General features: G+C 41.0%; 6 protein-coding genes and 3 long non-coding RNA genes across 51 annotated transcripts in view; 4 read left to right on the forward strand and 5 right to left on the reverse strand.

The window, feature by feature from the left end:
* The first annotated feature begins 23,183 nt into the window (after positions 1–23,183).
* UNC5C (unc-5 netrin receptor C) lies at positions 23,184–277,011 on the forward strand. 2 transcript variants are annotated; one of them, XM_042049631.1, is made up of 17 exons: positions 23,184–23,538; positions 181,663–181,884; positions 200,419–200,562; positions 213,877–213,980; positions 225,621–225,801; positions 227,860–228,027; positions 229,236–229,400; positions 242,841–242,897; positions 244,355–244,546; positions 245,790–246,134; positions 249,073–249,160; positions 258,691–258,859; positions 260,752–260,985; positions 266,039–266,188; positions 266,423–266,587; positions 270,234–270,412; positions 270,646–277,011. In XM_042049631.1, exons 1-17 carry the CDS (start codon positions 23,415–23,417, stop codon positions 270,809–270,811), a joined length of 2,853 nt encoding a protein of 950 aa, XP_041905565.1. In that variant the 5' UTR covers positions 23,184–23,414; the 3' UTR covers positions 270,812–277,011. The 2 variants fall into 2 exon arrangements, with proteins under 2 accessions (XP_041905565.1, XP_041905566.1); XM_042049632.1 differs by lacking the exon at positions 242,841–242,897 and having other exon boundaries at positions 23,185–23,538.
* A 962-nt stretch (positions 277,012–277,973) lies between these two features.
* BMPR1B (bone morphogenetic protein receptor type 1B) lies at positions 277,974–512,402 on the reverse strand. 5 transcript variants are annotated; one of them, XM_042049633.1, is made up of 13 exons: positions 512,336–512,402; positions 464,992–465,062; positions 422,124–422,184; positions 307,736–307,892; positions 299,959–300,061; positions 298,897–298,999; positions 292,769–292,865; positions 291,815–291,953; positions 287,123–287,315; positions 286,378–286,675; positions 283,871–284,046; positions 282,476–282,606; positions 277,974–281,733 (listed from the first exon to the last, which is right to left on the reverse strand). In XM_042049633.1, exons 4-13 carry the CDS (start codon positions 307,873–307,875, stop codon positions 281,608–281,610), a joined length of 1,506 nt encoding a protein of 501 aa, XP_041905567.1. In that variant the 5' UTR covers positions 307,876–307,892; positions 422,124–422,184; positions 464,992–465,062; positions 512,336–512,402; the 3' UTR covers positions 277,974–281,607. The 5 variants fall into 5 exon arrangements, with proteins under 5 accessions (XP_041905567.1, XP_041905569.1, XP_041905568.1 ...); XM_042049635.1 differs by lacking the exon at positions 422,124–422,184; XM_042049634.1 differs by lacking the exons at positions 422,124–422,184; positions 464,992–465,062; positions 512,336–512,402 and adding an exon at positions 360,649–360,750.
* A 36,698-nt stretch (positions 512,403–549,100) lies between these two features.
* Positions 549,101–685,517, reverse strand: PDLIM5 (PDZ and LIM domain 5). 12 transcript variants are annotated; one of them, XM_042049955.1, is made up of 21 exons: positions 685,437–685,517; positions 671,750–671,881; positions 632,908–633,059; positions 605,732–605,774; positions 604,063–604,448; positions 599,402–599,419; positions 598,944–599,116; positions 597,524–597,560; positions 595,201–595,230; positions 593,390–593,524; positions 592,493–592,609; positions 588,974–589,162; positions 588,026–588,112; positions 587,103–587,258; positions 586,138–586,269; positions 577,813–577,976; positions 565,817–565,991; positions 558,624–558,804; positions 557,475–557,595; positions 553,177–553,292; positions 549,101–552,548 (listed from the first exon to the last, which is right to left on the reverse strand). In XM_042049955.1, the coding sequence occupies exons 2-21, from the start codon at positions 671,843–671,845 to the stop codon at positions 552,459–552,461; spliced, it is 2,598 nt and encodes an 865-aa protein (XP_041905889.1). In that variant the 5' UTR covers positions 671,846–671,881; positions 685,437–685,517; the 3' UTR covers positions 549,101–552,458. The 12 variants fall into 12 exon arrangements, with proteins under 12 accessions (XP_041905889.1, XP_041905894.1, XP_041905893.1 ...); XM_042049960.1 differs by lacking the exons at positions 604,063–604,448; positions 685,437–685,517 and adding exons at positions 601,433–601,449; positions 674,676–674,771; XM_042049959.1 differs by lacking the exon at positions 685,437–685,517 and adding an exon at positions 674,676–674,771 and having other exon boundaries at positions 604,063–604,160.
* LOC121675018 lies at positions 674,785–700,670 on the forward strand. 13 transcript variants are annotated; one of them, XR_006019933.1, is made up of 7 exons: positions 674,801–674,886; positions 678,564–678,671; positions 680,223–680,344; positions 688,018–688,120; positions 688,205–688,318; positions 697,102–697,143; positions 697,633–700,625. It is a non-coding gene; the product is annotated as an uncharacterized LOC121675018 (long non-coding RNA). The 13 variants fall into 13 exon arrangements; XR_006019928.1 differs by having other exon boundaries at positions 674,785–674,886; positions 688,205–697,143; XR_006019927.1 differs by having other exon boundaries at positions 674,786–674,886; positions 688,205–697,758; positions 697,837–700,625.
* A 1,514-nt stretch (positions 700,671–702,184) lies between these two features.
* LOC121675017 (melanopsin-like) lies at positions 702,185–746,331 on the reverse strand. Of its 6 annotated transcripts, XM_042049966.1 has the most exons (12): positions 746,246–746,331; positions 743,241–745,702; positions 739,820–739,933; positions 724,120–724,262; positions 722,274–722,407; positions 720,571–720,774; positions 719,968–720,139; positions 717,946–718,101; positions 716,763–716,870; positions 711,402–711,576; positions 709,031–709,180; positions 702,185–705,717 (listed from the first exon to the last, which is right to left on the reverse strand). In XM_042049966.1, exons 2-12 carry the CDS (start codon positions 743,310–743,312, stop codon positions 705,331–705,333), a joined length of 1,815 nt encoding a protein of 604 aa, XP_041905900.1. In that variant the 5' UTR covers positions 743,313–745,702; positions 746,246–746,331; the 3' UTR covers positions 702,185–705,330. The 6 variants fall into 6 exon arrangements, with proteins under 6 accessions (XP_041905900.1, XP_041905902.1, XP_041905903.1 ...); XM_042049968.1 differs by lacking the exon at positions 743,241–745,702 and having other exon boundaries at positions 746,246–746,330; XM_042049971.1 differs by having other exon boundaries at positions 705,625–705,940; positions 743,241–746,304.
* A 1,308-nt stretch (positions 746,332–747,639) lies between these two features.
* LOC121674815 lies at positions 747,640–749,646 on the forward strand. The gene is made up of 2 exons (XR_006019855.1): positions 747,640–747,679; positions 748,490–749,646. It is a non-coding gene; the product is annotated as an uncharacterized LOC121674815 (long non-coding RNA).
* A 9,270-nt stretch (positions 749,647–758,916) lies between these two features.
* LOC121674814 lies at positions 758,917–777,452 on the reverse strand. 5 transcript variants are annotated; one of them, XR_006019853.1, is made up of 7 exons: positions 776,911–777,452; positions 775,367–775,472; positions 772,497–772,613; positions 771,605–771,711; positions 764,213–764,387; positions 759,443–759,560; positions 758,917–759,343 (listed from the first exon to the last, which is right to left on the reverse strand). It is a non-coding gene; the product is annotated as an uncharacterized LOC121674814 (long non-coding RNA). The 5 variants fall into 5 exon arrangements; XR_006019851.1 differs by lacking the exon at positions 775,367–775,472 and having other exon boundaries at positions 776,911–777,449; XR_006019850.1 differs by lacking the exons at positions 775,367–775,472; positions 776,911–777,452 and adding an exon at positions 773,460–773,782.
* HPGDS (hematopoietic prostaglandin D synthase) lies at positions 766,092–796,658 on the forward strand. 4 transcript variants are annotated; one of them, XM_042049484.1, is made up of 6 exons: positions 766,092–766,229; positions 778,622–778,762; positions 788,962–789,054; positions 791,056–791,165; positions 795,540–795,638; positions 796,304–796,658. In XM_042049484.1, the coding sequence occupies exons 2-6, from the start codon at positions 778,630–778,632 to the stop codon at positions 796,466–796,468; spliced, it is 600 nt and encodes a 199-aa protein (XP_041905418.1). In that variant the 5' UTR covers positions 766,092–766,229; positions 778,622–778,629; the 3' UTR covers positions 796,469–796,658. The 4 variants fall into 4 exon arrangements, with proteins under 4 accessions (XP_041905418.1, XP_041905417.1, XP_041905415.1 ...); XM_042049483.1 differs by having other exon boundaries at positions 766,119–766,229; positions 778,619–778,762; XM_042049481.1 differs by having other exon boundaries at positions 766,140–766,233; positions 778,619–778,762.
* Positions 796,659–798,288: 1,630 nt separating this feature from the next.
* Positions 798,289–829,574, reverse strand: part of SMARCAD1 (SWI/SNF-related, matrix-associated actin-dependent regulator of chromatin, subfamily a, containing DEAD/H box 1) — a 47,117-nt gene continuing 15,831 nt past the window's right edge. Inside the window, exons 4-24 of one of the 3 annotated variants that reach the window (XM_042049479.1) lie at positions 829,170–829,347; positions 826,407–826,470; positions 822,638–822,726; positions 820,603–820,692; positions 819,889–819,973; positions 818,081–818,472; positions 811,148–811,350; positions 809,824–809,914; positions 808,526–808,625; positions 806,961–807,020; positions 806,687–806,762; positions 806,111–806,246; positions 804,947–805,084; positions 804,542–804,634; positions 803,995–804,112; positions 803,633–803,754; positions 802,311–802,499; positions 801,354–801,472; positions 800,266–800,448; positions 799,480–799,589; positions 798,289–799,169 (exon numbers count right to left, since the gene is read on the reverse strand). In XM_042049479.1, the coding sequence (XP_041905413.1) occupies positions 799,108–799,169; positions 799,480–799,589; positions 800,266–800,448; positions 801,354–801,472; positions 802,311–802,499; positions 803,633–803,754; positions 803,995–804,112; positions 804,542–804,634; positions 804,947–805,084; positions 806,111–806,246; positions 806,687–806,762; positions 806,961–807,020; positions 808,526–808,625; positions 809,824–809,914; positions 811,148–811,350; positions 818,081–818,472; positions 819,889–819,973; positions 820,603–820,692; positions 822,638–822,726; positions 826,407–826,470; positions 829,170–829,347 (2,698 nt within the window). In that variant the 3' untranslated portion in view covers positions 798,289–799,107. Of the gene's footprint in view, positions 799,170–799,479; positions 799,590–800,265; positions 800,449–801,353; positions 801,473–802,310; positions 802,500–803,632; positions 803,755–803,994; positions 804,113–804,541; positions 804,638–804,946; positions 805,085–806,110; positions 806,247–806,686; positions 806,763–806,960; positions 807,021–808,525; positions 808,626–809,823; positions 809,915–811,147; positions 811,351–817,433; positions 817,818–818,080; positions 818,473–819,888; positions 819,974–820,602; positions 820,693–822,637; positions 822,727–826,406; positions 826,471–829,169; positions 829,348–829,574 lie in introns of those variants that run through there. The other 2 variants (XM_042049478.1, XM_042049480.1) reach the window with 2 other exon arrangements.

The following is an 829,574-nucleotide window of genomic DNA, read 5'->3' on the forward strand; positions in this document are numbered from 1 at the left end:
TAGTCTGGGGGGAGGAGGCAAGGAAACACTGCCCCACCTGGTTTCAACGGCTCCTGAGGATGGTAATAGAATACACTGCAACCCAGGACAAGCATTCCTGTGAGAAGTTCAAGAACAGCAGCAGCAGAATCTCTGCCTTCATGTTGTATCTTTTGCCCTGAATCTCTTCCATTAATTATCCTTTTTCTTGCATAGCAAGAATTTGTCAGCAAAGGAGCGGAGGCAGAAGCTCTGTGTTGGTATGAAAATTTAATATTTATCATAGCTTTTTCTACAGCACACTTATCTACTGCTTGCTCAGTGATTAAAACATTGTACAAAGGAAACCAAACTAGTTAGGACTTGCACTTCCTATTGATACTGCCAGTGAAGGCTGCCCTATTAATTAGCAGGTACGTGTGGAAGTTCTCCTCTTTTTAGAGTAGAAAAAAAGCCACTCCAGTTTGCTGGTTTGTGTCTACCCACAGCACAATTTCCATCTTTTCCCTCTGCTAGTATCACCGATGTCTGCATGTTGCACTCCTTTTCCCTCTCATCAGGCTATACTCTGCCATTGAAGCAAAAATACATGGAAGTGCTTCTTTGTAACCACTGAATGCTTCAGTCACTTTTCCTTCCACCTCTCTCAGTCCCTTGCACTGCTAATGCTCCTCCAGTCCTTTGATGGATCAGGCACCTCGGTGTACACAGCAGAGCACAGTGAGGCTCTATCTCCTTTACAGTGTGCATTGTACACTTCCAGGAAGCAGGGGCAGAGTTCTGCCTCTTTCAGTCTGTTCTGTATTTGCTTAGGATAGGTATAAATGGCCACACTGAGCTCAAAGTGGAGGTGGACCCTGTGTATATAATCACTAATACCTATTGTTACTTTTGAATCAAAGGTGTAGAAAACTTATGCAAAGATCTGGGGGAAAAAAGCCTTTTAGGCTTGCCTCTGCCTGCTTCTCCATACAATTGGCAGGATATTGCTCTGTTTGAACAGAATCTGCTTCAATTCATATAAAATATTGAGTAAATTATTTTACCATGCATACTTCACAGTTTCTTGTAGCTGAGCATATGTCATCATAGTGCATCACCTGCTTATGAACGAGCCGTTTATCTCAGTTTGGTGACTGAAAGAGGTGGAAGGATGTGCTCCCCAGATTCTTCCTGGGGGAAGGGAAACCAAATAAATTCTCTTCATTTCTACATCTGTGGGAGCAGACAAGAGAAGCAATAATCAAATGTGGTTAAAGGGTAAAGAATGAAGAACAACTAAAAATACAGAAGTGGGAATAGATTAAAATAAATACATTAAGATGCCAGACCATATAGACCATGCAAGGAGATATATATACTCTATAAAGTGTAACAAGACAAGCTTCACAGTGTGATTCTGGCTGTTGAGGTAATGCAGTACCCCTGAAATTGAGACAAATAGGAATCTTGTTACAAGTTCACTCCCAAAACATCATCACAGTTCTGCTTAACGTTAGATTCAAACGTCTAGCAGTTGCCTTCCAACCCAGCAGCTCACAGCAGGCAAGGTTTCATTTGCAAATGTCATCATCACTGCTGGCAGACTTAGTGACCGCAGAGAGGCCAAGGACTTGTTGATGTAGTGTTAATTTAAATGGAATAAATTGGCCTAAAGAGTCAAAGAATTAGCATGACCCTGTCACTGTGTGCTTAAACAAGGCTCAGGGTTTTGAGCACAGGCTTCATCTGTGTCTCATGGCAAAAAGCACCAATAAAATCTTTTAACTTTCATCAAAAAATCCAGACAACCCTTGCATGCTGTCAGCTACAGGTAGGGATCAATATGGTACCAAAATAAGGTAATCTGTTGCACTGCTTGAATAGGAAGATCATGCTCTGGAGCAAAGGAAGCAAGGTAAAGGACAAAAATGGAAAATAAAACCTTCTTGCACCTGTAAGAGCAGACAGAAAATGTCATAGGTCTGTACCCCTATCTCTGTAATCCTCCATTTTTCCTGACCCATCTCCAACTGTGCCATTCTTGGCTGCTATGGGAGAAAAAGAAGCTTCTCCAGATCTGCAAGAGTTAAAGCCTTTAAAGCTCAAGGAGCGTTTTCCTGCTATTCTGACTTTGTGGGGACAGGACCTATTTTAAATGTAAAGTTAATTCCACATACATAAATAAGTTAGAGAAGTTTACTTGAACTTAGAAAGCGGAAATCTAACCTGACTCTATCTCCACATGCAATCGGCGACCATTCCCATGCAAAGGCAGCAGGAGCTCTCCCAAGTGTATTAGTAAGTGTTTCCCTGCGAGGCATTGTTCTGGAAGTGGGGAGAGGAAGGCTGTTCTCCAAGTAGGAATGGTAGAAATGCAGCAATGCAAACAAACAGTGGTAAGCAAACAACATACCTACTTGAGCTCTGCAGTGGATTCAAACGATAAAATTGGAAAGACAGCAGTCTGCACGCTCTCTGGGCTTTCACCCACCACCTGGCAGATTTTGGGAATGAGCAGTGAAGCATCTCCTGGAGCTCTGGGACCATGCCAGACTTCAGAATGCTGGAGCTAGATCTCTATATTTTCTGTCCTTGTGTTGTTTCAGAGATGGCACGAGGTCAGAAGAGCAGAGCCAGGGTTCAGTTACTCAGCAGAGCATTGAGAGGAGCCCAAGTGCCTCAGACACGATGGTGGCACTTGCTGAATGCGTGCGCTCCCTGAATCCAACTTGCATCAGAATCGGAGCAGGCAAACAGGATGGGAATGGGCACTGTACAGCTGAGATGGAAAAATGAGACCTAATTGTTTGAAGACCTTTATGATCCAGATGCACTGTTCATTACAGAGAAACGTTCTGCCTGTGTAGCTTTTCCTTGATAGATAGTACTTGATACCATTTTATTATTATTATTATTCATTCTCTGCTGCTGTGTAATACTAGACTGAGCTGTCAGGTGCTACTTTATTGCCCCTGAGTTGTTACTTTTCAGTAGTGGATGAGCTGACTCCCATGTTAGAAAACACCTTTCATCTTCCCAAACTGTTTACTGTAAACAAGACTTTTCTTGCACATATGTGATGTTGTTTAATTGAGGTAAATTGCTCTCTAATTGTGCAGATCATGCACAAGAAATAAAAGTAGCAATATTGATGGAATTTTTAAGGGTTGTGTTTTGTGGGGTTTTTTTTCTTTTGCTGTGAACAAAACATATTTATACACTGATGAGTTTTTAATTAGACACAGTTCCCATTAGCTCAGATTAGGAGCTGGATTACATCTCCTGCATTTTTGAAATGCTATATGATGATGAAAAGGATAAGTGAAAAGGAAGAATTAACACAAAAAAGTTTCACTGCATTTAGAGATATGCTAAACAACATCTGAATGTGGATAACTGCCTTCCCTCCACCCCTGCTGATGCGTCTGGGTTTATCAGCAGGAAATGAGTGTGTTTATGTATTGGGAGGTATTTGTTTTAAATATTTATAGACTGCAAAGTCCTTACGCATTTATAGGAGGCTTTGAAAATTCATCACAAAGTTCTTTTTCCACAGACCTATTTTGGTGATATTTTTTTGGCATATTGCAGAAGGATTCTGTGCTCAGCTTCTGAATTAACCTAATGGCACTGCCTGGATTAAGTTGAGTACGAGAGGCAATGACACATTTAGGAAGAAATAGTCAGTACCTGGAACTCAGGAAAATCTGAATGTGAAGCAACGAGGGTGGAATTACAGCACTGATATTCCTGACATTTCATGCTTCGTTTTACCTCACCCACGCTTGCACAAACAAGTATAGACAAACAGGATTGCTCTGACCCTGAGTGTAGCAAAGTAGCTAGTGACTATAAGACTGATGATAAGGCACTGAGAAGAATCAATCTCCTGCAAATAATCATAAAAATGTAGGTATTTTTTTTGCCTTGCTTGTCTCCATCTTCTGCCCCAGATATGTTTGCCTTATTTATCCTAATAAAGCTGCACAGCGCGGGGAGTTATAGATGCTTAAAGATAAGCGTACATCAGCACTTTGGGATACAAGGTAGGTATTCTGGATCACGTCCTTTATATTAAGGGCAGCCTGTTTCTTCATCCTTTGGTTAGTTTTTTGGAAGGGGAGTCCATGTGGTTTCCTTCCCCTCAATCTAAGCCAGTGTATGTGATGGAACACAAGCCATTAATTTTCTTTTCCTTTGTGTCTCTAAGGAGAAACCAGAGGGAAAGATAGTGTGTATTCTTCATTGCCATATGTCTTAGTGAGGTGTGTGCTCCCAGAGCCTCTGCTAGCTTATCACCTCTAAAGCAACAGAAGAGACAGAAAATTGTTTCTCTCTTTGTGGAACACAGCTCTGCAGAAGTATGTGCTGAGGAGTACTTTAATGAGGCACTAATACTCCCTACCATTTGGCATTTCACCATCCCTGATATTTGGGATTCAGAGCTCTAAAATGCTCACAGATCTCCTTGTACAGCACCTTTGCCATAGGCATTCTAGCCTAGGTGCAAAATCTCTCTGGACAGGCTATGCTCTGTGCCCACAGTCGATGAACAGACTGGGTGTTTCAGCTGCCAGGTCTCCAGTCCCATCTGTTCAAAGCTGCTTATGTGGGTTAGATGCTGGTCAGACCCTTGCCCCTACTCCAGAAACGCCGTGTATGAAATGCTTGACAGATCAGCTTGATACCAGACTTGCGTTAAACAACAAGATGTGTACGAGTTGGGATGACTTATAACCAACACAGATTGTAAGACTTCATTAATTAGAAGCTCTATTAATTAGAGAACTTTTTCTAAAGTCACAGGGCTCTGTATGCATGTTATTTTTAACTTCAATTTTTAGTGGGATAAAAATTTAAGCAAAAAGATTATAATTTGTCATGTTTCTGTACAGCATGCCTTCATACACTCTGTCACACCTGTTGACTTTTAAGTTCCAAAAACCTTTTTTTAAACAAGACAATAGCCAAATAACAGATGATGGGAGGGCATGCAGATCGTAAGGCTTGTAGATGCCAAAAAGACAGATTGTATGCAGCAGGCATCCTGGAAAAAAAAGTTTGGCAAGCCACTTGATCTCTCTAAGTTTGTCACAGTGAAGAACTGCTTGCAGGCAGCCCCACTGCATTCACTGACACCTGCAAATAAACTATAAAAGGAGTTAATCAGATGAGACGTAATTTGGAGCCTGCCAGTCAAAAAGTAATAATCCTAACTGAGGCCAACCTCAGAGTGCCTAATGCCCTTGTAAAAAGACAAAGGACAATACAGAATATGACTTCCCTGCTAAGTTTATTGCAATATCACCTACAGATCCCACCTGAGACCATAGAAACGAGGTTGGTGGTGTGCAGCCACAGAAGACTGACCTGATTTGGGTATGTCATATGCAACCTCTTTCTCTAGCAAAGGGCAGGGAGTAAAACACTCTATCAAGCACAGGGCTAGCTGTTTGGACCATTGCATCCAGCCTCCTCTCTGTTTGCATGGCAGCTTGTCTTTGTGCTGTATCTACTCCTAAGTAAAAATTGGGGGTGACCATGCAAATGTCAGTGGTGGCTGCAGATCATCTGTCACACAAGCAGAAGACAGCAGACAGCATATGTTAGGCAAGGGAGAGAGATACTTTAATGGCTCTGAAAGGAGCTCAGTAATTGTTTATTCTGCGATCTGACTCATTGTGTTTACCTTTATCTATTGCAGTACCATGAGGAAGAGGGATTTATAATAATTACGTGTCAACCCTCAGGAGAGAGACCTGGAGGTAATCCTGAACTTCAGTGTTATCTGCTGGGTTCACAGAAGGTTTGGGATTAAATAGGAGAGATCAGGTTTGCCCCTCTTGCCACCAGGCTTTGTTTTTAAAAATGTCAATTTCAGCAAAGTTTCCTCATACAAAGATTGCTGAGAGTCACTATGAACCTCTCTAATGATGGTAGGGTTACAGGTGCCTTTTGATTGAGAAAGTAACTGTGTTCCTTTCTGCAACCAGATAATAAAAACAATTTGGGGAAATAATAACTCTCATCTGTGAGAAACCCTGGGACTTCTGCTGAGAAATTGTTCCAAAACAAACCTCAAAGCAGTATTGAAGAAGAAAAAAGGGAGAATGTTTGAAGGCTTAAGTCACTACTTATTGTTTTTATTTTCTCTCCCCTTCTTCCAGTCTTTTTCTTCTGTAACCAAATATCCTCCACTGCACAATATATCTTGTTTTAGTCATGGATGTTAACAGTTTTCCCCTTGAAAAGAAACCTCTTGAGTAAAAACAGCACAGAGCATGGCAGGAAATGCAGCAACTGGTAGTCTCAGTACCATGGGGGAAAAAAAGTAGGTTTTGTAATTTCTGACTTACTGAGCAATTATAAAATTACTTCCAGACATCAGCTGAGATCATCCTCTTCAGCCCACTGAAACTTTGATTCACTTAGGTTGTAAAATAAATAAATAAATACAAATAAGCAAACAGTAACAGAGTGCACAACCCTTAATCTGTTGCTTCATTAATGCAAGATGTAAATGCTTCTCTTAATCTTTCTGAGCCCTAGGAGTACAGGGTGGTGTATCATGATGACAAGGCAGGGTTACTGAAGGGACACTCTATACACCCTTTTTAACTCAAATGCATTCAGTGCCATTGAACAAAAAGCTTTAATTTATCTCATATGCAAAGCTCTGAATGTATTGCTTGCTTAATCATGTTGATGCAGACAATGTGATTACTCAGAGCTGAAAATTTTTTCACCTATGGCTCAGCTTCAGGTCACGTTAGAAGCAAAGTCAGAGGCTGGTTCCAAAATGTTGCATGGCACGAGACTTCTGTTGGCAGCTGGGCTGGGCACAGAACTGGGAGACTCAAAGGGTTTTGAATTCCCGCTGATTCTGTTGGGAATATGAGCAGCAAGGAAGTCCTGGCTGTCCCCAAGGCCACCAGCCTGAGGTCTTCGTTGATGCCACTTGAGAGTGTAGAGAGCAGGCACTCAGCTGCTTCTGCAGTGCAGATCTGCTGACAACATAGGTGCTTCCCAGGTAGGTGCTGGCAGAGAGGAGTCAGCTCGGCATCTTTGAACATCTGGCATTTTAGCTGGATAGCTGGGAAGGTCATCACATGTGTGGTTAACAGGTGAAACTGCACTGAATGTTTTGACTCCAGATGCACATGTAAATTGTCCTGGACTTAATGCAGCTCCATATGCACACAGCCAAGCAGGATATTCATAATGCCTGTCGCTGTGATAAATAAGCACTTATCTAACTTACTTTAAGTGCTGAGCAAGCCAGCAGGGCCTCCAGGGAAGCAAGATTAGCAGGCAGCTTGTTGCTGCACCCTCATACCGTGAATCCTTTCTACCAAAGGGATGGGATAGTTAATTTCTGTGCACAAGTCATATCCAGATCTGGTAGCAGGATATGTATCCTGGGCAGGCTACATTCAGCTAAAATTGTAAATATTTTGGAACTTGGTTGTATTTTTATTCAGCTCATGGCAGTCTTGTACTTCAGCTATTGCACTGCCCTGATGATACAAAAGAAAAAATGTAATTATGCAATGCTTAATGCACGTTGTGATTACATGACCTGTTGCATTCCATATAAAATAATTGCATTAGAATAGTGTTTTGTCCTGCCTCTTTCCCCTAGGCAAATTCAGTATATTTCCCAACTGAGTAAGACAATCATTACAACAATAATTTCTATATCATCTGAGACACTGTTACGTCCATGCCATAGGAAAAAGGAAAATCTCAGACAATATTTTCACAATTGCTACAGAGCTTTTCCCCAGTTTTCTGCATTCTAGGCCCATGAAGAAGTATGAGACAGATCCTGAAGCTGAGTTCAGCCCCACTAATCTTATTGTTGCCCTGCATGGATATAGGACCTAATCACAGATTTCCACAGATGTCCATATGTCCTTAAAAACTCTGTCTTCACACGCAGCACAACTACAGTGCAAATCTCTGTAGCTCTTTACATGACACCACTGCCATAAGAGGTCTGAGTTGCAAGGCAGTATAGCAAGGAATCCATTTCTGCTTAAAGAAATTCAAGTCCAGTTCCTGTGCCAAAGAATTTCAAACAATTTTACTCTCCTTTTGTTAACCTAGAAAGATCTTAGCATCACTGAAAGTTTTTACAGTCGGTGCTGTTCTGAAGTTGCTCCAATGTCTGAGACCAAAACTTTAATTTACATTTTAAGTTAGACATCTCTATGGACAGCTTTCATAACACACATCTCTCATTAACTACATGAGTGAGAGATAAAGTCCTTTCCTTTGAACTATTTAATTTTACATTTTAATTTTATATATGTCACTGTCTTAAAATTAAATTAAGGAATAAGAGCTCAGATGATTATTACTGGCAAAATGTTAATCTTTGAGGCAGGGATGTGAGGCAAGACACTGCAGTCAGTATCTTGGAACTCACTTTCAGATGTTCTGAAAAGAAAGGTAACTTCTCCATGTACTTCCCAAGTATGCAGCTTGCCTGCACCCTGATTAAACTGGGCTAACTCAGCAGAGGTGCTGCAGTGACATAAAAGTTTGAATTAATAAGAATTATCCAATAATGGTGAGTCATTTCTAGGCCTCACGCGTTGAAAAGCTGCATTTACAGGAATGATTTAAAAAAACAATATTGCCAACAAGTTGAAAGGTAGCTCAAATTCTAGTTCATATCTACCATGTCTGCAATTCAGCATGCATCACACTAGTGTATGCAGACCTCATTCTACAGCTTTGGCCCAGTCGTGGCTGAGTTGAATTAAGTTGTAATAAGCTCAGAAATAGGGATTGTGGTGTTTCGGAAGAGAAAGCATATCTTTTTAATGTTATAAGTTCAGTGTATGCGAATTTACTCTTACAATTTTGGAGAAGCAGAATTTAAGCTGGTGCCAAGATAAAGGTCTCTGCTGAAGCTCTAGACTCAGCCTTTCAGCTGTAGTTAAAACTGTTCAAGGTGGGATGGAGGAGAGGCCATGAATATTAATAAGGGCTCTACAATTCGACATATGCAAAAAAGAGGACAATTTTTTCCCTTTCTTGCCAGGTGTTTTACTGCTGTGTGGAATTACAAGCAAGAAGATATCCAAACATCTTTGGGATAAATTGCCTCCTTTTCTTTTTCCTTCATAATACACTAAGTTGCTGTCAGAAAGTCATGAAGTACATATTTGTGTGAAAGCCCAGGTCTCTATTACAAGACTTGCATGTAAATAGTAATCAAGTAGAGTTTTAAATGGCTATTTAAAAATGTGTACAGAATTGGATTAATGAAACTCACTGGATTTGTATTTAGTCCAGTGTTCAGATTTCTGGTTTTGAAGATGAAAAGTTTTGTTTTATGCTTAACTGTTGAAAGGTAGTACTTCACATGCTTTACAGTAGTTAAAAGATCTACTTTCCTTATGGAGCAGTGGATTATATGCCTTTATTTCTAGACTAGGTTTATCGTTACTATTTCCATGGAATTGTTTCCAGGAAAGGCATCACATAGGTTTTTCCTCTTTTTTCCATTCCTTCTTCATCTCTTTTTTTAAAATTTCCTTTGGTTCTAGACTTTGACTTCAGATTCTTTTTACAGAGCAAGTAAAGCTGAGAAGGTCTGGCATTCTATTTTGAGTACCATTAAAATGTGTATAAATGTAGTACTCTGCAAACTGTGACAGTAACGGCAGTCCAAATTCACAAGTGTTGCTGTTTTGCACTGCAGTCCCAGCTTCCTTGCAATTAAAATGCACAATATGTAATGTTGGGTGACATACTCTAAATATTTCCATGTGTTTCTGTTTCTTAGAATTCTAACATGGTTCCCCTCTGTTATAACAGCTAGGTTAGGGATTATTACAGTTATTAGTGTAGTTTCTGGAAGCATTATGCGAAAATATATCACAAATTCAATTCTGTTTAATGTAGGCCATAATCTCTAAAGATATTTAGATGCTGAACTTTCAGGATCTCGGCCCTAGGCACATTGCAGGATGTACATACATGAATAGTAATAGCATTAATCACATTTCTGAAGTGCCTGGTTGGATAGATACAGGATCAGGAGCTGTTGCTGATCAAATTAATGAAAGCATTTATTAGGACTATGGTTGTAAACTAAGAAGACTGAATGAAGAGCCCTCTAATTGCCTTATTTGGGATATGGTTTGCAGATCTCCTAAAGTTTTCAATAAGAACGGTTAAACAAAAGACAATTTGCATTTAATGCTTAAAGTTCCTGGATCCTCACTTGTTTTGGCTCTCCAGATGACCTGACCTGCAGTAACAAGTCTGAGCTGACAGAGGCTTTCAGCCTCTCTGTAATTTTTATTGGACGATTATTAAAGATAGAAAACTGACAGCCTGGGGTTTTACCTAATTTAACTCCTCAGAGCAGGTAAACAAAAACAGACCTGCAAACTTTCCAACTTCTCAGCCCTAATTAACCAGAAATCAGACCAGATGCTAAGTCCTAAAGAGGCTGCCCTGGCCTCAGCATCAGCCTTAATGTCTGGTCTGACAATAATTCATTTGGCAGAAGAAATCTTAAGTGGGTTTTTTATGTATTTACAGTCTAGTCTATTTGCTGCAGCAACAGTGATTAACTTGCACATTATCTACTACTTGTCTACTTCTGCAGCTAAAAATCTGCACAACAAATTTCCTTGTTGTTTATTTGGAGTATCATCCAGTGCTGCTAATTAGATTTTGATTGTCATTCCTAACATGTTCTTGAGACACAGTCTAACTTATCCCTCCTTCAGGCAGTGAGATCAACTTCCAACCTTTCTGTGTTTTCAAGGGATAAATGAGTTCAATTTAAATGGCTAGCTAAGACACATCCAGACTAAGCATGACCTGAAGAACCCAGAAGGACAAAACCTCGTGGCTTTAGACCACAAATGTTAATCCTCAGGTTCCCAAATTTTGGCATTGTTAATCCTCTTTGTGTCATGCTTACTGGCACTTTGCAGCAGACAACAGGTACTTCTGCCCTTGGCTTTCTCTGGAGGCAACTCACAAAATTTTGGTTGAAACTGTAGCAAGCATTTCTGTGTGAGCTCCTCTCTGGACCTGCCCCAGAGATACTTCCTATGGGCTCATCAGATCTCACTCTGTAATCTATGAGAAAATGAATTGCCACAATTTTTGCTGTGTGCTGGGATTTGCACAACTGGGTAGTTTCCTTTGCCATCAACTGGCACTGGTTTCTGCAGTGGGGTGGATTAGGCTACCAGCAGTCCCCTAAGTCAGTGTTTCTCAGTCTGTGCCAGCTGCCACCTACAAATGGTTTAGGTACTCACAAATGATTAGGTACTCACTCAGTGTAAACTGGGTTACAAACATTTAAGCAAGGTTTCTAAAAATTCCACCATCCAGGCTGAACCACACTTTACAAATATTTTTGCATTAAGTTTTGGATGGCTTTTTTGCTTTTGTTTTTTCGTAATGTCTGTATTAGGGTAATGGCTCATTTTTCAGTTCCCTGGAGAATTCCCCTTGAATATGTGCTCTGTTTGCAGAATCCATTAGCCAAACCAGCCCGTGCTCCAGGAGAAGCCTCAGAGTGCACAACTAACAGAATTACCATCAATAAAATGAATCTGGAATTCCTTAAGCCTGTGAACACTTGCTTTCCTACCAGAGGTACACGGTAGTAAGAGTACTAGCAGGAGATTCTGGATATAAAGAACATTTGTGTCAGTAGCAGATGTAATTAAAGGAATCATTCTCTGGTTTAATGTTCACCTTTAGCACTGATTCTATCAGGGTTAAACGTGGAAGGACATAAATACTGTACGTGGGGAAAACAGCATCTCTATTTGCAGACCAGCTGAATTAAAAACCACAGGGACTTAGGTGGTCCAGATGAAAAGTGTTATAGTGAGAGGTGAAAACCATACTGAGTATTGTGGCCCTGGGTTTGAAGAAACACACCCACCCACAGTGATTTGCAGCAACGGCTGTGTAGTTGCACGGCCAATCTGCTAATGAACACACAAACTTTAGTAGCTATAAAAGGTACTGTAACACTTCAGTAGCTGTGAAGGAGTTAGCTCACCGAGTGGTATTTGCTGAAGTTCTCAGGAAAGCAGTAGCAGACAAAGCTAAGAGGAGGCTTCTCATGCTTTTTGTGGATGTTAGGCAACTCTAGACAAATATTAGTTCTATTCTTTGTTATTTCCCCTTCCAGTTGCTTTCAGTTTGTTTCTTAATACCAATCCACTTCACCTGATATTAATACTTCATAGGAGACAGGAAATAAAGGACAGCTCAGCTTCTAGTTCTGCCACCAGCTGTGTCTATTTATCAGTGCTTCCAGTGAATCCACTAGATGCAGTGATCTAAAAATGTCTCTTTCTTTCTATCATAATCCCCAGGCTGACACAGGTTTCTTAAATATGCCACTCATCAGCAGAGAGTAATTGTGACACCAATCCAATACCCAAGCAAACTCCATTACCTTTGGCCTTGCAGCTTTCTACAGCACTGCAAATATTAGGGATCTTCACAGCTTGTAATTATTTTTCTATAATTTTGGCCAAAACGGCAAGATAAATCATCTCCTGTTCTCAAAAATTTGTATTTGGTTACATTTGGATGTCTCTAAAAAATTTATTCTCCAAAATTCCTGACTGAGAGCAAGGCACAGCTGAATGGAAAACTGACCATATTCCTTTATCTGGGAGCAGAGAGCTCATGTGCAAAACTGTATTGTTAAATCTGGACTAGGTCTGAGCCTGATCCTGATCCAAGGCACTACACATAGTTTAGTACTTTTCCACAGCACAGAGTTTTACTGGTGGTTTGGAGAAGAACAAATGATTAATGCTGAAGCTGTGGTAAGGAATAAACAGATCTTACTCATACATTATGGAATCATTGATGTGTGTACTAATTCTGGGAAAACCAGCGAGGAGTATAAACACAGTATTGAATGCAGACTTGCCTCTTGATCCTAAGACCACTATCACTGGTAATCTTAATTCTCTTGTAAACATTAAGGACACATGGCACTCCTAGGGCAGAAGAATGTCCTTAAAAGGGTAACAAAAGGTCTGGACACATGCCAAAATGGAGTAAGACTACACAGTGTCTCCTTTGCATGCTCTGAACTCCTTTTTTTGGAGTTCCACCATGCACAAAAATCTGGCTAGCTACAAAATGTCACAGAATTTTCCACCACATATTCAAAGGTAACCCAGCTTACAGCACATACTGCTGTGCAAAACAGTGCTGTTCTGGCATCACTGTGAGAATTATTTTCCTTGCAGAGAAAGATCGAAGGCATGTGTGGAATAAAGGTAAACTTAAAAGAAAAATAAATTCCTTTTGGGGAAGGAAAAAAAACAAACCAAAACCAAAAACAAACAAACAAAGAAAAACCCCCCCAAAGAAAACAAAAAAACCCAACTTTAAAAAAAAAAGCAAACAAACAAAAACAAACAAATAAAAAAAACACCAACAAAAAAGGAGGAAAAATGCCTAAAGATATGTGAGCTACTTTGTTCTGTGCTCCTGGAGGGATTTGGGGACTTTGACAATCTCTGAAATGTTAGAGGTGTGGGGAGGAACAAGAATCACAAAATATTTTCTTGACTTGTAACTGTGAATCCTGTCCTAGTTATGATCACATCATTTATCTGAGCCTTCTAAGAAACAGGATCTTGCTGCTTATAGATTATGTCCTGTTACTTTTACAGTGTTCCATCCCCTGCAGTCCTCCCACATGCTCATCCTTGTAAATTGTGGTTGGTTCTCCATTTTTCTTCTAACCAAATCTTCCTTATCTGTTAAAAATTAAAAGGATAACAAGTCAGCCAGCAGCCTCCATAATGCTACTCTTTCTTAGTTGCAGTTTAGGCCTTCCTCTCCCAGGACACATTTGAGAACATGTAGAGCAGGCAGAGAGCATCAGAGGGCTCCAGTCATTAATGAACTTACTGCCACCCCTGTGAATGTTGGGACTATCTGGTAATGTGCTGTCTTGTCCCCCTCCTGTGTGTTCTCTCTTCCAGCCTATGCCTTCTATCTTGGTCACTTTATCGTTAAAAGTTGCTTTTCAAAGGGATCATTAGGTGAGTTGATATTGTTACTAGGAACAATTTAACTCCAGAGAAATCAATGAGTCCCCAGGCACATCTGTTTGGTGTAACCCTGTAAAAATCCAGTTCTTCTCTTTTTTACCTCCTGTGGTCTGGAGAAGGAGGAGCTTTTAGGGATGTTAATCTTGCAGATAACACGATTGCTGGTACTGATTTGTTGGGACCAAGAAAACAGAGTCTACCATATCCTCTTTTTCAGTGGTAAATTCTTGTTCCACATTTTAAAACTGGTTTTAATAATCTCAAGACTAAATAATGGCTAATATGTTAGTTATGAAGGTGAAGTATCACATCTCAGAGTTTATTTTACTTAGAGAGAAAGCAAAATCTTGGCCATTATCAAGCCAGTATTGTAATCTGTATCTTATCATACGCTTGAAGGGAGTCTGTGTATAGTTCCAGAAAAAAAAAAAAAAAAAAAGAAAAGAGTAAAAACTCTGCAACATTCTATAGAGAATAATGCAGAATATTAAGTTTTTATTAATAGATTACCATCAACTAATTTGTGAGTGCATGTGGAATGAAATGAACTATGAAACTCTGTTCAAGATACTTTAATCATCCTTGAACACAGAACAACTGAGACATCTAATAAAAGAAAGCATTGTGTGGGGCCACAGCCACAGGTCCTTTTATTTGATATTACTTTTCTAAATGTTACTCATAAGAGAAACAATGAATAAAAATGTAGGTCTCGAATTGAAGTGGTAATGAACCAGACAGCTGCAGATAACCTGCAATGCTCTCTGACCAAAATAAAGTTCTTACTATCTTTATGGTAGTAGAGTCCGATTGGTGAAAGAGCACAAAGTTTTTCGCATAGAAGACTTATTCCCAAAGGGCCTGAGCTGGTTTCTGTAAATCTCTGCAGACCTTCATTTGACATAAGAGCAGACACAGAATAGCTGCATCTACTTAGGACAAAACTTAAACTATTTTTCTCACGGTGTTACAGGAAACACACATTATCCTGGTTAGACTTTGGAAGCAAGCGGAGTCTTCTCTTTTTTTTTCATGTTTTGCTTGATGTTATCTTTGTTGTACATGAGGAAATGCACAGCTGAATTCCTAGTAATGTCTTCAGACAAAGAAATCTTAAGGCTGTCAATTTAAATTACTGTAGTAATGCAAATCTAAGTTACTTTCTAACAGTGAATTGCATGTGCTTTAAGGAGCTAAAGGCCATACTTACAACAGGATCACATGTTGTCATTGTGGGTGATTTTATTTTCATAAACTTTTCATCTTCAGCTGTGAGACAGAACATTTTTGCTATTCCATCATTTTTCAACCTCTGTACAGAGAGATGAAATGGAGTATTTCTATGAAAACAAACTAATTATTGCTAAACAGTCAAGAATGTTGTTAATTATGTGACTTAAACAAATCATGCCGTTGTGAAACATTAAGGTCTTTCATAAGATGATAATGATAACTACAAGTATTATAACTGCCTTTGGAAAAGAACATTAGAATAAACATTCTGGAAATGATACAGTTTCTCTTCTACAGCTTGACATAGAACTTTTTCAGTCCTTCATCTCTGAATTCATAAGCATTAAATGCACACAGAGCTTAGAGCACTTCACAAAACAGAATAAATACATCTCCTCATTTGAATTAATAAAGCTACTTCAGTTAACAAAGACTTCATTCTTGTTGGAGCAATCAAAATCTATATAATGTTTGCTTTGATTACTGGACTGGGATAAATTTTCCCTGTACATTTGATCTCTAATTGCACTGCCACTAAGAGGCCAGGTGAAAAAAGACTGAAAACACACAACTGGGCTTCCATTACAGGCAACTGCAACAGATTTCCTCCTACTGTCACACACTGCTCAGAAATTTGAGGGCTTCCCTATAAAGGCTTCTTTCTGTTGGCTAAAAAAAAGATTATTGGGTTACACGTTGGCAGCAGTAAACGCATTCATGCATTCTGGGAAGGTACAGTGGAGCAGCTAGTAGGGAAAGTTGCATTTCAAACCCACTGTACAACAGAGTAGTTTGTCAGGATTCAAAACATAAGAGAAAAAAAAAACAATCAACAAACAAACAAACACACAAAGCGAGGCTCTTTGTTTTTGCTCTAGCTGGTTTTCCTCACAAATTAGACATTAATGGGAAGGCTGGGGACATTGCCATGTATTCAAACTCCCATAGTTTGCTGAATGTGATCAGTTTTCACAAAATAGTTCATGCATGAAACTGCAAATATATTGAACTATAAAGCAAATCTGTAACAATTAACATTGTGAAATTTTTTAATCTAGAAGAGAAATGAATGCTACACAGGTGTGTATGTAAGTCGATGCTATTGTAGAGCACCAAAATACTACGTTAACAGTTAATTTTCTTGGAAAATGAATTTCTTCATAGAACTGCATCTTCTTAAACTTATTTTGCCTGAGTTTCTTTCTGCAAGCTATCATTTTCCTCCCCTAAGAAGTGATTTAATAAATACTGTAATTATAATTCTTTCTAATGTTGCTTTCTGCAAAGTGCATCAGGGAAGAAAATCCATAAAATAACACATGTTGTAAGAGCAACCGAGAATATACACCTACAGAGAGAATTTGAAACAAAGATCCTAAAAGCAATTATGTTATTTTCTCATGGTAACTAAGGCAGGGAAAAACCACAGAGGGAGAGGTGGGCAGTGAGGTAGTATTGAGACATCAGAGGGAGGGTTCTTGTGACACTTGTAAAGAAATTTGGAGGCACTGTACCCTGAACGGGACAATCAGAAATTAGTACTACGTAAAGAAAAGAGAAACTCATGTCAGTTGGAATCAGATGATCCTGGGGCAGAGACTGACACCCCTCAGTCACATTAATGCTCAACTCAGAGGTAGATATGTAGTCACAATGCTACAATAGTAAATACCGAGTGGACAGAGAGAGAAGAATATAACACTGTTGTGCAACAGACCGAAATATTTCAAGTTACTCCTGTCCTTCACCTCAGCCGAAGGGAGAAACGGCGGAAACCTGGTGTAGAATGATGCACTATCAGAGACGGGCCTAACAGAGGTTTGTTCTCAGATAAAATGCTTAGATAATGAGAAGCCATGGGACTCTGACACGTTCCTAAAACATTCATGACTCATCGATCTGTTGCGGAGACGGAATGAGAGCCGAGAGCCGGGGCCGGAGTCGGTGTCTCATATCTCCCTCTGCTGGGAGGCACCGCAATCGCTCAGCCGCACGGCGCCGCCGGAGCTGCCTGGAAGAAACAGCCAGGGCAGCGCTCGCTTCAGGTCCCAACAAATACGAACTGACAGTAGGTCTCACCCTTGGTATTTTTGCAGTGATTTTTCAGGCAGATAGAGACTGAAATGATTAAGCTTTTTTTTCTTTTCTTTCTTTTTTTTTCCTTGGTTACAGAATATTTGTAGGTGGGAAGTGTTTTGATATTGTATCACGCAATTGGAATAAGGAAAGTAGTAGTTTGAATACTGAGCTTCAAATGCTCATGATTAATTGTTCGTGAATGAGCTACAGCTCAGGAACTGCTCAGAGAAAATATTCACCAAAAAAGTGAAAATAGAATAAGTAAATAAGAAAATTGTGATCTGTTTATAGACGACTCGAAAGAAAAACCTCTTTGGCTGCATTTTTTGGCAGTAGCTGGAGGACACAGAATTCAAAAATGGGCAAGGAGCCTAAGTCCCACTACCATTCAAAAATATGATGTCCCTGAAAGTGAGACTTAAACACCCTTGACTTTTTTGCCTTTATTCCCTAGGCATACAAGTCCCCAGCTCCAGCAGTATCCTCTTGCACGAATGGCAACAGGATGTTATGTGCAGTAGGATACAACAGGATGATATGCACAGTATCCAGCGCATGTCTAGAGACAGAATATGGCCCTACCTTTAGTACAGTTACTTTAGTTCAAGAAGGTCCTCTTCAGATATTATGAAAAGCCAAGCTGTTCAAAAGAATGATGAGGACAACAAAGTTGTTAATTGCCATAAATTTACTAAACAAATGGGAGCTGCGCACCTCAAAAGGTATCAGGAGCAGGATATCATATGGTCTCCCAGGTGATCCAGCAGAGTTCTGTAGTGATTGTTGTTATGAGGTAAAACACTTTTTAAACTGTTTAAGTGGGCACTATTAACATATATGCTGATCCGTGGACTTGCTAATATAATGCCAAGACTGAAAATTTAGCACACTACTATAGTGCATAAGTAAGGATGTACTTTGGAAAATCTGGTTCCATAAATAAGCAGACAAAGTAGTGATTTTGGAAGATGAATCACAATAAGTTGTTTTATTAAATTTCAGTAGGTATGAAAGAAATTTTCCTCGGACCACAATTCCACCGCAAATAGTCATTCCCAGCGTGAAAAAAACCACTCAGAAGTTTTTACTGGAAATGAAGCTGTGTTGCTCTTGAAATGTAAGATATCAGAAGGGTAGTTTCATTTGCTGATCCACAGTATCACACACAGCAACCACGGAGGAGGTAATTGCCTATCTAAACTGTGAGAGCGAACTGCAGTACTTGATAGCTTGGGGCAGGCATGTCAGTGAAGTGAGAGCTTTGTCACACACCTGCTTTTTGGATTGCGTTGTGCTGGGTTCTGTCATAAAATAAGAGCAGCATGGCAGAGCCTGGGGGAATGGCACAGCCAAAAGCAGGTGTGTGTGCCACATGCTCCCCAGAACTGCCAACAGCTCGTGCAGGAACATGCAAAATACAGCCCCCTCTCAGATACGCTGTGCTGCGTTAGGGGTGTCGCAGTAGCCGAGAGCATCTTGACTATCATGATTACCTGGTGGGTAGCCTGAATCTTCATCCCTTATTGACATTTGTGTGGAAAATCAGTCCTCGGGGCAGCTGGCCAGAGGTGACAGCACCTGCCAAGGAACACAATGCTGGTTGGGTTAACGAATCTTAATCGTAATTATAAATGCAGAAGAGATTCTCCTTCTTCAAACCAGCATTACTGAAGTCCCGCGTAACTCAGGGGACCTGAGTATCTCAGCTCCAAAGTCATCAATCTAATTTTGAAAATCTTTGCAATGAGGATTGGGGCTCTTGAACCATTGGGAACCGGTTTGAAACAGCTTGGAACTGATTTGATCCAACTGAATCAGGTTTGAAACCATTGGAATAGTTGAATCTGATTTGAACTGATTAGCATCAGTTTGAAGTAGTTGCAACTGGTTTGATCCAGTTGAACCACCTGGATCCAGTTTGAACTGGTTTGTACCGCTTGGAACCAGTTCTAACTAGTTTTGTCCAGTGGATCTGGTTTGGTACAATATACTGTAGAGGAATAGATTAAGAAACTGTTTTATCCCTCTGAGCCTTAGTTACTCCTATAAACTCTCTATAATCAACTACCATTTTGTAGTGGCAGTTTTGGAATGAAATAAATTCTGGGATAACAATGCAGGTTGTGACTCTTGGGAACCATGACATTAGAACACCCAGGCCTCCAAATTCTCTAGTTCATCTCTCTGCAAGGCATAGAATGCTAACACCTAATTCACTCAGACATGGCAAATGCCTGTGTAGTTCTGGGGTTTTTTTCTTTACTTTCAGATAAATAATGGGATGATTCAAAAAGTTTGATGCAGATCTTACCTGGTTCCAAGCATTCCAAAATATATTTTACTCTCAGAAATTGTTTTTAGTATCAATCCTTTATTGTTTTTAATATCAATCCTTTATTGAAGAATACTATTTCATTCGTAGGGGTTGGCCTCTTCTCCCACGCAACTAGCAAAAAGACAAGAGGAAATTACCTCAAGCTGCACCAGTTGAACTTCAGATTGAACATTAGTAGGAATTTCTTAATGGAAAGGGTTGTTAAACATTGGAATGTACTGCCCAGGGAGGTGGTGGAATCATCATCCTTAGAGGCGCTCCAGAAACGACTGAACGTGGCACTTAGTGCCATGGTCTAGTTGACAAGTTGGTGATCAGTCAAGGTTTAGATTTGATGGTCTGAGAGGTCTTTTACAACCTAATTGATTTTGATTCTTTTAGTGCAACTCCAGATGCTTGGGCAATAAAATACACCAAAGACAAATTCACACGTTACACAGAAACTTTTTAAATGTTACCCTAGGTCTTATAACCATCTATTGGGGGAATTTAATTTGGAGTTGAGATTTCTTGAACTTACCTGAAAAAGACAACACCTGTTAGGCTGTTAAAGCCACTTTCCAATGGAGACTCTTTGACACTCGATATTTCTGTCCAAGTATGAAAATTGGAGACTGGTATTTGCTTCAGATGAGTTTATGAAGGGTATGGAGTGATTTTTAAGGACATTAAGGGAACAAAATGTTAGACTCACATTACATGTACTTTTAAGTTACAAACTTTTCAGACAGATGGAAAATACCTTCCCAGCCAGGTTCTATCAGGGAAACAAAACAACCACTTTTGGAATAAACCCAGGCAATTGGCACTTTCTAACCCCAAATCCCTGAATTATCTCAATCCTTTATCTCCATGTCAAATCTGAAGTTTTTTAAGCTGGGATAATAATTCTGTTTATCTCATAGGGAGAAAAATGAAGAGCCTTGGGACAGACTTGCTCCTGAACAGGGAAATCCAGTGTGCTGGCATTAGGGATGGCCCAAGCATAAGTGTCATTTGTCAGAGTATATTGGATTTCTGAAATAGCTCAGTGATGCAGACACATGGAGCATCCTTGGATGCCTTTTCTTACGCATAACAGAGCATACAAAGATTTGAAAGCATGTTTTCCAGATAAGACCCCTATCTAGTTATTGCCTGCTCTTGCTTGACCCATCTTCTCCAGGCCAAGGTATATCCACTTCCAGTAAAAAAGTGATTACTGAACACCTCAGGCTGCAGTACCTTTGTTCCTCCACTGTCCACCACACCTTGGGTACTGGAAAAAGACGTACTTTCTTCCCAAGCTGAGAGCTTGTGGTCTCTTTGCCATCACTTCTGTCACAGCTGTAAAGCAGCACTGCTCCTCCTTGCACCTACTCCAGGGCAGAGAGGCTGACAGGTTGGCAGCCACAAGGGATCCCTGGGCAGGGCTGCAGGGACATCATCTTGAAATTGGGATGGACCTATTTAATGAGGTCACTGAGCTACTAACTAGAAACCAAGCCTGGAACTATAGGTATTACTCCTGGGAGGCCCCAAAACATCAAAAATAAATTAACTCCGATTATTGGAGAAGCAAGCCCTCCCTCTCCCTTCCCTTGTGGCGAGAGATGTGCTCGTCAGCTAGTACTGCAACAAATATGTCTTCTATGTGTGACATCTTTCAGGGGTCTCTCTTCCTGCCTCTGAAAAGTTTTCCCTAGAAAGGGGAAACATTAAGTACCCAAAAAAATAGAGATCCTCCCAATTCACAGAGTTAGGGCAAAACTAGCAAATAGATAGCATACATGGGGAACTGTTCTGTTGAGTATCTGAGTTAGGGAGCATGAAGTCACGGATTGCTGTGGGGAGCATCTGCAATCAAAAAAGTTTTTGTTCAGGACTCACATTTTTCTTCGAATGTGGTTACAAGTTGAGAGTTTCCTTTTCACCTAAGGAAAAGCCTCACAGCCTCAGGAACTTAAATCACAGATTTTGTTGGAGCCTTAGTATTTCCTAGCCTGTGCTGTACTGTTTGAAGCAGATGGGACTCGCCCCCTTAAAAGATGTAGAACAGAGAGACGGAAAGGTGGAGTGCTCCAGTTGGAGAGTATCACTGAGGGTTATTGGGTAAAAACCAGCCTGTTGGACTTGAAACACAGCCTACTTGGGGCACCTTCCAGGCATGCCCAGAACAAAAACTGCCCCATTTCTTTGCTCTTTGCCTGTACAAAGAAAAAAAAAAAAAAAAAAAAAAAAAAAAAGGACTTTGCTCTTTGCTTTCCTGTCACACTGTAGCTTTATGTCAGCTGCTGTTGAGGAGAAAAAAATGAAAAATGCTGTCCCGCTAGACCATGAGATGGGAACAGTCCGTGTAATTCCCTAGGAAGGACATTAAAGTCAGGGGGCAGGTGGGACAGAGTCTCCCTGGAGGCAGGCAGCTCCACTGGCCCCCGGGAAGCCCTCCTGCAGCATTAGCAAGGCTGGTAACAGTTTTCCTGTGTAGGAGGGGCAGGGAAGGGAACGCAAAACCAGAGTGACTGGGAAGATCCCAGCCACGCCTCCCAGGAAAACAGTGCTCCTTGCCTCGCACGCAGCCCTCCTTGAGGGAACTTCTGGGCTGGAGAAAGCAACTCTTTCCGGAGTACCATGGCGTAGGGACAGTTCCGAGGCTATAGTCCCTGGCATCGGCACACCTGGTGTGTGTGAGGTCTGTCATGGTTGCAGACAGCCCACCTTGGCTCTGCAAAGGGAAGGGCAACTTAAAAAAGAAAACCCCAAACCAAACATAAACCCCCCCAAACCCAAAAACCAAACAGACAAACCAACCAAAGGGGGGGGAAAAAAAAAAAAAAGTCATAGAAAGCAACAGTAACACCTGACCAAGCCCTGGCTGAGCAATGAACCTGAGGTGTGGGCACCGCTATCCTTCTGAGTGAGATTTGATGGGCACGTGGTGAACTCAGAGGCCAGGGGACAGCTTTTTGCGGGTGCAAGGAGAGTGGAAGGGTAAGGGCTGGAAGGGAGTGACCCCAGCCTTAAGAGAGAGGCCCTGGAGAGCAAACGGGGAGATGCTCCCCAGAGATAGTGGATTCTCCAGCAGCTCTCCTGGTGCGACCTCCCCCCTGCCCTGCTGCTTGGGGGAGCAGACTGGTATCCCCCGTCCGGCGTGGGGCTCCCCGATCCTGCATTTGATGGCTCCCTAAAGATGCTCCTGGTCGCCCAGAGCCCTGGAGGGCTGGGGCCGGGGTGCGAGCGTGTGTTGGTGCGTGTGCGGGCGCGCACGTGTGCGCACCAACATCTGCGTGCGCCTGTGCCCGCGGGTGTGCGCGCAGGGGGCGCGGGCGGAGGAGGCGAAAGGGGGCCGGTTCTGCGGCGGGTGGCTCCCAGCCTCCCCCGCCCCCTTCCCTCTGGGTCTGCTGCTCGCTCCGGCTCGCATTTTATCGCAGGCGGCCGGCGCAGCCCCCTCTCCCCAGCCCCGGCCCCGGCCCCGGCCCCGGCCCCCGCCCACCCCCGGGGTGGAGGCAGCCGCGCCGAGCCGCCCGCGGGAAGAAAGCAGCGCTCCGCCGGCTCCGCGCCCCTCCGCGGGGCCATGCAGCGCCTCTGCCCGCCCGGTCCGAGCGCAGCCCCTCGCCCCGCCGCCCTCCGCGCAGCCTGAACGCCTGGCGGGGGCTCCACGCCGCTCCGCGCCCGGAGGTGGGACGGGGTCGGCAGAGGCGGCACAGGAAGGCTCCGCGGCTGTGCGCGACTCCCCCGCTGCCCCGGCCATGGGGAAGGGGCTGGAGGGGACAGCGGCCCGCTGCGGGCTGGGACTGGGATACCTGCTGCAGACGGTGGTGCTCCCTGCCCTGGCCGTCCTGGGGGCCAGCCGCCCCGGCTCCGCGGCGCAAGGTAAGGCGATGGATGGATGGATGGATGGATGGATGGATGGAGAGGGGTTGGGACGTCCGCCAGGTGCGGGCTAGAAATGCGAATTTATGCCGTGATGATCTTTTTTCCTGTATTTGTATGTGCAATTCCCCGCATGCACGACCCCCGCCGGGGTCCAGGGCGTCCGGTCGCACCGGCCAGGTCGGGTCTGTAGGTGCTGAGCCTGGCCGGGACAGGCGTTTGCCTGCACTCCGTCCTCAAATGGAGCATGGGGAGCGGAGGGGAAGTTCGGGCTGAAGGAGCCCCGCCGGCGCCCTCCGGGGCGGGAGAGCGGCGCCGGTGCGCCCCGGAGGGCTGGCAAGGTGCGTGGGAAAGGCAGGTGCGGGGCGGGGGTCCCTCCGCAGCGGCACAGTCGTACCCTGGAGCTCTGCAATCGACGGTCAGTCTTGAACCCCCCAAAGCCCCCCACGCCCTCCTTCTTCCTGCCTAAAACATGATACACCCGAAGGGAGTTACCGTCTTTCTGTGTTTATGTTTAGAGATTTTGTTTCCCCTCCCGTGTCGGGGATTATGGAGTACATCTCGATCTGCCTTCCCTGTAGCCCTTGTATAAATTCCCCTTTCCAAGTGGCAATATCTTGCTTCTCAGTGCGTGTTTAGGGGTGTTTGAGAGCATCACAAAGAGCCCTGGCTCCGTGTGGCACCCACCCGGCTGACAGCCGCAGTAGGAGGCTTTTTCTCCTGCGAGCTGATGCTGGACAAACTTTCTCGGTGCTTCTCTTCTTTCTTTCCGGGAGTTAGACCTAATGTGGAAATGTGTTGCTTTTGTGGAACACAGGAGAGAGAAAGAGAGAGGTTGCTGCTGCATGTGGGCAGAGCTGCATACAGCAAGGATGTGCGGGTTCGTTAAAGCACTTGGAACTCCCAGTTATATGACTAACAAGAGAAAAGGAATTTTAGAAGCTTCTTTGTTTATTTTCCCCGTATATGTAACCAAGAAGTAATAACATGCACCAAACTTTTGATTTGGAATTGCTAGCGTAATACAAGTGTAAGAATGCTTGGTTTTCCCCACATCATGTCTGTGGAGAGGCACTTGTGAAAACTGCACAGATCTGACCCTGTGCTCTCACCCAGCCATTACAAAGTGCATTCCTCTGTGGCCTTTTTGACAGGAGAGCAGTGCTGGTTGCTCTGACTCCCCATGCCCCTGGCAGGCTTTCTGTGGGTTCTCCCAGGCACGGAGCTGTAGGTTTGCAGCTGGTGGGCTGGGTGCACTGAACACCGTGTCTGTACATGTAATAGTGCTAATCCATTTCCTGATGATACTTACTCCATCCCCTCAGAGTCATGTTCCTTTGCTAATTTATATCACAGGAAGATCAGATATCTGGCCATGAAAAGGGAGTAGCAGAGAACGAGAGTACAAAAATCCCTTATGCACCGTGGCACATTTAATCTGTGTCTTCCATTCCGTTTCCTTTCACTGGTCAGTTTCATGTTCAAGATAGGACAGGTTTGGTATTTTGTATTTAGGGGTTTTTATAGTACCATATGCATGTAGACCTACATGTCAGTGGGTATATATCAGTTTGTGTAGATATAGATATATCGTGTCAGGGGGTGTTGGAGAAGAAAGCTCCTCTCAGGTAGCTGGACCTGGAGTGGAAAGGAGCCTGCTCTGCTGGCAGGACATGGGAGTTTTGCATGACAGATGGCCTGAGCAGGGAAGAGAGGACCCGCCCCCCCATGTTTGGCTCTTCCAGAGTGGTCATCTCTGTGCCACAGGGCTCATACCTCGCACTCTCAGATGGTTTCTCCTTTCCACACTTACACTCTGTGACACAATGCTGTGTGACAGAAATGCCACGAGGGCAGAGGATCCAGGCCCCCTGTTCCTACGCTGCAAAGGGCAACACACTTGTGGGATCTGCCACAGGACACAGGTGTGCTCACCTATCCAGAAAGGAGTGGAGAGCTCTTCAGCAACATTTCCCAATGTGTGTGTGATGTGTGATAAACTTCCACAGCAGAGTGAAAAATCCGGGGAATCTGGTTGGGATATAGCTATTTGTCTTGGACTTGTTTTTCTATGTATACTTTTATTTTTATTGCTAGGACCAGGCAGAGAATTTGGGTGCAGACCTGGTTTTGGCATTTTTCCCAGGGCTGAGGGATTTTCTGATTGGTGTGTGCAGTGGGGATCTTCATGTATGTGTGTATGTGTACGTGATGCTTCAGTGAGGCAATGAATCAAAAGTTTAACTATGCCCTCTTCAGGAAGTTTCCTCATCATATAGCACCAGGCAAAGTTTTCTCTCTATTCTATTTATACATTTCAAAAACATATATGTTTCATCTCAATTCCCCAACTATCTTTAGCTTTTGAAGCAGGCTAAGAAAGCCGTGAGCATTCCTGGGACTCGTGCTTTCATACCTTCCTTTTCCATTGCCTTGTAGAAAATGAATTTGTTAACTGAGGGGTTGGTGGACCAACCCCCCTCACTCCCTGGCAGATTGATTATCACTGCATCTCGGCATCCTCCTGTGAGCTTCTCAGCAGACCTAAATACACTTTTTGTTTTATTAGTATTTCTTATCTTCTTATCCGAAGCTAAGTATTTTTCCGCTGTTATCAGGAGAGAACAGGAAATGGCTGCAATGGTAGAGACAGCCCTTAATTCTCAAAGTGGTGTGAATGGGGCCAGAGTGATTATCAAGCCAGAATCAACTCTGATCTGGCATTCACTGCATTTATTATACCTCTATGATAAGCTTCATCAGAATGAGAATTCAAATGTCACAAACTGTGCCCCTGCTGGGCATTTCAGTGCCACCTCTGTAAGAGCAACTTTTCCTTTGGCTCTTCAGTCAGCAGAGACTGGGCTTCAGCTGCTGTGCTTCCCTGCAGCCCCCACACTTCCCACCTCCCAAACTGTTATCCACTTACCCTGTGGCTCCCACCTTTCTGTTGTGGAGGTGGGATGAAAGGGAGGGTCAGGCTATCTATCTGTAGTGACAAGCATGGTTCAGACAGCTTTTGGGGTTAATAACGAAGTTTTAAGAGATGGTAGAAAAGCTAAATGGACTACATATTAATGAGGCTGTGTTTCATTTTTTCCTTTACAATAAAAGAGTGCATTTTTCATGCTTAACCCCTCAAACCTGATTTAATCAAAGTGATAATTTAAAAAGAAAGCTGTAAAAGAGCCATATGTGCAGATACTTGTCTTGCCCCAGCATAGTCTGTATTAGCAACAGCAGCAGTTTGAAAATGCTTAGTGCGGAAAAAGTGAAATATAACATGTGAATGTACTAACCTTTTGGGGATGCATTTCCTAATTAAATACCTAAACACATCTTGTTGAAAAAAGGCAGGGAAAGGACTTAATTATCTTGATGCGGCAGTGGACCTCTTGTACTTGATCATGTGGGTGTAGTATTTGTATTAATAAAGCAAGAGCCAAGTAGTATTTTGTTGTGAATGGATAAGGCCCTTTGGAACATTAATCTGTTTTAAAGGGATGCACTGTAGTAGATTTCAATGATGCTAACAAGCTTGAGCTGGATGTGGTAGCCTGTACTGGTTCTGAGTAGCATTTTAGTACTGCAGTACTCTTTGCTGAAAGCAAAGCAGCCACTGTGTTTCCTTTGCTGACAGAGGTGCAATTTAAGCAGGATTAAAATTAAGTGGATGAATCTGTGCATAGAGGAGAGATTCCTCCCTGGGAACATGGGAGTCAGAATCTGAGCTCTTCTTCCTCTGGCTCCAGGCTTTAGCAGCTGGTTGCAATAGTTACGGAAAAAATATATAGATCACATACAGGCTCCTCCTGATGGCTCTTCAGCATTACTGTCAGTGTCACTTACTTCTCTGTACAGTAAGAATGCCAGAGTGCATCTAAACATTTCCACAGTTGTTGTGCATGTTTGCACTTAATCATTTTACATGGATCGTTCACCACACAACTTTATTTTTCTTTGGTAATGGTCTTAAACCCCAGTAATTCACTATATTTTGGGACTCGCTTTGTGTGTGACATCCAAATTCAGAAACAGGAAGCAGCCTTAACCAAATTAAAAAGATTTTCCTAATTTAATTTTCCAAATACAGTACATCTGAAAACAGGAATATAACTCTGTGCCAATGCCAGGCAAATCAGTTCCATAGCTGGTCTGTGCAGTAGGAAAGGAGAAAATGTGTGTTATATTTATTAGACATTTCCAGGTAAATATCTTGATTTTTATGCAAGTAGAAGAGAGGTGTTTTGAGGCACAGTCTACCCAGCTCAGTTCAATAGGATGCAAAGCAAATCAGTTCCTATGGAAAGTAAGAGAAGCCCAGGCTGAATAGGACAAGAACTGTGTATTTCTGTACAGTATATGTCTAGAATTTTGTGCATAAGTAGGATACAAAGGATAGTTATACTTCAAAAAGCAAAGCCACATTTATGTCATGCTACCAGCAAAACAATCTTGTTTTTAGTAACTTGTTTTATAGTGTATGGCTGTATTTCTCGATTTCTGGTTCTTTCTGGATTTTACGTCATTGGACTTTTGAGGAATCGGTTCTGGATACGTTTTCTACAAAAAGGCAAAAAAATTACTTTTGCATCTCATAAGAAAAATATGTTTGAATTGCTGGTGCAAAGGGGAGTTCCTGGGTAAGTTTGCATTGCTCTGAGTAGTGAACAGTTTGCTGTGATTTAGTCAGAGGATTGGGCTCAGTGTGAGTCTCGGACTTGGTTTGTCATTGAAAACATGTTACTGGAGGCTATCTTTGAAATAAAAGTGTAACCATGGATGCTCTGCCTATGTAATATATTTCATATAACCGTCTATACGTCCCTTTAGGAAAAAATGGCACTGTCTTTCCTTTCCTCCCTTTAGGGTGGGGAAGAGGGCTGTGCTGGTTTGTGAAGTGCACGTCTTGTTAGCCACCCAGTGGAGGTATTCAAGTCTAGCAGGCAGCGATCTTGGCACCAGTGCCAGTGAAGCAGTAACTACAGTGTCTGTCATTTGCATTAGCCAGCTCTGCTGTGCATTCAGCTTGGAGGTACAAACCAGCTTCTCAAGTACAAGTCAAGAATCAAAGGAAAGGAGTCAGAGACGAGCTGTGGTTTTCCAGTTGGCCATAACCTCCATCAGCACAGCGTCAGGATAATGTTGTGCAGAGGCACAGCTCAGTGCCGGCTGCTTCCAAGGGCTGAAGGAATGGTGGCGTTTTAAGTGATTTATTGTGTGTGCTCAGTAGAGTCCAGTCTCAGGAGCAGGCGCCCCTGGATCTTTCTGTCATAACATTATCCAAGAGGCAATCTGAAGGAAATGTTATTAAGTCTTCTGGGAGGCAAACTGTATTCAAAGAAACACTTAATTTGCATCATTTGCAAGCAAGCATTTGAAATTATGCTAAAAAGGGAAATGGTTATAAAGAACTTTACACAGAACAAACAGGAACAACAAAATTCCCCTTGATTTTGAGCATATTTTATTCCCCTGTGCTTAATTTAATGGGGTCATTTGTAGGTACTCCAGCCCCGAACTCCACTGCTGTGGTGGGGAGGTGATTTATTGAGTATTGTTGTTGGGTTCATGATAAGTTTGGTTAAACATTTTGCAGAACATCCATTGTGGTTATTGTGTTTAGATTTCTCTCTCTAGGGTGAGGATGTAGCATAACACTGTGTGCACACTAGCTGGAGCAGCTAAAGGGAAGCCCCAAACTGTAGCTGTGTTCCAGTTGTTTTCCTCGAGGTTGGCTCTGCTTGTACAAACAACAGGCGCAAGTAAGGTGCAGTGAGTGGGAGCAGTGGGCAGGAGCTGCCAGAGGTTTTCCCAGCTTTCAGTAACCTCAGAGATGCTTGTATATAGCTTTCTCCCTAGGTAGTCATCACTAGAACAACTTCCTGTTTGCTTTTATGACTCCATCCCAAATCACATGGACATTAAGCAGGAAATATGGGATTTCCTCTCAAGTGATCAAACGCCAGGATTTGGGGAGCCCCTTTATAGCCTGTCACATTATCTAAAAGTTTGGGCTGGGGAGAAAGAGCTTAATGAAAAATAGTCTCACTTAAAAATACCCTTTTTATCAACATGGAAAATTTAGGAAACAAAAAGAGAGAAAAATATTCCTTTTTGTTTATTTGCTATGGGGAGGTTGGGAAAAAAGCAAGAAACCCTAATCAAAACCAGGAAAAGATTCAGTTATTTTAGAGAAAAGGTGAGTAAAGCCCTGAATATTTACCCTGCTGCCCAAACTATTCATATTTATGCTCTTTGAAAATCTGTTAGGTGTTCAGTGAAAATGAAGAAGTTAAAAAGTTGTGAAGTCTTCTGACAACAACAGTTTTCATTTCCACTTGCATTTTTCCACGTATTCCAACCAGCCTAGTGAAAAACCTCACCGTTAGATTTCATTTACGTTCCTGGTCAGCTCTGGTTAAGGTATGTATTTACAACACTTTCTAGAGCTTGCTCTTTTGGTTTGGTTGGTTTTTTTGTAAATCACACTGATTTTACAGTGGTGCAGATTGAGGTGGAGACCCAGATTCTCAGTGGTGCCAGACGTGCCCTTATTTCCACGAGGGACTGTCAGGCAATGCTGAATTTAGGTGAGTAACTTTGCTGTTCCCCGAATACAAGCAGTGCTGCTCTAGCTTGCATGGCAGTCCAACAGTCCCATCAAGGCAGGGACATCTCCCATGTCAGTATGTGATGCTGTAGTGCCTCAGCACCTCCTCAGATTCTGGCTTTCCTTTGAGTCCTACACAGGCAGGATGGGAGAGGCACGCAATACCTCCTGTGGGGAATATCTGCAGCTGTGTCTTTAGCAAAGCTCTGCTACGTGCTTGCGTTGCTGGAGGCTATGGGAAGTTCTTACTTGTAACATTGCCTTAGTTATTCAATGTCTGTTTTGCTGGATTTGAAGGTTTGCTGTATTTATCACTGTTTGGTGGAGAGGTCTAGGGGGAATTGCCTACATGTGCAGAGCATATGTGTAAGGGAAACCAAAACATGAGCTCAAGTCTTCTGACTAGCCAAGACTCTGGTGCTCCAGTCCATTCTTCTTGTCTTATTACTATCCTAAAGAGGGGATGCTACAGAGGGAATGCTACATTTCTCAGGTACCTTCTCGATGTGAAATTTGTCGAGTCTCACTGATGGTTTCTTCATATCTGCTGTTATCTAGAAATATGTATAGAAGATGCCATGGGTTAGGAATGGTACTCCCCAATTTAGTCTCTCCCACGGGGACCTTCCAAACCACACGCTGCTTGCTCTCTCCCTCCTCCCTTTTCCCGTTCCCCTGAGGTGGGATGGTGAATTGGAGGCTCAAAAGGTAAAGATCATGAGTTGAGCTGAGAACAATTTACTGGGAACAGCAATTAGATAAGAAAATGTACGGTGACAGTAACAATACTGATGACAGAAGGTGCAAGAAAGAGCAAATGATTCACACGGAAACTCCCTGACCACAGCAATGCTTCAATGCCTGACCGCTCCCTCTGCCACACCACCCAGACTTGGAGGAGAGCCCTTCACCGCATCTCTGGCAAATGAAGTGAGCTGGTATAGAATAACCTCTGGGTCCTAGCCATGCCCCCTCCTGTCTACTGCAGAAATTAACTCTGTCCTGGCCTGAACCAGAACAAAGGAAAATGCAAAGTATATGCTGTTGCTCAGGAACAGGGATGCTTCCTAGAAGCTCTGACTTTCTGGTGGCAGGCAGTTTGGAAGATTTGCTTTGCCCAATGAAATCCACGGTGTTACCTCAAACTTGGAAGGAGGAAAAGCAGATCCAGCGCATGAGTGCAGCACTGTTGTAAATGGAATAAGGATCACTGTCCTGGGCTGTTTTGTTTCATTTGCGTTTAATCTGCAATTCAGGACTATGTTATTCAACTGTACTTCATTCATCTGAATGAACGACTTGTGCTCCAGAGGACCCTGTTGCCTTATGAGTCATAAAAGCAAGGAGGTTGCCTAGGCAATTAAATCAGTATCTTTTTGCTCTTGTTGCGGTAACATTTTCAACAATAATGCTAAGGAGCTCAGATAGATTTCACTGGCCTGGCAACAGCTGAGCATTTGCTTGTTAGGTAGCTCCTGCCAATCCCTTTTTAGTTATTTTAAAGAAGTAAAGTAGCTTTATTTCTCAGTCTTATGTTGAGTGAGAGGTTGAAATGTTAATCTCAGTGGATTAGCAGTGTATCCTTTGAGAAAAAGGAAAGCTTGCGTTTTTCTTGGTCCCTGGAGTGCTGGATGCAATTGTTTGAGAAATCTTGAATTTCATCAGCTAGATACAAGGAAATGTGCAAGTAAGCCATGAATGATCTGTCAAAAGAGGCTGACTTTATTGCAGCCGTTTTGGAAACTTGTTTGAACTGATAGTTGTTCCCCAGGTGTTTCTTTGCTTGATTTTATTGCATTTCACATGAGACAGTGAAAAGGGATCACCACAGAATTATTAGTAATTCAGAGCTTCTTGGAGAGCTGTATTCCAGCCATAATTTTCTAAAATAATGCCTGGTATATGAACTGCTCCACTTTTATGATATGGTGTATCTATTGTTTAAATACATTGCTTGTCTTGTCCACTCCCAACATGTGTGTTTATACTGGAAAGTTTACATATTGAGTGAAAATAATAATACAGTCTCACTGAATGAGGTTAATTGCAGTTCAGTCATACTGAAATCAAGGAGTAAGTGGGACAGAATAGCGAGCGAGACTCATTTCTGTTCTCATGGGCTCTGGATTTACCGACACTGACTGAAGTGCAGGCACTTACCAGGAGTAATTTCACAAAGATGTGCACACTGCCATAGTCTGAATGAATTTTCTCTTTCATTAGTATATCTCTTAAGTTTTGCCAGTTGCTCAGGGAGTCAGCACAGATGTGTCCGTCTCACCTTTCCATTTTCCCACAATTTTGTGTGTCTGTCTGGTTGCTCTGCAGCTCTACACATACAAAAGATGAGTGGCCGTGACTAATAGTGAATAGCTGGAGCTAACAGGCAAAGAGTGAGGTGTCCAGACTGAAATTTCAGGTTGTCTGCACTCAGATGAGACTACAGAGAAATCTCTGCTGCTTGAACCTCTGTTAACAGGATAAAATTCTCTGTTGCTTTCAACTAGGAAGAGATAAAGTTTCCTCTGTTAAATTTGGCCACTTGATCTGAAAATCAGGGTTCATTGTGGAAACTAGAACTCTGTCTGGTTAAGGAATGGATCTGTGATTAAGTGGGGAAGACTATGCCCTTCTACAAGTGCTGTTCACATGAAATCTTGCTGAATTGTCTCATGAAATACTTGTATTTCTTGCTCAAAGGCTTTTGGCCCCAAAGCTGCACTATTTTTCAACAAATCATCATCCCCATTATAAATTCTTTTCATGAAGACATTTCAAACCTAGCTTGAGGGACTTCCTTTCTGCTACCTCACCAGTTTTTGAAGGTAATTTTTTTGGTCTCTTGCTCAAACAAAATGCAGCAATCTTCTTATGCAGCAGATCTTTGCTGGCAAGAATATGAGTGCAGGTTTTCCTTCTCTTCGTCATGGAAAATAGCTGTACTAGGGCAAATAGGAAGTTCCTAATTTCTTAGTTCCTAAGTAACTAGAAAGTTTGTAGCTAGAAAGTTCAGTACTGGGACCTGTCAGCTTCACTATCAGTTTCCTTTAGTTTTGTTGTTTTTTAAATGCCTAGTGTTTATACCAAGGATAGACTTATGTGGAACAAGGCCAGGTTATGACCACCACAAATGTAGCTTCATTAATTTCAGAGCCAGCACGTGTCAGAAGCTGGTCTGCTTCTGTGTTAAAAATATGTTGGCACAGTAGAGTCAGACTATAGGATGAACAGACCTTGATCCATCTTACTTGGTGGCAAGTCTTTTCATGGGGTTGTTTCTTTTTTGATTAGGTTTGTTTTTTTTTTTTTGAAGCTAAATAATTTTATTAACTTTGGGGCTTTCCATTTTCCTTCCACATAGCGATGTGTCTCTTTCCTGTAGAGCGATTAACGCGATGCCTTGCTTGAAAACAAGTTGTCAAGGTTCTTTCAGGTAGAAGTTTTTTCTCTTGGATTTTGTTACAGTATTTCAGATAAGAACACTGACAGCCAAATGTCACCAACTGTAGGCAGATATTCACGTAAATATCTGTTACACACAAATGTGTGGCAATTTCCTGCCTTAGCAATCACTTTTGAACTAAAGACCTCTGCTACTTAAAGCATGGGCTTGAACTTTTGAGTCAGAAGTGCAGCCTGGTAGCTGGTAACAAAAGCAGTTGTTATCCTGGTGTAGGCAGTAGAATGAGAAGTGCCATATGCCTTTCACAAGCACTGCAAAAGGCAAAACTGTTCAGCTGCTAACTTTTGTCCTTTGCTTGTCCTGAAATATTTTGATATTAATCTTTTTCTTCCCTCCACCCCCCAAAGTTATATATTAATTCTTTGTAGTAAGCATGGCTATTAGATAAAACCTTCCAAATCTTAAAAAAAAAAAAAAAAAATGTCTAATTTAATTACTTACTTTATAAACATTTCTATCATTTTGTGGTCTCAAGAGTAAAGTTTTGAATCTGCATTTATGAGAAACATTTGCAAAGAAAATTAATTTAAGTGACAAAGTGACTATGTGTGGACTATTAATCTGCTTTGTTTTACTGATCAGCTTATTTTACCAGTACTTGGTTTCATTGCCTTTTTATTGTTTAGGGAAATTAATAGATAAAGTGTTGTGATCAAATTTACTTTCTGTCTGATTATTTTCACTGGATTGCTTGGGATTTACTCACTGGAGCAAGGCAAGGAAGATTTGGTCTTTTGTCTTTGAAGTTTCGTATTCACTAGTACCAACGCAGAACACATTTCATTTGCAGAGGCCAGGCTGAGGTTAAGTTGGTTTTAAAGATAACAGTAGATTCCGGCGTCCTTGCATTTGTTTTGTATTTGGTGACAGTCACTAAATCAGGGGAAGGAATGTTCAAACAACACACTTGAGGAAAAGTGATTTTTATAGAAAGGGCCCATTCCTGCTAATAGCCAGTAACTGCACACAACCCCACTGACATTAAAAGTCCATTAGCTAAGCCAAGTTTAAACACCAGCTGATGCTATGTCAGCTAAATGTATATTGGAATTTTTCATGTAACACAGCAATAGCACTTCTGTACTTTTCCTAAAACTATGTACATTAAGAAAAGCAAATGTCATCTGATAATAGTAAGATGAAGAGTTCACATTAAAGTAGGCAGAATTGTAATCACACTGAAGTCACCATCTGGTTGCATTAATGAGGAACAAAAATGGATACAAGAAAAGCAGGGAGTGTCAGGTTTCTGAATTAAAGCTAGATTAACAAATCCAGTGTACAGACTTCTGTAATACAGGATAAGCACAGAGCTGCTTATCTGCTTGGTTTTTTATCATTAAATATAATATGGCCTTGTTTGAGAAAAGTTTATGTTGAAGTCTGTAGGATGCTTTCTCATGTGGAGCACTGAGTTGCCATGGAAGAAGGTTGTTTCCTGCCTGTTTAGGAAATATGTCTCATTACAGCAGTGTGAAAACTTTTAAATGTGTCAAGATAGTGTTTGTATGCCTATGGTCTGAAATTCTAGTTAACCAGTGGCACAGCAAATAGCATTCACCTATCTCTGTGCATCAAAAAGAGGGTTGAAAAGGATGGTGAAAAAATGGTGTGTGCTTGGTATAGAGAAATGTTACAGGTGATGAACTTCTCATCTTCAGAAGAAGCAGCAGGCTGAGGTCCCAGTACTGTGGTCTTGGCACCCGCAGAAGCACAGTTTAGCACCTGCTTTGGCAGTGGGTCTAATTCAGAGAAGTCACTTTGAAGTCTGCTTTGAAAATAGACCTTGTGCTATAAAGCCATTGTGGAGACAGGCAAGGGATGGCTTAGAAAGTTAACGTGAGAGCTGGAACAGAGGGATGATTAGTCGCTCACTGACCCTCTCCCAAGTCTGGTGAAGTACTGCTGTAACTTCCTCTGCCTCTGCTGTGTCATTATCTGTCCATTAGCAAAGCCTTGTGCAAGTACTGACAGGAGCACAGCTGACATGCCTGATGTGGGCACACTAACCCACTGCAAACACCCTGTGAATATATTTGCAGGGCTCCCTTACACTCCTGCCACACTGTGTTAGTAGTGCAAAACTCTCAAATGTGTCATGAGGCTGAGCTTGATTTTTTTGTCTTCCTTGCTGAAGGAGCTGACATCAGTAGCGTGCCCAGAGCAGATTGTGTGTTTGTGAACCACAGGGTTTAAGGAGAGTAATTTAATTGCGTTTTTCTCCCTTCTGGAACATAACATGTAAACATATTACTGAACTAAAGCCTGGTTTTAATTACAAGCAGTAACTTTTTCATGTTGACAGATTTTCACATGGAAAGCTTTATTGAAAATGAGAGGAGACCTTTTTGCCATCGTTAGTTCTTGCTGCTTAGTGCTTTTATCAAGTACAATAAAATATGGTTTATAATTAATTCAAAGCTTATATGGACATGTTTAATATAATTACCAAACAAAATCCTGTTTACTGACATACTGCTTGTGAAACCAGCCTGAATAATCTGGTCTCTGGCACACATAAATCAGGCAGTAATAATAACAGCTGTAAATATTTCATAATATACTTAGAGTGCTTTGATTTTAATACTGAATCCACTTTTGGGTTTTAAGGATAAAACATAGGTCAAAAATGACTTTTACCATATGTTCCTTCCTAATCTCTTGCACTACTTTGCCTGAAAATTATTTTAAAAAATCATTATTGTATTTTATTATAAAAAAGTAAATATAGACATGTTCATGAGCTGGGAAAATTATGTAATTAAGTTATGCTGGAGCTAACAAAATGATGCCGTTCACACTGGCACGGCACAATTGCCTCAATACAACCATGAATATTTTTCACTGGAAAAGTCATTGCAGAGCCAATACTCTTTGTCTTAAAGTTTTGCTATTTTTATCTGTCTGGATGTCTGTATATTGTATACTAAGCCTGAAAGACATGCATAAGACGCTAAGAAGCGGCTGGTTACACAGCTAATTCAAGTGGCCAAAGGGCTAGAAAACCAAAGGTGACCATGAGCTGGGCTTGTAGTGGATTGCTGGGGGACCTATGATACTGTGTTGTGTGCTGGGCCCCTTCTTTCTGGGAAGGCTTTGAACCTGTGTTTAAATAGAAGGAAGAAAAAGTAAGCAACTGTCTGTCTATGGCAGAATATTTGGGGTTGCATGAGGCTACTAAATCATCTTTGGGCATTTGAACGGTGTGTATGGTTTGTCCAGTTCTGAAAAGTGCCTCAAAGGTTCAGGAAGAGGTTTATGATCATCCCTCTAGTCATTTTCCCCTGCACCAAGCAAAGACCTTAAAAAGCAGTTGTGCGAAAGACAACATTTTTCAGTTTTTGTTTACTTGGAAGTGTTCTTTAACCTCTAAAATAAAATAAGAAATAAAGTAACTAAAGTACTATTTAGAAAGGCAAATTGGAAAAAAATATTCACTTTGGGAATTTTTTCTTCTTGTTCTGCAGTTGGATTCCCCTGCTAAAGTTGACATCAATTTTCAAATTTTTTGGCTGTTGCACTCTCTGGAAAAATCATCAGTCTCCAAAACTATGCCAGGCTCCTTCATGAATGCTGCCCCCTTCAAGCTATGGACCTCTCAAGATCCCACCCCCCAAAATAAAAACCGCAACTAATACTTTTTATGAGATAGGCAATAACATTAGGATATTTTGCAGGAGTTCTTATTTTTACTCCCTACCTCCTTGAGGGGATAAACAAAGCCTGTTTGTGTAAAGGGAGCTCCTTGGCCTTGCTTTTAGATGGTCCATATTTTAAGATACATCAACATATTTTGATTTGTGTAAAACTACATGGTGATACTTGCGATCAGTGTTGTGTCCCAGTCAGCATCCTACAGGCACCTAGGGATCCGTGGCTATGATTTGCAAGGCTGTTGCTACGAAGTATTTAGCAAGTCACTCTCTCCAGAGAGATCACAGGGGTTCCTGAATGCAATACTTTAATTTTGGAAGGCTGAAGTCCCAATTCTTAGCTTTCTGTAGTATGAGAACTTGCACTGAAGTGTGAGTCATTGCTTGAGAGCATTGTAGTGCATGAACAGTATTACATTGCTTTGTTGTGTGCATGTGCAGGCTGCATCCAGACACTGTCATTGGGAAGTTATTAGTATATATAATTAACTAACCACAAGGAATTTCTGGACTGAAATAGCTTATGTAAGCTTACATGTTTCCTTCCCACAAACCCAGCTTTAAGGTTCATGCAAGTCTCTTGCTAAGGAAGTGTCTTACTGCCTATGAAATATTATTTGGGAAGATGCACTTACCTACGAGAGTATAGAGCTTTACCTGGCAATAGCCCGACCGTAGGTCTTCTGACCTGTGCTCTGTGCTGTTTATCAAATGCTGTGTTGTTTCATATTAGATGATGTGACCTTTAGATTTCAGCTGCTGCCATAATTTAATTGACAGCTCCTGTAGGAGCCTGTTGTGCCTTAACCCAGCAGGTAGCTAACACCAGACAGCCGCTGGCTCTCTCTGCCCCCGCACCGTGGGATGGGGGAGAGAACTGGGGAGAAGAAAAAAAAGTAAAATTCATGGATCAAGATAAAAATGGTTTAATAGGACAAAAAAGGAAGAGAAAATACTAGTAATATTAATAACAACAAAATAATTAGAATATACAAAACAAGTGATGCACAGTGCAATTGTTCACCCACAAAGTTCCTGCACAGCAGCCCCTGTCCAGTTTTCCCCCTCACTTGTATACTGATCATAACAGGATATGGTATGGAATATCCCTTTTGGGGTCAGCTGTCCTGGCTGTGTCCCCTCCCAACTTTTTATGCACCCCCAACCTCCTTGGCAGGGTGGGATGAGAAGCTGAAAAGTCCTTGACTCAGTATAAACACTGCTTATCAACACCTGAAACAGCTGTGTGCTGCCATCATTAGTCTCATCTTAAATCCAAAATAAAGCACCATACCTGCTACTAGAAAATTAACTCTATCCCACCCGAAACCAGGACAGAGCCAAAATTATTAACGAGAATTTGTGCAACACTGGGTTTTCATGACCCAGGCAAACAGATATGACTTGTGTGTATGAAGGCCAAGTAGTTGTGGCAGCATAGGTCTGGAGTTCAGGAAGGCCAAGGGTGTTTTCATTAGCGAGGAAATGGAGACCAGCTGCTTCATTTCTGCTTATAAATATATATTACTGTATTAGGTGCACAGGTAAATTGTGTGTGCTGCTTAGCCCCATCTGTTCCCAATAAATTTCAGCCTACAGGCTCTAGGTTTTGAAACTTTTGATTACACTCAGAATGGTGAACTGAGTAGACGAGCTGGCCTTCACAAGGTATGTTTGCTGAGACCTCTCATTTTGTGTAAACTAGCGCAGCTTCCCTGAGTTCAGTGTCTCAGTTCTGCTCCAGCTGAGGGCTGTTAACAGTCAGGGTTTCTGTAAGACTCTTTCCTGGAGGAGAGATTTCTATCTGGTCTGTTTGGACAGGAAAAATTTCCATGACTCTAAGAACGCTTTGAAAAGAACTGGGCAGAAAAAGGAGCAGATGCTGCAAAGTACATCAGAGAACAGTCCCAATGTTAACAAAGAGAGAGATTATTTACCACTAAAATGAGGAGGAAAGGTTTGTATCTTTACAAGATCTTGTCCCACTTAGGAGAGGCTAAAGAAAAGATAGGCATCTAGGAGGGCAATTATTGGTTAAAATGCTGGTTTATGACTACAAATTGTTTGAGGCTTTTTATTTAAATAAAAATCTTCTTTGGAAGTTTTTGCAATCACCCGCAATCCCACTGATGCAAAGCCTCTTCAAAGACTTAGTAATTAAAATGAAAAGGCTGTATGTTCCCATTGCCCCAACTCTGCAGTTTTTTGTTCTCAGAACATCACCCTACTTCTGAACAAAAACAGAGATTAATTTTTCTGTGTACCATCAAGACCATCTTCCTTGCTATGACAATGACTGGTCACCTTTGATCATCTCAGAGGGTATTTACAGAAACAGAAATAAAACTTAGTTGTCCTCATTGTCTTCTATCAAAGTAGGCAATGGAAAATTAAAAGACAAAAAAATGAACCTGCTAGGATTAATGATTTCAAATATTGGTAACAGCGGAAAACATACATTTCTTTGTAGAATTAAGAGTTTTGAGTACAATGCAGGCTTTATTTTTATTTTCCTGTGTGGTAAGACAAATACTGCACTGTATAAAGAAGTTCAAGCACCCTCTTCCCCTGAAAATAAAGTTCATAAATACAAGGTGTAGACTAAACATTCTTTTCTCTTGGGATGGGAACAAACCTGTGGGATTTGAGGCTGGAGAAAGGCGGAAGCCGAGTAGTATATATTTACCAGCCACTTCAAAACCACGAGACAGACACAAATGCATGCAGGCAGTAAAGGTCAGGTATGTTGTGCATGGATACTTGAGTCAAGAAGGAGAAGGTAGTGATAAAGGAGCTGCTGCTCTGTTTTGTTAGGACACCAGCACACACAAAGAGGACTGGTCTGGCCTAATGACTGTGAGTGGCCCCACAGTCATCCCACACATGTCACTAGATGTTTGCAATTGAGTGGACCCAATGTGGCCCTGACATAGGAGGCTCTAGGCTTCCCTGCTTCAGGAATGACCTCAGCATCCTCAGTTCAGTCTGGAAGACTATTCAGGATGAGCTAAGGCATGAAGGGAGGAAAAACTTGTTGAAAACCAAAAGAAAAGTCACATGAACTTAAAAGTTGGTACTTTTTAAAATAAATGTGCCATCATCTATATGAACTATCTGTTATATTGTGGCTATGAGGCACATTAAGCAACAGACATACTTCAGAAAGAAGAAAAAGATTTACTATTGCCACCAGGTTATCTTTTGATATTTTTGTTTGGTTTGGATTGTTCATTTGTTTCTTTGCTTGTTTTTAATGTGAAACTGTTCCTTATCCATCTGAGAAAACTTGCAGAAGTGGGAGGGAGGACTTTGAACAATTTTCTGAATTGTCCATCTGGCCATTAAAAAGATATCAGTGGGTTATTATTGCATTTGAATGCGAGACGAAACTGTAAAACCCAAAGACAATGTAAAGTGGGATCCCACAAGTCATCTGAGTGAGGAATTTGGAGCAAAATAGATGGAAAGTATCAGTGAAAAGGCTGTGGATCAGACCCTTGTTTTTGAGTGCTAACACTGGTGCCAGGACAGAACTATTTGTTATCAACTCTCCTGCTGGGATGCTTTAGGAAAATGTCATTTTGGTGTGGTTGCTGGGTATGCTAGACTGTAAATTACATAAAAGGAACTGAAAAAGTCAGTTTAAGCATTGTGGACTTTCATGTGCAAGGAAAAATGTCAAAGGAAATTTTGTAGCAAGAATGGGATTAAAGGGACAGTTCTGTAGAAATCCTTTCCCTTGTGAGCAGTCCTATTAACCTTTGAATTGTGGTGACACTTATACAAGGATCTGTTCTTCAGAGTGTGAGTAATCCCACACTTCTAATATGCAGCCTCACAAGGTTGTGTGTAGCCTAAAATGAGTAGTCCCAACAAAGTTTCCCAATAGGATCAAAACCAGATCCTTAGGAAGGAGTTCAGACCAGAAACATGACTTCTCTGAAGAACTTTTAATCTAAACTCCCTGTTGCAGGAGCTCTTATCAGAGAAATTTTGACAATGTCCATTGATTAATTTTCTCTTTTTTTATACCTTAAAGAGTAAATCGAAAGGTCATTTTTTATATTGACGTGCGAGGAGTTCTATTGATTCTCTTTTATGAGGCATTAATGAAATCTATAGAAGCCTAACAAGATTGTGTAGTTAACCTTGGCAAGATTGCCTGTTCTTTTTACATGTGCAGAAAAGGGAAAGTAGAATGTTCCAATTTGGCGGTTTAAATTATGTGGGAGTGAGTGAATTTTGCGGAATTAAATACCTCTTAGCACAGAAAAGAGAGCGTGATGTATCTATACTAACCCATTCACTCTGAAATGTGCTTAGCAGGGATTTTTTGGGGGAACACTTTGTTTTCCTGCTTAATAAAACCATATTTATCACTATGAAAACATGCAGAGAAGTCAATCACTCACTATGTGTGCCAGAAATGCCTTCCACAGTCACAACGGTGGTACATCAAGAGTCTGTCTCACTTTAAAAGAACAGGCAGGATTTATTCTGGAAATGTACCAAAATGGACCAATCTGTCTCAAAAATACGAAGCTGGGATCAATTTCGCAAAGTTAAAATATACAGTAGTCACACTTGAGCCAGTGTATTATTCTAGCAGAGGAAGAAATGTAAAGAGCTGGGGATATCTGTGGATTTTGCTTGGTAGAACATTAAATATGGTACATTGGATTTAAAAAATTATTCACTAACCTAAAAACTATGCATAATAAAATTTGGGATGAATTTCAGTGTATTGTTCTATTACTTTCTTAAACATACTTTCTTTTTATGTCACTTAAATTAATGAAGGCCATCTTGGCCATGAAATACAAAGCTCATGCCCCTGAGAAAGGATGCCTTTGCACAGTGAAAGCTCAGAAGCCTTTGAGTGAATGTTGTGCATTTTTATTTCCAGTAGGAAAAACATATTGAAGAGAGGCAAGTATAATTATCTCCATTTTAGATGGAAACCAGAGGAGCAGGAGGCAGGGCTGAGGAGCGAGCAGACACAGGAATTCCCCTCTGGTGGGCTCACAGAAAACATGGAAGTAATTTGTGGTATGAAAATGGCTGCTGGTGGTGTTTGTTTCCATGGAAAGACTATGGAGAATGTAGGAACTGGGTGCTGGATTTTTGCACTACGGTCTGATTTGTGTCCAGCCCAAATGCTGCTGGCCCAGCTCATCTTTGCCACTCATGCACACCGGTGGTCAGATACAGACACAGATGAAATTAAGAGTGGGGCTCCAAATGCCCGTTTGGAGAAGCCCTGTTGTGCTGAGCCATTGGTCCAGCTCTGCCAGTGCCTCTGAGAACCCGTCCTGCCCAATTTGCTCTATGGCATGTGGTTTACTCCAGCCTCCTTGCCCATGTGTGAGGTTCTGTGACTCTAGTGGGGCCCCTACATAGTTTTTCTGTTACTCACTCCCCTCGTAAAAACCTCCTTTTCTCCTCACCAGATGGACAATTCTTCCTAGAGGATTTCCAGCACTGTTTTAGCTGTGAAGGTGAGGGGACTCATCTGTGTCACTGTCCCTGTGCCCCACAGGGGCTGTGCTCAGGGGAAAGCTGTGCTGGGTTTCACGCGAAGCAGCCATGCTGCAATACTGCATCGTTCCAATCTGCACAGCTGCAAGTCCCTCATGGTCTTGGTGCAATTTCTCAAGAGAAGTGTCCTCTCTTCGTCCCTCTGCCAGGCACCACTTGTATTTGAAGAGGGCAGACTTGGCTGGAGATGGTGGGTGGTCTGGGGCTGGTGGAGGGGCATTAGATAGCACTAATCAAGACTTTGCCTGTGTCCAGAGGGTGAATGGCTTTCCTTCCCAGTCTGGAGCTCCTGTCTGCTTCAGGACACTGCAAAATAAGTCCGTAAAGAGACACATCCCAAAACACAGAACTGGTCTGTGGCTCAGCTCTCGCACTTTTATTAGCTGTCATGAAACTGCGGGCTGGATGTTGCTGCCTTTCTCAGTGCAGGAAACAGGTACAAGGCAGTTCTCCCTTACGTATTTTTTAAGTCATAGTATGTGTTCTGTTTTCTGGTTTATGTTTTGAGTAGTGACCATTCAGGCTCTGGTGGTTATGAAATTGTGTCTGTACTGGATGACAGTGGAGACCTGCAGTACATTAGAGTCTCTTTATTTCCTCCTTTGGAAGGAATACCTAGAAAATCCATTGATTGAGTCTCCCCATGGGAGCACCCCCAGGAAAGAGCTGGAGTAACCTTCTGAGATATTGTACAAAAACTGCAGGGTTACCTGAAATGTCTAAAATGCATTGCAGGATGTAAGTGAATCCAAGAGAGTACAGGCAAACATGTTACCTTTTTTGTTTTCATGTGTAAATAGCACAAAGCATAGGGGGTTGGTTATTTTCCTTTTAATGGAACATTTTGGTTAAACTTCTTTGCATTCGCACATGTCAATACATGAATAGATCTATATATTTGAAAGTTGAAAACAAGTTGATGGCTACTAGTATTTGTTTTCTGTCCACTTCATATAAGCTGCAGAATTTTTTTATTTATTGATCAAAAGAAGATTTAGGGATAAAGGATGCCGAGAAGTATTTGGATCCCGGCACTCCAGAAATAATAAAAGGTGGAAGCACAATTGTATACACTATCTTCAACTTCATTTCCAGGCAGTACATGTTCAGGAAAACAGACACTCCCTGTTTTGTAACACAAAACAGTGAAAAAAAGACTTGAGAGAGAACTTCAGTGACAGAGAGACAAAAATATGAATGGATGGATACAAACATGAAGAGAGATAGTTGGGATTAATCAATACTTTGCAAACATAGTACGTGCTCCAGAAATGTCTACTTTTTCTTCCTGGGGTGTGCGATGGCTTTGGTGGCCAGGCTGGGGAGTAGGAGAGGCAGTGCTGAGGTGTCTATAAATGCTTCTACACAATCCAGCTGACAAAAAGAATGAGTGCAAACAAAGCTGTCAGTGCCTCACAGCACCAGTCAAAAGTAGGAGCACGCAACAGTCCGATGGGGAGTCATTTGGCTCCCTGGGCACGGCCAGGATTGCTGTCCTGGTGACTGACTCAGCTTCCTTTGTTCCTGGGCTGCACACAGCAAGCTCTGTGTGCCTGCAGGTGAACACACTTGCCAAACATCTGTGCCAGGTGCTGCTGATGTGTCTGTCAGGAAGAGAAGAGCTGTTATGAGGCCTTTGCCATGTGTTGCTGTCTAGCCCTCTGGCTCCCACGGTTTGCCCAGCTGAGCGATTTATGATGTGGAAAAAGGATAACATATATCAAAGGGGAAAAATAACTACTGACCCATGGGTGCTCCTCTTAAAGGAGTTTGTGTGGCTTCTCTAACAGGCATTGTGCTTCGATCCCACGGTAGAGCTGGGCAAAACCATGAACTGTTTCTGAAAGTCTTGGCCCTGCCCTCTGGATGGGTTACACCTATCCCCCAACTCCACTGGCTCCTGCCACTCAGCAGCACTTCCATCGGTCTGTAAATCCATTAACGTTCATAAACTCTTATCTGCAGTTTGGCATTTATTGCTTTATGGAAGTTAAGAGGTGATGAGCTTTGTTACAAGCCTGGCTGTTTCTATGGTTCCTTTGATGCTGAGGGCTTCTCTGGACAGGGTAGAACTGGTGACTTCTCCAGGCTAAGTGAGATTTCTGCCTGCTCTTGAATTTGAGGATATCTTTGTTACTACCTTATAATATACCTTTGGGTCCACATGGGTTTTTGAAGCCCAGACATGACGATTTCCTGCACAGAAGCACCACTGGTGTGCAGCAGTACTGGCACCAAATATGCTTTAAGAGGCAAGTCACATTCCTCCCAAGTTCAGAAGCTGGGGTTACAGCCTGGATAAGACATGTCCTAAGCACTCACACTCGTTTGACTAGTCTGGGAAGGAAAATGAACTCCCTACAACTACAGCCCAGAATGCAACATATTTTGGACAACTGGACAAAAAACACCCTTGCTTTTAGGAAGCGTGGAACAAAAGTTCAAGCTTTGTTCAAATCACTATTAGCTACAAAATGTGACTTGTTGCAGTGGCTTTTAAAGTATCCTTGGCTTTCTAGCTGTGTTTCATGCTCTGGGCATTTCACTCAAAAGCATCCCTTGCCCATGCATGAATCATTCCCCCTTTTTCCTTTCCTCTACGTGGCAATTCGCAGGCTTCGTGTAACAATGTGAGTTATGCACAGTCGTCAAGACACCCTGATGATCAAATCCTGCAGGAACTGCCTCAGGTACTCGTATCTGTCACAATTGTAGCAGGCCTTTTCTGTAATAAGCTGCATGACGCTTCTGGGGGAGGCCAGCTGAGCCCTGCACCTTCTGCAGAAGGTCACACAAACCAAAAATCTCTGCTTTGCAGAACAAGTCTCTCTTGACGTGGTTCACTACTTTGCTGTTCAGACGTGGAGGGGTGGTTCTCAGTGTCACAGTAAAGTGAATTATGTTGTAATTTGCACTGCAGGGATAACCTGTGCTAGACACTTCTGCAACTGCTGGCTGGAGAAATGGGGCTTGCTTTGGGCCGAGATGTGGTTGGAGTTTTGGTACATGGTGTATTTCTGCTGCTTGTGTGCAAACAACTGGGCAGGCGTTTCCAACTGGAGTTCATCCTCTGGTATTCACTGAACACTGAATTCAAAAATTAGTGATGTAATGTATTCAAAATAACTTTTGTGCCTTTTCTTTGTGGTTATTTTTTCTGGTATTGGCTTTGCCTGGCACAGGATGAGTTCCTTCTTATTTTTTCTCCATTTCTTCCAAATCAGAAAGCTATATAACCTATGGATTATATATGGATATATATATATATAATAATCCAATATATAGATATTAGATTATTTCTTCCAAAAGCTGTAACAAGTACAGAACAAAATGAAAGGAGAAGACTGATAGAGTTGCATTCACCTTGTCCACCCTTTGATTGCCCTTCAAGTAGCCTGACTAGGACTTCTACACAGAGACATAGTCTTACTCTGTACCTGTACAAAACATTCGTAGGGTTAAAATGTTCGGGACTGCCTTTTATTTGTCTGTTGCATTCAAGGTCAGATTATCGAAGAATTTAAACTGCTGATGAAAGCAGCAGAAAATGGAGTTGCATTATATTATGTTGTCCTGAGGACATTCCATTCTCTTTGGTGTAATACTGTAATTTTTAATGGATGGAGAGTGACTTACACACCACTTATGACTTTTTTAAGACATTCTAGTTGGACTTCAGTGTCAATGAGATTTGGTATGGGTCCTTTGCCTACGTTTGAATTAAATTCAGGAATGCCATTCATTTGCACAGGGTAGGCAAAATCATTGAAGGTTTTGTTCTTTTCTTAAATGTATTTTATTATATAGTTTACCACTCTAAATCTTGCTTTGATATTGGGATTATTGAAAATACTTCTTAAAAGGCTGTTTTCAAATCCAGTGCATAATAAATCTGCTTCAGCCATTTAATATATAGTGCAGTACATTATACTGCAAATAAAGCTGCTTCACTTAATTTATACATGGTAGGGCAAATGCATGAGCTGGGAAACTGGAATCATGTATCTAATACAACTGCCCACTTCTGGTCACGTGGAGACACTGAGCTTTCCATATCCAGACTTTGTCTTTCTGTGGAATATTCTGAGGTGTTGTATTAGTCAGTCAATTATGTATTGACAACATCTTAAAACTCAAGCACAGGAAGGATATGGACCTGTTCAAATGAATCCAGAGGAGGGGCACTGAGTTGACCATAGGAATGGAGCACCCCTCCTATGAGGACAGGCTGAGAGGATTGGGTTTGTTCAGCCTGGAAAAGATAAAGCTCAGGGCTGACCTAATTGTGGCCTTTCAGTACCTGAAGAACGCCTACAAGGATGATGGAAAAGGTATTTTCACAAGGACTTGTGAAAGGATAGGACAAGGAATAATGGCTTTAAACTGTTTTATATTAGGAAGAAATTCTTTACTGTGAGGGTGGTGAGCCGCTGGAACAGGCTGCCCAGAGAAGCTGTGGATGCCCCATGCCTGGAAGTGTTCAAGACCAGGATGGATGGGGCTTTGAGCAACCTTGTTTAGTAAAAGGTGTCCCTGCCCATGGCAGGAGGGTTGGAACCAGATGATCTTTAAGGTCCCTTCCAACCCAAGTCATTCTGTTATTCTACGAAAAATGTTAAAAAAATGTCCCTAACAAATGCAACTTTGTTTCAAGGAAAAGCATGAAAAAGATGCAGCAGAACAGGCAGGGTATCTGTTGTGGTGAGCAATGAGCCATACTTGGTAATAACTTTGCAATCTGGAATATTAAATGAAGTCTTCAGACAACCTGGGTCTCCAAAACATACTCCAGAACAGACAGAGAGGGTATACCAGGATATGCCAGCACTTTTGTCTGTCTTAACCTCTTGCAGCCGTTTCGGTAGTTTTGTTTGCATACGTACTTTAATTAATCTAATATTTGCCTGTTTTATTGGCATCATCCCTGATGCAAGAAAAAAACCTGCTACTTTTTAAAGTTCAGGAAAGTCTTCATTTGTGCATGCTGATACTCAAGGCTTCGTTGGCAAGTAAAGAGTGGTGTGGAAACCAGATCTGGGAGGCAAAGCTCTCCAAGTAATTTTAAGTCTCCCAGCAAAAATAATTCTGCTGTTGGCTTGCTCTCTGGCTACAAAAATATGTGCAGGCAACTTTGGGATGTTGTATAAATTATTTTGTATGTGGATTTGACCAATGCAAGCATGTAATTGAGAACTGGCATGTTTCCTTCCTTTTTTAGAAGATGTGCTGCTAGGGTTTGCTCTCTGCTTTGTGTTTAGACAATAAAATGTCCCTTGTAGTTGTCTGTTCTCACTACTTCCCAAGCATAAAACAAATGAAAGCAGAAATACATTAAAGCATGTGAAATTTGCTCCAGCATAACCTCAGCATTTCCTTCCAATTTTTTCTTCTTCCTATGACTGTGAAATAATTTTCAAGAGTTTTTTCTCTGCCTTGCTCCCTATCTCCTTCTGCCCCTCACTTCTTCCCAGTATTCTGGGTTTAAATGTGATTTTTTTTTTTTTGGAGTTTCTCAAACCTTCAGTTAATTTGCATGCTTTTCACTGCCATATTTTGTTTCTGCACATCATTTTGAAGGGTGGTCACAGCAACAGGTTTACCTCTGGCAGTGGCCCTGCACATGAGGAGACCAGCCTATCTTAAAAAGAACCCATCCCCAGAAACCCATTTTAAAGAGCTTCTGGCTGAATTCTGCAGACTATTTTCAGAGGCTGTCCCAGCAGCCATCCAAATATTTCCTTGCTTCTCTGGATGCTGTTGATAAGGTTGGTGCTGTCATTAGTTGTAATGGTTTTTATCTCCCAGAGCAAACAGAGGCGTTAATGCGGATTAGCGTATTTGTCAGTGTCTCACTTAGCTTTAGTTTCTGTGATTCCTTTGGTCATCCTCACCACTATTTTTCAGCATCTGCATAAGGTAGCACTGAAATTATTTGTGATTCCATAAAGTCTGTTGGGTTGTGGCATGACTGATCATTTGTCTGAAGATTTGTATTTAAGATGTATTGCATATCTAGGGGTGTCAGCAGCATACTTATGATTTACTGTTTTCTAGCGCTAGGAAGCGGGAATGGCTCTTAATATTTTGTTTGCCTTGCCAGGTGAAATGGTATATTGCCAACACAAAGACTTTGGGAGGAAAGTGTACATAAAAATTTTCCATGAAAATAACTCCATGAATACTGGCAAAAACAGCAAACATAGATGGATAATACTCAGATTGGATTGTAAATAAAACTAAGAAAGAAATAAGACCATTTATAAGTTGTAAAGAAGAACATGATAATTCATGTTTTGTCACTACTTTGTCTTCTGGCTGCTGTTTTTCAGCACTAATCAGGATTGTTGTGGTTATTTTGAAATGCACCTTTGAGTTATTGGGTTTCAGGAAACATAAATCTCAACAGCTTTGTTATCACCTTTGACTTACACTGCACATAAAAGTCAGATTTGTCTTGAGAAACAAGTTAAAAGGAACATCAGTAGTAGCCTGGGGCAGTAAAGTTGAGAAGTTTTGTGAAGGAGGCTCATACCTGCAGCAGGGGGGATAGTGTGAAGTGGAGGAAGGACATGGTGGGGGTCAAACCCTGTCTCCACAGCAGGCTGTGGAAAGACCTCCATTAGCATTGTCAGGGATGGGAGTTCACCTTGACACTACCTTTTCAGAGAACACCAACGGGAAGCTACAAGTGAACCAGCCTGTGCAGGACTTTTTCGCAACACTCTCCTATTATTAATACCCACAACCAAAGCATCTGTTTCAATGGCAGAGTACTGTTTGCCTTTCAGAACAGGATGGAAAGGGCCGATTTTCAGCTTGTTTGAATCTGTACTGCAGAGAGCCCAGGAGAATATCAGAGGAGAGACAAAAGCAACTGAAACGTGCTAGTGCAGTCTCCCAGTCTAGCTGTAACACTTTCTGCCACTTCATTCTGCCTCTATCATCTGATTAGGCATTTTACCTGAGCATAGAGTATTCTTTTATAATTGCAAATATTTGTTTAGACAAAAATACCTGAACATTTAAAATCTCTCTTAGGGAGAAAAAACAGTAAAATCTGTGAGACTTCAAACAAAGCTTTTCTTTCTGCAAGTGGGGGTGTGTGTGTGTGTGTGTGCATGTGTGAAGAAAGAGAGTAAGTTAGAAGGAGAGAGTGGTTCCTTCCTGCTCAGAGTATCTAAAGGGGTGATAAGTGGTGGAGGCTGTGGAGTGCTTCAGCTCTTGGGGTTGAGCACACGCAGTGTTTCTGGAGTGACTGTCAGTGGTGATGGCCAGACCCATCAGAGAGGAGCTTAGGTTGGCTGTCTCCCCCTTGGAGAGCAAGCACAGCCAGAGCCTCCCTCTGGTATTTTATCAGTGCCTGTATGAGGAATGCCGGCTCACGCTGAGTAACAACTCATCCGCTATCTCGCTTGAGGTTTTCTTTCCCCTTTAAGTCAAGGAGAATCAGCTCTCAGAGAGTAGATAGCATGTGATTTCAGCCAATGCAGTCACTAACATCTTCAGATGTTTTATAGTCCCTTGCATCAGTTTCACAATGAAATTCCTCTCTTTGTTGCTCATAATTTCTCTTATTTTCAGTTAAATCTATGCTCTAATGGATACCTCCCTTGTAAGGTGGTGAACTACTCAATGTTAGCAGTCTGGGACAAACATTTACCGTCTGACAGCTCTGTGTGAAGTTTGTGGGATTTCATAAACTGGCTTCAGTAAAAACAAAATTGACTGTGTAAGAAACATTTACCTACAGAAGCTTAATGTCAAACAAGGAGTCAGGGAAATAGGTATTTTTTATGTGCGACATCACAAACCAGGATATACTTGTACATTAGAAATAAGGATAGAAGTCTTACAATCCTGCCTGCCTGCTGAAGTTTGGGAATGAAAAGGAGTTGGGGATTCAGCTGTGAGTGTATGGTAAATGCTGGAATCAGTAATTTTCAAGCCTTCACTAGGCATTAAGTCTCAAAGCTTGGAAGCAGATCTGCATGACTCAGTTGAATAAATGTGTTTGACACAGAAGACAAATATTGTACTCAGTAGAGCAATTTTGAAGTCTAATGCTCTCCTCTCCCAACTAATTCTAAGGCTTAATTACTGAATACCAATATCATATAATTCACAAATAATTCCCTGGCTGCCTTTTGTTCACTTGTGCCTTTAGTACTGTATTATCAAATACCAGAAGATTATCAGATAGCATGATGGGTTTGCAGATGCTCTGCAGTGCCAAAAAATATCCGAATGCAATGACTTGCCAATTCACAAAGTGGTGTTTTACTGGCTCCACAGGAATATTATTCCACTCTTTGGTTTTCCAAGTCTGATTTACATGTGGAAATAAAACCTTCCCTTCGTAATACTATTAATCTCCCAAATCTGAGAGGCAGACAGACTGAGTTTCCTTTGTCTTCATTCAAGAAAATACATGTTTTGCCTGTATATCTTACAGCTTAGTTATCTGCCAGCAGGTTATTATAGTGCTGGGAAATAGGAGGAAAGAAAGCCTTTCTGCACGGACAGGCTTCTGCCCACATATCAACAACTGCAGCTCTACTGACTTTATATTGCATGTTTTTCCAGGAGGGCCCTATTTGGTCCCCTGTAACAGCTTGAGAAGACTTTTTTTTTTTTTTTACATTAGTTTCTTGAAAAGCTGAGATTTCATATGAGACCTTTTGAGTGTCAGTTTTCACTTAGTTGAAATACTGTACACAAAAGGACATAAAAGCAATATATCTGGCACTGGAAATTGCTAGAATTGATTTTTGTACCATGAATTGATATTATTTTTAGCAATAATCATATTACATTATTGCATCTAGAGATTTGATAGATGTGTGCAGTTTTTTCTCCCTTTAATGAAAAGGTGTCAGTCAGAAACTTTTAGCATTCCTGTGCTCAATGTCAAAAATAACACTGTGAGAAGGACTGGGATTTTCATTGTGAATATACACCTCATCATTAGATAGAGCAACTCAAATATTTCATCTGACAAAGCTAAAGGCATGAAAACTGAACTGCTACAAAGCCCTTGGGAAGCAGCAAAATGGTTCAGATTTTGCTGGGCACTTACAGTCTCACCTGATAATTGCCCACTCTCAGGGAGAGAAGCTTTCCACCTTTACAATCTTTTGATCTTGGAGAGGTGCATGAAGGCTTCATGGAAGGTCTTAGGTCCTGTTAGGTTTTTAACATATAAATGAAAAATTTGAGTGGAAGCTCAGTTTAGTTTTGGCTCTCAGGTTTCTTGGGCCAAGCAGGTGAGTTCAGAATAGTCTTCGTTGTTTTCCAAGTTCCTGGCCTAGATCTGTTCCTGAAGTGGAGTGACTTGAATCCCCCTGAAATACCACATATGTCAGCCGCAAGAGGAGTAATATAATGGTAAGTGTTGCCAGCCTGCCCAACAAAGGTGGAACTTTCTTTGCATAGACTTTTCTCCACTGTTTGGCTTTTGGTACTGAAGGAGGTGGCAGCAGCTCCAAGTGTCACCTCAAGCATCAGCAATCAGTGAGAGCAGCAGCTTGAGGCTTTCGGCATGTGAGGTGCCACCGAAGTCAGCGCTAGCAGGGCTGCAAGTTCTCTGTCACCAAATGTGAAGCCACATGCCCTTTGGAGCTGATTCAAGGCTGTTGGGTGCTAGGCATGGCTGTGACTGCAGCACAGTGCCTTGCATGAGGGCACCGGGGTGATGAGGTTAGAGAGTGGTAGGACTACAGACAAAGCTGTTTGAGGGAGTTAAGAAAATAAATTACACTGTTTGTACTGTGACGTTGGGTTGGCAGCCATGGCTTTGCACAAGGTTTCAGTCTCATTTCCCCTAGGATGGGTCTGCACAGGACACAGGCTGTCACATAAGGAGGAGGAGTCTTCCTGCGCCTTCTGCCGTGGGTCCAGGCAGATGGCCACGTCCTTCCACAGCTTTCTGGGAAACTTTATCAGAAGAACAGAGCTTATTGCAGCATGAAGAGCAGTGGAATAGGGCTTCAGAAACACCAGACACAGTCCTGCCCATTTAGAGCAAGGTGAGACAGCACAGGCTCAGGAATTGCACACAGGCACTGGGGCTGGGCTGGGCTAAGCCCAGAACTCAAGCACCAAGAGCAAGTGTTGAGTTAACCCTCTGAAAAGATACACTTTTAATGGTGCTGCCACAGTGTAAAGTGCAGCAGCAGGGTGTCTCAGAGAAGCCTTGTATTGCTCCTGACCACGTGTGATCTGTCTGTGGATGAACAAAGGGTGTTGGTTTCTAGGGCTATCTATCCATTACTTCAGACAAACACATGTGGGGCTTGGAGGAGAAGGATGTTAGAGCAGCAATTACGTGAGGTATTAAGGAGCCACAGCTGGCCACTTAGCCTGTCATTAACGACCATTGCTATGCTCGAGTCAGGAAACACTAGAAATCTGCCGAGGAGGCCTGAATTAGCAAAATGTGAGGACAGTTTTGAGATCAGATGTTCGACGGATTAATTAACTTTTGGAAAAAAACCCTCCTGATAGATCCGTGCTGAGTCTTTGAGACTTCAGGATCAGGACTGCCAAAGAGCGGGATGTGATCCTGGGGCTGTGGTGTGGCAGGAGCCATAGCCATGTAACCTCCCCTCTGCTCCAACAGAGCCTGCTGCAGATGCCCGGCTGCAAAGCCAGTGTTGGAAATGCTTGAGGAAAACATAGGGTCTGAGCTGGAGTTTGCAGAGATAATGCATAAGTTTTGAATGCTGAGGAGTGTGCATCCATAGCAAAGCTGGCACAGTATGTTGAATCCTGCTTTTATTTGTGGTTTTGTACCCTCTAATGGCTTCATGCCCCCGCTTTAACATGAAGATCCTTTTTACCTTGCTACCTCCAGAAGCTGCCATGGAGCTGAGTTCTTTGAGCCTTGAAGTTTTCAGCCTCAGTAGAGGCTGAAGAACCACCTGCATATAAAGTACAGTTGAAGGAGCACAGTAGTGTTCTACTAAAGCAGCACGTCATGCACCTTAATAGTCCTGTAGCACCAGTCCCTAGAAAGAAAGAAATAGCCAGAGTTAGTGATTTCTTTTTCCTTTTTTTTTGTTTCCTGGGGTCGAGGAGGGGGAGTAGGACAGGGATTTTGCCCCTTATTTTAGAGAAAGAGAAGCATTTAAGAATGGGTACTTAGAGAGTACTTTGTAAGCAGAAGACTTCTTCAGCCACTTTCCCTCTGATTCAGTGTTATTGCAATGTGTGGGACTCCCGTGGCTGTCACTGCCACATAATGCAATGAGTGACAAACACTACTTAGCATACTGAATGGGGCACTGTCCCTAGCTTACTCCACCTAATGCCCCCACTGAAACGTATAAATAGATTAAGAGGGAAAATTCAATAATTCCTCCATTCTCCCACCAGAGCAATACACATTACATGTTCCTTGCCATCTAATTGCATTACATGGCAGGGATGCAATAAACGTTTAATGGCAGTCACAGTCATCTGTCACTTCCCTTTAGGTTGGTAATGTTCAATATGATTTACATGCTTAATGCTGAACATTTTCAGGGGGAGGGAGGAAGGTATGAATAACCCATACCAAAGAAATTGTGGTTTTAGCTAAAGTATTTTCTTTAATTACTTAAGGAAAAAGAAGAGATTGAGTGCCCAGTACTCCTGAGATACCTTAATTAATGCCTCATGAAATCAGAATGGGACATTAAAAGTCTTGGTCCTGATTTACCCCCGGTGGTACTGTAATTTTGCACAGGTATAATGCCACAGAAATGAAACAGGAGCCACACCAATGGATTAAATGCAAATAATTGGACATGTTTAGGGAAAAATGCTTGACTCCCACTCTAGCTTGTTACTTAGACATCTTCATACATCAGTGCATTTCAGAGGGAGGTGCAGTGGGTATATATGGGTCTGATGTATGTATATATTTCAGGATATAGTGAATTGGTCTATATGGTCAATTTTCTATTAGTTTCAAGAGAAACAGGGTGGTTCCATCATAATAGTCTGTAAAAACATGGATGCCATGAAATACATTGTTCACGTTGAACACTGTAATGAAAAAGCTACAAATCCCTGTGGACACGTTAATATTAAATTATGTTACTCCCTCCCCAGACAAGTTTGGGGGAAGATGTGCAGCTACACTTCCCATAAAACTGCTCTGCTTTGCCTGTGCAGAGTTTTACCATGTGATGAGTAACACGTTCCACATCCAGTGGCAAACCTGTTTCTAAACAGGAGGAACAAAAGTTTTCACATAGTTTTTCTTGTAGCAGCATTGAGACCTGTGCTGTTGAATATGTTGGTCATTGGCTGTTTGAACAAAGTTAAACCACTGCTTCAAAAAGTGTCCTCTTCACACCAATGGTTTCTGAATTTTACTAGAGAGGCATGAAATGTAAAAAAAAAAAAAAAAATAAAATCCCAGTGTAGGTTAGAAGAAAGCATAAATCAGACACAATAGCAAAATTAATGTGTATTAGGGAAAAGTTAAGAGAGTAGGAAGGCACGGGCTTACTCTAGACAGACCACCAGCAAGTCATCATCTGGTGAAAACTTTCAGCCAGTGTGAATTTGAGCCGAACAGTAGCCTGCAGGTGACACTCTCTGTAGCCCATTAAAAGTCTCTTGAGGCTTGTAATCCTGCAGCTGAGCCCTTTTCTTACTCTTTCTGAGAGCTTGCCTCACATTTAGATTTGCTTTGCTTTGCTGTGCTTGTGGCTTGCAAGAAAACTGGGGAGCAACTGTGCTCTGCTACCGCACTGTGGTTCCCCAGCAGTCAGGCAGTTTCTCTTTTCCTGTGGATCCCTAGAAGGATTGCTCTAATGTTTTGTCTCTTAATTTTGGTTTTGTGCTATGTAGGGGAAAGGAAGGGGAGTGGGTTTTAGTTTTCTTGTCTGTTAGAAAATAAGAGTTGGGGTTCTTGGGATCTTTCACAAAAGGATGGGATTAGCTGAAGAGAAATCCAGCTCTGAACTACCCTGTATTACAAAGAGCTCCTAGAAATTGTGCTCAGTCCGGATGAGACACAATGTGTGTGTGCGTGTGCAGAGATTCACGTATTGATAACCTCACGTCTGTAGTTTGCCAGCGAGTTACCTGCTGGACAGTGCTCCGGGCTTTTGCTAATTTGACAAGGTCACTTCATGTGGCACTATCTGCAATGCAAACAATTACCAAAGGTGGCAAGGCAGCTTTTCTTCTATGAATCACTAAATCATTAACTTCTGTGTCACTGAAAAGGTATCCTAGCTACTGTTTGTGTCCTTCTCAATCAATATCCCCAGACAGAGTATCCATGTCCTTTATCCCCCACAGGAATGACTAAACCTCTCCAGCAGCTCCGAATCACTCAGCTAATGGGCAGGGGAGCACAGACCTTAATTGTCCCTGACACCAACACAGCCGCTTCTCTGCTTTGCATATCAATCCTGTACATCTCTGTCAGCGCAGAGGCCAACTGAGTTATGGGAGCGCTCGGGCTGCTCTCCGAGCTCACTGGTGACTGACTCCCAGTCAGCTTCGCGGCGCACTGACTCCACAATGCTGACGCACCTAGGGTGCTCACACCCTGATGAAAGCAGGCCCTCGTTGTTCAGGCTGAATGCATCCCGCTGCTGCGCAGCTGCGCGGTGCCAGCCCGGCGATGTGCCCCTGGTGTCCAGCTGGGGGGTGCGGGTCGGTGCCGGGAGCTTTGCCAGGCGGGGAAGGGAGAGGAGGAAGCGGCGCGCCCCGGGCGGCGGCACCCGCGGGAATGGTGCCCGCGCCCTCTGGCGGCCGCCCTGGGCAGCGCGGGCCCGCCGGGGCCGGGACGGGCGGCGTCAGGAGCGGCGGGTTTCCTTGGAAGCTCCGTCCTTTGTGCTGTGCCAACCTCCTAATGCAGCTTTGGTGCTGAGAAACGCTCTAAACCTCTAAAGTATTTTAATGCTTACACTAGATCCCCGCGAAACTACCTCCGCGACAGTCAAAAATGAAGATTACAGCTATGGCGGTCAGTCCCTTGCATTCAGTGCACCAGAGCTTTTAAAAACCTGGAAAAAACAGTAGTGGCTGAAGTTTTGATTGTGTTATTTTTGCATGTACACTTTGGACTCATCCATGTGGATGTTTTAGTTGAAATTTCTAGTCATCTTTCACAATGAAAAAAACCCCAACTCTTAGTTATTAATTTTGTATTTCACATTCTGGGGTATGTCTTGTAAATTTTTAAAAGAAGTTAAGGTACTCACATGGTCCCAACAACTGCAAAACTCCAGGTCTTTTCTTTATAGTAAGAGGAATGCAGTAATTTCTGGTGCTAAGAGCACCTACGAGTGTGGATGTGACTGCTTGACTGATGTACTGAATTCAGGGATGGCAGAGCAGGAATGAATTCTACACAATCCCTTGCTGTCCACTTAAACATAAGTACATGCTTTTATTTAATTTTCTGCTAATGAGATGAAATTTTACTTAACTGAAAAGATTGCAAGAATTACTGCCTGTCTGTGCAATTGGGATTTTGTGGCCTGAGATGTTGGAAGGTTTGTTTTTACAAGTAGCAGGTCTTTGAGAAATATTCCCATACAACTAATATCAGAAAAATATTTTGAGGGTGTATCTGTATAGACAGTGTAAAAATTTGTCTTTTTCATCCTGTCTGATATTCAGCAGAGAGCAATGTATGATTTAACCCAAGGCAGCTGTCCCAGTGCCAACCCCTCCTACCCTCACTGCAGTCAGTGCTGGACCACAAGAAAACTTCTGCCATGGGGGCATATGGTGCTCCCAAAATATACAGTAGTTTGGTCCCTGCAAATCTGCCCTTTCTCCCCACCCCTCTGGCTTTGCTTTCTCGGGAAGTGTCTGTGTTCATGGGTGAGTGTGGGGAGATCTCTGCTCTTACATGCTGGTTTGAATATTCAGGCTGGTTTGTTATTGTGCTTCAGGCCTCGTTAGAAGTTTTGAGAGAAGCGTGTGCACATAGATATAGTCATGAACACATTTATTATTTGCAAATTTACACTTAACTTCGGATATTAAATATACAAATGGGAACAGCCTGTACCAGTACTACTGAACTGCCTGAAATATTCATTTCAGTTAGGTCTTGCAGTGATGTAAATTGCTGTAACTGCATTCAAGTCAACGTTACCGTGCAATTTAGAGCAATTTGAAAATCTGTCCGCAGTAGATATTATTTGTTAATAATTTGGAGAGCGAGTTTTATTTATTCCTTTGAGGAAGAACTCTGAGAAGCATAGATTTAAAAGCAAAGTGAAACTATATATCACTAATTTTATGTATAATGCATAGTTTGGGAGCATATACCACAAACCAATCTACAAACTCTAGGCCCTGGAAATATTCTTTGAAAAAAAAATAACAAACCCAAGCACATTTCCATAGCATATAAAGGGTGACTTCATCAAAAATAATAAAGTTTTATAAGCTGTTTTCATAGGCATAGAGGACTGTGTTTGGAAAAGTATTGAGGAGCGTTGGGTGGATTTCACTCAGCATTTCCTGTTGACTTGTTAGCCCAGACGGGGAGACTCAGAAGTGGAAAAGGATTCTTAGCATGGCTCCTGATGGAACTGTTGTAGGAGTGATGTGTCAGTCCCCCGTCAGAGAAAGACACTCATTTCTTCTGCTCATTCCAGATGCTCCTGGAGATAGTGTATATATATGTACACACACATATATATATATATATATATACACACACAGGTTTATATTTATAGACCGCTATACAATAATGAGGCATGCACAAATTTAGGAAGTAATTTCCATCCTACTGCAGTGAAAATAGAATTTCCTTATTGGCACCATGCTGATACTATGCTTTGGATGCAATACTGGCAAGTGCTCAAGGCTTTGCACCCTTAAAGAAAGAAGTTGGTTCTTCCCTTTCCACCACAAGGCAGAGGAAATGTCACTGTCCCTCTTTTATGGCAGGAGGCCCCAGCTTGGATTCATGTGAAATGTCACATGGAGCACTCACAGCAGAGCAAGACTCACTGTTCAGGAGCTTTAGGGACATGTGCAGGGAGGAAACTACAGGCCCAGGGCTTGGCAAGGCAGGGGTGAAGTGCTTCAGCCAACAAGGAAGCTGGTGCTCAAAATCTGAAAGTTCCCTGGGAGTTTTGTGGCTGTGCCATGCAGGCAGGATGCTGGGTTTGAAGGTCTTACTGTAATGATTTGGGGATGGGAGACTTGGCTTTTCAGACCCTCTCAGCCTTGAGCGAGTGTGCTTTTGCTATGCTGCTCTATCATTGCCTGCTCAGCAGTAGCCATGGGAGTCAGCTGCTTGGTCCTCTGAGTGTTCTGCTTTCTTGTAATGTATTCCTAAATTGCTTCAAAGTTTATTTGTAGCTGTAATAGCCTGGGTTATCCTAATTTCTGTCTGCATGTTTGTAAAATCATATGTCAGCAGCCATCAACATTTGAAATCATTGTATCAATTACATCCCTTTGATGCTGGTAAAGGCTGTTTAAGAATAAAATAACAACCCTGCTCTTACTGCAATAAAAGTTTCCCCAAAACTGGTTTATACCATCATCACTCATTCAGTATGCTTGAAAACATTTTGTATAATGCTATTAGAGTGACTTTCCAGTGAACAATACAAGTTAATATTGATTTTAATACACACAAATGATTCCTTTAATCCCCAAATGCTTAATGAAAATTTTAGTGTAGTCTTACGAAAGCATTCATGGATGTGAGCTGGATAGCAGGCAAAGAACAGTAGAATCTTCCATTCCAGAATACAACCTGATGCATGGCATACTTCTTTATCTTACCTATCCCTCCCGGTAAACAGATTCACGGCTCCATAAATATTTGATATGGTCTCCTTTTTCCCCCCTTATTTTCTTTCTTTTTTTTGTTTTTTTTCCTCCCAAAGATTACTGAAGTGTGTTTTTAAGGCTGTCTCTGCACTGGGAAAAGTCATAAACAAATTCCCAAGTCTAGCAGTGATAGAAGTCTCAGGACTGACAATGCTTTGTACTCAGACCTATTTTTAGCACCACTTCTGAGTAATGAAATCCAGCAGCCTTGAGTAGCAATGGGGATTTGTCCATCTGACCTCATCCCCTAGTCTTGTTTCAACTGTTTTAATTTCTGCTTCTATATGAACTGTGTTCCCAGCAAGCTGAGGGGTGAGACATGGAGAAAGGAGAGCTGTAGCTCATGATGAGAAGTGCTAACAGAATTGGTTGATTTGTTGGATCTTTTTAAAATCAGAGATCTGAAATCATGCTTCCACTGTAAAAGTGGAAAGCCAAAGAAGAGGTTTGGGTAAATTAAAGAAATAAAGAAAGAGGGCTCAGAGGGAGATTGGAAGAAGAGGTATGTGAGGGTCATGCTGGGAGGATGGAGATTCCACCTTCCAGCCCGTATTCGCACAGATCAGCTTGGCCAACTGGGAAAAGAGACCCTCCACTGACCCTTGCCCTCCTGTCTGCAGCTGGAGATTTTGTAACATCTGTATAAGCTATAGACTCCTACATGCAAAGAACTCATATGAGGTTGAAAAACTGTTTTACTTGAAAGCCACCTAGCAGCAGCAGACACTAAGACATCTGAGTCACTAGGAAAGTAGGTTACCTTTGAATTAGTGACCTATAGTGCAAAATTCTGTATGCAACTGCTGCTCCCCGGAGGAATGCATTGCCCTTCTTTCTGGGTGGTCATTAAGCAAAAGTTATGTGTTTATCTCTCCAGATTATGCATTAAGCACTAAGAAAAGGAAGATTCAGAAGGTATATAAGAGAAATATGTTACTCTAACACTGCACAAACTTGTTAATATTTGTGCAGCTTTATATTTGCTCAATTTTTGTCTAATTTATTTTTTTGAAGTTGGAGTTTGCTATGCAAGAAAAACTTGGCACTCAGGTTGCAGTGGGAAATTGTGACCAAAGAGTAGTTCTTGTTGCTATTTTCCTTTTTCAGTCTCAGAGATAGACAAGCATCAAGGGCACACTGATGTTTTAACTACTGGTGTCCAGCAAGCACTGCATCTTAGCTTTGGGAAGCAAAGGAAGCATGAGTGAAGGAACCACTGGTCTCTCTCTGGTCTTCTTTCACCCTCCTTTCCTTTCTGAAACCTCCATTACTTGGTCAATCACCTCTTCCTTTTTGCACCGATTCGTGCAGGAAGGGTTGTTTCTCTGCCTAGAGAAAGGGGGATCGTGGCCCCAGTGGCTTCATCCCATTGAATACATTAGAGTAGATGGTTTTGCACCCCCTGCCATGTTTAATTCATCCATTGCCACTGTTTCCTCTCCCCGTGCTGCAAAGGAGGATGTCAGCTGAGTCTGTGCATGGCACACTTCCTCTCTGCCCATGACTGGCAGAGGCACAGCCAGGGACACTCCAGTGTCACTGCTGCTTGTGCCTTAAAGCACAAACTATTCCATTCTGAAAATTGCTTGGAGATTCTAAATTGCTTTTTTCATCCTTTGGGATGAAAAGTTCTATATCAGTGTATTATTATTAATGACAATAAATTATTCTTGAGGCAGTGAGGCTGCTTCGCTTCCTATGGAGTGAAATGAGCAAGCGCTTTCTCAGGAGTACACCCGAAATATGAAATACTAGCAGATGCAGCTTGCAGCTGGATAGTCTGATGTTTCACTGCCATGCATGTGGTCTGCTTCCTGAAGTAGCCACAGAAGAAGATGCCCTGAAGAGGAGTTATGCCATGCCACTGGGGGCACACTAGTGCCAGCCCTGTGGCTCACTGATCGCCCTTGCTGGGAGCTGGCTGTACCAACTCCCTCTTTGAGAGGCTTGGTGAAGTCCCAGCTCGGTGGTTGAAATGTTTCCACCATTTGTTTTTCTGGGATGCTTTCCAGTTGCACTGAATTGGCCTCTTGTTTGCCCACCCCCTCGCCTGCACATGGTCCTGCAGTGCTCCCCGGGCCTCTGCTGATCACTCGCACCGCTTGGCCGCGGGTGGCTTGGGGCCAGCAAATGATTATGAGTCAAATTTCGGTAACTTCATCACTGACTTTTGGCAACACCTTTGTGTCATGTTACTTCTAAAACACCCAAGTTCATTACTGCAAGTTCAAGCAAAGAAGAAATAAACCCCGGTGCTCGTCACTGGCTGTGGAGAAGCTTGTTTTTCTTACCCTGCCGCTGATTTTTAAATATCCAGGATTTATTGTTTTGAAAGACACCCTGTGCAAAGACATATTTCAAAAGGCAAAGGGGCTGAGAGTGCTTAACATGTGCTCTGGCATTTTGGGAGCACTGCTAACACAGTGAGCTTTGCAAAGATGCATTTCAGCTAGGAGCAATAGAAATTTGGCCAGGCATGAACGGGAACAGTTTTGCGCAGGCTTGAGAATGAGAGAAGTGGAGGAATGACAAGTTGTGTGATGGCAGATTTGTGCAGCAGTTCTTTTCCTTCTGTTTTTACAGTAAGTGAGAGGCTATGGCAAACCATTTAGTGCCAGGGAGCCTATTTTCTGAAAGTAATCTAGGCACTGTGGTGAAAAAGAGAAAAAAACAGTTCTGAACTACCCTCCAGCCACTTCATTCCAAGTTTTCAAGGCTGAACTAAAGCCAAATCATTAAAAAGATTTTCATTAATTACTGTAATTTCATGCAAAATGTGTTTATTTGCTAATCTGAGAACAAACAAGGTGAGAAAGCTAAAAAGAATCCCCAACCTCCAAAACCAAAAAAAAACCTCACCACCACTTTCCTTTATTTCTACAAAACCTCAAGGCAATGAGGTGCCCAATGCTTTGTAAAGAGAGAGATGGAAAGGGGCTGAGGGGTAGCAGTGGGTTTATCCAGGGTGGTATCCAGCCCAGGAAGTTCTACTTCATGGCTAGCCCTCCTAGGCAGTCTTTCAATACAGCTGCTGACAATAACTATCCCAAGAAGTGGATGCCCAGCAGTGGTGAGGCTGTGACCCTGTGGCACAAGGTCTCTGGCAGCAGCACTGTGCCCGGGGGCACTCCCAGCCCCCTGCTTCTGTCTGGAGCTGTGTGCATCACCTCTGCAGCTCTGCCATGTGGGTTCCAAACAGCCTGGGAAGCTGGTGTTGATGCCAAGGCCACTGTTCTCTGCTTGGCTGGGTAGAACCCATCGTTGCTTACTCATGCTTTTGTGGGTAGTGAAGTACTTCTTGGCCTTGTATATTTCCCATTTTCACACCTGTGTGCACGCCTTTTCCAGGAGTGTGGAGAGAGCTAGGTTTTTTTTAATGGTAAGCTGTCCTTCTGGGTATACTGTTCTACCACCCTGAAGGGAAATAAATGCACTCAGTCCTCTCAGGAAAATGTTATTTTTCTCCTTCTTTAAAAAAAAATAAGTAGAAAGAAAAAAATGAAGGAGGAATACAGCAACTGTGAGCTTTGATTGTTGGGGTCTGCTGGGGAAGGCTTGGTAGGAAATTCTCTTGGACAGTTTGGTGGAGAGCATCACAGCTGAAAAATGTAATTTGTCTGAAGAAGGGTAAAAGAATAATAAAAGGAAAATCCCTTTTACCCTAGCCATTGGGAGGCAGAACTGACGAGAAGAACAGAAAATACAGGTCTTAGGTGTTTTTTTTTTCTTTTGTATAAATGTTCCTATGAATTTTCAAATATATAAATGCAGGGTTTTGATCCAGAAAATGCTGATCTAGGTACTACTCACTCTGGACTTACGTGTTGGCAAGGAACAGGAGGGAAATAATGAGAAGATAGAGAAGCATTTTCTTTTCCTTAAATCTGTGAGCCCTTGTCTGAAGAGAGCTCTGTGAGTTCAGCATCTGATGAGCTTTCCCATCCTCTAGGAGTAGGAGTATAGGTAAGACAACCACGGGAGCAATTACCGGCTCTCTACTGGATCTGTTCTGAATTGCACAGATGGCAGACTGTGATCCTGGGCTCACATGTAGCACTGGGTGTGCATGTGGCACTGAGAGATGATAATTTGGAAAGGTAGCAGGGTTAGTTTTCAGAGATGTTCTTGTGGACGTTCTTGTAAATTATGGGGTTAAAGGGTTCGCTGTAGCTGCGGTTGTTTGGGTCTACCACTGTAATCAAGTACAAACTGAATTGGTGAGATTTTGGTCTTACAGGCCAAATTCTTCATAGAGTTGTTCTGTTTTAACCGCGGCTTTCATGGAAAAGAGGTAAATGCAAAAGAAATGCAGCTTTCTGCAAGATGCAGTATCATCATGAAAAAGGTGGATACAAAAAAAAGATTAAACCACACTAACTAGACCACTTCTTGGCTGTGGTGTTCTTCATGAAGAATGAGCCAGAATTTAATGTTCATTGCAGCAAAACAGCCTTTAAAATGTTAGGCTAGCATACAGGTATTTACCGGCTTCATCATTAAAATGGAATAATATAGGTCCAAAAAACTGGTGTTATTGTTGAAGGCTCTTAAACTAGACCTCAGGGACAAAAAAAGGTTCATATTTACATGGATGATTTGTTTGAAGTTTTTTTTTTTTGAGAATGGATTGCAGTTTTCCTCCACTCAAAGACATAGATGGCCAGAGACCTATTCTCTTTTTTTCTCTGCTTTTCTTAATTTAATTTTTCTTTTAATGAGACAAAAATAAAGGAATAATTTATCTATTTTTTCTATTTTTTCCAGAACAACTTAATAGGATCTAACAAGAACATTAACGGAACAGAGGCTGAAAATAATAGCAATAAAGTAGACCACTAGTAATCTATTCCCATGGTGTTTTGTGTGTGTGTTGCATTGGTTTTTGGCTTAAGTTTCGGGGGTTTTTTGAAAGAGTGAGCTATGCAGTCAATCTGATTATTAGGAAATTAAGACTGAAAGGAAATTCAGGCAGAACTGTTACTCAGAGGGAAGCAAACATGTGGAATAAGTTGTGGAGCAAAGCTATTTAAAGCAATATGTGAGTTGCAGAGAGACAAAGAGGGTAACTTGCTTATTGTGAATGGGGAGGGGGTTCTGAAAACAGAAATAGATGCAGGTAAGGGGAGGGTGAAATAAGTTCAAAGGAGAGAGAGACTGGATTCTGTAGTAGCCTTTTCATGTGTGATGGGTTCATACACATCTATAAGGCAATGGAGAAGTCTGTTTTTACATTTAAGTTCCAAGTTAACTGGGTGCTTTTAAAAAACAAAGGAGCAGGGAAATGGAATTCCTAATTTTTCTTGCAGCTACTGTTTCAAGGAGTTTCAGTTCTCATCCACTGGACCATTGTTGGACTCTGGTGACACTGGTGTCAGTGTCAGCTGTATTTTATAACAGCATGCAGGTCTTGTGCAGGTCTGTCTTTCCCTCTGAAGTCAATGACTGTCATATTGGCAAAGAGAAAGATTGCTGGTGCTGTGGTTCTGGTGTTTTGGAGAGATACAGAGCAGAAGCAGAAACCATTGATGAGGGTGTCATTTTCAGAGCTCTCTGCATGTGGAAGGCTCAGCCCTGCCGCAAGAGACCGGTTCTGCTGCCTCGGTGAGACTGCCCAGGTGAGGGGTAGACAGCCTGCACCTGAAATTAAGCATCCTTGTGGCATGGGGAATTCACTGGGAATGGACCCTGCCTTTCCAAAAGCTGGTCAGGATGCTTGTATTTTCCTCACAGTTTTGGGAAAAATGTGAGGTTTCTTTAAATGGGAACTGCAATGATCTGAGCACTGCCAGGGAGTCCAGCTTCCAGTCCTTCCTCTCTCTGCAAACCAGACCTCTTCCAGGAGACAGCTCTGATCGCAAAGATAAGGCTGCTTTCTAAGAAACCATCCCCTGCCCCCTGGGGTCTCCTTTGTGAAGTGTGCTGAAATGAAGAGCAGAAGGACGGATCCTTTGGTCCAAAGAGAGAGTGAGAAAGGAAGCATGACCTGAGTTCCCCTAATTATGGCTCTAAGCACAGAGATCCAAGGCCCGGGGCCTGGTCTTTGCCCCCACGCCTTTTCTTTTCCTTGATGTGAAACAATCCCCTAAGTGTGGTAGCTGGTCTGTGGGTATCCTAACAATGATGTGTGCAGCCTGGAAAGATTGTCTGCTGCTCTGCATCAGAACTCTCCTTATTTTGTGATTGAATTTCACACATAATCTTTCCATCCTCTCCTAGGTCTCAGAAATTTCAGACTTCTTGACCAAAAAGTCAAGCTAATATTTAAGGTCTCTGATTGTTTACTAATGTAATTAAAAAGTGAATAGTGGATAACACAGTGTAGGAAACTGTTACCTTTTAAGATCATCTTCTTTAAGGACTGATAGCAAATACCACATTTGAAAAGTTGCAGCAGGCCTTAAGGCTTGCTGGGAAAAACTAGCCCTGGTTGTGAGCTGTACCCAGACATGATAGAATTTAGCTTCTCATCTCCTTTAAAAGAATTTGCCTGTTTCCTAGTGAAGAAAGATCATCAATTGTCTGTTTATTCCTGCATCTGCTCTAGCTGTTAACTGAGGAGATGTGCAAGCGATGATTAATTATTTGCATTTGTTTCAGTTCTAAGGTTTCTGCAAGTGACAGTGAGAAAGAGGGACTTTGTGAGCTGGTCTTCTGCCATGGGTTGTCATTCATGTGGTTGACAACTCCATTTCTCTAGAAGGCCATATAATAATGTATTTCCAAATAAAAAGTCAGTTAAGGGGACATGCATCACTTTGAGAGCTTGTTCAAAGTCAGTGTCAGGCGTGTAATTCAAAAGCACTTCAAAGTAGGGCTCCTGAGGGAAGAATTAACAGGAGTGAAGCACAGCGAGTACTCCCTGTGTCCTTTCCAACCTAACTCTTCCTAGTGGGAGGGACATGGCTTTTGGCTCCATCTCAGAGACTCCAGGGTCAGTGTTACTGGCCGTGCCAGAGCACTGCTGCCTGTTGGCATTGATGTGGGTTCAGCCAGCTGATGATGCCCTTCCTTCTGCACCACCATTTGTTGGACAGAAAGGGACAGCACTGATACCACTCATGGTATTTTCACATTTGAAGTGACTCTGTTAGCATGACATAAGTGTAAGGAAAGCACTGGGTCCAGAGTGTGCCTGCCAACTGGTATTCCACAGCCCCGTGGTAAGAAAAGGCAGCAGATGTGGTGATGTGGCCCTGTGGTGTGTAGTGTCAATTCGACAGCAGCACATGTTGCATCCCTGAATGACTTGTACACCTCTGCTTTAGGGCCTGATCTCATTCTTCATGGTTGCCTCACTCTCTCAATACCACCCCTACAGCTGCCATTCAAAGATGAAGTTTTAGGATCCTGGTACAAACTGGTGTTTTCCTATGGCCATGGGACCCCACTCACTAGCCCAGCATCTAGCCACAGACATCTGAGTGGAGGGGTTCTCAAGTCCTTTGGCAAGCTGAGGACTTTTACCTTTTCAGAATAATAAAACTGGGTGAAACTAGTACAGGTTAGTTAATTGCTCCTAAGGCTGATTGAGGATGGGTTTATCAGTTCTTGTCTCAGTCTTTAAATTAGTCTTGCCCTTTTTCCCATGGCATTGCTTTGGACCATTGTAAAGACATTTTTCTTATCTTTCTGTTTCTGTGCAACATGCCTGCTGTCCTGGGTTTCAATCTTGGTGGATCCTTCCCACTATTCTGTGACCAATGTGTATTTTGGTTTTGCCATGATCTTAACTAACATGTCCATCAATGCATAGGAGCCAGTGGGAGGTTTAACTCCAAATTCTCTTGATCATATTACGAACAGGAGTATCTTAGACCCATTTGTGCCTTAAGTGGAATGCTGTTTTCTGAAATTCTTGTCTCTTTAGGTCCAGGCTCATACTGCGTGTCAGTGTTTCTGGGCAGAAGACTTCACAGTTGCTGTATGCTATCCCCAACCAAAAAATGTCTGACAACTGCAGACAAGAGGATCAAAGTGCTGTCAGTGAAACTACAGGTTATTTGCACCTTTAGATAGCTGGTAAATGAAAATTGCTTTCCAATATCTCAGAGAGAAGTGTTAGAAACTATTAGCTAAAAGCCTTCTGCCTGGTAGCATTAATTTCCTATTCATTTCATTAAAGGAAGATTTTTGGAGAAACTTGTAAATTACAACATGCTCCTAGCAGAATAATAGCTTCAGGAAAAACATGTAATAGCTCTCCTTAATCAAAGTAAGGGCAAGTTGTTGCTTATCCAGCTGAAGAGCTGGGGATCACTAAAGCTTGATTTCACATTTCTCATTAAACAATCGTACATTTTTTTTAACTGTTTTAAGAGAAACGTGGGTGTATTTCAGTAAAATATGTGCCTAGTTGGTTATTTGTTTTTTCTGAACATGTTTATCCTACTGTTTCCCTTTTTATTCCTATACCAATCTCCCTGTGTCCATGTTCTTCCTTGACTGTGACGTGTCAGCCTAAAAGAAGCAACCCCAAACTGTTGGATGAAGCAGAATTCTGTCCCTGTGGGATAATGTAGCGGATATTATCATTAGATAAAAGCTGATGATTAGCTTTCCTGCTGAAGCTGAATGATCCTTGTCTCAGTCACATAATAGATCAGGTGGGAGTTTCTGCAGGTGCTTGTGCTGTGATGCTCAAGATCAGCTCACACTGACTCTACACATGTAAATAATTAACACAAGATGGAAGGAGATCCACAACTAAACCACTGATTCTAGTGGGGCTTTTCAGAGAGAGGTGGATGCAATCCGGCTGGAGGTAGCTAGGACTGCAATCTTCAAAGAAGCTTAGATACCAAGTCTAGATCCTCATGAGTGTGTAGAAAACAGAGTTCCTTTAAATTAATATGCCAAAATTTGCTGAGGTTTTTTTCCTGGGGTACCATTTTCCTGCTTAGTTTGCCCTATCTCTGCCTTTAATTGGGTGTTAGACAGTTTGTTCTGTGGAGTTGTGAATCCTCTTGCATTATCCTCTCTAACAGTTTTATTCTATGTTCCTTCAGCCTGTAGGTTTAATTAAGCCTCAGAACCTGTGTTCCACAAAAGGTTATGTTTTCGTTAAAGATAACGAAAGCAAAGAGAATATAAATAAAATAGAATAAATTTTTGAAATAGCACAACAATTTAGTAGCTCTAATGCCTTGCTTATTGCTTGTGTACTTGTGAGGAGTGGCAGCATACTATGGCATGTCTTAGTACTTCCCAAAATCTAGGTCCTTGTCCTCTTTTCTAAAAGACCAAGACAGTAAAGCTGGGGACTATTAGATTTTGGATTTCTCAGAAGTGTAGGTGATTTGCATTGGTAAATCCGTGGTGTGATAGTTAGGTGGAGGCAGCAAGAGCTCTAGGGACATGGGGCAGGACCCAGTGGTGTGCCTTGTGGATGGTCCTGACTGCTGCCTTTTCCCTTAAAGAATCCATCAGCATTTCCAGCCTGTCTGTGTAGACTCCCCAGCAAAAGGACAGACTACCAGCCTCCTCTGTTTGGACCAAATGAAAGCTGAAAAGCCTATTCAGACTGATGTGTACCTTTGAGTTGGCTTCCTTGCTCTGTGCAAGAAACGTATTTACAGATCGCAGTGTGGCTGGAGTTAGAGCAGGGAGCTGAGGCTTCTCCATGCTGTGGAGAAGGCAGGAAATGTGTGATTAGTGCCGCAACAAAATCACACTTTTCAGTGCAAACGGCTGACTTTGCTAATAGTGGTGATGCACATGGGGAGGAGCAGAACGAAGAAATAATTGAGGAAACCATGAGGAGCAATAATGTTCCCCAGAAATAGCTTGCTTTTTTATTTTTTTCTTAGATATATGAAATGTTGCATGCAGTGCTCTTGCCTATATTGCATTCTCCATCTGGCTGGTTACTGAAAGCTCAGATTCTCCTGGGTTTTTCTGAGTTATTTACTTTAATATTCTGCCTTTTATAGAAAAGATTATCTTACAAACTGGATTTTCCATACTGGACAGATTTTTATGGTTTAATCCTGTTTTTGATATCTAATTCTATTTTTTCCCTTGAATTTAATATCATTTCCCCTGACACACACACATAAACACACACAGAATTTCATGTCATATTTTTTCTGTAGTAGTGTCTCATGCAGAGATTCTTTTCTACCACACTTGATTGAGAAATAGCTCTTATGGGATTCAGAGTATTGTTCTATACCTCCAGTTTAGGAACCGAGAAATCCTTGTGTGCCTTGTTCCCTTTAAATGGAGACTACAGCCAAAGCCCAATTAATTCAGAGGGAATCCTTCCACTGACTTCAGTTATCTCTTGGTCAGGCTGTCTGTCTTTTATGCTTCATTATCCTTATCACTGAGCATATCATAATACACATATTTATCCTACTCCATGCCTGCAAGAGATAGTCGTTCCACTTTATTGATGGGGATTTGAAGTACAGCAAGATGAAGTTCTTGATCTGGTAAGAGACTGAATTCAGCTATTGAAGCCACGGTTTAGATAAATTTCAGTGTATTGTCACCAAAAGGCCCTTTCAAGGGGCTGTAGGTGCTGGTGGAATGCACATATGCTTTATGCAGATGATGTGGTTCATGTGAAATACTGTGGAGGGAGTTCAGGGAGCACAGCTTGGGATCCATGGCTATCCATCCTTCTGCCATGATGGCCTTAATTGAGAACAGCAAATCTGCTTTCTGTCTGTCCTGGGTACACACTCACATTGTGCTCTGTAGCATCTGTGCAGTGAGAATAAAATCTCCCCTGCACAGAATATTGTTTGGTGGCTGTAGAGCTCTACTGACAGAGTGTGGACCAGAGTTACCTGGAACTGAGCCTGGACAGTGACTTGTCAGATTTATATTGCCCTACTTTGTTCCTGTGAGATTTATTGCAAGTCATTGGCTCTTCACAAGAGGGTTCAGGTTTGGAAAGCTCTAATCTGGCTATTGTGTGGTAGGGTTGGTTTTTTTCCTTTTAGCTGGAAGGTAATTAACTGGTTTTCATAAAGGCTGGTGACAGTATGCCTTGGGTGTTGCACTGGAGGATGTGCTTAGGTTGGGAAGAAGAACATCTTTGTAACCAAAGCCAAAGCAAAACAGCTGGAGTTTTGTTGGCCCTGGGACCATGCCAGAGGCTCTCCCTGTTATTCCTCTATCCAACCCATTATGCTTACTTGAGCAGCACTGCATTATTCACTGAAATATGGGTCTCTTCTGGTTTACCTATTTAATTTTATGCAAGAATTCTTTTGTTTTGTTTTTTACTTTATAATAGACAACCGTGTAAAGGTCCCGTAGTGCCTTAAGCGAATCGCTGTGAGATTTAAAGCAGAAAGCTTGGGACTGTGTTTAGACTTCCCATTAGACTGAAAGAGGCTTAGATTTCCACTGATTGACCACTGAACTCTCCCTTCCCCCTCCCCCTGCACCAACTCCACTTCTCTGGCCCAGATCAATGTCAGTAGTTAAATGGATCGGTTATTTGAAAGCTGTCTGTTGACCTTTCCTTCATGATTGATTGCATGAAAAGTGCACAGGAGTGTGGCTTCCAGCTAGGCAAGTAGTCACTGCTGACGGCTCTCTTTCACCACTCCCCATCGCCCACTAGGATTTCCCACAGAGGAATAAGCTGTCTGTGAAGATGCCAGACCAGAGAGTGCTCTCAAGTAACCATAATGAAGCTGAAAGCCAGCTCTAGTCTTCCTCAATGGCTGTGAGGAATTATTTATGAAGAGGAGACCAGGGCTGAGTGGTTTACTGGTCTCCAAAACACTTCCTGACCGGAGGTCTGGAATTGGAGAACCACAAGAGCCCTGGGTGACTCTTACCTATGGGTGTTGGCAGGTGTCCTACCAAAACTGAGGGAAGAGGACAAAAGCAGGGCCATCTGACTCTCTCTGGTGCACACACCAGCACGTGCTTGCCATCTCACTTGCTCCTCATCTTGCACATGTGCTGTCCTAGCCCAGAGAAATAATTAACTTTTCTATCTTTCAATATGTATTTGAAACACAAAAAACAGCCTGCAGGAGCAGATGCATTGAATTAGTCTTTGTGCAACTCTTCTTTCTTATGCTTTCCCATTCTAAAACTAATGTTGTCAGAGCTTTAATTTGGTTTAAATCTCCTGTAACCAATTCCATGCTAACAGGTTTTGATTTCTGGCATATGGAACATTTTAGTTACTCCTGATTGTTAGCATTATGAATAATGAACCCACCTTTTAACTCTTAAAATAAAGTTTGACAGTGGAGTAAGTGACATTCTGTTTGCACAGAAGCAGAGAATACAAATTACCCTAAATCAGGTAATGGGAAGCTGATGTATGATGATTATGTTGTTTCATCACCCAGTTTTCAGTAGGTTGTGCAGGATTGGTAATTCACTGCATGATCTCCCTTTTAAATCACTTCCTTAATAAACATGTAACAACACTAGCCTGATGTAGGGCACAGCGTGACTCTATGCTTAATCTATATTTTACCAACCAGCAATACACCATGAGTAATGAAAAGGTTTGTAATGTCAGCGCTTGATTCCGACTATCAGGGAATTGCTGTCTGTAGAGTGTAGGGTGACATCGACAGCTGGGGAGGAGGATAGAGCAGGTTGAGAATTGGGGTTTCTGCTGATAAATATCATGTACTGTTGCCCAGGCTGTGTGAAGGCTATTGTAATGGTGGATGCCAGGCAATTTGGCAATTGGAACAACGGGTGGGGGCTTTGGATGGCAGCAGTTTGCCATCAGCTACCTTCTCTCTTCCCTGTCAGTGCTCTTTAGGTCTGGCACTGCAGGGTGGTCCTGCTAAAGGGTCAGCCTTAACCCTTCACAAACAGTGAGAAAAGGGTTTGTGGAGGAGCTCTGAAAGGCATGAACTGGGAGGGAGGACTTAGTCCACTGGAGGCTGAACAGGGCTTGGGAGCCTTTGAGATTTCTTTTTTTGGTGCAAGATAATTTAAAATTGTTCCTTGCACTGGAGGGTAGAGGGCCAGAATGAGAAAATAGACAGAAGAAAAACAAAATAATTAAAAAAAAAAAAAAAAAGGAAAAAAAATAGATTGACAGTCACCTTGCTTGCAAACCCAGTTTGAACCTAGTGCATGCTCAGTCTGCAGAGCTGCATGTTTCCTTGCCCTGCTGACTCACCTGGGGTAACTCCATGCAGAACACTTATTTTACTTAGGGTGGCTTGGGTGGGATGATAGGGGTGTTAGACAAAGCAAATCCATGATATTTAAGAAATACTTCTGTGGTTAAAATTAGCAGGGGAGTTGGTGTGTGTTAGAAAGGAGAATGGCATTTACAGGACTCACTTATTCTGGTAAAGATGGAGTGATCCAGCAGAAAGTTGTAGTCAGGCCTTGAAGAAGTGGGCAACACACTGGATGCTATGAACACTGAGAGGCTGGACTCAGGTAACACGTGTTGCAGAAATGGCTCTGGGAGTGAACCTCCCTCTTTACAACAAATCTTCAGGTTTTGATCTCTTTCTTATATTGTTTTTAAAGGACTTTTCTGGAATTAAAAATGAAAATAGTAGGTACAGTCTTCTGTTGTGAAGATGGGATGAGAACCTTTAATAGGGCTAGAAACTACAGACCTATTAAAGATGACATTTACAATTACAAAGCTGTTCATGGGAGAATTAATTGCTCAGGAGTAGCCAGCACCCATTGATTTGGGTGCTTGGGCATAATAGAGTCGAGTCTCCAGTCTGTCAGATTCGTGCTTACTCTTCTCTTCCTCCCCTCTCTGAGGATCTTTTCACTGCCAAAACTGAGAACAATGACAAAGCTGAGAACAACAATGAGTCTTTGCAACAAGTGCTGGGGCAAATCCTTACCCCAAGCCCGGTGTCCTTGCATGGTCCTTCAGACCCAGTGCTAAAAGGAGTCCTTGTGTCTCCCACTGATCTCCCTAGGGACAACTTCTGAGCACACATTTCCAGCTCGGGGAAGCAATTACCTGGGGTCACTGCAGTGCTTCGTTGGTCGGGAATTACTCCTGAGCAGAGGATTCAATTCCTGGGTCTCGCCATGTGTCTGATAACAGCACTTTACCTTTCAATTAAAGTAGGGTTGATGAAGATTTGTTTTGATAGCTGAGCAGAAATGAGGGGGATGCGAAGTTTCCCCTGCTCGTTCCTTCTTTCCATGCAGCACAGCTTTTTTTAGCTTTCCTTCACCCTGGCCCTGGGTGTCTGACTGTTCCCAGTGTCATGATGCTCTGCACCCACATTTCCACAAGGGAGTCCATCCATCCTTTTGCTGGCATCCTGACACAGCTACCCGACTTCTGATAGACTGGGAAGTGAAATGCTTTCCCTGACAGTACACGGATGACAGCAGATTTTGCAACAACCCTTTCATTGCTCATGGAAATCTGGGCTTCAGATTTCAGCACTTTTATTTCCCAAAAGGGCCTTTCCCTCTAGATAGGCAGAGAGCAGTAAATTGATGGAAGACACACAAGAGATATTTAACTCCCTGCTAGCTTACTATAATGCACCGATGTGCTACCTTGAGAAAAAAAAAGGGGGGGGAAAAATATCAGGCAATCCGGTTTGTTTTCATTTAGAGGGATAAATGGAGACATTTTGAGAGATTAAGTGGTATGCCTAAGGCTGGGCAGGGGGTCTGACCGGAGCTCAGACCTGAATTTACTGTTGCCAGGTCATGTAACTCGAGCTCAAGACTTTTTCTAACCTTTGAATAAAGCATCTTTAAAGCCAAACAGTAACAGTTTTTTCTGGCATGGCTTCTTTCGCATCATTCTACTAAACCGAAGGATATTAGAAAGTGTAAGAATAAACCTGGGTCACAATATCCTGCCTTTTCCTGAAGTCTCATGGTGATTTTTGGGAACATAATTTCTATTTTATCATGGTTAAAAAGCAGCACCTGCAGAGGGTTTATTTCTTTGCAAATGTCAAATCTAATGTTTCAAAGAAAGCTCAAGATGAAACGAAAAGGAGACCAGAAGGGTAGGTAGCTGTCATTAGCCTTAAGATTGTTTATGAAAACCCGAGATGACCTACAGCTTTAAATGACATTGATTGGCATACTTTAACTTGGTACTAATGGACTAATGACTTGCAAAGCTCTGAACATTCAAAGAGAAAGAAAAAAAAGCCCTAGCATCTGTGAAAGATGTTGATTACAATCTGTGGTATTCAGCTGACTTTTCCAATAAGTGTTAAATATGCAGGACACTGCAAAGAATTGTAGTTGTTGCTGTTTAAAAGAAAAAAAAATAATTCCTCAAATAACAAAGTCTTTTGTTTTTAGTGCCAGGAATGCCACACTGAAGGTGAATAGTTTCAACTGTAGCCTCTCGACTAGAGGCAAACCTTGCTGCAATTCAGCAGCACACAGTGTCTGAGCAATCCCTCAAAATCTTGAGTCTTAAGGGAAGAGTACTGAGGGAATAAAGCAAAAATAAAAAATTATAATTTAAAAAAAAAAAGTAGAAACCCCTTCCTCCTCCTGCTGCAGAATGCAAGTCAGGTACCTTTGATTCTTGTTTTCCTCCCTTAACTCAACTGGATGCTTGAGATAAAAGGGAGGATAGGATTTGCCTTAAATTTCCAGTGTAGTGGTTACTATTTCTTCTTCTGCTCCTTTTATTATCCTGAGTAAAATGTGCCACCACAACAATCCTTTTGAGACATGAAATACTGCTGAAAGGTCACTGTTTAGAGCACAGCCAGTATAACATGAGACGCTGCTAATCTATCAGCTCTGTGATGAATATGTTGACAAGGAGCTGAATTTTAATAATTAATCATGATAAAACTAAAGCAAGTTAATAATTTAGAGTCTGATAATGGAGAGTGGTGTGACTCCTTGAGTAGGCAGTTTCTGTTAAGTTTCCACCTCTGTTAATTTTAACCAAAAGGAGCACTGTCACTTTTAATTATGAACAAGAAGCTCTTGGAGCTGTACAGATGTCACAGAGGAGGTCAGCTCCAGAACATATTAAGAGCTCCGAGAGAATTTGGGGAGCACATACAAACCACTCTACCTGTTTAGTTCCTCAAGCTGTATGTTTGCTTTCCTGTTACATTATGCTAATGGGGAACAAGTAAGCAAAATGGTAAAAAGTGAATAGATAGAAAGTAGGTAGTTGTAATCCCAAATATGTCAATCATGAATGATCAGTGTGAGGCCCTGAGCTTACTGCCAGTGGTGGCAAAATTATCATCTCTGATGGAACCATTTATATGCATCTTTTCACCAAAATGTTCTCATGACTTATCCATCATTGCAATGTCCTCCTCTGAAAACATTCTGGGCTCCTAAAGACGTGAGATGTAGATACTTAGCTTTTGTTTGCCTCTCCAAAAACTATGTACTTTATTTAAATAGCCCATGTCAACAGAAAGAGGGTAACAAACAGCATGAGGTATTTCTCCAAGCTCTGCAAAAACCAGTAGCAGGCTTTGAGAGGACATAATGATATTCTGGTGGAGGGAAGGGTGCATGTGGGAAGGGAAGGGTTTATGCACCCTGACCCTGCAGCCCTACCCCATGCTGCCCCAGCAGCCACAGTGGGAAGACTGTGGTGCTGCTAGTTGTGGAAGCCCGCTAGAACCAGGGAAGGAGGGAGATCTAGGGTACATAAGGCAGGAATTCAAAGGAATTCAGGCCTTCAGCAAGCTTCAGTAATTCTGCTGTTGAGGGAATATCCCAACTGGTAAGTACATCTTGCTTTCTTAAGGCTGGATGTGCTGGTTTGGGACATTACAGCGTGTGCGCCATGTGAGATTGCCAGCGTGGCATTAGATGCTGCAGTGCCTGAGCATTTACTTGTGTTTCCTGCTGCTTATGGTAGGAAATTCTTGGAATGCTGGGACTACTGAGGTACCTATTCAGTTATCAGAAGCATTTGGCAGGTTTCTAAGGGCAGCCACTGTAGCTGAAATGTTATTTTAATAATTTTACAAAGCTCTTTGATAAACAGACGTTGACATTTCTAAGGAACCCTGTTCTCTTCACCCTTATGGCAGTCAGAGTTGGCTAGTGGGGAGGAAACACCTCACATAGCATGGCTCAGGTTGCACAAATCAGATGATTTAACAGACTTTTGAATGTTCACTGTTTAAATAGCTGCTTTTGTTCGAGGCTTGGCCGAGTTTCCAGAGGGCTGCCTTTCTCCTCTTAACTGTCTTGTTTGCAAAGGTTGGCTGTTCAGTTTAAAGACACCTTGGCGTGGTTTTAAAAAGAAGAAATAATAAAGCAGGGCACTAAGTAGTTAAAATATATGGTATGTAATATTCAGAGTTACTTTACTTGGCCTCAGCATTGTATCAATGGCAAAAAAATTAACACCCAAAAAATGCATGCAAAGAACGTTTGCTTCTGAGAAGAGCTCCGAGCAGTACCCGCTTGCCACTCTCACATCTCTGAGTGTGTGATCTTGTCTCTGTTAGTTGTTTGTTTTGGCCTGACTCCAAGGGATTTGTACTACAGCCTGTTTTGTCACTACAGTTGACATAACTCACAGTTTTTCTCTTTGGTTTTTCACTAGAGAGAATCGTATTTGTTGTACTGCACGGAATAACTCCATCTCACCATAGTTTCATGGCATGTTGTGTTGATGTGTGATGAAGGCACGTCCTGTCATGATTTTATGTCATTATATGACAAGACACCTTCCCCATAAATTAACACATTTTGGATAAGTTGCAGCATTAGGTCAAGTTGGTCCATTGCAAAGTTTCAGGAGTCCGGGAGACACAAACTAGTTCAGAATAGTAACAAAGCTTTAGACTAACTTTGTGGGATGTGATATACTCCTCATAAAATCAGGATTGTCCCATGAACTTCTTTGAAGACTATCTTTGCATCATATATCAGCCTAAGACTGTAATTTAAAATGTTCCTGAAGCATGGGTGATGAAGTACTTGTGACTTAGGCCTCCATTCCTCAAAAAGCAAAATTCACATCTATCTGCACACATATCTGTCTCATTTCTGGTTTACTTGAAAGAAAGGGGTCCCCAAATGTGTGTATTTCTTACTCCCTAAATCCATTACATGGCAGTGTGGTGTACTGTAGCAAATGTATAGATATTTGAAAGAATGGCATCATCCAGTGCACCATGGGAATCCCTGATCCATAAATTGTTACATTTGTGTGTAGCAGCCCTGCTGAATAAAGCATGGCACTTAAGGTGTGGACAGAGAATATTACCTGGCAGGAAGAACAGAGCCATGCCTGTTTTATAGTAAATCAGAATTGATCGCCCATGTCTTCAATAAAATGTGCCAACACCTCTGAAGTTGTAGGTGAACTGTTTCCAGTTATAGACAAATGTCCACATGAAAGGGCCAGATCTGCTTCAGATGCCCTGAGAAACCCAGTTACTTAACACCAGACATGAGAGCTATGTCTATATCTCAGGGGTCACCAAATTTGTCCCTTTATGTTAATGATATCACCTACTGCCTTGAGGTAATTGCATATGTCATTACTTGATTACTGTAGAATTTTTATTATAATTCACTCATCTCTAAATTCCAGCTCAAATTAGACTGCATATCAGATACCTTTGTATTTGTTATATCTATAGAAAGAAATAGTGGTGTCATATTTTTATGTGTGATGATTTGTGTCAGCAGACATCAGTTTTCCTGCTGTAGGCTGGAGAAAGGATAATATTGTTTTCTCTCTTAAAAATTTTCCTTCTTGCCAGTCATTTATCACTCAACAGCATATAAAACTCTGGGGCTTTTTTTTTTTTTTTTTTTAATTTAATCTGGCTTTGTTCTTTCTGCATAACATCAATAGCTACTTACATCTTTAATGTAATCCATGGACAAGAATACACATCCAGTCTGTCTTGTTCATGATTATTGTAGAAGGATTAGATATTGGGTATTGTTTTCAGGCCAGCAGAAAGTCCTTTCACCTTAACTCTTCATATCTAGTAAATAACTTTTCTCAAGTCATTCAGCTAGTAGATGTTAATATTGCTGGTTGCATTTTGGCTTCCATTATGTTTTAAACAATGGACATCACATCTATTCCTTCTCTAAACAAATGGTGCAATGAAGTAACCTGTTCTACATGACTTAAACAAAAGTAATGACAAGGGACTTTAGCATTTAGGAGCTGACAAGCTTGCCTCAGGATTGAGATGAATCACAGCCACTGGGTTTATATGATAACATTACTTCTTCTCTGCCTGCTGCACTGATCTGCAGCTCAGAGGTGATGCTTGGAGAGACCTCATCCCTTGGGTTCCCTGTGACTCATTCACATCTTCTTCTATCCAAGGTGGAAGCCTTCCATTATCCGCCTGTGAAATGAACGTTGAGAGAAAACCGGAAAGGGCCCGATCTCGCAAAGTGCTAAGCAGATCCCAAAGCCTTACATTCCCTCAGCTCCCCAGTGATTAAGATGCTCAAGTTTGTTCATCCTGAATTAGGCATGACAGCAGTGGAGAATGTCAAATGCTCATTTCTGGTTTACTTTTTTCTGTCCGCTAGTTGATCCCTCATTTTTGTTTGGTTGCAGCTGCAAGGCTGATGCACTGTATCAGTAAAAAGTAAAACCCGTTATATGAATCACCTAAAGAAAATATCAGTAAATTTCTTATGGGATTTTATCTGTTTTAAATTACTTTCCTATGACTGAAGTTGTGTGCTGAGCTAAGAAGAAAAGAAAGCAATTGACAGTACCTCTGGTCATTTTAAGATATCTTGTGGGGAGTTTAATGCTTCTTTTGCAATCTTTGGGAGACTTCTGCTTGGGCTGATCATAAGAGAACAGTGAAGTAAAGACCCTGTAACCAACAGTGCAAAGAAGTCAGGGTTTCCTTCCTGTGGGCTCAGAACTATTGTGGTGTAAGTGCCTTTATCTCACATGTGGTCACAGGTTACTCCTGAAACAAACTACACTTCATGTAGGTTAAAGATGTGCTCCCAACATTTTCATTTTAGGAGAGGTAAATATTCTTGGGGTTTTGTTTGCCTATATTTTACACAGGTTTTTTAGTTTTAATTTTTAAAGAAAGTGGCAGGGCAAGAAGTGTTTCCATATGCTGCAACATGGAAGTGAAAAGTAAAACTTGCTACTGGTGAATTACTATCATTTGCTGTTTATACTAGGATATTCAACATGCTGTGGGATCTACCCAGAGATGCCAGGATGGCATGATCCCTTCACTGCAGAACTCCTCAAATCAGTATAGGCACAAAGAAGAAGACAGGCTGGAGCAAATAGTGTGAGAAGGAAAGCCAACTCTGCTTGCTGTAATATGGCACAATTGTTTCTTAAGGGTATTTCATGGGTAATGAAGCTAAACAGCTTAGTTTCATTATCCAAGCTGAGATAAATGCATGGGGAATACATTTCAATACATCATCTAAGCCTCCATGTGATTTAAGTCTCCAGTCAAGTCACGGTCTGTTCAACACAGCACTACGTTTGTAGGAGTTGGACTTTTAGACACAATTAAAACTTCAGTTCCCAAAGGTATGTGAAATCTAAATTTTTGTAAAGGATTTAGGGATTGCACAAATAAAGATGTTTCCCTGACTAATTAGTTTGGGATCGCTGTATGTCCCATCCCACGTACTGTACAGGGTTTGGGCAGTCTCACTGTGCTCAGAGCTCCAACAGGAGAGGAAGAAGCAAACTGGAGGGTTGCTGCAGCTGCTGGGCTGCCAGCACTGGGTGGTTGGCTTCTGGATCTTCATCTTGGTAAAAGGGTAAAACCAAGAATATTTTCTCTCTTGTTGCTTGGAGAAGGCCCTATTCCTCTAAGGGTGTCCTGAATATGTGTCTTAGGGAATTTTGACTTAACAGCATATCTTATGCAGTGTAAACCAGATTGCTTTAAAATTTCTTTTAGCTATGGTCATCCTAGAACAATTAAAAAAAAAAACAGGTAAGAAGTCTAGGATGACATGAAGATGGTAGAGCCCTTGGCTGGTCTCTGCCTGCCTCTTTCCAGCAGAGTTCTTGTCAAGTGTTTAGCCTGTGGTGTTTGTCTTGGTAATGTCCCTTTACATGTCTTATTCTCTTCAACCCCAATTACTCATTCCAAAGTATCATTTCTGTTTCCTCCTGTGCAGTGCGTGCACTGAGGGAACAGGAAAGGTTCAGTAAATCAAACTAGCAGACAGTGACGAAACACTCACAGATATCCACGAAAGCAAGATTCAGCTTCACTTGCTTGATAAATTATGTGATCCAGAAAGTAAAACTTTTTGGGTTGAGCTCTTTGGTAACCCCATACTAATTGCTGCTCCTTGCTAAGCCCTGTGCTGTTCTTCAAGCTGTGGGTGGAAAGCAGACGTGTGTAAGAGGTACAGGAGCCACCAGAAGGCTGGCTCATCTGCCTGGCTCATTTGCTCATGTGCCCTCCTATGATCTCAAAAATCTGCTGCGACTCTGCACTCTGAGGAAAAGCCCTAATATGCAAAACAAACATGATGCTGGCAATGCAACATTAAGCGACTGATGATGTTCAGAAATGTACTAATACTCATGTTTGAGGCCGTCTGGTCTGGTTAAACCCTCCTGAGCCTCTTTAATAGATGAATACTGTGTATTACACAATTAAGTGCTTTAGGATAAAAGTCTTCCTCTTATTGTTGCTACATTCACTGAAATTAATATTTCCTGATTTATATTCCCCCTGCCTCTCTTGTCTTCATATGTATGCATTTATGTGCTCCATGTATATAGATTGGAAAAATAATTTTTTATCTCTTCTCTCTTGGGAAAATTATTTTCCCTGAAGATATCTGGCTTTCCCTAATGTGGGCTGGTGGCAGTGACTTAATGAATTTTAGCTTCTTTCCATAAGAACTTTCACCAGAAATACTTCAGTAATAGGATAGTACTGAATATAAGTGGAATATAAATGTTGCACAGTTGAAGGGGCAGAATTACAAATGTCAGATATTCCAAACTGTTTTGGGATGACTGGATTAATTTGAAACAGAATTTCATTGCAGAGAAACAGCCTGGGGGTGGATTGATCTTGTTTACCTACTGCTAAGTTTCTCCCATAGTTGTTTGTGCAGAAATTTGCCCATGCAGTACTGTATGCAGTGGGAAGGTTGGTTTGTTTTAGACCATTTGACTGATTTTCTTTAGAGTATGTGGTTTTTCAAAAAGGAAAAAGGAAAAAAAAAAAGAAAAAAAGGAAGTGTTGCAGTGTTCCTTAAACTTTAAAAAGGAAACTCAGTGTTCTTCTAAGCCTGAAAATGTTTCGATGCCTCTGTCTTCCTGTAGTGTTCCAGTGCAAATGTTGCATCACCCGAAAGAAATACTTGGTATTTTTCATTCCTAAATTGTAGAGGTATCCAAAGGACCCAGTGTAAGAGGTAACATCCATACTGGCATGCTGTGGTGCTGTTTCTCTGTCAGGTTTGTTATTTCCCACATTCTGCTGCAAGAATGTCAAAATGGTGCTGCCACACAGGTTCCAGCATCAAAGAGTACTTCCCTCACCCACACACCCTGCTGGGGGCCTTGGGGTGAAAGGGAAGAGAATATGAGTTTCCTTGTGACAGCATTATTCATAATGATTTATTCTTTCCATTACTGTGGTTCTTAGAGGCCACATGTAAAGATCGGGGCTTAATTGCACTTGCAGTCATGAGGTGGAAAAAAGCAAGCATCACCCTGAAGACACTTGTTAATAAAAAACCCTTGCTGGTTGCAAGTCAGACAGGTGTGTGAGGTGGAAACAGGGGAGAGAAGGTACAAGAAAGAACAGAGAAGCAAGTTTGCTGCATAGTAAAATGTGTACAGAAACTAAAGGAAAGTGTGCTTTGCTTGAGTGTCAGGCATTGAAATAAATCTCACCAGCCTCTGAAGAAGTGTCAAGACTGAGGCAGATGCTTGCTGAGAGAATTAACAAGCCTGGCAATAAACCCCTGGGTAATAATGACTCTGAAGAGTTACATTTGCTTTGGAATTTACTTTTATAAAAGCATGAAATTTTATGTGTAAACAAGATCTATAACTACCTATATGGAAGTAAAGATTTTTAATACCTCTGAGAATGAAGGACTGTGTTCTGTATGCTCCAGCAGGACAGAACTTGTATTAGAGCTGTAGGATGAGAGCTCAGTGAGTAATTCAATATTGGTTATTTCATAAGCTTTGTCTTTGGTGAACATAAAATATGATTTTCTTAAATCAATTTATTATATGACCTTTTTTCCTTTTCTTTTTTCTTGCCAATATGCTTCTGCCACACTTACTCTTAGCATTTCCTGGGTCACCCAGGTGCCAAACCAGAGAATGTAGCTGGGATGGGGGAGCATTCCCAGCCTGGGTCAGGGAGGGACCAGCCCTCTGCATTGTCTCAGGAGAGCTTGCCCTCACCATCTTGCTCTGCCCTCTGCTTGTGTGAGGACCCACAGAACCGAGTCCCTCCTCAGCAGCTGACAACATTGCAGCTGCTTGCAGAGTCCCTGCAGCCAGCCACTGGGCTCCAGTTGCAGCAGGAGCTGGGAGGTACAGGGACAAAAAAGGAAGGGTAAATTAGGGAAGGGCAAAAGATCTTTTTTCTGAAGTCTTTCTTCTGTTTCTTTCTTCTGGGAACACTGGGATCTGAGTTATGTTCAAGAGTAGCACAGATATAGCTGTTGCCTTCAGCAAGAACATGCTGAAAAGCAAACTTGCTGGAATTACACTTTTGGTTATTGCTCCCATGAAGCAACAGCCTTGTGAACCTGGTGATAAATCAGGGCCCAAAGCCCACAGCGATTATGAGGTGAAGTACAGAAAAAAAACTGCAAAGGAAAAAGCCAAGACAATGAAGGAGGCATTGATTTGATTTTGATAGCTGCTAAACAAAATGGGCTGACAAAAAACATTAATGCCCCTTTCAGACGCCTCTGTGGGAGGTCAGCTGCCAAACAAGAGAGGAAATGGTGGGGGTGAGTTATGTGTTTGCTATAAGACTGATGACTTCTTATGCTTGATGGAGCCAGACTTGCTTGATAGGGGATGATCTAGCATCTCAGAGAGAGAGCTGGACTCTTGCTCTCTGATGAGGAATCCTGAAGGAGAGACAATAGAGGAGTGTTGTTTGCAGTGGGCTGGCAGCAGTTGGCTGCGGGAAGTGCCCGAGCTGTGCAGCTGCCCTGGGAGGCTTGCTGGGATGGGCTGTCCTTGTGCTGGGCACGGCAGTGGAGCACAGCCAGCACCAATGTCCAGTAGGGTGTGTGGAAGGTAGTTTTGCTACAAGTGCTTTGCATAACAATGTCATCTTGCTGGATTTTTGTGGTGGTATTTAGTGTTTGTGGTTTGGTTGCAAAATCAGCCTCTGTTCTCCTACACAGTGAAATTCAGAGATAATCGAGGTACTGCTGCTTGTGTTACATAGCCCTAAGAATTGTGGGGTTGTGAGAGGCAAAGGAGCAGGATGTGGTAGGGCAGTGTGGAGGAATCCTTCACAGGGAGTAGTGCTTTTGACAGGTTTACTTGTTAATCTTCCTCATTTTGGTTTTCCTTCACTCCTCCAGGATCAAAGTATTCCTTCTTGGGTCTGTATGCATTTACAGACTTGTTTAAGACCATAAACGATCTCATTCCTTCTCAAAATTGTTTCCACCTTGTCCATGATTCGAGATGCCATTTGTGTCACAGTTAATCTGTACAAATTTTTGCCAAATAAGTAGGATACTGTTTGGAGATAATGGGACCTTTCTGCACAAGCTCAAGTTGTTTCAGTAAGGGAGAAAGAAAGAGTAGCTGAAAATGGAACATTTTATTATTGATAACGGCTAGCAAAGATGGCTAAAGCAAGATGCTGGCTACAGAACTGGTTCTTTCTTCTGTTTTAACATCTCTGTGGCAGACAACTCGAAAAACCCAACTAAGTTCTGCTGTAATCAACAGACACAAAGTTTAATTACAATGCAATAAAGATAGCTTAGCTAGTTTTCAAGTGGTACTTAGCTGATTGGATAAAGGAAGCCTGAAAGAATATTTTTCCCATTCATTTTCATCACATTCTTTCACTGTATATTTTCACATTATGCACCATAGAAAATTGTTTGCAGTCTGTCTTGTGTGAGTGACAGAGTATCTTAAAACACTGTGGATTTTGATAGCAACTCAGTGTTGCCTTGTGGGCTAGAGACCCAAATTTTCACAGATCCAGTACCTCTAATGGGAACTTTGTCACTACAACTCTCCTCTACCTTTAAATGCCCAATTTGCTCAATTTCATGTGAGAAAAGATAACCTACAAAGGTTACTTGAAAAAAAAAATTCTTTGACTGCAGATAACTGATGTAGAAGTCTGAAAATTACTAACAGAGTCAACTTAAATGAGATTGCTGAGTGTTTTCCTGGATATGCTACCAAATAACCTAACTAATGACTTCTGTCTGACCAATGGGCCCTTCCTTGGCAGCAAAGTTGACTTATAGGATTTCTCTGTGATCCCCATCCTCCCTTTGCTCCCTATTATCCATTTCACCAGATTTTTCCATCTTGCCTGTGCCCACATTAGTGTTTCGAGGTGGTGCAGTAACCTTCCTGACGTGATTTGAGGTACAAAGCTTTAGAAGACATTAAGAGTTGATTTTTTTTTTTTTACCCATATCACTTCCCAAATGCAGTTTGTAGTAAAACATCAGAAATTGTCAGGGTATCCAGGCAAACAGTGATCTGTTTTCCACACGCCCAGGTAATGGAGACAACACTCTCTTAAGCTCTGAGTGCCACTGGTGCCTGCTCTAATCTCCCTCCTTTTGACAGTTATCTTTATCCTTAACCCTGCTACCCCTTGCTGGGTTATTCTCTTCTCAGTTTTCATTGCCTTCCTTAAGCATCTGATAAGCAAGCAGCTTCTACAAGTGTACACAATTGCTGGCTTCCAGGACTTTTATTTCTATAACTTGCATCAGGACGATGCTAATGAGGTATGAAATCATGCTGACCAGGAGATGTTTTCTAAGCAAATTCTGCTCCAAAATAAGCAGGCATCTGTGCCTGATGGAGCAGTGGAAGTTGCATGGCACAAGGAGGGCCTTGGAGAGCCATATGTTTGAAGGCTGGTAGTGACATTTCTGCTTTTCTTCCTTATATGGTTCATTACTACAGTTTGTTTGCTTTCTTAATTGCTCTCTCTGTTGCTGAGTTTCCGTGGACTGTAATATATGTAAAACAGTGTGTATGATTCAAGGAAAATCAAGGGTTTGACTGTCTTGCTGCATATACCAATATGTGGAATACTGTGAACTACAAATTAAAGGAATCTACTGTATGTTGAACTAAATCCTAAGCCAGTAGTAACTCAAATCCTTTGTTCTTACTGTAATTTAATATTTCATAGCAGCAGATTTGTTCTATAGCAGTGTAGTGCCTAAGGCACTTGCACAAGAGTACACGCACCATAGCAGTTCCAGCAGAAAGGAACTTGCTTTGTCTGAGCAGGCAAAAAGTCTGGGGAAAAGGGAGTATTTTAATTCTTATTCCACAGAAGAGGCAGACTGAAAAATTAACAGACCTGCCCGTAATCTCCCAGGGTCTTCCCAAATGGGGCGGTGATTTAGTCTCCTGATTGTGATTTTCATCACAAATTCTAAGCTAATCAATAACATGTTTATTTGCTATCCCATAATTGCAGCAGTATTTTGTTGTTAAATACCCTGCAGTGCCATTAAAAACTAGATTATTTAAGAATTGTAACTAACATGGGCACTTGAGGCATTTCGAAAGGAAGTAGTGTGTGAGCTGTTCGATATAAGTAACAATAAAGCAAAGTACTTGATTATCCAGTGATTCAAACCTGAAATCCTGCCTGAAGCATGTTGGAGAAAGCCTGACAGTGTCATACCACCATGGCACATCCTCTTCACTACTCTGCAGGGCACTGTAACGTGGATGGAGAATGAAACAAAAGATGAAAAAGGAAAAATAGACCTGGGCTACCTTAATCTGAGGCCAAGAGCGAGAACATGCCCCCATGTCCTCTGACGCCCTGAAATGGAGGCACAGCACAGAAGGGGAAATTCACAATGGCAAATTGCAGCTTTGAAACTCCAAATTCAGCATTAAAGAAAATTGAAATGTGGCTGAGTAGGCTGGTGGCCCACTGGAGTAATCACCTGCAGCCGTGTTTTCAAACAAAAGCTCAGATGAAAGCCAAAGGGTGACCAACAAAGGGACAGAAAGCTAATTTTCCACCTACCTTTTGTTATAAATAGTGATAAACTGTGACTCCTGGTCCTAGAGGCAGAACACTGTAAGGAACTGAATTCTGTGGCTAGATATGATGTAATACACTTTGGGCAAAACAAAAAACGTTGTTGTGCCCCCCCAGCTCCTCCTCCCCCCAGTCAGATTAAAACACTGGTACTGCGTCAAGATCCAAAGAACTGGAGCTAACCAACCAGGCAAAGATTTAGCCAACACAGGAAATGTCTATAGATAGTTTTCCGAATCCCAGCTGTTAAAAAAAATTACGAACTGAGCTGACATATGGATATCGCAAGATTGTTTCTGCTTTCTGCATAGGAATGGGGCTTTTAATTGGGTTTTCAGTACATGTGCTTACTGTTAGAATTGTGTTTGGATAAACCTGCTGGGAAGTTTGTTTTTAATGTATTGCTTTAGCAATGTTCTTGTTTTCTAACATTCTGGTAAGATCGATATTTAATGGCTTTGAAAGCCCTCAAGTAATTTTATTTACAACTGTGAATGAACATTTTGGGGAACTGTTCTTTTTTAGTTGCCCTTTTTCCCATTTGGTTATCAATATGATGGAGATTAGAAGACAAATCCTGTTCATCTCCTATTGATTTTGGACTAAGTGAGCAATCAGCCCCTGTAACTCTACTCCTCCACATGCTCAAATAACATCTGTAAAAGCAGAGATGTAGTAACAGATGTGAAGGCCAGATACACCACTTTTGCAAGGGAAGCATTTAATAGAAAAAGGGGAAATGAAGTGAGTATAGTGAGTAGTTTGGGAAGGTTAACTGAACTATTTGCACTCTTGAAAATGATAGTAAATGAAAACATAATTTTTCTCTAAACCATTGTGGGAATTCCTCTCTGTCAAAAACTTGACTGGAGTGTATGAAGCAATTAGTGCAAATATACTACAACATTAGGGAGCACAGGCATTTTTTTTTTTTTTAAATTTTACAACAATAGAAGAAGCCAAATACCCTTATATATTACATTAATGAGATAGATTGCTACTTTTAATGGAGCCTCTGTGCTCTGCACTGCACTGTATGCAGATTTGCTAGTTAATAAGCCCGAACAGTGTTTCTGTTCATGGAAAATGAATCCGAAACGTTTGTCAGATTATCTGTTTGGCATGCCTGACTGGTGTCTGGAGTGGCACTTTGCTAATGTGCTATTACTCAGTGTCATTAACCCACAGGCGTGATTGAAAGGTGAATTTATATTTGCATCATGCTGCTCAGAACAGGCGGTGCTCTGGATTAATCTGGTGCCCTGTGAAATGGTTCTGCACAGGATAGAACGAACTGAGCATCTCACAAAGTGCATATCCCTAACTCTTGGTAGCTTTTATCACTAGAGGAGTGTCCTGTTGTGATTATGGTAAAATGCAGGCACAAAGCTGCCTGTGGGAACGTTTGTTTGTTATCTGTCTGTTCAACATCATCAGAAATCCAAAGTTTTTGTAATTCCTGTGAAAAGCTTCTGATTGCTTTACCCATCAGCATTAACGTCACATAAAATATTTTGGCAGCTGCATTATATGTAAATAGCTTTGAAATATTGCATTAAAAAGGGGGGATTGGTCTGGGAAATGCAGAGCTGATTTTTTTTCTTTTCTTATTGATTAGGAAAGTGTATCTGTTTGCATGCAAGTAGATTACTTTCATCCTACAACATACTTCCTTCTCCACTGAAAATGAATAGGTCTTATTTTCTTTCTGTAAGTGAAACCTTCATTGTTAGTTTGTTTAGGGTCAGATAGCTGCTTTTTTTTTTTTTTTGCTTGTTTTTTTGGCATGCCATGATATTTTTATAAACAATATTAATTGCAAACAGTTTTTAATGAAGTATACAAGTAAAGCCCCAGACTTTTCATTTGTGTGGATTTTGAAGCTGAAATGATGTTTTCTATGACCTGCTGAGGAGTGTAAGGAGATCCAAACCTGTAAAACAGAATGAGTTCTTGCTTTTCCACTGAAAATGTGGAAAGATGAGGGAAGAGAAGACAACTGTGATTGTTCCGTATCTCTCTTGATTTGACTTCTTTCTTTTTGGTTTTGCATCAAAGCTTGAGGCTTGAAATAATTTGTTTTCTGGTTTTTTGGGTTTTTTTTCCTTTAAATTTTATTTTTTATGTATTAATATTTACGTATAAATAATATTTATATTTTATTTATATTTTTCTATGTAAAAAGGCACAAAAATTCTTAGCATTTTTGCACCTTGCTTCACAAAAGACAGAGTGTGACACACCGTGCTAATCAGCTTTTGACGCACCACAGTTGGAAATGTTTTCAAAACCCCACTGAATGGGGGTTTTACTTCCTATTTTGACAGCTCAGGTCTCCCACTCAATCTGCAGACAAAATGCCCATCGCTCCAGCAGGTTTTACCCGCGTAACTGCGCGCCGAGAGCCTGCACCCAAACAGAACTGGGAAAGAAAACAGAGAAAGGTGTAAGTGAAGACTGTGACATTAACGAGTCATTGTGACAATGAGCGCGGAGCTGATCCTACACGAGAGGTGTCAGGGTAATAAATGACTTCTGAAAGCCGCGGTGACAGGCGCGTGTCCCGCATCGGGGAGTGGAGGCGCACGGCAGTGCTGTGCTGTGCCGTGAGTGTGCTGGGGCACCGCTTCTCCCGCATCTCTTCAGGAAGATGCACATTCTTACTCATTTCTCTTGGAGTAAGGATTAGTGCTGTTTCCATTTGTGAAGTCTAGCCCTTTTCCAGGGACTTGAAAAAGAATGGACTCGCTGTTCTTCTCAATTAGTTCTTTATTTTCTTTAATCAGATAGAGATCGGTTTTCTGTCGTCATTCCTTAATAATAAAAATGCTCCAATGAGCCTAATTGTTATAGTAATTTGACCTCAAATCCAGGAGAAGTCACCCCTGAATTTTATTGTTCAAAAAAGGAAAAATGCAATGCAACCTTGAATGTCTTTCCAGTCGTTGATTAGCTGTGTAGCCTAAGTACCGGGATTCTTCTGTGTGTTATTTTTTGCTGTTATTGGAGGGTAAAACAAAGAAAAGAAATCCCGAGGAGTTCATCTACATTGACACGTTAGATTACAAGAGCTTCTCCAGGGCATTTGTTCATCATGTATAGATAAATTCAATCTCTCTCTCCTTTTCCTGTAATGGAAAGATTGCTGCAATGTGGGAGTTAATTAGCAGAGCTGTTTATGAAAAGGAAAGGGGGGGCAGGGGGCTAGGCATGGATAGATGGATGGATGGGTTGATGGATGAATAGATAGATGCTGGAATGATTTTAATTTGTTAAAAAACCCAAGTGTAGAGGGGATTGCAAATTTTGGAGTTTGTCCATGTTTATAAAAACAAAATACTGCTGTCAGCCATGGAAAAGCATTGTACAGTGGATATTTTTAATTTTTCTGTGTGTACATGTGTTTTTGTTAGCTGAAAACACTGTCTGGACATTTTATAATTCTTCTCACTAACTAGCAATTCCCTTCATGTTGCCAAGAGGACAGGCAGCACAGAAAAATGAAGGAAAAATAACTATGAAGTTTAAGTAATGGTTAAGTAGAACCTCAACTGGTGGTGTAGTCTGTAGTTGAATTGTTATTTCAATGAAGAAAATATGTGTTGTAATAGGTTTCATAAAGAGAAGGCAATGCTACTAATTTTGCTTCTTTTTTTAAGACAAAACTGGGTCATATTTCAGCACTATTTATTATTTTGTATATTCCTCAATTTGGAAAAAGTTATAAACTTCAACAAACACATTCAGTTTATTGCATTTCACTCAAATGGGTATAAGGCAGGGACCTTCTCCTGTTTCTATTTTATTGACTAATTCTGATATAAATCTGAACAGATTCAGGCTTTTCTGTTTCTGATGGGTCACCATTCCTGGTTTGCATCCACAAAGGAAACATCCTTGTGGACCAGCACAGTATTTTGCTACTTGGATTTCCATTCCTCTGCTCTGATGTTTATTTCTTTTTACCTGCTTTTTAAATAAAGCCATTGTTACAAAAATAAATCTAAAAATACTCAGTAGCTCCTGAAGTTAAGGAGTGAGCTCATGAAATAATTTAGTCCCATTTTAACTTCATTTATGTAAATATATATTTTTAAGAGTTGGTTGACGCCTTTTCATTAGACTACATTCATATATATATAGGTTTAGCTTAATCTTTGATTCAGAATTGCTTTTTGTTACAAATATAAATGTTTAAAAAATATGCAGAATCCTTATAGGTAACATTCCTTTGGGCTTTAAGAGGGAAAGTGCAAGGTTCAAAGTCAAAATGCAGAAAAAATTCATTGCCAATAAGCCTGTGTGCAGTGATATATGTAAATATGTCAGACAAAACACATTTTGAGATTGCACAGAAATACTTTGTAACTTTGTAACTTTGTGAGATGAAATAAGTTGCCTTATTTTGTGTTGATCCGGAAGAGACTGCCCTACTGAACATGAGACCAGCATGTCCCCCAGCCTCACAATTACTTTGTTCTGTGATGTAATGAAGAAAATAGTATGGCTGTGCTCTCGTGAAAGCTGAAGTCCTGCTTAGGGAGGGTGTTCAAGAGGAAAGAGGACATTTTGCTAGAATATGAACCCACTTGTGCTGTTTGCTCCTCCATTGCCCCTAACTGAGGTCTTGGAATTTTGTAGTTCTTCATGCCCTAGGCTGAGCCACACCTCACTTGGAAGCACCATCTCCCCCCAAGCATGTCTTCTTTGGAAACAAACATCTCCTCGTGGCTTGTCAACGCTTCCCGTGTTCATGCTGCTCACAGCAAAATCTTCGTTTAGGGAGGCTGGGAGATGTCCAGCTGCCCATGGCCTTCTCACAAAAATGTGTCTCCCATTTATCCCATGAAGTTTTCAGTTTCCTAAAGCTGCCTGCAAGGTCATCCTTTGGTCACACAGCGTATCTATACACTGACCATCATCAATGAATTGTGCCAAGTCCTCCATCTGTTTTCAATATACAAATAGTAGTAGAGAAAGTGAGAGTCTTTCTACTGGGGTCTTGCCTCCAGTCGACTTTAGTCAGGTTCACAGTGAGCACTTGTATGTGGGCCATGTTTTCCAGCACTATCTGTTGATGTCCTTCTCACTAACAAAGAGAAGATCCTGAAATCATTTTCAAGGCAATAAGCTGGTGAAACCCACTTAGGGCAAACATCTTGCTATTGCTTGGAAAACTAAAACCGAGGTGGGGACTCGTTTCTTTGTCCACATGAGGAACCACCCATTGCTCCTTCTTGAGTGCTTGGGGGGGCTCTGTGATTGTTAGATTTTAAATTTTTAATTGTTTTGTTAGCTTAACCTGCAGTTGACCCATACAGATTTCATTCAGAGTGGTGCCACTTAGTAGTAATGCATTTTCTGACACCCTGTAGAAATTATGCTGCCGGCATCACAGTCTGGCCCATCAGCCCAGGCGGAGCTTCTGGCGGGCTCATCCCCTGCCGGGGGGAGCCTTGTACAAGGCTGCTCTTTTATTATTTAGCACCTTGTTTATGGCATCGCACTTGAACCCTGGAACTTTTCGAGTCCACTTCCCAGGGGTTCAAGGGCAATTATTAACCCCTGCAATGCCAATAGTCCCTAAGAAGCCAAAACTCTCTAGTTGCGCTTGTGCACCTGGCTGATGTGTACGAGGCATGTGCTTACTGCTTGACAACTTTAAATGAATTTAGCCCCCACTTTCTGTAACTCCCTCAGACCCATCTATGGGAGTCACACTGCGGGCCAGACCCATCTCTTTGAATGCTCTTAGGTATGGGCATAGCCCCCAAAAGGCAAAGCTTCCTTTAGCCTTGGCTCTGTCAGGATTTCACTCTTGATGTCCTAATGCCAATTTAGAATCGTTGCCTGTAGAAAGAGGTATTTAGTCCCGTTATTTCCAGCACTTGCCAACATTTGGTACCAGTTTCTTCAAGTGGAGCTTGTAACAATGTCTAAGTAAAGTATATCTGTTATGATTTAAGGAAGGTGAACCAGTCACATTACCACACTGATGGCTGATGACATTCACTGCTCCATGTCTTCCTGCAAATGTGATCCTTTAGGAAGTCAATTTTAATCAAAAAGCCCCAAAACACAACGAGTTACAGTCAAGGCCTTAGCCTTTGGAACAACAAAAGGAAGGCAGAATTAAGGTTTTATTTTAGAATGTGTGAGAAATTAGAATATTTTATGTCATGAAGTAGAAAAACCAGACAGATTCATTAACGTTTTATTTTGAACTTGAAGTTGCAGCTCAGGAAAGCATCAGACAAGAAGATAATAATGCCAAGAGAAGCTCGTTATGAACAAGCAGAGTTCTTGTGGTGCCACATCCTTCCCTGCAGCTGTCTGCAGGGGTGTGGGGAAGGACAAGCCAGTGCATGAGCACGTGTCAATTGTGTTTCAGAAGGGTGTCACCTTCATGAAGGCCCTGCTCAGGCCCCCAAGGGCTCTCTTTGTAGGTGACTCCTGAAAGAAAAAGGTTCAGATACTTTAAAATGAAACTGAGTGACTCAAAACCAAACATGGGTGAAAATGCTTGAATAAAAAGCCAGTCTTGCACCTGTTTCCCTTATATCTTTTGGCCCCATTTGTGCAATGGAGAAGGGTTTCTTTGTACTCAAATGAGCTGGATGCAGATGGCAGCTACCTATAGTCCTGATGCAGCTGTACTTTGAGATCTTTGCATTTTGCTCGTTTTTCGCACAACGGCTTAAAATCCCTCCTAGGGCAGAGGTGCTTAAACTCTCTCCTAGGTGCTACCTGCCAGGTGGCTGCAGCAAAACACTCTTCCAAGCACATGGGGCTGATCCAGACTTCATCTCTGCAGCTGCTCAGTCTGCCCTTCCCAGCACAATGGGAAGCTAAAAATGTAAATGGTATGGCACTGGCATGAATTTTGTCCTAAACAGAGCTGTATCTCTCTTAGCTTTGAAACTGTGGACTGTGCGTCAAAATAAAATGTGGCAAGTGGTTATGCAAATGAGGGAGGGAAAATGTGTTATTTCTTAAGTGCGAGATCTTGCAAATGGATTTCTGCAGGCTGACAGAGCCCTGCCCTCACGCTGAGCTCTGAAAAGCTCTGCAAAACAGGACAGGGCATCTCTATTTACCGGCTTGCAAGATTAAGACTGGTATAATAAGGAGAGGAAAAAAAAAGTGGAGCCATAATTTGCCTCACAGAAAGTAAGTTTGGAAAAGTTCTTCTGTAGATAGATTATCATTGCTTCAGAACTAAGTACTGACAGGAAGACACAAAATGATTGCAGTTCCATTTTTAAAGGGACATTAGATGTGAATTTAATCTAACCTATCTCTTTGCATTAGACAGATCATGAATTATCACTGATGATTACTGGAATTCTGCATAAGCATTTGAAGTACAGACAGGCTGTTATGACAGTAAAATTGAGTAGGAAATGACCACAGACAAGTGGGAAGCTGCCTATCCTGCCTTTATCAAGAAGGAAAACAAACCCCAACTAATTTTAAGTCTTGAAAAACAAGTTAGATGGTCAGAAAACCTTTCTGGTGTTGATAATCTTCACACACTTCTACTGTTTATATGAACTCTTATATCCAGGATTTTTAACCTCATGACTGTATTCCTCATTCATTTGATAGCAAGTGTATTTCTCAACCATGTAGTATATATCATAAAATTCATTAAGTAATTGATGGGGAATCAGCTGGGAAAATAAAAATTAATGAATTCCCCATGAGGCAGCTGTTCCCCCCAACCTGACAGAGCAACAAACGGGGAGAGAGAATCAGAAGCTACCCTCCTCTGAGTAATTATGTGGTGGTGGTTTATAAGGTAGCATTTTCACTTTGGTGGCTTAAATCTTTTCTGATCAGATTTGCTGTGGCATTTCCCAGGGTCAGCTGGCAGAAAAGCTTTGCACTTGTGGTTTATGACATACGTGACTTGCACTGCAGTTTTGTTAATGCTGGAGACCCAGGTTAGGTCAAGTTTCAAAGAAAGAGAGTCTTGAGGGAGAGAAACACTTTTGAGACTGATCATCAGATCCTTATGTTGCCTTTTTTGTTTGTGTGTTTTACACACAAAAGGGTTATTTTCCACTTTTCAAAATGGGAAAATAATGCTGGAGTGTCTGTTTCAGTGCCCTAACACTGGATGGAGAGACACATGTCTTCAGTTCTATCTTGCTCATGGTTTGCCATGAAAAGCAAACCTCTCCTAATCAACTAGAATTTGATAGTGTTTATTCTTTACATAAAATACTTAAATTTAACATTTTTAGCTCACAGGACTATTTTGGGAATATAATTATTAATATTTATTCATTTAATTTTCTTTCATTAAAACTAACAGCTAACATTTTAATTTTTAATACTACTTCTGTTGTACCTAGTACTAGAGGGAACATAAGGGTGCTCCTGGGAATCCTGTTAAATTTATAGCTGACCTATCCACTATGACTCATCAGTCTTCAGAGAAATTAGAGGTCCATTTTGGCACTCCTTTGTCTAGGTTTTTTATCTACAAGAGGGAGGAAAAAAGGGAGGGAGGTATTTAAACACTTAACTCAGTAACTTCTACAGATCATGAGTGAAAAGCTCATTGCTAAGTGATGGTCAGGCAGTGGTGGATTTGGTCCCATATGCTGAAGGAGAGAAAGGGATAGAGGATAGTCAGGTCTGTTGAGTTGCTGGTAAGTGACTGGAGAAAAATAGTGGATGAAAAGTGACTGGAGAAAAATGCATGGATGAAAAGCAACAGCGGGCATTTTTTGCTTCAGACCACCTTTCTGAGGATGAGCCCACTAAAAAAAACAACAACAAACTAAAACAACAAAACCATCAAAACAACTGAATTTATGTTGAAAACCGAAGTCCTTTTTTGGGCATCCAAGTTCATTAAGCACTTATTTGTCTGAACTGCTTTTGCTGAGATTTCTTGTGACTTGCTGACACCTCCAGAAGTTCCCCAGAGTTCCTAATGATCAGAGAAGTTTGTGCCATTGGGAATAATGTGGGAAGCAGAGACCAGATGCAGCCATGACTCCATCTTCCTGTAGTTGGGCTCTGTGGCTTGAGGCATCTCAATGGCCGAGCTTCAAGGACGGGTGTTTAGAAGGGGCCATGCCTTTGGAGCAGAGCTTTCCTGTGAAACCGAGTCTTGCATGTAAGGGAAGGCAGTATGGCATTTTTCCGTGGAGCATTTCCTGGCTGGAGGCAAAGAGGCACTTCAATGCATACAGTCGGTGAGAGGAGCTCTTTGGCTAGTGAATCCTTACTTAGGCATGTCTGTATGTGCTGGTTTGGATGGGGTGGAGTTAATTTTCTTCACAGTACCTAGTAACGGATGGGAAGTGGTGAATTAATTCCTTGTTCTGCTTTGCTTGCACGTGTGGCTTTCACTTTACCTCTTAATCTGTCTTTATCTCAGCTCAGGAGTTTTCTCACTTTTACCCTTCCAGTTCTGTCTCCCATCCCACCAGGAAAGAGCTGAGTGAGCGTCTGTGTGAGGCTTTGTTGCCAGCTGGGGTTAAACCACAACACTGTGAAAATCATGTTGCTGGGGTTGGTTTTCTGTATTGATTGTGTCTTCACAGTGTGTCAAAGGTGTCAGGAACCTGAGAGGCTCCTTTTAGATTTTTTTTTTTTTTTGCTTAACTTTCAGTTTTTAAAAGAAAAATTAGGTGTTGGCTTTTCTTTGGTTTTTTGTTGGTTTTTTTTCCCCACCTAAATAAACAACACTAACATTAACAAAAAGGGATCAAGTTTCACAGGTGAATGACTTTTATGTGAAAAAACTCTAGAGAAATCTGAGGGTTCAAAACTTCTCTCTCTTAAGGAAATGGAAAGTGAATCTACAGTATGGGTATGCGTGTATATATATATATATATATATGGTGATCAGTTTCTATATACTTAAGCATGTACGTTCCAGTCATATGAATGGACACGTGTGGATACTGATGCCATGAAGATTTTTTGCCTTTTCTTTCATACCCCTGTTATACCTTTTTACAACTTCTGTATTCTCAGTGCTTTTTGCCTACATTCTTGGACTCGTTTGTTCAGCTAGGAGACAAAACATTTTAGAAGCGTCGTAGTTAGGGATCAGTGTGCCCCAGACCCCAAGGTCCTCTCCAGAACACATTCTGTAAACTAAGATAGAACCATCCAGGGGAAGGCTCCTTGGGGAGGGGGGCTCATTCAAGCCTCTCCTTGGGGAATTTTTGATAGATATGCTAATTAGTAAGACCTATAATGTTAGACCAGATCTTTTAGGGGTGTGCATTGTGGTGTGCATTTCGCCTAGATGTGTGCACCTAAGGATCCTTAAAATAAATACCAAAGTAAAATCCCTTTTCCTCTTCTAACCGTGTTTGACTCTTGATTTTAAAATCAGGAGAAGGCATCAATAAACTCGCATGTTTGTTGACAGATTTCTGCAGTGTGTCTGCTGGCATTCAGCAAAGGTGAACAAAAACAGACACTGAAATGTTTTCTCACCTTGGAGTTTCTTGTGTGAGTAAGGGCTCTGGTCCTCCACTGATCAGGGACAGCTTGCAGGGTAAGGTGCAGGGTACAGTGACTTGAATGGTGACATGTGATGTGTTATCTGAAGGACGGTTGGCCTTTATTCAGGTTTCAGGATCAAGCCCATATTCCAGCTGTTCCTACAATGTTCTCCATGGAGTGTTTGCATGATTCCAAATGGTCCCATAGATGGTCTGCAGATGCTCTTGTATGACTCAGGGTCACACAGGTAGAGGAGAGGTGTTCTAGCTTCTGCTCTTCATGTTGTTCCTATATTACACCGTCCCTGCGCCTCAGGAAACGTCCAGAACCTCTCATCTCCAGTGTTTCTTAGGATCAATACCACAGCGGAGATGTGGCCCTGCTGGTCTCAGGTCTACAGCAGGACTGCAGAGGAAGTGGAGGTTCCTCTTAGGCGGTGGGTGTACACACTGGGTACAGAGCAGTTTGTGTGCTCACTCCCTGTGCTGCCATGGATTTTGCTGGAGAAGAGAGAACATGGTGGTGCTGGTGGACCCTTTGTATTCCATGTTACCTTAAACCTTAGACAGATGGCAAGGTCACGTTCTGTACAAAGCTGTATTTAAATTACAGGGTGTGGAAATGTGAATTCTGACCTTTTTGTAAACTTTTTTACTACTTGCTCTTATTGGTTTTTTTTTTTTCATTCACCAGTGATCAAAAGAAAAAAAAAATCCATCAGAAGGTCTGAGACTGACATTTCCGAGTGAAACAGAGAGTGCAAAATTTCAGTTTGACCCTGGCACTGCAGCTGCTGAAATATTAATGGCATTAAATGCAGGTGAATCGGAAATGTGTGCGCAGGCCAAAGATTCCTCCAGGCGGTTTTCCCGGAGCTCTCCCGCTGCCCGCGTCGCTGCCGCCGGCGGGGCGTCTCCTCTGCCCCCGAATGAGGGGTGGCAGCCGTGATGTGGATGGCACTTATGGCAGCAGCCTTTCCTTGATAGGGAAAGCTGTCCGGCTGATCAGATTTAACAGGCAGCACGGGCTGCTCAGCCACCGCTGGAAAACACATAAGCCAGCTGGGGAAGCAACATACATTCTTGCACAGCGCCAGCTGCCACTGCCCAGCCCTGACCACGTCGGCCTGGGGACACAGGTGACTTTGTTGAGGCGAATCAGGACCTCAGGCTGGGCTGCATTATCTCCCCGGTACCAAGCTTCACCTGCAATGTTCCTACATTTACTTTGTACTGTTGTAGTGTGGGCCACCCCAGCACATGCTGCAGCAGCCCAGTAGGGGATCTACCCACTCTTCCTGGGAATTGCTTGTTCTGTTAAACGATTGCAGACTGAAGTCTAGAAAATGAAACAGTTGATGAATATTAAAAAAAACCCACTCTGAGCTGTCTGTCCCAAACAGCTTACAGGGTGGTGGTGCTACATGGCTGTCAGGTACTAAGCTCCTGCAAGATTTTGGTGATGTTAGGAGGTGAATATTTGGAAGCGGGCACTCTCGTGGCTGCCAAAACCATTTGAATTGTTTATTTCCATCAATGTCACTCCAGCTTTTTCACAGAACTGGTTAATGAGGTAAAGCAGCCATTTCAATACTGTCACATTTAGGTCACTGGAAAATCTGCTGTGACATAAATGGACTTTTAAAAAAGCCAAAATAAAATGAAATGTCTAATGACTCCCCACTCTGTTTTTTATTTACAAAATAAAATGCTAAGAAGGGGATTTAAATGTTTACATATGTGCCCAAAGCACATGTTTCACTCCTTTCCCCTTTTAGGACCAGAATAAACCCCACGAGTTTGTTTTCAAAGTTAGTTCTCCGTCAAGTTTGTTGCCTGATTTTTCTTTAACTTTCTTTCTACTCTTTTACCCCATCATTCTTTCCTCCCCCAACTGCCACCACACACCATCCTTGCTCACTTTCTTGCAAAGCTGCCAAGAAACTGTGCGCAAATTTAATGTATGAATAACTGCTCGGTCTCTCAGTGACCTTGAAAAAATTGCTTTGCGTCATTAAAAATTCATAGAAATGAAATTTTTGTGAGGAGACTGGCACATGCAAAATTAGTACTTGTTGAAATGCAGCTGGAGTAATCCAACCTCGTGAACTCTCAAAATTGTAATTCTTATGAGAGCTAATTGTGGCCAGCTTACAGCTTGGATCAAGTGTTGCTGTTTGACTTCCTAAAATAATATCATGCTATGCATAATATACCTGCTAGCACGTGCAATACAAGTACAGGTAAAGGCGATGCATAGCTTAGCAGAGACAAAAATGTTTAAAGATTGTTAAGTGCAAATATGCTGGTAAGTGCGTAAAAGGATGCAATGCCTAAGTGGATTAGTTTGGAAGCAAGTAAATTATAATTCTTTGCTGCTGTTAGTGGGCTGTGTAGAGCTCTGGGCATTGTGACATTAGTGAGCTGTGGTGCCATGACATTCAAGTCCATGTAAAATGCGACTTCTTGAACTCTCAGAATTTAGCAGTCCGTATTGTTTCCCCTTGTGCTGGTCATCTAAACTGTAAAGCTTGGTTTTGCATCTGAGGGAGTGGGGAGCCAAATAACATGCTGGTGTGCTAGCTGTGTTCCAGGTGTCCTTGTTTTTCTGTTATATGTGAACAATGCTTTGCCAGGGTAAAAACATAATTAAATAGTAACTACTGAAGTACAGCATGTAGTAGCAAAGTGCACTTTGCCTTCTTCAGCTGTGTGGCAGGATGGAGGCTTTAACATATGCCACAGTTCAGGAAAATAAAATGCAGTGCTCATGGCACCTGAGCAGGAGGGATGCTGTCCCCACGACCCAAGCAGACTGGGTTGTTCAGCCCTGATCGAGGTAACCACTCAGAGTTTCCCAGTATTGACCAATATCCCTGTGGTCTGGCTCACAGTTTTTGCAGTTTATTCCTTGAAGGCTGCTTGTTAAAACAGGAGAGCCCTGCAGTGTTTTGGGTGTGATCCCAATTTTGTTAATACCAACTGGACGCTTTCCATCTGCTTGCTGGATTTGAGATTTGGGTTCGTTCCATCCATGGGAAAGAAAGTGATACCTTTTATGCTTATGATCCATGGAGGCTCTTTTACACTGCCATTATTTAAAAATCACAAACTTTGTGGGTGATTTCCTGTGCAATTCAGTGTGTGTCACCAGAAGTGTGATGTCCCAGGCTCTGAAGCAGAGCTGGGAGCATACAAAGGCGGCAGCTGGCAGCAGCAGTATTTTGTTGTGAGTGGCTTTTGTTTGTCTGGCTCTGAAACATGCCTGAGAGCTCAGTGGACGTGCTGAATACCAGTTGCAGCTCTGTCATCAGCCATGCCACGGTCCATATTGCTGTCACAACGTAATTAAAAAATCATTGCTCTCAGTACTGTTTGGCACTGTGGCTGAACCACAGCAGTGAGCAGCTCAGATAGGATGTGTCTGAATGAAAAGAAGTTTGACTGCCCAGTGTATTTGCAGCCAAAATCTGTGAGGATAGCAATACGTGCGTAACTTTGGGGAACAAGCTCACTCCTTTTTGATTTTCCTTTGTTCCTGGGCATTTGTTTTCCTGCCTTTGTTATAGGGCACCTTGTTTTTCTGAACACATCCTGTTGTCTTCCCTAGCGCCTTGCTGCTGGATGCCATTAGCATATATCTGGGCCACCCCTTGTGCAGACTTGTCCCCAGGTGAAAGCCCTTGTGGTCTGGGATGGAAAGAGGCTGCAATTTACTGAGTCCATTATCACCTCTGGACGTGTAGAATGATAATGGAAGTGACAGAGGTGCAGCTGAAAATTGGTTCTTAATATTTTATGTGTTAAAGCTGAGGATTGGAAATCTCACACTGCTCTTCAGGGAAAATGAAGTGTGTGTGTCTCCCCCTCCCGTCTCCCCCTGCCCTCCCATCACATTCAGCCATTGGGCAGATCAGCTCTCTTTTTACACCTCCTCATGATGGAAACACTGTGCTTCTGCAGCAGGGTTTTAAAAGACAATGGCATAAAATAGTCTGGAGAAAAATGAGCTGTCCTGGGTGGTTATATGGCCCCATCAGGACCACTGCTGCAATGAAACTTTGTAGGATGTACATACAAGGCTACTTGTTCCTTTCTCTCTTCAAGTTAGGGGTGAAACAAAATGATTGCCATGAAGCAACATCTTCAAATTGCTTTCGTTCATATCTTGTAGTCTGTAACCTGGGCAGCTTCATTCCCCTGCTCTAATGCTTGCAAATTATGCTCTTTTATCAAGGCAGCTTCCTTCCCCCGCCTCTGCACAGCCACACCAAACTATTATTCAAGATTACTGTTCATCTATTCACGTGTAATGTGTCATGGATACATAATTTTAAATAGTTTCTTCTTCTAAATGACTTATGCAAATGACAAATTAACCTCCTGGCCTTTCACCAAACTCTGTCTGCCGACTTTCTGCGTCTTCTTGGTACTGATTACAAGCAATATTAGATAAAATTGGTTCTTGCAGCTTAGCTTTATTAATTTCTCGTGTTCTTACATCAGTTATAACACTTAGGACTGGGTGCTGCTGTGATTCCCATTGACCCAGAAATTTCTTGAGTGCTTTGGAGGACTCCTTTCCTTTTGCTTAGCCTCTTCTGTGCAAGTGCTAAGACTGGGAGTAAGAGTGCACTGTTGAAAGGTATTTCCACATGTACAAAAAGGATTCTGGCTTTCCTTATGTGCTCTGCATGTTTGAATGAGGTATTCAGCAAAGTGTCGCATCGCTTCCCTCACAGGCGACTCTTGCAGCGAGCAGACTCATGGACCCTGCATTTTAAGGCACTGGTGCAGTTTTAATGCCTCCAGTTGGCCTGAATTGTAGCAGCCCCTAAGTGCAGTCACAGTCAACTTCATATCATGGGTGCCTTACTCTGTACTGTGAGCATTGTTCTGCTGTCCTACTCACAACCAGAAACGCTGAAATATTAATGCAAGCCACCATTTTGTAGCTGTCCTTATTTTAATGCGCTGTGAGTTGTGTGGGTAATAGATTAACCTTGGATTTAGGTGCTAGCCGTGGATCTGCAGATGACTTCTGTTGGCGCAGATCCACGATTTATCCATGACTTGGTTCTTCATTTCTTAATGAAAAGTAAACACACTTTCTCAGTAGAGTAGTTGTGACATAACTGTTACTAATTTGGAGACTGCTCAACTATGATGCCATTATGAAAATGGAAATGCTTAGGAAAATTCAGTATTACTCACCACTTTACAAATTGGTAAAATAAAGCCTTGAAATAACTTGGTTGTAAACAAGGCTGAGGCATCGTAGCTAATCATGTCTATAGTGTGCTGAACTAATTTAACACAATGGAAAAGTGCCACCCACCCCCACACTAGTCCTGTTCCTCTTCTCCACAGAGACATGCTGGGATGCAGGGAACACCACTAACAGTAGCTGCTTGAAACTGGGATGCAGGAGATAGATGTGCCACTTTGAGGGAAATTTCCAGGGTAATAAACAGCTTTCCTTCAGCAGTTCCCATTTGACTATTGTCAGAGTTATGGAGGTTTTTTCTAATTCAGAATTGGTATTATTGGAATCAGCAACCCTGCATGCCATATGGGCACACATAAAATATAAAGTCCAACCTTTCCCCACTATTTGTATTCCATCTTTGTGCTTGCTCGGTTTTAAATAAGGAACCAGGGAATCACCCAATTAAGATTTAATTGACTTAATACACAGAAAAAATCCTCACTAAGAACAAGGAGCAAATGTTTCTTCTGATCCCAACAAAATTTTGTCTGAAAGCGAAGAAAACTGCACGTATTCAGATTTTGTTTTTTAAGCACCACGTTTGCTCCCAGTTTCTGTCTCATGCCAAACCTCCTGCAAATAGGCCATCGGGAAGGAGGTAACTTTTTTTAAGTTTACATATGTTTTTCAACCCTAATATTTTAGGGTTTTAAAATGTACAGAGCAATTTCGTGACTACCATGGCAAATATTTTTCAGTTTGGGGTAAAAAAAAAATCTAATTCTAAAATATGCTCATGAACATTTGTAAAAAGTTAAGTTTGGATGCGATCTAGTGCACATGGATTCAATTAGCTGAAGGTACGAATGCTTGAAATAGTGAGGAGCAATATTCAACCATTTCAGCCGCCTGATTTTTTGGGAACTAGTTTGCTCATATGTGAGGAGCTTGGCTTACAGGCACATTCAGTTCTGGCATGCCATGAAATACTGGGTTCTGTCTGGAAGCTGTTGTATGAACAGGCAGGCTGTTATGGTGGGACCGTGTCTCTCTCTTGCTTCAGAAAGGTGGAAATGGGTTAGACTGAGCTCTTTGTATTTCAAGATATTCTGCTGGCTGATGTGGTTCTTGATGAACATATGCCTGTACCATGGCTTCCTTGTCACCCACATGCAGTGACCAAGGCAGGGAGAACAGAAGCAGTCAGTTTAATGGCAACCAGGACACTGCAGCAGGAGAAAAGAGACTCCAGATCTTTGATTTAATAAAACTCTGCCTCCTCTCGCAGACCATAGGGCCGCTGAGACATCTTATTTCAATTCCATATACTTACTACTCACACCAAGTATAAATAGGGCTATTCATGCTTCACTGTCTGATTGGTATTTCCCCCTTTTTTTCCAGTTGCTTTCAGAGCAACAAATGAAAAACCTTATTTTGGTTAGGTCTTTATTACAGCTGCACAAAGTGTTGAAGGACCGACCTGAACAACTACATGTTAGAAGGTTCTGATTGATCTTGAAGTAATTTAGTTTATTTATTTCCTTTTTAATTTTGCTATTTGATGTTAGGTTAATTACCTAACATTTGAGAGAGAGAGAGAGAGAAGTAAAACAAAAGCACTGATCAAGGTGGTGGGTGGCTCTGTGCACTCCAAGACCCAGTATCCAAATCCCAAAGTTACTAATGTTGGAATGACCTCAGGGGACTCATGGCTTCCCAAGTACCTGCAGCTTATGAATTTTAGCACTAATGGTTTGTTGTTTCCTATCTGCTACATATTATTCCCTAATTTCTATTGTTTATTTCTCATAAAACTACCTCAGTCAGTGAATTAGCAAAGAAAAAACCTATCCTATATGATTTAAATAATTAATTCTTCCAAGTTATTTTGCAAATAATTCTAAGTAACATATATCCCCAAAATTCAACGTCAAGATACAGACTATTTTCATTTGAAGGGAAGAAAGCAGTGTTACATGTGAAATCCATTTGCATAACAAATTATTTTGACAATATTTTGATGTGGTTTTGCACAAACTAGTCATATATTTTTAAAAGTTAATGCTCCTTAATAAATATTAGTCTGTTTTTATAATTTGAAGGAAGAGATATCGTTGCCTGGTGGGAATCAACTTGCATTCCTGTTGTCCTCACAGTCCACTGAGGAAAGAGATCCTCACAATTTACAAGTGAAGAAGGAGCTGAAAAAGTAAAATGCTTAATATAAATACTTTGTGTAAAGAGACCTATTGATTTAAGGAGAAAATGAGAGAGAGACATAATTCCATTGTAGCAGTTGGTTTTTCATACCCTTCTAGAGCAGATGGTCTAATGGTCTAAGCATCTGGTTTGAAATATCTGCCTTCCCTAGGGCCATCAGCTCAAATTTAGACAAGCTGCATTTATAACTTTATTTTCAAGACAGATCAATTGGGCTGACTCTTTGGTTGGTTACAGGAGGGTTTTTCTCAGGTAATACCACTGATACTGGCTCAAAGGGTTTCATGCCATTCATAGGGTTGATTTTTCAGCCTTGATCTTAAAAACAGAAGTTCAGTTGGCTATGTGTCGTTCTTTAAGAGGATCCTTGTGCCACAGAAGGATTTGTCCTGGTGTCATTGCTCAGAATTTCCCTTGTGTCCATACTGCTGTGCAATGTTTCTGGGATGGATGATGCATAACTCTTCTGTCTTGTCTGTGCTTTGAGTATTTAGGTGAAAATCTTGGAATTCATATCTGAATTGGGCCAGGAAACTTTTGGGTAAGAGCAGGTAACTGCATTGAGAGTGAATAAAAAATTCACTCTTATACAGCAAGTAACACAAGAGTGTTGCATCCTCGGTGCTCGTTGCATGGGATTTTACAGGATAAGGCTTCTTATGTGCTTGGAGTCGCACTTACGTCTTGCTTTGCTGTCTGCTATCTGTCACACAGAGCATTCCCTCAGACACTGTCTAATCAAACCAGGAGGCGTATTTTCTTGTAATAAGGGGGCAAATCTGAAACAACAGTAGAAGAATAGGAGGACAATGGAAGGGCAGGTTCATTTTGTGATCATTGTGTGAAATTGTTTATGCTATCATGTATTCCTCATTGCTGAAATTGTCTAACAGAATGTCTGCAGATTCTGTATTATGCTGCACTACAGCTGGTGACCTATATGCTGTCATCTGCATGGGTTTTGTATGCTAAGAATTTGAGTATGAATTAGTTTTTTTCTCTATTATTTATTGATAGCATGTTTTTAGAAAAGCAAGGGGGGAAAAAAACCCAGAAGAACAGGGAGATTTATAAGTCAAATGATGAGAACAGAGTTTAGCCTGCTGTATAGTAATTGAGTGGCAAAACCAATTCCCCCTGTTGAAAAGAGATTAATCAAAAGATTAACCAAAGCCACTTGCTAACGGCAGTTCTTAGGACAGTCCGGAATATGTAGTAGGAAAAATTAATCCCTCCAAATTGCTAAGAAACTCAGGGACTTTGAGATTTAAGCCAGAGTGCTGCAGTTAGTAAACCCTTTCCAATCAGCGTGTCAGGTTTGTAATTCTTTTTTGTTTTGGTTTGGGTTTTTTGCTTTGGAAATATAAAATCTCAGCCAGGTTCATGCTGGGGGTCAAACCTGGACTGTGGCATCTTGTGTCCCTCAGTTCCTGTGCTGATCATACAGGGCCAGGGCTCTAGAGACTGTTCCACGTTGTATCAGCTCTCTGTTCAAAGGGAAATTAGGTGGCCACTGTTGATTTGAGGAGAAATCCTTTAGTTTCTGTCCCATTGGCATCTTTGCTCATCTCTAGAAGGGATCCCAGAGCAGCTGATGTAGGCACAAGGCTGATGGCTTTTAGCAACTTCAGGGTCTGGCTACATAAGCAAAGGGATCCTTCATTAGTCAGCTGTATTGATTTTATGTTGGCTTTGTACAGTCACAGCCCTACTGCAAAAAAAAGGTCTTCCTCCACAGTATTGGCTGTCACAGGGCTTTGATGGTGCATTCTGTATCTCTAGGGATGATCCAGGCCTATAATGAAGAGCATGCCTTATTAAGGGGTGTCTGTGTGGGTTAACTTAATAGGTGACCTGAGCCATTCTATAGAAATATTTAGTACAAATAATCTGTGCTATGATTAAAATTTAAAATAATCTCCTTCTCAGATCTGGTTCCTAATGGGTTTGTTGTGATCAAGGAAAAATTAAGAAAGAAATGAAAATTAAATAATATTGAAAAGATAAACGGGAATCCTGCACAATTCATTTAGTAAATGCTTTTTTTTCCTTAAATGCCTTCCACAAGGCAAGGGATAAAGCTGCAGCAGGAGGACAAAAGACTTCTGCAAATTTCACTGCAATATTCTGTTTTCTACAGGCTCTTTCTTCTGCCAAAGCACAAAAAAATCCCAGCAAACTGGAATTGAGACAGCAGCTTTGTCTTTTTTTGTTTGGATTTTTTCTCTTTGTCTTCATGACTGACATACTTGGTGCTTCACTTTCCAAACTGTCACCTTCCTTCCACAAACTGCTATCAAATCCCATGGAGCTCCTGCAAGGGAGCAACCTGTCAGAAGTGCCTATCAGCTTCTGACACATCGATGTACTTAGGGACCTGGAAGAGGAGTTAATCCCTTCTGCTCTTGCCCCACTTTTCTTTTTCTCAAATTTTCTCAGTCTGAATTTTTTTGGAAATTGTGGTTTTTTAAGTAGGCAGACACCTTCATGGAGAGAGCGCTCTGCTCAGCATTGGCAGGAGACCACAGCAGTCAGAGGGGCCAAAGAGAATCTTGGAAACTTGTCATGACCCAGAGCAGGCAATAAGGGATATTGTAACAAATGGGGCTACAGATAAGATTTCCTCTGCTGTGAGAACCAGTACATTTCTTACGCATCAGGTGCTGTGGTCCAGGAAGGTGTGATTCTCCCTAGAGCTGTGAAAAGCAATAGAACTATTTCCTTGCCTTTAGGAAGTTCTCTAGAGGGTTAGGTAAGCTGGCAAGTGTCCTGAGTTTATCGTTCCCTTCCCTCTTGCTGGATTTTTTTGTTCTACACTATCAAATTTCTCTGAGCACATAGAAAATTAGTGTAAAAGACTGAGGCAATTAAAACCAGGTAGCAGAAAAGTAGGATCCTGTTGATTTTCTGAAGAGTTTGATGATAAGTCAGTATTTGCTGTTGCTCACTTTTTTTGCCATTTTAGAGACCTTTAAAGTGTACTTCTTTCCTGCAAAAATGGATTCTCTCTCGTTGATTAGCTACTTTGCTTTCTAGGTGATAGCCAAATGCAAAATACTTAAGCAAAGCTCTGGTGGGTCACCACAACTACCATTGCTGATTCTTCATCAGATATTCTACAGCTCGTTAACAGACATTCTGTGTGGGGTTAAATGAGTTCCTATGTTACGTATTTTTGCTAAAGAAAATAATCAACCCTTTTTTCAGCACTGCTCCCTTCAGTATTTTGAGGGAGGCAAAAAATGGAAAACCAAACCAGTATTTCTTCAGTAGTTAAAGGCTTAACTGCAGCAGACATGGTCCCATTGCTCTGCCTGGCAGGACACTGGAATGCTGTTGGAGTTTCGGGGTTGGTACTGTTGTAATTCCTGTGTGGTTTTCTTTTGACATACTACAGTTTTGAGCTCCTGAGGTCCCCTGAGGCTTTAATGTGGATTGAGAGAGCCTTAGTTAAGCTTGATTTGATGCAGCACTCTTGGATCCAAGACAAAGCAAAGCTTTTGTATTTCCTAAAGAGCACATTATCCTCAGAGCTCTTAATTTGTACCCTCTACTTCTGCTAGTAAAAGAGGCATTGCTGCTCTGCCCTCCATGGGGTTTATTCCCTTCTGTCTTGCATGTGCATCTGTTTTAACCAAAGTTATTTACCTGCAGATCATGACAAGGAATCTTGTATAAATAAGGTGATAAAAAAGAGACAGGAAGATATTTTGCTCTTAGCCTGGAGCCTCTGGAGGCCTTTTTTGTCTCTTTTGTCCCTGTTCAAAAGGGTATCTCAGAAAGCAGGGGAAGAAAATGCGTGTGAGTGAATCTATAACAACGCTTCACAAATAAGAGAAGTGGGAGAAGAGCAAGAAAGCCATTACCCACCAATACTAGGATACAGATAGAAAGTCTTGCAGCTCAGCTGGCCATATACAGAAAACCTAATCCCCTGGATATTCTCCCAGGCCTAATCTGATGACTTCTTTTCACTGCTGAGTGTTGGGGCACTTATCCTCACCCTTGGCCACAACTCATGCAGCAGATCCAAGTATGGGATGGCATAATACTTCCTGCATTCTCCCTTGCTACATCTCTGTGCAATACCCAGAGCAAGGGGAGCTCCGTTTTGACTGTCCTATCTAGGCTCTAAGTAATGCAAGATACCAGTACTAAATATTGAAAGCCATTCTGGGGTCTTTTTATGTAATCTGTGTAAGTGTATCTAGGTAATGTGTGTTTGCTATGCTTGTTATACTCTCATAGTTTCTGTGCTGCATTTCTGTAACTTTGCATATCCAAGATACTCCTTTTTTTGAAAGCTAGAGGGAAAAGTTGCACTGAATAGCAAGGTAAATCTGACTTAGCTGCAGTGCTGACAAAAATGTAGAAGAGACTTTTCTTTCTCTGGAAAGAAGAGGGCATATATATTAAATGCATTTTCCATAAAGCAGAGCTCCTTTATTGTTTTCTTCTTCTTTTTTTTTTTTTTTTTTGTGTGTGTGTAATTTGGTTTGTTTTGGTTTAAGGGAGTGAAAAAGATCCTCACACATTATTAATAGTCAGAAGCAAGAGTGAGCTGGATTTTACCCACAGCCTTGCTGTTACCGCTAATGCACAAATAAGCTACAGCTAAATTGAAGAATTAATCACATTAAATTTTTTGTCCCTGATAAGGAACATGCCAGTCTGTTTTTTTTTATTTTGAGCCTGCTAAACAATTTATCTGAGTTCCTCTGGATGCGCAGTTTGCTTCTGTTTCGGCATCCTACAGCATTACATTAGATCTTACCACTGCTGCTGCATTAGTGTGTCTAAGCAGCATTCCGGTGATTATATCCACCTTCTTCAACCCCACTGATAAATGAACTGGGACAGAAAAGCTAATTATACCTCTGCTGTGGAGGAAGGCTTCCTATTACCCAGTCTTTATCCATGGGAAAAGAAGTGCCCTCCAAGAGCTACAAGCCTTGGCAGGTTTGTTTTTCCCTGTAGAGTTTGGGGGATCCATGAAAAAAGGTAGGTTTTGGCAGGGTTTGGCATTCAGACATCTCTGGAATCTGGACCTGTGGACAGAGACAACAGCAGCTGTTTTCCAAAATATGCTGATTCCTTTTATTATATAACATGCCAAAAACTGGGAAGGGCCTAGGCTCCAGATCTGCTTTCTAATACGTGCTGACTGCCTTACACAGGCCTACGAGGATTGTTAAACCACTGGCCAACAATACCTGCGCTTCAGGAAAGACTGGAGGTGGTGGGGTCAGAGGAAACTTACTGCTTTTAGTGGAAGGAGGTGAAGGAAACTGTGCTGGATCTGGGACAAGAAAATTTTGGAGGCAGGAAGGAATGCAGCCTAACAAATCATGCAGGTTAGGGGTAGGCTCCAAAGTTGAAGCCACATCCTTTATGGGGCATTGGTAGGTTTGCTGTATGTGCAGCCCCACTTGGCACTATAAATGTTATAAAACAGTCATAAAAAATAACAAGTATGTCTGAGAAATCCATGACATGATTATAAAAAGGCATTCTAGTTTCACTGAATGAACTATTTCCTGAAAGTGATTAACTCAGATGGAGTAATAAATGAAGTAATAAATCTCTGGATTTGATCCTCTGGGTTTAATCCATGAGACAAGATTTATGACTGGAACCATTAACTCTTGTATTGGGAAAATGCTCTTCATATCTCATCTGCATGATATTAATTTGGAAGTTTGTATTCAGACAGGTACATCTTAACTTTCAGTTGAAGTACAGAAAACTTTGAGAATATTTCACAGTAAAATTATGCAAGATAAAGTCCCAAAGCAATGCTCTTCTGATGTATGCAGCATTTTGCTGGTTATTCTGAAGTCAGGCTGTGGTCTGACTGAAACCTAAAGAGCTGAGGAAATCAATTTAAAGCTGCAGTCAGATCTGAATTTGTGCTGCTGTTGCCAAATAGAATCATAGAATAATAGAGTATCCTGAGTTGGAAAGGACCCACAAGGGTCATTGAGTCCAACTCCTTGCCCTGAATAGGACAACCTCAAGAATCCCACCACGTGAGAGTGTTGTCCAAGTGCTTTTTGAACTCTGACAGTCTTGGTGCTGTGATCACTTCCCTGGGGAGCCTGTTCAGTGCCCAGCCACTCTCTGGGTACAGCTTCATGCCATTTCCTTGAGTTTATTACAGGTCACCAGAGAAGAGATCAGCATCTGCCCCTCCACTTCCCTTCATAAGGAAGATGCAGATTGTGATAAGGTCTCCTCTCAGTCTCATCTTCTCCAGGCTGAACAAGTCAAGTGACCTCAGCAGCTCCTCATAAGGCTTCCACTCAAGGCCCTTCACCATCTTCATAGATGTTCTTTGGATGCTGTCTGTGTATCATACAATCCAGTGGTCAAAGACAAGGACAGGGTTCTGTGTGTGTATGTATACACACACACACACACATATATATATGTGTAGTAAAAAAAAAAGAAAACTCCACTGCTACAAGTGAATATATTCAGTGCCTATATTCAGATTGCTACTTCTGACACTAATGGGGAAATAAGTTCTTTTACAATGTGCTTTCAGGCACTAATATAATAAGCATGTTACTATCCAAGGTCCCCTAACGTCAGTGAGAGCTTAATTATAAAATATGACCCCTTAACAAGGACATGGAATGTTTCGTTAGTGTAAACATTAAGGCTGCTCCGATTACAGGTTTCCCTGTAGCTATTTTGGAAAGCACATACTTCTCTGCCTCCTTTCAGAAAGGAGGGAAAGGAGTAATCCAAGTTATGGGCTGATCCTGCACATGCTCTGCTCTGCTGGCTGAATAGTCCATTGACATTAAAGAAAGTCTTTGGAAGATAAGATCTTGGCATCTTGTGGCCAGCTAGGATTTCACCTAGGCTGCATAAATTAAAGCAGGTATGTAATTTTTTTTCAGCTTTTGGCTGGGCAGGGCCCTTTTAAAATCATTAAGACAGCAAAATTGAGCTGTGCCACTAAACATCTGAAGAAGGAACTTTTTTTTTTCTTCCTTTTCTTCTTTTTTTTTGAAGGTGGTGAGGTGGCAAACTGTGAAGAATTGTTTTGGGATGATTATCCATAAGGTGATTTAAATTAGTAAATCTGCACAGAAATTTCCACACTTCTTCCTTGATCGTTTCTGTTGTTCAGTTTTAAGTTGAAATGCTCAAAGGGTGTGTGCAGCCAGGCACTCTCCAGGTTAGCACCCACATTCTCATGGCTGATGTGCAGTAATGCTGCTTGCAACCTGGGAGCACCTGAATTGCCGCCATCCACAACCTGGTGGTGGAAGTAGCTGGGAGCTATGACCTCCTGTTCTCAGGAATGCCTTTGGAAATGAAACTTCTGCTGTGGCGCTTGGAATAGACTTGTTCCAAGGTTTCTGATGTGCTTTTAATGCTGCTCTATGTTTTGTAATGCTGTCCTCTGCTGCTGTGCAGCATTGTGGGGGGGTGAGCTGCCCTTGCACTTTGCATGTAGAGCCCTCTCTGACACTGAGGATGTGTCCCCTAGGGTGGCGTGAGCTGGAGGGACCACAGTTCCTCTTATGTGCCCAGATGGTCTCATGGGTACCTTGGCATGCTCTGCCTTTGCTCTGGATCAGCTGGTTATGTTATACAATAGTAAAACCACCGAAACACTCCATATTTTGTAGATCTGGAAGCAGTAAATTATACCAGTACCACCAAATCCAAAGTCAAAAATAGATTCCTCTCCTCTTTGGAGGTATTTCTGGAGAGCCAGATGTCTGTCATGTGCTACAGTATTCAAATGCCTGCCCTCAAAACTGGAGTACTGGACAAACACGGTGTGGGTGGTGGCTGTGCCGAGAGCTGGACACGGGCCAAGTGAGATGTCTGGGCTCTGCCAACAGTCATAGCAGCAGAAATGCAGAATACCCCGTTCTGCATCACTGCCGTTTGCTAGCGGTGTAACTTTGCAGAACTTAACCCCTGGCCCTGCTTGTGGGAGCTCCTCTGATCATCCTGCTCCCCTCCCTGTTCAGGAGCAGAGCAATGTGATCAACCATGCTCATGGACTGGGAAAGACATACAGGACTCCCCAGCTTAGGGTCCCTTGGCTGTGCACTTGAGCAACCCCTTTCTTCCCCTTTGGTTTGTTCTCCCAAGCCCCTGCACAAGAGAATATTCTGTTTCCACTTTATCCTTCTAGCTCAAGTCAATATGACTGTTCACATCAGCTGTGTTTACAAGATCAGGCTCCCTGGTTTGTAAAACTATACGTAGCTTGTGTCTGTTGAGAAACTTCTTTTCTTACTTGTCTGACCAAGAGAAAATGGTCAGAAAATGTATTATGGGCTGGGAGACTCACTAACCTACCATTTAATGATGGTTGAAAGGATTTCTTTATTGTCATGTAGAGCACAGATCGATAAATCTTTAATAAAGATCCATTTTTTTTAGATAATGCATCTTTTGAGCTATGGGATTGCTGAATTACCTACAAAGATGAGTTTCAGTACAGAAAAATAAAAAGAAAAGCTCACATGTAAAATTTTAGCCCCAGGAATTTTATGTTTTAATCAGTTTGCTTAGTAAAATACAATAAGATTGTTGCAGTTATGAGCGAGATACTTTTCAGAAATATGATGCTTGCATCTGTCTCATTTATTAATGTGAATCACAAAAATAAATGGCAAATACAAAGCATTCAGCCGCAGTTGTGTTAACTCCCAAGATGGCTTTCTTGTTCTGATGCCTCACTAGCTTAAGTTTATAATGACAGCACTGCAGATCTGATGTCTTTGTACTGAATTTTTAAATAATCCTTAGAAGAAAGAAAAATCATGTGTCTAACCAATTAAGACTAGGGATTTGGATTCAGAGTTGCAGACACTTCAAAGAAAGCTAAGTTTGCCCAAAAAGACATTTTCCCATGTCACTTCTGGTTCAGATGTGTACTGTGAGACATATTTGGGGGGAAAAAAAGGCTGTTTGTTTCATATTTAAGAGGCATCTAAACAAGCCTGTGGCTGTAACAATGACCATCATGTTTAAAAAGTAGTTGTATATATTATAACATAATAAGATAATAAATAATACATGTCTGTCTGTATCTATCTATCCACCCATCCATCCATCTAGCCATCCATCCATGTAAATCCATTCCTCTTAACTGTGAAATTATGGATAGAAAAAATGCTCGTTCTCCCTGATACGCTCTCTTTTTTCCTGGGAAAGATCCTGAACCTGAGCTTCAGATATAAGAAACTCTTATTTCAATCAGGCTTGCTTACAAATGTAAATTTTTTATGTGACGCAGTGCATCCAAAATGTTCCCTTGCTTTCAGCAATGACATTTTGTCATGGCCTTTCTTTTCAGGGGGAGAGGTCTGGTGATAAACCATTACTGGCATTTACAATTTGTTATACTTTGCTTTCCTGCACACTGCATCCTGTGATGCAGGAGCACGTCAGGCTTCACTAGTGGTCAGCCAGTATTTGGGGTTATCTAGAAGGGGGCCAGGACTCTCCTCTTGAGTGGAAACCTTATATGGAGACACAGCCCCTGCTCAAGTGGTTGGTCTCTGTGGATCCAAGGACTGGGATCTCTTGAATCCAAATCCCCCCAGTGTCTCCATGGGCTACAGTCAGCTAAATGGTGTTTTCTGTTATCTGTTAGTGGCAGATAAAGTCCCTGCTGCCCTTGGAGGAGGTTCAGCGAGCTGTTTGGGGTTTGAGGGCAGGCCAGGGAGCGCGCCTCCCTCACAGGGAGCAGTGCTGCTTTTCATTGAGGTGGCTGCTACCTGCCACGGGCTCCAGGTCTGCCAGGTTTGATAGCTGAAGACTTTGCACCCCTACACAGTTCAGAGCTTTATACCCTTCCTTGTATGAAAACTTCCCAGTTAATTTTGCTGCTGGTAAAATGCCTGTCTGTTGGCAGGTGCTGAGGACAGCCTGGTGCTGACAGCTCCCAGGCCCTGGGAACAGGCACCCCAACAAAGCCCCAGTGCCAGGATTTTATGCTGCAGGCTTTTCTCGTCCATGCAGAATGCAGATGAGTGAATAATCTTTCAAAGCTTCGTTGTCACAGTGGGGACACCCCTGAGGGAGAGCTGTGAGGATGGAGGGGCCACTCTCAGCATGTCTGCATTCTCCCACATGAGGCTGGAAACTGAGGTATCTGGCATATGGCAGGAGTGGTTCCCGTAGAGGAGGAGATGCACAAGGCAGGGGCAGGGTTGTGATGTTGTGGAGACAGTGAGGAATACTCAGCGTGGTGGGATGCCAGTGAGACCAGCACTGTAGAGCAGTGGTGTTCACACAAGGAACCATAACTCTTTTTGCCTGCCTTTGCATCCTCATTATGAATTATTTTAATTTCTTCTGTGGATTTACTAAGCGCCTCTTGTCCTGGTGGTTTAGCACTTATTTACCAAGTTAAACCAAGCAGTAAATTACCTATGCCTGCCTGGCTGCAATGGACAAAATGACAGAACTGCAGTTGCTTTGTTACGAAATTAAACTCAGGCCAGAAATAAAGAAAATAGGAAGGGTTTTAGTGTATTTCCTCCCTTTGCCTTCTGCTAGATTTCCCTGGAGAGAGGAATCCTTGTGGGAAGTCCTCCTGGAGAAGACCTCTACTGTCCCTAGGGCTCTAACAGGGCCTCCTAGATGATGGATAAGCACTGGTTTTCTTCCTGATGGAGCCTATGTACACAGTTGTTTTTTACCACCGCTCCCATTATTTCCATCAAAATACACCTTCTCTCCAGCAAAGGCTGATCCAGCCTGAGGACTTGCTTCATCCATTTATTCGGGCACCAGTTTTTCTTCTGCAGCACAGTTGCATTTTCCCAGTGATTTGCAGATAGGTCAGGTATTAACTGGACATGCTGGAGTTTGGTGTCTGGTTCCACAGTTGGCCCTTCTCCATCAACCCCATTAAAGTTTTTATGCTACAATTTAGGCTAAAAAATTCTGTTTTATCAATTTGATAGTCCTCAAGGTATCACAGTGAATGGCAGATTGGATTATACAAAATGAAGACAGTTTTACTGAGAGCCTGTTAAAGGCTCTATGCTAATTTTATAACTTAGTTTATAAAGTGCTTATACTAACATCAAATTGATTGTGAGCAGAGGCAGAGGCTGTTTGGTCTTTTGAGGCATTACTTCTCGGTAGAACCAACACAGTTGTGGTGTTCAGTTGAGAAGAATAGCAGGTAACTGTAGTGTGTTCCCAGCATTTGGTCATTTACAATCCCCTTATATTTTCTGTGTAAACATTTTCCCTTTTCTGATGCTTGTTTTTGCTGACCCTTCTTAGTCAGGAGGCAGGTTCCCTTATTAATCTGTAAATCTGAGACATTTAGTTGGCTTCTGCAGTTTCAGTATGGGTTTGGTCATGTTCCAGTGGAAAAAATGTTGCTTTGACCAACCACTGTGATGTCTGTTTTTCCACGCAGGAGACAGAAGAGAGAGTAGAGATAAGATACAGTCAAACAGGGAATGCCTTTTCTAATTACAAATGGCCCATTCTGTTCTGCTGCAGGCAAAAGGCCAAATGTAATATATTACATACTAAAACAACATAACTGTATATACGTGTGCTTAATATTGTGGGGAAAAAACCATGTGAACTGAGAGTTTTCAGCAGAAGGAATGTGCATGTTTCTTTGGGATAAACCAGCAGTTTGTAAAAGGGAGAATTTTCTTTTATCTTTCTGACTAGCTGTGGACTTGGGGTGCAGTTACAATGCTGTTGATATTCACAGTCATACTCAGATCAATTCATAATGAAGGCAGACTCGTTTAATGACTGGAAAGAGTCCAGAGTATGTTAGGAATTTCTGAGACTCTTTTTAGGGTGCACTGCAGCTAATTAAATCCAAGGGAAAAAAAAAAGAATAAAAAATAGTAGAGGAAGTGCAAGTACAGATTGCAAAACTAACCTCAAGGGTCTTTGCCATTTTTAAGCTGTCTTCATTTGAATCTAATTTTGGGGGGAATAACTGCATTTATTTACATTCCTTAAGTATATCTCACAATCCCAGTAGGATGGACTCTGCTTTCTTCCATTCTCTCCCAGCTTTGTGCACCACATTTTTACCTGAAAATGTTTCTTTTTGCTTTCACTTGTAGGCATCTCTCTGTGTGTATTGTTTGCTCCCCTTCATTTGAAGATGTCTGGGAGTTTGATAACAAAAGACAACTGGCGATGTGCTTATAGGCTAGGCTTAAGACATGGAAAGACTTAATCTCTTCCTGAGGTTGGCAGCCTGCACTGGAAATCATCAAGCTCTTGGCAGACTCAAATAAAATGCAAAGAACAGCTCGGGGGAAGTCGAGCATCGGTGTGGAGGAATGCAGGGCAAGATAAGGCTGGGCTACTCCATGGGGAGAGCGCTGTCCCTGGGGCACCTTGGAAGCAAGGCTGGGGGAGCAGACAGGGTGCAGCACTCCATGAATCAGGGAAGCCAGGCAGTTGCTGTCAGTCTCCGTCACCTGGAAGGAGCTTGCTCATCCCCCCAGCTACAGCCACTTCACTTGTGCTGCTTTAAGTAAGCAGAGCAAGGGGGATCAGAGCTTTTAGTTGTGTTTTCAGAAGCTGTTACAAGGAACTGACAGGGAGGCTGGTGAAAAGGAGAGCTGGTTTGGAGCTAAAGATCTACATGCAGCCTGACTCCTGGCTGCCTAAGAGATGGCATCGTGGGAGAGGAATACTGGAGCAGACTTGTCACAGGGGGAAGAATTGCTGGGCTCTCCCACTTGACCTCTGGTGGGAGTCTTTGAGCTTCGGGGGCTCCACAAAGAGCTTTGCAGAGAATCTGTCTGCTCTCCTGGTGCTCACAGGTCTGTGCTGGGGCTCAGAGGCCAGTGGCTGCTGTCTCCTCTGGGCCCCTCTGTTTATTTGCCTTCAGAGAGTCTTTGAAATCCTGCTAAATGAAGTCTTGTGTAAATGTATTTTTTTAAACCCCTACAGTTTAATGTGAAGAGAAAGAAAGTTCTGTGTTCCTGCATTTGCTGAGCTTGTTTCCCACTGAGGAATATGAAGTTGTTTCAAGTAACTAGTAAAGTGGCTTTAGGAATACGGATGTAGACCTTGAATTTGTAAATCTTTAGATGTGATCCTGTGGACTGGCTACAGGAATCTGTTGTGGAGTATTTGGGTTAACATAAAGGCTGCAGGCCTAGGCTCTCTTGTGCTTAATAATGCCAGAGATTTCCTATATGAACAGGTAAATGCAGGTAACAAATACTGTGGCAGTAACAAAACTCCAGGAACCCCAGTGCAAAGCTGCAGATTCCCATGTGTGCTGGTGAGAGGCTTTGTTTCGAGATCAGGCTTTGGTTCTGCGTTTGCCACTCTGTGGAGCTGAAAACCTAAGAGCAGTAAGAGCCTTTGGACGAGTGACATGACAGAATGGTGACTTCATTCAGTGTTCTCAGTTCAAGAATGGTCCTTTTTTCAAGCTACTAATTTTTTTTTCTTTTCTGCAAGTCAGTTACTATTAAGTTTCCAAATATTTTCTGCCCTTACACGTGCCTTTATGTCTGTATGTTTATGTAGACAAACAATTAAGTAGACTTATTTAATGATTTTTCTCTTTGAAGAGAATTTGGGTTTATTTAGAAGGAAGCCATTTTGGGTTTATTTCTTGGTGAAAACATAGATGCTGGGAAGATGCCAGGTTGTCATGTCCCACTAGTAACTGGAGCAGCTGCCCTCTAAAATTTCACTTTCACACTGAAGAATAAGTTCCTGATTTTCCTTTGATGGAGAAAATGTTGAAAAACTCACAGATGTAGGGCATATCTGAATGATAATGATAACAATTATGTGCTTTTAATCCCCCTGTTTCCTAACTGTCTTGTAAATGGAGAGACTTTCCATGCTGCTACCACTGGGACAAAAGCATCCCTGAGCTACCTGAGGCAGTCAGCCCTTTCCTGCAATTCATTTGCTCTCACATAGACATGGGATGTGAGGGTAGTTCCTATGGGAAGGGAATGGGATTTGTGGGGTAAAAGAGAGCCTGGAACATGGCTGGCTTTTCCAGGGAGCTCACAGATTTTGCAGCATTTTGGGATCCTCTTAGACCCACAGCTACTGGGGTGCAGCTGGTATTTGTGACTTCTAACCTGCAGTGCTCTAGTGCTTTAGGCAGCCTAAAACTGTGACTTAGGCAAGTCAGGACCATCTCATAAAAACTGCAGAGGAGCTAGAACAGAAATAGTTTTTTAATTTCCTGTTTCTTTTTCCATCTTTCACTGTCTTAAGTGACCAAAGTTAGAAGGTTCAGTTGGTTTGCTTCTCTTGGCATTGCTGTGTCTGGTACAGGTAGAAGGAAAAGGTAGTTAAGTGGTAAGTCAGAAGGAGGAGTGCACTCTACATCCCCCAGGGCTGTCCTGCTCCCTTGGGATGCTTGCCAGGAAGGAGGTGGGATGACACTTTGAAGCAAAAGCACTCCAGAGCATCCTTCAGGGAGGCCAAGCTTTTTGCAGCTTCTTTTTGACATTTTCCTGTCCCATCCTGCTCCCACACATGTGCTTGTTGGCTTCATGAGCCTCTCACTCAGCAAGAGTGATGTGCCAGTACCTTTAGCTCTTGAATCCTGCTAGTACATGAGAGATTTTCCCTGAGTGCCTTAACCGGATGGTGTCAAGCAAACCGTATTTCTTCCAGTGCTCCCTGTCTTTTAATGAAAACAAGGCCATTCCTCCAACATTATGTGATGCTTTGTTTTATACAGATTACACTGAAATTCTCAGTTACGAGGTTATTACAGTTTATAATCCCCTGAAACTCCATTATGAATCCTCTTGTAGTAACAAGTACCTGGCTGTCACTTATGCAAATGCCTTATCTCAGGAGAGCAGCTGGGCACAGAGGGTGCCCTTTGCTGAACACTTCAAGGTATGTGCTGAGACTGCTTGTTTCTTTTTTGTGTGAGTTTATCCCAAAAGGAACCTGCCCTCCAAGAAATCAATAATGCTTCTATATTTAGATATAGATATAGTGTTTCTTACTGGTTTTCTTGGCTGTGCCAACACAAATTCCAACCAGAGAAGTTACTGAAGCAGGAAGATAAATTTCGGCCAACTGCTACCAGAAATACCCAGTTACTCAAAATCTGTAGGGTGTCATGCTGTACGTGTGATCTGCCTCATCTGTGATGCTCAGCAGCAGCTGCTTTTAGCATCTTAAAAATGAAAAACTGCAATTCTTTGTAGTTTCCTGCAGTACTTCTAGGTCCTTGGAAATGTGCAGTGAGCAGATAGGGCTTTACTTTGGTGCCTCCCAGCCAAGGGGATCAGCTCCTTTTGCCGGCAGTAACTTAAAGAGCTGAATTTCTTAAAAACTGTCCACCCTAATCATGGGACTTTGGTCACCTGTATCATCTTTCTGCCTACACTTCTCCTAATGACAGGAGTTGTTCCTCTTTCTGCAGCACTGGGGAAGAACTGCAAATGCTGAAAACTGCCACTCATCCTTGCTATGAAAGTAATTAGGGAACTTGCTGCATTAACATGCAGAAAGTGAAGGCAGATTGCATTCTCTGCTGAGACCCTGGGGGACAGAGAGATACTAGGGCTTTATCACAGGAACACGCGGCCTTCATGTGGGCTAATTGAAATGTCATAAGCTGTGCATCAGCTAACACGGTCAGATACATCTCCATTGTGAAATCCACCACTGGTGGATGAGATGGCTTTCTTCAGACAAAATCCTGGCCTTGCTGCAAGGCCTTTCACTTCAGAAGTGAGGGTGAGTGGGAGAGAACGTTAAAAAAGGGAGAAAGAAAGGGGAGAAAAAGAAGGTGAGGGTCTAACTGAAGTTAGAAGGGATTTTATTTTAGAGAATGTTTTCTTAACAGAGTGCTTCAACCCTCCCCTTCAGCATTTTGGATAGAATTACTCTTGGTAGCGATAAGCTCCATTAAGGCTGTCATTTCCAAAGGAGGCTTTTTCCTGTCTGTTACTCTCTGTTCCTCCCCCAAACCTCAGGAACAGTGATACAAACATTGAAAGGGGCCAGAGCAGGCCATGAGGATGAATTTTTTATTACTCTGCTAGTGCAGGCATTGTAGAAATTAGTATTTCATGTGTGCCTCTCTTCACAAGGCATGTTTCGATTACGGGCTCCTGGTGCCTCAGCTTGGCGCCTGGCTTTGAGCTCTGTTGTCTTAAGCAAGGTCATGAACTTATTTTTGTTTCTTGCTGGCTGTTATCTGGGAATGAGTCAGGGGCCTTGGCTGTGTTGTGTTGGGCAGGCTGCCCCAGAGGCTGTCTTGGCGCTGCCATGAGAGGAGCTGAGCATGTGGGTATGCACAGCACTGAGTGCCGCTCCCCACACCCATAAAGCTGTGTTGCACATTCTTACCAGGAAGTAAGCTTGGGAAGCAACAACTACAGAAGTGAAATAGTTTTCTCTGCACATCCCTAGCAGGTAGGTAGGCAGTGCTACAGACAGATGTACAGCCAAGATGTGAGAAGGACAAGCTGCTGTTCGGTGTGATAACCCCACTGTTTGCACAGCACTGACTGATGCAGGCAGGGACACGGTGCTGGGATGCTCCTGAGAGTGGTTGTAGCAGAGCACGACTGCTTGGCACAGGTGAAGATGCAGGTTTCCTCAGATTCCCCCAAGGGCACTGGCAATCTTTGGACCTACCTTTGAGAGACACAGCATGTGGTTCTGCAGCACCTGCCAATGGACAAAACTGCATCTGCAGTGCAGTGTGCTGTGGTCCCTTAGGCTGAGGCTGGCCTACTGCCATGCATGCTGCCCAAAAAGCCTCACAAGCTGGGGAATACCAGTTCATGGCTGGGTCTTGCCCCTCTTCTCTCTGCCTCAGCCACTTTGCCAGGAGCAGCTGCAGTTTCACCTTCACTCAGCCTCACAGCGTGCCTGCAAGGTGGGCAAGTGTTGCTGTACCATTCGTTCAGCAGGCAGGCAGTTCGCATGTGGATCAGCCAAAGTGACGTAGGACTCCGTAGTGAAGTTTAGGATGGGTCTCAGGAGCAAGTGGTCACTTGTTCTTTTTCTTAGTGTGATTTTAATGACTGCTTATCACAATACGTATGCAAAACCAAAAGCATGAGTCAATATACCACAACCTGAGACCATGCAGGCAGCCTTCTGCTTCAGATGCACTCACCCAGGAGTAAAAGCCTCTTAATGTCTTCACAGTATTAATATGCTTAAAGTGGATTTAAAGAAAAGGTAAGAGAGTTGTGAATTAAATATTGATCCTGGTATTTCATTGTTGAATTGCAGGCATTCGATTGCCTCTGGATTATTCTGCCATTGAATCATAGCAGCTAGAGATGGAAAAGCTGTACAGTTATCCCATTCTTCTCCTTGGCAATGGAAGAGTGTTCCCCGCAGTACATTTCTGTAGTGGCTGAAGTTGATTACTTAATTCCAGTTACTGATGGTCTACTAATTGCTTAGGCTGTATTCCAATTTTTGTCAGCCCTCCCATCATGTTAACTCCTTACATAGAGGTCTGCCCTGCCTTCTGGATGGGGATCATATGAGTGGCTTTCAATAGGAACTTGTAAAAGAATTTTTTTTCTTTTCGGTTTCATTTCTGACTACATGTGTTCTTGATCCACCTGCACTTTATAAAATAAACAAACTAAAACGCCTCAAATGAGTAATTTAGGGAAAACAGACATGACAGAATTCCCCCGCCATGATTACTTTCCTTTCAATGTGTCTGCATCACTAACCTCCAGTGAATGGCTTTCTGATTTTTTTATACTTCTAAAAAAATTAAGGCAAAATATCTCTGCCAAAGTCTCTAGCATTCACATCATTTCTATCCCTGCCATTAGAGAATTATTCTTCTGCAATCCTTGGTTATAGAAATTAGTCCTGATGAAAAGGAAATATTTACTTTCTCTGTTACTGGTAAACTCACACCTTGTCCCTTCAGCATCTTCTCTATTCTTAAAACTGCCCTGTTTTACCCCAGGCCATTTTACTGGAAGGAACAGTTAAGTGCATGCTGGCAAACATCAGAGGGCAGGGGACAGTTTTCTGACTGCCCAAATTTCTTTAAATCATTTATTTATTCACTCACTCCTTCATCTTTTGCCCAGTGAATGTATATGAGCAAGGGTTTCTTGATGGGACTGGACAGCCAGAAAGGTGCCAGATGGAAAAGCTGGCAGAGACAGGGGTCATGGGGGAGTGAGGATGAGTCTGTGAAGTTTATTTTAAAAGAAAGTGCTGGTGAGTGAGCTGAGGGGTAAAGGCTGCTGTGGGTCTGGGGAGAAGATGAAATGCTTGAAGGTAGATAAAAGGACTTCTCTTCTGTGTGTATGTGCACTGCAGAAGCAAGTAACAGCAGACTGGAATACGCTCAGCATCCCTGAGTGCTGCTGGGCTGTGTCCAGCATCGTTATGGGAGAGCAGGTACCGAGGGGCTGGTGGGCTGCCTGTGCCCACAGATCTCAGCTGTCCCTGGAGGCGATGGGAGTGAAAGGAGAGCCTCGTGGCTCAGAACAGCATCAGAAAGTTTCTGAAGGGACCATCGTAAAGAGGCTTCGTTTTGACAGGTGAAGGTACAGAAAGAACTCCCAGGTGAAGTGACATCAGATAAATGACTGTCATTTTCAACCACATCTCCGGCACAGTTTTGTGAGGGAAGATTTCCAGGCACAAAGAGAGGAATTTGACTGTTGATGGGGATTGCAGCCAGAAAGAAGTCAGTAAAAGAAAGTCCAGTTTTAAAAGAATTTTGCAGAAGACAGACAACCATGTGATGTCAAGTCTATTAGACCTCCAGGCACATGAAATTAGAGAATTCTGCTCAGTCACAAGATGACACAGAGATATGTCAAGCTTTTGGCCTGAGAACTTATAAAATAGCTTAGAGTCCTGGCTTTGCTTTTACTTTGAACATCCCAACTGAGAGCTGAGTGAAAGAATAGCTGGAGAACAAGCAGGCTATAAATGAGCCTGTGCAGCAGAGCTGCTTCTTCGAAGGTGCATGGCCTTTCACTGCCACACAGCTTCAGAATCTGAGGCTCATCAAGTTTTTAACCTGACAAAATGAACTAGGGAAAGGGAAATGCACGAAGGGAAATTGTTACATCTGTCTGCAGTTCAAGCTGAGTCTCGAGTTCAGGTTACAGAGTAAAGTAAGGTTCACAGGAGGTATTTTAATATTTCAGGAGCTGCTGTCAAGACCATAGTTGTGCTTATGACTGGCTGTGTAGAATAACCTACAGGAAACATTATTTGCACTGGAGAACACAGTCTGAGACAGGGATGCTGTATGTAAGCTCAGAGTGTAATATTAAAAGGAGCTACTATCTCCCATGGTAGTTGTTTATGAAACAAATATATTGCCAGTTATTGTAGCTGTGCTATTGGAGCTGTGCTCCAAAAAAAAATGCCACCATCACCTCCAAACAACAGTTTGTGGATTTTTAATCTTCTATTTGATGGTTCACTTGGCCATTCTCTCAAAATGTGAGTTGTGTCTGTATTACAGATGGCTGTCTAAAGCGAGGAATCACCCTGCTTTTTTCTGCTTACCTTATGTTGGTGTATAGCTTATGGCACTTGCACTTGACTGCTCTTAAACCTCAGCATGTCCTGTATATTTCTGTCCCTTGCAATGTGAGTCTGAAATGAAAAGATGATAAGATGATGGGGGTGGTGTGGTCCCATGGGTCTCATACCTTAAGCAGTTATCTTTGGACATAACATTTTTGCTCAAATAGCATATAATTTTATACTTACAACTATGGCATTTTATCATGAGGAACTGCTTTTATTTAGCAGATTTTTAAAATTCAACCACTTTCATTAATTTTCAAGCCAATGCTGATGTAAGATACTTGTGTTTGAACAGATGAAAAAAATTAATACAAAAAGGGATCAAACATCTTTCTGTGTTCTCACAGGACAAGGCTGAGTGGGCTGAGATTAAAGGAGAGGAGATTCAGGTAGATCTCCAGAAAATCTTTCAAATGTGATAAATAATTAAGCACAGGGTAAGTTGCCTAGAGAAGTAGTCAGGTCTGCACTAAGGAGCTTTAAAAACTCACTGGGTACATGGTATAAGCATGATTCAAGTTGAGTGGAACTTGCCTGCAGACTGAAGGACTATGACTGACTGTTTTCAGTGATTCCTAAGATTCAGGGAAGAAAGAATGCAGGTCTTGCACCAGTTCTAGTGTTCTGCCTGGATTTACCTCTCTTTGTGCAGGCTGGGTTGTAGCATTAAAGGTCTGTAAGCACCCAAAACATTGCTGCATTTGTGGCAATACAGTAGTTCAGAAATGTGACATAATTGCAAAGAAAGGTCAATAACCTTATTGGGAGTTAAGTGGGAGTTAAGTGGTCTAAAAGGGAGTAAGTTTTTGGCAAACAAAAGTAGTCAAATTTAGCAAAGCCAAAGAGAATAAATCAGTGGGCAAATGCCCTCCTGATATTGTTTAAACTGTGATGCTCTTCTCTTCAAGGTTGCTCTACAGTTGAACCTTAAGCAGTTGCAAACAGAAACTTTAGGACCCCCTTCCCAAATAAATAACAGCTCTGGAAATCAGGTGCAGATTTACAGGGTGGTGATGAGTGACTGCAGAGACGTTGGCACTCCATTTGCACTGTTGGGGGGGGGTATAGAGTGTGCTCCAAGATCAAGCCGTGTGGCTCACAACTCTTCCATCCACTCGGCACGAAGTTTCTTTAGAAAGCAATCAACTTCTATCATGGATGGCATGTTTCAATGATGGGTGGAGGGAATTACAGAACTCTGGCAGCTCTTCTCCCAGTAGATGTTGCCATCAAGGCAGCTCTGGAAAGAGAAGGAGAGAAGGAGGTAATTTCTAGTTCTTTTGACTTGCTCTGATTATCTATTTCACTTTGAAATATTGAAGATGTGGTTCTGGTGCTTTTGCTAAGAGTGCTTTGGGACAAATGCTGATAATCACCAATGGCCCATCTGGCTGGTAGGAAGAATTTCCTGCAGCCCAAATGCAGCAGTGCCATCCTGTGAGCCTGCACACTGAACTGCTCTGAGTGATTACCTGCTTTCAGTTGGGCTACAGAACTGGCCACTGATCCACGCTGCATAGGAAATGAATATGGGTGGATAAGAATGCACAACCAAGCAAGCAAAAATATGTTTTCAAACGTTTTATGGTTTTTCCATCCATCTTTTCATCCAAAGGAAAGCTTCCTGGAGAGTCAGTGTTGGATTGTCAATTGAGGAAACTGAGGGAGTGTGCCCATGTGTGTGCTTATTTTAAAAACAGCCATCCTCTTTCCCAGGTGAAAGAAGAGATGCATTCCCTTCCCTGCTGCACACAGCTCTGACTGATTGATGATGCATGGTCAGGAAGAAAATAAATGCTTGTCCAAAAATTATTTCCCGTATCTTTGAGAGGAACAAGCTGTATTATTTTTTTCTCTTGATTCCTAGAGTTGAAAGCTCTGCTTTTACCCTTAATGGCAAGAGATGGCTGTGTTTGATGAAGGTTTTTGAACCGCCTAAATGGTCAGGTGTCAGAGATCTATAGGCAGCTGGTGTTTGTTTAGTAAATGATGTCCCTGTTATTGTAGTAAAAGACAGGCCTCAGTGGGCTGTAAGTACACTCTGTTCCCTTGCATGATGCCTTTGTCCAAATGTACATTTCAGACCTTTAGCTGTTTGCTCTCAAAAATTTCTTTCTTCTTCATTACATTTCCCCCTGCTTCTCTCCCACCAGGTTATTACACTGAAATAAGACCAATCCAAGTAATTCAGGTCAATAATCCTTTAAGAAAGAAGCAGAATTTTCTCTGTACAACGCTTGTCATTGTAATCTTATCTGTTGTTGTTTGCCAACGATTGATGTTCCCCTGTAACTTGAATAATGTGACAGACAACAATTAATATGTATTTAGTGTATACCATTACCCCAAAATTCTCCTATCTACCTACCTGCATGAGAAATTGTGAATTGCAATAAATCATCTATTTTCCGAAGTTGACTGCATGTCCGCACCGTGGAGGGTTAGAAAGGAAACTCTCTTGGTTAGAGAGTACATGGGATTTTGTTATCAGATGAGTGGCCAGATGAGAACTTTAACAGCTCACTCTTTCCAGTCTGTCTCTTCTCATTTTACTCCCATGATGTCGTTCTTAAAGATGTAGAGGAATTTTAGGTAATTTACAGGATCAGTAGACTGTCACCAGGATCCCAAAGCTCACCAGACATTCATTTGAATAGGAAAAATTGGCTTTGGGGAACAAATTTTTGTCAGCCTGTATCTCCCATGTAAGAGTTCACCTTGTTCTGTGTTTCACATATGCAGATGTAATTATAAAAATAGCTTGTCCCGTGGTGTCTTGACCATTTGGTTTCTGGTTCTGTTTCAGACTGTAGTGGTTAGAGGTGGGGATTTAGTGCAAGGCCTGGAAAATACACCAGTGGGACTTCTGTAGGACCTAACCTTTCCTTGTCTGGGATATTGCATGGTCATTATTATCTCATGTCAAGTGCTTTGTTTCCTCTCTTTTGCTTCCCCCGTAACCCAAAGCTGCCAGTCTGCTCGTCTGGAAGTGCTAGTGTGGTGTAACTGAGAATAGAGAGTACTCTGTACATACCTGCCATACAGGTGGCACTGGGTTGTACCTTGGAGTCAGGTCCATCCTGAATCTGAAAACATCGGAATCCAGGAGGAGAATGTATTTGAAAGAGGAAAGGAAATTGTGAATTATTTGAACCTTGGAGAGATCGATCGGTTCATCAAACTCTGAGTCCAAACTTCCCAAATAAGAGCACTCTGCCCTTAACTCTTTATGCAGTAAATCTGAACATCTGATACTTCACTTCTGATGAACCACTAGCAGAAAGCCCAGGAAGGCAGAGCCTCAAACTGCCCTACAATTAACATTTCAAAGTCTCTAGATCTGTGAGTGGGAATTAAGTGTCCCATAGGTTCTGGGCACTCCCTGTAGCCAGGTTTGCAGCTGACTGTGATTTAACAAATGCACTTAAGATTTAAAAATTCCCATAAGATTAGGAGTTGGATGCAGTTGCTGGAGTAATCCTTCCCTTGTAGACAGAGTTAAATATATGTTCCTCACCAAAAGATCACAAGGACAAAGAAGGGTGACATTGCAGGTTTCCTCATATTCTTCTGAAAGAACACAGTCATTTGTTCAGTGTGGAGGAGAAGCACAACCTCCTTTCAATATTATTTTTTCTCTTCAAGCATATCTGGCAGAATTAGAACTGCAATAAATCTGTCCTGATAATGATGCAAATGTATGAAATTACAGATCTCCTTCAACAACCTTTTGCTCTTAGTCTGTTTCTTTTCGGTTGTCAAGCTGCTGAGTTCAAGTAACCCCTTCCCCTGGAACAACACTTTATTGGAGAAAAAGCCCCAATACTTTCTCTTTTTTTCCTGGCTTTACTTTTTTTTCTCCTCATTGATACTCCAAAGATGAATCTCTGAGGGAGCCAAATAATTGGAATCTTCAGGGTACGAATTGTTCATTTTCCACTAAATATGAAACCCATCATGCTGAACTGTGAATACAGCAGGATACACTTAGCAGGTGTATGAAAACGAAAATAGAAAGACACTGATTGAAAGCAGAGGGAAAAAAAGAATCATGAAAGTGACATTTCTTCAACTCATACAAAATATACAAAACTATTTTAACTGCTTTCATAACAGATACCATGCAAAGAGACCCAATTAATTTTATCTTCATGCTGCTATACAATCTGTGTAATTCTTTTGGTCACCCAAATGTCTGAGGTACATTACATTTTTCATACAGACTTTACTCCTTGGTGAAAGAAATCACATTTAATCTCTTTTCTCTTTATCTATGGATTGATCTGTCTGTGAACAGTTCCAAATCTTAGCAGGTAAAAAGTGTAAGTAATATCAACCTGAGAAGTTCTGGAAGAAACCTTAAAGAGAACACATATTTGCATCAAACAGAGATATGTGTCTAAATAGAGGAGCACATACTGTGTGAATGTAATTTGTGATTGTGTTTAAAGGCATAATCTCTTCTAACTTGGTATATTGAAGCCAAGAAGTGCAAGAGATCAGTGTCCTTACAGTTTTCAAATGGAAGGAGTGCTAACTCTATCAAATGAAACCCTAATTCCATGCATAGTTACAGGGAACCAAATCCGTTTCTACAATTCCTTAAGACAGACTCACTTTTAGTTTCTGCAACTGGAAAACAGCAACAGGGGATTTGCCCAAGACCCTCAAAGGAAATGCTGGTTCATTTGAGCAGTGGGCAATCACAGAAGTTTTCTGAAACTTCTCTGCAGAAATACAGGATGGGAAAGTCAAGTTGCCCTCCAGTTTTAGGAATAGGTACCTTGGTTCCTTTGCAGAACTAGAGCCAGTAAGTCCTCGCATTTTCATCAGTCTTCAGTTTATCCTGTAGTAAATGTTACAGGCTGCTCAGTAAGCCTGAGCTGAATGTTTTGACCTACAAGGGTGCTGGAGAGGGAAAAATCACCATTGACTGGAATTTGCTTATGGCAACAGAATGTAATTGACAAGTAGGCAAGTGGGTGCGCTGAGATTTGTTCTCCAGAAACTGTGAAGAGGGAGGATGAAACTATGAAGAGGGTAGATTGATTTCATAATTAAATGTGAAACCGCCTCATTTTCTGGTTTCATTGTCTGCTCAGAAGACAGCCCTTGTTTGAAGAATAGTTTTCTCTGATTTACAAGTCTTCCAGAAAGCTTTGGTGCAGTTTGGGGTAATCTTGTGCCAAATTCAGCTCTATACAAGAGGCTGGTTAAATCTGGATTAGTGTATAATTTCATGCATATGGTACAGAGAAATCAGCAACTTGTTTACAGTTCTTTTTCTGCCTATGGGATGATGCAGAGAGGAGCCACAGCCATATACAGCCAAATTTTCAGGGCACTCCAAATGCTGACGTTGGTATATGGGCCTACATTGTATTTCAATACCCAGAGAACCCAGCGTTGTTGTTTCATCTGAATATAAATCACAGTGTAAAACTTGTTTATCTCCTGTAAAGTAAAAGCACGAAAATTAGTCTTGTAATATTCACTGAATTGAGTTTGCTGAATCCAGGGACCAAGCTGAAATCAGGTCACCTTTGGGAGAAAGTCCATAGTGTGACCATTTGACATTCAGTAGGTGGGAGAACCACCTGCATTTGAATGTGGAAAAAGTAAATGGCCTTAGAAAAGGAGAAAGTGCTGCAACTTTGACTGACTGGGTATTTTAATGGCTCCTTCATATTCAGATGAGAACCAAGAGGGAGTTGAGACCTGATCTGGAGCACTGTTTATTCTCCAGTTTGCTGCCCACACAGCCCCACTTCCCCTTGTCCCTTTCTCCCAGCAGATCACTGAAGTACAGGCAAGTCTGCCTCAAGGGCTTGTTTTTGAAGATTGCAGCATCTTCTGCAGTCTGGCCTGATAACCATACAGTAAGTGTGTATTTGTCACAACATGGGTGGGAAGCCTCTTGGAATATAGGACAGAGAGCCTGCCCTGTATTACAGGTAGGTTTTTTCATTTAACAAATGCTCATTTATCAAGCTGTTGGGAGGAGAGAAACCCAGCTATTTCTGCCTGTGTGCCTGCAAGGATATAAAAACCACCTCTAAAGGTATAGACAGACTTGAAACCCCATAGGATTTAAAGGCAGACATGAGGTATATGCAAGCTTTTAGAAAGATAAGTAGTTCGCTTCATCCTTATTGTGTTTTTACTGATTCTATAAAACATCTTAAAGTAGGGATTTAAAAATGCTTCCTTCTATAAAATTATTCCTCTCCCTGCATTCATCTTTGCATGGTCTGCACATTTCAGGAGTGTTTATTATGGAATACTGGATTTGAATAGTGCTTTTCCTTTTCATTATTTTAAGTCATTTCCTTGGCAGTGATGATACTTAACATTAATGCCCAAACTAATAGGCAGAGTGAATGTCATTGACCCTTACTCCTTTCTCTTTACCAGTCCAAGAGTAACTGTGAAGTTAAAGTGGTTTTGTTGATCTGAAGTTGGCATCAAAAGCTTACTCCTGTTGAAAATGATCCTTTGTTTCTTTTAATACAGACAGTGATTTTAGGCTTTTGCTTACAATACACATACACACAACTACTTGAAGCATCATACCTACTTTTTGTGTCTTCCACTGACTTTATTTATGATAAAACTATATAAAAAAAAAACCTAGGCTGGTTCCTCTTTAAGGCTATGACTTTGATCATAGGATATTGCATTGAACTTTACTTTACTTTAGAGGCTCTAACAAGAACAAAAGTGAAGAAAATTTAGAACAGCAGGGTGGGCCTTTCTATTCAGAGGCAGATAATCTTTAATCCCCTTCCCTTCCTTTTGCCTGATGTGATATGTACATACAGGCATCTGTGTGTACACAACTACTTGTACAGTTTAAGTTTCTCTTTCCCTACTTCAGAGCGAGAAGAATAAATCTTGTTTCTCTAATAAAGGCATTTAAAGCACAAAGTTATGGAAATATTCTCTATGTTTCTGCGTGGGGTTTGTCACTGGCAGTAGGAAGCATTTATCTTCTCTGTCACTTAGTTTCCTTGCTGAAGTCTCTAGGGACAGCAACATTTGGTTTTCTTGAAATTTTCAATAAAGGACAGGCAAATAATGTCTTTCGCTACTAGGCTTTCCCCAGCTTAGCTCTGCCGAGGGTGTCTTGCAGGGACAATTACCCTGCACCACTGCTGGAGTTTCAGTGGTCATTGTTATTGCAGCATTTGTCCCTTTCCTGACAAATCACATTATTCCCATGGCTGAGGACCATTAGCGGACCCAGGGGAGCCAGGAGGGGATGGCAGCTGGCAACTTGCCCCTGGGCAGAGACAGTCCGAGAGGGGGTGAGCAGAGGAAGGTCAGAAGAGCCCATTTGGATACTCTGTTGTACCTCGGAGCTGCCAGCTACGTTGTGCTCGCTGTGCTTGATACCCCTGCCCTGCCTGGGGCTTGCTCCTGTCTTAGCTTTGCAGTGCTGCACCCACTGCCCTCCCTATATTTTCTCTCATGAGGGAGGGGGTCTTTTCCATGAGCTTCTCTCTCTGCTGAAGCAACTGGCAATGTGCAGTCACCTAAACATCAGCAATACCTGGAAATCACACCATTTTGATAAAATACCCTCTTACTGGTTTTTTTTTTTTTTTTCAGCTTGCTATTTGGTTTAGTTCCAGGCTTTGGCTTCCCTGGCAACACAGCCGATAAGGACAGCAGATGTCATGGTGTAGCTGGAGTTTTGAGGTCTGCAGAGTGAAAAACAGCCAGAGCTTTTCGGCCTCGTGTCAGGCATTGCGCAAGCAGCAGTCAGGCGCTGTCAGTGTGGGACATCCCTGAGGCTGAGAGAGCAAATCCATCCTTGCTGCTGCTCGTTACATTTAATGGCTCTGTGTTAGGTGGTAGTTCTCTCTTTGAGAAACTAACAGGATGGGCACAGGAAGGTATTAAGACACAAATAACTAAAGCCTTATCTTGACTTGAAATTCTTCCCCTGTTCTGTTTGTGATACCAAACAGCCAGCTGCAAAATCCCAAAGAGGCTGGTTTGTAATTCTCACCTGCCTTTATGCAGCCAGCTGTGTTTACGCATCCCAGGGGTAATGTGGGTCTCCAGGTGTCCTGCTTAAACCTTGTTAATGTATGCATTTCTTTTCTAATATGGATGTTCCCAATTCACTTTTTGACATATGATGCATCTTCATTTCTCTCTGTTTTTTTCCTAATATGTAGATATTTCTGTTAACCTTAAATAACCTGCTTGGGAGAAATGTGGGGTGATGGCAGTGCTTTGAGAGGTAAACACATGAGTCTCTGGTCTTCGCTCAGATTACAAACACTGGAGAAAGCTGGTGTTTTATCACTTGTAAAGTCCTTCCTGTTTGCTTTCTTTCCTTAGAAATCTTCACCCCAGAAACAGCAAGTACATGGTACTCCCTTCGTGTGTGTCACCTTCATATGGCACTGCATTTTAGTGACAGGCTGATTTAACTTGCTCCCTACTTCAGCTTAGCATCTAGACCTCTGAGCACAGCTGTATTGGTAATTGTTACCATTGGAAAACAGATGCTTTGCTCTCCCCGTGAGGCAGGCAATTTGCTCGATGCTTTTGCTCTCTAGGAATTTTTAGATTTTGTTGGTATTTGTTTTTAGTATTTCCATTTGCTGTGGACAAAATGGATATGCTAGCACACCAATCTTGTGCAAATTTCTGCTGTTAGAATTTATGTAGAGTCTAGGTGGAAGCAAATGAATCAAAGTGGTTAAAGAGTTTACGTGTAGCAAGATTAGTTCTTTGAGTTCTCTTTCTACCTCTGCTGCAGACAATGTGCTGCTTTATACAGATGCTTTCCTGGGAATCTCAGTACCTTGCAGTAATGATCACTGCAGATAATCAGCCTCTGTCTACACCAGAAGAATTACTGCAGCTGGATACCATAGTTTATCTCCGCTGGGAGCCCAGATGAGGCGCGCTAGCAGAACTGCACAGCCGACACAGCGGCGTTAAGCACCGTCCTGAACTGTGGGATCAGGGATGCTGCTGTGCTTGGTAGGGCAGTGGTTGGCAGCCATCTGCAGAGTCCCCACTGCTGTTAACAGTGCAGGCACTGAATTCCCAAAATATTCCTTTCAGGGACCACAGCCATGGCTAGCGCTGCTGCATTCTGGCTGGCTTTACTTGCGGAGATCTCCTGTTCACAGGAGGAGTGCTGGCTTTGGTGGCAGTGCTCAGACCTCATGTACTGTTTTACTGAACAGAGCAAAACAGGGACCTTTGTTTTAGCATGCCTAAAAATAAATGCTGTCTTATTAACACTGGGGTTTAGAGATAATTTGTTGGCGAAGTGCACCATTTAAAGTTACTGCTCTTCTAAAGAAGCCACATTGCACTCTAAATTATGTGAGCTTTGAATTTGCTTTGCTGGTTTCTGGGTAGGTTTAATTGGATGCAGCTAAGCCTTAGAAGTATGGGTCAGTTCTGAGATTTGGGAGGCTCCTTGACGGCATCCCCAACCTTCCTTCGTATAAAACCTGAGTTCATGGGGGCACAGCAAGAGCTGTAAGCCAGCAGCAAACACTAGGTCCTCGTGGAAGCTCCTGTGCAGGCAGAGATGAAGCAACCCTGAGCTGCCAGTTCACAGGAGCCCCATGATAGCAGAAGATAAAAGGGACTTTTTGAGCAAACACTAAGACTTACACTTCTGAGAGCTGGTTTAGCAATGCTTTAACCTTACACGGATGTTTGTACGGCCCCTGTGAGTTAAGATCTTGATCCTAATAGAAAGTATAAGTAGAAGATAGTGTTTCTTACTGCTTAGTGGTTCAGGGGAATAAAACAAAATGATAGAAACAGCAGCTATGACGGAGAGCGACCTCTTAATTTTTTTTTTTCATATAATGTTGGTTAATTTGTGCATCCAGTTGGTCTCATGAACCTCAATGGGACTGTTGGTGGGAATAAATAGGCTAGTTTTTAATCCCTCAGGTTTTCCTAATAGCATCATTATGTCATTTAAAGCATGAGCAGCATTTATCTTGATGACCTCTTGTTATTTGAGATCAAAGTCAGATAAGAGTTGAAAATTAATTCAACCCAGCAATCTCATTAAAAAACTGTCTACAATATGACTTTCACAGCAGAGTCATTCTGAAGGTTTAATTTTGGTCTTTTGCTGCAGCCTTTCCTTCCATAAATCCACTTCTTGGCTTGGGGCACTAATTACAACTTTTATCAAGACTCCTGTCCTCAAAATGCCCGTGCACATGTCTGTGTCTTGTGGCATCACCAGTCACGGAATGGGAAATGAATCAAATTGCAAAGACCTAAAGATCTAGAGAATTCTAGCCTTGAGTAAGATAAAATACCTGCCTACATCAAGGTGAGTTGTGAGGGTTTGATAGACACATGAAAAATCCCTATTAGTGCTAAAATATTACTGGAATTAGGTCATGCTCCAGTGTCATTTTCCTAAAGATAGGGGTGTGATATTTATATCAGAATGACAAGTGAATTTGTGTGAGATGAAAGTGTACTAATTTCAAAGTTGCTTTTAAAAATACTTTTCTTACCTGCCTTTTTGAAGGGTCTCACAAGTATGTCTAGAGCCGGTACCTCAGTGAAGGTCTAGTTTCATTGTCTAGTTCAGATTTACTATAACATACAGCAGTGATGGTGGTGAGAATCACATTTTATGGAATAAATCCCAGAGACAGAAAAAAAATCAGCTTTTTTTTGAACTTAAAGGTTCTTCCAGTGAGGACCATTTATCCCATGCATTGGTAACAGAGGAAACAAAACCAACAAAAAACTAAGATGCTACTTTGGTCTGTTGAATACATCCACAACATTTCCTTTATAACCATCTCTCTCTTAATGGGTAAATCTTACTGCTTAAAAAAAGGCATTCAAAATATGATGTAGAACAAACTCAAAGTATTTTCTCCCTAATTTATTAACTGTTGCCAACCCAGTGCAGGCATGAGTTGTAAGAGAGTGCATCTCAAATTGCATTAGATATCTACATTTAGGCAACTGATTTAAGCCCTTTGTATGGTGATGGCAGCATAATTAATTCATACTATGTAATAAAATATGCATAAGTAATTCATACTGTAATGAAAGTGACTTTCTTGTGGTGTAGTGTTAGTAGAAAGACATGATATTGAAAAAGACTGCAAGATTTCCTACTATGTGTTCACACATTGCAGGATATCTAAAAATATTTTAAACTTCTTGTTGCATTGGGCATATCATCTAAAGCAAAAGAAGCAAATTTGCACTACATATGTAGTTGACATCAGACTTGAAAGCTGTGTTAAAGACGGAATTCATCTTAAGATCAATTTGTAAGCTTATGGTACGCTCATCAGCACCCATTTAATGAGAATTGGGAAGATCTGTGTAGCCAAAGGGAAATAACAAGCTGAACTGCATCAGAAACATGGAGCCACAGAAATCTGCAGGTCCCTCAAGATATTAGGCACTAATCAGAGAAGATAAGAATGTTGCATATGCTTTTCAATATTTTCTTTTCTTTGGTCTTTGCTACTGAGAATGATGGATAACTTTGGAATGGGGGAATTCCAGAAAGTAAAGGTGCAGTGCTCCCTTTGACAGATATTTCCAAAAAAATTGCCTCTCTATATATCCATATATATGTATTCATGTGTGTGAAATGGAAAAACTCAGGAAATTAAATGTCAATAAATCTTTGGGACCAGATGGTATTCATCTGAGATTTCAAAAAAAAATGCAGAGCAGAATTACTATAAAAATATGTATAGATTGTCACTGAAAACAACCTCATCTATCAAATGAAAATAGTTGCCAATTGAAAAGATTTTTTTAAAGACAAGAATAGCAGCAAGAATTATATTGTGACCAGTGAATTTAATCTTCCATGGTAGGAAAAGAAATGTGCTCTGTTTTAATAAATTAACATACTATTTCTTTTGATACCCTACCCATCTTTGACTGGTTTGACAAAAATATTTAAAACAATGCATAAAAAAAACCATGTGTTGTTAGAACATAGATATAACTAATTTTTTTTTTTTTTCAAATGTCTTGGTATTGTTCTTTCTTTGCAGCCTGTTAATGAAATTTGTTAACAAGAGGGTGAGCGTAAAGTTAGATCTGTTCAGAGATTAGGAGAAGAAATTTGATTACCTACATTACAGATAGGAAAAAAAGAATACGAGGACTGATATCTATGCCTCAGCACAGGGGGAGTTGTTACGACGATGTAGCCACAGGGTTCAGACCTAGAGTGAGTGTCGTTAAACACATTGAGATTGTGAGGAAGGGGGTGACTGCTAGCACAACAGGAACTTGTTTGTGCAGCTCTGCAGTACATTCAAAGTTCCTAAGAAAGCTAGAAACCTGGGCAGTGTACTTCAGGAAGGGCAGGTGCAATGGAATGCATGAAAATATCAACTTGATAAGCACTCCTTTTGGACTAAATCAAGCCACCCCTAGAGGAGATAGAGATGGGAGTTAACCTGTCCCTTCTACAGAAGGGCCCACCAAAGGTCTTCTAGAATAAATTCAGTCCTGTGGCTGGAACGGAGGTGAACATCAGGTGTCCCGTGGGTGTCTGGGGTGCATGGCATTCACAGCAGGCAGTCAAGCACTGCCTGACTTTTCACTGCCTGTACAGTAATGGTAGCTGTGACTGTGCCTCCTGGAGTGTTTATGGAACACATCACTTACCTTAGTTCAGACATCCAGGCAGCTGCCCTTTCCCATCCCAGAAAAAATGTGTAATGAGCAAAATTAAGCTCACAGAGCCAAGCATCACTTAAGATAGGGATGGCTAAAGCTGTCAGTGTGGCAGAGAAAGATGATGAGTGGATTACCAAAATGTTGCACTTTGTTAGGGAGGAGATAATGTTGTCTATTATACCTTCTCACCTTCTTTAACTGATTTACTTTTGCTCATTTTATTGTGACAAAAAAAGGGAAAAGATAGCAAAGAAAAGAGATGGGAAGGCTCACCAAAGTGGATGGTAGTTTAGAAGTGTGGAAAGAGCTTCAGCAATGAAGACTTGAAGCAATGCTAGGAAATCAATTTGTCTCCCTTTCTATGCACAGGCTGTAACTAATGGTTTGGAAAATGTTTCTGAAGGAGGTGCTTGCTATAAACCTCAAACTAATTGATCCATTTCACTTCAAAGTATGCGATAAGGGAAAAGTCTACTTTATCTTCTCTGCTCAGGGTAGCAATAAAGTCCTACTCGTACTCCTTTCAGTTCCAGCACGGGGTCCGCTTTACTGACATTCTCAAGCCCTGCTTTGCAAAGAAAACATCTAGAGACTGTTTCTTAAAAGCAGGCTGAGATCTGGTTTTCTCAGCGGGAATCAAAAGGAAAGGCTGGACTTTTCACAAAAGATTTATGGGTATCTCTTCCAAATTCTCAGCATTTAGCATTCCTGAATAGGAAGTCTGCCTGTTGTAAGAGTTGGATTGATAATTCAGCGCAGTGGGGATAAGTACGAGCTTCTAGTGTTTGCCAAGAATTTTGTATCAAGCCATCCTAGAGGAGCAGGAAGGAGGGCTTCGTGCCTGACATGGCAGAGCTCATCTCTAAATACAAATACCTCACAGTCTGGAGTTTCAAAAGAGGATGTGTTTTAATACACAGTGTTTGGAGAATTTGAGAGGTCAGCAGAACAGGACTTTCTTCCGCTGTGATTTTTCTTCTAATTAGACAAAAGCCAACTTTTTGTCAGAAGGAAAGCCTCCTTCCCCAGCTCCCTCATTTCCTCATGGAATGTGCTGTTGGCAGAACAAGGACTTACTTCTGAAATCATTGCTACCAATTATACAGATAATTCCATTGAGAAAGTGTAGAAGAAACATTTTCTCATTAAGACAAGTTCAGATGCTCCATTTTTGTGTGTTTTTAAACTGGTGCAGTGAAGTCTTTGAGACACATGTAACTGGCAAGAGAAAGCAGAGGACAAAAGGGTAATGGTTTCACTCTTTTTTTTAAATTAACAACTAGTGGTGTGTTGTCTCATTTCCCAATAGATATCTGAACAAGGACATGGATTATATGGAATGCCAAAATGAGCTTGTGGGCTTAAGTTGCAGGAACAAAAGGAAAGGATTCTCTGATAGGAGATGCTATGAAGACAGCAGTGTAGCAAAGAAGTCAAGATGCCAGAAATAAAAGAAATAATGTCAAATAGTCACCTTCATTATTTTCAGAGGGGAGATAAATGTTGTTTTAGGCCTTTGGAAGGAGAGCATTTCTGTCCATGGGAAGGGGAGGGAAAAACCCTCCCCCAGTTAGACAGGCTGTCTGAAAGCCTTTGTGGGAAAAGTTGATGGTGGACCTGGACGACTTTGTCTGAATATACAGATACTCTGCAATACAAATTCCTCTCCTGCCTCCTGGGAGCTTGATCACAGGTAATAGAGAGCAGCATTTTACACAGGAAGAGGAAAAAATCCTGCATTTAGACAATCCTCGTTGGAAAATTATAGCCCAAGGCTGTAATAAAGATGCCAGTTTCATGAAACTGAAACAGGCTTGGACATGCTGAATTATGGACTAAGGGGAGCACGGACAATTAATAGTAAAATTGCTCTTAAATATAAATGAGTTTAGGATAATGTTTTTGATAATAATCTTTTTGTAATAGCACAATAAAGGGATCCTCACTCGCTGCCTTGTACAGATGAACTCATTTAAATATGTGCTCTATTCCCTCAAGACCAGGCTTGGATATTTGACGCACACCGTAATGTCAGACGTTATTTCCCCAGCACATTGACAAAGTTTGTCTCTGTTTTTCCTAAGTGCTGGATTTCACTGGAGGCTCTGCAAGCTCTGTGTTGCTCTGGAATGACTGAAACTGTAATGCACAAGGATGTCTGAGATGGAAATGGTGTGGCCGCTGTGGTCCTGCTTCCCCAGGCAGGACAGGGCAGAGGAGCGCGGTGTGTTGCACGGGTGGGACACACACCAGGCCTTGGCACACCCGCTGCGGGGCAGGCAGTGCTCTTGGCAGGAACAGGAGGAAAAAGCTCGTTGTGAGGGGTCTGTTCATAAGGAGAACACTGGCAGGTTTCTTTCAGCCTTGTGTTTTGAGTAATTCAGTAAGGTTTGCAAATGCGTCTCTTGGAAGTTGTACACTGGAAGGATTGCACGGAGCCACAGTGCTGGAGATGGCGCAGAATTGCTCCCTTATCTGTTGATGTTGGCTTCACGAAAGAGTACGGCAGAAACTACGGCCCCAATGTGTCTCCCGGCAGGGGGCCACTAGCAACCCAATCTCATGTCTGCGCTGCTTTATAGGGCATTGATTTTCTCTTAGGAGCAGATAAAGCTCTCACTAAAACCAAGGACAAAATCCCTATTGATACCAGGGGAAGTAGATTCCAGCTTTTGTGGTTTAAGTCGGGTATATAAGGAGGGATCTCTGTCCCGAAGAAGAAAGCCTCTAACTTTTTTAAGCTTGGTTGGATTCATCTTACAGGCGATCTGAAACAGGTATTGTAAGCATCCCAGTTCCCTTAAGTGCTTTCTGGGGGAAGCGCCAAGTGCACCAAAGCTTTGTGTTATTTCTCTTGCCTCCTGACTAGAAGGGCTGACTGATATTTGCAGAGATAGCAGAGCAGCATCTCCCTTTCATGCCTGGGGGGAGCCTGGTAGTTGCCCAAACTGCTGCGATTCCTTTCCACCTGGGGCAGTGCCCTCCTCAGGCTGGGAATCCAGGCACAGCCCAGCGCTGTTGCCCCTGATCTGGCTGTGTCATCACTGGCAGTGAAGGAAAAGTGATGAATCTTCGTTATGCCATCTATGCTATCTTCTAGGGATAGGGTTAATTGGCTTTTTAGGATGGTGGGAGGGAAAAGAGGGAAAGTGTGACAGCTGTTTCATTAGATGGGATGTTGAATAAAAGAGTTAAGGGACTGCACCCCCCCAGAGTTAACCTTTCCCGCCTGCATTTCAAAGCTCAGTCATGAGGTTAGGTTTGAAAAGGCTGATGGGGTGGAGAAGGGGAGGTTAATGTATTTTATTAACTAAGGAAACTAAGGGGGAAAAAAAGCTTTTCTTTCATGATGACCTGAATCGTTCGTTCTCTCCTACTGTAAATGAAATGACAGCTCACCTGGGAGAAGAGAGAGGGGATTTAAAGCCAAATAATGGTTCCTAAAAATCCATTGCTGCAAGATAAGTTGTAAAGAACATGTAGTGCTAGACAAGCTTTGCTGTATGCGAAACCCTTATAGCTGAAAGCCATTTAGTCAATTAATACCATACAACACATCAGAGCTACTTTGTGCCAACAGAAGGTCAGCTCAAGAGAGCAATGCCCTGATTCAGCTGATGTGCTCTCCTAAGACATCACAGCACAGGGCACTGTCCTGGCAGCACAGGGCAAGATGTGGATGTTGGCTGGACAGCTCAGGTTTTTGTGTTTTGCAGCTGGCTACTGCATAGACTTCTTTATCTGACTCCTGTCTCCAGGGCATTTACTTTCTGCATGTTTTTCTGGCTTCTTGGCCGGCATGAATGTCTCTTGGGCAAAAATTTCCACAAGGAAAGTATCCTTAGTACTGGTCTGGGGAGCAACGCTGCTCAGTGTTTTATGTTCCTACATAACACTAGGTTCTGCTCTGTTCTGTTTTGCACTGGTGTAAATCTGGAGGAAATCTGTGGCCTATCAGTTTACACCGAGGAGAGAAAGAGAGACCCACTGGGGCGAGTGCATTGTACAAAATGAAGTAATAAGTCAGTCTGGGTCTCCACTTGGCCTTGTCAGAGGGCAGGCAGAAAGACATGCTGCAGGGAGGTGGGGTGAGGTGAGAGGGTGGCAGGCTCAGTTTGAATGTTTGCCCTTTGAATTAATTCTGGTTGACCTACTTCAGCAATGATTGAAGAATTTTTTATTCAGTTTGCCCTGATCTATCCCCTGGTGAGCATGTGCTTGTTATTTTTTAATGAAACCATTTTCACAGCCTGTTGTTTTAGGTGTTGCGAATGGAGGAGAGCGAGGTTATTCTTTGGTTCGTATTCTATTTTTTGTTTCTTCAGGGTTCCCAGCGCCACACAGTTGCTTTTAACCACGTGCGCGCAGTGCACTCCTGGTTCCTCGCTCTCAGCTCAGCAGGTTTATTTTCACAGCAGATAAAAATAGTGTAAAGATGCAGTCATTGATTGAATAAAAGATGTCTCTTACAGGAGTCATAAACCGAGTATTTTTGTCTTTCCTTGCAAGTCATGTGCAAGTAGACTTGAGGAGTGTCTTGCTCTGTCTTAAAACTTCTCTGAAGCATTGCTGTTTGAGCCTTTAGACACAGAATGTAGGTAGGATGGGATGCACTGAAGTAACTGTGAAAAATAGCTATTAATTTACACTCTGTGCTTAGGTCAGATACAAAGGACTTGCCATCCTGGATGAGATCACTGTTCCATCTTGTTCTCTGTCTGAGGAAAGTGCAGCATCTCTCTCATCACAGCACTTGACATTCTCCCACCAAGTCTGTTTCACTGCAGATGAGGTTCCAAATGGCAAGATCCTGAGGTGTCTGCATATTTGGGAGTTTACCTTCACAAGAATTGCACTCACTCTCCACCACTCTGGAGCTTTTGTTGTACAATGAAAGAAGTTCCAGGGATGACTAATGACTTACTGCCTGCAGATCCAGGGCTGATTGCCTTTTGGAGGTATTGCTTTGTCTCTGAAGTGGCAGGTAAACATTGACTTTGGGGGTTTGTTAGCAATCAAAAGCTGCCACATTTTGTCAAATTAAAAGACATAAGGTTTGGTTTTGCTATACAAAATGATACAAAGGAGATTTCCTTGTGGCAGTCTGAGAGACTGTTGTGTTGTGCCATTCCCTGTTGCTGACAGTATCAGCTTTTGTTTTGCAGGGCAGGGGTAAAGGGCAGAATGCATGGAGGTTAAAAGAAATATTTTTTTGAAACGGTTCTTTTTGAGGTTTGGATTTTTTTCCCGTCTTTAAGAAAGTAATTTTCTGGGTATGAAAGAAACATGAAAAATGTTCATTCTAAACAACTGAATGTTAAATAAAAAGGCTTTCAGTTTGTTAAGTGAATGCTTCTTAGACAACTCACATTGATCACAGTTTCAAATATCGATTTCTGACTTAAAAGAAAAATTGACCAAATGCCAGTAACTATTTTTCAACAAAGAAATAAATAATGCTTCTAGAGAGGAATAACATATTGTATTGTTATTTATTGTATCATATCACTGTGATTTGCTATGTGACATATAAGTTGAAAGGCAAAAAACCCCAAGAAACCCTTATTTTGAACAAAGACATACAGCTTTAGTCCTCCTTCTCAGTATAACTTGCCAGGAACAGGTTTCATAATGGGACACTATTATCATAACTTTAATCTTGTTTAAATTCAAAAGTCTTCCTGCAAGCCTCAAGGCCTAGAGGAAAGACCTTTACTAAGTTATCTTAAGAAAGCAGATTGCCTGTGAATCACTTCTTATAGTCCATAAAATCCTTTGTAATTTGGAGAACAGCTGTCCATAATAAAACATCAGAAAAGCTCTATTTTGAGTCCTGAAACTGAAATAAACATGACATAGAAAAAAATACAAATACGTGGAACACATTTAGAAAGGTGGATGTGCCAGCTCTAAGCCTTTCAGCTATTTACTTCTAAGAAGTCTTACGGTAATGGGTTAGAAAAGGTTGTCAGATGAAATAATAGCCAATAAAAATACATGGAGGAGCCTAAAAATATTCAAAGATCATCCACTGGAGCTTCTAGGAAGAAAAACAAGTGACCTCTAATGAATTTGAGACGGAAAAAATGTTTCTAAATGCAGGTTTTATTAAAACATTGACCTTCAAATTTTTAAGTTATTCTTCTTTTTGCTGTTCTTACAAACCAGTTCTAGGATCTTTTCAAGGTTAAGAGAGGAGTTACTGTAACATTTCAATGTAATAGGTGTTCACTTAGCATATGTTGGCCATGAAGAGGACAAATGGAGCCTTTTCATTCCATGGCTGTTTAGAAAAATAGCATTTATGATACTGATCCCACGTAAATGTCTCCATAACTTACAGATAAGCTTTTTTAAAATGAAATTTCCCATAAGTCAGGTGCCAGTTAAAACAATATTGATGTCTTCTTCTCTAGCACCTTTGTTCCTTCAAGACCTTAAACTTACTTTGATATCACAGACCCATCCATAATTTACTGACAAGAGTCTAGGACATGGCAGGATGGGAAATAAAATAATAATGGATCTGAAGACAGATTTTTTTTTTTTTAGAGAAGAGCATTTACCTCCACTGGGAACAAAGTTGCTCCTTCTAATGCTCTTTCTGCAGTTCTCCAGAGTGGACTTCTGTTTTCCATATTTTTCCTAAGTTCTCTAAGGACACTAGCTCATATTTATTGTGGCTCAAAAAAAAAAAATTAAAAATCACTGCAACTGGAGTAGCAGCTGTGGTAAAAAATCCCTTTTTGAAAAGCAAATGGGCAGTTTGGATTTAAGCACAGCAATGTGGACTCAGCAGAAACCCTGCACCATGGTTCTTGGGAAGGAAAAATCAGTCAGCTAGGTTTTGGTGGCAAAACAGTTTCAGCCCTCCTCATTTTTTTATGCCTTCTGCAGGCTTGTACTTCTTTTCTGTTATTAGTGACTGACTGCTGACATCACAGTGACTATAATGTGCATTGCAATAGGTTTGGACACCTGGTGATGTGACGTATATAATTTGCAACCTGTGATGGCCTTTATGTAAAACACCGGGTTACTTAAACTATCTTGTCTTGCTTCTGTCTCATCAAATGAGGACGAGAGAAAATGGCTTTGTCCTCATATAAGGGGCAGAGACAGAGATTGTTTCTTCTGTCCAGTGTCAATTAACAGGTGACAGGAAAACATAGTGGATTTTTTAGGGATCCCTTAGTTTCCTCAGCACTTGTTGAGCATTGTTGCCATGAAAAGGCTTGGCCTCCTGCAAGGTGGGAGGTGTGTGTGCCTAAATAGTTGAAAAAAATCTGTTTAATCATATTACAACCTACAGCAAGTGCTTCATTTGTAAAGCAACGAGAAGATGATATATTGAGGACAGATTTCAAGCTAATGTTTTACAGATTCTCTGTTCAAGACCCTGTAGCACTGTTACCAAAACAGTGATACTGAGAATGCATTTGTGTTCTGACCAGAGGTACTATAGTATGAGCAAAGACTGAATTGAGCAAATGGACTGTAGAGCAGGAAGCTTTTCATTCTAAGTTAAGGGAATAAAAAAAAAAAAAAAAAGAAAAGAAAAGAAAAAAAAGGAAAAAAAAGGGGAAAAAAAGAAAAAGAAGCTCAGCACATCATTTACATCAGCTTCCTGCAATCACTTTCTTAATCCAAGGTGCTGGTATATGTCCCACACTAGTGAGTGGCAGTATGAAAGGCAGGAATGGAAAGGAATGAGTACGAAATGGGAGCACAAAAGGAAGGAATGTCACAAGCCACAGGAGTTAAGGTAAAACAAAGAGAATGTGAACAAAAGATAGTTCATGCAACAAACACCCCACGTGTTTATTCTTTGCCAACTAAATAACTTCAACGTGTAATTTTTCCAATTGCCTTCCCTTTCTGTTAGTATTTCTCATTATTGTTTTCCCAGTATTATCTGACCTTAAATTCTCACCTTTGTAATAATGACAAATCAAGTTGTTACTTCCTTAAAAGAGTAATAGATTATTGGCTTGGGGAAGGAAACTAATGGGAAAAAATAATGTGTGATGGGGAAAACACAGAGGTTGGGAAAGGGTACATCGAATCTCTCCAGAGCTACAGATGCATTTTGTGTCCTTGTGTGTGAAAGGATATCCCTAAAGACGGTTCTGCCAGGAAAGATTATGTCACGCTTGGGAAGAGGGGCCCAACAGTGGGTTTGGCTACTGAAGAAGTGCAGCAACTCTCCTTGACTTCCAGGATGTTTTTTGGCTGTCTGTTCTTGATAAATACAGGCAGAAAGAGAAGGTTGAAAAGGATACAGCTTCCAGTTGCAACTAGTCCCTCATACTGATAAAGCGATTCAGGACTATCAGCTTGAGGTTTTAAGGATTTAATTGCTGTTTTATAAAAACCATCACAGTTGCTCAATTTTTGTTCTTTCAAACTGGGCAGATTTTGGAGAATGCCACCCCTGCACCTGTTCTGCAGCATTATCCTGATACTGAGCTGATGCTGTGCTCATGGTTACAACTCTCCTGTGGCATGTAAGAGGTGGTGCTAAGTTGCTGCTTTTTCTAGACCAGTAGTATTCACAGTATCTTGTTTTTATTTTGTTGAATTCAAGCAATCAATATATCCATCTGCCATTTTTGTGTCCTTCAAATTAGGCATTTCAGATCTGTACTTTTTTGTCCTCTCAGCAGCTGAACCAAATAAGCTGAGTCTCATGCAAATTCCACTTATTTAATAACATTGGTGGAAAAAGTAGTGTAAGCCTCAATACAGAGGCCTTCAGAGCAGAGAGTCTTTGAGGGAAAAGGGCTGAGTACTTGAGCAAAGTCTGTGCAGTTTAAAGTTGGCCAGGGCCTGTTGGCTTGGTGGCATGCTGGAGTGTCACAAGGTGGAGAATGTGAGATGGCCTCAGAAGGCCAGCCATAAACACCCACTGGTGTCTAGGGATGGCCACTGCAAAGGAGGTGAGTGACAGGAATGTTGATTCTTGCCCACACCGCCCTGGTTCCAACACAGTGCAACACAGGATATGGCTCAACTTCTCAGGGTGGGATTTACACTCCCTTGGCCCAGTGAGAGCTGACAGTGTCAAAGTACCACATATTTTTTGCTCTCACACACCCTAAAACTCGGCTGTCAGTTTGTCTTTGCTCAAGGGAAAAACAGCAGCCTTCCTCCCTTATCAGGCTATGCAACATCTGTTTCAGTTTATTAACTACTTTCCTGCAAAATTGGAAGACTTTGGTCTGCTGGAAATGAAGTTTCTGTTATCAACAGCTGCCAGTGGAATGCGCTTTTGTGGAGCATCCTGTGCCTTTGCACAGGACTTGCTCAGCTTTGTAATTAAACCTCCCTGGTACGGAGAGTGCGCAGAAGATGTGGAAGGGGAGCAGAGCTCATGTCAGAGATGTCATTCAAAATTGTTTCATATCTAAACTCTGATTTTCACATTGTAAGAGTGGTGACATATTGCTTTTCTTTTGCTGACTCCTGACACCAACTCAAACACATATTGTGGTTTCCTTCATCTTAAAACCCTGCTTTTCCAATGCCACTGCTCAAGCAGGGCAAGCATTTGTTAATAGGTTTGTTCTAGTAGCTGATCCATCAGTTATGGATCACTTTCTTGGGGTGGTTTTTTGTGACTCTTGGTGGGATTGGTGATGGACCACTAAGAAGAAGTAAAGCCGCTCCGCTGCCCACAAAGTGAGTTGGAACTACCAGCCCTGACAAAATTAAAATCTGATGGGGTAGTGGCATATCTGCTTTGTATTTCTATTTGTGTATATTTCAGTGTGATAAAGTGTCCTCCAGCTCAGCAGCTTGAGCAGCACAGCATTAAATTTCTCTGTTGCTGTTATTTTGAAATTTATCAACTCCTGTGTTGATGCATCCTAAAGTGACAGGTCTAAAATACAGCTTGTTCTCGTGTCCTCCTTCCCCAGATGCAAAATATCGCTCTCTTTTTGAACTCCATCAAGTGCATGTACCAAGTAAAATACTGTGCTCTCCTCACCTTCCCATCTACAGATTGCTCTCCATATGTTGCATTATAAGATGTAATTTAATAACTAAAGGGAATTAATACATTAAAAAAATTGGGCATGAATTTTAAGTGCTTGTAAAAGCTGACAGATGGACAAGCAGAGGAGAGGGAAGACCTTTCTTTGTCACCAGGGTCCTAAACCAGTGTACCAGCAGTACAAACCTCCTCACATTGCCTGTTAATATTCGTTATCTCCCTTCTTTAGGAATCACTGAGTTTTTTCTTGCTCCAGTCCCAGGCCAGACTTATTTTTTTGTCTTTTCTGCTGTCTGTCTGTCTGTCCAACAGCATGCCCCAGTCAAAAGGATCAGTTTAACCACCAGGAGGAGGGGAAAACAGTGCATCTGAGCAGGTGAAGTGTGCACTAGTCTTGGGCTGGGAAATGGTTTCCCTACTTGCTGGAAAGGATGGAGCTGGAAGCCAGGAATTGCCAAAGCCCATCTTGAGTGGCTGGTGCTTCTGGCGAGGACACAAAGGCAGCTGCAGATAAGCAGAACGACCACTTTACACCTGTCTAGTCTGCACTGGTGTACTCTGTGGTTTGCTGAGATTGCCAGAGTGTTATACAGCAGAAGTCTGTTTGAAACCTGGGTTTATATAACTAATCCACTAAAATACTATAATAAAGAGTGCATTGAGCTTTTAATCAAGTAGTGGTCTTTATAGCTACAAACTCAGTGCACAATAGTATTATGTAATACAATTGCACATTTAAAAAAACCCAAACCCAAGGGTTCAGCACTGATGGCTTTTGCTATCTTATTATTTTCCTCCTTTTAAATCTGCTGTTTATCAGTCTGCTTGTTTCTCAGAGCATGCTTTTAGGTAACATCACGGGTAAGGCTGCCATGTTTATTTAAAAATAGGTCATCCAGCAGTATGCAGTCTTCCTCGAAAAGTATTCATGTTTGCTTACTGGATATTGAGTATTGACACTGTTTTTCACTGTAGACTGAAGCAGGGCTCTCGTGAGTTTTGTTGAGCTGTTGAACTACCTCACAATCGTTGGCAGATTTCATATTTATTTGGTAGAAGTCAACCATTGATCTTAGAAAGTCTGAAGTTTTACAAGAGGTTTAGCTAATGCAACTGTTAAAATAACTAAACCACAAATGAACACAATACAGTAGAAAAAAAGGTGGTTTGAGGGCATGCTAGCAAAGCCAACCCCTTTATCATCCTTGCGCCACTGGCACTCATTCTGAGCCACAGAGCACTGCCAGACAAGGGCTGTGACTGGAAGCCCATGGGCTTCATGAGCAGGGTAAGGTTTCCAGCTAGGTCAGCTAGAGATGAAGCCATTGTGTCAGTGGCACACTCCGAGTTATTACTTTTAAGTCTTCTTTGATGGGGCTTTTTTCACCTACACGACACGGTGAGAACTTTTGTAGCTGTCTGCCCAAGCTGTGCAAAGGTAGCTGTGCAAAAAGAGGCAAAACAGTTTGCAATTGAAGAGAGATTTTTTCTTCTGTTTTAATCTAATATTCGTTGTGATTAAAAGTAATCAAAATTCAAGTTGGTAACAAAGACATTATCATAGCATTTTATGTAAATACATTAAGCTAATAAATGAACAGAATAGTTAATGGAAGTTAATGGAATAATTTCAAATGGATGTAATAAACCTAGCTGTATAGATAATAACTTCGCACATTTTTTCTATATAAGAAAATATCTCTTCTATCTATCAGCTGCCTGTTGGCTCCCAGGGTCTTCTACAAGTACCTAAAATGAGGTTGTAGACAGGTGGGGTCGGTCTTTTCTCCCAAGTAACAAACAATAGGGCAAGAGTTACACCAGAGGAGGTTTAAACTGGATATGAGGAAAAATTTCTTCTCTGAAAGGGTGGTCAAGCATTGTAACATGCTGCCTAGGGAAAAGTGGAGTTAACATCCTTGGAAGATGTGTAGATGTGGTGCCTGGGGACATAGTTTATTGGTGGCTTTGACAGTGTCGGGTTAACAGCTGGATTTGATGATCTTAGGGGTCTTTTCCAACCTAAACCAGTCTGATTCTCTTATTCACTGGATGTTGGCCAAGGCTGCAGCTGGCTGCTGCTGAGCTCATCCCCCCTTGTATTGCCCCTACACATGGGGTCTATGGCCTGGGACCCAGCACCCATTTTTGGCTGATCTGTACCCTGATTTGGTTGCTGCTTGTGATAAGTACATCTAGCAATTGAAAGGTGCTTCTTTTGTAAGTCATGATGTTGTATCTGCACCTTTTATCTCCAGAGGAAGAACCAGACAAAGTAGTAGGTTTTTACATTAGGTTTCTTTTTATTGTCTAATTATCAAATTGCCTGCAGGCCAGGTTGGATGCTGCACTCTGTTCTTTCGTGCACGTTGCACTCAGTGTTTATACCCCATTATCATGCCCTGCTGGCAAGAAAGTGAATAGGAATTTTGGAGAATATGTGACAAGCAATTCAAGGCAGCATTTAGACAGCCCTAGTAAGCTAATCAGTTTTTGGTATCTGCAAAGTAACTGTACTTGGGGCTGGAAGACACCACACAACACCACATTAAATTGTTTCTTCTTTGTGGAAAGTGTGTGGGGCCAGCATCATTTGGACAAGGGAGCATTTGACAGCTAACCTGTCACACGCAGCACACCCTGCAGGAGCTGCTCACCCTTGGTTTGGCATCACCCAAGCGCTGCTGAAGCAGGGGCTAAATGGGAGAATCATTTCCCCATCAAGCAGCAGCCTGGCTACTTATCCCACTGCCGACAGGGTCTATCAAACACTGCTGCCAGCAGGACAGTCGCTTGGCGTGTTTATTCAAGGAAACCTGTGCTTGGCTGGCTTTTCTTCATGCACTGGAAGTTGTAGGCTTTTTTTTTTTTTTTAACGAGGAGAGGCTGAGGAGATAAGGAAACAGGTAAAATACTTTGCTGATTTATGGTCTCAACATATTCATTAATGCAAGGTGGCAGGATGACAGATATTGGGAAAACTCTGCAGGGTCTGTGCAGCCATGCAGAGGGGATCTTGCCAAGGTTTAGTAAAAGAAAGAATGATGAGACAGAGTGTGTGTACAAGGCCTGACCTGGTTAATCGGTGCTTGGCTTGTCCAGATGTTGGAATATTCGAGTAGCTTAAAGAGTGACCTGTAAGCAGAGTAAACAGTGTTATGCATGTACTGTTAAGGCATTAATCTGAACTTCTTGAGGGATTTAAAATACAAAGTAGAACTATGATTTTACAAAGGATGGGGATTGGGATTATCCAGGTCTTAATATAGCTATTTCTTTTTTATAAAGCACATGATCTCTATTCAGTACAGAAACACTTACCTCCTAAAACTACTGGGAAAATCCTACAAGCAAAGACAAACTCAAACATTATTATCTGAAACAGAGGGAGGTGAGGGGGAAAATGCAGTTTTCATACAATAGCATTCCCTGAATTATTTCACATGTCTTTGTATGGATCATGTAGCTTTTCCTCGTACCTTAAATTTAGTGCTCTACCACTGGAATTGTGTGGGTTTTAGCTGCTGAGGTTTTTTCTAAAAGGTATTTCTTAAAGAATAGAGATAATACACATTTTGAAAAGTGGCATTTTAGGAACTTTCAGTGGTTGGAGATGAACTCATCTTTCCCCACTGTTCAACAGCAACTTTTTGCAGACATTTGAAATTTTTCTCTAAGTCCCAAAGACAGATACTTTTTTGCCTATTCCTGATTTTCTTTACCAAGCACAAATCTTTTGGATTAGTTGTGTTTAAAAAAAAAAATCTTTGCATTGATAAAATTCAATATCTTTCTACAGAAGTTGATAGGTCTGGTTTAGATTTATACCTGGGCAAATTGAAATCAGAATTTATCTTGTTATGCCTGTACATATGCACACACTTATTTTTTAAATCTCTCATTATGAAGCTATGTATTGCTATATATTACATTTCTGAGACAGTGAGCTCAGATGTCCTGACCACTCTGGTTTGCTGATCCAGTGACTTTTGGGAATACTCTTAACTCCTTTATCATCTAGCTTTTCTCCTGGGTATTGATTTCTTATGCTTTAATGCAGCTTTTGTTCACTCGTGTCCATCTTGGATCACTGCAGCCAGAGCTGTAACTTCTAGGAAGGTGTCCAGGTTCAAGTGTGCAAAGTGTTTTTAATTTAGTTCTTTACTCAAATGTGGGTTATTGCCTGTGTGCAGAATCAGTGCATATCTTAAAATTCCCTCTTACTTTCCACCCATTCCCACTTGGATGTTTGTATCAGTGTATCAGAAGTTCAGAAAAAATTATGAGAGATCTTTCCAAGTAAAATTTGGAAATCTATGTCATTTTCATTGAGTTATTACTTGAATCAGCTCATGTATCTCAGACATTGGATACTTTGACATCAGCATGCTTAGTCCAATACTACAGAGAACTCACATTTTACTAAAATAACTGTAGATTATCAAAGATGATATACAATCACATCACATGCAACATATGTCTGTCAGACCTTATGGCATTCTGTAAGATCCTTGAATTTGGTGCTTAAAATTTCAGTTCAAAGTATGTAAAGACACTGAAAATAACCCTTCCCTCTAAACTTAGGTTGAAAAATGTAAACCCTAAGTCCTGTCTTCCCACACACCCCTGAAAATATGCCTGCATGTTAACAGGCACCTGCTTCCTTAGCAAAGATGACGCATTTCTGAGTTTATAAATAAGGCTATGTTCCACTTGGTTTGGTTCTGTGTTTTCCACAAGCGAGACCTAAAGATTGTGTTTGGTTTATGTCACACACCTGACACCATGGATCAGGTGTGGGCTCTAAAGGGCTAGATAAAAATCTAGCTTTTCCTAGTCCAGTGCTGGGTTTGATCTCTTGGTTTTGAATTCCTGTTTGCAAGTCAGTAAATTTGGGCACTGGATGGCTTGCAGCATCTGGATGTGAAGGTTGCTCCTCCATGGCTTTGCACTGATAAGTGTCTGTCCCCTCAATACCATTTTGTTTCAAGGTCAGAAGCCAAGGGACGCATGGGTGGGACAGGAGTAAAGAGCTGGGAGAGGCAGACCTCCAGGTGCAAACCACTATGGAAGAGAAGAGGGAGGAAGGGTCAGGGGAAATGTCACAACAGCATTATACAAACTGGTTGTGATTGTAGCAGCAAGTTTGCCATAAAAAGATCAGGCCACATTCTATCTGCTGTCCAAGTGTCCTCTCACTTAGCAACCCTCTGCACAGGTGACACAAAACATGTACTGTTGGAGACTCACAGCTAAAATATTTGATCCTAAGCTCTTCCTAATGTATCCCAGTATTTTCTGTAAAAAAGTAGTTTTCTTAAATTTGCTTTGTACCAGTGATACCATGATGATTTTTTGCCTTTTCTTTTATACCCCTTTTATATACCTTTTTATAGCTTTATTCTTAGCATTTTTTAGCCTACATTCTTAGACTTATTTTGTTAAGGTAGGAGACTAAACATTTTAGAAGCCTTGTAGTTAGGGATCAGAATGCCCCAGACCCCAAGGTCCTCTCCAGAACACATTCTGTAAACTAAGATAGAACCATCCAGGGGAAGGTTCCTTGAGGAAGGGGGGCTCACTTGAGCCTCTCATTGGAGAACCTTTGATAGATATGCTGATTAGTAAGACCTATAATGTTAGACCAGATCTATTGTGGGTGTGCACTGTGGTGTGCATTTTGGCACATTCAATGTGGACGTGGTGCACCTAAGGATCCTTAAAATAAATACCAAGGTAAAATCCCTTTTGCCCTTCTAACCGTGTTTGACTCTTGATTTTAAGACCAGGAAAAGGCATCACCAGCAGATAGAAGATTGTTTGGTGATTAAATAGTATCAACCTTTTCTCAGCAGGGCTGGGCAAACCATGGTTGTGTAACATAGCAGAAGTTCATACTACGTGAGTCCTATAGGTACTGCTTGTGTTAGTGGCAAGCACTAGAGAGCCAAATAAAACAGGACAGGGGGAATTCTGTTCTGGTAACACTTCTCTGCTACAGGGAGGTTATGTAGCATAATGATATGTGACCATATTGCACATAGGTCCTTACAGAATGAAAAAAACCCTAAACTGCATCAAAATGCCTAATTGTGCACCTTTCTAGTACAGTTACAGGGCAAAAGTGGATGTGGTAGGAGTTACATCTCACTGCCTTTGACTTTGCAGCTCAAATCAAAACAGGACTTTTTAAAATTGGAGTCATCTGCCAGACAGTTTTGGAGGTTTTCAGAATCAGTTCCAATTTTGCAGCTCTAAATCTTTAGTGAAGCATCTTCCCTGCTCTACTCCCTTACTGCAGTGCCTACGGCAATTCTTGGTTATGCTGAAGGAGCTCTCGGAGACTGGAAGGAAGGAATTGAGTAGGAATGATGCAACATTGTCCACTTCCCATGTTTATCATTCTCACTGAGGACTCTTCAGGACTTTTTCTGGGGATAGGTATGGAGAATGAAATGGAGTTATGGTATCTCTTGAGCTGCTTAGTGTTCATAACTCCATCAAGAAACTGCATATTATTTTCCATAGTAGCTAAAAATCTATGTGATAGAAACATGCTGTTTTAAAACTAATGGTGCACTGATGACTCATAGGATTGCTTGAGCTGGGAACATAACAGGAGTGTCTTGAAATAGGCAACACAAATCTTTTGTTTTTTAGAAAACAATATGGTGATTTTAAAGTGTGGTTTTTACAATCAAAATATGTGTTTTCTGGCAACAGTGGCTCACACAGGTTGTTCATCAACCTCTAAATGAAATGCCAGTATTGGGGAGGGTGTGCACTTGCTTCTAGAATAATTTAATTTTTCAGACAATGTGGCACTTGGGGGGATTTTTTTGGGAGAGAGGATGTGGTTTTTAAAGACACAGGAAGTTTTATCTAAACCAAGGCTGCATGCTATTTGTGTCATAACCTTATCTTCTTAGCAGATTTTCCAATGCTGCACAGTGTGCATCTGTGACTGAGACAAAATCAATTCTTATAGATTTAGCTGTGTAATCCTATCACTTGTCCTCCTAGATATGATTTGAAATGTAAAGTTCGTTAATGTTTAAATGAACTTGAAGGCCCAGGGCCTCTAGAGGAGTTTTCAGTTTCTTAGAGAGTAATCCATTTCTTATCTTTTTTTTTTCCTGCTTGTCACTGTCTGTCTTTTTGTCTCCTTAATCATTTAAGACTCTGGAACACTTAATCATGCCCAAAGTATATATGGCTAAAAAACCCCAGGAATATTGCTAATCATGTTACCAAAAGCTGCTTAAGCATGGTGAACACTTGAATTCCTCTGTACGAGTCAGGGTTTGGAAAAGTGAAACAGAAAGTTATTTTAAATCAGTTAAAATTCATTTTCCCCACACTGTAGACAACTGCTCTTATCATTCAAATGAAAGTGGTGTGCTTTTCTATAATGCTCTATCTTACTTGTTTTGGCAATCAATATTTTTATGCAGATGTAGAAAAAAATGGTTGATTTCATTTTTCTCATTCTCAGTTTCAGTGGATCATATATACAAGTGTCAGGGGGAAAAAAAGGTACTGGAGGTTACTTTGAGTGAAAAATTCCTGTACTAATTTGTAGAAGTATGAGGCAAAATAAATTTGTAACTTGTTGCACGTTTTGCTGATCCTGCATTTAACCATCTGTTACTTATTTGGATTGCACTGGTGAGAAGCCAGGCATGTTCACCTAGGTATGGAAGTAGACTACTTGGAGGAGGTATTTCAGTTTTTTGAGAGCTCACTTAGCATGAGTGCTTGAATGCTCAAAGCAGTGATTAATTACTTTCGGTCTCTTAAATCCCAGTCTAAGTGAGATGAAGTGCTGTTTCATTGGGCTGATGTCCTGCACTTTAATGGATTAAACTGCTGGATTGGGCCCGGAGTCCTAATATTTTTCCAGCATATTCAGTGCCCTTCTGCACTTTGTGCATCTGAGCCTTATTTTTATGAGAGCTGCTCAGAAGTTTGGAAATGGGGTTCACATAGGAGAGCTGCATTCAGTGTAGACTGCCAAGCCAAGCTGCCTCAAACATATCAAACCCAGCATAGGGTTTGTATTCTTCATATTTATGGCCTTTGGCAGTTCTGTGGGAGAACTTGCCTCTGGATTTACCTTACTCCCAACCCAGCTCTCCTTCTTTCATTTTCCACCGATGAAAGTCCCTCTGTTGAGGCACCTCTGAAAGTGCCTGGGGCACACTGGGAGGGAAGCCTGCCTCCCTGCCTGCCTGCTTGCACACATCCCATGTGGGACCAAAACTGCAGTAAGGTTACTAAAAAGTGGGGTTTGTCTTTCAGAAAGTATGTCCTGATAACAGAAGGGTCTTGCTTTGAAAATCATTATCCATGTGGGCTGATGCCTGCTTACATGTACACGGCCTGTGGGCTCAGCTTTGAGGTGAGGTTTTACACTTTGGCAGAAATACTGCCCCAGGCTTGACCTTCAGCCCTGCTTGAGCAGCTGGAGCTCAGGGTCCATGGACTCTCTGCTCACAAAGAGCAGGGGCTTGTCCTCCCCCAGGACAGGCAGAGGGACTGCCACTGCAGGAGGGAAATTCAGGAAGATTTGCTGGTGGCTGCCGTGTAATTAATGGGTGTAAAGTCAAATTGATGTTGATCATTGATGAAGCTCAGGGGTGTGCCATTCTCATCTGTCAGAAGGATTCTCTGCTGGGGTTTGCAGCATGCACCCGCTGAGAAACACTGGGTTTGGAGTCAAAGTGTGTGTTTTTGGTGACAAAGTCCAAGGAGCTGAAATCATACAAGAGAGGAGCTTAATGGAAACCAGGGGCTATTGCTTGAGGAAGTATAAATAGGACCAGAGACTCTCTCATATTAAGCAGGTGTCTGTATGTGGTGCTGTTTATGACTGTGAAACTAATCTATGTTAATAATTGATTGTTCAATTAGTAAAACAAATGTGACAAAGCTAGGCAGCTTTGTGTGCCAGTGATGACAGGAATATATTTGACTGCAGCCCATTATCAGTCTAAGGCTGCAAAACATTATTCCAAGAAAATCCTGTTTGTTATTCCTCTTGCTTACTCTTTTCTTCCACCACCACTTATAATGGCATAATACAGGCAGACACTAAGTACATGCAGTGAATAGCATTAGATGAAGATGTAGCTGTGCGTATTGTATTGCTGATAATAACACCAGACAGCATAAAAAGCCCAGAGCTGTTCAGACAAGGTGACATCAGAGGCCCAACTTTTTCTGCAGATTTTGAGGAGGAAAAGCAAGCTGGCAGGAATTCTTGCAGAGGGGCACAGAAACAACATCTGCTGCTGTTTGATCTTGTTTGCCCTTGTAGTGTCATTATGTCCAGAGTGACGGTGTGTTTTGCAGAAAGTGCAGAAATGGTGTAAGCAAATGTAACTTTCTGACAAGCCTTGGAAATGTGTAAATGTAGGTACAGATTACTCCCTTTACAGTGTGAGGCGTTTTTAAAAGATGCCTGGAAAAGTGAAAATAAATCTTTTTCTTGGTATCTTATCTTACAAAGCAGTGAATGTGGAGTACACTGTGAAGGTTTTCTAAATCAGTTGCCAGGAGCTTGCAAATCCCTTATCAGAAGTTACACAAGGGCTGGACCTCTTCCTCTTGGTCTGTTTAAATCTCTAGGGGTTTTTACAAATCAGTATTGCAAGTAACATGCCAGTAGTCATTCTTCTGATTGCCACTAGTAGCTTTCCTAGAAGGGTCTCAAAGAAACACATAACCATTAATTGCTTAATCCTCACTGCTCTCCTGCCAGCACAGTTTGGTGAGTGTAAAAATGTATTATGACCATTTTTCAAGGAAAGGTTGCAAGGAAAAGGAGGCAGATTAATAAATGGGTGGAACCAGCTTAATAAATGGCTGTGCCCTGCACTCATCTCTCTCCTTTCGGAAAGCCTGATGCAGTCCCACAGCCCCTCTAGCTCAGTCAGCACTTTTCAGGCTGCTGCCTGGCCGTTTGGGAATTTGAACTTCACATGGTTTTGTCCCTTTGAGTTTTGGGAAAGCAATTAGTAAGTTAGTCTGCTTATTGCTTACTCCTGCAATGCCCAAGCTATGTGGAGCTTGGGGATTCACACCTTCCCTGGCAAGGGCCCTTGACCTGTGGTGTGAGCAGTGTGTTGGCACGGCGGGCTCTAGCTGGGGACATTTGGGGGCAGGTCCAAACCTGCAGCACTGTGTCATTATTGACTCCAGGAGTGCAGAGGCAGAGCTAAGGGCCTTTAGGTAATGAATGTTGGGAAGAGAGGTGTGATTAATAAAGATTGTAGTGTGGGTGAATTGGTACAGAGATCACTAATGCTCATTTTCACAATCCCAGAAGGCTTTGTGCCGTTAAATAATGGTAGTGACGAGAAAAAGTCAAGAATAATGATGCGATAGTGAAAGGCAGTGGTTTATTTTATTGTTAGAAGTGTTGTACTTAAACTTTCAAAGATTTCATGCCAAAGGAAATGGCACAACAGTTTGGAAAGAAGAAGAGGCAGCAATCACTGTTTTTTTCCATTGTTTTGTTCTCTTTTTCTCCCATCTTCCTTTGCGTTTTTCTAGACCCTGTGCTTGCCAGTGCAGAAAGATTTAATAGGTGTTTGTACAGCATGTTTGGGCTTTATTTTAATTGTAGTATTTGAACACTATCAGAACAGTACTAATAAACAATAATTATATCAATAATAGAGCCACACAGACACATGTATAGAAGTTTGGAATACTGAAATAAATCTCAATGAGATAAATTTGTGGGTAAGGTATATAATCAGGCTTATGGTAAATTTCACTGGTTTTCTGATATGAGCCTCTGGTGATCACATCAAAATTTCTCTTGCACATAATTTCTGGCACATAAAATAACTTTGCTGTACACATTTTTCCACACCTATGCCTATATCAGTGCAGTGTGAAAATGGACTGGTTTGTGCTACAGATTGCTGTAACTTTGACAAAAGAACTTCACAATTGCAAGTGAATTAATAAAACCCTGACTTGATTATTTGCAACCCTTGGCATGTTTGGTAATATTAGAATTCTTAAGGGGATGGAGGTAGTAGGAGACAGATTCCAAAGAAGTTCATGAAAGGTGTGATAAATTCTCCATTCCTCTCAGGTTTTATGGCATGGCTTTCTACTTCACACATAGTGTTCTCCTACTCTTCACTTCTATATTTGTTTAAAAGAGGAATAAATTGACTTACCAGATCAGCTAATGGAAGTGGCTCAGCATCTTAGAGTGGGCATTCTTGGCTTGTGTTCAGGGATAGCAGAAAGGAGGTAAATTGTCAAAATTATGACAGATAAATCTTTGACACAGTTCTGGAAGTTACATTTGGGTTTGGTTGTGAAGGTTTATCAGATGTCATGTGCCAATGGCATTTATTAGTGAATTTGATGTTGCATCCTTCATTGTTGGCTTGAAGGACTCCCTTGACTTTAAGGGATTTTGCAGAGGTTGTTGATGGCAGGGATGAAAATGAGCCTGGTGGTTTTTATGGCAGTGTTGCTATGTCCTGAAGTGGTACTCTACATTTGCCAAAATGAAGCCTGAACTACCATACAAAGCCCAGAATTGTAACTTTCCAGTGGTGCCCTTCAGGGGTTGGACTTGTCTCCCAGTCCCATTTATGTCCCATAAAATAAAGAGCCTGGTCAGGGCTTTTCCCTTCATGCTTTCCACACAGCACATGTTCCAAGCTGCTCTGTGTTCAAGTAGGACAATGGGCACAGAGAAATCTGGCTGGATTGCCTCACTGTGGCCAAATGGTTTGCAATGGCAAGATCTATTTGTCTGGGAAGCAAAAGTGAATGAACTGATGTCGGCTCCAATTTCAAAAGTCTTTTGGGTACGCTGGATCCCTGTACTCTGGTGGTTTTCTATAGAATTGCTGGCAAATGGCAAATGCGAGTGCAGCTAAGTCACTACACTTTTATTTGCTGCAGAGTTCATAAGTATGTAAAATATATATTGTTAATGCAATTACTGAAGCAAAATTAAGTTCAGAAGACTGTGGTAATCTTGTGCTGCTTTAAAGCAATGCATTGAAAATCACTGCTTTGCTGAATCTAAATTCTGCCTCTTAAATGTAGGTATAGCATAGCTCATCTCCTGGAAGTGTACAGTGCTAGCAGTGGAGTTCTATTGTTTAGCTTAATTTAGGCTTTAAAAACATGGAAGCCAAACACTTATAAAGCAGCTGTTCAACTGAATGTATTAAGCAATTTACTTTAGGTAATGTAGCCTATAAAATTTTAATTTTGGATTAAATAAACCGTATCCTTCAGCATGACTCTCCTACCTTGATGTTCAGAGAATGAAATATGGGCACATTTAGTGAATTTCTTCTCCAGGATATGCCAGTGGATAAGGGTCAATAGTTTCCTAATGAAAGCAGTCAATAGCAATTTCTCTTAGTAAGCACAAAGAAATTAACACTAAACAAAAGGTACAAAGTGGCGAAAGTTTTATCTGATTATTTGGTTGGACTGCTCCAGGATTTAGGAAATGGCTGTAGCAGCTAGCGTACTACTGCTCAATAGATAGCAAGCAGAGGTTGGCAGAAAATAGATTGATTAAAAAAGTGTCTAAGCAAGTTGGCAACAAAAGTACAAATATTTGTGTCTGTGTGTGCAAAGGCAGGCACGTTTTCTACAGAGTTTATTTTATGCATTTATCTTAAGATGTGGAACTAAGCAGATGTTTTGCTACAGAACAAAAGTTGAAATGATTTCTTGTCACTGTTCCTTCACAAATACCGTCCTCATCCTAAAAATATGTGATTTCTTGTCTCATTACTGTGGTAAGATTGCATGTGTTTTACCCATACTCCTCATGGGACAAGATCTTCAGCTGGTATTGAGAAGTTTTGCTCTCCTGATAGTGACTGAAGTGTCCCTTGAAACTGCTGAATACTTGTCCCTTTCCTTAGCCTTGGAATAGCATAACATGGAAATGATGGAATTTATAGCATTAACTGAGGCTGTTTTCCTATATGAAATTAACAGTGTTCTGCAAGTCTCAGATCAAAATCCTGCAGATATGTCCCTCCATTGGCTGCAGGCACTGGGATCTAACCATGAGAGGAAGCAGAGAGGGATGTTTGTGCAGGTACAAGTAATGACAGAGGCTCTGGTGGAAAGTAGTTGACTATCTCAAACACATTCTATTTTTAGTCTAAAAAAATATGAGCCGAAGAGTGTCTAGCAATTTTCTAAATAGAAAAAGGCTGACTTATATCTAGCACGTTTCATAAATACGTGTAAAAATAAGTAACCTGAGAAACAGTGAACACCTCTAGCCTGTGCTTACTCCTGTTTATTCTTGATATCAAATTATCTTTTGACTTATGACTCAGTCACATGTAGGCTCTAAGATGTAAGAGATGGGAATTCAACAGATTTTATTAATATATGTAGGGAATGTTTATAGCCTGGGAGGCTTGGTTTGTCATCTGTTTATTTTTAACTTCTCTTTTTTTAATGTGGTTGTTCTAAAGCTCTGCTCAATTTTTCACTGTAAAATAGAAGTCTCACAGGGTCGATAGCTAAGTTTGTACAATCTATATCGTAGTATTGATTTGGGACAGGTGAGGAACTCAACTATTGGCAGACTGAGGAATGAAGGAGCATTTTTAATATGGCTCAGACGAGGTTCTGCCACGGGCCCTTTATTAATCCTGATTCCAAAGCAATACCTTATTGCATCTAAATAACAGCAAGAGAGACAGAGAGACTGACCAAAACAAGGGAGAATAGCAAGATCTTAGAAACAAGTCTCCTTAATGTTGTCCAATGCTGTAGGCTGTGAGGGTTTGTGAGGGTAATGCCTGTTTAATGTGTTGGCTTTGAAAAACTAGTGTTTCATCTCTTAACATTTTGATAAAATCTAACTCTTAGAATAAAATTAATATAACAAGCAAAAATACTTTTTGAGTGGCAGGAGAAAAACTCAAGTATTTTTGTATGGAGGCACAGCGAGCAGTCACTTTTCCTTCGTTTCAAAGACTCACACTTTCATGTACTTGTTTCTTTGATGAGAAAAGTAGCTTAGTGCTCATATTATATACTTTCAGAGGTATTGTTTGATAGAGAAATTTCAGGCATGGATAGTTTATTGAAGTTTTGATTTTAATCTTGATAGACTACCAATTTGTCCAGCAAAGGAAATGGTTAGGATAAATTTTTCTTCTGCCTGCTTCATTCTGCAGTTCCCTTTCCAAAAAGCATAACTTTATTGCATATTTAGTCCCATTCTCTGCTGTTACACAAAGACTGTGCTGCAGAGATACACACTGCCCATTAGAGGAAGCTTTGCTCTTGGTCGGTCACGACTTCATGAATAACCAGGCAGGGAATGACTCTTCTTGTTTACCCAGGCTGTGTTGCAGTGGCAGCCTGGCTCAGGCAGAACTGAAATGGTGCTCGTGCCACAGGTGTAGGACAGAAAGTGGTGTTTTGACTTCCAGGCTCTCATGCTTCCATGCAACCCCGTGATCAACATCCTTATTGCTAGCAGTCTGCAGTTGCTCTTTAGTCTAGAGCCCAGAGACACCTAAAGCAAAGAGAAGACTGGCATTTGTGTCTTCTTGAGCCCAGGCTCCTTCAATAACAGGATTTGCAAGCCCACTGTTATTTGTTATTATTGAAATGACAGTTTTACTGGAAATCCCAACTGGTTGTGCCAGGTCTGCATAAGGTTGCACAGGCAAAGGACATGAAGGTTGTCTTCTACTGGGAAGGTGAATTGTGTGCCTGGGTACATAAGTACGGAACCCTGTCATGTGCATATACACTCAGGGTACATGCCCAAATCCCTCAGTCCCAGCAGACTGAAGGACAGATGATTCTGACACGCTGGAACAGCTCATCAGTTTGTACAAGGCAGTGGTTTCAGGAGCTAGGAGTTGGGTTGTTGGCCTTTTTCTGCTGGAGGAATAGGAGATAAGCCCTTTGAGAGCACCAGAGGAAGTCAGTAAGGGTGCTTCATATTGTGTAACAATATTTTGGAACAGGACTTGTATTATTTTTCATGAAATACAACTTGTAGGAGGAAAAGGCTGCTTTAAAATTGCACAGTGGCAATGGCACATGTAGATGTCTCTCATTTGGATTGAAAACCAGTACAATTATGCCTAATCAAGGTTTATAAATGCAGGGTATGTAGATTTCAGTTCAGACATCCATGCTTGTCAAGGTAGGGAAGTGCTCACTATCCAAACAAGCTTAACACTCACCTTCGGTTAACAACCCTATTATTACAAGTGAAACATTTAACCTTCCTGGTCCTGGATTAAATTAAGCTGATCTTGAAGGGCAGTTCTAGGTTCTTGTCTTCTGTGACTGTGTGATTATGTTGCGTTCCCATGCCTCTAGGCTTCCCCTGGAAAAACACAAGTTCCAATGTGCATCTATGCTCTCTCTCTCTGTGGTATCCCCTTCTTCTGCCAGTGCCTCCCACCTCACAGCTGTAAACACCTGCCCCCCCTTTTTTCAATACGTCTGACATCCTCCCTTGGTATCAGACCAGTGACAGAGCTGTGCTATGGTGCCCTTTCTCTACGTGACCATTTCCTTCATTATTTTCAAAAAAATGAATTTGTCTTTTTCAGGAACTAGCTGTAGTCTTAGTTCTGTTGTAAATAATGGGAGATAAATACTCTCAAAATCGCTACCTAACAGTGAGTAAATTATTAGTTTTGTCCCTTTCAGAGCAATTATGGGCATTTGGTAAGATGGCAATTCTACATTAAATTCTCTATGGTACAAGCATGTGCTCATGCTGGAAAAAAAAAAGCTCAAAGTTAAAAAGAATCACTGGAAAAATACTAAAAGGTTTCCTCCCTTCCCTTGTGCCCATCTTCTGTGTGCTATTTCTGTGAGCCTCTGGCTATTCCTGACTGCAGAGTATCTAGGCAAACCACAGCTTGTATTTATCTTGAGTACCACTGGTATGAATACTCTTGGAGATCCCGTACTGCAGATTGCAATGGAAGCTAAATATCCAGGGTCCCAGGTGGACTGGCACAAAATGTACTGAAGGCAAACCTGTCACTTTTTCATCACTTTTATTATCCAAGCCATGAAGATTAAAGTGGCTCAGTGCCTGCAAATACAGTTCAAATTGTGTCGTAGACCCAGATTAAACTCAAAGGGAAGCATAATGCACCCATTTTATTCAATAACGAGAAAGAAATGCTCTGACACCCACAGGCCAAATTTCTTGAAGGGTTCATTTTAAAATAAACCCATCTATTAACCAGTTTATTTGCATTGTCTCAGAGAAAAATGGTTCTTTGATCAAAGGCATAATCAATGGAAGGTCAAGTGTCTTCCTGCTGGAAGTGTAAATAGTTTTTTGTGCCTGTGCCTACATGTGGTTTTGGGAAGACATCTTGTGGATATGTAGCCATGGCTTTAAGGTGGAGCTGTTCTAGATGCAGCATGAATGCAGTGAAAAGTCGTCTTTGTCCCTTCAGGACTTGAAAATATTAAAGGGTAAAATAAGGGTGGAAAGAATAAAGATTATTGCTATGATCATATGGACTGAACGGCTTGCCCGTGCATGTTCAAGTTGTCTGTAGGACAGCTGGGACTGACCCTTTAAGCCCTGCGTACACATTTGTCACACAGTTTCCTTCTCAGGACTTTGCCACTGGGTTTATGTTGTTTTGGGCTGAACTTATTTCCCATCTGAGATGTTAAATCTTCCTTTCCACACCTGGCAGGAGCATACTTTGTGTTGTCCTCACCTAGGATGTTGAGAGCACAGGGAAAGCCAGTACAGTGCAAAAGTCTTGCTCTCCCGTGTGACTGGCTCGTCTTGCACAGAGAATTGAGTTGTCACTGCAGTGTGGGACACAGCTGTTGGTAGCTGTAATACAGCATGCCTGCAGATTTCCTGACAAAATTGGTACAGTCAGCACACAGTATGCTTTACAGCAATGGTAATCAAATGTTCCATAATGATGTACGATTGAAAAAATAGTGCTGGCACTCCTGGCCCCGCTCTCACAGGTTCTTCATATTAATAGACAGCTTTACCAATTTTCCCTCTTCATCGGGGGGAAATCCATCCAGGCAGCTGGGCTGCATTTAGTTTTGCAAACCTCAGGGCATACTCAGCTTGCTCTGGAGCGACAGGACCAGCAGCGCCATACATTTGTGGGAATTTGCCTGAATCATTTCTGAAGCACACCATGCACTGGTCAGGCTGTAATGGGGCGTGCTGAGAGCTCAGCACCACTCACAGTGGGCACCTGCCTGTGAGGATGTGTGAAATAGCAGCATCTGCGGCTGGCATGTGATTTGGGGAGCGCATGAAGACCATCCTCAGTGTTCCCTGCTTCTGTCAAATTCTGCAGGAGCTGTTCTCAACACGGCTACTGGAAAGAAAAATAATAGGCAGCTCACAGGCTGTGTTGTTATTATTCAGCTGGTATTGACTGGCAGTACCAGGACGCTGCAGAACTGCCTTTCTCTAGCTGTCAGCTGATCAGCTGTGACAGCCCTAATAATGGTTATGTCAGGAGGCAAGTAAAGAGATGCCACAAATGGATTGCACGTGTATAATAGCTTCAAAAACAAATCTGTTAATAAAAGGAGACGATAAAATTGACAGGAAGAAATGGCTTATTGCATGCTAATTTTCTCCAGCTTTCATATTCCCTCTCTCTCTTTTTTTTTTTTTTTTTTTAATTCAATTGGGTCACTTCTGTGGAGAATCGTGGTCAGAAAATTGAATATGGGGAGGAATTCTATACAATGAATAATTACAATGATGTGTTATTCCCAACAAGGATCAAGTTCAGGCAGATGGATTTGGCAGAAGAGCTGTTGGCTATCTGATGGCTTTTTCAGTTTACATTTACCCTGTTGTGGTACTTTGAGTTTTTAGGCAAAGGAGAATGTAAATGGGCTGGCCTGAAAAACATAAAATCTCTTAGCCTGTGCCTTCAAAGGTTCTGAGATATGGTTGCACCTGCATCATCCCTCTAGAGGAAACAGAAGATGCTGCAAATTCTGTTCACAGAAATGGCAAAACCCACAACAGATGAAAAGGACTTTATTTGCTTGGTTCACAACCTACCTAGATCTATGTGGGTGTTCCTGAATTAAAATGCTTTGCCTTTTGCACTGCCTCAGTTAAATTGCTAGTGTACCTAAGCAGGGGTATTTACAGAGTGTGTAACACTTATTGTTATATGTATCTGAGCAGTGGAAACCTGAGTCATCCCAGAAATAAGATAAGGGAGCCCTGTAGCAGAGAAATGAGTGAATATAGCTGATGAGACAATAAGGCTAGAAGTAAATAATTTGAGAAAATTGGACCAAATAATGGGATCAATGCTAAGCTTGATGAAGGCAATAGTTTTCACGTGACATTAGTGGAAGCAGCTGCAAGACTTATAAATACAAGCTCAAGAATGCCCACTTCAGTGCAAGTTCTTATTTTTAAGAGAACATTCAGTTATTTTTTTCTAAAGAAAAGCATCTCTTTATCTATGTATGGGTGAATATATCTATACTGCCCTTATGTATTTAGACCCCCCCAAAGTCTCTAAGGTGTCAGCTGTAATGTGAGTTGTTCTGGCTGCAGGAACAGATGGAAGCCCTTCTGAACTGGGTACTATAATGATGCTGATGTGCAAATCAAAATTTTGTGTACCCTGCAGTATTTTGTCGATAAAGTCAGTGTATATGCACTGGGATCTAGATGTTCAGGTAGTTTTATGAACTTAGTTGACAGACATTCATTAAGTTCAGAGTTACAGTCCGAGGTATAGTCTGACCTGGAGAGTGTAGGTGAAAACAACCAACTGGAAATTAGCTGTTTGGAAGAGGTACAGACAGCAGTATGGTTTATTTTTTGGTCTGACATTGCTTATTGTGAAATTGAATGATACCTGAGAGTTTTGACCTTAATTTGTGCTCGTGCTGGCTTTCTAATGAACTGTTTTCTGTTGCATGAATTTCAGCATCCAGATTGGTCACCATTTGTGGCCTCAGCAGAGAGCCCAGAAGTTAGATTGCTTCACACATAAGGTTTGGTCTTTCAAAGCAGTCTAGTAAAGCTAGACAAACTGCTTTCAAGGAATAATTGACTCTAAATTCTCTAGCCTATGAGAAAAATCTCAACTCAAAGTGACAACCCCTATCCCCAGAAAAGTTTGTCTAAGTGATGACTAGGGCTAATTTAGAAGACTGAAGACTAGACTGAGATTTCAGAAGGGTGGGCTTGACGCCTGGTTCAATCAGTTCTGAGTCTGACAGGGTCTTCATGCTGTAAAAAAAAAAAATAAGGAAGATTTTGTCTTCAAGATGCAGGAGACCACTGCTGACAAGGAAGTGGATAGGTTTTCTGCCAGGTGTGCAGGTTTACTGCACACTTGCAGAAAGTCCTCAATTGTGTGCGTTTTGGGGTATTGAAGCAACCTCCCTAGCAATTTCTCTAGTACTTACTTAATGCTACAAATACAAATTTCAAAAAAGGTACCTGGGCAACAGTTATTTTCAGGTTTGTAGGAGATATTACAAATGGCAAATGATAAGAGCAGTAATACAACCAGGGAAAGTGGACAAATATGAAGAAAAATTTGAACAATATTCTTTACTGTTATTCATTTAACAAAGAGAAGACTTGTTTCATAGATGACTCCTGTGATCTGTGCTAAGATAGTTCATGGCATCATCAGTTTTCACTCTTTTCCTTGAGCTGTTCAGGGATGTAGCATTTACAGTACATTATTTAAATACAATGCATGCTTCATATTTATGCTTCCCTTAATTAAGCATTCTGCTCTGTGGTTTGGGGTTCAGGAGAGCAGTCACTGCATGAGCTCTCTCTGCTCGAGCAGTGAAGAGCAAGTTGCTGTACATGACGGCATTTCATCTCTGTATGGCTGGGGACAGTAATGCACGAGCAGCAGGCGAAGGCATTAATCTCCTCAGCTATCCAGAAATGAACTGTCATGTACAGCAACTTGTTCTCTGCTCTTGCTGCTACCCCGTCCCCTCTCCTTCTGCACCCAAGATCACCTTTGCATACATTAAGCAAGTTCTTGGGATAATGGCAGTTTTCCTCCTAGGAGCAGTAGACTGGGGCAATATGAAGCCAGGAGGTGCTGCAGTCTGCAGGGCCAGGCAGTGGTGATGGTTGTAGCAAGTACAGAGGTGCTGGAGATGGCACAGGATATCTGCTTTCCAAGCCTGCAGGTCACAGGTTTGAGAGATGCTGTGCTGGAGATCCTCAGGAGTTGAAGGAAGCTGACATGTGTGGGGTGATGGAGAAACAGACTGGTGATTTGCTCTCTCTGAAGCATTAGAGTGCATCCCCAGTACCTTGGCCCATTTGCTCCCTGGCTTTTGTGTAAAAGAGTCTTTTCCTAGTTGACTTCCAATCTGTTTGAGTTTCTGCTCTCCTGGACAGAGCATAAACTGTCTTATATGGGAAGGAGGATCCTGGAAGAGAACAAGTCACTTAAAAACCAGGCCCTGCTGTGAGTAAATTTTGCAGAGCACTGTAAGTTCAGCATATTGGCAGAGATTAATGGAACAGTTGGGCATTTTTTGAAGGGGGGAGGCAAATTCAGGCAAATTACAGTGGTGGAAAGTACTGTGCTCTGTTTAGTGTCAGTAGGGTGACAGTGTACTACATGTTTTCCAGGAGTAGTTACAGCAGAAGTAGGCTTGGGAAAGAAGCAACTCAGCTTATAGAGATCTTGTTCATTAACAGAAAGCTACAGCCCAGATTCCTGAGGCAAAATGCTCACAGTCGTGCTCAGATGATGCCTGCTTTCAGCTGTGTGTGAGTGTGTAACTGTGTGTGAGTGAGCATTTTGTGTGAGAGAGCAAAATGCTGATAGTCTTGCTCACACAGTACGTGTTTTCAGCTGTGCTATAATGTGTTTTGGCATCAGCACCGAGTACAGTGGGAATCCAACCAAAACACACCCCTCGCTTTAAGTATTACTAACAAGCTTCTGAGGTTTCTTCCATACAATTGCTACCCAAATGCACAGCTGCTGTTTTATTTTAGATATTAATTTGCTTATGTGCTGTGATTTTGCCACTTAAAAGGAAATGTGGCTTGGAGAATTAAATGGAACCATTGCAAATGACCTTTTTGGTGAAAACCTCCACTTACTGTGGCTAGAAATTAATTTTATGTGTTTTATCTCCCTTATGCCCCAACCCTAGTGCAATCACAGAATGTGACCTTCTACTATATATTTAGATATGTTTGATTTAATATTACTGTGGTTTCCTGGTCACAAATTGATAACCTGCTGAATGAGGCTACCTAACTACTACCTAATCCAGTTTTGCCAAATGAAGAGCAGAAAAAGCTGTTTAAACTAACTGGAGAACCACTTTAAACTATTGTCTTTGGTTAGACACCAAAACAAAGCAGGACCACCTCTTGCTTTATTGTAGAATGTTATTACTATTGCACGGACAAGAGGATTTTGCTTGAATGTGGATAAATTAGATCTGTTGTTAATTATTCTGAGAGTTTAAAAGTAGATCCAGCTTTTTAGTTTTGATGTTGGCTTTTGTGAGGCCTCTGTCCCCAGTCATTCTGTCTCCACTTACTGGCCATTAATCTTTATCCATTTGTAACAACATAAGGAGATTCCGGACCAGTCAGGTTTGCTGTACTTGAAAAAAAAAAAAAAAAAAAGAATGGGAGGGATGTGGTTTTAAAAAAAAAAAATTAAAAAGCATAGAGAGCCTAGAGGCAAGAAAGTAGATAAAAATGGGAGGAGAAAAGACATGACAGAAAACTTAAGAAAAGGGATGAAGAAAGAAATGAGAAAACTGAAGTGGAATTTAAATACGTATGTCTTATGCTAAAATCAGAGAGATAGCTTAGGTGTGTGTTTCTGTAGTGATGGTGTTTGTGATTAGAACTCAACAGTTTCATCTGGGGCTGGATATCAGTTTCCTCACAAAGGCTGGGGATGATGGAGAGGGAGATTAGAGCACTGATTCATTGCTCCCTAGCTTTGAGCTGACTTGCTGAGGAGTGCTGAATAAATAAATATGATACAGCAGCACAAAACATGCCCAGTAAAGCCTACAACTTAATTGCATTTCCATTCTTCCTCTCCAGTGTTTCTTTATGTTTTGGATTCATTCATTAACACTGCTGTTCTGTCTTTTTCAATGCAGATCTGTATTTTAAAAATCAAAACCAAAAGAATCTATTTGCTTCTTGTTGGGGCCAAGGCTGTAGCACAGGCAGCACACTTGCTTGTGCTGAGGGAGTTGAAACCTCAGAGATTTACAGTTTTTGGACTAGACTGAGATACAGAAAAATGCAATTTCTTGGAATAATCTGCACCATTGCTGAATGATACCACTTTCTTAGGCACAAGGGAGTCAACAAAGGTATAAATGCCCCTGTGTCCCAATCCAGGCAGTGCAGATTAAAGAGACAGTTTGGCTAAATGCTGTTATCCTGCATGCTGTGCAGTGTGTTATCTCCTGTGGCATCTGCAAGACAGAGGTGGATGTGTCTCAGTGTTTGTTATCCCTGCTGCTAGAGGCTGTTGAGCCAGAGACACTCCAAGCCGCCCTTTCCCTCCGTTTCTGCTGTGTACTTTCAGCTACTGAAACACAGTACTGTTATTATCTGACCTGTGGGGCGAGTTTCAGAGTGCTCCTGATTTTGTCCAAACCAATTCACAGCACCGTTGAGAAACAGCAATGTAACTTGGTAGCTTTTGTTTTACAGGATCTGAAGCCCCAGTTCCAGTGGCATTTTCTGTTGACATCATGTTATCAGAAGGTAGCAGTTCCTCTAGGATGCTTACATTAAAAATGGATGTAGCAGACAAGGAACTAAACAGAGATAAGGGAGGGAAGCAAGTCAGTGTGTGATCCATAGATTCAGGGGTTAAACTTCAGCTGCTGGTCTCCAAACATTTACACTGTCTTTTCATAAAACTTCAGTGCGGGATCTGTTCTCAGCACTTTCTGGGGATTTCTCGACCTCAGCTGTCGTTTCCAGTCATAACTTTGATCACTGAGTATTCAGAAGACTTCCTTTCCTTTTTTTTCCCCCTCCTTTTTCTTGATAGTGTCCATGGAGAGAGCTTGAAAATATTTGGAGGCAAAGGGTAGGGTGCTGCCTGGGAAGGGTGACCATGCACTTTGCAGGTACAGGAGTTTTACCAGCTGGGATTCAGAAGTCTGATGGCACATGTCAGAGCTTCCCATAGGCACTGCACGTTTGCTCTCTGGTCACAACAACTTCTGTTTGAGCTGTCCTGGGTGCTCCTGATGTTGGAAAGGGTGATAGTTCACAGACACTTAAGCTAAAGTTTGAGTTGGAAGCACACCAAAGCCAGGAGACTGCTGTGTCAGGCTTCTCTTTGAATGTTAAGATTTTATTGGTTTGTAATTGCTAGAGAGCTTGTGAGTAAGAAATCAGCAGGACTTAAGAAACGAGTGTGAATGAAATTAGCCACTGCAGGGGAAAATTTCCAGTTTGTAACCAATTTCTGAAAGAACTGTGTGGATGCAGACTGTTTCTGTAACTCAAATGAGAGGGACTGTAGTGCAGTTTCCCCTCGTGGGCCCTGTCCATCATAGCTTCCAGCTTTAGAAAATGATAGGCTGGATGTTAATCCCAATGAACTTGCAGCATTCTCCTTCTGTCATCCTTCCTTTGCTGAGTCTACTCAGCAAGGGTAGAGTGGCAAGAGGAGAGGATATGTTCATGTGCAAATAAACATGTGCTCAATGAGATACACCATCCACAGGCTCTGAATGGAGGACGATAGCTGATTAAATTGTCCTGTATGTTTCCAAAGTAAATAAACCTTTTTTGCTTTCATTTTCCCTCAGAGGGAGGAATGCCTTTGATTATTTTGTATTAAGATTTGGTTGAACAGCTCATTATTAGCTTTATTAGTATATGTAGTACACACAATCTGTTGGTGTTTTCATGATGGAAACTATAATATTCAAGTGAACCGGAGTTTTTCATCTGCTTACAAAGTCTCATGTATTGACAAAATCAATTGCTAGTCAAAATAAATAAATAAATGTCTGAGTCGTATTTCTGATGCTAGGCAATAATCTGTGTTTTTCCATCTGGCTCTGTAAATACCTGGGTGCTTAATTCAGTAGGAAGATATTTTATCTTTTCTATTCTTTCTCTACTTCTTTTAAGGATTTTTCCCCTTTTCCACATCTGGTGTTCAGATTCCCAAGTTCCCCCCTTCCTTTCCCCTTCTCCCCAGAAGCTCATGCGTAGAATCTAGCTAATGGATTTCTAATTCAATTTGGACTTCTGCTGGGATAAATCAGCCTCATACGAAATCATTTATGGTTCTTGAAAAATTTGCTGGGGATGAAATTAGGTAACCAGCACCAGGCAAATACTAATTTCATTAAGATCCATGAAAAGAAGTAGCGAGTATGTAGATATTCATGAGGACTAATGTTAGTCTCAGGACAGCAGGATTCCCCTAGCCCCCAGAGAGAGCCCTTCAGAGCACCCAAGGCCAGCACCCAATCCATCGATGCAAAGGGAGACCAGTGGCAAACTTTGCATCAGCTTTAGGATAGGCAGACTTCGTTCCCTGGTCATTTTATAAACACAGATTTGTTTGTGATCCTTTGTGTAACTGTTGGCTCTTTAGCAAATCGTGCTGGCAGGTATTTCAGAGAAATTTTGAAGGAAGCATCTGAGTCCAGAGCTGTTTGCTCAGTTTGAAGGTAGTGAACAAAGAGTGCTACCTATTAAGCTCCTACATCCATTTTGCAGAGGGGACCCTGAACCTGACAAATCAGATTTCCCCAAGGTTACACAAGAATATATCCCCTGGGTCTCAGCTCAACACCTTAACCAGGTGGCCGTGCGACTGAGCTATTATTAGGTGTGGTCAAGTGTCCTGCGTTTTTCTGAGATGGAGTGATCCTGCTAACTAGATTAACTATACACTTCAGATAGCTCATGAAATCAGGATCCATAACATCCCACTAGATCTCAGTTTTATTAATCATGTGATTCTGGATCATCTCTTTTTGATGAAACAAAAATGCTTTCATTGAAAGCGCTACAAAACTGGGAGCAAAGCTCTCCTGCAGTTTTAAAAATGGGAAAAGTAAGGATAAAAATAACCATTCTTGCTAGAAACAAAGGGTTGACATTTTGACCCTAACATACTGATGCAAGAAGCAAGCTTAATTATTAATATGAAACAACATAAAAGGCAGAGAAAGTATATGTAAAGTGCCACGTTCATTTACAGATCCTCACTCAAGGTAGCAGTATAGAGCTCCTTTTGTTGTGCCAAATGCATTGCACACAGATTTCTTTCTATTAAACAAACTTGTGCTGTGTAATATGATTTGCCACTGGCCATAAATCCATCTGACTGCGGCTGATGGCTCTAGCCTGAGCTCTGTCGTTGTTTCCAGTACATGATAGAGACTTAAGAGCGTGAGAAAAGGTGGGATCAGTTTTTCATTTGGTTATCATGTTTGGGACACCATGTTCGGACTGTTGACATAGCAGTCAGATAAAGGATCTGAGTCTGAACTTCTAATTCTAAAAATGTGTACAGAGTCAATTATCCTTGGATTTTCCCTGAATTGTATGCTTTGGACTATACCCAGGAAACTTGTTTCCAGTATGTGTTGAGAATATATTTTATGTCCTGTAAAATGCATTCTACCATCTAACTACAAAGGTTGTCATGTCTTGTAAAAGGATATTTTTTTGTATTATTGTAACAGGCACTTTCTTTCATGTTCATGTAAATATGGCAGGCTCTGTCCTGTGTGACAAAGAGTGCCTGAAGGGAACTTGAGAATGAATAGGTTTAACAAAAAGTATTTTAGCCTAAGCCTTGTCCATCTTTAATTAGTTATCAGGGTTAAAGGAGGGGTCAAGAGCCTGGAGGTGCTTCAGGACTAATGTGTCAAAGGGAAGTGAAGCCTAACACTGAAGAGGAAATGATGCTCCTCAGAGGTTTCATAATTTCTGACCTTGTGTCAACCATTACGACCACTAATGGCAGCTGGGGCAGAAATGTTTCAAGTTAGACTTTGCTTTGCAGGTGGTTAGGAGGGGATCCCATGCCATCACACAGACCCATCACAAGCTAGAATCCCAAATGAAAAATGCTTAAGACGGACAACACCAAACCTTGTGGGCTGACACTGAAGTTTCTCTGCTGTTCATATGTTGCATCTGTATCAGAGAAGACACAACTAGCAACAATAGGCTTGAACTCTACAAGCACAACCATATCTAACAGGAGCTGTGTTAATTTTCCAAGCAGATTAAACACCTGTAGCTCCCACTTGCAGAATACGGTGTGTGTGCTCGGCTAAGTAACACTTGCACGTTATTCTCTGTGAGTTCGTTACATGATGGAGTAAGGAGATGGAGTTGTGGACAAAGTTGTGGAGATAGTCTGTAACCCACTTTTTTTTTTAAAGCATGAATATTTTATTATTTTTGAACAAATCATACATTAACAGACTAGTTTAGGTGAGAAAGACCTCTAAGATCATAGAGTCCAGCTGTTAAGCCACCACTGCCAAATCCACCACTAAACCATGTTGCTAAGTGCCACATCTACATGTCTTTTAAATATCTCCAGGGATGGTGACTCAACCACTTCTCTGTGCTTGGCAACCCTGGAAGTAGAAGGAGCGAGCAATCTTCCACAGGATAATCACCATGAAATGTCACTGATGTCATCTGCTGCTTGTCAAGCACTTTATTTTCAAGTGCTGTCCTTTTGAGAGCCATGGCACAGTAACTGAGCCAACCTTATCCAGTAGCTCTGTACAAGCCCAAGGAGTTTGCATCAGAAGTAATGAATATTTTGCAAAGAGGGATGTGACTCAGCAAAGAAACAGAGCCTTTGCCTCTTCACTTTACATTTCACGCTGTCAGTGCTCATAAGTCAGCCTCACCCCCTGATGATTTGCCTCCAGCCTTTTTTATCTATTTATATGGTTAGGCCGACTCACAGGAAGTAGTGCTTGCAGATTATTGCATTAAGTTTCTTATATTGAGAACAAGTCTCATAAACCTTGTTGCTCAAAGAACAGCTTGGTGCTATTCATGTGCACCAACAGAAAGTATTTTCAATTGCCTTGCATGAAATCTTACCATGTTCTGGCATTTTCCTACGCTGAGTCCAATGCTGATGAGTACCTGAACCATCTCTTGCATGTTTAGGCAGCAGCTGGTAGTCTGACAGAGTTTGTCTCAGGGCAATGGTAACATTCTGGATACAGAACCTTAAATGTCATGTCTACATATATACCTGCAGGTTTTGTCTTGAACTAGCAGTGGGATGTATAAAAAATTTCTCTGTGTTACAGAGCACTAGGAGTTTTGTTTTCAATTTTCCTCTCATTTGGTTGATGTTAAATTTTCAAGAGAAGCAGAAACTTTAATTATAATTATGAATTAAACAAACTGGGGGAAGATGCCTTTTTCCCCCAACAGTAAGATGTAACTTGCAAAACTCTTTATAAAGGTGGTACAGTCAGTGTTTCCCTCATCTAAGTGTGATTCTCCTTTTCCTTACGCTGGTGCAAATCAGATTAAACTCCACTGGAATTAGTTGTTGGGTAACAGCAGTGCAGTTTACCAGGGTAAGCCAGGCAAGATGTACTCCGAGCACCGGGCTGAGAGGAGATGGTGCCGTCAAAGCAGGGGTGATGGAGAGCACACTGAGTGCTATAGGCAGCGTGGTTGCACAGTGTCCACATTGCCTGTGGCTGAGTGATAACCATTTATTCTTTCATCTTCTTCTGCCCTTGGCTTTATATCTGAGCATGCAGCATTCACATAAGATAGGAGCACAAAGAGAAAGACACAACCGGAGAGGGCTCCACTACTCACAGGGCTCCCAAGGGGGTGCACCAGCAGCCACTCAGTTGGCTGCATTCTTTGTGAAACCTCCCTGCCTTTGAGCTTTTTCCCAGTCCCCCAGTCTAATGGCAGACTGTGCACTGCTGTTAAAAGGGAAAGCATGGTGCTTTCTTCTCCCCTTCAGCTCTTCACAGCTTTCTGAGAAAGGCTGGTTGGGGTATGGTGGACATAGCAAGCACGTTTACTGTATTAGGTATTGCTAGGCTTACTCATTTAGGATGGTCTGTATAGTAGGCCTGTCTCCAAATAACAGAAACCTCCTTCCTGGGCTCTTTAGTTGAGCCAATAATCCAGTATTTCAGATGTCTGAGATGCCCATTTCCTGGGTTTTTGAAAGGCCTCCAGGTTGGTGCCTGTGGCTGACCATGGATCAAGTATTGATTCCTGTGCTGCTGTGAAAGTTCCTTTTTTGCTAGGGGTACAGAAGGATAGGAAAGGATGCATCTGGCTTTTCTTTGATGTTCCTGTGTTTGAGGGGGAGACTTTTGCCCAGTAGCCTTCTGATGTGTAGCCACTCAGTGGATATGTTCTTCATTCTTTAAGTGCATGCAAAGCTTGGGTTTGACCTCCTGGGGATGTGTTGTTACGCTGAGATGTGCTAGGAGCGTCTTCACTGAGCTACTGCAGGTGCAGGGAAAGTTAATTCCTCTTTGTGGTCTTTATTTATTCTGTTTCTGGACTGAAGTCACCCAAAAAAGATGAACATTGCATGCCCCATCGATTTCTCTGTCACTTCTCCCAGACTGTGCCTGTACTCTGCCTTCCCTGACAAAAAGAGCATTTAATTTTGTGGGTGGTCAGTAAATTTGAGTCAGAAATTCCCTTGGCCTTGCTCCCAGGAGGGTCCAGCAAAGTTCAGCAAGCATCTGGTTTGTGGGCTGCTGCAAAACCAAGCCTCATCTTTAGGCACATAAAGGCCTGCAAGTGAATACTGCTACAAGCAAGCGGATGCCAGCCTCTGAGGCTGGCCAAAATATTTTGCTGTTGCAAAATTACGGTCTTCCTGAGCTGTTTGGGGATACCTTCCCCTTTTGAAGTGCTGAAGAATAAGGAGTGAATGCCTTATTGCATGCTCACCTTGCAGTCACCCACAGGCAGGGCTGACAGAAGGTAAGGGCTGAGAAAGCCACTCTCCTTCTCCCCAGGTCAAGGCAGGAAAATGTGCTTTCTCTTTCAGGGCACAGGCTACACTTTGCTGTGCCCATTCTCTGTCCTTGTGTGGTCTCCAGGGCTGAGGCAGGGTTGAGAGGGCCTTTTGGTATGGAAACTATTCATAAATGATTCTTAGAAAAAGTCCTGTTTTCTCCCAATTTTTATTCGGCTTGGCCTTATGTTGGATTCACAGCTCCATGGTGTTACAGTCCTGTAAGGTGGAGGCAGGCTCTGTGGCATACAGTATTTTTTGCTTCCTTGCTTCCCATTTGGTGGCACTGCATGCCCTTCCTAGGAGGATAGAAAACCCTGCAACTAAAGGGCTTCCAGCCGAGCAATTTTCCTTTCCTGAAAGAGTGTGCACTGTAATCCAAACCCTTGCCTCCATCCTGATAAGCTGTCTGGCTGAGCTAGCACCTGCTGTTAATTTCACAGTAAACAGTACTTGTTGCTCTAGAAAGCTTTTTAATCATAACATTAAAACCTGAACAGAAATCCCATCCATACAGTGAACTCCAGCTGCCTTTCTTGCAACACTCAGGGAATGATCATGCCAAGTGATGGGCATCCAAATGCAAATAGAATTAACTTTGCAGCCATTCATTTTAAATTGCTCTTGAATCATTCTGAAGTAAATTCCATTTGAGAAGAATTTGCTTCAGGTCTCACATGAAGAGATAATGGTCCAATATATTATCATCTAAGCAATAATAGTTCAAGTCTCGCAGTTCAGATACGTACTGAGTTATATGCTGGGTTGATGGGAATTAAAGCTTCATATATAGTAATAAAACTAGTGATCTAGAGATGAATAGATTGGTGTACGGAGCACAATATTTTCCTGCCACAGATTAGAGCAGGGATACTAATCCATAAAAGGGGAAATATACCATTAAATCTCTTTTCACTTGTTATGCATGGAGAGATATAACATGTACAGTTTTAGAGGCAAATGCATGAAAAGAATAAACACCTTTCCTAACATCAAAAGGTTCCTGACTTAGGCAAAGATTTGTTTTACCTTAAAAGAAAACTGAACTAAAATTAAGCTAAAACTCGTATATGTGACAGCCCATGCCAGATTGTCTTAATGCTGATTTCAGTGGCATTTCCCCCGTTCCTATAGATTGGAATTTGACCTTCCTTTTAAAAAGCAGAGTTGCCAGATACTACAGAAGGCAAATAAAAAAGTGTATCTGTATTTGGGCCAGCAACTAAAATAAAAATTCCAAACGAAGTTTATATATTGAAGTGGTTTTTAAAAAAATTATTTTCTTAATATGAATGAATTGCATGACTGGAACCAGTTTAGCAGTACCATTAATCAGGTCTTTTGTCTTGCTAATATAAATCAGTCAATAACAACAGATGGGCTGTACACTTTATTATGTGAAAATAAAGATGAATGTGGCATACTGCAGAAGTAAATTTGCAGCTCAAAGTTACTGAGCACAGAAGGGGATTTGTTACGACAGGGGAGAACAATGTGTGTCTTGTGTTTGTGTTTGATCAAGGTTGTAAGGGGAACTTGCTGCACATGACATTGTCATAATGACTGGAAATCAAGTATGTGAATTTTTAGTGTTTGTTTGTATCTACACTCCCAGATCACTCCCAAATGGTTTAATTAGCTTTTTTCCTCCAGACAAAAGAAAAAAAATGTCCAACTACTTAGGAGAGTTAAATAAGAGAGTTATAAAGTTTGCTGCTTTGTTGCACCATTGGGAGATGAACATTTTAAATAACCAGCGATAACTGTCAGGAAGACGCAGATCAAAGTCTCAGGCAAGATTTATCCCTTCATATAGCAATGGAGCACATAGTGAGAGGCAACCCCCATCCAAATTATAGAAACTGGCTCAAGAGGCTTCACGGTTATAACAAAATCACCCCTGAAAAATCTAAATCAGAGTTTGGTTTTTGTATGGAGAGAGGAATGTCCTGTGTTTAAGTAGAGCTGGTCAGGAGAAACTAATGGAAGTGTTTATTCAGTTGTCAGAAACTGTGTCCTCATGGAAACATAATTTTGTTAGACTGCTTTGGTGTTACCAGATCTTGTTCTCTAAAGAACTGCAAAAAATCCCAGCACAGTCAAATGTCCTATATTGACATTCTCTGTGTTGGATTTTTAGGAATATTTCGCTATATAATTACACTAATGTTATAATTATTCTTGCATGTTGCTGCGAGCATTACAATGAAAGCACAACAGCATATCACTGTAATTCAAAAAATGAAATGCAAGACTGGGCTCCAAAATGTGTGTTAAGGTTGATGGCTTAAAACCCTGTCCCAGATCAGCAGCTGGATTGGCTGGCTGTCCAAGCTGTGACACAGCTGTGCCTGGTGTGATGTGCAAGCCATCATGAGGGGATTTAAGGTTCTTCCTCCTCAAAAGATTCTCATCCTGAGAAGCAAGTCACAGCCTGGCACAGGGGAACTGGGGCTGCACACCCTGTCTACCTGTCAACCACCATCCTGCCACTTCAGCTGGTGGCAGCTGGTGTGCCTCCATGAGAGGGGAGGGGTGCTTTTTCTCCCTGCAGCACCTGACCCCATCTCTTTGGGAACACCAATGACTTCCTGCTGTGGTTCACACAGGCTGATTAAGCCACCTGTTACCTTTCAGCAGTGAAAAGCAGGAGCAAGGGTCCCTCAGTGCTAGTGGAGGGAGGACTAGCTTTACAGTGGGATTGTTATTTTTTTTTCTGCCAAACCCAGTCGTGGTGATAATCTATATGTTCCTCTTGAGAAACTGCTCTATAAAAAACCGCTATTGTTGCTATTAACAGCAGCATTATGAGGGCAAGGATTGAACGAGCATTCTCAAGTTTAAAAAGAAAAAAAACCCTTAGCTACTATCTTAAATTTTTTTCTGAAACTGACAGTTTTAAATGCCAGTTTCCAGGGACATGGCAGCCTTTGAGCACTATTTGTGCGACAGTTTGTGAATGGTTTCCATCTATATCCCTAACATTTAAGAGTGGTTCAGATGCCTCTTGATAGAAATGAGAAAGAGTGTGGAAAAATAAAGCTGAGCTTTATTATTGCTCAAGAAGAGTAAGGAGGAATCACAGCAAGAAGACAGTAAGAAAACAGGCTTGTACCTGACTGCAGGATGCCAGGTTGGTGGAGAGAAGCAGCTATCACCACAACCAAAATGGGAGACTAGATTGTAATGTGCTGGGCAGTACTTTGAATACATACAAATAATACCTAAACTTTAGAAGTAGTTACCTTCAGAAGGAAAAGCCAAAACCCACAGAGGTTTTCCAGGCTGATTAAAGAAATAATTTTGAAAACAACCTTGTTTCTTTTTTGCAGCTTGCTGATCCCTCCTTTTAGACTTGCTAGTTGTCTTTGATAAGGTGCAGTTAATTGGTCAGGCATTGTCATTATTGCCTTTGATAATGTGCAGAAATTTAGTGCTGAAAATAAATACATTTGTTCTTCCAGTCACCAGAAATTAGTGAAGCAGTACTTGTTTAATTATAAAACATATGTGTGCTTTGTTAGTTTCCATCTGTCTGCTTGCTGATTTGCAATTAAATGACCAGAAGAAAAAGATACGTCCTGTGGCAATTCAGGGGAAATGATTCATCTCTAATGTTTCTGTGTTGTGGATGTCTACAGAGCAGCATGTGGGAGAGGGGAAGAGGGGACGTGTGCATGGAAGGGGATGAGGAATGCCAAAATTCCTCTTGATTCAGTTCAGACGTGTCCCATGGTCATGAAATCACATGAGGACTCCTGCTAACTTACTGTAACTCGTCTTTGTTTTTGGAAAAAAATGGGGAGTAAAATGGAGCAAGGAAGAAATACCTAATGATGAGAGGAAATAGGATAGCAGAAGAAGGAGGCTGGTGTGGTCAGAGTGAAAAGGAAACTGCAGAAATAAAAGGAAGTATGGGAAAATGATAAAAAAATTAAATTTAATTTGAGTCTCTGGAAATGATTAATTGGAGATGGAAATTGAAGTGTTATAGTTGGTCAGAGATTTTCCTTTTGCTAGAAAAATGTCAGGCCTTATTTATTGGCCCTTTTTTCTATCTTTGAGCCAGTTCCCTTTTATTAACTCTCAGGGAGTGATGCATTAGTGAGTCAGGCCTGATACTCCTTATAAAATGAGACACTGAGAAGGACTGGAGTATTTTTAAATTAATATGGGGGGGAGGGGAGAGTAGGAAATAAAAATGAAAAAAAAAAGGTGAACATGTGTTCTCTTCATAAACAGTTTGGGAGATTCACAAAATGATTTACTCTGTAAGGTATTCCCATCACTGATAAAGACATGCAGTTTACCTTCATACAGCATGGATGGGTACAATATTACCTTCTTCCCCTCTCTCCTTCATGTGTCCCTGCTCCTTCTTGTCTTTCTGAAAAGCAGTATCTGGAAGGAGAGTCATGCCCCTTGTAATTCTGGACACGGCCTGCACAGGGAAGTCTCAGGTTCGGGGAGGGAGCCGTCTAGCATTTCATCTTCATGAAGACTGGCAGGGAGGAGATAGCCTGCCAGTATTTTCAGTTGGATGTTCCGAGGTGTTTTATTGATCAGCATCAGCATCCATCACTAGGTATAAGGATAACTGCGTCAGAGGTAGAAAGGGGAGATTGAATGAGGCTTTCAGAACTGCCAGCTTGATGCTGGTGGATCTGTCAGGAGTTGCCCCCCCTTCCTCCCCCCCATCGCTTTGCTGCTCAGAGCCTCTTGGGTGTTCTTGTGCTCTGATGGAAGGTGGGGAGAGAAATGGTGAGAGGGTTATTCTCCGATGAGTTTGGTGCTGTCTGATATGGAAGACTTCCTCTGCCCCTTTGTGATGTAAAAGAGGCTGTAAAAGAGGATTTGTGAAGAGAGAGGGAGAAAGGAAGGTAGACACATTCGGTGTTTTCAGTCTTGCCTCCCACACGATGGATTGTTTTCCTCTTTCTCCAGATTTCATTCATTGACTTTATTCTTTACCAGCAGCACCAGAGAGGTGCTGAGGTTCCTTATCTCAATAGCATGTGTCCGTGTTGGCCCAAAATGTCACCATGTCACAGCTGCCCTGCCCCATGTCCCAGCTCCCACGTCCTCTGTCCTCTCCATAGCAAGACTGCCCAGGCCAATGTACTACAGACAGAGTAAATAAAGCATAGCTTGGCACCTTCATCAGCAGTCTTAGCAGGAGAGTCAGAGTATGAACAAACAGGTGCAGACTGGACTTGCATTTAGTCTTTTGCCCTTAGAGCAGATTTCAAATTGCTTATCTGAAACAAAAGGTGCTATTTCCTATTTGGACCAGCCTCAGCTGCCAGCAGCTATTGCATGCACCTGATTACGCAGTGCGATAAGTCACTATTGAAAATGTGACCTTGAAGCCTCCGAAAGTTTCTATTATTTCTCTTTATGGCTTTGCAGGCAACTCTCCCAAGCTTTAACACAAAGCTTTATTGCTGGTATTGCCAATGATGGTAAAAAAGGACTGATCCCAGACTGTGAATGTGCATATCCCTGTCACATCACAGAGAGGAAAGAAAGCTCAGGATGTAAAGAACAATTTTCTTCTTTGGAAGAAGTCTGGAAACAATAGTGCATCTAAGTTTCAGTTTAGGGATGCTCCTAAGAAAACATTTTATTCAAAAAGTATGCACCTTTTTTAATTTACACAAAGTTTTTTCAAGTGTCTGCCAGCTGAATTTTGGTTCTTTCATTTTCCCTTTACAGATGACGACTTTTTTCATGAGCTTCCAGAAACTTTTCCATCTGATCCTCCAGAGCCATTGCCCCACTTCCTCATCGAACCCGAAGAGGCTTACATTGTGAAGAACAAGCCCGTGAATCTGTACTGCAAAGCAAGCCCAGCCACACAGATCTATTTTAAGTGCAACAGCGAGTGGGTTCATCAGAAGGACCATGTGGTGGACGAGAGAGTAGATGAAACCTCTGGTGAGTTTATGTTACGTCATGAGGGGATGGGAATTAACACCATTAATGTCAAGCCCACTGTTGTAATCAAGCAGCTGTTTCATATGGCAGCTGCTTTTCTTTACTCCCGTTACATCTGTGAATTCTATATCTGGCATTACAACATGTTCCTGTCACAGCACAGAGGTGATGTCTGCATCCAGGGCAGTTGGTGAAACAGAAGTGTAGAGCACCCTGACCACGTCTGAAACCAAAAAACCAGAACTATGCACAAACAAAATGAAATTCCTTTCTTAAGACAGGTCTACTCCCAGTTCACTTCTCCAGTGTCACAAATTCACAGTGGTTGCACTGTGTTGTTGTCGCAGCCCAAGAACCACATTCTCCCCAAAGTGTCAAAGAGCAATTGGGTTGTTACTAGAATGATGTTTTCTTAGGGAGATATGAGAAAAAAAGGAGAACTTTAATCAGTTTTCATCAAGAAAGAAGGAGAAAGGACACCTGGGCACACTTTAGAGCAGTGTACTGATCCAGAGCAAGCACCTGGCTGTTATTCATTGCGCTTCTCTGCCTGCTCCATAGAGCCTGTTAGATGGAGAACTACAGTAGGTTAGCATCCCTCCTCAGTCAATACCAGAAATCCCACCAGCAGTCATGGAAGTAAAACAGGATCCTCATAGCACAAAAAAAAAAATGGGGGAGGTTTTAAAAACTTGAGTAATAAAGCAGTGTTTGGGAAGACTGGTAATCAATAGAGTCTGAGACACATGCAAGGAGAGAAGCAGGACTTATGGCTGTTTTGATGGCTCTGAGAAATAACTGGATACCAAGCAAGAAGGTGCTTTCCATTTGGGAATTACCCCACCACTTGGTCTAATTACTTAGAAAAATAACTCCACCAGATGTCTTGGAAGTCTCTTGTGAACCAGGTTTTATTTGTTTCAGCTCATTTATTTGCACAGAGATCAAAAGCATAAGCTTTTCTTGGTACTCTCACTTGAAAAAGAGAAGGTGGGTGTAGGAAGAAAGGCTGTAGAAAACAAGTCTGTATTAGACTTGGGGCCTGCATATTCATTTGTTAAAATTGGCTTTTCCACAAGTTGACTGCTGGGGAAACACTAAAAAAAAAAAAAAAAAAAATTCATGTTGCTTAATACATCTTCAGGGATTTTTACTCCATGGGGGCCCAAGGGAATGAAGGGCAAACAGAAGGAGAGCTATGACTGGGTTGATTTTTTAAACTTTTGTGAACATCAGCATTTAGAAACACGAAAATTTTTCACTACAGGTGAAATATTCATTCTTTTTTTCTCAAAAATCTCATTGTGGGAAAACTTGGTGACGCCGTAAAGCAAACTACATTCTACAAGTGTAAAAGGCCAATCTCTAAAAGAGATACATCAAAATATTTTAGAGGACAAATACTTTGCATAACAAACAACAACAATTATATGCAAATGAGAACCATATCCAATTAAAGATTAATATAATCTACTGGAGTTGGGTGGGGGGAAGAGGGTGTCAAAGCTGTGCACATCAGGTTATTAGCACAAGAGCCACAAACTTAGTCATACCAATAGCTTGTTAAAACGAAACTGTCATCAAAACCCAAGTATGTCAGTCAGCCTGGTTGTTGCCAGAATATTGGTTAATGCATGTCACAGCGTTTGTGCGCTTTCCTGTAGGCAGATTTGGAATGTAGGGCTCATAGCAACATAATTGGTATAGAAATGGGTAAAGAATTTAATTCAGGTTGTGGTAAAACAGTATTTTCTTTAAAGCAACGGAAGCTCAGGAAAATATATTCGCTGCAGATGAAGCTGTAGAAAAAAATTGCAGGAGACAGTGACTGTGAGGGTTCATTCTGGTGCCCGAAGAAGGAGATACCAGCTTGGCAGCTTGCACCAGTCAGGCTGGCAGAGCCCTTGGACTCTATCACTTTTGATACTATTTTGGTTTCTTTCGCTATTTTTGACTAGCTAGTACAGTTGTAACCTAGGGCACAGCAGTAATGACTGAGCTGCTCAGAGGGTGATGTAAGGATGGCAGTCCAAGCCTACACTGCTGCTGCTGCTGCTGCCTGCAGGCTTGTGGTTAGAGAGGCAGGAGAAATTGCCCACAAACCAGATTAGGTCTAGACTTCACATGGGTAACCTGGGGCTCAAAGGGATCTCACTCACACAGTGTTTCTGCAGGGTCAGTCGTGTAATCCAGCAACTGTGGGAAAACTCTGTGCTTTCTTCTTTCCTGGTATTTTATTGTTCTTCAGTTCTGTTCTGCCTCCTTATGAAAAGAGGATCGTGCTGAGGAGATATTCTGCTGCTGGGTTGGAACCAGGCTTTCAATTCTTTACACAGACAAGCAGAGCAAAGGAAAACAAGGCAAACAGACAATAAAATATGAGAGGAAAGGAGTAAAGGTCACTTGTGCTTTCTTTTCTAAAGGACAAGTAATCAGGAAGAAAGCGAACTAAAATACAGGTGTGATGCTAGCAGTACATCATCTTGGGATTGTAAATGATGCATGAAAGAGAGAAATAGGTTTTGATTTGCAAAAGATTATGTGTTCATGGACTTTGAGCCTGTGCCCAGGAATGAAATCTATGTAGAGATGATTAACTCTTCTCATAAGGCAAATTTGTTTCTGTCATTGATGAGACCAGAGAAAACAGCACAGCAATAGCAATGGCACACAAGATGGAATTAGTGTGCAGCCAGGCTCTCATTGAAGAGAGATGCTAGATAGAAATGTTGTATGTATTAAGAAGGTTAATTTTTTAGAGAGGAAAATATTTATATAATTTTTCTCTGTTTTTTTTTTTTCTTTGTGAAAGAGAGAAGGCAAAAAATAAGAGTAATAGTTATATATACTTTGCACTGTGGGGTATTTTTAAACAGTGGGTAAAGCTTTGCTGTAAAGAACATGCATGGGGACTCTGTGGGAGTTGTTGCCGTCTGGCTGGAGAGGATGAGAACCGTAATAGTGACAGGGTGTTCTAGTACCACTTTATTTAATTAAATTAGCCTGAAGAGAGAGCCTTGCAAAATATTTTACACTGATCGAGTCTGAGAAACCAGAGGCTTTACAGAGAAGATCATTACACTCTGTTTTTAAATCCTCAGACTCACTGGAATTTTTCTTCTTTATGGAAAAAGCTAAGCGTTTTCATAAAGAAGTCAAATGGGGGCTTTGGAAACGTCTGGTGCACATCTTTGACTCTTTCATTTCCTATGTATGTGAAATACAAGGCAGGTCATCGTCTTTTTTATGCCTTTATGTCTCTGGAATATTTTCCCATTAATGTAGGAAAGAATAAGAACACTGGTTTTAAAAAACAAATATGAGAGTTCTGTTGAGGGAACATTTGATTTTATGGCTGACTGTCATGAAAGATAACAGCAACAAAAATAAAAGGCGCCCTGCAGAACTGGTGCTTTTGTGGGCAAGAAAATTCCATTGTTACAGGGCAGGAAGTTCAGTAGCATCAATAATTGTTAGAGCAATTTGTGCACATTTTCCACATTATTGTACCTCTGAAAATGACTATGGCAAGAGATTTTTTTGCAATGAGAATGGCAAAACACTGAAGCAGGTTGCTCAGAGAGGTGGTGGATGCCCCATCCCTGGAAATGTTCATGGCCGGGCTGGATGGGGCTCTGAGCAACCTGATCTAGCTGAAGATGCCCCTGTTCATTGCAGGGCATTTGAACTAGATGACCTTAAAGGTCCCTTTGAACCCACACCATTCTGTGATTCTGTTACTTTACTTTGCATGTGTGCTTTTATGGAGAAATATTTTCCAAAACACGCATGCCGGTTCTGCAGTGGTGAGAGAATTGTGCATGTATAGAAAATCAGTGTCTTGCACCCCTTTCATTTGGACAGAGGGATTACATGCTGCTATATCAGACCCCACATCCCAGTGATGTACAAGAGAAAAGCAGAAAAAGATCTGGAGGGGTTTTTTGTCTTTCCAGTTTGGATATGCATTGCAACATTTCCTCCTTGACTATTAAGGTGAAATGGTCTATAAACCCCCTCTTGCCCTCTGCAATGCCAGGGACATGTTCTTCTCTCTCCTTCAAGCAAGGAGAAAACTTTTGTGATTCTTAAAGTGCTAATTAAATAGACATATTGGGCAATTCAGCCAGCATTATTGTTTGCCTACACTGTCTGTCTTCCTCTGCTGGGATGTATAGGGAGAGGAGGGCTTGGGGAGTTTGCTGATGACTGCCCCCCCCCCTTCCCCCCCCCCTTTTGTCTGATTAAGAGGGTTTATCAAACTGCACTTGGAGTGGACAAATACACACTTCTTTTCAGAGAGAAACCTGACTTCTTTTTTTTCAGTTTCTTTACACAGCCACTGAGATTCTGACACTTAGTTCCCACCATTACCATTCCCAATTAATAAAGTATTTTTGGATGATTTGCAGATTCAACGAAAGGAGACTGAGCTTTTGCCGTAGGGTCAGCATTGATCTGGCAAATAGGAGTTTGTTATCTTAAGCAATGGGTTTGGCAGCCTGTCGAGGGAGTAGATACCCAGCTAGCCAAGTCTTTAATAGATCACCCTCTCAGCAGAAAGATCAAGGATTGACATCTGCCCTTTTGCCTTCAAAAGAGCTCTTACAAGATCCTGCAGCCAAGGCAGCCAAGGGGGGAAAGCTTCACAGTCACTGTGCTCTTCTGGCACCATGTACAGAAGCAGGAAAATCACTCCCAGCACAAAAGGCTCTGTGGCTTCATCTTCCTCTCTGTGTGTACATCTCATGAAAGCCATTTATTTTGGTGTTTGTCACACCACATATTAGAAGGCTGCATTGCCCTAATGACAAAAGTCACAGACGTTGTTTAAGCTGGGACTTCTGATTGTACAGCAAAGATCATTATACAGCCTCTCATTTTGAGAAGTCGCATTTGTTTGTCTTAGTATTTTTTATAAAAAAGGAAAGCCGTTATTTCTTAGTATTGCATGTCTTTGAATAACAGCGTTGAAGAACTTAATTTGGCAGCCCAAATACAAAATTCCAGTGCCTCCAATCCCCCAGTAAGCACAGCTCAGGGAGAGATGTGGAGGGATAATGTTTTACTCGTTTCTTTTACCCCTAGATCTTCCTTTCCTTACAGCTATTTTCTTTCTCTGGCCATCGTTTTTACTTAATCTCTTTTGCTTCTTGACATGTTGTAGCCTCCTAATTTTCTGTATTATTTTTGAAGAATCCATAAGATAAGGAAAAAGCTATTTTTCCGAGCAAATGTGACCAGTGTCCCTATGAACTTCACTACACAGATAACAAGTGATGCTGAATGCTGCAGTTAGACCTAGCCTGCAATATTTTCATTCTCTGAGGTAGAATACCTTGGGGTTATGTTAGTAAGGGTAGCCACACATCATAAATAAGGATTGCTTTCATTCTGCCATTGTCAGAAGTCATTTTATTTTCCATTTATCATTGGATCAAATCCATTACAGACATCAAGCACCCATATACAAAATAATTATTTCTCAGCAACGTATTGCCAATTTTCAGCTCTGCTCCTTCAATACTCTGCTCTAATCCAGCTCGTTTCAAGGAAATTTAAAAATGTGCCTGAGTATCTCTTCCCAAATGCTCCTATTAATAGTTTTGAGATGTGGGTTAGAATTGATACTACAATCTGTTTTCTTCCATAATTTGAAGTCTGTTCCCTCTTTGGAAGGTTGCTGCAAGTGAAACATGCTTATATACGTATGGTCTGAAAGGCTGCGGGTGGTGCAGAATGAAGCACATAACTCTGTTTCTCCAAAGAACTGGAACTCTCTGGGGAAATACAGGCTCTTTACTTCCATAAAATATATGGAGAAACCCAGGTGTTTTTTCCTACTTGAAATTTAAGTTGCAGACATTTTTTGCTGTCACTTGGGCCATCTTCTTTCTGCCTGTCGCTCCCTGTGTCCTGACAGGCAGCTCTCCTGGGGAGGAGGAGCCCTGTGCCCATTACTGCTGCAAGAGCATCTTCAAAATCAGCTGCTGGGAATGTGGTTTCCCCTCACCCAGATCAAGGGAATACCCATCAACAAAGCTGCTGCAGACAGTGTTTTCAAGAAGACAAAGTTTGCACTTTTATCTTGAGCAATTAGTGTATTTGGACAGAAAAAGTAGCCATTTTGGAAGCATCAGAGGAAACACACAGAGAGGTAGAGAACCACCATTTTCTAGGACATACATTTAAAACAGTGGGGGTTTTTCGTTGAAGTAAGTGGAGAAATTGCTAAGGTCAGGCCATACCTGAAGAAGGGAAATAAACTTCTGTAAACAGAATAAGACCGCTGGACTAGATATTTGCTTCTGGAAGCAAATCTTACAGGCAATACCAAGCCATGCCCCAAGCCCAGGGAAATTATTTTTTTCTTTAAAGGCCTGCAAAAGACTTGATGGTTTTTGTGTTTAGACTCAACTGAGTATAGTATTCACTTAAAATATATGCTTTAACATAACAATAATTTATTATTTAATCAAACTGTTGTATGAGGGGGTTTTGTCCCTCTAAGCCTTTGTGGAAGGCTGCATCCAGCTCTTAGACCAAGACACCTTCTTTTTGTGTTCATAGCCATTGAGACCTGCCTGTCCTTCTGCTACTGCTGCCCTTTCCAGCAGATCTTTTTCTTGTGGCTGTGTGTGCCCAGCCACTTTTGCATGCAGCAGCAGTGGACCTTAAAAACGCTCCTGGTGCTAATCTGACTGGGGCATGTTCTCCCAGCCTTGCTCTATCCTTCAGGGTACTCAGGCATGCTAACAGAGGGAGCTACTCTTCCTGTAAGTTAATCCCTGTCACGCTCCTCCTCTGAGTAATGATGGGTCCATGGGAAGGGTCATTTGCCCATTCCAGATTTTCTGTGTATTCACCACATATCTGTGCAAATCACTCAGTGTCTCTGTTATTTACCTCTGCAAAGTGCTTTGGGACCAAAAGATAAAAGCTTTAGGATATTTATTCATTTCTTATGGCAGCATTAACTTCCTATCTGCAGCTGTTTGCCTGATTGTCCTGGAGGTTTCCTGTAGGCTTGTAGAAAAACAAATCTGAGACAGGAAATAAAGTTATTTAAAATAATTAGAAGAGGAATATGGATGCCTAGTGCATCTGAAGCTTTTGAAGATAGCCCCTTGAATATTTCCAGTCTACATCCTATCTCCTCCAAGTTTTTCCTTCATTAAACCCTTTGTTACACACTCATAATCCCATTAATTCCCCAAAAGACGTCTTTTGACATCAGTCCACCCACCACAGCTTCAGACTAGCCACAACTTTGCACAGCAATGCTTCTTTTTTCCATCCATGTTCCCCAGCTCCTTTTGAGCCCTTTGTGTGGGATCTGGAGCCCTTGCGGCGAGGGTGGTCTGATGCCTGAAAGGCTCATAAATGTGATCTTGATTTGGAAGTGAGTCCCAAAGCTTAGTCTCCATCCTGCACCTACTGGCCTAAATGGAAAACAGCTGTTTCTTGGATACAGTAATGGCAGAAAAGAAGAGCAGGGTGGAAAAGAAGAGCACATCCAAGGTCTTGTGGGCTGTCAAACAAAAGTGCTGCACTCAGTAGCACCCTGGCAGGAACATCTGCATCCTGTAAGTGTAGTTTCTTTAGTTAATTAAGTATGAGAATGTGTAGGACTAGTAGATCTGTAGTTTCTTCGCAAAAATACCTGAAAACACTCAGGAAAATGGAAGGTCAAAATGATACCTTACTTTTTCTTCTGGGCAAACAAGTTACAGTCTGATGCAGCCAGGGTATGTGGCTGTGGTCTAACACCGTTTAGAGACGTTGAGGTCTTAGTGACTGTGCTAAACATTCAAGTGCTTTCCAGACTCCCTTTATATCTGTCTAAGCTTGTTATCTCAGTTACCTGAGTGCTATCTTCTATGTTTTCCTCTATTAGCTCATTAGGCAGAGAAATCATCATCCGAAGAAGAATTCTTATTCTTTAAAACTACATTGGAGAAATCCTTTCCTTTTTTTATATTTTTAATGTTTTTTTAGGAAAAAAAGCGCATTTGTATGGAGCAAAGCCGTGCACATAGATCAGATTTAGTGAGGCTATTTTTGCTGTGCAGGTAGGGTGCCAAATCACCGCTAATACTGAAGGGGAAGAGAGGTGCCTATCACATGCTGCTGTGACCCGTCCAGGATCTAATTTTGTGCTGCCTTTAGAGGTTCACTGCCTGTATTCATTTTGTCATTCCCTTGCATTCCCAATTTGTACATAAATGAGCAGCATGATGTGGTAAGTAGCAGCAGCATTGCCATTCACCTGCAAGGTTACCTACAGCTCTTTCTCCTCAGGTTTTGTTGGAATGTCTTTCACAATTCCTCGTAACTGCTCATCCCCTTCATATTTTGATTGTAAGAGTAGAAAGTGAGTCTTTTGTCAGACTCTTCTGTCTCTCCTACCCCCTGAATACAAGTCTTTAAGCCCTTGCAGCCTCTTCTATTTTTCGCTCCCAGGTTTTGATTCAGAGAGGCTCTCGGTTGGTTGATTGCAGTTTCTGGGTTCCCAGTGACTTGTATAATTATGTTTTTGTAATGAGGCTGATGCTGCACCTGGGTTGGTTGCTGCACTCTCTTCTGAAGAGGAGTAAAGACTGCCAGCCCTGAGGAACAGCAATACCTAGAAATGGATCAGGTTTGTTTTGGGGGTTAGATTTAGTGCTTTTGTTTTCAACTAAGGTGGAAACTAGTATTGGAATTCAGAGCGGTGGGTACCTAGGAAAAAAAGTGTAAAAGGAGGCAGCTAGACTTACAGGGATACTATAGATGGCATTTACTTACATATTTTAAAAGGTCTTTTTTTCAAGTCACATGGATCTGCAGAGGAACTTGCTTGCATCCCTGGTACCCCCCTCTAGGTGACGAGTATCATGAACTGTGCTGTACCTAGAAACGTGTACACACCAAAGGACTTCTGTGACCACCAGGCTGCCCCTTTGCACGCCTTCCTGCCGTGATTCCTTTGTTCACTACGAACTAAGAAAAACCTCCTGGTGTTCAGGAGCTGGTGTTTTGACTGCTGCCCTGGCACAACCCTGAAAACATGATGGGTGGGGGAGCAGACATTAAATTCCCAGAGCTTCATCTCTGTCTGGAGAAAGTCACTTCACTTGACAGCGCACTGGACAAAGCTGCTTTGAAAGCAGCTGCTAGCCTTTTTCTTCTTTTCTTTTTAGTTTTCTCTTTCTTTTCAAGGTACCCAGGTCAGCTGTGAAATGCCATCCCCAGCATGCAGAACAGCAGTGGCAAAAAATGATGGGGGTCTTAAACGTCTCCCCCAACCTGCTGTTCTTGCACATTGCAGACTAAAAAAATAGGAAAACCACTGCTGAGGAGGCTCCCGAGTGACCCCTTGTGTCACATTCAGACTGTCCTTGCTCCCACAATAGCTGCACCAGCCACTGAACTGTGTCATCGCATCAAGTTCACAGAAATAAGGCATTTTCATGTTTTCTCTGCTTCTCAAAGCCATGCAAAGTGGATGTGGTACATATGTACATGTGCAGATACATATTTTAGATCTATAACACGTATAAGTCAGTAAGTCAGTAAAATAAACAACTTGATGTATATTTTTATATATAAATTTATACACAAACCCATTTATTGTTCATTTCCCTGCCCCCCTCCACTATGCAAAGGGAATGTAAACATGCTGTTCAAAATTCAGACGCTCTCGGTTGGCTTCCCAGATGTTTGAAGTTCAATAGATTTCTTTTTTTTTTTTTTTTTTCCATAATTTCCCCTTCTTGTGAAGTGCTGAACAACCATTATTTCTTTTTGCCTGCACATTGAGATTCATCTGTAGGCTCTAGACTGCCTCAAAAGTGCTTCAATTTTGCATGAGCACTAAGCTGGGGACTGGGAAGCATTCCCCACTGCTGAAGGCCTAGATCATTAAAAAGAGCATGTAAATCCTCTGAACCAGAAATAAGAAGTGCACAGATTTTCTTTGTGAAGTCTCAACTGCTGCTTTAAGTAAAACACAAACCATTGGCATGTTTTTTTCCTGGCCCTTGAAAAAAACTAAACCAACATCTTTTCTCAGCTGCATGTTCCTCAATCAAAAGAAGGGAAGATTGGGCTATGACCCAAAAGCTGGAGCTGCTAAGAGCTCATACTCAGATGCTTTTCTCTGTGGACAACCTGTCTTCTTTCCACTCCCAGTAAGTAGCACCAGCCAGGCAAGGAATTGTTTGGGTATTGCCACCTGGGGCTTCTTAGTGTCAGGATAGCTTTTGGGTCAAGATGCTTTGAGTCACATTTGTTTCTGCTCCTAGACTTCAGCCTCTGTGAGTTCAGAAATGACAATGCCCATTGTTAAATGTAAATATATATTTGTAGGGAGGTTTTCTTTGGAGTCCTGCTACACTGGAGCTCATTGCTTTTTTTCCAGGAAAAAGGAAAAAAGAATGTGGTGACTGTAGCACACACTGTTGTATGTGGAAGAGAGCAATGAATTTTGGAGCAATTTGTGCATATTTGCAAAAGCTGCTGTCAACCAGAAAATAGCCTTCATTAAGAAACAAATTGGGAGGTGTTTTTCTTTTATCTCTGAATGGTTTGTAGGCTGAGAACAATGCTGTTCTAAGGTATTAAGCAGCAGTAGTTCAAGGGTGATGTAAAGCAATCAGCTTTACACCAAGGTTGGCCAGGGGAGGAGATAGAGGGGCTATTTTACCTTCTTCAAGGGAACAAACCTACAGGGCTGTACTGCCCACCCCCACCATGCTGGCAGGGACCAGGGCACATGGTTTGTTTTCCACCAGCATCCAAGAACTCTGTTTTGAAATCTTCCCTGCATCCTACGCAACTTGGTCCTTCAGTTGTTAATGGGAAAAGAACAAAAACGCCTTGTTTTCACTAAAAGAAAACAAAACCCAAACAGAATCCATGTTCTTTAATTCCAGTTCAAAGTAAAATCTCTCTGAAGACAGTCCTTTGTAATTTTTGTTTAAGTCAGCCAGTTAAAAAATATTAGGGGAGCTGGGATTTTAGCTTAACTCAATACCATTAGGTGGTAATTAGAAAACATAGGTTGGTGATGCAGAGCTATGCAAACTTGACATGGGCTTTAAAGCAATCTTGACTTTATTGCATTGCGGTCTTCACCTGTGTTAATTTGAGTTAAGAATATATCTATTTCCTAAAGAGAAAGTTATGAAGAGGCCAAAAATAGCTGGAAGCCTCTTAATTCAAATATTTAAGCTAATATTTGTGGAAAATTGTTTGTAATCTTCATGCTGTCATTTCGTATCTCCAGCCAGCCTCATTTTACAGAAAAGCAGTATATTGAGACAAAACCGGGTGTAGGCAGTCACAGTGTGAAGGATTACTGGGTGTAAAAGCTGTTTACTCTTTTAAACTATATCTGGATATCTATCTGTCTATCTGTCTTTTGTTAAGATTACAGGTACTCCATATAGAAAATAAGCTATAGGCAAAGTGTGCCATTCTGCAATCATCTCAGTCCCATTATGGTGCACAGAATACATTTTTCTCAGCAAGAACTTTAATATTTGAAGCTGTTCTTCTTGTGCATAGCCTATTTATTCATTTTTAAACATCAAATTCTATAGTTTAAGTACTCTGATATATTCAAGTGGAATAACTCTCTGACTGTGAGGGATCCATCTCTGCAAGAGGGTAAATAAATTTAAATTCCTGCATAGCGCTGATATTTTTTTTTACCTTTGTAAAAAATTTATTTCACCAAGCAAAGTGAACAGACACAGGTTGTTTGTAGCACCTGTGATGAGCAACTAAATAAATTGGATACGTCATTCCAGACTATCCATAAGTAAAAAGATCATAATTCTTGGCTTTGATCACTTAAATTTTGCTATTAAAGGTAAAAGGACAAAGGACTGTGTAAAAAGAAACCAATCTAGTTCCCTTTTATTAAATCTGTTTACAGTCATACCACTTTGACTTGTGGTCTTGGCCACTTTCATGAAACAAAAACTATGCGTTTTAGGTATTTTTGGGGTGATGCTTTGTTTGAAATCTTAAGAGAGGTGAGGAATATGAGAACTGAAAATGCTTTCATTCTTTTTGCCAAACACTGTGGAGATAATCCATCCCCTCCTGAAATGATTGCAAAGGTCTGACTTCCTTTTTTGGTATCAGGATTCTCCTTCCACCCTCATCTTGCACTATAAAAGTGTGTATACTCACATCCTTCGAATCTGTCCTGACTGAGCAGCATTCATAAAGTATCCCTTCCCACCCCTCTCCTCCTGCTGATAGCTGGGAAAAGGGACTGTGAATCAGAAAGCATGGCCTATTTCAGACTGGTGCTGATTTATTTCAAGGCTGCACAAGCCACCATACTTTTTGCTGTGTCTAAGCTGAGGACCTGAGTGGGGACAGACCGTGGTTTTCTAAGTGACGTGCTGTATAATTTGATTCTATAGCAGTATGCGTTCCGTGGGTGTGCAGAGGAATCTCCCTACTCCAGAGATGTTTTGCTGCTGGCTCCCCAAAGCCTCTTCCATCAAACAGAAACACTGTCCCTGCCCTCTGTGTCCCCACCCAGCAGTGGGAAGGGAGATTTGGGGGAACCTCTGCCTGTCTGAGCAGGGAGGGAACCAACAACACTGAATACCAGGTTTGTGAGGATGCTCTGAGAACTGACTTCAAAAAATTGAATGTGTAAAGGGTTGCAAGTTACCTTTGTGAAAATGGGCTGTATTTCCATACTTATTTGCAGTGGCTGTGAGATACCTGCAATCTATATGCAGGTATTACTGTAATGTCTTTTTCCAGACCAGTAGGTCATAAAGTTCCATCTCCTTGAGAAATGTGTTCTTTGGCGTATGTGATTACTAATTAATGAAATACCTTTTGGGCAAATGAAAGCACAAAAGCACCGAAACTGTTTGAACTTCTACTTACAGAGAAAATGAAGTATCCATGCAGTTTCTTAAGAGTTTGTAAGTGCAGTTTAGTCTTGCGACTAAATAGTTCCTGTTTACTGTTCTGCCAGAGGGTTCAAACACATACCAATGTAGCACTTGCACCAAAATTGCTCTATCAAAGTCCTGAGGAGTATTTTCACACATCTTGGGTATTAATATCAAATGCCGAGCAGTTATGACAGCCAAAATACATCAAAACAGCTTCTTGGCAGAATGGTGGCCAGTCAGGTGTAGATATTAACTCTCTGACCCAGGCTGGCTCGAGGCTGAATAATTACATTTGATTAATTGATAATAATTTTCTTTTTTCTGATGTTTATGGTGATCATTTATTTTCTTGTGCAGTCTTAGTCACAGAACCTTGAGATATTTTTGCTTCCCTAGAAAGAAATGAGTCTCATCAGCAAATCTGTTTCTTTTAAAATCATTGGGAAATTTGCCAATTACTTTGGTGGATGCAATATGGAACCCATGAGTTATAATTGCGGTTATCAATAATCTGCCATAATATCTACAATTACATTACATTTGCATACATTAAAAAAGATAACATTTGTGCCTCTGAAGACCAGGTAATCTACCTCACAGTTTGTATAGCCAGCTAAGCTAAGCACTTGGGGACCGTGTGTGTGAAGTGTGTCTTTGCTTGATTGTGTTTCTAGGATACAGTTATAATAAAAGGCCATATAAAGCATGATTCCATCTTCACACTTCCTTTTGCTCCATGAGGGGTATTAACTTGGATTTTGATATACACCATGAACCGGTGCCTCTCCCCGTGCTTATTGAGCTGCACACATTAGCAGTAGGCAGACTGAGCAAGGTTCTTTCCACCCTCTGCCTCCCTCTGCCTCTCTCTGCCCGTCAATCCCTCATAATGTGCAGAAATAAGTAAAGTTTTACCCCTTTTCAGAGCCTAAGTTGTATTAGTCCCAGAAATACATTTATTTTATTGAAATGAATGGTTGAATAAGCTGTGCTAGTAAGTAGGCAAAAATTGTGACTTATGGACAACCTACTTAATTCACTGGACTGGGACATAATTGCAGACCAGTTACGACAAATGTGACGAGCTTTCTTTGTTGCTGTCTTTCTCCCTGAACTGGACAGTAAACTACTGGGGCAAAAGAATGTCTTAGACTGGTTGTTGTGCTTTAGGTGCAGCTGGTAACTGAGCCCCACACAGCCTCTCAATCACTCCCCTGGTGGGATGAGGCTGAGAATCCAACAGGTAAAAGTGAGACAACTCATGGATTGAGATAAAGGCAGTTTAATAAGTAAAGCAGAAACCACACAAGCGAAACAAAGAATTTATTCGACACTTGGTGGGCAGGCTCCTTGGTTCTCAGGAAGGCATGGCTCCATCACAGGTGACTTGGAAAGACAAATACCACCACTCTGAGCATCTTCTTATCCTTCTCTCAGCTTTATATGCTGAGCATGTCATCATATGGTCAGGGATATCCCGTTGGTCTGCTCTTTCTGGATTTATAGAAGGAATCAAGCATTCTAGCTGCCCACATTGCTGTTATTTCCCTTCAGCTATGTTTGTTATTGCATTGCTCGAAATAGGAAGATCCTGACTTCTTGTGGGTTGTTGCACCATCTAAGTGATTATTTTGTAATTGTGGAAATGTGCAGCTTACTTAAGAGTTAAAAAAAACCCCTACATTTATGCTGTGTATCTTCACCTGCTGTATAGCTTAGCCATATGAAGAACTAGACTGAAAAATTCAATATATTTCTAAAGAAGAAGGTAAGGTAGAGGATTTACTCTCTGTGAGAAGATGACACTTTGTTACTTAGCACAGTGACAAAGTAGAATAGGCCAGTACCAGGTAGATTATATGATGCATAAATTATTGCTAATCTCCTAGTCTATCTTGTCCTAAGTATATTCGGGCACAATATAGGAACTCATTTTATAAAGCAACTTCTAATTTTGCTCTCGAAGATCGTGCACTCACCTATAATCAAGCAATTTGATAAACAGTTGCCTGAATAAGAGGTGCAGCGTGTCACCTTATCTTGAAATATTGAGACAGGGGTTGTTCAGCTTTTTTCTCCTTTTTCCTTTATTTTTTTTTACTTTTTCATTCCTCTAGCTAATGTTTTTTGGTGTAGAAGCAGAAGCAGGTCCAACAGAGATAAGATGAAGATCTCTGAAGTCATCATGCAAGGGTTTTCCTGCACTTGCTGCCCACATGAGATGGATAAGCAATACACTCCTGAATGAAAGCAGAGAGAGTGTGCTAGCTCCTCAGTGAAATCTCATGTACAGCAGTGTGTCAGCTGGTAACAAGGCAATTGCTATCTGAGATATGTCAGCAAATTGTAGTTTTTGCAATGTGGCCTAGAAAAGGATTTTCTGTTAGGGGTGATGTCGGAGTGTGCTAGCAGAAGGAATAAGATTGCAAGTTGGTACAACAAGGGAAACATGTCCCTTTGTGCTCTCCCCAGGGTCTGAGGGTGGGTGCATTTCAGCTGGTGAGGGTTTTCTCCTAAATCAATGTGGCTGTTTGTGCAATAAGGTGCCAGTGGGCAATGCTGGGAAGCAGTGGTGCAATCAGCTCCGAGTTCTGGCCATGGGTCCTTATATCCCAGATGATCTTGTGGCAGTACCAACTGGTTTGATACATTTTCAACTCTAGGACAGATAGTTTACCTCAGAGATAAAGACACAATGACATTTTTGCTTGTAAGCAGAAAGAGGTAGAATTTATTTGCTATGGAAAGAAGGTGTGTGTCTTTTTGGTCATGGCACAACTGTTGATATTACTCAAAGACCAAATTACTTTGAATAACCTGAAACCTGTCCATGCTTCACAGCTGTCCCAAAAGACATTACCTGGAGTAGCCTGTTATTTTGAATTAGAAAGCATCTCAGGAGGCCAGAGATAAAAAGTTCTGCTGGTGCATTCAGAGGGAGCAGCTATTTGCTGTATAGTTTTGTATCTTCCACAGACAATCAGAAAATGGCATTTGTGTCTTGAATGTTAAAACTATTTCATAATCATTATTAACCAGTATGGTCATTATGAGCCTGCTTGTTTTGGCCCTTGGGTAACAAAGTTCACTGCTCCATCAAACTCTGTCATAATCAGCCTTATTTATTATAAAAACATAATATTGTAACCTTCAAAAGCTCCCTGGGCTAGTGCAATAAAAACTGTGGGAACGAACTGAAGTAATCTTTAGGCTAACAGCAGTTGCACTGGGAAAATATAACAATTTCTATGCATGTAGTGTACATGCTCCCTCCCCACCCACTTCATGCTCTTCTCACCAGGACAAAAGCTATCCCTCAAACCCTTTTTGGAGCCAAATTAGCTCAACAAAGCAGAGTAAGTTTATAATACAGTATTCCCTGCATATCAAATGCCCATGCACTGCTTTGATTTTCATTCTTCGGAGTGCTGTTGCCATATTTTGAGGATTTCATTTCAAGGAGAAGAGCTATTAAGTGTTTCCCCCAAAGTAGCTGATTATTCAATGGCTAAAGATGTCAAGGATAATGAAATAAAAAAGGAGCTGGGCTGTGATAGTCTCTAGCAGGAAGATGCATCTCATTAGAAGGCATTCCCACCAGTGAAGTCTGTGGTGTTCCATGCCTTAACTCCTTTCTGCTGCTAGGTTGTTGCCCAAGTTTGGGATGCAGGCAGCATGCAGCCGCAGTGACAGCACACAACTGTGTGCAAACAGTAATTAATCGCTGGCTCCCTGAATGGAGCCTCTGTGAGGCTGGAGGCAAATCAAAGGGCTGGCCTGGTTTCCAGCGCTTGAGGAACACGCCATGCAGTACAACTGGGAACATTCACATTATGAATATCCCCTTGTAAGCCGTGTGGCAGGAGGCTGAGGGTAGCCAGCCTCCACAGGCTCAAGTCTGTGCTCAGCAGAAGGACCTGCCCTTTGGTGTTTGGTGATGGGGACAAACTGTGCATGCTCTGATCCAAGGATAATTCAGTTCGGTTTCCTGGCAATTCTGGAAAGAAAAAGAAAATCAATCTCACTACACAAAAGATTTGCATGTGAATTTATATATTCAAGGCTCTTTGCAAGATTATGTTTTTGAAATGGCAATGGTGTTCTCTACAGGCAGACAGGCATTACAAATTTGTCGATACTTGGGCATCATCAGCAAAGACCAAACATGCTGAGAAGAGGTGTGAGTGCTCTCTCCCACCCCCACCCTGTAATTAAGAGTCTTTTGACCAGGCAGTCCATTTTGAAGCAGAGAAAGGGGTTGTGTCAGTATGAAACCCACAGTGGTTGTCATTAGAGGATCTGCACATTTTGCCAGCAATTCTCGCAGTGGTGTCTGAGACACCGCAAAATTTCCTTGCACTTGGAAGAAGCAAAACAGCTTCCCCAGAGAGAGCAGTGTGTGGGAAATGTGGGCAAATATCGGTCTGCTTGGAAGGATGGCAAGTGGGTCACTGTCCTCGTGGGTGCAACTGTGGGTTTGGGGGAGGGTTGTGCTGAGATGGGTTATAGAGGCCAGGGCCAGAGAGACTGTGAGGCACTGAATTGTGTTTCACTGTGTTATAAAATCTCTTTAAAAATATTCCAGTATCTGCAGCATATATGACAGTAGTAGTGCCCATCTTGCAGCTTGCAATAACCATACTGCAGCACATGTGCTCATCATTACAAAGTATCATTTTCTGCCGTCCTAAAATCCATTTTCCTGGGCAGTTCAGTGTCACAGTGAAAGAACTTCTTCCTGTGCTGTGTCTGTCTAGGATAAAGAGGTGAAGTACTTTATCAAAAGGGCTAAGGAAGTTGTATAAATTGAATGACTATGTGGTTTTATGATATATCAAAATAAAACTGCGCTGCAATATCTCTTGATGTAAATTGTCCTAGAGATGTGGTACAATTTATATTAGCTGAGGTGCTGTTCCCCTGATTTGTCTAAAATACATGCTGTATGTGATAAAAGTCAAAATCTCAGCAATTAGTTTTTCACTCACCCACATCTCTCATTATGCAGATAGAGTGGAAGGTTTTTTCCCCTCCCCATCCTTATGACAATCTGTGTTGCTGAGTGGATATTTGTAGAGAGCTGGAAGGACTCCCAGCAGATCTGCAAGCAGACTTCTGTAACTACACTCTTTCTGTCCATCTGATGCCTGTTCCTGGTCTTAAAATCAAGAGTCATACACGGTTAGAAGGGGAAAAGGGATTTTACCTTGGGATTTATTTTAAGGATCCTTAGGTGCACACGTCCAGGTCATATGCATCGAGATGCACCCCGCCGAGTCTATATCCCCAAAGATCGGGTATAGCATATCTATCAAAGATTCCCCAATGAGAGGCTCAAGTGAGCCCCCCTCCCCAAGGAGCCTTCCCCTGGATGGTTCTATCTTAGTTTACAGAATGTGTTCTGGAGAGGACCTTGGGGTCTGGGGCACACTGATCCCTAGCTATGAAGCTTCTAAAATGTCTCTTAGCTTGACAAACAAGTCCAAGAATGTAGGCAAAAAGCACTAGGAATACAGAAGTTGTAAAAAGGTGTAACAGGGTGTGAAAGACAAGGCAAAAAATCTTTATGGCATCACATCAGTAAGCCCAACACTGATCAGTGTTCCTTGCACCCTGACAGGTCTGATTGTCCGGGAGGTCAGCATCGAGATTTCCCGCCAGCAAGTGGAGGAGCTCTTCGGGCCGGAGGATTACTGGTGCCAGTGTGTTGCCTGGAGCTCCGCAGGCACCACCAAGAGCCGGAAAGCCTACGTCCGCATTGCATGTGAGTGCTTCGGTGTGCAGCTTGGGTCTGGTGGTGTTTCCTTGAGGAGAAGTGCAATCCCTGCTGTTTGAGGGAGATCGTTAGTTTCCAGCCACTTAGGCTCTGTGTTTTGTGCAGTTATTGATGCATACTGAAACGGAGGCCTTCAGAAATAGTCACAAGAGTTTCAGTTTATTCTCTTCTTAAGAGCTGAACCTCATTCTTCTCCTATATGTGGCATCAAAACCAGTATTTATTGGGTACAGCAGTTTTATGTTTCAATAAAAGTGTGTGATACTAACAAGAAGAAACCTTAACAAAGCAAGCTATGAAAAGAGGCGATAGCTGTTTTTTTCACAGACCCACAGAGTGTTTGAGTCTGGAAGGCACCTTTTGAGGTTATCTGATCTAACCCTTGGCTCAAGCAGGGCCACTTAGAGCCAATTACCCATGACCATCTCCAAATGGCTTTTGAGTATCTCCAACAAAGGAGACCGCACCAGCTGTCTGGGCAACCTATGCCACTGCTCAGTCACCCTCACAATGAGAAAGTGTTGCCTGATGTTCAGAGTGAACTTTCTGTGTTTCATCTTCTTTCCATTGCCTCTGGTCCCATCACTGGCCTCCACTGAAAAGAGCCTGCTATGTCTTTGTTGTGCTCCCCTATCTGGTGTTTATACACATGGATGGGATCCCCCTGAGCCTTCTCCTCTCCAGGATGAACAGTGCCATCTCTGTCAGCTTTTTCTTGTTGGAGAGATGCTGCTGTCATCTTTGTGGCCCTTTGCTGGACTGCCTCCATATAGCCATGTGTCTCTTGAACTGGGGAGCCCAGAACTGGTCCCAGCACTCCAGGTGTGGCCTCACAAGGGCTGAATGGAGGGCAAGGATGAGCTCCCTCACCTGTTGTCAATACTTTTTCTCTAACACAGCCCAGGACAGCATTAGCCATATTTGCTCATGTTTGCCACGTTTCTGACTCATTATTGGCTTGGTGTCCACCAGAACACCCAGGGTCTTTTCTGTAAAGCTGAAAATATATGTCACTGCAGTCAGACAATAAAGCTGCTGTTCCTTAGCAAAGAAAAAAGTGTGTGTTTAGCATATCATGTGATCAGATTGGGAATATGAGTTTGAAAGTGGTCATCTCAACCCTAGTATTTCATCATTGTTATTCATGGCTACTAACCTCAGTATTTATTTGGAGCCATTCCCAGCTTAGACCCCAAGAACACAGGGCAACCAGTTCCCTGAAAACAGATCTTCATTTGACTGTACAAATATTTAATGTTCATTAATTTTCAAAGAGGTTCTTTTCTTTGTAATAGAGTAGTCACACTGGGGACTCCCACTTCTCTTTCACATGATGAAACACTGTTCTGTATAATAGGAATAAAATATATCATCTAGAATTGCCTCTCTTCCACTGCTTTCACCTCAGCAAAAACACATTTTGTGAGAAAAGGTCATTAGAAGCTGTATTTGCAACATATTTCCTGTACTGTGCCTAACAATTTATAATGGGATAAGAGAATTCTTCCAGCCAAATAAACCTTTTCACAGACACGTTAGAGGAAGGACTCTCTGTCATTATAACTCTCCATTAAGGGCTTGATTCTCTTTCTGTTCTTGAGAAAGTACTAGTTGGTTAAATCCTCAAAGAGGAGGTACCTTCTTATAAACATCCAGATACAAATCTCAGAGGTGCCATTTGAATACCCATTTTTGAATGCTTTTAGTCCAAGTAACTGACTGGAAAAAGGGACCTGTGCTTTTGAGTACAGGACTACCTTCAGAGAAGAATTTCCCCAGGGCTAAGGGGAATTAAAATTATTGTACAAAAATATCCAAAATGCAAAAGCAGAAATACCATTACATGTGTGCATATTGCTTTCCCGTGGCAGGAAGCTTTTCAAAACTTTGAGGATTTTCCTTTTTTGTACTGAAACAAAAGAGAGTGATTTCAATTCTTTTTTTCTTCCAAACAGTCAGCATTTCAGAGAGGCTTAGCAATGTTTGAACAGGTTTTTTAGATTAGGACTCTGCAGTTAACTCATTCAGTAGATTTTCATGTCCTGCCAGGTAGCCCTTAACAGATGACCATTAAATTAACACAGTTTGGAAGTATTTTATATATACTTAAGTGTATTTTACTTGATATTTAAGTAATTTTAGTGTGCTGGCATACCTGTGCACCTAATTTCTATAAAACACACAATCATTGTGCGTGAATGCAAGTTATTTTATATCAACTGACATTCCCAGGTGTCCACATTTCTATTGAAGGTGCTCATAATACAGAGCTTGCTTATTTTTCTTACTATATTTTGGAAGAAGGGGAACAATCGGTTCAGTGATTTTTCCAGAGTCTCAGTGGCTTTTTTTTTTTTTCCCCCCCGCAGAAAAGTCTAATTAAATAAACACCAGGAAGTTTTATAGGCCTGTAACTCAAATGTGGCTTTGTATTTTACTGAAGTTTTTTTAACCTCTTGTCCCTGAATTTGGGGTTCTTGGACAGCTGTGGCACAGGCAAGTCACTTAGAGTCCTTGGGGTTAAGGGTTGAAGTATTAGTCCTTCCATCTGCAGACTTTAAACCAGCAGCAAAAGCACATTCTCTGCAAAATTGTCCATGCACAGATGTCTAGAAATTTCTCAGGTAACTCAGGCCTATTTTTTAGGAACTCAGACAGCTGATGTGGGGAATATGCCTTACTTTCTGACTTTATTTGATCTGCGAGATGACTGTTTTAAACTCCATGTTTTAAATTCAGTTACACCAACACTCATCTGTATTCACAGCTTTGACTTCTTAGGACTGAATCTGCACTGGCAATATAATAGTTGTGTCACAATAAACTTCCAACACAGCTGGTTAAGTACTCTGATGATTACACATGAGGCTGGGGTACGACGTAGGTTCTATGCAGCATTTATTAATCCAGGCAGTCAAGGATGTCCAAAAAGGGACAGAAGAGTCCATCTCTCCACATCAGTCTGTAGCTATAGCTGCTTATTTGTCACCAATGTGGTCTTCCCTCTTAATTGGCACAAGAGTGAGCACGGACACCTTTAGGAAAGGTGAGGGGCCAATGAAGTGTGTAAACTACTTAAGTGGAATTATTTGTCTTAATACCCGAACCTGGTGATTTTGTCTTGGCAGGTACAAATGTAGCATAGCTAGCCATATCTAGCACATTAAGAAAAGCTTCTCTCCTCTTTCTCTCTCTCTCTCTCCTCCTCTCCCTCTCCTTTTCTCTCCCTCTCCCTCTTTCTCCCTCTCCCTCTGCCTATTCATCTCCTCCTTTTCTCCTCATCCCCTTTCAGTCTTTTCTCCCTTATGCCCTTATGTCTTATTCTGGAATTATTGTGTCCTCTCAAGGGCTGGAGCTGCACTCCATTAAAACAAACAAACAGAAAAATAGCACCCAGCATCACTGTTCACTGAGCGTGTAATAGAATTAACTGAAAAGTAATTTGAAAGTGTGAAAAATGTGCATCCTGGAAAGGCAGCTTGTGTTTGTTTAATACAGGGTCAGGCATGTGTCAGAAAGTACATAACAACCTGGTCAATGGAAGTGCTCTGTGAAAATCAATTGCAACATTGCTTTGACCAAGAGCTTCAGTTATTCAGGAAAGGAGTGATCAATAAATATGGAGTAAAGATGCTGCTGGTTTTCAAAGGTTGCCCATGCTGGCAATATAGACAGGAAAAGAGTCTGAGTCTAAAGACAACATTCCAGCTTCCCTAAGTGTTCAGGGCATTTAAGAGCAAATCACTGTTGCACTCCTGGATCATGAGTATGCTGGGAAATTACTCCCTTCTGTGCAGGCTGTTTGTGCAAAGGCATGTTTTTCCTGTTTCATGGAATTCATCATCCCGGAGCATTGGTCTCCCCATGAGAGCAGAGCTGAGCATTTCATCCTGTTAAACCAGCAGATTTGTGGAGATTAATTTTCACTTTGCCATTTTAGATATATCAGAAACCAACAAAGTAGTGACACCTAATGTATGCATGTTGGTGGAGCTGGAAAGATACAATAAATTTTCTGAGGTATTTGCCTAGGAAAGTGCTAAAACACATTTCCTATTTATTCGCACATTTCTGATTTATTCTAGGCAAATCCTATCAGGAGCCTTAGGAGTCACTAATATGTTTTGATACAGTTTTCCTGCTTAATTAAAAATTTTCCTGTTGTGGAGGGAGGGAGAAAGGAGAGGGATTGGGCAACTTTACCTTTGACTGTGAAAAATGCAACCAAATATAAAGTTTTAATGTGAATTTTCTGTAACAGAGCTTATGTCATTGAGCAGATAAAACCGAACAGGGCAAAATTCCTGTTAAAACAATGAATGAGATCTGAGCCTGTGTAACCAAAAGTAGAATTAAACCCACTGGAAAATACATCTGATAAAGACTAAACAGTAGCTGCAGGGTTTGACCTAATTTTTAGATCAGATAATAAGGGGGTGGCTAAGACAAATTGCTTTGAGCCCCTGTGCATAGAGCAACCTCACTTTCCATTTGCACCAGTTTGGTGTTGCTGTAGCTTCACTGACTTCATGATGTTAACCCATGCCCTCCTTGAGAAAATATAGTAAAAATTCAAGCCCTAAATCTGCTCCCAGGTTTTGGATTTGTTGAACATCTATGAAAAAATAGAAGCTTTTTCTGTAATTTCTATTACCTGATCTTTCTTTGGTGTAGTGGATGTGAGTAGTTTTTTCTTTTCCTTTATTCATTATCTTAAAATCAGAATTTGAAAAACAAAAAGAAAAAAAAATTTAAAAGCCCCTGATATATTAAGGAACTGTGCTTGTTAATCTTTTTTATAATTTTGTACTAGTTTCCGATGTACTTATCTGAAAGCCTTTATTCCCCCAGACATTTTTTCAAAGGCATGCAGTTAATATATGCATGTCAGATACTGTATACTGATAAGATAAATGCAGTACAGAAAAATAGATTGGTTCATCTGATGGTTTATTGCTGCTTACAAGGGGTATGCAGTTATGCAAAGAAGCAGATATGAAAAACAATCACATATTCTTTACTGATACTTGTTTATCTCACCTTTTAGTGCTGGGGCCCACACTCTGTGTCACATGTCTGCAGTGCCTTTCTTTCTTCCTTCACATACCTGATCCAAGCAGAGCTGTGAGGACACGTGCAGCCACAAAAGCATTAGAGCCCTTTGCAATAGGTACAAGGTTTGGTGGATGTTGAGATAAGCAGAGGGAGCTAGGAAGGCCAACAGTTAAAAATTTTTGATAGGAAGGTATGTTCAGGTAATCCAGTATTAAAATCCAGTATTAAAAAATATCATAAAAATGTGGTTCGTGTACTTTGGTAAGTGTGTATGAGAGTTAGCAAAGATAGGACCTTAATTCCTTCCTTCCTTCCTTCCTTGTGTACCATTTAAGTTGCTACTAATCAATATCTGCTGCTTGTAGTGAATAAAGGGATGACTGAGGCACGTGGTCTTGAGATTACTGACGAACAACAGATTACAGAAAGGGCAGCAAAGAGGTTAACTGTGCATTTAGCATATTCAATCCTACCTACCACTCTGCTTGTGCTCCTGATCAGCATGTTTCTGTACCACTTCCCAAGTTAACAGGCATGACCACTCCCAAATTTAAGAATGCTTTTACAACAGTAATAAATACAAATTACATTTCATTGAAGAGCCAAGACTCTTATCTAGGGTGGACTTGATGTTAGCATTGCTTAAAAAACAAAAGAAAACACCTTTACTGAATTTAATGTAATCCCTCTGTAGGAGCCTTGAGAATATCCTACCTACACTGTCCTGCCTAAGAAATTATCATCTTTCAGTAGAGTCTGCTTAGGACCTTAGTGCTGATGGATCCAGCCAGGAAGTTAACAAAATTTTGCTTGTATTTTAGTAGTGAGCAGACAGCTGTGTGAGTTAGGTTATTATACCAGAAGTGCAACAACAAAATACCATTTATATAAATATTTTTCACTTTTAGTGTTTCAGTGTCTTGTAAATTCAGTTCTACATATCAATTGTAATGTACACCTGATGTTTCTAATGTCCATCTTTAGTACCTTTAGCACATCTGTCATGTAAAAAGGCACCTGTCGAGGTTAGATCATTTGAACATTACATTTAGATTTATTTGAAAAGCAAGAACTTAGGAGTCCATCTTCAGTCACCAAATAAAATAATGAATAGAATTAAGTTTATAAGTTGGTTTTCAGGTTAAACTTATAACAAAATATTGAGGTATCAAGTTAGAAGAGGAGGAGAACAGTACGATCAGTGTGCACCCAGGAACCTATCTGCTCAGTGGATTCTTGATAAAATTTGTTTGCTTGTATCTTTTACAGTTGTTTCAATACCAAATGTGTTGAGTGGATCATTCTTCGTTATAAGTACAGCCCTCAAGGAAGCTGTGTCGCAAAAGAGTGTTTAGTCTTATGAGCACCCAGCTGAACTAGCTTAGAGCTAAAGAGAGGAGGGGAAAAGAATGGGTTTTTTGCAGATCTGTAGACAGTGAGTCTCTAGAAAGTCTTCAGGGTACCCCAGCTGGCTAAAGATACCATTGACAGAATGAAGGCTGGCCAGTCTGCACCTCCCATTGGTTCAGGCTGAAAATACAAAGGAAATAAAACTGGAGAGAAGGTCCTGAGCTCCTGAAGAGTGTCTTGCAGATTGAAGCCTGGCAAGCAAAGGGTGTTCCTCACCTCCTTCTGTTGCTCAGGTCAGTGGATAGAGCAGCCTGCATCCCCAAAACAAGGTGTCCACTTCCAAGAAGCTGCCTCAGTTCCCCTCAGCTGCTTGGCCGTGAAAGCTTATGCTGCTTCCTGGCTCTGTGGGGTGTCAGCCTTACTGCCTGGGCCAACAGAGGGCTACAGACAAGCTCAGCCCAAGCCATGAGCTGCCAGGATCTTTGGAAAGGTGGAAGTTCCACCATCCTTGATGTTCCTCTCCAGACTGAGAAGGTGGCTGTGTCAGCCTCATGGTGCTGCAACATTTGTCTTTAGGACTGGCCAGAAGTGAAATAGCCCCTCCAGAGAAGGAAAGAGTAGCACAGAGTTGTGTATTGAGCATTAAGACAGAGTTTTGAGGTGTTAACTTATTTCCTCAGTCCTCAGCTCCAGCTGCTGTGCATGGGCCAGCTGAGAGCACAGCCCTGTCCAGCTGCAATTCCATTCCATGAGCAGCGGTGCTCTGGAGGAGGGCAGGAGGCTTTGATCGACTCCCAGTGTGCAGCTGCTACAGCAGAGCAAGACACCACACTTAAAAAGCCATTGATAGAGGTTGCAGAGGAATCCCCTGGGTTACTGACTGATGATACTCCTGTGACTGTCTCACTGGAAATCTGGTTTGATCTAATTATTAACACAGAGATGGAACCACACAAGAACAAAATGGAAAATAAGAGGTTTTTGAACCTAACCTTTCCATTGTTTACCCACCAGTGCAATTGATCTCCGCGCCAAGGTCATAGACTCAACTGTGAACAGAAATGCAAGGCCAAAGTGTGCCTGACAGGGCATGGTTTCTTACATTTGTGTTTGCCATTCAGTCTTTAATGGCTTTTTTGGAAGCAAAAAAGGTGTCTCTTAACTCCATCCATGTTGTGGGAATTGATGGAAGAGGAAGAGACCAGTTTTACAGTACTAGTCATGTTTCTCAAACTAAGAATCAGTCATCCAAGTTTGGGAACGCACTGAGATGTGTTTTCATAAGCATGTGCATTCTCTTTGTAGAACATCAGTGGCATTTTACCACTCTTTTCCCACAACTATTTTTTTGTTTGGGTGTTCTTACTAGTTTAGGTAAAATTAAAACAGACATGAACCTTGACCCTTGAGAACACTCTCAAGGGAAGGAGGTAGACTTGAAATCTTGCCTACATATCGCATATCTAAAACCAGCTAAAATTATATTCACTATTCACTTTTTCTCTAGTGTTTTAATTGTATTTTTTGCTTATGACACATTTGGTTTTATATGGATGTCTGTATATACTTACCTACATAAAGCAAGCTATCTTCTGTAAGGAAATATATTTTGTGGAGGTCTTTTCACATTCCTAAACTGTTGTTTCTCTGAAAGCTCACACTGCACGTATTTCTCTCAATGCCCATAGTTAATATGACAGTTGTATAGAAAAAAAATGTGGGTTTTTTCTTTTTGTGCTCTTCAAGCTTGCTCATACTTTATAGGTTGTTTGTTATAGGAGGAAAGTTGACATTGGAGTTACAAGAAGGCGCAGAGAGTCTTAAAGGTCTTCCAAGGGCAGAAATCCATCTTTCCCTGACAGTAATGCTGCATTGTTCTGTTCGTCTGGTTTGCATCTAATGCCTGGCTGACAACTGTCTGTTTTTCATGCTCATTCATTAGTCACCCTTGCATTAGCACCATGTTGAAGTGCCTGGTCTGCCTCTTATCACATTTCTCAGAAATGATAAAAGATATCCTTATAGTTTTACCCACCCACACATCAGAGTAAAACCCAGAACAACAAAGAGATAAAATATATTTGATTAAAAAAAAAAATAATAGGGTCATTCTTCGCTCTTTGTTAGAAGCTGACAGGTAGAAAAGGAAGTGGGGAAATGACATGACTTAGTGTATAATCTATTACCTTTGGCAGGCAAAAATGCCACTTCTGAGTGTTTTGTAAGATAAAAATGCACTAAACATATAATGAAGTAATTTAGCAGTGCACCAAAAATTAGATCTAATGCCCCTTTGCCCAAAAAGCATAGCAATTCAGAAGTAAAGTTAACAATCTGGTGTACACTGAGAGTCTGATTTCCCATTACTTTATTTCAGTTTTATGCTTATGAAAATTCTCTTATTTCAATGCAGCTCTTATGCAGCCATATGTCCTTACCAGAGAGGGTTGTGCAGGAGTATTTCAGGAGTCTTGGAGGGAAGTCTCACCATAAGTATGCTGTAAACGTGCTGCAATATATGCCACAAGAGCCCCCCCTGAATTTAGTAGGACTGTGCTTTAATAAGGAAAATGGCCCGGCTCAAGGTGGCAGACCAGAATTTTAATTGGTGTCTTTGGTTTCTTTTATGAAGGCAGCCTTGAAGGGAAGGTAGAGGTGGGGTAAAGCTCCTGGTGGGGTTGCAGGCTGTTACCTGAGCCTGGCAGTGATCCCTACCTGCAGCTGGGTGAGATCTGTCAGAGAGCTGCTGAAAGACAAGGTGCACCCTTCAGCACCACTGTCCCCCCCGGCTCGCTCCACTATGGAGAATATTACCTGCGTAAGGGAAGGAAGAGTATTGCTAACACAGACAGTATAGGATTATTCTACATTGCCAAACTAATAATGGAAAGTGCAGCTGCCTTTCTCTCGTGCCCCCCCTACGGAAGGTGAGGGTAGAGAAGGTACTCTCTCAGCGTCTCAGTAACAGGGCTGCTGCCAACCCCAGGCTTTAATAATGCACATTGCCTCTTCACAGACAGAGAGGTCCTGATCCAGAATGGATCAAATGTTTTATTGATTTGCTTTTCCAGGCATATTTTCTGAAGATTGTTAAAGCTTCTTCTTTTTCTCTTTTTTTAACTGGGATGTATTTTATTAGTCTCTTACCATTCTCTGGGAAAATGAATCCCTTCTGTCCTTGCTCACAAGCAATTGTAGTTTATATGACACTTTGAGAGATTGAAAAGTGTTATTGAAAATACTCTGCTTGGGAAAGATCCAAAGTCCCTCAGTACATTAGCAAGCTCACCCACTCCCAGCTGACTGTGTGAGGTTTCCATGATGACTATAATTGTTAAATGGCAAAGGAAGTTGAGGATTGAAGAACTAGAAGGATGTCCTTGTTGTCCACAGAAATCATAGCAAGGGCCATAGAGAAAAAGCAGTCATTTCAAAAACCAGAGCTGTCTAAATGGGGTGTTTCATGATGGTTACAGCAGATGATGAAGATGTTTGTTCAGGCCCTCTGCTTCTCCATCAGTTAAAAACTCATCTTGTGTGTGTCACAACCAGCCAACCTTATGCTTGGTTAGGCCAATTAACCACAAGTGCCCTGCACTGTTGCCATCTGGGGAGCTATTTGTAGGTGACATGGCTGCAGTGGGAGGTGGTAGAATAAAGCTGTGAACACATAGGAGGGAGCCAACAGGATAGAAGAGCTCCCAGTCTTGTAAATACACAATTATGTACCTTTCCCCCTGCCAAATTAGTATAATTTACTCAAGAGTATCTAATGGCTCCTTTGAGAACATTACTGCCTATTATGTCAAAGGCCCTACTTAGTGTATTTTTAGTTTGTGGATCATTGAAATGCTTGAATCCCATGGTGCCTTTAGAGCATCCTCCCACAGCAAGGCCCTGTGGGTGGGGCAGCCGGGAGAGCTAGGGTGCCACAAAGTTCATCTCACCTGCGGCAGTACCACTGCAACTGTTCCTAGGGAAAAGGGGCTGTTCATACACAGCAATTCCAGCTGTTGATGATAAAGAGGTTAAAGGGGGACTTTTTAACTGTTATTAGAGCTTTCTAGATTAATGCTATTTACTTTTGTATGCACTAAAACTTTGGGATGTTTTAAAGGCAAGTGTTTTGTGAGAGGTGATTATTGTGCATGTGAGGCAATATAGAACATCGGAGCCCTGTTAAATGTTTCAGGAAGGTAGGCAGGACAGTAAATCAACATGTCAAGAAAAATATTCAATTATCCAATCTCCCTCTACTGTCTTCAGCCCTCTATATCTGAACACTTGAAAGCTATTATTAATATGCTATTTAATACTGTGCTTATATGCTTCTTTTACTATTACAGTAACTTTCTCATTTTCCCTCAGCCATGATACTAGAGCACAATAATTGTCTTCATTGTGCACGTGTGTGTACCTGCTAAATGCACTAAGGTGTGCCTGATGTAGAGGTAATTCTTTTCTTCTGAAGATACAGTGGAACTAGCAATAATGTGATCTTATGGGTACTGCTAGCAATATAACCCCAGCTGTTTGCTAATTTAAAGCACACTGCGTTATCCTGACATTACATATGCCCAGGATACCTGTCAAGCCCACAGGATGGGTGAGGAGCCTGGGCCAAAGAAAGAATATAACTTCCCAAGAAACCTACCAGCTCTTGAAAGAGCTGCTCATTTCCATGTTTAACGTGCAGAATTTCAGCAAGCCAAAGCTCAGCATTTTGTCCTTGGAATGACTCCTGCCCATGGGCACCTGGAGGGTTTAAGGTTTACTCAAATGGAGCAGTAGAACCCAAATGTCGGCTGGGTAGTCTGTCAGAGAGGGTGATGAAGCTGATGGTGCTGGAGCTGGCAATGTGTTCGGAGCTCTGTGCAGACATCAGAGACTTGCTGTGGCTGTTGTCACATGAACAAGCCTCACTGGCCTGGAGTAGCTCCAGTGTCACAGGGATGCTGACAGGCACAGCCTGGTGAAACTTGACATGTCATCCTAAGAGATGTTCATGGCCAGATTTTTGCTTCTCCTCTTTGCCCTGCTATCTGGTGTTGTAGGGTAAAGCCCCCTTCAGCAACAGCTGAGGTTCGAATGGTGGGGTTTGTGGTGAGGTAGCTGTGACATTGGCATGCACTTCCATTTGACAGAAGGTAACCCCAAACAAGCAGAGAGCTGGAGACCACAATTTCTTACATTGCTGCAGTGCAATGTATCAAAGCTTATCTTTTGGTGCCTTAAACTGTGGCCATAAATCTTGTCCCATCAGAGGGACTCTCAGTATCCCTGCCTTGTGTTCCAGAGGGAGCAGGAATGCCCCTGGTGGGAAAGCAATGAGGTGTGGGGCTGCTTCTCTCATGCCTGTGGTGCAGAGGAACAACTGAGATGCCTCACTTTCACTGGGGAAATGCGTGGATGTCAGAAGTTTACTGCGATATCAAGTTAAAATGAGCATCTCCAGCTATGACAGAGCTTTTTCATGGTACCATTAGACTGATACTTAATTCCAAGTAATTGACAACCACATTTTCCCAATTTAGGCTAAGAGATAGAGGTCTCATGATATTCAAAGTTTCAGAGTTTCAGGGTATCAGAGGAGCTGATTTTGGTGGCAGCCACCCCATCTCCTTTTCCACCTTTGCATTTGCCAGCCCCAGACTTTGCCTTTTGGTAGCACTGATGCAGTTTCTTGTGGGGTCAGCTCTAAAACAGATCTTGGGGGTAATCTAAATGAAAAATAACCCTTTACATGCTTTATTTGTAGACTGGTTCGATTTTCCAGCCCAGTCACAGGTTATGGCTCCAAAATATGAAATATCTGGCTTTTAAATTGTTCCCATATGACTATGTCTTGTCCAATATGACACAAGTGTTTGTGCAACCTCACTGTGAGCTGATGTACAGAAATGGTTTGACTTCAGAACAAGAAATAAAACAAAAATAACTGGGTTGTAAAGTTTTTGAAGTCAGGCCAGCTCTTTGATGTGACTTTGAGCATGGCTTCACATCCATTTGTGGAAGGAACCGGCAGCAGGGAGAAATATCCCTAGTAGCTGCTGGGGATGAATGTGCAGTTCTCCAAAGCCACGTCCTCCCTGGCACAGTGGAGAGGGTGCCAGTCCATGGCAGAAACACAGAGATAGTGGTAAGGAGAGAACTTCTCAAGTCCATTTTACCATCAGTGCAAAGACATTACAGAAGTGTACAAAAAAGCCAGACTTCCCAGCTGTCCAGTACAATGAACTGGTCCTATCTTTGGAGGTGCATTCGGTGCCCTGTCAGTCTGCCACATTTCTGTGCTGCTGTGGAGGGATCCAAGCATGGTTCAGCTCCTCAAAGTGACTTTTTATTATGATCATTATTATTATTAATAATAATAACAACTTAGTGCTACAGGGATAATGATAAGGTGTAGACAAATTAGCTAAAGCTGTGAAGTTAATGCTTATGAGCTAAAAGTACATTAAATCACAGCATGAGCACTTTTATCTGTGCATTTAAGGCAACTCAGTTTATATGCTGTAGTGTTACAAATTTATTTAATTTTCCATAACTTTCTTTAGTACTTCACTGGTATAGTTCACCAAATGTAAATTATCTGAAGAAGGGACTTGTTTCACTTTTTGTTCTGTGTCTGGACATGATCTTCCACAGGAAGCCTTGGTTCCTCACTTGGGTTCACATGCTGTACCACAATATAAGTAATAAATCCACTATGAAATCTTTGCTTAATGTTGGAATGAAGTGAAAACATGACCCAGACTTTTTAAAGTGTTTTATTTTACAGGGAGCAGAACTGCTGTTTTCTCTGTCTCTTGCATTTATCCGGTTTGGCAAGCAAATGTAATTTGAATGACCAGCTGATAATAATGCTAAAGATTTCTTTTTCTTCTCCCTCCCCAGATCTCCGGAAAACTTTTGAGCAGGAGCCCTTGGGGAAAGAAGTGTCCCTGGAGCAAGAGGTCCTGCTCCAATGCCGTCCCCCTGAAGGCATCCCAGTAGCAGAGGTGAGTGACAGCAGCAGTGTCTGGCACTGGACATCCTGAGTAAGGCCTGATGGGTGGCTAATGGTGCAGTGACTTACAGCAGGGCATGATGAATGGGTGGTAATGGAGAGCTGACTGACTGCTGCTCATGGACAAGATTGATTGGGACCTGATTAACAGCTTTGGGTTGTGGTGCCTTGCTGGGCAGAGCTGCAGGCGATTTGGTTTCAGTTTTTTCTTCCCTTTGAAAAATCACAACTGTATCTGGCATCCAAAGGACACATAGCTGGGGGAATATATTAATACCAGCCTAATATCTTTCCTTTTGCTTTTGAAGAAAAAAAAACATTTCGGTTCTTCTGAGGGGCACCTTTCAAACATGGTATAAAGGTATTTTAATTTTTAGTTTGCCAGATTATTTCACTCGTGTGTGCGTGCACCATTCTGCCAACTTGGCATGAGAGGACGTACCATGGTTCAGTGTGGGCTCCCAGGTAAAGCAGCACAACATTTGGGAAAATAGAGAATGTGTCTGCCTAAGAAGCCGTCTTCAGGGACTTAGCTGTTTCTTTTACTGACTTTTAAGCAAACTCAGAGTAGGTAGCCTGCCCTCCACCTGCAGGAGCCAGCTTGCCCTTCAGCAGAATCTGTGCCTGACAACAGCAGTGAGCAGCAGCTTCCGTAAGTGCAGCAGTGGCTCCAGCTTCAGACTCACAGCTTATGGAGGGGGGGTTGGGGGGTCTCTGAGTCACAGAGGGGCCTCTGAAATCCTAAATCCACTGTGGCTGTTAAGAGAAAAATTGATTGCTAATGACAGTAATTCCCCTCCCTATCTGAATTCTCTTTGGGTTTCCTCTACCACGCACAGAAGAAACTGTTGCAAATTTGCATTAGGATAAGTCAGACTGTCATGGCTAAGTAGCAAAGTGGTTGTCACTCAGTGCTGATGGCTGATTTCTCAGGAGATGAAGCTTAAAGTGTTACCTCCCCATCTAACCCAAGTTTAGATTTAATCAGAATTGTAGAAACGTGTCCACAAACATGAGAAAGATAATTAGCATAGAAGAGTTTTCCCATTTTCTTGTTCCATAGGCTGTTTTCTTTCCCCATTAAGATCTCCAAAACTGTAAAGAGTGTTTAGGTCTGCTGAGCCAGCTTGCTGACAACTGTAATATTAATCAGTTGGGTTTCATCAAGAACTTAGTAGCATGCTTTTATTTTCCTTTCTGATGCTTCTTTTGCATCAAATCAACTTCTCGTTGTACCATGACAGGAGTTTTTGCACTGGGATATGTTGTTTGGGCAGTGCAGGGTACTACTGGGGAACTTCATTACCTGTGCTAGAAGCAGAGATGAACGCTGACGGGTAGTTCATTTTTATGCAGTGTTACGAGCACCTCTGGAATTTCAGCAGCCAGTCCGGTTGTTCCCTCGGAAGGATCTGTTATACCCAGTCGCGTGGCTGAGACCCAAACAGCATAATTTAACATGATTTGTGGAAAGTGATCTCTGAAAAAATCCTCTGTGAACTGCTGCCATAACAGTTGTGCTTTTTCCTGCCTTCCATTATCCTGCTCACTCTGTCAGTAGCTCTTCATGACGGTGCACTGACTGGCTCGGAATCTTATTTGTACAGTGGTCAGGGCAGACACCAATTAACACTTGGCAGGCTCAGAAATCTTATACTCCCTATCTGACATTCAAAAGAACCATTCTCAATGTGGGTTTTTTCCCTCTTCTGACTTTTGAAGTCAGAAGGAGATCAAACAGCCAGATTGGACAGCCGCCTAATACAGCCTCTTTGTAGATTCTTTCGAACATTATTAAAAGAACAAAGACCTGAACACTAATGAATATGAATACCTTAATGTGACACTTTATTACAGTCACTTGCTAAAGCTAGTAAGATAAATTAAACAAAAAAAAAAAAGGAAAGATGAAAGATAACTTGGTGGGTTGAAGGATTACATGATTATTTTAGAGATGAATGAGTTCTTTGTTTAAGGCTTAATTTATTTGTTTGGAGAAGTTTCTGATATGGTGGTACAGGTAACTGTAAGAAGGGCTTGGGACAGGGCGGGCAGCAGACTGAGACTGTTTTCCATCTTGTTGAAAGACTGCTTTGACTCCGAGTAGGGTAATGCATATGCTGCAGATGTGAGCGGCATTTCCAAATGCTCTGGTGAGCACGTGCCTCAGACTCTTCACACTCTGGAAACTGTGTTTTGTTTAGGTTTTTTTTTCACTTACTGGCTTCTGAAGTAGTCACTGGCTTTAACACCAAAACAGATGAAGAAAAGCTTACACTGTGAAACCGTACAAAATGCACCTTCAGTGTATTGTGGTGCAGTGCTGGAGTCCAGAGTCCCAACATCTTTTGCTTGCTTTTTCTCTTTGATTCTATTTTCCCCCTTCATTCTCTGTTGGGTGTTTGGTTTGTTTTTTCCTGGTGTTTCAAAGTGGTGAGAACAAGCATGCTCAGGGATAAATTCAGTCTTCTTTTCAGTATCTGGGGAATTCAGTCTTATCATTCCCAGCATATTTAATTGCAATTAACTGTGTCAAGCTCTTATGGATCAATCCTAGAGCAGATCTTAGGACTACTGAAAAGCTGAAACACACAGCAGCATACTGCTTCTCCAGAGGGCAAGAAGGACAAAGACAGAGCGGGGCAGGCAAAGCTTTTAAAGCAACGCTTACCAGTCCCTCAGATCCACTAGTACATGACAAGCATTAAAGCAGGCTCAGATCACAGATGTGAGGAGAAGAAAAAGCTAAAATCCAAATACAAACAGGTGCGTTAAAATACACCAGCCTCATGGCCGGAGGTCAAATCAAAGTACATGTCCTTGTTCACTTGGGACAAAGTAAGGAAAGGAGAGTTTCTGTGGTCTCTGGGAAAACCAGATCAGCTTCTCTGCTGTCATATACCGCTTCCCACCAGCCCCAACCAGCGTGGGTGTCAGCTGCACCATGGCATCCCTTCCCACTCCCAGGTTTATAGCCAATATCAAGCTGAACAAACCTACAGGTTCTGAACCACCCAGGTAAATGTTTGGGCTGTTCCAATGCATGGCCCAGGCAACCAGCAGAAGGACCAGCACAGGTGCTGTTACACTGGGGTTTCCACACGTAGCTGAGGGGGAAAGGGGCAAACTCACATATTCCTGCTGTGACAAAAAGAGGAAAAAAAAGAGTGGACATAGAAACAAACAGCACCCTGCCTGAGCTCTGTGCTTCTCTGCCTTCTGCTTTTCCCCAATGGGGAGAAGTAGGATAAGGTGGTTGGATCAGCAGTCTGACCCACCAGCCTCACGCTCACTGGGAATCAGACAGTTGCAGCTCCCCAACATGAACAGAAACATCCATTTCAATTCCACTCTGCTCTGTGTGTGTGATTTTTTAAACCTAATCTGAGAAGGCAGGAAGGATCCCATTCTGTGACGCTCCAACAGTAATGGCTGAGTTGTTAGCAATTAACCCCTTAGCTCATTTAACTTGTTCTTTGAAAGACGCCAGCATCGTGTTGCACATGATAAAATATAGTTAGAGACACTGAGTCACATCAAATGAGCTCATTTGGGTAGGTTATAGATCAAAACACAAATGAGATGTGAGATTGGTTAATATGCCGTAAGCTGCCAGATGAACTTTTGCATTGAAATGTATGATTTGTGGTGCCTTTAACAGGGGAGTAATTGCTTCTTTAATTTTAATTGAGGTGTTACACAGAGTAATTTAATTACAGAACAGGGTGTAGTGTATGGTTTGGTGACCCGGTTGGGTTTAAAACTGGATGTGATATTTATCCACATTCATGGCTTGATTAGGAGCTAGAGCAAGGGGAAAAGGATCGCCGAGTCAAGAGGAAAAGAGAGTGTTTTGCCGAGTCAAGATGAGTGTGACACAAACTTTATTCAGCTGCTCTTGCACAGGCAAAGGCTGGTGAAAGCTAGGGACTTCTCCAAATAGGCAGCTCCTTCTAATTGATTATTAATATGACTGCTGCTTGCATTGTTTCCTGAGAGCCTCTTATGTTTTCCAGCAGTTATCTCTTAATTGGGAGTTCATGTATGTGCATTTCCATGCAGGTGTGTGTCACTGAGGCAGTGTTTTATATTCACAGCAGGAAAGTGAGCTCTACGAGAGACAAGTAGAGGAGTTTGTGGCTGGAAATGCTAATTGCTGAAAAATGACACTGTCCTTTGCGGTGCCTTGTGACATACAGCAGAGCTGCCTTTGGGTGTCAGTGGGAGGAAGAGTGGGGAGGGGGAGGCAGAAGGAGCACAGCCCAAAATGAATGAGGGCTGCTCATCTTTGGCTATGGAGAACCATTGGGTAAGGTCTGGCCATGCAGGCCTGTCTTCTCCAAAAGTACAGGATAAAGCACCCTGCAATTGTCAGCTCCTGGTCCCCTACGTTTCTGCCCCTTTTTACGCACTTTTTACCCCCCAGCCTGCTGATGGGTGGTTGAGTCACTCTTGTGAAGCATGAGACATAGGTTACCCTGTCTTGCTTGAAGGACGGGTTTGCATTTGGGTTTGTGCTTTCCTGGGAAGTACACTGACTACTAGATTATTAGTGGCCTTAATTTTACATTTCCACAGAGCAGAAAGCCATGGCAAAGTGCACAGGTCTTCTTGCAGGACTACTTTTTTGAGACCTGAATTTTCTATGGGATCTGCCCCCATGCTTTTCCTTTCCAGTGCAGTTCCATTGTTGCCAATGTAGGTGAGGGCAGACCATGCTCCAAAGTGAATCCAGTTGCTGTATGATTCAGTTCAGGCAAAGGTGATCTGTGGGACTGGAGAACAGTCAGACTTCTAGCTCCTTCATGAAATATTACAGTGGGAGATTTTCTACAAGAGCACTGACGTGAACCCTGCTAGCTTATCCTCTTCTCTACAGCTTGCTTTCTGTGGCAAAGACAGCTCTGGGACTAGGTAGCACAACCTACCTGTCCTATTCAGGCTGCACTCAGAGCAGCATTTTATATTTTTAGTTTTGGAAGATAACACAGTGTGGGACAGAGCTTTTGGCTGCAATTTTTTTGATGAGGTAGATGAGCATACCTCCCAATTCTCCTCTTAGAGAAGACAGCTCCTCATCCACTATTCTGTACTCCTACAAGATTAGTCCATCAGGTCCTACTTTGACATGATGATTCTTGCTCACTGCAAATGACAGGACTTGTAGTGTCTGAGGTGTGAGAATTACCTCTGTCAGGGCTTTGCAGAGCTCCTAGTGTCTGCCTTGCTCAGTTCCTTAGGCATGAAGAATTATGATGCTCCCACGTTTTCATGGAGGTACTTCCAAAATACAGCCTGCAGAGCACACATCAGCTGTCACTCAAGAGTTGTTTGATCAGGTTTTGCTGGGTTTTACTCGGGAATTTTCATTTCACCAATTTTCAGGTGTTTCTACACCTCATGCTTTTGCATCACTAAAATCTGTAACCATATAGTATTTACAGCCTTTTGAAACTGGTAGGAGGAGCTGTGTGTATGACGACAGGCACTATGCAATTTTGAAGTAGAGTGGGAAGGGGGTTGTCCCTGGGGACTTCAACCACCCCCCAAATCCCATCCCCTTACTGAGTTTCATGATCCCAAAAATCATGTAGCTCTGTGCTGTGAAGACTAAGATCCATCCGCCTATGCATCCAACCAAAGAACCACAGATGTCACTTTGGTAGCTTGTTTAAAGCTGCTCCTCAACAGACCCCTCCCAGATGCTTCAGGGACCGGGGAGTCCACACGGTGCCAAAAGTGCCAGTCAACATGTGCAGCTGAAACTCCTCTTTCAGGTGGGATAAGGCAGCCCAGCAACTTCTGATGGCCACATAGCAGATGCTGTGGTTTTCATTTAGTAATTCCATGGTCTGTGTTTGAATTTGAGACTCTGTGGAATAAAGTTGTCTGTCTGCTGCTACCAGTCCACCTCAGAAGCTTGTTCTGAGGCTTAACTTCCCAGTTGTGCATAAAGCAAAGCTGTATTGGGGCTGGAGACAACCAGCATCTGTACATACACCCTGCAAGCAGAAAGCTGGATATATGTGTAATTAAGGAAGTGTTTCCACAGCAGGAACAACAATTCTCCTTATTGGCAGCAGAAGCACAATAAGAGCAACTGAACAAAATGCTGTGGTGGTTTGCATTTGCTGTCTCATTCTCAGTGTGTTTTGCAGTCTCTCATAGCTGTAATTTCCGTCTCTTTGGAGATCACTTCTTTTTCCTTTTATTTTCAATCTTAAATGTGTATGAAATATCTTTCCAGTAAACAGTACACAGAGGACAGCATCCTCTTCAGCAGACAGTTGCTGGGATGAAACCAGATACAAAATCAAGTAACATTCTTCACAGAGGCACTCAAGTCTCAAGGTGCCTGAAACTGCTGCTGGCTCATATGAAAACTGCTAGAGTTTTCTCAGTCTTGCTTAGACATCTTTTACTGTGTCCAAATCAGTAGTTAGCTAGTTAGTTTCACAAATGCTTTATTCCTACTGGAATATGTGTGTGTGTGTGTGAGTGAACCCTTACTATCAGTATGGCTTGGCACGTGTGTGTTACAATTCAGGTGAAGCTGGGGATCTGGGATTTCCCTGTGGCTGTTGGAGGTGGTGCCAGCTCAGCAGGGACTGCTGCAAGGCGAGCAGTGCCACTGGGGCCAGTTGGCACAGCTGCAGCGAACACCAACCACAATCCAGCCTGGATGGGGAACCAGATGCAAAGCAATCCTGCTGTGTCAACCAGGCATGGGGAAGGCACGGGTGCAATGTTCTCACCTTCCAAAATTACAAATTGCCTTTCATCAAGGCAAGTCTCTTGCTGCTCCCAGATGTTTGCATCTGGTTTCTTGTGGAAAATTGCACTGGCAGGCTTTGCCCATGTCTGGAGGGTGGAAGACTTGCTGTTTTCAGCAGGTGCTCTTCCCTCTGAAGATGACTCTAGGGCAAGTTGGTGCAGAGGAGGCAATGGGTGACTGGGATCCAGAACTGAGACCCTGCTGAATTTGTTCTTAAGACTGTCAGATGTGTAGGGAACAACTTGTACAATCAAGAGGGCAGCATCTAGAGGAGATCATATTCCTGTTCCATCCTCAGGTTTCTTTCAGAGTAGATGTGTTTCTGCTCCACCAGTTTCTAAAACAGTCACGCATATGCAAGTGTGCCAAGAGATTTAAGTGCCTAGGAATGCTAGTAACTTGGTATGGCTAAATTTGTATCAGCAATTAGCTTCTGTAATAGGTTTTCCTGCGTGTGTAATCGCTTGTGTGATTTATGTTCCCTGTGTTCATTTAGTCTGCACAGAAGCCTGGCCTAGCTTTGCAAGTCTTAGTGTCTGTGTGTGCTGCTGGAAACACCCTATGGCAGCACAGGTCTGGCTGCAGCTCCCAGGTAGAGCTGAGGTGGTTATTGCAGTTTTCTGTTCTTGCCGATGGTCTTGCTTTTCATGTTGGGTGGCATGTGGCAGGTTCCTTCTGTTAATTAGAACAAATGTGCCAATTATGTTAATGTATCTCCCGATACCAATCAGTGAATGATTAGAGAAAGCACATCTGTCTCTCACCAGGGAGCAGGGTGACAGAAAAGACGCTACAAGGTATGTTGTTCTAAATTACAGCCACCTTGGATCGTGCCTTCCCCTGCTGGCCGCAGGGATGGCTCAGTCTCCTGCAGCCTCGCTTGCCAGCCCATTAGCAGCCCTGGATGTGCAGATCCAGTGCAGCTGGCAGGAGCTGTGTGCCTCATGGCTCTGCAAGTTGCATCCAGAGCACTAAGGAGCTCTGACCAAAAGGTAGCTGGCTCCAGGTGTGCTCCAGTCTGTAGATTCTGTTGGTCAGGATTTCATTCACCACTCTCCCACCTCAGCTGAGTGGCCTTCTCTTGCTAGTCAGTTTGCAAACATGTAAGAAAAATACCTTATTGAGTAGAAAACCGACAAGAAGAAAAGGGATTTAGTCTGCTTTGTTCCAGGGGTTTAGTATATGAGAAAAAAACATATGTATGTTGTTGTAATTTCCTATAGCTGTCATCCCCCAGAGGGCACAATTACACCGCCCTTCATGGCATAATTGTTGCCAATTAAATGATTGCTTTTATGATAAGGGAAAACTGATCCCATGCTTTTTCTACATATATGCATGACCATCAGTACATTTATCAATAACAGTTGGAGGGATGTGCCTGATTTAATTGAATACTGAGAGCTAGGTACACGTTCAAGAATTGTTCTGATCATAGCCAGTAAATATACACCCTTAATATTTAGGCAAAAGCAAACATTTACTCTAGAACATCTCCAGAGAGATGAAAAATGGAGGCATAGGGGTGTGATTTGTTATTACCTTGAAGTCAGGCCTTTGTGCACTTAGAAGTGCCTGTGGATACCCTGCTGCCCCTCTGTCCATTGGCTTGCAGGTGTACGGGTCTCTGGCACAGAAGCGTCCAGTGCTTTAGCTGCCAGTATTATTCAGGCTGCAGAATTAAATTCGGGATAAGTGTCTGCGTTGATTGGATTAACAGCCTATTTCAGCAAGGGGGCTGCACCTTGGGGAATGACATGGCGTCAAAAGAGATCGTTGCTTTTAACTTCTGTGCTAACAGTTTGCATACTTGTCACTCATAAATCACACCGTCTTGTTCTGCTCTTTCTCTTCTGTATTTGTCACCTGATCTCTTCCTACTTACGTGACAGAACAGCCTTACTCCCACCTACTCTGGTTGCCTCAAAAAAAAATATCCTGATGTTTGGAGATGCTGAGCGCTGCAGTCACCTGCACCATAGAAAATGGGGCCAGCAGTAACTGAAAATAAGTACCAACACCAGTCTCACATGTTGTTGTGTGTTTAATTAGTTCCCGTTTCTGTAAGGACTGAGGGAGCGAACACAATCACTAGAGGGATGTTCTCTTTTATGTGTTGTTCTACTGATGGCTAAAATATGTGTGAAAGGAGACTCCCACTGCTTGTCAAATCATCCATCAGTTCCTTCCTTCAGATTTGACATTAGAGTTTGCAACATTAACAGACACTATAAAAACCAGGATGCCAGAAGACTGAATTAGATGTATTAAAGACATATCTTGTAAAAGAGATGGCATTTAGACATGCACACACAGTACCGATGTACTGTCAGAATAAAAGACATCCTGTTGTTCTTCAAACTTTTACTGTTAGCAAATTCTGTGAGACATTAGGTGAAAAGGATCTTTATCCTAAGAGGTTTGGTGTAGAGCCAGAGGCAGTATACTGAATTATACAGGGCTGCTTTATTTTGTTTTGGGGTTAGGTTTTTTTGTTTTTTTGGTTTTTTTTTTTTTTTTGTATTGGCAACTTCTCTTTTCATATTATCTTTGGTGGTTTTGCAGGGATGATAGGGAATTCAATGCTTACAGCTTTAATTTTGTCTACTCATTTGAGACCCAGACTGAATATGTATGTGTTTTTGCAGAGAGAGAAAGTGTTGCAGCGTAGTAGAGAAAAGAACCATGTGCTTGGGCATGGGGCCTTCAGGGTGCCAAAGGCTGCTAGAGTATATTCTTGGATGGGCATACCAGAAAAACTTTAAACTGAGCCTTAGACCATGTAAACTGTAGTCCTGTCCTTACTGTTGTTCTGGTGTCCTCAATGTGCAGAGCACAGAGGAATACAGGCAGATTTGAGAGTGGGATGTACACAGCTCTGGTAGTGGGTGTAGCATCTTTTAGAGCCCTAGCATAAGTCTGTACTCCATCCCATAAATAAATAATGACATTAGAACCAAAGAAAGACTTTTTTTTGTGTGAGGCACCAGTTAAATGGCAGCCTATCACTGGTGGAAATAAACTCCTGGCTTGTTTTTTGGTCTAGAATGCATGCAGACTTGGCCTGCAGGTGAGGAAGGAGCTAAATTTTGCCATTGACTGAATAGGAATCTGTCTGTCTTGATTATACCTGAAACCTATTAGGATTCCAGAAAGACAGAAAAACAAGTTTAGTCATTCTGTCAAGGAAAAACAGATTATTGACTAAGAGCTTGTATCTTCCTTGGTGAAACATGATTGTGATAGTGACAGAAATACAGCCTTCAAAGTTTTATGCCTTTTTCTTCCTCCCCAGCTCCTCGCAGACACACATACCCATTTCCAGAGCCCTTCTTACACCACCGGCTTTAGGCTCCGCAGTATCAACAGCTGTGAGGCTGCCACATCCCACAGTGATCTGCTGTGAAAGAGAGGGGTTTAAATCAAGCCTTCCTTGGAGCAGTGGCTCTACATTCACTAAGGTGTAAATCTTTGTAAGCAGCTTATCCCTGAAGTGCATCCACCCAAACTGGAATAGGGGAGCAGGAGCTGTGTAAGGCAGGGCTAAAGGTGGAGAGTGGGTGGTGGGCACCTATAATCCAAGCTCACATGTGCCAGCACTGCTCTTGCAGCATTGATTGGCTTTTTCTGGGGTTGAACTGAGCCCTCTGTGTTGAAGACCAGGAGAAATCTTTGGTTTTTCTCACCACGGTTTGGGGCAGTCTGTACAGCTGTCTCAGGTGGTAAGCAGGTCCTCTATTGCTTTTGGGGTATGTCAAGGCTTGGGTAGTTCCTCAAATGTCTTTAGAAAAGTGGGGTTTGTGAGAGAAGGACTTGGCAGGTAGCACCTCACAAGTCCAGTGGGTTGACTGTATTTATGTTTTTCTTCCTTTAATTAAATCCTGGGCACAGGCTGAAATGACCCAGTGACATGAAGGCCCAGCTTTGATCTATCCGGGGCCGCAGTCCTGTCCTTCAGTGCACTCAGTTCAAGTGAAAATGAGCTACTAGATTTGCAGCCAAGTTATACTGAAGTGGCTCACAGCAGTCAGCTGGGATATAACAGGGTGTTTTCCTAGGAAGTCAATAAATAGAATATTGTCTAGATTAAAAACCACATAGGAAAATATTTTTCTATGCAACCAAGCAAATTATGCTTTAATAAAGTAAAATATAACTTACACAAATAAAAAGGAAAAGTAAGCACTGATGTGCTTGTGATTTCCCATTTCCTTGGCAACTGACTCTATTTTGTTTCATTCTGATTGAAGCAAGACAATGACATGCATGTGCATGTGAGTGCAAGTGTACTTAAAAACATTAGAGTTTGTAATTTGTTAGTGTGACCCACTATAGGGTTTCATTGTTTTAGACTCAGGGCAGGTAGGTACAAGGCTACTGCATAATTAACTGCCTAATTAGACAAGATATGGAAAAGGATGGGTGAGATCTGTGCTGATTTAGAGTTTCTGAGGTTGTAAGAGAATTTTCTGTTTGTAGATACACTCCTAAGGTATCACCCTTTCCTTTTGCCTTGCCTCCAACTCTGAAAGCACAGATCAGCATTTCTCTGTACAGTACCTGGCAGCCTTTGAAAATGCATTGATGTTTTCAAGGCAAGGGGAGACAGCTGTTGTATGGATGAGTGAGACAGAAGGGGACTTGAAAGAGAGGGTAGGCATGAAGGGTGTTCTCCTGTGTTTCTGCCCTGGTGTTTTGTTTCATTTGGTGATGTTCATCAGGTGAGTCCTTCGTCGTGTGCCTTGGCTCGTAGTGTTTTCTGGGATGAGCAATGTAATCACGGATGCTGTGTCTGCCCATATTGGTGTGACTTGGTGCTGACTCACTGCCTCCCCTCTGGCCCTTTGAAACCCCCAGGTGGAGTGGCTGAAGAATGAAGAGGTGATTGATCCCGTGGAAGACCGAAATTTTTACATCACTATTGATCACAACCTGATCATCAAGCAAGCCCGGCTTTCTGACACAGCCAATTACACCTGCGTTGCAAAAAACATTGTGGCCAAGAGGAAAAGCACCACAGCAACTGTGATAGTCTATGGTAAGTGATGCCTTGTACTGTTACACGGGGATGGACACACACTCCAAGCAGGAGGTGGGGCAGGAGGCGGATGCACAGTGCCCATGTGCAACTCTGGCTGCAGTCAGTGTCCAAGCTGGGCTGTCGGCACTGCCTGGTGACTTGCAGCCACACACAGGGACTGCAGTCAGGGGCACTGCTGAAATCCCTCAGCAGTCCAATGGTTGGGCTTCTTGGTGACAGGCAATGGTGTTAAAGGAGGAACAGCCTCACTGGAGAGAAGGCGGCTGTTCCCCTTGCTGTAACACACACCAGCTGGATACAGCAGGGAGCCACCAGGGCACATCCTCCAGCAGGAGTGTCCAAGGCTTGGCTTACTACTGACACAGTTCATGTTCTTAGTGACCCTTTTCAGAAATAAGAGTGAAACTGATAGGTAGTTTGTGCTTCCAGAGGCTGGTAAGAGTGTCAGAGCTCGTCAGAATCCACCATCTTTTTATATCTCTTTTAAGTAAGCTTGTTTTTGGTGCCTACTTCCAAAACATACCCTCATCAAGAGCAAAATAGCAAAGTGTTCTGGGACTGCAGTTCATAGGCACACAGCCTAGCTTACAGCTAAACATCAGGGGAATGTAAAGCATGGGATAGCATTATTCTGTGTCAGCACCCACAGTCCTGATATGAGTGAGGCTGGCCATGCTTTGGCTTGGAAAGGATGAGATGCCCTTCTAGGGTCTCTTCCAGCCTGTGTTGCTTTGCAGCTCTTCCCCACCAGTCCAAGCCTTTGCCCCTGCAGAATTACTGCCCCAAATGCTTTCCAGGTGGGGGTATCCACTAGAACAAAACCTGCTCTGATTATGTGCCAGCTGACTGAACTGGTGTTTCTTACAATCAGCTTAATTATAGGATAGACAAGTAGGAAAAAATCCCTATGATTATCTCTAATATTCATTTCATATTCAGGGTAGCAGTTAGATTTAATTGTAAGCAGTTGCTTCTCTGAAGTTACAATAAGGGCTTTTTACTTCAGTTTTTATAGAAAACTGGCTGAATTGAGTTGATTAGCAGTGCTTTTGATATTGAGGGATGGACCATGCAAGAGCACCGTGTTTTGTAACTGAGATGAATGCAGAAACATAAAGATGTAGGCGTACTACAACCCTTCCTCATACATACACAGAATTTTTTTCAAAAGTGTATTCAAGAGACATGTGTAGGGAGCAGGCATTTTTATGGGGTTTGCTGCCAGAGATGCTTAAGGGTTGTGTCATATCACAAACATTTGGGTTCAGGGAATCCGAGCAGTTAGTATGTTATTACCCATACCCTGACAATGACATTATTATGTAGAGCAGCACAACTCCTTCTTCATCTCTCCATCTATCCCAGAAACTGAGGTGGGTGAAAAGGAGGGTCATCATCAATATCTTCCTAGAGATAAATATGTTCCCAAAGTCCAACAGAAAGAAATGCATGTAGTGTTTGCTCATTCTGAACAGCTTAAATATCTGTTAGGGAAGTGCTGGGACATTCATATATGCACCAGCTATGTCCACAGAGGGGTAAGTGAAGTTGTCCTGACATCCTGAAGTCACCTTCTTGAAAGAAAGGAAAAGAAAATTCTCAAAATCTAATCAAAGCATGGGGGTCTCTCAGCATGCATAGGTGATGGGTACATCTGAGAATAAGTGGGAGTGCAGGTTTCCCTTTGGAAAACGGTGCAGCTCTCAGAGCACAGGCTTCTGGCTGGCTGAGCTGCAGGCATCTTGATCATACACACTCCACCAGGCACTTAAGGCTGGGTCAGGTTGATTTTCAGGCTAAGGCAGGTCACCTGCCAACCCTAATAGTCATCAAATGATGGTTTTCTTTCAGCATCAGCATTCCTTCAGCTTGTGCAATGACTTCTGGCATACACTTGGTGTGTTGGAGACGTGGCTTTGTGCCCGTTCAGTGTTGCTTCTCGTGCCATCTCTTGTGGCCACTGTTGGAGGCCACATGACACAGAGCCAGAAGCACCTTGGGGCTGCCCAAGCCAGGCTGTTTGTGTGACCATGCTCTTTCTCTCTCGCTTTGCAGTGAACGGAGGCTGGTCCACCTGGACCGAGTGGTCTGTGTGCAACAGCCGCTGCGGGAGAGGCTTCCAGAAGCGCACGAGGACCTGCACCAACCCTGCCCCGCTCAACGGCGGCGCCTTCTGCGAGGGCCAGAGCGTCCAGAAAATAGCCTGCACCACTCTGTGTCCAGGTTCAGTATGAAGAGCACACAGCACACATAAAGACTTTGTCTCTCATCAGTCTTTTGAGGAGAACACTATTAGTTGCAAAAGCCTCCTTGTCATTATTAATAAATCCAGCATTTCAGGGAATTAATATGCAATTGTATTGCTTAAGTAGATAAAGTAGTGAACACATCAGGCAGCATGGGTTCCAGCCCATGCACACTGCTTGCACTGTGGTCTCAGCTCTTATAATTCAGGGGATTTAGGGAACATTCAGAGCTTCAAAATGTAGAAGATAAAGGTTGAAAGCTCTGTAAAAGAATTGGGATTTGAATATAGAAAGCAACTGTGATGCAAATATATTTGCAATGTCTGTTCAGTCCAGCTGCCTCAGCAAGTAAAGCATCTGGGATGTGGATATTAAATTTGAGGCAGATGTTTACCTGACATGTACAATCATCAAATACAAAGGCATTTTTATTGGAAAGAGATGTGTATCCATACTTCTAGAAATTGTTTAAATGTAAACTCCTGAAAAATATAAAATTGTTTCAGGACGTGCAATATAGTTGGTGACTTCTCTGTGATAGAATTCTGCCATCTGTCCTACTGTCCAGTGCTCTCCTACTACTGATCCACTCAGTTCAATGGCAGTAAGGTCATCTTTAGCTTGTGAAGTTTGGTAATCCACTCTGTCACTGGAGCAATTTCATATTTTTTTCTTTAGCTGTTTAGTTTAGTGCTTTTGAAAATCATTTTCAGGATTTTGAAAGGTGCTAAACACATTCGTGGTTCTGCTCATGTGAAATAGATTGGTGCTTCTAGATATTTCTTTTTAATAGAGAACATTTAACATTAAATATGTTCCTACTAAAGAAGAATTTCTGGACAAGTCTAACTTCTGTGTTAAAAGATGTCACCCCCGCGCCAAAAAATTAAATCACAGATTCCTGACTTGTTGCTTGTATACTTTGAGCACAGATAAACTGGTTAAAAGTTTATATAAAGGAGAAGAAAGACCAGAAATGGGGCCAGGGCAGAGAGAAAGGAGATGTGGGGGTGAATGTACATTTACAGGCCAGAAGCAGAATTTAGAGAAGAGTAGGCTGCTGGTCCTTTTGCCTTGCTCGGAATGGCTGGGAGTTGAAGGCTGGCTTGTGCCAACATGTGCATCGTTCTGTCTTGGTCTCACTTTTGTGTACCCCTAACAAGTTGTGTCCTTTCCTTGTCTCAGTGGATGGCAAGTGGACATCCTGGAGCAAGTGGTCCACCTGTGGCACGGAGTGCACCCACTGGCGCCGGAGAGAGTGCACGGCCCCAGCACCCAAGAATGGGGGGAAGGACTGCGAGGGGCTGGTGCTGCAGTCCAAGAACTGCACGGATGGGCTCTGCATGCAGGGTAAGTGCTCTCTCCAGGATGTGGGGCATGTGTGGCAAACCCTGAGATAGCTGCAGTTCAGCATCAATGACCTAAAGTCACAGAACCATTTGTAGGAGAAATGAGTTAATCCAGTTCTCAACCAGTCTGGACACCCCGCTCCTCTTTCCTGGAATGTGAAACAGTGAAGAATTAGAAAGAGTCATAACAGATCCTTCTCCTGCTGGCCCTCCCCACCAAATGGCCCTCCTCTCTATCCTGGCTCAGCATCTGTCCAGAGAAACTTGGCAGTGGCTCTTACAGAACTGAAAATGGAAAAATAGAGCATGTAGGGCAAAGCCAGCACTTTCAAAAGAGTAAACTTGGCCAGGCAGATCAGCTTCTGGCTTCTCACTGTCAGGAATGGTGGGTGTATGTGTTTCTATTTGTAATTTTTATGCTCCTTTTTGAATTTCGGATGACCTGTGATAGAAAGAGGTACGCTGCATCAATGCAGTGCTGATGCAAACTTCATATCCAGTCATCAGCATGCTGCAGCCCCATGACATCAGCTCTAGTGCTGAAGTCTATTCCACCTGTGCCTATTCATGCCGTGGTCCTGCCTTTCTGACTAATAGAGAGAGAAGCAAAGAAAAGCAGGTTTTAAGTGTGATTCTGACAAACACTGATGAAAAATTAGTCAGCTCTACACTCCGTCCCTTCTCAAAAATGAGGTCTTCTTTGGTCTGTTGGTGCATCAAAAGTCCCTTTCACATTTCATTAGAATAATAACCTGAGCTCAAATCCTCACACACACCTCTTTCCTATTCCTTCAGCCCATCTCTCTGCAGTACTTCTCTGTTAAGCCTCAGATTTCTGTTGTCCAAAGAGTTGTGCCTGTACCCATCCAGTACTGCTTTGTCCAGATCATAAAATGCTTTGAGTTCTGTCATAAAAAAGGAGTGAAGAATTTTTATTCCATGAGGCAGGTTACTTTTGACTGAAATAGTCAAAATGACAAAAAATGACACTACCAGCTAATAAATTGGTCTGCTCTTTGAATAAGTGCTATATAGGATAGCTACTCTGTTGGTAGTGAGCTCTGAGCTACTCTATGGCATAGCATGGCCATTTACTTTGAGGTTTCCCAGATTTACAAATATCTTCTTCAATGTGGCTCACACAAGCATTTCCATCATGTTAAAAGCTATTAGTCAATGTCAGCGGTCTATAAAGTTGTAATCCCTCAAAACACTTATTTTTATGGTGAAATTGGAAAAGTGGAATTCAGAACTCTTCTCTTTTTCATTTCTAAAGATAGGGGGAAAACATCCAGCCGCGTCTTACTGTATAACACCTTGGTGACTTTTATTGTAGGGAAGCTAATGCACCCCTAGTTCCAGCAGTGTTAATAAGTCATTATGGCAAATTAGGAGGAAAAGATGCATTTCCTCACACAGAAGAGCTCTTCACTATCAGATTATATTTAGACAGGTGTATGTCATCTCTGTGTATGTGCATAAAGAGAGCCATTTAAGCAGAAATCTTGTGGAAAAGTAGATATAATAGTACAGCAGAATAAAAGCCCTGTAGGGATCTCATTTATCTGTTGATGGTATATTGCATTTTATTTGTGAAAGTGGATGCTGAGTATAAAGCAGAGATCTTCAGCAGGAGAGAGGGTGAAACTGTTGTGAATCCTATTCTGCTTCATATATATGTATATAAAAAATGGTAACGAAAAATATGCAGTCACTATAAGGACCTGCTTAGCTCCAGGGGCCATGATAATCCTTCAGTGTTGGAGTTTAATGGCAGTGTTTTAATGGTGTCTATACTCGTGGGGTTTCATATACCTGTAAAACTTACAGTCCTGCTCCCTGATCCATCACTGCTGAGAAGATTGATTTGCTGTACTTCATGGCGGTGTGCCTGCTGCTCTCTCTCTCTCTCCTCCCCTCTCTTTTTCTTTATTTCTCTTTCTCAGTTTATGCAAAATCAATCTGAACACACTTACATTTTTGCCCGTGTGGATTTAGATTCATAAAAAATCTGCCTGCTGAGCCAGGAAGACACACAGCACTCCTTTGATTCCCAAAACAACATGCTTCTTTCCACAGTATTTGAGGCTTTGGGGGTCTGGAACTGACAATTCTCCTGGCCTGGGCATCTGTAGATTCATGGCAGTCTTTTCCAGTGGTTTTATGCCATTGGGTCTGGCATGGCACATGCGGCGTGGAGGAAGCTACAGCCACCTTTTCTCTGTGGCCATAGCGCTCTGGGAGATCTGTTGGCCAGCTTCTCACCTGCTCCACAGTCAAATTCTGTTCCTAGGTGCCCTGGTGCTGCCTCCTTACTGTCAGTCTTTAGTGAGAGCTTGAAGGTTGACACCATGGGTGTAGTTGAGGTCAAAGAATTAGTAGGCAGACTCTCTTGCCAGGAGTCACTAGCCTGTTGCTCTGACAAAAACTCACTTGTAAATATATATCTCTATGTAGCTGCATGTAAAACATATCCTGGAAAATGCTGGATTGAATGAGTCTGATTTACAAGCCCTTTCTCTTCCAGTCTGTTATTCACTTCAGTAGCATCAGCTGGATAAATCAATAAGCTTTTTCATCAGACTGCCCCTGCTCCAGCAAAGAGCACAAGTCTGCATCACTGTCGATTTCTGTGGGGATAAAAACAGTGGAGCTTTCTCCATCCCTTGTAATTACAGTATTTTACACCCAAAGCTGTAGTTTGTGCTTACCACTAACTGTGGCATTCCTCATGCAACTCTGCTATTGCATTTATTCAGACTAATAATCTTGCTAGTACACACACACTCTCCTGTATCCACTAGTTAGTATTTTTCATTAACATGAAGGGATGAACAGTCATTAAACTAGAGAGCCCACAGAGAGACAGCAGGCTGAATTGAAGAGGAAAAGCAGATGTAGTGAAAATTTAGGGCAGTCATTGCTATTTTAAGTTTTCAAGTACACAATATTGTGTAGGGGTTCCCATTATAACAATTTCATAATTCCCGTAATAGCAATAATACGATCTTCTGGAACAAAATCTGCTGTAGGTGTAAGAAGAATTGGCTGGTTACCACCCACACTAGTTGCATTATTGCCTCCGTAGTTGCATTATTTCCCATTTGATGTAAGAGTACTGTGGAAAATACTTCAGTGCAAGGAGCAACACTTTTAAAGGCAGGCACTGCATCTCACAGGGGATTGCTGTAAACTGAAGCATGGCAATTAGCCCTTCACTCGTACCACCTAATGACTTTGGTGGGTGTTCTGTGCAGGGAATAAGAAAGCAAAGCACTCTCCTGCTGGCCCAAACTTCAGTACAAGTAGTTCCCTTCACTAAGTCACAAACATTTTTAAAACAACGTACAAGGGGAAGTGTTTTGCTGGACACAGTCTGGAATGAGTGCGAGATTGCTTGTGTGGTACAAAAGAGATGCTTCTGCTTTGCATGATGTGTAAAATTCTGCTGATAGGAAGAGTGGACAACCTGTGAGGACAGTTAGCTGTACTGTGTGGTTATGTTGAAGGCTTATTACCTGACTTGTTTGAAGGCTTATTACCTGAGTTGTGACATGCAGCTGTCATGCTCACAGCACGTCACGTGCATCCTTTCTGTTGAGGATCTGAAGTGACACAGTGTTCAGATCTGTATTGTCCCTGTCCTGAATGAGTACGTACAGCAAGTCCCTAGGCATGAGGTTGACACCTGCAGGTCTTTTGGGCTTTTCTGAAGTCATGCCTGGGACGTGCAGGGTTGGCACTAGCACACTCAGAGGGAGAAAACCAGTGCCCCTTTTTCTACTCACTCTTGGCTTTAGTTGACCACTGTGGCTTTTCATAAAAGGCTGGCTAAGTTGTGCTTTAATTTTTTTTCAAAACACAAAGCTGTCTTACAGCAGCAAGCAAGGTAATACAGAAACACATGTTGTTGCTTGAAGACTGTGGGTTATATAGTTACACAAATAATACTGTTGCTCTGTTCAGTAAAATTGTTTACTTTATACAGTCTCACAATATGGAATAAAAATCTATCATTGAATAGGAACAAAAGGAAATTTCCACCTTTGAAGCACTGCCAAGTGTCATCAGATCCAGTGTGGATTTTCCCTTTGTTTCTTGAGCATGACTGAGATGCGCTACTGTCATTTTAAAAAATGGAAGAAGAGATTCAAAACAGCTTCATCGGTTGCTACAGACAATGATCTGGACTAACTCGCAGGTCACTCTGGTCCTCTCCCTGCATGCAGCTTAGGTACTTGGAAAATCAAATAGCAGGTGCACCACTGGAGGAAAAGACACCATACCATGGTGAAGATGTTATTACCAGACTGGTAATTCCATTCCTTCTTAGAAAAGGCTGGCTCTAGTCAAGAGTGAATTGATGTGAAATGGTGACAGCAAATCTGTATTTGCTGAGTGCTCTGAAATCCTCGTCTGAAAGGCAATATGAAGTTCATAAGGTTCCCTCTTGCAATGATAGTGCCTGAGCGAGTGAAAAAGATGCAGTTTATCCTGCTTGGGCATGAAATGGCAAACTGCTGCCTTTTTCCAGTGTTGTCTCTGTTTATACACAGGTCCTGAGCAGAAAACAAGGTTACCCTGATACTAGCATCTCTTTCTTCTCAAAACATACATATTCTGCACGTGCCCTGCTTGGTTAATGTAACATGTCAGAACCTCTGATAGATTAAGTATTCGTTTCCCTTTTTGGCTTGATTTGAAAGCAGGCATTCAGGGAAGAATGACAGGGCAGAGCAGCTTGATGAGGACCACAGGTCCACCAGAGCAGATCAGTGTGCAAAGAGCAGGGGAATATTTTCCAGACTCCAGAAGGTAAGCAGAACTCTCTCAAGGGAGACTGCAACAGAAGCCTGTGTGTGCAGAGGAATAAAATAAAACCTTTTATTAAGAGCATGTGGGTCAAGAGAGAACTTCTAATACATTCAGTCTGTCAGAATAATGATACAGCCACCTGGCCTGTTTTGGCCTACAGGAGGAGTACATTCATTTGAAGAAGGCATCTCATCTGTTCCTAGAGGAAGTTTTCCATAATACTGTTATTTGATATGAGTAAAGGGATGTGTTACTCTGTTTTCTACCCAGCTACTACATAATGGTGTGGCAGCCAAGGGAGTTTATGCACACATCTCAGAGTTATGACTCATCTCTATTTTACTGTAGCGACATGAAAAATGCCCAGCTGAGAAGCATCCACGCTCCAATGGGCCCTATGCAGCTGAGAGCTCTTGCCTAGAAAACAAACTGCTTGAAGCAGATAAAAGTGTTGGGAGAAAACAAAAGTGCAGAGCCACAGGCAAAACGCAGGGCACTGAAATCCCTGTGTCTTAACCTCAGTCAGTTCAGAAAGAGCCACCTCCACGTTATTTTTAAAGACAGCAAGTGCTGTAAGATCTCTAGGATGTTTTCAAAAATCTGCACTAATTAAAAAAATATTATAGCCACGTGGAGAGGAGAAAAAAAGACAGCCTTGTCCATCTATACTTTTCATTCTTCTTTTTTCTCTTAGGTTTTATTTTATTCTCGCCTATTCCTCTACACATTAAAAAACTCAAAAAAGTTACTCAGGTAGATGAAAGAAGAATTCAAATCGTATGAAGTCTAACTGATGTACTGATTTAATTGTAGAAGAAAACCACCCCATACAGTGACAATAATATACGTTTATATTTTCCTTGTCATATACAAAGGTGGATATATTTCATGATTTTTGCTTTCTTGTCAGGGTATCAGGCAGGGCAAAGTTACATGAGCATCTGAAGGCTCATCAAGGAGTAAGTGAAATAATAAGTAAAACTCAGTGCTATTTCTAAATCAGGACTAACAAAAATATTGGCAGCATGCTTAGATGAAAACTCATGTTGGGGAAGGAAGTTTCTAGAATTTGGGAAACAAACTTTGAACTGATCAGCTGAGCTGGTTCTGGAGTCTGTGGGATTTTTGAGGTTATAAACTGAAGAATACAAGTTATATTATGTGCGAGCTTCCAAACCTGCCAAAGATTTTTAGGCCTGTTCCATGTGAGTAACGTATGCTTTTCATGACCCTTTCTGTCCACCATTCTTAACAGCTTTGGTCCCCTGTCCTAGATCCTCTTCCAACTGTCCCTACCTTCATCTAGCTGTCTGCCATGTATCCTCTCTTTAGCAGTGTCCCTTGTCCTCATTTCAGCTCTCTTGTCCCACTACAACAAAGTGAGCCCCAGGAAGTCTATCTAGCGTTCAGTCATTGCAAGAGTGGAATTTGCAAATACACGATCTAGTGAGTTGCAGTGCCAGGCATCTGTTTACTTTTGCTGTCAAACATGCATAACAAACCCAAAGCTGAGGTTCTACTAAAGATTGACATAAGATTTAACCAAAAGGTCACAGTCCTTAACTGCAAAAGACTGCATAATGTCAAACTTGGATATTCTAATCCACACCAAATTTTAGCAGCAAGTTATCCTTGCCTTCCATCTTCCCTTATTCCCCTATAGATATCATGCATGTTTAAACTCAGGCAAGACCTTTCTATCAATGTTAACAAAATGTCAGGATCTAATTTAAAATGAAAACATAATTGCAGTCTTAATTATAGGATATCATGAACTCCTGTTCAAGGAGAGAACAAGAGAGTGTCCCCGTTTAACTCACTCACTCAGGAAAGATCTGAGATAATACCCAAGTAAATAATCAGTCACAAAACCTCAAGCTCTCGGTTTAATAGCCCACCCTGAATATGCCAATAATTAGTGCTTCAGAATGAAAATAAATTGCTGTGCATTATCTCTGGGATGCCTGATATCATATCTGACCTTCAGATCATCATTACTACAGACATGAAGGTCTTTCTTTAGAATAGAAAATGTAGGAAGAAGCTGGGCACATTCTGTCTGAAAGATTTTTGCTGCACCAGGGACTCTGCTGTTGGTTTTATTTTTGGGGGTTTTTTTAATTTTTAACCACCACAAGTAAGGTATAACATATCACATCTTCTCGGTTTTGTGATACATTTCCTGGGAATCAGCAAGGGAGAGAAGCAATTAACAGCAATTAGAGTTCAAATATTATTGTTAATACTTTTCCTATGGTAAATCTGCATTAGCAACATGTTAAGTGAACAGGAAACCTTGACACTAAAACCAGTCAGAATATGGGGTTTACTCTAAGATTGCTTTTGTACCATTAACTCTGCCCCTTGTAGAAAAGAAAATACTGGAAGTATGTGCAGCCTCTGGACAGTGGAACTTGCACAAAGCAATTTAAAACTCCTGAATGTCAAATTAAATCTCCTAAATTCCTTCTCATAAGCTGGGAATATGTGACTGCTTGTCCATCATAAACAGAAACCTAGATGGACTAAGATGGAAGCCAATAGCATTGCAATGCATCTGAATTAATATTTTGAAAGCCCTTGAAAGTCTTTTCTGAATGCTTTGAGCCTTTGCACACTGTACTGATCATGTAGAATTTCCTTTAAAAATAATGAAGAGACTCAAGCAAGCTGCTGATAGCTGTAGGAATGATGGTGAATGAGGTAAGGCAGAAGGAAACAGGACTAGTAATGCAAGGTCACAGCCACAGTCACAGCACTGCAAACACTGCAAGGACATGACTTTCTTTCTTCTTTGTCTCAAAACCCTCTCTGTATAATGGAATTCAGAATGTAGAATTGATGAATGTCTCTTCCCATGAGTGCAAAAAAGCCTGAAATCACGCTAACATTGAATTGAGAATGGCATTTTACAGGGAAAGGGAGATAGGCTGAATTTCTAGAACTTGAAATCTGGAAACAGCAGTATATACTTGGAGGGAGTTGAGGATTTTTTTATGCATTGAGATCCAGTGAACTAGAAATTAACAACAAGATGAAAAGTCACTAGGGCTCCTAAACCAATTTTATTCAAACTTCCCAGGATAATTTCTGAGACTCATTATGGAAAATTTCAGCAAAACCCAAAGATTTAAAATTAAATTCTGAGCTAACTGGAGCTGGACCAAAGAGGAGGGTGATATGACTCAATGCTGAAAGAAGATCTCATCTTGGGAATTAAGAACAGAAGCAATTGGGTGCATGTTGTTTGGGTCTGGTACGAAAAATAATTACCAGCTTGCTGGCTTTGAGTTATCAGATACTGCAATTCATCTGATGTGTATGCATCACAGCAAAACAAAGGGTCATTTCAGTAAACCCATGTCACGTCTTATTTACCACACACCTACTTTAAATCATCTAAGAACTGCTTCCTTCAAATGTTAAGCTTCTACATGTAATAACTAGTCTCTGTTTATCTGTTTCCTGAGAAAGGAAGGCAGCAGTTGAATGTGCGGTGCCTTCTTTTCTCAGAGATGAATTAAGGACATTGATTTTGGAGCCAAAAGGGGGAAAAGTGCTGTTACAATATGCTATGCTTCAAATGTTGAGTTCTTTGCAACAGGATGTTATTGAGGCACACTTCATGTGGCTAGGCTTTCAGAAGGACCATGGAATTACTTGACCTCAGCTCTTCTTGAAACTGCTACAGAGAGAGTAAAGAGAGTTTATAAATTAGAATCAAGTGGTGCCAGATTAAAGTATGATTCATTGAAGGAACTAGCAGTTATGGTGTGCTTTATGCAATCTTCACTTTATTAAATGGGAGTGCATGTCTCCCGTTCTCAACGATCTTGATACAGTCTCAAAATATGTATGATTAACTGTGACCTCAGCAGCTAATGCTATAAACCTATTTCTTTGCAGGATAAATGTAAATATTTTCATAAATGTGACGCAAACTGTATAAGCCCTAGAAGATAAGTTGCCAGAAAGATCATCTTCAGCTACTTCACCTGTCTTACCTAGGTAGTTGCTGGAAAGAGGGAAAGTAGGTAGGAAAAATACTAATTGAAAACTGGGTATTTTTCTTTCTGTCTTATGTAAGTATTTTAATTCCTGCAAGCAGCAGAGTAAAATATTTTCATAATCTGATCAATTCACTCTAAAATTGATATCCATTAATACAAATTCAGCATGACTAGAAAGCTAGCAAAACCAATTAAGGACCAAAAAGTGGAGCCAGTTACAAAGTTCCCTCTGCATGAAGCCGTGACCTAGTGTTTTATACCACAGGGATAAAAGTTCTCTTTAAAATATGCTAGTTCACAGGCCAAGGCAGTATATTCCCATGGCTTTCTAGGTAAAATCAAACACAGGATTTCAGAAAGCCCATGTCACGACACTGAGTTCCCAGGCTAAGCACCGTGTGTGTGTATATGGCCATGAATATGCTGAGGAGTAGATTCTTTCCCAGTGGAGGAAAAAGAGCTCAGAAAAGTTGTTTTAGTGGCTCTTTGGTGACAGTCTGTTAAATGTCAGTCTGAAGGGAGTCATTGCAATAATCTCTGCACAGTTATCTTTCATAGGTCTGAGATTCTCCATTCCCAAATGCTTTATTTTACCTCAGCTTGGCAGAAGGTGTATCTACTCCTCCCAAGGCAAACTGCAGCAGATGAGTTGGTGCTGTGGAAGGGGTCAGCCTGGCTGTTTGTCAAAGCTGACCCCGAAGGCAGATGAACCCACACATGCAGATACGCTGAGGGCTGCTCAGTGACACAGAGCAGCCTCTGTGTCTCCCGGGGCCTCTGGCACAAACGTGTTCCCGGAAGGTCAGAGCAAGATGTGTGGGACCAGAATGCTCAGGCTAGACTTCCAGTGTTTGGGGATCATCTGCCTTCAGAAACTGCACCAAACTAATTAAATGAGCTTCACAAGCTATTCAGTTAAATGGTCACAATTTCCCAAATCAGTGCCAAGTGTGACTGATTCTTGAATTGAGTTAAAGTAAATTGATAAAAAGCCTGCTGTAGTCTTTTCTGTATGTAAGCATTGGATTGGTTAATTTTTCAAGTACACTCTGACATATTCACCCTTCACTTTTCTCAGTGTGTTGCATCATTATAAAGGTGAATAAATTGCTCTTCTCATGCTTTCTAGAAACAAAATAGGCAATGTCTACTTAAAGCACCTTTTTAACAATACATCTGCATTTGTACAAAGGATTTGTGCCAGTGTAATTAGTTTAGTTAAAAAAGAGCCACCTTTGACACTTGATAGAAACACTTCCACAGGGACAAAAAGTATATTTACAAACCTAAATTGGAATATAAATTAGAATACATGGAGAAACATTGACTTAACTAAAGGCTTTTTACTGAATGCCTTTACCATGCAATTACAGTGGTTCAATTTCCATGTGTTAACCTGAGCCTCCCACTGATTCTCCAGGTTTGACATAGGGTGAGGTACTTGTACAATGAGGGAAACAAATACCCATTTTGGTAAGCCTTTGAGAACCTCAAACAGCAGGCACTATGCAAGCATAAAGTATGATTATTGCTACTTTACTCATTCAACAGTACGTTACACAACAAAATAGCAAAAGCGCTCTTGAAAACATGTATTTCCCAACAAGCTGTAGGAAGAAGCTTAAATTACTTTTCTCAGCATAGCTCACTGTGAAACCAGCTGTTCTGAGTCGGCAGCCTTCCTAGAGTCAAACCCTCCAGCACCTTTCTAAATTCACACTCATTAAAAATGTTGATCACCCTGGTAGAAGTCCCTTAGGTATTTGCCAGGCAGTGCTGTTAATACAAGGAGGAAGAAAAAAATAAAACATGGAAAAGATTTCTCTTCACTGCAATTACTTTGAAGAGAGGAGGGAAGTCATTCTTCATTATTTCAGTTACTAATCCCAGGAGGTTTGTGTCATTATCTGATGAAAATGTTCTTTTTTTATTGTTTGAAGGCATAGTCAGAGGGACCAGTGTGACAGCCAACTTCCTATAGAAATCCCTGTTCTCTTGTGCTGGGATCATGGCAGTAGCCCTGCCTCCTGCCCATCACCAGTGCATGGCTGCAGGCCTTCTCTTAGCTCCTGCAATGCCCACTCCCTTTTGGAAGAGTGACAAAGGAGTGCTTAAAACTAATTTTGTTGCAAAACGTCCTGCCCAAATGGCAGAAGCAGGCTGTAGTATCCTTGCCTCTTCCTCCTTTTTCAATAGATGTGCCTTTGACTACGTGCACAAAACATTTCTGTAGAGGTAACTGGCATCACTCTTACGTAGCTGCAAGGATTCTCTCTGTAGTTAGCAGTAAGAGAATCTGTGGAAACTTGTAAGCCATGAGCATGTATTTGTGACTAACAGGGTCTGTGGAGAGGTTGCAATGAGGTAAGTTTCTTTTAGAATATTTGAGGCCCACGCTTGCTTACCTTGCTGAAAAAGCTTGAATCTGAGTTTCCATTATCCTGTGAGGAAAGAATGCTTTCAGTAACATCACAGCTAATCCAGGTGGTGCCATCTTTTGTGCCTGTTGAGTGGCAGCTGCTGGATCCCTTCAGACATGGCAGGAATGATGCACAACCTTGAACACAAAACCTACCACCTCAGATGCAGTGGGAGGAGAGAGGAATAGCCTCTTCAGCTCTGCACAGGTGAGCTCAAGCTCCATGGGTGATGTAGAGCCAGGGGATGTGTGCTGCTCCCTTCTAGCTCCCCCAAGAACCTGCTGGGGCACATGAAGTGCAGGGAGACATCCTCAGCTTTCCCACTGGATTTGAGTAGAAGGCAAAAGTCATTCAGAGACGCATCCAGCCTAAATTCCACTTTGTCCCTGGGCCCTTTAGTTCCTTCTGCCTGCCTCTTGGTTTCTCCAGAGACATCTTGCCAAAGGAAATACTGGGCATAAGGCTATAGCTAAAATTTAGGTTTACCAAATTATGGGCCTCAGCACTTGTCTGGGGAGTAATTGGGAGTAACAAGGGTACTGTAAATTCTTTCCCAGACTTGCTGAACACTCACTCAAGCCCTCAGAATTTACTCACCAGAGTTTTCATGGCCAATACCTCAAGTACACTGGTAGAAGGAGAAAGCAGTTATTAACAAAAAATTGAGTATGCATGTTGAGAGTACACATAGGTGAACTTGCCTCAAAGAACAAGGGAGAGAACGTAAGTACATAATATTTCTAAAAGCAATTGTATGGCTGGAATCCTTGCTGTGAAGTAAAGCTTTAAACAGAGATTACAGGCAGTATAGTTTGTCCCATGATGTCCCAGAAAAAAAAAATCATCATCAAAAATAAGCTGGTTTTGCTCTGGTATTTCAGGTAAGGCAAAATTTATGCAACAGTTAACGTCTGGAAATTTTGGAGGGAGGTATGTCTATGTCAGTGATTGGGATAGACTGTGTCTTCATTAACAAAAAATACAGCCAAGCAGCAAGGGATGTGTAGAGCACAACAGATGCTGAGCACCCAAGCTCAGCAGTTCTGGGAGCTGAGGATTATTACTGTGGTCTGCCTGTGCATTAGGCACACACCAGGAGTGCATTTTCCGGTTTTGTCTCACTGAAGGGAATCCCCAGCTGTGTGAGCTCCTTGCAGCACGATCAAAGGGGAGAGGGTGAAATTCCCTTCAGAAGAACTTACGGGGAGGTGGTGGAGGAGAGGTACTCTTTCTTACACTGACTCTAATCCCATCCCAGACAGTGACTCCCCTGCTCGGTTTGGATTTGTCATGTACCTTTCCAGCAGGATGAGACTTGGAGCATTTCACTCATTTGCTGCATGGGAGATGCTTAGTGAGTTCACAGGACTCATATGTGAGCTAAGCAGCTCCAGTGTGCTGTGCCGGAGGGGCAGCAGAAGGAAAAGACAAAGGAAATGCTATCTCTTCCTTATCTATCCCAAAATAAAGCTGTCAATTGTGTTATGATTTTGTCGATATATGGTGCTTGCAAAGATTTCAAATAAGTAATGTTCTGACCCTGGGGGCCTTATTGATTTTGTAATAATTTCAAAGAGAAACCACTCAGTTTACTGTTTGCTGACAAATTCTTTGCTCCCTAAGGAATTCCTGTTGAACACACGTTAAAGACAGGATAAAATAATTCCAAGGAAATACAGAGAAGGGACTCTGTGCATAGACTGCTCCACGAAACAGTATTTAACCTCTGACCAGTGACAACAGGTCTCCTTTAGCTCTATTAGATCAACAGCAAGCTATTATAATTAAATATAAAAACTGTTTAGAGCCTCACCGAACATGTCCTGGGAATTAAAGCATATGGCAGGGATAAGGATAAAAAGACTTTCCATATGCTAATGACCCTAGATGTCTGAAATAAATTAGATCCATTACAGTTTATGCTCAATAAAAGAAAGACTTTAAGCACTCCAAAGTTAGTGACTCGAGACTGATTTTGGCTTAGAATTTCAATCTGCCTGCTTATTAATTCTTAGTACGGCTCTGGAGGAGACAGGGGATGCAAAATCATAATTCTGTGCTGTATCAGAATTTTAAAGTGCCATCCATTTCTTTTCCTTCCTTTTTTTTTTTAATTAAACTATTTTTCATGCTTCATTTTTTTGTTCTCCTCATTTGATTTTGTTCCCATTTTTGTTTAATTTCTTTCTTTTTAAGGTTTCATTTATCCTATTTCAACTGAACAGAGAACCCAGAATGAATATGGATTTTCTTGTAAGTTTAATGTTTGATTTTATGTTCCTGGATGCTAATTTGGTGCTGTTCCTTGGGTCAGGCTTTACTGTTGGGCCAGCTCGGTGTGACTAGGCAAAAAAGGGACCTATTCAGCAGGGTAAGTGACATTCTGCTTGCTTGACAGCGGGCACAGTGCTTTGCAGCAGACACAGAATTATAAGGGCCCATGTGCGCAAGGGAAACAGGAGATGATGATGCCTCAGAGACAGAAACTGGAGAGAATGAGCCATCTTCTCATTAAAATTCCCTTAGCAACTGGAAGAAGTGTGGTGGAAGGGTAACTTTTCTTTGAGCTGGAACTCAGAGTTCTGCTTTCTGAACTGCTGAGTTAAAAGTGGAATGTTTCAAGGTTGGTAAATCGAAGGTCTGGTAGCCCAGAGCTGTTGGAGATTGATCGTCCCTTTCTGCACCTGCCAGCTCTCACCTCTGCAGCTGCAGGGCAGCTTGGCTTAAATGGCTAAAAGAGATAAAATAAAAGTGATTTCACACATTTCAAACTAACAAAAATGAGGTACTAAAAGAGTCTGATTTGTTTTCCCACTTCCTTTTTTCATTAGGCTATTTCTAAAAATGGGATTCTTCCTTGTATAGAAATACATCAATTTTTGAACACATATTCAGACCTTTTGGAAAAAAATGTCTGGTGGATAATGATGCTAGAGATTAGCTTGGAATTGGTGCTGAAGATATGGTATAAGCAGCTAGTAGAAATATCATAGCCATTTCCTCACAAGACAGCTCTAACAGATTTTGGTTCCTTTTGGTAAATTACCACATTTTTTCTTGTGCTTGCTTCAGCTTTTATCTAAATATGTATGTATGTTAATGCCACTGATGAGAATTCAATGTTTGATTCTCTGCTTTACTAATTTACTAGTTTATATTTTTAAAGGCAAATGGATGGAAGGGAGTAATGACAGATTACAGTTCAAAAAAAAAAACCCAAACCAACCAAAGATGTGTCCTGATATGCCAGGTATTCCATAGAAAATGGAAATTTTGGGTTCTTTTACTTCTTTTAAAGTAAAAATAAGGCTTCTGAATTTTAAAAACCAACTTGGTTTGGTATCAGATGAACTTCTAAATACCAATATTATGACATTATGTCACTAAGACATACTATCTAATTTCATAGGGTGAATTTGTTTCATGAGACTAAGTCTGTAACATGTTTCACATAGCAGTTCACAGCCTGAGTATTAGATGAATAAACAAGTGGGTAGGGAAAGAGTTAGAATACAAGTTAGAGAGAAATCAAAGATTGTTTTCCATCAAAAGGGCATAGACCTGCTATATGGTATTGGAAATGGATTTTAAATTGGCCTATAAAAAAGGCAGTAAATATCTGCAGGAAACGAGAATAATAAGGACGTGTTTTCTTGAAAGTCCCTGTGAGGAGGACATTTCTTGAAGGTTCGTGGCCTCTCTCCCTGCAGCTGCTCCTGACTCGGATGATGTTGCTCTCTATGTCGGGATTGTCATCGCCGTGATCGTGTGCCTGGCTATTTCTGTGGTCGTGGCCCTGTTTGTCTATCGCAAGAACCACCGTGACTTTGAGTCGGATATTATTGACTCCTCGGCACTAAATGGGGGATTCCAGCCTGTCAACATCAAGGCTGCCAGGCAAGGTCAGTTGGCATTTCACTCCATTTTGACCAACTCAAGGAGATGCTATCAGGTTAGGGTTTCTGGGGCTGCATGAATGGTATCACTGGATGCCTGTTGACACTTGATAAAGGGGAGAAAGGTCGTGTTCATTTGTTTCTGATTGTCAAGTGCTCGAAAGCCGTGGTGGCATTTGTCAGCTGTGCTCAAGAGTATAAAGCAGATGAATTTAACTTCTGAAGAGAAAACATGAGTGTGAGAGTGAAACTCAGACACATTTATGGAAGTACAGGTCCAGCTCAAATCTAAATCAAAGGCAAAGCTCTGACAGAAACAACCGAGGCAGGATGCATCACAGGAGTGATACTACAGTAATTCTATCACATCTCCCTCCCCTTTATTTCACTAATAGCTTTTTTTCCTATGCCCTGTCTCCACAGGTATAAATAGTAGTTTGAGAAGTACTGTGCTTTGAATAGAAAATGTAGAAAAAGTTGTGGTAGAACATCATTTAATAACGAATATTTTTATCACTGGTGCGTAACAGCTTGGTATTTTTCCTCACTTCACTGGCCAGGAAAAAACACTCTAAAGGTAGTGCCTTTATCAAGATACTTATTTAGGCTGAAATGTTCCTCTTTTTTCCCAATATCTGCACCAGAAGAATAAATCAAAGTGAGAGTTAAGATGACGAGAGAGTTGTCACATGTAAGGTTAGCAGAAGTGTTTTCTTTGCTGGAGAAACTTCTAAAACAAATCTGAAAAAAGTATGATGCAGGTACTAATCCCTCACTGCAGGGAGTCGTGGGTATGATGACTTCATAGGCTTGTTGTGTCTTTTATTTCAAGAATGTTGTCTTTAGGCCAGTTAGATAAATTGGTTAGTGATTGTCACATAGCATTTAGGGAGGGGTTCTTAGTTAAAAGTAGATCTACTGAGCGATGAAAACATCTTGCCCTGAAGCTAAGCATGTCATATTTGAAATCTGAGTGCAGCCTGGAAAAACAATCCCAGTGAAAACTCTTCAGAGCAGAAACGTGCTGTAATTTTGTATGGCAATTGGATTCCATAGCAGCTGGGGCAATATGAGCCCTGGGAGTTTGCTGGAGAGATTCATGGAAATGGAGATGAAGGTTCAGGGACTTTGCATATCTGAGCATTTGGAATGAAAGGCAAAATGCAGAATGCAAACCCAAATTGTTGCTCAGAATGAAGTCATCAAAACAGAGAAATAATATGGTTCTTCCTTCTCATGTCCACTGCAGACCTCCTGGCAGTGCCACCAGACCTCACTTCTGCTGCAGCCATGTACAGGGGTCCTGTGTACGCCCTGCACGATGTCTCTGATAAAATCCCAATGACCAACTCTCCAATCTTGGACCCACTCCCCAACTTGAAGATCAAGGTTTATAACACCTCCGGTGCAGTCACTCCCCAGGATGACCTCTCTGACTTCTCCTCCAAGCTGTCCCCACAGATTACGCAGTCTCTGCTGGAGAGTGAGACCCTGAACATGAAGAACCAGAGCCTTGCTCGGCAAACTGACCCATCATGCACCGCATTTGGGACCTTCAACTCCTTAGGAGGCCACCTAGTAATTCCCAATTCAGGTAAGCCATGCTGGCTTAAAGGTGCAGTTGTTTTGTGGGTTTAAATGGTGTTAGCTTGCTTTTATGTGGGGAAAGAAAGTCTATATGTGGGACTCTGCCTTTTCTTTGATCAAAACAGATAGGGTTTCCTCCCCTTCATTTGCATCTACCAAACTACTTCAAAATATTTTCCACCCAAAGTCCTGGCCACCTTTTAAATACTGCAGGCTTGAGGAAGACTTTGGCCCCTCACTATAAGAGCACAAGTCTTAGGAGTAGCAGCTGAAGGGTCTGGGGTTATGTAGCCTGGAAAAAAGGAGGCTGAGAGACGACCTTATCACTTTCTAAAACTACCTGAAAGGAGGCTGCAACAAGGTGGGGGTTGGTCTCTTCTCCCAAGTCATACTTAGGGATGTGATCCAGTGGTGAACAGGATGGTATTAGGTTAATGATTGGACTCAAGGATCTTAGAGGTCTCTTCCAACCTAAATGATTCCGTGATTCTAAACAGAATATTGCAGGGCTCTTAGCCACTTTCTGAGACATACAAGGCTTCAGAGCTCCCCTGTGTGAAGTGCAATTTAGCATCACCTTTTCCTCTCATGTGGTTCTAGAAAAGGGACTGCAATACAGTAAGCCTCTATTTGGTCACTGCACATAAAAGAGGACAAATTAATTTAAAAACAAATTGGTTGCTCCACTTCCAATTCATTGCAGACTATGTGCAGTTGTAGTAGGACAGCAGAATACTATTTTTGTGAGGCTTTTTACCTGTATTTATTGTTGACTTCCTTTACAACTAGGAAAGAGAGGGACTGAGCATTGAGGGCCTGTTGATGTAATGCAGCGTGCTGCTCAATCTTTCTCACACAGCACAAAGTCAGGCTTCCAGGCCCCTTCAGGCCACCCTGGCACCAGCAGGCAATTTTAGAGCATCCAAGAAGCTCTTGGGCAGCCTTGAAAGAGCTCAGGTCTTTCAGACAGATTTTTTTTATCAGAGCCGTGCTGCTGCTTGGTTCTTACATGAAGTTTTGATGTTCTTTCTAAGGAAGTTCAGCACCTAGATGGTTCCTGTGGGTTTGGCATGGTGCTGAAGAGCAGCATTAATATCTAAAGTGAAATTGAATCAAATATGTAATGCATTTGATGTGGGACATATGGGACCACTGCAGAGTGGTCAGGAACACACTTGCCCAATTTCACTCTGAATTCAGGTAGGACCACAGTACATGTGAGGCTGCAGCTCACAGCTTGGCCATTTTACAGCAAGTGCCCTCACCAAGCAGATAGTGCCTACCCTTGTCCCGTGCACCTTTGCTGGATCATTTCTTATTTGTGGATGTTATAGATAAAGCAAAATGCCTAGGTGGCCCAGGACCTGGGTGGTTTGGTCCTTCCAGGATGGAGTCCCACACTGCCCATGAAGCAGCCAAAAGTGGTGGGAGCCATAATCCTGCTCTTCTAACGGGAAGTGAAAATATCTATTCAATTTAAGTGAAAGCTGAACTGCTTCAATAAATCTGGTGCTGACTGATGAGCAATGTTGAAAATTCATGCTATACAATCTTGGATTTCACATTTTTCTAAGTACCAGCTGAAGACAGATATTGATACTCAGTTTTCTTATGCCACAGTGGTACACATTATCAGCAAAGTCTATTAGTCACAGTTAATTCACGTATATTAATATCAATTTGTAAAGAAAAAAACATTTGAGGCTGTAATCCCTTCAAAATTATTAAAGTAATGATTTTGTAAAATAAAATAATCTGTCTGCTGCTACCTTGTATGCCTCTGTGCTGCTTCTAGATGTATGTCTGTACTCCTCAGGGTATGATCAAAGTCGTTCATTTGCAGTACACCTGCCCTATTACAGCTGCAAGCATGCACAGGTTAGGTTGTAACAGGCCTGTAAAGACACAAGTGCCAGAAGGCATTTGTGGAAAATGCTTTCCTAGCTGACCCCTCTCCTTCAAAACTGATGTGGGACTGAGGCCCTGTACACCAGCACACAGGAGGTCTCCAGTGTAACCAAACCTTGTATGCCAGGGCCATGCAAAGTGTCTATAAAGTCCCTCTAGTGTAGAAACATCTATATGTAAATAATCTTCCTCTAGGTTTGTTTTCAGCTATGTAGTAATAACTGTATGCAAATCCTTGCCACTGATTTCCAGCTAATCTACATCTTCAAAGAGAGCTGGCTGAGATGTGTCCAGCAGAGTGAAATAGTCAGTTGGTGGGCCGTGTTTGTTCTGTGGAGACAAGACATCTATTAAATGGAAGTAATGTAAGAGCAGTGGTTTTTAATCAAGTGTGCAGCAAATCATTATTGAAAAGGACACTGAGCATATTTGCCCACGTTTTTTTCAAGGTTGGATACCCCAGTTTTGAGCCACTTTACAGGACTAGGCACATTCAAAAGTAGGAAGCCCAGTTTTGTCTCCCTGGCAGTCTAGGAACTGAGTGCATTAAAAGACAGGATGCCAGACACAGAAGCCATCTTTCAGGAAACAACTAGTTCTTGTTGCTTCCTGGACAGTGCTCCACTGCTTTTCTCTCCTGATCTTAATTAAGTAAGAATTGCCATGGGAGAGATGTCTCATTACAGCTGTTGGAAATTTTAGTCAGAGCTGTTTGTTTTTCCATCATTTTACTAGGTAAGCAACAGGGTAACCATCTGTCTGCTCTTTAAATAAAATGAAATGGAAGAAAATCCTCTTTTCCGCTCCCATATTTCAGTGCAGAGGAATAAGAACAGGCTGCTGGAGACTGGAGACACCAGGGTTACAGTAAATGCTTTTTCTCCCATCTTGCTGAGGTCATGTACAGTCTGCTGGTGAGGCTGGCTGAAAATCTGGCAGTGCAGGCTTCATCTTCTGCCTCTCCTGTCACTCCTCTTCACAGACCCACTCACCTCTTTTTTCTCCATCTTATCTTTTGTGTCTCTTCTGTTCGGCAGGAGTAAGCTTGCTGATCCCAGCAGGAGCTGTTCCACAAGGAAGAGTCTATGAAATGTATCTGACAGTTCACAGGAAGGAGAACATGAGGTAAAAAACTGCCTTTATTTCCTTGTGCATTAATAGAGGGGGGAAATGTAGTAACTAAGGACCTGTGGTAATAATGCTTATGCAAAGCCTGCTGCATTGAAGCCCTTTGCTGACTTGGAGGTAAATGCAAGCAAAGCCAAGGATAAACTTTGCCACAAAATCAGCTCAGACATTTGCTTTTCTAACCAAGTGTTGCACTCAGCAGCAAGCCCTCAGGCCGGGGGGATGCTGAATTGTAGAGGAGCAAGGACAATGTGCCAGCGTGAGTTTGTGCAGCAGAGAAGGTGTGAAGTAACCTCTTGATAAAGACCTGTGCTGCAAAGGATAAGGGAGCAGAGGAGAAAGGTGACAAATCAGCTCAGTGGAGGGACAGGTGCCTGAGCAGCTGACTTGGAAAATCTTCTCTCCTTTTAGAGTGAAGGTGAATTTCTTCATGGGCTTGGCTAGTCCATGCAGTGAAGAGGATGGAGCCAAAGCTTTTGGTGTCCTCTACCTCTCTGCTGCTTAGCCCCTGACACTGCACGCCAAGGGCACCCAGAGCCAATGCTGGGGTGACCGCTGTTGTTGTCTCCTGTTACCTGAGTGTGTGGCCAGCTCATATTATAGCTCCTAATGTCTACTGGCATGTGATCTGGCAGCCTTGAAATTGAAAAAAAATTGTTTACAAAAAGGCCAAGATACCATTTGGAGCCATTTAGAAAACCCTAATGAAGAGAAAGGTGAGATCTTAGTTGCAGAATGGACTCGTGTGCGCAAAGGCAGAATGGCGAATGTGAAGCTAAGGCAGTCATTACACGGTGCTTTGCCTCTTTCTCCTCCTCGTAGCTAGATAGGTTTTTTGGCTCAGCCTCTTAATAGCTTTTATTATGTGCTAAGCCACAGCTGTTTATACACTGTGTGATATTGAACACTATTCTTTAGCTTGGTAGTCTTTCACCCAAGCTAAAATAATCTGCTTAAAGAAAAATTAAGTAATCCTTCCACCCACCCTTTTGCATACATTATTCATCAGCTGCTCTTTGAAAATGGCTAATTGCAGCTACAGAAAAAATGTCTCTGTTCATAGCTAGTATTGATTATATTCTTATTACTTTGGGCTGTGTTTTAAAGACGTTTCCAAACAGTATTGAACAAAGACTCTTTCCTTAAGAAGGAAAAAAAAATCAGATGGCATCCCCTGTTATTTAGCTTGCCTCTAAATCTCCCTTTCTAAAATACCTAATTCTTTAAAAAAATTATTTGATTTCTAGAAGGTGCTGTATGTGTAATTATTTTCTTTGCAGCCAGTTATGGAGGGAATCCCTGTTACTTTATTCATGGAGCTGTGGACAACTAATGTCACATACTTGTCTAATTTATTTTCTTCAAGGATCATAAAGCTGTCTCTGCATGCTTTGTGATAGCTGTAACTCAGCAAGTCACGCAGAGGATAGAAGGATAGGTTAACCTGTGTTGGGAAAAGCATGGCTGGAGATGTGCTGCCTGCTAAACTGAGCAGGTATGCCAAAGGACACATGCAGAAGTAAATAGAATGGTGTGAATCCTCACTTACAATGAAGATTTTGGAAGTGATTTCTTTTCCTAGGAGAGGAGAGCAGAGCAGTCTGCCTTGGAGCAGCAGGGCTCATCATATTGTGGTTACAGTCACTTTCTGAGTGCCCAGAGTCCAGCTGCTTATTTGATCTGTGGCTGTTTTTCAGAAAGCACACCAGGCTCTTCATGCTCTTGGAAAGCAGCTTCTCTGGCACATTTAAGATGGAGCTCATTGGGTGTTGTCTAGATCACTCAGACCTGAATACTCTCTATAAAGGGCTTAAACACTGCAGAAGTGGAGCATCTTCCCCTGTTACCTGCCCCCTTTCCCCAGGTGCCAAGGAGCAGAAGTGGGGTGGGTGGCACCCAGCTGCAATGGTCTCCTGCTGCAGGACTGGTTACCAGACACTTCACTTCTGTAGCAGAGCTACAGCTCAGTCAAAGCTTCTTTTTCTGACAGCATGGGACACAGATGTTGCTTCATACAATTGGAGTCATATGGGTACCACAAGTTGCTGTGTGGCGTAATTATTTTTTAAGTCAGCTACTGCAATCTTGCAGCACTCTAGCAGAGAGTCCCCAGCAAGGACTAGCTGCAGACATTTGCTTTTGTGGCCAGGCAGTAACTGCAGTGTGTTTAACAAACCCTGTGAGACCCTATATTTATTTTCATGAGCACTGTGCAAATGTGTATGGGTTGAAAAGTCCTGTTATGTGTTGATGTTATTTGGAAGGGGACACACAGGAAATTTTAAAATGTGTGTTATAATCAGAAATGAAGGCGGTGTTTTCCTTGATACTACAACTACCAATGAGGCGAGAATGTGGTCTCCATAGTGCCACCCTAATAGAGCCAGAGCAGCAACAGAGAGGGGTCACCACCACAGCTCACATACCTCTGGCAACTTAAGATCTAGCTTACACTTTGTAGAAATATGACACTACTTCTGAACAGTCCAGCTGAAACAGAAAATATGTTATCTCTCAGACTCCTGCACATTCCCCTTTTCTTTTCCTTCCTTTGTTTTCATAATACATTTCCCCAGTTAGTCTCTGAAAGCTGTGGTACAGAAATTTGGGAGATGTCACAACCCAGTAATATCACTCTTTGTGTTGCCTTGCAGATTGGTTAGGAGAGCTTTCTGAGACAGGCTATTTATTCCATTTCATATCCATCAAAGCGTGTGAGAGCAGGAAGGTCACCCTAAAAGCATTATCCTTCTGCAGTGAGTTGGGGTTCTGATAGCTTGCAGTAAACACCACTTGGAGGCAATTGTTTTCTTTAAGTGTGTCAGTGTACTCGTGGCCCAGTGGGGTTTCTCTTTTACTGGACTGATACTCCAGGAGAGTGTTATTCCTGCTCCTGTCCTGCAAGCTCACCCTCATTCTTCCTGTCATTTGGGGCAGGATGGATGCCAGGCAACTCCCAGCTTCTGATCCCTGGCTGGTGTGTTGACCTCATGAAAAGATCTAAGGGCTTTATGAAGCAGCTACTGTGAGGAAAAGGATATCTATTTATAGATGGGTGTGTGTTTGCACACATATATGTGTGTGTATATGTTTATACACACACACACATATATATATATATATGCGTACCTGAAAAAATGACAACCCTATTTCACAGCTATCAGACAGGTTTCTGTCTTGAAGATCAGTGTCTTTTTCAGTGGTGAGCAGATGCTCTCTCCCTTTGTCTGGGGAAGTGTCACCAACCTTGAGATTTGCAAGAAGGAGTTCCTTGCTGAGTAGTGGTTTCATCTGTAAAATCAGCACATTATGTTGGCCGGTACCTGGCAAGAGCCTGTCCCCATGAGCATCTATGAGAGCCTGGGTCTTACAGATTGAGTAATTTATATAATTAATCTGTAATTTAATCCTAAGGGTTAAATAATAGGAATATAAACCTCCAACGTCCAAGATTTGCTGCACTGCCTCAGGTTAAAAACCAAATCTCGCTGTGAGCTAAATTAGCGGAGCTGTGTTTCCTTAAGAAACATCTGGCAGTGGTCAGTGCTAGATGGGGTCTGGGTCTTGATGGACCACTGGTTTTATCTTTTGTGGCAGTTCCCATGTTCTCTGTGAACCCCTGCTGAGCTTGCACAGCTTTAGGTGGAGCTACTCTTGCATACTCTAATCAGAGGCAGGAACTGCACAAAACAGATACAGCACTGTGAAGGACACTTCTGCATAATCCATCACACAGGAGGTGTTCCAAATGAGAGTGGATGTCGCTGTGCCCACAAAATTTGACAGCCCTGAAGAACAGAGCAAGCAACACTCCTGAAGGTCTTGATGGAAGACACACATAAATGTGCAAATTTCAAATTAGCTACCTTAAAAGAGAAAAGGTGAGCCTTGCCAGGATTGGTATCAACGGCTTCATAATGTTTGCATAGACTTTAATATAAAGTCAAGCATCTGATCAATGAGCATGATCCAAGGAGCAGTGTTGACTTTTTCACCAGTAAACCTTAAGCTTAGTGATGTGAAGTAAAAGAAATTGAAGTCTTGCACATTTCATTTCTCCACCTTCCTTCTTTATCTCAGTTGCATAAACAAAATTACTTTGCAACTCCAGAAGACAATTTCATGAAGTGCCACTCACTATAATTGAAAAATTCAACATGAAAAAGATCAGAGCATGAGCAAAAGTAGAAGGCAAACTTTTCACTGTATTTTTCTTCTGAAGATAGACTGTCAGAAGAACCAGGCTTTGTCTAGAATATTAAGTTTGAAACTTAAAAAGAACACATACTAAAAAATAAAGCCCCAGCAATGAAAGGAGGAATAAAATATCTTCCCTCTAACTTCTGGCTAAGCTGTGTAGAAGGGTTGCCATCTGTTGCTATGCGATAGCCATTCCTCTCTCCCTGCTCTGTCCCGTGCTTCCTGAGCTGCTGGGATTGCCTGGAGCATGGTGGCAGGGAACACAGTGTAGTCCCACTGAGGAGCAGAGATTTATCTGGTTGTGCTCACATCTGCTGTCTGACAGCTACCTTAATGAATATGGTCTGGCATATTACAGGGAGGCGGTTTCCAATGAGTAATCCCATTAAAAACACAAATTTGATTGTGAAGGGACCAGAGATGGTGAAGAAAAGTTTGTGTGCTTTTAAATATAAGTTGACTGTTCTTGATAATCTCTGAGGGATGGAAAAACATCTAAAAATATCTGAAGACCTTTCAGTTACTGTTAGTGCCTTTTAATAGAAATGCTAAACAGTGAGTTGAATTTTAGTCTCAGATCTTTGTAAAACAAAAACATCTCTCTGTTTTTGGAGTAATACAGCTGAGTGCCCTGTCTCCACTAATAAGTTGTCCCGAGACTGCTGGAAGCCTAAAGTGAAGCCCATGTTGATGGGGTTTTTGTAGAGGGTTGGGTTTGGGGTTCTTTTTTCATTCTTCTTAGCAGCCTATAAGATAGCCCACAGTTTTGGTGATGTCTGCTCATAGGTCTTTCTGGTTTAGAGGAGCTAACTTCCTTGTTCTATATGGTCCCCTGTGTCTCTGTTTGTGCTGGATCTCCCGCAATCTGTAACACATAAATATCAGTGTTGGTCACAACACATGCTCCTCTAGGCTGGGATCCTGGCTTTGCTGGTGCTGCATCACCTGTTTCAGGAGAAGGAATAAAATTGCCTGTAATGAGTGACTACAGAATAACTTGTCTTCAGGGAAATTTGTTGTTTACTAATTCCATGAATTAGTGTTGGTTTATGCTTTGAGGAAGAACAATTAATATCCCTTGTATAATCTATCTTGTCTACTGCATCTGTTTCTGTTCTCATTAGCTACAGTAAGGCATAATCCTTTTGTTTTAAAATGGAAATCAGAAAGAGTGAGAAGCAAGAAAATATTTGCCAAGAGATTTTTGTTTGTTTTTCCTGTCCCTTGTCATTGGGCACCTCTCTGCTGTCTGTGCCATTGCATTGTTTAGCCTCATTCCTCTGGGTTTCAGGTGTTTATTTCTGAGATCTTGTGGTAGTCCCTAAACACCCTGCTACCTGCAGTGATGTTAGAGCTGGAGAGGAAAGGGAATATCACCGTGATGTGCTCTGACATGTCTTGTCCCATACAACGCCAGAAATCAGATTTGCTTTTTGTCACTGTGTCACGTTACATGTTGACTCCTGCTGTGTTGCAGCAAGCTCACCTGAAATCTTGTTCACTTTTATTGCTTTCTTTGTTACTAAATAACTCTTTGGAACTTGTTTTGCTCCAGCATCAGCTACTGTACAAGTAATAGGGCTTTATTTCCTACTCATATTTTTACCCTCTCTAGAGTTTCGGCATTGTTTTCTAGCTCTCGCTGTTACTTGCAGCAATTCCTTATTAATTGTTACCTATAAATTTAATGATTGTGTTTTCCACGTCATGAGTAGAAATCCTGGCCTCACAACAGTCAGAGAGAGGTTTAGCATAGACTTTAACAGAGCTGGGATTTCACCTCAGCAGTGACAGTGACCCACTTTGCATCACTGGAGAACTTCGCTGCAACTTGTTATATCTCAGTTTTTAAAGGTTTATCTGCATGAGGTGTATGTTGGAGAGTCACTAGGACCAGCAGGTGTTCAGTAATTTTGTAGGTGCCAGTCTCTGATGTGTGCCTGGTTGGGAATTTGGGACTGTAAAGTCAAGCACCCCCACCCTTATGGCCCATTTTTCTGCTCTTCACTAATCAGACTGTCCTGTATCATAAATACCCAGGTCAGGACCATGCATAGCTCATCCACTTGGCAATAAATCATCAAAGTCTGGTGACAAAGATGCTTATGAACATGGGGAGAAAATATTAAGCCTTGATATTTTTAACATGTCCTTTGTATGCTTGTATCCACCTCCCATTTCAGTTTCTCACTGTTCAGTCTGCAACACATCCTGACTTGGAGTTTTGTGTAATTTTTTTATACTTGTGCTAATCAGCTATAAAATGTTGCAGCCCAGAATCATGCCCTTCATCAGAGTCCTAAAATCTGACAGTTAAAAAAATTTTGGCACAAAGCAGTGACTGAACTTTACTTGGAGACAACTTCAGGCTGTATGATTTATCAGTACCATATTCTTTTAATGACCTTTTGGGTTTTTTTGACTTCATGCATCAGTGCTTGTCAATTTTAACTCATTTTTCACCTAAAAGGCACCATATTAATTTTTTTTAAGACAATCACGATATATTCACTCCTACGTTCTTTCTGACTGCTTGTTTTGTAATTCAGTCCAAAAAACTATGATAACTTGTATTTTCTTTCTTTTCTTTTTCATGGGTCAGTACTTTTAGATGAAGTTAGGTTTACTAGATGATTAAGTCTATACCTGGTCATATCTGTCCATACAAATACTGTAATTTTGAGAGATCTTTCTCATAAGATACTATGTTTCTTGAAATTTCTTTAATTAGACTGTAGGAGAGTGTTCAAATATCCACCAGTTCCCAAGGCTGATGACCACTAAAAACCACTGACACACTCTGAGTGTTTTTTAGGCTTCTTGTTGCTTCTTATGAAAAAAAAAAAAAAAACAATGTAAATGAGTCAGAAAAAGAAGGAATGTTCTAGTGAAAAACTGTCAAATTATTTATTCAGTCTGGTCTTGAAAAATAGTGATACCTCATCTTTTTAATCTGAATCCAGAGATTCCCTGCGGTATGCAAGAGGAGCTGGACTAGGTACTCTATCTGCTAGTGTTTCATTTATTTTGTGTACTGTTTGTTAGGCTAAAATAGCTGGCACAATACGTGATAGCTGTCCAGATTGTTATACTTTACATCTTTTTTGAAAGACATCTATATCACAGCTGTTTGTTTCCAGTCCATGGATTTTCAGAAACCATTGTTAAGTCATTTAGTAAACTCATCAGTTAATTTCCACAGATGCATATCATCTGCATTTACTGATTTGCATAGATTTAAATTTTTCAATGCCAGACCCTTTTTTTTCTCAAATGTTACAACAACCTCCACAACATTTGTAGCAACAAGGGATGATTTTCAAAAGTGCCTTCATCCCATTTTGCAAAAGGATTTCTCAAAAGTTTGTCTTTCATTTTCTGTGAGATTAATGGGATAGGCAGGGAGAATTAAGGTGGACAAAATTAAATTAGTCCTATGGACATATATTTGCAATAGCCAAAATAGGTATGATAAATTTGGTATCAAAAATAGCTTCTGTCCTGATTTGGCCTCCTTGAAAATGTTATATCTAAGATTACCTGCTCTGTTCTGCATTGGTGTGGCCTCATCTTGAATATTGTGTGCATTTTTCACCACTGCAATATAAGAAATATATAAAACTATTAGAGAACATCCAAAGGAGGGCAATAAAGATGGTGAAGGGTCTTGAGGGGAAGCTGTGTGAGGAGTGGCTGAGGTCACTTTGTTCAGCCTGGAGAACAGGAGACAGAGGGGAGACCTCACTGCAGTTACAATTTCCTCCTGAGGGGAAGAGGAGGGGCAGGCACTGATCTCTTCTCTGTGGTGAGCAGTGATAAGACTGAGGGAATGGCCTGAAGCTGTGTCAGACGAGGTTTAGGGTGGATATCAGGAAGAGGTTCTTCACCCAAAGGGTGTTGGGCACTGGAACAGGCTCCCCAGGGCAGTGGCCACAGCACCAGCCAGTAGAGTTCAGGAAGAGTTTGGACAATGCTCTCAGGCTGTTGGTGTCACTCTTGGGGATAATCCTGTGCAGGGCCAGGAGTTGGACTTGATAATCCTTGTGGGTCCCTTCCAACTTAGGATATTCTATGATTCTGTGATTACAGCTATTTTTTTTTTCTCTTGGTAAAGGCGAAGACTTGCAGAAAAAACCGACAATGTTGTCTCAAATAATTTCCCTTAGTCTAATGCAGAATACCTGTATTTGTAAATGCAGGATGGGATTGAACCCTTAGCCAGAGCAGAGCATGTGAGGTCCTATGGGCAGATCAGGATTTTAAGTGCAGATCACACTGAACGCTTTTAATCTCCCTCTTGCTGGTTTCTGGATCATGAATTTGTCCTCTATTATTTAGGGAGGCAGTTGATGAGGCACATTCAGCTGTATTTGTCATACACCAGATGTGGGGATAGTTACAGTCACTCATGCTTCCTCTTGTTTTAAGCTCCTCAGCGGTTGGTCTGGGATGGTTTGCACTTGCACACATGTGCATACACACATACCCACACACTCTATTATTTTCAAACTTCAGTGTATGTTGTGTATCCTAAATATTCATATGATTTTCCAGAACACCCATTCCTAGTGATTGGCAGCAAGCACACTGGATAAAATCTGTGGTTTTAGCTGAACAGCTCGGCGTAATCACTAGAAATCTTGCGCTTTGCAAGTGTGTTTTACCCTTGCACTATTCCTTACCATCCCTTCACCCTTTCTTCCTCACCAGCAGTGACACCTGTTCCCTGCAGGCATATTTGCAATAGCCACTCTAGTGAATCTGAATGCCTTTTAAGTAAAATGGAGTGTCAGTGGGTTTGGTGATGACTCAGAACTCAAACTGCACATCTCAGATGTGCTGTGTGCCACTTTCAGTCATGTTCACATGCTTATTAGTTCAGTGTCTTCCTCTCTTCTTCAGTTTTCTCTGTCCTGACAGTAAATAATTCTCACAAGTGATGCCTACAAGAGCCACCATTCATTTTTGTGTGTTACTGAACAACTGCCAAATGCAGCAGTGACTGCATTTTGGCAGTGGGTGAAATGAAGCCTCTGCATACCATTTGCAAGGATCCTTCAGAGTGGAGGATGCTCAGCAAATGTGGCCTATAATTTTCTGACTCCTAAACCTGCATTTTGACACATGAGAGTTATCTGGCACAAAAACAAACCAAAAATGGAAATAAATATGGATTTAGAAAAAATAAAGGGAAAACCAAAACCACCTATTTTGCTTGCACAATCTTTTTTATTTTAATAGAAGGATTTTTTATTTTCACCACCCAAATGAAACTTTTTGTCTTTTTCAACTCACTTAATGTGTCCATCTTTCTGTCTCCTCATCAGGCCTCCTGTAGAAGACAGCCAAACCCTGCTGACACCAGTGGTGAGCTGTGGCCCACCAGGAGCCCTGCTGACCCGGCCCGTCATTTTAACCATGCACCACTGCGCAGAGCCAAACACAGAGGACTGGCAGATCCAGCTGAAGCACCAGGCTGCCCAGGGACCATGGGAGGTGAGGCTCCAGAGCTCCAGCCTGTGTGCTGACGGCATGCAGGGCTCTCTGCTGGTCCTTTATTTGCCTTTCTGAACCTGGATGCCTGTATTTTGGGGTTTCCATGTAAGGCACACAGCTGCTACATGAAGGCAGGAGTGCCCTTCCACACTAGATGTCTAGGCTGCCCAGTGCCCATGCAGAGATCAGTCCTTGGGGCACTTTGGCACCTCCTAGTACTAGCAGTTTTCCATGGTGGGAGCCTGAGGTGGTTCCTTGCCAGTAGCATAGCAGGAGAATGTCCCAAGGCAGTGTGGCAAAACAGTCTTCCCACTGTAAGTGGAGCGTGAATTGATGCTTTCAGCAAGGCTGAGCCATCCTGATAGAGCCCTCCTCTCCAGCCCTGTGCTCCTAGGTCCCTGCTGCCACCAGTTTGGTCTCATAATTAATTTGGCCGAGGACACTTTCTCCTACTGGCAAGTTTAATAAGGTCAGGGTGGCTTCTGAAGGCAGTTGGGCTGACAGCAGCGAAAGTGCCATGTCCAGCATTGTCTTCAAAAGCCTCTTGTGTTTGCCCTCCTGCCTGTGGCACCGGCTCTTCCTCCTGCTGGGAGGGAGCGTGCAGCAAACACAGCTCAGTCTCGCCAGCTAATCTGCACCCTACAGCCCGACTCTTGGCACCACACGTGTGTTCCTTATGTGTGTCCGTATGTTACTGGCACCTCTTCATCTCACCCCATCCTCCTCCTGCCCTTGACAGAGGTTGCTCTGCCAGCTGTGCACACACCCTGGTGTGAGTGCAGCATCCATGGGGTCCCTGGCCATCACACAGCAACCCTCTTCCTCCTGTCAGTTCTGGAGCAGCTCCTCCAAGCTGAGCCTCACACACACGTGTGCACACACATTCCTGCACACCCCTGCAGCATCACTCGGGGCAGCACCTCCTGACAGAGCCAGGTGCTAGCATGACCATGGAGGAGGTGCAGCCTGTGCTGCAGCACCTTGCCCTCCAAAAAGATTGTGCCACCACTACGAACACAGCAGGCTTGCCTTCCCTGAGACTAAGGCAGCCAAGCTTAATGCCTAATGCCAGCTGAGCCCACTCTTCTCAGCTGCCAGATGTGTACGTTGTGCTGCAGAGCTGCCGGCAGCAGGGATGAAGTGGGCAAGTTGTGCTGAGCGTCCTGTGGCACTTAGTGGCTTTGCAAGAGGCGGCTGTCACCCGCTGCTGACATTTCATTTCTGCTTCCTCTCAAAGCCACTCAGAGCACCTTGTGTTGCGTGCAGGATATTACATGCAGGGTTGAATGGAGAAATTAGCAGGGGAGCTGTTTTCCTGTATGCCCAGGGTGGGGAGGTCATCTGCATTCAGGCAGTATGCATTTTTTTTCTTCACCCTGCACTCTCATCACGGAGGATTATTCTGAGGAAGCAGCAGGTGATATTTCATGTAGATGTGGTATTTGGCTATCGCAGAGATTACTTTCCTTCCTTGAGTTTTTATAACTCTTTATTGTCACGCTTAGGAAGTGAAGGGCAGTTACTTATTCAGCATGCCTGAGACTACTGATGCTAAGTCATGGTCACCAACTGGTTAGTTGTGCAATATCTCTTTCAATAAAATCTTGGTGATATTTTCATTATTTGCCTAACTCTGGCCAGGGCTTTAAAAGCAGGAGTGAGGACAGCGGGAGTTTTTGACCCCCAACAGTGCCACCAGCACCCCAGAGAAATCTGCTCTCTGTGCCTACACAGGAGAAAAGCTGAAAGCAGGACTTACAGATCTTGATTAATCTAAGGGGCAAAGAGCAAGGACTTTTTGCATCATCCAAGCTTGAAAAGGGGCATTGCTGCCTAAAAGGAGAGCAGCTCTGAGGGGTCACATGCTGTAACTTGGCCTCTTTCTCTCTTAGGATGTGGTGGTGGTCGGAGAGGAAAACTTCACCACCCCATGCTATATCCAGCTGGACCCAGAGGCCTGCCATATCCTGACAGAAACCCTCAGCACCTATGCCTTGGTGGGACAGTCAATCACCAAGGCAGCAGCCAAACGTCTCAAACTGGCCATCTTTGGACCGCTGTCCTGCTCTTCGCTGGAGTACAGCATCCGGGTCTACTGCCTCGATGACACGCAGGATGCTCTTAAGGTGGTTCTTGATCTCTTGCTTGCTCTCCCTCTCCCTCCCCAGCCGTCACAGGACTGCAGTCATAGCAGTGACTAGACCCTCTGCTTCAAGTATTCATGCTCCCTGGGGTATTCTTCTGATTAGAATAAGAGCTTGACAGCAAGGTTCTGTTTTACAGTTGAACCCCCACACTATAAATTGTTCTTTGCATAAGGATCTCACACTATTTTCCGCCCACCAGTCTTTTTTCCTTTGTTTACCTGTATCATACCCTGAATCCTGAGGTTTTTGCATTATTAAAAGGCCATAAGGTACACAGGGCTTCATTCGTTATTCATGTATTTTTAATGCTAAGTGCCAGCTCCCTAGAGATGGAGAAACATATAATTGCTTCTTTGTAAATAGTTGATAATGATAAAAGAAGCTTCTGGCCTGTTAATCACTGCCTGCTTTCATACTGCTTTATTACACCGCTTCGTGTGCAGCTTTTTGTGTTGGGAATTCGCAACTGGAATAAACCAAAGCTGCTGCTATCCCTGACTGGATAACCTTACTCTCCCTGCGTAATTCTGGCATGCGCACAAACACACACTCACTACATACAGATGAGCGGAGAGGTAACAAGACTTGCTATTTCTCTTTATAAACACCTGTATTTATACAGACGGTATCTATAATAGATGCACTCATGAAATATGTAGCTCCAACTGCACAACAGAGTTTATTAGAAGGTGGGTTTTTTCCTTTAGTTGTAATTAGTGCAACTTCACAAATGCCTCTTTGCAGCAAAATTATTTCAAAGCCTGACTAAGCAGAGTCATCCCGCTGCTGTACAAGCTTTTGTTTACCCAGGTCTGCGTGGGAATTATTGGGATTTAAACTCACATGCACTGGCTGGGAGTTGTTTGTGTTTTTCAGAACAGTGACTTCCATCACTGAGGGCAGCACGCTTGGTTGTTCTCCCTGATACTATCTGATACCAAGTTTTGCCTGCCTAGGCTCTGCTGAGGTGATACTCTTATATGTAAGAAAGGCAACAAAGTATAAGCGTTGAAGCAGGCCCCTGGTGACTTCAGCATGATTTTGTCCTCTGGGAACTAGGCCTCTGTCACTGCGTTGGTGTTACCAGCCTTTTAGAAAAAATTCTTTTCCCTGGTCCGATTTCCCTTTTGTTTTTCCTATTAAAAAAAAAACCAAAAAAAAAGTGAAAAGGATCTTTCATAGCAATCAGACTTCAAAGGTCCTGGTGATTTTATGCCTGTGCTGCATAATACAATTTTCCATGGGTTTGACAAGGCCTGGGGTAATAATAAGTGAGTCGGAGGGGCCTTCTCCAGCCAGCTAATGCAGTCAGAGCTGAGGAATCTAATTAAATATTACTCAGGAGCTGTTGGTCTGTTTCTAATAGACTGTGGGGAGAGTTGTGTGGTAAAGTTAATCCAATTCAGTGCGACAGCAGAAGGGATCAGGAAAGGCACAGAGCCACACGGGGGGACTATCCTTCACCTGAGAAGCTGCAGTCAAAATTTGGGAGGGCAACAGGTCAGTCCTTGGGATCCTGCTGCAGTTAGACCCCAAAGTGAGATTGCAATTCAGAGAGGAAAGGTGAGCAAAGTCAGGAGGCCATCATCCCAGTACCTACTGCTTTTTTACGTCAAGTTCATGCATTTTAATTTTCTTTCTCTTTGGCATGTCTACCCCAAGACTGGAGGGGCACCCATGGGGTTCAAGACCCAGCTAGCTGGTGGTTTGCAGGAGGACAAGCGCATGTACTTGCTGGCCACAGACTCTTATGAATGCATGAGTTGCACTTTTTTGGATGCGTAAGGTCTGGGGAAGGAGAAGATTGAGGAGAAAGAAGCGTAGTAAACCAGCTGTAGATGAGTAAAAGAGATGTAGATGGAAGGGCTGACTACGGAGCAGTTTGTATAAGCAGGCGTATATGAACTGGTAAATGAAACCAGTGTGTACTGAACATCCCTGTGTGACAGTGTTGTGTAGACTCAATCTATGAGTATTTAGAAAGAAGAAAAAAAGGTTGGGGTGTCTGGCACATGCTTTCACAGCAGCTGGTACTGCAGCAGCCCCTGCCATGCTGGGAGGGCATCCTTGGCACTGCCCTATTGCCAAAGGGAAGGCATTCACCAGGCAGTTACCACTGGATGTGTGGACAAGGCGTGCAGACAGGGCTGGGCCAGCAGATCCTGAGGTTAGAAGTATTTCAGAGAGGAAAGAAAAGTTGTAAGCAGCAGGTGAAGCACCAGCTGCAATGTCTCGGTGTCTTGAGGCTGGCTGCTCTGGGCAAAGCACAGCAAGGGTAGGGAAGAGCAATAGTCCCATATTGAATTGTCTGAGCTTTGGAAGAGCCTTTGTAGGGGATTGTGTGCATTTTTTAATAGACAACCGAATGCATTCTGTTATTATTTACAACTAGGAATGAGTGTGCCATATGCTGAATGTGTTTTAACAGCCACCAAAGGAAGACAAGTAGTTGCAGTATAAAACACAGTGCGGTGTTTATCCAGCAGGCTTTTCCCTCTCATCATGCAGAGTAAGCACTCGCAGCTGAGCTGCCGGCACCCGCAGTACAGTAGGGAAGTGTAATGATTTGCCATCAATAAGGGCTCAGTTAATTGTGGGAGCAGCTTAGTGAGGTTCCTGGTGGCCATGGAGCAGCATGGGCTCAGTGCTGATCACACGTGCACCATCCTCTGCCCTGCAGGGTCCCGAGCCACCTGGATGGGGTGCTCACAAAAATGCTTTTTGGGCAAGGGTGAGGGGAGTTGTGACCTTGAGCATTGGCCTCTTTTTTTAAGGCTAATTTTTTGCACTTTAAAGGGGATGTCCAAGGTTAAAAAAAAGAAAAGAAAAGAAAAGAAAAGAAAAGAAAAGAAAAGAAAAGAAAAGAAAAGAGAAGTATTAATATGATAACTATAAAGAAATCCAGCTGCTTTTCTCTCTTTGTTGATGTATATCTTTGAGATTGAGGTATGTGACCTTTGTGTGGCAGCCTGGTGAGGGCTGAGCAGCCAGACACATGGAAACAGCTGCCTCCCTGGGGGCATGTGAAGGACTTCAGGCTGTAGCAGGGTGACATCCCCCGAGCTGTCTTGTGCTGCACAGTAACTCTCTTCAAAAAACCACCCAAAAGTGGGCACAATAGGCCTGTGATCTTCTCTCTGTTATTTAATGCTTATTTTTCCTTTTATTGAAGACAGGCACAGCTTGGACTGAACACCGTTGTTTGCTTGTGCCCCTTCAATGAGAGCGTCCCGGCTGCAGCTGTTCTGGTGTCACGGGTGATGGAGTGATGCCTTACACAGCTCCCTCTCCTAGGAAGTAACTCCTGCCTCACAGGGTGATCAGAGACAATGGGCAGGGTGACCACAGCCACCTCAGCATGGGGCGAGCAATATGCAGCTCAGGTTTTGGCTCAGGAGGACACAGAGATGCCAGCCAGCAGGATAAGCACTGCTCTAAAAAAATGCTGTATGGCAGGAACCAGCCAGAGCATTTGAAGGGCTGTGCAAGCCATGGCTCCAAATTAATTCTGAGTTAATTAGCTAAGTGGCATGGGAGAAGCACGGGCTGCTTGGCATCCACCAGTTAGAGCATGTGGAAGGGCTACTGTGGCCCAGGGCGGCTACCAGAAGTGGGATGTTAAAACTAGACACCCAGATCTGGTGGGTGGGATGGTGCAGCATCATGCTGCAGTTTCCCCCCACAGTAGGGCAACTCCCAGAGCTGGTGCAGCACGGGCAGGAGCAGTTCCTCAGCACCCAGGCTCCGCATGCCTGAGAGCTGGCATCTGCAATTAGCTCACACAGTTCCACCAGTCATCTTCTGGACCTTCCAGGGAGGTAATTGGAACATAATGAAGATCTATGGTAATCAGATAATTACTATCGATTGCTCTTTAGACATCTTGATGAAGTAATTAGGTGGCACTGGAAAGAAGCTGTAACTGGTTCATTGGCATAACCTTAATCTGAAAGGTTTTCTGATTTTGTTTCTTTTCCTCTAATGGCCAATAAAAGAACATAGTTTTAGCTTCAGGATCTGCCAGATGCTTTTGTTATATGCTTACTACCTCCCTGAAAGTGGTCAGGAGTAGGCTAGCTGAAATGGGGGCTCCTTTAGTTGGCCTGGGGCGGTATCCCGGTTTTGCGTGCCCCTGTGTTCCTTGAGCACCCCCACTGTGTGTGATTGTCTTTGGCCACAGGAGACTGGTTAGTTGGTTGACTCTTTTAATTAAATGTGACTGAGATTGGCTGTGTTGGTTTCTAATGGGTCTCATGGAGTTGCCTTTGTACTTGGCTTCTTCCATGTGGTCTACAATTAGGTTGTTTGTAGGCAACATTCCACTGTGGTCAATTACAAGCTTATATTTAGCTTCAGAAAATGACCAGACCCTTGGCTTGCTGACTTTTAATCATGTGATCAATATTTCAGTAGCCCTGAACCTGTGTATTTGTTTGCACAAAATGCTCCATCACAGTGTTTTGCACTGTTCCCATGCCATCCTGCTGGACAGTGTTGGTGCAGGTGTCTGTTATCTCCTGTACTGCTCTGTCATGGGGTGCTTTGTCAGGAGGCCACGAGCTGAAAGACCAGTGGTATACACAGGTCCCATGTCAGCAGGACCTACACAAATTAGAGTTTCCAAAAACAAGATAGTAAAGCTACCATTAGTTGTCCAGTTTGATGAGCAATGGGGAAGATTGATCTATTTTTGTGCTCAAACAGTGACTGCATGCAAAGTCTTTGCATTCCATATAACAGCACAGAACCGAGCTTCTGCTTACAGGACATGTGAGTGAACACTGTGTTGCCCAGGGGAGAGGTGCCTGCATCACTGCTGGGCTGCTTCTGGATGAAGGAGGCGAGAGGGTTATTATCAGATCCACTAATGCAGTTCACACGGACACACAATTCTTCACAGTGCCTGTGTATTCCCTTAATCTGTGTTACACAGGTTACAGCATCTACAGCAGACAATCGTGAGGACTCAGAAGAGCAGTGTGCTGTCTTGGTGAAACCTGACCACTTTCTTCTTTTTATTGCAATACTGCAGGAGGTCCTCCAACTTGAGCAGCAGATGGGCGGGCAGCTTTTGGAGGAGCCCAAAGCTTTGCATTTTAAGGGAAGCACCCACAACCTCCGTCTCTCCATTCATGATATTGCCCATTCTCTCTGGAAGAGCAAACTGCTGGCTAAATACCAGGTGAGCATAACAAAACATTCACATTGCATGTTAGCAGTGAGGCTTAAAGAAATACTGTCACACACAGGTGTGTTTAAAAAACACCAGGAATCGGGCTATAGTTCCATGAACATTTTTTTCCCTGGACCATTTGCAGTCACATTTAGCATGGAGCCTGCAGTCTCTGGTCATACAGCATCCATGCCTTGGCCCCACATCCCTCCCTAACTATGCATTTTTGCTTTCCTCCTGCAGGAGATTCCCTTTTACCACATCTGGAGTGGATGTCAGAGGAACCTGCACTGCACCTTCACACTGGAAAGGTTCAGTCTGAATACCCAGGAGCTGGTGTGCAAGCTCTGTGTGCGGCAGGTCGAAGGAGAAGGACAGATCTTCCAGCTCAACTGTTCTGTCTCAGAGGTAAATGATATTTGTGTACTTTTCTGTCCAACTGCAGGAACGTGGGAAGGCCAAGGAGGTATGACCTTTCCCATTGCTACCTCTTTAGTGCTTTCCAGTTTCCTCCTGACTGTTGGCATGGACCTAAAGAATGGATTAAGTCATTGCTTTGTATCTCCAGTTGCATTTTTCCTTAGTTTCTCTCATCTGGAAGGAAGCATCCCTCCTTCAAGGCAGAGGAGAGCAGCTTTGATCTCTCTACTAGTGCTGCCTTTCTTTGTCTATATGGAGGAGCTCTTTGCCTACCACTGCCTAGCACATCTCATGAAGCTTACATGGTGCTGTTTCCTTGGCAGTCCACAAGACCCATCATGCCTGACAGTTCCCTGGAGAGAGAGTTCCCTGTCAGTGCTGTATGTTCCGTGAGCCACTCCCCTCTGATCCCACATAATAGCTGCTGTGCAATAGGGAATATCAGATGGGCTGGTTGCAGTAAAGTCTTCTCCTCATATTTTGCTACTGCTACAAATCCTGACTGTTGTCTTTGGCAATTTTTCTTTTGATGTCTGACATTTTCCAGAAGAAATATTATCATAAGTTTGGGGACATCTTTGCCAGTGCTATGTAGCACCTGGAGAATTTTTGTTCCTTGGGGCAGTCAAGCTCGGGACTGAGATGCAGCAACATATTCAGGTGTGAAGTGGCACTGACTCCAGCAAATGTGCTGGTGCATTTTATCCCTGCTATCCTTGGCAGCTACAAGGAGCAGACTCTTGGGCAGCAATTACTGCTGGCTGGCTTGGGGAAGGGCTGCAAGAGCAGAGACAAAAGTTTCTTGTGCTGTAGGGCTCTGACAGTGAGCACCATTACCCCTAACATCTGCTTGGTTAGTGGGTGTAAAGTTACAGATTCATCTGGGGACTACACAGCATTAAGGACAGATGGTAAAACAAGCATCATAAACAATTATTGTAATAAGTACTGCATTGAGGTAATCACTAATTTAACCTCACAGAGAAGAGAAAGAACTGAAAGTAACTTTAATGAAATGCGAGTATACACTATAATCATCTTCAGCTGGTTGTGTGTAATAGGGCCTGGTAATAGATTCAGAAGGAACAGGACAATATTCTTGTCTTGTGCTGTGATCCTATCCTTCAAGGATGAATAGAGGGAGTGAATAATACCACTGCGATCAAGGCTGCCTCCTGCAAAATTGCCCCTTGTTTTTGACACCTTGTGATATTCCCAAACTCCAGCAAGGAACAGGAGGACCTTGGGCTGCTAAGAGCTGGAATATAGGGTCAGCTAAGAAAAAAATCCTAAAACTCAGAGATTTGATGATAAGTCTGGGGTAATAACTGCAACTTGGAAACCAATGTATGCCTCTAGAAGCATGATAAAAACATCAGACCAGGCATCAGGAAACCATAGCTGTGGTTCCTCACATTTTCTTCTGAGGTTAGGCTAGTGGTATCTAGCTAGTGGTTAGGCATTGCAGGACTGTGCTGGCATCTTTCTTTATTGCTGGATCTGTTTCTCTGCCTCTGTCACACTGAGATAAAAATTTAGAAACACAGTTTCCTGCATCCTCCCTTGATGGGCTTTCTTTTTAGTCCCCTGCAAAGGATGTAAAACTTCTGCGGATTAAACTGTCTTATACTGGTTTTATACAGTGTCTACCACTGGGACTTCAAAAATACAAATGCAGTGAGTGCCAAAACACACACATTTGCAAAGCAGGAGGAAAATATTGATAAGGGTCTCCCATGCTTCATTTTTGAAGCCCTCTTTTTATCTTGTGCTCTTGATACTCACCCAGAAGAGCCACAGGGCAATGCCACAGATACCTGGGCCCCTTCTGCAGCAACCTGAAGCCCCTGGGGCTGCAGGCCACCTTGAGGGCCAGGACAGCACCTGTGTCCTTTGGTCCAGAATATAAAGAAAAGGTTCTCTGCCTGCAATGGCACTGTCACCACACTACTGCTGCTTCTGATCTCCCAGTGAAGGTGAGCCTGCATGCAGCATCAGTGTCAGGCATGTCCTTTTCCTGGCTCCTGGGCAATGCCTGCTGCCCAGCAGCAGTGGGGCAGTGGGGTTGGGGCAGGCAGTCTGTGACGCAGAGCCTTGGCACCCAAGTACAGATGCCACATTCAACATGTTAATTGAGGGCATTACAGTGTGGCATAAACCTTCCTTGGTTAGAAATTTCACTGATTGCCTAAAATGCCATGTCTTTGAAAAAAAAAAGGCAAAAAAAATCATATTTATACAGTGGAAGAGAATTAATTGGTGTAGATAAAAGAGCGGAGGCAAAAGTTTTAATTCTGTGCATTGCTCGTGGACATTGGCTCCCCCCTTTCCATCTCTGAATACGTTTTTGGGGGATAAACCAGGGATTGCACAGGACTGTGAGCATCTCCAGCGAACTCCTTGGGGGGTTTGTGATTGCGACTTAAGCCAGGAGCTGCCTGGCATTAAGACAGTTTCAGGTATTACAGCTCCTTCGCAACAGCCAGTTTGACACTAAGCAACAAGACAGTCCACAGAGGAGAAAACAAATCGGCATTTAATGACAAGTCTTTAGCATGAGTGTTTCTGGCTGCCTGGGGCTGTGATTTGGCAGTGGGGGAGGAGAAGCAGCTCCCCATTTTTACTAGAAAAGAAGACCAAATTGAGAAATAGACTGAGAAGCACAAGGGCAGACCCAGCCACGTTTGCTGCTTTTTCCATCATGGTCCCAGCAGGACCTCGCTGTTCCTAAACAAACCCGGCCACACAAATTGACCAGCTACCATTGTCCTACCAGCTACCAGCTGTAGGCACTAAATCCATCCAGGCCAATGAGAAGGCGAAATCCTTGCCCAGAAGAGCCAACTGCTGTTATTCCCAGTAGTGTTACCAGCAGTGTCAGGGGGGACCCCTCCAGCTGGGAGGACCACATCAAAGAGCATCAAAACCACACCTGCAGGGGACAAGCTGGCTTTGGATCTGACTTTTCCCTTGAAATCCTTGCTGCCACACTGCCTTTGAACACACTGCCCCCTTTGTCCTGGGGAGAGGGGGCAATGACTGCCGCCCACCACCCCCAGCCCTGCCCTGAGCTCTGCATGCTCTCCATCTATTTCCAGAGTCAAAGCTGCATGAGGGTGAGGGCTCAGCTTGTGCCTGGGGTGGTATTGACTGTCTGTCTGTGGTCTGCACAGCATCAGAGGCTTCAGAGGGCTTGGGTGCTCCCAGAGGGATGTCAGTGGTGTGAGCCTGGTGCTGGCTTGGTGGGACACTTGGGAATATGCTGGGAAGGGGGTCTTTTCAACCATGACAGGAAAGCCCAGTTCTGCTCTAGTAGTAGCAACTTGCTCCAAAATTTGTCTAAGTGTCTGATCTTTTGTTATTTCCAGTAAGTGATTAATTAAGCTGGCCTTTTTGTCCAGTTATAGTAAAATTCACCCTCCAAAACAAGAGGAGGGAAAAACAATCTTTTGTCTACCCATAGCTGATTATAAATATTTCTCTTTTCCAGCGGACTAGCATGTTTATGTTAGCGTTTACTGGAGTAGCAGAGGGCTGCAAGTAAAAGCCCTGAGGTTCAGAGGATGTAGTTCTACAATTGTCTCTTTACCCATTAATAAAACTGATGGGTTTTTTTCTGCCTTTCCAATCTCAGGAACCTACTGGCATCGATTATCCTCCCATGGACACAGCAGGCACCATCACCACCATCGTAGGGCCCAGTGCTTTCAGCATCCCGCTCCCGATAAGGCAGAAGCTGTGCAGCAGCCTGGATGCTCCCCAGACCAGGGGCCATGACTGGCGGATGCTGGCCCACAAGCTGAAACTGGACAGGTGAGGAGGGTTGCCTGTATGTGATCAGGCAGGGAAGCTCCTAGGGAGGAAGGTATGTGCAAGAACATCCTGGTGAAAGTCCCACTGAAAGCAGATGTACAGGCTGGTCAGGCTGACTGCACAGGGGATGAGCACCTTGACAGCACCAGCAGCAGGGATGGGTTGAAATCATATGAATTCAGATAGTTTCCATGCAGCTCAAAAAAACTGAGTTTCCTTTTGGCTCATTGCAGGTACTTAAATTATTTTGCTACAAAATCAAGCCCCACTGGGGTGATCCTGGATCTCTGGGAAGCCCAGAATTTCCCTGATGGCAACCTGAGCATGCTGGCAGCAGTTCTCGAAGAAATGGGAAGACACGAAACGGTTGTTTCTTTGGCAGCAGAAGGAAATTACTAATGCAGCCTTGGCATGACCAGGAAGGACAGACGCAGGGAGCGGTAATGCCCTGTTATTGCAAACAAGAATTGAAATGAAAACCCAGACCAGTGAGTTACACAAGAGACATTTCAGAGAAGAAAGCAAGCAAACAAGAAAAACCAGCCCTGACCTTCACATGTGCTCTCCTTGTACATTATCACAGGATCAGAAAGAGATGATGCAAAGTTGTACCTTGGAAATATAAATCAACCTAATGTTCCTCTCGGCTTGGCTGTACACTGCTTGGTACAGGTTTTTACAGTTTCCTAGGAAACGCTTTTTATTGCTATCCAGATATATGGATAAACTTTCTTAACAATCCCAGTTTCTATGGATGTTGTTTACATCAAATTCTGGACAGGGGTAAGGAGGCTGTCCATGGCTCTTTATATTTTTTGTTTAAAGCCATTCTAGACAAGGCTATGGACAGTTGGTCGTGGCTATTTCAGCTTATTGGTTTCTGGTGAATTCAGATTTTGGATACAATTCGCACATTGGTTGTCTTGCAATGATCCTCCTGTCATTGTTCTGTTTCCTAGACCTACCTGTAAAAAAAAAAAACAACAAAAAACAAACCAAGAAAATCAGGGTGTGCATCTGGAAAGCAGGTACTCTGGCTGATAAGCAGGAACACACAAAACGTTCCCTTCCTTCCCCAAGACAGTCCCACTGAGCCTGTGTGGAGAATAGCTCTAAGACAGTGGGGAATGAAGGATCTGAGTTAATTTTCAATTCACACCCTTTCCACCCCTTTGCTATATGAGGGGCCAGATATGCAATTTGGAGTGGTTGGAGGGGAGAGGGAGAAACCCAGAAAAAAATAAAAAAGAGAAGTTGCTATGATAGTTATTTACTGATTAGTATCTAGGGCAAGGATTATAATGACTATTATTATTACCATTATTACTTTATTTCTGATTTTGTCAGCAGCAGAATGAATAACTTCTGGTTTTATGGAACCTGTTGTCCCCTCCCTGAAGGTCTTTTAAGATGTTTCCCTCTCTATGCCGTCTGTCCTTCCCTTTGTCATTGTACTCCTCCTCCAAAAGTCCTCTGCCAGCCCCCACAGGCTGCTCACTTTGTGTTAGCATTGCTGTGCTCCACACCCAGAGCCAAGGCAGCATGAACTGAGGACACTCTGCTGATCTTCACCCACCAAGTGTCGGACCCTGGCATGTTTTGCACCACCCTGGTGCCCCAGGTTGCTCCAAGAAGCAGCCCTGTCCAGAGGTGGCTGTGAACCAGAGATGGCCTCCCAGTGCGAATACACAAAGACCACTGGTTTCTGACCACAGATGCAAGCATGTGGAGGCACAGACATCCACCACCTGATTTGTGCATCCAAGGTGGGCTTCCATAGTTTTTGTTTTGTTTTGTAGCATTCTAAGAGCCAGCAGCTCCTGTTAGTTCCCCACAGAGCTGCAGGTCTCACTGAAACCCACCACCTCCCGTAATGTTTGCAGTCCTCGATGGCTGGCGAGGGAACACTTGTCCCTCTACAGCCATGGCCCTCTTGGCCACCAGAAAACAGGTGAAGTGGAAACTTTGCAAAAGGAGCAAACCAGAAGTGGTTGTCCCTGCAAATGTATTTTGTTCTGCTCAGTGAAAATTCTCTTTGCTACATGACAGCGCATAGGATTGCAGTAGTTTTACTGCCAGACTGAGCTGTCCTCTACGTCTGGCACAGAAATGCTTTCTGCCCCAACCCATCCACTCCAGGTTTCCAGCCAGGCCCTGGTTATTGCTGTTGTGCACACATGCATGCCCCTGCCCACGTGTGCATTACCATGCCATACGCTTCCCGAGACTGGAGTTAGCTTGTTCTCTTCTGTGGTTTTGATTTTGCTCTCCCCAAGGCTCTCCAGATCGCGCCTTTGAAGGTAATTTTGAAAATGTCATTGGTCAAAATGAAAAGAAAATTTCATCTGGGCTCTTTTTCAATTTGACATTTCCATAGGCTTGGCACTTTTTGCTTATAACTTCTCAGGACCCTGACCAGGTTTAGATTGACCGCCAGGTAGCGAGCACAAAAAGTTCCCTTCCTTGTAAGAGGTAACCGGGCAGCTTGCAAACCAGCATTTCAGTAAAAACTGGAGACCAGAACACATGCATTGTAACTTTCAACATCTGTGTGCATTTTGCTTGTATAAGCCCCGCCTTCTCTTAATATGGAGATTCCATGGGCATCCTTTCAACAACCATCTTCTTTTTCGCCTTTGGCATCAGATGCAGCCTACTGCAATGCTAATGGAAATTTTGCTTTCAGCATCAGGAGGATCGGACTGGGGCTCCCTTCTCCACATCTTTTACTCAGAGCACTAAAATGGCTCTTAAGGATAGGTCTCAGCTTTTCTCCCTCCTGTGCCGCCTTTAGGTGCAACCAGTTGTGTTTAGTTTGTGCTTCTTCACCTTTCTCACGTATCCCTCCTGCGTGACTCTCCTTCCAAGGCGGCTGCAGGAGTTGAACTGCCCTTTGTCCCTTTGGCCTTTTTGGCTCAGTCTTTGTTGGCTGATCCCCAGGCTCACTGGTGCTCCCTAGCTCTCAGCTTTTTCCAGGTGGCCAGCACGTGCACCCTTCTCACCAGGATCAGGCCTCAAAGTGTGTCACAGTTATCAGTATTGCTGTGAGCTGATGTTCCTTTGGCCAGCTCTCTGACCTGTGTTCTGATGCCTTCTGCAAGAGGCAGGTGAACAACTTTCTCGCAGTGTTCTGGGGCATTTTCCTTTCCCAGCATCACAGTGAAGGGGATTTATTGAGAGGAAAAATGCACTCTCTGATTAAGAGGAGCATCCACAGAGGTGGCTGGAGGTCAAGAACATAACCCTTCATCACTGAACATGACTAGGGCAGCAGCATGACTGCTACTGGGTGGTGAAGCTACTCTTCTTCCACCCTGACTGCTCAGAAACCACCTGCAATCCCCTGCTGCAATCACAGGCTGGATGGTTTCCCCAGCATCTGCTCCAAAGGCCTTTACAGGGTCCCAGCACGGCCCCTGGGGCTGCCTCAGCCCTGACAGGGCAGTAAGAAGCATGGGAAGGTTCCTCCTCAGAGCCACAGCTCATCCCAGCAGCTCTGCACCCGTTCTTTGCCACTGCTGCTAGCAGCAGCTCCCACCTCACCTCACACTTCCCTGCATTAATTGTGCTCAGTTTTTTCTTTTTTTTCTAGGGGGAATGGCAGTGGCAGGGCATGCACTGTGGGAGAGGGCTCTGGCTGGTGGTGTTCACCACTCAGCATCCCCATCCTGCTGGCCCCAGGAGAGCAGGCAGGAAGCAAGGGCAGCCAGATCAGCTCAGGATATTATTTTTGGTGGGAGAAAACCCAGCAGCAGTTCCTCCGCCTGGATTGCATGGACATAGTGCCATCTCGTGGGGCTGAGCCCCCACTCCACTGTGTCGCTGCAGCCACAGCAACGTCGCACGGGAAAAGGCTTCCTGTGGGGTGGCTCTGACTAAGACTGGCAGAACTGACTCTTTAAAAGTGGTTGTAAGATTTTATGTCAGGTAAGCACATCTGCTTTAAAAGAAAAAAAAAAAGGCTGCAGGCTTCCTACCCTCCAGTTATTACTATTTTTTAAAATGCTTTTCCTTTTAGTTGTTCACCTTTGGCTTTGTACTGGAGCAGCTTAGCTGCTCTTCACACCATCTCTTCATTACATGTTGATTGCTAGCGCTATAAATAGTATATATATTATATAAATATATATAAAATATCTACTGACTTCAAGGAAAACCTTTCATTTCCAAGTAAGAAACATTTATCAGAGGCAGTCCTTTTCACCTTATTTTTTTTCTTCTTCTTCTTTGTGTTGTGTTCTTGTAAAGGTGACTGTCAGTGTATAGGGTAAGTTTGGGGTTCGGTTGGGGTTTTTCTTTTTTTCAAAATTTATGATCACAACTGATCCACTGTGTCTTGTTAAACAGTGCAAGACCTAAGTGCTGTTTTAGTGGATCTTGAAAATTTTGCAGCAGTGAAGTCTCTCCAGTCAAGATTTGCTTTATTGGGAGACCAAGACTTTTTTCCATCTCGCTGGCAGAAATGCAGACACTCATGAGACGTTGGAGTCTGCAATACCCACAGAGCAAAACATGTCCATTCCTTGGGTTTCCTGCTATTTCTGTTGCTTACATATAGAATAAATGTATCTACATGCTGTAAGCCTGTCATTGTGGACAGTGTCCTAATGTCTTGTATTGCTACCTACAATAGTTTCTTTTGGGTTCTCCTTTTCTCCTTCTTTTGGGGGCAGGGGGCATGGGGAAGGGGGGGGGGGGGGGGCCCTGAGACCATTGTATGCTCTACCAAGTAGTTACCAGAGCTCTGAGGTTCATTTCTGAACACAATTATATTGTTGAGGTTGGCTTGGGGTTTTTGTAATCTTGTGTCCAGGGAACTTTGTAAACAATCTTACTGAGTGTTCAGAAGTCTTTTCAGGTACTACCCTGGCTCCCGTCTGGCCATGAAGTAACGCACTGTTTGCAGGCTGGTTTGCTTGATATCAAGTAGTGCAAAGAGTGGTTTGAGAATGGAAACCAAACCTTTGGGCCTTCTCCCACAAGGACTCCAGTGAGTTACTGACTTTGGGGTCACCACTGCAATTGATCCCTAGCTTGTGTGTGAAACCTTGAGTTCATAAAACAAGCTGCACTGCAGATTTTTAAATGCTGAAGCACGTATCTCAGACATCCTTTGAAGTGGGACTTCAACAGAAAGGTAAAGTAAGTGTGTGTGTACATAAAGAGGAGAAAACAAAGGACACTGCTGCTGGGGGCTTTTAGCTCTCACATTAGGTATGGGCATCCTCTTATTATACCAACTTTTGAATGAGAAGGTCAAGGTCAAAGTCAAAATTCAGTGTACCATCACTGCAACGTCAAATATGCAGTATGTCAAAAGCCAACAGAGTAAAAACTGGCAAGTAACTGGAACTGGACTTGAACTAAGGCCACAGAAATGAGGCCTCACGTTTGGTAGGTCAGGCTCCTTGCTTGAATAGAAGCATTTTGTTGATTTACTTACTTGTTGTTTAAACTTGACACCCGCTCCCTGAAATCTGAAAATCCCTTCTCTGAAAGTCCTTTGATAAACTCTGTCAGTAAAAAAAGCAAATAATAACAATAATCCAGAGTTCCCACAAACATCTATCCCAAATAGGTATTTCACATTTTCTGTGGTGCTGGTTAAATGCACTTATTAGTGGTTCAGTCTCCTCAACTGCTTACAAAGAGATTAATTGCTACATGTGCTTCACCCTGGGCCTGTCCTCCACTCCCAAAGCATCCCATGTCATGGCATGCCATGTCAGTAGCTCTGGGATGCCTGTGAGGAAGCAGGATGTAATTGGGGAGGGTCCTCCTGCAGCAGTGATGGGACAAGAGCCCCAAGGTGAGAAAAGCTTGCATGGGCCCTAGAGCTTCTTTGGCTGCTGCCAGCTGGCTCTGGCCAGTAAATTTGGGAGCTAGCAGAATACAAATAAAAAGCAAAATTGGGCTGGAAAGCAAATAAAATCAGGAAGGAGAGGCAAAACACTCTTCTCCCCACAGATTTTTCAAGGTACCTTGCAAAAACACCTGAGCCGAGAGCCAATAACCTACTTTGAAACACGGAGTGTGACACAGCTGAGAGAGAGAAGTTGTGGCATTACTCTTTTCACATCTGTGTGGTAGACTCTTTTTGCTAACACATGTTCTGTTATTGTTGAAGAGGGAAAAAAAAAGAGAAAGAAAAAAAAAAAAAGGAGTATCTTCAGTACCTTTCCAAAGCAAAGGAGGGCCTGCAGGAAATGAAACATCTGTGTGACCCAGGTGTATCACGTTTCTCCCTTCTCTTCCCATGTCACAGCTCTACCGGGGTTCGTGGGATTTGTTTTCTTTGCTATTCAGATCTGGAGAACTCTTTTGGTTTTGATTTCCCTATTGCTGTATCTTCTATGCAATTCCTTTTCTAAAGACTGACTTACTACAGGAGAAGTGCTAGCCATTGCATTATTTGTATTGCTGTACAGTGGAGGTGTGGTTTACTAGTTCTGAGTGTGCCTCTTACCCCCCTCCCTTTTTCTCCTTCCCTCTGTTTGTAAATGCCTGCATTTATTCTGTCAGCCTGACATGTACAAAGTGTAAGAAAGAATTTTTAAACAGGTAATAAATTATATTTATAAGCAACTGGAAAAAAACCACACCCTACTTTGTGTTCAATTGTTTAGTTCCTGGAAGCTCAGAAGTGGAGTCTTTAGGTTTTTTTTACAAAAAGAGAAAATATCTCCTCAGAAGAAATTTTTCTGCACCTGAGAACTGTGGGATTCAGGGGCGTGCCAGGGGCAATGTGCAGCAAGCATGGGGCTTTGTCACCTAGATGTGGCCAGGTCAAGGGGCTGTAGAAATGCTGCTGGAGAGTAACTGCAATGCCACTGAGCACCGACAGTCTGGGGCAAAGCAGGAGAGCTGCAGGGGCTGTGCAGCTCAAGGGAAAATTGCTGTTATTTACACACTTCTCTGAAAATAATAGCAAGGCAATTAAACATTAGGAAACACGGAGCTGAATCTGCAACGCAGCCCTGCAGAACGAGAGGAGTGCTCCAGCTTTAGGTACAAATGAACAGAAACACCTCACTAGATGTAGAGGTAGGTAACCCATGTCTCAGCACTCAGCAATGCCGTGTTTCAGCTGATGCTGGGTATTTAGGCTGAAACGTTTTCACCTGATGCTTGGGGCGGGAATTCTAGCTTCAGTTTGTGCACAGGTGACTCCTGTGGCTCTTGTGCTATTAAAAATAGTAGTCAAAAATATTCATAAACATGTGGCAGAATGAAGGGGGGTGGGTGTCTCAAAAAAATATTATGCTAATACCAAGTTTCTATAGATTTACATAATCAGCCACAAAACACGACTGACTGCTCTATTAGTGATAACACTATTTTAATTACTATTTTTCTCTTCACTTTGTGAAAGAAGTGATGCTTTTTTATGCCAGTGGAAACATATGCAACATATTGCTGTTTACTTGTTTGCTCAGAGGAAAAAAAAAATCTCATAAAAATAAAATAAATAAAATGAGGCATGGTCAAAATAATCTAGCTGGAGAAATGAAATGCAAAGATGGTGCTTTTCAAGCACATAAAAAGGAAATAGCAATCTCTGTCATGGGGAGATGGAAACAATTTTATTGGGGGGGGGGGAATGTTAAAACAACCATATACAATTTGAACAAATACAACATAACACAGTTTGTTCCCCAGGTTTTCTAATTACAGTATTTACAGGTTTAATAAGGCACTGGTTCTCAAAAAAGAACACAAATTAGTTTCTTAGTCTCTACATTGACAACCTTTTCTTTAATAGAAACGACTTTGTGCTAGAGAAAGGATAGCAGTTGCTAGATGGCATCTCTCTTTTTTTTTCTTCTCCCACTTACCTATGCCATCTCACCTACGCCAGAAAGAAACTAAACTACACTTCCTTGAATGATTTACATTTGAAAAGTGGATTTCTAGACCCGTGGGCACTGAAGCCACAATTATCTTTACCTCTGACTTCCAAGCCCTCATCAATGTGCCCTTTGAAACTACCAAAATATGGAAGTGACATTAAAAGGCCACACCTAGCAAAATAAGCATACTAGCCTGTAGTCACTGCAGTGCTGACACCTTAATTACGACACGCTGAGTGTCACAGAAAGTCACCCATGCAGGCAGTAACTCGAACGTCACAGTGCTGGAACAAAAGACCTCCACGCTTGCCTTAGGCTGTTTTTTGGCCTTAGGAACAGCCCTTCACAATAGCATCGATTACAGTGGGTAGGAGATTTGAGGGCAAAATCTGGTCTTGGGAGAAAATAGGCAGGCACTAGTTACACAACTGCAGACCGTTTGCTTTCTCAGTGTGTGTCTCCTCAAATATATATATATATATATATATATATATATATATATATATTTATCTATTTTCCTATACAGCACCGTTGCAGTGATTTGTCATTTATGCATTTTCATAAATAAATATTATGTTTTATTTAGTACTTTTTCATCCATAATAGTTTACTCTTAATCCACATACTGGAGCTATCCCAGACTCGCAACTGAATATATATATATATTTTATATATATATAAAAACACATAAACTTGAACATTTAACATACACACTTTATGTACTCTATCAACCAGTATCTTAGACCATTTTCTTCTGGACCAAAAAAAAGGTGAGATTTGCTCAGGAAACCAGTGACTGGCCCTTTCTCTTGCAACATGCTGATGGCAGGTGCCAGGGGCATTCATAGTATGCCTCGTGTCTGCCAGCCAGCAAAGCACCCTCCAAAACACTCCTGGGGAGAGCTTTGCTATTAAGAAAAAAAAAATCTATTTGAGGAAGGCAGAGGTGAAATGCACCTAAACAGGCAGGAAAGAAGCATTCCTGTTGTGCAACCTGGGACCTGCAGGTCCCCTCTGCTTCTTCGGGGCTGAGAAACCTCAGTTCCACAGGGTGCGCTGGCTTTTATGGAAAGAAACGAGACTAGAAACCCATGGCTCCATTCACTAAGACAAAAAGGTGAAGAGAGGCTGGGTTGTCCCCATTTTGGCCCACAAATCTCAAAGCCAAGGCAGCCAAGGAGAGGAGCAAACTCTGCTCTCAGCCTCACAAACGTGTTTTAAGGATGGGGAAACCGTCACTGGGATCAGTGTTTGGTATATTAAACCTCAGAGATTTTCTTTTTGTATTGCTTGGTAAATTTGGGTACAGGCAGGGAAACGGCACTGCAGAAAAAGCACCCTAATTAACAAAAAAACTTTCGATTAAGCTTTTTAACACCTATCATCATGGAGGGCTTGCTGGTTCTCTTGAACTCGTGCATTTTTCTCTGTTAGCTTGAAAGTATAAAATGGTAATTTTTCCAGCTAGAAATACCTTCAGGGAGCTGTTAAGCTAAACCCCAATTATACACCTACCTACCACAAATAAATCAGTTTTCTCCAAAAAGGGGAAAAAAAAAGCATTACAGAAGTGCTGACGCTAAATCCTGCATGGCAATTATTTAAGTTCTGAAATAGGCTTAGCATAATCAAAGCAGCATTTGTAAGGACTTATTTCAAAATTAAGCTGAACACCATCTAGTAAAACAACATAGGCAGCCAGGAAAATTTTAAAAAATAAATGAAGGGTAAAAAAGGGTAAACCAGTAAGTCCCATGCAGCTCAGTTTTGGTAATCTGACAAAGAACAGAACCTTTCCAAAGAAAACACCTCCCGGGGTATATTTCACCTCTCATTTCCCCTTCTGTAGCATTAGCATTGCTACAACTGCTGCAACCCTAGGAAGGAGGAACAGGGAAAGACAGTAAATACATTTCCCATTGCTCTTCTCCCCTGACAGCTCCTCTTGCTGGGAACCAAAATGCTACACAGCCCCAGCCCAGCAGCTGAGCCTGTCACTGCTGTGCAGTGGCTGCCAGAGCTGTGGAGGCTGCTGGAAGGCCACCCAAAACAGTAAAGCAGATAAAGCTTGAGCCAATTGTTTGTAGTGTCTCACTACAGCAGAAGTGCAGGAGGCAGGTACCCACTGCTGGCCACAGTTCCCAGCTCTCACCACCCATCTAATGTGTCCCACGCTCCCTCTCCCTGTCACTTCCTATTACAGACAAGGCACCAGGTCTCCTTACACTCAAGGAAGAACGACTGCCACCCCAGAAATGGGCATTGTTGAGGTTTTTCACTTTCCCTTAAAAAAGGGAACACAGATGTTAATTTCTTTTTCTTAGCTGTGGTTGTAGATGGACCCCTCACTTTTACGCAGATGAAAGAGCAAGTTAGTAATTCCTTCTCACAAGGAACTTCCTCTTACCCAGTGGTTGGTTGTGGGTCCTAGCAGTTTCAAATTACCCAGTGGACTCAAATGCGTATTTCATTTCCACTCACACACAAAATACTTTATTTTGCAGTGGGGGAAAAGAAAGGAAAAAAAAAAAAAGCCAAGAAAAAGGGCACTTGTTTATCACTGTGGTACTATCCCCATCAGTTTTCCTGGAAACATGAAGAGCTTCTTTAAACAAGTCACACCAAACCATATTCAAACAGTTCCCAGCTACCTTAAGTGAAGCATGACCTTCCCTGGGACAGGCCACCCACAGGAATCAGGCCACCCACACCAACAGGGATGGCAGGGATGCAATTGGGCTCCATCTCTGCACTGTGAGAATCACTTGCACATTCAGGGTTTGGAAAGTTATCTCCACAAATAGGTGGCTTTTAAGGTGGTCTCCATCACAGCTCCTCTGAGCTACACAGACCCACTCACCTTTTTTCTTAAATGCTGGAGTGCAATAGTCGTTTTGGAAATGAAAAAGTTGGTTTGCTTTCATTTTCAGCAGTTTCCTCCGAATTTTTTTAATGTAACAATATACATCTTTTTTACTTCTAACCCAAAAGTTTTATTTTCATAAAATTTAAAGCAGTATCTTTTTAAACAATCAAAATAATAATAATAACAATAATAATAATAAAATAATAAGTGGCTTTCATGGAAAGCAACATGCATAATCTTAAACCAGTTACTAAAACTGTATTTTCCCATGTAAACAAGAGCAGACAAGCCTCTTCGATCTTGTATCTCAAAATTCAGTTGATTTTTGCAATGGATAGTCTCCTCAAAAACTCACTGCTGCTCTTAAGCATGACTCCATTCAAGGTACTTAGCAAAGACTTTTGATACATCTTCAGGACTTCTGCCTGCACAAGAAAGTCCATTTCCAGGGGCCTCCACCAGAGCTCCCTCTGGCAGAGTCAGAGTTTAATGTCCTGGGACTCTGACATTTTGGCGAGTGTTTTCTTGACGCGCAGGGCTGTGAGCCGGGAGGCAGGGTTGTGAGCCCAGCACTCCATCATCAGCTTCCCCATCTGCCGTAGGCACTGCGGAGAGAAGCGGGAGAGAAAGCCCCACCCGGGTCAGTGAAAGAGGAGACTGCAGTTGTTGGCAATGCTGAAAAACTGAAGGGAAAAGGCCTTTCCTAAGGGCAGTGCAGACCCTGACAGGCATTATGCATAAATACCACCAGCGCTGCCCTGACCAGCCAAACGTGTTTCAGATTAATGCAGATTTTTGTAATGTATTTTTGGTAATACACAGGCACTACCTACTAACAAATTGACCTCTTATTGCTAGAATGCCTGAGGTGGGATTACTGAGGATCCCAACCAGTTAATCAAGCGCAGCTATTTCAATGAGCCTCACCAGTCCTGGACACATGTGGTAGCAGAGTAAACACACACTGAGTGTCATCACACAAAAGCCCTTTCCGGAGCTGATAGTCCTTCCTCCAGTGTTTTCAGCCCCAGTCTGAATGCCCAGAGGGATTTGGCTAGGAAGAGGATGAGGCAGGCGAGTTGTGGTTACATCTTCTCACACTGGCTGTTGCATGAGACTTCAAGGAGCCCAGGGAGGTTGTTTTCTTTTTCCCTCACATTCACAAATCTCATGCCACCTAAATCTTTCATCTCCCTGCAGAATATTCATCTACATGCTGCTATTCCAAAATGTGGCAGCAGCAGTGGAAAATGTCCTCCTCCCTCAAAATGCTGCAGACTTGGGTCAATCTCACTCACTAGCTCCGATTAAAAGCACTGACAGCATGTCAAGAGGGACGACAGATACCTCATCACTGCTCCATCTGTTGGGAAATGAGGGGCGCAGTCTCTTGATGCACACGATCTCCCGCATGTCCTCGTACGAGGGGTCGCTGGGCACGAGGTCATGGTATGGAAGCTGGTATTCCTCAACTATTCCTAAAAGAAGCAATTAGTTGTCTGTCACTTGCAGAAAACAACTTCCACTCCCCTCCTCCCCTCTCACTTTGTAACAGATTGGCCATACAATACATACTGTTCAACAGTTGGGTGTACTTCGGAAAAGGACTTCCCTGCCCTAGAAGTTAATTCCACAGTCAAGTTCCAATGTAACCATTGCCATGTAAAGACTGGCCACGTATCTTAATCCAAAAACGTAATTACTTGCCAAGTGAGGCAGTTTCTACCTCTGCTTTCCAGTCCAGCAATCTCCAGTAAGTTCTCCCAGAAACAGCTATTCACATAGGGACTGTATCAGACTAATCTGAGAGAGAATTAACCTTGAGTTAGGTCTTCTTCTTATCAGTGGACCTGGAATATACCAAAGGGCATTTCTGTGCCTTTTCAGAACATGGCAAGGCACCATTCTTTGTACATAGCAACAATGAAACAATAAAAACATTACAGATTTAGCCTCAAAACATCACAATACACATCACCAGCTTTTAAACACAGGGATCCTGCTACTCATAGGCAACATTCAGCTCCTCTAGGGTGAGCATTCAGCACAACACTGCAGATTTAAAGACCCATGAAGTATGGTGAAGGTAGCAGAGACCCAAGAGAGACATGCTCTACTCTTGCCACCAAACTGGCACGGAACGGTTACCAAGTTACTTCCATGCATTTAATTTTCTCCATGGCAAAACAGAGGTAATAACACCCATCATTTCTGCACTACACTGAACTCTACATGCAGAAAGAGGGAAATGAAGCACATCACTGGTATGATAGTGATGTAATAAGTGCTACTTCCCTCTGCTGTTTTGCTACTTGTCTTGTAAACAGATTATTTCAAATAGTAGCATAGCAAACTCCAAATTGTTTGTCCTCCTCCTTTCATTTAACTCTAACTAAACAAAGAAATCACTATTTCCTTTCTGTTAAATTAGCTGAACACCTCCAGTTCAGCAGAAATGTGATGCCTTTGGAAAAGGCCCCCAAATGAGTTCCCTACTTCCTCAGTGCAGGCATCCGCTGCCTTCAAACATGCCATTAAAATATAGCCTAAACCTCTGCTGTTGAAATAGCACTGACTCATGCTTTAAAATAAGTTTTAACAAGAGAACAGATATTAAGAGGTAAACCTGTATGGTTTACCCACACTGGTTTATTACTGTAAAAACAATCACCCAGAGAAAAAGATGTAAGGGAAGATATGAGGTTCACTGACACAATTAGAAGTGATCTCCCAGCTCTTTACCTCCTGAAACACATCTCCTTGCTATCTCCCAAAGGATGAGTCCAAAACTGTACATATCAGCCATGATGTAGGACTGAAAGTGATTTCTATTCAAGCTTTCATCCAGCACCTCAGGAGGCATATAACGTTTTGTTCCTACACGGGTGTTTGGAGGGATGTCTACCTCATTTGTATCACTAAAAGAAAATGAAGAAAAAAAAAGGGCATCAGACATGCAGTAAAGTGGCTTGAAAAGAAAGTAATTTAGATGGAAGAAGTAGTAAATTCACACCACATCCACTCTCAAACAAGGTCAAAAGTAATGCATAATCTTAATGGAACAATTCTTGCAAGAAAAGCCTCTTAGTGTGAAGGCAACCCTCCTTAAAAGGCTGACCTGCCTGAGGCTATGTTAAGCATTCAAATGCAGAATCAAAATGAAGATAAGACTCAACAGGGATGCTGTAACATTTGTGAGATTTCATTAGCATTAGCCGGAGATCTAATGTTAGTGATAACAATCAAATCTTCATTAAACGCTGTTTTCTTAACATACTCCACCACCTAATGCTTCAGTCTTAGCAATTAATGCTAAGTAGCTGGGGCAGTATCTCTTAGCTGTAGCAAATCAGATCTGCAAGGAAGATGAATCTAACTATTATTTTTTGCATGCATTATGTTTGATCTCTCCCAACCTTAACACATCAAGATATGTAGACACAGAGGGATAAATGCATAAAAACATCTAAGCAAATGTGTCACACCTCACACATTGACCAGCAGACACAAGATGTGGCAAGCAAATTCCCATTAATTATGTGGATGGATTCTTGCTTTTCTTATTAACTCAGATGCAGCTACATCAGTTGAAATGTTTTTAAAAGGTTGTATGTTTTATATAAGCTTTATATGGCATATATGGTTTGCTTAAAAAGGTCTGTTTTCCTTCCCTCACCTTCAAATGTATGTATTTTAAATATGATGGATGCAACAAAAGCTCACAGAATAATTCTATTTCTGTAGAAATATTATTATTTCTTCATGTAAAACATTTTTTTTTTACCTACTGATATGAAGAAAAGTCAGCTTTTTCTGAGTCTGTGGGACAACCAGTTACCTACACAGTCATTAAATCATATATATGCTGGTGGCACTTCTGTACACCTCCAAGAATGTAACACAAATCCAGTGACCTGCACTGTCTTCCAGTATTTCAAATGAAATAGAAACACAAGGAATTTTACTAGAATCATTAGCTTCAGCAGAGCACACCCCTTCCCACTATTTTCACTTCCCTGTTGTTGCCTGAGAAATGCTGTCTGAGGAAGGGTTCAGTATGAAAACAAGCCAAGTACATACTGTAAATTCCATCTGGAGTGGGAAAAATCCATATTTCACCTTCTTTTGTAACAGCACTTGATAATTCCTAGCTCCCTTCGTTCACACCTAAGCAGTGTGCTGCTCTGTATTTGCCAGGCAAAGTACACCTGCAAAGGGTGAATTTCTTCCCCGAAATTTTTAATAGTGTATTTTCAAGTTGTTGTTTTCTAGGCTTCTGTTCCTCAAAGTAAAAATATTCCTTTCTTGTCTCCTAAAGAAAGGTCAGGCTCATAAAGGAAATGCCTCACCAAGAAATGTGGTAGGTAAGTGAACGGTAAGAAGAGCACACTTAAAAACTGCCTTTCCTTTCACTCTGAGTAATTTCAGTTCAAGATTTGTACAGAATTCTTTAATTTTTTTAATACTCCAGGGAGTGCATGGTTTCAAAGCTGACCTCCAAAACAGAAACTTTCAGTCTATGTATTCTAGACACATTTCTGTATACAGAAAAATCAGAGACTTTGGAACACACGTCTCCACCACCAGGACCACCGCTGAGAGCTCAAGTTCCTTTTGAACAGAGCTGTCAGAGAGCAGTGTCTCCCTATGAATCCCAGGAGTGAGTAAGTTCTACTTGTCTGCTCTTTCTAAGTTGTTTAAACACACAACCATTTTTTAAAATCAAATTTAAAAGCCATTTCAAAAATCAAATCTGTTCTTCGGCAATTTGATTTGTAGGAAATGGAACAAAAGGCAGCCCAAATGGGCTCCTTTTCAATAAATCCTAGTTAGTAACTTGTGCAAATTATTAGTATTTTTCTCTCTAAGCTGAGAGTGAATTTTCACGGGATCAGACAAGCTTCAGTGACAAGCTCACTGACGTGACTTCAACCTGTCTGTGCTACGTCCTTTCACCGTGTGCCAGCAATAGTGGGGCAGCTATGGAGGACGGAGGGATGAAAATAAACTTTTATGCAGATGCAGCTAATGTGCTCGAATAATTAAAAAGCAACTGTTTGTACACCTGCATGAGGTGTTTACATGACATTCACTCCCCAACAGGTAACCTCACACACAGCTGAGCAGAGCCCAGAAGGTGTGCACGTACCCTATAGGTGCTTACTCACACGTGCACACTCAGCCAACAACAAAGGCAGCTTTTGCACCTGATTTATTAACTTCTCCTCAGCCCCCTCACTCCAACTCACCTGATAAACTTAACAGCCAAGCCCAAATCTGCTATACAGCAGGTGCCATTCTTTTTCACCAGGATATTCTTACTCTTTAGGTCACGGTGGGCAATAGCAGGTTTGCCCTGAGTACTGAAGATCTCAGTGTGCAGGTGGCACAAGCCACTGACAGAGGAGTAAGCCAGTTTCAGCATAGCTTTTGTGTCCAAGGTAGTAGATTTTAGATAATCGTAAAGTGAGCCATTCTCATGGTAGTCAGTGATAAGATACAGCTGGGTCCAAGATCCTGTACCTTTAATATCTGCAGCAATGAATCCTTCAAAAAAAAAAAAAAAAGAAGATATTTTGAAATTAATACTTCTCACGGGGTTTTTTTTGACTGCTCAGAACTCTGGACTCGCATCTATTTCAGTAGTTTTATTTCATTACTGTATTTAATTCCTTTCATCTTACTTCCATGCTACTGTGCCTCACCTCTGGCCTTTCACGTACTTTCAGAAAGCCCAGATATACGGAAACATCAGTGCCTGAAACAGACACGTTGTGTTTGGAGTAACAACCCCCAAGTCCCACTATTTTTTAACTTTTATTTATGTTTCAGTAATCCTTGAAACAACTTTCCTTTGAAAAGCACTGGGGCTAATTGCAGAGCACAGTGGGAAACAAAGCAGATAGGAAAGGACATCAGATAACAGCCAAATATAAAATTGCTGTGCTTAAAAAACCTGTTCACTATCAAATAATTCTCTTTCACTTCACTCACCAAGAATATTTTCATGTCTCATCAGGACAGTCTGGTAGATTTCTGTTTCTCTGAACCAGCTGGCCTCCTCTGTAGTAAAGAACACTTTCACTGCTACCTTTTCACCACGCCACTTTCCCATCCAGACTTCTCCATAGCGACCTTTTCCAATCTGCTTCACCATTTGAATCTGCTTTGCGATGGTCCTTTGAACCTTTGAAAATTAATCAATCTTTTTAAAGGAAACATTTTACTATGAACCTTGAAATTTTTATTTTCCTGTAGGATGTAGAGTTTGGTGGAATTTTTTTTGTTACTTTTGGAAAAGTTTTGACAGAAAACACTCCTGGTCACCTCAATGCAGTCCAAATTCCAAAGGGGTATGTAACACATTTGAATTAAAATAGGGATGTTTGTTACATACTCAACACTGCTGAGACTCAAGGCTAGGCCTCACAAGAGTCATAAGCCTATCAGAGGTCCAAAACTAGCAAAACCACAAAATTACTTTTTTTTTTTAAGGACAATACTTCCTATCACCTTCCTTGAAATGGCCATGCCTGATTATTTCAAAATATACATTTGGTGTTAGGAATCTCAACCACTACTTACAGAGTTATAACACACATGCCTACATTAATTTTAATAATAATAATTACGTATTAATAAAAAGCAATTCCCTCCCCAAAATATTTGAAAGAACAGCTTTCCAGTGTCTGTGCCAGCTTTGTCAGTGTCTGTACTGTGAGCTAATGCTAACATCGTGGGTATTACAAGATCAATGCCCATGGCAGCATTGCAGAGATACTCTTCACAAGATGACAGACCCCATGCAGCAGATGGACTGCCTCTAAATTTAACAAGCTTTTACAGCCACGAAAAATCTCAGGCAAATGGAGACTAATAATCTCATCAGATTGGAGCATGCCTGCAGAACATGTATGTCTGAAAGTTCACTAATGTGAGTGGATGCTGCAGCACAACTCGCTGGTATTCGTGGCTGACGCTGCCTCACCCCAATGTAACGGGAGATGAAAATGTCACACTGTTGAGGTACAGCACTGCCAGTTCAATCCACAGCTAATGAGTTTTTGTTTGGTAAGACTTGGTAAGATATTGAAAGAATATTTCCTTCAACACAAGGAGATTTTCATCTGGGCCAAGCAATTGGCAAAATCTGAACAGGTTCAAATTCATGGTCTCTTGTCAGGTTTTGCCACCATCCAGACACAAATCTCCTGCAGTTTACTGCAGCAAGTGAATCTAACTGCATTAACTGAATCCCTCTGAAATCATATTCATTTCATGCAATCCAAAATATTTTTGCAATCTTGACTGACAGAAATGAGTGAAACTTGATTTTTTACAACATTTGCTTCCTTTGTTATGCTTGGGAGGTCCAGTGGAAACCACCAGTTTGGTAATGCCAAGCAGGACTGCCACAACCCCACTGCAGCATGAATGTGCATCCAAAGACAAACTCAAAACCTATTAGGTCAGGCCTATCATCATTCATTTTGTAAGTAAATCACTGGTTTTCATATAAGACAATTTTAAGAAGCGTAACATACAGAGGTATTTAAGCAAAGCTATTTCAAATATCCCAGTTTTCTTCTTCTGTCATTTAAACAGAATTCCATTTTTCCAGCCCTGCACTGTATTATTATTAGACTTCCAAGATGGTCGCTTTAGTGCCATTATTTTTGATTAACATCAGTGAAAGCCAACAACAGAGATTAGCCTTAATTTAAAAAATTGATTTATTATCTTTTATACTCTCATATAGTGATTGAACAATAGTTATATTACATTGGAATTTTGCTGTAACATTTTGTAATGTCATTTTAGCATTGTTGCTTTCTATTTTGCCCATTTTAAAAATGCATCCTGAACAATAATGTAGTTATATCAAATAACTTAATTTGTGTAAATATATGTAATGGCATCATAAAGTACATGCAATTACAATACTTAATGATGAAAAGTTCCTTATTAAATTACATTAAGAAAATGAAAAACACATTTCTGTTATGGGTTTTCAGGCGGCAGAATACTATGTGGAAGGCCTTAACCTGGTTTCGTCTTGCTAGAACTGGTCAAATGATTTCCTATGAACAATTTATTTTATTTTAAGGAATTCAGCTCCTTCTTGAATCATAAACCAATTATTATTTCTAAAACAAATAGGTTAATCAAAATTGTTGGCTGAACTGATTTCATAAGCATGCTGAATGATGTGTTCTTGTGAGTTATTTACACTGAGTGGGGCTGGGGGTTTTTCATTTCTTTTGAAATCTGTGTATTTTGCTGCTTGAGCTCTGTAAGTAAGGTTACATGGCCTTTTCTTTTGTCTCCCTGAGTGGAAACAATCCAATTATGAACTATTTCTACTTTCCTGCCATTCAGCTAAATGTGTTCAGCTACTGCAGATGAAAATTTAGACAGACCAACCTTTTGTAAATTTAATATTTTGAGCAGAAAATTCATACCTATGGCTGGGATGCAGTCCCTTGAAAAGCAAAGTTCATTGGAAAGGAAATTGGGAAAAAAAATGTATGAGAAGGTAGAGACCAACGTGTAGTTCAGCAAACTCTTCAGACAGACCATTTTGCAGCATTTGACCTGCAGCAAACTGTTCTGTCAGAAGTACAGACAGGTCAGGAGACAGAATGCTTGCTGAATGTCATCATATTGACAAATTCTTGGCTAATACTTGTTTGGGGTGTAATATTTGTACCCATTAGAATAAATGTTCTACACAGAAGAAAAACATTACTGGTTAGCACAAGGTGACATTTTGCATTAAATTTGCATCTTACTTTCCTGAAATTATAACCCTGGATGTTTCAGTCTTTGCATAAGAAACAAAGTTAAAAATAAGCAAATAAGCCCTTGCATGGGCACTTTCTATACATTTGTTTCAGGCATGGGCATCACTCTGTGCGTTTCTGGTGAACTCATAGTGGTTGTAGCTGTCTGGGAAATGCAGCAAACATCTCTTGCCAAGTGCAAGATCCATTTTCTTCTCTTCCACCCAAAATCACTACTTAAAGAAAAATTGTACACGTTTTTTTGTGAGTAAGGGGAGATGGGGGTTGGGGGGAAGAGTTCCTTGAGGAAAAACACTGGGTCCAGTGGCTGCAAAGTCTCCAGGCTTGAGAGGAGTGGACTGACAGAAGACTGGATGGTTTCTGCCTCACGGAGCAGCGGCACAGCTCTGAGAGCTGCTGAGCAATGCCCCAGCTGGGATGTCACCTGGCTAAGCAGCAGGAATTGGCTTTCCCGTCCACTACAAGAGCAGACCTGGCGACACCACTGAGACCACAGATCCCTCCTTCAAACTGCTCACTGGGATAGAGGAAGGCATAAAGAGCAAGCAGCTATAACCAGCATTGTTCCAGCTTTTTTGGGATCCTGGGAAGAAGGATCCCAAGTCATGCACTGAGTCATGCACCGCTATAAGATGCCCCAGGGTACCTGCTACCCACATGGGCTGCTGGAAACATTTCCTTTCAGAGAAGTACAACCAAGTTCCTTGTATTTGCTCTACATTATTACATTTTTTCTGTCATTGTAACAGGTAGGAGCACCACGTGCAGACTAAGACCTTGATGTGGCAGGTGCTATGCAAAAAAAAAAACCAACCCAAAAACCCCAAAGCAAAAAAGGAAGAATTCCTCACAATTAAATAAATTGGAAGCACTTGTTAGGAATGGTCCTGAACTGCACACAGGATCTCTCCCTTTCCACGGGTGCTAGAAGGACACTGGTATGGGACATAACAGAGCTTTCTTAATGCCTAGAACAAACACAGCCTCTTGCTTAACTTTTAAGGAAATATAAAACTTCCCATTTAATTTCTTCTTTAGGGTGTTTTAAAAAGCTGTGAGGGAAAAAACCAGACAGATAGTACATAGTACTTGGAAACTGGACAACCTAAAGTAGTAGCATCACTACAAACTAATAGGTTTGGGAGACAGGAGGGACATATCTGCTCTGACAAATGAAAATTAAATCTAATCCATTTTCTCAGATGCACTTATTTTAAATAAGTAACCTAGCTTTTTTACCAGTCATGATCCCCAGAAATAAAACCCCCTGGTGAACTATTTTGCCACAGAAGGTTTTGCCTTTTCAGCAGGCTTAGTAATCCTGGAGTCTGCTCAGAAATAATCACAAACTCCATCCCTGTGCCTTTAACCTTTGAGACTGCCATACTACAAGGAAAAAAAATCCTCCTTGACTTCTGAATGCAAAATGAAGCCTACAAATAAAAAGGTTCCAAGTTTGACAAGTTACAGTTCCCTTTAGAAAAAGACGATGCGTCAGTGTTTGAAACCCTATTGTGTGTTGCACATACAAAGGAAGAAAGGAAGATCAGTGGGCCAGGTGCTGTCCTGTACCCTGGAGTAAATCTGATGTCCTTCCACGAGCTCTCTAAGCCTGTACTTACCCTACACTATCTAAAATAAGAAATGAGCTGAGGTAGAAAAATAACCCTAAGCTTTTTTGGCTTAGCTCACATGAAAAAAACTCCCCTGCTTCTCAAGCAGCTGTTCTCCAGCTTAAATCCTTGTCATTTCTGGTAGAGAAAAAAACCCCAAAAACCTAAAAAAACAACTGAGGACATGTAAATATAATTTTTTGTGCCTCTTCTCCCTGTACTCACTTTTTGCCTTTGAAATGTACATTAAAATAGTATTGCTTCCTTACCAGGAGAGGGAGCCCGGAACCACTCCCTGAGCTCTGGGACTGCTCGATCAAATCCTTCAGGGACTCTCCGGGGGGAATGTAGGTCTCATCCTGCTCCAGCCCGATGCTGTAGTGGGGCCTCGTCTCTTGGCGTTTGTATCTGACATTTTACATGAAAGCAAAATGAGTTTTGAATACAATGAACACATGTGCAATGAATAATGCACACTGTCCTTCATATTTCCTTCATTTATAGACTAACAGCTTTCTCTGCTTCCCTGAGGAACACACTGGACTCGCTGGCCAAAATTTTTCTATTTTATTTTTAGCAACTGTTTTCAGCATCAAAACTCTAAGTATAACACTCAAAGGCCATGCAGTCTGGGTTAAGTTTGCAAAGCAATCAAATGCCTTCCTTTCAGAAACTTAAATATGTCTAAAACACTGATCAAGTAAATAACTTTATTTTACTGTCTGCAGTGGATCTTTAGGAGCCAGAGGAGGTAAGGTCATGGAATTTGGGAATATGTTAAAAATGTGTCAAATTATTAAAACATAATGTATGTAGTTTATGATAACATTCTAAACATATTTACTGACATTGCTGTATTGTCTTCTTTTTTTTTATGATCAGTTCTTCATCAAATAAACCAATTTAGAAGTCTTAGATATATTTCCCTTATAAAAATTTCCCTATAAAATTTGTCCTTTGGCCTTCTCAGTAAAGAATAATCTGTGCTTCTACCTGAATGGCTTTTTAGGATGTTGAGTGAAAGAGTCTGTATGGAATACATCACACAGGTATACTTGTGAATAGCACAAAAAAAATACACATTTTTTTTCTCATTATAAAATTACGGTTTCTCATTTCTTTTCTTTAAGGTCCACACTTCTATTTTTTTCGAATTCCTAAATCTATAAAAAGATAAATGTTGGGAGGAACATTAACAAGCTACCAAAGTAGTCCTTATTTACCTGAAGTAGCAGAATATGATGATAAGCACCAGAAGGATGCTGCAAACAGTCACTGAGATCAGCAGGGCCTTGTGGTGAATGTTTCCTTCAGCAAAGTCTGGGGTTAGAAAACAAGAAAGGTGGAAAATTTAGAAAGGGAGGTGGTACAAAGTCAGTGTCAGAAGTACACTGAGCACAAGATAATCTCCGCTTTTTTCCTAATGAATTCCTGTGCAATACCCCTGGATTCCCCAGGCATTTTACGCACTTCCTCTTTGACCCTCACTGACCAGGACAGAACTGACATCTCCAAAAGACTGTTTGTTTTTTCAGCCCTCACTCAGGCAAAACATCACCTTGATTTGCAATTCCCTGTTTGGCCCTGAATGAAAAATCAATCAAGACCTGTAGCTCTGGGTCTTAAGCTGAGTGATCAGCCAGGACATGCAAAAATCTCTGCCTTTTTTAAACACTCATATTAAGTAGCATCCTATTGAGTAGTTAATATAAAAACACCCCAAAAAAGAGAAAACCCACCAAACTGCATTTATCTTATAAGGGAAGACAGAGGAGACCATTCAACCTCCAAGAAGGCAGGCCATGAGAGGCCTTCAAAGTGTATTTCCATCATTACAGAACAATTTGTCTCCCAGATCCTGATTTAAACACCTGAGCAGGAATTTTCTTCTCCATTTGCTCTACGGCAGCCCTGCGTGCCAGCAAGTCCTTTCTATGCTGGTGGGCAAAACTATCCTTCCAGCAGCTTTTCTGTGAAGCCCTTTGGGAATAAAACGTGTCAAGTAACTTGTAGAAAATGCTGTTACATAAAAACTATTAAAATGTTTCAGTCAACCTTTGTATGGGAGAGTCGTATTCTCCTTTAAAGAATAACATTAATCTCCAAATTTGTATTCTCAGCTCAGGCAAGCGAGTCTGACCTTCATGCATGCTTCCCTGCTGAAAAACAAAGACATGCAGCCCTATTCTTTTTTAACCTCCCCTGCTGCCCAAACTCTCAAAATTATAGTATTTCAGCATGTACATACACAAACCACCCTTCCAATAATGGGATAATGCAAATGAGGGCCATGTTTTCTGAAACTCTTCCAGCCTTGCTGTCTTGCATCCTTCACTCCATGCCTGACACATTGTAGAATGCGAGAAATCTATCCTTATTGACTCGTCCTGGAACGATGTTATTATGTTTCAGATTTACAAGGGTAATGAGACCAGGAGATTCCTAAGGGACTCTTAGCTTACTGTCAGAGACTCTTTTATATTAAAGATCCAGCTTCTCCATTTTTTTTTTTTTGCTCCCAAACAATTTCTTTCCTTCCCCTTTCCACTACAAACAGAGATTAACTACCAACACACCTTGTGATCACACTGGTCATGTTTTAACCTGCCATTACCTGCTCCAGGAGCACTGACCATGTAAACATGCAGGCCGTGGCTGATGCCTTTGGAAGGGGACACTGACATGGTGTCTATTAGGAAAACACTTGAGCCCATCCTTCTGCCTGCCACAGCAGATTTATCCCTGGCCTGCCACTCGAAGCAGGCTGTGGGTTGAAACCGAGAGCCCACCGGGGAACACAGAGCTCTCTGGTGAAGGCTCGGCAGGGCTGAGGGCTCTGGTTTGTGCTTTGTAAGCAGCCTGTGTCAGCCACCATCTCCCTCTAAAATGTGTGGGTTCTAACAGTTTCAGATGTCACAGCCCATCACATGAATAAGCAGAGCACAGAGACCACAGAGCAGCATTTTATACCTGGGAGAAACCTGGGTAACTGTCCACAGCAAGGGTTCTCTCACTTCACAGAGTACATGATGGAAGCTGGGCTTTTGTGCTTGGCAGTAACTAAAGCTGATGTCAGACGCAGAGAGAACAATTCAGATCTTATACTTGTGTCTGCTAGATGTTAAAGCCATGGAAATCTGGGCATTTTTGCAGACACAAAGTGTTGCCCATGAACTTGTTCACGCTGTCTGTGCATGTATGAGTACGTACATTTAGAGAGGGATGATAAACATGAGGAAATCTTGAATCAAATTCCCATAATTTTTAGGGTTTAAGTGATCCAGACCTTATGCTCAATGTTTCTAATGGGCTTCTCCCTTTCAGAAAAGTAAATAAATGCAGTTTGGTTTTCCCAGAGCCTAGAAGGCATTTTGGAAGTGCTGTGTAGCTCTCAGATGAACTTCAGGCTCCAACACAGCAAAATTCTTTGGGTACCCAAATGCAATTATGTGAAGCAAGCCAGGGCAAGGAAAGCATGAAAGACATAGAGGAATGTGTCCTGAACTCCTTGCTGGGAGCAGTTGATAAAGAATTTGACCAGATGCAGAGCTGACCCTCTTGTGGTGGGTGATGTCCCCCACGCCGACAGCGGCACAGCCTTAGCAGTGGTTCACTGTGCACAGCAAAGGCATGCAACTGGCTCTCACAGGAGGGGAGAGTAAGTTCCATATGCCTTTATATTTCTTTGTCTATGTATGATGAGAGGCAGTACTGATGGTGAGCTATTGTCCCACCTTTCAAACACTTCCTGCATTTTTAAAGCACTTTGGCAGAATTTCATTTGCTTGCTCACCTGAGGACTTCATAAACCTGCTGGTGCGTGGACAACACAAGATTAAATGCAAGCCCCCATCCTTACACCAGCAATGTCTGTTTGTTCTGCTGCACTGAGTCAGGCTGAATCTCTTCTCCCGCTCCTCCAGCCCATGCTGTTCCCCACAGAGCAGCAGGACAAACCTCCCTTTCCCTGCTCTATCTGACCAGGAGGAGGGATGGGGCAGCGCGGCTGTGACTTGGCTGTGGGCTCTGTGGCGAACACTGTGGTAGGTCCTGGTCAGTGCCAGTTTATGTGATGGAGATACTCTGTCCTTTAGGAAGTCCAGTGCTGTGCTTTTTACTGTTGTGTTACTTGGTAACTGCAAGGTGCCAAGCAGCAGGGTTATGAGAATAAGCAGCAGCTTCCACAGAGGCAGGAGTGAGTGATTACCGGGAGCACGGTGTGGGAAGTGCAAAACAAACACATGGTAGGTTTGGGAAGCTTCTTCACATACCTTGGCTGGCTGATAACAGGGAAGCCCAGCAAACAGCACGTTAACAGCGTCATGTTGTAGGAAAACAGTGGTGCAGGCTGGTGTCAGCGGGGAGCTCGGTGAGACCAAGCTGCCTCTCAGTTACTCTCCCGCGATTTCCCCCCTCCTCCACCACTCGTTTCCCTCGCTGTCATCCACGGGACCATGCTGAGGAGCGCATTGAAAATGCCACCCAGCAGGTTCAGAAGTCAGCATTATCAAAGGGAGAGGAGGTTCTCCTCTCACCCCAGGTCCCTCCAGTTCAGAATGTTACAGTTATCCAAGTAAAAACGGCAGTGAAATCTGAGGCGTGGAGACTGTGTGCACACATCAAACCCCATCATTCCTCCAATCATTCCCTTGCCCATTCATCACTAGCTATACAGGCAGGGAGCCAGACACGGTGGCACCACCACTTCTGCTTATACAGGCTCTAAATCAGTAAAGACGTATTTCTCCTTTTGACTGGTCTCAGCCTGTGCTTTCGCTGGGATTTCCAGGAATATCTTTTATTGTTTAAAGCAGAGGTGTTATATCAGACCCAATTATGATTTTCATTTCCTTAATAAGACAGATGTATAGCTGGCACAAGAACTTAATGGTTTCTCTGGGATATTTTATCCTGCTAGCTCTGTACCAAGATGAGCTCAAAACTTAGGCTTAGCTGTTGTTTCTTCCATCTTATTTAACAAGATGTGCTTTGACCAGTGCTAATTTTTCTGGCTCTCACTTTCATGTATGTGGTCCTCCTTTCCTTTCGGGGGGGAGAGTAGGATAGGGTGTGGCATAAATCTTGCCTTGCAGCACATGCCAGGCCTGGAAAAGCACTTAGAGAACACACAAGTCACTCGCCTTTGTAGCTGTTACCTCGGTGCACAGGTCAATTTGCAGTTCAACAACCTCTGACCTGCAACTGCATGCTTTCCCTAGACTTTGTTTCCTATGAGGTATCACCTCAGAGGTGAGTTCATCAGGAGCCAAATTTCTGTTTGTTAGATGCTGAGGAGCATACGTATCCTTCATGGAACCCAAAGGCTAGAAGGTTATTCCAAGAAGCTTGTTTTTAAGTTCACCTCTCTTTCTTTGTACTTACAGTTTATGTTAAACTTGATATACAATTCTAACACTACTCAGACAATCACAGCCTAACCTAAATGTTTCCAGTAGAAACAATGATCACAGTCACAGTACTGGGCACTGGCAGTAGCATGTATTAACACACAGTATTTGTACCTATTTGCAGTGAGGGCCTATGGCTCACTATGGCTTTTTTTTCTGAGGTTTCACACTAGGATACAGCAGCAACAAATTAAAACAGGCCTGGCACCAAGAATGACATATTTACCTAAGGCTTCAGTAAAGGTGATGACTTCAGCCCTGTTCAGACACATTTATTGAAGCAGTTCTTGAAATGCATTTCTACAAAACACTGTCAGGATGGGGGTAATGTGAGAGCTTATTTAAAAAAAAAAAAAATCTTCAGAGCATGTTGAGTGACTGCATCACCTTTCATCTGTCATGCTAAAATACTCATCTTTGCAACACGGAACAGCTAGAACCCTGTGCCAACTCTCTGAATTTTTTCTTTTAAAAAATATTCTCTCTGCTGTTTAATGGGTCTGCCACCATGGTTCCCAAGTGATACTTTATTTACCCTATATACACAGAGAACAAACCCAGCATCGATCCAAACAACCTCTGCCACTACCAGAAGTTTGGTTTATTGCTTTCTGTATAAGCAGATAGTATTGCCAAATAACTAAAATCTTAATAAGATGGATGCTTAGTGTTAGGCACTGATTCAGTATTTAAAGTAGACCTAATGTAGAATAAACTCAGCCAGTAGCATGAAGAAATCATGGCAGTGTTTTCCAAACTGATATTTAATGAAAGACTAAGGAAGTGTGAACAAATATTGATGGCTTTATGGAGCTTTTCTCTCAGTCCAAAGAACTTTTTAAAATTAAATAAACCAACAAAGTAGTACATAACTCTTCTGCTGGAAGTCAGAATTTTATGAGGTTTTGCTGCCTTAATGCCTTGCTAGTAAACAGTGTGGTATTTACATAGCACTCTCCAAGGGCCTGACTCTGCAGCCCATCTGTGCAGGATTTCACAGGTCTGAAGGGAACAGCTTACATGAGTGAAGGCTCTCTCTGAGCATGCATTCGTGTAAGTATCTGCTGTTTGTGAAATTAAGAGTGCATCTGCACACCAATCTGGATCTCCAACACCGAATGCCAGGATTATAAATTCTCCTGTAACTCCGAACTCACTCAATGCAGACTACCACAACTCCTGCCGATGCCGAGAGTTTGTTATGGATGTATTTACACTTTCTTAGGAATACACTTCTGTAAAATGTATTCTGAACATCCAGACAAAAATAGTTTTACCAGCTTTCAGAAAGTGGTGTTTAAACAAACAAGCAAAAATGCTAAAACCTTGCCTCAGCATCTACTAAGTTAATACACGTACATTTGCTCTAGAATAAATTTTTTTAAAAAAAAGTGTGTGAGTTCTTACATTCTATTTTCACCTACATTTTTCACATAAAAAATACACTTCAGTGAGTCATTATTGTCATAGTGCTGGACGATCAGGTCTTTCAAAGAATAAAAACTTAATAGACTTGAGTCAACTTGAGCTGACCAATTTGTATGCGGTGTTATGAAGGACGGTAATGCATGTTGCAGGGACTGGAGAGAGGATTCCATTTTATTATCAGGCTAAAAAAATACACAGCAAGAGTCATCCTGTGGCATGACCAGCCTAGGTCTTTGAGATGATCTCTGGTAGTTCAGCAGGTCTGCACTAGGACAGTATCATGCAACTCTAATGCATCTCATGTTTGCTGCATGTGTGCAACAGAAGTAACAGCAAGCATCAGCACCACTCCACACACAACCTACAGGAATGGAGGGACACTGTTTAGTGCCATTTATGTCTCTGATCACATGCATTTGGATAGGGGTGCTTCAGTCTGGGCTCTGTTTTTCCCTAAGGCACAAGGACCAACAGCAGGAAAAGATCAGTTTAGGACTGGATTTTGTTCCCCTTACCTCGATTCTTCAGTGGTGGCAACGTAGGGTGAAGGTGCTTGTTACAGTAATCTTGGCCTGTGCAACATTCAATAGATCTTCTTTGGTGTGGAATAGGAGTGTCCTGCAATAAGCAATTTAATAGAAAGCAAGTCATTCCCTGTGTTGTAAATATACATGACCATTCTGGCACTTGAAAGATGTGCCTGCTAGCTGGACTGCAATCTGCTACAGATTTCTAGGATCTGTGGAGTAAGGATTTCTGCCAACCAGCATATCCAGCAATATTTCATCTAGATAATTAAGACATTAATTCACTCCTAACTTACTCCTGTTAGTGCCTTAATGCTGCAGAAGGGACTGACTTTCTCTAATGGTGCAAGTCAGAACTGTGAAAGTCACATACATCCATCAGTTAGACCAAAAATGAGTTAATATGGGTATCCAAAACAGGTTAGCCAGGATAATACAAGAATTGCTGCGTGGACTAATTTAGCTGCAGCTTCTGGTCTTGTGAGAATAAAATACCTTCCATTAGCCTTAATTAGACCATTCCTATACTCATCTAAAACCATTTAAGTTTAACATGAGGAAAGGCAACTACCTTAAAACCACCATGCTTCATTGTCCGTACCCCTTCCATTCCTGCAGTGATACTTGTTTTCCATCAGGTGATCACTGTACTTGAAGGGAATATCTGGCACCAAAAAATCCCAAACCAAAGTGCAACTGGATGTAAAACATAGACATTGCTGCAGTCCATCAAATAATATCCTAACTAACTTTAGCTAGCATGGAGATTTGAGGAGTTAAGACTGCAATTCTCTAAATTCAAAGGTCCTCTGAGTAGGAATGTTACTAGTAACAGCAGTGCCAAAACCAAAAAGATGAGTTATTATTAGGAGCAGCTATAGTGTCATCTTTTGGGGATAGAAATGCACTCCCCTCAGCAATTGATACAGATCAACTATCTGCCAAATGAACAGAAGTGAAAAACATGGACACAGCAATGTCTGTTGACTGCACTTTAATTGAAAACTATCAAAAATTCAAGTGACCCTCTGGCAGAAAATGCTTCCTCACCCGACACTGGAAGTCTGAGCCCTCTAATCCAAGACATCCCTTGGTGACTAAATGTCCACCGGACTCATCTTCTTCTATTATGGTGAAGCAGTAGCCATCGGTGCTGTGGATTGGAAAGAATGAATCAGGAAAAGGCACAGAAGTGAAAAATGTGCTGTTGAATATTGTCTTAAACTTTTCTCCCTGCCAGGCAAATCTGCCATTCACAAATTGACACGCAGGGGCTGCTGCGGACCAGCTCCTGCACACACAGAGGAGGCTCTGCCTTGGAGCTGTGCACTTACCTTTGCAGCATTTCACAGCCCACGCCCGACTAGCAAGCACCCCAGTTCTCTGCCTGTGGTCATTAGTGTGTTAAGATTTTGGAGACCTATACAAAGCAAGCTTCAGTGCTACACAAGGTCTGCCTTGAGTGCAGGAACAAGGCACCGGTATTTGCACCATGGTAGAGACCTGAAGAAACACTTTGGAGATACTAAGTGTAAAATATTATCAAGAGTGATTCATGATTCCTGTTTTAACCATATTATGAACTGCAACACTCTTGTGTATGAGTCCTTGAGTTATCATCAACACCCTTCATAGATGTTTACTCGGGTCATAAGCCTGAAGTGATCCATAATGCTTCCGTTTACAAGAACGTGCACCACGGAGGGCAAATATACTAACAGATGGCTAGATGGTGCTGGTGATAAATGTCCTTCCTTGATGAAGGCCAAACGCCTGAATGCTATGGAAAGAGGGGCTGGAGGGCATGGAAAGGGTGGCTGCATTTTATTGAGACTGCTGTACATTAACTTCTCAGCACTCTCAAGGAGATACATAACATGTAGGAAACAAAACTGACTGATTTGCAGGAAGAAGATCCAAAAAGAAAGAAAAAACTCTTTAATATAAGATATTCAAGGCACAGAAGAATAAAATACTCTGTTATTTCCCCAGGAAAATAACACTGGCTATTACGTGCAATGAGTATTTTTCAGAAGAGAAGAAACAAACTCAGTTAAAACAAGGAAATAAAAAGAAAAAAAGATTAGAAAACTTAAATACAGCAAAATTTCAGATGATTTGCTCCTTACTTGAATGAAACAAGAGTCTAAAGAGCACCAGCAGCAAAGGCAATGAAGATGTAGGAAACGAGAGGCACGGTTACACATTTAAGAGACAAACACAATTTGTAAGTATTAGCTACACAACAGAGAGATGCTGCATAGGATCACGTCAAACATCTTCCGTGGCATACTTTGATAATAGTGGGGCAGGGCCTAGCCACGGTAAGCTTATTACTTTAAAAAATAATCTATCATGGGTTACTGACTTCTGGATCTGAAAAGTAACCAGCTGCAGGTTATAAATGACTTTCTTGGAGAAGCCAGCGATGACTTCTACCCTCCTTTGACATTGTACATACGAGCGAGGCAAAGGAGACAGTGACCCTTCTGGGCAGCAACCACCTTGATTTCATTGCTTAAGCTGAAAAGATAGGAACGATAGGATTGCCAGGAGAGACTGTAAGGAATCCATTAGAGTAGAATATTATATTAGATTAGGTTTTATTTGTTTGCATGGTGCCTTTGATTCGAAGTAATGAGTAAGTTTAACCCAGGGGACAGAGCAACAAAACAATAAATTGCCATCAAATGAAATACAAAAATGGACTCCACAGCTAACAGTCCTCAGGAAAAAACCCAAAACTCTTGGTTTATCAAAGAAAAGCAGAGGGAGGAAAAGTCAAATTGTTTGCAAAAGGGAAAAAAAGAAACAGAAAGTCAGCAGCTTTAATTCTGTTTTTCTGACTTGTCATATGGGATTCTGATTCTTAGCTCACTTCTGAAAATTAAATTTAGGCTCCTCATGCACTTTACTCCCTCTAGAAATTTTACTCCCTCTAGAAATTTTACTCCAAATTTAAAAAGAAAAAATCAGATTGGAATGAAGACGTTATAAAGCTCCAACAATAAGAATAAATCATGTTCTTTACAGACATTAGAATAATGAAGGAAAAGTGAGAGAAAAAATAGCATTGCTAAGCAGAATAAACACTGGTAGAGCTTGCTCCTACCTCTAAGAAAAACAAAAACAAATCCAAACAACAAAAAGTTTTCATGCAATAAGAACTCATTATCTTTTTGAAAATTTCTGAGGTGTTTGGGTGAGAGGGAGGAGTGACTCTTCTGAAAAGAAAGAAGGATCTCCTACCTGCCTTCCCCCTCCTGCCCCTGACCTGTTCTCCCGGTTCACAGGATGTCAGATGGACCACACACTGCAAGTAAAGGGCAGGGCACACCCCTGCAGCTTTATTGATTACCCCACCTCATACCTGCCTATGGTAGAAATGGAACTGTTCTTACTAAGATAGCAAGTAACAAGTCAGAGATGTGTGCACAGTCTCAAATTTTGTGTTTATTATGGTGACTACACAAAGAAACATCTGTACGTCACTGGTACAAGTAAAGCAGTATGAAAAACTTATTCTTCACTTCCTAGGAAAAAAAATCTGCAGTACAGAACTGGTATTTTCTTAAAATCTGCAATTTGAATTCTAATTTTGTGTAATTTGATCCTGCAAATGGTGTGTAAAGAAGGAATTCAATGTGATGTTACTGGATACATCTGGGTACACATCCAGTAACCTCCTCCACTGAAGCACCATCTTATAAGAGTATGGTGCAGGAGAGTGATTAAATTCACTTGGACATGATTGCTAATAAGCACAGATTTGCTGTGTTACATATTTGCCAAGAGTGAATTTTTACAGCTGAGCCAAATACCAGGAAAATAAAGGGAGTTAACAGAGGAACACTGACAGACACTGATAGAGAAGGTACTGCTACAATTACACATTACCACAAAGAAAGCAGGGACCTTAACTCAGACCTTTCCTAAATGTCAGAAGAAAGGAACCAAGGCCAACAGCTTTGCAGATGCTCACACAGATGTCCTCACTGGCCAGCAGCCATTTCTCACAGGAGATGTGATTCCTCAGCTACCAAAACCTGCCTGCTGAAGGTTTCCCATCCAGCTCTGTGCGTGACACAGCCAAGGATGACAATATACAACTTTAAACAGCAGCATCTTTCCCTCATTCAATGCCTATCACAAAGAGACAGGTAACTTTCATAACTTGATGAAAAGACCCCATATCTTTATTTCAAATGAGTCCATACAAGTGGTATTACTTTTGTCCACTCCTCCTCTATATATTTCCAATTTTGTTACCAGAAAGAGCAAGATCATCTTTTCACTTCCATCCAAAGCAACATGACAAGTCCTTGTGCTCTTTTTTAAATGATCAAAAAATTCCCTGCATGAAGGACTAAATTCAAAAATAAACATAAACATTAAAAAATTGAAAGGCTAACATCTAAGATCTCACCATAGCTCCTTTATCAGAAAACATTCAGCTTTTCCCTAAAAATCTAAGTTGCTTAAAACAAAAGTTGCCTGAACTCAGTGCTTTGGCTACTGTCAAAGTCTTCCTTCTTCTACATACCAAAGTACAAAGAAAATTCAATCATATCATCTGGAGAACAGAAGAATGAAAATAACACCACTCAAGTGAATTATCACCTCTGGTAACACTGCAAAAGCTACCTAATTATTTTATTGCTTTAGATAACCAAAGACACAGTTGGGCAGAAATACGATCCGGTAGGCAACACATAGGAACTTAAGCTTTATCAGCCCAATCTTTAAAACTGTCAGCATTTATTTGTGCAAGAAAATAGAGTGTGACAAGGCACCTAATTAGCTTCTGCCTTTACTGCAATTCCATTACAGTCAAAGCCAATTATACGTAACACCACATTTTAAAATATGCAATTAATTATGATTAGACACAACTGTCCGTGCATTCACTTTGAACACACAAAACTTGAAATGGAACAGTAAAACAAGGCCCTGGTTGTGTTCAAAGCAGCTTTGACCTTCTTTACTGAAAGCCTTTTATGAACCACACGGATGTTCAGAAAGAAAAATTAAGTTTCAACATGCAGCAGTTTAACACATCCTTTACAAGCAGAGGATTGTGAGCCTTCTCCAAAGGTTTTAACTGTCAGGGCCTTGAGTGCACTAACATTTTTCAATTGGCCAGAGTGGCCCCATTTGTGATCCCTCTTCCCCTCTACACAGAACCCCTGAGCAGTGGTACAGGGGTGCCTGTCTCCAGCCATGGGAAGGGCTATTGAAGGAGCTGTCTCTGCCCGCTGTGTTCAGATACCCGTGGGGAAACGTGGTCCTGCTGAGTGAGGACATGGCCAGCCCTGGCATCAGCCTCAGCTCCTGGCTTGGCCCCCTTTTGCTTCACCCTGGCGTTAACCCTCCCTTGATGAGCTCACCCTGTAATGGGTCTTCCAGAACTCACTGTGCTCACAGACTGCCCCATTTTTAAAAGCACACTCTAACTAGAGCTACTGCTTTTCTGCTGAGATAGAAAACCATTCTGTCTTTTAAGCTGCAGTGTTATCCTTAGCTCTCTAAAGTATTGTTGGATTTAAAGTGCAGAACTATAAAGAAAGGGAAATTCTGTATAGGAACACAGCAGGCTGTCAGAGGATTTGATACACATGTGATTAAAGAATATTGGCTTTTAAATTTCTACAAATACAGTTATGGAGAGGATTTTAAATGGCCACCAGATGTCCCCATTTTTATATAAACATTCAGACCACTGGTACTATGGGCAGGATCTATACCTCAAAGATGAATACCTGTGGTAGCAGATAAAAATCTTCATGTGAGATGATAGACTGCTTTTTATGAGAAAATTTTAATGGTGACTGCAATAGGACTAGCTATTCTATTTTGAGAGCATTAATTTAAACACAGCTGGAAATGCTTTTCCATTGAACTTTCAGAGGTTCTTGCTCCTGGGCTCATAAAATACTTCACTGCTTTAGTAAGAACCCTGGTAAGTACAGTGGCTGATGCTCTCCAGAGCCCAAGCCCTGGCTGTGGATGTACTCAGTGAATTTCCTGGGTGTCAGAGCTTTGACAGGCCCTTGGGTGCCCTAAAACACACTGGCTTATTCCTGTTGGGCCGGCAGGCCAAACTTTGAAGGTCCAAGCACAGCCCAAAGCACAACAGATTGACAAGAGGTTTGATTTTTAAATTTTTCTTAGAAATATAAAATGCAAAAGGCTTTTAGTGGCTACATTTGAGGCAAGCAGATAATTAATGCAATAACTTTTAATCTGAAGCAGTCAATTTATTCTTCAGACAAACACTGCAATTAATACTTCTTGAACTTCAAAATGAAGAAACTTCCTTTATAGTGAGGCTCAGTGATTCCCCAAGTGCTTTAAAATTGTGCCAACAGTCATTCACACAGGATAAAATACGAAAGTTACTGCCTGACTAGTAGGATGATCCCAAAACTCAGGGGAAGTGAATAATCCCTCCCAGCCTGGTTGGTTGTGCTCAAATCTTTTGAAACTTGGTCTCTACCCAGCCAACTAACCAGATATGTAATAAGCAGCTAACCAGACACCTAATAACCACTCTTTCCCAACAGTAAACTCAGGATCCTATTTTCTCTGTCATCCATAATTCCAGCTGGGTAGAAGGGAATTTAAGAAAGGAATGGTTACCCTAACAGTTAAACAGATGCAGGGAAAACAAGGGGTCCTTCACACCTCACTGCAGCTCTCACGCCAAGGCAGTGGGAGCCATAGCAATGATCACCATCATGAACAGGATTACTGCTGACAAGCCATGAAGGCAACGCATTTAAACTAATTTAATTTGTTTTATATTACTCCAAACTCCTCAGCAATTTTTAATTTATGCTGTTGCTCACTGGGCAAGTGGCAAGGTGGGTACTACTCAGGTGAGAGCACAGGGCAGGAAAGAGGAGTTGATCTAAAGCAAGTCTCCTGACTGTTCCAGGAAACTTCTGACTGGACAGAAAAGGGATTAATATTTGGGGTAAATTCCAGCTTTAACTATTATTTTGATGTCTAAATTGGAAAAAATAATTCTGTCACCAAAGAAGAACATTCAAGCCTGAAGTCTTCAAAGATTTGAAGACAAAAGGGGTTACAATTTTGTGCTTTATTGCCACTTAACTGCCCATCCTTGGGCATTAACACCTAAAAAAAAGTTTGACATTTGACACCACAAGGGGGACTCTGAAGAGAGCTTCCTTAAAGTACTGCAGTGAGGGAAAATGCACAAATCCATTCTAACAGGACATTTACTCTTAGTTCCATGAAAAATACTTAATGTCAAGGATACCTACAAAGCGATGTGCAACAGCAGGCCAACCCAGCTGGGGTATAAACCTTGTTCAGCTGGTTCCTTAACATTGATCCCTTTGTGCTTCCTAATTCATGGATTTAAAAGTCATCTGCAACTTCCCTGTTGCTGCGTGTGTGAGACAGCACATGAAAGCTGTGACTCTTGCTGGGCAGGAAGAGGAAACAGCTGATTTACACTGTGGGGGATCTGCAAATTGATATCAGAGTGGGGTTTTATAGCTTTCAAACTGACTGCCGTGTGAGAGCAGTTAGGTCTAACTCCTGGCTGGAGCATGGGTTTGTAGGAAGAGGTTAGAAAGGGGAAATGGTATTTACAGCTGTCACCAAAACTCTGATACATTTTAGTGGGAAACTGCAGGCTGAGAAGAATTAAGTCAGGCTGTAAAACTACACTCAAAAATCCAACAAAGCAGTCGGTATCTTCAGCAACCTTAGACCTCCCCATTTATCTTTTAAATATGCTGCCTTGAAGAGCTGACACAGTGTTTGACTATCTCACCTCAAACAGCTCTGCATCTCCAGCTGGGCTCAATCTGTGCCCTGCTTCGATGCTTCTCTGACTCTCACAGCTCCACCAGGCTATGAGCTGATAGTTGGTATCTCCAGTATCACACCTGCTCCAGCTAAGCAGAGAAGTTTAAATTCCTCATATGGAGCACGAAGAGCTCAGCCCAACTTTGCTGCAGCTAAAACAAACTCTACCTGCATCTCAAGCCAAGACAGAGGTTCACTGAACCTTCATTCAACCTTCATTCAACAGCAGTTGTATGTGTCCAGCAGGAGCTGCTTTTGGGTAGGGCAACAGCAGCTTGGTCCCACCACAGGTACCCTCAGTCACCTCAGCTTGCTTCAGCCAGTGCAGAGCCTTCAAAGAGCTTGTGCACATCTGAACCTGCCTCTCCCCCAGGGAGCCAAAAGGTCCTGAGGAAGCAGAATCCAACCCAAATGAGAAATCTGTAGTACTCTAAGAATGAAATCAAACAGAAGGCTAGAGCGAGTAGATTAAAACACTCAACAGTTCACCTCAAGATAGTTTTCCTTTCAGCACAGAAACAAAAAAAAAAAAAACCCAGAGCCTTCAGAACCTACAGATACAGCTGTTGCAGACACAAAGACAGACCAGGGTTCTTATAAATAGTGTTCTATTGAGACTGATTATAAATTTATAAGCATTTACTGACATTTCAATATATCTCCATTAAGTGTCCTCTCATTAAATGCATGCACCTTTAAAAACAAAGTTCGACCTTCAGAATATTTCATATGCAATGCATTAAAACAAGTATTATCTAAAATAATAAATATGTATATACCCTAACAAAAACAACCAAACAAAAAAACCCCAACAAACAACCATGTAGCTGATATCTAGGTAAAATTTACTTCTGATTTTCAGACACAGTGAAAACCAACTCACTTACATATTACTGCTTAAACAAAACCTGCGACACCCAGCTTGGGATTGCTGAGCTACCACAAATACATTTTCCCATGTTTCATCACCAGATATCCCACAAACCTGCAGGTACTGTTGACTGAGTCCTCGGGGCAGTGGTGGTGGCACTGGCAGGACAGCTTCTTCTGGGGAGGAGCAGGGGCCGTACTCTCACCATCTTTTCTGCTCTCCATGCTCAGCTTGCCAGAACTTCGCAAGGGCATTTTGTCTAGAAAATTGGCTGTAAGAGAGGAAGAAAAAAAAAGCATTGCAAGACTTGAAATGAAGGCTTTAAACTACTTCTACCCATCAAAATTTAAGAAAGTTATTTGAGTTGAGTGTTCACTACAGAGTCCTTTTCTGTAGTTTGAAATGGTCACCATGTTTGAGGCTCATTGGACCTCGGTGGTACTAGATCAAAGGTGCTGATGTTCAAGTTCTGCCACTGCCAAGAGATATATTTTGCTTTTATTATTATATATTGCACAGTACTCACAGCTTTTCTTCTGTTGCATTACACAGGTCAAATCCTTGGTTACACCTCTGAGCTTTCTTTATCTCTACAGCACTTGGCACAGATCTGTAGCCACTGAACCCCATTAAAATCAATGGGATTTATGGTACTCCAGGCAGAACAGAACATGGGCATCCAATTTAACAAAGACTTAACAGAAAGTGATGTTCTTTCAAGTTCAGCAGCACGTTCTGTCACTGAATTGCAAAAGCACTGCTTGGAAAACAAGGGAAAGAGCTAATTTCTGTAAAAGAAAAGTCTATAAACAAAGTAAAGGACAAGAATGTGGTTTAGAATGAACAATGCTGAAATATATAGAGATGACTATTTCTAAAAATATCAGAGTACTGAATCTCCATGGAGCTGGTGGAGTACAGCTGGACATGCTGGTGATAGGCTAGGAGTTGTTTAAGCAACCTCCTCCCCCCAGCTTTACTCATAAATACCAGCTTTCAGTCCTTGTGAATGTTTTAAGCCTCAAAGACAAAAATGAGATTAGCATGAAAAGCTTCAACTGGCAGTTCCCCATTTCCCTTTTGGTTCCCTGTAAGAAATCTTACCAAAGAGTCATTTACAAGCAGCTTTCTCCAACAGAGTAGTTGAAGAGCAGGCTTGAAGTTCTTGATTTACTGGTAAGTCTTTAGAAACAATTGGTATTATAATTATTTTGATTGCCCTTTACTCTAAAATTTCCCCAAATCTCCATCATTAGGACTCATATATTGTGGAGCTGACAAAAAAAATTTATCCTTTTTAGCTCCCTACAAAGAGATAAGGTGGGCCAACAGGCAGAGGGGATGGGGACAAGTAGCTACACTTCAGGGCTTGGATGGCAATCAACAACTGAGGTGAGAGTGAGGCTGAACGACTCTGAAGCAGTAAGGCTAGAGGAAGCACTGGGCTGTTCTACCAGTCCTTGCCTTTAAGAGGACTGAAAATGCCCAGTCTGGGCTCCTGGGTTCATGGGACCCACCAGGGCACATCATGCCTCCAGCTGCATACCCCTCCTGGCCTGTGCCAGCTCTGGTAGCACAGGATAGGCACGGACAGGCACTGGGAACAACTCGCAGACAGGCTTTAGTTTTCTTCCGTGTAACATGAGGGTATGCAAGCTTACCCCCAGCAAAGGCAGGAAAAAGGCGTGACTTGTTAGCTCTGGGAGAAGTGGGGCTTTACACATAAGAACACTGCATTTAGAGAAGTGCTAGCTTTTTTCGCATCATAGCCCTTCCACTCCTTGCACATTCCTTGCACAAGAGGTGTATTAATAATATTAAGGTGACACACATGAAAGAGAATCATTCACCATGCCAGACTAATACTCCTATCAAACACAAAACTCATACAGCTTGACCTTTGCTCAGTACCTCTGTATCCCACTGAAACTGACTGGCTTTTTGATTAGCTCACCTCTTTCCAAAGTCAAACCAGAACACCAGTTACAAAACATGTACAAACTATGGGCTTGTAACCCTTGTGCCCAGCATTAAGATACAAACTGGATTCATGACACAACTGGCTGTCAGTCCCATACTGTTTCTACTAACATTTGGCAAAATTAGAACTAAATGCATGAGTTCATTCAAGATGCATTGTGTGTATGTGTGGCTGTGTACTTGCAGCTGTACCTTAGTACAGTAGATGCTTAAATTAAGGGGGAAAAAAGGAAATTTTGTTTATTTCTCCTAATATGATTACACAGCCTGTGTATAACAAAGTAATATCAACAGATGTTTGCTCCCTGGGTCACAGGATTAGGGATTACGTAAATTCTCTTTCAATCAGCAATTTTTGCAATTCTTGTCTGTATTACTTTGTTACCATTGAATGGGGAATGTTCAGCCATTAATGTTCCTGTCTAGAATTTTCAGACTTCAAGCTCATGAGGCAACCAAGTGAACTTCTAACTCATGAGAGTAATAATTTGCTCTGTACATCATGTCCATGGCTCTTTTTACAAGCTATTTGCAGTTTCAGCAGCGATCTTTCCCCAACAAGGAGTGTAAAGACAACAGCATCTTGCACCTAGCACAAAAAAAGGGGGAAAGGTTTAATTACACATTTGATGGTGCCTGAATATGCTAAATTTAGACAGCTAAATACCATCCTAGTAGTATATACAATCATAGATCATTCCTTTTTCCAACAAGCATATAAGTCAGTCATATCCCAATTCAGACTGTGCCACATCACTCAGGGATGTGATCATGAACAGCTTCTGCAAAACCTGCCCTAAACAACAACAGCTTACACCCAGAGACCCGGCTGTACTCCCAGATAGAGTAAGACAGGTGGAAGTTGCTGAATTAGAATCAAAACTCTGAAGTACCATCAAAGCACCACAGGTGGCTATTTAGAGATGTAGCTTACTTTTTTAGAAAATACAGTACAGATAGGCTCTCATTCAAATTTACACTCTCCAAAAGCTGTAATTAGGAATGTAGCCTAGGATTGTGCTTTCATCTAATGCCCAGGGTTAAAATTAGTGCAAAATCATTGCAGTTCAGCGTCAAATTTAAATCAGATAAAACTAAGATGCAGGAATAAGATATTTTAAATCAAGCTCTTTTCTGTCTTCTAAAATGTAAAACTCTCCTCACTCTATTCTCTTGCTCCTTTCATGCCTTCATTTCCTGGCTGCTAGCTAAATTGATGGGCAGAACTTTTGCCTCTGAAATTCAGGTGTCTCACCTAACAGATAACCATGGAGCATGTAAGAACTCTTCTCCTACTCTGAGCTGAGTTTCAACAAGGTCTCTTGACTTCTGTGTCTGCTTGACTTCAGCTCACAAAGATTTTCCAGCAGTCCCTTCCCCAAAATGAAACATGTAGGAAGGAACTCACAAGAGCTTTCCAGCTTGGCAACAAGTTCCTCCTGATTTCAGGTGTGAAAAGCACAGTTTGGGATGGTGAACAGCTTGTTCATCTTGCATTTGCTGCTGTTCTGTAACAAGCACATGTTGGTCATGCAGCCCTGACTCTGTCTAGGGTTTAGAAGCCCTTTGGGTTTTGAAAGCTCTCCTAGAGCCTTGAAAGCAAGGGATTGCAGGCTATTTAAGTTTGGCTGCTTCTTTGGATGCTTTTTTGCTGTAGCCTGTTCTGTTGCAGTCTGCTTATGGTCAGCTTCCCATCCCTGATGCACTGAGTACAGCTTGGGAGAACTGCAGAAAACCACAGGTATCAAAAATGAGGTTATTTTAGTCTGCTGAGAAACTTACTGACTGCATCAGGGACTTCACCAAAGCAGTTGAGAGCCTGAAGTTCACCATCAGACTGGTACACCTTCATCAAGTTTAGTTGATTTTCTCAGCTTAACTCTCTTTTTCCACTAAAATTCACCAGCATGTACAAGGATTGGCAGTCAGCCGCCAGGGCTTTGATGTCTCTTTGGAGTGCTGCTCTTGGGAAATATTTTCCTCTCTAGGACTGGGACCACTGAAAACTGTGATGTGATGGTCTCTGTATGAATCTCTGCCTGAGAATGGGGACTGTGTGGAGCATGTTACTGCTTTGTATTTTCCGTATGTGTTAGTGTGTCTCTCCCTCCATGCTTTGAGCTCCTTTATGGAAAGGTAAATCTACAAAGATCCTGAATCCAGGAGAAGGAAAACAAGGAAAATGAAGTGCTGTAAAATGAAAGTCATTCTCATGGTCATCCAGGGTAATGTTAATGTCTAGCTTAAACCCCTACTAACCTCCATTGTCAACAAATAATACTTCTTGGATATATTCTTCCATCTGTGAGCACTAAGACTTGCAGTAAATACTTTGCCATGTGGCAAACCCTTTCATGGTATTTCAGCTAGTTCTGCTATCCTTTTTTTAAATGTGTGAGAAGCGATCACAGATCCCCACTCCACAATGACAAAGAAGTAACTATGAGGATAAATTCTAACTTGGTTTCAAACAATGTTGCTGCTTGACAGTTTGACAGGTCTGCAGACAGTGGGACCTCGCACACAAAGGGAAAATCACCTATTTAAGCTTTACATTTACTCACATAGGTGCAGAAAAAACATCTGATCTAGAGAGCCAGTCTCTCAGTGTACACTCAGTCCTCAAGCTCTCTGCCATGGCTGCCAATAAGTACTTCAGCCACTGCCAACTGCAGCCATAGTTATGTGATTTGGACAGAAATCTCTCCACTAGAATCTGGATAAAGCCCAGTAACTCATTTCACACTGGCCCACAGCCATGGGATGGTAATGACTTTTGGGCACCACTCTGATTCAACAAGTCTGGTAATGCAGAAGGTGAAAAGCTCTTTATTCTGTTTCTCTGTATTCTGTTGTTTGAATTTGAAGCCGTTCTGTTCCTGGAGGATGGAGAATCAGCAATAGTTATCTTAACAGATTGATTTCTGTGCCACAGCTGTGTGATTTACGTGCTGCCTATGCAGTGACAAAAGCAGATCTCTCATGACCTTGCATGGGTTTGTCAGGAGTAAAAGTCAGATTTCCTCCTTCCCCAGACGGATGCTAAGGACCAATTAAAAAAAAAAAGTATCGGAGTTTTGTGCTTACTCCTCTTTCTACACAGGGTATTTGAAGCCTCAGATTGGTCCAATGCCATCCATTCACATTTTCCCAGTCCAATAACAACATCTGGCCACTGACTGGGAGCAAGGCTTACTGCTTCACAGAAGGCACACACCTGGGAAGCTTTACACATTATGGAATAGCTGTTTCAATGCTCCTTTAGACAGGAAATTAAGGATATTCATACAAAAGTGTCTTAACAGTAACTGAAAACAAACCAAAACAACGCAAGCCTGAGAAGAAAATCAGTCAACGTGATAAAATAGTTAGATGGAAATTTTAAACCACAAGGTGACTCCATCTATGCCCTGCACTGATCTACATAGTGTGCCTTTCCTCAAAACAGACTTTTATTAAAATACAAAACTAACTTGCAACACCCTGCTGGAGTTTCCTATGCCATATCATAAACCACAGCCTGATGACTTCCCACCAGGCCAGTGTTATACCATCAACATGATTGTTTTAGGAGAAGGGGAAGTAAGAAACTGCTAACTCGCTGTACTTTACAGTCATCAGATAAAAGAATTTCCATGCGATATTTCTTGGCAAATAGTCAGCAGTGAAAATACAGCACGGTTAAAGGACTTGAAATAAATTACACCTCTTAACTCAGCCTGATCTACTGTATAAAATAGTCAAGAGGTAACAGTAAAACACTTCTTTAGTGGTGATAATTATGTAACAGAGAAGGAAAACTGGACCATGACAGTTTCCCTCTGCTGGATATTCAAGGCTACCATAAAGCTCAAGGAAGTATCAGATGCTGAGACCTTCATATTTTTGATCCAAAACCACAGTAAACAAAATCTGGCATTAATACACCAGAAAAAACGAAAACAACATGCTTTGCTATTCAGTGTGTGACTACATTGCACTAGTGAGCCCAAACTGAGACTGGTATCAATCTGTGTTTGAAAATAGCTGTACCTTGATATACATCCACTGTAATAAACTGAAATACCAAAACAACTGTAACATTGTGGGGCCTATGTATGATTTGCACCATTTCCCACCTGCCCTGGATTTTCTGTACACCAAAATACAGAGAATCTGCAAGTTGCTCCTTCTCATCTGTATATTTCAAAATTTGGGGCACTTTTGCTTCTATTCATGATGAAAATAAGATTTAAAATAAAATGTACATTTAAACAACCCGTTGAGGCAGTTTACTTAAAAACTGTTCCTGTTCATATTCACAGAATAGCCACTGAGTGCCAACACAGCTACACGCACCCAGCAACACTTCAAACTATGTCTTTATTTTTCAGAATTATTAGCTAAAAAGTTCAACATGTAATGTAAAGCTGTGACAAAGCCACTGAGAAAAGACCCGCCAAACTAACACCCATTCCATACCACTCACAACTTTAAATCACAAAGGCTTCTTTGGCATCATAGCCCATGGAAAATGCACATGTAATTTGCTGTCTCCATTTTCCTCTCATTTCTGATGTCCACAGTTCATCTTAGACATATTTTTCATTTGGAAGAAAATGGGAATTGGTTGGCACATTTTTCGTAGCATGAGACAACATACCAACACAATGTAAAAAAAGCAGAAAAGAAAGGCAACTTTAAAATTTCCAAAGGAAAGTGCATGCAAAGTGTTTTATCCTGTCAGTTTGGACTCAGTAAAGTCTATCCCTACCCACTGTAATTCCCTGTTAATAAATAGTTTTCCCAGCTATGTCAAATATCTCGCTTAATTCTACCTTCTACAATCCTTTGGCTCAATCTGTAAATGTTCCATGACAAAATAAAAGCTTTTAAAATGTGAGCTTTTAGTATTTACAAAGATGAATGAGCAGGTAGTTCACATAATTCTCATCAAGATATTAACTTTCTTTCTTTATTTTTAATCCCTTTTCAAGAGCCATATTTTACACAGCAAAGGTAAATGTGTTGGAGCTACCACTATTCCGAATAGTGTGTTGTTGTACAATTCAAAAGGAACAAACATTCTGCAAGTATTTGTGTAAAAGCACTACTGCTTGGTGCATGTGTTAGTATTGCAGGTAATCAAACTGAACAATTAAATGCAAATACTTCATAAATACTAAGGTAAGATCCAAAGTCCAGTGGGAGAATGACTGATTCTTCTGGACACAGAGAAGGCAGAGATACTGAATGCCTTCTTCGCACCTGTCTTTAGTGTCAAGACTATCCCTCAGGAATCTCGGACCCAGAAGGAATGCTTTAAGGAAGATATTCCTTAAATGGAATTGGGTTAGAAAACACCTAGGCAAATGTGACATTCCTAAGTCCATGGGCCCTAATAGGATGCATCCATGAGTGCTGAGAGAGCTGGCACACACCAGAATGAGTCTACTCATTACTATCTTTGAAAGGTTGTGGCAATCCAGAGAGGTGCATGAGAACCAGAAAAAAGCAAATCTCACTCCAGTTTTCAAACAGGGCAGGAAGGAGGACCCAGGGACCTACTGGCCAGTCAGCCTGACCTTAATCGCTGAGATCAGCTCACTTGGTTAGAGTACAGTAATAACACCAAGGTAGTGGGTTTGGTCCCCATATGGGCCATTCATTCAGGAGTTGGACTTGGTGATCCTTGAGGATCCCTTCCAAGTCAGAATATTTTGTGAAAGGAGAATGATGGAGCACCTCATTCTGGAGGCCATCTCTGTCAGCATGGACGGACGACAAAAAAGTCATCAGGAGTAGTCAACATAGACTCACTAAAGTTAAATTGTGCTCAAAACAGAGGATGAAAGTTAAGGTACAAAGATGTCAAACAGGCAATTTGGATATTAACAAACAGTGCCACACTCTACATTTAAAAAATATTTATTTTTAAAAAATACAGGAAGATTGCTGTTAAGGTCCTAAGGTAGTTATTTCTGTTTCTAAGCTGCAAATCACCACACACATTTGCAGTTCCAAGCAGCAAACACCGAATGTGACCACCAGGAGATTATACAAATGTCACTACAAGTGATCTTGAAAACTCTCCTGAACAGCAGAAACAGGGGAAAGAACACACAGATGGGAAGCAATGCAGTGTGATACCATTGCTACTAATCCATGCTTTGCTATCTGATCTTTAGGAAGGCAGCAAAGATTGCACTGGGCAAGCTGCAGATTTTTACTTATTATCATTTCAGATGATATTGAGATTGAGGCATTCAGACAATGGACTTTAAAAGGAAGAGCAAGAGACAGCTTTGACCTCATGGCTCTCTTAGATATGTTTAATAAATCACTGTCACTCCTGCTCCCTTTCCAAAAGGGACGAAACACAAGAGCACCATGCAGTTGAGACAAAAATAGTGCCTGGAAGATAAAAATATCAGCCACCCATTCTCACCCCAAGATCAAAGACTGCACCTGGATTTTAAAATATAATTAGCATGTGCACATGCCATGCTTGCAGAAACCAATGTCAATGCTATTCAGAGGTGCTAGTGCCCTTCAGACTGACTGGGTTTGTCTGTTCAGGAGTAAACGTGACATAACCCCAGCTCAGCCTAAAGAGCAACCTACTTCATAAATTACCAACTCCTTTCTAATGTCTGCTACATTGGTATTATTCCCTTTTTTCTTCTCGTAAGAATAAATTAAATAGTGTAGATATGCACAAAAAGAGACCTGTCATATAGTTGTTATGGTATAAGCATGCTATATTTTTAATGTTTTTTTTTCAAAATTCCGTGGCCATACATATATAACTTCCTTTAAACTCGGTTTATTGATTAGCTTATCTTGCTTCCCAAATCATGGCGATGATGATGCTTCCTATCAGTTCTCATTCCAACTTTTCCTCAAGTGCCTGTCTATCTTCCAAGAGGACAGATTATTTGGTGTCTGAAAAAATAACTAGTATATTTTGATAATGTTCATGGATTAATGCCATCTGCTTCCCAAAATCCCACGTGTTTACGACACTCTCAGCAACTAACTGTTGCTGAAAGAAGTGCTCAAAGGATCTGCAAGAATTTTTTCTGCCTGGAGGCAAATGCCGCCCTGACAGGTCACCGGCAGAGTTTTATGAAACTGAACAAGTGACAGTATAAATTCCTGCCCTGTTAGGCTGCCAAGGCAGGGACTGCATTGAACTGACCGCTGCTACTGTTGGCCTCACCACACACGCTGTGCAGGGATTTGAAATGCATGTGTGGAAACCATAAGCGATGAAGAAGATCTTTGTGTTCATAAACGAGGGCTGAGGGACAAACCTTATCTTCTGCAAACATGGCCGAATGCAACAGAAAGTGTCATTGACTTACTCACTTTGACAGAAAACAAACAAATCCATTTAGAGGGGGAGGAAAGCATCTCTACTGCAAACCAAAATTAATTGCATGCACGGAACAACAGCAATGAATTTTGACCACAGACATAAGCGCTATGGTTTTCCAGAAGCCTAAAAGCATTTCCCTGTCTGAATGCTCCAGAGTTTGTGTCTGGGCAGGAAGGGGCTGTATGCTGCCCATGCCACTGCCACTGCCCCCAGCCCATCAACCAGTGCCCACTGACAGGCTTCCATGCCTGCCTGCCCACTCAGGCCTCTGGAAGAGGAGGAACCAGTCCTCAGCCCCACTGGCTTTACTTGCTTTGCTTTTTTCCAACGTCATACAGATATATCCTCACAACTACACTTCATACACAACCTCGAAGCCTAAGAAATGTGAACTGCAAACACCCTCGCAAACTTGTATCCCATGTGCTTTTCTCCTTGTCCAGAAGTTTTCAAGAGATTCATGACCACCTTTCTTTCATTCTCTACAGATTCCTCTACAATTCTGGTCAAATGTAAAATGTTTTTTTTTTTTCCAGCGCCCAGCCAGATATGAACAGCAATGAGTAGGAGAAAAAGTACATTTTTTTTTTATTATTTGGCTACTTTTCCAATTAACTAGTATTTGAAAGGTACAGAACAGATGCAGCATTTTAATAAGCGTTACTGACATACACATGCACTATATGTCACCAAACTACCTCTAAAGTTAGACAAAAGGGTGACTATCACTAAGGCTAAAACCAGTCCCACCTCTGAAATTTATGCCCACAATGTAAACCTGGCACCAAAATTAGCCTAGTACTGCCAAAACATTTATTTTTAAATTAACTTCAAATCCAAAGGTTCATATAAAGGAGAAAAAGTGAAACATCTTTTTAAGTTTAATATCAGGCTGATTTCCAGGTACTAGCTCTTCCAAAAATCTCTTTTTACCTCAATTCTCACCAAAAAGGAAAACAGGAAATCTTTTATCTGCAGTATTTTCTCGATAATCTACCACCCTTCTCCTTAAATCTAAACCAACCAAAGTGCACCTAAAGGTTTGCATCAGTCTCCTGACACCGTACAAACTCTGACCCCCAGTCTGAGCAAATGAATAGGAAATCTCCAGTGTGTGTGTGTGTGTGTGTCCCTGCAGGAACCAAAGCTGCAAACACAAGACCCTGTGCATCACGAGCAGCTGGCTCCCTGCTGCCCCACATCTTGCCAGCACACCAGTAACACTGCTTTTCCTTCAGTCCCTCTCTGACCTTTCTGAAGAACCCACTGAACTTCACTGTTTTACTTTTTTTTCCCAGTCTCTTTAGTGCTCTGCTCAAACCAGGCTTTAAAAAAAAAAAAAAAAATTAAAAAGAAAATAAAAGAAAGTAAAAAGAAGAAAAAGGGAAGGATGAGGGGGGAAAGCACAAGTGCTTTGTGAGCTGAAAAGCTAAAGCCTTCTACTTACACCGAGTTTCCGCGCGCTCGCTACATCGCTGCCAGATTCCCCGAGGATGAGAGTCATGTGAGGAGGCAGAGGGTGGCTCTGCTAAGCAAACACAGCACCGTAGGCCGGGCTAATCCTGCACCTGTGGCGTGTTATTCAGCAGTAAAGAAATGTAGTCCAGACTGCCTCTGCTTAATACGGCTCAGCTGTTTTCCTCCGTGCTCGCTTTGATTGTAAGCTGGCAAACAATATTATTTCAGCCAGGCGCAAAGGAGTATTCAGGCTACATAGGATGTGACAGTAAAAAGGTGAAAGAAAAAGAAAATCCTGGAATTGCAAATCAAACAAAGATCCTGAGCAAAACAGAATTTCTAACTCTTTGCAGATGGTTGGCAATGCCTTCCAAGGTCAGTATATAAAATGCACGCTGAAGTTGGAGCCTTCTGCTCCTCACCTCCCTTTAAAGTGTGACTACTTGTGATACAGGATAAACCACAATGGCCTGGCCCTCATTTACCCAATTCAATAGGTATTTGCCAATAAGAGCAATCACAAGGAGGTTTCAATGGGTTTTAGGCTTCCCCTGGTACAAAAAATGCCAATTGAGAACAGACTATGAAAAGAAATGGCATGAAACCAGCAATTTGGGATTTTTTTTTTCAGAGAAAAAGACAGCAAAGAGGTCATGACACTGCTACCAGGATACATTGGCTTTATCATAGCACATCACAAAAAAAACACAAAACACCCCCACAAAACTAAAACAAACAAAAAACAAAAACAAGAAACAACAACAACAAAAAACCCAACAAAACACAAACAAACAAAAATAAACAAACAGGAAAAAACAAACCCAAACAAAGCAAAAAAAAGGATAGGAAACTTGATAAAACAGCATCAAACAGCATTAAAATTTGGTCCCATCATGGAAGAATAGCAAGAATTTCATTCCAAGGTAGAGTACGTAACCACTGAGAGTAATTTATGAACCTGGTATTTGCTGTACAAGTTGACTAACCACTGTTAAAAATTCTCTGTAATTATGACCTGCATATATTTAAATAAAACAAACCAGTATTATTTAAAAACAAAACCACACAGATTATTATTTCAGATACTTGAAATAATTTAGTTAATTTTTAACTTTAATGCAAGGAAAAGTAATCCAGTAATTGGGATTTATTCCAGGTAACATTGTCATAATACACCACACCTCCTTCCCATAACATCTATCATTTCCATGGTAGCATGGAACTGTCAGAGACGACCAATAGATGCTGTTACTAATGTTTCTTTCTCATATTAAGCTGCAAACATCAGATACTGCAGTCACAACATGCTCAATGGCATTTGTACTGAAATGCTCTTCTCTACAAAATGATACTTCAGTTTCTGCTCCATCATTCCCTAATCTAATTCCACATTTGGAAACTGGTAATGAAAAAAAGAGATATCTGCACATTCAGAATTACATATCGAATTTCTTGGTGGAAGGTTTATTGCAGCTGCTGTTTACCAATGGGATTATTTCCAAAGAAATAGGAGCTTTATTCCTATGAGAAAATGCTCATAACGAATCTGGAACTATACGAACTTTTAACTGGTTTCTTATAGAAGAGCTAACTCTTCAGGATGCTGAGTGAAACAAGGATATCTAGATATTTGATTATATCACAGAGTAAAAAGCAGGAAACAAGACTTTATACAACATAACAACAAAGTAAAAAAGCTGCCTTCAATTTCCTCTTTCAAAAAATTTGCATGTCTTTTCTTTTCAAATACTTAACTCCTTTTTTTGAGCCTTACACACACATTTTTAAAGCTATTTGATACTAGCAGAGGCAAAGGCTAAATTTTTCCTCCTCCATACTCTTTGGTCTGTTCCTGATGCACCCTACTTTACAGAACTGCCTGTAACTCTATCAAGACCACATGTACCACGTGAAAAAGATAGAGGATGTCTAAATTTCTGCCAACACAATGCTAAACCATGGTCCTGCTAGAAACTGCTTAGTGCTCCTGGCAGCAATCACGTTCCTCCTCTTCAACCCACTGAGGGCATCCTGCTCATTCTGCCTTGTGTCTCCTGGAGCTCATTCATGGCAATGTCCAACAAAAACATCTCCAGAGTTGTAGTGTTTTGAATTTGCTTTCTTTGTACACTGTGCCCTTTGCACCACATGCGGTGCTACCCAGACTGTGCTCTGTACCAGTCTGCTGTTCCCCTGCCAACACAAAGCTCAAAACCTACTTCTAAGAGAATGTGAAAACTCAGAAAAACAATGAAAAACATGGAAGCTGGAGCATAAACAAGACTGATATAAGTGTCTTTAAGTAGCAGCAACTTTCACATAGAGTTCTTTTTACAACCAGTCACCCACCTAAATGTTTACATTTAATTAGCTCTCAAAACAGTGGACTAGATGGCTGTGGAGACATAGGAATTAGGGACACAGACTGTTTTGTATATCACTAGCTGAACTTCACCAAAAACCAGCAATAGCTTCCTGCTAGATTGCCTGTTTGAAAACAGAACACTGTGCTGGCTGAAATACTTCAAGGGTGATATCTACCTCACAAGACCTACATCTGCAATTTCCAATAAATACTCTTCCTGCAAGTTAAAAAAACTCAGGAAAAAGTCATATTGACAAGCTGACAGAATATAGAAGAATATTAACCCTTAACACCATGAGGCATTGTTGCTCCCCATATTATTTAAATTTGATGGATAAACAAGGAACTTTTGTTCCCAAGGTAATAATAATAATAGAGCATTACTGATGGGTGGTAAATCTACTTCACTTTTCTTTCTTTCCCTTCTCTCTTCCCAGAGCATGCACTTAACCCTATTACAAAGGAAAGCCTACCACTCTCCATTCACAACTAAGCCAAAGGTCAGGAAGATACAAAAAATCATCTTTCTTTCATTAATAAATTCAAATGTCATACAAAAAGGCCTAGAACAAAATATAGTAATTGCCAGCTGCCTAATTATTTTCTCATTCTCTTCCAGGCCTCAACACAATGCCTTTTTTAGGCTGCCTGCCAGTGATGTTTGGAACATTAAAATATAGCCCATTTCTGCAAAGACTTTGTGTTGCACAATGTGCTCTGATGGGCAAAACTGAAGCAAATATAAGAGCAATCTGATATTATTTACCTTAAATGACGAGGGAAGCGAGAACACTGTGCGCTGTCAACTCCCTCTCAGGTTTGTATCCATTCTCGTAGAACAGTTCAGTAATAGGAGGCTGGAGGTTAGAGGTGGCCAAGGACAAATTTTGGTTCCCAATTAACACTACTGAGCCATGAAAGCCTTGTCTACCAGGCGCCATCACATACAAACTATCCTCCCACTGCACAGGGCCCTTGCTCTCTGCAGAGTTCAGTGTCTCCTGGCTTGCTCAACAGTGTAAGCAGAGGGATCATTAGTTATGACTAGTAGAGTCTAGGAGATAATGTTGACTCTCATTTCAGGAACTATTAAGCTATAAACACTGCGCTGAAAGCCATTTATCTGCATTTTAAGATAAACAGAGAAGCTATTCAATTAAGTAGACTGCAAGAAATAAGCTACAGATGCCAAATCGAACAACTTTCAAACTCGAAAAGAGAAAATCTGTGCATTTAATAAGCACAACATTAAAACATGAAATTACTCACAGGGAAGTTCATAAGCAGCACAGCTTAACCACCCCACCATGTCTGATAAAAAAATACAAATCAAAGTGTAATTACAAAACAGTTAAATCCAAGCCATGTAAATTACATGCACTTACAATTTTCAAGTTCCTACCGCAGCCACCAGTGATGAAGTACAAGGTTATGAAGTGGCAATTTTCGTACAGCAGTATTTACATTTTATCTCCACATCACTACAGTTTGAAAATGAGATGCTATTCCAGACCTCCCCAAATGAGATAAATGCCTAAGCTGTCATGTTCGAATCTGCACTTGCTAAGGAGAACATTCTTCCTGAGATAAGCAAAAGAGAATGAAATTAATTTCTTGAGTCTTGCCAACTAACCAGCTTTTTTAACTGAATATTATTCATCTATTTGGACATATCACTATGAGATCTTTAAGATACTAGCTTAAAAAAACTAAAAGAAAAAACCCAACCTCAAACCACTAAAAAGCATACCCACAAAATAGTTTCCAGCATCCTTTAAAAAGATATAAAATACAAGGCCTTCTAAGCATTAAAAAAAAAGATGTTTTTTTCATGCCCCCCCAAAAAAAAAATGAAAAACCTGATCTTTCCTCACACTTCCAGATGCCAGAGATTTTCGAGCCAGCTCTGAGGTCAGACGGGGAACACGCAGGTGCACCGTGCATCGGCAGCTGAAAGCTTGCAAGGTTGTGCCGGAATCTGATCCACCCCCCCTCCCCACATTCCTGCTGGCATTATAAACGCTCCCTGAAGGAATAATACCCTAATGCGGACTAATTTTCCGCAAACAGCCCCAGCCTCATTAAACCTCCTCTTTATCAGCATTGTTCAAAGCAGTTTTTCTGGTAATATTGAACTCTCCTACGCCCATCTAAAAAGAAAAGAAACTCCTTTTATGTTCTCTCCAGTATCATTTCTCCTTCTCAGGTCCACTGGCACTACACAATAGATTCAATAAAAATATTCAGTTTCATCATATGGTAGTAATGTCCTAAAGACTATGACATGGATTAAGAGAGAGGGTCTGTTCCAATAAATAAAGAGATCACTCTCCCAACAGGATTTCATAGATTTCTGTGAGTGACTCCTCCCAGCAATCAGGCGAGCCCAAGTGAATTAAGAGGACAGTACTCCTAAAGCAGGTGTTTTCCAGGACCTGCAATTCTTCACACTCCTTAAATGACCTTTTACTGTTCCCTAGACAAATCATTTTGCCTTCAGCAACATCACACAGACTCTGTTAACATGAACAGCCTTTGCCACTACAATAATTAAAAAATTTGAACATGCCATCACCTAGCTTCATTGTGGAGCCAAGAAAAGAGCTAGGCTGCATTCAAGCACCCTGCAAAGTAGCATAACACAAGAGTGAGGCTGTGGCATGCTGAAACCAAAAGTGTGTCCTCTTCCCAAAGTGATGAATACCTATGGCACCTTATCCCAGATGCTCCATGATGCACCTTGCCCATATGCAAATCACTGATGTGAACAACTACATTCTTTTAGAAGCATTTGTGGTTTGCAGATGGTAATTTTTAGTAAAAGACTGACAGAAGAATGCCATCTGCAGACATTCCTCTGTCCCCAGCTCCATCGAGAGTATCCTGAATGGCCTGAGACTTGAAATACAGCAGAGGATAACACAATACAGAACAGAAGTGCAGCCAGAGGATATCTGCCTATCCTAACCCCACACACTAATAACAATCCTGAAATGATAAAACCAGTTGTACTGTGAGTTGTTAGTTCACAGGAATAACAGCAGACCAAACAGTGCTGTACTTTCCAGTGATTCTTTCGCCTGCTGTTCAAAGTACAAACACCCAAGAGAGATTGCCAGAAATATGGACACCACGAAAAGAAAATGCAGGCAAAAGCACTGGGGGAAGGGAAGCCGTGCCTCCATGGTCTTTCTAGCAGTTTAATTCCATCTAGCTGGGATATTGCGAAAAATAAAAACAAACCAGTATCCTGCTTATATATTATGTATATAAGATACATATTCTACCTAAACACAACATGTATTAATAAATAATTAACCTGTTAGGGCTCTAAACTGGGGGAACACAGACTTAGCTGCACTGAACAAATCCCTGTGGAAATGAAATCATTTGAAAACAGAAAATAGTGCTACTTATTCAATATGATAATGTCAATATAAGCAATGTAAGTATGAAAGTTGTGGTGCTCGTAACCATTCTTCTCATGTGCACAATGAACACAAGGCCATGGTGTAACATTTTGGTCACACATATTTAATTATAAAATAAGCCATAATCATAATCATAAAATAATGACAATAAAACAATGTTTCCCATATTTTATTATTCTGTACTTCAAATAATCCTTTTTTCTCATTTTTTTCTCAACCTACTTCCTCCACAGTGTTTTAAACCTTTAATCTTTCTCAGGTTTTTTTTTTTTAATATATTTATTTATTTTTTCAATTAACCATTAAAATTGAATTAGAAACCCTGACTTCAGCAAAAGTCAAACAGAAGTTACAACTAATGCCAACAAAGTACAACAGTGTGGGTCTTGTAGAGGCCTCACTGAAAAGAAGGTGGCTATGCTCACCAATATGAATTTAAAATATAAATTTTTCTTTCCCTTTTCTTCTTTTATCTATTTTAAAGAGATGAAAACTGTCATCCAGCTAAGTTTCATTTCTTTCAGCTCCAGTCAATCTCTAAAAATACTCCAAGTCATAAGAACAAGGGGCCTACAGCAAATATGTGTTTCAAGCTGAGATGCTGTGTAGTTTCACAGAGAAAGAAAAATATTTTCCCAAGCTTTCAACTTTTCATTTGTATAAAATAGTTTATTTTACAGCTAGGTAAAGATGTAAAATTAAACTTCTTCATTAGTGTAATGCACTGTAACTCACTATAAATACTGTTAACATACCTAAATGCATGAATTGTGCAACATTTTCCATCAGAATATGTAAGGAAATAGATGCCAAATATAGGGTAAAAGAATACAAAAAGTCAGCTTTCTTCCATAAAATAGCATAATTCTTCAAGAATGTGTTGGTGGTCACGTCTGACAAATAAGAGGTTGTTTCCACGCTACACATCCTAACTACTGGTTCGATTAACCTTAACTAAGAAATAAGGAAAAGTATTAGGATATTCTGTAAATAAGCACAGGGATTATTATTTACCCATACAGTCATCTGAAATTACTCCCCCTCAGCTTGTATTTCTTATTGCTGTTATTTTAATGCACCACTGCTAAATCAATTCCCTACCCAACTTTTCAGTAGAGGAATGATATTCTGAAGTCTTTCCTGGGTAGGGACCATACCAGATAAAACAACCATTATCACTGAGCTACAGTCAGAGGAAGAAGGAAAAGGGTAAAGACAGTTTTTAAGGGTGAATGTGATGGTTATAGACATTCACACTTTTCTACATGTAATAATTTCTATTTCTACACTACCTTCCTTTCCAAAGTAGCTTCCCCTTGGACTGAAGCTGGTGGACAGAAGTTCAGTCTCGGTGAGTTAAAGAACCAGACTGATCTGTATGTCCAGACAGTAGAAAAACCCTTCCAAAAAGGGCAGTTGATTTATACCAACACAGAATTCACATTTTTCTCCCTAACTTACCACCATGCTCAAGGAAACACATTTTAAAAATTTAGCAATACATTCAGCAGAAAATCAACGTAAACACTTAAATATGCATGACATCAGAAAATATGTCAGACTTAGCCATTTTCTTCTATAAAATACACCAAAGTTAACTAATCTTACCCAAAAACCAGTTCTTTGGAATACTGCAGGTCCCCACATTGCAAACACCTACTTTTTTCACCGACAGAAGTGACATGGAACACACATGGCACAAACTCAGGAATGCCGATCGGAAATTGAGCTGCAGCTATGACTAATGTTTGCCAAATTGATAGTGAGACACGGCTGTAGGAGCCTCTTCAGGAGCTGAGCCCAAGGCGCGCATTCCAGCTGCTGGGTTGTACCAAGAGAAGTCAGAGGGAGTATTACTGGGGAGGAAATGTCATGGGTATTCTCTGCTAGCATATTCTTGGAGGTTGGCTTAGAACTGGAGTTTAAAACCTCGACTCCATACATGAGAAAAACATGAAGCTCACATCAAGCCTAGAGATGAAGTGTTGGTAGGCTCTACATGACTTCTTCACTAAATGTCAGCCACCTAATCTGAAAACAAGCAACAGTGAACCTTTGATTTGCTACTTGAAAGAATAAGGTTAATAAATTTATGTTCAGAAAAGTCCAGAATATGCTCTAGGAGGAAAAAAAGAACATTTTCTTGTACCATCAACTACATACTTTTCTTACTCAGCAACAGAATTTCTTATATAAAAATAATTGTAATAAATCAACAAACCTAAGAAGCTACATTTAAAGAAGGTGAAAAAGTATCGAAAAGAGGAAGAGTTAAATACCAAAACAACAGAATTAGAACTTTATAATTTATTTTACATCCTGCTGGCTGCAGTTTCAGCAGGTGATGCACTCAGGATAGAAACAACCCTATTTCTTCGGTTCTATTCTCAACAGCACTGTCAATGTGAGTTATCAAATTGAGAAGACTCAAATCCATTCAAAGCTCGCTGCATTTCAGAAAAGAATCAGTGATTTCTCCAGACTGTTTGTACACCTTTAGTACAGGGCAAAATCTAAAATTTTCAGCACTTTAAAAATCCTGAAGCTATAGAATGAAATTCCAGCTTTACTGCAAGCATTTTTAGTTTTGCTGTCACCTGCAATGGGTTTAGCATTTCAAGGCAAGCTGTCACCTGCAGAGAATTCCTCTTTCTTTCTCTGTCAGTTAGAGAAAGTCAATTAAAAATTTTATGTAGTGAAGTAATTCCCCTGCTTCTTGCCTATATGTTGGTTCCCACTGAAAATAAATTGAGTTGTGATATGAAAAACTAAGGCGAAACAAAGACCAGCATGCACTGTAATAGATTAACAGGATCCCTTCTGGATTTCACATTCATTGTTCTGTAACCCATGAAATACTAGGGAACCTTGGGAAGAAGTCAAAACCCTTGACTTAAAAACCTCACACCCATTCAGAAAGAGATGATTAGGAACAACAGTATTCTAGCATCATATTTCTGGTTCCCTTCACTAATATAAAATGGTTTCAGATTCAGCAATAATATTAATCAAGTGTTTTAAGACCACTTTTTCCTTTCCCTGCAAAGTTTCTCCTCCTTAGCACTCTCAGGAGTATTTGCTTCTGCCAAAGGTAAATTCAGTTTCTGCCCATAACAATCATGGCAAAATGAGGCTCAGCACACTTCTAGCAAGGAACAGATGTACTTTATATAGATCATTGTATCAGAATAGTTCAAAATACTGCCAAATTAAAGGTGAAAAAACCCATGCTTTTCAGATGTGCTTACAAGAAACCAGCATAATCATGTTACTCCATCTGTATGTTGTATTACTTACAGAAGTTCAAAAAAGTTCAGTAAAACAGATTCTAATTCTTTTGTACACGTCTTTTAGAGAGCTTTCAAACAAAAATATGTGAACAAGGGGAAAAAAGCACACTACACTGAAAAATAACCAAAAAACCACCCATTTCAGAGATGAGGAGGGAATGGGGAAGAATCTGTTATAGAGCAGAGGCATTAGAAAATTTCTATTAGAAATATCTTCTCCCCATCCTCAAAGAATTTCAGTTTTCCTGTATGTCGACTGTTGTTTTATTTGCCCTGCAGCAGACACAGATCATCCCACTGGTGTCTCCTTTCTGTCACTTCCACCCTTTTCCAGGATAAAGTCAGCTCAATACCCCTGCCCACTTCCCTCAGCAGAGGATCGCCAAATTCCTCCAGATGACATCACAGGGCTGTCTGACAGGTGGGGGCCAACCTTTCCTCAGTAAAGCCAGACTTAAGATTTCAACAGGCTGACACTCAGCTTCATCTCAACAAAAGGTGTCCAGGGGTTCATCCAAGGAGAAGAGATCGAGGACAATGTGCTCAAGCTATTAGCCCTGCTTATGAACTTCTCAACCCACCCTGCAGCAATTAGGGTATCGGCGAAGGACTCCACTTCCACTGGAACACCAGCTAGGGAGCAGTTCTTGCCAAAAGAAACACTCCTATCAAAATTCCTCTGCCAGCAGGGATGTGCAGGTGTTTCCCCACTCCTAATTTTGTAGCCCATTGGTTGAGGGATCTCTTCATCTTCTAGTCCCAAATCACATGTGCTGGGACCTCCCTAAGGTGTAGATATTATTGTTAAATAAAAACAAATTATGGAAATTGGAACCTAAATAATCCTTGCAGATCCGATTTAAGTTGTAAAGAAAGAAAAACTGGCAGCTGGTGGAATTAGGGCAGGTGTTCTCTCCTCCCATTTAAGCCGTCCAAACCCAGCCACCAAAGTTTCCTCCCACATGACATGGACACAATGATAAAGAATCATTTTCTGGACCCATCCTTCCAAAATATCTAAACATCTCCAACACACCTTTTGCTCTTCTTTGCCTATGGGCAGACAGCCTACATTTAGGCAGTAAAGGAGAGGTGACACACTGTATTCCCATGGTTTGCATACACTCTTCATTTTTTGCACTTCCTGTTAATTACAGATACAAATTAGAAGCAAATATTTTCCTGCCTTGCAAAGAAAAACAGGACACAGTGTCTGAAACACTTCAACCCCGAGTACTGTTTTGATGCCTCACTCCAAAATCAGACGCAGTGATGCTCTTTTGCCAGGACATCGGTGAAAATCTTTTTTTCTCCACAAAAAGCTATCTAAAGCACAACTTCTCCAACCTCCCTTTCCAAAGACACGTGTTTCAGGCTGCAGTAGATTTTCTCCTTTCAACCAGCAGCTCTGTGACACAACCCAGAGGCTGAAGGAGATGTAAACTATTTACCCTGCCTCGGCGTACGTTATTTTTGCAAGCCGGCAGGCCAGCCTCCCTGGGCCATGTTTGTTTATAAGGCAAGTGTTTCCCGCTCCTGCAGGGCACTCATGGAAGGAGACGCCTGGGAGTGTCTGTTTGAGGAAAGCCACTGAGTGATCTGCATTTCTGGCATGGGAGATGCTTTGTTTAACTTGAAAACAGCTTCAAAAAGCAGCACAGCAAGTGCATTACCCCTGAAGAGCCCAGTGTCACCAATAATGCCACCATACGAGTGAGAGGAGAAGATATTCCTGAGGAAAAGCTTGTATGGAAGTATGAATGAACCTTGAAAATCTCTCAGTTAAAATGTGGGTGGATCTGGTTTCACATGCAGGCTGTGTACTTTCTCTCTCTCTCTTTCACTCTCACCTCTGTAATAATTCTCCCTGGATGTTCTTTCTCTGTGTCAGTATTTTGGGGGGTTTTTTGTTTGGGTTTTTTTGGGTTTTTTTTTTAGTAAAACAGAGGTGCCAAATCTTCAGAATGATTGTGTAAGGAATTTCCACGTTTGGAGACTACTAAAAATAAAAACTGGAAATAAGCTTAAATGAGTTATGGAAACTTCCTCCAGTTCCAGCCAACCTGTAAATGTCATTTTGAATGCATATTGTTCAGACCACAGGATTTAGTTTCTTTTCTAGATTATTTACTCCTGCTTGAAATCATTGTATTTTGGGGTTTGTTGCTTAGAGCTAGGTCAATGTTTACATGGAAATGTTATTTTGAAAGAAAAGTATTTACATTTTACTGAGAACAACTCGTATTCACATTTTCAAAAATCCTGCTCTTATTTAGTTGAAACTATTAGTCAAGTGTAACTCAAATTTGTGAGTATTTTGGGCCTAAATCCAAACATTTTTCTGCCAGTGTTTATTTTCTTATGCTTTTTAATTGTCTTAGCTTTTCAATCAGCTCTATCCATCATATCAATTTCCAGTTTTCTAGGAGAAAAATTAAGAATAATGATGAAAACAAATATTGGGAATTTCCTATTCTATCTACACATTTTAATAGGATGCTAAGGTCACATATTAGACTGAAAAGAAATGCAAGAAAAAGCCAAGTAAAGTGTATTTTCTCCCAAAACTGGAAATGCTGGAGAGTTAGCATTGAGAAAATTTACAGGAAGTCATGTGACATATTGAGACAGTCAAATATCTACACTTACGATAAAAATTCACAAAAGCCCTATTTAGGTGTGTAAATAAAGTGATCTGCTGGGTCCTAGCCAACACAAGTCAGCATTCCACCATCCTCTCGGTATTCAAGACTGTCACAGTAGGCAGCAGAAATTCGGGAAATACCCATTCCACAAATTTACCTCAGAGGTTTGGTCTCACAAGGATATCAATGATTCATTTAGAAGTAATTCCAGGTTTTAATAGGGCTTAATGCAAACCACACTCTGTTTCTTTTTTTAATATGTAAGGAGGCTGCAGTTTCACACTGATGATTAAATCCCAGAGGTGAAACAAGGGTTTCAGCCACAGCTGGGGCCAGCCCTGCCAGACAAAAAGTATGCAGGACACACCGCATATTTCCCACGGAATCACAGAAAAGTGGCATTTTGAGAGGAAGGGAATTGTCTAGTAGCTCTCCTTCAGTAGCAAACCTCACAGTCAATCACTCAAACCTTTTCAAAACGTTCTACTGTGTGAAGGCTGATAGTGTGTCTTTCCATTTATTTATTAAGAGACAGCAAGGAAGAGAGAAGGAAATAACTAACACAAAATACAGGTGGGATGAAGGAACAAGGCTGGCTAAGGATCGAGTCTCCTCTCCCACCACTGTGTTGCAGTGTGCACTGTTTCACACACCATGCAAACTTCTTAGGGCAGCTCATTTTCATTTCCACCACAGCTCCACTTCTATTAGCACAGGGCTGCTTGAGTTTAGTATTGAAGGAGAAGGTTTAAAGATGCCTTTCAAACCCTGCGTGGTTCTCTGTACAATATGGCTACAAATTGCACTTGCTAGTAAAACAACTGTAAGCTTCAGCATCAAATATTAGACAAATTTAGCACGAATTAAATGGCAGTCCTGATGCATAAGTCTCTACTAGGCTACAGGGCAGCCTTAAGAAAAGCTCTCCAGTTCTGGCAGCAAGCCTCATCCCCAGTTTGGACTTTTAAGGGTAACTTCAGCATGCTTCACATAGCACACTACTGTTAACAACCACTCGTCACTCCTTCTCTGTCTCCTCTGCTTTCAGCCCACCTGGCAGGGTCATTACTTAAACCAACAGAAATACATTTTTCAGTAACATTTTCAGGGTATTAAATACCTTTTTAAGATCAGAATGTATCAGATGCCCAGCCTTTTTTACCCTGTCTTTCAACACTTAGTGGTCAAAATGTCAGTCATGAGCAACATTCTGTAGGATATTTTGCTGTTAGAACAGAACAAATATTTAGGTAGAGAACACATAAAATCTACAGAGCAAATCTTAAGTAATTGCTACCGACTGCAGTGAGTAGTGCTGCCAAGGGAATCTACAGGTATACTTTGAGTGGTGTAATATATTATTTTTCATAAATATTTGCCCCTGAAAGTGGGACCAACTCATGCAACGGGCCTCATTCTCCATAGAGATCTGTACTTTGCAGTAGTATATGCTGCTAGGATAAGACAGTATGAATGTTGTTCCCCACAGAATAATATGAGAAGGCTGAAGAAAATCTTACTAGAATCAGAGTTAAACTTTGCCAAAAAACACCTACAAAGAAAACCCCTCTTTATTCACCAGCTCAGATATTAATCTTCATTCACATAACTTTAAATTGAAGTTATAACCTGAAAACTGATTCAAATTTTTATGCTGGGGGTTAGTTTCAAGTGTTTCACAATGGGATTTACTTCCATGCTCTACAGAGCAGAGGTAAACCACCTATTTAATTCTTTCTCCAATACCACCTTTCTGTCTCCCAGAAGTTTGCCTTTATTCATTAACAGAAGGAAGAGATGGAGGGCTGAAATCCTCTCAGTCAAAACACTGCCTTTTGTTTCTCACAATACACTGGGATTACTTTCATATGAAGACAGAATGCTGCCCTTTGCTGGGATTTTGTCCAACAAATACCATCTATTATTTAATGATTTTAAAAATGTTTGAACCAATGACAATTTGGGGTGAGAAACTTCTGAGTCTAACCACTTGGGCTTTAAACTGCTCTGCATGTCTCCACTGTATCTTTTAAAATGATACTCCAGTTCTCATCTCAGTCTTCTAAGTGCTGACAGAAGTGCAGCCTTCAAGTCCAGTGCTGTTTCTCATACACTGAATAGATGCTGATGGACATATTTGAGAGCAGACACATTCAGTGTATAGAAAAGAGTGAGAGATATTGTGGGAGGTGCTGAAAATGAAACTCAAAAGCTCTGGCATTTCCTTCAGAAGGTATAAAACAACACAGCGATCTTAGGAAGCATTATTGTGATGAAAGAGCCCAATAGTACAGCTGTATGAAAAACCCTAGACAAATAATGCTTGTCCAATTACAATGAGATACATTGCTAAGGCCCTTTTACACTGTTTTGTAGGGAAGCCCATTCTCCGGGTCCTGGAGAGACTGAAGAAATACTAGTGTTTAATTTTAGAAGACTCTACTATTTAATAGGTCATCAAGATATTAGGATTTTTCCAACCATTCAACGCAATTAACGTGCATATATTGAGACCCAGATATTCCACAGGAGCATGAATGTCTTTGCATGGGCAAAGATGGGAGATTATATCCCATTCTCTTCTGCATGCTGCATGAATGTGCACACTGCAGACCGGAATAAAAGACAAGTTTCTGCATTGCTCAGAAAAGCAGCTGGATTTAACTGTGTGTAAATTTACCCTGCAGTGTTTTGTCCTATCTATCAAACAGTAAACTGTCACCTCAGTCATCCTTGTAGGCAAAATAACAAAGGAGCTAATCCTGATTAGGTCTAGCATTGTCTGAATCACATTTATGTTCACCCTGAAAAAACAGGTCACAGAAGTTAATCCAGCCTGCAAAAACATCTAGAACCAGAAAACCCATCAGGCAGATGCCCAGTCACCTGACATGAGCCATACACCCCCGTCCTAGCAAGAATTAACCCACTGCAAAAATATAACCACTGGTGGCAACCTCCTCAACTTCCTTCCTTTCCTCTCTTCTCTTTCCCAAGTTTCCCAGCAACAAAAATAGAGCTAGCAATACATAAAAGGAAGATGAGTTGCATCCTGGTATATGAATTCTTTAAAAATTTGAGATTTGCTGAAGATTCTTAATCAAAAGGTCTAAAAGAGGCAAGAGTCTGCAGGGAGAAGCTTGTGTTAACATAATCTTTCTGAGGAAGGTGAACAGGGAAAATGAATCAGAAAAAGGCCTCCAGGAGAGCAGTTCATAAAAGAGGTTCTCTGTAAGAGCAATCAGGGGCAGGCTAAAGTTTATCCAAGGCAGGCTATGTTTTATTCCCCTTCAGGCTTGACCAGACACCGTACTTTGCTGCTCACAAACTGGCTGGACAAGGAAAACATGTGCTGACAGTTTGGATATCACCAAAATGAAGGTGTCAGCCTTACTCTGAGATCACTCAACCGGAACAATCGTCTTAGCTCATCCAGAAGCATTTCACTGCTAATGGCCAGCAAGCCAAGTTGCTGGCTTGCTCATTTCCTTCTATGAACATGCGCCAGCACACCTGAATTTTACAGCAGAATAAAGGAAAATCCAGAGAGCTGCTGCTAAACTTACTGCTTATAATGAAATCACTGCAAGATCTTTTTATGCAGACCTTTTTTGGGCCATTTTCCAGGATGAAGCAACAGCTGTCTTTGCCAATCTCCTCACAGGCAAAGAAAATTTTCAAGATTAATTGCTCTGATAGAAAACAGGAGATTTATTTTTTCCCTTTGCTTTGTTAATGTTGCTTCTCCTGCAGTCAAGTTTCTATCCTAGAGGCTCTTCCAACTGTGAATTAATTACAGGTTTGATAAGCTGCATAGCTGTTGTTCGTAGCGATCAGGAGTGGAAAACTTAAACCTCCCTTTTACTTCCTAGAAGACTGTAAAATTAATTTCTCACTTCTCCAAGGAGGCTGATGTGAGGCAATTGTTGATGTTTTCCTGTGGTCTAAAGTGTAGCAAAAGGAAACCAGAAAATTGGGCTTTAGCAGATGACAAGGGCCTGAAAACATGGCAACCCTTGCTCTTCCCCTAAAGAGCTTCCAACTAACCCATCAATGAAAGTAGCAGAGCCCATAATCCAGATTGGTGGGTGCCCTTGATGAAACCCATGCTACACAGGATGTTGTCCTCTTTAATTATGACACATAACAGATGGATATGGCCAAGAACCAGAATTGCCTGCTCTTGTTTAAGAATAAGCTCTCCACCCAAACAAAGTATTAATGTGTCACTCTGTATAATAAATACATGACTTGCTATACAAAGAGGTCTAGTTGAATGGCTTTGGCCTTGTCTAGAACTAATTTATTTTAAGTCTATATATAACAAGTTCCTCTGACAGTGAATTGTGTAGCGTCTACAAGACAAAAACCGGCACACTTCGTTAGCTACACAAAGACAGGTGGACTGACAGAAACTTCCACTTAGTGCTTTATTGGCTGCCTGCCATAGTTTGAATGGGGGCAATTATGAAAAAATTGAACACATGACTTTAATAAGCTTCAATATAGATCGCTGTCTGGTGGAAACAGAGCTTTACAATAAGTTACTCTGGGTCTAGTCTTTGCTGCTAAGAACAAATGTGTTGTTTCAGATGTCAATCATATATTCTTGGTATTATTTGAAAAGGTTAGCAAGAATACTGACATGGGGAATTGCAGATGACAGGAAGCAGCCACAGCACTGATCTCCCTCCACATCCTGTAAGATAGCCAGGCTGCCTCCATGCCGGTGGGGAAGCACTTCCCTGAGCATAACACGGATGTGGCAGCAGCACCTGACTCCAGGAATGCACAGCGAAGAGCAGCTGCCGCTGCTGCAGGGGTGCAACATCAGCCTCTGCAAGTGGAGCTGTTCTCTGCCCACAGCTGAGCACTGCATAGTTCACAGATAAATGAAAAATAACCTTATCAAATATTTAGGATGGACTGTCTTGATGCAAAGGTGTCCTTCACACTCATCACAGGGTTTTATAGTTCAAGCTCCCACCTCCAGCAACTGAACTAGCTGTAAATGAGACAGCAAATAATGCATCACTTTATGCTTACTGTGAGGATGGGGAGGCATCACTGCAGCAGTTAACACTTGTTCCATGTTTTGAGCAGTTTTAGTTAAAGTTGAGGTTTGGATAAACCACCAAGTCTCCTTGCCAACCAATAGTTTTCCTTCCCCAGCCAAGCACACCCTGCCTTTTACAAAACCATTCACTCATGTTTCCCCCGCAAGGGGACTGCTCTTTCAGCAATAGAGGTCTGCAGGGAACTTCTTCAGGACTGAAGCAGCCCACTGATGGGGCAAGCAGTCAGTCACTAGCCCCCTTGCATGAAAGCCTACATGTGAGCCACAGAAATCCAGGCTTGCTGGAACTATTCACATGGGAATGGGGGCAGAGAAACCAACCAGAGCAAGAGCAGCAGTGGTCCCAGCCTCTCATACATATTTTTCCTAATCCCCTAGCAGAAGACACAGTGGGACAGTTTCTCCCCATCCCCACTCCCACCTGCCACCTGCAGCTCCAGCTCCCTCCCCTGGCAGCACTGAGGATGTATTTTCATGTACAGCTGCCGGTACTACTATAGTCTGTAATTTCAACCTGCTCACAAACCATCTGTAAAAATAGCAATTACTAACAACAGGAACAACGTGCACTGATGACAAATCCATATGAGACGTTTCTGACACACCACAAATTCAAGTCAGGACAAGTCCAGAGAATGAAATGTCATAATTTGGTGCACAAATGCAACATGAGAACAACTGGTTAGTCAATAATCTGCAGCATCAGACAGGAGGTCACTGACTTAATGTAAGTCATTAGTGTAATAATTTATGAGAAAGCAGTTACAGTATCAGGAGATATCAAAAGACTATTCTGTGTAAGAAAGGATAAACAAGCCTCCTGCTCAGGGCACGAAATTCACTTTAAGAGCAGTGTTGTGCTTTGGGCAGCATCGCTCCTAGGGGACAAAAACTTGTGAAAAACAAATCCAGAACATCACAAAAAGTACCTTCACCACTTTAAAAACAATTAATTATGAGGACAGATTACAATTATGAGATTTGTTCAGTCTAGAGACAAGACCCACATGGTAACAGCTCTGAAATAAGTAAAAGGCCTCTGCAAAGACAGATGAAATGTACCCCTGCTCCATGTGCACTTGCACACGATGAGAAACAAAGGATGAAATTTGAACACTGAGATCTCAGACATCCAGAAGATCAAGTTTTCTTTGAAAGCCTGATGAAGAATGGAAACAGACTGTCTACAGAGGTGCAAGAATAAACATTTCCTCTCAAAGGTTTAAAAAATCATTAGACAAATGGGTGTCAGATATGGTTTAGGTACAGTGCCTTCAGGGAGGGAGAGCCTAGACAATTCAAACTTCTCTGCAGACTTACTGTCTGTCACTCTTTACAAATTTACCTCAAAATCCAAATTCAACTCATTCAAAAACTGAATCTAAACCTCCTAATTTTTAGTACATCAAAATTCTTTTAATGTACTCTCACTTTTTAATTGCATAACATTGAAATTCTAACTTGGCCTAATGAACAATAAAGAAAATAACCTAAACCCAAAATGTTTCAAAGTAATGCTCATAAAACATGTATTATGGTATTATGGTGACTATATTAGTGTTACCAAGCCAAAAGACCTATCCTCTACAGAGCTCTTATCAAGATCATTCTGACATAGGAATTCCAAGATTCCAACAATACTGTTCCCATTACAGTATTCACATCAGAATATGAATAGAGGTTAGATCAGTTGTAGCATCAATCTTGGTGACAGTCTGAAATCCTAGAATCACAAAATGGTTTGAATTGTAAGGGACCTTAAAGATCTTAAAGGTCATCTGGGTCCAACCCCCTGTCCCAGACTGTTATCTCCAAGAAGTTTAAAAAAAAAAGGAAAACAACAGCTGAAGAATTGCTAAGGATCTCAGGGTAAAATTGTTTTGAAGAGAAACTGAAGCTTTGGAAATAAGGAGACTACAGTATTTTGGTTTTTCTTAGCTCTGGAGACTCCGAAGTTGTAGCAAGCCTTAAGCTAAATTAAAACATATTTTTATTACACATTGAACATTGGAGTGTGTTTCTTCGATCATAAGAGTTTAATCGCAGAAGAACAAAGCAACATTAAAAACCGCACTGTGACTCTACCCATGTTTCCTAATCTCCTCTGAGATTATTTTTAATGCAGGCAAGAAAACATCTCTTTCAAATAAGAAAATCCAAATCACATTTGTCTCCAGACCTTTAATTGTTTAATGCTATTTCCCTTGGAAGACGTTCAGTTTCATCTACACAATCATTTTTTTTTTCTTTTCCAAACGGCTAATCAATATTTTGAAATATAAAGCTACTTTATAAACTGCCTTGATTTTTCAAATGAGTCAAACTGAAGTTGTAACAAACAACACAATTTACCATATCTTCCCCTATTCAATGTATGAGTTCTCTTGTGAATAGCAGCTTCTGTCAGTTGGGGTTTTGGTTGTCAGAGCAGTAAAATTTTGCCTTCCAAAGCTTTATGTTCTTTATGCACAGCTGGAGAACTTGGTATTTAGCGGAGAATTGCCATGTGTATATATGCAACTGAATTGTTAATTTATAGGGGAAGGTGAAAAGTGGTATTTGCAGTGTAGTGTGAAAGATGATGATAAATAGTCAAGCCAACACGGGTCATGCACAAGAAAGGAGATCAAGAGCCACCAGTCAACTCAGCTGGACTGAAGCTGCCAGGCAATACCAGTTCTTTATTAGCAGGAAGAACATTTTCCTTACAGCCTGGATCCCTAACAGGGAAAAGAATATTTGAAAACAGGGAGGAAAAATGCTATTGCAAAAAATTCCTTCATGTGTCTTCTCAGGGGGGTTAAGGAAACAGATACCAAGTGCTTGCAATGTTGCAGAAATGTCTTGTATCTTCTTATGGTCTGCGTCCAGTAAGTTTCAGGGGAAATCTCCAAAGAGTATGCACTGCTAGAGCACAATTCACCTCATGGATACTGTGCTCAGCTCCATCCAACAGGTACCTCGAAGGAATGCTCTGCCTGAAACCTGCCTTTTGATTACTATGGCTTTGGAGACCTTCTGAAAAGAGAGACCTGACAAGGGCACTGAGCTTTGTTTAGCGAACTTAATCCTTATTCTCCCAGCTGCCAACAGGGAAAGGTTATGTTTTGCTTAAGTAAAAAATTCCTTTCTTAGAATCAAGAGATGAAAGTGGCAGAGAAGGGCAAACACCCCCCCCCCCCCCCCCACCAGCAGAGTTAACATCCCCTACAGCTGACTGTTAACAGCAGCAGAAACATCCCTTTTCACTTTGATAACATATATCAAAGAAAAAAATCTCTGCCAGGTGGCATTAGGGATTATAGGGATACAAAAATCATCCAAATAACAACCTGATCCTGTGAGATTCCAAGTTCCTCCCTCCTGTTGAAATGAATGGTGTGGAGGGTGCTACCAATGTAACCTGAGCGATGAATCACATGCCGAAGGCTACAAAGCATAAGCCATTCCAGTGCTACACTGAGCATTATTGGAAATATTTCCAAAAAAAATTAAAAACCGTTGATTTAAACTGGATGCACACATTGCCATGAGATTTCCATTACTCCTAAAATACTGATAATGTGAGTCCAAAGAAAAAATTGTTCAAAGTGTTCACCGATTGATTTTTTTCTTTTTTTCTCCTAAGACCTTTATTTTTATCAGTGGCACACACACCTAGAGACTTCCAAATGTACTGGGAAGCAATATGGGTGGTGAGGCACTGGAAACAGGTTGCCACAGCAGCTGTGGATGCCCCGTTGCTGGAGGTGTTCAAGGCCAGGCTGGGGTTTGAGCCACCTGGTCTAGTGAAAGGTGTCCCTGCCCATGGCAGAGGCAGCAGTTTGAACTAGATGATCTTTAAGTCCCTTCCAAACCAAACCATTCCGTGATTCTGTGATATTTAAATATGACAGGCTTGTAGTAAATATAATTTGAAGCATTACAGTACATTCCAGGAAGCAGCTCTGTTAAGCTTTTCTTAAATGAAATCTTTACCCGTGAGCAGAATAGTTTGAACAAGGTGTGTATTTGTTGCAGCTCCTTCAAAGATCTGACCCAGCCTGGCCCAATAATAAATCAGTAACCCTCCCTGGCTGTACTAATTCGGACCCCAAGGATCAGAAGAGTTAATTTCCTGACAATGTCACCTCCAAAGGAATATGACAGCTCAGCAGGACTTTTCCAGCAGCCTCAGTTCCTGCCTGTGAGAGGCTATGGCAGGCGTGCAACAGCACAGGGGATGGCGTTGTTCATCCCAATGTTTGGAAACTGATGAGGAAACCAAATGGGTTGACAGACCATGCTGGACTGGAAAGCTGAGAAAAAGCATCAGACACAAAACTGGTAAGCAGCAGAAGTGAGCTGAGAAATCTGGGAACTATAAAAACTCACGTAAGGAGGGGAATGTGCTGGGGAAAATTGAGTCAAGTGAAAAGAAGAGGCTCTGGATGTTTCCCTGCAGCTTCGAATTGCACTTTGATTTGTTGAATCTTATCATTCCTCTGTGGAAAAACCTGTCTGCAAGGCCCTAGGAAAACATCCTGTCCCTTCCAAGTGCCAGACACATGGACATTTGCAACCTATTATTTGTGCCACTTTGTTCACTCAAGGGAAAAGTTTTGTGACATGGATATGCATGGTCATTGTGCTGCATCATGCTTTGGCACAATGAGGGGGTGTGCTACATGAGAGGATTTCTGTTTTCCACTTGATTTTTTTCAAAGTCTAAACAATAACCCATAAAACCACAATATGTTAAAAGCATACTTTAAAAAAAATCATCAACTCACCTACCCACCTGCCTACTTAGGAGATGGCTGAATTAGTGTTACTTCTGCAAGTTTAATAAAGGATATTTTATTACTGTGTGTAAAACCCTTTTTTAATTATTGCCAGAAACTTAAAAACTAGGTGAGGTAAATAACCATGAGCAGAAAAAAACCTACTAAAAAAGGAAAAAGAGAAGGAATGATCTGCAAGCAATGCCACTTGATGCTTTGCTGTGACATGTTTCCCCCAGCAATATCTGGGGGGGAAGCCAGAACAAACATCTAAGCCACTCTCTTTTCAAGTGGTGCCCAATTCTTTGCTCCACTCCTCCATGTGCTCAACCTGAAAACCTCAGTTCTGATCACCCAGCACACTGAGCACTCACAGGCCTCACTGATGCCAGAAAGGCCATGCTTCACCTCAAGTAAGTGCATGCCAAAGGCCGGAGCCCAGAGTGCCTCAAAACCAAGCATGTAGCAAAATGATGATGTCACAAGTGGATTTATCCATGTCAGAACATGGTTCCATTGCAAGAGACAGTCCAGGCAAAAGTCCAATTTCCTTCTGTTTTGGTGACGTTATTTTGCAGGCACATCATTGATCTGCTCCACCACGCAGCTGTCTAAGTCCCAGGGACCAGCAGAAAGAGGAATCAACAGCAAGGAGCTGTACACTGCTGCTCACATGATAAATTAGGCTGGTTTTACCCAAATATGAAACCACAGCCTGGGGTGTCTTCTTCTAGCCTGAGCCATCCTCTGCCTGGTAAATGGGGGGACAGATATCCCTTTGTCTAACCTTGGTGATTTGTAAAACTGAACTGAAGTTACATTAATGATATTATAATGATGGGTGTGTCAGGAAAAAAAATGTGAGGAAATGAATAATTATGGCCTCAGCAGGATTTTAATAGCATGTGGTAAATAAGGTGCTGCTCACACAAAGTAAAATAACAAATAGGGACTCATTAAGTGAGGGCTGCTCATCCTTTACACTGAAGAAAGAGGGGTCCAATGGAAAAGTTAATCTGTTATCATGCAACTGAAGACTGCACAGCAATGCATATGCACAGAAGTCAAACAAAGGTTGCGTATACAACATAAATGCAGATAATTTGAATGTAGCAGTAGGAAAGGTCTTTTCATCTGGTTTGGGCTTGTGTAGCGTGACTTAATTGGTATATGAAACTTAATAGTTGACATCATTTAAGGTCTATAAATTTTCTTTCTCAATGCCATGTTACTCTCCTTAAAATGTATTATTTTGAGTGCATTAAGGACTTGGTTAAATTCTTTGGTCCAGATCAGGCAGGAGATCAGATTAACAGATTCAGTCATGGAGTGCTGAACACACACCCTTTCTCTGCCACATCCCTTCTATGTTTCTTGCAAGGAGGTCAAAACATGGATGCCTTCACAACTGAAGATCCTGTCTGAGAGTCAGGGAAACTCTCTGCCATTCTGCAAGGGAGATTTATTCTCCATCATTTTAGATTAAGCTGCCCCAAGAAAAACAACAGGAATGTAACATGGCAGTACCTCACAGCCTAAGTGGGCTGCCACAGGACCACTCGGATTTTGAAAGCCATTTCGTCCATCATACGAAATAGCAGCAGTCTGTTACTGTTTATAATGTATCTACAAATATTTCTATGGCCTTTGTCGCCAGTGGAGACAGCTACTCCCAATTAATATCTGTCCTAAACAGCTCTGTGGAGTCAGACTGCATTATTGTTTCCATTCTGCAGGAGAGAAGGTAAAACAAAAGAACAGACCAGATTCACAAGGGTATCTTTGTGACTAACTCCCACTGAAATGAGCCAAACTTGGTTCAACTGCAGAACTTCTGTGGATCTGGATCCACAAATCAAATGAGCATCTAGGTGGGATTATTCTACAAAGCTTTATATCTTTGAAAGGTCATTAGTGAACTAAACACAAATTTTTTCAGAAAATTTAGCTTTATAATTTCCTTCTGTAAAGGGTTGCTTACTACCACTAAAATATTAAACACACAAGAGAAACTGGAGCAGGAGGAGTGGTAGGGTTATACCAAATGCTTGCAATGATGGGTTTAATAGCTCTTTTTCACACTGCTCGTAACTGAAATTTCCCCTAATACTGTCTATTTATTGTATAAATAGAAAAAATAGCATGCCAATGCACACCGAAAATATGAAAATCATTAATGCTGTCACACAGCAAGAAAAACCTTGTCATTCTAGCCAACAATTTCAAAAGCACAGATTTCTATACATTTTTTATATTTATATAAAAATGTGACAAAGATTAACACCACAAACTTTACTTAGCTCTGGAAAATCCTTCTAGTGTAGACGTAAGTGTTAAACCTAAACTAGTGTAAGTGCAAACCTAACCACAGGACCACAGCATTCCTCTAGCTCTTCAATCCAAGTGTGGAAGGTGTTTGCCCACTAGTACAAACAGTTTGCTTGGAGAGAAGTGGGAGCAGTGCACCATTCATGAAAATTTTTTGCAGCAGTTCTCATCTTTGCTATTTGTCCTCCACTTCCCAGCATGTCCGTGGCAGGGCTGCAGCCCTTCTCCAATGTAACACCCATCTAAGCACTGCTCACTGAGAGCAGGAAGGTGCTTCCCAGAACCAACAATGTCATCTTAGTGCCAGGACATGAAAGCACGCAAGTGGCAGAGTTTGTTGTCAGTAGGTGCTGTCACCCATGGCTGTAAAGCCCCAGACTGAACTCCCTCCTTGCTCTCTAAACGTTCACAGGACTCTGCAATCACGTTGCTTATAGACGTGGCAGAAAGACAAGAACTTTTTCACCTATAAAAACCCATGTGTTTTAGAGACAGAATTTATTTTCCCTTATTTTTACACCAGCTAGGCTTTACTTCTCTTTGTTACCTAAAATAACTGTAAGATAGTTGTTACAAAAGGAAGGCTGTAACACTAGGTTTATTTTAGCACTCTTTGATGGCTGGATGCTAGCTGACTGCACAAACATGTTCCAAGGGAAAGAAGCTTGGTTAAAAAGGTTAGGTTTCTACACAAAAACTGCCCAGGCAGTTGATGTACTTCCATAACTTAGTGGCATTCCATTTTATTTGTTTAGGAGATTTAGTCTGCTTTTCTGCGGTTTTACTATTTTATTATTACACAAAACATGTACATGATTGTCATCCATGTCCACAGATGCAGAAAGTGTCTAGGACTCTTTTTTGGCCCCCAAAAAAAGAATTTCTGAGGGATTTATGTCAAAGTTAAAACAGAGTGCTTAACTTAAAAAAAATTAACGAAGTACAATGACAGCAGATATTCCAGACTGAATCCTTCTCAGGTTGTAGAAAGCACAGCATCTTCCTCTGTCACAGAGAACAGCCAGCCTAAGACAAGCAGTAAAACCCTTCAAAAATCAAAGCACTGCAGAGTACTGTTAAAAACCACACCCAGTGATAGTGTCAGCTATCACTGGCTGCTACTAAAGATACTGGATCAATCACAAACATTTTGGAGAACTCCATTTTAAAGAGAATGGACCGGTAAAAATGTCAGAATATCACTACACTTCGGTATCTGGGTTTGCATGGGAATTGTAATCTAAGAGAATTTCTGCACATATAACACAGCCACTAGCAAGGAGAAACCATTACACATACCAGCATCTCTATTTCATACAGGGCAGCAATTCCATGCCCCAATTTTCCCACATGAACAAGACTCTCCCTAGACAGTTTAATCCTCACTGTCCAGCTAAAATGCCTACTGCAGCTGTGCTATCCCTATTTGCAGCAAAAACCTTCTCAAATTTTCTTCTTTACAGCTATAGCTGGAATTTTTATCTCTCCTTTTTTGAAGGGAAGACATGTTAGTAACAACTGATCTGGACGGAACCAGATATAAAGTCTTACAAACCCCATAGTAACTTCAGAAATCTTTTACCGTCCCTTTTTTTACTGATGACCTCTGGTAAACATTTACTTATTTTCCAGTTTATAAGGCAGCAAAAACAATAAATAAAGTACATCTTCAGGAAGCTACTAACAACTGAACTGCTACGAGAACATACAGAAAACTACATTTAAAAAATAATAAAGCTTATGAGATGTTCCAGCTCTTTGAAGACTGATCTGAAAAAATGCTCCCAAAGTCTAAATTTATTTGCAAAACTGAAATCGGTAATGACAGATTCAGAAGGTGGAAATGTTATTTCTTCATCTGTAGCTGTATTTTCAGCTGGTGACTTCCCATAGGCAGCCATCATTCATTCAACAAAATCTACTTGGTGGCCCTTAATCAAACAGAATACATTTAACAATTTAAACAAAATACTGAGTTTTCACTTGTTACTCAGTCACAATAGAAAAGAGGTTAATATAATGTCACATTTGCCTAATTAATATGCATTCAGATTTTAGAAGAGGTATTCAATTAATAATTAATTTATTTAATATATATGTTGCTTGATTGCAGCATATGTCAATATAGAATTAGATAGTCAATTACAGACATTTCAGACTAGCATTTCTATCCTTTTTACTACTAAAGGAAAATGTAGCTGGCTGCTGTTAAAGTTCATTCTGTATACAAGTTGCCATGGTTAGAAAAAAAATAAAAGTTCTCTTGCTGCTTAGGCTGACCAGTAACAAAACAAAGCCTCAAATGAAAAACCGTAGATGGTACCTAACCCAGGTAAAGGAAGAAACTAAGCCCATCTGTTTCTGAAGCTATGTCACTCATGCTGATTTTCCCAGTGCTCTGCACAGTCACCAAGATATTCTGTGTTTGGGAAGAAAGAGAAATTTGCTAGAAACCTCCTGCAAATGAAACCCAGCTGCTTAAGCACAATCCCAGATGTCTCCTGCACTGTGTGGCTTTGATACATTAAATTGAGCATAAGAAAGAGATGAAATATTTATGAAAATTACATTTGCAGTATGCATGTCAGTAATCCTGAAAAATATTTTTTTCAAGCAAAGACAGGAAACCACATTTTTCACCCAATCGGCTTAGGTTAGGATATAGTGGTGGTAGTCATGGAGCTCCTAAGGTGCTTATGTTGCATGCAGGCTGCTTAGCTTTTATTCACACCACTTCCTCCAGAAACAGGGACCGCAGATACTGCCTGTGACACCAGCGGATCAAACATTTATAAACAACATGCTCAAACAAATTACTATGTTTTACTCCTTAGCCATCAAAAGTTCAGTATTTCGAAGGCTGGGAAGAAGCTCAAATCCCACTGAGCACTCTGGGTAACGATAATGTGTACTGGACACCAAATACTGCTGGAACAAACAAACAAGCCCTCTTTCACACTCAAGGGAATGCTATCAGACACTTAAGCAATTTCATACATCCTGACACATCATCAGGCTATTTGTTCCCCAAAACTTCATAATTGTATTGGCTTCCTCAAAAGAGCAGTGGGGAAAAAAAGGAGTGGTAAAAGAGAACAGAAAGCATAAATTAAGATAACATTTACCATTAAGTGAAGCCATGGAAATACTAAATACCTCAATTTTTCCCATGGTAAATGTCTTGAATAAAAATCTCCAAAGATAGATAACATCTCTGGCTCTCCACAGTCCAGGTCTTGCCCATCCCAGTAGATCTGTTATCACTGTGATAAGCTCTACTACAGAACATGACCAGGTTTTCCTTTCCCAGCACTTCTACGTTTCATCCCTCTGCAAACAACTGCCTTGGAAAGGGTAGCACTCCCTTTCCAGATGCTCTTTTCTCTCCTTTGGGGAATTGAGAAACCCAGAAAAAATTTTTAGAAGTTAATCTTTGTGATCATTTGGCACTCTGTTACTTTGAAATCCTGCTTGATACAAATATCCTTTCGAATACAGAACTATGACTTAACACACACAGATGTGATCTTCTTAGCAAAGCAAAATGAGTACAAAAGGCTAATATTTATACTGTGGATTAGTAATAAAGGGGCTGCACTTCTCTGTGCAGCTCACTGAATGTTTTTAAAACAGAAACCAAAAGGTCATTAACTTCAGCAAAGCAGGAACAGAGACAAATCTGACACTTCCCATCACCCTTGTGCTCCTTAAACACCTCCTGAGTGCATTACAGGGCCACCGGATGAGCCAGGACAGCAGAGCTGTCCCAAAGGAGACCAGGAGTTTATTTGAAGAAGCCCAGCAAGCAACATTTCCCAAACTCTCTTTCAAAAGAGGAGCAACGAATATCCTATTTCCTTTTCATGGAATGTTTATATGCTACAGCTTGAGTACCTTTTACGCTGCCAAGCCAATGCAAAGCCACATTTCAGCACAGGAAGAACAATACACTTGCTTAGTGTGCACATTTCAATTTGTTACGAGAATACATTGTGTCTGAAGCAACAGCCCAAAAGCTGCTGATAGATGATCAGTGCCATTGCACTATCACCATAACTCCACAGACAAACATCATAAACATCAGTAGCATTAGAAAGTAAGTTCCCTACAGTCAGTTTCCAGTGTCAAATGCTAAAAAACAGAAGAGCTGCAAATAGAGGTTAATAAAAAGACAAGACTGTCTTTGGTCCAGATAACTAAACTGACACACTCACTAGCCCTGTTCATTTCCTAAAGGAGCAAAGTCTCCACTTCTGCAAATTACTCAAGGAAAAGAATAGTCCTGTGAGTCTCAAAAGAACCATTAAGTTTAAAATCACTCAGGTCTTTGAAGTAACCTGCTCAGTAAACGCTTCGTGGTTATTTTGGCTAACACATGGCACATCTAGTTTCAGTCCACTTCAAGTATTCTTTCTAGTAAAGAATCTGGAACAACAGGCATTCAAAAATCACACAAGTGAAGTATTTGCCACACTGCAAAACAAGTCAGGCCTTCAAACTCAGTATCTCTGTCAAGGTCAGGCAGGTGAGGATGGGTGATAAACTCCAGTTCAAAACAAGTGGTGCAAAGTACGTTTCTTACGTCCTGAGTTGAACCATATCTCCTAGAAAAACAAGCAGGGAGGGCATGAAAGAAGGAAAGACCCAAGTATTGCTATCTTCCCTCCAGGTATGATGCTGAAGAGATGACATTTCGAACATCTGTAATGCTCACCATAAGCTACTTTCATTGCTGATTAATAGTGAGAGATTAATATCCGGGGACACCACATAGCAGCTGCAGTCTGAACCCCGTGAACACAGACATGGTTGTGCATTTCACAGCTGGGTTCAAACTTTAAGTGGATTTTCCTGTGGTTACTAGGATCAGTTTACAGTTGAAACATTATTACTTTAAATGAGTGCTGTACAACTACACCACACTGCTATCTCTGAAGTAACACAGCCCAAGGGTTACCTATCCTCATGCTTCCTGAATCATCCTTCAACTCAACAAGCCAAACTGTGTCAGCTCCTATCTCCTAATTCCCACAATTTTTTTACCTTTAAGTCTCTAAGTGTTAAAATGCATGAAGGAGCAACAAATGTCAGAGGTGGAGGTGGCACTTCTCCAGACAACAACCAGACCAGCTAGTCAACACGAAATTCTTTTGGATTATACCAAAGTACAGTATTGCCTGCTAAATCCCTTAAGCAGTGAACTGTCTGACAAATAATTAGACCAAAAATGTCGTTGCATCGGGTTTATATATTCACCAGATTGCAACAACAATTGACAATTACCTCTCCTCAAAGTCTCTGCAGCTTTGGATCCATTAATCATAAAGGCTGGTATGTCACTCCACTGTGTGAAGTTGGGGTACAACAACAGAGAGCAAATAGGCATAAGCTTCTCCTCGAAGATACAACTGGTTCCTGCTCAATTTTCTCATACTTTCTCCCCCACGTTTTTCACAAGTGCTACACTCTTTCATTCAGAAAGACTTCTCTGTGATTTCCACACATGACTTGAGGACAAGGCTGCAACACAGTCAGCTTTCTGACTACTCAAAAGATGCTCATTTGTAGCATCCCACTCGGGATGCCACCAGTGGTAATATGAGAAGATGGAAAGATCTGCCAAATCAATATCCTGCCTCCACCCCATATGACTAAGATGGGAAGGAAAATCTCAAGGTTTTCGTAAAGCTCCATTTTTACAGTAAGTTATGGCTTACACTTCATTCCACGTATAGGACTGACACAGCTACACAGTGACAGATGCAAAGAAATTGGGCCAAACCTACAATTTTGCCCCAAAACTCAGCCTCTTATGAAACATACATTTTTGGGGGATTTTGTTGTTTGTTTGGGTTTTTTTGAGCTGAACTTTGCTCAGATTATGGGATAAAAGGGTTTTTAAAACAAAGCGGCAGGTTTGGTAAGAACAGCTTTTTCCACCAGTTTCCTTGACAGTACAACTCTCTAGGTTGCATCATCGAGCTCAAGTAAGCATTTTTTCTAACCATTCAGTTAAATTAGCTTTTGGCCTACATTATTTATGATTCAGTTTTCAAACAAACATTATCTTTTCTGACTTAATTTTTGAATATTTTCTTCAGAAAGAATCTCCTTGAGTTTGAATTCCAGCCTGGAAAATTACCCTAATTTTGCAATGCAAGATAGAAGCAGAAAATAGTGCTCGGTCCAGAAGCCCGAACACAAGACCCACAGTTCAGTCTGAGTGAACTGCTCTGCTTTTCTTCCTTACACTTTGATCTCAAGTTTAGAGAAGATTAAATTCAGCCAAAAATGCTCCAACAAACAGACATTAGCAACAGCCAACATTGGTCATGAACAAACCACGTCAAAAACATTTCAATTCCCTCTAGGATAAAATATAGGCCTTGCGAACGTAAGACAAGTAAGATCCCATGTGAACTGGAGGATGAGGCTGACACTCAAAAACATTCTTAAGAAGTTGAAGAAATGTTTGGGAGAAGCTGGGGTGCTATTCAGACACCATAACACAATATTCAGCTGCTATAACAATGCATGCACAAAAGCAATTGCATAAATAAAGAAATGCTCAGGTCTGAGTCCTGCATTTTGAGGAACATACAGAGAGACTGAAAAATGCACAGCAAAGTTCAGCAAAAGTAACTGGAGGTACTCAAGACCAGACAAATAGAATTGGGCTAGAGCTAGCACAAAGACAACACTTAAGACTAATTTTTCTAGAGGTGAAAATAAGGAGACAGTGGAACCGATTGCCTGGAAACCTGTGGTCTCCTCATCACTGAAGGGAAGCCAAATCTTGGTAAAAATACATGTGTGTTTCAGAGGGATTGACTAAATTCCTAGCATCTAGTGCAAATCAGCCATCACATTAAAGATCTAACTATATTTGATATTAGTAACCATGTGGAACCATCAGGATCTCCCCAGGTATATGTACAGCCAAAAGGCAAACTCCACAGGTGAGTAATTCATGTCCTCACTGTGATCATCCTGCAAGGAAACAGAAGCTTTGAGGGAATAAAGAATAGATGTATCTACTAAGCAAATTTAAGCTAGAATTATTAAAGCTTTACAAGATCTTGCTCTCAGCCTGAGGCATGGACTGAATTACTTAAAAGACCTCTTAATTTCATTTTAAACTCTCTTTTCATAACGATTTCTGGCCTTGAAACTGACCCACAACCCAAAGAGTAGGAGAAAGAAAGTGTTACCGTGATGCAATTAAAAAGAAAGAAATACATAAAGAATCCAATTATATAATGCATAGCTTACCAAGGTTTTTTTCCCCACAGATTTAGCTCCTAAAATTATCCTCAAGCACTCAGCTTCAATTGCAATCACTTTGTCTTTCTTTATTTGCTGAAAGATTTTGGGCTGCAGCTGCTGAAAGCACCTGTGGGAAACCACTGGGCACTCCCTGGCAAAGATTCCCCAGCACAAGCCTCTCACCCTCTGAGCGGTGCTGGCAAACAAGAAATACACAGTCCTTGGGAGGGAAAAAACCCTGTGCTGCACAAGACACTAGTTGCATTTCATAAAAAAGCTTGGACAAGTGCTCAAAAACCAAGAAAAGATTTGACTCCCAACTGGCAGGGAAGTTGGGAATGTACTTCAAATGCAAACAGTGAACTCAAAAGCAGCTAGGTTTCAAATTACTGGGAATCTCCTACTGACACTAGTAATTACACTGTTGATAAGACACTGTATCTGAGGATCTTTTCTTCTGACAGTTTTTGCATGCTCATATTTGTGCCTGGAATTCTGCAGAGAGGGAAAAATCCTGGTCTCTTCTGGACAACCCAGGTTTTCTGTGTACATCACTCAGCAGCCTACTGCATTTCTTCCACAGATCTGCTAATCCCCCTTGCAGATGTTCCTAAGTCAGAACACATATGATTTCCTTGGAGGTCATTGCACCAAGATTGTCAGGATCTTTAGGAGCACATTATTTTGGTATGGATAACTCTGAGGATAATCTAGGACCCCCCTTGATTTCCAGGGATCATGCACAAAGTGTCAAAGCATTTACTCATCAAAATTTTAAAAGGGAGCAGAGAACCTAATAAGACTCAGGTACATTTCTGACTCCTGGTTTCAGGGAAATTGATGCAGCCCCAGCTGCACTCTCCACTTCGGCAGCAGAGGGTGCTGCCAGAATACTGAGGGCCCCTGCAAAGATATTCAGGACTGGTCAGTCAGGTGTGACTGCAGTTCGTCCAGAGTCTCCATGTCACACAAGTATCACTTAGGAAGAACAGCACCAGTTAATGGTTTCAAACTCGTTTTTCAGTATCATCCAAAATCCATAAAATTTGTCAATCCCATGCCAAACTGTATGGCATTCTCACTCCTACGCCTCATACACAGCTTCTGCAGTGATGCCTGAAAATGAAGTCAAGCATTAGGTAAAAACCATCACTACCGCAGTTTTGTGATTCAAGGAGAAAATGCTGACCAAGGACTGCAAGCTTGAATCTGAACTGCACACACTGTTACACTTGGTTAGGACTCCTGCAGACCAGCTGCTGCTCTGCCATCTACCACGCTCTCCCCAAGCCCAGCTGCTCCCATGGACACTGCATTCACTTCCCACCACATGAAAGCTTTCAGGACAAACGGACTGCACGAGTTGCACTTCTGCTTCTTCTGCTCCTTAGCTTTAGCATATCTTACTAAGGAAGCCAGAGTAAAACCATCTCAAGCATCAGGGAAACTCATGGTTGGTGCTCAAGCGCTGTAGGTGAAGTCACAGAAAGTTCACCTGTTTGGGTAACACAACTGACTAATTTATGGGGAAAAAGAAAAAAACTTCCTTGCTATGCATATTTTTCAGATGTGATTATCAGCTTGCTAGCTAAATGCTTGGTAATGAAAACATCCAAGCCAAAACATCCAGGAGTGCTTCATTAAACTATTTACCAGTTTCCTAGAAACACGAAGCTTAACACAGAAACAAGTCTTCAATGACAGTAATTTCATAGTTCTTCCAAAGAAGATCAATACATGAATGAAGTGCTACTGTAAGCACATTTATAAGTTCCCAAAAAAACCTCCTGAAAACACGTCAGCTCATTTACTGTGCCCAGAACTTGTTTTCAATGCAATTTTTGTATGTTTCAAATCCTCTAATACACATTCCTTATTTTCATCTCTATAATGAATAAAACTACTATGATTCTGCTGTCAATCACAATTCTGCCTTACTGCAATCTCTATTTACTGCTAATTAGTGTCTCCTTTTCTTATTAGCTATGTCAAATTTTTGCTTCTTGATGGGTAAATACGGCATTTTCACTTACAATTAGCATGATGCTTTCCTTCTAAGACTGAAACATGAACAAATTCGGTCTTCCTATGAAACCAGCACAATGTTTCCTACGTCCATAGCTACTAATAAAAAAACCCCTCGCTTTTAAAAGGGGTAACCAGACAAAAGTTACAAAAAGCATAAGCCTGAAACGCTCAAGATTTCTAAAGGAAGATCTAATATAACTCAGCTTCTTTAAAACTTCTTTTGAGCGGTGCAAGTTGCCCCAAGTGGCACTACCAGAAAGCGAACAGCAGCGAGAGCAGCAGCTCCCGCCGCCCCATCGCGCCGGCCGTCCCCGCACGCCGTGCGCCTCCGGAGCATCACCCGCACCGCCGCACGCAGCAGCACCAGAGCGGCAGCCCGGAGCTAAAATCCTTTCCCCCTCGCCCCGTCCGCGGGCACCTTCCCGCCGCCCGCTCCCCCCTCGGTCCGCGCGTCCCTCCCCGCTCACCTCGGGCGTGCTGCCAGCGCCGCGCCGGCTCCCAGCGAGAGCCGCGTCTCCGGCCCCGCTCCGCCCGTCGGCCCCGGCCGCCTCCTCGCCGCGCCCCCGCCCCCGGCGGCTCCTGCCCCCGGCCGGCTCCGCCAAGCAGGGCAGCGCTGGCGGCGGGCCCGCGGGAGGCAGCGGGGCAGCGCCCTCCCGCCGGGCTGCGCCCCCGCCGCCGGACACCACGGGGCAGCCGGGCCGGAGGCGGCGCGGGGGAGGCGCGGCCGGGAGAGGTAGCCCGGGCTCGCCCTGCCCCGGCACAGGCACAGCCCCTCAAGGAAGCCGGAGCCATCCCGCCAAACGCCTTCGGGCTTTCGCACACCAAACGCCTCCTCGGCCCGGGAAGACGCGCTCCGGACCGCGACCCTGCCCCGCGCAGAAAGCCCTCGCCAGCAGCCGATGGCAGCCGGGAACGAGGAGGAACCGACACCGCCGCTCCTGCCCGGCGCGGTTTCAGAACGGGCACCCTCCCTGCAGCTTGTCACCGCACAACTGCTACGAACACCTTCCGAGCTGGTGTCATTATTCAAGGACTAAATGAGCTGCTCGAATATTTGCGAAGTGCAGGATTTCCCTATAAGCCTGTTAGTGAATCAGCCACACATACGGATTTAACCTCGCCCCTCACGGGCACACATGCACAGCAGTTGTGTCACTCCTCCGCTGCGCGCACTAAAGCAAAGCCACCTCATCTATGGCTAGGTTTTATAGACCTCTACGTCAGCAGGTCATCAATGGATGCAAACCCACAGAATCATTGAATCAGATAAATTCTGAAGAGACCTCTAAGATCAGCAAGTCCAACAGTTAACCTAGCACCATCATGTTCACCACTAAACCACATCCCCTAGCGCCACATCCACACAGCTTTTGAACAATCTACACATCCGCCCCTTATAACAGGAACACGTTTTAAGCGAGTCTTACGCCATCAAGCAGCAGAAGTATGTGGTCCATGTTCTTGAGCAAAACACAGGTGAGATCCTTAAAACACTTCAAAATGCAGCAATATAATGGGAAAATTTTCAAACTGATGTACCATAATAAAAAGAGGCTCCCAACTACCACTAAGCAAACCGCCCAGCGCCCCCCCAAAAAAAAATGAGCAGGGGTAAGCTAGGTATTTTCAATTAAACTCCTAATCAGTATATAGTATTAATTAATGACCACTATTATTTTTGTCTATAAGAATGGGAAAAGTAGGGTTTGTGATTCATCAGGCCACTTGTGACAATGTTTGCTCAGTTTGGCACTGATACTGGACTGCTGTAGCTTACAGAAGCCTGGTATCTCAGTGGGTAAATTCCACTACTACGCTTCAAATGGTATTTGGCTTCAAACATGTTATCCCCCTGAAACTTTCTGGGGAAGATCCACATCTCTGATGATGCCTAGCAGAATGGAAATCTTTGAAGTGGCTGCCTAGCAGCTGCCAAACAACAATTAGTAGTAACAGAATAGAATTCATATTCATGTCACTGAGAGCAATTTGGCCACAGCATTCATAAACCAGACCCTGGCCAGGTATCATAAATGTGATGAGCATTACTCTTGTCTTTCTAGTGATGAATGGAATTTTTTCCTCATCATTTTGTTTAAAACTCTTATTACCTGTTTGATTACTACACCAACTTACAGTGCAACTGCAACACAGACATCCATTTTCATGCACATTAATGGAAAGCATAATTTATGTGAATATAATCATTATGTCAATATAATTTTTCAGTCTTTCTCACGTTTTCATTGCAATATATAGCAAGAAAGTAACACAGTAGCATCTAAACTATTTATTTTCTAATATGACTTCTAATTGCAGAATATGACTATTTTCTACCATTTATTTTCTAATATGACTTCTAATTCTAATTTGCTCCACGCAGATCAGTTTTCATGGGAAAAATTACCTTTGTTTTAAAACTCCTATTTAACCTGCATGTGGTCTTCTAAAAGCATGATAGACATTTCCTTCCCAAATTCTTATTAAAAAACCCTCTTAAAGTAATGCTTTGTCATCTGCTGACACCATTTAAAATATTTGTTAGTAAAATTAAAAATCCCAAATTGCCACATATCACACATTGTATACTACAGAGCAGACCATTCTTCCTATGTCAAACACAGGATGGCATTCCTATGACCTTTTTGAATGCAAGACAGAAGATTATCACTGTTTTGGACACTTGGGATGGGCACCACAAGCCTCAGCTGTGTGACCTTAAAGGACTAGACGAATTCAGAGCAGCAAATGTCTGAGTCTGAAAGATTGCCTTTGAAAATATGGGGAATCCATCTGAGATGCTTTTAGGATGCCAGCAGAATCAATACATCAAGGAAAGGAGCTTCTTGTGCAGACTGAAGCAAGCAAGTGTTTAAAATCAGTGCCCAACAGGTGTTTGTTAGGGTGGGGGTGGCAGGAGGACACTTTTAGACTCAGACTCTGTGTAAATTAGGTGGTTCTTTGCACATCCATACAGGGTATATGGGCATCAGGGGATATTCTTCTTCGGGACAGTGGCCAGAAAGAAAGCATGAATTACTTTAACACACACCTTGATCACTTTTTGAAGAAAAACGAGGTGGTGGGGAAACATGTAGTATGGTAGCTCAGGACACATTGTCATGAATTTGATTACAGAAGAGGCTTCATCTCCTGTCTTGTATTCCAGAGTTTCACACCTTACCGCAAGAAACACTGTCCCATTCAGCAGAGCAAAGAGGTGACAGCACAGCAAAGGGAAGAGAATGTTTCTGAATGCTCATGTTTCTGTTCAGAGTTCAAGGTGTGAGCTGCAACTAAGGAATCTTTTTTATTGTGCCTTTTCAAGGAGCAGCTGGACACTCCTGTTGTTACTAAAGCACAAAGCAAAACAAATAAATGAAGCAAGCAAAAATACGTTGTAATTACAAGGGTTGTAGGCAGGCTCTCAGTGTTCGTGGATCTTCCAGTCAGTCCTTGGGAATACACCAGTGTTATACACTTCCATATAAAGAGTGCAGAAGCAAGCAAAAGTATTGTGAATTATTGTCCTGATAGGGACATTATATTTCTAAAAACAAGAAGAAATTTTTCAAGTTATCATAAGTGTGGGGAAAAAATATTTCACATCTTAGAGGATGACATCATTGTTTCCATAGTTGTTAATGTTGTCAATGATGTAACAGTATCTTTTCTTTCTTCCTGCTAATTATGCTATTTCCCTATATATTTTGTGTTCTGTAAAAGCTCTTTGCCCATTAAAATCCTTTTCTAAGCAGAAGGACAAACCAAGAAAGTCTAAATTAACAACATTTCACTGCTGCTGTCTTTGTTTTCCTAGATAAAAAACAATCCAGTACTTAAACTACAGTAAGTAATAGTCACAAATGGAAGGCTCTTCCTTCAGATAAAACCTGCTTACATCTGCTTTCTCCAGGAAAGCTGGCAGAAATGAATTCATTTAAGGCATTATTCTCTAATTTTTTTTTCACTTTGTGGTGAAATACAGCATCCCCCTCCATGGAGCACAAACTCAAAAAGAATAAAAAGATGCTTTCGCTCCGCTTTGAAAAATTGAGGCATTCAAACCCAGGGACAGGCAGACAACAAAAGCTGTGACGTGCTTAGAAATCCCTGAAAAGACTCTTAAAAGGCACTGGAGATGTGAATTGAACCTCTTTTGCCCAAATTTCTTCTCTCTTGCCCTGCTCTACCAGTGGGGATGCTCCCCCAGCAGCCTGAGAGCAGCTGCACCCCCCAGACCTGTGCAGGGCCAGCCCCTGCCTTGCACAGCCCCCTTGCCCCTGTGGCCCAGCTGAGGGGACTATCTAGTATTCCAGGCACGTATTCCTCTGGGTTTTGTCTTTTTTTTCTTTTCCAGAGATCTGCCAAAGTTTCCCCTCCCCTCTGACATACACACACCCCATTTGGAAAGGGTAAAATGGGAGCAAGGGAGAAAATCCCATAACTTGTCCAAAGCACGCAAGGATGATTTGTGTTCTCACTTATGGGGTATGACTGTCACTGTTGATCTGCTTTCAGGCCTAGATTACATCTGATAAGGGCTGACCTTATTTGAGTATTCACACATTATGCACTCATGGAGAGCATGTGGACACAAAAGTCCCTCAGATGTTCTAGGCATCAATCACGCTCACAGCATGGAGGCTGCCAAACTTTTCTTCCCTTAACTCAGGAGAGGAGAGGGTAGTCCAAGACAGACTTAATAAAGTTTAAAGCTGTGCCACAGTATATTTGGGGCCCATTGTCTTCTAAAAGTGTTCTTTTCAACAAATTCTCTGCAGTTACCACGGGCAACAATTCGTCTTTAACAAATTGGGGTGGACTGTGTGCAGACTGTCGGGAGGAGGGGAAGTGAACAAAAGGCTTGTCAGGCCCATTAAATAAAAGCCAAACAACCAAAACTCTTCTGGCTCTTAGTTGCCCCATATTTACAAAAACAAAGTGGGTTCTCAAAATCATTCCTAAAAACAGAGTCTTTCCAAAACACACCTTAAATCAAATCACTTCCTTAAGAACTCATGAATCTCTTGTTTACAACATGCAAATAATTTTACTCATTACCACAAATTAACACATGCTTTTATAAATAATATACTATAACCATCACTGATGACTAAAACATTTCATCTGTTGTAATGACTGACACCTCTGTTGCACCTTTCCCAGTTTCACAAGAACTACAACTGGTTTTATAAACCTTCTGCTTTTGTCTGCGTGTTCATTTGAAATTGTGAGAGTTGGGAGAAAATAAGAGCACAGAGCAGGTGATGCAGGTGCTTCTCCGAAATGTATTTACCAGTGGGGCTTTTCTTAATTTGTAAAGTCTAAATTCTCATCCAGTATCATCCTTACAGATGAAACTGACTCTACAGACTGCAGACTTTCATGGAAACAGACAAACTGCCCAAATAAGCCATCATACCTAGCTCCCAAACACCTTTTATTCCCCATGTATGTGGACTACTCTCAAAAGTATTCCCCATATATGAAACTAGTCGCAAAACAAAGTATGATTTGCTTTGCTAGATCATGCTTTTTAACTCCAAAACTTATTTAGGCTATGTAAACTTACTTTCTTCCACAGCTGGCGACTCCAGCAAGAAACAGTAAGCTAACAGTAAGCATTTTTTTCATATGGCTGGAAGTAAGTAAGTAAAAAATGCAAATACTCATCAAAAAACCCTTGGACAGGATGCCATGGAGAGTTCAGTGTGTTTTCTCTTTTCAGTTTTAGATGATGGAGGATTTGTTGCTGCAGTTTAGGAAATCAGTTCACAGTATGATGCATCATGGGGAAGTTCTGCTGCTTTTCCAGAGCTGGTTGGTTGAGGTTTTTTTCTTCCAATTTAGGGCCATTTATTTCTTAGTTATATATCAGAAGTGACTGATCCTTGAGAAAAAGGAGCAGCACACTGCCAAGAGAGGTGAAAAGACCTTTGGACTAAACCACAGGAAAACTATATTGAGAAGGATGTGGTTTTCAGGCATGATATCCAAGATGATAGCATGAAGAAATCCACTACCAGTTTTACTGGGTTTTAATTGAAGCCATTCACAGCAGTAACATAGACACTGTCTTCTGGAGTACATTGCTTAGTGAGGACCTTCTGTGGCTGTGCATCATGTGTTGCACCATATTCTCTTTCGAATACAAACAGCAAACCATCCATCTCATCGCATGTGGGGATCAGGATATGGTATGCTAAGGAAGGGCTGAGGTTTAGTGTCCAGTCTAGAAGGCTGTGTTCAGTTTTAACTGACGTGTTCATTAGGCAGTTTTTGGCTACACAGCATTTGGATCACAAGTTCCAAAAAAATAATCATCCTCCTAAGAGGGCCTACTCAGCCTAATATGATTGAGTCCATGGGTTTTTTTCCCCCTTGGATAGAAAGTAGCCTTTAAAACTTGATATATTTTGATCAAAAGAAATTATTTTTCTTTTACCGGTATAATTATACACACAAACATACACACATAGATGTTCATTTGTTGGTTTCAAATGTCATTACCTATAGTATGGGTTATTCAATAATATGAATAAAAATCCATTTCTCTGACAAGCTGCATCAATATCTAAATTTGGGAAGAAACTTTGTACCATTAGCTTTACCAAAGCTCCTTGCTAGGCTGACTGTATTTGGGTAAAGAACCAAGATCATAAAATTAAAGAACCTTGGACACGTGTTTGATCCAATAAACCAGAAACCAATATTTATAGTGTTTTGTCATATTCTGCTTGATCTTGCAATGAGAACCTGCACATGGTTCTCCAACTGGAAGTTGTCCCCACAAAGTGGGAGCCACAGAGCCACCTCACAGTAATGTATCTACCACAGCTACCATGACCACAGCATCTGCACCCACCCCACTGCTGAGCCAGGGCTGGCTTCTGTCCAGATGTCCCGGACTGTGGCAAAATAGAACTGTACCCAGCTACAGAAGCTAAAGACTTCCTCAAAAGGCCACATAACTTAGCAATCTCTGCACTGACACATCAGATCAGAGCAATAGCTCAGTTTGTCCATATTTCTGTATCCAGTAAAAGGTATTTGCTTTTTATTAATTTTTAAAGGCATTGCTTTTTAATTTCATTGGGATGTCTCCTGTCTTTTATTATGTAAAAGGTTAAATGGAAGAATTCAATTTGCTTCTTCTTTTTATATGTATTATTTTATTTTCCTTTTTCTGTCTCCTCTTATTGAAGTCCTCTCTAACCATCCCCCAAATTTTAAGTTTCTTGTTCCTCTCAGGGATGGTTCATCTCATATTTTATCACCCACCTATTCCTGCTGCACCTTTTTATCAGCTGAGGTATCCTGATGCAAATGGAGTGTTCTTGGAGGGATGTGACACTCACTGACAGTCACTTTCAGAAATCAGCTCTCTCTGTTGTTTGGAGTCAAATGTTTTACTCACTTTTCTCACTGCGGAAAGAAGATTTCTTTGACTCATTCAAGAGGGAAAGAAGGATACCTATTGCACTCAGATTTATTTTAACATTCTGGAAATATACCAGGATTTTGTATTTGACAATGTGCACTTGCCAAAAATATTTTAACCTGCACACTTGTATCATATTTAGCAAATCTCTAAGAGTTTTGCTCAATTCTTTCTAATTTAAGCTAATTTAGATAATTATTTTTACTTTCCCTGAAGCCACTCTTTCCTCCAAAGCCTACTGTACCCAAAACCACTTTTGGAGGTATCTTATTGCTGCCTTCCTGGTGGCAGGAGCACCATGCCTCCCAAATCTCCATTTCTCCTTTCCCTCTCAATATGCCAAAGAATGAGGCTGAAAGAGGACAGAAGAGGAAGCCTAACAGAGATGGGATGGCTTGGTGGGATATTTTGGTACAGAGGGGAAGAGTGCATGAAGACTACCCTCAAAAAATTATTTTAATCATTTCACACTATTTTTTCAGGGCTTTTATAACTGAGGAAAACTATAGTAATGAGTATATAAAAACAATAAACAACACTTCTATGCCATAAAGTGTTCTCAGCAATTAAGTTATGCTAGAGTCTCTTGATACAGTATCTTATCACTACATAATTTCATATTTCAGAAGTTTCTTTCAGCACAGTTTGGATTTCAGCCTCCAAGCTATTCTCCCAAGGAATAAATGGACAAAGACATAGATTTATTCACCCCACTCCCACCCCAAAAGCATGTCTGATGGATTTGGAAAGTATCCTACACATTCAAGATAGGCATCTGCCAAAATAAATCCTACTCTAATGCTTTTTGAAGGTATTTTTCACCCCATACCTCTTTACTCATTACCAATTTCCAGTTGAAATAACTTTTTTTTCTGAGCAAAACTTGTTCCTGTGTTTACAATCACATTGCTCCGTAGGTTTAACTGCAAGCAGATCCCCCTGAGGAACCACAGTGGCACACCGGTTTTAGGTACCCAGGTCTCCAGGGAGGTTAACTCCATAACATACAGCCACTATTCTTAACTTTCCTATCATTACAGGTACACAAAGACCACAGAAGCCAACCAAACACATGGAAAGTAAATGCATTTTGTGACTTCAATGTCATCAAGAGCCCAGCAAGCAGGACTTGGCAGCAAAAATAAGTCTTAGCTGTATTTACAGATTCATTGCAAGCACATGATAGGAAAAAACTCCCCCAAAACAAAAACAAAACAAAGAAAAAATACCCAAGACCAACCAATTTCACTCCATTGCTACTAAATTCTATGTATTACAACGCAAGACATGTCAAACCTCAAAGCAGTCCCTAATGTGATGTGGATACAACATGATCTCTCTGAAGCACTTCTGACTGGTATGATGAGCTTGAAGGCAAGTAGGAGCTTGCATAGTCCACTGGGCAAATGAATTTTCAAATAGTAATTTCAGTATCACTTACTTCTACAATATTATCAAAAATAAATCTAAATTTGAAGACACAAAGACACTAGACTTCCACAATATCCCTCCTTTTTGGAGGAGCATATTGTTTCCTTGTTTGTGTCTTTTTTTTTAGCTAAAATGCATATTAAGACATTAAAAAAAACCACCTCTGGCTCTGCCTCTTTAAATAAGTAGACAGCTTCTTTAGTCCTTCCCATTCCTTCACCTCTCCCCAGTTACAGAGCACAGCTTCTTTCGGGTTTAAGATTTTAAGTAACAGTTCATGATAATCTCATTAAATCCTTTCTAACACTTTCCAGTTCATACAGGATTTCCTTCACTGGGGCAAGTGGAACAAGGATTGGCTGCTTAAGCAATCTCTGTGCAAAAAAAAAAAAAAAAGTCACCCAAACCCCTCCTCACAGAGGAGGGTGCAAGGGAACCAAAGCTCAGCCCCAACCAAGGGGCTGGAACAAATCCAGAGATGCAGCAGCTCTTTGCTGTTTCTCTCTACAGCTGAGAAACCACATTAGAAGTGCAATCCCCAATATCTTTAGCATGTGCCAAGCAAGCTCCTCTACCTGTAAACCATTCTGTTTCAACGTAGAACGTTCCTCTCTCTGCTAGCCTAGGAAGTACTCGTTGCAAAGGAGTTGTGTTCTCAGGGAGAGGCTCCACAACCAGGTTGGCTGCTCAGACATCACTGCCATTCCTAAGGAGAGGAGACAAACCTCCCAAGGGAGAATGGACAGTGTGAAACAAAAGCGAGACAAAAAGAGGCCTATTTTATAGATATGCCTTCTATCAGATCTTACAAGCTGTGCTGTGGGTGTTCTGAAGGCATTTCCAAGGAAAGGGACCTCCCCAGAGAAGCCTTGGGTGCTAAGCAGATGTAAATGAGGCACTGAGAGAAAGAAAATCCGGGATGTCCTAAACTGCTCTAAGAGATTGAGATGGGAACAATTTTTAGGCCGCATTAGAGAAACCTCTGTAGCATCAACTACTTGTATCAAAATGGTCAGTTTTCATTTTACTGCATGCCATCTCATCAATAGCAGTTTAATAGGATTTTTCCCTATTTACATGCACTTAAATGGCAAATACACATTTCCTGCTCCAGCTGCCAAAAAATACTTTTTCAACCTGCCTGACTAAAACCACCCAAAATGAGCAACACGAAACGTGTAAGACAGTTTAAGGTCTGTAGAAAAGGCTGGCCAGCTCAGGTATCTGGGTAACAAATATTTTTATAGGCCTTTCAGTGGCTTAAATCCAGGACAGCTCTGCAGTGATTTATTTCTCCAACAGCTTCTAGGGTGGCCTATGTAAAATTAGCTGGTAATCACAAACCAGGCTCCTAGTGGGCACGTTCCACACCCAAAGCAGCAGCCACCAGTGCTCCCTTGCTGAGGGTCATCAGAAAGAGCAAGGACTGAGGGGGGAATGCTGGATATCTCATGCTGTCAGGAAGAATGAAGCTGAGCATCAGAGAATTATGCTAGAACTTTGCAGGATCAAAGCACAGTTCATCTTATCTAAGCCATAAATGTGTCACTTTTTATGATTGCCCTGCTAGTACTCTGAATAAGCATTAAATACAGTTTTTAAGGGTTATACAGACTTTTTCTTGCATAAACCTACTCCCTTAAGAGCACACAGCATAGGCTGTGTGCAGTCTGAGTTGCTACTGCAGTTCACAGTTTTTTAGCTGAAAATTCTCCCTACATCTCAGTGTGGAAGAGAGCAAATATTAACAGTGCAACCTGTGTACTGACCCTTGAGGAAACCTCTGGTGTCTGAGAATTCACTGATTAAGACTTTTTACATAATTGCAACACCTTATTTACAATAGAATTGGTTGCAAATCCCCATGCACTGAAAGTGTGCAAGTCTCGCCACCACCTTCTCTGCTGCAGGGCACCATCTGGGCACTGCCTTGGCCTGCAGGTTCCAGCTCCATCCATAGAACAAACCTGCTAACACACTGCAGACTTTTTTCCTGCCTCCGGTGCAACTCCATCCACCTCTGCCAAAGCATCCAGCCAAGACAGAGGCTGAAGTGTAATGCCGGTAATTTTTGTTTGGCTGGGATGATCCAGCAACATCTACATGGTCAGCTCATGTGCTGAGGCAACTCTGGTATCATCACTCTCTCAATGACCTTAAACCATCACCAAGCTGTGGTAATTCTCATACTCTGATGAAAGCTAGAAATTGATGGGAGATTCCCAAATCTTACACGACAGCAGCTGCTTTTCTTCAACAATTCCCCACTATCTTTAAGAGAAGTGATTCAGACAAATGTTACAGTTTTATGCTCTCAATTCCTGTTATATTCACTCAGGTCTGACATAGTAAGTTTTTCATATCTAGATTCAGTTTTACCATGTTTTTCATTCATTTTGGCTGATCTATTTTTGATATATTCTCTGGATGCACCTCCTTAAAACGTGCTAATTTAGTTCCCTGGCTGTAGATAATATGTTAATCCCAGCACCGGCAAATATTCAGATGGGAAATAAAAACTAGACATTAGAAGTCACATGCTTATTTAAAACATGTAGCTGGACAGTATCAATATGACACAAGGATAGTAGATGAAAATTAACCTGCAATTCCGTAATATCATCAAATAAATCGACCTGCTAATGAAAGGAAACACATTTCCATAAGAATTTGAGTGGTATCCAAGTAACAATTCCATGATGATACATTTTCAATTAAAGAATTACAATAGACTACACTTATTTTTCCTCTCTAATGGTAGGTTGTAATTCATTGTTGTACAGGCAGCTGAGTATTAACCTACAGCTTCTGTTCTTTGTCGTGGTAGTAACTGGGAAATGTTTTCAAGGTCAAATACTTTTACTAAAAAAGATACCCACACACCAAATTTTTGAAGCTTTCTTCTTTTCTATTAGATGGTTGCTCGTTCTTACTTTTTTTATCAAGTTAGAGAAATATTAACAAAATCTATGAGAAACTCTGCCAGACTGATGAGTGCAGAGGAGTGTACCCACTCAAAAGCAAAAGTCGGTCTATTTATTGCTACTCTGTACCCAAAAAAGGTTCATGTTCTATAAGGCCACACGATGTGAAAAGCAAACTCATGGTTATAAGAAAGGAGAGCCATTTAGTGAGGCAATGTTTGCAGGGGGCAGAACATTTATTAACTCTCCATTTATGGCGACAAGCTTCTAAGTGCAAGAGCATGAAAATTAAATTCAGCATGATCTTTAATTATCTTATGTGGTCACTTCATATTATATTCTGTCACAACATATCACTCACTGATGCTGCTATCTGCTACTACAAAATGTTAATATTTAATTAAATTGCAAGCAAAATGCATGAAATTCTAAAGATTATTTTCCATATGGAGCTACATATCTGTCAATAATTACATTCCTGAGTTTTGGTCAGATGGCACTGATGCCTGAGAGGACAGGAACAGGAACAATACAGTAACTGTATTGTTAAATTCTCCACTAAGGCTAAGCTTCAGTAATTCAGCTTTCATTGCAAATGCTAAAGTTCAGTAGCAATTGAATTTAAGGCTCAAAAAACCACCTCTACCCTTAGAATATGTAAAAAATGGTTTTTTTGAGCTTGACAGGAAAATGAAAATAAGGCAGGAATGGAGGAGAGAATCAAGATACTGTTCCCATTACACAGTATCTGTGGAAGGATTTTTTCAAGTCAGAAAGCTACCAAGAAATGGAAAAAAAAAAAATTTCTTACATGTTGAACAGTAGTTCCTGCTTCCCATGAAAGCCATCTGTTCTATGTATGTACATGGTTTGAAAGACATTCCCAGGATTGTGTCAAGCCAAAGGAATCCCCACTAGAGTTACAGAAATATAAACTCCCTTCACACTGGGAGGAGAGCACTAAAACGCAGCTCTGAGGACGTGTAGAGCACCACCCGCCTCAGGACCATAACAGCCCTGCTGGCATTCCAGGCGTTACGCAGGATTTTCCCATCTGATATTGGGTTATGAGAACTGAAACTTTAGCACGGATAACATGGCAATACTTTGAATTAGAAACTCTTCAGATGAGTATAAGGCGAGAGCTCCGCTCTTCTCCATTGCAAAATGGCATCATCACCCTTTCTCCCATTTGCAGCTGACATGAAAAATGCCTGGAAAATATTTTTGAAATATGATTAATTCCATCACGCAATTTTTGCCATTACTAATTTTAATGGGAGTGGAACATGGCACAGTTTGAATAATATACTTGTTCCACGTTCATTCCCAAACTCTGGAAACGGGAGTTGAGAACAGAAGTCTAATAATTAATACTTGTGTAAGAAGGACAGTCCTTCCTGTGGGCCTGGCATTTTTGCAATCCCTTGTCTACTATACAACTGAGTTCAAATTGCAATTATTTTTTCTAGGGAGCAATTAAATACTGCTACCAATGTTAAGCATAAACACAACTCTAACGACAAGCAACGCTCAGATGACTAGCTCAGGTTCAAGGGTTCACTGCACATGAATATCCATAAATACCCCTGACAGCCTTAGCAGTATAATGAACTTTGCAGCAACTCATGCACGCAGTCTACACAATACAAGAACATAATGCCCCTAACCTTCAAGCAAGAAACCTGCAGAAGCAATTCTGAGCTACTTTTACAGCTGAAACAGTGTGTTCAAGAGCTATTTAGAAATAGTCCAGCCTTGTTTGTAAAATGGTCATGTGTTTATTGTTTTTTATATCACTGGGTGCAATCAAACAGTAGAACTGAAGGAAACATGAACTTTATGTAAAGATGGTCAGTTCCACTGAATTGTCACTCCAATTAGCAGTGTATTCTTATCACCATTAACTTAAGCATACACCATTACAAGTTAAACACCCTGAGCTTTTTAAGGCATCACATAATATTTTATCTTTAAAGTGCTTACATTTTCTTCTCACAAACACTGCCCACAGTACGACACAGCCTCCTATAAGCAGATATTTCTGGCATCTCTTGAAATACATGCCCTGCTACCAGCTCAAAAATCAGATCTGTGTTAAAAAAACACTCTCTGTTTGAAATCTAGGGAATACATTTAAATCATTGGTTTTATTTAGCTCCACTATTTTCTTAGTTGTCAAGATGCTGCTTTTCTACTTCTGTGTGGAGCTGCGGCACAAATAAAGGAAGATGCTATACAGATCTGTGTACTTGGTAAATGCAACTAGCAAAAGCAAGCATATTGAAAATACAGTATATTTTCCAGCAACTCCAAGCTTTAGAAACTCTAAGGGGTTGACTGAAATTACTTTAAAGAGTTATAAGCTAGGAAGATACATGGGGTTTAAGTCAATGGTGGTTTTCCATGTACAAACAATGTAACAGCTATGTCCCTTCCCATCTTCTTGATCTTATCTGGTGGAAAACTTCTTCAAGGTGCATTTCACTACTTTTAAAGACACACAGAAAGCTGTAACATCCATTTCTCTCTTCTGAAATGTTATCACTCCTTACAAAACTCCTTATAAAACTAGAGTGAACTGCCTGAGACCCCCATCTATTTCACAGACAAGTCAGCTGGGCTTAGTTTAAACAGCCTTCAACAGCAGCTTAAGGCAAGACATCTGAGCTTACACCAAAGCAGATGAGGAGTACTCAGTGCTCTTGCCCCCTCTCTTCAGGAGAAAGGCAGTAATCACCAGCAGATAAGCAGTAATGTATTAAGACCAGCACATCTGTTCCAGCAGCAAGCTTCTGTCTGTATTGTACTTCATCAATCCATGGCCTGCACTTCATCACTGTAGGGGAGCTCAGTGTTATTATCTATGATGTCTATCAGGCAATAATTTTCAGTGCTGCAAGGCCCAAATATAACCTAGGATGCCAACAGAAACAATTTTATTACTAATTTGCTTTCTGATACTTAACATCAGGTGAGCAGCCTACTAAAGTTAGCAGACCCTTCTGATCTTGAGCTCAGTTTACATATTCATTGGGGATGATCACCAAATCTCCACAAACATTTGCTGTAGTCTGACCTATACTCCAGGGGCTCACACATAAATACCACAGCATGTAATAAAAACTTTATTTCCTGTGTAATCCTGGCATGGGGAAGTGTTTGCCAGATTGATCATGCTGAAAGACAGCTTTTTTCAATGTCAGCTTTTTTTTTTTCTCTGCTGATCAGTTAGGAGGTGCTTCTGTGCAGATCCAGAAAGCTGCTTCAGCCACTGACCAACTTGAACCAGAGATGCTAATACTTTTTTTGGCCACAACAGGCCTCACCTTCATGCAGAAACACCCAAAAGGCATGTTATTCTTGCAACTCGATTCCTCTCTGCCATGATGGGGAAAAATTCTGTCTTTAGCAAGAGGATGGATGCACACCTCCCTGAGAGCCTGCCGGAAGAGAATGTGGCAGGGAAGGGACCACAGTCCACCAGCACATCTGGCCTACCCATGAGCACACATTCTTTTAGGAGAGGGAAAAGTAGGGTCTAGATAACGAACGGAGTGACTCAGCCCCTGATGATCACTAATTTTAACTGAAGAATGAGTTTGTAATTCCAGGAAAAACAAATCAATACAGCGGCTGTGCCGTCTGCATTTTCTGTCTCCAGTTATTGCCTCTTTAGTGCTTCAAGTTTCTATGGGTAGTTTTGGTAGTCCTTTTAACATATCACCTTACAGCTGATCATGGTCTCTTTAAAACCTCTCCAAGGGGTTTTCCCCAGATAGATGGGGCAGTAACCACAAGCCACTGCAGTGGCTGAAGTAACATGACATGAACAGGTTAGTCCCATCCTTTCTTTCTTGTTCTCCAGAGCTATTCAGCCATGCTCACAAATACCTTTGTAAAGGAGGATCTGAATGAGGTGTTTATCATTCGTGTTGGGTCGAAAAGCCCTCTAACCCTGCTAGGACATAGGCTATTGCAGAGAAAGTGGTGCTACCTGCTTCCTTCCCAGCTCTGCATTTGGACAAGTTTAGAACATAAGGCTGAGAACTGAAATAATGAGATGCAGCTATTTGAATATCCCAAGTCCTTCTCCAGGAGGCCATGAAACCAGTGACAGTATTATGCTTTAGGGCTGATATGTGACACTTATTAAAATAATAGACTGAGATGGTGCTTTATGCATGTGCACAGGATGCAAATATTGTCTCAAAGCTAGGGGCAAACAGAGAGCTATCTCAAAGGAACAGAAGGAGCTGGCTAGGAGAGAGCGACATAAGAGGCCCTGCAGTGGTGTGCCAGTGCAAAAGACGAGCCATTCATTGGCCAAATATGGTCACTCTCAGTGGCCAGAGTGCCCGTGACCTCAAATCCCGGCCAAATATTGCAGAGGATAATCCTACAAAAACACTAATATACACAATAAGCTCCCAGAAGTAACTAATCTTGCTTTTAAATAACTAGCTAAATGAATGAATAAATAAATAAATATTCAATTTGTTAAATCCAGGCACACTGAAGAAGTGCTGTTTCTCAGAACTGCTACCAAATCAAGATGTTATTTCCATGTTTCCTTAGAGGCAATTATTTACCTTTTAAAAAGAAGCACTTCAAAATAGGAGTCAAAGTATTAAAGCATAGTCACCATAATGTTTAAAAATTTTACTGCAAACAAGGATATTTAATTTTCAGGTTACATCCTGGTGACAGCCTGCCTATAGCAGAAAAAAAAAAGTATACAAAATAAAATAAAATTGTTGTAGAACAACAATTATGTACACTGAGAATTTGGATTCAAAACCTTGGCAGTTTAGGAGACTTGTTCCTCCATGAGCCAAACAACTCCAAAATGCAAAATGTGCAGCTCTTGTTCAAAAGCTCCTATGTTGCATAATTGAGCATCTTGATTAATTCATTAATCTGTTAGTCGTGATCTTAATTCTTGATAAATGGACTGAAAAAGGCCTTCATGACTCTGATTTTTTAATATACTTTTTATCCAAAAGTACTACTGAAGCAGGTAATATTAAATTTAAGGAAACCACCTAACAATACCTTAAATAGTTTAAATCTCCAGAAAGACTTTAGGACACTGAGACCTTAAAAAAGGTCTTCAAACCTGAAAAAAGGCAACAAATAAATGAAAGTCAATAGCTAGCAGTATTAGAGATTCAACTCAATATCTTCACAGATAATCAAAAAGGCATGGGCTTTCACATCTAAGACCTATCAAGAATCAACTCCAAGCAAAAATCAACATGCAATATTGGCCTTGCCTGAAAATATAACTCCGAAATTGGCACTGGACACCATGAATAAGGGAATGTTAACATTCAAATGGTCAGAGATAATCTTGCAAGAAAGAGTGGAGTTTCTACAGTAGAAGTCTCTGTAAACAGTTACCCAAATGGATTCATCACAGTACCACTTAAGAAGATTGTTTCTTGTCAACAGTACAGTACCTACAATGCCACTGTATTTGCCAGCTCCAAATAACCAGCTTTTGACTGAGAAGTGGAAAAGAAATAATCTAAATTAATAATGTACAATGTGACTTGTCACATTTACTGGCTCCTTAATGTCCATCAGTTGGGGCCAGCATCTGTGACAAATTACTTTGTCAGTAAATGGAGAAGTTATGAGTTTTTATTGTACTAAAGTGATTTGTAGAATTTTTCGTGCAGCTTCTTCATTCCCTATACAACTGTATGACTCTTTCCTGCTCAGTCTTTTTTACCCTACCACTTACTTGTTCAACTACCAAACTCCTATATAATATCTAGCTGATACGTTTTTTCCTCTGAACTGCTGAATTTATGAGATAGGAGAAAACAGAATTTCCTTAATACCCACATTCTAGACTGCAAGAGGAAAAATTGCTTCCTAAAAAAGTTTTGGATGATTCACAGCATCCCTTTGTACGTTATGAGCCTCAATTTAAAAATAATTATTCAAAATCTACGCAGGAGACATAAGTAGTGCAATTAAATGGGACTATTTGACAGCATTAGCTCCTTGCTGTCACATCAGCAAAGCTGGACTCTCTGCAGCAAGTACCTATAAACCAAAGCAATGGACTTAACATTTCAAGGCATCTGAGCAAGAACAGAATCACGTTTCAGATCTGGAATTCCACGTTCTCAGAAGGCATTTAATCCTCTGGGGCATGAGTAAGTTTTATTCAGTTTCTAGCAAGCACGCAATCCTTTTGAAGACTGCAAAACAATCTCTGCAGTTGAATTGCTATTCTGCTATTGCTGATGCTCAGCAGAGGAGAAGGATTACTTTGGGAGATACTCTGGTCTTGCCATACTAAAACTTGGACAGAAATTCCTATATGAGATGATTCACATCCAGAGCTGGATTTCCACAGATTAAATGCTGCATTTTAAGAGTTTCTACCTCTAGACTACAGAGTAATATGGAGCAGATGTGTTCATACTTTCCTATGGCAATCTAGAAGTAACTAGGTCTGGAACCAAAAGGACCTGAACTAAACCCTGAAACCTGAGACTCTCAAAAACAGAGGAATAGAGGTACCTCCAGAGCCATATCAGTTATTATATTTTGTGTATATTATATACTTCTCTCTAAAACTCCACCACATAATTTGAATTGTGAGTCTATTAATTAATACCACATATCCCTAATAGTCACAATCAGGAGACATTTGTACAAAAACCATGGAATTGCCTGGGAATCTGTCACCTAAAGCCAGGCAGACAGAAATCCAAATAACCCCCCAAGTAAGAAAGCTCTTCACATGTCTCAGAAGTTGTTTCAACTCCCCCATTGTTTTCATTTGGACTCACAAACAAACAGAGCTCAGCAAAACGTTGAAGCTATCACTATTCCAGGAAAAGTGCTAGTAAGACAGAAGAGTGGGCCCAGACACAACTTTGAAGTCTCACCTTTACACAACAGCATCTTAATTACCAGGAAAAGGAAATGCACTGGAGTCATACTTGAAGTAGACACCATCTGTAAGGGCTAGGTGCTGCTGAGCTGATCCCTAGCTGTTGTGCTCAATGACAAGTTAGAGGAAAGATTCCTTTGGACCTCTTGAGCTTTCCAGGATTTCAGCTTTTTTTTTTTCCCCTGCTACTTACATTGAGATATTTTCCTGCTTTAAACATCTGCACAGTGTTGTACCTTAAAGATACAGTTTTATAACAGAAAATTCAAAGAATGTCTGTGATGTAGGCAAATCTTTGGATGCATTTCCAGTTCCTGAAAAGTTTGGGGATTGCTTTTTGCTGTGTTGCAGAAGTTCTATCTAGTGTGATGCTCATCAAATGCCAGGAAACACAAGTGAAATTTCCTCTCCCTTACCACATAGGCATTGCAGAGCACCCATATGGCAAAGGGGCAAACAGCAGCAAGACAGCTTATGACTGTTTTCATGTTTTCATTCTGTTTTAATAGGATCCATAGATTTAGATAATCTCATAAAAACTCTGATGATTTGAACAGAAGAATTTCTCGATTTCTTTTTTTTCCCCCTGCCAGTCTTTGATTTTTCAAACTTCTCCCTGATTTGATGAGAATTAGAAACTTCATCTTGCTTTAGTGCATTAAAACAGTTTCACGTGACCCTTTGAGTGTGGACACTAGGGATAGCTGACAAAGAGCAGTTACTGGGAGGCTAATGATGAGGTTACAAATGCTGGCAGCTCTGGGCATCCATTCAGAGCACTGCAGGGGAATGCTGACAAGTTTGCCAGCTTATCCTTCAATCTCCTATTAAAAATGCTAATTCACTGACATCTATTAAAAAAAGAAAAAATCTTTCACATGGAACTTTCTAAAACATTCTTCACTATAATTTCAGCATCTCATCTCCTCCATGTGAGCTGATTTCCTGGGTGTGAGAATCCCAGACAAATGACTCAAGAGTTGTACGATGTTTATTACTCACACTGAACCATCAGCAGCTTTTTCAGTAAGAGGAAAGGAAGGACCTCAGGGAGACAAGGAATGGGTAGGAAAGGATGAAACACATCCTACATTGCTGGCATTGCACAGTTTCCAAGTTCTGTGGTTATACAACAGGGATACTATCACCTATCTATGGCACTAGTAAACACACCACAGGAAAATGAGCTGGATGTGTGGTTTCAGCAGACAATGCAAGTAAACATGTCAACAGTAGCAGGGAAAAAAATATCTGCAACAGGAGAGTGTTGGGGATCTGAGGAAATACTGAGACAGATGCCACTGAAGAAGTGATCTTTTGTGCCACCCTTTTCAAATAAACATAAAGGAGCCATGAGTGCCATCAGTTCCTGAGTGACCTCATCTCGAACACAGAAGGGAAGATAATATAATTAAACTACTACACAACATAGTTTTTTTTTTTTTTCCTTTTAGATTCTAGGGAATTGTGTACATTCATATTACTTCAACAGTTTGACAGACTCCTTCAGGAACCTATTAGCTGTTAAATTTTGGCCAAAAATTGGGATTCCTATTTCTGCTAGGCTCCAGCATGCCTCCAGGCACAGAAAAAAAAAGCAGGGGGGGATGTATATAGTTTTCCCCTTGAACAGCAGCCAGCAGAAGTGAGCTGTCAGGCCACTGGACAAGAAGAGCACATGATGTGAAATGTCCTCCATGGCACAAGAAACCTTCGTCATCTATCCTTCACCTTCTTATCCCTTAAAAGTGTTTGTAAAACAAATCCCATGTTCTGTTCGGCTCCTGTGACTTTCTGTCCTCTGCTGTGGAATGTGAAGAGAAACTAGACAAAACATCAGGGAGGCACTTGGAGAAGGAGGGGACCTTCAAAGCCATGCAGCCTCCTCAAGGACAAGGCTTGCAATCCACTTCTGTGTTTGCAGTTGGCATGAAATGCTTCCAATAATCATAATAAAACACACATTCAAGCTATGTCTTAGCAGAAATTTAAACTTTCAGCTCTTCATTTTGAAATCTGTCCTCAGTGAGTGTTAAAAAGTTGACCCTTGCTCATATTGCCTGAACTGACTTAAGATAAACAATGCTTTTGGCAATGGATTTTGTTTGCTTGCTTGAAATTTTTGTCAGGGCCATGGAGATAAATGAGCAATGAATTGATAAAACATTACAGTAATGTCTTTCAATGGTTAAATATTTTGGTTTTAACTAAAATTATTTTAATCCTCAATGCAACTTCTGAGCTGTTTTTCACTTTAAGTAGGAAGAAGTTTTGAAATCTCTTTACAGATTTGTTCTTCGTTTTAAAGGGAAAGAAAAAAGGACATTTCAAAATAAATGGCTTATGTCTTGGGGAGTGTTAATGAGGTAAGACATATCCAAAGAGACTGGAGAGTGACAATAGCACACGGACTGTGGTGGTTCCACAAGTGCAGAACTGCCCTCCAGCAGTGAACGCCCACTGAAGCGAAGCAAGGCAAAGCCAGGAGGGAGGGAGGCAGAGAGGGGGACAAAGACAGAGGGAGGGAGAGAGAGAGAAAGGAAGAGAAGGAAAAAAAACCCCAAACTGTTGCAAGTTCATGCACCCCTATTCCAAATTCATTTTAATTAAACAAAGCGATTATACAGACATTGCTGACAGGGATTATCAAAATAGAATGGCGCCACCTGCCCCTTGCAGCCCAATTAATTAGCAGAGAATCTGAGGTGCCAATTATCACAAAGGAGTAAGAAAGGATCAGTAAACACATCTCATGATGAACTTGAAAATTAACTCTTTCAGCTCAGAGATGAAGCCCCAGCCTCACAAACAGCCCTGATGCTGCTACAGACCTCCAAAAGCCTCACACTGGAAAGACCCAACAGGCTTTTCCAGACCCCTCTTTCCCATGGTTTTGTGAAGTATGACCACTCCTGCTCCTCATGAAGTCCCCAGGGCACTTTTAAAAATTTTGTCACTGAATTTAAATAGCAGTTAAAGTCATTTAAGTTTGAAAAGGTTCCTCAAAACAAAAGACAGACTTCTTACTGTGTTTTGAGGTACATGTGGAAAAGGTAGATCGCTTCCCAGGCATACCAGAGAGGTTTTAAGACAGTGAGTCCCTGAGTAGAATTCCAGTTACTGACAGATAACAGTTATAAGTTTTAATTTTCTAGGAAGTAGGTATTGCTCATAGGTGCTTGACTCCTTCTCTCCCTCCCCATATAAGAATCTTCTCTTTCAAGCTCTTGGGTAGGATACCTCCAGGAGTAAAAGAATGCAAGTAGGAAGGCTCAGCAGCAGTAGCTAATTGCCATCTGTTTCCCTGGAAAATCCAGAGTCTACCAGAGTATCCCAGAAATGAAACTTTGGGCTTTGGATCCATGCAGTGTGAGCCATTACCACAGGCACTGCAGCGTCCATAAGGGGAGTCTGCCTCAGCACTTCCACAACAGGCTAGTGGTGGCCCTGGAGAGGGAAGAACTACTGCCATTTGCCCTTCCCTGGTACAAATCCTGCATCACTTTCAACAGAACTTCCTCCTCCTTCTAGAAGGTTCAAAATTGTACCTGCCCTCAGTCTGTGGACTTGCAGCTGTGTCATAAAGATGAATCAGTAAGGACCCCATATGTGGGGCTTCTGTATTTTTTCCAGTCATTGGAGGAAAGACACTGAGGAATGACACCTTCGACTTCACCTCCTCAGAAGAGCGATCTGCTGCCTTCTGGGGCAGGCAGTGCTGGCACGTTCTTACGCAAACTTGTAATCACAGCTTAACCTCACTTCAAGGCTTCCTGGAGGCCATTAAAAACAAATGAACAATGAGAGGCAAAGCCATGGAAGCAAAAAAGGAAACCACTCTCTTTTAATTTTTTTTTTCTGTGATATATATATATATATATAGATATATATAGATATATATAGATATATAGAGATATATATAGATATATATAATATTTCCCTAATTTCTTTTAGGGAATGTTTACCTTTACACTATGCATATGCTCATCTTATAGTTTATATTGACAGCTACCGTAAGTATTATATAGAATGATAAACTTAGATTGTAGATGCAAAAAGGGTGTATGCCCAATGTAAATTCAGTGTTTTTCTGTTGTCTTTGCTAGATTTGAGTGGCACAGCTGCAGTTAAACCCCACTCCCTGTTTTTGTGCTATTTCTTCTCTACTGCATTTGAAATAAAAAAAAAAAAAAGTGGTTTACTTGGCAAAGCATGTCGTTAAGTATCAGCTAGGCAAAAATGGTATTGACTCAAATGGGGAAAAAATGAGTCTCAGAAGTTTGGGTTTTACTTTCAACATTGTTCAATACTCCTGTAAATACATATGACAGCAGGGTGCTCCAAGCATATACTGAAGCACCTGTAGTGCAACTGGATTTAAATTAATCATACAGCTGATGTTACATTACACTTCCCTATCTATCTTGAGAACTGCGAAACAAAGTCCAAATACTTCAACAATGCAACCTGTGAAAATACAACAAGTTTTATAAGCAAATTTGCTTGCAATGCCAAGCTCCTCTTCTTTTCTAAGTGCTTGCTGGATCGTTACTCAATGGTGTTATTGTTTTGGGATCAGAAAGCGAGGAACTTCAGCTCTACAATGCACAGTTTGTCACCCTTTGGATAAAGGAGCTGTGAACCAAAGCAGCAGAACATACTTGCATTTAACACAGTGTGCTCTGAAGAGTGGAGCACATGCTGGCAAGACTTGAAAGCCCTGAAATACCAGCCAGTTCCTCCAGTTAAATTGGTGAGACCTCCACATACCTGTGGGGTGTGAAAAGGCCCTGGTGCTCATCATTCTGCATTAGGATTGAGTTCATCTTATCAAATGGGCCTTTGAGCGTATTGTGGAGTAATTTATAAACCGAAAAAATCATAACGATTTTCCACTTCATTTACCTCAACAGTAGCTACGTAATGTCAATAGTTTTAAACATTTAATTAGACACACCACGTGTTTTATGCTCTACTAATTATATAAAATTGTGCTCAATAATTTTCTTCCCATTGAAACGAACCTTAAGCAGCTGTTAAAACACTAATTAGGTGAATGCTTCCACGCTGTGCATTTGACTCGGTGCCAAGCACATTCCTCCCAATGGTGAGCGGGGTTTTTCCAGTGTCCATGATGCAACTGTGAACGCACGTCAATCTCTGCTGCACCACAGAACCAAGAGTGAACTCTAAACATTTATTTTGGCCCTCACCTTTGAAAACTAACATTTTATATATAAAACGCAACAGTTCAGAAAGTTGTTCAATTATACTGGCTCTTAGTTTTCTCCGCTTTCATTTTTATCTCCAAAGAGCAGCTAAATTTGACGCAGAGCTTGTCATTTACAATCTCCTATGAAATCGGCAATTTTTATTACATTGGAGCTGCCTTACAGACGTTATCTCACAATACAGTCAAATGGAAAAGCATTGCTGAGCCTGTTATAAATGAAGCCTTTAATACTTATTAAATACTTAGATATTTTAGGGTTATTTTGTTCCTAAAATGTTTTAAAAAGTTATGTGAACCACAGTTATCTGTGCATACAGTGGCAAGGGATGGGAAAACCTTTTTTTATTTTTCAGTTTTGCACAAAAAGAAAATTCAGAGAGGTTTTATTTGTTTTAGATATCCTTAAGAAAGGACATGCAAGTCTCACCATTGACAAGTTTTTGGTGATCCTAACGGCATCCAGAATTGAGTCAGTACCTCTGAATGTCTTGACTGGCTTCACTCTGAGCTTTAACCCAGGATATAACTCCAGTAAAATCAGGTTCTCTTAATTAGTGACTAAGTCTGTACAGCTGCAGGCCTAATCCTGGTGTTCCTACAAGGATAGAGGGAACCAGATTGCCAATAACAGGACCTGTCTGACAGTTCCTACCTCAGCAATCCGCTAGATATGCCCATGCCTCTGTGAACTGGGATTTTGCTCTTGACCACATCCTGATGATTCCGGACTCAGGATTTTTTCCTGAGGATTTCCTATAAGAAGAAACTGCCCATACCGGCCATCTTCAGAGACACACATGTATACTTCTCTCTACATCTGTTTTATGAAACTGGACCCTAGTGAGTGTACATAAATCAAAAATTCAAAAGAACACTGGTGTTTTTCTGTCTTTGACAAATTTTTAAGCGTTATCACCTGTGTATGTTTGCTGCCTCTACAGTGACAAAGGTATGCCTGTTGTATTAGAAAAAAATAGATGGTTTATATTTTTAGTTAATATCATGTCTTCCCAAATTATGTAAACTATACCTTTTTTTTTATCATTTCCAGTGTTTGGTGATCTAGCTGACAATGGGTTTTCTAAAATACACTGCACCTGTGGACTTCCTTCTTTCATGGAAAATTAAGAAGGACACATCCTGGCTTCCTTTTCTAGTGCCATTATGAGCTGCATCAGATGTACTGTTGAACGATTTCTTAACTTTCATGTCTTGAAGTCAGAGACATCATTAAAAAAGTGCACAATTCTAATCTGCATACCTAATCACTGAAGACTGTAGGAATAGATCTGCTTAAAAGAAAAAAATCCAAAACATAAAAGACGTTGAATTCCCATAGTTCACATTAACCTCATATACTTGTATAAATGGAAGACACATTTTCTTTAAAAGAAAAAAAAAAGGAAGAAAAAGAATTTGAAATATTTAGTGCCTGTATATAAATTCAGAAAGATTTTTTTTCTGTGCTGTTATATTTTGTTGAAAAAAACCCTGTCAGTGCAACAAGACCATACAGAACCAAGAAGCATTTTCTGGGTAAAAAAAGAGCATTTTTCTGTTTTCTGAAGGTTCCCAGCTTAGCCTGTTTCTTAGTCCATTTTCAGAGGTAGCAATGTACCTGTACAAAGTGGGTAAAGGAAGGAATAGCTGAGGCAACGCTAATATGAGCCAAATGATTTTCCTTCTTTCAAACAGTCCCTTCACATAAGAAACAGACTGTAAATCTTCATCAATTAATTATACTGAGATATAAGACAGGAAAAAATGGAATCTGCCTTAAACGTATCTGTGGATATCATTTCAAGTGCTCTTCCCACACAAGACCTATAAACTTTTCCTGGTAACTACGATGTCATTGAATCTCACCATTAAACTCTTGAGTCTCAGTACAGAGTTCCCTTCCTGAACTATTCCTTTTACAGATCAAAACAGCAAATCTAGTGTTTGTTTTCCCACATTGCAGGATAAAACATCCCTGTTCACCACGTAATTCCAGCAGGCTGATCTAGGAAAATGTCACCTGAACAAACTGATTGGTATCCAAGCATCATTACTGCAGGACAAACAAATAAACAAACAAACCATAGATTTGTGCGCTGAGATGAACATTTCATAAATAAGTTCGGCAGTTTTACACCTGTGAAAAGGAGGAGTTAATCTAAGATGTATTTTTGATAACTATTTAAAAGGGATGGGTATGGGCACTTGCCACATATTTGGAAATTTAATTTAGTACATGACAGCCACTTTGTTTTCTTCTGCTTTTGTGTGGACTTTTTTAATGTACTGTAAGGACAAGGATATTCTTATTTTTACATAAAATGCATTAAAAACTGTGAAGATTCACTCATTAAAGTCTTCTTCTAGAAAATGATAGTGGAAATCACACTAGTGTGGAAGAATTACACTGTACACATGGGTGGTCTCTTCTGTAGCCAGTCCTAGAATCGTTAAGTTCGGAAAAGACCTCTAAGATCATCGAGTCCAGCCATTAGCTCACCACTGTCAAAGCCCCCACTAAACTACATCCCTAAGTAACATACCTACACATTTTTTGAACACTTTCAGGGATGTGTATTCCACCACTTCCCTGGGCAGGCTGTTCCAGTGCTTGACCACCCTTTCAGTGAAGACATTTTTCTTCACATCCAATCTACACCTCTCCTGGTGGAGCTTGTCCTATCACTTGTCACCTGGCAGAAGAGCCCGACCACCAGGAGGTACAGCCTCCTTTCGGGTAGTTGTGGAGAGCAATGGGGTCTCCCCTGAGCCTCCTCTTCTCCCAGCTAAACACCCCCAGCTCCCTCAGCTGCTCCACATAAGACTTGTGCTCCAGACCCTCCACCAGGTCAGTTGCCCTTCTCTGGACACACCCCAGCACCTCAATGTCTTTCTTGTGGTGAGGGGCCTTAAACCGGACAGAGGATTCAAGGTGCAGCCTCAGCAGTGCCAAGTCCTTTCTCAAGCTGATGGACTGTTAACTCATAGCAAGACCCCAGGACATCTCTCCAACATTCTCCATTTGAAGATGTCTCTTAGACAGGATCAGATGACTTCCCAAGGTCCCTTCCACCCTGAACATTCTTCGATGCCCACAGAACACTGCCAGTCACATCAGGTGGCCACAACCTCACTATCTTTCACACACAATTCATTTCCTATTTCTTCCTTTTTGCTGCAGGAGTCTGTTCCACTCACCTGCCTCAGCCTGAGTAACTCAATTATTTCCTTGTTACGCATAATGTGCAGCAGAGCACAGGGGCTACAGGATAATCTTCCCTTTTCAGCTTCCATATTTACTTCACAGAAACTTCCTTTATCAACCACATTCATGTTCTCAGAAACGTGTTCATTTCAATAAAAATGATTTACTGTTTTATGGAAGTTGAAGGCCAATGACCCAAATCCTATAAATCATTAAAAATATTTTTTCTCATAGAATCCTAAGTTGCTTTTTTCTCAGTAGCAGAGAAAGCACTTTACTAACTTTACTAAAAAGTTACATTTTTGCCCACACTAAAATTTCTGTATTAAAAATACACTAAATGAGGGACAGATGTTTAAAACAGCAGACCTACAATGAAGTATTAAATATTGCTGGCACAGTGCGCCCTTTGGTACAGCTTAGTCTCTTTTTGCAATAGGCATGTTTGCACAGCTGTAAAAGCACCAAAAAATTACTCTTTGCTCCAATATTAATATAGAAATCTATTAAAAAATACACCAAACTGCTGAACAGATTAGACTATTGTTCATACATGCTATCATTAAAGTAATTTACTTTTACAAATTAATATTAAAGTCAAATGTTTTGAAGTTGTTTAAGAGGAATAGTGTCACTTATATAGAAAACCAAACAATTCCACTTTTGTCAAAAGAAAAATGCAAGCCTCCTTAAGGAATCAAACCTGCTACTTGATGTTTTGCTCAATGACAAAAAGTCTGACCCACAGCAGCACAGAGAAGGTGAACGATCTCGTGCGATATCACTCCAAACCTGCGCTGAGGATGCAGAGTAGGATTAAAGCCCTTTTCCACAGGTACAGGTGGTGTGTTTAGAGCTATGGGAGAAAGTAAAACAGGTCATGGAAGAGCAGATTCTGTGGTCTAGGGGATTTTTGTGTTAAAACATGATAAACACAAACAAGATGGGCAAACAGATAACATACAGAACAGAATGATAATGCTAAAATCTTCAGACCTAGTAAATGTGAGGATGAACTTGGTAAATCCATAAACCACAGTAGGACATGCTCACCATTGTACATAGGTTCTGCTACATTAATTCTATGTCCCAGTCTGGTGGCTGAGGGCTCCAAAATCAAACATCACAAGTTCACGCTCTTTGCCGAATTTTGTCTCAGCCTGTGCTTTGTTTATTTGAGCACTAAACAATCAGTGATCATCATAGTCCTGATGAAGTGATGCTTACTTAAGTTTGCAACCCATCTGGAATAAGAATAGGTCTGAGATGTCCATAGCTCAATTTGTTTTCATCAGCACAACTTCAGATATCCATCAGAAACATTAGTCCTTGTGACATGAAATTCTTTCACTACTCAAAGCAATAAGGAGAGGAAATGTTACAAAAATCTGCATATAATGTTAAATGAAAGGTGGAGCACTTAGCTTGGGTCCTTGAGGGAACCAGGAGAAAAATGAATGTGTATGCATCTAATAATCTTTGTCCAATTTCCTGACAAAGAAGGGATGGGTTGCTGAGGAGAGACAAAGCTTGATTAAAATCTCAAAACCCCAGAAACACTGTTTTAAAAGCTAGAAAAAAACTTAGAAGACAGGGGAGAACAAGACAGGATAAGGACACAGCATGTTGGCCAGCCTGATCAACCAGCAGGATGCTAGCACATACAGTAATAGAAACAAAACCTCATAAGTCTTCGGGAGCACAGCTCCTGCCCAATAAACAAATTCCTTGGACTGGAGACATTTTCTTGGAAGGAATTTTTATGGCACAAACATTTCTAGTCTCTTCTGGAAGCCCTGGAAAACCTCCCCCGCACCGCACACACACAAAAAACCTGAAGATGTCGACAGCCCAAGTGAAACATGATCCTCATCCTCTAGAAAGCCCCTTGTTATCTGTCTTGAGTCTGTCTTTGCTAGAAAGGTCCTACCCATGTGTGAAGCTCAAAGCCCATGACATAACTAATTCTTGCCCTGAAGGAATGCCCACATCTCTGGAAGCCTTGTTGCCGTGATGGGCATGTCCCACCCACAGCCCCACCAGACTTCCCTTGAGTACGAGGCTCCAGCCATGCACACCTGGGGATGCAGAGGTGTGAAACGGCAGCACTGCCACAGTGGCCAGCACAGCCCAGCACATAATGAAACAAAGAGAGCCCTCACCCCTCCAGTTAGACAAAAAAAGCCCCAGGGACTATAAAATGTAAGGAGGGAAAGGAGAGGGGGGAGTAAAAACAATCTCTGAGTAGGAAAACAGGATAAATTCATTGAATAAATTATTTACTGGAATTATTCACTTAGCTTCAATTACAATCTATCCATTCTATCCACCATCTACATCAAATTATAATAAATTATTCTATTATAACTTGGCTTCATGCCTGCTGATTTGCAATAGCTTATTTTTTCAGAAAATAATGGTCTGATGCTGTTCAACCTTCCACAGGATTTAGATGTGCACACCTGGACATACCTAAAAGACAATTTCTTTTTGAGAATCTCAGTCCTTCTGTAAATTAAAGAGAGGGGAGTGAGCATATTATATTTAAATTGCCAGCAGATATTTTGACAACATCAAAAAGACCCAAGATATCAAAACAATATTAAAACAAAAATATCCTGTTGCTTTCCTGAAGAATTTGGCATACATCCTGTACTGGATAATCAAATGCAATTCTGAGAATATATAAGCACTCTCCATCCTTCTGCCATCAGGTCTCTTTACAGAGCAGATGCTTTAGGATTCTTCTGAATCAAAAATAACTTGTCCTGCTTTATCAGACCACCTCTGAAATTCATAAAGAGTTGTACTTGAAAACAACAGGATGCAGAAAAAGAAAAAAACCAAAAACCATGAAGGTTGTTTTTTTTATGTAATACATAAAAATAAGATTGCTTTCCACAGCCACAGAGAATAATTATTTCTTAGGAATCCAGACCTGAACTGGGATAAAATGAGCACGGGTCCAACTAAAAGGTCTAGTTACACTGAAAGAACAGCCGGAGAAATGTTCAGTTAAGGGTTTGCAAACATGAGAAGGCTGCTCACCTTCCTTTCCTCATTCCCATACTCATGCAGTCTCTATGCCAGTAAGCTGATCAGACAGATACTGAAATTTTAATTCTATATACACCATAATTTTTACAACGTCCTTGATTTCAGCACAGCATGTATCATATTATGGATGAAAGTAGAAATAAATAAGGAAAAAGGTGAGCAAAAAACCTGACTTTTACACATTTTTCCAGCAGTTTATGAAACACCACAAAGCAAGAGATAAACAAGGCCTTACAGGTCTCTCTTACCAGGGGCAGCTGCTGGAGCAGCAGGATAAGGCCAAATTCTACCCATGTGGGCAATGTGAAGGCAAAGTTAAACCAGGTGGGTGAAAGGGTGGTCATGCTTTGAAGGGGATAGATTGGTTCTGTCCCTGGCAAAAAACGAAGGACAATGTAGAAGATAGCAGTGCAGAGGAATTCCACAATAATTCATATCCACATTTCAAGAACCTGAAAGCACCCTGGATGTAGCCACCTCAGATTCCATCTTTTCAAATATGCATCTCAGAAAAAACAGCAAACATCACACCAGTAAGATGAAACCAACGCTCACTTTTTCCATCACTCCTTACAGAAGTGTGGGGTTTTATTCTGCTAGTATCAACATGTTCTACTGTGCTAGAAGTGCTTTTGTAACCCTGAAAACACACTTCCATGCAGTTTCATTGCTGTGTCTACTACCATTAAAGGGTAGGCATATACTTCAAGACAATAATTCACTTAGCTAGTTGCCAGAGCCAGCATTATGTGAATAAGCTTGATAGATCTCTGTTCCTAACCTATCAGAAAACAATTTATGGAATCTAATAAATTAAAAATGAATTGTCTCCAGCAACCATATATTTCACAATAAATGTATGCTCTTTGATCTCAACTGACTGTGCTATGTTCTAATTAATTTTTATACAGAAGTTTGCTATTGCCCCTTAAATAGATTTTATACACAAGACTAACCAGCCAGCATTTTCAGCTGTGCCTTTGTCTTTTCACCTTCCAACCAAGTTAAAAATTCACAGAATTCTAGAATTTATGGCATAGCTTTCTACATATAAGCCATTTCAGTTTGAGGACAGAAAGACCTATATTTTTTCTTTGCTTTCTTGACCCCAACAGGCACATAATAGAAAAGAAATACATGCCAACAGCTTAAGGACTTGCCTCTAGACAGCATGACTGTGGAAATGAACCCCTTTCTAGCTCTCAGCTGCTTTCTTAACCAGCAAAAAGTACTGGAGTTACTCAGTCACTGTGCATCCCCTCCATGATCTTCTGAGATAGGTACAGAGCCATTTGGTATTGCTGTTTGGAATGGCAGGGCAGGTGGCATGGAGTAGGGTTTTGGCCCTATTTCTGCTGGGGCACTGTATCTTCCCATTCATGAGCTTATTTTCCTGTCTCAATGACCAAGAACCTGGAAAAGACATCTACAACTGCAATACAAAATCCCCAATTTGGACTGGATGGTCTATGCACAGAGTATTTCATGCATCTGATGTGTAGGTTCTGGCATCAGACTTGTGGAAAGAAAATACCAGTGAGGCTGGGGTAGAAGGCATTATCCTGGGAAGAAAAATAAAGGAGAAATGAGGAGCTTGGCCATTGATGCCATTTGCCACCTGCTTTGCCACGGGAGGAAGATTCTGTTCACCTGCAGGACTAAAACGCAGTAAGAAATTTCTAATTCATTGGAAAGAAAAACAGCTTTACTCTCTTCTCCAAATCCTCCTCTGTTTCTATGCATTCATGTAGAAAGGTCTAAGGCTCTTTACATGTTTTTGCATAGCACCATCACTGTCCTTGCTTACAGGTAATAAGCTGTGCCTCCCTACCTGCCATTAATCTCTGAAGGGCAGTATGATGCAAACACTTAAGCTATGAAAGATGCTCTAATGTATTTTATATACATATATATACATACATAAACATATATGTATGCTTCAAAAATGAAAATAAAAGCATAAGGAAATGAAAAAAGCATCCCATTAATTCCTAAGAATTCCCAGTGAGAAAGAGAATAGCGATATTCAGCCTCAGCATCAGGCATCACTACACAACAAAAAGTTCTTGTTGCATACCATGCGGTCTAGAGACACCAGTAAAGCTGACAGAATATCCACTTGACAAAAGGTCAGGAAACTGTCTCTCTAGAGCAGCTTAAATATATAAGGATCCTCCCTTGGGATACAGACAGATGACTCTGGGAGATCTCTTTCAGCATTTTTCTATGACTCTGTAAAAATGGTTACGGGGATTTTAAAAACTGGTATTTTAAAAACATTCTTTTCTCTGTGGAGAAACTCTGTCAAGAGGCACTCTTATACTCTGATACTATAGTATACTGATAGTCTTCCTAAAGACTGATATTACAATGAGTAAGTAAGAATATGCAGAAATTAAATTATGCTTTTAGAACATGGGGTGGTGATTTTATTTTTTTTTTCCACGTACAGACCATACAAGACCACTTATGTTAAATGTTCAAAAATTAAAATAAATTCCATAATACAGACAGGAAGTCAGTGCAATGGGAACCAAATGGGAGTAATGGGACCCAGGTGGTTGGAATGGGTACAAAACCCCACATAGATGGCCATGTACGGCACAAATTGGAGCCTGGAGATGATTATATCTGGAGCCTTCCAAAAGAAAGAATGGCTGTAAACTGTTAACTGTATCAATGCAAACATCTTGGTAACTTACCACTGAGGAACAAGTGATGAGGGAGAAGTGTATAATTTACAGCTTTAATTGTAGCTGATACAACCTGATGTGTAGATACTGAAACTATACCATATTAAGGAATATATCAGTATAGGGCATCATATGCAGAGAGTCTGGACTCTTGATTAGGAGCATATTAGGACCTGAGCATAACAGGAGTGGAAAGATGTTACTTTTTCAATTTGAGTCAAGAAACAAACAGCCACACTGCTTTAAAAGTCACAGGACAAAACTTTCAGGTTAGGACAATTAAGGTTAATAAACAGAATAGGAGGAAGCCTGTTATCCAGTATGAAAGCTGGTAGAGCATAATCATTTAAGATTTAGTAATATAATTTTGGCCACTGAAATGCCTTCATTTACTTATCCACCTCTCTATTTATTCTAAGACAGAAGACTAACCTTCTATGCAAAGAAAAGATCCTGTATAAAGCACATATAACTCACAAACAAAGCTCTCCTAGATGAAAACTGAACACCTTTAGGAGGTTTTTCGTTAAGAGAAAGAATATTCACAATATGGCACAAAATGGTAACAACTAGCCTAGGTGAAAGAGCCAAGAAGCATTTCTGGCATTGGGTATGTAAGGCTAATACCTTGAAAGAATGTAGAGAGACTTTGTGAGCCCCATTGACAGCAGAAGAGACAGTGACAGGCAATTAAGAGCCCATGTCCAGGACTTTGTAGATTTGCATTTCATAAAGGTGTCCAGCAAAACCTGTGACTGAAGGACAGTGCACTGATTTTAGTACTCTTCCTCCACTGCAGAAAGACTGAGAAAATGCACACCATTTTACTTGCTGCACTTTATAAAGCAGTATGGCTTGCTTGGCCCCTCAGGGATTCTGTGATAGCTGAAGTCCACTAGTTAGCATCTTTTGTAGAAGGAGGGAGTAATTTTTTGGTGAAGGAGGGAAAGAGAGAGGGAAGATATTGCTGCTGTATATCACAGTCCAGCCTGAAACCTTTAGGAACACTTTGAATGTATACATCCTTGTTGTACACTGCCAAAATATCAATTTGTTAACAACACACCAGTGTAGCTACCCTAGCAAAGAACAGTGAACCAAAAAGTTCAACTTATAAAGTCCCATGTAAAGAGAAATTTTTAACTTATTCAGATCTATCTTGTCAAAAGATACTGATACTATTTGCTCTTACTTAGATGACACATCACCCCAAGAAAAAAAAGATTTAAAGTACATATTATGAGCAATGTTTAGTCAGGGGGTGGTGGGGTTACTATTTTCCATTGTACTGCCATTCATCTGGATATATTTCATTTTTTATTAATCTTTTTTGGTTTTGTTCTGCTTTTCAATGAGAATCAAAAGCCTTTGGTTGTATTTAGCATATAGTATAAAATTAAATTTTAAAAAACAACCCTGAAAGGGTTCCAGTGAGGAAGCAAACAGAAATTTGTAAAATTATACAGACTGTAAACAAGCAAAGAACAAAGCGCTCTAGGTATTAAAAGCAAGTGGAAGCAAAAGTCACTCTTTCAACATCGTAATAGAGTAAGACCAAAAAACAGCCAACACCATCAGATTGACCTACAGTCTAAAGGCAGACAAAGTAGAGGACTTTATTTTTTAATTAGAAGGCTAAAAATATGAAGTGTGAAACTTCTGCAAAACAAAAGAAGAGGGGGGAAGAAGAAGTGAAACACATACACAAAACACATCAACGTTGTGGCTAAGCAGAATCTATGTAAGTTTGGTGCCAGTGACCCAGTCAATATAATTTCTGATGGTAAACAGCCTGAAAGAGGTGGCTGGCCTTTACTGGAGGAAGAGAATAGATCTAAGTAAATCCCATGTGAAAAAGAAATGAAAAACATCTGCTAAAGGCACAAATGGTTTGTTGGCTGACGTCAACAACAGGAAAGCTTCCAGTATATCAGCTCTGGGCTTGCCAGCAGGTGTTGCTGCAATTATTCAGAACAATTAGAAGTGATAGTTTCAAAAGCACAGAGATGACAGGGCCAATAAATAAGGCAAGCATGATATTGTCAACAACTGAAATGTAAGTATTTCTCATAAATCTTTTGAGGACCTGTGCAACCCAGTATTTAAAAGCTAGCCACCAGGGCCTCAAATTTTACCAGTCATACTAATAGGAAATAATACCCTCCTCCATGACCGATGCCACTGAAATCCCCCAAACAACCTGATTCCTACAATATCTCCTTTCCTATGGAGTAGAACCTCCACTGACAAAGAGAAATATAACTGTGAGCAAATACACCAGGTAATATTTTCAGACAGCACATAGTTGAGTGTACTTATTTATTTTTAATAAGCATGAACTTTCTCTGATGTTGACATTCATTATGATTTAGATTAACTAACTTGATTAGTCTCATTACAATTTTTTTCCTTTCCTTTGAGGAAGATTTCCAGTGTTTGTATTCTTTCACTGTCCCTGTGCTTCAGCTCAGAAGAAGGCATAAAACACAGCTCTCATGTTTCGATGTTGGGTTTCTCAATATTCTGTGAGTATGACTGTGCATACAGTATTCTCTAGCTGGGCATACAGGTTAACACTACTTTGTAGATAAACACCAAACATGGCAGAAATGTACCTAATCCTAAAATCTCCCCTTTTTCACCATTAATGAACTGCATTATGCACACCCATCCTCATCAGGATTATTTAGAGAAGGTTCTCAGAATTATGTCCACATCATGATTTGCTGTCAAGCCTGATTTAAATTGCATTCTCAATTCATTCAGCATTTTAAAAGAAAACAGAGCTTTTTTTTTTTTTTTAACCATTCATCTTTCTAGCTACCTTGGATAAGAAAAAGTCTGTTAAAAAAAAACCAAAGACATGATATGTCTTCCATCATTTTGAACCAATAAATTACTGCTTACGGAAATCAACCGATGAGGGCAGTGGCTTCTTCACACTGAACTGCATCATGACCACTCATCCCTTGATCTGCTGTCTTGCTTTTAGTTTTACAGATGACTATAGTGGACTCTGCCAAAAGCAAACCTCTCTGCCATTTACATCATGCCCTGCATTCCATGGAAAACCTGCACTGAAAAGAGATAGCAATTTTTGCTTCATTCGAGTAAGAGAGCTAGGCAGATGGCTCATGGGAAATACATCTGCTTATCTCAATGTTATATTATTGAGACATCTCCTAGATGTGTAGTCCAGCCTTAGGACCAAGAGTCAGTCCCTCCTCCCCAGCATGTTTTATAAAATACTGACTCAGTGCAGGTGGATTAACGACACCACAGTTCATGTTTCCTTTTTATAATTAATTTCCAATCATTCACATCCTTTGAGCTGAAAGTTAATTACATGCTCAAGTCACTTACTCTGAGATTAAATGGCACCAATTCCTTGCATGCTTAGAATAAGTTACTTAGCACACTCTCAGCTTTCATCTTAAAAACATGCACATTGCTGTTTGCCTCAGGAGAGATGCATTAATGGAGACTTTCGAAATCTTCTCAGGATGCAAATTGCTATTTAAGTGTTAGATGTTACTTAATTCTAAAGGGCTCTGAGGGTAGAAAAAGTAAGGATGCTGATAACTGCCAGAAATATTAAAAAACTCCATGAGAGAAATAAGACCTGGTAGTGCAAGTGCAGGATGAGAAGTGGTTTGACAGAAGGGATGCAAGGAAAAATCGCTGTTTGTCTTATAAAGTACATTTTCTTAATCTACAAGTTTAAACCAAACAAAACAACAAGAAGTTTTTCTTCCAGCAGCCTGCTTTACAAACCTGAAGTCATGTTGCATGCTCTCTGGCTAACATCAGAAAGCAATTAACAATTTTGTTGACAATAAACAAACCAGAGTGAAATCCAGCTCATTTTCTCATACCACTATAGAGCAAAAAAAAAAATAAAAAGTCATCACCATTTATCTTTGGACTATGGAAAGCAGAAGTATCTTGGAAGACAGACAGATTTTGGATCTCTGGAGAAGGATAATAGCATTTGTACTGTGTCATTTTCTGACCATATATGCACTTCACAAATAAATCCCCTATTGCAAACCGTCCTAGCTGGAGTTGTTAAGAGCTGGGGAAATGACTGAATTTGAAAGAGTATCCTTTTCCAGTCACAGCCAGTGAGTATGAGATTTCCCTCCCTCAAAATGGTGAAAAGGGCTGCAGAAAAACTCTTTGCCTTGTGAGAGATGCACAGCTGCTCTCGGTGGCCTCAGAAACGGAGCCAGCACCTGCCATTTAATGCCTGTGCTATTATAAGGAAATAAGAAACATATTTTTTTCTAACTGGTATAAAATAAAGCAAAATTCTTAAACCATACATGCAAGAATAACCCTTACAAATTCATTCTGTTATGCTGAGAGAACGTGATGTAAAAGCTACTCTCAAACCCACAGTGACCTTGTGCACAACGTGCAGAGGAGACAAGCAGTGTGAAGAAGGAGTAGAGATCAACTTCAGCTGGAACTTAAGCTGGCCTCACTCTTACTGGCACAAGATAGCTGAAGGCCACAGGTCTACTAAAGCAACCAGAACTACAACACTACACATGCATCAGACATATAAGACCTGCACTTTCCAGCACAAGGAGAAAGGAGCTATTCGAAGTGAAAGTCATCCCAAGTGAAGGGCACAGCTTAGAATCTCACCTCGCACACTCACCTCTGCAGGTGCCAGGACCCTGGGACAGCTGATGAGGCTGAAATGGGCTGCCCACCAACTGCACCCACCACGGACGGCTCTCAGGATTGCTGGCCACGAGCAGGTGCCGGCAGAATTGGTTTCCTCCAAGCCCAGGCGACAGTAGGGCTCTGAGCGAAAGGGGGGCAACCCAGCTCTGGGACAACCCAGACCAGGTTCAGTGCACTTGCCCCTGTTAAAGGCTCTCACAGCACCAGGAGAAAGAGTATTTTAGCACACACAAAAAATTAATTAGCAAGAGAAAGGGTTACAAGCCCCATAATTCACGGGTCCCACATTAATGATTAGCTAAGTGAACGAGCTGCCCAGTTGGTAATTTGATTCGTTGGAAAGGAAAAGGCACTCTACGGACCTTGAAAGGTTTTAGCAGAACTGTGTGTCCCAGGTCACCCTGCTTCCCCCTGCCTTCACCATCTCATTGTCAAGCTCAATTTGCCAACAAGGTCCTGACAATAAACACAAAGATACATTTCAAGGATAGAAGGCAAAACTCTTCGCGGATGTCATCATGAGACATTGTAGTGATGAAATGAAGGAGATGTGGTGTTGGAAAGGGTTGGGGTTTTTGTTTTGCTTTGCAAATGGCATCGTTTTATTCAATTATCACTCTTCATTTATTTTACCTTCATCATTAATACTTCATTTGTACCTATGCTGCTAAAAGTAAGCAGAAAAACATTCCCGGGAAGTTGAAGGATATTATTTATTGCTTGGAGGGAGAAATGAATGGTCTGCTAAACTCTCTAGATACTGATATGTAATTTTCCAAGTGAAAGCACTGGGACAATGTGCTTGTTAATTAAAAATCACACTTTATACTTATGCTTTCTGAGGTGGGATGAAACACAGTAAATAACTATGATTCACTGGCTTATTTTAATTTTTATAGAAACCATGGTCCCACTTCAGTGCCCTGGCACATAGTGCAAAGTGTAAGTAAGGGGTATTCTGACCTTAAGTGAGAGATTTCAAACATATGGCCTGTGGGCTAAGTAACAATGTAAGCCACAAGGATAAAGAAAAATCAGAATATTTTGTTCTCTGCTGCAAGATATGCATTCTTGAGTGCTGATTTGACACAGGAACAACAGGCTGAAGACTTTCAATTTGCACTTTAGAACACAGTAGTCGCCTGCTCCTTCCTCTTCATAGCCACTGTCTGAAGCATCGTTATGTTGTTGAGGTCATCCATGTTAAAGTCTGCCTCTATTTTCCAACATGAAAGACAGCATCTTAACTAAAAAGCACATTAAAAGCTCCAGTTCTTTTCCCAAATCCTTCTTTCTCTATAGTCAAGGAGGTTCCGTGCATTTGTAACTCCCAAAGTACAAGAATGTCAATGTAGATCAGATTTCGAGACGTCTGGGACTACCAGTATTCAGTAGTTTTAATATAAATCACGGAGAAATGTTAGCAATGGCATTATATTTTTTTTACACAAACATTAAAGACTTCAAAGAAATTGGAAGCTGCAGCAGTACACAGCACAAATGAAAAGTAAAAATTTTAAATGGCATGAAAACTTGAGTTTTCTTATGCTGTAAGTACTCTCATATCATGTCACAGGCTAAGACAAACTTGAAAGGACTGTTCACACGGCAAATGCTGTTTCTAAACCTGTATTAACGAGCAACCACACGTAATTCTCTGCATTCTTGGTTTGCCTAAATGAGCACCGGTTAAGCAACTAAGTCTTGCTCAAATAAGAGTGGACTTCCTCTATGCAGGGAAAAAGATAAAGGTCAGTGATCAAGGGACTTGGTGCCCACAAATACAGTGTTCTGTAAATGTACGTGCTATTGAACGTGCACCTGCCCTCAGGCTAAGCAGCATTTCCCTTGGATGTTAAATACTCTCATGGTATCCATACATAACATTGTCGACGAAAACACTTCAACCAAGTTTTTCTCAGTGATAGGTGAAATTCAATACCAAGCAGCACTTGGTAGTGATTTGCAAACACAAATCAAACTGAAAAATCCAATACTCATTACCCATCCAAGGACTAAATTCTGATGCCAGATGAATTTTTAAATTTTCACGGCAGCGTGCCAGTAACATCGCTGTACAGGGTACCTGCAGTCAGGGTTCAAAAGTTCTGATTAGGAAGGTTTTTCAGGTTAGGAAAATAACATGGCCATTCATAAATTTAAAGGTGGTAAGGAATAGAAAATGCAAAATCACTTCTGTGAGACATGGGAGCCAAAGAGGAGCTCTGTTAAAGAGAGAAAGAGCACTCACTCCCAAAACATAAATGGCTTCCTTGGTTGCATGAGCACATTTTTGCTTTTTTTTTATTTGCTCTCAAGTTTATTACAAAACCTGAAGAGCTCCCAAAGTCATCATGAGCTTCTTATGGTACCGAATAAATGGAAAGTGCAACTCTTCTGACACTGAAAAATATCACAACTGAGGCTGACACTGGCATAAAAAGTAAATTTATGCCGATTTTCCCATTTCTTCGTGGGAACACAGATATTTAAAAAAGGCTAAAACAGTGCAGAGGATACCAGCTTGAAGATGGAAACAAATACTTCCATGTCTATTACTAGGAAAGGCTTTGCCCCAGATGATGTCTGAATGGAAAGGAATATTAAAAAATAAACAAAAAAACCCCAAACCCAAACATAGGTTTTACTCTTCAATCTCTTGAAAGCAAGATATTTCAAAAGTATTTCTTCAAAAATCACAGAGGGAAAGAAAGAATACCCAATACCCTGCTCTGAATTATAGAACTTTCACTCAGAAATTGGTATTTCTTGAGACAGATCATGAAATGCAGAAGGAGTCAATAGTCCAGACATTAGAAGAGTCAGTTCCAATAGGGGAGATCCAGGTCTGAGTTCCCAGTTCCATAAGCATCTCAGCATACATACAAAGAGAAATAGCCACAGGTGGAGAGGCTTGAAGTGCTCAGGTACAGCGTGGGAAATGAAGCCCCACATCCCTGACCTGAATCAGACAAACTCATGAGATAGACTTGAACCCTTCACAACCCACATATATGCCCTCTGCATCAGGTATTGGCTGGTTAATGTAATGGTCTTTGTGGGTTTGGTCCAGACTATAAACACATTTCCCAGATCCAAGACAGCTTTCCAAAATACATTTCCTTCGAAACTGATGTGTTACAAGCTAAGTTCCCATATTGGCACACAATCATTAGGAATAATGTCAGAAATCATGCTCAGCCCTCTCTCTGCTCTGATAAATCACCAAATCCCCCAAGGACTACCTATATAATTTGCGCAGTGTAAGGACTCCAAAGCACTACATTTAACTAAGGTATGCACCTGTTTTTATGAAGTTACCTTTCTGTGTATATATACATGACTTTTTTTTTTTTTCTTTTGACTATGCCATAATCTCATTTCCCCCTAGGAAAGCAGAGCTTTTGTGTCAACCTGATTACCGCGTTCTGATGGGGACTCCTCAAATAGAACGTGAGAGCAAGATAAATAGCAGGACAGCACAACATGAAAGAAAGCATCCCGCTCTATACCATCCTCCCTGGAAATGCATTTCCGAAAGCTGAAATTGTTCAATGAGTTTCAAGATCCAGAATGACTTTAAAAGGGGGCAGGCTGGCTTTTGACATTCAAAAAACCAAAGATAAGCCACATCCAACCCCAAACACAAACTGGTTGCAAAGAAACATAGCCACGGCCACTACTGTATTTTTATGTCTATGGTCCTGTTCCAATTACTAATGGGGGAAGGGGCATAATAAAAAGTGCTAACCCTACTGTCCTTTCCCATGAAGCCTTCCTAGCCATCCGTCTTTTAAAACCTCTGGAAGATGATTGCAGTATCACTCACCCTGGGAGTTCCTCCCATCCTAGCAGGTAACCACTGACAGCCCTCCCAGGCACGTCCACAACAGTCAAGAAGCCCCAACATTAACCCTTGCAACACCCAGTGCTGTTCAAACTCCTGCAGACACAATGCTAAAGAGGCAGCATGTGACTTTTCTCACCCCAGCCCCAGCAGGTAATTGGACTTTCCATGGATAATCCTAGCAATCAGAGAGAAAATGTCTGTCTCCAGCGTGACCCATTAGCACAGAGTTCACTGATCAGTAGGTTAACATGCCATTAAAGCATCTCTCTGTGGGGCTTAGGAAGGGCCAAGAAAACTCCATCACAAAGAACAAAAAATACCAACGGAGCTCATACATGGTTATATCAAGATCCTCATGAAAGGTCGAATTCAGCTCAGAGGTTATTCCCTTCCCTGGAGCAAGGCCAGCAATATCTACAGTCCTGGCACTTTCTCCACATCTTCCCTTCAATATCCCTTAAATTTGCAAATGTTTTACTAAATTATATGGGAAAGCAAACAACCTATCTCATTGTAAGGTCAGATGGACACCATGCTGCATTAGCTACTCTGCAATACTGTTCACACTTGCAGTTTATGGTCCCTGGTTTTAAATGAGATCTTTTTCTACCTGTTGCCAACAGGAAGGACACATTTACCCAGGGTAATGATGTGCACACAGAGTATCTCAGCTACTGAAGAACAGTTTATGCTCTATAAGCACCATGCAGGTTCAGCAATGGGGCAGCAATCCTACGCCTGTAGTAGTAAAAGTAACAGTAGTAGTAAAATACAGTAACAGTAAAACCTGTCCAGGCTGTGATCGTCTAGGGATGTACAGTCACAACACTGAAACTCTGAGGATGTGGACTGATGCCTTATAATCTACTGTGTTCAAATACACTATGCTAAGTCACTTTTCAATAACTTTACTTTTTCTTATTCCTTATTAGTTGCATTTTGGCCAAGGTATGAGACAAAAATCTATATAACCTTCAAACAGAAGCACAGAGAAATTTGGGTAAGGAAGAGGAAAAAAATAGGAGGTTTCATCTTGCATTTATCATTTATTTATAAACCTCAACGCGATGTGACAGTGCTGTCCTCTATGAAATTCACTGGTTATAAGGCAGTTGATTCTTTATCTCTTTTAGTTTTTTTCAATGTCCATGTACCGGAATAGCTCTGTAATGAGAGAATTTCCCAGCAGATTAGTTTTATTAGTGTTAATTGTCCATTTAATGTACATTTCTGTCTCCCCTGTTGCAATTCTCAGTGTAGTCTTTTAATGTTTCTAGTGATAACAGTGTCTAACCAAAATATGAAGTAAGTGATACACATAGGAAATAATGATCATCATGATCTTTAAACACAGACATGGTTTTCTACAGGTTCTCATATAGACTGCTTTTCCTATCTGGAAAACACCACTCTCCTTGTCATTTACTTGCTAAATCTTAAATGGGTGGATAGAGGCTTACGTTATGCACCCCATGCGTGCAAAACATTGGTGTTAACAAGTACAGCTCAGGGTCTAACGTGAGCTCTGTCTTGCATTTCCTTTTATTTGTTAGTCTGAGCCTCAAGCTTAAAGTTATTTCAACAGACTTTTGTTTTCAACACATATTCAGTATGTGTCTAACACCCTCTGAAGTTGCAAGCCACCCTCCCACTCAACCCCAAAAATCTTCAACCAGTGCCAAAGTCTATATTTTCTTAACTTAAATAAGTAATTCCAGGGCTGTCAACTGATAAATTTCATTCAGGGAAACGCTGTGTTCTTTAAGCAACGCATTAATCTTCTCTGAAATAACCATAGTAAACATCAATGTTGAATTGTACAGATTTCACATGTTGCTGCCAGCAGAGAGTTTTAGAAGAATTATCCCCTTTTTAGGTAACCTGGCTTTTAAAATTACACCCTAGAATACGCAAACAAAGAAGACTAATGAACTCAGTGGCCTGTATGTATTGAGGAGGCTGTTGAAAAAGATACTGTGAGTAATGGAAAAAGGTTCATTTTTCAAAAGCTGTAGGGAGCTGCCTGTGTGAAGGTAGGCGAGGAAGAATCTCTCTTTCACTTTGCTTATAACAGTTTGCTGTAAACAATCATTTCCCCTCTGTTATCAGAATATTCTGCAGGGGTGTGTGTTCTATGTCACCTTGACCAATTCACGAAGCAAGGGGAATTTTTCACTCCTAATAACCTACTCAGCTCCCCACCTTTTTAAAAATGATTCATTTTTTAAACCAAAGTATGTAAGAACATCCATTAAGAACTGTCCTGCTCCTCAAAGACTGAGCATTGACTCTGATTGCTAATACAACAAAAGACAGAAGTTTGAGTCAAACTCTTTTTCTTATTTTCTGCTGCTAAAAGCAGTGCACATAGGGCAACAGTCTTGCCATGCAAGTACAACCAGCTATACACCAAGAAACAGATGCTTTAAGCCACAACCTAGACATTACTATGAGACAGTATTTTAAATGACCCATACTACTTTCAGTAGGGGAAGTAGACTTCTTGTGTGTATTTTGTTTCTGATGCTGACTGAACTTTTCAAGCATGTTGCTGAGTTAAGAAACTACACAACATTCCTTTGTAACTGCACACGAACTCCCCACATGCAGAACATCTTTACACAAAGGCAGCACTATGTCTCAGTCACAACACCAAGCTCTTGATGCAGCGTCCTTGAAGAGCAGTGAGCTGGCTGGGATGCTGGAGGTAAAAGTGACTCTAAATCAATTACTTACCCTCAAATGTCTTGTTTTAAATCTGTTGCTTCCACCTGGTCATAACGTGAAGCAGGACTGCTACGATTCAGAGAGGAGATTAAATTCGGCACGGGGGTTTTATTTAATGTTACTTAAATAACAGAAACCTGAAATAAAATTGTCCTCAGTTCGGCCAAGATTTTTCTCGCACTCCCTTCCCTCTCTGTCTCTCTCTCTCCAGGGCTGCTACATAGCTGTCTATAAATACTGGCCCCAACACTTGCTCAGTGCTTTCCTTGCCGATGGCACAGGTCGGTGTTAATGGACACTGCGGCACGGCTCAGATGAAGTTCTCAGCTGCTCAGACAAAGCCATGGACGGGCTCCCCACCCCTCCTGCCTGGAAATACCTCCTGCTGCCAGCTTTACAGAGGCTGTGGGCCTTTCCTGCAGGCCCAGGGTAATTATGAGCCTTTATATGAAAAAAAAAAAAAAAAAAAAAAAAAAGAAAAAATTTTTCAGCTTTTTGCAAACAGGTGGAAAAAGGGGGGAGGGAGAAGGAGGAGGAACCACTTTTGTTTCAGCTCCCTTTACAGTGCACATCCAGCTATGATTATAGAATTTCATTCCCAGGAAATGTGGATGTCAAAAAATTCTGCAAAAATGTTTTCTATGAAACAAGTTCTTCAAATTGAATAAAGTGTGTGTCTGTCACAGAATTCATACAAGAGCATTAAGATTGTATAGGTATTCACAGAGGGATGAAGAATAAATATTAACGCTGTGTCTCAAAATTTCTGTCAGTGGTCAGGTATTAGGTATCCAAATTCACATTTAATCATTATGCACAGTATGACAGTAAGCATGAGACATCCCTGGTGGCAGGAACCCACAATCCTGCTCTGGAATAAATAAAAGTTTCAAAGTTTAAAAATCAGAAAAACATAAAACTGAATTACATCTCTGTAAACACAGTGAGAAACTGGGCTGTTAAGAGATGGGTACCTTGAAACAGAAGACTAAGGGAAATTGAAAAGAAGACAGCAAGATCAGCACAAACAAATACGTATTTGCTGCATGCCCTCAGTGTACACTGTGGGCAGGCACTACAAATGCAGATAAATGTCCTGCCTTTCATCAATACATCGGATGGTGTAACTGGGAGGTTTGCCCCGTATCATAACTCCATTAACACTAAGAGCTAAAGGAGTTTATCTTAAAGTCAGTGTCTTTTTAAGGCAGCTTATGACCATGAAATTCTCCTTGTCAGGACAATATCTATACATAAATCCCAGTCTGTTCCAAGGCTTACAGGACCATCAAGTTTGTGTGATTAGACAATGCACAGTCTGGCATAATCCCATGGCCAGCATCCCTGCACACCTTTGAGGTTACCACTGAGGCTGCGGCCAGCGCTTACCCATCCATTTGCAGCTCTGTCAAGTTGAAGAAGTTTTAACAGTAACTTTGGAACAAAACAGAAATTTCATCTCCTGCATCTATATTGAAAGATATATTAAGTCTTACTACTTTACTTCCACTGCTTTCATCAACAGCAGCTCTTGGAAGTGCTTTTAGTACCTTATGCACATAGTTAAGGCTCTCCTTGCATACGATTTATTTATCTTTACTGTGCAGCTTGAAAAACTAAGATGATCATTACTAATACACCACTACTGAAGCTGACTTTGTTTAAATGGACACTGTTTATAAAATCTTGGTTTAGAAGTTTGTCACTGATGCCACAGAAACCTTTTGTATTTAAATGAAAATACATTTGGATGACATGGGTAATTGCTAAGCCTTGGTGAAGTGCTAGATGCAAAGTGTAAGTAATTTGCTCATTACAAGTTTCTCAGTCATAAAGTTCCTACACATAGCTCTCATCCTCAATCATGTATGTGACAGTTTAATAATATCATTCCATCAAACTTTTAAGCTGCCACAAATAAATCCCTGCAAAAAACAGAAACCAGAGTGGTTTCATAAAACTGAGCAAGAAATTGAAGTATTTATCACAGCATTATGTGTAGTATAATGTCAAAAACTTATTCTTGGACACCTACATCTGTAAAACAGGGAAGCATCTTAGATTTTTAAAATTTTTCAGGAGAAGCCTATAATTTTAATGAAACATGCACATTCCTGTACTTCTGTAAATAAATATACAGCATCACTTTACCATACCCCACCACTACTGTGCCACACAAAAAGAAGCAAAAGACATGTAAACAAAAGAGAAGGGAGGATACCACAACTACAGCTATTAGCAAAGGCTGGGTTTATAACCATATGTTTATTTGGCATTGTACATGCAGAGGGGTTACAGCACAGGTGACAGCACAGAAGACCAGCATCACTTGATATCAAATGATACAAGGACAGTGTATTGACAAAAAATAAGAACTTAGTATGCTGGAAAAGTCTGACAGCACTCAGAGGATGACTGCTGGACAAGGGCAAAGGAGGAAGTGCAGTGCTAGTCACATGTTGAAGAAAAGAAGCCTAGCTTTTTTAACAAAATGTCAACAGAACCTCTTAAAATTCACAGGCAGCCTCCCAGTGTTGGAAACAGCAACTTTCATTAAAATCTCACAGCTGAAGTGTGCATAATACTGAAGAATTAGACACTAATTTAGGTCTGCTTATGTTTTCTAAGTTTCCGAAATCCGACAAAATTTTCAGGAACAGGAGAGCTTTGGAGTAAATGCCAACTGTGCATTTTTAGGTCCTTTCGTAGTGCCTTTCCTACTTTGATCACTGAAGTCAATGGCACCAACCATGACATCCAAAATTAAACATGTGCAAGGTTTAGCTCAATCACAGCCTGCAGTTTGTAAAAGAATAGCTCAAGAAAAAAGTGAATTTATTACTGCATTACTACTGCTGCTTTTTTGCTTGCATTTTGCATAGCCAGCAACTGCAATTTGATAATGAGACAGTTGTTACTACATCAGTTAAGTGCGAAGTCTTAAAATGCAATCTGGCTAAGCCTAAATCTAGAACTAACACTAATGTTAATCAGAGGTAACAGGCTTACTTGAAATATGCCAACACTACCATAAATTTTACAAAGCTGTTGTAGTTACATAAGCTAATCCCCATGGGATGCAGAACAGTAACTGAACAGTATGGACCAACACAGTTCCAAAACGACCTTTTAGCAAGATAAATAATATCAAAGTTTCATAATCACCCAGTCTGACTTAAAGAAAGGAAAAACCTGCTGAATGAGTAACCTGAAAAAAGAAAACCAGTAGTGTGAAAGATTCAAGTTATTTGGAAAGAAAGAAAGGAATGCATCCAGCAGCAAGGAAAAATTATTTCCAGTAATGCTATAAAACTGAAAGATTGTAGCAGACGCTAAAATCCAAATTGTGCCCAGAAGCCTGGGTTTCTGCAACTATAAACCAGTTTAAATACTGAAAAATATTTCAAATATTCTGTGTATTTTTAAAAGCATCTTATTCTGTTTTCTTTCATTACATCAGTTATGATTCAGTAAATCAAGCCAAAAGTTCTGAAACCACAAAATAGCTTTAAAGGTCTGCAAGATTACTTTTAAATCTTCTGAAAACTACCTTAACATATTGTGCCTCAACAAACACTCAAACACCTTATATAAAATTTCATTACTAGATGAAAATCTCCATCTGTGTCTTCATGCATACTGTGGTTTTATTCCATATAATGAATGAGTGAATTTTATCCTCAATTAAGTGAAGACTTCTTCCCTGGCTATTCCTGCCACATAGGAAAAAAAGTCGATGCTAAAAGCCAAATGTAGATTAAGAGCTCATCCCGTAAGTTCAAGAAACCCATGGGGCTTGCAGACCTAAAGCTGTCCAAAAGTTCTACTAACAGTAGACTTGTTTTCCTACCTCTCTATTGACCATTTTCATGCAGCATACCTCCTGTATTTGTCACAAAGAGCTTAAATAGTTTGACTTCAGTTGTTTAAGAAACTTTTGTTCCAGAATTTAGTCTCTCTGGCAAGGAAGTGTAAAGTACAATAATATAGTACACCATGACCCTAATTGTCTTCCGATTTTTCAGCGGTCAATACTCACCTGAAGGTTCTTGTTGCATTACAGAAACATAGTGCCAGCATCCAACATCCCTGTACCGTATGTAAATGAATCAGTAAAAGATAGATAATTTGAATTATTTTGAGTCTATTTCTATTTTCTGACTCTGATTTTTTTTTTTTCTCCTTAACTTCTGAAGTTCACTCAAAATTAGAAGTTTAAGGCATCCTATAAAAACATCACAGAAGTTTTATCTGCATGGGCAGTACTTACACTTCTTAGTTTAAAGAAGGAAGATGTATATATTGGAATTAGCTATTGTGTGTCACACCCTGTAAAAAATGGCTTACATTCCCTTTTAACTGGAAAGGCGAGACAGAAATCCTTCAGAAAATTTTCTTCTCGTCTCTTCTTAATAAATGAAACTTTGAGTGAGCTGAGCAGATGACTGAAGCAGTAAGACCAAAGTCTATAACATTCTGTAGTGTTACCTTTCATCCAGCCAAGAAAAACACGAAAATAAGCACCTCTGAGGGTTTTCATAATGTAGCTAAAGCTTAGACAAACCTATATTAACCACACAAGAATAGCAACATCTGTCATCTAGGCCAGCACATTTTCAAATGCAATGTATGTGAAATTGTGGTCATTCTGAGTTTGAGTCTTCAGTCTTCATCACAGCCTGCTCTGCACTGCAGGAAGGTCTGTCAGCGCTACAGACACTAATGAAGATGGCTTCAGTGTGCTTTTAGGAAAGAAATTTAAAGACATTGAGTTATTCTTACATGCATGCAAATGCTGTGATGGATTGGATTTTGGTCTTCACTGGTGAGTAAGGAAAGCAGGGTTGAGATAACACTTGGGTCACTAATAACAACTTGCAAAGTCTTGGAAGGCTGAAGTCAGAGGAGGCGGATTCTCAGTAAAGAAGATAGGCTGTCTGTAGGTCTAGTCAAAAGCCTTTTTAGTGAACTGTGGGAAAAGATGCTGGTGCATACCTGAGCTTTTATGGCCTGAGGTCAAGCATAAGGAATAGTTTTTAGCACACTTTATAGCAGGGTAACTATTTACACTTAAAAAAAATTCCATCCTCGTCTCTTAAAACTGATGAACTGCAGGCCAATGCCCTAGTGATTGTTTAGTTATAATAATGTTTCTCATTTCTTCACTCAGCTGACACTCATTTGAGACACCAATCTTTAAAAACAAAGTTAGTCAAAATATGTAGTATTCATTTTTTAAATCTAAAACTAGTTTAGTTCTTTAATCAGAGAGTAAATCAAGCGTAATCTTTCAGCTATATCACTGTGCTTCAGAAATATTCAGAAATGCCATAGGCAACAGAAGACACAGCTATAGGCAAAGACAGCTAACACAAAGGAGACACACCTCTGGATGACTTGTTTGGAATGCCTTCTTGTTGAATTATTTCATATAAAAGGTCAGTAAACAACTTGGACCACATAGTCTAAGCATCAGTATGACATTTATTGCAGAGTTAAAAAAACTGTTACCAGTACCTTGCCACTTTGATACTTCTCTGCATCAAATCATCTTTGACTGTCTGGTAAAATTAGGAGATCTGTTATCACAAAGAGCTGGTTTCACAATAATGCACAGGATGGTGAGTTCTTATAGTGAAAATAAATCAAGTAGCATTTCTTTTTCACTGAACAAATCCAGTCCATAATGCCAGGATTTATAGGACTAAATGACTGAGCAGTGAAGGCAAACTGATCATGTTAATGATTTCACTTTTATTTTTCAAAGATGTCACTGTTTCCTAGTGTTTCATGCAGGTTTAAAAGTTGTCCATATGAACGAACACCTGGAAAATGCTGAAAGTGGGGGAGAAAAGGCAGAAGGGCAGAATGAGTTGTTGCAGACCTTCAGTGGGAAAGCAAATGTGTGAAATCATTAATTAGCAAAGATAATTTTCAACACTCTAAATTTAGATGACACATTCCTCCACGTATTCCTTTAGGATTACGTGTATTCCTTTGTATGTCTTCCTTTAGGAATGTATGCAAACAGAAGAAAAGGAGTTGCTGCCATGGAAGGGCACTCTGGAGCAGGTCCTTGGTCTTTGCACATCTTCCCCTTAACCAGCAAAAGAAAGCAGACAATTGCCCTTGTAATTGTTCAGATGCATACATACACACATCTGTGGAATATATATATACCTAATACAAAGCAATGTGAGAAATTTGGTTAGAATACAGACAGAACTCCATAAAGGCAAGCTCCTTTCTAGAAATTCAGTGCAGCACATGTTTAAAAGTTTTAATTCCACCTGAATTACAAACTGTAATGAAAGTGTAATCTTCCTTAAAAAAATGTTTCCTTAAATTTTCCTCCCAAGTTCAAAAATATGAGTTTAGTCATAACTAAAATATCACCAGTTACTTTCAAAGTTTATAGCATCCTTAACAAGCACCTCAGATATTGATTAAACACAGAACGAACAGAATTACTATCACTGAAGAAAACTGGCTTGCAAAAGTGAAGAGGAAATACTAAAACCACGAAAGGTCCCTTCGTTTATAAAGAAGACCACAGGATTCTCCACATTCCTTCAAGTAACAAAGTTTTATGATTCCAGCAAAGTAATCTGGGGGAAAATAGTCTACAGACAGTAAATCACACACGGCTGCACACATTGTTTTGTTTCTGGAAAATGAAAATCTAAATCAAGTTTTGTGAAATCTGAACTTCAAGTTCCTGTGATTCTGGGTTTCTAGTTTTTTTCTCCCCCAACACCTACGTGATTAGTCTGTTCTTGATTATACACTCTGATCTCTTCAGCTACCATACCATCTCCTCCTTCTCAGGTTTGACAGCAGCAGCGATTTCACTTTTATTTAGGTATGCAAGGCAGATAATCTTACAGGGTTGTCAGTGGTGACTGTGAAATTGTTTTAATAAAACATACATCAAAAAAATTAGTATTGCAAGTGCCAGAAGGAATAAAATGTAAAAAAAAAAAAACCAAACCAACCAATTTTCTTTCTCCTCCTTCAGAATGCCTCTTTGAAACTCTGCACAAGTGCCAAACACCACAATGAATCTGTACCATATTTCATTCATCCTTGCATTATGAGTCACTCTAATAATCTTCACTCATCAAAGTGAATTCTATTCAGCTTTAAAGAATTTATCTGTAGGCAACTCAAAGTAAATCAAAATTTGAATTTTTCAAGTTGGCTGCAGCTTCGTGAATCCTGTACTGTAACTATTGTTAGCTTTTGCTCTGTCCTAGTTTTGGCCAAGACAGGGTTAATTTTTTCTGGTAGCCAGGAGGGGGGCATGGCTAAAGCCTGGATGTTACTTGATACCACCTCATTGCCAGGGGCAGGAGTAAGGGACTCTCACTTCCAGGGAGAAGGGTGTTCCTTCTGGCAGGAGGAAGCGTGATGGGAAAAATGGTCCCTTATTGTTTAAGTGTAAATCATTTCCTTGTATCATACCCTTTGTTATTAATATTGTTACTCTTACTGTTCGTTTTCATATCTCATTGCTGTTTCCAGTTAGTCGCTCTTACCTCAACCCATGATCTTTGCCTTTTGTGCTTTCAGCTGGAGGAGGGAGAGAGAGCAGCATTGTGGTTTTACTGGGATTACTAAATTGGAGAATACCACTCCTAAACCACGACATGCTCATGAAGTGGATGGAAAACAGACCAATTTAATTTTTACTTTATGTTATTTTCTTAAATATGCCTGTCCATGATGTCTGTCCCATCTGAGGAATTACAGCATGAAAAAGGTGACTCTCTCAACGACCGCTCTACCACACGGGGGCCATGCTGTCATAAGGGCTTCACATGTTCAAGAACAGTTTCACCCAAGCAGCATTTAAGGGTCCAACCTCACAGAACATTGAATCCACCCAGAGTAATTAACAATACGCTTGAACAGCAGAACCAAATGCTATTTATTTGGTGAAAACACATATGCAAGAGCACTGCACTCCTTGCATATTAATGAATGTGTGTACAATACATGATGATGCATGAACTCAGTTTATGAGAGTGGCCAGAGGGAACTGCCTCTGAGCTTAGAAGGGATTGGGTGGGAAAAGAACACTGAATGTACAGTGGGCCCTTCTAGAGGTCCATTATTAACTCTCCACCACATTCCTGTTTACAGGAGTGCTCTTGCTCTTTCAGCATGCCATTGCCTACCTTTGACTCTAAGGGTCTTTGTTTCCAAGTAATAAATATTTCGGACTCCAGGGAGCAGACAGGAAGATCATACATGACTCCAAAAAATCCTTTACTGTTGATAGATTATTGTAAGCACTTATTCATTATTACCTGAAATGCTACTGACTGCACACTTAATAAATAGCCTATTTGTTCTTTTCAACTGAAGCAATACTGTAAGAGGACTTTTGAAGAGAAGACCATTAAAAATATGCAGAATGTGGTTTCAGTTTTCTGTTCATTGCAGCACAATCAACAAACGCTGCATCAAAATTTCTGCTGCTCCATAAAATTTTTGTGTAGGGCAAGCTACTCATACCCCTTAAAAATGAGATTTTCAAGAAACAAGGCATTGAGGGGAACTGTAACTACACTTGTGTAGCTTTATAACAACACAGTCTAATAATTTCCATCTTCTTTGTGCAAAAACAGCAGCCTTGGCTCTCCCAGAGAATAAACGTTGCCCTGAAGCACAAGACAACAAACGAGGTGAAGAGCCCACTTTGCCACAAACCACCAGCAAGTTGTCAGCACAAAAGCCATACAACTGAGCATCCCCCCCTTCTCCCTTTTTGTTCTTAAAACAAGCCTAATCTCATTTAGAACAAGAAAATATTCACATTTAAAGCTTTTTGCCTTAAGTCAGTCTGTATAAATATTTTCAGCTACATCCTAAATCATTGTTAATTAGTCACTGCTTTTAAGACCATACTTAACAAACTTTGTGCTAGATAACTCTCTCTTAATGGCTACAAGAAGGAAAACAATCACAATTTAAATTGCTTAAAAGGATTCCACACAATTAAGAAGTGGATTGGAAACATATTGTACAGGAGGAAGAGATTAACTGGGAAGGAAGAGACAGAAAGAGAAATATTCAGAACATATGACTGTAGAGTTAAATTTAAAAAAGCACCCGCCATACTCAGCAGTTAATTATAGTTAATTTGAAAGACTGACATAGAGCTAATAATTAAGTGATCCATTCCTATAATAAAAGCAACTATATCATGTATAAGTAACCTTCTATTTCAGTATTAAAAAATCCTGAAACAATAGGATATCCCAAAGTTTCTAAAACGCTTCTGAAAAATATTATGTGCAGAGCTTGTACTCAAGCACAGTAAAACAACACCTGTAGGAATAGTGAAGGGAGAACAGGTCTAATAGTGCCTGTTTCTTCATGGCATTGTATGCCAGTGTCACTGTAGCACAAGTGAGCACAAATGAACTGAATGTTAGCAACAGTGAGTTTACTTAGGTTCTGCAGTCCATCATGTCTTCACTTTATCACTTTGGTTAAAAAAACCACACAGCCATAACAAACAGCAAACAAGTCAAGAGGCTGCATCCATTTCGGCCAGCATTACTTAACATACGCAGCTATTTTTGAACTTCACCATTGGGCAGCTCACCAACTCAAAGGTGCTGATGGTTTGTTTTCATTTACTGTGAGAGTAAATTATGCCACTTATCTACAAACACATCTCTCGTAGGTGCCTCATTTTATTTCTGGTGTTGGTCTTTGCTGTACAGCTGCATGCCTGCCCTCACAGCTGGATGCAAGCTGCTGGACAGCTACACTACTCATAGCAGAAGGAAAACAGAGGTAATGATATGCAGCGAATTGGGCTTGTTTGAATCAGACTAAATATTTGGATTAGAGTCAAATTCTTTCTATAATACATATTGCAGGCATATGTGTGACAGTCAGAAGATGAGTTCATTGGAGGAGAAATATAACATAAAAGAATAAGAGCTACTCCAAATGCATGGGAAAGCCAAACTAACTACCTAAGTGCTTCTCAGACAAATGCAATTGATTCCTTTCTTGCAGTCCTAATAGAATTAATTTTCTAGTAGAGGTAGTAACCACAGTCTGGCATGCCTCAAGTAGTGTGGAAGCTTTGATGATTTGATTGTCCTGACGGGATGTCCTCCTTTCCCCAGCTACACTTAACTCATGCACCTTCCTTTTCTTCACACAATGAATGTAGTAATGTAAACATCATTGCAAGATATTCTGATGTATCAGTCCCCTGATTTAAGATTTATTGCTGCTGGGACAGATGTTATCCTTGGTTATGTTATCCAGAAAAAAAATCCCACACTGACTCTGCTGTTGACAGCCATAGAACCACACAGAGTTTACACTAATCTAACAGCAACTTTTTCTATAACCTTGTGATAAATCATGTTAACAGCACCAAGACTTCATGACAAGTTTTGATCCTTCCATGCTGGCAAGCTTCTTTCCTCTGGAAAGCCAAGATTCCAAACGCAGGAGCAACATGGGGCACACTGGGTCTATCCTTGACATGAAATCTGAGTGAGGTCCAAGACGTGCAGTCTCACTTGAGACTGTTTGACCCACTCTACAGTTCGTTACTGATCCACTTACAGAGATCACATGAAAATTAGAGATTAAGTACCACCATCATTTTGAAATAGGCTTCAAATCAACTTTATATTACACTACTGCTCCTTGTTTTACATTCTCAGACCCTCCCACAAGAAGAATGACTTCTAACCAAAAGATGACTTCCATTTATATAAATGCAAAGTAATTTAAAAAATTACACAACATGAGAAAGCAACTGATGAAACATTCCAAAAGCTGCATTGGCAACAACAAAAACAATTTTAGCACCATCTCAATTACTCTTAAGTATTCACATTATCTAGGAATGCACAGTGTTTTAATTAATGAAAGGCTGCTCTTACTTTTTTTAAACTAAGTTTCCATGCTTTGCATCGTTGTGGTTCAAGTCTGAAAATGGTAACATATTTCTTTATCGTGGAAAAGGATAATTACTTATAGTATTTTCAGATCAGCCCAATAAATTGTTTGGTCACCTCTGCTGAGAAATAAGATAGCTATCTTTAAGACAAAACTCCAAGCTGTATTTATTATTTCATATAACCACACAATAGCTGAGGTTTTAAGGCATCTTGGAGTGAATCTAATGCAGCCATCCTACTCAGAGCAGGGCCACCTAGAGCAGATTTCTGAGGGCTTTGGTTGGATCTTGAACATTTCCAGGGATGGAGACTCCACACCCTCTCTGGGCAACTTTTGCCAGAGTTTGAGCACCCTTACAGTAAAAACTTCTCCCCTCTCCCTTATGTTTAGGCAGAATTCCCTGTATTTCAGCTTGAGCCCACTGTCTTTCCTCCCATCACTGTGCACCACTGCAAAGAGCCTAACTACATCCTCCCTGCATCCTCCTTTCAGATATTTGTACACATCACTGAGGTCCCCCTGAGCCTCCTTGTCTCCAGGCTGAACGGTCCCAGCTCTCAACCCCTCTCCTAGGACAGCTATTCCAGTCCCCTACACACGTTCATGGTGCGTTCATTGGACTGGCTTCACTATGTCCACAGCTCTCACGTATGAGGGAGCCCAGCACTGGCCCAAGAGCTCCAGATGTGGCTCAGCAGTGCTGAACAGAAGTGCAGGATCCCCTCCCCAACCTGCTGGCAGCACACTGCCCAGTGCAGCCCAGGAAGCTGTTGGCTCTCCTTGCCACCAGGGCTCATTAATGGCTCACATTTACGTTGCTTCCTCAACCTCTTCTATTCTCTGAGTTAGTGTTCCATGAATGTCACTCATTCTTCAGTACTGATTATATGGATTTTATTAATTTGAGAATTACCTCATCCCAGTGAAAATTCCTCTCATTAGTCAAACATTAACAGAATCATTTAGTTCAGCAATCCAAAGAATCTTTTAAGCTTGGTGATTTTTTTAAAAAAGAAGAAAAAAGCTATGGAAAAGGGCAGGTGGGTTGACAACAAAAGAATCTTCCAAAATAAGCTATATAAAGACATTTAAAATGCATCTGATCTAAATGATGGGTTAGACAAACAGACAGAAGGAAGAAACAGGAAATGAATGGAAAAATTTTCACTGTGCACCACAATTTTTTGGTTGACCACAGATCATAATTTATTCAGTCAGGTATGGATATTTCCACAATTATTCACAGTCTTGGACTCATTCTCCATCACTCTTCCCAACATGTTTTTGCAAAGGGATAAAATGTAATGAACACAAATCCATGTGTTCTGTTAAATTATTAAAAATGAGACTTACAAGTTCGAGCAGTCATTGGCTATTTCCTTTAAAAAACAAATTTTTGTTTACAATTTCCCTGCATTATGCCTGTATCACTTCCAAACCTTTACTGACTGATTAGTAACTGAAAAGAGTGCCAAAAAAAGAGGGAAAACTATTCTGAGTCCCATTTCATGTAGCTGGGAAGTGATTTTATGACTACACAGCAAGGGCAAACAACATGTGGCAAGAAAGCCAATTATGGCCCATGGGGTTAAAAAATGAAGCCATCGAACATCTCTCTCTCCCTCTAATTATGTAACTGATTAAAAGCTGTGTACCTGTATGTATTTGCTTGTTAACACAAGCAAGCAAATTTTGTCCAGGTATCTGTGAAGCCAGCAGCATAGGCAAGTATGTTTGTGTAGCTTTCTTGCCGCTTAAAAAGCCACAACTAGTAATTGTAAAGAGAATTCAGAATTTTGAGATAGAGTTTCTATATATATATATCGTTATATATACAAATACATGCATATCAAAAATTCAAGGGGCAAACTACTTTGACCCTCTATATCTCTTTTTCACACAATTTCTAGCTTTCTTGCATAAACTTACTGTCTTTGTACTTCCAAACATCACAGGAGCTGGGCTGGAATTGGTCAATAGCAATTGAATATTACTAATGGATGGACTTACAGATGTTCATAGCAGTCACAAAATCCTGGTGGGAAACCAGTCTCAGAGGAATATTGTATTAATATCTCACATAGCATTTGAGAAATGTTCAAGCTGTAGGAGTCAAAAGAAATTGGGCACTCAAAAGCGAGTCAAAAAACCTCAAAACAACTAATTGCCTCATCTGTTGTGTCACATATCAGCTTCACAGAACCTCTGACAAAAACCTGGGTGTCTCATCTCCTGCAGCAAACACACATGGCTCAGCCAGATGTGCAGTTTGCAGCTTTGGTTCAAGTGGACAAGAGGGTATCAGCCCAAAAATATTCAGCTGGGAGGAAGAAAGGTGGCATCTTTTGACAGAAAAAAATTGGAGGTATAAAACTAAAATCTTTCAAGAGTATGAAATATCTTGCCTTTTTACTCTTTGTTCTAAGAATGAACACTTTGCTTTGCAGTCATGAGTGTTTCAAAAGCATTAAGACAGTTAACCAAGCCTGACACTCAGCTGGTATTTTACCTACTGCAAAACACAAGAATAGAGAATGAAAACAGCAGCACCTTCTTTTTAACTTCAAGCTTTAACTTCAAGGCTTTTTAACTTCTGGGTGACCATGATAAATTTTTAGTTTATTTTCTGACTATGAACTATTTTTCTTGAGGAAAAATGCTTTCATCATTAAACTAAAAATAAAACAGCTCAAAGATTAGCTACAAATAAGCAAAATTCTGAATGAAAATATACTGGTAATGACATATAGTTTAACTATTTTGTCTGGAAAAAATATTTTGAAAAAATGCAGTATATAAGGAGTCATGTGTTTTTAAAATAAGATAGCATTTCTTAAATTTACAACTACATTTTTCTGCAACCAGAAGCTGAGACAAGAAAAGCAATTTCAGTCACAATATCTTGTGATAGAAAGGTGTTTGGGGTTATTATGTCCCCTTCCAATGAGAGAAAGATATGGAGCCCAAAGGAAAAATGCCAGATACTTAACACAGCTGGAACCAGCAGGTTTCGAATCCCCAGAAAATGTTACTGATTAGATAACATGTGCCTAACTGAACTGACATTAGACAAAAGCACTTCTATCTCCTCTAAAATAAACAAAGAGATGAGAGAAGAACAGAGAGGAGGCAGCTCCTGGATTATCACCAGAAAAAGAAGGGAAAGATTTAGTCACCCATGATGGAAGAGAAGCAAACTGCCCAGAAGAAGAGGCTCTAAGATTCTTCAGAGGCAGCTGAAGAATTTGGAATGAATGGATTTACTAAGGGAAAAGAGTAACACCAATCAACTTAGCCAGAATTAACATGGGAGAAGAGAGATTTAAAGCATTTAATTCCCAACCAAGAGAAAGGAAGCATGCATAAAGAATGGGTAAATACTTTAAAGCCCAAGGTGTGCTCAGCTGTGGAAAAGAGTGAGGCTCCTGTGTCTATAGTAAAAAGTGATGTGAGGATACATGATGAAGAATCCTCAAGAAGAAGAGGAAACATTTTAAAAGCTATCTGGAGAAAAAAACCAAAAATCTTTGAAGAGTTAGCAGGAGGCAAATATTAAAAAATAGGATTAATGTATGTGTGAAAAAACTCAGCAACCAGAGGCAAGTCCCATCTACTAACTTATGTGGAGAAGAAAAAAGAAAGGAATATTGCTCCAGCAGAGAAATGAAGCTAACTGCTAAAACTTAGAAATGAAACATTTGTCAAAGGGATACAGATAAGGACAAGAGATAAATTTTGCAAGACTCTTCTTGGAAAAAGTTAAAATAATATAAGCTATATTTACCTTTCATTTATCAAAGAGAGCGAATTCAGTGGATTTTATTTCAGTCTTCACAACCTTCAGAGTAGTTACATGAAAATTCATGTAGTTGTAAACCAAGCAGATTCCATGTCAACCTCACTGGTCCCTTAATTTTTGATGCTGGTATTTTATCATCATAAAGCCACTCAGATTCAACAGGTTGGCTTCCAAGCTATGACATCACCAAAAGAATTAAATATTATTTATTATTATTAGCCTAGATTTGGCAAAAGTCAACAAGACTACACTACAAGTTGCATATACTAGAAATTCTATCTTTGAATTGCTACCACACGTGCCTCAAATTATGTTCAGGGAGGCACCAGTTCCAGCATTCAGAGTCCCTGTACACATTACACTGCAGTGTAATTTACAGCAGACCTTGCACATTAGGCTTTCATGGTGGTAGCTGTGTGTTACATTACTTTTTAAAGAGAGATTTGGATGACACTGATTTGTCCCACATACACAGACCTTACACCTACCTGCCTGTGTTAGTGTCTCTGGTCTGCTGATTCAGGTCATGTCTTCTGTTTCTCCCCTTGACTTTTCTTGGCAGAAGGTGCCATTCATTTGCTTTTATCAGACTTTCACCTTATATTTTGGCATGTCACCGTATTTATCAGTATTCAGCTCCTAAGTAATACTTCACGCTATAATTACATCGTTTTGCTTCTCCACCATTGTGCACCAACACATTGTGTTTTAATCAAGGCTTGAAAACAACCTATCCACCAACTCAGCTAGCCAAATGCCAAAGTGTCTCCAGATTTTCAGCTTTCTTTTCGCTGCAAAATGATCTTCCGAACACAAATGGGCAGTAAACATCATAGCTGGTTTCTCATGTTTGCAAGCAAGTAAACAGTTTTTTTGATACCTCTTCAGCTGCAGAGATGTGTGCCAAGCTGCAGCAGCTCATGGCTGTTCATATGAACCACGCATCAAGAGCATCAAGAAATAGCTGCCTGCAAGGATGGAGCAGCAATGAAAACTGCTGAACTCAAAGCAGAAGGATGTCTTCCTCCTCTTTGCTACAGAACATTAGGATTTAGGCTCTTTTCAGGAAAATTTGTCACATCCTACCAGAATGCTGATGTCAAGGATAATCCCACCCTGACACTCATTGCACTCACTGTAGTCCTGTGGCAGTGCAGCCAGAAAAATCCTAGTACTTGCTGGTGGGAAGGGAGAAATTCAGCACACGTAACTTGAGAAGGACTCAGAAAATCAGTCTGTTGGAGGGACAGAGGTAAAAGCTGTTGAGGCTAAAGGCTTTGAAGTTACTTAGTGATCTACAAGAGGAAGTGGACCACATCACACCGAGACCAAACAAGGCATATGCCTTTCTTCTGGAGGCAGAATAGTAAGGGACACAACACATGGCATGAAGGCAGCATCTGACAAAACACACTTCTCTTTTTTTCTCCCTCACACCTTTCTTTCCTCTCTCATTTTTGGTCTACATGTAGATTTAACACAGAGGCATCCAGGCATCCCTTTTTTTCATGTTCAAATCCAAGTCCTCATCAGTCACTGCTTCCGAACACAATAGGAAGAATGCCAGACCAACTATTTTTCGCTCTGGCGCTTAGGCACAGGCTACATTTTTCAAGCCCTGGCTTCAGCCTCACTCTCTGGTCCAGTTCCTTGAGACGACACGACAGCTCACTCACACCTCATTCTGCAATGTGCAGAGAGAACTATTTGTTCTCTTGCTGCAGGGGTGTAAAAGCCAAACTGTCTTGGGACTCCAGGGCAGCCCAAGGCTCTCTCTGCAGCTACAGCCTTCAGCAACAGCTGGCATTGGTACAGCACAATAAAGGCATCGAAGATGCCTAAGACAATTAGACAAATTGATGGTCTTGCTACTGAACTTTGGTGCTTTAATAATATTTATTGCTTGAGAAGAGATTAATCCTTCCAAGAAGGGTAAAGGCACTACAGTTATCACACATGGTTTGGTGCAGAGACAAAAGACTGCTCTGCACATGTTACTGCCCACCACAGTGAGGAGACGCTGAGCAAAACACAACTAAGAGGATGTCAGCTAAAAACCAGCCCAAGTATACAAGGGTTTATTCCAAAGGCATCTTGGGAACGGAGGAGTGGAAAGGCAACAGCTCCACTGATTTCACTGTGTCCCTGTGGAAGGCCTTGGGAGTACCTTGAGCCTGATAATCTGCCTGCCCAAGGGCACCCGCACAGCCTCCTGGCATTGCAACCCAATTCCCCTCAGTGAGTCTGAAAGCAGCATTTGTCCTTGTATATTGTACAAGAAAGCTGAGTACTCCTTACAGATTCCCTGTTCCCACCCCACAGCAGAGAGGGGTTTTCTTTGACCACTATTCGACAGTCCACTGGTACAAGATCTAGTCCCCAAAAGTCATTCAATAAGCAGTTTTCCTTCAATCTGTGCTAATAAAACTATACAACACTACAAACATTTTCCACAGTGGACTCCAAGATGTTTGGTGCTCTAGCTGGAAACACTGCTCCTCTTGTTTTTACATTACAGCAGATTCCTTTAGACACACTTCCTCTCAAGCCACCAAATATTTTTGTCTTCTATTTTCTGCAAGGAGAGCCCTAGAAACCTTCTGAAATCTAAGCAAGAGACTTATGACCAGCTATTGGGTGAGTATTATCATTACAGATCTAAGCATATTACAAAATCAGACTCATCAGAAAAGCAGAGCAATGGCCAGGGAAAAATCTTCCCTTCTGTAAGCGTTCCAACACACAGGCTGACCACACCAGGAAGATCAGCACCAACAGGAGCTACAGGACCCACATCTCTCAAGTGAGGAGAAAGAAACAGACTCCATAGAGGATAAAATTTCCTTTCCACCAAAAATTAAAGCTAAAGCTAAGGAAAGGAATAAACCAACTACTCTGATAAGCTTTGTCAGTCAGTGACTAAGAAGTCATCTTTTTAATTGAACGTATTCTCCCTTTCTACCCCATGTCTAAGAAGTGCAGGGCAGGTAAAGCAGGAGTAAAAGTAGGACATACAAAATCCAGCAAAGCACCGTGCCCATGCTGCTGCAGGCTTTTCTGTTAAAGGGCTGACAGAAATGCTCATGTTTTGATTGAGCAAAGTTTACAGGGAGAGGCAATATCTTTTATTAGACCAACTGATACAGTTGGAAAAAACAGACAAGCTTCTGGGCACAGGAAAGCCTTTCCTGCACTGTCCTGAAGGAGGATTTGTTTGTCTGAAGTATCTGTTTTTTCCAACTATATTGGTTCATCTAATAAAAGATATTACCTCTCTGTGCAAACTCTGCCGCCCTCACCAGTCTTTGAATATCATGGCTGAAACAGCAATACTATTACAATTACTTTAGTACTGATGGTTTGCAGTACAGACTTCTGCATTTGGTCTAACAGGCATCAACTGATATCACAGAGAAAAGGCTGCCATTTTTAAAAGCAATAGCTCATTATAGATTATACTCATTGCCAACATGGGCCAGTGTCAAGCTGATGGTGATGAAGGCTGAAAAAAATCCCCACCCCAAAAATTGTTCCAAGTCCTGTCATTACCAATCATCTCTGGAAATGACACTTTCACGTGTGACGTACACCCTAAAGGGTTTAATCATGAGGATACACATTAACATAGCAGAAAGAAAAACACAGAAACCAGTAAAGCCTTTCAAGCACTGCAGGCCTCAAGGAAGGTCTTTGTGTCTTACGCACTTTGATGTTCTGAGTACTTCTGGTGGAACAGGTGAAGCAGCTGACTGACCTGCTGCATGGGCAGGCACTTCTGCTGGGAGATGCAAAAATACCTGAAAGATCACATTCAGCTTATTAAGACATACTTTTCTTTCCATTGTCCACCACTGAGTTTAGCACAAATCTAACTGAAAAGCATTTGTACGGCAAATGAGAAAAATCAGTTCTTGCCCTCAATTTAAAATACACTGTTATTTATTATATAACAGGCCATATTTAAATACCCCTCACTGCTCTCTATGCTCTCTCACAGGTGAGCATATTCACTGAAAGAAGGGTGTCAATAAGAAAGCCACAGTTAAGTAATTTTTCAGTTAATTACATTTTTTGGACATATGCTATTACTAAGACATATTCCGAGTTTCATTTCAGACATCTATGAAGCAAAATGTAAAACATTTTCCATGACGTGTCTGAAGAATGGCACAAATTTATTTTACAGATTTGTTTGCATTCAAATTACAAATGAATGATCCATATTACTATTTGACTCAGTGCTGTAACTATAGATTAACCACATTAATTTCAGAGGAATTTCTCCCCAGTTTTGCTTTGCCACACAAATCAGAATGGATGTGGTAATTATTATAAAATTCCTTGAGATTTTATACATTGTGGTTCATACATATCAATGACTGCAAAATTATTTTTCACCACAGTGTTTCATTTCTACAGGATGGTTGATGTTTTGCATTTTTTAAATAAAAATAACAGCTACAAAATAGATTTATTTTTTAAGCAGAATTTTTATAAGCTGATCTGGCAAATATTTATCTCTGACATATATTTAAAACCTATTAATATATATTTATGCAAATATCAATTATTCTCTTGAACCTTCTTTTGGGGGCAGGAAATGGAAAAACGATTTTCTAAAGAAGTTTATTTACAGAAATGAACTAATAAAACAATCCACAGCCTGACTGTACACCTGAAATAAGCCAGACTGACCAGAAATGCAATACCAGAGGACTGTAATTTTGAAACGATATAGGGGTTGAGAGAAGGGGAAGGAAGAAATTAATTTCTGCATGCTTTAAAAAAGAAAAACAGTAAGATATAATCTGTACCAGTAAGTCCCTACAGCTTTCCCCATACTGGGGAATTTTAGGGTAATGAGAAAGACTTCTACCTCAAAGCAGAAGCGGTATGACAAGAACTACAGTCTCAAAACACTTTATACATAACGTGCTGTTTCTTCACTTTGCTTTATAATTACCTGCAAAGTAACTGAAAATGAGACACACATTTTGCTCCACTGAATATCAGACTTTTACACTCATTTCAATGCAAACAAGGAGATGACCAAAAAAATGAGCTTCAGAAACTGTCTAACACTGGAATAAGACCGCATTTTTGTTAACCATGCCACCCTGGTGTGAGCTGACCTTCAAAAGAGCTTGTGTGGTTTGAAGCTGTCTTCCCATCCAGGGTGTGGTACAGCCCAGAAGCCACAGATATCAACCATTAGTTGCTCAGTACCACGGTGCATGAAACATTCAAAGGAATAACCTTAGATTTTTTTCTGTAGGCAACACACATTATATACTCAGTGTTGGTTTAGACCTTCCATGGTTATGAAACAGAAGGTAATTCTCATGTGTTCTATCAAACCTGGGCTAATAATTTTTTAATATTATTCTTGTAATATTGTAATATTAGAATTAATATTATTTATGTATTATGTGCTTTCAAGACTGCTTGAGGACATGAATGGAGAGCAGGTCAAGCAGCCCCTCATGAAGTCTTTAACAGATGAAGAAGGGCTTGTAACTGATAATTGCCAAAAGGTATTAGTTATTTTGTTCATGAAGTTATTTCTCTACATGCTCTGCAGAGCAGGCACCATTTGATGAACACCACAGACAGGAGCAATGTAGCCCATCCTCATCTAACTTCTCATTGCAAGGTTAGTATTGATTTTCTTTGAGCACTTTTCAGTCAGCTCACAGCCACACACCTGGTGCACAGACCACCTCCCTGCTTCACAAAGAAGAAAGGTTCTTAGTTGCTGCTTTTTTTTCCCCCCCACACCGGAGAAAATACACAGGTGACTTATTTTCAAATGGAGGAAGAAGGCACTCCAACAGACACAGGACTGAGATAACAGCATTAATGGATGATGAGCTGTCTCATGGCCATGTTACACTCTAAGACTTGTCTGGCCTCTAAGTCAGCCACACAGTGCTGTGTGTTTCTATTCAGAGCCATGGAAAGGATAGGTTTTCTTTATACCTGCTGTTTTTGTTGTGTCAAATGCAGCTATTGAGGCATGAAACATAGCAGACGTCATGGTTGGTTTGCACAAGTTGTCTAAAAGATACTAAAACTCCAACTGAGGTATTCCAGATGGCACACAATATAATGATCTAAAGGTCCACACCCCTCTTTGACACCTTTCAGCTATTTACAGTATTTACAGATGGAGCAAGATAGAAAATTACGTGTACCAACAAGATAGATGAATTCCTAGTTCTATTTAATATTCCAGGCTCCATGTTAAGTGGCCTCTAAGCTATCCCTGAATGCCAAGATGCACGGAGAAACAAGGAATAAGTCTGCTTGACCTGAACTGGAAAGAACTTTAAAACCTCTATGTACAGTCTGCATAAGAATATTAGGGAAAAAAATACAATAAAATTCTTCATGCAAATTGCCATCTGGGCCAGGAAGCTGAGCACAATACTGTTTTCATCATCTTTAATGATGCACAGTTTAGTTCGTGAGGAGGGGGGAAGGAAATGGGACCAACCTTTGACCAGTATGACAGCAGCATAAGTAATCCCTTATTGCATTATGAAATGATTCATACATGGGGACCTGTTACATTACTGGCCTGTTAACAGTATCACAGCTCCTTACTTTGACTTTTTTTCATTTTGTTTTACATCAGACAAGCCTATTGCTGTCATTTGTAAAGAACAGAATAGCTGCTACAGTTTTAATATCAAACACAGGAAAAAAATACACAGCAGCTGTTCATATTTTCTAGGAAGTCTGTTACAGTAATGATGTCATGGAAAAAGGCTGGAATCTATTAAAATGGATCAGACAGGCAGGCCATTCAAAGCCTTCAAACAATACACATATACAAGCTGCACTATATACCTTACATTAAAATAAAAACAGGCAAATAGTGGAGTTCTTTAAAAATATTGAGATCAGGCAATTAAGGTAATTTCATAGATTTACTTCAATAAATTCAGTTTACTACTGAAACCACCCAGTAAAGCAAAATACAAAAGCTACAATCAGCTCACTGTCAATTAAGTTCACTTTCACCTATAAAAGCATTTAAACCTATTTTTAAATCACTGGCTCAAGCTACATAGGAACAAAGAAGCTCTCCCAGCAAAAGAGCAGCAGTGGATAGTTTGAAAACTAGTGATCCAATTTACCTTGTGTTTTTCCAGACTCCACTAAGTCAACTATAATATGACACCAAATTTTGAATATTCTGGGTTACTCTGATGATGGAAAGGGAATATATTACAGACAAAGCATTATAAATCTGAGATCAAGTTAAAAAGACATTCTTAAATTTTTTCCATTTCAAACCATCAAAAAGATTTTGTACTTGCTAATTATAAAACACCAGGTACAAAAAACCAAAATCAATGAAAATACATCAAGACTCAAAAAATTAATGAAACTACAAATTGGTTTAAAGTGGCAATTCCATCAAGTCATCTGAAGAAATCTGTTTGATGACAGCCCTAGTCAGTTTTGCATAAGTAAGCTATACTGCTCTCAGGATACTCCACATTCAGCTACATTCAACATTATTACTACAGCTATCTCTAAAAAAAAAAAACCAAAACCAAAACAAAAAATTAAAACTTACTATCAGAACTCCAGTCCAAAATTCAAACTTCTAAGCAGAATTAAAACCCCCAGAAAACAATGACCCAAACTTCACAGACACTTGATGCTGAGGCCATTAAACACCTCCTGCTGCAAATGGGTATGTATGAACAAATTTGGGTTCACGTAAGTTGAGCTGCCAGACCTTATCCCCACTATCCTGCTCACATTTCCAGTCCCAGTAAAAGGGGGAGGTGATGCATGCACTAAAAGCAGTAGGTTTGGCACGCAAGTGGCTCTGTGCCCTTCACTAAAGGCTCAAAGGATTTGAGCTAGGGTACGATAAAATGAGTCTGAATGCCTTATCTTAGGCACCCCACAGTGTTCATAAATTTTTACTTTAAGCTGTTATTGGATATAATAAAATAGCATTAACATTTCAGATGAAGATTCAGAGCAGCTTATAAACTATTCAATGATTAATGTTCTTGTCTCATGTTTTCAATTTTCATTACTAGTGGAGGTCATATGTTATGATGTCAGTTTGAATCTACATTTCCATTTTGAGCTAATTTAATTTAAATTATGATCCTAAGGCATATGGTAAAAACGGCTTAAAAGTTCTATACTGACTAAATTTACTCACTCTGCTAACAGGACAGATTTCACATTCTGGTGCCACTTATTCATCAAACAAACACAATTTGGGTGGATGGTCCCAGACAGTAAAGATGCCACAGGTTGTATGTGCAGGAGCAGAACTCATCTATACCAAGATTTAACAGCACCATTGCCAACCTTGAGTGCAGGGGTTTGCAAGACTCGGACAATAATAGGAAATTAATCAAATCCCCAGAGCATGACGTAAATTGAATCTGCCAAAAGGATTCAGAAGGAGGAAGAACAGAAGTCTTAAAAGAGATCTGAGTTGGAGGAAGGCTCGGGGCATATTTTCTTTAGGAGCTAGTGGGATGGAGATGTTTCATGGGGCCTCTCACTAGTAAGACACTCACCCCTTTATTCTGCCATGGTCATCAGACTGGACAATTCCTCACCAAGTTGAAAGAGAAGTTTTATGAAACAGCTGAGATCAGAGGACAGTAGATTGCCAGTGGAGGCACTGCTCTGCTCTCCTCTGCCCATCCCACCCTCCTTGTATTTCCCTTGGACTATCACTGCCCTTCTCATGACCCTGTCTGTGACACCAGCTTACAAAGCTAAACCACTTGAGAGTTACCTTGATCTTCTTTCTCTCTGGTCCCTGCTTCCCAAAAGAAATAGGTTTCAGGTGGCTTTGTGCTCCCTAAGACAACTCACTACAAGCCTAAGTAAGAGACAGCTCAATAATCTGAGTGGTTTCAAGCCCAAGGTATAGAACAACAATTTTCTGCATATTGCCATATCCTTTTCTCAGGTGCATTGGTTCCATGGGAAACATTAACAAAAAATTATTTCAGATTAAGTTATTAGGTTTGATGTTACGGCTTATTGTTATTTCTTACCATAGAAGAAATACGCATGGAGTAACAACAACTAAAAGTCCTTCTCAAAGCAAAACCAAGCTTAAATGGGTTTTTCAGGTATGCAATGCATGAAGCACCAGAATTATTATTGCTTTTTTTCTATCATTTATTACCGATTTTTTTCCAGTAATAAATGGTAGTGCAGGTACACAAATTGGATATTTCTATACAGCCTTTGAATTACAACAATTTCTTATATTGGTAAAGCGGTGGCAGAAACAACCACAACAACTCACTGGAGCTACTTCAACCATCACATGAAGAAGGGCATTCACAATTTACATAGTCCCTAAAACTTCAAAGCTCAATTTGAATTGGTCAAGTGTTAAAAAATTACTGCTAAAAGAGTGGACAATCTTCCGTAGCATTTTACAGCCAGATGCCTCTAGTGCAGCACATGCCAGCTCAAATGTTTTGTATTACACAAATACAATTCCAAAAACAAGGAATAGTACAGGAATTACATGCAGAAAGCATGGACCCACTCATGGGGTTTTTCTGTGTTTAATTTACTAAGGCAATTTTTTTCCCCCGAAATGATTGAACTGACTAGGAACATCATGTAAGATGTCCAAGATACCCCCTTCCTCCAGGGAGGCATTTAAGCACAGAGTAATCCAAAACCCTTCAAAAGGTCTTTAGTGTGAAGCAATAAAGCCATTTACATCTATGCAGATATACAACCAAAAGTGATGTATACATCCACACAATTACATTGGTTCTGTTATTATCTTTGTACTCATTTCAGATTCAGGCAGAAAAATAACTAACTTGGATACTGTAGAAGCAGGAACAGCATTTGCTATCATGTAGTTAAATATGGTAAATAGGTGACTAATCCTACAATGTTTCAACAAAACAACATTAAAAAGAAGTTCTTTGTTAAAGGAAATATTTCTAAACTCATCTTAAAACATTCTTGAACAGATAATAATAAAAAGATTCATTTTCTACAAGAATGGGAGGACAACGCTTTGGGACAGAACGCAGAAAATTAATAGCATTTTAACGGTCCTAAGAATACTTATATACCATGTTCCTATATAAATTAAGATTAATATAGAAAAGATTATGCTTAATTAATTTGTTTAGTTTATAATGTTTGGAAGACAACACAGCTTTTTATTTTTTTAATACCTCCATGCAACTTACTGGCATTTTAATGTTAGCACATCCATTTTTATAAGAAAAGGCTACAACTTTATTTTAAACTTAACAGGCATTCATTCTTTTTCCTTTCAAAATCTAGGTATAAGTAACAAAGCACCAGAGTCTTATAAATTTTCTAACACCAAATGCAAATTAAGTCGTGAAATTGCTTTAGGAAAAGTTCCAAGAATGTAAACCCAAAGGAACTTCAACCCAATTTCTCAACTTCAGGCTCTTTAGGACACTGAGGCAAGGTAAGAGAATATGGTTCAGTCAGGAAGCGCTATCTGTGTATGGAAAAATGTTTAATTCTCCAGTTTCAACAACTTCCGGTATTGTGTTTATAAGCTCTAAGATGAAATAGATGTATACAAAAGGAAGAAATTGAAAGGATGGCAAGGGCTCTGTAGGTTAAACGGCTCACAAAGTTTTCATCAGTGGTCCGGAAAAGTGGATTGACCGTTCGTAACTTAAAGGACATCCTCATATATTTTTTAAGCATCTATCAAATATTCCTCTCTCCTTTACTTGGGATCAAGTGAACTGCTTACCTGCATTGTATCAGTTTGCATTAGAAGCAAAAAAATGCACAATTCCCCCCCCCCCCCCCCCCCCCCCCATAATGTGATAAGGTATCACTGCTCACATTTTGGTTTTATATTAGCTCTGACTATAAGGCTTTACAACACCATCCCCACCAAAGTGAATTTCCCATTATGAACAGAGTAATTATTTAATCTTTCAACAATCCTCCTGAAAAGACTCAAATCCTTTTCCTTAAGCACAAGGCAGGAGTTTTAACAGATTGTTTAAACAAAGAGCTGCTGATTTTTTTGCTCAGCAGATCTACTTCTTGTTTACCGCAGGGGAGACATCAGTCAATGAATGACAACTTAACTTGCTGGGCACGCAATTATTTAGTGATAACCCCAAGGGGACTAGGGACATTTCCTGAACAAGAGTTTAGGTCTCCCAGTGCTTATCTGAAAATATGAGACAGACAATGACAAGCAGCCTGCACCAGAGTCACGCTGCCAACACCTGGTGTCAGTGTCCCCATTACTTCCAGCCACTTTCTCAACTGGCTCCCATTTTTCTGTCAGAAGACAATTCTTCACAAATCCCTTCTTGATAGACATCCTAGGTACTAAGCAGTCAAAATACTAACATCATTCAAACTTGAGAAAGACATCTGTCTTTCTCAAATATCCTGCTTACTACAGCTTGTATCACTGTGAGCACCTCAAATGATTTTTCTTCAGCTTTTCAAAGTGTAGTTCATGAAGAGTAAACAATTCTGTGTTTACTTTATGATAGTGCTTATTAATAACAATGGTCTTTATAAAAAGAAAATTACTTAACTCAGTTCTTACCTATAGAACTCTTAATTTTCAAAAGTATTCTTGTCTCACAGTTTAAGTAAGATGGTATAATCTGCAACAGAGCAGAAAAATAAATCAATTACATATGATATTGTATATTTAATATAAGTTTTAGAATTCAGTCACACTTGAGCAAACTGACAGATGAAATTCTAACTATTTTCATGGTGTGGCACATACTTTATGGGGCACATACCAAGCAGCAATTGTACAATATTGCATATTCATATTAATAACGAATGCCTTTTTCCGTTCTCAGTGTTCCTGCTCAGACATGAGATGTTAGAGGTTTTATCTACCTCCACGCATTACTCATAACACTCATGCTGTAGTTAGATAGATTAAATAGTTAAGGTCCTGCTGACACTGTATTTATTGTCACTAAACACCCCAATCAATTGAATTAGGTGCTTTAGGAAGAGGTGCATGACTGGGCCAAGATGCACTCAACTCCCATTAACTTCTAATGGGCTCTTCAGTAAAAACATGCAAAAAAACCCCCATACTCCCTAAAAGTATGCATCTGATTACATCCCAGTGAACACTCAGGGAAGCCTAATTATAAATTAACACCCTGAACTGCAGCTAAACTAAACACTATGAGCCTGAGTTTCTACTGACCAAAAAAGGCTCCCTGTCCAAAAAGCGGCAGCCACACTGCAAAACCATTCCAGTCAAGACAGCCCACACTTGTATGCGCCATCTCTCACTGAGGGCAGAAGCTATGGGCTCTAACCTTTCATACAAGTTGCTGAAAATACCGCTAGGTATCACAGCCAGTTAAATCTACTGTTCTTTCATCTGCATCTAGTGCCAGACTTGGGCCAAGTTTTTCATTTATTGTTCACTAAGGGCTCTTTGCTGACTTGATTTTACAGAGAGACTGACAGTCAGACCAAGAAGCTTTGTTTAAGAAACAGTCTAAGTGAATATCTGCAGAACTCAGATAATTTTTTCTTTCCGAGTGTGGGGTTTGGTTTTGTTGTTTTGTTTTTGCTCTTCAACTAAACTACCTAGGGTCAGCATGAGCTGCCTGTGTTCTAGGAGAATTTGCTGGCATAACCATCATGAAGAAATTATGCCTAGCCTACCTAAACAGCACAGCCCTGAGCCAAAAGCCAGCAGAAGAGAACAGCAGCAACACTATTTCACTGCTCAAATATCTGAAGGCCCCGGTGTTGAGCCTTTGTTCTCTGTGCTGGTTCTCCAAGCTGGACAGGCAACCACAAGCCTCAAATTACACTTCACTGATCCAGGGAAACTGAGGTGGTGTTCAGTTTCAGGTCTGCAACGTGCACGTTGACCTGCCTGTTTGTTGGCCTAAACAATGAGATTTCAGGAAATGAGGAGCTTGCACTTTGTCTGAGTCTCATTTTCGGAGAGGGGGATCTCTGTCTCAGAGGCCTAGGTTGGTATGGGAGGAAAGCATAACATCTGGACCCAGGCACTTGCCCTGCATTCCTTCACTGAGCAAGTTTCTGCTTCTAATCCAACATGACCAAAATCAAACACAAACCTAGAAATGGGAGGTGGTCTCAACTAGCTCCAATTCCTTTAGCACAATGTTTCTGTTAGCTCTGGTAAAACTGGAAGATGTTTGTAGGAAGGAGACAGGGGGATTACAACAGTTTGTTCAGTAATGTTTTACAAACACACATTTCCACATTTGGAAGATTTCGTACAGTCCATCAATACAAAACCAAAACCTAACCATTTGCAATAAAAATATATATCGTTTATATAGAAATTTGAAAAATTCACGTAACACTATATTAATAAGATCCACAGCAATGGAGTGCCAGAAGTTAAATGTAGAAATAACCTATATGACAAAAAGAAAAAAAAAATTCTTCAGTATCCTCTAGAAAATAACTAAAATTTTCCATGCAAACTTTCCATTAAACTAAATGACAGATAAAGTTGCTCAAATGTGCAATTCAAGAATTCCAATATGAGACTCAAGCAAAGACCTTTGTTTCTCTGGCATGGAAAACAATTCCACAAAGATGCTTATAAATGACATAGCTTAACCCCCCCACACCCAATGCCCCAAAAACCCCATACAATAGGAATAAATGACACATGAGACATTTTTGAGGAACAATGTTCGCTTCTCTCCTGAAAGTAAGAAAAACTATCTCATTGTGTTCATGTATGGGAAACAGAAGTTTCAGTTATTTGCTTGCAGCCATACAAGAATTATAATCTGGTGTCTAAATCAGCTGCAGTGCTTTTGTATTAGTTTATCTTCCTTTTAAAGTTTCTCTAACTTTAAAGTACTGTTGGACTGAAGCCTTGCCTTATGCCTCCAAGCAACATTTTATTATTTATTCTGGCTAATTGATTTGCCCAATTCCTCATCCACATTCAGAAGGCACCTTCTGTTTGGAAAGAAAATCTAGTACTTCTGGACTTCAGGTTGCCACCAGAGCCAAGTAAAGGATTTTTTTTTTTTTTTAAAACAGGCTAACATTCACAACACACTTTTTTGTGTGATTTTGTTTGTTGTTAGTTTTAACAAAGACCTTGGCAGCTTTACTCTTTGTTTTGCTTTCATTTAACCTTAAATAAAAAGATTTATGAAATTCATGTTCATATCCCAGCAGCAACTTCTCAGCAATTTCAAGCTATTTTTATTCAGCAACATCTGAAAAAATGCCTACGTGGCACGAGTTTCTGCAGTGCTCCACTGCAAGAAACCAGGATCCTGAAAAGGCCAAAAAGGACAACATTTCATCACATTAATTTACCTATTGTCTATCCCAAACACAGAGGGGAACTCTCCACCATAAAAACCACTGTTACCAGCTCAGTTCAGAATTTTTTCTTGCTCAGAGAGTAGCTGAGGTAACTTATTGCAGAGATCCAGCTGTACATCCCGCTAGTAATAGATGGACTGTGCAGAACAGGTTCCCTTTTCTGTTCCTACGTACCAGATAGCCTTTTATTGTACAATAATGTCTTAGCTTAGTTTTAACTTGTACTTCACAGCACAAGAAAGAGAGACAGTAGAAAACAGAACAAATAGAAACCCAGCTGAGACGTGGTTTCTTTTACAGTTCCTTCAAAACTAGCAACACGAAATATAAAGTTTCACCCTCTTATCTAGAATATGTAAATGCTTCAGATTCTGATCTCAGGCTGACTTCCACCAACAAGAGCACTGTGGCTGCCTGGGGAGCTGCTGCTGTCCATCTGCTTTACCCTGATACAAGATTGCAATCAGATCTGGGTAATCTCACCTCCGAGTTTGCCACACACATAAATTAAGGGATCACACGCAATAGTGCTTGTGCTAACTGAAATAAAATTTATGAGCAAAAAAATATTTGTAGCCTTTTCCCTTCCACCCACTAATGTGAAAACAGTGATTTATCTACATAAATGAAAGAGGAATTTCTTTATATTTGCTCTTTCCAGAGGAACACCCATGCAGTATGTTTACCCACATGCCTATGGAAAATAGAACAAATATACCCATAGTATATTATATATACACTATATAAAATACCAGAGAATTTTAACAGCTAATAAGCTATTAAAATGCAGAGAATATATTTTCTACTGTTCAAATACCACAAATATATGCACCTAACACTACAGAATCAAAGAACAGTTTGAGTAAGAAGAGACCTTTTAAAGGTCATTTAGTCCAACCTCCCTGCATTAAAAGCTTCATAGCAGTCACATAAATATGCACTGCCTAAAAATCACTTCAGTAGGTTTATACATGTTACTATTTGTGAGATGCCTGTGTACATCCTCCTGGATGACAGAAGGATTTAAAAAAGCGGCCACTAGAAAATGCATGAATAGTGTGATGTGTGATGTGCCAAGTCACTGCTTGCTGGTAGCCCCTGCACTGTTCCTCACACTTACAACCACAAGTCACTGGTATACTGGGTATGCTGGCAGGGAGCTCTGCTCTTTTCACTCAAATCAAGGAAGTCCCAGTGGAAAGAACAATTCAGTATTCCAGCAACTCAACATGGAGTGCTGACTTTGAATAAACTTTAACAAGGTGTTCACGGCTGTGAAATAACAGCAGGGGATCCCTGAAAGTTTCAGACTAATTGGCAGATGCTTTTCCATGTCAGAAAAAAAAATAAAAATGCAAAACCTGACCCTTGTTGTTCGGAATACGTAACAAATCACATTACAGAACTCCAAAGCTGCATCTCAACCATGAAACCTCAAAACATGATATGCTAAACACATGCAACACAAAAAGCATGAAAAAAAAGACAGAACTGCTAGACGTGCGCTTGAATAGCACATACCAGCTTATGTTCACAACTCCGAGCCACTACAAACATCAGCTCATCCACATGTACCCAACTCAGGTGCATTTCCTATGTCCTCTACCACGAAACACAAAAGAAATAAGTATTACATGTGGAACCAATCTTTCCATTCAGTTTACAGAATCAGTTTACAGAATCTCTCATCTCTCTTTCTGGAAGTCAGATTTACAGCACAGAATGTGGCAAAAGACAGCAAATGACAAGTCAGCGGAAGCAAGAGACACCTCCCATGTGGGTTCCTGTTTTAAAGGACATATAACTGAGGGACTCAGGTCTATAGCAGATTTACTGTATTTGACGACTGCAGGAGTGTAGTTCTTAACTAGACAACAGTCAACCAGTTGGACCAGCAGCATGTTCCTACTTTTCAGTGTCTTAGAGAAGGCTGACTACAAGCAAACAGTTTTTGTGAAGTTGATGTGTTTATTAGCCACCAAACTAAATGGAGGATTAGAATGGTCTTTGTTAAATGTCAGCTGAGACAATGAAAGCCACCACTGAAAGACCAGTGTGAACATATGTTACACTTCTGCTGTCTCTGACAGATGTGCTGGCAAAATTCTGCAGTTCGGGGCCACCCGGTGCCATCTGGTTACATTTGTAGTAGGAACCATCAGGGTTTTGGAGCAAATCACTCATGGGGACAAAAAATGCAACAGCCCCCAATTCATAGCCAGAATTCCCTAACTTGGGAAGTCACTTTGCTTGCCCAGAGCACAGCCACTGTGTAAGCTTTGTAAGAGGGGCAGGAGCCTTTCAGGCCCTTCCAGCTGCATAGTAAGGATGTTCCTCAGGTGACAAAGAACTGACTTGGTTCCGTGTGTGTCTCCTGCATTAAACTTGCACAGAGGAGCAAACCCAGTAGGGAAACCAGGGGAAAGAGGGCAGCAGGGAAAGGAACAGTTTAGTTGCTCCCTGCAAAAGAGAGGCAGATTTTCAGACTGGCTGCAAAGCCAAGCTTCATATTACAAGTGAGGGAACAGCTTCCTGTTGTTTGATCTGCCCACTTTAGTAAAAGAGCACTTGCTAAATGTGGCATCAAAGGCATTCTAATTGTCATCATTGCTTCCACCTGTCCCCTGAAATACAACTCCAAATACCATCTAAAAACCTCAGCCTCAGAGTGGCAATGGCGTGTGCTTGTCTAATGCTACGACATGAGCAGTCTCGGTCACATCTTGAGGATTATTCTGCATTAGACACTGCTCTGACGTAGAAGTAAAAGGTTGGCACTCTGTCCCCTAAGTAATACATTTGCTCTCTATGACCTATCAAGATCAGCTGTTCAAACTTCCTATTCAAAGAGGAATTTTCACAAGACTATTTTTGAGGAGCTAGGTTTTGTTTTTAACAGAGTAACATAAGCTCTTTATAGGAAATTAGTGTCTATAATCATTGCTGCTCCTACTGAATAAAATCAGACCAGTAAGTGAACAGCCAAGCAAACAAAACAATGCAGTTAAAGTGAAACTGACTGGAAAATCATAATACAGCCATATCATCATAAAACTTTTACCAACTGTTCAAATAACTTATAAAGTTAATTACTCTAAAAGTTAAATAGAAATACACTAATGTATCCAATTGCGTAAGTTTTTGCTTCCATAAATCTCCATCTCTAGTAAAGCCCATAAATTACCTGCATCATTAAACCTCAGCACACCTGGCAGTGAACATAAAATTTGAGTGCTTACACATCAAAAATCATGACAAAAAACACCCCAAAACAATCTGAAACAGTCTACATAACCTGTTTCAAACAAACTTCTTAATCTGAAAATAGGCAGGATCACACTTACTTGAAAATGCCTGGATCTTTATATTCTGACTAAATCCAGAAGAACACACTCCAGTTTCTCAAGCCTGGCAACCAAGAGACCCACAGGGCAGCCTGGGAAAACTGGTGGAGCTGCTTTGCTTGCAGGGATTTTGCAGGGGACCAAACTGCGTGTGAACTGCCAGCTAAACTCTGAGTGGGCAGCACATCACGCAGTACAGGGAAGGTGACTAATTGGTAGAGGACATGAGAGCCTTTCAAGGAGAGGGAAAATTCATGGCAGATGAACATCTCTTCTGCTCCCTTATTCCACTCTGCTCTGCTCTTTCACATTAATGGAAAATATCAAACTAACAAGGCAGTGCAATATATCACAAGGAAATTGTAACACACATTTCCCTGTCAAAATAAGGCCGCATTTTATTTCTGTGATACACCACAGCAATAACACATTAGTCAACATGCAAAACCCTAACAATAATAATTCAAAAATAACACAAGCCACGTGTTGGCTGGTGTTCCCTGTAGTCTTTGTGTAAAAAAAGTTGGAAAACACGTCAACGTGACAGAGCTGCAAGGTTTCAGGCTCCAGCCATATTCATACACAGACTTCACAAGAACCTGGAGCCAACGGTTTTGCAATCCAACCATGGAGCAGCTTTTTACGCCCTCCTCTCCGGGCTCTTGCCTGAACATAACAATCTTGAAAAATGTGGCTACTGACACCCTGCTTTATGACTCACTGAAGTGTTTTGAGCCTGGGAAGTCACATCTGGAAGCATGCTATGACATGCTCTTCTGCTCTAGAGAACAAGCAGTAACCAAAAGCAGAGAGACCATTATGGACCAGTTTGTGATGGGCAAACTACTCAAAACACAGCATTGGGTCTGAATCAAACCATGGAGTCCTGCCTGGCTTTTCCCACTTTTTTCCATTTGAAAGGATCCACATGCATTCCAGCCCTATTCTTAAGTTCACTCCTTCCCATTCAATGCTGACTTTTATGTTCTATATTTTCCCCCCTCCAAGTATTAACCACAGCAATGCAAAGTAGAAAATTCTTATAAAATAGAAATACAAACTTGCAGATTGTGAGCATCAAACAACTGAACATTTCCTTCCTTCTTTGCTAATTACACTGCAAAGAATTTACCTTGGCAGAGTCTTCAAAACTCTACTATTAATTTTCAAATATTCTTTAGTGATGAAGCTTGTTTAGATCTAGAATTGTTTCTACTTGACTTCTCCTGTCTCCTTGAAGCTTTGCATCTTCAGACCTAAGTTAAACAGAGCACCAAACTTCTCATTTAGGAAGTTTCTCTCATACATTTCTTACTTGCACAGAATCTCTAAGGTGTCTTTCTTCCTTTAAAAAAAGCAAGACGATGTTGTTGTTATATTAAAAACTTACCTAATGTTCATTTCTTCAGTGCTCTAATCTTTAAATGAGGTTTACTAAGGAGATGAATTTTAGCTCTGTGTTTCTTGAGGGGAAAAAAATAATGTGTATTTGTATGTCATTCAGTCCTATTTCCCTATTTTAACACTTAGCCTCCTGAACAAAAATACATATTTTTCAGTCCCCATCACTGCTAGAAAACCCCAAGCTATGCTGTGCATTAAGTGCCTGATTCATCAGTCGTTGGTATATCCTTTCACCACTTTTAAAATTATTACGCAATAAGATGCTGAGGTTTTACACACTTGTTTTCCCCATGCACTGAAATAACTTACACAGAAAAACAGGCCAAGCTGCACTATGTGTCAGTATGTGCCTCTTAAAAGGTTTCTTCTAAGTGGCAATATTTGAGCAGGACACCCTTCCCTTATATCCACCTTAAAAGGAGCTGGATTTGTCCTAAGGCTACAAGAGGTCACTCTACAATTCAACAGCATCCTGCAAGTACCTGGGACAAAACTTGGGATACAGATTGTCCCTGCAGGCAGGCACAGTGGAATTAAGGCTGCTGCCTTCGAGCACCCTGCCTCTGAGCTGCCATCACCTGCTACAGGCTGCAGCATCTACCTGGGTCTTTAAAATAACAGCAAAAATGTTCTGAGCATGTTATTCCAAATCTAATGATCCAGGAGTACTAATGGGTTTAGGAGATGCCTCCAGCAGCGCTCATATAGAAGCCAATGTGTAGACAATGAGTGTCAGATTTCCCCACAAAAATATTTAGATTCATGGCTTTTTAGCAACTTTGCAAAACTGAAAGCAAGAAAAAATAATTTTCTGCCAGGGTTCCTGAAAGAAACAGAAAATACCTTGATGATTAAGCTTTTGTTTTCATTTTTAGGGCCCACATGGAAGTCCTTTGCACAGGCACTGAGCGGGTACAAAGGGGGATTAGACATTGGCATTAGATTAGAACCCATTTTTCCTTCGAAGGAGGCACTTCTGGAACAAGGGCTTGCAGCACTTCACAGAGATCCCTGCTTTATTCAGGAAGGAAGTCATGTCTAATTAAACTAGACAGAACAGATTCTTCATCATTTCAGCTGGAAAAGCCAGCAAGGCAGCTCCGCTAGCACAGGGACAGCCAACTGCGGCTTCCCAGCTTGCCAGCAGCCTGTAAAGCTGCTACTGGGGGGCCTTGGCATTGTATTCAAAGCCACTTTTAAGAGCCAATATGGTAAGCTGTGCAAGATATGATGTGCAGGGAGTCCCATAAAATCCTTTAATGAAAACAGCAGGCTTGTGTTGGAAAAAGTTTCAAGGAGCCGTGTACACCAGTACAAAGATTTAAGCTCCCGTAAGACACCAGGGCCCGAGTGCACAGGCTCCAGTAGCCCCAGACCTCACTACAAGGTTTTGGGAAGTTTTCTATAAGAAAGTTTGCATCATTGAGTCACAGTTCATAGAGCAAATATTGATATGATGATGACAGAGCACTTTTCTCCCCCGCTGCTCTGCTGTGTTAAACCATCAGAGGCAAGGTGAGATGGTTAGCCAGCTAAAAGCCAGCAGACAGGCCTGCCTAGCAAGCTGCCTGTGCTAAGTGTGCAACATGAATCTAACAGGGACACACGCCTGCTGCTGGGACAGTACCAGTTAATGTCCCTGGGATGAGTTATTCTTAGATAAAGCACTATCAATTTCAACTCCCTCTAGGTGGAAGGCAGTCTGAGGCTGTCTTGAGGAGGTGCATAACACCGAAGGTCTATCTCTTCTTTCTTCCACTATGTACAAATGCAATGACCCTTCTTTTTAAGCAAAATCTTTGCAGATTTCTGCCAGCGTTGCCTGCAGTGCCAAGTATTTGCCATTCCCAAAGAGAGGGAAGGCAGGACCCCCATTCTGAAGAGCATTACAGAAGTGTGAATGGGGATGAATCCAGCAGCTCTGCCTATCAAGCACCTCTGACTCTCGCTTTTCTCCTGTGCTCCTGGACCCCAGTGATGTGGGGTGCAGCTGCTCTGCCGTACAGGGATGTGCTGGCCAGCTACACTAGATAATCGGGATACCAGCCTGGAACACAGGCTACAGGACCACAGGGAACATCAAGGCACTTCTGCTTCAAGGAGCCTCATTAGAAAACAGAGGATATGTAGGCCTCTGCTTATGACACTTTACCTACCACATCATCCAAAACTCCCTTAAAAAACACATCAACACAGCTTTACTGGTAGAATGTGACTGTCACCAGAATATACGTTTTGCCTGTTTACTGAAGTTCTTCCCAGCTCCTCCAAATTCCTCAAAGTCACCGCAACCACTGTAAGAAAACACAGCAGTGGCTCTAAGTGGTTCAAAGAGAAGAAGATCACCTGGAAGAAGTCCTTACATGCTGGATCTGGAAAACCCCTGGTCTTTCACATCTAAATAGCAACAACAATTGAGGCATTCAAAGGGATGACCTTAAAAAGTGCAAGCACCAACTCATACTATGGACCACTCACAGCTGTACATTACATCTTCATTTCTAAAAATTATATGAAATCTGGACCAACAAAAACACTGCTTGAACTGAAGTATTTTTGATATTCATGTACAGTAATTGCATCTCACTCCTGATTTGAAGGATTAAAAGCACTAATGTGGTCGTTAGGGGATTTCATCTGTTTAAAGCCAGAAACACTCAGAATCCTGGGATGGGGTGAAGGATGAGGAAAAAGTAATACAACCACCTTTGCTTGGTGCTTGTTTTGTGCATAAGGATTAACACATTTCCCAGTTTTCTACCCAAACTACAATTTCACACTGGCGCAGAAAAAAAAAAAAAAAAGCCTTTGGAAAACAGTGAATGACTTCTTCATGACTAAGTATCTGGTTTATATTTGAAAAAACAGGAAATACATTCTCCTGATCAGCCCTTTCACCTACTGCCAAAAAAATGAGAGTGCAGCTTTACAACCAAAGCAAGCTGTTATCTACTCCTTTTATAATTCACTCCAAACCCCTACATTAATGCAATATTGCAAATGAGCAGTTAAATGCAGAAGAACCAAAAAAAGCAAATGATGAGTCCCTCTGGCCTGTGCACACATCCTACAGATTTCCTATTGTGGACCATTCTTACAATAATTTTTCCCAGAACGATTTAATCTTACTAAAACCCAAAACTAAATCCTATATAAAACCACACATACACTAAGTAGGAAATATCATCTCTTCCTAGCAAATTCTCTAAGAAAATGTACTTTTAAAACTTCTGGTGGCATGCAGTATCATTCAGCTCATACCCTTTCTACTTAAAAAATTCAAGGTTATCATATATTCCAGCTATTTTAAGCATGTTCTCATTTTTCAAAATCCTTTTTTTTTTTCCTTCCAACATAAAATATCCATTTGTCCCGGAGAACAGCTCTCGCACCTTACTTAATGCACAGTCACTACACAGATGGCATATGTATGTGTAATTAATGAAAAAAAAAATCTACATATCAAATCTATTGCATATACACCAAATAAGTGCACAGTTCATCAACACAAAGTAAATGCACAATATTTAGAGTGCTTCAGATTCACTGCCCAGGTACAAGCCATATGGTCAGCCCTACAAAAACTTGACTCATTAGACACCAGCTATCAAACATGGATGCTTGCCATGCAACTGGAACAAGCATTTTATCAGAATTGGTAAGAGATAAAGGCCATGGAATCTTTAACACTCTTAAGTGACAGATGATTGATCCAGTTCCATGTTCTCTGCCAAGCAGGGAGGAATTCCCCAGAGAAGGGAGACATTCATATACATGCAAGGAACACTTTCATTCTGACTTGAAGCAGGCAAGATCAAAAGAATATTCAAAATCTATAATTTGGAGGAACAGAAATTAGAAATTTTCCCAGGTCTGAAAAATACAAGAAGTGTTTTAATGAAAATACAGCACAATAGTTAAGGTATTGTGACAAGGCAGAAAACACTCACTTCCTAAGACAGGGCACCTGAACAAACATTTATTATCCCGACCCAAGAACAACCAAGGAGTTCCAAAGTTTATATGCTAATGTACCTTACTTCAAAGATTTCCTTAAGCTACATCAGAAGGCAAAATTTCTATGCCTAGAATTTTAGCACTGAAGAAAAGGGGGCTGACAAACTGTCATGCTGTCAAAAGGAAAACACACTGAGAAGTGTTCAAATATGCAAAACCTTTATTTTTCTTGAAATCAACTATTGCCATTTTCTGTAATTGCAAAACCTGTACCCACATGAACTTTGTTCCCACGTGACCTGGTAAAAATTTCTGTTTCCTAAGATACTGCTTGATAGCCACTGCTCCCCCTTCTAAATTACTCCGTGTTACCGGGTGCTTGCAAATCAGGAATTTGATCTGCTGGCACCTGGCAAAAGAGAGACACAGCTGAAGCCTTACAGAGAAAAGGTCCTGTGGCAACATGGTTTACTGGCAGAGGGCTTGGGTCACCTGCTAGGACTGTCAGAAGGTTACATGAAAGAGGATTTTAAAAGTGAACAGAATAAAATGAGAGAATCAATTTCACTAAATACACCAGCTTCTGTAGGACTGCTATCGGTGTGGAAAGTCAGCATGCTTGGGGAAAAGGAGTGTGCAAATTGGAGAGAAGCTCAGTTGGCTGTGGATGGGAGGAAGGGTGTTTCATGGTAGTTACAGCTTCTTCCTTCCCCCAACTGTTCAAGATGCAAATGACCAGGAGGACAAACAGGCTGGGATGTAGGGGTCTGATTTCATTCCCGTGCAGGAAACACAGGGACAAGTGTTAGACATCCAGGGCAGGGACACCAAACACTTGATTCTCTTGATTTCTGTGTGGGGCTTAGACGAGTTACAGCAAGTCTAAAAATAGTGAAGCTAAAGATAAGAAAAAGAACATGCTTAGTAATGCTACACTCTTTTTCAAGGGGATTGGGCACAGTGGTTATCAACATTACAAGATAGACATGATCTAACAACAACATTAAGGCATTAAATTTCTAACTCATAGGTTACACAAAGACAGAAGCGGCCTTTCTCATCACACACTGATAGACTTGCACACTGTACCAGAAGATCAAGAGAATACATAGCTACCACAGGAAAATGAGGTACCACTTGGTCACTTCTCACTGGGAATAGCTTGGCACTGACAGAACGTGGCATAACACTGATCCAGGAAATATTTTCAGGGGATTCAGCTGATACAGAAGCAATCAACAGTTCTTACATTAATGCCAGACATCATGGATTTATGTGAAACAGATTTAGGGAAACAAAGCTGGTTTCATCCTCTGATGAGCACAGCCAATCTATCAGATTAAATAAGGGTTTACAAATTGAGAACACCAATATTTGTGTGCCATTTCACTTTGCACTATCCAAAATTCTGATCAAAAAAGTTGATACTAAAAAGACCTAATAAGCACCATTCAAAAGACTGGATGATTTCAGACTCATCACCAACGTAGATCCAGGCTCTACCAGTAATATCTGTATCAAGTGACCCTCTGCACAGCACTGCTGACATCAAAATCAACTTAGAAATTTGTATTCCACCTTTAAATGACACCTTAAAGCCAGAGAGAACACAACAAAAACTTATAGTAAGCAACTGAAAGTCCAATTTATTTAACTTAGAGAAGTTCTAGAAACAGATTTCATTGCAGTTCTCAAGTGCCTCCTTTGGAAGAAAACACCAATCTTATTTCAGCTGATGAAGGTATAAAAAAACCCCTCAGCTATGGACAGATGTTCCAGAAAGGATGATTATTCATTGGTCTAAATTACCAAGGCCAGGAACGTTGAATTCTTCAACTCTTGATATCAAGAGATAAAGTATCAAAAACCTTCCCAGAATACATATAATGGCAAAGTGCGAATTTGGAATAATCACATAAAATTTATTGTCTTAATACAGGGTAAGTGCAAGAAATGTGATGGCCTGTGACATGAAGGAGAATCAAACAACTTTTTCAACAAACTCTTCTGTCTTACTTTCTTTGATTGTACAAATGACACAAAAGAAAAAAAGAAGGAAAAAACCCAATGGTCTTGGAGGTAAAAGGTAAGAACTTTAGGCAACAGCTCTATTTTTAACCTTTACAAAAGAAAGCTAACGTTAACGTTGCCTCAACAGAGAAAAGGTTTTACTTATACTAATAAACGAGGAAAATGCACACCATTCTTCTCTTTCATTTACAGCAATGTCTCAAATACTTACCAACTGCTTGACTTGCTGTTGCTGATCGGAGGAGAATGAACTAGATGTGCTCGGTACAGTACAACATGAAACTGAAAACATTATCCTACTTGAATGTCAAGTTTGCTTTGGTAGCACATGAGTGATATGAAGCCAGGGGAAAGGGAAAAAAAGTCAGCCACAACAGAAATCCCCAAGACACTTAGGGAAAAAACAACAGCTAAAATGAGCAATTGATCTCAGGGAAGATATCCAAGTCAAATTTAATCATATGCCCAGCAAAAGCAAGCAAGTCTCAGGCAAAGTGGATTACCTTTGCAAATGAGCAAGCACTGAAATGAGAGTTTACTCAATTCCTTTACCTACTCACAATAATACAGCTTGTGGAAATACAGCTTGGAAAGGAGCAGTATTGATAAGAAAAAAAACGCAGCAGGGGAAGACCTTAAAACCAGACAGGAAGACAGGTGGCAGTGTAAACTGGTAGAAAGGCCAGTACTGGATAGGAAAAGATCAGAAAAAAAATATTGCATGGCTCAAAAAGTTTAGCTGTAGAAACAAGTTGTTCAACCAGATTAAGTAGGAAGGTCAGAGCAGAATTACTAGGGCACTTCACTGCCTTCCCTTCCATCAAAACCACACAGGGCTTGTCAAAGTTTGTACAATGCCTTTTGGATCACATACAGGATAAACAGCTTGCCAGGCAAGTGTCTCAATAAAACAAATCTTGCTGTGCTTCTGTTTGTTCAACAGCACCGCCTGCATCAGGTGCTGGAAATGCTCTCAGAAATTCCAGAAAAATTTAATCTTCCAGGACAAGAGTAACACCCTCATCACTAACCACTGAAACAAATCACGCCAAAAAACAAGCAAAATGGCCAAAAAATACAGAAAAGCTGTAGTGTCAATGAAGCCACACTTAAATGTGGGACCTTTGCCCTGCACAAAGTAAAATGCCAAATCCCTTCCAGCTGGTGTGATGCAGACATAATCTACTACTAACTCTGATACAGCTAGTAATGAAGAGAGTCTATAAGGAATAAAAACATGAAGAATGAGAAAATTATTTCTGAAAACCAAATAAACTCAGATGAGCTGGTATCCCAGTGCTGGAGGAAAACATTGCCTGTGCAGGTATCTTGAAAAATGGTTTTGATTTTGGATAACTTGAGTGGCCCACAACTATGTCACTTCAGTCCTTCATGTCATAACCTTTACTGAGCAAGCAATATATAGCCATTTCTTCATGGTCCACTTTTACCTCTGTATATGACAGTTCACTACACATGAGGAGCTTGTAATTACTATCAGCATCTGACCTGATTCACTGAAGAGCAAAATTACTGCGTTTGTGAAAACACCATCTTTATACATACACTAGCCTTTTTAGCAGATGGAATATTTCTTTTCACTTCCTGAATTCAGTAATAACCTGCTTTTTTTTTTTGACACAGACTACTTTGCAGTCTTAAAGGTTCACACAGAACCCAGACAATATGTTTCTTTATAGGCATACTCAAAATTTTCTGTATGAACTTGGTTAACAGTCTGCATAAAGTGTCATATAATAACAGTACTTTGGCCAGAACTGGCAGCAGGACAATGTCATGCTGGAAGAGAATCAATCTAAGGAAAACCAGGGGAAAAAAAATCATGGTGTGCATTGATGATAAATTCAGAACACACATGAAACTGGCACTGAAGATCTCAAGCAAAAGTTCTGATTTATGGTTACACTCCACCAAATAACATCTCAATTAGCTCTAGGATAGCCCAAGCATTACATACCTGAAAGGCAGCTGTGCTTGTCCTTTATCATCGCATAAAAAAAAAGTTCCAACCTAGAAACTCATTCACTGGTTGTCTCAGTGTGCTCTGTGTCCAGGTTTGTTCACTCACTGTCACTGCAGCTCACACAAACTGAGCCTTACAAAAGCCACCTTGTCCACTCTGTCAGTGTTGCTCCATCAGATGAGCACACAAGGGAACTGACGTTCAGCTTAGCTGCACTACAGGATTTCCCTGGTCCAAAACTTCAAGTAATGTTTTTGCGCTTTGGCATAGATCATAAGAAACAATACACATCCAAATCTAAAATCTCTTGTGAGAAAACACTAAAGATGAAGAAATGCTTTACAAAAAGCATTTTTGTATTATTGAATATTATTGAATTCATGGTACTGACAAAACTCTGGAAAATTGTACTCCTTGATAGTGCTCTCAAGTTTCAGCAATGTACAAAGAATTCATTTTCGCCTTCTAATCTTCTGGATTAAATATGCTTGAAAAAAAAACTGGAGCAGAAAAGAGACCCCTCACTTTATAATTTACATATTAAAGAGGACTTCCTGCCCTGAGCAACTGCTTCCTAAATATTGTTTTAACAAAATTCGTCATTTTAAATGCTTAGATTATGATGTTTGCATCAAAATAAATGGTTCCCAGTGCAAAAGCTGCCATACTTATGAAATATGGGGACAGATGTTTCTATAGGAAAATAAAATATTATGGAAATCTGAAAACAATGAAAAAATTACAGCCACCACAAGTGAATACCAAGAAATCTGCAAAGTCTGTTTTCTGTGGACAAGTCTTCCTGCTATTACTAAACTTTTTGCACCTTTATTCTGTGAAGACTAAATGATCCAGAAAAACCTGAATAAAATACCATTCATTCTTAATTTCTGAGAAAAAAAGAAAAAGTCAAGATTTCTTTTTTCTTATTTTTAAAATTAGCTACAAGTGGAAAGCACTATGAAAAAAAAAGAAGCCAGGTTTTCTGCTTATCTGCAAGTAGTGGAATCTCTATACACTTTCGACATATATTATAAATATATTCTTCTGGCATGCTGCTCAGCAAAGACTTAACCAATGTAATTGTTCTAGATGTCAAGAGATTTAAAGGCATAGAGTTCCTCCCAAAATATGCTCAGCATTTGGCAGAACTGTACTCTACTAATGCCTTTGAATTTATTTATCCATTGAATCCTTCAGAAGGTAGCAGAAATTATCCAGTTTTAGGGAACACAGTCCATTTGATTTAGGTTCCAAAGGCCAAATTCTGGGCTGTAAGACAAGGGCAGGTGAAAGCCATGCTGCTAAAATTACCTTCCCTTAAGCAAATATACTGAATGAATACCAGTGAAGTCCAGGGAAATGAAAGCACAGGGAAGAAGTAGCACAAAAGTGGCAAAACAGTTCTTGTAGTAACACCAGCAAAAAAAGAAGTACCAGCACTAGTTGACCTTGCTAATAATACACAGAATACAACTCGCTGTCCTTTTACATTTAATTTTACTGCAGTCCAAGTGTTTAGTACGTTCTTCAAAGACAATCATTGCTCACAAAAAACATAAGAAAAGAGATTTAGATGCTTTGCTGTTCACAAGCCACTTTTGACTTAATATGCTTACCAAGATACATGAATAAAAGACAAATTCTAGCACAAAATCAATTTATTCTAACAAGTTCTCCAAGTGGAAATAATGTCTGACCTTGTTCTTGGGTTTAGCTTCTTAATTAATACTACCTCTAGGGAGACAATAATAGTCTAAGTCCTGCAACATTAATTGTGATGTGCTAAGCATATAAGATTATCTTTTAGAGTTGTATAACATCTGCTCATTGATGCAACTATCCATGAAATTATTTCTTCATTAAATGAGTACCCTTCTCAAAAAAAGACAGCCCACAATGCTGAAGAAGTCTTGCTCTTACTACAACACCTGTTAAAAAACTGCTCCTCCTTGAAAACAAAAAAAACCTCTTTGGAACAGAGGGGTCTCAGAACCACTGCATTTTTAGCATCTGTCACCTCACATGAAGCACTCCTACAAGCACCACACTTCCCAATGAAATAATTGTTTAAAAATGAAGAAGATTCCAAGTAAATTTTTGCCTGTACATAACCAATTAAATAGTGTTAACAGAGAAGAGGTTAAATTCTAACATAAATTCCTTTTTTTAATCCAAATTTGGGAGTGGGAGAGAGTCAAGGTAGTTGGTAAAAATGCTACAACCATATCCTAATTGTCCTAAGTTAAAAACAGCTGTCTCCCACCCAAGACCCAGTTAAGGAAAGCTGGTGCAGTACCAGCCGTGCTAACTACTTGCAAATATTGTCCCTACACACCTTCCTCACAGACCTTTCCAGATGAGAAGTCTCGTGCCCAATATGTATCCATAGGATCAGATAACACACCAAGGCAGAAAGAAAAGCGCCTGAAGTGTTTGAAATCATGTATCTGCTCCAGCACAAGTCACTAACTCAAAACACTGGAAAATAAGAGCATGACGCCTGGGAGATCTTGAGTTGCCATTCTCTGGTGGAGGCAAATTTCAGACAGAACCTTACCTCACTTGCAAAATGGTGCATTTTCCAACTTAAAAGAATTGCTATCTTTTAAACTAAAAGTGCACTAATAGGCTTTCAGATCCATCTGTGAGCAATCCATATTGACAACATTTCAGACACTTCTTAGGTTTGAAGTGAGAAAATGGAACTGAGGAGCATCCGGCCCCATCCCACCTCCTGCCCATCACCTCAGCTCCATGCCACCAGCAGAGCTGCCTCCATTACTGGAACAGCTCATTAGTAAGAATGAGCACCCACAGGTGGAGGAAATGAGGCAGAAACTAATCTTCACCACCAAAAAGTGGCTGTGGACCAGTATCCAGGAGTGGTATCCTCAGTATCTAAACTGCTGCTGGGCATGGAACCCTGTTCTCCTAATGATACTTTTCTAAAGTCTAAAGATACTTTTAATGCTTCTACAAGTAATTATCAAGAAGCAAACGGGATTCTCTATGGAGTGCAGTATGATTCATACTAAGAATGAAGGTTAAAAAGAATTAAATATTCTAAGACAGAGAGAAAAAGAAAGCAGATTCTTCTAATTGAAGACATGCTAGCTTCCAATCCAATTCATCTTTTTTCAGTTGCTCATACTTTTATGAAACATTTCTTTTGTCTCATTGCCCAAAGGAAAAATGCTACTAAATCCAGCTAACATGCATGTATGTATTACTGACTTAAAGGCAAATGAGCCACAAAAGTGCTTTCCAACTAAACCAGATGAGATTAGGACACTTTTCAGACACGTATTGTTAACTTGCCTTTGGTTTATTTAGATTTTCTCTGGATTTAAAAATCAACTCTAAATCTAAGAAAATTAATTCAGATAAATTAAAACTTAGAAAGCTCTCAATTCCACAGTCCCCTGAAAACATTAGCAGATTATATTTTTCATTCTTCCAGTTCCTTAAGAATCTCCAGCTTCATGATGAACACCTGTATATCCAGCTATTTCAGTAGTTAATGCCTCGGGGCGGGGGGGAGCAAAGCATTCTTCAAATGCAAATTTTGGTCAAAATTTTTACTTTTTCAAGTGCAAAATCTAAATGAGCAGTATAACTTACTTTAATTATTGCACTGTTATTTTACAATGCTAAACTGGTATTCACATACTCAGAAACCTACTGAATCAGACACTAACTTTTGCAGTTCTGGCATTTCAGTGAAAAGAAAGTTACCTAAGAGGCAGGCAAGTCCAAGCTAGGAGCTGAATTTCAGTTTTGAGCCCAAGAGACGAAAGACTGAGATAAAGGTATTCCGAAAGCATAGATATGAACATCAGTTTGTTCTGTAGCAGTTTCCTTTATATGCATTTTACTTCTGGGACCTTACTGATCTTGAAACTACACAAAAATAAAACATCAATTTTATATTAGGTCAACTGAAAGAAAGCTACATACATAAGTGGAAAGATCTAAAGTGATTTTTGTGCTTGCTTATCTATCCCGTATGTCCAGGATGCCAGAACCAGAGTCCTCACAGAGAGGGTAATAAAAAGCAGAAAAATTAACCTCAAGGTAGTTTATATGATCTTCTACCCAACTTCATTTTCAAGTTCTTATGCACTGTGCATTGTAGAAAAATAAACAAACACTTTAAGCTGATTAAAGAACAAAATCACACCTTGGAAAAAAAAAATCAGGCTTAGCATTGACAAGAGAAGACAACACAAATGAACAGGAAGCTGTAAATACTTAGAGCCACAGGAATCTCTCTGCAAGTAACAACTAAAATAAGCCACTTGAAAACCTGCATGTGTATGTTTACTGTATTTCCTAGCCCTTGGGCACAGCAGTATGTTAAGATACATGCCTTTTCTCAGCACATGCAGCATCTCAAAACACTTGATATCAGATACAAATTGTACACACTGCCTCAACAACAGCCAAGAGACAGAAGGATGGGGAACCAAGAACAACTGCTTCAAATGTACGGCCAACTGACAGCTTTTAAATCACTTTGTTGCTACTTTTGCCAAAAAACAACCAAAAACTGCATCAAAGCTGTAGCAAAAGTGTGCTGAAATACAAGTAAAGCCCCCGACCACCTGAGTATCCAAGTCTGGATGTCTCTGGACCTGGGGATGACTTCTGGTCCAGCCTATCAGGCCTAGGAGTGGCTTGAGTAGTTTTAAAAGCACAAACCAACAATATTCATACTAAAATGCACATACATATCTCACTAAAAAACCACAGCCAGCTACCATACCACTAGCTTTCAGCTCAATGAGAGTCCAAATATGCCTAAATTTTGACAATGCACCATCTCGAGGTACACTTCCTGAGGCTTTCCTTACTTTCTGCTCATGTAGCTATTACTGTAACATTCTTTGTGTTGTAAGTTTTACGCTCTGTATCTGAGAAGAAAAGAAATAACACTTTGGGTGGTAAATATGGATCACACTTGCACTGGGACCAAGTCTTCTTCCTGGGCAGAGATGGAAGGAAAGAGGGGCAGAAGCCTGGAGCTCTCCGGTCCTATACAGCAAACAAAAGCATATTTGCTAACCCAGAAGCAGGTTCCACAAGTGCTACACATGCACAAACTCATTGGGGAGGGCAAGGGCAGCTCTACAGAAGCATGCACCTGAAGCAGAAAATACCTGGGCACATCTGACAGAGAACAAGCTCAGCTTGAGCAAGCATTCAAATGCTTGCTGAGTGTAGGAGGTATTTTTAGCTTTCTTTATAAACTGAAAAGAGTAGTTCCCAAAGCTTGGAAATGGATTATTTAATTTCGTTTTATTTTTCCTGGCATTTTATTGCAAACACTCTTAAAACTGTTTTCAGGTTAAGAAAAACAAGCAAAGGGAAAATGCACAGGTTAGAGTTCAATCTTCTTGAAATTCAGCCCAGAATTGCTAAGTGTTAATCTCTGGAGGAAAAGCAAACTAATTCTGTAAGAGTGGCTCTGATTTTAGGCCATACGACCTGTTTCTCACATCTCTCACAGATTTCATATAGTTTTCAACAATCTACTGTTTGCACAAAAGCCCAGGAAGATTTTGTTCATTAGATGTAATAATTGCATCAAGCTCTCTTCTCTCTTAATAAGCTTTCAAGGGCACATGCCAATAGCAGCAGTGCTGAGAAACTGGTTACTGACCTAATGTGGTTACAGCAGCTGAAATTTTGTTTCCTCCAAACATAAGCAAAAACAGTATGTTAATAACTGCTTAGAAAAGACAGTAACCAAAAATGGGTCTTTTCACCTTTTTCAACTGGTCAATGTTTCTTAATCCCCAATAAAGTTGTTCAAGTGTATAACAGTGTCATCAGTGGCATTTTGTGAACTCATGTATTTTGAAATACAGGCTGTATATCCCATCTCATTTACCAAGTAATTTCTGTACATGCTTAGTACATCACAATTCTGTGTGATACTCTCCATTTAGTATTTAAACACTAAATGGAGTAAGGTCTGTCTCTAACTGACATTGATCGTTATAATTCGCTTAGATTCACCGGTGGGGAAAAACAGAAGAAAAATTTTCTTCTTTTTTCACTAACCTGTTTAACCTTCTGTAAAACATACTCAGCGTTATTGTATTTGTTGCAACATTAGAACAGGTATTAGAGCAGATGCTTCAGGAAGCTACACTAATAATTCACCTGTATACACAGGCAAAAATGCCAGGGGCTTTGGTCCCTTTGGATACCTCTGGCTCCACAGTTCAGGCTCTTTATTAAGGTGTCCCTTTTAGCCTCTCTTGCATGGACCACCACTGTGATCCTCACTCCCTATCTACCCTCAGCCTAGGAAAATACAGTGTTCAAACCAAAGGCCCCTCACCCTTCTGAGTTATATATTCTTCCCTTTAAAAACACATTTCCCTACTTTTAAGGCTGCTTTAGCTCCCAGCTCTCCAGTGGGGAAAAGCCCTTCAGTGTCTCTTGGCTGAGCAGCAGGTGTAACATGCCGTGTGCCCCTCAGGTCTTAATGCTGATGAGGGAACTGGCCAAAGCCCACCATGTTTAAACCTCTTTGGACTTCCTCTTTTGGTGAGGCAAAGCAAGGCATGGCATCCCTCCCCTGCCCCACTACCTGTGAAAGGACTCAGATTCTCAGGCTGCTGAAACCACTGCTTTTTCTTCTACCTACCTTCACCCCCCACAAAAAAAAATAAAAAAGGAAAAAAGGAGAAAAAAAACCACATAAAGATGAAGATAATGAAATGAGGGCTTCCCAGGTCAGTGGAGCACTTGTATAAGCAGTCATATCCCTCTGAAACAATGGCAGGATCAGTGGAAGATGCATGGACATGAACATCTTACAAAGCTGTGCACCGGGGCCACTAGCAACCTCCCCCAACTCAAAATGGAATAGGTGAGAGAGAGAATCTCTGGCCAGGATTGCCATAGCCTCAAACAACATGCCACAACAAGTGGTAAAAAGGACTGTACAGTCTGACCCTGCACTGTGCTGGGAATTGACATCTTGTACAGTGAAGTGCAAGAGCTTCTGCCTTTCTGGGCAGGGCTTCCTGGAAATAAGGGTGTGCTGGCACCATACAGCACTTCTGCAACAAGCCTCCTACATATGGCACACACTTACGGAGGCGCTGGCCCATGAAGATGAAATGAACATCCTCAAACAAAAAAGTCTATGACAACATTTATACTTCATGCAGGAACTGCATTTAACTTGAAATTTGTTAAAATGACATGCTGCTGTACAGTTTTCTAAAGAGACATATAAGCATGAAAATTCCTGCTTAACATGGAGATGAATAAATATTACTCTTACTAAAACAAAAGCAGGATAACAATAGTGATTTCATTTCTTTTCAGATAAAGAAGAGAGGATGGTTCTATTTTAAGAGGACTTTCTTTAGAAGTCAAAAAGCACAGATGACCTTAAGTATATTTATTATTACTTTCCAGTACACCTAAGGCCCTATCTTTTCAATTAAAAATAAATATTGTCACTCTAGTTCACTGCTATCATACCAGGTATTTCCCTCCCTCCATGATCACTATCCTTTTTCTGGTTTGTTTTTTTTTTTCCACCCTTTATAGCCCCAGTGCAAAAATACAACTGATGTAGAGAGTGGCCACCGTGCACAAAGCCAGGACTGAATCAGATTCATGGACCTGATCTCCTGCACTGTGGTGCCTTTCTGAAAGGCAGCATGCAGCTCAGCCTGCAATGTTATGCTTGGATGCCATACAGGTCTCCAAAGGACAAAAAAAACAACCCACCTTGTTTTCATTCCAGCCGTGTTTACATAAAGGCTCTAATGATCCCCACCAGCAGGTTATTTCTAACCCCTGGCCTCCTTCCCACCCCCATGAGCCCCTCTCCAGCCAGCCCCCATGGTAACAACCTGCCATTCTCCTCAGCAGCAGTGGTTAAACATCTGGCTGTAAACTGCCATTGCCACACGCTTCAAGCCCTAACTATTTATCCTAGCTGGAGAAGGAAGGCAGAAATGGTTAATTGCATCTAAATTCAACTCTACTGGCACGGCAGTTTTTGCTACAGCATCACTTGGCATCTAGGCAAAACCAGGCAACAACCCCCATTTCTAGCTGAAGTTATGTTTGTAGTGAATTAGCCAGTATTTATCTGATTCTAACATAGGTCACTGAACTTCACCCAGCTTTTCGTCATAAAACAGAGAGAAGTACAACCTGGCAGTCTGCAGTTAGTTGCTTACTTGCACACCACTCACAGCCCTAGAGAGAGAGCAAAGAAGTGTGATTCCTAGGACCTCTTCAGGGCAGGGGCCATGGTTTTATTTTTTATTGTAAAGACTCCCAAACAGTCCAGCAAGGAGGTCCTTGGACGGCTGCTCTAGGCAGTGCATCAGCACAAATGATCAACAATAAGAAAATGCAAAGCAATCCCTGTTTCCACATGCCCTGTCACAACTCTGCATACTCAGCCAGGAGAGCTAGAAGTGCAGATTTAATCAACACAAAAAGACTTCAGCCAACTGACGAGATCTGCTGTGGCTTCTGCTCATCACTCAGCACATGCCCCACAGAGCAAAGAAGCTCTTTCAAATACCACTTACAACAATGTACTTTACATTTCTAAGTATGCATGACAACATGATGAACAATAAGGCACATGATTCTGATTTTAGTTTTAAGTTTTAAGCCAGTTTTAAGCACTGTTTGTGTGCCTGACTGAAGCCCAAGGGAATTTCACCGTGTGTCTTAAGGCCACTGCATGTGGCCCTTGACCCCTCAGGTGACAACTGCACAACACCTCTACGTCTGGGAGAAGCAAAGGAAAACACCATGTTCCATGTGCCTTGACTTTTGTAGCTTGTCTTTTTCTATTTTATGCAATATTAAAGTGGCAGAAATCATTAGGAGAATGCACTTGAAAGAAATTTAAACTCATGAAAATAAACACCTGATTTCTTAACCCAAACTTCAGAAAACAAATGTACTTTTTTCATTTCCTAGAACAGCAATCATGTGGGGTTTGGCATTGTGGTCTTTGGTTTGTTCACTTGTTTTTTAAAACTTTTTTTCCCATACTCATTGTTGAATAAGATGAAATCTGCAAGGCTATTTTTATTCAACTTTCCCCAGCAGTACTTAGAAAGCTGGCTGTCTCTCGTCCCTGAGCAGCTTGCGTCAAACTCACTGGAAGCCTGGGATCCAGCTGCACAGCTAGAAGATTTCTCATCAGCATCACATTTTACATGTAGATACTACAGACATAAACAATTCCTGACCACTATCCAAGCCCAGCCTGTGGGCCTACTCTAACCACAGTCCCTCATATAAGTCTATCACTGAACATATTAAATATTCACACAGATGACATTGGTAATTTGCTCTTAGATTAAAACATGGTTTTAGGAGGTATTTGTAACAGAAATCACCTTTCCAGGGCTTTTAACTTCACAGTAGGTTTATTTTTATACTTCTAGTCTATTAACATAGAGCCAAGGAACAATCTTGTGCTGTTTAATTTAAAAGCTATTAACTTTTCATCTGAAATTAATGTTTAAGATTATTAAGATATGAAGAAATATAATAATAGCTATACCTGCAAAAATCCAGAATTCTTGCACACAAAACTGCCTAAGTCACTACCCTTTCCTTCTAACCTGTCGGTGGTAAAAGCTTTGGGCCAGTATATCTGGTTTGGGTGCAAACTGTCACATACGTACTTGGTATTGTCCATGAACTTGCAGCAACAGTATCATCCCAGGAAGGGATGTAATGGTTCCAGCCTTTTCGAGGGAACAGAGCTCGTGCTAGGACATAAAACATCCCCTACTTTTGCCTCATGCACAAACACAAGAGCCATCTACTTCACATACCTGTTTTACCTTCGCTACAGTCTTTTCATTCACCTTTACATGTTCCTGATAGGGATTAATTTGTCACATGACATTGTTGGAAGGTTGTTGGATGAAATGTAAAAAGAATCTCACACATTTTATGCTCTCTGTAAGTTATAAACTTATTAACTACTCTTCTGATATAGTTTGTCTATGACAACATGCTTGCTCAGTATTATTTTTGGCTTGGATCACAGCATTACTTGTATATGCTTCTTTTTTTAGTGCTTATTAGATTCAAGAACTGAGGAGGAAAGTAATTTCCTCAGCAGAAGCCTCCAAAATTAGAGAATGTCCTCAGAGTAAAAACCTCAGCTTTTTGAGTCCTTCTTAAGTGCAAGTCTTATGCTAAGGCAAGGGAAAGGGAGGAGTGAACTTGGCTACCATTTAGTTAAAAATTTATTTCAAAATCAGTTCATATCCCACTGGATATCCCATTTCTACTGTTCTTCTAGGGAAAATAGGTGAGGGACTGAGAGACTTAGCATCTCCTCATGTCTGTTCTGAACAACTGCTAGAAAGCCAGCAAGAAGGAACGCTTTAGAGATCAGAAGAACTTATGGTCTGATGTGCAACTATTATGCCTATGGCAAATGAAGATGATTTATGGTTGCATTTGTTCTTCTTTCTTCATCACCATCCCTCATTTACAGCATACTTCAGCCCTGCTGGAATCCAGCATAATTTCCTGCTAAGCTTCAACAGAAGGATGATCAGGCTATTAATGGACAGCAGTTGCAATGGGTACAAAAGCTACTATAACTCGCACAGATGGAAGCATGATAGTAGCCATCAACAACTTCTACTCTGGAAGATGAAGCCCTCTAGAAATATCTAAAGATTCTCTGACTCTGTGATCCTTTCCCTTCCTTTTGTTTTACTCAATGTGTTTCAAATACAACCTTTTATGTGTTCAAATCTAACTGGTAGCATCTTTACAAAACTTACACCAGCATCTTGATATCAAAACTATTTCTAGCTTTCTATAAAAAGCTTGGATATTTATCATGGAAAATGAAGGTAAAATATAACACACATGTGTTCTATGCCAAAGAAAACAAGTCTTATTTGGGCTTCATAGATTCAGGAAATGGTTCAAGAACAGCTGAGTGAAAATGTCATTTCTGTGATACTGCTAAAGCCATCTAACAAAGTTAGATTTATTCCTCTCAGGTTACAGGACACCTACTGCATGTTTTAAATAATAAAAAATTTGGTAGGTCTTATAACCCTCCAGTACTCAAAAAAGTCTCTACATTGGGACAGTTTAATAACATTTTATTCTGCACACCCTATATCAAGCCTGTATAGTATTTGCACAGTAAGTTACTATGGGCTAACACAATCACTGAACCAAGCTCCTTAGACTGCATACTCCATATAAAATCTTTGGTTGGAACAAGGGTGAACGTGTGCAGGGTGCTTACTTTCTGTTTGCTTGTGATTTCTTTTGCTACATTTGTAAATCTCTCCTTTCCTGACCATCAACATAACAGGAAAACGAGATGAAAGCTGTAGAAGCCTTCAAGATCAAGATACAAGGGATCTTGTACTTGCATGTCTTTCTCTCCCTAAGACCTCACTGTACAGCAAATCTTGCACATCCAGGGAGAAAATTAAGTGAGATAGTATGTTTTTTTCAGACCCTATAATTAGATGAGGAAGTTTTTAAAATGCTGAGAAGCAGATGTCCTATGAAGAAAAGTGACAGAATGGATTTATGTTTGTTTTCTGGCTAAAACATCAACCTAAAAGCTGTTCTCCTTAAAAACACACACACACAAAAAAAAAATTGTCAAGAAATTTTACAATTTGACAAAAGAGTATTAGCATAAAATCTTGTAGCATTTGCTTCTATTTCTTACATGTTTCACTACTGATTAGCTTCCATAACAGTTAACACCAAGTCAATCAAGTTCTGAATCCATCCCACAGGTTTTTTTGTTTGTGGTTTCCTTGATTGCTTGTGGGTTTTTTCCCCAGTTTTTCTTCTCCTGCCCTTCCTTGAAGTACCTCTGATTTTTAATTATACTCATTTGGACATTGTGATGGCTTTCAAAGACAGAAGCAGTAGTCTCTGTCTCAGCATGGCCACAGAAAAAGGTTAACTATGTCTGATGTTAAAGACCAATACAAGATTTCAAAGTGCAGCTATGGATATACATGAAGAACAGGAAGAAGCACTGAAAGGAAGCAAGAAGCTTTTTATTGGATTAAATGCCACTGTGGTGCAGGTCTATGCTGTATAATATGATAACGAACATTGCACATACAAGGACACAGATTCAGCAGGTCTAAAACTTTCAAACTTGAAGAGGCTCCAGTCTTGCCGTACAAATTTGTTACTTGACCACTGAGAATACTGAACAGAGCATTCCCTTCAAGGCCGACAGTTTATTTTTGGTTGTCTCTTGAAACTTTGATAAGCAAGCTTCAAACTCTCAGCTTCAGTATTTTGCTAGTGTCCAAGCTCATACCTTTCTACTCTATTCTTTTGATGTGTGCATCAGATACTTTGTAGACAGCACCCAGGCACTTGCTTTGAGAACTTCAGCTATTACAGCCATGTAGCAATTATTCTTTCTTTGATGGCTGTGAAAGAAATAACCACAACAAGAAATCTACATCTATGTTAACCAAACTAATAACACAAAAACATGCAGCCATGTTTGGGAGCTCATTAGCAAAAAGCACAGACATACAGACATTCCCTTGCACAAAACCTCTTTCAGCAGCGTCAGATATAGAATACTTTCTGCATTTGTCACCTTTCAGGTCTGAGTTTCCAGCACGCTTCTTGTTATATGCAATTAGCCCCATGCCAAGGTTTGGTACATTTCATAATAAATCCCTGACCACATTTGCTTCGGGCTTGGCAGCTCTGGAAAGGCTCTATTCATCAGGGCAGCAGTAAGCCACAGGACTCACCACACAACTCACTCGCAGAATTCCAGCACGCTACACTTTTCAACAAGCCATCCCCTCCCTCCTCTTCTCAAACAGCCTGACATATGACTGTGATTAAGTAGGATATGAAAAAGCTCCAAACCATTTTTCTCTTTTTCATCTCTCTTTTCACCTCTTTTCCCTTCAGACAACACAGACACACACCTTCCCCTCTCAGGAAAACCCTCCCTTCTCTCCCAGCACTGCATGCTTGATAGGAATCTTTTTTTTTTTTCCTTTTCCCTTGCCTGTATTTAAAACAGTAACCATCTGTTACTTGTAGGAAGGCTGTGTCTCCTTCTCAGGTTTCTCCAGCTTTGGAGCACTACCCTCACAGCAGCACATAAGGCTGGCTCTCAGCTGGGAATGCTCTCTGAGAGGCACCTGAGAAGAACAGAACAGCAGCAAGAGCAACCACTGGCAACTGGGACATCTGTTCATGGACAATACAAATGGAAAACCCTCACATTTCCAACATTCATCCAGCTACAACGACAAAGAGGGAACTGGGAGAAACACCATGGAAGCAGGCATGCCACAGGGAGTGTAAGTGGGGAAACAGTTATCTCCATTGTACACATACTGCATTCCTCTCTTCATTGCGCCGTGGAACAAGCTTGCTGGCAACAGTGGGATAATTCACGTACCCAAAAACCCACTCAGAAGAAAGCAGAGTCCTGGATAAAGAAGCTGCATCATGCTTAATAGCAATGTTACAACTAGGCCTGAAATGAGCTTTTCTTTTAGCTATGAAAGGGTGAAAAAACCTCTGTTAATTCAGAATTATCTCATCTTTCATAGAAGGGCACCAAAACTGTTACACCAGTACATAGTTTGACTCAGGTAACCCATACGGCAACTTCCAGCAGTGCCAAAACACCCCTGCCTGTGTTCCCACCTTCCTTTCATCTCCAGGGACACTTTCTCAAAGCTTCATTTCTTTCTCAGCAGCTCTTGTCCTTCTGCTTAAGGAACCACCACAGCAATAAGTGGGACCCTGCTGAGCTGCAAAGCCTCCATTGTACACTTCTGACAGGCAAAAGATGGACAAAATGACATTTAAAGGGCATAAAGTAAGCTCCAAAAAAAGCTGCATCTCAAGGGTTACAGTCAGGAACCAAGACACAGCATGGAAAAGGTCATGCTGTAGTAACAGGCCAGGTTTTCCGCAGGTCTGATTTCTCCTGAGGTCCCTCCTTTCAGGATCCATCCCCTCCAGAGAACTCTCCCTCTGCCAGAAGTTTGTTCGCTCCAAAGCCTGAATACAAATTACAACATCCGCTTTTAACATAAAGCATAAAGTCATGCCACAGCTAACTATACCCAATGGCAAAACCTAATGAGCAACTAAAGGAGAAATTATACCAGGAGTTTATCTAATCCTATCTTTTCCCTGTTAACCTACCTTTTACCTTGCCAAAACACTAAACTAAACATGCATCCTAGTTTTATGTCATTGCCTTGCTTACCTGGAGCTGCTGAACACCAAAATCCATAGTAAGATATCCTCACAGTTCTTTTTCTTCTTAATTAATTTTTTACTGAATCCAATACTCTAAAAATAGTACAGCAACTGCCTATGGCATAATGAAGTCAGAAAATACCCATTGTCAAACTGTATCAGCCACAGAATGTATTTGATTCATCTAAAGACAAGTCAAACTTGCCTGAGACTTTAACAGTTATGTAGCTTGTGCTTAATGTCATTTGTAAGAGCTGAGTTCGCCTTCTCACCAGTGCCTGTGCGTGGCATCCCAGCTCCGTTCCCTCCAGTGAGGGCACAGTTTCACTCATGGATTTTGGAGAACCTGATTGTGCAGCATCACACCGCGTTTCCAAGGTTCCTATTTACTTCAACACAAAGCACTGCTGTAACAGGATCAAAAGCTGGAATAGCTGAAAGATTATTTAATAAAACAACAATGCCAAATTTACACTTCACCTTGAAAGATCCTTCAGGAGTTCTTAAAAAGCTCTCTCACGACCCTTTCATGACTGTGTACACACAGCCCTGGGACGGAGGAGCACTTAAGCATCCCCAAAATCCCTTTGCAAGTACAGAGGTGGGTATATGAAGTTCTACCAAGTTTCCAAAGTTGTCCAGCACACATGGGCTGTTACTTTGTTAATAAAAGTGAGAAAAACTGGAATCGGAGTTTCTGCAACTTGCTCTTCTCACCAACCATTAGTCTTGCTTCTAAGTTTACCAAACCTTTCACAGACAGCAGATAAGTGTAGATGTTTAACATGAGTACAAATGGTACCAGCCCTACTCAGAGGAAAAAGAAAGTCCAATCCATCTGTTTTTTTACAAATACATACACTTGACTTTAATCTAAGCACTATTTACAAAAATACATGCAGACATAAAAGAGCATAATAAATTAATAGCTCACAAGAGGCAACGATGACTAATGACACATCTTACTCTCCTTTCCAAAGCCCTGGCCCAAGGGAACACAGCAGATAAAATTACCTAAGTTGACTTTCTGTGTTTCTGTTAAGCCAAAACTTTGGTGTATTCTGAACTGTCTGTGTGATGTTGCCCAGCTGGAAGACATAAGCTTTCCTAAACAATTCAGGGCTTTAACGTGACCTTAACGCCGTCATCTTCTTTCATACAGCCAAGGGATATACTTGTTAGTTTATAAGGGGTTTATCTTATTCATCAAATTCTCCTGCCTGAGCACTGCTATTGCCTACTTGTGGCCATACTGTCAACAGACCCTGCAAGCACCTCTCCAGTAACCCAACTCCTGCTTATGGACAGCAGTCAGTAAAACTGTAAGAAAGCAGTTGTGCAAAACCCTTCTTGGGCAATTACTACATGACTGAAATGCCCCCACAACACAAATATGCTCTATAAATTGTTTTAAATCTGCACTGTATTTCTTTGATGAAAATTGTCACCAGTGGCTGTTGGGTGCTGCCAAATTTGTACATGTAAGTGATGTGTTACCTGAGTCAGAGCTGCAAGCTGAGAGGTGAAACAAGATGGTATCCTGAAATTCCTGACACTTCTGCAGCTGCATGCAAATGTTAGCTCCTGACAGATTATTTTCACTGTATTTATTGACATAAACAAAGTAGATAGTGTGTTATAAAATCGAGAAGTGAAAATGTCATTTCTTCTTTAACCCAGAAAAACCCAACTGGCATTCACCAGAGCTCTTCACATTCCACATCTCGTGTTGCAGGGATCACTTACAGAAATCTGCATAGGCTTTTCTATTCACTTTATCCCAGACTGTAATGGGATTATACGTGGAAGACCCGCATGTGTGCGCATGCATTGCAATTGAAACAATCTCCTCTCACAATTTTCTTCCCCCCCCGCCCCCCCAAATTACCTTTCCCAACGTATTTCCCAGGTGATCATCCCATTTCTTGGAACTGAACTGTACGTTTCTATTATCCTGCATTCCTCTTTAACCAACTTTTAACAGCTTCATGTCTACCAAAAGCCCACGTGTTGGTCAAACTTTGCAAATATTAACAAATACCTACAAGGAGACAACTTTTAACCTTTGTTGATAAGATTTTCCCCATGTGAAATACTAGTGCATCATCATCTGCTCTGATGGTGCAGTTCCACAAGCATTTACTCTAGTAAGGCCATGATTCCCTATCCAGTAGCAAGTCTTATGGCATTTCTGTCATTCACTTTGCTCATATTCCCAAGTCAGGCTCACCATGGCTGATAAAACCATCCGTTTTTATCAGTTATGCTAATAAAATGGAGAAATATCATGCCTGAATAAATTCCTATTACATAATTCTATCTCAATAGTGTGAATCCTCCTTATGAAAAATGTTTACATCACAGCAAGGAAAACCACGAGTTTTGTGTGGGAGGGCAGATTGGGGGAAGGGAGAGGAGAAAACATCCTGTCATAGAAAATTCTCCCTCAGTAAGAGGGAAAAAAAAATCTCCAGAAATTATACCCTGGCAACTACTAGCTTTCAGAAAACAGCCAATTTACTTCAGTACAGATCAAATATTTAATATTATTAAATGATTAATATGCAGTATTAATAATTGTAGTATGTGGTTCAATGAGATGGTAACTGCAGCTTCTGGATGCTCAGTCCCTAAAAAAGCAGTGAAAGCTCATGACAAAAGAAGAAAAGCAAACACTGAACAGGTATCAAATCATTCTGCTGACATAAATAAATTTTTAAATTTTTTTTTAAAGTAAATTTATCTTGGTAGATTTTATGCCAGATCAGGTATCATCCTTCTTCCTGCAGCTGGTACAAGGCAGCTATAAATACATCATTGTGTGCTCTGCCAGGCTGACAAATACATGAGCAAGTTCTCACATCTGATCTGGTCCAAATCCACAGGGCTTGGCTGGGCTGCAGGGCGCAGATGTAGTGACAAGTATTGATGAGCACAGCCTCACAAGCAGGACTCTCCAAAACTCCCAGGACTCAGGCACCAATATCTGGGATCAACACAGTGACTTCCACGACATATTTTTTCTTATTTAAACATATGTAAATGAATAATGTTTCTAACTACTGAAATGTTTCTAGCTATTGAAATTTTAAAAAATAAAACCTTATCACACACAATCAAAATCTTTTGGCAAATTTTGAAGTCTTAGATCTGTTGGGAAGCTTTCAATTCACTTCAGTGGGGTATGGATTGGGCCTTTTATCTCCTACCTGCAGCTGATTCAGCTCTAACTTAGACTTGACAAAATCCTTCCAACTTTACCATGTCACTTAACAATAAACTGCTTTTTCTTAACTGAAACTAACTGAAAGACTGAGTTTTTGATGACTGCTTGCAGTTACATTTTCATCTCCCTTCGTTGACTATGCACATAAATGCTGTAAATCTCCATCATTTTAAATGAGGTCTTCAAGGGTAATTTTGGAAGCCAACAAGGAGCAAGCATCATGTTTGAAGTATTGTAAGATCCTTTTTTCTCTTTCTTTTTTTAATCTGCTGGACTCAGATCAGTCTGAAACAAATCCATTGCTCACCTATCTCAGATGACATTTTAATTGTAGCTTTTAACTACACGTACGCTAATGGAGGAAAACTGGGTATAAAGTTCTTCAAGTGTACATTCAGATGGAAGGACTTCATTATGAATTTGGTTTTCACTGCTGAACTTTATATTAATTTGATACCTATAAACATAATTAAATGGAACTAGGAAAAAAGCACCTCTAAATTAAACTTTCTGGATGTCAGAGGATTTTTTTAAACTTTATCTGCAGAATATAAGCATTTAAAACTAAAATGTAATTTCACAATCCACGGAGTTATACAAAAATTTTCTTAAATCTCCATATCTGCCATCTCTTTTTCTTTGCATTCTTTCAAAAACTCCCACAGTGTGTGTGCATATATATATATTTATATGCCCAGAGCTAGAAAATGTCCACCAGGACATAAAAACACCAGGTCCACCTGGTGTTTTTATTTACTTATTTTGCTTTCAAGCATCAAAAAATTTCTTTTTTTCAAGTCAGTACTGTGACCCTCATAAAAGGGGTTCTCTTTATATGCAAAGCCTCACTGACAATATTTAGATCTGTGAAAATGTTTTAAAAGCACAAAAGGATGCAAAAAAGGCATGCAAAAAAGGCAAGTGGAATTCCTACAATTCACATCTGTACGAAACAAAAAAAAGGAATGTCTGCTTACTGCCCCGAGGCTCTTTCCACATAGTGCCACATCGCTAAGGTCCTTTCTTTTCTTTTGTAGCACTAGCGTTCAGTGCAATTCTTCACATGCATATAAATGCCAGAGGTGTATGTGGAATAACAGTATTCAAAGGTTTCACATGTTTGTTGGTGTTTTAGATATGTATACTTCAAAATAAAAAATAACATTGCTGCAGAAACCTTGAGGCTGAAATCGGTTTCTTTCAACTTTGAGAAAATAAGTGACACTTTCTGTTGCAGTTTTGCAATATTAATTGCTTAGCTTTTTTCTTCTGGTGAATGATATTTATAACAAATGTAACCAGCTAAATGCAGCTGAAAGCCATTAAAGTAAAAAAGTAGGAATCACCCATTACATCTGCTTTTCATAACAAAGGGATACAAAGACCATATTGAACATTCATTCCCATTCTCTAAACCGATATTCCCAAAAGAGATGCCCAACATCCAACCTCAAAAATTGCAACACGACTTAGAGGCATAAAAAAAGGAAATAAAAATTAAATAGGAAAACACGCTGCAAATAATGTACAGAAAATTAAATATGCAAATAAAATATTTCAGCACTAAAAATCGGAGAAGGCAAACATAGAAGTACTCAACTTCAGTAACTATTTAAAATCAAATATCAGTTTGAAGATGAAGGCATTTGAGGATTTCGATGTCTGGGTATAAAAAGAAAATGTTTGTTAGATGGAAGTGTCAAAATAGTGCATTTACATTAAAAACTTTGCAGAAGAGCAGTGTGTCATGCATATTGCTGCAAAAACTGAAAGACAGAACTTTTTAATGACTAAAACTACAAAAACACATTTCTAGCACACAACTATGTAAACTAACAGAAAAACCATACAGTAACATACTAAGGGAGAATGCAACCAGTGGTGCTCAACCACCCAGTGCCATCAGTCAGTGCCTTTTCTGCTGGCTGGATGTAGATGAGGACGCACCACATGTAACCCCTTGCTGCACAGAGTTTCCCAGCTTTGGAGGCAAATCTTCAAACCTGCACTCAACAATTGAAAACACACATTTTCTGATGGGAAATGTAAATATGAAGGCATACCTATTAGAGCAGAAAGCAGCGAGAGCAATGCCTTGTCCCCTGGCCACAGAGAAAGGCTTGGACTTACAGTTTTAGACTGTGCTGGAAAGTTGATGACCAGTATTGAAACACTGCAGAAGATATGCCAAGTGAGTTCATGCAGAAAACTGACATAAATACTCATAACAATTCCTTTCCTCAAGCCACTAACATCCCTTCTCACCAGGGCAATATTTCTTCACTCAAGTTAAAAATCTAATTTTTCACTGAAGCTATGAGTCGGGTATATTTAACGAAATCAACAACCATGTGCTGTTAAAAAAAGTTATCTAGAATTCAATGAAAAATTCTAACTGCATTTTAAGATATTCCATAAAGCCTAAAAGCTCCTTGAATCTCTGTGACTTCTCCAGACTGAAAGACTAAAATAAATATTCTAGCTTCTTATTCATTAACAAAACACTCACATCTACTTAATAATTGAAATTTTATGGAAATTGCCAGAAAGGTCTGGCATCTAAAAGAACCATTTACTGCAGGTTTTTTGTAATTCGCATCACTTTGACTTCCCAACCGTACCATCCTACTTTGCACAGGGCTTGAAATTTTAAAAGCTTAGAAGAAGTTATAGTCCTAAGTCTGATTACCTTTATTGAAAAATCGGTGCCTAAACTTTGAACACTTTTAGAAAATCCAAAAGTAGAGACTTATACATTAACTCCAGCAGCATTATGCTTCAGATGCAGCTAAACAAATTCTTGCAGAAGCAAGACAATCTGAACCCAAAACATGATACATTGCCTGATGAAGGATTAGTTTTGTGATCCTAACAATTTAGGATGGGAAATGTAAAAAGTCTGTATTTAAAAATCTTACCAAAAGTTTAGTAAAAGCTTTAAATCTGTACTGTATAAAATGTCTCCCTTTCCCCCCTGTAAAGTTGATACTTGTGTCAAAATCAGAACACAAATTACTGCTTAGAAAGTGGCAAATACAGATTTATTTAAGCAACACCTTAAAGAAGCAAAGCAGGCTACAACTCACCTTTGACAGCACATTGCAGTCATTCTAAAGTTGTTTGTTTAATCTTTCTAGTAAAAGAAGCCAAAAGACTAACTAGTCTTTGTGAGCTTAGTGCAATAAAGCCTACTGCTCTCAGGAAGTCCAGTGTGTCTGAGAGCAGTTTGCCATCCCTAAATAAAGTATTGATATTATTCATACTATTTTAAAAAAATTGTAACATCATATCATGCATTGTATAAGGCCCAAAGACTGTGGGACACTTCTCTCATCGTCAAGTATTTTTTTCCTCCTGGGTTGCACCAAAAAAAAATATCAGAGACCTGGTGAGAGTCGTGACATAAGTAAGCTTGCTCATTAACTGCTGAGAACTTCACTATTTCTAGCCACTTTTTAAAGGACTTTTATACAGGCTAACATTACAATCTGGACTTTAACATATTTGTATATGGTGCCCTTTCCCCATGGCATATTTATACCCTGCGAGCAGTCGCTTCTTTAAGCTACTGAAGGGGTATCCCTGTCTCTTCAGAATGAACAATCCATCGAGTTTTAGGATTAAAAAATTTTTTTTTTAAAATCCCCTTCTCTATTCAGTCTCAGGATCAGTCCCTCCTCTAGCAGTATATGAAACAAGCATGATTTTGTTCTTCATTCCTCAAGGCTGAACAAGGGAGGTTTTTCCTGGAATTTAAATTAAATCAATGACTAGTACCACCATAAACAAAACAACTCTTCCACCCCCCAGTTCTTTGGTACTACTCTTTAAGGACAGTCATAAAGCTGCAAAGAAAGAGACGGAACACTCAATGGCTTTTAAACAAATGCTACCACATTTTAAACATGTGCATGTTTGCCAAAGCTCTAAGCTTCTATTGCTCAAACCACTTGTGGTTTCTCAGCACTTCTTTTTTGAATGATTGTGTCTTTATAAAATAAACATGTTTGAGACTAAATTACTTGTGTGTCTGTTGGGAATAATTATAAAATTAGCTCGTTCTAATTTACACTTGCGGGTTTTAAAAACACAGCCAAATAGCATAGTGAGTCTCCTGGTGAAACCAAAGCCTGGCATGTCAAACACGGTTTAAATCACACACATGGACTTTGATTTTCTCAGTGCAGCAGTCTGATCTCTACAGCAGGCTTAGTCCTTTAGTTTTGACTTCTAATTCTCCAAATAAGTATTCCTTTTGTAGGTCCCCAGAGACATTAATTCAGTGTGCCAATAGGCTGTGCAATATATAACACAAGTAATTCAATTCCAGGCACAGAGCTGTGATTTTCAGAAAGTACTATCTCCACGCACAGTTTCAGTAATTTGCAATATGTTGTTCATCCACAACAGATAACAGAACTTTGGTTGCTGAATATCTCAGTGTCCCAAATATGATGGACAGATGCACTACAGTTCCAACCACATTCCCTAGGAATGTATTTAAGGTCCAATTAACACTATTCAGGGGAGTAACACGTGATAGATTTTAGCTGTGTCCCTCAGTCCCACTGATTTCAGTGATCTAAATTATGTTTTTCCAGGAAGAGAAATTATCACATTATCACAATGCTTCTATTGTACTACCCTGGCACAACACATTACACTTTTGTGCATTAGGTAGTCACAACAGCAGATAATAATTTCCAGGGAACTACAACAACCAACTTATTTCCAAAGTGTTTTCTGCTATTCTAGTAGAAAACACTGGTTGATGCAGTCAGTATTTTCATACTAATATGCCAGGATTCACTTGAAATAGTCTCAGTCAGCAACTGGCAATTTTGGCAAAATAAAATCTTATTCAGCTTCCTCCTCTTTTACTCTGGACTTGCCACACAACACCTTTTCAACAGCAGATTTACAGCTCCATGAATCCACAAGATGTACATTTGTGATGAAAATTATTCATTTCATTTAATTACATAGATTTATTTTCACTATCAGTGGCTAGAACAACTTCTCTTAGGCATCCCACAGTTTGCCTGCTTATCCAAGGCCAGAGGAGACGCAAATCGTACTTTCTGTACCAAGATAAGGTGGGTTTAGTTTCTGTGTTTACATCCTGCTTTTCATTCCTCAAGGCTGCAAAGGTTACATTACCGTGGCCTTGCCACCACAACCTGTTTTACCTTATATTCATCTTTTCATAAATACCTGAACAAGTCTTTTTTTTATCACGTCATATAGCTAATACTTTAACCAGCAAGCTTTCCATGAGTAGTCTGCGGTCTCAGACGTGTTCCACATTTCTTAAGCACTGTGAATTCTCCTTCCTCTATATTAGAGACTTTTTAATAGTTTTTTTTCTACCTCTTCTCACTCTGCAAAATAAATATATATCTCAACAGAATCCCACTCCCAGTCTGACCCAAACCTCAGTCCTGTGATGGTAGTAAATCATACCATCAACCCCTTCAACTCCCTTTTCCTCCCCTACTAAAAAAAAAAAGCTTCCTGCACATTTTCCTGCCTTCCATGATACTTGCTACATCCCCAGTTTGAGAATATCTGTACTCGTCCTTATTATACATGCATGTATTTACACATATACACGTTTGCATATACATGGGTGTGCATATACATATATATGCCTATATATGAACACATGTGTATTTATTTAGCAAATATTTATATATGTGTCTGTTGAACATATCCATATTTGTGTATATTCTATATGTAGAGCAGACATACCACACACATTTAGGTGGCTGTGCAGGGTGAAAAGCACTACAGCCTACACCGCCACTTCTCAACATCTTCCACAGCACATTTTTCCCAGTGCATTCTCAGGGGTTGATTCTTTCCCTAACCCAATAAAAAAGTCAATAGCAAACATTGTATTTAACAGCCTGAACTACACATGGGGTATTTTACCAGCGTGGTTTTTCAAGTGCACTCAAGTTTACCTTCTGGCTATTCTGAAGAATGAGTAACTCGTTCCACTCCATTCAGCAACATCCACTCCTCCCCCAACCTCCCTCCTCTATACTGATCACCTTTTAGATACAAAAGAAAATAAGCCACTATGTGAGGAGAAAGAGGTACATTCCTGAGTATTAATGTTTTAGAGTAGTCACCTTCCCAAGCTGAAAACAGCTTACCAGTAATCTAGAACAGACCATTTTGTTAGAATATGAAACAGGAAAGGTAACAAAATGTCGCCTTGCAAAATTTTCTACACAAATCAGCCTTGCCCTGTTGATATTTGTTCAAAATTATAACATGCACCTATAAACTGAGTCATGAGAACAGTTACTGAAAGATAGTTCCCAGACACAAAATATCACACACTTCACTGGCTCTGACTCCACTTCCAGATTTATACACTACTGAAAACATAAATACCACTCAATTCTCCTTCGATGGAAGAGTAACAATAAATCTTTCCAGCTGTAGTTACTGGCTGCTTCAGAGGCCTGGCTTTGTATGTGGATAATTAGATTACAATCAATTAGTGGAAATATCCAAAATAAACAAGTCAAGACAACATCCAACTTCCTGGAAAGTTAACCTTCTCCAGAAAACCAAACATTTCAGCAGGATTAAAGCTCTGTTCTTATTTTAGGAAAACAGCAACCCTATTTTCCTCGCTTCGTTTACAATATAACGCTTATTCCTGCTTTTTGTTTCCAAAAACATCACAAAGCAGGTCAAGCTCCTTTGAGGCAAATATTATTTCTGGGGACAGCATTTGCTTTCTGATGCGGCTCTCTGTTCAGGGAGAAGACTTACCAGAACACACACGTGCTTGATCATAAACCAGACAAGTATGAAGAGTGCTGCTGCCCCAAGGGGTTCTTGATTTAAGGGTCAAGGAAGAAAGAATTAAGAAACACATAGGGAGGACTGTTGGCTTGAACTTGAACTATGTTGTGGTGAAAAAAAAAATTACACTGCTCATCATAACTGGGAGAGAAGATGTAGGAAAAGTTGAAGGGAAGTGTCTGGCCTTCCACTCCCAAAGACCTGAGTTTTCCCAGCCTGAGCTGGCAGCCCACTGGCATGTTTTTAAGCACGTTTTCTAAATATTCATCCTACACTCACACCCAATTTACAGACCTAAACTTTCTGTGTATAATACAGATGCATATCATATTAAAAATAAAGCAAAATTAATACTTAAGGGCATCGCTTTTGGAGCAGACTGCAGGTAGGGGCAGGGAACAGCTAACATTTTTCTTCATGAAGCCTGCAGCCACTGCAGAAGTATTTAAGCTGAAGTAGTTATTATGATATGGGGAAGAATGAGAGCTTTACAACTACAACTAACTTTCAGTGGCACTGTTAGCTGAGCCTGCCTGTATAGCTCAAGTTCCTCCCATAGTTACCCACGATCACCAATTCACACAGGCAGAAACTGAATCTGCCGCCGATTATGTTTGGGAATTTGTGTCATTAAATGCAATCCTTAAATCCTGCTGGATACTGGTAAATTTAAGTGTGAACTCTGAGCTCTTCCACTCCCACAAAGTAACAAAAAAGCAGGCAATGTGCTGCTGTTTTGTTTGTGCAACCATGGGAAGAACAAGAAGCATGGAGCAACCTCTAAGAAGGAATAACTTCTGCTCAAGGTCCAGAAAATACAAGAGTACACTGTTTCACCAGAGAACTGTGCTTTTTACAGCCAACCGATTCTCACAAGGATGGGAAGAAAAGTATTTGACTGTAACCAGCAAGTTAACACTGTAGGTACTCTTAAATATTTAAGTTTATCTTATTTTTAAAATTTATTTATTACTTTACATGAGTTCTCCAGTGCAGGAAAGAAGGGTGGGTAAAAAAAAAGAAAGGAAAAAAGAAACTATACTCAATTAGATCCTAACACAGTAAATTCTCATTTCCTTCAACATGGGTTTTGCCAGAATGAGATTAAGCTCAGGCCATATTAATTTATCAGTAAATTATTATTAATACATTTTCATGTATGTTAGCATAGCAATTTTTCACCCTGCATCTTTAGCAACATAACACATTCCTTCACTAGGAGTCCACAAGTCCTTCGCTAAATGTATCACTTCAGCAGGACAATTTCTTTCTCCTTTCATGATGGATTGAGAATTCTTCCAACAAGTTTAACTTTTGAGATTATACATGCTAAGTATATTTAAAAATCACAAAATGTGATTGAAATGATGGGCAATGGATTCACAAGTTGCAAGAGGGAGGGAGGACAGGAGCACCAGGGTACATTAGAAGGATTTTACAGAACTCAAAGGCATTTTTTTTTATCATTGGATAAGAGATTAAAGCTAAAGCCTGAATTCTGAAACCAAAAACTTTGAAAGAACATTTTTATACCAAAAATATTTTAGCTGTGTTTTGCTAAGCAAGAAGGCAACGTAACTCCTAAAGTCTATATATCCATACAATCATAAGGATATGAAGGTGATTAAAGCTTTCTCATCCCCTACAGTAGTAGATTATATATAGTACAGTAAGCACTTGTAAATTCATAAAAACTGCATCCATACATAGTGGCATGATAGTGCTGCCTTGAACTACTGATCAAGAAAGTTGTGTTATGCTTACAGAGAAAACCTCAAAATCAGCTACATCAGCACACACGCACAAAACTGATTTTTGGTCAATCTTCTGATTTCTCTTCAGCTTTGTTAGAGTTGTCTTTTCCTCTTTTCCAAACTATTCAGCTTTCAAGAAGTAGACTTATGCTGTGCTGTTCTTGATAGTCTAAACATCAACATACAACTGAAGCCTTCATTATACCATCCTGTCAAATGCAATGCTGAACAAGTCAAAAATGGATCTGCAGATGCAGACGCAGAATAGGCAGTGACTGGCTTGGTTAAGACACATTACCACCTTCATTGGGAGACTGCAGCCTCTGTCACAGGACAAATTAGAAATGACTGTGTATTAATTCCAGCCCCTCTGAACAGAAACTGAACCACGCTTATGCTCCCTACCTGCATTGCATGAAGGGCACATGGATGGTCAATCTGCTGCACGTGTGGTCACTGTTAAACCAGACCAACCCCACGATTAGCAGCTGTCACATCAAACCTAACCCCACTTTTCAAAATTTGCCAAATGGAAATGAGGAAAGACAGTGCTGTGTAGATTTCTGCATCAAAAACTGGAATTTAAGAGTTCAACACTAAGCCGCATGCTCTACGTCTAAATGTTTCTTGCAAGCTTTAATTCAACACACAAATCTATAAAAAGTTAGACCTTTTAGCACAACATGAAGGAAGAGTCATTGAGGATGGCATGTCTCTCAGAAGACTTCCAGAGTTTTATCCCCTTCTCTGTCTCCTATTTCTGACAAGCACTGTTAGGATAGGTATTTGCTGCTTAATTTGAAGGTGTTATCTCAATTAAAATAGATCTCAAGGTCCTTCTCTCTTCACATCAACCTCTGCACTCTCATGTGACAATACAGAGCAGTGAAGGTAGCAGCAAGCAAGCCTATACATTTCTTTGACAAGCAACATGGAGAAAACTCTACTGGTTTTAAGAGCCCTTGCTTAGTTTGTGGAAGCATGATGGAATGAACTTAGGCAGGCCACTTCAATGGCACATGGAAAATACCACAAGTACCAGCAGCAGAACAAATTGCTATCCACTTTGTCATGCTGATCTACAGGTACCTGCTTATCTTCAGACCCTTTACTGATACCTGCAGTAGAGTTAACACATTCCATTCCCAATACAAGTTACATTATCACATATTGCACTTACTACAAAGCACAGAAGTGGAGAAAAATAGCCCAAAATAAACAAACCCTCCATTGACAAACTTTCTATGAGCTCATAATAATGAACAGTGTCTTATCCTTATCAACAGATGCTGTCTTACCTTTATCAAGAGAAGTTGAAATGTCCCTTTCTCCTATTCAGCTCTCAGGAACAAAAGAAATGAACTCCACCCTGCAGGCAAAGAACATTTTTTTACTGATTAGTGATATTCTGAAAGAAGGTTTAAATCATTACAAAATAATACAGACCTTCCAATTCTTGTATGATACTCAGGCAAAAATATAATGCTATCTGGAAAAACACCCACTGATGGCACATTAGTTATATATTAACTACCTTATTTCAAGAAGTAACATGCAAACGCTCTTATGAACTGCAGCCCACTGATAGCAAAATATTCAACAACACTGGTTTATGAGGAAAATTACACTTCTGTGTATAAGGTCCACTTCCAAGATAAAATAGCAATATTGCAACCCATGACACAATCTTTGACCATAGTTTTCTTTTCATCTTAACAGAGGTCCCAGAAGAATGAGATTACATGATACACATGACTAAAAATAATTCTGGATCCTCTAATAATTTACATATCCTCTAAAATGAGGATCATCACTCCTCTTTGTTGTAACAAATGCACAAACTCAAGCCCTTCCATGGAAGGAGGATGGGATTTTTTACAGCAACAGAAGTTAGAAGTCTTAGGGTAAGAGCAACAGTCTCATAAGCAGCAGAAAAATTGAGATTCATATATATATATATATAAAAATAAATATAAATAGATATATATGTATATATATCAGTATAACCATAAAAGCATTAGAAGTCCTAAGCAAGCACAGCTTCAGTCAGCCACAGAGGACTGAAGACAAGGCTGGAAAATTAATCACAGAGGCTAGAAGCAAAAGAAGATAGAACAACAGCTGCAGAAGGACGATGATAAAGGCTGCTGAAGAATGAGCACATTAAAGCTTGTGTTGCAAGGAAAAGAAATTTCATGTGTTGAACGAAAGGCACAAGAGCAGCGGGGGAAGGAGAAAAGGAGGACCAGAGCCTTATTGTATTTGCTCTTTAATTAACTACTCCATTATTACACTAGAATGTGAAGCAGAAATTATTCATTTGGACAGCTTCCCAAAATCTTTACAATCATAGAATCATTTAGGTTGGTAAAAGACCTTTAAGATCATCGAGTCCAACCATAAATGTCACTGCTTATCTTATCTGAAGTAGTTTTACATATATCAACACCAATTCAAGAGTTACAGAATGGTTCAAGCTCGTTCCTCTCCCAAACAGTGGCCAAATACTTATCATTTCCTTCACAGTGCAAGAACACCTAGAAATTTTACAAGGGCATAAATACAACTGACTTGCTGATAATGGGCCAATTCAAGTAGCTGTCCCTGTTCCTACAGAAGGTTTGTCATTCTGGAATTTCAATAACCTGATGTTTGAAAAGAAAAATTAATGTTTGTTATTAAAGAAAATACCCAGGTAATTAAGAGGCACTAATCAGATGCTACATTTTAAATATGCAACTAGCTCGTAATGACATCGTTAATTCACAGTATACATTAACACTTCCCTTTTTACTGAATAAAAGAAAATCTCCATTACTTTTGTTTGTATTCTGTGAAGAGTCATGTACAAAAAAGCCTGCTCAAGTGAGTTGTGATCTTTTGGTTTTGCTTCTAATTAACAGAGACCAGCTGCTAATGGTGAGTCTGTGACCCCAAAAATACCTCTAACTTTGATATCTTGGAAGCTTTCATGCATCTGTAATATACAACACACATTAGAACTCAGAAAAATTACTGCCTTTACTCCCTAAGATTCACTGGAGAGACTTTGAAAGCTTCCTTTTTCATTTATGAATGTTTTTAAAAGGGCACAAATATGAGGGATTCTGCTTTTTCACGTGCATTAATTTGTGCACATAAGGTCATCTGTTCTGAAATACTCCCTTAAATTGTGCTTATACATCCTAGAGGTTTGTCTGGTGTTTATACAAAGTTACAGGTAGAAAAGGTTTGGTGTAACAATTTCTTTTCACAATCACCTCTGTATCAGTATTCCATCACCAAACTATTTTAACAGCTCACATTTAACAGAACAGCTTTCACCAGCATCAAAAATTTTCCCAAATTAGTAAACCTCCATGAGCAAACTTTCCTGGCCTGTTCTGAGCATTCACACAGCTCTGGAGTTGCCACAGCATTCTCCTCGCATCCAGCCTCTGCCAGGGACTGACAGCCCTGTCAGTGAACAGCCTTTTTCTCATGTCCAATCTGAAGTCATTCATATCTGTTTGACTGTGTCCTCCTACACAGTTAAGAGAGGGATGAGGACCTGATTGGGAGCTTACAATTCATGCAAGCAGTTAAATTTCCATGATCTTTTTTCTGAAGGAGTTTAAACAGGATGGTTGGCAGTAAAGAATGACAGGTTCTTCCCTTCAGCTCCCACAAAGGGACAAAAATATCCTCCTCAATTTTGCCATGCTCAGCAACAGTCAAAAACATCATAGGGATATTTTCACATGATTTTCCTGTTTTCTAAAATCTCTGGAAACCATTTTCCTAGTCCTTTTTACTCTTTTTCTCAACTCCATCCCACAGACACCAGGGATTGGTTTCAAGTAGGTGCACTCCACAAGTGGATGTCCCCAGTAATCACAGCACAGCCTCTCCTGCTTGAAACAATTTCCATTTACAGCCTTCAAGCATATGATTTCACTCTCTTATTTTTAAAGGATTCCTTAAAGGAGGAATTTTTCCATGCTAAGCTTATGCTAAATACACAAATGGTGATATATTTCGCTATAGACTGACAAGACTGGTCTCTCTGCTTTATACATAATACTGCATGTAAGCTCCCAGCTTCCAAAAAGCATGTTTTCCTATTTGAGAGTGTTTCCCACTCTTTTCCTTAACTGACTTAATTTTTTCTAATTGTGACCCGGAGGAGCTGCCTAACAAACAAATGGTTCAGCTGGCATTTGACCATATGTTACTTCTGTGGGCTGGGTTAAAAATATAAACACCTTGCTTCATTTTATTCTCAGAAACACAGGAAAGACAAGATTGAGTAAAAAAGCCCAAAAACAACAACAACAACAACAACAAACCCTAAAAAATTAAGCTGTACAGTTTACACTGTCCTTTACCAGACCAATACAGCTGCATTTTGACATTAATGTGCCTGACTTCAGAATTGGTGTATAACCAATACAAGAGCCAAAGATGTCAATGCCCATAAAAATGTGAAGAGGATTCAATTAGCATTGAACTAAACTGCATAGAAAACACTTGTATAATTTTAAGCTGATTTATCTTTCTTCTTCAACCCTGCACAAATAGAGACAAAGTTGAACTTAGCTCTGACCAATACAATCCGGGATTTCACAAATAAGCTGATAATACTAAAATAAAAATACGGGAAACACTAAAGGAACCATAAAAATGTCCTGTTTCATAAGATAAGGAAGCTTTTTGCTACAACTTATATTTGTTTTGACTTCTTAAATGAAGCTAAATAGTATTTTCATTGTTCTTTCACAGCTCTTTCAGAAGGAGCAACTGCTCTCACAACCCAAGGACCAAAGGCTCCACAGCCACTAACAGGAAAGTGCCCTTTCCCCCTCCTGCCATTTGTCAACCTTACAGGCAAAAGCTGAGAGAGAAGCACAGATTGGAATGATTACACAGAAAGTTTGGGGCTAATTAAATACATTACTCAGCATCAATAGTATTTAAAATCTATGGAGAAAATTAATAGGTGCCATCAGAAAGTTTCTAATGGAGACAGATTACAGAAAAGTGTTACAGCATGAGGAATACAAGATTTCATCTGATGCAGCCTCCACGAGACACAAAAAAACCCCCAAAAAACCAAAAACCATGTACAGAAGAGTTCATGAGTATTTTTTTGTAGTATGTGTGAGTATAACATACAGAAATACATGGTTTGATTGTAGAAACACAGATAATTCTTCTGGACAACAGTTTTCAACAGTGGCTTCAGTTCTCAAATTACCCAACATTATGATAGAAAGAAATCAATTCAATGCATTTGCAGTTGTCTGTACCTACCAGTTTTATCAGGGAAAATTAGAACTGCAGTACAGACAAGACAGTGAGTAGGCACATCAATTTAATTACAAGTAGACAAAAAAAAATTAATCTGAATATAAATCAATTCCTTCCTTCCTAATAGACTACATGATTTCATACAACAGAATCACATAAGATACTGCTTTCACTAAGACTGGAGCAATTTGAAGTTTACAGTTTTCTAGTGGCATATTTGTAAGGCAAGCAGAGGCTCTCATAAAACCCCAAAAAACCAGAAGATTCAGGAAAACACTGTATTGATATTAACCTTCATCTTTGGAGAACTGAATCTTGGAAGGACAAGATTCCAGTAGGAAGGTGTAATCAGTGACCACTATAATCAGTGACAATTGTGAAGTCTTATATCCCCCACACACAGTCAAACACTAAAGGAAACTGCAGCACATAGCAGTAAGATGCTGACAATCTGCCACCTTAAACATAATTCACAGATACGGATAAACTCTTCTCCACAGGTTTTCTAGCTTTCCTAGGGCTGCCAATATTTAGGTTGTCAGGAAAAACACAAGGCCCTTTCTTACAACATCCTTACAGAATACAGTTTTGCTATCCACTGAATGCTCATCTATTTCAATGCATTTCTTACTACTTCCTATTTTCTGTACTTACTGTGCTGCAAATTAGTGCATTCTGAGAGACTCTCCAAGGTGCAGGCACAAAAAACATCTCCCATGCAATGCAGCCCTTGTCTTGCTCATGCTTTCCCGCATCCCCCAGTAACATCCTATCCCTTTCTATGGCTCCACACCATGCAGGCATTCACACACTGAGCCTTCTTTGCTCACTGTTCGAATGACAAGCACCTACCTAAACAGAGAGCATGAAACATGATCCATGTGTTTTCAACTGAAATCCACCAAAAAAAGACACTTCACACTGACTTCTGAAATAATACATTCAAATATTTTCTTAGTACAAAAAGAGTAAACTCTGTTTCTTCAGTCGGAAAAGTCCCTGCAAAGGCACTGCAAAGATAAGGAACATGGTGAACTTGGCTTCTGTATTCGCTGCCGCTGTTTCCATGGCACACAAGTGCCACAAATCAGATGCTCAAGGAGTAAACTCTAATTCATAATTCATGTGACTAGGTCAGAGTTATCCCAGGATTAATGAGCTACGGCACAATCATAAACAACCAAGACAAGGACCAACACTGCTTGATATCGTAACAGTCTGGGTTTGGGGTTTTTGAGGTTTTGGAGAGGGTTCTTGATTTGTTTAGGGTTTTTGCTTTTCTTTGTTTTTCAAATGCAAAAATCTTTGATATTTAAAAGTCTGATAAGCACCTTCAACATATAATTAATAATCCACTCAACTTCAGAGAATTTTAATGCCTCCCTATCAGCAGAAATGCAGCAACATTGTACTCATTACTAGTTACTCCATGGAAAAGAAACCTAGCAACTAAACATATGTAATCGCTTAAATCCAAGTCAACTTTTAAAGATTTTGAACAAAGTCTGAGTACAAACAAAATGTGACAGTATAAATATCTCTTAAGTTTACATGGCTCTACTGAGACTTTATCGGAGTTGTCAATATTAGAATGCTGTATTCTAGCCAGTCATGAAATTAATGCTTGAGACATTCTAGTGCTGTTTTTAACTCCAAAGTAGAGGAGAAAAGGCACTACAAAAATCATGTGTGTTGACATTATGAGTCATCTATGTACGTGCTTTAAAGTAGCTACCACTATTATTTTGAGGCACCTAAGCTTAAAGGGAGAGTCAGAAAATACATTTCAAAGGACTAAGATTAAGAATGTAACTGTGGCTTCCACCTTCCCTTAGCAACTGGGAATTCAGTTCCACCCCCAAGCCTAGACTGGGTCCAAAGACCTATTTTGTTCTCTACACACAAACTGGCTGGCACTATTGGTAAAAGGCTGGGCCTGTGGAGCTACATTTTCCACAAGGAGCTGATAGGGACTATCATTAGAGATAAAAGGAGTCCTAGGCTACAGTCTCTAAAGGAGAGTGAGATGTGTTCCTTGAAATTTGTACTGATACCTACCTGAAGCACGCTGGAGAAGACAGAACACAAAACTACAGGATGCTGGTAACAAAAGCACATATGCATATTTGAAGGGCGTTTGATATACTTGATATCATTACTCAATAACGTCCCCAGAGGGGACTAACAAAGCTGAAGTACACAAAATCAGATCTGAGGAATAGCAGGTCCGCATTAGTCAGCAGCACTCTTCTGCAGTGGGTGCTTATGCAAGAGTGATTGCTCAACTCATGTACCGGGCTAAAGACAAGCAGCTTGCAGGTGGGTCCTCCCAGACACACCAAGGGCCACGTGTTCCCCACCTCCCACAGCTGTGCAAGCAGGATCCCCACGACAGTGGTCCAAAGAGGAACTGTAAACCCAACCCCCTTCTCCTCCAGGAGAAACAGAGGTGGTGTCCTAACAAACCCATCTTCTCAGATTAATCTCTAAATCAGTGTCGATACAGCAGGCCACAACCATGGAATGCCTATTAAAACAGAAAAATATTTATCCAATTCTGGGTGTGTTCTCCATAAATTTGAGACCTTCCATTGAAACAATAGGATCATGAAAATAGTGAAATAGGTTAACATTATCCATGGATATGATTGCTCCAATGCGAAAGAAGTAACTATAATGGGACAAGTCTACCAAAAAGAGTTGAAAACTTTTGTGTTTATTCTCCCTTTTTAAAGAAGGCTAACGATGTAAATAGATAGTGAGAAACACCCAAAGAAGTGAGAATTACAGCTCATTACAGGCTGATGCAGTGAAAAACAAGAAAGCCAAAATATCAGCACAAAAATCAGAGTAAATTCTAAATCCTTCCTTGTTTACAACATAATGTGCTATTACTTTTAAACAAGGAATACCAACCTTTCCCTCCTATTTTCAGACTTCATACACATCTCTGCATTTTCCATTAAAGAGACTGCCACATACAGTAAATAAAACGTGGTGAGTTGGGGGGGAGGGGGAAATGACAGAGACCTCCTTTCTGAAAGGACACAACCACACTGCTACTTAAGCTACAAGACAAACGACAGCCAGATCTTCTCTTTAGGAACAGAATTCATCACCTTGAAGGAAGGAGAGGAAAGAGGAAAGGGGGGGGGGGGGGGGGGGCGGTCTTTCCATTGTAACTTGGAATAAGGCATATAATGGAATTTCAAACTAGATGGCCAAAACCAACCAAACACACACACGTGAAAACAAACACTGCTTGCTAGACGAAATCTCACAACAGCAGTAAAAGATTGGAGTACAAAGTAATTTGTGAACCAAATGGTTCAAACAGAAAAATGCACCTCACTACAGAGAGGTAACAAAGCAAGTTATTAATTCACTGCATTAGAAAAGCAATTTGCAATTTGAATCTTGGAGCGTGGTCCCTTTTGCTTTTGTTTACTTTGGAGTTGAATGATTTTAAACTACATAGGCAGCATACTAAATAACAATGGCAGGGTTTCTGTGTGTATATATTGCACATGTGTAAATACACATTTGAAAATTATATGAAGATTGGGAATGGTTAGAAGCTTTATGCCACAGAAGTAGTGCATAGGCATGAAGAATGTATAACACTACTCTTGAATTATTAAGGGTCAGAAGGTCAGCCCACGTATGCAGACCTTTCCTCTAAACAAGGTTACCACAGTGACCTCCTCAGAGCTGCCTGCATCCTGGTGTATTTTTGCCCATCTCTGCTCCAGGTCTTCCGCGTAGCTGGAATTCCACAGATGGTCCCCATCGCCCCCGAAGAAATGCTCTTTCCAGATGAATTCCCCAGAACAGAACTTCATTTCTTTGACAGCAGAGGGATATTTTCCAGAAATTCATGATTCCCAAAAGCACAACAACTGGCTAAGATTTAATCATTCTATCATCTTAGAAAATACAGTAGAAATATCAAAACATTTCAGAAGGCACTGACGTTCCAATAAATGCTGGAAGCTCTCTGGACAGCCTTTGATAACTGTACATTCAAGGATTTGTGTGTCCCTTCTCACCATTTCAACATGAATTGTGTATCTGCAGTAAAACCTATGCTAATGTAATGCCTCTGAAATTTTAGTCAACTATTTTAAACATGGTATTCTAACGTCCTTTGTTAAACACACAGAACAGTCAATAGCTCGATACTCCAGTCTCTCCTTTCTCTTACTATTTCATTTGTTGATGTTAATGATATGCTAAGTTGATTTCCCATCAACCACAGACTCTGTGTTTCTCAAAGTTCCTTAGAAATTACTTCAGTAACAAAAGACATAATAACACAAAGATAAAAGTGAAGATATCCTAGTATATCATTTTCCAGCTGAAGGGCCACGCCTCAACACACACAGCTGTGCCCATACACTCTCTTCATGACATCACACTATTTCTCAATCCACGCACATACACCCTTCAGCAAAATAACCCACACTTAGCACAGAACATTTGCATTCAGATTCAATGTTTAGCAACCCTTTTCCAGGATTTCTGCTTGCATCTCTGGTGAAATACTGGAATTCCTTCACTTTATATCCATTCTACACAAGAAGCAAAACACAGATTTCTCCATAAAAGAAATTTGATATAATTAATAACAGAATCATTATTATAAAGAAATAACTTGTCTGCATGCAGAGAGGATGCTCATCTTTCATACATGCTAAGTGGACTTACTGAGCATGTTTTTCAGGAAAGAGAGGAAAAATCCTGTATAATCCAAGATGATACAGAAATATACGTAAGGAAAATCTTTCATTTCCTACATTAGTATAATACTTTAAAGGGAAGTCATCAAAGAGAGGTAAAGATAAATAGAATGAGAATAAAGGAAATCTTGATTTAATAATTGATTTTTAATCTCCTTTGCATTTATACTTCACTGACCTTAAAAAAAAAAAAATCTCATTATCACTGCCTGCTGTAACCACTGAAACAAACATTAACTCTAAACCAAATTAAAACAGGATTTAAAAGCAGTGAAATAGCTCGCTAAAGATACCTTACATGAGTAGTATAATGGGTTCACCCAAATGCTCTTTGATTCAAAACGAAGTTGCTGACTAAAAAAACTTCCATGAGAAACGTTTCCTCCAGTTGTAGCTCAGATTTTTAGAGGTTTCGCTTTACTGCCCCAAAGCCTTCCCAGGATCTTCAAAGAAGATGAGTATCATCATCTGCCTTAAAACAGGATTCTGTTGAACAACTGAAAAACCAAAAATGAGTATATTAATCTGGCACCTGCTGAGATTTTTCGATGAGCTATGGTGAGCTCCTACTCCTTGGTAGCACCTTTGCAAATTGCTCCTCACCTGGGGGAAAGCCCCAAATGTTTTAACTGGTAGAGGCTGCAAGAGGAGTGCTGCAAAACATTAACTGAAAGCAGCCCAACAAAAAGTGCTTCAACAGCAGTGAAGTCTGGTATAAACCTTCCTGGTAACTCCCACAGTATTATCTAATAAGATAAGCTGATTTCAAGCTTTTCTCTAATTCTAAATTTAAGTTTTTTGTTAAAGATTCAGCTTCCTAAAATTAAGCAGGCAACTGTTCAACACTTTCCTCAAAGATCAAAATTCAAGTTGCCTCAAAGCCAATGCATCACCCTCTTTTTAAAGAAACACACCAGATCAAATTTTAAAAGGCAAATCACTTTGAACTGAACATTTTACTTGAAAATATATTAGAATTACCACCAATCTTGAATCTTTAAGTAAGATTAAATGCTCTGCTTTTGCTATACCACTCTTCATGTTTGCAGACTTTTTATTTTTACCTTTTCCAGCAATTTTGGCAATGCAGACAGAAATGATTTTTCTTAGTTTTCCCTGCTTCCACTGTAGCTGACTCAGGCTTGGTTTCAAACGTCTGCAAACTGTATTTGATGTCTGGACTACTAATCCACAGAGAGTTCTTTTTCAACTTGTTTCCTTGGAAGGTGGTGGAATCAATTCTATTACTGTTATTTTCAGAAAAAAAAATTGATAGAAGTTCAAACACTACTGTTTTGTTTTAAATAGAGCCAGCTTTTGAAATTCAACTACCTGCCAGTGGTCTAAAATGCCTTTTTAAGCAGTTCACATAACATAGCAAGTAATAAACATAAGGCAAAACTTTAGCAAGTATAAAAAGATAGGTAAACACCCACATGCCATTACAGCCTGTTTCAACCTACACATACAATATAAATCAAGCATAAGGTAACAGTAGCTTAACTAATTCTATTAATCTCTATGAGTAAGCGTTTCATTTGGCCATTTTCACATCCTGTAATTATTCCAGAGGAAACACAGGTTAAAGGTTCAACTAGCACTTAAAATGTCTCCTAAAACATAATTATATATACAAGACTTAGCCTGTGGGTAAAATTGGGAAGCCTACAACACAAAGCATTTATTTTTCCCAAATAAACTGCTGAGTCCAATTATAACAATAACTTTTTTTATCATTATTAATACTCAGTTCTACGCAAAGTGTATCTCCAAAGGAAAAGCTATCTGCAAGCTGCACAGCTGGGGCCATAAAGCATTAGTATTCAGCCATAATAAATGGTTAAAACAGAATCATGAGCCCCCTCTTCAAGTTCCTTCAAAGGAAGAATCACAAAAGCAGAGTCACAGCTGTCAATTGCTCCACATTGTGTAAGTGATCACTGCAATGGCACAGGCTTCCAGGGCAGCCTTGTTTGTTTAACAGTAAAATATAGTTTCAAAAAACACAAAATACCTATTTGCTTTTTTGCTTTTGGAACAGAAACTGATTTTCAAAGATGGAAAGAGAGCCCTCAACTGTGCATGCCATGATGTACCTCTTTATCTAAACAAATCAAACAAACAAACAACTGCAGGAAAAAACCAAAAACCAAACCAACCAAACCAGACTAAAAAAAAAAACAAAACAAAACAACCAACCAGAACAAACCAAACAACTGCATAAATTTAAATTTAAATTTCCAGGCATGCAGTGGGAAAAGGCTGAGAAGAGGTGAGCATTCAAAACAGGCAGGAATTAAAGTCAAATAGATAAAATACTTCAATAGAATCTTGCAGCTCTTATCTACAGGGCCCGTTAATCTCCTCCTTCCCATTATATATGCATGGGAGGTGATCATAATGAAGCCTGTAAGCACCAATTCAAAGTCTGTGTTCTGGAAAACATCATCATCTCTACCTATTCCAAGAAGTGCAATCAATGGAATCTGGCAAGCAAGTTCCAAGGTTTTAAAATAAAACAAAAAAAATTCCATCTGAAAAGCTCATGAAAGGAACATTAGTGTTAAAAATGCTGTAAGTCCTCAAATTAGTAAATACAAGAATTAAGCCTGTTCATGAAGCATAAATTTAAACCTCATATATATTCATTGCAATGGCTTTGCGCAACATTAAAAAGCAAGCCATCTATGCAACCAAGGGAAAGAAAAAAGACAAGCCAAAAAACCCCAAACTAAACAGCAATGCTCCTGGGACCGTCCTGTTTCAGATGATGCAAAAATCTACAAAATCGGTGTAGCACCTCATATAAAAAGAGTGTACAAAAACATGAAAACGGGAGTTTCGAAAGATAATGCATAGCTACTATAGTGTCAAGCTGGAACATAAATAAAGCAAAATGACCATATATACTGAGAAAGAATTTCGGTTTACATAGTTCTCCATTATTTATTTTTAAAAACATTCCACAGTTTTACCATAAAACCCCAAAACCACCCTAACTGGTTTTGACATATTTTTAGAGTTCTTACTGTGTTTTCCTTTCCTTGGCAATTTTTCTTCAGACTTGCATTAAATCTCACTCACCAACACAGACAGCTAATGGATAAGCACAGGTATCTGCCAAAGGTGGCAAGCACCAAAGTACAGGCAACAGAACAAAGCCCAGTATGTTTCATGTTTTGGACACTCTTCCTAACTGTTTTAAACTTCCAATATCCAGACATACGGTAAGATCAGAGAGCATCGTGAAATGATTCCCCAAATATCTTCTACAAAGCAAAACATAAATCTGTGTATTCAGTACGATACCTCTTTGCCCCTAAGTCTGATTTTCTGGTTGTTCCTCACTTAATCCAGTTCATATTGATGACATCTAGAGGATGAAGACGGAATGGAAATGTCAAAACATAGTTTCTCCAGTTCCAGTGTGAGGAAATGTTGTTCCTCAATTTACAAAGCAGGAAATTTACAAAGTTAGTCCAAGGTCTTCCTGACCCTCCAGCACTATGGGACAATCTTTACACAAGGACTAAGTGTTCTCACACAGCTCCTGTTCTGTACAAGGTACTGATCTTTGTGTTAACACCTGGCATTTAGGTCTTCTTGTCCTACTTCTCTTTTGCCAAAAAAACTATTCATGGACAATGTAATCCCAACACAGCATAGGATCCTGTCCCAAACATAGGTTTTTTCAGTACATTCCCCTTCCTTCTTCCTTGTTCAATATCAATCACTGGCACAGGCTGCCCAGGGAAGCTGTGGATGCCTCACCCCTGGAAGTGTTCAGGGCCAGGCTGGATGGGGCTCTGAGCAACCTGGTCTAGAGGAAGGTGTCCCTGTCTATGGCAGGAGGGTTGGAACTCGGTGATCTTTAAAGTTCCTTCCAGCCCAAGCTATTCTATAATTCAATGATCTTAGTGACTCTGTAGATTGGAAATGGGAATCAACTCTCTGCGTTAATACTTTAATTTTAATGGAAAATTGCTGAAAGACCTGGGCTTCAACATTCTGCTTGCTGGCAAGAGTCAGGTTCTGCTGGTTTACAGTAGGAACACCAGAACAAGCTTAGCTTTAAACATCATATTTGCCCATGGTAGGATCAAGATTTCCCTTCCTCTTTCTATTCCAGTACAAGTGAGTTGCTACATTTTACACAGAGCTACATTACTGCTGCTGAACACTGGTGAGCCCATTGCAAGCAGTCACTACTTGTTTTTTCCTCTCAGTCCATGCAAGAGGAACTCCTGAGTAATACTGAAAGTTTGCAGGGCAAGACTTGAAGTCAATGCAAATGATGTGAATTATTCGATCATTCCAAGCATGTCTCTTCTCAAACATCAGTCACTTGGTGCAACCAAAGGTAAGATATACTTTCCAAAAGAAAGGCACATGGCAAAAAAATGAATGCTTTTATAGGGAATCAGAGTGGATTCAGACATCTCTAGCAATGGGCCTTATTCAGCATGCAAAGATTTTATAAATGGAGTACTATTTTTTTTTAAAGCAGAAGGCATCTACAAAATCTGCGTAAGAAAAATAGGGTTCAATTGATATATATGAATATCAGAAGTATGCTGACACTTAAAACTGGGAAAATGACAGTCAATTAGAAAGAAACACTAATCAAAAACAGTATGAGAATGTATTCCTTGTCAGATGTAAATTTTTCTTTTTGTTGAAGGAAAGTATGACAGCATGCACCTGTTGTTTACAACCTTACAACATTGCTAATGAAAAGGTGCCAATGCAAACCAACTTATGAACTCTCCACGCTGCTGAGCAGAAAGAACCAAGGCCCTGATTCGGCAAGCACCTACTTTTGCTGGAACAGGTTACCCACCTTGAAAGTTCAAAGGAATGTCTCGCCCAAAATGAGCTGTCAGCCTACAGCAACATTTCAACACTTGGGGCTAAAACAGGAACCTAGAAAAGAGTCACACCAACACTAAATACTCTGTGAAGAAGTGTGATGTATACTTTCAGTTGGGGAATAAAGTTCCTTGTTATTTTTGTCACAGATGGTCTGTCGCAGCTCAGGCACTGCCCACTACAGCAGCAATTGGCCATGGGGTCTACAGCTGCAGCTGAAGGCCAGAGTTAAAACTGACGGCTGTTCATTTCTAGAGGACACTCGGTGCTGCTGACATTGAGGCATGGTATGCTCTGTAAGTCACAACAGTTACTTCAGCTTTTCTGTACAAGGGTCCTACCCCCCGCAGGACAAGCGTTAAACAGCACCAATTTATAATCCCCTATCCAATATGTCCCATAATTATCTTCCTCAAGAACACCACTCTGTCACAGGCTAATGCTCGACCCATTTGTGCAAGATTGAACACAGAAGATAAGCACCCGGGAATTAGCTATACAGCTTTCATTCCAATCCCCATTATTAATAGGAAAGAAAGGATGGGATGAACAAATTAAACTTTCACTAATTATTAGTGCTTTGGAATCTTTTCTTTTTTTTTCCTAGAAGATCAAAACATCAAACCCTAATCAATGGTCTTCATCAAAACACAATTCCAAGAAAGCAAGAAAATCACCAGCTCTTGTCACCACAATCCCATTTGACCTAAGAAGGGGTGCAAAACAGCCCTGGCCTTCTGCAGCCAGCCTCCACACAAGCCAGGGCTCTGTCCCCAGCTCCTGCAGCCACAGCACCACATTTCCCCTAAGCTACTGTAGCCACTCCTGATGCAAAGCCAAGAATGTCTTTGGGCTCTAGAGCTTAGTTAAGTATTAGTGTTTTCAAAATACATCACGTTGAGAAGAGAAACAGAAACTTGCTAGATCTGCTCGCCTCTGCTTATCTTAAATGCCCTGATCACTAGGAAGATATTTAGACTCTTAAAACAAATGGGTGTTTTCCAGATTTCTTCTGTACAACCTGCAATTATAAAACCAGACTTCATAAGGGGATTTTATGGATTCAATAAAAGCAAACATCTGGTGTCCTCTTAGATTTCATTTTTCAGAAGAGACCTGCTTGCCTGTAAGAGTATTTCCCATAATTATGTCCTTTGCAGAATACTTCAATATATGTGGTTTGATTTACTGAGCACTTCCCGGTTACAATGTTACCTCAATGTACAGATATATAAACCCCATCCATCTCAGCCTGCAATCTTTTACTACACTTGTGAAACTCCACTACAAAAAAATCAGGCCGATACTGTTACATGGACAGGCAGCAGAGCTACAGCAGGCACACCACACTGACAAACTGCTTTTTTAAGAAACAGAACTGAAGAAACAATGATGGCAGTGACATTAAATAGCAATTAATAGATATTAAGCAGTAAACTTAGGACTGAAGAAGGTGATTTACAAGAGGCAAAACCACTCTTTCTCCAGGGCTGGTACAGAACATCTTTGTTTACAGCTGAGGCTGTGGTGTTAGAGTTCAAAAACAGACTAGGCAGGCTCAGGGCAAGAGGCTGGGATGTCATTTCTAACACACACAGAGCCCAGCAGCAGTGGGTGCTGGCAGGGTCAATGGGAAATGGGTGCTGATGGAGCGTCCTCCCTATGGCCCATCCTCCACAGTTACCAGGTGGGACGGGCTCCCAAGACAGACCCACTGTTGTCCTGACTGATCTTAGCAATCATTATTGTTATCAGTCAACCAAAACATGACTGTCAGTCTGAATTGTTCAGTGTTTGAGAACAATTTGTTTGGGTTTGGCCACTTCTCAATATGTACATACTGAAAATTTCAGTCCCACAAACACAAAATCGCTGTATTCCATTTTTGGTAATTCCTCACGCTTTACAAATTAATTTTCACTTTGTTTCCTTCCATTGTGCAAATGCACATACTGCCTCACGTGCATGTAAATAAACACAAATACGTGCCTCATTTTTTAAAACCTTGATTTTGCCTTGCCTTCATTTGTGAACGTCGCAAAGTAAAATTTAACTTGTGCACTTCAGCTAAAATGTTCATAATACATTCCAGAACATTTCAAGGCATAAAGCACACTATAGATCAAGCAAATAAATCAAAGGCATAATTTTTTTTAACTACATCAATTAGTATTTCTGGATAAGAATGTATCTTCTGTGGTAGGCAAAAGGATAATTTAGCTGTTGCTATTAGCTCACCTTCTGGTTGTAACCTCCAGGTACCACATCATCTGATTTAAAACGATCCTCAACAAGTTATTATTAATTTGACATTTACACTGGTGCCATTAGTATTAATTTTCATTTCTCATTCTGAAGAACAAGGATTTTAATCTAATAATTACATGGCTAAATAGGATACTACTAATAATAATTATTAAAGCAATTATTATTTTTAAATTATTGTATGAGTAATTATTTGTACAACTGGGCCTTACAACTCAAGAGGATAGAGCTGGTTTTGTGTTATGCAAATGGTATGTTTTCTGTGTATTTCTCATCTTTATAACAATTAGTTTTCTCTAAAGATTGGAGGTTCAATAGCTGAATTTAAAAATTTGGCTTCACTCTTTACTCACCTGGGTGAATAAATCCTGGTCCCACAGAGAACAGAATAATTTTATTTCCTTATTATCAACTTCCTCTGAGATACAGTAAGTCCTCTTTAAAATACTGCCAGGTACTAAAAACAGATTTAGCATTTTCTTAAAACAGGAAGATTTGTAGTAGGAGATGAGCTCCCCATTACCCATCTGTATCCAGTTGGTTTTATTCATATTACCAAACTTTCCAGATGTCATGCTCTTCATCCTTTGTCCCTCTGGAACAATAAACCATGTTCCTCTTACAACCTCTTTATATCTACCCTTATTTTTAAACATTATAAATAATTTTGAAATGAAACGTGTATTAAATTCTTATTTTCTGTAGAGATTTCCAAGACCAGCATTCACCAATTCCCTCTCATGAACTACCTAGCAGAAAGAAAGAAAAGGATGGAGTGTGCTTCTTGGTGCAGGGATTTGGGCACTGGGGAGCAGCAGCATGGGGTTAAGTCAGCTGGAAATAAAACTAGAGGTAGTTTTGCCTCCAGTGAGCCATTTATACATATTGAAAGGAGGAGAAGCAAAGAAGAAAACAAATGCCAGACCTGCAGGTGTGCTAACAAATTAAAACTGGAGCAGGAAAAGAAAAAAAATTCTGCTATATCCTTTCAGCCCCTGCCTCACCTTAGCACTCCCTATGATGTAACCTTTCTTCTAAGGGGAACTGCATGCAGCCAGTCTTACCCATAACCAGCAAATATCTACACAGGTTGGCATGACTCTGCTGCTGCCCTAACTAGTGCCAGTTGTCACCTGGAACAAGAGTCCCCAGGCTATTAAAAGATGGAGAAAGGAAAAGAACCGACTATTCGCTCGAGCACAAACAGTAACTCAGACACTACCTGCAACTACAAGGTACGTTAGAGTTTAAAAAAGTTTTCAGCACTACATTGTACTGTCTTCTGGTTTCTCAGGAAAGCATTGAAGAGAAGGTTATTCAAATAAATAATTTGTGCTTTTCTACTTACATGATTTCTCTCAGTAGGAGTTACCATAATGCACTGGAAAAGTGAGTACTTGTGAGGTTGTTGTGTCCCCTGCATCAAAAAAGTCAGAATCATAAAATGTCTTCTTAAACTTCCAAATGGTATTTTATCTCTGTATGTGTTCCACTTGGAATTTTCCGTATCTAGTAAAAATGCTGTTCTTTCCTTTATGAACAGCAAGAATTTTTATGCTATGTTACCATGTTCCTTAAAACTAAGGAGAGGAAGAAACTGAGTCATGTAGCTGAGGCGTCAGTATTTTAAGTGCACTGGATAGAGCTTTCCACAGAAACCGCACATACACTTTTAAATAATTTTTTTTTTTAATATAGAGAAAACATAAGCCATGATATTGCTATGAAAAGGATCATGTTGTAAGCATGCTTTCCGAAATTAAAAATTACTATTAAAAAAGCAAGCTTCTGTGCTTTGTATCCACAAAATGGAACAGTGTACTTTTATGACTGCAATGAAATTGTTTTCCTGAGAAAAAGACCAAATGGAAAGACTGTCACATCCAAGACTTGTACTCATCGTGGAGACATACTCTAAAGTAGAGCATGGCAACTTCACAGGCTCTAAGAAGTCAGACAGCACTGCACATTCAGAGCAGGGAAGTAAGAAAGGTCTTGAGATACGAGCTAAGCATTGAAAGACAATACATCACTGAAACACAAACTCAAAAACTCAGGAAGATCTTGTGAAACAGAGGACTCCACAGAAGTACCCTGGCAGAACAGGTCTTTGGTTCGGAGTTTACTCCAGCTTACAAATACTTACAAACCTAAAGACACCTCTAGAAAAAAATGATGTCCAGTATACTCTGTGGAAAGATTTTATTGTCCTAATGCTTCTTTTTTTATGATCACATCTGTAACCCTATACCAAGAATTTAAGCCTTTTGCTTTACTAGAAGAAACCTGCTAGTTCTTTTAAAAATTGCCTGGTGACGGAAGTCCCACTGAGCAAGAACCTTGCCTAAGGCAGTAAATCTAAAACCTGTTATGGCAAACCAATACTGGCAATCCACAGAAGGCTTCAGATCTGAGAGTTTGGGCCACAAATCCTACATAGTTTCAAAAGGCAGTTTGAATGTTGGTATTACCAGCTCTCAAAATTAGGAGAAATATACCTGAGTAGAATGACTTTTCAAAAGACCCTGCCATCCTACACAGATTTCGCCTCCCTGAGCAATTCCAGTTTTTTCAGATAGTTCCCCAACAACCACCTACCCTGCTAGGCAAATTGAAAGGAAAAAAAAAAAAAGTAAAAAAAAGTAGACTTAGTAGACTTTTATAATCCAATCAGAGCTCACAGTTTTGGCAACTCTTGAGCTTTTGTCCTGTGGACAAAACCCCCACAGCTGGCTCCGCAAGGGCTCAAGCCAGATTTCTTCCAGTTTAAGAGCTGTCCGGCCACAACCCTGCACTGGAGGGAATTATCTTGAGCTGGTTTTCCTCCTTACATATTTTTCCCCTACACTTTCTTATTAAACTAAATGTCTAGCACACACACCCACTATCACTTCCATACACACAGTATGCTGTATATACTTACAGTGCACATTTACGTGAAGCATACATACAGTACTGTGTTATTTGCCACACTGCAAGCAGACTGCATGAGTGGATCTAGAAGAGTTTGGCCCCATCCCAGTAACTTCTGCCCGATTTGTTGCAGCAATACCAGGTCAGATGACCAACTCGCCATTTACAGGAGGCCAAGACCCAGCTCTCAATCTTTCTTACAACACACAGAGTGAGAGTTTCCCCCCCATTAGCAACTAGAGCTCTCTAAACCAGTGCATGCTTGCTTTGAGGTGGGGGGAAAAGGGGGCACAACAGAAGACCCGAAAATGGCTGTTAACACAAAGGACAGCCCTGCAGCTAACGCAGAGCACTGTAACTCCATTCTACACCTGCTAAACCTTTTCCCTGAACCTTATTAGAAACAGCACTCGCCCAGCCGAGGAGGGAATTAGAGGGTCTCTGCAGTGCACTCACACCACGAGGAGCTGCACTGGAGCAGCCCTGTGCTGGAGTGTTTTCCACAGGCTCTATATTAAAGCCACTCACTTTACAGGTCAGCGCTCTGGCAAGCCCGCTCCTTGGCAAGGCTTGCAGCTTCCACAGTGGCAGGGTGAAGTAGCCACAGCTGTACCAGCTGTACGTTTAATGCCGAGCACAGGCTCCCAGCAGCTTAAATAATACGAGTTCAGTGCAGCAGGCAAGATTACACATTAACAACCACGAGCAAAACAGGAGCAATTAGAGAACAGCTAGGGAGTGCTCAAATGTGTAACCAGATACTCTCGCAGCCAATACATATCAATAGAGGGTATAAAAACATGCTCAAGGACCACAGCTCTCTCCCTCCGAGTGTTGCAGTTGGGTGGTCCTGCAATGAAAAGGACACATTAAATCACATCGTGTCCACCCATAAAAGAGAGCCAGCCATAAACTGGCTGCTGACACTTAGAAAGTGCTCCAATCAATGCTGCCAGTAACTTGAAAAACTCCAAAGAGGACATTTCTGGACAAGATGATGGCTGACTGTGGCTTTTCATAGGAAGGGACCTCCTGAATGATAGATCTAATGCATGATTTCCTCCTTTTACACCAAAAGCTCTCTCCACACAAAACAGTGGAATGCTCTATACCTACCCAACCATAGCTTGACAGCTGCTTTGCCAATAACATTCAACATTTTCTGCTACTCCCGATCCCGCTACGTAACATGAAGCACAACTAGAAACTGAACAGGGCCTCCAAAACACCAAGCCATGAAAAGAAGAAACGCCACCAATTCACAGGTCCTAAAGGAAAAGATGAGAATAAATGTAGTATAGGCAGACACAGCTCCTGAGTGATGAAGAACAAACACTGTTTAACAGAATGAGTAGGTACAATGTGGAAGCGGGTTTTTTTAATTACATCTACCAGATTACCTGTGGAAAAGATTGATTTTCGGGGAAAAATTAAAACCACAGATGGTTGACTATGTAAAGCAACTGTTTCTAAAATACTGAGGAATAGCACAAAAAGGCAGCTCGGGAAGCCAGACAAGGACTGGGAGACTCTGCAGGAAGCTGGAAAGACTATAAAGGAGATGACAGCAAAACACAGATAGAAGCTCAGAGATGCAATATGTGAAGGGTAGAAAGGAAACTGGAAGGACAGTAACATTTTTAATGGGCTGGAACATCAGACACATGACATGAAGAATTCCACATGCAAGATTTCAAGGCATGCATTTTCTTCCTCCTATACTAAAGGAATGTCAAGAAGCGACAGATTAAACAAAAGTCAAAAGTTAGTTGAAAGCCATGAAGGAAAACGGACGTCATTCGGCCAAATGACTCTTCACCCCACAATTTTGAATTTCTGGGAAACGTACATTACTTTGACTGTCAACTGGCTTGTGTTTTTTATGGCTTCTGGGACAAAATTAACAGGCCAGTGAATTCTACAAGCAGTCTTAAAGAATGTTTACCAGGCTGCTTTCAAGATTTCTGGAGAACATGAATTACCAAATACCTGGTTTTAATTTAGAAACTTATAGAGCAAAAAAAATACATTTTTTTCTTTGATATTAGTTAATGGACATGTAAATAAACACAGCCAATGTGACAGCAAAATTCAATAAATTGAATATACTGAAGCTAGGACTAGATAATTTACATTCCAGAGCTCTGGAAACACCAGCACATGAAGCAGGAGGTGTTAAAGGAAATATTTTAACAGGTCTCTGATGCTGAGGGTGGTGTCATCTGATTGGAAAATAGCAAATATAATACCCATAACATGAGAAAGAAAAAATGCAGTCTGGGCAAAGAAAGTCCAGTTATTCTGATCCCAGAAGAATGCATGGCTTTAGCACAATTACTCAGAGGGGAAAAAAAAGTTGAAGAAATGGAAGTAAACAGGAATAAAAGTATCTGCATTTAAAAAAAAGAGAGAGAGAAGAATGTGCGAGTAACTTTTTTCTTTTTAAAAATGTGAGCATCTCTAATAGACATCATTTATCTATCCTTCAACAAAGCCTATGCTAGCATGCCATAAGGAATTCTTTAGGGAACTCAGAGGGGAAACCTGAAGTACATATTAGCAGCATGAACGAACTGAGTAGCTTATAGAGCTTTAAAAAGGGAAAGCACACACCATGTGGAGATTGTTAGTGTACCTCCAGAAACATTTGTTCAGAAAGTCATTTTATTTAATACTTTAACCAGTGAACTTAGCAAGGAAAAAAAAAAAAAACCAAAACCAACAGTACCTTATTAAAAACAGCTTCTAATGCAAAGTCAGGAGATACAATCAACACACAGAAGGACCATTTAGAATATCACACAGAATTTAATGGATAACTTTGAGATATGTAAGCATGAAGCCCTGTAGCATAAAATAGAAGGCTAGGTGCATGGAAGCACCAGGAAATGAAGCTATTTATCAACTGGAAAAGTTCAAGGAGGGAAAATACCTTGTTGACTATACTCATTGATAACAGATTAACTGTGACCTGCCAACATCATGCAGACACGTCAAAGGCAAATATGATCTGAAAAAGAATCAGGAGTTATGTGACCAACAGAGAGAGGAAACAGAAATGTCACTGTACTTCAGGAACAGCATGTGAAAGTCTAGCCATTCATACTCCAAAAAACTGACTACAAACCAGTGACAGAAGAGGATGCTACAGAAGTGGAGAACCTCTCTCAAAGAAGACAACAAAAAGCCCCCACAAAAAATGAACCAACAACAACAAAATCCCACACCAAAAAAAAACCCCGCACAATTGTTGAGCAGAATTAGCCCAGCAAGACAAATGGTGGGCGAATGACCTCTCTACAAGTGTCAAAATACAAAAGACACCAGAAAAAATTGGCTTGCTGTACTTGAACTTCCACAACTGGTTGCTCAGACTAGGAATCTGGCAGTTGATACAAGTTTCCCATTTGCTGAATTTGGCATTTTAACGATACCATTTCTCCCTGATTACATGCAAATCTGCAAAGAGCTTACATTCCTCCTTACAGGGAATTTGAACCCCACTGAAATTAACAGGGTACACAGGCCAAAATCTAAATACCAGACACCCAAATATTAAAAAATTCCAAAGGAATTCAGACATAAAATTCTGAAAGTCTTTTGACTGGAATCCAGTACTGAGCTCTGTTAGGTCCCAATGAATAACCAAACTGAACTAAACAAACAGGAATAAAAGCCTTCTTCCCCTACAAAAGAGGACTCAAATTTGTCTGCCTGGGGTGTAAGCTGAATGACTGTGCTATAAGCAAGGAAGATATCACTAAACCATTTGGCCACAAGAAACCCTTTAACTAAAAAAAAAAAAAAAACAACCAAACAAAACTGCACCCCCCACCAAAAAAAAATAATTAAAAAAAATTGAACATCCATAACAGAACATATAAACCCAAGTTGGATAGTTGGATTGTTCAAACTGGGTCCCTGCAGTGAAATTTGGGCTCTTCTAAAGATGACAGGCTGGCCTCCACAGGTACTGAGCAATCCTGCTCCAATCAGCTTTGGCTTTTATCAGCATGGGGTTGATGCTTTCTCCACCAGCACTCACCACGTGGCCCAGTTGGTTGGGTTGGAACAGCTGTGGAACGTAAGTCAGGGGCCAGGGTGCATTAGACTCTGTGAGCAGGCTCCATAACACCTGCCTGGAGCACGAGGGCAGGAGCACATCCCTTGATTAAGTAGAAAGTGAAAAACCTTCCCAACCTCAACACACTCAGTACACTAGTTTAACACCGAGACTAATGTCTCAACCTGTTTTAATCAGGACAATTCTGCCTGGTTTTCCTCTGCTGTTCATTTTTGGAAGTTACTCAAATATTTCTCACTGTTCATAACCACAGCTGATACTAACCCAATGTGTCCTTGTTTTCTTCTCCTAAACACGCCCCATTTGCAGTCCTCAAAAATACTGGCATGGCTATAAGTGCAGCCTTAAGCTGTGCTAGGGATGCTTTTAATATCACTGATGTTTTAAAAAGCTACGATATGCACAACGGTCCTTCGCATAGATACGCAAGATGTAAATAATTTTTTATATTTGCATAGAAAATTTCCCTTTCAATAGAAAATTTCTTGGGCTTCTATTTGGACTAAACAGAACTGAAAGCAGACTTGGCAAAGCAACTAACTGCTCTTCATAGCAAATGGAAAGTAACAAAATACTTGCAATTCTTTTACTTCCTTCCAGATCTTGTTCAAAACCAGCTTATTAAGTACTTTTGCAGTTGCCCCCAAAAGAAAAACAATTTAAACAATAGATTTTTAAAGGCATCTTTAAATATATAGTTCCCATAAATATTTTATCTCTGATATGGTTTACTGGACTTCTTTTTTTAAACTCTCTAACGTCTACTGTTAAAAAACAAACAAAAACTTCTGAAATTACAGATCAATACTTGAAGTGGGAGAAAGGGCATCCATACCTGGAGTTTCTAATAGCTTTATATCCATCTAACAAACATCAGGAGTGAAATGAGACAAGCATTAGGAATAATCTACTTCAGGCAGGGCACATGGTCAGTGGATGAATAAGATAAAAGCAAAAGAAAATACAGAACATGAGGGTCAAAACAAATAAGAAAGGGGGGGGGAGGGGGAAAAACCCTTAGGTGTGACTACAAAGAAAAAAGCCCAAAGAGTCAAGAAAACCCAAAATGCGAAAAGAGAGAATAAAGCAAACAGGAAACTTCAAATATTGTCAAGTTCTGTCCTGACAAGGATGTATGGAAGATCCATATTACACTCATTTTACTGACTTCAACTGGAAAGTCCTTAGGCACAATGTGTCTGACACGTGGTTCCGTGGAGCAGCGTTACTGGACAGCTCAACTGGCAAAGTTACTGCCCAGGTACATTGGTGCCTGGTGCTTTACACTAACATAAATGCAACATCTTGCCTGAACAGAGTTGGGCTGGGATATGTATGGCACGCAGCTAAATACCATACAGTAAAGGAAAAATACATGCCCAGGAGTGGAAAGGCTAATTCTCAACCAGGGCTGAAGTAGGTATTATGGAACGCGCTCTTTCCTGAACATGAAATGTGAAGGAAATCTATGTGAAAGATAAGCAAAAAAAAAAGTATTCATTCTTCCCTTCCTCTTTGGAAGAATAAAGCCTTCAAATGGTTTCTTGTTAACTTTCCCAGTGTGCGTTTGCTTTTTCCATGAAAAAGGAAAGAAGGAAGTAGGTGGTGGTAACCAACTGGTAAATTTATATACTACTTGAGGGGAATTCCATCTGTTCCTGTACCCTGGGTATTCCCATAAGTCCCAAACAGATCAGTTTGAATGCTCATTTCATGACTCCATATTCCTCCTCTTGGATGCAGGTCCTTTTTCTCAGGAGATCTGTTGCCACTACCTCCAGCACCATACCACTGTCAGAAGTGAGGCCCAACGCAATGAGTCAAGCAGACTCTGAATGCAAATGCAGTGAAAGGTTCATGTGAAACATCATCTTCCTAGCTGCAAGTCTACCAAAAAGAGGGGCCTACGCTCTTCTGCTTGCACACAGCTTCCTTCAGTGCAACACTATGCAGATGACGCCCAAAGAACTGTGGTTTACAGCTTCCTTCCCAGCAAGTGCACACCTCCCTCTTTTTCCTCCCCTCAGCACACTGACATAAACACACACCTGAAAGACAACTCCCAAAATATTTTATTTACTACATTCAAAGAGTCACCCTACCTATGTGCGGGAAACAGAGAAGAAACTTCCACAGGCATTAATGAGTTTGATTTACAGCCCTGGAAAGAGCTTGGATTGAGATAATGGCAAAGTTATACAGACTTTAAGCAGAAGAATTATAAACCAAGGTTTCCACAGTTATAAGTAAGAAAATGTATTGGGTGATATGGTGAAGGGTTTTAAAGTATAGTAATGTGATTTTATAGTTTAAGTTAAGAATGTGGCTGTTATAATGGAAGTATATGTGTGTACCTGAGCTAGCAAGGCGTTGGTTGTGAAACAGACGCAATGCAGTAAAAAATACCAAAGGTGATAGGTTATAAAGTCAAAACAAAGTTCAGTGTCAATTGCTTATTGGACCAAAAAGTTATAAATTGCCATCTAACTCTGAAACCTGTGACTTTCTCAGTTATGGTGAATTGTTACTAAATCACAGACTCTGAGACTGATGCCTTGTTGATTTTTAAGTAATAAATCGTGATAACCGTGACTGTCCCATCTCTTGGATAAGGCGCCGGCACCTGTGTAGTAACACAGCCAACGTGGATGATTTTGCAAAGTTGTTACAATGATCCAAAAAGCTTATTGTGTTTACAGACGTAGTTATGCTACAATACATGATGCCATGCACAAGGGAGGAAAGTACACAAACTGTCCACATGTCCATGCAAACCTGAAAGCAACCCAAGCATCACAGGATGTGCAACTGATGGGGCTTGGCAGAGAGTAGGAATGAAGGAAGAGAGTCGAGAGAACAACAGGATTCAAGAACAAAGTAAAAAACACATTTGCAGCAAGGCAGCAGAACGTGACCAGAAAATAATCAAGACAGAAGGTCACCTTTTTCTCTAAATGGGAAACGTAAACCCAGTACAGAAAAATCAAAGCTGACAAAATATTTGTCCCAATAACACAGTGTAATTTATGAACAGATTTTTTAAGCTACAAAGTTGTAACAGGTAGGGTTGTTTAAAATAGGAATTACTATGGCATGCTTTAGTGAGGCCCATGCCACTTTACCTTCACTCCAAAGATTCATCAAAACTTCTTTTTAAGAACAGATAGAGGGCTAAAAATGATGTTGCTCTCAGACTTGGTAAATCTCCACTAGCTATGGCATAATACTAAAATTTTGATTAATAAAAATTAATATTTAAGTCTTACAAAAAGCATTTCAATTAAATTATTTCCACTCAAATAATGTATTTAAAGATTTTTTTTTTCATGGTTTAAGGTATATAAAAATGTATTGTTGAGTTGACAGTAAAATAAACTACCTTTTATAATCTCAAAGAAGTAAGTTACCATAAAGGCTTCTTTGTAAAATTAAAAGGGGCATGCTTTCCACAACACTGTGAAATTCAATTCATCTTGAGAAAGAAGATACCAAAATTTATGTACAAAACAGCACAACCCATGATACATAAATTAGCATCTGCTTGATCAGTTGCACACTTCCAGCCCACGTACACCAGTTACACTCAGGAACATTTTTTAATATCAGTAAATCGCATAGTCATCTACTGATGACTTTTTTTCAGGACAATCTAAAACTTGTTCTGTAGCTGAATTCCTCCAGATAAAGGCAAAATACCTCCAGAATAAAATATAGTTGCATCACTCTATAGCTGCAGAGCTAACTTAAGATTTTCTAGCCCTCAAATTCTCACTTAAAGCTACTAATTGCAATAAATTGTACTTTACACTTAGATAACTAAAATGCGTTATGTCCTTTTTCTTGGATAGTACCATCCTTACTTAACTCTAAAAAATGGAAACCTGAAAAGTAACTGCAACTGTTCATACATGAAGAAATATGTCAAGAATCCAACTCTGTCACAGCTGTCCAGATGATTTAAATACGTGCCTGTCTATATGCATTTCACAATTAGTATGTGGCACCTGGGGCTTTTTTAGAGTTGTCTTCAAGGTAGGGGTCATGCTTCCTATATATGATGTACAGTATTTGGCTCCTTCTGGGGGCTACTAGAAGAGCACAGTTAATCAGCAAAACAAAGGTTGAGTTTAAAAGCATTTAGATGTCACAATAAACTGATGAGTTGTTTCAAGACTCACAGAGATTTCTGTGGATCAAAACCAATCAAAACAATTCTGGCCTTCGTACAAACTCTCAGGAAGAACTGTAAAGTTGGATTAGATTTAAATCACACTTACCACTCTTGCTTTAGCAAACCATCAGCAGCAGCTAACTCTCCATTCACAGATTTTAGTACAGAAACTACATGGGGAAAAAACAATTCATGACACTTGAAAGTATTTTACCCCATCTGATATTGATGTGCCTAACACACAACCTAAAGCTAAGTTTCTCAAACAATCCTTTGTAACAGTTTGCTAAACCAAACACTTGCTAAAACAAACAAAATAATCGGCAATCAACAAAATGTTTGGGGTTTGGGCCTTTTTTCACAATTTGCAGTGCAGAAGAAACACAAAATACATCAGGCTTTGCTAAATGCTACTGAAGTATCTTAATGAAAAAAACATCTATAGCATGTTCATCACACAATGAAAAAAAAAATCAAGAAAAGATAAATAAGAAACCCTCTTCACCAGTGGGAGAGGAGTTATACCACTTTGTGGGGGAAAGTGTTATTGTACAGTAGCTCATATTCACGTAATAATTTTGAAATGTGCTGACACTCCGTTTGCTACGCCAGAAAAGTGGCTTGGCTATTGCCTCCCGCACTGAATCCTGAATTTGCTGAATGTAAAAAGCACATATCAGTGATTCCATACCATGAGATCACAGAAGGTTGATGCAGGGAGTCCCAACTGACTGGATTAATTTTGTCCACGGCCAAGCATAACACCGCTTTAGAGCCTCACACTCTATCAAGGGAGAAATTCTAATTGGATCTAACAAAGGGCTCACTGCTTAGGCACACGTGTCAGAACATAGTTTCCACATCACATAAACTATACTGCTAAGGAGAATTATAAAAGGACATTTTCAGAGCTTTGGAATAATAACACATTATATTACACACATTGCTTTCAAGTATATTGCCTTTGGGAAAGTATCATGTAAATTTTGAATAATGCATTTACTCGGGTAACAGCAGGTATGGAGAATCAAGGCTGGGTTCAGACACAGTTACTGCCATTCATCTGCACTTTCACTTCACCACAGGATCATTTCTGCTACAGTTCACTACAGGAAAATATGATGGAAGATGCTTCACCAGAATCTTATTATTTAATCTTCAAAATGATGTACTAGAAGGGAAAAAAAAAAAGATGGTGAAAAACAATGCAAGGCCATATGAGGGTAGAAAAAAACACTTAAATTGTGGGAAAAGAAAAACTACATCTCAACTTCCCACTGAAGTCCCTCTCCATCTGCCAGTTCTCTGTGAGAGGCATCTCGGTCTTCATAACTAAATGTGCACAACACCAGAATTACAAGTTGAGAGTACCGTGCTACTACAAAACCCACAGTACTATTCCCATCAACCTTTCTTCACCAAGCCATGCCTGGCTCTCAGCTCGTGCCTAAAGTCCCATTTACTTTCCAAGTGGAATAAGCCTACCTGGGCATCCCCTTTGCTCCAGCAATACAGGAGAGAAGGCTGGCAAAGCAAAGCATGGGAAAAAAATCCCCACCCCCCCAGCCCCCACCTATCATTGCCCAAAATATTCCATGTTATCACAGTAGCGCATAACATGTTAACACCTGGTTTTGGTAAGAGTACCAAGAGGGATTTGGAGGTTTTAGACATCAGTGACTGAGCACTGCAGCAGATTGTCCAGTGAGGTTTTGGAGTCTCCCTCACTGGAGATATTCAGGAACCATCTGGATGCAATCCTGTGCCACGTGCTCTAGGATGATCCTGCTTGAGCAGGAAGGTCAGACCAGACGACCCCACTGTGGACCATTCCAACCTGACCCATTCTGTGGTTCTGTGAAACACTATTTGATGCCACAATATCATGTAGTTCTATTGCAGTTAGTCGGTCTTTTGCCTACAGCCTGTTTAGGTATGCTCAGAAGTTTGCAAGCTGGACCCTGCAGCTGAGAGTTGCAAGGGGAAGCAAATGCATGGTGCAACAAGTCAGGTGTCTAGAATTCTGAAACTCCTGAGACAAATGGATTGCCTAGATGCAAGCAACAAATAAACAGGAGGAAGCTTTTAAAGTATTTAGAGGTTCCACCATTTATTTGCCCTCAGTAGCATTGAGCATAGGAGCCCCCTTATCCCAAGACAGGTGCTCCTGACCCTGCAACGTGCTCCTGATTATAATCAGGGGAGAATACTGAATCAGACTGACCAGGGGGGAAAAGCTGGCACTGTAAAACCCGGACATGTTCTGCTGAAAGCGTCACTACAGCCACTCTAATGGTTAGGGGTCACTGCCACACCACGTAACAGCAGTCCCGTGCTGCTAACACTGGAATTTCAATAATGTGGACACACATACAGACAGAGTAATTAACCTTGCTGAGGGGGGAGAAAAGGCAAAAGAGAAAGCACATCACACCAGAAATAATCTGATTTGGCTCTGCACTGAGGACACCAGCCTTCGAAAAACAGATCATATTTTCATTTTGCAAGTCCTTGCTCTTATCTACAGTAGCCCACCACCTGCCCAATTCATATTCCCACCCTACTGATGAGAAAACACATACTGGTTTTGGGTGCAACAGAGTTAATAGCTCCTCATATGATGCTGTGAGTTGGATTTGTGATGAAAACAGTGTTGATAACACAGAGATGATTTCATTATTGCTGAGCAGAACTTACTGGTGTCAAGGCCTTTTCTGCTCCTCACACTGCCCCACCAGTGAGCAGGCTGCTGCTAAACAAAAGGCTGGGAAGGGACACAGCTGGGATAGCTGACCCCAACTGACCCAAGGGATATTCCATACCATACAGCATCATGGTCAGCAGTAAAAGGTGGGGGAAGAAGAAGAAAATGGGGACATTAAGAGTGATAGCATTTGTTATTCCTGTTACATGTGATGAAGCCCTGCATCCCTGGAGATGACAGAACACCTGCCAGCCCACAGGACACGGTGCACTAATTCCTTGCTTACCAGTGCAGCTTTTCCTTTATCTGGTAAAATTCCTTTAACCCATGTTTTCTCACTTTTGCCCTTCCACTCTCTCCTGCTCTGGTGAGTGAGTGGCTGCATGGGGCTGAGCTGCCAGCTGGGGTTTGTCCACAGCTAAATGTCACTACAAATCACTACAAAGGCACTTAGTGCCTCGCTGCAGCTACATCTTCCAGGAAGCAAAGAACAAATAAAAATACATGACGCTGCCCTTGCCTGCCCTGGCTAACACACCTCAGTAAAGAAAGCCTAAGAGGGCATTTGATTGTTGTCTACCAGCATGCCACAGTAGAGGCAAGAAGGCATAAATAGCAGGGAGGAAAAAGCAGCATATCTGCTAAGGGAAGTGTCAAGCCCAGTTGTGATGATGTCCAGGTTGGAATTGAAAACTAATGTCCTCACGCCTCTACAAAAAAACATCAGAAAACACCCTCCATACAGGAGGAAGAGAAAGCAGGCATTCAGCCTCTAGAAGAAACTTGCTACCTCTACAAAAGGAATTGTATAAGAGATTAAAAGGCAGAGAATTGGAAAGTGACTCAGGAAGTCTCACTGATCTGCTGCCAGGAAAAGCTCAGACAGCAGCCCGGAGCACAGGGAGCTCCCTCCCCTAGGTAGCTTCGGCTGGAGTAGTCAGCTGCTAAGTAGGATTCCTCAAAAGAAGAAGAAATTAATCTCTAAAGCTGATTTTGATGTTGGGGTCCACAAACCTTAAAAAGGGTGTATTTTAACCTCTGCATCTCAAACCATTCCTTAATATTAATAGTTCATAACAACAACGAAATAGAGAGGAGTGGCACTCCTGGAGAGATCAAATAAATACTTCCTTTTAAAAAGGTGTAATCTATCTCCTACATATGTTCACCTACAAGCCCTAATATTATTTTGATACCTCAGAGAAAAGGACCCTGGGCTTACAAGTATTCGTTGCTCTGTCTTAAAACACATTAATGTTAAGATAGGACAAACAGAACTGTCTTCAGGAGGGTCCACTTCCCACCACTGACTAGGGAGAAGTGCTAGAGAATTAAAGTTAACTGGGGTTCATAACCAATGCATGACACAGAAAGAAGAAAACCAAATGGACAGGCCCAGACACAGCTTTCCCTGTCAGAAAGGGTTATTAGAAATCCTAGTAGGAAAGATAATAAAAAAAGGACTTCACTGGCAGTTAAGGTGTGGGAGTCTTAGCTCCTAGCTAAATTATTATACTTAGTAACCTGTCTTCAAGTGAATTACAACTCACTTAATTTCTTTAGACTTCAGGGGAGTGCTAATTCCCAAATTCATGGGTGAACCACATTAACTAATAGCTCATAAATCATGGTAATTATTTCCAAAGTTGCTCTCTTCTGTAGCCCTTAAACCAGAAGTTGTCATTTTTATTTTTATCCAAATATTCTTCACCAGTGCTCTCAAACCACCCAGGAGTGGAGCTGTGACTCACCTGTACTGCTGAGCCTGCAGCTGCTTTCACCTGGCTACTCTGGTCTTGTTGGGGGGCTTGCAATGCTGAGTGAGCCAAGGACTCCCCAGGAACACTACAGACAGAGTGCTCAGCCATCCCTATCAGCTTTGCAAGTGGGAGTTGAATTATTTTGTCTACGGGTTTCTTGTTTTGCTTTGAAACATAATGTTCAGACAAAGACTTTCCTGGGCTTTGCAGAGAGAAAGGTAAAGGGGTGGTAAGATAAAGTTTTGGCTTGCCAAATGAAATTATGGTCCTGTTAAAAAACAAGCAAGTTTGACTAATGAGAACCCAATGACATCATAAAAACATCTTAGTTTCCTTCAGTAGATTAAAGGCAGTTCATAAATGAACTCTGAAAAATAGTAAAATTAGAGAAAGGTAATGTAAATATCATTGTATGTTCTAAAGAAATAACTGAGCAGTGTTCAAGGCAGCATGGAAGCACTCAGACCAGCACCAACATTTATTGAGTACTCTGCTCATTTCTCCCTTTGATATTCAGGCATTATTTCTCCTGTAAGTTGATGTAAACTTTGAAGTTTTGCACAAGATCTTGAAAGAAAAACAGAGTGCAACCAGCTGCTACATATGATTCTCTAGCCAGTGGCTGCCATGTATATTATATATAGAAAGCATAAAAGAGAATAGGTTGAGCAATGTAAACTGCCAGCAGGGAAAGTCTTTGAAAACTTATACAAGATAAAAGCATCTGTAGTCTCAACACTTATACTCTGTAGTCCAGCAGAATGATAAAAAACAGTGTCCACTGGAACAGCTGGAGTCCACTGAAAGGGAGCAAAGCCAGCATTTGAATACAATTAGCTCTGACTGTGCTCAAGTTGTCTGAGATACACTTCCACATCCACAATAACTCTCTTTTAACAGCTAGTCCACTAGATGAACCATCTTTTTTGAAGGGTCAGAATCCACGAGGCAAGAGAACTGTACAAAAAGGGTGTTGCTGAGTAGAAGGTAATCCTGCAAGGCAACATGTCTGAAATTACATAACAACAAAATTGTTTTGCCTATATGGGATGGACTTGCCATACAGCCACTGTTTACTTACACTTTACAGGTTAAGTAAAGGTTCCCATCTGCATCCACCCCGAGCCACAGAAGGGGCCAAAATACTTCTTGCATTCGAGAACCCATCAGTGCCGTGGATACAGCTAAATTAAACGCAACTTCTGCTCTGTGAAATGGAGTAAAACTGTGTCATCTGTGTCGAACTCCATGTATTTAGCAGGCATTACACACACATAAAGGGACCACCTGAATCTTCTCCTTGCAAAAACACTTTGCCCGTGGAAAAATTGCAGGGACGTGAGACAGCAGATGAGACCTTTCATGCATGTGGTGACACTAACTTAAAGTGACCAGTCACAACTGCAACATGGAAATACAGAGGGGGTGGTATACAACACACCACAACAAAATAAAATAAAAACCCCCAAACCTGAATAGGTTACTGCATTCCAAGTAAGTGTTTGGTGGATGCAATGGAAAAACAGTTTAAAATGACATAGAAATTGCTAATGGAATTGCTCTGGTTTACATATCTAACTTATTTCCTTGCTCTTCAGACTGTTTTTAAACACTCATCCTAAACCATCTCATACAGGAGAAAAAAGAGGAATTCAGTCAATATTGTACTTGAAATCATGCACAAAAATTAACAGCATTATGATCTAAAGTAAAAGTCATTTTCACAGCTAAATAACAGAACTGCAGTATAACCAGTGAAAATGATTTTGTAGCTGATGACTGAAAATTGTGATTATTTTATAACTTACAAGTGAAAATTTAATCAACTGTAATCCACAAACTGCTAGGGTTTTGCAGCTAAAAGTCAGCAGACTTCAATACAGCCAAACTGAATTCTGTGGACAGGACAAAAACCTCTTCCTATGTGATCTCTACCTGTACAGAGTCTTCACTGTTTAATACTGGAACACAGTCAGAAAGTCTGACAACCACTGAGCAGCACCAACCTAGAACCTGACACTACAGAAGCAAAAAAAAAAAGGAGAATTTGGAGAATAAGAACAAAAAGAACCCTAAAGGCTGAAGAATTGGCTCCATGACGGGACATCAGTAGTTGACTCTATACCAGATTAATAAAAAATGACATTAATGTTTCAAAACAATGTCCTTAAGTAACCAAAACACCTCATAAAAATAATTTCTGTTTGCAAAACCAGTAGCTGCTACGAGGACTGAAAAAAGGGTCTGAATTTAATGGATCTTCTTTAAAAACACAAGTTTGTCCCCCACATTTCCTCCACATATTCTCAACGAGGGCAGACAAAGATGGGGGAGGGAGAGCTTCAAATAGCCCAGGACACAGGATGAAAAAAGCAGAAGAGAAAGCTAATTTGCTGAAAACAAAATTGTGCATCTGTGGAATAACAAAATAATAACTTTTCTATCCAAAAAGCTTTTTATCCAAAATCTCCTGTTCACCTGTGGGAAAGTGTTAGAAGGCAAGAGGATGCACTCCAAGAATGTCTGCGTCATAAACAGGAAGGGCGTCTAGAATTATTCAGACTCTCAATTTTGTTTTGAAATGGGCAACTACCCACAGTTACAATAATTTACATATCCTACAGAAAAAAACCCTAATTTTTCTTACACTGTTAATTCTGTTGTGATTCATCCCCATAGCTGATGATATAAGAACTCTAGCTGGGAAAAGCTGCTTAACAGAAAATAGCAAGGCAAATGACACTGCATACTCTTGAGGTTGGTAAAATAGCAAGTCAGCTTTTGTAATTTCTGTGTTTCCAGACTTTTTGGTCAAGCAGAATAGGACACTGGAAAATGCACCATAGCACATACCTGACTGTAACAGTGAGGTATTTGATCATATCCATCAAGATCAAGCTAGGTCTCCTTCCTGTCAGTAGTTTTGAAGATTTCTGAATAGCCTAGGATGCTTGTTTCCCATGAGTTTAAACTGGTTTATTCATCATCATTCAAGTTTCTCAGTGTATTTTTTGGATAAAAACGTATTTTAAAAGTCTATAAAGAAACAATGACCTTCCAGCTTGTGATATCATTTGCCTCTTTTGGCAGGGTCATTTTGAACTGAACAAAATCAGCTGTTGCTTTCTTTTCAGACCTTTCCTATCATCTTTTGCAATTCTTTCCTTATAACTCATGAGCATAACGTCTGCAACTCCCTCTCATCAAGTACCCCTTCTGCCTGCTCCTGAGCACAAGGGCAACATTCTGACTGCTGCAGGGTCAGATTTAAGGGCAAGATCCTAAATCTGAATAAACAAGTTTTGCTGAAGATGAATCAAACAGGGAGTTCTGTTAAATATTTGGTGTGAAAAGCCTCAATTTATCTGTTTCTCCCAGTGCCCATTGCCTCCAAGTGCACCTTCTCTGAGGGGCAGTAAGAAGGCAGCACCCCACAGGTTTTGTGTAAGAACTCCCAAAGTCAAAATGAATTTCTGATGAGACGAGAGACATTCCCACGTTTACAGACACATCTGGTAAGTAAGGTAAAAAGCTTCTTGGTAAAGCTCTCTCTAGATATTTTTTTAAGGAAACAGTCTCCGTATCATAGCCTGATCATAGCCAACTGACATGGTAAGCATCATGCTGGAGATACTACAGGTGTGGAAGGACAGAAAAAACTCCATGCTTGAATTCCACATGAGGCATGATTCCCTAGACTTACCTGTAAAACCAGCTGGACTGCACATCATAGTTGCCAGTCTACTACATCCAAGTGATGCATTTACTAACTTGCCACTCTCACTTTTATGACTATGAATTCTCAGCTCAGCCTAGATCCTTCAAGTTTCCAGGGAGGATCATAAATACGCCAAGAGAGAGTAAAAACAGAAATTATAACAAATGTCAGCTATTTATTTGTACTGGAACCCCCTTGGGGAGCTCCTGAGCACTGATGCCTCTGGCTACAAAAATCAAGTCACCCCAAAAAAATAACCTTAAGTTAAGCTGACTTATGCAGATCTAAGTTATGTAGGCTGCACAAAGACCAAGCAATACCAAGCTTCATTTGGAAAAAAGTCTGAGTGAAAAAAGAAATGTATACATTCAAAAAATAATAAATATATCAATTTTGTTAGTCAGTCCATCAGCTGGCCCCAGCATATGTTGACGACCACCTACAGAAAGTACACAATGGTTTCAAGAAATGCTATTTTGAGAGCAAACCTTCCTCAAGGAAATGTAATGACCAGATGTTTAAAAGAAATTTTAAATCCTTTTAGACATGAAGAAAAAGTAAGGGCTTGGAAAAATAATATTAAAAAAAAAAAAAAAATCACAATACTCAAGGCAGATAGGAATTTGAGAAACTCTCAAAGCAAAGAGCTCACCATGATTTGTATTCTCCCTATTGTCAGGCCCTGTCTCCTGGACAATTATAGTATCAGATGGACCTGTATGAAAAACAAACAATGCAGCTTTAAAGATGAGGCAGAGAATAACACCCATGGAAACCACCTCCAGAATGGTTTATATCGACTATGGTAACACTACTTTTGAAATGCTATGGCTCAAAGAATGACTGACATTTACATGGGTGCAGTTCACAAGCTTTGCAAATGCCAGCTGATCAGCAAAATGCAGTAGGTCACAGAATCTGCATTTATTTGGACAAACTCTGTAAAAAGCATTCAGAGATGCAACTGTGGAGCCAGCCCAAGCACTACTTTCGAAAGCAGATCCAAAGGAAGTGCAGGTGCCTCAAAATCTTGATTAGAAAAGGAAAATGACTGAGATAAAGCCCACATGACTTATCTGTGCCACGGGGGATTATCTCCATTTGCAACACCAGAAGGCTGCGACAACAAAATGAGGCTTCCCTACAGTCCTCAGAAAGATGCAGAACATACTACTTTCACATATCCTTTCTTTGGCCTCAAACAACGGGCACAAGTGAATGCCACCGTGAGTTCTACCATGCTAAAAGTCAGCAAATAGATTCCTGCTAACTTCTTCTGTGCAAGGACTGGTTTTAAGCAGGCCCTGCATAGCAGGAATTAGGAGGCATTCCCCACAATGATAACCTAATTCAGTCAGGACCAGCAAGGACAGAAGAAGGAAAGCCACAACACTGCAAAAACAAGAGTGTGCAAGACAATTTCAACAAGATTGTCTAGAAGAAGAGTATTCTATTGTTTGACATACACTCCTAGTGGTTTTATGCACTCTAAAGAGTATCTGTCATGCATTCACTGATGAACAGGATTTGATATTTGTATATGTATTTGGTATGTGTATATGGTATACATTTAGCCAAAATCAAAGTTATATTTATCAATGTGTTGGTAACCTTTCTTGATTAATGAATGTGGGAAAGAGCTGCTATAAACAGGCATTTATCATCGGATGGGAAATTATTATCATTAAGTGCGATGAATACTCCACTAAGCTAATAAAAGTTTTCAAAGTACACAAAGGAATGTCTTCTAAAAAATAAATACAGTTGAAAATTTTGAGACTGGCTTATTTGACAACAAGCCCAGAAATTAGCTGCTTTTGTTCAGGAAGGAATATCATCAAGAGAGAAGGAACTGGGAGGATTTACGAAAGAGGTTAGTGGCTGTAAGAGAACTGAAATGGCACAGGAAGGCAGGGAGATAAAGTCACTTAACTGAAAACAACATTTCTATTTGTTACAGAAATAGTATAACAGCTTCCATCAATTAATTATTTCATTCCTTAAATAGGCAGCCCATTTATTTTATTTCTCACTTGTCAATTAAAGAGTTACCATTTGCAACACCTTTAACAATACAGTCTCATTCTATTTAAATGGAGTAATTTTTAAATGTATTTTGCAAGACATATTTGTTTTTTATTATTTCTTTCCATTAAAACAATATAATTTCTCTCTTGGAGTGCTAATGTAACAAAGCACAGTAAAATATTCAACCTAGATATGTAAATTTTTTTTAAAAAATCTCACTTGAAAATGTATTTTCTCTAAGAGTTTTACTAAAGAAACATCACAAAGAAATTACTGTATTGGACTGATGCTTCACCTTAGATTTTTGCACAGAACAACTACTTCTGAATCTCATCATCCCTTCCATATTTTTCCTAAGTTGTCTTTCTCCACTCCTGACATGTATTTATTATTCGTTCCTAACCACCTCTCCTTATCTGATGACACAGCTTTCAGACTGCATGCAGTTTAAGATGTAGTTTGAAGTTGCTAGCAACTCTTCTGTGATAATTTCCAGTCCCCAAAAAAGAAAAGCCACAGCTTAGTCCATTCTTATACCTACAGAGAACAGGTAATTAGATGGACATCTGCTAAAAAGCAAAAAATCCACACCAGAGTTGATGTCACCAGGAATGAACACATGTATTGCTGTGCACATCCTTCAAGGATTTTATTGTCATCATTTCCAGTGCCCACTATTATCTCTAACCATTAGCAGAGCATACAGACAGCTGCAGCCCGAAGTAACCTCTCCCTCCTGTCCCCGGCCAATGTGAGCAGCAGAAGCAGTAACAGTCCTGACCCTTCCCTGCAAGCTTGCCTGTGCTTTCTCTCCCCAGGGTTAGACTGGCAGCACTCACCTTTGGCTGTACCTTCAGACAACTTCAATGGTTTGTTTCAGGGTACTGAAGTTTACAAGTGTTCAGTCCATTGGGGATCTCAGCACCTAGTAGCAGTGTATCTCCACATAACCCGTTGAGCTCTGCATGTTATACCACTGTTACCAGCCTACTGAGGTAACTTTGCAGGACCTCTGTTGGTATTACTGTGTTTGGATCTTCTCTATTCTACCTCATGGGTACTGCCTTCTGCTATTTCAAATGAAAGAAAAAAGTATTCTTTAGGCTATTAGTTGCACACACACACAAAATAAATAAATAAAATCTAAACCTCTCCACCTCTAGCCTTTGACATCTCTTAAGCACCATTTGAGTGTATAGCTTTTTCTAGAGTCACGGAGAAAAGGAATTAATTTCCGAGGCAGATAGCATTTTCAACTGTTCACTGCTGTGCTAGCCAGCTAGGCTAAGCCACACTTCACAGGAGGATTGCCTCATTTTGCTTGAGGACAGGGAGAGAGGTTATCTCACCTCACAGCTGGGGCAAGAGACAAAACAAGGCAGGTGCCTTTGCACTGATGCAGACCAGGCACACTCCCACCACCTGCTGAGAGTGCTGAGGACCCTATCTTTCAGCAAGACAGACAGAAGGAGGAGCTAGGCACAGAAGCTCCTCAAATGCTCCAACTATTCCCAAAGCAACTGCCCATTTAAGTCATTAATTTTATGGCAAAACACTTCTAGAAGCTTAGCTCAGCTTTCGGATTGCTAGCCTATCCTTCACTGGACTACTTTTGGCCCATCAGACTATTTGCAGTTTACTTTTCACCTCGAGCCAAGTCCAGTATGTAAGTATGACTAACATAAAAAATCCCAACCAAACATTTCAAAAGGCATTTAAATACAGGTAAGACAACTCCTGCCTGTATGCAAAGCCCCCACCAACTTCTAACAAGATTTAGCATCAATGATTAAACCTGTGAGAATATATCCATCTACACAAGTAGAGTCACACTGGTTTAGGTTTCATGAAATTTGCTGTAGGGGAAAAGAAATGCCAAGGATGGTCCATCAAAACTGCTGAAATGCTGCTAAGGAAAGAAATTACATTGGGATTATTAATTTTAAATATACGTGCAGCATTTGAGAGCAAAAGGACAGTATAAAAATAGATCAAACCTTTTGACAGGCTCTCATTTGTTCACACCATTCCAAGTCATGTTGTCTGAACTGGTAAGGTGAACCAGAAAAATTGAGTTATGCATCAACTGTGCAAAAATCTACTCTTTTGCAGAAAGCTAGAAAAACACTGATGCACAAATTAAGCACCAAGTTAAGTAAAAACTATGGCATTTTGTACACACAAAATCTAACAGCTCATGATTCAGACCTTAAAAAATAAGAGTAAAGTTTACAACCCAGAGGATTAGAAATTATTCATTGTGTTGCTTTGGTTTTGGGGCTGTGTTTGTCTTAAATTAAAGGACTGACGAAACCTTAAAAACAGCAAGTCAAGAAAATTCCACACATTCAAAACACAGGCATGTGTGTCATTCAGATCACGTTGATTCTTGTCAGGAGAGAAAATTTCCTTCAAAATGAAGCAGTCCTAAGAAATTCCATAATTCAGTTATGGAGAAGTTTGATTACTCCCTGTCAATGGATTTCTGAGTTAAAAAGCTATAAAGGTTATCTTAATTTTTTTTCCATGTTTAATTGGAGTAAACTATTGATTTCTGCATATCCTCAACCAGCAGCATCCCCACTACATTGAACAGCCCAACAACACTGCATAATCCCCATTGTAAACATATATTTTGAGGTGTGTTTTTCATGGCTCTGACTCAATTGAGGAAGACGCAATACAGACAAGCCTAAACTGTTGTCATACACGGTTATCAGAGAAAAGTTAATTAGCTTCAGGTTTAAAATGTACTCCTCCTCCTCCTCTTCAAAGGCACAAATGTGGACCTACCTGCTGCTCTGACAGCTGTCACAAAGCACAAACCTGTTCCTTCCACAAAATACAAACATGCATCTCCGTGATGCCATTGCTGCTCACGTGCTGCTGGCAAGCAGAACTCACATGCCCTATGTGAATAGTTAACCCCAAGACAGACCCCCCTGCCTCCCCCCAAGGTTTACCATCCACTTCCAATTAATACCAGGATTCTGGAGGAAAATGCTGGTGCTGCTTTTTCACTCTAACAAAGCGATTATGTCTGCAGCAAGACAAACTTGAAAAAGGAGATTAATACCTGTGGAAAGACTAAGTGATCCTCTTGGGATAAGGGAAAAGGCTCAGTTGTCCAACCACTTTTCCACCCAGTGAGAAATGCACACGTCCACACCATGAACAGGAGAACTCTGCGAAAACAGCAGTGAAGGCACTTAAATCCAGCTGGAGGCCAGTGACTAGTGATGACCAGGGCAAAGGGATCAAGTGCCATCTAAAGAAGTTTGTGGACAGCACAAAGTTGGGTGGGAGTGTTGATCTACTGGAAGGTAAGAAGGCTCTACAGAGGGATCTGGACAGGCTGGAACAATGGGCTGAGGCCAACAGAATCAGCAAAGCCGAGTACCAAGTGTTGCCCTTGGGTTACAACCATCCCATGAAGTGCTACAGGCTGAGGCAGAGTGGCTGGGAAGCTGCCTGACAGAAAAGGACCTGGGGGTGTTGGTCAACAGTGGCCAAACATGAGCCAGTGTGTGCTCAGGTGGCCAGAAGACCAATGGCAACCTGGCCTGGATCAGCAATAATGTGGCCAGCAGGACCAGGGCAGGGATTGTGTCCCTGTACTGGGCACTGGTGAGGCTGCACTTCAAGTGTTGCGTTCAGTTCTGGGCCCCTCACCACAAGAAAGACATTGAGGTGCTGGAGTGAGTCCAGAGAAGGGCAACAGAGCTGGTGAAGGGTCTGGAGCACAAGTCCTGTGAGGAGCAGCTGAGGGAGCTGGGGGTGTTCAGCCTGGAGAAAAGGAAGCTCAGGGGGGACCTTATCCCTCTCTACAACTGCCTAAAAGAAGGCTGTAGCCAGGTGGGGGTCAGTCTGTTATCCCAGGTAACAAGTGATATGATGAGAGCAAATGGTCTCAAGTTGCCCCAAGGATGGTTTAGATTGGGTATCAGGGCTTTTTTTCATGGAATGGGTTGTCAAGCACTGGAACAGGCTGCCCAGGGAAGTGGTAGAGTCACCATCCCTGGAAGTGTTCAAAATATGTGGATATGGCACCTGAGGACATGGTTTAGAGGTGAACCTGGTGGTGGTGCTACGCTGACCGTTGGATTTGATGATCTTGATGGTCTTTTTCAACCTTAATGATTCCATGGTTCTCTGATTCTATGAATGTTTCCTACTGCAAGACTTCATGCGAGAGTGATGGGTGTCCCGTAAAAACCACCAAGCTAAACATACTGTAGTTTGAATGCAGAAATCAGAGGCAATCTTAAGGCAAAGCCCTTTTTACCATCATTCAGACAGAAATCCTACCAGTATTTTAAATCCTAAGCACAACACAGATGCAAAGTTTCATGTTCACAATAGCTGCAAGGTGCTGAATGCAGTAGCCCTGAATGCCTACCCAGGAATGCTTATGAATAAAGGAAAAAGACAATTTGCATTAATATTTTTAACTATGAAAGAGAAAACAATCTCCTGAGTAACTTCAGTTTTATCCCGTCCATGAACAGCAGCAGCTTGGACTCAACCTCATTCTTGACCCAGGGTGTCAAAACACTTTAAAAAGGATACCTGTGACTGCACCCCACTGGACAGAAGCAGAGATACAGAGATGACACGGACCCATCCTATGGCCGGTCCTTGAAGCAGCACGACCCTCCTCGGCTTGAAGGGTTTCTCTGCTGATTCTCTGGAAGGACAAGACCCTACAAGACTTGCCTGTGAATAAAAGAAGTCTATGATGCTTGCACACACTTAATTGTATTTCTGCAGGCTATAAAAATCTTGCTCTACTCATTTTAACAAACTACCAGATAGTTATGCCTGAAGAAAAATTCCCTGTTAGGGAAAAAAAAACCCTATTCAGCCAACTTCAGTAGCAAATGCAAATAGTTAATTAACATTATCTCCATTACACTGTCCTGACTTTGCAATACATCTGGCACAGAAGCAAGATTTTTTTGCCTTGTCCAAATCTTCTCCCATCCATACAGAGCCTACACTCAGCGGGCTCGGAAGCAAATCTGACCAGCAAAGATTTAGCAAGTACGTACGGATATACCCTCTGACCTGTACTCCAAATGCACACCTCTGCATGTCATTCCATTACCACTTTACTGGGGAAGAGAAGTTGTCAGACACATGAAGAAAACTGTATTTAACTATCTAGTTAAGTTGTATTTGTAGTAAGTTGTATTTGTGTACTTAGGAGAGACAAACTAACTAACTAGCCAAATCCAGCTCATGTACACATTATCAATCCAAGGCAAATAAATATTCTTTCGCCCACTAGTTTTTCCCCTAAAAGACTCATGTGCCCAAGTTATTCAGCATTTCATCTTTTCATGGTCTGTTTTAAATACAACTCCTTTTCCTTGGCCAAAATTGGCAAGGATAAAGGAAAGCAAATTGGACAAAAGGTCAGATTATAGTGAAATTGAAATATTTATCAGAACAGCTATTTCTGCCAAGGAAGATAATCACAAAGGTAATGTCTCATTTGATCCTTAATTGACCTGTGTGTTTTTAATTAGGAAACAGGGGAATTAACCTAGAGCTAATTACAGACGTCATTTTACAAACCTGTAAGTGCATAATTTTATTCACGTAAGTATTCTTTAGTGAAGTTATGCATGAACAAATACGTTTGTAGCTTCAGGGAATAGGTCTTGAATAACTTAAACTTTTAAAAACTTTTAAGTGGCTACTTTATAAATATGTCTTATATACAATCCATTTTGTATTTTAGACTTTAGATGTGAAATTTTTCTGAACAGCAAAGAATATTTCCTTCTGTTGCAGCAAAACAGCAACAGTTACTTTTGTGTAAAGGAAATAAGTGGCAGCTTTAAAGAATGAACGTTTTTAATTACGTGCCTTTATTCATCCTGGTCTTTGAAACTTCAGTCTTTGGCTTAATGGCATCGCAGGGTAGAGGTTTGTAGCAATGCATTTTGACTTCAGCACTGAATTAATTTTAATGTGTAACAAAGTCGGTTTCAAGGGAAGAAACTTCCTGAGACCTGTGTCATTCAGGTCCCTGCATACTACAATTCATTCACTATTGGAAAAGCTTTCTGGAACATGTAAAGGGTGAACCTATGCTCCCTGGTGCTCTCCCCATGCTCACATTGCTGCTCCAGCGTCTTCATTACATTCAGAGTTTGCAAACTCTGTGGACCTGTATCAGCAGTCCTGCAAGCTGCCACAGATGACTCCAAATACCAATTACATACGGCTCAAAACTGGGATCGTGACTTCCATGCAAATACCCTCCCTGCTGGCCATTGTACCACCAGACGAGGACTTGCTTTACATCCCGACTCCAACAGAAAATAACTCCGTCAGCCTACTTTCCCAAGGCAATGTTTAGACTTACTTATCTGTGGATAAACACGTCTGCCAGACACTCTCTAATAAGTTCTGAGTCTATTGGCCAATTATAACCAAATCTGACACAGGCTTGGAGGCCTAAGAGATATTCACTCTGACAAGCAGCAGAAAAGCAGGCAGCTGGGCCGAGCACACAGCCCCCGTGAGCGATCCTGGGAGAGAAAGGCCGGAGCAGCGACAAACTGGGGACCCCGGCCATGAGACACAATGCCAAAGGAAAGAGGTTCCTTTGGGTTTTGCTGCCTATCACAATCCTGCAACACAGTCTGTGCATGACAGCAGTTAAAACATACTGCCTGTATTACCAGAGACACAGATACACGCTCCTCTCTGTGCACACTGTGTACGCACTCCCACCTGGGCGTGCCTGAACACTCTGGCATGGGCTGATCATAAAGAATAATTGATCACAAAGGTTTGGTTTTTTACAGCTTGATGAGGCGTTGACATTTTAAGCAGAGAAGAGTAAACTCCGTAATGTGACGCGTGAAAAAACTGGTATAATGTAATCAAACACTACATTATAAGGTATTTTAGTTACCTCAAAATCATTTCCTTATTACAAAAGAGTCCAGCACTTAGAGATGCTGTAACAGATAAATCTTTTCTCCTTTAAGGCACTCAAAAGAACAAGGTTGTTGATATATAGCACAGTACAATTCACAGATATCATCACAATGTTACAATTTCAGGACTTTTTCAAAACTTATCCTATAACCCTTGTTACATTTTTGCTACCTCAGCCAAATACAAAACAGCAAGAGGAAAGAGCTCACCAGAACCAAGCCCAATCTGAAACATGCACTAGTGATAAAACCAGTTTGACATGTGAACTTTAAACCAAGCTGCCGTGTTTTCAAATCAGTTTCCTCCAAATTTTGCCATCAGAAGCAAGAATTCTCAGTTTGTTTGAGACAATTTAAAAATAGCTTGTATCTTCTGAAAAGGAACAAAAATCTGAATGGCAGTAAGCCTAAGATTTTATAGTTCGTTTTACAGGGTACCACCAACAGATCTAACTAATTTGTTTCTGTTCTATATTTGCAGTATTTACAACGCACAGATCAGCTCATTTTGGCACTTATGAGTCAAATACTAATACATCTATAAATCCTCACCAATTTCATAAATTAAGAGTAATGACAACCCAGATAACCATGTTGGTTTATATACTATCCTATCCTTGCAATAACTCTAAGGTTGGTAGAAAATACCTGTTAAAAGACTGTTTAGAGACTTTTCTGTCTAAAGGCTGTGAACTACTCATAATGGCTGTTGTTAGCAGCAGCACAGGCTGGACCGAGAGGCAGCCCTCCACTCTCCCCAGCACACTGCATGAAGTATCACATTTGTAAGACAAAGCAAAGCAGCCCCTTCCCCACAGGATTTACAGTCTGGACAAGTGCTTTGTAGTCAGCATCAAGCAATTAGCAGTTAAGACACAGAGCAGCTCATAAACCTTCTTCTAAAAAAAAGTTAATCTTATTTCTTGGGAGTAGTAACACATCATTTCCCACCTGAGCATCAGACTTCCTCTCATTGTTTCCTTACACCTGGCAACAGATATTGCATCTCACTTATTGAAGCTCTTGTTTTGCAGGAAACAATACATAGGGAAGAATGACAGAAACACTCAAGAAAGACTAGATGCTGGGAATGGCCTTTGTGAATCTGTCAGTTTACATCATCACCAATCAAAGCTCTCTTAAAGGGAGTTTCAAAACTTGAGGGCTTGATTCTGCCAAGAGATAAATGCTCCAGTCTCACTGCAGCAAAGGCCCCAGCACATGCATCACTTTAATTACACAAGTGGACCAATTAAAATGGACCCCCCTCGTATCCTTAAAATTAAGCATGTATTTAAGTGCTAACGTGAAGCCAAAGCATTCGGTATACTGACCCACAGGAAGGACTGCTATAAGTCAGGATTACATACACAGATAAGTACAGATACAACTATCCCAAAGGCCTAAGGGTTTTTTTCCCTGATTGCACAAGTGTCAATCAAGGGCAGCTCAGCTGAAGCCAAGCAGGGCAGTAGGTTGTGGGAAGAGAGTCAAGGTCCTTAGGTTGTATTTACTGTGATGGATTCCTTATTTTGAAATAACTGGAAAACTGTTTCCTAACAATGCAAAATTTCAACACAAGAACCAGAGAATCTTCTTACAAACACATTATGAATCCATCATTATCACTCTAATAGTAAAATGCTGGTTGGGTTTCCGCTTGCTTTCAAAAACCTCTGAAAGAAACCCACTCCCTGCACATGCAGCCTCTGCCAGTGAAAGAAAGAAGGAATACTTGGTGCTGTAAGCCAGGCTAGTCATCAGACAGAGGAGATTTTGTCCTCTGTAGGTAATCACACGGTAGCCATTCTGTCACACTAATGTACACTGCCTCCACGAGTTATTCCCAGAGACTAGCTTTTAACATCCTAACTTTAACATGCCTGACATTCAAAATGATCCAATCTCAGAAAATAACTATGTCTCTGCTCATTTCCCTCCTCTTAAAGTAAACTTCAAGCGAAGTAGAAGAGAGCATTTTGGCCTGAAAAGGAGACAACAGAGAACACACTGGAAGTTTATAAAAGCGCGAATGGGACACAGAAGAGCAGAGACCAATTCTGCACTAACCCTCTGTTAAGACATACATACTATCAAACAAAGGTTCAGAACAAAATGCTATGGGGTTTGACACAGTGTAAAGTTTAAGCTATGAATTTCCTTGCCACAGCACGTCGCTAAAAGTTTTCACAGGGTCAAGGGGCACTCAGAGCAGTTCATGGAAAGGAAAAAATCAGTTGAATGCTACAAAGACCCTAGCCTTCCCTTAGAAAGCATCCAAGCTGCAAATCATTGCATGTTGAGAGAGCCTTCTGGAGAATTATCCTTACATGCCTACCTTATTTTTACTCCCCCTCAGGCACTGCTTTCTGCACCATCAGACCCAGAACGCTTAGACAGACCTCTGGTTTTATCTACAAGACACTCCTAAACAGTGATGCTTTCTGTAATTTACATTCAGCAGGTTCTTAAATCGAGTGGCCTGACGCTATGTTTCTGAACATCACCGAGGACATCGACTGCTATAGTCTGGCCGGTAAATCTGAGTTCACGTCAGTCCATCCATCACAAGCGACAAAGTCTGTAAGTTAACAATACCATACCGCTGCGCGAGAGATTCCTGCTTCCCAAAGATTCACAGGGCCCTCCATCGTCCTCAGTTACAAAACAAGATGTACCTTGACAAATCGGCGTTTTGATTTAAAAGTTCATTTCGGGAGCGCTGCGGATCGCCAGCTCCTGACGCGCACGTAACGCGATCGTATCAAGCCAGGCGCAGCCTGTGCCCGAAGCGAGCAGGTCCGGCAGCCCGGTGCCAGCAGGCTCCCGGCTGTGGCCACTCACATGCCTCACCGCAGCTGCTCCCCCCGGGGCAAGATCGGGGCAGCCCGAGGCGAGTGCTCCGAGCCGGGACGGGACGGGGGCCGGGCGGCCGCGGCTCCTCGAGCGCCCGCCGGGGCTGGAGGGCGCCGGGCGCGTCCGGGGCGCTGCCCCCGCGGAGGCTGGCAGCACTCGGGGCCCCCGGGGCTCGCAGGCCCGGCACCCCGGGCCCCCCTGCACCCTGGGCCACAGGTGCCCGCCCGCCCCGCCGCAGCATCTCCACGCCGCAGCACCCGCTCCCGGCTCCGGCTCCTCACCGTGCTTACCGCCTGCGAAGGCTCCGCGGGGCTGCCTCCTCTGCCGGGGCTGCTGCCGCTCCCGGGGCTGCCGCCGCGCTCGCCCCCCGCCTGTCTCCCGCGCACACCCCCTCCCCGCCCGGCTCGCAGCCGCTCTGCTCAGGCTCGGGGTGGTTTGGGGCTTCCTCCCCTCCTCTCGCCCTCTCCAGCTCCCACTAGTGCTCGCACACCCGGCCAGCCGGACGAGGATTCGCGGCCGCCTCCTCCTCCTCCCGCCCCCCCGCGGCCGCCGCTCCCCCGATCACTCCCGGGGAGCTGCGGAGCCGCGGGGCCGGGGCTGCACGGGCAGGTGGCCCCTGTCCATTAATCGCCAGCCCAGTACCCAGCCGCCCGTCCCCACACACACCCGGCCAAGAGCCCCCGCGCTTGGCTGGCGGGACGGGGAGATTTAAGAAAAGCGAAGCAATTTACTGCCAGGATTAAATTAACGATCGAGATAAAACGGACAGCGTGGGAACGGGCGATTGAAAGATGAAACGCCGATACATTGCATAGTGTTTAGAGTGTCAGCAATAATCTATTACTAAGTGTAGGCAGCACCACAGCCCCAGTGTGGGTACTCCTGCTGCAACTTGTACTACATCCCACAGGCAGGCCAGTACCATCCCCGTGCTACCTGACAGCCCACGGTTTTCAGCCTCTGCATTATCTTATTACTGCTTCCCTCTTCTCTATGCTTGATTAAAGGAAATAAAAGATCAACAGTTTATCATACTGGAAGCTTATGACCACAGTTTAGTCCATCATAATGGGAAAAAGGCAATTTTAAAATGGGAATGTTCAAGGGATGACTACATTAGCATTTTAGTGTGCATCCGGAGCGCGCTTTAAAACAGAGGTGGAGCAACCTCAGTGCACAGACTGCAAGCAGTAAGCCAAAACATGCATCCTGGGAGTTCACCTAATGCACTGTGGGGCCAGCAGGCATCCCATGCACGAGGTGAGGCTGCAGCCAGTGCAAACACCTTGGCCTGAGCACCAGCTGTTTTACATGGCAGATCTGCTGGGCCACACTCACTGCTCATGCAGACGCACATCACTATAACCTCATATAATTTCAGTTTCTCACACTCAAGTTAATATACTCCCTCACTTTTCAAGTGGGTTGGCGTATTAATGCTACATTCGCATGTACAGGAGCTAGTCAGTCCCCCTTTAACTCAGAATGTTTAATTTGCAGAATATTGCTCCAATATTTTGGGCCACAGACACGGGGGAGAGGGCAAACTATCTCCAGCTGCTTGTCTCTGTTCTTAGGCCCAAACCTATCCTCTTCCTGCTACTGTAGGCATGGGGCTTTTTTTCCACTTTACAAATACCTCAGTTAATAGTAGAGACTGACATGGTGGAAGACTTATTACTAGCCAAGGCAAATTTAGAAATGCTGAGAAAACCAGCAGAAAGCTCGTTCCAGCAAGATTTCTGCACTGCTATTTTGTGAAATCGGTGTATCAAGTTGTCCTTGTGCACTTCATGCTCCACACTTTTTTTGGCCTGTATCCTAGCCACAGCTCATTATAACACAGGTATATTGTCTATTGTGAAACCAAGGTTTCCCTCTCAGCAGAGATACTTCACTTTTCAAATGGTTTCCCTCTTCTATTTACCTCCTACAGACAAAAAAAGAGAATACCAAGACAAACAGAAGTACTGGCTCTCCTAGAAGACAACTGAATATCTATTACTGCTGCGCCGACAAGAAGAACCTAGAAAAGAGAGAACTCAAAGAGAAAAGAAAAACACACACTCAGGAAGTAATAAAGAGGGATGAAAAGGAAAAGAAGACATAAAAACAAATAGGAAAGGAACAAAAGGAAGGTATAACTGAATTTAAAGTGCCATAAAGTGAAACAGTTGGCAATGAGAAAGAGGCCTTATGGACACCCTTGCTTCACACTGACAAACTGAGAAACTGAAAAGTGTGGTTTCCTTTGAGGCACCAAAATAATTCACTCTTTACTAGTAGAGTATGGGAGAATCAAGGATTTGTGCTATAGCACTCCAATGTCAGCATGCAGCCAAAAGGGGAAAGTTTTTTACCAATTTCCTTGAAAACGTACAGCAAGCCTTCAAAAATGAATGCCCTTCTTACCTATGATGAATCAACAGCAACAGAAAATATGCAGACCTGGACTGAGCTCTAATGAAGGCATCACAATTCCTCTCTTCTCCCCACAAGCTCCAGTTAATCTCTTCTAACTGGATCATGAAGCCACCATTCTTTAACTCCCAATTATATCAGACCTGATTAAAACAACACTTGAATGAAAATGCTCAAAATATCAGGCTCCCAGTGACAATACTGGAGAGGGGATGTAGCATTGCCTGACAAGACACTGTTGAGACTGCTGGGTAATTGTCTAAAGCTTCTATCATTGCTAAGGTAAACACATGAAACCACAAAAATGTTTGAGCCTCCTAGCAAAGCTTTTGGCATGCTTTCACCTTCCTGACCTTTAAGTGTTGAGCACTCCTCTGCAATTTCTTCTCATACTACGTGTTGCCAGTGGAGGAGAATCCCCCTGTGCCCCCCCAGCCACCCCAAACACATTTAAATAAACCATCCGGTGGAAAAACAAATATTGTGTGATCTCTTCACCTTTTGTCTATGTTTAGGAAAGACAACATAAGCACATAATCCTTTCTATTTTAGAAGCAAATGCTCTCTCCCGCTTTCCAAAACAGTAGTATTCTCCATGTTTTGTGCAGAGCCTGGTGGCTTTTTGTTTCATGCATTTCTTCTCCTTGGTAAACAACTTGGTGGAGTCTGTTTGTCATTCAGTGGCCCTATGTATTTGACAAAGGAAAAAACACACACATGCAACCCATTTATTCCCATTTTCCTAACTGTCGATCAGGCATGATGATTTTCCTACTGCACCAAAGCTGGAAGTTTCAGTAATATGGCAAAAAAAATGGTATTATCATGCCAGATTAAATACAGCTTGCCCTTTCCTGTACAGGCAGGGCAAGATTAGTTCTTGCACTTCTGTAACACAATTACATCTCATCGTCAAAACTCTATACCAAACTTCACATATCTTTGTTTACTCACAGATTACAGCTGATGGTTCTGTACCATCTGTTTGCTGGAGTACAGTGTCTGTAGTGCAGTGCTGTGATTTTCAAATCAGCCCTTAAACAGTGATAAACAGAGTATCAAAAACCTTCATCAGCCAGCTAAAAAATTACTTAGGGAAGAGATAATTACCACTTACACTATGTCAAAAAGGCTTTTGCCCATCAGATAGTGTAACATGCTGATCACCTACACAATGTGCCATGCAGTATGCTTATAAAAAACCCCCAAACATGTAAAACACATCTTGTTTCATATTTGCTGTGCAAACCCGAGAAGCTTAGGATCAAATTCACTTCTTGTTCCCTCACTCTGCCTTAGGATACACACATACATATATGTGTTTAAGTATGTAATACACTGGGAGTAAAACACTGACAGCCCATCTCAATAAAAGGAGAGGAACAAGAAGAAAGGGTACATGCTTCCCATGTGAAATGGTAATCGCGAGAGGGACAGAGAATTGGAAAGAACATAAAAGGCACTATATTTGAACAAAATTGTTTAAGACAGCCGTTCCCAAACTGAGATCCAGGGACTAACTCCCTCCTGGGGAGAGCAGCTGGCTGGCTGCCTCCCTCAGCATCTTTCACCAGCAAGAGGAGCCAGCAGTCAGCCATAACATCCTCCACAAGTTTTCAGTGTGCTGGAGTCCTCTTATGAATTTCTGGCATTCACAATCCCTATTGATTTAAATGGGGCTTGCAAGCCTTCAGAACTGAACACTAGACATCTTTACTAAATAAGAAAGTTTACAGTGCAAAAAATCTTCAGAGGAAATTTGAAAGAATAAAAACAGAAGACTGTCTCTAGGACAACGGCAGTGGGGGAAGAATACCCTCCAACTGAAAATAAATCTGTTGCCTGTGATGCTTTTAACTTCAGTTAAACTACTCAGTCTTAAACTGCAGACAAAACATCCTGGATTTTGGGTACATCCCAAAGCACCCACATACACCTTGCTGATAGCAGTACTGCTCCCAAGTCCAGTAAATGGACTTGCACAAAGCACTCTTCACATATCTAAGGTTTCCAAGGACTTGGACCGCAGACTTTCTTGTGGATTTTGTTATTGTTTCGCCAAACTTCAGCAGTATTTTATAGCTTCTGCCCTCTGAACCACTAACTATTTTTACAATATAGATTAATCCCTTTTCCAGTTTAAAGAAACAGCTGAGATAGCAAACTTTAACAATTTCATATTCTAAACTCTAATTAGTTTAATGCAATGTTATTTGTTCAGGAGTGTTGCTCCTTTAGTCAAGTTTCAGTATAATCCCAACATAATCCCCAATGTTTTTTTCCCTTTTACATCTCATACTTCTCTGAAACATTTTTACATGTTTTGATCTACTAAACACTTACTGTGTGCCTTGTTTTTTGCTCAGTATTTTCTTTGATCACTTCTTTGAAACTTAATCCAACAGGTGTTATTTTAATTAAAAGCAAGTTTGTCATCGTTCTTTTATAATAATTTCATTTCATTATTATGAAGTATATTTTATGCTTTTTCTTCCTCCTAAAATTCTTTATTTTAGGACTCGCATAATAGGTATTATTTTTATATTTACTGTTTGTCATGTCCATATAGGGTATGTATATATACTTATTCTTCCTACACTGTAATGTTATTTGATCTTAGTGGGATTTCCTCTTGGATTTAAACCCTTGAAAAGAGATGGAGAGCATAAAATGACCAATTTAATGCAATAACAACAGCAGTTTTCCCTGAACGCAGCTGTGTTGTCACAGGGGATAAAATTTGACCTTTCACACAATGACGGCAAAAGTTCTCAGTATTCCCTAAGACATCAAAACAAGGATCGGGGCTCTGTCTTGGAGTTGCCATAAAAAGTTCTTGGAACAAAACTGTTTAAGCTGTTTTACTTTTATCCAGCAGGCCATACGACTGCCTGGTGAAAGCCTGATGAAATCAGTAGAGTTTGCATAGGAAAAGGTACATTTCTTTGTTGAGATCTTCCTTTGGTCATGTTTTGCCTTTTCCAAGTATGTCAGGCTTGATCAGAAAAATGGGAATAAGAAGACTGTGGATTTCTACACCAGGGACCCACCCAAGGCAAAGAAGTCCCACACAGAGAGATTGGTTTATTCTCGCAGTGGGAAGGAACAGGGTCTCACTTTATTTTGAATTAGGTGCCCTTGTATTTGCAGTACCCATTTTGCCAGCCACAGGCTCAGCCACACAATGCCTTTCTCCTACACCCAGAGTGGAATATGTAAAACCACAAAAGGCATTCATTAACTCATAAAAGGATCCTTTTCATTTGCTCATTGTTGTTTGGTGTGGAAAGCAAGGAGAAACAAGCCATGGAAAACAAAAGAGAGCTGACAAGTAGAACATTACATGTCAGGGACAAAATGCCACTAAGAGCCAGGGAATTGTCATCACACTGGAGTTACATCAGACTGTAACCATCTCCAGCACTATTTCACTAGCTCTCCCCATACACATCACTGTTGCATAGTGATCTGTCAGTCAAATAACTCTAAAAATAACAGCCAAGTACCCTTGAAGTTGTGGAACTCCCTTCCTTCCTTGATGTGCTGTGCTTTCAAGACCTGCCATGTCACACAATCCCTTGGACTGCTGCTCTTTTGCGCTGCAGAGATGATTTCCAGAGGTTCAGTACACTGGCTTTCTCCTGATGAGGCTCCAAAGAGCGAGCCCTTTGATGCGTTAATGACAGAGCAGTACATCAGGTGAAAGCCAGTGGGTTCCATGTCCAGAAAACAGCAAAGTCTGTCTTCAGTTCGTTAGAAAAAAATGAAATTTGCTAGCACGAAAATGTTTAAAACAGTTTATTATCCAGGAATCAGCCGCCACATCCCCTTCATACCCTTGGCTTTGCCATGCCTTCACACTACTCAGATTTAAAATATTCATCATTGCATATTCTCCCCTACACAGCCTGGCTGCATATTGAAACTTTGAGAAGCCAGTCATCTGGCCAAATATTGTTATTACAGTTTCTCTTCTAAAATAAATAAAAATATCATAATAAAAGCACTTAAATTTTTGTAATGCTATCAGGAGGAAAGAGAAAACTTTAAAACCAATTTTCAGTCATAAAAAATGGTAACAAAACAACCCAGAGGTAAATACTATTAAAGAAGCAAACAAAAAAATAATCACCACTTAGTGTAATTGTATATTGGAAACTGTATGAGATGTAAGAGATACAAATAAACAAAAACATCATTTGAGAACAGACCCTTTGCATTCTGACTGAAGCTCTCAACTAGAGGTCTTTCTTTCGCTGGTCCAGGCAATCCAATTAGTCCAAACATTTCAAGAGGAAACAAGGAAAAGTTTCCTGTCCTACCTAGACTTCTCATGAGAGAGATCCAGAGTTTCCCATTAGCACCTTTTATCCCAATCACTCTCCTGGGCTGTATTGCAGCTCAGCTGCACAGATGCCCGTGTCATTATGTCCTTTATAAAGGCTACTGGAGATGGGACCACACATCCAACCATATTGTCAGGGCACTGCTTGGGTTTAGGGTGCTTTAATGACAGGCCTAAATGAGTAAACTCAAATAGCTTGCTCTTACCAAAAGCCATGCAAAGAAATGTCTTCAAATTCAGGACCACAGAGTAACTGAATACCAGAAGTTATAGTTGTTAGCATAGATAAGAATGGGAGAACCACCAGTGAAATTACCCAAACTCTAAGAAGCAAGAAAACACAACATGGAAAATTGATTACAGTTCTTTTCTTGCTGTGTTCTGAGACCCCGGCCAAAAAAATAGTAGATATTTGTCTGGTGGAAAATAAAGTGGGATTTTTTTAAATTCCCAGTGTAGTACTTAGCTATAAAGCCACCTATAAGGGAGAGCTGTTATTTCATAATAAGTACATGATGAAACTGAAAATGGTCTCCTCATGCTGCTGAGGTGGCAATAGTAAAAGTCCCTCGGAGCTTTGAATATATCTGAGCAGATAAAAGTTGCAAATAGGTGTAAATATTGGCAGTCACTACTGTGAATGCTTGCTAAACTAATATGTTTTTCAGCAATCAGCAGGACACAGACACCTCCAAACCCAGGCATGGAGACCACAGTTAGTTGCACCACTGCATGTCCTGATGCTGTGCTGGAAGCAGAACAGAGCGAGAGGGGAGGAGCTGCCACTCTAGGAACTATTTTTCCAGGAACAAATAACTTCCTTGCATGCTGGTCAGTCTATTTGCCTCCATCCCATGCTCTCCTTCATTCTTACCAAACTATTTCCCCTTGAGCAGCTTTCTCCAGGCCCTGAGCACCATATACTCCAGCACAGTGAATTATTTAGTAGCTTCCGTGGGACTTTTGGGTAAAACAAGGCATATCACAGAAACGTGTTTCTTCTCTCTTCCCCTGCTACTGGCATGGTGGCATCAGCTAAATCTGATGTTTATTCCATTTTGTTTAGGCAGATAAAAAGCTTGGTTATTGAAACAGATAAACACACCCAGGCTGCCTGCAAGCATTCAGGCATTATTGTGCATTCACAGGGGCATAATACAGTGGGGGAACTGCTGCTAGTGAAATACAACCTTTCCTGCATCAGAGTAACAGAAATCCCCTTTAAACCTTTTCAGAATGCTATTATGTAATAATAATAATAAAAAGCAGCAGCACATGAGGGACAGTCCCTTTCATCGCCATCCATCACAAAGAGAACATACATGAGACCTCTGTATTTTACTTCCAGTTCCCAAAGTGAAAGAGCAATTATCCTGTAGAGCATCAGCTCCTGCCAGTTCTGGAAAGTGTTTTACAACATGGAAATGCACCCTACAAATCCCTTCCTACTCAGCCCTTTTCAACCCATAAGCTCTCGTGCTGGAGTGGCCCTAGTAAGGTTTAAGTAATGGATGGGAGGGTTTGAGCAGTGTCTGAGCCCCACTGAAGCCCCATTTGGGGGATTGAAATGGAAGAGAAGCAGCAGCAAGGTCTCCATGAGTATTTCTCAGCAGGCATATTTATACTGAGCACAGAAAGGACTGACCACCAGAGGTAAAGCTCAGAGAATGAAAATACTGAAAACATGTCCTGTTGCTTTAGTTGTGTCCTTCACTGCCTCCCTCAGACTTTCATTTTACTGCTGAAAACAGATATTCCTGTGGGATAAAAGTAAGTTTTAGGAAGACACACCACACTGGAGGAAAAGAATTTTTTTCTTCTACCTTGCAACCAGAGGATCCGGTTTTCTTTTATACAAAACACCCACACCTTTTTTCACAAATCTATCTAGGGAAAAGTTTTTTATCTATTTGCTCAGCATTAACCCTTTGAAATTTTAGGGACTGCAGGAACGCGTGGTTGTAAATCCAGAGACAGCACATACATAGTTAGGATTCATTTCATGTTTTGTACAAGGGAGAGAAAAACCATTCCTGGAAAGGAAAAAAGCCACCATCCCACAACTTCAATTTGAAGGCTTCCCCCATTATTAAAGCATCAGCATTTCTCCTGCATTTATCATGACTTAGAAACACTGCTGCTCCTGTGAGGTGCTGTTTCAAGGTATTGACACATTACAGAGAAAGCATTTAAAAATATGCATATTTGGTTTTGGCTTTTTACATTCCAGACTGGAGAACACTATGTGCATTTTTTGCAATTAGAGATTATTTTTGTGAACAGTGTTAAAGAAATAAAAAATTAATTAATCCATTAATATCTTAGCCATAAAATTTCAAGTGGTTACTATTGCCTCTTGGCTCCCCTCTGATGGGTCAATAATGGGTAAATGTTGGACCCCTGTAATGCTCTGGCTACAGCCCCTAACATTCTTTCTGGTTGATGTGCTACAACATAGGAGGAGCTGGGTTCTCTCCTCTCCTTGCAATGCTTAGTTTCTGAAAAAAAAAAAAGGTTTTCACTGAACCTTTCATGTTAGACATATTATTTAACAAAGTGTTTATCAAACACCTGGAAAATCACTCTCCTTTAAAAATTTTATGATGGAAAAGCAATTACCCTTTAAGCCATGTTTCAAAGTCACTTCACAAGAATCCTTTGGAAACAAACCTCAGCTTTCTCTCCTCCTTAACACCCAATGTCACCCAACAAGCATGTAAACTATGGCTGATTTTATTATTTTAAGATCTAGTAACAAAATATAGATCATTATTTTATTTTTTATTTGAAATCTACGTGTAAATTAAATCTTTAAATAAACCAGGATTGAGTTGGTTTCAAATATTTCTCTTCCTTACCAGGGTTTGAATTTGTACAGCTATTAGAGCCAAGTATGTCTTAAGCTTTTTCTGTACATCAAAACAAAGAGCAAATATGAATCAAAGGCCGTGAGATTCCAGATGAAAGAAAATGTAAATTAAAAAGTCTCTGTGTAGGGTGGAATAAAATAAAATAAGAGTAAAATAAAATAAAATGCTTTATGGCAACAAAATATTAATTAAAAAAAAAAAGCGCAAGGAAGAACCAACCCAACAATACACACCTAGCAGCCTACACTCCTCTGAAAACAAAGAGCAGCCAGCAGAGTTTGCCAGGTGCATTAGGTGGTAAGCAATGATGCAAGACTTGCATGGAAGATTGAACAAGGGGGATACTGTGGGGAGGTTAATTTCATTTTTACTCAGGAAAGCAACACACAAAGACTGTGTCTATAATGCAAAACACTGCCTTTGGGGTATTTTGAAATAGGGATCAAAGTTCAGTTTGACCAAAAATACAGGCACAGTCAAATCCCTTTCTAGATTCTTATACCAACTTCCCAGTTAAGAGAAGTGGCTGGTACTGTTGACAAGCCATCCTCCATCATACTTGAAAAATCATGGCAGTCAGGCAAGGTCCCGACTGAAGAAAGGGAAACCACACTTCTATTTTTAAAAAGGGAAGAAAGGAAGACCTGGGGAGCTACAGGCAGGTGAGCCTTGCCTCTGTGTCTGGGAAGATCATGGAGCAGATCTTCACGGCAGCCATGCTAAGGCACATATGAGACAAGGAGGTGACCAGAGATAGCCAGCACAGCTTTACCAAGGGCAAATCATGCCTGACCAATCTGGCAGCCTCCTACAATGGAGTGACAGCAACAGTCAACAAGGGAAGACCAAACAGTGTCATCTGCCTAGATTTCTGTAGGGCCTTTGACACAGTCCCACGTGACAGCCCTATCTCCAAACTGGAGAGACAGGTATTTGATGGATGGACTGTTCAGTGGATAAGGTACTGGCTGGATGGTCAATGTCTCTATGTCCAGGTAGAGGCTGGTGACAAGTGGTGCCCCTCAGGGCTCTGCCTTGGGAGTGGCACTTGTTAATATCTTATCAACAACCCAGACAGCGAGATCAAGTGCACCCTCAGCAAGCTGGCAGATGACACAAAGGTGAGCAGGGTGTCTGACACAACAGAAGGAAAGGATGCCATCCAGGGATGGCACCAAACTGCTTTGCAGCACAGATTGCTTTTTGTTACTGTTCAGCCATGCTCTCTCTCCCCCTTGCCCCACCAGAGCAAAGGATGCCGAGCTGCAAGGCTGCAGTGTCAGGGAACAGCAAGAGGGGCTGTCCAGTTCTGGGGGAGCTGAGGGCAGCCCCAGCACCAGTCATACACTGCTCATCAGGACCCTGTCCCCCCACAGTACCTGAACATTGGGTAGAGTGGGTCCTTCGGTGGCTCTCGACACGGCAAGGTGTGAGCCACATCTGGGGTTCCAAGCACAAGCCGCAGGAGATGGAGCTGTAGAAAGCTGTGCTCAGAGAGAAGGAGGAGGCAATCCATCCTGACCTTCAGTGGAGCTCAAGGTGTGGGTAAGATGTGTGGGTGGAACTCCCTTGTGGGGTTTTTCTGGGCAATTAAGGCTCATTAACATACTCATATTGGTAACAGGTGGGGAGCTCATAAGGTTACTCAAGGCTGGAGCTCGTTCTCCAATTTATTATTTTGCACAGGAAAAGTGTATGCCATAAATGCAAACATCAAAAGTTGAGACTCTCGAGGTCCCAGGGACAAGCTATCTCCCGTAACTTGCCCTGTCTCAGGAAAGCTGAGGACACCCTCCACAGGAGGCCTCTCCAGCTATAACTGGAGCATGAACAAGTTAATACAAGACTCTGTTGACTTCCTCTCTTTTTCTTTTCAAGAAAACGTGTTCTCTCAAAGTGTTCCGAAAGTCACTGAGTTTAGGAACAACAGACACTTTATCCTGGAGCAATGAAGGGAACAGGCTGTGCTGGGTGAACTGGCATAATTATGCTTGGGTGTCTCACGAAAGACAACACAAGTTCCAAATAGTACCAATCAGTAAGTTATAGCAGGTGCAAAACTCATGGGCAGTTCCTCTGGTTTATCAAGCCTCTGCAAGGAATGAAAAATAAAATTGAACTGAAAGCTATGATTTGGTCAAGGTCAAATACTTTTGAATGCATTTTACCACTGTTTAGGATTCTAATTCCTTGTTAAATCATGAGAAAACAATGAGATCACCCTTGGGATCAGTTCACTAAGCAAAAGACTGTCATATTGCCAATTAGCACATACATAAAGCCACCTAATCGTGAAATGTTACAGTCATAATCTTCAAATACCCCAATGAAATTCTCTTTTTGCAGACATGAGCCTCATCAGAATTACACTGGTCCCATCAAAAACAAAGCTATTCCATAAATACACTCTCCATTTACCAACACTGCAACATTTACCAGGAAAAAGTACTGCTGAGGACTACTAAAGTAGACTCTTATTTCACAGTTCCCAGTAGGGATAATGTAATGTTTTAGATTTGTCCTTTGGACCAGCTGCTCACCATTTATAAGATGTTTCTATTGTTTCCTGGATTAAAACAATCCCTTTTACAAATGGTAATGATGCTTCTTCTGCATCCTATATAAGCTACCCTAAAGCATTTCCCACAGTCTCCACAGCGAGACAATGGCAGCATGAGATGGGTGCAGGAAATGGAGCTCAGTGAAGTTTAAAATCTGGCCAAAACAGGGGAACAGATTGTTGTCAGCCATAGATCACATAATAAATGATGTTTTAAATGTCCTTTCTGAGCCAGGGCCATGAACCTATTTTTGCTCTCAAACATGCACTGCCTTGTGCTGTATACACAGCACACTGACAGCATGTTGAGAAGCTTTGTTTCTGGAGCCTTTCAAGTTGTATTATCTTGATTCATTAGGATTTGCACATTCCAGCAAATGACTTGTCCCCTCATCAATGGACTCTGCCATGCTGGACTGTGTTTATGGGGCTTGGAAAATTTAAGTCTTGTGAGTGATGCTTGTGCCAAAGCATCAACAGCTTTGATTTGACAGGATTATTCTCGCAGCCCTTAAGATCAAGTTTCTATTGAAGCCTCAAAATAAAAGTACCTGAGTAATCCTGAAAATCATTAAGTATGAATCTGTACAAAATATTTCCCATCATAATCACTTTTCAGCCAGAGACCACGTATTTGCTCACCCATGCCCCAGGCAGCTGACAGGGCGGCTCACCCGTTTCCCCCAGCCCAGGAAGCACTTTCCACCACACCCGGGGTTTCTTACAGGTCAAAGCTTTTTATTTCAATTATGAGCCTTGGGCAGAATGTCAACCAAAACAGTTATTTGCTTAGTTTGGGCTACCACCCTGCCTCTGAAACGCCTTCCTTTCAGTTCCTCTGCTTTGGGGACTATTGTAGGACATTGCCTGAAACTTCAATAGGGAGCATCTGGACATGTTTCAGAAGGTTTTGCAGCTGTATAGGGCTGACTGGCCAGGGGTCTCTCCAGCCTGTTCAAAGAGCTGTCTTTTGTGCTGAGAAAACTCTGTTTGGTACAGAACACCCCTTTTTCTACAGACTTGACTCTTGTGGCTTTCAGGCTTCAGAGCTCCGTTTTGATTGCAGATCTGAGGAAGAAATATTCTTCGCCACACAGGTATGTCTCTCCACACGTGTATCCTGCTGCCCCTCAAACCCTCAGACCTCTCCCAGGGACATCAAGCCTGACACTGGACAAGCTGGACTAATAGCAGAGCCAAAAGCTGTGCCAAAAGACATGGCCAGTCTGAGGAATCTTTCATGGCAGATTTTTTGACAGATTTGGGAGCAAGAACAGGGTGTGGATCATCTTCCCAGATCAGCTACCTGTATTTTCCTTCCTTGATGTTTTGTACTCCATCACTGTTTGTGATGAAATATTCCCATTTTATTCTCTGCTTGTAGTGAGCATCAAAAATTCCAGCATTCCAAAGGGTTTTATTTGGCTTACAGGGCTCTTCTTAGAGACCGATGGCTAAGAAAATCCATTGATAAGCAATATGTAAAAGGCCAGGCTGTGCAGTTCATATTTTGCCATAAAACTAAGCAGGATAGATTTTTTAAAAATCCAGCACTGCTAGTATTTTATTTTGTCCTTTTCTGGAAAAAAAAAACCAGAACAGTTTTAATGTTTGGTCCCCCTGGAGCCCCTTGGCTTTTTCCCACATCTTCCAGATAAGGAAATCAACCTAAATAAATATTTGGCTTAAGTTAAAGGTGATGTCTGCAGGGAAGGCCAGCAGCTTTGCTTTTCCAGGGAGGTTACTGGGATGCAGTGACCAGCTCTAGCTGTGGCTGCTTGGCCCAAGCACCTCCCTTACTGTGCCTCCATTTCCTTCCCACCCGTCTGCCTTCTCTGCTCACGCATAAATTCCTTGAGTTAGGGACCCCCTGCATGTGTGATTGCAGGACTCAGGCAAAAAGAGCTCTTGTCTTTCACAGAGAAACATGCTAACAAATAAAAATACATGGCAGGAGTCTTCCTTTTAATTCACTATCATTTGGAAGTTTGTCTTTCCATAACCTCAGCATGAGATGCATTGCTGTTATTTTCTTTGTGCCTGTTTAACATGAAACCATCAAGGGACAGATTGCTGTGCTAACTCTGTAATATAGCAAGGCATTACAAACACAACTCCACAAAAATAAAAAATGCAATATTTTAGATATGTGAAATAATTTTTCATAAGATAAAAGTTGATTATTCTTGGACTGTGAGATGGGATAATACCAGTGTTGTCAGCGTTTGGCTCACAAATAACAAATGCACAGTGTCGGAATGGATTTTTCTGGGGGGAGTTGAGTGAGGTGTGTGAACTAACATTCGGAATTAGGTTTTTCTGAACCATGAATATGAGTATTGACAAAAAGAACCTTTTTAGCTCTGTGCTTTCCATGACTTTGCTCTTTATTCCCAAAGCTGCTTGCGACAGCTTATTCATTCCCTGAGACTGTTTATTCCTGGTAAAAAGAGCACACCCAACCCAGTGCAGATATATATGCAGATAAGCAGTTTTCAACCCAGAAGGGTGGAGGGTTGCTTCTAGAGGACCACGAAAGGACAACATAAAAAACTATTTCATATGCACTAATCTGAAACATGCATAATTTCTGGAAAGAGCCTCCCTATGACTGAAAAAACCTAACAATATTAAAAATATTGAAAAACTCTGACATAGATGAAGAGTAATTTGCCAGATCTGGAAATCCAGTGGGGATTGTACCAGGAGACCTCAGTACCTGCTTCTGAGGTCTTGTGCTGTTACTTAGCCTTTAGAAGTAAAATCTCTTGTTTTGTCTTCCACAGTGGAATAAAATAAAAGAAATGAGAGAGAAAGAGAGTCTCTTGTAAATGACTACACTGCATATTCATGATCTGAATCAAAGGTATACAATTATTCTGTGACTTAAACAAATCTCTCCAAGAATATTTAGACAACAGCAAGAAAATGTCTTCACCTTGAGTGTGCAGACTTACTCTGTGCCAAAAATTAGCCTCAGTATATGCCAAAACTGGTGACCTGCTTGCAGTCATATATGGTATATGCACTCATGTATGCTAGGGAACACAAGCTGGGCTACGGAAGTCTTGTGTCATTGGTTTTTCTGCTCCACTTTATGACTCAGCAGCTCTTACCTGGAAATGAGATTGAAATAAATTCAATTATTAATTACAAATATTAGCATATGGCCTTCAAAAAAATTCAAAGCACCTTTTATAGCATGCCCTCTGTCTCAAGGCAAGAAGTGCTAGCACAGAATTCCACTCCTAGCACAGAATTCAACATTCAAATATCTCTTCCTGCTTTTCCGTTTGTGACAAAATTGCTGGCTGCAGTTTGTATAATTTACAATATTCATTCCCCAAGTTGTCCCTCGTGTCTCCTAACCCAGGTTTGTTCAACTTGCTCTTGGAAGTCTTGATAATTGGAGTTACCTGAAACAAAAACTCTGAACTCCCCTAATAACCAGAGTGGGAATCACCAGCAAGGACTTATGAAACCCTGATAACTGCTGTATAAATATCTGACCCTGTAATGCAGTACGTACCAGTATCACATTTAGTTTATAAACTTAATACTGGTTTTCCATTAGAAAAATCATGATCACCACATATTTAATACAATGACCGCTATTACTAAACCTCATTAATTAATCTAAAAGCCAAAGAAGTTTTATTTTCTGAGTGGTCTCCTCATGGTCATCAAGACATTAACCTCTTTAGCTGTGAATGAAATTCAAAAGCACTGTTCACATCTGAAGGATCACATTTCACATCTGTGGAATGCAGGGTATTTCTGAAAGGCGGAAAAGTATTAAGCACAGATGTGCGTCCATTCATTATCCTCAAGACAATGGATACAATATATAAGTCAGTTTTGGAAAACCTCTTGCCAACTGTTGATCTACAAGAGAAACCTGCAAATAACTTAGTGAGGATTGGTCTGTAGTCTGCCTATAGTCAATCTGTGACACACAAACATCCGCCTGAAGAATTGTTAATGAACATTGTTAATTTATGCCTGCCTCTGCAAAATACAGAGGTGGACTTAGGAGAAAGACCTTTTCTTTTCACCATGGTTACATCCATGGGGCATAAGGATATCTGTCCCAGATATCATGGTCCAGGGACAGACCTCTGTGAGCTGAGCTAGGTGACTTTGGTCTGTAAAGCCCCACAGGGCATTGAGCCCGTATCAAGAATGCCCACAGCAGTACCTCACCTCAGAGCGAGAGACTTTGGGCTGTCAGGGGTCAGGGCTGGAGTGAAAGCAGCTAAGACCTAACAGAAGGAGGAAACTCAGAGGATGGAGTGGTGTCATCCCCCTTGTAATTCTTTACTTAAAAGGTGGCTGTCTTGGGTAGGACTCTTCTATTCCATAATCAAAGATGGATTGGAGAGGAAAGGAAGAAGGTCTAGGCCTACCTATGCATTGAAGGGCTCACCCATGCCCATGGTTACTGTGACTACACAAGTGATCTGGGAGAATGAGATGAAAATCCAGGAATTTTCATGCATCTTATCTGGGCCAGTTAATATAGAATTATTATTATTTTTATTTTACTCAGAGACAAATTAAGCTGTAACAAAGCAAAGGTCTATAGCATGGGCTCCAGGATGCTTTTCAGAGACAGAACATTCTGACTTTTTATTCCCTTCAGTATCGGAAAAAATATCCTCTCACTTGGTGAATAATCTGACTAGGACATTATTATGGAAATGAAAGCCTTTTTCTCTTCTTCCAGCTATGTTTTAAGAGTCAGAAGCAGCTGTGACTTCATTTTGTGAGGAATACAATTGTTTCAGCATGTATCAGGCATTTTCTGAGAATGCCTACAACTGGGCAAAACCAGTCATTGGGCCTTTTATTGTTTTGTTTCTTGGGTTGGATTTTTTTCCCCATTTCTCAGGGAGTCACTATTTATGGGAGTAGGTACTGCCACTGTTAGCAAAACCTGCCAGGTCCATTCAGACTTAAATATGCCTTTGAAATGGCTTGCACAGGCAACACTTATACTTCATTTTGGGGACACCAAGATCAACTGCTCCTAAGGACTTCAGGGGGAAAAGGCACTGTTTAAAGACCTTGATGTGTTTCACTTCCATGCTAACAGCTGAGTTGCTTAGTCCTGTGAAGATGAGGGTAAAATGTTCAAAGGTACCACCTGAGGCACCTGGAGAATGCAACACCAAGTAGGAAGGCTCCTGGAAACATCAGGTACCTCCAGAGTCAAGTTGCAGCTTAGCCAGCTTTTTCAAAGCAGTTTTGAATGGAGGTTCCTAAGACATTTAATGGCCTTTTCCACTGCACTGGTTGCTGGTAGCAGTAGCAGACAGATGGTTTTTGTAGATTATGATATTGAAAAAAAGATGGAAAATGCCAGTCATGCCAGTTTTCTCAGAAGTTCTTTCCAAGTTTCTGAAGTGTACAGCAGTTGGCAACCTCGTGGGCATTACTACCTGTAACTTCTTTCTCACCATGCCAACAGTGGGATTGAAAACCCAGGCTACAGCCTCAAAACCCCTCATCAAATGAAAGGACCTCATCCATTGGCTTGGATCAGTGTCATCGTTGGTGGATTAAAGAGGAGCTGCAGAGTCTGCCTGCAGTGCAACAGTGTGTAAATGGAGAAACCAGATTGATGCTGACAATAGCTACGACTCTCCTCAGAGAGGATAGTCCTGAGCTGCTCTTAGGCAGGAAAGGATTACCATGACACTGTGGTTGTGCCAGGACAAATGTTTTCCCCATCATTTTTATGGTAGGGCAGGCCAGCTCTGCATCATACCCTCTTCAGGGTTCATTACATGTGGTTTTGGTTTTATGAAATTCTTGATGCCCTTGTTGCCACAAATCCAGTCATGTAGTGGTGGCTATCAAGTCACCAATGCATGGTTGTAGCAAGGAATTCCGTATTTCAGGAGATGCATCTGCTACTCATTCCTAGGCAGTTATCTGATGCTGCTAGATTGTATAATGAATTTGAAGCTGGCAAGAATGAAAAAGAATCCTATAACAAAAGTAGAAACCTGTTTCACATACTAGATCAAAACAGGCAGGAATGATGGAAAGAAACTGTTTGGAAACTGAACGTCACACATTCCAGTTGCAAAGCTTGGCAGACTGTCAAGAGACTGAGTGGAGACTCTGGTCTGGGAAAAGGGAGTACCCTGTCACAGCAAACTCCACAACATCACAGCTGATCACCAATGGCACAGACCCCTAATTGAAATAAGACTCTCAATCATGCATTAAAAAATGACTGTTTCTGAGGCAGCAGATTCCAAATATCAGCGGGAACCTGATTGCCTCTTCCCCTTGTCCAAGCTCGGGCTGGCTCTTCATCTGCAGCACATGACTTTTGGGACCAGCACTTAACCACTCAGCAGAAGTTGATACGCTGTGATTTATGAACTGTTATATTCCACACCGCGGAGCCCAAGGATGGGCAAGGATTATAGATATTCCCAAAGCAGGGAAACCAGTGACAAACAGGAGGAGCCTCTGACCTCCTCTGCGTCTTGGCTGTGCAGTGCCCCACAGCCTTATGGGAAAGCGAGTTCTTTGGGAAAGCTGCTCCAGAGGGGTGGTGTGACCAAAGACATAAACACTAAATGCTGAGCAATGATAAAAGGAGTTGATGTCACACTTAGTCATCTCCCTTTGGTTTAGGATATCATACAATATGGATAACTGACTGCAATCTCCTTATTTTCCAGGACAGATGCACAAGTGGTGCTTCACTTTGCAAACTGAACAAGAAAGTAGCCTCCTACACATTTTACCTTCACTTCTAACTTCTCAGATATGTGTGTATGTATTTATCTGTATCCCTATAGGCATGTTCATAGATTTCATATATTCTACATCTATGTTCACAACATGCACTCACAATTCTGAATTTTTTTTGTTTTGTTTTTTTTTGGTGCAACAGAAGGCATCTAAAATGTAATGGCTATACCTTGACCATTTTGGTCCAAAAGACAGGAACCACAATCAGTAAGACCAGGACATCAGTGAATGCATCTTTGATGCTGGCATTTTTCCAAGCACTGGTCCTTTTTAAAGAGTTATTCCAAGCTGGGGAATAACACTAAACTTGAAATCACTGAGCTCTGTAATAGAGTTGCTATATTTATTACTCTGATGTAGCATTGGACTCGAGCACCGATCTAGCATCTGTTTGAACCTCTGTGTTCTGTAAATGGTAGGAGAGGGGGTGAAAGAGTCAGGGTCAAACCACAGATCTGCTGGTTTTCTCCATCTGCAGAGCTCCAGCTTCTCAGCACCGTTTTGGAGGGGGACTTGTAGCCTACAGGCTAACAGTGCTGTTGGCCTCTTTCTGTGTCTCCTTTGCCAAAAGAGAAAATAAAATCCTTACAAAATACACATAGTGGTGAGAAAGAGATTCCAAATACTGAGGAGATTGTTGCTGTAGCTGCCCCCTTGCCTATTGAAAGGCAAAGCTCAGCAGAGCTCAGAAACGAAATCTGACTCTGAGTTGTTATAACCATGAACCATTTCTTTCTATGGAGCTGTGCAACAGACTGGAACTCAGGCAGTAAAAAGTGCTTGTGTTGCCACCCACCAGGTGTCTAGAAGGTGGTCTGCTACCCTTACATTCACTGAATTAATAAGGCCACTATACCTGGAAAACCCAGATAGTGATGTCTGACTTCCGCATATGAGAAACCAACATTTCAGTGCAACTCCCTCGTATGGATTTTATAACCAAATCCTAATTACTGATCAGTCCTCCTCAAAAATCTGCCTTGAATCAAGTACACATCAGAATATTTAATTGGCAGAGTTAAAAAATATCAAATCCAATAATCAGCGTTGCAAACAGAAACACAATGTATATGATTTTAGTGACTAATACGTTGCTGTTATTTTCAACTCAAAAGACCAAATATTTTCCCCATGTGTAGCATATGAGAAAATCCAGATTCTATGCACTTCAGTTTTCATCTGTTTCATATCAAACAGTCCACTTGCATTTCTCTCATAATGGTAAAAGTAAGGCTAAGCTATTCAGCAACTGACTGTCACTTCCTAAGCCGGAGCCTTCAGTCTCATCTTAGACTATGTCCTGTTACAACCAAGAAAATGAAGTGTCTGAGAAGTGATGGATCTATCCCTTAACTGTTCAGAGAAAAATGATGTATTTTTTTCTCACACTTGAGAAAAAAAAAATGAAAAACAGATTTTGAGCTATTTAAAAGTTGCCAAACCAATTTCTTTAAAACTTAATTAAAGAATATATGATTGGCATCTTTCTGGGACATTTGTACCAGGACACCCACCGGGAATTAAGTTCCATGTCCAGAATGTAAGCGTCTAAATACATTGGGCACCTAATGGAAAGATTGATACTTCTTTAATGATGACACTGCCAAGGTAATAAAACCTAACACCACAATGTTACCTCTTTTTACCAAAAATATACAGAAATAAACAAATAGAACATGCTGAGAAATTACACAGAAACTCTGTTAAAACTTTTTAAAGGGTAATAAAAATGCCTTTGGCCCATTAAATGCACTCTACTGACTATATGAGCCAGTGCCAAAAAGTATCAAAGCATTTACAAAGAAAAAGAAATAAAAGAAAAAGGTCCAAGAACTTGGTAGTGTATGTTCTCGCGGAATAATTAAATGAATGTGCTGGGCATAACCCAGGAAAAAGCATATGGGCCGTTTCATCTTACAGAAACCCAAGTGCACACACATACACATGTACACATTATGTAAACATACATATATTTATACCCACAAGCACACTCGATATGGGCATGAGAGCCCATGTGATAGTTTGCCAGGAATATGATACAATCAATTGTCATTCTGCCCTTATCTGTTCAACAGTGTAATTCTTTTTACTTTCTCTAAATTTAAAACTCCAGAGTACATTCTAATGTTACTTTAAGAAACTTGAATCACCTATAAAAACATCTTTTCCCTTTTCTCCATTATTTTTACCTCTAGCACTTGAGCAAGTTTCTGCCCAGATGCAAAGAAGTGTCTCACAGTCCCAAGCCCAATTTCTTCTGAGCACTGAAATGTCCAGGAACATCAATTTTTTCCAGTTCTGTAAGTGACAGATCAAACTTAGAAATAAGTATTTTTTATTTTATTTCAGAACTGATTTATGACTAAAAAAATTTGCATATATTAACATCTGTATCAACATGTATTCCTCTATCTCTTGTGCAGCAAATTCATAAGGCAAGATCCTAATCCTAGAACCAACCATTAAAATTACACCTATTATAAATTCTCTCTCAAAAATAAACTTTTTATCTAGAACTAACAACAATTCCAGATGCTGTTCTATCACTAAACCTGTGTATCTCTTTCTAAACTGCAATGCTTTGGGGTTTTGTTCTATACATAGGTCTAGTTGCAGTAATGAACACCTCAAACCTTGTGATTGCATTTTCTCTGGTATCTCTTTATGTGGCCAGAAGAGACAGGACAGGCTCTGAGCATTAAATAATTATTGGAAAACAACAGGGATCCAAATGATACTTTCTTTCAAGCTCCTGAGATCGTCTTCTCTGCTTCACATCTTCCTTGTAAAGATTATCTTTTATGAAAATTTCACACGCTCTACTAAATGACAATAACAAACCACAATGAGCCGAACTCTCTGCCACATATAAATTGCAATCCATTACATTTAACCTCTTGAAAGATGACAAGGGACTCTTCTGTCATGTTATTCTCAAGTCAGTTGTCTTTTTAAGGATCCAAAATACATAAAGCATCTCCTGGAGTCACTCTAACTTAGTTTGGATCCTTTTAGTAACAGTATTATAAAATAGTAAATCACTATCATGAAATAAGAGGATTTGGGTAACTCTGTGTGGGTGAAGAGGAAATTGATGACTTGCTTGGAAAAATCCAAAGACAAAGGAAACACAGATGAAAATTTTCACTTTGCTATTTGAAACAACCACAAAAGGTTGGGAAGTCAGACTGGGATTACTCCAGTGACTGTGTACACTCCTCTCTTTGTACAGGAATGGCAATTTAATCTATTTACAGTGACTTGTACCATGACCTCTGGAAGGCGTCACAATTAACTCAGAATGGGTCTATGAAAAACATGTTTGAAAAATTCATATCTAACCACACGACAAAAATTTTGGCTTCCTGTTTGAAACAGATGGAAGAGATTTCACATAAAACCCATGTAGTTTCATTTTCTTGTGTTCAAACCCAAAACAGCTGAGGTCTAAGTGACTTTAAATCACTAAATAGTCATTTTTTCCCTTTACCTAATTTAATTTTTCTCTTGCTGTTGAATTTATGCATCCTTCAGCTGCTAAGCTCATATGTGGCATGTGACCTTTGTGGAGTTTTCCATGAACATTGCTATGTAGGGCTGGAGTCAGGTTAAAACAAGATGTAAGCACACGTGGAGGCAAGAGTAAGCACCTCCCCTATGCTCATTCTAACAGCTTGGGCCAATTGAAACAATATTTTCCTGAAGATTTTGAAATACTATGAATGGCACAAGCATACGGTTTCAGATTTGGCCTCTTATACATCCATATTTCTTCAGGTATATTGTTGGAATAGTGTAAGTAATAATGACACAAAGTAATTGACAGGAAAACAAAGGGTATAATAAGGATTAGCAGCACAGATAACTCCTTATCAGCCAAACTAGGAATAAGAATATAGACATGAGTAAGAATTTCATAGATACCTTTTGGCAGCTGGCATAAATCATAGGTGGGATGAATGAGGTGAACCTGGAATTATTGCAGATTGGCTGGTCTGCTTTAGCAATAGCTGAAGAGCTCATAATGCTGATCCTGCACAGAGTATTATCAGTAATACACATAGCTCAACCTACTAAGTTAATATAGCTCACACTATCCTGTTAATTCATTTGCCAAGCTACTCAGTCATTTACCGCTCTTGTGTTTCGTCATTTATTTAATTTCCACATTTTGTAATATTTTCATTCGCACCTAAAATCATAGAGGGCTATTAATGAAATGGAAGGTGGTTTGATATGGTATTTTCAGCAACATTTCCTGGAAAGCATGTAAAATTATATATTAATCCAGTTAAGTCCTTGCTTTCCATCAAGGAGAGCATTTCTTGGACACAAACACACAAAATTTTGCCTAAAAGTGTGAAATAAAAATTATCATTCTTTGTCTTCTTCATAGGATCACAGGATAATTCAGTTTGGAAGGAACCTGGTGAAGTGTCTGGCCTAACCTCCTGCTACAAGCAAGGCCACACCAAGTTACTCAGGGACTCAGGGATTCAGTTGGGACTCAAAAACTGTAAGGAATGGAGACTACACAACCTCCCTAAGCAACACAATATCCCAATAAGATAATATAGTGCAATTAATTTCATGGGGAAATCCTTAAGTCACACTCTTTTCAAGATGTACATCCTTTTACTAGATTTCCTCAAAAGCAAGAGAATTAAAAAGAACTGAAAAACATTCCCATCTCATTCTATTTTCATTTTTCACACGTTAACTTTTTCATTAGTTGAACTTTATAAAAATTATCAGTGTGAGGCTTTTCTTACTTGTGATTCAAAATACGTATGTTTGAAAAGGAATAGGTTGGGTTTTTTTTCAAATTCAAGATATTTCTCTCAACAGCTGCACCTGAACTTATCTGAGACCCCTGAGATTGCATACCCTGGTTCCAGACGTAGCTCTATTTGTCCACAGTGTGTGTAACAGCAATAATAATAGCACCAGCCTGGTGTGTGAGCCCAGCTTGCTGCTTTCCCTGTGGCCTGCTGTAAATGAACACAATTGCTCGACTGACATTTCCAGTATTCTTAAGCTCAGCTAGACCATTTAGTCAACCCTGACTGTTCTGATTTTACAAAAAAAAGATTACATATTAATTTCAACTCTTTCTGCTACAAGAACTTAGTCATCTATGGCAGTTTTACATAGCACTTTTTTTGGGTTTTTTTGTGCGTGCTTGTGATAGTGTTTTGTTTCTCCCCAGTGATAGTAGAAAAGGACCTGATTAGGGCCATGAAACTTCTGCTGGGTTGCAGAGGAGTTTTTCGGAAAGGTCCTGCTAGTTGGCTATTTTTATTTTCTGGCATCATTAGATGTCTGGAAAAATGCCCTGAAAAATTGAGTCCAGGCACATTGACTTTAGAAATTGTTATATATTTACCAGAAATTTCCTCTTTCCCCACCCACTTTTAAAATTTTTAACAGTGGAATATATTGAAACATGCAGAAAACTGTAAAACAGCCAAGAGGACTTACATAAAACTCACTTAAATGATCCACTTTTGCAGCAGAATAAATCAGAGGAAATAACAGCTAAGAAAGAGGGTATCTAAAGAAAGTGACTGTAAACTGCTAGTCAAAGAAAAGTGTGATATCCTTTTCAATTCCCCTTTTTCTACTCTCAAAGAGCCACAGTTAATTGGACTCCCATCAAATCCATTTTGCTCTATAGAAACAAACAAACAAAGAAGTCACCCTTTCCCTTGGACTAGCACAGGATGTTTGCAGGCTGATTACTGGAAAGGCAGATTTGTCCTTTGGTGTTGCATTCAAATGCAGTCACTTCACTTTGGGAAACAAGCATCTCCTGGGAGATGTGACAAGTGTTGAAATGTGTATGACAAACCTCATTCATTTGCCAGATCACTGCCCCCTGCATTTCACAGCCCAGCATCTTTTGTCTGTGGGGAGGAAGGGCGTGGAGTGCCTCCAAGACGAGGGAAAGGTTGGAAAGTGTGATCAGAGCCTGAATGCACTGGCATCTGTTACAAGCGCAGGGAATTAAAATGATATTTCTAAGAACTCCCGTGACCGTTTATAACCACGTATTCCAAGAAAACTCCCAATATAGACACCGTCGTGAACAAAGACCGCAGGCTATAAGCAACAGCTGAGCTAACCTTCCTGCTTTTTGGGGCATATTGCCTTTGGCCTGGAGCAGGGACAGCCACCCTGGTGCAAGGTGCGGGGGGCACTGGTGGGGAAGGGGAAGAGTGTGTGACTCCTGCCCTTGCTCAGAGACGAGGGCACAAGCGAGAGAACAGGACTGAAGCGTTCATCGCTGGAACGCCCATCGTAGCCCCCACCCGCCACACTCCCGTGGTTCCTAAAGCTGACCAAGGCTGGGAACACTACAGCAATTCCTCTCCTGAGGCCTTGGCTTCAGCCTCAGCTGCCCTGTAGCACAGAGTGGACATGCTCCTTTTTGGCTCATTTCTGCCCAAGGACAGGCAGACAGGGAGCCCCAGGAGATGCCGCACACATCCCAACCGCCTCTCTTATTCCAGCTTCTCAGTGTTAGTGTTTTGGAAGAAAAAGCCCCATACTCTGCTGACAGTCCTAGCACCCAGCAAGCAGGCAGTGCAGCCATCACTTCAACTCCTTTCCTCAAAATACCCTCAGAGCTTGAGTTTTGGCTCCACTGGCATTTGACTAATCATATCGAAGTCCTTACCTGCGCTTTCATTTCTGTTTTTACTTTCCCCCGTAACATTAGCTTCACATGTCACTGTTTTGCTTACTTTTTAATTGAAAACTGACATTTTTAAGCCACTTTATATTTCCTATCTTGGCAATAGTCAAAGAAGGACTACACAGATGGGCAAATAATCATATCAAGATCTGAGGTAGCGCTTCCCTTCATCTTGGTCCACTTGGGTAAACTCACACCACATGCCAGTGTGAACTATTCTTGTAAAGAAGACAAGGGCTGTAAATCCCTGCTAAAACTTATTTAGGAAGGGTAATTTAGGCTATGCATAAGTGCCATACATTAAATATAGTACAGGTGAAATTCGCTGGGAAGGGCTCTGACATTTGTAAGTTAGACAGACAGTACCTATTAGAGAGGCTCCAAATTCTGAGCAAATGTAAGATAATATAATTTTACACAGCAATTTTACATGCAGTCTCTTCAGAAAGAAACACCAAACCCTTTTCAATTCCACAGTCTCCAGCCCTTAAAATTAAATAAATTCCCTTCAGTTATTCCTAGGTATTCCCTGTGCAAATGCACTGTAACATTATCTCAGTTCTGAAGAGGTGTTTAGAAGGCTTGGACAGTATCTTTAAGTGAGCTGTGCAAAGATGCAAACATTTACTCTCTCCTTTCTCTTTTACAAAGCACTTGCATCTGTCTTCCTTGCACTTTCCCCAGGGAGAAGGAAAGCTGGGTGCACCATGAAACAGCACTGGCAGCCTGAACCACCCTGAAATGCAAGCATATGATAAATGCAATGGGGCTGCTCCTACCTGGGGTGGACATGAATTTGGAACCACCACTACAGAACCTAGTTTTGTGGAAGATATCCATGTCCTTCTTTGCTTATTGCAAAGATTCTATGCCAAAGTTGGCAAGTTCTCCCAGCAAGCTCTGGGAGATCTGTTTTGTTAGAATAATTTGCCACTGAATTAAGTTTCTCTGTAAACCTTTTATTTCTTACTGTGCTCTAGTGTATTGGGGGCGCACCTGAGACTCACTTGTAAAACTGCAGGTGTCAGGTTTTCTTGCATGCAGTGTAATTCTCACACGGAGTTTTAAAACTTAAAGCCAACTCTCTGGCATGAAGGTGGTCTAATTCCTGACAGGTAAGTGGCTGCTTAGACACTTGGTCACATTGTACTCCTTCCCATGGCACTGCCTTTGGCTCCTCCATGGCACTGCAGAAGGGAAACCATGCCTGCCAGCAGGGCACACTGGTGAACAAAGCCAAGGACATGACACATAGAAAACCCTCTCCAACTCAAGTGGGGAAACTCTGACAAAACACAAGGGGTTTTAAGATAACCCCTAGAAAAACAGCAGCTGCTTTCTTATAAAAGATGCAATGGTTAGCAGCAGTTGCAGCCATCTAACCAGCTTCAGACAGCCTCTTTTCTCTTCACGTCATCTATAAATACCTATTTCCTCCTGTAATTCCAACATAAAACTCCCTTAGCTTGAATCTGCCCAGCTCTGGATCAGTGACACGGTTTAGGTTTGACATCTTAGACCTCCATGCAACAAGAACTGAGAGGTCACTGCTGCTGACTTGAAGGTAGCTTTGTTACTCCACAGGGTGCGTGGCACACAAGCACAGACCTGGGAAGCAGCAGGATAGCACAGTCCCAATGATTGCAGCTCTTCTTAGCTATGCAAACATATCATGTGAAATACTAAATATATCAGTGGTCCAGAATCAAAAATTACCATTTGCTGGCTCTCAGGCAGCCATAACCTTCAGGAGAAGACTCCTGCTGGAACTAGAATCACATAAGCAATTGTACTGATTCAAGATCGCTTAAACTTGTTACCGTTCTCAAATTCAGCCATGCAGTGTAAAAATAACGTTATGAATCATTTTGATAAAACCCACCTTCTACACAAAATGACAAATGTGAGGAGCTTAGAAAATGTGCAGACTGCCTGGATCTGCAAGCAAGAGAAGCCTGCTCAATTTCAAAACAATAATAATTAAAAAAAAAAAAGGTTAGGAATATAAACATTGATAAACTTGCCTTACAAATATTATTTTAAAGATGCCTGTGACAAACTGCTGGAAGTCAAAGCTTAATAAAGCAGTTTTCTTCAAGGGGACTCCTTTACAACATGTTTAAGAGGAAGCACGTGCTTCAGGGCTTTGCTGGGTTCCAGGCAGACTGTCCTTTTAACAAGGTTAGTGCTACCTGCAGTCTGTGCCTTATTCCAATGGGCATTTCCCTGTGTCCGAATCCCAGGCCACAAATCCCAGAGTGCTGTAACAGAGTTGCTCTGTCTCAAACCAGCGACCAAGAGTGAGAGAAGGGCTGCAGGTTGTGCTTTATGTTTAACGTCTTTATGAGGCAGAACATAAGGTTTTCTATTCTTTACATACATCTGCAGAGTATTATCCGTATGACAACCGTAACAAAAGAAAGAAAACTAAAACCAGACTTACTGGAATTAAAACAAAATAAACAGTTTGCTTAATATCTCTGGCTAATTTATCTTAGGACAAAAGTGAAGCAAATGCTTCCGTCTAAGCTTGGAGGTGGTGGTGGAGATTAGGAAAAAAGCAAAATATTTAACTTACCTCACCTGAAAGCAGTCGCCTCTTTGATCGTGTTTTGCTTGAATTGCCAGCACCACTTCTTCTCCAGGATCATCAATTCCTTCTCCATCTCTGTTTGCTCTTTTCCATGCAGCTGCGTGGTACTTAGTTGCTGGCTGGGGTTAAACCATGACAGGCCTTCATTTCTGTAGCTGCACAGACACAAGCCCTATAGCCCACTGCTCAGGTCTTATCACTGACTGCTGTGCTTGGCCTTTGTTGTTAATAAATATTCCCTTGGATTTACTTTTACACCCCAAACCTCTTAACAGTTTGAGCTTTGAACCAGATCAAGAGCACTGATGTAAACACAATAGCATTTGTCTCTGCTGTATGGATTATATTCCATTAAAAGGACATATGTAAGGCTGAAAAGTAAGGAACCCTGTTAGGTAGTAGATGGTGCCAATTCAGTCCTCTTTGGATATAACCTCCAGTTAACTGCATGCTCCAGTTTCCCATAGCATTCCCACTGCCTGCATGGCATGTTTTGGCTGAGATGCAGATCCTAATTTTTAAGGATGTTGGAACTCAGATGAACAAGCCCCCAGAAAGCTGATGGACCAAAACCAAAGTGAATTTACACTGTTTTTGTTATTATACGTATAGCTATGTATAATTAGAGAAAACAGTCTTTATCATGCAGCATGTTGGGCTCACCTAACACAATCACATTACCAAGTCCATTGGTGAGGAACAGGGAGCACACTGATGGATAAATATTGGTTTGTGTGATTTTTTTTTAGATAAGCTATGTCCTTCATTCCCAAACACTAAAAATGCTTTGTGTATTTAAATGTTCTCCAAGTTCATCCCATGTGCTTTTCAGAGCCCCATCTCCATACTGCCTCATGAGAGCCAGCTGGGGCTGGACAGGCCTCAGGTGAAGGAAACTTGGATGAGGAGGGAAAAGCAGAATCTCCTGGATGCTTCCTCTATCCCTGGTCCAGGACACCAGCCTGGCCAAAGCAGTTGCCCGAGATGGCACAAGGCAAGGCGTTTGACTCCTCCAGCATCCCCATCAACAAGCTGTGGTACCCCACAGTGCAGAACCATTTCAAACCACAGCTGGGGCAGGTGGCCAGGGAAGGGGCAGGGCGTCCTTCCAGACAGACAGGAACTCCAAACAAGGCAGCACTGACAAAATGACAAAGGCAAGATCAGATCCTCAAGCAGTTAATAATATCCAGCTGACTTAGAGGAGGATATGAAATCTATGCAAATCTACATAACTTGCTGACCCAAAGAAGCAATGGCTTTGTTTATCCGTATACGCTGTTGGGGTTCCTTGCCCCCTGCCGTGGGGGCCTGGGAGAGGGGCCCTGGGGGGGAGGCACGGGGTTTCCCTGCCCCTGGTCAGCCTCGTTCCCCATTGGTTGGTTTGTGTTCCCCTGCGGGGGCAAGGACCCTCGGGTCCCATGATTGAGCAGTTCCTCGGCAGAGCCCCGGCCATGCGGCTGGAGAAATAAACATCTCTGAAAATATCTACCAAGAATCTGTCCATATATTCCTTTTCCACGGGCCTCATTGTCTGATACGCGTGTTGCAGTATCCCCACTGTAACAAATGGTAGAGAACTGCGAGCAGAACAATCCCCAATCCCTAAGGACAGCGACTGATTTGGGAGTTAATTCCGGATTTCTCTTCTTGTTTTTGTTTTGCTATTCCATCTCTAAACCATGGAGGAACCGTGGAAAGGCTCTTGGCTCTCAGAGCTGCATATGGACATTTATCTTAAACTTGAAAAGATTCTTCAACAACGATTTGTAAATTTTAGTTTAATTCAAGCTCAAAAGGAACTGAAACACTTCCTGCATGGCTGTTTAAGAACTTTTTCTACATTTCTTGGGATTTGATTCTTACCAAAGACTTTTGGAAGACCGTTTGGACACAGTTAATTTCTGAGTCAAAATATATGCCCATAGAAGAATATTTTCATTAATATTATTTAATTAACGAAACTGTTGAGCAATGCCAGCTGTGTCCTGGCGAAGGGAAGCCTGGCTCAGGGACCATGCGACAACCCAGGCCACATGGACCGAGCGCTCTCCGAGCAGCAGTGAGGCAGTTCCCGCGCGTGGGTGGAGCAGCACGAGCTGCAGTGTTGGCAGCGGAGCAAGGCGCGGCGGGAGCGGCGCGACCCGGCGGTGCCCGCCCGGCCCCGCGCAGCGCGTGGTGGAGCGAGCCCCAGGAATGCCTGACCGAGAGGGGTGGCGGTGGCGGCGGAGCGGAGCCGTGCCTGGCCAAGACACGCGCTGGAGCAGGGCGCAGGGCGGTCATCACTTGTGGGCCCGGCCGAGACGTGGGTGCAGCCCCAGGCAGCGGCAGCGCAGCTGAGAGCAGAGGAGGCGGCGCGCAGTTTGCTGAGCGGCACAGCCCGGCCCAGCCTGCACGGCCCTGAATGCGATCCCGGGAAGAGCGCGCAGGCACGAGCAGCCCTGACAGCCCCAGCAGCCCTGGCAGTTCCAACACGGGAGCGAGCGAAAGCAAAAACGTAGCGAGACAGAAAACAGCAGCCACTTGGAAAAAGGAAAAAATCATCATAGCTAAAGTTTTAGGAATAGTAAAATGGTATAATGTTAAACAAAATTATGGTTTTATAACAAGATGTGACAACCAAGAAGACATATTCATTCATAGAACTGCAATTAAAAAGAGTAACCCTGAAAAATACATCCCAAGTTTAGGAGATGGAGTAGTAGAGTTCAAAATTGTGCAAGGTAGAAATGGGTTACGAGCAGCAGAGGTCACTGGGCCCAATGGTGTTTCTGTGAAAGGCAGTATATATGCTAAAAATTGTAGTCATGTTAGACAAGATCTCCATTATAAGCCCCCCCTACAGTCTCCCTTTCCTAATCCCACCTTTCCCTTTTACCCTATATCCTATTATCCCCAGTGTATTCCCAATCCATTTTTCCACCCATGGCTTCTCTCACAAAACCATGCCTTTGCCAATTGTTTTCCCAAAAATCCCTTTCCAATGCCAAGTGGAGGATGAAGAGGGGAAGGGAAGAATTTAACTATTGTTGTTTAGAATTCCAACAGGTACAAATGGAAGAAACCCTCTCCTGCCTCAGTTTCCCCACAAAGCATGCTTGGAGAGTCCTGTCTCCCCCTTCTGTCAGCCTTAAGATGTTCCACAGAATCTGTTTGGACATTTAAAGACTCAGGAGGGTGGCTTGTTTTGTTTTGAAACTGTTCTTGTTATGTTTATCCAGTTGTTTTCAATGTTAGGTTTTAAATCCCTTTTTGTTAAAAATAAACAGGTGAAGTGTCGGGGTCCCTCCCCCCTGCCGTGGGGTCCTGGGAGAGGAGCCCTGGGGGGGAGGCACGGGGTTTCCCTGCCCCTGCTCAGCCTTGTTTGTTCCCCATTGGTTGTTTTGTGTTCCCCTGCACGGGCAAGGACCCTCGGGTCCCGTGATTGCCTCAGTTCCTCGGCAGAGCTCCGGCCATGCGGCTGGAGAAATAAACATCTCTGAAACATCTATCCAGAATTGGTCCATATATATCCTTTCCACGGGCCTCACTGTCTGATACACGTGTTGCAGTATCCCCACTGTAACACTACACCAAAAAGCTTCCAGAAATGTGTCAGCTTCCAGAGCAGCTGGATGCCCCTTGCACAGGGACATGGTTTAGCTCTGGCACTCGGTGCCTCACTGAACAGCATTTTAAACAGCATTCAGAGAACAGCAGCTCCAACTTTACACATAGCAATACACAAAACACCTAAATTTAATTAGTAGGTGAGGTTTTGCAGTCCATTTCAGCCCCCACAAGTTATGGTACTGCACAAGGGCTGGAAGCAGCTTTCTGCTTTCACAGCCCCACAGAGCTGTTGTTCAAAATCTCCAAATGGACTTTAGCAGAGGTGGCCATGCCAAGAGCTGGAAGAAGTTTAGAGATGCAAAGCCTGGGGGAATTTGAGATAGGGCTGCTACCTACAGACAGCACAGAATGGGATGGTGTCATTTGAAGCAGCAGCTGGCACTGTAAAGTTAAACAAATCTCACTTCAGCCTCTGGGCAGCCCCAGATCAGCTGATGGCAAAAAAGGATTTGCTTGTGCTCATGTACATTGTGAAGATAAAAAAAGCTATTTGACCTCAAAGAAAAAAGCTGTCAGAAGAAAAATGTGCATAATTTGGTGATGAATATAAATATAGAATAGAGAGGAGGGAAAAGTCCCTCCCCATGAGGCTGCAAGGTCTGTGTGCCCCTTAGGTTCCCCTTAGGAGCATCCTCAGCTCCTGCCTGCTGTTTTACCTTGTCATGCCCAAATCATCCCACTTTTTCAGACCACATGCTCATCAATCTCTGACAGGAAACAACTGACAAAACAGCCTGACTTGCACAAGCTCTTGCCCTGTTTCTACAGTGTTTCCTACTGTCACCTCCTCTTTCCTCCTGCCACTGTACCCTGAGTCCTGGCCTCTGCTGCAGCTCACTTTTCCCTTCTGTCTCTACAGTGACTGCAAGCACAACTAAAAATTGCTGTGCAGAACATCTTTTCTCCCCTCCAGGAGTAAGATGGGAGCTTACTGTATGTACATCATGGCAAGACACGAAGGACAGAATAGCAAACATTGCTACTGTTCAAAGAAAAATGATTTGCATACCAATTTCCATCCTGGTTGATTCTGCAAACCCATGCCAGGAAGAAGTTAGAGTCTTCTCTCAACATGCTCCCTGAAAAAAAAGTAAGTCATTACACTAACTTAGACATATATTGATAAGAGTAGGCTCATGCTTGCCCTCAACAGTGATTATCCTTGAATGTCAACTAATTAAAAAACCTAACCTATATATAAGCCTCCAAAGATGTATTTTTGGGTCTCGGGATGTGGGAGAACAAAGGGTCAGGGTCACCAGGGTGCTGCTGGGTGGAGGGATGGGAGATGAATGGCAGAGAGGCAGCAAGCATTTGTTGGGAAGGACTGGCCAGGATTGTGGCTTCTGCCAAGATCTCCCCAGTGGCAGGACCTATCCAAGGAAGAAGCTGGAGACTGGATGCAGGTGGCAATCCACAACTCCCGTATATTGATTTTCATTTAAATGCTTGCATCTTTCGTGTAGAAGAACAAAGATCATCACATTCCTCCCATCACATTCCAAATTATAACTCCCTCTTTCATGGTAATACATAATGTCGTATAAATAGGAATGCAGTGCTGCCACAAGACACCACAATCCTTGAATTCTAATTACCACCGAGCAGAAAAAGACAAGATTTTCCTACCACAGCCACGAAACTGCCTTTAAGATGAATATGGTATTAGGAAACCTACGCCAAAGCTCTGTAACCTTGTAAAAGACTTTTTCTTTGGGGGGGGGGGGAGAGGGGGGTAGCATATCACAGGCTTCATCAGAGCATCCTCAGAAACTGATTGCCACCACAGACATCCACTTGGAAAAAATGAAAAAGAAGCATCAAAAAATAACGTGCAAGATTTAAAGACAAATTTGCAGCCTTATTGTAGCATCATTTAACTTCCACTTATACACACTGATTTATTCCAGAGAAAGTCCAACATATTTTCTTCCCCAGATAACACTTGTCTGAATTTCCCAGTAGTCCTCTACTGATTGTCAGTGGGTACCCCATGAGGAAAAAGAAGTCACACTTTCTTTAGCAGATTAACTTCACTGTGGTTGTTTAAAGCCAAGTGTAAGTCCAAGATTGGAACCTAGGTAAAAGGAAATCCTGATAAAACCAAGGACCAAATCCTTAGTGTAATTCTGATCTCACTCACTAGACAAATGTAAGCACAAAATTAGAGTAGCTTTGATGCCAGACATTTTTAACTTGGAAGGGAATAAGTTGAAATCAGTGAGGTTGTACCCGCTTAGGTTATCCATGATTTTGGCCCTCTACTTGTTTTCATGTGTTTCCCTTTTGCTTGATGGATTTTGAGGGAATTAAAGACTTTATGTGGGATATAGTATCTCGAGTTATTTTTCCGGCGGAAACTTCTGGGTGGGAAAACTTGACACTTCGGAAAGTGTGCCAAAATTTAGTGCAAGTTTATATTTACCAAAGGAACATTTGACATTTCATTGATGCATCACAAAGAGAAATAAGGGACACACCTGACAGGATTATCTCATACTGAAATGTTTTAAGACAAACAATGGCACTGCCTGGCAGAAGAAAAAGCGAAGCAAAGGCAGGAGAACTGAAAAGGAAACAACTGTGACCCTGTGGAAAGTGTGAGTTACTCAGAGCACAATGATACAATCCTTAGCCTCACAGTACAGGAGAAACCTTTTAAAGTACACCCAAAATGCTAGATATTTTTCAATAGTTCAAGGTATTAACAGTGCAAATACAAAGGTGCTTTATTACAACTTGCATACCCTATCATCTCAAGCATTTTTTAAAAAATCAGCCATGCATAAATTTTAGTGTGGTGATGTTAGATTTCTTTAGAGATGTTTTTCCTTTCACTCCATCTTATTATAACAAGCTGTTCTCACACAACTTTCACGAGATCTCTAACGACACAGTGGTTTTCTATCCCCAAACTGCCATATATAAAATAGATGGGGGCTTATCAGAGATTGGCTCTATTTTTCAGTTTCCTATCTAAGCCAACCTCAACTTTCCTGGCAAATGATAATGAAAAAGACCATTAAGCAAAGCGATAAAGAATAATATAAAAGCTCGTTATAGGCCCAATTCATAAAATTACAAGCTGTAGTGTGCAGTATGCACAAGTAAAACTGAAAACCAAGTTCAAGCATACCAAACGAGATTATAAATTAGCTGTTGTTTTTCTGTCTGAGAAAAGCCATTCTTTAATGAGCTTGGAAACACAGCTAAATATTTTCTTTCATAAATGCAAGAAAAAGCCATACCACTTTTGAGACTTCTGCTGGGCAGCTTTTTCTCGTCTCTCTTTTCCTCTTTTAAATTTTAAATACTGCATAGGAACCATTTGCTCTATGAGATTCCCATAGTTAGGACCAAACCCTTCTCAGAGGAATTTTGGCACCTTATTAATTAGCTGGTTATGAGAAGGAGCTGCACTCTTTCAGTGACTCCTATTTTGCCATCAGTAAAGTGTGATACCATAATAAATTTCCATCAAGCAAACTATTTCTGGTAATTCCCCCTAATTAACACCAGACTGCTAATAATAAATTAGGCCCTATGTGTTTCTGATATAACCAAGATCTTGTCTGAGCACAAGATATTAACCAACGTCCCAAGAAAGTAAAACTTGAACCTAAATTAAGCCTTTGCTGGTAAAAAGGATTTATAAGCAATTCTGTGAGAAACCCTTTGAAGATCTCATATAGGGCATTTTGACCAGCAAATATTTTGAGTGACAGAGAGATTTGTTCTGTGCTGAGCAGTGAAAGTGGATTTATTGTGAAAACACACCATTGAGTTTTAAGCCTATAAATCTTACACTGGATTACAACATCTTAATGAATGAATGACAGATCTCTTTTTTTTTTTGGTCGGTGCATTTTAATGTTACACGATGTTGTGATTGATAGAAACCAAACCTTTGCCATTAAAATGTCAAATGCAGACTTCATGCCTTTAAAAATTTGGCTTCTGGAGCTTAATGTACTGTTTGCAAATAGACTTGCATTTGTCTCGCTCATAGCCTAAACACTGAAGGGGAGGCAAGTTTTCTGTAAAGTTGCCTCTAAATTTTATAGAGCTGTGTGCAGTGTTTTCCTTTGCCTGTGTAAATAAAGGTAGAAAACAACAGTGCATTTGCCTGGTTAAGAGATGCTCAGCTAAGGGGATTCTTACCAGACTGGTATTATCATGAAGGAATTGGCCATGTTAGAGCAGACATTTAAGTGTCCCGCAGTGAAAACAGAGACTGCTGCAGGCCAAGGCTACATAAAGTACCAGACAATGCTTGCCAGAGCAGGCTGCATTTCCTCGGACAGTGTCAACTTAGGAAAAATATTAAACCTTTCCAGACAAACAGTGCAAAGTATTCTGGATGGGCAGCAGAATGGAGTAAGGATAGCAAATAAACAGTAATTGGCCAATGTAAGTTTTACATTGTTACATATTCTACAGTGTTCAACATGGTACTTACATCTTTCCATCCATCTTGAGAAAAGATGAAGAATCAGAGACTCACCGAGGTTGGAAGGGACCTTGACTAGTCCAAGGGCTGTGTCCAGTCGGGTTTTGAGTATCTTCCTGTATAGAGACTCCACAACCTCTCTGGGCAACCTGTGCCAATGTCTGACCATCCTCACAGTTGAGGTATCACTACATACCAAGCCTGGCTCTGTTTCCTTGACTCCCCAATCCAGGTATTCATATACGTTGATGAGATTCCCCCTGAGTCCCCTCTTGTCCTGGCTGAGCAATCCCAGCTCTCTCAGCCTCTCCTTGTATGACAAATGCTCCATGCCCCTTACCATCTTCCTAGCTCTTTACTCCAGTATGGCCATGTCTCTGGTACTGGTGAGACCAGCACTGGACTCAGCTCTCCAGATGGGTCTCATCAAGGCTGAGCAGAGAAGGATCACCTTCTCCCATCTGCTGGCAATGCTCTGCCTAATGGACCCCAGGAGGCCAGTGGTCTTCCTTGTCACAGAGGAGTTATCACTGGCTCATGGTCACCTCGATGTCACCAGGACCCCCTGGTCCTTCCCTAAAAAACAAAGCGCCATTCTAAAAAAACCACAAGACCTGAAGAATGAGCAGCTCAAATGCTATCTATTCCTGTGTACAATCATGGCTTTCCTTTAGTGACTATGATTCAGGAAAAGAAAATATCCAACAACCACAAAATAAGTGAGGACAGAGAATTTCAAGTTTTGAGTAGGGTTTATTTGCTTGTTATGTTTTTCAATTATAATTACACTTGCAAACGTGAACAGCCAAAATTTAATGCCAGAGATTATTAAACACAAGCAAAGAAATCACCAGGATTTAACAGCTGGTAGTTTAGCATAAAACAGTGTTTGAAAAGTAGCTCACATGGCTAGATGATGCAAGTAGCTCTGTGAAGAAACAAGTACACAATTAACAGACCAACACACACTGAACCACAACTCAACTCCTCCTTTTAAGTTGATTGAATTGTTATATTAAGCATTTATATTTACATGTAATCCTGAATTATTTCATTACAACATAGTGAAACTGTCATCATGGATCAATTATTCACTTATAAAGACATTCTACCTTCAAACAGGGTTAAGCCAAATTCTCTCACAGGCAGTTTTGAAAGAAAAACAATGACTGACTGAAAATGCATGCAAAAATCTACAGTAGTTAGGTTACTAATATATCTCTCCTGACTCTGTAACATTCCCTCATAACATGAATGCTATATGTGTGCAGTTGGGAATCCCACAAAATCCCCAAATGATGATGGAATAATGCTGGGTTTTGCTATGTCAAGCCTGCATTCAAATACACGTATATAAGTACGTCTCTCAATGCACAGGCATTTGTGTGCATGTAGAGAGAAGTATTTTTAAATACATACACGCAGACCCCGAAAGACTGTAGAGGTAAAGGCAGGCTTACAAATAAAACAAAATAATACCAGGATGAAATAGTTCTAAACAACAACAAAAATAGGTAATAAATATTCAGTGAGATATATGGCATTATTATAAAGTGCTCTACTAAAATCTCACTTATTAAAATAATGATAAAAATTATGTTCCTTTTAGTTGATTTATATAATTTGGTAAAGCCATTAAATATTCATTATCTATCAGTGACTCTATGCTTCCTTTAAAATTTTAAACAAATAGATAAAAGCAGAAATTAAAAGGCAAAGCACCTAAATGAAGCACTTCTATTGGAGCCTTTCAGGCTTTTGTCCTCAAATTCACTAACAACCGCAAAATTTCAAACCCTAGAGCTTACAAATCAAAAAATAAAATTCCAATTAAAATTATGAGGCTAAACAAAATTTGATTGGATTTTAAGGATAATGACAAACTGAGAAGTTTTTATCCTACATTAAAATGGCAAGGTTTGAATCACAGAAATTACTGAACAACTTTTCTTGTGCATTTCCCCCCTCTTTCCTCACGCATGTGCAATAAAGCTCCAGTGAAACCTAGTCTGTAGGTCCCATTTCTCCACATCCCACTTAATTCTAAAAGCAACCTGGCTTAGATGTTACTGTATCTTGTCCAGTCTGCTTCCACCCTTCTAATTTTCAGCCAAACTCACAAAAGGGTACATCTACAAGAGTGTAAACATCTTCAACAGCTTTATACCGTACCACCAAATTTCTTCTTATTTACCAACATTCACCAAATTTACCAAATTTCTTCTGTACCACTGGAAGTTAAAAAAGAAATGTGGTAATATTGAAAAAAAAACCAACTTCAGGAAATAAAGTGAAACAGTCCCACAATGTGAACCTGTCTCACTGAATTAATAAAAAGCCAAATATCTTTTCATATCTCAGTACAGTAATTTTGGTTTTCTTTCCTCCTCTTTTGTTGATGTTCCTCATTACAATTGCTTTACTCAACCATGGTAAATTTTTGTGACTTCTTTATCCATGGTTTTATGGATAAAACTATCCTTTGAATCAGTAAAAAAACCCCACAACAACAAAACCAGTAAATGGTTATGTTTAATGTCTCCTAGAAAGAGCACTCTAAAGACTAACAATTCAGCTCTGACACCCCAGTTGAATCAAACAGCATGTAAATTCAGTTGCCTTCAGGAATCTGCTCTGGTCCCAAGAGAGCCCCCTTCTCTGTTGTGCAATTCTTTGAAGCGAAATTCACCCTGTGCAGAGGGCCACCACCTCCTCCCTGCCTGCCTGCAATTGCTCCAGACCAGTTAAGCCCTAATTTGAGGCTAAGGGGGACTGAGCTGGTGCACTGGTCTTGCGCTGCCTCTCTGTGCAAACGCGAAATTCTTATCAAGCCACAGAATTGGCTGATCTGGCTCGCAGTAAATGCATAATGACAGCATTGTCTCTCTGCTCCCTTGCAAGATCTGAGAGATACTGAGCTGCTTAAACCACTGTGGTATTATTTAACAATACATTCCCTACAGCTGGAAGAAAAGAGAAAAAATAAAACCTAAACTAATTAAAGTCCTAACAGCTGAGCAAGAAAGTTAAGTTTTCAGTACGCTACCTGGCACACCACCAATATACATATTCATGAGCTACATGGTAAAGAATGTACTGAGAAAAAAACCAGTGTCCTCAGTTGCACTTCAGCAGCTTCCCTCATTCAACACCAGAATCTCACATTCTGGATATAAAACACTGTTACCTGCGGATTCAGCACAATTTCCCCTTTCCAAGGCACTTAAAGCTACCTAAAACCTGAACTGCAAACAGAAGAGTTGAAATCCCGGCTCCCTTAAGATTTGATCTGACATTTTCACCCTATCAAACACACCCTCAGCAGCAGGGGGTTTTGGCTAGTGTTCTGGTAGCACGTGAGTTACAGAAAAGTATCCCATTTATGTTTTCTTTTAAGTGGCATCTTCTAAACTATTCTTTTTCACCAGCATAGCAACATGCTATGTAAATGCTTTGTAAAAATCTCTGTCCTCTGCAAACCCATCAGAAATTTAACTGCAAAGGCACAGGTACATGTAATTGTGTAGGAGGCTATATGCACACAAGATAGATTTAAAAAATCTAAAATTAGATTATATTTTAAAAAATTATATTTGGAACTATATATTTTCTGTAATCTTGTCTTTGAGTTCCTTTTAATGGAGTTTAGCTGCAATACTTCTGGACACACTTTAAAAACATCACTGAAATAAAGTGATCTGGATTGCGGAATCCAATCTCCTTTTATTGCTGAATAGCAGCAAGACCAAGACTTCTAATACCAGGTATTTATTTTTATAGATACTTCACTTCTCATAATGAAACAGATATAAATGTGGTCATAAAATCATGAAACACAGTAATGTGCAAAGTGTAGAGATAAAGACACTAATTGTTTGGCTTGGGTGCAATTCCTAATACCTTTCTTTTTACGAAGCAGAACTGTAAATGATAAATGCTCTGAAAAATTAGTGTACAATCCCTTCTGCAAGTTTCCACATCTCTCTCCCATTTTAGAAAAATTGTATATAAATAATTTTAACCAATTATTGAGTATGGACATTTTAACCTTTCTGCTCAGTACATTTGTTACACAAGATGAGCTCCAAGCATCAGATGTTGATAGAGTGGGCATGTTTCTTGCACAGTGGCTTGTCCTTCTTGGAGAAGAAAGTCTGGCCCTCCAAACTGTCATTACATACCTGAAATGGGATAAAAAAAGAAAAGAACATCCAATTCAGACGGATGAATTACGCCATAACTATTCAGAATGCCAAATCATGGTATTGCTCTATGCACAAATATATTCAAAGAGTAAGAATTATCTTTTTTTTAGGGATCCTCTTTTTATGTAATACTAGTGGTTGGCGTAAGCATAACCTTTCTTAAGACAACAGGTGTTTAAGTGGGAGCAGAGTTAGGTTCAGAATTTAAGTAAAAAACCCCAATCATTAAGACTGGGGCTTCTTTTTTTGGTTTTTTTGGTCATACAATATTAGCAAGCAATACCTTGGCTACAGTGTCCTTATGTCAAAAGCACTCTTGCTACTTTGGAAACACAGCCCATTCCCTTACAACCTTCAACACTTGCTCTGAGGAAGTAAACATCGAGGGTTAAATGCTGGGACACCAGGCTGCAGCCCAGGACACCTTCGCTCGCACCCGTACCAAAGGCTTACAATAGCAACACACCTTCCAAATAACTGGGAAAGCACTTTTTGTTTGGGCTCAGGGGACTGAGAGAGGTTAGAGCTGTTAACTCCCATATGGGTCAGGTTAGCACAAGCACTGCTGCCAGGGCTTGTTTAAAGGTAGACCAGCTTTACTTACGGAGCATACAAAGCAAGTGTCATGCCAAGTGTGGCCCAGAGCTTCAAGAAACCTGTCCCCAGCTTCAATGGGGAATTCACAGCCATGGCACATCGTACCAAAAAGGGCATAGTAATCTGCAAAGAGATACAAACAGGTTTTAAAGCATATGCAGAAAGGTGAGGCTGACCCCTTGAGAGCTTTGCTCTTTTCTTTCATTGGCAATAGGTTCAGACTTGCTGAAGTTTATAAGACTCAGTATATTAAATAAAAAGCTCCTAGATCAAAAGACTGGGATGTTGATTTCTCCTTGCTAATTCAATTTTCTTCCTCATTCTTTCAAGTGGGCAATGCTTCCATCTTCCCGGTGTTTCATTTCCTTGAGATCGACAGTGTGCTGGAGAGGGGGAAATGTGTGCTCCTTGCAGAGCACCCACGTGAACTCTATGTGTTCCTTACATTCTCTCCAACTCTGCTTTGAAAGCACACTCCAGCTGTTCACACTACAGACCTCCTCAGAGAGTAATGAACTCCTACCTACTTTCTGGCACAATAGTTGCCCCAGACTGCACTACTCAAAACCATGTAATCATTAGGGCTCTGTGCTAACTAGAGTCTAGAAATTTGGATCAAGTTGGAATACCTTTCTAGTCACTAGAGTTTATTACATGGCTTTTAAAAAAAACCAACAAAATGACAAAACAAATCCCCAAAACAAACAAACAAACCCTTCCTCTTCATTACTATGAAGAACAAGAAGCTCCTCCAGCAATCCCAGGGAGAAGGGACTAAAACAAATGACATTGAACCATTCATATTCCCCACCCCAAGTTGTCCGGTCTTTTTCACTTATTTCAACTCTCAAACATCCCATTCTAGGAAGCGAATGTTTTATTCCTGCAGAGACAACAGTGGCATTACTGCTATAGCATGAGAGAATTTGGGACCAGCACGCTACCACAGCAATCACGTCATGCAGCATTGTGTCTCCATAGGATGAACTACAGTCAAAGTGACAGCCATAATGAAACTCTGGACTCCATCTACCAGTTAACAGAGTGTTACTACCATAATAACACTCTGACAGGGAAATTGATGCCAGGGGTTGTTTTCAAAGGAGAATTATAAGGGGTGGAAAGCAGAGTAGAAGTGGATTTCGTTTCTCACCTAGACTATACAGACCTGCTGAAGCTCTAATGCTTACTACAACAGAGCCCACAGAAGATCATCGGATGTGTCAAGCCCAAGAGAAAAGTCCTGGTTTTGTTTAGTAAGACAGTGTTTTGTGTGATGACCTCCCTCAAAATGCACCCTCGTAGAAGATATCTCAACAGGATGGGGAACACAAGTGCTCTGGAATAGCAAAGCCCTCGATGGCTGCCAGTGGCAAGAAACTGTTTCACCGATCACCTCCATGCTACTGGAATGAATTTTTAAGTGTTTAAGAAGAAAGACAATAAAAACATCAAATGGTACAACAGAACTGTGCAAAACCCCTGAAGGACACAGTCTCATGACCATACTCTTTCAGCCCTTTGCATTTGTGATCATACGGAATCTTACCGATATTTTCCTGGTGCTGGCAGTTAAAACCTTCTGTAAGTTGGCCTGTGGTTGTGTTGATAAGTTTATTGGCTTTTCTTCTGAAGAAAGGGCAGTAGATAAGGCAGAATGAAGGGCATCAGCTTTCTTTTGCATGCTTGAATTGCGATACCACAGAAGCCTTCCAAGGCAGACTTCTTACATAGTCACGTATCAGTACTTCCTGCACACAGCACTTTCAAAACTAGGCTACTAACTCTGCACTTCAAAAAAGTTCAAAGTTGTAGATATCTGGACTTTTAATTCAATTTTAGCCTCAACATCTAAACCCAGAACATTCTGCAGATTAAACCCCTTTTAATACTAATAGCTGCTGCTGTTGTAATTTCAAGTACAGATTTAAAATTAGAACTCTCCTTTGCACTAGGAAGAAGGAAAGTTGGCAATGACATTTACTCCTTATTTCTTTAAAATTAGTCATAGACTCAAAACTCCAGCTGGACTGAAAGTCTTTGAAAAATTAATATAACTCAAATTAACATCTAGTTAGCGAGCCAGAGCCATTACAAAGTATCACTGCCAATAACACCTCACAGATTGTGTCTGCACTAACTTGTGCTAGCAACTTTCTATCTCAGAAATAAACTTTGCAAGAAGTGTAGTATACTTGATATCTTACCACAGCTTTTCCTGCTCACAGTATAGAAAAAGGCACATTTTGCACAGGAATTGTAAAAGTAGCACAAATCAATGCACTGCACAACATGTGGGTCATTTGGTGGCAGGAACAAGAATTGAACCTTAAGAGAACAAAGCCTGTCATGAGCTTTCCACCCAAAGGAGAGTTATTGATTCCTCCAGTACTATTTTTGAATCATCAAATGGTTCCAAGATTAGGGGTTTCTCCTTGCTTCAGGATGAAATTTCACCGTGCTGTCACACTGGAGGATGCTGCTTGTATACGCACTTCCTCTGCTGCTCCACAAATTCAATAGAAGCAACACCCTACCCTACTTGTGTCACCAAGTTAGCAATAACCTACTGTGTCCTTTTGTATCTGCCAACACCTCATTAAAGCAGCTGTGACAAGAGGGATTTTGGATAAATTGGCCTCCTTCCCTCATGCTTACAGTACCTAACACTCTCCATGGCACCCACTGCGAGTAACTCTGGGATCAGTTCAGAGGGAAATCTTAGCTTCTAAGAGGTCATTAGAATTTCGTGCTAAATCTTTTCTGGTCAATCCATTTCTACATCTAGTGAAACTGAAATGTTCCTAAGAATAGAAGGAAAACCATAACAAGGGTCCAACTGACAGTTCCAACACAGCATGCACTGTGGAAACAGGTAATTTTGATATAAGTTTGTCTCTTTTCCATTTTGTGGGAATTGTTTTACAAATTGTTTATTTTTTCCTAGCTCAGAGGGGCACACGGAAAGTTTTAAGCAAACTAGAAAACCAACTTAAATAAAAACTGTTCATAATAATAATAGGTTGACAAAAAGCTCAAGACAACCTGGCAATGTGCACTCACAGCCCAGAAAGCCAACTGTATCCTGGGCTACACCACAAGAGGAGTGGCCAGCAGGTGAGGGAGGGATTCTGAACCATCTGCTCTGCTCTCCTGAAACTCTACTGGAAGTCCTGCATCCAGCAATGGGGCTCCCGAGATGGGATGGGTGAGGACCTGCTGGAGCAAGTCCAGAAAAGGTCACAAAGATGCTCAGAGGGCTGGATCTCCTCTCCTTTGAGGAAAGTCTTAAGAGTGTTGTGGTTGTTCAGCCTGAAGAGAAGGCTCCAGGCAGACCTTACAGCACCTTCCAGTGCCTGAAGGGGGCCTACAGGAAAGCTGGAGAGGGACTTTTTACCAGGACATGTAGTGACAGGACAAGGGGAAATGGCTTTAAACTGAAAGAGTACATTTATATCGGATAATAGGAAGACTTTTTTTTACTGTGAGGGTGGTGAGGCACTGGAACAGGTTTCCCAGAGCAGCTGTGGATTCCCCATTCCTGGAAATGTTCATGGCCAGCTGGATGGGGTTTTGAGCAACATGGTCTAGTGGAAGGCATCCCTGCCCATGGCAGGGGGGATGGAACTAGATGATCTTTAAGGTCCCTTCCAACCCAAACTATTCTATGATTCTATACAAAATGTTATGATGAGCCGGAGTGCTAAAAACCAAACTAGAAATGCTCTGAACTTCTAAGCCACATCATTCACATAATATTGCTCATCAGCATTTCAAGTGCTGTAATTGTATCACTGTATTTTTCCCCTAACGGTTTTTTTTATCCTTGATCCTGCAAAAAACAACCTGGACAGACTGCTTACTCTTGGAAGTCCCTCAGGCTGTGAATAAGGCTTTTCAGAGAAAAACATATTACTCCACTGGCATTTGCTCGTGTTTGGTAAATAAGCAGATTTAGGTAAACTTCAGATTATTTTAAAGCCAAGCAGAAAGTCACCCTAAAACTAACACTTTGATGTATCACTGATACTACAGCTGAGGACTTAATAGGAATAGGTAAATTCAGTGACAAGAAGCCTGCTGCTGCTGAAGCTGATGAAGAAATCCTCACCAACTCCTCCTGCTGCAAACTTAAAGTGTCTACAGCAGCTGTTGTTGCTTTGAATTGACATACCAAAGTTACATGAAATTGCTGGGGCACTTCTAATGTGAAGCTTGAGAAAAGGGAATTATTTTTTTCCCCAACCTTGCTGAGCTCTGCTCTCCTGCACAGCTGCAGTAAACTTTGGTTTTGCTGCTTCTTACCCGTCTCACAGTAGGGATCACCATCTTCTAAGTGAAAGACATTATTGCGGATAGGGTTATGACAGGCCACACACACGAAGCAGGAAACGTGCCAAGTTTGTTTCAAAGCATTTATTACTTCCTGTGGGGATTAGAAAAAAGTGTGAGGAACACATTATTTCGATGTGATGACTAGATTGTGGTAGCCATGCCTCCACACTTGATTCATTTCAAGAATACTTCGTTTCCTACTGCTACGTTGAAAATGGGTTGTGCACGCAAGTTCTGCGATGTTAAACTTAATGAGGTGCTTTATTTATGGTACATCTCCTTATTTTTCATGAGCAATCCTTTGGGGTTTTTGGAAGGTTTGACAGAGTTGGACAGATTTTAACAACTCATTTGTTCACATTCTTAATTTTAATCAACATCTCACCCATAATGGTCCCCTGAAATAAGAAAAGCAGCATCCCTGCCTTCTCCTGAAGTCTGTGAAGAGTTAATCCGAAGACATCACACAGAAAATCACAATTGCTTGTGTTGTTTTGGAAGATGCTATAGTGCCAAATATGACTTGAGAATTGTGCTGCCAGAGGCCTGCATGACCCCAGTTACACAAGAATGCAGACACATTGCTGTCTGCAGTGAAACAGCAGCCGATCAGCTGGCAGGCTCAAATGAGCCATATCAGTGCCGAGTAGGATAACTCGTCTTTCCATCTACATTGACGCTGGGAATATTTCAGTACTTCACATCTAGCCAAACAGTGTGTTCTTAATGCTCAGCTCACCTAAGGAGGATTATTTCTTTTTACTTCCCTCCCCCACTTCCCCCTTCATTCCCATTCCCAGTAAAAAGCTGCCAATTTAAAGCATTTTGCTCAAGAAAATTTGGTATTCGCAACAGCTATAGAACAGCTTCACAAAAACAGGAGCTGAGCTTGGAAGAGCCAAGGAAACTACAACACCTTTTCTCAAAGAGATTGAAAAGGTTCAACATTAAAAGATCCAAAGCCATATTTTGTATGTGATGGGAGCTGAAAAGGTGAGTCAAGAGTATGTTTGAAAGAACGCAGACTGGGTCAGGTAAAATGGAATTTCATTGCAGAGAAGCACTGAACACTGTGATTATTGTTCCCACCAAGAAACAGGCCGCTTGCTGGTCACTTACCCCAAGGATCTTCCTCTGGCACTTTGAACACTCAGGGGCAAAGAACTTCTCATAGCAGACCTCACAATACAGCATCCCTTTCTCTTCCACAAATCCAATGTAAGCCATGGAGGTTTTGCAGTGAGCACAATTAAACTCCTCTGGATGCCATGACTTTCCCAAAGCCACCAAGAAGGGTCCTCTGATTAGAAAGAAGAGATACTGTCAGCAAATGCACCTGGACTGGCTCCTGCAAAAGCTGTTAATAGACTTACCTGCAATAGCTCTGTGCCATTACTACACTGTTCACACACACTGCTCCATCCCTCTTTCTTCCCACAGGCCCTAAGAAAGCTCTGAGCGTTGACTGCATCCATCTCCACGGAACGATCTCCTCGAAACGTCTGCTCACAATAAACACTAATTCTTTTCACTTCACTGCATTTCAGAAATTTTGTTTAGAACTACATTAAATGCAGCACTGAAGTATCTGCTAGGGAAGGGAAGAAGGATGTTTCCAATTCCATCTACTGCAAAGAGATATTTGACTCAGCGACATGATCAACTCTCCTATAGTCTGCATTCATATTGAGACTACAAATATTAGTAGACTTGACCCCACTAGGAGCAGATAACATCAGCTTCTTCTGAGACAAAAATTCAATCACTGTCCCTATTCAACAAGTTTCTTACAGGATAACCCATTCTAGTTATAGGACGAACTTTTTTGTATTAAAATAGGTAAATTTTTTCCTAAACACACTTTGTCTATCATTTGCAAATGCAAAATAACAATGCTTTTAATAGCATTTGTCTGGTTAATGCAATGCAGCTAATAGAAAAGAAATTCATCCATTTCTCAGTCAACAAGAACTTCTCAGTTTGTAACTCATGAATCCCAGTTATATATCATTGTCCCTATATTTATCTAAAATATATTCAGCATGTTAATTTCTTTAGTGAACACATTTACTTTAAAGAGGTGCCTCCAAGGTCCCACCAACACTCAACCTTCCAGAATTTAGGTTTGAAATGAACTTTGTGGTTCATCTCCCTCACCAGATTTCCTGTTTTTGCAATACCAATAAAGATGTAATTCTTTCAAGCAGTGCTTAATTTCTTTTTTTTCCTGATCTAATACTGCAATGAAAAAAAACCTGAAAGGTACTAATATGACAACCTGCTGCTAAATACTTTTTTCGAAACCAAGTAAGCTACAAGAACATTTTTGTGTAAGATTTTCATACGAACAAAGCAAGAGCAATAAAGAAAAAAACCCAAACGAACAAGAAAAAACCCAAACAAACCCCCCAAATCTGCCTTGAAATTTGATTATGTAGACTCTAAAATGGAAATATAAGTGGGCTGAGGACAGAGGGCAACTTAATTAAGGATAGAGGGTGAAGACTTTAATTTCTCTTCTACATTTTCTCTGGCGACGCTATGTATTTTCAGCAGGATGAGAAGTCAAAGACAAGGGACTCAAACCGATTTAGGATAACCCAAAGACCTCGTAAAATGATAAACATATTTAATCTGGGCCAGTTTCTTCTATTCACCTCTGCTTATTGGAGGGAACGCAGTGAAAAAGGGCTCCTGAAGGGAAGCCTGTAGCTCTTTAAGGAGGGAGCTGGGGCTGAGCGCAGCTCTCCGGCCCCCGCTCCCAGCGGATGCCTGAGCAGTGCAAACACTGACCTAACCCGATACCCTCCCACTGCTCTACAAGCACCTTCTTACATCAATGCCCTTTCAGTTATGTACTGATCAAACAATACAAGCCCTTATGTACAACAAAGTGCCCTCAGAGCGCCGTGTCAGCACAGGCTAATTTAACAGATTCATTAACACGGGGCTGACACTAAAGACGCTCTCCCAGCTCCAGGTAGGATTGAGTTTCTGGCCATCTGCACTGAAATGATGGCTCAGTTAGCTCTGTAGTTGGAAGCAAGCATGCTGGCAACAGGAGGAGAAGGAATTTTTACATCTGCTGCGTTTAGCTCTCCAGAGTTTACAGCCCCGACATGTTGAGGTCAGCCATTCAGGACAGTGCGCAGGAACACAGACAGACCGGGAACAGTCTGAGAGTGCACCTACGGAGTTCCTTTCCCAAAGCCTCCAGACAGCTGGGGCTGTGCCCTGCACAATGTCTACGAGGTGTTCCATTAGTGGACTGGCTCCCTGTGCGCACATGTCCAGAAGAACACTTTCTAAATACTATTTTACTTTCAATCAGGCCGCAGTTTAAACATGTCAAGCTGATACTGCAGCTTAATGATACCTGCAACTTAAAAGCTGCCCCAAAGCCCATGGGGAAAAAAAAAAGAGGAAAAAAAACCACCTGCCATGTAAAATACACTAAAACATGATATTCAGAACTTGGAGGTGTTCCCAGACTCTGCATAATTTTGCCATCAAAATGATAGCTTCCAGTAATGAAAGGTATTTATTTCCTCTATTAATTTGAAAAGAACTTTAAAGTCCCAACTTGAGTAAGGGGGCAGGATGCCCACACTCATGCAAGGTGACAGGAAGGAGCTGGGGGGATACTGCGCTAGGAAGATGGCTGTAGATGGTTTTGTCCTTCCTTCCTTCACCATTTAAAAACAAAACCAATAAAAATCCCACATGCCTCTGTCAACTAGAACATATTTGTAAAAGTAGTGCTAAAACCCCACTTTCCTACTGTCCAAATGGAATATGGCATGACCCAGCTGGCAACAGTTGGCTATGAATGTGCCTCTACCCCGGGCTACTCTGACATGCTGAGCATTTCTTAACAAATTTCTGGCATCGCCACCTGGGCCACATGAATGGAACTCAGAGATGAAAATCAACTAGTAATTTTTCTTTTTTTTTTGAAAGAGATTCTGATTGATTTACAAGAGTATTTGTAGAATCTTATGCTCCAAAGGATCACCAGGTACATAATTTTAGTAGTCACCTCAAACATCTGGGTTCTGCATGTAACAATGAGATTGGGGCAAACTGAAAGGAGAAGTAAGCAACATACAGGGAATATAAGTGCAATTTCAATGACTTAACACTTGTAACTGAATATAACTTCTTCAGTATGGTTGTGATATATTATATTAGTAGGCCAATAGTTTAGTTCCTCATGTGGCTTGTACTGTGATAGCAAGACAGAACTGAAATTTGGTGGTAGAGAGATCAAAAAGGATTTGCACATCTGCTAGGAAGGCCAATCACTTCACAGTTAACCATACAGCAGTTCTACATTCTTCGAAGTTTCTTCTTCTCCTGGATAAAAATGCCACAGTATACAATTTGTGTATAGGAGGTGCTGAAGGGAAGCACTGTTTGTACTTTTTCCCTTTTGCCTTTAAAAACAATTAAGCTTTATGAAAAGGTGACAAAGCCAAATCATCATTCAGAGCAGACATGCCAAAGAATATGTTCTCAATGGTGATCCAGGGAAAACACATTTGGACTTCAAAGGAAGAGCCAACTCTGCAATGCAGAACTTGGTACGGCTGTCTGGGAACCAGAAGTCTTCATCAGGAAATGCCAGAAGTCTGCCAGACCGTCACAGCAAGTAGATCAAGAGAAATTTAGTTTGCCTCCAGCTTTGATTCTTTTAGACATGGAAAGAAAAGCTCACTTAATGAAGCTTTGGAAAAAACTGGAACCTTCAGACAATCACTGTGTGAATAATTGAAGATATATTAAAAAGTTATAAGTGTCTCTAAGAAAGGTTTTGGCTCAACCAGCCATGGTTACTCTATGCCTGAGTGTAAAGTAACCAACTCCAGAATGCATTTTGGCTTCAAAACAGATGTACAATGCAATGTCACTTGATCCTCCTCCTACCTTTTCATAGATAAAGCTATCACTGAGGGCATGAAGTGTAGTTATGCTAAAACTTGAATTCAAAATGCCATCGCAGTCTTCCAAATCCACTGTATGCTGTGAACATGAGGCATATTTGGCATTGATTAATGCACATCAACTTATCCTCAGAACACTCGCTTTTAATTATTGAGTAGGCATTTAACATATGAAGAAATATAAGGATTTAAACACCACCAGCAAATTACAAAGAAGTCAGATGTGGCTACCAATTACTATTCATGAAAAGGTGTCACTTACAATAGATGACAATGGCTTAAGCAGAGTCAAGTGGGGCTCTGCAGTTTGTCCTCACATATCCACTAAGGAGTAAATGCTGCTCCACAGACTAACACACTGCCCTACTTAGAGGGCAGCAGCTCATCTCTTTTTTTAATGGGGATCAAAACAAGGAAGTGGGAGTAGCAGAAAGTGATTTAAGGGCCAAGAGAAGAGGGAAACTGCTCAGGACTGAGAACCCACAGCACAGAGCACCAGCACACCCTGATAAACCACAGCTGCTGTAAAGGGCAGTGAAGTCTCTTGTATGAAAGATGCAGCTTATAGTGCACTTTGTGTTTGGTTTAAAACTAAAATAACACTACAAAAAAGAAAGTGAGTGGTTTCTTCTGTGTTATTTTCTAGACACAAATCCAAAGCCCAGAGAACAAGGACAGAATACTAAAGACAGACAGAATTATTATATAGGCCAAACTGTTCAAGGAATCAGATGAATCTCATCCCAAAAATACGTACACCTTTTTTGATATTAATCTTTGATTTTGCAATGAAGCAAAAAAATTGGATTAAGATGCATAGGTGCACCTGTGCTGGGAATTGGTGTAAGTATTTCCTATTGCTTCAAGAGAATTAGGTTCATATATTTTTATTTCCTTGATGTATACAGTGGAAGTAGGAATAACTTTTCCAAAGCATCACAGATCCATTAGTAAAGAGTCTTCTAAAATTAACCCAGTGCTAACTGAACTGGTAGTGAACTACCAGAACAGAAATCTCATGGAAGCAAACAAGGTGGACTCAGTTCACCCCTAAAGATCAAGTGATTTGCTCTAGCTGGTTCTGATGTAGAATTCAGGCCAGGGCTCAAGAGACTACAAAAACCCATGGTGGAAAGGCTGATTTTCTGTTATACTGAATGAAAATTATACAGTTTATGGAGTTCCTCATTTTTCAAAGTTTTCTAATCAAAAAAGCCTCTTTATTTAATCATGCTGAAACATAATCCACACTCTCTTAGTTTGTCCACTGAAAACACGGGACATAGATAAATAAATAAAAAAATACTATCAAAAAATCATTACTTTCCCCTTGTAGTTCAACAATACAAATGACTGAACAAGCAAGAAGAAAACACTTTTAAAGAATATGTTTCTTCCAATAATCCAATTCCAATAAACTAAGACATTTCTATTTTAAGGAAGAAATAAAATGCAAGGTAGATGAAAATGAGGATGATTTGCACACTGGCAATAAAAGCAATTACAATTCCCTGGATGAGACAATCATGACTAATTGCCAGAAATCACTGACTGAACAATGCAACCCAGATTCAATTCTTCCTCCATACAAAATTCTGGCTAGCGATAGGATATCTTATGGCATCAGCAGAACTTATTTAACTTAATCTCATTTGGCAAACTCTTGTTTGTGTTGCTTAATGTTTTCTATCCATGTCATACAAGTCAAGGACAATAGCTACCTTAATGTCAAAAGGCCAAAGAGCCCATCAAAGAGCTTGAAATCCAGCAATGAAGGAAATTATTATCAATCCAGTCCTAGTAATTGTTAAAACATCACTTGCTTTTCTTCTAAGGATGTTATTTTTTCTTCTTCTCGATTAGAAACTACAGTTTAGAAATCAACATTTGTGACTAGTCTTTCTAAGACTATACTCTCTGGTTGGTTTCCAACTAGCTATAATTCCCGGTTCTATTGGAATGGGTGTATAAATTAAAAGTAACTTTCTTACTTTTCTTTGGTTTTACATTTACTCCATTCCATCCAGCTTTCTGGTTCTCTGTAAAAGGCACTGTAAGACTGTGACTGTTAGCAGTTCACAATATTTTTCCTCCAAAGTAGTCTCATTCTCAGTTTTGTTAGATAAACCATGCATGAAAACACTGTTCTGCATTACCAAAATGAAGCCTCAAACCACTTGTGCCTAAAGAATCAAAAACCACGAAAGCAAAACAAAGCCCTGCTGTGAGAGAGCCTGCAGGATGAACAGAATCATAGAATCGTTTAGGTTGGAGAAGACCTAAGGTCATTGAGTCCAGCTGTTCACTCAAGTCCAGCTGTTCACTGCCAAGTCCACCACTAAGCCATGTCCTGAAGTCCCACATCTACACATCTTTTAAATACCTCCAGGAGGGTGACTCCAACACTTCCATGGGCAGTCTGTCCACTGCTGGACAACCCTATTAGTGAAAAAACTTTATTCCTAATATCCAACCTCACATCTTAAGGCTATGTCGTATCACTGGAGGAACATTATTTCCGTAATGATAAAAGAAAGTACTGTTGACTCTAGATAAACCTGCTGACTACTTTGAACCAATCTCCATGTCACTACAGCCTCCTCTCAAGCAGTTGTAGAGAGTGATAAGGTCCTCCATGAGCCTCCTTTCCTCCAGGCTAAACACCTCCAGCTCCCTCCGCTGCTCCTCACCAGAGCTGTGCCCCAGAGCCTTCACCAGCTCTGTTGCCCTTCTCTGGACACACTCCAGCACCTCAATGTCCTTCTTGTCTTGAGGGGCCCAGAACTGAATACAGGATTTGAGGTGTGGCCTCACCAGTCATGAGTACAGGGGGACAATCCCTGCCCTGGTCCTGCTGGCCACACTATTGCTGATACAGGCCAGGTTGTTATCGGCCTTCTTGGCCACCTAGGCACATGCTGGCTCTCGTTCAGCTGCTGTTGACCAGCACCCCCAAGTCCTTTTCTGCTGGGCAGCTAGCCAGCCACTCTGCCCCAGCCCATAGTGATGCCTGGGGTTGTTGTTTCCCAAGTGCAGGACACAGAACTTTGCTTTACTCAATGTCACAAAACTGACCTCAGCCCATTGACGCAGCCTGTCCAGATCCCTCTGCAGGGCCTTCCCACACTCCAACAGACCAACACTCCTGCCCAACTTGGTCACCAGCAAGTGTGACTAAGTGTGCCCTTGATCCCGGTCTGGATCATTGATAAAGATATTAAGCAGGCCATGCTCCAATACTGAGCCTGGGGAGCAACACTGGTGACCAGTCACCAACTGGATTTAGCTCCATTCACCACCACTGTCTGGGCCTGGCCATCCAGCCAGTTCTGTACACCCCAAAGAGCGCCCCAGCAAGCAGATACACACCTAATGACTTGGTTACAGTGTGCACACATGGGAGTGCGCTTCCCCGCTGGAATATGCTCCGCCCGCTGAACCAGCGTGTCTTGCTCATTTAGCTGAGATGCTGTTGTAGCTTTTTCACTCGGGGAGGCTGTTACAGGCGATTTAATACTGTTCGATGGCCATCCACTGACAGGAGCTGCAGAAAGAACACCAAAAGCATTTAGAGGACCATCTTTCAGTACCAAGTAAATTAACTTGAAATACAAGCAACCAACAACATTTGCCTAACATCATTGTCCAGCGTATACCTACCTGCCTCCTTAAAGGAACAGATTAAAAAGCACTCATTTTCCCCTCCTCCCCTAGCAAGTTACCAAGAAAGTCCTACCTACTTTATGAGATGTCTGTGAAATAACACAGAATGGTTTTGGCTAACTCGTAGAGGTAGTGGACAAATTTCAACATGTTGAAGAAGTTAGGTAAAAGAATATACAACCTGTGAAGGCATTATTTTGTTTTAGATACAAAAGCTGAAGCCAAGAACATCAGTGTATGAACAGAGGCAGGAGAATATGACATACCTACTCAAAAAATTTCACAGTGAGTGCAGTAGATCATACATCATTACTAACACGTTAAACAAGAACATACATTCAGTACAACATGTGTAGGAACTTAAACTAGAGTACTGTATAAGCAAAATACATTTCTAAATTGAAATTAAACACTGGTCTAGATCAGTGGTTTCTGCCAATATGAAGCACTCCAAAGGTCATGTACGCATCCTCCTTATAGAAGTATGACACAAATAAAACCCTGACATTTTCAGATATGTATACACTACACACTTCCATGTGTACTAAGGGTTTTAGAGTTGTAGAATAGACATAAGCTTTTATGGAGTTTGAAAAATACATTTACAAAAATGAAAGGCACAAATGATACTGTTGTAAGGGTAGCGAAGAAACAAACAGTCCTCTGCTTTTCTTTCCCCTCGATTGATATAAGTACCTTGGTAACGTACAAGCTACAGCCACATGGGTTTATGGGAGCAGTTATTCCTGTCAAGAGGAGGTATCTTTCTTTTTCAAGTACATTATAAAAAGCCCACATTTCCATAGCCTTTTGTTTGCAACCACAGGCAAAAGAAACCTGGAGTGCTTACTTGGTGCCCTGGCTTTAGTGCAGCCTTGCTGAACCTTGTATCAGAGTGAAATTAAGACACAAGTGGGAACTCAGAGACAAACAACCAAGCAATGACTGAGACATCAGACAGTGCAGGATGATGCTTCTGCAGCTCTCCAACACCAGGGTCAAGGTATGTAGCTTTGCAAAAAATATAGTCTGTGAAGCTGATAATCTTTGGGCTACTCATCCTCTCTCATTTTTCATATCACCTTCCAGGGAAAAGATGAAGAATTGTTTCTCATTATCTCCAGTAATGTAATGCTGATCAGCCTCTGCCCTACAGAAAAGTTGCAAAACAATGCATTCCCTGCTGAAAGAGAAGTGGCACACTAATTCACAGAGAAGATAGACTTAAGCAACACAGAATCCACAGAAAATCCAACAAAAATGCCAATATTGTGCTATTTACAGAATATAGCCAAGCACTACACAATTAATAAGAACAATACCATCAATTTTAGCAGCTCTCTCCTCTACTCACGTGTAGGCTAAGACAACACATCTGGAAGAGAAATCCTTTTTAACACCAAAGCTTTTGTACTATTATTACACTTGGTATTAACCTGCTGATATGGGTTCAATACCTGCTTTTGCTTACTCCTTCTCTGTATGAAGAAGAAATATACTCATATCTTTCTCATATCTTTTTTTTTTTTTAAGTGGTTGGTTTACCAAAATTTCTCATATCAGGTCATTTCAAGACTGACATATTTTTGGATCCTTTTCCGAATCTGATGTAGAAAAAGTATAACAATTCATAAGAGTTGCTTTTTTTGTTTCTTTTTTTTTTTTAAACAAGACTATTAGTTATATTTAATATATAATTAATAAATTTGCAATATCTTGAAAAAATAACATCTTTATTCTTGAAACATTCAACATTCCTGAGTGGAAAGAATTTAGGAATAGAAGCACTTGATCTTGAACAAGTCACTCTGCTACTGTAGTTCACTTCAGATTATAAATGACTGCTAAGCTGAAAACCAAGGAAGAGATAAAAATGAAAAAGGTGGCAGAACAGCTTTGAAGACATGAACAAAAGTGGTGTTGATTAATAGCACTTTCCTCCTCTGTCAGCACACATGGTTTTTCAATTTTCAGATCCCATTTCATGAGAAGACAGGAATACACACTAAACCCAAATCTGTTTGAAGACTGCTTTTGCCATAAATCAAATTGCAGCACAGCTTTTAGTGTACTGCTAATTTCTGTTTGGGTTATCCACTGAATACCAAAGCCCATTCAGACACATCAGGTGTCTCGTTTGCACTGTGTAGTTAAAAAAAGTCTTTCTGCTTGCTTAAGGGGGGAAAAAAAGTACAAATATCACAATTGCTCCCTTTTGCTTGGTCTCATTACAGCTTTCATTACTGCTGTTTTTATGAATGATGCTTTTCCAAACACTACCTAACTTCAAAGTTACTACTGGCCAGGAGCAGAATTCGTCTACGTAAACCTCCTCTACAAAGCTGTTAGATCAGTCATTTCTGAGTTATTTAAAGCACTAAAAAGTGAGAGAAGGAGATAGTCCATCATGTTATAACAAAAACTCGCTTTTAAGCAAAACACAACAGAAACCACACAAACTAATAGTGTGTCAAGTGAGAGCTGAGACCTGAGCAAAACTAACCTGGGCATTTAATGTTGAGGAAGCTCCCTGCCCATGCTCACGATTGGTGCCTACAGCATTCTCTCAAGGATTCTCTTTCTCTTTGCTAGTAATCACATGAAGACCTTGTTAGTCTCATTTCCCTCAACTCCTGTTCTGAAGTGGACTCAAGCTTCTTTCAGCTCAGATCTTTCTTCCTAAAGAAGAGGAGTCAGTCTGCTTCCATTGCCTTCAGATCCATACTCTTACTGAAGAAAATACACCAGTAAGGTACTGTAAGATCTATACCCATATCTGTATCAAATACCTTATTTGATATACTGGCTTCTTTGTAAACCTCCTACAGTTCTCTAGATTTTTTTTTTTTTTCACCATAGATCACTCTCCCTTCCTCACTGCTTGATTTCCCTTAGCCTTTTATCTTCCTCATTCCCTTCTGAACACCAGCAGGAGGATAGCTTTTATTGGCCACTTCTGCCTTTCCACAGGCCACAAACACACCTTTAACACTTCAGTACTTTCACCAAAGGTTCATTACTTACACTGCAACCCACAGAATTTTTTTGTTGGTGGTGACATTTTTGTTTAGTTAGTTTGCTTTTGATTTTGAAAAACCCCACTATTAATTCCCCACTTAAATCTATATGAATTCTCCGTACTTTTCCCAACAATATTCCTCCACTTATAGCTAGAGAATTTCAAATATTAGGTCTGTTTTCTTGTTTAGATAGAACACTGATATTTCCCATCTATTCCTTCTACTTAAACAGCAAGTTTAACACTCCGGTGGACAAGATATTTTTACTGCAGAGAGGAAGGGGATATCCTGAGTTCATGTATTCTCTTCCCCTCCTTTCTTTTCTCTATTCCCTTGGAAATCTTTCAGCTTGAAACACAACCACTTGATTTAAAAACACCAGGCCCAGAAAACTGATGCAGGTGTTTTTTTTCTTGCAATGAGAAGATCTTACCAAGGCACATGAGGAGTGCCAAAGGAGGTACAAATCTTTACACCCAATCTAAGTGAAGACCTCTCAACACTTGGCAACTGGTCTGAGCTCTCCTGTAGTCTGTGCTTTATACGTTCCTTTTTATATTTTACATACGTGATCAGCAGCTTTGTTCTCAAGGAGTGCTGGGGAGACAGATGCCCCAGTACCCAAGATCTGTCGAGATGCAGGCACATTTTTAATTGCAAATGGTGACTGATTGGGAATGGGAAAGGAAATCAGCTTTCTGACAACACAATCTCACCCCACATTTTCCTGTTGCACCTTTGTTGCTCAAAATGGGACAAAGCGCAGCAACTTTTGTGGTGGTCTGAAGATTTAGAACTAAAATAAATAAATACAATTAATTAATAAAAGAAATTATTTATAAGAATTATACACTCCAATAGGAGCTATTCTGACCTGAGTACCAGAGAGGTTTGGGTTCTCTGCAAGTCATGAGAAGCTGTCTGTGGCCAAATTTTGGAGTTTTGTAGGCTTCACTTCACTCTTTTTAATTAAACATTCTAAAGCACTGTTGATCCGCACTGATGTATTGTCACTGCTGGTTTTTTTTCTAAAACCTAAAACACTCTGTACCTGACTATTAACTTTCTACGTTATTAGGTTTAAGTTTAGCAAACCCACGGTGTTTGCTTTCACTAAAACTCCTTGGTATGGCTAGTTTAATATTTAACAATCTTTCAGGCAGGGTAAAGAACTACCTTTTTTTTTTCTTTTTTAAAAATCCCAGTGTGACTCTGCCCTTGTTAGTCTAACAATAGGTTGTTCCATCGCTGAGCACATGGATAACTGCAAACACTGCTGAAAGGTTTGGAAGACAAAGGGAGAAAGGTGGATACGCAGTGGTGCCAAAGTCACTTTGACAGAGGTTCTCTGGTGCGTAGCAACAATACAACAGCCTGAACTGTTTAACGCTCACTTAAACATAACATCAGCCTTCATGTAATATCTATAAATAACAATGCTACTTGAAGTGGTGGGAGTGCCAGAACTTCATTTTAAAGTGTCCTAACTCAGTGATTTATACCCTGCAATCAAACTACTGTATTATAAATGAAAAATACAAAGCTTCATACGTCCAATTTTCTGACTTTTCTTAATATATTTGTAGTATAAGAAATCTTCCTGTTCCTTCCCTCAAAAGCAAACAGATGGCCGGATGAAGCAACGTGTCTGAAAAGCTCTGCTGTCAGCTCACTGCACTGGCTGTATGTAACACCCCATCCACTCCCAGGCCTGCACGAAATCACACAAGTTCCGTGCAGAATGCTACAGGACAAGTATAAGGTGAGAAAAAACAAAACAAAACCTCAAAAAACTCCCTCCCTCCCCCCACCACCAAATGCAAAGCTCAACCCCCACATTCTGTAGTTGCTTCTTTTGTTTCTTATGAAGTCTTGGAAATACAGTCAGAGCTAAACTCCTTTTGCTGATTAAAGGCAGAACAGGACGGATTAAACCATTATCATGTCTTTAAATGCCGGGTGAAAGCTGGTATGCACCCATGGAAAATCAAAACAGGTGCCACCTTGGCCCCATTTCAACAGCCCCTGCAACTAGAGGGAATAGTTCCTGCGTTAGTAACCAGCCTTTCAACTGGAAAGGCTCCGGGTAAATTAGCTGTAAAGCATCTTAATTAAAATGAGTATGGTGGTTTTGGCTCGCTCAGCCTGTCTCCTTCTGATTTGTAACATCACACACCGTTACAAATTTGGCACAACTGGCGCTGCTTTTATCGAAAACACGACTCCAGAAGAAAGAGAAAACCAAGTCCTGTACTACAGTGTTCCATTTCTCTGCAGTGTGAGTACAGAAACCCATTTGGTAGCTTTCTGCAGATAAGATTTTGCCTCCTTTTAGCTCCTATTCTCGACAGCTTGACTATGCCTGCAGAGAGCACGTCTGTCCAGTCTCATTTTGATTGTCTGCCACTTTCATGACGCTGATGTTTAACACTGAATTCAAAGTAAGAATTTACCAGAAGAATACTGGCTTTTCATTTGTTGAACAAATATTAGGCATAATTCTTGGATGTCCTACACATGTGCATCTGAACAGGACGCATCACTGCTCTGAGCTGGTGCTAGCTAATGAAGAGGAACTGATCTGGCAAGTCAGTCTGTGACAAGAAGTTGATTTTTAACAAATCAAAGACAATGACCACCTGATTTTGGAAGTCAGTGAATGCTCTTACTTGATGTGTGTGAAATAACCATAGAGCCAAAAAAAATCTCTGCATCTCTGTTTAAATGAACACAGAAAGAAACATGCATCTGTCCAAATAGCGCGAACAATTCAGTGCGCAGCTTGGTGCAATTGCACATGAATTTGGCAAAACCAAAACACAGGAAAACTGTTTAACACCATGTTTGTAACAGAAAAGCTGAGTTCCTATTCACCAGATCCTGTAGTGAGGTACACCAGTCCATTCTGTCTCTAAAAAGCAAGTGGTACATTTCTGCATCATTACTATGATCTGTCCCTTCTTAAAGATAAACGTTCAAGTTTTAGGAACACACTCATTTTTTCAGCAACTCTACAGGAGTTACAATTTCATACTGCCATCAAGTTAAGGTTAACATTTATAAATTACTCTAGTTTCACAATAGGTTTTACTTGGCTAAGTGACTTCACATTAATTAACTTGTAAGAACAAACTCTTGTGGTTTGCTGTCACATGATGATATAATAATTTAGATTAGATGAAAAATTAATTACCATAGTCCATAAACCAGGATCAGAAAGCTTCTGTGTTTTGACCTGTCAATCATAACACTTTTACGGACAAGGCTTTCTGCTTTCATGAATGGTGACTACATCATGGAGCAGCAATCTCTAACAATCTTTTTCAGTGAAAAATAGTGGAACTGTTTATATTTTGGGATCTACTTTTAACAGAGGCCTTACCAACAATAAAAGAATTTGTCTTGATGACTAGCAATGTTAAGCCAGTTTTTTCTGCATATTCAGACCATGGTCCTCAATGGGCAAGTAGCTTCTTCAACTCCTATAATTAGTCCTGCCTTTAAATTCCTGTTCTACAAAGGAAACATATTAGTATGAGAGAGCCCTAAAAAAAAACCCTGCAGAACTTTATGAACACAGTAATAATGACACAATAGTTTGGTTGCTTTTTCCATGCAGAAATATTCCCAAAGCTATCAACTTAACTTACCCAGCCAGGGCAGCCTGTAAGATCAACAAAATTGATATATGGGCCGGACCAATTACAAACAAAACACAGAAAAGCAAAGGTGACAAGGATGAAAAGTGCTGCAGTCCATCCCTTTATGGTACTTAATTCCTTAAGGACTTACTGGCAGTACAAGCATTTTGTGATAGCGCATTGTATCTCGGTGCCTTCCTCCCTCTCCACAGCTCCATACTGTTCGCCCTGATGGCCAAACTCCACAGTTTGATACAGTCTACATTTTTTTCCCATTTTCTCCACATAAATAAGTAGCAGAATAAGTAGCAAGGAAGGAAACAAAGACTCAAACTGCCAGTAGAGCAGGATGTCAAGTCACGCCTAGGAGAGCAGGCTTGCATTTTCTTCTGCTCTAAAAATTCTAAAATTATTGCAGGAATGGGATATAAAAAAGAAAATGCAGCAAGAAAGCTAAGGATAACTCCAGAGGAGGTAAATGCAAGGCTACCAAGTACACTTCAAGAAAACAACTTCAAGGAAATAGCAGAAGTTTTAAAACAAACTTGTCTGGGGAAGCACTTTTTATGTGCTGGCAGTCAGTTTCCAAGTGTGTTCCCTCAGCTGAAGGGAGCATGTGCTTAACACATGTGCTCGCTCAGGATTAGGCAACTGACAGTTGTGCATATTGCAGAATATGCTGACATTCCCTAGCAGCTCCCCTGGAAGGGGATTATATATCCCAGTGATACCAGGCTGAGAGAGACCCTGGGAATAAGGAAACTGGCACATCTGAGTAAAGGGTCACTTAAAACACAAGCTTTGAACGCTTCTACCACAAACCTTCCCCATCCCATTCTTCTAACTCAGCTGCAAAGAGGAACAAAGGGCGTCGACTGCAATGAAACCCTCCTTTCCAAGAAGCAAACCAGCCTTTCTGGCCACCAGAAAGCTGTAACAGCCACCAGCTGTAACAGCTTCCCACAGGCCCCCTGCCATCCCACGGGACCCCAGCAAGCAAAGCAGGATGCTGCCTGCCCAGCTCCTGTACTGGAAGGCAGGGTGTGGTACTGGCAGTGCTGTGCCTGGCACACAGCCCCTGTGGTCCCCACTGCACCAGCAGCTCACCCCCCCAGCAAGTGTTAGGCAGATGCTGGGAAAGAGAAGGCAATTTCATGTGAGAAATGTAACACTGGAAGTCCTGACCGTTTCTGACCATCACAGAGCCTGCTACACTTTCCACAAGAACAGCTCCTCTCCTGGACTAACTCCGGTTGGTGTAGCTGTGCTTACTGGGCAATTATACCTTCTGAAATGGTCCTGGCAGTTTCAATTTGCCACGGTGCTATTCACTTCCTTTCAAGTTGCCGTGGAATGTTACAGCATGCTGACAAGCAGCTGCCATCTCGCACCCACAAGGTGGCTGCATGGCGGTGGCGAGTGAAAGCCATTCCTGTGCGTGCACTGTGTCCTTGCCCAGGACTAGAAAATGCTTTGGGGGTCCTTGGGGGTGAGCAATGCTACCTAAGTGTAGAGTAATGGTTAGTTATCAAATAGCTCACTGCAATGAAGCTAGGATGCTCTGGGTTATTTAATTTTTTTAATTTAACATAATCTTGTAAAAAGCTTCTGCCTCTGGTGGGTGAGTAGAGCTTCACAGCTCAACAAAAATGAAGTGCTAACTATTATAAATTCCAGTCTGTGCACATAACACACAGTAACAGTGTGCTCTTACTTGTTTTGACAATAGAAAAAAATTGAAGCCTATTGAGCTTCTTACCCATGCCTTAAAAGAAAGCATGAGGCAGCCACCCCTCATTTCCTCTACCAAACAACTGAGGAATCCTGTAATATCAGATTTTATTCCAAGGAGGAATAAAACCTCTGTCACCTTCATGCAGGGCAGCTAGCATATAGCTAGCATAGCATAGGTACTCCAAGAATGGCCCACACAGCCAATGAGGATAATTCAGGCCCAAAGGTGTTATCATTGTGAGACCACTCAGATCATGACTGACTGTTTTAGGGAGAAACCCAATCCCTGACGCATCTCCAGGTTCTATTTCATCCATTCAATTTTAGACCATCTTCTTGCCAGGTCACGAAATAGCTCACACCTCACTTACAACAAAATCCCTCTGACACCTTCAGGCATCTCTGCACAATCTCAGAAGAAAAAATTAAATCAACAAATCACCCCAAACCAAAGGCAAAAAAAAGCCATAATACTTCTGTTAAAAAAAAAAAAAAATAGTCTCTGGGTGGCTCATCTGAGAGAGAGATTCCAGCTAACAACTGAAAAGATGCTGTCTACCCAAATGACATACCTCTATAGTCAGACAGCTTAATAAAATCACTGGTAATCTTCATGTCACACCATCAATCAGCATCTTACAGCTTCCCCAGGCACAAACAAAATCCTATGACATGCCTGTTTTGCTTTGGAAACAACTTGGTGTTATATACAATATTCATTAGAAGGGTGAATGGTATCAAAGCTACAAAACTGTGCTCCAATACATTTCTGCTATTAATAGCATACTGGTATACATTTAAATAAGACTGTATCTTCCTTCTAATTATTTCCTAAGGTAGACTTCAGCTATGAAATCAAAGGCATCTTTTTGTCTAAAACTTCATCAGGCCTACAGCCTATGAAGCCAAATTTTGTTTGGCCTGGGGACCACCGGCAATTTTACTTTAAGGAAAACTTTATGCTCACAGACTGCAAACAAACAGCAGAACTGAAGTCCAAGAATCCTCTGAAACACTTGTAGTCTTTGTTTTTCTTCAACATCTGACTTATTTTATCAAAATATTCAATTATCGAAAGAGTTTTACCTGTCAGACTGCTGTCCACCTACAAGAGACAAGCACAGACTGGCTTCCCATGGCAGTGGGTGTGTTCCTAAGATGCAAATGATAACTGAAGCTCCTCTGGCATCTGGGACATTGTACTTTCTCCCACCCTGTTAATTCCCAGCCAGTTGCCATTCATACTGCTGCATCATCTTCCCTGCATTCTCCAATTTTAGGGAACTCTGAGACTTCAATGTCTCCTTCTCCCACAGCTTTTATTTCTGGTTGCCCCAATATTTTTGGGGACAGAGAACGGCTTTCCTTCTTTGGAACTTAAACAGTGCATCTCAGAACCCTACATCAAGACAGCACAAAGCTGACATCCTCATGACCATTTCTTTCCACCAGCTTCTCTACCAGTATGAACATTCCAAGCTTTCTTTAAGCTATTCTGGAACATAACAACCAAAATTCTCCATCTGGCTTTCCCTCTCACCTGCCTACTTGGTATTTCTGATGTAAAAAAAACAAAAGATATTTCCACATTATGCAAGAGCATGGGCATAGATTTTCAGAGTACTACAGAATCAAGTGCAGCTTAATCAACCTCTTTAAATCTTTCTCCTTCATGAACATCTTTAAAAAAAAAGGCTATTTCAAACATTTGACTCCTATTAATACTAGAGTACAGTAGTAGGATTTAGGAGTGAAACACCTACCAACATACTAAAAATGAGTGTGGTACTACAGAAACCCCAAACTGATGGGTGGGTTCTATGCAAAGAGAAATAATTCATCACTTGGCGAGACAGAAAGTTATATCAAACATGAAGCACAATCAGTCACTTAGAAAAATGCAGGATTATCACATTCCCACGAAAATTTGCCTTAAGCACACACGCTACCAAAAATGTAACTTTAAAAAGAGTTGGGGCTTCTGTTATTACTGTTCACTTTGGTGTTTTTTCCCTGTTTAATGCCAGCTAACTCAAAGAAGTGAAGCAATGCTAGAATTAAACTGATCTAAATTTTAAAAAGTCTTTACCTTGCCCTCAATAGTAGACTCGCTATTTGCCAGGGAAGTACAGCAATGACACTGCATTGCCATCTTGAGGCTTCCTACAGAAGTGCACATCTCAACCAAAATACATCGGCTTCTTACCAACCACAGCAGTCATTTAACCAGAAGTGCCAAAGCCATTATAAAACACGCAGCATTAACACCATATGTTTTTTATTTTTATGCCCGGTCCTCTACAGTTCCATTTTGGGACTGGAGATACTTCTAAAAAGGGAAAACCCTTAACATAGAACAAAAACAAATAAACAAATAGAGCTAGCTAGCATATATGATCCTGTCAGAAAGAGAATCATCTCATATTAGCAAGAAAAATCTGAGGTTAAAGCTTAATTATGATACAGATTTCCCTGATCCTTTGAAATTACTACACAAGTTTAATTCAGCACCAAAGACTGATTCAGCTTAAAAGATTACCCCAAGTAACCACTGCACGTAATACTATACAAACATAAGTACACAGTTACACATATAAACATATCTGTATTATGTAATAACATAGGAGTGCTCATAAAGAAAACAGCATGCTTTCCAGATAGAAGACATTCTGGTGTGGGTTCAAAGGGGTAGAAATCACCAAAGTACATTCAAAGGTAGTAGCTATGTGAATTGTCCTTGCAAGAACTTTTACACAAATCTATGTAACACAAACCTACGCAATAATCTGGCACCCTGCTCAAATAAAACCTACAGATGTCAAATACATAAACACTCTAATGCCTCAGCCTTTTTTATCCTTTTTTTTTTTAATTAACTAGCACTTTTGAAAAGATCACTTGGAAAACACATGTCTATTGGTAATATCAACATGTTTTAATATTCCTACCTGAAATAGCATGGAATGTGCTTGAGTCTACAGTCACATGGGAAGCTGAAACCAAGCTGAAACTGTGACACGTATATGTATAATTGATTGGTATAAATGCTTTTACTAGATGTGTGAGGCATCTGATTTTGCTTGTTTGTGAAACCAATTGCATCTATGAGGCTACTTACAAAGGGCTAGGGTTTATTAAAATGGCTAAATTGGTTTTTCTTCTCCTCTTTTCCAAGCAAACTGGCCTGTACTCAAAACCCACAAACAGTCGTTTGAAGCCTGTTGTTTTTACACCCACGGTGAAGTCTGTTTTCCTGAGCCATCTAAAGGTCTTTAGGTGAACAAGAAAAAGCCTCTCTAGAATTTACCTGCTTGGTTTGGAGGCTGCCAGCCCTTGGCAGAACCCAGGGGTGCTGCTGGCTTGAGGACTGCGGCAGGTGTGGTGCTGGCAGGAGCAGGTCTCACATCCACGTTGTCCTGGCAGGCAGGGACGCTCCTCACCGGGGCAGGCTGGGCAGCTTCCAGGGAATCACTGTTCAGAAACAAGGGAAGAGTAAACAAATGCCTCTTGCTAGAACAGGAGAACTTGTGAAATGGAGATGTGGAGTGACATTCCCTCACCCCAGTGCAACAAAGCAGTACCCACTGGTCTGTCATCACCAACAATGCTGTGGTAGTTACACCCTGATGCTGCTTTTTAAGAACTGGACACTTGAGTAAGGTCTGCCAAATTCAATATAATCAACTAAACCCCTTCACAGTTTTCATTTTAAAAGACTTTAGTCATTAAGCAACATGCACAATATTTTATATTGCCTCTTTAGAGCAGTTTACAGCTGCTTTTACATTTTAAGGGTTGGCAGAACTCTTTTAGGCTCTTTAAAAACATGCATGATGAAAACTGAACTTAATCACAATTCACATGGAATGCAAGTAGCCACTAAGTACACTGCTAGCAAGAAAATTTTTCATTTCTTACTTGTGTTTGGGAAGCTGAAAATAAGTATTTTTATTTAAAATATTGAAAGTAGAGGAGCAACTACTAATGAGGGTCATTTGCAAAACAAAAGGACACCAAAACCAGGAAATTAACAACATTGTGAAATACAGCCAAATACATATGTGAAATACCATTCCAAAAACATATTTTGCACAATTTGGAAACCCATCAGTAACACACTAGAAGCCTTGTATTGAGGAAAAACAAATTTATAGCACATGTGCTCCATGCATATTTCACCAGGGTCATTCCCAGAATTACAGATTGTGCCAAGTTCGTGAAGTAAAAATCCACGAGCTATTTTTACTTTACAAGTGTTGCACATGCACAGTATTGCCTTGCCCATAGGACATGCAACAACTTGAACACACCGTGAGGCCATAACACAGGTTCACAACCTTGATTTTTTTTTTCACCTCCAGATTTACAGGATAAATAATTCATGCATTTAGAATCTTCTTCCAGGTAAGGGATAAAAAAAAATTATTTACAGTTAAGAGAATAAATCTGAATGCTCAGTTTAATGAGTAACAGCTATGGCAATTGTAGGGTTTTTGTAAGAGCAGTAGCTGCGCTGAACCGGCACTGGTGGATTTGCTGTATGCAGTGTGCACAAGCCCAGTGAAGCACAAAGTGAGACCTTGCATTCCATTATCTTCAAATGGTGAAAAGATATTTAAAGGCATTTGTATAGCTCAAATGGAGGCACTGAAGGTACAACGTTAGATTCCTCTGAAACTCATGATCCCAGTCCTTGTTACAGGCAGATTTTGAGGCAGTGGAGATACAGGGCATAAAAGTGATCCTGCAGACTGAAAGAAAAAGGATAGGAAAGTAACCTCTGATGTGAAGTAGCAGCTCAGTGGTTGAAGATGACAAGGTAGTTTAGGATTGGCTTCCACAATGAAAAAAGTGTACATCTGCAACTTCATTGTTACAGAAACATCCTTCTGTACTGCTGAATGTATTTGACATGTAACCCATCAAATCCAATCCAGGCCAGAGCCCCACTGCAACTTTAAGAATTCCTTGTTAACACTGTTGGTGCTAAAAAAAGAAAGTTTCCTTCTTCTCCGTCCAAGAGGCTCATTACTGCTTGTCAAATAACTTCTCAAGTCTAGCACCTCTTTACTGCCTTTGTCTGGAAGATATAAATCATAAATAATACAAATCGTCTGTCAGAAATAAGAAAGTCCTGCTGAGTCAGCAGCTATCTTTTACAGCAGAGGCTACTGAACAAGCAAAAATGGATTTCAGACAAGCAGAAAAGGTACCCTCCAGGGAGAAGACGGCAAGGAAGCAGATTGATGGAGGCCCACATGGCTCATTGCAGTGCTGATTGGAAACTCTACCACTGCCATTTTTGTAGTTGAATTCTACCGCTTGAGAATGACGCGGCCTGCTAATTCCTGAAGCAACAGATTGTTGGAGACACTTAGGCTTTTATCAGAAATTAGGTGAAATCCTAATGATCCTAAACTAAAAGACAATTATAAACCCAGGTATAAGCTACCTCTGATTTTTTTGATCACCTCTGGAAGCTTATGTGCCAGGACCCTGAAGAAAGAAGTTTCCCAAGGGAAAAGCCTGAAGCCATCACTCTGACAGAGAGGATCTTGCTGGCCTCAGGGCAAAACTTCTGACAGGTCTTTGACACCCTTTGTATTGTGCATCTGTTTCTTTAAATCAAAAATTGAATGAACTCAAGCCACCACCACAGCCTGCTAAATTAACAGGCAGGCTGCTACTGCAGCTTGGCAAGTCTCTGCTGTGTGATACTGCCCATCTATGATGGGCTGCACAAAATAATGCACCATTTTTCTGGAATTACAGCCTCCAATCACACAGCTGTCTGGGAGTGTACATGCAGTGTTCTCTGCAGAAAGACAGATCCATCTTTGTCTCACTTGCAAAGATTCACTGCACCCTCAGGAGCATCTCCCTCATGAGATGTTCAACCTTTTAAATGCTGAACTTCAAATTCATGCTGCAAAGTTCATTCCTCAACATTCTACTTCATGTTTTTCTACACTGAGAAACACTCAAACTCCAGTTATTTTTATTCAACTTCATAAATTTAGTGATGGATCTTTCCAGAAGCACACTTATCTTCTACAAGTTGCTGTACAATGCCCACAATTAGCCCCACTAATATTTTGCAACTCACTAGGATATTGTACAGTGATGACCCAAGTTTCACCATCTAGAAAACACATGATTTGAAGAGACAAAAAATAGACTGAAATTTAAGAAAATATATGTGGTATGGAAGAGAGCTCCCACCTGCTTTTCAGTGTCATCACTAGGAAACTGAGGGAGGAATGATAAACCTTATGTATTTACCAAGTTCTGTGTGAGTACTTTCTCAGACTTCGCGGCTGACACTCATGGGTCAGCTTCAGGTCAAGAACACTTCCATGTCAGAATACTTGTACTATTATTAATGACACACCTACCTTCTGCCTCTAGCATTAACATTTTAACTCTGTTCCATAACTCTTAAACTACTCCTTCTCCACCTGATGAATACTTACAGCAAGAATCAAAGTTTTCCACAATGAAAACGAATGCAACCAAGACTCACATCCCTGCAAGCCAACACTTCCTGCAAGATGTGAATGCTCTGCCTTCAAGCTTTGGGCAAAGGATTTTAACACTGCAAGAATGAAGGAACAGTGAAACACAAGTCTGTCAGACTCAGTCTAGTGTCCTGAAAACCCATGAGGAGTTTGATTAATAACCTATGGGAAGATTAATCAAAATAATTCTGGAAGTGTGTTGCAAGGGAAACAGATTGCAAAAACAGCCCAAGAAAAATGTCTGGCAAAGAAGCAAGCCAAAGACACCTCTCTATTTTTCACATATGCTAGCTTATGCTTAACAGACACTCCTGAAATTCCATGGAGAGCAGCTCCTACCACACAGTGGAGCCTTATTCTAAGTGTGCATGGAAAGACTAAGTGTGTGCATGGAAAACAAACAAATTTCTGGGGAGCCAGCTGGAGGCTTGGGGGGACACACAGGGCTCCAGTGCCAGTGCAAACTTTATTCAGAGCTCACAAAAGGCTCCTCAGACTTACCCTGTCTCCTGGTCAACAAAAGCACTGTGGAAACTGGCAAAAAAACCCTAGAAAAAGCAAGTAACAATTCCTCCTTCTGCAACAGAGGAAGTGGGTCCAGGTCACACATGATGTAAGCACCAGTTTTCAGAGACCAGGCTGAACACATTTCAGAGGCATTTAAAGAAATTTGCACTGGAAAATCCTTCTGAATGTATTTAGAGGTTTTGATGCTCCTCCCTCCATACCCCCCAAGAAACCCCAAACACACAAAAAATCCCACAAAAAACCCCAAAATCCCAACCAACGAACCAAAAGAACCCCAACAAAATAAACAAACAAAACAGAGAAGGAAAACACATGGTCTGGAGCTATAGATGCCTAAACCTCCCTCCATCCTTCCATGGCAACTCGTATATAATGCTGCCTAGAATTTGTTCACACAAACTTTAGGGAAGTTAATAATGTGAAATGTTGTTATCAGCCAAAGGAGAACCTACTAAATAACTGAAAAGGAATTGAGCCTGCTGTCACGTAACTTCTAAGAGCATTGAAGTGATAACAAGGACCAAGTCTCTTGGACTTTCCCAAGCAGGTTCAAGGGATTTGGCTGGACTTTCTCCTTATGCAAGCCCAAGACACTGGCTATCCATCTGTAAAAATTATCAGCTGAGCCCCGAGCTCAGTCTGATACATCAGTATTTTACTAACAGTTCTGTGGATATAACTGATAGCTTAAGTAGCTTGTTAAACTAACTTGTTCTGCTGTCCAGAACAACTGTGGGAGTAAGGAACCCTGTGGTGTGAAGAAATCCAGTGACAGGACAGGTCATGCAGTATCTAAGGGACAGTTTGTAAAGGCTTTCTTCAGATGGCCAGGAATTGGATCTCAGGTCTCAATTAGGTCAAATCATGTGATATATTTTGTCCAGTATCAAAATACACAATAGCTGAAGATATACATATATATAGAAAACCAGAAAAGGTAGGTATGAGAATGATGACAAAACTCCATGAACAAGGGAAATACAGATGGCTTTTTGCAAGGGTTTTCTGATGTAACAATAGAGAAACAGAATACAAGAAGCACTGAGTGCTGACCTTGTTCCCACCCCTACTACAAAGCCCGTGGTGTCAGTCAGTGTTTACATTTCGTGTTAACCTAACAGTGCTCCAGTATCCTGCAAGAAAGAAGAAATGCAAAATAAAGTAATAGAAAGAAAGAGCAGAGAAAGTCATCTGGGTGGAGGTATTTCTGTATCAAATTACCGGGAGGGAGTATTTAACCCTTCTGTAAGCAGTGCTCTATACACAGAAATAACTCAAAGCACTTTTCAGAGTAAGTATTCTCTCAGAGTTAACACCAGTGCTCATCTCACAAGGCCAGACTACCATTTTTTTAAAGGAGTTGAATGCAGCATAGTATCAGGTAGATAAACCAAAAGCCATGTCAAAAACAAAAGGGCTGCCAACACCCATTCTTGCTAGTGTTTCCCAAAATTTCAGTGTTTCTACCTTGAGATTTAATTTTAAGGCAGAGCTCCAATTCTTGGACATGCAAGCTATTAAATACATCATTTCCTGTACTGCATATGTGTCGTTTGTTAAAAAACACACAAGCCCCATAAACTCAAGAACCCCTGTTGCCATTAGGATGAAACAGCTTAGTGAAAGATTGCATAGCTGCTCCACACCCCAAAAAAGCCCATTACAGAGGAGTCTGGTGGGGAAGAAAACATGTGGATGTTCATCACCATTACAGGCCAGTTCCTAAGTCAGAAAAAGGTCAAGTACTCTGGCAGCTACCAGAACAGAGCAGTTTAAGACAGCCAGCTTTTTGGAGCAGAGACAGTGAAGTGAGAGGCATAAAAGGGAAATATTTCTGGAGCAACCTTACTGCAGAACAGAATCAACACCCTGCTTTTGTTACAGCTATAACCTTCCTGAGTTTGTCTCCAGAGATAATGCAAAGAAGCCTAAGCTACCTTGGTAAAATAGATTCATTACCTTTTCATGGAAGTTATAAAAGATATGAAAGAGCCAGAAAACTCCAAAGCAGTTTATTCACTTGGCTTTCTTGGTTGAGCCAAATGTTCTTTTGAACAAGTTAGTCTACTGCATTCTGTCATATACTTGTCTCTTTAGTTATGGGACATAAATTTCAGCTCTCTTATCAACTGTTTTATTGTGGGATGAAGTGAGCTGCCATTTAAAACAACTTTTCAGCATTACATTCATTTACATATCAGAGTATGTCACTAGATGGATTGTAATGCAAAGACATTTAAATACCTAGTTTCTCACACTCAATGGGTGTATTTCTCTCAAATCCATTATTTTTTTTCCTGACACAATTGATTAGTTTTGCTTGATCTTTGTTGACATTCAATAAGAATATGTAGTTACTGACACTACATTTATCTTCTTTTATCTCCTTTTCCTACATGTTTCTGAAGCCATACAGTAAAGGCTGTGCTCCTTTATTCAAAAGGACAAGACAGCACAAAGCTTAATTTCTTCAGCTCCATCTACTGGTAACCTCTCCTTCCTTATCAGTGCCAGCAGTTCAGGACTAAGGATGATAATATGGAAACCAGAAATCATTACCCTCATTTGTTGTATGCTATCTTCAGGGCAACGCTGGCTATTCCTGGAAGAATCCTTTTTAAAATGCAGTTTATGCAGAGCGTAACTTAGACTAACTCTCAGACTAACTGTACTGCTACATCACTGTCCCAAGTTTTAGGTCATATCCTGTTTGGGATGTCCCTAACAGCCAGAAAATCATATGCTTCCTTTATCACCTTATGCTACAGCCTTGTGGCAGCAACCTGAATAACCAGGATAACCTAGCTGTTGCAATGGCTTAAAAGAAAATTCATTTTTCACAAGTTTAAAGGTTACCTTTAAAACCCCCTAAGAATCCACGGATGTTTATTTCAAGTCATTCAACCTGGATCTTGATATATCCAATACTGATATGGTGTTTTGGGCAGGCTTATATGGTCTGTGTACTCCCAGTACACCTTCTGGCTCCCTGGCACATCTTTCTCCAGCGGTCAGTTGAAAGAGCAATACAGATTAAACCCCTCAAAAACTGGACTTTAACTATGCAAGAATGAAACCAGCTCTCCATTGTTTCCTGCCTTTTCCAACACACAGCCCCATGTACTCGTAAGCAACAGCAACTGAATGGAGCCACTTTGGGAATCTCAACACCGAGTCCAACTCCAAAAATGAATCTTCAAGACCGGGAGAGTTTCCCCCCACAAGGTGAGCAAACAAGGGACAAACATAAAGCCAGTTTCAGATTCAGGATGGAGAAACTTTCCAGTCATGTAACAATCTACCTCCACTTGCCATAAACAATGCACATTAGTGAGTCAAGGCAAAAAAGGGAAGTCAGAGAATTCATTTTCACCATTGTTACTGGCTCTACTAAAGTATCACAAAACAAAAACCACAGCTAAAGAATAAAGTCTTGCTGATAGCATGGCCTGGGCTTCACCTGTAGTGCACAGACAGGTATCAGAACTCCTCAAGAGGTTTTTCTCTTTTAATGTGTACATAAAAGGTTTTCTAGTAAAATCATTCAGTGGCAAAAATAAAATTAGCATTCAAGGCTGCATTATATCACCACAATTCTGTTAATGTTCCTTTTTTATCTTTTTAAAGTGGATATGCTACAAGTTAGAAATTTCGATACAACTTAAGATTGTTTGTGTCTTATAAACTACTATTTCCCCTCCCTGAGGTTAGGGCTACTTTAGCCTTCTCTAGACACTGAGACCACCTTGGAAGCCATGAAAAAGGAGGGAGAGAACTTATACTTGTTACTCAACACCTGTTTTGGCATCAAGTGGATCTCAGCTCTACTTCTACTTGGGCCTTACCTCTATATGGGTCTAACTCTTAGGAAAATGCAAATAGGCACATGAAAACCCACAGATTATTCCTTCCTTAGCACAATTTAATACACACTGCCCTGTAAAATAACCAAGTAGACTCCTGCCTGTGCAGCTGAAGTCATAAAAGCAGCTTTCCGCTGAAGCAAGCATTAACATCGCTGCGGTCAGGAAAGGAGAACAAACAGTCCTGTGCACTGAACAGAATCAGCGCTGGAACAAAGGGCCTAGACAGCAAATAATTTTTAAAATAGTCATTTTCTGGACTGCATGCCAGTCATTTGATTTTATACATTCAAAGTGAGCTTTGAAAAATAACCTAACGTGCCGCTTAGTTGCTCAAGGAACTGTGGCAAATAATTCACCTGCACAGAAGTTTCAAGCCAGAATCTCTTGTTTCTTCTCCAGCTGCCTCTGTAGAGTGACAGTGCCTCCCTCGGAGGCTCACAACACAACACAAGCACCACCATGCATATTAGAGGGCACTTGAAGCCAGCGAGGAAAGAAAACCTCTGCTTTACTATGGTGGACTTGCACAAACGCCATCAGCAGGTCCAGGGTGCCAGATTAGTTCTGCAAAGAGGTGAAACCAGCAGGATTTGGAGCTGGTGACCTTGTATCAAAGACCAGGACAGGCACAAGCATGCAGACAACAGAAACGTGCTTTGAAGGAGTAGCCAGTTTCCCATGAGTCCTAAGTGCCAACCACACACCACACCTGGACAATACCTCTTGCTCTTTGGCAATTCCAGAGCACTTGTGGACTTCCTGGAGGGTGCACTGGCCTGCAGAGGAGGCTTAGCGACAGGCATGATGAGCAGGGCATCCAGGAGCGAGCGGTAGGCACTAGGTTCGTAGAGTCTAGCAAGCGTGTAAAAAGACCCCATAAACAAACAAGGTGAACACACGAAGTTCCAGATGGCTGGGACCACTGACAACCCAAAATCCGTTATGGAAAGTCTATATGGAGAAGCTGAACCCAGGACAACTGATGCAGGAATTATGTCTAAATAAGCAGCCCACAAAGTGGAGGCTGCACAGTTAAGGGGAGGCACAACACAACCCACTGAGGTGCAAGAAGAATTTGTTTCATATATTTTTAGCATTACTAAAGTACAATAAAAAGTAATGAGAGAATTTTTTCATCTTTTTTAGTTTTCTGGTTTTGTGTATGCTTTCTAATGTACATAATTTATTAGCACCTTAGGATATCCATGTAATTTAGAAATACAAAAATATGGATATTATTGCATATTCGAAAATATTTTACTGATATGAATGGATGATTGAAAAACATGTCAAAAGGTTTGGTCTAAGCAAGCCTTTATAAAAAACAATACTGTAAAGATTTAGACGGAACTCAGCAAGCTATTGTTTTCAAGCATCAAAAAGTTCCTCAAAGTTACAGATTATTCTTTGTCATTCATGTAACACAAATGTTATTTACAGTTAATTTACTAACTGAACTGTAAAACAGGTATCATGAGGAACAGAATGGAAGAATTACTCACCAAGGTTCAGAGCAGCTAAGCTATAAATAGGGCATGGGAGCTTTGGACATATTCTAATGACTTGCCCACTATTGTGAAAGAGCCGATTGATTTCACAACCCTGCCAGGGACAAATTATTCTTGTGTGAACTGGAACCTCCTTAAACCAACCTATAAAACATTCCTTTAGAAGCTGATGTCTACCTGGCCCGGACAGCAATAGCAGCAGACACGGCAGCAGCAGCCATGCTCTTAATTTTTGATCTCTGCTCAAAAGGAGAAAGAACTGGAAGAGGAGAGGGCCCAAGGATTGGCAGGTTTCCTGAAGGATCTTCCAGCAGTACTTTTCCAGCACAGAAGCTTTGAGCCAACACAGGAGAGAACAGAGAAAGTAGGAAAGATTGACAGAGATACAGTACAATACCAGACCACATCAACCACTGGAAAGTTATGGAAGTTTCCAGTTCACAGAGACATCAGGCAATGTGTTAGCGACTTGAATACTAATACAGAGAACAGCAATTTTGATTTCACACACAAATAAAACTTTCCCCTCATCGAGTGAGCATTTAGCATCTGTCAGCCTTCAAATTCCCCATCCTAGACTCTGACTCGCACACCTGGGTCCCTCTGAACCAGGGCCCAGAACTCTCCACATGGATCCATCTAAGTAAGTCTCCATGGTGTGGACATAATTAGCCCTGAAGATCATTTACCTTCTCCTCTTTTTCATAATAAATAGTAAACATAGAAAACTCTGGAATATTTGCTGATATAACTTCAGCAGGTCCACTTTCAGCAACTCTTACCAAATTCAGCGTGATCCTCACCCCTTTTCATTTCCTTACTTATTTTACAGGTGGAAAGGAATGTGAACAGACAAAAAAAAATGTGAAAAACCAGACTGGCTCCAAAATAACTTCTGCAATTTCTAACCTGTAACTCAAGATTATCCACCGAATTGCTGTGTATTTTTTAAAATAACTACAAAGATAGACGAAACACTCCGAACGCTTCAACACACCTACACGACTATATACTACTGCCCAGATTTATATGCAAAAGTACTGCCTGAATACCTTGCTTACACCTAGCAGTCTGCTGTAGATATACCTTAAAAGATTTACCTTGTGTAACTTACAGACGATTTAGACTGAAAGCTTGAGATTTTATTGAAAGAATTTGTTTCACGAGTAGGCAGAGATGCTTCATGCCTGCCCAAAAGCAGCAAGAGAAAAAAAGTCATTAATCAAACACTTATTAGATCTCTGGCAATACTAATTACAGCTCAGGAGGAGTTCATTTAAGGATTTTTTTTAAAGCCCTCCTTACCCATAAACAAACAAACAAATATCCTGCAGTGTTAATTACTGAGGAAAGCCCTTTCTTTCCTTTCCCTATTGGTAAAGACTTATATTCTGGATGTCCCATCACTACATAAGCTAAAGCTTGTACTCTTCTCCAAAAACTTTGGGCTACTGGACAATTTAAAAACACACATTTTGTAAACAAGGGTGACTATATTCTCCTCATGTCACTGACTTCTGCCAACAAAATCCAACTGACTCTCCTACCCATGACTGCTCTTCCTCCTCCATTGAAAGGCTGCTTTAATTTTTAAATTATTTTACAACTTTTGTCTAAAAGCTACTTAAATTTCCAATTACTATATAAATTTCTGAAGCACTAAGGGTCAGGAGACCTTTAAGCTGCTTCCTCTTGACAGCATCATCATCCAAAAAAAAAAAAAATCATGTGAAATGGTATGGCTTTAAACTAAAAGAGGCGAGCTTTAGATGAGATATTAAGAAGAAATTCTTTACTGTGAGGGTGGTGAGGCACTGGAAAAGGCTGCCCAGAGAAGCTGTGGATGCCCCAACCCTGGAAATGTTCACCTCCAGGTTGGATGAGGCCCTGAGCAATCTGGTCTAGTGGGAGGTGTCCCTGCCTACGTCAGGAGTGTGTGAACTAAACGATCTCTAAGGTCCCTTCCAAACCAAACCTTTCTGTGATTCTGTGGGTGTAAAATTACAGATTCTGACTGCGCCTTTCTAACACAGCTGGCTGGGATGTACCTGGCAAGGGCAGGAGGCAGACCAAGGGCTGTTCCCACACGTGGGGCTGGAGAAGGCAGCCCCCCAGCTGGGTCAGCAGGCAGGGGGAACTCGGTGGTCTGTGTGGCCACAGCACATGTCTTGGGGACAGGAGGCACTTCATCTGCTGGCAAAGAGCTCGCTGCATCTCGAGCAGGCACGGTTATTCTCCTAGTTGATGTTAATTTCATGAGTAATTATAATGAGACAATATACAGAGAGGAAATTTCTCATTGGATTAAAAACACAAAACAGCAATAGAAAACTCTTTCTAGCTGGTATTCTTGCATCTTTTGTAAGAAGAGTGAGTAGCAGATAAGGGCTTTTTTTTACCTCCTTCTGTAGGAACAAAATAATCATGCCCTAGGAATCAGATCATGCTGAAAACAATTTTTGAGGTGTTTTTACAGCTAAAGCTTGAGTGCTTGTTTAACCACAAAACCAAACTATTTGGGTAGTTATTTAAAAGATAACAAACTTGAACAAGAGCACAACCAGCACATAAGAAACTACCTAGTGTAAGGAGATGACACTTCAGACACTGAGGCTACTTGGCTGCTGGCATTTAAAACCTGAATGACTGAAGGGAAGATGAGGTGTACACTTGCCTAAGACTTCCAAAGGGCTCTCAAACAAAAGTTCTATGAAATAAAAGAAAGCAGAAGGACAAGTAGCATTCACCACAAGAGAGCAATATTTCTCCCCCATATCTTACTTCCTCTTGCTTGTCATCACATCGAAACAACCATAAAAACTCACAGTTTTAGTACGGTCAGCCTGAGACCTCCTCTTTTTCCAGAGTACAATTTCTGCAGAGAATATTCTTGTCTGTCCACTTATCAGAAAGTACACAACAAAAATCAGGACTAATACCTATTATTATTTATTACTAAGTCTTTGTATCTATATCACGAATGATTCCACTAAAATAAAATATAAAAGTAGGTCTGCATGACTGTAGAAAGCATGTATATAAAATACAATCTGAAGACCTGCTGGCACTGCATCTGTTTTATATTAGTTACACACTTTCTCAGGAAGCACCAGATTCTGTGGTTTACACGGTCTAAAGCTGCCTGGATTACTTTTTAAGATGACTTCTTGCAACTTTCTGGAAAGGCTGTAATTGCTCTTAAATATTTTACTGTTAAACTTACAGGAGGACATTGCATCTATGAAACAGAGTAATAATACACTGTAACTTACAGTAGTTGGTTATATAGACATACAACTATTTAAGGCTTTCAATAAAGAACTACAATAAAAAAGCATTATGAAGTCTACCTTATAAGCAGCTCACTTAACTTTAATCTAGAAATCAAATCCAGATCCTTCAGACATTTCACAGCAAGCTTTCGCCTTCTTGGTGGTTAAGTAGAGGGTGGTACAATTTACAGAGCTTCAACCAAGAAAAGATGGAGCCCATTAGGAAAAGAAGGACCTGTGCCAGTCCTTGACAACAAATGCAAGGCTTCAGTATCAAGAGCAAGTATACTCACCCTTGGACAGCCTTGTTTTGCTCTACTAAAAGCCTGACATGGCACTCATGAATTGCTCCATGCAGATTTCCACTAGGTGCCATTTTATTAAAAAGGGGGTTTGAAGATCAGATTTCCCACTCAAAAGAGCATTATAAAAGCAGCAGCATCAGCTCAGTAACAAAATATAAACATCAACTATAGTTGCTTCACTGATGACCTCTCATTTCAGGGGAGAATCCAGACTACATAGCTTTATCAAATAATTTATGTTCTCCTTCCCACACTCAATGCTAAACCTTCCCTCAACAGCTCTGCAGAAGCTGCTCAAATTTTTGCCCTTCTTGAGCAGAAAATTCTTATCATCTACTTGTTTATTTGTAAAAATACTTTGGCTCTCATCCTGAAGCACCATGAACATAGCTGCTTTTCTGATTTCTCATTTTAGAGCCACTCTCTTGCTAGGTTAATTTTGCCAAACAACAAATTTAGAGCCATAGATCTTGAGTGAGAGCAGATTTAAATCTCCTTGGCCTGGACTCAGATGCAAAGATAGGATTTAGAGAAGACTCCTTGGTACTCAGAACACAATAGCTGCAGTGGTAAATGCAAGGCATCTACAGCTCAGTAGAATCATAGAATGGTCTGGGTTGGAAGGGACCTTAAAGGTCATCTACTTCCAACCTTCCTTCTGTGGGCAGGGACAGCTTTCACCAGGCTTTGCTCAGAGCTCAATCCAGTCTGGCCTTGAACACATCCACGGATGGGGAAAGTGGGTGTAATCATACTGGAATTTCACTGGTAGACATGAAAATCCATTACTGAAGTAGTACTTTTTTTCACTGCCTTTTTCATCTCAGGTTTGCTGCTTAAAAAAAAAAGAAAATCACCAGGAGTATTGCCATACATCTTCTGTGTTTGTTTTTCATCTTTGTTGATTTAAGAGAATTTGCTGTTGAAAACATCACAACCAAATCTGTACTGTATTGGCTCAAACCAAATGTCACCATGAAGGTACCTACCAGCCCCTATCATCAGCCTGCATCCCTTCCTGCCTAAGCTCATGTTAGCTCATGAAGGTACTCCCAAGACAACAAAAATGTCTTCAAAAGACAACAAAACAGACTTTTATTTTGATGTCAGATTTCTCCTCGTCTCTCAGCTAGTTGAGACTACTGCTTTAAAGGTTTAAAACTGGTCAATTCCAAATCTTAGTATTAGTTTTTCAGTTGCAGAAAGCCCACACAGGTGTGGGCAACGGTATATTCTTGTATGCTTTACTCAAGCATAAATGTCTGTCTAGGGCCTGGCAGGAACAGGAACTGTTTATTTAATTCTCATTTTTACAGGAACAGTGTTGTTCCATGTTTTAACTGTGCATGCTACCTGGAACTCAAAAAGCCCTGCACAATGTAACACAAACCATCAGAAAATGTTATTGACCTTCAATAAGAGTATCATAACCCTCCAAGCTACCATCACTGTCTTCTATCCAAAATTACTGTTGCTGTCTAGTACTCATAAATGACCTGCAAAACACCAGCAATCTGCCAAGGTAACTGCCAGTAAAACTGTGCAATGGCAGTGACAGGAAATTTGCTAGATAATCCCCTAGTTTTCTGTGACTGCATCACAGCACAACAGTGTGCTATTAATTAAATAATACACATTTTAGAAAATTACTTTTATATTTCTAAATCCATATTCACTTTTGAGTTGTTAAGACCATTGAAAAGCTACTCCATCCAAGTGATAAGGGCGGACACCCACTGACAGCGTACACACACTAAATAGTGTATCTTATTTTAACTAGTATCCATGAGACTGTTCATGAAGTTCCTCATTTTTATTTAATTTTTCTCCTTCCCCCTCCTACCATTTCCAGGAAAATCCCTAGTCACAGCAGCTTAATTAAGTTTATTTTAAGCGAATGACATACAACCCTCTCTCCTCCAAGACAGACAAATCCAGTCTAGAACAGGGTAGATTGTTAACTGAATCAAAACCCCCGTTAATGATTTACCTCGCAGGAGCTGGTGCAGCAATATGTTCAGAAAGTCTGGGAAAGGGAACACTGCCGGGGCAGGAATCTGCTTTTGGCAAAAGAGCAGCTGGAGGTTCTGGTCTAGCATTGTTTTCACTCCATTCACAGTAATAAAACCAAGTGAAGACACACAGAGAAAGAGATTTTTAATCCACATTAAAGTAGGATGAAGAACAGGAAACACTGTGCATGAAAATGTTAATAAACTGAAAAGAAAAAAAGAACCTGAATCCCAAAAAGCCTCCAAAAAGACCATGAAATTTACAGTAAAGTACAATTAAGAGGATAAATGATGCAAAACACACTTGAGAAGCATCACACTTTCAGTGAAGGCTGAGAGTGTCCTGCTGCTTTAAAACTCAGAAAGCCCAGTAGTATTTGACATTTATAAAGATGGAACACATAGATTTGGGATTATATTATGTGATGGAAAACAACTCTAGAAAATACTGAAAGTGACACAAGTGTTAGTGGGACTCATCCCAAAGCTTTATATGCTTTTTGCTACAACTTTTTGGAAGTGTTAGTTTTGTGAACATTAGAATATATATTTCTCAATATTTTTCATATCCTTTCTTTGATTCATTTGTTATAGGAAAAAAAGAAATCTAGAAAATGTTGTCTTGGAGTGCTCTACTTGAAGAAAAGCACCTGCCAGACATATCCCTGTAATACACCAAAAAAAAGTAAACTACAAGGTAGAGAGCAACCACAACAGTAAGTTTTGAGCAGACTAAATTAGCCACAGGGGCAGGTATTGCTGCCTTGTTTTTTTTTTTTCTTATTTTAGTATGCAGAATTAAGTATCTTATTAAAGCAGGGAGCCTTAAGTGCTGAAAATTATTGAACAGATTTAAGAATGACCAGGGAGCAGACCTCATAGGTGGTAAAGGTGTGGATGGAAATTCTGACGCAGGTGGCATCTCCAAAGTCGGGGTAGCTATGGAGTTTTTATTCAAATTAATACAGGTATCCTGGCTTCCTGCTCCATCAGGTAGATCTGCAGGTATGCTTTACATAGATTTATCACATGGGGGAGAGAAAAATAAATGCATGGTTTTAAGACAGGTTGTTTCAAGACTGACCAAGAGTAGGACAAATATTTTCCAGTCACTATGGATCAACTACACTACAAATCTGGAAAATCCTCACTCAGGACAATGAATTGACTCTACAGTTTAAGGCCAAACCCAAATCTGGACCTGGTTGCTGCAAAGGAGATGGTTAAAAGTGTACATTAAAAAAACAAAAAAAAAAAGACTTGGAAATAGGGTACTGCAGAAATAGAAATAATCTAAAACACAAACTTTATACAAAGGCTAGACATTGCCTTTCTGATTTTCAAGTAACTGGTTTAAAAGCTGCAATCTACACATTTCAGTGAGGGCTTTCTACGTCTATTTCCTGTCCTTCCAGCTGCTGAAGAGAAAAATCTATTATATCCAAACAAAAATGCCTAGTGGGTTACAGCTTAGAAATAAGCAATAATAAAAACCATACAGAGCATCTGTCTTGGACAATGGCTGCCTGAAAAGCTAAATATTATTAAATTGGGATCTTTTACTGAAGATTACTGATGAAAGAGAAGTTTCTATTTCATTGTCACATTCATATTTCTAGGAGATCTCCAAAATTTAAGCTTACTTGTTTATATAAAAAAAAAAAACACTCATAACATCTTTTCAAAGATCAGATGTATGCTGGGAATCAGACAAAAGAGCTAGGGCATGCTTTTCAGATACAAATGAAAAAGTGGTCCATTTTTGGAAACAGTAACAAAAAGTCCAAAATTTAATGCCAGTAAGTTCTGTGCAAGGGGATACTGGATAAAGAGACGGCATCTTTAAAGAAGTAAATGAAATTCATTTCACAAATTCATAAAATACTTTTGGAACTAGTGATTTTTTTTTTTACTATTACTTTATATAAAACTAGTAATTTGGTAGTCTTTCTCAAACTACTCTCATATCCTCAAAAGACAGACTCTATGATGATGTTTAATTTTAATCAAAACAGAAGCTTCTACTCTTTTGATTATTTAGAGAGGGTTTTTTCTTCTGTTTCTCACTACAGCAACTCACCCTTCAAAAGGGTAAGAGCTGGTAAGATAGATAAACATAACGGTAAGTTTAATAACAACATGAAAGTATTTTCATTACCTAGGGACATCTCCAGAACAAAACAATACCTGAAGGTCAAAGCATTCTGCCCTTAAAAAGAAACCTTTACAGAGAGTCTAAGTGATAACCTTTCTAATCTATCACAGTTTTCATTGCATTGATGTTCTCTGAAATGCCCACATTTCCTTCTGTTCATAAAGAAATTATATAAACCCAGCAAAACAATTTAAATACACTACTTCACACTCCTACTTTGATATGCAGTCCGCTATCAAATTATTATATTGTGGTGTATGTGCACTCAGTAACACACTTGGGTTTAGTAACACAATACTCACTGCCAAGTTATGTGATGGGGGGCACGGAAATTACACTGATTGGCACTTCTCATCAAAACACTCTTCAGTGAAATTATTAAAGTGAATGTTTTCCCCTGCTGTCCCTAAGGAGTTAACCCAAAAGGTGTGTAAGATGTGATATTCCTTGGTCCATCATTACCAGGTCAAATCTGTGCAGTGTTAGCCATCCAGACTGGTGACTGTTAGTGTTAGATAACTTATCTATTACCTGAAGTCTCCATTTTCTGTTTGTCTGTTCCTAAAGATAAAATGACAAACACCATAAGCTACTGCTGTACTGTATAGCAGCATAAACCATCTGAAAAGGAAACACAAGCTTAAAATGGTTCCAAAGGTCTCTATTCTTTTCAAGTTCCCACATTGTGCAAGAAAAAAACAACCCCGCCAAGTCCTCTGCTGAAGCATCTGTTCAGAGGACTAATTCCATCAAGGAGTGTGTAGGTCAGCTGCCTAAACTCCAAACCAATTGCAATAGTTCTCATTGAGCAGTTGTGAGAGACTGGGCTTTTACATGTGCTTCACAATTGACCTTTGTTTGAGGTCTGAAACATTATCTGGTTAAACAAGTGCTGCAAAAGCCGAAAGCGAGTTTTACTTCGTAGAATTCTTACTCCCATAGCCTCCCCAAGGGGTCAATAATTTTATTGATTTCTGCAAATTTCATGTCAATTTCGACAACACAAACACATATCCCACTTTTAACATGATCAGGAACTCTAATACTGTGATAGTTTTAAACAATTCCAATTGTTTCTACTATGCAGCTGGGATTTAATTGTTTCCCTTCCTGTAGGCTGTGAAGGTGCAATGAAATGTCAGCCCCATGCATGAGAAGACTATTCAAGGAGTCTGAGAGACTCAAAAGAAAAACAGACAGAGCTAAGATAAAAGCAACTTTTATTAAAATACTCTTCAAGCTTCAAAATGCATAAATTAATGGATGTAGCTACTATAATACATTATATTACAGGAGAACCATAGGGCTGTGAAGCTTTCATAAACACAAGAAAGCCTATAAGCTTCACTCTGTAATAAATAAATACTACTGTCTTATCTTGTCCCTGCTAGATGATGTCTTGAAGCTCTTACACAACAACATTCTGCTCAATTATTCTTTTTTTAAGTTTTCTAAAACATGAATACATTACTAGTCTAAGCAGCAGAATCTCTATATTGAGCTTTCACTTCAATTCACAACATTGGACTATAATTTTTTTAAATTTTTCTTTTCTTTCCTTAAAAGCAGTCTGTCTTCCTGTACTTTGTAAAACATTTACAACCACTCTAAAATTGACCTGCTGAAAATCTAGTGAAATCCAAGATAATTTTCCTTGTAGGTATGATAATTTGAAATAAGTGCATACGATCCCCTCTTCATCTTCTTCCCCCAGCCCCAAAATCAAGGTAATACAATTTCTTATGCTTTTGTTCAAAATTTTCTGCTTTTTAACAGCCTACAGTAACTCAAACTCAGCAATGCAAATGACTTCAGGCAGAAGAAAGAACTGAAACAGCCATCTCCTCCCCCACATTGGGAGATTCAGCCACCCAAGTTGTTAAGTTTTAAATATGTATTTTTTGCCAACGAATGATTAACACAAAAACATTTTCATCCCATTTTTTACACATCAGTAGGAAAGTGTTAGAAAAGTATAGAAAAGGCTAGAATTTCTCTCGCAGAAAGGCTACTGAAATACGTTTTCTTTTTTCATTTTTTTCTTTTTCTTTTTTTTTTTTTTTTTTTGCAAAGCAGATGGAAAAGAAGAAAGGAAGGAAGTGTTTGTATTTTGCTTTTGCAACTTGGGTAAAATCACTGGACATTAAGAACACGTGCTGAGACTTCATGGTGCCAGTCACGTAATTTTGTATATTTGGGGCTAAGGACGTGGATGGGAACCTTTTCCCTGTGGAAAGAAGTGATAGAAGAAAAATAAGAAAGAAAGAAAGTTTGTCTTAAGCAGTTTCACAAGTAAGCATGCAAACTCCATGCACTATTCCTATTGCATCGTCTTCCTCTCTGTCAAAAGGCTGGATCCAGTGTTAGTCAAAGTCAGTAGAGAAAGTCCCACTGACTTCAAGAACCATTAGATTTAGCCACTGGTTGGTGCTCATTTTGAACAATGCTTATCCCAAAGCAAGGAGACAGCTGACCATCACTTGCAGCCCACAACAGCAATACTTCCCAGCTATGTCTTGCAATCAGATCCACACTCACAAATCAAAAATGCCTGGTTAGACTTGGAAAAGGAAAACACAAGCTGACCTCATACAGGCAACCAAATAAGTCCAAGTTTACAGAAAACCTCTGCACAAACTCCTGCACAAACACTACTATTGGACTGCACCAATGGCTTTTAAAAGGTTTGTCTATGGAGCAAAAGATCTTGATTTTTACATGCTGAAGTAAAAGGCAAAAAAGGAAGGAACATTTTAAAAACACCCAGATGTCACACAAATGCACCAAACACTACAAGTTAAGAATTAAAACATGCAAAGTATTAAAGTAATAAAAATGTAAAACATCAACTCACTTAGTCTTCTTCCCAGCTTCATTTTCTGGTTCTTTCACTGAAGGAAAACAGAAAAATTTTATTTTCTAGGGCACTAAAGACACTGTACCACAACACTGAGATTCTCTCCTGTGCCAATGCATCCAGTACAGCAGAAAGTTACAACAAGGCTACTTAGGATTCTTTGAATCTAAATATGCCACAACAGACATGAGCTATGTCTACAAACTTCAAGAGCCCCTTTGCTAGTAGAACTGCTGAAAAGTAGCTCTGCTTGTCTCTGCTCTTCCCCTTGGCCCACTCTCCACACTGGCATTAGGAAAGGTGATTTGAGAAGGTGAAGATGAATGGAAATCACAAGGCATTTCTTTTGGATGAAGATCCAGTGGGCTTTTGTCAGGTGATAATCCAAGTGTCTGTTTGCAGCCAGGCTATTTCCCACCAAGGTTCTAGAGGTCTGCACAAGGGATAATGTAAATTCCCAGTCCTGATTTTAAGACTGGCAAGTCTAGTTGCAGTAATTTTCTTACAGCATTCGTCAACATGATAAATTCATCCTTACTGGGTAACAGGTTATTTGATGTTCAGGTCCCATACTCTGCCCTTACAATGACTGATGAAGGGAATTGAACACAGGACCACAAAACAATCAGGTCCAAATTCAGAATATTTATCCCACGTGGCCAATAACCTTTATTTTGGGAGATGTTGTCACTGGCTTCTAGAAATAGCTGATTTAATCAAATCTGTCCCAGAGAGGAGGTCCAATTTCCTCAATGCCGCCTTTACTGCAGCTGTATCTGTGAAAAGCTGAAGAATGAGAGCTCAAAGCCCCTGATGGCACTTCTGGTGGCCTTCACACAAAATCACAAATCTCAGCCAGTGAATCATGGCTGATAGCATAACACGAAATTGAAGTTTCAGCCTAAGATTGTACGACTGGGAATGACCTTCACCGCATCACCTGTTCCACTCCACTAATATATGCAACCACACCATAGCATAAGCAGAGGATGGAAACAAAACCCGGGAATAAACTGAGGAACTATGGATTTATGTTTCTGATTGGTTACATCATTGCAGATCGCATACTTTTGTATGACTGACTAAGACTTTCAACATGCCAGAAAACACCTAATTTTTCTGAAGCATTAAATTTGATCAGGAATGTCACCATTTGGTGATACGGGGAGTGGGGAGGGGGGGAGAAAAAACAAATACGTATCTTTCAATATCTTTGGGAGTAGAAATGGAAATTTTAGGATTTCATTCAGCTCAATCAGGAATGACGACCAGTAACATACATATCCCGAACTATTTAGTAATGGCAGGAGTTTTGTAGCAATATTTCCCTTTCACTATCTCCCCTGACCCCCAGCTTTAAAAACTCCAGTCTGTCCAGGGGCACTGACTATGAGTCCACTTGCACCGAGGTACTCACTGTGATCAGTGCCAGTGATCTGGGCGAGGATGCGGAAGGAGCGGGACTGGGTGGTGCCGGTCCGGGGGTGCCAGTCCTCGGTGTCCTCAATCAGCCGCTTCTTGCTGGCGTCTCTGTGGGTGGGGGTGTGGTAGAACTCCGTGTAGGTGTCCACGATGTGCTTCCGCGGGGGGCTGCGCCAGGGACACAGACAGCAGTGAGTGCAAGGGTCAGAGACCAGCTCTGGGCAGCTACAAAGGCACAACTGTGACTTTTCAGGGCATTTAAAAGCAGCTTCTGCGCTGGGATGCAGAAAGGAGCAGTTGAGGCCCAGCTAAAAACAGATGCAGCTTTCCGAACCAAACGCACCTTTGTAATTACTCTAACCCAACTGAAATATTTCTCTTTGTTTCACTGATGGAACATTTGAAACAGTAAAAGACAGTATTATCAAGACATCTACACGTTTAAACTTTTACCGTTTGGGTGGGTTTTTCCTTGGAGATGACAGAGTAAGACAGCAAGAGAAAGTTTTTCCAGCATAAACAGGAAAAGGAGAAAAAGAAAAGAAGAAATAAAGTCAGAAAGCTGAAACAGAAATGTAGCTAGTTATTCTACTGAATTATTATTCAGTAGAATTATTATTAGTTTTGCAAGAAAGGGCACTAAAATCCAATAGCGGTATTCTCTTCTACCACTAAAACCACTGCTCAGAACTCCCGTACTTTAATTAAACTCATGGTGATTTCCTTACAGGGATGAGAGGGGAATTTGTTTTGGTGAAGCAGAGTAGTCTACCTAGCTTAGATCAGGTGCCCCCTGACAAATTCTCCCTTTAGCTCCCAAGGGGCACAGCACAGCTGTGTGAACATGCCAGGGCCACCCAGTACACACTAAGTCTCCTGCACTTGGCAAAGCCTGGATCAGAACCAGGCCATCTGAAAGCACAGATGGCCACGTTCTGGAGCATAATGAGGAGGTACCCCCTCTGAGAGACAAAATAATTGGGTGATTGTTCCACCTGGAAATTTTCCCTACAGTAACCCACAGGCTATTATCAATCCTTGCACTACTAGACTTGCAAGAATACAGGATATAAAACCTTTGATTCCAGTAAGTGATGTAAAGAATGTGTAATTGCACTGGTCAATTTGGGGAAAGGGAACAGAAAATTCAAATTATATAAATTACTCCTAAACTCTACATTTGTTATTCCAAAGCATTAATCTGTTAATTTATCCTAATCTGTAAATTAATCCTCTAAGTGTGCATTTATTTTTACATAATTTACAGAAGGAAAACTCTGAAAAACTAGCTCCTAGGACATAAAATTTCTAATCATTATTAAAAATCAAAACCCAACAAAACTTTAAAAGTAAAAGCAACTTTCATTTTTGGCACTACCTCCTCACTGTACTTTTATGGTTCAAAGTATTTCTGGGGAAGAAAGGTGGAAGTATTAGTGAGGAATGATGTTAACTGTTAACAAGTAAGAATTAGGCCCGTTCAATGAAATGCATTAGTAGAAACTTAATCTTTAAAAAAATACTTAATATTTGAAAGAATGTGAAAGGTACAGTACAAAATTATATCAAAAGATTGAATTTATTGACAGACAGTATTAGTGAAGTGCATGTATCACATATCAAAGTTACTAAGAGAGAAAAAGGTATAGAAACAAAGGCAGCAGTAATTCCAGGATGGAGAAGAGAGAAAAATGAAGTAAAGCATCTTAAACAGTTAATAGCAAAAATGAAATCTGAAAGTTAAAGCAGTAATTAAAGGTGTGGAAATACATGAAAATGTAATTTTTTACATGCAGTTTACTGCATTCTAGCAACTACCCCAGTGAAATAAGTAGTCTTTCACATTTGTTGAAAGTGGTACGAAGAAAAAAATCCCGATGACTTCTCTGGTCTTACTGGTCTCCTTTCTAAGGCTTAAGACTCTACTAGTAATGACTCACTGAGGCAACAAGGTGGTGCCAGAGACAAAGGAAAATTCAATCAGACAGGCTCTGCTTTACTCAGCCTTGAGGCACGGCAAGAAAATACAAGCCAATAAAACCTCAATCATTTACCATCCTAATAAGCACAAATCACAGTATATGGACGTTAGTTTTACTTTTCCTGTATGAATTCAGAATTCAGCCCCTCATTCCACAGTTCTCAAAGCAATTTTATTTTTATACTGTATTTCACCACTTACTAGTTGTATTACCAACACCAGTGAACCACAGTCGCACCAAGAATTTATCAGTACACACAAACACCACATGAATGATTTGTAGAATAAAAATAAGCTGCAAAATGTAGCTCAGTGAAAAGCAAAATCACATCATGTCCAATGCAGATAAAAATAATGTATTACACTAAGAAAAGCTGAAGCTGTTTTGCAAAATTTAAATATAGAACTCTGTAAGAGCTGTAATTTTGCAAAACAAGAATACATGCTGGTTATTCCAATAGGAAAAATAACCATAATTCAAGTCCAGTGCTGTTGATACTAACTTTGTCGCTGCTGCTATCTGCAAGGGAAAAAAAAAAAGTATTTGATGTGTTAATGAATTCTTTGCTTCTTAAAATAGTACAGGAGTTTCCAGATCCAAGCTCTGGTAAAGCCATGTATCACGTAAGTCAAACTTATAATCATCAAGAGAACCTACAAGAGAAAATTTTAACCCAGCTGAACTTAAACTGAGTGAAGCCTATGGACATCTTACCTCTTTTAAGCAGCAGGCACATCTTCATGCAAGAGCTGGCAAGAAGGTCTTGATAAAAGTGCAATTGCACGCAGGCTAGTGAAGGCAAATTGCTTGCTTTCTAAGGCAGAACTAAACAAGGGAAATAAAACTTCCTTTCCCGTCCTGAAGTCAAACAGTTTATATCCTGAATGTTTTTTGAGGGAAGCCAAGAGGAAGGGAGGAAACTGTGAGTATAACAAGGTGCAGGTCTAAAGAACTGCATTTGCTAAGCAGTGCCATCTATGAACAAGGTACAAGTTGGTTTTTACATATGTTTTGAGAAAACAAATCATACAAAACACAGAAGAAAAACGGAATTTATTTCAGACGCGTCAATTATTCCAAACTTCAATGATTCTGATATTTTATGGATGTCACTGATAAAATTTTAAACAGGGAGATATTTAAGCAGGACTGTAGACATTTAACTTTTCTATGTAAAATTAAGCAGTGTAGGAGCAGACCAAGATAACCACCTTAGCGGATTTTGTCTGCTTGTTTTTGTTTCGTGCCTTTGGACTGCAAGACACTTAGGCAGCCCAAACACAATATGGGTAGTTTATTTTGCAGTAAGAAAGACTGCAAAATAAAGTGGGTTTTTACAGCTCTGAAATGTTTTCAAACTTTTCCAAACTAGATCTGCAAGTCTGACAGTGACACAGGGATTTCTTCACCCCTCAGCTGTGATTATTCATCCACTTTGATGGTATTATTCATCCTCTAAGTAAGGTAGGGCACATAGCAGTGCTCACCCAGTCATCCTATCTTGATTGTAAAGTGCTTACTCTATGCCTGCAGCACTTCCTTTCAGAAGACTTAATTTTGTTGCTATTGTTCCTCTTTTTCAGTACTAATTGCTGCTTTTGAATACTCCTTACACAGTTATTTGCTAAAACAGTATTCCTGGAAAGATAAGAAAAGGTTGGCCAAAGTGTATTCAACAACTGCACCAGCAGCGAGCAAGTCCTTGGGATCTCTCAATTTCAGCCCACTTTATGCAGACTGGATTCCTGCCATCATCTGTTTAAGAAAGGGCTGGAAGTTACCGTGACTACAGTGCAATATAAAATGCATACAGGCTGCATTATGAGTCCACATATGGAAAATGTTCGTACTACAATATGAAGGGAATAGGTACCTAAAGAAGTATTTTTTTCACCCCTTAAGAAAGTCAACTGACACTGCAATTTATTCAGTATTTTAGTTGTCATGGACATTTACCTCTTTGTAGGGCTCTTTATATGCTTTATATATTGAGAGAATATCAGAGGAGAGAGGCACAAAGCCTGTTCTTCCAGCGCCTTTCTTTTGTGGGATGGGAAATAGTAACCACAGCTTTTAGGTTTTAAGCCCAGGCTAGGTTCTTAAAACTGAAGAGAAACCTACAGGTCCCCTCCTGCCCTTTTTATTACTTAATTCAAGTGCTGGACACCACTGCTGGTCACAGAGGCCAACTGGCATGGGACTGCTCATGCCCAGCCTCCTCCTCTCCCTGCAGCACAGCAGGCACTGGGAACCTGGGGTGCTACAGCTCCCAAGCCCTGCCCAGGAATTTCTGGGAGAGCCCAAGGCATCCCCAGCCAAAATCTTGCGCAGGTCTGAGTTCCCAGGACTGCTGCTGGGCTTAATTTAGTTTACTAATCTATTGTTTACTAGTCTAGATGGTACACCATGATAAAGGCTTTTATGTCTCTTACATAAACGTTAAATGTTCAGTCTCTGATGCCTACTTTAACATAAACAATTATTTGAATAAGGAAATTACTCACATTTTAAATCTGCATTGCTTGTTTAGGGTAAAATGTAAAGTTGATGTATTTACACTATAGCATTGCAAAAAATGAGCTCATCCTCAACAGCTTCCTTGCACACATCTTAAAGGTTCTCCTGTGTTGTGCAGAGAATTAATGACACATCTGTCCCTTGGCCTCCCTTCTGGGACCTTTTGCCATTGGTTCTGCCAGGGTCATGGTTGGTCTTCCAGAACGTCTCATTCCTGGCCATCACAGCAGCCCACTGACCCTTCTTGACAGACTGCTCTGCATTTTTGAGTGCCTGCTGCTTTCAGTCACCTTAGTGGGTGTCAAAATACACAGTGCAACATTGAAATTAATACCAGGCTTGTTGTAAGGTCTAGAACATGTGGTGATAGAACACATCATGTAAAGCATTCCATGGTCCTTGCTCAATTTAGCAGTGACACTGTATAAACTGACGTGCCACACATGAGAAAAATCATCACCAGAAGTCTATCTGGGCCCTCTGAAGCAACACTTTTAAAATAATTCCTGAGAGATCGGCTACTGAGGATTAAGCTGTGTTTCCTTAGCCCTCAAACAAGCCCGGCTTTTTTCCTGTGAGGAAACACCCTCACAGCAAAAAAAAAATCCCACCTACCCATTTTGCTGTTTACTCTCCCCCTGGTTCTCTCTGCCTCCTCGTCGCGGCCCCTCGGCTGCGTCCTGGGCGCCGTCGGCGCTCGGGGCGGCACCGTGCTGCCGTGGGACAGGAACTGCAGGTTTAGGAGCGCCCGGCACCGGCGGCCACGGCTCAGCGTTAGGCTTGGTGTTAACATGCACTCCGGGCACGGCACACGGGGATGCGGCCGACGCCTGCGCCGGCGTGAAGGCGGAGGACGGAGATGGGATGGAGGTGACCTTGGAGGAGGTTACAGCTCCAAACGGCCTCGGTGTCTTATTGAAAGCCACGCTGGCTGTGGCAGTGACTTTGGGTGCAACAGCAGAGGCAATGGGCACAGGCTTAACTACTTCGGTAGGCTCTCCCTATGTGGGATGAAAAACAAAACAGAGACACACAAAACCACGGCAAACGCATGCACATTCCTCAGCAGGGATTTTAGCTGCTCTCGGGGGAGATGACCCACCTAGCATGAAGCACAGAAGCAAGCTTTACCAAGACTGCAGCCATGAAATGTATGGAAAACAACCCGAGCCGTGCATTTGGGGAGGAGGAATGATCCAAACATGCACAATCCATATGAAATTCCACAATGCTAACTCCTCTCAGCATATCCAAAACACACACTCCACAAATCAAATTCACAAGAAACTGAAAAACCGCTCTTTTGCAAAACCCAACGGGTAACTCATGTGGAAAAAAATAGAGTTTTTTAGAAAAATCCACATTACACATCTCAAACCCAATTCGAGATATGCACTTTCCCCATCCACAAATGGAATGTGCAAGTGTTCACATACTATACACACTGCTCTGTTGGTAAGACCTTTAAAAGCAGAATGAGAGCACACTGATGCTCCCCAATGTCTCCACGGACCCTTGTCAGATCAGATCAATACACTCAAGAAATCTGATTTTGTTTGGTTGGGGTTTTTGTGCTGGGAATTACACCACAAAATGTTTTAACATTGTGGTTCCCAACATGTGGCCTTTAAAGGTCATGGTCAGCAGAACAGTAATATACTACCCATTATTTATGCCCACTGGAGAGGATTTTCAAGTTCAGGCTATTTATAAGTATTTTCAAGCTTGCAAACAGCATTTTTATCAAAATGGGGATTTTAAAACTGCTGCATAGAATAAAATATTAGAAGAACAAATAATTCTCCAGGGATTTAAGGAAAGTGAGGGGAGTTGTTCTCTGAAATTGTAGTATTTGTATAAGCTTCTCTCACATACCAGGAAAGATTTCAGTGTCCATTAAAATAAACAAATCCCCACAAAAAATTTTTAAAAATTACTGCTGAAAAAATTCTACCTGCTTCTGTTTCTCTCTTAGGTACAGAGGGAAAACACCAGCAACATCTTTAAAAAAAAAAAAAAAAAAGTTCCAAGAGTTGGAGAATAACATTTATTCACCTTTTTCTTTTCTTTTTGATAATCATTTCCAGGTCTCTCCATTCTTTTTTTAGGAGGGGGAAAAAAGTAATCAAAGATCCAAATGCTGCAATACTCTTAATGTAACATATGGGAAACAAGCATGTTATACTGAAATTTTGAATGACAGTGCTTATCAACAACAGGGTTTGACAGATGGGTATCAGTTAGTGCCACATGCTACATTTCTTGGTTCTGATGAAGAACATACCTTTGGCACATGAATAAGATCTGGTTTTTGTATAGAAGACACTCTGGAAAAGAAAAACATAAACATAATTGTAAAAACCAAATTCTTTAAAGTTTAAGCATTTCCCACTTCTAATCACCACATCTACCCACAGATAGATAAAATATTTAATTTTGTTTCCTCTAAAGGAAACAAGAAGTATTCAAGTTAAATTTACAACACTATTGTTAATACAAGGAAAAGGCAAAACCAAACGGAATTAATTTGTCCAGATACAGTGTTAGGAATTCCAGCATCTAGCACCAAGTACTATTAGATTTATAAATTCATAATTCTATATCATCAGTTCAGAGACTTCAGCTCCAATCTGCTTTCTGTTTTCCATTCTTTTACAAGAAACTGTCACATAACTCCAAAGCTCTGGTCAGATAAATGTCATTTTAAACAGTGCATAGCTGATATACAGGCTTAAAACGGAACGCTTCCTTTTAGAACAACACAAATCCTCCCGTAGAACTTGGCAAATTAAATAATACAGAAACTTTTTACACAGTCTTTCGTTTTCAAAAATAAGGTTAATGTCACCTGAATTCTACAGTAGATGGCAAAAAAATTTTCTCCCAAACAATGGACACATTGAAACTACCATGGAATGGTGGGAAAGGAAGGAAGCATGGCAATGAAAAGGATTAAGTAGATAAAGAATTGACAGATTTTATAATACCTAAATTGAAACGGCAATGTAGGTAAAAGGCATTTCAGTCAACTGGGTTTTTTTTCAGATTTGCATAGACTTATATGCAAAAATACACATACATACACTAAAATAAAAATGTATTAAAAACCCAGCAAAAAAATCTGATACAGTAACATTTTGTTTTCAAACATTGCTGCTGATACACTTGAGTGTTTTCATGCTATTCTGGCAGAAAATTGGCCTTTTGACACTTTTAAAACATTTGTGGCCATATTTAGTTGCTGCTCAGATAAGCAGTCACCTTTAATGATCCAAGAACCAGCAATAACACCCTGCCTGAAATCAAAAAACCCTGATTTCCAATGCATCTTCTGAACAAGGTTTTGAAAAGCTGCAGTTGGACTCATTTCCAAAAGACAATTTGCTAGGGAGGCAAAAAGGTTCCTTAATTGGAAATCAGCTAACAGAGGCTACAGTTTTAAAAATACTTCTACTGTATGAACCAGCTTTTCAGTTTTTACCAGGAAAACATGGAGAGCTACAATTGAATTACATACACTCGTTCCCTTTAACAACCCTTTTTTTTATTTTCCATTTTCTCCTCTTTTTTTTTCTGCCCCTTCTTTTAACTATTTTGTTCACAATGCTTATTCCTTCCCTCAGAGTCATTTGGCCCTCACGGCTCATCGGATTCCAGCAACAGGAATCCTGATGCAGGTTCAGTATGTAGCTTACAAAAAAGGGACATATATATAACACAGATGCCATGCTGGCAGGAAAAAGGAGAAAAAAAAAGGAAAAAATAAAGGAAAAAATGTATAGTATGAGAAGATGATGTTCTGCCCTTCGCCTTCCCCACTCATGCATTGCTGCTGACACACATTATATCCACATCAACAGCAATTCTCAACAGGGAGAGGGTTTTGTCTGCTCTGGGGAACAGGTCCCTTCTCCCCTTTCTCACAGAGTGTGCAGCCTATGAAAGCCTGACCTCTGGCCCTCCACAGCGCTGGGGTGCATCATTAATCACTCCTAATTGCAGAGTTGTCAATTTGCAGCAACAAAAGCAACAAGAAAGGAAAAAAAAAATGCCGATACATATGGAAACTTTTCTTTCTTTTTAAAGACCATCTCTATCTTAGGTATACTTTTTCATTTTTAATACAGTAACTTGGAATGTTTTATGTATTTATTAAGCTGGTCCTACAGGAAGAATTAGGAAGACATTAATTATTCCAGCCAACTATCATATTTCATGCTTGAGAAAAAAGCTTAGCTAATTCTGGACTTAGAAGCTCAAGTCTCATAAAAGGAACATACCTACTTTTCTTTTTTCACAAAATAATCAAATTTGAGTTTGCAATGGATAGATTGCTTCTATACTTATCAACACAGCACTGAGCAAAAATGATTTCAAGCCACTATTACCAGATGACCAGAAGACATACTTCTCAAAATTCATCTTCAAAAATACACAAAAAGGAAAAATAAGGGTGGAAAAAAAAAAGCTTGATAACCAAAATGTTCACGATGTTCCTTTTAAACAGACAGATAGACAACATAACGTTTTCCCCACAAACATACTTGAGACAAGGACATAAATTTGTGTGCCCCAGACATACCTAAAACAGTTTAACTTGGCCTTGTTGACTTCAGACCGTAATCAGACTAAAATCTGTGATTTATGCCATATTAAAAGGAAAATGCTCATCCAGCAAACTGAGCCACCAAGATCATAATGTGGAAAATGCATGGTGGTTAGACAAGACAGTACAAAAGGAAATGCATACTTCAAGCTCAGAAGCAAAACACATCCAACACACATATTTAAGAAAATTCTTCCTTCAGGGCTATTTCCCTCAATATTTTCATAGATACCACTGAACTGCACAGCCAAGAAGTAATTAAACTGCAGAATCATGTAGATTTCTTAGCTGTTAGCACTTCACTTGCCACCTGGCAATTAAACATATTAGGATTTCATGCAGGTTTGGTCCCATTGAATGTATGAATAACTGATGATAAAGGTTTTCAGAATGAGATGACACACTTGCCCTGTTACTACTGACTAGAAAAAGCAGGATGGTTTGAAGCATGGTATTTTCTGAATGATTTAAAACTAGCAGTTCAGCATATTAGTTTATGCAATACTTTCAATAACATACAAACAAAGCAAAGACATAAGAGCTCAGTATTTAGTCTTATTATAAACAACTCACACAAAAGACCTTGGCAAATGGTTACTGTATCAAACTTCGTAAGAATTATTATAAACAACAAAACCAGAAGCTGCAGTCATTGCTGACTGACAAACTATTACTGAAAATAAAAGTGCACAAAATTTTTGCACAGCTTCCACATCAAAGTCATTTATTCTTTCCCGGAGGAAGGAAAAACAAAAGCACCTATATTTAGCCTGTGTAAACAGCTCATTTTGACCAAACATGATCAGATTTGCTGTCTAAACATACCACAAGCCGATCCCCTCCGATGAATACTTTCATGACATTTAATGCAATTCAAAACATTCCAACTTCCAGAGCAGCCTTATTAGGAAAATGAATTAGTCCACTCTTCACTGTAAGCAGCAGGCCCAGCAAAAACTATTCATTCTTTAAATTCTCCTATTATTCATTCACTCTCCAAGCATTTCACCCACTTTAAAAAAAAAAAAAAAAAGACACAAGCAATTTGACAGAACCTTTCAATAGTTACCAGTAAATGGAAAAACACATTATTAAAGCTAAAACTACAGTTCTTCAAGCTTCTGCAGTGAGTACAATTTGATATACCATCTCCAAAGGCTGACCACTAATGACAACACTGTTACCTCAATAATCAACATCATGGAAGCAAACCCTCAGCCACTACACCCCTGAATCTTCACTGAACCTAGAACCCAAAGGACATGCCAGAGCTGTCTCTTCTGAACTCTGTTTAAAGCCCCAGCATCCCCCATCCATTTAAAGCCCCTTAGTCAAGGGACTGTAATGGATCCATAACTTACAAAGCAGATGAAAAACTCAATGGGAAATTCACAAGATGGTAACTGTTTATATGAGCCCTTCTATAACCAAGGGGAACACACAGTACTGGTATTGACATAGCTGCTGTTTTTGCGGTTTTCCTATTTCTGTAACCTGAAGGATTGCTCAAACACTTGTGTGAAATACAACAAGAAGGTACAACACCTTCAGTGAGTTATAGAAACATCTAGGTTGAAAAAGATCTTTAAGATCGAGCCCAACCATAAACCTAACACTGCCATGTCCACCAAATGAAGTCAATGCTGGAAAACTTCCTCTGAACTTTATTTGTTTTTCTGAACTGAACCTTTCTAACAGAAGGATGGAAAAGAGGAAGGATTCCCTTCCTGTCTCACATCCTGCCCTTCCAATTTTCAAAACTAACTCCTTTTTCCTAGCTGGTGAATCATCAGCAGACAGGTTTTGGCAGCAGATGCTACATCCCTGAAAAGCCACTGGTCAGATCTTCCTTCCAAAAACCTGAACTTTTAGTGGTTTTGCCATTTTAGTCCGCAGTTCTGTTGTTTAGCTTCATTTTACTTCTAGAGAGCAGTCAATTGACAGGGGAGAAAGCTAAATAAATTTGCTTTCTGTAAATTAGCCAACTCATGGAACAAAGATGACAAGCAGAAAGTATTTAACATATATAATAAGCCATGACTTTCACTAGGGGTTATCTGAATAGAAACAAATGTAGACATAATTTAAAGCACAGAAAAAAGAACAATCCAAATATATTTCTTTTTTTTCCTTAAACACAAGCCCCTTCTCCATCACAGACACAATTCATTTCTTACCAATTTTGCTCTGGCTTGCAACAATAGAAAAACAGGAAGATTGTTAGGCTTGCTTCTTGTTGCAACTTATTCACCATCAGAAATGGTTTCCTTACATACATTAAAACAAAAACATACAACTGTGTTTCCCATAGTTTTGTAGAAGCACACACTGCCCCAGGAAACGCCAGTCAGTAAATCAGCACTTCAGCAACCTTGCCAGAGCAAGCATCTATGGCCTCGAGATTGCAAACCTGTCCACAGCCCAACACATGGAAAAGCAGAGGTAGCAAAATCATCATTAAGTACAACTCAATGAAAATCGGAATCTGTTGCAGTCATTGCAAAAAAAAAAAAATTTTTTTTTTTTTTTTTTTTTTTTTGCCTTAAGAAACAGCAATGTTTTCAAATCTGCACTCTGGTCATCGTGGTTACAAAGAGATGGCTGTCAACATTTTATTTCATCAGTCATTCTCTTCCTTCTAGTTTATTATGTTAGCTTACATTTAGTTGAACATAACAAATTATGACAAATAGCGTTAATTACAACCAAACAACGGAAATGTCAGTGCTGCACCCAGAGGGCAGCTGGGCACATGAACAGAGAGCTACTTTGTGAGTCACTCTCAACAGATGGTACGCTTTCAGTAAGTTCAAAGGGGGAAAGCTAATAGAACGTGTGTGTCAGCCTTTTGCCTTTGATATACACTATATAATACCTTCACATCCTCATAGTGTGCCTCCCCCAGCACACCAGAGTACAATGAAGCTCTAGGTCAGGTAAAAGAAAGAAAAATTATGTTCTTGTTCAATGGCTGCTTGACAGTTGGCCAAATCAAATTTAGGTCTCCCCTCTTAAATTTAAATAAGGTTTGTGATTTCATCATTATGTGTTAAAATAAACAGTGCTGATACTTCAGGAAAGAAAAAAGCTGCCCTCTGCTTTGGTATTCCTACCCACAAAGGTTCAGTTGTTTTTAAGACCTCCCAAAGACAACTAGTGCTCATAGTCTCATTCCTGTGGTCTGTGGCAACCCTACCAATACATTTGTAAAGAGAATTTAAGTGCAGGCAGATAATATTTTATTCTATTACAGCAAAACCAAAAACCAAACAAAAAGCTAAGGAAAAAATACCACAGAATTTATCTCACTTACCTTCTGTCTGCCAGAGGCTTTCAAAAACATGCTTTTTGTTTCCATGAAGGCTGAAGGTTTAGAAGCCTGGAGTTCCTATGTTATGGTTAGCCCTGGACTAGGAGGGCACATCTGTACACACCTGCCCATGACTCCCCTGATTAGAGCCCAAACAGGTAAAGCATCCCCAGTACCAAGTATGGCCAATGCCTTACAATCCTCTACAGCATATTGCTGCCAGTTGTCCTAGAAAAGTTATAAAGCAGCCTAGATACAAGTGGTAGCTCAGCATGTCTAAATAATCAAGATAATTTTTATCAGTTATGCCTTGCTATAAACCCTTTTTTTCTTTTCTCTAAGCCTTCCTAAAGCTGTCTTGCTAAGTAACAGTATCCACAAAATAGCTAAGTGCAAGTGACAAGACAAAACAGTTGTATTTGGTCTTCTAGTAAAGCATAATTTATACATTTGATTTTCTTTCTGAGTGCTTATTAGACAGTAATTTTAACATAGCAAGCTACCTTTAAAAACAGACATCTTAATGAAAAGCATAGGTCTAAATAACTCACAGACCTAGTCCTCCAAAACCCTTCAAAAAAAAAGGGCTCAGCTTCATGTTGACTTCAGTCTGTCATCAAATCTAAGTAATAACTTAAAAAATTCAAAACTAAGCACTGAATTATTTTTTTCTGGTGCTTTCCACAATATGGTGACTAATGTTTAAATTACCTCCTTTGTTTAAAACACAGCCCAAATAAACTTGAAAGTGTAGTCATATCTATTTTAACTGGAAGTTCACCACAAACAGCTCCCCAGTCCCCAACATGTCCTTATTTGGCATTTTTATTTTTTTCCCTTAAGCATGTGTGTGGGAATAAGCATTTTTTCTCAAATGAAGAATCTGGCAATTTAGAGAACCATTAGATTACATCTTACTTTTTCTGGGAGTTAAGTGCACCTCTCCTCTACAAAGCAGCTCACCCATTCATTACTTCCAGAAAGTCTGAGAAGCACAGTGGAAGTGTAGTTAACCAAATGGGACGAAAGCTGTTTCTGAGGGATCAGGCACTAACAGCAAAGAAGAGCCCTGTCCTTCACTAGGTCACCAGCATGGGAAATGGTGTCACCCACCCAGACTCCAAAAGTACTGTCCAGGAGTCTGGCAAAATCCCAGCTGCTTCCTAACACCTCCTGCTTCTTACTGACTTCAGATGATACAAGGAACAAAATGAGCAAACTAATAATTCAGCTTCTGAATTTCCATCTATGGTGTTTCAAGCTGTGCATCATCCCAACCACAATATGCAGACACGTGGATAGCCCACCACAACTCCATGGCTGTCAGGAAAATCTCTGAGCATGGGACTGCTCCAGAAAAGCCAGGCACATGGCAGAAGTCACCAATAAAGAAACACCTATTTAGAAGGATAAACTCGTGTTGGTTTTAATAGGATATGCTATGGGTTCAGTTACTTCCAGTTAAGGTCAGGAATATCTTCAAGCTTTTGTCTGACTTCTCAGCAGGACCCATCAGCAAACCAGCCAATTTCCTTTCTCACTCAGCCTCTCAGACACCTCTCTCCTCCCTCCCATGTCACTGCAGCAGCAAGGGATGAATACTCATCCTCGGGGTGCACGAGCACAGGACCTGACTGGCAAACTGCCACAAAGGCTGCCGTGGGCCTTTTCCTCACAGGGACACTGCAGCCAGCACATACCTGAACAAGTCTTCATTGCAGCAGATGTGTTCGGGGGGCTCCCACAGGCTGTCCCCAAAGAGAAAACCACCACAGGTGGCACTGGCTGTGGGCAGCGGAGCTGAAGAACTATAAACCACATGCCAGAATTATTACTGTATCAATGTAACAAGTACGCACTTGCCCAAAGCCGTTAACTTTTCCACCACAGACCCTTGCTTTTCTTGCACTTTATCACTTCCATGTATTGTTTATGTGGTTATATATTTAAGGTCACTGGCTTAGCAGCATGTATTACAGGTCTAACACACCGAGACAAGCTATTTATGTCACAACTATAGTTTTAGATATGTAACAACTTCAGTTTGGAGGTTTCCTTACACTTTTCTTTCCTTTCAACTGTTTGCATTAAGACCTCAAGTTCACCTGGCCAACAGGTCTCACCACACCTCCAAGGGAAAGAGAAGTCAAAGATCAACTGTCACAGCATGAGCTGCAGCTGGAAATGATTTTGTTTTCTGCAAAAGCTAAGCAAGAAAGATTGGAAAGCAACAGAGACCTTTAACAGTTAATTCCTGTAGTCAGTAAATTGGCCAAGGAACCAATTATTAAGTAAAGGTGCATGAAGCAAGGTCCTGTAATTCTTCTGCTGTTTGCAACAACCCTGCAAGAAGAGAAAAATTAATAATCCCATGTGATGCAGCTAACTATGAAGCTTTCCTTTCCCACCGTCTAGTTTTTGAAGAAAGTACTTTTCATCCTTCTCAGCTCAAAATGCTCAGGGGGTAACAGTCACAGCACACTTACAGCATATGAAGCAATTAAGTTGCTTTTGTGGGCAACTAATCACTGATGGAAAACATGTCATGGTCACAAAGCCTGTTGAGATCTGTCACAATACTGCAAACATTACTTTCGTCTTGCCTTATAGCCGAAGTAAGTGAGTAATATTTGACAGGCACAGTATGCGTTTTTATTACCTCATAGGGTTTTGTGCCACAGACATGACTTTCTACTGACATGACAATACCCTGGAATTTTTCAAAGGCAGTAATTATTCAAAAAACTGGGTAGAAAAAAAGCCCTTAAAACAGTGTAGCTGTGAAATTCAGCTCTTACTTGGACACTCAACTCTGCAGCTACTGCTTACTTTTATGTAAGGTGGTGTAACAGATACACATCTAGTTTAACTCACAGTGGGGGCACTCAACTTGTATTTAGCAGTTTTTCAGACCTCTAGAAAATACTTTGTATCTGAAAACATGCCTGCTTTTCCCAGCATTACCAAACACCCCATCTTTCTTACGCTGTTACACTTCCATGACGCCATTGCTATCTTTCAGGTAGACATTTATTTTCCAAACAGGCAATCATGAATTTATTCTCATTTCACTGTTTACTAGAGGAAGGTGGCAAGAGTTGATGAGTCAGGACACTAAAATTTTGATTCTCAACAGCTGAGAACTTGCATGGCAGAGGACAGGTTTTATTTAACCAGTGTCTCATTTTTTCCTGTGGGCTGAAGCTTGGGAACAGTTTATCTAACAACACTTGTCAGTTCGCTTCCTTGTCTTAGGATTTTTTCCTATTCTTAACATCCCACATACACAGGGGTGCAAAATTAACTATCTGAGCTCAAGAAAATAACCAGTTACCTGCATAGGTACTAAATACACTGTGTAGCCAGTTCAATCTAACTTGAACTATTTTCAGCATATGAAAGGCATAGCCCATATTTAAACCATGTAAGCTTCTTTTAATCCATTTCGAGACAACTGTCCGTTGACAAATCACCACATATCCTTTTATAATTAAAGAATGCCTGCAAGTTAGCATCATAAACCATGCATGTTGGAGAGATGTGCTTTTCAAAGGAAAGCAACAGGTGTGGGGCACAGTCTGCATTTGGAAAACAAAAGTGTAAATAGAGACAAGTAACATCATTCATGGCACCCAAATAATGAGATGAGTGTTTATGAAGGAAAAAATGACACAGATTACACAGTTGACTGAGATAAAATGAACTTGGGCATCTTTAGGGCAGGTGAGCTATCCATACTTTATCAGATTTTGACCCACAGAGAACCCATACTGGAGAGAACAGTGAAAATCATTCTTTTCCCATTCTTAATCTTGTTCCTGTTGTCCTAGTGTTAAGTCAATTTTCAGAAGATGATTTTAAATAAATGCCATTAAGCATTTCCCACAGTCCAGATAACACCAAATACAACACCCTCCCACCATGTTCTGAAAAAGGGGACAAAAGTGTCTTTCTCATATATATTCACATGCTACTCAAATTTACAGGTAAGGAGAGTAATATTTTAATAAATGTTTAAACTTTCCAAAATGCAGGCTTTTCCATTTATCTGGACTTGGCCAGGAGCACAGGAAGCACCACTGCTGACGCAGGACTGCCAAGCAACTGCCAAATCCCAAGGCTACTTCAGGGTCTGGCAAGTAAACCAACAGGACTTCAAAAACTTTCTGATCAGAAGACTTTTGGACCTGGGTCAAATTTCTTCAAGCTCACCATCTTTCTGGCAGTCTCACTAAAGTATTGAATTTGATGGACATTTGATTTAACCCTAGCATTGGATGCTCAAGCAGCAGCAAGAAAGCTTTTCCTAACATTTGCAGAGAGTCATTGTTTTATTGAGTTTCTGAGATCTTTTTAAAAACACTTATCTTCACATTACTAGTACAGAGAAGGAAAAAACTCTAAAAGATCAGTGTCGCAAAGCACTACAAACAATAAAGTTACGCAATTCTCAGGAAGTTTTTAATCAAGGTCTTTGTAAATTAATAGCACAGTCAAAACCAGATGTGTTGTTGCATTCCTTAGGAAATTACAGTGCACACAAAGCACATCAGACTTTCAAAGCAAACCTCCCCACACCAATACAGACTTCCCCTGTATTTCCTAGTTTGAGACCTTGACAGCTTTGCTCTTGGTCTCCTTCGTATGACATAACTTTCTGCAGTTGAATCAGAGGCTGCTGAAAACTTCCTCTAATAAAAACCCCGAGGGAAAAACAAGACACAAGGCAGCATGATGACAACAATGATGACAAGACTGGTTTCCATCACAGTGAAAGAATTTCTTCAACTTTATGTTCCAGTCCTCAAACACTCACTGGCACAAAACAAGTCTCAGCAACATGCACAGAATAATGTTACCTGTTACTACAAATTGTTTTAATAGCTGCACACTGGGATGAAAGCAGAGGCTACAGCACTCCCAGCATTCTTGTCTCCAGTTTGTAACTGGTTTGCTACCACGTTAGGCTGGACATGACCTGACAACGTGTGCTTGCAGCCCCGAAAGCCAGTTGTGTCCTGGGCTGCATCCAAAGCAGTTTGGGCAGCAGGGGAGGGAGGGGATTCTGTCCCTCTGCTCTGCTCTGGTGAGACCCCACCTGCAGTGCTGCATCCAGCTCTGGGGTTCCAGCACAGGAAGGACATGGACCTGTTGGACCAAGTCCAGAGGAGGACCAAGATGGTTAGAGGGCTGGAGCACCTCTCCCGTGACGAAAGGCTGAGAGAGTTGGGTTATTCAACCTGGAGAAGAGAAGGGTCTAGAATGACCTTATTGCAACCTTTCAATATCTGAAGAAGCCTACAAGAAAAATGGTGAGGAACTGTTTACAAAGGTATGTTGTGACAGGACAAGGGGTAATGGCCTTAAACTGAGAAAGACTAGTTTTAGACTGGGTCTGAGGAAAAATTCTTTACTGTGAGGGTGATGAGGCACTGGAACAGGTTGCCCAGAGAAGTTGTGGATGCCCCATCCCTGGAAGTCTTCAAGACTGGATGGGGCTCCAAGTAACCTGGTCTATGTGAAAGATGTTCATGCCCAGGGGAGGGGGATTGGAGCCAGATCTTTAAGATCCTTTCCAAGCCCAGACATTCTATAATAAGGTATTTCTGTAGCAGCACTGTGTGTTTTGCAGATTCAGCTAGAGCCCGAAGGGCAGCATATCAGACACATACAAGTCGGTTACAATGGTGCTTGCTTGCTTGCTGTACAAGAATGGTGTTAGATTATTTTTGTAAAAGTCTATGAGCCTCCTTATATCATGCACACTTTTAGTAAAATATAATCAAGGACTGATTTCAGCAAACGAATGCATCCCAAATTATTCTCTGTATCCCCCCCTGCAAAAGCATACAGATACACCCATGAGTAATTTGGACCAAATACATGTAATCTGGGGCATGAAGGAGTTGTAACAATTTTGTTTTTGTTAGGAGTTTTAAAAGTTTTGTGAACAGCTGCTTCAGAACAATGCAGCTGTTCACAGTTACTGACATGTGTTGCAAGGCACTTCTGATTACTGTGTGTTTAATCTATATATAAATGCATTATTTTGCTACTCAAAAGCTTGGCATTTAGATGGTATCTGCAAGGCTTCAAAACTGATGTCTGCCTGTGATGTCCCAGCTGGCTATTTCAATGTGTGCCAATAGAATTAAAATGTCACCAAAGATCATGCCACTGAGGTATCTGTGTTATTTTAAGAAGTGAAGATAAACTGCAGCCAACTTTAGACTGTTTCTTTAAATCTTTCACTAAATAACTACAAACACAGCTTAAAATAAATATGCAAGGTCAATGGCATCACATTTACATGCTAGCTAACCAGTCCCTGAACTTTCAGAAAGGTATTGCACGGGTTACACACGTTAAACCAGAAATGGGTAAAAGGGTTTTACTTGAGAGCATGAATGGCAAATCCCCACCAGTCACACGGAAGAACCTACACAATGTTTCAAAACTGTTAACAAAAAAATTTGCTATTTCAGAGCAGTTATGGGGAGAACACTTCAATTATTTACCTGAAATACAAGAACTTTGAAAGCATTGGGTCATTGAATGCAGAAAATATTTGTTACAAACAGTTGGATGTTAATTATTTTAATATGGATGCTGCTTTACTAAAAGATACTGTCTTGGCAAGCCATGGGGAGAAGTGCAACTCCACAGTCTACTACCTGAAGGCATTTTTTTCATGGGAAAAAAAATCATGGCATGGAAAGTGCACTTCTTGAGTGATCTCTTTGGACAAAGATGAAAAGCTCAACGGAATAGACATTTTCTCTTAATAACACATTTATGTTAAGCAGACCAGTGATCAGTGTAATTTCTCTTGGCCCAACTGCTATCTTCAAGAGGAAACAGCCATGAACAAGGAAAAAATAAATCACTCACTTGTGAAAGACCTAAGATTTCTGCAGTCTTTTGCAAAAATGAAGAAACATTTTTACACAGTCCTAAAAAATATTCTGTGTAATTACACAGAGCTTGGGTTACCATGGTTTGGAAACTGACAAAGTAGTGCTGGCCACCCTCTAATCTCCATAGGTGTTACTCCATAGTCATCTTCACTCCAGCAGCCACATGCACAAAGCCTGATTTTCGGAGAGCTCTCACCAGGGTTGGTCCCTGCCTCCGCAAGCCTTTCCTACCAGTTCAAGAAGCACACAGAGTTTGAAATGACTGTGACTACAAGAGCTCTCTAATCCCACACTGAAAGACTTTTGTATCTACCATCCCAGAAATCTTATCATCTGAGTCCTGCCCATTTTGCCAGTTTCTGCCAATTTCTACCAGTTTTCCCTTCTGCCTCCCTGCCTGACCATTAGCAATCTACAGTGACCTAAGGCATTAGACCTACAATGACATGGTCTGAATCTCTATTTCCTTTTTTACTTACTTACACATGTAGCAGCTATGTCTGACAGATCCTCTTTAGGAAGACCAACTTAAAAGCAAACAAACAAAAGAATCACAAACAAACAAACTCCACACAGATTAACACACAGGCAGGGAAAAAAAAAAGAAAAAATGCTAAAAATGTCAAGAGGATATTAAATTCGGTGACTAATCATGAAAAGAGTTTTCCATGGCATTTAAAAAAATACAAAACCAAACAGCAGGAACATGGTGCATCATGGGAAGAATCAGATGAATTCTTCACATTTTTAATGAATAAAATCATTTGGGAGAATTATACAATGAATAAGGTAGTCAAGAGTAAATATCTAATGTTTGCAATTACTCCAGCTCACCCTCATACTCCCTTTTGGCCTCACCTACAGTGTGCAGCTATTATTAACAGAGAGTCATTCTCTATTCCTAATGTGTGGGAGGGAAAAAAGAAACCCACCTCAGCTGAGAAAACTGTAATGATCAAAATAATGATCAAAATGAAAGGTGTCATTTTAAAATAAAAAATTGACATAAGATTATGTCCTCAGACAAAGCCGCAAACAATTTACAACCTTCTTCATCTCTCTTCTGCAAAGAAAGAAAAGGAAAGCAGAAGGAATAGTTTCACTGTGTCCTTTATTCAGAATTTGATCAACAATGTGCTCTGTCTGCTAATTACTGGTTTATAGCAGAAACAGTTCAGGTCCAGTCCTGCAAGGTTATTATATTTCTCCAGGAAGGCTGATAAATGCCTCAGGCTCCATTATCTTTTATAGCAGATGAAGTCCTTCTCATTAAACAAAGAACCTTTTTTCCTCCACATCAAGAGAAATTCAAAACTTTATAACCGTATTTTATTCCAAAATACATTTGTCATTTCTAGTGTAAAAAGAAACTAACATAAGTTATGAATCCATTCCTTCCTACCAAGATAAACCATTGAACCAGTTCATGATTTCCCCACCCTTCTCACCACACCACTCACCAGCTTTAAAATTATCAACAATGACATTGAATTGATATATTACTAACTTCAGCACTGGTATGCTACCTTCACTCACCTCTATGTGCTGCATAGACTAGGATTTGTAAGCAACAACTACATGGTGTATCACAAAAATAGCTAACTTTAGTGGCTAATGTAAGTAAGGATCATTTCTTTCTGACAAAAATAAAAAAATTAAGTGACTCATAGATTTTATTAATTGATATAAGATATTCTGAAATTTATCTGGATCCTAAATAAAACCCAACCTAAAAGCTTTTCACAAAAGTGGCTAGGAAGTGCCGCTCCATTTCCTGCCAAAATACTCTCAATATGGTGAGTGAATTTTAATATTAATTTTTCTTCCTTTTTTTTCTTTTTTTTTTTCTAGGTTTTTTTGTTGTTGCTGCTGTTGTTGTCTTTTAATGACAGTGTTGTTTAGCCAAGTTGTGCTGAAACTTGATTTTGTCCCAAGGTCCATGTAAGCCCCTGTTCACAGTCCTGCGCCACCTGAGTCTAGCAGCCCTGCCACAAGCAAAACTTCCATCTGCCCTTGCTCCAGCTTGCTCAAATTGCACTAGGAGCTTTCTTCTCCAGGACAGCTCCCTTCAGCCAAGTGCAAAAGATACAAAAATCCCAGAACCACACTCTCTACATAATTAAGTTATTCAACATTGTTCCTTTGTAGGCAGCTCCAAGAGATGCAGCACAAAAATATTAGTCCCAGCACTCACTCAATTATCAGGTTAATGGAGCAGTGTCTTATGAGTTAAGAAGATTTTGTGGAAAATTACTGACTTGTCCAGTCATCACCTTCCTTCCAAGACTTGGAAAGGAGGTAACTGGCAACTCTTTCGGTCAAGTGTCTCCAAGATCAGTATTGACAGCAGGCACACTTAAAAATTTCAGTACTTGAGAGGCCCTGAATGGAAAATATTACACTTTTTTGTACTTGCAAAACCTGTTGCACATTATATTTAGCCCAGTACGTGTATTTTAGTGACTCCATGTGTCACTGAGACTTACAGTCTGCTCGTGTGGAGTGGCTTTGTATGTAAAGGAAAAATAATCTGTTAGCAATCAAGAAGCATTAGTTACCTCTGAAGTCACTGTCCTCATTAAAACTTTGGCTTCCTAAACTCTGTAATACATTTTAAGAATGTATGCTACATTCCATTTTTTGCATAGAAGCTTAGGAGCTAAAAGGGATAAGTCAATAAGACTGACTACCCTAGGTTTGGTCATTTTCCCTCCAAAAGACATTGAGTGTTAAAAATCCTTTCCCCTCACAACGAAACACATTATTTCTATAATCCATTCCCTTTTGCCAAGATGGTCTCTCTTACAGAGCAGCAATCAGTCAGTCACAGGTTAAACAGAAACAACAGACTAGGCCAAAGAAGCAAGCCCCCCAAAATAAATGCCACTCAGAAAACCCATTTAACTGTTTGGTGAAGACTTTATTCCAAACAGAAAGCAACATCAAACAGCTTCAAACCAGTCTTAGCAGCTGATATAGATTCTCTATAAAATTTGTGTCCCTCAGACCATGGCTTATAACTTCTCACACTGCACATTTATTTTATTTTGGAAGATTTTGTCCTCAGCCACACCCACATGAAAATGACTTACCAAATTTTCATGGGGTTTTGTTGTTTGTTTTGTCGGGGTTTTCCAAGTTATATTCCAACTGTATCTTGGCAAGAGTTAGAAACGTTAGGAAATTGAGACTTGCCAAAACCGTGGGAGAAAATACTCAGCAGACATCATAAACTTAGAAGTTTAAGGCATTTAGAAGAATATCAAAGATTTCAAAATATGAAAGCATATAAATCTGTTGTAAATTTAAATGTAAGAGAGACTGAAATGATTTGCAGATTTCATGTTAACAGACGAACTCTGCTCAGCTAAAACAGCCACGTGAGTGCTGGAAATAAGCTAAAGCTTAACATGCACCAATATTTTACAAAGTAGGGACCAAACACTATTAGCATCAAGTGTAACTAAGCCTACATTTCAGTAACTTCTTTTTTTCATTTCATCTCTGTAAATTTATTGCTACTTGTTTTGCTGGTAAATTACCATGGACCAGAAGCAAAAGCAAGTCTTTGTCACCTCATATGCTTGCAGAAGATATGCTCATTCAGCGCTATGATCCAACCCTAACACCTCTGTGCTGCAGATGTGCCACTTCTGCTAAAAGTTACACTCCTTACTTGAAAGATTCCTCACTCTTTGGAACATAATGTTCTTACTCTCAATTGCTTCCCTGCTTCTCTTGCCTTAACACCGCAATTCACACTTCTCAGAGCTCCCTGAAACCGGCAGGAACACTTCCCTTGTATTGATTAGTTGCCTCCGGGCTGGGGAGAGGAAGGATCTGACATCTCCAGCAGCGACCAGTGGTGTCAGGCCATGCGCAAGACAGAGGAGAATTGTGGCACAAACACCAAACAAACGCAGGAGGTTAAAAGGGCCGTTCAAAACTTTTATGAAGTTGAGATAGGGTGTCTCAAGTCTCCTTACTCATCACAGGAAGGAAGAGAAATTTTCCTTTCTGGGTACTTTCTGTTGGGGCAGAGGCTCCAACACAGGACTCCACCAGAAGCACCATGAGGTCAGGAGGAAAGCATGTCCTCTGGGCCTCTGCCCCAGCAGGGAGCCAAAGACCTTTCAAGGCCAGAAATTGCTGCATCTCCACGAATGAAAGAATGTGCACATGAGCAACTGAAAAGACAAAGGGCTTTTTTAAAATTTTTTTTTCCTGGTGGGAATAAGGATTCAGCTGTGATTAAACTGAAGTGTCGATGAATCCTGAAGACTTCCTGTCTCAAGTCTCAAACCACAAAGTTGACAGAGGCTCAGATCTGGTGCAGACCCTGCCAAAGGCAGAGAGGGTGCACAGAAATAAGTAAAGAAAACTTCTTACTTTCTGCTTGAACAACTCACTGTGGATTAGGAAAAAGTGGGGATACACTGTGCACCAACGTTGGAGGAAAGTGCAATTGGGGTGGGGGAAAAAAAAAAAAAAATCAGTGTGAGAAAATACTTTTCATCTACACACAGCATAAACACCTTGATGTTGTTAACCTGTCTGGGATGAGAGTTATGTTGATAGATACATGAAACAACGCCTGTAAGACCCCAATTTAATTATTAGTTACAAGTGTTTACGATAATCAAGCCCACATGTCTTGTGTAAGCACCCAGGTTCTCACCATGCAGGGGTTACAAGGCATGGTTTAGTTCTCATACCCACGCTGAATCATCAGAAAGCAGCCACAGCGGGCCTGGATACCAGACTAACAGGTTCACTGATACAATACACTCCTCTCAGACAAAACAATCCCCACCGATTTCAATTCTCTTGTTATTTTTCAGGCTTAGTGTTCAGTCCAGAACACATCCACTGAAACACATCCTATTCAGTGTCAGGCTAAAACACACCCCACCAGAAAATGTGAGGCAGTGGGGATATATATTAAAAAAAAAAGTCACACCAATTTATACACAGCCCTGTGTTACTCAATCACCAGGCAATGCTGGATTTCACTTCTAATACTGAACTAACAGCAGCATTAGAAGTTGAAAAACTCAGGTCTATTTTACTGGGCAGTGAAACTCTACAGTGTTTGATCAGAACACACAGGTGCACACCTTTCCTCTGGTTTTATTTTGTTGTAGGAAACTTCACTTTGGGAAATGAAACCTATGTGCACTCCAAAATCTAAATATTATTTAACAGTTGAAAGCAGATCTACATCATTAACTAAATGTAAAAAGAACTGCAACAAGCAGTATTTGCCTACAGGGCTCTTAACAACAAGAGAATATTTGAGGGGAGAACATCAACTTTAGTTCATAAGGAACTGAACAAAAATGACTGGTAACAGTCACCCCTGATTTATCATCATGATACTTTATTTTTCTTAGCATCTTCTATTGAAGCCCTCAAAGCCACGATGCCTATCAAGTAAAGATCAGATCTGACTATGTGAAAGGCAGATAAAGGTTATCTGCTTAAGAGGAAACATCTAGTTTTAGGAAATAAAACATTAAAGCCCAGCCAAGTCTGCTGCAAAAACAGAAATGGAACTAAAAATTTAAAACCTATGCTTAACCACAGTATCAGTTCTGACAAATAGAAACCCACCTGATATAGTAAGATCACTAATGGAAAACATTTTGCAAGTGATACAGCATCTTAAAATAGCTGTAATTAGCCACTGCCTACAGCAGGTAATATTACTAGAGAAACAAATAATGGTTTTTTACATTATTCTGCAGTGCTTATGGGATATTGGTGACTGTCACCATGAATACCACGGAAGTCCATTAGAAAATAAGGAAATGAAAGCCAGAATTGCATCAAAGGCCTCCTGGAGAATAATACTTCATTAAAATCACTTCAAATGAAACAAAATATAACAAAACCCTAAGAATATCACTTTTCTGATGGCTTTCTGCAACTCATTAAAGAAAAAAAACAAACCTACACTCCCCTCTGGGGATTATTTATAAATGGGAGGAAAGCAGAAACCAAAAGAGCTTCCTGAAACACAGCTATGAACCTTTTCCTCAGAAAAACTAAGCAGCAGGACTTAGCCAGGAAATCACACTAAAAGCAAACAACATTGCTTTCCTATCAGTCTTCAAAATCTGAACTATTCCATAGCTCCATTTCTGCCCTTTTCTGAAACAAACCCAGACTGAACCCCAAATCAATGCCCCTTCCTCCCCACCCCCAGAAACCAACACTCCTTTCAGCATCTCCTGTGTGAAGAGATCATAAAAAGTAAAAAGCACCTGGATTGTACTTATACAACCACAACAGCTCTTGACAACGATGGTGTAGCCCAAAGCACCTGGCATATAATTACCACAGGAAGGTTGACTTAATATTGCACTGTCAACAGAGACTGCTTGCTCCTCGTGTAGGAAGCTGGCACTTGTACCTCTTAAGCAGAAGCTTTATTGTACATCACAGAGATACTGATAGCCAGCAAAATTAACTCTTGCGGTTGTCAAGAGATTTTTTTGACTTCCATAATGAAGGTTAGCTTAGTTGTGTTCCTACGTTCCTAAAATACATATATTTAATGCTTGGGAAATATATTCGATCTACTCCTTAGAAGCACCTATGTTACTAGAGATCTCTTCAATGTGGGGGTGTTTGAGCACATAGCTCACGTTCTGCTTCTACCCTTCAATAGAAATGAAAAGGCTTTGCAACATGCAGAATATAAGTCAACTTAAAGCAAAACTAACTTAAACAAGTTTGCAACCCAGAAAATGCTGTTAAATAAGTCAGATTTCTAGTAACACTAGTCATGACCTCACTCAGCCTAGATGTTTTCTGTATTAAATTTCAGTTTGCAAATGTTACTTCTTGCTTACAGCAAGAGCATATGAACTGAACAATGTGGAGTTCATTAAGGAATTCCCTGCTGCCCACAAAGATACTCCTCAACTCAAGGTTTTGGGTTTTTTTTTAGTTCTGTAAGACGGACAAAGCTATTGGCATTTCAGAAATTTATTCTAAATCATAAGCAGTCATTTATCATTATCATATCTTTCATCCATTAGGCAGAGCACTGCAAACCTGCCCTCACCTCGCATACTGAGGCACACTGTCTGTCTAGCACATGCCAAGATCAAGTAAGATTATCTAATTTCCAGATACTTCCTACTGAATAATGCAATTTCAGGAAAAATATATGTGAATAAACCTTCACTGTTCCTGTCTTCACAGACAGAAATAAATTGTGTCAGATCTAAACTAGAATATAGATTAGTTTTACTTTAGTTTTATAATAGAGTGAAAATAGACTTCTGAACTACTGTACACCTAAACATCAAGCCAAAGCTATTACCTTTCTAATGATCTGCTTCTGTAAAGCCACTTGTAAAACTCATGTTTTTTGCTTTAACAATTTAATCTTTGTTTTCTAAAAGCATCATTATACATCAGAGGGGTTTAATCCCTATAGCAGAACTATAATGGAAGGCAAGGATTTTCATACTGATCTTAAATACAGGAATTAAAGAATGCAGTCCATATAATAACAACATGTGATAAACATTTTTTGGCTAATCCAAACACATCTGAAAGATATGCATAGTTTCAGGCTTTACAACAAACATCTATAGGGTCAGCAAAATTATTCAAAAAAAACCTCACAAAAAAACCCCAAACAAACCAACAAAAAAACCAACAACAACAACCAAACAAACAAACAAAAAAAAAACACCAAAAAAACCACCAAACCAACAACAAAAAAACCTACCCAACTTTACTTCCCTGTCTGAAAACAAGCAATATTTTTAGGAAACAAACTAAGAGTCAAATTCAGAATTACTTTTTCTTTGCTGTAATTGTCAGATGCCTGCGCTATGCAACAATTTGTATAAAACAATGGCACAGATGTGTCTCACCTGTTAAGGCAAAAAAGCAAGATGACTAGTTAAGGCACTTTAGTTACCACTTGATCCATTGCAAACAGAAGGGAACTTCGGATCCAAGCTTCCTCCCTCCATTTTCATGAGGGATTCTCAAGTGCAATCCTCCACCACAAGCACTCACTACCCTTTAAATAGTGATGCCCCAGTTTATCTCCTCCCCAGCTCTTTATCAGGTTCTGCTGGTTATAACATCTGAGCTACTCTCCCAAGCAACCTGACCAACCCTTATTCCATCAAGGACTGGGACTATGAGGGTAGGAATTTGAAAATTTATCCCAAATTGAATTTATAGGCTCCCAACTTGTGAGAGACAATTACTTGATGATGGCCTCCTCGTTTTCATACACAAGAAGGTGATGTTTTTAAATATCCCCCTAATCTGACTTGGTTTAACCCACCATGATATAGCACATAGACAAAACCTCAAAACCATAATGGTAAAATGGCTGCAATTGCTGCAACTCAGAGGTGATCGACTGCCACCAGGGAAATGCAAAATAACTAAAAATAAAATAAAAGAAACCCAAAAACCCCCAACACATTACATGTTTCTTCTTCAACCTCCCTTTGCTTGATTTTCAACTTCCTGAGGCGCTATTAACTATATGGGGGCCAGAGGGGAATGTACCTGAAGTTAAAAGTGAAAAAGTATCTCTAACTTAAAGTTGAAGGAAATATTTTGATGCTCAGTAAATAATAATCTGCCTCTGCCACTTGCCATTGTCCACAGTGTATATTTACTACTGTATTTATGTTCCTATGCTACCTACTGCAGCAACCTCAAGAAACTGCACAGACTTTACAAATCATTTGCAGCTCTAAAGATTCCCAGCAAAACTCTAAGGTACGCAGTGTGAGAAAGGCTGCTATTGCTATTGCTTAACTTGCCCTCAGCCCCACCCATTTTCCTGGCAGATGGATAGGTATCATCCTGTACAAGTCACTGAACGCTGTTTTATAGCCTGCAACCTTCCATTTTCATCCTAGCAGCTCTGCTTTGAACTTCTAGGCAAGCCTTCAGTCTGCTGGATTCACTTGGCTGCAGCATGTTTTGTGGTTCATCTAATTGCTACCTGACGAGCAGCAAAGTGCTACGTGCAACGAGACTCTGAGTTTCAGCTGGAAGCAAGAGCTGTACTCTTCCATTTATTTAGTGTGTGGGCAGGCTTTCCAAAGGCATGGCTTAGCTAGCTAAACCTGTTCAGCTCCTAAATTAGGAGCAAAAGGTTCCTACCTTGCTTCCAATAAGGACATAGATTTATACAACAACTTTTGTATGAAAAAAACCAAACAACAGCATCATTCATTAGCTTTGAATTCTTTGGACAATGTTTTACCCCAATACCAGTTAATTTCAGGGTGAGATGAAACAGGAGGACTTAAGATGACTCAGTTGACTGCACTGCAATGCACAGCACAAAAAGGCCATGGTCAATAACAGAAAGTTCTCCAGGATTGTGTAAAGTCTCACCGGGCTATGTGGGGCTCCGCTGAGTGAGCCACGTGGAACAGCTGCCACCTCAAAGCTTAGTGCCATGGCTAAACAAGAGAAGGGAAGGTCTGTTTAGGAGGTACTGGTTTTCACCTAGTTTATTTTCAGGCATAATTACCGAAAATTAGTATTAATGATTGAAAGTAACAAACTAGCATTGGAAAATAAGTTGCCAAGGGATTTGAACAGCATTTGAACTGCCAATATACAGTTTGTTTATATATTCCTAGCCATACAACCTCGACTGAGTTCTGCAAATTTTCTGTGTCTCAACTCTCTCAGTTAAAAAGAAATTATTTCCTTAATCATCCAGCACTTAGTTTTGACATCCCTGAAACAAGTTATGTAAGAAATAGTACTACAAAAAGAATTTCATTTTTTTGTCAAAACAAAAAAAAGCCCAAAAAAGTTTTCAGATTTTGAAAAAATTACTTGGAAGCTGTGGTGTCTTTCAACCAATTATCGTCCCTGTTCAGCTGGCATACAGTAATCAAGCTTCTATTTTGCTAAAAAAAGCAAATCACTGAAGAACCAAACTAAAGTCAAAATACCTATGTAAGGGAAATGACGATAACTAAAGTAGGGAGAAAAATAAGACTTCAGCATGCATTCTTATCATAGTTTTCTTAAAGCTCATCCATATATGGTTTAGGGAAACAAAATATCCACCCCAGGAACCCATGACTCATAGAATTCAAACATGAGTTTTAACCATCATCTAAAGTGAAGCTTGTAAATTAAACAAAAAAATAGCAGGAAAAAAGCGTACTAAATTAGTCTTACTGCCGAAAACCCTTTCCAAATTGGTTAACTTGAAAAACTATCTTAGGAAAATAGAATTCAAATGATCCATAACATTTTTTTCTTGTTACCCCATTTCAAATCATGAGAATTTCAGCTGTACTTCAACTAAAAGCCTAGAGTTCATGCTTCCTGACAGAAAAGGGATAAGGGAAGACAGTATGATAAAGATTCACACTCAGACAGGCAGCTAAAACAAATGTCATGGCTTTTGAGTTTACCAACTGCAGAACTCAGCCTTATGGCTCATCTAAATTTTGTCTCTGAGTCCTGTAACCAAGAGGCCCTAGCCCCACCTATGACACTTGGGCCACCTCATGCTTTAAAAAGGTTTAGGAAGAAAAACCCAACAAACCTACCCAAACCCATGGCCAGCACAGAAATTCATCTATTGCTTTGTAACAGCCATGTTCCTCCACTGAAGAGCTGGAATCAGAGCCGCAGTAACTGCTCACTGCCAAGCTTACTGCACCCAGAAAGACTTTTTTCCACCCCAAAGCACTGCAATATAGCAATAGAGGAGTAAACAACCTGGAGAATCCTCCTTTCGCTTCCCAAGCCAAGAAATCTCAATGCCTTTTGTCACAGAGTGAAGGAAATTCCTTTATAAATCATACTATACCTGTGCAGATCTGTTTTACTAAATAGAGGGGTAAATACATTCTCTATCATTGTAAGAAAAACGAAGCCCAAAACTTTCCATCTTTTCTGTTTTACTTTTATCCCCGTATTGCTGACATTTTTCCCAGAAGTTTCACAGGTATCATGATCTCATTCATCTGCAGAAATCCACAATTCTTTATTATCTTTCTGACACCCAAAGAATCATGAAGGCAAATGTCTGGAGAAACAGTCCCCAAAAATAATATTTTAAAAATAGGTGGTGGCTTTTAGCTGTTCAGCAACTTAGAGATTTATTTATAAAAGTCCATGCTAAGTTACTGAACTTGAAAATATATCCAAAAAGTAACCATCTGGTTTCCATCTGTCCTCATGGGAAACTGGAATTGCTTTAGACGAAAATAAAATATTGGGGTGCAACAGAGCAAGATTTCAGAAAGGGAGGGATGAATAGAAAAAAAAACTGGAGGGGGGATGAGATCTATCAAGAAGCTAAAATCGCAAGTTATAAAATAAAAAGAACAGGGAAAAAACCCACACTCCATATTTAAGTCATATAATATGAAAAATGAGCAAATAACATGCCTACATTCAAATTTCATTTCAGAATTGAAAAAAAATATGTAACTTTCATACTAAACAATGAGATTTGTTTACAGAACTTATTGATTTTAAACGCATACACCTGAAAATACTTGCCAACACTTGCAAATGTTAAGAACCCACTACTGCACACAGGGCTGGCAAGCACAATTTTGTCTGTTTGTATTTGAGCAACCTCTAAGCAAAGTGGACTTGCAATTGTGTCAGCTGCACCTCCAGTTCCTTTTGAGGGCACACAACAATTCCATGTCTAAAAAACCAAGCTGAGATATTGCCTTACACGGAACAAAGAGAAGTTTTTATTTGCCCTTCAAATATTTTGCCAATATTCAATTACAAGTTACAAAACATCTAAATTGGTTTTCCACAAGGGGTATATGCATATCTGCCTACATAAATATACTGCTTTAAACCTGTAAATAAAGGTTTTGAAGGCAGTACTTTAAATATCCCTTCCAACCTCACAGACAAGCTACTTCTTGCCCTTTGTTTAGTTTCTCTTTAATTTTATTTTTTCTACTTTGCACATGAAGAAGAGAGGAAGCCAAGTGAAAACCTAAATAGGGTAACAATCAAGTTAAAATATTTATAATAAGGAATCTGATAATAAAGAATTTCCTCTCTTGCCTTTGCCATGTAGACTCAAGAAGTTTCCATGGCAGCTTTTAAAAACTGGGGTGTTGCCATGCCCTGGCCACTGTGCAAACTGGGTTGCCAGAGTACATCCTCAAAATGACACCACTAACAATCTAACCATTGTGTTCCTTTAAAGCAGCAGCAAACTAGAGCAGTATCTAAGAACTGATGTACTCTTTCAAAACTAACCTCAACATCCTTGCATTGTAGTTCAAACTGTCAGCAGATTGTGTGAAAGTAGATAAAATCTCAGAAGTGTAAAAACTAAAGATAAATAAAAAGCAGTAACAGCAAAAGAAAATGTGTCTTAGGTTTTCCTATTCTATGGCACCAACCCGTATTTTGAAGGCCAGCTTTGCTTCACGTTGACAGTATCTCCTTAATCTTGCATGTGAACAGTAACAGCTTAAAATATTTTATTTATTTCTGTTTCATTTTGGGAGAAGGGACAAGAACAGAAGAATACGGCTATGGAGAACGCTCGATATTAAAATGGATTATCTTGCCCCCTGTTTATACTCTCAAGCTCCCTCCCCATGGGCAGCCAGCATGTCCAGCTAGCATGAGTCAGTCTGACTCCAAAGCATCTTCTTCCAGGCTGTAAAGAACAAATAAACAACCAAAGCAGATCTGTTTAACAGCAGAGCAAGGAAGTTCTCATAGGCAGAGGAGTCAGGAGAACACTGTCTACACCTTTGGTTTCTTGGGATCCAGCCAGAATTCAATACAGCTGAGACCGTGAGACTGCAAAGCAGCAGAGCCACAAGACAGGCCATCTGTCGCACCCCCAGATGCCAGGACCAAGGCTGTTCTTTTGATCTCTGTTAGTCTGATCCTGACTTAGTCTTCAGCTGTCAGGTAGCCAATAGTAGTGAGTCAGATGCTACACCAGGTAGGAAGGGTGAGAACAGGAGGGGATCAGGCTAACTCATGATTAATTTGATTTTTAAAAACTCATCCCTGTACCCAACCACAAGCAGCCTCAGACAAGTTATTACCTGACTGGGACACACCTGCCATTACTTTCCTATATCTGATATTAACCCTGCCCATTCAACTATGGTGACAGGAGAAAGTGGGCCAACCCATTGCCTGCTGCAGTGACTCAGTGGGTCCTGGAAAGTGCATTTCTAAGCGACCTGCCGGTCTCCTTGGGAGTCAGAAAAGCAAATGACACACTAGATACAACACGTAGTTCTTCTAATGAGCTGGTACAATGCCTGTCTGTCATCAAGAAACTTTTAATGCCACCTTTACAAGTTTCACTCAGGGAGATGCCCGAGGCATGAACCACACCACAAGATACTCCTTTCCTCAGATTGAGCAAAGGGAATCCCTTAGTCAGGGTAGCTAAGGACCGAAGCACAGGACAACGGGAAAAACAAGAAACAACAAGCAGGGCTGAACTGCGGCCTCTTACAGAAGGAAGCACTCACACAACCATTCAAATACACATCACTTAGGGCTGGGAACAAGCACCACCACCCTGGAGATGCATGTTTGTCAGATCTGCAGCCACGTCATCTCCTTTATTCTAATACTGATGAACTCTCAGAAAGACATAGTCCTTTCATTAAGGGAAGGATAATTTGCCACAAAAACTAGTCAGTAACTGGTGAAGAGATATGTTATGGACCTCAACCAACGCTCATCAAGGAACTTTGCACTGCTGAAGGCAGGCACGAACAGCAATCATGGTGTACAACTGCTGCTGTTTTCTTTGAAAACAAGAAAAGATGTTTCTCCCTATGAGAAGGATTCAGAGGCCAATCCTCCAATATGTTCACTCACATCATTTAATCAAAAAAGCAGTCTTCTAGCAAAAACCAGTATTTAGCCCTGGGAGGCTTTTGAGAACTTGAAGGAATTTATTGCTCATGCTGCTGCTCATTCTGCTTCAGGTTCAATAACCCATATATGAGCATCCGGCTCCCTTCCTGCAACAATTCCCACAGCACAGCCCCAGGCTATACCAGAGATATGCTGGGATTCAATAAATTGTATGTTTCAGTAATGAGACTGGACCAAGCTGTAACCTCTATAGCAGATGTTCCAATTAGCAACGGGAGGCTGCTACTTTGTGACATGGTGGTATCACTTTGGGAAACATCTCCCAGACTCTGAGCCGAAGTATTTTCATCCATTTAACTCAACGGTTAACTATTTAAATCCATCACTCTGTTAGCCAACAAAAATGGTGCTGTAGGACTTAACCCCCCAAAAAAATTTCTAGTCACCCGGGGAGAGAAAAAAAGCATGAATAAGACCTGTTTTTAAACAAATTAATTAAGCAACACTGAAGCTCAAAAGGAAGAGGAAATAGAATAGGTGACATAAGGCTGGAAAAAGTCTTTGTCAAGTCACATAATTAATATCTAGTAAGTTTTCTAAAATGCTATAAATCAAGACAGATTGCAGGCTATGGCAGCATATCTTTCAATCACTGCCATTTAACTCCATGAACTTTGCCAAACCACTTAAATGTTTTTATCCTCCAAACAACTGTTAGGATGATGATCAACTCTCTTTAAATAAAGAAAAAGCTATCTTACCTTTGCAGAGTCATGTTCAAATTGCCTGTACATGCCTTGATCTTGTTTTGTGCTTCTAGATGAGTCATCCCATCCGTGCTTATCCCATCAATGGTGAGAACCACATCACCAATCCCCACATGTGCTTGGGCTGCCTTGCCACCGTCATTAAGCTGAAACAGCACAAGAATGGTAAATGAGAAACATGGATGGTTTATGTTTATATTGAACACAAGTCATAATATCTTATTCACAGTGCTGTTTCAAAGAAAGAAAAAAAAAAAAAGATATCTTTTCTCCTTTGTGAGTCCTGTGAAAATTGCTGCAATACCTATTCATCCTTATTTCACTTCAATGACAGGAAAGTATCGCATAGCATAGCCTGTTTTTCAAAATCAAAGTCCACTTCTACTTTACTGGCTGGAAGCTATGGACATTCACAGAGAGACACAAGCAGGGACAGGCACTCAGTTTCCTGCATTCCAAGTTCCAGCCACCTTTCTCTTCATACATGAAATTTTTCTCACAAGAGGAGAGAGAAAGGCTGTAAACCAGCTTTTTCCATTCTAGATTTTCCACTTAAAGATCTCTTCAAAGTTCATAGATTTGTCAATGACTGGTCATGTGCAGGGAAGACGCTGTTAATAGTGAAGCTGACTTTTCCCAAGCCGCAACTACTAGAAAGTCAAAAGTTCAACATCACAGACAGGCCGGTTGCAGGACATTGTTTTGCCTTTCTCTCAGTAGGTTTACAGGCCCCAATGACCTGCAGTATATTCAGATCAGAATAAGAAAAGCCTCTTGAGCAGTCTGACTCTTTGATCAAGGTCACTGCCCAAGTTCAGATCAACCGCCTTTGGTCCACTTGAATGAAACCGTCTTGCAACAGAAACCTCTGTAAAGTTCACATTATTGGCCCCAACTGAATAATAAATTAACCTTTTCATCTGTTGTCACTGAATTTCAACTACCTTGATTCCCAAGAACAGAAACAGAAATTAAAGCAACATATGGTAAGATCTATACACTGATTTATAGCCCTGGTCCTCAATCTGCTAATCATTTTATAGCTGGCTGAAAAAAAGGTCCTCTGTGATAAAAATTCCCTTTTTGTTTCCAGAAGTATTTCCTATCTTACAGCAGAGATGTTGTAGCTGCTGGTGTTGTGCATGCAAAGCCTCACAACTCTGTCCTCTGCCTGCAAGCACAAGTATGTTTCTTGAAGAAATCACTGCTTTTAGGTAAGTACTGCAAACAGCAGAATTACTTTATCTTCATTTCCAGAAGAGGAATTCACCCTGAGCCACAGTGGTGCTACAGCACATGACTCAAGAACTGGAACTGTTCAGCCTGGAGAAAAGGAGGCTCAAGGGAGACCTCATCCCTCTCTACAATTGCCTGAAAAGAGGCTGGTGCAGTGAGGTGGGGGTCAGTCTCTTCTCCCAGCTAACAAGTGGCGGGATGAGAGCAAACACTCAAGTTGTACTAGAGGAGGTTTAGTTTGGATACTAGGAAAAAATTCTTAATGGAAAGCATTGTCAAGCACTGGAATAGGCTTTCCCAGGGAAATGGTGGAATCACCATCCCTAGAAATGTTCAAAATATGTGTGAATAAGGCACCTGAGGACATGGTTTAGTGGTGAACACAGTGGTGGTGCCACCTTGACATCTGGACTTGATGACCCTTAGAGCTCCTTTCCAACCCTGTATGATTCTATGACTTCTCAAAGGTAGGTCAAAGGAAGGTTTTCATCTCTGTTGTTTTTTAACTGCCCCTGTTTTAGTTCATGCAGTAGGGACCAAGAAGTACAGTCACCACTCTCCACATCGTTCACTTCAAAAGGAGAAACGAGGTTAGGTCTTGAAAACTGTCTATGAGTAAAGAGGTAATAATGCATGAAATGTCAGGGGCCCAGTTTTGCAGTTGTGTAGGGTAAACCTGGCAAAGGGTCCCATCAGCCTACCAGATACGGTTAAGGCTTTCCTAAAATCCAAGAGACTATAATACATGACAGCTGTGACATGTATTGGATGGCATTTGAAGACAAATATTTAACTAAGAAAAACTATTGTGTAATGTTGAAAGACATATGCAAATGCAAAACTCCAAAAATGTTATCATTTGACAACATACAGACTAAACCCAAGAAATTTCACGTTCAGTGCATCACTGTGGCATTTTTCAACATCAATTCCATACTTGCTGATTGCAGCAGCAATCTTTAGCAGCTAAAAAACAGACGAAATTTTCTATAAAATTTTCAACAAAATCAGAAAAATCCTTCAATTTGGTGTTAACCTGGTGAAAGAAGAGGTCTGAGACGAAGGAAGACTTGTCATCTCTTCAAATTCAAAATAGCAGCCAGTCCCTCTGCACTATGAGTCAACATAGCTATTTTATCCAGAGTTGAAACAAGGAAGAGTTAGCAGAGCAAGTCCCATGTGAGGAAGTAAAGTAAGAGGCAAAGGAAAAAGGAGACACCCTGATTTCAGAAAAACTATTTGACTTGCTAAAGTCATAAGAACTGCAAGTTGTATAGTGGACCCTTTTACAAAAGCCTTCAACAAAAAAGCCAAAATTGGACATTCATACCCAAATTGTGAGCTAAGAGACCTGATTACTATAAAACACCAATCAGGGAAGCCCACAAGCATATAGAAAGCTATGACCAACATAGCTATTTATAGGAAAGCTCCTCAAACCTTTGGGTGAGGGGTGGAACCTGCCATAAACAGATCCCTAAACTGGTATGTTATAGCACGCTGACATTTGCCAGCAAGGTCTGGAAAAGGGAAAGGAACGTAAGGGTGCTAAAAGCTAAAGGTCAAATGGATCACTGTGCTTTGTGATTGGAGTCCCCAAGTGAATAAAATTTAGCTTTCTCAGAATGCATGCAAACACACATGATGCTGACATGTTGTAATTTGTGACGAAAAAAGAAAAAAAACAACCTACACACAATTCAGGACTAAGACTTCAAAAGCAGACTTCAGGGTAATTATTTTCATGGAGGGATGGGAGGCCTTACCATCCACAGAAGTGTAAATGAAAACAAATTTATTAATTAAAAAAGTCAAACATTTTTGTTTGATTCTAGCGGCCAACACCCAACAACCCACAACCAACCACCTGACTTTCAAGAGGCCATTCTTAAAACTGTTGCCTACCAGGGATGAAACTCTTTGCAAGCACACATGGGAGACAGCTGTAACTTCATTTCAGCAAAACCCCAGGATGAAAATTCCTTAAAAATATGGCTGGAAATTGCACCTTGGAGATGAGGAACAGAGCAAATAGGTCCTGAGAAGTGTGATGAGTCCCTGGCTATGTCCACTGGTCCTGTTGTGTAGACAGGGAATTGAATATGTCTTATAGGTGAGGCTGTCAGAGACCTATCCCAGCAAATTACTGGACAAGAGTGTGAAGAACTGCACATGCAAAGGGATGCCAGAGCAGTCATCTTCTTATCTAGACACAGTGGACAAGACTTATAAGTAACACCTACTGATTGTGAATAAGAGATATGACTAAGCAAGAGAGCGGAGGTTGATACTTCTAGGAAATCTCAGCCAAAGCGTGGGTATTCCCTGAAAGTAGTGGACAGCAACGTTGGCTTGTGAAGCACCTGTGTTGAAGTGGGACTGAAGCTACAAGGGCAGTTTTACCACAGGTGCAAGAAGAATATTATCATAAGTATATAAAAATAAACAAACATCTACACTGAACACAGCAGGAAGAATTAGAACATTTGAAATAATTAACGATCCTTTTCAGACTGCAGACCCTGGGAGCCTCAGTTTTGACACTTCTTAGATGCTGAACTGTGCACTACCATTACAAACAATAAATTTGTGTATGTGCTGGAGATTACATATGCCAAACTGTGTACATATTTGAACTAAAACTGCGTAGATATTCAAAACAAAACCAAGAGAAAGGTGGCCCATGTTTCTTGTCACAAGGGAAACAAGCTCCATTTATTTAATTTTTTTCACCTAGATTAAAAACAAAACCAACATATATAGAAGACATATAACTACCATTTGAAGCTTATATATTATCACCTACATAATTATCTCATTACTACTTTTGTACCACTTTTTTTTGTTCTGTACCAGTGATTTTGTTCTTACAGTACAAATTTAACCTTATCTTAGTAACATTATCCTGCATCAGTCACCCATAAAGTACAGAATTACCTGGAAAAAAGGTTATCCTTAGAACATATCTTTATTAAATGTGCCTGTGTCACCATATGGAATCAAGGCAACAGGATGTATGTGGAGAAGAGTATAGCGTTAAAATTATACAACTGGCTACCTAATAATCCAACTAACCTCTAAGCACCACAAATATTTTTCAAATCCTTGATGGATCTGTTTTAATTCTGTATTTATAGTATGAGGCAGTTTTTTTAAATCAATCATGAATTAGAGCTACAAAAAAAAAAAAAATCACTTTTTTCCCTGATGTTGCACCACAGACTTGAAAGCTACAAAATTGCCAAACCAGAAATGTTTCCTCCTACTTAATTCCACTTCTCCGTACTCTGGAAAGCTCATTTGGAGACTGAAGGGGAGGCAAGCAGAAGAGACATTTCATGACCAGACACCTGCTGAGGCCTCTCACTCCCACAGCCCCCGGCAGGAAACCTCTGCCCCTCCACAGGAATTAGCAACACAGCTAAAAGCATAAAACCAGCCTGCACCATCCAGAGATGCTTGGGACACTTTCTAACAAACAGAACTGAAATCACCCATCTAATACTAGTTTTCAGCTTTGTTTGGCAAAAAATGCTGTAAAAATTTTTTTAAATTTTGTTTTTCTTGTGGTTTTCAACATCAGAATTCCAAAACCACAAATATTGTCCAAAAACACATTCCAAATGGAGACAGAACAAAAGTAAAGCAGTTCTTGATCCAGGATGAACTTCAAAAGCAAGGTATAAAAAGTCATCTCAGTGTAGTTCTACAACTCAGGTTTCAAATTGCAAATGGCCCAAAATACCCTGGAATACAACTGTTTTATTGAGCTAATTTTTAGCCAGCACACTATTTTGTTTTGCAATAACTAACAGCTTTTTTTACTTCTATTCTTAAGCTTTAATTAGATATTTTGAAAGTGTCCTTCCAGGAAAATTGAATATGTGCACACACATGTGCATCTATCTCTGAATCAATGTAATTTGCAGCCTAATTGATTTCTATTTAACATATAACCACCTATTTTTCCCTCACATGACTAAGAAGAAAACTTGAAAAGCAACTCTTCCTTGAGCTGTCATTATTTTGCTTTTATGCAGTAATAAATGAATTACTTAAATTGCAGTTACTCATAGGACAAAGGTCTATTTGACTAGAGATTTGCCTTTTATGTTTTCCAAACTGTTTGCCTTGAATCAATCCTTGCTGCAATCAGCTTGTGTGATGGTACATCACAATGACTTTCCCAAATAAACTGTTTTGTAGTCTGACAGTAAATAATGTTCCCCCATTGCACAAATATCCTTCAATGTCATCTGCAACATTCTCTGAGGACGTACCTCATTGATCCTGATTTAAAACTCCCTGGGCTAGCTGATATCCCTCCAGCCTGATTTTTACCCCTTGAGCATTTGATCCACAGTTGGCTGTAGCAATTCAGTTTAAAGTCATGAATAATAAAAGCAGAAGACAACCAGACAATGATCTTTGTGTCACTACTACTCCTGCTACTCTTTCAGTCTACATTCTTCCCTATAATAAAGTATTTTTAAAAAGTAAAAAGCCAAAACACAACATACTTATTTAGAGAAAGAACATTACAAAATAACTGCAGAATCACAAAATAAGCAAAGGGGCAAACTCTTTTATCAAATAACATTCTACCTTTTCAAACCACAGGGCTTTATCTCCTTGCTACAATACGCTTTATGCTAATATTTACACTCATTACCTGTTACTACTTTGTTTATCCCTAGCCTCGTTTCACCTGACGAAAGTATCACCTCACACTGATAATCAGTATTTTAACAGCAACCTCACAAAGATAGGGAGAGCTCAAAGTAAGCTAAAAAGCACCCCTTTGGTGGATTAATGAAAGAGAAGAACAGAAGCTCATCCCAAAATACAAGGGGACACGCTTAAGCTCTGTGGCAGGATCAGCTCCATCACACAAATTGCACATCTAACCTGACTCCTGCTCCCCCAGGACCTCACAACCCACAGAGGCAGCAGCATGGAACGCTCAGGGCCAACACTGACCACCACAATCACAAATAAGGTAACACTGTGCTCCAGCATGAGATACCTAATGGGATGGCTCACCAAAACCCTTCCTCACCTGCTTCCCTGATGGGAGGGAAGCAAAAACTTACACTCCAGACTCCTGACAGGTTTGGGACACTTGAGGTCCAGCTTATCACTTCTGCATGAGAGAAAAAAAAAAGCATGAGAGCACCTGCTCTTTGTGGCAAATAAGCTTCATCTGCACTCAATGGAAACTTGAGAGCTGTATCGTGTTCCTCACAGCCTTTACTACAGCAATATTATTCGCATAGCCAACAGATTAGCCAGCCAGGCTTGATACCCACTTCCAAATCAAGAACATACATGCCAGTTTTAAAGTCCAGATCAAATTTATACAGCTGAGTTATAAGAACTCTAATGCAGGGTTTGCTGTGGAAAGTGCTGACACAAGCAGCTATAAAAAGGGGTTATGAGGCAGTCCTGCAAATAAGCTGAAGCTTTTCCCCAAACAAAGCAAGGCTCAAAGTTAGCTTACGTCAAAAAACCTGTCTGATTACCAGAGTACTTTGCTATGTATCAGCACTAGGAAACCCGGCCCTCATCTCCCCTCCATGCGGCTGTACTCCCACTTGGTACATTTTCATTTCCCTCCTTTTTCTCCCTGTAACTTCAAAGGTGTTTTCAGACTGATTTAGAAAGCTGTAACCTAAGGCACGCACAGCACAACAATAACCATTAAAGTCAATGTGTAAGGAAAAAAAGTGTAAGACAAAGCACAAACCATTCTTCTTGGTCTGGCTGTGGACCCCAACAGCAGGTCCCATCCCAGTCCTGGTGAGAGGGCTGGTCTGGCCTCCTGGCCTGTCCTCCCAGGTTCTCCAGCTCTGCTTCATCCCTTTCCCTCCATACGCAGCACCATTGCTGTGATGCAGTAGTGACTCGGTTGAAGCTGACCCAAACCAGCCCTTCGACTCATTACAGCCCATGGGAAAATGGGGAGAGCCCACAGGCATCCATCCATTTTGCCAGCAAAGAACCACAAAACCATCTCTTACATTTCACTCTCAGTTCTGACAGCAGTAACCCCAACAACAACATATATTTTAACATGATTGAGCTGTGTATCCCTATAGCCACATTCAGAAATGATGTCAAAGAAGAACTAACACAGTTTGAATTTTCCCTCTAAGCAAACAAGGCTGAGCATGCCTGTGGGTTCACATTCTAGGAAAAAGACAAATGGTTTCAACCCTCTCTTTTCTCCTTAAAATTTTTCTCTTACTGTATTACAACCTTCAATATTTGTCTGATGTCTTCCACAAAAACAAATAAACAAACAAAAAGCCCCAAATAAAATCAAACTAACTTAGTTTTGGCACTTCCAATGATGTGTTGCATACACAAATCACTCATTCTATCCATCCTCACATGCACTAAATGTGGAGCTATGCATCTACAGAGCAGCATGAGAGGATATTAACTACTTAAAACAGGAGAGGCACCACGTAGCTTAAATTACTCTTACGCACAATTGGGCAGAAAAGGACCCAAAAACATAAATCAGGTTTACGAAGCAGAGTAACTGCACCATGTACAGGCCTTTTGAATATGTGCTCTTTTATTTCACAAACACCTAACACCAAACACATGAACTTGAATGCCAGCAGCAGCTCTCAGCTTCCCTCTCCTGCCCCAGAACAGGTTGTTAATAAGCAGTAACAGTTTCCACATGCCAGTGCCAGAAAGATTATTAACTGGTGCCATCTCTCACTTGTCATGGCTTGACTGATCATGGTTTCCTTGCAGCTCTGCTCTTCCATGAGCAAGAACCTTTGCTACATCTCTTTCCCTTACAACAATACAACTGCTGCAGGATGTAAGGAAGCAGAACCAATTTCAGGAAGGGTGCCTTCAGCTTTAATTTTTGACAGAAGGCCCTATCTCATAATTACTGCAAGTTCAGTAGCAGTTATTAGAAAGTACAATCCCTGCTTTTGACCTTGGTGGTGTGAAAAAGAAGTAGCTAATTACACATACAGCAATAAATTCTGATACAATCCATGTATTTAACATGTAGCTTGAACATTTTATTCAGGTACTAACACACAAGTTAAAATGTGGAAACACCAACTGGAATTCAAAGGATTATTAAATTGAATGAAAAGTCTCGCTCACATCAAGGAGGAATAAAGAAACTATTCTGTTCAAGTATAGCTCTGTTGGCATGTAACAAGACTAAACATCTGGTCTTGCTTTTCCAAGCCACTAGAAGCATTCAGGAGAACAAAGACATGAGAAGATTGCCACTGAGATGTGATGGACAATACTTCTAAAATAACAAGATACAACTAATGTTCTGATTTGGAGAAGAAATAACATCATAATGCCAAAAAAACAAGTTGTCAAAAGGACTAAGGCAAAATAATTCAGACATTGTGACTAGAATCATATTTGCAAGAAGCACATGAGCAACTCCAAAAAAACTTTTGAAAAATCCTTTTGAAACACTTGAGTGATTGAAAACAATTTACAGTCATGTGCCAGAATGTCTGAAGATATTTAAGGCCCTATCATCCTTGAGAGAATGCCTAGCTTTCACTAAGCATTCTCTCAAGGAGCTCAGTTGTGTTCTCATGCTGCCAGCATGCCTTAAGAGCCCTATTTATTCTATTTTAACTGGCTGTCTTCTCTCTGACAATTATTCTTCTGTTCAAAGAGCTTACAGAACTGATCCAGGTTCCTCTCAGGGAGACTATATGCCAGTGGATAAAAATTACTGCGTACTTAATTTCTCAGAGAGGCAAAAAGAGAAAATGGAATGAAAGTGTAGCTAGAAACACAGCACAAAATTTGTATGGCTGCTTTAGCTTTGGTTGCTTTAGCTTTCAGGAGCTTCATGTCTCTCCTCCAGTAGTGGTTAGTTTTCTGGGCTTTGGGGTTTTTTTGGACATCCAACACAAATTAACTCCACAACTAAAGCACATGATTTCTTGGGGCTGCTGAACAGGCAACATCTTAGGAGCCACTTGATTTGTATTAGAACAGAAGCTTCAAGCCTCTCTCATTTGGAGTAAACAGTTTGGAAATTTACTGAGGAAGTTTGATTGCTGGGGCCTCCTGAACAAACACAAAGCAAAGCAAAGTTCATTTTCTCTAACGGAGCTTAAGTATGAAGTGACAAAAGGGACTTCAGCTACTTCTAAAGAAATTAATTTTCATAGGCCATACACATGACAAGGCCATACACATGACAATGTCTGCAGAGCGTAAAATGGTGCATGTCCTCCCTTCACAGACGGTGTTATGTTTATTCTTTTACAGATGATAAAATTAGTTCAACTAACTGAACATCCATATCCTTAGTAATCTTAGTAGCTAAATATGTGTCATCTTGTATTCATAAGGTGTTCATGGTCTATGATTTAGCTCCTCTCAATGGGATATACCTTTTCTGCATCAAATGTGATGCCATCTCCCCATGCTTGCCAGAACATCCAATTTAGAAATACAAATAGCATAATACATTATACTGTGTAATTTAAAGATACATTTATTCTTTTTTCTTTTCAGTACCTCTCCCGGGACAAAGAGCCTTGTACATGGCAGCAGTGAGAAGGAAATGCAACTAATGAAGCAATTCTACACATGAAAGCAAAGTAGAGAATTAAGTGGGGAGCGTGAACCAAAAACTGATCTGACAAAAGTAACAGCCAGTGTCAAGAAAATGCTACTACAAATTTAATCCCTCATGATACACCAGCCACTGTTTCACTTTTTTTTTCCAGAAACCAGGCATGCATAAACAAACAGAAAACAACCCGCTTGCTACAAAGAACTGAGATAATATCAAGCTGCACCATATAAGTAAGGAGAAAACAGAGGCAAGTTCAGACACTGCAAGAATTGGTTATGGGCACAAATCATCTGTCCAGGGAGCACAACTCACCTGAATGCCATCTTAAAGTGTCACTGCAAAAACTGTACAAGTCCATTTCAAGGTGAAAGCCAAGCCCAGCAACAACAGCCACCACATGCACTCCCCACAGAACTAGCAGAAAAGGCTGGAGATTGAGCTGCACTTGAGCCAGCTCTCTTCTGAGCATGTAGCTCAGCACCCAAGGAGAAAACGCAGAAGAAATGCATCAGAGTGGAGAAACTCCTCCATGCTACATCAATAGGGGCTTCATATTTTAAATATAAAGGCACCAACACTTACGGCACATCCCCTTGGTAACATGGAAGAAAAAGGCAACCTTAAACATGTGAAAGATGACAACTCATTTCAGATAAATAAGCACGCTCTGAAGTGCATGGGAAGTAACAAATAAACCAATCATGGCTAAGATGCTGACAGTACCATAACCTTCATGAAAGGACAGCTCTATATGTATGTGCCTTTCATGCAATGGAGAGAGAACACATCAGGATTAGTCAAATGCCAACTTAGCACAAAGAAATAAAACAAAAATAAGTAATATTTTAAATAGTAAATCCTTGTGGGTATCTTGCCTTTTATAAATCAAGGGAATATTATAGCAGTCATTTGTTTTAAGCCAGTCACATATTGGCTAAAACCCCAAGAATTAAATATTGCAGAAAAAGAGTCCAATAAAAAGCCCTCAGAAAACAAGAAACACATTTTAAAGCAGTTGCATGTTATTTAATAAATTCATACAGCTGTTTTTAGCTAAGACACACAAATCTTTATTATAAGCTAATAAAGCTCATGAAAACATAGAACAATTTCAAATTTAATTTTCCATTTTGAAATTACTTATACACACACACCCCCCACACTGTTTTAGTTTGCTTGACTTTAAACATGACTTTTATGTGATTTGTTTATACGGTTCCAGGTGTGGGGGTTTTGTGTATACATTTTTTTTATGGATGTAAAACACTGGATATGTTACTATAGACAGTGGTATACGTATATATTCTTTAAGAACATGTTTGTGTATTGATATTTATTTTTACACACACCTCTATATAAATAAAAATGCATCTGTCCTCTCTGCTAGAGACCTGCTAGAGAAGACCACATGAAAATTATCAGCATTTTTTTAGGCAGTGTACAACAAAAAAGCAGCTGTCCAGAGCAAAGAGGGAGCTATTCAGGACAAATTCCCTGGTTGCAAAATGAAGACCCTCACGTTAAGTAAATTTTCCTTACCATTGGATTGCCAAATGCATTACAGACATGCAAGACTAAACATAAACCCAAGCAAAACCTCATTACTAAAGCTCCAGAGAAGAACATGCCTGTGTACTTGTTGCAGCTGAGAACTCTGACAAAATTTCTTGCTGCTATATTTTAACCATCTTCTGAGTTTCACTGCTGAGAGTTGCACTGTAATTAATTATAGTACCCTAAAGTCTGAGTTATGCTGCAACATGTTCTTTTCTTACTTGGACATCGGGAGATCTGAAAGTTACACACACAGCTAAACAACGAATAAAGCTGGTTATCAAATAGCTCTGAAAAAACAAAGAAGAAAACTCGACCCTTCAAATTTACCTCCTGCAACAGTCTGCCACTTGCTCTCAGCTTGACACTGTGCAGTGGAATGTGTCCGGCCATTCAAAGTTTGGACTTGCAGAGGAATCCTGTAAGCTTAAGTCTGTTAGCCATGACAGCTCTCTGGTGTATTTTCTTTCTTTTTATTTTCTCTCTTTTTCCCTTCCCTCCATTTGTAGCCCTATGCTACCAAACTAAAATCCAAACATTTCAAAGTTAAGACACAGAAAAACAAACCCGCCCTATATAAAGCGGAGTTTACCATCAATATTGTCACATCTAAGGAAACAAACATTTAAATAATTTACAGTCTTAAGTTTTGGCACTAAAACCAAGACTGCTCCAGCATTCTGAAAAAAAAAATCCTATATACACTGGTGGCTACAGGCAAAGCTAGGAAACAATTCCAAGTAAAACAACAAAACACAAAATCAATATCCATTCATTTCTCCAACTTGATCCAAGACATGGTATGAGAAGCCTGCAGGTTGGGTTTTTTCTGCTATTTTTGTTTGGATGGTTTGGGTTTATTTTTTGATTTGTCGGTTTTTTTGTGGATTTTTTTTGTTTGGGTTTTTTTGTTTGTTTAGGGTTTTTATTTATGTTACTAATATTGCTAACAATTGTATAAAATATTGATCCTTCACTGAAGAGTCACTGATTGCCATATGATTTACGCTGTTCTCAACCTCTGAGACCCAGATACAGCCTTTTGAATGCCTTAGAAGCTACTTAAGAGTAAAAGCCTGACCAACACACAAGGAGAAGGCTTTTGAAAAACATGATCATACAGCTGACACGCTAAGTCCACGAAACTTTTCAGGCATGTAATCTCAGGTTTTTTTCACAACTATTCAACAACAACAAATTTTACTGTAGGAAGACTCACTCCAGATTTCAGGTAATTTCCAGAAGTAAATTTATTGCTTATAGAATTGCTGGAAATAAGACTTTGGAAGAGTTTTATTAAAAAAAAAAAAAAAGGTACTTCCTTCTTTTTTTCCGTCTTGCTTTTATTGAATTCGGCATCAACTATACCAAATGTAGAGCAAAGTTTCTGGTCCCTATAAATAATGCTCTTTTTGACCAATATTTTGGTGACAGCCATGATGACTTGCTTTTTTTTCCCTTGCCCCATTACCCTGATAGTTATTCAATTTTTTATACCTCAGGTTTGTGTAGGCCACTCATGAGTAAGGCTCTGGTGAAAGCTGGTATTCTGAGTGATAACTTATCCTTTGGCAAAAGAAAGACAATTTCAATAAAAAATATTCAGAATAAATCGTATTGGATGTTCACTGCTGAAAGCTTATCCTCAAAAGAGATTGTTCACATCAGTCCAAATCCAAGAAAAATTACGCCTCTCTAAAGCAATGAAAATCTCTTCATCTAGCAACTAAAAGCAGCACGAGGGAATATCCAAGAAAGTTGAAAAGCAGGGCAGGAGAACTGACTGGGTTACTCTGCCTTTATGCAGCTTCCTGCTCGCAGGTTCATCCCAGCTGGGACTGAGGCTCCACCTTTAGTTTATGGGACCATTAAAAAAAAGGCAGAAATATCACAGGCATACCTGTTTCCTCTCTCCCCAAACATCATCAGGCAGGATAAGATGGGTTATGCTAAGGCCATCACAGACTCAGGCTGGCCACTGGAACCAGAAGGGTCCAACAGCTTCCCATCCACGACCACGATTCAAGGCACACATTATCAATCACCAAAGAGCAATAGCATCCCCAGTCCTGCTTCTGCAGGTGGAAGGCAGGAATAACAACACACATGGAAGCAGAAAGTGAGACTTAACGTGCAGCCAGTGACCTTTGGTGAGCAACATTCTCATGTCATATGAGCTGGTGACATCAAGGGTTCACATCAGCCTGATCCGAAAATGCACTGTTTGCACATTTCCTGCCTGTTTAACAAACCAGTTCTAGGGGAAAGCTTTCTCCTCATAAATATGTCATTTTTTATTCAACCCTTTTCTAAAAGGAAATGTTCAATGGAACAATGAAAATGCTACTGAAGGATCTGAGCTCTTCACACAGCTGTCCATCATGTCTTTCTTGAAATTAACAGCTTCAGACATTCCTCTCCGGCCACCTATTAGAAGGCATCAGGTATCTTAAAATGGCGCAACTTACCAGAGAGAGGTCCTAGATTTACAGCACATGTCCCTGAGTGGCTCTTCCAGACACTGAATGGTCTGGAAGGATTTCATGCTTCTCACTAGCGTTCAGTTACGGCCCCTACTGCTAATCCACAAAAAAGTCTGGTTTTCCAGGGAGCACAGGGGTGTTTTCCCCGTGTTCTAAGCTGCTAGATTTAAGTGGCAACTTAGCACAATTATAGCAATTAAAATATGTTTAGGCATGCTGAGAATAAAGGATCTTCATACCTTAAATAAAAACAAGGGCACACTGTGATCAGAATTTTGAAGAAAATAATTAGCATTGACATGGCTACAAAAAAAATGTAAGACCTATTCCTTACTTGAATTTGATACTGAAATTATTTTAATATGCTTAAATTCTCACTTTAATGTTTTGTTTCACTCACATAAAGCAATTCCAGCTGACCTGGAACAATCACATGCAAGCTAAACTTGTATTACTTTCAGCAGGAGTCTTGTAGTTGGGTTACAGTGAGAAACAAATCCTGTACAAGAAAGGCTTGCAACATAGGAGATGCCTTTCTTTCTTTTCCCTCCAGTTTTCCAATAAGATTGTCTTTTAACCTCTTGAGCACTAACCGGAGAAGTTTATAATAACTTTTTGCACACCATAGTGTTCTGATCTCTGTACACTCTGCTACAAGTCACCAACTCAACAGCTACCCAAACATGAGAACTGAAGGACATGAGCATCTTGCACAACCTTTTCTTGACCCAAACTGAATAACACACTAACAAAGTTACTATTTAGAAGTTCAACAAGGCCAATACGTCACCTTTGATACAATACAGCCTCTCTCAGGTGAGGTTTTACAGTGCTTTTTGAGAAGAAGAGATGAAGAACGAAAGCAAACCACACTAGCGAGAGGGAACAATAAGCATGACCAAAGCAGAAACATGAATAAAGTTGGAGACCTTGGAAGTAAAACATCTTCTCAGAAATATTTCCACTTATAAATGAGGTTAGGGGAATAGCAGGTTAGTGTGGCTTTGTAGGTTTTCCTCTTCGCCCATCCACATAAGGACACCTGTGACCTGACAGGGTGATTAGGTCAAATGGAGATGCTGAAGTTCCTTCTCACAACGTGTATTACTAAAGAGCATGAACTGACAGAGCACTCACAGCTTAAACACAGTATTCATTCCCTTATCACAAGAAAAATTCATGCAACTCGCAGTCTGTTCCAAAGAAACAATCTGAGGGAGTAAGTCATTACAGAAATACGGAGTGCATGAGCCTGGGCACCCTCCACGAGACCGTGGTGCCAAAATGCAGATTTTTGCAGAGAACTCTAGCTGATGTTATGCAAAGTTTGGGCCAGATACTACCAATGGTGACAACATCCCCTTACAAATCTGATATTAACCAATTCATCCTACACTTAACTCTGCCCCCAATACAAGACCTCCCCAAAACCCTTTTACCTCACACCATAACCATGGCACAGGGACTGCTTTAACAACTGCACTCCTAAGGAGTTCAATACAAAAGGCTCAGTGTTCCCACCAATAAAGGAGAAGGCAACATGCTCTCCTCACGGGCCACACACTGAGTGCAGCATGTTGCCACACACATTCCTAAAGCCTGGGAAATAGTAGCATCCAAACCAGGACTCGTGGGTAGGGGAAGGGGGGGGGGAAATCAGGGTCTTGCAAGTGTTTCCAAATGAATGCATGAACACAGGGTAATGGATATGGACTTGGGCACTCTTATTGGGATGCTCATTGACTGCAGCAGCAGTAACAGGGTCAGTCCCACCTTGCCTGTGTGTTCCACTGTCGATGCTAACACGAGGAGTCACTTATGCAGCACCGAAAGGGTAATTGTTAGCCTGACTGAGAGTTACTCACCCACTGCACCTTGAGTCAGAGTCACAATTCCCCTCTCCCACCAGGACCAGTCACCTGGTGACTCAAAGGTCTCTGTCCTGGGGGTTCATCCCACTAGCTCCCAGATGTGGTTGGCACCCCCAGGAGAGCATCCATCCCAAAGGAACAGGCTCTCGTTCATCCCCAGAAGCCAAGAGCCCAGCCACTCTCAGTGTCTGCCACCCCAGAGCACCCAGACGACCTGTGCTCCTATTTACAGGAGCTTCTTACTAACATGAATTTCATGAAGTGTTTAATTGCTTCTGAAGTGCTTGTCTCATTAACTAAACAAACTAAATGTGCCAAGGGAAGTACCAGCACTGGCAGCACTATATTTTGTAGCCAAGACTCATATTGAAGAGCATGACAAGACTAAGTCAACTGCTCAAGAAATTAAATTCCAAGCCCTCCAGATGCCCAAGCAAACCAATTCATTCCTTCAACCCGCTGCATTTAACTGGAAGGAGGAAACTCAAGCCTCTGAGAATTGAAAGCATATAAAACTCAAATAAAAGTGACAGCAGCACAAGATGTGTACCAGGCAAGAGGCACGGTTTCTTCCACATTCCTATTAAACTGAGGAGGGGAAAAAAACCAAACCAATACCATTTTTCTGCATAAAAAAACTTTAAAGCAGAACATTCTCTTTCTTTCTTCTTCCAGGCTAGTACAAGCTACTAATGCAAACAAAAAATAAAAGAAATACCAACCAGACGTATAAAAATCCTGGTGCAGCTTAAAGTTTGCATTCAAATGTCAATGTGTAGAGTGATTAACCTGCCTGAGGTTACACCAGACCACCCTGCTTGTCTGTTACCATCACATGCACTTCCTAAACACTAACCACAGCGCTCACTGAACATAAAATAGCTGTCATTCCTCCCCCTGTTGCAGAGAAGACACAAGCAGGCTGGTTTTCATCATCCTAAGGAGTACAAGGCTGATACAGCAACTCAGCAGCAGAAGAGGCAGGTTGGAACAACAGTGATCAAGCACAACCCAATGAAGAACAAAATCATCTGTCACATTCAAACACATCAAAGTGCATTTGCTACAGCCCAGAGCAGAGAGGGCAATACAGAGCCCTGCATATAAAAGGGCACGCAAGAAGATACAGAAAATGAAGGTATCAGAGGAAGTAAATCATTTGTGAAGCTTTACTAGTCAGATATGCATATGCTGTGTAGCAGCTCCCTTTATATCACTGAATCTAAGCCAGGTCAGAAACAAGTGACAGGTAATTTCTCAGCACAGGCAGGGAAACTTCTATGTCCCTGGGGCGGGATTACACAAACCTCCCCAAAACAAAACAAGAATGTGCTTTAACTTCCAATTTATATCACTAAACATGACACTTCAATAACAATGCCCTCCAATTATAGGTAGTTCTCCTGAAAACCAAATTTTGAGGAGCACATATCCCTAACTGAAAAGCTGATGGTATTACCCACCAAAAATGAAAGCGAAGTCTATTTCTGTGCTCTTTTATCACAGCATGTGAATGGATGAGCAGTGGCAGTAGCACAGGGGCTGGGGGTGGTACATAGGGTCAGGGGAATAGCAGGATTGAAGCAATACAGACTTATGTCAGTGCTCAAGGTTATTGGAGATGGAGCTGAGGAGCTCTCAGATCATAAAGCCCAGACTTGTAATGCCAGAGGAAACACCCCACAACTGGAACAGAATTTTGAGTGACAATGTGAACCACATAAATACACATCATCACAAAGGCGATTCCAGGCAAGCTCCTCTGTTTCTGGGACACACCACACAAAGAAATTGGTACTAGTCATAGAGATAACCAACCCCGTCCGCCAACAAAAAACATTTGTATTTCTTTTTCCAATGAATATGATCTTTCTATTTTTGTGTATGGAATGATAGATAGTTTAGTTCTGCATAATTAAATATTTCTAAATATTATTTTCAAATTTTAAATAATGTCCAATTAACACAATTTAGCACAGCTGCCCAAAAATCTAATCTTGGTCAAATGCTGTTTCCCCTATATATACCATCTGGAAGTAAAAATAAAATCACTTTAGCCTAATTTAGTGCTACGAAAGGCATGAGGGTGGTAAGGAACAGGAATTAAATGGCTCACAGCCATTTATCTACAGACAGACGTGGTTTAGGAAGCGAGAGCTTTGTCTTCAGAGTTGTGAGTTTAATTTGGTTTAAAAATAAAAAGGCAACAAAAAACCCAAATCAAAACAACCCTCCTCCAAAAAAACTAAAACAAAAACTCGAACAAAAAAACACCCTGCCAAGTGCGATTAAAAAAGAAATGGAAGAGCAAGCGATAGAGAAAAGTCTCCAAAACAGACACTGGTGCCCCAGAGCCTACGTGTTGAACAGTGTACTCCAAGCGTGGCGTGGGCTGCCCAGCAAGGGTCTAAACTTTCATCTGGTACTCGGGGGACATGAATGCAAGTTATTTAAAACCACAGCACATCCAGCCGGCACGTCACTTTAATATTCTGCTATAGATTGTGTTACAGCTATGCTTTATAATGAACCTTCGGCTTCATCTCCAGTTCTCCGGTGAAGCAGAGCAGCGCCACAGCTTTAGGGTTTTAAGAACTACAGGAGCCAGTTAATACTTCTGCCAAATCCAGATGTGCAGAAGTATCCCAAAGGCAGTGAAAAAATGCCATAGGTTCTTGGGAAAGGGTCTCGCATTGAACAGAGATAAACAAGCTGAGTTTGCAACTGAGACTAACTATGATCTATGGTCTCTTGATCAGATTTACAACTCCAGTCTTCACTGTTTAAGTGGGAACAAAGGCCTCGTTTTAATGCAGAACTAAGAACAGCATTCAGAAGTATCCACCTGAAGTATACTTAGGAAAAAATGAAGGGCTTGGGTGCTTTCCCAGGGCCGGGCTCAGCCAGTAATACAAGAAAGTGCAAGAGGTCAGAAGAGGCAGGGCAGCGAGAGCGGCTGTGCCGTGCCCGGAGGGCTGGGACGCGGCCCCGGGAGCACACACGTGGCGCGGCGCACAGGGACACACGGACACAGGGACAGGCCGTGCCACAGCTGTGGCATCACCTGCACGCCTACTTCCCGCTAAAGGGCAAGGCAAAACCAGAACAAAGCCCTGAAACATTTCAGACCTCTGCTCCTTCGCAGGCTGGCTAACAAACCCTGTCCTTCCGGCAGGTATGTGGAATGCAACAAACAAGAGGAAAGAATTTGAGACCTTTGCCACTAATCTATCTTGACAGTGAAATTCATCCCTCCTTGTCTGAGACCCCAGTGAGGGAAGGGGCTGGAAAACACACGAATCAGGTTGGTTTTCACTGCAAATTCAAGCACAATTTAGCAATCACCTTTTTTTTTTTTTTTTTTTTTTTTTTTTTTTTTTTTTTGCAGTGTTGCCACGTAGGAGAATGGTCAGGCCACAGCAAACTATTGCACGTATGAAGCTGCCCTACAGGACACAGCCCGAGCCACAGCTTCCCCAGAAGGTGCCACTGCAGATACTGCTTTTCGTGGGAGCCAGTTTCTAATCCTGGATCGAGAGTTCTGGTGGGTGCTTGTAGAGACTGAATCCACCCACCCCAAACTGAACGGCAATGCTCAGCTGTAATGTATAAATACCTACTGATCATGAAGATTTTGGTAATAAGGCTGCGCTGAAGAATTTTTAAAGGCATGACCCCTGCAGGTATTTGTTACCACCTCTGTATCTGAGCTGGTATGCATCAATAAAAAAGCTGGGCCTGGCACGACAGCTTTCCAGGGCCTGCTGGCAGCAGATCAGGTTGTACTTTGAACAAAAAACTTAGTGTTGCAACATCTCTCTCCTCATCGTTCTGCAGCACTAAAATAAAGCAGGCAGAGACACATATACATACACATTCTTTATGTCTACACTAAAAGCTAATAAACATGAAAGCCTACTTATGTCAACATGAGTCTGTTTAATCCTTGCAATAACTTACAAATTGGCTTTTCAAGAGCTTCAAGACATTCTTGACTAAAGAAAATAACACACTAAATCAAGTTTCAAATTTCATTAATAGCTCAAAATATTTTCTGAGGAGCACCAAAGTAAATTTTTCAGTAACTGCTGATGAGGAAGAGCTTTTTGAGAGATATCATCTCATCCTCCCCTCAAGGGTGTGACTATTTGTGTTTTGATACCTGCTTTTTTTTCTTTTTTTTTTTTTTTGGTAGCTTGGCTCAAATACTCTAAGATTTTCTTTTTTTTTTCCAATGCAAAAAAAATTGAGTTCTGAAAAGAGCTCCAAGTCTTAGAAGAACTGAATAAGAGAAACAAAGTACAGTTTCAGCAGCATTTAAGACCAGCAGTGAAAAGGAAGAGCAAGGCATATTTGCAAGGGAAATACCAGCTTCTTATTTCAGCTTTGCTATAAAGGAAAAAAAAATAGTGGAGAGGAAAAGTAGTAGAAGGTAAGACCATTAAGGAGATTGCTGGCAGTAGGTGACCACTCCATACCAAGGATATGAATGCCAATATCTGCATGTTCGAGTGTCCAAATTTTAGCGTCTGCTTATATACTAAAGCACAATGGTCAGAGTTGAATGGAATTTGCCCACAAACAACACAAAATTTCTCATGTACCCTGAAGAAACATAAAATATTCACTCAACAGCCAAATCAGCTCTGTGCTGTATTCTTCATTTGTCTGTAAGTTTCCGAAGCCAAAACGCATTAATGAAAGCAAGGAAAATTCTCTTGAAAACCATGGTTTTATTCATCACTTTTGAAAATATTCATTTACTAGTATCAAAATACATTTTAACACGTGGAAGAAATAGGATTGTCTAAGGTTTTCTTTTCTAAGCAGTAACTCTTTGTAGGCAGACTTCTGTTTGACCAGAAAATTTATGAAACTCTCCTAAGATATATAGGAAATATCAACAGTATAGCAATAAATACACAAAGTGAAGCATTTAAAATTAAAGAGGGTACGTTTAGGTTTGATACCAGGAAGAAATTCTTCAGTGTGACAGTGGTGAGACACTGGAACAGGTTGCCCGGAGAAGTTAGGGGTGCGCCATCCTTGGAAACGTTCAGGGCCAGGTTAGATGGAGCTCTGAGCAGCATGGTCTAGCAAAAGGTGTCACTGCCCATGGCAGGGGCATTGGAAGTAAATGATCTTAAATGTCCCTTTCAACCCAACCCATTCTATGATTCCATGAATTTTTTTTTCAAGTTTCACTTCAGACTAGGATAAATTCCCTTCCACAAGGTTGCACATTGCAAATTTGCTGCAGTATGCAAGTCTGGAGTGCCCAAGGAAGTACCCCAAGAAGCCTGGGAAGGAGGCACCACACTGGTGGAGGTGATAATGCAGCAGAGATGGAAACCACGAGCTCTGTACCCAGAGACAACATACAGGAAATGCTCAAGTAAATTACTGTCTTGGTGAGCCAAAGGAGCAAAGTTCAAGGGGTATTAACATTTTTCTATCTGATGAAAAACAGACTACAAAAGGTATGAGAAACAGATTTGTGACTATACAGCTTTCCACACGTATCCAGCTGCCAGAAATGCTAAATGGCACAATTCAAAAAGGAGGCATCACGCCAGCTATCATATTCCTCTACATCAAGAGCAAACAAAATAAAGAAAGGAAAAGATATTAAGGCTAGAGTTTCTCTTAAGGGGATTGTATTAATTCAATTTTTTTCCCACAATGTGTTCGTTAAAAATCCAAGAGCTAGTCTAACTTACAATATAGAGCCCTTTCTTGCACTGAAATCCAGCTTCAAAGTAAATGCATTGAAATTATGTCCTGTAATAACTGTGTACAGTACTTTGCTTACACATTTGTTACGTTCTGCTCTCAGTTACTTATTTTAAACAATAGCATATGGAGACATAAGGCACATATTGTAAGCAACATTCTTTCTTCTCTGCAAAAAGAGAAGCCATGAGAGTTTACATACATTACAGGCCCCATGGTTTACAATGACTGGGCCCAGCCCAGATATGTATGCAACATCATCTAGACCTTTTCCACACCTACTTCCAGCATCTTTATGTCGTAGTGCTTTTTAAAAGTAGCAAATTTATAAATCAAGCAGTATATTTCCTACACATCTTCAAGAAAGATTCAGGTTACTATTATCTGCATATCTACTTATTCCAACATTTCTTCACTATCTTACCTGCCATGCTCCATCCCCTATTTACAAGGATTTCCCACAAGTGACATATACTTGTTAGAAGAGCAGCAAACACAATAAGCAAAGAAGTTTTGTGGAGTAATACAGAATTTTCACCGGCTAAAGTCTCATCTCTCCCAGATGAGAAGAAATCAGTGAAGCTGTCCCAGGAGAGGGGACCTCATCCATGTATATAAGAATTTAAAAGGGGAGTGCCAAGAGGATGGAGCCAGGCTCTTTCCAGTGGTGCCAACCTATAGGACAAGAAGCAACAGGCAGACGCTGACACACAGGAGATTCCTACTGAGTATGAGGAGGAACTTCTTTACTGTGTGGGTGACCGAGCACTTGAGATTGCCCAGAAAGGGTGTGGAGTCTCTCTTACTGCAGATATTCAAGAACAGGATGCAATCCTGTGCCACGTGCCCTGCTTGAGCACGGATGTTGGACCAGATGACTCACTGTGCTCCCTTCCAACCTGACCCATTCTGCAACTCTGAATCCTTGAAAGATAAAGGAAGCTCAAAACTTTCTTCATTAAAGGGCCTATCCACAATGGAAGCTGGGACTCAACGCGCTTCTGACAGAAATTACAGGAATAAGTGTATCTATTCATCCTCCAGCTTTTTCATCTGGATATACTGCAAGCAAAAGCACCCACTGCTCTCAACCTCATTATTTCAGTACTGCACCAAACAGCTTGTTCACATCTGCATGTTCAGTACTTGGGGAAAAGAAGATACCAGTTCAGTTCTCATTTTAAAGCTTGGAGAGACCTTGTTCAGTGTTCCTAGCAAGTCATGCCCGAGAAATTCACAAGGCCAATGCCTGCACTGCCCAGTCCCCCCACACTGCCGGGAGTGGCTCCATAGCATGGTGGGGGACATGCTGCCCCTCTGCCTGCAGCACCCCACACTCCAGTGCTAAATGAAGTCCTGAGCAAGAAATTCCCACACACATCCACTGAAAGCCTTCTCCATCCTTTAACATTCCTGGCCTGCTGCAACTTGCAATGCCTCATAAAAACTAATAGAAATATACTTCCCCCAGAGCACAATCTGTCAGAGGATAATTCATTTATGACTGGGCTGAACGAGTTTCAGGGCACCATGGGCTTCCTGGAAGGCAGGAAGAATTATTCAATTATTCCACACACCACCACTACCACCTCTTTTGCTTTGCATATGCTGACACCAGAAGCTGGAGCCACCATTAATAATCAACCAATTTGCCCAATTTGTTTTCCTAACAGGGTGAAATTCTACCACACATGCCATGTACTGTTTAGTTCTGAAGATCTCTAGCAAGCCAGCTGCTCTGCAATTCACTTTCCTCTACCACATATACATGAAACTGCATACACCATGTCCCAATAAAACAGCTTGTAGACAGTCAGCAACACTTTAGTCACTATGTAATTGATTTAAATACTTGAATTTGATGCAGCATTTTCAGAAATTTGGAGATTTGACATGTTGTCTGTTTAATTACACACACAACCCAGATTATAAGAGATCTGCAAAAATTTGCTCCGGGAATTAGGAAAAAACACCTAACATGAGCAAAATATTTGGCAGAGCTCTGTGCCCAAAAGTCCTGAAATATTTATAATGCTACTTGACCAGCCAGCGCTGCCACCCTCACACATTCAAAAATCATGAGTCAGGCCCCAGAAATAAGTAGTGTTTTTTAATCTCACAGTTTTATTGCCAAGATACACTCTGAGGTTTTGCTGGGTTTTCCAACGTACCTTTCTTAAATGTGCAATGCAAGACCAAAGGATTATTTCAATGATTTAAACTGAATTCAGATTTTGATACAAGCACATCAATACAAAGGACTGGGAGCTTAAAAGCAACCTCCCGCAATGTTCTCCTCCAAAAATTCACAGTTACTGTGACACTCAAGAACAGCAGCAGCAAAAGTAACTGATTTCCTCTATAATCTTGATTTCAGCGATTTTGGAAGGGCTGCTTTAGGAATATCTCTTCAACAGGCAGGAAGACATCAAGAGGTTGAAGACAGCTATGTGTGGTCCTGATTAACATCCAGATGAGATTACTGGTGCATATCTCAAAGCACTTCCTGCTCCTTATGGGATGACTAGCAAAACAAACTCAGATCTGTTGCGCTGCAGCGTGGCCCCTCAGGTGAGTTAGATTTTGGCTCCATATTATTCAAGCCTTTCAACAACTCAACCTTTATTCTTCCTCCCAGCGTGAAGAAAAGGGATGGGGGCATGGCCAAACTGGTATTTTCTGTGTGCTTTTTAACCAACACTTTGCTTGTAGACTCCATTTATTGATGAACAGAGATCAAGCCAATAAAGCTGCTACTTTCTTTATGACGTTTCACTCTATCACATTATAACAGCCTCATGAGCAAACAAAACCTAAACCCTCTGTGCCATCCTGAATCAGAATGGCCTGAAGCAGCTGAGGGAAGGAAGCCACTAGGATTGCCATGATGTTGGGAGAGCAAAAGGGATCTTGTGGCAGGGTCCAAAAGACAGCCCCACACACAGGGTAGAAAGAAACTGGAATACATAGTTGAGTCATGCCCAGGAAGGTCAAGAATCTGTCAGGAAACTGAAAAGCAGAAGACATCTCTAGACCCATTTTGCCACCTCACACATAACACCAGCTACAGAATTTTCCCTAGAAGCCAGCAGCACTTTTGGCCTGGAAACCCAAAGCATGCACATGCTGCTGACAGTGTTTATTCAGGAATCCAGTAGTACCCAAGTGCTCATAAAAGAGCAGCTTGTTTCTTGATGCTGAAGCATTTCCTGCAAGTGCACCAATAAAGCAAAAGCTGCTTATATACAGCCCTGCTTTTCTCACGTAACAGAAACCCAGTGCTGGGAACAGTAAACCCAGGACATACTACACTCTGGAAAGGACTGGCACAGTAAGGAAAAATGGGAAGGAAAAGGATGGTTACAGACTTACAACACAGTACTAACGCAATTCAAAACAGTGGCAAGCTATCCCTATAACTACTTATACCACCTGCTATACAGAGTTAAATCTCTTACCACTTGTCACTTGGAGCTCTCTGACAAACACAGTATATATTCACTAGTTTTTGAAGTTTTTTAGCTTGTGAGTTATTATTGCCTTTATTCCTATCCCTTCACATGCTTTTTGAATCCTAAACCCTGTTAGTACCACAAGTAATAATGGTTTCTGAACAGCATTTCTCTTAAGTGATAACTAAGGGCAAAAACTCCTGGTAAACTTATTTCAGCAGTAAGACACAGGTGCTCAAGCTCAGAAAAGGAAGGACAAAATTTAAAGGCAGTACAGATTGTGTTCTTGAAAAAATGCCTTCCTCTTTCTGATAAAACAGGCAACAAACTGATGGACTCAAACCTATTTGGCAGAAACTGAAAAAAGTGGCACTAGAAAACCAACTCTGATTCAATTTGAGTGGTTTGCTATCTTAAATACCAAAGTGAGGTTATTTCCGAATTCATAATGCCCACTGTGATGCACTATGTTTCCTAGAAATGACACTAACATTACTTAAACATCATTGCATTGAAGTCTAAACTGTTTGCATGCCACCCCTCTCAAGTGTACTCTTCTCCAGAAGCACAGCAGTTACACATTCCACTATGCTCATCTTTATCCCCTTACTCTGGATAATAGTTTTCTTCATGAGGAATTCCCTCTTGTGAGGCCCTATCTCCTATATCCAGCCCCCTTCCAAGTCATACAAACGTTCCTCTCAAGGGAATGAGTCCCTGCTGCAGAATAGAGGCTGAGTAGGTAATCATCATCAGGGCAAAACAGGACAGGAAACTCTCTACAAAACCTCATTTTGTACCCTGGGAATATGCTCCTTGCTAAAGAAATGGAATTCTGAAATGGAATGTAGAAAGTAGGAATGGGAAAATTAGGATGTGCAATTAAGGGAAAAAAAAGTACAGAATGAATGAGTGACAGGGGAGGCATTCAGAGTTACCAGAAGCACTGGAGGCACTCATCCTGTTGAGGAGGTCAGGAACCAGTTGACCTCAATGACTACGGCATCCAAAATCCTGTACTTGCTTCCATCCCAATGCCAAAAGTGTGCCTTACATTTGCAAGGAAGAAGCAGTGGGGAGAACACCCCAGCAGTTTGGCCTTCCACAGCTGTAGGAGGTTACAAAGTAAAGCATCAGGACCAACTGGTTTGCCCTAAATCCTTCTTTTGACTGCTCCAGTCAGAGTTTCCTGTGAGCAATTTCCAGTTATTTCATCCCACACCATCCAGGACAGAGGTATAAACGGATCTGAGCTGTCAACTGCAACAGCAGCAGTTTTCGTCAGGTCAGGTATCAAAACAAATTAATGTAATTTTAAGTTTCAACAATCAGCAGTTTCTACCTTTTAAAGCTGAAGTGGAGATGTGTCAACAGAAGAAAATACTCCCACAGAGGAGCTACTCTACTGGCCAGAGAGTATCATGTTCCCTCTGACATAAGAGGGATGGTGATACTTTTATCCAGAGAGACATTGCAAGAATTCAGGCCTCCAAGCTTTAAGTGCACACCTCATGGAAACCATCGTTAGGTTTTCACATTGAAAGTGAATTGCATTTCTAGACATTTACACAAAATTCATTCTTTCGCTCAAAAAAAAAAAAACTACTCATCTGTATTTTGTTCATAAGCTCAATTATTTAACCCATGGTTTAGAAGCAACAGTTCAGAAGCAACTACCCAAAAAAAGGACATGCTCTAAGGGTAATAATCTCTACACTAAAAATTCTAGCTTATACAATAATTGCATACTGCAAAGAGAGAAGGGGATGGAGCATCTCTACAGCATTTCCAGAGCAAGAGGTAGCACTATTTAAGCACTTGATTTACTGATGGAATTTGACTGTCTGGTCAAAGGCCTGTTTCTATTCGAGCTCTCTGGATGCCATACAAATATCTCTGCTAGTCAGTTCACCTAGGCTAACAGTCACTGACTCCTGCATCTTTGAGAGAAAGTAGAAAGTTGTCTGGGAAAAGTCAATTGTCTCCTCCAAGCAAGCCTGTGCTTCTTTCTTCCTGGTAACAACAGTCTGAAAAACCAAAACTGCAGGGTCCCAAGCCGTGATGTACATCAACACAGGCTAAGCCTTATCCAAGAGTCTTCTTATGGAAACAACATATATGCCCACAATGGCACTTTTGCTTGAGTGTTTTTCCAGTGCCAAGGCTTGGGTTCTTAGCATTTATGGGATTATGATTGATCTGCACAGTACCAAACTAATTTAATTTACAAATTATGCTCTCAAAGGAGATTCATGTAAGCCCCTGCTACAATGACTTTTGATTCTAGCCAGCTGCCAAAATATGACAGCTGGAAAGTGGAGAGAATAGAATGTATTCATAGCTGACAGAAGTTGTTATTTAATAAGCATTCAGCGGCAATTTTCACAGCTTAGTACGCTGACAGACATGTCCTAGCAAGTCTGGCTTCAGCACTTTTAGCCTGTACTGTCCCCAGGTATCTGCCACCACTGTGCCAGCAGATCCAGTTCCCACGGGCTGAGTGAACCTCTGCTGCACCAGTCCCACCTACTGTCCCTGCTTAGAGCACTGATGGAGGAAGTCTCATCGTGGAGTTGGCTTTGAGCCCTGCAATGACAATGCAAGCACAGGTTTTCTTCTGCCAACCTTCTTCAGCCAGTGATTACCACTGACAGGGGTGGGGGCCAGTTCACACCCAAGAGGACTATTTAGCATTACAAGAGCTTATTCCCACTTTTGAGAGGGCCAATATTTGGGGAGGGGTGGCCTTCCTCACACCTCTCTGCATTAAGAAAAGATTTAAAGAAGACAGGAACTCAGGCTCAGGTAGCACGCAAGGCTCTCCAACCATTAATGCTTCCTGATTGTGGCCCCTGATGAATATTTACATTACATTTGATCAAGTCATTAATCCAACAAACAGTCCCTCACAAAGAACGAGAGCACCATCCCCCAAGGGTTAAATATATCCTGAACATATATTTTGCGGGTTGCCTTTTCATTTCTGAACAAGTGCTAGCATACTGCCTTAGACACTGGGCAAAGAACACTCTAATTTGGCCTAGATTCAAAACACTGTGATTTGATAAGCAGCTGCAGAAAGCCAACAGGAGAACTGTCTGAAATTCAACAAAGACAAGCGCAGGGTCCTGCACCTGCGAAAGAATAATCCCATGCACCAGCACAGGCTGGGGACTGATCTGCTGGAAAGCGGCTCTGTGGAGAAGGACCTGGAGGTCTTGGTGGACAACGAACTCTCCATGAGCCAGCAGTGCCTTTGGTGGCCAAGGTGGTCAGTGGGATCCTGAGATGCATTAGGAAGAGCATGGACAGCAGGTTGAGAGGAGTGATCCTGTCCCTTTACTCAGTCCTGATGAGGCCTCATCTAGAGTGCTGTGTCCAGTTCTGGGCTCCTCAGGACAAGAGACCTAGAGCTCCTGGAACAGGTCCAGTGGAGGGTGACAAAGATGATTAAGGGACTGGAGCACCTCTCTAGCCAGGAAAGGCTGAGGGAGCTGGGCTTGTTCAGCCTCAAATAGGGATGACCAAGAGGGACCTCATCAATGTCAGAAACTGACACACAGGAAGTTCCACATGAATTTGAGGAAGAACTTCTTTACTGTGTGAGTGACCAAGCACTGGAACAGGTTGCCCAGAGAGGCTGTGGAGTCTCCCTCACTGGAGATATCCAAGAACCATCTGGACACAATCCTGTGCCGGGTACTCTGGGATAACCCTGCTTGAGCAGGGAGGTCGGACCAGATGACCCCACTGTGGTCCCTTCCAGCCTGACCCATTCTGTGATTCTCTGTGAATTTATCAAGATGTGTTTGATGTTTAAGGCTTTACAAGCCTTCCATTTCCGTATCAGTCTAATAAAAGAAAGCCCAACCCTACTTCCACAAGCTCTGTGCTTTGTAAATCTCCACTGATTTTTTCTTTGCTTTTTTTTTTGTCTCTCCTTTTAAAGGCATTAGGTAAAGAAAATTATAACAGCACAAAAGGTATTGCTCAGATAAACAAGCAAGTTGAAGACAAACAATGCCATGAATCTGCCATTCCATGTCTTTCACAATGTAATGCAAAGTCTAGAACCACGAAGAGAAAAGGTACAAAACACTGGCAGCCTTGGACTCAAAACTACACCTGGCTTCTCATGTATAAGATGCACACTAAGAAGAAAAATCTTTAATAGCAGATGCACTGTAAACTTTGCGATTGAGCTGCTCTGTCTGGCAGAGGGAGCATTTGCACAGCAAAGCTGCCTTTTTTTTTTTTTTAAGGGTTCTGAACAAAATGTTCTATAGCTCTATAGTTAGAGTTTCCACCAAAGTGATATAATCTTTTTAACAACAAAAATACACCTTTATTTATGTCTTCATATTATATATTTAGAGCATTTTGCCTTGGCTCTACAGAATTCCTTTTTAAAAATCTCAAATGATATTGCTACCAATACATCATCACACTTAGAGACACTTTGATCATTTTCTACATAGCCTGAATAAATTTTGGGTGCAAGAATAACTAAACATAATCCAATTACATTCATAAATACAAAAGCTTAACAAACAGGGAGTCTTACCCTCCTGAAACTGATGCACTCTACATTAATCCAGGCTTAGCATCTAAATCACTAGGCAGGGTTCTTCAAAAGAGCTATGAAATAATTAACACAAAATAAAAGTTTCTGTTGCCTTCCCATGGTAAGTACTTCATATTGTTCTATTACTTGTTAGGGAAAAAACTAGATACTGTGTTAGGTCATTCCTTAATATAGACCAGGATAAGTCAAACTTCTTTCATATCCAGTTAACATGCAAAGCATTTGACCTTTCCAACAGGACTACTAGAGACCTGGCAAGATCCACGTTTTAGCCTATGGGACTTCACACAAGGCATTACATTTTACTTTAGGGCTTTGCTACAGGCACAGCTGACAGCAGTTGCAAGAGTTCATTCGTTCAAATACTTTCAACTATCTCTTGCATTTACCTCTACTAAACTTAACTGTTTAAGCTGAAGTTCCCAATAAAAGAGTAATTCAAAATGAGAAAAAAAACCTATAATACTAATCCATAGTGGTAAAACATTATGGACTATTCTACTTGAGATTTTCTGGCCTACAAGTCTTCGTGCTCTGTGGCTGCTTATCCAGGAGTTTTGGTGCACAGTTTTTGGTGCAGCACTTATTAATGTACTTTAAGGGTGTGCACCATGACACGATCATCAACTTACAGCATGCTACTTTGTCCCCTTGCTACCTCTCTACTTGGGATAGCATACCCAAGCAACTACATGAAACCGCAGTGTCTTGAGACAAAAGATGAAAAGCTGCTGCACGTGGGACACCACCCCAGTAACTGACAGTGTTGAAAGGTGAGTAATGAAAGAAGCAGATAAATGGGAAAAAGGGGGAGGAACCCATGTCAACTCTTCTGAGAAAAGATAGTACCTCTCTCTGCAAATTCAGCTTGAGGACCTCGTATAGTAAGGGAACCTGAAGAGGTACTTCTGTCACATTTTCACTGCTGTTATTGCCCTGAAGACTTGAGTCATTCAAATTTATATAACACTGGCCTTAGCAGTGGCCTCCATCCCTTCTGTCTCTATTTTTGTAACAGCCACCTGTAGAAGCAAACAAACTTGATGGAACAATGGGCTGAGACCAACTGTGTAAGATTCTACAAGGAAAAGTGCCGAGTCCTCACTTGTGTCACAACAACCCCATGAAGTCCAACAGGCTCGGGGCAGAGTGGCTGGAAAATGGCCCAGTGGAAAAAGACCTGGGGGTACTGGTTGACAGCAGCTGAACATGAGCCAGTGTGTGCTCAGGTGGCCAAGAAGGCCAATGGCATCCTGGCCTGTATCAGCAATAGTGTGGCCAGCAAGATCAAGGAAGGAATTGTACCCCTGTACTCATGACTGGTGAAGCCACACCTTGAATCTTGTGTTCAGCTCTGAGCCCCTCATTACAAGAAAGACACTGAGGTGCTGGAGTGCGTCCAGAGAAGGGCAACAGAGCTGATGGAGGGTCTGGAGCACAAGTCCTGTGAGGAGCAGCAGGGGGAGCTGAGGGGTGTTTAATCTGGAGGAAAGGAGGATCAGGGGGACCTTACTGCTCTCTACAGCTACCTGAAACAAGGCTGTACTAAGGTGAGGGTCAGCTTCTTCTCCCATCAAACAAGCAGGACAAGAGGAACGGCCTCAAGTTGTGCCTAGGGAGGTTTACATCAGGTATGAGGAAAATTCTTCACCAAAGAGGTTATTAAGCATTAGAACAGGCTGCTCAGGAAAGTGGTTGAGTCACCATCCCTGGAGACATTTAAAAGTTGTGTAGATGTGGCACTTCAGGACATGGTTTAGTGGCGGACTTGGCAGTGCTGAGTTAGTGGTTGGACTCAATGATCTTATAGGACTTTTCCAACCTAAATGATTCTATTCCTCATATTTGCTCAAACTAACCTCAGCCTCAATTTTCATTTTTTATGACCACTGGCAGGAGGAATATCACCTTCCCCATATTTCCACTGCCTTAGGCACATGAGAGACAGTTTTCTCTCACACTTTCCCTTATATTGGTAACATATGAAACCTATTCTTAAAAAGTCAAAACAAATAATAATTTAAAAAAAAAAAGCCAACAATGTTATCTCCTGGCTCCATACCAAAGCCAAACAAACAAACCTTTCAACACCATGTCTCTTCTCACAATGCCTTTTGATAGTCATCGGCCAATGAATAATGAGAAAAACAGTTACACTAAAAATAGCAATCTCCAAATGGTGGGGAAGTCGACAGAAGCTGTCAGGCCTCCAGGGCGAGATACTTGCAAAGAAAATATGCCTAATTTTTTTGCAGTTACTATTCAGTAACTGCTCCTCTCTTTTGGCCTCTGGAAGGACTGCCAATTTTGCATCTGCTCAGAACATCTAATCAGAGTTTATTTTTTCACTACATCTGTCTTTGAGAAGTAGACACTGCAAACAAATACTTTAGTTTTTCCATCATGAAATATTTAGCTTATACTCCTCATACTGTAACTAAACTGTCACTTATAAGCAAAAAAGAAGAACCAGCATTTTTTAATGTAAAAAGAATGTGCTCACACATCACATCAGACATCCGTTAGCTACAAGCTCTTTGGTTCCTTTTTCTCCCAGTACAGGCAGCTTCACTTTCAGTGGAATGACATTAGCAGAAGAACTATTTTTTTAAAAGTTAGCTTCCTACTCAGTCTGAAGAGACTGTCTAACAAATAAGGTCACAAACAGAATGAGATGCAGACAGTTTCCTTACGCCTCTTCTCCCGCAAGCCCTCCCTTCTTCCCAAGCCCACACACCAGCGCTGGTCTGTCATTCTTCAAACTGCATAGCAGAATAGACAAGGGAAGGAAAACAAATGGTCAGAGGAAACAGCCCTTTTCCCAATTTTCAGCACAAAGATGTAAACCACAGTGAGAAAAGAGGCAACTGGGAAATTACATCCGTACCAACTGATCTCTCTTTCCATCTTCAAGTCAAACTGAGGAGCTCTCTAAAGACTGTTGCTTGCAGGCAGCTATGCAAACTCTGAAGCACTAACCAGCACTCTTAGGAGTTTCAGAACACTTGCTCATATTAAACCACTTGTGCAGCTGGGAACTTTGTAATCATCCAAAGAAAAACCTCTGCTCCTTCAGGACTCCGTGCACAGAGGAGACAGGCTTTGGCACTGGTAGCTCGTTTGTCATTCTCAGTATATTTTTCAGTAAACCACATCTTGTAAACAGAATTAAAGAGAACAGAATAACACTTCTTGCTTGGTACCTTGGCAAATCCCATTCACTTCATAAGCACTGACAGCCCCTGTAAAATACAGCATTTGCTGCTCCAGGAGCAGCATCAGCAGGTACATACTGTGACATCTGACAGCACCTCTGAGCTGTGCCAGAAAGTTACAGAATTACAGAAAGGTTGGGGATTAGAAGGGATGTCTGGAGAGCATCTGGTTCAACCCTGCTGCTAAAGCAGGTTAACTTATGGCAGCTAGCACAGGATTGGGTCCAGGTGGGTTTTGAATATTTCCAGAGAAGGAGACTCCACAACCTGTCTCATCAGCCTGTTTCACTGCTCAGTCACCCTTGAAATCAAGAAGTTTTTTCTCATATTCATATGGAGCTTCCTGTGTTTCAGTTTGTGCCCATTGTCCCTTGCCCCAGGCACAGGCTATGTCTTCTCCAGGTTCAACTGCCTCAGACTTTCCTCATAAAAGAGATGCTCCCATCCTCATCTCATCTTCATAGCTCTTTGTTGGACCCCCACCCCCTCCCCCCTCCCCCCCCCTCCCCCCAGTATTTTCTGGTCTTTCTTGTATTGAGGAGCCCAGAACTGGACACAGCACTCCAGATGCAGCCTCACCAGGTCTGAGTACAGAGGCAGGACCACCTTCCTCTTCCTAATGCACCCCAGGATACCACTGGTCTTCTTGGCCACCAAGACACACTGCTGGCTCATGGACAGTTTGCTGTCCACCAGGTCCTTCACAACAGAGCTGCTCTCCAGCAGATTAGTCTCCAGCCTGTGCCAGTGCACAGGGTTGTTCTTCCCCAGGTGTAGGACCCTGCATTTGTGTTTTGTTGAACTTCCATTATGTTCCCCTCTGCCCAACGCTCCAGCCTGACCAGATCTGATGAATAGCAGCACAGCCACTCTTCCCAGTTTTCTACCATCAGCAAACTTGCTGAGGAGACACCCTATCCCTTCATCCAGGTCACTGATGAGTAAGTTCAACAGGACTGGACTCAGGATTGACCCTTGGGGAACACTGCTGGCTGCAGGCCTCTAATTAGACTCTGTGCCACTGATCAAAACCCTGAGCTCTGCCATTAGGCCAGTTCCCAGTCCACCTCAGCTGCAGTAGTGGAATCCATCTTCAGCTGTATTTTGTGCAAACTATCACAACTCAATAACAAATCAAGCCAGCACACCAATGCCAGCAGCTGCCAGTTAGGGTTTAGTTAGGAGCTCTCAGTAGCTTCCAGGATGAAGCATAAAGTTACTGACACAATTATCACTGGCCAGGCCAGCAGTTCTAATGTTTCTCTCCTGTTCACATACCTGCTTGAAAGATGATTTCCCCAGTCCTCCATTAAAATAACTTATTTCATACTTACACAAAACTTGATTTTACTGGAAATGACACATACAGCTTAATAAAATAATTCACACAAACACAAGAGCAAGAGGCTCAGCCAGACTCGAGTCACTCAAAGCTGACATGCTCTAGGTCCATTCAAAACATCATTTTCCTTTATTGTCTTTTCACCATTTTCACACATATTAATGACCTCCCAACACCAGCGTAAAGAACATCAGGATGCTCATGTGGGATGAATGCTGAGCAGCTGACATGCTGTATTTGCATTCCCTACTTCATCCCAAGGTGGGCTGCTCTTCCACCTACTCTTTGAGTGTACTTCTTGCCAACAGATTTATTATCATGAGTCTTCCATCAACTATAAGCTTGAAACTTCAACACAGAACAACATCCTTGAAACAGTTGAAATAATGAAAACTGAAAAAACGGCAAAACCGAGGGGTTATTTCTGAGGGGGGAAAGGTGTTTGTTTTGGGTATTTTGAAGAAGAAAAGTGATCAGTGAAGCAGAAAAAAGCTGGCAGTGTGAGAAACACACTGAAAGAGGCTGCAGTAGAAAAACAGAGCTGTCAGTCAGGTCAAGCATTTCAACATGACTGTATTCCACTTAATTCCTACAGCAAGAGAAAAACAAATAGCAAAACATCTTCTGAAAGACAATAGCTAAAGTTGCCACCAGGATTCAACAAAAAAGTAACTTTTAAACACAGGAAAACATTCGACAAATTTGCATTAGGTGGGAGGGTATACACTGCCTATAGACTACATTCCTCTTCAAACTATAGCTTTGCTTGAGTATTTCCTTGTTTCTAGTAGTAAATATTGCCATAAAACAGAGAGAAGCACCTTTTAGAGACTACATCACAAACATTTTGATAAGCTGCTAACATGGCAAGCACACATTTGGAACAAATATCCAAACCTCTCACAGGTCATCCCAACATCATGAATACATCATCAATACCAAACAGCATTTATTTCAATCTGCAGAGGACAGCAGTTTTGACAGTTCTAATGTTAGTCATGCTTATTGAGTTTATTCTGGTGATGTTAATGAAGCATGGGGAACTTACCAACTCCCAAAAAAGTAAAATAAACATAATGTTAATTCAGACTCCAAAGAAGTATGGATAGTTTTAAAAGCTACTGCGTTGCACCTAAATAACATAGATCATGTTGTAGATATGATTAACCCCAAATTCTGTTAATATGGTATTCATACGGTATTCAACATGCCCAACAGCCACTTCACAAATCCTGCCTAGCAGTATGTTGGAGTAGTTTATTTCTAAAACTGCATTTGTTTCTTCTACTGAATGAGAATAAACTCCTGCCCAAACAAATCTTGTTCTCATCTCCTCTAGCTTTCCTTTTTTTTTTTTTTTTTTTGCATCACAGCATAGGTCTTGAAGGAGTAAGGAGGAGAACAGTTGCTTCCTTAATTAACATAACCTGCCATGAGGAAACAGTAAGAACAGCAACCCAGAAAAATCCAAGTTTGCATACCCAGGCTCTAGTAATTGCTACCTTCTTCACCGAAGGCTAACTGCTCACAGTTTGCCATCTCTTGTTACACAAATGCCACCTCAGAATTAACTACTTGGAAGCCCTACAGTACACTTACATGTGGCAGCCTGAGCCACTTCAACACTTGGCTGTTAATAAACCTCAACCCACCCTTTATCCCTTATTACTTTCAGAGCAACTTCCTTCCCACGGGCCCTTCCTTCATGGGAACCATACCGCCCATCACACTCCCACCAGTGCTCCCGCCCTGCATCAGCTTCCCGGTGTTAAATTCCTGACCTGTGCAATGGCACTCTGCAGGGCTCAGACAAATGCCTTCACCAGGCAGGGAGGAGGACTGGGAAAAGCCACCCTGTTGAAGTCCAGCCAGATACAAGTCCACACAACAGGTTCTGCATGCGTTTGTGTCATACAGACGTTTATACTAAATATACATTTTATATGTGTCATGTATGTATACGTAACTACGTGCATATGCAGTATATACTTACACTGATATATGTAAAAGCTATCCCATGACAGCAACCCCAGCATCACGTCTGTTACTTCCCATGAAAAGTGTACAGCTGTATAATTATACACTGCAGCTTTACAGCACTCAGCTATATAAAGTGACTGACACAACCCTGCTGTTGCTATTGGTTATGTTGCAGCTAGGCTGCAATATAGTAATTTACGAAAAATCAAATGCTATCTCTGCACTAATGTTAACCTTAGCTGACCACAAGATTTTCAACTGAAGGACACAAACCAGGCACATTTTACCCTCCACGGGCAACAAGGAATACGCCCATTTAAACTGTATCCTGTACAAACTCAAGTGACTTACTAAAAACTTTCTCCAAGGAACTGGGAGATCTTAATTTGTTCAAATCATTAATGAAGAGATTAACTTTTCAGATAAACAGCTTTAGAAACCAGTGTATTTTCTGAGCTCCAGAAACTACACTTTATTTAAACTTAATTTCAAGGAGTTTAAACTAAAGCAGGAAATTAGCCCTCAGCAGCCCAGCATTCATCTTCAGCATCTAGAGGACAAATTAAAAACAAAACCAAATAGCCCTCCTTGCCAAGGAACATAATTATGCTGTCTTATTGCTGTTTTGCTAAAATAATTTAATTAGCAGATACAGGAAGGAATTTATGCTACATCAGGAAAAGAAGGGCTTGGGAGGTGAATTGTACACACTGTTCTAGCATACCAGGAACATGGGTGTTGAATTCTTCCAGTAAAAACTATCGGGCCAAAGCTGGATTGGCACACCAGAACTATGCATTTTTTTTGACCCAAAGAAGGGGGAAAATAAAAAAAAAAAAAGGCACCAGGCCATCCAACACTTACAAGAGCAACAACAAGAGCATACTCTTAACTACAAGCAGGAAGAAACAGAGCAGCTGAGGAGCGGTGCTGAGGTATAACAGGTGAAGTGGAGATTGTGCTTTCCTGCACATGCGCAAATTAAAATTCCAAAACCACACCAGTCCCCGTCTTTCATTATATTCTGATCTTGTGGGCACTGACATTTGTTATTAGGGAATCCCAGAACTGAGGCTTTTATAGGTACCTATTTAGGCCAATTCCTCCAGGCTACTCCGTGAGACAGCGTATTTGATTCCTGCAATAAAGTTTTAGTCTAGGCTAATTCCACCACATGTTTCCTCTTTTAGATAGGAAGCCTGCTTACAGCAGGACTGCACTCTAGATCTCCAGGATAACAGAGGCCTCTACAGAAAAAGTATTACCCTTTCCTGAAACTGGTTGTTTCGCATGGCTTACTGCCTATAGTGCTTAACTGCTCATCAGTATCATGCACAAGGACCCTACGCAAGCAAGATCCTGTGCCTTTGTAAATCCTTTTCATGAAAGCTCTTGACCATCAAATCAGTAGAGTGCTATCCACATCTCCAGTTCAAATTTCTCATTAGTGTACAAGTAATCAGCTACTGAACAAGAAACTGAATTACAGTTCAGCCTTTAAGTCCCTGGAATTCAGGAATAAACTGCTTTTCAACCCCTTTTTGTCTCAGACATTAACTGTCCTAATCAGTACACAGGCATTTCAACAGCTCTCCAGTCTATTTTAGCCATATAAAAATAATTTTTCAGAGCCAAACTGTACTTTAATTTCACCAGCATAATCCACCAGTGGATAAGATAAGCCAAGACTAAATGAACTGGAAGGGTTTGAAACACTAGTTAAGATTAGCTAAAAATATCACCATGATGCATAAACCCAAATAGAAACCTGCTCCATCTCCCAGGGCAGTATCAATTCTGCAGACCCAACAGGTGTAAAAAATAATTCATCTTTGTCACTAAACTCCATGAAAATGCAGGAGGGAGAGAAGAGCTGTTGACAGAGTAGGGGCCATTTGTATATAAATGATTCCACATGGCAAATCAGATTTAAAGGTGTCAGGGTACCGAGCCATCAAAAGCCAGTCCCTTCACCCAGAGATTTCCATTGATCCTAGAAATTCAATACTGCAGAGTTTGTCCCTATATCTTACGTGCAAAGTGCTTCAGCCATCTGAAAAAGGCTTTGAAACTCAGCCCACACTGAAAGACAAGCCTTCCCTGAAAACACAGTTTTCAAGTAGGAAACTAGTTAGACAGTGCTGGGTACAAAGATCATATTTGTTTTGACTTAGTTCCTCAAATCCTTTGAACACCAGTTCAGAGCACATTCTCTGTAAAACACTCATGAGAAACTGGCATGTTCATTCAAGCACATATTGATGAACTGCTACTTACAACTACTGTCATTTAAGGACATTTTTATTACAAATGGTAGGATTTGTAATAACAGACACCACAAGATCCTTGAGCAGCTAAGAGCTGCTGAATAAACAAGGGTAACACGAGTGATTTTTCCCCACTGTTTCCCATTTGAACTGCAGAGGCTCAGCCCAGCAAAGTAAATTGCTTGTTTCCTGTCAGCCTCGAACCTCTGCATCTGTTTTCTGGATGGGAGCAGGGAAGGGAATTCAAGGGTAGTTTCTTTTGTTATTTGAATAAGCAAATGCAGATAAAACAACCATTTCAAATGGACAAATCCTTCCTAAGCTAATTTCCTTGGAGCCTTCATACAATAAAGATTTATTTTCCCAGCTCTATCCCTCCCTCTCCGACCCCCACGAGTCCTCCATGCCACAGGGCAAGTTGAGCCCCAGTGTCTGTAATTAATGGCTTTGTCTGAAGGTTGTGGGTTGGCCACGGCATAACAGATATCCACATGCAGGAAAAGAAAAAAATGGACTTACTCGAGAGATAGACAGAGGCACATTGAAATCCTTGCCCCCTTGAAGCCTGAAACCCCAGGGAGCCGGCCCAACCAAAGACACGCTGTAGTTGCTCATGATGTTTAGTATTCAAGGACCAAATCCAACTGATGCCTGCAGAAGAGGATTAGAGTTTTAATTTAAAGATGATAAAAACAAAAGGCACTGTCTGCAATTTTGAAAGCCTTCTTTCTTTGGCTGTATTCCCCTGCCCGCAAAACAGCCAAAAAGCCCACACCAGGTCTGTCACGACTTGTGCTTTTATTCCTCACACGTTGTTTCCCTCCATAGCTTAGGAAGAAACATAACTTGGAAAACTGCTGCTGCCAAAATGTTTGACAACTACTTTTTACTAACAAAACACTGCGTGGGGCAGGGGGGGTTAAAACACTCACCATTAAAGCTCAGCTTAAAAAAGTCAATATTGAGGCAAGCATGAATTGATAGCATCCCTTAAACCCAAGTATGGAAGACATTAGCACTACTGGCACATTCATTTCTAACAAAATTAATATCATATGCTGCCATGTCATCAGCTCAAAGCTTATTTCTAAACACAACAATGTCAAAGCATCACAACTTTGCAGTTAATCAGAAGAAAATAAAATCCCTATGAGTTATTTTATTTTTATAGCATAGCTTCATAGTGGCAGAACAATGTCACAGACAAGACAGATATTAAAACCAACCCTCAAAATGAAAGCTGTGAACTAAAGCAAAATATCCACAGCCACGACTCAATGGTGAGGAAGCAAAACCCAAGCATCACCCCCTCCACAAATGTGGGCAACAAATTACCTTTAAAAGGCAACTGAGATACTTAAGTGCTGTTCAGCGTCAAAGATAAGGGCTTCGGTTCCACCTCAGATAAGTAATGTTACAATGACATCTTAGGTAGTGGATGCCGTCTATTTTTGTATAGTTGAAGCCCGGCAGGAGCACACCAGGGCGGGCTGGTGTAAGACTACACCGGGGCACAGCCAGATTCCATACTCATATAGGGACATTTAAGGTGGACCTTCAGCCAAGCAGCAGCAGGCGGCCGCAAACCCCACCAAACTCTGAAAAGCCCGGCTTTAGCTGCTCATACGCTGCAGGGGGGCCGCGTTAGTTTCTCAGAGACGGCGGATTTTTCCAAATGCAGCCCACCCACAGGGCTGTCGCACAGCCCCCATCGGTGCAGGGATGCCACTCCTCAAGAAAGCCATCCACAACGCACGTTTCTGGGTTCACCTCCCAGAGCAGCAGAGATCCCCTGCTCCGACTTGTTTCTAAATCAGTGAACTTTATTCATACCCACGGCCACTCAGGTAACCAGAGCAGGGCTACTGGCATTAGGCAGCACAAGATTTATATATTAGGAAGCAGAATTTGGAGCTTGTACCAGAGGTGCCCGGGTAACTGGACCATTCCCAACCTGCCCCTGCCTGCTGGCATCCAGCAAAGGGGCAGCTCTGACCCCAGGCGCTGACTCAACCCACCCTTAAAAGCCTCAACAAGCACCAGTGTACAGAAGGGGAAACACAAAAGACAGAGCTCTCCCGTGGCTAAAGAGGAAGAAAAGCTCTCACCAAGTTTGAGCTAGGATTCTTAGGGGGCTTGCTCACCACTAAAGTGAGAACTAAGCTGTTTAATTGCCCTGTGCACAGAACTCTTTTAAAAAGAGGATCTAAATTAGTCAAAGATTTCTTTCTGCATAAAAATACAAATTGTTTTCACTCCCGCTAAATAAAATCCACTGCAGTGACAGGTCACTGTAAATTATGAGATTGCAGAAAAGGAAGACACATCTAGTGACCAGCACACAGTGCAGATGTTCCACACAGGAGGGAAGGCTTTACCTGTCAATAGAAACTAAAGCACTTGTGTGGCTTTTTCTTTTAACTGAGCAACAGCTAGTTACAATTACAGATCCAGGAAAAATATTAAATTATATTAGGAATGGACACCATTCTTTTTAATTTGTAGCAACTAGAAATAGGATGGAAGAGACTGCACGCTGAAATACCGTGCATCCCACTCAGCATCACTCATCTTTCCTTTCTCACTCCCTTAATTCTGATACATCTTCATCTCCAGCCTGACAGATACACCAGGAAGGAACGGCAGACAAAGAAGACCCGTTCAAAGTTTTACTTAACAAATTTCTTAAAATATGCCATGCAAACAGCTAAAGGAAAACACTGCAAACCACCAACTTCGCTTCACGTGGGGAGGATTGTGCAAACAAATCAGCCAAGGGCGAAATTGTGCAACTTTCCTTTAGACGATCAAACGCTTGGTGGACCTGCGTCTGGAAGGGGGAATTTCAAATCCCCCGCAGGAACGCCGACCCGCAGCACTGCCGGCCAGGGCACAGCAGCGGGGCCTTCCTGCCGGAGGAAGCGGCGGGGGCAGCGCCAGCACAAGCGCCCGTACACCTCGGCACCCTTTTGCCCGCCTCTCCGGGACGAGGAGCCTCCACGGCCACCGCAGGCTGGGGACCAGGCACCCCCCAGGAGCGCTAGGTCTCGGCTCCGGGCGCTCCCACAGCCCCAGCAGCTCCAGGGGCAGCCGGCGCGCAGCCCCGCGGGTGCCGCAAAGCCCGGGGAGCGGGGCACACCGGAGCCCTGCGCCTGAGCAGCCCTGCGGGCACGGCAGCGCTCGGCTGAGGGCGAGGAGCCCCACAGGTGTCCCGCAGCCCCGGCTCCTCGAAGCGCTGCCCCAGGGCTGGGCCGCGCCCCCGCCGCACCCCGGCACCCCGGCCGGGCGCTCCGCAACCACGAAAAGCTGCGCGCCCCGCTTACAGAAATTAAATGAGAAATAAGCACTGAGGAGCTTTACAAACCGCGCCCAGCCTGCTGACTTTTTGCCCAGTTCTCCCCCCTTTTTTTTTTTTCTTTTCGCTTTCTGCCGCCCCGGCACTCACCCGGCGGTGCGGCTCAGCGCGGAGAGGCGAGGACACCGCAGCGCGTCTGCGAGGCGGCAGCTCCGGCCCCCCGCTCTTGTTTTCACTTCCGTCTCCCGCCGCTCCTCCCCTGGCCCGGCCCGGCCCGGCCCTGCCCTGCCCGGCCGCCACGGAGCGCGGCTGCGGAGCGGGCCGGAAAGGCGGAGGGGCGGCGAGCCCGTGCGGTGCCCAGGTTTGCTGTGTTGTTTGTTTTGTTTTGTTTTGTTTTGAACGGGGAAACGCTCACTTTCAGCCCGCTGTGATTTACGCACACGCAGCTCCAGGCGCACCTGTGAAGCGCGAGGGCGAGCGGGAAGGGGCCGCTCCCCGTGTGCCGCTCCGGCCCCCGCCCTGAGGGAAGGGGCTGCAGTGCCGGGCGGGGATGGGGGAAGCTGCGGGGGCAGCCTGAGGCAGGGCCGGAGACCCTACGGAAAGAGGGAGTTTGGTTGATTTAATGTAGAGTAGCGTGAGGAGTGACAGGGATGTACTCGCCCCCTGAGGACATCAAAGTGGGGGAACGGCAGCGAGGCAGAAGAGCTGTTGGAGCTTACAGAGAAGGCTGGCACAGGAACAAACAGGTAGAGAGTAGCCATGCATAAATTCAGCTCTGCAATTAGAAGGGAGCCGCCAGAAAGTAAGATTTCTGGCACAGCCTCGCTGTAGGAGTGGGTACATGAAATGAACCAGGTTCTAAGGTGATGCTTTATCAGGTTGCTGTTGGACTAATTATTTAACACGGAGACTGTCCAGCTGGGAATCCGTGAGCCTGGAGCGGGGCAGGCTGGCTGGGAGAGCATTGCTGGGCCTGCCAGCGCCAGCCACTGCCACTGCCTTGGGGGAGGCAGAGCAGGGCGAAGATGCACCAGAGGTGCTTCAAAGTCACAGGCAGCTGCACCTCACAGCTTGGTGAGGCTTGAGGTTCCTGCCAAACTTCACATTAAGAAGTCACTACAAGTAAAAATGGCTGTGAAAGAAATGTCCATCTAGTAAATGCTCAGTACAAATTACTACATTATCAGTACAAATCAAAGGATTTTAGTCCCCTCTTCAAGCATGGATTTGCTGTGGAGGAGTGCAGAAGAAAGCTTTATAATCTTATTTATCCCCATGCAACACAACACACATTGCTCATAATGGATGGCCCTGTCTCACCCCTCTGGCCCCAGAGCACTGTCCTTTGCTTTGTCACCTGCACAGCCTTGAGCCTGAATTTGGCCCTGCTGTGCCTATTGCCCTCACAGGCTACCCCAAATGGGAGCCCTCAGGCTGGAGCTGATGCTGAGTTAGGAGACCCATGCCCTAGTTGCACATGAAACCGGGGCCTGTCCAGTCCTTTGAGCCCTGGCTCAATGAACCTCAACAAGGGTATTTTAATAGTGTCCCACTGAGCTGTGTGTTTTCTCACTTGCCATGACTAGGACAAATGCACTTCAAACAGCATCCCAAAAAGAAAAGCAGCTAAACCCCCCACTACTGTAGCCAAACCACTGTTTCAGAAATCTTTTTTCTTTAGTCTGCTCTTTTCCTATTAAGTCTCTCCAATCAGGCAAAACTAAAAATCCCTGTTACGCAAACAGACTCTCACATGATTTCAATTCATGGAGGTAAAAGTTACCCAACACAGGGATTTTTCATTGTGTCACAAGGGCTGTAGGTCACTCTCATGCTGTTTTATTTATTAGAGTAGAAAGAGCTCCGGGACCCCATTCCTCAGTGTGACTCACGTGATATCTCCAGTGTCAGTGTGCCCTTGTGCTGACTGCTTAGGAGCAATCTGCTCTCAGCTCACCAGAGCACACAGCCTGTGGTCCTGCTTGATTTTTCCCTTTGCCATGTTAGTGAAAAACATCCTTTTCCATTTCAGTTCTCCCAAAGCCTTCAGCTTTTCCTGTTGGAGGAGCAGCTTGCACATGCAGCATCTCAAGACAGTGTTACTTTAACTCATCATGACTGAGGAAGAACTTGCAGAGAGACATTTGCTGGTTGGTGTTGCAGCAGGTTTCACCCCCGGCAAGCCCGCATGCAATCTGCACCATACCCACCTATTGCAGCAAGGCCAGTGCCACGCCCAGCTCAAAGCTGGTAGTCTCATCTGTAAGTCCATCATCACTTTGCCATGGCGTGAGCAGTTTGTAAGAAATGAATCTGTTTCCCTTTGCCTCCAGAGACCGAGCACAGAAATAGAGGCAACTCATTAGCTCCAGATCGCTCCATTCTTGGTCACTTTTCAAATATTCTCCTCTTTGAGAAAAAAGCTTTTCATTAAAGATGAATAGTGAAATTGGAGATAGTAAATTGAGCAAGAAACCTCAGCAGCAGCTAGAACTGTGGCCTGCCTGTTCTTCCTACCACTACCGGATTTTAAACAGAGCTTGCATTTTTCCCTCTGAACAAGGAAGGAAGGAGTCTGGAAATTAATTAAATGCAGTAGTCAGCTAGCCATGTAGATACAGCCTATCTCAGAATTACTCAGGCCCTTAGTCTCATTTAAATGCTAATGAAATGCCTTAGGTGTCAGGTAATGGGCACTGCAAAAGTGACAGAGAATATCACCTGCGGTGGTGAAGTACAAAAAGGTACTTGTAAATGGAAAAATTAGCCCATAAATTATGAACAGATTAACAATGCTCAGTCGAATTATTCTTAATTAAGCAGCACTTAATGTAACATTACCTTTCTGTGTGCTAAGGCATTGAACTACAAGCTGTGCTTTTACTGCACTGCTACTTTCACTTTTGCTTTTCTTCCAGAAGTAAAGCTAATGCAAATATTTACACTCAGCGTATAACTGGTGTTCAGCACAAAGTAACCTCTCTCTAAAGAGGTTAATGTGAATATCATCTAGAGCCTAACAGCTTATTTCCAGTTCCAAGATAACTCTGTGGCCAAAAAATGCAATAAATTAGATATGTTCTATGTGTTTCTGAGAGGCAGGGGCTGCAGTCAGCTTTTGACAGGGCAAGCTGTTACACTTTGGTCACAGTGAAGCCCAAACCACCTAGAACTGGTATCACAGAAGAACTTTTATTTTTCTGTTTATTTGGTATTTTGTGGTTTTGTTGGTTGTTTGTTTTGTTCCATTTTTCTTTCTCCTGTCCCTCTTTTGGAAAGATACCTAGGGCTGAATTGCATCCTCTCTCATACATCGTGACTACCGCAGTAAGTCCAGTTAGCCCAGTGTTCGCATGGGAGGAGCCATGTGGTTGGGCACAGAGTGGCTGGCAGGGGGTTCAGGATCCAGCCAGCTGCGCAGCTACACCCACCCAGTTCACTTTGGCTGGGACAGCTTTGTCAGCCAACAAAAACCCCATGGGCAAGTTTACTCTTACTTTCCACCTTTTTTTTTTTTTCTCTCCCCTCTTAGAGCCTTGTTGTCCCTCCAGCTGTGCTGACCATCTTCACTTGTCATCAGCCCATTTTCACACTGAGCATGTTTTCTTGTGTTATTTCTTCTGTAGCTGTCTTCCTCTCTGACAGCAGTTCACTCCTTATCTTGGTGATCAAGAAAGCTTTTAAGCCTGTGCCTTTCATCAGATTGAAAAGTTAGCAGTGTTGGTGTTCCCACTCTAGCCGTTGAAGTTCTTAATGTTATAAATGGATAGTTAGTCTTTTTTGTACCCTGATTTCTTCTTTATTTTAGCTAATCAAGCCTTCTTTAGTTTTTCCTTACTGGTGCTTTTCTTCGTAAAGAGAAAGTAATGTTGATTAATAATATACTCCTTATTTACAGTGTCTCTAGAATCCTGGTAAATTGCATAAACAGAGGAAATAAGCGTATGTTATTACTGGACTCCTTTGTAGTGACTGAGCGGACACATCGGAGGCTAGTCATTCCTAGCTCTAAGCTAGGAGTATCTGTTTTGTTCTCAGGTAAAAGAAGGACCACCTATGTGGATGCCACAGCCCATGCCACAGGTTAAACATTTCCACCTTGTGAGTCCAAACCAACGAAACAGCAACTAAACCTCTTCATTCCAGGTAACACAACTAACCTTTTCAGAAGCTTAAGGTTATGTACTTATCTCGTTAAACCTGGCCCATTTTAGGGACTGAAATCAATCTGAAGCTTCTCTGAACATCACAGCCTGAACAGCTTCATCCTTAGCCCTGCTGTGAGGCATTAGCCTCATTTTACAGATGGTGACCAGAGGCAATAAACATTTATACATGCAAGGAATCAACTGTCAAAGAATTGAAACCAGTTCTTCCAAATTCCTTCACAGCTACTAACAACTAACTACTGGATTACTCTACCCCAGGCTGACATAGCCCTTTCTGCTTCTTCAAATGGAGCAATACATGGGAAGAAAAAAGGAGGGGGGAAAAAAGGATCAGACTTCACATTTACCATTCTTGACAGAGTCAAGCAAGTTAGAGGAGTAATGCCTTCAATCATCCCTGTTCTTACCTCTTGAAGCTAGCTGCCTGCCTTAATTTCCTTTTCCTTAACGGCAGGGAATGGTTAATGCAGAAACCTGTGGCTTGGTGTGGTTTAATTACAGTCCATCAGCCTTGCAGGAAGGGCTTGCTGAGTGATGTGTTTGAGCTGTGTTTGAGATTCATGAATACCAATTAAAGAGGGTTTGGCAGGTAAACAGCCAAACTTTCAGAGTGATCCCTGCAGTTATTTATATTAATTAATGCCACGGGAGAGGAGGTGCAGCTTTGCCTATAGACTTGTGTGTAACAGATTGCCTTGACGAGGGAGGGCACGGGTGCAAGCTGCAGCATGAAGAGCCTGGCAGGTCGGGAGCAGCCCGGCGCAGGGGTTTGAACAGACAGCACAGGAGGGGAGCAGGCAGCTCCCCTGCATTATTCCTGCCAGCACCACTCACTCACAAAAGCACAGCCTTTTTGCAGGGTCTGTTCTGCTGTTCAGCCTGGGCACTCAGCAGATGCCATTTGGGGGCTCATCACCACAGCCTCTTATCATCCGCAGGTCAAAGCACTGCAGCCAGTTCACATAACTGAACTGGTACAAAAATGAACGTCATCCAAACTGGTGACATCTCAGTGCATCGACAGGTCTAACAATACATTTACAAGTGTATGGAAATAAACTAAGGAAAAAAAAATCAACATATCTTTCCTGTTACGTTGATTTAGCTGCCCTGGATTTTATAACTGCTTGGGTAAAGCCATACAAAACCTGTGCATATAGAGAAACCTCTCTAGGCCTTTGTAACCACCTCTAGAGTTGTTTGGGTTTTTTTTCCCCAGAGAAACACAAAATAGGCATGAGAGCAGTTCATGCCTGCAGCTCAAGGTCTGAGAACACGTCCAGGAGATCTTATTTTAACTGCTGCCCACAGAAAATATTGTATCAACTAATAGCCATTCCCACAGTAAATAAAATACATCTAAACTTTACTGACAGAGGAGAAAAAAAGAAGCAGCCAGCAGAGAAGCTTATATTTATAGATATTAAGAATTTGAGCCAAACTTGTACACACCAGTGTCATGTTTATGTGTGAATTATTTTGCGATGATTTATTTGTGAAAACACCGGTTCCTTCTTGACTTTGCAAGGTTGGCTGCCACATAGATGTGGGTGTCACCCCCAGAAGACTGAAACCTGCATTGTGCCGATATTTTTGGCTGAAATGCTGTACATAAATCAAGACAAGCAAGAGGGACAGAAGGGACCACAGGTATGTAGAAGCATCCCTCACTGCCAGAAACTATTGTGCCCTCCCTGGATGGATCCAGGAGTCACACAAACTGAAGTATCATCAAGCCTGAGCCTTTTCCTGCCGAAATGCTACAGCATTTCTTCCCAGTTGAATTTACATCTTACAAGTGCTTGTGCTTTTCTGGTCCCAGCTGTTCCCATCGGAAGGCTGTTCTTGCCCCTGTTTGTGTTTTAATGGCCAGCAACCTGCATGTTATTTCCAGACTAAGTTTAGTCACATATGGGTTTAAATAGTTCTTCTCCCTCACTGACTCCTGGGTATTTTTAGAGGGAAACCATATCCCCTGTCAACCTTCATTTTCCTGGGCTGAACAAGTTGAGATTGCCTTGGCCTCCATTTGTAAGGAAAGATCATGGCACTCCTGGTGATCTCAGTAGCCCTTCCTTACACCTGTTCGGATTTGTATTTTCCATGGGCATGAGACATCAAAATCATACGTAGTGTCCTAAGGACACCTTATTGATGTCATCTTCTGTCATGGATTTAGTGTTTCCACAGGAAACATCTTGACTGACATGTCCCAGAATGACATTTCCCTTTCCAAAGAAAATCATGACGGTGCTCCAAAGGTGCTAGAGAATTACACAGTTGATTAATTTTTTTTCTATTTTTTTCCATTTTCAGTTTACTCATAAATGATATCTGTATGTGTGCTTTTGTTATCTATGCTTCTGAATTCAACTCCGTTACATTGTTGTTCTTCCCATAACATTTTTCAGATCTTCCTCCATCCTAATAGGACTTTTGTCATCCACAAATGTCATTAGCAAACTTGCACACTCTGTGCCTAGTTTACTGATGAAAACATTAAGCAGGAAAGATTTCAATACCTTTTGATTTTATAACCATATATTTATATAATTACGTACAATTATGTAAACAAACTCCATTAACTACCTTTCTGCCTGGTACTTTTTGTTGCCGTCTTCCCTGCTACAGTCTTCCTGCTCACCTTGCATAAAAATGATGGTTTTGGCAGTGTCAGGATTGAAGGAGGACATCAGATGCTGTCCTGAAGCCCAGATGAATGAAATCTGACACATTGCCTTTGTTTATAATCTCAGTGACAGGACAGCTGTGAGGTTAGTCTGACACAGGCTGCCCTTGGCAAGCGCAAGAAGCCGTGCTGGGAGGAAAGTGCAGAAGTGCTGCAAGCTCTGTCTGGAGAGATGCTCAGACCGGAGCCACAGGAGTCAAAGGCTGCTCAGAGGTCTGAGTGAAGATGGAAACAGAGCCAGTATTAAATTATAGGGATGTTTCACAATGCCTTCGACACAAAACATTGTCGTACCAATATTCGCAAGGCAGCAGAAGCAGAGAAGTTAGCAGTGTCATAGAATCGTAGACTAGTTTGGTTGGAAGGGATCTTAAAAGGTCATCTAGTCCAACCCCCTGCAATGAACGGGAACATCTTCAACTAAATCAGGTTGCTCAGAACCCTGTTTGTTTCAAAACAGGATAGGGAACAAAAGAAAGAGGGAGAAAACAATATTTTAGAGTTTAAGGCTGTTAAAGCGAGGGTAAAATACTCTCTTAGACAATTTAAGGAAAGAGGAAAAGAAAGAAAAAGCTGTTGTTAACTATTTCTCATCCATGCTTCCTATCAGCAAGGTGGTCACCTAACATGGATAAATCAAAACTATGGATATCTGGGTTATTCTCTGAGCTTATTTACTATACCCACATATGGAAAAATGTTTCCTGTGGAGGTCAGGCTATATATAAACAACTGCAAGTGAAGCAGGGCCTAATGCAATTGGCTTTACAAGCTGCCTTCCACAGCATCTGTGCAGCTACAGGTGGGACATGGAGTCACATTAATCAATCTAGGGTTAAACAGGAGCTGACAGTACTTTGGAGGAACATGAAGTGCCTGCAGCCTATTAGCTGGGTACAGGCCTGCACTTTCCCTCTCTTTGCATGAGAACCACCCTCCAAAGGTCAGTGATACAATCCTCTCACTCTCTAAGCTTTCACTCTACAGAATACATGAGAGTGACAGAACACTGACATCAATCACTTTAGGCGTGGTGTACGTGTCGAAATGCGTGACACAGGTTGCACAGCGGTACCTGCAGTGTCTGTGCTAAATGACAGAAAAATATATTAAGAGACTAGGTAAAGAAATAGCTAAAAAACTGGTGGAAGGAGAAAACAGTGAAAATGAGAGGGAGAAGAGTGAAAAGTTTTAGCCACCACCTATTCCATCTAAACTCAAATTGTTTCTAAAAATACGAAAGCAGAAAGCTGCTAGGAAATGTTGATACCAGAAAGCTTTTAGCAAGCAAAGGTGCCCAGTTTAACACTGGGCCTTCAGACCTCCAGGGTTGAATCTTACAGCCGTGTCCTAATGCCACTGCTCAGTTCCATCTCACCTTGACCAAAACTTCAAAGCCTATTAAAATCAAGTAGAAACTTTCTGTGGCTCCGGCTCCGAAGTTTAAAATTGGCACTGGACTTTGTCTCGCATTTCGCCTCTTCCCCAGCCCTGTAGCTCGATACCCCTCGTTAGCCTGCTCAGGATGGTTTCTGTCCGTCTCTCTGGAGACCATTTGTCACCCAGGACTGCTCCAGCCCCTGCTTACTTCGTGGAGAAGGAATTTTGGCACCAATTAGCTGAAGTGAGTTTCGGGACCTTCAGCCTGTTTGTTTGACCTCTGGAAGTAGGTGGCTAATTCAAGGACAATGGAAGCTGTCGTGTTACCTGTTTCCAACATGAAATCAATCAGGGGAGAGCGGGAGTGAAGTCAGCCTTTCTGTTTTGATAAGAGGGTGTCCAAAGATCCCTGGAATGAGTGGAACTCCAGCAGCCACTCGGGCACAGGGCCGCCTGCTATTTATACACCCGGGGGCAGGGCTGGGGAACAAAGTGGTTCTTCTGCTCCTGTTTTATTTTTATTTGCCTGAAACTGAAGGGGAAGGGCACAGCTTACAGCTTTTATCATCCAGAAGTATGCATGGGCAATTTGAATTGGTTTTTTCCCCTTATAGTGAAAAAAAAAAAAAAAATTACCAGTATAGCCTTATGTCATATATCATATATATATTTATATCATATTTTACATAATATATATATCATATATATTATCATTAGATGTCTAAATATTGTTTCAACTTTCAAAAACAGACTATCTCTAAAGACAACCTTTAAGTAAATGGAAAATGAATCCAGTATCGCATGTGTAATGATGATGTGCCTGGTCTGTGCTCCAGGTGTCAGGAAACAGCAGATGGCTTCACTCACAAACTGGGTGCCTTAATGACACAGAGGGACAGGGATATCAAAGTAGGACAGAGAGACATGAGGCACACACCAGTTCATATTTTATATGGCAAAAGTCAAAGTAATGGCATTCTTGTAGAGTTTAATTCACGTGCAGAACTATGCTTGAAATTCAGTTATACACGTATTTGTGCTAAGCCCCTTTGGAAGCAGATCCAAGTCATCCCAATGTTTGGAATTTTTTAAACCAGTTGGAGACCTAAGTTAGTCATTGCAGTGTTTTTTTGCCTTTGAGGAAGGGAGCAGTAGCACTTAATTTAGTTTAGAAGTGCCCTTTTCCTGTTGACAGAGATAAGCCCCCAGAGAGCCTCATCCAATTTTCCCGTGCTAAACATGACAGAAAAGAGTCTTTGGGAAAAGAAGTCCAGCACAAAACCCTGGGGAACACTAATTGCAAGCTTATTTTAAGCATCTTGCATGTTCTGAATAGTTTACAAGGCTGTTCCAGTTGCTGAGAAGTCAGAAGTCTTGGTAATAAAGACCCCTGGGAAACTGATCCATCAGTTTTACAAGTTTACAGTGCTGCTGGAAAAGGGCCAGTGAGCTGGTCCCTGGAAATGAATGAAATATTTCTCTATTACCTCATATAGCTTGCAACACCATAGTAGCTGAGTAACTTGCAAGTGTTACTGCATTCGTCCTTGCAGTATCTGAATAATCTGGGGAAATGCAAGTAGAAGCAGCTATAAAAATATCTCCACCTCTTTTGTGGGCAGGGTTTCCACCACTCCTAGACCAACAGGGGAATGTCTCAAAAAGCTTCCCTCCAAGGGGCACAACCACATCCTAAGCATGGACCCTGTTCCTCCCCCCACCCCAGCCTGCTCCAGGCCTCTGCAAATGGGGCAGCAATGCTCACCTAACCTCAGTTCGTTTCTCACTGGACTAGTCAGTGGACTATGACAATTTTCTGTGAAGACAAAGGCACATACAAGAATTACCAGATTAGCCTCTATGGGCTGGTTTCCCTCATCCCACAGACCTTTGGGACTGAGACATGAACCTGACATGTGGCAAATGACACTTAGGAGCCATAGGTGCTTTACATTAATAGCTACATGACCTATAACTTAGGCCTTCTCATAGATTATTGCCATTATGCTATTTTTAACATTAGCAGTAACTGGGTATATATCTGTGTTTTCAAACAAAAGCATGGCTCCACCCCAGAGACTCTTTGCAAAACAATTTGCTGCTCCTTCCCCCTCCACCTCCTCTTTTCCTTCCCTCTCCACCCATAAAGTTCACATCCAAATTCAGTTATCTCTGTTTATCTGACAGGAAGTGCCAAAGAAAAAAAAATAATTGGTGATAGATTTAAGAAAATAATACATCATGTATGTAGTACATACACACCATAAAATATTTTACAATGCCATAATCCAAAATATGTGCTAGGAGTACACTAATCAGACTTATTTCAGAATAGCTGCTTAGAAGAAAAGAAATATGAGAAGGGCTGATTGCAAACAGAGAGAACCGAGCACATTTTCCATGTCTCACCAAAACTTTTGCAAAAAATTGCTTCTAACCATCTCTATTTATGAGAGGGGAAAACAGCTTGAGAAATTACTTTTTTCCATCTTGCACAAATCAGAACTTGACTTGAGAAACAATACACCCTGTCCTGCAGCATTAGCCTTACAGCCTCGGGCACTCAGCTTGAAATGCCTCACAAAGCAAACAAACCCTTCTGGAGAGAACCACCTCCTTATCTATTCGAAGAGAAAGGAAGAGGTAAAGGATGAGTGACAGCAGGAAACTCACATTTCATTCCAGTGACGAATTTTGACCAGCTTTTCATTCCTTGCGCTGGAGATGCAAGTGCTTAAGAGGACCACAAAGACAGGGATGAGTGTACACAGCTCCTTTTAAGGAGTAGGGAAGCTCTTTTTGGCAAATAAACGTGTTTCCACTGTTGCTCAGTCATCAGGATCACCAGACAGAGGGTGTGGGCTTATGTTTTTTTCTTTTTTTGGGTCTGTCTAGCCAGAGTTTTGCATAACTTCCTCTACCCCGTTTCACTGATCTTTCTGCAAGGATTTGAGCAGTTCATCTGCATAGTGTTCTGTCTGACCTGCCCAGTGATTTCCTAGGAAGTCAGAAATGCACTGTGTAGGTGCACAACGAATCCAGGGGCTGGGGCAGGTCCCTGTGTTGCCAGGGTCAGCTCTCGTCCTAAGAGCCAGCTAGTGGGGCTGAAGCAAGGTGGGCACACCAAACTGTGGCTGCCAAAACTGGGGACATCTCTGGTAGGCAGGGATTGTAGTCAGTCACTTGAGATCCTGTTAGTAAGGTCTGACTTAAGAGCAAGTATGTGGGGAAAATGGTGAGCTTAACAGCCATATATAGTTACTGCAAGCCCTGAAATATGCAGGACTGCAAGTAAGCTTTTCATATGATGGAGGTAGATACAGATGTGAATGAAAACTATGAAGCACATTGGCAAAAAATGGTGCTGTCAGACTCACTCCACAGCTCTCCTGGATACGCACAAGAGTCCCTTTGCTAGACTGCAGAAATGAAATAGATTTTATCTCCCTAAATTTCAGGAAAGCATCAGATCTAGGACTGCCTGGTAAGCTTTAAACAAACAGCAAGAAAAGAGGATGGCTACAAAAAGGAAAAAAAAAAAAGGTTAAATCCTCCAAAACTAGGAATTTCAAAGAAATTAATAACTGTAAAAGCATTGAGAAGGGATGTATGTGACTGCGGAAGGGCTTCTTGCAAAGTTACTCAGAGTGAATTTTGAAGCAGAAAGTATTGGATGTCCCATTGGCTGTGCTAATGCCAAAAATCTGTTTTCTTCTTTTTGATGATAAATAACCTTAGGGGGGTTTTCCTATCCCAGGGAGAGGGCGGAATAAATTAAGGGTGGAAGTTGGCAGCCTTGCAAGACTGAAATCTTGGAGCAAACTCTAGAGCAGCTGGGACAAGGCAACCTCACTGATGCTTCTGGATGGTGTTTAGTCTTTTTACAAAGGACTGAGAAATATGAGCAGAATAGGAAAGTAGCAAACAAGGCTGTGCAACAAAAGTTGCCTTGCTGTAGAAAAAAATCACGTGTAAAGAAAATGTATGAATAATTTTATATTATCACTTCATCTTTAAAAAGTGCGATATTGAACATAATCTTTAATCCTTGAAACGTTTGAAATATCAGGAATAAATTATTAGTTTATGGCCTTTTGCTCTTCCCTATATCTTTGGAAAGTATCAATGTCTCTAGCTAAGGACAAGATACAGGATGTATCATTCCAGTAGCAATCATTCTTCACATTCAGCTTTATTCCAATGGATACAAACCTCTCTTGACCTTAGCTAAATTAAAAGAAAGAACTAAAGCAGGAGGTTTAATAAAAGTAACATTGCATCAGGTGCACAAACTTCCTGGAACGGCTAAAATTTACAGATGGAGTCATGGATTTTGGCAGAGCACTGGCATGTTTTGATGAGGTCACCAAAGGTGTAAAGTGACTGCAAAACACGTATTTGATTATCTCTTAGATTTATAGAGGATTTGCTTGCTTGGAAAGAATTTTTAGAATGATTGGCATACACAATTTGTGTAAGCTAACGGTGTTGGGATTTTATATACAATTCTATTTATATACAAACTGGGGGGAGTTCTCCTTCTTGATCTAAGCTCCCACGTAGGCAGGGGGTGCGAGTCTCCATTTGCTGCCTGCACGTTCATTTGGACAGAACTGCACTGCAAGTGCCAAAAGATCCCACAGCAGAAGGGCAGCATTTTACTCCCACTGTAGACTGTCAGAGACCCAGTCAACAACCAGCATGGCAGTAATGGAACTGCTCTACTGAGAAATGGCACAGGCCAGCAAGAAACTGAGCAAGATTTATTAGCAGCCTTTATGTAATGGATGCAGAAAACTTTGTGTACTCTTGTCCTAATAATAGCCTCGCAGTGACGAAGGGGATTTAATGGAAAGATAGCTGCAGACCCTTCGTGCTTTAAAAAACATCTCGCAGTCTCTGAGTGTCTATTTCTTTGCTTGTCCTCATCTTCCACTTCCACTCAAAGCTATGTTTTGGCCATGTACATGTGCATCCACAAATTCCCTGAGGCTTAGAGTGAAAGCAAGGAAAGGTATTTGCTGTAAGATGTAAAGGGGACAGGGTGGAGCTACTCTGATGACATTAAGTTATGAACCCTCCTCCAGAGAACAATGTTCTCTTCCCAAGGTCTTGCCCCCAGCCACTGAGGTGAAAAAAAGCTCACCTGGTGATAAAAAGGATTGAACAAAATCCTCCCTTTTGCCATAGCTGTTCCTCAAAAATTGATCTTGAGCGCCTTTAAATGGAGCTAACTGCTTTGTTCACTCTGCAGATGAGTAAAGCCACTCCAAAAGGAACAACTCCAGAATATCTCAGCAGGAACAGAGGAACAATGGCAAAGGACTGAACACAAACACTTCCCACTTTAGAAGCAGGTATTGCTTACTAGAAAAATGCTAAGAAAGAAGACCATGTCATAGAGCTTTTGGGCTTTTTAATTTTGTTTTTATGTGCTAAAGAGTTCCACAAGGATGGAAACAACATATGGAGGGAAAGGGAAACAGACTGAAGATGAGGAAGCAGATGAGGATCAGAGAAATGAAGCTGTGGAGAAGACATCATGGGGTTTGTAGGTGAGTTTTTTGGATTCACTCCCTGTCTGTTGCTCTCCAACTGAGGCAGCTAAGTGAGAGGCAGCCCTGTCATCCATGTACATAGATAGTTCAGAACAATAGAGATAAATAAATTAAAAAGTAAGCTCATTTCAACTGAATTTAAAGGGGAAGAATGCAGCTGAGAAAAGGCTGAGCTAATGCATCCCATAGGTCCACAATAGTTTTTGTGTATGTCTTGTTTTAAGAGAGACGTGCAAGGCCCATTGTTAGTTAAGGACTATTTTGAGAGCTGGATCAGAGGCAGAGATATGGACAAAGAACTGAAGAATGACCAGCTCTACGACAGAGGACAAAACATAAAGAGGGAAGTGTGATTTTTTTCCAACCCCTCCTCCAGAAGCACTGACCTTCCTAGGTTTACTCAGTGTTTAGTTGGAGTCATTCTGAGGACCACATTGCCCACCTTCCCTGTGGCTTTGTGAGGCACAGCCAGCGCTCAGCAGCGCGTATGGCTGAGAGTTACCACCTACAGCCATTCTGGCTGGGAAGGTGAAGCAGACTGTGGAGAAACATCTGTTTCTTCATCAGATTGGGAGATATTAGAAAAAACTCTCAGAGTGGTCAGGCATTGGAATAGGCTGCCCAGTGAGGTGGTGGAGTCACCATCCCTGAAGGTGTTTGAGAGGCATCTGGTGTTGGGTGATGGTTTTGTGGTTATGGGATTACAGTGGCAGTGCTGGGTAGATGGTTGAGCTTGGTGATCTAAAGGTCTCTTCCAACCCTGATGATTCTATGATTTGGTGAAAAACTGCTGTTTAGAAACCATTTTAGTTAGGAAGTAGCTGCAGAAACTGGATGCTAACTGCAGAGCATGACACAGGATCACGTCAGCTAGCGCTGTTTTACGTGACAGTTCTTTTCCTGACAGGGCTGGCTCAAAAACAGTTTCTCCACTTAATGGTAATAGAAAGCTGTTTCATAATTTCCAGCTCTTTAAGCCGTATTTTGCTATTTATGGCAGCATTCTCTGCCCCAGATGCTGCCATCTTCTCTGCTTACAGCTAATTCCTTAAGCACCACAATTTCCTGAATGGCTTCTTCAGTTTTTTGTTTTCTTTTCTTTTCCAAAGGATAAGTGTATTCTTGCTGTCTAATCCAGGATTCACACCACTCAGCAAAGGGCATCTGGACTTGGCCATACATCTACTTTTTAGACTCCGTGAAGAGAGTCTGCTTTAATTTCATAGATGCTATATTAGATTTTATGTTAAGTATAGACTGTAGTTTTATAGCTGCTGCCACTGGAGCCACACTTCTTTTACAGCAGGGATCTGAGGTATTGCCAAAGCTGGCAAGGGAGGCAAAAGGGTTTTCTTTCAGCCCAGGATCCACATTCATTTGTGAAATGTGATGTTATAGAGCTTTATGAGCTGAAATTATGGCTAGACTGTGTGGGTGCCAGGATTTGCAAGTCTCTCGTGCCATTACAGCTGTCACCTGCAAGAACTGAACAGAAGATTTGGAGCATCTGTTTGGCAAGTTTATTCCCTAAACACAAACAGATGAAACTCCCTCATTCCTAGCACCTCCAAAAGTAGATCTCAAAAAATAATATAAAAATTCTAGCCACCTAAAGTATATTGGAAAAAACTCTTCTCTTTAGCATTAATAATTCACATATGTTCAGGAAAATAAGTGGAAAATAGATAAAAAGGATTCTCACTTTTTGGAGTTTGCCTCTTTCTGGGTGCCACATCCATCCTTGTAACTGTGGCACTGAAAATGACCAGGAGGGAGAGAAGAAGAGAAAGCCACTTTTTTCATTCTAGACAATGATTCTATCTCCTTTTGGTCAAAAACAAGACCCTTTTTTCCTCCAAGGCTTGGAGGATTCAGTAGAGGACAGTGAAGTCATAGCAGAGGCAAAAGCAGGGTTTTTTTCCTGCCTGAGGAGTTTAACATACTTGAAAGTTGTTGGAGGATCTTCAGCCCCTTACATTTTTCCCTGTTCTCCTTGTAATTTTTATGTTTGGGAGGTTTTTTTGTTTAATTTTAAAATAATTTTTCTAGTGAGTTCCCTGCCCTCTTTGGGGACAGAAAGTTTCTCTTGGACCAGGAGGCCAAGTTGTGCACCAGGTACACTGCTGTTCACATCTCAACAGCAGAAAACAGTCTCTCTGAACAAGAAAGTGATTCCCATTTTATTTTAGGGGCACTGTGGGGAAAGATTTGTGCTGAGAGGAAGAGAAAGAGCAACAGAGAAGAGAAAAAAATCCTCAGTAAGATCTAACTGATAACTAAAAAACAGATAAAGGAAAAATTCTATTTCACTTGGTATTTTAATAATGTTTTCATTCTTCATAAAAGTGGGCTTTAAAAAATAGCCTTAAAAATCAAGTCTAATCCTGACATGATTTTTACTGGACAACCTGAAGCCTTGCCTAGACTTGTCTGAGACTAGGATTTCAGAGACTCTTCCTGGCTTTCCTATAAAAACTCATCAGGATCCTGGGAAGCTAGATCCCGGGAAGCATTGGCTGTAGGTTCTCAAATGCGTGTGTTACTCCTGGGACAGGAAACCTCACTGATGACACCTAGTGTTTTCCCAAATCCCAGGAGAGAAGGCTCCTCTGAGGGATACCCAAGGGGCCTCTCCTCCCGCCGGCTCTGCTAATAAAAACCACTGGAGGTGCAAGAAGTGGTTTATACTGATCTTCAGCAGAAGAAATGGGCTTCTGGCTGTGGGTGTATAATGAGCCTAAGAACAGAAGCTTCTCTTTTTACCAGTTTGAAAAAGCAGTTCTAATGAATTTAACAGTGGCCACTTTTAGCAGCAGATACACAACTGTGTTTCCTGACACAGCTATTCCTATTTAGCATCTGTACAATGGCACAGTGGGAAAAAAAATTGGGAGTCAGACTTTTCAGCTGATATAAAGCCCTCGACATCAACATATATAGTATGAAGTCCAAAATCACAGCTAGGAAAAATATGGATTGGAGGCAAGTCTGTCATACAGGAATCCTGCTGCTTCCTGCCAAGTGACAAGTGGGAGGTTTTGCTGGTTGTGAGGAGCATGGTGTAAAGAGTCAGACATCTTTGTTGCCATTTCCCCATTTTGGGCAGGCAGAAAATCAGCCAAAGCATTTGAGAGGATCATGAAAGAATGAAAGAGTGAATGAGTTTTCCCAAATCTCTTAATCCTCAGATACCAACCCAAACAATCAGGACCAGTCACATGTATTGCAAAAGGCCGGTATCCAGACTAATTCCGTCAGAGTTACAGATGGTGGATAAAGTTTTAAAACCTTCTTATTATTTTCTTCAAGCAAAAAATAATAAAAAAACCCCCAACATGTTTTTAAAGCATAAGAGAGGAACATTAACACTAAGACTAACTGAGAAGGGAAGAGGGCAGAGTTGCATTTGTCATGCCCCGTTGCACACAGAATCCTGTAAAATTCAGCCTCTGTCTGCAGATCCTGAAGTCAAATGGACAAAGGTACAGAATTCACACATGGGAATGCAGATACTGAGAATAAATCAGCAGAGACATTTCAATAGAGGTCCAAGGCTGGCAGAGCAATGCATTGGCACAGGCTCTATTTAACAAATGAATCCTCAGGGCAGCATATTTCTGGGAAAGCTTTTGGTCATTCCTTTCTCACCGCTCCCCTGCACCCCAAATGAAGCGATGACTGAGTATTTACAGCCTGGCTGTGTCAGAGGGTTGACAGTCCTGCTGATTTAAAGCACAGTTCTACTAGGAAAAGTGGCTCTGTGAATGATAACCTCATGGCTTTCTATTTATTGCATCTCACTGATTTCCAGTTCATTTGAACTGGAAAAAAGAATACAAATAACTCAGCTAGGTTGGGTTCTTTCAGGTTTATCTGTCAATGGCAATTAACAACACATGAGTCAAGCTCTGTCTTTCCATAGCTGAGCAAACAAAAGCTGAAAGGTTCAGTGTAGCTTTCCTACTTTTGCCACTTAAATGAAGAAATGCCTCCCTCCAGAATACAGTTCCCTTTTGGCAGCCAGATGCCCTGAAACCCTTCTCCTAAAAGGAGAGGCTCCAGCATCTCCCCTCCCACATAGCAGAGGAAGAAGGGGATGCTGTACTGCTTATTTCTTGCTTGTTGTAGAGAAAAGTGAACTTGAGGCACAATTTTAGTGACTGTTCCCCTCTACTGTTTTTACTTAGCTCACCTCCCTGCCCAAAACTGCCGTACACTTGAAATGCCCATTTTTCTTTCACCTTAGCCCTACTCGACTAGCTACGTATATCACATGGCAAAATAAATCACTAATAATTCCATCAAAGTAGGTGAAAGCATGCCAGCAGAAAAAAAAAGAAAAAAAAAAAAACCAGTCCAATTTTTTTCCCCTATTAATCTGGCCCATGTGTTCTCCATTTTCTTTTCCATTAGGCAAATAGCCATTGAGTATTCGATGCTGTATATAAAATATTGCAAAAACGTAACCAAGCAGCTCAGTTCAGCTGCTCAAATCATGCAAGGTCGTCAGTATTTTAAGACTGTCTCTCAATTTGCTCTTGATCACATTCTGAGGGGGGCTAAGATTTCATGCACCAGGACCAGAGCTGGACACAGATGGGCCACAAAATTTTTGTTTGTTTTTTCTTTTATTCCATTTTTGCACAAAACACCTAAATGCAGAAAACTGTTGTGAATAGATTTTTTTACTTTGGGGTCTTTTTACCATCAAAGTAGAAAAGCCTGGATTTCCTGTTGCACTCTTTCCTTCTGCTCACCCTGTTCACTCTGCTACACCCAGAGATCCTTTTCCATCAGTTTGCTTTGTTACATTGCAGCTTTTCAAAATTTGGCTATGTTTAGGAAAACATTGAAAAACAGCAAAAGGAAAAATGATAAAATGGAGAACTGCCAAGTCATAGATGCAGTTAACTGTTACCTTCAGTGAGGAAGCATGGAAAACAAGAATGCATTTTAAGATGTAAATACTTCCTTTAGAACTACTTCATGAGAACTGAGAGACAGGCAATCCATTTAAAGCAAAGCTTTAACATGTTTAAGGAATCTCAGCTCTGCTTTCTCACAGGGAGCTGAACTCGGACTTTGACCTCCAGTTCCTCCATCTCTCAGCTTTAGGTAACAGATGGGATTGTGAAGGGACTCTTGAAGCAATATTTACTAGTCAAAAATGAAAAATAAAGGAGTTCTGGCAATCCCTAAGGAATCCCATTGTTTCTCTTTGGGCAATATGTTTTCATATATATATAGATATGTATGTATATATATTTTTTTAAAAAATGAGATTCATCTTGAAAGAGCTCAGTGCAGAACCAGCAATTTGATTTTCACTTTTCTTTGCTTATGCTCACTTTGCATTTAGGTTTCTCCTGCAGGTCAGAGCACATGAAACTAGGAATGGAGAGACAAGCAGCACTTCAAAAATGTCTGGTTTTAGAAGCCCAATTGCTCTTCAATTAGCACATAGCTCTTTTCTTAATAAACTCCCTTGTTTCTCTGGACACAACCAATGGTGATTTGCATTCTCTCCCACAAAAGACAGTGAAAGCAATTAGTGGAAAAGTGAGTAACTATTATCAATAGTTACATTTTCTGCCTGGGCTGGCAGGGCCAGTGGGGCTGTAACAACCACCAGCTCACAGTAAAACGACCTACAGCAAGCTGCTCAGCCAGACAGAGCACCAGGGAGAAATCAGTCCCTCCAACAGATTCTCCCTCATTGCATCAGTCAAGCTTATGTAGAAACATGCAGCATTTAAAGGCCACATTAGCAGACACATCCTTAGACTGCTGCAGAGATGATGTCTACAATCACATTATCTGCCCCCTCAGATTTACCTGATCTTTTGAATTGTTCTTTGCAGTATACTTGAAGGATTTCTTGCTTGACTGAAACATTCCATTATTTATTACTTATAGGAAACAAAAAACATTATCAGATTCAGAGCTCTTTCTTTGCAAGAGTCCCCTCACAGCCCCAATTAATAAGGGGAAGCAAAATCACTCAGGTGTTGCCTGATGTTAACTTGAGACACCTGCCATGGTGGCAAAGCTGAGCAGAAGAGTGTCTGAAAGAAGGGCTGAAAGCAACTGTGAATTATTTTCCAAGTTACCCTGCTGTGCCAGTTTTAGGCAGTTTTCATCCTGGCTCCTGTTAATCTGCACTTGCTTCTTCCCTACTGTGTTCCTGCTTGCTGCTCTCTTCTGTGCAAATCTTCCAACTTTCAGCCACAACACTAAAACGCTCTCTCACTTCTTGGTCCATACATTTCCTGCTTTAAAATGCCAACACCTCTGCTTTTGCCCACAAAACAGTGTAGTTCTACTATTCAATAGCTTTTAGCTATATCATAGCTTTCAGTTCCATTGCATATTCATCTTGAAAATTAAATTTTAGCAGGCAATGATCCCTGCTACTTTTCCCCTGGACCAGGCTTTGCCAGACACTTTCTCATTATGTCACTTGGATTCAATTTCACTTTCCTTCAGACTAAATATTGCCACAGATACCCAATACTTTCACTCTGCTATATAAAAATAGAGAGACCTTTCATCCACTTTTTTTTTTTCCAATTCTAGCACTGTTCATATGCAATACGACAGAAACTTTTGCTGCCAGCGTTTCTGGTTTCTCCCCAAACTCCCAACCAATTGGTTGCATTCAGACAGCTGAAGTCTAGCCCTGTATTATTAATGTGAGGAGAAGTGTTTCCATTCACCCTAGTGCCCAGGAGCTGGATGTAGCCCCTGCACACCTGAAATCCAAGAACACCCCTGTGGCATGTGGCACAGGACATTCCGGGAGCTGCAGGCCACGGCCTCCTTTTTAATGGGCTTGTTTCCTCTCAGTGCTTTAGAGCAGCAGGAGAATAAAAGGTTATGTTTGTAAAAAATATCGCTGCTTCAAATTGCAGTAACATATGTGGCTTTTCCCGATATATTGCCACTAAAGGGCTTTACAGCTTCCCTTGCCCATTACCTATAAACCAGCCTCCTTGCTTCCACTGCCTCCCTCTTTGGCTGCTAGTAGAATTGGGAAAAACTGTTTTACTGGCAAAAAAACCCCATAAAGTAGGTGTGGAGACACCCGTGATGAGTACTGTGTAGAGAGGGGCTCAGTGGGACATTGATATTTAGGCATGACACTAAATCCCTAAATTAATCTTGAGGAATTGAAGAAATACCTGAAAGACTCTTGATGTGGAAAAGAAGCTACTAAACTCAAGGCCCTTCCTGCCTGCCTTTGCAGACAGCCACCTGATGCATAGCTGGGTGCATTTTGGGCCATAGCAGCGTGAAAGCACCCAGGATGCATCCAGCTACAGGAGCTGAAGTTAGTGATTGAAAGGCTTTTTTAGGTGCCTTTTCTGTGCAAAACGCTTTTCCTCGATAGAGGTGGCAGCAGCAGGGTGGAGACAATCACCACAAGGTTTGACAGTCTGTTCAAACACAAGTCATCCTCCCCAGAGGTAAATGACCCTCTTTTACTCACCTCACAGTTTTCTTGTGGGGCTACAGCAGATGCTGTGATACCAATATAGCCATGGCAGCAGCACCTAGCTGTAAGCATTAGCCAGAAAGAGCAGCCTATGGAAAAGAGGTGCTGTAAAATAGCCCATTACTTCATGGAATGGATTCCAGGAAAACACGTTACATTTTGATTACGGATATTCAGAGCGGGAACTGCTAGTACGGCACTTGAGATAAGGAAGAGGCCAGATAGACCTAAATAGCAAAGCTTGGTATGACTTCTTATGTAATTGTCAGCTCCCCATCACCATGAGGTCTGCGTGTCTCGGGCAGCTAAAAATAGAGCAGCTTCCCCTTGCCTTTCTCACCCTCCAGCCTGCGTGAGGAAAGACCTGACTCACTCACTTGTGTTCGGGACAGCCCTCTGAGCCCCCATGGGCTTTCCTTTCAAAGGCAATATAAGAATAATATTGACTTTGTAAGAGTATTTTCATAATAGGATTTTTTTTCCATGTGGCACACTCGCAAGATGCTGGGGCTTTCACGGTCATTGCCAATGTTTGATAATACTGAGATGAGACATTTGAGTTCCTTTGCATAAAAGGAAACATCCTATAGGCTGGAATGGAAAGGTGGGTAAGACTTCTTCCAAACTGCTTATTTAAAAAGTGACATTCTTTGAGAGAGAAGACTTGGAAACCCTGCCCCTAGAAATACAATGTTTACATTAACTTCTGGTTACTGCCATAAGGCATGCCAGATTAAGGTGTGAGGATAATATTAATTCATTGCCTGCTATTTATTCATGGTTCCTGGAGAGGGTCCCAGGCATATGTTTTGGTGACAATTCCAGCTGTGCATTTGAATCTACCACTGAAATTCATCATATTATGCAGATAGAAATACTAAGTGGTGAAATTTGGACCCCAGTTGAGATCCAACATCTCAGTTGTTGCATTGCTTGGATCTTGAGGATTGTTTTGTATTTCTGATGTAGTACATACAGCTGAAACCCAGATATTTCAGTGACTTTGACCACATCCTGCAGTCAGGGAGTGTGAAGTGTCTGAGTTTGGGCTGGAAAGAGGAGGAGACCGCCACAACACTGCTACTGTCTGCTCAGACTTCATCCCAGCCTCTGCCTCTGTTAAATGAGGATAATTACACTTTCTTGCCTGTCAGAAGAGCTGGGAGATGGCCTGTTGATAAGTTATTCCTCACAGTGCTTGCCAACTGCTTAAATATAGTCTGTAAATATTTTGTGAATGCTTTGTAACTGTAAACACGTCACATTTCTGCTCCAAGTCTTTCAGATTTTTGCACAACTCCCAAGGAATGCTGTCACAAGAGCAGGGGTAAGAGAGCAGGGAACTCTGGGGTGGGACAGGAGGAGACAAGGGTCCAGACAAGGGTGTCTGGGGCAAGGACAAGGACAAATAACACAGGATGTCCTCCTGGGATGAGCAGCCAGAGCAGCTTTGCAGTCCACCCAAGGTATTCAGTGGTTTCACTGTGTTCCTATGCCAAAGGGACAGAGCTCCTGGGTTTGGACACTCACCTGTGAGAGGAAACAATGAGTGGAGATGGTGCAGCCTCAGTGGGGCTCCAAGAAAGGTGCCCACCAGGCAATGATCATCCATTCTCCCCCACCCCACAAGAACTGGAGGGCACCGAGTGAAGTTGCAAGCAAAGGGAGGCTCTGTTTAGTGTAAATCCCAATTAAACTGCAGAGCCAGTGGAACATTTTCACAGTTAGGCTTTTGCATGAGTCCCAGGAGCAATTTCATAAATCCATGGAAGAGAAGAGGTCTGTGAAATCTTATTAAATACCATTTCTGGCCTAGAATCACCAGAAGTTCCTGGAGAACGGAGCAGGAAAGTTTTGGTACCCATTTTGCTTCTCTTTCTGGTTACTTATTGCTGGTCACTGTTGGAGACAAGATACTGACTCAACTGGACCCTTGGTCTGAGTATGTATGCTTTTTTGTTTGGTTGGTTTTGTTTTGTTTTGTTTCTGTGCAAAGAAAATCTTGTTTCTATCTATTCAGGCTGTAGAGACAAGCTTGAAAAGAAGGTCAAGACTTAAGAAAATTCACTGTGGTAGTCCTCTGCTTTTTACCCAATTTGAAGATAATGTTAGAGTCTGGCTTGAGTGTTTGTCATCACTTTTCCTGGCCTTGCTGTGTCCACTGGAGTCCAGCCCCAGATTTTAGGAGCACAATGGAGGGGACTTCCTTACCACCTGCCTTTGACCTTGGCATCTCCATTGATTCCCACCTACAGACTGATTTTCTCCCTTTTTTTAGCTTGGGTTATTGAAACTGCTGATTTTTCTGTAGCCTGTGGTAAAAGAGTTTTCGGTATTTTAACAGCAGTGATGTTCCAGAAGTGCACAACCACCTTTTCTGAAACAGAGGCATGTGAAGAAGAGACTCAAACCGTCAAATTTTTAGGGTGGTTGAAACCTACCCTTACACAAGTTTGGAAACAGCACCTCAGTCGAAACGGAAACATGCCATGGGAGTTTCTCCTCTGGAAATTTTAGTTGTTAATTCTTGCTGGAGAGGAAGAGCTTTACCCAAAAGCATATGTCTTGGTACATCAGGAGCACCAGAGCATGGCAGAACAACCCAATCATGAAGGACCATCTGCCAGGCACCCTCAGCACAGCTCAGAAGCTGCTCCAGGAAAAATCATCACATAGGAGAAATAAATCCAGACCTGCACAAAACCAGAGGCTTTCTGAGTAAGCATCCTATGCCAGTAGGGATGCAAGCCAAGGCATCCATGAGAAAAAAAAAAAAACCAAAAACCCCCAGTCACTCCCCAAACAGGCAAGATAGTAAAACCCTGAAAAAAGAAGTCTTTTTTTCACTTGCCCATTTCCCTTGGCCTTTGCAGACCAGACCATCTGTCAGCCTAAAGTCTGGGGGGACAAGGCATGTAGGAGAGAGCCCCAGGAGCTTGTCAGGGAGTTCAGCACTTGCTGCTGGGCTCTGATGCACCAAAATAAGGTTTTAAGCTATACTGTGATGGAAAGACAATTTGGTGCCAGGAGGAAAAGGCCACACCACCTCAACTCCCGGCCCCAGAAAAGTGTGTCGCTTTTGTGAGGAGGGAAAAATAACACAACGCAGGCTCAGCCCTGCCAGGCAGCTGAAGTTCAAGTTATTTCCACATTACAAAATACCTTAGGGGACATGCAATTTTTCCACTAAAGTTTACAAAAAGGATAACAGAGATCCTACTGGTCTCTTGGCAGTTTTCCTCCTCAGTGAATGAGAAGCAGTTCCTTGCTCAATGGCTGTGCGTTGTCAGGAAATTGACTGCGTTTCTTCAGCAGGACTCCTGCTTTGCGACTCTCCTGACAGTCACACATGCGCTGAGACTCAAAGCAACGTCAGCCTGTTTAAAACCATCAGCAAGTAAATCATCTCAAGGCATTTTTTAATAGCAGGATTTGTTTCTGTGGGTATTCACACTTTTAAGGAATTTATTATCATTCTACTGGAGCAATCAGTGTCTGAGACTGGCCTCTGATGGCTGTCACTGACACTTCACTTGAACATCCTATTTTTCATCCCAGATTTGTAAAGAGAGTAGTCATATCCCCCTCAGTCATTGTCTCCTGGGTGTAACAAGGTGAATGAAGTTTGCTCTTGTAAGAGAAACTTTTCATCCCCATTTTCTCCACATGTTGGTGCCCAGAGGGTCACAGCGACCCAAGCATGAAAAAGCTGCCAATGACTCTGAGCTTATTTCTGTTGGATTGTCCATAGATGGGGTTAGGCAAAAAGACCTAGTTGTATTGATTTCTTGGGTACAGATTTTTTATATCTTTTATGAAGATGGAATTGGCCATTTTGTTGCTTCTGGTGGACCAACAGTTTCCACTCTAAGCTGCTGTTTTCATTTGCTTTGCATTTACTGAACTCAAACGTGTTCAGTTTCACATTTTCCACACTTGTAGTTTGCTCTGGGCTGGATTTTTTTTTCTCCATCTCAGGAAATAGGGATCATTTGGTTCCAAGAACACGCCTGTGGAAAATTAGTTGTTAATGTTAAATACATCCATCTGTTCCTTTGAAGAGGTTTACCACCTGCTTGCAGTGGAAAAGAATCAGAAATTTGGCAAGGAGGAACTCTAGGGAGACATCTTCTTCTGTCCACATGAAAATCTACCCACGCTGAGCTCCCTCTAAATGTCTGGAAAATACCATTTTCATATGGCACCCACTAGCACACATCTGGCTGTTCCAGGGGAACAGACCTGCTCCTTGGCATGGAGGGAAAGGGGTGGGATGCATCATCCTAAGGACCATTGTGGCAGGGCACATCACCCCTCTCCCCACCACAGGTGGCCGGTGCAGATAGGAGAGATAACGCAGGTGGGCAAGGCCAGTGGGTGTCATCTGCTGGCGCTGAAAGGTCTGCCACCTTAACAGATGTGGGTAGAGATAAAAAAAAATAGGTGACCAAAAGGTCTGCTTTAAACTGTAAAAGTACTACAGTTTATCACAGAGACAGAAGTCTTCTACCCACACGCCCTAAAAGTGTGTGAGGCTTCTCCCCGGAGCCTGGATGCAGATTCCATGGTTATTTTCCTGGGAATTGAGGGAAAAAATTTTGATGTGTGCTCCATCAGGAACTGGGTGGTAAGAAACATTGGATCCTAAGTTATATAATTTCTTCACTAGCTGTAAAATTAATAGGTACCTTTAACCCCGTGTGTATAATACTAGTGCTCCCTTTTGTCTTATTCCTGTGTAGTAATAGTCTGTTTTAAGCCTTATGTCTGTTAGTTTTGTGTCTATTAAATAAACAATTTGTTCTATAATAGGCAGAATCAGCCATTATTAAAGGACTTGCGAATGAGAGTGGATCTTGGGGTGCTGGCCTCCTCAATAACACGACTGCCTGCTGCCAGAGGCCTGGGCAAAAGGCAGGGACTTACCTAAACCCACATCATCCATTCATGACAACCATGCACCACTGGTAACAACAGCAGCCCTTCTCCTCACCTCTTAGTGCATATGTCTTTGGCTGATTGAATCCAGAACAAGGCCCTGAGGATGACAAGGGTCTTCTGGAGCTTTGCTTTAAGGTGAAGAATGCAGCTGACCTTTTAAATAAAAATGCCTGTGTGATACATAACTACAAATATTGAAGAAAAATGTTTCAGAGTAAAAAATGTCAATATACTGTATAATTCACTAATCCCTACAGACGTTTTCTCTCAGGGGATTTTACAATGAAATATTGGCACCAGGATTGCTGGCGCACAGTCATCTCCTCATGCTGGCACAGGGGAGAACCGATAACAGTGGATTTACACCTGGCTTTGACGTTTTGCAGTTAGCTTTTCATGTCCTGCTACAGCCTGTAGCACTAACAAGTACAACCAGAGGGCATCCCAGACACACCATAAAACAAGTAAAATATGTGGACAGGCATCTGAACTCTTAGTAAGCCATAATGTATGTTAATACATGGGTAAAAGTGACAGGTACAACAAAGGCATCCCAGCACCAAACTTTTCACCTAAATTGTTCATTCAAGGTGCAGACAGAGCATTGATCACGGACTGAGGCTATGGATGAGATGCAAAGCTGGGGGGAAAGTAAGGAAATTAAAAAAGAGGGTATTTGCCTCCCAGCGTTTTCCAGTTTTCGCACATCACAACACAAACTTTTTTCAGGCAGTGGGGTGGAAGGGGTTCCTTGTTCAGGTGCATCTCCTGAAAGGAGTGAAATGGATGAATGTCTGGGGACTGAGTGAGCTTTCTGAAAGAACATCGTGTTTCATACCAGCCCAAAGCTGCAAGATTCATTAAAATTCAAGTAAGTAAATTTTCTTATTTGGAAACTTTATCTAACCATTGATTTAACTATTAAAAAATACCGTTGTCTGTGATAAAAGAAAATGTTTACACTTATGGTCTGGATTTTCTGTTACTCATGAAAACTGGAACACATCCTATAATTGTGCTATACAGAGTTTTAGCAGAAACAAACAATTACTGATTAACTTTCATTCAGATTTAGGACAAAAATCAAAGTCTGCTGTCAGAGTTTTGATGTATTAACTTTGGCAATTTTTTTTCAGTTTTGTTCACCTGATACCTGACATCCCAGTTGAAGTCATTGTATTTCAAAAGTAGCTGAGCAACTTCAGGTTTTACCAAGTCAGTGAACTCTAAATTTAGATGTTATGCACTCAAGCAGGTGAGTGCTTGCACCTGAGCAGCCTAAATGACTTGAAAATAAAGTCATATATATATGTACCTTACTATTAACTGGACAAGAGCACAGGTTTCAGAAACATTGACTCAGCTTTTTTATTGCTCCTCCTGGCTCCAAAAATAATGATCGAATAAGGAAAACAAACAATGGATAATTCAGTTTAATTCCTAAGAATTTTTTATTCCATTTGAGTGAACCAATACATTCCTTTGTGAAACAGGAAGCAACAATAATTAGTGTACATTTTTATGTACCATCTATTCTAATGTGGCAACAGAGAAACTTGCAAAATTTTCCTGCATTGTGGTAGTCAATTTGAGACCCATTTACTCTGTGACTGATGTTTCTGTGGAAGTCTCACAGTGACTGCAGTAAGTCTATCCGATATTTCGTACAACTTCGTGTTTTATCTACCACTATCCCATTTGGAATTTTAGCCTGCTTCAGTTTCAATAAGCAGTAATCTTGACAGTAGCTTCTGAAGCAATGGTACTAACAGTGTATGACACTAACAGCATAAAAGTGAAACATTGTTTGCACATACCTCAAGCCTGCTAATTTTCTGAGGCATGCTCACAGTACCAGCACAGTAACAGTACCAAACACATGCAAGAGATCACTGGAGAGTCTTTCTGTAGGCTAACAAGTAGAATGCAAGACTTCAGACACAGAGGAATTTGTTGACTATGACTTCAGGTCCTCCTTCCTTCATCCTGCCAAAACGTATGGCAATACCTTGCCTACAGTCTTACCTGTATAAATCTGTCATAATCTGAGTGCAAAATCTACTCCAGAGCATGTTTTTATAACATGGAACACCAAATGCATTTTCTATTCTTGTTTTGGAGTAATTACAACAGTGAAAGTCAGGTCCAAGGCTTGGAAGCCCTGAAAGAACACTTGCTTCCTAACATCTGGCTCAAGATGAAAGGAGATACAGCAGCTGAGGATTTAAAATGCAAGAATAAGTAAGGTCACTGACTGCATAGTGTAGGGAAAAAAAAAAATCATAGGGCAGGTTCAGCAAAAAAAAAAGGACGAGAATCCAAGATGGCAGGACAGTATGTTTGGCTGAGGACTAGGCCTGCCCATTTCTCATGAGCATAATACATAATTAAGATTTGATTACTCATTGTGGCCAAAACTATGCAGTGGATGAAAACCTGGCACTGTGGAACTGCAAGTGAGCACGTCCCTGTCCCAGTCCCCGGCAGCTGTCTGGCACTCTCTGCTCACTGTGCCAGTCCTCAAATGGAGGAATTGCCCTTGGAATTGCTGAGCTCATTGTAGATGACCTTGGCATGATTCCTGGACCCATCAGAAAACTCAGCATGCAGTGGGCACAGGCTTTGGCAGCCTGGCTGCAGGAACAGCAGCCTGCTGCTGCCCCAGCTGAGCCTTGGTCCCCCAGCACCACACACCAGGGCTACACAAAGGGAACCACAGGCATGATGTGGCTCCACCACCGATTTCCTCCCTGCTTTCCATGGTAAGGAAGCATGAGGGTCTCTACCCAGGAGAGCACCTCAAAAAACAGCAGCATTAAGAGTGTCAGCATTGCATTAGGCAGCCTGGCACAGCAATTGCCTCTGTAACCCACCAGTGCTTTTTTTTTTTGTCTTTTTCTAAAAATTGTACAGTCTGTATCAAAAGCAAGTGTCTCAGTCCTCTTGAAGGTCTGCTGTGCTGGCACCTTGCAGAGCCCTAGGTCTGCAAGTTTGGAAGCATTCTTCTCTCTCCTGCACTACTTTGGGTTTAATTTGTCCTTTAGTGGTGTTCCGGTCTAGCTTGCTGCAAACAAAATTTGTGTTATCTTTTTTTGTAATGAAAACAGTAATTAAAAACACTTCTATGCTTTCCATCTGGTTTTTGCATCAAGAAAACAGGCAAAGAGAAATTACTTCCCGAGTTCAGCCAGTGCATACACAAAACCTGGAAATTCTCTCAGTGATCTCTTGCACAATATAGGATACAGCCAAGGAAATAAACTGAGACTATGAACATAAACTCTCACTCTCTTGTTGAATGTCTGAACACTATTAGTCTCACTGGACCAAATATTTGCACTGTTATATCCAGAGGAGCACCTGCTTTCTACTAATATATACTGGTATTAGCTGAAGAACAATGTAGTTCAGCTTGTTGTCTAGGTTTGAAAATCAGAGACTGAAGGGGTAGACCTGGAGAAATGGGAAAATGAGTGATGAAAGGAAGAATGCAGTTAGGAATAAAATGCTAGGACAGTCCTGTGAGCCTGAACCATAATGTGAAGCACAGATAAAATGAGCACAATTAGTAACCACAGATAATGATGTGAGTGCAAATCCTGTAACAAACACCACAGTACTGTGCATTTTTCTCCCCAGGATGATGTTTTACCCACTTTGAAGGCCTCTGGTAAGTGACCTGTAAAAGACATCTGCTGGTTTGTTTTAGAGGAGATGAGAAGAATCTCTTCTGAACAGACAAGTAATATACAGCAGCCAAGGCTTTATTTTTGTTAGTGACTTGTCAAGCCAGCTGTGAGCATTCACCCTTTCAATCACAGATTCATTAGGATGCATACATATTTAATCAGGATTTAACTCTGTAGGTACTCTGAATGCTTCTATGGCAGTGTATGTTTTAGCATATAGCACCTTGCATTTTGACATTTAGATGACCATGCTAAAGCTGAGGTAAAAGCCAGATTTCTACCACTAAACTTCAGAGGATTAGCGACACTTGGAAGCAGTCACTTTCCAGTGAAAAACCAGTTTCTTTCTTTATGTTTAGCAAGCTGCCTATTTAAAAAATAAAACACAACAAAAACAATGCTGAGATTTGATTAAACTGTAGTTGAGGTCATGTATCCATCTGCCTTACTGCTGGGGCTGGTGGAAGCTGTGGTCGTGCGGTGCTTCCCATCGCTGTCCAGAACAGAGCTGCCAAAATGGGAACACAGTTCCATGTGCAGATAGCAGAAACATTCAGGAGCTGACCCTGCTCTCAGTCAGTCATTTTCCTTTCTGCTGCCACCCCCACCAGTGGCAACAAATCAGGCGGCCTCCTTGACCAATGCCACTTGATCATGCTGCCAGATCTTCCACTGCTCATTTCCTGCAGCACAATCTGAAAGAAAGCCTGTTTCCACGCCTGAGCTGGTTTGGACAAAGATAAATCTGAAGGCTGCCTAGTGACTAGCATATAAACATACAAAAAAAATCTGATGATCTAACCTACAAGGCTTCAGTTATTTGGTATAATTAAGTGGAGAAGATGCCAAGAAAATAATTACCGGAAAGTTTTCTTTTGAGAAACTTACGATAGAAATTTCTCAACAGCTTCAAGGAATTCCATGGATGAGCTAAGCCCTTCCAAGTCCAGCAGATTGCCCTTTTTGTCATGAAAGTGGAATAATTCAGTCTCTTCCTCTTCCAGTTCTTCCCGAAACAGATTGGTCTCTGAGGTAGGAATGATGATGATGCGAGGGACTGCATTGCTAATGACAGAATCCAGAACTCCATTCACTTGACTTCCTTGAGTTGCCATATGGGAAGTACTTGAGTCTCCTCTGCTGACACTGCTGCTATTCAACCCGACAGGCAGAGAAGTTGCTCTCAGGGAGCTGGTCACAAGTGCTGCAGAGGGACTGGGTTTGACTGGCTGCCCAAGCACCTTCTCCAAACAGCTGGAGGAGAGAGAAACCTGGAGTGGGGACATAAGCTTTAGCATGGTCAGACACCATATTGCTGTGGAAACCTGTATTTGAAATATTCATTGCCACTGGTCAGTATTTGAGCCACCAGGCCAATTTTCTAAACACTTGAATCATTAACTTGAGGGAAAATCATGATGTGCTAACATGTACTGCTTGGAAAGCAGAATGTTAAATGAAGCAAAAGAAGATGTACTCAAATATCAGCAGAGACTGAAAAGAAAAAAAAAAAAAGAAGAAAACAAAAGCTCATTCCTGTATCTGACTTATCATTAAATAATGGTAGTACTCCATTTTTAACACATCTCAGGGTATCAGGGTACTAGATAATTGCATTTCTGTCTCTTCTTGTGGAAGAGATGTCAGATAAGACTCAAGTACACTTTATTTTCCTGAAGTTTTGTCAACCTTGTGACAATCTCTGTCTCTCCCCAAATGGCTGCTGGTCCTACCTCGGGGAAGTCAGTGGCCTTGCATTCACACATTGGAAAGTGCTTCCTCCAAGAAAGAAGCAATAAATATTCACTTTCTTATCAATTAAAAAGAAATTTAACAATTTCTTATCTGCCTGTTTTGAGAGAATTCTGATTTCTCACTTGGCTCTGATGGCAAGTCCTCTGTATCCTTTCCATAAGTCTTGTGCACGGTATGCAAATTCAGAGTAAATTAAGTAAGCTTTGAAAGTGTCTGTTTACTGGCAAGGGAAGGCACAAGTGATCAGTTTTGGCTTCCTTTAAAAAATTACAATGAAGGCGATAAAATCACTGTGTCAGATATAGAGATAAGCTGGAAGTCCCTCCTTTCTAGGGAAAGACAACATTTAAAGTAAAGTGCAGTTTTTACTTCTTTACTATGTGAATTCCCATCATTTTGTGTAATTCTACTCCACAAGCAGGAATCATTCATGAGTCCCTATTGGTAATGATTTCTCCAGCTGCTCTACCTACCAAGTGGAGGGAAGAACAGTGTGCTAAAAAAAGTGGTTTAAATCAGTGTGGCAGAGAAGAAAAGTCCATTCTTCCATATCAAAGATAATAATAGAATGAAAAACCCAACTCCAAAACCACTCCTCCCTGTTTCAAGTGCTGTTTTGACTGCAACAGAAGGATAGGTTTCTTTTGGATGCGGCTTGGTGGGCACAACACCCACTTACAAGTTTTTAAATAGTTTTCATGTCGGGTAATTCCCTTGAAAAAAAACCTGGATGCAGAGAGGATATTTGACCTCTCCCCTTTGAAATCAAGTATCCAAACCTACATTTTAATACCTCCAGAGAAGCCTCTTCACTGCCATGTTAAGTTCCAGGTGTCAGCTTACATCAAGTTTGTTACTATCCTAACTAGCTGAAGTAAGTCATGGGGCTGCATCGTGTCTTTGTGGCAGCACAATCCTATGCATTTTTATGCTTTGGAAAGTACCAAGCCTGGGACACTGACTGGCTTTTCCAGAACTAAGTGTTTTTAGAAGTGCTCTAATTGGAATTCAGTGATAGACAATCCAGTAATGCTATTAAAACCTTAAAATAAATATTAAAAAAATGCATTGGTGCTTCTTTAGGGTATGTTGGGGAATTTTTTTTTTTTTTGAGGATAAATGGGTGGTCTCATTCTGAAATATTCTAACTGAGCTTGACAAATTAATATTTATTCTGATAGTATGAATTTAGCATTTAGCTGCAATGGACACAAGAAGGACCTTCAAACCACACAGGAATCTCTGCTGAAAATAGTAAGAAAAGCATATGAGGCTTTGAACATCCAATGTAAATAAACTCCCCATATCTCAGTGAACGCCACTGAAAGTCTCAGCATGAAGATACTCTGTTTAAGGGTTATTTATCAAAGTAATTCAAGAGATGTCTTTCAAATGCAAAGTAATAGCACGTGAGCCTTCTTGTGGGCTACACAGTTGCTAAATTCCAGATACAGAAATATTTATTTTATTACTGAACAGTTTATGGAGACCACCTGAGATTTACTTCCCTTCTCCTGTCCTGTGAGACCAAAAGCCAGTGATTCTCCAGAACCCGGAGACAATATCCTGCCTTTGCCACTTGCCTACAACCTTGGACACACTTGGCTGCTGACAGAAGGCAGCAAAACTGAGTGGTACATTTGAGCACATGTTGCCTGACACCACATTTGGAGTCGCTGTTTTTCCATCAATACTGTTCACAACAGCTACAGGAAGAGAACAAGGTTTCTCAGGACTTGATCTTAATGGCACACATGAAAGAAGACAGGACAGAGGCATGCAGGAGCCAGGTCATTGGGTTACTGGAAATCTTCAGAGCAGTTCCTGCTTTAAACTATGCTGTCTCTAGACAATTACCATCAGATCTGGAAGGGAGAACAGGGGACAGAAGCAGATGCTTTAGCTGCCCAAGGTGTGGGTGTTTGTCCACATGCGCTAGAATAACCCCATAAAAGGGTGCCTCCATCAAAAAAAGGGGTGCTACTCAGTCCAGCCACAGACAGGGGACTGTAAGCTGTGTCTGTCTTTTCCTGAAAAGGCAGCACTGGTGTGTGCCTGACACTGTGCCACCCTTACAAGTACTCGTTTGGAAACTGGTGTTAAAATCTGGCAGACGCTGACTCGTGGGTGACCTTCTGCCCCCATCAGGGAATGGGGTGCTCCTCAACAGCAGGATGCCAAATCTCAGTGGTTTGGGCAATGGGGGTGATGCATCCACAGAAGATGCGCTGAGTACTCACCGTCTCCTCTTTCAGTGAGGGAAGGGTGGCAGTTGCCAGACTCTCCTACCCTTAGGGAGAAATGGGAGTTTCTTTCTCGTCTTCCCCCTCAACAAAAATAAAACATTTTAATGTACACTGAAAAGAAGGGAAAGGGTGGCTTCTATCATGTCAAACTCTGTTTTACAGACTTGACTTTACTGTAAAAGGAGACTGCCACAGTATGAACACAGGGGCCATGATGGAAGGAACCAAAGCTGGGGTAGATAAACAGACAAAGAGGCAAAGAACTCATCTTCTTACATTTGATGCTAATGACTATGCCTTAATGAGCTTCAGAGCTACAGGTGAATATCAGTGAAAAAAATTGATTAGGCATTACAGGCACTCTCGTTTGTCACACACACACACACACACACACACACAAAAAAAATAAAGAAAGAAAGAAAAGAAATAACAGCAAGGAGGGAGACAATGTTGGAACTAGTATAAATACAGTCTACAGATGAAATAGATGGGCATAAAGGCTGAATTATCATTCCAGAGATGATGTACTGCAGCAAGATTAGCACTAAAACAGAGAGTCCTCAGCTGAGACTTTTTTCCATACCTTTTCTGCAAAGGCTTCATCACAGCTGCAGGTCTTTGGGAGCAGGTCTCTCTTGTCTTGTCTCAGACTTGTGGAGAAAGAGTGACTTCGTCGAGGCTTCAGTTTCTCATGATCTGGCTCTACAGGGTCAAGCTCTACATTGCTCCAGGTCTAATCACAAATTGAAGAAAGATTTCAGCCAGTTGCATCTTTTTTCAAATTCTTGGAAGTTCTCAAACTCTAGTAAAACCCATGCACATTCACAGAAAACTAAAGCTGTTCTAACACAGGTCTCACACTCAAAACTCCCCTGGGGAGAGACTTTATTTTCAATCTTCTCACTTACCCTGGACTATTTGGCTGACCAGAAAAAAAAAACCAACAACTTGGAAGTAATGAAAAATTGTTTAATCATTTTTCACCAGGATGTTTTTCACTCTTTTATATCTCATTGCTTATGCTATACTTATACCTGCAGAGCATCTGAATTCTAAAGATGGGAGCAAGTACAATCTATCTGTTTAATATGTCTTGCATTCTGTGTGACCACCAGCTGATACAAAACAATGGACATGGACAGATCCAAAACCTAGTTTGCATACATCCCAGCAGAATATCCAGAACACCCAGGGCTTCTCAATCTGCATGAGCTTGCTGATTCTACAAACCATCATTAGCATGGGAGACAATGGGTGGGCTCTGCTCCAGTTTTCTAAGAGCATGTGAGTAATGAAGCATGAATGGGACATTCCAAAAGTGCTGTTCCATTTAGAGGCTTGGGCAGAGGCCATTTGTCATCCCTTACTTTGTGGTGACTTCTATGTTATCAATGATGAGATCATTCCACTCCAGCACTAGCTTTTAGATATGGATAGACAGAGGACAGACGGGCAGACAGACAAGGCTCCACACAAGTGGCAAGATAATAAGTGCATAATTCCCCTGCATCACCTTGCTCATACATCTGTGTGGCCACCTGTTTATTTCTCCACACTTGTTGAATGAAACTCCTTGAATGAAATGTTCCTTGATATGACTCACAAATGTTTGTTCCCTACACTAACATGTACACAACACACAGAGGAAAGCATTGGTGGCTACAGCTGCATCTTTTACAGTGTTCCTGGTGTCATTTCTTGCCCATCAATGTTTTACTGGAGCATTCCAAAACTTCACTCAGTCCTGTGTCGTGCCAAAGTTGTTGAGCTTAGCTTTTATTTCAGCAGCTGCTGTTCCAGCTAAAACCTGTACAGCTGCACTGAGCTGCAAGTTGCCCCAAGGACAATTACCTTTGGCTGCATCAACTCAGCACAGCAGAGTACTGTGCACTGCTAACAGCAGGGGTTTTAACTGAGACCCCTAAACCAAAGCTGTGCCAAAAGCTGAAGCTCTTACCCTCATTATCTTGCCTATTTAAGCAGCACTGGCATCGAAACACACACAATAACCTGCTAACATGAACAAACCGAAACCAAGTAGTGACCAACAGTGAAGAACAGAAAGCTTCTTGGATCAGGATGGATGATGAAATTACTTCATTCAGCATCAAACAAAGGAATAATGGGGAGAAAATTTAGGTTTTATACCCAAAGGTGTAAAAGTTGCATGTAGGATTTATACTTTTGTGACATGTTACCGGCAGAAGCTGTTGCTCTGGGAGGCTTTTGATGCCTGAACTGAAGGGGAGCAGCACAGGTCCCCAGGAGGGCCAGCCCCAGCCCAGACCCTGCCGTGGCTGCCACCCCCCCCAGAGCCACCTTCCCAACACCTCTGCAGGCAAGGCCAGCTTCTTGTGACTGAGAGAGGCTGTGAAGAGTCTCAAGGGATTCTTTTGTTTCTCTCCCACTCAGTCGCCAGCCTTACTGACATGTGGGGTATATTCTTACAAAACACCCCACCATGCTCTAAGGGCAGGAGCCTTTCACTCCTCATGGTTAAAATCCAGGTAAAGAAATCAAAATTTTCCCATCCTACAGAAAATGGACTTATTTTAAAGCAATAAGACAGCTTTTGGATACATTATAAAACTTTGGATGGAAGATTGTTTTCTTGTCCTCCAGCCCGGTGAGATACCTAATCACAACCAGTAGTTGGTGACACAGGGAGTGTCTGACAATGGCTCTTTTTAGTTCAAATTAAAGACTTAACCTGAACATCCTTGGTCCCAGCAGGCATCAGAACCACACAGATATGCTGGCCTGAATGCTTTTTCTGATCACGCATGAACTTTCAGCTTTGCAGAAATGACCTCACATGACCCAAAAATTTTAGCTACACTCTCCTCCTTCCCTTTTCTGCTCTCTAATTTTGAATATGTATTCATGGAGTTGCTTATTTAGAGTCTGAGAAATGTTATACTCACTTTCTTTCATGGAAACAAGAAAAGACTTACAGCTTCTCCAGTAGAAACGGAGGAAACACAAGTGCTCTTGGTCCTGCCAGCAAGAGAGTGGTGGCTGGAAAGAGAGGTCCTGAATGATGACTCATTTATGGATCCCCTCAGGAGGTCATTCTTTGATATTCGTATCAGGAACCTCAAGCAGGGAACAGCTTTGTGGATGGTTTTTCTGAAGGAAAATGTGAGAAGGAAGAAAAAGCCAAACCTGTCACACTGAAGACACAGCTTTGAAATTCATGTGGTGAAAATACTGTCTCTTTCCATCAGCTCAACACAGCTTCTGTTTTGATGAAGGGGGTCTTACAGATTACATGCAAACAGCATGATATAGCTGGTGCAAACTACTCAACAGGCTGAAAAGAAAATAACAGGTCCTTCCAGGCCTTGTGTAAAAACACATACAGAGGAGCTGCATAGGTAAGCGAAAAGAATTGAAAATATCTTGAAGAGCATGATTGCTTCTGATTTATTTAAAATGTTAACCCAGAAAAAATTCAGGCTAGTTGGTACAAAAGTCTTCACTGTGCAAAGACACAGAATGAGTGGAAAAAAGGGAAGAGGGCCAGAAGAATCAGATGTTGTTACTTATTTGTGTCACGCCAGCTACTGTAAACTCGTATTGGTCTAGATCAAATCTGCCTTATTCATTAAATAATAATCTCAGTTATGGTTGTGTGAGTCTGTTTCTTCTGACCCCAACCCTGGCCCTGCATGGAGCAGAAATGTCCAAGAGCCTCCCCTGTACAATGCCAGCTGGCCTTGCTCCTCGCAGGGTAATGCTAGTCAGAATGCTTCACTGGGTGTAGCACCTCCCCAGCACCTCCCAACCCATTATTTCAGCCCAAGAGATGAAGCTAATAGCAGCACAAAACTAAATTAGCAAGTCAAGAAGTGAGGCAGCAGCAAGGCAAGGAACGGATGCAGGGGACTACAGATTGCTGGAAGATGTCAGGACATTGACTTTACACTGAGATGCAAGCCAAACAGAGGAATATTGTAAAATCTTTTGCATCTATAGCTACCAGGTTTGTTGAATAACCAGTGTATTTAAAATCATCATTTCTATTCTCACAAAAGATCACACGTTAAAATTTCAGAGACATGATTCTGGGAGCATGAAATGTGGTCACTCACTTGTAATCAAAAAAAGAAACCCACCACCACCAAACCTCAATATTTGGCATCATCAGCACTCTCAGAATACTTCTGCTTCTCTTTCCTCTCTAATTTCAAAGGCAAGTGAACAGCAGCTCTGTGTCTACTCTGGAGATGGGTACTGAAAATAGCTGCCTGCACCATCATTCCTGATCCTGCCAAGATGCCTGTTGGTGACCTGGCAGGGCCCACCGAGCTGCTTGGGGCAGAAGGCTTCTCACATGATGCAGGGTAAAAAAAGATGGTTAATGTTGTGCACAAAGTAAGTCCTGAAAAAGGGTTTACAGGACACGAGAAAATGTCAAACCTCCATCAACTTCCTTTCAGATTGAAGACCTCAGTCTGGTGCTGAAAAGCAGCTGCCAGTTTTTTCCCCAGCTGAGAAGCTGAACTACTTCCATCTGACAACTTCAAGTTAGTGTAAAACACACCATCCCATTTATTATGTAGGATTTGGTGCAGAGGTCTCCTAATGCTGGAGATTCAGGAAATAAGTGTCTGATGGTGAATTTTCAAGGAAAACATATGAACATTTCTGAATGCCTCAAGGGACCAGAGTTTCTATTTTACTAATATTTGGGAGGACTATTGAGGGACATTTTGGTGGTTGGGATGAAAGTACAGATTTTGAAGAGAGTTTTAATACTGTATGGGTGGAATACAAAATAAGCATAAACTGAGGTATTTATTTAATGATATTTTTATAATCTGAAATAAAAGAGTCACCTAAAGTAAAATACGTAGTAATTGCAAGCAACTTTTTGAGAAAATACTGCAACTCAAAGTTATTTATGATTATTCATTATTTATGATGTAGGAGTTTTGAACCAATAATTTTTGTGTAATTCTGCTTTGCTTGGGAGCCAGTTGGAAACACGGAGCTGCAGAATTTCCTGTTTGCTATGAAAGAATGATTACAAAACCTAAAACTTCCAAAATGTAAGGGAGTTTCTGCAATAACTCTAACACAGCAATGTGTTATTGTGGAACACAGAGACAACATACAAGTTGTTAAAGATGTCGAAGCTTTCTTCCCCACAAAAGAGTATTTCATGAATTAAAACTTTGAGTACATTCCTCACTTACATTCGTTACTTCCTGTGAGACCTATTAGGGAGAGGTATTTTTCTCCTTTACACTGGTGGGGAATGGGTGGGCAGGGGGATGGGTGGATGAGGAGGGCTATAGCAAACTCTCACACCAGTTCTTAGAAGCCAAGTGCTAGCACAAAGGTCACTGTTACAATTTCAGTTACAATCACTATAATGTAGGGTTCTTTTCTCTGTTGTTTAAGGTAAGGAAACCCCCCGAAAAGGCTTGGTTTTGTTGGGATGTTAAGATGCAGTGTCAGGAAATCTCTGTGCAAAAAACCATCTTGCTTTGCTAGTGGTACATTACTGGTTTGAGCCCGATTTGAACTCTTTAGATCCTGATTTCTAGATGCCTCTTTGTAGAAAGATTTGGAAAACAACTTAGATGTTATTTGGTTCAGTAGTTCCAATATAAAATGACAAATTATCCCCTGCTCAAACCCTTAACCAACTTTGGCCTAAACAGACTGGCCCATTTATCTGTGCTTGGATAAATTACTCTCAAGGCATGATGTGAATAATTAGAAGATTTGGAAGTTATCCAGAAACAATAATCTTAACATATATATTCGTTATTCACTGTTTAAGCCAAACTGGTCCTGCCAACATATTTTTGCCAACTGACTTATTGGTGTACTATAGGGTTTTTTCCAATTTTGAAACTGCATTCTTGATTCATCACAAGGGACCCAACATTACTTCTTTTCCTGACTGGATGGCTCCTAAGTGTATGAAATGTCTTCACAACAAGTCCATAAAAACTTCTCTTGTTGATATGTCTAGAAATACAAGTTAGAAAGCAGGGAAAAAAATAAAACAAGATAAAACAAGATACTTATTAAGATAATGTCTGAAATCTTGTTGTGGACTCCAGCCCTTTTCCTAACAGCCTTAAAAAGCCAATGCTGATAGGAAAAAGACTAACTGAAGCAGTTCTCTGTCACAGAGCCGTAGGATGGTGTGGTTTGGAAGGGACCTTGAAGGAATCTTAAAGACCATCTAGCCCAAGCCTGATGCCATGGGCAGGGACACCTTCCACTAGACCAGATTGCTCAAAGCCGTATCCAGCCTGGCCTTGAACGCTTCCAGGGAAGCATCCACAGCTTCTCTGAGCAACCTGTTCCTTGGAAAAATAATAAACTGAGCACCATAACTTCGGTTCAGAAACAAATTATGGGTCCTAAACACATCAGCCAGCTGTGAAAACTTCCCATTGAACTTCTGCAACCCATCAGAAACTGGGCATTCTCCTACTCTAAAATGCTCTGCAGACTTCAAAAGACTAAGATGGTTTTTGGACGATGTGAAAAGGTGTTAGTTACGATAGCAGACATTTTCAGACAAAATACATCTCTAAAATGGAGAAGCATGGATGTGACAGATGAACCACATGGCGGATAAGGAATCAGCTGGGTGGTCACACTCAAACTCAAAGAGTTGTGGTCAATGGCTCAGTGTCCAGGTGGAGCCCAGTGACAATTGGTGACCTCAGGGGTCGGTGTTGGGACCAGCCCTGTTTAACATCACTGTTGGTGATGGACAGTGGGGTGGGGAGCACCCTCAGCAAGCTTGCTGATGACACCAACCTGTGTGGTGTGGTTGACACACTGGAGGGAAGGGATGGTGTCCAGAGGGACCTGGACAGGCTGGAGGGGTGGGCCCACGGGAACCTCAGGAAGTTCAACAAGGCCAAGTGCAAGGTGCTGCAAGTGGGTCAGGGCAATCCAAAACACAAACACAGGCTGGGCAGAGAATGGATGGAGAGCAGCCCTGAGGAGAAAGACTCAGGGGTACTGGTGGATGAGAGGCTGGACATGACCCAGCAATGGGCATTCACAGCCCAGAAAGCCAATCATGTCCTGCATCCAAAGCAGTTTGGACAGCAGGGGAGAGAGGGGATTCTGCCCCTCTGCTCTGCTCTGGTGAGACCCCACCTGCAGTGCTGCAGCCAGCCTGGGTCCCAGCACAGGAAGGACATGGACCTGTAGCACCAAGTCCAGAGGAGGTCATGAAGATAACCAAAGGGCTGGAGCACCTCTCCTCTGCAGACAGGCTGAGAGAGTTGGGCTGTTCAGCCAGGAGAAGGGAAGGCTCTGGGTAGATCTTACAGCACATTCCAGTACCTGAATAACAGCTACAGGAAAGCTGAAGAAGTACTTTTCACAAGGGCATGTAGAGATAGGACAAGGGGGAATAGCTTTAAAGAGGGAAGGTTTAGATTAGATAATAGGAAGAAATTTACTGTGATGCTGGTGAGGCACTGAAGAAGTTGCCAAAAAAGCTGTGGATATCCCATCCCTGGCCGGGATCAAGGCCGGGTTGGATGGGGTTTTGAGCAACCTGGTCTTGTGGAAGGTGTCCCTGCCCATGGCAGGGGGTTCCCAGGGTTCCAACAGGAATTAGATGATACTTAAGGTCCCCTCCCAACTAAACCATTCTATGATTCTATGTTTTCACGCTTTTTGGGTGTATTTTGACCAGCATTCTGAGAAACCTTCACTTTTCTTACAACCATAGTGCCGTGCATCAGACATCCAAACCGAGGAACACAGTTTCCAGCTCCCAGGTCCTAGTTGCCAGGCAACGGAACTTACCAGCTTTTCCAGTAATTGGGTGGAACAAGCCTCCTACCAACGACTAACCCTGCCATCTAGTGGTATTTATACATTTCTCACACCTACCTGTGTTTTCTCAGAACTTCCGATACAGCATCACTTTGTGGTAGCTACACTTTGAAAGACTTGAAAACAATCCTACAGGTATGCTGAATAGCAGTTCTGTTACAAGTATATCCCCTTTATATAATAAAGTATCTTTCGCTGCCAGTGTTTCAAAATTTTTGGTGAAAAAAATGCTTCAGAAAACCAAACCTTGAACACATGCATATATAGCTCCTTATATTGGTGATGTGATTTTTTGAGCCTCGCTGGTTGGGACAGTCTGTAGTGGCTGTCCCTGATATGATGGAAGATGTCCCTGAGCATCACCTCCTCCTCCTGTCAGTCACAGTGTTGTGCAGCTCCACAGGGCAGAGCAGGGCTCTGAGGGAGAGGATTAAAGATCCACATTTGCATGTACAGTTATACACATACCTATATATTTACTATACCTGTATCTTGGGTGAATTATTGCATATATGATGGGGTTGTAGATTGCAGAAGCTTTGGCAATAACTGCTGGCACAGATTTGGAATATGGTGTTAGGCTGTTGCCTCGACTAAAACAAAGCAAAAACATTTCACACAGCGATGCCATGGATTACATGGATACTATATTACTAAAACATATTACTCCTTTTAACTGGTTTTATGCTGTTATCTTTTTGTAAGAAACACCCCTGAAAAGTTGACTCATTCAAGTGATTTCTTTGCTCAGATGAAAGGCTTGAATTTGACAGCATGTACTTGGTTTCATTCATTTAGAGAAGATCAAAGACATGCAGCAAGTAATTTTAGGATGACTAGGAACACAAAGAATCACCTTCCCTGTTTCTACAATAGATAAAAAAAACCCCCAAAACCCCGACAAAAGACCCCCCATTGTGGCCATCTGGGAAAAGTGAATGGTGACAGAAAAGAAAACAGAATCAAACCTAAAAATCTTTCAGCAGCAGCATCTGTGCTGCACGATAACGTGTGTCAGTGACTCAGTTCCAAACACTGTAGAAGGAAGAGAGGACTGGAAATGGTTTAAAACCAATATTTCCCTTTTGACTTTAACCTCCCACAGTCACTCAGGTGCGATCAATGTCAGTGCAGGATAAGCACAGTTAATATCATGGTATCATAGAATGGTTTGGGTTGAAGGATACCTTTAAAGATCATCTATCCCAACCTCTCTGCCATGGGCAAGGACATCTTTCACTAGATGAGCTAGCTCAAAGCCCCATCCAACCTGGCCTTGAAAAGTAAAACATGCATTGACAAGACACCAGGTCCCTTGGGAGCGGAGAATGGGTGGAGGAGACAACAATGTATGGAGGAAGCTTCTGAAGACAACAGGTATTAGGAGATAAAAGAGGTAACTCCTCCAATTTATGCAAAAAAAGCACCATGTGGAAGAGAAAACATTGTGTACCAAAAATTAAAATTAAAAAGTCATAATGGTTCTAAAATGCATAGACAAATAATCCCTTTTCTGGCTTTATTCACAAGGATCCAGTGAAGAATGAAATATCACCTCTAATGTAATAATTATTTAAGACCCATTCAAAAAGGAGTTCTGCCTCATGTGGGTGACAGTACTAATCCTATTTACAAAACCCCTGCTGTTTGGATTACTTTTCCACTTACCCTGCCCAGGCAATCAAGGTGACACAAGCATAAGGAGACCAGGACAAGACAAACACAATGATGACCACAAAAGCAATTTTTGCCAGCTTCCACTCATTCTTCATGGACTGAGAGAGGTAGGATTTCCGGCTGCAGGATCCCAGCTTTTGAACATCTCTGTGAGGGGGAAAAGAAATACAGATATTTCAGCAGGGCAATGAAAAAGCAACATCTCTAATATGTTCTCACCAATATGAAAAATGAAGTCAATTTCATATTTCCCTGCTCTAACTCTTCTTTTGTCCTCTGATATTTAAAAACTCTAGAAGGCATTAATGTAATAAAATGGTTGCAAGTGTTGTGTTTGCCTGTGAGACTGAGCCAGAACCCCTGGGACTACAGGATTGTGTCCTCATCCTTAGCACAAAGGAGGGCTTCAGGTTGCAAAGATACAGAAATTGGTATCTCTTGAGCTTTGTTGCCCTTAGAGGTGGAGCAAGCAAAGGCACAGCTGGATGGAAAAATCAAGTCTTATGTCTTTTCCTTTTCAAGGGAGGAACAGCTGGCAGAACTTCTAATTCATGAGGTAACACATGCTGGAGTACCCTGACAGCTTTGAGGAACTTGTCCCAAACACTTGCAAGGACATTTTTACTTAACTGCAGATTTATTTATTAAAGAGTATTTTCAGTGGGAGGTACAACAGGCAGTCCTAATATTTTTGTCACAAAACATCAAATTCTCTTCTCACACCAAACACCCCTCATTTAATTTAAAAAAGTTTTATATGGTCAGGTATTTTCTATACTTTAATATAGAAAATAACAGTTTTTACATATCAGTGTTGTTAAATGGAGATACATTTCAGGCTGAAGACATTAATTACCTGCCAGCAGGGTAACAAACTCCCTGCTGGTGCACTGTAAATATAGACTAGAATCATGGAATCATAGAATGGCTTGGGCTGGAAGAAACCTTAAAGATTATTTAGTTCCAACACCCCTGCCATGACCAGGGACACTTTCAACTAGACCAGGTTGCTCAAAGTTCCATCCAGCCTGGCCTTGCAAAAGGCATAGAAAAATCTTGTGTCCACTGTGCTTCATGGGTGTACAAGACACCATTATTTTAAGGATGCATTCTTTACTCCTTCACTTGGTATCAAGTATACTACACAAAGCACAGTAAAAAACAAGGCAAAGGGCAAAAAATAAGAGTTCAGAAAGAACTTTATTTCAGGCATATATAAATGTGCTTATAAAGTGGAATTTAGCCTTATGAAGCCAAATGATTTCAACAAGTGCCTGCAGACAGAGCAGAGAAAAACCATCAGAATGGATGATACAGTTGAGCAGCAGGAAGGACTCACAGCACCAGCTGGTGTTGTATCAGACCAAAGATAAGCCATGTGCTCATTAGCAGAAAAATAACTGATAGAATGATGTCACTCTACAGATCTAACACCCTGCTGATTTTTCCTGTCAAACATAGACCGAAAAAATTTTGGGGAAAAAGTCTGAGTAAGCATAGCCAGATATTGTGCATGTAGTTGTGATGCTTGAGTGAAGCAAGATGGTTTTTGGGATGCCTGCCTTAAATAAAACCATCAAAAAATATGAGGACTGTTATGTTTACAGAACTGCTCAAAAGCAGATGATTCCCCCATTGCTACATGTTTTTTATTATCCCTTGAGGCTGAAAACTGCTGGAATACACAAGGATCTTGTTTCTTGTAGTGCAAATCTGAAATACAAATAGCTCAATCTGATTATCTGATGTACTATTCATTACTACAGTGGAATAAGATTAGAACCTCCAGAGACTTCTTTTTCTACTCTGAAATTCATACATCCATTCCAGTTTTAAATTGGCAAAAAATATTTCTCCTGTTACTACTGTTAATGATCTGCCACTACAGATCATTAACATCCCAATTTCAATACAGACTAATTTTTGATTCAGATGTTTCTGCCGCTGAAAAAATTGAGAACACCTTCTACTACAAGAAAAGGGATACGTACTTCTTTCAGCTACATTGCTTACCTGCCAGTACGCCTTATGGCCAGGAACATGGATAAATAGCAATGGAATATTATTACCAGGGGAATAAAAAACACGCAGCAGCATAAAATCATGGTGTAACTTCTGTTTGCAGGGGAGTAGGTGACATAGTCCCACGTACAGGATATCATCAAGCCCTCAGGCACATAGGAACCTATGGAGTACATGAATGCATTATTCACACATACACCCAAATTTAGCACAGTTGCTAATCCAACCACTAAGCCCTTAAAATAAACCCTGTCCTGTATCCATGGTCTTCAAGAGCTGTGCCAGCCAAATTATACCTTATATATGCAGTCTGAGAAGTGAGTGCCCACGTGGAGAGGAGATCCTGACTGCAGAACTCTCAGGTACACACCTAATACTCCATCTGCAGATTGATCTGCTTGAATCCCTCCTGAGTATGGGGGGCAGAGGGTTTCTGCAGTGCCCTAGGTGCAGATGGGTGCTACAACAACAAACCATCAAGTAGTGGCTGGGCACCCATCCAAGAACTGATAAGAAAACTCATTTTTTTACACTCCAAGCAAGACTAAACAGAGCACATAGGAAATGCTAGGAGAGGGAGAGCAGCCAACATACTCCAGCCGAGGAGCGGAGCCACGCTCCATCCCAGTGAGTAGAGCCACACGACGGCGATGATCTGCACGGTGCGTCTCTTGGAAGTCCACTGGATGGACTGCAGGGGCTTGGTGATCACCAGGTAGCGGTCAACAGAGATAGCCAGCAGAGTCATCATCGAGGTGATCCCGAAGAGAGCCCCGCAGAAAGCATACAAGTTACAGCCTGAAGAAGAAAATGGCAGTGTCAGGGGTTTTCCTGAAAAGAAAGAGGCATGTTTGCTCTCAGAGCCCATCATAATAAATCTCCTAATTTTTTTTCCTGGCTCAGGACTTCTTTCTCAATAGAAGCATTTTCTTAGCCTCACATTTTCATAGTTATTAAATTTTTATTAGAAAAACACAAATATAAATAAAATACAAATACATGTATTTAAACAAGTCCTACTTCACTGCAGGCTGCAGCTGGGAACCTTTTGTCAATGGAAAACTGCCTCAAAGAAAATTCAATCTAATTAAAGTTATATTTTCCTGGACTGTTGCCCAATATATTGATCTTAACATGCTGCAGCAGACATCTGTCTGTTAATGATAGATGGGTGGCTCAAAAAATGACTTTGGTTTATGTGGTTTAAAAATGTAAAGTTGTTTAAATTTGGTGACTAAGAGACCAGCTGTAAAACACAGCTCCAACTCCTACATCTAATGGCAGTACATTTTGAAAGAACTGACTTTTTTTACATGAAACAGACCTTTTAATCCCCTCGGCATTCAGGCACTGCACTACCAGATGGAAACTTGTAAAGTTACACTGAATTTAATGGGGAAACCTGTGTGGAAAGATCATCCATTCTTTGAAATCTTGCATTGCCCCATGTGGTTATAAAAAAGGGCCCACTAGGAATGACAGGCAGCAAAAACACCAGATTCAACCTTAAAGCAGAGTTCTAAAGTCTTTACAAGCACCCTGCAACTAAGGACCAAATCCCACTCAACCCAAATCAAATGCTTCATTTGTGACAGCATGATAATTTGCACTGATTTTATCTAAGGGCATGAGCAAGACTAAACATATCTTCAAACTAGAGAAGCGTCCCTTCTGTGCTGCTGAACAGTACATGATCTCTGGGCTTGCTCCACCATTGTACAGCCACTAGTGGGTGCAAGCTTTAATCCATGATGTGATGAGAAGCACCAAACAGAGCATTGAGCCTTCTGAGGTCCTTGCTCCACCCACATTTCAGCTATAATTTCAGCATGGATCACTTTTTCTTTCTTGTAGTTGGAAAGAAAGAAGCTTAAATTTGCTGACTCCTTAAATGACTATTGTTATTTAAATACCTTAATTAAATAGGAGATTCCTAGAAGCATGCAAGAATGGATATCAACATACATTTTAAATAAAAGTAATAACTAGCCCTCAAAATGATACAGAAAAAACTATTTACAACTTACTTAAACTTTTCTACCCATTTTCAGCAATAACATCTGCCTCAGAAGCTAAAGGGTAACGTGATTACATGTGGATGTTGACTCCTTCCTTTCCAAAATATGTAAGATAAAAGAATCACAGCTGTAATACAAAACAGGTGACATGTCACTGATGGGGCTGTGACTCCAGAGATTTGTGCTGCTCTGTCCGTGGCACAAGCCAAGGCTGTTGTGGCTAAAACAGGCTGCAGGCAGTGTAAAGCTGGCGAGGTAGGAATTAGTGTTGGAAAGTACCTATGTCTCCAAGTATCCATTCTCTGTGCAAGCTGTTGACAAAGCACACGGGTGCCTGAGAAGCCGACATCAGGAAGTCACTCACAGCTAAATTCATTATAAAGTAGTTTTGGGGAGTCCTCAGCTTCTTGTTGCTTAAAAACAGGAGAAATACATAATTTTAAAAAGACAAAGTGGAAAGTCACTTTATAACTTTGTTTACTAGCATAAACAAATACTGTCCAGATTGGAATCAATGGTTACTCACAGTGAATCAATTGCTAATCACCAGTCAGTCAGCTGTAGTCATTTCAAAATAATTGAAAAGAACAGGAGCAATAAAATGGATTATTTCCTCTTCTAGCTAAGGAGAGTTTCAGCTGTCTTGATAAACATAGATTTGTTCAGAAGAGCAGTTCCCTAGGAGTGCTGTAATATTGATTGTGTCTTGCATTGCACATGTGGAAGATCTGAAGAAAATTACAGAGCCAAAGGATCTGCTTCTGGTGATACTTTAAAAACTGCTGACCTGAGGTGTTTTGTTGAAGTTGACCTGAAGTAGTTGACACACCACTAACTAAATGACCCTTTGCAAAGTGCTACAGCACAAGCAGAGCATACAAAGAGATTTGGAAAAAGTGCTTTTGCTTATATACATCTCATAAAAGAGAATGAAAGCTCTCAGTTGCAGATGAACAGGCAACATTAAATGCCACAAGGAGCGTGAAAGCAGCAGAAGTCTGCAAGCAAAGCTTATCCAAGGAAAACAACAAGGCCTTTCTGACGTGCCTTGCAATATCACTATTTGCAGCTAACATGATTTTCTTTCCTCCTGCTGATAAACAAATACTGAAAAAGAAAGTGAGAAAGCCATCTCAGGCTGCTGCAATTCTAACAAATTTTTGGGTCTCATAACTGCCTGGAAAAAGAGGGTGAGAGAGAGTACAGACTTCACATCTTCCCAGGTGCTCATCTGCCTGTGCAGATTTTCCTACTTTGGCAATTTAAATGCTTTTATTACACCAGCTAAACCACAGACATTTCAAGACAAATGCAGAGCTTGTGCTGCATTTAAAAAAAATCATGAAGGTACCTACAGTTACAGGGAATTCAATTTCTCTAAATCATATTAGAAGCCAGTTGTTCAAAATAACGAATTTATTTGTCTTAAACATTTAAGAACAGGAAACTAACACTTGTGTCTCTAGCATTGTAAGGCCCTGCTGCATCACTATGCATAATGACAGCAAGTAGTGAATGAGGAGGGTTTTGAAAACCAGCCTCACAGTGTGGGACAGAGGGCAGATACTTTTTTTTTCCAAGAGGTTTTTGCATACTCCGGCTGCAGTAGCTTTGGCTGTCTATTGCTCTGCCAAGAGAGCACAAACTGATGGAAATCCTACGGTCTGCCTGAAGCAGGAAATACACTGCTGGCATGAGCTCATTTCATGTAGCACATTGCCTTCTTGGTCCTTTCAGGACATCTGGGCTTCTGGGAAGAATGTCAGTGTTTGTCAAGTATTTCTGCAATTGCTACAGGGTAAGTGAAGAAGTCTGCAGCTGCAAGACTGTGGTTTCTATCATTAGAAGTATTAAACCATACTTTAAACTTTCAATTGGAAATTGTTTATAGAACAAGGTATTATTTTCTCATTTTATTTGATTCCTTAAAACATGAAGAATTTGCACTGAGGTTGTCAGTGATGCACATGGACTCGTGTCTGCAGGTGTATGGCCTTCTCCCCTCTTTCCCCCCACGGTTGCCGCCATTAGATTTAATCCAAGAGGAAAGCAATGCAGAAATCCACACACAGGCACAGGTGAAACTCAAGGCCACTCAGATTAACCACAAAAGGAATTTTTGTACCTGTAAAATGCGTAGAGAACTAGGAGGTTTCCTATGATGCCAATGGAGCCAATAATAAGCACACACGTTCCTACGGTGTAAAGAACATGGCCAGGGATCTCTTCCTTGGTCACAGTGTGTGGCTGGGTACTCATGTTCAGAGCCTGAATGGAAAACAGAGGAAAAGGAAAGCATTTGGGGCCCTTAGTTCAGGGAACACATGCTCAGCCTGTTTGTATTCGCTTCCGTGGCTTGTGCAAATCAAATACACACCTCAGAGTTCTTTTCATGTCCCCCGTAATCAAGCTTCCCTCAGATAACTTTCATAATTTTGACAGCAGACATTTCTCTTAAGAAAAGAGCAACAGAGAAAGCAGACTGGAAATGACAACTAAGGAAGTTATGATGATGATGTGAAAAAGGCAAAGAAGCTTGAGCATGAAACTCACTCTGGGTAACTGCTGCACTTTGGGGCACAGAGCTGGCTGACAACACAGACTGACAGCAACAAATAACCTGTCACGTTTTGGTTTTATTAGGAGCAATGATATCGAATCCCACACTTACACACATTAAATCCCCTGCATCTCCCCAGGTTCACTATCCACTAACTTACAGTGTACACAATCTGGGAATTCCCCATGCAGAAGAGAGGAGATGAGAGGTATAACAACAGCAGTAACACTGCCTGCATAAGAAAACATACATTAAATAGTCTTGACACCTTTCTCCCTGCCCTGGATCTTCAGCACATGAATAGGCTCCCTCTGTATTTTTTTTTTTTTAATCAAATTCAGATTTATCACTGGCTACACATTAGCTCACATTAGCATTAGCAACGAGAAGAGTCCAAATTGCCTCATGGAAATTCTTATTTACCAATTCACAGGCAGCTAAGTCTCACACTCACAATCAGACCTGGAGACCTGAGCCGAAGTTATGGCACCTTGTCACAGCTGGGTACCTGCTTCACTTCATCCCCTTTCTCCACTGCACAGCTCAGCAACATGTGGAGTGTGGGATAGGACTGATTTTGGCCCGTGGGATAGCAGCTGAGTGACAGAACAGGTTACTATGATAACTGTGTGATGATAAACACTGGTAGTATTTAAGCAGCCATTTTTAAAATGATGAGCACACCCTTTCTTTCCTGTTGCTAGCTCCTAATCTCCCATATTGCTGCTTCTCCTTTCTGCCTTGTATTCCTCACTCATCTATGAAGTGCACAGAGTACAGCTCCCTTCCTGTACAACAGTCCCAGCTGCGGGCATTATCCCCCAACTCTGCGACACCGCTGGGGCACTCCCTGAGGAGGCTGCACTTGGCAATAGGGAGAGCCTGGTGAAGTGCATTGCACACCCTGAGTGTGCAACGGGTCTGCAATGGAAATGCTCACAGCAAACTTCCCCGGACTGAAGTGATGTAGTAAAAAGCTATGGCTTCAAAGCAGGAAAGTGCTTTCAAGCCTTCTCAGTCATCTGACAGACTCTACCCTTGACAGGATGGCTACTGCCACTATGGCACTTCACCAGAGATCACATCACTGTAAAAGTAGGAAGACATGGAAGAAAGCATCTGCTGGTGCTGGTTGCACCAGTGGGCTGTGACACTTATTTCCAGTGCTTAGGCAGCAATAAAAAAAGTCACTGTTTGTAGCATTTACCCTTGAGATGTAGTGTAAGAGCAGGCAGAGCATGGAGAGGTGGCCCAGCAAAGAAAGCAGTCGTGGCTGTTTGGTGGCATCAGGCAGAACCAGCACCATGCTCTCAGAGCAGGGCTGCCTGGGCCTGCAAATTGACCATATTAAACTCCTTTCCTCCTCTCTCAAACCCGATAACCCTAGCAGTATGTGCACTGAATCATAACCCTGCCACATTTCTGACAATGCATACCAAAGAAGATAAACTGGGGAGAAAGGGAAATGGTTCCTTTCCAGCCCATCTGTTAGGCATGCCAAGGATTTGCCCCTGTCTAGAGATTTATTCTATAGAGCACTATTATATAAATGTAACTCAGGGCAAGTAGTACTTGCCTGTCATATGAATTATGCTTTACTTCAACATATGGGAATTCACTGTTGCAGAAATTCATTTGAGAAATGGACTATGAATTTCACACCCAAAGGTGTCTCACCTTATCTCTCTGCTGAAGAGAAGCTGACTTGGACATTTTGGCCTCATTTGCTCGTTTGCGGGTGGTCATCTGTGTCAAAAGCTGAAAAATGTCTCACATGACATATCTGTAAACTCAGCTTACAGTTTGCTGGCAATACTAGATGAAATAGAAACTATTGATGCCTACAGAGTGCAATCTGGAAGGCAATACATACCAAGGATTACACAGAGTCTTCAATCTCAGTGAGAAGCTAAAGTGAGGGATGTTTAGATTACACAGGCTTTGGATCTTGCCTCCAGGGGAGTCCATGAAATGCCACGGCCGCTTCTGCTGCAATGTTAACAGCAGTTCGATAACTCTCAGATCTGAATGGAAAGACAGCTACTCATTCTCTCTGCTGGTGTTACCCTGAGAGCAGGATGTGGCAGGCATCCAAGCTGTATGAGATGGGGCAAGCTGACAAAGACCAAAAGCCATTTATAACACTGTCATTTGAATCTGAGAAGAAAATGTTTATATCTATGTACGTGTATATATATATATATATTTCAACAGAAAACCTCAACTTGGATAAGAAAAATAATTTCATTAAACTGGTGGAAATTTTCTGAATAAAACAGGCTAAACCAGTACAAATAGCTGTGGGCTAATCAAGGAGAATGTATACCTCATTTTACTCACATAATGTATTTCACCAATTTAGCATATTTTCACAATGGAAAACTTTTAAATTTAAAGATTTAAATACTCTTAAGGCTGAGAACTTAAAATCTACTCTGGTGAACAAATGCTGCTTTTCTAATGCAGACTCATTCTCCATACAACATAACATCCAGCTGGAGACAAGTAGCACTATCATCAAGGTTTTAGGATTTTTATTAAATTTAGGCTTTTCTCTTTTTCTACAGTGTCAACTGTGAGAAGTTGGCCTTTTAGCAATTTTAACTAAAAATCTAAATGCTTGCCAATGTAAATGTTTTATTGTATAAAGATGAGGGCTAGAAATAGGAAAAAGAAATTATAAGCTTAGTGATGAGCTTTAAGGAGAAGCTGGATTTTGCAGATCTTCTCAGAAGCTGTTAATACTCCACACATTTTTTTTTTTTACTCTTAGTTTCTCACAGCAAATAAGAATAAAATTAAATTATAGGAGAATATTCCAAGTTGCTATGAGTGTTTCTAAGCCAAGAAAACTCAAATAACTATTGCAAATTTTTCTAGATGACTTGGTAAGCAGGAGGGCAGCTATGTACAGCAGGTTGCATTCACTATAGACACTGATGAGTCTTACTTTGCTTTGCCTGTATTAGCCTGTCCTAGGACAAAAACGAGGTATGGTCAATGACAGCTGCCACAAATCAGCAAAAGATTAGTTTGTACTATGGGGAAGGTCCTGCCTTTTAGACTTAGTAAAGCACAGATTTTGTATCCATCTCACGTCACCACCAACTGCTAGAATACACTGTGTAGTTATACTTGGACTTCGTATTTCAGTCTGATCACTTCTATTTTATTAACTGCAAACTCAGACCCCTTGAGAATGCAACTGAAAAAACTTAAAAAATCAAAAGCCATGTTGGGAGAAGCTCCCCTTCTGCTGTTTCACGCTGCTATGGTGATGTACAGCTGACCTGGATTCAACACACTTATCTCAATTGTATTTATGGGTGTTCAGTATCATCACAGCCATGTACTGTAGAGTGAAAAGCCTGTTCTGTATAAGCCTCAGTCTTGCTCCTTCTCTTTAAAGATGTGATTTAACATAATGATAATGAAGGAAGGCATTACATTTTATTCAACGAATATATTGAATATTTAATGGGTGAATCAAGTTTTCAAGTGCTTATGTGAGATGAGTTCACCTCTCCATTTTTCCCTCAAACTGGCTTTGCCTCCCTCCATACTTTGGTCTTGGGACAGAATCCTGAGCACTCTGCTGAAGACACATCCATTTCCTGAATGAACATTTCAAAAGCACCATCCAGAATGATCTGATTGTTTAAGTCAAAACTCCAAATGGAAATAAGCAGCCCACGGAGATGCCAGTAATTGCAGCAGGGCCAGCTTCTGGCGTATTTGCCGACCCTGTGCTCGCTCTGTTGGACTCCTTCTGAATTAATGCTACAATCATTTGCATTTTGACTCCATGAGCTGTTGGAGGACCTGACAACTCACATAAATTATGATGTGGCCTTACCCTTATATATGAAGCGACTACAACCTCACAATATATAAGCCCCTATGTGGCTGCTGGGAGGGCTTTCCTGGCAGGGTAGCTAAGAGATCCACAGGCAAATGGAGGGTAAACAATTAACAGTTGTCCCTCAACTATCTGGCAAAGGAAGCAGGCACCAGATATAAAAATAAACTTGGCCTATTTCTCCCAAAATAAAGATGGAAAACTTGAAACAGATGAGGTAAGTCATTCTAGGAAAGCTTTTGCAATTTGATTTTTAGTGATAAAATGATGGCTAAATAATTAGAGCCACCTGTTTCTGCTTTTCAGATGGTAAGATTAATAAGGAAGACAAAATTAATTAATTAACGCAGAAGACAAACAATTGTCATTTAAAAAGGAGGGCAAGGGCAGGTCCTCATCAATAGGTAGGGGTAGAAACTGATGGACTGAAATGGTTGTATGATTGGCATAAGGTGGATATAAGATTATCCAAAGCTTTATTCACCCTCTGGTTTTGCTCATGGGTGCAAGCTCATCTTGTGGAAATGATTTACACTGAAATGAGCTTAAAGAAGGGCTTGCTTACATGAGGGATTAATGTGCACTAACAAGGGAATAAATTAGCAACATAGCAGCCTCCCTGTGTTGAGCTGCTCCATGGATTCACAACGCAGAAGTCTGATTTGCTGTACAAAAAACTTGTCTATACTGTTACACCTGAAAATTTTACAGAAAAATACTAAACAATACTTAGGTATGTTAGATGAGATGGGAGAAATGTGAGTGTGGCAGCTAGCAGATAGCACTTGCCAAGTTCCTTACAATTTCACTGATAGTCTGTATAATCCAGGTAATTTCAGTATGAAGCACCATCTGGTTTGAAATTACAACAAAATTTGGGGCTTAATGAAATACCTTGTACGTAGGAACTCTTGAAGCAGCAAACAGAAGGTCGCTGCTGTGTAGAGACTATAATAGAACTAGTGATCCTCAGATATTTTACAAAACAACAACAACAAATAATAATAAACTAATAAACAACAAATAATAGCCAAAACAACAACTTTGCTTGTTCTGGCTGACAGTACTGTGTTCCAACACCATGCAGAAAGGTCAGATTAATCCGGCCCTCAGAAAGTCAAGTCAAACTGTGATCATCCACATATGGGAAAGTTGCTTTCCTTATCAGCCTCCAGGTGACAGTCCTCTTCCACACTCGTTCCAGTCAGTTCACATGCCAAAGCCAGGAGCACTCAAACACACATTCACAGCGTGTATTTAATCAAAATGAAAATTGGTTTAGCAAACTGACTTCAATGCACGGGACTTCAATGCAATCCATCCAAAAGCGACCAAGGAGAACAGGAACTGCCTGTGTATAACAGGACAAGTAGCAAAGTCAGGCATCTGCTCCAGACCAAGCCAAGTGTTCATCCAGACAGTTGTCATAAAATTTTGGGAAAACCTCGAGGATTTCTTCCTACAATGAGGTACATATCTAGTTGAATCCATTCCAGCAATTTGCTTCAGGGCTTCTGGCCAGTTGAAAAAAAGCACTGGATTTCAGGACACATTTGTATCCTTAAGGCCTCATGTTTAGCACAGCCTCTGCTTTGATGAGGTGCTTTCTTTCAGGCCCTTAATATCTTCTTACAAGCAATCTAGTAACGCATGGCTGGGGATGGCAGGAAAAAACCTCAAACACCCCTCCAAAAAAAATCCAAAGAGAAAACCGTCAAAACCTCATTGAGTTCTCAACAAAAGAATGAATCAGCTAGATACTTAAAGTAAGCATACTCAGATTTTTACATATCTGAACTAATGAATCAGTATAAGCAATGGGTATTAATAATTCAGATGTTTTCTATATTAATGATATTATATTAAAAAGATTCTCCTGAGAGTAACATAGCAATCAGTTGCAAGCTATGAAACTGAAAAGAATTTAAGTTATAATATCTGTCTGCCAGTTACAGAGATCTCTAAGAGCATATTTTCATCTCTCTGGAGACTGACTAAAAGAACATTAAAATGTAAAGTCTTTTCTGGAAAGCACAGAAACATTGCTTTCTATGTACATCTTCAGCTACACTGCTGAAATTGGCGACAAAAGATACATTTGTTTTCGGAGCACAAAAGAAAAAAAAAGAAAAATCCAACCCCAAATATCAGCCCAGCTGAAAAACAAGCCATTTTATGTTCCAACTTGAGTGCTCTCTGCGTGGTTTGGGAAGGGATTAGCAAATGTGAGGGATTACCCAGTGTTCTACAAGTTTTTCTATGGAGTGTGCATGCACAGCCCAGCTTTCTTTTCCGTGAGGAAGAACTGGCAAATAACTAGCACACTTGGTTTCCCTTCCTGAATCCATGCCACTAGAATCAAACCTTGAGGCAATGGACTTTAGTTTCAAGACCTGAAAATTTTAAACCAAGGTACCAAAGACATGTTTCCTGAGAACATTTCTCTTCCAGTATTAGTGTACTTATATAATCCACACAGGTAACATTAACCAGGTCTTCACAACATTTTCATCTACAGAAATTTTACATTCTATTTAAATGTATCCACTTCTAGTCTGAGACCTAAAGGAACCAAATTCTACCATGAATTTTTGAAAAACAAGCAAACAGAAACCCACTACCAGAAGCCGCTAACACTCATTTGAGTTGAGGGCTCAGTCCATCTTTCCCCTATCACATCTCACAGGCTTGCATGCCAGTGCAGACAGTTCCTTAATGTGATCCCTGAGACACTCACCATATTGTCCCCTTGGCCATAAATGGCACCAGAATTATCTGATGCTGTGTCCAAATGCACCTCAAATCACAACCCAAGCTGCACACGCTCAGGCAGGCAGCACACTGAACAAATCTAATCAATGCTGACACTGCATTAAAATTAGCTGGACTATCACAGTTCAGTGCATATTTGTTTGGCCATGAGGGAACAGATGACTGCTGGCACAGTGCAACAACAAAGCAGTAGGTAGAAATCTCAAGATATATATACATATATATTTGAGGGCCTTGGAGCATGCTAGTTAGAAACATGGGTGGTCAAAACATGATATGTTTGTTAAATCCTTCAATGTAAGATATTTAGCAGTCTTCAGGGAGAAGTTACAGCAAATATTTATTTTAATCTTATTATGCAGCATACTCTCATAGGTTATTTTACTCCCTCTGAACATCCTACTGCTAACTGGAGTTCTTTAATAATCTCACAAAGTTCACCAAAAGAAAGAAATCTAATTGTTCTATGTTTGCCACTCGGTGGTGAGAGTGTTTTGAACTCACTTGGCTCTGTAACCTTTGGAGATAACGTGGGCTCTTCATCTGAGCTGCTCTCCCTCCTCTGCCTCCTTTGAGCTCCTGTGGCTCATCCTGATCTCTTTTACTCATCCCAGGCTAACACACAATGGCTGTTCCCATTTCATCTGCCACAGATACCTCATACCAGCCTGTCCACCACACACCAAAAGCCATTTCATCATCTGCCACTGTTGGCTGATGACAAGGCAGTGCCACAGCATCCATGGCCTGCCTGGACCAAGCCCTCTCCCACTCCATCAGCCCCAGCAGCACAAACTCATTTCCAGAGTGAGGCTCACGCTTCACTGGATTCAATGGAAGTACATGCAGAAATGCCTGCCTGTCCATAGCTGTTGGCAACTGTCTCGGGCTGACTGTATGATACTGTATTCCCTATCGTCTGTTCTGTGCCCAGACATGAATCCTGTGCCTCTCTGTACCTTTAAGATAGAGCAGGGAGAGCCGGTGGAATTCCTTTGGCGCAGTGTTCAAAACACAGAGAAGCTTGCTGACTTCTCCTGCCTGGCTGCTGAGCTTCTGCAGCAGGGAAAAGAGTTACATTCCTTTTGCTTTTTAGCTGGTTTCTTGTTCGTTAGCTAAAGTACGGAGCCCTGGGACTTTGGCTTCTTCTTCTTCTTCTCTTCTGGACTGTTCAGCAACACCAAAACGTCATCTGGGAGACCCTACACACCAGCCCGGAGGACCCCACACTAAACCCCAGCTCTGGAGAGGAGAGAGCCTCTCCCACAAAGGACTCTGAAATCTACCCAGGTTCTCTCCACAGCGAGAGGTTTCATTATTTAGCATTATTCATTTTTTTCCCATACTTGCGTGCACTTTACTTGTTAACTAGATAGTTTATTTTTTTCACTTTCCTCTGAGGAAAATTCTTTCTGAACCTGGTGGGGGAGGGATGGCTGTAACCTGCCTTCTATCAGAGGTTGTTCATTTTGGACATTCCTCCAAATTTGTCTCAAACTGGGACAGCAACACGCTGAAATTCTGATCCCTGCCAGTGGTTTCTGAGCTCTGCTCTGAAGTTTCAAAGAGCTTGAACATATACTCTGGCTTCTGGACAGCCGAACTTTTATATGTTAATTTAAAAAAAATAATTTCTTCCTTATTGTTGATAGCTGAAAACACATCCTTTACCAGCCACCTCTGGCCTTATGTACCTTGTCTAGATGTTAGGAGTCTTTTCATTCCACCGTTCAGCTTCTTGGGGAGACTGACTCAACTGCTGCTGGAAGATCTGTGCATGGAAACTGCTCTGAGAAGAGTGCCCTGCAGTTTAAATAGATCCCATGAAAACATGTGCTTGTTTTTAAGGACTGTGGAAAAAAATCCTATCAGCTGACATTAGCTGACAAAGGCTGATTACAAAATGAAAACACATCCCAATAAATCTGCTAAGGCAAGATCTTAATAACTTTTACTAATCCCGTATAGTGTTTCTAATGCTACTTTTTAAAATACAAATAGCTAATACCTTTCACCAATGTGGTCATTTGGTTCCTGCTGAGTTCTCTGCTCTAGACTTATTCTGTCACCTATGAAGAACTGTGGTGAATGATGAAGGAAGTACAAATAAGAACAGTAGAATTACACTTCTTTAACTACATTACAGCGAAGCTTTTTTACAATTTTTACTAGCTAGGCACAAAGAACTGTAGATTTCCCTCTCTACTTTTCACTATTTGAAAAAAAACCACTTTTTCTTCTGCAGGAAATATTCTTGGCTGAAGGCCTGAAACCAGAGACGTTCTTCATCAACTAGGGTAATTTCCATATTTCAACAAGAAATTTTGGTTATGGGTGACAGGGCAGAGGGCAACCCAACTTCTTGATGCCATTTGCATCATTCCATCATGTACATTTGGGAACATGAAAACTGCTAAAAGCTGTCAGATCAGAGGTCCACTATCTCCAGTGTCTCACACCCGACAGAATCTGGCAACAGATGCTTTTAAGAGGAAGAACACAGGGAATACAGCCAGTGAACACTCAATCCGCTAACTTCAAGCACATTTGTGATATTAGTATAAACACCATAGCATCCCGTTTCTGTTTAGATCAAAGAATTGTCTGATCACTCTAAGCTGATGATTATTCTATGTCATATCTGCTTGTTTCTGTTTAATATTCCTCTATGCATGGAAGGCAGGGTATGCAGAAGGCAGAGCCAGACACCTCCCAGAGGTGAACAAGAAATTAACACAAAGAATGTCAAATAATGCCAGCAATAAAACCTCCAAAACACACAGTTAATAAACAAGGGTTTAAGCCATAAATGAAATTAAATATATTTCAGTTACTTGAGGACGGGTGGTCTGTCTCAGTAAACTGAAAATCTTCCTACCTACCTTCTGTTACTTTCACAGGAAACAGGGGACATCAAGAGCCAAGTGAACATAAATGCTGTCTTACACCCAGAGACTTTAGATAATTTCAATTTATAACCCCTGCAGAGACCACATTTCTTGCATAGGAAGGCTGCAGCTAAGTGCTCTACTTCATTTGCCACCTTTTTTCCTACTGTGGCTTTAAATCCTGCATGAAAAGAATGATTTCCAGGCTCTTAGGCATTTCACACCTATTGATTGCACGGGTGGCAAAACACCACTCTTCTCCTGTGGTGCTGAAAATACTCCCTGGTGTTTATCTGCACTGTTAGGTGCCTAAGCATAATGAAAATCTGGCTTTGAAGTATTTTATGACTACTTTTAGAGAATCTAACTGGCCCACTGATGCCATGTTAAGTCCAATGGCCTAATGCAATGAGCACAACTACCCCTAACTCTCTAAAAAAAGAGTAAACCAAGCTCTCATCCAGGAAGGAGATCATTGCTTTTCTAGTCCCATGGAGGGTGAAGAACATACAAATTTCTTGTGAATTTAGCATTGCTAAAGGAAGAGAAACGAACGTCAAAGGAACAAGTGAAACCGGCAGCTCCATGTACAACTAGAAATCTATGGCAGCACTGAGGGCATTTCAAAGATTGAAGCAACACTTGCAAATTAATAAGAAATTGCAATATGAGCATCATTAGAGAGAAATTTCAACCATCAAAAGACCTCTAGATTTCTAAAGCACTAAACTAATGAAGCATGAATTGACACGGTGGAAATACGTGTCTATAGTATAAGTAAAGTCTGTATCTCTCAGAAAATTATCTCATGGCAATGCTCCTCCAGGGAGAAGAAACAGTATCTTACACAAAAGCAAGTGCCTTTACACAAAAGCAAATGCCTCCAAACCTTGGTTTGGAGAAGCATCAAGACAACTTTGATATAGCAGTGAGGGAAGCTTCATTCTTTCCCTCTCCATTGCACTATGTAACCCACGGAAAATAGGGATGATGCAGTTATTTTAATGTGATCTCTTGTTTTAATTCTACAGACCATTTTTCAAGACTCTGTGAAAGCTAACAAAAATTTTAGCACATCTATATTAGGAAACACCATCTTCCTCTCACCCTCATGATAATCTCTGGATATGGGGTGGATTTGAAGTGTCTTCTACATTACCTCTGCAACATCATCTTGGAATCAGGATGAACTACCAGAACAGAAAATCTCAGCACAAGGCAGCTCCCTTTTCTGAATTAAGAAGAAAAGTGCCATTTTACAGAAAAGAACCTTTATGTTAAAAAGCATATTAAAAAACCAGCAAAGTAATATGCACCAGAGAATCCCAAAAAACAAGCACAAGTCTAAAGAAGACCTGTGTCTGTCTCAAGTCATGTCCATACTAGATCTGAGCGCACACTGGACCTTCCTCTGTCCTCCCAGCTCTGGAAAAGCATTGCAATAAAGGCATCTCTCAATGGCAAAACAGATGAAGGAACAATTTGCTCCCAACAGCTGTGAGGGTAAGAGAGATATTCGTTCGAGTTTTCTCCCTGAGTAAAAGCCCACTGAACCCAAATAGTTACTATTAGTTTCAAAGTTGCATTGAACTTTAGGAAAAGTTTATTGCTCTTAGTTTTGTTGTATCAAACACTGTGCTAATGACAGAGTGCAAAGCAATTTGACAGCCATGATTCTGAATACAAAATAATTCTGTTACAAATGGGTTATTAAACTGTTTTGAAGCATTACCCAGGACACCATCAGAGTGCTGCCTCCTGTGCTGCGGAGGAGGGATGGCAAACACCGCAGATCTTGCAGCCCTCCAGCATTTGAGCCACGCTGCCGTCCCCCACCAGCTGCTGAGGAGTAACTGACTGGCACTTACCTACAGCAGTGCCCTGGAGCTTTCCAAAGAGCCAGCATTGATCCACTAAGAGTCTCCCTGGTGCTCCTGAAGTACCTTCATTTGCTATCACTCAGCTTTGGTGCAGTGGTCTCTGCAGCACCATGGAGGGAGGGACCCCTTACGACAGCAACTGCGTGGTCACAACAACACTGCATGTTTCTATGCCATGCTGACCCTTTCCCAGTCATGGTAAAGTCAACTACATCATTCGAGTGTTTGCACGAGTTTCAGTACAGAAATTGTAGTAAAAGATATCAGGTATATAAGAAACTATGCATATTTTTCTTTCTTAGCAAAAGGCAGGTAATTTATGGAACACTAAAGTTATTGGCTGCAGAAAGTTCGATGAAAGTAATTTGCCCTTTTTATAATTAAAACTCAAACAATTTTCCTTCTCACTTGAGATCCAGTCCTTTTTCAGGCATTGCTAACTTTGCAAAGCTCAAGCCAAGTGTGCTCCTTCCTGTTGCTTTAGTAGGTCTAGATTAGCTGGAGCTTTTTAAAAGTTGCCCATTTCATCATGCAGCCAGCAAGGGCCTGCTTTCACCTAGTCACTCCTTTCACTGGCAGCACAGCTGTGCTGATGGCAGTCAGTCCAGAGGGATGAGCAAGAATCAGAACAGTCCATCTCCCTATTTCTTGGGATTTCTGCTTAGGGTACATTTCAGCTTTGCAAATGCTGTCAAACAAAGCTGCTGATAGCATTCCCTGGGCTGTTCTCAGCAGGATCAGCTGGTAACTCCCAGCTCAGACCTCACTGCAACAGGCTGGCCCAGGCACATGGGGTGATCCATCTACACAGCAGACCAAGCCTGCATCCTTGAACCATGCCCTGTGTTCTGCATGTGCCACATCACATTCAGCTACTGACCACCATCTGCACCAGGCATTTCTGACTGCTGAGTTATCTACCTGCTAAGCATGCTCTCAAGTCCCAGTGCCTACCAAAGCTGCGTGTGAATTTTGAACACCACTTTTTTATTTCAACATTTCCCAGGGTGGCTCTCTGCATCACAGAATTTATGAAGAGGGTCTAACAGCATGCAATCAATTTATGCAAGTCAGCCTGGTGCTTCCTCTCAGCTGCATTATGAGTAGCTACTTAAATTCCCTGTCACCTATATACTAAGATTTCCTACTTTTCAGAGCTCAGAGAGCTTGACTTGTATTGCAGCTGCCATGTCTTGCAACTCCATGCTTCTATTAAGTTTGCATAACTTTGAAAAACTCGTGGGTACATTGACACCAAAGGCTGAATCACCTCAGGCAGTAACACTGCTTTGTCACGCCCTGGGGCTTGAGGAGTGTGACCAGCCTCACTCAACCACCTGCAACAATATGCAGACACACGTCTCTGCTCTGGGTCCAGTTTGTGCACTGAATTCTACTTCCCACCTGCTTAGCCAGGGACTGCTGGACTAAGCAGACCATCTTCAGCATCCACCCTCTCTCACCAGGCTGGCACCTCAGGGCACTGGAAACACAGGACATCCTAGGGGGAGATAATTTGCAGCCTCTGAAGGCAGCCAAACAAAGTCAACTAAATTTCAACTTTAGATCCCTTGATCAACTTACTTATTTGCATATACACATGTTTTCACACAGCTAAGTTTGTGGCAAGAGAAAGCAATACAGGATGTGAACTAGTTGAAAATTTGGTGACAGGGAACAAAACTTGGATTTCTTCAGAAACTTTAGAGAAAATTTAACAGCAAAAATAATTCAAAGGGTCACTGCGGTAAAGATGTGATTAAAAAGACAAACTGAAATTTAAGACCTTTAGCAGTGCCAGAACACAATATGGGTAAATAATTTGGAGTTATGAGTTACATGCTCAAATTCCTTTTCACTTGCCACTTATTTATTACTTGAAAGGACTCTGTAAAAAGCTTGCCCCAACTTTTTGTCTCACTTATTCCAGGACAATGACCTGTTGCAATGAGACAATGTCTGCAGTTTCTCTCCCAAGCTGCAGTTTCTCCCACAGCATTCCCATAACCTTTTCTCTTCCACTCTTCAGAGTAGAATATTCTTGGTAGACTTCTTTGAATGACAGGGCTGGGCTGCCAAATAAAACTAATTCTAGACAAGCTATCAAAGATTCAGCAGTAAAGCTTCTGTCCTAAAATCTCTACAAAATATTGCAATGGTGTAAGGTTAGGGTATACAGGGATGAAGATGTATGAGGACAGAGGTACAAAAATTTTTTATATTTAGCTTGCTGGTCTATCTCAGTCTTCTGCCTCAAATCATCATGACTAATTTGTAATGCACAAGAAAATCCTCTTTTCATTATGAATGTGTTCAAATAATCCTAGCTTAATGCATAAACTATTGACAAGCCTTTCTACAGCACTCCATTTAGGTCACTTTACATTATATTAATCAGTTCCACAAAAAAATAACAGTTCTGAAATCTGCTTTAGGACTTCATTTTTATTTTCTTTCTCATAAAAATGTTCTTGCTATTAGGGAGCAGATCACAATAAGGTTTAATCAATCAGATCTTGATGATGCAACAAATACCATCATAAGCAACCTCCTGCTACATCATCCCCTTCCACAACCGGTTTTCCCATCAGCCAAAACTCCAAATCAATCGTAAAAATCTAAACAAAACAGCACAAAGAAAATACATGTCCCTTTGAGTAGAGCTGGATCAGATACACACACACACACAGAGAAAATAAATACCAAAATTCACATTAAAACAACTTCAGTGAGATTTTCTTTTTCCTTCTAAAGAAGAAGCAATTCATTTAAATTATTCCTCAGAAAACAACGCAGAAGAGAAATGCTCCCTTTCCTCCTCCCTGCCCAGCTCCCACTTCCCAAGCCTTCCTCCTGGCACGTACTTTTTGGGCTGAGCCGAAAGCATTTCTCTTCCCTCTGCACATCTGCTCCGTGCAGGGCTGCCGAGCTGCGACTCATCCTGAGGAGCGCTGGAAATCCCAGGCTTTAAAAAGCCGCTCGCAAGCCCCTCCTGGGCTGCCAGGCTGCCAGCTCCGACAGCGATCGAAGCACAGCATAGCCCCCAGCAAGCCACATGGCCCGTCAGTCACCCTCACTGGCCACACCACCGCTGCTTCACGTGCAAATAGACGGCTTGAAACAAACAAATAAACAAACCCCATCCACACCCAAATACCTCACAATTTAAAAAGAATACATACACACACACACATATATTTATATGCATATATATATATATTTATATGCATAAAGGATGGACAGCCAGAGGAGCTCGTTTCCAGGGCAGCCCAGCTGGCTGTCTCTGCCCAGCCCATCCTGGCAGCATCCCGAGCCCCTGAAGAGAGTCGATACCTGAGGCTGTGCCTGCTGCCCTGCAGTCCCGAGCGGGCAGCCTGGGATGGAGGGCACTGCCTGGGATTTCTCTTGTGGCAACTCGTGCCCCTGGCCTCTTATGCTTTTGCTGCAAGGAGCCTGGCTCTGCCTTCCCTGGAACCCCCCTTAGGTGGCTGGAAACAGCAGCTGGGCACCCCCCGACTCCCCCCCTCCCCCAGCCTCTCCTGGCTGGCCAAACCCGGCTCCAGCTTTCCCTTTGCGCATCCTATGCTCCATCCCCACGGCTCATGAAGCCCCTTGGCCTGGTAAGGGTGGCTCTGCCCTGCTGCACAAGTGAGCAGGCACATGCCTAAGCCATGGCTGGGTTTCTTGCAGGGCTGCCAAGGAACAGGGTATAAAACAGAGCCACTTCCCAGCAACTCAACCTGCAGTTACCAAAATGTCATTTGCAGAATACGGCTTAATATTCAAGCATCTCCTGCCACAGAGGTGCTTGAATAGCCACAGAAAATGTAGTGAGCAGCAGTGAGCGCGTCTCAGGAATTTCTTACCTCACAGCAACTTGTTGTGGTTGTAAAGCTGAGTATTTCAGAGGCACTGGAACATGATGAAAAGAGCAGGGATCTGATGGCAGGCATGCCCTTTGAGAGCCTCTCTCTTGCACTCTGGCCAGAAAGACATCAGGAAAGTACTTAGATTTCTATCCCTATATAATTTTTTTTAATGTATTAATATTTTCCATATACTTGGTTTCAGTGTTTGCCTTTTAAAAGGTGTGAATGAAAATGATGTGTAAAAATGCATTTTGCCTGGAGAAGAAAAGGTTCAAAGTAGTAGAGAGAGGAGTAGGAATTACAATTTAAATATAATTCAAGGAACTTACATGCCCCCTCCATCTAGGGCATGACAGTGGTCACAACTCCTCAGGAGAATCTTAAAACTATTTCTGCCCATAGATTAACACTTTTAACTGATGATTTTAAAGATAGTAGAAATTGAACTACAGATATAAAACTTACAAGAATGGTGAACATATACCATATGGATGATCTCCAAATGCTGGAGAATACTGCTGAGCTTCCTAGGCTGGAAGCCTAGGTTTCAAAACAAAGTTTACTTTGGCATTTAATAGCCCAAAGGCATAATGAATATGTTAAAATATAATGAACAGTCAGCCAGAACAGAAAAAAAAAACCTACTCAGTGAAAACACAATATGCTGTTACGCATTGTATTACAAAAACATTCATTGTCATACATAACAATTTAGACATCGGTACTGTTGGTCATTATTGCTTCATCCTTGGCTTTCATTCCTTACTGAGCTGCCTTATTTCCATTCAATCATTTGACCTGACAGGTTCTGCTTCCCTCCTCTGAAGATGCCCAGTTGTTAGCTGCTGTCTTTCACTGTCAGTTGCAGCTTGGCATCTTGGTGCTTTACTTTCTAGGTCCACTTGTTGACCTGGTCTGTATGATCTGCTGGCTGTAGATCTGTTTGGGAGTGAACTCCAGTTCTTTCCATTACTTTATATGCTCCAGGTTCAAATCCACCAAATGACACATACATTAGATATTGCTACAGTTACAGAGCTATTTTTTGGTTACCTTACAACTTTTCCATAACTATTGCCTTTCAGAGGAAAATCTATACACAATATTGGAGCTACTATATACATTAGTGATAATTTCAGAACCTGTTGATTTATAATTTTTTGGCTAATAATGTTTCTTATCTCCAGTGTGGTTTAAATTTTCTGTAAGGCAAGAGAGATCAAATGAGAAATTATCAGCCCTCTAACATCCACACAAGGGTTCCCTTTTTTCCTTACGGAAGTAGGTAAAATGCTAGAAATGCTGCCCTCTGAAACCTGAGACCTGACAAACTGCTCAGATGTTCTTTCTGAGGAACTGCTTTCTTTGCTCGTGTTGTTCATTCCCATGTCCTCAAGTTGGAGATGAAAATTCTCTGAGAACAAGCCACTACATACAGTACTTCACACACCTAGATCAAAATGATCACACCCAATCTTCTGTGAGATATTCTGATTAAAGCTAAGAACTGGATGCCAAAGGAAAGTTAAGTGCCAATTAAAGCAAATTTTTTCACACTTCACATTTGTTTAGACTCACAGGGTCTTGACTGACAATTTAAGTTGGCTCCACAAATGACAGTGTTTAGGTACAACTAAACCTCCAGCCAGAGGATTACTGAATTCCTGTCTCACACATCTCTCTTCCCTGCTCTCACACCAAGATTAGCTCTTCATTAGGCCTTTCTATTTCAGCTGTTTGTAATTAATCCTAGGACATGGGAAAATACAGTAAATCCATCAAGTCAGTACAACCAGACAGTGTTTGGACTCACTGAGCTTTATGAACTGCACGTGCACACTTAAACTCACTGTGTGTTCAAATAAAAGCACTGAAAGCACTGAAAATCAATGCATCAAAATTAGTCACAGAAAACAGGTTGCTCAGATAAGTGAAGAAACAGATAAGGGAAATAACTGCCTAAAAAAAAAGGTCAGATAAAATGCCTGAGACACAGTCAAGATACAAGCACTAAGTGGTAGCAGTTCCATGTGTAGATTTAAAGAAACCAAACAAACATTAAAAAAAATGCAGGAAAGAAGTATTTGTGGTTGTTTGGGGGATTTTTAGGAAAATAGCATAGAGTGATCTAGGATGAACAATAGCACTCTACATTTCTATGACACCTTTCATCCCAAAGGTTCCCAAAGCAGTTGGCAAATTTAACAAATTGAAGTACATTATCCTCCGTACACTGGAATCATTTTATCTGTCACTAAAGGCATCCCTGCTGGAGCAAAAAGCAGTATGTGTTTAACAGGTTAGGTCTATTGTGACAAACACCACATCTAAGCAAAGCTACAGGGAGAGGATAATTGTCAACAGCTGGAACTAGTGTTGAATCCTGGATTAAGCAGTTGTTAGGAGAAGGCTGCTAGTATTTCTCCTGTTACCACTGGTGAGGATGACTTTGTCACAGATCTTGAAGAGCTGCCATACCCAGGGCAGGCTTTCTCCTGACCCAGCTCCTCAGGGCACCCGCCTCAGCATGAGGTGCCTTCACATGTCACAGTTCCCCTCCTTGCAACACTTGAGTGTTATATTCACCAGACAGAGCGAGAGCAGAGATTGACTGTTAACATCCAGGCATGAAAACAGACCCAGTGGTCAATCAAGAGGCACTGCACACTGAGAAATGTGGAATCATAGAATAGTTTGGGTTTGAAGGGACCTTTAGAGGTCATTTAGTTCAACCTCTGTGCAATTAGCAGGGACATCCTCAACTAGATCAGAGCCCCTTGAATGTTTCCAGGTCATTCATCACCTCTCTGGGCAGCCTGTTCCAGTGCTTTACCAACCCTCATTGCAAAAGAGTTTTTCTTGCATGGCAGCTGAAATATTTTAATAGCAAAGGAAAACAAAGTGTTAGCATGGGTCAGGCTAGCTGAGTGTGAATGAAACAACTGTAGAAACTTCAGGGCTTGGAAAAAGTCTCAAGAAGTTCCTTAGTCAAGTGCTTCTCAGGCAGGGTTAGTCATCATGGAAAACCAACGTTTTTTTAAATGCTAAGCATCTACACTATAAACTAAGCTTTAGGGTATGAATGCACTCAGTTAACTCACTCACTAGCAAAAATGTAAATCTGTACCAGCTTGACTCTTTTCTTCTCCACCCCCACTAAAAGAGCATAACCCAATGACAATGATTAACTGGGCATTTGTCTTTTCTTTCCACTTCACCTATGCCATTGCTTGCTTTCACTCTGAGAGGGAGAAGATGAAGCTACCTGAGGTGGTGGTCCCTGCATGAACAGGGGCTTCAGCATAATTCCTATCCCCTTCCCTCACAGAGGCTGACATCCCTCCTATTCCCTTATTCCACCAGCAGCAATCAGTTACCGGGACTCAGACACAACTTTTCTTCCCAGGCTCACCCTTACCCAGAGTCCTTCCCATGGAAAGAACAACCCAGTTGAGATCCATGCCCAATCTCTTTCCTCAGTTGAAGACATTCATTTTCTCAGGTACAGCAAAGGATTTTTAGCCACGGCTTATAGTCTTCATGGCCTTTAAAGCTCCTGCCTCCCAAGGAGAGGGTCCTTGGCACCAAGCTACAGACAAGGAATGTTATCTCTGCTGGAGACACAAAATGGCAGGAGAAGAAATGCAACTGTCAAAGGACCTGAGTGAGGAATTCAACTTCATAATGCTCTGGGGAGACACTCACTTGGGGGACAGGAATCTGGGCTCTTAGTTACCACTCCTAGCACTGTTATGTACCCTCTGGAAAGGCTGTTTGACCTGGAACGGAAATGGACCTGTCCTGGGAGAGGGACCTCACATCAACATTTTGCTACACCACCAATACTGTAAGCTTACTCAAAATACAACCTCTTTCACTTTCAACACTCAGTTTGAAAACACTTTTCATGATACCAGTGTTTTCCACAGGAAAGACATTCTGATATTTTACTAACTCACATTTTTTTTCTCTGGCCTCATTCAGTTACGGAGTTTTCTCCAACAGCTTGTGGAAAAACCCTAAAAGTCACAACTTTTGCTGTCAAAGTCACGGCAGTGACAGTCACACAGATTTTGTTGTTGTTGTTTTGCTATCTTCTATATTGAAGCTTTCCATTTCTGGTCAAAGGTGACTTATTTCTATAAACAGAAACATTTTCACACTTTAAATGTTTAAAACAAAATCCTTTTGTGTAAAAAGCCAGCCTGGAGAATTTCATCCTGGCAGCTGAATGCACCAGAGTCCCATGAATGCTTAGACAGGTAATGAGGTTAAAAAAAAGAACCCCAAGTTTGGTATTGGCTCCCTATTTCAGACACTCTTTCTAAAAGAGACACCAAAACAAGGAAGCCATTATAGGTCTTCAGTTCCTATATGACAAAGGATGGAAGAATATACTTGGATGTAAAGCAACTCTGACCCACACGTCCTTGAAGAGCCAGAGGGACAACTGCTACAATCCAGAAGGAATACACGTTAGGCAATAGCTGTGCTACTGCCCTGAACACTTAGCAGAAAGTGCTGTACCCTGTTAAGTGTTGGCTCCAGGGGCTGCAGCACAGCCCCTAACACAGCTCTGATGGTCCCTGCTGACACAGTGACAGGGGCTCTGTGTGCGCTCCAGGTGACGCTCTGCCCTGCTCCAACGATGTCACTTTGCAGAGCATGTCGAGGGAGGCACATGTGGTGTGACCTTTCTGAGCTCAGCCCTGCCCTCACCCTCTCAGTGATCAGACACCAGTTCCAGCTTTGCAGGAACCTTCAGTGTGAACCATTCCCACCAGCCACCTTGTAAACCAGGGGAATTAAAATCCAGGTCCCACTAAAATTAAGGGCATGAGATAGCAATATATTTCAGAAGATCTCAGGATGTACTGTGATACAAAAAACAATACATAATTTCTTCAGCCATTTTAGGCCAAATAATCCTATGGTTTGAATTGCTCTTCAGATAACATTGCCCTAAAACACAGTCTGAGCCAGAAAAAAAGTGAAATTTAAACTACAAACTTGTTTAAAAATTTGGCTTGAGTCTTGACTTGAAGATCCTCAAGACCTGGTGACAAATACCAAAACCACTGTTGATTCTTACCTCAGAAAACAGAAGCAATAGTGTGCCAGTAACTGAATTAGATGCATAGTAATACATTTATCCTGAAGTGGGAAGAAACTTGAATTTCATCTCATGCTAGAAAAAGAAGCCGTCACTAATACCATCTGGATGACAATCTGAGATGTGAATCTGAGACTGGCTTTCAAATGCAGGTGTTAAAGTAAAGGAAAATAAACCCAAATTAACTAATTTTTCTTTCAAATGGGATCTTCTTTGACTTTTTATCTTCAAAAATTTCAATTCTGTTCCAAAAAAAGAGAAGGAAACACTATTAGAAGCAACACCTCAGAAAAAATTCTGTACTTACATTCACTGGAGTTTTTTCTAGAAGAAAGAACAAAAAAGCCTGTTACTAAAAACTGTGTTCTTCCCTTCACCAAACATTCTCTGGTCTAAAATTCCTTCTCTTTCAGACTGAGATAATTTCTCAGCTCTCTTGGTCTAATGCCACATGGGTTCCTGTAATCCCTCTCCCATCTGGTACGGAAGTCATCAGGATGCACTTACATTCCTCAGCAAAATAGGTATTACTAAAACAATCCAGCACTTCACTAAAATGAAACATTTCAGACAAAACCCTTTTGCCTGAGAGCAGGGCATACAAATGAAGAGACTTGATGAGCACCATGAAAGCAGCTGGAGTGGGACTCGGGTGTCTGTGCTTCTTCGACCACCTGGTGTCCTCCTTCCCTTTGCAAAGATACTCCCACAAGTAGCTTTTTTCCCCCCAGTTCTCACAGCAAGCATAACACAAAGGTACACATTTCCTGAAAAGGAGACAAAGTTTTGCTTGGTCTATTAATCATTAAGAAAGAAAGGTTTGAAATGAGTTTTTTTGCCCAAACATTTGGTGAATAAGGGATAGGCAGAATATAAAAGTAGCTATCTGCTCTAGGTACTTTCAGGAACGGATACTCTTGCCCAAAGGTCAAAACTGCAGGCCAGAGAGAGAAGCAGATGGAATAAGATATTAAAACAGCAGGGTAAAAGCAGATTTTTGTCAGGAGATGTGGTAAACTACACAGGACAACTTAAGGGACCATTTCATGCATGACTGAAAGAGATTTTGTATTTCTTCTAAACATTATATACAGAGCAGTTTTTTTTTTTTTTTTAAACCACAGTTTTATGTAGAAATACTACAGAAAATTTTGCATTAGAACTATAGGCAGGTCAGATCACACCCCCTCAATTTCTGGGTGTGCCTGCATGCATGTGCACCCATACACACACTTTGATAAAAATTCATTTCAATTAAAAAAACATTTCCCATTATAGGGAACAATCCTCATTGCTGAAGTTAACTGTACCTTTACTGATCCTTTATTCTGGCAGCTGCAATTTTGAACTCTCCATCCAACTGCTCAGCTCGGGAAAAGGCTGGCTGGCCTACAGAAAAATAGCATTTTTTATTCTTTGAGAAGCATGAAGGGGTGTTAGATTGTAAAGTAAGCTTTGCTACGGTTAAACTCATGAAATATAGCAGCATATTATAACAAATAAACAGTATTAAATAAATTCTTGAGTTTCCTTATTCTCTCCTGGAAAAATACTAAGTTGCTTTTCAGTGAAAGCTGTTGATACAAATACAGTTTGATTTTCCTCCTGTCAGTGTCTCCTTCTGCCTTTGGTCCCAAGTAACAAATCACTTTCCTCAAGTCAGAGAACCAAATTCTACTGTTATGTCACAAGCTACAATTTGGCTTATATATTTGTGTTAGGATAGTGAGAACAGAAGTTGGTTTACAACACTGATCTTCACACATGCATTAAAAAAACAGCTTTATTGTATTTTCACATTGCTAAGGGGAACTATTCTTGGGCACAAATCACTAGGATTTGGCCTTTGAGATAATTAGCCTTTCTTGTTCAAACTCTTTCACTCTGCTCACTTTTTCCCACCTAATTTCCAAAATTAAAAGTCTGCTCAACACAGGGCTGTTCTCTGCAAGTCACGGAATCAATTAGACTGTAATAAACCTTTGAGATCATCAAATCCAGCTTATGACCAAACACCACCTTGTCAATTAGACCACAGCACTAAGTGTCATATCCAGTCATTCCTTAAACACCTGCAGGGATGGCAACTCCACCATCTCTCTGGGCAGCCCATTCCATTGTCTAATCACCCTTTCTGTGGAGAATTTCTTCCTTATGTCTAACCTAAACATCCCCGATGCAGTTTAAGACTGTGTATTCTTGTCCTGTCACCGGTTGCCTGGGAGAAGAGATTGATCCCTGTCATAGGTTAGCAAGCATAGTCCCGGAAGGGACGTCCTTGCTAAGGGGTGCTTACAGTTTCCTCTGGGAACTGACAGAACCTATCAGCTGGCCAGTTTGAATATGGACAATTCTCTAAGCCACTTAAAGTTGTGGCCGCCTCTGTGATCCACATTTAAGAACAGGCAAACTCCCCTCCAAGCTCTCTCTCGTTTCCGGCGCTAAAGTTGTGGCCGCCTCTGTGATCCACATTTAAGAATAGGCAAACTCCCCCCCAAGCTCTCTCTCGTTTCCGGCGCTGGCACAGGTGGCTGCGGGCCCCGTGTGGGGGCCAGCGGGCCCAGCCAGGCCCTGCTTGGGCCAGGCCGGGCCGGGCCACGGCCATCCTGGAGCCGATGGACCTGTTCCAGCCGTGGAACCCCCCCCACTGCCTTGCCGTGGGCAGCCGGAGCGGCTCGGCTCTCCCCCCTCTCCACTACGATAAGAAAAATCCAACATTCCAGCTGCAAAGCTGCAAGGCTGAGGTGAGATTAACCCTTTTATTGCTGTGAAGAGCTGAAAACCTGAGGGAAGAGAGAGAGAGGAGATGCTTAAAGCTGAAATTCTGTTGTGAAGCTATGATATATCAGAGTATCCCGTTGTAATTTCATGAAGATATGGGGGGGTGGAGTGTTCAACTCGTGAGCAAAAGCACCTGCGCTAAGATAGGCAGATGCTGACGCAGCTGTAATTTCATGAGAAGTTTGGACAGGGAGAGATGAACCAGATGAGGACTTTTGCTCCAAATGGGAAAGGAGAAAACCTCAGTTCCTACAGATGCTCCCAGAGATAGTCCTAACGATGAAGATGATGAAGACCCTCTGCTCCCAGGGAAGGAGAAGGGCCTCTGTTTTTGTTTCTGAACGGCTCAACCTTAAAATTGTACCCCAAAAAACTTCAAGAGTGGACCCTCGAAAGCAGTTGCGGGAAAAGCTGCAAGTCGGGGGAAAGGACTCACACGCAGGCAGAGAGACTCCTCTTCCTAAATGGACTGAACAATATTTGGAAGTGGGCGGCTGTCTCGTTGTGATAATGTTTTCATAGCATGAGCAAGAAGAGACTTCTCTTTCTAAATGGACTGAACAAGGTTATTATGGCAGTGGTAAACAGACTGAACATCTTAAGGGTTGTCTTTTCACATTGTCAGTGGGAGAAGGGAGGAAGGTGGGGGGAGGAGGAGAGTTCTGAAGGTGGTATAATTTTTTTTTTTCTTCTTTTAGGTCTGTTAATAAACTTCTTTATATTCTTTCAAGTTTGGTGCCTGCTTTGCATTTCTCCTAATTCTTATCTCACAGCAGATAAACAGTAATGAGTGTTTTGGACCAAACCACTACAATCCCCATGTGGCTACACCTTCCTTTGAGGATCACCTTTGAGCCTTCTCTTCTCTAGGCTAAACACCCCCAGCACCCTCAGTCACTCCTGATAGGACTTGTGCTCCAGGCCATTCACCAGCTTTGCTGCCTTTCCCTGGACACATTCCAGCACCTCAACTGTCCTTCCTGAACTGAAGCACCCTGAACTGGACACGGGACTTGAGACCTCACCAGCGCCGACAGCGGGGGAAGAATCACTTCCCTGGTCCTGCTGAGCACACAACTCCTGATACAGGCCAGGATGCCATTGGCTTTCTTGGTCATCTGGGCACAGAAATCAGCATCCTGAATAGGCCAAAATCTGCCCTCTGCAGCTGAGGCTGCATCTTCTCCCTTTTCCAGTTTCTTTCAACGCCTCTCATTTCAGACCTGCCTGACCCTGATTTGGTGCAGTGGGAACGTGACATGATGCCCAGGGCGGCACTGTGCAAAAGCCTACATCCTCAATTTTAGCCATGCACCGACTTGTTTTTATTTCACTGGAGAGGCCTCACTGAAGGCACAACATGTTCATTACCACTGTAGCACTTTATAAACAAAACATCAACCTAAGGATTAACTACATAAACATCTTGTTAAATTTGCTGTCGTTATTTCCTTGTGATCTGATGATAACTGCATAATATATTGCTAATACTAATTATTAGTCTTGACAGATTTGGCATATATCATGATTTCTATATTCGCTTCCTCGCATTAGCATTTCCCTGCTTCCTGATCCCCACTGACTTTGTGTTACCTAGAGAGCCTCCTGCTTTCTCCAGGGAATTCCATAGTTCTCTTATCTGATCCCACAGCTTCTCTGCATCCACATAATTGAAGTGGTCACCGCTGGACAGGAAATGTAAGGTTGAGTTGATACCATATTCTTCTGGACATTGTTATTCTGAGTGGTGCCATAAATCTCATGAGAAGACCCCAAGGGAAGATGCATCTCAGGCAGAACTGAAAAGAAGAATTAAAGTCAAAGAAGAGGAGTTGAAGGCATCTTTTGTTTCTTTTGTGGTGCAGCAATTACAGCCTCTGTTTAATCTGGTGTAATAGTTGTCTCATTAAAAGATTTACTACAGTCAAAACTGAATACATAGAACTGCTTTTTGATTTAGAAAATGTAACGATTTGTTAAGTATTTTTGTTTAAAAGAGGTAACTCAACACCCTTAACAACCAGGGTGTCAGCAAACTTCTAATTTTAGTTTTACAAATACTGCTCCAAAAATATCTTCCAAAAAACTTTTGGCTCCAAGGTATGAGAAATATGTATACAGGAAACTTAGCCTGAGATTTAGATTTAGTTTCCAAAACTATGGGGTTTTGGATGATTACCCTGAGAGAGAAATTTCTTGGTTAACTGAAATTTAAAAAGACTCTGCTAAACCTTCACTGGTTTGGAGAAAAGGACATTTGGCAGATTTTAGAGAGACGTATAAAAGCAGAATTTCTGAGGGTGAGCATGCCAGTGCATGTCCTTCACATTATATAGGAAGCAAAGTATTCCCAAAAAGAGACCAATAGTTTCCATAAGTTTATGGAATCTATGAGTTTACCATGTAGATTTATTTTGTACCTTTTTCAGAATGAAATTAGGTTCGATTAAGACCAAAGAAGTATCCATACATAATATTCTAATTTTAACCATACCGAAAATTGCTTAACCTTTTAGGGTATTACTACTGTAGTAGAAGTCAGATTTCCCAAAACATGCTAGCCTATATTAGCCAACAGATTTACATGGTGCTTTAAACCCTCGGGATTCTTGCTTAGTATAAAGAACAAGCAGAGTCTGCTAAGTTCTAGCATGAAATGGTTTTACTGTCATAAAGTGGGGTTACACTCACCTACTGCTTTGCACTCACCCATAGCTCAAAACAGGAATACAGAGCAGCATGACTCAGCTGAATAAAATGGATCTGTGGTAATTTCACTGGGCTATGGAGAACTGCTGAAATGTGATAAACCTGTGAAAAGTGAAGAGACAATGAGTTATGGAGCATTGGCTTCTCCCATAGTAAAGTGTCTGCCACATTTTGATCTTAAAATAGTGCCACTCTTCCAGAGGGACATTTCACAACAGAATTGACACCTTCCTCAACCCATGGTCCACCCTTCAGAAATGATACTTAGCTAGCTAACAGATATCCTCCCTTAGCAGAGGGGCTGCTGCAACAGTTCACATCCCAGTGTCAGTGCCGTATTTTTGTTCCCCAGTGCCAAAATGTCATCCAGCCTCACATTAAAAGCCTGCTGGTAAATCAAGGATAGAATCACTGTAAGTTTAATGTATCTAAACATGTATTAACATGCTAGAAATTATTTAAAAGGATTAATTTTTGCAGCCATGTTTGACTGTGTCAATACTATTTCAATTTGTCTTGCCCACTTAAGAACTCTCTCAAGCTGCCTTCAAAAATGTATTGACAGATATTTCCTTTACTTAACCTGTTGCTCATTTTCACATTTCCTATCCTGGCTAAAAATTTAAAACACTTCATTTTGCTTCTTAGTTACACCTTAGTCAGCTATGCAATGAAAAAATATCAGTGTGATATTGCAGAGATGTATTAATATAACCAACATTCAAAGTTTTGCTAAAAATCAAGAACTCAGCAAAGACTGAATATATCTTCATTGTGTCACATAACTAACCAGGAGCTCTTTATTTTCCAGGGAAGCACAGATTTTATGGGAAATTTACTGTATTAGACTAGAATATTTTTTAAAACTCAAAAACCCCCAGAAAACCCAACAGTAGTTTATTTCAGGTTGGCTTGTACAGAAATTAGTGTAATTCATTTTCCTGAGCTCTCTGACATGCCTTACTTTCTGGCAGTTAAAACAGAAAACTACCTTTTCCTCTGTCCCAGAGGGAATATATTGACTCCCATTCTCATGCAGGGATGACATCACAAATATCTCTCTGCCTGAACTGCTTGATGTGTGGGAGTCACAGAAAAGAAGGTGATTCATTAGAAAATGATTTTGGTAAGGGAACAATAGCTCTAAGATTTTTTTTGCCAAAAGAATTCTTTTTCTCTTGGCCACTCCTTCAAGCCATTGAAAATGGAAAAATCTGGATAAGCAGAAAAGTTAAAAAGTGCCTTTCACTAATTCAAGTCATGTGCATTTTACAAACTTTGAGTATAAGTATTTGTTGACATTGAAAATACTTCTACATTGGTAAATCCTTGATTTTTAAGAACTTTGATCCCCAGGAAAAACTTTGAAACATGAGCGTTTTATATCAGCAAAGCTCTGCATGCAAATACCAGACTTCCTTGTACAGGGGTAAATTCTAAATCCTGCTTAGCTCTCATAATGGTCCCCTTCAATCTGAGACATTTCTGTAGCATGTGTCAGGTGAGTGTAAGTATTACTCTCCTAGAAATTCTTCTATTAATATTTTCTGCTTATACTTTAAGGTAAAGAACATTTCCTTACCCAGGCCACTACTCAATGATACAACTGCAGTTTTCTGAAGCCGAGATGCCCCTATTGGTCTATAAATCAAAGAAATCTTTTAGATTCATTTATCAACTACATCCTGATTGTGCAAACACAAGTCTATGGGGAACCAGGTGGATGCAAAACATCCCCCTGGTTGAGAAGCCTTGCTCTCTTAAATTCATCTTGCCCAGGCTGGTGGTTGCACGCAAAGCACCATGGAGAAAACAAAACCAAGCCGCATGACACAGCAAAAGCAGCTGAGCAGCTTGAACTTCTTTGCACCTGCTGTGCAGTGTAATGATTTAAACCCAAGAAATTCGTGACTCCACTGATGTCTAACATTTCTGCAAAGTACACTGGTTGGTTTAACCATAAGGGGACACTGATTTCCCCATTCCAGCTCAGCAAAGAACTTCTTATGTGACCAAATGGTACAGAACCCATTGAATTATTGTCCCGTTTTCCTCCCCATGATATAAATCTGGCCACATCAAAACAACCACATCCCTGTTGCACTGATGACCCTCCCAAGACTGAGCTGTCACTCATATATCGCTAAGTCAAACCTGTCAAACTGTTCCATGACCGCTAAACTAAGACCAATGACTTCACCAGTGGCCCCTGGGCTCTAACAGGCAGAAAATAACATTGATCTTAATCAGATCAGACACCAGCTTCTCTCAACTCCATCGCAAAGTCTCTTTGATTTCATGCTTCATTATAAAATCAATTAATTGTTTCATTGCCTAGTCATTTTATATGTTTCTTATGGAATATATTGTGGTGATATTCAAAAGACAGTAGGCACTCAGGATATTTTGTATTAGCCACCCACAGTTAGAATGGAAAACAGCATTATTTTTAAGAGACGTGGCACATATAAACCAATGCCATGAATCAGTTCACCAGACCATCCAAAGTAGTGTGATCAATTGTACTGCCAAGGGGGCCTTTCCTGAGTGCCTAAAAGCCCTGTTTTCACAGGGCCTTCACAACCTGTGACAAGGAGACAAGTGCCATCCACAAATCCATCCTCAGCAGCACCTTCTGCCAGGGCACAAGCACCTCCCAGTACAAGAGCTCAATCTCCTCAGAACTGAAAGCAGAAACATCTTCAGCGCAGTGAGATATCTTAGAAGCTGAAATTAAGCATGAAAAACCAAGTTAATTAGTACAGACATTGCAACATGCTGGACATGTGGAAAAGTTAAGCCACAATGAGTCTCTTTTGTGGCTGTGCAATAACAACTTAATTTTGCAAGCAACTTGTAAGTCTGAGTGGATGTTTATGGAAAATGGAATCATTCACTCAAGCGCAAGTTTCCTAATGAAGCTGAATTTTAAGGAAGTTATTTATAGTTTATTCTATCAAGCTTTTCATTTACATCTAGATTCAGTAAAGCACTTAGCCATGATGCATTTAAGTTCAAGATGCAGCTCCATGAATACATAATTAGAAACATTCATTTCAGACAAATGGGATTCCAACATTAGCAAGGAGGGGAAGAAGTTGTTAAGATTCAACCCTACAAAAGTATGCATATATCTTCCCCCCTGCAGATCGTATTTGCAAGAGATGTGGGCTGGAAACTGCTTTTCTGTTTTTATATTAACTTTTGTCCCAGTTGCCACAGACATATTCCAAAGAGTAGTTTGCCTTAGCCTTCTTGATTAAGTGCTCCTATAACACATATTTGATTTTTTATCTTGGATTTAATTATGTGTGGTTTTATCCAATATTCCTTATGCTTATTCCTTGATAATCTGCCATGTTCTCTTCCGTGATTTACAAATATTACTTGGACATGGCACAATGACATTAACCTTGCCCTACTTTTGAGGTGTCAATAATTGTCAGAAGCCTGTTTTGCAGCTCTTTTGAAACCTTTCTTTACTCATATCCAAGCTGTACGAGTTGCAGTCAGAGCTGAGCTTCACCCAGCACAGTATCCCACTTTTGACACTGACCACCACTAATTCTTTCAAAGAACATTCACCAGGACTTAAAAGAGGCAGATATGGAATAGCTTGCTGCCTATGGAATGATTTTTTCCCCTTCTAATTCAGAGTAGATTTAGGTCTCCTCTCACATTATTTTCTTATTTACTTGATATGATGGCAGCTTTTGACAGTTGAATAATTTCTAAATGCATAAACTGTTTTTTGGAGTCTTAAAGCCCTGGGTGTGTGCAGGGCATGTCCAACCACTCTTGGACACCCACAAAGGCATACCACTGTCTTTGTCAGGCAGGACATCTCCTGCCAGTCAGTCTGACCAGCCTCAGGGGCCTGGCTTCAGTCTGACTAGTGCCCTCCTGCAGATCATGGGAATGACTGGAACTGCAAGTGACTGGCTGGCTTTCAACAAGCCAAGTAATATTTACCCAGAACACAAGTATTCAAGGGGGAAATATTAGTCTCAAACCAGCTTACAATATCTTATGGTTTAGGTGTTCCTCTGTCTTTTACACAGAAGCAGCTGAAATCCACAGTATTTCACATCCTCCCTGATCGGTCTGTGTCTGTTGGTCTGTTGGTCAGGGTCTCATTTCTATCCATTCCTGGAAAGTGATCCTGACATAAATTCTGTACTTCTTGTAGCTTCTTCACTACTACTCTGCTTTCCTGTGCCAGCACAAGGCCCCAGCAGCTGCATTTACCTGCATTGCTTACCTGTGAGAAATTGCCTTAATCCAACTTGTCAGGCTACAGAAAACCCCAAGTGTGTAAGCTGAGGTCACGTGGAGGAAACTGTCCTGCAGCAGATATGTCCCTGTCCATGAGAGGAGCACACTGCAGTGCTTGAGTGCTGCCAGCCTGCCTTCAAAGGATGCCAGCTCACATCCAGCCTGTTCTGACCCTCCAAGAGGCCTGGTATATTTGGCATGTTGACTAGAGCCCTACCTACCATGTAGGAGTGGTATGTCAGTAGTGGGAGGCAGAAACAGTGTAGTAAATGCCAGCTGGGAAGCATTGGAAAACACAGTCTGAAAGAACTAGTTTTACTTTGAACACCTGAGGCTAGATAAGCCAACTTGACAAGTCCTTAGCTTCTGGAAGATGAAAACTATTCTTCTGGAATGAGGATAAGTAAACACTTGGACTCTCCAAAATACTGATAGTTTCCATTGAATTAGGAGGGATTCATTAATTTTTTAAAATTTATTTATTTAATCTATGTGCTGCTAGGAGGAACTTTTATTTAAATATCAATTCCCAATATTTCTCTGAGGCATAGAGGTCTAATATAGCTGGATTACTTATTCAGCACTCTTTGTTCTCTTCGCTTGATCAATACTTATCGCTAGAAATAAGTTAAAATATTTCTTCTGGTAAATCTATTTACAACACCACTTTCATGAACTTTCATCAGTTAGGCTGAATATATACAGCACTCATAAGCTGAGAATCACATTTCCTCATGTGCATCATCCACAATAATGTGAAACTCTATTTCCAGGCTCCTGCCCTCACTATTTCAGAATCAAAGAGTGATTCAGGACTCGCTAAATAACTCTCCCATCCTGTGACTGGGTAGAGAGCCACCAATTTCAAACAGAGAAAAGAACACTTTCAGGACTGTGCCCCAATAGGGAAGAGAAGAAAAAAAGAAAGCTAAGTGTCATACTGTCAGTGATTTTAACGTCCATGAACTGTCTTCTCTACTCAATTTATGGAAAGTTAACATCACCATTTGGCAGTGCAAGGATGTAATGTAGGAATAAGTGGGTTCAAGTCTAACTTAATCATGAAGTGTTTTTTCCACATTTCTGTTATGTAGTATTCAAAAGTCTTATGCTGAGTGTTGAGAGCTCATATCAAGTGCTACAGAAAATGAGATTGTACAACACCTTCCTGGAATAAGTCCTACACTGGCATAGTTTACTTAGGAGTTAAAACTTAGAGAATAGCACAACTCCACAAACAGTTTAAGATTGTTGCTTCCAGTGAGTGTACCAGTGTGGGACTAGCCCAGGGCCACAAATAAATCTAAGGGACTGGAAGATCTCTCATACATAGAGAGGATGAGTGAGCTGGGACTGTTCAGCCTGGAGAAGAAACAGTGGATATACAGCAAAGCACATGAAATTCCATTTTCCATATACCATCAAGGATACACCATTTAAACAGGGAAGCTGGTAAAACACAGAAACAGGTTGTGGAGATGTTAAAAATCCAACTGGACATAGCTCTGAACAACTGGTTCTACCTGCCCCTGCTTGAGCAGAGTGGCTTGACCAGTAGATCTCAAGAGATCCCTTCCAACCCAAACTACTCTACCACCAACACCATAATCTGCAGCAGCAACACTAAAAAGTTATTTTATTACTGCTATGTTCCTGCACATGTAACATCACTTTTGGATGGTCTGTAGTTTTCATTGGGCTACAAGTAACTCCAAATAGTTCCAATCGATTACCCTCTAGTTGGGGATATTGTGAGGAAATGAGGTCAAAGATAGCTTCAGCAATGGAACAAACATATCATCTGCTTTAGTGGTCAGCTAAAGTGTTTGCAACCAAAGTCATAGAAAGGGCAAATCCTCTTTCCAGCAACTTGCTGTGCTAAAAGAGCTAATCCTTGCATTGCCTGTGATTGCTTTCAGTTCAGTTCTCTGCTTAGGAGTAGAAGCATCTATGCAAAATAAACCCTGTGAAAAGGTATAAAGTGTGCTACACTTAGACAATGTGTACTAAAATTTGTTACCTTTAACTTTCCCCTGAAGAATGCAACTGAGCCATTGGGTAGCTAAGTCAACAACTGAACTTCTGCAGGTGATAAAATTCTACCTTGCTTTCAAACATTAACATGCACATACAGCTACTTTACTTACTACAAACTCTTATTGTACTTTTGTTCCAGGGCACTGCACTGTCTCAAGTAGGGTCCTTGAAGGCCTTTTTTTCAGAAGGTGATTGATCCATCTCGGGTTGGAAAGAGAAATGTCACTTTTCAGTTTCTACTTAGGATAGAAACCTCCACAGACAACTCAGAAAAGAGGGATCCTTACCTCACTAGCTGGATTTCATCATACCTCGACTCTTCTCATCTCCTTTGTCATCAGAATAATGCTTGATTGTGGTAAGAGATCAGCAGTAAAAGGTGTAGGCAGACAATGCTGTTCCTCTTGCTTTTATAGAAACTTTCTGAAATTAATGTATATCTTTAATTTCATCTACTTCAATTCATCAGCTTTCAAAAATTTGCAAAGTATGATATAACAAGAACACAAAGCTACTTTCATTTCTGAAATACTGTGGTAAGCAAGTCAGAAGAATTCTCCAGTGATTTTGCCGTTTCTTTAGAAGAAAAACAAAGGTGCATTACTGGAAGCTTGTACAAATGCAGAGTTTAAAAAGTGAAAGTGACTTAGCAAGTTTACCAAAATCTTCACAAAAGTGGGAATTTCAAAACAGACAGTACTCAGCAAGGAGTATTTTAGGATGGAGGAAGAGATGTACAGAGTGTGGAGAACACATTCTGTAATGTTTTCTGCATATATTTTGCAATGACAGAGAGCGTTCACCACTTGAGGAGACTCGATGGTTTCCACACAAGGCACAGAAGGAAGAGTTACAGCATCATCTCCTGTTGGGAAACACAGCATTGCAGAGAACAGGATAAGGGGGAAATGTCATCTGAAAAGAGACAGCAGTGCCTGAGCTCTGGGTCTCTCTCTCAGGCATACACCAAGCCTACAGCCCTGCTTGAACACAGGCCAGGGTCATCTCTCAAATGCCACAGCTTTCACTCAGCCACAGCTGGGGACTGTGACTCTGCAACTCCAACCACCACCCTTCCAGGAAGGATCTGTCTGAGCTACTGAGCTACTGCCCTTGGCTGTGTGAGGGGAAAGAAGCAGCCCTTGCTCTATGTAGATCAGCAGGGAGAGTGAGAGGGATGTGAGACAAGGTTGGCTTGGGTAACTTCTAGCAAATTTAGGAGACTACCTGGATGATTAAGAACTCCCTGATCACTCATTCAGACAGGTCATGAGGTCGGTAAATAGGCGAGAAAGCTGCCTGCAGGAAACCTGTCAGACTGACAATGTAACACTTAGGGTCGGACCAATACCTCTGGTTTATCTTTAGGTACAAAACCAGCCTGATGCAGACCTACATCTGACGTTCAACCCCAGCCTAACATCACAGCCAGCTCCTCCAGGCTGCTCCTCTCTTCCTGCTGCTCTCTGAATCAGTGGAAACAAAAGGCAGCATTGTCTGGGCAAGTGAATCGTTTCATGATGACTCCCAGAAGAGCTCAGCAACGCAGAAAACACATGGATACATTATCTTGTCTCACTTTCTTGTCTCAGCTTCTCTCTTCTCAGTTTCTCACTGCACCCCTGCAGAAGTACAATGATTATTTAACACACAGAGAGTGGGGGGAACTCTCTATCCCTCATGGGCTGCCATACAATCACAATTTTGATGCTTGGTATAAAATAGTATGTCAAATGATGTGCCAGCAGGAAGATATCACTACACAGGTCGCAACATCACAAAATTTGCAGTTAAGAAATAATCTTATTAATAGAAACAGTAAAATTAAAACCATCATGGAGACAAGGACAACTTACACAGGTACTTAAAACTCTTGGAAAAACTTAATCTACGTTTGCTAAGAAAAACACACTGATAAAGGCGATGTTGCAAAAGTCTTAAGATTACAGCAAATATTTTGGGTAAACATCAAAATACTTGTAGTTCAAGCAATTTATGTTTTCCCACAATTTTATGAGGGTAGACAGAATAGTCCAAAATATGTTCAAGACAAGAATTTTACTTCAATCCAAAGATTTTTTCTTTTCTGCATTAGGCAATGACAAAAATATCAAAGCCTACAACACTACAGACCTTGATTTTTTCACTAGGTGCCCTTACAGTTTTTGTTTTGTTTTTCATTCTGCTAGCAGAGCACTAGCACCCAAACCCAGAAACTTTTCTGTTGAAGTGCAACTGTACTTCTCTCATCCCCTGAGTCATTCAGTGCTACATACAGCAAACATGAAGAGGGAACTGCTCTGTAAATATCACTGCAGTTTGTCCCTAAGATTTTCCATATTATAAAAGCAATGACAACAAAAAAGTTGTATAAATTTAATGACAAAATAAGTGTAGATCCTTTACAGTGTCACAGTCAGCATTGGCTGGATGGATGAAGTCAGTTATATGGCAGCATCTGTCAAAAGCTGGAGGCTTTTTGCTCTTGAATGTCTGCAGTTTATGCAGAAAAGGACAGGAGCAAATAATTGAAGGAGTAGTGGTTGTTTGAACATATTAGTATTTCTCAGAGACTCATATGCTGTCTGTATCTCCTGAAAAGAACACTGGAAAGAGAAGAGAGGGAAGAAATAAACATTTTCACAATATCATGATTGACAGAGTACCAAGAACTCAAAACCAGAAACCTCCTAGGAACAACTCACCAGACAGGAATCTTGATCATTTTAGGCTTCTCTTGATGAGGCAACAAAAGTACTGATACTGACCTTGAAAGGCCCATCTCTGGCAAGCTGGAGGCATTTCACATTATTTTCTCTTATACTGAGAAGTAAAGAAGGCAAATCCAGAAATCCTGACAGAGCAAGCTCTGGTCTTCATATGAATTAAATCTCAAATCACTGAAGTTGATTAATAATTTTCACTGATAGAAAACAGTAATTGACTTGGTTGTATATTAGTTCATTTTACCCTGAAGTGACTTCCTCCAGCTATAACACTTTGCTCAGTGCTATCTCTGCCACTCTGGAAACTGTGTCATTATGAGCAAATATCTCTGGTTGTGTGCTGCTATTGGACACATCTTGTCTACCCAAATGTAACAGGTACTTAATAATACCTCCAAATATCTCCCCCAAGCTAAAATAACCATGTTACCAGAGAAGACTGTATTTTTTCCATTTTGTCTCTACAGAAGCAACGTGAAGAGACAGTGCACTTTTACTCTCTCTTTCATAGTGACCACCATGTCTTGTTGTCAGAGTTGGAACATGGAGCACAACTGCTGTTGGGAACTGCGTTTTGATCCAGATCACCCTTTCACAACATGCTGCCATGGCTATTTTAGGCTCCCTGGCATCTGAGAGAAAGGAAAAGGGCAAACACCCACAGTTCTCCAGATCTGCAAGAGGAGATTCTGAAGCCAAAGGCAATCCCTGTTGCTCTCCCTGAAGAATTTCTCCCAACTGATTCTCATTCTAATCGTTGCTGGTTGTTGTTAATTTTTAATTAATTTTGCAGTTTACATCTGTCTAATGCCAAACAAATGCTAGCTCCCTTCCCTTCTGCTGCACTTTAAGCCACTAAACAAAAGACTTCGCTTTAATGTATTTAACCTCTGGGCCTGCAACCACTGTAGAGAAGTACAAGACAGATAAAGTAAAATATTTATAAATAGCTTTAGAAATGGCCTCCAGGTCTCTGCCCCTAGCTTTATGCTTCTTTGCTTTCTATGGGCAAATTAGGACTGCAGCTGCCTACCACACACAGTTACCCGGGGATTTGCACCCTGAGCTTCAAGCCACTGGAAGCAAGCATCCTTAAAGACATTGCCTGCAGGTCTGAACACAGCATCCGTGCAGAAAAGGACGTCAAGGAAAGGCTGAGGCCAAGGATTGCACCACGGGGCAGGGCAGCACGTGTCAGCTCAAGTCCCTGCGAGCCCCAGCCAGACAGAAGTGTCACCTCCTGCTGCGTGTGGCTCATGCACAGCACAGTCACATCATCTGGCAACACAGGGGTGGAGCTGCACTGGTGCAAGAGCTTCAGTCTGCAGCCTCGGAAACCACCAGAGAGATGAAAGAAGCAAAGAACAGAGGAGACTAAACCACTCTTATCTACCTTACTTTTTCCATAGCCAGTATAAAGTCAGACAAAGAACACCTGAGTAACTTCCACTTAAGCACCTCACACTATTGCTAATTCAGGGAGGAGGAAGAACAGCTAGCAATCCAAATGTGAGATTATTTTTACTTTGAGAAGAAGAACATGCAGAGTCCCTTTCTCCTTAAGCACAAGAGCACAAATAAATCATTTTCTAGCTCATAAATTCAAGGCAATTTTCTATTCTGTTAATCTTGTAATGACTTCCACATTCCAGCTTCCCCGGTTTTTGAGTTTAAAGTTGTTTCTAGTACACAAAGCTTTACCCTTTCTTCCTCTTGTCTCTGCAATAAGTTCCAAGAACTACCTCAGTCCATAGGTGTTAATTCTTCCTGAAAATTAATCCTTAATCAAAGGAATCCAGTGTTTTAGCTAGACAAGTTAATTTTTCACCTGGTATTTTCAATAGATTTTTTAAATATATACTATACTTCCTCTAACCTCCTTCACCATTACCAATATGCTGGGGACACAGTGAGCTTCAGAGGTGGGCTATCTGTGGAACTAAGTTCTGTCATGTGGACACAAATGCAAGCATTCCCTTTGTGAATTTATCTTGGATTTACCAGTACTGGTTTCCATTCTGATTAGAGCAGTTGGTGCTGGAAAATCACTGCTGTAGCCATGGGACAACAACACTAAGGCTTAGACACTGATCATTTTGTCCCACTCGCTTTGACAGATCAGCCCCACATACTTCTGGGAGCAGAAGACTTCTCCTTCAGCAATAATTCAGAAAAGAAAAAAACCCACCAACAACAAATCAACCAACAAAACCCCCCAAAGCCACCCCCCCAGCGCAAAAGACCTAAAAGAAAAAAAAAAATCACAAACCAAAGCAACCAACCAACAAAACCCAAACCCAACCACACCAAGTGTTTAAACCATGTTCTTCTTAATCCACTTTAGTTTCCTTGAAAGCAACTGTGATAGCGAATGATCCATTTCGTGGAATTACAAAGGATGGCATGAAGAGATTGGGGTTTTTTTAAGAAGTCTCAAATTTCAAAATGTTGAAGTGAATGATTTCTCCCCTTTCATCCCTCCAAATGCATATCTGTAAACAGGTCCTCTGCCTGCTCAGGGCTCTCTTGGGGGCTTCCTAGTGGGACTACCCAGTACTTGTACATGAGATGAAGAGGCTTCATGTTTTTAAGAAGGTTTCCCTTTAAAAGCTTTTATTTGCTTGTTAAGTAACACATTTGTCTAATGTTATCCCTGCTGAAACTGATGTGGATGGAATCAGGCAGACAACACATGTTACATTACATTATGAGTCTTAACATTTCACTAATGGCATTGACCGACTTCTGTGAATTGCAGATTATTCTCCTGCTCATAAAGCACATCTGATTCCTTTACGTAGTTGTTCATGCAACGTGACACAACTGCAAGGGCCCACTAGGGGATGAGACCTCGTGATTTACCTATCCAAATGTAAGCAGACAGCATCTCCAGCTTTCATCAATACTTTAGCCACATGCACAAAACGAGGAACAAAGCTCTTTTATCTTCTGCAATTTGTACACAGTTATTTATTTCTTAACTCTTCCTTCCCTTTTAAACAGTGATAACAAAACATTAATTGAAGTTTGAAAAGCAGCTGATCAACTCTGACTTGGTCATGTGGTTTTTCATTTCCACTACAAATTTCTGTGGGATATAATGGGAAACAAAGCATCAGTACAGAGATCTCAAATGGGTAGAGGTCAGCCATCAGCTGATATATGAAGGACCTCCATTCAGTGTCTCTATGCTGAACTGCATCTTCCGAATAGATGAGTCCTCTGGCTATTCATCAAGAATTTTTACTTAATTGTCAGGTATGCATGTAACTCCCCATGAGCTGGGAAGAGTGTCATTGCTCCTCTGCTAAGGCAGAAAAGTTATTGGGATAAACGCATTCTATAGGGTAACTGGCTTTTTAAACCTTGGCCAGTTTCTCATAAATAGAAGTGCTAAGATAAAGCAAATAGTCTGCCAGCTAGCTCAGGACTGAGCATTACTTAAATGAAATGCTGAGGCAAATGCACTGGAAAAGGCAATTCCAAATGCTCCAACTAACTGAGCCATTATGATCCTGCCCAAATTCCCAATGGCAAAACCAGCACCTGAGATAAGAGCCCACAAGTGCTTATGCCAGCTTCACGGGACTTTGGTTCAGGGTCTTTTACATAAAACCACCTGTAGCTGGGAACCTTCCTACTTACGAATAAAGCCAAGAGACCACTTCCCAACATGAAGAACAGTGTCTAACAGACAGCTCTTTATGGCTCTCCATGTAGTAATTTGAAGATGAATCTTCCAGCTGATCCTTTTCACTGTACACACAAAAGCTCCCTGCTGCCAGGAGCAGAGGAAAAAAAAGTTATCAGCTAAACTTAAACCCCTAAAATTGCAGGCTTGTCTGTAGTTGATTGCTTCTCTAAGCTGCTCTGTTTCAAAAGCAAATCTCATTATTGCTCGTGTAATGATCTCATTGATCATTAAGCATGGCCTTTTGCTAGAGCTACAGTGACACTGGAAGGATATTTGCTTAACAATGGATACTCTCCTTAAAATGAGTGTGTGACCCTTCTGTAAATTTTTAACAAAATATCATAAAAAATGTAATGGAATATGCATGAGCAGGGCAAACTGCACACGTAGGAACATGCTTGTATTGACACAGATGGTGTTTTCAAATACGCTAACCTTTTTTTCTATTTCAAATTAGAAAAAAAAGTCAACAACATTAATTCACAATAAACTTTAAATGTGTCAACTTTTCAAAAAATAAATACTTGGTATTTTCAATATTCTCCCTGGCATTTCTTCGGTCAAGAGTGTTTATAAACTTAAGCTTCAAAGGTCCAACATTAGGTCTGTCTGAAGGTGTGTTTTTCTGGCTGAATTTATTGCTTGCTAAAAGAGAAGGCAAATTGCTGAGCTCTACTACATATAAACATAAAAGATAAAGCACCTTTGCTGGGTTTGCAGGTCTAACATTTTGCAGGCCTAATATCCCTCATTACGTGGCTTAAAAATTATGAAACTTGTAATTATTCATTTTGCATATCTTATCCTAAGTGTTAGTTTGCTCAAGTCTCTAATAGCAGCATAGCACTGTAATTAAAAATAAAACAAACTAGGCAGGGGTGGGGTGAGGAAATTGTTAAGGAAGTGAACATGATCACTATGTCTAAATTTCCAGTGAAACTTCTGCCTTGAGTGGATTTATTCTCTTGGACACACAAGGAGATGCACTAACTGCAGGTGACTAGGCTTGATAAGATGTGGAGTGCAAGGCTTGTGGAGTGCAAAAGTCAACTCACCATAAAAAATGGTTGGAATTTCCTTCCCAGCACGGAAAATTCTGCACTGTGGCAATGTGCTTACTATGATTTCAGCTCTGGGGAGCTGGCCTCTTACTGTTCCCAAAGCAAGATATCAGGAATCGTGGCTGTTTCTCCTGGCACATGCAGTAAGCAAGCTACCTCACACAGAGACCTGCAACAGAACACGGGTAGCTTCATGAAATGCTACATCTTGTTTCAAACCTTCTGCTTAGCTATCGGCTCTCAGGCACAAGGTGGAGCAGCGAGGTGGGGAAGGTCTGGTCACAAGTCAATAGACAGAGTGATCCCATAACACTTAGGAGTCACGAGGCAGGAGATCTGCCTGGAGTGTACTGATCCCCTAATAGCCTGTGAATGCCCTGAAAGGGACATCTGCCGAACTAAATCTTGGATTTAAATTTAATCCATGTGACTTCCTCTGCATTTATCTAGGGCTTTCAAACCATGAGAGCTACCATGCTGGTCAAGAAAAGAAATGTGTCATTGAGTTAATGTCTTCACTTCCCTGTATAAAATACACAGAAAACATCCTTTCACTGACTTGGTGATTCCACACAATCACCAGATATATGCGCACAGAGTTGCCCACGGGGCTCAGCTGACTACGAGAAATCTGAATGTTGCTCCATGGCCAAACAACAAAGGGGCAAGAGGCCAGCTGCTGAGTCCTGAGACTGCAGCGCCTGACTGCAGCGCCTGCCATTAAGGTGTCCCTGCAACCATTCCTGGAAAGGAGATGAATGTCTCTGCACCCAGCTTTTATACATGTTTCATTTAATACATCATGATCTTGACTGGTTTGCTCTCCCCACCCTGCAGTTTCCAGCAGCTAGACAGAGGTGAAAGACACTTTAGGCAAAGAGCCTCATGTAACAGATCCCAGCCTGACTGCTTCATCGAGCAGTTCAGCCAGTGTTTCATGCTGTCAGCAGCAGTTGCAGGATGAAAGGGAAACAGAAAGGGAGAGCTTAATCTGTAAGAAATCATCAGCAGATGAAACCGAGGTTAGATCAGCTCAGGGCATTACTAACTCCATTATTTTGAAACTGTATGCACAATTCACTTCCCCTTTTAGAAAGCACAGGAATTTATTTGATCATTCACAGTCATTGAGTTGAATCTGGCAGAATTACTTTTCCTTTAGGAGAACCTAGTTCACGATCATATAAAGAGCTGTACTCAGCTTGAGTAATACGTGGTCCTGAGCACAGCCTCTGTAATTCCCACCGTTTGCATACCCACACTCCTGCCAGACCGTAAGGTGCTCAGAGATAGATAGAAGCAGCAACATGACAGATCTAACTGCTAACGTGCATTACTCATGGACACAGTTTGCATGAATCCTTCTTCACTGATGCCAAAAAAACCCACCCATCAAAACCAAGCAAAACCCGAAAAACAGTTTAAATCACACTTGGTACTTATGTAAAAGGCTTAGGATTTGGGGTTTTTTTGATGGTGCTGGTGGAGGGTTTTGGGGTGTTTTTGTTGGTTTTATATCTGACTCTCCATTTGCAGCTATTTGAGGCATTGTTCTATAATTAGATCAAATGCTGTGGGGGTTCCCATTAGTTAGAAATCATCTACGAAAGACATTACTTAGCTTGTTCCACGCTTTTTACATTTAGAAAAAACACCCATCATCGGACTCAGCTCCTCAGTGCCTGTCTTTATTATTATTATATTATTATTATTATATAGATTCAAATGGCACTTTATCACTTCAAATTTGCTTTGACCACAAGCCAAGAAATTCCAGCACTCAGTATGTTCTGCTAGCCCCAAGTCAGCAAACTTGCTTCTTATCATGAATGATGCATTTGCCGGGGGTGTGAGATGGGGGAGGAAGAGGCGTGCAGGCGGTCACGGGGAGGGAGCGGTTTGCATATTAAAACCCGTGCTCGAGCACATCAGCCTTTTCCCTCCGAGGTCGGGGTCGGCGCTCAGAGGGACTCCTGTGCACCGAGGAAGGGACCACGTATCACCGCACGGAGTGAGTGAGTTCTGTTTCAGCTTCGCTGCTGCTGCAGCCCGGCTCCTCTCTTTGCTCTTGCTTCTTCCGATCCTGCTCTGCCCTCCCTAGGCTACCGCTACAGCGGTTGTGTGGGAGGTCACTCTGTCACATTATGCTGCGTGTAGAACAAGTCCTGAGAGTACTTAATTTTGAGAGTTTTGTTCGGTTTCTTCAGCCTGACTCTGAGTGGTGCTACCGGCAGTGAAGAGCTCCATACGGTGGCTGCAAGTGTAACTCAAGTATTCTGTCTATGAACCTTCTTTGCTACTTACGGGCATCCTTAAACTGCCTGCTGCACTTAGGGCATTTGTACAATCCCATGCACCGCTAAAACCAGACTTTACCAAAAGTTATGAACTGCTTTTCCAGAGGCAAACAGGCAGATCACTGGCCTGTTGTAGAAGCAAGCCCCTGTTCCTCATCAGTGCCTTGCGCAGCCAGTACTGAGCTACTTTGATAATCAGGCTGTGTGTCAGGGTACTTGCCAAAGAAAAGAAAACGTCGTCAGCAAAGAGAGTGAGGAAGCTCTGGGCATTCTGCAGGGAGTTTTCAGTAAGTGAAAACCCATGTCAAACCAATATTTCATTTGATGTAAAGGCTGACTAAAATGCCTTCACTTACATAACCAAGTTAAATCTAGGCTAATGTCAGAGAAATTAGATGAATATTAAGCAGCACCAACCAATTATGCTAGGTCATTTTTGTGCACTGTTCTGTTCATTTTTCAAATTCCTGTGTTCTAAACCAATGGATTAATGTAGTCTGGTCCTAATTCCCACCATCATTCTATAGAGAAAAACCCCCCTGCATCTGCTTCCACTGCGTCCATTTTTCTCCTTATCAAAACTCGCAGGGTTATTTGTTGTTGATACTTGTCTTTTACTTCAAAATGATACTCTAAATAGCCATTAAGGACTTTTTTCTTTGATCCTAACTGCTGTCATTTTCCTATATACATAATCCTCCCACACACATTTCCTTTGTTAAAAGCCATCTCTTGTTTGCTGTTCATTTCAGACTATCCAAGCAAAGAAACTGTAGCTATAAAGTCTCTTTACTGGGCTTCTGTACTCCTTAGAACTGTTTGTAAACACTACTACTGTTATACTCAAAAGTTGCAACGTTTGTAAAGAAAAAAAGACACAGAGGTCTTTTTTAAGTTTACTGTTGTTCATTCTTTTGTTTTCTTTAATCCAAATTAGAAACCACCTCTCCCTAAATATGCACACATTGTGTAAATTACCCCCTGATGCAGATGCATACATGTCCAGGCACACAGTCAAACCTTTTTGTATAGAAATAAGACGGAAGCTCTCCAAATTTTAAGCTGAAAATATACACAAAGTAATCCTTAAAGAGTTCTGGGTTTGTGCATGAGCAAGCACGTTAGCCAGCGCAGCACGTTCCTGTGCCACTGACCACCACGCTCTGCTGCTCTAAGAGTTTGCTCCTAACATTTCTCATTGCTCTCTGTCCCACACAACCTTCTCCTGAGCAGCTGGAAAGCAGAAGCAATTGAAGTTGGTGCTCATTTTCAAAACACCTTTGATTGAAATCTCTCCAGAAAGTAATTACACAGCCCAGGAGCCACTGACATGGCTAGTGTTGGGCTAGCAGGGAGCGTGCCCTGTCACAGAAAGTTACGCTTAGTCATACCTGCTGGAGACTTATCATATATCCTGCAAATCTCAAACAGGTGAATTTTTTACCCTTTTAACAGTTAGTCCAAAAAGGGGGAGGAAGAAGAAAGAAGGGGGAAAAAAATCTCCCAAGTCCTACATACACATTTCAAAGTGCCACCACTTTGAAGAACCTTGTTTAATCTCAAGTCAATCTGCTAAAACTCCCATAAGAAAAGCTACAACAATGAACTGAGAAAAACTGAAATGCCTAATTTTGAATCTCTTTAGAAGTAGTTAAAAATACAGTTGGAATGACCTAGTAAAGAATAAAGCATGAAATGGAAGAAAAGAGAAAACAAGGACATTCAGTGATAACAGACAAAGTGTACTGTGTTTTATATTCATAGCAGATGCAAAGAGGGAAGGCAAACAAAGGTTTACGCTGTCTCACAAGCTTAGTTTAGCTGATGTGTCACAAAAACCAGTATGTGACATGTAACTGTATGTCTCAGCCAAAGGAACATGTTTTTGTGCCAGGCACACAGCAGTTGGGACTGCCTCGGAGCCAGACTAGCTGCAGTCTCCATGAACGATTGGCTGCAAACTGTCTCTCAGAAAGTACTTTCTCGTTAAGTGTGGAAACACACAGGTCAGGGCTTTACATTCTGAGCAGTTTGTGACGTAACTCAAGAGTCCCGGATGTTTATCACTTATGGCCAAATCTAGGTCCTGAAAATACTTGAGATCTGTATCCCAGCCCACTGGTGCCTCCCAGGCATGGTGGTCTATGCAAGGCACTGAAGAGCAGAGCAGGAAGACAGGAGGAGTTTGTGACCAGGACACATAGTGGGTGGTACTGGAGAACTCTGCATAGTGAATAAAACCTTTTCCAGTCAAACCTGTACCTGCTATAGGGATCATATACAGTGCTTAAAAGCCTATCTAATTCTTTCATGCCTGTAATTTTGGGGTTTTTTTAGCAAATTACACAGTAGATTCACAACATGCAACAGGTCAAGAGCAAAGTAGTTTAGACAAGCAGGGGGAAGGATTTGGTGCTTGTACTCCCTCTTACACATATACACACGTGGCTGGGATAGAAAAAAAGACCATTTTTCACAACCAAGGAAAGATGTTAGGTGGCTAAGACAGTTGTTACACAAATTATTGTGCTGGACAAGCTTAAGAGGTCAGAAAATGGACATGATTCATCCTGGAAAAAGCAGCTGGCTTTGGAGAGCCAACTAAACAATACAGAACAACATCACTCACAACGGACCTCTGAGCTTTGTAGGAATATTGAGAGGTCATGCTGATTCATCTGAAGACTGCAGAGAGAGATGCAAGGCATGAATTTCACAGGGATGACTAGGGGTTGGCAAGCAGTAAGATTTAGGCTTTCGTTCTACCACAAAATGCTTCTGGGAATTCTTAAAACATTTGATGTGGAAATAAAAGACTTAAGTAGTTTTTCCTGAGAAATTATCCTAACCACTCTTTTGTATCTTTCCCAAGATCTCTTGCAATTTTATTTACTAGTATTTCATGGTCTTGGGTGTGCAATTTATTCATCCAAAGGAGGCTGCACAAAACAATTTCAAAAGTTATCTACATAAAACTGGGACCAAGTAGATGCAAATCCAAAGTGTGAGGATCAGACAGAAGGCAAAGTCACCACAGATGCTCAGGCCCTAAAGGGAAGGTGTGGCAAGCCAGGCAAACTGAGGACGTGCTGCTAAGGTGGGTGAGCAAAGCCCTTGCCATCACCACTGCCTCCTTAATCCTACTCACATGTGAGAGCTCCCTCATTCACTTCAGTTCAAACAAACGGGGTGAACTTCAGATATCTGAGTTAATTATTACCAGTTTGATTGCAGTTGCATGAGGTGCAATCACAAACTCAGCTCAGAGAAACCCAGTGGGCCCTAGCATTCTCCTTCCACAAGTCTTGACAGTGGACACCCATTCACTGCCCACTTACACTGGACTCCCACTTTCAAAAAAACCCTTTCATATTTTTCTTATCCTCCTCTTTCACTGATACATTGTGGTTATTTCTCTAAAAAAATTTAGCAAAAAAAAGTGGTGGGTTTTTTTTCCCTGCGTTCTCCAAGGATTTTTCTAAAATTCTGATTTACCACATCAGCAAAAGAAGCCTGAAGCTTCCACAGAGAGATAATTGCTTTAAGGTCTCCTACAGCTTCTTTTTTTAAGCCCACATATTGGCAGATCAGGCTTTGCTCAGACAGTAGAGTTTTACTCATCAGGTCACTTAAAATACTCATAACCATTAGTACTATTCAATACTCTAACAGTAATGCCTTAAAACCTCTTCTCATTTTAGGATGCTGATTTCCCCCACAGGTCACAAACAAGCAGCACACCAGGTGCATGCACATGCAAAATCCTTCCAAAAAAGATTTTATATCTATATTATGCTTGAAGCGATCCATGTATCTAACCTTGAAAATCATGCTTAGAAGTATCTGGCCACAACCATTATATTTGGAATTTGTTACTTCAAAACTTGACCCTACACCCTACACTAACTGCACATTTACTTCAGATGTCTTCTGTATTAAGCAGAAAAGGGTGCACAGATTTTTTTCTCTTTTCTCTCCAAGGTCCAGATTCCTATCTGACTTAGAAATATAAGAGATCAAATTCAAATGCTTATTTTCTGTAACTGGGCCAGAGTGGGAAAAGAGATCATCAATTTTCAGAAAGAGAGCTTATGTCAGACTGAGAGCTGACAGGAAATAGAATTACTTCAAGTTTTTAATTTTATTTTCTGTCAAAACACATACTGCTGAGAAAATCTTCCATTGGAAGACTTGCAGTCTTCCATCAATCTGCCAATATTCTCTAATCCTTCCCCCCAGAAGATGGACAGAAAATTTCTTACTTTCTTTGCTAAAAAATGAGTTAATAAAAATATCTTTTGGCAGAAAAAACAAACAAGCAAGCCATCAAATCATTATTATTCTTGGTTTTCAAAGGCTGAGAATATCTCTTAAATCTCTAATATTTTTGAATCTGTGCTAAAAGCAGGAGAAGTTTATGCTGAAGAAAATGAGCATTTTTCCTTTTTTTTGCTGGACAACAAGAGAAGACCATCTGATTCTTCAATTCTCTTTTTTTTAAAAAGAATCCCAAGGTCATTTACTTCCCCATTCAGGCAGCACCTCACATACCTCTCAGTTTTTCCCAGGTGAAGCCACAAGTTGGTTGTGTTAGTGTTACATACATCCGAATAAACAGCTTGGATTAAGCCAGGGTCTTTGCCCGGCAGAGTTGCCAACCTTCCTTGCCAATGAGGAGTCAGAAGGTGGCCAACAGTCACCCCAGGGCTGGTTCTTGCTAACGAGTGGATTTCTCAGCATCAAACTTTGCTCTCCAAAAAAAGGACAAATGCATCACTATTTCTCTCTAATTTCAGCTCAAAATTTAGACAGAAAATATTAACACAGGGAGTCTCAGAGAACAATTTTTCACCCAAGAGAAAAAACTGAAGGCATTCCTACAGCAACTAATTTGATCAGTAACCAGGAGGAGAGCAGCACCACACCTGCAGGCAGGGCAAGGCTGCTTCTCAGATGGCTTCAATCTTTTCAGCACTGCTCAAACAGGACAACATAAACAATTATGCCTTTTCCTCAAACTTTCTGACTGTTATGTTGGTTAAATAAAAAGGAAGAAATACTTCACATTAACATTTTTAATCTTTCCTACCTTGTGCAGTTTTGCAGTTTATAAAGTTACAGCTGTGGAAGCTTTTCTTTATTTGCCTTCTGCAGTAGCTGTTTGAGTCTTGTCTCTCTGGTTCCTTCCTCTGAAATCTGAAAATTTAAACAAATAAAGGCAGAAAGACTCACTTGGACAGTTAAAACAGCATTTTAAAATTGAGGAGAGAAAAAGTTGCTTTAATGCTCATCTCTCCAGGCACAGAGATAAGGAATTCACATATATGAGAAGGACAATAAGCAAGATGGGCAATTACTATTCCTAATGTTTCTTAGGTGAAACAAGGCAGACTAAGTCTTCTTCCTGGTTAAAGATTTTTCTTTGTACTCTATAAGTAACACAACTATCCCCAATCCCTAAGGAATAGAAACAAAAATCCACGATTCATACTTCAAAAAGTCAGGTCACTCCTGAGATGACAGCCTAAGAAAGATTTCTCCTTTAATATGCAAAGACTCTTTTGTCTGTATTTACAGAGACCCCAGCCAGCTCCTCTCCTTTCCTTTTCTAAGTTGAGTATCCTAGCTGACATTAGCACTACTTGGCCCTGTCACTGGGAGTAAGGGAGACAAGAGAGAGTCTTCCCTCTGAAATCCCAGCATTACCATTAATGGAAAACATTCACCTGACACTATTTTAAGACTTCAAACTGCGTATGTGACAGAAATACATGAGTAAACATAAGGATTGGGAGAAATTGCAGTGCCCCATTCACCCCTGTAGGACACCCAAATCAGGCTGCTGGGTGTGCATCTGCTTCAAAACTTGCTTGATTTTCAAGTCAACTTTGCAGAAAATTTTCATAAAGAAACAGCAAATACTTTGAAAACAGCACTAGAGAAAAAACAAAAGAAAGAAAAATGCCCACAAAGCTTCTCACCTTTGGATAGAATAGTGCTTAGAGAAGGCACAAACTTCATGAAGCAAGATTCTTCTTGGCAGAAAGATAGCTGTAGGCTTACGTGATTGGAAGCTGATTTGTTTTTATGCCTTCATCCTGTAAAATAAGGAAAATGGAATATATAATCAGCTTCAGCAACTCAAACACTCTGAATTAATATAGAAGCTTAATCTTACAATAAAATGAAGAGGTGTTCATTGACTGAATCATCACTCCTGAATCATCGCCATGCTCTGGTTGCAATTCAAGAGAGGACAATGACACCTGGCAGACAAAGACCTCCAGCTCCCCCTTTTTGGCAGGCTCGCAGCCAGGGCAGCATTGTGTCAGGCACTAACCATGGTGCTTTCCGTAAGTGACTCCTAAATTAATGAAGAACCCTCATGTTAAATAAATATAAATACAGTCCAATGCATCATCTTTTCCAAGCACACAGTTCAAGTCCAAATTTTCAGAAACACCCGGATGAACCTTACCTCAACCCTACTGGTCTTGCTTCGTGAAGGGAACAGCTGGGCTTTTTTATGTTCTCTAACAATGATGAAGCAGTAAGGCAAGAAAATCCTTAATTTCTTGCAGCACAAAGTACAGTTACAGGGGACTTCGCAGCACAAGCCCTTTGTCAGACCTCGGATGCATGTGAACACATAGCTCAACTTAGCTGGCTTTTTCCCCCTCTTCACCCCCAGCTTAGGGAAAGTTCTCTTCTGCTTGTCACCTCAAATACTAATAACCTTACACAGGAAAATGTAACTATGTGCGGCCTTTTAAAATTGTTTTTCTCTGGATTCGCGTACTAAGTATCGGCCATTGTCGCGTTCCACTGCAAAGGAATCGTGTGGGGTTTCTTTTAAACAAATTTCTCAGAGTAAATAAAGCAGAAATGCAGGAAATACTACATCTAAGAACTGTTTATTGATAACAAAAGCCAAGTGTTCTTACCAAAGGTGGATAAAAAAAGAACAGAGAGGCAGGGCAAGCAGAGCAGCAGGGCGAAGGCGAGAAGGGGCAGAAGGAGCTGAACCTCCAGCCAAGCCTCCTGCCCCCTGGAAGGAAGTCGAGACGGCAGGCCCCGGGTATGGCGCAGATAACTGCGTTTGTGTGCTAAGGCCCCTCCCATAGTCCCATCAACCATCGGCTAGACTGGGGGAATTTTTCCGTGGGAGCAGCAGGAATTTCACCGCCCGCAGCCCAGTGGTGGAAGTTTTCTCTGCCCTGACTGACTGCCAGGAGAATTACCCCCAGAGCCAAAGCTTCCCACTATTTTCTACAGGCCTTGTCCGCTTAGAGACCCTAAAATGGCGGCGGTCTCTGCCCCCCTCACGTGTCCCAGCTGCCTCCTGCATGCAGCACACATTAAAGCTCTGTGGTGATTTTCCTCCCCGTGTCAGAAAATGGATTTATAGCAGAAAACCTGGACAATGTTAAGGCATAAATAAAAGTTAAATTGGTTCCTCACACGCATCCAGGTTTTGGTGCCTGTTACGAGCCTGAAGAATATTTTCTTGTATTACCTTGAGGGGTGGATTTTCTAAAAGAGAGATGAAGTACTGTTCCTCTAGAGAGCCCAGCAGAGTTTTGGTGCTTAATTTTGCTTAGGCTGGGCCTGCAGAACCGAACACTGTCTAGCAGAGGCTGCCTGCTCTGGGTACACACACGAAACTCATCCTGAGTAGTGTCCAGTCTGCCCGTGCTTTTTCTCTTCTGTACTTCTGCTGTCTGAAACTCAATATTTCAGTTCGCAGAGAATGCTGGTTCCTTCCTGGGCTCTACTTTTTAACTCTAATCCTGCTTGAAGTTTTCAAATTGATTGCTCAGTCCTGCTTCAACTGGAATAAAAGCATCCCAAGTTCATCAGGAAATACAGTATCTCCATAAAGCCACAAACAGTTTTAAATGATTTGAAATCTGTCCTAAAATTTTTAGACACTTGTAACTCCACACTGATTTTTTGACTCATGAGTATAATGGTGGATGCCAACTTTACACATATTTGACATTCTCTCAGATTTCCTGTTTGATTTTGTCACTGAGCGGTTCCAAGTTGAATTTAATCATGAGATCCATTAATCTGCTGTTTAAAGGTATGTTAAAGCCAGTTAAGCTGGCTTTCAGAAAGTCACAAAGGAAAGCTAGAAAATCAGCTAAGCAGGTCAACAATTTAAAGCTTTAAAGTTAAATTAATAGTAAATATAAAGCTGTTGAGTTCATGGCTTTGAAATCTGTATGCAATGAAACTGGGACTGAAGTGTCAGGAAAATCCAAAAACGCCAGAGGTTTATGTCCAAAAAGGAGACAGAGGAGTCCTGCGACTTTATTCAAATATAGGGAGGGAGTCCACTGGGGCACACGCCCACGGGGTTTTCTCTCTCGAGGTTTCTCGAGTTTATCCCAAACTCCTGGCCTCACGTTGCCCTCTTCCATTCCCCACTGGTTGAGGTACTAGGTAGGTACCTAGGTCCCGAACCACCTACCACATATTCCCCCCTTGAACCTACCATTTTACCCCAAAGTTCAGAAGTTCAGGCTTTTGCAGACCCTTGTCTGTTTCGGGAGCCAAGCTGTCTGGGCTCTGTAACAAACCTGCTGCCCAAAGTTAGTAGAGACATTAAATCCCATTTCAAAGATGTTAACACCCATACCTTCACCCATCAAATTGTTTGTAAAGACATTAGCTTTCCTCTCAGAAGTGCTGTCAGTGTAGGACAGGGCAGGTGTACAGGGCTGTCCCAGCCATGTATTCATCAGTAAGAAATTGGAAAAACAGAGCTTAGATGGCAGGTTTATTAGTGGAAGGTAAATCAGGCCCCTCCTGTCTTTATACACACCTGGCTTTGCAATGAACTCACCTGAACATATTTAATAGCACTAAGAAGGTGGCTAAATGCCTGCAAGTCTGGATACTGAGGTCCACCCACCACCACCACCTTTCAGTATTTTTAAGCCATGACTAGCCTAGAAAAAAAGAAATAATTTTAAATAGTTTTAAAGATTTTCCTGTTCTCCACCTCCAAAAAAATCCCCAACATCTTCATCCCAAAAACCAGCTCAAAGACACCAGATAGATCTTTTTCCCCTAGAAATGACATTTTTCATTAATTCAGTAATTCTGCATGGTTTTAATAGTTTTGATTTTCCTTCCTGAACCCCTTCCTTATAAAAAACACTGGAAAAATGAGGTAAAGGAAGACAAGGAAAAAAAACCCCTAACATCTTACTTTGTATGTTTGGCAAAAAGCTATTCTGAACACAACCATTTCTTTCATTTAGAAACTTATCTGTAATTGTTTAGGAAGCACTACTCCTGACATTTCACAGTAAATATAAATAAAAAATAAAACCGACAAACATTTACAAAAACATGCTTACAGTAAAGCTATAAAGGCTTTCAAAATGTCAAGTATTTTTGGTAAACTCCTTGTGGAGTTGGTTTTGGTTTCATTTTTTTTTTATTCATGGATGGAAAAAAAAATCATAAGCTTAAAAGTGCATCACCACTACAAATACTTGGTTACTCCTTACAGCGTGTTCATTAGAAATTTGTTTAGCTTTGCTTTAGACAACTCAAACAATAGTTTCCGTTGCTCCCTTGACAGACCAAAACATTCCACTGTCTACCACAACAGGCAGACAGACTTGCTGATCATCAGCCAAAATTCCCAATTCTTTACATCACTTCACTACTCGACTAGACATGTCTTTGTGTACAGAGTGCTCCCACAGCAAGGATTAGGCTCTTCCAACACACTCACCTACCAGAATGTTTAGGCTTCAGCCAACTCCAGCCCTCTCTCTATATAGCTGTCTACTTCCTCACAACTGCACCTTAAAAATCTACTGTTCTTATGCTTTTAAGTGCCTTCCAGCTGCCAGCAACTATTTGCCAACACAGGGCTAAGCAGGCTAGAGGCAGGCAGGAAACAGGAGCCATGTGTGAGTGGTGCAGCAATTTCAGGGCTCTGGGACTGCTATAGATGTTTATGGAAAAAAATCTATGGACGCTCCTAAAGAAGGGAAACAGACACTAAGTCAGTAAATCAGACTACATCAGTAGCATTTGCTTGTCTCTAAAAAACTGAAAAGTAAGACTGAAGGTTTGGGGTTTTCTTCCCTTTGGCTCCTGAATCACTGTCATGAATCTCAGATAACACATGCTCTTTGAAAAATTCTATTCCTTGCTCTCAAATGACCACACCAAATCAGAAACAGGGACAAAAGGGAAGAAAATCCTGCTACAATCTCATTCTCTCTTCTTACATTAACTTTGTCGACATACAATCCAAATTCATAGCACATAATACTATGTTGTTTTATTATATACTCAAAAGAGCATACCAAGTAATAAATCTGGGTACAAAATTGGAAAATGGAGCAGCCAAGCCCTGCCACTTACCTAAAACATGCTTGAAAAACCTGGGATTTTCAACATTTCTCTCTTTTATATTGTGCAAAGGAGCACACTTGGCTTAATAATTGTAGTGGTGTGTCTGTTTTGGAGCACTTGTAGATACCTCCATTGGTAACTTTCCAGCTCTGTTCCTGCTTCTCTGCTAGGCCATCTGACATGAAAAGTCTGCATTCGCTAATAATGCGAATCTCCATTCATTAATAATTCACTTCTGAGTCTGCTGCGTGCTGTAGGGGAACAGATAACTTTCACAATGAATTAAGCAGCCTCTAGTGGGCTCATTTGCTCTGCTTTTTTTTTTGTTTTGTTTTTGTTTGGGTTTTCTTTTTGCTTTTGCTACTTGGAGGACAGAAGGTACGTGCTTTGACTTTAGAGAAGCAAGCGTCAAAAGCAGTTTGCTCTTTTCAGTGTGAGTTAAGTGTAAGCTTTTCTGTTTCTGAACGAAGAACTTCTCCATCTAAAATGGAAGCTGATGATGTATCTCCTTAGGCACATGTTTTCAAGGCAAGATGGCTAAACAGGGGGTTGTTTCTATTGTAAGATTATGTGGTAGCACTTACTCATTAAAAAAAGAAAAATGAGAGTTCCCTTTTTGTCTTCGTGCAGATGATCGGTGTTCCAGGCTTTCTTACTAAACATCTTACTTTTCTTGCTTTCTTACATAAACATCTATAGCTCTGATGGATATAAAAGACTGGTAGATGCAGTGCCTACCTTAAGGCAAAAATGAGAAAAGGTTTTCCTTTGGGTGAGGAGGCAGATGGTTGTTTTACTATCCTTCAGCCAGCACATTCAAATCTCAGCTGAGCTCTCTTTTTAAAGTGCTATGTGTAAATGCTTACCCTTTGGTTTAAAGCAGCCTTATCTGTTCACCTTTCCTGTACCATCCTTGCTGTACAATCAAACTCGCAAATACTTTCTTTTGTTGCCTGTTATCCTGGGAAACAAATAGAGCCTTCCTGTTATGTGACTCCTAATTGGAACTGAAGGAAAAAAAATAAATCACATGAAAACCTAAAAAAGTAATTTCAAGTTTTCTTTTGGCTTCTGTACAAGAAACTGAAAATTCAATGATGATTTTCTCAAAGCAACACTGTAGCCTGGTTTCCATAGCAAATTTTTCTTCTAAAATAATTTTTGTGCAATAGCTTACACAACTAGGGTAATAATTGATGCAAAAAATCACAAGAGTTTGGTAATTCTCATGATTTGGTCTTGGATGAAGGTCTCCATAAGCAGCAGGGGCTGAGCAGGGCAGGCCTGAACAAAATTGCTGCTCAAGATAACAACTATCTTCTGGTACGGAATATGATTTTAGATTTGAACTCTGGGAAAAAAAAAGGCAGAAACCCCTTTATTAAAAATGGCCTGAACTTGGAGTCAAGGGAAATAAATGAAAGCTGAAAGTTCCTAAGACATCTAAAAAAAAACATCAAGCCAGCTTTCTAGAGACACACAAGGAGGAACTGCAGGTTCAGCTGTCCTTGTCCCCATCTGTGTGTGCTGTGGCTGACAAATGCAGAACAAAAAGGTGTGAGCAATGCAACCATTACAAAGTACAACACACCGCGGCTTGGTGTAATATTTCCTTTCCATTGTACGAGCATGTCTGTCAAAAGCAAGCAAACAGAGTGGTTTTGTAAAAAGGGAGTTGAGTTAACCCTCTCTAAAGCAACTCTGTCCCCCCTCCCAGCAGGGCCCAGCATGCCGCAGTACAAGCTCACCTACTTCAACCTGCGAGGACGAGCAGAGATCAGCCGCTACCTCTTTGCCTATTCGGGCAAGGAGTATGAAGACCACAGGATAGAAGCTGCAGACTGGCCCAAAATCAAGCCAAGTGAGTAGCACGGGTTCTCATAGCCAAAGTTCCACTAGAAATGCTGTCAAAAAGAAAAGCAATTGAAGAGGTACCTGTATGTTTCGTGTGCAGAAATACACCTAATTTCTGGCTTTAATTAAGGCTATGTGAGTTTTAAGGTGAGACACCCAAAATGTCACTGCTGATGCTCTCACAGGAGACCGGATCCAAACCTTCAGACAATCTGAAATGATTTACCTGCTGTCAGCCAGCTGGCCTTTTACTCCTGATCAATTCAGTACAGCTTTTGTGTACCTAAAGAAAACCAAAGGAGTGCTGATCTCAGTTTCTCTGGATAATTTGATCTCAAAGACCACACCTCAGCCTTCACCCTGGATTTAGAAAGCCAAATAGAAAAGAAGTGTCAGGAAGGACACTCCTTGCAACCTGAAAGGTCTTCAGAGAGGAAAAGTGATGAGAAAACAAAAAGTCAGTTGATATAGCAAAGAAAAAACAAAAGTATCAAAAGAGGTACTAGAAAATAATTATTCCTTAGACCAAACCCTTCCAGACCTTCCAGAAGTACCCTGCAGGCTATTGTACCCCATTCATTTCATGTCTTTTAGTTTAAATAACCTCTTTCCGGCTTTTAAAGGTATTTGTTATTTCTGTTCATTAAATTAGCCTTAGTTCAAATGAAACAGATCTTGAGTTTGAAGACTCAGGGTGTGAAATCAGAGAAATCTATGTCTTCATTTCATGGATTAGGCCTGTATTTGGCTACATGGGCTATGACTTTCACATCCAGAATGAAGAGTAATGCCTTTAGTTTAGGGAAAAGACGCAACAAATGCACAGCGTGATTTCTGTTAATGAAGCAATGTTTCTTGATAAGCTTTCACACCATTTAGTAAGCCCAGCCAGCAAGCTACCAAATTTTTCCAGGGTGCTAACTTTGTAGGTTTGGTCTTTTCTGTTTGCAGTGACTTGAATGATAAACACCCAAAACAGAGCTGTAATCCAAGTGGCCATTGAAGCCTTCAGTGGTGCTCAAGCCTAGAAAACACTGGCAAAAATCCACAGAGAGGAATAAGAAGCAGTGGAACTGGGATGTTTTCAGCTAGGAATGACTGCCTTTGGAAACCTTTTCCTTAGGAGAGCTTAAGCCAGTTGACCACGTGGTACAGCTTATTTCTCTTTCACTGCAATTCTCGGGGAAGCAGGGTAGAAACTAAAGGTGAGATTAAGAATTCAGATGACCTGAGGAAAGCTCTGCATAGGCTTTTCATACTTAATTACACACATATTCACACATATGCACACTCACTTTTGTCCTGAAACAAAGTTGAGCATATAAGCAAACTATATGTTTATGTAGAGTTTTGTATACTGATTTCTTAAGTAAGACAAATTAAAAAGACAAAGCATAATTAGTCACTTAAAGGGTGCAGAGGCATTCGCATTCTAGGACAAGATGTTCTAACAGCAGAGCTATCAGACAAGGTAAAAGCATTGCATCACTCTTTGAATATTGTTGATGATCCCCGTCTCTGAACAGCACAAGAAACAATGCAGGAAAATTCTTCCTATGCTTTTCTTCAGTGCTCACTCCACAAACCTCCCAGTGGAGCTTTATGTATACAGGACTTGCTCACTACAGTGAATGTCCAGCTGCAGCACCATTACCACAAAAACAATGGGAGCAGAGACACCCTAGAAATCTTAAGCTACACAATTTATAACTGTATTGGCTGCATTAATGGATGTTTTTGTTTCCCTTTCTGTGCTCTGAAGAGTTTGCTAGCAGGCTTACCAAGGGTTAATTAACATTTTTCATTTTCTCTGCATAATGGCTTTTCATAGCAGCCTCTATAACTGATCCCTAGATGAAATTCCACAGCAGATAAGAAGTTTAGTAAAATGTGGGGGCTGCCACTCTAAGATTTGTGAAGTCATCTGTGCAAAATTTATTCTGGCCTAAGAGTTCTTTGAATTTCAGGCATCTGTAGACACCCAGTCAGTCAGTGGATGGGAACTGGAGTGTACCCTGCTAATGGACCAGGAAAACATACACCTACACAGAAACAGTTTGGTGTATATCTGAAAGTGCTGTCACATCTTATGGCAGCAGGCTAAACTTTTGCTTTTCAAATCTCCCTGAAGCCTAGCTCTAGCACCAAAGTAATGGTGCCATCTGCCACCACGGACATCTGCATTACAGACAACAAGCAGTTAAAAGGTTTGCCAATTAAAACAAGAGTAAAGGTTTCTTTCGTGCATAAGAGCGTAATGCTGCTTAAGTAAATTGTCTGGAGATCACCTAGCTGATGACTACCTCCTCCTCCTTTGTGAGGTGTTTCTCATGGTTACTCACAGTATTTCCAGACAAAATGTTCTCCCACAGGCAAATCATTCAGCAAAACACTGAATCAAAGGTAGCAACAGGGCTTTGGAATAAGCAGCCTGAACTGTTCAACAAGACCAATAGCCAGTGCCCCAATCTGCCCTAGGGCACTTAAACCCTGACTTTGCAGGCTGTGACTCAACACGAGAAACAGTTGTCTCCTGGACAGGGAGTAGGTTTGTACAAGCTTTGTGTGCCTTCACACTACGAGTGTTGCATACAGCATTTCTCTTATGGAAAACAAGCCTTACATTCTCTGCAATCCTGAGTTTTCAAAATGTGCCTCAGCTTTTTCCACAGAGACGTGTTTTGAAGATGAAAATGCACCAGGGATCAGGATGCTTGCCTGCAAAGTTAAACTACTGCTGTGTTCAAAAAGTAAATGTGAAATGAGATCCATCCAACCCATTGCATATACAAAGGCATAGTTCACTCTGCTGAGAATTCTTCTGCACCACTCTCATTTTTATCTGTATTCAGATCTTTTATATAAAGCTTTTTTTCCCCTCTTACTTCTACTGAACTGGGTCTGCCTTAGAAAGAAGAGAAATAAAAGAATAGACTCCAGTCAGTCTCATCCTGGTGAAAACCAAAGGGTGGTAAGTGTTTAGCAATGATAAAGGATAAAGAATTACAGCTGCATTTGACGTGCCAGCAGTTAAAGTAATAGCAATTTAGTACACAGCTTATTTTGTAGCCCTCAAAAATCACCAAAATTGGTCCAATTAATTGAACTAATTACATAATTATATATTGAGGTGAAATTAAGAAATACCAGACAAATTACTATGCACACTTGCATACACCATGTTTGCCGTTACCCACTTGCCTATGAAAGATCTGGAGCCAGTTTTGACTGCAGTCTGCAAGCACAATGTGATGTCCCTCTTTTTAAAAACTTCAAGTATGATGAAGCAAGATAAACAAAAAAAATACTTAGGGAAGAAGCTTGGACAAGAGAACGCTTCATGTTTCTTGAGCTAATAAGGAGAACAAATTGAATAATTCAAGGTTGTCTAAGAGCACAAGGAGTCAGGTCTCTGAGATCTGAGAGGATAAGTTTGCTTCAGCAGTTTTCTCAAAAGTAAAGTAAGATTTTGCAACAAATACCAAGCCAGCCAAATCATCATACCATATAAACCAGGAAATACCGGCATTATTCTGAAGAAAAGACCTAGTTCTGTAAAACTGATGGAAAAGAGAAAATCTGTGCCTAAAGACCAGTGTGCAGAAAGGCCATTTAGAAAGCAGACTTGCAGCTGCTGCAAGTTTAATTTTTGACCTGAATCAAAGAGTGCGGTGGGGTTTGTTGTTTGTTTTGGCATTTTTCATGTGGCTGCCACCAATAAGCTGCAATCCTAATGTATCTTCAGGCAAATAAATAAATCCTCCCTCCTGGAAATACCATCCCACTTGATTTTGTTTATACCTAATGGTGCTGTTGTTGTGTATGCAAGGAAAGCCTTTTATAAAATAAGAACTTCTGTTATTTGGATTATACATGCTGAAATTAAAATTTCTATAACTCAGCATTTCTTTTCTTCCCTTCTGACACTAATCAGATCATCTTTGGCAAATTTTCCAGTTGGTGATTTTGGGCAAGGACTGCAGTTTATAATAAAAACAGGTTTAAGGAAGCCAGTGTATAAGCATTGTCCTGCTTTAGCACATAATTTTAAAAATCAGACAAATATTAAGCAGCAGCTTTGCATAACTCTTCACTTTGTATAAGTGAATAATTATTTTAACAAGTAACCAAACTCATTCTTTACAATTCCTTTTGAACAGACTGACTTGCCCATGTCCCCCTTTAAAGGGTAATCAATTCAAGATCTACAATAAGCTCATACAAGATCTCTATTTCCACACAATGGGCTCCTCACACAAAGCATCATTGCACTGACATAAATCATGATGCAGCAGAAAATCCCCTGTAATGGTGCACTAAGTTACCATCACCTTAGATATTAGGCTGGCAGGCAGCAAGAGCTTTTGATCTGTGTCTCCTTCAAGCAACTTGAAGCCAAGACAATAACACAGACTTTATCATCATAGCAAAGGAGGCTTCTGCTGTACTGATGGCTGTAAACATCCCTTGGACTGTTTAGGATGTGCAGAATGGTGCTTGAAAGGTGCTTAGGAAACCTGATGGACTAATGGTGCTGAAAACACTCCCAAGATAACAGGTGTTTCTCAAGATTTACCTGACAACAGACAAAAATTCCTCAGGGGAGCAGTTGCCCTGCTTCCTGAGTGACTTTCTGCTATGTAGCTCTAGCTAAAGTGTGTACATAGCTATCTCTGGGTAAAAAGTAGGGCTTAGCAAGAACTTCCAAGGAGAATATGAGTTGTAATAGCACTGAACCTGGGCTGAGATTACATCAGAGCATCCTCCTCATCATCCTTTTCTAAAAGATTCAGATTCCAAGTACCTCCAGCTCTGGGCCTACCATTTTCCAAGTGCCTTGATCCTCTGTCATCGTAAAAAAAAAAAAAAAACATATTTCATATATTTCTTATCAGAAGATGCAAAGTATCTCAATACATTTGTTTCTCACGATCCAATTTAAATACGAATGGATAGGAAAAGCAGTTATAGTCAGTTTTCAAGGCAAAGGCAAGGCAAACTTATTTTGACACAGATGTTGTAGTAAGAAATATGACTGTGACATTTATTTTCCCCTATATTTGACTAATCCAGCTACCTTATTATAGAGCCAATCTAAGCTTGATTACCAAACAATTAATTATTCAGCTTTTGAGCAATAATCAAGTGCTTAAGTACAGGCTGCATTGTATCAACACCATGGACAATTACAACATGGGCAGGATGAGTCATGGGCAGGTCAGCACGGGGGAAATGGGGGAACATTTTGGAGGGACAGAACAGAAATGAGCAGAAGAAGAATAATGAAGAAATTGAGTGAAAATGGAAGAAAGAGGCAAGGGAAGGAGAACGTTAAGAGCTGTATCTGCGCAGGGGAGAAGAGAGGTGAGAAGCACAGCACAGCACCAGCAGCTGACCAGCCTGGATTCAAGGCTTGGACAAAACTGTGCTCAGCTCTGTTGTGTTTCCCCTCCCTGTCCCTGACAGAGGAACAGTCCCACAGGAGCGCCATCCACTGGGTTGTGGCCAGAAGGACGAGTGAGGAGCTTGTGTTCAGAGGGAAGGCCTGAACACCAGTGAGAACCTACAGGCATGGCAGGACTCCAGCAGTTATCACAGCCCTTTGGGACTTGCTGGGGTGGAAATTAATTAAAGGGATGTCCTTGCTTTTAACACACATCAGGCCTCATCTCCCCTACTCAGCACCCAGCAGAAACCTTTATAAACACCACAGTTCTAGTCACAAAAGCCAACGAAAACTAAAGTAGTATGAAAAGGAATTAATCCAATTCCTAAACACTACACAGATACTTTAGTGAGATCTTCCTAAAATGAGAAGAGAGGCTGCAGATCAGTCTGATGACTTGTCCTCTGTCAAGGTTTTCTTCATGGCTGGTGTAGTCTGTGCAGATTTCATTCCAGCATGAGATGCAAAAAAACCAATAAATAACCAACATAATATGAAAAGCAAGAATTTGCTGATAAAAGTTCAACTTAAAGAAGACTATGGGTTTAGTTATTCAAAAAAGAGGCTTTTTAAAAACCCTGTTTCTTTTTCCAGTCAGTTTTCGATCTAAATTTGGAAACCAACAAACACGTTCACAGTGCTTTGTACTTCAGATGAGCAGCAAAGCAAGCGGGAGCTAAATGGGAAAGGTCATATTTTGTGCATGTCTGAGAAATGACACTGTTTGCACGACGACAGCAATAGATTTTTCTGCTTTTCCTTCTCAAAATTTATTTTGAGTGGGAGTTGGAAACATTGTAAGACAACATTGTTTTGAAAAACATGGAAAGGACATCATATGGATACACAAGGGTTTAAACTGACGTAAGTACCGAGCAGCCCCCAAAACAATCAGGGTTAGAGAAAAACCAGCAAAGTGACACTCACATCCTTCCAGCCTGCACTACTTCGGCATTACTGCTCAGCTGTAATTGCTCCCCAATGGACGGTGTTTATGCCTTGCCCCCATGACCTTGATTCTACCCAAAGAATAATCTCTCTCACACGCCAGCTTTTCACTTGCTTATCTGAAGTAGGAGCCTGGCAGGAACTGACTTAACTGCTCTGCTTATCTGGAGTCACACAAACCATGCTTTTCACCAAAACTGAGAAAACTTCAGCAGGTTTAGTACCATGCTTATACAACGGGGCATTTGGGCATCTCCTCAACCATGTCAGTGAGCAGAGTTGGGCCAAAAGCACCACGGGAGGTCAAAGCAATCCACAGAAGCCCATATCCATGAGTCTAAGGGTAACACTACTTAAATCCATGTGCAGACAGGTTTCTGCTGTAGCATGGAGCCCCTGAGGACATGGCCTGGATGTGGTTTTTGCAAGAGGCAAAGTTTCTAGTGGCCACATCGAAGTCATTTGTCAAACCCCAACCTTACCTCCAACAATCATCCAGTGTGAAGGCTCCTTACACCATCCCTTGGGATGAGCTGTGTGACACAAATCTACCCCCCTCTTCTCCAGCTGGAAAAAGAAGATTCCAATTTTCAGAGAAAATGCATTCTTCCCCATAACAGCCAAACTAAGATATACAAAAAATTTCCTGGGAAAATCGTTATTTTAAGTTAAAAATGCTAAAAGATACTTTACAACAGGTTCCTAAAAATTTTGGCCATTACATGAATTTTAGATAACATTTCAAAGGAAAAGATTCTTTTTTCCTAAATTTTTCCAGATTGAAAGCACAACTTTATAAGCCATTATACCTTCTCCTTAAATATGAAGGAAATGCACTAGAAATATTTTCTGCCCCTTGACTAGTCTTTGTTATTTTCTTCAGCTGTAAAACAGCCTGAATATCTGCTGTGCTTTCTGGTGTTCAAGCATTGCATGCCCTGCATCTAAGAAGAAACAGCAGTTTTTTAAAATTATCTGCACAGCACAAGTGTACTTTCTTCAAACCTCTTAGAATTGCACTCATTTACAGCTTATTAACTCAATAATCAACAAAACCAGTGTATAATTGGTTACATGCACTCTATCAGCTGGGAAAAAAAAAATCTATGATTACGTGAAATCCCATTTTTTTCCCTCTTCTTGATAAGAAAAAATTAAATAGCATTTGGAACACAGAAGAAAGGAAGGAACATCTATCATTTACCATCTTTTACCCTTTATAGAGTCCATTGTTCAGTAATGATAGCAACAGATTTACTGCCTCCTAACTAAAAAAGCCCAAGTCTCATTATAAATCAAAGCATAAATACTTTTGGACATTATGGGACAACATACAATGAAGTCTGCTCTCATTTATTAATTTCATAATTGTATTAGGAATCATGCAATTGTATGTACACAAAACAAAGCTGTTGTTGTAGATTTCCAATTGCCAACTGTTTCTCTTTCAGAGAAGAATAAGCAGGTCTTAAAGAAAGTAGCTCAGCACTGAGGAGGAAGACCTTCGTAGACATTACTCATGTTTTCAAGGAATGAATAGCAATTCCCTTAAATTCAGAAATGACCAGATTCCTTAGAAATAGAGCATGAGAGATGACTACCACTCTGCCAGTCAGCTGACTTTGACACTGTAAACCATGTTCTTCAGCTGTTCAGAAAGATGCTTCCCTCCTTTAGCTGTAATCAAGGATTTCTTAAAAAAAAAACCAACCAACCAGCCCCCCAAAAATGTCCATAGAAACAAACTGGCTTTAATTTTTCTTGTAGTGACCCACGAAGTGACACATCAGTCAAAGGTGGGATTTATAGACTTCTTCCACTGTATGTAAACACAGCAGCAAAACTGTCTGTTGGTTTCCAGATGAAGCAATCCCGGTTTCACAGTTTCCCAACCTGAGCAGTGAGTGACAGTGTGTTTTGACAGCTGTTGCCACAGACTGGCTTAGTCATATTGACCCTGCCAGAACTGCATCACCCCATAGCATTCCTACCGGGGCCTCCAAAAGAGGCTGCTTAACTCCTTCATGGGGGGAGCTATTATCCCTGCTCTGGCTGCACTTTTGCTGTCCCCTGTTGTCAGGCATTGTTGTAGATCCCTGTGTGGTCTGGGGGGATCTGGAGCAGGCTGCAGGCTGACCACACTGGCACATCCAGCAGTCACACCTGCTCTCATCTCCTCTACTTGTGCTGGCCTGAAAGATGTGCTTTACATAAGCAAACATTGTTAACATCTCTGCTGCTTTGGAGCAGTGATGCTCAGGGCACTCTGCACCACCAACCCACAGCACAGAACCAAGGCTCTTCTCATTTTCATAGCCAGAGAGCTTTTCTGTTAAACATTCAGGGATACAACTTGTCATCTCTCAATGATTCACAATGAAACAAAACATGGACTTGCCGTGACCTTGCTGCTCTCTGGATTATAAACATTTGAAGTCTTCTGCACAAGAAGTCTGTTATTGCTTCAATAACAACCAGCAGAGCCTGCTTTCTCCCTGGGGTACAGCAGCTAATGCTCATTGAACTCTCTTGCTTCTGCTAGTCATCAGCATCCAAATTTACACCGACTTCACACACTTCCCAGTGTGCTGAACTTAAGGAAAAAAAAAAAAGGTATCATGAGTACTGTGTTCAGATACAGGAAAAAAAAACCAAAGAAAAAAGGCACAGAGGAGTCCTGGATGTCTTGTGCAACTGCAGAATTCATGTTGCAGATCAAGATTTGACATCTAAGATCCCGTACTTAATGTGATTCACACACTGCATGCTAAACCACAGAGGAGCTGGCAGTGCTCATCATTTATAAAGTTGCCTGCTATGATCAGCACTTGCAGTCACGTACTTGGAGATAGCATCCTTGGAAATGCAGACATTTACAGTTCCCTCAGTGAACAGCACCAGGTTCCCACAAGCAGATTCTCACTGCCCTAAACATGACAGTTTTGCCCAGATTAAGCTTTGCTCCAAGGTTCCAGTTCCATTTTATATCATGCCAGCAGCTTCTCTGAAACACAGCAAAACAGCAGTCCAAGTTTCCACGTAACTGCGAAATTAATAACAGAAAAATAAGATTGATTTCTTATCTCACACTCCTTTGCAGATATCCACGACACCTGCTTAGTTTTTCTTTCCCTATACTTGAAGTCTGGAGGCTTCTTCCCCGTAACTGACTGAATTTTTTTTGAATGCAAGCCACATCAGCTAAATTTGGGTATCTTTTTAGCATTTGTAGTTCAGTATGAAAGATATATTTGTCTCAGTGATGACTGCCAAGTGAAATGCCCTGTCATGATGTAAGTTCTGAAATGCAGATGCTTCTCTGAATCACTGCTTCTGAATTTAAAACAACCATAAATTTAGAACATCTTGCAGTCTTTGCCCAATCTGTAGCTTCATGCCCCAGTTGGATCCTGCACTACGAAATCTTCAGTAGTACTCTACTTAACCTTGGCAGTCACTTTCCTGGGGAGGAAAAAGCAGGAGAGAGAAGGAAAGACTAATATTCCGTGAAAAGTTCCCCTATATAAAGAACTCTGGATGTATAGGAGCATATTTGGCCTCTGCAGCACAAAGCTAGGAAATAGGAAATGCAACACCTGGTTTCTATGCTATAGTTGCCTTCATGCAGTGCAATCTGATTACATCCTTAGCCTTTTTATTTTTATTCCATTCATTTCTCCACAGAAAGAGTGTGAAACTGTTAAGTGCTGTAACAATGCATACCCTCTGAGTGGTAAAACTACAGCTGTCACAGACTCCCACTGTTAATGACTATGATTTAACTTTTGGTTGTTTTTTCTTTCTCCTCCAAGCTATCCCATTTGGCAAACTCCCTATTCTGGAAGTAGATGGAGTTATCATTCACCAGAGCCTGGCAATAGCAAGATACCTTGCCAGAGAATCAGGTAACGTATCTTTGACTATTTTCTTTCTCTCTTTTGAACTCACATTTAATGCTCAGGTAAAAATACATCCACAGTAAAAATAGAAACAAACCAACAGCTTGGCAAGCCTAACCATGCAGAAGTCAACACCAGCATGGCAAAAATGGAACCAGTGCCTGGGGTTTGGGCTGACTTCTCCAGCCAGTACACTTTATTCATTATGTCTGCATGACAGAAAGCACATACCTGTGGTTTCCCTAAGGCTGCCAGGGCAGTTTCCCCTAAAGCTAAACCTTGAGCTGCCGGGGTAACCAGAGAGATGACCAGGAGGAGGAGGTTTTGGAAGCATTAGAGATTATCACAGCAGGCAGAGAACTCTGAAGCAGATTTAGGCAACAATTCTGGGCTAGCAGAGAGATTAGAGGATGTGGTGACATCACTTGCATCTTCAAATACTTACACGCTGTAGAAGTACACAACCAGTTAGATAAAATGATATAAGACTTAGCAATGCAAGTAATCAAAGAGAGTGGCCAGGCTTTGCTTTAGGTGAAAAAGCTTTCATTCAACACCATCTGCAAAATTGGTCTGGCTGAAGGCAGATGTGTCCATGGCATGCCAAACATCAGCAAATTGAAGAGGGGGGCTGGGAAGCAAGTACTATCCTACTTTTTTACACTGTGAGCAAATTGATGTAGCCTGCCTTTCAGAATATCTCCCATTTTCTAACTGAGGAAAGAAGCAGAAGTTCACAGCATTATTCTTCAAGGCACTAGCACAGCATATTTTCAAGCATGTCTGCAATACTGTTCCTGCCCATTTCCTCCAGCTTTGATACAATTTACTCCTTGCAAGAGAGGAGAATGAGGAAAGCCCACCTGGTGAGGAAAAACAGTGGGAAAGCCTGCCTTCCACACAAGATTCCTCCCTCCCTGGCTCCTGTTGGGAGGCTGACCTGGAGCCATGCTCCTTTTGCAGTCTGAAGTTCGGACTTTTTTCAATTAACTTGCACCAGTGACAAAGGCTTGGGATCTGGAGCACAGTCTGACCATGCTGTGCTCTTTCCAGCATTACTCATGCTGTCAGCAACAGCAGGAAAAAGAGCACACATGGAAGGAAAAAAATATCTTTTCAAGTTCATTGTGAAAACTTGCTAGTTCTGCCACTAAGTCAGCAAACATGTCACTAATCCTTTAAAATTAAGAAATGGCATTTTTAGGTGCCCAACACCAACAACTTTTAGCTGAAGGATCACAGAACTTGAGGCCCAGTAGGAGAGGCACAACCTTCACCTTCAAAAGCACAAAGTTTCAGTAAGGGAGATGACCTGGCAGAGGTAGGGCATGCAGTTTGTGATCCAAACCTGCACAAAGGTGAAACATAAACACAAGTCTGTGAAGTGAAAGTGAGGGAGAAAAAGTAGAACCATTAAGGGAACTGCAGGAAAGCCAAAGAACTACAGGGGAGAAAAGCAGATTTGTAAACAAGACAAAGTTTGGCTGACGTCCCTGATTACAATGAAGGAATAAAAAGTGAGTGGAAGGGGGTGAAAATGTTCTGAATGGGGCTGAATGAGGACGGTATAGGGAAAAAGAAGCAGACTTTCACAGGTGCACTTTTGGAGAACTTATTGACCAAAATGTAAAGACCATGAGATGGAGAAGGACATTGAAAGCTGGGATGGGGAAAGATTAAAGGAAAGGAATTTGTGCTGACCCTCACTGAATGTGCCAGGACAGTGGAAAGCAGAGAGGGTAAAGAAACAATGTTCAGGCTGTGGGCTCAGGTACTGGATAGAACATTACTCACTACTTTGGATGGCTGTAAGAGGCCAGAGAAGGAAAAAAGCAAAGGTAGATGAGATGGCACCTGGATGCAAGGAGTCAAATCCATGTTGTTAGCATCAAAAAGACCTGGAGAATATGTATTTTTATGGAAATGTTCCCAGAGTTTACCTTTGGGGCATCAAAAACTGCTGCTGACACTGTCTCTAACCTCCCTTCATATGCTGGCTTCCCACAGGTCTGGCAGGTCGGACACCTGTGGAACAGGCTTTAGCTGATGCCATTGTGGACACCATCGATGATTTCATGACGCTGTTCCCTTGGGCAGAGAAAAACCAGGACGTGAGAGTAAGACAATCCCTAATTTAAACAAAGACAGCAAGTAAGCCATGACCCTGTATCTGAGCATCTCCTCTTGAGACACTGACGGGTGTCAGCCACTGGGTCCATCAGCAAAGCTGGGCCCGTGGAGCTCTGTGGTTCTTCCTTGAGGCTGATCCCACCTCCTCCTTCACCAGGTTGTTTTCACCCTTAGTGGAAACTCTGAGGCCATCATGAGCTGCCCCTCACTAGTGCAGCTTGAACCAAGGATGTGCCTACACCAAACTGCTCTTCAAAAGGGCAAAGATGAGACACTTCCACCCCAGCTGGCACTGTGGAATTCCTCTCTCTTGTCACAAGGAGCCTGTGCTCAAATCTTTCTGCCAACTCAATAAGATAAATAGCCCCATCCCATCCTTTAGTGCTTTTGCATTTTGATTTCCTCTAGGTGTTCAATAAGTATCAGTCTTTAATAACATCAGCTACCACGGACAACTGCTTGTCAGTCAGCAGAGTGGTGTAGAACAGTGGGCACTGCTAAAAAGGGCAGGTAGCACAGCACTCACTGTGCTCTTCAGATGTCACAGCCCACCTTGGTTCTCTGCAGTGCTTTTGACAGCAGGCTATGGTGCCATGGCTACTTTAACACACCATCATGGGCTTGTCCTACAGCATTTGGGGTTTCTTTTGGCATCAGTGCCTCTCACCAGAATCCCAAAAGCAAGCACACAGATCAGTTGCTGGGGGAAGAAGGCGATGGGTAAGTTCACTCCAGCTTACAATGGCTCTGCACAGCTCTGACCTGAGCAGATAACCACACCCTCTTAGGGAAGTGGAGGTGTAACAACAGGTCTCACCGTAAACTGCCAGTGCAGCCACCTTCCATTTATTCAAAGATAGCATTTCTGATCATTTAGTGTATCTTATTGCAGAGACCACAGAGTAAAAAATGGTGCCCCAAACCATTAATAATAAAGAAACAATACAAAACTGCTCTGAAATCTTGCAGGGGGAAATCTGAAAGCATATTTGGAGCTTTAGTACTTAAAAGTGTGAATTACTTACATTTCCTAGTGATTTCCTAAAGTTTCCTAGTTTGGGGAGGGTAAGTTGACTCACGAGTTTTAATCATTTCAGAAGAGCCACACTCCTGCTGATGTGCTGGTGCAGAGGCAGCACTGCTGCTCCCCCATGGGGAAGCTCCTGTTGTAACTCCTGCGGGTGTCCCAGCTCGTACTCAAGCACTTCTCCAAAAAAGGACCCAGATCGTGTCACCAATGATTAATTTAAACGGGAAGAGCTGGTAGCCAACTCCTGTGTGCCCATCTGCACATATGCATGCAAGGTTATGTGCTGGGGCCAAGTATGATGGGGAATTTCACTTTCCCAGACTCTCCCAACGCTGTCCTCCCTCTCTCCTCCCGGGTCCGCTGCCACCACCTTGTGGTCGAAGTGGCACCTCATGGTCTCACCAGGCCAGGTTTAAGTCAGTTACACGCACTGAAGTCAGAACACCTCCCCAGGCCTGACCAGTGCTCACAGGAACACACACCCCGGAGATGGTGAGAGGAAATGTTATGCCGTCTAGTCAGTAGCAATGAGAAATCAACGAAAAGTAGGGGAGCAAAGCTGGAAGATGCCTATGGAAGCTCCCTCCGTGCCAGGCACAGACTCTTCCCTTCACCCCACATTCCCTAAAACACAGCTGGCATTGCAAGAGCTTTGCGCTCACCACAGCAAAGCTCCAGGGCTGAGATGAGCAGGTTCTGCCACTCCAGAAGAGTGTTCCCATCAGCTTCTCAGCTTGGCTGTGCACTTCTGTAGTTGGGGAAGGTTGCTACCATCACGACCACACAATAGTTTGGGGTTTTCTTTGCAGGGTGAAACAGTGGGGAGGGGATCACTTACCTTAAAGAAAGGAAATACTACAACCCAGGGCACAGATATCAGATTTCTGGACTGCAAACTCCTGGCTGATATTTGCAGTCACCTCATCCAGTTACTAAGCTCTTAACAAAGAAGAAAATTATGTCAAATCTTCAATCATGTCCATAGAAACACTGGTTTGATTTCAGCCTGCGTTTAGGTTTCTGACTCTTCCAATTTATTTTTTCATTAACCTCAATTAAAGCTGTAGAAATAATTCCATTCCTGTACACCAGTGCTTATTTACCCAAGCCTATCTTCCTCCAAAATTAGGCCAAGCACAGTAACTACACAAATTGTGCCACATGAGTTGACCAGATGGTTCCAGTAGTCTGCAGTCTTAATTGTTTCCATGCAGGTGAGAAGAGAAAAAAGAAGCAGTTTTCCACTCCGAAGAAAACAGCTTAGCCCTTTTAAAAAGCAGCTTAAATACTTTCTGCTATGGGGAACAGCTGGTGGAGAACCACCACCATCCATAACCTCATGCTTCAGCCATTAACACACAAATACTAAGGCCTGAGCCTTTTGATCATCCTTTAAAAACACATTTCAGTTGCCTCAAATCTTATTGCTGTGGAGACAAAAAAAAGCAAAATAACATGAACATTAAAGTTGAGAGATAAACCAACCCCAGAAAAAGTTCAAAACCCGTGTTCCACATCTCACATGAGAAGGGCTGATAAGCAAAGATAACTGTCCAGCATCTTACTGACAGCATGGAAATGCTGAGCACAAGGGATTCTGGAAACATGAGACCACACACTAGAAAAGGTGACATTCAAAACGGTCCCCCAAAAATAACTATGAGACATTAGGAATATATTTTATAGCTGGATTCTTCCTGAATCTGTGGCAGAGCTCCTGCCTTGCCATGGCTGGGTGGCTGTCAGCACAGAAAAAGGAGCAGCATCACCACAGACATCACGTCAGCCTCGAGGAGCACTCCAGTGTTCATTAAGGGAGCAGTTGGCTTTAAGTCACAGCTCAGCAGGCCATGAATGCCATGTTTTGGTATCTAACATTAATCTTTTTCATATTTCAGCTTTCTTTTTCATTGTAGCCAGTTTGGTTTGTAACCCGGCAGAAACACCAATTTAGTGTAGTGGTTTGGTCCAAAATACTCATTACTGTTTAGCTTCTGTGAGATAAGAATTAGGAGAAAAGCAAAGCAGGCACCAAACTTGAAAGAATATAAAGAAGTTTATTAACAGACCTAAAAGAAGGAAAAAGAAAAAAATAAAATCATACCACACCTTCAGAACTCTTCTCCTGCCCCCACCTTTCTCCCTTCTCCCACTGACAACGTAAAAGGACAACCCTTGAGATGTTCTGTCTGTTTACCACTTCCATAATAACCTTGCTCAGTCTATTTAGAAAGAGAAGCCTCTTCTTGCTCGTGCTATGAAAACATTATCACAACGAGCCAGCCGCCCGGGTTGGTTCTTTGCTCGCATGTGAGTCCCTTCCGCGACTTGCAGCTTTTCCCACAAGTGCTTTCGAGGGTCCACTCTTGAATTACTGGGGTATAAATTTAAGGTCGAGCCATTCAGGGACAAAAGTTCTCTTCACCCATCTCTGGGAGCATTTCATCTCTAAGAACAGAAGCCCTTCTCCTTCCCTGGGAGCAAAGGTCTTCCTCATCTTCATCTTTAGGACTATCTCTGGGAGCATCTCTAGGAACTGAGGTTTTCTCCTTTCCCATTTGGAGCAAAAGTCTTCATCGCTTCCATCTCTCCCTATTCAAACTTCTCATGAAATTACAGCTGCATCAGCATCTGCCTATCTCAGCGCAGGTGCTTTTGTTCACAAGTTGAACACTCCACCCCCCATGCCTTCATGAAATTACAACGGGTACTCTGATACATCATAGCTTCACAACAGAATTTCAGCTTTAAGCATCTCCTCTTTCTCTTCCCTCAGGTTTTCAGCTCTTCACACCACTAATAGGGTTAATCTCACCTAGGCCTTGCAGCTGGAATGTGGCTTATCGCTGTTGGTTACATGACCTCTGCCAGACAGCAGGGCAGCTTCAGCTGAAATCTTGGCCTTGGCACTGGAAGAGGGGGGGGGAGCTGAGCTGCTCCGGCTGCCCACAGCCCTGCTATGGGGGAGGGGGGGGGGGGGCCACGACTGGAACAGGTCCATGGACTCCAGGATGGCCGTGGCCCGGCCCCCGCAGCCACCTGTCCCAGCACCGAAACAAGAGAGAGATGTAGGGGGGTGTGTCTATTCTTAAGTGTGGATCACAGAGGCGGTCACAACTTTAAGTGGCTTAAAAAATTGTCCGTATTCAAACTGGCCACTGATAGGTTCTGTCAGGTCATAGAGGAGCTGTAAGCACACCTTTGCAGAATATCACTTCCGAGACTATGCTTGCTAACCCCATGACATTCTTAAATGAGAAAACCCCAAAAATTCAATTTTGCTGACTGTTTACACATTGGTGAGAATTTCTGTGTTTGTTTCTTCCCCCAGAAAAAAGCATTTGATGATATTCTCACCAACAAAGCACCTGAGCTACTGAAAGATTTGGATGCCTTCTTAGGGGATAAAAAGTGGCTGGTAGGGAATTCTGTAAGTATAATTCTTGTTTCTCCCATTCCAATCAGGTTGCCAGAAAAATAAAGTAATTGACTATTGGTGAATTTCTGGGTTTCATGTCAGGCCATGAAGCAACTCTCCCCTCACATTTAACTCTTTTGTTCTTACCAATACACAATTGGTCACTCAACTGCAAAGTGGAAATTGTTTTCCACAATATTAGAAGTGAGGCAAACCAGGACTAGGATCTGCATTTTCTAAAGCAGTTCAAAAGTATGTTGACACAAAACATTTTAAATGCCTTTGAACTTGTGAACACAAATTCATGACTACACAGAACTCTGCTTATCATCACTGACTTATAAGGCAACATGAAAAAAACTTCTATAAAAACATAGTACCCTTTTTTACCCCAAACTGTTTTAAGCACTTTTCTGCAGCACAGTTTCAGCAGTAAAGACTAATATTGTAATACAATTAATATTTGTACCAAGGGCTTTATTTTAACCAATATTTACTGAAGTCAGGCTTTGCATTGCAACCTAACAATTAGCCCTGTAGTAACAGGCGTAAAAAAAATACCCAAGATGACAAGTTAAACAAAACAGATAAATTCACAGTTTTTTAGAGAATATTAGTAGTCCTGGCTTTTGAGATTACCAGCTAAAATTTACTGCTTTTTCTCCTATTTCCACTAGGTAACATGGGCTGATTTCTACTGGGATGTGTGCAGTACGACACTTCTGTCCTGTAAACCTGACCTGGCAGACAAATACCCCAGGCTTTTGGCTCTCAGGGAGAGAGTGCAAGCACTTCCGGCTATTGCAGCCTGGATTCAGAAAAGGCCAAAGAGTGTAATGTAGACCAGTTGTTCAGAAAAACAAATGCATGTTCAGTTTTCAATATGACAAACATCCTAAGTTATTAACTTCAGAATCATTTATACTAATTTCAGGTGGCTATGCTGTATCAAATCAAAATCTACCACTTGTATTCACTTCAAGAGAATCTAAAATACTGATTTAGTTGAGTAATAAATATTGATTCACAGAAGTGTGGTTTCAATCACATTCCCCCTCTACTAACACAATGATTGATCAAACCGATTAATATTTTGTGCACTCTCAAAGGGAGAAAAGGTGAACAAATCTTCCTGAAGAGGTGCAATCTCAACATTTTGCCTATTTCAGTCTTTCAATCTGGAGGAAAGCAAGTTAAATAGGGCAAACGTGTGGGACACTAAGCAAAAAAAAATAAAGAAAAAAAAAATGACCCCCTTAGTCAATAAAATTCAAGGGCCTGAAAAAAGTGCTTGAGAAGCTTGAGGTTGATGCTGTGCCCCTGAAAGAAACCCAAACAGAAACTTCCAGAACAACCCAAAAAGCAGTTGCACAAAGCTGGTGCCCACACCAGCACCAGTTCTCCATAAATGCACCAGCTGCAAAAACATTCAACAGCTCAGTATCTCTGCCAGTAAGCAGGAGAGACAAACTGGGGGCTGGTGGTGGCAACCAGGTTCAGTACAAATGAAGGGTTTGTTCTTCCAGGACCAGAGAGAAGGCAGGTGGAAATCCTGGCAATGTGGATGGCTTGTCGAGGCAAGTGGTTTACAGAAACTCAAGGGGAGACAAGTGCCTGTGAGAGGTCTCTGCTCTGTGGTGTAAGCAGACAAACCACAACAAACTTGGGAACACTCTGGGCTGGAAATGGCCACTGCTGGGAAAGTAGTTCCCTTCACACTTGCTTTTCCCTCCTACCTTTGGTATTATTTCATTGAATCATGAGTGACACCAAACAACGCCTGCGAGAGACAAGTCAGGTACTGTCAGAACAGAAAGCACCAACCTTTACTCATTCCAATCTTCACCTGCTTTGCAACTCCTTGCACGCTTTGTTCTGGCTCTTCACACATTTTTCCTTCTTTAGCTCCCACACTCCTCTCTTCTTCAGCAACTGACTGCAGAGAGAGTGGCTTTGTGTTTTTTCCCTTCTGTACATCTTTCCCAACCAGAAAAACAGAACCATAGAAAAGCTGAGGGACCTCTGGAGGTCATCTAGTCCAAGTCCATGCTCACACAACACCACCTACCTAGACCCAGCTGCCTAGACTGCATCCAGTTAGTTTTTGGTTATCTCCAAGGATGGTGACTCTGGGATCCCTTGAGAGCCCCAGCTAAAAAGGGCAGAAACAGTTACAAGGAAAAAATGCCAAAACACACATGAGCTTCACAGCACCTAAAGACAGACATTGACCCCAGGGGTCTACAGATGTGATTGTTTGAGGAGTAACCACTGCTCCACCAAACTACATTAACTGATCCCATACACATCCACACCACCACACAACCCACCCTGAAGGGCAGGGATCTTGTTTCAACCCACATTTGAACGAAGCAGGTGAGGACATGCAGATACAATGGCGTAAGAGTTGGGTTAGCATCACACTTAACAGATACACACAATCTAATTAGCTGTAGCATTAAACACCTGTGGTTCTCCATTAAATCCCTCTATTTAGTCCAGCAGAACCAGTGGAATTAAAGCATGGCAGACAAACTGATTCTTACCCATATCCCTTCTCAAACAGTACAGTACAGCCTCACCTTATTACAGATGTGTGTTTTGGAACAGACAGCACAGCCACAGAATACTTCTAGGAAAAGCCAAGCAGTCTAGTCCACACTTGGAAAACAAGTTTTGGAAAAGCTTTAATTTCCCATCCATTTTGAATTTGCAGAAATCATGTACAGTTTACCAAAACATCAACAGACTTGACCAAACCATTTGGCAGGAGTTCTGTTTTTACAATCAATATCCTCAAACCACTGTAATTAGAGTATAATGACACACTGGTAATTAACTACTAATATTGACAAAGCCGAGTCAGATCAATTGGAACACTCCAGCTGGCTTGAAAGCTGCCTATTTGATTTGTAACATGCACATTACCATCCCTTCACCTGACCCAAATCACCACAACCATGAAAACATTTTGTCAATCTATGGAATTTTATTTGAACAAGTTGATACAAAACCAGTACGGAACATCAAATGAACCAAAACAAGCAGAAACAGACTCAAGCATTGTCAAATAAGGCACATATAAAAAAATCTACACGTGGAATCCAGTGAAACAGACAGTTTATATATATATATTTATATATATATATATATATATTTGGAGGTAGAAATAATTACAAAAATACTGACAAGTCTTAAGCAGTAGCAGATTTGTTAAAACAATTACTACTTAGGTCCCCATTTTTAAAAGTGATCTGTAAAAGCTTTATTCAGCATCTGATGTTGGCACATTTGGGCCATTTATGCTTTTAAGCATCAAAAGAATGCTATTGGTGTTAAAAATTTTCAATATCATGAGCAATACAATAAAGAAACTACAAAAAGTTATAAACGTTCATAAAACTCCTGGTCAACAGTAATGTAAGAGTCCTTGGGGTACATTGTCACCTTTCTTCCTTGAAGTTCACAACATATTTACATTTTAGAGACCCATTGAAGCTTTTAATAGTGTGGCTATATCTGCTGGAATGGTTCCTTCTTCTCCTGAGGAATAAAAAACAAGCATTAGTACAGCTTAAAATATTTCACATAAACAGATAAAAGCCTACGTCCCCCAAACTGTAAAAAAATCCTCTGCTTGTAGGACTTGGTCACTGATTTCTGGGTCAGACTCAGAGGGCACTTCCTGTCAAATCAAAGAATTATCAGCAAAAATACATCTTTCTAGTTTAACATAAAAAGACCCCAAAAAACAAAAGGCTTGTCTGCATCAAGAATCTCCTTTTTTTCAGAGCAACATCTTGCAGCAGCTTTAATTTACTTAAGTGGACATCATTATGTGCAAGACACCTACCTGATTCTGCTGCAGTCATATCTTGCTCTAACTTCAATTTCTGTTGACTGATTTTGAGCATGGTTTCTTCAATAGTCCCCTTACTGATGAGCTTTATGACTTGTACTTCTCTGAAAACCACAAAATCGGAAAAAATCATTTTATAGTTCAGACTAGTGCAAAAGGGAAGGATATTATGTCTTTGCTCAGCTGGCTGGGGTTTAAAGCAAGGATAAGGAAATGAATGAGAGGGCAATACAAAGAGCATCTAGGTTTTTCTCTGGAATAACTGTGCTCTGTATTGCCAGAAAACATGTTTTCTCCTGCACTCCTGGCCACTGCAAACGTCTGACAGGCACAAAAATCTCTGTTAATATAAACAAGTCAAATTCCCCCTAATTCCATGTTAGAGTTGAATACAGTTGAAATTAAACACATTCTATGGTTTCACTCCTTATGATAGGGTGGCACTTAAAAGCTTAGAAGTCTCCTGAAGAGAACAAACAGCTTGGCCAGGCAGTCCCAAAGACTTCAGATCTACCATGGAATAGTTCCCAGCACCAGAAATTTGAGAATTATAGAGAATTTGAGAGTTGTAGTGAACTAGAAAAAGGAGGAGAGTGTAAATAAAGGTTTGTTCTGGCAGCAACATGGACTAAGAATTACAGTTCCTAGCTCCCACACAACCCAGAGCTGGTTTACACAAGTCTCTGCTTAAAATTTTCAACCATAAATACTGTCCTTTTAGTCTCCTTTGAGAGCTTGCCTCCAAGAAAACCCAAGCATTATAATTAAAAGAAGTCTTACCGTGTCTGACCTACTCGGTGGCACCGGTCTTCTGCTTGCTTATCGTTGTAAGGGTTGCAGTCAATGTCATGAAGGATAACAACATTGGCCGAGGTCAGATTAATTCCCAAGCCACCAGCTTTGGTTGACAGAAGGAATACAAATATACCCATATCTGTATTGAACTCATCTATCAGATGTATCCTGCAGAACATAAGACACCATGAATCAGGCCTTGGAAAAAATACCACACTGGCTCCAGAGCTGAACACAGAAGCTGGGATGATCTTTTGGAAGAGAGGACAGAGGCACTGCACAGCAGCTCCAAGTCCAGATGTTATGCAGCAGGAAAAAGGGTACCAACAGTCCTCTGCAGTGAGCAGAGAAACATACTTACTGAGTGACAGACAGATGGATAGCAAAGAATGAAAAGAGGCTCAGAAAAAGATTTTTGATGATCACAGAACACAAAAGAGCCAGCTGGAGGACGAGGGAAGACTGAAGTACATGAAACAAATGGGGAGGCGGGGGATTAATTTCACTTCATGACTGTCTTCTGTACCAACTGCACATACAAAGGCAGGAACAGACATCAGCTCTACATGGGAAGTAACACCACAGCAAGAATGACAGTTTTTTGAAATGAAGGAAAAAGCATCCAAAAAAGTCTTCAAAAATTCTTGAGACAGAAACCAGCATAGCTCAAACACCAGAAAAGCACTGCAACGTTTTCAGCTACAGAGACAGGCAGAATGGTTTGTCCTAGAGAAACAAAAGGGTTTATCTGCCTATTGTAAAAGAGATACACTCTACTTGCAAGGAATAGCTACAGCAACTATGGCATGTTGACACGCGAACGAAACACATCAGGAACTGCTGAAGATGGCTGATTTCCATGGCCAAGACTGTAACCCCACCATCTAAACCCCATCTTTCAGCCTTACTCTTCCTAAGGTGATCTGAAATTCAACATAAAACACCTTCCCATAGACAGTGTCCAGCAGCCACAGACTTTTATACATTGAAAAACAAAGGTAAAGGTCTGAAGTCACCTCCCCTTCTCCAACACATTCACTTTCTCTCTCTCATTTTTGGCAAGAGTCACATACCGCTCAGAAATCTGCGTTTTTCCATCCAGCCTAATGTATCTGTGTTGCCAGTGTTTTAGGAAAACTTCCAAGATGTCCAGCATCATAGTGAACTGGCTAAACAACACAACTCTGTCACCCTAGAAAAGACAAAGCAAAGCAAAAATGTAAAACATGTCAACTATCAAGTACAGAAATTCTTTATCGGTGCAAATATCCGATTTTTACTTTCACTGAACCCATTTTCCAAAATCAAAGACTAAGCTGAAATTCATCAAGTCCGGATTGACTTTCAGTAAAGATTCCATATCCAGTCTTTCTGCTGCATTAACTCACTGTCATTGCAGTAATATTTTAATTACTTTGTACCTTCATGACTCAAGCAAATGACATTTCAAATGCATAAATGACCCATTACTCCATCCAGAAATATCAAACTACTTTCATTCAAAACATGAAATATTTCAATTTAATATAGAGAGTAGCCCTGTTTTGTCTGAAATAATCAGATACACAGCACCCACATGTGCAAATTCAGGATACTCTGAAACATTACAGCACATGTTTTTTTGTAAAATAAACCTGCTTGAATCTCAGGGCAGGACTTAAAGCATGGGGCCTCTTCTTACCCTTCCACTAGCCTTTACATTATTCTAACGTAATACAATCTTATTCAATTGCCAAGAGAAGGTCCAAGTCCCTGAGGTGTGAAAATGATGCAAATCCCCATATACTGATAAAGTAGTTAACCTGGGCTGAATATTCTGAAACTTGGAAAACTGGGAAAGTTTATTTCAGCGGTCTCTAAAGTGATGTGCATACTCAGGGCTGCACATTAAAAGTTGTAAGTGTTGCTTTGCAAATTACGTTGTAATACTCCACAGCAAAGCAACTGGGTTGCATAGAGAGCTGGCAGATATTAACCAGTTATTTAGAGCCACTCTTTACTCAGGAAAAAGCTTCAGCCATCTGCAATACCTTCTCTTTAAGGTCGGAGAGAATGCGTTCCAGTGCTCTAAACTTTCCAGAATCCAGGATCTGATCCATGTCTAACGTGAAGTCACTGATGTGAGAATATTGCTTACAAAGCACATGCAGCTCAAAATCTGTCATTACTGTCATATCTTCAAAGATAAGGTCAGGGTTAGCATCACAATGTGTGGGTTCCTATTAGCAAAAATGAAGGGAAATAATGCAATACACAATCTCACCAGAGAACTAAAAACAAAGCCACCACACAGTAACATCCATAATCTCTGAAAAAAAAGTAACACTCCTAGACATGGACAAATGCTAGAGCATGGCTCACGCAAGCAACAGAAGATGAACTCTCAGCTTCACGTTTATAGGAGAGGATAATTACTTCACAGTTTAGCTTTCACAAGCACTTGTACTGCCAAAAACTTAAGAAGGATATGCTCAACCTCCATAGCAATTACCTACTTCCCATCAAGCCCTAAGACCTTTTACCCTTTTATCAGACCTCTTCCCCTGAAGACACATTGCCTAAAAGGGAGGTCCAATCTTTGGGTAGATGGCAGAAGACATGGGAAGCCCAGCCCAAGATGTAGGGTGGGTAGAGGGATGCCATGCCTGGAAGAAAGAGGAAAAAAAAGCCACATCTGGAGAGTATGATGGTATAAGTGGTAACAAAAAGGGACAAAAATCCTTCATAAACCACTGGGTCACTTCTTGCTTCTCCCCAACCTTGTCTGGCTTAATTTTAAAACAAAGCTGAAGACTACTCAAAGCCAGCTCCAACTTTTTTAGAGCACCTGCTGCACACAGATTTTTTTTTTTTTCTATTTTAGAAAGAAGCAACAATTTTCCCCAAGCTCCTCAGGCATTAACCCCAGACAAATCACAAAAAAAAAAAAAATCCTTATCAGATCAATACTTTTATGCCTTCCCTATTTTAGTTCTGTACAATCTAGATTTCTTGCTACTCAGAAAGCTACTAAACTCAAGTGCCTACCTAAGATTTTTTCCATGAAAACTTTGGCTTTAAATTTTGGGGTGGAGGGAAGAGGTGCTAAGGGGGAGCTAATGAAAAGGAGATGACTCCAGACCCACAACTGTTCTCTCCGTTCTAACGATACAAAAATCAGCTTTAAATACATATAGGGATTGATTAGAGCACTGGATAGATGAAGAGGAATAAAAAGTAGCAACAATGAATTAAGTTTGGCAAAGACACACTTTTCACCAGAAGTCTGACAAGAAAACAAACAAACAAAGAAACAAGTTTGCATTCGAAATTCTGAGAAATGAAGGATCGCTTCTGAATCTCATCCTCTTACCTTGAGCATAAGTGTGGACATTGTCCTGAGTTTGTCATTCGTGTAATACTGACGATGCAAAAGAGGGTGATTGGCCATTTTTCTAAGTTGCATCATTGCATTTCCCATATCAGAATTTTTCTCTGTAAACAAAGAAGGAATCTTTGTACTACTACTGAAAATAACTATCTCTCAGCAGAGCTTTATTTGCAAGAACTCAGTTTGAAAATTCACCTACTACCTGAACTTCAGAAAAATTCATAGAAGGGATATAGACAGTGTATGAGCATTAGACATTTCTACAAAGCAAAGACTTTGTAGTCACATTCAACACGTCTCAGCATGAAAAAAATCCACAAAAAGGAAACGCAGCCCTTACATACCATTACTGTTAATAGTTTTCTTGAGCTTGTTTAAGAGAGCAAAGTACAGTTGTTCCTGTTTCTCAGACATGGCACAAAGTTCAATGAGATCTTTTTTGGGAGGTAGTTGTTTAAGGACCTGACAAAAAAAAAGATACCAGATAAAACCTGTACTGTTGTGAATCATCAGTAATTCTGCACCGTCTCACAGCTGTTAAGATACTCTGTTCATTCTCCTCATCCCAGCTCCTTTCACTGCTTGCAACTTCACTAACTCGGTTAGCAATTCAACTCCCATCTTGACTTGGATTATACATCAACCTCCCCACCAAGTAATATGGTCTGCACACTCCAGAACTGCATGAAATAATATTATATGCAATGCCTGGAATCTACTCCCCTGCTAATCAGAGTTACCCTCTTCAGACCACTGAAGTCTGCAAGCACCCATTAACGTTTTTTTAAGATCAGTAAGTAATTTCACCTCATATTATACTCAAAGATTGGTCTCAAATATTATCAGGCTTTTTGATAACACAAACCCATCATTTTAAAGATAAAATGTTACCTCATCTTTTACTCTTCTCAAGATGAATGGTTTTATTATCTGCTTTGCATGTGCAATTCTCTCCTTCTCATATATGCTTTGTTCTTCAGCACTCTTCTAAGGAAAACATTGAAAGAATTCAATTCAAGTGTTAAGCTTTCAGCTGCAACACCACCACCTTAATTTCGCTAACTTGAAAACCCCAGCCAAAACAGACATATTTGACCTGACCATTAGTATTCCAAGATATCCTGTTACAAGATATTTTAATTTAGATGGTTTATTCAATTGTTTCATTTTCTAGATTTTCAAAGTCACATTACCTATTTCCATAAGATACCAATAAAACAGAAGTTATGCAGCAACAGCAATCTTCCAGCAAAAAGAAAAGAAGTTATTTTCAATAAGAGAATTCACAATACTCACCGTTTTTGAGGAGAACATCCTTCGAATTTCACTTGTGCTACTGCTGAACATATGAGGCATGACAAAGTTCAAGAGGGACATCAATTCCAACAAATTATTTTGAACCGGAGTCCCCGTTAGCAGCAAGCGATTCTTGGCCTGTTTGTCCAAAGTGGAAAGAGCAGCGAGAAACATTCATCAAACAGACTAAAAACTATTATTGGCAAAAAAACCACAGCTATGGAGATGTGAGAAAATAAGCTTAGTTTAAATTATAACTATTTAAACTTATTATATATTTGGAACTCATGGAGTAATTTCCCTGTTAAGTGAACAAAACTGTTTACAGAACTGTGGGTAACTGTGCACCAATTTAAGACAATTAAAAAAAACATTCCTGGATCTATTAGGCTTTTTCTCGATTGTTCTGTCTGGGCTTTGTTTTGGTTGTTGTTGTTGGGGATTTTTTTGTTGTTTGGGCTTTTTTCTTCCTCTTAATGACTGTTAGTTGTTGCACCCATATCAAGTTCTCTAATGTCATACAGTACTTATGCACAAGTTTTGAATTTCAAGTACAAGCAGGTTTCATTGCTTAAAGATCAGCTCTTTAAAAATGCTTTTGATGAAAAATTTTGAAAAATAAGTTTCAGTAAGTGATCTTAAGTTTATTATTATTGTATGAATACTACAGTGCTAGATCATAATATTCAGAGAAAGAGCTGTACTCAAATCTTTTGCAAGAGTCTGCTGACTCAGGCTGCAAGCCACAAGATAAAGTATTTTCCAGCCAGCTCTTCTCGCAGAGCTCTATTAGAGCAGGTCCTGAAATACTACAATGGTTCAGCACAAGTAACCAAAAAAAGTAGCATCTTTAAAATCTTTACTACTATGGGATATAACTGGGAATCTGCTGAACACTGAAACTCAAGCACTACCATCATTGAAATGATGCTGCAGGAAATTTATTACATTTCTTTGGGAGCTTATCTCCCTGCAAGAGTTCACAGTGCAGGAGCCACTCCTTAGACCACACCAACACTTAAATCCACTTGCATACTGCAGTTTCTCTAAAATTATATGTATATGAACTTTACAGTTAATATTCTATTTTGCCCCTGCTTGTAACCACAAAACAGAAAACCCAGGAGCTGTCCCCTCTAACCCAGCAGAACCAAAACCTCTTACATTAATTGTCATGAGGTGCTGGTAGCGGACAGAGCTCATGTTCTTGAGCATATGACCTTCATCAAAAATTGCATAGTTAAGCTTCAGCCTGCGGAACAGTCCTCGATCATCTGAGCTGCTGATTGCAGAGTTGTACCTGTCAGCGACAAATATCACTTGCATTTAGTCCCTCTCTGAAAATGAATGTACTGTTACTGTAATCAAATTAAATTCTCTAATATTGTTAAGAGTTATGGAGAGAGTGCATGAGGGGCAGTAAAACTGCCTGGTTTACTTGACTGAAGTAACCAACCATAACACAGTTTATTACTGGCAAATGATTACAGTTTACTTGATGAGCGAATGCTCTCAGTAACACTTTCTAAAAATCTGCTAAAGCCTATTACAATGTAATATTATCTATACATGCTGACAGACACATATCTGTAACACCTATGACACAGTATCTCTTACACAATAATAAAACCCTAGTTAACTATTACCTGAAACCCAACTCCTAGAACTGTCTGGTTTCTTGTACCACTAGAGGTCAGCAGGACCTCACTAAAACTCTGTAGTTTTTTTTACTGTACTTACGTAGTCACAATCACATTGAAATCAACAACTTTATTATGAATGTCCACCCTGAGATGTTTCCTGTCTTCTTGGGATCCTTCAGAAGGACAAAACATAAAATGAGTAAAATTACATATATTTATATACATGCAACAATTAAAGATGCACTCATCAATAAATCTGTGTACTTAAACAACTGTCTTAAAACAACACTTTCATGAGCAATTCAGCTTTTCTTAGACTGACCGCACAAGCAATTGTATTACTGGATTCATTTCTTAAATGGATTCCTCACCATAATAAAAAAGGACATTCAGTTCAGGACACCACAGATGAACTTCTCTTATCCAGTTATCTGTAAGACAACATTAAAACAAAACCCAAGTCATTTATACTTTATTATGTCTTAAAGTTTCACACCTCAGCATTAAACCAAACATCTGATTTCAATGTAAATCCCTTTAAATTCTCCTGAAGGTTAAGAAACACTCTGTCTTTAAACTGGAAAACCGATAATACGTAAGAAACTGAACCAACCCCAACTGGGCTTTTGCTAACTCTTAACCAGCTTGCACTTTAAACCCCTAAAGAAACAGGTCTTGCACACTCTGTAACCACCTGTGAAATAAATACAATGTTTAACTTTGCAACTCGATTTCCTCCCTAGACAGTTAATTCCTCAGAAAGCACATCACTTCATCTGCCAGTACTTGCCTCCAGAAGTATGTCATCAGGAGAGACGGTGCCTCTGGGAGCAGGCAGGGGAGCCTGACAAGCCGGGTGTGCAGCTCCAGGTGCGCAGCAGCACAGTGGCCACAGGCAAACATTACTGTGCTCAAGGGGAAGCTGCTTGACAGCCAACACAACTGCTGACCCCCAACCGCAGCAGAAGGGAGACCCTGCTAAATGCCACTTGGGAATGGGCTGGACCCAAATCAGGGCTGAGGAGACACCTCCAGAGAAGCGTCAGGAAAGCTGCCAGTAGACTGCACTGCCCAGGCATTGGCAACCAGCCACTACAGTTCGGACTCTAAGACTGACTTCAGGAAAAGCACCTTCGTTCACATACTTAGTACACCTCAGGTTTTAAGTAATATATGCATTATTAAGAGTTGTTTTTAAAAAGGGAGCTCCAGTGGCGTTTGAAAGCACACTAAAAATGGAGATTTCAAACTTAAGTTGAACAACTGGAAACTTTTCTGATGTGTCAAGAGAAATTTCTGAAGCCCAAGTAAGTATTTTATATTAAAAGCAGCATTTACTTTCTAAATTCAACTTGTTACTTTCTCCTTTCATTCAAAAATATCAAATTTGAACTCCATCAAGAACCATTTTCTACTCAACTTCATCAACTTTGCTGACATTTCATTCCACCATACTCTTCCTACTTTCAACTGAGGCCATAAAACAATGAGAACACACAACTAGAAGACAGACAGCCTCATCGTTTTGGGATTTTCATCTGCTTTGACAGATGCTGCGCAGTAAAGAGGAAAAAAGACAGTGAATGTTTAAAATGTCATGAAACCTAACCCTAAGCACAGCCTGAAGACTAGGAAGTTCAGCCAACATTCAGTAAGTAAAGAGATTACTTGGCTACACAAGTTCAAACTGTAACAAGCAGCTTTATTTTTTTCGAAGCATACAGATCATCTAAAAAAGTTCCATGCTAAATCTAATTAATTCAGAACAAGCATGCCTGCAGCATGGTCTGCATTCCAATTCAGATCACCTAAGGAGTTGAGTACCACCATAAAAATAACAAGTTTTCCTTCATTAAATTATATTTGCTTTACAGTATGTCCATGATTGGTCTGGGGTTTTTTTCTAACAAAAATATTTTTGAAGCCTGTAACTTACCTAACGTTGAAGCTGGCACAACTATCAAATGGGGACCTCTATTGCCCTCTTGGTAGAGATAAGCCAGAAATGCAATAGCTTGAATTGTTTTTCCTAAGCCCTAAGAGAAAACAAATCCATTTACACAATCTGTAGGACATAAAAGTGTTTTGTACGCATAAGACAGCTACAGTGTAGTGAAGGCCCAATAAATATTAGAACTTTGATATGAAAATTTGTTCTGTTTAGCTAATTTTAGAGAAGACAATTCCTTCTTAAGTAGAACCTCAGTCAAACTTCATTATCATTTCAGCTCAATATTTGAACAAGGATTCATCTTTTCCATTTATGAAGTTTTTCATTTTAGTTCAATATCATCCCTCAAATCATGGTCAAAAATGTACCTTCCTGAACCAATGGTGCACAAAAATGATTACTTGGAAACTAAACATTTATTTCCATTTGCGCCAGTTGTACAAAGGATATTCCAGCTATTTCTGAAGTAGAATTTAATATGCAAATCAGATTTAAGATAAGCCTACATTTCCACCAACACTCACTCTTCCTGTTTTCTACATCATGAATTTAAAAATTTCGTGTATCTACCACAGAACACACACAATCTTACCAACATGAAACATAGAGAAGTTGAGAAACACTGCCTAACTCATAGCAAGGCAAACCAATGCTTTCATTCATGGTTCATGAGAAGATGAACAGCAGCCAGGATTAAAACAACAGACCACAAATTCAGCAGCTGCATCACTAAGATTTTTCTGTTGTACAACTATGGGTGGTGTCAGCACTCAACAAAACCTCAAACCCATAAGCTTGTCTCTCTCTTAGCTCAAAGTTGATGGGGAGTGTCATGAAAAGAGATGGTGGAAATGCTGCTTCTGGAGAAGCACTGAATGTTTCTACCCATTTAATTTTTCCTGTATTATTATCTGCCTGTTTTGAAACTGATGGAGAAATGGAGAAAACAGGTGCTCACTACACTAAATGCTGGACAAGTAGAATGAATTTTATTTTGGGGCCAGGAGCTGTTAAAATCCATGGTTTGAAAACAACCTGTTGTGGTAGAAACTGGCTCCACTGCATCAGAAGACACCATGTGACTTGTAATTGTCAGTGTCCACAAATTTTAGGCTACTTTTGATTTTCGAATGGAAAGAAGGAGTTCAGCAGCTTCTAAGATCTTGGAGAACTATTTGCAATTTAAGATTACTTATAATCTGCTTTAGGTTTCTAGGCAAGGACTTAACAAAGTCTTTTTTGCAAAATTTTAATCATTCTTAAATAAGCCGTTTGACACTCACCATTTCATCAGCCAAGATGCCATTCAATCCGTGTTTATACAGCAGTGCTAACCAATTCAAACCAATCTTCTGATACGGCTTCAGTTTCAAACTGTTAAAAATAGTCAAGCTTATTACCACCTTTTATTTGTTTCTCCATGAAACACAACTTTACACTTATGGTAATCACCGAATGGCAAGTTTAACATTGCCTTTATTTTAATGCCCTCCAGATCTCCTTGTGTAATGAAAACCACAAACTTTATTAATCAGTCACCTGTACACAAACTGAGTTGCTTGCATTTTCATAGACCTAAAATGATCAAAGTGAGTAACACAAGAAATACTTTTCTTCTACAATCAGTGATACACAACCAGATAAAAGCAGCTACAGAATCACTCTTTTTTAAAATACACCATGAATTAAGTGGCATTTTGCAGCTGCATTCCTAATTTTGCTCTGTTGTACAATTACTGTTTGTGTCAGCACCAAAGAAAAACCCAAACCTAAACATACAACGCACAAAGCACACTCAACAGCGCGTCACCCAGTCCAGCACTTTTTCCAAAGAAGAAATGTCACTGACGTTCTTCCTCCAAAGACTTCTTGCTTCCTCCCAGGTTTTATTCTCACATACATGAGAATCCTTTTGCTGTTTACTTGTAACAACACCCAACTCTAATTCAAGCTGCTACTTTGGCCAATCCCACTACAAGCCTATGCTTCCTAACCCTTAGGATAATGCCCTCCACCATATCCATATCCATTTCCATTCCTCCTAAGCTCTCTCTTTACTCCTAAGATCTATTTGGAGAACCTTTCCAATTTTGAAATAAATCCTCGCCCACAACACATCCCTGCTGCTACTCCCACTGGATACAGAGTTTCAGATTACTTTGCACATCTGAACTTCCTGACCAAGGCCTTTCATCCAGCTGATAAACCTTCCCAGTTTGCTCAGATTTGTTCCAATTTAGCATCTTTGAAATCTAATCCCATTTGAAATCTGTCCCCTGTTACAGAAGCAGGTTTGTTTGGACTTTTATTTGAAATAAGTTGACAACTCATGATTCCATTGCTTAAGGTTGGCTGTTACATTCACCAGAAACTGCAGGAAATAAAACACTGTTATAATTTATGTTCTTATCCTGCTCACCAGCTTTCCTGATACACTTAAAAAATCTGTTAGATTCTCGCAAATGTTGCACATCACTGTTTAGCTCACTGAGAGCTAAGTATGAAAAATCTGCAACTCTACTTTCAGAAACTACATTTTTGAAAATCCCAGTCTTCAAGTACACCTCATTGTCCAACACCCTTATAAAGCATAAAAATGAGAGATACCTGCGATTCAGAATGGAGGGTTGCTCTATGTTCCATCCACATCCTCCATCTCCAGTAATCCTGGTTACCTGTTTTGTCAGTTTATTGGAAATGTCTTCACATTTATTCATGAGCTTAAGAACCACATCCCTCTCCTTCAGCAGTATCTTGCAGTTCCACACTATATCTTCTGACAAACCAGTAGTCTTTGTCATTTTTGTAAACTGCAAAATGATTAAAAAAAATTCTGTGAGTAGTGGTAATAGCAGCAAAGGTGCTGCAGTGAAAATCCACAGCTGCTGCAGGCAGTAATTCAAGTAGGAGACAGCAACAGCATTTCCATCTTCTCTCAAAATTTCAAATACTCCTTACACCTGGCCCACTGCAAACTGTGTGAATCCACACTGAAGGTCATCACTGCAGCTCCCCACAGTGCAAGAGATAAATTCTCTGAAGAGTTTCTAATGTAAAATGCAGGCACTTTAAACTCAAAATCCTCAACAGGAGGCAACATACAGTGCAAAGCCAGCTTTGAAGGCCAGGCACACTAACAGAACAAAACCCCAAAAGGAAGGAAAAAAAAGCACTCATTCTCATTAAGATGCCCTTTTAAACAAACCGTATTAGATACTAAAGATGTAGGATGTAAGCATAACGTAGGCATCAAGGCAAACAAATGAACCTATAACGAAGGTTACTACATTTCACTATGGGTCTGTCTGGGGCTCAGCATTACTTGGTTCCAGTTCTAACTCCACCACAAAGGGCACATTCAAACTAGACTTAGGCATATGGGAAAAAAAAAAAAAAAAAAAAAAAGAAGGATAAGAAGTTTCCCAAAACTACACCAGGTTTTCTGTGGCCACCAAGTACTGACAGGACAGAGAAGCCTTACTTCTACCACTTGCTTCCTCAAGTCCACACTAGTTACTTTGTATTTCCTTCCTCTAAACTTCAGATCTTCATCTCAGTATGAATATTCTACATGTCTGAGCCAAGCAGCCTGAAGCTGTGTCAAAACAGGCCCTTCAGGCCCATCAATTTCTCCTGAATTCCATGTAGTGCCATCTGCAGAAAGTGTAAAACCTACCACTAAATATGTTTCTGGGGTAATATTTATAATGACAGTATTTTCACAAGTAGTTATCCCTATTTCACTGTAAAGAACAGATACCTTTTTTTGTTTATTAATGGATTTAAAGAATTGAAGAATACAAGATGCTTTGGATTTGCCATTCTTATATTAAAACAGAGGTAATTTTCACACAGAGTTTTCTGAATTTTAGATCAGGGAGCTGTTAAAATTTACCACAAGACTCCATATGCATATATCCTCCAAGAATTCCTTCCATAAAAAAGGAGTCATATGATCCAGTTATTATGTGTTAAGCAACTCACCAATTTTGCCACATTGCAGAGTAAAAGCAAGTTTTGTTACGGTGAAGAGTGTAACCAGATTGAATTTACAATAAAATAAAATTTTAAAAACAGCTTTCATTAGAAAAATATTGAAAAAATAAATGGAGTGAGGCAATTACAGTTGGGGGATATGTTTGTTTTGTTTCTGTTTTTTCCATTTTAAACAAACCCCAGAAAGTTTACCAACACTCATAGGTTAGACCAGGCTAAAATGCACATGTCAACACCTGCAAAGTTTTCTAAGTAGACACCTCTATTTAGAAATAAAAAAGAACACAGTTTTTAATAGGTGTCTACAAAAATTCAAAATTTGTTTAGATGCCTAAAGCTTTGGTTGGCATGAATAAAAATCCTGTAATCCATAAGTAAAGGTGTGGAGAATTGAGCCATCTGTTATTAAAAGAAATGGTATTGTTTCATGTCAGCACATTAACATCAACGTCCAAGTTGCAACAAGAAATACTTCAGCCACTGGTTTGCATGTGAAACACAGGGTGTTACCCTGCTCAGAACACAAAGCAGATCCACGGGTGGCCTTTGCTTTCTAGAGGTTCTGACACCCTCCCAAGTTCACCTTTTTTCAAATGAGGCCCAAAAATGTGAGACCATCACGGAAACTGAACCCATGAGCTTCCATGGCACACCTGGAATTGCCACACCAGCATACTCTGCTTGGGCTTACTTTACACCACTTGCAAGATGATCTAGGCTCTCACTTTAATGCCTAAGGGTGAAAGGCGCAGCCTCAATCAACAAACTCCAGTCGCACTGTTAAGCAGTTTTCCTTTTCTAACCTGATGCATTTGCTGCTTCCCTTCAGCTGGCTTTGGTGCAAGGCGGTTGTGGAGTTTGGGTTTTGTGGCAGTTTGTACATGCGCAGCCAAACAAAATGAGATGACAAAAAAGCTGGAGAGCTACCCTCGCTTGAGTCTGTATCTCCTAGCTCATATACTGCTGCAGTGTACAGAATATGATGGAGAAATACATCCACCACTGACAGCTCAGTTCTCCCATTCCCCCAGAAGTGATGCGCTATGTCAGCATTTCTATGTAACACTTTCCATCAGCTTTACTTGTGTGTATTCTGTAAGAATTTCTACAGACATTGTTTAAACCACAGTCTTTAAATGCTAAACAAGACAGCTTATTTTGTGACAGAGTAATACTGTGAATGACAAAAATGAGAGGATACAGCAAATCTCACAGAGATACATATATTTTTACACTAAAAGGAAATTCAAATAGGTAACAGTTATACACCTTAAAAGTAAGAAGCTGAACAGCATTAAACCCTCTCCAGTTCCTCTCCAGCTTTTACCAGAGCCAGCAGGAAATTGCATTGGGCACACACAGCAGGCCAAGGAACAGACCACCACCCCAGACCCCAACACCCCAGCTGAGCTCCTCTGGGAGCCAGTCTTGGCTCTGCCTTCATTCCTTGGCACACACTGAACCCTGTTGGAACCCTGGGTTCTGAGAATTTCAGCCTTTCAGTGCTGAGAGGCAGTAATCCTCAGAAACACACTGTATTCGATCCAAAACCCTGGGAAAAGCTTCCTAAATTGTGTGATAACACTGAGGCTGTTGCTGTGTAATTAAAAGTTATATCACTGGGTGAAATATGTAGAAATGTAGAAAATTAGGTTTAGAGGATATAGGTAATAATAGGTTGCAATATGGAGGATTTTGGGTGTGGATTTATGTCTTCTTCTTTCTCTTTCTTCTTCATAAATCTAGGGATTATGGTATTGGTTCAGAAGTTCCGCACCACAGGACATGAGAAGTTAGTAATTGGATTGTAAGTAAAAACATATTACTTAGCATTTCATAATTGGTTAATTTAGACTTCAAAAAACCTTGGAAGTGAGAACTCATGGCCATTTTCCACCCTGCCAACTAAGAGGCACACACTGTGCAGCTGTGTTACTGATAAGATATAATAAACAACTAAGTCCGAATAAGAATTCTTGATCTCCTGCATTTAAATTCGAACTCTGAGTAAAAGAACTCGAAATACAAAAACAGAGAAAACCAATAAACCCATGCAGGTACTGCCCTTACATGACTGTGCTCTCAGCCTCTCTGCTGAGAAATGGTGCTGAGTGCTGCAGTTTCCAACACTGGTCAATGCCACAGTTTGGAAAACAGAGCACTGTTAAAATATAATTAAGCACCAACAAGATTTTAGAGGAGTGAGGACGGGGCGAAGGGCAATTGGTGCCCAGAAGTTCTTCCACCAAGGAAAGAAACCATGCTGTCTGCTGGCCCACAATGTGTGCCAGTGGGGCATCACCGGGACCTCAAAGCAAACAGGAGAGAGAGGTGAAAAGCCAACACAGGGGATTGAGGGGGGACCTCACTGCAGTTACAAGTTCCTCACAAGGGGAACTGGAGAGGCAGACACTGATCTCTTCTCTGTGGTGACCAAGGACAGGACCTGAAGGAATGGCCTGAAGCTGTGTCAGAGGAGGTTTAGGTTCGGTATCAGGAAAAGGTTCTTCACCCAGAAGGTGACTGGACACTGGAATAGGAGCCTCATGGAAGTGGTCACAGTACCAAGCCTGACAGAATTCAAGAAGCACTTGGACAATGCTCTCAGGCACACGGTTCATGGGGCTGTCCTGTGCTGGGCTACAGGAGTTGGGCTTTGATACCCTTGTGGGTTCCTTCCAACTCAGAATTTCTAATACTCTGTGAAAAGACCCACCAGGAGAGGAGGTCTCTCTTAACAGCTGTTGGTTTACTACCTCATGTCTGTCTAGAGGAGGTATAGAGCATAAAGCCAGCACAGAGCAGGCCTGCACTGAGAGAGAAAAACATGGCTGTGCCTCTTGCACAAGATCTATGTAACATAAGACAGCAGACCTAGACAATGGGAGGTGAACTTTTCTCTCCACCCTGTCCTGCAGCTTGGTCTGATCCTTTGCTTCACCTTCCCCTCCACAGATGACGACACTCTTGGAGCTCATTCCTGCCTCTCCTCCTGGATGTCACAGCCATGCTTTTCTGCTGACCATCCTTTAGTATGTCTACCACTCATCTGCTCCTCCTGTGTTCTAATGCCCAATTCCCAGCAGTGCAGGGCTGCCCCTCATGATCTCCCATCTGCCCATCACACCTCCTCTTATATCTCAGCTCCGTGCTTGGGCTTTGCAGAAGCACCTGGGCCCACCCTTCCAAAGCCTCTGCCTCAGGAAGCAGTGTGCAGTTTTAGGCTGTGAATATGACAAGCACTGAGAGAGGTGCTCTCAGAAAACACATCCCAATTTCTTTTGTTACCTACTACTTTCCCTATGCACACGACGTACTCTGGAGAGAGGGCACCAGTCCTTGCACACTGCACACCTTGCTCACTTCTCCAAGAAGACAGACACATAAAGCCTCAAGGACATATCCGAGTACTCTTTATGCAAGTTGGTGTTTGAGAGGAGGTTCTCCCAGCCAGTTGTGTCCAGCACTGAAGACTGGATAAAACTACCCTCCTGGAAAATGTACTTAATCTACAGTGTAGGCACTTCTAAACTGCCATATAAATTAATCTTTGTGAGCAAGGACAATTTCAGCTCTCTCCATTTATTTTGAGAGCCACGTCTGCTGAATTATTTTCTATGTATTTTAAACATTCCTAGATCAAGTTAAACATTTGTCTGAAATATCTACTCCAAAGAATAAGTATTTCCAAGTGTTCTTATTAACCTTATGAGCTTATGAAATTAATTTAAATCCTCTTGGAAACAAAATAGCTTAGTCCGACTTAAAAAGATTGTCTAGAATAAAAAAAAAAAGGCATTCTCATTTGTGTTTTCCTGGAATAAAACAGTCAATTTACAAAACAGCAGGCTTTAGTTTTAATCTCAGGCTTAGAGTCTTAATATCTTCCTCAATTCTAATAATGAACAAGTGGTAACAACTTGTAGTGCTTTACATTGTGTTACACAAGATACCATTACAGTAAAAAGAGACCTTAAAACTAAGCCAATTTCTTTAATGCTGTAACTGAATCAGCTCTCTCCATTATTCTAACCACTCTTATTAATTGGTAGGAGAAACACTGGATTACTGAGCTACTGGATCTTTATAAACAATTAAAGCCACACTGATACAAAACATCTGCTAAAATCTGCTGCAAATCACTTCTATTCTGGGCAAGTATTCACAATACTACATGAACATGTGGCTGCTGACAGCAGCAATCTTCATGAAAGACAAATTTTGAATTCAAACAGGCCCATGCAGCTTTTTTTTTTTTCAACTGTAAAATATTTTACACAGAGAAGAGCAGAAGAGCCCTGTAGCAAATACTTCTGCAAAGAATTAAGCTCAGGCAAAATCCAACAAGTTTAGAAAGGAATAGCTGCACGACAGATGTTCTGTGAGACGCCAAAGGCTTGGGGCAAAACGGATTTCTTTTGCAGCATACCTGTACCTTGTATTTTTTTGAAGTATCGTCCTCTTGTCTCGCCCCCCCCCCCCACCTTGCAACAAAACAAAGATCATTTTGTTTTCCTTAAAATTCTTTTTTGTATCCCTTACTGTTTTGTGGTAAAATATTTCACACACAGGATAATAAATGTTATTGTTTTACACATATTGAAGAAGTTCTTGCATATGTCAGTGGGGGGGGGGTGTTTCAGAATGCACACTGATAAAAAAACACCAATTACTTTGTAAAAAGGCCTATGCACAGTTACTGCTCTAAAATCCAAAGCACTAATAAATTAAATCAAGACAATCTGCTGTAATGCACTTCAAATTTCTTACCAGCACATTGCTCTTAGCAGGTTTGATGTCTTGCAGTTAACTGAAACTGTATGAATGTGAAGTCTACAAAAAAGCTGTGGTAAACATCTGAAAGTAACAACGCAGCGACAGTAGATAATGTACTTACCCACAGATATCCTTGTCCCTTCTGTGGTGGATTGTGGCTTAGCCTTCTGCTGCTTTACCTTTCATTAACAAAAACACAGCAGCTCACTCCACTAAAAATGGCTGCATTGCTTAGCTAGCAAAACCATGCTAGACACTAAGCTGCAGTAGAATAAAGGCACAAAAGAAGAAGAAAAAAAAAAGAGAACGACCATTTCTTGCCTGAAACTGAAAATATCCATGCTGGCTTCTTCAATCATGGAGCTATCCTGGAAGCTGCTGCTGCTACACAAGCGTCTGCAGTAAAGGTCCTGCCACGTTCTGCCCTCCTGCATGTGTTTTCAGCTACAAGAGCTCAGAACAGGCTAGCAAACACCTCCTTCTTAAGTGAAAGCTCCAATTTCTCCTTCTGCTGTGAAATCAACCAACTTTCTATGCTTACAGAGTGAGTGACAGTAATGTCAGCCAATCAGCTTGAGTTTTCCAGAAAAATCACCCCTTAATTCATTCAAAATCAGGTCATATGACACTATTTGAAACGCTATTGGCTTAGGAGGAACATAGCATTTTAGCCTAATGAGGATAAGGCCACCCATCTAAGCCTCTCTAGGCTGAAGCCACCTTGACTCTAGGCAGGCTGGGGATAGGAAAGGAAGAATGCAGACCTACCAGAGCCTCCCAGCTGTTAAAGGGCCGGAGTGCTATTATCTTCTGAGCCTTTTTCTGAGAACACTGGGGAATCAGAGTCAGTTCGCTCAGGGAAGCATCCTGCAGGAAGCTGAGGATTTTCGCTTTGTAGCCATCCTCCATCACTTCATCGCCGCTGCTGTAGTCCTCATCCAGGGAGCTGCCGCCATCTTCGGAAGCGGACTCGTCCTCCATGTGTTCTGTTTCTCTTTTAGCGCTCCAAATGCTCCTTTTGCCTTTGTCCTTTTTCTGAAAGCCGTTCTGCTCTTTCTCAGAAAATTTCTGCTTTGTCTTCTCTTTACTCTCATCACTTTGGCTCTCGGTGGAGGCTTCACTCCAGTCAACAACTTTCCTTTTGGGAGGAAATTCTATGCCTATGCACGCAACACAGAAGGCAACAAGTCAATGCGTATTGGTTAAGGGCTGGTGCAAACACAAGTTGCTCTTCCAAAATAAAACCTAGAGATCTGTAAAACACAGTTCTAGTATTTAATACACAAAAACTCAACAGCAGGTGTTATGAAAAGAAAAGCAAATCTGTATAAAACATGTAAATAGCTCCAACTGTGAGTGTAGGATAAGAAAAGCTAATTTGTATAATGCTCAAATAGGAGAAGGTTTTAAGTATCTTAAAACAGAGATGATGAACATAATGTAATATTTGTGAGCTACAGAAGCTCTGAGGTAAGAGCAAACTGTTAAGAACTCTGATGTATCCTTAAGATGAGATACTGGTCCCACTGCACTTGACTGCAGAGACGTTAATTCTGCTGATTTGAGAAAACAATCCTTTTTTTCACCAAGAAAATGATCTATTTTTTCCTTTTTAATGCATTATAGTACAGTATTAGAGATGGGACAACGAAAACACGCACTTGTTAAAAAAACTCAAAGAATGAGGCATCTCCAACCAAAATAACTCAGCTGTCAGAACAGCTGAAACAAAAGTTATTTAACAAAGCACAAGCAAGTCGTTTTCAAAAGTGCCTTGCATGGGTTTTGATTCCCTCACTGGAAGACAGCACTTGCAGTGTAGAAGTTTCTCTTCTGCCCAGTCCCAGCTTGCTACTGACTGAATCCAACCCTGACATCTGCCTTCTCAGAAGCAGCAGTAAGGACTCAACTTCCTGAGTACTGATAGCTCTCTCCACTTGTAAATAACTCAATTAAGAACTCTGCCCTATCCCAAGAACACTTAAATAGCTGATACAGAAAAGCATGCACATATCTGACAGCTGTGTAACACACTGAAAAGTAATCACTGGGTTTGCTCCCTGCCACATTTGAAGTACTGGTATTTACGGATGGGTTGCATAATTCAAGGCCTATTTCTAGTATGTTTCTCTCCTAGAATACATTTTACAAGGACAAAATAGCATATATCACTTGTTACCTATGCAGTTATCTGCAATTACTGGTTTAGAAACCAGCAATTTACAAATTAGTCCAGTTAAAAAACAAGCTTATTTTTAAACAAGCAGGAAGGGAGCAGGTATCAGCTTTGACATTTATCAAAATATATTTTAAGATATACCCATAGGTAATTAAAACTTTTTATGCCTACCTGTATTAGCAGGATAAAGAGATTTATCCCTACTTACAGAGCAAAAGATAAAAATACAGACAAATTTATTTTCCTTCTTTTATCCTCCCTGTAATACTAATTTCAAGTACAAGTGCAAGTTTCTAGGCATGTTGCTGTCAGGACTGTCATTGCTGGACATTCAAAAGTATTTGTATCACAAGTCTGTTTTGTCTCAGGATAAAATGAATTATAAATCTGTCTTTACCCTCCTCATCGTCTGCAAATATTTTCAGGGCTTCCAGTGCATCATGAAACACCCAGTTATGTTCCTGAAGTACCTCTCTCAGCTCCTAGTGAAAAATAAGACATTTGGCATTGTGGTGAGATAAGCACAAGCTAAATTACTGTGCCTAATAACACCAGGCAAAGAAAACCCCTGAATTTCAAAATCAGGCGATTCAAAATAAAGGAAATCAAAAGGAGAAAACCCTTCAGTTAATCTTTACACACTCAGTTTAGGCAGAGCTGCGCTCCACTTTTGAGAAGTGTAAGAACACACGTGAACAGGCTTTGCTTCCAACAGTTTAAAGCTCAGTACTTGATGAGCAGTCGCTGAGAATCATCAGATACTAAACTAAAACAAAGTGAATGATACATTTAGCAGTCTGGGGGAGAAGAGTGAGAGAGGGAGGGATCACTTCCCCTTGCATTATTATAAAAAGTCATCAAATTTGACTATGCTAGGCCTGTCATAGGGCCAGAAATGTAGGAAGAGAAGTTCTGTATAGTCCTAACCACATCCCACTGCTCTCAGTTCAGGAAAAGCTACATTCTAAAAGGAGGAACAGCAAAAACCTTCCTACCCTGGGCTCTTTCCAAAATTGCTGCTGGTAAAAGAAGTGTTTCATATGGACTATCAACAGCTGCAGTTTTCTTAAGAAGTCAAAACCTGATGTGCCATAGGGATACATCAGCTCACCTCCTTATCCAATCCAGGGAATGTACCTTGCAACTTCTTCACAAGCATCTCTTGCCTCTCCCATTGTCTTTTGGGTTCTGAGTCATCCAGCTATGTTAAAGAAAGGTAGGTTCAATATAAAATACAACTACAGAAACAGAAGAAAACCTCATCAATATTGCTTATCCTTTAAAGAGCTACTCTAAATGACAAAAGCACATAAGACAAATTCAAGTTGAAGTGATTCCTCATACATAGTCAATGATCAAAGAAAGACCAAAACTGTCATAAACATAGAAAATGCCTTCCATCACAAAAACTGGAACGCTTTGCTTGATAAGCATACACAGTGCCAAGTCCTATACCAAAAGACAGTTAATTTAGAACGGTCTAGTTTATATTGCTTTAAAATCAAAAATTGTTAGTAATTCTAGATGATTTTAAGGCAGAAGAAGTCAAGGTTAGCAATCAGATTAGATTACTAAGCACGCACTGTTTAACCCACCAAAGCCTATGAACATGTCAAATGGTGTGCTTATATTAAGATTGATGGGTTAAAAAATCCCCAAATATTATGTCACAGCATCATGGAGTCACATCAAAGACTGGTAAAACTTTTCATCAACAATAGCTTCACTAACAGCTACTATCAGCCTGCAAAATGGAAGTTAACAAGTGCCAAAACTTCCACAGGCCACAAGCTGCTCTGCTTTGTGCTCACCACACCAGTGACAGTGTGGTGTGTTTTATCAGAAAATCCAGTTTCTTCCTAGAGCTTTGAATGCAAAGTGGTTACAGAGCTACTTGTCTACAGCAGAGATACCAACAGGCTGGATCAATGTTTACTTTGCGGAAGGAGCACAAACCAGATCACTCAGAGGCACTCTGAGTAACAGAGGACATCATTCCTCTCCTCAGTGAGCCTACAGTGTCACTAAGACAGCAGCTACAGTCCACAGAATAGCTGCCCAAGTATGCTCTGGTCTTGAGAACCAGAGGGAAAAGCAAGACTAAAAAAAAACCCTGCAAGTTCTCACTATAGTTCTCTATAATGAGTTCTAAAAACCCATGTTCCACATTTGTTTTTTCCAATTCTTCCCCTCTTAATTGTAATGAAACTCTCAAGAACAGAAAACAGGTTGATACATGAAACCAGGTCCAGTGAAGCATTGTTTGCTAGGCTGGCTGGTTAAAAATTCACTAAAGTCTCCTTTCATAACCAAACCCAGGGTTTTGGTGAGGAGAAACACAAGCCCAACTCAAATCTCTCTTTCAGGAAGAAGGGGACTAAACTAAAAGAGTAGTAGTCTTTTTGCTTTAATGGAAAACCGTGTTTTCTTTATTTGGTTCTGTCTGAGGACAACATTAGCCTAAATTTCAACACAGTCACCCTCCTTCATGCAGCCTCCAGCACTTATGCAGAATTTCCTTTCTCTACATAAGTGGCTATCAAGGATGCCTGCTGGGATGCCTGGGAGATGGCCTCATGACAGCACTGTAGGACTGTGCAAATCTGCCAAATACCATCCTGAATAGCCCAGGATCATGACACAGTTCCCATTTATTAGCAGAGGTCAAAGTAGTCAGTCCTTTAAATGTAACCAATTCATTATTTTTAAAGATTTTTTTAAGTCATAGTTTCAAATATATAAGCAACATTACTTCTATAACAAAGAATAGCAGTAGCAAGATATTAACTTCATGTGCTTGAGGAAATACAAGGAATGACCTGAGGAGGCAAAGCGATCCAAAGCCTGTAATTCCCACTGATGTTCACAAAAACTGAATGGTACTCAGAGCCTCACATACTGCTGCCTGCCTTCAACCACTTCCCCAAAGCAGTGAACTGGCTGGTGTGATACAAATCCACAAGCACTAAAGAACAAAGCAGGTAATTCCATTCAAAATACCGACAACAAAAAAAGTACAAAAAATCTCATTCAGATGGCAAGGTCTGATTTAACTGGATTTTCTGATAAAACACATCACTGTCACTGACCAAGTCAGGTAATTCAGTTTATTTTACAATGCATAAAGAGAAAAACACAGTACTTACATAACTAGCTTTTGACTTTTTTGCAACTTGCTGATTTTTGGTTTTGCAATTTGTGGGAGAATCTCTTAGTTTCCTTTTAGCAGAGGCAGCTTCAAAAAGAAGTGAGATGGAAGAGAAGATTTAGCTCCTTTTGTTATGTTCACCCCATAACAGCAGGATATTTCAATAACCACACCAATCTAGTAGCTACTCGTTACCTGCACAGTGTTTACCAGTCTCCATAACAGTTTCCTACCACAGACCACAGATACACTGAAACTTGAAACAAAGCAGCTGCTTGAATGTACAGGTTTATTTATCTCTAAGTTTTCTTTAGCAGTCTGGCAATTAAGCAAGTAATTACCTCACATATAACAATGGAAATAGCATTTTATTATTCTTTTTTCATAACTAACTGCAACATGCTTTTACACACAAGTTGCATAAAGGTGTATCTGTCTCTGTTTTTATTCAAGCTGGTATTTCTCCCAGGCTGAACCCCATCTGTGTGCTGGAATATGTACATCACTGCCGATCTGGAAAGGCTGATGACTGATTTCTGGCTCAGATGCACACTGGAGCAGTTACCAAATGCTTTTCAACATTAAATCCAGACGTCTGAAAGAAAACTATGCATATTAAGTCTGTGATAACCTTATCACTTACAAATAGTCCACATGAGCCGTAACTTTCTGACTATCTTGAGCCCTGGTGATTGTCAGGAGATTATCATCTCAGCATTAAGGCCTGCCCAGCCAGGTGCACTTTCAGACTGCTGCTGTGCACAGCTCATGAAGGCAAGAACATGTTACCAGTATTTCTGCACACCAGCTTGGCTTGAAGCAGCATTATCAGAACAAATTATTGTGACAATTCCTAGTCCATGATCTGAAATAGTACTGGAAGTTAAAGCTTTTCTGGAACAGTAAGTGTCTGCAGAGCTTTGGGGTCTGATACCAGTATCTCCAGCCAACCTACCCCCCCAGCCTACCCTGGGAGACCAGTGAATAAGCACACTCAGACACACACAAAGCACACCTGCTTTCCAGTCCAGAAGACTGTCTGGATGATCAAAATAGTTTTAGCTCTGGAACATTAAATAGCTGTACTTTTGCACAAAGAGATATTTTGTGTGGAAATACTTCCAAATAAATTTTCTACTCTAGTCATTCACTCTGACATCAGAGAAGTGACATATAAATACTGAAAAAAAAATTATTAAAACATCCCAAAGAAAATTAAAGTACTAGCAACTCATCCTCAAATTAAGGATCTAGTAAGAGATACTAGAAAACATTGTCAAGATTTTTCCAAAGTCCAGCTATTGATAAATACATATATATAGGTAAAAATATCATAGAATCCTAGAATGGTTTGGGTTGGAAGGGACATTAAAGATCACCTAGTTCCAAAGCCCTGCTGTAATCAGGGACACCTTCCATTAGATCAGGTTGCTCAGAGCCGCATCCAACCTGGCCTTGAACACCTCCAGGAATGGGGCATCCACAACTTCTCTGGGCAACCTGTTGAGTGCCTCACCACCCTCACAGTAAAGAACTTCTTCCTGATCTCTAATCTAAATCTACCCTCTCAATTTGAAGCCATTCCCCCTTTTTCTGTCACTACATGCTCTTGTAAATAGTCCCTCTCCATCTTTCTTGCTCAAAAAGCATTGAATATCAGACAGATTTACATGAGGCTTCAGCTCAGAAGCACCTCCACTGCCTTCATGGTTTTTCAAGATGGACAGCAAACAACCCCAGAAACAAATCACAAGCAACAGGTATTACTGCAGCTTCTCATCTTTCACTCAGACACGTATTTTCAATGTGTCACACCTAATCTTCATACCTTTAAAAAACTGGCACTGTTTCTTGTTTTAGCGCTATACAACTGTTGAATTCAAGCTATAAATACAAGTTTTTTGTCATTTTGAAAGGACAGAAAAATTCAAGGATATCATGGTCACACTTTTTCCACAAAGCCGTATCTTGCCTTGACCTCTCACTGTCAACATTTCACAACATGTAAAGCATATCTCAAATTGACACACATAAAGCAGATGTTCAGTAGTGTCTCCATTTTTAAAAAATGTGTCCAAAATGAGGTGATTTATACCATCACTGTCAGGCACGCTTACTCCTAACTAAATATTTTATACAACAGCTGTGATTAGTGAGAATTTTGCTGCCAAGAAGATTCTTCTGTGGGCTCATATTGAAAGGATGTGTAACAACATTCTTAGATCAACACAAAAATGGCCAAAAGGCAGGACCCACATACCAGAAATCAAAGTGATTTAGTTCAAACACTGTGAACGGCAACAAAGTTTAAGGATATATAGGAGCTTAATTTGGTTTAATATTAATCGAAACACTTGAAAAATAATCAGTCTTCCAGGAACAGCAGCATGCAGTGTATTTCTCAAAACATGCCAGCCTTGTTTCCTATTGCCAGCATACAAGAATTTCCACCTATAGAATCTGACCATGCACACAGTGATAAACTCAAAAATAGTTTGCTTGGTTAAAAAAACCCCATCAAACAACACAAAACACAATAGCATCCCTTCATTCAAATTAGCCTGAATGTTCTTAAAGCTTCTTAGAAATTGTTAAAAATCTTTGCACTTTTTATAAAAAATAAGAAAATTAAAATATGGTAAGTACAACAGGGGGAATTAAATAAGCAAAAAATTTTGTACTTTAAACATAGGAGTAAAACAGTTCTCCCTCAGCATATGCTTCCACGACACATTGGAACATACGCTTCCTCCTAGACATACTGCTTCCAAATCCATAGGATACTGCATGAAAAGATGCATGAAGCACTCAGAACAACTAAATAATCAAGAGTGATCATAAATAGCTTTTTCCATAATTTCCATTAAGATCTCTCAAGAAAACCATGACTGAACAATAAAAACAACTGAACTATAAACAGATGGTTGATCTGCTTTCTATAATACCAACATTCCACTCTTTCCTGACCAACTCCAACAAATCAAAAATATATTAATATTAGACAAGACTTAACCCCAGACTTGAGTGATGTCAAGAAACAAACCCAAAGCCCAAGAATTATGACCCTTTTACATGTCTAACGCTTACAACACACTCCCATAAAATGTGCTGGGTTTTTTGTTTTGCTTTGTTCTGGTAACAGTATGAGACGGCATAAATTGAGGTACAGAACAGACACCCCTAAATAGGCCCTGAGGGTTCAAAAGCATGGTTTGGGTGATGCTTTGCTAGAGAACCAGGGGGATCTGTCTAATGTTTAAGACTAACAGTTCTTGTTCAGAATTACAAGCAAGTCTTGAAAACAACCTGAACAAAAAACTGTGACAGGCCTTGATACAAACAATAGCTACGTAGTAAGGGCTACATACTCCAGTATATTTTTTCCATACTACCAGACTGTTCACCTAGAACACTTATTATTACTACTGCTAACCCATTACTATCTGCTTCAAGTTCTGGGCAAAGAAGCAACCAGCAAGAACAGGAATCACTTAAGAACCCACATGCAAAGCAATCCTGAGCTTCACAGAACAAATTTCCCTTTTTTGTTTGATTTATGGATTTTGCTCCACATCCTCTTTTCGTCTTTCTCCCTGCAAAGCCAGTAAATTCAGTTTTGTGTTACTACAACAAACAAACAATACTGTAACGTTGAGCACAAGCTTTACCACTTTTTAAATACCTCCCAACCAATTTCACTGAGTTAGCTACAGCATCTGAAGTTTGGATTTTGCTTTTGTTTGGTGGGGGTTTTTTGTTAAACATACCTTTGTCATTGAGCTTCAAACCAGCAGCTACTGCTTCATCCATTGTGCACGCCGATTCTATCAGCTGCAAAACAAAAAAAGGCAGCTGCTAAGTGGAGAAATGTAATCCAGCTGAACAGAAGACATGATGGATCAGTGGTGACTGAAAAACATTTTAAAAAAAACCCCAAATATATATGTATTATAAAATCCAAGAGCAAAATCAAGAGGTACCAAATTAGCAGGACTGATCACACAAGCTGTATTTGGAAACACTTTAAAACACATGCTGGAAACATTTTTAATACAATGCCATTTATCATTGCTTTCTTCCCTACTTCACAAACATAACCGCCAGATTTACTTAAAAAAAGCCCACAAAAAAATGAAGTTATGAGGAATCCTGATTCCCAAGTATCAGCCCACATTTGGAAAAAACATTTTAAAATTTTGCTCTAATGGCACAATTTCCTTTTCAAAAGGCTCATGATTTTTCCTTAACAGCCTTCATCAGTTGTGTCAGGTTTGACTGGATAGCCTGTTCCAGATCCTTCATGAAGGAACAATAGATTTGCGATATTCCTTGGTCCTCCTTCAAAAATATCGCAGCTATGTAACTGCAGAAAAAAATCTACACAGCCTCCATTTCCTACAAAGTTCTGCTGATACAGGAGCTATCTTGCATTCTGCTGAAAACAAACACCATCAGCCCCACATGCTGCTCAGGGGATAAGTCACAAAACAGCAGTCAGACACACCACATAGCACTTCTAGCAAGTTACTAAGCTCCAATGAACTTTTATCAGCTTTGAATCAAATAAATTCTAGGCAGCCAAAAACTGAAAAAAAAAATACATTCTGGATATATATAAGTGTTAATTACAATGTTCAGAAGAAAAATTCAAAAATTGCTATTTGCAACTTTTGTTCTTCCCAAAATAAATGGAGCCTAAGCATAAAGCTTGATCCACTGGAAAACAAAACACCCAGCAAGAGCACCAGTAAAACGTCTGTATTTCTTCAATGCCACTTCAACAACCAGGAAACTTTACAGGTGAATTTAAACACATTTAGCTTTATAAACTAAAGCTAGTGAAAACCTAATTACGTACTAACATTGAAAAGTAACCTTGTTAAAAATACCTTGCACTGTACTAAAGGTATTTTACTGTAATAAGCTACCATATCTCACTGTACACTGGACAATGGCCAAGAGTTATTTCACACTGACATGTCAGCATAATAAGAGTACATCACAGTAAGTTCAAACCTACTCTTTGCCTCGCTGGAAGGTCTAAAGCATTTGTGTGTAAAATGTCATAAACACAAGGACGCAGAGTTTCATCTACTGGAGAAGATGGCAATGACTTCACTCATTCTGCATTTAATCAGTTAGCTCATTCCAACAACAGCAGTTACCAACAGTTATCAACTGAGACAGCCATAATTAAGCCTAAATGTCACAACAAAGAAATACTTGAAATATTTTCTATACACTGGAGCTCACTGTTGTTGAACGTACCTAAAGGTGTTTATTTAAAGTGTGTGTCTGTATATTCATTTTTATACATACCCAAGTTCCCATGTATGTGGAAATGTTACACAACTGTACTTCACCTAAAATGTTACTGTTACCCTTTTGCTATTAACAAAATAACAATTAAGAGCTGCACTGTATTTGCATGGCCAGGTTTGATAGTGGCAGGGGCCACACAGGTGGCTTCTGTGAGAAGCCACCAGAAGCTTCCCTCACATCCAAGAGAGCCAGTGCCAGTCAACTCCAAGACAGTCTTGCTGCTGGCCAAGGCTAAGTGCATCAGTGACGGTGGTAGCACCAGTAGGTAACAGTTAAGAAGGCTGGGGGGTAGGGAAATGGGGAGGAACAACACACCTGCAGCAGGAGAGAGGGAGAATCCATGAGAGCAAAACAGCCCTGCAGACACCAAGGTCAGTGAAGGAGGGGGAGGAGGTGCTCCAGGCACCAGATTCCCCTGCAGCCCGTGGTGAAGCCCATGCTGAGGCAGCTGTGCCCCTGCAGCCCATAGAGGTCCAAGGTGGAGCAGAGATGCACCTGCAGCCCACGGAAGACAGCACAGCAGAGTAGGTGCATGTCCAAAGGAGGCTGTCACCACATGGGAAGCCCCCAATGAAAGCAGGCTCCTGGTAGCACCCATAGAGAGAAGGGCTGACGTTGGGGCAGGTTTGCTTGTGACCCTGTGGAACGAACCCACAATGGAGCAGCTTGTTCCTGAGGGACTGCACACCATGGAAAGGCATCTTACTCTGGAGAAAGGGAAGGGTGTGAGGAGTCCTCCCCCTGAGGAGGGCTGATGAACTGACTGCAGTTCCCATATCCCATTCCCCTGCACCGCTGCTGTGGGGGAAAGGAGGTAGAGAAAATCACAAATATAGTTAAGCCCCAAAATAAGGGAGGGGTGGGGGGAAGGTGTTTTAAGATTTGGGTTTATTTCTCGTTACCCTACTCTGATCTAATTTGTAATAAATGACGTTTTTTCCACAAGCTGAGTCTGTGTTGCCCATGATAGTAACTGGTGAGCAATCTCTCCCTGTCTTTATCACGACCCCTGAGTCTTTCATTCTATTCTCTTCCCTGTCCAGCTGAGAAGCAGAGTGACAGAGCAGCTTTAGTGGGCACCTAGCATCCAGACAGTATTAACCCACCATAAGACTGTACCCTGTAAAGAAGCCAGAGGCTTAGAAACACTGCCTACAAAATCCTAAAAATTAATCATCAAAATAAATCAAAGAACTGAGCATTATTACTTTTAATAATTCTTGGTCACTTCTTTGGGGAAAAAGTTCCTTCATTGTTTGCAGCTTTGAGTCTCTGGTATCTTCCTCTACATCCTCCTTCACAGCTGGCTGCTGATCCCCACCATTTACAAGTGCCAGCTGGGGCAGTTCCTCTTCAGGCTGGTCATCATCATCAGACTGTTCAGAGCTACAATGTACGGGGGAAGAAAAAAAGAATTAAAATTTATTTGTTTTACTCTACCAGAACATTGTTGTAAACTAAACCCAACAGGATTGCATAAAATGCCTTTAGATGCATTCAGTAACACTGAATCAACTTGTATCCAAGGGATACCTCTATTCAGGACAAAGTCAGGCATGTATTAAGTTGTCTTGGGGTGACCTTATGATGTGTATCCCATATCGCTGCCTATG

This window comes from Corvus kubaryi, unplaced genomic scaffold (assembly GCF_017639235.1).
Source record: "Corvus kubaryi isolate FWS band 111438036 unplaced genomic scaffold, C.kubaryi_AGA036_p1.0 71, whole genome shotgun sequence".
Lineage (NCBI taxonomy): Eukaryota > Metazoa > Chordata > Aves > Passeriformes > Corvidae > Corvus > Corvus kubaryi.

Bases quoted from the DNA above. Each gene is read 5' to 3' on its own strand.
- PDLIM5 (XM_042049955.1), bottom strand. From the start codon at position 671,845: ATGAGCAACTACAGCGTGTCTTTGGTTGGGCCGGCTCCCTGGGGTTTC. The intron at 565,992-577,812 runs GTAAATTCTAGA...TTCTTTCTGCAG, and splicing joins GCAGCCTCCAAACCAAGCAG to CTCCTGTCAGTGGATGGCCA. The intron at 552,549-553,176 runs GTAAGTAAAGCT...ATCCCATTTCAG, and splicing joins ACACTTGCTTTGTATGCTCC to GTATGTAATGACAGTTTGGA.
- HPGDS (XM_042049484.1), top strand. From the start codon at position 778,630: ATGCCGCAGTACAAGCTCACCTACTTCAACCTGCGAGGACGAGCAGAG. The intron at 791,166-795,539 runs GTAAGACAATCC...TTCTTCCCCCAG, and splicing joins AGAAAAACCAGGACGTGAGA to AAAAAAGCATTTGATGATAT. The intron at 795,639-796,303 runs GTAAGTATAATT...TATTTCCACTAG, and splicing joins AGTGGCTGGTAGGGAATTCT to GTAACATGGGCTGATTTCTA.
- LOC121675017 (XM_042049966.1), bottom strand. From the start codon at position 743,312: ATGTCTTCAACTGAGGAAAGAGATTGGGCATGGATCTCAACTGGGTTG. The intron at 709,181-711,401 runs GTAAGTCTTTTC...ATTTGTGATTAG, and splicing joins CCGTTTCTACTGGAGAAGCT to ACCTGGAGCAATGTAGAGCT. The intron at 705,718-709,030 runs GTATGGAAAAAA...TCCCCACTCCAG, and splicing joins ATGAAGCCTTTGCAGAAAAG to GTTTCTCTCTCCTCCAGCTG.
- BMPR1B (XM_042049635.1), bottom strand. From the start codon at position 307,875: ATGCCCTTGCGAAGTTCTGGCAAGCTGAGCATGGAGAGCAGAAAAGAT. The intron at 286,676-287,122 runs GTGAGTGAAGTG...TTTTTTTTGAAG, and splicing joins GAGACATGAAAATATTCTTG to GATTCATTGCTGCAGATATT. The intron at 282,607-283,870 runs GTAAAGAGCTGG...TGCTTCTTTTAG, and splicing joins AAGGAGATGTGTTTCAGGAG to GAATAGTTGAGGAATACCAG.
- UNC5C (XM_042049631.1), top strand. From the start codon at position 23,415: ATGGGGAAGGGGCTGGAGGGGACAGCGGCCCGCTGCGGGCTGGGACTG. The intron at 200,563-213,876 runs GTGAGTGCTTCG...CTCCCTCCCCAG, and splicing joins AGCCTACGTCCGCATTGCAT to ATCTCCGGAAAACTTTTGAG. The intron at 228,028-229,235 runs GTTCAGTATGAA...TCCTTGTCTCAG, and splicing joins CTGCACCACTCTGTGTCCAG to TGGATGGCAAGTGGACATCC.